The following is a 1,153,433-nucleotide window of genomic DNA, read 5'->3' as shown; positions in this document are numbered from 1 at the left end:
GTGCTGGGTGGTGGTAGCTGGTGGCGTGCAGATGCCCGTCTGTGGATGGGCTTGCAGTAGTCGTTGTGACCGAGACACCCATTGGGTTTATGGCGGACAAGGACGTCAGGAACGGTAAGGAACCGGCCTTCTCTACTCCCATCATAAACTTTTAACGGTCGTGGATGTTGCTGATGTCTTCCAGGAACTCTTATAGCTGACAATGACAGAGGAGATCTATGCCGAAAGCTCGTGGGCGTTTAACCACTTGACGTGGCTTGAAACCCGAAAATATGTTTTCTTTTTGCCAATATACATGTAACACAGATTAAAAACTATACAAAAGGTAAAAAAAGAGTGAAATATTTACATTGTAATTAAAGAACGAATGAGTTACAGAATGCTTAGGTTGTTTTATGATCAGGAGAATATAATTTATGCAGGAGGAAAAATATGTATTAGTATTGTCAGTCTTTGTGTTTTGATGTCAGGACGTCTTGGAAATTCTGGAAAAAAATTCTGCATTGATTCAGTTTTTTCGTTTTGGGTTTTCTGATGTGATATTAGCTAATGAATGTAAGTCTCTAATTGTTCAAGGAAATCCATCTGTAACTCTTTCTCGACAATATGCAGCACACGAAGGTTGTCAATGATATCACAGATGAATTGTCATGATGAGCAATATGTAATGCTAAAATTGACTTACTGGATTTTTTGAGTCAGAGGGCACCCATATGATTTTTTTTTCAGGGTTCCAAAATTTCTCCCTGTTTGACCTATGTAGAAGCAATAACAGGAGCTTGTGAGTTTGTATATACCGAAATTTTGGTTCCATTTTCCAGTGGCTTTATTATTGTGACCAATTTTATTTCGTCGTTTATTGTCAATACGGAAAGATATTTTTGCTGTGTGGGTTCTGAAAAGATTTGCAAGTTTATTCTTCACTTTTCTATGAAACAAATCTCTTCCACAGCAAGCTCTTTGCCTTCCATATTTTGGGAGGGGATAGTACGAAAAAAAATCTAGTAAACGTGGGCTCCAAGACAAATAAAAAACCGCTCTAACAAGGGGACCTCCCCATCGCACCCCCCTCAGATTTAGTTATAAGTTGGCACAGTGGATAGGCCTTGAAAAACCGAACACAGATCAATCGAGGAAACAGAAGGAAGTTGTGTGGAACTATGAAAAAAATTACCAAAATATTCAAACTGACTAGTCCATGCGTAAGATAGGCAATATCAAGGTAGTGTGAGCTGAGGAGCGCAGTGGTCCCGTGGTTAGCGTGAGCAGATGCGGAATGAGAGGTCCTCAGTTCAAGACTTCTCTCGAGTGAAAAGTTTACTTTCTTAATTTTCGCAAAGTTATGATCTGTCAGTTCGTTCTTTGACGTCTCTCTTCACTGTAAAAAGTTTAGCGTCTGTGTTTTGCGACCGCACCGCAAAACCGTGAGATTAGTAGACGAAAGGACGTGCTTGTCCATTGGGAACCGAAAACATTTGATCGCAAGGTCATAGGTAAACCGATTCCTTCAGAGGAAAACACGTCTGATTTTTTCTATACGACACTGGTGACGGCATCTCCGTCACATGACAGGAATATGTTGTCGACCCATCTAACTTGTACACTTGGCGAATGGGTAAAAAGATTCTTCTACCTTGCCCGATTTGGGTTTTCTTGTGGATGTCATAATCACTCCCAAAAAGTGATGAAAACAAGAGTTTGTCACATAAACTGCAACAAATGAATGCAACAGTTTGCCGGCACGGTAGCTCAGCGTGTTCGGTCAGAGGGCTGCGTGCTCTCTGTAATAAAAAAAACTGAGTCAAGGCATCAACGATCAACTTGAACGGATGTCCTGTGACGTCCGCCCAGACCAAAAGCAACGAACTACATCGAACAAAAAAAAACAAAAAAAAACAAAAAATCTGAACATGTCCTGGAATTTTTGAGAACGAAGTTGATTATGTGTGAGTGCCTGAACTTTGATAAATGTCTGAAAATAAAAAATTAAACTTTCCACTCAGGGTTACACTTGAACCAAGGACCTCTCGTTCCGCAGCTGCTCACGCTAACCACGGGACCACGGCGCTGCTGAGCTGACACTATCCTTGATGTTGCCTATCTTGCCCATGGACTTCTCAGTTTGTATATTTTGCTTATTTTTTCGTAGTTCCACACAACTTCTTCCTGTTTTCTCGATTGATCTGTATTCAGAATGAGATTTTCACTCTGCAGCGGAGTGTGCGCTGATATGAAACTTCCTGGCAGATTAAAACTGTGTGCCCGACCGAGACTCGAACTCGGGACCTTTGCCTTTCGCGGGCAAGTGCTCTACCATCTGAGCTACCGAAGCACGACTCACGCCCAGTACTCACAGCTTTACTTCTGCCAGTATCTCGTTTCCTATCTTCCAAACTTTACAGAAGCTCTGATAATACTGGCAGAAGTAAAGCTGTGAGTACCGGGCGTGAGTCGTGCTTCGGTAGCTCAGATGGTAGAGCACTTGCCCGCGAAAGACAAAGGTCCCGAGTTCGAGTCTCGGTCGGGCACACAGATCTGTATTCAGTTTTTTAAAGGCCTATCCACTGTGCCAACTTATAACTAAATCTGAGAGGGGTGCGATGGGGCGGTTCCCTTGTAAGCACTATGGGACTGAACGTCTGAGGTGATCAGTCCCCTCGACTTAAAACTACTTAAACCTAACTAACCTAAGGAAATCACACACATCCATACCAAAGGTAGGATTCGAACCTGACACCGTAGCAGCAGCGCGGTTCCAGACTGAAGCGCCTAGAACCGCTCGGTCACCTCGGCCGGCTAAGACAAATACCGAAAGAGTAATGAGCCATTGTTCTGATGGAGAGATGAGTTTCATTGTAGCAAAGATGAATAAGTTCTCATAATTTTTAACGATAGCATTTTAGAGGTCACGTTCACTAAACGTTTTGCTTCGAATGACCGTTCCTGTCGTATCCCAGAATATTGACCATCCCTCCTTCTTCGATATCTTGTGTACTATACTTCTTTACTTATTTGTCTTGAAAAAGTGAGAAACTACTACTATGGCAAAATTAGTTGAAGCAAAATGTTTTAGTAAGCCTCCTATACATTTCTCGAGATTAAGATTTCATCACCATGAACACCCAGGAACTGATAACTTTGTTTCTTAACTGATTGCTACGTTACATTAATCAGGGGTCGAACATTTTTTGCAGTGCTAAACTAGAACAATTGCGTTTATTTCAAAATTCCAAACTTTTCTATTGTTACTAAACCAGTTGCCAAATTTACCGAAAACATCATTTATTAGTATATGGGAATGATAGCTCATTCGTCGAATTGCACTCAAGTATGCATGTGGGAAAATAAGACGAGTACAGCTTTTTTTCGAATCAACGTTTAAATTTTTTTTTACTTGTCACCTTCTGCCTAAGTCTTCGGCAGAACATGACAACTAAGAAACTTGTAGAAACATAACACTGAAACCCAAGATATAGTCGGGTGATTTTTCGAGAAGATTCATCTAACATTTACTGTTTTCCCTGGTGACGCTTTTCTGCACATGACTTCACACGAAAACGGCCCTCCTCCCCAACCCGCGCGCGCGCGCGCGCGCGCGCGCACACACACACACACACACACACAGAGAGAGAGAGAGAGAGAGAGAGAGAGAGAGAGAGAGAGAGAGAGAGAGGCTTCAGTGATGCTGCATATGTGATCATCTGAAGGAAGTAGAGCATGCGTTGCATGGAATAATGATATGAAACTGGAGGCCAGAAACGGCGAGGACCTAACAGTACTGCAAGGGAAAGCGCAAACAAAGAAAAGTCTCTAAAGGGAAACGAGGAAAGAAAAGTGCTGCAAATCCCACGTTCCGAAGGGAAAACTGGAATGCAGCCGATCCACTTCTTTGCCCTTTGTGTGAGCTGCCTTGCAGGTATTTGTAAATGAGGGCGCGGAGTGTGCCCTTAATCCCGCCGACAAAACGCACATTCGGGGTGGAGTTGGACTGCCATTACCACCGTACCTGGGGGACCCCACAAAGGGCCGCAATCAATAAACATACATGTCTCGCAATGACCTCCTTTTGAACTTCATAGGATGAACCCTACATGGCGGTCATTAATTCTCTGATGTGTGCTACATTTTTCATCATGTCCACTGTTCGGGATTTCTTGGGATAATTTTCTCTATTCGTTTCTTCCTTTGTTTTACGGTGATGTTTATGTAACAATTTTCTTCATGTACATTTATTCTTATTTCTTCAACCATTAAATCTCATCTCTGGCCTGTTACGTACATTACTACGGCTGCCACGCTCTGGTATCGAAGATATGTGGTGAATTGGTTGCACTGAAGTGTAAATAACAGGAAACGATTAGTTGGAAAAGTGGGTCCTCAGTAACACACTGTGTCGTTTTCGGTCTGGCGGTTTCTACACTGACTTTTTGACTGATTCTTCAAGTAGAAGGAAAGTTACTGGATGTGGCTGAATCATACAAATTAATAAATGCAATGTACTTTCCACTGAGAGAAGAGGAAACCAGTGGCACGGACATAGATAATGGCATTCATACAATGTTTTCTAGTTGCAGGATACATTGTTAGGAAAATGAGTAATGCGTGTTAGATCATGTCGCATAAATGTTAACACTGGCAGAAGTCAAGGCAGAGCTACAACTCAAGATGGTAAACAAACTACTTAGGGATATGGCAAAGGTGTAAAACACTTGCATGCAGGTATTTCAAGACAGTTACAACATGCAGCTGCAGGAAGCGGACAGAGACCTGACTGGAGCTATTATTAAATCTCTGCAGAATAACAACTAAAATGCGTACGATAAGATGTTAAACAGGCTCACCTTACATTAGTGTAATACTGAGTCGACATGTAACGTGTCTTTTATGTGCGGTCAGTTTTCAAACAGGTTAAAATACTCTTTACTGTAAACAACTTTATAAAGAAGGAGAAAAGAATAATCCAGACAATTACCAGTCGAAGTCTTCGAGAAGGTCATGTACAAAAGAATAGTAACATAAGTCAGTACATGCAATTTGTCAGAAAAGCAATTTGACTTCAGGAAAGGTCCGCTAACAGAAAATACCTTTTGTGTTTTTTGAGCACAGGCTCATTCAGTCTAAATTATTAGCTGAGGACGGTAGATGTCACCTTCAATTGGACCGCGTACATCGTGCTATATCTTAAGCTTTAAAGGGGAAGGTTCACTAACAGTTTCTTTCGCTTTCTGCCGGACAGGAAGAAAAATGTTGTCCTCGGGTGTCAGCAAAACGAGAGTGTATTTCAACATCACAGAGGAGCTGTAAAGTAGAACGGGTCACAGGTTTGACTTTTCGGTCCACTGTCTTCCTAGATATAGGGCTTACATGAGTTATCAGGTAGATAGAAATGTTCACTGTGCATCGGAGTGTGCGCTGATATGAAACTTCCTGGCACATTAAAACTACGTGCCGGACCAAGACCTGGACTCGGGATCTCTGCTTTCGTGGACAAATGCTCTACCAACTGAGCTACTCAAGCGGGCCTCACGACCTTTCTCACAGCTTCACTTCTTCAGGACCCCGTCTTCTACTTTCCAGAATTCACAGAAACTCCCCAGCGAAAAAACTTATGTGGAGTCTGAAAGGTGGGAGACGAAGAACTGGCGGAAATACAGCTTTGAGGAGGGGTGGTCAGTCGTGGTTGGGTAGCTGAGTTGCTAGAGCAGTTGCCCGCGAAAGGGAAGGTCACGAGTTTGAGTTTCGGTCCGGCGTGTGGTTTTAATCAGCCATGAAATTTTATCTGGCAGATACCCAACCTCCCAAACTGTATTTATGAAATATCACAAGTGTCATTGTAAAACACATGAAATGTAACATTATATAAAATGGGTTATCAGTTAAATATTCGCTTTTGTCTGATTGTTTTATAAACACTCCTCTTTATAACAAATAACAGCTTAGTTTGTTTTGCACAATGTTGCCACACGTGATACTTTTACTCCAAAATATCTCATTCGATAGAGGTTGCTGTGGTTGATTAGCATTACTAAGAAGCGCAGCTACTGCCTACCTGTGCCTAACAATCCTTGCAATGTTAATAAAACATTAGTCGTTAATCACCTGTGATTTAAAAGCGGAGTTGCGATAATAAGTACATTTATTGCTGAAAGAATGAGGCATACAACACAATAAGTGTGGATAACTGTGCGTGAAAAGTAGCCTGTCTTACGTGACTGAGAATGGGGCCCTTTTTAGCTAACAATCAACAGACTCCAGTGAAGCAGTGGGCACCAAGAAAGATACTGAAAGCTGACCAAAAATTTGTAGAGTTTCAAAAATGACTACAGGCAAATGTGTCACGTAATTGAATTTTTACTGAAAACTCTCATTTTTTAAGCGCATTACTAAAAAGAGTACCAGGTGTGGGTAAGAACGTACTTCACTTCAGGAAGAGCGGTGAATGCCAGAAACGTTCCAGATAGGACGAAACACTGCAAGCGGTTCCTTCTGCAGACTGAGACTGCAGCAGCGGCAGCAGCAGGGTGGGGGCGTGCGTCAGGCAGCGGGTGGCCGCGGTAGCCCATGCGTGGGCGTGGCCGCCTCGACGGGCGATAATTGCCGCGTCACGCCGTTCAGCGGACGCGCGTGCCTTTTCCGGCTGACCTGGCACCCTGCGCTCCGCAGCACACGCTGCCCTTTCCCTCCCGATTGGCGAGTAAACGACGTCAGCTATATCCACGTAATATTTCTCAGTTGTATAACATCTGTAATAGTTGAAACGTGCACAGAGCGTGGGAAAGGAGAAGCGGAGAGCTGGGTGTTTACGACTGAGTATGTTAAGGGCTCACAAATTTTTGTTGTAAGATTCATCTACGAGGGCCGTTCAGAAAGTAACCTCCGGTTGATTTAAAAAAATACACCAAGTTAAATAAAAATATTTTAATATATACATCTTACAACTACATCTTTGCACTATTTTTCTACATAGTCTCCATAGCGATTGAGGCACTTATCGTATCTCTTCACAAGCTTTGAAATTCCTTCTGCATAAAAATCACCCGCTTGTGCCTGGAGCCAGCCTGTGACCGCATCTTTGAGCTCTTCGTCGTCATCAAACGGCTGTGACCCGAGCCATTTCTTCAAATGCATGAAGAGGTGATAATCACTTGGCGCCAGGTCTGGGCTGTAAGGTGGATGGTTGATAACGTCCCACTTGAAGGACTCAAGAAGGGCCGTTGTTCTGCGAGCAGAGTGAGGACGGGCGTTATCGTGCAAAAAAAAACGATACCGGAAGTCAGCATACCACGGCGTTTGTTCTGTATAGCCCGTCGTAACTTTTTTATTGTTTCACAGTACACGTCTTGATTAATGGTCGTACCACGTTCCATGAATTCAACCAACAACACCCCTTTGGCATCCCAAAACACCGTTGCCATCAGTTTTCTGGCAGAAAAATCTTGCGAGGCTTTTCTTGGTTTGGTAGGCGAATTTGAATGTGCCCACATCTTTGATTGTTCTTTTGTCTCAGGGTTCACGTACTTAATCCAGGTTTCGTCACCGGTCACGATTCTGTTTAACAATGGTTCTCCTTCGTCCTCATAACGTGACAGAAAGTCTAATGCAGAGGCCATTCTTTGAGTTTTGTGGTGGTCGGTAAGAATTTTGGGCACCCATCGTGCACAGAACTTACGGTAACCCAATCTTGCTGTCACTATCTCGTACAAGAGAGTCTTAGAAATCTGTGGAAAACCAGTAGACAACTCCGACATTGAGAAACGTCGATTTTCACGAACTTTTGCATCAACTGTCTGAACGAGTTCGTCAGTCACCAATGATGGTCTACCACTCCTCTCTTCATCATGAACGTTTTCTCGGCCACTTTTAAATAAACGTACCCATTCACGGACAACTCCTTCACTCATAACTCTTGGTCCGTACACGGCACAAAGCTCACGATGAATAGCTGCTGCAGAATATCCTTTGGCTGTAAAAAACCTTATGACAGCACGCACTTCACATTTGGCGGGGTTTTCTATTGCAGCACACATTTCAAACTGCCACAAAAACTAAACTAGCGCAGGTACGACGTTCACTCGACCACGGCTTGATGCCGACTGACCTGTTGAGTGCGTGAACGCACAGATGGCGCCGCTACTCCCCCCACAACCCGCACTGTGACCAATCGGAGGTTACTTTCTGAACCGCCCTCGTACATCTACATCTACATGGTTACTCTGAAATTCACACTTAAGTACCTGGCAGAGGGTTTATCGAAGCATTTTCATCCTACTTGTCTACCATTCCACTGTCGAATGGCGCGTGGGAAAAAGGAACACCTAATTCTTTCCGTTCGAGCTCTGATTTCTCTTATTTTATTATGATGATCATTTCCCCCTACGTAGGTGAGTATCAACAAAATATTTACGCATTCTGAGGAGAAAATTGGTGATTTAAATTTCGTAAATAGATCTCGCCGCAAAGAAAACCGACTTTGTTTCACTGACTGACACACTAACTCGCGTATCATATCAGTGACACTCTCACCCCTGTTGCACGATAACACGAAACGAGCTTCCCTTCTTTGCACTTTTTCGATGTCCCCCATCAATCATACCTGGTAAGGATTCCATACCGTACAGCAGTATTCCAGCAGAGGACGAACTAGTGTAATGTAGGCTGTGTCTTTAGTGTGTTTGTCGCGTCTTCTAAGTGTTCTGCCAACAAAGCGCAGTCTTTGTTTCGCCTTCCCCACAATATTATCTATGTGGTCGTTCCAATTTAAGTTGCTCGTAATCGTAATTCCTAGGTACTTAGTCGAATTGACAGCCCTTAGATTTGTGCGATTTATCGTATAACCAAAATTTATCGGATTTCTTTTAGTACCCATGTTGATGACCTCGCACATTTCTTTGTTTAGTGCTAATTGCCACTTTTCTCACCATACAGAAATTCTCTTTTGATCATTTTGTTATTGGAATTGATCGTCTGATGATTTTACTAGACGGTAAATTACAGCGTCATCCGCAAACAATCTAAGGGGGCTGCTCAGATTATCACCTAGATCATTTATATAAGTCAGCAACAGCAGAGGGCCTATGAAACTACCTTGCGGAACGCCATATATCACTTCTGTTCCACTCGATGATTTACCGTCTGTCACTACCAACTGTGACCTCTCTGAGAGGAAATCACGAATCCACTCGCACAAGTGCGACGATACTCCATATGCACGCAATTTGATTAATAGTTGCTTGTGAGGAACGGTATCAAAAGCCTTCTGGAAATCTAGGAATATGGAATCGATCTGAGATCCCTTGTCGACAGCACTCATTACTTCATGGGAAACGAGAACGATATTTTCTGAATCCGTGTTGGTTATGTATCAATGAGTCATTTTCTGCAAGGTGATTCATAATGTTCGAGTACAGTATATGCTTCAAAATCCTACTGCAAATTGAGGTCAGTGATATGGGTCTGTAATTCAGTGAGTTACTCCTATTTCCCTTCTTGAATAGTGGTGTGACCTGTGCTACTTTCCATTCTTTAGATTTATTTTCCTTATTTTTCATTTGTTCTTTTTTTCTAAAGGTCATCACCAGCTGGCTGTATGCAACACCCTTCCAGGTCCCCAATGTCCTTTTCATTGACCCAGGAGCTGGACGCAAAGACTCGTACCGCCGATACCGATGCGGCACGGGTGGCAAGGATGTTACGCACCCCGTCGGCTGCTGAAGCACCAACACGCAGAGAAAGCGGAACCATCTTGCTCTGTAACAGAACTGAACAAGTGAGTAGGTCACATTGATGCACAACACCACTGTTAGAAGACAAAATAAAAGAAACAAATAAAACAGAAAGAGCAAAACGTCTTTTAAGAATTGGCAAAAAACATAACCGGGAAACTTGAACAAGTTCTGACTTCATATTTATTGCTGAGCATTGTTTTATGCATTGCCATTACCGTAAACCGAAAATGCTTTTGTCGAACAGTAATATAGCTAACACATTTCAGCATGGCCAGTTAGTAGAGTTAGTAATCCAGAGTAGGACACATAACAAACAAACAACGGCTGCTCTAAGACACACCCAAGTTTAATCACAATTAGTGCCTTAATTACCTCGGCGCCACTTACGACTATGTCTGCTCTTATAGATACCAGCCTCTTCTTAAGCTAGGCTTCAGTTCAAGGTAGGGGAACTAACGCCTTTAAAACTAAACAGCCACTACCCATAACTTAAAATCACATGTACTGTAATAGTAAAGTGTTTCTTAGGCTACTAAAGCACCACCAAGCTAGTTTGATTCCTTGTGTAGGGCTTCAAAAAAGAAACGAAAGGACCCCCGCTCAGAAGTGGAGGACAGCGACAACAGAAACACGTGGGTCAGGGGCGGGCAAACGTTGCACGCGGCTCATGAGCGCACAGCCCTGCACGTGTGCTGCTCGCGTGCAGGCGTCGACCGGGGCTGTGGCGACAGCCGGCAGGTTGCGGCAGTGTGGTGCCAGGGTAAGCTGCGGACGTTGATGCGAAGCGAGCACTATGTAGTGAACATTGTATTTCAAGAAATGGAGAAGTGGAGATTTGCTATCTTTTAAAAAGTAATGGGAGAATCATTTTTTCTTTGTGCAAAAACGTGAAAATTCGAAATGTTTAATATGTGGCAGTATTCTCGCTGGTCAACGGAAGTTTAGTATTGAAGGCCATTATAATAAATTTCACAAGGACGAGTACAATTTATTGTCGGATTCTGAGCGGATGGGGAATTGACTGAGCTTAAGAAGACCGATCTGACGATACCAGATGAATCTGTTGTACTTGGCCGGCCGGAGGGGCCGAGCGGTTCTAGGCACTACAGTCTGGAACCGCGCGACCGCTATGGTCGCAGGTTCGAATCCTGCCTCGGGCATGGATGTGTGTGATGTCCTTAGGTTAGTTAGGTTTAAGTGGTTCTAAGTTCTAGGGGACTGATGACCACAGCAGTTAAGTCCCATAGTGCTCAGAGCCATTTGAATTTGTCGTAGTTGCTGTTGTCACGAGAGATCTGCGACTTTCTCTTGTCATGTCTCTCATCCAACTGATCTAACATTTTATGGAGCACTGTTTTCAAGTTTTCAGGACGACAACAATAATAGCCCAGCGGTATGTGCAAGTTATAAGACTGCGCTTAATATAGCGAGAGCTGGAAAACCATTTGCTGAATTAATAAGTCTCGGTTAAGAGCAAACATCAGTGATGAAAATTTACGTAACTGTTTGTGTTTGTCTGTATGTAGAAATTTTGTTCCAGATATTAAACGTATTGTAAACTCCACCTGTGATAATTAAATAAAACGTATCGTAGGTAATAGGTACTCTTTCAAACCATGATTTCTTTCAAGCACTCCTACTAGCCTTATTGATTCACTCAATAAAGCAAGCTAGGAGACAAAACGCATTACAGGGGAAGGAGCGGACAGAAGGTATGGTGGGGATGGGAGATAAGCGGGTGGCCAGCTTTCCCTGTGTGCACGCGGAACACCTGTCAACTGCACGCGTGCAAGTGCATCGCACATGTGCAGGATTCCTGCCCGCCCCTGACGTGGGTTGTTCCTTAGTACAGCACCAAACCAACTAAATAACTGGAGATGCCCATAACAAACAACATGGACAACCATAAAACATGTTCATACAACGAGCCACATGGCCCCCCGCGTTCTTAAAAATCAGTGAAAATGTATAGCAACAATTCTGAGACCACACGGCAATCAGAGACGAGTCATCACCAATTTTCAACGGAAACACGTGAAACCAGTACTAAGAAACAAGACTGTGACACCCTTAAACACGCCGACGTACTAATAAGTAGAACAACGAGATCATAGCAAACTAAAACGTAACCGGAAAAATGCACTCCTGTGTCAGGCACAGCTCTCAGAAACAACAAGACTTCAGGTCACGTCACTATGTGGACATCTAACGAACAGCGATACCTCCAGTTTTAATTTAGTAACAGGTATTGCGTTTAGTACACTCACGCGATACTTTCCGGTCACCCTCTCGGGAACGAGCAAATTATTTCCTCGTCAGTAAACACTGCTCGTGTCTTATCACTAAGCTGCGGGGGATTAGCCGAGCGGTCTAGGGCGCTGCAGTCATGGACTGTGCGGCTGGTCCCGGCGGAGGTTCGAGTCCTCCCTCGGGCATGGGTGTGTGTGCTTGTCCTTAGGATAATTTAGGTTACGTAGTGTGTAAGCTTAGGGACTGATGACCTTAGCAGTTAAGTCCCATAAGATTCCACACACATTTGAACATTTTTTTTTCTTATCACTAAGACACTGAATGAACCAGATTTCAAACAGTAGCTACACGATCTTAACACAAGCTGATGCAACACAACAGACAGCCACATTATACGGCGTTATCTTTCACGTGGTTGAACTAGTAACTCATATGACACATGTGTGCCTCATTACTGATTACAAGTCACAGTGGAACCACTCACAGTGGAAGTGTAACCGATTCCTGAGCTTTCAATCCCAACAAACGAACGCAAACATGACAGTTATACTACAATCCGGCTCTGAAAACAGCTTGTGGGTGCCAACCGTAGGAACAATTGACTACCAACGCACACCCGGAATGTACAGCTAATCCCAGCTCGCACGTAGCAGAGGAACCACTCCCCATGGAGCTATAATCGATTTCGGAACGCACGACACAAACTAGAGCAGGAACACATAAACCTTTTACTAAAACTACAAAATCACACCGACAGCTGCGCATAGATTGTCAGCTACCGGCAACAACTGTAATTTGGTGATGGTAGAAGCCTACCAAGACTACACACTACTTACACATTCCAAAAATCAGTCAACAAACAATGTGATAGCAGATAGGAAAACTCAAAATCACTTCCACTTTTAGCAGCATACTGTACCGCCAATGCATAGCTTCATTGACTACACAACTCTTAGGACTGCGGCCACAAGCAGATAATAAAAGCCCAGCCAAACTCTTCAAACACCGGAATGTGGAAAGCACGAATGGAGAACTTGAAACTAGCTCTTTAATTATTTTTGTATTAAAAACTGACCTACAGAATTTTAACTGACAAAGACAACTCAGTCTTAACCTATTCACTTCTTACCCACAATATACAAGCCCAACGCAATATGATTGTTGTATATTGACAACATGACTTCCAATAACTAACACAAAAGAATGGCCCTGAATTGCAAGAAATCCTAACAATAATACAAATCCAAAAAAATATGAAATTAAAGAAATATGAAAGTACCTCCAACTCTGTTAATTGCTTAAACTAATTTCAGTCACGTATCCCGATAGTGGAAACCCCATTCTTTTTCACAAGTCACTTACTTCACAGAAAATCTTCATTACACGAACTACAGCAATTACAGCAAGTAGCAACAATGGCCAGCTAAATAAAAAAATTCTAACTAATATAGTCTCTAACTACTGGGAGGCATATGGTTAGCAACAAGAAAGATTTTGTTGAAGAGCAAACAATGTATTTAGAAAGTTTTACCTTGTGTTGTATTGTATTGTATGGAACTTGGGACCTAGAAACGACAGAGAGGCTTCGTCCCCTCCGTAGCCCTCAGTGGTTCACAACGCCACAACAGGCTGGAGCGGTCCACTCACCACACCGCCGCCCCACACCGAACATCCAGGGTTATTGTGCAGTTCGGCCCCCAGTGGACCCACCCTCCCCCGGGAACGTCTCATACCAGACGAGTATAACCCAAATGTTTGCGTAGTAGAATAATTATGGCGTACGGGTACGTGGAGAAAGTGTTTGCGCATCATTCACGGACATAGTGTAACTGAGGCGGAATAAGGGAAACCAGCCCGCATTCGCCGAGGCAGATGGAAAACAGCCTTGAAAACCATCCACAGACTGGCCGGCAAACCGGACCTCGACACTAATCAGCTGGCGGAATCGTGCCAGAGACTGGCACGTCTCCCCGCCCGGAAAGCAGTGAAACAATTTTACCTTACTCCTGTTCCAAAAATTAAATACTTTTCATTAATTTCACTGCCCAAACATTATCGACAACCTACATCATCATACTTTTCCTTGCATGTTTTCTTATAAACACGTCATTTCATGTCACTTGTAATGTATGTCATACCAACACAGAGTCTCCACTAAGAATATCATGTCCATACACCTCCCTACCCACTCGCTAACCGCTAGTCCGTAACGACAGAATCTCTTGCCGAAAGCGCAGAGCGCTGTCAGCGATATTAACACAGTCTATAGAGCTGCCAAGATGCAAACAAGCTACTTACAAACTGAACAAACACTTAACATATCGTAGCTAGGAAGCAAAATACAGACACAAGTCCATTACATTGCCCATAGCGTCGTGATATCATGTCAGACTCCGGCCGGAGTGGCCGTGCGGTTCTAGGCGCTACAGTCTGGAGCCGAGCGACCGCTACGGTCACAGGTTCGAATCCTGCCTCGGGCATGGATGTGTGTGATGTCCTTAGGTTAGTTAGGTTTAATTAGTTCTAAGTTCTAGGCGACTGATGACCTAAGAAGTTAAGTCGCATAGTCCTCAGAGCCATTTGAACTATCATGCCAGACACATGAATATCAAAATACAGCACTACTGCCTCGACAACGCAACGAGGAAAACATGATCGCGGCAGGTGAAATGGAGCATTAGTAACTTTACGAATGTCCGAATGGTGAAGAATTTCAAAAGAAATTATGTTTGGGTCGTGATCGGCATTCTTCAGTTTATGCAAAAAAGAAAAAGGAAAAAAACGGAGCAGGTCCCTAAGCAACAAAATCTGAGAAAACCATTTTCATAAGTAACCTGCAGCTTTATTCATATGAAATGAATGCGGATGCTGTTAGCTAAACCGACATTTCTATTGAAATTTTGTGTGACTCTGCTAGTGCTGTAACAATTTGGAAAAATAATTATATTTGTCACGGATTGGTCTCCCTTATTACAGTAGTGTTTTTCTTCCCAGGATACGGCAGAACCACAACGCGCCTGGCCTACAGCACAGCCACCGCAATTCCACCTTACGGCCATCCGTGGCTGTTTGTCTCCATTACAACGACTGATTCCAATCTCAACAGCGCGCTCCCACGCATTGGATCTCCTTCTCTGTGAAGACGCAAAGCAATTTATTGCCTAAGAAAACAAGTGCGACAGCCGTGTAGCGCCAAATCTATTTGAAGAGGCTACACATTAGCCCATTAGTTCGAGGTATCCTGTGAAACGTCCCTTAAGAAAATTATATAAATGACAATGCTGGAAAACCTCTACGTTATTTGATTTTCAAACAGCTGAGCAAAACTGAATGTACTCAGACATTTCTCTCTTTACTTATTCTGATCAACACTAAACTGACGCCGGCCGGAGTGGCCGAGCGGTTCTAGGTGCTACAGTCTGGAACCGCGTGACCGCTACGGTCGCAGGTTCGAATGCTGCCTCAGGCATGGATGTGTGTGATATCGCTAGGTTTAAGTAGTTCTAAGTTCTAGGGGACTGATGACCTCAGAAGTTAAGTCCCATAGTACTCAGAGCCATTTGGACCATTTTGAACTAAACTGACACACAATATTCTTAGCGCAACGCAATCTGACTTTCAATAATCCCTACAAAAGAATGGCCCTGAATGACAATAACCTATACCTTTCATGAATCATTTACTTCAGAAAAATCTTCGTTACTCGAACTATTGCAATACAGAGAGTGCCAATACTGCCAGCTAAATGAAAGATTCTAACTACTGAAGGCACTAACTACTGATCGGCATAGTTAGCAAATGAAAGATTTTGACAGAGAACAAATAATGTATTTACCTTAATAGTGTTCAAAAGTCATTATATATATATCAGTTCATGACATCCAGTCTTACAAATTTCCTTTTTATGATGGAAACACGTCCAGATCGTCCTCTCTCAAACTTCTTCCATCTCTCTCCCCACATCCACCACTGCTGGCGGCTCACCTCCAACTGCGCAACGTTACGTGCTGGCTGTTCGCATCCAACTGCCCAACACTACAATAGCGAATATTCCAGCAATGCCAACCAGCCACAGACTGCACACAGCACAGTCAGTGATTTTCATACAGAGCGCTACGTGGCGTTACCAACATAGAAACCTAAACAGCCTACTTACGCATGAAGACGCATCTAGTGAGGGTGGAAGATCGAAAGCGACGATGTCTCAAATTGAGAATAGAGCTTGTAGTTTCGTTGTTTGCTCCTATGCAGAAGAAATCTCCATAGGTGGATTGAAAACCCAAGGAATAGGTGATAAGGTTCGCAGAGAACACAGCTCTAGAGACCGATAAAAAAGAGATTTCAAACGGTTGAATGAAAGTGACTATTTGAGCTGTATGCTTGGGTCAAGAATAAATGCAGCAGAGGTAAAAGTGAAGAACAGCAATAAAACGGGAGAACAGAAACTTGCTGTACATAAAAAGATGGGGTACATTCTACATCTACGTCTGCACATGTACTCCTCAAGCCACCTTCTGGTGCATGGCAGAGGGTACCCCGTACCACTACCAGTCATTTGCTTACCTGTTTCACTCGAAATAGAACGAGAGAAAAACGTCTATCTATATGCCTCCGTTCGAGCCCTAAACTTTCTAATCTTATCTTCGAAGTCTTTACTCGAAATATACATCGGCGGCAGTAGACTCGTTCTGCAGTCAGCCTCAAATGCTGGTTCTCTAAATTTTCTAAATAGTGCTCCTCGAAAAGAACGTCGCCCTCGGTCCAGGAATTCCCATTTGAGTTCCAGAAGCATCTTACATGTTCCATGGTGTTCGAACCTACTGGTAACAAGTCTAGCGGCTCGCCTCTGAAATGCTTCAACGTCTTCCTATATTACGACTTGCTGCGTATCCATAACACTCAAACAGTATTCAATAATTGATCTCCTAAAGCCCTATAAGCGGTCTTCATTACAGATGAACCACACATTTCTCAAATTCTCCCAATAAACCGAAGTCTACCGTTCGCCTTCTCTACTACAGTCCGTGCATGCTCATTCCATTGCATACTGCTACGCAACGTTACACTAGACTTTTAATCGACGTGACTGTGTCAAGTAACACACTACTAAAGCTGTATTCGAACGTTATGGATTTGTTTATTTGTTTTTCCTACTCACCTCCATTTACTTACATTTTTCTTCATTTAGAGCTAGCTGCTGTGTATCACACTAACTAGGAACTTTGTCTAAATCATCTTTTATCCTCCTACCGCCTCTCAACGATGACACCTTCCCATACGTCATAGCATGCCTCCTAGATATAGGTGGTACCGAGGAAATGAAATACTCGGGGCGGACCAAAACTACTAGTAGCGTCTGTTCCCACAGTGGGCGGCTACAAAAGGCGTCTGCTCCACATGTCAGTGGCGGCCTCAACCAACCTCCTGATCTGGAAAGTCAGGTTGTACTCGGCAGCATGGCATATATCTAACTACTAAACATCATGATGGTACAATGAGAAAAATCTCACTACCCGGGTCCCAGTCAATAGACTAGGATCGTCGTGAGCATCGGATTCCGGAGGCTCACGGACATCATAAGAATCGGAGCTTCTGTACCTCCCTCAAGACCAAACACAAACACTACATCGGCGCACTCACCGTGAACACACTGATGAAGACAGGAAAGATGATACAATTAACAGACACTCTCAAAAAATTTCAAATCAAAATATGTGCACTGCAAGAAACACGATTCACAGACGAAGACCATTTCAACACGTAGAATTTCAGACTATACAAAGGAAAACCATCGAGACAACTGAAAAAGTAAGGCTTTTTGGCACAGGATTTGCAGTACACAGGTCCATCACGGACACCATAATCGACTTTTCGTCACCAAACGAAAGAATCAGCACCATCACAGTGAAATCAGCCAACAAATCCTACACAATAATCAACGCACGTGCACCGACTAATGACTACAACAGGAAAAACCCGGACGAAATTGATGACTTCTGGACGAGAATGAAAGAAACTATCAGAAAAATTCCTGCACATAGAGTCAAAATAATACTGGGAGACTTCAACGCTAAACTCGCAAGAGAAATGATACACAGACATGCCACAGGAAAACATACTCCACACAAGGACACAAACAAAAACGGAAAACACCTGATAGACTTTTGCAAAAGCCACGACCTCGCCATTATGCCAACAAAATTCAAGAAACCAGCACGGAAACTTACCACATGGCAATTCCCCAGCGGAAAGCAAGAACTACAAATCGACCACGTAATAGTCCAGAAAGACTCACAAAAAGAAATTTGGAACATAGACACACGCAAAGGCTACTTCGACTCAGACCACCACCTACTACAGATCAGGATTCGTCTTTTGCCCAAGAAAAATCTCCAGAAGAACAAAATTGTTAGACCAGACCCAGAATACCTTACTTTAAACCAGACACAAATATTAGACAAAATTAAAATGGAGAAAACGACAGACTGCACACAACTTTCAGGAAGAATCCGAGAGGCCATGAAACTAGCACAAGCACCACGCACAAGGAAACACACATGTGGAACCACACATGTGACCAAGCTATTGACCAACGAATCAGTGCATGGAAAAAATTTAGTAGCCATAAATCCCAAGAGAATTGGGTGAACTTCCTGAAAACACAGAAGCAATCAAGCAAAATCATTCGCAGTGAAAAACGACAGTATTATAAAAGGCGACTGACGGAGATCGAATCGGACTTCATGAAGAACAATACAAGAAGCTTCTACAGAACGTTCAGAGAAAATATAACTGGATATCAACCATACAACTTGTGCTTCAGAAGACCGGATGGAACCCTAGAAACCAATACCAAAAACAATTGTGACATTCTGGCAAAGTACTTTGAAAAACTGCTCAACACGGACCCTCTATGGAAGAAATGATGACAGAAACGAGCACGTACAATCCAGATAGTGAACCTCCAACTCTAGAAGAAGTTAAATAAATAATCAAGTCACTCAAGAATCGTAGAGCACCAGGAGAAGACGACATCATCGCGGAAATCTGGAAGTTACAAGACCCAGAACTCACCAAAGACATCCACAGGATCTTCGAAGATATCTGGAAGACCATGAAAATTCCTGACGGCTGGGAAACTGCCTGATACACACACTACACAAAAAAGGTGACAAGACTGACCCGAACTACTACAGAGGAATATCCCTACTACCGGGCACACACAAGATCCTCTCTAAAGCTTTACTCAACACACTAGAATACCAGACCGACCACTTGATTGGGGAATACCAAGCAGGCTTCCGTAAAGGGCGGTCTTGTGCGGAACAAATTTGGAACCTGAAAATGATTTTACAACACAAACAGAACCTGATCATTACCTTTGTCGACTTCAAAAACGCCTACGACTCTATCGACCGGAAAACTCTCTTCAAAATTCTAGCACAATACAAAGTAGACAACAAAACACGGGCTATCATAGACGAAACTTTAACCAACCCGACCTCCAAAGTAAAGATCTGTGGGGAACTATCAGAGCCCTTTGAAATTCGCACAGGTGTCCGACAAGGCGATGGCCTCTCACCTCTCCTTTTCAATCTGGTGTTAGATAAGGTAATAAAAGAATGGGAAACATTACAAAAAGAGATAACCTTAGGAAACCTACAGATTAAATGCCTGGCGTTTGCAGACGATTTGGCGATTGTCACGAAAGGTATAAAAGAAACAAAAGACGCAATTGAAAAACTACACGAAATCGGTTCCAAAGCTGGACTACAGATCTCTTACGAAAAGACGCAGTTTATGAGCACAAAGAAACTCTCATCTCTGAACAGAAAGTATGGCACGATTTACAAAACGGCAAACTTCAAATACCTCGGTGAAACACTACAAATGAGTGGACATAACAGAGACTCAAACGAAGAAAGAAAAACTAAACTGGACAAGGCATGCAAAGTAGTGTGGAATCATTACAACAAGAAGACTATCTCACAAAAAGCGAAATTACGCCACTACGACACGGTGGTGCTCCCCGAGACACTATATGCACCAGAGACCACACTAATCCTAGGGCATACACGTATCAGACAACTAGAAAAAGTAGAACGGAAAATACTTAGCAAAATATTTGGCGTAACTAACAACAATGGAATATGGATCAAGAAACCTACAGAGGGACTATACAATCATACGGAGACAATCACAGAAAATATTAGGAAACGCAGACTACAATTCTATGGACACCTATACAGAATGCCATCATACAGACTGACCAAACAGATCTTTGACTGGGTTACCTCTAGAAACAACAAATGGGTGGCAGAGGTAAAAAACGACCTGAACCAACTCAACATCAGCACAGTAAACGACAGGTTAAATTTCAGAAACACCATTAAGAAAAGTAAACTACATGAGATACAATGTGACAAACGAACAGGCGTAAAATGGACCGAAGAACGCAAGCTAGATCACAGCCGGAAGATGAAAGAAATATGGGCAACCAAAAAGGCAATCAAGATGAAACCGAAGACACGAAGCCGACAAGAAGCATGGACAGAGGACCGGAAACAGAAACACAGAGAGCGAATGAGGGAAGTTTGGGCAGCAAGGAAGGCAGCAAAAGGAACTGGCCATGTAGTTTAGTCCAAATGCGCTCTTTAAGGGCAAAACACCAATAATATATATATATATATATATATATATATATATATATATATATATATATATAATAAAATGCTGATTCATGTTGAATCAACGCTCTGGTGGGCAGTATGCGGGTTTAAATCACCGCGGGATATGACCATGCGGTGCATTTGACCTGCGATCGTCGCACGGTGGCGCTGGCCACAGTCCACATACGCAGAGGTGTGTTGGTGCATGTCAGGGTATGGTGCAGCGAGTAAGTGTGCAGACGTTTACAGACTTGTTAATGATGACTGTGTGGTGAAAATGGCTCAAAGAACACATATTGATGACGTTCTGTGGGGTAGAATACTAGGGCGACTGGAGGCTGGTCAAACACAGTAGGTCGTAGCACGGGCCCTCCGTGTGCCACAAAGTGTGACCTCACGATTATGGCAAAGATTCCAGCAGACAGAAAACGTGTCCAGGCGCTACAGTACGGGGCGTCGACAGTGTACAACACCACAAGAAGACCGATATCTCAGCATCAGTGCCCACAGACGGACACGGAGTACTGCAGGTAGCCTTGCTCGCCACCTTCCCGCAGCCACTGGAACAGTTGTCTCCAGACACATAGTCTACTGACGACTGAACAGACATGGTTTATTCGCCCGGAGACTACAAGGTGCATTCCACTGACCCCTGGTCACAGGAGAGCCCGTAAAGCCTGGTGTCAAGAACACAGTACATGGTTACTGGAACAGTGGTCCCAGGTTATGTTCACACACAGTACATGGTCATTGGAACAGTGGTCCCAGGTTATGTTCACGGACGAGTCCAGGTATAGACTGAACAGTGATTGTCCCCGAGTTTTCATCTGGCGTGAACCAGGAACCAGAAACAAAAAATGGTTCAAATGGCTCTGAGCACTATGGGACTTAACATCTATGGTCATCAGTCCCCTAGAACTTAGAACTACTTAAACCTAACTAACCTAAGGACATCACACAACACCCAGTCATCACGAGGCAGAGAAAATCCCTGACCCCGCCGGGAATCGAACCCGGGAACCCGGGGAACCAGATACCAACCCTTTAATGACGTTGAAAGGGACCTGTGTGGAGTTCGTGCTGTGATGGTGTGGGGTGGGACAATGATTGGTGCACGAACACCCCTGCATGTCTCTGACAGAGGAACTGTAACAGGTCAGGTGTATCGTAACATCAGTTTTCTCGGTCGACGTATCGCTGCACGTCTTCAAACCCCTACGACACTTTAGGAGCTCCGACAGGCACTGGTGCAAGAATGGGAGGCTATACCCCAGCAGCTGCTCGACAACCTGATCCAGAGTATGCTAACTCGCTGTCGGCCTGTGTACATGTGCATGGTGATCATATCCCATACTGATGTCGGGGTACATGCGCAGGAAACAGTGGCGTTTTGTAACACATGTGTTCCGGGACGGTTTTCTCAACTTATCACCAATACCGTTGACTTACAGATTTGTGTCTGCGTGTTTCCTATGTGCCTATGCTATTAGCGCGTTTTTGTGTAATGCCACGTCGTGTGGCACCACATTCTGCAGCTATCCTTAATTTACAGTTGTCTTATCACACTTCCCTGGGGTATTTCTGACGATATTCTTATCTCTGATGAACACTCACCGTTGAGGACAACGTACCGCCTTCTGTCACTTAAGAAGCCTTTGAGCCACTCACATATTTGGGAACCTACTCCGTATGCTTGTACCTAGTTAACAGTAGGCAGTGTCTCACCGTGTCAAATGCTCCATGAAAACGTAGGAATATGCAATCCTCCCGTTGCCTTTCATTCATAGTTAGCAGTATATCATGTGAGAAAAGGGCATGCTGAGTTTCGCACGAGCGATGTTTTCTAAAACCGTGCTGATTTGTGGACAGAAGCTTTTCCCTCTCAACGAAATTTGAGGTATTCAAACTGAGAATATTGTCGAAGATTCTGCAGCAGACCTATGTTAAGGACATTGGTCTATAAGTTTGCAGGTCCTTTCTTTTACCCTTCTTATATTCAGGAGTCACCTGCGCTGCTTTTCAGTCGTTTGGGAATGTACGCTGGGCGAGAGATTCGCGATGAATGCAAGCTAAGTAAGGGATAAATGCTGTAGAGAACTCTGTTTAAAATTGAATTGGGATTCCACTAGGATCTGGAGAATTACTTGGTTTCAACTCTTTCAATTGTTCCTATACGCCAGGGATGCTTATTACTATATCTTCCATATGGGAGTCTGTGCGATAGTCAAACTACGGTATGAAACTTCCTGGCAGATTAAAACTGTGTGCCGGACCGAGACTCGAACTCGGGACCTTTGCCTTTCGTGGGCAATTGCTCTACTATCTTTTTTTTTTTCGTTGCGTTTGGTCTGGGCGGACGTCACAAGACATCCTTTCTCCTTTCAAGTTGATCGTTGATTCCTTTACTCAGATTTTTATTACAGAGGGCGAGCAGCCCCCTGACCGAACACCCTAAGCTACCGTGCCGGCGACCATCTGAGCTACCCGAGCACGACTCGCGCCACGTCCTCACAGCTTTACTTCCGCCAGTACCTCTTCTCCTACCTTCCAAACTTCACAGAAGCTGTCCTGCGATGCTACAGAGCTATCACTCCTGGAAGAAGGGAGTTAGAGTCTCGGTCCGGCACATAGTTTTAATCTGCCAGGAAGTTTCATATCAGCGCACACTCCGCTGCTGAGTGAATAGTTCATTTTGGAAACATACCCCACGCTGTGGCGACTCATGTCTCCGCAATATTCTTTCTTCCATGAGTGCTGGTTCTGCATGGTTCGCAGGTGAACTTCTGCGAAGTTTGGAAGGTAGGAGTCGACGTACTGGTGGAAGTAAAGCTGTGAGGATGGGCCGTCAGTCGTGCTTGGGTAGCTCAGATAGTTCCGTTTCAGCTGCGCTGCACTTCCGTGTTTACATCGCTGTACTTGTGCTTCGCCGTCTGTTAATCTCCGTGTTCGTTCATATTTCTTGTGATCTGATCGCTCCTTTGGTCGTGCTGCTGTTAACTGGAATTTCAGTTGTTTTAGCTCAGATAGTTCCGTTTCAGCTGCGCTGCACTTCCGTGTTTACATCGCTGTACTTGTGCTTCGTCGTCTGTTAATCTCCGTGTTCGTTCATATTTCTTGTGATCTGATCGCTCCTTTGGTCGTGCTGCTGTTAACTGGAATTTCAGTTGTTTAACCGAAATATCGTCGATGGATTAACCATGGCTATAGCCTCAGGAAGATTACTCTGGTTTTTGCTTTTGACAAGGAATCCCGGCCTGTTCAGCCGATATCCCTGGAAGCAGATGATTGGATTACACAGATAAATGGTCTCAATTCTGAAACTGTCCATACCTGGCAACTGGATCAGGAAAAATACTGTGTTTTTGTCACGTTATTCATTGTTGCGACTGTTGATAAAGTGTAATAGATTTTCTGCATAGAAATGGTTATAATAATAAGGTTTCCATCTATAGAGCTGACTTTGGTTACAAAACCGTTCGTGTCTTGAACCATCCCATTGAAATTGAAAATGATAAGATTAAGGAAACTCTTTCAATCTACGGGAACGTTAAATCAATTGCAAATGGAAGATGGTCGCCTCGCTTTACACAGCAATGTTTCGACGGGGTCCGCTGCGTAGAGATGGACTTAAAGACAAATTATTCCGTTTCACATAACTGTTTGTTCAAAAATGGTTCAAATGGCTCTGAGCACTATGGGACTCAACTTCTGAGGTCATTAGTCCCCTAGAACTTAGAACTAGTTAATCCTAACTAACCTAAGGACATCACATACATCCACGCCCGAGGCAGGATTCGAACCTGCGACCGTAGCGGTCTCGCGGTTCCAGACTGCAGCGCCTAGAACCGCACGGCCACTTCGGCCGGCACATAACTGTTTGTGGGTTTGTGGGAATAAGGCACAAATTGTTTACACAGGTCAGGAAGCTACATGGCATATATGTAACGAAACCGGCCACTTCAGACAGAAATGTCCGCAGCGAACTGTTGTTCTTGAAAGTAATTTGATAAAGCGGCAGAAACTTATCTTAAATGATCTGTTACCAAAGAATAGCCCGGATCAACAGGTTGAGGATGTTAACGCAGCCGGCCAAGCTGATGTTCCCCTTCACGATAACTGTCAATTTCCCCCGTTAACAACAACGGGAAACCCTGTTACCACTATTCGTGAAACTGAAATGCAACCGAAAAACGACCTCTGGTTGTTCAGAGGAAGAGCTGTCCAGTACTACTCCCTCAGTTCGCAAGCAAAACCAGTGTGATGAGGAGGCAGAGGAACCGAAAGGCACAATGCAAATGAAAACTGATGAATAGAAACATAATAAACATATGGTACCAGAAAATGAAGGGGGTGTAGTCAGTGTTAATTTGTAAGAAACAACAGGTGAAGTAGCTGATTGCAAAGCTCAGTAGCTATCTGTTAGTGAAAAAATTCAGGGAGAGGTTGCAAAACTGCCGTCTCCATTCGTTTCCCTCGATCAGGAAGTAAGTGATATTAATAAAGAACGAGAAAATGCTGGCCAAAATGAAATCACGGTCAACACCGCAGGGCAGGCGCCAGCAACAGAAATTGCGAAAGCTTCTGCTGCTGCTCCAGATGAGCTGCGAAGTAAAATAAAAACGCAGTCAAATGTAAATGTCGCTCGTAACCAAGGAAAGGGAAAATCCGGGAAGAGCGACCCAACCCCAAAGAATGTTCCGTACGAAACGGTCCTACACGAATCACTGGAGGAAAAATCAGAAAGTTTACAAAGAAATCAGTCTGCTAGCGGTATAAGAGAAAACCTTAGAAGTAGAAACAAATGGGACAGTTGCTAATAAACTAATTGAAGTATTATTCCATGTTCAGCCTTCCGAGAAAACTTCTAATAGTGTAACTGAATCGTGAACCACAGGAAACTAAATTTGTTCATCAAAATAACTACATAGGAACAGCCCAAATACGCAATCTTATTCTCTCACCACTATAAACATAAACAAAATTTCATCCGGTTTGAAATTATCGGGACTTAAGGAATCTTTGTACGAATCGCCGACTGATATTGCCTGTTACAAGAAGTTCTCATGTCGGATTTAATAATTCCCGGTTGTGTCAGTTACATAAATGTGTCTCACGAAACAAGTGTTGGAACAGATGTTTTGGTGAGGGAAGAGATTCCAGTAAGTGAGGTGGAACGACTGAAATCTGGAAGGGGAATAGGACTAAATATCTATGATGTGACTGTCATCAACTTGTATGCCCCTTTAGGAAGTTCTCACCTAGCTGAGAGGGCAAGTTTCTTCAAAGATGAACTGATATACTTGTTAAGGAAAAATCCAAGACAATTATTACTTGGAGGTGATTTTAATTGTGTTTTAAATCGAAAAGCTCAGTTACCTAATTTTAATTTCTCAAGTGAACTAAAACAACTAGTTACTGGTTTAGAATTAAAGGATATATGGGAAATCAAATACCCCTCCATTGTTGAGTTCACTTACGTTACGGCAACATCTAGTAGCAGGATTGATAAATTATATATTTATAAAAATCTTGAAACTTCCGTGACAAAAGTAGAAACCATTACTACGTTCTTTTCAGATCATTCAAGTGTCTTAACTCGCATAAATATAACACGACAGCCATTTCACCGATTCAAGAATAAGTGGAATTTGAACATTTTCTTGTTAGTAAATCATGATTTAGAAGACATGATTAAAGAAGCATGGGCAACATGATTACATGCTCGTAGTAGGTATGCCACTGCTATCGAATGGTGAGTTAAAATGGCGAAGCCAAAGTTGGGGAATGTTCTTATTCAATACAGTGCCCAAAGTGCAAGAGAAATGAAATGCACTATAGAATCTTACTATTCCGCTTTAAGAGATCTATATGATCAGGTCTCAGTAGGTTCCTCACTTCGGATAGCAGACATAAAAAAAGTCAAAGACAAGTTACTTACTATAGAGAGAAATCAAATGGAAGGGTTGAAAATAATATAGAAGGCAAATTCGGTGCCAGAAGAAAAAAACTACTTTCCTGTGTCATTTAGTGAAGCATAAGAAAAACGAAAGAAGGACTTTTATTAATTCGAACGAAAAACGGTACGATTCTCAGAACCCAGCAGGATATCATGGCCTAGATTTATCACTATTACTGCGAGCTATATTCTGTAAATCAAAGCAGTGATGCATCCTTGGAAGAATTCCTTGACTTCCAAGCCCCACAGCTGACAGAGAAAGACAACGAAAATTTTCTCGAGGTAGCCAGTGAAGTCAGTGAAGAGGACTCACCACCAAAAAAATGCCCAGGACCGGATGGGTTGCCAGCAGAGTTTTACATCCGTTACTGGCCAATGGTGGGTGAGAAAATCACGGACATTGTAAATGAGATTATTCAGGGTAAAATGATTCCGGCTGAGTTTAAGGAGCATAAAATTGTTCTTGTGCCAAAAAATAATGGAAACAAAGATTTAAATAGTTTTTGTCCAATTTCACTGCTGAATTCTAATTATAAATTAATAGCTAGAATAGTGAACAAGAGAATTTCGTGCCTTACAGATCAGATTATTAGTGAACATCAGAACTACTCGCAAGGCAGAACCATTTTTCAAAATGTAGCAGAATTCAGGGATATCATTGCAATAACTTCTGTTCTTTTAGATTTTTATAAAGCCTTCGATGTAGTAAATCATGAATATCTTCTACAGACGTTGAAGAAAATAAGTTTCAACGACAGGGTCATACATTTGATAAAGAACATGGCAACTGGAATAAATGAAAAAAACTGCGAATTGTCAACAATCCAGGACGATACAAATTAAAACGAGGTGTTCCTCAAGGAAGTCCTCTGGCCATGTCACTCTTCGCCATTTCAGTGGAATCTTTCCTCCGACATGTGTATGCTATATTACAAGGCTTAACGTTATCAGGAAATATAACAGTTATAAGAGCCTATGTTGACGGTATAGGGGTCATTATAAGGAATAATGAAGAGATAAACAAGCCAGCAACAGTGACTGATACGTACCGTAGAGCATTTAGAGCCAGTGCAAACGAAAAAATAGGAAGATGTTAAATCTCAGTGGTTTTGATAATGTCAACGTCGAGTGGGAAAAATTAGTCCGGCAACATAAAACACATGGGATCACCCTGACTGCATGACCCATGAAAATGACAGCTTTAAATGGAAAGTTGCAGCAGATAAAGTGACAGGAGCCATTATAGAGAATTTAACTCGTTATATGAACGAAGTTCTAAGAACAGAGTATATCAACTCATGCATCCTTGCTAAATCTTATTATACTGCCCAGCTGTTTCCAATACCGAGAATGACAGCGAGGAGAATAATGTCCAAAATCATAAACTTTTTGTGGAAAGGTGAAGTGTTCTGAGTACCTGCCACAGTGGCCACTTTAGATCCCAAAAATGGTGGACTAGGATTAACTGATATAACTGATAAAGCCTCTGCACTTATTATCGAAAGGCAAGTTAATTTTAGAAGAGACTCGCGAGAAAGCATAACCAGCCAACTTTTAGAGATCATTAAGCCTCGAAGCCTGCTTCCCCCGATTGACGTGCAGAATACCAACAGTCGTTTACAGCATGTGAGGGTTTTCTATGTTGAGTTCAGATAGGTAAGTGCCGAAATCAGTCACGACACTTAACATCAAGAGCCATAATGCGGGAACGAAAGAAAAGCGAAGAGAGGAACAAAATAGAACGACAGTTTCCACACATTGACTGGACTGAGATTTGGAAAAACATTAGTTCTAATGTGCTCACGTCTAATATAAAAACGTCATGGTACAAAACAGGTAACAACAAAGTTAGCACCAATGAAAGACTGTACGCAGTCGGACTCTGTGAAGCAAATTTATGTCAACAATGCCATCTAGTTGACACAATCATTCATAGATACACTTGCAGCGGCCACATGAATAGTTGGAAGTGGATCCGAGAGCAAATAGCTCTGATTACAAGGATATCCTCTGAGAGTATATGGCTGTCGTTGACACACAGGCCACAAGCACGCTGTTTCCCAGAGGCATAAAATAACGCTGTGTACTGGTTGCTGGGAAATTTGGTTAATTACGGCATTAACAAACTAGGACCCGACAGCACCATAGAGTTCAAGGTACACATGCTGTCTCAATACCACAAAATAAGAAGGTACTCGAACCACAAGAAAAAGTTCGGTAATATGTTAAAATTATATTTAAAGGAATGGGCACTGGTTAACATAAAAAAAGAAGATGTGTTGACAGTGATGTATTGTAATTACCTTAAGGATATTATTTAAATATTTACTGTAAATTTTTGGTGTGTGCTTTTTCTACTTCATAAAGTAGTTTTTGAAATTTTATAAGCTAATACACAGAACTTACTTAACAGTCAGATTGTGTGTCTAATAGTGTCAAAAAACAAAACATTAAAGCTGCATTATTGGTTTACAGTATAAATATGGAAGTTGACAGATTTTATGGAAATGTCTTTATCGATTGGTTAAAACCATAAGATTGTATCTGATATAATGCAATATTCAATGGTTGGCAAATTGAACTGTTCATTTTTGCACTGCGATATGTAAGTCAGTTTTCCAGTGAAAGATCTATTATATAGGTCTGATCACTTCAGATAATTAACATTCCATTAATGTCCAGAAAGTCTTATTGGAAGGCTAGTCAACTTTATAAAATCTCTTTTCCGCCATTCTCAAGTATTTAAGAGATTGTCTACTACGGTATTAAATTGTTTTTATGTGCGATGGGCATAAGTTTGCCATATTATGTATGTTTTGGTGACTACCATACAATTGTGTGAAATGCTTATAGCTAGTCTGACTGAGCTGAGAAGGTTAAAGATCGATTTCTTCCCTTAATCTGTCTCTCATGGAGACGATTTCGTTGTGTACATGAATATATTAAAAATAATCCCAAAAATTTTCTGATATCCTTCATAAAGTGCTATTTATGCTTATGTAAAGATTGGAGCACACGTAATTCAAAGTTCAGATTTTTATTTATTCATGTTTGAAGAAGTCTGAATGTCTTCAAAAAACTTTTCTTGATGTTCAAATTAATTCTTTCCGGTAATTTAGTCAGTAACACAATATTCTGTTGTATTTACTTAACACCAGCATAATTGCAATGGTCAGATCGTTTTTGTTTAAATCATTTTTTGTATAACGTTTGTGCATGCTTAGTACATGTACTTCGTATGTATTTGGAATGTGTAACATTGTTCCATAAATATTTTTTTTTTAAGAAAGATGGTAGAACACTTGCCCTCGAAAGGCAAAGGTCGTGAGTTCGAGTTTCGGTCCGACACACAGTTTTAATGTGCCAGGAAGTTTCATATCAGCGGGCACTCTGCTGCAGACTAAAAATTTCATTCTGGACACGATTTTCTTGCGATTTTCTTGCGTGAACGATTTATTAAATGTGAAATTTAAAACATCGGTTTTACTTTTGTCATCTTTTACTGCCACACCAGACTGATCAATGAATAACTGGATAGAACCCTTAGATCCACTTAGCGATTTTACATAATAAGAATTTTCTCGGGTTCTCGGCAAGACGTTTTGCTAGGGTTATGAGGGTGGTAGTTGTAAACTTCACGCATCGATCTTTTCACGGACACGAATTTTTATCAAATTTTGCCTGTCGTCATTTGGGCGCTCTCCTTTGAATAGAGAGTGCAACAGCCTTTGCTTCCTCAGCATTTGTCGAATATCGTTGTTAAACCACAGTAGGTCTTTTTCATCATTTATCCACTCCATTTTATGGTTTACAATCCGTTTAAGCGTTACCCAGGGTTCCTCTACGTCCAAAGCAGTTTAACTAAATGATGTTAATTCATTGTCTAGGTAGGGTGCTAACAACCGTCTACCTGTTATTTGTAGCAGAAATACTCTCCCAGCCTTCTTGATTCATTTATTAATTTCAGTAACCAAAGTCGCTATGAAGACATCATTGTCACTAATCCCTGTCTCTACACTGACGCCTTCGATTAGGTCAGGACTGTTTGTAGATACAAGGTCTAAAATATTTCCATACACATGCATTATACACATGCTAAGAGATTTCCTTCCAGCATGTGTACAACATATGAAGACATGCAGATCGAAGAGGTTGACAGTCTTAAATTTGTGAGATTACAACTCGATAATAAGTTCAGTTCGGAAGGGCATACCACAGAATTGCTTAAGCGCCTAAATAAGTCTGTATTTGCAGTGAGAATGACGTCAGATGCAGGAGATGTAAATATAAAAAACTTCGAACTTTGCTCACTTTCATTTTGCTACGTAATAAACCGAGCAAAAGTTTTTAGTATTTGTGGTATAAATTCAAGATCATCATGTAGAAACCCGTTCAAGGAACTTTGTATTCTAACCACTGCTTCTCAATATATTTATTTCTTAATGAAATTTGTTCCAAGTAATATATCTCTATATCCAATCACTATCAATACTATATCTATATCTAGTATCAGTACTAGAAATAAGAACAACCTACATAAAGACCTAAAATCACTTACCTTGGTCCAAAAAGAGGTCCAATACTCAGGAACACACATTTTCAACAAATTGCCAGCAACCATTAAAAACTTGGTTTCAGATAAAGCACGGTTTAAACAGAGTTTGAAAGACTTTTTGATAGGTAACTCCTTCTTCTCTATAGATGAATATCTTAGCAGGGACTGTTAAGCCAGCTTAAGCAAAAATGTCTATTAGATTTCAATTTTGACAGAACTTGGTCACAACAGTCAAGATTAGGCATTTTGTGTACGATAAATCTATTAATAGGGCACAACAACGTTTCATTCTGACAGCGTGTTAATTCTGTAAATACTAGCTGTACCAGTTTAACGCATTGTATTCCCTTTTTTCGACAATCTTCTGACAGATGATCAGGGTAGCAAGAATTTTATTCAAATTTTTTATGTTATACTTTCTGACATATTCCACACCCACGAGAATCACCTCATTTCTTATTTTTTTGGTCTATGGAACGAAAACTGAATGTAATCTAATCTCTCCATTGCGGGTGGACTGTCGAACTGGATGCGCAAGACAGTATTCAAAAAACGTGTTCAAAATAATTCTGCATACCTGTCTGTCTGCACTCCCGGCAGTGAAGCCATAGACGTCCCAGTCTATGCACGGTAGGTTACAGTCGCCTCCACATAATAGGGCCTATTGCATGATCTGCGCATTTCCGCACAGCTGACCATGACTTACAAATGAGTATAAAACCATTGCAACGGAATCGGTGGTCGGTAAAATCATTCAACAAATAACTTGATTTCACCTAGACCTGTTACACGCGATCAGACCCTATACGACGAGTAAAGGTAAGAATGCAGCTACCTATGAGGCCCGATTACATAAAATAGCAGAAAAATGGAAGTAATGTGGTCACAAAATTGCTAGCGTGACTCTATTGATTTTCTTATGAATAACAGTGGAAGTAAAATAGTAGTCTTGTAATTAATCTTTTAGCTCGATGAAGGTGAAAGGGATCTATACAACCAGAGAAATAACTAGTATTTTGTGGATCTGAATGCACGTTTTCCCATTCTTCTTCTTTTGCGAATGTAGTCAACGTAGTTGGGATACTCTCTGAGCTATTTTGCACATTCAGTCGCTGGGCACAGAAGTTCCCGTGAGTAATTCAGCCGAGGTTACCGGTAACCGCTACTGCGGAAGCACTATGGGCTGCAATGGGAGAGGCAAAGTAAGTGGTTATGAGTGTTCATGACGTGACTACTCGTTCACTGAGTTACACAGGGTCAGCATGCACGCCGCGCAACTCGTTAGTATAAATCATGTGAAGATCCATTAGAAGCTGGGATGTCTTCTGTCAATGTCTCAGGTGCAGCCTAAATACTTAATGGCATTTTCTTTTCTCTCACTTGAGGAAGAACGTTCTTTGCTAATATTCCGAAGTATATTACTGACTTAATTGTCCACTTTTGTTATACTTTCGTTGTGGGGTGAACTGTGTGGGTTTTAAGTCATTTAGATGCGCCACAGGACAAGTAGGTGTTTTCATAACCCCTCCATTCCTCTTTAAAATGCTATAAAAATGTTTTGCTTACTATTTTAATGTAGGTTGCTGATTTAACTGTGAAATTTTCTGATATTTTCTTTGTGTGCTGGACTACGTGGTTCTAAGTTCAGTTAGATGTGCCATATGTGGAAATATGTTTTCATAGGGTTCCCTTTAGCTTTTAAAATGCTGGTAGAAAGGTTTGCTTGTCCTTTTGATGTAGATTTCTAAATTAAATGTTCAATTTTTTTGGGATGATGAACCACGTGCGTGTATGACCCAATTAGTAGTTACTCGAATTGAACGACTGTTCCATTAATGCCCCCTTTCTTCTCTCTCTGTGCCACAAAATGCATTTCGCCTGTCATTCTAGCACAAAATATGGTTTAACTGATAAATTAAAGGCTTCTTGCTTTGTCTGAAAGTCCACGTGAATTGTACCACGTAAAATCCAGGGATGTTTCTCAGGTCTGAAATAACTTTAAATTCGAATTGAGCTGTTGGCTCGTATGGAATAAGCGCAACTATTGTTTGCGTAATATCTTTATCGTACGTTTTGCTTCCTTTACCGTTTCTTCTATCAGAATCACATAATGAAGAATCTCACCAAACTCTTGTACCTCAATCTTTCTCTTCGTGTCTGGAACGAGTGTTCATGTTTACCACAGATATAATGTTTTCCCCTATCGGATAAGTATTGTAAGCTATGACTCTTTAGATGTATATTTTGTTATTTGAAAGATTCATTAATTACTTACTCTGGTTGTGTTTCAGATTTCTGCTTGTTATTGTTTTAGTGGCTAATATGATGACAGAGGATTTACTTGCATTGATTTGGTCATTAATTACTTTTTTTTTCATGGCAAGGGTTCTTCGTATGCTAAAAGTTTCTTGTAATGCCAGGAGTTTTTGCTGTGGTAGTTCAGTCTGATGATCTTCATGCCTCTTCCATCTGGATGGTTCACGTACATGTTTTACATGGTGTTCAGAAAAGGTAGGATGGCTAGTTTCATACTTCCAATTTTTATATGTATTTATATCTAGTTTTGAAATTCCTGCCTCTCATTCCCAGATATACTGAATCGCATTCTTGACATTCTAAATGGTATTTACCTGGTTTGTCTGGTATTGTTTGTAAAGATGACAGGAGTGTGTTTCTTACTGTCTAAGCAATGAGTAATCCCTGTTTCTTTAATATATCTGCTATCCTGTGTGTTAAGTTGGTTAGTATGTTGAAGTGTACCATTTCTTTCTTTTAATCATGTCATGAGTGTTACTGGTTTGTGTTTCCGTGTGTGCTGTAGTATCTATGGGATTCTTTGGTACTTGCTTTCTCTGTTTGTTTTCCTTTTTATTTAGTTGTGTTTTGATTTTTTTGTTTGAGTCTTCGTACCATATGGTGTTGTAGCCATTGTTCAGGGCTATGACTTGTATTGTTTGTATTTTTCACAGTTTTCTTTGTTGAGTGGGATTTAGTCTGTGTAACATGTGTCGCAGGGCCGCTAATTTTTGATTTTGGGGGTGGTGGATGAAATATGTATTATTGTATCTGTGGCTGCTGGTTTTTCTGAAGATGTGAAATGTATGTTTATTGCTGTCTCTATTTACTGGTATATCCAAGAAATTTATTTACTTTTGTATTTCTTTTTCCATGGGGAATTGAATGTTTTTGTGTATATTCTTTATGTCTGTATGGCGTTTATCTATTTTCTCTATTGGTTCATCTGCCATAGAGATTATGTGATCCCTTGCGAATGTACCCGATACTGGGATTCCCATTGGAAGCACATCTTTTTGTAAGTAAAATTCCTTTTCAAATTGAAGTAATTATGGGATGCGATTGTTTTTGAAGGTTTTTGTTATTTTGTTGATGTTGCCAGCAAGTAGTTTGTTGTATGTCACTTAAATTTTCTTCAATTAGTTTTATTGTGTCTGCATTGGGTATCGAGGTGCGCATGTTCTCCATGTTGAAAGATATGAGTGGTGCTGTTTATGAAATGTGTAAGTCTTTTATTTGTGTTATGAAGTCATCTGTGTTTTTCACTGTCATGCTGTTCTTCATTTCATAATGTTGCTTCCCGATTTTGTTCATGTGTTTTGCCACATGGTGTGATGGTGCGTCCATGAAATCAATAACAGGCTTCAACCGAATGAGAGGTCTGTAAATCTTGTGTTGGCTGTTTGCGGGTTCTTCTGTGTGATGTGTTGTTTTTGTTTATCTGTGACTATATGTGTGATGTCTTTGAGGTTGTTTTTCTTTATTGATCAGGACCATACATATGGACTAACAATACTGGAAATCATAAGTAACATCAAACGACAATTCAATCTCACGAAATTTGTACTACAAAACTTGTTTCTAATCTGAAAAACAAGAGAAAAACGTGACAAAATATAACATAGTAACATATTGCAGCTACTACCCTTCTGTAATATGTATAAAAAGAAAAGTATTATAGAACACCGAAGGTGTTTCAAAAATAAAAGACGTGAAACACGTACGACGAAAAACAAACTATCATTCATTTAGTTGCATAGACGGAACGTACCTCCATGAAAATGGACTTTACTGTTTTCAACAACAAGTACCATGAGTGAATGGAACAAGCGTTTTCAGACAAGACACACAATGCGTACTGTGAAAATTTGCAGTGTTACGCATATATTGTCAGAGCATTACAGCTACAAAAATAAATTTCTCTTTAAAGTGCTACTGAAGACCACGGCTTCCTTACACCAAAATAATGAGTAAATATTCGTGTACAGCCTTCGAAATTTTGTCTGTGGAGTTGTGGTTGATCCTACATATGTGCTGTTAGCTCCATATATCATTATTTTAATTCGCAATTTGCGTAACATTCTTTCACTTCTATTTCTTGTGCCTTTACCCTGCACCGGTGAAGGGTCAGCATTGTTTTTAACGATTTGGCGTAGTTAATTCAAGGGATGGTCGCAGGCTCTTCCTGTGAAGTCCAACTACTTACGTGTAGTGTTATTCATGCGACAGTTGATGGAAGTTTTCTAAATGTTGGCGAATCGTGAATCGTGTAAATGAAGTTGGATGCGGGAAACCACCCAAAAACATCCAGACGGGTCACCATACCGACTGTCGTTAATGTGCAGGGAGGATTCAATCTGAGCCGGCACACGTCCCCGCCCCAGATGCAGCGCTTGAACACGCACGGCCATGCGGCACGGGTTCACCATTTGTGTAATGATTCCATTTTTCAAGTTTTTCATTTAAGTGAATTGGTAAATCGACCGTGCCTTTTCAATGGAATGATCTTGCCATTCACCATAAGCGACTAGGTAATTCAAGCAAAACTTAATCCGGATGGCCGGACGGTGACTTGAATCACCGTCCTCCTTGAAGGTTTTTTTGGGAATGATTGTGTGTAGTGTCATGTTATACATACTAGCACTGTCACTTCTGGTGGCAACTGAACTTCAAATCTCCACCTACAAAGAGCAGTACAAAGAAGTTAGTCAAGTTATCAGTCACGTCATTCACCTGTGGGTGCGAGATGTTTCAGTGAATTTGTACTTGGCCATATTTTAAAAATACATTGTAATGCGCAGCAATTACCGTGGTACAGTAAGATCCATGTTAAAGCCTGAAAAATCAGTTACGTGAAAACATACACCACCGCTGGAAACTGCAGAAACTGAAGAAGAAGAAGTACACCGAGCAACAAGCAAAAACATCAAAAGTGTATAGAAGTATGTGACTTTTCTTTAACAACATAGCACCATCATATACTGACACTGTATAGAGCAAAACACTGAAAAAAAGTGAAAATTGCACCGTAAGAAAACAAGACAAAGATAAACTTGTAGAATTTAGACTGTGAGCAGCAGGATAATACTAAAAATTTGGTGGATAGATAACGTAGGAAAGTAAATGCACTTTTGGGAAGTATAAATCTCTGTTTTCGGACAAAGTACGAGAGTTTGGTAAGACCATAATCATGACCAACGGAAAAATGCTGCTATCGGAGAAGAACAAAATAAAAATAAAAAAAACGCGAATATGTTCCTGATTATTTAAAAGATTCTGACTGAGAAGTGGGGTACCAAGTGCCTCATTCTCCCTTCCTCTCCACCTTTAAAATTTTTCCCCAAAAGTTTGGCATGCGAACCCATTATCGCTTTTTTAGACATGCAGCTCACCTCAGATGCCCACAACCTCCCCTAAATGTAACTCACTTATACCCATACCCATTAGTCCATCACTGCAAGTCGCTCGTACCCGTCCACTACCAGTTGCCCTTTCTCACTCACTCAGTCAGCGCAATTCATTGTCATATCCCTTTCCGTTTCTCTGTCACTGTCTCCCGTGTGATAGCCACGGTCCTATTCGGTCTGTCCTGCTACTGTAGTCTCCTCTCAGTGTCTCTGTCACCCTGTTACTCTCTCTTATTACTAATATATCATTCCTTCCTTCATACTGCTGAGTTCTCTTCTCACTGTCGCTGTCTGTCTCTTCCTCATTGTCAGTGTCATATACGCTGTCCCTCACTGTCACTGGCTCTCACCCACTTCCAACTTTCGTTTCTCTTTATTCCTTCCCCCTGGCATTGTCTCCGTCAATCTTTTCCTAGCAATGTTTTGTCACTGCCAATTATGTTCCATTGCCAGTGTGTCCATCTTTTTCTCTCACACTGCCATTGACTCCTTCGCTCTTTCAATAAAACAACTTTTGTCTACTGTTGTCCAGTATTTATTATTTTTCCGTCGCTTTACCGCTACCACATCTTCTTCTTCCTCTGCATAAAAATGCGCGAATATTTTTGCATGATAAAATTTTTGGGAAAATTTTTAAACCTGCTGAAGAAAACAGAATGAGACATCTAGTATTCCACTTTACATTTAGAGTCTTTTAAATAAACAGGAACCCATTCATATTTTTTGCGCTCCAACACAAGCACTTTTCCTCTGGTTCCCTTATTTTCTCTGCTGCAGCACGGCATGTAACTCATTTGAAAAGAAATGTATTGATCAGTAAAATTTAGATGGTTTACTTATTTGAAACTGCAATAACGCAAAACTTGTGGTATCGATAGTAACGATGCCACATAGTTTCAAGGGTTGGCACTAGCACGAAACACCGACGGCAGCGCACTCTAGCTGGTGCTGTGCAGCTCAACGAGCTCCGCTACAGATTCGGCCCATTTCATCAGGTGCAGCCAGCCAGGACACTTCGCTTCAACTTCACACCACCTTGCGGTTATGTAATCTGTTTTCATATGTTTATACACTAGTAAAGGTGATTTAAACTGATACTGAAGTACCGACGTATATTACCTTTTCCCGTTCCTACCCACGCGCCGCCTCCCAGGCGGGATACAAAAAAACTAATGTTACACCTCACGCTGGATTTTAGTGCAAACAAATTTTGCTTGTGTTTGACTACTACAACATGAGATTTCCAGATGATAGCGAAAACACTTCAAAACATATCTCTACGTGCTACTTCACTTTATAAACAACGTCTCCGTATCAACCAAAAGTCTATATCTTGGAAACGGAAAAAGATATAAAGAAAATTTTCAAGGCTGTTCGAAATTGGGATATTAGGAATATATTGTCAAAATTACAGCCATATGTTATGCATAGCGTTCTTGGAATCAGTGGCTGAGTTTTGGTACTCAGAAACGATGTTTTTGAGGTGTTTCTCGATAACGAATAAAGATTTATGAAAACGAGGAGACGTATCTCCTAGGTAGATGCCTTGAGAAAATAACGTTAAAATTTGTGCAATTTGTTGCGGTTACTAATTATTCAGATTTCACCTCACACCGGATTTTACGTGTGTATGTTACGTGTACAAGTAGGATAACTTTGAACCATAAAGTCCATCGTAGACTACATCAAATACAAAAAGAACCAACCGATTTGCTCCATTTCCCTAAGCAAGAGGAAGTGAGTGATAGTCATATTTTGACCCTGCATTGTAGAGTAGTGATTTTAAGACAATGCTTCTCTTGGGTATATAAAGGTCTCCAGCCCAAAGGACATCAAAAACACTTGACCAAAACCCTTTTTATCACCAATAGAACACGAGGTATGACCGCCGGAATATCCCTATCTTATGCACGGTGTTGTAGGGCAATGTAGGCACACACGCTGCTGCGCGCAAATCGACAAATCTTCCAGCTAAATACGACAAGCTGCTTACTCTCATCACTTTCTTGTTTGCTGCTTATTCCAGTTCTACTAAGATGTAATTACTCCATAGAGGAAGAGATTCTCTTTATTCACCCTCATTCATTAGCTCTTCTTCATCCATAGTCACTCAAATCTACTTCACAACATCATTACCACAACTTTTTGCCTGCTACCGTCATACAAGCAACCACACGAGAAGTACACGTCTAACCACGTAGCGTAATATTATACAGGGTGTCTCAAACCTTTTGGGTAAAATTAAAACACGTGATATACCGAGCGAGGTGGCGCAGTGGTTAGACACTGGACTCACATTCGGGAGGACGACGGTTCAATCCCGCGTCCGGCCATCCTGATTTAGGTTTTCCGTGATTTCCCTAAATCGCTCCAGGCAAATGCCGGGATGGTTCCTTTCCAAGGGGACGGCCGACTTCCTTCCCCGTCCTTCCCTAATTCGATGAGACCGATGACCTCGCTGTCTGGTCTCCTTCCCCAAAACAACCAACCAACCAAAACACGTGATATTGGGTTTGCAACCGATTGTATTGAGACAGGGAACGAATGGTCGTAAATGCATGTTTATTGTGTTTTGGGCATAGAAAGCGTACACCGCATAACAATAAGGTAGCTCATAGTAACAGCCCAAAGTGACGACCACCAGTCGCAATACATACGAGGCAATGGTGCATGATGTTCTACGGCACCATAAATTAAATGCATATCTGTCAACTCTCGTGACGAGTAACGTTCCGTCTTTGACTATGCGTCACAGATTATACACAGTAACACTCTTCACCATGGACCCACCAAAAACTGTTTGATGCAATGGACAACAGACATCAGGGATAGTGGTGTGCGTGCAGCATGGGTTAAGGCCTCCGTGCGATCAGTGCGGAAGTCACATGACACATATGCTATGAGCCAAGTTGGGTGCAGTAGGCCTGTTTGGTGATTAGGCATGTACGCTGTTTGTGACCCACTTCTCGTTCCAGTGACAACAGATGCCCGGAATGCCGCACGGAGCAGCCGCGCGGTTAGAGGCGCCATGTCACTCATTCTGCGGCCGCTCCCGCCGGAAGTTCGAGTCCTCCCTCGGGCAAGGTTGTGCGTGTTGTTCCTAGATTAAGTTAGTTTAAGTAGTGGGTAAGTCTAGGGACCGATGATCTCAGCAGTTTGTTCTCTGAGCAACTCACACACGTTTGACCATCTGATAACCGGAATTTGGCGAGAGTGCGTCAAAACTGTATGCCCTGTTTCAATACGTGCAATGAGTCTAACGGTCGTCGCTTTGAGTAGTTACTATGAGATACGTTGTTGTTATGCGGTGCAGACTGTGTATATTCATAACACAATAAATATGCATTTCCGATCATTGGTCCCTATCTCAATATAATAGGTACTGGATCAAATATCACCTGTTTCAATTTGAATTAAAAGGTTTGAGACACCCTTTATACTGCAAACGACTTGCGCTATCTGTATGTCAGTCGGTACTACGTGACGGAATGTGCCGGACTGTCTGTGACACAACGACAGGTGGAAAAAATAACAAAAAAAATATATGGAGTCAAAGCGTAAACTAGAAGTGCCGACCAAGGCCTGACGCTGGAGATGAAAGCATAATCTAGGTGGTCGGAACTTCGTTCTCCCCACCGCGAGCTCAGTTGTCTAATGAATTCGGTACTTCGCTCAGTATCAGTAACAAGCTCAAATTAGAAGAGTGAGAATACGTAAAACCGAATACGAATATTGTGGGGTTAGGGGGTTAGCCTGTTTAGTGGAAAGCAAGATGAGCACAAGTTGGGTAACATCAAACCTATCGAAATACCGATGAATATACAAAAAGAGAACAAGCCCTACACATTCCGGTAGAAGAGTATTAGTGGTTGACACAAACACTTTATTTCAGTTATTTTTAAATCAGGTGTTACCGTTTTTAAAGCCTGTCGCAGAGAAACGAGAAGCAACTTGTTAGTCTTTCCAGAGCGGCGTGTAGCAGTGTTTAAGGCAACGGCTGCGTTCCAGATATAGCCTTTCCGTGACTTCGTCAAATCATTCCGTGCAAACCTCGCGCCTGTTTGTTCATCAAGGCCACGGCCGGATCCATCCCCGTGGCTCGCTGGCCCCCTGACCAGGTATGCAATTTGGCGAGTGCCGCGTCGCGCTACGGAAGGCTCGTTAATCCAGCAACTGCTGCTCGTGACTCATAGGTCTCTGACACGAACTGAGCGACTCTCGCGAGACAAATTCTTGATCAGCCACATTGTACATAATAGTGCTTTTGTTTACAGTATTCACAGAAATCGCATATAATATGCCAGAAGTTTCTGTATCGAATGCAGATACCAGTTCACTTATTGCTGTTGTAGATTCTTGTACAGTTTTCACAATGATGTGATAGGTCACTCTTTATAGTATACCTGAATGCTCTCTTTCGCATGTTTTAATATGAGTCTCCATACTCTGTTCTCCTTAGAAGTCGGCAACAACTTGGTCTGCTCACCCTGAGTCATCTGTATTTTTTGTTTTATAACGGTGTTAACTGATATAATATTGACATTATGTGATTGGTACTACTTACACCCATATCCAAATCTGACTGTTATTTTTCTCGCTTTATATTACACCCACATTCACAGAACTGACTACATGACACCAAATTTATGTGACAAATTTTAATGTAATTTTCAAGTGATTTACCCCATAAACCACTCACTATATATCTGTTGTACAGCGTTTGTAATGTTTTACATTTAACTCTCACCACGCGTATTCATTACATATAGATTCAAACTATCATAATTTCTGACGATGCTTGACAGTTTTCCCTACAACATTCTTAGGAATTCTGTCCTCTATAAACTCTTACTTGAGATCCGTGCTCTGCATAATAAGGGCTTGTTTGATAGAACGTCACTGGCATACCCAGGAACAGGTGCTATTCTTAGCTGTTCATACACAGAAACAAGCTATGATTGTACAGATCATCTGTATGTATTCATACTGACTGGCGTATCTTGTACCATTTTCTAATCATATGAACAGCTTTAATAATTGCAACAGCTCTCCAATAATCACTTTGCTGTTCTCATTTTATCTATTAAATAATGTCAATCTTTGACAGCACATTTTGGATTGAAACACATTGGATTTTCGCGATTATATCCTATGATTAGACGTGTCAGGTCCACCACTTTCATCCCGTTACTTGGTGCAGTGTCTTTTCCTTATTTCCGAGCCGGCCGATGTGGCCGAGCAGTTCTAGGCGCTTCAGTCTGGAACCACGCGACCGCTGCGGTCGTAGGTTCAAATCCTGCCTCGGGCATGGATGTGTGTGATGTCCTTAGCTTAGTTAGGTTTAAATAGTTCTAAGTTCTAGGGGACTGATGACTTCAGATGCTGAGTCCCCTAGTGCTCAGATCCATTTGAACCTTATTCCTATGAAAATCCAATTAATTTCCATTCTCCATCCGTCTGATATAATATTTTATTTGTTTATCATGCATCAAATTACGATGCGGATATTTCACAACTTCCCTCCACACGCACAAAAATATATGGTTTCTCATTTTTATCTCTTCGCGAGGTTTAAAAAGCTTATCTTAACCTGCAGATATTGTCAAACTCGTATACATCTTATCATAAATTTTCACTTTTCTAAGTTGGTTATAACCGTGTCTGATAGATAAGCGGTATACATGCCACAGCATCCTTACCAGTATGTTCCAAAACCCCGCATATAAAAACGGGATTATCCGAGGCTCATACCTCGGGCTCTTCTTGGTGATGAAAATATAGGACCAAGTGTTTTGGATAGCCCTTGTGCTAAAGACGAGTAGAACATCCAACTGAGGGATCCTCTTTGTATCATATCCTATAGTACGGGGTCAACGGGTGAATATCACTCACTTTCTCCTGCTTAGGTAAATTGAGCGAATCGGTTGGTTCATTTTTCATTTGATGTGGCCTACGGTGAGCTTGATGGGACTTATAGAGGCACCGTTTTTTCATGGGTGGTTCCTCGGAAAATCCAAAACTAGGGTTTTTCTCACTACACTTTTGCCGCGACGGCAATGCACAACAAATGGCTGAACTATTTACGGTATAGTTCTAAAACCACCATCTCGAACATCCTTGAAACTTTTCTTAATATCTTTATCCCTTTCCCACATACAGTGGTTCAAAGTTACCCTGCTCGTACTCGTGAAATATGCACGTAAGAATTAAATAAATTTATTGATGCTGGCTATACCCATCATAAACTATTGATTTAATTAGACTGACGGGTGTACCCGTGAATGAATGAATGAAGGACGCATTTGTGTAAATTCATGAGAGGTTTCTGAGAACCCCCCCCCCCCCCCCCACCCAAAAAAAAAAACGTTTTTCAGAATTTATTGCTTTCAGCAGCGGACCAAACCACTGTCGTGGATTTCAAGAGTACTGTACACAGCAAATGACTACAATTTTTATCATACATTCATAAGATTCCAATCTGGAAAAACCTTGAAGAGAAAAAATGATGTAAAGTGTCTCCGTTATCATCAGAAGGGTTCTGGGAAATCCACGTTGTAGTAGTGAAGCATATGCAATATTTTTGTGCACAAAAAAAATCCATCTGAGGAGTAAGATTAGTATTGCGTTATTTCAATTTCACGTAAGTAAACTATCAAAATTTTACTGACCGATCAAGTTCTTTTCACATGGGTGACATGTCCTGCTGCGGCAGGGAGAGGAAGAGAACCAACGAAAAAATGCTCCTGTCGAAGCACAAAAAAGGCGAATATATTCCTCTACACTAAAAGATTCTGACTGTAAAGTGGGGTACCGGCTGCTGCACTCTGTCTTCCTTAGCACCTATAAAATTTTTTGCAGAAATATTGGCGTGCGAATCTATTGCGCTTTTTAATGCTGAGTGAGGAGACAGTAGTAGTGGGAACGAGATGGAGAAATAATAAATACTGGAAGGTAGGAGACAGTGGTTGTGGTATAGAAAGTGCGAAGGAGACAATGACAGTGTGTGAGACAGAGAGGTACACAGTAGACAGTGAAAGAACGGTGCTAGGTGAAGAGCGAAGAAGACAGTGCCAATAGGAGAGGGATAAAGAGAAGGAGAAAGTGGAAGCTGACGAGAGTCAGTTATAATGAGAGGCAGAGTCTATGACAACGATGACGAGGAAGAGAGAGATAGTGACTGTGAGAAGAGAAAGCAGCAGTGAGAAGGAATATGTGGGATAGTAAGAGAGAGCAAGAGGGAGACAGTGACAGCGAAAGGAGACATTGGTAGTTGGACAGAATGAAGGAGGCTGTGCTGTGAGACAGGAGATATGTGAGTTGCATGTTAAAAAAGAGAGCGAATAAGTTCACATGCCAATTTTTGAGAAAATTTGTGAAGGTGCTGTGGAAGGTAGAATGAGGCATCTGTTGCCCCACTTTTCAGTCTAAGTCTTTCAATTAAGAGTAACATGTACAGATTTTTTGAGCTCCGATAGTATCATTTTTCTGCTTGTTTTTCTTATGTCTGTCCATTATAGTTGGATATTTCCTGGAAATATGTTCTTGATAGTTCCTTTTTCTTCACGTTCTTAATGTGTATGTTGACACTGTCAAGTGTTAAGCTATTTGTTAAGTTCTGTTGCAGGTCATGAGCTTTCTAGTGAACTTGGCTAGGCAATGTGTCCCTTTATACATCGTGAAATGTGCTAAATCGCCTGACGAGCGTGAGCATGACTTAATACATTTTCTCCACAAATGTGAACTGTTGTAGTATCATGCCATCGTGGTCTATATCGGTAAAATAGATGAGGGATCCTTATCTTCTCCGGCAGCAGAATGGCTGTCACTCGGCGGGAATCCACACAATGTTTATTAACGGCCTTGCATAATATTAGGGCTCAGTTCACAAGAAAGTATCACGATGAAGATGTTACTACTGCTGCCTAATTGCACTTACCTGCGGTATATGGCGTCGATTAAACCACAAATACTGTTCTTAACTGAAATATTAACAGGCAAGGTTCACTTTTGCACTACCAACATTAATGATCTCCCAGACCTCAGGACTCATACACGATCCCGTCAACACCAGAACTCCAGAGATATTGGCGCGGACGTTGCTGAGAATTAGTAGACTATAAGCCAGTTGTAAATTTAAGGAGCCAAGTCTTTGAAATGGTTTGGCTGCTATCGGAAAACAAACCTTAGCCACCCTATGGATTGTGCGTAGGAACTGATGCTGGTATGATAGTCACTTGGTACTCTATACCAAGAACAAACTAGCAGTTTTCGATTTGGACAATCTGTGTTATTTTACTTTTTTCTTGGGTAAAATTGCACAAGATACAGTTATTACTCTTGCAATATCATGGATTACGTTGAATTACAGTAGTCGTATGGCATGGATCTGCTGAAGACCGTGCAGACGAAACAATGAAACAGCTTAAAATTGCGAAAGAGGATTATATTACAGTGCTAATGTTAATCATAAAACAACGTAAGAAATTAATTTTAAGAGTTTTTATGAAGATACTCTTGTATGGAGCCCCGAGTTACCAAACATCAAGTTAACCAATGTGCACTATTCTCCCAAATAACAAAAGAAAGCACACACAGTGAGTTTGAAATGGTAGTCTATTCTGTTCGCTTACCTCTTATAATGTGTACCAATCAAGGCGCCTGAAACATGTTGTGAAGTGTAAAGAACTAGCTTACATTAATGCTGTTAATAAGTTATATCATTTGTCGCCCTTCTACAAATGGGCAACATAAAAAAAGACTCGTTTCACATCGTTGCATTATGGCTCTCAAATAATCTGGGGGTTACGTAACTGAACAGCTAACTAATTGACTAGGTATAAGCCAAAGTATATAAGAGTAAGGAGCATTGAATAATTGTCATTAAGTTTTCAATTAATAGTTACATTGCATGGTATATAAGTGTTGTCTTTAGCTGAAGTATGGTAGCTTTCTGCGTGAAAAGTTTCAGCGTAATAGGAAAGATAATATCCTCTTGTATGAGACGGGGATAAATCGGTAGCGTGAAGTCACAGATCCCTATCACTGACGTATATAAGCAGTAGAGTACACCGTAGATTCCAATATAACGAATTTTCTAGCCACAGAACAGCGGCGTCATAAATATCAAGTATGGTTCAGATAACATTGCAGAAGTGACTGATGTGCATGAAGGACTGCCGAAGTTGAGGGAAATGGTGCAGTAGGAATGAAATGAAATTGGATATATTAATCATTTGGTTTGTTTATCATTTCGACTATTCACAATTGTGATAAAAGTACTTAATCAGCATTAATAAACTGACAGAGGAATCGGGGGAAAACTGAAAATAAATCACATAAGTACTAAGTGATCATCGTGAAATGGGTTAGTAAACGACAGAACTGCTGAAAACAACATGTAGAATTATGGAAGGTAGTACCTCGTACCAGTAGTGGAATTTCAAAGCAAACGTTTCAAGACTTGCAAGATAACTCAGAGTGAAGCTCAAAGATGTTAAAGTTGTAAACTGATTTGACGTTCCCTACATATCATCCAGAAGCGGCTCGGTCTCACCATGCTGCAGCTGCTAGTGGGGAAAATACAAAGACCTCAGTTTGCGGCAGCACCAGCACCTTCCCTTGGCGGGATAAGTTGAAGATCTATGATGGAGATCTAAGTAAAAGTCCTGCGGTGAAGCTCTGTGAAGTGACATGGAGGAGAGAAGAGGAATATTGTTATTTTACTGTACGACGGCATCTGTCAAGGGAGCCTCAATTTACTGCGTTTTTCGTTATAAGTTAGACCTCATTGGTTGGATGCTATTTATTGCGATCTCTGGCCACTGAAAATGCGTCTGTAAGAGCGCAGCGCCCCTTACCTGAGCTATGTGGAACTTGGTTAGCTAATGAAGTTCTTCCTAACAGTTCAAAATGGTTCAAATGGCTCTGAGCACTATGGGACTTAACAGCTGAGGTCATCAGTCCCCTAGAACTTAGAACTACTTAAACCTAACTAACCTAAGGACATCACCCACATCCATGCCCGAGGCAGGACACGAACCTGCGACCGTAGCGGTCGCGCGGTTCCAGACTGAAGCGCCTAGAACCACTCGGCCACATCGTCCGGCTTTCCTAACAGTGTCCTCGGTAAAATTTGTCCCTCACTCTTTTCGTTTCTTGAATTTTCTGTCTCTTTCTTAAGCCAAAAAATGAACTTCGTTTCGGCATTGCCGTGTTCTCAGTCACTCTGGCAAAAGTTCCAGATTAACCAACGTTTGTATTTTTTATGTTCTTAAGCAAGGTTTTTTTTTTTTTTTTGTAATAGACTTGCATTTATTGACATCCCAGAGTTTTCACTTGGCAACAGCCTTGCCCCTTGCCGCAGTGGATGCACCGGTTCCCGTCAGATCAGAAGTTAAGGGCTGTCGGGCATGGCCAGCACTTGGGTGGGTGACCATCCGGGCCGCCACCCGCTGTTGCCATTTTTCGGGGTGCACTCAGCCTCGTGATGCCAATTGAGGAGCTACTCGACCGAATAGTAGCGGCTACGGTCATAGAAAATCATCATAACGACCGGGAGAGCGGTGTGCTGACCACACGCCCCTCCTATCCGCATCCTCAGCCACTTGTGGCCTGAAGACAAAGTGTTAGTTTTCACTTGCGCAATAGCGATCTCCGGTGTCCGTCCCAAAAGTCGTGTCTTCTTTCGGCAGACACTAGCGCTTTCTACAAAGATTCCTCCTCACTCCATCTCGTAAAACGTTCTCGCAGCTGGTCGCTACAGCGAGCTCTCGATATTGGCGAATTTGCACGGTGGCACCACAGGATGTCAGAGAAAGCTTTGCCAGCCCTCGGCCACTGTGTGACCGCCACCCCTGACGGTCCCTTCTAAGGAGTATAGCTAGTGCCTGGCCATGCTGGTGTTTGGTTCATAGGCTGTGTCCTCCAGCTTGCTTCTAAACGATTTCCTCACTTCTCAATAGCATGTAGGTCCGTTTTCGTATTACTGCAAACAACGATCATTCGTTCATTTAACATCAATTAATTACGCAAGTTGAGAGTGAGTCTCTAATTTGAATCTTGTGAATTTACAAATGTTAGGACTCGGAAAAACGGTCCCACAATACCATCCATACTGATTTAGGCTTTCCGTTGTTTTCCTTAATCTGTTGAGGTAAATGCCAGGATAGTTCTCTTGAAAACGACACGGAGGATGTCCTTCCAGATCCCATCCAAGTCTGTGCTCTGTCTCTAACGATCTAGTCGCCGACAGAAAGCTAAACGCTAATCCTTTTTCTTTTCATCTGGACAATTATTCAGAGCCTCTGATATGACGTGGTCATAATGTACTTGAAAGCAACATACTGGTATTCGTATGATGTGATTTAGGAAACACTGGACAGTGTCATGACCTGTACTCTTCTCAAGTGCAATGTCTTACTTAACCAGTATGCGCTTTCACTCGGTTTCAGGCATGAAGTTGTGTGAAACTCAGTGGTATGAGTGGTGTCACCGCCAGACACCACACTTGCTAGGTGGTAGCCTTTAAATCGGCCGCGGTCCGGTAGTATACGTCGGACCCGCGTGTCGCCACTATCAGTGATTGCAGACCGAGCGCCGCCACACGGCAGGTCTAGAGAGACTTCCTAGCACTCGCCCCAGTTGTACAACCGACTTTGCTAGCGATGGTTCACTGACAAAATACGCTCTCATTTGCGGAGACGATAGTTTAGCATAGCCTTCAGCTACGTCATTTGCTACGACCTAGCAAGGCGCCATTATCAGTTACTATTGAAACTGTGAATCCTGTACCGTCCAGAGCGACGTTCACCATTAATGGATTAAAGATAAGTATTCCACCAGCTACGTCCGTTTTTCTAAATTCTAATTTTCTTGTCCTGTTCCAGACCTCACGCCAGCCTGCGTGGGCTAAAACGCGTGCCTTTCGGCTTCCTCTGGTAACACGGTGTTGGCTCTCCTGCCAAACAAAACAGTATGTATAAGTCTCCAGGAGAAAAACATTTTTGCACCATTTGTAGGTCATGTTAAGAGAATTTTGATCTATTTAATCTTAGTAATGATGTGACCCGCCAGGTTAGCCGAGAACGCTAATGCGCTGCTCCCTGGACTCGGGTAGACGCGCCGGCCCCGGATCGAATCCGCCCAGCGGATTAACGACGACGGCCGGTGTACCGGCCAGCCTGGATGTGATTTTTAGGCGGTTTTCTACATTCCCCTGGGTGAATACCGGGCTGGTCCCCACATCCCGCATCAGTTACACCGCTCGCAGACATTTGAACATTTTCGTACTATTCCATGGGGTGAACTAATTCCGTCCCGGAGGGTGTGGGGTGGCGGAAGGAAGGACATCCGGCCACCCCTTCCACTAACATTACCAAATCCGATTAACCATGCCGACCCTGCCTAACTACAGCAAAAAGGCAAACGCGAAAGAAAGAAAGAATCTTAGTAATGATGTATTAAAACGCAACATTCGTATCCAATATAAAACTGGTGTTTTACAAAGCACAGATGGTAGGAGAACGTGGACATTCCTTTGAATGATATTTGTATTTTTGTGTGGGGAATAGTGGCTGATGTCAAATGTTAATCGTGGAAGGTGAGCAGAATAGGGATTCGGAGCGGTATTCGGAGTAATTACGATCAGATACGCACCTCTTTTCCGACGTAAATCAGTCAAATATTCACGGATGATGATGGAGATCGATGGAAAACGGAATCGAGACAGAGTGCATGCAGCACTCTCATTAGAGTGCACGCCACGTAACTTGGCGGGTGGCCGGGGATTTTGCGCAGTTAGTGGTGGTGGGGGAGGCAGCTGTTCCATTGTAACCGCACTGTGCGTTAGCTGCGCTCCATTATGCAGTCGCCTACTGGCTGCCGACCAGTAACGTTCAGTTTGCACACAAGAAAGGTGACAAGCGCAATAATTTACGCCTTTGTGAGGGAGGCCACATCATCAAACTGCCTGCCTTTAAAATACGAGGTTGTATAAAATGTGTAACGTAGAAAAATAATAACGCATGTCAATAGGATGAACTGTAACAACAATAATAGTTTGCCATTGTTAGTCGATCGGTACAAGAAAATGCCGCCGTCAGTAATTTGGAAAAACTGCGGCACATTTATTTATCCCTCCCGCAGAAAATACGTCTTGCAAAATAAAAATTAAAAAGAAGAACAAAAGAAGCGTAGAAAAATGTATATTTATTGACACATCCTGGACCAGCAATGTCATTTAACCAGCCTCAAACAATGTTTATTATAGTCATAAAATGTTTTGCAATATGTGTGATTAATGGCAAAAACTGCAGCATATTTACAAGCATTTCTCTGGTGGTGGTTAGTGTTTAACGTCCCGTCGACAACGAGGTCATTAGAGACGGAGCGCAAGCTCGGGTTAGGGAAGGATTGGGAAGGAAATCGGCCGTACCCTTTCAAAGGAACCATCCCGGCATTTGCCTGAAACGATTTAGGGAAATCACGGAAAACCTAAATCAGGATGGCCGAAGACGAAGCATTTCTCTCTCCCCAAAGATTACGTTCACATTGTGATGTCTTACAAACTGCAGTCCCAATTATTTATTTGGAGTTGCAGAGTAAACACCTCAACATATGAATTTTATACCTGTTATTTTTAAGTGACTTAAGCAAACGTCTCAGTGATCTGCGTGTGCGGTATCTCTTCGGCGCGGAGCTTAAAGAATCTTTTTCAGAAAACATAAAAAGGTCTGTCATACATTAATAATCATTATTTACACTACTGGCCATTAAAATTGCTACACCACGAAGATGACGTGCTACAGACGCGAAATTTAACCGCCAGGAAGAAGATGCTGCGATATGCAAATGATTAGCTTTTCAGAGCATTCACACAAGGTTGGCGCCGGTGGCGACACCTACAACGTGCTGACATGAGGAAAGTTTCCAACCAATTTCTTATACACAAACAGCAGTTGACCGGCGTTGCCTGGTAAAACGTTGTTGTGATGCCTCGCGTAAGGAGGAGAAATGCGTACCATCACGTTTCCGACTTTGATAAAGGTCGGATTGTAGCCTATCACGATTGCGGTTTATCGTATCACGACATTGCTGCTCGCATTGGTCGAGATCCAATGACTGTTAGCAGAATATGGAATCGGTGGGTTCAGGAGGGTAATACGGAACGCCGTGCTGGATCCCAACGGCCTCGTATCACTAGCAGTCGAGATGACAGGCATCTTTTCCGCATGGCTGTAACGTATCGTGCAGCCACGTCTAGATCCCTGAGTCAACAGATGGGACGTTTGCAAGACAACAACCATCTGCATCAACAGTTCGACGACGTTTGCAGCAGCATGGGCTATCAGCTCGGAGACCACGGCTGCGGTTACCCTTGACGCTGCTCACAGACAGGAGCGCCTCCGATGGTGTACTCAACGACGAACCTGGATGCACGAATGGCGAAACGTCATTTTTTCGGATGAATCCAGGTTCTGTTTACAGCATCATGATGGTCGCATTCGTGTTTGGCGACATTGCGGTGAACGCACATTGGAAGCGTGTATTCGTCATCGCCATACTGGTGTATCACTCGGCGTGATGGTATGGAGTGCCATTGGTTACACGTCTCGGTCGCCTCTTGTTCGCACTGACGGCACTTTGAACAGTGGACGTTACATTTCAGATGTGTTACGACCCATGGCTCTACCATTCATTCGATCCCTGCGAAACCCTACATTGCACCAGGATAATACACGACCGCATGTTGCAGGTCCTTTACGGGCCTTTCTGGATACAGAAAATGTTCGACTGCTGCCCTGGCCAGCACATTCTATCTCTCACCAAATGAAAACATCTGGTCAATGGGGGCCGAGCAACTGGCTCGTCACAATACGCCAGTCACTACTCTTGATGAACTGTGGTATCGTGTTGAATCTGCATGGGCAGCTGTACCTGTACACGCCATCCAAGCTCTGTTTGACTCATTGGCCAGGCGTGTCAAGGCCGTTATTACGGCCAGAGGTGGTTGTTGTGGGTACTGATTCCTCAGGATCTATGCACCCAAATTGCGTAAAAATGTAATCACATGTAAGTTCTGCTATAATATATTTGTGCAATGAATACCCGTTTATCATCTGCATTTCTTCTTGGTGTAGCAACTTTAATGGCCAGTAGTGTAAAAAAAGACAATGACGTTTTCTGTTCCTAGACTCGTCATTTATATCAAATAATTTATAACTGTCGTCGATGTTGTTTCTGTTGTATACAGTTATTATCAAACATAATACAAAATAATTTTTTGGAGCTAATCTCGGGAAAGGCAGGGACGGATTTCGATAATCCTTCCAAACAAATTTTCGAAGAAGATATTTGAATATTTGATAATTGACATACCATGTGCAATGAACGAATAATTACTGTTTCCGAAGTGAAGACAGCAATCCGACTAGCATAACTACAAAATAATTTTTACATATTTTTACGGCAAGTAGTCAAACTTTATTTAAAGTCCACGCCATAATTGGCGAGTTTTTGAAGACCGAGGACAAGCTTTGAACAAACTGTACACCGAAAGGGCTTAAGGAATAAAAATCTTTTTATGAGTCCGTTACCACCCAAGCAATCCTAGTCTCAAGATACATAAGTTGTACAATGTATTTTTATATTCGGTAATAAGCAGTACTAACATGGTTAGCCCAACACATTGTCTTCAACCTGGCTCTCTGATTCAGACGAATCAGAATCGTGAAGATTAAATACGAAAGGCTCCATCACCGAGTCTCTGTCGATGCCTTCTTCACGCAGTGTTTCTGAATACCTGACACGGAGTTTCCATGCAGAAACAGTTACGTTGTTCACTGCTTCATGAATGAGGTTTTCAACGTCAGCATTCCAGAAGGCGATTCAGAAAAAAATGAATGGTACATCGTCTGATTTCTAAATGCGTCTCTGGCGGCTGTAGTGAGCAGAAGGAAAATTCTCTGGTAGGTTGCTGCCACATCCTTAAGAGAATGTTTCTCAAGCTACGAAACATGTATTATAGACATGTGCAAATGTAGATTGGCATACCTCGTCAGTATGTGAAGCTTTTCTCATCCATGGAAACAACAGAAAATAAAGCTCCTCTTTCTTCATTTTATTGGCTCTCAGGCTGTACTCATTCAACCATCTCAATAGTAATGCCAATTATGATGGTATGAAAATAAAGTCCCTGAGAGGAAGAAAAAAAAAAAAAGCCAAGAATCGAATTCACACAATCCGCCTCGCTGACCGGGCAGCTACCGAGGCTAACTGGGAACTGTTGCTTTAGAACTATACATTAACACAGAAAACACTTCCGGCATCGTGTTTCCGCACTTCATTTGAAAAGAAAACCTGAAATTGCAGAAGCTCAATAAGCATTTACGTACTTTTGAGTGAACTGTGACTTCTTATCTTTTGACTTAGCATTGCACTCGGAGTGTGTTGTCAGCGATCACATAAACTGTGGTCTTAAGCCACCAAGCGGTAGGAGCATATCACAAAGGGATCCAGACATCACTCCCTTCCCTATAGCCCAGTGCTCCCACCAGTCTCACCAATCAGATCGTAAGCCATCCACTAGCTCACTGCTCCCCCACCACTATCAGAGATCGAATCACAAGATAGCTCACAACCTCACAGCTCTCCACCATTCTCAGAAATTGGAACATAAGATAGATCACTAGCTCACTTCTACCCTCTACTCTTAAGGATCGGATTGTAAAGTAGCTCGCTGCTCCCACCCACTCTCATGGTCGAGATCGCAATGACTTGAGGTGTCACTTTGTTCACTGCGCTCTTGGCACAGTTGTACAGCTTGTAACTCGCTTTCCTGACTGAAAAACTCTCCATTTGAGTTCAGTTTTTTATAAAAATAGCGGAATGTGTAACAGATAATTATTTCAACCTTCCCTGTCTGCTTGATATTGCTCGCGTAACATCTAATATATGAGATAAAATATTTTGCTACGAAAAGAGCCCTGAAATACTTTTTAGGGATGCTGTGCTGTGACTTCCTTTGGATCATTAATTTTCAACAAAACAAAATATATTATGTTCTTATTATTCTGGATCTAGCTTTCAATAAAGGGAACATTGTTTCGTTACTGTAACTCGCTATAAAGTTAAACATATCTTTCTTACTTTACAGTTATTGAAAAGGTTACTGAAAATTATTTCGTTATCATTTCTGATGTTACAGTACGCAATGTTTATTCAACATCAAAATTTTGCAGTGGATTTTTGTTAACAGTAAGACAATAAGTACCACGACTAACACGAGAACATAAGACTATTATCAGAGAAAAATTGTTTTTACTATAATATTTGCCAGACCAGAACTATGCGCAGCAAGGTTTCTTTTATGTCATGAAGGTAAATTATCTTTTTGCACTGTTAATAATATATCATCCGCAACCCGCGTCCGCCTGTAAAACACATAATAAAATCTGCTGCTCTGCTCTGCAATCCCGAAAGCTGAAAGAAATAATTTTAGTTCACTATTACCTGTCCGCTTCTTTCCGGTATGACTGGTTTCATTTAATGCAGTTTGAAGGCGCCGCGGTTGCGGCTCGTTCGTTCGTAGCGCATCTCTGCACCACGAATAATATTTAAATAGCTGAAACTGTCTTAAAAAGATGGGATAAAATACCAGGCAAGCTTATTACAAATCATAATGCAAGTTTTCACTAAGTAACTCTATTCAAAACATTTAGACAGATTAAATTCTTACACACCTTTACAAATCAATGCCTAATGGCGTCCTTCTCTCAATCTTGACAAAAGAATGCTACACAGGCATACAATATAGCGTTTCAGGCTCTTCCTACTCACGTAACTTCAAAAAGACGACAGAGAAATTAATGCTCGGTCGCTACTATTTATACTCGGTTTGATATATTTTCATCTTTGTTTGATATTTAATAAGTATCGTCTGTGGGGGTATCAGTACTCGCCGACACAGATATTATCTTTAAAAAAATAATCGGTACATAATTCTATACAAGTATAAAACATGACACATAATGGTTTCTCTTTATTACATAATGTTCACACAATCATTGTCCACGCAATTACAATCATCTGGTTCAATTATTCTTTTCTTTTTTTTTACCACATATGTGTTTTGCCAGGAGACGTTACACAACATATATAATAGTCCATGCACATATGTTGTCTCAGAAGGAATGGTCTATATTCAGGGATGTGATAGGAACTATCATTCGAATAAAAAAAAAAAAACTAAATAAGGACATATGCCCTATTCCAAAGCGTTTCTGGGATGGAACACATTTAAAGTTACTTTTGTACGTTTTTCTTGAATAACTCGAAATCCGCGACCTGTAGCGAAAACGTGTCACAGTACAAAATTAAACTACATTAAATTTCCTATAAAAAGGTCTTATTCATTTTTTCTCTAGGACTTATAGTTTGCGCGAAGAAAGCGAGAATATAATGAAAATCTCGTGCGATGTACATGTTCTGAGATGTAGGTAGATTTTGCAAGCCAATTTGAGATAGTTTCCCTACATGATAGCCCACGTGTCCTATATCAAACTATTCGTCTCGACGCAGTCTGTACTGCTGTGGTGTGTTGTAAACAATGAGAATGTACTTAATAATAGAGAAAATAAATAACAATGTACATTAAATATGTTCTATCTCGGAAACCATTCAGAATAATGCGCACGTCTACATGAAGTTTTTTGCTTCAAATGATCGTTCCTGTCATCCCTGAATACTGACCATTCGTCATGGAACAACTTGTATGTTATGTTTATTTCTTTAATTATTCATTTAACCTCGACAGATAAATCCCTTCAGGACCCCTCTTACATTGGACCAGAATTGTATATGTAATTACAAAACTTATTAAAATCACAGTTACTTTAAAAAGTCATAATTTTTTTAACATATTACCCCTTCTTCTTCTCTCTCCATGTATCAGTCGTTTGGCTGTTACGCCCTATTGGTGGAAATTGTTGATTTTCCTCGGTCTTTCTAAATATCTTTTGCCCATTGGATAGTAATATCATCAAAAATGTACCCAGCTACACTTCTTAGCAATCGGATCTCTAGTGCTTGTATTCTAATTGGAAGGGGTGTTTCTGCTTTGTTGTCAAGGCAAGAGTTTCAAGGTCTAGGAGGAGGAGATGGAGGAGAAGAATAATATTTAACGTCCCGTGGACATCGAGGTACTTTGAGCAGAAGCTCGGATTAAGGAAGGATGGGGAAGAAAATCGGCTGTGCCCTTCAAAGAAACCATCTGGCCATTTGCCTGAAGTGATTAAGGGAAATCAGGGAAAACCTAAATCAGGATGACCGGCCGTGGATTTGAACTATCGTCCTCCTGAATACGAGCCTAGTGTGCTAACCGCCTACTTTCGGAGGCCTTTCGAGGACGCAGATTAGGTAAATTTTGTTAAGGGATTTGATATTTACGAACGTATATTATACTTGCTTATCTTCATTACTAATGAATGTGAGTAGCACGGGCGGTAGTAAGTCAAAGCGTTTGTATGCCGCTACTCCACCTGCTCACCTGTCACTTCTGTGCTGTCTTAGCAGAATGGAGTCTATATTTACGGAGCTGGAGAGCATGCTTGGCTTGAGCCAGCTGTCCGCGTTCGTTAGAAGAAAGACATGGATGTCGATATTCTGAAATACATTGCGGAGTTAGTCGAAATGTGTTGAAAGTGATGGACAACAATGTCCTACAGTAACAATACAGACACACTCGCAGAACTAGTGGCTGCACGAGTAGACAAGTTCGTAGCTTCTAAAGCACGGGCTTAGAATTCATTTGCACTGCCTTTTTCCAGCCTTTATCCGCACCTTTATCGTGCCATCTCTTGTTCACACGCTATGTAGCCCAAATTTGGATATCACATTATTCAAAATTTATATCTTTCAACAGATAAATCCTCGCGTGTTGTCAGACGTTTTTTCGTGAGTTACTTAATCACTATAACTATTTCAGACCTTTCGTGTACGACACAAACTTTACGATTGTGGGTCAAGGTTTCGCAGATTATAACGTCCTACATCCTACTCTATAACTTCTGATTATAGAATGTGCCGCATGGATATTTGTTTTCACTTTAACATTTTACAGATTAACAGTAAATAGCTTTTTCAGCGTGCTGCACATCAGTTTGTCAAACACATTGCCTTCGTTTAGAACAATTACAAGCGATGTACGGTACCATTTTACCAAAATGGGAGAAAAAGGAAAATGCCGCTACTGTCAGCAGATAAATTCCATGGTTTCTGGCTCATCATAAAACCCGAAGGAACATCTAAAATCGAAGCATCCTACAGCACCTCTGGAAGGATTGGTCAGGAAGCCGATCAAGATCGCTATCAATCGACGCAGGAATTCGAGACATCATTTCTCATCAACCGTCCTCGTTGACGTCTGCTTCCACCTCAGATGAAGATATCATCGCAGAAAGGCAAACTGAGTCTCAAGCTGTATCGACCTCATCGATGTCGTCAGGTTCTGGACCAAGTACTTATCTATATACCTTTATGGTGCTTTCACCCTCCGACTGATTTCCATTTACTACAGCCAACAACCCCCCCCCCCCCCCCATGAACCATGGACCTATCCGTTGGTGGGGAGGCTTGCGTGCCTCAGCGATACAGATGGCCGTATCGTAGGTGCAACCACAACGGAGGGGTATCTGTTGAGAGGCCAGACAAACGTGTGGTTCCTGAAGAGGGGCAGCAGCCTTTTCAGTAGTTGCAGGGGCAACAGTCTGGATGATTGACTGATCTGGCCTTGTAACATTAACCAAAACGGCCTTGCTGTGCTGGTACAGCGAACGGCTGAAAGCAAGGGGAAACTACAGCCGTAATTTTTCCCGAGGGCATGCAGCTTTACTGTATGGTTAATGATGATGGCGTCATCTTGGGTAAAATATTCCGGAGGTAAAATAGTCCCCCATTCGGATCTCCGGGCGGGGACTACTCAAGAGGACGTCGTTATCAGGAGAAAGAAAACTGTCGTTCTATGGATCGGAGCGTGGAATGTCAGATCCCTTAGTCGGGCAGGTAGGTTAGAAAATTTAAAAAGGGAAATGGATAGATTAAAGTTAGATATAGTGGGAATTAGTGAAGTTCGGTGGCAGGAGGAACAAGCCTTTTTGTCAGGTGAATACAGGGTTATAAATACAAAATCAAATAGGGGTAATGCAGGAGTAGGTTTAATATTGAATAAAAAAATAGGAGTGCGGGTAAGCTACTACAAACAGCGCAGTGAACGTATTATTGTGGCCAATATATACACAAAGCCCATGCCTACTACAGTAGTACAAGATTATATGCCAACTAGCTCTGCAGATGATGAAGAAATTGATGAAATGTATGATGAGATAAAAGAAATTATTCAGGTAGTGAAGGGAGACGAAAATTTAATAGTCATGGGTGACTGGAATTCGAGAGTAGGAAAAGGGAGAGAAGGAAACATAGTAGGTGAATATGGATTGGGGGGGAAGAAATGAAAGAGGAAGCCGTCTGGTAGAATTTTGCACAGAGCAAACTTAATCATAGCTAACACTTGGTTCAAGAATCATAAAAGAGGGTTGTATACATGGAAGAATCCTGGAGATACTAAAAGGTATCAGATAGATTATATAATGGTAAGACAGAGATTTAGGAACCAGGTTTTAAATTGTAAGACATTTGCAGGGGCAGATGTGGACTCTGACCACAATCTATTGGTTATGAGCTGTAGATTAAAACTGAAGAAACAACAAAAAGGTGCTAATTTAAGGAGATGGGACCTGGATAAACTGACTAAACTAGAGGTTGTAGAGAGTTTCAGGGTGAGCATAAGGGAACAACTGACAGGAATGGGGGAAAGAAATACAGTAGAAGAAGAATGGGTAGCTCTGAGGGATGAAGTAGTGAAGGCAGCAGACGATCAAGTAGGTAAAAAGACGAGGGCTAATAGAAATCCTTGGGTAACAGAAGAAATATTGAATTTAATTGATGAAAGGAGAAAATATAAAAACGCATAAATGAAGCAGGCAAAAAGGAATACAAACGTCTCAAAAATGAGATCGACAGGAAGTGCAAAATGGCTAAGCAGGGATGGCTAGAGGACAAATGTAAGGATGTAGAGGCTTATCTCACTAGGGGTAAGATAGATACTGCCTACAGGAAAATTAAATAGACCTTTGGAGAGAAGAGAACCACTTGTATGAATATCAAGAGCTCAGATGGAAACCCAGTTCTAAGCAAAGAAGGGAAGGCAGAAAAATGGAAGGAGTATATAGAGGGTTTATACAAGGGCGATGTACTTCAGGACAATATTGTGGAAATGGAAGAGGATGTAGATGAAGACGAAATGGGAGATAGGATACTGCGTGAAGAGTTTGACAGAGCACTGAAAGACCTGAGTCGAAACAAGGCCCCGGGAGTAGACAACATTCCATTAGAACTACTGACGGCCTTGGGGGATCCAGTCATGACAAAACACTACCATCTGGTGAGCAATATGTATGAGACAGGTGAAATACCCTCAGACTTGAAGAATATAATAATTCCAATCCCAAAGAAAGCAGGTGTTGACAGATGTGAAAATTACCGAACTATCAGTTTAATAAGTCACAGCTGCAAAATACTAACGCGAATTCTTTACAGACGAATGGAAAAACTGGTAGAAGCGGACCTCGGGGAAGATCAGTTTGGATTCCGTAGAAATGTTGGAACACGTGAGGCAATACTAACCTTACGACTTATCTTAGAAGAAAGATTAAGAAAAGGCAAACCTACGTGTCTAGCATTTGTAGACTCAGAGAAAGCTTTTGACAATGTTAACTGGAATACTCTCTTTCAAATTCTGAAGATGGCAGGGCTAAAATACAGGGAGCGAAAGGCTGTTTACAATTTGTACAGAAACCAGATGGCAGTTATAAGACTCGAGGAGCATAAAAGGGAAGCAGCGGTTGGGAAGGGAGTGAGACAGGGTTGTAACCTGTCCCCAATGTTATTCAATCTGTATATTGAGCAAGCAGTAAAGGAAACAAAAGAAAAATTCGGAGTAAGTATTAAAATCCATGGAGAAGATATAAAAATGTTGAGGTTCGCCGATGACGTAATTCTGTCAGAGACTGCAAAGGACATGGAAGAGCAGTTGAATGGAATGGACAGTGTCTTGAAAGGAGGATATAAGATGAACATCAACAAAAGCAAAACGAGGATAATGGAATGTAGTCGAATTAAGTCGGGTGATGCTGAGGGAATTAGATTAGGAAATGAGACACTTAAAATAGTAAAGGAGTTTTGCTATTTGGGGAGCAAAATAACTGATGATGGTCGAAGTAGAGAGGATATAAAACGTAGACTGTCAATGGCAAGGAAAGCGTTTCTGAAGAAGAGAAATTTGTTAACATCGAGTATAGATTTAAGTGTCAGGAAGTCGTTTCTGAAAGTATTTGTATGGAGTGTAGCCATGTATGGAAGTGAAACATGGACGATAAATAGTTTGGACAAGAAGAGAATAGAAGCTTTAGAAATGTGATGCTACAGAAGAATACTGAAGACAAGAAGAAGGGCTCGGTTGGTTGGACATGTTTTGAGGCCTCAAGGGATCACAAATTTAGCATTGGAGGGCAGCGTGGAGGGTAAAAATCGTAGAGGGAGACCAAGAGATGAATACACTAAGCAGATTCAGAAGGATGTAGGTTGCAGTGAGTACTGGGAGATGAAGAAGCTTGCACAGGATAGAGTAGCATGGAGAGCTGCATCAAACCAGTATCAGGACTGAACACCACAAGAACAAGAAGAACACAGCCAACAAGTAAATGTTATTACCTCTCGTTAAATAAAAATATAGCATTAGATGCACAGCTTTTATAAATGATTTGCAGAGAATACCATCCCTTCTCTATACTTGAAGATATATATATATATATATATATATATATATATATATATATATATATATATATATATATGCTGTATCAAAATTTTACATTTCCAAGTAGAAAAAAATGTCAAAATCTATAATACGTAGTTTGTGCTATGCGTTATTCGAAAAAATTAAAAATGATTTGACCACAGCAAAGGCAGTCTGCCTTGCGTCTGATGCGTGGACGAGTGTAAATGACATTAGTTTCTATGCTCTAACTGTACATTTCATAGATGAGAAGAGTGAACTAAAGTTATACCTTTTGTAATGCCCATAATTTGAAGACCAACGCACTGCAGAAAATATCACAAACTGGGTAAAGTCTGTTAGTGCCAAATACAATATCGGTTTTAAAATCGCTTCCGTAAGAACAACCAATGCATCAAATATGAAATTAACCGCCAAGCATTTTAAACTTCGACATATCCCTTTCTCTGAACATTCTTTAAACCCCACTGTGCAACACGCAGTTGAGAAGTCAATACAGAAAACCGTTGACGAGGTCAAAAGAGTTAAGTGTTTTAAGGAGAGACCCATTGCTTTAAGCAAACTTGCTGAAGAGCGAGAAAATTTTAAAAATGACTGACTTAAACTGAAACAGGATGTCTGAACCATATAGAACTCTACTTACGAAATACTGCAAAGATTTACTTTAAATAAAGACCCCATAATATCTTGCTGTTGTAGGTGGAAAATCGATCACCATAAACTTAAAAGTTTCTGACTGGGACATAATGCAGTAGGCTTTAGAGATTTTGAAAGTTTTTGATGAGGTAACCAAAGAGGTCTCCTTAGAGAAAAGTCTCACATTCAAGAACGAAAATCTTGCGAAGATTAATCGCATGAGAACTGAAATCTTTTATAGATAAAAATATAGAATGTCCTCAACAATAGTCAGTGGTTTACAATTTTTTTGTTATCAGAGTGGTTTGGGGTTCTGCCAGGAATGAGCTGATTGGTCAGGCAACGTTACTGGAACCCGATACAAAAGGCAAGAATTTTCTGAAGACAAAACATTTCAGGATTGCTCTATGAAGGCTATTGCAGAAGTGAAAGCGTTGGTTGTTCAACAAGATAGAAACACAGCGCATTTCTCAACTAGTTACTACCGTAATGCAGGAGACTTCTTCAGCCTGGGAGGAGTCTAATGAAACTATTGGTGAGCTCCAAGCAAGTCACGACCTGGAAAGTGCGGCAACTGTCGGACAAATATGTAGCGGAGGGATATTTACCTAGAAACAGCAATGCCTTTGGCTGGTGGGAAACAAGAAAATTGCTGTGACCAACGCTGTATGTTTGGTTTTAAAAGTGTTATGTATCACAGCAACATCAGTGCCCTGTGAACGAATATTTTCAAAAGCAGGACAAATATGCGCTGAGAAGAGAAACAAAGTCACATCTTCTAAAATGGGTCCGATTTTATTCATAAGTGACAATGTTCATTAATTTTTCCTTTTTGGATACATATATGGTAATACTGACCGTACATGGCAACTGCAGATACACTTTAATTACTGTTTTGTTATAATCCTTATATTGTATTTTCTTCCAATAAAAATATCAAAATACAAGTATCAGTCTTCCTTCTTAAAATTTTTCCACTTGATAAAAAATATTTGGGATTTTGTTGTAATATTCATAATTTTTATTTCATACAATATTTAAATCTTTTATATCTCAAAATTGCTATGGACATAACACAAAACTACTACTCCTATTTATATGTTCTTCCAAAATAGGACCAAATAAGATAAAAAATTAGAAAGGCAATGTGCCTCCCTTTTGTTTACCTTGCAAGCGAGTGGCGAGTCATCAAAAGGGCTAGTCATTCCTATGAGTGACCAGTTCTGATTCGATCTCTGAAAAGAACAGTTCTTCCCACCTCTAAACTTAACTGTTCGGTGACCATGCTGTCTTGCAAGTTCATGTGTCTCGTAAGTGCGGTATGTCTGCTTTTATGCATTTACGAGCTCGTGTAACTCTGCCCTGGTCTGTGACTCAATGTGAGGAATTCCTTTAGATGACAACCATCAAATAACTTCATCCTTTCTGGTATTTGACGTAGAAGCCTTACTCACTTGCAAAGAGTGCACACTGGCATTGTGCGTGACAGTAACAGAATTCCCGCCAAATACAGAAGCAATTGGTGTACAAACCACTGCTTGAAGACTGCGTAAGTCATTTCAGAGTGGTAGTCATCTGAATGCTCTGACTTTGATGCTTTAAATATTAATTTACGTTCTGGTATGCAACCTGACTCTGCAGAACCAGCATGAAGCACAACAAGGCACCTCCCTTTGGTGACACGAACCTTCAGGTCTTTAATATCCTCACTTGTCTTCCAGCACATTGTCTCGAATGGTTCTCATTGATGCGCTTTTCATCATGGTAATAAATACGTGAGTTTCCGGGTTGTTGTATTTCGTACGTTGATCTCAAGAACATACTTCTTGCTGCTACAAAGTCACTTCTCTCCAAGAATAGCTTCCTTCCGTCATTGATCTTTATGTATCTGCCGTAGGATATTCACCTTTACTATACATGTCAAATGTTTTCTGTCGTAATACATTCTTGCTGAAATCGTCTAGCTCTCTTACGAATTTATTTCAATTTCGAGCTTACCAGGGGATTTAAAAATAGGCGACCCGTTCTCTTCAGCAGATGCGTTGGTTTCACTCGCGATCCGCTGAACAGTTCTCAAGCCGACACCGCACGGCTCGTTCGTGACACTTGGCAACATTGGAAGACGCTTTATGACCAGACAGACCCCCATCTAAAGAACTGATACAATCGAAACACTATTTCTCTCGCATGCTTGTTTAATAGGCATATTGGGTGAGATTTGCTTTTGCCACTCATATTGCTCAGACTGCCTTGAAATAACTTTCGAAAGAACGCCACGCAGTATGCTAAAACCAGTTCTGAACTCACTACGCACAGTATGAAAAGAAGCCGGCCGCGGTGGCCGAACGGTTCTAGGCGCTTCAGTCCGGAACCGCGCGACTGCTACGGTCGAAGGTTCGAATCCTGCCTCGGGCATGAATGTCTGTGACGTCCTTAGGTTAGTTAGGTTTAAGTAGTTCTAAGTCCTAGGGGACTGATGACCTCAGATATTAAGTCCCAAAGTGCTTAGAGCCATTTGATTTGAGTACGAAAAGAAATGCAGTACACGCTACGGCTGACCGTCTGTCAGTGGTTGGCGAGTCACGCAACGTGTCCATCCTTCTGCGTCCAGACCTAACCCACCAAGTTACGTGGTATGCACTCTAGCACTGAGTGAGGAATGCCATGGCGTAGCAATTTGCGTACTAGAATCGTGTTCGGCATTGATAGGATTAAAATGCAATCTCAGCCATCAAACGTAAGATTTTCTGTTTTTTCCCTAAAACACTCTAGATGAATATCTGTATGGTTCTGTAAACAAGGTCGTGAAATCATTTAGACTCCTTCTCTAGTTGAGCTTGTGCTTCATCTGTAATATTAGCGATGTCAGTGGGACACTGAGCCGAAAAGTTACAAGCAAAGCGATCTCTCTCGTCATTTGGTCCTGAAAATGACAGATGTTCACATATCCAAACATCGGCGGTTATCATTATGATTTCTAAGGTCTATCAAGACATACACACAAACACACACACATCTGCCATACATTATTAACCCGTCGGCGTTTACTGGACGAATTAGTAACACCTAATATTAAATATATATTATGTTCTGAAACAGACAGAACATAATATGGAGATCTATATGTCCGTCGTTTGTGTGTGTGTTCAAAAATGGCTCTAAGCACTATGGGACTTAACATCTGAGGTCATTAGTCCCCTAGACTTAGAACTACTTAAACCTAACTAACCTAAGGACATCACACACATCCATGCCCGAGGCAGGATTCGAACTTGCGACCGTAGCAGCCGCGTGGTTCCGGACTGAAGTGCCTAGAACAGCTCGAACACAGCGGCTGTGTGTGTGTGTGTGTGTATGTGTGTGTGTGTGTGTGTGTGTGTGTGTGTGTGCGTGTTGAGAGAGATTGTGAAGTGAGACATGTTAAGCATGAGGTTGTCTTGAGAGATACGTGAACAGGGAGGTTATTGTATGTCTTGACGTTGATAAACTACTTTCACCAACATAAAGAAGTTGACTGCTGCCAATACCGAACCTGTGGAAACAAAGGATTTACGCCAATGAATCTGAGGTGACACAACCGAAAATTCTGAAATTACCACCAGAGTGACTCAGATCTGAAATTTTGGGGTGGTTAGGACTGATTTCTTGTACAACACCTAAAAAAAGCAGACTCAGTATGACAGATACTGGGACGACGTGGAATGAAATGAGATGGCATATGGTGGCCATAGTGATGTCTAATTGAGGTAGATAAGGTGGTAGCCAAGCTAAACATTAATCGCTTGGGTCAAAAATGTACAAATAGATTCGAAACGCACAACAAATGAAAAAGAAAAAAACAAAAAAAACAGAGACGCACAAAGACGACGAAGAATGTATAACGAGGTCGAAGTGCAGATAGGCTGTTAAGTTTTGAACAGTTGCGTTATAGGCAATGAGTACCTTTCTAATATTTGCAAAGTGTGAAAATGATTAAATTAAAAATAAAATTTCCTCTCTGGGTCTCAGCCCAGTTATGCGTGAGTAATGCGATTTGCAAATGCGACGTGATATTCTTGAGTAAAGCAAAGTACAATAATTGCAAAACATTACAAATGTAGCAAAAATTGTGAAATAACACCACCAATACGACTCTAACCTGCACCCTTTAGCGTGGAAACTCGTGCACGAGGTTCAAAAGTACCAACAGTACAGGTGTGGCGAAGGGGAGGGGGTTGTGGTGGCGCGGTGGGGGGGGGGGGGGGGGAGGGGCGTGGTGATCGCCTGGGTACGGTCCCATATAACAGTTTCACTGCCTCTTAACTTGGCGTACTTTTGTCAGTCTTTGCCCAAAAATCTGAACTTCCCGCCATTTTTAAGTATGTGTTGTGGGGAATGTATCATATCTTTGCTTATTACGAAGTAAAAGCGGGCTTGCATATTCCAGCTTGGAGTTTTCCTGCCATAAAATCTGACAACGATACGAGGGGGAAGGGTATATGTGTGTAAGGGGTGGGGTGGGGGGGGGGTGGGGGATATATGGCGAGGTTGTCCTTCTCGTAAAATTGGTCCTGAATATTATTTTGTAAAGCGCAGTACTTGATTACTCAAAGAACAACCACATTTTCCAGAGCTGTGTTTCATGTAATGATGATGCAAGATAGAAGAACATGTATAACCTCACTTCATCGTCTATTCGATGAGTAGTTCAAACGGAGCGCCTATCATTTGTTCCTAGGGCTACGCATTATGCGTTAACTGATGATTAATGGATTTGGATATAGACGAATGTTAGGAGGTGCCCCAACTCTCAAGAAATGATGGCGGAGGAGAGGCGTCAAAGAGTGCGTACCACGCCACGCGACAAGCTATATCCTATCCTCCCCCTCTCTTCACCCGCTATTATTTCATACAGATTACCTCAGTGACACGCTCCAAGTTCGGTAGTCTGCTGATCTTATCCGCTAGTTAGAGGTACATCGCAAAATGTCTTGCGTGACCAGACGTTTCTGCATTAAATCAGACTGTTTATTTTTACGTTCCATCAGTTTAGTTTGCCTGGCGGTGCCAGGAAGAACTTAGGGCAAAATATTGGGCCCATTAAGCACCGTTAACAGGAAGGAAAACAGATAAGATTCCAAATCGCCAGGTTGTTTTCGCCGCTGCTCCTTGCATAACGTGGCAAACATTTATAAAGTTTAGCTTTCTGTTGAGTAAAAGTGACGCTGTAGTCCTCACACTGTAATGGATAGCTGATATAAGTATTTTAACATCTTTAAAACATCAGCAGTTAGTTTACTAATAACAAAGTATCAGTGATCGTAAGGTCCGCATGTCAATTCAATCTTCTAAAAGCTGGGAAAGGAGCTACAGCTATCTACAGAACAGTAGAGTTAGAAAAACAGCCGTAAGATAAATAGGAACAAATGGAAATCAATGCTTTTCAGAAAGATACCAGGTTAGATCAGGATAACATGGTGGATGGTCGTCGATAGTAGAAAGCTACCAATCAAAGATTAAACACAATAAGATTAATACCAGAGTGTGTATAGGAAAAATGCAACAGTTTAAACTCAATTGATAACCGATCTGCTCGCCGTAACTTTTTCGAAACATCTAACTTATAATGAATGATACATGTTAAACTTGATCAACAGGACTGGGAAAACAATAATAGGGGTTTCAGGTGCAGTAATATCCGAATGTTGATTTATCGATTTTGGTCAGTGATGATCATCTTCAGATACGTAAAAGAGTCCACGCAATAAAAACAATTAAAATCAAATGCGGAATACATTCAGCATGTCCTGAATTAAAACTCATTAAATGACATCCAGCATGCTGAAATCTCTTGCGCAATCTGTCGACTGAAGTGTCTGTCCACATAATACTACCATGCAATCACGATTTTGCGCAGCATCCTGTTAAACGAAAGAGATGTGTGCACAGCCATTGTCCTGCTGGGGATGCTCGGTTTTGTACGAACGTAAACAAAATGGCCAAGATTAAGTGATGACTACATTGCTTATTGTTCTCTCAATAAACAGGAGAGGCCATCTGCACTTACGTATCTACTCCGCTACCCATCCTGTCTGACAAACAGTTTACATGCGATGAGAACATTAGATGACTTAGTACGCCACATTGCGGCATACCGGATGTTACTTTCCCTTCCGTAAAACATTCACTACATTATCTACAGTTTATTACGCGTAACAAAGTACACCGAAAATACAATTGCAGAAACTGAACAACAGAATTCATACACACGTAGACGGAAACAGAGGCGGTAACAAGGAAGTTCGTCGTATACAAATCACAGAACAGACCTAATAGGCAAACAGAACCTTCATGGAGCCCAGAGAGTGGACAGCGCGGCAGGCCTATGGTCATACTCACTCGGCCTGTAGTGGCGCTGGCGGCAAGCGAAGCAGGTGCTCTCGTGGCGGTGCTGCTTCCTCACTTCAGTGAGCCAGTGCCGCAGGCGTCGGTGAAAAACGGAGTGAGGACGACTGCCGGTGGAGACAGACTAGTGTGCTCGAGGGGACCTTGTGACCCCCCTCCTCAGGTGAATCCGAGGCAGCATTTTGACGGTTTTAGCTTCCGGCGGCTTGTCGGCGTACGATAAGGAATCGATGTCGCGGCACTGGGCAGTCAGCCATCACCAGACCTGCACCCCCAAGTTCAACGCGGCAATTTCTTGATGGTCACAGCAAAACACGTAACCACTGCCGACCGCTGCCCTTCATAAAAAAAAAAAAAACAAAAAAAAACTGTGTGATCCTTCTGGTCAGTGTCTTCTCTTCTTACACTAAACCAAAGGTCTCGTGTGTCCTTACACTGTGCAACGCGTAATTTCTACTCAACTGATAAGGTGCTCCAGGAGTGACTGTATACTTCAACCCGTCCGGTAAGAGAATGATACTCTTCCCGGACCACCATCCCCAGCACTGTCACTCTGCTGTCACATTACGTCTAATGTGACGTGCGATTCTGCCCAAGGTCCCACGTCCATAATATGACCTCACACAGTTACGGAAAAAATCACAATATCAAAAGGTAATTAATGTAGCCTTCAGCTAAGTTAATGGCTACGACCTAGCAAGGCGCCATTTGTACCATTGCATGTATCTCAAGATAGTCTCACTTGTATCATCAGGAATGCTGTATACCAGGTTCGTATAGGTAACATATTTAAGTCATTAACATTGCGAGATCACAGGTTAAAGTAAGCGCGAGATAAACCACTCAAAATGTGAAATGCTGGTACATTAACAACCGGTGTAACTGTGGTGTCACCGCCAGACACCACACTTGCTAGGTGGTAGCTTAAATCGGCCGCGGTCCATTAGTACATGTCGGGCCCGCGTGTCGCCACTGTCAGGATCGCAGACCGAGCGCCACCACAAGGCAGGTCTCGAGAGACGTACTAGCACTCGCCCCAGTTGTACGACGACGTTGCTAGCGACTACACTGACGAAGCCTTTCTCTCATTTGCCGAGAGACAGTTAGAATAGCCTTCAGCTAAGTTAATGGCTACGACCTAGCAAGGCGCCATTTGTACCATTGCATGTATCTCAAGATAGTCTCACTTGTATCATCAAGAATGCTGTATACCAAAGGACGATATAAAAGTTAAGTGTTCTAGTAGCTACGTTCTTTTCTTTATCACATTCATTACGAATCCTGTTCCAGACTTCGCGCCAGTCGGCGTGTGTGTACGTGTGCCCTCTCGGCTACCCGTCTCTGTGGACTGGCTGCCTTAACAGTCCACTACATTGGCGACGAGTCTAAAAAGGGACTTTCGCGTTCGTATTGCACTAATTTGCTTGTGTCATGGCTTCGCCACATTCTCCAGATGTACTGTCCGAATTTTATCGCTTGCAGAATCAGCAGACGCAGGCGTTATTGGATGCCCTTGGACAGCTCGTCCAGGGTCAACGTGCGCTGCAAAACGATGCGGCCGCCGCCGCTTCAGCGCTACCGCAGCCACACCACGCTGTTGCACCTCCATTTAGGCCCTACGAGGCGGCCAACGAGACATGGCCGGAATGGTCCCGACAATTTGGATTTCATCTCGCCGCCTACAGAATTCAAGGTAATGAGCGGCAGCCGTTTTTGCTTTCATGTGTAGGTGTGTCCACCTAGCGTGTGATAGTGAAATTGTTTCCCCGATGCGACGTAGCAACTCTGTCATACGAAGAAATTTTGTCTGCTTTAGATGCCTATTTCAAGGAAACAGTAAATGTCGTTGCAAAAAGGTATGCATTCTTTCGTACAAAACGTACGGCCGGTCAGACTAATAGGGAGTGGGTTGCAACTTTGCAAGGACTTACTAGGGATTGTGCATTTGAATGTGACTGTGGCCTCCCTTATTCAGATACTATGGTGCGTGATGCAATAGCACAGAACGTTTCTGAGCCGGCCGCGGTGGCCGTGCGGTTCTGGCGCTGCAGTCCGGAACCGCGCGACTGCTACGGTCGCAGGTTCGAATCCTGCCTCGGGCATGGGTGTGTGTGATGTCCTTAGGTTAGTTAGGTTTAAGTAGTTCTCAGTTCTAGGGGACTTATGACCTAAGGTGTTGAGTCCCGTAGTGCTCAGAGCCATTTGAACCATTTGAACGTTTCTGATGTTTGCATACGGGAACAGATTTTGAAACTAGTTAATCCCTCCCTTCAACAAGTGATAGACATATTGGATCGGCAAGACACACTTGACTTGGCTCAGGAATCATTTGCAACTTCGCCAGCCGTGTGTCACATTAACCGGCCCGCCGGGCCCGCTGCACGGAACGCTAACCTGCCCTCGCGCACGTCCGCGCAGCCACGTGTCCCGCACAAGCAAGCAAATGCAGTGAAATCATGCCCGCGGTGTGCAACTAGACATTCGCGTGACAATTGCCCGTCACGCCAAGCTATTTGCTTTTACTGTCATAAGAAAGGACATGTTCAAAGTGTTTGCCAGAGAAAGCTCAGATCAGACAATCGCAACCATTCCAGGCCCTTTGCTTTGCGCCGGAATCGAACCAAGGACGATCAGGCTCGTGGACCTTCGCCCATGGACATTCATGTAGTTCATTCCACCCCGTCCAGTGCCACTTTCTTTAACAGTGACAGTGTTCGTCCCACAAAAAGTGTGCGTCGACGTCGGCGGAAATCCCGTCACGTCGCACGTGATCCTGTTCCCGTGTATGTTCAAGTTGCACAAAACAGTCGCTCTTGTCATCAGCAGGACAATAAACTTTTTGTAGATTTGGACTTTGCCGGACAAGTGATACCGTTCCAGCTCGATACCGGAGCTGCAGTTTCATTGCTCAATCACGCCACGTACAGACAACTGGGCGCACCTCCGTTGCGTGCCGCAAATGTCCAGCTCACGAGTTATTCAGGACAGAATATCCCTGTATTAGGACAGTGCACTCTCCTTACCACATACAAGGGACAAACAAAACTTGTGTCTTTTTATGTCCTTCGTTCTTCTTCTGCAGTGAACTTGTTTGGTTTAGATTTATTTCAGTTGTTTAAATTGTCTATCGTCAATCAGGTCCTATCAGTGAATCAGACTGTGCCTTCAGCCAGTGTTTCTAGTCTATGTGAAGAATTTGCAGACATTTTTGCACCGGGCCTTGGTTGCGCTAAGAACTATGAAGCACATTTGGAACTGAAAGTCCACGCGCAACCGAAATTTTTCAGAGCGCACAATGTTCCCCACGCATTGCGTACTGAGGTCGCCAGAGCATTCGATTCTTCCAAACTTGCTTGCATGTTCATTGATTCGGAAACCGATGATGTGGTCGACTCGTTTCCGGTTGATTTTCGTCGTGTAGCTGCAGCCACAGCTGCTGACCCTGTCCTTGCTACTGTTTTGCGTTTTGTTGCTACGCAATGGCCCTTGTCGAAGTCACGGATCGAGGATCCGCTGGTTCGCCGATTTTTTGCTCACAAGGAGAGACTTTTTGTACGACATGGTGTTTTGTTGTTGCGTTCTGATAATGATCAGTCCAGAGTAGTGGTCCCCCGTTCGTTACAGTCCTGTCTTACGGCTTCTTCACCAAGGACATTGGGGTTTAGTGCGCACGAAACAACTTGCTCGTCAGCACTGTACTTGGTTCGGAATCGATGCTGCGATTACGAATATGTGCTCTTCTTGCATGGCGTGTGCCGAACAACAATCCGCGCCGCCACGACAATTCTTTGTTTGGCCGAAAGCCACTTCCCCTTGGCAACGCTTGCACATAGATTTTGTTGGTCCATTCTGGAATGCTCGATGGTTGGTTGTGGTCGATTCTTTCAGTAATTTTCCTTTTGTTGTCCGGATGTATTCCACGACGTCATCTGCCACCATACAAGCGTTATCTGCTATTTTTTGCATTGAAGGTCTTCCGCAGACTATTGTTTCCGACAATGGCCCACAATTCATGTCCGCAGAATTTCAGTCATTCTGCAAGGCCAATGGTGTTCAACATCTGACATCCGCGCCGTTTTCGCCTCAGTCGAACGGTGCCGCTGAACGATTGGTCCAGACTTTCAAGTCACAGATGTTGAAGTTGAAAGAGTCGCATTCTAGGGAGGACGCATTGTTGCTCTTTTTGTCTTCGTATCGCTCTCAGCCCCGCGATGGTCGCTCGCCGGCTGAGTTGCTCCACGGTCGTCCTCATCAAACCTTGATGTCTTTGATGCATCCGCCGCATCAGGTTCCTGTGCCGCGGCAGACTCCTGCTTTTGCTCCTGGCGACGTTGTCTTCAATCGCAACTATCGAGGTTCACGGCGTTGGCTCGCAGGGCGCATTCTTCGCTGCCTCGGCCGCGCGATGTATTTGGTTTTGGGGGCCTCTGGTGAGGTGCGTCGGCATCTCAAGCAGCTGCGCCTCTGTCGTCGCCTAGGTTCTGCCGCTCCCCGTCTGCTTTCAGCGACGGTGCCGTCTGGTCAGCGCCCTGGGGACCCATCTACTGGCTCGCCTCATCCCCAGGTGTTACCGACGCTGCCTTCCCTATTGCCTAGTGGCGACATGCCGCCGCCGCCGCCGCCTGTTCTCCCGCCGGTCCCGCCCGCAGTGGACGCTTCGCTGCAGCCGCCCAGCGCCTCCCTGGGTCGCGCGCCGCCGATCGCTTCCCGTGACCAGCTGTACTCCGCCATGGCACTCTTGCCCGCTCCCGACCAGATGTCGTCTTCGCCCGTCGGGTGCCCCGACCAAATGGAGGTCGACCCTTCGGCCCCTCCTGTCTCATTACGGGAGCATACACCGCATGTTGACGTGCACCCTGGACTAGGTTTGCAGGCGTTTCCTAGCTCCCCTCGGACCGAATGGCAGGGTGCGGGTGGCACGGCCTCGCCTGTTGTTAGGCTCCCCACCCCATCGCATACGTCAACATGGGGTCCTCCCCACGGCGGGCGGAAGCCTTATCACACGACCGTTCGCCGATTTGCGGGGGAGGAATGTGGTGTCACCGCCAGACACCACACTTGCTAGGTGGTAGCTTAAATCGGCCGCGGTCCATTAGTACATGTCGGACCCGCGTGTCGCCACTGTCAGGATCGCAGACCGAGCGCCACCACAAGGCAGGTCTCGAGAGACGTACTAGCACTCGCCCCAGTTGTACGACGACGTTGCTAGCGACTACACTGACGAAGCCTTTCTCTCATTTGCCGAGAGACAGTTAGAATAGCCTTCAGCTAAGTTAATGGCTACGACCTAGCAAGGCGCCATTTGTACCATTGCATGTATCTCAAGATAGTCTCACTTGTATCATCAAGAATGCTGTATACCAAAGGACGATATAAAAGTTAAGTGTTCTAGTAGCTACGTTCTTTTCTTTATCACATTCATTACGAATCCTGTTCCAGACTTCGCGCCAGTCGGCGTGTGTGTACGTGTGCCCTCTCGGCTACCCGTCTCTGTGGACTGGCTGCCTTAACAGTCCACTACAGTAACCATCAGAACGTTCAGTGCAAGCATGCAATCGTGCATTCGTTGTGTCGTACAGCTGTCGGATGTCAGTTTATGGGATGGAGTTCCATGCCTGTTGTACTTGGTCCATCAAGAAAGTGAAGGGAAGATCCAGAGTGTCTAGCAATCACACAGGCTGGTTGCAGGCACTTAGCTGGCCTGCTTGTAATAACACACGGCCATCATTGGCACCAAGTCAGAACCAGCTTTCATCAGAAAACATAACAGACTTCCACTCTGCCGCCCCATGAGCTTTCGCTTGACACCACTGAAGTTGCAAAAGGCTGTGGTATGGGGTCGTTGGGATGCACGCTGCAGGGAATTTGATTCGGATCTGTCCTTCAAGTAACCGATTTGTAACAGTAGTTTTGTAATTTGGTGCCAACTGCTGCTCAAATTGCTGCTGGAGATGCAGTACGGTGCGATACAGTCATTCGCTGATTACGATTGTCTTCCCTTTCAATACTGGCACTTGGCCACCCGGAGCCCGCTTTTTTCCGACCGTATATTCTTTTGCAAGCAGTCATGCACAGAGGCTACATTCCTGCAGATCTGTCTGCAGGATCGCAGAAGGTACATTCAGCTTCTCGTAGCGCTATTACACGACCTCGAGTCTGATTAAAGGCATTCTTGACTAACATCAACTCACTACGTCCAGTGTCAAAGGTATCTAACGCTGACGACCGTTACAAAATATGTTTAAACGTTCCTAATTTGATTCTTGAAATTATCCCGGCGTAAAGAGTACTCCATGAAATTTCCGAATTGCAGCCGGATAACCTCGACTTCTTGCCACGATACTACGGCTGAAAACCATTCAGCCATCTTAAGGTGGGTGTTTTGCACTGGAGATTGCTACTTCAAATCGCAGCCTTTATGCGAAAAACTGGCGCGAAGACACTGGCGCGAAGACGCTTGCGCAAAGACAACCCGCAACATGAGCGACCGTTTCCTTAATAACTGAATCCCAGAAGGACCTCGTCGAGGCCAAGATTTCCGTGGCAACGTAATCCATGGAATGTCCCGTGGAGATACAATGCTCGATTATGGCTGCGAAAGGCGAGTGTGGCGATCATGTTCAACACATCTTTCACGCACTATGGGGCATACCGTCTACCGTAAGCCCACTCATACATACCTGTATTTGCAGGTGTCTATCTGCCACCAGCCATCACAAACTATGGGCCTCCTTCAATTTTTGGTTCAATGGACATGTTGTGTCTGATGGTGACAGCCTTGAAAACGAGCTGAAAACCTACAATTAGTGTTCAGAGATAATGGATATTCTCCACATCATATCACCAAAGCTTTTAAGGAAGCAGAAATGTGACCATCCACGTTATCGAGAGGAGAAGGAGCGGTTCAAGTCTGGGGCGTTCCTTCCCTATGTCGACGATATTTATTCGAAATCATGCAGAATTTTAAGAAAACATCCAATCAAAGTAATCTTCCGACCACCTACCATGGTGAGTCAAATGAAAAACTTAAATTTGTAATAAGAAATCGAAATCTCGCTTCGATATCCTGTAAGTTGGTAAGCCTGCTACAAATAGCGTGCAGAATGGCCTGTAGCTGGCAGCATAGTGCAGATGCACACATGCCGTCGAAGTATCGATATAAAGATGGCCGCCCCACTTGCGACTTGCACCAGGGAAGAACAGCGTTCTGTTATTCGGTTTTTGCGTAGTGAAGGTGTGAAACCTATTGAAATTCATCGACGAATGAACGTTCAGTACGGTGATGCAATTTTGTCAAGTTCGCAAATGGTGTGACTTCAGTGGAAGATGCTCCTCGCCCAGGTCAGGCACAACGAGTTGTGACTCCACAGAACATAGCAGCAGTTGGAGCTATAGTGAAGGAAAACCGCCGAGTGACACTGAATGACATTGCAGCATGTTTACAGATTAGTCATGGGTCAACATACCACATTGTGCATGATGTGCTCCAGTTTCATAATGTGTCTGCAAGATGGGTACGACGGCAGCTGACTTCTGAAATGAGAGGACGAGGTTTGATGCCTGTGAAGAACTTCTTTGGCGCTTTCCTTGCAAGAATCGTTACTGGGGATGAAACCTGGGTTCCTTTCCACCAACCGGAAAGAAGAGAGCGAGCAAGAAATGGCGCCATTCCTCATCGCCAAAGTGATTTCCATATATTTGGACTACTCAAAGACGCAATGGGAGGAAAGAAGTTCCCTTCTGATGAAGAGTTACGCCACGCGGCGCATGAGTGGTTGCGCGGGCTACCAAAAGAATTTTGTTCTAAAGGAATTTATGCACTTTGTAAGCGCTGGAGGACTTGCATTGAGCACGGAGGAGATTACGTTGAAAAGTGATACAGCTTTGTACCATTTCTGCGCAATAAATAATATTTAAGAAATACATTTATTCATTTGACTCACCCTCGTACAAAGATGTGTTCTCTTCCGGCAAAGGACGATCTGGGATTGCGGAAGGCTGGAATCTGCAGAATACCTTGCCAGTGCTGCAGAGCGTTCATTGACCAAACAATGCACACAGTGCGTCGGAGATGTGTTGAACATGGTCGCCATACTCACCTTTTGCAACCCACAAAGTCAGCCATTGCTGTGCATTATATCTCCACTGGACATTACACGGATTACTCCGCCATGGAAATATTTTCCTCGAAGAGATCCTTTTAGAATTCGATTATTGAGGAATCGGTGGGAATACATTTAGCGCAAGATCTTATTAAAATGATGGCGGCTTTCTACAGGATAAGGCGTGGGACCCGGAGATATCTTTAAATTTTTCAGAAATAAGACGTTTGATGACCAATGACATGTTCAGCGATATTTAATTTCATTCATTTTGATTCCTGAATTTTAACTCCGCAAATGTACATTCCGACAGAGAATGCATGTAGTATCCCATTACGCATGCGCCTGCACGCCATCGATGCAGCACTATTCGAAAAGGGTGCGCAACTCGACAGAGGACGCTCATGTAGAGGTTGTGTTTGCGCATGTGTCTTCACGAAAATTTTTTTGTGTAATGGTAGCGATGTGAACGAGCAATCTCCATCTCGAGGACTGGATCCGTTCAAATTACAAATTGGAAGGTTCCGCCGCCTGGGCTACTCTCAAGGTGCAACCGACGTTTTTGGAAGAGCACCCCACCACCCACCACCCCGCTTCGCTGTCTGCCACTGCTGTCTGTCCGCAGGCCGCCGTCGCTGCTCGCCGCCAGCACCCAGTGCTCGCCGCCGCCACCACCTCTGCCTGGTGCTCCCTGTCACCACCTGGTGCTCACCGCCACCGGCCAGTACTCGCTGCCACCACCCGGTGCTCGCTGCCGCCTCCCCTCTCTCCCCGCCCGTATTTTCCCACTTCAGTGATCCTGTCGCCAGTTGACAACGCATTCCATCATGGACACCTCCACTACCACCATCATTTTCACCTCACCTTCCCCAGCACCCACCTTTATATCGCTTTATATCGTGGAGTGCCTTCTATAGGCTTAGCCCAACTACTCCAGTTCCCCTCCTCCTAGTCTCCTCCTCTTCTATCTCCTCCCATCCCTGTATCCACACCTGTATGTTTCCCCTGCTCCTGCACCTTACCCCCATCCCACCGCTATCACCTGCTGGGCAGAGTTCCCCTCCCCCATCACCACCCACTCTGTTAAAACCACTCCTGCTTCCACCCCACCAGAGTCAGTGCCCATTGCTCTATAGTCGCCACCACAGAGCGCCCCTCCTCCATTGACAGTGCTGCTGCCTCTCAAGAGGAGCCTGTCTCCCACCACCTCCCCATCCAAGTAGTCCTTCTCTCTTCCTCCCAGGCCACACCCGCAAAAGAACCTCCCAAGCACCCAAGTGGTGACCTCCTCCAAAAACCACTGCCTAGCCCTCTTCCTTTTGATCCCCCCATGGACACCCTCCCACATCCCCAGCCTCCACCCTGTATACCTTCAGCCTTGCCAACACCGATCCTAAATTCCTAGATGCCTGCACGATCACCCTTGAAATCCGTACGTACATCCCAGAGCCCCCAATACATGACTTATCTACTGCAGAGACTCTGTCCTCATGAAATCCCTTATCCTTACATCCTCCTCTCCTTGTCAGCCCCAACCCCCTCAAGCCTCAACGCCATGATCACGAAACTCAGCCCTGTGGTCACAGAGGTGGAGGTGTTGGCGGAAGTGAATGACAACCCTGCCCTGGAAATCCACTCGGCCCCCTATATTTGCAACAACTCCAGCCCTACCTTCCTCATGTGTGTCTTCACCAAGTCTTCCTCATCCACAGACCACCTCCTCACTCAGGGAGCCCTGATTTTCAACTGCTGCCACACTGTTGACCCATCCCATCCCCCTCTTCAATCCTACCACTGCCAACAGTGTCTCCTCTACAACGACCACCTCACCCAAAACTGCAAGAACCCCCCCCCCCCAACCTGCCGACATTGTAAAGCCTCCCACTTCCTTTAGCAGTGTCCTAACCTCGCCTCTCCTCCTTCCTGAAACACCTGCAATGAACCCCACCCCTCCTACTCCTCCAAATGCAACACCTCCCATCAACCCTGAAGTCACTGTCCCCATTTGCCCCATCGATCAGCCCATCCACCCCAACAATTCCCTCTGCTCTCCCCCTATGAGTGAAGATATCATCCAGTTCCTGACCATCATCCTGCATAATACCCACACCTTCCAGCTCCCACACACCCACCAGCAGATCTCCCTTGCCAACTGCTCCATCTTCCATTTGAATGTCTATGCTACCTACTCCTACAACCAAGCCCACTTTACCTTCACCCACCTAGACCCCTTCATTTAAGCCCCACTCTCCTCACCCTGCTTTCTTCCTCCCTCCCACCTCCTGGCAAATCAACAGTATCAGCTCCTATACCTAAAAATTTGCTCCCTCCCTGTCAACTAATACATGCATATCCTGTCCCAGTACAACGTTGACTCCTTCATCCCTAATGAAACCTTCTTCCTACCTCATTATATTATTTACACCTCTCTGTATCTCCGTCATCTCACTCACAAACCCTTCCCCTCGCACAAGGCAGGGTCGCTATTGGCCACGTGAAGCATCTCTCTGTCTGGCCACAACCCTTACTCAATGAACTGATCAAATACCATCTCGCCGTCTAGGGTGGCCGAGCCGTTCTAGGTGCTACTGTCTGGAACCGCGCGACCGCTACAGTTGCAGGTTCGAATCCTGCCTCGGGCATGGATGTGTGTGATGTCCTTAGGTTAGTTAGGTATAAGTAGTTCTATGTTCTAGGGGACTGATGACCTCAGGAGTTAAGTCCCATAGTGCTCAGAGCCATTTGAAACACCTTCTTGTCAGCACCTTTGTCCATCCCTCACCATCAGCTGTGCCACTATTTATATCTATCCTACAGCTCCTCTCCCCTATGACTTCCTTGCCCATGTTGACTGTACCTTCTCCACCTATGTGACTGCCACTGACCTCAACATCCATGGCTGTGGCGCTGCACCAGTTCCTTGCCACCTCCATGGTGACCTAGTTCCTCTCCCATAGCACAACCATCCTGAAAGTAACTTCACCCTGGATATCATCCTCACTTCCCCAAACATCCTTGGTTGTAATGCCACAGATGTCCTCGATCCCATTGGTAGTGACCACCTCCCCATCCTTCTCACCATCTCCTCCACCCAAGGGCCCCCTCCAGCCTCCTGTCCTGCTGCCCCTCCATAGTCTGTCCATGACTACTGCCACACAGACTGGGATGCCTATAGAGAATCCATTGTCTCACAGGTCGAAAGTCATCCCCTTACCTTTCACCATACAACTGGCATCTCCCATGCCTCTTCCTTTCTCCAGAATACCATCACTGATGTTGTGGGGCCCCAAATTCCTACTTATCCACCCTCATTACCCTATGCTTCCTCCACAGGCCATCCTTCTTCTCTCTCAATCCTGCAGTCTCTACCTGTGACTGGGATACACTCCTCCACCACTGGCAATTACAATGACATATCGGGAACCTCCTTCCATTAAAGAAACACCGGGACTGGCGCCAGATATGTACACGTCTCAACTACACCCTCCCTGTCAACTCCTCCAAGCCCTGGTAAGCCTTCCACTGCCTTACTGGTAGCCTTTCTGGTACCCTCTTCTGTACTACAGCCGGCCCTTCCCTGACAACCTCAGTAAGGCCAACCATTTTCCTTACCGCCTATTATTTATTTATTTATTTACACGTCAAGTTCTGTAGGACCAAATTGAGGAGCAAATCTCCAAGGTCATTGAATGTATCAGTACATGAAATTACAATATAAAAATAATAACAGATAAAAATGAATGTGTGAAGTCTTCTCCATTCCTGACGATCCCTATTTTGATTACTCTCTCTTCCATACCATCCTTGAATGCACTGATACCTCTGTTCCACCACTTGCCCACTTTGATCAGTTACCCCCTCAAACATATACATTCCCATTATTGCGCATGGCATCAATCTCGTCCTTCCACTCCAAACACAACATGTCCCTAGTCGCAATGGTGTCACCTATGCCCACCTCAAGGAATCCCCCAGTCCTTCCTGGCTGCCATTGCTACCCTGTATAACATACCCCCCTCCACCTGCTTTTACCCTGACCTCTGGAAGACTTCCCACGTCCTGTTGTTCCCTAAATCCAACAATCTTCCCTCTGACATCTCTTCCTATTCTCCCATCTGCCTCACCTTCGTTTGCAGTAAGGTCTTAGAGTCCATCCTCTCCCGCCATTTTCAGCACCACCTTAACTAGCACCACGTCCTTCCCCTTACCCAGTGTGGCTTGCAGCCCTCCTTCTCAGAAGACAACCAGCTCCTTAACCTTATCAATCTTCTTTCCCTCCCACTTAACTCCCATTGCTCCTCTATCTTTGTTTCTGTCGACCTCCAGAACACCTACGACAATGTTGGCGTCCCGGGCTCCTCTTCAAACTCCAGACCTATGCTCTCCCCATCAGTTTCGTCCTTCTCGTTGCTTCCTTCCTCTCCCATCGTCCTTTCTACGTCACTATCCACAAAACCCACTCCCATACTTTCTATCCCACTGCCAGCATGTCCCACGGCTCTGTCCTGTCCGTTCTATCTCCTGTATACTGCCGATATGCCCAAACTTCCCCCAGCTGTCCACCTCCTCCAGTTTGTTGATGACACCGCCTTCCTGGCGCTTTGTCCTACCCTTCAACGGTCCCAACATACTCTTGAAACCCAACTCGGCTAGTTCACTGCCCACCCACTCATTCTGGCTGCGTGATTTTTACCTCTCCATTTATGGTCATCCTATGCACCTCACTCCTAGCCAGAAATATTTCGGCCTCACCCTCGACTGATACCTCACCTGGACTCCCCATCTCCTTATGACCCAACACAAAGCCCACAATATACTCTTCCTCCTGAGACTTCTGTCTGGCTGGACATGGGGACTGCATCCTTCCATCATCCTTCACACCTACAGATCCTTCATTGCCCCATACTTCGCTATGCCAGCGTTGCTTGTATTTCCACCCCTACCAAATTCTATAAAGCCCTCCAAATCCTAGAATGTCTTGCACTCCACGTCGCCTTCCAAATCTGCCTTCCATTCCTCACATGACTCCTCTATGACCTCATCCCCTTCCCCCATCTTCTTCTTTTCCTCGAACACATCTGCATCCAGTACATCGTTTGCAGACTTGATGCCCCACACCCGCTGGCGTCTTCCCTATTCTCCAGTCCCAGCCCGTTGCCATGCCTTTACCATTGGGTCCCGCTCTTTCTCCACCTCCACACCCTCGATCGCCTTTCCCAACACAACTTCCAGTACCTACCCTACTGGATGATGAGCTTCGCCCTGATATCTACCCCTCCTACCAACTCTAACCCCACCTTCCCCTCCTACTCCTCAGGGCACTCTCTCCTCTGCCACTCCCCTCCCCAGAGCAGTTTTCTTCTCTTCTTTTCATTGTCATTAGCTGTAGCATCAGGAGAGGGAAAGTGATGGTAAAAGGGCGTTGGCGAATATCATTTTATTCTATTTTGCAACTCATGTCCCACACCTCGATATGCACAGTGTACCTTATCACTCATCAATTCTTACTAGTGCAGTTGACTCAGTTGTACCGTCTCTGGTTGCCAAAAATGAGCTACAAACGCATAGAAAAGGCACTCTGGAAGCAATATTAATTCAGTGAAGACAAACTACATGGTAAATACAGACAAACAACAAAGTTCATTCTATTACATACAATTAAAAATACTCAAAGAAATACATGATCGATAAAAAATTCATACATCTCTCAAAAAGAATTTTTTTTTACAATAAACATAGTCAACAGAACAATAAAATACAGGAAAAACTACTGTACTCATAATGTGGGTGTACTGTGTCAATGTGAATCTTTGGTGGCTTTACACTGACATTTCTTAACGTTTTATGGAAATGTATTTGTGCCAACACAATATGAAACAAATCTACATCGACAATTTACACATAAATAATGAATAACTATGACACCTATCCTCAATTAAAACAAAACATGAACAGGAAAAACATATTAATTAAATTAACCCTAGCTTCCAGTCGTCTAAATGATCATAGCAATTTGATGAGAAGGTCAGTTTAAATAACTTTGAGTGAATAAAAAATGTAGTAAAGTGAATAAATAGCGATGATAATACATTGTGAAAGACGGTTAAAACAGATGAATCTTATTTCTCTAAAGGTCAACATTTGTAAATCATAAGGGCTTGGAAGAAAATAAACTCCTAACTGTAATGTAAGCACGAGATTAGATATGTAAAAAAAAACATTGGTAAAAAATAAATAAAACATTCAATGAACATTTCGCTAGAGGTCAACAGCAAGCAGTCATATTAAATTAACAGTTCCTGTCTCATGAGTCTTATATTATACACAATAAAACCTACAAAGAATTTCTAACTGTATGTTCACAGAATCAAGCCATCCAACATTTTGCCCTCACCGCACACGAATTATTGTTTACGAGGACATCATCAAACAAGTTAAGCGAAGTTCAGAGTTGAGATCACAAGGACTTTCGGATTGTCGCTCAATACATTCCTTTAACTAAGGTTTGTGCAACATTTTTGGTATTTTTCGATATAATTTTTTTCTTTACTTTGAACCTGGTTTTCTTTGTTTTTGTGATTCCATATTCAACCATGTTCCTTCCCTATTTAAATTATTCATTGTTGCTTTCCGACTTACCCAGTGATTTCTGTATGTAAATTATGGAAATGAGATGTACTTTCTTTGGTACAAGTTATACATGCCATGATATTGCACTTCAAGTCGCTTTCCATACCATATAGAACACACACCGTTTCTTTGCTTGCTTACACTGTTTAACATACAAGTTTTAAAATTATTTCTAGAGATAGTTTCGGACATCATTTTAAAATTGATTGAAATTTCTTGTGTCAAACAGAAAACGTGGTAAGACATGGGCTTGTATGTCACACGACTCGTAAATACCGAGTCGTTGCATTCGATACTTCTCTTAAGTTGCAGGAATTGAGAGAGATCGGTCGCAATCAACAAGGGTTAGAAAGTGATGCGATATCGTGGTGTTCCTTTCGTGGTGCCACACAGCCATCCAAGTGGTACAGATGAGGGCTGCCACCCAACCGATTGCTAATAGTGTACTATTAAATACTCCTACATGTCACAATTCCTTCCCACCCTCTTCCTGCAGGATGATGATTACAGATACTTCTGCGTAAAGGATTGAATAATGAATAACTGATCTATACAACGAAGATTTCAACTTTTGTCATGTGTGATTCTTTGCCAGACACTTGAACGATTAGTAGAGGTAATGTGTTATGCCTGATGTTTCCTTCTGCAGCGAGTACGAATTTTGAAGCTTATAACATAACACATGAGATTGGAATCATCACTTGAATAAATTCTAAATCATGTAGATTTCCTTACTTTCATTAAATTATAAGTAGTAATCCTACTTTTCTTGATTTAATGAGTAAACTGAACGCATATAGATGTTGGTTTGTGGGATTGAAGGGGCCAGACCATATAGAGGCGAGCCTGTTATTCTGGTACGGTTGGGACTATAAACTGGAACAGATTGTCGTGAGTTTCATACTGGAATAGCGGGAAGCGTACTTGTTATTGCACAATCCAGTGAGTACCACGCAGGAAAGAAAAAGATAGAAAAGGTTCATTATCCTCTTGCATGTTAATTCTTCTTGCAGTGACATAGCTCTCACCCCATGTCCTACTACATTTCCCATTTCATAAAACTGTTTTCAAGTTCGTTTCCTTTGTACAGTTCTTCTGTAAATTCCTTCCACTTTTCAGTGTTTCCTACTTTGTTTAGCACTGGCTTGCCATCTGAGTTCTTGATATTCATAAAGTCACTTCTCTTTTCACTGAAGGGTTCTATAATTTCCTACAGCTGGCATATATTTCTACAATAGTTTTGCATCCCTCTACAACTTTGCTTTCTGCTCTAGCCATTCCTCATTTGCCATTTTGCTGCCAGCATCTATGTACGAAGGGGCCATAGTCATGGAGAGTTACGTCACGACCCGTGCTACACCAGCCCGTGACGATGGATTGTGTTTGCCCAGTAACGGCTTTCAGCGCTGCTACTTTCGTCAATAATGCATCACTCAACTTCTTCTTCTCCCAATAACCCGCCTGTCTGTCTCTTCAAGGCTTCAATCGTATCGTGCAAAGACGCTGCACAAGTTTCTGGCATTTACGTAACCTCCATCTGCTGTAGTTTGAAGAAACAATAAGGAAACTGAACCCATAATGCACAAATAAAAGACAAACTACGCTTACCCTTGCCCCATATCATATCTCAACGGCAGCTTGTGCGCCGCTGTACCGCGTGGCCAGACCTTCTACGTATGTTACATATGGTTGACACAGCCTAAATATACACTCCTGGAAATGGAAAAAAGAACACATTGACACCGGTGTGTCAGACCCACCATACTTGCTCCGGACACTGCGAGAGGGCTGTACAAGCTGATCACACGCACGGCACAGCGGACACACCAGGAACCGCGGTGTTGGCCGTCGAATGGCGCTAGCTGCGCGGCATTTGTGCACCGCCGCCGTCAGTGTCAGCCAGTTTGCCGTGGCATACGGAGCTCCATCGCAGTCTTTAACACTGGTAGCATGCCGCGACAGCGTGGACGTGAACCGTATGTGCAGTTGACGGACTTTGAGCGAGGGCGTATAGTGGGCATGTGGGAGGCCGGGTGGACGTACCGCCGAATTGCTCAACACGTGGGGCGTGAGGTCTCCACAGTACATCGATGTTGTCGCCAGTGGTCGGCGGAAGGTGCACGTGCCCGTCGACCTGGGACCGGACCGCAGCGACGCACGGATGCACGCCAAGACCGTAGGATCCTACGCAGTGCCGTAGGGGACCGCACCGCCACTTCCCAGCAAATTAGGGACACTGTTGCTCCTGGGGTATCAGCGAGGACCATTCGCAACCGTCTCCATGAAGCTGGGCTACGGTCCCGCACACCGTTAGGCCGTCTTCCGCTCACGCCCCAACATCGTGCAGCCCGCCTCCAGTGGTGTCGCGACAGGCGTGAATGGAGGGACAAATGGAGACGTGTCGTCTTCAGCGATGAGAGTCGCTTCTGCCTTGGTGCCAATGATGGTCGTATGCGTGTTTGGCGCCGTGCAGGTGAGCGCCACAATCAGGACTGCATACGACCGAGGCACACAGGGCCAACACCCGGAATCATGGTGTGGGGAGCGATCTCCTACACTGGCCGTACACCACTGGTGATCGTCGAGGAGACACTGAATAGTGCACGGTACATCCAAACCGTCATCGAACCCATCGTTCTACCATTCCTAGACCGGCAAGGGAACTTGCTGTTCCAACAGGACAATGCACGTCCGCATGTATCCCGTGCCACCCAACGTGCTCTAGAAGGTGTAAGTCAACTACCCTGGCCGGCAAGATCTCCGGATCTGTCCCCCATTGAGCATGTTTGGGACTGGATGAAGCGTCGTCTCACGCGGTCTGCACGTCCAGCACGAACGCTGGTCCAACTGAGGCGCCAGGTGGAAATGGCATGGCAAGCCGTTCCACAGGACTACATCCAGCATCTCTACGATCGTCTCCATGGGAGAATAGCAGCCTGCATTGCTGCGAAAGGTGGATGTACACTGTACTAGTGCCGACATTGTGCATGCTCTGTTCCCTGTGTCTATGTGCCTGTGGTTCTGTCAGTGCGATCATGTGATGTATCTGACCCCAGGAATGTGTCAATAAAGTTTCCCCTTCCTGGGACAATGAATTCACGGTGTTCTTATTTCAATTTCCAGGAGTGTACAATATCTCGTGTCCAGACAAATTACATGTGGGCACCTCACCGGCTGGAGGTAAATTTCCTTACAATTTCCTCATGACTGAGACAGGTCCTCAGGCTCCTGTAACTTAGCAAATGATAGTTTCAAGAACATGTGGCAATCATGACGCTCGACGATGGCCGTAAAAAAGACCAAGAAAAGACACTCACTGCACCACATAGTGGTGAAATGCACACTGTAGCAGTTGAACTTGAGTAGGAGCTGGACAGACAGTGTCAGCTACTGGTGCTATACACATGCGGGTGTGGGACCTGGAGTAGAAATCTCCACTACTGGCAGCCACTTACTCACACAAAATACAGAGGGCTGCACCTTGGCCTCTACACTCGTTATGATAGTGTCTTGTGCGACAGTAGGATCTGTCGAATGCCTGAAAAATGCCTGAAACAAGTACAGTGTCCTCTTCTCCAGATCATCGGCAGTGAGGCGAGCCAGAAGAGACTCGCCAGCTAGTCTTTGCTGCCTCAACTCACTTCTGACACCAGTGTAAAGATGCACAGGACTCCACTGCCTGTGATCGGATTCGAACATGGGTTCTCTGCCGGGCGTGAGGAAGTGGATGGTGACGGTGTGTCCATGGATGTCTCCTGAAGGCAGGATAACAACATTTACTGTTCAACAGCAATACATTAGTTGTTTCCCCTCTGGGCGAGGTTTATCTTCCGCTCGTAATATTGTCGGCAGAGACTCCTGGCTTTAGCTAACTTAATCGCTGCAATCATTCGACCCTCTACACAACTGTGTCATGCGTTGAATATGCTTAGTGAGTTACAAATGTTATGTAACATGCCTTTTACACTAACATCAAAAAAAGTTTTCCATCACCCCGCTTCCCAGAACGCCTGAAGATAGACGTTGACTGCGGATATTATATCACAGGCACAGTCCCTTTGACTGTTCATAGACGTCACTAAACCCGCCCAAAGATGTAAACAACCATTCACGAGCAGCGCCTATTAGACGAAGGGGGACCGACAGTCGATCAGTCCCAGTCATTCCAACAGGAAGGAGGTACACAGCTCGTGTTGTCTGTACTTCAACCATGCCTAGACGGTCAATACCGCTGTTCGATCGCGTTCGGATTGTTACGTGAACTTAGAACTACTTAAACCTAACTATCCTAAGGACATCACACACATCCATGCCCAAGGCAGGATTCGAACATGCGACCGGAGCGGTCGCGCGGTTCCGGCCGGCCAACAAGGGAAATGTCCAGGCGTCTCGGAGTGAACCAAAAAGGTGTTGTTCGAACATGGAGGAGATAGAGAGAGACACGAAATGTCGATAACATGCCTCACTGAGGCCGCCCAAGGGCTACCACTGCAGTGGATGACCGCTACCTACGGATTATGGCTCGGAGGAACTCTGACAGCAACGCCACCATCTTGAATAATGCTTTTCGTGCAGCCACAGGACGTCGTATTACGACTCAAACTGTGCGCAATAGGCTGCATTATGTGCAGCTTCACTCCCGACGTCCATAGCGAAGTCCATATTTGCACTCACGACACCAGGCAGCGCCGTGCAGATGGGCCAAACAACATGCCGAGTGGACCGCTCAGAACTGGCATCACGTTCTCTTCACCGATGAGTGTCGCACTTGCCTTCAACCAGACAATCGTCGGAGACGAATTTGGAGGCAACCCGGTCGGGCTGTAAGCCTTAGATGCACTTTCCAGCGAGTGCAGCAAGATGGAGGTTTCCTGCTGTTTTGGGGTGGCATTATGTGGGGCAGACGTACGCCGCTGGTGGTCACGGAAGGCGCCGTAACAGCTGTACGATACGTGAATGCCATACTCGAACCGATAGTGCAACCATACCGGCAGCATATTGGCGAGGAATTCGTCTTCATGGACGACAATTCTCGCCTTCTTCGTGCACATATTGTGAATGACTTCCTTCAGGATAACGACATATCTCGACGGGAGTGGCCAGCATGATTTCCAGACATGAACCCTATGCCTGGGATAGATTGAAAAGGGCTGTTTACGGACGACATGACTCACCAACCACTCTGAGGGATCTACGCCGAATCGCCGTTGAGGTATGGGACAATCTGGACCAACAGTACGTTTCTTGCCATTGCCAGTCTACATTTTAGATCCCCTCTACTTCAGTCATCATCAGTTATGTTGCTACCCAAATAGCAAAACTCATCTACTGCTTTAAGTGCCCCGGTTCCTAATCTAATTCCCACAGCATCACCAATTTAATTAATTCGACTCCATTCCTTTACCTATGTTTTGCTTTTGTTGATGTTCGTGTTATCTCCTCATTTCAAGATACTGTCCATTCCATTCAACTGCAGTTTCGATTTTTTTTTTGCTGCATCTGATAGAATTTTAATAAATGAAGAATTCCTTACTTCTTCTCCCTGGATTTTAACACCTATTCCAAATTTTGCTTTTGTTTCCTTTACTCCTTGTTCAATGTACAGATTGAATACCATCGAGGATAGGCTACAATCTTGCCTCACCCAATCTCAACAGCTGCTTACCTTTCATGTCCCTGGACTCCTATAACTGTCGTCAGTTTCTGTACAGGTTGAAATAGCCTTTCGCCCCCTATATTTTACCCCTGCTACCTTCATAATTTCAAAGAGAGTATTCGAGTCAGCATTGTCAAAAGCTTTTTCTAAGTCTACAAATGCTATAAACGCAGGTTTGCCTTTCCGTAACCTATCTCCTAAGAACAGTCGTAGTATCAGTATTGCCTCACTTGTTGCTACACTTCTCCGGTATCCAAACTGGTCTTCTCCGTGTTCGGTTTCTACTAGTTTTTCCATTTTTCTGTAAAGAATTACTCTTAGTATTTTGCAACCATGACTTGTTAAACTGTAGTTCAGTAATATTCACATCTGTTGGCACCTGCTTTCTCTGGAATCGGAATTATTTTAATAACTGTCCAGGTGGAAAACGTTGTCCTTTCTAAAATACTGCAGGACTGTGGACGCAAGTAAACAGAAGATAATTCCATTTTTCTGTAAAGAATTCCTGTTAGTATTTTGCAACCATGACTTGTTAAGCTGGTAGTTCAGTAATATTCACATCTGTCGGCACCTGCTTTCTCTGGAATTGGAATTATTTTAATAACTGTCCAGGTGGAAAATATTGTCCTTTATAAAGTACTGCAGGACTGTGGATGCAAGTAAACAGAAGATAATAAAGCTATGATAGACACAAATGACCCGTAGATTGTGGTCGCCGTCAGCAAGCGCTTACGCATTAATTTCTCGCAGATAGCTAAAAGTTTGTGAGACAGCAGAAACTGTCCACTTAACTAGCAGCAGACTCCAAATAATAATGAACACTTTTTTCCTCTGTGAAATCTGACGCCGAAACGCCTACGTCCGGGTCTCGTCGAGGGCGCGGACTTTTCCAAACGTGGGAGGGGGTGGCCTCTCTGAGCAGAGGCGGATCGCAACCCCCCCTCCCTGCCCTGTGCCCTGTCGCTGCAGACAATCCGCCATTAACGAGCGTCATTACTGGCGACTCCTCGTAATTTCCCAACGGGTGGGCGGAAAAGGCGCCGTTCCGCCTCTTCTACGTTACAAGAGTTGCGCATAATGGCAACCTTCACAGGACGGGCCGAATTAGGCAGGCTCTTCATCGCATCTACATGCTTAGCAGTGTGATATTATGGATCTATCGTGAAGGCGTCTTGATTTTATTCATATGAACGACTTGGGACGAGGGATACATTTAACACTGGCTAACAAAAAATGCTCATATTCCCAACGAGACATCCACCTTCAATTGGTGTCAGTGACTCACTCTTGTTGATGGTACGGTTTCTTTCAATAGGTAAGATGCTGGTTCCTACATGTCAGTAATGACTTAATAGGAATTTCAGTAGCTTAGCAATTAACACCTGTAATCGGTCACGCTCAATACGTCTGCTTCTATGTCTGTCTGTCTGTCTGCCTGTCTCTCTCTCTCACTGCGTGTGTTTGTGTGTGTGTGTGTGTGTGTGTGTGTGTTGCTGGTTGGCTCGGTTTTTTATGATCATTTTCAGCAGACAAAACATAAATATTCAAATCCCTTTTCGTTACTGCATTATAACATGTATTTACATTCCGCCCACGTTTCGCCTTTTATATAAAATGCTCATCAGCGAGTTTTTCTGCAATAATATAGTTTTGCTTGTACTTGCTATTCTTACAGATTGAAAAAACAATTCACACCACAAATTTTACGTGAATAAAATATTACAAACAGTAAGTCGCCTGTCCTGTCAAAATTTGCGTTTCCTGTCATCTCGTCGTAGGTCAGATAAGATGCTTCCGCTTCTCGTACGGTAATTCAGCTCATATTCACATAGGGATCTTCGGATTTTCTTGTTTTCACACTTCGTTTTTTTTGTTAGTTGTGTGATATGAAACACTAACTGCTTATCCGGCAAAATTGCTGTACGAGAACTGTGAAGATTTTTGTCGCAAAACGGTCCGTTCACTTGATTTCTTTGATCTTGTTTGTGTATATGTCACCAACCTGTGATTTTCTTGTCGGATTATAAAGTGTTTGTGCTGTTTATTGATTTGCCTCATACACTCTTTGTGTCGGTTGTCGAAAGTTCAGTCTCTTATCATATACACAAAACCAAGACAAAAAAGGAAACCATTTAAATGGCTAGTGACCTTTGCAGACAAGATTTCTTCGAAATAACCACTAAGCCAAAACTCCAGTCATCTAAACACCTAGACCACTCCCGATCCTTTACCCAATCCCTAACTGCTATTTTATGCACATTCACCATTCTGCAACCTTCACCCCCAACACCCACAACTCCACTCTCACAATGCCGTAACATTATGTTAGCATCTCTGTAATATACGTGTGTGCACGTGTGTTTTCTTTTAGAAAACAATATATGTATTACACACACTCGAACAACCATACACGCACACAGACAAGCACGCACTCACACACACACACACACACACACACACACACACACACACACACACACAAACGTGCGAATGCCTGTGAATATAGGTAAGGGAGAAACAGACATGTTAGTAACACTTATATGCACTATGTTATCAAAAGTATCCGGACACCTAATATTGGACATTAATATGGCTTGTGTCCACAATTCGCCTTAACAATGGATTTAACTCTGCTCAGGAGACTTTCAATGAGGTTGAAAGGTTACCCTGTGGGAACTACACTCCTGGAAATTGAAATAAGAACACCATGAATTCATTGTCCCAGGAAGGGGAAACTTTATTGACACATTCCTGGGGTCAGATACATCACATGATCACACTGACAGAACCACAGGCACATAGACACAGGCAACAGAGCATGCACAATGTCGGCACTAGTACAGTGTACATCCACCTTTCGCAGCAATGCAGGCTGCTATTCTCCCATGGAGACGATCGTAGAGATGCTGGATGTAGTCCTGTGGAACGGCTTGCCATGCCATTTCCACCTGGCGCCTCAGTTGGACCAGCGTTCGTGCTGGACGTGCAGACCGCGTGAGACGACGCTTCATCCAGTCCCAAACATGCTCAATGGGGGACAGATCCGGAGATCTTGCTGGCCAGGGTAGTTGACTTACACCTTCTAGAGCACGTTGGGTGGCACGGGATACATGCGGACGTGCATTGTCCTGTTGGAACAGCAAGTTCCCTTGCCGGTCTAGGAATGGTAGAACGATGGGTTCGATGACGGTTTGGATGTACCGTGCACTATTCAGTGTCCCCTCGACGATCACCAGTGGTGTACGGCCAGTGTAGGAGATCGCTCCCCACACCATGATGCCGGGTGTTGGCCCTGTGTGCCTCGGTCGTATGCAGTCCTGATTGTGGCGCTCACCTGCACGGCGCCAAACACGCATACGACCATCATTGGCACCAAGGCAGAAGCGACTCTCATCGCTGAAGACGACACGTCTCCATTTGTCCCTCCATTCACGCCTGTCGCGACACCACTGGAGGCGGGCTGCATGATGTTGGGGCGTGAGCGGAAGACGGCCTAACGGTGTGCGGGACCGTAGCCCAGCTTCATGGAGACGGTTGCGAATGGTCCTCGCCGATACCCCAGGAGCAACAGTGTCCCTAATTTGCTGGGAAGTGGCGGTGCGGTCCCTTACGGCACTGCGTAGGATCCTACGGTCTTGGCGTGCATCCGTGCGTCGCTGCGGTCCGGTCCCAGGTCGACGGGCACGTGCACCTTCCGCCGACCACTGGCGACAACATCGATGTACTGTGGAGACCTCACGCCCCACGTGTTGAGCAATTCGGCGGTACGTCCACCCGGCCTCCCGCATGCCCACTATACGCCCTCGCTCAAAGTCCGTCAACTGCACGTACGGTTCACGTCCACGCTGTCGCGGCATGCTACCAGTGTTAAAGACTGCGATGGAGCTCCGTATGCCACGGCAAACTGGCTGACACTGACGGCGGCGGTGCACAAATGCTGCGCAGCTAGCGCCATTCGACGGCCAACACCGCGGTTCCTGGTGTGTCCGCTGTGCCGTGCGTGTGATCATTGCTTGTACAGCCCTCTCGCAGTGCCTGGAGCAAGTATGGTGAGTCTGACACACCGGTGTCAATGTGTTCTTTTTTCCAAATCCAGGAGTGTATATGAAATGATTGAGAATGAATGCAAAATTTAGTTTACTAACAACATTCCTACATCTACATCTACATGAATACTCTGCAAATCACATTCAAGTGCCTGCAGAGAGTTCATCGAACCACCTTCACAATTCTCTATTATTCCAATCTCGGGTCGTTCGCGGATATATTTCCCTTATTTTATCATGGTGATCGCTCCTCCCTATGTAAGTCGGTCTCGACAAAATATGTTCGCATTCGGAGGAGAAAGTTGGTGATTGGAAATTGGTGAGGAGATTCCGTCGCAACGAGAATCACCTTTCTTTTAACGATTTCCAGCCCAAATCTTGTATCATTTCTGTGACACTCTCTCCCATATTTCGCGATAATACAAAACGTTCTGCCTTTCTTTGAACGTTTCCTATGTACTCAGTCAGTCCTATCTGGTAAGGACCTCACACCGCGCAGCAGTATTCTAAAAGAGGACGGCCAAGCGTAATGTAGGTAGTCTACTTAGTAGGTCTGTTACATTTTGTAAGTGTCCTGCCAATAAAACGCAGTTTTTGGTTAGCCTTCCCCACAACATTTTCTGTATGTTCCGTCCAATTTAAGTTGTTCGTAATTGTAATACCTAGGTATTTAGTTGAATTTACGGCTTTTAGATTAGACTGATTTATGGTGTAACCGAAGTTGAACGAGTCCCTTTTAGCACTCACGTGGATGACCTCACCCTTTTCGTTATTTAGGGTCAACTGCCACTTTTAGCACCATCCAGATATCTTTTCTAAATCGTTTTGTAGTTTGTTTTGATATTCTGATGACTTTATTAGTCGATAAATGACAGTGTCATCTGCAAACAACCAAAGACGGCTGCTCAGATTGTCTCCAAAATGGTTTATATAGATAAGGAACAGCAAAGGCGTATAACACTACCTTGGAGAACGCCAGAAGTCTGTTTTACTCGATGACTTTCCGTCAGTTACTACGAACTGTGACCTCTCTGACAGGAAATCACAAATCCAATCACATAACTGGGGCGATATTCCATAAGCACGCAATTTCACTACGTGCCGCTTGTGTGGTACAGTGTCAAAAGCCTTCTGGAAATCCAGAAATACGGAATCGATCTGAAATCCGTTGTCAATAGTACTCAACACTTCATGTGAATAAAGAGCTAGCTGTGTTTCACAGGAACGATGTTTTCTAAACCCATGTTGACTGTGTATCAATAGACCGTTTTCTTCGAGGTAATTCATAATGTTCGAACACAATACATGTTCTAAAATCCTGGTGCATATCGACGTTAACTATATGGGCCTGTAATTTATTGGATTACTTCTACCACATTTCTTGAATATTGGTGTGACTTGTGTTTTGTTTTCCCAAAACAAAGACAGACGTAAAGCATGCTAATCAAGTTATTGATTGAATACTGTAAACAAATAACAGATAGTTTAAGAGTACAATGGACAAGGGTCCTGGGTGGCAGAAGTGAGTCAAGTACTCTAGCACTATAAATGTGGATAACGCAATCTGAATTGATCTGGCGATGAGCAGACTTTGATTGATCAAATCTACTGTGGTTTCACTACATAAGTGCAGCTGAGACCAAGTGGCGATTGAGATCTGTACACCCTGACAATGCTGGAGCAGCAGTACGTTACCCTGTTTGCTTTGTGCGGCGATGTAACTTGCAGCTGGTGCGATGGCTGTGGCGGAGGTGAGACGTGAGGCGGCACCTGTGAATCGATCGCGACTATGAGAGAAATGCAAAAATCTCACGGTCTAGCGATCAGTTAGACGAATCGCAATTTACTCTCTTCCAGAGCCCTGATGTCACAGTAGATTTGAGTGTATGACACACCAGTTCACTGGTCGTACCAAGGACCAAATTCGTTCACTTATACGACAGAGGTCACAAGGACACCAAACGTTAAGACTACTAAACCAAAAGCGAAGAAGTGTGCCATCAGAAAATGACTAGTTCGAGACGCTTGAAGTCAGACTATCGGTACAGTAAGAAATTCACCACAAGCTCCTCAGTGTAAACTACTCGCAAGTGAGGTTAGTCTCAGGACAGGTCCCACGCACCAACCACACATGCCAGAGCTTCGACCAGAAGACTTCTTACCAGACCGAAGTCCAGCACCCGAGTGCCTCACACCTCTTCAGAAATAATTCCGTTTTCCCGCAAAGTACATGAAGGACACTGCCTTCACACCATCTTGAGCCAGTCATAGGGCTCTAGAGGCGCTAAATCTCCCCTCCCACATGACAGCACAAACTCATGTCGAAAGAGGGCGAGAGTTACGAAACCTGCATCTCTGGAAAAAAAGGAAACCGTCATTTACTGGCTTTTTTAAGTTTTCGTGGAGGGGGAAGATGATTTTCTCCAGAGCCATGTCGCTTCCCACAGCAACAAGCGAACAGATACAGTCTTAAAGATTTTCATGTAAATCTCCTGTGCCTTGAAGCTTGTTAGTCCTAGGTATGAGGTGTAATAAAGATTCTACCTTCAAACTTTTCTCAGACGCTGGAGTTTCTTATACAACCGAGGCTGCCGATAGAAGTGAGTCACAGGCGCATTTACAGTATTGGCAAACACGAAAACTTTTGAATTTTTCATTATGCTTGGGTATGAACACAATGCCCAGTTTATGACGCATTCCTTCAGTCCATTGCCCCAGCCCAGGCTTTGGCTGGGGCCAATACAGGTATCACAGCATTGTTCTGCTGGAGACCTGTCTTGATGAGGGGCTGCTCTGTCTGCCCTGTACCGCTGTGGGCCTGTCTGGCAAAATCTGCTGAGGAATGGGCTCGCCGCCAATTGCTTCCTACTCCCAACATGCCGTTCCTGTGAGCTAAGAACCATAAAAATACCTCAAGCCTTTAGCGCACTACCAGGCTCCATCAACAACTGCTCAGGCCTGCTAGAGTCTCGCTCAAGGTGCGTCAGGTTGTATTAAAATTTTTAATAGTTTTCCGTATATGAAAAATAGATGAGAGAGTAACTAGTCCTCTCTCAAGGTGTCTGAATGAAATTGGAGGATTGGCAGCACATTCTTTCTCGAGAGCACTACCCACAAAAGGTAGTGGTGCTGCACACTGCCGCTGGAAAGAAGTTAGCGTTCTAACTCATCCCAAAGGTGATCCAGTTGCTCCAGGTCAAGACTCCGGGCAGGCTACTTCATTTCAGTAACATTACTGTCCACAAACCTTTGCCTCACATATGTTACATTACAACAGGGTGCTCGGTCATGCAGATCAAACAGTCGTCGTCTTCAAACTGCAACTGTACTGTACGCAGCACACAAAGCTATAAAATGTGTTCGCATTCTGCCGTATTTAGCATATTCTTAAGCGCAAAAAGCTGACCACACCCTAATCATGAGAAGGACACCTGTACCGCAACAAAATGTTCAAATGTCTGTGAAATCTTATGGGACTTAACTGCTAAAGTCATCAGTGCCTAAGCTTACACACTTCTTAACCTACGAGGGTGAGTCAAATGAAAACCTTAAATATTTTTTTAAATATTATTTACAGTACAGAAGTGGTACAAAGCTGTATCACTTTTCAACATAATCTCCTCCACGCTCAATGCAAGTCCTCCAGTGCTTACAAAGCGCAAAAATTCGTTTAGAAAAAAATTATTTTGGTAGTCCGCACAACCACTCAATCACTGCGTGGCGTATCTCTTCATCAGAACGGAACTTCTTTCCTAACATTGCGTCTCTGAGTGGTCCAAATATATGGAAATCACTTGGTGATGAGAAATGGCGCCTTTCCATGCTCGCTCTCTTCGTTTCCGGTTGGTGGAAGTGAACCCAGGTTTCGTCCCCAATAACGATTCTTGCAAGAAAGCCATCACCTTCTCGTTCAAAGCGCCGAAGAAGTTCTTCAAAAGCATCAACACGTCATTCTCTCATTTCAGGAGTCAGCTGCCGTGGCACCCATCTTGCAGACACTTCGTGAAACTGGAGCACATCGTGAACAATGTGGTGTGCAGACCCGTGACTAATCTGTAAACATGCTGCAATGTCATTCAGTGTCACTAGAGGGTTTTCCTTCACTGTGGCTTCAACTGCTGCAATGTTCTGTGCAGTCACAACTCGTTGTGCCTCACCTGGACGAGGAGCATCTTCCACTGAAGTCACACCATTTGCGAACTTCCTACTCCGTTCGTAGACTGACTGCTGTGACAAACATGCATCACCGTACTGAACCTTCATTCGTCGATGAATTTCAATAGGTTTCACACCTTCACTACGCAAAAACCGAATAACAGAATGCTGTTCTTCCCTGGTGCAAGTCGCAAGTGGGGTGGCCATCTTTATACTGATACTGCGACAGTAAGTTTGTATCTGCACAATGCTGCCACCTACAGGCCATTCTGCACGCTGTTTGTAGCACGCTTACCAACTTACAGGATAACGAAGCGAGATTTCGATTTGTTATTACAAATTTAAGGTTTTCATTTGACTCACCCTCGTAAATTATCCTAAGGACAAACACACACACCCATGCCCGAGGGAGGACTCGAACCTCCGCCGGGACCAGCCGCACAGTCCATGACTGCAGCGCCCTAGACCGCTCGGCTAATCCCGTGTACCGCAACACCACGTCTCCCGTGATTCAGTGTTGGAACGACACATGATGGTAGGTAACGTTCTCCAGACATTTGCCAACCCAAAGCTCCCCATCTGATTACCACAGTGCATAGCCTGATACATCGCTCAAAAGCACTAGTTTCTAGTCATCCACTGTTCAATTCCGTCGCTCTTTACAGGAACTCAGATGTTGCTTACTGTTGACTACAGAAATATGTGGCTTAATGTGCTGTCCGACCATGCTACCTCTTCTTTTTAATTCCGTAAGCATGGTTTTATGCTGCGTGGATTGATGATAGCAATTTGGAACTAGGGAGTGTTCCTTCTGCGGATTTCATGAGGTTCCTAATAACCGCCCACCACATTGCTAGACGTTCCCCGTCAGTCACTTCATGAGGTCTCCCTGGTCTTGGAACAGCAGTTGTTCCTTCGCGTTTCCACTTCACAATGACATCGACAGTCGTCTTGGGCACTCCAGTGACTAATCCACATTCGAAGTCACTGGAATCTCCTGATCCACCCATACTGTTTCTACTGCTTCTTTACTCAATACTCCTCGCCTCGTTTTAGACTGGCGGATCCTCCTCTTGTGAGATCTGGTTGTCAATTCCGCATTGCACAGGGGTGTCCCGATACTTTTATTCACATTGTGTTTATGTTACACTCGTGAAGGATTCTATAACTGATGCTGTCCTCTTAGCAGCATCTGTGGTAAAATTGGACTATAGTTGTGATGGAATGGCGATTTTATTTCGTCATGCACTAAACGGCAAATCTTGATCATCAGGGTACATTTCAGCCTTGGTAATCTTTGGTTGGATCTTCTGGATGGCGATTCTCACGTTAGAAAGTCATGAAAGAGAGTGTGAGTAAGGACGGACGTACAGGCAACCACCTGGCTACCTCTACCTGAATTTGAACTACGAATAAACCTTCACTACCACTCAACTTCTAAGTGATACATCGATTCTTCCAGCTAATTAGGTATCTCAGATGTCTTTTCTAACTTGGTGAACTGCTATTCCACAGTCAAACAACCAATTGTCTACTGTGCACAGCTTATTCAAGTAGATTTGTAACGTTGTTGTCTTTCACATACTATTTTTATTCAGCACTAAAGTTACAAGAGCACAAAGCAATTTTGTTGTATATTTTTGGGTTTTTAAAAGTTGTTCATTTTGTAAAATTTAACAGCTTTTGGGAAACCAGTGAGTTTCGAGATAGCAGCAGCACCTATAGCGATGAAGTAGTTTGTACAAATAACCAGTGTCTCATACCCTCTAGGGCCAAAGAACTGTACTCGTTCTGGTATCTGCTTCTAGCGGAGCAGCTGACAGCAGGCTTCGCGCTGTCTCTGGTGTCTTCGGTGAAGTATTTAGCGGTGTACTAGGAGCATGACGCCGTGAAATGAAGGCGGTGCAGTGGTAAACTGTGGTGTACTCTGAAGCGCCAAAGAAACTGGTATAGACAGGCATATTCAAATACAGTGATATGTAAACAGGCAGAATACGGGGCTGCGGTTGGCAGCGCCTGTGTAAAATAACAAGTGTGTGACGCAGTAGTTAGAGCGGTTTCTGCTGCTACAATGGCAGGCTATCAAGATTTAAGTGAGTTTGAACTTGGTGTTATAGTTCGTACACGAGCGATGGGACACAGCATCTCCGAGGTAGCGATGGAGTGGGTATTTTTCCATACGACAATTTCACGAGTGTACCGTGAAAATCAGGAACCCGCTAAAACATCAAATCACCAACATCGCTGCCGCCGGACAAAGATCCTGCAAGAACGGGCCCAACGACGGCTGAAGACAATTGTTCAACATGAGAGAAGTGCAACCATTCGGCAGATGGTTGTAGATTTCAGTGCTGGGCCATCAACAAATCTCAGTGTGCGACCCATTCAACGACACATCATCGATAAGGGCTTTCGGAGCCGAAGGACCAGTCGTGAACCCTTGATGGCTGCACGACACAAAGCTTTAAACTTCGCCTGGACCCATCAGCACTGTCATTGGACTGTTAATGACTGGAAATATGGTGCCTGGTCGGATGAGTCTCTTTTCAAATTGTATCGAATGGATGGACGTGTTCGGGTATGGAGACAACCTCATGTATCCATGGACCCTGCATGTCAGCAGAGGCTGTTCAAGCTGATGGAGACTCTGTAATAGTGTGGGGCGTGTGTAGTTTGAGTGACATGAGACCCCCTGATACGTCTAGATACTACTTTGACACGCGACACGTACGTAAGCATCCTGTCTGATCACCTGCATCCATTCATGTCAATTGTGGATTCTGACGGATTTGGCAATTCCAACAGGACAATGCGACACCTCGCACGTCCAGAATTGCTACACAGTGGCTCCAGGAACACTCTTCTGAGTTTAAACACTTCCGCTGCCCACAAAACTCCCAGGAATGAGCATTATTGAGCATACCTGGGATGCCTTGCAACCTGCTGTTCATAAGAGGTTTCCACTCCCTCGTACTCTACCGTTTTTGTGGACAACCCCACAGCATTTATGGTGTCAGTTCCCTCCAGCACCACTTAAGACATTAGTCGAGTACATGCCATGTCGTGTTGTGGCAATTTTGCGTGCTCGCGGGGGCCCTACACGGTATTAGGCAGGTGTTCCAGTTACTTTGGCTCTTCAGTGTAGCATGTAGCGTTCCGAAGGAGGGGTACGGATTTGAAGAATATTTAAAACATGACGCAACAGATTGTAAGATACAATGCGTCAAGAAGAAAGTTTGCAGCTCTGATGGTCTACATGTCGACGGCAGAATATTATTTGGCAGCTTTGACCCATTATTTGCTACCAGTGTATGAAGGGCTTTGTGAACTGGGAGTCGTGCGATAAACACACGAAACAGTGATTTATATTGTGGTTGCGATCGAGAATGAGCGGTTTTGTTACAAGAAAAGCATCGACTGTAGACTGAACAGTTCAGAACCGCGACAAGAACGCATGTGGGTACTTAAGGGTTATGTCGGAATGTGAAGTCGATGACAGACGACAAAACGTCACGTAGGTATTTATGTTTACACCCAAAACTCTTAGTCGGAAGCAGAGACTCAACCAACTACGACAGCGGCGTGCGACTGGCAAAGAGATATCTCTCACAATATGTCTCACTGTTACAGGGTTATAAGGGAAGCGCGCGAGGCAACTTATAAAGACATACCGAGCTTTCGGAGTGCAAGATGGCTGGGGCAATTTGGAGTAATGAGGGTGGACTCACGTATTGCTGAGGGTATTTCGACTACACTGCACAAGATTTACTGGAAAACCCGATCTTTCTCCATGTGATTTCCATGTTTCTGGATCCTGAAGAAGGACGATAGTGGGCATCGATTTGCTAAGGACGAAGAGTTATATGCCTGGGTACAATCATAATTCCGTAGGCAACAGCAAACATTGCTCCATGGACGCATTAACCACCTTGTCTCACGATGGGATAAATGTATTAAAAGTTATGGTGATTACTTTTGAAATAGTAAGCGGTTTACATACTTTTCTCCATCTGTCACGTTTTCACTTGACTGTGCCTTATAGAACTGGAGTGTGACGCGCTTACGTGTCTTAAACTCTTTCCCAGAACTCATTTTTACCGACTTAACACGAAAAGCATCTAAACTCCTTTTCTTCACAATAGACATTCCGTTGTCTACATGTAAATCTGGCGTATCATCCACTGAACATGATTTTTTTTCTGTCGACGACTTGTCGTGACGATCATTTGGCAGCAAATACAAACTAACTTTGAACTTTATAGCAGCTGTCTCTAACTCTATTTCTCAAAGTCACTGTCAATTATTTTTTGTTTTATTTTGTTTTGGTTCTTAATTTAACGCCGTAGAGTGGAGAACTCTTGTAGAAACTTACTGCAGTTAGATTAAGTAATGGTATCCGAGAGATAATATATACTTTTTTTTCCCTCTAAATTTAACTGTCTCTTTGTTTCCCTATGGCTACATGTGGGCTGACGTACAGTCATTTATAATGATAATGTTGCAGTTTCACGTAAACCGTTGGGCTCAGTGACATTGTCTCTGTTTATGTTGTTTTAACACCAATTTGAAGCAAATATCAATGATATGGCAGCATTAAAACGAGATACAAGGAGACAACATTTCGTCTGCAAGTTCCCTCTTAGCGTCTTCATTAGGCGAACAGATAAAACGCTCGCTTCGGAATTAAATGCGAATATTAAAATTTATGTATCGTTCCGAGTGATATACTTCGATCTTGTTTTATCTCGATCACCTTTTTTCTATTCCCATCAGCTCTTCCAGAAGACGTGAGGTTATCTGCTGCAAAGCATCCTCCTAAAACTCTCACTTAATTTATCTTCTTATCATAACGCTGAGAAACCAGTGATCCCTCATTTTTCCTGATCCTCTGATGTAGAAATTAATTGTCTATATCGCATCCATTTTTTGGCAGAAGGATCAATTAGTTCTGTTTAAATTCTGAGAAGGTTGGTAAAACATTTTTGTCATAATACGAGGGTGAATCAAATGAAAACCTTAAATTTGTAATAACAAATCGAAATTTCAAGCCGTTATCCTGTAAGTTGGTAAGCGTGCTACAAAACGCGTGCAGAATGGCCTGTAGGTTGCAGCATAGTGCAGATGCACACATACCGTCGTAGTATCAGTATAAAGATGGCCACCCCACTTGCGACTTGCACCAGGGAAGAACAGCGTTCTGTTATTCGGTTTTTGCGTAGTGACGGTGTGAAACCTATTGAAATTCATCGACGAATGAAGGTTCAGTACGGTGATGCATGTTTATCACAGCAACAAGTCTACGAATGGAGTCGGAAGTTCGCAAATGGTGAGACTTCAGTGGAAGATGCTCCTCGTCCAGGTCAGGCACAACAAGTTGTGACTCCACAGAACAAGGCAGCAGTTGAAGCCATAATGAAGGAAAACCGCCGAGTGACACTGAATGACATTGCAGCATGTTTACAGGTTAGTCATGGGCCATTGTGCATGATGTGCTCTAATTTCACAAAGTGTCTGCAAGATGGGTGCCACGGCAGCTGACTCCTGAAATGAGAGAACGACGTGTTGATGATTGAGAAGAACTTCTTCGGCGCTTTGAACGAGAAGGTGATGGCTTCCTTGCAAGAATCGTTACTGGGGACGAAACCTGGGTTCACGTCCACCAATCGGAAACGACGAACAGAACCATCAACAGAGAGGGATATGCTGACTCTCTTTTGGGACGAAAAAGGCGTCCTTTTGGAGCATTACATGCCTAGAGAGACCACTGTCACCAGTGCATCATACACAAATCTCCTAAAAAAATCATCTGCGCCCTGCAATCAAATCAAAGCGGTTTGGATTGCTGTCAGCAGGTGTCCTTTTGCAACATGAGAATGCGAGGCCCCACACTGCCCGTACAACAGTTGCAACAATCACAGACCTGTATTTTGAGTGTCTTCCTCATCCACCACACTCTCCAGATCTTGCCCCAAGTGATTTCCATATGTGTGGACCACTCAAAGACGCAATAGGAGGAAAGAGGTTCGTTCTGATTAAGAGATTGTCCACGCAACCACTCATGCACCGCGTGGCGTACCTCTTAATCAGAACGAACCTCTTTCCTCCCATTGCGTCTTTGAGTGATCCACACATATGGAAATCATTTGGGGCAAAGTCTGGCGAGTGGTGCATGAGTGGTTGCATGAGTGGGTGCATTAGTGGTTGCGTGGACTGCCAATAGATTTTTTTCTAAGGAAATTTATACAATTTGTAAGCGCTGGAGGACTTGCATTGAGCGTGGGGGAGATTATATTGAAAAGCGATACAGCTTTGTACCACTTCTACACAATAAATAGTATTTTAAAAAATATTTAAGGTTTTCATTTGACTCACTCTTGTACTAAACAAATCATAGATTTCTCACTTAGCAGTGCCTATGCTCCCTCCCAGTTGCTGTATCATTGCGATTACGTAACTAAAAGGCGTTTCTCTAGTAACTCATTAGAAGACAGAAGTTATATATGACTCACGGAGTGCCTATTTATTTTATGTAAATAACAAGAGGTCTTATGCTTTTCTATCTCGTTTTCTATCTCGTTTCTTCTTACATTTAGACAGATTTTCATTTCAAATTTTATAAGAGTTTTTAAACTGAATTCCTACGGTTGAACTGCTTGTTACTGCTTTATCGTTACCATAAATAAGTCTAATGACTGTTATTCGAAAATGATATCTCTTTGAAGAGGAAGTAGTCTATGTCACTCTCTCACATACACTGACAGATATATGTACACTCATTAGATCCTCTTTATTTTGTGTGGAGCACTATTGTCCCAGCATGAAATTTGAAAGAGTCCTCGCTGTCGTCCTGGTCTGAGCTTACACATCCAGTTTTACGCTCTTAATCTAGAATTTACTTCAGTGACAATGTTTTATGTGTTTTCAAACCCAGATGGTGCATCGTTGTTAATTTGGAACAATGCTCTGATACTAGTTTTGCACAGAAAGTGTTCTCGAATTACTCTATGCTACAGACCTACTGGAAATAGTTCACAATGTCCAAAATGCAACGTAAGCCACGAAAGAGTTCATGAAATGATCGCATCAATCACTTATTTATTAGGCTGAGTAAATTCTGGGAACTCTACTTTTCTTTAAATGTAAAAATAAGAATGAGAATGGCAAGTTAAGTGTTTACTACTCAGTAAGCATATGACTACAGTATAATGTAGTATCGTACAGGTACCATGATGATACACACATATTTCTAAAATATCGATATCATTTTGAATCTATCTGTATCAGGTGCAGAGGCTAATAAACATGCTCGCCTGTATCCTTTATCCATTTATCTTAGGGAAATGGTTTTATTGCTACATCTTTGAACAGACATCGACCGAGAATTTCGTGAATTACAAATAACAAAGAACTGCAGTGAAGTGCACAAGGCATAGCACAAATGTTTCATGAGTTGGGTGTATCATAAATTTCTGTTACATTGCTTAGTGTTAATAAGATAGACATTTCTTCACTATCAATCATATTGTCATTACCATTATTGTAATTCTTATATTGCTTGTGTGTCATTCAAATTGTGACTTTTACCCACATGTCTTATTAGATGAGAGGTTGGACACGAAGTCCTTAATTTTGTCAGATGAAATACTGCATAAATATAAAAATATGTTTAACCATATTTCATGATGAAAGACAATCATTATTGCATATTGGCCAAATAACTGACAGATTCGTTGCCATGGACGTGTGTGTGTTTATTGAACTTCGTTGCAACGATAATTTTGTACCACAAAAATAATAACAATAACTTCATTCATGAACAGTGAGTCCTTTTTCTACTTTTACAGCTGAGCAACAGGAAATAGCGCCGGACAGAAGAGTAGTGTTATGTTTGTATTCCTACATGTACTGCTATGCCTAAAAATCAGGCAACACTAGCAAGCTTTCAGAAGACAATGAGAAAACTAGGGGAATTTCTGAGCTCCATGTCAAAAGAGGAGCAACACTTATTGTTTTGTGGCGATTTAAATGCAGATTCCTTAAGACTGTGACATTAGAAATGAATTTAAATCATTACTTGGCTGTTTAAATCTGATTTGATGATTTGATTGGTACATTTTCCAGCTCACAGACAACAAGTCAGCAGGACCCTGACTGATAACATTTGTACAGAACAATTAATGTGTACCCAGCTATTAATGGAGTATATGAGCATTTAATAGTCATTGGTGACTGGAATTCGAGAGTAGGAAAAGGGAGAGAAGGAAGCATAGTGGGTGAGTATGGATTGGGGGAGAGGAATGAAAGAGGAAGCCGTCTGGTAGAATTTTGCACACAGCATAACTTAATCATAGCTAACACTTGGTTCAAGAATCATAAAAGAAGGATGTATACATGGAAGAATCCTGGAGATACTAAAAGGTATCAGATAGATTATATAATGGTAAGACAGAGATTTAGGAACCAGGTTTTAAATTGTAAGACATTTGCAGGGGCAGATGTGGACTCTGACCACAATCTATTGGTTATGAACTGTATACTAAAACTGAAGAAACTGCAAAAAGATGGGAATTTAAGGAGATGGGACCTGGATAAACTGACTAAACCAGAGGTTGTACAGAGTTTCAAGGAGAGGATAAGGGAACAATTGACAGGAATGGGGGAAATAAATACAGTAGAAGAATGGGTAGCTCTGAGGGATGAAATAGTGAAGGCGGCAGAGGATCAAGTAGGTAAAAAGACAAGGACTACTAGAAATCCTTGGGTAACAGAAGAAATATTGAATTTAATTGATGAAAGGAGAAAATATAAAAATGCAGTAAATGAAGCAGGCAAAAAGGGTACAAACGTCTCAAAAATGAGATTGACAGGAAGTGCAAAATGGCTAAGCAGGGATGGCTAGAGGACAAATGTAAGGATGTAGAGGCTTATCTCACTAGGGGTAAAATAGATACTGCCTACAGGAAAATTAAAGAGACCTTTGGAGAAAAGAGAGCCACTTGTATGAATATCAAGAGCTCAGATGGAAACCCAGTTCTTTGCAAAGAAGGGAAAGCAGAACGGTGGAGGGAGTATATAGAGGGTCTATACAAGGGCGATGTACTTGAGGACCCAGTTCTAAGCAAAGAAGGGAAAGCAGAGAGGTGGAAGGAGTATATAGAGGGTCTATACAAGGGTGATGTACTTGAGGACCCAGTTCTAAGCAAAGAAGGGAAAGCAGAGAGATGGAAGGAGTATACACAGGGTCTATACAAGGGTGATGTACTTGAGGACAATATTATGGAAATTGAAGAGGATGTAGATGAAGATGAAATGGGAGATATGACACTGCGTGAAGAGTTTGACAGAGCACTGAAAGACCTGAGTCGAAACAAAGCCCCGGGAGTAGACAACATTCCATTGGAACTACTGACGGCCTAGGAAGAGCCAGTCCTGACAAAACTCTACCATCTGGTGAGCACGATGTATGAGACAGGCGAAATACCCTCAGACTTCAAGAAGAATAAAATAATTCCAATCCCAAAGAAAGCAGGTGTTGACAGATGTGAAAATTACAGAACTATCAGTTTAATAAGTCACGGCTGCAAAATGCTAACGCGAATTCTTTACAGACGAATGGAAAACTGGTAGAAGCCGACCTCCGGGAAGATCAGTTTGGATTCCGCAGAAATGTTGGAACACGCGAGGCAATACTGACCCTACGACTTATCTTAAAAAATAGATTTAGGAAAGGCAAACCTACGTTTCTAGCGTTTGTAGACTTAGAGAAAGCTTTCGACAACTTTGACTGGAATACTCTCTTTCAAATTCTAAAGATGGCAGGGGTAAAATACAGGGAGCAAAAGGCTATTTACAATTTTTACAGAAACCAGATGGCAGTTATAAGACTCGGGGAGCATGAAAGGGAAGCAGCGGTTGGGAAGGGAGTGAGACAGGGTTGTAGCCTGTCCCCGATGTTATTCAATCTGTATATTGAGCAAGCAGTAAAGGAAACAAAAGAAAAATTCGGAGTAAGTATTAAAATCCATGGAGAAGACATAAAAATGTTGAGGTTCGCCGATGACATTGTAATGCTGTCAGAGACTGCAAAGCACTTGGAAGAGCGGGTGAATGGAATGGACAGTGTCTTGAAATGAGGATATAAGATGAACATCAACAAAAGCAAAACGAGGATAATGGAATGTAGTCGAATTAAGTCGGGTGATGCTGAGGGAATTAGATTAGGAAATGAGACACTTAAAATAGTAAAGGAGTTTTGCTATTTGGGGACCAAAATAACTGATGATGATCGTAGTAGAGAGGATATAAAACGTAGACTGTCAATGGCAAGGAAAGCGTTTCTGACGAAGAGAAATTTGTTAAGATCGAGTATAGATTTAAGAGTCAGGAAGTCGTTTCTGAAAGTATTTGTGTGGAGTGTAGCCATGTATGGACGTGAAACATGGACGATAAATAGTTTGGACAAGAAGAGAATAGAAGCTTTTGAAATGTGGTGCTACAGAAGAATGCTGAAGGTTAGATGGGTATATCACGTAACTAATGAGGAGTTATTGAACAGAACTGGGAAGAAGAGGAGTTTGTGGCACAACTTGACAAGAAGAAGGGCTCGGTTGGTTGGACATGTTCTGATTTTTCTATAAACTTGTGTAATTGATGTTCTGATTTCATTTCTTTTTTTTTTGTTTCATGTCATTATGTTAAGAAAACTGTAAATAAGTTTCAATGTGAATATTAATGTTTATGTAAAATGTCAAGTAATATTGTGAAGAATTGAAATGTAACAAATGTTGAGACTGTTGTAAGATGTTTAAAATTGTAACTGTGCGTCTGGTCCATACGTAGGCAATGTGTTAGGATATGTAGAATGCAAAACCTAAAGTGAATACCCGGCCTGTCAGGGAGCGGTAAAAGGTGGATGGCAGGCGAGGGCGGGAAAATGCACGCGCGCATTGCACGGCACAACGGGCTCAGCAGCAGAAGTTAGTTGGAGTTTGGCACTGGTTTGAGCAACACCTTCTGGAACGAGGAGGCTCTCCTGGAAGACGTAGCTTCACTGAGCCTCGGGTATGCCGTTCCAACGCCCACACAGCATGGCAAAAGTCCATAGGCACTAAATGGAAAAGTATTGCGACGCTAAAAAGGATTAAAGTGCCGATACCTCAAGAGCCATAGCTGTGGTTGTATGTGTGCTCTGTGCCTCGCCACCGTGCCGCCCGCCAACTGCCGCATCGATACAAGCAGGTTAAAACTTTTAGTACTGTATTCGTATGGATCAGAGAGTGAACTGTGCAATAATAACCTAAATTTTACCAGAACTTTCCCATCATTTAATTATCCTCACAACTAACCTAGACAGGGTCCTTTCCAAATATTGTGCAGTCCGAGTGTCCCGAAATGAAAAATTAAATTTTGTGTTAATAATAATTATTTGCAGTCCTAGCTATGTTAGAATGGTGTTTAAAGAAGTGTTTTGTTAATGAACCAGAAAATGAATAACGAAGGTCTAACGAAGTTGAAACATAACTTTAATATTGATATAGTAATGAAGTTTAATTATTTAGAGACAGATATAAAGGTATTTAAATGAGCAGTAAATAAGATAAAAAGAGCAGTAACTCATAAACTGGAAATCTTGAACGCATAATAATTTCAGTAATCAATTTTTTTAATACAGTGATCATAACAGTTTCAGGCCCCCCCCCTTTTAATTCATTTGAATTCTGAAGTGTTCTTAATGGGTTTGACCAGCAAAAGTTAAAGGCAATATAAAAGTCAAAATTTATCAGTGTTTTATCTTTATCAAAATTGACATTTTGTGTGTGGCTCGAAAGTGCTATTTCTAGGGTAACCTATGCCCGATTTTAATCAGATTAATAGACAGTATAAAGTTTTGTATTACACATTATAGTGTAGTGTTATGTATTCATGGTTTTTTCCATATCAGTACAGACGGTGAAACTATCAGTTCAATAGATTTTCTGGTTCTAAAATTCTACTGTATTATGCAGTGTTACTACTTGTTGTTTTGCATGAATATATACCAACTTGTACAGGGAAGAAACTCAGTTAATGCCTAATTAGGCTGGCGACCGTATTATTATCAAATTGGTAGCATCTTCAGTGTTGCTTTTGGTCCATCCTGACGTTTAATTGCATTTCGAACTTGCTTGACGGATCATTGTTATTACAGAGTGGGTGTAAGTCTGATTTGCCACCATACAGGTACACGCGGTCGATATCTATACGAAAATCCTTTCTCATGAGGTGAACCCCGCTCACTTACCATAGTACAGGCTTTAACAAGTATTGTGTGCCCCACGCGCACATTACAAAGGGATCACAAATTTAGCATTGGAGGGCAGCGTGGAGGGTAAAAATCGTAGAAGGAGACCAAGAGATGAATGCACTAAGCAGATTGAGAAGGATGTAGGATGCAGTAAGTACTGGGAGATGAAGAAGCTTGCACAGGATAGAGTAGCATGGAGAGCTGCATCAAACCAGTCTCAGGACTGAAGACAACAACAACAACAACAATGTGAGCATGATACACAGTTAATGGAAATTATTAATGTAGCGTCTCACTGCTGTGAGGCATGTTGATACAAAGCAGTGAGACTCATTAATGAGAAATACAGTGGTTGAAGAGTAAGTTAAAGCAGATGGTATCAAATGGGGTGAACACAGAAAGATATGCTAATTGAAAGATAAGCTAATGAGAAATTCAATATATTTTATATTAAATCTATGTCAGTATTTGAAAGTAGCTTTCCCATAATAAATTAGCAATGTAGAAATAATGGGATGAAAATTTCGTGTAAGTGGAAAAGGAAATATTCAGAGAGGTCAGAAGAAGTAAACTGACATTCTTGCATTCTACAAAAAAAAAAAAAAATTAAAAAAAATTACTGAGGATCATTAAATGTTCGGATATATGCACATCTTGGCAGACATTAGTAATGCAGACAATAACATTAAAACTGTGTAGGTCGTGATAAAATGTTACACAGGACAATCAGTCAATATACAAGATACCACAAGGGTTAAACCAAATGACAACATTGTGACTAGTAATTCACAAGATGCAATCGTTTTTAACTCTCATTTTCTAAATGTAGCATGGAAAAAAGTATTAAATAATTCAGTAAAAGAAGGAACAGAATATATTAAAAATACAACCTGACAAAACCTTAAGCAATTAGAAGTAGCACCAACATTATTCACTGAAACAAACAGAAATCTAAAAATTTTAAACAACAAATGCTCATATGGTGTTGATTTAATTTCAAACAGAACTTTGGAAAGTTATTCTAACTCACTAAATAATGTCCTCAGCAATATATGTAATGCTTGATTAGCACATTGAGTTTTCCAGACAGACTAAAATATGCAATTGTTAAACTTTTTTATAAGAAAGGTGACTAGAAAGACTTAAATGTTTATTGCCCATTTCCTTACTGATATCTTTTTGCAAATTTTTAGAAAAAGTATGTACTCATATTAGTCTCACATTTGAGCAGAAGCAACATACTTTTGACATAGCAGAGCGAATTCCAGAAGTTTTGTTCGACTAAGAATGCTATTTATACATTCACTCAGCAAATGTTACAAACCTTGAGTGATAAAATAAAGTCAGTTGGTAGTTTTTGTGGCTGAGTTGGGCATTTTAACTGCACCATCATGACACTTATATTTGCTAATAAAATCATCATAAATGATGCATCATAATTTGAGAAGACAAATGATATCCACTAGTGGGAAAAATGTTCTTTATTACCTATTACTAATATTATCAGTGACTCAGGAAGCAACAACATATAATCATTTGCTCAATAGCGTAATATTTCTGACAGTCAGCAAAGCAGGTTTTAAACTTAACCTAAAATCAGATCTCCTGGACAACTCCTTGTATTCAACGGGGAATGTTTATTTAAAAACTGACAATAAGTAAAAAATGAAGGAAACGTAATTTTTAGTGCAGCTGCATCAGTAGACCTAAAAAATAATATTTTCATTAATGTTAAGACTAATCATGTATACACATCCTGTAAACTGACTTGTTCCACATCATTTCGACAAAAAAGTAGTTCAAATAATCTATGGACCATATAACTAACTAACTAATCAGCTAAGTTAGTGACAAGTGTAGTAAGTAGTGAATGCGAAACAGATATGCTGATGTGTCTCTCTGGATGGTTCGAAGATGTTGAAGCCATGTTAAGTGAAATGGATAAAATAACAGCAGCAGCATGTAACATAACAGTAGATGAATCTGAAATAGAACTGGAGTTTGGCGCAAAGTAGGCGCAGTCAAAATGTGGGTAGTTCCAAGTGGTAAATTAATTCAACAGCTTGGTTCGAAATGTATGATGAACAAAGAATGGCAAAAATCACCTGCAAGTTGTAGTGATACAGGAACACTGCAAATGTCGAACAAGTCGTTGACTTTGCTATGCATACACTCAAACAAGTACGCTTTCAATTTAAATTTTTGGATGGAACGTATTCTCCCATAATTTCATTAACAACTTTTGCTTGTCTCACTTGTGGCCAAGGTTTTCCTCATTGGTAAGCAAGTGTAGGAACTGAAAATTTACTCTCAAATTCTCCCTGCTCAAGCAGTTCTTTTGCTTACAGCAAAATAGAATCATAAACAAACCAGATCCATAGATATTATATTACAGGTCATGAACATCAAATAGATTTTACAATCTCTGTGTAGTGAGCTTTTAGAAAAATTGTTACTTATATAATAACTACGCGACTTCCTCTTCGATACCCTCTGGCGCAAAGAAAAAAAAAAAAAAAAAAAAAAAAAAGAAATAAAAACCAACCAAACTTCATTTAAGAAGATTATCGAAGCATCTGAAGAAAGTAACATTTTATTCGTTTCTAAGTTTTTGGTTTTGTATTTTATCTTCAGATTTCCGTACGAATACATGCGTGGATGGGCTACCTGCGGTATATATTTCTAACTACAGGGAAGACTATGTGAGTGTCACCACATACAGAACAGCGTGGCTTTTCTAAAGTGAAATTCAGATTTTCACATATTTGTTTCGCAAGCTCAGAGGAGTAAAGCTTCAATACAATATTGAATCATCCATGAATCAATGTTACTACATCTACCGTCAAGAGTATATCAAAACATTTGCGTTATGACATCAACGACGTCTGAACAAAGTTTGATTCTCTTGAGATCTACACTCCTGGAAATGGAAAAAAGAACACATTGACACCGGTGTGTCAGACCCACCATACTTGCTCCGGACGCTGCGAGAGGGCTGTACAAGCAATGATCACACGCACGGCACAGCGGACACACCAGGAACCGCGGTGTTGGCCGTCGAATGGCGCTAGCTGCGCAGCATTTGTGCACCGCCGCCGTCAGTGTCAGCCAGTTTGCCGTGGCATACGGAGCTCCATCGCAGTCTTTAACACTGGTAGCATGCCGCGACAGCGTGGACGTGAACCGTATGTGCAGTTGACGGACTTTGAGCGAGGGCGTATAGTGGGCATGCGGGAGGCCGGGTTGACGTACCGCCGAATTGCTCAACACGTGGGGCGTGAGGTCTCCACAGTACATCGATGTTGTCGCCAGTGGTCGGCGGAAGGTGCACGTGCCCGTCGACCTGGGACCGAACCGCAGCGACGCACGGATGCACGCCAAGACCGTAGGATCCTACGCAGTGCCGTAGGGGACCGCACCGCCACTTCCCAGCAAATTAGGGACACTGTTGCTCCTGGGGTATCGGCGAGGACCATTCGCAACCGTCTCCATGAAGCTGGGCTACGGTCCCGCACACCGTTAGGCCGTCTTCCGCTCACGCCCCAACATCGTGCAGCCCGCCTCCAGTGGTGTCGCGACAGGCGTGAATGGAGGGACAAATGGAGACGTGTCGTCTTCAGCGATGAGAGTCGCTTCTGCCTTGGTGCCAATGATGGTCGTATGCGTGTTTGGCGCCGTGCAGGTGAGCGCCACAATCAGGACTGCATACGACCGAGGCACATAGGGCCAACACCCGGCATCATGGTGTGGGGAGCGATCTCCTACACTGGCCGTACACCACTGGTGATCGTCGAGGGGACACTGAATAGTGCACGGTACATCGAAACCGTCATCGAACCCATCGTTCTACCATTCCTAGACCGGCAAGGGAACTTGCTGTTCCAACAGGACAATGCACGTCCGCATGTATCCCGTGCCACCCAACGTGCTCTAGAAGGTGTAAGTCAACTACCCTGGCCAGCAAGATCTCCGGATCTGTCCCCCATTGAGCATGTTTGGGACTGGATGAAGCGTCGTCTCACGCGGTCTGCACGTCCAGCACGAACGCTGGTCCAACTGAGGCGCCAGGTGGAAATGGCATGGCAAGCCGTTCCACAGGACTACATCCAGCATCTCTACGATCGTCTCCATGGGAGAATAGCAGCCTGCATTGCTGCGAAAGGTGGATATACACTGTACTAGTGCCGACATTGTGCATGCTCTGTTACCTGTGTCTATGTGCCTGTGGTTCTGTCAGTGTGATCATGTGATGTATCTGACCCCAGGAATGTGTCAATAAAGTTTCCCCTTCCTGTGACAATGAATTCACGGTGTTCTTATTTCAATTTCCAGGAGTGTATAACATTTCAAAAAGAATTCAGTCATTAAAATGTAGATTTATGAATTCTAGAGACTTCTTAAAAGCAAAGAAGAACTAAAACAGTGGATGGAGGTCATACCGCAAGTAAAGTCAATTAAACAGTCCAGTATCCATTGTCAAACTGACTGCTGATAATGACCACTTGTTATTGTTTTAGTGCCAAAATATGCTTTCGTCAAATCATAATACGCCATAAATTTGGAAGCTGATGGAGTAACTGAATTATACGTCACCAGCTACAGCGAGATAATGATCGTGGTTTAGTCTAACTTCAGCAGCAGTTTATCTCATGGAAGTGTTATAAAATCAATAATCCTTCGTATGTGCAGTATTTAGTGCCCAGAGAAATATATACCGGTAAGTTGAAAAGATTTGTCGCCATCGATGACAGTAAGTTCAGTGTGAAATCTTTGTTTAAAAATTTATCAGTAGAAAGAGTATGATGTTTATATCCTTACACCGTATAGCCTAGCAAAAGAGAGGTGTATTCACCGAGTACTGACTCTTCAAAGCATTCCATATGAGCTTTCGTCATTACAACATAATTTTTCCTCTACAAGAATATTTATTGAATATGTAGCTTTCGGAAAATATTTCAGGTTGCCACATTGAGTTAACAGGTTCTTTGTTTTCTATCATATTGTAGCATCATCATAGCTCTCTGTTATTTGCGAAAGCGATATGTTACGAATAGACGATGTTGTTGTACGTACGCACCTATGAAGCGCTCATTACTGGTCACAAAGAGGAAAGTTTGCATTGGAGACGCCCAGATGCACAACAGTCGAACACCGTTCCCTACGCAGTTCAGTCCCAATTTGGTTTTAAGAGTGACAGAAAGCTTATTTTGAACGGAGGAACGACCGGAATCCAACACTGTCCATCAAACACCTGTGAAAAGAACACCTTCGTACGAGGGAAGCCAGCGTCAGCTGCGGCGTGTCCGTCACCAGTTTCAATAACTTTCAACGTGAAATGTAGCAGCGCAGATCTATTGAGATGACATGCTATACTCAGTACAGCAAAAGCATAGCTCCGACAGTTGGCACAGCTGTTGCCATCTTTCAACTGCGAAGGTCAAAAGTCTGCAAAGGGTATCGAAGCTACGTGCCTGAAGACAACAGCCGTCCATAGATTTCCGACCATTCTGAGTCGTCGCCAGAAGAACATATTAAACGTTGCATTGTGTCATTCGTTGTTGTAGACGCTCGAAGAAGCAGCGCCAAACCCACTTTCGCTTTCAGGGCTTTTCTTTGTGGGACGGACCATAGCCGGTCAAACTTGTTACGCTTGTGGTGGAATCGTACTTGGGTAACTCAGTTGATTAGAGTTTTCACTGCCCTCTGTAATAAAAAAAATCAAAAATTAAAATAAACTTATTGAGGTATTCAACGATAAACAAAAGTTGTTTGGCCACGAAAGAGTCCAGAGTTCGAGTTTCGGTCAAGACAGGAAGTTTGAAGTAATGCTTAATCCTGTAAGATACCAATGCAAAGAATAACCTTGCAAATATTTTCAGTCTATTACTGCGTTTGGGATGGTCACAGGATGAATGTTGTTGATTGAGGTTGTTCTCATAACACCCTTGCACACAGAGATCAGCTTTCCATATATTCAAATATTTAATCTCTAACTGTGCTATAAGGTAGTATTCACACGCTACTTATGCTGTAAATGAAAGTGACCGTTACTTTATTCAACTGAAACGTATTTTCTCCTAAAATATACATTGTTTATCTGGGACCGTATTTTCTTGTTAGATTATGGTGTGCCAGTTGGGCTCTACAAAACGACTAAATTTCATGAAATTGACTTAAAGCATCTTTCTTATCATTAGTTTTTAGGATCTTTCATTCGTTTATTGAAGTTAGTATAATACTTTGCTGCGGCTACATTAATTTTAATTTTTCAATCGCATTATTCTAGTCATCGGTATTATGAGAAATGACTGGTTTTAATGTCAAACAGATGCATACCGTGCTAACCCTTTGACTGTCGCTATACCCCAGTTGTAAATGGCTTTACTTTCTTAGACAAGAGAGCTTGAGAGAAAACTTTTTTTCTCGAACTTCTCGATACGAAAACGTAGCATTCCCGTTTTTTCAGTACTGTCCGCCAAATAATTTACGTCTGTAAAGGCCTAGGTTACGGCTACAAGAAATAAGTTTCCGTCATTTATGAAGACAGAAAATGTGACCGATCTATTAGGTCGTTTTATTAGTTACGTTGTGCAACGTTTTAGTAAGTAACGCTAATTTTTGCCAGCGAATGTTTCAGGTCTAAGGATGAGAACTTCGAGCAGAAGCTACCTGGACTGTAAGAATGAAGACGTGCTGGGCGGGACACGCCCTGAAGCAGAGCGCCCGGCAGCCTGGTTGCCTGCCTGTTGAAGCCTCGCGTGGCGCGATTACTGGCTCCAAAATTACTGGCGCCAGGCACGGCACGCAACGGCCCACCAGAATCACGCTCTCCTGCACTGCATTACACGACACACCACTCTCTCTGCGTTTCCGCTGTCTGTTTACTGTGCTAACGACGAAATATTGTTAAGCTTTTAAAAAATGCGTGAAGGAAACGTGGTTAGCAATGAATGTGAAATAATAGTCCACACTACCTTCCTTTCTGAGCGAAGCCGAGTACCGCAGCTAGTAGATTAATTACAACAATAATACTTGTGCGAGCTATCTCACAACTTATTCGGCTACTAAAACAATTTCAGTTTCTCCCTCTTATAATCCTGCTCCTGTGCCACTCAAAATACAAGCCAATGTGTGCTAACTTGTACGAACGTGTGCGTGTGTGTACGCGCACGCCCGCTCGCTCGCATTATGTGTGTATGTGTCGAAAAGACAGAGAAAGAGAGAAGGAGAGAGAGAGAGAACATCACCGTCTTGAAATCTGTGGACTGACATTTCATTCCCCTTCCATAGTTTTTATTTTCTCAAAAGTTTGGGTTGTTGAAATACCACATAGTGTCATAAGTACTGCATAAGAAACGGGTCATGTTAATGATTCTAGGACTTTGCGTTTGATTTAGTTTTGCTGAGGATTACGCCCCATGTTCCACAACAGTAAGTTAAAATTAACAACTTTTCTTTTCATAACCTTTTGCAGGGTTTTATTCTCGAAAAAAATCCATCAATTAATCTGTTGTGCTTCTGTTTTCTTTCATTTTTACTAGCACAATACGCGATTTTACGGGTACAGAGGTTTCAATATAACGCCCTACATGGTTTTGTGATAATATTAACATCTACACTGATCGGAAAGTTGAAACACAATTCACTATCTCTAAGTTAATGAACAGCACGAAAAAATTCATTCGAAACTAACTGGAAATGTAGTATTTTCATTTTAAATCACGTACTGAACTCAAGAACTAACTCCGTTTCCATACCTTCGAGCAGTAGGTTCCCTGTGAGATTTGAATGAAATTCATAAATTTCACCGGACAGATATAATTTTTGCCCACTTAATACTGCACGTTCAATAAGACTCGTGGTCCTCCTGCACTGCTCGTGTGTGTGTGTATGCGTGTGTGTGTGAGCAGGGGGGGGGGGGGGGGTCCGGTGTAGAGTTTCGCTATTACACTGTCCTCAGAACTTGTGCGCTCTTGTTGTATACCACGAGGGCGTGCTGAAAAATAATGCCACCGAATTGTCTATTCAGTTCTCAATATCAGTACTCGGTCGACTTCCCTACTACGCTGACGCCAAGTTGCAACCCCATCCCGCTAGAAGTCTCCGAACTATTGTGTGTAACATGACGGTGTGTAGCGTAATTATGTCGTTGCGTGAGAAATAGCGTCCTCTAATTGAGTTTCTAATTGATGTCTGCAATTGAAATCACGCATGGAGCGTTCTCTCCTTCAGTATGACAATGCCAGACCAAACACGAGCGCTGCAACATCTACAACAGTCCGACTTCTTGGACTCATCGCCATCTATCATACAGTCATAAGAAGTCACCCTTATTCCGCCAACGGCCTTGTCAAAGAGGGCGATACTGGAAGATTTCAGTTAGATTACATCATGGTCAGACAGATATTCCGAAATCAGATTCTGGATTGTAAGGCGTACGCAGGAGCAGATACAGACTCAGATGACAATGTGGTAATGATAAAGAGCAGGCTAAAGTTTAAGAGATTGGTCAGGAAGAATCCATACGCTAAGAAGTGGAATATGAGAGTACTAACAGATGACGAGATACACTTGAAGTTCACTAAGGCTGTAAATAAAGAAATAAGGAATAACTCTGTATATAGCACAGTTGAAGAGGAATGTACATCTCCAAAAGCGGCAATCATGAAAGCTGGAAAGAAAAACATAGGTACAAAGAAGGTAAATGCAAAGAAACCATGGCTAACAGGAGACGTACTTCAGTTGATCGATGAAAGAAGGAAGTACAAAAATGTTCAGGGAAATTCAGGAATATATAATTATAAAAGTCGCTGAGGAATGAAATAAATAGGAAATGCAGGGAAGCTAAGATGAAATAGTTGCTTGAAGAATGTGAAGAAATAAAAAAGGAAATGACTGTCGGAAGGACTGACTCAGCTTATAATAAAGTGAAAAAAACTTCGGTGAAATTAAAAGCAAGAGCGGTAACATTAAGAGCACAAGGAGAATTCCGCTGTTAAATGCAGAGAAGATACTGGATGGGTGGAAAGAATACATTGAAGGCCTCTGTGAAGGGAAAGGTTTGTCTGATGTGATAGAAGAAGGAACGTGAGTCGATTTACAAGAGATAGGGGATCCAGTATTAGAATCAGAATTTAAGAGAGCTTTGGAGGACTTAAGATCAAATAAGGCAGAAGGAATAAATAACATTCCATCAGAATTTATAAAATCATTGGGAGAAGTGGCAATAAAACGACTATTCACCTTGGTGTATAGAATGTATGAGTCTGTCGACACGCCATCAGACTTTCTGAAAAACATCATCCACACAATTCCGAAGACTGCAACAGCTGACATGTACGAGAATTATCGCACAATTAGCTTAACAGCTCATGCATCCAAGTTTCTGACAAGCATAATATACAGAAGAATGGGAAAGAAGATTTAGGATATGTTAGACGACGACCAGTTTGGCTTTAGGAATGGTAAAGGCACCAGAGAGGAAATTCGGACGTTGCGGTTGATAATGGAAGCAAGACTAAAGAAAAATCAAGACATGTTTGTAGGATTTGTGGACCTGGAAAAAGCGTTCAACAATGTAAAATGGTGCAAGATATTCGAAATTCTGAAAAAATACGGATAAGCTGTAGGGAGAGACGAGTAATAGACAATATGTAAAAAAACCAAGAGGGAATAATAAGAGCGGACGACCAACAACGAAATGCTCGTATTAAGAAGGGTGTAAGACAGGGATGTAGTCTTTCGCCCCTACTCTTCAATCTGTACATCGAAGAAGCAATGATGGAAATAAAAGGAAGGTTCAGGAGTGGAATTAAAACTCAGGGTGAAAGGGTATCCATGATACCATTCGCTGATGACATTGCCATCCTGAGTGAAAGTGAAGGAGAATTACATGATCTGCTAAATGGAATGAACCGTCTAATCTAATGAGTACAGAATACGGACTGAGAGTAAGTCGAAGAAAGACGAAAGTAATGAAAAGTAGTAGGAATGAGAGCAGGAACAAACTTAACATCAGGACTGATGGTCACGAAGCAGATGACGTTAAGGAATTCTGCCACCTAGGCAACAAAATAACCAATGACGGACGAAGCGCGGAGGTCATTAAAATCAGACCAGCACTGGCAAAAAGGGCATTCCTGGTCAAGAGAATTCTACTAGCATCAAATATAGTTCTTAATTTGAGGGAGAAATTTCTGAGAATTTACGTTTGGAGCACAGCATTCTATGGTAGTGAAACATGGACTGTGGGAAAACCGGAACAGAGGAGAATCGAAGCATTTGAGATGTGGTGCTACAGAGGAATGTTGAAAATTAGGTGGACTGATACGGTAAGGAATGAGGAGGTTCTGCGCTGAAGCGGAGAGGAAAAGAAGATGTGGAAAACACTGACAGGGAGAAGGGACAGGATGACAGGACATCTGTTAAGACACCAGGGACTGACTTCCATGGTACTAGAGGGAGCTGTAGACGGCAAAATAGAGGAAGGTAGAGATTGGGATACAAACAGCAGATAATTGAGGACGTAGTTTGCAAGTGCTACTCTGAGATGAAGAGGTTGACACAGGAGAGAAATTCCTGGCGCGCCTTTTCAAACCAGTTGGAAGACTGAACGCTGAAAAACAAGAAAAAAACTCGTACAGTCCTGGTTGGTTGGTTGATTTGCGGGAGGGGACCAAGCAGCGAGGTCATCGGTCCCATCGAATTAGGGAAGGATGGGGAAGGAAGACGGCCGTGTCCTTTGAGAGGAACCATCCCGCCACTTGCCTGAAGCTATTTAGGGAAATAACGGAAAACCTAAATCAGAATGTCCGGACGCGGGTTTGAATGGTCGTCCTCCCGAATACGAGTCTGTCCAGTGCGCCAACCTCTGCGCCACCTCGCTCGGTCATACAGTCCTGACTTGACCCATCCGATTTTCGTTTGTTTCCAAAACTCAAAGAACGTTTTGAGGACTTCACTTTAATAGTGATGAAGCATTGTAAGCAGAGGTCAGGTTGCGGCTCCGTTAAAAAAGTTAAACTTTCTACAGTGACTAATCAACCAAGTGGTATCTCGGGAGAAAGGGAGGCGGGGATGTGTTCGTCGCTAGGATGATTATGTTGAGAAATAGATATGTAGATATGACTAGTAGTAGATTATTAATAACGCTTGTTTTAGTTAAAAAGCTTTTTGAGTTTGATTGTAAAAAACTAGGAGGCATTACTTCTCAGCACGTTCGCTTACATCACCACACACACACACACACACACACAGAGAGAGAGAGAGAGAGAGACACAGTATTTCTAGTCACTAACTACATAATTTACACAAAGCAAGACCCGTAACACTTGTATTAAGTGCACACATGATCAGCTGATTCAAAGACATACATAGTAATGTATGCCTATGTGTTGATGCGTTCTTTTTCTCAAGATTCAGGTAGTCCGTAAGATGTTATATAGTGTCCACAGAACAGTATACCGACATGTTTTGAGGGATTATGAAAGGTGTGTAGAGTTATAAATTGAGGGTAGAAATTAATGTCTCGAAAAATTCTCTAACAGTACTATAGATCGTGAATGATACAGTGTCAAACACCTGCTCTAGGCCGCTCATGCGGGCAGCAGACGTGTGTCTGTATGCTCTATACCTATAGAGTGGTTGTAGCGTAATTTATTGACGTTTCGAGACTTGAGTTTCCATGTCCAACTTATTCCTCAAGACACATTTTACAATCTATGTCGTAGTTGTTTGGTATATTCCGGTTGCACCCTGTAGACAGAAAAGCAAATGCATACTATTGGACAATATCTGCCTATGTCGTTCGCTGATCAGAAATCTTAGCAGACGTATCGTGGAACCAATGTCAGCCACGTAAAAGTACACCACTTTGGAACACCTTCGTCGCCTGCCTCTTGGCTATCAACATGCCAGGTAAATATGCCATATGTAAATTTGATAGTCTGCTGTCTGCATGAAAACGAATACCCAATCCAAGAATGTATCTGCACATCCAGTGATGGCATTCCTGAACCCATAATAGCTTTATATGCCATTTGTAGCGTGTGGTGAACAGAGGAACGCGTGTTGCTCCGTTTCTTCTTAGAAAAGCTGACGTGATTGCTATCCAGCATTGAATAGGCGAGTGGTTTGTTGAAACATGATTCAGTTCTTTCTTTCTACAATCCACGATAATCGACGGGCACACACGTTGTCATCACTTTGCTACTTAGGGAAGCTAACTCTGGCAGCTGGATTTGTGCCAGAATCATAGGTATGGTCGGCAAACACTTGACGTGTCTGTATGACCTCGGACATGGAATGATATACCACAAGCGTTCAGTAAGTAATGCTACACGTTTTTACTCGGCCTTTTCCGGCTGAAAAATACGGAGTTTCTTGTGGGCATCGTGGAATATTCCCACTTCATCCCCAATAGTTTCATGAAGTCCCGACGTGCGTCGGCGCTAAACGCAGGCTTCAAAATGGCGTCTGTAACGGAGATGCGTTCCAAGCAGAGAGCTGTCATTGAGTTTCTTTTGACGGAAAACCAGGTCATCGCAGATATTTATAGGCACTTGCAGAATGTCTTCGAAGACGTGGCGGTGAACAAAAATACGGTGAATCGTTGGGCGAGGCGTCTGTTATCATCGCGACAAGGTAGCGCAAACCTCCCGCGTGCGACTGGCCGCACACGGCTGTGACTCTTGCGATGTTGAAACATGCGGACACTCTCATTCGAGGTGATCGGCGGATAACAATCAAACATCTCTCTGTGCAACGGACGTCTCTAATGAAAGTTCTGACACACTCGCCCAGCAGTTGGGGTACTCAAAGGTGTGTGCCCTCTGGGTTCCTCGTCGCCTAAAAGAAGACGTAAAGAGCAGCGAAGGACTCTGTGCGGAAGCGCTTGCGCATTACGGTGCTGATGGTGACAATTTTCTGCCAAACACCGTCACAGGCGATGAAGCGTGGGTTCGTAATTTCGAGCCGGCCGTGGTGGCCGAGTGGTTCTAGGCGCTTCAGTTCGGAACCGCGCGACTGCTACGGTCTCAGGTTCGAATCCTGCTTCGGGCATGGATGTGTGTGATGTCCTTAGGTTAGTTAGGTTTAAATAGTTCTAAGTTCTAGGGGACTGGTGGCCTGCGACGTTAAGTCCCATAGTGCTCAGAGCCATTTGAACCATAATTTCGAAACAAAACGGCAGTCCATGCAGTGGCGCCACACCACCTCTCCTTCGAAGAAAAAGTTCGAAGCCGCACCCTCAGCCGGTAAAGTCATGGCGTAGGGCTTTTGGGACTCTGAAGCGATTATTCTTTGGTGTCCTCCATTATGGTGCGGCCATCAACTTCAGAGTTGTATTGTGCTACTCTCAAGAAGTCGAAGGAACGACTTCAACGTGTTCGTCTCCACAAAAATGCAAACGAACGTCTCCTCCTCCACGACAACGCAAGGCCTCGCAAAAGTCTGCACAGCCGAGTGGAGCTGACAAAACTTCACTGCGTTGTTCTTCATCCATCCTGTTGGACGGATCTCGCACTTCCCGTCTTCCATTTTTTTCGTCCAATGAATGAAGCATTACGCCCCCCCCCCCCCCCCCCCGCGAATCGAATCGAACGGAGATTATGTAGCTAGAAGGCTGGGGAATGACACGGTTTATTGGAATCCTGAATAAAACCAACTTGCTTTCAGAAAAAAAGTGTTGTATTTCTTAATGAAAACCTCTCGTGTGTTGAGCACCCTCTATGTATGCATGGCATCAAATGCACTGTAATGATATGCCACCCGTCAGATGTGGCTACATCCTAGTCACATGAAACGCCGAACTGCTCCATTTACCAATTTACCATTATGACAGGACCACTATTTCACCAACAAATCACCTGCTTCTAATTCATATTTCCATATGCAGGAGTTAGTCAAAAGGTTTTAATTGTCTCCTCGAAAAGTTGTAAGTTATGTAATTAATTTTGTGATTCTTTGTAGGTATACGTCTGCAGTTCTGATATACACTAACATACCGGGCCACAGTACTGTACCACACCTCTAGGGGCGCCACAGCGAAATGGCACAGCATCCTGGTAAAGTGGAGCGAAAACGTAGTGACCGTCCGCAGACCCTGGCACAACCAGGGGTACCTACACTGTCATAGTCATCCAGTCTCTCACTGGGTGCTGCATGGAGGGACATGGGGTCGGCACACCCCTCTCACGGCCGTTGTCAGTTTTCGTGGCGTAGAGCCGCAACTACTTTGTCGAGTAGCCCCTCAATTTGCATCACGAGGCTGGGTGTACCCCTTTGCCAAGTAGAAGGAATAGTCCTTGGAAGGACCAGGAATCGAAGCCGGGTCTTATGCATGGCAGTCAGCCGCACTAATCGCTCAGCAACGCTGGCGCACCGATAAAGTGGAGTATCATACTCAATGCGCTTTCTACATGTGTGGGGAAACAACATTGTAACAGTCCATGATCAGTTGGTTTAAGAGTATGACGACATATTATGTCACAGTGGTGCTTGAAAAACAGTGTATCTCAATCGAAAAGATAGCGGAGAAACGTAAGTCAGTCCTGGATTACTTTTCATTACAGGCTTCTTAACATGACGAAGGTTGCCGTCCGCTAGTTTTACCTCTGCTCACAGTCATTCAAAAGCTCACAGAACTGAGGTAGCAACGAAAATATCCCAGCCAATCCAGACAACATCTTTATCCGCATAACCACAATGGACGAGCGCTGTATCTATGGAAGACTTTCAATAGGAAATGCAACACATTTTTTCTGATACCACGATGGTTTTATTCATAACTCCCACATACCAAAGTATTTCCCATTCTTTTTGCTACAAAACGCTATTTTTCAATATAATTTCCGTTCAATGCGTCGGATTACGCCACCTTACTGGTAGAGTCTGCATGCTCCTCGACGACGGAGCCAATATATTGTTGCATCAACAATCTCCCTCGTAACGCGCAAGCGATTTCGCACAGATGGTCCTTCGGCACATTTTATGGTCTTCCGTTAGGCGGCGACAAACCCAGCGAGCACACACCATTGAGTTCCCCAAGTGCTGAACGAGTGTGTCACCACTATCAACAGAGAAGCTCAGTTGCATGGCGAGATGTTTGATTGTGATCCGCCGATCACCTCAAATTAGGTTGCACTTTTCAACATTGCAAGAGCCACAGCCGTGTGCGGCCGGCCGGGACGCGGGAGATTGATCAGGTTTGCGCGACCTTGTCGCGATGGTGACAGATGCCTTTTCCAACGACTCACCGTACTTTTGTTCACTGCCAGGACTCCGTAGACATTCTGCAAGCGGCTATGAATATCCGCGATGTTCTGGTTTACCGCCAAAAGAAATTCAATTACAGCTTTTTATTTTGAGCCCACCTCCGTTACGGAAGCCGTTTCGAAGGCTATATACAGCATCGCCACCTATCTAAACTTCATAAAACTATGTAGGCTGAAGCGGGAATACCTCACGATGTCCCAAAACAGATTACACATTTCTTTCAGCCGAAATGACCTTGAAGAAAAATGTGTTCAATTATTTGTTGAGCCGGCCGCAGTGGCCGAGCGGTTCTAGGCGCTTCAGTCTGGAACCACGCGACTGCTACGGTCGCAGGTTCGAATCCTGCCGCGGGCATGGATGTGTGTGATGTCCTTAGGGTAGTTAGGTTTAAGTAGTTCTAAGTTCTATGGGACTGATGACCTCAGATGTTAAGTCCCATAGTGCTCAGAGCCATTTGAACCATTTGATTATTTGTTGAAAGCCCCTCGTATCACTACGATCCTAAGAAAAAGGAAGCATAGCAAGCATTGCAAACAAGCGGATTGACAGCCTCCCCCCCCCCTCCCCCCCCCCCCCCCCCGACAATTCAAACAACATCGGATAAGATGATCTTCAGGGATTTTTGGAACTTCGACAGTGTTGTGCTAACAGAGTACGGTGGTAAGAATTTTAACGTTGCTCGATTATACTACCGAAATCTCTCGACGTAGTTACGGGAGTGTGTGAAGACGAAGCGTCGCGCAAGGCTTTCCATGGCGATGTTATTTCTCCACGTGCTGATTGTTTGGACTGTGAGATTAGGACTCATGCCCAGTATTCTCCCTTACCTTCTTTCATTGGATGATGAAACAATTGCATGGCAGTAATTTCCAGAATGATCAGAATGACAAGGACGTAATTTTCGAGACTGCATTTTCTGGACAGCCAATTTGCAGACCTGTAGAAGCAAGGTCCACCAAGTCATCTGTAGTTGAGAAAAACATATAGAGAAGAACCGTATCCATATTTGATTGTCGCAGTTTGAATTTTTTCTAGATGAAAAGTGAAGCTTCATGTCTAATCGTCGTATGTTTAAACGTCAATCTGAATTTCGGAGCAGACTGCATATGTACTGAAATAATTTGTGCCAAGTTTGTTTCCAGGTGACAATGGGAATTTAGCGTCGTGACTGCTGCTTGCTAGCCGACACGTGTTTATGAAAAAAATTTAACGACTGAAGATTTATTCAGACTCAACGGAATTACTACTTTCCTCTTGTTCAGTGTATGAATATCTAATCGAATCTGCTTATGCTGAAGTCGAGGTCTTCGTAAATAATTCATGAGACCGAAAATAAGAAAATTCGTACTGCGTGTGCTGTTCGTTCTCCGGTAATGTTGGAACCAAGGCGGCGCTTTTGTGGATACTAAAGCGCATTCATGAAGCCAGGAGGGGTAACGCAAAGCATTTGTTGCTTAAATGAGGAAACTTTCCTACGTATAGAGTAATACATACTGTACAAAGCTGATAATCTTGCCATATATATACTGTAACTGCCTTGTCATTTCTCTTTCGCCATACTGCGTCCATTACTGTTACGCGGATGGTAATTCTTAGCCATGAAACATATCGAACTCTCTCTCTCACACGCTTAGAATAGCAAAATTAAACCTGTTATGTCCATATACACAGTCCATTCACATTAATGTAGCCACCGCCTATGTCGACGTCAACGTAGAATAGTCGCTAATAATGGTTCAAATGGCTCTGAGCACTATGGGACTCAACTGCTGTGGTCATAAGTCCCCTAGAACTTAGAACTACTTAAACCTAACTAACGTAAGGACAGCACACAACACCCAGTCATCACGAGGCAGAGAAAATCCCTGACCCTGCCGGGAATCGAACCCGGGAACCCGGGCGTGAGTCGCTAATAGACGGGAGGTGGCAGCACTTGCAGTGGAAGGTACATAAAGCGTGTCGGGGGGACGCGGAAAACAATTCAGGCGCTGTCGTAACAGAACGATTCATTGCTATGCGAAAGGATTTAATTGTTGGCTTTCGGGTTAAGGGTGGACGCATTTACGAGATGGCTAAGTTTGTAAACTGTTCGCATGTCGTTGTGGCTAAAGAATACCGTGCATAGGAAAACGGTGTTGTCCAAAACCGGCGCTTAGGCAGGGGTGACGGCTGCGGAGATGTGTACGGGCACACAGACGTGCAACTGTTGAGCAACTGAGTGTTCAGATGAATCAAGGAGCTACCAAGAGTGTCTCCTCAATGCCTGCACAACAAACGTTGCTGCACATGGACCTCCGCCGCAGACGCCTGGTTCAGACAAACTGCTGTCATTCGGCGACAAAGGCTGGAATTTGCACTCCAGTACGCAAATAGACGTCCACTGAGTGGCGACAGGTGGCCTCTTAAGACGGATCACGTTTAGTGCTCCATCGGACTCATGGCTGTTGGTGTGCATGGAGTGAAACATCTGAAAGCAATCACCCTGCAACAGTTATGGTCTGGGGAATGTTTTCGTGGCGAGCTCATGGCTCAACAGAAGTATGCATCTATCCCTGAGGACCAAGTCCATCCCTATATGCAGTTTGTTTTTTCTTTGGCACGGTAGCGTACATCTAATGGTAGGATAACGCAACATCAGCTCTCTGTGTACCTGCGTGGTTCGAAGAGAACCAGGGTAAGACTGTGAAGCTTCTTCTAGCGGTGAGTTGAGGCGGTCGCGACGAGTTGGCCCGGGAAGCGGAACAGTGAAGTTCTGCCCCATTGCCTGCATTGTCAACGTTGGTGATTGTTTATCTGTGGAGTGGAATGCAAAAGCCCGTAAGGAGCGTAGGAGCGGCCGTGGTAAGGCTAATGTCCTACTCAGATAATTGCAAAGGTTAAACCTTGTAACGTCCCCTTAGAAAAATTAATGAATTACTGTGCTGATAAACCTCTTACATTATTTTCTTTTCAAACAGCTGAGCAGAACTGAACGTACTCAGACATTTCTCGCTTTACTTATTCTGATCATCACTAAATTGACACACAATATTTTTAGCGCAACGCAATCTGACTTTCAATAATCCCTACTGACCAACATTAAATTATACCTTTCAAAAATCACTTACCTCACAAAAATCTTCGTTACTCAAGCTACTGCAATACAGCGAGCGCCACTTCTGCGAGCTAAATAAAAGATTCAAACTACTGAAAGCACTACCTACTCATAGGCATAGTTAGCAAATGAAAGATTTTGGTAGAGAAAAAACAATGTATTCACCTTAATAGTGATCAAAAGTCATAATATATATAGCAGTTCATGACATCCAGTCTTACAAATTTACTGTCTCTGATGGACACACGTCCAGATCATCCGCTCTCAAAACTCCGCCATTTCTCTCCCCACATCCACCACTGCTGGCGGCTCACCTCCAACTGCGCAACACTACACGCTGTTAACAGCAAACTGCCCAACACTACAATAGCAAATTCCAACAACGCCACCCTGCCACAGGCTGCACACAGCACAGCCAGTGATTTTCATACAGAGCGCTACGTGGCGTTACCAACATAAAAACCTAAACAGCCTACTTACAACCTCATTCTGTCAGCTATGGGCAGCCTCAGTATCCTCATGGCCGGCAGTTTTTGTGATTTACGTGACGCCATGGTCTTTTGGTAGAGCTGAGTTAGTTGTTGGACGTCGAACTTACTTGGTTATTTCGAATCGAGGTTTTTACCTGGCGCATTCTGCAATATAGTGGACGCAGATGAGTGGGTCTTTTGCGGAAACTGTTGACCCAAACCGCTGGACGCAGCGTTTGGCTGGGTGCTGTTTGCAAAAGGTGAGCACCGCGTGTGTTACATGCATGAGCTGTTCCCTTGAAAACGAGTTGTTTGACTGGTCCACTTGCTCCAAGTGCTATTGTCCTAAGGATTTATCTTGAATACCGTTTGTATATTTTATTGTCGTTTTAATTACAAGTTTATGATGGACATTGGCTCTCTGTTTAACTTCTACGTTGTTGAACACAAATCCTACCACGAGTTGTCGGACTCAAATTTCTTCTTTACCTCATTACGAACTGTTGTGCACTATTGCAAGTTCGTAAGCTGTTTGCTGTAAATTATTTGTCTGCTGTGATGCAGTAACAGAGCTATTGAGTTTGCTAGAATTTTAGATGAGTTAAATTCATGAAGTTGGTTTTCAGTAGTTCGGTGTTATTTAAATGTTCTTAAAGAGTTTACTACCTACAGTAGTTTTTACTTGTTGCTTAGTTTTTCAAAGGTTCCTTTTTATACAGTTTTTTATTATCTAGAACTAAACATAAACGTTTCTTTATTGAAGGTGTAATTGCTCAGTTGTTAAAAGGAATCCTTAGAATTTCACTGTCTAGTTTATGTGTGGCCGATTCTGGTCTTAAGATTGTATGTTTTGCGTCGTTTACAATGTACTTTCTGTCTGTTTTAGTCCTGCCTTAACTGTCCAAGGGACCCATCTGAGAGTCCATTCCCTGTGATCGGAACTGCATCATATTGAAACTAAATTTGAAGTTTTTTCCTGTTATGAAATGCTAAATTGGGTAATGAGATGTTGCCTTCTTTGATCATTGATTCACTTGATTGGAGTGCATTAAATATTCTCAAGGATCAATAGAGACACTGTTTAGTTTTGTTAAATATTTTTGTGCCCTCAACACCTACAGCTCAATCAAACTCCTTGCTCCATACCAGCTGCCTTCCAGAATCTCACTTGAACTACTCTATCGGTCAGATTAATCATATTTTAGGTCATAATCTCCATGTTCCCCCGTACTACAGTAGGTATGTGTGGCTTGTGACTTTTCACATGAGGAAATAGTAAGCAGACTTGTCTTATAACTGTATGTGTACCCTGCAGAGAACTTGTAACCTAAGGCCATAGCTGACGGGACAGGGCGCAGGGAGAAAGACGCATTGTGGGCCATATATGTTGTGTGCAGCAATGTGGCTGTTTGAGTGGTTTAGGTCAGTAGTGCTCTGTGAATTGTACCTGTAGAGGGACCTAGAGCCATAGCACTCCATTCTTCCCACTTAGGAATGGAGCAGGAGGGCGCCGGATCACAAAACATTTTACCTGGACCAGGCAACAGTTGTTGCCCGTCGCGAAGGTGGCCAGATGGCGGAAAGTGAGTGGAGGAAGTCATTTAAGAGAGACTGCTGTAGTCTGAGCTTTTGTGCAAACGGCGGGACGGCTATAAAACTATAAGCATTTTCATGTTCGAAGCTTTGACGATATGATCAGAGCAGCAGGTGCACGTGTTTAGTGGAAGCGAGACTGCAGCTCCCCTGACGCCAGGAAGGTGCTGGGTTCTTTTAGCGAGCGAAACAGAAAAACATATCAGCGGGTAAGATCTTCTCCTGTGACATACAATCAACGAGTTTGGCGTCAGTAGTTTCATGTCCAGCATTTTCACTTTGATGATTTACCGCAAATTTGTGACATACTGGTATCCTTTCATGTTTTGCTGATATAAACTTATTTCATGGGTACGAATGTCCCGATATCTCGGCGGAAACAACTCGTATTTATGACAAAGCTTGCGGGTTCTACACTTGACCATGCTGTCTTAGATGCATGTCATGCCACAGCAAAGGTATATGCTGAAACAAGGTGAAAATGCATTTTTTTTTGTTAAGCAATAATTGCACTAGTCTTGTAGACATAGTTCTCCTCAGAATTCATCTTGGAATGTAGTTATAATTTAATTTCTTCCACTAATTTCTGTGTATTGCCGGTGAAGCGTATGAGTGGTCTGTTGCACCATTCGGAGTGGAGAGGTGATAGTAGAGCCACAGAAGTTGATCTGTGATCCAATAGTGGATCCTGGCGTGATTTGGATCATGCACCGATACCGGTGGAGGTATCTTGTGAGATGGACATGGGTTGTCCACGCCAGAGGCTCGATTAAGGTTATCGCCAGTGGCGTGATGTGTTCTCGTTGGTGGATCTCGAGTGTGGTTACACTTGTGGGTAATCGCCTATGGTGCGATGTTTATCGCTGGAGGTACTTATTCGTCTCTGGTTATTGCTTATGAATTTTCGCCAGGAGTGCGATGATGTTCGTTTTGAGGTGTTTCGGTTGTGGATAGCCAGAGCCAGAGGTGTGACATTGGCAAAGATTTGTATTATGTGCCATGAGAACGTGGAGTGCGAGTGACAGTTGGATACGAATGAAATAGTAAATGGGACCAGATAAAAGCGGAAGATACTAAACGTTATGCACTAAAAATTATAAATAAGACCTGGTATATTTATGCCATTGCAGCAGCTGTTAATTCTTGATATCTTTATGTCGATTTTTGAGAGTTATTGGTCTGATATATACTAACAGCACAGATGGCTGTGAGCAGTATTCAACCCAGATTCTGCACCAGATGTCTACATCTGCGTTAACATTCAATAAGTTGGCGTCAGGAGAAGTATCCAAGTCCAGAGTAGCGTAATGTAGAAAGAGTAAGAGGTAGCTAAACTTGGTAATAGGTAGAATAATTAGAAGTAAGTGTTGCAAGGTGTGAGAGTGCTTGAAGTATTAATGTGCAGGCTGTACTGGCATAGCCCATGTAGTGCATGATGGGTGTTGAGAAACTATCATGACCCTGACATGCACAACAGCAATGGCTTCACGACTAGAAAATTATTGTTTAGGTGTCTTTTTAGATAAGATATTAATTTCTTGTTGTTTAGTTCTTTATGTTAATGTAAGACAACAGCGAGGCGCTTTTTTCTCAATTAGTAATATTCAAAAATTTAATGATCATCAGTTCATTTAATTGTTATGATTTTCTACGTATGTGTTTTTGTAAACACTTATTGTAAAAACACAGCAACTGGACTGTGCAGAGGACTACAGCACCCCAAATGCTGACTGAATAGAAGACTGTGGCTGTACATGATTCAACGCAGTGCAGGCACTCATGTGGTAGGCAGGGCTCGAGTGTTGCACCGAGACCTTGAGCATGGCTGTCAGCATGACGTCACAGCAGGGGCGACGTCCCAGGACGAGAGATCAGCTGACACAACATCACCACAGGAGTGCCTCGCCTGTAGCCAGTGGGTCACGCAACTGCTTGCCTACAGGTGACCCATCCCCCACCCTGTTGTGACAGTGCAGGCAGCTGGAGGACGTGATGACATTGGGGCAGTTCAAGGGCGACGGAGGCATGTGTGAAGTCCTGTTTGTCCCTTCCGCTTGTGCCAATGGAGAGTGAATGCAACTATAGGGGGTGCCTCACATGCAGCCAGCAAGTAACAGAGGCTCACCTCTGATGTCACACAACCACTTGCGACTACCACAGACTGATACAACAGTCTGGAGGAACCCAACCTAAATGTAATGCCACTGCCGACCAGAAAAGAGAGACTGGAGAGCACTGGACCAGGTGACTGACGTCTCTGGGCACTTGTCATAACACTGAGGACTGTGGACTGTCTTCAATAAGAGCAACTGCTTGTTATCGGCTGCCCATCCTTGGTGGTTCAATAGTCTAGACGCCTACCAGTTGGTGCCATAGACTGGAGACAGGTCCTGCCCCAACACCGCTGCCACCACTGATGATTTTAAATAAAGGGGTTATCCTTTTTTTTGCACCACCTCACCCACTACACCTGCCACATCCAACCTGTTACACCTCACTTGAGGGTAATGCTGTGTTTATGTGTCCATGTAACATTATAGCTAACTTTTGGACTCCGTAAAGATCCTTGAGAAGGGAGCAGTAGGACACTTAAAGATGTTTGTGTTTTTTAATACTTCTTTCTGTGTGCCTTGCTGTATTTATTTTATTAGGTTAGAGGTAATCTCTTAAGGGACATCTCAATTTTTAGGTGTGTGCTGGGTTACTAGGTCACTCTCATCTTGAAATGAATATTGACTAAAGATTGCACATAACAAATACACTAAGATTCACACTACCTTTTGAAAATGACTCATGTATTCATTTTGTCGTTGTCTTTTATGTAAAGTCTCATTATATTACACATGTCATTTAGATTTTGTTTATTTTGTACTAAAAGAACTAGTTTTGTTGAATGCTTGTGTAGACTTTGTCATGTTATTGTCTCTATGGAAGAGTGAGTCATTATGAATGCTTGGGCAGGGGTAACAAAATCTATGAGGCAGAGAATGCTCAGTACTCAACGATATTGTATTGTGGTTAGGGAAACAAATCATCTCTGACCTCAGCTTCTGTGTGTATGGGTTAGTTAAATGTCTGTACGACCTTTTAACTGTTCAGTCATCGTACATACAGTCAGGGGTGTATGTCAAAGACCTGAGGGTCTACAGGAACAATTCCGACACCCAGAAAATCACAAAACCTTTGCGGGCATGTGGCTGTGAGAGTGTATATAATCCCTGGTTAAATAATTACAAGACAGGGTGTGGTTTCCTTTTTTCTTTTTGTTTTTTTGTTTTTGGGTGGCAAAGCTGTTATGGTCCAGCATGTTAATATCAAAGGTCCAGTTAGAGTGTAACAATTTCTTTTGCTCCATGACACACTAACCTCTTTATTGGCATGTGACACTCCCCATGTAGAAGTTATTCGACAATGGGGAGGTAGTAAAAGGATGCAAGCCACTCTCTCGCTTTAATTACTCTGTCATTGAGATTAAGATATTTTAGGTCATGATCTCCCTCTCCCCCAATTCAACGTTTGGTAATGCGGCTTATGACATCCTTAAATGAGGAATTTGAGAGAAGAATGTTCTTATAACTACATGTGAAGACTGTAGAGAACTTGTACCTGAGGGGCCATAGTGGAGGCGATGGAGAACAGGGAGAAAGATGGACTGTGGGCCATATATGTTGTGTCCAGCAACCTGGCTGGGCGAGTGGTTTAGGTTAGCAGTGCTCTGTGAATTGCACATATAGAGGGACCTCGGGCTGTAGCACTTCACTCTCCCCACTTAGGTAGGGTTACCTGGGCCAGGCGACAGTCCATAACGAAGGCGACCAGATGGCGGAAAGTAGGTGGAGGAAGCCATTTAAGAGAGACTGTTGCAATCTGAGCTTTTGCGTGAATGGTGTGACAGTCATAAAACTATAAACATTCTCATGTTCAAATGGCTCTGAGCACTATGGGACTCAACTGCTGAGGTCATTAGTCCCCTAGAACTTAGAACTAGTTAAACCTAACTAACCTAAGGACAGCACAAACATCCATGCCCGAGGCAGGATTCGAACCTGCGACCGTAGCGGTCCTGCGGTTCCAGACTGCAGCGCCTTTAACCGCACGGCCACTTCGGCCGGCTTCTCATGTTCGAAGCGGGGATGATACTATCAGAGCAGATGGTGCACATGTTTAGTGGAGGCAAGATTGTAGCTCCCCTGACTCCAGGAAGTCGCCAGGTTCTTTTAGCGTGCGAAAAAGAAAAAAAGATATATTTCACAGGCACGACTGTCAGTGAAGTGTAACAGATTAGATCTCTTCGTAAATGAGGGACTATGGTCCCATCTAAGTAGACGTTTTTTGGCGAAACATAGCCATGGTTACCATCAGAACATCGCGTCCCTAGTCTAAAATGTTCTTTTTTCAGATAAGAGAAATTATGAGTCGCTGATTGTCTCCCCTGAGGATATGCAAAGCAGAGGCTTGCTCCACCAGCGTGGGAAACTCGGTTCTGTGTTTGGATTGGCTACCAGTTCAGCAGAACAGTCAGGAGGGGAGATTCAATGAGTGGAGGACAGTTCGATGTGTTTGTAAAACGTGGAGGGGATTTTTCTGCTAATTCGGCTCCTTTACGAGACTTGGTGGAATGTGTTTGTGATTCTTTGGCCTCTTAACCTTCTGGTCCTTCCCTGGTGGAGAACTTCAAGTCTTTCCCGAATGAGTGAGACTTGTAGTATGTGACGTGTGGTGGACTAAGAGCCAGTGGACATATCGTGTGTCACGAAGGTGAACTTAATCGTCCTGAGTCAGCTGTGTGACGTTTGACAATTCTGGCACTTGCCGTCGTGGCTGTGAGTGAAATTGATTGGCCAGACTAGCGAACGGGTGCACCTCGCACTGCATTCTCAGATGGTTCAAATGGCTCTGAGCACTATGGGACTTAACATCTATGGTCATCAGTCCCCTAGAACTTAGAACTACTTAAACCTAACTAACCTAAGGACAGCACACAACACCCAGCCATCACGAGGCAGAGAACATCCCTGACCCCGCCGGGAATCGAACCCGGGAACCCGGGCGTGGGAAGCGAGAACGCTACCGCACGACCACGAGATGCGGGCGCACTGCATTCTCCCGGGATTTCAGGGCTCTGATAGGGAAGTTTCCTGCGTTCTAATAATCAAAACGTCAGTCCGCGTAGTTCACAAGTTTTCGTGGACGTCTCAGAACATTACAGCTGCTGTCACGCTCTACCCGTCGCCTACAGCGTACCGTTTTCTGCTGCCGCCTGAATGAAGATGAAAGAGTAAAGTATTACTGGGCAGCGTAGAGCTGTTAATTGGTATCTCGGCTCCCTGTTCTTTGTGAACCATAGTTTGTGGTGTACCTGGTCTTAGTTGATTCCATTTGAATAAAATTTGGCCTCACTGTGGATTCATGTAAACGAAGTCTGATTGCATTGTGAAACGGATTAATTCAGGGCAGAACTTCTATAGTTTCCACCCCAATGAATGGTTTGCCAATAAAATTTGGCCTCACTGTGGATTCATGTAAACGAAGTCTGATTGCGTTGTGAAAGGGATTAATTCAGGGCAGAACTTCTATAGTTTCCACCCTAATGAATGGTTTGCCAACCAAGCACCATTCCTTTCCTGATTTATGTCTGTCATTTCTTGTAAGATTATCAGCTCGATTGTACTTGTAACAGGATGAATAAAAACTTGTCATTATATTTGTAAACTTAAATACGCCACTGTTCTCATTAATACTCCCGCAGCCATTCAATGCTTTTATGTTACTGTGGTGATATATGGATACACCAGAAATTCAGAATGCAATCATACTAAATTAGTTAACTTGATGATTAATCTGAATTCTGAAAGTGACTGCAGACTAAGACAACAGAAGTGCCATGAATAAATTCACTAATTTCATATATAAAAATTAAAGGTGTAGCTCATGATTTGAAGATTGTTGAGAAGATAATACTTTTCTACATGTAAAAATTATAACATATAGCATACCTTGGACACATATTTATGAAAAAGCAAGCGTCCGCTTGCAACTATCTTGCTCCACGTCTTCTCTGCAAAAGGTAGTTATTCAGGCTTCTGACAAGTGGTCACATTGAAGTTACTGGACCGTGTCGAAATAAAAAGCGCATCAGTGCTGAACTCATCACTCTATTCGATGTGTACAAATTCCCCTGTAAAAGATCAAGATCGTCGTACAAAATTGACCGATATGGGCAATTTTGTGTGTATGAATTTGCTACACAGCTTCATCAATAAACTGATGAGCTCATAGAGTTACGACATATTAAACAGAGACTGCCTTCTGCACTCGGCTCCTTCATGGAACATTCATTTTATAATCATACTGTGTGCTGAAAGGCCTTATGGCTTACTGGCTTTTTTCTCACCACAGGTAATAACATTGCGTGTTTTTTAACGTAGGTTAATGAGTGATGCAGATCACTTTACACTTTGCGAGTTTTGGATTTGAGTACGTTCGCAGCCGTGTACGGATCAGAAGTTATCACTACTAATATGATTTACGATCTTTTTAATTTTTATCCTACTTCGCCCGTGTGGTCCTAATGGCGCGGGATTTAGAACACTTAGATATAAATAGGATAGTTTTCAGTTATGGGAGACGATTCACACTGAAGTGCAGCGCTGGAAGAAAAGTAAACTCTGTAAATCTGCAGGAGCGTATTTTGTAGAAACCTTGCTGATTATGCTTCGTTGCTCAGTAATTTATTTTTCTCATTTTATTCAGCAAATAATTGTGTGGAAAAATGATTTCTTTAGTTTTAATTCCATCTAAAATATCTAGAATTTTGTGATCAGTCTATTCGGCTAAATGTGCTCCTAAAGTTCATCAAAAGTGCGACTTATTAGTGTAACTAGCCCTAAAACTGTGGGTCCAGCAGCAGCAATACTCACCAATTATTTTCGCTCAACATCATCTCTCCCATTCCTACACCTAGGGTGACACGTGATCCAGTTAAATGACTAAAAAACTATTGTTTCGACATTTCTACTGGCAATTCCGAGTTTTTTTTTAATTTCTACCCTTTTAATTCTCACCACATCCCTATGGATGATACTGCTTTCTAGGCCATACACTATTTTTTTCGGTTACGAAGTCATGTGCGTACCGTGTTTGGTAGAAATTACTCTTGCCGTTCGAGAGTTCCGCATCCACTCGCTAGGAGTGCTGGATCTACTGCATCCGCACAGTATTTTTTTCTGCCAGATAGTTAGTCCCATTTTTAATGTTTTATATTTCTTAGTGAAGTAGCTTCATCAATCTGGAGCTCTGGTCTTCCACTGTCTATGACTCCTTATGTTGCCTGTAAGATCTTCCGAGAGCAACATTATGACTACATTCTGATAAAAATACAAACTCGAAGCGTTGTATTACTGTTGCAATATATGTTCCTGTCAGCTGCACCCATGTCCCATTTTCTACTTTCAGCACAATCGCTTTCCTATCTCTGATGATGATCTAGTTTAGCTATCGACGATAAGAATTCGATATTACAGAAAACCAAGCCGCTGAATTGACTTGATCTGTCGATGTTGACGTCAATGAGATTTCTAGACATCTCGGTGGCTTTAGTTCATTGAGGATTTTCGGCTATGGCGGCCTCAGCTGCCAAGATGGTCGCCTCCCTTTAGTTTTCCCGAATTCGGCGGTTAGTTGAGCGGCTAGTACCTCTGTACGGCGACGAGGAACAGCTACAGCGTCTTGTGGAGTAACCTTGTCCAGGCTACGGCGACGGGCTTCGTCCCGCTGATAGACTATAATCGTCTGCGGTTGACTGGCGTGAGCAGAACTTTTGTGATGGTTGAGATTGGGTAGCATAGTAGTCGCCGAAGACATCTTATTTGCAGTAGCGCAGACTGTCTTTAGGATGTTCACAGTGAAAACATTCCGGTTCGTTATCCTCTGTCCTCCTATTGCCTGTTCTTCTGCGGGGCGTTATACCAGGAAGAGTTCGGATGCTGGGTTGTCGTTTGACGGTTGCAGCATATGCCAGAGTCGACCGAGTACATTCCTACAGACATGTTTGCCTGGTGTACGAAAGATCGATACATATCTTCTTCGACATAATCTGTTTCCTCGTGACTTAGGGTGTCGACATTCATGGCTGCTATCTGTTGCTTACTCTATCCGACGATGTTGGCTGCCGTCAAACGGAGTACCTTTTCTTTTACAAACTGGAGTATGACAGAGGAGGTCGTGGCAGTCTTCCACGACTGTCATAGTGGCCACGTTGCGGAGACAGCCATAACTCTTGCGTCCGCTTCTTTTCTATTGCATTTCCTTGATGCGCTGGCAAATCTTAATGAACTCCTCTGTCGTTATCATATCCTTTATCAGAAGACCCTGGTACATGTTTTCTGAGATTCCTTTCATCGGATGTGGAATTTTGCCAGCATCTGTCGTATTCGGATTCACAAATAGTACAGGACCAACACATTTTGTATGTAGGATTGTGTCGTTTGCACAAATTGCATTGTTCTTCAGTTGATCTTCTACTAAACGCACATGCTGCTGATTGTCGCCAAGCGTTTCCATCAGTTCGGCCTATAATTTGTCCAGGAGCTGCTCGTCGTTGTTGTTGTCGAGTCAATGCTGGGCTGTGACAACCAAGTAAAGTACAAATTTCCCGAAAACACTATAACATACCAGCTGTTGTGAAACTTCCTGGCAGATTAAAACTGTGTGCCCGACCGAGACTCGAACTCGGGACCTTTGCCTTTCGCGGGCAAGTGCTCTAACCATCTGAGCCACCGAAGCACGACTCACGTCCGGCACTCACAGCTTTACTTCTGCCAGTACCTCGTCTCCTACCTTCCAAACTTTACAGAAGCTCTCCTGCGAACCAGGAAAATCCTCTGGCATCCCTTATTGAAAATTTGATTACCGCATAGTTAACTTACGAGTGGATTTCACAGCCTCACCTCAATAACAACGGACTCGCAACCTGGGTGCTACCAGGTAAGTGGATAGTTGCAGAATCTCATGTCGTGCATTTTCATTACAAATGGGAACAGTCACATGCTATCTGTGGTAGCGCAGAGGTGGGAATGAATGATTCTGCTGAGTGAATGTTACACTGCACTCTAGTGGCAACATTCAGTCCCTTCAGGTTTTTCTGTCACTCTGGCTGCCAATTTTATTCATTTGTAACGGCGTAGTGATAAAGTCAGTGTTCTGTGTAGTTTTGAATGCGTTATATCGGATCGAAGGGAATCTGAAACTGAGCAAATTGTAAGTAATTTACATTGTCTGCAATTTGCGCGAATTGGTCGTAGATGAAGGAACTGTGACGTAGAGGAGCCTGTAATCCAGTATTCCTTCATTTATTTATCCATTTTTACGCATTCTGGCGTTAGTCATAATCAGAATGCAGGTTCAGATAATAACTAGAGGATTAAATAGTTACATGGTGAACATGCAGTGAACATGATCAGACTGACATATTCATTGCAAGTCAACCATGTAGCTACATAATCCCTGGTTTAAATCTGAACCAGGATTCTGATGATGGCTAATGCTGAAACACTTAAAAATGGATTAATAAACGAAGGAGTACTGTGAAAGAGGACAAGTTACTCTCTCACCTATTTTTTGCATATGGAAAACTCTTAAAGATTTTGTTACAACCTAACGCACCTTGAGCAGCACTCTAGAATGTTAACAGCCTGATCAGACGTTGATGGAGCCTGGTAGGGCGCTAAAAGCATGAGGTATTTTTATGGTTCTTAGCTCGTAGAAACGGCATATTGGGAGTTGAAAACAATTGGTGGCGAGCTCATCCTTCAGTAAATCTTTCTGGACTGGCCCACAGCCGTACATGTCAGACAGGCCAGCCCCTCATCAAGACAGGTGTCCAGCAGAACAATGCTGCGATACCTGCTGTGGTGACAGCCGAAGCCTGGGCTGGAGGCGGCGGTATGAAGGAACGTGTCTACACAATGGAGTTGTAAACCAGGCATTGGGTGCAGAGCCATGCATAATAAAAATTCACATGATTTTCTGTTCGCTGATACCGCAAACAGGCCTGTGAACCACTTCCATCGGCCGCCCCACCTCGATTGTATAAGAAACTCCAGCGTCTGAGAAACGTTAAGAGATAGAATCTTTATTACACCTCATAGTTAGGACTACAAAGCTCCAGGGCGCAGGTAATTTAGATAAAGATCTTTAAGAATGTAACTGTTCACTTGTTGCCATGGGAAGTGCCACGACTTCAGCGAAAATCATTTTCCCCTCTGTGAAAACTTAAAAAAACCAGTAATTGAGGGTTACTTTTTTTCCATTGATGCAGGTTTATTAACTATTGCTCTGGTTTGACCTGAATTTGAGCTGTCGTGTGGGAGAGGAGATTTAGCGCTCCTAGAGCCCTGTGATTGGCTCAAGATGGGATGAAGGCGGTGTCGTTTGTGAACTTTGCGGGAAAAGGGAATTCTTTTTCTGGAGAGGTGCAAAGCACTCGGGTGCAGGACTTTTGTCTGTAAGCACTTCCGGTCGAAGCCCTGGCATGTGTGGTTGATACCTGGGACCTGTCCTAAGACTGACTGCACTTGCAAGCAGTTTAGACTGAGGAGCCTGTGGTGAAGTTCTTACTGTACCGATAGTGTGACTTCAAACATCTTGGACTACTCATTTGCTGAGGGCTTACTTATTCGTTTTTGGTTTACCAGTCTTGGTGTTCGGTATCCTTGTGAGCTATGTCGTAAAACTGAGCCCAATTGGTCCTTGGTATGACCAGTGAACGGGATTGTGATTTCCCTAAATCTCCCCAGGCAAATGCCGGGATGCTTCCTTTGAAAGGACACGGCCGACTTACTTCCCTAATCCGATGAAACCGATGACCTCGCAGTTTGGTCTCTTCCCCCAAACAACCCCAAAACCTACAAGTGAACGGGTTTGTCACACACTGAAATCTACCGTGATTTCAGGGCTCTGGTAGAGAGTCAATTGCGATCCATCTGCCTGATAGCTATACCGTGAGATTTTTACGTTTCTTTCGTGGCCGCGTTCGATTCACAGGTGCCGCCTCCAAGTTTCACCTCCGCCGCACACATCTTGCCAGCTGCAGGTAGCATCACGAAGCAAACAGGGTAACGTACTGCCACTCTGGCATTGTCAGGGTGTACAGATCTAGATCGCCACTTGCTCTCAGGTGCACCTATGCGGAGCAACTACAGTAGATTTGATCCATCAAAGTCTGCTCAGCGTCAGATCAATTCAGATTGCGTTATCCACATTTTTAGGGCCAGAGTACTTGACTCACTTCTGCCACCCAGAATCTTTGTCCATTGTAGCCTTAAACCACCTGTTTTTTGTTTGTGGTATTGAGTCAATAACTTGTTCAGCATAATTTACGTCTGATTTTTCTTTTGAAAAGTATATGTTGTTAGAACACTAAAATTATGAGAACACAATCAACCATTTATGTAGTCTCCACAGGGTAACTTTTCAGTGTTTGCGTCTCATGCCAGGATCTCGTATTGATGGCACCTTCTGTTACCGTCTGGTGGCGTTGCCTAGTGTAGTACGCCCGCATCTCGTGGTCGTGCGGTAGCGTTCTCGCTTCCCACGCCCGGGTTCCCGGGTTCGATTCCCGGCGGGGTCAGGGATTTTCTCTGCCTCGTGATGGCTGGGTGTTGTGTGATGTCCTTAGGTTAGTTAGGTTTAAGTAGTTCTAAGTTCTAGGGGACTGATGACCATAGATGTTAAGTCCCATGGTGCCCAGAGCCATTTTTTTTAACCTAGTGTAGTAATTCAATTTGACGTCCATTGCGCAGAATTTTGAATTGATGGCACCTTCTGTGACCGTCGGATCGTGGATAGTGTAGCCTAGTTAATTTTCTGTTTCCCATGTGTAATGTAGTGCACTGGGTAGAGTAGATTCGCGTTCCTGGTGCCTAAACATAGTACTAATACTTAATTATTGTATGTGTGTATTGTTGTGGTTTTGACTTCAGTGTCACTTGATTGTTTGTTTCAGACAGCGAACGGCGTTGTGCTGATTGAGATTATCGTTTGTGAGCAGAGACAAGCGTGTTGTCATTTGAATTCGACGTCAGGTACTAGTAATAAGTAGCTCACGGGAGTGTAATTTAGAGTAGAATCTATGTGGCATAGGAATGTGTAGTGTTTAAATTCGTTTAGGTTAGTATTAGACTGCATGCTTACAAGAAGCAAGGCACGTTTGCTGCATAGTAGCGGAAGTAATTGAGTTTTGTCAACCATGGATCCACGTCAGATTATTAGCGGTGACCAGGCATATATTACACGGTATTCTCAGGTAAATTCGGTTGCAGACCCGGCAGAAATGTCGAACGTAGAACCCGGAGAGTATGACGACATGTCTCAGTCAGGTGACATTAGACCGCAGCAGAACGAAATGTAGACACTGCTGGTACGAGACGCACCACCAGTGAGACTTGCAGACCAGACTCACGAACGAAACGTCACAGAATGATGGAATCTCGTACATCTAGTCCTGACGGTGTTAGCGGTGGATTTCAGTTTGAGGCTCTCATGCAATCCATGCAAGTGGCAGAAAAAGAGAGACGGAAGGAAGAGGAGGAAAGACACAAATTAGTCATAAGAACGGTCACAGACGGCGTAGATGGAGTCAAGAAAGAGATCGCATGAATGCAAAAAGAGGTAGAGAATGTCAAGAAAACTACAGCAGAAGCGCGTGAAGTCGGGGACCAGCCGAAGCGCGATGCCAAAGCAGCGCGATTGGTAGCGCAAGTGCCGGCCGCGGTGGTCTCGCGGTTCTAGACGCTCAGTCCGGAACCGCGCGACTGCTACGGTCGCAGGTTCGTATCCTGCCTCGGGCATGGATGTGTGTTATGTCCTTAGGTTAGTTAGGTTTAAGTAGTTCTAAGTTCTAGGGGACTGATGACCACAGATGTTAAGTCCCATAGTGCTCAGAGCCATTTGAACCCTTCGCGCAAGTAGCACGAAAGGATGCACCAGTGGCTAAGAAACGAATTAAACTGGCAAGAACTGAGGTGTGTAGGACAGAAATGGCACTTGCAAGTTCCAAAAGCGAGGAAAAAAAGTGGTTCAAGAAACGCAGGATAAAATGAGCGATCAGAAAGAAATTTCTGGAGTTAAAGATCAGCAGACCCCAGTCGCCGCTCGACAAAACGAGTTCGCTAAGGACGTTGGGCAGACACATGAGCGGGTCCCGCAATTGCAAACACAATCTCGTCCGGAAGAGCGCCATCGAGAGTATCACAGAAGTGAAGCAAATGTTTTGCGACTCTTCGAACCGCTATATGAGGACACATTCCCTGCACATGGGCGAATGCAGCAGGAATATGCTCCTGCCGCGGCGAAACGCGTAATATAACACACTCCGTCGGTAACAAGCAGCATGTCAGAGACCGAGCCGGAAAACAATTGTACTAGTCTACGGAGGTCAGAAAAGTTGTTACGTGTATCTGAAAACAAGAGGGGATACCACAACAGTGCACGAGGATCGTATGGGCACGGATACAAGGAATCATGCGCTCCAGGCGAGACGAAAAATTCGTACTGTGGATACGTCGAATTTTCGACCTCAAGATTTCCTTGACCATCCAGAATTTTCAAGTGTTCAAATGGCTCTGAGCACTATGGGAATTAACGTCTGAGGTCATCAGTCACCGAGAACTTAGAACTAATTAAACCTAACTAACCTAAGGACATCACACGCATCCATGCCCGAGGCAGGATTCGAACCTGCGACCGTAGCAGCAACGCGGTTCCGGAATGAAGCGCCTAGAACCGCTCGGCCACTCCGGCCGGCAATTTTAAAGTGTACAAGGAGGCAAACAACACATTATGTCCAAAGACCTGGATGGTGCGATCACTTGCTACCAGAATCTTGACCATGAAGTACAAGATCCAGTTTATCTGTGGTTCCTTAGAAGGGTCGATTGCAGAACATAAGCGCGGAGTTGAGGAGACTTGTCGTTCCTACCACGAATTTAAGGACGCCCTCCTTAGCACACACTGGTCGAAAGACACTCGGAGCGGATAAGACAGGAGATCATGTTAATAAAGGACGTAGAAGCGTCAGAATTTCTCAATCCTGTCAAATTCTTCGAATCCCTGGTGAAGAAGAACCGATTCTTGGATCAACCATACAGTCCCAAGGAAATTATAAGGCACTGTTACATTGAATTACCTTTGCGTTACCAGCAACTGCTCGTCGGTAGCTGCAGCAATTCAATCGAAGCTTTCAAGAGTGCTCTGAGAGAACTCGATTACGTGAATGAAATTCACAGCTCGTGGGAAGGAAGTAGAAATAATGACCGTAACTGGTCAGATTCGCCAGAGAGGAATGACCTTGGACGAAATGGGGGAAAACATCAATCGAATCGAAACCAAAACTCAAACTTCAATGGGAATAACCTGCCATCATGGGAAAACAGAAGAAGACGAGGAAATGATAATCATAACAACAACAACAACTACCGACGGAACGGAAACTGGAGAGAGCAATAGAACTCAAACCAGGATCAACAGGGTTCTAGGGACCAACAGCAAAGCAATAGCAGGACACACAACGGTCAAAGTCGATGGAATGACCAACGTAGCGAATATGTGCAATTGAGGTCACCTAACCCATCGCAGGGCCACGCAGAGAAAATTCAAACAGGAATTGATACACAGCCTATGCGGACTCAGCTCAAAACAATGCCGCATAAACTATCGGAAAGAGCGACATTAACTTGTTAAAGTACGAAAATACAAGAGAACTGCTACGGGAAGAGAACGTGCAGTATGAAAATAGTCTCCATGGATGAACTGTTTAAAGTAATTTAATGTTGATATTGTGTTGCTTAGCGTAATTTTCCGTTTGTTCTATTTCGTTGTTATTTTGTTTCTTTGTCATTCCCATTAATTTTCAGCATGAGCCCCTGTTGAACGTGATCAAATCAGTTGCGTATTTGTGACATCTTCAGGCCAACATTCACTGGCAGGTGGCAGATTGAATTAAAATTCCGTTGCAATTTATATCTTATCAACCACTGGCATTTTTTTTTGTCGCATACCAAACCAGGCACGTTGCAGTACTGAGTACTCCAAACAACTGAGTACTGCTATTATTTCCTTGAACCTCACAATTGTCCGATTTCCGCAATTGAGCATCGTACTACGTCGTAGCATTCTCGTAGAAGAGCCGTCACAAGTATCACCATGGCCACTGGAATTGTTTCTGTTTACGTACCGTGATTTCTTGTACTGTTCAAGGGACGGATGTACGTCACTTTATGTTTTTCGTGGAATCTAGACGGTAAATCGTGCCATAGAGCATGTGCGTCGAGATTTTTTGATGTGTTTTGTATTGTGTTAGCGGTCCACGCATTGGGTGCGTTTCGACGCTGACGTTGTATTAGGAGCCAACGCCTGTCGTCCGATGTAGCCTGTCACGTGGTGGAATTTTGCCAGCGCCATGTCAGTGTTGTCGGGGAAATACTGAGTAAGGGGAATTAGCATGGACAAGTGCAAGTCACTGTTGAATAATTACGTGCGATTGTGTTTCATTTCAGCAGCAGCGATCCTGACAGAGAAGACAGGAGGCATCCTTGTACTATGTAAAATTACGCGTACACAATCATAAAATTGCCACTACAAAGATATCTGGCAAATCACCAGCACCTGAGTGAGTAGATGCGCTTCCTGACGACTGCGGCGTCAGCAGACGACACTACCACACATCGAAAAACAAAGGAGGAGTATACAAGGAACAAAAAGCATGAAATTTCGCCTCGACAGTATTAGCAAAGGCATAAGGTAGTACAATAAATTAGTATTTAGTATTGGGAGAAGTCTGCACGTTTGGTGGAAGTATAGAGGCAGCGCCAGCGTAATATTAGGGTGCGTGACAAGAGTAGAACTAACCAAAAACTAACAAAAATATGTGCAGACACAAAAAGCTCACTCCACATAATTGACGGCTATACAATGTTAATAGGGTCCTTCAGTCAATAAATTTATTTTTGGATTTGCGTCCTTAGTAATAAAATAAATAAATAAATAGATGAATATGTAAATATATTAATTAAAAAGTTATTGATCATTATTTTTCTGTTAATTAATTATATCGATGTAAAGTCATTTGTGAGAGAATATGGCACATGACCACACTTGAGGATTGTGCAGACTCTGGAAATAACATGGCAGACTGGACGTCACGGCCCACGCCAGCCAACAAGGGGCAAATGGAGTGGGTTGCTGTAAAGAGTCAGCTGTAGTGGCCAGGTGTGGGGGGACCACCCGCTGCGACTGAACCAGCCTGCCAGCTGACGCACCTACGTCACACCGCCCCAGTGGAGGCGGCACGTCGCAAGCCAGTGAAGGGAGCAGGATGTCACCATGTGCCGGCAGCAACCTCCTAGTGGCCAACGACCCACCAGGCCGCTAATCAAGGGACAAGCAAGCCACGTGGCACCACATTTGACGTGCACACAGAGCCTAACCATCTCAGCGGGCTGCCAAGAGTGATGTGTCCTGTCGAAAAAAGGCGAGCTACTCTGATATTCCATGACAGGAGGATCGTGTTCCGATGCAGAGGTGAATGGGAAGTGCAGGGCTGCCCCACGTCCCCCTAATGCTGAATGGATTTGTACGCCAGGGGGCAGGTTGCACGTCAAATGTAACGCTATCACACCAGTCCCTGACGGCTGACTGCGGCCTGACCAGGGTGATGCCAAGGGTCCAGCTGCGGTCCAGAATCTGCCCAAGATGCCAGATGCTGCCTGAGACGTCAGGGAACAGCAGGGACATCTGCTGCAACTTCTGTCACATCAAATGCTGAGTGAGAGGCCATTCCACTCTGGCGCAAATTGATGTTCTTTAGTCCTATTAGCCACGGATTGTGTGTGTGAATAAATGCCATGTTCTCAATTAGTGTGACATTTTCAATTGTAATATTTGTCTCCATGGTGACCTTTGTGGAGGGAGCGATAGAATACTTTACTGTAATATCACTATGTAATATATTTTTGTGTGTATAAATTGAACTGTCTTGATTGTGAGCTATATTTTTCTGCACATTTATTATTGCTCTGATTATGTGCCTGTATTTGTTTTCATGACATAGAAAATAATACACAAATTTACAGAACTTAGGTAATAAGACGAACAGATTACAAATGAGATTTCCTTGTTCAGTGAGCATTTGAGAATGTAGTGTTGAATGACTGATACCAAATGAATGATAGAGCATGGGTAATTCAATGAGCAGAGAACAGTTCACATTCCAGGATATTGTAAATGATTAGGGACATTAGACATCTCTGGCCTCAGGATATGGTTTGTATGAGTATATTTCTTTGCTGAAAGACCTTTTAACTGGCTTTCAAATGTTTAATGGAAGTCTGTGATGTAGCACTCACCCCTGGGTCTAACATAATTCATGCTACTCACAGCAATGTTTTCATATACTCTTGCTGGCTTGCAGCTTCATGTGAGTGAGTGACCCCGGGAATGAATGAGGTCAAACTGGGATGTTTTTTAGCCATGGGCAATCCTGATTGGCAAAATTACCTTTTTTCACATATACATCAGTTATCAGGATGAGGTTCTCCTACTATTTTCAATGATAACATCTGGTTCGTGTCACGCTAAACATTATTGAAGTGAGACACTACCCCTGCAGAAATCAATGGCACATAGAGGGCAGTGAGAGAGATAAGTTACTCTCACCTATTTTTCGCATATGGAAAATTATTAAAGATTTTGTTGCAACCTGATGCACCTTGAGCAAAACTCTGGGAAGTTAACAGCCTGAGCAGACATTGATGGAGCCCAGTAGGACGCCAAAAGCATGAGGTACTTTTATAGTTCTTAGCTCCTAGAAATGGCGTTTTGGGAGTTGAAAGCAATTGACAGAGAGCCCATACTTCAGGAAATCTTGCCGGACAGGTCCACAGCAATACAGGTCAGATAGGGCAGCCCCTCATCAAGACAGGTGTCCAGCAGAACAATGCCGCGATACCTGCTGTGGCGCCAGCAAAAGCCTGGGCTGGAGGCAACGTTCTGAAGGAACGTGTCTACACAATGGAGTTGTAAACCAGGCATTGGGTGCAGAGCCATGCATAATAAAAATTCACAACTTTTCATGTTCACTGATCCAGCAAACAGGCCTGTGAATCACTTCCATCGGCCGTCTCGGTTGTATAAGAAACTCCAGCTTCTGAGATGAAAAATAAGAGGACGACAGTTGCAAAAGTCACTGCGGAACGGAATATCACACTTGCGTATGCTGTCAGCACCCAAACACCATGCAGAAAGTTCCAGAAGCTGGTAATTTCAAAGTGTGCTGCAATTCCAAAACCCCTCATCAGTGATGCAATAGCCTGTAGCAAGAAAACTTGATGCTCAAGTCTTAGTAACTAGATTATGGAGCAATGGAAGAAAGTTATATGGTAGGATGAATCTTGTTGCACACAGTTTCCAACTTCAGGCTGGATTTATGTCCCAATAGTGAAACATGGTGGGAGGATTTGGCAAAGATTTGGTCAAGCATATCATGAAAGTCAATGTGGTCCATGCATTCTCTCTAAGGTGTTACTCCTTCGAAGGTTTATGTAACCATTTTGGATGATCAGATACATCCCACAATACAATGTTTTTCCCCAGTGGTGATGCTGTGTTCCAACTCTACATGTTCAATGTTCATAAATCAGGCATAGTCCAGGACTTGTCTTGAAAGCACGAGTATGAGATGTCGCATCTCATCTGGTCATCACAGTCACCAGATCTGAAGTCTCCTTCGGTGGGACGGGTGAGTGATCGCTATGCACTTTCATCGTTAGCTGAATTTGACACTATTTTGCAGGAAGAATGGTATAGGGTTGGCTTGAAAACCATACAGAATCTGTATTTATCCATTCTGTGGCGACTAGAAGCTGATTTGAATACCAACGGGTATTCTGTACTGTTTTAGGTATGATACTATGTTGTGTTTTTGGTATTTCCATATTTTCACTAAACCCTGTTGTTGCACTAACACACGTTCGACAACCGAGGCGCTGTCTGCATGCAGCAACGAACAGAACTTCTTGCACGAGATGGAGATGCGGTCGTACGGATTTTAGAAGTTATCAGGGACGACTTCTCGTGGCGCATGAATTCTTTGGTTTACACTATGTATTTTAACTTCCTCTTTTTTTCGAAGTAATATCGTTATTATTATATATAAAAATCAACAATGTCGATGTATTTCACCAATATATCGGGCTTACGAATATTACACACTTCTACTGAATTCTGAATGTAGTTAACTACTGATTTTTCACACATCCTGTCAAGTTCGTCTTTATCTCGCTTGTCTACCTTGCACAAGTTGTATCGCGTCTATTTAGCTGTTACAACAAACATTCATTTGATCATTCTTACTCAAGTGAAGTCTTGGTCTCCCTAAATAAATTTTACTTCAATATTTCCCTCCATTACCAAATTAGCTGTTTCTTGATGGTTCAGAGAATTTGTCTTTTCAAAGTATTCCTTATACTAGTCAAACTGACCGAACTATTTTGTCTTGAATATATCTGTTAATACCTATAAGTTTAGAGTATCTCACTAATTTTTGAATTTAAAAGCAATGAAATTTTAATGAAAATTAAACAAATTTCTCCACAAAACTTGCTTGTAAATCATCAGCAACAGAACCCTCATAGAACAATTTAACTATAACAGTTCCCTATCTTGTAACCGACATTTATTTCAGATAAGAATGAGTGGGAGACCTCATGACTGATTACAGACAAGGTTCCGATTTCGAGTCCAGATCTGTCACACAGTTTCGATCTCCAAGAAGTTTCAAAACACCGGACACTTCGCTGCCAAGTAAAACATTCATCTGAGAATCACTCTTTTTGATATACCAATAAACGGATACATCGTACGTATCGATAATTTACATGTTATAAGTTGCAAGGATCGAAATCACTTACACAATTTGAGAAAAGTCGGTAGACAGATGCTTCACGCAGCGAGGTGGGGGGAGAGTGGGGGGAGCCAGCGGGAGGGGAGAGCGTGGGGGAGAGAGTGGGGGCGGAATTGGGGGGTGGAGGAGTGGGGGGAGTGGGGGAAGGGGGTTAGCGGCGGAGAGGGAGGGGGAGGAGTGGGGAGAGAGGGGGAAGGAGAGGGGGTCACTTAATTTTCACTACAAACTGTCTATGTTCAGAGTTACTGTCCTCTTTCCCCTGCCACTTCCTTACCTTACCTTACGAATATATCTTGCCTTTACTTCAAGTCGTACTATACTACACATGTGTAAAATTTTAATAATAATAATAACAATAACGATAAGATATAATAATGCCTTAATATAAAAATTAATTCCCTTCAGTGTTTAGAATGTCGTTACAACATAACTTCAGAGATATTTATGTGTCACATATAGGTTTACTAACTCAAAATGGTTCTTCAAAAAAAGCGTGACATTTTTTTAAAAAGCGTGAAAATTTATGTTGGAAACCATAAATTGTTTAAATCTAACACGGTAGAATAATAAACATGCCGTAATGTCAGTGTGAGCAGAAAATAATATATTGAAAATATGCTATAGTATTACACAATGGATTTAATTGTTACAAATACAATACAATCAGCTCGCAGTAATTTTCAGTATTTTTTCAGGGGATTATCATTTGAAACTGTACTTTCCCACACAACGTACCCTGCTGAGAGGAAAGCTAATTGTCATATTTGAGAATACAGCTATAAAATTCAGCACAAGACATATCATTGAAATTGTACTTGACCAATAAAATGCTTATGACTGGATCAGTGAACAAGTGGTTCCTCGCTTTTGTCCACTGAGCAGCTGCGAGAAAAAAAAAAAGTTCAGTAAACGCATTGCTACCAGCGATAGCAAAAGAAAGCATAAAAATTTCAAAATTTGACAAAATGTTTCGACAGTTTGACAGTTTTAAAGCAAAGAACAGTGCAGCTGATCTAGTTTAGAGTTCCGTCCAGAATTGTACATTAGGCGCTATTCTTGTAGGAATGATCTGACGATTTCGAATCATTTACTTTCATCCTTTGGTTGTCAGTACTGAAGACGTAGAAAAATGTCCTCAAGAGAAGCACAGAAAGAAAAAACCTTACAAGCAGTGTTTCAGTCTCTGCTCAGTTGCGGATGTTCTTTCGGCATGATTGTTTGTAAACGATTCTATATCAAAACGGAGGGAATTAGTTCAGTGTTGCAAGGTATTATGCAATATGTGTGCAGGGAATCCAACTCCTACTAAGCTTTCTTCAAACTGCCGTTTTAGAGCAGAACACACAGTTTTTCTCCCCTGCGTAGAAGACCACCGAAATTAACGTTTGCCAAGTCACCAACAAAAACAGTGCACTGAGAAGTAGTAAGGTTATGCTTTCTCGAAGAATCTGTAATATATTTGGCAGTATTATATGAAGTTCGTTTGGACAACTTTGTAAGTCAAGAACATTTCTTTGAAAACCACTGTTTTCGTAGTAAAAATATTGATTTAAAAATGGGAACATTTTTAAACCACCATGACTACAGTTATTCAATTTTTTGACAGAAACACCTACAGCGAGAGGAGCAATGACATTAATTGTTATGGCTTCTGGTTTAGTTCTTCCGCTAGATAAATTTTGTGCAACATCGGACTTTGGAAATAGGTTTTTTATTTAATTTGCCTGTACGACCCATCTATTTGTACGAACGATGGTGGAAAACCGTGTGATATGCCAGTGTGGTTGGAACGTTTCTGTTTACAGGCGTACGTTTTTTACTCACAAAATCGAGCGTTGAGCCAGATGATGAGCTGATACGTACCATTCATTTATGTTTTCCTGTGCTAAGATGTCTTTCCATGTGCATGGCATCCATATATTCCTTAAGAACATAACTTTATCGCACTGCAGATTTAGCTTCACTTTCATCTCGTACAAATAAAAGGGACTAGCATTTTGCTTTTACTTTGTCTGACAACTTGCACTACCTTTTTCTCCTGTACCGCTATTTAACGTAGAAGACAACTTCAAATGAGACATTAACTAACAAGCTTTTGTTTCACAATGTGGAAATATCGAGACAGTGGACAAACTACAATATCTGGTATCGAGATATGGTATACGTTGGTATGAATGCAGCGATTCACAGACAGTTACACCATTAGCAGCGAACTTCGTGAAAAAATGTATAGCCAAATCAGTGCAACTTGTAACTCAGTCCAATTACGCCACACTGAAATTTGTCAGATGATGAAACGCAGCTTCGTTCCCAAACAGCCAGGTATTTTCTAAAAAAACAAAAATTCCTGCCGGATGTTACAAAAAGCATCAAAAAGCAGGATACGTCCGGAAAAAGCCAGACGGTTGGTAACCGTACTCACGTAACTGTTCTATCAAAGTCACAATCTTTCACAACTTCGGGAACATGATGATTTACTCGGTGTAAAATCGTAGTATGGACTCGTATTTATTCAGTGTTGTATTTAAGCACGTAAAAGACTCAGGGTCATACAGTATTTGTAGGTGGCAGCATGTTCACTCAGCAGCTCATGAGCACCATTAGCTGGCTGGTATGTTTTGTGAATCATACAGGCTGCAACCCCCGCAACCTGGGCTAGACTTCAGGTAAACAGATAGGAAGTGGAATTCCTTGCCATTATCGAGACCTTTAGTTTTCGTGCTACATTATTCTCCAAGTTCGATAGTATATATATATATATATATATATATATATATATATATATATATATATATATATATATATACTCCTGGAAATGGAAAAAAGAACACATTGACACCGGTGTGTCAGACCCACCATACTTGCTCCGGACACTGCGAGAGGGCTGTACAAGCAATGATCACACGCACGGCACAGCGGACACACCAGGAACCGCGGTGTTGGCCGTCGAATGGCGCTAGCTGCGCAGCATTTGTGCATCGCCGCCGTCAGTGTCAGCCAGTTTGCCGTGGCATACGGAGCTCCATCGCAGTCTTTAACACTGGTAGCATGCCGCGACAGCGTGGACGTGAACCGTATGTGCAGTTGACGGACTTTGAGCGAGGGCGTATAGTGGGCATGCGGGAGGCCGGGTGGACGTACCGCCGAATTGCTCAACACGTGGGGCGTGAGGTCTCCACAGTACATCGATGTTGTCGTTGTCGCCAGTGGTCGGCGGAAGGTGCACGTGCCCGTCGACCTGGGACCGGACCGCAGCGACGCACGGATGCACGCCAAGACCGTAGGATCCTACGCAGTGCCGTAGGGGACCGCACCGCCACTTCCCAGCAAATTAGGGACACTGTTGCTCCTGGGGCATCGGCGAGGACCATTCGCAACCGTCTCCATGAAGCTGGGCTACGGTCCCGCACACCGTTAGGCCGTCTTCCGCTCACGCCCCAACATCGTGCAGCCCGCCTCCAGTGGTGTCGCGACAGGCGTGAATGGAGGGACGAATGGAGACGTGTCGTCTTCAGCGATGAGAGTCGCTTCTGCCTTGGTGCCAATGATGGTCGTATGCGAGTTTGGCGCCGTGCAGGTGAGCGCCACAATCAGGACTGCATACGACCGAGGCACACAGGGCCAACACCCGGCCTCATGGTGTGGGGAGCGATCTCCTACACTGGCCGTACACCACTGGTGATCGTCGAGGGGACACTGAATAGTGCACGGTACATCCAAACCGTCATCGAACCCATCGTTCTACCATTCCTAGACCGGCAAGGGAACTTGCTATTCCAACAGGACAATGCACGTCCGCATGTATCCCGTGCCACCCAACGTGCTCTAGAAGGTGTAAGTCAACTACCCTGGCCAGCAAGATCTCCGGATCTGTCCCCCATTGAGCATGTTTGGGACTGGATGAAGCGTCGTCTCACGCGGTCTGCACGTCCAGCACGAACGCTGGTCCAACTGAGGCGCCAGGTGGAAATGGCATGGCAAGCCGTTCCACAGGACTACATCCAGCATCTCTACGATCGTCTCCATGGGAGAATAGCAGCCTGCATTGCTGCGAAAGGTGGATATACACTGTACTAGTGCCGACATTGTGCATGCTCTGTTGCCTGTGTCTATGTGCCTGTGGTTCTGTCAGTGTGATCATGTGATGTATCTGACCCCAGGAATGTGTCAATAAAGTTTCCCCTTCCTGGGACAATGAATTCACGGTGTTCTTATTTCAATTTCCAGGAGTATATATATATATATATATATATATATATATATATATATATATATAGGGTGAGTCACCTAACGTTACCGCTGGATATATTTCGTAAACCACATCAAATACTGACGAACCGATTCCACAGACCGAACGTGAGGAGAGGGGCTAGTGTAATTGTTTAATACAAACCATACAAAAATGCACGGAAGTATGTTTTTAACACAAACCTACGTTTTTTTTTAAATTGAACCCCGTTAGTTTTGTTAGCACATCTGAACATATAAAGAAATACGTAATCAGTGCCGTTTGTTGCATTGTAAAATGTTAATTACATCCGGAGATATTGTAACCTAAAGTTGACGCTTGAGTACCACTCCTCCGCTGTTCGATCGTGTGTATCGGAGGGCACCGAATTATGTAGGGATCCAAAGGGAACGGTGATGGACCTTAGGTACAGAAGAGACTGGAACAGAACATTACGTCCACTTGCTAACACCTTTTTATTGGTCTTTTTCACTGACGCACATGTACATTACCGTGAGGGGTGAGGTACACGTACACACGTGGTTTCCGTTTTCAATTACGGAGTGGAATAGAGTGTGTCCCGACATCTCAGGCCAATAGATGTTCAAAGTGGTGGCCATCATTTGCTGCAAACAATTGCAATCTCTGACGTAATTAATGTCGTACACGCCGCAGTACATCTGGCGTGATGTCGCCGCAGGCTGCCACCAAACGTTGTTTCATATCCTCTGGTGTTGTAGGCACATCACGGTGCACATTCTCCTTTAACGTACCCCACAGAAAGAAGTCCAGAGGTGTAAGATCGGGAGAACGGGCTGGCCAATTTATGCGTCCTCCACGTCCTATGAAACGCCCGTCGACCATCCTGTCAAGGGTCAGCCTAGTGTTAATTGCGGAATGTGCAGGTGCACCATCATGCTGATACCACATACGTCGACGCGTTTCCGGTGTGACATTTTCGAGCAACGTTGGCAGATCATTCTGTAGAAACGCGATGTATGTTGCAGTGCTCTCTGATACACACGTTCGAACAGCGGAGGAATGGTACTCAAGCGTCAAGTTTAGGTTACAATATCTCCGGATGTAATAAACAATTTACAATGCAACAAACGGCACTGATTACGTATTTGTTTATATGTTCAGATGTGCTAACAAAACTAAAGTGGATCCATTTAAAAAAACGTAGGTTTGTGTTAAAAAATATACTTCCGTGCATTTTTGTATGGTTTGTATTCAACAATTGCACTAGCCCCTCTCCTCACGTTCGGTCTGTGAAATCGGTTCGTCAGTATTTGATGTGGTTTACGAAATATATCCAGCGGTAATGTTAGGTGACTCACCATATATATATATATATATATATATATATATATATATATATATATATATATATATATATATATGCAAATTGGTGTTGTAAATTGTTGTATGGAAGGGTTTCACGACGACAGGACCCTCTGCTTGGATCCACGCTTGCACGCAAGCGCGCGAGCATACACACGCACACACAAAATATATATATATATATATATATATATATATATATATATATATATATATATATATATATCAGAGTGTGACATGTGCAGCATGGGGCCGTCTAGAGGTGACGAAAGAGGAAGAGAGGAAGAGAGAGAGAGCGACAGAGAGAGAGAGAGGGAGATAGGCAGAAAACGCGATGAAGGACGGGTGGCGGCAGTGGAGAGGTGGTGCTGCCTTCTGCCCGCTGGCCGCTGGCCGGCTTCCAAACCCCCCGCGGCTGGGGGCTGCGGCGGCCGTGGTGGCCCTCCTGATAGCAGGCCAGCTCAGGCTGGAGCGGAGCAGAGCAATTTATGGGCGCTCAGGCGCCGCGCCACTTGTGTACAGACCGCCGCCAGCACGCTGCTCCTCTGCTCGCGGCCTCGTTTCCTCTCGCGCTTCTCTGCGCCCTGCTTTCACACGTAATACATCAAACGTCCCTTTCTGTTTGCAAATTTAGGTAACTTCCGATGAGGTCACATAATTACGAAAGACGGCACTTCTATCAGATAGTCTAAAGCGCAGTGGTTTTCTGGCGTGCGTGGTGGCCCCGCAGAAGTGTCGCTGCCTCGTCAAGCAGGGTTTTGGTTATTTGAGCTCCGCGTCGGGCATGTATGTGACCTGCAAACAAGCCTTTTCTGTGTGCGTATCAACATATTCAGTTTGTACACGGTCCAGTCGGATTAATGAGACCACTTCCTCCGTTCGACGAAAACGTGCAATATCCACGCACAGACGGCAGATGGCAGCACTAGCAGTGGAGGTTATAAACTGAAGCGTCAAAGAAACGGTTATAGGAATGCTTACGCAAATACACGATGTGTAAACAGGAAGAATATGGTGCTGCGGTCGGCAACGCCTATACTGGGTGTTACAAAAAGGGTACAGCCAAACTTTCAGGAAACATTCCTCACACACAAAGAAAGAAAATATGTTATGTGGACATGTGTCCGGAAACGCTTACTTTCCATGTTAGAGCTCATTTTATTACTTCTCTTCAAATCACATTAATCATGGAATGGAAACACACAGAAACGGAATGTACCAGCGTGACTTCAAACACTTTGTTACAGGAAATGTTCAAAATGTCCTCCGTTAGCGAGGATACATGCATCCACCCTCCGTCGCATGGAATCCCTGATGTAGCCCTGGAGAATGGCGTATTGTATCACAGCCGTCCACAATACGAGCACGAAGAGTCTCTACATTTGTTACCGGGGTTGCGTAGACAAGAGCTTTCAAATGCCCCCATAAATGAAAGTCAAGAGGGTTGAGGTCAGGAGAGCGTGGAGGCCACGTAATTGGTCCGCCTCTACCAATCCATCTGTCACCGAATCTGTTGTTGAGAAGCGTACGAATACTTCGACTGAAATGTGCAGGAGCTCCATCGTGCATGAACCACATGTTGTGTCGTACTTGTAAAGGCACATGTTCTAGCAGCACAGGTAGAGTATCCCGTATGAAATCATGATAACGTGCTCCATTGAGCGTAGGTGGAAGAACGTACTGACGAAACTAAAATGAGCTCTAACATGGAAATTAAGCGTTTCCGGACACATGTCCACATAACATCTTTTTTTTATTTGTGTGTGAGGAATGTTACCTGAAAGTTTGGCCGTACCTTTTTGTAACACCCTGTATAAGATAACAAGTGTCTGGCGTAGTTGTTAGATCGGTTACTGCTGTTACAATAGCAGATTCTCAAGATTTAAGTGAGTTTTAACGTTTATAGTCGGCGATGGGACACAGTAATTCCGACACAGCGATGAAGAGGGGATTTTCCCGTACGACCATTTCACAACTGTACCATGAACATGAGGAATCCAGTAAAACATCAAATCTCAGACATCGTTACGAGCGGAAAAATATGCCGCAAGAACGGAACCAACGACGGCTGAATAGAATCGTTCAGCGTGACAGAAGTGCAATCCTTCCGCAAATTGCTGCAGATTTCAATGCTGGGCCGTCAACAAGTGTCAGCGTGTGAACCATTCAACGAAACACCATCGATACGGGCTTTCGGAGCCGAAGGCCCACTCGTGTACTCTTGACGAATGCATGACACAAAGCTTTACGCCTCGACTGGGCCCGTCAACACTGACATTGGATTATAGACGACTGGAAACATGTGTTCTGGTCGGACGAGTCTCATTTCAAATTGTATCAAGCCGATGGACGTGTGCGGCTATGGAGACAACCTCATGAACCCATGGGCCCTGCATGTGAGCAAGGGACTGTTCAAGCTGGTGGAGGCTCTGTAAGGGTGTGGGGCATGTGCAGTTGCAGTCATATGGGTCATCTGATACGTCTAGAATTGTGTGGACTGGATGGACGTGTACGGGTATGGAGACAACCTCATGAACTCATGGACCCTGCATGTGAGCAAGAGACTGTTCAAGCTGGTGGAGGCTCTGTAATGTTGTGGGGCGTGTGCAGTTCTAGTCACATGGGTCGTCTGATACATCTAGATACGACTCTGACAGGTAACATGTAAATGTGCATCCTATCTGATTACCTGCATCCTTTCATGTCCATTACGCATTCTGGTGGACTTGGGCAATTCCAGCAGAACAATGGGAGACCCCACACGTCCGGAATTGCTAAATCGTGGCTCCAGGAGCACTCTTCTGAGTTTGAACACTTCCGCTGACCACCAGACTCCCCGGACATGAACATTATTGAGCATACCTGGGATGCCTTGCAACTTGCAGTTCAGAAGAGATCTCCACCCCCTCGTACTCTTACGGATTTATGGACAGCCCTGCAGGATTCATCGTGTCAGTTCCCTTCAGCACTACTTCAGACCTTAGTCACGTCCATGCCACGTCGTGTTGCGGCACTTCTGTATGTTCGTAGGGGCCCTACACGATATTAGGCAGGTGTACCAGTTTGTTTGGCTCTTCAGTGTTCAATGCATGTCGGGGGGACGTCAAACAGTGCAGTCGTTGTCGTAATACGGAAACGGAGCGATTTATCTGATGCCCTAGAGGACCTGATAACTGGCTTTCTGGTCAGGGGTGAAAGTATTTCCGAAACTGCTGGGTTTGTAAACCGGCCTGTTGGGGGATCACAAGTTGTTAGTGATTTAGGGTGATTGTACTATATCGGGTGAACGACACTGCGGAGATGTGTGCGGGACAATAGACATACAACTGTTGACCAACTGGCCGTCCACATGAACCGAGGGTCTACCAACAGTGCCTTCTCAACGACCGTCGACAGATCGTTCCTGCTTAAGGGCCTCCTCTTCGTGCGCTGACTGCTACTGCCGCGCGGGGTAGCCGGGCGGTCCGAGGCGCCTTGCCACGGTCCGGGCGGCTTCCTCAATGGAGGTTCGAGTCCTCCCTCGGGCATGGGCGTGTGTGTTGTCCTCAGCGTAAGTTAGTTTAAGTTAGATTAAGTAGTGTGTAAGCTTACGGACCGATGATCTCAGTAATTTGATCCCATTAGACCCCACCAAAAATTTCCAAACTACTGCTATTTTTCGGCGATGGAGGCTGGAATTTGCGCGCCAGTACGCTACTTGACGTCCACTGAGTGACGACGGGTGGCCTCTTCAGTTGAATCAAATTTTATGCTCCATCGTACAGGAAGAAAACATTCTGCAACAATCGTCGGAAGGGTTCAGGCCGCAGGAGGGAGTGTTATTGGTGGGAAATGTTTTCGATTCTTCCCTTGATGATCTCGTCTTTCTAGAAGGCACAATGCTTCAACAAAAATATACATTTATCTTTGGGGACTATGTCCACCCTTACATATAATTTGTTTTTTCCTTGGATGGACGGTATCTACCCACAGGACAGTGCAACCTGTCACACAGCTCGCAATGTATGTGCATGGTCTGAACAGCAACAGGGTGAGTTTACAGTGCTTTCCTGGTCTCCATACTAACCGGATGTAGCCCGAATCGAGAATCTCTTTGACTTCTTCGATCAGCTTGTTCGCGCCGAGGATCCTAGACAGAGAAACCAAGACCAGCTGGGCACGCACAGGAGTCGGCATGGCCTCCCTGTTGGTACCTTCCAGAAAATGATTGTCTCTTCCTGCACGTGCGCCCTGCAAGAGTTCGTTATTCAGGAGGTCACATTAATGTGATTTGGCCGTCTACTGATTTGACATTGTTTTGCTGTACTAAAAGTACACTCTAAGAAAATTAGAACGTGATCTATAGGGAACAGTGAATTCAAACCCCGCGAGCAGAAGTATGCCAGATGGTGTTGTACGAAGAACAAAATGAAAATTTATAAATGGCACAAAAGAAAACAAGACAGATATGTTAATAGGCGTGTCATTTGCTGTATGCTCAATGTTAGTAATTTTTTGTAACGTACTGAATGAAATAAATATTTGTAATATGCATCCTTGACGATACATCGTATCCAATGGAGGTAGCACGGCTTGAAGTGTACTAGCTCAGCAGGGGTGGTTTATAGGCACACGATGACGAAAATGTCCCCGCAGGACATGGGGAACTTCTGTAAGATCATTTCTATGTTTCACCTACCTTATCAGCTTCATTCGATAACATAACAGGACAGAAATCTACATGTTCAGTAGTAGTACATTAGCTAGATGCAGACTGAAACTGAAGAAACTGCAAAAAGGTGGGAATTTAAGGAGATGGGACCTGGATAAACTGAAAGAACCAGAGGTTGTAGAGTGTTTCAGGGAGAGCATAAGGGAACAATTGACAGGAATGGGGGAAAGAAATACAGTAGAGGAGGAATGGGTAGCTCTGAGGGATGAAGTAGTGAAGGCAGCAGAGGATCAAGTAGGTAAAAGGACGAGGGCTAATAGAAGTCCTTGGGTAACAGAAGAAATATTGAGTTTAATTGATGACAGGAGAAAATATAAAAATGCAGTAAATGAAGCAGGCAAAAAGGAATACAAACGCCTCAAAAATGAGATCGACAGTAAGTTCAAAATGGCTAAGCAGGGATGGCTAGAGGACAAATGTAAGGATGTAGAGGCTTGTCTCACTAGGGGTAAGATAGATACTGCCTACAGGAAAATTAAAGAGACCTTTGGAGAAAAGAGAACCACTTGTATGAATATTAAGAGCTCAGATGGCAACCCAGTTCTAAGCAAAGAAGGGAAGGCAGAAAGATGGAAGGAGTATATAGAGGGTTTATACAAGGGCGATGTACTTGAGGACAATATTATGGAAATGGAAGAGGATGTAGATGAAGATGAAATGGGAGATAAGATACTGCGTGAAGAGTTTGACAGAGCACTGAAAGACCTGAGTCGAAACAAGGCCCCCAGAGTAGACAACATTCCATTAGAACTACTGATGGCCTTGGGAGAGCCAGTCATGACAAAACTCTACCATCTGGTGAGCAAGATGTATGAGACAGGCGAAATACCCACAGACTTCAAGAAGAACATAATAATTCCAATCCCAAAGAAAGAAGGTGTTGACAGATGTGAAAATTAGCGAACTATCAGTTTAATAAGTCACAGCTGCAAAATACTAACGCGAATTCTTTACAGACGAATGCAAAAACTGGTAGAAGCGGACCTCGGGGAAGATCAGTTTGGATTCCGTAGGAATGTTGGAACACGTGAGGCAATACTAACCTTACGACTTATCTTAGAAGAAAGATTAAGAAAAGGCAAACCTACGTTTCTAGCATTTGTAGACTTAGAGAAAGCTTTTGACAACGTCAACTGGAATACTCTCTTTCAAATTCTGAAGGTGGCAGGGGTAAAATACAGGGAGCGAAAGGCTATTTACAATTTGTACAGAAACCAGATGGCAGTTATAAGAGTCGAGGGGCAAGAAAGGGAAGCAGTGGTTGGGAAAGGAGTGAGGCAGCGTTGTAGCCTCTCCCCGATGTTATTCAATCTGTATATTGAGCAAGCAGTAAAGGAAACAAAAGAAAACTTCGGAGTAGGTATTAAAATTCATGGAGAAGAAGTAAAACTTTGAGGTTCGCCGATGACATTGTAATTCTGTCAGAGACAGCAAAGGACTTGGAAGAGCAGTTGAACGGAATGGACAGTGTCTTGAAAGGAGGATATAAGATGAACATCAACAAAAGCAAAACGAGGATAATGGAATGTAGTCAAATTAAATTGGGTGATGCTGAGGGGATTAGATTAGGAAATGACACACTTAAAGTAGTAAAGGAGTTTTGCTATTTAGGGAGCAAAATAACTGATGATGGTCGAAGTAGAGAGGATATAAAATGTAGACTGGCAATGGCAAGGAAATCGTTTCTGAAGAAGAGAAATTTGTTAACATCGAGTATAGATTTAAGTGTCAGGAAGTCGTTTCTAAAAGTACACTCCTGGAAATTGAAATAAGAACACCGTGAATTCATTGTCCCAGGAAGGGGAAACTTTATTGACACATTCCTGGGGTCAGATACATCACATGATCACACTGACAGAACCACAGGCACATAGACACAGGCAACAGAGCATGCACAATGTCGGCACTAGTACAGTGTATATCCACCTTTCGCAGCAATGCAGGCTGCTATTCTCCCATGGAGACGATCGTAGAGATGCTGGATGTAGTCCTGTGGAACGGCTTGCCATGCCATTTCCACCTGGCGCCTCAGTTGGACCAGCGTTCGTGCCGGACGTGCAGACCGCGTGAGACGACGCTTCATCCAGTCCCAAACATGCTCGATGGGGGACAGATCCGGAGATCTTGCTGGCCAGGGTAGTTGACTTACACCTTCTAGAGCACGTTGGGTGGCACGGGATACATGCGGACGTGCATTGTCCTGTTGGAACAGTAAGTTCCCTTGCCGGTCTAGGAATGGTAGAACGATGGGTTCGATGACGGTTTGGATGTACCGTGCACTATTCAGTGTCCCCTCGACGATCACCAGTGGTGTACGGCCAGTGTAGGAGATCGCTCCCCACACCATGATGCCGGGTGTTGGCCCTGTGTGCCTCGGTCGTATGCAGTCCTGATTGTGGCGCTCACCTGCACGGCGCCAAACACGCATACGACCATCATTGGCACCAAGGCAGAAGCGACTCTCATCGCTGAAGACGACACGTCTCCATTCGTCCCTCCATTCACGCCTGTCCCGACACCACTGGAGGCGGGCTGCACGATGTTGGGGCGTGAGCGGAAGACGGCCTAACGGTGTGCGGGACCGTAGCCCAGCTTCATGGAGACGGTTGCGAATGGTCCTCGCCGATACCCCAGGAGCAACAGTGTCCCTAATTTGCTGGGAAGTGGCGGTGCGGTCCCCTACGGCACTGCGTAGGATCCTACGGTCTTGGCGTGCACCCGTGCGTCGCTGCGGTCCGGTCCCAGGTCGACGGGCACGTGCACCTTCCGCCGACCACTGGCGACAACATCGATGTACTGTGGAGACCTCACGCCCCACGTGTTGAGCAATTCGGCGGTGCGTCCACCCGGCCTCCCGCATGCCCACTATACGCCCTCGCTCAAAGTCCGTCAACTGCACATACGGTTCACGTCCACGCTGTCGCGGCATGCTACCAGTGTTAAAGACTGCGATGGAGCTCCGTATGCCACGGCAAACTGGCTGACACTGACGGCGGCGGTGCACAAATGCTGCGCAGCTAGCGCCATTCGACGGCCAACACCGCGGTTCCTGGTGTGTCCGCTGTGCCGTGCGTGTGATCATTGCTTCTACAGCCCTCTCGCAGTGTCCGGAGGAAGTATGGTGGGTCTGACACACCGGTGTCAATGTGTTCTTTTTTCCATTTCCAGGAGTGTATTTGTATGGAGTGTAGCCATGTATGGAAGTGAAACATGGACGATAACCAGTTTGGACAAGAAGAGAATAGAAGCTTTCGAAATGTGGTGCTACAGAAGAATGCTGAAGATAAGGTGGGTAGATCACGTAACTAATGAGGAGGTATTGAATAGGATTGGGGAGAAGAGGAGTTTGTGGCACAACTTGACTAGAAGAAGGGATTGGTTGGTAGGACATGTTTTGAGGCATCAAGGGATCACAAATTTAGCATTGGAGGGCAGCGGGGAGGGTAAAAATCGTAGAGGGAGACCAAGAGATCAATACACTAAGCAGATTCAGAAGGATGTAGGTTGCAGTAGGTACTGGGAGATGAAGAAGCTTGCACAGGATAGAGTAGCATGGAGAGCTGCTTCAAACCAGTATCAGGACTGAAGACCACAACAACAACAACATTAGCTAGATGCAGACAAACCCTAAGAAAATATTACTGCAAGTGAGAAGGCCCACCTACTGCTCTTCCATCGAAATTGCATTAATAATGGCTAAGCTAGCGATGTCAACAGCTGCAGCCTAAATGCTCTTGGCGGCTAGCGAGATCCTTGGCGAGTAGCGACGTGCCAGAAGTGATACTGCACCGTAGACGTACTCTTAACGTGAACTGAGTAGCGGCACGAACGACGATGACTCACGGTTACAGTGAGTGGTACTTACAACCTATCAGCGGAATACACTACCTGACAAAAAAAGATCAAGCGCCCAGAAGTCTAGGAGTAACCGAACTGACACTTGAGATGGTTGAGAGGGTACGTGACATTTCTGTGAATACTCGGCAGTATGACCCCTCTGACGTACCACACCTTCTGTCTTGGATGATTGCTTTGATTAGCTTGGGAAGAATTTCATAAAGTTGTTTTATCCTCTCCTTAAGCCAGCTAACCCACAACTGTTGTAAATGGTCTTTGATATCCTATATGCTGGAACTGGCAACAAGTTGATGGCCGAGTCCGTCCCACGCAAGTTCTATCGAAGACATATCTGGAGATCTTACTGGCCGTGAGGATACCTCAACATCACGTAGGTAGTTCATAGAGACACGTGACATATGTGCACGAGGACTTATCTGTACAAAAATGGCATCGTGATACTGTCGCACCATACGTAACACTTGAGGACACAGGATATCCATGAAGTACCGTTGAGCAGTCAGAGTTCTCCCCGTCATCACCAGTCCAAACTCAAGTCACAGCCAAAGCATTCCCTTACCGTAAGTCCAGGAGAAATTCCATTGTGCCTCTTCAAAATAGTGGAAGAGTACGACCTTACCTCAGGTCGCCAACATACTGACTAGCGATGGTCATCTGGGGTAATGTAGACCTATGAGTCATTACAGAACACAATACAACGCCATTCGTCACCAATCTATGATTCCAGTTCAGTTGCTGCTATTCTCTGATCAAAGGTGTGACATATAATGTTTTATGGAGTTCATCACTTGTTCCTGGTTGACAAGCACATGTGTGAAGGGGCTACGATATGCTTGGTGCAACATACAGCGATTCTCCTTATGGTGGCCAGACTTGGTCGTCAAGAAACTAGAACGTGAGTATGCCTGTACTGATGTTCTCATGCAATCCGACATAGGTCCGCTGTCTCACCCGCACGCCCCACACGTCCAGATATCGCGCGATTTGACTAGGTGGTTAAATGGAGGCTCACAATGAAGCCCCCTTTCAGACTCTGTCAGTTCTGAAAACGCTGTCTAACGAGAGTACGCGGCACCTCTGTACCCTTCGCAGTGATCAGTCAATATCCTACACTGTTCACGCTCCTTATACACCTTCTGAAGCTGGTAACAACACTACACAGGAATAACAATGATGAACTCTGCTGGCCGTTCTACCCGTCACAGTGAATAGCATATCTAATCACTTGCATAGGCGCCGATGGTGTCTGCTTTTACGAAGTTGCACTACCATTTGGTAGTACCTTTAGGGTGCTTAATTTTTTTGTCAGTTTGTTTACTTATTAAGTATCGTGACGAACGAGGAACAAGATGCTTAAAAAGACTGCTCGTTGAAAACCGACACTCTTTCCTGGAACTGTGTGGCTTCAACACTCAGGTATACTGATTCAACATGACGCTTATACAGCTGGTTCGTTTGTGCCAGAAAATTGATTGTATGCATAGCAGAAAAGTGTGTTTACTGCTCCACGGACGTCCAATAATTCAGAAAATGAGAGGCACTGCTCGCTTTGGATCTTATTTAAAAACTCAACACCAAAAGAAAATAGTCGATAGACAAACGTGGCACTACTTTTTAAAACCAACCTATCTGCGTCTTTGACATAACCCTGTGAGACTTTAATTTACAAGTCATTGGTATCTACTGAAGGCCAACTTCACCTTGTAGGTGTATCAATGTGAGTGAAATCGTTCAAGTTTCTATGAAGTCTTGATTTGAGCCGGAAATTCAATAACTTTTTATTCAAACTATGGAACCAGTAGCAAAACTAAGTGCCATTATTAGCTATTCATTGTCTCTGGCCACCATTACTTAAGACATAAAGGTGATATGTAGATTTTACCACTCATTAATTACTAACTTTTATGAATTAATTTTTAACATCAAGTGCTTCATTATCTTTAGCCTAATTACTTGTGAAATTCTGAAATTCTATCGCAGTCGTTTGAGGGTGTGGTTTCACGTGTTTACAGTTTATGATATTGTTCAAGTATCTTGAAACTCTAGTTACGTCAACCTTCAACATACACCCCACCAATATATCCTACGTCAACAACAAGGACCTAAATGCAACAGCAGCTTTCATTCAGTGAACACTGACAAGAAAATCAATTTACTCTTTGACCAAAAAGCGTCCTTAACCATTGCCAGAAGCTACTGGGCATTTTCAATAGAGCTGCTGCAGAAGTTAATAAAGTTGTGTGGTAAAATGCACGTCTTTCAGTATAAATTGAAAGACCTCCTTCCGGTGCACGTCTTCTACTTTCTAAAATTCGTTCAGTAGTTTAGGGACTTTTTCTATGATGTCTGATTTATACCACCGCAAATCACTAGTCTCGTATTTCTTCATTTCTTTATATTTAGAACTTTTGCACATTTTATCAGCAATCCTTACTTTGAATGGTAACTCGTAACACTGCGTAGCTTTCACTCACATGAACGCATGTAATCCAAGAAAAAAAATAAGTAAAAGGATCAGTATTAGGAACATGTTTTCGACGAAGGCACAAATGGATTTATACAAGAACAAAAACCGAGCGAGGTGGCGCAGTGGTTAGACACTGGACTCGCATTCGGGAGGACGACGGTTCAATCCCGCGTCGGGCCATCCTGATTTAGGTTTTCCGTGACTTCCCTAAATCGCTCCAGGCAAATGCGGGGATGGTCCCTCTCAAAGGGCACGGCCGACTTCCTTCCCCGTCCTTCCCTAATCCGATGAGACCGGTGACCTCGCTGTCTGGTCTCCTTCCCCAAAAACAACTCACCAACCAACCATCCAAGAACAAAACGAAGATCAAGTTTATATCTCACGTATGTAGTCTAGTGACTAGAATAACATAAAAAAGGGTAGAAAACATAACTGATGGATATTTCATACATTTCAAAGAATTCTGGTCTCTATGAAGCATCGTTATTGAGGAGGTCTGAAGCAATGGAAACTACTGAAGCGGATTAATGTTGATGTAAATAACTTAAGCTTTTCGATACCAAATATTAATACGAAATTGTCTAAGACAGATCAGAAGGCCCAGCTCTGCAGTATAGTATTAAAGTGAAGTGAAATGTGAAGAAAAAAATGTCGTTGGGAAGTTTGCGCTGTGAGAAGACGTTAAAAAGGATGCAAACAAATCAGATATTAAAAAGGATGTAGACACATCAAATTCACAATACAGAGGTCTACAATGAAATAGCAAGAGAAAAAAATCTATACAATATTAACCTCTGAGAAAGAGACAGGTCTCTGGGACAGTTCTCGACGAGCCCATGAACAGACATTGGGAGCAATAATGGAATAGAAAAGTTATAGGAGAAGACAAAGAAAGGAATGCGCAGAACAGTCTGTAGAAGACATTAGGTGTAGTGTATACAGAGAGGTGAGAAAATGGTGTGAAACGATCTTTAAATGTCATGACTAACCACAGATAAAACCTACGACATCGGTCACATGCAACTCGGTTCACAAAATTAAAAAAAATACAAAAGCAGTGTCACTTATTATGTTGTCATGGTTACATGAACGTGACAAAACTTCTGAAGAATCAGTCGAAAACTCTGTTTGTTACGGTCTCCGAAGAAATCATTAGGAAATTTATAAAAGTAAACACAATATTCCCATAAGACCATCGGCCTAACAATTAACGCTAAAATTGTTCCCTGCAAGATCACCAGTGGTATTGACAGAGATAAGCAGCGACGTTAGTCTCTACGATTTCCGGAATTTCTTTATGATTAATGCGAAATTCTAGTTACTGTGTGAATTACTAATAAAGCTGGCTAATCTATTTCGATGCAGTAGTTAGAAAAATTTGCGATATAGGATAAATGAAAATCAACATCCAATTTACAAATGCGCAATAACGGTTGCACCATCAAAAGTGTCTAAAAAATCCACGTTTCTACTTTCCGTGGTATTGGAAAATTCTTATGTGATATAGCAATCAACAGTACTTGTACTTAAATGTTTAACCGAGTTGTTATCTCCAATGGACAATTTACAACATAATTATTATGCAGCCGCATCTATATCGACGTTCTGTGACTCCCATGTTTCACTGAACGTTCCTGTGAAAAATTTTACTGTTTGGTATTTCTGTGGGAAGGGATGCCCACAGACGAAGAGCATAGAATCTGACTGGAATCTGGAACAGAAATGAAACCCCTGTGTCGAGTTACGGATAATATACAGATGGCGGAATGCCATATGGCATACTGCCTGTACTTTCAATATCTGCTAGGATCTTAATCAACGGAAATATACTAATTAAATTTTATCTACGTCATATATCTTGTAATTCACAGACCATTTAGTTGGGGCAGTATCATACGAATCGCTTTCTGTTGCTCACGTTTCCATGCTATCTACCAAAGCATGTTATCTCGAATGATATAAAACGTTATGTAATAGGGCGGCCTGGTATATGGAGATGAACTCCAATAGTTTAATGAACTTGAAATGGAAATTGGACAATGCAATGTAACTGACGAATTACTTATTCTCGTAATTTTGTAACTTGTCGCGATGTCATAAATTAACATACGATATTCGATAAATAAAGTGCATCAAATTAAAATTGCATTTGACATGAGTCAATATTTGTTATTGTGACAGAGTCACAGTCAAATTTGTACATTAAGCACAGGTAGCAAGCATGTTTAACACCACAGTTTGCAGCAGCTAACATAGAGGACTACTGCAATCGTTGAAACATTGGGCTGAAAACTGTAAGTGTAAACACATAAAAACAAAGCGTTGAAAAATTATTCACCACATTATTATTTTCCAGAAATAATATTTTCAATTGTAACAGTGTTTTATCTTGTTGGGAAGTGAAGTACGCGAACAATTTTATCCACAGTAACTGTACAGAACTGAAGGATGCATGTTGTTGTTGTTGTGGTCTTCAGTCCTGAGACTGGTTTGATGCAGCTCTCCATGCGAAGGATGCATACTACAACGTAAACTGTCTGAGCTCGTGTTGTGTTTCGTGACGAATAACGAAAAATTTTTATGGGAGGTTAAAGTGATGGGTTTGGCTAATTTTTAGATAATGTTGTTTCTAAAAACGTATAAAAATGAGTTTTAGTGTGTGAAATGATTATAACTAATTTTGCATGGCAGCTGAGCATGTCATAATAATATCTTTGTATAAGAGTTTACAGTGGTGTCAAACAAGCATCTGAAAAATGAAAGCCGTCTCAGTAATTGGAAAATGAGAGTACGAGGCCAATTTTCACCTCGTATCTCATCTATGTCACGAGGTTCCAGTATGATTTAAAACGTCCCATCACATGAACCCTCACCCTCTCCCTGACAGCCAGTTGGGAAACGTATGAATACCAGTCCGCTATGCTGTTGGTAGGGCTGCTGACCTTGTACACTTCCCTCTTCTTTCCCTCCCCTCCCCATCCCCCATATACCCCTCCCTGCCCCTCTAGCCCATTTTGACTGTGTTTATTTAGGGTCTAATGAACAACCATGTGACGTTAGTGTCACACGCCGCTATGCGATGTTATTTCTTTTACTACAAATATTTCTAAGTTATCCAGTGACTTGGACGAGTGTCTCTGTGATATTAGCCCTGCGCTTGCTTTAGTGCGTGTGTAGTGAAACTTCTTTGCCCCTCTTGTCTGTAGCCGGCCGTGGTGGCCGAGCGGTTCTAGGCGCTTCAGTCCGGAACCGCGCGACTGCTACGGTCGCAGGTTCGAATCCTGCCTCGGGCATGGATGTGTGTGATGTCCTTAGGCTAGTTAGGTTTAAGTCGTTCTAAGTTCTAGGGGACTGGTGACCTCCGACGTTAAGTCCCATAGTGCTCAGAGCCATTTGAAGTCATCTTGTCTGCGGAAAGACCGTCGCTGTATATCACAAGCTCGAGTGGGGCCCACTCTGAAAAAATAAGCAGTATGCAGAACTGGGGCAATGATCCGGTCTGCGACTGTCGAAAGCCTGGACTGGCGTTTGCACGGCTGAGGCTAGTGTATGCCACATCCCAGAGAACCACTGGGAGCAAATTTACTTCTTTTCTGAACGGATTCAAAAGACAGGCGCCGCAGCACTATCCCACCCGTGCTACAAGGTGAGGCAAGTTGTGGGTGCTCTCCCCTGCTTTTTTCATGAATTTAGCAACGATTCTCACCCGTCTCATTGGCAACAGTTTTCCCTCCCTGTACAGTTTTTGAGAGCAGAGTATTGAGGATTCTGGGAACTCTGCTCCGGCCCTGCAAAGGGACGGCTGTACCTCTGCCGCCATTCGGTGCTGTTCAGGGCATGCTAGTTGTTTAGGCAAATGTAAATAGTGCAAATTTACGGGTCACTGTTGACTCCACGACAAGACTACACGTAGCCAAATATCTGTCCTGTATCCAGATTCCTCGTGTCCTGTAACGAGAGTACCTATCGATAGGGATCGTGATCCATATTCTGGACAGCTCGTTAATTGCTTACTTCACCGTGTGAGTTGTGTTTCTCATTTCGATTATGTTTGCGGCTTCTTGTTGTTAAGTTTTCCTCGTTTACACTAGCTGCCCAGATAAATAGATCTTGTGTACTAGTTCCATAGTTTTTGGTACCTCCCATTTTGTAATCTTATTTGATCTACAAAAATGTCTTCTCTGTTAATCTCATTGCGGTTCATATCAATCATTAGAGCAAATAAATAACTGTTAATCTCGACCTTGGCTTAGATTTCAAGATCCTTCAGTTTGTACTAAAGCTTGTCCTTCTTAGACGGCTCCTTAAAGATAAGTATAACCAGTTCTATACACAATTGGTTCACTTCACTGTGTCGGCGTAGTCCTTGTGTATAGCTGTCCACTACAACGATGACTTATTTATTATTCTGTGAAAGCAAAGAACATAGCATTCGCTCATCCTGCGTCAATACACTATCCTCTCGAATGTTGTATGAAGGCTATGAGCACTGCACGAGCTCTATTTGCAGCAATGCACATACACGTGAGGTCTACAATGGTTCATGTAGACTTTGGTCCAGGATCTTACGTTTGGTATCTATGAGTTTCCTGCAGTCGGGAAGGTGTCGTGAAACTCCTCTTCAATCGGAAAAGGTTGTAGCTCCCATTTTGTTTCATTTTACTCCAATGTACACTTGAAGTAGCTGTCTGCACTACAGGATAGTTTAGCAGGTACTGACCTACTTCTTGTGTATTGTTATTTTATATGTACTTGTGTTTTGGGGCATTTCATTAAAATACTTTTTAGTGTGTGAAGCTTTTTTGAGTTCCGTATAAAGTTTCGTATTTTTGCGCGTTGATATTGTTTTGTTTAGGCTGTATTGCTGGTGTTAAATTTTGAGGAGTAGCCCAAGGGCAACGATAGTCGAGCATGTTCTTAAGAGGTAAGGAAGATTACTAGGTGAGAGGATTCAATTGATCCAAAATACGTGTCGGAACTTTTTGAGGGTGAAGCGTCAGGAACAGGTGTGTCGCAAGAAACCCAGGAAACCATAGTCGAAAATAAACAGAGTGAGACCAGCGAGAATTGCGAAACGGAATCGGCAGTTGCACAGTGAAATTACAACTCTGGAAACAAGGGGGATATTCCACTGTAGGCTAAGCAGATGATAGTGCAAGCTAGAAAGGCGATAGAAAAGCCAACGAGGAAAGGAAACCAGCCAAGGAAGACAGTAAACAAGCCTTGGACCGAGGAAAATGTGAAATTGTTTAGGAAAGAGATGGCAGTAGTATGAAGGGAATTCGAGGGTCATATTACTAAATCCGTAGACGGAAAAGTGGTTGAGGTCTCTAAAGCAGTCGAAATCAACTTGAACAGGTTGGACCAGGATGAGACACATCTAAAGAAAGTGAAGGAGCCGAAAAACTCGCTTTCTCTAGGAGTATAGGATCTGGAGAAGCGAACGGTTTCTGAATCACGGAACAAGTGCGATTCTCAGAAACTGAGGAATTTGCCTCACTTAAACAAAGTCTTGTGAACATGAGACGAGAGACTAGGTGTCTGTGAGATCTGGAACCATTATTGCCTTTTGCAAAGAGCAGCATGTTTGTCATAGTTCGGTATATAATGCCACATCACCAGCACGCAAAATAGGACATTTTGAAGGTAAAATATCCGTGATCGAGGTTTATGTCAGTCAACAGACAGGACTTTGATGATAAACACTTGTTTTCATTAAGGAAATTTCTCGCATGTACACAGTCAGAGACCTGTATATTAAGACTTGGATAGGGAAATTTAACAACAATCTGCCTAGCATTTGGCCAATAAAAAATAGACCTATGATTTACGAATACTAGTGGCAACACACTTACAGTCTTGTCTGCCTTCTGAGGAGATTTTAAAATGGAAGCATCTTCTCGACTAGCACAGATACTTCCTTGTAGCCACTGCGTTGGTGTCGAAATATGCCACGCTCAAGCCTCTGAAAAAGGGCACCGAGAGTTTTGTCATGAAGGCTTTCGCAAGAGACTTGCTGGGTGTAGGTAGTGATATGAAGTAAGTGCTCTCAGACGATGCAGGTCAATCCGTTTCAGAGACATGTATGGACATACTACACAGGACAAAGGTGGAGGAAATCTACACTACCACATAGCATCTTCAAACGAACCCAGGATCAAGCTCTGCTGCAGCAAGAAACACGATATATGGGATGAGTACAGATGGACTTTGAATTAGTAATGAACCAACTCCCTCACAGTTCAACTGAGATGGCTCTATCCAGAGTCTCATTGACTCGAAAACGAGGGGATAGCAATCGGTCAGGCATAGGTTGGTGGTGGAAGAAGCAATTAATAATATAAGGAGAGTAGCACGGATGGAAGGCGGGCAGTTCCATAAATACGAAACAGTAGTTCTCTCCAGGACAGAAGGTGCTGGTGAGAAACAATCACTTCTTCTGAAAGGCAAAGAATAGGTTACAGACACTAGTCTCACTGCGTGTTAGGCCATCCAGAGTGAAATGCCTGCTCTTTGGAAATGCAGCAATGTTGGAATCATTTCAAACTTTAAAGTTTTTTGTACAGTACAACTATTCTAGGTTTCGATTTAATGTAGTAATTTGTGTTTACTACATAAGTAAGTTAGTTAGATACTCCTTACACATAACTTTTTAGCACTTAGTACTCAGATTATTTGGTGTAATTTGTGTGAGAATATGCTCAGTTGCGGTTAGTATTTTTGTGTACATTTATATATGTTCATGAGACGACATATAAGTGAGTAGGTGTAAGGGCATTGGAGATACCTGCACTTTGGACAGTTGCAGACATTTTTAAACCTGCTGACCACAAAAATCACATGGAACAATGATTTTTTGTTGCAAAAGCATAAGCCTGTTTTGTTAATGTTTCAGACTGTAGTGCTGTCACCACCAGCGAGAATTATCGGTGAATCATGGCATTAGTGTTGTTTTATATACGAAGAAGATAAGGTAACAAAGTATGATCTCACATCTCTAAGATTATTTTTCTTGTGGTGCCTCACTTTCTTGTTTTAATGTTGTATGAGTTCATATGCTGGTGAGATAGGGAATTTGTCGCTGGGGGAAACCATTAGTTTCCAGTCCCCGTCGTAGTGTGCTGAAAGGAACAGTGAAACTCAGTGTGTCACAAAGCTGATTTTTGCACATGATGTGAGGTGGATAAGTGGTTTTCGTGTTCTTATGGTCAAAGAAGTCGCTGTAGATGGCATTGTGTGGGTGTCAATTTACCACCAGGTACTAACAATGCCCTTTGCAATTTACGAAATTGATTTTAAGATATGTCAGACTCCTTTTTTACCGGTAGAAAACTTAGCAGTCTGAACTGTTATTGTTAAGTATTTTCTACAATTCGATGTCACTTCTTTAGTACGTTCCCTGGCCTGTGCAACTGGAAAATGTTGTGAATTTAAGCCACTCTCTCACAACTTAAAGCATACTGTAATATCAACCCCAAACCTTGTAAATTTTATGCTGGTGTAAACTAATGACCCCAAGAAGACGTATTTTCCAAGGTCACAGCTCCACAGGATTAAATTGAATTATCTGTGACAAAATTTCGCTCGTCGCATGTTTCTGAGCGACCTGTACTGTACCTCTGTTTTCTCTCCTCATGTGAAGTTGGTCTATTGCAAGTCACTGGAGCTAAGAGCACACTTGCCCCATTATATGTAGACTTTTTAATAGTATATACAGAATGCTATGATAGTACAGAGGATGCTATATTGTAATGATTACTCAAGGGGTTACGGAATCACCTATCCCTGCAATGTTAAAATATGCCTACTATAGGGAACATATTCTAACAAACTACTGGAGACAGAGATATACAACTTTTATTGTATGTGCATTGATATGTTATAAAAATACTGAAACAACAGATTATTGTCAAAGTATTTTCTTACAGAAATATTTTACAATTATTTTTAAGTAAATTTTTTCCATCACTTTTTACTAGATTACCACCTCTAAGTTTTTTGTAAATCAAATAATTAAAAAATTGTTGTTTCTGTGTGTAAAAGAAAGCTATGTGACTAAGTCATAAAAATTTCAGTCTTCTAGGTTCACCAGTACCTGAAATAATGTTCCTAGAAGAAGTAAAAACTTACGGGAAACGGAGAAAGAGGATTAAAACATTCCTGATCTATAGTTAATACCCCCTTCACAATCTTCATAACCATCTTCAAGTCTTCTTTTGGCACCCCTCTGCACCTGCCTTGCTTTTTTCACTAATATCTTGATTGTATTGTCAGCATGCCTTAGTCTGCGCTGATCTATTCAAGGACCCGGCATTTAGTTATATTTCCAAGAGTGAAGGTTTCCACAGCATCATACAAACCAAAATGTAGTGTATTAATTCCGACAAACACTGTTTTTGGGAGACGAGGCCATATCACACTATTCAAGCACTCGTAGGGGTTCTGCGTTTTTCCATGAAGACATTTCATCAGAAGACTTGTGTCAGCCAGATCTCTGAAAATGGGCTTTATTTCTTCCATGATGGCTAGTGGTAGACTGTGGTGGTGAATGTATTTCTCTCCAGTTGTTAGTCCCCTATTTTATTTACACCAGCTCTTTTCACCTTTGGGGCACAAACCATGTTCTGGATGCTCATCTGTGAATGCATTGTGGAAATACAAAGTCCATATAGCTTTCCTCATTTCTTCAAGATGGCCTGTATTTTGCCTGATTGCAAGGCCGTAGCAGTTCTGAATGTGGTCTGTTATGGAGTCAGTCATTCTTCCTTTGCCATGCAAGGTTTTCCCATCATCTAGTTTTTTCCCTTTCATAACTGATTTTAACCTTCTCAGCCTGCACCCATTCTCTTCTGCACATGTCCTATACATTCAGGTTTGCTTATATTTACACTGTTCCCATATGGTTTTCTTTCCAAAACTTCTTTAAATGCTTTACAATCACCATTTCTCAGATACTTGACATAGCGAACATTATACCACTCTGAAGAGCGATAAAAATTTTTTTCACCCCAGCAACCTCCGTGCCACCACTACTACCATAATAATTAGCAGCACAGTCATCACTATGTTCATTTTTCAGCCTGTCTATGAATCTACAGTATTTAGACATTATTGCAACATCAATAACCTTGCCACTGTCAACACTAGTTGCTATTCCAACACCATTGTTAGAGGTGTGACCCCTTTTTTGCCACGTGCCATCAAAAGCTACTGTGAGGTCACGACTGCCATCATTTTCTTTCACTGCTTCTTCCACAGCTACCTGCGTTGACTTCTGTGCTAGATTTTCAACTGCAGATCCTAGTACATAGTTGTAAGCATCAAACTCTGAAGGTACACTTGGAAGATTTAGAACACCACATAGCATATCACGAGCTGCTTTGCCCTCAGCAATTGCTCGCAATCCATAAACTAACCTAATATTTACACTATAAAGTTCAGTTTTCTTGTATCCATTATTTACAGTTACTAAAACAGAACTTGGAAACTTACAGCTGTACTTACAAACTCTGCATATTAAATTAAACTGAGCAGCAAGGCCAACATGGGATTGTACTTTCAGAGAAACATTTCCTTGATTTTTTTTTCAGCACACACTGTTTTCAAGAGCTTTGCACATTATACTCGTATCATTGAGTTCAAAAACTTCTTTCCCTTTATCAAGTAAATTATATTTCTGTTCCAAATCTTTTGGTTTTTATTGAGAAGCACTGTTTTCATATGGAGTAAGTTCGTTCGGTAAATCAGTAGTAAGTGGACTCACATTTTCCAACAGTGATGATGAAGAGCTGCTTTGCATTGCTAATGAATCATCATTTCTTTTCTTTTGCCAGTTCACACGCTTTTTAAACACTTTTGCTCTAGCTCTAGACATTTTCACTGCATAAAATGAAGCACTAAATACGAAATAACTCGACAACAACAACTTTCATATAGCATACTGTTTACAAACTATCCCGTCACAAAGTCAAAGAGTAACTTGAGGAAACCAGAGGAAAACATTTTCAGACAAATAGTGTGTAAAGAGTCGTTGGAAAGGGGGAAATTAGCATTCATGTCACATTAACGTACTGCCAAAAGGTTTATGGTCAGCCATGAGAGACGTGTGCAACTAAAGCGCAATACCCAGTCTCACAAATCTATAAAAATAAAGTAGTTATAACTCTAGTAGAGCTATGTATGATACGTCATTGTAAAGAGGAAACTTGGTGTAATATAATACCTCAATAAAACGAAAATCGATTTTGTAACCCAATATCCGATTCCGTATCCCATTATGGAATGCTATATTGTAATGATCACTCAACCAAAGAAAAATTACCCGAAAAAAGGAGGAAACTTATCCTTTTCTTGGAGTTCTTATTTGTCCTTAACAAGTGAACTGCACTCCGCTATTAATAGTAATTTTATGTATCCTGAAGAAAAAATTATCATGTTTGAAAAGTATTCATTTAACTGATAGGTAAAAGATTCCATGCACCAAAATGTAAGAATCAGAGGAAAATAAACCTCTACTTCAGATTTATGCTGTTCTAAAATTAACTCTGAATAATTAACTTCTTTTCATAATATCTATAAAGGAAAAAAGATAAGAAATTAAAATGAATAGTAGTAATAAACAGATTTTCACAAATAAAAGATTATTTTTGCAGACATCCCATTGACGACCATGGCAGGACGCAATCATTGTGTACTAATCATTGTACTGTTTCGCTTTTCATGATCAAGAAAGAAATCAGAAGACCAGCAAGATGAAGTTGGAGCTTTACCAACTTGGACCAAGCAAGAAAATTCCATACTAGACAGACAACGATAGCCATTATTTGAAATTTATGTATCAGTATTTTCAGTTTTATCGTAAGACTTTTTTCTGCAAAGAACTTTAGCTGAAAAATTTCAGAATTTTTTAGTATGCATAACTGCTACTAACCGCAACTATTAAAACAGAGTAGCATACGATTAGCATTAATGTGCATAATAGCAGTGTTCTTGTATGGTGACCTGTAGTTCACACAGCGATGTCAAATTGTTTTGATCGGTATTTGCAGCCAGCTTGTGGTTATCTGGCCACCCTCAGTAAATATTTTACTACTGTTATTCATGTATGGTCCCAATAGGACCACATGAGGAGTAATCAGTCAGTGCCGCTTTTGATAGAAGGCCTTCCTTTGTGCCCAAATTTGTTTCATCATTTCAGAATAGAATCTGCTTCTCTCATCAGGCCATGGTGCTACAGCCCATTTTCTAATTTCCTCTGACCAACTTTCCAATTCTTTGTCTGAATATTTATCTATCTGTAACGTCTGCCTGAGTTATACTGGGTACATTAAGATCCTCCATAATTGCAGCAATCCATTTAATTGGCTCAGTTACTTCTACTTTCATAGAATTTTACTGTTTTTTGTCGTCCTAATGGGTGCCATTCTCTTAATGTGCTCATAAAATTTCAGTCTTTGTTTTCTCATGTCACCATTTTTGTCTGTGAATTCTTCTATTTCCTTATTACTTCTCAGCCTACAAGTTTCTCCATCAGTAATTTTTGGACCCAATATTTTCCTAATTATCTTTCTTTCTTTCTTTCTTTTGAATTTCTCCAGTATCTGTCCTTCTAGTATTTAAAATTAAAATTTCTGCTCCATAAAGCTATTCAGGTTTGATTTACAGTGCTGTAAAGCCTAAGTTTACTGAATTTAGAAAGTGACTTTTTATTGTAAATACACTCCTGGAAATTGAAATAAGAACACCGTGAATTCATTGGCCCAGGAAGGGGAAACTTTATTGACACATTCCTGGGGTCAGATACATCACATGATCACACTGACAGAACCACAGGCACATAGACACAGGCAACAGAGCATGCACAATGTTGGCACTAGTACAGTGTATATCCACCTTTCGCAGCAATGCAGGCTGCTATTCTCCCATGGAGACGATCGTAGAGATGCTGGATGTAGTCCTGTGGAACGGCTTGCCATGCCATTTCCACCTGGCGCCTCAGTTGGACCAGCGTTCGTGCCGGACGTGCAGACCGCGTGAGACGACGCTTCATCCAGTCCCAAACATGCTCAATGGGGGAGAGATCAGGAGATCTTGCAGGCCAGGGTAGTTGACTTACACCTTCTAGAGCACGTTGGGTGGCACGGGATACATGCGGACGTGCATTGTCCTGTTGGAACAGCAAGTTCCCTTGCCGGTCTAGGAATGGTAGAACGATGGGTTCGATGACGGTTTGGATGTACCGTGCAGTATTCAGTGTCCCCTCGACGATCACCAGTGGTGTACGGCCAGTGTAGGAGATCGCTCCCCACACCATGATGCCGGGTGTTGGCCCTGTGTGCCTCGGTCGTATGCAGTCCTGATTGTGGCGCTCACCTGCACGGCGCCAAACACGCATACGACCATCATTGGCACCAAGGCAGAAGCGACTCTCATCGCTGAAGACGACACGTCTCCATTCGTCCCTCCATTCACGCCTGTCGCGACACCACTGGAGGCGGGCTGCACGATGTTGGGGCGTGAGCGGAAGACGGCCTAACGGTGTGCGGGACCGTAGCCCAGCTTTCCATTCACGCCTGTCGCGACACCACTGGAGGCGGGCTGCACGATGTTGGGGCGTGAGCGGAAGACGGCCTAACGGTGTGCGGGACCGTAGCCCAGCTTCATGGAGACGGTTGCGAATGGTCCTCGCCGATACCCCAGGAGCAACAGTGTCCCTAATTTGCTGGGAAGTGGCGGTGCGGTCCCCTACAGCACTGCGTAGGATCCTACGGTCTTGGCGTGCATCCGTGCGTCGCTGCGGTCCGGTCCCAGGTCGACGGGCACGTGCACCTTCCGCCGACCACTGGCGACAACATCGATGTACTGTGGAGACCTCACGCCCCACGTGTTGAGCAATTCGGCGGTACGTCCACCCGGCCTCCCGCATGCCCACTATACGCCCTCGCTCAAAGTCCGTCAACTGCACATACGGTTCACGTCCACGCTGTCGCGGCATGCTACCAGTGTTAAAGACTGCGATGGAGCTCCGTATGCCACGGCAAACTGGCTGACACTGACGGCGGCGGTGCACAAATGCTGCGCAGCTAGCGCCATTCGACGGCCAACACCGCGGTTCCTGGTGTGTCCGCTGTGCCGTGCGTGTGATCATTGCTTGTACAGCCCTCTCGCAGTGTCCGGAGCAAGTATGGTGGGTCTGACACACCGGTGTCAATGTGTTCTTTTTTCCATTTCCAAGAGTGTATTTTGTGTTAATCTGAAAGCATTTTCCATTTTTTTGACAATGAACGTAGATTGCAGCTTTTTACTGACCGTTTTCTTGTATTATTTCCCCTAAGTATTTAAACTGAGAAAAACTTATTGTTTTTCCATATTTCGTGTTCAAAAACTTTTGTGCCTGTTTCTTGTGTGTCATATATTCATTTTTTTGAATGATATTTGTAGTTCTACTACTTCCAAAGTTCTTAAAGAATTTTAATTTGTTTTTGAGCTGTGGTAATATCCATACTTAAAATTTCCAGATCATCTACAAAGTCGAGGCAGTCTACTTTAATAGTACTTCCACCTAACTTGATTTATTGATTTATATTCTGACTCGACTTTCGCTTTCGCCACTCTGTAATTGTCTTTTCCAAAACACAGTTAAACAGTAATGGGGAGAGTCCATCTCCATGTCTAACACCAGTCTTTATATCAAATGGCTAAGAAATTTATCCCATGAACTTAACTTTAACTTAGAGTCAGTGTCAGTTAACGTTTCCTCAATCAGTGTTAGAGTGTTATTATCTAGCCCTTGTTCCTTTAAAATTTGGAGAAGAGATGCACTATCAATGGAGTCGTAGGCTTTTTAAAATCCACAAATGTACATACAATATTGTTAGTAGAAATCCTTTGGTGCCAAAGAATAAGTTTTTCATTAAGAATTTTTCCAAACAGGATCTGTTTGGTTTAAAGCTGCTTGTTATTCACCAACTTTAGGCTCTAACTGTTCTTGGGCTCTTCTATTAAGTGAACTCTGAGAGAATTTTGTATGTGATCAAGACAAGAGAGATTCCTTGGTAATTATTAACATCGGTTTATCTCCTTTTTTACACAATGGACGAATTACGGTAGTTTTCCAGTCCTCACATATTTTGTCAGATATGTCCTCTTAGTTGAGTGATCTCTTTTATAGTATAGTTGAACTTCGTCCTGAAGTGTCGTTGCACTGTTATGACACTGATGTGAGTGCATTTCAAGCACGACATACGCTTTCTCGGCTCCTGTCGCCATTATGTGCTCACTGCGCTCTCGAGCGCTCTGGTGGCAGAAACCTGAAGTGCGGCTTCAGACGAACAAAACTTTATGAGTTTTTCTACGTATCTGTAGTGTGTCGTGACCATATGTCAATGAATGGAGCTACAGTGAATTTATGAAATCGCTTCAATCATTTGTAATAGCCCTGTATTAGGGCCGGATAATTATAGAAGTTCTGCAACTACACCGTCTGCTCCAGAGGCTTTATTGTTTTTAAGCTTCTTCATTTGTTTTATTATTTCGATTTCGTCAGTTTCTTTAGACCTAGGGTTGTTGTTATTAGTTTACCATGGTTGGAATAATTCGCTGCTTCTGGACAGTTTAATAACTTTTCAAAAAATTAGCAAGTAGCTTACAGTTTTCCTGGTGGTTAACTGCCATTTTCATTTTTGAACCTAAGACTTTGAGGTCGGTAACGAGTTAGTTTTCTTTTGAATGTTTTATAAAAGTTTCCTGTATTGTTCTTTTGGAACTCTTTTCCGTTTTCTGAAAGTTCGGCATTTTCGTAATTTTTTATAATCTGTCGCATTAATTTACTTATTTCTTTTCTTACAGTTATAAAGCTGTTGTACATATTTTCAGTTTTGTTACTATTCCAATTTTTGAATGCCTCTTTCGAAGCGGAATTAAATTTCGTGCTGTTTTGGTAAATTATCCTTTTAGGCTTTGCCAATTGTTGGATTGGTTTTTGTCGAGTTCACTTGTCAAAGTTGGAGTTGTTTTAGGAGTGTAAAATTTTGGGATAACATTCTTTATTTTGAAGAGTTTTTGAGGTTGAAGTTTTACTTTTATTCGCATTAAACAATGGTCAAAATCAATATTAGCACCTTTCCTAACTTGGGCAGTTAAAATTTGTTTGTAGTTAGGGTAAAAAATTGCTATATGATCGATTTGAAATTCCCCAATAAATGTATTTGGTGCGCACCAAGCTTCTTGTTTGGAAGGGTTCTTTTTAAAATGTGTTGACGTGATTTTAAGGATAAAATTTTTGCACATTTCAACAAGTCTTTGGCCATTTTGGTTTGTCCATTTATGTGCAGGAAATTCACCCACTGTTTTCTTACATTTTTTCTCTTTACTTAACTGAGCATTAAAATCACTCATTTTAATTAATTAAAGTGTATGCTTTATTTGCGCATTTAAGAGAAATTGTCATTAGTTTATTATTAATGGGTTTCTCCATTATTGAATTTAAAATATTTTTGAAGACTGAAAAAGCAACTCTCAGATATTGTGTTTTTTTAAGTATTCTTTCATCAGGTTTACTTTTACAAATACGATAATTACCGAAATCCATGGTGTTATTCTCTGCCATTCACGTTCCTTGAAGTGCCAAAATGTGAATCTTCTGTTCTTCCAATTATGAAGTTTGCCTTGTTGGAAAGGTTTTTTTAAAAAACCATTACCATACATAGACAAACATTCTTGTTGGTACTTCACATTTGATATTCGTTCTGTGTGCTGGTGAAGTTTCAAACCGTTCTGACAGGTGGCAGAGCCGAAGTGCAGTGTCAAAGTGGCGTCTACATACGACTCACGTTACAAGCAGCATGCTGTTATTGAAATCTTGTGTGCGGAAAAAGAACTCCCGTAAACGTTTGTGTGCAGCGTATGGCGATGCTGCAGTTGATAGGCGTACAGTTGGGCGTTGGGCAACGACGTTACAGCGTCAAACAGATCTCCATGATCAGCCTTGCTCGGGGCGTCCTGTCGCAGCCACTGCTCCACACATGCTGATTCGTGCGGATGCCATTATTTGTGCCGACCGGCGCATCACAACTCGACAATTGGCTCTACAGTTGTCGGTTAGCATTGGAAGTGCGTCTGCAATCATCGAGACTCTGGGATATTCGAAGAAGTGCTCACGATCGGTTCCACGAATGCTCGCTGCGGACCACCAGATTCAAAGAAAGGCCATTTCATCTGAATTGTTGGAGCGTTTTGAGACCGACGGAGAGGCTTTTCTGTCACGGATCACATGGTTGAAATGGCTCTGAGCACTATGGGACTTAGCATCTGAGGTCATCAGTCCCCTAGACTTAGAACTACTTAAACCTAACTAACCTAAGGACAGCACACACATCCATGCCCGAGGCAGGATTCGAACCTGCGACCATAGCTGCAGCGCGGTTCCGGATTGTCACGGATCGTTACGGGGGACGGAATTTGGGTGCATCACTTTGCGCCGGAAATAAAAAGGCAGTCCATGGAGTGGCATCATCCTCATTCACCACAAAAGAAGAAATAGAAGATAACCTCCTCTGCTGGAAAAGTCATGGTAACAATCTTCTGGGATTGTGATGGCGTCATTCTTGTGGATGTGGTACCAAGATAGTCAAACAATTCAAAGACGCACGTGGAGAATCTGAATAAACTAAAGAACCGTTCCCGTCATGTTCGATCGGACAAGAATCCATCAGAAATCTTGTTCCAACACGATAATGCAAGCCCACACACAAGTCTGAGAACAGGGTAACACATCGCCAAATTGTGTTGGACATTATTGCCTCCTCCACTCTACAGTCCAGACCTGGCACCCTCGGACTTCCATCTCTTTGAGCCGCTTGAAGATTCTCTACGGGGAACACACTTTGAAGATGACGAGAGTGTCATTCATGTAGTGAAAACGTGGCTACGCCTACAGGACAGGAGCTTTTACCAGCAGGGAATACAGGCTCCACAACTTTGGCGTACAGACTACGTAGAAAAATCGGACATGGACAAGACATGTTGATGTGTATTGTCACAAAATTCTGACTCTTAACAATAAATATGTTAACCAAAATATCCACGGGTGTACTGCCGGTCTACAGTGTCCAACGGGCGTTCATACTCCATAGCGTGATTTTCCGACAAACAATGTTCAGCGACCGCCGACTTGCTCGGATACATCAATCGAGTGGACTATGGAGTTTGAACGCACGAGGATTCTGGTACAGACGTCGAGATACTGGGACAGCGTTGTTAGAGAGGCCATCGAAATTCGCACCAATGACGACCTCATAAACCGTGACTGTGGCTATAATCTTAGCAAGGCTTGGGAACCAGCGATTGGGTTAATCAAGAGTAAATCGAGCAAATGTATAGTTGTGACGACCACGGCGGACGGAGCCATCACACCGACGTCATCTCAGACGCCGTCGCAATGTGTTCCACCGCGCGACCGTGGCGCGGGGCGCGGACGGCGCAGTGAGCTCGCCGCGGGCGGAGGGTATTTAAATCGGCCGCCGCCGCGACAGAACCCAGTTCCCCCTGAGCAGCCATAGTGTACGGATCTCCGTGCCGGCACGTTCACAGGAGCTCAGTCTGTCAGTTCACCTGATGATGGCGACATGTATGATCGCCGAAATACTGTGCCCGTTGGACACTGTAGACCGGCAGTACACCCGTGGATATTTTATTTTGATTATCAAATACACCGAGAGAAACTCAAGAATTACAATAAATATGTTCTGAGAAAGAAAAGCGGGGCATTAGATCCCCGAATGTTAAATATTCCAAAAAAAGTATTTGCTTTGGTTTTAAGTTGGCCAGAGGACTCCAGCTTCCTTTGTTGAGTAACATTCATTTTAACCTGGCCACCCCAGAATCCGAAACACCAGTTGCGCCAATAATACTGGCGGTGGTTCAAAATGGTTCAAATGGCTCTGAGCACTATGGGACTTAACATCTTAGGTCATCAGTCCCCTAGAACTTACTACTACTTAAACCTAACTAACCTAAGGACATGACACACATCCATGCCCGAGGCAGGATTCGAACCTGCGACCGTAGCAGTCCCACGGTTCCGGACTGCAGCGCCTAGAACCGCAAGACCACCGCGGCCGGCTACTGGCGGTGGATTGAGCACCTTGGGTAATATTGTGAATCTCAAAACCATCCATGATGATTGTACCTGGAATTAGGTGGGGTCCAGTAAACTCATTGACTGAACTCTGAGTATTAAGGCTGGAAGGGCTAGTACCAGAATATGAATTTCAACCGCAACACTGGTGAACAGACGCTGACCACTTTGCCGCTTGCTACAAGACAGACACAAGACGGATTCTGTTTTCTTTTGCCGTGTGCGGGGATTGCTTATGTTGTACTCGCAGCTGTCCACCATATCTGATGGAACGTTCTCTATCCGCCACCTATGACTCTTCCAGTAGCCTAGGCAAGGTCGACTTCTTGGACTTTTAGTTACACAGACTTGAAGCCTGGACTCATTAAATAATTGAAACAAATATCTTGGTGAAAGTAGGTTGGTCTGTATTGCATTTAATGATTGATATTATTTTAGGATATCTAAAATTTTTATTTACTCTATCATATCAAAATGCCATTAGATACTTCCAATGTGGACAAACAGAAAAATCCATCCGGCATCTGAGCCACCTAATCAAATAGAAAAAAGTGCCTAAAAATTGCAGTCATTGGTCTATGGAACTGACTTCTGGTGCTTACTACACAGGGAGACACCAAGAATAAAGTGCTCCAAAAAATAGTCGAATTGTCCAAAAAGCAAGCTAGTATGGAAATAAATCAATGGACATCAGATGCACGTGGCAAATCGTCCACAGCACAAATGAATATAATTTCACAAATTTAGTAAATGAAAACAGACAACTTAAAAGCACTGAATGATATAGTGGCTAAAATGGAAACTATCGCTGGATGGCATAAAAAGCTAACTCAGCAGTTTGACGAACACATACAGAAGCTAAAAACAGAAATTGCCAATTGTCTGAAGGAGAAGGAAGAACAAATAAATCAAGCAATAAGGAATAAGTTTATCGACTGAGGATGTGAACAACAGACGTGAGGTGAATCCGCACTTCTCGCTTTTAAAGACACAGAAATAATCGATCGACAACTTCTGTGCACTGAACGAGAGAACGAAAAAAGAGTGCAGGCCTTGTCATCTGAAGTAGATGAACTTCAACATTCTGTCACCAAGGGGACAAAAGACTGTTGCAAGGCCGGGGTCACGGAAGTTACTACAGAGAAACAAGGTATTACCCAAATGAACCAGATGACAGCTCTTCTATTACTTCAAGAAACGATGTATCAGCACTTATTAGTGGACACGTACAATATGCAAGTACAAGTACGGACCAGCAACGTCACGTTTTTGCAATTATTGCTTTGTGTGGCTTAGCTACTACTTCTCTCATTGAAGATGCAGTGTTGGAGAAGAACGTGATACGGCTCAGACAGCTCAGTGTGTTTTCACCTTACAAACGACCCACACACACTGTGGTTTTTATAAAATCATTGCATGGGGTACTACCCAACTTCTGGAATGACATTCAAAAATGAAGTTCATGGCTGGATCCTTGCAAAACGACGCTGCTCTCTGGGCCACAGAACCTGTTGATACATTTCAATCTTACGAAGAAATTGAACGGAACGGTCCTTTAAGTAATGGTCAAGGGGCATAAAAGAACAGCTGAGAAAGAAGGTTTTCAACCCCAAGCCATATAAAGAACGGCAGTGTAGACTACGCTGCTACATACAAAAATATGTCAACAAGAGAAAATATTGCGATTAAATATTAAAACACAAGAAATACTGCAAATAGGTAAAACACTGCTAAACACACCCGACGAAGAACCTGACTCATTTTCATCAGTCGTGGACAATACTGATTTAATCCACAAGGATGCGAGAGCCGTGATAAGGATGCGGTCTGACCAAGTAAATAACAACGCACAACGATGAGTGCACAACACTCGGCATGCCGACCACGCAGACAGACGTAACCACAGCTCACACCATGAGAGACGAGACGGAAACCAAAATAACCGCGATTTTCATGACAGGTCACAGTATAATGACAGACATCGGAATTCTAACTGACGATGGGATAACCGACGATGAGATAGATGTGATGATCGTTCTCACAGATGTGAGTGTGCAGTGACAATTGTAGATGTTCATTCCGGTACAGAACATGGCTAATTATCAAACTAAACGAGAATGGGAGTATTCCCGCTGGTCAAGTCTCAATACACTGTAGTGGCAGGGGACATAAAATATATTTACTGCATTACAACGAAGGTGTGTGCGTGTCAGAAGATCGTCGCCGAGAGCACAACAAATGTGACACACTTGCATGACACTTTCAGTAATCTTGCCATTAGAAAGTACCAAAAGTTAGTAAATCCCCCACAACTGCTAATGCCTTAAATTCAGTCACTGAGTAATTCGTTTTAGATTTGCTCACCGTGCGACTATCAAATGCGATATTTTGTTTTACTAATTCACCGTCCTGTACGACCTCCTGCAGCAGATGGGTCCCTAGACCGATTCACGATGCGCCACATGACATGCAGAACTACCTGCTTAAATCTGTATGGAACAGAAGTGGTACTCTCAAAAAAGCCCCATTAACTCTTCATATTCCCATTGTTCTTCTTTGCTTCAGTTCCACATTGTGCTCGTAAAAATTCGCGAGTTCCACAAACACACATACTTGCCATTTCGTTCATGGTGTTGCATATTTTTTGATTGCCTCAAGCTTCGCTGAGTCTGGCTGCATATCATCTGCAGGTACTGCATGACCCAGGAATCATACCCCTATGAGTCTGAACTCTGTTATGTTCAGTGTGACTCTCTGCTACTCATAAGCATTAAGTAAATGATCTAAAGCGGCACTGTGGTCTTCTCACGTCTTTCCTGTGACGAGTAAGCACTTGCTTAAGTTTGTATGGAACAAAAGTGGTGCCCACAGCAAAGCCCCCATTACATCTTCGAACTCTCATTGCTTTACTTTGCTCCAGTTCCGCGTTGCTCCTATAAAAATTCGCCATTCCTAGGAATCCACACGCTTGTCATTTCGATCTTGATGCTGAATATTTTTCGATCGCCTCGGGCTTTTCTTTGTCAGGCTGAATGCTATCAGCAGCTATTACATGGCTCAGGAATCGTAGCTCCTTGAGTCTGAGCTGTAACTTCGTTAAGTTCACTGTGACTTCCTGCTTCTTGATAGCATTAACTCACTGATCTACAACGACATAGTGGTCTTCCCATGTCTTTTCTGTGACCAGACGTCGATTGTCCTCATTGCTCCAAGATCACAGAACCCAGTCCCTTAATGAAGGCAGGTTATGACACATTTAGTCCCAAGGTAATTTGTTAAACAGATAGCACTGCTCATAACATAAAAAATCTTTGTACTGTCAACACACAGGGTGCAGATAAAAATGTCGGCAACTTTTGCACAAGTCCACAGCTGTAGAGCCCCGCATACCATAGATTCGCCACAGTAATTCTTGAGTGTTTCCTGTCTAACAGTCTCTGTTGCGTTGGTGTGTTGATTTGTTGAGAATTAAGCACTAACTGAATGAGTCCATCTTTTTTGTGACGCACCACTGGGGATTGTTATAAGAACTGGCTGCTTCATGTATCAAATCTTCTGTTAGCGTTAGTTTAATTCCATAGTGTAACTTTTCTTTCCAGACTATTGTTATCTTATACTGGTTAACAAAAAACTTCAGTGATCTTTCAGCTTGAATTGATACAGTAACATGTGGATCATCTATGGTGTATATGAAAGTGCGATTGCATGTAACTATGATACTCTCCTTAAGGCTGTTTACCATGTCAGCTATCTCAGTTTGTCGTAACTTTATCTCTATTTCGCTATGGACTGCTTGTCCATCATTTCCATTTGTCTACACAAGTCGTAGAGCAGACACGCCCTGTCCACTATTTCTTTCTAGATAATCATCAAAATTCAGTCTCACCTCTTCATTTGCAACCTTCACCACCACAGATCTTTCGGCCAAATGCGTAACCATTTCAAATTTATTTAGGACGTCAAGCGCTAGTATTGCCTTAACTATGAGACTCTCTACAATTACGAAATTTGCATCTGTGCGTATGATGCTTTAAGTCAACTTAAACCTGTTCCTTGATGTCGGAACTTTAGCTGCTCACGGAAACCATATTCTCACATTATCCGTCATAAACAATGGTTGAATCACATAGTGCACCTAGGAATTGGTTATGGCTAACCATTTTTTAAGATGCTGAAATGGACCATGCCATCTGGAATCTATGTATCTCTCCATGATAAGAATTCCTGACTTCATTTGAGGTTGTTTAGCCTTTGACCAGGACTCGTTGAAGATTATGTAGTTAAAAACTTCGTTGTTTTACATTCTCCCGCGATTATTTGAATTTGTGCAGCTGTTTCTTCACGAAAATGCTCACAAACATAATTTTGACACGATGTGTGTTACCAATCAGAGATACTGCATCATCAAGCTGTCCTATACAAAGTTTGGAATGTAAACTATTTGAAGGATCTGAAACCAAAGAGTATTTTTTTTACTCAAACAAGTTTTTTCAGATTTCGTCCTTATCAACGTTTTGGTATACTGTTTGCACTGTTGCAGCTGATTAAACGGGTGGGTATGAATAATGTGACAAAGTACGACTGTTAGGTTTCATAACTCTTACTCTTCTCGCCAATTCTCTGCTTCGGGCCTACTTACATAATTATCTTTTCCATTAAGTTCTCAGTTACTGTTCCTTTCCTTTCCCTTTTGCAGTGCAACCAATGCTTTTCATTTCCGCCGATTAATGTGCGTGTCTGTTTCTTTAAATAGCAATATGCCATTGCTTTCCTCATGGTCGCACAAACTGGTCAGAAGAGTTCTATCAAATGATAAGTCATTATGCATAAACTGCTATTGAGAACTTCATCTGGCTCATTTACTTTACTGGTTCTTTCTGCTACTTGATACTTTCTTTCAAAGTCTTCACTTCATCCGTGACTACTCTTGTCCACACACTAACTGCTTCAATACTCTTCATATTAGGTTCAACATCTTTTCTTAAATCGTCAGGTTCTGCATCAGTGTCTCTAATTTACCATATCATCAAAACCATGGATATCTTTGTCAGATTTCTGCATTAACTGATCCTGCATCTGATTCACACGGCCTTTGGTCTTAAAGATTCAGTTTTTGGACTGCTCTTCACTCCTTTTGTCTAGGTTCTCGATCTTTGCATCTAGTTTCCCGAATTGTTGTACCAAAAAGGCATACAAATCAAATACTGCTGGAGTACAACAGTCTGTGCCATTGCGTCGTCAGCAGTAGCTTCCGATGCTTCCATCTCCTGTGAAATTATCATACTATCTTCGCCTATGGACTTTGTTTCTAAAATATCCCCACTATTCTGCATATTACTTTGACCTTTTTCCCCATTTATTCCACATTGGGAGGTTTCGCTCCACAGTTTGCTAACATCAACCTGCTACATACCTCTCTACTGGTCTCCATATTCAACCCCACTATCTCCTGTTTGCAAATTACTGGAGAATTCTCTCTCAATTTCGCTCTTCCTTGTGAAAATTCTCGCTCATCATATGTCAGTTCAGGTGCACGCCAATGAAATGTAACTCTGAATACTCCCTACAATTAAACAGAAAACCACAAATTTCGATGGGGTTCAATTCTCTAAACCAACATAAGAAGAAGACAATAAAATCTTCCAGATATACAGAACAGAAACACACACACACACACACACACACACACACACACACACACACACACATACGAAAAAATTAACAATGCAAGTCACCTCTACCTTTCTGAAAGAAAGTACTGGGAGATTTTAATTAAAGTTAAACTTTCAAAACGCTATACAAATAACACCACTGGTCAGAATGACGTCAAACTGCAACGGAATATTATCGGAGAAGCGGGAAAACGTATGGAAGTAGAAAAAAAAAACAGTGTGAAAATTTATCAATATATGGCGCTGTATGTGCCAGAATACGTAAATGAAAACACGTGTCTTGCGCATGACCCATTGAAGTTGGTATAAACACGACGGGTACAAGGCTTTTCCTCCTTTCGCGCCTGCGACGCTAGCCATGACTGTCTCTATGCAGGATCAAAAATGGTTCAAATGGCTCTGAGCACGATGGGACTTGAATTCTGAGGTCATCAGTCCCCTAGAACTTAGAGCTACTTAAACCTAACTAACCTAAGGACATCACACACATCCATTCCCGAGGAAGGATTCGAACCTGCGACCGTAGCGGTCGCGTGGTTCCAGACTGTAGCGCCTAGAACGATCGGCCACTCCGGCCGGCTATGCAGGATCGCGCTCTGCTTGTAAAGCTGTATTACAAGAATGATGACTGCGCACACGTCGCTCTGCAGAAGTTCCGGACACTAAACGGTTTGAAAAAAGGTGTTGCTCCGATGACTGCCGTGGGTCTGGAGAAAATGATTCGGAAATTCGAAAAGACTGGTTCTTTTGGTGTGCAATCTGACAGAAGGAGGAAACGAATTGATTCGACGTCAGGGAAAGCCATGGCCACAGCAATGTAGGAGGAGACGAGTGGTGGTGTGTAGACGTGTAATACTCAGAGAATTACCCGAACATTGGAGATACCCGTGAGCATAGTGCGTAGAATCGTACGAAACATCCTCCTTTGATCTCCATTCAAAATTACCGATGTGCACGAGTTGCTTCCTGTTGACCTGCCAGCAAGAGGGACCTTTGCTTTAGAATTTCTTGCTCACATGGGACAGTAATTGGCCATGGAAGATTTTGTGGACAGACGAAGCCCACTTCCATCTGACAGGATATGACAATACACAGAATTGTCGAATATGGGCAACGGAAAATCCACACGCAAATCAACCAGTACAACTTCATCCCGAAAAGGTCACTGTGTGGTGCAGGTTTACGGCATCATTTATCATAGGGCCACAGTTTTTCGAAGAGACAGTTGCTTCCGATCCTGTTACCTGTACCGTCACTGGAAAGCGCTATGAGGTCTCTTGCGCAGCCATGTAATTCCAGCTCTCGAACAGCGTGGATGTGTGGATAGGATCATTTTATATCATTTTTATGCAGGGTGGCGCACCTCCGCACATTGTAAACCCAGTTAAGTAGTTGCTGAAGCGCCATTTTGGAAATGCTAGAATTATGAGCCGCCATTTCCCTACAGCCTGGCCGTCCCGACCACCTGATCTTAATCCGTGTGACTTCTGGCTATGGGGCTATCTGAAAGATGTTGCGTTCAGTGTTACGATTGCAAACTTATCTGCATTGAAGGCACGCATTGCGCAACACATTCTGAACGTAACCCCGGAAACGCTTAGATCAGTTGCGGAACATACTGTTTCTCGATTTAAACTTGTCGCAGAAAACGGTGGACAGCATACTGAACACCTTTGCGCCAGTCACAAAGAAATTAATAATCCGATTTGATTTTGACAGGACAGGGCAATTAAAAACCGATATGACTCATGCTTTTTATGCGGTTTTTGGCCTCAGGACAATTAAAAACCGATTTTTCCCTTCCGATGTGATATGACCTTGCCGTGGTGTATGGACTTACGTAACTAACAGTATCTCACACCTCTACACCCATTCACACTGAGTAGTACAGTTTGTTTAACGTCAAACGCACACCTCAGGCATTGTTGTATGATTCATTTGTCATTTGTAGCCAACCACTATTAAATTATGATGCTTACAGTGACGTCTATTGCTACATTTTGTAACTATTTATTTTTCTTCTGTCGTATATTTACATCTTTTCCGATAATATTCTGTTGTAATTTAACATCATTCTGACAAGTGGTGTTATTTCTGCAGCGGTGTTAAAATTTAACTTTATTTATAATCACCCTGTACGTGGGATAGTTACGTGCCAGTTACTCAATAGTATTTTGGATTCGTTGGTTCACTGATTATTAAGGTTTTACCGCCAAAGCCAGTGCTTCACACAGGACCATGTAAATTTAGTTACACATATGGTGCAACGAATAACTTAGTGAACTGAATTATGTGTACAGGAGTAGCCCTCACACACGTGGTACATGGGTGGTGTTACAGACAAAGATAGGGAATTCATTAATTTAGTTATGAAACGAAGGTCACTATAAACTTATAATCATTACAGATCACTGTAGACTTTAAAGTGAAGGCAAGAGCACAAAGATAGAAAAGCGTTTCGTTCATTAAGAATTAACACATGCTACAATGGAATTAAATATCAGCACCTTGGCACAGATCATATAATCAATCTGATACGAATATATTCCAGTCAATAGAACATGTGGAAAATCAAGTAAGTTTATGAAAGTCACTCAATAACTGCTGAATGTTATCAAGGAGGAAAGGAAAAAAATACAGAAAGAACCACACATCAAACTAGTAACTTGATTGAGAGCACGCTGAGCTCGCAATTGTTAATAAACTTACTGTACTTAAATTAAAAACATGAGAAACATATCGTAAATCGAAAATCGATGCATACATCCTATAACGCTGTTTTTGCTCACGATACTTCAGGTTACCATTGGCAGCCAGTGGCTGCGATGGTGCCTGCAAAACTACATGTTATTTGGTCTGCATGGGCGGCTGCTCTGCGTCAGAGCCTGGAATCTAACTCCCTCTCTCACGTTCTGGCGTTGAAGATGTTCCACCCAGAGTGTTCCCACAAGATGAGGAGAACCGACTAAGACTGAGATTGAAACTGAAGCTCTACTCTACATCCCTGAGAGAGTAACTTCTGCCGGACAGTGATCCTTCTGATATCAGAACAATCAGATCCGTTCAAATAAGGCAGCAGTATCCCTTCTATACTCATTTTAATGCAATTAGCCTGTCAAGTGGGTTTTTAGGGTTGAAATTCAGGAACAGGCAATCTCTGATTCCCACCATCTGTCCGATTTTGCGTTTCAGCCAATGAGGCCTTCTTCACGCACCCACATGCAATATCTGTCCTCCCACTACAGAATTTATTTTGTATTAGCCAATGATAGTTGCTATTACTGTTTCTTAACAGAGTCAGTAACAATTCAATTAACTTGGTACCAGCCTAGAGGATGTGGGTGTTGTACCATGCGCTTTGAAGCACAAAAGAGGCAGATTGTCTCTCCTCACTCAACTTTACAGATTGTATCTCTCAACTGTCCGTGCGCCAGCGGTTCCCAGTAAATGGGCTTCGTGCAGGGCTCTCTGCGTTGAAATACTGCACACCGTATTGCGCTTAGCTCGCGATGTGCCTGCCTTGCCCTGGTGGACATGCCACATTAAAAACAGTCTCTCATTATTCAATTGCTTTGGTGTCTGGTGGACGTCGGCTCACGCACACTACACAAAGGAAGCAGCTACTCGGGTAGCAGCGTACATGCGGAGTGCAAATGAGGATTTTCTTAGGCTAGCCGGTAGTCTGACGTATTCGGATGAATAACAGCCAGTCGATACGCAGCAAGGGAAATCAGACCGCATTCGGAGTAAAGACACTTAGATTATCAAAATTTTATCAGTAAATTGTTCAAATATTCGTAACGAAGTTCCCGAATATACTGCCGTTCAGGAAAGTTCTCGCGCTCACATTATTATCGCGACCGAGAGCTGGCTGACACTCGAAGTGCAAAGCTCTGAGATATTAAGCGAGTCATGGAACGTGTATCGGAAAGACAGACTGGAGGCCACAGGAGGCGCTGCAGTCATGGACTGTGCGGCTGGTACCGGCGGAGGTTCGAGTCCTCCCTCGGGCATGGCTGTGTGTGTTTATGCTTAGGATAATTTAGGTTAAGTAGTGTGTAAGCTTAGGGACTGATGACCTTAGCATTTAAGTCCCATAACATGTCCCACACATTTGAACATTTTTGCCACAGGAGGGGGAGTCTTCATTGCAGTTGACAAAAAAATGGTCTTTGCTGAGGTCGAAGTCGAGAAGTTGATACTCCGCGCGGCTGGCGCCAGTGCCCCTTTCTTGTAGTGTCATCTTTGCCATCGATTTCGCTTTGGTCTGCCGCAAGTCTGTTGTTCATCGCGGGTTCCGCTATTTAAGTCTGCTGCGTCGAGGCAGCGGCTCTCACTATGTGGTCGGTCGGTTGCAGTTACAGCACGGTCAGGGGGTTGGCCCTTACTTGCTGCGCATGCTGATTGCGCGCGGTATTACTGGAGTGCTGCAGCCTGAGACGGCGGAAATATTTTGGGATCCTGCACTAGGCATGGTGTTTTGCTTTTCTCGCCACGCAGTGCACGTCGAGAAGAAGAGCTTGCCGGAGCGTTACCTGGCATTAACCGTTCGCCTGGGCATATGGTGTGTGATTGATTTGAACAGGTGCAGTTGTATTCTTATATATACAGGGTGAGTCACATAACGTTACCGCTGGATATATTTCGTAAGCCACATCAAATACTAAAGAACCGATTCCACAGACCGAACGTGAGGAGGGGGGCTAGTGTAACTGTTTAATAGAAACCATACAAAAATGCACGGAAGTATGTTTTTTAACACAAACCTACGTTTTTTTAAATGGAACCACGTTAGTTTTGTTAGCACATCTGAACATATAAACAAATACGTAATCAGTGCCGTTTGTTGCATTGTAAAATGTTCATTACATCCGGAGATATTATAACCTAAAGTTGACGCTTGAAACCTCCGACGTTCAGTTGCGTGTTGTAACAAACACGGGCCACGGTCGGCGAGCAGCATCTGCAGGGACGTGTTTACGATGACGACCGTGTTTACGAGTGTGGCTGTAGTGCACTGTTGTGGTTTGGTCTAGCTGTCGCAATGTCCGCATGTAGCGCTTGCTGCTATTGTTATTCTGCATTCGTCTCCGCACGCAGACCAACTGTAGTACAGACGTCTGTGATAGTGTAGTGTTGTAGGAACTGTGACCATGGTGTATTCGAACTCTGAAAAAGCGGAGATGATACTCATCTATGGCGAGTGTCGACGAAATGCAGCTGAAGCCTGCAGGGTGTATGCAGAACGGTACCCGGACAGAGAGCATCCAACGTGCCGCACATTGCAAAACATCTACCGCCAACTGTTTGCAACAGGTATGGTCGTAACACGCAAACGGGTCCGTAACAGGCCCGTCACAGGAGAAGCGGGTGCAGTTGGTGTGTTAGCTGCTGTTGCCATGAACCCACACATGAGTACACTGGACATTGCGAGAGCCGGTGGACTGAGTCAAAGTAGTGTCATGCACATACTGCATCGTCACCGCTTTCACCCGTTTCATGTGTAGCTACATCAGCAGTTACATGGTGGTGACTTTAATCATCGAGTGCAATTCTGTCAATGGGCATTAACAGAGAATGCATTGCAGTTCTACCTGTTTACCGATGAAGTGGGTTTCACAAACCACGGGGCAGTGAATCTACGGAACATGCATTACTGGTCCGTGGACAATCCTCGCTGGCTCAGACAGGTAGAGCGACAGCGACCGTGGACTATAAATGTATGGTGCGGAATCATTGGCGACCACCTCATTGGTCCTCACTTCACTGCAGGGGCCCAAACAACTGCAACATACATCGCGTTTCTACAGAATGATCTGCCAACGTTGCTCGAAAATGTCCCACTGGAAACGCGTCGACGTATGTGGTATCAGCATGATGGTGCACCTGCACATTCCGCAATTAACACTATGCTGACCCTTGACAGGATGTTCGACGGGCGTTTAATAGGACGTGGAGGACGCATAAATTGGCCAGCCCGTTCTCCTGATCTTACACCTCTGGACTTCTTTCTGTGGGGTACGTTAAAGGAGAATGTGCACCGTGATGTGCCTACAACCCCAGAGGATATGAAACAACGTATTGTGACAGCCTGCGGCGACATTACACCAAATGTACTGCGGCGTGTACGACATTCATTACGCCAGATATTGCAATTGTGTGCAGCAAATGATGGCCATCACATTGAACATCTATTGGCCTGACATGTCGGGAAAAAATCTATTCCACTCCGTAATTGAAAACGGAAACCACGTGTGTACGTGTACCTCACCACTCATGGTAATGTATATGTGCGTCAGTGAAAAAGACCAATAAAAAGGTGTTAGCAAGTGGACGTAATGTTCTGTTCCAGTCTCTTCTGTACCTAAGGTCCATCACCGTTCCCTTTGTATCCCTACGTAATTCGGTGCTCTCCGATACACACGATCGAACAGCGGAGGAGTGGTACTCAAGCGTCAACTTTAGGTTACAATATCTCCGGATGTAATTAACATTTTACAATGCAACAAACGGCACTGATTACGTATTTGTTTATATGTTCAGATGTGCTAACAAAACTAACGGGGTTCCATTTAAAAAAACGTAGGTTTGTGTTAAAAAACATACTTCCGTGGATTTTTGTGCGGTTTGTATTAACCCATTACACTAGCCCCTCTCCTCACGTTCGGTCTGTGGAATCGGTTCGTCAGTATTTGATGTGGTTTACGAAATATATCCAGCGGTAATGTTAGGTGAGTCGGTTAACTAATGGGCTTCCCATCTTAATTTCCTACCACTTGATGACGGATCTGCAGCTACACGTAAGGAAACTCGGTGAACTCCCTATTATTGAGTAATGATATATCTAAAGTTGTTGTAACCTTGGTGATTAAGTACCAAAATTTGCACCTTCATTAACGAGTAACGAAATACTATGCTGTCTCGTAAAACTACATCAGATTCCATGAAAGTGTAGTTCTTGTGGGCTTCTGCCCGTTTAAGGTAATAGTCAGATGTTGCTATTACGTTTCAAGGAACAGTCTTATTTACCCGTGTAGTGCAGTGTTTAAATGAAATCTAAAGTGTTGAGTTAAAAAAAAATTGGCGAGCCTTCCTGTTTTAATTTTACGTTTTACTCTTTTATGTAATCTGAATGTGCAATTGCAAGTGTGCTGTTGTAGCTGATTTATGTTTCAGTTGTGCGGAGCGCAGTGTACTTCGTCCGGCACGGTGGGGCGTGGTGGCGGGGCGTGACGACGTGGCCTTTGCCAGTGGAACTGTGTTTCGTTAGACCGGGCTCAATGTTCCTGAGATTCTGTCTCGACCTCGTTCTTAAGTTAAGTATTGTTGTTCTCCTTGTTCCTGGTTCTGTCAGGTCGTTAAGCTTTGTAGCTCGTTCCTCCGCACCCTTCGCTCGACATACGAATTTAAACCTGTAAAACTGGGTCACTCTGCAATTAGTGCCCGATCAGATTGCTGGAGGCTCCACCTTATTAATTCCGTATTCCATTATCAGTCACTTGTATCATATTTGTACCTTGTATGCTGATTGTAAAGTTTAATTTTTATAAAGGAGGATTTCATGTGCGTATTTTCTCAGGGAATGTTTGGATGCTGAGGTGCTGTTTTTCGTTAATTGTTATGTAATTAGTCCCTACCTGTACTGGCATCAGCTGGATTGTTCCTTAGTCAGAAGTTCGTGTTCCCGCTTTCCTCATTGCCGAGCGTTGAAGCTTTAGAAGTTGCCTTATTGTTAGTTGTGTCACTTATGTTATGCCTTAATGTTATAACTTGGTATGAATTTATATTGCAAAAGAGAAGTCATTGTACACGATAGTCTTGTGGGTTCAGAGTTTGGTAAGTTTTGATTTATTAACTATTTACACCAACAGAAATTTTCTTAATGTTTTATGCATATGTTATGCAGATTTCAACAGGGATTTTAAGAAAAAAAATTTATTGTGCTTCTGTGAGGTTGTGAAGTTTATCTGTTTTATTGTATTCGAATTGTGCAAGCTAATAAAAATTGTTTAACACAAGCTGTGCTTGTTTGGTAATTATGGCCCTGCTGCTTCCTGTCGTATTATTGAACGCAACCAGCACGTTCCAGAAGTTATCTGGTCACTTTTAAAAGGTCTAAGTGAAACCAAATCTTATAATTGCTGAATCCTTTTACCGGCCGCCCTATTCTGTTGTGACAGTTGTAGAGCCGTTCAAAGAACGTAGCGGTCGTAACTATACTCACGAAAGTTAATAAATCAGTTAAGAAGGCTAGGAGAGTGTTTATGCTAGATAGAGCAGATAAGCAGTTCTTAGCGTCTCAGTTATACAGTGAACTGACATCACCTAGTTCCTGTAAGATGGTCATAGAGGAATGATTGGTAAAGTTTAAGAAGATTGTAAAGCGTGGAGATCTATGTGCCTAGTAAATGAATTAAGGACGGAAGAGACCCACCATGGTTTAATAACGAGATTTGGGAAATTCTGAGGAAGCAGAAGCTGTTGCACTCTCGTTCACAAGAGAACACGCAAATGATGACAAGCAAAGGTTAGAAGAGATTCGTACGTCTGTGAAAAGATCTGTGGGGGAAATATACATCTAACACATTCATACCTTTGTAAAAGAGCTGACAGAGAACCGAACACTGTGGTCCTATGTAAAATGGCTAAGTGGTTCTAAGGCTTCCGTCCTGTCACTTATTGACGAGTCTGGTATGGCAACTAAAGATGGCAAAATGAAAACCGAAGTTCTAAATTTTACGTGCAAGAAATCGTTCACGCAGGAGAATCATACAAATATATCGTCCTTTGACCACCGAATAGACTGCCGTTTCGATTACATTGTAATAAACATCGATAGCATAGAGAAACAACCAAAAGAGTACGAAAAAAAATGTGTCACCAGGTGCAAATGGAATCCCAATTCGGATTTTCGAAAGTACTCTGCAGCATTGGCTTCTTACCTAGCTTACAATTTCGTGAATCTCTCGCTCAGTGCCAAGCTCCAAGCGACTGGAAGAAAGCGCAGGTGACTCCTGTATATAAGAAGGGCGCAGGAACGTACCCACAAAATTACGAACCAATATTCCTAACATGGGTTTGCTGCAGAATCCTTCAACATACTCTCACTTCGAATATAACAAATTTTCCTGAGACCGAGAAGCTTATGTCAACGAATCAGCATGGTTTTAGAAAACATCGCTTGTGCGAAATCAGCTTGCGCCTTTCTCACATGATATACTGCGAACTGTGGATGAAGGGTAAGAAGCAGATTTCGTTTTTCTACTTGGTCTGATGTTTGGCAGTTATCTCTAAATGTAACACGGATGAGTAGGAATAACTAATCCGTGATGTTCGCATACAGCATCCTCTTTGACACAGCCACGTTGTTTATATATCTGTACGTAATGTTGCAAAGCGATATGAAATGGAACGAAAATATGAGAATTGTGGTAGGGAAGGTGAATGGTCGATTTCAGTTTATCAGAAGAATTCTAGGAAAGTGGGGTTCATCCGTAAAGGAGACCACATATAGAAGCGACCTACTCCTGACTACTTCTTGAGTATTTGGGATCCGTACCGGGTCGGACACGAAAAATAAAGATGTAAAATATTAATAACGTGTGTTTTATTTAAAAAGCTTAAAGAGTTTTCATATAAAAAATTCGGAGGCACTACTTCTCGGCGCGCCCTCTTACTTACATCTGTTCTTGGACCTTACGCCACCAAGCCACCAGGCTGATGTGGGAGCAGAATGGCAGTGCGTTTTCTTGTTATGTTCGAGTGACATTTTGTTATTGAGCAAGGAACTAAATACGACCACACTTGCCCTGCACGTTCAGACAAATATGCTTCATCCACATGAATGCTGTCATACGGCACTGAGCACGTTAAATGGTAATCAGATGATCTACATATGTGGCCCGAAACAATTCTTAGTTTCAGGCTACAAGCTTCCAGTTGTAATGCGGCATGATTCTACTAATATTTCGAGCCATCGTGCCTCCAAGTTTACTACTGACCAGCGCAGAAACAATGATAAAGTAGTTCACACGGAGGCACAAAAGTAATGTTAATTGCAATAACCGTATTCTGAGATCTAGCATGTTTAATCTTACTTGAGTGGACAGTTTTAACACTGTGCAGAACCTAACTGAACCACAGGAGTCCGCTGACCTATTGACGTAGAGGTCGTGTGGTAGAAAATACTCCCGGCATCTCCAATAACGTCAATTTACGAATGCTCACTCGGTTAATCGTCTTAGACGTTCTATGCGATTGATAAGAGCACCTTCCACGTGCAGATTATCCTCTTGTTATTGCTTAATAATGAATGCCCACCACACAGTTACACATCCACTCACATTCAAGGCTAGTGCACCTCTTCTCTCTGCCATGGCGTGCCAGTCCTTGTCTAACACGCAACAACCAGTTACTCGAATCTACGATAATACCTCTCAAAAATATGTATTGTTTGGAAAGATTTTTTACATTAACTTTACAGTTTGTTTTCATATTACTGTGACAAGTAAATTTCGTTTGGATATACATAAAGTAAAATTTCAATTATATTATTTGAAATGCAATAGCTTTGCATATTTTATACTCTTCGGCGAGCGACCAACAGCTGGGCATTTCAGACTTGTCAGGTACGGTGTATCTCATATATGCAGTTTGTATTTGCAACAAAAAATTTTTGTATTTGTGAAGCACCAATGTTACAAGATTTAGTGGAAAGGTCTTAAGGTAATGTAATTCATACCCGATAAACGTGGCTTATGATGTAGCCCACGCCGGTTCGACTTGTGAAAAATTAACGTGCTGGCAGGTTGTGACTAACAAGTTTATTGGAATGAACATAAACTTAAGTTCTCCTTCCACCGAGCGTAATTATATAACGCAAGAGATAGAGACCTAACTGTGAATGTCTCTGAAGTGAACGAAAAAAAAATAAGTCAGGTAGACAGACAGCCACGGAAGACTGACTCACTATTATTAAAGTTACAGTTAAGGTCTCACTCGGTGCACTGTCTTTCACGAACACTGAGATGCGTCATAACACCACAATCTTGGAATGCTATATCTAAGTGTAACGTTTGAAAGAAGCACGGCAGGGACTTCTGGGAGCTCCATGAGTGTTGAAAATGAATGAATGGCTGACGTTGGAGAACAGACTGCTGAAGGTTCCAGGAGAGAGTGGACCTCGGAGCGGCCGTTGTGATTCCCCAGAGAACTCATCCGTGGAGATCTCATTGTGAACTTCCATTCAGTGGTTATGCACCGGCAGAAACACTGTCAAGGCACATAGCTATGGCGACCTGCTTGCGGGTACATGAGACTGCGGAAGGGAAATAGAGTACGCGGTAGCAGCGCCACGACTATAGATGTGCGTGCTGTTTCCAGCGAGCTCGCTCCTCTTGTGGTGGCTGCCGAAGTTTGTGTTGACAACAAAACAGCTTGTTTAGTATTTACCTACATGTATGGCGAGCACAGATCTGTGTCTGACTAGCCGGCCGAAGTGGCCGTGCGGTTAAAGGCGCTGCAGTCTGGAACCGCAAGACCGCTACGGTCGCAGGTTCGACTCCTGCCTCGGGCATGGATGTTTGTGATGTCCTTAGGTTAGTTAGGTTTAACTAGTTCTAAGTTCTAGGGGACTAATAACCTCAGCAGTTGAGTCCCATAGTGCTCAGAGCCATTTGAACCATATTTTGTGTCTGACTAGCAGGTGATATTGTTGGTTACGGCGGACGACGGCTGAAGCGAGATCACCCACATGACGTGGTTCTATGACTGTTTGGAGACTAGCAATCATATAGCGTCCCTTTCCCACAGCGAAGAGATAATAAAGCCATATTGGCGGTGAATTATAACCTGACCTCCTTATTACACTCAAGAAAATGGTGGGGTCGCCATCGGGAAACGAAGAGTGAGGAGCTGTCATGGTTTCTGCACGGAGGAAGTGGCCTGCGGTGTCACTAATGTCACCCACGCGTTGTCCATAGGCAGGGATCTTGGACTCAACCTTAAGGTGATGTGGAGGGACACAGAACATCAAGGAGAACCATCTGGAGCGAATCTGTAAGGATGACAAAAGTATAAATTGATATACCGCAGCTGGAGGGCTGGTTGTGTTGCGTGATCTGGAAAGAACATGGAACCATTGTGCCCAGAAAGGAGATAGGGGCACAAGGGCACCAGGGCAATAATAATTTGGCGCCTAGATGGTGAATATGTGTACAGGAGCACTTGAAAAAAAGGAATTTTGCGCCCAGAGTGTGTATATGCATGCGAAAGCACTACTGGGCACAGAAAGGAGAGTCAGGGTGTGAGTGTGTGGATTTGGCATTGGAAAGAGAGTCTTAAAATGGACTCATGAATTGGGCAATGAAATGAAACTCTGAGGAGGAGAAAAGAGGCACTGAGAGTACATTCGCAGAAATATGTGCATATATTAAGGTGTAGGAGGAAAAGCATGTAGGTGGGAGGATTAGCAAGGAGTCCTGGTATGTTAGCAGTGACGCCTCCAGTGACTGAGTAAGCGAGAGAGCACGAAAAATTCTAGTGAAAGGGGCATAACGTTGGGCCCTGCGAAAAGGAACAGATTTGACTGCTGTCATATTGGCGGTGAGGAACGTTAGACCTGACGACATCAACGATGACAGCCCATTGTTGGATGTCCGTGGAAGGTCCATACGTGCTGAAAAACAGGTCCAGCCTGGAACGGGCAGGTTCTTTGGAACTGGAAGTGTGCCAGGAGACAGCGGGCGAAGTGGAGTCATCTGGCACCCATGGACTGCAAAGGCTCTTCGGGGAAAGGGGCTAGGTCCCTTTGAAGCTGCGGAGTTGGGGATTTGCTCCATCTGCATTGCTTCTTCAATGGAGCGCTGCACCTGCCGCTTGTTGTACCGCAGAGAAAGAATTTGGGAAGCCACGTTGACGTCAATGACGAAAACATTGCAAAGAAAATCGGAAATTAGTATATCAAGTCGTGAAAAATATCTGACAGATCCCATCTACGTTGGGAGTAGCTATCACCAATAGTTGGACGAAACTTACAGCCGTCGACATTGGTGGGAGGAAACTGGAAGTGTCAGTGATGGATCCAATGGTTGCACTGGATCCGATGGTTGCACTGGAGTCAATGAAAATGTGATACCTCATCGCCAAATGGTGTGGGATAAATGTGGAGAGATGGCACTGAAGCCAGTGGTGCAACGGGACCCAGGAAAATGTGTACAGTTATCTACATTTGATGGTACTAATTGTTGAGAGCTGATGTGGCCATGGAGATGGTGAAAAAATGCGGGGAGGTGGCACTGGAGCCAATGTCTACACTGGAGCCAATGAAAAGTTGTTTTTCCTTGTCGTCAGCTGATATAGCCCATGATGGTTCAATGTGGGAACAATTCATTTCCAGGTAGACTGTGACTAGCAAGTTTACTGGAATAAAGTCATTCTATGAAGTGTAATTGCACAAACAATCTTTGAAGTCAATAAGAAGAACTAAGTCTGGTGGACCGTGAGCCACAGAAGACTGAGTCACAGTTATTGGAGTCACAGTTAAGGTCTCATTCGCTACGCTAATTATCTCTGGTTGCCATGACTATGACACTCCATAGCATCATAGTCCTGGAAGGCCACAATATAAAGGGCACGTCTCGATGTAGAAAGGTGAGGATTGCTGGCGGCTTCACATAGCGTTGAAGATGAAGATCCGTGGTCGGTAGGCTGGCTGACGTGGAAGAAGAGGCTTCTGAAGGTTCCAGGAGATACTCCGGATGCACCGCAGAGCAGCCACCGTAATTGTCCAGAGAATTCATCCGTGAACACCTCGAAGCGAACTCTCATTCCATGGTTGTGCACTGGCATAAATAATACCACGGCGCGTGGGTACAGCGATGTGCTTGTGGGTACATGCTGTCATGGAGATAAGGAGTGACCATAAAAGCAACGCCGCGGTTGTGGAGCGCACGCTGTTGTCAGCGAGCCTGGTACTCCAGTGGTGGCTGCTGAAAATTTTATGGACAAGAAAACAGCCTTGTTGCTGTCCAGGATATTTACCCACATACGGGGCGAGTCCGGATTAGTGTTTGGCTTGCCGGTGCTATTGCTGGTTACGGCAGAGGACTCCGAAGGCTTGGGCATCCACGTGACACGAGTGTGTGACTAGGTGGCAAGTAGCCGATACTTGACAGCTTATAAAACACTTCTTCGAACGATTCTTGAATATTGTTACTCAGTCTGGAACTCTTGCCAAGTTCGATTAATGGAAGAAACAGAGAAGATGCAATGAAAAGCTGGGTTTCGTAACAGGGTCGTTTAGTCGACATGAGTGCATTACGGTAGAGCCCGACTAAATACTGTGGCAGACACTAAAGGGTTTAATGTTGACATTCCAAGTGAGTTTGTTCCAAAAAGAGTCAACCTACATATTATTTCTAGCCACATACTGAAAAATCAGAGAAATTACAGTTCATACGTAGGTTATCATCTGTCGGTCTTTTCACACATCAATAGCGAATGGAAAAATGAGAAGGTGACAAGATAGTGGTACCAGAAGCACTCTCCACCATATACCGTAAAGACGCTTGTGGAGTAAAGATGTAAACAGGGTGTCTCAAACCGTTTGGGTCAAACTGAAATAGGTGATAGTGGGCCAAAAACCGATTATATTGAGATACAGAACTGTCGAAAATGCATATTTATTGTGTTACGGACATACACAGCTCACAACACGTAAAAACAACGTACCTCGTAGTAATTGTTCAATGTGGCTACCGTCAGTCTCAGTGCATGCACGGCAAAGGCCCATGAAGTTGTGCGCACTGTCTCAAAGATCCCTGGTGTCTATTGTAGCAGGAGACAGGTAGCTTGGACCATAGCAAGCAGGTCTTCATCCGTTTCTACCGGGGTTTCATAACCAACGTCTTGCCGTAACCCCAGAGTGAAAAGTCCAGAGGTCTGAGATCCGGTGATGGCCCTGTCCATGGAACAGGATCTACTCTTCCAATCCAAAGATGAGGGTACGTGTTGTTCAGGGGCTCGCAGACTTTAACATTGAATTGAGCTGGTGTACTGCCGTGCTGAAACCATATTTTTTCACGGACTACAGTCTCCAAGAACTGTGGTAGCATATCTCGTAGGAACACGAGGTAGCGTGAGCCAGACAAACGGGGAGCCAGCAAATAAGATCTTATTAGGTGGTCTTGAATAATGCCTCCCATTCATTGACAGAGTATCGTTGCTAGTGGACTTAGATGTGGGTGGCGTAGGAATTGTCCTTACTCCAGACATGGTTGATTCAAATGGTTCAAATGGCTCTGAGCACTATGGGACTTAACTTCTGAGGTCATCAGTCCCCTAGAACTAAGAACTACTTAAACCTAACTAACCTAAGGACATCACACACATCCATGCCCAAGGCAGGATTCGAACCTGCGACGACAGACATGGTTGTTGTGGCTGTTGAAGACATTATCATAGTTGAATGAGGCCCAATCCACGAACAGTACAGACTGTATGAGGTTCTGCACTACAGCACTGCGGTGGATAATCCGCTGACAGAAGTGAACAAGGGGGTTAAAGTCAGTTGGTTCCAGTGCCTGCACACGTTCTTTATTACAAGTGTGCAATACCTATTCCATCAGTATTTTCCACACTGTATCCTTCGAAGTGTGCATTTCATGGTCAGGTTGACGGGTGCTAATTGCTGGGTGGCCCGCCTGAAAGTCTGGTGTTCGAACATGTCTCTTATGCGAACCTTGGACGGCTCTCTGTGGCGTGGACGAACCCGTCTACCGTAAGTTGGTACCCATTTTTTTCCACTTAGAATGACGCCTGTTCGGAAAGAATTCTCTGTAAATTCCTGCTACTTTACGGATGCTACATCCTGCTGCACTGTACACTAAATACATGTCTGGCAACTCTCGTGACGAGTAACGTTCCACTTTGACTACACGGCATGCACTGTACATAGTAACACATAGCACCATGGACACATGACAAGTTGTTTGATGCAAGGAGAAGTGACACCAGGGATCTATGTGTGTGTTCGGCAGAGGTTAATGTGCCAGTTCGATGTATGTGGTCGTCACATGACACGCTTGCTATCAGCCGCGACGTCTGCCGCGGAGTTAATTGCCCGACAGGACGCCCCAGTTGCTGTAGCGTTGGCGTAGTTATTCTGTTCGTCATGGCCGCCAGAACGTTGTTCAAATGGTTCAAATGGCTCTGAGCACTATGGGACTTAACATCTGTGGTCATCAGTCCCCTAGAACTTAGAACTACTTAAACCTAACTAACCTAAGGACATCACACACGTCCATGCCCGAGGCAGGATTCGAACCTGCGACCGTAGCGGTCACGCGGTTCCAGACTGAAGCGCCTAGAACCGCACGGCCACACCGGCCGGCGCCAGAACGTTGTGTCTGCTGGGTGCCTCCTTCACTAGCCCCAATTCTAGTTCCCAAACTTTGCTGAGAATATTGGCGTAGTCCGGTTTGATGAGACTGTCCCTGGTACGTATTTCGTTGGCCTCTCTAACGACGCTGGCCCAGTTCTTGGAAGTTTTTGATAGAATCCTGAGACGTTCATTTTCCATTGCACGAGTTTCCGACAAACTGTGTTTCGCGACCACGGACTTGTTGCAATACATTATTCGAGGGAAGGTTGATTTTCGCAGCGTCGATCTTCGATGATGCGCACTGTTTGTCAAATATACAGGGGATGGACAAAAATACGGAAACACTGAAAACACAACACATTACCATGCTGAATACGGTCTATGAAAACCATTAGCATTCAGCTTCCACTCGTCTCGGGATGGATAAATAAAGTTTGTATATGGTTTTTTCGAGGGGATTTTATACCATTCTTCTTGCAAAATAGTGGCGAGTTCAGGTAATGATGCTGGAGGTGGACAGCGATCACGAACCCTTCTCTCATAGGTAGACCTTAAAGTCAATAATATTTAGATATGATGACTGTGGTGGCCAGAGGAGATACGACAGTTTATCCTCGTGGTCACGAAACCAGTCCTGGACGATGCAACTTATATGCGCAGTGGCCGTGTCGTCTTGAAACACAGTATCACCACTCAGTAATAAATGTTGTAACATGGAGTAGAAGTGATTAGCCAAAACAGTGACATAATCGTTGGCAATAATGCGACCTTGCACTACATGGCTGCCAAAATCGTAGCCAAAAACCCGCCGCTCTTGCGGCATAAACTCAGCCGAAAAGCCAGAAACGGGAAACATTATGCAACAAGACTCGTCCGACCAAATGAGCGGGTAATCGGAACCTAATACAGTATCCTGAGATTGTTGAATGACCTGCTGACAACGGCAAAACAGCTATTGTTCTCTCCAAGGCCTACAATGGGAAGATGTCTGCTAAACGACGACTCCTACAGGAAGATCAATGCTGACCGCACCAAGAGGGTGGAAAACAAGGCCTCTTCTCAATGATTTAAGTTTACCAGAGAGGGTAGTTTAGTTACCATAAGGACCTGTACAGACAATAATTTATAGGCTCTCTAGGGTCCACAACGATGAGGGCCTGTTATGCCTCATTGCCAGCAACTTCAAGGCTCTTACATACACTCTCATAAATTAAGGATAATTGCAGAGCCACGTGGGGTTAGCCTAGCGGTCTAAGGCGCTGCAGTCGTGGACTGTGCGGCAGGTCCCGGCGGAGGTTCGAGTCCTCCCTCGCGCATGGGTGTGTCTGTTTGTCCTTAGTCCTCAGGATAATTTAGGTTAAGTAGTGTGTAAGCTTAGGGACTGATGCCCTTAGCAGATGTCCCATAAGATTTCACACACATTTTTTGATAATTGCAGAATGTGGTGCCATACAAAGTGGCACTACACAAAACTGAATCTAATAGCATAGGCACACAGCGAACACACACGACACAGACCTGTGAGTCCACGTTATTGGTGATAAGTTGAGAAAATCTTCCCGAAACACATGTGCTACTAAACGCCACTGTTTCCTGCGCATGTACCCCGACATCAATATGGGATACGATCACCATGCACACGTACACAGGCCGCACAACGGGCTGGCATACTCTGGATCAGGTGGTCGAGCAGCAGTTGGGGTATAGCCGCCCATTCTTGCGCAAGTGCCTGGCGGAGCTCTTGAAGTGTCCTAGGGGTTTGAAGACGTGAAGCGATACGACGACCGAGAGCATCTCAGACGTGCTCGATGGGGTTTAGGTCTGGATAACAGGTAGGCCCCTCCATTCGACTGATATCTTCTATTTCAAGGTACTCCTCCACGATGGCAGCACGCTGGGGCCGTGCGTTATCCATCAGGAGGACGGTGAGACCCACTGCACCACTGAAAAGGCGGACATACTGGTACAAAATGACGACCCGATACACCTGACCTATTAAAGTTCGTCTGTCAAAAACATGCAGGGGTGTACGTGCACCAATCATAATCCCACCCCACACCATCAAACTACGGCCGCCATACAGGTCCCTTTCAAGGACAGTAAGGGGTTAGTATCGAGTTCCTGGTTCACGCCAGATGAAAACCCGGTGAGAATCACTGTTCACACTATACCTTGACTCGTCCCTGAACATAACCTAGGACCACTGTTCCAATGACCACATACTGTGTTCTTGACACCAGGCTTTACGGGATTTCCCGTCACCAGTGGTCAGTGGAATGCACCTTGCAGGTCTCAGGGCGAATAAACCATGTCTGTTCAGTCCTTTGTATACTGTGTGTCTGGAGACAACTGTTCCAGTGGCTGCGGAAAGGTCCAGAGCAAGGCTACCTGCAGTATACTGTAGCCGTCTGCGGGCACTGATGGTGAGATATCGGTCTTCTTGTGGTGTTGTACACTGTGGACGTCCCACAGTGCAGCTTCCCGTCTGCTGGAATCGTTGTTGTAATCTTGAGATCACACTTTGTGGCACACAGATAGCCTGTGGTACGACCTGCTGTGTTTGACCAGCCTCCAGTCGCCCTAGTATTCTGCCCCTCATAACGCCATCAATATGTGTACTTTGGGCCATTTTCAACACACAGTCACCATTAGCACGTTTGAAAACGTCTGCACACTTACTCGCTGCACCGTACTCTGACATGCACCAACACACCTTTGCGTACGTGGACTGCTGCCAGCGCCACCGTGCGACGCCCGTTGGTCAAATGCACCGCATTGCCATACCCCGATGTGATTTAAGCCGCAAACCGCCAACCAGTGCGTTGTTTCGCCATGTATCAGCATTTTCCTTAAGTTATGAGCATGAGTGTATTTGCTGGCAAAATGCCTGAAAGATTTTGAAAGCCAGCATCAGGTCAACAATTCTGTGGATTTTGTGGAAAGCGTCAACAGTACCAGGATGAAGGACTCACATATCATGGTTAGCTTCTATTTCGTTTCGCTTTTTATCATGGTACCTATACAAGATTCACTTGATCTCACTGGTCGGAGATTTCACAGGAAAACCACCGAATTATTCTGGCATTCCTGACGTTCACGTATTTTCTGTTCGACAGAGAATTCTTTGAGCAAACGGAGGGAGTCGCAATGCGAATGGAAATTTGTATACGGTTCACTTCGCGGGAGAAGCCGTAAAATTATCCAAATGGAAACTCATTTCTCTTAATGTGGAAGGCAGTTCCTCATCCGGTCCTATGGAACGGATAAAAGCCATACCTCTTTCGCACATTTGAACTCCATTCATCCGAACATCAGATTCACTATGGAGACGGGACAGAAGTAAGACTAGCATTCTTTTGACACCGTGATGAAGAGAAATGGTAATGGCCCCTGGGCCACGGTGTATATCGGAAGAAAACCCACACTGGCCTCTACTAGCACGCAGACAGCTTCTACCACAATGTGCAGAGGAATTCTCGTCAGAGCTTGACACGTTTCACGGCGTACTTCTTCAGCTGCTTCAGACGGTAGTCGCGCTGCCACCTGTTCATCTGCACTGACGATTTCCACACCACGACAGTTGTAAACTTAGGAGTCGGAGCAAAGTTAAGTCCCCTCTCTAGAACTGAAATTGCTTCTCCTCTCAGTTGCGTGTCAGTCAGACTGATGACAATCTCGCAGGGGGTCTCCAGCGATTGTTTGTCAGCGAAACGTAAAAGTTATTGATGTCTGATGTCCTGCGCCCTAGTGTCGGTGACCACTCAGGTTCCACCATCACTCGAGGCCCTGGTCCAAGAATCAAAATGATTGTCCAGTTGAAAATGTAGTTTCAGTAGTTCTTGGGAGTTCTTCTCAAGGCTCTGGCAGGCGAAATATATCCTCTTACATAACAAGGCAAGGCTGGACTGCTTCTTGATTTTCCTTGCTGACGCTGCATGGACGTGAAGCATCACTTAAGCAAAGATCTGTACAACATGCTCAGCAGCTTTACAGAAATGTACAGCTCTCGCAAAAGGGATCTTCGAGAACACAGCTTTCCGAATTTCTCCATGCTGCGACGCATCTGCTCCCCGTAAAGAAATGGGGCAGTAAAAACTCTGTTACACAGGGCGCTCACCATCTAAGATGCAGGGAGTCTTACCCGAGAACTGGAATATCTCATAACTGTGTTCTGAAAAGAAAAAAAAAAAAAACAGTCACTCGGAGTGGAAGATTAGGTGCGGTCTCCGGCCCTCCATTGCAGTACAACCTGTGGATACCTAGTCACGGAAGGCACGGAAAAAGAGGCAGCTGCTTCCGTTACCACGGTACACCTGCACGCTATCGGGAAATATATGGCGCATACTGGAAAAGCACAGAATAAGAACAGTATTTGTCTCACCAAATTAAATACGGGCAATATTTGGGATCGTCAAAGATTATCTACGTTTACGGATTGCTGAGGTATATCAAATTCCGTGCCAGCGTGGCAAGTCAAATATTTTCGCTCTCTTTCTGTAAATACGCTCACGTATTTACGTCAGATACAGTGACAACATTAAACGACGCTTCTCTTGCGGACCGGTCGCAATAATAAAGTTTATATTTTTTCTTGTAATACGATTTTCCGATGACGGAGGAAAATATTTTCGTTGATAACTGCTGGTGTCATGGAGAGACTCACGCATTCATTCTAAACTCAGTTTTTACGACTCCGTTCTGTGTGTGAACGTTTTTCTTAAAGAAGATGACATATTCTAACCTTAGCGTACTGGGAATTAGATAATACACATTTGACAGAAATGCACACATTCACATGTAACAGCAAAACCTAATGGTTATTTTACACGTACAAAAATACAACTACACTCATGCTCATAAATTAAGGATAGTTGCAGAATGTGGTGCCACACGACGTGGCACTAAACAAAACTGGCGCTAATAGCATAGGCACATAGGAAACACACAAGACACAGATCTGTACGTCCATGGTACTGGTGATAAATTGAGAAAACCGTCCCGAAACACATGTGCTACAAAACGCCACTGTTTCCTGCGCATGTACCCCGACATCAGTGTGGGATATGATCACCATGCACACATACACAGGCCGCACAACGGGTTGGCATACTCTGGATCAGGTGGTCAAGCAGCAGTTGGGGTATAGCCTCTCATTCTTGTACCAGTGCCTTTCGGAGCTCCTGAAGTGTCGTAGGGGTTTGAAGACGTGCAGCGATACGTCGACCGAGAGCATCCCAGACGTGCTCGACGGGGTTTAGGTCTGGAGAACAGGCAGGCCACTCCATTCGCCTGATATCTTCTGTTTCAAGGTACTCCTCCACGATGGCAGCTCGGTGGGGCCGTGCGTTATCCACCATCATGAGGAAGGTAGGACCCACTGAACCCCTGCAAAGGCGGACATACTGGTGCAATATAACGTCCCAATACACCTGACATGTTACAGTTCCTCTGTCAAAGACATACAAAGATGTACGTGCACCAATCATAATCCCACCCCACACCATCAAACCACGATCTCCATACGGGTCCCTTTCAAGGACAGTAAGGGGTTGGTACCTGGTTCCTGGTTCACGCCATATGAAAACGCGGCAAGAATCACTGTTAAGACTATGCCTGGACTCGTCCGTGAACATAACCTTGGACCACTGTTCCAATGACCATGTACTGTGTTCTTGACACCAGGCTTTACGGGTTCTCCCGTGAACATGGGTCAGTGGAATGCACCTTGCAGGTCTCCGTTAGAATAAACCATGTCTGTTCAGTCGTCTGTAGACTGTGTGTCTGGAAACAACTGTTCCAGTGGCTGCGGTAAGGTCTCGAGCAAGGTTACCTGCAGTACTCCGTGGCCGTCTGCGGGCACTGATGGTCAGATATCGGTCTTCTTGTGGTGTTGTACACTGTGGACGTCCCGTACTGTAGCGCCTGGACACGTTTCTTGTCTGCTGGAATCGTTGTCATAATCTTGAGATCACACTTTGCTGCACAAGGAGGGCCCATGCTACGACCTGCTGTGTTTGACCAGCCTCCAGTCGCCGTAGTATTTTACCTCATCAATATGTGTTCTTTCAGCCATTTTCAACACACAGTCATCATTAGCACTTCTGAAAATGTCAGCACACTTACTCGCTGCACCGTACTCTGAAGTGTACCAACACACCTCTGCGTATGTGGACTGCTGCCAGCGCCACCGTGCGACGAGCGCAGGTCAAATGCACCGCATGGTCATATCCCGCGGTGATTTAAACCCGCATACTGCCCACCAGAGCGTTGATTCACCATGTATCAGCATTATCCTTAATTTATGAGTGTATATATGTGGTGTTGTAGACTGTGGACGTCCCGTACTGTAGCGTCTGGACACGTTTCCTGTCTGCTGGAATCGTTGCCATAATCATGAGGTCACACTTTGTGGCACACGGAGAGCCCGTGCTACGACCTGCCGTGTTTGACCAGCCTCCAGTCGCCCTAGTATTCTACCCCATAGAACGTAATATGTTTTCTTTGAGCGATTTTCAACACACAGTCACCATTAGCAAGTCTGAAAAAAAAAAATGGTTCAAATGGCTCTGAGCACTATGGGACTTAACATCTGAGGTCATCAGTCCCCTAGAACTTAGAACTACTTAAACCTAACTAACCTAAGGACAACACACACATCCATGCCCGAGGCAGGATTCGAACCTGCGACCGTAGCGGTCGCGCGGTTGCAGACTGTAGCGCCTAGAACCGCTCGGCCACCATGGCCGGCAGCAAGTCTGAAAACGTCTGCACACTTACTCGCTGCACCGTACTCTGACATGCACCAACACACCCCTGCGTACGTGGACTGCTGCCAGCGCCACCGTGCGACGACCGCTGGTCAAATGCACCGCATGGTCATACCCAGAGGTGATTTTTACCCGCAAACCGCCCACCAGAGCGTTGTTTCACCATGCATCAGCAATATGAGCATGAGTGTGTAACCGGAGAAATAATGCAAAGAAAGCACGCAGCTTCTCCTTTCGGTGAATGCAATTTTCTAGGACAGGAGTGGGTGTGCATAAGGATACGAAGTCACCTGTCGTTTCTTCCTATGAGTTTAAAATGTGCGAAAGATGTAATGCACTAACAATACGGTTATGTAACTACATAGCGGAAAAAAAGACAGGTATACTTGTGGTATTGCGTTACTTTTAAATCACGAATATGATTTAACGAAATAATTGTAATTTCATTTTATCAGTTTATGTAATTAAAACAGTCACAAAATTGGAAGTGCTGCGTTAACTACCACCTGAATGACTGCAGCATTTAGGCATCACACATTCGGTGGTCGCGTTGGCAATTTTAATCTTTTGTCTAACTCCTCATTAGGTAACAGACTTTTGCAACTAAAAGTTCTCAGTCGGAAAGGAATTACAACATTGGCTGCGAAAGGGCATTGATTTAAATCAGTGGGGAAAGTTGAAAAATTTGTACCAGGCAGGGATTCGAACCTGGGCTACTTGCATACTAGTCAGTTGCGCTTATCACTGCGCCATCCACAGATAGCGGTGAGTGTTACTGCACTTACTACCCTAGCACGGCTCCGGACAGACTCGAGTTGTCAACTTATACTGCACACTACTGATGTAGCGCCGCTGCTCATTATCCTCATTGCTGGCAGCATTTCGCCGATTCCCAAGAGTTCGAGCATTCTCTGCGTCCGAGCACAAAACAACATTGGTCGTTCTCGCCATAACTGTATACATGTGTTATCTGTTCTACCATGCATGTGGAGTAGTTGAGAAGTTGGATCTGATGGGAGGCGCGTGATAGGGTGGTTCGCACAGTTGCATGTGCCTCCTAAGCAGGATACCTGGGTTCGAAGCCTAGTCCAGTGCAAATTTTCAACTTTCCCCATTAATTTAAATCGCACCACATTCACAGCCAATGTCAGCAATACCTTCTCGTCTTAATTCATGGTGGATACTGAGTCAAAATGGTGTGTTTTTTTCGGACATGTCTGAGAGACCAATGTCACCAGAATACACTGTATGGATCTGTAGAGCTTTTTCTTCTTCATTGTATTTAAGAACTGAAAAAGGAAATAAATAATCATTAGCGGTTAATATGTTTTGAAAGGGTTCTTCCATAAGCAAATATAATTTTCTTCTCTTTTCACCCGTAATTTTTTAGTGTTGTTTGAACACCATCATACGATCCCCTTTATTTTTGTTAAAAGCACAAGCATAGTTCACGTAGCTGTATGACACACGAAATACAGCTGATATTCCGGTAACATTAATTATGATCTGACATATTTATAGTTTTACTTAATGAAGATGGTGTCGTACAGCTTTAATGAATGAATGTGAATACACGGCTGTAAAGGTATATTTTATTAGAGACGATACCGTTCGGTCTAGGATCCGACCATCATCGGGTCAAAAAATCATCTCAGCTATACATTTACGTAATTTGAATAACAGTTATGACGTGTACATTGTTCCATCAATGTTATTAGCTCGAGCGGTTCTAGGCGCTACAGTCTGCAACCGCGCGACCGCTGCGGTCGCAGGATCGAATCCTGTCTCGGGCATGGATGTGTGTGATGTCCTTAGGTTAGTTGGGTTTAAGTAGATCTAAGTTCTAAGGGACTGATGACCTCAGAAATTAAGTCCCATAGTCCTCAGAGCCATTTTTTTAAATTTTTAGCTGTCTATAAGTAACATTATGTCCATCCAATCTCATAGACGTTTTTGTGTCACAATTTAAAAACGACTGTGAAGTTAAATGCACATAATGTGCACGTATATACAACTCATATCAATGATGGAACAGCCTCGTAACGGTTATTCCAGTACGCAAATGTATATCTGAGATGGTTTTTGAACCAGATGATGGGATGATACTAGACCGAAATCGATCGTCTCTAATAAAATATACCATCACTGCCGTGTACTGCGTCACTCAGTTCTTAACATTTAAAGTTTTCATGTTGTTAAGATTCTATTGAAGTGTTATCGCAAACAGACGACATAGTATGACATCACTGTATTTGCGCAAAAGGGAGCAAATTGTATTTATTTGCTGAGACAAAAACGCAAGCGAAACTGAGCTTTCACCTCAAGGTGAAGCCATGACACGCTTAACAAAAAAATGGTTCAAATGGCTCTGAGCACTATGGGACTTAACATCTAAGGTCATCAGTCCCCTACAGCTTAGAACTACTTAAACCTAACTAACCTAAGGACATCACACACATCCATGCCCGAGGCAGGATTCGAACCTGCGACTGTAGCGGTCACGCGGTTCCAGACTGAAGCGCCTAGAACCGCACGGCCACACAGGCCGGCACACGCTTAACACCAATTGAACTAAACTTGACCGAAAAGTGTTACCTGAATTTCAAGACAAGGAAATATAAACATCAAGAAGATAATTAAAGGTCATGATAGACAGAGCTGGGTGTGAGAACAGCATTTGCACGTGGATGTTTGGCACGTGTTCCGTAAGGAGATGACGGTCACCCAAGGCAGTAACGCACCCTAGTCTTCAATGTTGCTTGCTCTCCCTCCCTGTAATTCTTAACTGTGAGACAAGAAAAAAGTCGGGTGTACTGAGGGAATCGTCACACAGTGGAAGACCTGCAGCAGAACAATGAAGAAGCTGTTGCTAGCGTCCCGAGGGCAGCGCTGTTGACCGCAGTTTGATAAATCGAGAGCAGAGTTGTGTCGACATCAACAATTGCCAAAAACAGTAAGGTTAGGCGGTATCATACCTTCGACGAGAGGTGAAACAAATCTCAGATTAGGGAAGGATGATAAATGAAAATGTTCGTTGAGGCGTTTTTACTGTCCGCACCTCGGAGCTTCCGAATAGTCGCGGGACATCACACTAGCTACCACGATCAAAATCTACACACACTCTGCGCTATGCGCCGCGTGAGACAAATTACGGCAGGTACTGCTCCGCATATCTGTCGGGAAACGTTTATTGTAGGACTCTGCACCGAAATACATATAAAATACGGGTCACCAGCCTCGCTTTGACAATCAAGAGAGGGTTAATATTCTCACAACTACTAAGACAACAGTTAAAAGCTTTCTAGTCCTATAACTACTATCAGGAAGAAACACCAAGATCTGAGGGTTGGTCTGGAATATGGTTACGGCTAACAATTAAATCCATCGTCTCTAGCCGGCCCCGCTGAAAATCACGACAGCAACACAGGCATACAGTTCAAAGTCAATAAAGCAGTTATCACGCAAAGTACCACTGTCAGATTCCCACGGAAACAAGTACACGGTCCTGTCACATTAATGTGACCACCGCCTACGTTCGACGTCAACTTGCCATAATCGCTCACAGATGGCAAGCGGCAGCACTAACAGTGGAGGGTATACAGCGTCAGAAAAGAAAGGGTTCAAATGGCTCTGAACACTATGGGACTTAACATCTGAGGTCATCAGTCCTCTAGAACGTAGAGCTACTTAAACCTAATTAACCTAAGGACACCACACACATCCATGCCCGAGGCAGGATTCGAACCTGTGACCGTAGCAGCAGCGCGGTTCCGAACTGAAGCGCCTAGAACCACTCGGTCACGACGGCCGGCTATACAGCGTCTGAAATAGTCTAAAAAGCTTGTAAGGGTGCTGAAGGGTATGGTGTGCTGAGAAATAATTGTTAAGGAAGCAAATCGATACGTTGCGTCGTTTCCGACTTAATTAAGCGTTGAAGTTAGACAACCAGACCGTTGCGCGCTCAAATTTAGGAGGCCCACCATATAAAATTAGTGTCAGTTGTTCTCATAGCGTAGATGGTATTCCACGATACTGCGCAGCCTTGGCGAGCCTTACTACCGCCCCACGTTTAATTTTTGTACCGTTCTTTTGATCGATTTTAGGAAACCAAACGGAGAATATGTCTGGCAACACTGTCTCCGGCAAGCCGCTTGAAATTGCGCGTCCAACTGCCTGATTCGTTAATCTAAATGCGACATAACTTGGAAATCTCGCAACGTATCGAATTTTTTGCTTATCAGTTATTTCTCAGCACACCCTCATAAGCTTTTCAGACTGTTCCTGACCATCCTGTATAAAGCGCTACGGTGTTTGTCGAGATGCGGAAACGGAGTGATTTATCTGACGTCCAAAAGGAATTGATCATTGGCCCAAAATATTATTCCATATGACATCACTGAATGAAAATAAGCAAAATATGTCAACCTACTGATTTCTCTCTACCCAAAATTTGCTATGATTGTAAGTGCAAATGTGGCTGAACTAAGATGTTTTAGGAGATCCAAAATGTGTTTTTTCCAATTTAAATTCTCATGAATATGCACACCTAAGAACTTTGAAGTTTTCTCCTATGTATTGTTTCATCACCATGTGTTACACTCATCAGTGGTGCAATACCCCTAGAGGTGCAGAACTGAATATGATGTGTGTTTGTGACATTCAGGGTGAGACCATTCGCAGAAAACCAGTGAATGATATTTTTGAGAACTTTGTTCAGTATTTCTTCCATTTTTGTATGCATACTGGGAGTGATTACAGTACAGGTCCTCTGTGTACAATCCAACGATTTGGAAACAACTCGTGAAGATATGCTGTAGTATGTGGTGCACTGTGGGCTGGACAGCGTCCTAGTCTACACAAGAATGTCTTCTAGTATCTGTAGAAGATGGTCTGCTAGGAGGCTGTGACACTTGTGCACTTTCAGTGTTCAGTCTTAAAACATGGGTATGTGAGCTGATGGTTCACTACCGCTCACCATATTTTTTACACTCTAGGGACGCTAAAGTTGCCAACAGGGCTTGGCAACAGACCAATAGTGCATGTTTCGTCAGTTTACCTGGTCATGATTGGTAAATGTGGCTTCATCACTAAACTAGATACATGATGCATTTGGAGTATCCTGTCTTAATGCTCATGTACAGAAGTTAACACGATTCTCATAATCGTTTCCCTGTAGGTCTTGGTGGAGAGAGAAGTAATAGGGATGGAATTTATGTCAGAGGAGAATGCGTAGGGCACCTGTGTGAGTCGTGCCAGTTTCTTGTGTGATTGAGCGGTAGCTAACGTGCGGATCAACTGCAACAGCAGCAAGAACAATAATTTCACCCCGTTCTGTTGTCACTTGTTTTCTTCTTTTAGGTTGTCAATGTGTTACACTACCACTTTCATGTAACTGGTTGAAGAGGTTGATAAATAACTGACATCATGCTTGACGTTTGTTGAGATATGTTGCCGCATACACCGTACAAGAACGAACCGCATTCTTCTTGCACTCTCCGTACACCATGAGCATTGGACTGTCACACACTAGCTGACTAGGAAGTCGCAGTGCACTCAAGGAACACACACGCACGCCATATCTCGTAAAAGACTCGCGCTGTAATCCTACGGCAAAAAGGCTATGTTCCATTCATAAAAAATGTATGTTTGTACAAAAACACACTTTCGAAGTATTACTGCAATATGTGTATTCGCTGACAATACGAGCCCCTGACTACCAGTCCATTCTGTGAAAACATCATATTAGTAGCACTTTCCATTCCCGCAATATTTGTTGTGCAGGTTTTAGGCAATTAACCCTGCGTGTGATTTTATGGCTCGGCTGGCTCTGAGCGCTATGGGACTTAACTTCTGCGGTCATCAGTCTCCTAGAACTTAGAACTACTTAAACCTAACTAACCTAAGAACATCACAAACACCCATGCCCGAGGTAGGATTGGAACCTGCGACCGTAGCGGTCGCGTGGTTCCAGATTGTAGCGTCTAGAACCGCTCGGCCACTTCGGCCGGCGTGATTTAATGTAAGGCGACCATATTTGCTTCCGTTAGAAGTGAAAGGGTAATATACAGTATTTTGTTTACCTTCCACTGTATCCAATACATTACGTATGGTTTTGTTTCCCCTGTATTTTCGTTGATTCTATGTAACTGGTTCAAATGGCTCTGAGCACTATGGGAGTTAACATCTGTGGTCATCAGTCCCCTAGAACTTAGAACTACTTAAACCTAAGGACGTCACACACATCCATGCCCGAGGCAGGATTCGAACCTGCGATCGTAGCAGTTGCGCGATTCCGGACGGAGCGCCTAGAACCGCGAGACCACCGCGGCCGGCATTCTATGTAACTTATTTTAATATTTGTTAATTATGTCAATATATCGTAAGGGTCATGTATATAGCCGGTACTAGTCTGACAAAACCTATTGCGGTCAGCTTGTGCTGTTCTTAAGGCAGATGCGCAGTGGTAGAAGAGTGAACGATCCACCCTTTTGATTGCAGAATCGCACTTTGTCGTCAGTATCGCTCAGTAAACCGGAAAGCAATAAATCCTAGGCCGACAACAAGAACACTAACACAACAAGACGTGAATATTTTGGTAGCTTGCAACTTTTCTTTCTCATCGGAGGAAAACGACGACGTACCTTATCCGAAGAAAATGTCACAGCGGAATCAGTTGCTCGCGTTTATTAGAAGCGGCGAGACACGGATAGGAATTGTACCGGCGCGGTCGCGGGTATGGAAGATTACCGTCCTGCTAAGAGGCCTCTCGGAAAGGGCAGAACGCGACCGACGGCGGATGTGGAAAGGGGCGGACCTCTAAAAATATCGAGGCTCTCGGGATGGGCGGCGGATAGAGCAGGCGGGGGTTGAGAGTGCGAGAGACAGGCGTGCGCTGCGAGTGACGTCAGAGCGCCGTGCCGAGCCCGTTTCCACGGCAACGCGAGCCGGCGGGCGTCAGCAGCGCCGCGCGCGGGCGTCGGCGGAAGCTCGGGGGTGGCAGGCGGCGGCGCCCGGACGCTCGGCGCGGCTGGGGTAGGGTGCGCTCGGCGCTGGCGGCGGCAGTGCGCGGGCAGCCCCCTGCCGGTGAGCCACGGCGCGGTCAGCGTGGAGAGCAGCGGCAGCGGCAGCGGCGACGGCAGCGGCGGCCGCGGCCCAGTAGTGCCCGTGTCTGCCCCCTCCACCTCGTGCTGCGGCCCTCTCCCCCAGCGGCCAGCTCGCTCCTCCAGCGCCCTGCCCGCGGGCAGACCTGTTGCCACGGTGCGGAGGACCCGCCAGCGCAAGACGCCGCAGCTGCGCCGTTCGCTGACCGCACACTCTGTGAGTAAGGCAGCCGACACGCCGCCCTCTGTCACGCTGACGCCGCCAGCTGCCAGCTGCGATCCGCCACAATCGATAGCGCTGCGAGATCTGACACTGACGGCTTCCTCACGCCGCGAACCAGCGTCTGACCGCCACCGAAGTCCCAGCTGCAGTTAAACCTCGCCGTTATGTGCCCATTCTACGGATATTCGCCTTTCTAACAAGTGTCATTTGGGACAAGCGCTGGGAAAGGAAGCCAGCCACAAAACCCATTCCTATATTCCACTGTTAATCCTGACTATGACCAGGATTAGAAAACAGGACGAGTCTAAAAAAAAAATATTATTACCCTACATAAACGTCCCATTATCTGAGCTGTCTCTCACTTACCTGCAAGCCTTTGTTTCGCACTCTCTAGAAGTGTTGTGGAGCCTTCGTGTTGAATTATAGCAACTTCAGTCCAGGAAAATTGTCTGTGGCAATCTAGTTGATACGTGTAAATAGTGTCAGAGCTACTGCCTAAACCAGCTGTGTCCAGTTCCACGACCGTTTACTGAGTTCTCGGAAATAATTTCTCTGCAAAAGACAATACTGGAAGAAAACGTAAACTTATTGAGGCAGGAGCTCATTAAAAAGCCAATAAGAAGCCACTGGCATGTAAGCATCAGTTGTCTTCAATTGCGTCTAATAAATCGGTGTTACGGAAATTGGATAGACGTAACATTCAGTGTAGTATTTCGATTTTCAAGCTTCATGCAGACCACAGCGGAGCTATAGGAACAAAATTCAGACTCCCTAGCAATGAAAGCGTGTGATCTTCGAATAATTTTATTTTTAGACTGTCTCATTCCACATAAAGTGTGTACGTGTGCAATATGTCAAGGAAAATGTAGAATGGAAACCGTATGTTATTGTTCGTAAAGCACAATGCAGGTTATTTATCTGGGTTGTCAGTGATATTATAACTTCCCTTGGCTCCTATTACTGTACCGAGGGGAGAACAAAATCCATTCAGTAGTCTGGCAATGATCTCATCAAAGAGACAGAATCTTCCAAGGCGACAACGCCCCTCAACTCTGAAACAGTTAGAAATATCTAATACTGAAATGATGAAAATGAGATTAGAGCTGTGCATTACCTTACGTCAATCTTAGTGGATTATAATGTCATCGACGTGTTCTGTTCTGTATTAGCAAAACATTCGAGGAGTGTTAAACATGTTCAGAATCTCAGAAAGAATCGTAACAACTTCTTCTAGAGGAATAGTGTCAAACTAGTTCTTTGGTCAACCTTCATATTATTTTATCCAACCTTTATTCCTTTGTATTATTTTGATATACCAAATGACTGTTGATAGTTCTCTGCCTTTCGTGATGTGCCTTTCACATTTCCGTCACTTTTTTCAGATGGGCAGTAATAGTTCTGTGATTCACTTCTTCGGCTATCATCACCTTCACTGCGAGCGACGTACACAAAGGTGAAATAAATATCCTATGCTCCCGCAATGACGCGCCTATGCGAATAGAGACGAGCGCTAAATGTCAGATGCCGCAGCAATAATGACAGACGAAAAAAAAAAAAAAACTCGGATCGTACAGTTCTGGGAGCTCCTATCTCATACTACGTCTTAATTCTCACAATAACATAATTTTCGACAAGATAGCATACAGTTGTACTGACGGTGCTTTGGTGTGAAATGCGTCTGGTGACAACATAATAACTGAACATACAAAAATTTGGTTTTCCTAAATTCGTCAACAAAGAATGTATGACAGAGTCATTTCGAAGGTTTCATTATACCTGCCAAACATATATGTAACAATATAGACATAATATACAAGTGGGACAGCCACGTAGGAACACATTGAAAACTTGGTTCCCGTATTGTTTACAAGAAACTAGTCTGACCACGCTGACAAGATAATACTCACTCTGGCGCAAATAACGTATTGACAGCTGAAAATGGAAGTTTCCACGGCCATCGTGCAGCTGCAGAAGAGGAGAGACACATTTTAACGGGAAGGTGAACTACAATAATATTCACCTCACTGTAACCGTGATCATGGAAAGCGTCGATCGTATTCTGCACCATCTATATTGATTTCCTCTCGCCTCTAGTTTTCTTCTTTCTTTATTTTTTCAATTTTCTACAAGCTTTTACCTCTACACCGTCTAATTTTGGGAGTTTCAGCGTAATGCCAAGTCACGCAGATAAATCGTCGCTGCCAATGCCGTCACCAGCGAGACGCCTGAAATGCTCTCCCGGTTATATACAAAGAAGAACATGTTGCGCATTTTGGTTGCACCCTCTGACATTAGTCTTTACTGAAGGGTTTTTTAGTAACGATAATGTAGAGACAGGTTATAAGGTCTGTATATCGCTCTGTGACGTATACTTTTGTGACGGAGCTCACGTATATTAGTCGGTATTGTTGCGCAATACGTTCTTCTCAGCATCAATTAACTACAGCACAATGGCGGTGTGTGACGTGTCACGTTGGAAAACTGCTCTCTGCATAAAACCTTGCTGCGACGTATCGTCACCTAAACAGGCAGTTGCACAATATTATTAACACATCCAAATGAATTCGTATACAGAAAAAAATTGTTGTTCTCCATAACTGGAGGGACGAGTTGACACCTCTTCTGTTTTCCATAAGTGGAGGAACGGTTGGACACGTACAATAAATCTATAATTACTGCTGCAGTTTGTGGTAGTTCGTACCTGGCCTTGGATTCAATTTAAACTGAAGACGCACTCGGCTGAATCAGCATATAAAGATCTACGATGAGCTTACGGCTGCCATGGTATCTTGGTAACCCCGTGGCCTATAACTGCGGCCACAGCTGCAGCTACTGCTGACGTCATTGGCTGCGCCGTCGCTTGGCGGTGGCAGCATCTGCGTGGCGGCTGGGCTGACCCACGCCGCCGGCCTACACCACGGTCTCGTCACGCAATGCGTTGTCTGGTGAAAACTGCGTGTGGACAAGAAAAGAATGTTCGATAGGGACCAACCGAATGAGGCAGTGCTGTTGTTAAGACACTGATCTCGGATTCAAGAGGATGTGGTTTGCCCTGTTGGGTCACCCTCATCTAGATTCTACGTGGCTACCCAATATCATTTCAGACAGACAGCGTGATGGTTCCTCCAGCAAGACCATGTCCGACCACCAGTTCTACACTCATCAAAACATACCTACGCCAGGTGTTCCTCCAAAGAGACGTCAGGAGAATTTTCTCTGGTGTTTCTGCAGATATTAGCAATTTCGTTTTCGCTATGTATAACTGGAACAGCCGAAACAAATACTGCTCAGCACGCTTTTCACGCGACGCCCCGTGTCAGTGGAAAGGGTCGATTTGTTCCCAAGTACGAACAACAAGATTTTTAAAGCAGAATGTTACGCGACCATCTGATACAGCCGCCCCAAGTTGGACTGTTGCGAATTCGTTTTATCGATATGTACTGATAGGGACAGGAAAACACGAAGAATAACCAGTAGTCTTGTAGATACTTGCGTGCCGTCATGTCTCGCGCTGACTGCTCTTGTCATGCAGCAGCGCTGCTCAGTCGCTTCTAGAGTACTGGCTACTCTTCCCGTTTTACCGTCCCTGTTAATGCATATCAGCAAAACGAACATCGTACTAGAGTAATATGAGACCGCTGTATTGAATGGACATGTAAAAATACCTTATTTAAAATTTTTGTGTGCAATGGTTAACAAACGGACGCTCTCTATTAACTGGGCATAGTACGAAAGACGTGATGAACAGTATTTTTTGGGCTGACTCCAGCTACACACTGCAAAAAATAAATTACAGGGAACTGCCGAAACACCAGAAGAAATGCGCCTGACAACTCTTAGGAGAGACACCCTGTATGTTCTATGTGTATTTTCATTGTATTATGATGACAAATCCTATGTGATTTTGATGTGATCCACGGCGGAAAAAATAAAATACAAACTAATACGCGGACCCGGGCCCTCCTATACCTGCCATTTGAGATTTAAGGATCATTTTCTCTTACATCACATGCGGTATAAAGGAAAGATCTTTGAAGTAGCATGTTGAGTATATTTGACACCTTTTACCGAAGTGGTTTATTTATCCTCCACATAACATTTAATGATACGTAAAAAAATTAAGATAACGCTTTGACCAATTTATATTGATACTGAACTCATATTTTGACAGATATGAAAAGACTATTATATGACCTGCTCGTGTAGCGCAACGAGCAGCGCGGTATCTTGCGGCACGGGAAGGTGAGACAGATCTGTACTAAATGGCGCAGTCAATTGCTGTTAAAAACAGGCATTTTCTCAAAAAGTTACTTAAGTTTTTTTTTCAACGGTTCTACATGCTTTTTGGGGAACTGAATCCGAATTTCATGTTTTCTGCCTTGTAGGAGGTCGGCTTCACAACGAAAACGCAAAAAACCTCAAAACTTTTCGCGTTCTTTTCAGTTTTTCGTTTATATTTACAAAATGACCACTCTATGCATAATTAAAGTAGACACAATATTCTACTGAATGTAATAACAAAGTTTCATTTTCTGAGGAGTGGTATGGCGCTTGAACGCGCTGAAAAAGAGAATTTTTTTGCCCTTCCACGAAAACATTAGAAACGCCCACCCTCATCCCCTGCAATTCGAAAAGTATTCAGCTTACCAAGAAAAACCCCTATACCACGTGAAAGTACATTAAATTTCCTACAAGAGGCGTCTATAACGTTCAATTTTCTCAAAAAATTGAGAAATATACTCCGCACTCTTCAACCAAACGACCCCTCCTATCCGTCAATCTCTCATCCGCGCTGTACATTCGGCCAACTGATCTCAAACGAGGTTGTTTTGAATGAGTGACTGAAAAAGAATGTTTGATGAAAACATTAACAAATTATATTTGCAACATTTTAGGTACATGGCACTTAACTTACTGATGAATACGAAATCTGCACGTAGTAATGTACAAATGTCACGAAATGAGCTAATGTCGAGCACAGGTTTGGATCACCCTTGGAAAACAAATAAGGCGTTTAGTAATGGAACATGTATACAAAAGACAAAAAATGGTTCAAATGGCTCTGAGCACTATGGGACTCAACTGCTGTGGTCATCAGTCCCCTAGAACTTAGAACTACTTAAACCTAACTAACCTAAAGACATCACACACATCCATGCCCGAGGCAGGATTCGAACCTGCGACCGTAGCAGTCGCACGGTTACGGACTGCGCGCCTAGAACCGCGAGACCACCGCGGCCGGCACAAAAGACAGATAAGTGAACTATCGGTGTACGACGAAATACATGCACTGATTTCATGTGCACAGGTGAGCAGATCTTTTACTCGTCTCCGTTTGACTGTTAGTGGCGCAGGCGATTTTTCTTGGGCAATAAGAGATCTAGGTTAAGAAACTTGCACAATGGAAGGTCAAGGCAAAGTGTCGAGCTGTAGAAGCTCCAGGCTGAACACTGAGCTGGTGCTGTTCTTCAACAGAACAATGGTGATTGAATGAGTAACGATACGATGGAGAAAAATGGTTAGTAAAGTAGCATAATGCTGCAAAATCTAACCTTCTGCAGTTCGGCTGCTTCAGACAGTGGTACTGCAATGACGTTTCCAGGTCGTCTTCGCCTTCTACGTCAAAACTGCCGTCCATGTTGGAACGTGAATCTTCATATCGTCAGCACAGCTTCGTTTAGTATAGTCCTGCTCGCCTACACTCACACCGACCTTGGCGATCTCTATTGCATTTACAAGATGTAGGCTGAAGATAGCCGGGGGTTTCAATGTGGTTATGGGAGCCAACCATTTTTTACCAATTTCCGCCCCTACTGCTCTGGATCCAAGTAATACAGTGTATGTGATTATTGGGGGGCTGTTCGTTACACAGGTTCGTATGGTCGCGACTCACATACCCATTATGTAAGAATGTAAGTACAACCAAAATGTGACAATTTAATTTGATGAGTACTTCGACGGATGGAACACTGCCGAGTTCATGCAGCGCTTGAGGAGGTCGAAAAAAAGCTGTCCATGGAGAACATCTAAGCAGCACCATGATAACAAAACTTTAAGAAGTAAATTTTCTATGGAATTCAAAGAACAAGGATAGACTAGTCAACATGCTGATGACAAAATGCAATGAAAGTGGGATCGTCACCAAGGAGGCAGCTAATGATGCAGAGACACCGATAGTGCGGACGGCAGAAACACTGGCTTCGGTTCACAAGAGCGGGAGAAGAAGCTGATCTCTTGGTCATAATTATGGGTCTCCGAACTGCCCCTGAATATATTTCCTCAAGACAGAGAGAGGTACATCTCCTCAGCTCTTCTGCGATCCGGGAAGTGCAACGGAGGAAAGTGTTGCCAACCGCATGCTCTTCCTCCACACACTGAGTGATTGGGACTACGTACGCGAATGACCAAGTCAATGTTAAATTTCTCAAGACCCTCTCCAAAAATTTCTAATCATACACTGTTAAATTTACTGATCCTTCATCCCATCCAAAGGAAATAACAGCTTCTGTTGAAAAATTTCTGCTTGCCATTTATAGTGGGAACCATCCAACCACAACCCTCAGCAAGCTGTGGTGTAAGTAGTACTTGACATCAGCCTACACGACATCGACAAATAGTGCTTCCATATTCCCACTGACACTGCAGCTCAACAACACACCTTCAGAGCTTTCCGTCAGGTGCAGCAGTGAATCATAAACTACTTGGATCCAAAGCAGTGGGTGTAGAAGTAGATAACAAGTGGGTTGGCTGCCATAACCGCACTGAAACCTGCGGCCCCCTAGAGGCTTCTTCGGCTTATATCTTGGAAAAGCAATACAGATTGCCAAGGTCGATGTGGTTGCAGGCGAGCAGGTTTGTTCTCCACGAAGCTGTGCCAGCAATGTGAAAATTCGTGTTTCAATATCGACCACAAATTTGAAATAGAAGGCGAAGACCAGCTGGATGAGACCCCTGCATAATCACTGTCTGAAGCAGCCGAGGCGCAGAAGGTTTTAATTCATGTAGTATTTTCCAGCTTTATGCATCTTTACTATCAATGTTTCTCTATCATAACATCACTCACTCAATTACAGGTTTTTTCAGTTGAAGAACAGCAACGACTTAGTGTTCAGCATGGGGTTTCTACAGTCCCTAACGCATTGCCTTGATCTTCCATTGTGCAAGACTCTTCACCTAGGTCTTCTAGTGTTCAAGAAACATTGCCTGCGCCAACAGCAGCCAAACGGAGACGAGTATAAGATCTGCACACCAGTGAATTTGACTTAACCTGTTTTATTAACAATTTTTCTCTATCATAACATTATTAATTCAGTTACATTCTTTTTTTCAGTTGAAGAACAGCAACGACTCAGTGTTCAGCCTGGAGCTTCTACAGCCCCTGACGCTTTGCTTTGACCTTCCATTATTCAAGACCCTTCACCTAGACATTCTAGTGCTCAAGAAACATTGCCTGGGCCAACAACAGCCAAACTCAGACGAGTATAAGATCTGCACAACTGTGCACATCGCGTAAGTGCAAGTATTGCAATGTACACCGATAGTTCACTTATCTGTCTTTTGTATCCATGTTCTATCACTAAACGCCTTCTCCCTTTTCCAAGGGGTGGTCCAAACCTGAGCTCGACCTTAACTCATTTCGTGACATTTGTACATTACTACATGCAGATTTCGTGTTCATCCTTCTGTTCAGTGCCATGTTCCTAAAATGTTGTAAATATAATTTGTTAATATTTTCATCAAAAACACTTTTCCATTCATTCATTCAAAACAACCTTCTTTGAGATCAATTGGCCGAATGTACAGCGCGGATGAAAGATTCACAGGTGGGAAGGGTCGTTTAGTTGAAGAACGCAGAGGATATTTTTTGTAAATTCTGCTTCGCGCTACCCCCTTTTTGAGAAAATTGAATGTAATTTCACGTGGACCAGGGGTTTTTGCTGACGACGTGTATATTTTTCGAATTGTTGGGGATGGGAGTGGGCGTTTTTGAAGTTTTCGTAGAAGGGCCAAAAAGTGACTGCCTTTTAGCATGCTGGAGCCCCGAAAACCATACCAGAGAAGTGCATTTTGCAGAAAAATTTATTTACGTTAATTTCGAAAAAGGCATAACAGTAGCGCATTTCTGGACTAAAGCACTAAACCGCTCGGCCACAGCGGCCGGCAAGGGCATCCGGCCACAAAGTTAAATCATATACTTTCACAAAATCTGAAAAAGCGGGCCCTGTGTTAGATGTGATAAACGGAAGGGAACAGAAAGAAAGAAGATGCCACATGAGAGGGTAACATTTTTAACACAAATACTGTCGTTTTGGGTCTGTCTGTACCTCATACGCTTAAAAAAGCACGTTTGCCAGAAATGGTGTTTAATGATTTAACAACAGTTGAATCTTTTCAGAATTTTGTGGCACAGATTTTATGATTCACTAGATAGTTCTTGATCTGTGTCTCCTTTAGCGCGTTTCGTCTTTTGTGTACTCTGCCTATCCAAATCCTTCTGCTTTATTTCAGAACTAGCTGCTCAAGTAAGAACTTATTCTAGTCTTGTACTAAACCATCTCCTCCTCCTCACCTCCCTGCCCATCTCCTCGTCCCCCTCTCTCTGTCCATCACCACCTCACTCCTCTCTCTGTATATCTCCTCCTCACGCCTCTCGCTGTCCATAACCTCCTCCCTCTCTCTCCATCCATCTCTTCCTATTTCCTTCCTTTGTCCATCTTCTTCTCTCCATTCTCTCTGTCCATCTCCTGCTCTTCCCTCTGCATGTCCATTATTCGTCCCCCTTTCTCCGTACATCTCCTCCTCCTCCCTCTCTCTTTGTTCACTTCCTTCTCCCCCCTCTCTCTGTTCATCTCTTCCTTCTCCATCTCTCTGTCCATCTCCTCCTCTTTCTGTCCATTTGCCCCTCCTCCTCTCTCTATACATCTCACCCTCCCCCTATCTGTCTCCATATCCTCCTACAATCTTCACTTCCACGTTATCACTCCTAACCCAGTAGGAGGTTGTTGGTTCTTAACCCGAATACGTTTCGTTCTAGATGGTAAGTGTACTAAGTTTGGTTGAAATCGATCCAGGGATTTTGGAGGAACTTTTCACTCGTAGTTTGCCCGCACATGCACGTCCCACATGTATTTCACATACATTTACTATATTTCACACATACACTGTCTGATCAAAATTATCCGGACACCTGGCTGAAAATGACTTACAAATTCGAGGCGCCCTCCATCGGTAATGCTGGAATTCAATATGGTGTTGGCCCACCCTTAACCTTGATGACAACTTCCACTCTCGCAGGCATACGTTCAATCAGGTGATGGAAGGTTTATTGCGGAATGGAAGCCCATTCTTCACGGAGTGCTGCACTAAGGAGAGCTATGGATGTCGGTCGGAGGGGCCTGGCACGAGGTCGGCGTTCCACAATATCCCAAAGGTGTTCTATAGGATTCAGGTCAGGACTTCGTGCAGGACAGTCCATTACAGGGATGTTATTGTCGTGTAACCACTCCGCCACAGGCCATGCATTATAAACAGGTGCTCGATCGTGTTGAAAGACGCAATTGCCATCCCCGAATTCCTCTTCAACAGTCGGAAGCAAGAAGATGCTTAAAACATCAATTTAGGCCAGTGCTGTGATAGTGGTGCAAGCCCCTTCCATGAAAAACACAACCACACCATAACACCACCGCCTCCGAATTTCACTGTTGGCACTACACACGCTGGCAGATGTCGTTCACCGGGCATTCGCCATACTCACACCCTGCCATCGGATCGCCACATTGTGTACCGTGATTCGTCACTCCACACAACATTTTTTCACTGTTCAATCGTCCATTGTTTACGCTCCTTACACCAATCGGCATCGCTTGCCATTTTCCGGCGTGATATGAGGCTTATGAGCAGCCGCTCGACCATGAAATCCAATTTTTCTCACCTCCGCCTAACTGTCAGAGTACTTGCAGTGTATCCTGATGAAGTTTGGAATTCCTGTGTGATGGTCTGAGATGTCTGCCTACTACAAATTACGACCCCATTCAACTGTATGCGGTCTCTGTCAGGCAACAGACGAGGTTGGCCTATACGCTTTTGTGCTGTACGTGTCCCTTCAGGTATGTTCACGAGTGTGGAAATCTCGCAAACAGACGTATGTCACAAGAGACACCCAATCACGTGACCACGCTCGAAGTCCGTGAGTTCCGCGGAGCGCCTCATTCTGCTCTCTCACGATGTCTAATGACTGATGAGGTCGCTGATATGGAGTACCTGGCAGTAGGTGGCAGCACAATGCACCTGATATGAAAAACGTATGTTCTTCGGGTGTCCGGATACTTTTGATCACATAGTGTATTTAACATATTTCACATATATACACTCCTGGAAATTGAAATAAGAACACCGTGAATTCATTGTCCCAGGAAGGGGAAACTTTATTGACACATTCCTGGGGTCAGATACATCACATGATCACACTGACAGAACCACAGGCACATAGACACAGGCAACAGAGCATGCACAATGTCGGCACTAGTACAGTGTACATCCACCTTTCGCAGCAATGCAGGCTGCTATTCTCCCATGGAGACGATCGTAGAGATGCTGGATGTAGTCCTGTGGAACGGCTTGCCATGCCATTTCCACCTGGCGCCTCAGTTGGACCAGCGTTCGTGCTGGACGTGCAGACCGCGTGAGACGACGCTTCATCCAGTCCCAAACATGCTCAATGGGGGACAGATCCGGAGGTCTTGCTGGCCAGGGTAGTTGACTTACACCTTCTAGAGCACGTTGGGTGGCACGGGATACATGCGGTCATGCATTGTCCTGTTGGAACAGCAAGTTTCCTTGCCGGTCTAGGAATGGTAGAACGATGGGTTCGATGACGGTTTGGATGTACCGTGCACTATTCAGTGTCCCCTCGACGATCACCAGTGGTGTACGGCCAGGAGATCGCTCCCCACACCATGATGCCGGGTGTTGGCCCTGTGTGCCTCGGTCGTATGCAGTCCTGATTGTGGCGCTCACCTGCAAGGCGCCAAACACGCATACGACCATCATTGGCACCAAGGCAGAAGCGACTCTCATCGCTGAAGACGACACGTCTCCATTCGTCCCTCCATTCACGCCTGTCGCGACACCACTGGAGGCGGGCTGCACGATGTTGGGGCGTGAGCGGAAGACGGCCTAACGGTGTGCGGGACCGTAGCCCAGCTTCATGGAGACGGTTGCGAATGGTCCTCGCCGATACCCCAGGAGCAACAGTGTCCCTAATTTGCTGGGAAGTGGCGGTGCGGTCCCCTACGGCACTGCGTAGGATCCTACGGTCTTGGCGTGCATCCGTGCGTCGCTGCGGTCCGGTCCCAGGTCGACGGGCACGTGCACCTTCCGCCGACCACTGGCGACAACGACAACATCGATGTACTGTGGAGACCTCACGCCCCACGTGTTGAGCAATTCGGCGGTACGTCCACCCGGCCTCCCGCATGCCCACTATACGCCCTCGCTCAAAGTCCGTCAACTGCACATACGGTTCACGTCCACGCTGTCGCGGCATGCTACCAGTGTTAAAGACTGCGATGGAGCTCCGTATGCCACGGAAAACTGGCTGACACTGACGGCGGCGGTGCACAAATGCTGCGCAGCTAGCGCCATTCGACGGCCAACACCGCGGTTCCTGGTGTGTCCGCTGTGCCGTGCGTGTGATCATTGCTTGTACAGCTCTCTCGCAGTGTCCGGAGCAAGTATGGTGGGTCTGACACACCGGTGTCAATGTGTTCTTTTTTCCATTTCCAGGAGTGTATTTGTGCACATAGATCGCTAGTAAATTTCTGCAGTTAAGTTTCACGCATCTCGGTGTTTATGAAGTTATATGTTCAGAACAATCTAATCTACATCTATACTCTTCAAACCACTGTGAAATGCACGGCAGTGGCTACGTCCCATTGCATCAGTTATTCAAGTTTCTTCCCGTTCCTTCACGTGTGGATCGCGGTAAGAATGAGTGTTTAAATGTCTCTGTGTGTGCTGTAATTAATGTAATCTTATCCGCACGATCCCTACGTGAGCAATAAGTAGGAGATTGTAGTATGTTCACAGAGTCATCATATAAAAACGGATTTTGAAACTTTGTAAGTAGGCTTTCTCGGGGTAGATTACGTCCAGCTTCGAGAATCTGCCGCTTCGTGTTGCCCTTCTCCATATAGATTCAATGTCCGCTGTTAGTCCTGTTTGGTATGGGTCCCGTCATATATTCAGTACCTGACGCAGCCGTTTTACTGCGTGAACGGCTATAACGCGTCATCATTTTGCGTGGGGTTGTCAGCGAGAAAAAGTTTCTCTAAGGTTTGAAATTATGTGTAGTCGCGGGCGACACTTCTTTTCCAACCTACCTCCACCCCTTTGATAGGCAGGTGGTTCTTGCCCCCACAGCGATTCTTTCCAAACTGATAGTGGTATTTACTTCAGATTTGGTTGGAATCTGTCCATTGATTTTGGAGGAGATGTAGGCATACATACATATATTCATGGTTGATACCTCTCGTCCTCTTTGTCAATAAAAGACGTACCACTAATCATGTGTTTTACAGAGCAAATGTCACTTAAAGGTATCTGCTTTGTATAGTGCGGTAATAGCAGCATAGACCCCAAAATGTACAGCACAATGTACTGTGTCTGCAGATCTCGAAACATTACTGAGCGATGTGGCGTAGTGATTAAGAAACTGGGCTCGAATTCTGGACGACGAATGTTCAAATCCCCGTCCGGCCATTCCATGTTTTAGTTTTACAGGGTTTTCCTAAGTCACCAAAGGTGACGGCCGGCGTGGTTCCCCCTTATCTTTGTCGAATCCGAGCTTGTGCTTTGTCTCTAATGACGCCGTTATCGATGCAACGTTAAACTCTAATCTTCCTTCCTCCCGTCCTTTCTTCTTTGATTCTTTATACCTATAATGTCCAAAGGGACCAGGAACTTCTAAAAAATACGATAGATACCAAAGATTAGGCCATTTTTATACACATAACGACGATAGTGCACGTAAAGATGTAATGAATGTTATAAATTAAACACTGTGTCTAGAGATGAGTCTGACACTGAGTTATTCACTAAATGTTTTCGTCATTGATCACACAATGACAATGAGAGCGTGAACGATGTGATACGGTTCAAATGGCTCTGAGCACTATAGGACTTAACTTCTGAGGTCATCAGTCCCCTAGAACTTAGAACTACTTAAACCTAACTAACCTAAGGACATCACACACATCCATGCCCGAGGCAGGATTCGAACCTGCGACCGGAGCGGTCGCACGGTTCCAGGCTGTAGCGCCTAGAACCGCTCGGCCACTCCGGCCGGCCACGATGTGATACGGATCAGGATTCAGGTCCTCAGATCCATGGAGCAACCTGCTTCTTTTCTTTCGATGTCAGAGTTATGGGCGTCTCCGCCATGGTAAGGATGGGAAAAACCGACCGTTTAAAACGTGTACCGGTACTTTAGTTCCGAATAACTGGCATTTCTCGGCATTTATTTGGCCTCGGTTATAACAGTTTTTCCGCTCTTTCTATTACCCGGGTAAAAAAGCTACAATCTATTCGCCATAGCAGCAGTGCTGAAATTTTGGGTTTTTTTAATTAAACTTTTTCTTAAAAAAAACGAGTAATGTTTATTCGTAAACGCCTACAGTCAGATACTAGCCACAAACACATGACATAATAACCGGTAGAGCCTTACAGAGTCAGTAATGTACGTGTTGCCGTGTGGCGTGGCCTTTCAGACGGTAAGGCCTATTTAACACGTATGGAGTGCCATTCGGTTCGGTTCATTTGTGGTTCTTTTCCGGTCGCTGACGACAGGTGCGTAACAGTGCTTCGTTTTCTGGTCGGTGCCTAATAGAAACAGCAGGGCACCGAATACTCCCTCGATACGAGCAGGTTTCGCCTGGTTTCTATAAAGTTAGAACTCGTGTTCATGGAACAGAAAGCAGTCAAGGCGTACACACCAGCAAGGTTCAGTTTCTGTTTTATTTTGTTTTAATTGATAGCGAGCGGACTTCTTTAAAAACGGCTTCTTATTATTAGTCTATGAAAGTTGTTGTCGCAATTTTTCTGATAAAATGAGCGATTTACCAGATGTCAGACGTTGATGTGGAGCGGCTGATTTCTTCAGTGCATTCTAAGCCAATGCTGTGGGACGAAACTTATGAAAAATATAAAGATAAATTTAAGACGTAGAAAGCTCAGAAAGACAATTATGTTGAAATTTTCAACAAATTTCATGAATATCATATAAGTAAAAAAATGCAATTGGGTAAGCATTGAAAAATTCATTTTTGTCGAATAAGAGAGGTAATACATCAGGGCAACTGGAAACCTTTCAGTGATTTTAGGGAAATTTAAAAGGAAATTAAGAAATAGCCAGTGACATTTATTTAAAATACATATCAAATTATAATACAGTACATCAAATTTTGTAATAATTATTAAGATATTCAGAAATTGCCAACTAACTGAACCTTCTACATCTACATCTACATACATACTCTGCAATCCACGATACGGTGCGTGGCGGAGGGTACCTCGTACCACAACTAGCATCTTCTCTCCCTGTTCCACTCCCAAACAGAACGAGGAAAAAATGACTGCCTATATGCCTCTGTACGAGCCCTAATCTCTCTTATCTTATCTTTGTGGTCTTTCCGCGAAATGCAAGTTGGCGGCAATAAAATTGTACTGCAGTCAGCCTCAAATACTGGTTCTCTAAATTTCCTCAGTAGCGATTCACGAAAAGAACGCCTCCTTTCCTCCAGAGACTCCCACCCGAGTTCCTGAAGCATTTCCGTAACACTGGCGTGATGATCAAACCTACCAGTAAAATATCTAGCAGCCCGCCTCTGAATTGCTTCTATGTCCTCCCTCAATCCGACCTGATAGGAATCCGAAACGCTCGAGCAGTACTCAAGAATAGGTCGTATTAGTGTTTTATAAGCGGTCTCCTTTACAGATGAACCACATCTTCCCAAAATTCTACCAATGAACCGAAGACGACTATCCGCCTTCCCGACAACTGCCACTACATGCTTGTCCCACTTCATATCGCTCTGCAGTGTTACGCCCAAATATTTAATTGACGTGACTGTGTCAAGCGCTACACTACTAATGGAGTATTCAAACATTACAGGATTCTTTTTCCTATTAATCTGCATTAATTTACATTTATATATATTTAGAGTTAGCTGCCATTCTTTACACCAATCACAAATCCTGTCCAAGTCATCTTGTATCCTCCTACAGTCAATCAACGACGACACCTTCCCGTACACCACAGCATCATCAGCAAACAGCCGCCCATTGCTATCCACCCTATCCAAAAGATCATTTATGTAGATAGGAAACAACAGCGGACCTACCACACTTCCCTGGGGCACTCCAGATGATACCCTCACCTCCGATGAACACTCACCATCGAGAACAACGTACTGGGTTCTATTACTACCTTCTTCAGTCACGGAGTAATTTTTCAACAAATGTCTTACGTTTTTGGCTAACGTAGTTGTGTGCTAAAAAAAAATTGTGTTCGTGCTCTCCTGTCTTCGGAGAAATCCTGTAGAATGCCCCAAATTTCTGAGTAAAGTGATAAGAGGATGCTGCCAATGAACTCTAGGATTCCTCCTTCGTTTTTTATTCTTCTGTAGAAAAATAGTATGCCAACAACTTGACTTTTCTACATGATCGCTACTGAGCCTGTGCACGGAAGAAAACACAAAACCTAATATGAACGATTGAGAACCGTGTATGTAGGAAAGGGTTTCGCTGGTTTTCCGTTGCAACTGAAAACGAACCGAACCGAATGGAACCAAATTCGCGTGAAACAGGTCTAAGTGAGTATGTGCAGTGTGCAAGACTTACCCCCTCTTTGTCTAGAGGGCAGTTTCTCGCTGTTGTCCTCGGACATCAGCTGTATTGCAGTGTGGTACCATCCCTAGTTTGGAATTATTTTCCAAATGACTTGAGACGGTCCCTCTGAAAAAACGGGTGATCATAGGACAATGAAACTTTGAGAAAACACTTGTAACGACTTGCTGAAGAGAAATAATGAATAAACCATTGAAAGAAACACTTAATTGCCACATGAGAGGGTAACATTTGTTAATTGCACACAGTATCTACGTTCCAGTTTATAAACGTTGCGCGTTGTGACGACCACATGTATCCACGGTAGCATGGAACCGCACTAGAGATACCACTTCACAACTGGTCGCAGCACTTTTCGAACAGCGGACCATGGAATGCTCAGCTGTCGTGACACATCTCGTGCACTGCATGAATATTGCATATTGCGTTCAGTATTATTAGCCATTGCAACAGTAACTTCTTCAACAATTTGTGCCGCAAATGGTCATCGGCTTCTCACAGGAGTGATTCTCAAATTGCCAGTCACTTCGAACTTCCAAATTCTGTTCTTAAACCCCGGTGTGGAAAGAGGACCTCTCGACATTCCTTCAATGCGTCGATACTCGCAAAGAGAACCAGCGCTTTTGCTGTTATTTTGATAAAACAACTTCACAAGTAAAGCCCTAATCTCCTTGTCCAGACCGATGTAGACTGTCTGTGAATGTAATACACGCTGAAGCTTCGGTATTTTTACGTCACGCCGCCGTACCAGTAGCGGCGCCTGGCTGCAAGTCATGACACTAACATTTCTAACAACGCAAATCCTGCCTCGCACAGTCCGAACATCTTTCATATAAAGTTGGGTATCCACACGGTAAATAGTGTTCTGTCTACACTCGCCCAAGTAGGGAAAGTTTAATTACAACGACTATGTACAATGCTCTACCTGCTTTAAAAGACTAAAAACGGGAGGAGGCACAACTTACGACATCGTATAATGAGATAACATCCACCAAGTGCATTGGGAGAGGATTATAATATTGATGTCCTGTAAATTTGGAAATAACTGAATCCTTAATTTTGTGGTTGCTTCACAGTAAACAAAAATCTATGCAGAAGAACAACAACCATAACCTTATTTTTGTTTTGTCTGACGTAATTATCAGTCCAAAGTACCAGCTTTCTCTTATTAGAGGGAAGAAGGAAAATAACCTTTAGCACTGAGGAAAGAATTTCATTGTCATCACACCCACTGACTCCCTCATTCTAAAAACACATATATAGCATCCTGATTCCAAAGACACATATATGCACCTTCAATATGACAAACATGAACACACGTTTTGAAGCAGTGCATCTCGCAATGCATCGGTGAAGGGATACACAATGTCTTCTGTGTGAATTGACTGTGACCGCACATGTATCACTACTGGGCGTGCGTGACAAAATTTAATCTTCATGTAAAGCAGACATTGTCTTCTGTGCTTTTCTCTGGTGAAGCTCAAGGGCTGCTTTGCGTTGGATATCGCTTAGGTCACACTTAATTTTGACGTGCAGTAAGTCACAGGTATTAGAAGTGTACGATCTGGGCTTTGGCATTTAGACCTTTTCTAATTTACAGTATTCATTTTCTGATAAGCAGTATCCGTTTTCTGAATCTCAGTTGACAAAAAATTACAACATTGAACGAATATATCCAAGATTAACTAATTACACATATTAAGGTTCTTGTGCAGAAAGAATTAGTAGTTTTCAGGAGCTACTAACATGCCAGGAAATCAGTTCCATTTAAGGTATTCACCAAAAAGATAGTGTTCCAACTTATAATGAATTGGTTGGCCCGACTAAGAGTGATGAAGGAGCGCGGTGGATAAGCACGAATCTGCTTGGTTTCGCTGCAAATTTGTAAGACGGGTGGCCAGAAGGCAGATGGCTAACAATCGGACTTCGCGTGACAATCACTTGTAGTCCGGTTGTGCGAAAATAATGGCAAAGGAATAATGATAAGTAAATATTTATTACAAAACGTATTCGAGTTTGCTCAACTTCATCACTACAATGTTGCCAGATTCAGTTGACAAAATTACCGAACATGGCCCGGCGAAAGGGTTTGCTGAGCTGAAATCTGAGGGTGAAACGGTAAAACAGACAATAAACAATAAAAGTTATATTTACTATTGCTAATTCTAGCTTCCAACGAATTTATGTTACCTTTAACTTTTTGATAAAAGTCGTTGCATTGCAAACTTCAAATTACAAAGAATGCTTAATTCTGCTTTTACCATATTGACAATCAATTCATTTCCAGCCTCATAAATGATCTATGTGACTGAAGACTCCTTTCACATAGGCATTGCTGCATGGAACCGCCATTATCCTTTTGATGATATTATTGTGTTGCGCGTTCGGTAATAAACGTTCCCCACGAAAATGTGTTTGTAAACGTAGAAGCTTCATTTTGTGATTGTTTCAGAGTTTATGTACACTGACGAGGAAAAAAAATCGCAACACCAAGAAGTAGATGTGCGACGTAAGAGAAAGTGGTGGGCGTTTTTCTACATCTGCATCATGATGCCTATTCAAATTTCGCGTCTGTCGCAGAAGAGTGGCGCTAGAATGAGGTTGCAAATCAGGTTTGTTTTAAATGCATGATGTAACGATCGTGAGCGTTAGTTATCTTTGAGATTGGACGTGGTGAGTCGATGTTACTCAAGAATGCCTTCAAGGTGACAAGAACGCCATTATCAATATCTCACTGAGTTTGAACGAGGTCGCATGGCAGTGCTGCAAGAAGCTGGATATTCCTTCTGCAGACTTGGCAGGAGTGTATGCCACTATACATGAGTGCCGGCATCGGCGGTCACGAGAATGTACGGGCAGAAGAAAATCGGGTTCCGGACGGCCTCCTGACACTACCGAGAGTCGAGACCATCACGTTCTGTGTACGGCTCTGGAGCATCGTACGCATCTGCAGCAGCAATTTGGGCTGCAGTTGACACCACAGTGACACAAATAATTGTTATAAATCAGTTACTTCAAGAAAATCCCCGAGTCAGACGCCCTGTATTGTGCATTTCACTGCCTTAAGGGGCTCCGGAACGCCCTATACTTGCAATGTTAAAATAACGCTTATAAATTACATCTTTCCTCACAAAGTATTTGAGGTAGGAAGTTGAACTTTTTACAGATTATTTATTGGAATATGGGCTACAACTTAACACAGGGATTTTACAAAATTTTAGTTCAGTTATTAAAGATGATTTTTTTCAATTGTAATGAAAATTCACAACATTTTTTTGCAATTTTTTATTTATATATTCAAAAATATACAGTTTTTTTGGAAAAAGGCTGTGTTAAATTATGCAGAAGGTACTGTGTAACATTTACTGAAAGTTTGAAACAAATATGTTTGGAAGATCCTTAGAAAACATGTAATTAGTATGAGAAAATAAAAGTTTTGGGAACCGAGCGACAAAGATTGGATTAACTTTTTAGTGCATTCCAGGTCCATAAGATGGATTATCTTCATCCTCTGCAAACTCCTCCTCCAGCTTCCTCTTGTTCCTCCTCCTGTTTACTCTTGCTTGTATTTCTAGACTCTTTACAGCCCTGTCTGCAGCCCGAAGGCGTTCCTTGTCTAAAGCAAGCATCGCTCGTACCATGTTAGAACCTATCTTCATTCCCATATTTCTAAATACCTTGCACCTTACAATGTTGCCATCATTGAAAGTCGCAACAGCATCATACACACCAAAGTGAAGTGTTTCTATTTCAACAAATACAGTCTTGGGGATTCTCGACCATATAACACTATTTACACTTTCATTGGGGTTTTGAGTTTTTCCGTGAATACACTTTTTCAACAGTTCAGGTGCTGCTAAGTCTCTCAAAATAGGTTTTATCACCTCCATTATTGCATGAGGCAGACTATGCTTATGAGTGTACACTTCACCAGTTAGCAATCCTTTGTTATATTTACACCAACTGTCTTCTTCTTTGGGACACAAGCTATGTTGGGGATTTTCATCGTCTTTATTGTTTACAGTAAAAACACATACCTTTGGCTTTCCAACATTTCTCCTTTTCTTAAAAGCCTTCAGAGGATTTCTAATAACTTTACTTTTACTCATTATTATACTTCAACAAAACAGAGACTCAAGAAACAGAATTAATTACGAATATTTTCGAGATAACGACAGAGTAAATAAACATGAAACAATCGACAATCACACCAGCGATATATATTCAACCATCACAGGTTATCCACAACACATACTTCATCTCACATCACTAAAATGTACCTGATGAACACGGACGTTAATAATAACACCATTTGACAGCAGTTTAACAGCGTCACAGTGGGTCACGCCCATGTAGAACACATTTCAAAAAAAAAATTAAAAATAGTTGTAGTCTTCGGAATTGAATAAATTATATATTTATTAAAAGGTAATAGTCTGCAGATTCAGGAAACGCAAAAAAGTAAAAATTTAACTTTTCATGATTCTGAGCCTTTCCGGAGCCCCTTAAACCACCGCCATCTACGACTTCACTGGTGTCAAGAGAGAGCTAGTTATAGGGCAGAATGGAGGTCTGTTCTGTTTTCTCACGAAAGCTGGGTCTGCCTCTGTGGCAGTCATGGCCGTGTGTTTGTTAAAAGGAGACCAGTTGAGGCCCCTGAACCAGCCTTTCTGCGTGCTAGACACACTGGACTGGTGTTACGGCCTGGGGTGCGATTTCGTATGACAGCAGGAGCACTTTCGGGATTATACTACGCATCTTGACTGCAAATTTGTAATTAAACCTGGTTTTCGACCTGTTGTGCTGCCATTCATGAACAGCATTCCAGGGGGTGTGTTGTAACAGGTTAACGTTCGCCCACATACTGCTGTTATAACACAACATGCTCTACAGGATGGTGACACCATTCCGTGGCCTACTCGATCACCCGATCTGTCTCCAATCGAGCACATATGGGGCATCATCGGAAGTCAAATCCAGCGTCATCGGCAAACAGCATTAACCGTCCTTGTATTGACGGACCAAGTGCAACAGTCAGGAACTCTAGAGCCGCGCGGGATTAGCCGAGCAGTCTAAAGCACTGCGGTCACGGACTGTGCGGCTGGTCAAGGCGGAGGTTCGAGTCCTCCCTCGGGCATGGGTGTGTGTGTTTGTCCTTAGGATAATTTAGGTTAAGTAGTGTGTAAGCTTAGGGACTGATGACCTTAGCAGTTAAGTCCCATAAAATTTCACACACATTTGAATATTTTTTTTTTGAAATCTAGCCCACAAAATGACATCCGGGACGAGTACGACACAATGAATACACGTTTACATACTTGCTTTGAACATTCTGGCGGTTACATCGGTTTTAATGTAGCAGCATTTCACATTTTAAATGGCTTATCTCGTGCTTACATCAACCTGTGATTATGTACATGTTACCTAGGCAAATATATTCCCGAAATTTCATTACTCTACGATGATTATTTCTTGTTGCGATTTTTTCCGCAGTGTAGTGTACAGATTTCTTCGAATAAACTACCTTTATCAAAGTCTCCTTCAATACCAAGCACCTTAGAAGCTTGTACACATTTCTAGATTAGATACGGAAGACTGCGCACAATATAGTCAATACGCAGCTGTGTTCCACTCTCTGAGGTTCAACTGATTGACTGATGCGGAGCGTAGATTGGCGGGCGTGGGCGGCGGTAACCGAATGCAGGGAAAGCGACAGATAACGATCAGCACGCGCCGGCTGACAGCAGCGCACGAAATTTTTATTGACCTGATTTTGGAGACTAACAGATAAATGAATGTTATGGATGGAATTCTAAAAATTCCGAACCACTCATACATCGGTACCGAAATCCGTACGCGGGGCTGAAATACCGAACAATTCCATAAAAAAAAAAAAAAAAAAATCTGGGAACTCAAAGTAGAACACCTACTTTATAGGAATTTATCAAAATTTTTTTAATTGATCTAAATATAGCATATAGCCGGTTAAGTTCTATACCTATTATTTTTCGTTGATACTTCCGTACAGAAAGGTTTACAACAAACTAACAATTTATCCATCGCAGCTTCGTCCGCGCTACTCGCTAAAAGAAAAAAGGCAGTTTAAATGTTTGAAATGTATACTTGTAAACTAACAGTTTTCCAGCATTCTTTGTGTTTCAAAAGTATTGGTCTGTTCTTTAAATTACGAAATGTGTTTTATTGCATATTATTTTCACTTTCTTGAAATACTAACACGGTATTTAAAAATGCAGAAGTCTTCGTCTTTTACTGGTTCACTCAACCGACTGAGCAGAAATATTGCAACAAGAGAGCTTTTATTTGCTTTGAAAAACTATTCAATTTGAAATAGTTTCCACGGTTGCCTAGGACATGTTACATATCTAAATGTTAATATTATATAACCTTTTTATACTCGGTAATCGCAATAGACGTTTTAATCCAAGCTTAAATTGCCACACTTTAGGAGTTTTAAGTGTCATCGAAATATATAGTCCGAGACATCCAGAATTCTTCAAAAAGTGGTTTTAGGTCGTAATATTTTCAACTTTTTTCAAGGCTGTCTTCCGTTTGGACCCCTTGCAATCTGTACTCATCTACCGAGTCCTCACCCGTAGTAATTTACTGCTGGAGATGCCTGTGGTCAGAACTGATATCTCATCGCCCGTAACGTCACTACTATTAGTAGTATTGTCCTCATTATCGTTCTGTAATTTATGTACCTTCCCAGAGATTTTTTCTTTTAAAAATCCCAATTGTTGAGTTGCACCACGTTTTCACTCAACTGGTATATAAATCACAAAGAAGTAACAAAGATATTGAGCTATTCTAGAGACTTGCCGTCTTAAAAGGAAACATTTGCCTGAACTACAGTCTTAGACAACAGTAGAAACATGTTCCGTAGATATATTACATCCGAGGAGTTAGAGAAAAGTTCGTATGATAGACATGAGAAAATAAATTAAAATTACTTGAAGTGACCTAAATACAAACACATACTTAATTTTAAAGAAAAAGGTCTATTATTTTAGTATTCTAATCCGTAAAAGCCAAAATTTTCATCGTTTACTCGATCCGGGACCCTTACAAGTGAAACATACAGACATTGGGCAAGGTCAACCAGTTCAGGCCCATAAAATAAACTCTACTGGAAACTGTACAAAAAATGAAACAGTAAAGGATATTCTCAACAACTCTATAAGATTCCCATAATTACGTATTCTTGGCCAGCGTGATAGTGTTTTGATAAAAGGCATTACACTTATTGAGATATTACCGGATGCTAGCTAGGTTTGCCTACAAACAATCCTTATGAAATGTATTTCGTAAATGAATCACAACGTTGCTGGCAGCATAATATTTAAATATCCTTCGTGTAAATAATACCTTAGTTTTACACCTCACTTCTCTTACGCACTTGGGTATTTTTATACTTCATTCACATTTTACTGTAGAATCTTACGTGTACGTGAATCCATTGGTGATTTTTGTTGAGTGATTTGATTGACTAGATAGTCATAAAATATTTCAGAACTCTTAACTGGATGACAGATTTTTCTAAGGAAAAATGTTCCATTCTGAAATACATTCTTAGTACTGAGTAAGTCTGAAATGTTTTTATACTTTTCAAGGTTGAAGATGACATTTCCGCATAAAGCTAGAGCTACAATTAACTTATAAACGTTTATTTTAGCCGTATCTAAATTTTTGTTACTTAATGAACACATCAGTTGATAGACAAATCTGCCGATGAGTTCTACAGAGGAAGAGTAGAAATGGAAAAACGTCACACGTGTAATATAAAAAAACACTTTTTCGGCGCTATTGTGCTCTCGGTACTCCGTTGCACGTCCCTAAATTTGCTCCACGTGTCACATCACTGAGGAAATGTTTCGAACATTCACTACTAGACGGTGCATGGTCTGTATACCAAGCAGTGCTTCCCACAGGAGTACCACGTGCCATACATCAACGTCTTTGTTCCCCAAAATTCATGCACGATTGTTGAGCCAGTTGAAGACATTGTCACATTCCGTGCAACTGCAGTGCATACAACTGACATCTTTGATTTGAAAGATGCTACTGAAACACTGTTGTCAATGCAGGCGTGTAAAATCTTCGGATTCAATATGATCAAAGTGTCTCATGCTACCCACCTCAAGCAGCTATTAAAATTCGTACACTGAAACAGAAGATTGGATAAATGTCAGTGTAGTCGGGAGAGGAAAGGCCATGGTTGATGTATCCCGCGCTGTACTTCATCTGAAAGACCAGCCATATTTATCAGTAGCAAAATAGGAAGACTTGTTATCACGTTGCTTGAAATAAGAAGAAACGAAAGCCAACACTGAGGAATATTTTCCGTGAACTTAATTTCCTTATTGTCTTGTAAAAATGGAAAAGAAATGAGAATGGTTATTGTTGATACATTATTATTATCTGCAATAAAAACTTTCTTATTGACACTTAGAACCAGTCAGTTTCCTCGAATGGCACTTAGAATGTTTATATTTCTTTTCTTATTTGTCGCCGCGCGGGATTAGACGAGCGGTCTCGGGCGCTGCAGTCATGGACTGTGCGGCTGGTCCCGGCGGAGTTTCGAGTCCTCCCTCGGGCATGTGTGTGTGTGTTTGTCCTTAGGATAATTTAGGTTAAGTAGTGTGTAAGCTTAGGGACTGATGACCTTAGCAGTTAAGTCCCATAAGATATCACACACACTTGAACATTTTTTCCTTATTTGTCTCATTGTTTTTTTGCAGTGATGAGGTGGTCAGCGTAGTTCTGTGGCATCAAAATTCTTTGTCAATTTTTTAGGTACCAATAATTTACATACAAAAAGAGGTACATTGTTTTCTTTCTGTCAAATAAGCGATATAGCACTTGGAACGTTTCCCACTTGCACTCTTCAAACAAATACAGTTACTTCGTTCTGTAGTTAGAGAAAAAGAAGGTGCCTTTGTAAAATTATAGAAGACTTTCAAATGCGGCGATAGGGAAGTTGAATTAGTACACTTCAGGTATGAAGATGTCTGAGAGAGATATAAACACCAAATGGCTTAAGAAACGAAATCTATCGTTCATTTGTACTAGAAACTTATTAAAGACCATGTTGTGAAGAGCTCTTCATAAAAGTCCAGAACCATTATCCTTGCATTTTCGATTGTCTGGAATATCGTGATATACAGGATGATTCAAAAAGAATACCACAACTTTAAAAATGTGTATTTAATGAAAGAAACATAATATAACCTTCTGTTATACATCATTACAAAGAGTATTTAAAAAGGTTTTTTTTCACTCAAAAACAAGTTCAGAGATGTTCAATATGGCCCCCTCCAGACACTCGAGCAATATCAACCCGATACTCCAACTCGTTCCACACTCTCTGTAGCATATCAGGCGTAACAGTTTGGATAGCTGCTGTTATTTCTCGTTTCAAATCATCAATGGTGGCTGGGAGAGGTGGCCGAAACACCATATCCTTAACATACCCCCATAAGAAAAAATCGCAGGGGGTAAGATCAGGGCTTCTTGGAGGCCAGTGATGAAGTGCTCTCTCACGGGCTGCCTGGCGGCCGATCCATCGCCTCGGGTAGTTGACGTTCAGGTAGTTATGGACAGATAAGTGCCAATGTGGTGGCGCTCCATCCTGCTGGAATATGAATTGTTGTGCTTCTTGTTCGAGCTGAGGGAACAGCCAGTTCTCTAACATCTCCAGATACTGTAGTCCAGTTACTGCTTGCTGGATGCGTGCTACATTTTCATCACTCGTTCTCGGCCGTCCAAAACTTTTCCCTTTGCACAAACACCCATTCTCTGTAAACTGTTTATACTAACGTTTAATACACCACCTATCAGGAGGTTTAACACCATACTTCGTTCGAAATGCACGCTGATCAACTGTCGTCGATTCACTTCTGCCATACTCAATAACACAAAAAGCTTTCTGTTGAGCGGTCGCCATCTTAGCATCAACTGACGCTGACGCCTAGTCAACAGCGCCTCAAGCGAACAAATGTACAACTAAATGAAACTTTATAGTTCCCTTAATTCGCCGACAGATAGTGCTTAGCTCTGCCTTTTGTCGTTGCAGAGTTTTAAATTCCTAAAGTTGTGGTATTCTTTTTGAATCACCCTGTATATGTCTCCTATGAACGCCCTGCTCGCAGACAGCAGGCGCTACGCTAAGATTGGCGTATGGCAACGGCTACGTGAGCCGCTGTCTGCACGAGGCTTCCCATGCACATGCGTAGTTCTTGCAGATCCGTATCTTGCGCCATGTGCTGCGATTGCTGTGTAAGAGATGTTCCGGTGATGGCTACACAAAATTTCGTGGATGATTGAGATGGGCAAAGTTATTAGTTTGGAACTGGAACTCTTGGACCGGAAACGAGTCGAAATTTCTAGGCCAAAATGTGAATATTTTTAATTTACCATGGATTTATTATCGTTAGTAAAAATACGACTGGCTACATATTTGAAATAGTTTTATTTGTCTGAACAACTTATACAAGGTGCCACATTCAGCTTCTAGCACGCATGACATCACCAGACCAAGTTTTGTAGCACCCATTCGACTACCCCAGCGTTTCTCGCACCATGTCGCAGACAACGAAAACTATTGCCCGTCTCAACAGGTGTCTCATGCACAAGGCTTCACGCAGCAAACCGAATGAGGAGTTGTACTGGTTAAGCCACCCAACTCCCATTCGGGACGGCAGGGGTAAAACTCTTCGTCCCTCGTCCAGCCGGCCAGATCTAGCTTTTCCATTGTGTCCATATATGGCTGGGGCGATTTCTTCGCAAAGAACAAGGCCTATTTCCTTCCCCGATGCCAGCTTGTGCCCCACTCTACTGAACTCGCCGTCGGCGGGGTGTTAAATGCCAACGTTCCTCAGTTCCCTTCTCCCATGACTTACATGATCGGGATCGGATCAGGGGGAAAATATACTATACACTTTTCTAGTTGCTGTTTACCAGGTTTATGACCAATTACCGCTCTTTTAAAATATTTTTATTGCGACAATTGCAGTTCAGTAAACAAATTTCGTTTGAGCGGACTATTAAACGAAGTGTGGCTGAACCAGATGTTTTTCTTCAATCGTTATTATGTAGTCCTACGGCAAATTCAAGAATTATGTGAACACATATTTGTTACTGCATAAGTTGATCGATGGAAAACATTACGGAATCATTAACAGACGTAACGTTTAACGGTTGCCGCTGAAACTGGCCGATTAGAATATTGTTGGTGAGCAACCGATTCATATGGTTTACTGATGAGCTCGATTCATACGGAACAATCGTATGAACATCCACAACTCGCACTGTACAACTAAAACATACACAAAGTGGCGAAAAAATGCTTTAAATTTACTTATATATAAATGTTTTCTGCAACATGTTTGAAAATCTCTGAACTAGCTCTGTTTTATTGCTATTTATTACAAGATTACATATAATTCATCCATTTTATTGGTTGTTGAGCTCCATGGCTGTGGCTTATATTATTTTAAAGATAAGATTAGGTATGTTCTTTCAGAAGAGCGGATCTCCTGTGTGTTTTTCCGCTCAGGTAACAATTTTACGATATTTCACCAACCAATAGATCGTCCGCATTAACAGCTTTCATTGGATACCACCGTCATTTGTCTATATCTCATTCAGTTCTTCTCTAGAGGAATGGACGAAACGCAGAGTTCTGAAATAAAGGGGCGAAGCTGCCGTCGTTAGAATTTTAATCAGTGCTATCATCATAGAAATACAGTAAGACATCCTAATGAGTACTGAAGTTACTGTTGAAAGGGGAACTGGAAAGTGAACCGAAATCGGTGGTGGTGTAATTGAATATTCTGTTTAATCCACTGCTAATTAATTTAAGGTTTATTTCATGAATAGATAGATTTATTAATTTTTTATTTAGTTCGTTTTTATGTAATACATTCAACGAGATATAACGTAGTGCACACCTTTTTTGGTCGAAATAGTCGATATCATGGTCTCCTGCAACAAACTGAAGGAAAAAATGCGAACACCAAGAAATAATTAATACAGAGAATTGAAATTTCTGGAATATTAGTCTAAGTGATATATTTAACTGATTAACGTTGCAAGTTCACAGGATAATGTAAGCGCTAGAAAATCCATTGCAAATGTGACATGCTGGTACATTAATAACCGGTGTAACCAACAGAACGTTGAATGCGAGCATGCAAACGTGGATGCATTGTGTCGTAAAGGTGCTGGATGTTAATTTGTGGGATGGAATTCGATGCCCGGTGCACTTGGACGGTCAATACTGGTTGTGCACGATGCTGGAGTTGTCGTCCGATGATGTCTCACACGCGCTCGATTGGAGACAAATCTGGTGATCGAGTGGGCGACAGCAACGTGTCGACGCTCTGTAGAGCATGTTGGGTTACAGCAGCGTTGCCGTGTTGAAAAACACCATTCCGAATTTACTCCTTATCTTCCCAGGTCATTTTTTTGTCTCACTCTATTCCAGGTATTGTTTGACAGACAGCTATGTTTAAGGTTCCATAAAAATTGCATTCAGCAGTTTCACTTGAACAGTTCCGATTTTTATGTAAAAGGTTACAACAATACCGCACAAGAAATATATTCTAATAAATTTTAAAGTTTATTTTTACTAAAAAAACTCATTAAACAAAACTGCACAAAATTAACGTAATGTTACACGATAAAGCTAATGCAATGAAAATGCAAATACTCTGCACTCTGAATTTACTTTTTGCTCTATTTTTATTGATTGTTACACATTTAATAATAAAAACAAAAAAAATTCCATAAGAAAATTAAAAGCACACTAGTAATTTTCAGGTTTTCTTCTTCTTCTTTTCAGAGGTTTTCTTTGCACTGGCAGGAAATTTTTGTACAAAAATCAAGCTAGATTGGCTTCTTGCAATAATGCCAAATACACGCTGTGTTTCTCTTCTTTCTTGGGTCAGAGGTGGAGCATATTTTGTATGTTTCCAATCATTCTACGACGACTTCCACTCTTGGTTCTGCTAAACCCAACATACGGTCAATGGAAAGAAGGAGTTCACGAGCTATGTGACAGTTGTTGACTCGCTTTTTATCTGTGGTGTCACCAACGAGTTTGCAAGCTACTCAAAAAAAAGAGCGGCTTTCATCTGTATCGTCTTTGTAGGAACTGTGAAGGACAAACGCATTCACCCCATTTATGTCCAACATGCGGAAGAATAATATCATTGGCCGTCGTTGGAAGAGGCTTCGACGACCAGCGACATTTGTTTCAACAAAATATGTTTCTATCATAAATTTAAGCTAAGGGTTCAATCTCTACAATTCTAGCTTAATAACTTTGCTCACGTGTTTCATTCAAGGTTTTTCCAGATGGCAAAACAAATTCGTCTTCGCTTTCGCACTGTTCCTATTCTTAATTACGTTAACTTTCAATTTCGTTGTCATTATCTAATCCAACATCCCTTCCTGAACTCTCCCCAAGCCATTTTAAAACAGTACCCTCTAATTCAGGATGCGTAACATGAACAGCATATGAAGACTTGTCTACTGAATCCATAACGCAGGGACCCACGTGCGGTCTCAGAGACCACTAGCACGAAAGAAGCAATAATAAGTATATGTTTACGCCACATTAAAGGGAGTACTAACAAGGGAAATCACTACAGCTCCGGTAAAGAACAACTAGATAACGCTGTAATCTCCTACCCCATCCCCATGCATTAGCAACAGAGTAAAAATAAACGTTAGCGGTCTGTGGCACCGCGCCTGGGACGTTAAGAGTTGAAGCAAACCTGATATGCATTCTCATAGTGCCGCTACTAGCGCCACTCTTACGCCATTGACTTGAAATTTTGAGTAAACCTCATATTTCAGATGTAGAAACACGCATGCCAACTTACGATTCTATAGCACAACTGTTTCTCGGTGTTGCGATGTTTTGCCGTCAGTGTACATTGTACCACGGACAACGTTTTTGATCTACTACCTGGAATACAGGGCCCTTTCCCGTGCTTGGTTAGTAACTGTACGCGCTTGTGTATGAAGCAACCACGAGAATAATGAAATATAGCCAGAACTGTTTTGTACTGTATCATTCAGCTGTGACATTAACACATAGCAGCGTGAGTCAGGTGTAAGTGCAGATATTTTTATTAGTGATTGAGGACAGTGTACCGAAGAACATTACATCAGTATTTACTTCATTTGGAGACTAATAGTTATAATATGGGCTGACTAATACCTCCAAGAACATGTGGCAAGATCAAGCCATAAATGGTTATTTTCCTCTGAAGAACATTCAAGTATTGAAGTGTGGATGCAGAACGGTTAGTTTATGTTACAAACGTAGTCTACTTAGTGCTGCAATTACGACCCTGCAGAGAACAACACGTAGTAAATTATGTCATGTGTTTGACACAGAGAGAAAGCAGTCAACACACTGATGTATGTACGTTGTTATATCAGAAAAAAAGATTTTGTCACCTAAAGTGGAATGCACCAAAACTGATTTTTCCCCACAGATGATCAACTTGCCCTCACTTTGACAGCAGCCAATCCTTGGGTACGAGGGAACCACGGAAGTAATCATATACAGCGGGAATCCCTATGTAATCTACCCTCTAATTTTGATATTAAATTGAAATTCGAAAAGAACGATTTTTGCGCCCCAAAATCAAAGTTTTCCCTTTAAAATTTTCAGGAATAACTGAATTAGTTGCCCTTCTGGATTTAGTACTCATTCACGTCCCAATACCTTGCAGTATTGAGAAGTTTCTACTGAATTTGAGGCATCCTTGTAGGGCTGTGACCTGTGTAAAGAGGCTGCTGAGGTATTAAAATGCTTCTCTCAAAGAATCAGCGATCATCGGTATCATCACAACTATTACCATCATCGTCGTCATCATCATCATTTCCTTTCAAGGGCTGTTGGGTGTTCGAACTCACAAACAAAATCATGCTCAGCAGCCCTTCGTCTTTCTTAGGTACCTCGTCTCTGCTGTTTGTTTGTTTATTTTTTTTAACAGCTTTCGCATCCATAGGATAACACAGGAGCCGCCTTGACTTTATAAAACTTCATGATGGTCTCTTTTTGTACTTTATCGTCCAATGTTCTGCTAATGATACCACAGACGGCTTGGAATTTGTGTACTTTATTTTGAATATCAGACTCAAAACCAAAACTTCTAGCACACCCTAAATAAGAGATTTATTACACTTCTTCTAAAAGTGAATTACCCAAAATAATTTCTTATTTGACGAGACATTTTCCTCAGAAAGCCATGATTTTTATTTTGTTGCTAGAAATTTTAAAGTTGAACTTCTTGAAAACTTCGTTCAGCTGGTAAACTGATATTTTGAGGTTTTCTTCATTGTTTTGAATAATAACGATGTCATCAGCAAACAAAAGTAAATTCAGGTATTCCTCATACATTATCGTAATTCCTTTCTTTACTTTACATTTCCGTCTGCGAAGAATGAAGTCAGTGTAAATACTGAAAAGGGTAGGTGATAGTCCACGCCCTTGTCTAACACCCTGGTTAATAATTATTTCTTCTAATCGGATCATCGATGGAACGCACTTGAAATGTAATATTGTCACGAGGCCAGAAGATCCATGTTGTCGAAAACATAACTCGTGCTCAAGTTACATTTTTGTAGCACCGATATTCGAAAAAGATGCACGTGATATTTTATTATAAATTACAAAAAATTTGAAAGTGAGCTTATAAGCAGTTCCTTCTGTATGCCAGATACAATGAACTCGCGATAACTGGTTAAAATTTTTGTACGTTTCTGAAAACTAGCAATAGATGTGCGGAAATCTCATCGCTGCCCACCTCTTTCAATCATACATGACACCAGACTGTACACACATTCATTACACTCACCATCACTCAACAGATAAACTCAAAACACGACTCTCATTCACAGCGTGGGAAGGTGCCATTGTGAGCGGAGAAAGAATGCCCTTTTGGAAGTATCGTTCGTGTATTCGACTGATAATACTCCCAACACTGTGTTATAGTTATGATTTTCAGATTTATTCATGATCTTTCTAATGTCACAATAGTTACAGGGTACCTATGTAGGTATGACTGAACATTGTGTTCAGAATAAATTCCTTTTCCACGACGAAAAGAACGTTGTCTCTTTCTAGCAGTAAGTTCCAGTGGCTTACGAATGGCAGTGTGCCAATTATTCGGAAACCCTTGACCAGTTGTATTCAGTGGGGACGAGATGTGGAAAGCGCGCTGACTAGTGTAACAATGGAAAACGCCCTGCGTCTAGCCAGGTCAGGACTCCATGGACAACATGCGGTCAAATGGTTCAAATGGCTCTGAGCACTATGGGACTCAACTTCTGAGGTCATTAGTCCCCTAGAACTTAGAACTAGTTAAACTTAACCAATCTAAGGACATCACACACATCCTTGCACGAGGCAGGATTCGAACCTGCTACCGTAGCGGTCTCGCGGTTCCAGACTGCAGCGCCTAGAAACGCATGGCCACTTCGGCCGGCAACATTCGGTCAAGTGTTATTTTGTTGAAAGATAACGTCACGAAGCCCTCAAAGAGAGGGTATAGTTATCGGCCTTAGCAAATCAGATATTTAACGCCTGTTCTCCAAATTACCAGCTATGTGAACCAGAGGTGCTCGTTTTATGTCTCTTACTGTGGCCGAGCGGTTCTAGGCACTTCAGTCTGGAACCACGCTGCTGCTACGGTCGCAGGTTCGAATCCTGCCTCGGGAATAGATGTTTGTGCTGTCCTTAGGTTACTTAGGTTTAAGTAGTTCTAAGTATAGGGGACTGATAACCTCAGATGTTAAGTCCCATAGTGCTTAGAGCCATTTTGTATCTTCTATGGCACACGACCACGCTGGGTGATGGACCAGTATGACGATAACAAATGCAATCTGGCAACGTTCGTTGTCCTCGAAGACTCCACACATGATGCATCCATTTCGTTGCTGGACGCAGAACCGAGATTCGTCTGAACAGATTACGTGGTGCGACTCTGAGTACAGCGCTACCATTGGCCACACCAATGTTGCCGCGCGAGCTGCTGCTGTGTAGGGGTGGAAGCACAACAGTCCATGAAACGCCAGAGATCATTGCACTTTTTGTGTACGTATTTCTCCTGCTGCAGATAAGACGATTTCCTAACTTAATCCTCTGTGTAAAGAATTATGAAGCAATAGAGAAAAAAAATTCCAAACGCTATATTTGTGTTACTTAAGGGTCACAATAAACATACACTGATGGAAAATACAGTAAGTCATGTTTACGTAATACAGTTTGTAACGTTGCGTATTTGTTATGCAAGGCATTTAGGGATACAGACAAATTAAATTTTGGCATGTGAATAATGACATATATACATTTGTGACATATGAAAATGTTTAAGAATTGAAACTTTTGATCCTTTCTTCATGAAAGTCCGGAGAACAGTGCCCTCTCTTCTCAATGCGCAAGTTAACATTACACGTCTGGCAGATAATTAATGGACTTCCTTTGCAGTTTGGTGTCTTCATCTACCTCCCTCCGCAGACACAATGTCCAACACTGTACTGACGGACACCCTTAGGAGTTTGGCTTCGATGCATGCCTTATTTACAACCTCTCTGCAGCTTCAATCCTTTCATATTATCTTTTCTTAGGGCTTCTTTTCCAACTGGTTCACCTTACTTAGTGGTATCACAAGAGAAGGCCGTCACGCAATAGTCATCACTCTCAAATGTTTTTTATTCCAGTCTTTGATCACAATATCTATTCTTTTGACGATGACCGGTTTCAGTCCGTAATGACCATCCTGATATCTACAATATACAAATATGTACACTTAGTGAGCATCTCGGTACGATGTAGGCAAACAGATTTCTGGTAGCTACTGTACTTCAGTAGCCAGTTGAAATAATGACTGTGTGGACGATGTGGCCTATTTTACACCTTATTTTAGATCTATGTGACGATGCTGTGCTGACTATACTTATATGTTTTGACGATGCCATTATGGCCTTATCACTTTAGGATATGATGTAAAAAAGGTACGTTTTACCGTGTTTTATCTGTACATTTCCCTGCTTGTATGATAGTATATTGTGATATGTACTGCTGTATTGTGTTGAAAGACACACTGCTCACTAGGTGTATATAATTATATATTGTAGATCTGAGGATGGTCATTACGGACTGAAACGGGTCATCGTCAAAAGAATTGATATTGTGATTAAAGACTGGAATAAAAAACATTTGACAGTGTTGGATCACTGTTCATATACGCGACTATGTCACAACTGGTGAAAGTCATCACTCTGTCCACCAGCCACATGAGTGACAACAATCTCTTTCTTTCCATAACATATTGCAGGATTCATCACACAGAAAAAAAGAACAGTTTGCATGTGACTGCCTAAGTTGACAAATTTGTAACATTTAAAAAATACGCTCAGAAGTTATAGGAATAATGTCCACCATAATAACTTTCTTATCCAAATATACTTCGAATTATCTTCATAATATAATATTTATTTAAAGTTGGTAACTTATGTGTTTCAAGACCAATAACAATAATTAACAACAGCTGAAATACTCGCGTCAACGCTACACTGTACTCCCAATATATAACTTCGAGAGGTTGAAGAAATTCTCACAGTGCAGCCTAACATCTTATACTTTTAGTCTGAAACGTTACGAATCTGCTACGCACGGGGACTGCGAGAACATTCTTCACGCTATGCAGATACAGCGACAAATTTTAAGCTTTACAGTTTGTGTAGCACGTACGTATAGGGTTAAGATACGCCACGATGCCTTACGACCCTGCACGGCCGAGCGAACGATACCCGTCTCTATCCTCTCGAAGGCAGCAGGGATCCATGGCTTTAAGTGTGACATCCTTAAACCCATCGATTTCATATCTATATGACAGTCACGGAATGCCGATAAACGCGAGCAGCAATATTGCTGAACGATCAGGCAGTGTCTCGATAGACTACTGTTTTTCGGAGGTCGACTTATTAAATGTGCGTTTGCCCTGAATTTGTATGTCCAAGGATGTAGTAATGTGACGTCTGTTGCACAGCACCTTCATCGTGTTTCAGCTTTAATGACCCTCAAGAGATCCAAAACTATGATCGTCAGTCGACACAACTGTATGTGGAGTTTCAAAAACTTCGGAACTTGCTTGCGCGATCTCATGCCAGTGATTAAAACGAAGACAAAGACGAACAGCAGATCATATGATGAATTTGGAGGAGACATTTAACAAGAACAGAACTACATACCAGTAAAATGTTAATGAAGTAGCGTTTCTTCCATGGAACTGGGAGATAGTAGAGTATATATTAAAATTTATTTAAATGTTATCAGTAGTTATTAATTTAATTATATCGTTTACAGTTTTTTTATTTTAAACACAATTTTTGTTGTTGCTACAAATATCTTTGCAAAGTGCACAACTATGATTTGTATCGTAGTTTCGCTTCGTGTGTTTAACGACGTGCGATGGGGACTCTTACATTCCCTTCCTCACATTCAAGCTCTCCGAATAAGTGCGGTGTCCATAATGACCACGCAGTTTATGCGACGTTACATACCAGTGTCTATTCCATCCGATTATCCGCGTTCGTATTTTGTGTCTGCGAAAACTAAATGATCCACTACGTTGACACCTCTACAATCTCAACATTATGGTCACAATCATTTCGTACAAGCGGTGAAACACAAATCATAATACATTTTGCTTTTAATCTTGAATAATGTTAAATCCTCAACTCAATGGAAACTTCCTAAACTATGTTTTGATTTGAATTCAAGAAGAGCCTCACTCGTAATAATGAAGAAAGTGCTAAAAGCGAAGCCTGGTTTATTATTGGCAATACTCTGCTTTCACAAAATTGAAAGCCTACAAGATGCTACGTTCTACTGCTTCGTTTTACTGCTTCGTCTCGTTCAATTTACGACTTAATTTTCTGCACGCCCGCGTAATCTGATGGCGCTTACTTGATGAATAGGCTTGGCTGCTGCGGACGGCGCGTCTCGTGTAAACAGGGCTATTACAGCAACTGTCCCTCATTTCCAAAGCAACGTGGCATGTGTCGTATGAGAATACTTCTGTTCATTGAACTTTGTATGTCGATCGAAAAACAGATTTACTGGTGCGGAGTAATGAACTCATCCGATGTGACTTTTCCGGACGATTTGCGACCAACTGATTGGCTACACGTGGCGAGTGGACAGATTTTTCCCAATGGTAGCCGCAGCAGAAACAAAATGAACGTTCGCCATAACCTCTCTCTAATGACCTCTAGTCGACGGGATGTTGAACCCTAATCTTCCTTTATAACATGAGATAGAAAGCTTCCACGAACTGCTGCATTTCGTGTAGCCTTCACTCTACATCTACACTGACATCTATACTCCGCAAGCCATCTTAAGTGTGTAGCAGAGGATGCTTTGTGTACTACTGTCACTTTACCCCTTTGTTGTCCGCCCCCGGTAGGTGAGTGGTCAGCGCGATGTCAATCATAAGGGCCCGGGTTCGATTCCCGGCTGGGTCGGAGATTTTCTCCGTTCAGGGATTGGGTGTTCTGTTGTCCTAATCATCATCATTTCATCACCATCGACGCGAAAGTCTCCGAAGTGGCGTCAGATCGAAAGACTGGCACCCGGGGAACGGTCTACTTTGGTGTTCCAGTCGGCAATGGCCTTCAGGAAGAATGATTGTCGGTAAGCCTCCGTGTGAGCTCGAGTCTCTCTCATTTTACTTTCATAGCGTTTTCATGCGACGTACGTAGGAGGAAGCGATGCGTTGGTTGACTCTTCTGGGAATGTACGGTTCGGAATTTTTAAAATAAACAGCTCCGTGATGCAGATCGACTCTCTTACAGATTCTGCCACTGGGGTTGGCTGAAAATTTCCAAGACGCTTCCGCACTTGCTGAATTCAACTATAACGAAACGCGCAGCTCCCTTTTTCGTCACTTGTGTTTCTTTTCTATTTTTTCTGTGGATCTTATTTTGTACTGACGAGCAACATTCAAGTATTGGTCGAACAAGGGTTTTGTAAGCAACCTGGTTTGTGGGTGAACTAGACTTCTTGAAGGTTCGTCCGACGAATCTCAATCTGTACCTGCGTTTGCAGCAATTAGTGTTGCGTGGTCGTTCCACTTTAAATGGCTCCGTACATATACTCCAAGATATTTTATGGATGTGACTGCTTCCAATGATTTTTCTGCAATCATACAATAAGTGGTATTCCTGTCTAATTATGGACAATACGTTACATTTGTTTTTGTTCAGGGTCAACTGCAGATCCCAGTACCAAGCGTTGTTCCTCTGCAGGTCTTCCTGCACTTCGTTACAATTTTCTAGATTTGCAGCAGCTTCTCTGTATATAACAGCGTCATCCGCAAAATGCCTCATCATTTATAAAGGGCGAATGAGCTGCCCCTTCCGATCGGTTTTGTGCAATCTACAACGCCTTCAAAAAAAAGTGCGAGATTTTCATATCTTCTCACTCGCTACTCGCGAACTGTTAGTCCTACGGGAAAAATTAATGTAAATTTAATATAGCTAAATTTTGTACTGAGGTACGTTTTCCCTGGAGGCCACGGTTTCCGAGTTATTTAAGAAAAACGGGTTAGAAGGCCACTTTTGTCGCTTTTTCCTGAATAATTCGGAAACTGCGGCCCCTGGGGAAAAATATTCGAGTAAAAATTTAACTACATTAAATTTCCTACGAAAAGGTCGTGTTAATTTTTTATATATGACTAATAGTTTGGCCATATCACGCGTGAGTATATGAAATTCTTGCTCGCTGTATCTGAAGAAGCTGCTGATTGCATAAAACCTAGTGGTAGGAGCAGCTGAATCACCCTGCACGTGTTGTGGAAGGTAATCGTCCTGTAATACTCCCCACAGGTACGCCCCAACTTACTTTCAATACTGAAGATTTACCTCTGTTGAGAGTGACATACTGTGTTCTGTTTGCTAGTAACTCTTCAGTCCAGTCACACAGCTGGTCTGATATTCCGTACAGTAGTATTTTGTTCATTATGCGGTATAGCGAAACTCTATCGTATGCCGTTTGGAAATCAAGCGACCCGACATCAACTTGGCCGCCGGGACCTGTTGCTTTCTGGATGTTGTGGACGAAAAGAGCTCGATTCCACACAATCACTGTTTTCAGAATTCGTGCTGATTTCTACACAGGAGATTTCCGGTTTCCAGATATATCTTAATACACGAGAACAAAACAGGTTCCAAAATTCTACAACAGGTTGACGTCAGGAATATAGTTGTGTAGTATTGTGCATCGGTTCGACGACTATTCTTGAAAAAGGGAATGACCTGCAATTTTTTCCAAACACTAAGAACGCTGCGGTCACCAACGACCTGCGGTACCAGCTACGAGAAGAGGAGCATCTACTTTCACATACTCAATGTAAAATCGCACTGGGCTCCTGTAAGATGCAGTAGCCTTTTCTGTAATGAGGCATTTTAGTTGCGTTTCTATCCAATGATCACTCATTTTGATGTCTGTCACTATGACGTTCGTGATACAATCTGAAGATGGAACCACAGAGCGCATCGGTGAAATAGTTTTGGAGAAAGACATTTAGTATTTCGGATTTCACTTTGTCATCCTCCGTTTCGCTGCCCTTATGGTCACGGTGTGTCTCGAAAGATGGCTTCGATAAGTTTGCATATTTAACATAAGACTGAAACACCTTATGATTTTTCTGTCACGTTTGTAGGTAGAATTTTATTTTTGACTTATTTTAATGCTTGATGCATGGGTCTCCTGAAGCTAGTATTAGGTTCGTTTATTTATGTGACGCATTTTGGCTACGTTTAAATTTGCCGTGAAGCTCTATTTGCTTTTGTAGCAACTTTCTTACGTGGCTGTCAAACCACGCTGGCTCTTTCCTTTCCCTTATAACTTCGCTCGACACTTTCCCATCTAAGGCGATTGTGCGTACAATATTCTTGAACTTTGTGTATTTATACTCAACACTTTCGACCCTAGAGATGGATTTTTCGCGTTGGCCGCTCTGATAATCTGGAAAACATTCCTATTTACAATCGCATTCAGCGATACCGCAACCGCAGTATGATCACTCATTGCCTGTTCTAGTCTGAATTGAGAAGTTTGCATCTGTTGATAATCTGGAGATCTAATATGCTACCTTCAAGAGTTAGTTCTTTGGTAAGCTGCTCAAGGAAATTTGCTTATCAGTTAGTAGCTCATAAGTTGAAATCTCCATCTAATACTTGAATCTCGCTTGGTGTTATCGTGTTGTTTCTAGTTATAAAAACGTCTCTAACGGTTTATACTGCTGTGTCAAACGTGTGGACGAAAAAGTAAATTTCGCATGATGTATCACCACCAAGTAGTGTAGCTCGATGGAACTTGGACCATAGAAGAAAGAACTGAAAAAGCATTGCTCATTTAGAAGAATAGGAATGACACTTTTATTGAAAAACAGTAGCCACTGAAGTCAAAGCGATTTATAATTGTCGTCCTTACATTACAAAAGGCGGAAAAAGGTTCTTTCCATTGCGTGTGATACCACGAACGGCAATGTATGTTCTGCAATGTGTTCCCGTGCTCTCCACAAGGTTCGCGAGAAGTTCCTGCGGTAGGGCGTTCCATTCTGGGCAGTTCGATGCTGTCGTACACTCTCATCCACAAAAATGAAGTCATGAAGTCTTGCACATGAGTGTGAGTTCCAGTCTGAATTTAGAATTTCACTGTTATTAAAATATGCTCCAAGCCACGTTTTTTCTCTTGTTCCCGTGGGCGTTATTACTGTTTATAAACCAGACTCGTTCCGGGAATTCTCCATCTCCGCTCTTGCAGTTAACTGATAATATAAGCCTATTAATATTTTCTTTCTCCGATGTTCCATGACGAATGCTACTCTCTGTGTTTAATGTACACACATCAAAAAAAGTTTTGTATCACCCCGCTTCCCAGAACTCCTGAAGATGGACGTTGACTGTGGATATTGTATCACAGACACAGTTTCTTTGACTGTTCATAGATGTCACTACTAAACCCGCCCAAAGATGTAAACAACCTTGCATGAGCAGCGCCTATTAGACGGAGGAGGTCCGACAGCCGACCAATTATAGTCATTCCGCCAGGAAGGAGGTACACGGCTCGTGTTGTCTGTAGCTCAACCATGCCTAGACGGGCAATATCGCGGTTCGATCGCGTCCGCATTGTTACTTTGTGCCAGGGAGGGCCCTAAACAAGGGAAGTGCCCAGGCGTCTCGGAGCGAACCAAAGCGATGTTGTTCGGACATGGAGGAGATACAGAGAGACAGGAACTGTCGATCGACATGCCTCGCTCAGGCTGCCCAAGTGCTATTTCTGCGGTGGATGACTGCTACCTACGGATTATGGCTCTGAGGAACCCTGACAGCAACACCACCATGTCGAATAAAGCTTTTCGTGTAGCCACAGGTCGTCGTGTTACGACTCAAACTGTGCGCAATAGGCTGCATGACGCGCAACTTCACTCCCGACGTCCGTGGCGAGGTCCATCTTTGCCACCACACCATGCAGTGCGGTACAGATGGGTCCAACAATATGTCGAATGGACCGCTCAGGATTGGCATCACGTTCTCTTCACCGATGTGTGTCGCATATGCCTTCAACCAGATAATCGTCGCAGACGTGTTTGGAGGCAACCCTGTCAGGCTGAACACCTTAAACACACTGTCCAGCGAGTGCAGCAAGGTTGAGGTTCCCTGCTATTTTGGCGTGGCATTACGTGGGGCCGATGTACGCCGCTGGTGGTCATGGAAGGCGCCGTAACGGCTGTACGATACGTGAACGCCATCTTCCGACCGATAGTGCAACCATATCGGCAGCACACTGGCGGGGCATTCGTCTTCATGTACGACAATTCGTGCCCCCATCGTGCACATCTTGTGAATGACTTCGCTCGACTGGAGTGGCTGCATGTTCTCCAGACATGAAGCCTATCGAACATGCCTGGGATAGATTAAAAAGGACTGCTTATGGACGACGTGACCCACCAACCACTCCGAGGAAATTACGGCGAATCGCCGTTGAGGAGTGGGACAATCTGGACCAACAGTGCCTTGATGAACTTGTGGATAGTATGGCACGACGAATACAGGCATGCAACAACCCAAGAGGATGGGTATTAGAGGTACTGGTGTGTACAGCAATCAGGACCACCACCTCTGAAGGTCTCGTTGTATGGTGGTTCAAATGGCTCTGAGCACTATGCGACTTAACTTCCGAGGTCATCAGTCGCCTAGAACTTAGAACTAATTAAACCTAACTAACCTAAGGACAGCACACACATCCATGCCCGAGGCAGGATTCGAACCTGCGACCGTAGCAGTCCCGCGGTTCCGGACTGAGCGCCTAGAACCGCTAGACCACCGCGGCCTTGTATGGTGGTACAACATGCAATGTGTGGTTTTCATGAGCAATAAAAAGGGCGCAAATGATGTTTATGTTGATCTCTATTCCAGTTTTCTGTACAGTTTCCGGAACTCTCGGAACCGAGGTGATGAAAACTGTTTTTGATGTGTGTAGATAGTATTCTGCCCTGTCTGAAATCGGAACATATATTATCAGGCCTGTGGAGTTACATCTCTATGCTAAAGAAACCAAATGTGTACGCCATTCGTTCTCCGCTGTACTATTTCTCGCTTCTTGCGTGTAGTGCGTGCCCGTTGGTTTAAGGGAGGTCCTACAATTCTCCACCCGATATCGTAGGTCGAGAAAGCCGTATCAAGGTCATCACCGAATCGTCTGAGCCTCTGGTTTAAGTCATTACTAGGCTACAAACCAGAGGACGGCGATCGGCTTTGGGAACGATGGTGCAAAACGCTAGTTCTGCTTCAGCCCCACTAGGGAGGCTGTCAGTCTTCATCAAACCAACCAGTCGCCTGACTGTACGAACCGAGTATGGCCTCTGAACGTAGGTGACAGGCGTTATACATGCCAGAATGAGGTAAAATATGCAGTCAGATCCATCCAGTACGGGCAATCGCTGCATACAGAGCCTCCCCCACAACTTAGACGTTACCTCCGGGCAAGCAAACAGAGAGAACATTGGCCTTCTTTCGTCACCTGAGATCGATTTTCCTAAGTATCTCCACCACCCGCGCAACACTTGAGTTCCCAACGACAACAATCCCATCGTCTGTGCTTGTCCCCCTACCTGTCAGGAAGACCAGGCTCACTCCCAACGGATGAACCGTGCCGTACTGGCATTGCGAAATACCTCCGATTTTTTAAGGCGTAACGGAACACCTGTGTGGCCACTACTTTTGACTCGCATCAGAGATTCGCGATCGTGCCTCTCTTTGTGGTTCACCATCAGATGAGTGGCAATCGGCCGGGACTAGCAAATTGGAAGACGCTACAACATCAGTGACATCAAGGGACGCTATAGGCACCTCAGGTGCCACAGCGCAGGTGCCAAACCATTCATCTGAGGTAGCCCAACGCCGTAGTAGCCCACAGAAGCAGCCTGAAGCCGGATTTATCATGTGACTCGACGAGCGACAACCAAAACAATACTAGGTGCGAACTTTGCCGACGTAGCAAGAGTTTTGTGAAACTGTAGGTTGAATAATCTCTTAATCTGGAACACAGGAGAGTATTTCTAAGTTTTAAATACGTCGCTCTTGTTACTGTATTCGAAATCGCTGATAGTAGTCTATTTAACAGTGTTGCATTACAGGGAATATACTGCTAGAATCATGCTTAATCGCCTTCAGTTATGTATAAACACTCTCTTCCTCAGTTTCAGAGCGGTTTCTGAGCATTCAGAGAGAGAGAGAGAGAGAGAGAGAGAGAGAGAGAGAGAGAGAGAGAGAGGAGGAGGAGGAGGAGGATATTAGTGTTTAACGTCCCGTCGACAACGAGGTCATTAGAGACGGAGCGCAAGCTCGGGTGAGGGAAGGATGGCGAAGGAAACCGGCCGTGCCCTTTCAAAGGAACCATCCCGGCATTTGCCTGAAGCGATTTAGGGAAATCACGGAAAACCTAAATCAGGATGGCCGGAGACGGGATTGAACCGTCGTCCTCCCGAATGCGAGTCCAGTGTGCTAACCACTGCGCCACCTCGCTCGGTAGAGAGAGAGAGAGAGAGAGAGAGAGAGAGAGAGAGAGAGAGAGAACCGACATGACTTTGTCTGCAAGACAACTCAGAAAAAAAAACGAGGCGTAAAACAGCAACAATCTTTTGGCTTCTACACTCCTGGAAATTGAAATAAGAACACCGTGAATTCATTGTCCCAGGAAGGGGAAACTTTATTGACACATTCCTGGGGTCAGATACATCACATGATCACACTGACAGAACCACAGGCACATAGACACAGGCAACAGAGCATGCACAATGTCGGCACTAGTACAGTGTATATCCACCTTTCGCAGCAATGCAGGCTGCTATTCTCCCATGGAGACGATCGTAGAGATGCTGGATGTAGTCCTGTGGAACGGCTTGCCATGCCATTTCCACCTGGCGCCTCAGTTGGACCAGCGTTCGTGCTGGACATGCAGACCGCGTGAGACGACGCTTCATCCAGTCCCAAACATGCTCAATGGGGGACAGATCCGGAGATCTTGCTGGCCAGGGTAGTTGACTTACACCTTCTAGAGCACGTTGGGTGGCACGGGATACATGCGGACGTGCATTGTCCTGTTGGAACAGCAAGTTCCCTTGCCGGTCTAGGAATGGTAGAACGATGGGTTCGATGACGGTTTGGATGTACCGTGCACTATTCAGTGTCCCCTCGACGATCACCAGTGGTGTACGGCGAGTGTAGGAGATCGCTCCCCACACCATGATGCCGGGTGTTGGCCCTGTGTGCCTCGGTCGTATGCAGTCCTGATTGTGGCGCTCACCTGCACGGCGCCAAACATGCATACGACCATCACTGGCACCAAGGCAGAAGCGACTCTCATCGCTGAAGACGACACGTCTCCATTCGTCCCTCCATTCACGCCTGTCGCGACACCACTGGAGGCGGGTTGCACGATGTTGGGGCGTGAGCGGAAGACGGCCTAACGGTGTGCGGGACCGTAGCCCAGCTTAATGGAGACGGTTGCGAATGGTCCTCGCCGATACCCCAGGAGCAACAGTGTCCCTAATTTGCTGGGAAGTGGCGGTGCGGTCCCCTACGGCACTGCGTAGGATCCTACGGTCTTGGCGTGCATCCGTGCGTCGCTGCGGTCCGGTCCCAGGTCGACGGGCACGTGCACCTTCCGCCGACCACTGGCGACAACATCGATGTACTGTGGAGACCTCACGCCCCACGTGTTGAGCAATTCGGCGGTACGTCCACCCGGCCTCCCGCATGCCCACTATACGCCCTCGCTCAAAGTCCGTCAGCTGCACATACGGTTCACGTCCACGCTGTCGCGGCATGCTACCAGTGTTAAAGACTGCGATGGAGCTCCGTATGCCACGGCAAACTGGCTGACACTGACGGCGGCGGTGCACAAATGCTGCGCAGCTAGCGCCATTCGACGGCCAACACCGCGGTTCCTGGTGTGTCCGCTGTACCTTGCGTGTGATCATTGCTTGTACAGCCCTCTCGCAGTGTCCGGAGCAAGTATGGTGGGTCTGACACACCGGTGTCAATGTGTTCTTTTTTCCATTTCCAGGAGTGTAGTTTGAGCACATTTAATTGGTCTAGTTCTTGTCGAGCCCACGTATAGCTTTGACGGAATGCTTCTCAGTTTGCCACAGTTTCGCTCCAAAAAGCCAATCATAGTCACAGAATTAACCGAAGCAATGCCCGTAGTCACCCCGAAGGTGTTGCAAGAGGCAGTAGACCTTTACAGGAACGCACATGACTGGTTTTGGTTTGCGAGTATTGTTCATTACGTCAAGGTACTGGCCCGACCTGCAACAGCAACAATTAATTCTTCCAGCTTTCAGCAGTTATATCTCTTTTACAACAATGGTGCAAGTAGGCTGCCTTCTGTACCCGTGCAATATCTTGTTTACGCTCAGTATCTGTGAACAAAATGTGTAGAAGAGATTTCGTGCAGTCTTTGGAAAACTGTCGCACCGAGTTTTCAGTAATAAGGATCTGGCTGTGCACACACAAATCATGGTGTATAGACGGTGATTATTTCAACGTTACCCTGCAGTTGTAAAACGTGAACACTCTACCTTGGAAATTTAAAGAAGTTTGAGTGCTTCCACCAGCAGACATATAGACTCATTCTAAACACCAAGTGGACGGACTGTGTTGTCATAATCAAATCTTAAAAGGAGACCACATCGCCCATAATATAATTACTAATGCTGGGCGTCAGCTGAGGTGGTTGGTGTATGGTCATTGTATTACTGATAACACGCTTCCTTTACAGTTGTCTTACAGTGAACTGTTCTCCTGTTCAGGACAACACAGAAGATTCACCAAAGCCTACCACGATTACGCCCAACTTGGTGCACTGACTACGCCGCAAGTTTCATGCCAAAATCTGAATTTATAGTCATACGAAATATCCACGCACAACAAACTGAACGGAGGATAGTAAATATATATATATATATATATATATATATATATATATATATATATATATATATATATATATATATATATATATTCGGAGATTCTTAGTAGGTGACCTTGATAGTAACAGAAAACATCATGACGTCGCACTGACTCAGAAATTTACATTTTTGCAACTTGTAATCTCATCTGATTCTATGATTGCTTAACCATTGTGAGTCTGTGTTTAGGTTCTTTAAACTCTACCTTACGCAAAACACACTGTATTTCTTTTGTTAGACCTGTTTTGCCGGCCGCGGTGGTCTAGCGGTTCTAGGCGCTCAGTCCGGAACCGCACGACTGCTACGGTCGCAGGTTCGAATCCTGCCTCGGGCATGGATGTGTGTGTTGTCCTTAGGTTAGTTAGGTTTAAGTAGTTCTAAGTTCTAGGGGACTGATGACCACAGATATTAAGTCCCATAGTGCTCAGAGCCATTTGAACCATTTCAACCTGTTTCGACACATATACGTCCTCTTCTGGCGGTCTCAAATTTTTGTGTAAAATATCATAATAACATCATGTTTTATTAATATTTTAGGCCTATAAAATATTGGTGTGCAACTTGTTTACTTTGTCTCGATGATCATGTAAAACAACATTAATTGTAAAAATGGATTTTTGCAAGTCGGCTTGCATTTATGCTTTTTCTTCGGCAGCATGTCACCTGCATAGTAATCGTAAAGAAATTTGCTTATGTTAGAAATATTTTTCCGTGAGCATTTGTTGTAAATGTCACTGTACTTAGGTTTACACGATTAACTGAGGTGCAAGTAACTGATAGGAAGCAGAATGGGAAACAGATATGAAAGAAATAATGACTTCCAGCCGCACAAAGCGCAGCGGGAATGCAAAGTCGAGAGCTGAAAATTTATGCTGGACCGGGAGTCGAACCCAGATAATCCACTTTCCTAGAACCGTTTTCGTGAACGCGTCGGCCATCCGGACACAATTTTCGTCAGACCCAAATTCGCAACTTCCCGCTCGCCGCACCGCAACGACCCCCCGTCATTAACCCTCCACTAGCAGATTTCTGATATTCGGATGTTGGTTGTGCATCCGCACTGAAACTTTTTCATTAAAAAGCCATCGCGCCCGTAGAATTACAGATATAAATGGTGAACACCCCTCGTATCTATGACTAGGGACGACTATTTGGTGAAAAACTTTGAATGTGGATGCACAACCAATGTCTGAACTCCAATAAGAGTCAGAAATCTGCAAGAAAGAGGTTAGGGCGACGTCATTGCGTGCAGCGAGCTGGAAGTTAGGAATTTGCGTATGCAGGAAAGCGTATACTGGTGGGCGAGACGAGTAAGGCAACCGTTCTAGAGAAGTGAAGTATCCAGTTTCGAGTCCCGGTCCGACAATAATTTTCAACCCTTATCGTTGCATCGCCTTAATGCTGTGTGTCGCTGGAAGACATAGATTCCTTCCTGTCTCTTTCCCACCACGTATCCCTTCCATTGCTTTCACACCAGTTACTCAAGCATATGCGTCACCTGCTTCATCACAAGTGGTGTCGGCCGGCCGGAGTGGCCTAGCGGTTCTAGGCGCCACAGTCTGGAACCGCACGACCGCTACGGTCGCAGGTTCGAATGCTGCCTCGGGCATGGATGTGTGTGATGTCCTTAGGTTAGTTAGGTTTAAGTAGTTCTAAGTTCTAGGGGACTGATGACCACAACAGTTAAGTCCCATAGTGCTCAGAGCCATTTGAACCATTTTGAACAAGTGGTGTCTGTTCTGTCGGATATGTCCAACAGAAGAGCCACCACTGGTATCTACAGTACTTACGTCTTCCGTCTAGTTGTGCATCTTTGGTGGGTCTTATTTTTTTCTTGTTGCGATGCCGTCACTGTTTTCCACACAGTTTTTGTATTTCACTCTCATCTGTTTTCACACGTGTTTTACACAAAACAGGACTTGAGGAAATACTTATGTCGACAAGCTAGAGACGCACTGTCTTATTGTCGTCGCTCATTTGTTTATCGCTTTATTTACGTTAAGGGGGGGGGGGCGCTAATTTTGTGTGTGTGTGTGTATTTGTGTGTGTCTGCGTGTGTGTGCAGAACGAGAGAGAGAGAGAGAGCGCAGGAAGAATAGGGGAGCGGATTGAGAAGCAAATATTTTAGGATATTCGAGGACGTTTGAACACTGTTTTATTTGGGCTAGTGCCTTGGAATAATTCGTTAAATGCCGCAAACAGTGTTTTGCTTAAAAAAATGGTTCAAATGGTTCTAAGCACTATGGGACTTAACATACGAGGTCATCAGTCCCCTAGAACTTAGAACTACTTAAACTTAACCAACCGAAGGACATCACACACATCCACGCCCGAGGCACGATTCGAACCTGCGACCGTAGCGGTCGCACGGTTCCAGACTGAAGCGCTTATAACCGCTCTACCACAACGGCCGGCTGTTTTGCTTCATTATGTCGTGTGTTTGGTAGAAACTTTCTTTCCTTGTGTCACTGCTTTTCTGCGCTGTTGTTCTCCTCTATCGTGAGTTTTTGATAGTTACATAATCGCTACAGAAAAACGAAGCCCAGCAAAGATGCACAACTGAAAGAGAAACATAATTACAGTAACATACTCAACCACTACTCGCGAAAAGATATTTAAAAAATAAGCAAATTTCTGTACGACTACTTTGCGGATGACATGCTGCCAAACGATAAGAGGCATAAAAGCAAGCCAATCTGTAGAAATAATTTTTCATAAGAAATGTTTGATGTGAGTAATCGAAACGAATTGACCGAAATGCACATGCTACAGTTATTAAGCCCTAAATACACTCCTGGAAATGGAAAAAAGAACACATTGACACCGGTGTGTCAGACCCACCATACTTGCTCCGGACACTGCGAGAGGGCTGTACAAGCAATGATCACACGCACGGCACAGCGGACACACCAGGAACCGCGGTGTTGGCCGTCGAATGGCGCTAGCTGCGCAGCATTTGTGCACCGCCGCCGTCAGTGTCAGCCAGTTTGCCGTGGCATACGGAGCTCCATCGCAGTCTTTAACACTGGTAGCATGCCGCGACAGCGTGGACGTGAACCGTATGTGCAGTTGACGGACTTTGAGCGAGGGCGTATAGTGGGCATGCGGGAGGCCGGGTGGACGTACCGCCGAATTGCTCAACACGTGGGGCGTGAGGTCTCCACAGTACATCGATGTTGTCGCCAGTGGTCGGCGGAAGGTGCACGTGCCCGTCGACCTGGGACCGGACCGCAGCGACGCACGGATGCACGCCAAGACCGTAGGATCCTACGCAGTGCCGTAGGGGACCGCACCGCCACTTCCCAGCAAATTAGGGACACTGTTGCTCCTGGGGTATCGGCGAGGACCATTCGCAACCGTCTCCATGAAGCTGGGCTACGGTCCCGCACACCGTTAGGCCGTCTTCCGCTCACGCCCCAACATCGTGCAGCCCGCCTCCAGTGGTGTCGCGACAGGCGTGAATGGAGGGACGAATGGAGACGTGTCGTCTTCAGCGATGAGAGTCGCTTCTGCCTTGGTGCCAATGATGGTCGTAGTCGTGTTTGGCGCCGTGCAGGTGAGCGCCACAATCAGGACTGCATACGACCGAGGCACACACGGCCAACACCCGGCATCATGGTGTGGGGAGCGATCTCCTACACTGGCCGTACACCACTGGTGATCGTCGAGGGGACACTGAATAGTGCACGGTACATCCAAACCGTTATCGAACCCATCGTTCTACCATTCCTAGACCGGCAAGGGAACTTGCTGTTCCAACAGGACAATGCACGTCCGCATGTATCCCGTGCCACCCAACGTGCTCTAGAAGGTGTAAGTCAACTACCCTGGCCAGCAAGATCTCCGGATCTGTCCCCCATTGAGCATGTTTGGGACTGGATGAAGCGTCGTCTCACGCGGTCTGCACGTCCAGCACGAACGCTGGTCCAACTGAGGCGCCAGGTGGAAATGGCATGGCAAGCCGTTCCACAGGACTACATCCAGCATCTCTACGATCGTCTCTGTGGGAGAATAGCAGCCTGCATTGCTGCGAGAGGTGGGTATACACTGTACTAGTGCCGACATTGTGCATGCTCTGTTGCCTGTGTCTATGTGCCTGTGGTTCTGTCAGTGTGATCATGTGATGTATCTGACCCCAGGAATGTGTCAATAAAGTTTCCCCTTCCTGGGACAATGAAATCACGGTGTTCTTATTTCAATTTCCAGGAGTGTATAACCAAGAATTTCGTGGGATATTTTAGAGAAATAAATCAGGGCCCACAGAAGATGATATATAGGTGTCGAAATACGACTGGGCGAATAAGGAAAGGAATACATTGTGTTGCGTATACGGCAGAGTTTAAAAAACCCAAATTTAATTCTCAGACATGGAGGGAACGCTCTACAGGAGCTTCCAATCCGAGCAAGATGATTATGATGTTACATACGGAGATATGACTGTACATTAGATTTCCACTTTGTGCCAAATGAAGATGACAAAATTGTTTTCTCCTATCTGAATTCCTATTTGTGTATGAACTAATTATACTATGATGGAAAAGTCATTTAATTTATAGCCGTGTTGAGATTTGATTACTTTTAAACAACCCTTAGTACTGGAAAGGAAAGACATTTAATAGATTTGAGGAACATGTTCGTAATGCTGTCATCCAGTTCAAAATTTCTGACACACTGTTTTCTTTATGCAGAATTTTGATCCGAATCTGACATACTTTAAAGTCTACTAGTTCCACGACGAAGGGGCGGTGTTGGTGTGTAATACCGACCCTCGCGTTTTCGCCGGTGTCCGATAATGAGAAATCCTGAGTGAACAGCCGCTTTGTAGTTCTGCAACCTCCATATCTGCTCTCCTGGCAGCTACTGCCTCTTTCCGAGAATTAATTTTCCCGGAAGCCTCAAAACCTCCGTGTAAAATTACTTGCCTACTCTGGTAACAGGGAACCATTTCATGAATGCCACCCTCTTCTCAGTAAGATGTCTCTCCCTTACAACATTAATTTCTAACGTGGTCTTGAGGAAGTTTTACGTTCAGATTATTCAGCCACGATTCCCTTTGACGAATTCTTAGAAATTGCGACACTGTATAGTGTTACTGGTACTGTATTTTACAAGCAACTATTTGACAACTGAATACCTCCTACCTGCCACAGAGGCGAGGTAAAATACCTCTCATTCGTCTTGAGGCGGGCCACAGTCAGATAATACATGACTCCCTGCTTAGGCAGAAGAACCCTCCAATGTTTGCTGCTTGTGGCGTATAGCTTTTTGCTCGCCACGTTTTAACTAGATCTATTTTGCATTCAGTCAAGGGATCAAAGATAGTATACCAGCTGATTCGCATTGTATTTTAGCAATCGGTAAGACGAATGTGAGACGAATTCAGACATGTTTAACTTTATCCCTACACTCGTACGCTCGTAAGCGTACGGTAGTATCGCTGCCCGCCGCAAAATCGATAGCTGCCTCTCTCGAGGGCGCGGGGTGTGATTTTTAAGTAGTGGGGCGCGTTTTGGTTGTGGATGCTAAGAGTATTGCTGAACGCGTTGCGTTGCCGAAAACGGTTAAAAACTGGACCACAGAGGTTGTATGTTTTATATCAGTGTTCATCAGCAAAAGGATCTGTAGTTATTATGAAAAGTGTACCTTCCTCATTCATTTATCGTGTCGTCGAAGTAACAATCAGCCGCGCCGCAACGGACACGGAATTAAACGTTATTTGATCATAATTCAGAGATTATGCTAATTGAAAGAGATCTATTAACTGTGTTTAATTAAAATTCACGAGCGGTGATACTTCGTTTGTGTATCGTGTCACGAGATCAACAGCCAGCCACATCGCAAAATAGTTAATTACAGCAGACTGCGCCTCTGTCAAAAGCAGGACCAAATACCCAAACAGCCACTTTTATATAATGGAGGTGCTAGTAAACGAATAATATGACTGAACAGTCACAGGTTGTAATTCATCACAAATAGACCACTGTGGCTGTAGTGGTAGTTCCAACTTATGACTATTGTGGCAGTAACACGAAGTATGAGAGTTCCAGCCAGCAGTGAGATATTCTATTGGCACTGTAGACTTGGACTTTTACCAACTCTTAGTCGTCAAATGGCTCTGAGCACTATGGGACTTAACTTCTGAGGTCATCAGTCCCCTAGAACTTAGAACTACTTAAACCTAACTAACCTAAGGACATCACACACATCCATACCCGAGGCAGGATTCGAACCTGCGACCGTAGCGGTCGCGCGATTCCAGACTGTGGCGCCTAGAACCGCTCGGCCACTCCGGCCGCTTATAGTCGTCCTCATTATGTGCCTGCTTCCCCAACAACAAGCCAATCAAATAAGCAACTACAGGAGTAATTTGTAGTTGTGGTTGCAGTAGTGAGACGATAAGAGCAGAAGGGAAAAACATGTGTCATCTAGCTACATGGTCATGAAATATTCTCATCTAATTCGTCGACGTTCTAAACAGACAGTTTATAAAATGATCGAGAACATCGAGTTCGCCACCACATCTGGAGACAAGAAAAACCGCATACCAGTCAAGAGTGTTGCTGCTACCGCACTTGTCGACGGACCTTGTGTTTTCTGTGGTTGTAGACTTAATTTTAGTATTGACATTAATGATACATTCTCACATGGTAAAGGTTGGCTCACTGTAGCCTAACGTACCTGGACTTGAAAGTTTCGTTGATAGAGACATTATCGCCTATCGTACCTACCATATGGCAGAACTTGCAAATAAAGACTTTGGTAAATCAGCTTATATGTCGCCTTCTGCATTGTCTTTTTATACTCGTATGTATACGTGTATGATTATCTGTGAGTAAGACTCTGTGAACTGGGGACGTGGGCTTAAAAGATTTTGTACCTATCTGCTTCCTCCACAACCGAAGCAGTGCTTCTCATTGAAATGACCGTCCATTCCACCTTTCAACAGGACAATGGCCAGCCACTAGTGGGGTGTAATATTCTAGCATTCAGTGCCGTACGGCTTCATACCACTACTTCAATGAGTTTCACGTTTGCCTTACACATCAGTCGTACAAGATGTCTGGGACACGATTCGTTAGCATCTCGTTCGTCACAGTCTTATTGCGACAACTGTTACATTGGTTGATGCTTTGTGGACTCGCATGCTAACATCATAGACGGAGATGCCACTAGAACATACTCAGGAGCATCTCTGATTCTTTGTTACGACAGTCAGAGCACATAGCTGCAATATTTAGGCACTTTACACCATTATGATGCACGCCAAGTCAGAGATCATATTCAGATCCTAGTCATCTGCATATTGTCATGTACTTGTAACAAGTTCATTTTGCTTTCATCTTGGAACCGGAATATTAGTAAAACTTAGTTTATAATCTTTTTATTGGTGAAAACATTCACCAAGAAGAATCTCTAGTTGACATGAAAATGTTACTTAGCTAGTATGAAAACTCGATCAGTCGGGGTGTCAATCTAGGTACCGGTTTCCGTGTAAAGTGGTATGTCACACTTCCATATCGTCACTTACGTCTACGGAAATACCACAGTACTTATCTGATCATCATTACAGGACGCTGCCCGAAATTTATCAGTATTACCATTATTATTCAAGTGCTAACAGGGCCACGCAGATGTGCCTCTGTTGTGCTCTACAGCTGACATAATTTTTATGAGATAAACTGAGGCTGAAATGTCCATCTTACACACACTTGTGTGAAAGGGAACGCAAAATCAGTAAAGTGGCAAAACCCGTGCAACTCCCACGTTTATTTACTTGTAGTTACATACATAATCCGACTCAATGCAATTCCTTTGTCTTAGAGTAAAATCAAGTGTCACATAAATTCACTTCGAAAACCAAGTTACAAAAACTTAACGTAAAATTTAAACATGTTTCTCGTGCTGGTTTCATTAAAACATTTGAGGGTGTTGTGATATATTACCTAGCATGAAATCATTGATTGTAAACACACATATTCTTTCCACGAGCGCAATATAATGTTCAAAAACGGTTCAAATGGCTTTGAGCACTATGGGACTCAACATATGAGGTCATCAGTCCCCTAGAATTTAGAACTACTTAAACCTAACTAACCTAAGGGCGTCACACTCATCCATACCCGAGGCAGAATTCGCACCTGCGACCGTAGCAGTCACGCAGTTCCGGACTGAGGCGCCTAGAACAGATCGGCAACCGTGGCCGGCGATATAATGTGTAGTATTGTATGGTCCCTACCCCCATGAACCATGGACCTTGCCGTTGGTGGGTAGGCTTGCGTGCCTCAACGATGCAGATGGTCGTACCGTAGGTGCAACCACAACGGAGGGGTATCTGTTGAGAGGCCAGACAAACGTGTGGTTCCTGAAGAGGGGCAGCAACCTTTTCAGTAGTTTCAGGGGCAACAGTCTCGATGATTGACTGATCTCGCCTTGTAACCTTAACCAAAACGGCCTTGCTGTGCTGGTACTGCGAACGGCTGAAAGCAAGGGGAAACTACAGCCGTAATTTTTCCCGAGGGCATGCAGCTTTACTGTGTGGTTAAATAATGATGGCGTCCTCTTGGGTAAAATATTCCGGAGGTAAAATAGTCCCCCCATTCGGATTTCCGGGCGGGGACTACTCAAGAGGACGTCATTATCAGGAGAAAGAAAACTGGCGTTCTACGGATCGGAGCGTGGAATGTCAGATCCCTTAATCGGGCAGGTAGGTTAGAAAATTTAAAAAGGGAAATGGATAGGTTAAAGTTAGATATAGTGGGAATTAATGAAGTTCGGTGGCAGGAAGAACAAGACTTTTGGTCAAGTGAATACAGGGTTATAAATACAAAATCAAATAGGGGTAATGCAGGAGTAGGTTTAATAATGAATAAAAAAATCGGAGTGCGGGTAAGCTACTACAAACAGCATGGTTAACGCATTATTGTGGCCAAGATAGACACGAAGCCCATGCCTACTACGGTAGTTCAAGTTTATATGCCAACTGGCTCTGCAGATGATGAAGAAATTGATGAAATGTATGATGAGATAAAAGAAATTATTCAGGTAGTGAAGGGAGACGAAAATTTAATAGTCATGGGTGACTAGAATTCGAGAGTAGGAAAAGGGAGAGAAGGAAACATAGTGGGTGAATATGGATTGAGGGAGAGAAATGAAAGAGGAAACCGTCTGGTAGAATTTTGAACAGAGCATAACTTAATCATAGCTAACACTTGGTTCAAGAATCATAAAAGAAAGTTGTATACATGGAAGAATCCTGCAGATACTAGAAGGTATCAGATAGATTATATAATGGTAAGACAGAGATTTAGGAACCAGGTTTTAAATTGTAAGACATTTGCAGGGGCAGGTGTGGACTCTGACCACAATCTATTGGTTATGAACTGTAGATTAAAACTGAAGAAACTGCAAAAAGGTGGGAATTTAAGGAGATGGTACCTGGATAAACTGAAAGAACCACAGGTTGTACAGAGTTTCAGGGAGAGCATAAGGGAACAATTGACAGGAATGGGGGAAAGAAATACAGTAGAAGAAGAATGGGTAGCTCTGAGGGATGAAGTAGTGAAGGCAGCAGAAGATCAAGTAGGTAAAAAGACAAGGGCTAGTAGAAATCCTTGGGTAACAGAAGAAATATTGAATTTAATTGATGAAAGGAGAAAATATAGAAACACAGTAAATGAAGCAGGCAAATAGGAATACAAACGTCTCAAAAATGAGATCGATAGGAAGTGCAAAATGGCTAAGCAGGGATGGCTAGAGGACAAATGTAAGGATGTAGAGGCTTATCTCAGTAGGGGTAAGATAGATACTGCCTACAGGAAAATTAAAGAGCCCTTTGGAGAAAAGAGAACCACTTGTACGAATATCAAGAGCTGAGATGGAAACCCAGTTCTAAGCAAAGAAGGGAAAGCAGAAAGATGGAAGGAGTATATAGAGGGTCTATACAAGGGCGATGTACTTGAGGACAATATTATGGAAATGGAAGAGGATATAGAAGAAGAAATGGGAGATATGATACTGCGTGAAGAGTTTGACAGAGCACTGAAAGACCTGAGTCGAAACAAGGCCCCCAGAGTAGACAACATTCCATTAGAACTACTGACGGCCTTGGGAGATCCAGTCCTGACAAAACTCTACCATCTGGTGAACAAGATGTATGAGACAGGCGAAATACCGTCAGACTTCAAGAAGAATATAATAATACCAATCCCAAAGAAAGCAGGTGTTGACAGATGTGAAAATTACCGAACTATCAGTTTAATAAGTTACAGCTGCAAAATACTAACGCGAATTCTTTACAGACGAATGAAAAAACTGGTAGAAGCCGATCTCGGGGAAGATCAGTTTGGATTATGCAGAAATGTTGGAACACGCGAGGCAATACTGACCCTACGACGTATCTTAGAAAATAGATTAAGTAAAGGCAGACCTACATTTCTAGCATTTGTAGACTTAGAGAAAGCTTTTGACAATGTTGACTGGAATACTCTCTTTCAAATTCTAAAGATGACAGGGGTAAAATACAGGGAACGAAAGGCTATTTACAATTTGTACAGAAACCAGATGGCAGTCATAAGAGTCGAGGGGCATGAAAGGGAAGCAGCGGTTGGGAAGGGAGTGAGACAGGGTTGTAGCCTATTCCCGTTGTTATTCAATCTGTATATTGAGCAAGCAGTGAAGGAAACAAAAGAAAAATTCGGAGTAGGTATTAAAATCCATGGAGAAGAAATAAAAACTTTGAGGTTCGCCGATGACATTGTAATTCTGTCAGAGACAGCAAAGGACTTGGAAGAGCAGTTGAACGGAATGGACAGTGTCTTGAAAGGAGGATATAAGATGAACATCAACAAAAGCAAAACGAGGGTAATGGAATGTAGTCGAATTAAGTCGGGTGATGCTGAGAAAATTAGATTAGGAAGTGAGACACTTAAAGTAGTAAAGGAGTTTTGCTATTTGGGGAGCAAAATAACTGATGATGGTCGAAGTAGAGATGATATAAAATGTAGACTGGCAATGGCAAGGAAAGCGTTTCTGAAGAAGAGAGATTTGTTAACATCGAGTATAGATTTAAGTGTCAGGGAGTCGTTTCTGAAAGTACTTGTATGGAGTATAGCCATGCATGGAAGTGAAACATGGACGATAAATAGTTTGGACAAGAAGAGAATAGAAGCTTTCGAAATGTGGTGCTACAGAAGAATGCTGAAGATTAGATGGGTAGATCACGTAACTAATGAGGAAGTATTGAGTAGGATTGGGGAGAAGAGGAGTTTGTGGCACAACTTGACAAGAAGAAGGGACCGGTTGGTAGGACATGTTCTGAGGCATGAAGGGATCACAAATTTAGCATTGGAGGGCAGCGTGGAGGGTAAAAATCGTAGAGGGAGACCAAGAGATGAATACACTAAGCAGATTCAGAAGGATGTAGGTTGCAGCAAGTACTGGGAGATGAAGAGGCTTGCACAGGATAGAGTAGCATGGAGAGATGCATCAAACCAGTCTCAGCACTGAAGACAACAACAACTTTGTATGGTCAACCATAAAGTTAACTAAACAAATAGTTATCAAATTTCATTACATATTTAGATGATAAAGGTATATTGTTTAGTAGTTTTGGGCGCCTTTAAAGATTTTCGTAGTTTACAAGTGTTTTGCAAAATCCATTTCGTTGTGTGTAACATATCGCGTCAAGTTAGTTCTTTCGTTTATTAGGGGTGTATATTGTGTGCAGTTATTATTAATTAATGTAGCTGCCGAATTTTCTTAGTAAACCTTAAAAACGTTTCAGAGAAACGGTAAAACTCGTACCAAGTGTTAAGTTGCTGTAATAGATACCTCGCCTTTGGCTATAAGTTCCACAGGACAGATGATAATATTTGTAGCATATCAAACTTATAAACTAAAAGAGAATCAGCAATTAGTATAAAGTTATTTTTTTTTACTATTCTGTAAAATACTGCACCAGACATACCTTATTTCTTTATTGTTCTGTGAAGTATTTCGCAAGGTATAATGTAGCCACACTGCGATTTCTGTGTCGAGCAGGGAATGAGCTTGTTTTATAGGTTCCGTCTTTTATGCAAAACACTGTTTTTATTGTTGCCCAAACATGTTTCGGCACCTCTGTGCCGTCATCAGTGGGATTTGTTTATTGAAAAATTGTAAAAAGTTAACCTATTTTAAGGTGTAACTGATCTACTAAATGAAGCCTAAAAGACAGTTTTTCTTCTGTTTTGTTCTTACTTGGATTTTACATTTTATAGTTTTGCAGTACCATCCCAATGGTGTCCTGCACTGATAGCTTGTCATCTGCAAACCATACCAATGTAAAAGAGAATCTTATCAGCGAGTTAAGGCTGCCAGTCATAATAAGCCGGAAATCGCCCTGGCTACTGTAAGCAATTAGAAGGTGCTGCGAATTGGTGTGATGGGAGGACTACCAAAAATGTATTCTAGTTCCTCTCCTGTGGATACTGTCTCTCATGCAGAAAATACAAACCCCATCATTACTCGTCCACTTGACTGTGAGTGGCGTGTCAATGGCGTATCTAGGCGTCTTGTGGGAGGGAGACAGAGATCAGGGGGGTCTCAGAAGATCACACTCCTCCAACTAACCAACAGGTTCGAGGTGCTGTATATCACTGAAACGACAACCGAGCCAGTGAGACTCACTTCAGCTGTTGGGAAACCTGCCGCGTACTGTGTCAAGGGGCAGCGAAAACAAAGGGGTAATAGTCTATTAATCATCGGCAGTTCAAACGTACGGCTAATAATGGTATCCCTTAGGGAAATGGCAGTAAGGCATGGGAAGGAACGCCAGGTACACTCTGTGTGGGTACCTGGAGGCCTCATTCAGCAAGCTGCAGAGGCTAGCCTGGCAGATTGTGGCGCACGTCGGGAAAAAAGAGTGCCTGTCCCCTGGGCTCCGAGGTCAAACATGGATCACTCCAGCAACCAGCAGACAGGGCAGAGAATAGTTTTCTTGCTCAAGGAGTTTCAGCGAAACTCACGATCTGCAGCATTGTCCCCAGAATATATTGCGGCCCTCTTGATCAGTGAAAGCATATTATCTTGGATGGAGAGTCATCAACGGATATACAAGTAACGTCGGGTGTAACCCAGAAAAGTGAGTTGGGTCTCTTGCGGTTCATGTTGTATGTTAATGATCTTGTGGACAATATTATTAGAAACCCCACACTTTTCGAAAATGATGCAAATATCTGCAGCGAAGTATAGTCTGAACGAAATTCTACATATATTGAGTCAGATGTTGATAAGAGATAGTGTCAGTGGCATGAGAAACACAAAGCCCCAAGACCTGGCTAAATTTCTTTCAGATTCTATTCTGAATTTGCGGTTGAATTAGCCCTTCGAATAAAACACAGTGAGTGCCCTGTAGTTGAAAGAAAGCACGGGTCACACCTGTCTACAAGAATGGTAGCAGAAGTGATCCATAAACTACCGACACATATCCTCGCCCCCTCGCGGGGGCCCTAACGATATTAGGCAGGTGCATCAGTTTCTTTGGCTCTTCAGTGTATTCTGAGCTCAAACATAATGGGGTATCTCGATCGGAATGACCACCCGCATGCCAACCAGGATGGATAGAGGAAACACATATCACGTGATATCCACCTTGTACTTTCCTGACATGACATCCTGAAAACCACGGATCAAGGCAGTCAGGTAGATGCAGTATGACTTGATTTCCGAAAATCTTTTGACTCAGTACTATATCTGCGCTTATTATCAAATGTGCAATCAAGTGGGATATCAAGCGAAATATATGACTCGAGTGAGGATTTCTTAGTGGAGAGGACCTAGTGTGTTATCTTCGATGGAGAGTTATTGAAAGATGTAGGAGGAACTTCGGCTGTACCCGACGGAAGTGTGTTTGTTCCCTTCATTATCCTGATGTATATAAATGATCTTGCGGAATGACTTTTCACAGTTGATGCAGTTATCTACAACGAACTAAAGTCCGAACGAAGCTATACAAATATACAGTCAGACCTTGGTAAGATTTAAAAGTGCTACAATGATTGGCATCTTGCTTTCAATGTTCAAAAATATAAAACTGTGCACTTCACAAAACGAGAAATCATAGTATCCTATGAATGTAATGCCAGTGAGTCGCAGTTGGAATGTGTAAAGTCATACAAATACACTACTGGCCATTAAAATTGCTACACCACGAAGATGACGTGCTACAGACGCGAAATTTAACCGACAGGAAGAAGATGCTGTGATATGCAAATCATTAGCTTTTCAGAGCATTCACACAAGGTTGGAGCCGGTGGTGACACCTACAACGTTCACACATGAGGAAAGTTTCGAACCGATTTCTCGTACACAAACAGCAGTTGAACGGCGTTGCCTGGTGAAACGTTGTTGTTATGTCTCGTGTAAGGAGGAGAAATGCGTACCATCACGTTTCCGACTTTGATAAAGGTCGGATTGTAGCCTATCGCGATTGCGGTTTATTGTATCGTGACATTGCTGCTCGCGTTGGTCGAGATCCAATGACTGTTAGCAGAATATGGAGTCGGTGGGTTCAGGAGGGTAATACGGAACGCCATGCTGGATCCCAACGGCCTCGTATCACTAGCACTCGAGATGACAGGCATCTTATCCGCATGGCTGTAACGGATCGTACAGCCACGTCTCGATGCCTGAGTCAACAGATGTGGCGTTTGCAAGACAACAACTATCTTCACGAACAGTTCGACGACGTTTGCGGCAGCACGGACTGTCAGCTCGGAGACCATGGCTGCGGTTACCCTTGACGCTGCATCACAGACAGGAGCACCTGCGATGGTGTACTCAACGACGTGCCTGGGTGCACGAATGGCAAAACGTCATTTCTTTCGGATGAATCCAGGTTCTGTTTACAGCATAATGATGGTCGCATCCGTGTTTCGCGACATCGCGGTGAACGCACATTGGAATCGTGTATTCGTCATCGCCATACTGGTGTATCACCTAGCGTGATGGTATGGGGTGCCATTGGTTACACGTCTCGGTCACCTCTTGTTCGCATTGACGGCACTTTGAACAGTGGACTTTACATTTAAGATGTGTTACGATCCATGGCTCTACCCTTCATTCGATCCCTGCGAAGCCCTACATTTCAGCAGGATAATGCACGACCGCATGTTGCAGGTCCGCTACGGATTTTTCTGGATACAGAAAACGTTCGTCTGCTGCCCTGGCCAGCGCATTCTCCAGATCTCTCACCAATTGAAAACGTCTGGTCAATGGAGGCCGAGCAACTGGCTCGTCACAATACGCCAGTCACTACTCTTGATGAACTGTGGTATCGTGTTGAAGCTGCATGGCATCCAAGCTGTGTTTGACTCAATGCCCAGGCGTATCAAGGCCGTTATTATGGCCACATGTGGTTGTTCTGGGTACTAATTTCTCAGATCTATGCACTCAAATTGCGTGAAAATGTAAACACATGTCAGTTCTAGTATAATATATTTGTCCAATGAATACCCGTTAATCATCTGCATTTCTTCTTGGCGTAGCATTTTTAATGGCCAGTAGTGCAGTTCGGTGTAACACTTAGTTGGGACATGACTCAGAATCACGAAGGCTCAGTCGTGGGTAAGGAAGGTAGCACACTTCAGTTTATTGATAGAACTCTAAAAAAATGCAGCCAGTCTACAAAGGAGATTGCCTACAATTCACTCGTGCTATCCATCCTGGAATATTGTTCTAGTGTGTGGGAACCGAACCCAATACGACTGGCAGGAGATATTGAACATTTAAAGAGAAGAGCAGCACGAATAGTGACAGGTTTATTTGACAGACGTGGGAGTGTCGTTGAGATGTTGAAAGAAGTGAACTGGCAGAGTCTTGAAGACAGACAGAAAGTATACCAAGAAAGTCCACTAACAAAGTTCCAAGAACCGGATTTAAATGATGACTCTACGAATATACTATACCCCTACATAAGGCTCTCATAGAGATCGTGTGGATAAGATTAGATTAATTACAGCACGCACGGAGGCACTTCAACAATCATTTTTCCCGCGCTCCGTACTTAAATGGAACGTAAAAAAACAATAATAATTGGTACAGTGGTACATACCCTCTGTTATGCGCTTTACAGTCGTTTGCAGGGTATAGATGTAGACGTATATGTAGAGTTATCGAGTGGAAGCTCACTCGAATTTGAGATATTAATAGTTTAATGTGCTATTCGTTTTCAAACGATTGGCTTAAGTGTAGAAATGTCTTCTGTCCTAATCGTTTTGAGATAATCTTGTAGAATTTTTATTCAATTAATAATTTTTAAAACGTCGTCTTTTCCTTTCGCTTCATTATCAGCTTGTCAGTAGATTAGTTTCCAAGTTTGCGCAGCTATTACAGCTTAAGTTGCAACGGTAGACCAACATGTTAAAAAAGTTGTACTTTCGCAATACTCCATGGTCATATGTAATCTGTAGATACTACATAGCATCAAGAGCCTACAGTAGCAAAACTGGAGCAAAATTCACAAAGTTCACATTTAAAGATTGCACTTTAGGTAACGCATGACAATTTTAAATACGTTGATGTTCATTTCCGTTTGTCATTAAAAGTTTTTGAGTTATTTCATTTTGCAAGAATACTTGATTATCACTCAACGTTTTCGGGTCCTTGTTCAAAATAACTCGCACCTCAAAGTGAAATGGACCCGCATTTTAAGGACGACGGTTCAAGCTCGCGTCCGGCTATCCTGATTTAGATTTTCTGTGATTTTCCTAAATCGCTTAGGGCAAATGGTGGTTCCTTCGAAAGGGGACGGCCGCTTTCCTTCCCCATCCTTCCCTAATCCGAGCTGGTGCTCTGCCTCTAATGACCCCGTCGACGGGGCGTTAAGCACTAATCTTCTCTTCCTCCTCCTCAAAGGGAATTGCACGGAGAGCTCTCGTGGAAATCTATAAATAGCTCCACAAAGGATCTTAGTTGCTAAGCATATGGCTTGTACGACATAAGACTATTTCCAGAACCCTCATTAGAGCGTCCTGGACTAAAGTTTAGCTTAAAGTGTTTCGATGGCCAAGAGTGAATTGTAAAGTTCTCCAAAAATGTCTATTAATATGACTCCTAAATAATCATTTTATAGTTAGAAATTTTGTAGTGGACCAAATAGGTACAGTTTTGAACAAGAATTAACACACCTTTCGAGTGAAAATGTACATAAAAAAGTGTACTAAATGCGCGCGTACTTGCTGGGTGAAATAACAGCATTAATACGCTACTGTTATGAAACGTCCCCTGTGAACAATTATACATGACTGTGCTTAAACTGACACACAATATTTTTAGCGCAACACAATCTGACTTTCAAAAATCCCTACAAAAGAATGCCCCTGACTAATATTAACATATACGTTTCACAAATCACTTACCTCACAAAAATCTTCGTTACTCGAACTACTGCAATACAGCGAGCACCACTACTACCAGCTAAATAAAAGATTCAAACTACGGAAGGCACTAACTACTGATAGGCACAGTTAGCAAAAGAAAGATTTTGATAGAGAACAAACAATGTATTTACTTTAATATTGTTCAAAAGTCATATTATATATATCAGTTCATGACATCCAGGCTATACTCCAAAAATCCGCCATCTCACTTCCCCACATCCACCACTGCTGGCGGCTCACCTCCAACTGCGCAACGCTACGCGCTGTTAACATCCAGCTGCCCAACACTACAATGGCAGACAACAATGCAAACTAGCCACAGACTGCACACAGCACAGCCAGTGATTTTCATAGAGAGCGCTACGTGGCGTTATCAATATAAAAACCTAAACAGCCCACTTACACTGTGTCTCTACTTTGCGATAAAATAACGTGGCAACAATGTTGAACAAGTGGCACATACAGTGGTCAAGATCTCACCTTGCACATATGGTATCTCTTCTTCCGTTTATAGTCTTGATACTGCTCTATAGTTACAACAGCGGATTCTGTGGTAAATTTTTGTCAGCTTAATAAACTTAATATTAATATAAGAACTACAAGAGACATGTTTAATGACTACAACTGTTTTACCAAACATAGCCCTTGGTGTAGCACGGCAATAGTTTCCGCAGAGCTCAAGAAACGTTTTTTGTATAGCCGATAGTATTGTGTAGCATGTCCATAGCTTTACATAAACAGGTCTTACTTATTTCATTTGTGGTGATTGTCATTGAAAAAGGGTAACTATTGGAAATCTACTTGCAACGCATATTGATTAGAGACAATTGCCACATCGCTCGTAAATGCTTCTGCAGTCGTGGCAAAGAACATGGTGATGTTCGTAATCATAAGATCTTATAATCAGTTCTCCCCACCTGATAGTCAGTCGCAAATAGGATGGGGAGTGGGAGATCTCCGCGCATCTCATCGCTCTCAGATCAATTGAGGCCAAACGAGCATCAGACTTTATCCGTAAAGTCATGAAACAATCAGGTTTTTTTTATGGCCAACCGCGGATATTCCTTTCTTTGGGATGTCTTGAATGTCCTGCTATGTCGTCAAAGCGTTGAAAAAGAAAAAAAAAATGTGGTAAGGAACTGTAGGGCCAAACTACTGAGGTCATCGGTCCCTAGGCTTACACAATAATTAATTTAATTTGAACTACCTTACGCTAAAGACAACACACACACCCATGACCGAGGGAGGACTCGAACCTCCGACGGGGGGAGCCGCACGAACCGTGTCAAGACGTCAGACCACACGGTTACCCCGCGCCGTCAAAGCGTTGACCTTTCATGTGAATTTCTGCACTTTATCGTCACCCGTGATGATTTTTTTTCCAGAAAATAGCTGTCTGCGTTTTCACTTCAAAGTTGCAGCAGGCGTCCAAGAGTCCTTGCTTTTGTTCGTGAATCCAGATGTGCGGGACAAACTTTGCAAACATTTTTCTCTTCTTCAAAACATTCCGGAGAATGTCTTGGGCTGTTGGTTTAGAGATTTTGCGCCTTTGCGACTTGTAAAGCAACAACTCTGACACACTACGGCGCCACGTCAACCACTTACCACTGCCTGCTCGTGCACATACAGTATATTATTTCCTGTTGTTAGTTCAAGTCGCACCGTAGTTACTGCGCTGACGTCGGCTATACTCCAGGAATAAATCCGGTCTCGGAACTTTTGGTATTGAATTTTAAAAACAATTTGTATTATTTAATTCAGATTCAAAATTTTATGAGTCAAAATAAACTGGCTATTAATATTTACCTGCGTTTAAAAATAATAGGTGGTATTGTATGTACATGAAAAGAATCTGTCATGAAATGTAGTTCGATCAACTGCACAAAAAGTGTTTTTGGGGAAGAAATATATTTTAATTGATCTCTTTGTTATCTTTAAGTATTTCATCGTCTATATTTTCGTGTAGAATTGAGAACGGTGGCTAGTATGTTTTGAAATAAGGTATAACTGCTAAAACCTTCTCTTGAAAATTTTATTGGTGTAAATGGCGAAGAAATGATCTCTAACCAAAACAACACCAACAAGAAAAGTTTTTCTGAGAAAAAGGATCTTAAACAATCGGACAGACAGACAAACAAGCAGACACACCGACAACAAAGTGACCTTTTAGGGGCTCCGTTTCTACATATTGAGGTACAGAATCCTAAAAATGTGATGTTTTGCTTCAGAAACAAATGAATCTATTCATATATCGAAAGTACAAGATAATAGAAACGTGTCAAGTTCTGCTGCATCTGGCAATGCGTTAAACTTGTGGACTGAAGTTTTCTATAAAACAATTATGTGTGCTCCTTCATAAAGCTTTGGTAGAAATCTTTACCTCACAATTTATTTTTTATGTTAAACCTGTGAAACACTTTTAAACTTTCTACCAGAAGGGAAGCCAAATTTTGAAACTCAGTCTCAGCTGGCGGCCTTAATTTAGAAACTAAATTACTCGTGTGTACTGGAAGCATTTCTTCATGATCTTTTTCACATCACGTTATGAAAAATATCCCTTCTTAGGTGTTATAGATGTCTGTTGATACCTAAAACTGATGTTAGTCGCCATTGCAGTGTAATCCTTAAGAACATTAACGCGACTGACAGCAGTCCTTTCAGTGATTTCGGCTTCCTAAGCACCTGAATCTGCTTGCTTAACTTCGCTATCGGATCACTCCCTTGGGCTCTCACCGGTAGGCTTCTTCTTCGACCTTGGCACACTGCCCTAAAAACAAATCAAAATTGCTTTACATGGTCCATATCGCCCGACTGTTATATGGTCCATACTACCCCACTTACAGAAACAGGCTTGAGTGCTCAGAATTTCATTATTAGGATAAAATATACATTAGATTACCTAAATATTAATATTAGTATGAAACTTTTATTTCTTTCCTTTGAAAGGATAAGACAATACTGAAAATTACAGCGTTCACCAGCTTGGACTGTAGCAAAGGGTATCGTGCCAAATACTGTCCCATTGGCACATTAGATCGTTCGCTTATCACCAGGCTCAGTTCGAATCGAGACTCATCACTGAATACAATTCTACTCCAGTCAGTGAGCTTACAAGCCGCAGACATTTCTGCGGATGCATGCACAGCGGTGGGATACCAACCCGACTGTCACCCGCTAGACAGCCCTATAACCAGGAGTGATGGTTTGCGGCGCCATTTCTTTCATATTAAGACCCCTTTGGTTTTAATTCGCGAAACTCTTATATCACAGCGATACGTCGACAACATCCTAGGCCCCGTCTTGTTGCTCTCCGTGGTAAGCCATCGTGGGCTTACATTTGAGCAAGGTAATACCCGCCCGCACACGACAAGAGATTCTACTGCTTGCCTTCGTGCTTGTCAAACCCTACATTGGCCAGCAAGGTCACCGGATCTTTCCGCAATTGAGAACATTTGGAGCATTATGGGAAGGGCCGCGTGGAGTGACCGCGTGGTTTAGGGCGCCATGTCACGGATTGCGCGGCGCCTCCCACCGGAGGTTCATCTACATCTACATCTACATGGGTACTCAGCAAATCACATTTAAGTGCCTGGCAGAGGGTTCATTGAACCACCTTCACAATTCTCTAATATTCCAATCTCGTATAGCGCGCGGAAAGAATGAACATCTGTATCTTTCCGTACGAGCTCTGATTTCCCTTATTTTATCTTGGTGATCGTCCCTACCTATGTATGTCGGTGTCGACAAAATATTTTTGCATTCGGAGGAGAAAGTTGGTGATCGGAATTTCGTGAGAAGATTCCGTCGCAACGAGAAACGCCATTCTTTTAATGATGTCCAGTCCAAATCCTGTACCATTTCTGTGTCACTCTCTCCCCTATTTCACGATAATACAAAACGTGCTGCCTTTCTTTGAACTTTTTCGATGTACTCCGTCAGTCCTATCTGGTAAGGGTCCCACACCGCGCAGCAGTATTCTAAAAGAGGACGGACAAGCGTCGTGTAGGCAGTGTCCTTAGTAGGTCTTACATTTTCTAAGTGTCCTGCCAATAAAACGCAGTCTTTGGTTAGCCTTCCCCACAACATTTTCTGTGTGTTCCTTCCAATTTAAGTTGTTCGTTATTGTAATACCTAGGTATTTAGTTGAATTTACGGCTTTTAGATTAGACTGATTTATCGTGTAACCGAAGTTTAACGAGTTCCTTTAACACTCATGTGGATGACCTCACACTTTTCGTTATGTAGGGTCAACTACCACTTTTCGCACCATTCAGATATCTTTTCTAAATCGCTTTGCAGTTCGTTTTGGTCTTCCGATAACTTTATTAGTCGATAAACGACAGCGTCATCTGCAAACAACTGAAGACGGCTGCTCATATTGTCTCCAAAATCGTTTATATAGATAAGGAACAGCAAAGGGCCTGTAACACTACCTTGGGGAACGCCAGAAATCACTTCTGTTTTACTCGATGACTTTCCGTCAGTTACTACGAACTGTGACCTCTCTGACAGGAAATCACAAATCCAGTCACATAACTGAGACGATATTCCATAAGCACGCAATTTCACCACGTGCCGCTTGTGTGGTACAGTGTCAAAAGCCTTCCGGAAATCCAGAAATACGGAATCGATCTGAAATCCCTTGTCAATAGCACTCAACACTTCATGTGAATAAAGAGCTATTTGAGTTTCACAGGAACGATGCTTTCTAAACCCATGTTGACTGTGTGTCAATAGACCGTTTTCTTCGAGGTAATCAATAATGTTCGAACACATATGTTCCAAAATCCCGCTGCATATCGACGTTAACGATATGGGCCTGTAATTTAGTGGATTACTCCTGCTACCCTTCTTGAATATTGGTGTGACCTGTGCAACTTTCCAGTCTTTGGGTTCGGATCTTTCGTCGAGCGAACGGTTGTATATGATTGTTAAGGTTCGAGTCCTCCCTCTGGCATGGGTGTGTGTGTTGTTCTTAGCATAAGTTAGTTTAAGTAGTGTTTAAGTCTAGGGACCGAAGGCCTCATCAGCTTGGTCCCTTAGGAATTCACACACATTTGAACGTTATGGGGAGCACCTTCTAATCAGCTCGGTATCTTAATGATCTGACGCATCAGTCACACAGAATTTGGCACGATACCCGCTTAGGAGGACGTCCAACAACCCTATCAATGGCACGCCGAAGATCTGCTTGCCTAAGGGCCAGTCGTGGACAAACCCATTAATGACTTGCTCAGTTTGTAAGCTCTTTCTGATGAATAAATCATCTAATTTTCCTGAAATTGTAATCGTATGTTTGTCTGAACGTGTACGTGACATCTACGGATTTCCATCCCATTGGGATAATTCCTTCGTGGTGCGTGTGGCACTTTTTATGTATCATCAACATGAACAAATGCAATGAATATGGATGATACGATACTCTATGGTATTCTGCGGTTTGAATTTAATCTGCTTTTTAGCAGTTGCATTGATTTGATTTTGTAAATGATACTGACAATATTATACACATGTATAATGCATTATTCATACTACAACTTCTCCCGGATAATTATTTTGTTCAATTTTCCAAGAATTCCACCTGACGTAGTGTAATAATGTTGACTGTAAGTTGTGTTCATATCACTAAAATTACAGATCGTACATCAGAGCTTTTATAATTTTTGTCTTCGATGGATTTAATTATTCTTAGCAAATTGATCATGAAAAGGAACCACAGAATACCATCCGTACACAATACTGACGTATGCTACAAGAAATATTTTTCTCCGTGATTCGTGCGTAGTTTAATTTTGGCTTCATGCATCAACAATGAAATCTTATTCAACAATAAATACCATCAGCACTGTACTTAGAAAATGCAGTCTGATTCGATTAATTTTTTCTTTTATAAATAGAGTTCAGTACCATCGGTGCACATTTATTTCTTACATATCGGAATATTGTTTGCAGTTTCAAGTAATTTAAATTTGCCGCTGTGATAAAAGTTAAGATGGCGGCCAATAAAAGATAGAGGATTTCTTTTTTAATTAAGATTTTCCTTTGCTCAATTAATAATTAATCATTTAAATTGATGCCACCAATAAAAAAATTATTAAATTGTTTCGCAAATTAGTTTAACACAAACCCATGCTGTTTTCAACTAGAAGTACAGACGAAGTTGCTATATAATCGCAACTAACAATGGCTGCGCTTCTTGCAGCTATGATAAACAATTAATACAAAATTATAATTAAAAGAGGAAGTGATTTTTCAATAGTTAATCATAAATAGTTTTAACGCATTTGGCTCTATTTGTTTTTTACCAGCAAATGAACATAAAAGTACAATAATTTTACATTAAATGTTTTTCATTCAACAGACCTCAAATCGATTCGCGTCTTGCATCGGCGAAGTACATCAGAAGAAGACGACATAAGGGTAAAAAACGAAAGAAAAGAATGACACAGATTAACAAAGAATGTGAGACAAATATTTTCTGTTTTACATAATTATCATCTTTTTAAGAAATAATTACATAATTGAATGAATATTATTGAGTTACGTAATTTTCAACACGTTCATATTCCACTCATTATATATATATATATATATATATATATATATATATATATATATATATATCGTGGATGTTATATGGGCCGTTTCTTTTTTCCTTTATTTATGTAGGATGGTCAAAATGTAATTAGTGGAGGTTGACTTGTTAGCACCAAACTGTTTGAGTTACTTTGCCTGAGCTCTTTGACACCGCTCCACGTCGAGCTATTACGCGAGGCTGGCAGAGAGGCGCCCCCGCTATCTGCCCCCTGCAGCCCTGTCTACCAGCTGCTGACAGCTGCCGGCGGTCCCGCCGCGCGCCTCTACTTCCGCGGCGCCTGGCTGCGCCGCCTTCAGTTGCCACCTCGCCTCGGAGGCTCCTTAATCTCGCGCAGAGGCCTTTCGGCCCTTTGGCGCCGCCGCAGCCTGCCGCGACGAGGACCGCCGTGAATGCGGAGAGCGAGTGCGTTCTTCACGCTGCGGGGCTACTCGGCGGCGGCAAAGCGGTTAGCGAAAACGCTGAGTAGCGCCGACCCCGTCTAATGCCGTAATCTGCGCAGCCGCTGAGGGGCTTCTAAGCCGCCGGCGGACAACTTGTACTCGGCTCACATCGTCTGCCGCGGGCGACTTCAGCCTAAGGGTCTGACCCACTGAACTTGACGTGACATCACGCACAGCTGTATTAGTCGGTCACAATATTATTGCACCTGGTAGTGAAAGCGCTTTCGTCGGCATATCGTGAGATTTTATCGTGATATCTCACACCCTAAACCACTTGATAGTAGTGGGTGGTTGTAATTAAAGTGCAGCTACCCACGAAGGTCAAGTGTAGGCTGTAGTTATCGCTTGAGAGCGAAACTAGGAATATATGCTAATGTGCTAACGCGGAAAAAAATTAGTTCCTATTTTGGCCACCAGGTGCAAATTTGGCGCTGTGCAGCATACCGTCAATGTCTCTGGTGCTCATTTTCCACAAATTGTGTAGATGACAGTTAATAATAAAAACGACATTATGCCTTTCTCACCTGTTTGACATTTCTGCCCACGTCCCGGTCCTAATACATTACATATCGCAACATTTCTAAGGGTCTGTCTTTGATTCACAGTTCCAGATTTGTACCTGGCGGCCAAAATTGGAATTTTGTTCGCCGTTAATCAGTTCTGCGTTGAAGCATTAGAAGACACCGCTGTCATACGACAATTACAGCCCACACTGGACCTCTGTGAGTAGCTGTACTTTAATTATAAGTACCCGGTATATCCGCAACTGCCCTGAAACCATTCACAGTACAATGCATTTTCCTTAGTCACCACTGCAATTGTTTGCTATAACGCTACCTTATGTTTTCGGTAAAGGCCACAGGAGGCGAAGTATTATAACAACGTTGTCGAGTAGTATTACGCTCCTATCAGAACTTCGGCTCTTGCAATGGACAGTGTTTGCCAACTGCGGTCTGGAGACTAACTTTTCATGACCCATCTGTACAAAATGAGTTCTTATTGACGTGGGTCTACTATGGTAAAATACGCTGTCTGATCAAAAGTCTACAGACACCCATATCTCATACGAAATTGACGACTAGATGTCACGAGAGGCGACCCCCACCTACATAGTTGTGACGTATTGTGTTTTCAGTAGCAGTTACAGCAGAATTGGTCGATTAAGAGAATGTAGCGAACTCAAACATGGATTAGTCATTGACTGTCTCCTGAGTAACGTATCCATCAGGGACAGTTCAATCCTATTAAAGCTTCCCAGTTCGACTGTTGGTGATGTGGCTGTGAGGTCGAAACGCGAAGGAACCACCGCAACTAAACCACGAGCAGGCGCACCAAGTGTACTGACGAATAGGAGCGGTCGAGCATTGTGGAGGGTGGTCGTAAAAAATCGCATGATATCAGCGGCGGCAATCACTCGTGAGTTCCAAAGTGCTACCATCAGTCTCTACATCACAACAACTGTGAGCAGGGAATTGAAAAGAATGGCGTGCAATGGCCGAGAAGCTCCTCATGAAGCACACGTTTCAGTGGTCCAAGGTTTCTCAGACTGGGTTTTGTGGAACACTACTGCTCCACCAGAAGTCAATAAGTGCCCCGCGAATTACTACTGATAACATGACGGCCTTCTTCCGACATTTTGACAATACTAATTAATTTGTTAAAGTTTTAATATGATTTCTGTGTTATTAGTTACAAGTTAAAATTGAAGTAATCGCTGGATAAAACAAGTTTTACTCATTTTTTTAAAATTGTTAACCTACAAAAGAAGCAAATTGCAAAGAGAGAGTAAATACACAATTCTGAAGACTGCAACACACTTGAATCAGAGGTAGATTGGTTTGGCAAAGTCTACAAGGAACATATTACGACGTAAAGTCAAGCGCCGGCACGCAAGTCGGGAACGATGGAGAAGAGAGGGCTGTGAGAAGTAGTCAGCCAATCGCACACTGACTGACCGCCCTTCCAGGAAGACAACGCAACAGCAGCGGCCCCTACGTGAAGAAGACATGAGCGCAGCGTCCGATTAGTGGCGGCGCACTTCGCTAGCACCTTCAAGATTAGCCACTCGGATAGTAGCGTCATTAGCCACGTCGTTACGGAATCTCTATGTAGCACAGACTTGCATATGTCTGTTCTGAAGAACATTGATTATTTTGTATGTCGCCCTTTGCTTGCGACCCATTTATCGAAGTTAAGTATCGCCTCTTGTCTATTTGTAATGAAACTCATTAATACGAGTTGTTTGATTGCTTGTCTAGCGAACAGAGTAGGCAGGATTCCGAGACACAACAGGACAAATGAGTCGGGAGTGACCATCGTCTCAATAGGTTGTTCTCGAAAATACATAACCGTGGATGGTTGGGCGTTGACTATCGTCATCATGCCAGAAATTGATTCTAAATCCGCATGCCAAAAGACAGAGTCTGCTCTGTCTTGGATGTCCCCTTGAGTCTCTGATCAGCTGTTAAATCTCGGAACGTAACCAAGTTTAGATGAAACGGACCGTTGAAAACGATCTAGTGCTTTCCTTCCCATTTATGCTGCCAGATAATCTCATTATAGTTGATGAGTCCGAGCATAGAATCCTGCATACGTCAGTGTCTCCTGCCAGTCGCTAATCATTCAGCCACCGTATGGTCGGGTAACCCTCAGACTGTCCAGGCACATAAACGTGACCACTGTTTGTTTTCGACGTCAAAGTGCAGTAACCACTCACAGACGGTAGGTGACGTCCTTAGTCGTGGAGGGTACATGAATCGTGTCGGTGGGACGCAGAAAACGGTGCAGTCGTTGTAAAGTAGAGGCGGAGCATTTTATCTGACGGCAAAAGGGAATAATTATTGGCTTTCGGGCGAGGGATGGAAGCATTTCCGAACCGGCTAAGTCTTTTAACTTTTCGCATGATGCCGTTATTAAAGTACACGGTGCATGGCAAAATGATGCTACCAAAACCGGCGCCGAGGCAGCTGTGTGCGTCACGGGTCATGGATTACAGGGGTGAACGACAGCTGTGAAGATGGGTACTGGCAAATAGACGTACAACTGTTTAGGAGCTGACCACCCAGATGAAACAAGAGGCTACCACCAGTATCTGCTCACCGTTCAGCGAATATTGCTCCGTATGGCCCTACGCGGCAGGCATCTCGTTCATGCACACATACTGAGTGCTGTTCATCAGCAACGATGGCTGGAGTTTTCACGCCAATAGCGCAACTGGACGTCCGCTGAGTTGCGACAGGTGGCCTTTTGACATGCCTCACGTTTTATGTTCCATCGGGGCGTGGCGTGTACGGCGTGAAACGTCTGAAAGCAAACACCCTGCAACAGTTATGGTCTGGGGTTGTTTTCGTGGCATTCCCCGGGTGATTGGGAAGATACAATGGATCAAAACGAGTATGTACTAGGGTTGGAACTTTAATAGTGGCAACTATTTATTTACATCTCGTACAAAATAGATACGTGTTTCAAAGTTTTACTGACCTTCAGAGTAGTCATCAGCATTGTGTATAACCCGTTGCCAGTCGTAGGATACTCTTAGCAGTGCCAATTATGTTGACAGTTCGAGCGGCGCGATCTATTGCCCAACGAATTTGTAGCAGTTCTGAAGCGAAACCGTGAAGTGTTTCCTTCAGTTTAGAAATCGAGTTGAACTTACGATGGATTAGGTTAGGGGGGTGCAGGAGGTGGTATAGCACTTAGCAGCCTCATCAGTCAAACAACTGTACGTGCTTGGGCATTGTCCTTCTATCGCTATGCTGTTCATTTTTGGAAGACAGCTTACAACCAGCTTAGAGACAGAAGAGATGACACCGTCATCGCCGTCTCGCAGCTTGTGTAATTTATTAATTGATTCCTCACCAATTTTAACTGTATTTCAAGCATCGCGTAGCAAGACTCGGCTATGGTGTGCGTAAAGAAAATGTAAGTTCGTATCCAGTGGGATAGAAAACAATGAAAATGCCAACATTCTGCTCCTGAGTCTGATGAGTCGGAAGGCTTCGACGTCATAATGATTTCACGGAGCGCTTTTTGAGATCCCTAGATTGAGGAGGCCATTGGCAGCCTGCTGGGTGCTGGAGTCGTCGGCCGTATGAGGCAGAGTTGCAGAAACCAGAGTGTTAAGTGTAATTGCTCATAGCGATCTGTAGTTGCTGTAAAGAAACTTTTACCAGCCAAGATCGCATTCAGTACTATTTATTGTTGATGGCCAGTTTCGACAGTTAAGACTGTCATCTGCTGAATTAAAAAAATCTTGTTTTTATGTGTCCTGTTTCATTATAACTGTATTATACATGCCATTTTGACGTTATACTAGGTATTATGTTGCAAATTTCACACAGGTTTGTGAAAAATAAAAACATGTTTGTCAGAAATAAGAACAATACAGTTAAAAAGCTCCTTGTATAACTAAAGATATCCACACATATAACATTCCACTCATGCTTGTTAGATGCTGAACTGCGTAAGAGTGATTATGTTTTTATGATGATCAGAAGATGACAGTCTTAAGTGTTGAAACTGATCATGAAGAATAAATTGTATTGAATGCGATCTTATATATTAATAGTTTTACCAGAGTGTCGCTGTTTTTTGGTTGGAGATTTAATGATTCGCTGTGATTCGCGAAGAGTTTCTTCCAGGACAGAAAGCGGAAATAGTTGCGAACATCATCCTGCTTCTCGAGTGTGAATTCTGCATTTCTCCCTTTCCGGTTTGTCTAGACCACTGTTGCCCTTAGGAAGAGGCGGCTTACATCAGAGCGTATTCCGGTTGTTGTTGTGGAGATTATGGTCGGAAACAGCTAAGAGCCACTTGGAGGCGGTTTTGCGAACTGCTAGCGGCGTAATTATTCCAGTCCAGTGGCGGCATCTCGGAATCTTCCTGAGACTAGTTAGACAGCTACAGGGCCTTTAATCATTGACTGCAGTAGTGAGAAGTTTTAACCCTCTCGCACCGGTCAAAGCGAGGCTGGCAGCCTTTATTTAGACTGATTTTACAAGTGCACCAGTGCAGAGAATTAATTCGAGTCTGCCAACAAACGTTTCCTGGTAAAAGTGCGGATCAGCACGTCACGCAGTTTCTTTCGCGAGTCACACATTAAGAGAGATTGGATTCTGGCCGAAAAATGGAATATTGTAAGGGAAAACACAAATTTCATGATACATACCGGGCGGTTATAGTTAAAATGCAGCTACTCGCTGATATGTCCAGAGTGGGCTGCAGTTATCGAATGGGAGCCAAACGCGGTAGATATGCCAATGCATTAATGCGCAACACATTTAGCTCGAAAAATACTATTTCCAATTTTGGCCAACAGATTCAAATCTGGCGCTGTGAATGCAAGAATGACGTATGAAAGTGTTCCTTTATGTAATGGATTAGGAATGGTACGTGAGAAAAGTAAAAGTCAGACAAGTGAGAAAGGCATAATGTTGACTTCATTGTTATCTGCTGCCTACTGAGTTTGAGAAGTCGAGACTTCGACGAGACACTGCATCCGCAAAATTACGGGATCAACAGTTGCTCTCAGCACAGTTCCGGTGATATTTGAGCAACGTTTTCCTGTATATTGGCCTTCAGATAAAGCAGCGACCGCCGGCAGGAGTGGCCGGGCGGTTCTAGGCGCTACCGTCTGGAACCGCACGTCCGCTACGGCCGCAGGTTCGAATCCTGCCTAGGGTATGGATGTGTGTGATGTCCTTAGGTTAGTTAGGTTTAAGTAGTTCTAAGTTCTAGGGGACTGATGACCTCAGAAGTTAAGTCCCATAGTGCTCAGAGCCATTCGAACCAAAGCAGCGACCGAACGTGTTCCTGATACACGCGTTCTTTTAGATATCGCCAGAGCACAAAATTACGTCGATTCAGATAGGTGATATTGTACGCCATGCATCTCTAGAGCCTCTGCAAGTAACACTTTCGTAGAAGGTTGGATTAAGCAGAACTTTCATTGGGTGAACGATATGAGGTGTTGCCCCATTTTGCATGAAAACAGTGGTTTCCACTCAGTTGCGCACTTCCAAAGCAGGAATCACATCTGCGCAAGGAGGGCTCAAGAACGTGCAGTCGTCATGGTACACCTGTGTGTATTCTCTTCAAGAAGAACGGAACTAGAGTTACGGTGCTTGTGAATCCACACCACACAGGCGCGAGTTCATAACACAGTTCAACAGTACCTCAAAATCGGCGTTCTGTGTATTCATTGCACCCTGTACTGTAAAATGTGCGTCTTCACTACACAGAACATTGCCTGATCACATGTCAACATCTCCGATTCGTGCCAGAAGCCCAAGAGGAAATTCAGAACGTTGCTACGGATCGTTTGATTTCAGTTGCTGCACCGTCTGTATTTTGTACAGGTAGAAGAGTTAACAGACTGACCATGACCATGAGGTGGACAATGACACTGCACCAGCAGTAGCACCACCCAGTGCACGTGCTGCATGGTCAGTTACAGCAACAGCAACCTCGTCAATAACTTCCACCAGGATGGGACGCCTTCCTCTTCCAGGTGCCACACCAAGCTCGCCCGTGTTTTCTAATTTCATTGTCATTTTCTTTTAACTATTTTACGACATCAGACCTCTCCTCAGACCCTTTGTTCGTGATACTCTTTCAATACTGATCTGTAATTACTGCCGTTCACATAAAACTGTTTCGCTAACAGCGCACGGACTCTCTTCTCGATATCCCTACTGTTCACTCACGTTGTGGCAAGTCTGACTGTATGGATGTCACCCCGTCATATAGACACTGTACAGCGCCACGTTTCCAACTGGTGGTAAAAACTAGCACTAAATTTTTCTAGCGTAGATCGGTTCCGTTTTAACGCACTAGCATAACTACCAAGTTTCGTTGCCATATGATAATTGCAGGGCACATTGGACCTCAGCGAGTAACTGCACTTTAATTATAACCACCTGGTATTACACTTCCGTGTTTATTATCATGAAACTTTTCTTGTTTACCCCATTGTGATTATTGAGGAACGTCAAATCATTAAAGAACATACGTAAAAGCACTTTCTTACCAATATATCACTTTTTTAAAAATTGATGTCAGTGGATGCCAGTAAGTGTGTCGTTCCATCTCAGACATCTAGTGCTGTTACAGGAATATTCAGTGAAAAACCCCCGAGTGTTGGATAGTACGGAATGTTGCAATAGTGCTCTACCCTCAGGTTTGACTATCCTTGCTTTCTTTGAGGAGGTCACAGCACTCACTAAGACCCCAGACTGTAACATCACTACGTTCTCTTGCTTCTGCTCTTGAGCAAGAATTGTCTTCAGCGCTCCACAGACATTCAAGTCATCTCATTGAAAGTGTTCCCAACAGATTTTAAGTCGTTATAAAAGCAGAGGATGGGCACACACCATATTAATGTCCACTAACAGGTGTACGGATACTTTATCAGACATTGTATAAGACAATTCAAAAATGATTGATGTTACTTTCTGGGCTTTTCTGCACTCGGCACCAATAACTAAAGTGTTTTCAGGGAAATAACTGGAATTATGTTATACTCAGTAATACATACGCTGTAAGTTGTCAATATTTTTGTTGACAAATGGTGCTTCATTGGTAAAAAACGCTCATTATGATAACGTTGTATCGTCTCTCATACCTTAAAGCGCAAAATTAGGAGACTCCTGCAGCCGTTGAAAATCACGACCATCAATTACCTTAAGAAATAGCATGTGAAAGGGAGAGAATTTCTGCTGATTGAAAGATGCGAATGGCACTTCTTTATCCAGAATCCCTTTCTAATATGTCAACTGCCACCATGCTGACGCCGGCCGGAGTGGCCAAGCGGCTCTAGGCGCTACAGTCTGGAACCGCGCGACCGCTACGGTCGCAGGTTCGAATCCTGCCTCGGGCATGGCTGTGTGTGATGTCCTTAGGTTAGTTACGTTTAAGTAGTTCTAAGTTCTAGGGGACTGATGGCCTCAGCAGTTAAGTCCCATAGTGCTCAGAGCCATTTGAACCATTTGAACCATGCTGACTGCAAATCACAGCAGCACAACTACCTATGGATATGGTCGTCACTTTTAGTTTCTCTACGTCGCATGCTGTTACAACCTTTCGTTTTGACACGTATTTAACAAATGGCTGCTACTATCTGGAGTGTGTACAACAGTTTATCAACATAAAATTCCGTACAGTGTTCCACTAGAATCAAGATTGAGCTCCTTGTAGCGTTGCAATGCGTTGACACCATTTCTTCGGCGTTCGTCACACTTAAGTAGCATATTTAAGTATCCAACCGCTCCTCCTGATGTACCACTCCTCTGGCGTGGAAAGTGTTTTCACAAATGAGGTTTGATGTGAGCCAACCCGCGTTTGATTTCCGACGCAGCAGAGGCATTCGGACGGCCAAACATCCGGCCGCACCTACAACGAAAATACACACGTCGACGAAAGCTGGTAGCTTAAATACGAAGATACTTTTCGGCTTCTCGCCTTATGTGTGGTCAAAATCCTTACGAACTCCGCATTTCAGGTTACTAGTATTGCTGGATCAATCTTAGTTTGCTGATTACACACGTATGCGTTCTAATAGGCTGATGCCTCACGTAATTTTCTACGTAGACGTTTCATCGCTGCCAAACGTAAAAAAAAGGTTTTATGAAAGTTTTAGGAGAAGTGGGGTTCAGGCATGAGATAAATTTAACAATTAATTTATTAAATATAAAACTCTTCTTGATAACAGATCAGAAATACGATAACGACGAAACAGAACTTAATCTGCAGCCCCGTATAGTTTCTGAAGGCAGGTCTCACACAAAAGTATACAATTAAAATGCCTTGAGTGTAGTAAGCAGATTTAAAATCGAATTTTTGTGCCGGCATACAGAATTGGGCTACAAGTGTAACAATATAAATATCACCGGCCACCGACAAGGTGTACAATAGATACTAGTACTGCAATTAACTGTAAGATACCAAAAAGAACTCTCACACTTAATTAAGCTGATGTACGTATTATATAACTTAATATTGGTGTAGTCCCGGCGGAGGTTCGAGTCCTCCCTCGGGCATGGGTGTGTATGCTTGTCCTTAGAATAATTTAGGCTAAGTAGTGTGTAAGCTTAGGGACTGATGACCTTAGCAGTTAAGTCCCGTAAGATTTCACATACATTTGAACATTTTTGAACAATATTGGTGTATTACTGCGGCCATCATCAACTAGCTTCTATGACAAGCTAGCACCAACACTTAACGAAACTATCTATGCATATATCTTAATAAACTCCAATACAGTAAAACATACAGATCACAGACACAGAGCAAATAACAAGGTGAATTTCTTTGTAAAAGGAAACACACACGTTCACAGCGTAATGCCAACAGGATCACTTAGTTTGTAATACAATCCATCACACTTTCGGCGGTGTAGTTTAGTAGTACTAAATGAATCTCGCTTTCAGAGAACACAATCGCATGTATAGCGTGCCATCAGATAACAACCATTACTTGTCACATAGCAACCACAGGCTTCTGTGCATAAAACTGGTTGCTAAGTAGTACACTTAATGCACCTGTTGTACTCAGCACTGCACATCACACTGAATCACCCAACCATCAGGATGCAACCGTCAGATACTGAAGCACAGGCAAAGCCTCTTTCTCTGTCTCCACTGGAGCGGCCGCCCTACCATCCAGGGAGAGATAAAAACCACTCCACGAAGTTGGAGTGTCCTCACACCGGCCAGGCTTCGTGATAACCGTTAATGACGTCCCATCAACAGTTCCGCAGCGATCCAGCTTGTATAGGCTTCCCGTACTCGGCTGTGCAGCCTCTACTTCATTCCTGGCCGTCCAGCAGCTGACCTTCACTGGCTGTCCTTCCTTCCGAGTCGTGTGCTGGACAACCCAACGCTCCCAAACCGCGGCCCAGCTTCAAGTGCAGCCTGAGCCATCAACTGCGGCCACCGCCTCCAACTTCCCGAGCTGACTGTTGAAAACGCGACGCAGTCAATCTGATCGCAGAACGGGTGCTGCCTTCCAGGAGATTACCACGTCGAAGCGTGTACCACATGGGAAGCAAGGCAGGTGACTGTTCACTCTCGTCTCTCGCCACCAACCTCACTAGCTGTGCTCTCTTAACAAGCGCTGGATCTGGGGCTATAGCAGTGGTAATGCCGCCGACTGGGTGGGGCAGGAAAGTAAATTACAAATTCAAAACGGTAATTTATATTTTCTCTAGATTATGATCTACGAGGGTGAGGCAAATGAAAACCTAGAATTTGTAATAACAAATCGAAATTTCCTGTAAGTTGGTAAGCGTGCTACAAAGAGCGTGCAGAATGGCCTTTAGGTGGTAGCATAGTGCAGATGCACACATACTATCGCAGTATCAGTATAAAGATGGCCGCCCCATCTACATCTACATCTACATCCACATTCCGTAAGCCACCTGACGGTGTGTGCCGGAGGGTACCTTGAGTACCTCTATCGGTTCTCCCTTCTATTCCAGTCTCGTTTTGTTCGTGGAAAGAAGGACTGTCGGTATGCCTCTGTGTGGGCCCTAATCTCTCTGATTTTATCCTCGTGGTCTCTTCGCGAGATATACGTAGGAGGGAGCAATATACTGCTTGACTCCTCGGTGAAGGTATGTTCTCGAAACTTCAACAAAAGCCCGTACCGAGCTACTGAGCGTCTCTCCTGCAGAGTCTTCCACTGGAGTTTATCTATCATCTCCGTAACGCTTTTGCGATTACTAAATGATCCTGTAACGAAGCGCGCTGCTCTCCGTTGGATCGTCTCTATCTCTTCTATCAACCCTATCTAGTACGGATCCCACACTGCTCAGCAGTATTCAAGCAGTTGGCGAACAAGCGTAATGTAACCTACTTCCTTTGTTTTCGGATTGCATTTCCTTAGGATTCTTTCAATGAATCTCAGTCTGGCATCTGCTTTACCGACGATCAACTTTATATGATCATTCCATTTTAAATCATTCCTAATGCGTAGTCCCAGATAATTTATGGAATCAACTGCTTCCAGTTGCTGACCTGCTATATTGTAGCTAAATGATAAGGCATCTATCTTTCTATGTATTCGCAGCACAATACACTTGTCTACATTGAGATTTAATTGCCACTTGCGACTTGCACCAGGGAAGAACAAAAAAATGGCTCTGAGCACTATGGGACTTAACTTCTAAGGTCATCAGTCCCCTAGAACTTAGAACTACTTAAACCTAACTAACCTAAGGACATCACACACATCCATGCCCGAGGCAGGATTCGAACCTGCGACTGTAGCGGCCGCGCGGTTCCAGACTGTAGCGCCTTTAACCGCTTGGCCACCACGGCCGGCAGGGAAGAACAGCGTTCTGTTATTCGGTTTTTGCGTAGTGAAGGTGTGAAACCTATTGAAATTCATCAACGAATGAAGGTTCAGTACGGTGATGCATGTTTGTCACAGCAGCAATTCTACGAATGGAGTAGGAAGTTCGCAAATGGTGTGACTTCAGTGGAAGATGCTCCTCGTCCAGGTGAGGCACAACGAGTTGCGACTGCACAGAACATTGCAACAGTTGAAGCCATATGAAGGAAAACCACCGACTGACACTGAATGATACTGCAGCATGTTTACAGATTAGTCATGGGTCAGCACACCACAATGCGCATGATGTGCTCCAGTTTCACAAAGTGTCTGCAAGATGGGTGCCACGGCAGCTGACTCCTGAAAAAGAACGACGTGTTGATGCTTGTGAAGAACGCTTTGAACGAGAAGGTGTTGGCTTCCTTGCAAGAATCGTTACTGGGGACGAAACCTGGGTTCACCTCCACCAACCGGAAACGAAGAGAGCGAGCAAGGAATGGCGCCATTCCTCATCACCAAAACCAAATAAGTTTCGTACAGAACCATCAGCAGGGAAGGTTATGCTGACTCTCTTTTGGGACGAAAAAGGCGTCATTTTGGAGCATTACACGCCTAGAGGAACCACTGTCACCAGTGCATCATACACAGATCTCCTAAAAAGTCATCTGCGGCCTGCAATCAAGTCAAAGCGACGTGGATTGCTGTCAGCAGGTGTCCTTTTGCAACACGACAATGCAAGTCCCCACACTTCCCGTACAACAGTTGCAACAATCACAGACCTGCATTTTGAGTGTCTCCCTCATCCACCATACTCACCAGACCTTGCCCCAAGTGATTTCCAATGTTTGGACCACTCAAAGACGCAATGGGAGGAAAGAAGTTCCGTTCTGATGAAGAGGTACGCCACGCGGTGCATGAGTGGTTGCGCGGACTAACCAAAATAATTTTTTTCTAAAGGAATTTATGCACTTTGTAAGCGCTGGAGGACTTGCATTGAGCGTGGGGGAGATTATGTAGAAAAGTGATACAGCTTTGTACCACTTATGCACAATAAATAATATTTAAAAAAAGCAATTAATGTTGTCATTTCACTCATCCTCGTGGCTGCATAACGTAAGTGAAGACTGTAAATTATTGACTGCACTGTTTGACATAAACCAAGGACATAAAAAAAACGTTGCACTACGAAGGAATTATTAGGATGGGACGTAAATCGGTAGATGCGACGTATATCTACAGACAAACAAATGATCACAGTTTCAGGGAAAAGGGGGCTGATTTATTCAAGAAATAGAGCTTTGAGCAAATCAAAACGCATTGATCTGCCTCTGGTCCTCATGCAAGCAGTTATTCGGCTTGGCGTTGATTGACAGGGTTACTGGATGTCCTCCTAAGGGATATAGTGCCAAATTATGTTCAGTTGGCGCGTTATATCGTCAGAATCCCGCGTTAGTTGGGGGGCCGTACCCATAATGGTCTAAACATTTTTGACTGGGAGAGATCCGGTAACCTCGTTGGCCAAGATAGGTCTAGCAAACATGAGGTCAAGCAGAATGAACTCTCGTCGTGTGCCGATGGGGATTATCTTGCCAGGATGACGTGCTATGATTGGCAACATAACGGGACGTAGAATATCGTCCATGTACCGCTGTGCCTTGTCGGTACTGCAGATGACAACCAAACCGGTTCTGCTACAAAATGAAATGCCGTCCGAGACCATCACGCCTGGATGTCGGGCCTTATGACGGGCGACACTCAGGTAGATATCCCACAGCTGTCCGCGTCGCCTCCGAAGACGGCCTGGAATATCAGTGACTGGAGCAGAACTGTCTTTAATGATGAGTCCTGCTTCGAACTCAGTCCCAGTAAAAAGCGAAGACGTCTGGAGACGCTCCGGACAGCAGTGGGAAACCGAACAGTCTCTCGCTCGCCATATGGCCCGACCACCAGGAGCGATGGTTTTGGGTGCCACGTTAGTTCATAGCAGGACCCCTTTGGTGTCTTCCGCGGCGTCCTTACAATATGTCCGCAGCTCGTGGTCGTGTGGTAGCGTTCTCGCTTCCCACGCCCGGGTTCCCGGGTTCGATTCCCGGCGGGGTCAGGGATTTTCTCTGCCTCGTGATGACTGGGTGTTGTGTGCCGTCCTTAGGTTAGTTAGGTTTAAGTAGTTCTGAGTTCTAGGGGACTGATGACCATAGATGATAAGTCCCATAGTGCTTAGAGCCATTTGAACCTTACAGTACAGCAGCACGTCAACGATATTCTATGCCCCGTCTGTTGCCCTTCGCGGCAAGCTATCCTGGGCTTACATTTCAGCAAGATAATACCCGCCCGCACAGGATGAGAGTTCTACTGCTTATCTTCGTGCTTACCAAATCTTATCTTGCCAATAACGTCAGCGAACCTCTCCCCAACTGAGAACGTTTTTAGCAGATTAGATTTTGACGATCTAAGGCGCCAATTGGACAGAATTTGACACGATATCCCTTAGGTGGACATCCAACAACTATGTCGATGAATGCCAAGCTCACTAACTGCCTGCTTAAGTTCCAGAGGTGGACGAACTCGTTATTGACTTGCTCAGGTTGCGAAGCTCTTTCTCTTGAATAAACCATCCAATTTTTTGGAAATTGTAATCATTTGTTTTTCTGCACATAAACATCACATCTACTGGTTTCCGTGCCATTGGGATAATTACTTCGTGGTGTATCGCATTTTTATTTATTTATTTATTGTCTTAGAGTGCATTTACTAGACAGTCAATGTGTATAAGGGACCGCTCGGATATTTAACATCCATATTCCAGTATATACCACAAGTACCATCTTTTTCAGCAGTCTTAGACGTTGTCATTACAAAACAGAAACAGTGTCTCCGAAAGAGACCTGCCTTACTCAACCACAAACTCGTTTGGAGTATTTTGCTGTGGGACTGAGAAGTGTATAATACACCTGTCAGGAGGAAGTTCTTGGTTTAAACACTTCATGATCTGCTTTATTTTTCTAGGTGTGACTGCACTGGATGTTTCAAATGAAGCGTGCACAAGTTTTACGTAATTATTTGTTTCCATCTCGTATTCGAAGTGTACGTCATACAGGGAGCTGGTATGTTTCGTCATACTGACGATATTATTAATGTCGATCAACAGGTTCATAATGCAGCACATAAAGTTACCCAGTGTTCAAATGGTTCAAATGGCTCTGAGCACTATGGGACTTAACTTCTGAGGTCATCAGTCCCCTATAACTTAGAACTACTTAAACCTAACTAACCTAAGGATATCACACACAACCATGCCCGAGGCAGGATTCGAAACTGCGACCGTAGCGGTCGCGTGGTTCCGGAGTATTTTGCTGTGGGACTGAGAAGTGTATAATACACCTGTCAGGAGGAAGTTCTTGGTTTAAACACTTCATGATCTGCTTTATTTTTCTAGGTGTGACTGCACTGGATGTTTCAAATGAAGCGTGCACAAGTTTTACGTAATTATTTGTTTCCATCTCGTATTCGAAGTGTACGTCATACAGGGAGCTGGTATGTTTCGTCATACTGACGATATTATTAATGTCGATCAACAGGTTCATAATGCAGCACATAAAGTTACCCAGTGTTCAAATGGTTCAAATGGCTCTGAGCACTATGGGACTTAACTTCTGAGGTCATCAGTCCCCTATAACTTAGAACTACTTAAACCTAACTAACCTAAGGATATCACACACAACCATGCCCGAGGCAGGATTCGAAACTGCGACCGTAGCGGTCGCGTGGTTCCGGACTGAAGCGCCTAGAACCGCTCGGCCACTCCGGCCGGCTTACCCAGTGTGACCATACGAAAAGTACCATGTTGATCCAGTGCAACCAAGACTAATCTCCCATTCATGTCGCAAGCAAGGTATATTCTTTTGAGGAGACTAACATGCAGCTCTTCGATTGGTCAGCAAAATCTTTTGACTTAAACCCAACAGAATTTTTATGGGTGGAAACGAAGCAGATCCTGAGACAGAGCTGACCACGAGGATTCCCAGGGACAGCAAGTGCCCATTGTGATTGTGTGCTCCGTGCTTAACAGAAGTTCTCAACGAATGCCGCATTGGCTACACGGTGTGGTGGGACTTGTTTGAAATCCTAACCGGCTTTTCAAACCAGCTCAGTTAGATCTCTTCAGGAGCCCACGCGTGAACTTAATTTTTTGCGCGTAAACTACATTGCACAGCAAAATTGAAGGATCAGTTTTATGAAACACTTTGTGACGCCTGAGTTTGAAATTTGGCTCAAATATGCGTATAACATTGTTTTGCCATGGTGCAAAAGCGTGGCGCCCTGCGAGGGCACCCTCGGGCTCGAAGATGCTACAAAGAGCAAGATGTCGATCCTTGCGAAAAAGTTCATGTGACGTGTTAGGAGGGTTAATGATTTGACATTGACACCAAATTTCACCAAAATTCTGCCCAACACCATTGTGGACGTGCGACACGATCGGAAGATCGTCACATGCCCTCTTACGACCATTTAGCCACTTCTTTTGCCGCATCTGTGATGGATGAAAGTCAGAACCGTCATGCCCAACGTGGAAATCAAGCGTCTTTCTTATGAGTGGCCGAGGAGAGCATTCCAGACATACCACGGCTGAGAATCGGCTCGAAAAGGCTACCGGGAGTAGCATAAAGGGCGTCAATGAAACTACCCCTTTCCCTGGGGCGTTGATTCCCGCACATTTGATGGTAGACAACGACAGTTCGCAGTGCGATAAGCCACACTAAGACGTTCTTCACAATTTTTGACACTGCTAGCACCCTCGGCCGTTTCAGCCCTTCTATAAGGACAATATGTGTCCGCATCTCTGTCGAATATGATCGCACCCACTTGGAGTGTAGCGTGACAGCAACTTCCGCTCTTGTGTACAGGTTGGAACCACTAGGAACCGTTCAAAACCAATCGTCGATATTGAACGTGATCTGAACCAGAGGATGCTTATTCTTCTTCATCCTTCCTATTTCGTGTCCTCGTGTGGCGTGATCAGAGGAGGATGTGGCACTGACACATGCACGAAGAAAATGGTAAAGGGTCCTCTAAGACACCCATTTCGGTAAAACCCTTGGTAGCACCTGCCCTCCTTTACTCAGATTTTTAAAAATGTACCTGTACGAACAGAACCTGTGACTACGTCCTAGGTGCTTGCAGACCAGCAACCTCTTGCACAATCAGCGATTTTGGTTGGTATACTATCAGACGCAAGAGCAGCATTGTAGGGGAAAACAGCTGCAGTGTGGCCTGACTCGTTATCGATCATTTCTAAACTTCACATTAAAGATGGGCTGGTGCCACCGAGGGTTTTGCGTGACTGTAGGGGAGGGGGGTAGGAGGAGGGTCTCTTCAGAGGGACTCTTTGCCGTTCTATGCACACATGTCTCAATCTCAATGTCACAACTCCCCCCTCCCCTCTTCCCCTGATGATGACGCCGCAGCAGGACACAGAATAGGAGTTCCGAAAAGGTGTAAGCAGCTTTTGCTGCTTTGGATCACTTTCAAATTTAGTCGAACGGTTTTAAACGGTCCCTAATGCTTCCAACCTGCACACAAGAGCAAAAATTGCTGTTACACTGCGCTCTAAACGATTTGCGATCACGCTAGATGGGGACAGAATCCCATAAAACCCTTAGACGAGGGTTAAAAGGCCCGAGGGCGTCAGCAGTATTAGAATTATGCAGAACATCTTCGTACTGCTCATCGCACTGCGAACTGCCGTTTCCGACCGCGAAACATATGGGGATCAACGCCTCAGCGAATAGGGTGCTTTCATTGTCGCCCTTTACGCCACCCCCTGCGATCTATTCGTGCCGATTCTCAGCTGCAGTACGTGTGGGATGTTCTCCTTGGCCACTATTCAGACAGCCGCTTTATATCAACGCTGGACATCGTGGTTCTGACTTCTATTCACCACAAAGGTTTCAAGAGAAGTGGTGAAAATTGGTAAGAGGGCGTGAGACGATCTTCCGATCGTGTAGCACGTCCACGGTGACAACAGGCAGAATTGTGGTGAAATTTGGTGTCAACGTCACTACGTTAAGCCACCTAACAAGTCACATGAACTATCGAGTTGTGCGACTCTTTTTTATCGTAAGTGTCGACACTTTGCAGTTTGAAGCATCGTCGAACCCGAGGTTGATGTCGCAGGGCGCTAAGCCTTTGCAGCATAACAGAGGAACGTTGTACGCACCTTTAACCCAAATTTCAACTATTGGAAAATACGAGGTTTCGAAAAAAGTGATCTGTTAATTCTGTCGCGCATTGTATTTAAGGTGCGACCGTGATGGTCTAGCTGTCCTGGAGGTCCTGGTTTCAATCCCGGATAGGAGCGCGGATTTTTTCAGTCTCTTCAGAACGGCCCCATGTCTGTTCAGCCTGTTATCAAACTAAGTTCCGAGGATCTTCTCCGAGGATAAAAGGCGGCTGTGGCGAGAGATGTGCCAGCCTCCCCCCCCTCCTAGTGCTACGGCGAACGAAGGGCTGCACTCTACCTGCAGTCAAGCCAGAAACCTGTCCACGGACTGAGCGCCGAAAACATTACTTCTCCCTCCCTCTCGCTCTCTCTCTCTCTCTCTCTCTCTATTATTTAAGACCGATATGCACTCTAATTCGCACAACAAAAATGGCTCTGAGCACCATGCGACTTAACTTCTGAGGTCATCAGTCGCCTAGAACTTAGAACTACTTAAACCTAACTAACCTAAGGACATCACACACATCCATGCCCGAGGCAGGATTCGAACCTGCGACCGTAGCAGTCGCGCGGTTCCGGACTGAGCGCCTAGAACCGCTAGACCACCGCGGCCGGCCACCAGGGAACATTCTCTAAGAATTCCGTAAACAGTTTCTGCCAGAAACGTTTGAGGGGCGTTCGGTAATGATGTACAGGAGTGTTGTTTTACAAATGCCGCTCAAACTAGGAGCACGTCCTCTCGTAGATCGATGAACTGATTCTATTACACCACGCAGATGCTAGCTGGCGGTTGTGAACAGTGTGTATAGCGAGAGGAGAGCGCGTTTTGTTGTTAATTAGTGAAAGCTATGGACAAGATTAAAGGTGACTATCATAGACAAAGATGAAACGCATGGTTTTTGTGGAAGGATTAAGACGAAACAACAGACAAAGGCTATTCATAAACGTTAAACCGCTGTGTGTGATCAAGAAACTCCTGTTTATGGGACAGATCTTAGCTAGCAGTAGCGGAATGATGAGCAAAGTTGACATAACTGCGGTTCATCGTTGAGCCACACCCATCAGATTCACCAGATATCTCTCCATCTAGTTGTGCTTTATTCGATAACGTGAAGGACGCGATGTGGGGTGAAACGTTTGGCAACAGTGAAGAACTGCAGGCAGCTGTTCATGTTCACGAGTGGGACGTAGTACTCACAAACAGTTGTTCCGTGACGCAATTATGAAGTTTCCTTACTCGGAATATTTCCAGAAGATCGCAAGTAAATGTAATTAATTTTTTTTATGAACATGTAAACTACGGACACAAAGTGCTGCTGTTTCTGATGCAGAACAAAAGAAAATAACCGTTCTCCCGAAATACTTCTTTGCTGTGTGGAAGAAAAGTTCCTCACAAAGCATTGTTCTTCAACGAAATAAAAATTGATTTCTTGAGAGCATAGGCTTTGTTCTCTTGACCAACGAAGAATCTACATTCAAAACGAAGTACGTATTCGAAGTTCTATCTCACGAGTGGTACGACTTGTCCACGGCGCAGAACACCAAGACTCGAAGCACAGGTCGTGAGAACGCAGCCGTCCGTGTGGCGAAGGCGAAGGTCGATCCGAGACGGTGTCCAAACGGCGCTAGTACATAAGTTGCCGGCTGGCGAAGGAGGAGCTGGCTCTAGCCGACTCCACGCTGGCCGAAATACTCGGGAGACTGAAGGCTACTATTTTCGTACTGGCTATGGAAGTTTCGGCGGATGCAGCAAGACATGTATGTCTGGAGCCAGCCCCGTTGCTCTCTTCTGCGCCTTGTGGCTGGTTACCGGAAGGCGCTCTTGGCGGAAACCAGCCTTAACGTAGGGGTTGATCTGACGGCAACCCGCTAAGTGTAGATGCGTTACGGGCTGGCGCTCCGAAGGTGAAGGCGAGATACACGACAGAATATATTGAGAGATACCGTTTACACTGACTCACGATCATTAACAAATAAGGCGCAAAAAGCTACTATTGTTAATAATTTCAAACACCCCTTGTATGAACCATGCTTCGTTAAAGCGGATGTGGACAGTAATTATACTAACGAAGTAATCACCAGTGATACTCCACAAACTGTTAACTAGCAATCTATGTGGAAAGCCTTGGTCCACGAAACTGTTAGGTTCTTTATCTATACTAATATGGGAGCTGTGACTATTGACTTCGGCGCAGGTGCCGCTGGTTTAATTTTTCGTAAAGTACGAGTTTCTGGAATAAATTTGTCATTTGCCTTACGGCTGGTTTTGACTGTATAGCCCTCCATGCTTCTCTGTCTTCTGCATTCCTCTTCATTCCTTGGTACCCTCCTTGTGGCTTGCTGACATCAACTAGCATCTGGAACCTTATTCTGCCATTCCCTCTCTTTCCCGGAACTAAACCTTCAATTGCCTCTACTAGAAGGCACTCTCTTCAGAATCTGTTCTGACGTATCCAGTTTAGTTTCCTGTTCTTCACCGTCAGCAGCATCCTCCGTTCTTCTCCAACTCTCCTCAGCACTTTTTCATTCCTGACTTTATCAGTCCAGCTGATCTTCTCCATTCTACGTCATATCCATATTCACAAGCTTCAATTCTCTTCTCATCCTGCTTTCTCAAAGTCCACGTTTCCCCTCCATACAAGGCCACGCTCCATATTAAGCGCTTAACCAGTCGCTTCCTTAATTCCTTGTATAAACAACTACTTAGGCGTCTTCTCTGGTTTTAAGATGCCTCTTTCGCCAGAGCCATTCTCACTTTGATATCTTGTTGGCAATCCATGTCTTCTTTACTCCAACTTCCCAAATACTTTAATACTCTTACCTGTTCTATGATTTCTGACCCCAACTTATATTTCACTTTTCTTTTCTTTAGGCCAGTGACCATGCGTTTGGTTTTCTTTTTATTAATTTTCATGCCATATGCTGCACAGGCTTCATTCACGTAATTTAGCATTTGAGTCAGTGTCTCTTGATTTTCTGCTAGGATTGCCATGTCAGCTGCAAATCTTATACGTTCAATTTTCCGCCCACCTATCCTGACGCCTCTTGTCCCACCCAAACAGCTTTGCAGTACTTCCTCCAGATAGATGTTAAATAGGATGGGCAAGAGACAACAGCCCTGCCTAACACCTCTCCCAATCTTGCTGTCTTCCGAGATCCCATTCCCTATTCGTACCCGAGCTTTCTGATTCAGGTACACATTTGCTATCAATCTTCTCTCCTTCCACTTTACTCCCTTCTTTTTCAAGATATCTAACAGTTTAACAGACTGCACCCTACCAAAGGCCTTTTCGAGGTCTATGAAGACAGCATACACCACTTTGCCCTTTCCTATGCATCTTTCGCCGATGGTTCTTAAAAGTCCAATAGCATCTCGGGTCCCCTTTTCCCTCGTTGTTGTTGTTGTGGTCTTCAGTCCTGAGACTGGTGTGATGCAGCTCTCCATGCTACTCTATCCTGTGCAAGCTTCTTCATCTCCCAATACGTACTGCAGCCTACATCCTTCTGAATCTGTTTAGTGTATTCATCTCTTGGTCTCCCTCTACGATTTTTACCCTCCACGCTGCCCTCCAATATTAAATTGGTCATCCCTTGATGCCTCAGAACATGTCCTACCAACCGATCCCTTCTTCTTGTCAAGTTGTGCCACAAACTCCTCTTCTCCCCAATCCTATTCAATACTTCCTCATTAGTTACGTGATCTACCCATCTAATCTTCAGCATTCTTCTGTAGCAACACATTTCAAAGGGTTCTATTCTCTTCTTGTCTAAAGTATTTATCGTCCATGTTTCACTTCCATACATGGCTACACTCCATTCAAATACTTTCAGAAACGACTTCCTGACATTTAAATCTATACTCGATGTTAACAAATTTCTCTTCTTCAGAAACGCTTTCCTTGCTATTGCCAGTCTACATTTTATATCCTCTCTACTTCGACCATCATCAGTTACTTTGCTACCCAAATAGCAAAACTCATTTACTACTTTGAGTGTCTCATTTCCTAATCTAATTCCCTCAGCATCGCCCGACTTAATTCGACTACATTCCATTATCCTCGTTTTGCTTTTGTTGATGTTGATCTTATATCCTCCCTTCAAGACACTGTTCATTCCGTTCAACTGCTCTTCCAAGTCCTTTGCTGTCTCTGACACAATTACAATGTCATCGGCGAACCTTAAAGTTTTTATTTCTTCTCCATGGATTTTAATACCTACTCTGATTTTTTCTTTTTTTTTCCTTCACTGCTTGCTCAATATACAGATTGAATAGCATCGGGGAGAGGCTACAACTGATGCACCTTTTCCCTCATGAAACCATATTGTTCTTCACCAAGTGTTCCACATAGCCACTATAGGGAATTTGTCACTAGTAGTGCAATTATTCATTCACAAAATTCTTAATGCCTAACATTGTCCGCTGCAGAAAGGTGCTGGGTACCATCCTAGGTCATTTAGTGTCCATCACATGCGTTTTTTATTTTTTTATTTTTTGTTAAAGAAATCATATGCCAACTACTCGTTGCGCTGCCCTCAGTTTCTCGTCTAATGTTTTCCAGTTCATTAGAAACTGTGTTTCTTCTGTCATTCCTACACAGGAATATTAGGAAGAGGAATATGTTAACGCAGTGTGTCGAAGTCACACGACGCTAATACATGAGAGCGTCATAAGATTTCTTGCACAAAACCCTCAAATGACACCTGCTGCTAACTTCGATGATGACATACTCAGTATGTGCAAATAGTCCTACTGCGCAAAACATGCGAAAATTTTTTGTTTAAAAATCTACATCTTGGAAACAGTCAGTAAGATAACTTACATGCAAGCCTGTTTCTTACGGAATGGTGCACAGAGTCGCCTCTTGTCATATTTGTGTTTTCTGCAGAAAAATCTTGCATGACAATATTTTTTTGAATCAGGATAAGCGATTCATGGACCTGTTTTAGACAGTCACAATGTGAGATCTCTGTAACATACCAGCTGTTTGCATAATACCGAAAGGTAAACTGCGTCATCACGCTTTTGTTAGCGTGAAGATGTTGTAGAGTTCTTGAATTATGTCAGGACACAACGTAAACAAAGAGTGTGATCGTTTGCGCCGCTCGTGTGTAGCGTTCTATCAGCCACGAAAGAATGATTGCTTGAATATTCACACACTACCGCCACACGATTGACGAACCTCTTGGTATATACCGGGTGATTCAGAAATGGCTCTGAGCACTATGCGACTTAACTTCTGAGGTCATCAGTCGCCTAGAACTTAGAACCTAAGGACATCACACACATCCATGCCCGAGGCAGGATTCGAACCTACGCGCGTAGCGGTCGCTCGGCTCCAGACTGTAGCGCCTAGAACCGCACGGCCACTCCTGCCGGCCCGGGTGATTCCGTGATGATGTTACATGCTTCAAGGGTGATGGAAAAGGGTATATGTATCATTTTGAGGTAAAAGGCCCCGGTCCGAAAACGACCGATTCGGAAGTTATAAGCGAAAATCGTTCTGGTATCTCTGACAGTGGAATTCTTCTACTGCAAGCTTTTTGTTTTCCATATTTTGCGAGGAGCCACTATGGACCAAAATAAAAGAAAAATATTCAGTGAGCATGGGCCCTAAAGTATTTTCTTAAGATCTATGAGCACTTGTTCTTATTTTCTCCTGAAAACACATCTCTTCTACTGAACAGTTCTCATAGCTCTTAAGGTACGCGTTTTAGAGCCCATGCTTAGCAGGCAGTTTTTCCACAGAATCACGCTATGTAACGAACCTTACTTATTACTTTGTACCAGATACCCAAAGTCTGACTCAGTAAACACATTTTAAATCGCACCTCAGATACCTCCATATTTTATTTTTCTGCGAATCTTTATAGTTGTCATAAGGCATCTTAATAAAAGTATACAATTAATTCTTTAAAGATGACATCTGCAAATTAAAATTGAAACTTGCTTATAGATAGTGCTCCCCTTTATGGAGGTCTTTTATTTGTAGCTTGCTGGATAAACAAGCTTTGTTTTGTAGTTACGTTGTAACTGTTTCTATACACTTAATAACCTTTCATGCGGAAACGTTGGTGTGGTACTTTAATGATGTGTAAGATTGCTTGGTTGAAGAGACTACGGTAAACACTCATTTGAGGTGTAGCTTGTGTAATTTACTTAGTAACTGGGTTAATTCGATTCTTACACCCAGAGAAGGATACAGCTCAAGTTGATACAAATCCCAATATTTTAAGAAGCTGTGTCACAATGATCGAGATAGGATGTTTCTATACAGCTGATGCACCTCCAAGATATTGGCTTCAGATGGCATACCCACTGAGCACAAAAATTATTGCTTTGTGGAATGCATATTCAGGCGATTCTGTAACAAATAAAGTGCTGCTCTTTTTCGTTTTAGTGTTTTTGTCGAGATTACTTCTCAGTAATACTTTTTACTTACATTCTAACTAGTAACTGGGTAAGTGAAACACTCTTTCACGTGGAACGTTACATGTGTTTCTTTTGAAATGGGAAAATGCAAAACTACTGAATGATCCGTAACTAGAAACTCTGATCTACACATTGTTATTGAGAACCATGTGAATAGACCAGACTAGTTACACTGCAGCTCTCCACTGCAGCACTAATTTTGAAGAGAGTACTTTATTGCATACCGATGTTATTGGAGCTTATTGCTACCAGGGAAGAAGAGTGTTGTAAGTTAGAAGACCATTCAGACTTTCGCCTCTAGCCAGTCCTGCGACAGAAGTGTAATATATTTTCTTATTCCGTTTTGAAATGATAGCATTCAGTTTATGTGTGCTCCAGTCTTTTTCTAAAATCACAGAAGTTCCCCCAGAAAAATGTTGTTTTCCCAAATGGAAAAAAAACGGTTTCAATGTACTACATGGTCATGAACGGAGGTACAAATATTCTATTCAATTTAAAAACTGTTCCAACATAGAAAATCTTATTAGTACTGCATTTAATAGTCTATATGTTACATTATTACTCTACTACAAACCAATAATCAGTAAACAAAATTTAATCAAGAAGAAGCGTTATAAAAAGCCAGTTGCAAGTGAAAATCATTAGGAAATAGAAGCGTGCAGTGACAAGGTTTCGAATTCGAAGAGTTCGCCCACACATGGAACACCCGCCCCTTCAGCACGACAATGCCATACCAAATGCGAGCGCTGTGACATCTGCAACAATCCGACTGTCATCGATCACCCTCCACACAGCCCCAGCTTGGCCCCATCTGATTTTCATCTGCTTCCAAAACCTAAAGAACGCCTTCGAGGACTTCACTTTGATAGTGGTGAAGCAGTGCGAGCAGAGATGAGGTTGTAGCTCTGTCAACAAATCCATTCTACAGTGACAGTATCAACAAACTGGTCCCTTGTTGGCAAAAGTGTTTCTGTGCCAGGGAAACTGCGTTGAGAAATAAATACCGTATACATGAAAAAGAGAGAGGTAGAATATTAATAAAGTTTCTTTTATCGAAACAGCTTTTATATTTTTCAAATGAAAAGTTCGGAGGCCTTATTATTCAGTACGCCATCGTACTTGCGCTACTTACTCACATGAAAAATCAATGGGTGTCACACACGGGAAATAAGAGTCTCAAACCGAATACGCAGTCTGGCATATGTGTGATTGTGGTGAGTAAATTTGCATGACGTTATTTTGTTATGCTGGAATGAAGAGGCAGCATTAAACTCTGTGTCGGCATATAGCTCACTCCTCTCAGCGGGAAATGAAGGAGTCGCAGATCTTAGCATTTCAGCCGGCCGGTGTGGCCAAGCGGTTCTAGGTGCTTCAGTCTGGAACCGCGCGACCGCTACGGTCGCAGGTTCGAATCCTGCCTCAGGCATGGATGTGTGTGATCTCCTTAGGTTAGTTAGGTTTAAGTCGTTCTAAGTTCTAGGGGACTGATGACCTCAGCTGTTAAGTCCCATAGTGCTCAGAGCCATTTGTAGCCATTTAGAATTTCAGTCCTAACGAACACTATTCTTACTGTAGCTGAGTGATTCTTTTAACGAATTTAAAAGCAATATTTTGTCTGCAGATTTTAAAAATAACCATAAATATTTGGTAGTACGTCTATGAACGGTACAAGCAATTCAATACCTTCTCTTGCTGACAGTACGGGTAATGTAACTGATGATGATAAACAGAAGGCCGAAATTCTAGCTTTCAAAAACTCGTTTACGGTAAAGGACTCCAGCACCATTCCCCCCTTTCCGTTATCGAACTAACGCAAGGATGGCTGACATAGTGTTTAGTGTATCTGGGGTTGTGAAACAGTTACGATCCCTAGACGCCAGGAAGGCACCTGGCCCAGACGGTATCCCCGTAAGATTATATGTTGACTATGATAGAAATGTAGCCCCATTCTTATCCATCATCTATCAGAGATCTTTGGAACAGCGGAAAGATCCACGGGACTGGAAGAAGGCCCAGGTAATAGCAATCTGAAAAAGGGGTAGAAAATCGGTTGCACATAATTACCGGCCAATTTCACTGACATCGATTTGTTGTAGAATCATGGAACATATTTTGTGTTCTAGACTCTGAGAAGCTCATCTGCAGGAACCAGCACGGTTTTAGGAAACAGTGGTCATGCTAGACACAGCTGGGCCTCTTTGTGCGTGATATACAACCGGCTCTAGATACCGGCTCCCGCGTTGATGCCGCATTCTCGACTTTCGAAAGGCGTTCGACTCAGTTCGGCACTGTCGCTTGCTCCAAAAAGTGCGCGCTTACGGTCTATCCGACGACATATGCGGTTGGATAGAAAGTTGTCGAACAGACAGGGAGCAGTATGTCGTCATGAACGGGGAGACTTCATCAGAAACAAGCGTGACATCAGATGTGCCCCAGGGCAGCGTAATAGGTCCGCCGCTTTTTACGATTTACATAAACGATGTGGTTGATGGTATTGACAGCGGCATTAGACTGCTTGCCGGTGATGCTGTAATCTACAGGAAAGTAGTATCACACGAAAGTTGTGAACAAATCAATGAGGATTTGCAGAAAATAAATGCGTGGTGTAATGACTGGCAGTTATCTCTCAATATTAGTAAGTGTAACCTACTACGTATAACAAGGAGAAAATCCCCATTAATGTACGAGTACAAAATAAGTGACCAGTCTTTGGAAGCGGTAACATGCGTCAAGTATCTGGGTTTGACTATTCGAAATGATCTCAAATGGAATGATCAGATTACACAAGTAACGGGTAAGGCAAACTCCAGATTGCGGTTTATTGGTAGAATCCTGAAGCGATGCAGTCCTCCGACAAAGGAAATAGTTTACAATACGTTAGTTCGTCCAGTCTTAGAGTACTGTTCGTCTGTACGGGACCCTTACCAGTTGGGTCTCATTCAAGAGATTGAGAAGGTCCAAAGAAGAGCGGCAAGATTCGTGACTGGTACATTTAGCCATCGAGAGAGCGTTACAAATCTCATAGAAAGTTTGAAGTGGGACACACTTTCAGATAAATGGATCGCTAAGCGGAAGGGGCTGCTCACTAAATTCCGAAATCCGATCTTCACCGAGGATGTAGAGCATATATTATTAGCACCAACTTTCAAATCGAGCAATGATCACCATTCAAAGATAAGGGAAATTAGAGCTCGTACTGAGGTGTTCCGACAGTCATTTATCCCTCGCGAGTGGAACAGAGGGGGGGGGGGGGATTTTAACTATGGCGCGAACTGTGCCCTGCGCCCTGCGCCACACACCTCTTGGTGGCAAGCGGAGTATATATGTAGATGTAGAAACTAACGACATGTTTGGAACTCGACGCAGCACATTGGTGTGAGGCCAGGTGATCGGCAGCTGCAAGTCAATCTGTCTCCTCCCCTTACCAGCAGAAAACTGGTGAGTAAAATTAATTACGTTACCAGGAGGAGCAGTTGCACGCCGATTTTCCGTGTCCAATTTCTATCACATTATGTAATACTTCCGTTCGGTGTGGTGCGTATAGTCTCAAAATCTCGTATTGTTTTCTGCCGCTATCCCACCAATGTCAGTCGTTGCACTGGTTACTTCAGATGGCTGCCAGCAACAAACCTAAAGTCATTTTTCCCTAAGACATTCGAAAAAATTGTCATAATATATTTATTTACTAACACTGTAGCGTTCTAACAAAACTTACTACTCTTTCATGTAAGTTTTCTCTGCATATCAGACTTCTCTCACACGTACTATCCTTTCGGATTCTTATACAGGGTGAGTGGCGTAAGACGTAACACCCCCATTATTCCGGGGGCAATTGCACGTATCGACAAGCGGTGTTCGGCGAATCATAGCCGACTATGGGGCCCATACTTTGGTACATGCACAATAATCACAACGTTTATATTGACTGGGATAATGAGGCAAGTGTATGTTTTTTAAATGGGACGCTGTACTTTTTTTACCATCATTCGAGCGCTCTGGAAAGACACGTATAGTGATGTAACGCATGTTGCCATTGTGATTCAAACTTCGCTTAAAAGACGCTGGGAAATATTGTACGATTGAAGGTAGAGGCGGTCGGAAGCGGCTGCAGACTGTAAACACACCTCGCGCGACCCGCGGGCCGAGTTGCCGTGCTCTATGCAGCATGCACGGACTACGCTACGTAGGTAAATCCTCATCCCCCCTCTTTTAAGCAAAGTTTGAATCACAATAGCAACATGCGTTACATCCCTATACGCATCTTTTCCAGAGCGTTCGAATGATGGTAAAAAATGTACAGCGTCCCATTTAAAAACATATACTTGCCTCATTATCTCGGACAATATAAACCAATATAAACGTTGTGATTATTGTGCATGTACCAACGTATGTGCTCCATAGTCCGCTATGATTCGCCGGAAACCGCATGCCGATACGTGCAATCGCCCCCGGAATAAAGGGGGTGTTACGTCTTACGCGACTCACCCTATATATTGCCTTATTTTGTATTGGTTAGAAAATGATAGCAATGTTGCTATAGTTCTGATTACGGAAGAATAGAGGAGCAGGAACACATCTAGTAGTACTCTCACAACTATATACTGACGAAAAAAAAGAAATAAATAAAATAATTGTGTTTGCATAAGGCTGATTTCCAAAACCACCCAGTTTTTAAATCGCAAACATGGAAGAAAGAAAATAGGAGCTTCAGACCTTAGTAACATGAGTATGTACTGACGTATTATACGATGAGGCGAGAGGAGCATTTTTAGCAACAAACAAACACGCAAATTATAAAGGAAGATGTACCTCGTGAAAGGTTAATTAAATCAGCGAGGACGCATCCAACAGGAAGTCGGGACAGCATGCAGAACCCCGAGGCAGAAGGAACAGTTTTCCATGAGTAAATACAAGAGACGGAAGAAGAGCGCCGCAGCCAGCGACTGCAGGGCGCCCGCAAGTAAACACTGCGCAGGGGTCGCACTGAACCAGCGGGAGGCACCGCTGCGGACTCCCACGGGGACGCGGCAACGGGTGGATCTCTGCAGCTACTCCGTGGGGCGCAGACCTCCAACCTTCAGAAGTACAGCAGACGTGCAGTCTATTCACTTAGGTGCAGCGTACGGCGCTAGGGAGTCATGGAGACATGCTGACGCAAGAAACAAAGCGCCATGAGCAACGTTAGAAAAATGCGCGAAGCACGCAGGAAAACAAACGGGTAAAACGTATAAGTCTCATCAAAACTGGCAGCTATATTTGTCTATTCTTGTTGAGACGGTCCGATTTCTTTTGTCCTCATTTGCTCGGTCAATAATTATTGTGATTTGAAACTTCCTGGTAGACTGAAACTGACAAGGGAACCTCCCCATCGCACCCCCCTCAGATTTAGTTATAAGTTGGCACAGTGGATAGGCCTTGATAAAATGAACACAGATCAATCGAGAAAACAGGAAGAAGTTGTGTGGAACTGTGAAAAAATAAGCAAAATATACAAACTGAGTAGTCCATGGGCGACATAGGCAATATTATGGAGACCGTCAGCTCACGAGCGCCGTGGTCCCGTGGTAGCGTGAGCAGCTGCAGAAGGAGAGGTCCATGGTTCAAGTCTTCCCTCGAGTGAAAGTTTTACTTTCTTTATTTTTGCATAGTTATTATCTGTCCGTTCGTTCATTGACGTCTCTGTTCACTGTAATATGTTTAGTGTCTGTGTTTTGCGACCGCATCGCAAAACCGTGCGATTAGTAGACGAAAGGACGTGCCTCTCCAATGGGAACCGAAAACATTTGATCGCAAGGTCATAGGTCAACCGATTCCTCCACAGGAAAACACATGATATATTCTATACGACACTGGTGACGGCATGTGCGTCACATGACAGGAATATGTTGTCGACCCACCTAACTTGTACACTTGGCGAATGGGTAAAAAGATTCTTCTACCATGCCCGATTTAGGTTTTCTTGTGAATGTGATAATCACTCACAAAAAAGTGATGAAAACAAGAGTTTGTCACATAAACTGAAAATAAAAAATTAAACTTTTCACTCGATGGAAGATTTGATCCAAGGATATTTCGCTCCGCAGCTGCTCACGTTACCACGAGACCACGGCGCTCCTGCGTTTTAAGTGTCCTTGATGTTGCCTATCTTCCCATGAACTACTCAGTTTGTATATTTTGCTTATTTTTTCACAGTTCCACAAACTTCTTCCTGTTTTCTCATTTGATCTGTGTTCAGTTTTTCAAGGCCTATCCACTGTGCCAACTTATAACTAAATCTGAGGGGGGTGCGATGGGGAGGTTCCCTTGTGAGTACCGGAGCCGCGCGGGATTAGCAGAGCGGTCTTGGGGGCTGCAGTCATAGACTGTGCGGCTGATCCCAGCGGAGGTTCGAGTCCTCCCTCGGGCACGGGTATGCGTGTTTGTCCTTAGCGTAATATAGGTTAAGTAGTGTGTAAGCTTAGGAACTGATGACCTTAGCAGTTAAGTCCCATAAGATTTCACACACATTTGAACTTTTTTTTTCTTTTTTTTTTTTTTTGTACCGGACTAGCATTCGAGACTGGAACCTTGATTTTTGCGGGAAATTCACTTACCACATTTTTTACTATATTTCATTTTATTTTTATCCACACAGATCTTATTGCTCCTTTGTAACTCCAGTTACATTCCCAAAATGTATTCATTGTTTTCTCAGATATTTTTGATTTCAGTTCTTTCCTCTTACTTTGCACAGTATCCATAGTTCTTGGAAAGGTTGGAGATGTCCCATCTTCACAGTCTTAAGTGCCATGCCCGTAGTGTTACGTTGTCTTTAATGTTGGAAGGAATGCCATACCCGCAATATCCTCGTGAGGGCTGCCAAACTCGTAATATTATGGACATGGCACTCGCCGCTAAGATGTCGTGCCCGTAATATTACGCGCATGACATTCTTTCCAGAATTTTAGACAACGTAATATTACGGGAATTGCAGTCACATTTTTAGCACGAGGATCAGTGTCTAAGGGTTTATACACTCAATTTTGACGAAAAGGTAATGTACACAGCATTTTCTTGTATTTTCAGTCATTTGATAGAACCTCCAGAGTAGTGCACCAACATCATTGAGTGAGTTATCCTCATGGACTACTTAAAATGATGAATCCATGACTTCGAACTACATATTAAACATTTCTGCACAACTGAATCATCATTGGTAACAAGCTCTTCTGTCGCATAGTCTATTAAACTTGGAGCATTTTCTTGTATCCCCGTTGTATGCTCAACTACAGACTGTAATATATTTAAATCAATGTCACTTAAAGCGGTAAGTAACTGTACTGCATCACTCACCGTAAATGCTGTTTATTACTTTATTTACTACAAACAATCGATTTTGATGGTATTAAAATACTAACAATTGTTCCTGTGATAAGTATGAATAAGGTTTCATCGCTTCTAGGTCGGCAGGCGTGAGATATCAACTTGCACGTGAGCAGTACTATGAATATTTACCGATGGCCTTTGAGGCAATCGTCTTCAGAGCTGGTTTTGTTTTCAGCTAGCATATGGCAAATGTGGATTTTCGTTTCTGGTATCTTCTCATATACACGACGATGATTTCAGTTCATGGTAACACTTCCTACAATATAAAGTATAAAATCAATACTGAAGTCGTTTATAAGCATATCTACAGTTAGTTTTCTTCCGCACTGTACATGGAAACAGATTGTCGTGAATTTAGTTAATCTTTATATCCAGTTTTGCTGATTATTTGATGTGAAATACCCCCTATAATCAAGAATGAACATTGCGGATAATATAGTTTAACAAATTATGTAAAAAATTGTTAACCGTTGAGGAAAAAAAGTTATCTACGCTGATAATGCACATGTAGGATGATTACGGAAAATATGCAAAGTGACGAAATCGTTTATACACATACTTGAATGTAACTGTATTATTTTGATTGGTTTTTCTAGTTAGAGTCATCATTTTAACATTTGTGAATACTTCTTTTAGATCGATAAGAATGACTTCATGAGGCTGGCGAAGTTCCATGGCAGATGAGCTTCTGGCTGATAGTCTAATGAACTGCAGGGAAGAGTCTACAAAGGGCGCACGAACTCTGATGCAGATGATGTCGCTACTATCTCTACCGTTTGAAACGCTACTACAGAAACTGCTGGTAGTCTGCGTAACACAGTGTCAAGTGGACCAGTGGGTGAAACGTCTAGTACAGATACAGCAGGTAGGATAGACTGTTTGCCTGTGCGTGAAGAAACATTTAATGAAAGTCGTGCAACTAATTCGATACTGAAGTGACTGTGAATGTAGATTCACAGTGCAAATCCAAAGAAACTGCTCCACCTGTCGAATATCGTGTACGGCCCCCCTAGAGAACGCAGAAGTGCCGCAACACGACGTCGCATGGACTCCACTAATGTCTGAAGCAGTGCTGGAGGAAATTGGCACCACTCATCCTGCAGCGGTGTTCACAAATCCATAAGTGTACTAGGAGCTGGAGATCTCTCCTGAATAGCACGTTGCAGGGCATCCCAGATATGCTCAATAATGTTAATGTCTGGGGAGTCTGGTGGACATCAAAAGTGATTAAACTCAGAAAAGTGTTCCTGGATCCACACTGTAGCAATTCTGGACATGTGGGACGTCGCATTATCCTGCTGAATTTGCCCAAGTTCGTGGGAATGCACAACGAACATGAATGGATGCAGTTGATGAGACAGGATGCTTACGCACGTGTCACCTATCACAGTCGTATCTAGACGTAACAGGGGTCCCATATCACTCCAACTGCACACACTCCACACCAGCTGGAACAAGTCCCCTGTTGACATGCAGGGTCCATGGATTCATGAAGTTGTCTCCATACCAGTACACGTCCATCCGCTCGATACAATTTGAAACGAGACTTGTCCGACCAGGCAACACGTTTCCAGTCATCAAGAGTCCAATGTCAGTGTTGGCAGGCCCAGTCGAGCCGTTGAGCCGTTATCGAGGGCACACGAGTGGACCTTTGGCTCCGAAAACCTGTATCGATGATGTTTCGTTGAATGGGACGCACACTGACACTTGTTGATGGCCCAGAACTGAAATTTTTAGCAATCTGCGGAAGTGTTGCACTTGTTGCAATTCTGTCAGGTTGAACGATTCTCTGCAGTCGTCGTTGGTCCCGTTCTTACAGGATCTTTTTCCTGTCGCGGCGATGTTGGAGATTTGGTATTTGCGACCTAAGATCCCAAAGATGTTCGGGCTCACATGCGGTCCCTCTTCGTCGAAATGCCTTGGCTCAAACTCGTCTAGGAGTTGAACCGCACATGTCACATTACACACCCTTAATTAGACACTTGTGACCATTTGGTTAAATTGTCGAGCTGTGGCAAGTTTGCGAAATACAAAGTTAACATATCATTTGTTGTTGTTGTTGTTGTTGTTGTTGCGGTCGTCAGTCCAGTGACTGGGCCGGCCGGGATGGCCGAGCGGTTCTAGGCGCTACAGTCTGGAACCGCGCGACCGCTACGGTCGCAGGTTCGAATCCTGCCTGGTGCATGGGTGTTTGTGATGTCCTTAGGTTAGTTAGGTTTAAGTAGTTGTAAGTTCTAGGGGACTGATGACCTCAGAAGTTAAGTCCCATAGTGCTCAGAGCTATTTGAACCATTTTGAACCTGAGAGTGGTTTGATGCAGCTCTCCATGCTACTCTATTCTGTGCAAGCTTCTTCATCTCCCAGTACCTAATGCAACCTACATACTTCTGAATCTGTTTAGTGTATTCATCTCTTGGTCTGCCTCTACGATTTTTACCCTCCACGCTTCCCTCCAATACTAAATTGGTCATCCCTTGATGTCTCAGAATATGCCTTACCAACCGATCCCTTCTACTAGTCAAGTTGTGCCACAAACTCCTCTTCTCTCCAATTCTATTCAGTACCTCCTCATTAGTTATGTGATTTACCCATCTAATCTTTAGCATTCTTCTGTAACACCACATTTCGAATGCTTCTATTCTCTTCTTGTCTAAAGTATTTATCGTCCACGTTTCACTTCCATACAAGGCTACACTCCATACAAATACTTTCAGAAACGACTTCCTGACACTTAAATCTATACTCGATGTTAACAAATTTCTCTTCTTCAGAAACGCTTTCCTTGCCATTGCCGGTCTACATTTTATATCCTCTCTACTTCGACCATCATCAGTTATTTTGCTCCCCAAATAGCAAAACTCATTTACTACTTTAAGCGTCTCATTTCCTAATCTAATTCCCGCAGCATCACCCGGTTTAATTCGACTGCATTCCAGTATCCTCGCTTTGCTTTTGTTGGTGTTCACCTTATATCCTCCTTTCAAGACAGTGTCCATTGCGTTCCGCTGCTCTTCCAGGTCATTTGCTGTCACTGACAGAATTACAATGTCATCGGCGAACCTCAAGTTTTTATTTCTTCTCCATGGATTTTAATTCCTACTCCGAATTTTTTTTTGTTTCCTTCACTGCTTGCTCAGTATACAGATTGAATAACATCGGGGATAGGCTACAACCCTGTCTCATTCCCTTCCCAACTCATAAATTTAGTAACACTTATAATAATGTCGGGAACTAAATTAACAAACCATAAGCGGTGTAGGCCACACAGTTGCGATTTGGTTAGAATAATCTTTACTCAGAAAGCAAACTAATAGCGAAAGTGGTCGTATTTAGAGTTACTGTTACACTCGAGCGCATATCCATTTGATACAGTTCGATCATTCGCAATCTGATCGCGAAACACAAGTCCATTACTCCGCCTCCTTAACTAAGCGAGAAGTTAGAGTTTACACCAGGCGCGCGGCTGCTCACCACTCAGAGCCTAAGTCCCGCGATACCAGAGAACGCGAAATTTTCTAAGTCGGTTTACTTTCTGGCTATGCAAAGACCGACCGTCCGCTTTCGCGTCTCCACCAGCACTGTCCACTTTGGTGTCTCCAGCCGCCCTGTACTCTTTGGTGTCTAGACCAGAACTGTCTCCCCTGCCCGTCCAAGGCCGCGTTCCCTGCGCGGCGAACGTCTTCGCTCAACTGACTAGCGCAGTTCCCTTTCCTGAAGTCGCCCATCTGTCTAGTTACAGCTTATTCTACATTATTTCATATTTTAACATATTTGAATAATGAAAGCTTGACCATTTTCACGTTCTGAATAAAGTAACAATAATTTACATTACATAATAAACGTTAAATTCCTTTACATAAAACCAAAACAATTTCTTCTTAACTTTGAATGTCACGGTCAGTAGTCTTGCGCCAACGTGTTTTCTGATAAATAAATAGAGAACAAAAGCAACTATTATGCACTAAACTTCACAATAAAAATTCCTTTACCTAATGATTCATTAAGGTGTAATGCTGTCATCGTTCAATGTGTTTTGTGTGGAGGAAATGATGATCTCATGCTTAACTGAAAATACTGATAATTTAAATTTACTATATCTTTTAAACAAATAAAGCTACAGAGTTGATATTTACAACGTTTGTCATTTTAATGATGCGCTTTTATATGAAATGTCGATCGTTAAGATCGACCTAAGAGTTCAGATTTTAGCATTCAGGGATTTGTTACGAAACTTGTTAATTTCACTTTAACAGTAAATCCTAAATTATTGTAGATATGATTAACATTTGTGTTTATTTTGGAATCACCATGAAACTGATGAAGGATGGTAGATTAAAATTATTGTGGCTTCATTTGCTGCACTACTACAGAATTAAATACACTCCTGGAAATGGAAAAAAGAACACATTGACACCGGTGTGTCAGACCCACCATACTTGCTCCGGACACTGCGAGAGGGCTGTACAAGCAATGATCACACCCACGGCACAGCGGACACACCAGGAACCGCGGTGTTGGCCGTCGAATGGCGCTAGCTGCGCAGCATTTGTGCACCGCCGCCGTCAGTGTCAGCCAGTTTGCCGTGGCATACGGAGCTCCATCGCAGTCTTTAACACTGGTAGCATGCCGCGACAGCGTGGACGTGAACCGTATGTGCAGTTGACGGACTTTGAGCGAGGGCGTATAGTGGGCATGCGGGAGGCCGGGTGGACGTACCGCCGAATTGCTCAACACGTGGGGCGTGAGGTCTCCACAGTACATCGATGTTGTCGCCAGTGGTCGGCGGAAGGTGCACGTGCCCGTCGACCTGGGACCGGACCGCAGCGACGCACGGATGCACGCCAAGACCGTAGGATCCTACGCAGTGCCGTAGGGGACCGCACCGCCACTTCCCAGCAAATTAGGGACACTGTTGCTCCTGGGGTATCGGCGAGGACCATTCGCAACCGTCTCCATTAAGCTGGGCTACGGTCCCGCACACCGTTAGACCGTCTTCCGCTCACGCCCCAACATCGTGCAGCCCGCCTCCAGTGGTGTCGCGACAGGCGTGAATGGAGGGACGAATGGAGACGCGTCGTCTTCAGCGATGAGAGTCGCTTCTGCCTTGGTGCCAATGATGGTCGTATGCGTGTTTGGCGCCGTGCAGGTGAGCGCCACAATCAGGACTGCATACGACCGAGGCACACAGGGCCAACACCCGGCATCATGGTGTGGGGAGCGATCTCCTACACTGGCCGTACACCACTGGTGATCGTCGAGGGGACACTGAATAGTGCACGGTACATCCAAACCGTCATCGAACCCATCGTTCTACCATTCCTAGACCGGCAAGGGAACTTGCTGTTCCAACAGGACAATGCACGTCCGCATGTATCCCGTGCCACCCAACGTGCTCTAGAAGGTGTAAGTCAACTACCCTGGCCAGCAAGATCTCCGGATCTGTCCCCCATTGAGCATGTTTGGGACTGGATGAAGCGTCGTCTCACGCGGTCTGCACGTCCAGCACGAACGCTGGTCCAACTGAGGCGCCAGGTGGAAATGGCATGGCAAGCCGTTCCACAGGACTACATCCAGCATCTCTACGATCGTCTCCATGGGAGAATAGCAGCCTGCATTGCTGCGAAAGGTGGATATACACTGTACTAGTGCCGACATTGTGCATGCTCTGTTGCCTGTGCCTATGTGCCTGTGGTTCTGTCAGTGTGATCATGTGATGTATCTGACCCCAGGAAAGTGTCAATAAAGTTTCCCCTTCCTGGGACAATGAATTCACGGTGTTCTTATTTCAATTTCCAGGAGTGTAGTTTTCATAAATCTTTCCCTTTATGGCCGATCTTAGGTCCGCAATATTTAACAATGCTACGTTTCCTTGGACACAAAAGTCTTCTTCTGGGTTTCCCTATGACGTAGGTTCTCGTCTGTCTGACTTGTGCACCACAGCGCTTAGGACTCAATAGACAACAGACGCCTGTGAGTTTCCCCATCTCGTGGTGAATCTGCGCCCTTTGTGGCACGCGGTCTACATCTACATCTACATTTATAATCCGCAAGCCACCCAACGGTGTGTGGCGGAGGGCACTTTACGTGCCACTGTCATTACCTCCCTTTTCTGTTTCAGTCGCGTATGGTTCGCGGGAAGAACGACTGTCTGAAAGCCCCCGTGCGCGCTCGAATCTCTCTAATTTTACATTCGTGATCTCCTCGGGAGGTATAAGTAGGGGGAAGCAATATATTCGATATCTCATCCAGAAACGCACCCTCTAGAAACCTGGCGAGCAAGCTACACCGCGATGCAGAGCGCCTCTCTTGCAGAGTCTGCCACTTGAGTTTGTTAACCCTCTATTGCCCAAATTATTATTTCCTGTAGAAAAACATATTTATTTGCACAGAATGTTAGAGAATAATGTATTTAACACATATCAGGTGAATTTTTGTTTTTGAAAAAAATTATTTTTTAAAAATAGTTCTGTGACTCTGAGGTCACAGTGGGCAGTTACATTGTTTGTGTATAAAGCAGCCATATTGTAACACTCAAGTCACACTGGTCAAGAAAGAAATAACGATCCTAATGCGAAATATAACGATAAAATTTGACGTGACTTCAGAGTCACGGTGGGCAGTAGAGGGTTAAACATCTCCGTAACGATATCACGGTTACCAAATAACCCTGTGACGAAACGCGCCGCTCTTCTTTGCATCTTCTCTACCTCCTCCGTCAACCCGATCTGGTACGGGTCCCAGACTGATGAGCAATACTCAAGAATAGGTCGAACGAGTGTTTTGTAAGCCACCTCCTTTGTTGATGGACTACATTTTCTAAGGACTCTCCCAATGAATCTCAACCTGGTACCCGCCTTACCAACAATTAATTTTATATGATCATTCCACTTCAAATCGTCCCGCACGCATACTCCCAGATATTTTACAGAAGTAACTGCTACCAGTGTTTCTTCCGCTATCATATAATCATACAATAAAGGATCCTTCTTTCTATGTATTCGCAATACATTACATTTGTCTATGTTAAGGGACAGTTGCCACTCCCTGCACCAAGTGCCTATCCGCTGCAGATCTTCCTGCATATCGCTACAATTTTCTAATGCTGCAACTTCTCTGTATACTACAGGATCATTCGCGAAAAGCCGCATGGAACTTCCGACACTATCTACTGGACGACAGGGTTCGTTTCACAATTCCTGTAGGCTGACTCCTTCGGCCGTATATTTAAATGAGAGCGCAATGGTCGTTAACTCACATGTTTTACCGGATACCTGAAATTCACGGTACACTCGTGAAATGGTTGTACGCGGAAATCCCCAATTTATCGCTACCTCGGAGATGCTGTGTTCTATCGCGTGTGCGCCGACTACAACACCACGTTCAATCTCACTTAAACCTTGATAACCTGCCACTGTAGCAGCAGTAACCGATTTAACAACTGCGTCAGACACTTGTTGTCTTATATCGGCTTTGCCAACCGCCACGCCGTATTCAACCTGCTTACATATCTCTGTATTTGAATATGCATGCCTATACCAGTTCCTTTGGCGCTTTAGTGTATACGCATGGCCTAAAACTGGCTGTGAACTTCATTCCTTTGGAGAATTTCTTCCTTCTGAGGGCATAAGTTTACTAAGAGAAGATGACACTTAAAATCCTGCAGAATTTTTCAAACTTTTTCAGCACAGATTTCGTGCTCCTGATTCATATTTCACACCCTGTAACAGATGTTAGGCTTAGAAACACCTGATAAATTGAGCAGTTTCACTGATCACTACTCGCAAAGAGTACATACTGAAACGTATTGCACTGTCATGCTGAAGAAAATATTTGTCAATTAAAGAATTAACATGCTCGATACGGCACTCCTAAATATGAAGGGCTCCATGTTTTCAACACAACATAAATCTACATTGCAAAAAACTCACGCTAAAGACTCGAAGATTTCAGAACTCTTCCGACTGAATTATTCAGGCCATACCTACGTTCCGTGCTCACGGCTCTGCTGCCATTACTTCTGTCCTATCTTCCTAACTCCACAGAAGTTCTGCATACTTTGTGACATTAATGCTCTCCTAAGAAAAGATACTACGGAGAAATGGCTTAGCTAAAACCTAGGACATTGTTTCAAGAATGAGCTACCCGCTGGAGTATGCGCTGTTTTGAAACTTCCTGGAAGATTAAAACTGTGTATCGGACCAGGACTCGAGCTCGGAACGGGCACATAGTTTTAATCGGCCAGAAAGTTCCAAAAAGCTTCCGCTGGAGAGGGAAAAATTCATTTTTGTGATTTAAGTTATCCTCTTCCGTACAACAGATATTTATGATGTAAATCGACGCCATATTGGTTGCTCTTCTTATTCCCATAATTCTGTGTTCAGTGAATGGGCCGATATCTAACTGACAAAAAGTGGTTAAAGAGATCGCAACCACAAGCTTTTGGATATATGGCCCGGGAAGCGTCACGTAGCGTCCAACAGAAGGAGCCTTGAGACATCGGTCTTCTCTGGTCATTCTGAAGTAGCCAGCGGGAACGGATTAACACCGAATGTTACTCCAAACTGCGAAAAACAGTTCTGGTGTGGCATGCATTATACGTAGAATGTACTTATGAAAAGATGACTGATGCAAGCGCCTTCTGAACTGAAGTGAAATTGCTGAAGACAGCCACGCTCCGGTCGACCGTCAGTCGACGGATGACCTCGAATAAGTGCGAATAACACCCTTACCATGACGTAGTTGGGAAGTTAAGCAGCCGTTACCGAACTGAAGAAATGGGTCAAATGGCTCTGAGCACTCTGGGACTCAACATCTTAGGTCATAAGTCCCCTAGAACTTAGAACTACTTAAACCTAACTAACCTAAGGACATCACACACACCCATGCCCGAGGCAGGATTCGAACCTGCGACCGTAGCAGCCCCGCGGTTCCGGACTGCAGCGCCAGAACCGCACGGCCACCGCGGCCGGCGCCGCCATTTGGAGGGATGAATATGAATACTGGGCTTTGATTTAAAGGGAATGAGGACATCGAAAGGAAACCTAAGAACGAAATAAACGGATATTTACTTCAAAATTCCTACTGAGTAATCAAGGCAGTGCTAAATGAATGTACTTTCTTAGCTTTCTGCATTAGGTCCCCATCGAAAGACGTGAAGTTACAAGTACTTATTAAAGAATCTAGCGATCGTTTCTTTAGTTATAAATTCAAGATAGTTGCATGAAACTTACGAAGTATAAGCTAGTGACTACTTTAACATTCACTACGTTTTTCACTTTCAGTTCCCATTTAATATTTCCTGGAACATGCTGTGCGTTTGTTTCTTGCACTTATTTCCCAATATTTAATTTATTTTTGCACGGCATAATTTTATCTACATTTCTTTCCAGAATTTTATCGTGTTTTTCCTTCAAATAGCGTAGAGTTGAATAAATATACCCTCAGATATAACTCGAACTAGCTACTTCATTTTCACACTTTTTGCAAGAACACTGATACAGAGCCCTTATGAACGTTATTTGTATCTGTTAAGTCACTATGCATGCAACGTTTTATCTGCTATTCGACGTCATTTACTAGATGCAAACACTGTGTTGGTCTGCAAATGGAGGATTGAATATGGGAACGCTACACCAGCGCAGTGAGCCATCTAGTTACATTTAGTAAGTCTACGGTGCGATTGGTACAGGAACAAAATCACACCTACTTTATCAATTGATAGCGGGGGGATGATATCGGATTTAGTAAATACTGTGTTAATGGCATAGTTCGTGAAATTTGGGTAATCGGAAGGTCTGTCAGGCATTAGGCCGTATGAGTTGAATAATTAACTAACGAATATTCAGCGACTCAGTCGGTAACTTACCTGTTTTGTCTGAATGTTAACCGTTGGTAACTTCTGGAGATGTCAGTGCCAAGTATGACCAGAACCCATCTTTTGTGCAACGCGTTGATGCAAAGGATGAGAGCTGGCGATCCATCTAGAGTAGGACAGGCAACTACGAGTGTTGCAGAGCACTGTTAACTGCATCATATTCTAAAGGAGGTCTTTTCTTGCACTTTCCAATAGATTTGTAAAAGTTTACTACAATAAGCTAACCCCAGTTTAGTTTACTTTGAAGGCAATAAAATCTTATTATTTGTACCATATGTTTTTTTGGATTGTGTCATCAATTGGGAACTTTTTAAATATAGACCAGCCTTGTACATTTACATTGACGTGTACCTTTTACCAGCGTATGGCGAAATTTCCAAGAAAATCTTCATTCCTTGATCTAATTAGCATCTATCATGTTACAGCAATATCAGAATCTTAGATCCAGAGATATATTCAGCGTTTTAATGGCGTGTGATGTGAAAGAACGGTACAGCTGTAAATTATAGTTGACTGACAAATAAGGTTAAATGTGGCTCATTTGTATTAACTTCCAGAAACATTTAATTATTAAATGAACATGCATATTGATAACATGCTAAATAATGAATGAATGTAACAAAGGGGATCGCAGTAAGCTCATAGGTACACATTTTGGTCATTATTTATCTATTCAGGTTTAATGCGTTCTCCATTAAAAAGAAGCAAATCATTAACGTGTAGAAAACTTCAAAGGTAAAAATGGAAATGAATGTATGGCATCGTTGCCCGAGAGGCCTCATGTGGTGAAGTTTGGCCGCCAAGCGCAAGTCTTATTTCAGTCTGTGCCACACTGGGCGACTTGCGCGCCGGTGATGAGAATGAAAGGATGATGAGGACAACACAACATCCCGACCCCGAGCGGAGAAAATCACCCAGTCCGGCCGGGAACCTAATCCGTGCCCGCTTGCATGGGAAGCGAAGACACTACCACCCAGCTAAGCTGGCGGACGCTTCAAAGATAATACGGTAGACCGATGAACAATCATGCTATGTAGAGGCGGGTGACTATATTCTAAGTTTAGTTGGTAAAAGGGAAATTTTAAAATACGATATAACTGTACAAGCTGACCCATTTATCGTGAACACATAAAAAATTTTTGGTCAAAAAATAGCATCAAATATTTTTCATTTTGTAACACTTTTCTCCTCAAGAGAGGTGAAAAAAGTGTTACAATACCGAACAAAAAATATAGGGTGCTATTTAAAAAAGACGTAACATTTTCTCAGCTTTATAAACTCATGAGATATTCAAATCCTGTGTTTGTTATCAACTATGAGGTAAAAAAGGAATGACAAGCACAGCGTGACACAATAAGCTCTTTACCATAATACGTAAAACACTGAAACTGACAGGACAGTCAACTTAAGCAATACGCAACCTCTTTATGGATATTGGTAGGGGTCGCGGTAGTACAGCTTAAGTTTTCGGACTATATTTCCTGGGTGTCTCAGTGACACCAAAACAGCTAACCTAGTAGCAAGTAGCATGAAATATGCGTGTACAGCAAAAGGGAGCAGCAACAGGTGCAGAAGGAGAATCACGGCCAAGTGGACGTGCGTTGGTTCACAAGTATGCATATAAAGCGGTCGAGGGAAAAGAATCTAGCAGAGTGGGAACAAGAAAGGAGTGTTACTCGGAATTATTAAAACTTCCAAAATTAAGATTTTCAACCTGTACGTAAATAGATTTAACTCTTTCTTTTTTTCGTATGTACATATTTATGTCACATAACTAAATATACATAACACGAATAAGAAAAATTATTCTGCCGCATTAATTAACTATAGTTCTATCATTTCTATTTTCCTAGATGATATTTGGTTTGTGAGGCTCTCAACTGCGTGGTAATCAGCGCCCATACAGAGTCCCAGTTTTTATACAGTCCATTTGCTTTTCAAAATCCTATCTAGTCATTGTCACAAATGATGACTACGATGATGAAGACAACACAAACACCCAGTCCCCGGGCAGAGAAAATCCTCAACCCGCCCAGAAATCGAATCCGGGACCCCGTGATCCGGAGGTAGCAACACTAGCTACTAGACCACGAGCTGCTGTTTTCCCAGACTTTTAAGTGTTGCTTACAGTAAGATAATTAGTGCTGGAGCAATTGCAGACGAAGAAGCACTACTAATTTTTGAAAGAAATATCTCGAGATTCATATGGAGACGTCACGGCTGCTACAAAGAACAAGTCTCATTCTGTTGCGGCACTAGATATCGCCATCTTGAGGACCATTCTGTCTCTAGTTTTGTTTGTGGAAATGAGCACATAGCTGTTTTGTATTACTTTCGTTTCGTAGACATGAAAGTGCGAAAATAGCACAAACAGCAGTGAGTAAACAAAACACACGCCGTACTTCGGGCTATGAAGGTATTCCTCATTGTAAGAAATTAGATTCATTGCATGGCTGGCTCAGTTTATGTGGCAAGACAGTATGATCCACTCGCTATTTAACCATAAGTCTGTTGTCAAAATAATACGTAAGAAAAATATATAACATAACGAACATGTAGATCCGCCAGCTGAACGAATAACTTCTATCAGTACTGTTAACCTCTGTAACAATGCACTAGTTGACGACTATATTTGTATCTTAAAAGAAAGCATGAAATATATTCGCAGTTGCAAATACGAACAACCATCAGCTGTGTACGGGAATGACGACAGTGAAAATTTGTACCGGACTCCACGCACGACTCACTGCCAGACACAGACTTCTACATGTCATCACCCATGTATCTAGAACCTGTACTCGTACATCCATTACGTATATTGCATGCACGTCCGAAGGAAGTCTGCACCGTAATGCGGAATAACACAGGTACTGTAATTCCGTATTTATTCGCCGACGCCGGGCAAACGACTTTCAAGTAAAATGTCTTAACTGTACGGGAATATATATATAATGGATGTACGAGTACAGGTTGTAAACAGAGAGTTCACGACATACGGAAATTTGGATGTGGCCCGGAGTCGTGCCTGGGTAGCCACATCGTAAGGCGGACAGCTTGAGGTAAGCGGGAAATCCGGGTTTGAATGCCGGTCTGGCACAAATTTTCATTATCGTCTTTGCATTTTACAGCTGATGGTTATCCATATTCGCAAGTGCGAATTAATTTCGTGTCTGAACGATCATTGCATCGTTCTACTTAACAACACGGACACTATAACATCATAATCCAACGTAGCGTCTTACTGAAATCAAAACGAAATGTTTCCAAATATATGTGACAATTTATCATGTAACAAATTATAGTTATTTTTTGTCTTGTATCGCTTTGATATGGCTAGCAAATAATGAAGGACACTGTATCCACTACATCACGTACTAACTCAAGTTTTATAACTAACCCAGATACAAAATTCTTAAGTAATTAAAAAAAATTAATCTGTAACGTAAAACGCCTTGATGATACCTGCCCTTTGTATAAGGGTACATTAAAGGAGTTTGCTATAACGCATACAGGTAGAATCACAACTTCGCTGACGAACTTTCAGACATGGAGGGTGCTGCCGCCGGGCAATATGGTCCATCTGTCACCGTGACACGCGCGGCAGTTCTCTCAGCGCGCTATATAAGGCAGAGCAGCCGGCCGTTGTGGCCGAGCGGTTCTAGGCGATACAGTCTGGAACTGCGAGACCGCTATGGTCGCAGGTTCGAATCTTGCCTCGGGCATAGATGTGTGTGATGTCCTTAGGTTAGTTAGGTTTAATTAGTTCTAAGTTTTAGGCGACTGATGACCTCAGATGTTAAGTCCCATGGTGCTCAGAACCATTTGAACCATTTTTTAAGGCAGAGCGGGGAAGGTCTTCGTCAGTCCTCGATGTTTCATCTGAAGATGACTGACAAGTGTCCTGTCGAAATATCGTGGAGTGGAGTTTACGACGACCGGCTGCAGTCCCGAAATCTCCTCGACCACTACGTTCTTTCTATTTTCTAAATGGAGCAGAATACTTTTTAATGGCATTTGAAGCTCTTGAAAATACAAATACCGTGATGTAAGTCTTTGTCATCTAGGCATCGCAAACTTCTCGCAATCGTGTTCGAGAAATGTGCTAAAATTGAAAGGCAAGGCGGCCGGATCCAGCCATTGCGTTGCACCCAGTGTCAAGTGGGGTTCACTTGCCAGACTCCGCTTTCATGTCAGACCTGTCGACTATTTAATTGCTTGCACAAACGCTGTTTGCATAAAATTTAGAACGTACACAAATATCAAATAGTTTTCCTAACCCTTCTAGTAATCAGTGGCCAATAATGTCATACAAATGAATGGCATAGTAGTACCCCTGTGGTAATGTAATGCTACTGTATGTATGATCAGTTTTTTCTATTTATATTAACATAACGTCAGACAGTTAGCCGGCCCCGGTGGCCGTGCGGTTCTAGGCGCTGCAGTCCGGAAGCGCGGGACTGCTACGGTCGCAGGTTCGAATCCTGCCCCGGGCATGGATGTGTGTGATGTCCTTAGGTTAGTTAGGTTTAAGTAGTTCTAAGTTGTAGGGGACTGATGACCTAAGATGATAAGTCCCATAGTGCTCAGCGCCATTTGAACCATTTTTTCAGACAGTTAACTAAATAACTTCACACTGGAGTGCAAAACCAAGGGATGAAATTAACTTGCGCATTATGTGTCACTACCAAGTAGCATACTTCGATGAAACTTGGACCATTCGTTGAAAGAATCTCTTTCATACAGAAAAGAAGGTAAATGAAAGAAATACGCAATGAGACGATCAGAAATGACACTTTTGTTCAAAGACAGTAGATACACTAAAGTCACCGCATTTCATGACATTGGAAAAGGCGGGACATGGTTCTTAATAAGATGTCTGATCACCATGGGCAGAAAGGCATACTTCGTAGCGTGCTCCCTTGCTGGCCTCAAGATTGGTGAGGACATCTTGTGGTAGGGTATTCCACTCCTCCACCAGCATTATTGACAACAGGTGGACGGTCGCTGGTGCACATCGAAATGCTACAGTGCATCTCGGCAACGCATCCCACACGTGCTAGATGGGACTTAAGTCGGCGGATTGGACAGGCCAGTTCATAAGCCGAGTATCCTCTCCCACAGCTCCTCCACCTGCCATGTTTGACGTAGGCACGAGTTGTCATAGATGGAGATGACGTCAGGGCAGAATGCACCCCTGAAAAGCCGGACATGAAGGATCATAGTGTCGCAATAACGTCGATTGGCGAGTGTACCGGATCCAAACTTTTGGAGGACACTATGGCCAGGCAACGTTATGCCTCTCCACAGCATAAAGCCTAAACCACAAAACGATCATGGTCGAGAATGTTCCTAGGTGCATTAAGTGTTCCCATCTCTCATCATAGGAAGATACGCTGTAGAGCCAAAGAAACTGGTACACCTGCCTAATATCGCGTAGGGTCCCCGTAAGCACGCAGATGTACCGGAACAAGACGTGCGTGGACTCGACTAACGTCTGAAGCAGTGCTGGAGGGAATTGACACCATGAATCCTGCAGCGCTGTCCATAAATCCGAAGAATACGAAGAGCTGGAGATCTCTTCTGAACAGCTCGTTGCAAGGCATCCCTGATATGCTCAATAATGTTCATATCTGCGGAGTTTCGTGGCCAGTGGAAGTGTTTAAATTTAGAGCAGTGTTCCTGGAGCCACTCTGTAGCAATTATGGACGTGTGCGGTGTCGCATTGTCTTGCTGGAATCGACCAAGTCCATCGGAATGCACAATGAACATAAATGGATGCAGGTTCAAAAATGGTTCAAATGGCTCTGAGCACTATGGGGCTTAACATCTTAGGTCATCAGTCCCCTAGAACTTAGAACTAGTTAAACCTAACCTAAGGACATCACACACATCCATGCCCGAGGCAGGATTCGAACCTGCGACCGTAGCAGTCGCGCGGTTCCGGACTGCGCGCCAAGAACCGCGAGACCACCGCGGCCGGCTGGATGCAGGTGAACAGACACGATGGTTACGTACTTGTCACTTGGTCAGAGTCGTATCTAGACGTATCAGGGATCCCATATCACTCCAACTGCACACGCCCCACACCATTACAGAGCCTCTACCACCTTGAACAGTCCCCTGCTGACATGCATGGTCCATGGATTCATGAGGTTATCTCCATACCCGTACACGTCCGTCCGCTCAATACGATTTGAAACGAGACTCGTCCGACCATGTCACATGTTTCCATTCATCAATAATCCAACGTCGGTGTTGACAGACCCAGGCGAGGCCCAAAGCTTTGTGTCGTGCAGTCATCAAAGGATACACGTTGGGCCTTCGGCTCCGAAAGCCCATATCGATGATGTTTCGTTCAATAGTTCGCACGCTGTCACTTGTCGACGTCCCAGCATTGAAATCTGAAGCAATTAGTGGAATGGTTGTACTGCTGTCACGTTGAACGATTCTCTTCAGCCGTCGTTGGTCCCGTTCTTGCAGGATTTTTTCTGGTCGCAGCGATGTCAGAGATTTGATGTTTCACCTCATTCTTTATATTCACGGTACACTCGTTCAAAAATGGATCAACTGGCTCTGAGCACTATGGAACTTAATATTTGAGGTCATCAGTCCCCTAGAACTTAGAAGTACTTAAACCTAATTAACCTAAGAACACCACACACATCCATGCTCGAGGCAGGATTCGAACCTGCGATCGTAGCGGTCGCGCGGTTCCAGACTGAAACGCCTAGAACCTCTCGGCCACACTGGCCGGCTGTACACTCGTGAAATGGTCGTACGGGAAAATCCCCACTTTATCGCTACCTCGGAGATGCTGTGTTCCGTCGCTCGTGCGCCGACTATAACACGACGTTCAAACTGACTTAAAACTTGATAAGCTGCCATTGTAGCAACAGTAACCTATCTAACGTCGGCGCCAGACACTTTTAGTCTTATATAGGAGTTTCTGACAGCAGCGCCGTATTATGCCTGGTTAAATTTCTCTGTATTTGAATACGCATGTTTATTCCAGTTTCTTTGACGCTTCAGTGTAAGTCAGAAATCACTACGCATACTGAATCTACTCTCATCCGAGAAGATGATGTGGCCCTAGTACTCTCTGGTCCACTCTCTTTCCTCTTGGCACAATCGCAAATATTTGAACACGGTAAACTCACCCGTCGATGTTATTGTGTCACTGTACACCTCCCACATGTGCATCTGTCCAAGCGTACATTCACCGTGATGTCATTTTTATAGACGAAAATGTGCGATCGCATCGTACAGCGTCGGTGAATATCTTTTGGAACGATACGATATTCGGCGAATAAACTGGCCTGCCCGTTCCTCCGACTTAAGTCCCATAGAGCACGTGTGGGTTGTGTTATGGAGACGTACTGTATCCTGTCCATATGAAATCGTTATAGGTACAGAAAGCTGGCTGAAGCCAGAGATAAATTCCGCCGACATTTTTACAAAGGTACAGACGGTATTTAGAAAGGATAGATTGCATGCAACCGGTGGTGGAGTGTTCGTCGCTGTTAGTAGTAGTTTATCCTGTAGTGAAGTAGAAGTGGATAGTTCATGTGAATTATTATGGGTGGAGGTTACACTCAACAACCGAGCTAGGTTAATAATTGGCTCCTTTTACCACCTCCCGACTCAGCAGCATTAGTGGCAGAACAACTGAGAGAAAATTTGGAATACATTTCACATAAATTTTCACAGCATGTTATACTCTTAGGTGGAGATTTCAATTTACCAGATATAGACTGGGACACTCAGATGTTTATGACGGGTGGTAGGGACAGAGCATCGAGTGACATTATAGTGAGTGCACTATCCGAAAGTTACCTCGAGCAATTAAACAGAGAACAGACTCGTGGAGATAACATCTTGGACCTACTGATAACAAACAGACCCGAACTTTTCGACTCTGTATGTGCAGAACAGGGAATCAGTGATCATAAGGCCGTTGCAGCATCCCTGAATATGGAAGTTAATAGGAATATAAAAAAAAGGGAGGAAGGTTTATCTGTTTAGCAAGAGTAATAGAAGGCAGATTTCAGACTACCTAACAGATCAGAACGAAAATTTCTGTTCCGACACTGACAATGTTGAGTGTTTATGGAAAAAGTTCAAGGCAATCGTAAAATGCGTTTTAGACAGGTACGTGCCGAGTAAAACTGTGAGGGACGGGAAAAACCCACCGTGGTACAACAACAAAGTTAGGAAACTACTGCGAAAGCAAAGAGATCTTCACTCCAAGTTTAAACGCAGCCAAAACCTCTCAGACAAACAGAAGCTAAACGATGTCAAAGTTAGCGTAAGGAGGACTATGCGTGAAGCGTTCAGTGAATTCGAAAGTAAAATTCTATGTACCGACTTGACAGAAAATCCTAGGAAGTTCTGGTCTTACGTTAAATCAGTAAGTGGCTCGAAACAGCATATCCAGACACTCCGGGATGATGATGGCATTGAAACAGAGGATGACACGCGTAAAGCTGAAATACTAAACACCTTTTTCCAAAGCTGTTTCACAGAGGAAGACCGCACTGCAGTTCCTTCTCTAAATCCTCGCACAAACGACAAAATGGCTGACATCGAAATAAGTGTCCAAGGAATAGAAAATCAACTGGAACCACTGAACAGAGGAAAGTCCACTGGACCTGACGGGATACCAATTCGATTCCACACAGAGTACGCGAAAGAACTTGCCCCCCTTCTAACAGCCGTGTACCGCAAGTCTCTAGAGGAACGGAGGGTTCCAAATGATTGCAAAAGAGCACAGGTAGTCCCAGTCTTCAAGAAGGGTTGTCGAGCAGATGCGCAAAACTATAGACCTATATCTCTGACGTCGATCTGTTGTAGAATTTTGGAACATGTTTTTTGCTCGAGTATCATGTCGTTTTTGGAAACCCAGAATCTACTATGTAGGAATCAACATGGATTCCGGAAACAGCGATCGTGTGAGACCCAACTAGCTTCATTTGTTCATGAGACCCAGAAAATATTAGATACAGGCTCCCAGGTAGATGCTATTTTTCTTGACTTCCGGAAGGCGTTCGATACAGTTCCGCACTGTCGCCTGATAAATAATGTAAGAGCCTACGGAATATCAGACCAGCTGTGTGGCTGGATTGAAGAGTTTTTAGCAAACAGAACACAGCATGTTGTTATCAATGGAGAGACGGCTACAGACGTTAAGGTAACCTCTGGCGTGCCACAGGGGAGTGTTATGGGACCATTGCTTTTCACAATATATATAAATGCCCTAGTAGATAGTGTCGGAAGTTGCATGCGGCTTTTCGCGGATGATGCAGTAGTATACAGAGAAGTTGCAGCATTAGAAAATTGTAGCGAAATGCAGGAAGATCTGCAGCGGATAGGCACTTGGTGCAGGGAGTGGCAACTGTCCCTTAACATAGACAAATGTAATGTATTGCGAATACATAGAAAGAAGGATCCTTTATTGTACGATTATATGATAGCGGAAGAAACACTGGTAGCAGTTACTTCTGTAAAATATCTGGGAGTATGCGTGCGGAACGATTTGAAGTGGAATGATCATATAAAATTAATTGTTGGTAAGGCGGGTACCAGGTTGAGATTCATTGGGAGAGTGCTTAGAAAATGTAGTCCATCAACAAAGGAGGTGACTTACAAAACACTCGTTCGACCTATACTTGAGTATTGCTCATCAGTCTGGGATCCGTACCAGATCGGGTTGACGGAGGAGATAGAGAAGATCCAAAGAAGAGCGGCGCGTTTCGTCACAGGGTTATTTGGTAACCGTGATAGCGTTACGGAGATGTTTAACAAACTCAAGTGGCAGACTCTGCAAGAGAGGCGCTCTGTATCGCGGTGTAGCTTGCTCGCCAGGTTTCGAGAGGTTGCGTTTCTGGATGAGGTATCGAATATATTGCTTCCCCCTACTTATACCTCCCGAGGAGATCACGAATGTAAAATTAGAGAGATTCGAGCGCGCACGGAGGCTTTCAGACAGTCGTTCTTCCCGCGAACCATACGCGACTGGAACAGGAAAGGGAGGTAATGACAGTGGCACGTAAAGTGCCCTCCGCCAAACACCGTTGGGTGGCTTGCGGAGTATAAATGTAGATGTAGATGTAGAATCAAGGACCATACAGCAACGGTCAACCTCGCTGCTGGAGGAGTGGAGTTCCGTACCACAAGAACACCTTACGATGCTTGAGTCCAGCATGGGAGCACATTGCAAAGCATTCACTGCTGCCCGTCGTCATCACACACCCCATTGAAAACCATGTCCTACGTTTTGTAATATCCAGGGCACCATCACGAAACTCAGTGACTTAAGTGTAGTCATTGTCTTTGAATAAAAGTGTCATTTCTGTGTGTCTTATAGTTAGCAATTATACTTGCGGCTAGTCCAAGTTTCATTGAGCTATGTTACTTGGCAGTGACACATCATGTGAAAATTCCTTTCCTCCTTAAGTTTTGCACACAAGTATAGTTCAGTGTACAACATTCGTAGCTGATTCTACATCTCGTAGATTGTCGAGTATATATGCTCATAATAAATAAATAATTCGTTGATGAGAACATGACCAATAACGTTATAGCGCAGGTGAGAATACATAGGCCTTGATATTAATAAGAAGTGGCAGCTGTGCCACACAATGAAAGGCCAAGAAGAAATATTTTTGTATCTCAACCGAACAGGCCTGTCTTCTTGGTGCATATAACGGTAGTAGCTGGCCTTAGAGCCCCAGCTGGCGGTATTTACACCGCAATAACCGATGCTGCAGAGACGAGCAAATAATGTCTCTGTCCTCCTGGGTGCTAGTCAGGTGGAATTGCTGAGACACTGCATGATTTTAAGTATCATCCTCATGAAGTCCCTGATTGCATATTCGCATCTGGGTCCCCGACCAAGAAAGCGCCCTATAGATGAACGATGAACTTCAGTCTCCATATGTCACGATCCTGCCGCTCTCGAACTCCAACACGTTCTGCAGAACGTTTCTCCCTGTTACACAAAGCATAACTCGACTATCTCACAAACAAACAGTATTCATAATTAGTTTCTGAAGAAGTAATAAGGTGCGCAATATTTATATACAGAATGTAGATGGTATTACTCCTATTTATTTACTGCGGTGGTGCTGAAATACAAATAAGTTGCATGTCTCAGCATCCAGAACACTTTATGCCACTGTGACGTTTATTACACCTGTTTTCGTGGTTTTGCAATTGAAATGGCCAGCAGTGTAAAGGTGTATGCAATAATACTCTAAACACTGTATGAGGGGCAATCAAAAAGTTTCCGGTTGAGGGCGTTGCTTCAGCCGTATATGCAACGCAACGCGACTTGATACGGGGATATAAGCACCGTCTAGTAGGCAAGGGATTAGTGAGACATTCGTGTCTTTCCAGCGTGTGTGCGGTAAATACGTAAATGTGAATTGTCGTGCCGTTATTACCAAATGCGTCCAAACAGGAAAAACGTGCTGATATTTTCATGGCTACCGAAGGACAAACGACGGTAGATAACCATCAGAGAATGAAGAATATTTATGGGGCAGCACGTCTGTCGAAAACAACCGTTGCGAAATGGTGCGCCAAGTTCCGTGTTCGTCGCGATTCGACACAAGACGCAGAGCAATTTGGGATGCAGCCTCATCCATTATGAACAAGTACAAGCGGACGGTTGATGGTGATGCCTACCGTAAGGTCTGCAGCCGGTGGATGTCCCAGGCGAACAAAAAGCAAACCGGATGGCTGTTTGCCTGAAGCACGTGACGCGTTCAGTGTCGAAGGCAACGTATTCCTTGAGCGCACTGTTGCAAGGGATGCCGCGCGGGATTAGCCGAGCGGCCTAAGGCGCTGCAGTCATGGACTGTGCGGCTGGTCCCGGCGGAGGTTCGAGTCCTCCCTCGGACATGGGTGTGTGTGTGTGTGTGTTTGTCTTTAGGGTAATTTAGGTTAAGTAGTGTGTAAGCTTAGGGACTGATGACCTTAGCAGTTAAGTCCCATAAGATTTCACACACATTTGAACATTTGCAAGGGACGAAAGATGGTGCCACCATGGCGAAATGGAATCGAAATCGTCGGCGATGCAGTGGTGTCATCCATCGTCTCCGCGTCCCAAAAAGTTCAAGAGCCAGTCATCTGCTGGAAAGGTGATGCTAACTCTGATCATAAAAAAAAAAAAAAGGTTGAAATGGCTCTGAGCACTATGGGACTTAACTTCTGAGGTCATCAGTCCCCTAGAACTTAGAACTACTTAAACCTAACTAACCTAATGACATCACACACATCCTTGCCCAAGGCAGGATTCGAACCTGCGACTGCAGCGATGGCGCCTGGTCATCGATTTCCGGGATCCATTGCTTATTGATTTCAAGGAACCGAATGCCTCAATCACTGGGTAACGGTAGTGCGCAACTCTAGAGAAATTAAGACGCGCAGTGAAAGCGAAACATCTGGGGAAAATGCGGCAAGTGTTGTTGCTGGTTCATGATAACGCACGTCCCGATAATGTCGTAATGCAGAATTTAAGCCAACTCAAGTGCGAGACACTCGGGCACCCGCCATACAGCTCTGATCTCTCGCCATGCAATTATCACGCCTTCGGTCCCTTCAAAAAAGCCTTCAAGTGACGACGATTCTTGTCGGACGAGGATGTTCAGCAGGCAGTTACGGACATCTTCACATAGTAGGACACGGTGTTTAGCCAAACAGGTATCTTAAAAATGGTGGGATGATTGCGTCAATCTTCGCGGCGATGTTGCCTGACTGGCATACCTATTCTGTACTGTACCGTCTTCAAACGAAGAAGTTCTGACAGCGCCTTGTACTAGGTGTTGATGGTAATTTGTGTATTTTATCCCTAGCTTGCCTTACGATAGAAGAACGTGATAATTCTAATGAACTGTTGGCGCTTGCAGGAAGCGCCAAAATATAGTTCCTAAAGCGTAAGAACGGACGTTTCGTTGACAACGTATTAATTAACGACGGAACACTAGACAGTTGCTAACGGACGAAGGGAGAAATCGTCCGTTCCTACGTCTGAAAGACCTGCACAAGGATAGTCTGAGATCTGAATCCCGATAATTCCAGATGCGACTGCAGTGATTTAAGTACTGCGCCGCCAGTTCTAGTAACGAAGTATGTTGTCTTATGAGTGACTGGAAAATTCTTGCAGATTAGGAGTGACATGTGTGTAGAGGCCGAATGTGGCAGCATCGCATGCCGCAACTACGTTTGGTAGGAGCTGCCGCCCCCGCAACACGAGGGTACCGCCTCCTGTGCCGCCCTCGCCGCCCCCGCCGCCACCCACGCCCCCGCATCGCAGAGCTGGCGACAGGGAAGCCGGCGAGCGGCGCCGCCTGTTTTGCTGATGGGCGCAATATCGACCCTGTATGTCTGACACTGCGGTTCTGTTTGTGCGGTGATCCAAAAATAATGCTACCCAATACCCAACACATTTCTGCAAACAGCTGCCACTTCTTAATAATGTCAAGGCCTTTGTATTCCTACCTGCGCTATAGCGTTATTGGTCATTTTCTCATCAACGTGTTATTTATTTATTATAAGCATATATACTCGACAATCTACGAGGGCTTGCTGAAAAGTAATGCCTTCGAATTTTTTTTGTGAAAAGTCTTAAAGCTTTGTAAACAAACAAAAAAATTCGTTATCATTATACATCTTTATTCTTAATCTCCACATATTTATTTCTCAACATAATCAACCAAGCGACGAAAAAATTTCTCTCAACGGGTGACCAGTTCGTTGATACCATCACTGTATTGTGTTTGACATTGTTGACGGTGCCACAACATGGCCTCTGCTTGCACGGCTTCATCACTATCAAAATTAACTCCTCGAAGGTCTGACATTGTCGAGCTGAAGCATAGGGTGCTCCATGTGTAGACAAACTCTTCGAATTCGTGTTTTCAGTTTTCTGAGGGTCTCGCAGTACCTCGTAGAGTTTAATGTGGTGCCCTTAGACATGAATTCAAAAAATGGTTCAAATGGCTCTGAGCACTATGGGATTTAACTTCTAAGGTCATCAGTCCCCTAGAACTTAGAACTACTTAAACCTAACTAACCTAAGGACATCACACACATCCATGTCCGAGGCAGGATTCGAACCTGTGACCGTAGCGGTCGCGCTGTTCCAGACTGTAGCGCCTAGAACCGCTCGGCCACCTCGGCCGGCTTAGACATGAATTCCAAATGCACTACACGTTGTACATCCCAAAATATTGTGTATCCCACCACTGTCAGAAGCATCTCTAGAAACTTCTTCGGCCTCAAAACTCATTGAATTGAGTAAAATTGTCTTAAGTGATGAGTCCCACTTCGAACTGAGCTCCGACGACAAGCGAAGAATTGTCTGGAGACGCCCTGGACATTGGTGCGGTACCAACACGACAGTCGCCCACCATAGAGCGTGAAAACCAGGATTGATGGTCAGAGCTGCCATTTCTTTTCATAGATGGACCCCATTGTTTGTCATTCGCCTCACCGTAACACCTCTGCGGTACACTGACGATATTCTACACCCTGTTTTGTTGCGCACACGGAGAGAGTTTTAACTGTATGTCTTCGTGCTTGCCAAACCCTACCTTGGCCAGCAAGGTCGTCGGATATCTCCGCAACTGATAACGTTTGGAGCACAATATACAGGGCCCTCCAACCAGCTCAAGAATTGAGGATCTAACATTGTAACTGGACAGAATTTGGCACGATTCCTCAGGAGGACATCCAACATCCCTATTAATCAATGCCAAGCCGCGTAACTGCTTACGTAAGGGCCAGAGGTAGACCAACGCGGTATTGACTCACTTTATTAATGAAGCTCTTTGTCTTGATAGACCATCCAGTTTTTCTGAAATTCTTATGATTTGTTTGTGTGTGCGCGTCCATGACATCTTCCGATTTCCGTCCCATTCAGGTAATTCCTTCGTGGCGCGTCTTGTTTTAGTATATTTATAACAAGACGAAATATGGGCAACATAAGTTACATGCATTTATAGATCGATTAATTTTCTCTAATCTTGTTGTTGTCTTTGTTACCGTTGCTGAAAGGAGGTAATCAACGTTTGTCACACATTATCATGCTTGCTGAAGTTGCTTATTATCTCTAACAGGCTTTATTGGATATGTATGGTGCACTACTAAGCCATGTGATACAGTGTATGTTTTTCGACTTCTCATCTTCTACAAACGTATTTTGTCCTGTTTCTTCAGGAACCTCGGATACTCAGGTAGAAACGAATACAATATATTTATTATTAAGCAAGCTAACTGTAATAATTTTCTTGATGCAATAATTTACCCACAGCCGTACGTATTGTAGAAATTTATTTTATGAAGTTAGGTGCTACCAGTTTCAGCATTACATTGATGCGATCTTCAGGCTCCACAGGTCATAGTCATAAAATCGCTATACACGGAAGGAGCCATAAAAATGGATCCGTGAAGCAAATCGTTATGCAACAGCTCTTAGTCTGTATCGCCTGGCCACCAAGAGCTGTTGTATAATGATTTGATTCACGGATCCAGTTATAAGGCTCCTTCCGTGTATAGCGATTTTACGACTATGACCTGTGGAGCCTGAAGATGGCAACAATGTAATGCCGAAACTGGTAGCACATAAGTTCATAAAATAATTTTCTACAATACATACGGCTGTTGGCAAATTATTGCATCAATAAATACATGCCAGCCGTTGTCCCATGGTTCATATTGGATCAACGAAGAAAGAACTGAAATAATGGTTCAGGCAGAATTTATTGACGTAGTAAATACCCAAAAACAAAGTATTCCATCATCTTTCAGTGGTGGACAAGGCACTGTGATCGGCTAATGGATCCAGTTTACATAACGAAGGGAGTCGGTGACTGAATTAAAACCACTTGACACAATGGTACACTGTGGAGTAAATGTACCTGCGTCAGACAGCACAAAATCATTAGTCTTAGATAAACTTCATAGTTTAAGAATAAAATGCAGGTAGCAAACACCGAGTCAGCAAGTCCACAGTGCTCACGCGTTATTTGCTTGGTTGTAAAAATGGATGGCCTGCGGTGGAATGTCAGGCAGGTAAGACTCAGAACACTAGTTTCTCTGAAAGCGCAGAAATCGAATGAGTTGTTTTCATGATTTACTGAGATGTAAATCCGTGTCTCGGTGCAGCAGTTCGTCTGCCGATTATATTTCCAACAGGGTAGTTTTTGTACCATATTCTGTCCACCGCAAAACGTCTGGAAACATAGAGTACTTGGCAAGTGCAGCTGGAATAATAACGTTATACAGTTATGTCGCGAACATGTATGAACATTCAAGGTCATCAACGATTGGCTAGAACAGAGTTCAAACTGCAGCTAAAATCAGAAGTGCCTAGACAGACCATGGCTTCGTGCAAGACCGAGGCTGTGGTGACGGTGATGCCAATAGCAGTAGCGGTGACGTGCAGTTGTGACCAAACTGCCATCCTGGGACTGTTGCGGCTGGCGTGCGATGACTGGTCACCAGCGAGGGGCGTGGTGCCGCCAGCAAGCTCCCCGCCCCTGCTATGGCGCATGCACTGGTCCAGGTGTTGTTACATTGTGGGAAGGCATAATGATGCATCGGCGTACTGACCTACAAATCTTTAAACACTGCACACTGACCTTTAAATGTTACTGTGGCACTGTACTTTTTCGCCACGTGCGTGTTTTCAGGGATGCATTCGGCCCTCTTATCATTTTTATAGGGGGCAGTTTCCGTTCACATCGAACAGCACAGGTGGAAGAGCTCTTGAAACGAGAGGGTATTCACTGAATGGACTGGCCAGCCCATTAACCCCGACTTCAGTCTCATCGAGTGGGATGGGTTAGGGAGATGCAGGCGTGTACGCCCACATGCGCCAACGACCGTCAACCGCGCTGGTGGAGGAATCGAACGCCCTACCACAAGAACTCCTTACGAAACTCGTGACCAGCATGGGAGTAAGCTGCTGAGCATTTATTTTAGGCCGTACTGATTACAACCCTCTTAAGAATTATGGTTCACGTGTTTTTAATGTCCAGGAAACCATCATAACTCGCAGTGACGTCAGTGTAATTATTGTCCTTGATTAAAAGGGTAATTTCTGTTCAAATGCCTCTGAGCACTATGGGACTTAACAGCTGACGTCATCAGTCCCCTAGAACTTAGAACTACTTAAACATGTTAGGACATCACACGCATCCAAGCCCGAGGCAGGATTCGAACCTGCGACTGTAGCAGTCGCGCGGTTCCAGACTGAAGCGCCTAGAACCGCTCGGCCACTCCGGCCGGCAATTTCTGTTCGTCTCATTGCGTATTCATTACAGTTAGCTTCTGTACTATAGTGTAGTATTTCTTTTCATGTATGGTCCAAGTTTCATGGAGCTATGTTACTTGGGAGTGACATGTCATACGAAAGTTTTTTTCGTCCTTAACTTTTTCACTCCAGCGTAGTGAAGGGAACTTGTGGCGCAGATCTATTTCGAACAGCAAACGTGCTGTCCTACGACAGGTGGTACGGTAATAGGAGAATGTGGTGTGTACGGGGGAAAGGGTAGACGGAGGTATTTCACATGTAGACCTTAATTCCGTTGTAAGAATGGAGGAAGTATATCTGAATCTGTTTACTAAAAACCGTGTGGAATTCTTTCCTTATCTCGGAGGCATTTGCTTATGACTATGAAGAAACAGGAAGCTTCGCATTTCTATCGTAATGTTCACTAGTGAACAAGATAAATTTCTGGAATTGATGGCCTACGCTTCCTAAGAACGGTACAGTTACCAGAGGGATGGAAAACATCATAAATATTCAACATGTATAAAAGATCCAACTGTAGACGGATAAGTGTAAGATATTTAGTCTCTTATGTGGGAAAATTATGAAAGCTGGAATCTAATCACAGATTGTGGATGAAGAAGAACAGGATGAGTTCCGTGCCGGAAGGTCATGCACACACAGTGTGTCCGGGTAAAACAGCTTGCGGTAAAGAAGACTGGCCAGGAATTTAGAGATTCTGATGGTTTCCATTGATCTTAAGAAAGCCTAATATAGCATTCCGCTCTGTAAATCACGGATTGCAATATTAACATTAGGTTGAATCGTTTATATGTTCAAGCTGTTAGAGCTTTATACACTATAACAACTTATAGAGTTAAAGTAGGAGCAGAAATGTTTGGAGGAACAGCAGTGACCTCAGCGTTACGACAAGGGTACGCAGTAGCACCTGCGCTATCTAAAATGTTATTGAAGTTGCCTTATGGTTACAGAAACGTTGCTCCCGTAGTATGGGTGTGTCTGTAAGTGATGAAACTCCATTCACTTTACATTTTACTGATGACCAAGTCACTTTTGCAGAGGGTGAGGATGACATGACCTATGTCGTTAGAATGTTGCAGAGAGAATATCAGAAAAGGGATTTGACCAGTATTTTACAGAGAATGAAATATTTGGCTGTTGGAGAAGTGTATCAAGACCTGACGTCCAATTTGGTGTAGTAAGGTCTGTGGACTGAAGTACATTACTGGCCATTAAAATTGCTACACCAAGAAGAAATGCAGATGATAGACGGGTATTCATTGGGCAAATATATTATACTAGAACTGACAAGTTATTACATTTTGACGCAATTTGGGTGCATAGATACAGAGAAATCAGTACCCACAACAACCACCTCTGGCCGTAATAACGGCCTTGATACGCCTGGGCATTGAGTCAAACAGAGCTTGGATGGCGTGTACAGGTACAGTTGCCCATGCACCTTCAACACCATACCACAGTTCATCAAGAGTAGTGACTGGCGTATTGTGACGAGCCAATTGCTCGGCCACCATTGACCAGACGTTTTCAGTTGGTGAGAGATCTGGAGAATGTGTTGGCCAGGGCAGCAGTCGAACATTTTCTCTATCCAGAAAGGCCCGTACAGAACATGCAACATGCGGTCTTGCATTATCCTGCTGAAATGTAGGGTTTCGCAGGGATCGAATGAGGGGTAGAGCCACGGGTCGTAACACGTCTGAAATGTAACGTCCACTGTTCAAAGTGCCGTCAATGCGAACAAGAGGTGACCGAGACGTGTGACCAATAGCACCCCACACCATCACGCCGGGTGATACGCCAGTATGGCGATGACGAATACACGCTTCCAATGTGCGTTCACCGCAATGTCGCCAAACACCGATGCGACCATCATGATGCTGTAAACAGAACCTGGATTCATCCGTGCACCCATGTTCGTCGTTGAGTACACCATCGCAGGCGCTCCTGTCTGTGATGCAGCGTCAAAGGTAACCGCAGCCATGAACTCCGAGCTGACAGTCCATGACAGTCCAGCTGCTGCAAACGTCGACGAACTGTTCGTGCAGATGGTTGTTGTCTTGCAAACGTCCCCATCTGTTGACTCAGGGATCGAGACGTGGCTGCACTATCCGTTACAGCCATCCGGATAAGATGCCTGTCATCTCGACTGCTAGTGATACGAGGCCGTTGGGATCCAGCACGGCGTTCCGTATTACTCTCCTGAACCCACCGATTCCATATTCTGCTAACAGTCACTGGATCTCGACCACGCGAGCAGCAATGTCGCGATACGATAAACCGCAATCGCGATAGGCTACAATCCGATCTTTATCAGAGTCGGAAACGTAAATGGTACGTATTTCTCCATCTTACAAGAGTCACCACAACAACGTTTCACCAGGCAATGCCGATCAACTGCTGTTTGTGTATGTGAAATCGGTTGGAAACTTTCCTCATGTCAGCAGGTTGTAGGTGTCCACACCGGCGCCAACCTTGAGTGAATGCTCTGAAAAGCTAATCATTTGCATATCACAGCATCTTCTTCCTGTCGGTTAAATTTCGCGTCTGTAGCACGTCATCTTCGTGGTGTAGCAATTTTAATGGCCAGTAGTGTAAATATTTGTGAGTTGTTGTTAACACAGATGGATCCACTAAAAGCAAAATTGTAACAGCATTGACCAAGGTAGACAAGATATCAAACAATTAAATGGGGTTTTATGGAGTATTCATATAATAAACGATGAACAGTATATTGAAAACAATCGTTCAAAGTATAGCAACGAATGGAGCACGAATATCAGAAATAAATGACCGAATGACGAGGTACTTATTGTTAATGGGGATGGGATTTTGTAACTGTTGATGTAGGTGGACACTACGGGAAAAACTAAAATCGAAGACATAAGTAAAAGAATGAACTTGGCACCTCTGTAATGCACGCAATTCAACTAAAAATTCTGATGTAACGGTCATTTATTCCGTTGGGATGAAGACAGATGGCCTAAGAAGAAGAGGGTTTCCGAAAACAATATGCGAAATGACAGCCAGAAGAGCTGTATCAGAGAAGAATTTGCAGGCCGAAGATTGAAAAGATAGGAGACAAATCAAGGACGCGAGAAACAATGTGGCTAAATCTCAATAACCCAGATATGAGAGTGGCTTGAAGACTCTTAAGTAATAGGGCCACGTTCGATGTCCTGGACAGGGAGTGCTCACCAGAGACAAGGCTATTGTCAGGAGTGCCCAAGGCAATTGTGATAGGACTGCTCCTCTTCACTGTATACATAAACGATCTGACAGACGAGGTGAGCGGCAGTAAGCAGTCTGGTGACGGTGTGGTGTCATCGGTGAGTGACTGAAGAAGGATACAAGATGTATTACACGAAACTTGCACTTTATGTGATGAATGGCATTTTGTTGCAATTGTAGAACATTGTAAGTTACCTTATATGAGTGGAAGAAACAATCGCATAACTTTTGAATACTGCATACGTATTGTGCTTTTTCACACACATCGACTAAATATCTAGGTGCAACTATGCAAAGTGATATATAACGGAACGAGTGCTGAAGGACGATAGTAGGAAAGGTGACTGATCGACGTCGGTTTATTGGGAGAATTTTAGGAAAGTGTAGTTCGTCTCTATAGACGACCACGTGTAGAGCACAGTGAGACCCAGTTTTGAGTATTGCTCGAGTTTTTGGGATCTCCAACTAGTCGGATTAAAGGGAGACACCGAAGTAATTCAAAAGCGGGCTGCTAGATTTGTTAATGGTAGGCTCGATCAACAAGCGAGTACCACGCAGAGGCTTCGGGAACTGAAACCGGAATTTCTAGAGTGAAGACGATGGCTGGGAAAGTTTAGAGAACCGGAATTTGAAGCTGTCTGCATAACGATTCTACGGGCGCTGCAGTACATTTCGCGTAAGGAACAAGAAGACAAGACAAGAGAAATTAGGCATCGTACGGAGACATATGGACACTCATCATATCCTCGCTCTATTTGCGAGTGGAACAGGAAAGGAACACCAGTAGTGGTACACGGTACCCACTGCCATACACCATATTGTGGCTTGTGCAGAGGGTGATGAAAAAAGTGTCGAATACTTTGAGAGGTTGTAGTACTCATCGAAACAAGAAAAATAAGTCCAGTAAACCTGGGTCCGGAAAAGTATTCTTTTTGAGATAAGTCCGTAAACATGAGACCGGAAATGCATACTTTCTGCGATAAACATGTGCTTACAGGAGGTGTTCAACATGGCGTTCATTCATGACGATTCACCCCTCTGCCCTCCGGCATAAGGAATGACGCACATTTTGCTGGCACGCATTAAAGACGCGATCCTTTAGTGTCCGCACGTAGTTGACTGGCGTGGCGTAGACCAATTTATTCAAGTGTCCCCACAACCAGAAGCCTAAGGCTTGAGGTCTGGGGAACGAACAGCCAAAGATGTGCCACCCCCACCGTCCCCTTCCCCCCCAACGACCAATACAGTGGTCCTGCAATGCCTGTGTCAGGTGTCAGCGCGTTGTGACGAAAGTGTGCTGGTGCCCCATCATACAAGAACCACATCTGTCTGTAGTAGGCAAAACATTAACGAAAAAGTCCAGATAATGCACTCCAGTTAATCCTTATGGAAGCGCTTCTAGTCCTATTAATCTATCGCCAAGTACGCCTTCCCGTACGTTGATTGATAATTGGTATTGATGCCATCTTTCCTGAAGAGCTTAGGGATTTACGTCTGCCCATACATGCTGGTCATGGAAATTCACCATCTCTCTTGAACCCTGTCTCATCGGTAAATAAAATCGTGGATGTGAACAGTAGATCTGCAGCATACTTCTGCAACAGTCATTGACAGAACTGCTGGCTGCCATGATGATCCTGTGGCCTTAGGGCCTGAACGCCCTGTAAATGATAGGGATACAGCAATTGTTCATGAAGAACATCCCCCCCGTCCCCGGATAAGAGAGTGAGATATGCGTTCTGCTACTGCTAATCGCCTACACTGGTCCCAGGGGTTTCTTCCACCGAACGTAGCACACGCTGCTCCATGTCAGACGTGCGGACATCGCGGGGCCTCCCACTGTCAGTCTTCCGAGGTGCGGGGGCACCTGTGTCCTTCAGACGCTGGAAAAGTCTGCCAAACAGCTTATCAGAGGGCACTCTGCGCTGTGGATGTTTTTGACTGTAGAGAGCAAGGACTCGCAAGGCACGTCCATTTGCACTTGTCGAGTAGTTGGCTTCCATTGATAACAAGTGGGGAAAGAGAGAAAATAGAAATGCACTACATCATTAGAACGTACAAAAAGCGCAAAACAGTAAACACATAAGTGAATCCGCGTTTGGAAGAAGGTAAAACGTCATGATTCGTACCCAGGTTTGACAGTACTGCACAATAAGGCATACAAACAAGATGAACACTAACGTAGCTCACTAGACGACTGGAGCCACACAGTTGATAGGAGACCACCGAATGACAGGTCGAACACTATGAGTAACAGATCACAACACGATGCCGAGACATTTGACGGAGCCCCAGTACGACGACTGTGCTAATGTCCACAACCAAGAGTCGCACAACCCTTTCTATAAACACGTGTTTGTCTCGAGAAGTATGCGTTTCCGGAACCATGTTTATTGTACTGATTTTTCTTGCTTCGATAAGTACTACCACCTCTCAAAGTACACGACACTTTTTTTGAACACCCTGTATATGTACGCAGAATAAATCAGAATTAAACTATGGATAAATTTTAAAATAATTTTATTATCCGAGCATAGGCTCAGTACTAGCTTTGGCTGAGGCACATGAGGTGTTCGTGGCACCGTAAGTAACCTCGAAGACAGTCCACAAATAGCGGTGCTGAACTCCGCCCAGAGTACCTTCGCCCAGCCTCATCAACAAAACAGCCGGTCCTGTGGCGTCAGGACGACAGAGCGTGGCAATTCCGCCACTGTCGTAAACAAAACGCAGACGCCGAATCGAGCCACAGTGAGTGCCAAATTCATCCTCAGGATCGAGGCCAGTTTTAGAGCTCTAGGAATCTACGTTCTTACACCGATTGGTTTCGAATGCAAAAAGCTTTCGTGGAAGAACTGTCCATTTAAAAAATCAGTGTCACTACGGTCGTCTTACATTTGTTTTCTTCAGTCCTAAGACTGGTTTGATGCAGCTCTTCACGCTAGTCTATTCTGTGCAAATCTCTTCATCTCAGCATAACTATTGAAACCTGCATCCATTTCAACCTGATTAATGTACTCATCCCAGTCTGTTCTCCTTCACCAAAAATCTGTGATTACATTCTCACCTTCATTATTTTCCCATACAATTTATAGACTAAATTTATTACACTTAGTCAACTATATTTTAAGACTTTATGTATGTTGATAATGTATGATGTTTTCTAATCCTCCTGTAATTGCATCCGCTATAGGATGCATAGGCCATTAATTCCAGACATTTCGCTGGTCCACTGTCGAACAATGCGATGGACAATCCGTTTGGATTTGAAGCTTGTCCTTTCTTCATAGTCTTAAGAAATTTCTGACTCCTACAGGCATAATTAGTTCGTCCTCGTATAAAATGAATCCGAGATAAGCAACTCATGATTCGTTACAAAGAAAGGCTTAAATTTTTCTCCCACTCCAAAGAGACTTCCTGTTGCAGAATTTATGTGTTCTGTAGAATAAGCAGTACACAATCTCCCTGAGGACCAAACAGAGGAAGTAAGACAAGAAGTGTCAGACACACTGCGTCGAGCTCGACTGCCGTGGGATAGCGTCTCTTCTGCAGGGAGAGCAGCTGTTTGTTTCCTTAAGAATGACGATGAAGTAGTAGTTTTAGCAACTGACAACCGGAATGCCGCAGTTGTGTTGAGACGGGATGATTACATCCTTAAAATGTACTCAACGACCCGGCTTGCAGAAGACTATCTAGTGACCACACAGGAAGGATCAAGCGCAAGACTCTTTCACTTGTGGTACATTCTGTCAAAGTTGCACTAAAGGGGTTCCGCTACCTCCTATCGTTAGTAATCTGGATGCACCCACTTATAACCTGTCGAAGTATTTAACATCTGTTTTGGCCCATATGGTGGCAAGTCTGAACACCATATTTCCAATTAGGTGGGTTTTATTCGACGATTGAAATCTTTGAGGATTCGAATTTAGTAGTGAATTTTGACGTGGTATCTCTATACATATCTCTATACACATGAGTCCCTCTGGAACAGTTCCTGAACTTGATTAGTGAAAAACTGGATGAGAAGTTGGTGAAGCATTGTCGTCATGTGCTGACATCCATGCATTTTCATGTAATGGCAACAGTTTTGAACAGAAGGCAGAGTGGCTGTGGATAGTTCTTTATCACCCATAATCACCAATTTATGTACGGAGGACTTCGAGGACACGGCACTGCGGACTTGACGTTTGCAACAAACGTGCTGCTGGAGGTACGTAGATGACACGTTTTTCGTCTGGTCTCATGGACCTGATGCTCTCAACAGATTTTTGCCCAGTTCAACAGCCTTCATCCCAGCATTAGATTTACCGTGGAGGTTGAAAGTGATGAGAGGCTCCTACTTTTGTACGTCATGGTTTATAAAACCAAGACAGTACTCTGGGACATAGAGTTCACCAGAAACCAGAACACACCGATCGGTATCTGCATGCTAAAGAGTTGCCATCCACCGCACTAGCGTAATGGCATCCTTAAGACTCAGGTACGCAGATCATATGCCATTTCATAATTCAGACGGCTCAACGCAAGTATTTGCACATTTGATGGACGTTTTTAAGGAAAATGGATACTGTGAGAAGTAGATTCGTCGGGCTATGGAGTTTGAATCATTTCCGGAAGTGCATGAAGGGAAGCATAGATCTGTGGCCTTTATTCGTTATGCTGTGGGCATATCGTTTAAGATTCGAAGAATTATAAGGAACTTTAACATTGAGAGTGCGTTCCGTCCACCATCCAAGATCAGGGCATTACTCAGCTCCGTGAAAGATGATTTGGGGCTTAGGCAGCCTGGCATTTATAAAATTCTGTATCAGTGTGGGAAGGCTTACGTCGGCCATTCGAATCGCGCAATTTAGAATAGCTGTGTGGAACAAAGACCGGAAAAATCGGAGGCAGAACATTGCTTAACCGAGGGACACGGGATGAAATTTGACGACACTTTGATAATTGCCAACACTTACGATTTTTGGAACCGTGTTTATAAAGAGGCAAGTGAAATTAGACTGGCAAACAATTTGATTAAAAGGGACAATGGTTTTCCTCTTAGCAGGACATGCACGCTGCACTATCCTAAAATGTTCAAATGTGTTTGAAGTCGTATGGGACTTAACTGCTAAGGTCATAAGTCCCTATGCTTACACACTACTTACCTAAATTATCCTAAGGACAAACACACACACCCATGCCCGAGGGAGGACTCGAACCTCCGCCGGGACTAGCTTCACATGCACTATCCTATCTAAAAACAAAACGTTCTTATGTGCAGACAGCCCGAGTGTTTGAAAGCAGTATGTCGTTGAGTCGGTGTTCTAGAAAGGGCGCCGCCACCAGCCCTGTCTTGGAGGGCAACAACTGTGATGCGCGGCGCATGCGCCGTGTACGGTACGGATGTCTATACAGGACGAAGAACTGCGGCCTTGGTGTCAGTTTTCAGCTGGACTCAGCAGCAGCAGCTTTCTCCTGAAGATGGGGCACAGGTGGACCGCCAACATACTGAATAAAGTTGATTGAAGGACCCGTCAGCAAATTCTGGTAGACTTTCAAGGCTTGTTACGCCGGGGAAGCCTAAGAAGTCGCAACAAATAATAATGTACGTTGCTACCAATGTTATATCGGCGCAGGATTAAGTTATTTAACGCATTAAAAACACAGTGACAATGTACTTGACAAGTCTCGCCAGAGGAGTGAGTGTTACACTGTTCTGTAATGAACACAAAAGATTACAAAGTGGTCAACCGTTTGCAAAAGCAGAGTTCGAATCAGTGGTGCTTTGGCAAAGCGTTGCTCCACTCAAGTTCAAGGCTATTGTCTAGGACACTACGGGATTGCGGTGGCATATAGCCACGACGGAATAGCCTTTCTTTATACTTCATTTGCTTTTGTTTCATCCTACTACTCTTGTGTGGGTGGGGAGTGGGCTCGCAGCGCCACAAGTATGCTACGCTTCTGACACGCAGATTAAAATATACATAGAGACGAAAACAATATATTGAAATACTGGGACATTTATATAAGTTCTTAAAATTTATAAAAAGGTGAACTTCATGAATATCAAATTAAAGTGTTGATTTTCTTAGTTTTCAAATAAAAAAGTAAAAGCTTAAAGATAAAATAAAGTCAGTAACAAGATACTTCAGACAACTGACGGTCTTAAATAGAAGTATTGCATATTCACTAAATTCTGAAGGGTTTTCATTAGGGGAAGAATACGCAGGAGAGAAAATTATTAGCTGTAGGATGTGGTATACCCCTCAGTCCAAAAAGGTCCGGGACTGGATTAATAATAATAGTAATAGCAATAATAATAAAGCAAAAAGTTAAGATGGTGATTTTAATGCTCGAAGTGTTCTGTACAGTTTCGTCGTATCTTACACTGCAGCTCTATTTTTATATTACATATCATCTGCCCTATATTCTCTCTCTCTCTCTGAGAATATGTAGATGTTTTATTTATGATATTTTAGTTCAGTGTCCGGGTCCCATTACTGAAAACCAAACTCCGCCGGAACAGGCCATGAAGACCCTACGTTACCGACCAGCCGCCGTGTCATCCTCAGCCAACAGGCGTCATTGGATGCGGATGTGGAGGGGCATGATGTCAGCACACAGTCTCCCGACCGTATGTCAGTTTAGGGACCGGAGCCGCTGCTTCTCTATCAAGTAACTCCTCAGTTTTTCTTACAAGGGCGGAGTACATCCCGCCTGCCAACAGCACTCGACAGACCGTATGGTCACCCATCCAATTTCTAGCGCAATCCCACAGCGCTTAACTTCGGTGATCTGACAGGAACCGATGATACCACTACATTGCCATTATTACCTGAAGAAATTTCCAACAAGTAGCCGACACATTTCTGCCACGTGGACCCCAATATATACTCCAAATGAAATACTATTGTGGTAATTCATTGTAGAGCGTCTCCAACATGCCAATATAATTCGCCGGAAAAGGGGTTAATTTTAATATGTGTCTGCCATTCTATAGCCATGTGTTGGAATGCTGAATAGTTTAGTACTAACAAAAAACAAAGTTGCTGTATGGCATATCGGAAAACCATATCTTACCATAAAAGATATTTTACTCGTGCATCCTATGATAGCACTTAACAGGTAACTGCACTGGTTGTCTCGATAAAATATTGTACAAGGCCCATGTCATATGTCTGTCGTAATGCACTGAAATTCATAAAACCGAAATTGGTGTTGTGACGAGTGTCAAGAAAATCTATATTTATGGAACCTATGTTATGTGTTCACCAATTTTCGTTACCATACAGCCTCGTCCTTGAAGCAAGTGAAGAATGCGATCCAAGGGAGACTAACGATCGCTTCACTTGATGAGCCACAGCTGTATAGACCTGGCTACCTGGCACTCGACTAACAAGCTCCGAAGGATGACGTGTATGTCCCGCCCCCTGCGCCTCCTATGTAGACCGCCGAGCATGGAGGTATTAGTACAATTCCTTTGAAAAGGACATGGCTTATTCCGGTCCCTATCCAATCCCAATCCATGCTTGCAGTCCGTTTCTACTGAACTCGACATCGACATGAGGTTAAACCTAATTTTTTTCCTGCTTTTTTCAAAGGTATCGTCGCTTTTTTTTTATCTTGTGCTGCGTGGCACCAGCGTCTTCTGGGTGACAGGACTTTAGATCAGCGCATCAGCTAGAATCATTTTCTTACTCTAACTGAAGCAACAAGGTTTTTTCATCTCCATCTCTATCCGTTTACTAATCTTTTCCTTGTTTTAAGTGTCGGCTGCTGTTAGACGGCGCCTGAAGTATGTTGGCGCGTAATAAATTTCAGTTTGTTTCCTTTGTCTGCCTTATGTCACATATACAGATCCTCCGACACGCACAGACACACTCTGTTATGCGAACTGTGTACTGTAAGCGTCTGTTCTTTGAAGTGAATGGATTCGTATGATCGTAGAGCAGAATGGTATAAACTCGTAGAATGTGATTTACGAAGGCTCCCACCTTCACGGATAAATGAATCTCACTGCTGAAGTGACATTTATAAACTTGTTCCAATTATTTAAAAAAAGGCTGCAACTCAGTGAAGGTCACCATCAGATCATTCAGTAGAGTGAAGGCAAGGGAGATACCTATCAGGAAGAGCTCCATTACTCGTCAGTTGAGGTTGTCAAGCACTGACCTTTTATTTTGATTTGTCGGCGTGCAAACGACACAGATCTTAGGCTGTTAGCTAATTAACTGTGGAAGGGTGCTGCGTGAACCAAGCGTTTCATCAGAGAATAATGCCAATACTGGTTAACGTGTGCTTTCGGAGCTCTTTCAGTAATGAAGGACGTTCATGCGGAAAACAAGTAACAAGAGTGCGAAGATAGACTCCAGATTCATTTATTTCGCCGACAAGACGGAAGTCATAGAATTACACGACAACTAATAATTTACAGTTATAAATCTCTGATAGTTCCTCCAAGCACTACTGTTTGGATTCAGAACAAATTAACGGAAATAACTGAAAAATCATGAACGAAACTTATGTCCCCTGTTCAATCCGCATTTCTTCTAAGTCATTTTTTTGTCTTCCCTCCCCACTCATTTTCTTTGTCTCTTTTCCTGTTTCGGAATAATGTGTGTATCTTCGTTGTTAATCTGCCTTCCTTCATTCTCTACAGATGTCACAGAGTGTAACACGTCTTTTACTGATCTCATCTGTCACTTTAGAGCAGAATGAGTATATTTGCTTATTTGGTCTCAAAACCCAATTTCTATATTTGTTCTTGAATAGACCTAGTATTTTTCGCAGGAATCTTCTTTCTATCTTTTCCATATCTTCTAATACCATTACGCATCCAGGTAAAAATAGTGTTTCAGACCCACAGAGGACTTCTGGTTTTGCAACTGTATTAGGCCTACAATGACTTAATTTAACATCTTTAAAAAATCGTTTTAATCTACAGATTTCTCACTTTTATGTATGCTCTTTTCACTTTCCCAGTATTGGTTTTAACTACTTTATTTTCGCTTTTCATAGATATATTTGCACCCAGATATTTGAAGTTGTCTGTTTTCTTGATGTTGCCATACTTCATTTTTAAAATTCTTGGTGACTTGCTTTCATTGGTCACGTATTCTGTCTTTTCAAGAGATATTTGTAGACCTGCCTTCTCAGCTGTTTTCTTCAGAACTTCTAGTCTTTTCCTCACATTCTCTGTGATTCCATCTACTGTTACGAGATCGTCTGCAAAGGTGAAACTATTTCTAGTTTCTTTCGACCCACCCAAATGTATATAGTTATCACTTCTGCTTTTTTCTTGTGTTTTCCACACTCTTCTAACTTTTTCCAGGGGGAAATTGAATAATATTCGTGGTAAATTTTTTCTTGCTTAGTTCTTGATAGAATTTGCAGGGACTGGAAACTGTTCCAAGAAATTTAAGTTTAATACTATATTTGTATGAGTGACTTATTCCCAGAGTTTTCCTACTGCAAATTCCTTTATGGTTTTGTGAAGGGAGTGGCTGTCTATTGAATCACACGCCTTTTTAAAATTAAGACATATTAGCACCATCTTTTATTTGAAAATTTCATGAAACTAATTATTTGTTGCTCCTAAATCTAGTTAGATAATCTCAATTTCTTTTATCTGATCGAAAATTTAGTATGTCCAGAAGTTCTTTCAATAAGATTTTGTTTGTATTCTAAGGGAATTAATGAAATTCCTCTTCAATTATTAATATCTGTTTTTTCCCCTTTCTATGAAGTGTGTGAATTAACGTAGCCTTCCAGCTTTCTGGAATTGTCTCAGTGTCCCTATCTTCTCTATTTTTCTTTTATAATTGCGACACCTAGATCTTCAGTAGCTTACAGAATTTTTGCTCAGACGCACATTTTCATGTGAGTTTTCTTGTGTTTAAATTGTTTGATGCGTTCTTCTACAATTTTAAGGTGCTCCTTTTCAAAGTGCATCTTTTGTACCCTAGTAATTTTATCTGCTCGCTTCTTCCTGAACTGATAGGTATTTCAATTGTTGCTTGTTTTTTCTCTATACCAGTTGTTCCAAGCTTTCTTTTTTTGCCTAAATGCTTCTTCATATTTATTATTTCACCATCTATGCTTTCTTTGTGTTTTTCACTGGAACTATTTTAAATGCAACCTGTTTAATAGTTTCTGTAAAGTTATCAGCATCAAAATTCGTTACCTTCTGTATCTTTAGAAAATCAGATTCCTTTTACTTTAAAGTTTCGTTATTAATTCTCTTAGTCGTAGTGACTTGTTTCGTGATACTATGTTTTGACATAAATCTGATTTGGATCTCAGTTAGATAGCGATCTGAATCAATGTCCGTACCTCTCCTGACTCTATAGTTCTTGATTTCTTGGAAACTGTAACTAGAGATGGCTTTCTATTATTCTCCTAATATTTTTTCTGTTCTTTCGTGTTCTTCTCGCTCTTCTGCTTCTTCCACTATGAAGTTAACTATTCCAGGATAATGGTATGTTTTTAAGTTTCTCGTGCCGTTGACAGTTGCACGTTGCTGATCAGTATTTCACCGACTTGTGTAATCCAAGGAGTGGTCTTAGGTGCGAATTTCGCCTTAATTCCAATTATAAAGTTATTTATACGTTTACTAGACCTTAACTAGCCTTGTAAAACATGCAATACTTCTAGAATAAAACGAAGGTATATCGGAAGCTATACCGGCGTGATAACTGATGGCATATTTTAGGATATCTAGCTGAATGGACAGTTCCATTTTTGCGGACGATATTTCGTAGGCCCAGTTGCTTTCTTTAGGAATTCTGTAAGAGGCAAAACTTCTGGAATTCCTAGCATACGTGCAATTAGCTTGAATCTTCCTTTGGTAAGATTTTTCTACAGATTTCCTTTCCCGCGTATTGTCTCTAGCGCTTCTTTATTGTTCGACTTAATTTTTGACATCCTTGTGTACCTTCATATTTTAAAAGCTTCGAAGTTCATCTGTTTCAGTCATACTGTTTAAATATCGTTCACTGAATGAACTTTTCTATCTTGTTTTCCCCAGCTTCAATCTGAGTAATACATATTGTATTTTTACATTTTTTCTCTTTGCTATGTATATCCTTACAGAAGAATAAGCAATTAAAGACTTTAAATCAACCTGACGAAAACAAATAAATCTAGTCGAAAATTTGATAGTAGTAATATTTTTAATCCATCCTACAGCTCCATATTTTGACCAGAAATGTTACGCCGTCTCGGATCTTAATTTTGTTATCTGTTCCCTTTATATTTTTATTTCCACACTGAGACGAACTGGTACCCCGTGACATGGTATGGCATATTTTTCCACCACGGAAATCCTCCACGAAGCACTGTGCAGAGGCTTGCGGTGCATGTTTGTGATTTTAAGTGTCAACGCAGAATTATATTTACGGTGGCCATTGCAAATTAAACTCAGGATTGCTATTTACGTAGCTAACAACGGTAATAACATTAACTGAATTTTCCGTCGGTGATTGTCAGAACATGATAACAACACTACAAAAGGATAACACTTATTAATGTTCTCCAAAATTATATTTATTTGGTAGCGAACCCTCTTTCTGCTTCTCATGCCATCTTCAGGTGACAAGTGAATATCGCAAACACAGATATACATAAAATGCGACTCACAAAGACGTTATTTCTACAAACGATACAAAACTGACAGCGTGTGTACATAGGAGAACATTACAATAATAGCATTAACTAAAACAGAGAATAAACAAAGTTTTATGTGGAGATACATTTAACAAATGATGAGAAATCAGATGACTTTACAGTTTGAATCTAGTTTTTGTAATGAAAAGTTAATTTATCAAAGAGAAAATGAGAACTTAATACGTTCATTTAATACATTCTGTGTCATATGTTTGTTGATTTCCGGTATTTCCAGAAGAGTAATCTATCTGCTTTTCTTCACAGAATGTAAAGCACTACATTATACTCATATTAACGCTTTTCTGCTAAAAGTTGTTCAGTAAAGGGCGAACCGTTCTTCCTTAATCGCCAGCTTCTCTCATGTTCACATAGTCTAACTGCCACAGCTCCTCTTACTGACCAATATACACTTTTTCACACAGCTTACAAGTGATTTTATATACACCGCTCTGTGTTAAGGGTTGCAATTTGTCTTTACTATTGAATAAAAATTTGTGTATGTTATTGGTATTATAAAATTGCGAGACTTTAACTTTTTTGTAAGTTTCTCTGAAATGTTGCCAGGATATTGAATTTTGCACCAGCCTCTACTGAGTGATGGCTGTTGGGTAGCGTAAGAAGTGGAGTAATTATATTCATTTTGTTTTTTCGTAGAATATTACTAATCAGAGCAAAGCTATAGCCATTGCTGAAACGATTCGTTTCATGGTCCTAAGTTCTCTTCGAAAGACTGATTTCAATAATGGAATAGATATGAGGCGAAGCACCACTGAATGGAAGGCTGCATGTTTGCGTCTGTGTGGATGCTGGGAGCTAGAAGGAATTACCTTATCAGTAGTTACGTGTTTTCTGTACGACTAAATACGTGTTTTCTTTTCCTAATCTCTACATTAAGGTCCAAGAAATTCATAGAAGAGCCTCCCAACACCATTGTGAATTAAATTTTTTCCTTATTTTGTGAATTTAAATACTATAGTAATGTATGTCATTGTCTGGTGGTACCAGTCCACAAATACAGCACTTCATCTACATAACTGAAACAGTACTTAATTTTACAATTCAATAGCTCTTTCTGGAGGACAGAGAAATGAACCCATAGCTGGAACATCAGAATAACTATAATACTTGTTTTGAAACTGGAAGTAATCCTGTTTTACGCATATCTAAGTAGCATCGATTCTGTCATGTAATTCTACAGGACTTACTTTGGACTTGTACAAAAGACAAAATTAAAGATACGCAAATCCCACCCAGTTCTAAACTAGTATCTTTCGATGTAACTACCTTATTTACCAATGTTCATACTGGTGAATCTATAAACATATTAACACATCTAGATTCAAACTTTAAATGCGTCTCATTTCTTATCATTTGGTAAATGTATCTTCACATAAAAACTTTGCTTACCCCCTTTCTTAGTTAACGTAATAATTGTAATGCTTCCCTATGAATACTCTCTGACATTTCTGTATCTTTTGTGCAAATAATATCTGTGTATGTTACCCATCATGTTTGTCTGTATTTGTGACATTCATTTGTCACTTGAAAATGGTCTGAGAAGCAGAAAGCGGGTTCGTGACCAAATAAATATAGTTCTGTGGAACATTAGGAAGTGTTTTACTTTTTAATATTTATAAGGGTGAACTCTAGACAGTCGAGGGGACATATGCTATCGAGAACATCACTCATACGTTTTATTTACCTATAAGAAAATCATTTCCATTAATTGCTTACAGAGAAGTCTGTGGTGTGCAGCTCTGAAGTTGTATTTGATGCATCGTCTCACATCAAGTTAGGACAAAAGTGTACACACTGCACAGATTGCAGTACTCCTCTTTTTCATCCAAGCAGTAAAATATTTCAACGAGTGGATTTCAATGATTTATTGATTATTTATAGGTTACCCCCAGAGACAACTGTAACCCCATGAACAATAGTAAAAAATGAATTAAAATGTAGTCCAGATAGCTTCTGTGTATTTTAAGCTTTAGCTGTGTCGGCTACTCAATAAGTACCACCCGCTATGGGTATACTGAGGACATTCTAGATATAATCAAAAGGCGATATCTCACGAAATAAACAAGCAATGAAGAGAAAGTCCTGAATACGGCTTTAGAACTGTGAGAGGGCCTTGTTTGTCTGTCATACGTGTCTGGAGCACGTTGAAAGCATGTGGCACCAAATGAAGCATTGTAACATCACATCACGTCCAGTATAACGTTGGAGGTTCAAACGGTTCAAATGGTTCTAAGCACTATGGGACTTAACATCTGAGGTCATCATGCCCCTAGACTTAGAACTAATTAAACCTAACTAACCTAAGGACATCACACCCATCCATGCCCGAGGCAGGATTCGAACCTGCGACCGTAGCAGCAGCGCGTTTCCGGACTGAAGCGCCTAGAACCGCTCGGCCACGTTGGAGGCAACCCTAAACTGTGGAGGATAGCACTTAACCTTTACTGGCTCACCATGATATGCACAGTGTGACGGGTACAAGTGCAGATTTTTTATGTAAGGTTCCTTAACATGTACACACATCAGTGAGTTGGTTGCTTTCCTTGCTATTGCCACTACCCAATATAAAAACGTATTACTTGTAACAACTGTAATTGTTAGTCTACGAATGTTATACTGAAGTAATGTCATTCAGTACATCTTCCTCAGTCACCAACAGAAATATCTCCAGTTATACCCCTTACACAACAGGATAGAGCAGCATGGAGAGCTGCATCAAACCAGTCTCAGGACTGAAGACCACAACAACAACACCCCTTACATCCAGGAGAGTCGCCACTGTAGACAAAAGTGAAACGAGAGTTGTTAGAAAGGTCATGTAATGTCATCACACAGTTTAGTGTGGGTGCATATTGACAACGCAGATCCGCTAGCTTCAGTGATTTGTGGAGAGAGACGTAGCATATATGTACCAGTTATCGTAGTTTACATAAGCAATATCAGTTTACAGGTTACTTTTCTAGTCTTCTTTTTCAGTGCAGTAAAATTTGGCATGGTCTCTACATATTCGGTAAACTGGACGAATGAAGAAACAGTTTTATTTTTTATTTGTTTATCTGCTTCCCAGGTATTGTAGCCAGTCGTGTTACATCTATGGGCCGTTTCTGAATCGTCTCTTCCTATCGATGTCAGAGAAGGTTTGCTGAGTCTGTGTGAATGGTGTTGTCTGTGCCCAAGGAGGAAATCGAAGCGCAGTTGACTGATGTGTAGTTTGGGAGACTACCTGGGGACGAGGAAGTGAACAAAGTATCTGTCTGCTGAAGTGGGTCGGTGAGCAGCCGGTCTGTGTACGGCAGTCACGGAAGTTAAGTAAATTGAAAGAGAAGGGGAGGAGGGGGGGGGGGAAGGAAAGGATAGGGGTTGTTGATATTAGGTGCCTCATGCCTCAGGACTTCGTGTGGTATGTGGTGTCAGCGGCAACGACTGAAAGTGTGTGCTAGACCGGATTTCCAACCCGGGATCTTTTGCTTATTGGGAGGTTGCAATAACCAATGGGCCACCCAGACACAGTGTTTATCGCAACTGCTCAGAACACCCCGGCACGTCTCTCGGCCGAGCCACATGCTCACCTAGCGCCACCTATCCACAGCCCCTGTCCATTTTCCATTTCCTCAGCCCCACAAGAAATATTTACCACTCTTATATAGTTCAGGAGGCAACGGCCTTGCCGCCGTGGATAAACCGGTTCCCGTGAGATCACCGAAGTTAAGCGCTGTCGGGCGTGGTCGACACTTGGATGGGTGACCATCCAGGCCGCCATGCGCTGTTGCCATTTTTCGGGGTACACTCAGCCACGTGATGTCAACTGAAGAGCTACTCGACCGAATAGTTGCGGCTTCCGTCAAGAAAACCATCATAACGACCGGGAGGGCAGTGTGCTGACCCCACGCCCCTTCTATCCGCATCCTCTCCCGAGGACGACACGGCGGTCGGATGGTCCCGGTAGGCCACTCGTGGCCTGAAGACGGAGTGCTTTTTATAGAGTTTAGCTATTTTGTAGCAATCAAAAGAATGAACTCAGATGTTTTAAGAGTACAACACAGGTCAAAATCTGCATGAGGTTTTCACTTTTACGTTTAGGCGACAGGGGAGGAACCACGTGCAAAGAGCATATCCGATACTTTAATTCAATTGTACTACCGTTCCACGTGAAAAGAGATACCCTCCGCGAACTGGGTCACGTTGCTGGTGGAGTTCAGTGGAGAAGTTTGCAGCACTTTGGGGAACAGGCGGCGGCAGGTAAGGCCCCATTTCCTGGGCCGTCAGTGGTGGGAGAGGGCCAGTCACGCGACCGTTTGCCAGCGAGCACCAGAGGTCAGCCATTCATACGGCGGAGGGCAGCTGCGGGCTGATAAGGCGGTGCTGCTTGCACGCGGCTGGCAGGCGCTTCGCTTAGCGGCCCAAAGGGCGGGCGTGGCCATCCGGATTTACTTACAACGCCAGCGCTTGCTCCATCATTCACAGTTCGCATCTAAACCACTGTTAAAGAAAGGCTTTTTTCGTTGCGACGGAATCTTCTCACGAAATTCCAATCACCAACTTTCTCCTCCAAATGCGAAAATATTTTGTTGACACCGACCTACATAGCGAGGAACGATCTCCACGATAAAATAAGAGAAATCAGAGCTCGTTCTGAAAGATAGAGGTGTTCATTCTTTCCGCGCGCTATACGAGATTGGAATAATAGAGAATTGTGAAGGTGGTTAGATGAACCCCCTGCCAGGCACTTAAATGTAATTTGCAGAGTATTGATGCAGATGTAATGTGCGAAGAAGCGGGTACTTCTCCTTTTATGTGCTGTTAACCTTACCTGGTCTAACTGTACCTACCAGGTTTCTACTGAAATAATATGTATGGATGTTAAGATTAGAGTCCGCCGTGGAAAACGTATCTTAGAATTTTTCGAGAGTAGTTTTTTCAGTTTTTAAGTCTCTAAATGTCTGTTCGTGGATATTCAGGGTGATTCTTACTAACGTTTAAAAACCCTCGAAGCGACGTAGATGACGCTAAGACAAGTAATTTAATATAAGAAAAATGTGGCCGCGAATGTCGGCGAATACCCCGGGAGTGGATGAGAAATTTTGATCGTATGACGTCACCATATGACATATGTCGCCTCACGTGCAGCGGTTGGACCTATCGGTCTGTCGCACCTAATCATCGCAGCCCAAATTAAATATTCTCGACGGTATCGCTTTGGATGCGCGACTGTAGCGCGTGGGGCTCAGGGTTCGAGTCTTGCGTCTACCACACAGTATTTTTTTGGCTCTGAGCACTATGCGACTTAACTGCTGTGGTCATCAGTCGCCTACAACTTAGAACTTATTAAACCTAACTAACCTAAGGATATCACACACATCCATGCCCGAGGCAGGATTCGAACCTGCGACCGGAGCGGTCGCTCGGCTCCAGACTGTAGCGCCCAGAACCGCACGGCCACTCCGGCCGGCAGTATTTTTTTCATTGCGGTAGACAATTATGTGTTTATATTGAGGCAAGATTTATTATTTCACGTCCGCAGCTCGTGGTCGTGCGGTAGCGTTCACGCTTCCCACGCCCGGGTTCCCGGGTTCGATTCCCGGCGGGGTCAGGGATTTTCTTTGCCTCGTGATGACTGGGTGTTGTGTGATGTCCTTAGGTTAGTTAGGTTTAAGTAGTTCTAAGTTCTAGGGGACTAATGACCATAGATGTTAAGTCCCATAGTGCTCAGAGCCCATATTATTTCACTTACCGGTTTCGCGGTCTCCTCTGATTTATTGCAAAGTTCAGTACAACGACTTAGAAGTAAATAAGTATAAGCGTCCGAATTTCATTGTTACCAGTAAATGAACTATTTTTTATTTATCAAATAATGTCTGTAAACAGAAAAAAAACAAGGAAAAAAGGAAAGACAGGCAAAATGCGAAAAAAATTTCACTTGGTTACAGTGAGGACACTAATTTTGTAATTTCTACGGTTACAAGAGATCTCATTTACAAAAGGTGTTCGAAATTTGCATCGTTGTGCCTCAATGTGTAGCCCCCTACGGTCGAGTGTAGGATCGACAAGCCGAACCTCTGTACGTGTGGCGAGGGACGTCAACTGGTGACGTCAATCACAAGCGTTAATTCTTAGCTATGTTCCACACTTTTTAGGCACTGTTAACCTCGACTTAGGGCCTTTTCTTATTAAAAGGTTCCTTTACGCTATACAGGGTGTTACAAAAAGGTACGGCCAAACTTTCAGGAAACATTCCTCACACACAAATAAAGAAAAGATTTCATGTGGACATGTGTCCGGAAACGCTTAGTTTCCATGTTAGAGCTCATTTTAGTTTCGTCAGTATGTACTGTACTTCCTCGATTCACAGCCAGTTGGCCCAATTGAAGGAAGGTAATGTTGACTTCGGTGCTTGTGTTGACATGCGACTCATTGCTCTACAGTACTAGCATCAAGCACATCAGTACGTAGCATCAACAGGTTAGTGTTCATCACGAGCGTGGTTTTGCAGTCAGTGCAATCTTTACAAATGCGAAGTTGGCAGATGCCCATTTGATGTATGGATTAGCACAGGCAATAGCCGTGGCGCGGTACGTTTGTATCGAGACACATTTCCAGAAAAAAGGTGTCCCGACAGAAAGACGTTCGAAGCAACTGATCGGCGTCTTAGGGAGCACGTAACATTGCAGCCTATGACTCGCCACTGGGGAAGACCTAGAACGACGAGGACACCTGCAATGTACGAGGCAATTCTTCGTGCAGTTGACGATAACCCTAATGGCAGCGTCAGAGAAGTTGCTGCTGTACAACGTAACGTTGATCACGTCACTGAATGGAGAGTGCTACGGGAGAACCAGTTGTTGTGCAGGCACTATCAGCAGCTGATTGGCCTCCACGGGTACACTTCTCCGAATAGTTCATCCAACAATGTGTCAATCCTCGCCCGCATCTCGTGGTCGTGCGGTAGCGTTCTAGCTTCCCACGCCCGGGTTCCCGGGTTCGATTTCCGGCGGGGTCAGGGATTTTCTCTGCCTCGTGATGGCTGGGTGTTGTGTGATGTCCTTAGGTTAGTTAGGTTTAAGTAGTTCTAAGTTCTAGGGGACTGATGACCATAGATGTTAAGTCCCGTAGTGCTCAGAGCCATTTGAACCATTTTTTTGTCAATCCTCATTTCAGTGCAAATGTTCTCTTTACGGATGAGGCTTCATTCCAACATGATCAAATTGTAAATTTTCATAATCAACATGTGTGGGCTGACGAGAATCCGCACGCAATTGTGCAATCACGTCATCAACAAAGATTTTCTGTGAACGTTTGGGCAGGCATTGTTGGTGATGTCTTGAGTGGGCCCCATGTTCTTCCACCTACGCTCAATGGAGTACGTTATCATGATTTCATACGGGATACTCTACCTCTGCTGCTAGAACATGTGCCTTTACAAGTACGACATAACATGTGGTTCATGCACGATGGAGCTCCTGCACATTTCAGTCGAAGTGTTCGTACGCTTCTCAACAACAGATTCGGTGACCGATGGATTGGTAAAGGCGGACCAATTCCATGGCCTCCACGCTCTCCTGACCTCAACACTCTTGACTTTCATTTATGGGGGCATTTGAAAGCTCTTGTCTACGCAACACGGGTACCAAATGTAGAGACTCTTCGTGCTCGTATTGTGGACGGCTGTGATACAACACGCCACTCTCCAGGGCTGCATCAGCGCATCAGGGATTCCATGCGACGGAGGGTGGATGCATGTATCCTCGCTAACGGAGGACATTTTGAACATTTCCTGTGTTTGAAGTCACGATGGTACGTTCTGTTGCTGTGTGCTTCCATTCCATGATTAATGTGATTTGAAGAGAAGTAATAAAATGAGCTCTAACATGGAAAGTAAGCGTTTCCGTACACATGTCCACATAACATATTTTCTTTCTTTGTGTGTGAGGAATGTTTCCTGAAAGTTTGGCCGTACCTTTTTGTAACACCCTGTATAATGTCATTTGCCTCTCATAGAACTGTAAATTCAGTTATTATAGTTTATTTGCCAGTACATTTCTAGCTGTTGTAACAAATAATGTTATCAATTAATGTTTATTCTTACTTACGTACAGTACACTTTTTATATGTCTTTTGCCCTTTATGGAACGGTAACTTCAGTAAATTAAGGTTTTAATGCCGTTGATAGTCCGAACTATTGTAATAATCTATTTCCATAATAATCTCAGTTAACATTTACTGGTTTTACGTCTGTATTACTCCGCACGCGGATGCTCGCGACCACAAGCTGAGCTCGTCGCGTCGCTGCCCGGGGCGCCAGGTACGACTCAGCGTCCGCGGCCTACCTGTCTGGCCCGCTGGTGAGGCCTGTCGGCAAAACATCAGTAGAAGTGACCCAGTCTTATGACTTTGTACAGTAGTCCTAATATTTTTAGTTTGACAAGGCCAATATCTGGCATGTTTTAAATTAATTTCATGTTTTGACGTTTCTCAAGAAGGCTACATTATTATAGCCGAAACCCAGGTAAAATTTCTTTCCTTATGCAACTGGAAGATGAGATTTAATATAATGACATTTTACAGTTGCTGACTCTGCTACACCATGCTACAAATGCCTGCTAAAAGAGTGCACTTACACCACTGGCCATTAAAAATGCTAAACCAAGAAGAAATGCAGATGATAAACGGGTATTCATTGGACAAATATATTTTAGTACAACTGACATGTGATTACATTTTCACGCAGCTTGGGTGCATAGATCCTGTGAAATCAATACCCACAACAACCACCTCTGGGCGTAATTACGGCCTTATACGCCTGGGCATTGAGTCAAACAGAGCTTGGATGGAGTGTACAGGTAGAGCTGCCCATGCAGCTTCAACACGATACCACAATTCATCAAGAGTAATGACTGGCGTATTGTGACGAGCCAGTAGCTCGGCCACCATTGACCAGACGTTTTCAGTTGGTGAGAGTTCTGGAGAATGTGCTGGCCACGGCAACAGTAGAACATTTTCTGTATCCAGAAAGGCCCGCACAGGACCTGCAACACACGGTCGTGCATTATCTTGCTGAAATGTGGGGTTTCCGAGGGATCGAATGAAGGGTAGAGCCACGGGTCGTAACACATCTGAAATGTAACGTCCAGTGTTGAAAGTGCCGTCAATGCGAACAAGAGGTGACCGAGACGTGTAACCAATGGCACAAATACCATCAAGCCGGGTGATACGCCAGTATGGCGATGACGAAAACACGCTTCCAATGTGCGTTCACCGGGATGTCGGCAAACTCGATTAACCGCAGCCATGGTCTCCGAGCTGATAGTCCATGCTGCTGCAAACGTCTTCGAACTGTTTGTCAGATGGTTGTTGTTTTGCAAACGTCCCCATCTGTTGACTCATGAGCCGGCCTTTGTGGCCGTGTGGTTCTAGGCGCTACAGTCTGAAACCGCGCGACCGCTACGGTCGCAGGTTTGAATCCTGTCTCGGGCATGGATGTGTGTGATGTCCTTAGGTTAGTTAGGTTTAAGCGGTTCTAAGTTCTAGGGGACTAACGACGTTAGAAGTTATGTCCCATAGTGCTGAGAGCCATTTGAACCATTTTTTGTTGACTCAGGGATCGAGACGTGGCTGCACGATCCGTTACAGCCATGCGGATAAGATGCCTGTCATCTCGACTGCTAGTGATACGAGGCCGTTGGCATTCAGAACGGCGTTCCGTATTACCCTCCTGAACCCACCGACTCCATATTCTGCTAACACTCATTGGATCTCTACCAACGCGAGCAGCAATGTCGCGATAAGATAAACCACAATCACGATAAGCTACAATCCGACCTTTATCAAAGTCGGAAATGTGATGGTACGCATTCCTCCTCCTTACACAAGGCATCACAACAACGTTTCACCAGGCAACGCCGGTCAACTGCTGTTTGTGTATGAGAAATCGGTTGGAAACTTTCCTCATGTCAGCACGTTGTAGGTGTCGCCACCGGCGCCAACCTTGTGTGAATGCTCTGAAAAGCTAATCATTTGCATATCACAGCATCTTCTTCTTGTCGGTTAAATTTCGCGTCTGTAGCACGTCATCTTCGTGGTGTAGCAATTTTAATGGCCAGTAGTGTATTTTTAGACCATGAACTGGTTACGTCTTATACCAGCTGCTTTTTGATTACATTACTTACACTAAGTATCCTTAGCAGTACGCTGTAAACGAACATCGTTGCGCTTCGATCTGCGCCGGCGCAATCACTGTGTCGCCTCCGTGCCGAGGCGGCCGCTCTCCCAGTTAATGCGTGCGGCGCCGGGCGGCAGAGGGCTCTTCCAAGTCACGTCACGTGCCAGTCTCGGGCCGGAGAGTTCACACGCAAAGTACTAATCCGGCTCTCCCACCACGAATTACGACGAGGGTCGAAAAATGCCTCCAGGACGTGCTTCCTATAGAGCGGGTATATTTAAGGGACCATATGTTTCCCCGTCAGCACAATTACGTGTAGAACCGTGTAATGAATGTAATATAATTTTCTGAGAAGTTTCGTAAATTACAGTAATCTACCCATCGCCAATGATTCAACAAACAATGTTTAAACGTAGAGATTATCATTTTCAAACCAGGCTCGAACAGTGCAATGAAATTTTTTTTTACCACAGCTTGGATCCTAGTTAGTCTGTACTTTTGTACAGTAGTCTTTAGGAAAGGAGTGATTTAACATCTAGGCATTCCACTTGAAACAACTGCCACTGTAAATTACATGACATTTTGCAAGACACTGAATCTGCTGCAGTGTCTTCCCGAAAAAATGACTTTTATCAATGCCAACAATATGTCACATTGGCTGTCAGTAGTTGGAGTAATATGTCCTTTACTTTGGATTCTCTACTATTGCACGGTTTCGGCTGTATACCCACCTCAAAGGAGTCTGAAATACATAGCAGCTGTAACTTGGACTGAATGCAAGTATGAAACACAACTTTTTGTTTAGTCGAACAAATAAAAACAAGTAAAAAGAAGACTTACACAGCATAGTTCATGAAACGGGAATATTTGGTTTACAGTTACAACGTTCAACCATTCGTACCTTTTTAAGTTGCAGCAGGTTCGCCTAGTATACAATAACATTAGGCACACGTGTAACTAAAAAGTGATAAGCATATAGTAAGGGAGAACGTAGTACAATAAAACGTTATACTACCTTACCGGACTTTGAAATTAACAATCTGACAGTAACTGTTTTTTGAAACCAGCGACTTAATACACCATTTACAAATGAAATACCGTACAAGACAATGTACAACGAAATTCCTCTGCGACCTGGTCACAGATAAACTCGGGTTGCTGGCATACTGTGTGTGTCGTACAAAGTGCTGTTACAGTAACCATAATTCACCACAGAATGTGGCATAGTGCATGTATGAATGTCAGGGAAGGAAAGAAAGATAAATATTTTGTTCACAGGGGCCATGTATAGATGTATCTTAGCATAAATAACTCAAAATACTGCAGCTTAAAGTTGTTGCAGTAATAATGAAACGTAATAGCATTTATGTCACACTTTGTTTTCACGTGATGTGCTATAACGTAAACTTGAGACAATCACATATCCAGATTTCCCATGTTTTCCTTAGAAACTGCGGAAATAAAGGAACATATGGAGGAAATTGTGAACAACAGTAATTTAATTTGGTAATATATTCACTGCTACAGAAGAATGCCGAAGATTAGATGGGTAGATCACATAACTAATGAGAAGGTATTGAATACAATTGGGAAGAAGAGGAGCTTGTGGCACAACTTGACTAGAAGAAGGGACATGTTCTGAGACATCGAGGGATCACCAATTTAGTATTGGAGGGCAGCGTGGAGGGTAAAAATCGTAGAGGGAGACCAAGAAATGAATACACTAAGCAGGATGTAGGCTGCAGTAGGTACTGGGAGATGAAGAAGCTTGCACAGGATAGAGTAGCATGGAGAGCTGCATCAAACTAGTCTCAGGATGGAAGACCACAACAAACAACATATATTCACGCCGATTGTTGTTTTACATGGTATGTTTTATAGCAAGCAGAAGAAAAATTTACACGGAGTCTCCTATTTTCCTGTTTATAATAGCAACCACGAATAAATCTCTGGATAAAAGTATGAAACGATAGAAAAATAAAAGGTTTACAGTTTATACACTTATACGAATGACGCAACTTATTATATGTACACAGTCATGAATATAAAATCACTGTGTGACGATCTTAATAAAAAATCAGCCTGTTATAATAATGAATATATGCACGTAGTTTTTTACCACTCCCCTTAACAACAGGAACAATGAAAGAGCACCAAATGTTCGATGAAGAGGTAAATAAAAATGAGAATCAAGACCCTAACTACTTATTCGTAATAATAGGTGCAACAACAGGGGGTGGTAATAATGTGGTAAACCTCTACAGTAAAACTGCACGTTAACTAGTGCCTACACGCATTTCTCTCTCTTCTTCTCAACGCCAAATGCACCAATAAAACCTTTTGGATAAAAAGAAATTATAAAGATATAAAACGAGCAAAATAATAAAAGAAAGAAGGCAGGTGCCTACGTGCTTTAACGTATCGGTCACTAATAGTCGTAGGGCTAGAATGCCGCATCATAGAGAACGTAGGGCCCGAAATTAGAAAGCAAAAGAGACATACGAACATACATCAATTTGAAGCCACCTAATCTAAGTGGTAAAGTTCTCTTCCTATTTATTTTTATTTTGTTATTTTGCATTTTGACTATATTAGTTTTGGTATGTATTTCAGATTCACTTGGAAATGGTTACAAAACTGAAAGTATCCAACAATGGAGGAACCAAAGTAAAAGAATGCTCGTATCCTACAAACGACAACCACAGAGGCAGGTAGTTGTCGGTCACGAAATTTATTGTGACCATGAACGACAAATGGGAGTTGATCCACTATGTCTACCTCTAAACAAAAAAAATATTTATAACTCTTCTGATTTTCAAACTGGTTTGTCATTTTGAGAGTGTGAACATCATTGTGCAACTAAAGACCATTTCATCACCATATTTTCTCACTTAACGCTCTTATTAACATGCAGTGAGTGAGTACTGATTTTGCCTCCCACCGCTCCTGCCGATTTGTAGTGTCAAACCTGTTGAATTGTGACATTTGTGGCAAATCATCGTAAAATTCTGTAACACACAAGTTCTCGAGTATGGGGGAGGGTGGGGTGACGGTGGGGAGAATGGGCTGTAGTTGTCTAAGTGGACAGGACCGGGGTGGCGGTGTCCATATAACTTAGAACTATAATAATTCTTCATGCGTGTATAAAACCTGTTTTGCAACACTTGGAACAAAACTTAGCACGGAGAAAACGTCAGTTCATGTAAATACAATGCAAATTAAAAGACTGAAACGCGTGTGAGTGAGTGCGTGAGTCAGTGAGTGTGTGGAGGTGGACGACAAAAGCCAGCGTGTATATTACATACTTGTAGGCTGGGACTGCCTGCAGGTTTCAAGGTCGTGACGCTATCGTTTCCAGTGTAGAGTACGTTACCTATATGAAACGTCGGTTGCCTCTGATGCACTGTTATTCACTGGTAACGATTTTCATGTTAATTACCGTTCACGAAGCGTTCATACATGTAATTCTCCACTTAGAACATGAAAGATGAAACTTGCTCGAAATCTATCAAAAATTCCTTTTAAAGTGCAAATTACAGTTCTGCAGCTACAGTTTTCCGCTAGAGTTGCCTACGTAATGGAACTTCTTCCCATATCTTCATTAAATACATACTCCGCTAGCTACCACAGGGTCCGTGGTAAATCGTACTTTGTGCCATTACTAGTCATTCCTTCACCTGTATCAATCGCAGAACGGAGCAGGGAATATACGGCTGTCTGCCTACCTCCATACGAGCTCTGTACGTTGGCGGCAGTAGAATCGTTCTTCATTCACCCGGAAATGCCGGTTGTCTGAATTTTCACAACAGTGTTTCGAGAAAGGGTTGCCATTTGAGTTCATGGAGCATTTCTGTAATACTCGGGTGTTGCTCGAGCCTAACGGTAAAAAATCTACCAGCACGCCTCTCAATTGCTTCGATTTATTTTTACTATCCGACCTGTTATGGATCCCAAACACTGGACCAGTGTTTAAGAATGGGGCGCTCTAGAATTCAATACGCGGACTCCTTTATACACTGAAGCACCAAAAAAATTGGTATAGGCATGCGTATTTAAAAACAGAGATATGTAAACAGGCAGAATACGGCGCTGCGGTCGGAAGCGCCTATATAAGACAACAAGGGTCTGGCACAGTTGATAGGTCGGTTACTGTCACTACAGTGGCAGGGTACCAAGATTTAAATGAATCTGAACGTGGTGTTACAGTCGGCGCACGAGCGATGGGACACTGCATCTCCGAGGTAGCGATGAAGTGGGGATTTTCCCATACGACCATTTCACGAGTGTACCGTGAATATCAGAAATTCGGTAAAATGTCAAATCTCCGACACCGCTGCGGCAGGATATGGGCTTTCGGAGCCAAAGGCCTACTCGTGTACCCTTGATTACACGATACAAAGCTTTAATCCTCGCCTGGGCGTCAACACCGACACTGGACTCTTTATGAGTGGAGACATGTAGCCTGGCCGGACGAGTCTCCTTTCAAATTTCACCAAGCGGATGGACGTGTATGGGTATGGAGACAACCTCACGAGTCGATGGCCCCTACATGTAGGCAGGGGATTGTTCAAACTGGTGGAGGTTCCGTAATTGTGTGGGGCGTGTGCAGTTGGAGTGATGTGGGACCCGTGATACCTCTAGATACGACTCTGAAAGGTGACACGTACGTAATTATCCTGTCTGATCACCTGCATACATTTATGCCTACTGTGCATTCCGACTGGCATGGGCAATTCCAACAGGATAATACGACTCCCCACACGTCCAGAATTGCTACAGAGTGGCTCCAGGAACGTTCTTCTGAGTTTAAACACTTCCGCTGGCCACGAAACTCCCCAGCCATGAACATTATTGAGCATATTTGAGATATCATGCAACGAGCTGTTCAGAAAGTACTCCAACCCTCGTACTCTTACGGATTTACGGACACCAGGGCTCTGCAGGATTGATGGTGTCAGTTCCCCCAGCACTACTTCAGACATTAGTCGAGTTCATGCTATGTCGTGTTGCGGCACCTGTGCGTGCTCACGGGGACCCTACACGATATTAGGCAGGTGTACCAGTTTCTTTGGTTCTTCATTGGACGTGAGCTACATTTTCCTAAAATTCTGCAATAAAGAGAAGTCTACCATTCGCCCTCCCTACTACCAGCCTTACGGGCCAGCTCTATTTCCTATCGATATCGCTTTGAATCGTTACCCTAGATATGTAATCGATGTGACTGTGTAAGGCGGTGCGCCCCTAGTCCTCTATTCGAATACTACAGCATTGTTTTTCCTATTCATCCGCATTAACTTACATTTTTCTACATTTATAGCAAGCTGCCATTCGTCACACCAAACAGAAATGTTGTCTACGTCATCCTGTATCTTCCCACAGTCACTCAATGACTACACTTTCCCGTAAACTACTGTATTATCAACAATGTGTCGCAGACAGCTGATTGTCCTGTGTGATGTTTCAATATTTGGGTTATAAGGTGTAGCTAAAAATAATCCAGTTACAATATGAATAACTGTGGAGAACAAGAGAAGTCCTGTCATACTTTCCTAGGTCGCTCCTAGCGATACCTTTGCTTTTGATAAACCCTCGCCATCTAGGAAAACGTACTGGGGTCTTAATTGTGCAGCACTCGAACGATTCACATACCTGGAGACCTATTACGTATGCTCGGATATTCCTTAACAGTCTGCAGAGGGACACTGTGTCAAACATTTTCCGGAAATGTAGGAATTTGGAATTAGCCCTTCTTACACAGTTCACACGATATCATGCGAGAAAACAGAAATCTGTCTTTGCACGAGCGATGTTTTCTAAAGCCAGTTATTTAACCAATGAGGTAGACATTTCGTACTGAGCTAGAAATTAGGCTGTTCTTCAGTAACTTGGATAGACACCTGTTTGGTAGCACTGCTAATAGTAAAAAGCGTATTTGCTGATTGCTATAATGGTGGCTCGACGACAACGTCTGCATCTAGCTTCCAATGTTAAATACATTCCACATGCGCAAGCATACTGATACGAAGTTCTCATCGTCCTGTCACCAGGTGATTAAAGAAAAGCTCCGTCTACATATTAAATTTTCGCTTGCATTATCCAGGTCAGATGTCGAATTGATGGGAGAATAACACAAACTGAATTTATTCGTAGCTAGATAGTTGACCTGTTTATTTGTGCTGCATATGACTCTTCAATACTTTCTCTCAGAACTAAGCTCATCACGAAAGATGAGTCACGGCAGCTGCACAAGGCTGTTCCGGAGTCTGGTAGTACAGAGACACTGAAGTGTAATTACACTACAGATGCTTTGAAGCAGCTGCGGCGGAGCCGTCTTTTGGAAAATTGAGTAACTTTTGAACACCGTAGTTGTAAAACGCTTAATTGTTGTAAACGAAAGATACTAAATTACTCGTTGACATGAAGTACATGAAAATCGTAGTTGTTCTACACGATGAGGAGGTCTATGTACTATAGCTTGCTTAGCTTGTCATTCTCTTATCGATATTACAAAGCATTTAAATGGGTTTTTATATGACTAAAATACTAATAATACTTTAGAGTGGGTTAAACATGATGATGAGGTCCCATACTCCGAGGAGCGTTGGGGACGATGCGGGAGACCCGCACCGCCGTACTAGGCAAGGTCCTAGTAGAGATGGTTTGCCATTGCCTTCCTCCGACCGTAATGGGGATGAATCATGGTGATGAAGACGACACAAGAACACATAGTCATCTCGAGGCAGGAGAAAGCCCTGAGCCCGCCGGGAATCGAACCCGAGACCCCGTGCACTGGTAGCGAGAACGCTACCGCAAGACCACGAACTGCGGATTAGGTTAAACAAATCAAATTATTTAGAAAAAAGTATTTTGCCTTTTCCATTTTCCATAATATTTTTCGATAAAGTATTAGAACAGTTCAAGGAGATAGTAAGAGAGACAACAACGATTCACAGCAGTCCAGACATTTCTCAAAGTACAAAACGTTCCTCAACCTTCCTGAATAAATGTGTTAAAGCGGTAAAGGGCACAGTGTAGCGACGGGCGCCGCGTCCAGACCATCAAAGAAGAAAATATTTCGACGACGTTTGTATTTTGAAGACGAGATACCCAGTTAATAAAGACGATCAAATTTGAAACTATTGTCATGATACATACTAATCTGGCCCAGAAATAAAGAGAGTAACAAAATACAAAATATTTCAGAGCAATAAAGAAAGTTAAAACGCACTCAAGGATGTCTGTCAATCTAAAGGGAACTTGCAGCCCCATATCATTAACTGTATTTTACAACTTCGAGTATGATTTTTCACAGAGTGCTACTAACAAACAGATATTCACTAACACAGATTACATACTTTAGTTCGCCGACCGCTGTGACCGAGCGATTCTGGGCGCTTCAGTCCGGAACTGCGCTGCTGCTGCGGTCGCAGGTTCCAATCCTGCCTCGGGCATGGACATGTGTGATGTCCTTAGGTTAGTTAGGTTTAAGTAGTTCTAAGTCTAGGGGACTGATGACCTCAGATGCTAAGTCCCATAGTTCTTAGAGCCATTTGAAGCATTTTTGAACATACTTTATTTCAGAGTTCTTGAGATGTTGCAGAATACTGAAATACGCTTACCCATGACTAGTTGTTTAGCGTCTTACGCACATGTTCCAAAAATTCTTTTATCTGCTACCGAGAAAAATTTAAGATCAGAAGCGACGTTTAACACGTACATGTGTTCTTAAACTACCGAGGACATTCTTCAGAGTCATATAATCGGTATTTGTAAAACGCTACGGTCATTTCTAATTGTTGTTTTGGTTTTTAGTCCGAAGACTGGCTTAATGCATCACGTCAGCGTAGTCTATACTGCGCAAGCCCCTTCGTAATAGCTACTGTAACTTTCACCAACTTCAGCCTGCTTTGGCTCGAATTACATTGTCAAATTAGTTTGACAAAGATCTTTGATCAACGGCCATGGTTAAATCTTTGACACTGCTCTAGGGAAGCTTTGATCAAACATTTCTCTGATCTAAGATATTTGTCTAAAGTTAGAGCGTGGGCCCAGTTAGATCAAAGTTCACCATATTGTGTACTTCTTTAACTGGCTTTAGTCGCGTCTAACCTCTAAAATGAACACAAAGTTAACTGGGTGTGTGGCTAACACAACATTGATAATTCCAAATACGAAAAAAGGGTCGTTCTTCATAGCACCAAACACATTGATTCCAAAAATCTCAATAAGCGATTATACTGTCATAAAAGATAGATGCAGCCATCAACTGTATTCGAAAAGGCTGCGCTGTGGATAATGTAAGGAAGAAACTATATGAACTAAGGTATCTGTTGTGATGTCAAAATAAATGTGTTGTCAACAAAATGTACATAAGTGAGATAAATTTATTTATTTGTTACTCTAAATAAAGTAAAACAACCTTCGTAATTGCCTCCTTAAATGATTTATTAATTGGTTTATACGTTACTGGAAATACGTCAAATAGCACACTGTTTTATGTTGCAAGATCGAATAAGTTTCGTCTGTTGCTAAAAATGTTAACATAACCATGAGACGAGCTTTAATAGAAAACGCATTTCTGAAATGAGTATCTTGTAAGTAACAGTGACGGGCTACTTTCATATGAAAAAATAGAAATTTCTGTTCGTCCATTCTCAAATAGTTTTCGTATCTCTTTATGTCCTCGCACGGTAGCCCAGGAAACAAATTCTGGTGAATAGTTCGAGTTTCTGTTATCGCTATCTACGCTTTCTCACACATTCTGCAGTCGTATACTTGAAACGTCCCCCTAGAAAAATTATACATGACTATGCTTAAACTGACACACAATATTTTTTAGCGCAATGCAATCTTACTTTCAATAATCCCTACAAGAGAATGACCCTGACTAAATTAACCTATACGTTTCACAAATCACTTACCTCACAAAAATCTTCCTTACTCAAACTACTGCAACACAGCGAGCACCAATACTGTTAGCTAAATAAAAGATTCAAACTACTGAAGGCACTAACTACTGATAGGCATAGTTAGCAAATGAAAGACTTTGATAGAGAACAAACAATGTATTTACCTTAATAGTGTTCAAAAGTCATAATATATATAGCAGTTCATGACATCCCTTCTTACAAATGTACTGTTTCTGATGGACACACGTCCAGATCACCCGCTCTCAAAAATCCGCCATCTCACTTCCCCACATCCACCACTGCTGGCGGCTCACCTCCAACTGCGCAACGTTACGTGCTGTTAACCGCCAACTGCCCCACGCTACAATAGCAAATTCCAACAATGCCACCGAGCCACAGACTGCACACAGCACAGCCAGTGATTTTCATACAGAGCGCTACGTGGCGTTACCAATAAGAAAACCTAAACAGCCTACTTACATAGCCCCCCATGCTCCCCACAAAAAATTTCACAAATTGTTTTGGGGAGTGGCCAATACAGATTTGAAAAAACTTTTCATAATTACAACAACAAAGAAATCAAATGCACACACTTATCGATACAATGTTGGTCAAGACCTAAAATTTTCTCACAGTCCATAAAGACAGTCCTGATCGTTCATCACAGTAAAATAACATTGTTTTCTTAAAGTCTGGGCAGTAAAAGAAAATGCAGACGGAAGTAGTGGATTTCCATGAAATCGTGAAGAAGTAGTGTCCTTCCAACGGAAAGACAGTGCTTACTCATGACATGCAGACAGGTAATGGGCCACAACAGAGCAAACCCACAGCAGAGTCAGTCGAAGTTGAAGAATATTGGTAGGTAGGTCATCACAGAGCAGACCCACTGTAGTCCTGGTAGAGAGTATGGTATTGGTACATTCATAAAAGATCAGAATAACTTTTGAAACATCAACTTCACCCATGAGCATTAAAACAAAACAGAATAAACAATGTCTAAACATCTTTACGAAGTAAATAACATATTATTAATGCAAATTATATTTGAGGATAACAGTATTCCTCATCATAATGAATGTAGCTTAGTATTAGAAGAGAAAAAATTCTATGAAACAGTACACAGAGACAGGAAGAAAACAAATACACAAGGATACACAAACACATAGTGGGATAACATAAAAGGAAAGGACGGGGTTTGTTTGCAGTGTAATATTTGGTACTGCAGTCCAACCCAAAACTTCATTCCATAGATCGTCCCTCTTATTTCAACATTTGCTCCAGCCAAAAAAAATCCTATCCAAGCATGCTTTCTGTATTCTGTTCACATCCTCTTTCAAAAATAGTTTTTCTCCACTGTACACTACTTTTTTGGCCAAACCATTTTCTTATAGCTTCTCAATGGATTTCTTCCAATTCATCATAGTTAGTTTCTTATATAGTCTACCCCCTCTTAAGCTAACTTAAATCTACTGAGCTCAGATGCTAAACTAAGTGACGGCGAAATGCAGCAGCACAAAACAATTAACACAAACAGCAATGACAAAAAAAATGCAAATTGGCAAAGCAAGCAGCAATATATATAAGTTATATATAAGTTAGCAAAGCAAATGCAACATTATCACTAATATGAGCCAATGTGCAGCAAAAAGAAAAATAAAGCAGTAGTAAAGCTGGCTTAACAGAGTAATACAAAGTGAAATTCAGTAGCACTACGCCTGGCACACAGCAGCAGCAAATGCAATAACTTATACCTAAACATGCCAAAGCTCAAGCAGAAAAAATATTACAGTAAAAATGGCCAGTTTAATACCTGTGTCACATCTTAACACTAGAGTGATGCATCACCTTGATTTATCTACGAAACAAGTTACCCAGTCATTGACAAAAATTATGTATGCAATTCCTGTGAAGGGAAATGTCTTTTTGTGCTCTCTCGTTTTTTTTTGGAAGTAGATCATAAAATGGTTATTTACTGGATCTGTAGGCATAAAATATCTATGTTAGTACATCTATTAAATTTTATTTTAACCAATGCTGCAGTGCAGCTAAAGACTAGATATTAAACGAAATGAGCAAATATGTATATAAAGCAACATATAAAACGTCATTCACTAGGCAAATGGCGTCTCCAAATGCAAAAAAAATCTCTCAACCAGAAAGGCAATAGATGTAAAATGTTTCTCATCATTTCATTAGGCATTTTAGTAAATATCATAAATTAAGAGCTCCACAGTGTAATCATATATTTTTAAGTTTGAGCATGTCATATTTGCGATGCTTTCTACAAAGGAATGTCAATAGCGAGGATAATGGCCTCTTTTTTTTCCACCTGTGCCTCTGAAAGGCACACACTAATGCTTTTTTCCAGGCAACTGTCTCGCAGCTGGGTGCCCAAGACGCATTACGTGAAGGTGGTCACTTAACTTTCTTACCGAAATATTTACGACACCAGTTTGCACAGCAGTGACAGTCTTATATAAAAATTTCACAGGTCGAGAATTTGCGTTTCAAATCTGTAGAAACAAAATCCTGTAAATATAACAGTGTTCAAAAAATTTTCGCCAGCATAGTGATACATTCACGCATATGCACACATTTCATAACTCTTAAAGTACGATTCTCGGTTTCCATCATCCTTTTTCACAAACCAGAGTCCCTAACCACTATTCATTATTCCTTGCATTATTACACATATACATATTCGTAGACACTTCTTCAATATTTCATCATAATAAATACGTAGCATAATCAAATTCCTCATACGGCATCAGCTTATTGATCATAAACATACCTCAACAGCATCATACACATTGTCATCGTAATAATAACATCATAACACCTCAGTCAAATCTCAAAAACGTCGTAGGTTTCTGCAATAATTTCAAACCCTAAAAAATATTCTCTGCTAATTTCAATAGTGTCATCTACCTCAAACGTACTTGAAAAATCACGATCCCATACCAAATACATCATTCAAAGCTCTCACAGTATCACAATGGTTCAAAAAAAATATGAACAGTTCACAAAGTACAGACAAAATACAATTTCATAAGTGTGAAATTATCCAACTGTGTAATTGCGTAAACATCTGTCACTGATGTAGTAAAAAAGTCATGTTTGTTTCTCTGTTAGATAATCAAATAGCTGTGTAATTCTGTGTTAGAGAAATATGGTACCGATGTGTAAAGTTGTATAAGCAAATACCATATTAGCTAGGGCTTCTTGTGCTTGCCACACACATGGTACACAAAGTAAGTGTGTACCCCCCTGAGGATTAATGTAATTATACCCTCAGGTGTTACAGATTACAGCAATGGAATGAAATGTATCACGGAAAACCTGTGTATCATTGTAATTCAAAAATCTGTAAAAATAAATGTTTTAAGTACAAAATTAATCACTGAAATACGTGTACTGTAGCGCTAAACTGTGCATCTTGTAGTAATATAATCTCTGTGGAAGTGTCGTAGTTATCGTCCTCCGAAAGCTAAGTTCTGCAGAAGTCAATGTACTTACCTCATGATAAACAAAAGTGAAATGCTTTGAGTATAGATATCTTACTTATAACGCTTATTGCCGTGATGAAGAAAGTACTGTGCTGTAATGTATTGTTGTGCTACGGAAAAGGCTGTCTCATTGTAGCTATAGGGCAAAAGTTACTACTAAAACATGTTTTCCTTTCCAGAAGAATTCAGAAAACTGTGCAGATATAAAACAGAAACACCGCAAAAGCAACAATGTAAATTGTGTCACACATTAGTAGCGTCGTGATATAATTGTGCAGCTGTCAAAGAAACCAAATGCTAAGTCATCTTTAATCTCACAGAAAGTACTTTAAATCCAGAATGTATTCTCAAGTAAACCAAAATGTTGCATTAAAATCTCGTTAGCAGTACTGGTATATGTTCTAAGTATGTGAGCCTTATAGTCGTTATGTAATCGTACAACTAACAAGCAAGAATGTACACACACAATAACACTGTGTCGTCTTTTCACTATAACAATGCATTCGTAATTACTGTCTAAATGTGTTCCCTAGGTTCTAGACTGGATAGTTAACTTTAGAACATAGTTGCATGTTAACAGTTTCTAAGTCTGACAAAGCATACTAGTAACGTGAAGTGAAAAGTTTTATGGCAAAGACTAAGTTAAAAAGCAGATTATCTCTCAATAAACGGTTTTACATGTGAAATGTGGTGCAATCTTTTACCATTCATAGTACTCAGGGTTTAAACTTGAACGCAATTATCATGCGGTATACGTCGGTAAAGAATACTGGAATTTTTCTCAAGGTTAGCGTTTATGTTATTTTTCTCTGAGCCAGCTGGCGCACGCGGCTGCCTGTGGTGCGATTCATTGTCTGTCTCTTTGTTGGCGTGCGTCGTTATTGGGATTAGGAGGTCTAACTTCTACAAATTCACCTTGTCGAGAGGGCCCTGCCCTGTTTGAATCCCGCCAGTTCTGATGAAATTCAGGTCTGTCGTCATGTCGATAGTTCCTGTAGTTTCTTTCTTGTCGGTTATGTGGTGGAGAATTTCTCCCAGAATCGTAACTGCGCGTTGAACTGTTGCGTATGAAGTTATTCTGTCTCCCTTGATAATAATTGTTGTGGTTCCCATATTGTCTGTTTCTATGGTTGTCTCTGTGATAGTCACTACCACGGAGAGGTGATCTTTCCCTGTAATTATTACTATTCTGCCAACGGTTGTCATATGGGTGGTGTCTGTTTTCGTCACGATTTGTGTTGTGAGAATAGCCTTGTCATGTCCAGTTATTATTTCTTTCATCGCAGAATTGCGACGGATGTGACCTGTAAATGTTGTGTTCCTGTTTTCGAGTTCCGCGATTGTCAGTGTCAATTTCTGATTCTTGTAAGAGTCCCTGAAAAGCTTCAATGTCGTCTTTGCAACGTCCTGCCAAATTAACATGTCGTAAATGTTCAGGTAATTTGATTAAGCAAATGCAGATGAGTTCCGAGGGGCTGTATGGGTGTGACACGTACTGATTCTTGTGCAACATGTCTTCAAAATATTTCACAAGACTGGAAAATTCAGATTGTTCGAAATGTTTCATCATTATGATGCTATGTTTTACTCGGTCTTGTGTAGCTTGAGACCAATATGCTGATAGGAAGGCATGATAAAATTCTCCTTCACTGTGACAATCGTGAATGACCGATCGCATTCTTTCAGCTGGTTCATTCTCTAAGTAGCCACATGTAAATTCTAATCTGTGCTCTAATCACCAGTTGGGAGGAAAACAATGAGAGAATTCATGAAGCCACGCTTGTGGATGAATGTCGTTGCCGGAATTCTTAAATGTTTTGGACTTACATGTAGTAATAAACAGCTATAGTAAAAATCATCATGTCGGCGAGTCGCTTATCGGTCATTGTTACTTCGTTTCTGCGGTTCCTTCTCAAAATTCGGTGTACCTTGCCAATTTCTTTCATAATTTCCGAAGTACCCCGTATTATTATTTTGTGGCTGTTCCGTATTTCTATGTCCCTCTTCCTGTATTGGAGTGCGAGTGTCCTCTGAAATACGTAATTCTTGTATTACCTGTGTCAGCTGATCTTGTACTTCCCGGATTTCTCTTTGGTGTTGCGTATTAATTTGATTCTGATTTCGTTTGAATTTCCTAATTTGTTTGCACTCTTCTGTGTCATTAAAGACTACCGGTTTTGTGTCATTCAGATTATCATCTACCTTCGTACATAAATTATTTAGCTGATCCGAAAGTTCAACTATTTTATCTGATAATGAACTTATTTCCTCCATGTGTCTTTCTGAACCAATTTTCAGAGTATCTACTATGTCCTTTAAGTTTTCTTGAGTTTTTGCAAGTTGCGTAACTGAATCGGTAGATGCAACTGAGTCAATTTTAGCTTGCAAGGTCTCATGATTTTCATGAACAATAGTTTGCAGTTCTTTTATGGCTGCTTCGTGATTCTGTAATGCATTTTCATGTCACGAAAAAATTGGTTGAAAATGCTCACAAATTTGTGTTTTTACGTCATTACAGACTTTTTGAAATTTCGATTCAATGTTATGTAACTCAGTAGTTAAATCTTCATGTGTTTGTTCAAGCGTGGTGTCTAACTTCCGAAGATTTTGTTCCATTGTGTCTAACTTTTGAAGCTTTTGCTGTGTTTGTCTCTGATTTTGTTCCATTGTGTCTAACTTTGGTAGATTGTGTTCCATTGTGTCTAACTTTTGAAGCTTTTGTCCCATTTGTTGCGTTAATTGTAATAACAATGCACTGGTGTCTGAAACATGTTCCTCAGTGCTTTTCGGCAGTGAATTTGCACCGGCAACATTCACATTTTGACAAGCAGAAAATGTGTCTTGAGTTATTTGAGAAAACGGCGAGGACGCAAAACCTGAATCTACAGTATTTGCAAGATTGTGCCTTGTCATTTCCGATTCCTGAGGCGATCTGTTGCCGATGGATCGATCGATAATGCTTCCCTGTTCACTATTTGTTTCACTGTCTACGCCATTATTTGCCGCCCGCTCCATTTCCCTATGCACAATTACCAAATTACTACTTTGAATGTCTGTTCATTCATTACACAGTGGTGCTGATAAGCTAAGCTCGTCGTCACTATTATTTCTCAGTTTAATTTGGAGCATAGTGTTACGTTTTTAACACGCCATAATTATCACGTATTTCACACGAAAACACAGAAAAGCACAATTTGAAGAGAAAAATAAGAAAACACATTAACAGAGCACTGAAAATAATATCTAGTTAATTGCAAGCGCAGCTGCGAAATACTTGGTGCAAATCTACATGCATGCCACAACTGTTTTACTGTACAACAATGAAAAACTACAACTACAAAGGAAATTCTCTCTATAATTACGCGCTAGCAATAAACAATAGCTACACTAATTACACAAACCACAAGAAAAAATCAGAAGATTCCAGTGAGGTATCCTCGGCTATCTACGCTTTCTCACACATTCTGCAGTAGTATACTTGAAACGTCCCCTTAGAAAAATTATACATGACTGTGCTTAAACTGACACACAATATTTTTTAGCGCAATGCAATCTTACTTTCAATAATCCCTACAAGAGAATGGCCCTGACTAAATTAACCTATACGTTTCACAAATCACTTACCTCACAAAAATCTTCCTTACTCAAATTACTGCAACACAGCGAGCGCCAATACTGTTAGCTAAATAAAAGATTCAAACTACTGAAGGCACTAACTACTACTGATAGGCATAGTTAGCAAATGAAAGACTTTGAAAGAGAACAAACAATGTATTTACCTAAATAGTGTTCAAAAGTCATAATATATATAGCAGTTCATGACATCCCTTCTTACAAATGTACTGTTTCTGATGGATACCCGCTCTCAAAAATCCGCCATCTCACTTCCCCACATCCACCACTGCTGGCGGCTCACCTCCAACTGCGCAACGCTACGCGCTGTTAACAGCCAACTGCCCAACACTACAATAGCAAATTCCAACAATGCCACCGAGCCACAGACTGCACACAGCACAGCCAGTGATTTTCATACAGAGCGCTACGTGGCGTTTCCAATAAGAAAACCTAAACAGCCTACTTACATACTAAATGCTGCTGTGTAGATGATTAACTGTTCGCCATCCATTCTTCATAAATTCATAAACTTGACGATAGTGTAATAGTTCCAGTGACGTTCTTCGTTTAACGAAGTTTGACAAAATCTTTGACAAATATCTTAGCTCGAAGAGCTTTCACAGTGTGGTGCAGGTCTTACTCTGGTCAGACTCCACAATTTTTGTCCCCCACTGCTCCCTCGATTATCAGCTTGACAAATCTTTGACGCTTTATAATGTGTCCTATCAATCGCTGCCCTCTCTTATTCAAATTCCTGCCATAAATTTCTTTCCTCCACCAGTTAGATTCAGTGCTTATTCATTATTTATTCGATCTACAAAACTGCTCTTTAGGATACGTAGCGCCACGTTTCAATAGCTTCTACTCTCCTCTTGCGCCGACCCTTTATGAACCACGTTCAACTTCTGTATAGGGTTGCCATGCAGACAATACTTCCTAACATTTAAATTTTTTAATCGACGTTAATACATTCCTCTTTTAAAGAAACTACTTTCTTATTAGTGTCAGATTGCAGTTGATATTTTTTCTACCTCAGCCAGAGTCTGTAATTTTCGTGCCCAAATAACAAAACTCACCTACGAGGAGGGGCGTTCGGTAAGTAATGCAACACAATTTTTTTTTCTGAAAGCAGGTGGGCTTTGTTCAGAATTCCAATACATCATATTATTGACCACTCTTTTGGCTACGAAACTCTATTTTTCCACATAAGTTCCTTTTAATGCTACTGTCTTATGCCGTCTTACTTGACGGTCCCGTACACCCCAGCAGGTACCACTCTACTGGTCGACGCCGCAGCCAACTTCTTGTTGCATCAAGAACCTTCCCATCATTCACGTACTGTTTCCCTCAGAGTGCATCCTTCATTGGTACAAACATATGGAAATCGGAAGGCGTTAGATTCGGGCAGTAGGGTGGAAGGGAAGAACTGTCCAGTGAAGATGTGTGAGCTCAACTAAGTTGTGCAGACTTGTGTGAGGCCTTGCATTGTCATTGAGAAGATGTTTGTTTCCATTTTTGTGGCGACGAACACGCGGAAGTTGTTTCTTCAATTTCCTGCGGGTAGCACAGTAGGCTACAGAGTTCATCGTGGCATCATGAGGAAAGACATCAAACAGAACAATCGCTTCAGAGTCCCAGAAGATATGATTTTATCGGTTGATTGTGTGGCTTTGAACTTTTTCTCCGGGGGGGGGGGGGAGGGAGGGGGGGGGGTCCGTCTCGGCGTGAATGAATCCACTTTTCATCACCTGTGACGATGTTCTACAAAAAATTGTCACGATCAACCTCGTAACGCGCTAAAATTACACACAGATGGTCTTTCGTTGCTCTCGTCTTCTGTAGGGCGGCGAGGAAGCCAGAGCGCACAAACCTTTGAGTACCCCAACTGGTGGACGAGTGTGTCAAATTCAAATGGTTCAAATGGCTCTGAGCACTATGGGACTTAACTGCTGTGGTCATCAGTCCCCTAGAACTTAGAACTACTCAAACCTAACTAACCCAAGGACATCACACACATCCATGCCCGAGGCAGGATTCGAACCTGCGACCTCATCGGTCGCGTGGTTCCAGACTAGCGCCTAGAACCGCTAGGCCACTCAGGCCGGCTGGACGAGTGTCTCAGCACTGCCAACACAGACGTCTAGTTGTGCAGCGAGGTGTTTTATTAAGACCAATGGATCACCTCTAATGATTCATGAGACTACAGAGGTTGAAGCGGGAATATTCCACAACGTCCCACAACCAAATTCCGCATTTTTTCAACCGAAATTAGTCGAGAAAAAAAGTGTTGCGTTACTTATTGACCGACCCTCATACCTTCAGAAAAGACTTCTTAACGTTTCAATTTTTAATTCTTGCTAATACATTTTACTTTTTGAGAAACTATTTTCTTACTATTGTCAATCTGCTGTTTACATTATTTCTACCTAAGTCATCGTCTGCTATTTTCCTTCACAAATGTAGAAACTCATGTCTTAAACTTCTGTATCTCATTCCCTAATCTAATCCGGTCCGAACCGCGTCGTTTAATTCAACTACATTCCGTTACCCCGGTTTTACTTTTGTTGATTTCCGTTTTATACCCTGCGCTTCTAGCATTTGTGGACTCAGAGAAAGCTTTTGACAATGTTGACTGGAATACTCTCTTTCAAATTCTGTAGGTGGCAGGGGTAAAACACAGGGAGCGAAAGGCTATTTACAATTTGTACAGACACCAGATGGCAGTTATAAGAGTCGAGGGGCATGAAAGGGAAGCAGTGGTTGGGAAGGGAGTGAGACAGGGTTGTAGCCTCTCTCCGATGTTATTCAATCTGTATATTGAGCAAGCAGTAAAGGAAACAAAAGAAAAATTTATAGTAGGACTTAAAATCCATGGAGAAGAAATAAAAACTTTGAGGTTCGCCGATGACACTGTAATTCTGTCAGAGACAGCAAAGGACCTGGAAGAGCAGCTGAACGGAATGGACAGTGTCTTGAAAGGAGGACAAGATGGACATCAACAAAAGCAAAACGAGGATAATGGAATGTAGTCGATTTAAATCGGGCGATGCTGCGGGAATTAGATTAGGAAATGAGAGGCTTAAAGTAGTAAATGAGTTTTGCTATTTGGGACCAAAATAACTGATGATGGTCGAAGTAGAGAGGATATAAAATGTAGACTGGCAATGGCAAGGAAAGCGTTTCCGAAGAAGAGAATTTTGTTAATATCGAGTATAGATTTAAGTGTCAGTAAGTCGTTTCTGAAAGTATTTGTATGGAGTGTAGCTATGTATGGAAGTGAAACTTGGACGATAAATAGTTTAGACAAGAAGAGAATAGAAGCTTTCGAAATGTGGTGCTACAGAAGAATGCTGAAGATTAGATGGGTAGATCACATAACTAATGAGGAAGTATTGAATAGGATTGGGGAGAAGAGCAGTTTGTGGCACCAGTTGACTAGAAGAAGAGATCGGTTGGTAGGGCATATCCAGAGGCATTAAGGGATCACCAATTTAGTACTGGTGGACAGCGTGGAGGGTAAAAATCGTAGAGGGAGACAAAGAGATAAATACACTATACAGATTCTGAAGAACGTAGGTTGCAGTAGGTACTGGGAGATGAAGAATCTTGTACAGGATAGAGTAGCATGGAGAGCTGCATCAAACCAGTCTCTGGATTGAAGACCATCACAACAACAACTTGCTTTCGAAATACTATACATTTTCTTCACCTGATCTTAGAAGTTCTTTGCCGTCTCTGACAGAATTACACTGTCACTGGTCAATTTCAAAATTTTTATTTCTTCACCTTGACATTTATTTCACTTTCCTTTGTTCCCTTATTGTTTGCTCAGTTTACGGACAGAACAACAGCATGAGAAACTACTAGCCCATCCCACTCACCTGTGACTTATTGTTTTCGTTTTAAATCCTTTGACTCTTATAACTGCAGATTGGTTCCTGTACAAATTGTAGATAACCGTTCGCTCCCTGTATTTAATCCTCGCTACCTTCAGAATTTCAATGAATATATTCCTATAAACTTTAGAAAAAGCTTTCTCTAACTCTACAAACTCTATAAAAGTAAGTTTTCCATTCTTCAGTCTTTCTTCTAAGATTAGTCATTGAGAATATTTCTTACTAGAAGGTTTTTTGTCTAAGTTACATTACCACAACGCAGACAGTAAACTTATATGCGCGGCCAGAAAAAGTGAAATCGATGAATATATTTTTACTAAGACACCATTGACACAGTGAAACAAACCGTTTGGAAGGCGAAATGTGCTTCATAATTTACGTAACAAATACAGCTGAGTGTTTTTTAAGTAAAATGCAAGCGCTTCACCGCGGACTGTGGAGGACAAAAGCGCTGTGACAGCGATGTGTGCCATTCAGAGGCGTTGTTTCAGGCCACCGGCTGATTACGGTTCACACATACGAGAATTTGCTGTCCATTGTGTTCGCGCTACCGTTACTTATGCGCCGCTGCAGTATAAAGGTCAGGTAAACAGAGACTGTCCACAGTAATAATTATCATAATATTTACGTAACACAGTGCCCGATGCAGTGCGTACACGTTGCATAACCACTTCTAGTGGTTTTATGTAAAGGAGGAAATTAAAGAAATTTCACTAAAAATTTTTCAAAACTTTATTAGCTTTCTCGAACGATGCCTTCTTCATAGGAGCTTTACACACACATAGCAACGATTAGTTTTATTTTTTAGTATATATTATCTCTCGCATCTTGCGTCTCCTTCTCACTTCTTCCGATACTTGATCCGTTGTGCCTTACAGGTTGTGTGAATAATCGAACGGTGTGACATTCCTTTCTTTCGAACATTGTAATCCTGCCATGACCTCCAAAATCCATTGATTTCAAAACGCAGTAGAAAGTTATTTAGAGAATTTCCTTGGCAGCGGCGTGCGCCAAGTGATCGTTTCCCTGAATTGCAGCGCACGTCGTATTCCCGCTAGAAAACAAAGAGCCAACGCTGTGAAGCACTACACGAGACGCTGAAATAGATAGGGCCGTGTCAATATGTCCGATCAGCTATCCGTTTCCGTGATTTTCCAAAACAGATTGAGGAAGGCCAGAATGGCTTTATAAACGAGACATTGGTCTATATCCTTCTCCATCATCCTCGGATACGAGTTTGTTTCGTCTATAAGGACATCGGAGAGGATGAAATTTTAAATTCAAACCACTCTTCCTTTAGGAGCACACAGAGTGAAGGAACGTCTAATGAAAGTTTCTCAGTCATTAAAAAACAGTAGTAGATAACGGATGACAACAAATTATTGGTTATTTTCCGAATGTTATTCGTTTTAAATAAAAGCTCTCATGATCAGCAAATAGAGCTATAAAACTTTGTGTTGAGGCAATGAAATTCAGTAATCATCAAAACAATGTTTCAATTAAGTGGACGACTCTGTACGCTACAGTAAAAAGACCTACAGAGATACATACCCGTTGCTGCACGCGTGAAAGTAGTTATTCATGAAAGACGTGTGCCTTTGAGAGTTGATTGGGCTCTAACACTAAACTGCTCTAGAATACATAAAGCATGGAAACGACACAGGATGTTCTACTTCACTGATGCACAAAAATCGTTCGAAAAGAGCTGTAGGAAGTCAGAGCGCACATACATGGTCGTGGTAGTCTATGTGTAGGTGTGCTTGTCGGGGAGATTGGTCAGTAAATTTCGTTATTTTGGATAGAGTGTGCAACAACGTGATTCTCGAAGAGAGTTTTTCTGTGTTATACCTATTACCCGGCTTAACACGAAGTTTCGGAGTTAAAAAGCGTTTACAATCAAGATCCTTACATTGTTCGTGTGATGGACAGAATGACACACTTTTAAATTCCAGCCATTCTCAAAAAATGCCTCATTGTGATAAAATAACCCTATATCTGCCCTGCGGAGAATGCATCTACACAAATCACCTTTGCTGCGAGGCATGCAGAAAATGCGTTTACAGTACGTTCTCCACAAAATAGCTGCCTGTTTGGAAATTAACAATAATCCAAAAAATGTTATCTCTCATTCTTCGTTCGTACAAGCCGTTGTCCTTTTGAAACCGATACGTGAAATAAAACTGTTAGTACTGTAATGTTTTAAGAAGAAAATGCTATTAGTGAATGATGACATGTCTCAAAAAGAATTTTGTTTGCGTAAACAGAGGTTTCACTGAACTTCAGCCGAAGGCCGAAAAACAACTGGTACAATTATCAACTGGAGGCGCATATTTCCATTGAAATTTCAGTTCCCTACAATAACAACAGAAGATCCATATTTGAAATATATTTTAGTACTCCTTGATTCGTTGTCATAGTTGTGAATGCTTCCATGTAGGTGGAGACCATTCGTGCAATTTTTATTCAAGCAGACCATTAACGCAATATTATCCACTCGTTTAATTCTGGTAACGTTTGCGTGAAACAGTTAAGTGTTATTAAATGATTTGCTTTATAAAGTAATAATGTCCTTGAGGTGGTTCGCGGAGGTAGCTGGTGTACGTGGAAACGTTGTAGCGATAAAAGAGCGTTCATTTTTGCCACGTTATTGCCACACTGCATCAGCGAGAACAGTATTTTTTATTATAAAGTTTATTTTAGTAAATTTATACTAAAATAAAACTGCAAAATGTCATATCTTCCTGTCTAAACACTCTTCTACTTGACCAATTTTCAGGGGGTTTTCACAGGAAATTCGAGTGTAGTTTGGGGCAACGTATAGGCTCTATTTCATCAGAATAGGTTCACGGAAAAAGAGATGTCGTAATTTAAAGTTTTAGAAGTCTACTCAGCTTACTATTTCGGTTGTTACCTTAGTGACGGTATAGTACACCAAACAACAAATAGATAGCGCTGACAGTATTTGTGGACGTGTACGTCAGCGACAGAAATAAACGCCGCAATTTTATATTTACGAAAGCAAACCAACATCGAATTTACTTGGCTAGGGTACACGGGTTTAATGATTTCAGTCTATTTATTAAAAATTAACGAAATTGATTTACTTCTTTCGACAGGTTTCATTTATATTTGGATTCTTGGCCAGCAAAAACGAATTTATTAAGAACGTGATCCTGTTAGGGATCCGTTTTTACTTACTGAGGTACAGGACCCTAAAAAGTGAAGGTATGGAAAGGCCCTTAATTGACTTCCGGGTGTATAGCTAGTCATACATAATTTGTTCAGTTGCTGTTCCGGTGTACTGTGGAGTCTTCATGTACATATAGAAAATTGGCTGTGCTACCGCGATGGGTCATTTAATTTTTCTCATACCGTTTAAGATCATCCGCCATTCTTTGAACCGGAAAATTTAACCATCTAATGACCGTGATGACTGTTGGCCAGAATCAAGATAAGCAGGATACGCAGTCACAGATGTTATCACCGTGCATTATTTTTAATGCCTCTAGCCATAACATGTTCTGAAGTATCAAAACTCAGACAACCGCCAAAGAGTTCCAAGCATGGTGACGGACCGCTGATAAACAAATTTTGATTTTTGCTGTTTGGAGTAAGTGAGGCAGGCATTAGAATCACTAAGGTATCTCGATGAATCGGATTCTTGAGCAGAATGGAGTGAGATGTCTCTTACTTTCATTATTGTCATTCTTTGAGTATACGCTGTCAGATCCTTCGAATAATTAATCTGTCAACCAAATGTGTGCAACTTTATTAACATCGTACCTCCGTCGTATAAGTTTCGTTATTTTTGGAATAAAAATATTAGTCCTGTAGGACCGTCCTAAGTGATTCGTTCTACTCTTCCAGAAATAATTGTTCTATGTTAGTTCTCAACCTAGTCCTTATCTTAGCAAATAAATTGCATCTGTCATTTAGCACACTTATACCTGTGTGACGTTCGAACCATCCCTGTTGTAAATGGTATCGGTAATAAGCGTTACGAGAAACGTCAATTTACTCAGTGTTCCGCATGGTAACCAGGAAGGGTTCAGAATATCCAGAAATCTATGTTCCTCTTCTAATGAACCACTAGCAAATAGCCAGTTCCAAGCTTATTCTCATCCCCCTTTGTCTTTTCCCGTTTCTCTGGAGGCGTCAGCATTGTATAGTGGTTTCGGCAATGCTAGTGACAGCCAACGACCGGATGCTCTTCCTGCAGCCATAAATAGGTCATTCCACGCTTTGTGGGAGACAAGGAACGGATTTTCGAGCGAGTGAAATACGTTGAACATGCGAATTAATGTCTTGAGTATGAACATACCTGAAGGTAGTCTTAATCAGATGGTGGGAGACTTACACAGACATGTCAGGACCGCAGATGACATACGAGCATGCGGCTTCCGAGCGTGTGTAACCACGGTCATTCCTGTCTGCCGGAACACATGCTGTGGATATGTTCTACATAGGAGCGGGTGGAGGTGACAGGAAGGTGCGTACCTGGCTAAGGGATCTCTTTCTGATACGGCGTAGATTTTTCCTACAGTATTAAAAGCCGAAACATGGAACATTACTCTGTATCAAATCTTCATTTTGTAGCCGAGATGAAGGCTCGCAATAATTTCAGACACTTAAAAATGTGTCGTTAAGCCAATATTTAACGTGAAACTTGTGATTAAAATAATACGAACTCCCCTGTTGCAAATACTTCTGATCAGTGGTACGCCGAGATACGAGTAATTTCTAACGTTGTAATAAGAGGCGAAACTTGAAACGAAAATTTGTCAATTCTTCTGCAAAATCACTGATTTCGGATTATATAAATTCGTGTAATATTAACAGGTGTACCTATTATAATAAGATTACAAAATCTACCAACCTTTAGTAAACGGAATATCAAGCGAATTAAATAAGTAATGGGAAAAGAGAGAATTCGACTAATAGTTTTTGGAAAACAAAAGCTCTATTTAGTGGGTGAACAGTGCGGAACTTTCTGCTGTCTGGGCATTGCGCCTAAGATATGTATACTACTCCGTTTTGTCAATATGGAGTTAAAGTAACGCACTATTCGTTCCATCGGTTAAATTTATGTATCAGAAAGAGAATAACGCTTACTTTTTCGGGGTTGAGTAATTTACATGCCGTGCTCCTTTCATTTCAAATGAGTTCTTATCAGCAGGGTTCACATTTCAAGTAAGGCTGCTGTATCATAGCTCAATTTGTGCAGTGTTATAAAACTGGTACCAGCGGCATGACAGCAATAATAATATCCCATATGACATGGAAAGTAACAGCAAAACATCTTCTTAGCGGAAAAATGATTTATAGAACCCTTGCCTAGGACAAGTCTCCCACATCGATGGTGAGTAATTAGACGGTGAGACGGTGCATTCATAAAGGAGTATTAAAATTCGTACTCAATCGTAGTTCGAACATTTGATTTACAGCAAGGACAATTACATAACGCAGATAAAGTACCAGTTTTCATTAAATAAAGGAAATAATGTAATGGATCGAAGCGCTTTCAGCCATTCCGCTGCTTAAAACCCTTGGGCACAGGAGATTATAAATTCACCTTACACTCATTTGTCTCTCAGTTACGCTACTTCTTTCTCCAACGTATACTATTAAATGATTTCCCAACATTATATTTTCACAATATTTCTCACTTCTACTAATTATTAGCTATACCCTTTAGAGTAAAATCATAAAGCGTAGGCCCTAAGTCCGCCCAAACACACAACTAGTAATACAATAATTCTTGCGGTGACTGTGTTAATTTACTATTTCTGTATTGAATTTCATGTATCTCTAAACAGAAATGAAATAACTAACATGTAAGATGACCTTTTACAGAACCTTTAAACGTTAACATCTGTAGGTTTTCTGAAAGCGTTTCTGTATTAAGTATAATATGTGAATTGAACTGTAATCTTTGGAACAACAGACTGTTGTTGTTGTTGTGGTCTTCAGTCCTGAGACTGGTTTGATGCAGCTCTCCATGGTACTCTATTCTGTGCAAGTTTCTTCATCTCCCAGTACCTACTGCAACCTACATCCTTCTGAATCTGCTTAGTATATTGATCTCTTGGTCTCCCTCTACAACAGACTACTGCAGGGAAATGATCTCTGTGTTGCAGGGACACTGTTGCAAAACAGTGTGCACGGGTAACAGATTCACAGAAATGGATAGCATTGCGGGTCTTTATAGGAGGATGCAACCCTTAGCGCATAGGTAATACCCTAAATTTTCTAACGCTATTTCTGTATAGTTGTCATGTAAATTAACTTAAATCTCCTACAAAAATTTGTGTTGCCACTTTGAAATCTTAGTTAACTTTCAGTTCAGGAATAAGAAATTTCTACTTTATCTTACTAGCTCATAATGTCAAGGAAAACCACGATGGCTATCATAACAAAGAAGATGTTAAAATGCACTTGCGGTGACAATGATTCGTCCTTTGCGTACTGCAGGTGACTCGTCGTTATCTTTGATCGTAGCCAATCAGTGGCAGGATTCTGTAGCCAATAAGACTCGATCAATAAATTTTTAAAGTTACAAACTTTCGCTGTTTTTCCGGACTTTTGTGATTTACGAGGTGGTGCTTAGTGTGAGACCTAATAGTTCAGGTTAAATTGTTGCGAATGATACAAAATACCTGCTAACTTTATTTACGAGGCATAGGGAATTACGAACGACCAACCCACGTACAGCTTATGATTAGTTGGATACACAACGCACAACGTAAGTGCAGTTGAACAAAGAATAATATTTATATTATTTTTACAGTCGCTCGAAATGTCAATTATTAGCTGATTGCGATAAAAGTTACGTTATGCCCCCCTATGTTTTTCATAGGTAATGTGTGCAGTATGTACATAATGTAAAGCAAAATACTCGAGGGAGATTTTTGTTGTGGATTACGAAGTTTTTGAATTTATCTTGCTTCTTTACTTAACTATAAACAACAATGTGTTAAATATTGAGGTATTATGCACTACGACGGATTACTTTGTAAGTTATTCGTTGGCGGAACCAGTAACAAAGAGTTTCAAATGTCGTGCAAAAAATATAGATGAAATGTTGTCAACGACGAACAAACACCTCAAGGTACGCTATACACCATTCAGTTACTACTACATTTATTTAGTACGAGCTGATAAACTCGGAATTCCCAGGGTATTCATCCTGCTTTTTTTCTATTAACAACGAAAACAGAAAGATCAACATGTTTGTAGCCTAATGTCGAAAAAAATTCATTTCTATGTGTTAGTGAAATCTGAATTACGAAACACTCGTTTAAAGAAATATACATAATGTACAAATGTGTAAGTACCGTATCCCCGACAGTTTCTGTACACTGAGTGCAGCTGCTTGCGAGTTTCCATTGCGATTTTGTTAAAGTTTCTGTGGCAACGTCTCTTCGTAGCTTTATAGACAGGTATAGTTTTCACGTATACCCGTTTGTGCCTCGCAGTTGATAGCTGTCAAAAGCGCTGCCAGGTGTCAGGGATTTCTTTAACCTTAAATGTATTACAGCTTCATGCATGATGCGGCATTTTTTCACGCATATCAGTGCCTATGTCATATCTCTTGAACTATGTATCGTACAGTCATATATTTGAGTAAGTGCATATAGTGGCATATGTCAATGCTGCCTGCGAAATATATTAGGAGTATAATTAGTAGCACAGAGGTTGTTGTTGTTGTTGTGGTCTTCAGTCCTGAGACTGGTTTGATGCAGCTCTCCATGCTAATCTATCCTGTGCAAGCTTCTTCATCTCCCAGTACCTACTGCAACCTACATCCTTCTGAATCTGCTTCATTTAACCATACAGTAAAGCTGCATGCCCTCGGGAAAAATTACGGCTGTAGTTTCCCCTTACTTTCAGCCGTTCGCAGTACCAGCACAGCAAGGCCGTTTTGGTTAGTGTTACAAGGCCAGATCAGTCAATCATCCAGACTGTTGCCCCTGCAACTACTGAAAAGGCTGCTGCCCCTCTTACAGGAACCACACGTTTGTCTGGCCTCTCAATAGATACCCTTCCGTTGTGGTTGCACCTACGGTACGGCTATCTGTATCGTTGAGGCACGCAAGCCTCCCAACCAACGGCAAGGTCCATGGTTCATGGGGGGAGGAGTACAGAGGTAATACATTTAAACGTCATGAATCATGCTGAAGTTTTTCACGCATCTCATTGTTCGTGATATCATATCTCCTGAACGATGCTAGACAGATGGTTCTTACCCCTACAGCGATTGTTACCTGGCAGTAAGAGATTTGTGTGTCAAATTTGGTTGCAATCGGTCCAGTGGTTTAGGAATAGATGTGGAACAAACACACTTACATAGATTCATTTTTATGATATGTATGGATTCGTGTTCATTGATTCGGCCACTGGTAAAAAAAATTGACGATTTAGAACTTAACCAAGGCCTTGAAACCGAATTACTTTTGTTGTAGAAATCTTCCTCCTCCTAAGTTGGCCACCTCTCAGACCTCCATTGCTGCAACATTCTTGTATCAGTGTTACTTCGTTGTTATTCCACCTGGCACATTTTGATCACTCTTTTTATTACCTCATTTTTACTCTACTTTAATTTTTCACTAGGTCAATTTCCGATTTAATTCTCCTTTCCTTCCGGTTACCAGTTCTGTCAGCTCGTAAGTCTAGTCAATAGAAAATCATCTGCAAATCTTAATAGTGATGCTCGTTAGATTTACAGTGTAACTCCAGCCCCTAGTTTTGCTTGTTTCCTGTTCATCTCGTCTTCTTGCAAACTGAACTAGGACAACAAAATACATCTCTTTGCACTTCCATTTAACAAGTAATTTTCGTGTATAGCACATATTAAGATAGTGCTGTTACAACTTCTTTGTAAATTTTCTGAATTACTCGCATGTAACTAGACTTCTGGCCACTGATTTAACATTTTGAAACATGTAAAAGGAGTTTTGAATTCCGAGTTAACGAAAATTATCCTTTAATCTCTACGTGCCCGAATTATTTGTGCTCTGACTCCTATTTATTCTGTACAAAACGAGTTCACAGTGTGTCGGTTGCACAAGGTGAAGAGTGAATTTCCATACTAATCTATCATGCTTTTTGTTCCATGTAAGTCAATATTAACAATAATTTTTCCGTCAGCAATACTCGTTGTATAAATTTTCAGCTGTTCTGATCCAAACCTCCTATTATAAGCAGATTAGCAGGCGAACATCTTTTTGTACCGAGACAGACATGTCGCGGTAAAACTCTGACTCGTTTTCCCAGCAGTAACTGAGTTAAAGTTCCTCCAGCAGCTCTCATTAAGATTTCACTTCGTTTACAGAGCAGGCGAATTCACCGCTGCAGCTTTCATCAAAGGTGCTCCCAATTCCTTGCTGCACTTCCTCTCAACTGAGCAACCGTTTTCGTTCTGTAGGTGCCACGGCTAACCATCTGTTAAGTCCTAATACGCAAACATACTTTTGTATCACTTTAGTGTGTGCTTTTGTAATAATTTTGTATTTAGACTAATCACCAATATTACCTTCAAGTGATTCCGGACTAACTGTTTTTGTTGTGGTATTCAGTCCAGAGACAGGTTTGATGTAGCTCTCTATCCTGCGCAAGTTTCTTCATCTCCGAGTAACTACTGCAACCTACATCCTTCTCAATCTGCTTAGTGTATTCATACCTTGGTCACCCTCTACGATTTTTACCCTCCACACTTACCTCCAATACTAAATTGGTGATCCCTTGATGCCTAAGAGCGTGTCCTACCAACCGATCCCCTCTTGTAGTCGACTTGTGCCACAATTTCCTGTTCTCCCCAATTCTATTCAGTACCTCCTCATTACTTACGTGATCTACCCATCTAATCTTCAGCATTGTTCTGTAGCACCACATTTCGAAAGCTTCTGTTCACTTCTTTTCTAAGCTATTTATCATCCATGTTTCACTTCCACACATGGCTACACTCCATACAAATACTTTCAGATAAAACTTCCTGACACCGAAATCTATACTCGATATTAATTGATTTCTCTTCTTCATAAACGCTTTCCTGCCATTGCCAGTCTACATTTTGTATTCTCTCTACTTCGACCACCATCAGTTATTTTTCTCCCCAAATAACAAAACTCATCTACTGCTTTAAGTGTTTAATTTCCTAATCTAAGTCTCTCGGCATCGCCTGATTTGATTCGACTACATTCCATTATGCTTGTTTTGCTTTTGTTGATGTTAATCTTATATCCTACTTTCAAGACACTATCCATTCCGTTCAACTGCACTTCCAGATCCTTTGCTGTCTCTGACAGAATTACAATGTCATCGGCAGACCTCAAAGTTTTTGTTTCTTCTCCATGTATTTTAATTCCTACTCCAAATTTTTCTTTTGTTTCCTTTACTGCTTGCTCAATATATAGATTGAATAACATCGGATACAGGTTACATCCCTGTCTCACTCCCTTCCCAAACACTGCTTCCCTTTCATGCCCCTCGACTCTTATAACTGCCATCTGCTTTCGGTACAAATTGTGAATACCCTTCGTTCCCTGCATTTGACCCATGCCACCTTCAGAATTTGAAAGAGAGTATTCCAGTCAACATTGTCAAAAGCTTTTTCTAAGTGTACATATGCTAAAAACGAAGGATTGTCTTTCCTTAATCTCTCTTCTAAGATAAGTCGTAGGGTAGGTTTTGCCCCGCGTGTTGCAACATTTCTACGGAATCCAAACTGATCTTCCCAAATGTCGGTTTCTATCAGTTTTTCCATTCGTCTGTAAAGAATTCGTGTTAGTATTCCGCAGCCGTGATTTATTAAACTGTAATTTTCACACCCGTCAACGCCTGCTTTCTTTGGGATTGGAGTTATTATATTCTTCTTGAAGTGTGAGGATATTTCGCCTGTCTCATATATCTTACACACCGTATGGAAGAGTTTTGCCATGGCTGACTCTCCCAAGGCTATCAGTAGTTCTAATGAAATATTATCTACTCCTGGGGTCTTGTTTCGACTTAAGTTTTTCAGTGCTCCATCAAGCTCTTCACGCATCTCCCATTTCATCTTCATCTACTTCCTCTTGCATTTCCATAATTTTGCCCTCAAGTACATCGCCCTTGTATAGACCCTCTACGTACTCCTTCCACCTCTCTGCTTTCCGCTCTTTGCTTACAACTGGTTTTCCATCTGAGATCTTGATATTCAATACATGTAATTAATTCTCTTGTCTCCAAACGTCTCTTAAACTCTGCTGTAGGCAGTATCCAACCCACCACTAGTGATATATGCCTCTACATTCTTACATTTTTTCTCTAGCCATCGTTGTTAAGCTATTTTGCACTTCCTGTCGATCTCATTTTTGAGACTTTTGTATTCCTTTTTGCATGCTTCATTTACTACATTTTTATAATTTCTCCTTTCATCAATCAAATTTAGTATCTCCTCTGTTACCCAAGGATTTCTACTGCCCTCGTCTTTTTACCGACTTGACCCTCTGCTGCCTTCACTGTTTCATCTCTCAAAGCTACCCACTCTTCTTCTACTGTATTTCTTTCCCTCGTACATGTCGATCGTTCCCTAATACTCCCTATGGAACTCTCTACAACCTCTGGTTCTTTCAGTTTATCCAGGTCTCATCTCCTTAAATCTCCACCTTTTTGCAGTTTGTTCATTTTTAATCTGCAGTTCATAACCAATAAGTGGTGATCAGAGTCCACATCTGATCCTGGAAATGTCTTACAATTTAAAACGTGGTTCCTAAATCTCTGTCTTAGCAATATATAATCTATTTGAACACTGATTCTTAAACCAAGTGTTGGCTACGATTAAGTTATGCTCTTTGCAAAATTCAACCAGGCGGCTTCCTCTTTCATTCCTTACCCTCATACCATATTCTCCTATTACTTTTCCTTCTCTTCCTTTTCCCACAATCGAATTCCAGTCCCCCATGACTACTAAATTTTCGTCTCCCTTAACTATCTGAATAATTTCCTTTATCGCATCATACATTACATCAATCTCTTCGTCCTTTGCGGAGCTAGTTGGCATATAAACTTGCACTACTTGCACTACTATGTCTATCTTGTTTACAATAATGAGTTCCTATGCCGTTCGGAGTAGCTTACCCGCCCTTCTTTTTTTATTCATTATTAAATCCACTTCTGTATTACCCGTATTTGATTTTGTATTTGTAACCCTGTATTCACCTGACCAGAAATCTTGTTCCTCCTGCCACCTAAGTTCACTAATTCCCACTATATCTAACATTAACCTATCCATTTCCCTTTTTAAATTTTCTAACCTACCTACTCGATTAAGGGATCTGACATTCCACGCTCCGATCCGTAGAACACCAGTTTTCTTTCTCCTGATAACGACGTCCTCCAGAGTAGTCCCCACCCGGAGATCCGAATGGGGGACTATTTTACCTCCGGAATATTTTACCCAAGAGGACGCCATTATCATTTAACCATACGGTAAAGCTGCACGCCCTCGGGAAAAATTACGGCTGTAGTTTACCATTGCCTTTAGCCGTTCGCAGTATCAGCACTGCAAGGCCGTTTTTGATCATGTTAGAAGGCCAGATCTGTCAACCATCCAGACTGTCGACCCTGCAACTACTGAAAAAGCTGCCGGCCCTCTTCAGGAACCACACGTTTGTTTGGCCTCACAACAGATACCCCTCCGTTATGGTTGCACCTATGGCACGGCTATCCTTGTCGCTGAGACACGCAAGCCTCCCCACCAACGGCAAGGACCATGGTTCATGGTCTAACTATGAAACCATAAATATGTGAATTTCTTTTCGGTGCAACTGCAGACACTCTGTGTTGGGAACAGATAAAAAGTGTAAGCTGGAAAATTGGTGTGCAGAAACAAAACCATAGCAATCTGAAATTACCTAACCTTCGCAACAGTATTACGGATATATGTGACGTATCCTGCTGTCGCAAAAGCTCTAAATTTTGTTTTCCTGACGCTAACATCAGCTTTCCATCAGGTCTCGTTCTTTGTTGGTTAAAAGGAAAATGAAGGTATAAATTGCATACATTACTTCTCGACATTATTGTTTTGTACTAACTAGATAAATTTTTTGAACGTGGGAGCCTACGTTTCAGTGCAATCACATATACGTCAGCTTTGTAAGCCAGGGCTCTAACGTTGATATTCTGACGTCGTAGAAGTTTTCCGACGGATCTCTTCTACTCGTTTTACCATCACTTATTGTAATTTATGTGTTGAGCTACCTAAGTCAATGGCCCGTCACATTGCGGTTCAGAAAATTATAGTTTTGTTGTTCGTAGTTTGCGAACAACGTAGGAACCGTGGATAAACATTCGGTTTCATTTGTGACATTTAACTCGCAAATATGTATTTGACTTACACGACAATGATAGAAATACTATTGTGATAACAATGTTAATACTGAATTAGATTGTATAGAGGATTTGCCACTGATATGTGAAGATTTATATGTTTTATCTGAAGCAAGATGAAACTCTGCCGAATCATTGCGCCGCAACTTCGACATTTTCAGTCCTTAAATATACAGAATAAATTCATCAATAAAGTCTTTTTTTTTGTCTCACTTAACAGCTGCGGTAGTGTTAAAGACCAGGTTGTAAACATCGTTCATAATCACAAAATACCGCAAATGCCCAAAGACTTCAAATAGATGCTGGTATCTGCTACTTAATTCATGGCTATCAATAAAAAATGATATCAGTTCTATCAAAATCTTCATTTCTAGATATACTTACTTTTCCTGTCTATTCAGTATAAATTCCTTAGAAAATCCCGCGCTCTAATGGCAGGTGACAAGTCTGGAACTAACTACAGTTATTGAATATTTCCACACATCTACTATAAGCGATTACACATTCCAGTGTTTTGCGTACCTGTGGGAACTTCACTTCTAAGTGTAGTTGTTTAGAATACTCGAGTTGTTGTTGAAAATTATCTTCTTACCACTGTGTTACCTACACTTTGCATATAATTAATTTTATTATTTGAAAAAAAAAAAGCATAGAGCAGCGCTGGAGTGCTGAACAGCAGCAGAGCCGCGTGTCTACTTCTTCACAAGAAGATGGTCCTATAAGCGACTGACTTGTGCTCTAAGCTTACCGCGCCCATAATTTTTGGTGCCCTCCGCAAGCTCTTCAGCAGTACGCTATAGCGCTTAAGCTCCACGCGTAATCTGCCATTCCGCTCGTCAACAGCGCTAACATTAGCATAAAGGGCGTTGCTCGTTGCCTTAAAAGTCTATTAAATTTAATCCTAACCTTTTATAAACATCATTGATGGTAGTTTTCGTAAAGCACCTACTACTGTATTTGTCCAATGTAACAGCTCTAAAGCAGCAATATAAGAGCTAGCCCTTTTTTTTAATTTGTTGAACATTAAAATGGAATTGCCAGTTATTATGCTGTAGCACAAGGGGATTATATCCATTCAGATTAGAACCCCTTTACTGTGATGTTCACACAAAAGCGATCCGGGTCGTGGGGTATCATTATTATTAACTTGCATCCTTTCCAGCAAGTATGAATGCGTTTTAACATGTCAGTAAAAGAGTATTACCTTGTCACTTAATAAGCACTAACTTCAGCCAAACAGTAGCTTTGCAGCTCTAAAACTCAGGGAACTATGAATGAATAGTAACGTTGAAATTAAATACTGATGTTGAAAACATTTTGAACAAAAACGCATAATCGGCAATAATCAGTGAGCTTTCACTTGTTTCGTATAAACAAAGATATTGAAATGGTGTTACAGAGTACACTTATTTCCAGACTTTATATTCGATTAAATGTGACATTCCTGTGGTCCTAATGGCCACCATTCTCGGATGAAATGATGTGTTGCATGTCGCTGAAGATTATCTAAGAAGGGGAGTTTATGAAACGGGCCTATTCGATTTCCTTCATACTTCTAGACTATAAAGGTCAGTGTTCTGAGACCAGTTTCCTAAAGCAGTACGACGCGTCCTCAACTTCAAAGACCTGAAGATGTTCGAGAGGTGTTAAGTGAAGACATTTCAACTATTTTAACGCAGTCGCTCGTAGCTGAGTGCGTAGCGCTTAAGTCTTGTAACTACGAGGTCGCACCTTCTACTCTCGTAAGTAGAAACGTTTTTTTACTTTTATTTCATGTTTATTATCAAATAGAAAAGTTCATTAACAAATATTGAATTGCAACATTATAATAAAAAGTTGTTCAAATGGCTCTGAGCACTATGGGACTTAACATCTGAGGTCATCAGTCCTCTAGAACTTAGAACTACTTAAACCTAACTAACCTAAGGACATCACACACACCCATGCCAGAGGCAGGATTCGAACCTGCGACAGTAGCAGCCGTGGGGTTCCGGACTGAAGCGCCTGTAACCGCTCGGCCACCGCGGCCGGCTGCAATATTTTAATAAGGAGAACATAATTCTGTTATTGTTTACTAATTGCATGAAATTACTAGTATTGAAAATAAAGTACTCAGCATGGATAGTCTTTGTTACTGTATGCCGTTGGCAGTGGCTCAGATGCCGGTCGTGGTTGGCGGGCTGTGAGTGACGTTTTGCTGGGAGAGTGGCGGCTGATGGCAGGCAGCGAGCTCGCTGGTCCAGTATTGTGTCAGCTCCACGGTGCAGCAAGGCTAAGCAGCTGGGATGACGTGCACCGCCTGCGCCCTGTGGCCGCTGGCAGAAAGCATGCAGGCCTCACGTCGAACACAGGGCCCTCGGAGGCAGGCTTAAGTGTCGGGCAACGATAGGGTGGCATTCCCTGAGTAGTCTCCCCAGTTAGAAACCCAGAACAAACAGAGCTAGCTGACGGCTCGTAAATCAGTGACCTCGTCTCCTTGGTGACGCTGTTCGATGAGGCTGTAGTAGCTTAGACACACATTCAACTTGTGACTGGCAAGTAGGTGACGCCGTTCGAGTGCACGACACTGAAGGAATTCTGCCAGCAGTGAAGTTGGGAGCATTTATGCTCACTCCAACTAGGTGTGTTACGACAGCAGATATGCCCTCATCACGCAACAGGCTTCTGAAATGCCGTGTTGTGCACGCCATGTAACAAGCCAATCAACCACTGCCGAGTGCTGCGCCAAGACTGTTACAGCCCCCAGCTGCACAATCACGTTGCCGGCCGGCCTGCATATCCTTATGGTTGTCTGCGAAGGCCTGCCACAATCTTATTCCGCTAAAGAAGCTTTTCCGTTAAACAGCCGAAACTGTTTTCATTGCTCAGAAACTGTCTGTCTTGTAAAGTTAGTATGTGGCTATTTTAAGACCGTTAACCGTGCTCTTCCAGTTTCGAAAGTTCTGTCATAGCCAATTACCTCACCGAGAGACAGTGGCCGAGCAGTTTTCTAGAGACGAATTCTTGCACACCGACGGAAAATGTAGTGTATCAAGTCTGAACAACATCAACGATAGTGTTCTCAAGACGTATAGCTGTGAATATACACTACTAGCCATTAAAATTGCTACACCACGGAGATGACGTGCTACAGACGCTAAATTTAACCGACAGGAAGAAGATGCTGTGATATTCAAATGATTAGCTTTTCAGAGCAATCACACAAGGTTGGCGCCTGTGGCGACACCTACAACGTGCTGACACGAGGAAAGTTTCCAAGCGATTTCTCATACACAGACAGCAGTTGACCGGCGTTGCCTAGTGAAACGTTGTTGTGATGCCTCGTGTAAGGAGGAGAAATGCTTACCATCACGTTTCCGACTTTGATAAAGGTGGATTGTAGCCTATTGCGATTGCGGTTTATCGTATCGCGACATTGCTGCTCGCGTGGTCGAGATCCAATGACTGTTAGTAGAATATGGAATCGGTGGGTTCAGGGGGGTAACACGGAACGCCGTGCTGGATCCCAACGGCCTCGTTTCACTAGCGGTCGAGATGACAGGCATCTTGTTCGCATGGCTGCGACGTCTCGATCCCTGAGTCAACAGATGGGAACGTTTGCAAGACAACAACCATCTGCACGAACAGTTCGACGACGTTTGCAGCAGCGTGGACTATGAGCTCGGAGACCATGGCTGCGGTTACCCTTGACGATACATCACGGGCAGGAGCGCCTGCGATAGTGTACTCAACGACGAACATGGGTGCACAAATGGCAAAACGTCATTTTTACGGATGAATCCAGGTTCTGTTTACAGCATCATGATGGTCGCATCCGTGTTTGGCGACATAGCGGTGAACGCACATTGGAAGCGTGTCTTCGTCATTGCCATAATGGCGTATCACCCGGCGTGATGGTATGGGGTGCCATTGGTTACACGTCTCGGTCACGTCGAATTGAGGGTACTTTGAACAGTGGACGTTACATTTCAGATGTGTTACGACCCGTCGCTCTACCTTTCATTCGATCCCTGCGAAACCCTACATTTCAGCAGGATAATGCACGACCGCATGTTGCAGGTCCTGTATGGGCCTTTCTGGATACAGAAAATGTTCGGCTGCTGCCCTGGCCAGCACATTCTCCAGATTTCTCACCAATTGAAAACGTCTGGTTAATGGTGGCCGAGGAACTGGCTCGTCACAATACGCCAGTCACTACTGTTGATGAACTGTGGTATCGTGTTGAAGCTGCATGGGCAGCTGTAACTGTACACGCCATCCAAGCTCTGTTTCACTGAATGCCCAGGCGTATCAAGGTCGTTATTATGGCCAGAGGTGGTTGTTGTGGGTACTGATTTCTCAGGATCTGTGCACCCAAATTGCGTGAAAATGTAATCACATGGGGTCAGGGATTTTCTCTGCCTCGTGATGACTGGGTGTTGTGTGATGTCGTTAGGTTAGTTAGGTTTAAGTAGTTCTAAGTTCTAGGGGACTGATGACCATAGATGTTAAGTCCCTTAGTGCTCAGAGCCATTTGAACCATATGTAATCACATGTCAATTCTAGTACAATATATTTGTCCAATAAATACCCGTTTATCATCTGCATTTCTTCTTGGTATAGGAATTTTAATGGTGTACATCTTCCCTGTCGTTAGTGATGAGAATTGGAGTGGGAAGAACAAACTCGTTCTAGTCTCCGTCAGCAACTTCGTCTATGGAGCCGAGTTCTACACTGTTACTGTCACATTAACGTGACCACCTGTCAAAAGGCTAGAATGAAATTTTCACTCTACGGCGGAGTGTGCGCTGATCTGAAACCTCCTGGCAAATTAAAACTGTGTGCTGGACCGAGACTCGAACTCAGGACCTTTGCCTTTCGCGGGCAAGCGCTCTACCGACCTTTTTTTTTTTTTTGCAGACGCTCCATCCATCTTTTTTATTTTTTATTTTTTATCTTTTTCTATTTTTTTATTTTTTTATTTTGGGGAGTGAGGGGTTTTTATTTATTTATTTTATATGAAGGAAGGTAGGAGAAACAGAAATTTATTATTCACAAAATAAACATAGTACGTCCTGACATATGACAACTGTTCTGGAAGGAACCTCGCTGCCGTCCTACCATGCGGCATGAAATAACAACAAAATCAAAGTGGGGCCACCTCCGGCACCCTAAAGAAAAGTATTTTGGATATGAAAACAAAATTTGAAGTACATCCATTTTCTAACTGTTCAAGCGTAGGTCGCATACTCGCATAGTGTTCTTAGTCGATCACAGTACTTGGTCGGTTGCACAACGAAAGCACCGCCGCTCATCTTTGCGCACCCAGCACACCCCAAGTATATGGCGGGTCCACAAAAACCGGTACTAGGAAATTGGCATACCGATCCTTGTACTTTTGTAGCCGTAATAGTTTTGTATGTCCATCTTGCAAGTATTTCCAGTAATCCAGGACGTTCAGTAAGGTCGTACGTGTGTCTCTATAGATGTAATGGACCGTCATACCTGTGATCCACGCCACTGCGTTCGTCTTATGACGCGGAAAATACGTTTCCTCTGGAAAAAATACTATGTCAGAACAGACTGCTATATAAATAGTGCGCCGCATGAACGCTATTATCTTTCTTGCGAGAGTCCAGACAACCAATGCCTCGCCGCAGACCAGCCGATGGTCGTCCGTATCCAGCACGCCGCATTGCTGACACAAGGGCGAATCCGCCAAATGTATTGCGTACTTTTTATCATTTGTAGGGTATTTTCGGTTAACGACAATGTACCATGTTGATCTGACTGATGTAGGTATGTGGGGGTGGTGGACCGTGCGCCACACCACGTGCCAATTAACAGCTGGATGTTTGCGTTCCACCCTATTCCGGGCGATCTGTCGAAGAAGCAGATGGTACACGTTCTTCGATGTCGACTGTCGGGTCATCGGTAAACGCTCTCGAACGTAACTGTGTTCCACGATGAACGTGCGCACATACGTTAAAGGGGGCGATATATGGCCGACACTGACTGGAGGAAGTTGCGATGTTGGTACGAGTTCTTCGATGATCGTCCCCGTAAGCGAGTGGTTCCTGTTGCGCCACCGTTTGAGCATAGCATTAATATACATGGCACGCGCCTTCTCGTGCACGTTCACTAAACCAACGCCCCCCTCTCGCGCTGGGAGGGTAAGCGTGTTGTACTGTACCTTAAAGAGTTGTCCCAGGCACACATAGTACCCAAAAGACGCCTGAATCCTCATAGCCATCGTGCGCGGCAAGGGGAGAAGGTGTGTCAGGTGGCACATCATGGGCGCGAGATAAAGGTTGACGAGTAACACTCGCTGCAGCATATCCATCGAGCGTAGGGCGTTTAGTCGTACTGCCGTGCGGACTCTGAGTAACAGTCTTCGGTAGTTGTCCGCAGCCGTTCTCGCTGTCTCTTTATGAAAGGTGATACCCAAACAGTGGATGGTTTCCATCGCAGGTAAGGGTCCTTCCGTTCCTGGTTGTAGTCCACGCCCCACATGCATGAATTGTGATTTTCGGTAGTTGACCACACTTCCAGCTGCCATCCCATACGTCTGTAGCCAATCCAGTGCTGTTTGAGTCTACATCTCATTCCGTACGAGGAACACAATATCATCCGCGTATGCTCTGCATTTGAATGATAAATGCCGTAGGGAGATCCCGGTAAGACGGCGGCGAAGGCCTGCGAGACACGGTTTTAAGGCGACCGCATAAAGGAGGATCGACGAGGGGCAATCCTGTCTCACTGATCTTAAGATCTTAAAATACTCAGTTCTCCCTCCGTTGACCACCATCGCTGATCTGGCGCCGTGCAACAGCCGCATCACAGCATTGGTCAGTAATGGCGAGACACCCATCCTGTTCATCACCGCCGCGAGGTACACATGATCCACGCGATCAAAAGCAGGATCGAAATCTACGACTGAGCTACCCAAGCACGACTCACGCCCTGTCCTCACAGCCTTAATTCCGCCAGTACCTCGTCTCCTACCTTCCAAACTTTACAGAAGCTCTCCTGTGAACCTTGCAGAACTAGCACTCCTGAAAGAAAGGATATTGCGGAGACATGGCTTAGTTCTGCAAGGTTCGCAGGAGAGCTTCTGTAAAGTTTGGAAGGTAGGAGACGAGGTACTGGTGGAATTAAAGCTGTGAGGACAGGGCTTGAGTTGTGCTTGGGTAGCTCAGTCGATAGAGCGCTTGCCCGCGAAAGGCAACGGTCCCGAGTTCGAGTCTCGGTCCGGCACACAGTTTTAATCTGCCAGGAGGTTTCTTGTCAAAAGGCTGTATAACCACCTTTCTCAGGGCGGATCCTGCGAGTCGTGCAAGAAGAGAGTGAGTGAGGTTCTGGAAGCTACCGACGGGGATGTGGAGCCATGCCGATTCCAGTGCCGTGGCCGGGTGCGCTGGGTTTAACGGTTCGCAATCCATGGGGTGAAGAGCCTTATCGAGGTGGTACCACAGATTATCGATTTGGTTTTAATACGGGAGTTCGGTGGCCAGTGGACTACGGTTAACTGTAGCTGGCGCTCTTCGAACCACGTACGTACACTCCGAGTAGTGTCATATGTTGGATTCTCCTGCTGGTAGGAACTATCTTGCCGAGGAAAAACATACTGCATACAGGAATGGAAATGCTCTCCAAGGATAGATGCGTACTACTGTTGAGCCGCTGTGTAATCCATATGACGTGATCATTCAGGGAATGCTCGAAACGTTCCCCGGACCATAATGCTCCCTCTTCACTGCGGGGTGTTTGCTTTCAGACGTTTCACACCATACAAGTCAACGGCCAGCTGTCTGATGCTGCATAAAAGATGATTCGCCCGAAAGGGCACCTTTTGCTGCTTAGCTGACGCCCAATTGCGGTGATAGCGTGCAAGTGCGGCTTTTCGCGGATGATGCTGTAGTATACAGAGAAGTTGCAGCATTAGAAAATTGCAGCGAAATGCAGGAAGATCTGAAGCGGATATTACATATGTAATGTATTGCGAATACATAGAAAGAAGGATCCTTTATTGTATGATTATATGATAGCGGAACAAACACTGTGAGCAGTTACTTCTGTAAAATATCTGGGAGTATGCGTGCGGAACGATTTGAAGTGGAATGATCATATAAAATTAATTGTTGGTAAGGCGGGTGCCAGGTTGAGATTAATTGGGAGAGTCCTTAGAAAATGTAGCCCATCAACAAAGAAGGTGGCTTACAAAACACTCGTTCGACCTATACTTGAGTACTACTCATCAGTGTGGGAACCGTACCAGCTCGGATTGACAGAGGAGATAGAGAAGATCCAAAGAAGAGCGACGCGTTTCGTCACAGGGTTATCTGGTAAGCGTGATAGCGTTACGGAGATGTTTAGCAAACTCAAGTGGCAGACTCTGCAGGAGAGGCGCTCTGCATCGCGGTGTAGCTTGTTGTCCAGGTTTCGAGAGGGTGCGTTTCTGGATGAGGTATCGAATATATTGCTTCCCCCTACTTATACCTCCCGAGGAGATCACGAATGTAAAATTAGAGAGATTGGAGTGCGCACGGAGGCTTTCCGGCAGTCGTTCTTCCCACGAAACATACGCGACTGGAACAGGAAAGAGAGGTAATGACAGTGACACGTAAAGTGTCCTTCGCCACACACCGCTGGGTGGCTTGCGGAGTATAAATGTAGATGTAGATGTAGAAGTTCCAGCCTACGTCGCCTATGAACAGCAGTCAGCATAGGTGCATGAACCAGGCGCATGGTGCGGAGGCCCATACACAGCAACGTATGGGGAACGGTCGTTGAGGAGACCCTTCAAATGGGCGGTCAGTTGCTCGAGAGTTGCACGTCTGTTCGCAATTACACATCTCCTCAGCCGTCGTCCACCCCTGTCATCTATGCGCGTGGTGCACTGCAGTTCCCTCGGCGCCGTTTTGGAGGGCGCCACTTTGTCAAGCACGGTATGCTTTACCCGTGGAGGCACGTGGATCGTGTATAAATTTAGCCTTTTCGGGAATTATTCTGCCCTTGGCCCTAAAGCCAATCTCACGCCCTCTTATACGTCAAATAAATCTCTCGTTTTCACATTACAACAGCGACTGCACTATTTTCGTATCCTTCCGACATCCATTACACAATCTCCACCGCTGGTGCTGACACCTGCCGCGTGTGATTGGTTATTACACACTGACATGGATCAAGGCGGTAGTAGATAAAAAATGTGTGTTCTGGGACACTAGGACAATTTTACGAAAATAACAAGTATCGTTCGTTAACCATTACATACTCTCCATTGCTTGTGCAGACACCTGCCGCGTGTGACTGGTTATTACACACTGACATCGATCAAGGCGTTAGTAAAAATAAATATAGAAAACGTATGTTAACACATGTTAACATAAAACGTCAATTGACGTTTTATGTTAACATACGTTCTTTATATTAATTTTTATGTTAATGTTAACATACATTAACATATGTATACAGTATATACGTATACAATATATAAAAATTTAAAACTGTCTTTTGTAAATTCGTCCACCATTGTGTTCTTTTACAGCTTCTTTATGTGGAAAATCATCTTTATAATACACTCCTGGAAATGGAAAAAAGAACACATTGACACCGATGTGTCAGACCCACCATACTTGCTCCGGACACTGCGAGAGGGCTGTACAAGCAATGATCACACGCACGGCACAGCGGACACACCAGGAACCGCGGTGTTGGCCGTCGAATGGCGCTAGCTGCGCAGCATTTGTGCACCGCCGCCGTCAGTGTCAGCCAGTTTGCCGTGGGGCATACGAAGCTCCATCGCAGTCTTTAACACTGGTAGCATGCCGCGACAGCGTGGACGTGAACCGTATGTGCAGTTGACGGACTTTGAGCGAGGGCGTATAGTGGGCATGCGGGAGGCCGGGTGGACGTACCGCCGAATTGCTCAACACGTGGGGCGTGAGGTCTCCACAGTACATCGATGTTGTCGCCAGTGGTCGGCGGAAGGTGCACGTGCCCGTCGACCTGGGACCGGACCGCAGCGACGCACGGATGCACGCCAAGACCGTAGGATCCTACGCAGTGCCGTAGGGGACCGCACCGCCACTTCCCAGCAAATTAGGGACACTGTTGCTCCTGGGGTATCGGCGAGGACCATTCGCAACCGTCACCATGAAGCTGGGCTACGGTCCCGCACACCGTTAGGCCGTCTTCCGCTCACGCCCCAACATCGTGCAGCCCGCCTCCAGTGGTGTCGCGACAGGCTTGAATGGAGTGACGAATGGAGACGTGTCGTCTTCAGCGATGAGAGTCGCTTCTGCCTTGGTGCCAATGATGGTCGTATGCGTGTTTGGCGCCGTGCAGGTGAGCGCCACAATCAGGACTGCATACGACCGAGGCACACAGGGCCAACACCCGGCATCATGGTGTGGGGAGCGATCTCCTACACTGGCCGTACACCACTGGTGATCGTCGAGGGGACACTGAATAGTGCACGGTACATCCAAACCGTCATCGAACCCATCGTTCTACCATTCCTAGACCGGCAAGGGAACTTGCTGTTCCAACAGGACAATGCACGTCCGCATGTATCCCGTGCCACCCAACGTGCTCTAGAAGGTGTAAGTCAACTACCCTGGCCAGCAAGATCTCCGGATCTGTCCCCCATTGAGCATGTTTGGGACTGGATGAAGCGTCGTCTCACGCGGTCTGCACGTCCAGCACGAACGCTGGTCCAACTGAGGCGCCAGGTGGAAATGGCATGGCAAGCCGTTCCACAGGACTACATCCAGCATCCCTACGATCGTCTCCATGGGAGAATAGCAGCCTGCATTGCTGCGAAAGGTGGATATACACTGTACTAGTGCCGACATTGTGCATGCTCTGTTGCCTGTATCTATGTGCCTGTGGTTCTGTCAATGTGATCATGTGATGTATCTGACCCCAGGAATGTGTCAATAAAGTTTCCCCTTCCTGGGACAATGAATTCACGGTGTTCTTATTTCAATTTCCAGAAGTGTATTTATCACCATCTTTCTCTTCTTCACTTTCTTTGTTAGAATCCAAATCGTTTTCTTCCAAATAACATTTATTAATTGCTTTAAGAACCTTGTTTATATATTTGTTTCTACTTTGTTTATTTAAATCTTTTAATTCTACAAGCGCATCTTTTTGCTTGTCGTAAACTGTAATTTTTACACAACCATTTTAAGTGAAACTAAATCTAAACATTCTATTTGGTATTCTTCGTCTAACAAACTATTTAATTTTTCTCTTGTATCTTGGTAATTGGTTTTACTTTATTTCCCAAAAGTACTGTTAAAGAACATTTGTATTTGTTTGTAGTAGACATTTTAATTTCAGCTTCAATTTATGAAGATAAAAAACATTAGACTTGCAAAAAAGTAGCTAGAGGTGTAAAAGGTTAAAAAATATAAAAATAAAAAGTATCTGAAACTAGGTTGCTGAAAGTGAAGTAAAGTCCTTTCTTTACCTATATGAAAATGAGATATATTGTGAGTGTTAAAGAACGATATTTGTTATTTTCGTAAAATTGTCCTAATGCCCCAGAACATACATTTTTTATCTACTAGCGGTGGTCATATTAATGTGACTGCATCGCCCGTTCTTCATATTACTGGACAGTTTCGAGCACAAAACAGCATTACACAAAGCGATTATTCTCTATAATGGATTTCTGTTGTTACTCTGCACCCCATAGTCTCTGTCCTTTAATCTTCCATTCGAAAAGGAGGAGCATCCCCAAGGGCAGAGGAAGCCTTCGGAAAGTAGTTTTTCTGCAGTGTGATGCGAGCCGGAGTCCGGCGGCAGTGGCGAACTAACTAGCGCGGCACGTCCTCCTACGAGACAAACGGCCTGTCTGGGCGCGTCGTTAGTTCCATGTAACGTCGTGATTACCGCGATGCAGTTCGTTTCGAAAAGCAAGTGCTCTTCGCTCTGCGGGAAACTGGAACGCTACAGCTATGTAAACTTGCACGCAACGCTCTGTCCACAGCGGTGTTTTTGGAGATTTCTGAATCCCACTTTATTCTAGAAGTCATGCCTCGTGAACTGAATTAGGAATTCTTTCTGCGCAACAAGATAAATCTCCGATAATTACAGAGTACATTTTTACATGTTTACATTTTGTCTCGTACGCAATTATACATGAAATATATTATTTTCGGTATTGATGTGTTTGGTTTAAATGGCTCTGAGCACTATGGGACTTAACTTCGGAGGTCATCAGTCCCCTAGAACTTAGAACTACTTAAACCTAACTAATCTAAGGACATCACACATATCCACGCCCGACGCAGGATTCGAACCTGCGACCGTAGCGGTAGCTCGGTTCCAGACTGTAGCGCCTAGAACCACTCGGCCACTCCTGCCGGCAATGATGTTTTTCTGCCGATTTCAGTTATTATTTGTGTTATTGTTATGCCGAAAATTTTTTGTTGCACTGTCATATGGTGAAACAAAATTGTTAAAAGCTGGTCTGATATATTTACCCGCACAGTACGTCTATTCCAAGAAGATTTACGTATAATGGCGCTTACAGTAACGCACAGGATACCCAGAAAATTAGTGGCAACGAGGGAAATTCGCGTTAATGAATAAAAGGTTTGAAATAAAATATTAGCGTATAACAGCATTCTCGATTAAATACAGATAATTTCGTTGTCACAACGTGCCACCCGTTACAGTTTTTCGGCTAGACATATACGGCTAGTTGGATCATATGAGACATTGTTACGATTCTTCTCGTACTAGAGCCACATTGGGGTGAGTTTCGTTATTGGTTCGAACAAGTTTTCCAGGTTTAAAATGATGAAAAACATTTGGAAGTGGTTCCTTGTCAAAGAAGTCTTCTTATATAGCATCATTCAGAAATTAAATGAAACGTCGTAAAAGGTGGCGATTCATTGCGATATAAAAGGGTGATTGCCAACAATGCGACACGCGACAGCATGAGACAGATACAACGTGTAAAGGAAACCGGTCGTAGGGTGTGCGACGTTCTTCCGGAGTGAAACACGTTCTGATACGAAGCTCTCACACGACAATAGAAGAAGCACAATGACTCTTTATAACTTGGTTGACGCCTGGCTTGTAGCTGAACAAGTGCCCTCAGGATATGAGCAGCCGTCCATGCTGTTAGTATTGGAGTAGCACTCCGTCCATGAACGGCAGCATTTAAGTCCGAGAAGCTGGACATTCCTGTTGTGTTGTCCAATTACGAGAGACACGTGTACAATACTATTCTATTGTGTTGGGTGACTAAGTTGATGACACGCTGCTGCTCTTCTGATAGTGAAAATAAATCCTTATCAGTCGCATAATAAATCTATCACGTACTCCTCACTTGTCAGGCTAATGAAACAAATTATACTGTGATAAAGTTATCAACACGATGAAGTGTGAAAGTAGTATGATCATAATTTTTCATGTTAATTATGAAGGTGTAACGAATGGTTGGCAGTCGAATTCGTAAACACGATAATATGAAAGGGTTAAATGATTAGAATAACCATATGAGTGTCTACTGACTCTTTTCTGTCACTGGTGAGCGTGATAAAGCTGATAGAACTGAGGCTGATTTCACTCTTCTGAACTTGGAACTTCAATATCCTGGCAGTATAATTTATAAATGCAATAGGATAGCTGTGGCTCAGTCTGTTTAAATGGAAAAGAAAGAAAAGAGAAAGAACACTTTTCTAATATGTATGGGAACTGGATTACGACCTAATCATCTTCTCTCCCCTGTCTCTGTCTATCTTCCTGACCCGCTTTCTTTGTCTATCTCCTCCTCCTTTCTCTCTCCCTCTGTCCATCACCTCCTCCAGCTCTCTCTGTCCAGCTTCTCCTCCTCCCTCTCTCTCTATTACCTCCTTCCCCCTCTCTCTGTCTCTCTCCTCCTTTCCGATTCCTATATCCATTTCCTCCCATCCCTCTGTCCATCTCCTCTTACCTCCTGTCTCTGATCTTGAGCCTTGTTTATTGTTATTCTAAATCCAGCTTCAGTAATAGTATTCTAATCATAAACCAATAAGCTATAAATACAGCTTCCCTGTTTTCTAACAACGTTAGATCACTGTATATTTTATACGTATATTTATATATTAAAAATTACATAATCTATATGTGTCTAAAAGTTTATTACAGTAAGGTGTAAAAATTTGAAGGAAAACGGAAAGATGCATTTTGAAATTTTTGGTAACAATCTTTTCCCTTTATATATTACACATACATATTTATGTATTATATATATTAAGAACATACATATATTACAGAATGAGGTACCAAAAGCACGCCAATACTACAACTGAGCCGGCCGCTGGTGGCCGAGAGGTTCCAGGCGCTTCAGTCTGGAACCGCGCGACCGCTACGGTCGCAGGTTCGAATCCTGCCTCGGGCATGGATGTGTGTGATGTCCTTAGATTAGTTAGGTTTAAGTAGTTCTGAGTTCTAGGGGACTGATGACCACAGATGTTAAGCCCCTTAGTGCTCAGAGCCATTTGAACCATTTTACTACAACTGAACGCTGTGTCAGAATTTCAAACCAATCCGTCAAGAACTTTCGGAGACTAACGATTTTGAACAAATCAAAAATTACATTTTTATGGCGTTTCCTACTTTATTACACTTAGGACGCTCAGACGTCCTGGTTTTGGTGGGACGTCCCGGTTCTCACATACATGCCCCTGTGCTGCGAGAAAATCATTCTGGAGCATAATTGTTCCAGGTTTTGATCGGGAAACAAAATGCATTCAATAATTTGTCTTATTTAGTTAAATATTTTGTAAAAATAAATTTCGTAGAAGTAGAACTTTATGGGAATATATATTTTCATAATATGTACTGTATTTGGTTTAACTCGTCTTACGCCAAGAAAAGGTTAATAGATGTGTTAAAGTGAAACGCAGGTACTACCTACTTCCGACCCTAACTTGCTGACCTTCCACTTTATGATCATCTAGACAAGTACCAAAGCCAAAGGAGGTATTAAGCAACAACACTTAAATCACTTCCCCTAACGAGGCTGCAGCCATAAGGAAGTTAACTTTGTGAAGAATGTGAGCTATGCGATGTGTGTTATAAGCGCTTAGTGAATATTGTTTGGCTTGTACGCCTATGCACGCTTGGCCTCTTTAAGAAGAGTATTTGGTGAAAAAATTTGATTTTTTCGCATCTTGTAGCTTGATATCTTTGCTCGGTAAGGGTCTGAATTTATTTTCGTTATTCGTCATAGTTACTGTGCTGCAGGAAATTGAGTACATGGCTGCATAAAATTTTTAAGAATTTGCAGAGGTAAAATCACATTGCGTAGACTTCCCGTATAGTTCATTTAGTGTGTATAAACTGGAACCAATATATCTAAATTATATTTAAAGTTGAGGCCGAAATTATATCTCTTTTCATTCTTGAGATGTTGGTTGCTACATCCGCGGACGGATCGCTCGCGGCGCGTCCGAACCTTTCTTGCGCTTTGGGAATGAAGTGGTCTTAAAAGTCGTCGTATCTCATACACAGTTCAAGATATCGAAACAACGATTTTTGGAAATGACGGCGAGCAGAGAGGACTATTTTATTGTATAATTATGATTAACACTCGATACGTTTTTGTAAACGCGTGAGCAGAGCGAAAACAAGACTCCCTATAAATTACGCCATGAGGTTTTGTCCCAAATTTCATAGCCAAACAAAGAGAGATAAACAGGCAAACGGGGTATCAAAGTGACCAGAGTGATGTCTAGTTTTGCATGAAAATATTTAACTGCTTGTAAGTAACCAGGGTAGTTAAGGAAAACTTAATTAATGAGTTGGGAAAAATTGAAATATTCCACGCAAAGCTGCTGCCAAGCTATGTAAGTGAAGTGTCCAAACTTTCATCTGTTCAAGGCCTAGCTATTTCGCACATAAAAAGATACATTGGTGCGGTATTTAAATGTCAGAAAGGCTTCCTTCGAATCAACTACCAAAGTTAGGATTTTCGAGACTAGAAGAAGTTAGGAAGGCAAACGAGTAGTCAGTAAGATCATACTCTCTGTATAAAGCTTGAAAATAAAAAATGAAAGAAATCGGTCAAATATTTTATGAAATGATTTGTGTAAAAGAAATAAGTAGATCTGAGAAACGTTCTACGTGCCTTTGAATAATGCTCGAAATCATGAACATAAATAATAAACAATAGTGGAGGAGACCACATCCCTGTCGTGTTCCAGCATGGATTCTGCCCAATTTTGGTGATTTGTCTTCTTTTTTGCTTTGTAAATTTTTTATTCTGGGTGAGTCAGGAGGAAACGTACGTGTGTTGAGGAGTGATGCTATCACAAACTTCAAATGAATATGTGCCCTTTTTTTAATCGTATCCAACATACAACTGTTTGAAATTACGAGCATCAGACGCGAATCCTTCTTCGCCAGCACTCACATGCGAATGCAACCAAAGCGATATTAGAATACGCTGTGTTGTCTTTACTGGCCGTTTCAATGCGCCCAGTCCCTCAGTGTTTACCTCACGTCTTACTACTTCACTTAATGCACAGAGTGTACTGCAGTGTTGTTACGCGTACTGTCAAAACAGCGTGGATCAGTGTAGTGACAGTGCCACACACTGGGAGTATGGTCACATGAACTTTGTCTACGTGTTTTGCTATGGGAATTTCAGAGCCACTGTTCGTGAGGACGAACGGCGATATCCTAATTGCAGGGTTCCGGATAGCAGGATGTTTGACAATTTGCGTGATCGTGGTACACTTCCCAGCGTTGCATCCGAAAGTTCCGTCCAAAAAGATCTTAGTGACGGTGGCAACAGTCTTGAAATTGTAGAAAGCTGCTCAGTTACCAGTTCTAGAAAAAATTCTGCAGAGCTAGGTAATTCACAAACACGAGTGATACGCACAGTACATGAGCAGGGTCTACATCCGTATCATCTTCATTGTGTGCAACGTCTGCATGTAAGACATGGTGCCAAACGAAAGGAATTCTGTCAGTGGATCATTGTCAATGAACGCTGTATCCCACGTATTCTGTTCACTGATGAGTTAACATGTATCCACAACGGCATCAATAACACGTGCAACTTTCACGTGTGGGCAGGCAAAAATCTGAACGCTACTGACTTTTCTCACTGAAAGTGTGGTGCTGTACTATTGACTACTAACTCATCGGTCCAATTATTTTAGATAACCTTCTTAACGGAGTACGGTATCTTGATTTACTTCAAAATGTGTTACCAGAATACTTGAAGGATATTCCTTTGGCAACACCATGTACTTTCGGCAGGTCGCAACTCCTGCACATTCCGTACGCCATTGACACTGTACCTTACTGAAACGTATCCTGGGCGTTGAATCGGTCGCCGTGGAGTCATTTCTTGGCCATCGAGGTCACCAGATCTTACTCTATTAGATTACTGTTTGTGGAGTTGGCTTAAGGGTGAAGGCTACTAGCGCAGAATGCACACGAAGTAGGAACTTCTGTCTCGTATTTTAAATGCGCGTGCTCAAGTAAGGGATTGTACGAATAAGCTAAGATCAGCAACACAGCAGCTCTCTGAAGAGCTGTAAAATGCATCGCACTTGACGCTGGACTTTTTGAACATTTTTCGTGGGGAAATGTGCTCAATTAAACAAATCATTGGATCCAAATAATCCATATACTATCACCTGTTTTGTCCTGTTCCCCACTGTTTTCATTAGCTTCCTCGGGAACTGTTAAGAACCGGACATATGTTCATATGACGTTTTCTGTCCAGAATCAATAATGCTGTAACCTTTCAAAACATTTACATTTCCTCCTGATACACTCTGTAAATTTTCGGTAAGTTTCTGGGGAAGATATCCGTCAAAAACTATATTATTTTGTTTCTGTTGACTTTCTCGAAAGCTTTTATTGCAGTCGACGAAGACAATATATATTTCTGTATTAATGTTCAAATGTGTGTGAAATCTTATGGGCCTTAACTGCTAAGGTCATCAGTCCCTAAGCTTACACACTACTTAACCTAAATTATCCTAAGGACAAACTCACACACACCCATGCCCGAGTGAGGCCTCGAACCTCCGCCGGGACCAGCCGCACAGTCCATGACTGCAGCGCCCTAGACCGCTTGGCTAATCCCGCGCGGCTCTGTATTAATCATCTAAGTTTTTCTCGTAGCAATTTCAGTGAGAAACAACTGTCGTAGATCTTCTTACTCGAAAGTAATTTCTATGTCAACCATGTTGGCTTCATAGTGTCTGTGCATTTTATTTTTGGCTATATTGACAAAAGTTTTATATGCCGACTTCAGTAAGTTGTTTCTTTGATAGTTATAACTTTTTTCAGGTCTCCCCTTTTGTAAATAGGAATGATAATTGACTTAGTCCAGATTTCAGCTATATTGTCTACTAACCAGGTCATATTTAAGTAGTTTAACAATGTTTGTATTTTTTACAGATTTAAAAAGCTCTAGAGTGATTGAATGTTCTCGTGAGGGTTTTATTACATTGTATTTTGTTTAATACTTCTTTAAGCTCACGCTTAGTGATGATTTATCGTCAATTGACCCCTGAGAGTTCGATGGTAAAAGGCTCTGGTAATTGAAACAGTAGATTCTGAAAGTACTTCAACCATTTACGTAAAAGAATGGGATTCAAATTATCTTTTATCTCACTGTTTAGCTTATCAATAATTTTGAAGGTTGTGGTTGGGGTCTGTAAATACCATGTTCTAAACGGTACACATATTCTACCGAACAATGAACATCGAAATAGATTGTCTCCTATGGACTGAGTATTGAATAACAGTAGACGTGCCTTTTGCGAAAACCGTCCAGTACTTGGAATAGATAAGAACTGGCTGGAGTCCCGCAGCCAGCATTAGCTGTTTTGCGGCTTTTGGAGCGGCACAGCTGAGCCAGCGCGCTGACGTTTCTGCCCCCCGCGGGCGACACCTCAGCATAACAGCAGTGCGGGCCACGCCGCGGGGCGCGCCATTGTGGGGCTGTGGGCGAGACGCCAGCGCCGCTGCCTGCTTATTGTGTGCCGCTCCTTACGGCTGTCCAAGGCCCGGGAAATGCCGCATTATTTTTCTGGATTGTGGCCGGCAGGCTGTCTTTTCATTCGCAGTTCCTCTTCAGGTATAACCCCGCCGTTCGGAACAAAGCAAATCTTGGAAAACAAGGGATCACTGCCGGCAACCTCCACTGTGACTTGCTCAGCAAGTCCAGTGAAAAGCGAGCGTATGATCAAGGAAAGAACTCTCAAGATAAATGTCGACAATATAAAGGCTGCAATATATGCCTGTGGTGGGTGTGGGTGTCCTCACTATTAAAAAGATAAATGGCGGATGACACTTCGATCAACATTCAACCCATTCAAAACAACAAAAAAGTCACGTGGGTTGTGGATTTCGTATGTAAAAAGAACTCCGAAGACTCCCATTCCTTCGTTAAAATGAATTCCAGAGGCCCCTGTTTCCATTCCCTTCATAGGGATCTGTTCTACAGATCGCTGATTTGTGCTTTAAACTGAAACAAAATAAAACCAGAGTGTACAATAACAAAAAAATTTCTTGTTCACGAGTTTTTATTATGCATGAATGGCCGTTGGGGATACATAATTTTCTTACGGATACAATGAAACGAAATTGGGCAAAGATGTCATTTTGAGTGACATCATCCAACCATTTAGGTAACACGATTTAGGAAAACAGCAGCAAAATAAATCTAAATGATTGGACGGGGATTTGAACCCCGCTTCTCCATCAAGTACAACGTCTTACCGCTACGCAATCTGTGATTGATAATATCTCGTTAGTTCTCTGTGGGTAAACAGACAAAAGCGGTATCTTTAAAGCGATGAGTCTTCTGTTGCTCGTAGACAATTTGCAGTTGCTTTCTTCTGTGGCTCTTGCCGGGCGACAGCATTACTTGTAAATACATTTCGATACACAGAATAAACAACGTCACTGTGCGATAGGACGCTACCGTTACTTTGCGTTTTCCTGTGATTTTTAAGACAGTTTGCACTGGATGAACCTCCATAATCATCAGAGATTACATAGAATAACTGCCTCAATATTTCGATTTGTCATCAACATTTTTGCTAGTTAACGTATAGACTTTTTGACCAGAATATTTTCATTTTCCTCCGTGTTCCGCTTTTTAAACACAAAAAACGTGTCAGTTTCCTCTATTATGGTCTATGGTCTATGTTTCTAAGACTGCTACTACTAATTAAATTTAAAAATTTGAGTTATTGAGAAAGTTTTTACTTTATGAAGTACGCGTTTCAATTGTTAAATCGCCGTCGCCTTGTGGAAGGCATGACAAAGGTAGTTGTATCTTAACTCTAGTTCCAATAGATCCAGCAATTATGCAACAGCCTTCTATCGGATCATGATGGCTTAGCCGAGTGAACGCGAAATGGACGACGTAAAAGCTTAGCAACTGAAACAGTATTATTTTTTCCCACAAAACTAATTCTCATTTTATCGTCGTTGGAACGTGACATCACTTGTCCAGTCCCAATTCATAGTACTCCTGTAAATTACGAGTTATTCGTCAGCAGTGAACTGGCAGTAAATAACATCGTAGATGTTTCCCAGTTGTTACGTATCTTGTTTAACTTGATGGTCGAATCTCAGTGAGAAAGCATACTGTTCGCAAATCACTGTAGTACGATAGTAATTGTTTGACACTAATACGTGTCCAGCTGGAAAATAATCCCAACATTGTGCCGGATATTTGTAGTGGATTCTGTAACATAACAGCTCTCCTACTCACCAAATTTGAAGTCACGGATATGGGTAGGCACTGCAACGCACGTATCGTTATAGAGTGACTTCTAAAAGGAAGCGTGTTATATTTGTTCGGAAACTTGTTCTTTTGTTTCATGGTTCAAACATGTTGTTCCTTTGCTCACTGTATACTAGTGGGTAAAGAACTATATGCATTCAGCTCGACACTCATGCCCAACATTATCGACGACCACTATTCTCCGAAAGCGTTACACACTTTCCATCGTCATAAATATTATCAATCTAACGACATATTCGTATTTATTTCTCCGTGGAATGGAGACGGGCACTCACTGTAGCGTTCCTGAATGTGTCAGTCGTCTGTTTGACAGTCATCCCCCACTCTTCGTCCCCCTACTCGCCCAGTTTCGCTACATATCAAAGCCTGTATCACGTGTTACTCGCTTTCAGCGTTATACAGCGCGATGTAAGGTTCTTAATGTGCCTGGTATAATAATAATCGTAATGGTTTTAACGAGGGCTGTATTGTGCGGTAGCTGTTCCAACAGTTTGCTCTCAACATCGCAGAGTGCAATTACACTAACACAACTGTTCAGTTACTGTGAGTGGAAGGCCAATCAAGGAAGAAGAAGAGTCAGGAAATTGCAGCAGTAGCGCAAGTTATAGTTCGAATCTTCAATTCTCTCTATCTTTACTTTCTTATTGTCCAGTTTATGAACTATGAAACAAGCAGCATGGTGTTATCACAATAATAACTTTGCTGCAGTTACTCTGTAGCCTACTGATTTACAGATAATCTACGTTCGCCAAGTCTTAGCTCTAAGTCACAAGCATCTTTTGTTTACTCCTTGCAGTTTTAGATGACTGTTCCGTTAACTTGCTTTTTGTAACGTTTTGATTATTAGCATGAGTGAAGGGACACATTTTAATATGAGGGGTATGGTATGAAGGCTGTAATTTCTGCAATATTGTGATGTTCACCTAAAAGTGGGTGAGCCGTCAAACGTTAAATGTGGAGTTCATATCCAGCCCCTATTCCTTCAGTACTTATTACAAAAGTACATTAATTGCTATTGTATTGCTACTGCCAGTAATATCTAGTGAAGGAGTGCCGTGTTCAAAACTTTCAAAAATGAAACATCCTTTTGATTTTAAGACCATTACAAATGTTTTTGCACCAGCTGTATTTCCATATTTTCTGTCTGTACCGGAAATCAAGGCTTCATCTCTCACAAGTAAAAGATTGGGTGATTTAGATCAGAATATGCAGAGATTAATGGTGTTATAGGACAGTGGTACCGTGCCTGAACAACTAGAGACTTGCGATATGAATCTAATAACCGTTTTTAATAAGTCTGTACATTTCTCTGAAGTATAAGTTGACAATTTCCAACCCACATAAAACGATTGGAAAAAAACGATTTCTTTCTGCAGCGGCAATACCCTTCAAAAGCCTGTATTGACATTAATACAGCTGGATGTGACCGGTGTTGCTCGGTCGTCATTTCTGACTAGAAAGTAGCACATGTGTGGGAGGCTGAGGGAGGCTTCTTCAGTATTACAGCGAGCATGAAGACAAGAACGCTTTCTTGTCAGAAACACTTCATAGTATTAGCTGCCTTTCACACAGCTTTCCGATGACGGCGAACCGGTGACGACTGTAGTGGGTAGTAAATTAGATATGCTGAGGCAGAGGATGATGCGGCAGCACAACAGCAGCTGGCGGCGGATGTGCCCTTGCGAGTTGGATGTAACCTCGGCGGTACAACGAGTTTAGGCGGCTGAGTTGGCGAGCGTCATCTACAGCCCAAGGCGTCTAGCGGGAACGTGCGGGCTCCACGAGTTGAATCCATGATCCTCGGAGACTGGCTGGAATGTCAGACGATGCCACCCACGAGACGGCTTCAGCTCAACGGATCCATTTCGAAGTTTGGAACCATTAGGGCTGACTGACGGCTAGTAGACCAGCAGCTTTGCCTGTTTAGTGATGTTGTTCGATGAGGGTGTAGTAGCTTAGTCGCATATTCGAACGATGACTGGCGCGCACCGAAGAAATGTTATCGGCTGAGCTGGGAGCATTTATACTCGCCTTGGCTAGGAGTATTATGACTGTAGATAGCCTACTATCATGTTGTCAGCTGGGGGAACGTTGCGTTGTGCTGTAGCATGTAGTGATCCAGTTCACTACTGATGCAGAACGTCTCATCGAAGAGTGCTTCGCCAGCACCGTTTCAGCTCCTAGTTGCAGAATAATACGTCAGTGGCTGACCCGCGATCTCAGTGGCTGGTTGCAAAGGCCCACTACAAGCTGATGCTACAACAATACGAAATACAAGGATACTGTTAAATATCACCAACTGGACTGCATTGTTCGACGTACCTTTATAGCTCTCGAAAGATCTCACAAATTCCGTAGCATCTAAAATGACTGATTAACAATATTCGTTAATATGTGTCACATTTCTTATTTTTGATGAAGATACGATCGGTTTATATGATGCTAGAAAAAAAGTTCTAGTAATAGAAAATATACACTCCTGGAAATTGAAATAAGAACGCCGTGAATTCATTGTCCCAGGAAGGGGAAACTTTATTGACACATTCCTGGGGTCAGATACATCACATGATCACACTGACAGAACCACAGGCACATAGACACAGGCAACAGAGCATGCACAATGTCGGCACTAGTACAGCGTATATCCACCTTTCGCAGCAATGCAGGCTGCTATTCTCCCATGGAGACGATCGTAGAGATGCTGGATGTAGTCCTGTGGAACGGCTTGCCATGCCATTTCCACCTGGCACCTCAGTTGGACCAGCGTTCGTGCTGGACGTGCAGACCGCGTGAGACGACGCTTCATCCAGTCCTAAACATGCTCAATGGGGGACAGATCCGGAGATCTTGCTGGCCAGGGTAGTTGACTTACACCTTCTAGAGCACGTTGGGTGGCACGGGATACATGCAGACGTGCATTGTCCTGTTGGAACAGCAAGTTCCCTTGCCGGTCTAGGGCTGGTAGAACGATGGGTTCGATGACGGTTTGGATGTACCGTGCACTATTCAGTGTCCCCTCGACGATCACCAGTGGTGTACGGCCAGTGTAGGAGATCGCTCCCCACACCATGATGCCGGGTGTTGGCCCTGTGTGCCTCGGTCGTATGCAGTCCTGATTGTGGCGCTCACCTGCACGGCGCCAAACACGCATACGACCATCATTGGCACCAAGGCAGAAGCGACTCTCATCGCTGAAGACGTCACGTCTCCATTCGTCCCTCCATTCACGCCTGTCGCGACACCACTGGAGGCGGGCTGCACGATGTTGGGGCGTGAGCGGAAGACGGCCTAACGGTGTGCGGGACCGTAGCCCAGCTTCATGGAGACGGTTGCGAATGGTCCTCGCCGATACCCCAGGAGCAACAGTGTCCCTAATTTGCTGGGAAGTGGCGGTGCGGTCCCCTACGGCACTGCGTAGGATCCTACGGTCTTGGCGTGCATCCGTGCGTCGCTGCGGTCCGGTCCCAGGTCGACGGGCACGTGCACCTTCCGCCGACCACTGGCGACAACATCGATGTACTGTGGAGACCTCACGCCCCACGTGTTGAGCAATTCGGCGGTACGTCCACCCGGCCTCCCGCATGCCCACTATACGCCCTCGCTCAAAGTCCGTCAACTGCACATACGGTTCACGTCCACGCTGTCGCGGCATGCTACCAGTGTTAAAGACTGCGATGGAGCTCCGTATGCCACGGCAAACTGGCTGACACTGACGGCGGCGGTGCACAAATGCTGCGCAGCTAGCGCCATTCGACGGCCAACACCGCGGTTCCTGGTGTGTCCGCTGTGCCGTGCGTGTGATCATTGCTTGTACAGCCCTCTCGCAGTGTCCGGAGCAAGTATGGTGGGTCTGACACACCGGTGTCAATGTGTTCTTTTTTCCATTTCCAGGAGTGTATTACTAGATGAAAAATTCTTCCCTGATTGATTAATTAGCTTGGAATTGGGATTTGAGCAGGTAAGTGGAACGTCTATGGTGAACAAAGTGTGTTCGGTAGAGGAAGAGAGCAAAGACCAGGTGATCAAGAACCCGTTATCACGCACACAGAAGCACTGAAGTACTTTGCTCTGTTATTGGAGTATACACGTCAAAATTCGTTGGACTGCAACGGTGTTTTTATTCTCCATACAGTGAGAACCACCGTGAGGAAGAAAAATGAGATATAGAAACATAATTGGATGATTATTTCCCAAAAGTCATCTGAAAAGTGATAAGAACTACAACGTGTTTTCAACTTAAATGAAATGAGCGTGTGGCATTGTTGGCCAGGAGGCACCATCCGGGGATGTTCAGCTGCCGAGTGCAAATCTTATTTCAGTCGACGCCACATTGGGCGAGTTTCGTGCCGGTGATGAGGATGAAATGAGATGAGGACAACACAAAACCCAGCCCTCGTCCGGGAATCGCATCCGCACGTTAACATACAGCTAAGCATCAACGTAATTTTGTAAATACTGCATTGGTCTTTTACGTACGCTATGTGGCTTTTTTGTCCTATTCTTACTCGAAGCTTTTAGACATTCCTACCTTTTATGTCTCTACTTTACACTGGCACTTCGTTCTCTCCTCCTACAGCCCTTTTTCCTCGTCGCTGATAAAGCGTGTCCAGACATGGGGCCTCTTTACACTCATTATTTGTAGGTAACGTTTCCATAATGTTGTCTTTTCTTCAGTATTTTCATCGCCCTGAACTGCCACCTTCTACATCTACATCTATACTCCGCAAGCCACCAAACGTTGTGCGGCGGAGGGCAATTTGCGTGCCACTGTCATTACCTCCCTTTCCTGTTCCAGTCGCGTATGCTTCGCGGGAAGAACGACTGCCGGAAAGCTTCCGTGCGCGCTCGAATCTCTTTAATTTTACATTCGTGATCTCCTCGGGAGATATAAGTAGGGGAAAGCAATATATTCGATACCTCATCCAGAAACGCACCCTCTCGAAACCTGGACAGCAAGCTACACCGCGATGCAGAGCGCCTCTCCTGCAGAGACTGCCACTTGAGTTTGCTAAACATCTCCGTAACGCTATCACGCTTACCACATAACCATGTGACGAAACGCGCCGCTCTTCTTTGGATCTTCTCTGTCTCCTCTGTCAACCCGACCTGGCACGGATCCCACACTGGTGAGCAATGCTCAAGTGTAGGTCGAACGAGTGTTTTGTAAACCACCTCCTTTGTTGATGGACTACATTTTCAAAGGACTCTCCCAATGAATCTCAACTTGGCACCCGCCTTACCAACAATTAATTTTATATGATCATTCCACTTCAAATCGTTCCGTACGCATACTCCAAGATATTTTACAGAAGTAGCTGCTACCAGTGTTTGTTCCGCTATCATATAATCATACAATGAAGGATCCTTCTTTCTACGTATTCGCAATACATTATATTTGTCTATGTTAAGGGTCAGTTGCCACTCCCTGCACCAAGTGCCTATCCGCTGCAGATCTTCCCGCATTTCGCTGTAATTTTCTAATGCTGCAACTTCTCTGTATACTACAGCATCATCCGCGAAAAGCCGCATGGAACTTCCGACACTATCTACTAGGCCATTTACATACAGGGTTAGTCACCTAACGTTACCGCTGGATGTATTTCGTAAACCACATCAAATACTGACGAACCGAATCCACAGACCGAACGTGAGGAGAGGGGCTAGTGTAATTGTTTAATACAAACCATAAAAAAATGCACGGAAGTATGTTTTTTAACACAAACCTACGTTTTTTTAATGGAACCACGTTAGTTTTGCTAGCACATCTGAACATATAAACAAATACGTAATCAGTGCCGTTTGTTGCATTGTAAAATGTTAATTACATCCGGAGATATTGTAATCTAAAGTTGACGCTTGAGTACCACTCCTCCGCTGTTCGATCGTGTGTATCGGAGAGCACTGCAACATACATCGCGTTTCTACAGAATGATCTGCCAACGTTGCTCGAAAATGTCCCACTGGAAGCGCGTCGACGTATGTGGCATCAGCATGATGGTGCACCTGTACATTCCGCAATTAACACTAGGCTGAGCCTTGACAGGATGTTCGACGGGCGTTCCATAGGACGTGGAGGACGCATAAATTGGCCAGCCCGTTCTCCTGATCTTACACCTCTGGACGTCTTTCTGTGGGGTACGTTAAAGGAGAATGTGTACTGTGATGTGCCTACAACCCCAGAGGATATGAAACAACGTATTGTGGCAGCCTGCGGCGACATTACACCAGATGTACTGCGGCGTGTACGACATTCATTACGCCAGAGATTGCAATTGTGTGCAGCAAATGATGGCCACCACATTGAACATCTATTGGCCTGACATGTCGGGACACACTCTATTCCACTCCGTAATTGAAAACGGAAACCACGTGTGTACGTGTACCTCCCCCCTCATGGTAATGTACATGTGCGTCAGTGAAAAAGACCAGTAAAAAGGTGTTAGCATGTGGACGTGCTGGTGGCCGAGCGGTTCTGGCGCTACAGTCTGGAACCGCGCGATCGCTACGGTCGCAGGTTCGAATCCTGCCTCGGGCATGGATGTGTGTGTTGTCCTTAGGTTAGTTAGGTTTAAGTAGTTCTAAGTTCTAGGGGACTTATGACCTCAGCAGTTGAGTCCCATAGTGCTCAGAGCCATGTGGACGTACGTACCTAAGGTACATCACCGTTCCCTTTGGATCCCTACGTAATTCGGTGCTCTCCGATACACGCGATCGAACAGCGGAGGAGTGGTACTCAAGCGTCAACTTTAGGTTACAATATCTCCGGATGTAATTAACATTTTACAATGCAACCATCGGCACTGATTACGTATTTGTTTAGATGTTCAGATGTGCTAGCAAAACTAACGTGGTTCCATTTAAAAAAACGTAGGTTTGTGTTAAAAAACATACTTCCGTGCATTTTTGTATGGTTTGTATTAAACAATTACATTAGCCCCTCTCCTCGCCTTCGGTCTGTGGAATCGGTTCGTCAGTATTTGATGTGGTTTACGAAACATAACCAGCGGTAACGTTAGGTGACTCACCCTGTATATTGTGAAAAGCAATGGTCCCATAACACTTCCCTTAATGTGATGTGGAGGATCGTGCTTCTTAATGGTCCGCAGAACAATGCTGGCGGGAGCTATGGTCCCTGTGGGCACCAGACAAAATGTAATCCCACTAGGGGGCTCCTTTGTTGGGAGTATGTGAACGGCAATCACATGAGCCCTTCAGCTACGTCTTACATTGATTCCACTTACTTGTGTCAGATTTCTTCTGTTATATTTCCTATTGGCCACTCTTGGGGAACTCTTGCTTTTTCGACTCCGATGCTATTAGCTTTGGAGGTGCGAGTGCGTCTTTAATTTTCACTCTCTAGTGACGAGGGTGTCAAAGGCTCAGGTCTCGAAAGAGATTCTTATATGACAATCACAAAGGTAAAAGATGGGCATGACATCTCTTCAAAGCAGGCACAGCTTGGAGCCTGCGAATGGCGGTCTATCTGGAGGTAGACCCATCATCAAGCTGAAACTGCACGGCGCCAGTAACGTGGCCTGAGGATTTCAAACATGATGGCTCGTTAAAATACGCCAGCCACGGGCGAGTTTTACTTTTTTTCTTCTTTTAATACTGTGAATAGCAGTTACTAGTAAAACATATGTATTTTGAAATGTTTGTGTATTTTCGTTATCCTTGTAATGTCGGGCCCGCATTAATTCGGATAATCGGAAGCTCACAGCCGTTACGAGTGGAGCGAGCTTGCCGGGTTGCCGCGCTGCCAGGCATCAGTTATTGGCTTACTGTACCGCTTATGGAAATGTGTACATTGTGGTGAATGCTTAACCCTGGTAACAGTTCGCAATAGCATGCAAACATTTTATTTGACGATTTGATAGAGCCCTTGTTCGAAACTGCAGTAATACAAGCACATTCTATGTGACTGCAAACCGGTTAGTTCACTGGCCAAAAACGTACGTTCATCAAAGGTGTTCTTTCGGAAACATTTATGCTGCAAGGAGCAATACTTTCGACAATTCATAAAAGTTTAATTATGTAGCACGGTTCTTACTGTCTCCATTATATCCTGTGCTAGCGTCGTCAGTGGATTGTACATCAACATAATCATTATTGACTTTGCGTGAAAATTGAACACGTAGACAATTTCCAAAATTTGTTTTGAAAAAAGTATGAGGAAACTTATTAATATCTATACACCTACAGATTTTGTACGTGTGAAATAACACGCGTCATCATTGGGATTATTAGTGCTTTGGGAAACAGGTATGTTTAACTGTCTAAAACTGTGTAAAATACTTTCTAAAATTTTTGAATTTCTGTTCCAAACATTCATAACCATACCACTGTGTTGCATTAAGTACGGAACGAAATAAACGAGAAAGATGAAGAGATATCTAATTAGTATAGTGTGCTAAAATACATGGTCGACTGATCGTTGGGTAGCAAGGTCATTCATTGTCAGACACACCAAAAACTTCACTCTAAAAACCTAGGCATAAGTCCAAATTGTTCTCTGAATTTTAATCCTTCATTTACCACCGATATAATCTTCGTCACAGTCACTATTTTCTTACGCATAGGTACAATTAAGTACATGTCAAATTAACATTAGTTCATCCAATCTCATAAAAAGCATTGACAGTATTTTTAATGCGCATGTTTTCATCCTTGCTGGCAGCTTAATCGACCATGATATCTTTACGACGTTTTGGATAACTGCTACTATATCTGCGAATATTATTTCCACGCGTGGAACTAAAGAATAACGGTTCTTATTCGAATTTTGTAAATGAAGCTGTTTTACTGAAATTCATTGTAGATTGTTTCCGAAGCCATGGTTCCATAACGGGAAACATGCAGTCAGCTATGTAGTCCGTTACTTACTCCGTAAACCAATCCATTAACATTATTGACTCCTGACACGGATACTTGATGTCATGATTGAGTTTTGATGGCAGTGAAGAATAACATAAGACGTTAAATGCAAATGGTCGGTAGTGCCTTTTGTCCGTATTGTCCACGACGAGTTCACACCTTTAAATTTGAGAGACTGGAATGACCTTTTCTTGTTATAAGTATTTTTTTTTCTTTCCGAACTGTGAACTTAAGGCTGAATATTTAATGTAGACAGGCTTGCTGAGTGCATCTGGAGTGTTGTTGAAGATGATATAAGAAGAGGAGTCCTAATTCTGATGCTTGCGCGTGGCCTACAACATTAGAATAACATCAAGGGTGTCACAGAGATTAACGTTCCAACTCGCGGACTGACAGCCATCAACGGGTCAGAGGGCTTTGTGTATTTAAAGCCGAACGTTAATGCACTGTATGAAGATCAGGAAAAAAAAGATACAATCTCTACTTTCTCTGCTTTCACTTTATTCCCTGAAAATGTCGTCCTTTGTAGGATTCAGACCGTCTGCCACTCTAGTGGACTCAGTTGCAAAGACGTGAAATATGAGTAACCAAACTTTTGATGGCTGCATGAGTAAGGAGAACAGCAACACTATTAGCAACTTAACGTTAGAATTTTGTAATTTTTTTCAAGTTTTACTGTATATGTACATAATTCAAACGTCGGTCCCAGAACATCCCGTATTCCCTTGTCCTCAAAACTGGTACTCACAAAACGTTAGTATAAAAGATATAAATTAAAATGTAATGTTCCTTAGCCATTCTTCACAGAAATTTCAGCTTTCCATGATAATTCCTGTTTGAGTCTTTAAACAATAACGGTATATAAAAGCTAGAATTTCTGTCTGCCAGTACCAGCTCAATTTGGATCTTTTCTGATTCGGGCATATAAACGTGTGGCTCTTGGGAAATACTACGTTCGTTAACGGTATAATTCCGCGCATAACATATAGAGTAGAAATTTATTCTGATTTTGGTGGGACGTAGTGTAAGCTACGACGGGTAACTAATGGAGAATTTGAGATGTGTGTGCCAGGCTGGTTCTTTCTGGCAGGAGATGAGGCTGTTCTCTCCTCAAACTTTATGGAAAAACCCTCAGGTAATGGCAACTGATAGTGGCTGCAGCTTGTGAAATGGCTGGCATTTGACCCAACAACGATCAAATACTCGTAATTTATACTACATAACTCCAAAGGAAAATATTTTTATTCTTTTCAATGACGCGAGCTCACTAACACTTGACAGCAGTCTCTTCTGTGTGCTGATATTCTTGAGTGAATGTCGCTCATTTTTGCCGATCAGCAGTACCTTACTTCAAAAAAGCTGTTCGATGTATGATCTTGCGGTAAGAATACTATAATATATGGAGTAGGTAGGATGTAGCTAACGAGTTTAGTGGTTAATATTCATAAATGTAATAGGTTAAAATTATGTAAAAGATGTACCGTGTGTAGTGTTTTTTGTTCTCATGATTCATGGGTTCGAGGACGCTGAAACAATGACGGTGGACAGGCTACGCCAGAGGACGATTCGACACAGAATAAATTATAACACTGTTAATACGGAAAAGGACCTATTATAATTGTAATTTTGCTCAGTGCATGTCCGTAGCCCATGGAAATGTATACCACACCATGTGTATTGTGAAGACTTACACTGTGCAACAATGAAAATGTAAATCGAATGAAAGTAGCCAATTCCTATCAGTTCTAATGTGCTGATCGCGAATATCACAAAGACAATTCAAATTAGCTCTGGTTTCATTTGACACTGTTTTATTACGATGAGGTAATTATGTATGGATTTTTATATTAAGTTTAAAATCTAATATTATAATGGTTTGTCAAAGTCATAACTAGTAACAATGAATTATATTATTGGCCCTTATTGCACTCAGGTGCAATATTTTGGATATAAACATTTTGATACCAATTTTAGTGATCGTTTTGTCTCCCTCCTCTTCAACTTCAGTGACTTTATTAATACATGTAATAATTTTTGCACATTTGTTTCCAGATTAAATACCAGTTGTTCAAGTTGACTGCTACTGAAGTGAACAAAAATGCCACGAGTTTCAGTTAACAGTGCTGACACATTTTGCTATGTGTGTAGAGAAGTGACATTTGCTTCACAAAAACAGCAAATAAGTTTATTGGTTAAAAATGCTTGCAGCTGTTATTTTGAATGAAAAATAGGTGATCAGGATAAACACTGGGCCCCACCTGCAACACTTGTGCCAACAACCTCAGGAATTGGATGCATGGGAAAAGACGTTCAATGCCTTTTGCATTGCTCATGATCTGGCGTGAGCGAACTAACCATGTCACTTTTGTATGGTTCCTCCTATCAGGTAGGGAATATCTAAGAAGAAGAAGCTGACAGTGATCTATCCTAACATTCCATCTGCCATACGTCCAGTTCTACATGGGGAGGGATTGTCAATACCTGAACCACCGACATGTTCGAGATTACGTCTGATGGGGATTCTGATTGTCCTGAACCGTGTAGTTCACAAGATCCAGAGTTTCTTTCAAATATATCAGCAACTGATGATCCACAAAAAATTGTCTCAAAATAAGTTAAGTGATCTCATTACAGATTTGAAGCTCTCTGAAGCTAAGGCTGAGATTTTAACATGAAGACTGCAACAGCGCAATTTTCTGGAAAGCAATGTAAATGTTTCGTGCTACTGCAGAATAGAGCGACAATTCACTCCTTTTTTAACATGCAAGATAGTCTTGTGGCATGTGTAGACATAAATGGTCTAATGAAGGCTCCCAGAATTAATTACAACCCTAATGAGTGGAGATTCTTTATTGATTCGTTAAAGTTGAGCTTAAAAGCAGTGCTTTTACATATTGGTAATGAGCTTCCTCCTATTCCAATTGGGCATAGTGTGCATATGAAAAAGTCATACCAAACCGGAAAATTTTACTAGAGAGCCATCAAGTATAATGACTCTTAAAGGCAGATTTGTGGTAACTTGAAAGTGGTTGCACTGCTATTAGGTATGCAGTTAGGGTATACTAAAATATTTCTGCTTTCGCTGTGAATGGGATAGCCGAGCTCGTGCATCACATTACAGTAAACATGAATGGCACACCAGAAAATCTCTTCAACCAGGTATAAAGAACATTAAGAGTGAACCTCAAGTAGATACTAAGAAGATTCTGCTACCGCCATTGCTCATCAAGTTGGGTCTCATGAAGAACTTTGTTAAGGTAATGAACAAAGATAGTGACGGGTTTAAGTACTTAAGGCAAAAACTCCCATATTTAAGTGATGCCAAAGTAAAGGAGGGCATCCTTGAAGGCCCACAGATTTGAGAGCTTTTTGGAGACCATACTTTTGATGGAATCATACAAGGTGATGATAAGCATGCATGGGAATGTTTTAAGAGAGTCTGCCCGCATCTCGTGGTCGTGCGGTAGCGTTCTCGCTTCCCACGCCCGGGTTCAATTCCCGGCGGGGGGTCAGGGATTTTCTCTGCCTCGTGATGGCTGGGTGTTGTGTGCTGTCCTTAGGTTAGTTAGGTTTAAGTAGTTCTAAGTTCTAGGGGACTTATGACCACAGCAGTTGAGTCCCATAGTGCTCAGAGCCCCCTTTTTTTAAGAGAGTCTGTTTACAGTTCTTAGGGAATAAACGAGCCATAAATTACAAGGAGATCGTCATCTTACGAAAAACTTCGTTGCAACATTTCACGGAAAATGCATTCCTTAGATAGCCATCTTGACTTCTTCCCCAAAGGTTGTGGTGCAGTAAGTGATGAACGTGGGGAGTGACTTCATCAAGATATTGCCACATTTGAGGAGAGGTATGCCGGAAAGTGGAACGCTACTGTTTTAGAAGATTACTGCTGGACTGTCATAAGGGATGTTCCCGAGTATGTATATAAACGTCAAGCCAAGCGAAAACGGTCGTCTTCTGAATTTATCTCTGAACAAAATATGTAATTGTACAAACTGTACCGTCAAAACGGGGTGATTTCGGACGGTTTTGTTGTTATTTTGATTGTAACTTTCGTATATATTGTTACATTAAATTGTTTTTTTATGGAAGTGGAAGGGTATATGTGTTACGAATAAAATATCCCACAACTTTCGTATATATTGTTACATTAAATTGTTTGTTATGGAAGTGGAAGGGTATATGTGTTACGAATAAAATATCCCACAACCAGAACCAGAAAGTGTATGTGTAGGTATATTTATCTGAGGCAGTTAAATAAAGTGTCTGAAGTCAGCCCATGAATTGGGGTGATTTCGGACACATGTGTTTTCTAAATCTTTGTCCATAGTTACAGTATATACAGCGCGAATTGGGACAGTTACTGCCTTTTTAAAAAATTCTACATGCGTTTTATTTGATTTTGGTGACATTTTACACATTGTAAGGTAGCCCTTCGTTACGAATAAGTGAAATGGAATGATATAATGAATTTTATGGACATTTCACATTTGTAATCCTTTATATTTATTTGTGACCAATTAATTTATATATCTTCTTTTGTGCTTCACATAATTCTGGTACAAAGTAGACTTACAAAGCATTTTCATTCATGTAATATTATCTTCATTTTCTCTTAATATTTTACTTTGCGCTTCCAGAATGGCGAAACACATAACATAATTCAAGTAATTATTCACTTAAAATATGTTTTGCTGAATCTTGGAACATGAATGCATATTTAGTTAGTGAGTTATTTGTACAAAAATGTAAATTACTTTTAAAAAAAGAAACTAGAGCTAAATATTTATGAAGATGATGATTTTTTATCATTTTATACTGAAATAAACATAACTAACTCAAGATCATGCAGTTTACACACTTTCACTTCAAATTTGTTGTTCAGTGTTATTTATAAACCGTCCGCCTGCGTAGCTGGGTGGTAACATGCTCGTCTCCCATACAAGTGGACCTGGGTTCGATTCCCGACTGGCTTGGAGATTTTCTCCGCTTGTGGACTGGGTGTTGTGTTGTCCTCATCATCAATTCATCCTCATCATCGGCAAGTAGCCCAAGAAGGTGGCGTAGAATGAAATAAGACTTGCACTTGTCAGCCGAACTTTCCCGAATAGGGGCCACCCGGCAACGATGCCATACGCTAATTTCCAATAAACCCACGGAGAAGATAATTACTCCGGAAAGAAACATCCAGCAATTCAAGAATTTTTGTTTTGGAAGTATGCAGGCTTGAAGTTGATTGTCAAAACTGAACCAAGATCCTAATCAGCTATAAAGGAGAGATAAAGGGTTAAACAATACGCCACCAGAAACATTGGAAAATCATATGACTGCTCAGTTTTTTTCCCTTAAGAACGCGATTAATTTGTTCTCATGATTGTGAGTGAGATTTCTTGAAAACAGTGAGAATAGTTAAAGTTAATACGAAAATTCTAGCCACTTTTTTTTAAAGTTTATTGAAAATTAATAATGAAAAGTGAAATAGTTTAACAGTTAACGTTACGGGAATCAGAGATATGCTATTGCGCGCTTGACTCTGTAGTAATACGAGCGAGGATCTCTGGTTATCTTGGTAACACAAACTGCAATATATCCGCTGCCTAGTAAGCAAGAAGCTGAGGTTCGAGTCCCGGCGGCGGCACAAATTTTAATTCATATCTGCAGCTCCCAGCATTATCGTAGATATCCGAATACGAAAAGTAGCTTGAAATTGATATTTCTAACATGAATATTTACGAGAGTAAAGCTATTAGTGCTCGTTTGCCCTTTTTGAAAATACTAATCTGCAAATATAGAAAATAATTCTTCAGAAGAGACGACGTTAAATATCGGTGCATTCAATATAACTGACAGCACGATCGGTCTGATCCATGGATACATTTCTGTGGCTAGTACGTGTCCAGGTGTCCGCACGTCGTAGATGTGAGAATTAGTGAATTTAGCGGTCCACTAACTAATTACACTTATCTACAAAACTGTAATTACTCCTACACTAATATACATATGTCAAGCGATTGCTGTTGTCAACAACTAAATCTATCGACAATACACCAATGAATCTTTACCCATTTCAGGCACTACAATACGAATTGACAGTAGTCAATTTCCCAATTCAGCCAGAACGCTGAAATGCACAAATATACGCGTAAAAAGACTGCGGCGCGATGTAAACATAAACGTTACGTATCTTCGTATGTAGGAATACTGTAGATATAGGACTGATTTCGTGGTAAAATTATTGTGGGTTCAAAAACGGCTCTGAGCACTATGGGACTCAACTGCTGCGGTCATTAGTCCCCTAGAACTTAGAACTAGTTAAACCTAACTAACCTAAGGACATCACAAACATCCATGCCCGAAGCAGGATTCGAACCTGCGACCGTAGCGGTCTTGCGGTTCCAGACTGCAGCGCCTTTAACCGCACGGCCACTTCGGCCGGCATTATTGTGGGAAATATATAGTGTGTGTCCATCGAAAAGCACAAAAACAGCTGCCAGCTGCCTTGGAATGACATGATGTATTAATTATTATTTCAATATTTCGATTTGTTTTCCTTATACGAAATATTGTTGATAGATCGATTGTTAGATCTTCTGTGTTTGAAACACAATCAACAGATGTATAACCTACTGTAAGATCTCAAATGATCAGCGTGAAAACGTGAAAAAATTGCTCGTGTAGCCTTAATATATCAACTGATTAAATTTAAAGAAACGGCCTCTACCGAGAGCGGTTGGTCGAAGCACTCAGTAGTGGAGAGGACGCGGGTATGTCTAAGGTGGCGTGCCCCAAGTTTCACGCTTGGAACAGCATACACTGTGCCTGTGGCAGCAGAGATTCACCCTCGAGACTTGGAAAATTAGTGTGGAGAGGCAGTAGAACTCCGGTTTCAAGCCGATCGCTGCATAGTTCAGTTCAAAAATTTTCGCTATTGTCGCAGTAAGACTAAGCATGTCGCAAGTGGCTGATGCACTCTGGAGTTTGAACAAGATATGAATTTTATGTGGGTCACACTCTCTAACGTTGTGAGTGATTTGGTTTTCTGAAGGATGTTTTAGCCATATTCATATAAGAAGTTAGAGAAGCTAAGCCGAACCTACTTTTCTTCTGATACTTTAACATCTCGCCAGTCAGGATGACTATAGTTAACATTAACTTGGCTCCAAAGGTGCTGCCATACTGTACCATATGAACAGTCGTTGAACTGAACTTGTATCGCACTGGAAATGGCTACGAAATCTCTTTTAGAATCAGTTTGTGTAACAGGAACTTGACATAATCCGATTAAATTTGTAGATGAGAACTTGTATTGTGTGTAACTGATATCACTTATTGGGACAACACTGTTTGCAACTATACAGTTGATCAGAAAATTCCATTATTCTGTGAAACTACCCAATCTGTGCAGACTGTGCCCACAAGTTTTCAACTGCTGTTTGCAGAATACACCATGTGATCAAAAGTATCCGGACACCTGGCTGAAAATTACTTACAAGTTCGTGGCGCCCTCCATCGGTAATGCTGCAATTCAGTATGGTGTTGGCCCACCCTTAGCCTAGATGACAGCTTCCACCCTCGCAGGCATACGTTCAATCAGGTGCCGGAAGGTTTCTTGGGGAATGGCAGCCCATTCTTCACGGAGTGCTGCACTGAGGAGAGGTATCGAAGTCGGTCGCTGAGGCCTGGCACGAAGTCGGCGTTCCAAAAACATCCCTAAGGTGTTCTGTAGGGTTTAGCTCTGAACTCTGTGCAGACCACTCCATTACAGGGATGTTAATGTCGTGTAACCACTCCGCCACAGGCCGTGCATTAGGAACAGATGCTGGATCGTGTTGAAAGATGCAGTCACCATCCCCGAATTGCTCTTCAACAGTGGGAAGGAAGAACGTGCTTAAAAGATTAATGTAGGCCTGTGCTGTGATAGTCCCGTGCAAAACAACAAAGGGTGCAAGCCCCCTCCATGAAAAACACGAGCACACCATAACACCACCGCCTCCGAATTTTACTGTTGGCACTACACATGCTGGCACATAACGTTCACCGGGCATTCACCATACCTACACCCTGCCATCGGATCGCCACATTGTGTACCGTGATTCGTCACTCGACACAACATTTTTCCACTGTTCAATCTGGCAATGTTTGCGCTCCTTACACCAAGCGAGGTGTCGTTTGGAATTTACCGGCGTGATGTGTGGCTTATGAGCAGCCGCTCGACCATGAAATCCAAGTTTTCTCACCTCCTGCGTAACTGTCATTGTACTTGCAGTGGATCCAGATGCATTTTGGAATTCCTGTGTGGTGATCTGGATCGATGCCTGCATATTACAGATTACGTCCCTCTTTAACTGCCGGCGGTCTCTCAGTCAACAGAAGGGGTCTGCCTCTTGTGCTGTATGCCGGGGAGGGGGGGAGTGTGAAGGTGTATTAGGGGGGGGGGGGCGGGCTGAGGAAACTTAGTAATTCGGTTAGATATCCCCAGGCCCGTACTGGTTTGCGGTTGTTGTGAGTTCATAAACGGGCAGTTAGACGGTTAAAAGTTCATATATATTTGCGAGGCGGTGCGTATCGCCTGAGCGAGCGAAATATTTATTCCTTGACTTCGCGATGCTCCATGCCGAGTGAAGAAAAGTAAGAAAATCGGAATGGGACTGGACTTTGTTACGAGACAGGATAAAGAGAGGACGTGTAGGAAGTGTGTGCAATGAAACATTTATTGTTAGCCGCCATATTGTATAATTTGTGTTTTTTGAGATTCACAAGCGGTATGTAATGTTAATGTGGATTTAAGTAACGGCCATAATAGAGTCTTTTGCATGTCAAAGGTAATTGCGCGTATTTAATTTTGATCAAAGGATTCTGTTATGAACTATTGTGTACTACAAGCTTGTATAGGACTTACAACATTTGGTGGTCGATGTTTTCTGTAGAACCTGCTTCAGTAACATGGTCAAAAGCACAGAAAAGGTTTTCTCTGCTAATAAAAACTCATTTCACTCGCAGACAATGATCGAATGACCAAATGCGAATGGCAGTGCTCCAATTCGAGAAGGTTCTACAGAAGTTTTCTTTCTCTCACATTTCAAGAATTTTACAGGCAACCGTCGCGGTCAGCAGCTACTTCTACACCACGAGAGTAACTTGTCTACGCGTGCGAAATTGCGTAGGCTGTGGAAGATGTCGACGCCGTTTGGAATTTTGTCCTACACAAAGATGCTAACAGAGACGCTACACATACTAGTCCAATAACAAACAGTAAAATATTATAGCAGGACAGCCTTTTCACAAATGTTTCTCTTCTGCAAAGCTTTCTGGAGAGAGCCTTCAGCACATGATTAGAGATATTGCTCCATTGCGATTTGTGACAAAACAATGTTGACACACTACGGTCACACATCCACTACTTAACACTGCTTGCTCACAATTGACTGGTAGAATGCACATCTGTTGTTTACTGTTGTTCGAACTGATACCAAAGTTACTGCGTAAACGTCGCTTCGATTCCGGGAATAAAATAGCTCTCTTAACTTTTTGGGCGGATGTTGTAGATATCAAGAACGAACTACATTAACCTGCATGCTCCACGGATCTGCTGATACAGAAGGTAAAAAAGGAATGTTTGTTTGATTCAAACGTCAGACGTTAGTGACGAGACATCGGTATTCAGTTAAGTATCACACTTTAGCCCAGACGCTTATGGGGTAAACGTAAAGGCTCAAGATAAATCATCTGGTATCTAGACTGATCTAACATTACGTACCTTTTCTTATTTTGGTCTCGGCTTCTTCAACTACACTGTCTTGTATGGAAGTATTTGTCTTTGGGTACCGTCCACAAGTAAACGAAAATGGGAAAACTATATTACTATCGACGCAGTGTAGGCGTGAGGAAGAAAATTGAACTAGAAGTAAGCATCCAACAGGACTTTGCACAATTGGTGATGGCGGTCATGGATTTTAAGCTGCGCTGTTTCCAAATTCTAGTCAAGTACCTTGCCTCACATCACTGAAATAAAAAAGTGATATTGAACTGTTCAGTGAGTACCATTTACTGACCGTACACTCCTTTAGTCGCCCTCAACGTTTTCTATACCGCCATGTAAAGGCATTTCAGCGAAAGACCGACAAACACTCATTTCAAAAACAGCTTCCTCGAATGAAAGACGTGCTGGCGATGAACGAGGCGAGTGAGTTGTGAGGACAGCTTCTGGCTGTGGCGGCGCACGGACCGGGGAAGGCCCGGTGGTTCGCCGGGACGCCGGCAGCTCCGCCTAAGGCCAGGGGTCAAAGGTCACGGCTGCTGGGGCCCCGCCGACTGACACATGGAACCAGCGCACGAGGACGCCGCCACGCCGGTGCGTTTTTCAAAAGTCGTATTCGCCTACTGATTCTCACAACGATTACCCCTGTTGTGTAACCAACAGAACATGCAGTGCAAGGCACTAGATATTGCTGAAAGCAACCAAGGGAGCTCACATAACACTACAAAGAATTAGAGGTAAAATCCGTGGCAGACAGAAAAATTTCACACACCCATTTTCGTATCCAGGATGCCAGCTCCTTACTGCACTGTGTTCACCAACATTTTCCACTGTTCCACATTTTCAACTGCTATCAAAACTTACGAAGAATGTATTCAGTTCCCACCGAATCAGCTCTATATTGTAAGGAAGATCTATGACAGATATTTGGTGCTCACAACAGTACATTCTGTCCCACATAAATGTAGCATGGACCATGTTCAAACAGCTTCCTGTGAACGATGGACCAACACAGGACTCCACGTCTTCTGCTCTCCTGCCTTCGACGACAATAACGTTCCTATTTTAGTTTGTAAGCGTCCCCAAGTAACAATGATTTCTTGCTCTTTGTGGATCTACATCTGACAACCCTCCAATGAAATATTTTCCCATGCATTCCATATTTGTTACTCAAACTCTTTTGGCACGATTAACCAACATAAATTCTTTTAGTTATACGACAAGCCTATATTTTAACTTCAAAGTAATGTTATGTACCGTCGAATCGTATCAGTTCTTTACTACGAGACTACGAGACTAGCTGCTGTGGCATTATCTGCCTTCAAAAATATCAGGGCATAGACAATGGTACGAAAGAAATAATTTCATTATTGTTTCCAAAAAATATAAAAAACCTTGATTTATGTTTTAACTGATTCGCATTTTACTTCGCTTTTCAATAATATTGTTGTTTGACGCAGCATAGGAAGTAATAGTACTTTTGCTATGATAAATACCGAACACGAGGGGGCCACTGGTTCCCTTTGTTATTTACCACAGTCTGTACACTCTTTGGTGGGATGTTGGGTCAAAATAAACGTCTAACCATCCATTTTCCAAAAATATTATTTCTCATAAAAAAAGATGTCCAATTCTACTTGGTACTGCCACTTTTCATACTACCATAAACAGATTTTACCTCCTCAGACGTTGCTAGCTACGTTAGGTGTTAATTATTTTAGTATGTGTTACATTGACCTTGTACTTGGATGTAGCCCGTCGTCGACTATAGAAGAAACTAGTGCACCCCGCAGAGTTTCACAACTGCTAAATATGCACTGGTATTTTACATACGTCCTAATCCCCTTCTCCCACCTCCCTCAGTCCCTCTGCTCCTCTCTCTCTCTTTGTCCGTCCACCACCTTCTCTTCCCGCCCTCTCTTTATGCATCTCCTCCCTCAATCTCCCTATTACTGTCTATCTCCTCATTCCCTACAGTTTGTCTCCATGTCCTCCTCACCTCTCTCTCTTGTGTCCACCCCATAGCACCATCCTCCATTTTCTCCCTCTACCTCCTCTCTCACTCATCTTCAGCCTTGTTTGTTGTTATTGCAAACGAAACCTGGGAAATGAAATCACTTAAAATGAATGGATAAATCAGTTGGGATTATTTATATGAGGGGTGTAGGAGAGACCTCTACAGCGGCTGCGTCTGTGAGGAAATTAGCTTAAATGGCAGAATTTCTCGTGGTTTTACTCTGTAAATAGGAAGAATTGCAAGTTCAGATTCCACAGTAGTATTCTAACCGTAAGTCAACAAGCCATAACTATCCTCTTTCCTCTTAATACTGACTGCGATGAAGAAAAAAACAGCGCACTGTTTGTGCATACAATTATTGTTTGAAATTACATGTAAGGAGAAAGAATCTATGTGAAAGAAATAACCTGTCTAATGCATTAAATGCTCCACCATCTTAGTTAAAGCTGACACTAAAAAGGAAACGAAAGCATACTTTTTCATGGGACAGCATTTTCGTTCTTGTATTAGATTTTAACAGAAAATATGGACATTGTGGTTTGTAGGTATCATATTATAGTCCGAAGTTAAACATCAAGAACTTCTCGAGATTTTTGTTAGAAACGTTTCCCCTTTACCAATGTCACTGAAAGTAACTAGTCTTTCACCACCACTAGGAGCAGCTTAACAATCGGAATCATTTCCATCAAGTGAAGAAAGAAGGGAAAAATCCAGCTCATCTGCAGTTCTGTTTCACTGCAGATATTGCCTCATCACAGATTCCCAAGTATTTTTAGAATTTCTTCTCTAGTACGGGGATCGCCCGTGTTATAATAGTGTTTATTTGACCTGCCAATAAAATATACTACAGAAGAATCCAGCAAAATGTCCTCTGTAAACAACTGCATTTGTTATTTTACTATAAAAGTAGAAAAAGCAATGTTAACTCAATTTGGTATAAAAGTATATATTATATGCCCGACCGGCTAGATGCGCGGCCTAACGCTATGCTTCCCGAGCGGGAAGGCGTGCCGGTCCCCAGCACGAATCCGCTCGGCGGATTAGTGTCGAGGTCCGGTGTGCCGGCCAGCCAGTGTATGGTTTTTAAGGCGGTTTTCCATCTGCCTCAGCGAATGCTGGCTGGTTCCCCTTATTCCGCCTCAGTTACACTATGTCGTCGATTGCTGCGCAAAAACTTTCTCCACGTACGTGTACAACATAATTACTCTATCACGCAAACATTCTGGGCTACGCTTGTCTAGAATGAGACGTTCCCAAGAGGGGTCCACTGGGGGCCGAACCGCACAATAACCCTGGGTTCGGTGTGGGGCGGCGGTGATGTGGGTTGACTACTGTGGCCTGTTATGGGTTTGTGAACCGCTGACGGCTACGGTGGGATGAAGCCTCTCCGTCGTTTCTAGGTCCCGGTTCAATACACAATACAAAATATTGTATAAAAGTATACGTTGTCTATCGTATGACAATGTATTATCATATACTAAAACCTGAAACAAACATTTGTATCTTTATAATCAGCTTCAGTACAGGATAAAGTTCGTGCCTGTCACACATACACTACTGGCCATTAAAATTGCTACACCAAGAAGAAATGCAGGTAGTAAACGGGTATTCACTGGACAAATATATTATACTAGAAATGACCTGTGATTACATTTTCACGCAATTTGGGTGGATAGATCCTGAGAAATCAGTAACCAGAACAACCACCAAGGGCCGTAATAACGGCCTTTATACGCCTGGGCATTGAGTCAAACAGAGCTTGGATGGCGTGTACAGGTACAGCTGCCCATGCAGCTTCAACACGATACCACAGTTCATCAAGAGTAGTGACTGGCCTATTGTGACGAGCCAGTTGCTCGGCCACCATTGACCAGACGTTTTCAGTTGAGGACAGATCTGGAGAATGTGCTGGCAAGGACAGCAGTCGAACATTTTTTGTATCCAGAAAGGCCCGTAATGGACCTGCAATATGTAGTCGTGCATTATCCTGCTGAAAAGTAGGGTTTCGCAGGGATCGAATGAAGGGTAGAGCCACGGGTCGTGACACATCTGAAATGTAACGTCCACTGTTCAAAGTGCCGTCAATGCGAACAAGAGGTGACCGAGACGTGTAACCAATGGCACCCATACCATCACGACGGGTGATACGCGATGACGAATACACGCTTCCAATGTGCGTTCACCGCGATGTCGCCAAACACGGATGCTCGGATGCGACCATCATGATGCTGTAAACAGAACCTGGATTCATCAGAAAAAATGACGTTTTGCCATTTATTCGTGCACCCAGGTTCGTCGTTGAGTACACCATCCCAGGCGCTCCTGTCTGTGATGCAGCGTCAAGGGTAACCGCAGCCGTGGTCTCCGAGCTGATAGTCCATGCTGCTGCAAACGTTGTCGAACTGTTAGTGCAGACGGTTGATGACATGCAGACGTCCCCATATGTTGACTCAGGGATCGAGACGTGGCTGCACGATCCGTTACAGCCATGCGGATAAGATGCCTGTCATCTCGACTCTTCCATATTCTGCTAACAGTCATTGGATCTCGACGAACGGGAGCAGCAATGTCGCGATACGATAAACCGCAATCGCGATTGGCTACAATACGACCTTTATCTCCTCCTTACATGAGGCATCACATTAACGTTTCACCAGGCAACGCCGGTCAACTGCTGTTTGTGTATGAGAAATCGGTTGGAAACTTTGCTCATGTCAGCACGTTGTAGGTGTCGCCACGGCGCCAACCTTGTGTGAATGCTCTGAAAAGCTAATCATTTGCATATGACAGCATCTTCTTCCTATCGGTTAAATTTCGCGTCTTTGTGGGGTAGAAATTTTAATGGCCAGTAGTGTAATTTTGCCAGTTTAGAGTAACAGTAAGAGAAAATGGCTTTCTGCGCTTCGGTTGTGTTATTGTTTCGCTCAAAATTAGTACGGTATTGTAGGGGTGCGGTACCCACTGTGCACACAGAAAAAGCGGTAAGCAAACGACAAAATTCCATCTAATGGTAACAGTATAAAGCGAATGGGGGGCATATGATAAAACAATCTGTGGGGATTAGTGGGTTAAGAACATACGGTAAAAATTTCGAAGATCCGTATGAGTAGAAAGCAAAGAGTTCGCCGTCCGCACAACTGGTACTTTTCGTACACAAAAACCATGGTTCTTCGGGGTTTTCTCAGCAACCACCCACGAACAAATGGTGCTTTTTTAAGGCGCCTATAGGTCCTACCTGGGTCAAACCTAACGCAAGAAACAAACCGATTTGCTCAATTTGTCAGGGCAGGACGATGTGTGTAACGTTTAAATTCAGACCCTGCACTGTAGTATTCCTACAGTAAGCCCGTTATTCCGACAGGAATGTAATTGGTCACTAGACAAGAGGAATCCGGTACACTTGACCCACTATTTCTGAGATCAATGGAACCTGCAATATGATCCCCTGAAAAACTACATTTTTGTGCACAGCTTTTCGGAGCGCTGTCGTGCACCTCAAATGGAGCTATGAGGGACACACGCCTGTGTCTCCCTTCGAATAAAATTACTTACAAAATGTTCCATTAAGGCGGTAGACTTCACCAGTTTCACCAGTATCACTGATGACCGTGTTATTTTTCTCATGGCAGGTAACAGTCACAACCGAGTGGCTTTTCCCAGCGGAACAATTGTTCATTCTTTTAATCCATAACTGTGATACAGCGGTCTGAGGACAATGATGGTTCGTCTGATATTATCATGACTACAAACACTTTTACTGTCAGGCAAAAGCGCACATCTCAAGAAATCACATTCCCATTTATGTAAGAACTCCTTAATTACCCAACCTTATCAGTCAGTGAGCACGTTGCTAGTTGATACACCTGAGATTCTTTCCTGACAGTAACAGCTTGCGTAAACCATCATCTTTACGTACGGGTATTGAAAATATCGAACATCAGAATATGATGCAATATAATTAGCGAGAAAAACACGCTTATTGGGTATATTCAGTTACATCTACATCAACATGATTACTCTGCAATTAACAATTAAATGCGTAGCAGAGGATTCAGCGAACCACCTTCAAGCTGTTTCTCTACCGTTCCACTCTCGAACAGCGTGCGGGAAAAACGAACAAATAAATCTTTCTGACCGCACTTTGATTTCTCTTATTTTATTCCGATGGTCGTGTTTCCCTACAGTACGTAGGAGAGCACAAACAAAATACTTTCATATTCTGAGGAGAAGGTTAGTGACTGAATTTTCATGAGAAGTTACTGCCGCAACGAAAAACGCCTTTATTTTAATGAGTGCCACCCCAATTAGTGTATCATATCCGCGCCACTCTTTCCTCTGTTTCGCGATAATACAAAACGAGGCGTCCTTATTTTCGCTTTTTCGATGTCTTCCGTCAGTCCTATCTGATACTGCTCACACAACGCTCAGCAGCAATTCTCGAGAAGACGGACAAGCGTAGTATAAAAAGACTATTTAGTAGATCTGTTGCAATTCCTACGAGTTCTGCGAATAAATCGCAGTGTTTGGTTCGCTTTGTCGACGACATTATCTATATGATCGTTCCAGTTTAAGTTCTTTATAATTTTAACCGCTACGTATTTAGCTGAAACTGCAGTCTTTAGAGTTATGTTTTTTATCCTGCATCCAAAATTTAGTGGATTCCTTTTAGTAGTCATGTGGATTACTTCACATCTTTCAATATTTAGAGTCAGTTGCCACCTTTTTGCACCATATGCAAGTCTTGACTAAATCCTTTTGCAATTTATTTCGATCTCTGATGACTGTAATGATAGCATCTTCTTCAAATAGGCTACGATGACTGCTCAGATTGTCTTCTTAATCTTTTATATAGATCAGGAACAGCAGAGGGCCTATAACATTTACTTAGGGAACGCGAGATATTACTTCTGTTTTACTCGATGACTTTGCGTCAATTGCTACGATCTGTGATCTTTCTGAGACGAAATCATGAATTCAGTCCCAAAAGTGAGAGGATACTCCTTAGGAACACAGTTTGATTACCAGCCTCTGGCGAGGTACAATGTCAAAAGACGTCTGGGGATTTACTTTTTGTTTACGGAAGACGATTGAGTAAGCTGAAGGAGAGCTTGTAGCGTCCTTTAATCCTACGTTGCAATATCTCCGAGACATTTGTTTAACATAAAGTGCATTCCCAGTCATAATAATCTCGCCTGTTACTGGGCGCTGCTCAACAAGTAGCCTTACTGTCAATGGATAACCAGATATCCGTTATTCCCCATTCATTGCCAGGCAGTGAGCTGTTCCCTGTTGTGCAGCGAGGCTCGGCCTTTGTTTTCTCTATTCGTTTCGTTCTGATGTTTTCTTTTGTCTTCCAGATTCAGAATGTAGCGTCTGTGATGTGTCTTTTTTCTAGCTGACGTTCCTCTCTGCAACACGTTCACGGAATCCGTCTGATTTTTCTCGTCGTCTACAATGGTTATCCGTAACTGTGCAATAGAGTGTATATGCATATTTTCTGGTGCAAATTTTTTGATTCATAAAACGATAAGTTACGAACAAATAAAACTGATATTTTTCAAAATTTTTCTTTAATTTTCTGTTTAAAAAATTAAAGAAATGTTAATATTAACTTGCTGGTTCTTCTGGAAACGCAGTGTTGGAATTTCACTCCGTTATTTTTTTAGTTCTGTCTACACAATCACTAATCAACTTTTAAAGCCACAAATAAACAGTCAACTACTTTTATAGTGGAAAATTGTACTTGTAACACAATTCAGTTTCTTAACATGTTAAAATAAATGAGATCTTTTGTGCACATCCAGTACCATGCATTTTGTTACTGTAATGTCCTAACGTTGCTGGATTATTGACGGGAATAAACGAAAGAAACTATGAAAAATTAACGGTAGCGACAGTTAGTTACATAAGTTTTCGTAGCTACAGGCAGCTCCAAACGTTTGAATACGGACATGAAACAATGAGAAGGGATCAGCAAGGGTGCGGGTGCAATCTTACTGAAGTGAGCTCCTGTGGAAGTGATAACGAGTAATGTCTGTCTCATTCAGCGAGTGTGACATGGCGGCTTAGTAACGTTGTGACCGGCTACCGAAGGGGAGGTAAATGACTTGGGGTCTATTAAAGGTCATCCCATTGATTAATTGCTGGATATACTATTTATATTCTTCAATTATGATTCTAGTTTAGTAGAAGTGGTGAATTATATAGTTTCAGCTGTGTGATTTGGTATATCAGTTTTTGAATATCTGCATGTTAATTTAATATGTAATAGACACAGTTCTCGCATTTCCATTTGTCTCGAAAAGTAAAAGGTTCTGTGGCATTTCAAAAGTTCCTAACTAGGTGCGACTTATTTAGTCCCACCTCAGTGATCTGGTAGTTTAAGTTTTGAATCTCGGCGTGTCAATCTATTTTATTAGACAGAGTTCTTACGTTTTCGTCAGTGTCTACAGTAGAGTTTCGTAGCGTGTGTCGACAGTCGTTTGTCTGTGGAGTGTAGTTTTCCACCGTCTTTAGTATGGATAGGGACTGTGATTTCTGTGTGCGGATGCGAGCTGAGTTCGTGACACTTCACACTCAGCTCCAAGCTGTGTTGGTTTCGGTTACAAAGCTTGAAGCTGCAGGTTGAATCGCGTGCGGGCATCCAACTGACGTCCAGCAAGACCCACGGGTCCGCTGAACGGTCCGGACCAGTCGCCAGCCCACTTACTGCTCGCATTGAAGTTGAATCCCCGCCCGTGGTCGAGTGGGAAGTTCCCTCGGGCCGTGGCAGGCTGTGAAAGACTTCCCGGGGGAGCCGGTTTGACAAACAGGTTCCAGGTGCTACCTGTGATTGACAATGACTATCAACCAGATGCAGTCGCTTGTCTTTTTTTAGAGGAAACCTCTCAGCCTGCAAGATCCGGGCAGTCACAGAGGGTGGGATTATTGGTAGCTGTCAGTTCCAATATTAGGCGCGTTATGGGGCGCCTTAGGATCATGGCTGCCAAGGAGGAGAAAAAAGCCAATGTGTACTCCGTGTGCTTACCTGGTGGAGACATTCCAGACGTATAACTGGTCCTTCCAGATGCCATGAAGAGCACAAGGTGCAGCCAGCTGCAGGTGGTGGTTCCTGTCGGTACCAGTGATGCGTGTAGCTTTGGGTAAGAAGATTTTCTCTCTGGTTTTGAACGGTTGTCAGAAGTGGTAAATACTGCCAGTTCTTGCTTGAGAGATGAAAGCAGAACTCCTCACTTGCAGCATAATCGACAGTACAGATTAGGTGGAGAGTCTGAATCAGAGTCTCACACGGTCCTGTGACCGTGTAGGCTGCAGATTCCTCGACTCCTCGACTTGCGCCATAGGGTGGTGGGGTTTCGGGTTCCGATAAACAAGTCAGGAGTCCATTACATGCAGGAATAGGCTACTTGGAGGCTGTGTGGCGTGGACTCGGTGGATTTTTAGAGGGCCTCGGGGAAACATAGAAAGGGCTTCAATCTCAAAGAGTAGAGCTCGACCACAGATAGAACTTAGATCTGGGAAAGTACCAGAGCTCCAAGCGCTAATAGAAAGCATTGATGCTCAAATCGTTATAGGCACTGAAAGCTGGCTAAACCAAGAGATAAGTTCAAACGTAATATTTGAGAAGGGCCTAACGTGTTCAGAAGGGACAGGTTAACTACAGTAGTCGGTGGCATGTTTTTTGCTGTTAGGAGTATATCTCGTAGCGAAATTGAAGTGGGTATTTCCTGTGAGTTAGTAGGGGTAGAGGTCAGTCTTGGCGTAATGTTACGCGTATGTAGGCGAGCTAATCATCCGCCTACAACTGATACGAGATAAGATGAATGTTGATGTATGGCTGAACGCCAGCGGTCTAGGGGATCGGGGGGGGGGAGGGGTCGGAGGGGAGGGGGGGGGGAGCGGTGGACACTCCAGGACAGCTGGGGATGGGACATGGAGCACTTGCCCAGAAACCGGAAAATCCGCGTATGGGTAATTTGGACGAAATGTCGATCGCTTAAGAGGGCCTGCTATGCTCACAGCAATGGTAAGCTTTGAGACAAACTGAAAGACGACTTCTTACAGCTCTCTGAGTGTCTTTAAAAATGTACAATCAAATACTAACGCAAATCTGAATACATCAGCGATACCAGAAAAATGAGGCGCACCGAACGACACAGCAATGTTTCCATATTTTTGAAACTACAGAAGATAATATTTCATAGTGAATAAACATTCACACGATAAACCCCTGAATTAAAAACTTCTAATCACTTAATGCAATTTCAACATTCGATATCTTAGATTACAGCATTGCACTACAGCTATCACCTCTGACAGCTGTATATCTGTATCTATTTATCTATTTACGACATCTTTTATATCTTTTATTATGCAAATGTTAGTCGGAACATCGAATTGTCCACAGTTACTCAACAAATGAACAAGTATCAGTACCTCACATATTGTTGTATTGATGTTTTTATTTAGTAATCAGTTTAATATTTTGCCAGTACCTTTATTTTAATTTTGACTGTGTTTGCTATTACAAAACTATGCTAATTTAAAAGAGGCCAATCGCATGTGTTAGCGGACACCACAACTGAAGAGAGTGCTGGAAGCCGCTTCTGTCAAGAAGGCATAAATGACTGTTTAAACAGTATGTAATGATACTCCGTTGTCATGTATCATGAGCGCACCTGCACAAAAATACTGGTTCATTTAATTATGAACAAACCTTTATTTATAATTATTGTAAATTATTTGAGGGTGATAGAATGTTTATAACATAGTTTGGTGTTAGAAAGAGGTCAAGATCAATCAAATCATGTATGTAGAGCTTAACGACTACCTGTTATTGGAGGAGAAACAGACAGTAGCGGAACACTATGGCAGTCAAATGGAAACTGGGACATTTCGAGCGACGAGTTCATGGCAACAATTATGGATATTGTATGGCGAGTTCTGGAAGGAGGCAGAACTGCCTGTGGTATTGAGTGGTATTCGAACGTGGAGATGTTTGATTCTGGGCAGTGAACGGCCGCTACCAATATTTAACTTCTGAAGTGATTTTATATTCTGAGAGGCCTGAATGTGCTCCAGAACAGGACTCGAATTTTTCCTCTTGTGTTAAGAAAATCAGGGCTACTGTTCTAGGTACTGTGTATGTTAATTTGTGTATCATCATGTCGGACACTGAACTGTTTTTAGCTGATGAATACTTCCTGTGTCGTGATTGAGAAATTTACTTAGTTTTCGCGTATCTTTAATAACAATTTAGTCTGGGGAATTTGCTACCATTCTCGTATTGCTCTGAACGTAACTTAACTACATTTGATAACGGTATCCTCTGTCTGCACTTTAACTGAATATCATAGGGCCACTTTCCATTTATTTGAAATGTTCTTTCATGAATAAACATTATTCAACATAATTCTCTGTCGTGTACGTCAATTACTATCGTTAGAATAGAACCCTTGTTTTTCAGTTATTCATTTAACTTTTTATATATATATCTGCGTATTTTATTAAATCGCAGTTCTTGCCAATGCAAAGATTATTTGACTGAAGGATCACGGCTACATTTTTATTATTTGCAGTGAATCAGCTGCGGGGCTTGAAAGCAAACCCAAAGTCTACATCGAGCTATTTCTTTCAAACAGAGCCGTGCATAACCCAAGTACCTAAAGTTCGAGCAACAGTAGATAAACACGCAAATGTATTGTTCGTATTTACTAGAGTTTGAAAGAGCAATTACCTTTAGTTGTAACCATTATGTACCACCACATTAGCAACCGGAACAAAATAATAACTGGATTCTTTTACCGACCTCCCAAATCAGATGATACAATTGCTTAAAGGTTCAAAGAAAACTTGAGGCTAGTTTCAATCCGAAATTGTGTTAAACGCATTCTCTGAAAATTATTTCGAGCAGTTAGTTCATGAGCTTACTCGAAAAGTTAACGGCTGTGTAAACATACTTGATATCTTAGCAACAAATAATCCTGACCTAATAAAGAGCGTCAAAACGGATACAGGGATTGGTGACCAAAGGATTTCGTTGCGAGACTGAATATTGCAACCCCCAAATTCTTCAGAAATAAACGAAAATATCTCTATTCAAAATAGCAGACAAAAATTCGATTGATGACTTCCTAAGAGATAATCTCCACTCCCTCCAAATTAACAATGTAAGTGTAGATCAGAAGCGGTTTCAATTCAGATAAATAGTATCGACAGCAGTTGAGAGATTTATATCAAATAAATTAATAAACGACGAAGTTGATCCACCGTGTTACACAAAATAGGTCAGAACACTATAGCAGAAACAACGAAAAAATGATGCCAAATTTAAACGAACACAAAATACCCAAGATTGGTGAACTATTACAGAAGAACGAAAATTACCGCGGACTTCAATCCCAGATGCTTACAATAGTTACCACAACGAAACCTTGCCTCGAAACCAGGCAGAAAATCCAAAGAGATCCTGGTCGTATGTAAAGATGCTAGCGGCAAGACACAATCAATGCCTTCCCTGCGTGATAGCATCGAAAATACTACCGATGAAAGTGATGCTAAAGCAGAGTTACTAAACACAGGCTTTCGAAATTCCTTCACCAAAGAAGGCCAAGTAATTATTGCAGAATTCGAATTAAGAACAGCTGCCAGCATAAGTAACTTAGAACCAGGTATTCTTGGAGTAGTGAAGCAACTTGAATCACTAAATAAAAGCAAGTCTTCCGGCCCAGAGTTTATACCATTTATGTTTCTTCGAGAGTATGCTGATGCAATCGCTCGACACTGAACATCATATACAACCGCGCGCTCGACGAAAGAGCTGTACCCAAAGACTGGAAAGTTGGCAAGACACACCAGAATTCAAGAAAAGAAATAGGAGTAATCCACTAAATTACAGGCCCATATCATTAACGTTGAAATGCAGCAGTGTTTTGGAACATATAATGTGATCGAACATTATGAAGTACCTCGAAGAGAACGATCTATTCACACACAGTCAACACGGATTTAGAAAATATCGTCCTTGTGAAACTGATTACATATTTTTCAGGAGGCTATCGACACTGTACCTCTCATGCGGCGTGTAATCACACTGCAAGCTTATGGAGCATCGTCTCAGTTACGCGACTGGATTCGTGATTTCCTGTCTGAGAAGTCACAGTTAGTAGCACCTGATGAAAAATCATCGAGTAAAACAGAAGTGATTTGTGGTGTTCCCCAGCGTAGTGTTATAGTATCTGTGTTGTCCCATATCTACATAGACGATTTAGGAGACAATCTTGGCAGCCGTCTTATGTTGTCGTTAGCCGTTTAGAAAAGTCATCAGAGAATCAATTGCAAAAAGATTTAGATGAGATATCTGTATGGTGAGAGAGTTTACAATTGACCCTAAATAATGAAAAGCGTCTGGTCATCCACATGAGTGCTAAAAAGTATCCTTCAAATTTCGGATACACCATAAATCAATCAAATCTAAAAGCCGTAAATTCAACAAAATACCTAGGAATTACGATTTCGAGCAACTTACATCGTAAAGAACACATAGAATAAGTTGTGCGGAAGGCGATCCAAAGACAGCGTTTTATTGGCAGAACGCTTAGAAGAGGCGACATCTAATGAAGAGACTGCCTTCGCTACGCATGTCATCTTTTGGAGTCCTGCTGCGCGGTGTGGGATGCTTACCAGATAGGATTGACGGAGTACATCGAGAAAGTCCAAAGAAGAGCAGCATGTTTCGTATTATCGAGAATACGGGAGAGAGTGAGCTTCGTATCTATAGATACGAAGCCCACGCCTACCACAGTAGTACAAGTTTATATGCCAACTAGTTCCGCAGATGACGAAGAGATTGATGAAATGTATGATGAGATAAAAGAAAGTATTCAGATAGTGAAGGAAGACGAAAATTTAATAGTCATGGGTGACTGGAACTCGACAGTAGGAAAAGGAAGAGAAGGAAACGTAGTAGGTAAATATGGAATGGGAGTAAGGAATGAAAGAGGAAGCCACCTGGTAGAATTTTGCACAGAGCATAACTTAATCATACCTAACACTTGGTTGAAAAATCATAAAAGAAGGTTGTATACATGGAATAAGCCTGGAGATACGGGAAGGACTCAGATTATATAATGGTAAGACAGAGATTTAGGAACCAGGTTTTAAATTGTAAGACATTTCCAGTGGCTGATGTGGACTGTGACCATAATCTATTGGTTATGACCTGTAGATTAAAACTGAAGAAACTGCAAAAAGGTGGGAATATGAGGAGATGAGACCTGGGTAAACTGAAAGAATCAGAGGTTGTAGAAAGCCTCAAGGAGAGCATTAGAGAATGAGTGACAAGAATGGGGGAAAGAAATACAGTAGAAGAAGAATGGGTAGCTTTGAGAGATGAAATAGTGAAGGTAGCAGAGGATCAAGTAGGTAAAAAGACGAGGGCTACTAGAAGTCCTTGGGTAACATAAGAGATATTGAATTTAATTGGTGAAAGGAGAAAATATAAAAATGCAGTGAATGAAGCATGCAAAAAGGAATACAAACGTCTCAAAAATGAGATCGACAGGAAGTGCAAAACGGCTAAGCAGGGATGGCTAGATGACAAATGTAAGGATGTAGAGGTGCATAATACTAGGGGTAAGATAGACACTGCCTACAGGAAAATTAAAGAGACCTTTGGAGAAAAGAGAGCCACCTGCATGAATATCAAGAGTTCAGATGGAAACCCAGTTCTAAGCAAAGAAGGGAAAGCGGAAAGGTAGAAGGTGTATATAGAGGGTCTATACAAGGTCGATGTTCTTGAGGACAATATTATGGAAATGGAAGACAATGTAGATGAAAATGAAATAGGAGATTTGATACTGCGTGAAGAGTTTGACAGAGCACTGAAAGACCTGAGTCGAAACAATGCCCCGGGAGTAGACAACATTCCATTAGAACTACTGACAGTCTTGGGAGAGCCAGCCCTGACTAAACTTTACCATCTGGTGAGCAAGGTGTATGAGACAGACGAAATACCCTCAGATTTTAAGAAGAATGTAATAATTCCAATTCCAAAGAAGGAACGTGTTGACAGATGTGAAAAATACCGAACTATCAGTTTAATAAGTCACAGCTGCAAAATACTAACACGAATTCTTTACAGACGAATGGAAAAACTCATAGAAGTCGACCTCGGGGAAGATCAGTTTGCATTCCGTAGAAATGTTGGAACACGTGAGGCAATACTGACCCCACGACTTATCTTAGAAAATAGATTAAGGAAAGGCAAATCTACGTTTCTAGCACTTGTAGACTAAGAGAAAGCTTTTGACAATGTTGATTGGAATACTCTCTTTCAAATTCTGAAGGTGGCAGGGGTAAAATACAGGGAGCGAAAGGCTATTTACAATTTGTACAGAAACCAGATGGCACTTATAAGAATCGAGGGACATGAAAGGAAAGCACTGGGTGGGAAGGGAGTGAGACAAGGTTGTAGCCTCTCCCCGATGTTATTCAATCTGCATATTGAGCAAGAAGTAAAGAAGACAAAAGAAAAATTCTGAGTAGGAATTAAAATCCATGGAGAAGAAATAAAAACATTCAGGTTCGCCGATGACATTGTAATTCGGTCAGAGACAGCAAAGGACCTAGAAGAGCAGCTGAACTGAATGGACAGTGTCGTGAAAGGAGGATATAAGATGAACATCAACAAAAGCAAAACGAGGATAATGGAATGTAGTCGAATTAAATCGGATGATGCTGTGGGAATTAGATTAGGAAATGAGACGCTTAGAATAGTAATTGAGCTTTGCTATTTGGGGAGCAAAATAAATGATGATGGTCGAAGTAGAGAGGATATAAAATGTAGACTGGCAATGGGAAGGAAAGCGTTTCTGAAGAAGAGAAATTTGTTAACATTGAGTAATGATTTACGTGTCAATAAGTCGTTTGTGAAAGTATTTGTATGGAGTGTAGCCCTGTATGGAAGTGAAACGTGGACGATAAATAGTTTAGACAAGAAGAGAGTAGAAGCTTTCGAAATGTGGTGCTGAAGATTAGATGGGTAGATCACATAACTAATGAGGAGGTATTGAATAGAACTGGAGAGAAGGGAAATTTTTGGCACAACTTGACTAGAAGAAGGGATCTTTTGGTAGGGCATATTCTGAGGCATCAAGGGATCACCAGTTTAGTACTGGTGGGCAGCGTGGAGGGTAAAAATCGTAGAGGGAGACCAAGAGATGAATACACTAAACAGATTCAGAAAGATGTAGGTTGTAGTAGGTACTGGGAGATGAAGAAGTTTGCACAGGATAGAGTAGTATGGAGAGCTGCATCAAACCAGTCTCTGGACTGAATACCACAACAACAACAGAGGAGAGAGTGTCACGGACGTAATTCAGGTTTTTGGATGGACATAATTATAACGAAGGCGCTACTCGTTGCCGAGGGATCGTCCCACAAAATTTCAATTACTAACTTTCTCCTCCGAAGGCGAAACTATTTTGTTGACGACGATCTACATATGGAGAAACAATCATCATAATAAAATAAGCGAAAACTTAGCTCGCATAGGAAGATGTAGGTGTTTGTTTCTTTCCACGCGATCTTCGAGAGCATAATAACAGCGAATTACTGTGAAGATGGTTCGATGAACCACCCGCCAGGCACCTAAGTATGATCTGTAACGTAGCCTTGTAGATGTAGAACATAACGAAATATAATATGTCTGCACAATTTCTTAATGAACTTGACTGATAAAATTTTCTGTACGTTTTCTGCACGGAATCTTTCTGAGAAGTACTTTGACCCTCTGGAAAGTTGTCTTTATAGGATCTGGACCTAACGACTAGACGGTGGGTGGAACACAAAGAGGACCTATGAAGTGCTTTTGGAGGTGAGTGAGTAACGAGGCCACTAATGTTTGAGGTGATTGTGGAAGGACCAGGTACCGAGATCCAGTGATTCCAGTCGACACCGTGGTCTACCTGGACCTCTCTTTAAGACGGGGCTGTTACTGTCGAACTAATGTGGACCCTGCATATTATGTGGAAAGATGAACCCTGCTTTCCTAGTTAAGATGATCGTACTTTCCTTTGTAGCTTCATCACATCTTTGATATAGACGCTGGGATGACACTGGCACGCCACAGAACGTACTTTCGATCTGTGGACTGCCATGGTAGTTATGACTGCATAAGGCGAACATTCCTTGCACAGGGGAGACTCGGTGGAATGGCCCGCCTAACATTTGTAGAAAATTTTTGACGTCCTGATGATGAAAAAAATTTAAAATATTTTGGAACCATATAGTTAAATAGTTTTCTAATAAAGCTTGCAAATGAAGGTAACATAAATTACCATTTTTTATTATTTTTTGACACATCATATAAATTCGCTCGTTTTCATCGTCGTCGTTATCTAATCTTTCTTCTTCTCTTCTCTAGCTATGAGCCTGGTCTTTCTTCTGTTCTCTTTAGCTTCCAGTGATTTTCTGATTGCTTCTTGTAGCTCATTCTTGTAGGGAGATGACTTAGAATAGCGATTTTACCTCTCTTGTCACCCGTTTCTGCCCTGGTGTAATTCTGGGTATAGGTATAACATTTTCCTGGCTAAAAGTAGAGAACGTTGACCCAATGGAGCTACTGATGAACCACTTGGAGTACCAGGCATCAAAGAACACTGACGTCTAGGCTACAACTCAGCAGTGCATAATCTGGCACTGCAGTTAGTTTGTGCGTGTTCAAGAGTTGGGTTTGTGGAGTGAATATTGGGATTAATGGTTAGGTTTGCTAAGCGATTGACTAGAGGATTTTAAGTGGTAGTGGCTGCTGCCTCAGTCGGAATATCAGTTGTCGCAGCTGGTAGAAATGTCATCGTCTGAGAAAACAAGTTTTCTCGAGTCCTTTCTTTGCAGTTCTCATGTTCGTAGCGTACACAAAACGTTCTGGAAAAGAGATGAGATTTGGCACAAAGTGACAACCTTCTCTGGGTTCGATCTTAACCACCTTCTCACTTCGTCTTCATAGTACAAGCTCAAGAGCATCATGAGTGCTACATACAGGGGCTGAAGTACAAGCGAACAACGTGGTGGAAAGCACAATGAAATAACATAGTCGCTTCAAGTTTTTCGGATGAGAGACATGCTCATCAAAGGACAGAAAAACAGGTTTTTCTATCTTCGCATTAGAAAAGTCGATGAACTTCTGGAATCAGCGTCAGAATATTTCGCTTGTCAACCATCCGGATTGATGGGCTGCTGCTGAACCTGATGATGGGAAACTAGATTCGAATTCTTGCTGTTTCCTTCTCCTAGGATAGAACAAAATCGTAGGCATGAATTTTCCGTCTGCTGAACAACATATTGCAGCTGTCACTGTATTTCTACCTTTTGCAGATCTGAGCACTCCAACTTGACGCTGTCCTTTTCTGAGGGACACGTTTGCACGCGAGGGCGAGAAAAGCTACCACATCCCCCACGACAGACAATCCTCGTTAACTGAAGAAAGAGCGGTCCACCTAAAGGATACAATGGCTAGCCGACTAACGGCTATGAGCAACCAGTCCTGGACAAACTAAACTTGGCGCTAAGTACAAGTAACGAGTTTGGATGATAGTAGATAACAGGAAAATTCTATTACACTTAATTTAATGATATTACGTAAGTCAATCTAATTTACCGTCGCATGGCATGATTGAATTATTCACTGGTAAATGCTCCAAACCGACACAGGCCAGCTGGACATTTACTACAATTTACTGTCACCGGGCGATTTAAAGGAATTAAGCGATATTTAAACCTCGGTCTTGTGGCACTACGTAATCATAAGTTATGTACAAAGAACTGTCAAGAAAGCAGGTAATCGATTTAAGCGCAACAGGAATGGCCAACAAGCATCCAAACTAACTGCCCAAAATCCCATAGCGAGAACACTTCCACCAAAGCACAAAAATCCACTGCGTTACACGAACAAGTCTCGATTGTTTTCAACGCTCAAAACGTAGCATTCTTACCCGCACTTAATTGACAGAACCAGCGTCCGACAATTATGGGGGAAGCCGAAACTATCTTCTTCCAGTAGATCGCTGAAAGCATAGGGACCGCAGCACAGCCCAGTGGAGAAACAGTGGTGAGCCGCTCGCGCGACAGCTTTGCCGTTGCAGAGCAACGGGGAAATTAAGCAGCAGCTGGCACCTGGAAGAAGGCGAAGTTTGGTCTTGACCGGAGTCCGTCTCCAACTCAACTCACCGGCTCCGAGCCACCTCCCTGCTGCACGAAAAGGCTGTCAGACAATGCCTGAAACTCACCAAAGCGTGCTGCGGAGAGACAGCACGAAGACGAATTGATGCATCGCGGGCGAGCTACATGGCTCAGTCTGATCAAAGCACAGTTCTAAGGAATGCATTTTTCTTTGACTATCAGTTTCATATAAGGCAGTGGAGTAGGAGGCTAGTCACACAAGCACATCTTTGTTGTTTTGGGGGAAGGGCCACAGCTGCGTTTCATTTCGAAATTCTTTTCTTTCTTTATACAGGTGACGTTGCCTTACATGAACAGCCTCACGTCTGAAAAGTAGTGGGAGGAAATTTCATTGGATAATCTTAGGAAAGGACCAGAGTGGGAGTCAGAACAGTGACGGGAGCAAGAGGTCAGTGTATTGACTGTAATAAAAACTGAAGAGTGTGAGATTGGCATGTAATTGTTTAAGAACGGCCCACACGAGAAGAGAGCCGACTGGCTAACTACATAAAACGTTTCCAGGTGTATAGTTAGTTTGTTAAAAGTAATATCATTGGCAAACGTTTAACGGAACTTTTCCGTAGGGGAAAAGAGAGTTACACATATTTTTGGAAGGGCTGACAGAAGATAATTCTTTTTGGGACACAGCCTGGGTGGAAGACACATTTGGTTTCTAGATGGTGAAATAGCCGATGGGCTTTATTCTGAGGGAAGTTTCGGTGTCCACCAGCAGACGTGTTGCTGTGGGCAGTCGACAGCATCACTCGCAGCTTCGCATTTTCAAGTATGCAAAATACTGTGAGATCTGTCACAATAGGCGTGCGGCGAATGAGAGTTGTTAATCAGTTTGTAGGCCTGTTGTTTCGGGTTGATTAGGTTCGTTAATTTTTATCACATATCCTTGCGGTGACATCGGAGCAATCAATGTTCAGCGTGAAACTGTAACGGTCACATGAAATGGAATGAGCTTAGGGCATTGGCCGGGAGGCCCCATGCGGGGGAGGTTCGGCCACCGTATTGCAAGTCCTTTTTAGTTGACGCCACTTCGGCGACTTGCTGGTAAATGATGATGAAAATGATGATGAAGGACAGACAACATCCAGACCCCTGCCTGGTTCAAATGGCTCTGAGCACTATGCGACTTAACTTCTGAGGTCATCAGTCGCCTAGAACTTAGAACTACTTAAACCTAACTAACCTAAGGACATCACACACATCCATGCCCGAGGCAGGATTCGAACCTGCGACCGTAGCGGCCGCGCGGTTCCAGACTGAAGCGCCTAGAACCGCTCGGCCACACTGGCCGGCACCTGCCTGGAATCGAAGCCGGGCCCCCTGCATGACAAGTGGAAACGCTACCGCTACACTACGGAGGCGGACGTCACAGTTTTCCATAGATAATCTATGAGATGACATTCGTTGCCATTCTCCTATCCCTTGAGAACTTTGCATAGTCACTCAATTGCTAGTTTATTATTCAGTGTTTTTAAATGTTAGTTTTATTGCCCCCGTGCTTTATCGGCCTCAGAAACATTCTGTCATTAGCTTATGTTTACGTGTGTGATAACAGAGAAAATTTTAATAAATTGGGGTTCGTTTTGAACTCTCCTTAATTTCATTAATTAGATGATACCCTTTCGAATTATCTGTTTTTCAATATTTTTATCAGAGGTCTAACACCCAGGCCTCGTTTGCTAGTGCCATCCCTTTTTATATCGTTGTTCCACTGCGTGACAGTTTTTCATTACCGCGTCTGAGACTATGACGAGCGGTCTGTCTTTCGGGTGGTTCAAGCAAATCGGACCACTGAAACAGACAAAAAGCCACCTCAGAATCTCAGTTGACTTCTATCACATCAAATATAGATACTACCTGAAAAGGATTGGTTCCCATAATTGTTACTCCGCAGAGCTTAAGAAAAAAGCAGCAATGTATTAAGCAGACTTAATTCGTCAAAAGCCTTTGTAATTAATTCTAACAGAACTGTGCCAATATCATGACTCAAGAAGTCTAATCGTCTTAGATAACGATTAAGGCACATTCTGGAACATCACAGCACACAAAGAGTCCGCCAACCATGGAGAATGTGCTTGTACCAAGCAGTCAGCGCACTTTTCGTCTGCTCGTCAGGCTCCACAATGTGCCTCTAACGTTAAATAAGATGATTTACTGAGGCACGACATTGTGATGCACAAACACAAAAACAACTAAATAAAGAAACAAACACAAGGCTGTGCGCTACGAAGGAATTATCCATACGGGACGGAAATTGATAGGTGTGATGTACATCTATAGAGAAACAAATGATTACAATTTCACAAAAAGTGGATGATTTATTCAAGAGCATGAGCTTCAAAATTAATCAAGTGGACGAGGCGCTGGTGCCCCTCTGGCCCTTATGCAAACAGTTACAGGCTGACATTGATTGGCCCAGTTGTTGGATGCCCTCCTGAGGGATACTTCATAAAATTCTGTCCATTTGGAGCGTCACATCGTCAAAATCCAGAGCTGGTTGGAGGGCCCTGCCCATAATGCTCCAAACTTTCTCAGCTGGGAAGAGATAGAACGAGGACAAGGAGTAGAAACTCTCGCCGTGTGAGGGCCGACATTGTCTTCCATCACTGCTATTTGTCGGGCCGTAGGGCGTGCGACACTCAGGGTGGTAGCCCACCGCTGTGCGCGGCGTCTACAGACGCGTCTCCGCTTGTCATCGGGGTTTAGTTCGAAGCAGGACTCATCACGGAAGACAGCTCTATTCCAGTCAATGAAAGTCTAAGGCGAAGACGGGTCTGCAGATTCACCGCATAACGGTGGGATACCAACCTGAATTTCGTCCTCTGTACGATCCAACAACCAGGAATGATGGGCTGCGGTGCCCTTTGGTTGTCACCCACGGCACCCTTACAGCGCAGCGCTACTTCGGTGCTATTCTACGTCCCGTTTTGTTGCCCTTCACGGCAAACCATCCTGAGCTTACATTTCAGCAATATTATACCCCACTGTACAAGGCGATAGTTACTACCTCTCGTCTTGGTACTTTTCCCAGAAAGGTCGCCGGATCTCTCACAAATTGAGAACATTTGTAGAATTATGGGCAGGGCCCTCAACCAGCTCGCGGATATTGACTATCTAATGCGCCGATTGGACAGAATTTAGCATTATATCCCTTAGGAGGATATCCTACAACTTCATCAATCAGTGACAAGCTGAATAACTGTTTGCTTTAGGGTGAGCGGTGGACCAGTGCCTTACCGACTTGCTCAATGTGTCAATCTGTTTCTCTTGAACGAAATCATCTGTTTTCTTCTGAAACTATAATTTGTTTATCTGTACCTTTAGATCGCATTTACCGATTTCCATCCCATTCGATTAATTCCTTCGTGGTGCCTCGTCTTTCTTTTCCTTAGCAACACATTAAACGCACCTAAATAAAGCCGTGATGGTTCTTATTAACGTTAATAACATAAAGGTTGTTACAACAGGACGTACGTGACTAACGCAAACGATACGCAGCACCTCCCACACCGCGTGCTGGAGCTCGTGTCGCGTCGTGTGGGCGGCTGAGAGCTGTCGACGCCCCGCGGCAATTTAAGAACGCACTGCACCGTGTGCTGGGCGACAGGCGAGACAGGCCGGCCACGCCCACCCAGTTGACGCGTGGCGTCGCGCCGGCCCCCTACACGTGCGGCGGCGGCCGTCGCCGGCTCATCGCAGAGCGGTGTCGTTTCCGGCGCTCCCATTAGTCTTATTAGCTCCCGCCGCATCGACCCGTCTACGTGAAAAGTGGGCCAAGTCCGCCAGGGACCACGCCGAGCCGCTCAAACAAGCCATCCCCACTGATGGCCCTGTCTCGCGCCACCTCGTCACCTGTCTGCTGACAACGCGGTCGCCGCGCTGAGCCGTCGCGTGCATAGACATGTAAAGCAGGCCACGGAACCCCTAGAGACACACTCGACCGTTTATCGCAAATGGTTTGTAAGAGGTCCACGACTAAGGAATTTACTGCTAGCCCACTCGAGCAGACGTAATTTCGATGGATTTCTCACGCGCTGCCTGCGATATGTAAGTTACAATAGACTCGCAGACAAGAGGGCAGTGTCGGCTGCTGTAGGAGCAGTGTCGGCAGCGTAGTAGTTGTAGCTGGCAGTCGGGCGGTTGGGCCGATCGTGAAGAGCGATGTAGTATAAGGTAAAAGCAGCCGCGCGCATATGAAATTTGTAACAACTGATTTTGTACTATTGTTATATCGAGTCCCATGTAAATGTTTTTAAAAATCTCTTAACAATAGTCTTTCTTATAAAGATAACTTTTCGCAATCATTCATTTGAATTTAAAGATTTTACTAATTTCTCCTATCCATGGTCATCCCTATTATCGTAAAGAAAAATCAGTCGTTTCTTTTTATACATAACATATCTAATGGCCAGCATTGCATTGGGCTGTGTCAGAAAAATTTCTTATAGGAGCAGATATATACGCGTTATCCGGCGACTTCATTGAAGTAAGAATTTTCAATTTGTTCAGAATGATCTTTCAGGGCCATGATCCAGCACTGCTGTCGTCCAAAATTTAACAGTTTAAATTCACAGTCAGTTAATTATTGAAAGGTTATATGTGAGACAAAACTTTATTGAGAGGTTAGTCACGTTGTTATTCCGAGGTTACGTAAATAAACTGTTGGGGGTGGGGTTACAGGTTTCTTTCTTCATACTTAAAGGATTGGCACCTAAGCGAAGGTTAAGAGCTTTCTCCTAAGCGAGTTTGCGTACATCTCCATCGACATAGATACTCTGCGTGCCACCGTATGCTGCGCGGCTGAGAGTACCCAGTACCACCATCATCAGTCAATTCCTTTCCTGTTCCGCACTTAAACAAACGGAACAAACACAACTGCCTGTATGCCTATATGCCCTAATTTCTCTTATCTTCGGGTACCTTACGCGAGATGTACGCGGCGTTAGGATAGTTACAGTCAGCTTCGAACGCCGGTTTCTCTAAATTTTCCCAATAGTCTTCCCCGAATATAACTTCGCCTTTCTTCCAGGGATTCCCATTTCAGTTCCTGCAAGCATCTCCTTAATACTTGGGTGCTGTTCGAACCTACTGGCAACAAATCTAGCAGCCCGCCTCTGAATTGCTTCGATGGCACCCTTTAATCCGACGTGCTGTGGATCCCAAACACTCTAGCAGTACGTAATTCTGCAGGCTTTCGATGCCGTTGTCACTGTAGTTAAAATCTTCTGTGTTATTAGGCCGCGTCATATTTCTACTTAAATGGTAGTAGTGGACACCAGAAGATCCTGAGGAAGATCCCAGAAAAGGGGTCGAAACGTCAACCATTTAAGTAGAAATATGACGCAGCCTAATAACTCAGAAGATTTTAACTACAGTTAACTACACTATCAGTACTCAAGAATAGGTCGCACTAGTGTGCTCTCCTTTACAAATGGACCACAGTTTCCTAAAATTCTTTCAATCAACCGAAGTAGACCACTCGCCTTCACTACTAAAGTCCTTACATACTAGCTCCGTTTCAAACCACTTTGCAGCGTTACTTCTAGATATTTAATGGATGTGACTGTCTCAGGTAGTACACTACTAATGATGTGTTAGAACATTACGGGTTTGTTTTTCCTCTCGCCTCAGTAACTTATATATTTCTATATCTAGAGCTAGTTGCCACTCATCACACCAACTAGAAATTCTGTCAAAGACATCTCGTTCCCACCTTAAATCATTTAACGACGACACCTTCCCATCAGCAAACAGCAACAGAGTGCTGTTTACTCTGTCTGCCAGATCATTTATGTATACAGAAAATAGCAGCGGCCATTTCACACTTTCCTGCACCACTCCTGACGGTGCCCTATTCTCTAATGAAACTTTGTGAAGAGTATAAGTGTTATTCACCGCGAAGCTGGGAGAAAGCTGCTCGTATAGCAGCCTAGCTTTCAGGAAAGAGAGACAAAGCAAATCTTGTCCGAAAATGCGTGCTACATCGTGCTAGGCGATTCTGCTAATTTGTTTATCTCTGTTATATCTTTGTCATCGATGAAAGAAGACAAAAAAGTCCTCTTGCACTGCTCAATCTTCGAACACTTGTGTAGTCCCGAATCCAGTGAACGATAACTAACACAAGTACCAGAATGTCCATCTCAGCTCGTCTGGGCGCCGATCTCTAGATGTGTCCTGCTGCTGTCTTGAGGCACCGTGTTGATACTGTAGAACTAACCGGTGATACACTCTCGGAGTCACGTCGGCTTCTTCTGAATAGGTTCAGCCTGTTTCTCCATAGGGTGCAGTATTTCACGCGAAAGTATCGTCAACTAATTCAGTGATACACTCTCTCAGTGGTCCCTGTACACCTTTATATTCGGACTTCGCGGATGGATGTTCCCATGAGAACTATGTGCATGACATAAATCAGAAGAACAAAATAGTACCTGTTGTGAGTACCCCCTATGGGACCTGAGCGTAATTACCGTATGTTCAACTTATACATACGTAGTGATTCAGTCGTCTCATATGGAAGCTTCTGATTTCATACCAAATGAAGGCTATGTGCCACGTTATACAAGTACGTGGGCGGTATGAGCCACTTGGTACTATGATATTGCATGCCCTCTGATCTACACTGAAGCGCCAAAGAAACTGGTATAGGCACACGTATTCAAATGCAGTGATATATAAACAGGCAGAATACGGCGCTGCGCTCGGCAATTCCTATGTAAGACAACAAGTGTCTGGCGCAGTTGTTAGATCGGTTACTGCTGCTACAATGGCAGGTTACCAGGATTTAAGTGAGTCTGAACTTGGTGTTATAGTCGACGCACGAGCGATGGGACACAGCATCTCCGAGGTAGCGATGAATTGGGGATTTTCCCGTGCGACCACTACACGAGTGTACCGTGAATATCAGGAATCCGGTAAAACATCAATCTCCGACATCGCTGCGGCCAGAAAAAGATCCTGCAAGAATGGGACCAAAGACCACTGAAGAGAATTGTTCAACGTGACAGAAGTGCAACTCTTCCAAAAACTGCAGCAGATTTCAACGAAACATCATCGATGTGGGATTTCGGAGCCGAAGGCCCATTCGTGTACCCTTGATGACTGCACGACACAAATCTTTACGCCCCGCCTGGCCCATCAACACCGACATTGGACTGTTGATGGAGGGAAGCATGTTGCCTGGTCGGACAGGCCTCGTTTCAAATTGTATCGAGAGGATGGACGTGTACGGGTGTGAAGACAAACTCACGAATCGACGGACCCAGCCTGTCAGCAGAGGACTGTTCAAGTTGGTGGAGGAATTGTAATGGTGAGGGTCGTGCGCAGTTGGGGTGACATGGAACCCCTGATACGTCTGGATAAGACTCCGCCAGGTGACAAGGAGGTAAGCATCCTGTCTGATCACCTGCATCAATTCATGCCCATTGTGCATTCCGACGGACTTGAGCAATTCCAGCAGGACAATGCGACACCTCAAGCGTCCAGAATTGGAACACAGTGGCTCCAGGAACACTCTTCCGAGTTTAAACGCTTCCGCTAGCATTATTGAGCATGAAAATTATTGTATGTGGTGCACTTCCTCCTGTGCCACTGCATGCCCTATCTCTCGCTTGCGGCACGCCAGTTGAGCACTGTCTACTGTGCCAGCCAGCCACCAATCTCTGGCGCACTTACATGCTAAAGTTCGAAAATTCGCTTACCAAAATATTACAAAAAAATTAATCTGAAATGAAGTACGAATCTTGTCTTCAGTCTAACTTCATGACTGAATATCAAAACCACAAAATTATCATAAATCTTTTTATCATTAACGCACGATGCCTACTCAGGCCCGGGTTCGATTCCCGGCGGGGTCCGGAATTTTCTCTGCCTCGTGATGACTGGGTGTTGTGTGCTGTCCTTAGGTTAGTTAGGTTTAAGTAGTTCTAAGTTCTAGGGGACTGATGACCATAGATGTTAAGTCCCATAGTGCTGTGAGCCATTTGAACCATTTTGAACCTACTTAGGCAGCTTACAGACAAACAACATTTTAGTATTTTTGTTTAGCTTAACTCAGGTTACAAAATGTGTTAAACTTAAGTTATATAGTTAACAAAATCCATGAAAATCAATCGAGCGAAAAGTATTTCTCTGTGCTACATACACTCCTGTAAATGGAAAAAAGAACACATTGACACCGGTGTGTCAGACCCACCATACTTGCTCCGGACACTGCGAGAGGGCTGTACAAGCAATGATCACACGCACGGCACAGCGGACACACCAGGAACCGCGGTGTTGGCCGTCGAATGGCGCTAGCTGCGCAGCATTTGTGCACCGCCGCCGTCAGTGTCAGCCAGTTTGCCGTGGCATACGGAGCTCCATCGCAGTCTTTAACACTGGTAGCATGCCGCGACAGCGTGGACGTGAACCGTATGTGCAGTTGACGGACTTTGAGCGAGGGCGTATAGTGGGCATGCGGGAGGCCGGGTGGACGTACCGCCGAATTGCTCAACACGTGGGGCGTGAGGTCTCCACAGTACATCGATGTTGTCGCCAGTGGTCGGCGGAAGGTGCACGTGCCCGTCGACCTGGGACCGGACCGCAGCGACGCACGGATGCACGCCAAGACCGTAGGATCCTACGCAGTGCCGTAGGGGACCGCACCGCCACTTCCCAGCAAATTAGGGACACTGTTGCTCCTGGGGTATCGGCGAGGACCATTCGCAACCGTCTCCATGAAGCTGGGCTACGGTCCCGCACACCGTTAGGCCGTCTTCCGCTCACGCCCCAACATCGTGCAGCCCGCCTGCAGTGGTGTCGCGACAGGCGTGAATGGAGGGACGAATGGAGACGTGTCGTCTTCAGCGATGAGAGTCGCTTCTGCCTTGGTGCCAATGATGGTCGTATGCGTGTTTGGCGCCGTGCAGGTGAGCGCCACAATCAGGACTGCATACGACCGAGGCACACAGGACCAACACCCGGCATCATGGTGTGGGGAGCGATCGCCTACACTGGCCGTACACCACTGGTGATCGTCGAGGGGACACTGAATAGTGCACGGTACATCCAAACCGTCATCGAACCCATCGTTCTACCATTCCTAGACCGGCAAGGGAACTTGCTGTTCCAACAGGACAATGCACGTCCGCATGTATCCCGTGCCACCCAACGTGCTCTAGAAGGTGTAAGTCAACTACCCTGGCCAGCAAGATCTCCGGATCTGTCCCCCATTGAGCATGTTTGGGACTGGATGAAGCGTCGTCTCACGCGGTCTGCACGTCCAGCACGAACGCTGGTCCAACTGAGGCGCCAGGTTGAAATGGCATGGCAAGCCGTTCCACAGGACTACATCCAGCATCTCTACGATCCTCTCTATGGGAGAATAGCAGCCTGCATTGCTGCGAAAGGTGGATATACACTGTACTAGTGCCGACATTGTGCATGCTCTGTTGCCTGTGTCTATGTGCCTGTGGTTCTGTCAGTGTGCTCATGTGATGTATCTGACCCCAGGAATGTGTCAATAAAGTTTCCCCTTCCTGGGACAATTCACGGTGTTCTTATTTCAATTTCCAGGAGTGTATTTGCGGTCCTTAAAGTGCTTGCGGTAAACACAAATGCGCAACGACTGTACTACCGATGTGTGCGCGTCATCTAGTGTAAGGTATTCCAAACAAAATTATCGTCTACCCAGAGACCTCAAGGAAAGTTACATGGTTGTCTTATTGGAACGGGCCACAGAGCTTAATACTTCATTCAGACTACAATCACCATCAACAGTCTTTCGTGCCCACGTTCCACTGTGAACGTGTGGACTGGCAGAGACCCTTGAAATTTTACTTGCCACACAGATTTGGGATCTCGAATTATACAGTAAGAAAGTTCTTTCTGTTGCCTACGAAAATCTAAAAATTTGAAAAATGAAAATTGTTTTTCACCTGAGTCGAAATGTTCTGCACAGAAGTGTACGATGGGAAAGTATTGTACTATATAAAAAGCGTACTTGCAGATAACCGAAGTAAGGCAGATATCAGACGGAGTGAAAGTGTGAAAGAAATTATTTTATTTTGCTGTTGTCTTCATGCAGCTATCCACGCCTGCTAATCTGTGCAATCCTGTTCATCTCTTCATAACTAGTACAGCTTACATCCATTGGAACTTCCTCACTGCTCTTACACTTTTGTTCCCTCCACCACACACACACACACACACACACACACACACACACACTGTCTTCCATTACCAAACTGACTATACCTTGATCCTTTAAAATGCGTCAAGTGATCACTTCTTTTAGATAAGTCGTGCCTCAAACTTCTTTTCTCTACAGTTCGATTCAGTGTCTACTCATTAGTAATTCGATCCAACCATCTAATCTCCGGTATTTTTCTATAGCACCACATTTCAAAAGTACGAGGGTTGAATGACAAGTAGTGCCTCCACCTTCGTTAATTGGGTTTGGATAGGAATATTTTAATAAATCAAATGCATAAATAATCCTTAGAATGTGAGCTTTAATTACTAATATCCACTTTTCCACATAATCACCAGCCAGTTGGATACATTTCTGCCAACGATGAACAAATTTTCTGAAGGCGTCACGGAAGAAGTCCACACACTGTTTCCGCAACCACAGCCTCAGTGTTCTCTCAACGTCTTCATCAGAAGCGTAATGTTGTCCCGGTAGATCGTCTTTCAAATGGATGTCAGACGGTGCTAAATCTGGATTATATGGAGGATGCCGTAAGGTGGTGAGATTCAGTCTCTGAAGTTCTGCTGTGGTGGTACGTGAAATGTGTGGTTTGATATTGTCATACTGCAGCAAAACATTTCCCTTTTCCTTTCGGACCCTTGTTAGCCGTCGTTTCAGAGTTCGCAGCGTTGTGATGTAACGCTTTGAATTTATTGTTGTTCCACGATCAAGAAAATCAACATGGATAAAACCATCTGCGTCCCAGAACACTGTGGCCATGATTTTTCCAGCTGAGGGCTGCGTCTTGAATTTCTTTTTCTGGGACGAGTCTTTGAGTCGATGTTCCACAGTCTGACGTTTCGTCTCCGGGTCGTAATGGTGTATCCACGTTTCGTCTCCTGTCACAACTGAATGGACGAAGGCGTCACCTTCATTCTTGTAACGCGAGAGGAGTTCCTGGCAAATTTCAGGTCTGTGCGCTTTCATTTCAGGAGTCAGCATCCGGGGTACCTATCGTGCACAGATCTTCCGATAGCCAAGCAAAGCAATAATGTGACCCACACGTTCTTGTGAAATACCGATTGTGCTTGCAGTTTGTCTCTGAGTGATATGACGATCGTCCTGAATCAATGTGTCAACATTTTGCTTGTGAAACTCGGTGGTTGCTCTCACAGGCCGTCCAACTCTTTTTTGTCGTGCAGATCAGATGTTCCGGCCTCTACATCTTTCAACTTACTCGCTCAATGACACACAGTACACACATCAACACAATTACCATAATATGCTTCGATACCTGATGAATCTCCTTTGGGGTAACACCTTCTGCTGTCAAGAATTCAATGACTGCAACTTTGCTTAAATCGAGGGTTCCATACTTTACACTGTAACAACACAACCGTTCAAAGCTAAGGCTTCCTGCCAACTGGAGTTGTAGAGAAGAGGCTATGGCACAAGCCAGTACCTGTCGCATACCAATTCTGCCAACTGTTGAAGAGTTACGAAGGTGGAGCATTAGTATTCAGTCAACCCTCGTACATATCCTCTTCTTTCGTGAACTATTTATCATCCACTTTTCACTTCCGCACGAGGGAACATTCCAGAAAATACCTTCAGAGATTAAAAAAGAAACGCTGATTAGGGTTCAACATCCCGTCAACGACGATATAATTAGAAGCAGAGCACAAGCTCGGATTTTTTCAGGAATGGGGAAATAAATCTGCCGTGCCCCTCGAAGGAACATTACCTACATTAATCAGGAGCGATTTTTGTGAAATTATGGGAAACCCAAATGTGGGTGCTCGGAGGCGGATTTGAACCGTCGTACGTCGACAATGCAAGTCCAGTGTGCTAACCACTGCAGCACCTCCCTCGGTCTCCAGAAATTAATTCATTTTTTACAGTATTTTTGTAACTGTACGTCCGCATTGTCTTGCACCGTACACAAGCGAAATTGTGTAAAAAAACTGGACTTATCAGAAACAATGCATGTGAGTACAAATGCACAGAAAATCACATGGGACAATGTATTATCTGGCCAACTAGTTACAGCTCAGGACTGAGTTCTTACCAAAATCTGTGGAAAAGGTGCGTGGTGTGAAGTGGTCTCATGTCCCTACCTGACTGCAAAGGTTTAAATCATTCTCCTCCTGTGTCCTTCCTATAACGTTACCGACTTCTCCGCGTAAATAAATAAATTTAAAGTAAAACAACTTTTTAATAAATTCACACAACTGCCAATGTAGTGCTTTAAAATTATTTGATAGGGAGGCACATTACAAACATAAAACAAGTACTGTGTAATTCACTTAGCTCAATCAGGAGTTCATTTTCTATCCTGATGCATGAGTAAAGATGCAAAAAGCAATTCTGCTTTATGTGTGATTTTCGGTTTTTCAAGTGTACGAGAATTTTGAATCAGAAACGCCTAAAAATGACAGGAAATTGCTTACCGAAATATCGCTCCTTTCGGACGAATCCATCCCGCTATATACCTGAGAAATATTCAGTTTTGCTTCAAATTTCTTCACAGTTTTACCACAACTTAGAACTATGCAGGGAGATACTGCGTGTGATACATTCAGAATACATAGCTTGACACAATACGTACTGAGCGAACAGTTACATGCTACAGTTGTCCGTGCAGTTGTGCAAAGCCACTGTGCCAGGGTGACATAGCGGTTATCGCATCTGTCTGCTGAGCTAGAGACCCAAGTTCGAACCACGGCCTTGGTGCAAATTTTCATTCGTCGTATCAGACTGCACATATACAATATAAATGTTTGAGACTTTAAATGGTCTCTGGCACTATACAGTTTTATTTATAAATGTTTTAATAGTATAGAAGCAAATATCATGGTTAAAAAGTCAAAATACAAGTATAAATTTAGAAAGTATTACAAACGTTTCCAAAAATGTTTGTGCGACTTAATTTGAAGCATAATTTTCGAAGGTGCAACTGTTACTCTGTTACTCAATATTAAATAACTAATGTCTTACGTAAATGTTTGCCAGTTTAAAATTGCATTTTGTATTGGTATTTTTTTCAGAAGGATTCTACGACTTTCTTTAGATTTTTGCATGTATCGTATCTTCAATACGTTTCCTATTGTTCTCGGGAGTTTGTTTAAAAGCTTTTGAAACAATGAACATTTTTGATTTACGATCAATTACTAATTCATCGTAAAGCGTTATGAGGACGGAAATTAACATAAGATAAATTTAAAATATACGGAAAGCATTTAATTATAGCTCAACGTAGTGAAATGAAACGTGTTCCGCTAGAATATTGATGTAACTGCGAAAAAATGCACAGTCAACCGGAAGTTTTCTAATCTGGAATCGTAATATTAAATTACAAATCCGTATCGATAGTAACGTCAGACCAATCAGAGGAATAGCGCACGCAGCAGACGGAACTAGTCACCAGATACCGTGAAAGCCACACCTCAGTCCATGACGCACATTCGTTGTTCTGTCGTCCTGTATTGTCACTTTATGGACGTGCTCACCTACGCCTTGCTCTCGTACGTAATAAATCCCACACAAGCAACACGATATTAGTCAATATCCGGGTATCCCCTAGCTACAATGCAAGTGCCTTCCAAGGAATTTTTAACAAACTCAGTTTTATAGAATATACTGGGCCACGTGTGTTGACTGGATAGCAACTATCGAGAGAGGTGGTGCAGTATTCACGGCACAGAACTTCGTCAATTCCCTAAACTAAGACGGATGTTGAGCTAATTTCATAGAAAAGGACACACCTGATTTCCATTGGGGAGCTAATGGGTGCTGCAAGATAAACGCAGTATATTGCTGTTAACTCCGACGTTCTTTCTCGCAGTCACGATAATTGGCTAGAGTTTGCTGTAGTTCAAGAAGAATCATTTTCCAAATCCTTCAGCAGACAACAAATCAGGCCGAACAGAAACACACATAACGTACACAAACAGTACATATGCACCAAATTTTAATTTTCGTCTTGGACGGTGAAGGACATTCTCCCAGAAATATACTGATCGTAATAATAAGAGATTCACCTAGAAGGGAAAGGTTGATTGCGGCCATTGTTGGCAGGTAGGTAGATGATACCAGGTATATGAAGTGATCGCACTTTCAACTTTGAGGGACCTGCATTTATTGTGCTACACGGCCGCAAAACGTACCTGTTAGTATCATGTCGTGACCCCAATGGTCGTGAATACAGGCGTACAGAGGCCGCGGCATGGAGTTTTACGGGTGTTGGCGATAGTCCTGTGGCAGCCTACCGTATGCCGCTCTGCACCTGAGCGCAGAGCAGACTGGTTGGTGCAGGTGGAGTGCTGATGACAAACTCCACGGCACCTTACACATTCTCGATCGGGAAGAGATCAGGCGATGCGGCCAGCCATAGCACTGTATCCACAGCAGCAAGGCACGCTCGGAGGTGGCTCCGATATGAGGACGAGCGTAGTCCTGTTGAAAGAGGCACGAGCGTGGACATTCACGAACGGCATTGCAGGAGCTGCTCTATGTACCGTTCTGATGCCAAGCAGCCCGTTAGGAACACCAACGAACAGGAAACATAGGATAAATGGCCACCACGGAATATCGCTCTCAACACCATCACGCCAGGCCGGAGGGACCTAACAAACGGTTCTTCGTGGCGCTCTCCACTGCGCCTCTAGATCCGGTTCCGGTGAACGTCGCCTGCAAGACAGAAGCAGGTTCGTCACTAAAGACGAACCGTCCACCACTCTGCAGGACCCCATGTCCAGCGTTGCCGACACTTGGTGAGTCGGGCGTGACGCTGCAGGGAAATGAGTCACAGACGCTGTAACGGTCGGAATGCGGCGAATCCAGTGTCTTGCACCGTCTGCCAATGATCGTAGAACTTACAGGATGTTACATAGAATACAGGACAGCCCACTGAATGGCCCCTATCGCTTACTCTGCATCCGTTCACGTAAGGCGGACAATACGTCGGTCCTCCCTCCTTGGGGTGCGTGTCGGACATCCCGATCCTACATTTAGTGCATGCGTGCCTTACAGTCTCCATTGCCGCCAACAACGGGCAGTGGTGGTGTCCGTACAACTGGGTGGGCGCGCAGTACGATTGTAGGACCACTCAGCCTCCCGTAGCCCCACATATTCAATTAATCACAGAGGAAAAGGAAAAATAAGAGAAAAGAAGAAGTGTAGGTGCAAGACAAACTAGTGGCAATGTTGGAAGCACTTAGAAGTATACGAATAAACAGTACACAGTGAAGGAAAAGTGCGGTGGATCGGACTCGTCCAGCTGGGCAACCTGCAGTTGAACGTGTCGCCTGGGCATAGTGCACGTTCAGTTGATGCCCTGGTAACGCTACCGGCTGTAGTTCTGGCTGGCAAGGTCATTTTCAACCGATGGGCACAACGTAACGGCCCCACTGACGCTGCCCGAGTACACGGTGGATCGTGTAAGATTAAGCACTGGCACTGTCGATCGTATGGAACGTAACCACCAAGTTTACAGTGGATCGGTCGGGCCCTTTTGGGTGCAACTCTTCATATGAAGATCAATTACTGTCATACAGTTTTGACCAAGATTTTCGGCCGTATGTTACCTGGGATGCCACACAAATGCCGAATCTGGTAAGCCCCTCCTACTTATTACCAATTGAGTGCCCCATTGTCCCACAATACTAGCTCGCCTGTTGATTGGCTGAAAAGGATCATGATTCTATAATGAGACGGATCGGAAACAGCCCATTTTACTCCTTGGACTGCAGGAGAGAAACACGATGAAGCTCGACCGACCGGTCGGTAGCTGTCAATAGCGGATCGGCGACTGGGAACAGAAAAGGCAAAATAGAGGAGGATTAAGTACTGCACTACAGATAAACAAAGTGCAACGAAACATCTGAAGAGAGGAATCTGAGATGCAACGAAAGGAGCGGCCAAGAACCAACAATAGGTTGCGAGAATGAGATGACTGCAAAGTGAATACCCTACAGGGTGCGATGTCGCCGCGTAGCGGTATTCAGATTAAGACCGCGTGCTCCAGGTGGCCAACAGAATGTTATGTGTGGCACCGCGGCCGGCTACGCTAGCACCTCTGCCTAGCCGCCGAGGTCCAGTTCCAGGCTCCCGTCGTGGGGAGGAGGTATCGAAGTCGCCGATCACATGATATCAGAAGGACCATCGTTTATACATTGTCACATACTACGACACATACAAAGGCACACGCTAAACCACCATAGTTCGGTTTGGCACGTATTACCCAGCATGCGAATTAGAAACAGCTCCGACCAAAGTGTTCGGAAAGTCCTTCTCTCTAAATTAACACTCTCTGCTCCGCTACTAGTGGATCGAATGACCTACGCTACAAATTGGGTCGGATCTCTAACAGTCCGCTCTATCCTACGTGGTAGAGAATACCATTAACTGATAAAGTATGGCAGAGATGCTATAGTCTATGATGTACTTTTTAGTCATCAAACAGAAAAGAATATTCCTACGCGCTCCTTTGAAAAACACTACACTTCAGCCTGTAAGGGTCATCTTTCCTATTGTTCGTGGGTTGCAGACCACCAACAGAGTAATTAGAAGTGAACTATTAACTCTGTTGCACAGTGATGGCAACAGGCATTAGCCACTTTTTTATCTTGCGAAAATAAAATGTCCTGAGGTCTGATATGAGGGTTAGCATGTACAGACTGCTTACTTGCGGACGACACCGCATGTTTTCAGAATATGCGATTCGCAAAAGAAACTCTTCACGAAGGGGACCTTCAGCTTGTGAAGTGGTCAAGATGCGGCAGCAATGAAAAATATGTGGGATGTTTATGTTAGAATGTAGGGTGCCAATGGCCTAAGATAGTTTCAACTCACTACATTACCGGGCAAGGTGGTGCAGTGGTTAAGCTAGAGGTCTCTTATTAGGGAGGAGGACTTCAGTTCCCAGCAGTATTCCCAAATGGCACTGAGCACTATGGGACTTAACTGCTGAGGTCATCAGTCCCCTAGAACTTAGAACTACTTAAACCTAACTAACCTAAGGACATCACACACATCCATGCCCGAGGCAGGATTCGAACCTGCGACCGTAGCGGTCACGCGTTTCCAGATTCTAGCGCCTAGAACCGCTCGGCCACCCCGGCCGGTTAGCAGTATTCCCAAATAATTTCAGAGAAATGCAGTAATGGTTCTTTCGAAATGATTATCGTTTATTTTATTTTCAGTCCTTGTTCAATTGCCGGCCAGGGTGGCCGAGCGGTTCTAGGCGCTACTGTCTGGAACCGCGCGACCGCTACGGTCCTGCCTCGGGCATGGATGTTTGTGATGTCCTTAGGTTAGTTAGGTTTAAGTATTTCTAAGTTCTAGGGGACTGATGACCTCAGAAGTTAAGTCCCATAGTGGTCAGAGCCATTTGAACCATTTGAACCTTGTTCAATTGAGTGTTCCATCTCTTAAGTACTGCGCTAGAGGCGTGACATTAAATGCTAAAGATCAAGTGGCATGGAACTTCTCGTTGATGGAAATTATAAGTAGCTCGTTACGTCGACACTTATCTTGCTGAATATCAAGACCCATCTAATTAACAGGCGTAATCATAAATTTAAAGATCAGATTCAAACCGCTTCCATGCCGAAGTATCTATGCGGCGATGAAACTAGCCAAGTCGGATTCTTGATGTGGATAAAACATTCATCATTGGACATGGCCCACAAATAAATCAGGTGATGGTACACAGACTCCGTTTACAAAATTGTGTGAAGGTGACCTTTACTTGGTTGTACGTTTCTCTGTAGAGTATGAACACTATTGACAGTGGTCTTCCCAAGGCGCTGACATGTACGTTTAATTCACTACATGTCAAACAAAACATTCACTTAACGCATCATTACGTACAAACAGTAACATGCACGAGCACTATGCTCATGCGCTTTGCACTGGAGAGTATTATTCAAGCAATCAATTAAAATTCTTCATTTATGTGGCCATATTGTCCATAGTTGTTTTACAATTCCTGAGAGTATTTTTGCTCCAACTCATCCCCCATCCCCCATCACACTACCATGGACTTACGTCCAATCATTTTTACTTCTCCATCCCACACACATTCACCATAAAAAACCTCCTTCACTATTCCTTCATTACTGTTGCATAATGTATAAATACGCCGCAAAATACTTAAGTAGTGTAACACATTTCAATTAATTACAGAGGAAAAGGAAAATGAAGAGAAAAGAAGAAGTGTAGGTGAAAGACAAACTAGTGGCAATGTTGGCAACACTTAGAAGTATACGAATAAACAGTAAAATGAAAGAAAAGTGTGGTGTGCAAAACGTAAGAAAATACACATTTCTGAAAAGCAGCGAAAAATTGGACTACAAGTATTTGTGTCTAACGAATAAAGAAACCAAAGAGGCGCTTGCAGACCGCATTTTCTGATGTAAGCGAAAAACCAAACAGAAATTATGGTAAGTAAAAACCATCAAATTGTTAACGGTCTGCTTTCTGATTTTAAAAACAAATCAAATTGTATATACTCTTCATTGCAAACAGTTGAAGACTCTTTACTTCAATAAAGTGAAACATGACTAGTGACAAAAACACGCATTTTCTGGTGGTTGTAACGATGGAACAAAAACCCTCAGAAATAAATTAAAACAGCAAACTCTACAGATTTTCACCAACGGTTTAGAAATTTTTCTTGGAACTCGAAATCTCCTTCAGAAAATTTCCAATCGGGAACCTCCATCCCTCCATCCAGAGTTCGCTGGTACTTCGTTCTTAAGATCCGAGTCTTACACTGGGTCGAACATTCAAACTGCTCGCACTGCCTGCTCGGACAAGGAATGAAAAAATTTACCAGTGATTCTTCCTGAAGCCTACACGTTTTCAGCTTCATTTATTCTAGAGGACAAACAACTCAAGTTCGACGTCAGGATATTATTCATCGGACGGCTGCTTGCCGGGCCATAAGATGCTCCGTGGTGGAATGTAGGGAGGAAAGGCGTCAATAATTCTCGGCTTGGTGCAGCAGGCGAGGCCTAATGGACGTGGTTCACCGCTTCCCCCCTCCTCGAACGGCATTATTCAGTAATACCAGGAGAACGACAAGGAGGACCCTGACAGGACTAGAAAGCGAGTCTAGCGCAGCGGCCTTTCTTGTTTGTTTATTCACTTATCGTAGTGTAAAATTCCAATTATTGTCTGCTTATGCGGTAGATTGCCCAATCATGAAGTCCTGTTGAAGTAGAAAACACAGCCCTTTCGGGCGTGAACAGGACACGTGAGTGAAACGAGAAAAACGCAATACCGACGAAAAAGGATGGGGCTATAATCATCGTATGTATCGATATAATGAGCAGCCAGTTGCATAAAATAAACTTAATTTCTATGATTCGCTTCGCACCTTCTTTCTGCTCTCAAAACAAGATGCAAAGCACTACATGCGACTAAAAATAGTAAGTAGACTTTATGAAGAAGGGCGCTAATTCCTGTAACCGATTCGGGAAATAAAATTTGCTTTATACGGGTGGTTGCGGATTGTTTCGATACATATTACTACAGTGCTGAAGATGGATAAAATAATGATCTTCGTATGCTTGTGCCGTTTATATAATATGAATACGTTGCCCCGAGCGCAACGCGAAACTGATGGAGTTTGTTGATTACTATAAATTTATACCAGACTTTTTGGGTATTCATGAGCTTGCATGGTACAAGTGGATTATCAAATAATTTAAGCCTGATTTAATTTGATTTGTCCACTGAAGTCATTAGCTCGATTTTATGCGCCAAGGGGACTGTCATTACCTTAAGAGTTCGGTAAGACGAGATGGTGAGTGAAAGAAATTTTATTGATCGTCTCAGTAATTGATATCATTCACCATTCTAGCTTTCATTAGTCAAAGAAAACAGGTTGGTTTACGGAGAAGGGTATGGCTCGACCTATCTGCTTCATGAACGAAAGGTAGTTCAAAATATGGTTCAAATGGCCCTGAGCACTATGGGACTTATCATCTGAGGTCATCAGTCCCCAAGAACTTAGAACTTCTTAAACCCAACTAACCTAAGGACATCACACACGTGCATGCCCGAGGCAGGATTCGAACCTGCGACCGTAGCGGTCGCGTGGTTCCAGACTGAAGCGACTAGAACCTCTCGGCCACACCGGCTGGTGAAAGATAGTGATACAATAATCACGGTAATGGACATTAAGCATCCTGCATCACGAACTCATTTCTACAAAAAAAGACCACAAACCGGCATCAACAAATGAAACATGGGCAACAAGGAAAACATTATAATTACACCATCCCCTGAGAACATTGGTAGTTCACACTAGATAATAATGAGGTGCTACTGCAGAATTAGCTTGTTTTACCGTATGTGCGTGGTGACTAGGGATAATGGAGTGAGATGGTGCTAACGGAAACTAAACAGTCAAATTTACGACAATAACCATGTTCACATCCAGGGTTTGTGGGGGGGGGGGGGGGGGGGGGAGGCGGAAAACGGCGAGTATTACTAATATTAGTCCTCGTTCGGTTCGTAATATTACATACGGCAATACGAATCATGGCACTGTTCGTTTGATTCCGTGTAAAGGACACCTGGCAAACTCTGTGCACGACTAGAATGCGAAGCATCGGACGAAAATCTCTTAATTCCGTTAAAACCGCCCTAGGAAAACGACCGCGGAACGATACAATCGCTTATGACAATGATACATTCATTTATACATTTCAGGAGGGTTACTGGTTGACTACTGTGTCACATGGAACGGTCATCAACAAAGCATCGCGACTAACACACGAGCACACAAATTAAAATCACTCAAACTTTGAAGGAAAAGGATTTCAACATTTTCCGGAAAAAGTACGTATTTGAATTTAGAAATAACCAAGAACATGAAACACCAAGTTCACTAATATTCAAGTTAATTTGGCTATAACACCAAGTCGCCTTCTTCACGTTAACATTCATTAAATATAGCCTATAATAAAACAACGAAAGTAACTACTCAACTGTAGCACCGAAGTGAAAATCTAATGAAGGTACTACATGGTGAAACCACAACTCGAAACCTTCTACAGTAGTCTCAACGAAAAAACCATGTCATAGTCATCGGGCACGTCTCTGACACACTCTATGCTTTCCGTCAGCACTATGGCTACCAGATTACTGCAAGGTTGGTATAGCTCATGCAGATCCCCGTAGAACTTTTAAAACAGACTGACTGATGCATTCACTTATTAAGAAACATTTACGGAATGCTAAATGCGTTAAGAGGTAACAGCTGGTGATAAATAAATGTATTATCCCGCGAATCCTTTCCTCAGACACTCTTCATAGCAGTAAGAGAGTGAAGTTAAATGTTATTTACATATTTGTAACTCGGCTGGAGGCGTCAAAGGACAGATCACATGAGACGGAACTGACAGTACCGTTTCACAGAAATTAAAATGAGTTCACAATATATCAGGAGTATTTTCCAGATTTGTATATATTTTTCTTTCCAAAGGTGACCGATAACGTCTACGAGTTACTTCTGCTTCTTCTGTAGCAAAGTATTAGATTAATCGAATCTATTTCTCACATCTTGTTAATATTCGGCAATGTATTACACTGCACTTTAGACTAATGTGCCCCCTTATCTGGTGACTACTTAATGCCAAAAGTCACCTTAAACACTTCAGGTCGTTGAAGTTTCGAATATCTGTGCTTCTTTTCGTGGTTTTGGCCCTACAGTCGCCTCTGTTCTCCCTGATGCACCAGTATGAATGAAATATTTTCAAAATGGGCACATAGATTGGACCCCAACAAAACTGATGTACTTACACGTGTCTTTATTGTATCTTCAGGCTCTGTACGTTCCGATGTATGGCTCAGGGAACCATGCGATGTTGTCAGTCGACAAACGGGTCACTCACTACCTTATCTCACTATTCTAGGGGCTAAAATAACGATCCAGCAAATTCGGGCTATAAAAACTAGAATGCCGGTCGGAGTAGCCGAGAGGTTCTAGGCGCTTCAGTCTGGAACCGCGAGACCGCTACGGTCGTAGGTTCGAATCCTGCCTCGGGCATGGATTTGTGTGATGTCCTTAGGTTAGTTAGGTTTAAGTAGCTCTAAGTTCTAGGGGACTGATGACCTCAGAAGTTAAGTCCCATAGTGCTCAAAGCCAAAAACTAGAATAAGACATACTGATTACATGGAATTCATTAAGACGTGGAACATATGTCCAGTGTCAGAAGGATTAGAAAATAATTTACCCGTTCCTTGTCTGTAGAGTCAGCTTGCAACTCATCAGAAGCAACATGGATGAATCACGGAAATTTACAATAGAATAGCCGGACGAGCATTTGAATACCACTTGTCCTGAACATGAGTCCAGTGTCTTAGCCTAGGCACTCCGACACATCGCCCCATACTGGTCTCTGCGAGCAACATCGGAATAGTTGTTAACGTGTCGTCCTACTTCCTACTTACAAACGGCAGTTAGGGACGCAACTAAAGTAGCTATTATCATTTTTCACATACATTTAAACACTGTAATTGTTAACAGTTAAAACAATCAACACAAACTGTGTCATCTCGTTGGTACACAGGTAATAGTAAACTAAAGCACCCGAACATTTGAATTCATTCTGCAAGCGTCATGTTGGCTCTACAGCAACCCAGTCTTCAATGTTTGCCCAAAAAATATAGGTAATTATTTCAACGCGTTGTCGTATGGACTGCCAACTTTTCAAGCGCTTAAGTAATAAAAAATATATGAATTTCAGGAAGCGAGGATATTGTCTTCTACATCTACATCTACATGATTACTCTGCAATTCACATTTAAGTGCTTGGCAGAGGGTTCATCGAACCACAATCATACTATCTCTCTACAATTCCAGTCCCGAACAGCGCGCGGGAAAAACGAACACCTAAACCTTTCTGTTCGACTTCTGATTTCTCTTATTTTATTTTGATGATCATTCCCACCTATGTAGGTTGGGCTCAACAAAATATTTTCGCATTCGGAAGAGAAAGTTGGTGACTGAAATCTCGTAAATAGATCTCGCCGCGACGAAAAACGTCTTTGCTTTAATGACTTCCATCCCAACTCGCGTATCATATCTGCCATACTCTCTCCCCTATTACGTGATAATACAAAACGAGCTGCCCTTTTTGCACCCTTTTCTTGTTCATTTAGTGACAAATACTTATTGATCCTGTAAAAAATCGATAAAATTAGCAACACACCATTGATATGAATGGCTCAGACAAAATCAGTATCGGTCTTCAACTGTGTGGCACCAGGCGTGTATCAACCATACACAGTGTATCATAATCAATAGCAGAAACCAGAAACAGGAGTGGGTGGATGTATACGTCACCAGAAGCAAAAAGTTACAAGTAAACAGGGGTCCGCAAAGAAGCCGTTTGTGAGGAAACTGGGAAAGAGTGGTTGCTAACCGCCACTGATTTCAGTATGAAGCACTGTCCCAGTTAGTAAAAATGAGTTTTAAAGTAAACTTTTCGATCAAAGTCAAGTCTAATGAGCTCAAATTTCGCACATGGCACAAGGTTTGTAAATGTGGTAGATACACGATGGGGACGGCACTTTTTGCCGGTAACGTAAGGCGACACGTCAACATAGTCCAAGATGAATAGGTTGATCACGGCCTGTGCCCCAGTGTCCAAGATCACCTGACCTCAATTCCTCGGATGTTTACGTCTGTAATAATCTCAAAAGTGAAGTGCACGGTGTGAATACAATTTTTTAAAATTTTCTAATTACTGTGCAATGCTTTTCAGAGCTACGACACCATTTTCCAGCCCTTGACAGTCCTGAGACAGTTTTCTCGTTAAATATAACGTTTAGGTGAAAAACTGACGCTGACGTAATGCCATTTATGCATATACAGTCCTTGAAAATGAAGCTGTAGGTACGAAATGCTTTGGACAGTAATCTATCGGGCTACTGTTAGTATCCGATCAATGGTGCGGGATGACGCTACGTTCACAATTAGGCTCTCTGAGCACTATGGGACTTAACGTCTGAGGTCATCAGTCCCCTAGAACTTAGAACTACTTAAACCTAACTAACCTAAGGACATCACACACATCCATGCCCTAGGCAGGATTCGAACCTGCGACCGTAGCGGTCGCGCGGTTCCAGTCTGAAGCGCCTAGAATCTCTCGGCGACACCGGGCGGCGTTCACAATTATTCACCAAAACGTTTTTGTATTCAAATCACTGTCAAATAGAGAGCCTAAGTTATTCTACTCTTCCAGGCAATAAGTTTTTGACATTAAAAGCTGACATTTTACTCTTTCTGTTATTCTTTCCTCATCATCTCTAATTTACATGGTGAATGCAAACTGTTTCGAAAAAATTTAAAATGTTATTCAGTGACATTTCCTGAGCATTTCGACACACGGGTAAGAGAACCGTGAACTCCGACGGCTCTTTACAGAGAAATAGAATTTCGATTAATCTAGTGTCCCATTTATCTTTATATTTTGCATTGTGAATATCTACAAGAAATAAAAATATCGACAGTATGTGCTGTGTGTCGGGTTTTGAGCCAAACTTGTTTCATTCACTCACGCTACTTGCTGTTGATATCGGTAATGCCTACTTTACTGTTCGCTCTCATGTTTTCATTCAGTACTGTTCGGTTTTGTCTCTGTGTGTTTCATTGTGCGTTAACAGTGATATACATCAGTATTGATAAGTTTACTGATGAAGGGTTGGCCGATTCGAACATCGTGTATTCAACCGCTGAATGCAAAATGCAATGGAAGAGCCGCACAACGGTGCTACGGTGAGCTGTTCTCACAGTGACGGCAAGACGTACGTTTTGTTGAATCCATGTCAAAAACTTTTTCATTGCTGTGTAGGTAACTTCACACAAACCTAGGTAACTGGTGTAAAAAGCCTAATGAACATAACTACATCATTACTCCGTACGTTTCAATGGGGTGACGCATCCTTTATGCCAAAATAGACAGAAAATATCGATGAATAACCACCACATATTGGCCATGGATTTCGAATTTACCTTGTATATCTTACTTCCAACTGTAATGAAGCTACTAGAAAATTTGTTTACAAGATGCATATTTCGGTGTAGGCGGCTAGTGGGATTCTTTATTAACACGATCAAAGTTTGTATTTGTTTCTCTATCTCATTCACGTTACGCATGATTATAGGCTATGAAGCTACAGACACGCACCAGTTACTGCTGGGAAATACCGCTAACGAGTAAGCAGTAACAACAGCCTATTTTCCCACATTTCAAATATGGCTCGGATTGTTGTTTTCTGAATTATTATAACATTCAGATAGCATTTTCAGTCAGTATTCTCATAAAATATCTGTTATTTTTATGTAACAGAAGCTTAAAAATCATTAAATTTCATTATTTGGTCACGTGAACGAAAACGCTGTATTATCGGCTAGAGCTCTGGTGATGTCACAGGCAAGGAGGCAGAAGCTATACATGTGTAATAGGGAGTGTTAGAAAGGTTACGAGTGTTTTTTCGTACTCTTTCTACAAACAGTTCAGTTATTTAATGACGGAAAACGCATTTACACTTTTAACTAACAATGCAAGGAAATTTTATGAAGGATGATAGTGAAAATCTTCCGAAAGTTGATACTTTTATGGACTCTCCGTTCTTCAAAACAACCCAAATATTTATGTTCAGGAAATAAAGAAAGTGAAAACTGGATTCCTTGGAGCGTGGAACGGAAGTACTGTGACACAGAAATAAGTCGCAGAATTACCTTGAATCTGAGAGAATCTGGAACCGGATTGTTTGCTCGGACATGTTGAAAAGACTTTCCAGGATAACATGTGGAAGGCTGCGCACTAAAACGCAGTGGAAATTTTTATATTCCGAAGCTAATTCTCATTGGTAATGGCTGTGGTTCCTGCCAGCACTATTACTGTTTTCCAGGTACCTCTCTTCTCTCTGGTCCCTTTAATCCCACAAACCAACCAACCAAACCTCTCTTCTAAATTTTCAATCAGACTAATTAATAACACTCACGGTGAATTTCAGAGCATCATCATATTTGCCTTCAACAGTTTTACATATTACAATTTTTCTATTCCTCCTGGTGTCTGATTTAAGCCAACAGAAAATTATGTCTATAAAATATGCAGATGACGCAGCAGAACCTTAAGGTATCTCTTTTACTGCATACTTAACTGTTGCTGAACAATTATTATTTAAAAGTGCTTAAGTAGGACCAACTTTTATTGTTTCGTAATTACTGCTCTTATTACCATTCCTCGTATGTTCCAATCACTGTTCAATTTTTTTCTTTTTCAGAATCATACAGCTTTACAACAGGCTCAATGTAGACAGCTGTAAGTGCCAAATTATTGTCTTCTGCGAAGTGTTAGGGAAAAATAACGTTGCCGGAAAGAAAAACAGTATGAGCTGAGTTTGAAGCAACAGAGATTGATAGGATAGTACTAGACAAGTGTTACCAACAGTACTGGTAGAGAAACACTACAAGTAAGCTCTTGTTCCTGCATTTCGCACACTACCTAATGTACATCAAGGAGCCGTTCCACGGAGGACTGAAACCACATGTGCACACACGAAATCGCACGGTAACACAGAACATTAAACTGGCGCTGACCTACTGCAATGTTAACAGTGTAGATGTGGCAAGAAAGCTATGAGGCGGGCGAATTACAACGCTTAGCACCGGCGGACTGCAAGGAGCGGGTATGACATTGAGGTGTCTACTTTCATGAAGCCCACTCTAGTGGAAAGCGTTCGGTGCTCTTTATGACTGTTCGCAGATGATACGGCTGTCTATAACGAAGGAGCAACGCCAGAAGACAATATCAGTTTGCAGAAGGACCTTCAGAGGACTGATGAAAGGTGCCGGCTCTGGCATTTGACCCCGAACGTAAATAAATGTAACATATTGCACATACCCAGGAAAACAAATCCAAACTGTATGACAAGTTTCTGAAACAGTACTTGCCGTAAATATCTAGCAGTAAGTCTCCAGAGCGATCTTGAGTGAAATGACTACATAAAACAAATAATAAGAAAAGCAGATGACAGACTGAGTTTCATAGGAAGAATCTTATGGAAATGTAACGCATCCACGAAAGAAGAGGCTTGCAAGGTGTTTGTTAGACCGACCGATTCTTGAGTGTTGTTCATCAATATGGAATTCTCAGCAGGTAGGACTGTCCACCCCCGGTACCTCAGTGGTCAGCGCGACAGAATGTCAATCCTAAGGGCCCGGGTTCGATTCCCGGATGGGTCGTAGATTTTTCTCCGCTCAGGGACTGGCTGTTGTGTTGTCCTTATTATCATCATTTCATTCTCATCGACGCGCAAGTCACCGAAGTGGCGTCAAATCGAAAGACTCGCACCCGGTGAACGGTCTACCGACGAGAGGCCCTAGTCACGCGACATTTACATTTATTTACCAGGTAGGACTGATGGAAGAGATACAGAACATCGGCGAAGAGTGGCCCGTTTCGTCCCGGGATCGTTTAGCGAGAGCGTTACACAGATGCTGAACAAACTCCAGTGGCAGAAGTTACAAGAGAGGCGTTGCGCATCACGGAGAGCTTTAGTATTGAAATTTCGAGAGAGCTTTTTCGGGGAACAGTCGGACAACATATTACTTCTTCCCACTTACATCTTATGAAGTGACAACGACGAGAAAATCAAAGAAGTTAGAGCCAATACAGAGACTTACGAAGATAATTCTTCCCACGCGCAATTCGCGAGTGGAAGAGGGAAACGGGCATCAGAAGTATCCTCCGCCAGGCACTCTCAAGTGACTTGCGGAGTAGTGAAGTAGATGAAGAAGTAACCCCTTCACGTCTGAGAGCAAATAATGGACTCCCTACAACATTCTGTCTGATCAACATCCTGTGTCATCGTGCACCATTGCACGGAAACCGCAGCAATCGGACTATGTAATTATTGCATCGAGCGGGCGAATGTGTACGGGTATGGAGACAACCTCATGAATCTCTGGACTCTGCATGTCAGCAGGGACTGTTCAAGGTGGTGGAGGCTCTGTAATTATTGTCGCATGCGTAGGTTAACACCACAACACAAATGGCTGCATTTGGAGTGGATCTGCGCCCGGGTACTAAGAACTTCCGATAAATGGTGAAGCATTGCGTTCAGCGCGGTACTGTACTACCCCACATGAGTAATACCGGTGAGTAAAGCTGTGACTTGGGGAGGAATCTTTTAGACAGGCACAGCGGTGTTACTCTAGATGTCATGGAACGGGGAGCCATCGCTTGTGACGTCGCATCACGGATGTTAGTAATTGAGGGTACTCTGACGGTATAACGGCATCTCATGGACATCCTGCGTCCTCGTGTGTTACCTATCACGTGACAGGCTCGCGGTGCCATTACTAAATGGACCAAAGCTCGTCAACCCATGGTACGTGTCTCTATGGACTGTCTGCATGATGTTGAGGTACTCCCGTTGCCAGTATGACCAGATCTACGCCAAACAGAGCATGTATAGGGTCAGCTCGGACAACTCTCCTCCAGTGACAGTATACAGGATATCAAGCCACAACTACAACAGTTGTGAGCCACCTTGCCTCAGGGGAGTATGCCAACCAAATCAGTGCATGCACACACATACACTGAACAGCCAAAGAAACTGGTACACCTGACGAATATCGTGCAGGGTCCCCTCTAACACACAGAAGTGCCGCAACACTGCTTGGAATGGAATCGACTAATGTCTGAAGTAGTGCTGGAGGGAGGGAATTGACACCATGAATCCTGCAAAGCTGTCTATAAATCCGTGAGAGTACGAGGGGGTGTAGAACTCTTCTGAACAGCGCGTTGCAAGGCATCCTAGATATGCTCAATAATGTTCATGTTTGGGGAGTTTGGTGGCCAACGGAAGAGTTTAAATTCAGAAGAGTGTTCCTGGAGCCACTCTGTAGCAATTCTGGACGTGTGGGGTGTCGCATTGTCCTGCTGGAACTGCCCAAGTCCTTTGCAATGCACAATGGACATGAATGGTTGGTTCAAATGGCTCTGAGCACTATGGGCTCAACTGCTGTGGTCATAAGTCCCCTAGAACTTAGAACTACTTAAACCTAACTAACCTAAGGACATCACACACATCCATGCCCGAGGCAGGATTCGAACCTGCGACCGTAGCGGTCGTGCGGTTCCAGACTGTAGCGCGTTTAACCGCTCGGCCAGGACATGAATGGATGCGGGTGATGAGACAGTATGCTTACGTACGTGTTAGCTGTCAGAGTCGTATCTAGACGCATCAGGGGTCCCATATCACTCCAACTGCACACAACCCATACCATTACAGGGCCTCCACCGGCTTCAACAATCCCCTGCTGACATGGACGGTCCATGGATTCATGAGGTTGTCTCCACACCCGTACACGTCCATCCGCTTGATACAATTTAAAAACGAGGCTCGTCCGACCACGCAATATGTTTCCAGCCATCAACAGTCTAATTTCTGTGTTGACGGACCCACGCGATGCGTGAAGCTTTGTGTCGTGCAGGCATAAAGGGTACACGAATGGTCTTCGGCTCCGAAAGCCCATGTAGATGACGTTTTGTCAAATGGTTCGCACGCTGACACTTGTTGATGGCCCAACATTGAAATCCGCAGAAATTTGCAAAAGGGTTGCACTTCTGTCACATTGAACGATTCTCTTCAGTCGTCTTTGGTCCCCTTCTTGTAGGATCTTTTTCCGGCCGCAGCGATGTCGGAGATTTGATGTTTTACCGGATTCCTGATATTCACTGTACACTCGTGAAATGGTCGTACGGGAAATCCCCATGTCATCACTATCTCGAAGATGCTTTGTCCCATCGCTCGTGCGCAGACTATTACACCACGTTCAAATTCACTTAAATCTTGATAACCTGCCATTGTAGCAGCAGTAGCCGATCTAACAACTGCGCCAGACACTTGTTGTCTTATACAGCCGTTGCCGATGGCAGCGTCGCATTCTGCCTGTATACTTATCTTTGTATTTGAATAAGCATGCCTATAACAATTTTTTTGGCGCTTCAGTGTAGATCAGGGGGGATACAATTTCATAGTACTAAGAGGCTCATACCGCCAACTTACTTGTATATCTGTCTCGGTTTTGTAAAAACTGACATAAAATAACGTACCTCTCAACTCGTGGAGTTTCATTTCATTTTCTACTCCACCCCAGGATGCTTTACTTTGTACGTCAGGCTGGGTAGTATTATTAGCAATGGACTTTTGCAGAGGTGGAATCTCTTTGGTTGAAGATCTTAAATCCTAGGCTCCATAACGGTGTTCCATTCGGACACACGAATTTGTCTCCGTTTTTTCATTCGTACGAGAAGCACATCTGTGACAGCTTCATAGTGCAGTGGAATTAATGCATTCCCGACTGTAGTCAGCAGTTTCACCGGGATGTCCGGAGATTTCTGAGGGAACTACGAGTATTACGTCGTTTACAATCTTCAGGAAGATTGAAATCAAATTTCCAAACCATGTAATACTATTGTTCTGCAAGTGATATCCTTTGTGAGTCGTAGTTTCACATAAAGTAGTGTATAGAGCAATCGGAATATGAAACACAACAATTGTTTTTACGGTTCCGATTTGAGTTTTAGCTGCGCGGTGCGGCCCGTCCGTAGCTGTCAAGCATGTTGCGGGAGACACGAACACTAAAACCACAGCAGCAAGAGGCGTTATGAAAGACTGGGAATTTAATTAAATTCCTCACGTGTCCAGAAAAATGATCCCCATACTCCATGTTCCGAGTTATAAGTAAGCGAATAAAAACCACGCCGTACTGCAAAAATACAAAAATGTTTGAAAACCTAATAACGAGCATATTTTAAAAAGCAATTCAAAATAACGTTTGTACAGCACAACCCAATTACATACGTAGGTATATTAAGAGCCATATTTAAATTTGCCATTAGCTTGTGTTAAGTTGCCCGCAGGAACATGTGTTTAGGTCTAGAATAGCAATTTCTTATGGGCGGCAATAAATTGAAGCAAAAGAAAGAAAAATGATAGAGATGACGTTCTAGGACACATACCTGAAAGTTATATACGTACGGACTTATCGTCACTTCAGCACATCGCTGTGATTTGTGATGCAGGTGCTACCCTGGTGTAAACCAGCCTTATTTTTGACAATCCATCTTGTAAAAGTACGTCATTGTGAATTCCTGTAACTCATCTATGTCTATACTAACGATTATATTCTGGAAGTCATCTTACGGTATGTTTGGTAGCTTTTCTTGTTCCATGATTTGTCGAAAGAATGAGTCAATAATTCTCTGTATATGCCAGACTTACTCTAATTTTAACTTCATGGACATTCCGCGAGATGTATGTGGAAGTAATTAAAATGTTATTTGACACTTCTAGTTTTAGCAGCATGCCCTCCCGTCACTCACAACGCTTCTGTTGTAACGTATGCCACTGGAGTTGGTTGAGCATATCTGTGATACGTCTCCAACTGTGTGATGGAATAATAATAGCTCCATTCTGCTACTTACACACAAAACATTTATTTATGTTATGCGTCAAATGCCTTTCCGTACACCAAGCGTTGATAAACTGCAAGTCTCCTTGCATTTCGCTACCCTGTCCATCAGGTCTTACACATATACACTCATGCTCATAAATTAAGGATAATTGCAGAATGTGGTGCCACACGACGTGGCACTACACAAAACTGGCGCTAGCAGCAGAGGCACACATGGAACACACACGACACAGAACTGTAAGTTCACGATATTGGTGATAAGTTGAGAAAACCGTGCCGAGACACACGTGCTACTAAACGGCACGGGTTCCTGCGCGTGTACCCCGACATCAGTATGGGATATGATCACCATGCATACGTACACAGGCCGCACAACGGGTTGGCATACTCTGGATCAGGTGGTCAAGCAGCTGCTGGAGTATAGCCTCCCATTCGTGCACCAGTGCTTGTCGGAGATCCTGAAGTGTCGTAGGGGTTTGAAGACGTGGAGCGATACGTCGACCGAGAGCATCCCAGACGTGCTCGATGGGGTTTAGGTGTGGAGAACAGGCAGGCCACTCCATTCGCCTGGTATCTTCTGTTTCAAGGTACTCCTCCACGATGGCAGCTCGATGGGGCTGTACGTTATCATACCTAACCTGTTACAGTTCCTCTGTCAAAGACATACAGGGGTGTACATGCACCAATCATAATCCCACCCCACACCAACAAACCACGACCTCCATACAGGTCCTTTTCGAAGACATTAAGGGTTGATATCTGATTCCTGGTTCAGGCCAGATGAAAACCCATTGAGAATCACTGTTCAGACTATACCTGGACTTTTTTTTATTTTTTTCTTTCTTTTTTTTATTTTTTTTAAATAATTACCTCCCCTATAGCCCTACCTTTTCCTCTCCAAAAATGCCGCCATCCTCTAGTGTCAACGCAGCACGTAAAGCAGGGTGCGGTTAGTGGCAAGCCTTATTGCCATAAAACGAAAATAAAAACAGAGGCACACACTGCTATGCCGCAGGGAGCGATGGCACTCTACTCAGAAACACACCTCTCTCTGCAGGTGTGAAGCAAGTGATGGGTTTGAAACGAAAGAAATAAAGAAATGAAGACATAAATGAAGGCAAAGGAAAAAACAGGGACGGCAGCACACACAAATGAAAACGGAACTAGCGAGATAATCCCATCGCCCACAGAATTAACGAAGTAATAAACCTCTAAGATATATTACGTGTTTTCCAATTTTCCAAGAATGTCTCATATAAAGTTCATTCAATTCCCATGTAAACAATTGTCATCATTTGTATCACAGAATAGTCCATTCCAGTGATGGCCAGAAGGCCAATGTCAAATCTAGGGTATAGGAAGTCAAGGGTAGGGTGAGAGTCTCAGTGACATAGCTCCAGGGGTAACTCAGGCAATTCCTGGACGAGGTGCCTTAGTCAACCCGGAACACCCTTTGGAAACCATGTACCATTACAACTTTCAGAAATCTTGCAAAGGTAGTGGTATATTTCCTGTCAGATTCCGCCAGGCGATGTTGATTCCACAGGTAGTCCATGAAAGAGACAGCATCGGTGAGGGAAAGGTCATAAATCGTGAAAATGGTGTGGCCCAAGAGCCACACCATTGCGTTACGTCGCGTTCGGGGGTTGGTCTGAATATCAGGCGTAAGGAACCGGTCGGTGGACACATTGTCTGGTGTCGTCCCACCAATCAGCGCTAAGAGCACACGGGCAAGGTCCCACACTTCCGCGACGTGAGGGCAGAGGAAACGGTGTTCTCTGGTATCGGCGTTACCACACCGGCCGCAAGCAGCCGAGGGCCGTAGACGGATGGCCGCCAGGCGATGGTTAGTGGGTATTAAATTGTTGACAACACGATACCAGAGCGCCGAAACTTCCGTAGGAAGGGCGGAGTTGTTGATATTAGCCCAAACATGGCGCCAGATGACTGACGGTCGTCTGCCCTCCAATTTATGCGGTGTGGGCTGGCCGCGAAGTGCATGGTAAAGGCGCCGCGATGTGCGCGCCTTGTCCGTGGCTACTGTGAGGACATAACTGCGGTGGAGGTAATAGTCCTTGACCGTCGTCAGCCGGAACGGAATATGCGTCAAACAGACCGGTGCACGCGCCGAGGGTGGACGATAACGGTCGAAGAGGACCGCTGTAGTCCCACCGGGGTCGGCGTCGCGCAAAGCGGCGACACGGTGAAGCAGAAGGGCCGCACATTTCCGGGAAAAGTCAATGAGGCCGAGGCCGCCATCGACCTTCGGCAGCGTACAAGTCAGCGCATCAAACTCGTCCGTGAGCATACCACTGTTCCAATGACTATGGACTTTGGTCTTGACATCAGGCTTTATGGGCTTATCTGTGACCAGGGGTTAGTGGAATGCACCTTGTACGTCTCTGGGCGAATAAACCATGTCTGTTCAGTCGTCTGTAGACTGTGTGACTGGAGATAACTGTTCCAGTGGCTGCGGTAAGGTCCCAAGCAAAGCTACCTGCAGTACTCCGTGGCCGTCTGAAGGAACTGATGGTGAGATATCGGTCTTCTTGTGGTGTTGTAGACTGTGGACATCCCGTACTGTAGCGCCTGGACACGTTTCCTGTCTGCTGGAATCGTTGCCATAATCAAGAGATCACACTTTGTGGCACACAGAGGGTCCGTGTTACGCCCTGCTGTGTTTGACCAGCCTCCAGTCGTCCTAGTATTCTACCCCTCATAACGTCATCAATATGTGTTCTTTGAGCCATTTTCAACACACAGTCACCATTAGCAAGTCTGAAAACGTCTGCACGCTTACTCGCTGCACCGTACTATGACATGCACCAACACACATCTGCGTATGTGGACTGTTGCCAGCACCACCGTGCGACGACCGCATGCTCATACCCCGAGGTGATTTAAACGCGCAAACCGGCCACCAGAGCGTTGTTTCACGATGTATCAGCATTATCCTTAATTTATGAGCATGAGTGCAGATCGCGAACAATAATGGCCCTATAACACTCCCTTGAGGTACTCCTGCCGATCGCTGTGGGTTAACAATAACTTACAGAGTTCTGCTTCCTATGAGATCATAAATCTGTTCACAGGTATAGTTACTCTTAACTTGTATTTCATTGGCTGGACGAAAGGAAAAAATTGTGTTAAATACCTTCCAGAAACCAAGGAACACCCCATCAGCTGTGTACTGCAGTGTCAGCTGTGTACTGCAGTATGTCTCTGGCCGTATCTTGAGAATGAACAATTCGAATCCAATTATCTGCGAAGGAGGTTTGAGGCCTCCAATTATGTCTTAAAAAGCGAACATAAAACGTCTTTCCTAATTTTAATACATTCATCCGACAGATACAGAGGCCCATTCTTATAATCAAGTGTGGTAACCCGTCTTGGAAGTGACTTGTACCTTTTTCAAATCGGTTGTAGCTCTTCATTTCTCTATCGATCTGCTATAAACCGCTGCTAGAAGAAGAGAAAATTTTTCGTATAAGCTGTATGGATCGTTCGGGTTTTCCAAACCCAGACGCCTTTCCTCATTTGCGTGTCTGTAGCTGATTTTGTGTTCCACGGTTACGTATCACAAAATCTACCTTGGTAGACTAAGTATTCAGCCTGCTCTGTCATCCTGTGTTTCAGCGCCATTGTGATCCCTGGTAGACCAGAAGGATTAGTTTGATTCATTTAGGACTGTACCTGAGATGAATAGTCTTGTGACCTTTTTTTTTTTCCTTGAGGTCGGCACGTATAATTCTGCTACCGAATTCATTGAGAAGTTTTTCATCGTACTACTTTTGTTTAATCAATAAGATTTTTGATTTCGTTCAAAAGTGTGTTCCTCGTGGGGCTCTCTTCGTTGTCTGCTTACGTATTTGGCGAACACGGGGTTTATTAGGTGTGGATTAGTGAGCAGCGCCAGCTCTATGCAACCCTAAGATGTGAGCATGCTTCAGCGACCCCTGTGAGGCGCGGCAGTGGTACGTTTTGTTTCACAGGGAACGAGCATGTTGCTTTATCGATCAGTTCGTGAAGATGATGGAAACCTCTATAAAAATCCTAATTCTTAATGTGCGCTACATGCTAATGGAGTGGATTGTTTCTGAGTCCAAACAGTCACTATCCGGAAACCTCAACGGGACATGGCGCTCCTCAGTTCTATAAGGATTTCCCAGGCAAATGTGGCTCCTTCTCGATGGACAACTATTTCCCTAGTTGCTCTTGGGACGCCCCAAGAAACCTAAGATATCAAATTAAAACGCTCCTAATGGGTCGGGTGACCAGTTTGATAGTACGTATGCCCAACCTATTAAGAGAAGTCATGAGTTCAACACTTTGAACACACATAAGCTATAATGAAACGTAAGCATTGGTCAGCTGCTAGAATGTGTTTGCCGGCCACTGTGGCCGAGCGGTTCTAGGCACTTCAGTCTGGAACCGCGTGACCGCTACGGTCGCAGGTTCGAATCCTGCCTCGAGCATGGATGTGTGTGATGTCCTTGGGTTAGTTAGTTTTAAGTAGTTCTAAGTTTTAGGGGACTGATGACCTCAAATGTTATTCTCATAGTGCTCAGAGCCATTTGAACCAATGAGAATGTGTTTATGATTATAAACAGAATAGACATTACGTTAGAAAAGTTGTCACCTTTCTATACAGGGTGTCCTAGGAGGGGTGGTAAATATTCAGGGAAATGTCAGTGACTACGATTGAGACTTAAACGTATACATGTGATACTAACGAGATATAGCCTTGGTGACCGATACAATGAACAGATCGCTTCCCGTTAGGTCATATGGCAAAGAAAAACAAAATCGGACGCTACTGAGCATGTGAATTTCAATAAGAAATGGCCCAGTTAGACATGAAAATGTGTAGCATAGCTCGCTTATAAATAATGAGGGAGGGTTCCGTCTAACTATTGAATGAAACTATAGCTCACAATAAAGTACTGTTTATTTTTGAAATGCGTGGACTTGACTCAGAACAATGAACAGGCAGTACAAGTAATTATTAGTTGCACAATGATTAAAATGGATTATCAAAAAATATACTATAATAACTTGGCACGGGGGGGGGAAGGGGGGGGAACTAGTAAGGAAATTCTTATAACGGCATTCTGCACCTGTTTACCATCATCTTAAAACATAAATGCATAGAATGTCAGCACTAGTACCTGCTTGTTACAAGTTCGGCCCTGGCACACATGATCGGCTTTGAGACAGTCTCAAAACGACCATCAGCCAAAATGTTGTCTACTGAAAGTACAGACGCAGACCGAATTTCTCTCTCTGGAATTCTAAAACGAAGTGTTCCCTCTCTAGAGCTCTAAGACAAAGTGTTCCTTTCTGAAGCTCTAAGACCAAGGGTTCATTTATTATACACTCCTCCTCAAAATTTCGTCGATACGTCTAGCACTGGATTCTCGTTAGCCAATCTCAGTGGCTCTTCCGATTTTCGTCCAATGAAAAATATATTAAAAATCCTAGCAGCCTCCCTCTTCTTAAAGAATCTGCTGTGATTAACCTGTAATATGCATGCCACTCTTACAGCGGAGGCAGAAAGCCAAAATTCTCTCCCACTATGAGTTTAGTTTCACATTTCTGCCGATGACAGCGCCTGCACATAGGCACCTGCGAGTTTACCTCCTCGCTACAAAACCAGACCTGAGCTCGCTTACAAAACTTACGCACCACTTACTGCTGACCTCCTTTAAGCCCCGCAGGTTTCTCTTGCTCTGTGTGCCACATGCTTTCCTGTCTCCTTGCAGACGCTATCTTTTTTAGAAAGTGTTCTTTACATTGCAGCTCATAATTCAACTTCACAACTTGCTGAGTTGGGCCTACTCCCTCCTGCTGTGGCCGGCACCAGGGTCCTGTGGCTTTCCCAAAGGTCGCCTGTCACCCAGTGTATACCTGCTAGCGACTCTGCCCTTCAGCGAAAGTACTGTTTTAGAACCCGTTTGAGATTTTACACCTGCAGAAATTTTTCACCACCATACTCAAAAGAAATTAAATTTCACAATCGTTGGTATTTATTTCAATTACTTGCATGTTTATTAGCTTCGCTTGTAATTTGAAGTAATTTGGTAGTCTAATTTGAATAGTGCGTTATTAATAATGCAGTGGAGTAGTTTTGTAAAATCTATGACAACTGGGACAGTCATTTGAAGCAAAGAAATCTAGTAAACATTGCCTCTAAACTACTTACCTCAAAAGTTGAGCACTTTTTCTTCTTCGCTATTCTGAAAAACATCTTTTCTACGGAAAGACGCACTCACAGCTCTTAACATACGCATTTTAGAGCCATGTTTACAAGACGTTTTTGCTTGGAATTATTATTTCTGTCCCTGAATATTGACCACTCTTCACGGGACACCCTGTATACGAAATGCTTTGCGTGGGATAGCTGAGACGCTCATGGGACACTGAAAGAGAAACCATCTATCAAACAATAGTGCTGTAAAATGCGTAACTACTTCATGAGTATTCACCCATGATGGAGTTGCACGATACCCTAAATATTAATAAAGATGCCGAAAACAGCTTCCACTCCAGCCTTTTTCCCGCCAGTTCACAAATGGTTCAAATGGCTCTAAGCAGTATGAGACTTAACACCTGAGGTCATCACTCCCCTAGACTTAGAACTACTTAAACCTAACTAACCTAAGGACATCACACATATCAACGCCTGAGGCAGGATTCGAACCTGCGACTGTAGCAGCAGCGCGGTTTAGGACTGAAGCGCCTAGAACCACTCGGCCGCAGCGGCCCGCACCAGTCCACAAGTGGGGGTGGGTGTCAGCAGAAAGTGGGGATGGATGGGGGCAACTTTTGGCCGTTTCTAGAATCATCTGGTGTGGTATTGTGGACTGAAGCAGTCGACCTCAAACTTCGAGAAGAACGTACACGCATGCAGTAGCTAAAAGTGGGGTGAGGGGGTCGGCGGGAAGTATGGGTGGAGGAGGGGTGAGGCGGAGTGTGGAGGAGAGTAAATCACTCTCAAAAATAAATAAAGTAAGTAAATAAAGACACGTTACATCCTTCCACTCCAGCAGCTCAGCTCAGACGGCGTCATTTTTTCTGCCAATTCACAAGGGGCCCTACAGTTGTAGTGTGTGGACAGTAAGTTGACAATGTGGGTCTCACGGGGAGCGCGCCAGTGACAAGTCCCTGCAGTCGCACTGTCCTCGGTATCCTCGGTGGCTGAGACAGATAGAGTGTCTGACATATAAGCAGGAGAACCGAGGTTCGAGTCCCGGTCGGGACACACATTTCAAACTGTTGCCGTTGATATTTATCAACGCCTGTAAGCAGCTAAAGGTCTGGATTTCATTGTAATTTCATAATTCACAAGTGGGCGATGGGGGAAAGTAGGTAAGGATGAAGGGAAGTGGGGGAGGAGAGTTGAGGCATGGGGGATTTTCCAGGAGGAATGAAAATAAAGTGTCCATTTTCTGAGAGGATTAGGGGAGGAGAAGGGGGAGGGGGAGGTTTGGGGAACTGAAGGACAGGTTATCCCTAGGGGTTATAAATCAATTAGTAGACTACTGGCCACTAAAATTGCTACACCAAGAAGAAACGCAGATGATAAACGGGTATTCATTGGACAAATATATTATATTAGAACTGAGCCGTGATTACGTTTTCACACAATTTGGGTGCCTACATCCTGAGAAATCAGTACCCAGAACAACCACCTCTGGCCGTAATAACGGCCTTGATACGCCTGGGCATTGAGTAAAACAGAGCTTGGATGGCGTGTACAGGTACAGCTGCCCATGCAGCTTCAACACGATATAACAGTTCATCAAGAGTAGTGACTGGCGTATTGTGACGAGCCAGTTGCTCTGCCACCAGTGACCAGACGTTTTCAATTGGTGAGAGATCTGGAGAATGTGCTGGCCAGGGCAGCAGTCGAACATTTTCTGTATCCAAAAAGGCCCGTACACGACCTGCAACATGCAGTCGTGCATTAACCTGCTGAAATGTAGGGTTTCGCAGGGATCGAATGAAGGGTAGAGCCACAGGTCGTAACACATCTGAAACGTAATGTCCATTGTTCAAAGTGCCGTCAATGCGAATAAGAGGTGACCGAGACGTGTAACCAGTAGCACACCACATACCATCTCGCCGGGTGATACGCGAGTAGGGCGATGACGAATACGCGCTTCCAATGTGCGTTGACCGCGATGTCGCCAAACATGGATATGACCATCATGATGCTGTAAACAGAACCTGGATTCATCCGAAAAAATGACGTTTTGCCATTCGTGCACCCACGTTCGTCGTTGAGTACACCATCGCAGGCGATCCGGCCTGTGATGCATCGTCAAAGGTAACAGCAGCAATGGTCTCCGAGCTGATAGTCCATGCTGCTGCAAACGTCGTCGAACTGTTCGTGCAGATGGAATGTTGTATTGCTAACGTCCCCATCTGTTGACGCAGGGATCGAGACGTGGCTGCACGATCCGTTACAGCCATGCGGATAAGATGCCTGTCATCTCGACTGCTAGTGATACGAGGGTGTTGGGATCCAGCACGGCGTTCCGTATTGCCCTCCTGAAACCACCGATTCCATATTCTGCTAAGAGTCATTGGATCTCGACCAACGCGATCAGCAATGTCGCGATACGATAAACCGCAATCGCGATAGGCTACAATCCGACCTTTATCAAAGTTGGAAACGTGATGGTACGCATTTCTCCTCCTTACACGAGTCATCACAACAACGTTTCACCAAGCAACGCCGGTCAACTGCTGTTTGTGTATGAGAAATCGGTTGGAAACTTTCCTGATGTCAGCACGTTGTAGGTGCCGCCACGGGCGCCAACGTTTTGTGAATGCTCTGAAAAGCTGATCATTTGCATATCAGAGCATCTTCTTCCTGTCGGTTAAATTTCGCGTCTGTAGCACGTCATCGTCGAGGTGTAGCAATTTTAATGGGCAGTAGTGTATAACAATAGGTTAAGGTCATAAATCAATCATCTGTCACATTGTAATTATTTAGCATATCAGTTTGACATCAATAGCGTGCCAGAACGAACTTTCTCCCACTAGTGGTGCATGCAACCCTGATGTCTTTTCTGTTGATGACTGTGTGACCACGACGAAAAGCACAGGTAGGGGAGCTTAGGAACGAGACGATATGCAGCGTATGGACTGACCTGCCTGTTGCCCTGACTGAGTGTCAGAGAGCACGAGTGGGGTGCGGTGGGGATACGTATTGCGTGCGTCCACATGCAACAATAACTGTCGAGTAGTAGTCAAAATCCCTGTGGTTGGAATGGAACGCCCTGCCGTAAGAACTCCTTACTAACGTAGCAACCAGCATTGGAACACGTTGAAGGGCATGGATTGCCATCCATGGTGATCCCACACCCCATTCAGAACGATTTCCCTATGTGCAGCGGACCATCATAAATGGTGGTGACTTGAGTGTAATTACTTTCTTTGAACAGAAGCGTCACTTTTGTTAGTCTCTTTGTGAATCACTTTCGGTTACTTGCTGTATTATGCTGTAGCAGTGCTTAATATATGTAGTCCAAGTTCATCGATCTACGTTACCTGGCTGGGATACTTCATGTGAAACTTACTTTCGACTTTACTCTTTGCACACCAGTGTAATTTTCGGACTTGGTGCAACGCTGCGAAGCTGCAGCGCGATGGGAGCTGCGCACGGTGGCCATTACTGGTGCGTTGCGCGTGGCGGCTTTAACACGGCAGGCGAGGTGAGGCGAGGCCAGTCGATGGGTCATCGATTGCCAGCTGGCGCTGGGCGCCTCCGCGTTACCTGCCGCACGCCCAGCTAAACATAAACCAGCCGGCAGGCAGCCGCGGCGGCCGCGCCGCCTCCCGCGGGCCTCTGCCGCAGCCGTGCCGGAAGCCCGCCACTCCGCCATCCGGCGCCTGTCTCGCTTCCGCAGGAGGAGACTTGTTCCGGCGTCAACAGGAAGCCAAAAACCTACAAATTCAGAGCCATTCGTCGCTGCGATCGCTCGTGTCTCACTACCTGCCAGGGACTAGTGAATTAAGTCATCAGTCATCATCAGAATGGGAAGAAATAACATGTGGTGTCCCACAAGTATCCATCTTAGGGCCATTGCTTCTTCTTGTGTACATTAATAATCTCTCATCAGTTACACTGCCAGAAGCAGAGTTCGTTTTGTTTGCAGATGACACATGTATTGCAATAAATAGTATGTCGAGCGTAGTTCTAGAAAGATCTGCTATTGATGTTTTCATGGATATTAATAAATGGTTTAAAGCCAACTCACTCACATTAAACTTCGAAAAGACTCACTATATGCAATTTCAAACCTGTAAGAGGTTTCCACCCAGCATATGCATAAAGTAAGAAGAAGAGCAGATAGAAGAGGTTGACAGTCTTAAATTCCTGGGATTACAACTTGATAAAAAATAACTGATGATGGTCGAAGTAGAGAGGATATAAAATGGAGACTGGCAATGGCAAGGAAAGCATTTCTGAAGAAGAGAAATTTGTTAACATCGAGTATAGATTTAAGTGCCAGGAAGTCATTTCTGAAAGTATTTGTATGGAGTGTAGCCATGTATGGAAGTGAAACATGGACGATGAATAGTTTGGACAAGAAGAGAGTAGAAGCTTTCGAAATGTGGTGCTACAGAAGAATGCTGAAGATTAGATGGGTAGATCACATAACTAATGAGGAAGTATTGAGTAGGATTGGGGAGAAGAGAAGTTTGTGGCACAACTTGACCAGAAGAAGGGATCGGTTGGTAGGACATGTTCTGAGGCATCAAGGGATCACCAATTTAGTATTGGAGGGCAGCGTGGAGGGTAAAAATCGTAGAGGGAGACCAAGAGATGAATACACTAAGCAGATTCAGAAGGATGTAGGTTGCAGTAGGTACTGGGAGATGAAGAAGCTTGCACAGGATAGAGTAGCATGGAGAGCTGCATCAAACCAGTCTCAGGACTGAAGACCACAACAACAACAATAAATTCAGTTGGGAGGAACACACCACAGAACTGCAGAAACGCCTAAACAAATCTGTATTTGCAATTATAGTGTTAGCAGACATAGGCGACATAAAAATGAAAAAGCTTGCATACCTTGCCTACTTTAATTCCATAATGTCATATGGTATAATACTCGTATTTTGGGGTAACTTTTCAAGTCCAAAAGCGTGTAATACGTATTATTTGTGGAGTAAATTCACGGACGTCCTGTAGAAATCTCTTCAAAGAACTGGGTATACTAACTACTGCCTCGAAGTATATTTGCTCCTTAATGAAATTTGTCGTAAATAATATATCTCTTTTTCCAACAAACAGCTCAGTTCATACATACAATACCAGGGACAAAAATGATCTGCACAAGGACTTAAAAGCACTTACTTTAGTTCAAAAAGGGGTCCACTACTCAGGAACACTCATCTTCAATAATTTGCCAGCAAATATAAAAAATTTAGTTACAAATAAAGATCAGTTTAAAAGGAGCCTGAAAGACTTACTAGTGGCCAACACCTTCTACTCCACTGACGAAACAAATGATGTATTGTACATATTCATACTATTAGTATTGTTACTTCAGCTTTTTATAAAAAAAATAATTGACATGTTCCACATCCACGAGGATCTCCTCAGCACGGATCTATGGAACGAAAAACTAATCTAATCTGATCTAATCTAATCTGTAAAACCATACCAGCGGAATCTTTTGTAAATCTGTGTGAAAGCCAGAAAGGCGCGGTGTACTTGGAAATTGTTGGGAGAGGGAGGACTGTGGCGCGGGGGAAGGGGGGTACAGGACGCAGAACTGTCTGTGGGTACGACGGAAGAACTGACCATGTCGGGGGCGTCTGAAAGCCAGACATATAATGACAGTGAAAATAAAGACTGCTCATACAGTGTATGATTTAGTGTCTGCCAGTTTTCTTCCACGGGCATGGGCATGGTCCAAGGCATTTTTGTGTGTTTTATGTTTCGATACATAACATAGCTCGGGCTATTCGTCCACGAGACTCAGAGGGCCATAGACACGGGTTCCCAGGTAGATGCCGTGTTTCTTGACTTTCGCAAGGCGTTCGATACAGTTCCCCACAGTCGTTTAATGAACAAAGTAAGCGCATATGTACTATCAGACCAATTGCGTGATTGGATTGAAGAGTTCCTAGATAAACGAGCGCAGCATGTCATTCTCAATGGAGAGAAGTCTTCCGAAGTAAGAGTGATTTCAGGTGTGCCGCAGGGGACTGTCGTAGGACCGTTGCTATTCACAATATTCATAAAAGACCTTGTGGATAACACCGGAAGTTCACTGAGGCTTTTTTGCGGATGATGCTATGGTATATCGAGAGGTTGTAACAATGGAAAATTGTACTGAAATGCAGGAGGATCTGCAACGAATTGACGCATGGTGCAATGAATGGCAATTGAATCTCAATGTAGACAAGTGTAATGTGTTGCGGATACATAGAAAGAAAGATACCTTATCATTTAGCTACAATATAGTAGATCAGCAACTGGAAGCAGTTAATTCCATAAATTATCTGGGAGTATGCATTAGGAGTGATTTAAAATGGAATGATCATATAAAGTTGATCGTCGGTAAAGCAGATGCCACACTGAGATTCATTGGAAGGAATCCTACAGAAATGCAATCCGAAAACAAAGGAAGTAGGTTACAGTACACTTGTTCGCCCACTGCTTCAATACTGCTCACCAGTGTGGGATCCGTACCAGATAGGGTTGATAGAAGAGATAGAGAGGATCCAACGGAGAGCAGCGCGCTTCGTTACAGGATCATTTAGTAATCGCGAAAGCGTTACGGAGACGATAGATAAACTCCAGTGGAAGACTCTGCAGGAGAGACGCTCAGTAGCTCGGTACGGGCTTTTGTTGAAGTTTCGAGAACATACCTTCACCGAGAAGTCAAGCAGTATATTGCTCCCTCCTACGTATATCTCGCGAAGAGACCACGAGGATAAAATCAGAGAGATTAGGGCCCACACAGAGGCACACCGACAATCCTTCTTTCCACGAACAATACGAGACTGGAATAGAAGGGAGAACCGATAGAGGTACTCAAGGAACCCTCCGCCACACGGTAGTGGCTTGCGGAGTATGGATGTAGATGTAGAGGTGGAGACATCATCAGAGCCTATAAAAAGTCAAATAATAGTTTCAAAGTCAAACAAGCTCAGCAAGCCAAACTATTTATACAGGGTGCTCAGAGACAACCTGAGAAGCTTGTAAGGGTGTTGAACGGTAGGTTGTGCTGACAAATAACCGTTAAGAGAAAATATTCGATGCGCTGCGCCGTTTCCGAGTTAATTACCATTGAAGTTAGCCGACGAGGCCGTTGTGCGCTCTAGCATAAGTAGCCTGCCAGAGACGGCGTCACCAAACGTGTTCTTCGTTTAGTTTCCTAAAACCGAACAGGAGAGCGGTACAAAAATTGGACATGGGGCTGTAGTAAGGATCGAACCCGAGCCAAAGACGGAGCAGTCTCGTGCTCTGTCATCTACGATATGACAACAACTGCCACTAATTGTATGTGTCAGACTTCTTGAATTTGCGCACTCAACGGCCTGATTTGTTAGCTTCAATGCTAATTGACCTGGAAACGGCACGACGTATCAAATTCTTACCTTAACAATTATTTGTCATCAAAATTTACTCTGCAACACCCTTACAACCTTTCAGAACTGTTTCTCATTATCTTGTGCATTTCCATACACTGGGTCCGGGTAGCCACCAAAGGCGTTTCTGCGATGCAACGCTTTTATCCAAATCCAATCGTCACTATACTGAGAGGTTCACAGAGGAAATTTAAATTCAAAATCATCGCAAAAACACCGGAACAGGAAAGAAGAACGATTGAAATTAAACATTTTGTGGCCCTTAGTGCTAAATAAAGCAAATACGACTAACTCTTCCTGACTGGAAGATCCGTAACACACGCTAACGTGATTCTGCGGTCTTAGGAAGCCGCGCGGGATTAGCCGAGCGGTCTGGGGCGCTGCAGTCATGAACTGTGCGGCTGGTCCCGGCGGAGGTTCGAGTCTTCCATCGGGCATGTGTGTGTGTGTGTTTGTCCTTAGGATAATTTAGGTTAAGTAGGGTGTAAGCTTAGGGACTGATGACCTTAGCAGTTAAGTCCCATAAGATTGCACACACATTTGAACATTTTTGGTCTTAGGAAGCTGTCTGACAACGTCACACCCTATCGTTCCAGGTACACGCATAAAAAATCCGGCTCGTAGAGCTTGTTTAATATGAAGCTACAGTGCGCTCTTTGTAGTCTCTGTTGACTCTCTGGTGTCAGTAAACGAGACATCAGGAACAGAAACGATTCAATAGACGAAGATGTATAACAGCTGCTTTTATTGCGGTGATTCTACTTACAACCGAAGCCTGCGCGAAAGATGGCGGTATAATGAATGTCAATCTCATAAGCAACGTGAGTGAGGAGGACAAATTAAGGTATTCGAAAGGATATTCGTTGTTGTGAAACACATCTAGCTCTTTATTCGCACAAAGGAATGAGTGCTATCGACTGGGGATCTCAAATTGATTCCGTATTTTTAGGTTTCCAGAAGGGTTTTGACTCCGTTGCTCACAAACGTCTTCTAAATAAATGGCGTGCGTACGGAGTATGGTCTCAGTTGTACAAGTGGATTCATGGTTTACTGTCGGAAAGTTGAGAATTTGTGGTAATCGATTGAAAAGCATCGAGTAAAACACAAGCGATATTTGGCATTCCCAAGGAAGTGTTATAGTCCCTCTGATGTTCCTAACCCAAGTAGCCGATTTAGGAGACAATCTCAGCAGCCCTCTTACATTATTTACAGATGATGCTCTTATTTACCGTCTCGTAAAATCATCAGATGTTTGAAACTAATTGAAAAACGATTCTGATAAAATATCTGTATGATATCGAAAAGTGGAAATTGTGTATAAACAAGGAAAGTGTGAGATCATCCACATGAATACTAAAGGAAACCCGTTAAATGTCGTGTACACAATAAGTCACACAGATTTAGAGGCTATCAATTCAACTAAATACCTAGTAATTACAATTATGAACAACTTAAACTAGAACGGTGATATAGCTAATGACGGAAAGGGGAGGGGGGAAGGCAACTAAGAGATTGCGTTTTATTGAAAGGGCACCTAGAAGAAGCATTAGATCCACTGAAGGGACTGCTTACATTACGCTTGTGCGTTGTCTACTAGAGTACTGCTGTGAGGTACGATATCCTTAACAAATAGGATAGATGGAGGACGTCGAACAAGCCCAAAGAAGGGCAACACCAGCTCGTTTTGTTTTATTGCAAAATAGGGGCAGGGAGTTTCACAGATATGATAACAAACTCCAGATCTGAAGTACAACGATATATATGTGCTCTCCAATTATGATGTAACAATACAGAGATATACATTGACTGTTTTTGCATGCAAGACACATACATAACTGATTTACATTTTAAATTTTTGTATGATTATTACGACAATTCCGATTTAGAAAATGAAATAAATTTGTAGATCATTATAAATTTATTTTGTGATATAAATATTATTTAGTTGATTTGGATGTGACAGAACCCAAACACGCAAGGGTCATTTCAAAAAATTTACTGCAAAAAGAAATGGAATCTAAAATAAAACTGATCTCCATCACATGTAAGCGACAAAATGAATTAACAAATAACGCAACACCGCAACAGATGCACAGACTGATACACAACGACACAAAGTCCCATGCCCCGAATACATACCACAATACAGGAGCGTAGAATTGTCCTTAGCAACATCATGCTAATACCGTGCAACACAACATCTGGCCTTGATAATAGTCTCAATTATGCCAGGAAGACAGTCCACAAGTTTCCTCAGGTACCGTATGCCGTACCCATCTCAAAACACTCGTTGATGATAAGATCCGGTATAGCGACCAGATTGCGAGAATGTTGGTTTCTGTTTTTCATCTGCTACTCCAAAGAGACCCACACATTTTCTGTGGGATTAAAATCGAGTGATTTAGCGGACTAGACCACACCAGCTGGGGAGCAATGAGGTGACCGAGTATTCGTCAAACCAGGAACATATGCGTATGTGAAATTCGGGAGTTTCCACAGCACACCATGAGGATGTAGAAGAAAGGGAAACATTTTGTTACCGAGGATGTCGCTGACAAACGGTAACACTGGTTCCTGTCCCTGTCCCTTGGGATCTTTTTTTACGAACGCTGTTATGTAGCCATGCTGAAAGGTTGCAAGGGATACACAATGCCTTAGAAACACGTTGTACAGTCCTCATTGGTACATCAACAAATAGGGCAGCTTGGTTCACAGTGCAGTCGTGGACACGTGCACACATTTTCCTGTCATTCTGTCACGTCCCCACGACGACACAGATTTCTGCGCTCAGTCCATACAAACGAGCGGCACATAAAGACCACTTCACTGCCACTCATCGGTGTACTGTCGCATGACCGCCAGAGAGGAATTTGAACTATGCACTGCACACCAAATCGAGCAGTGAGCTGTGTTTGGATAGTGACAAATATTACACCCAATGAGTTTATTTGGTGCAGATGGTTCTGCAAATATTTCCCGCAAGGATGTTTTCGATCTGTTTACTACCCTAGGAAAAATTGCTTTCTCTATTATTTAGATAATATTATCACATTCGCGGAGGTTATCTGTATTATAATGATGTTCTTACTTTCTCCTTATGCACAAAAATTCCTAGAAGGCCGGCCGGTGTGGCCGAGTGGGTCTAGGTGCTTTAGTCTGTAACCGTGCGACCGCTACGGTCTCAGGTTCGAATCCTGCCTCGGGCATGGATGTGTGTGATGTCATTAGGTTAGTTAGTTTTAAGTAAGTCAAAGTTCTAGGGGACTGATGATCTCAGATGTTAAGTCCCACAGCGCTCGGAGCCATTTGAACCATTCCTAGAAGAAGTTGAAAGTACGCCTCCGATGACTGTGGTGTGATGCTGATCTTCCGCCACGTTCGATCAAACATAATTTGTACGCCGATAAACGGTCGGTCCATTTTTAGTCGTCGGAACTGCGATAAAAACTACAATGAAGGGCTACTATATTGGATACCGTGATAGCATCCAGAGCACTCTTAACACTGTATATGAAGCTAAACTTAATGTTAGCCACTTGAGGCAATTATAGGTAATACTTACCTCCAACAAGCATATCGTTATTTATTTGTGCGCTGTTGCTATCCTTTGCATTATGTTTTTATGCTTATTTTCGTGCAGTTCTTGTTTGGCTCATCACGGACAAGGTAATTACAATTAAACTTTCGATACTTCAGAGGACCCCCATGGAAAACAATGATTTATTTATTTACACCTCAAGTTCCGTAGGACCAAATTGAGGAGCAAATCTTCAAGGTCATGGAACGTGTCAGTACATGAAACTACAACATAAAAGTAATAACAGATAAAAATAAAATGTTTATGAACCGGAAAAAGTCAAGCTCTAAATTTAAGTAAACGCAATCAACAATATAACATAAGAATCAGCTTAATTTTTGAAGGAACTCAACACAATAGAAGGAGTGGCCCATGAGGAATCTCTTCAGTTTCGATTTGAAAGCGCGTGGAATACTGCTAAGAATTTTGAATTCGAGTGGTAGCTTACTGAAAATGGATGCAGCAGTATACTGCACACCTTTTTGCACAAGAGTTAAGGAAGTCCGATCCAAATGCAGGTTTGATTTCTGCCGTGTATTAACCGAGTGAAAGCTGCTTATTCTTGGGAATAAACTAATATCGGTAACAAGAAACGACAATAAGGAATATACATATTGATATTCCAATGTCAAAATACCCAGACTCGTGAACAGAGGTCGACAAGAGGTTCGTGAACTCACACCACTTATTGCCCGAACCGCCCGTTTCTGAGCCAAAAATATCCTTGTAGAATGGGAAGAGTTACCCCAAAATATAATACCATAGGACATCAGCGAATGAAAATAACCAAAGTAGACTAATTTTCGTGTCGAAGTATCACTCACTTTTGATACCATTCGAATAGTAAAAATGGCAGTATTAAGTCTTTGAACAAGATCCTGAACGTGGGCTTTCCACGACAGCTTACTATCTGTCTGAACATCTAGAAATTTGAACTGTTTAGTTTCATTAATCACATGCCTGTTCTATGAAATTAAAACGTCAGGTTTTGTTGAATTGTGTGTTAGAAACTGTAAAAACTGAGTCTTACTGTGATTTAACGTTAGTTTATTTTCTACAAGCCATGAACTGAGGTCATGTACTGCACTATTTGAAACAGAGTCAATGTTGCACACAACATCCTTTACCACCAAGCTAGTGTCATCAGCAAACAGAAATATTTTAGAGTTAACTGTAATTCCAGAGGGCATATCATTTATTTAAATAAGGAACAGGAGCGGCCCCAACACTGTTCCCTGGGGCACCCCCACTTGACAGTACCTCACTCAGATCCCACATCACAGCCATTCTCATGACTGTGAATAATGACTTTTTGCTGTCTGTTGTTAAAGTAAGAGGTGAACCAAGTATGAGCTACTCCCCATATTCAGTAACGGTCCAACTTGTGGAGCAATATTTTGTGATCAACACAATCAAACGCATTAGTAAAATCAAAAAATATGCCTAGCGTTTGAAATATATTGTTTAACCCATCCAGTACCTTACGGAGAAAAGAGAATATAGCATTTTCAGTAGTTAAACGAATTCTAAAGCCTATCTGTACATTTTATATCAAATTAAGTGATATAAAATGAACAATATCCTTACATACACAGCCTTTTCAATAACTTTATCAAACACTGATGGCATAGAAATAGGTCTACAATTGTCTACATGATACCTTTCTACCTTTTTACAAACCGGCTTTACTACTGAGTACTTTAATCGTTCAGGAAACTGGCCATTCCTAAAATAAAAATTACAAATATGGCTAAATACAGGGCTAAAATGTGCAGCACAGCACTTCAGTATTCTTCTAGACACTACATCATATCCATGTAACTCCTTATTCTTCAGTGATTTAATTATTGGCTCAATCTCCCGCTTGTCTGTTTCTCAGAGGAGTATTTCAGTCATCAATCTCGGAAAGGTATTTGCCAAGAGAGTTACATGATTCCCTGCAGAAACTAAATTTTTATTTAATTCACCAGCAATACTCATAAAGTGATTGCTAAATACTTTACATATATCTGATTTATCAGTAACAAAGATATTTTTACGACGAACTGACTTTATATCGTCGACTTTGTGCTGCTGACCAGACACTTCCTTCACATCTGACCATATGGCTTTAATTTTATCCTGTGGATTAGTTATTCTATTTGCGTACGACATACTCTTTGCGATCCAAATAACATTTTTAAGCACCTTATAATACTGTTTGTAATGGGCTACTGTAGTTTGGTTGTGATTACTTCTAACATTTTGATATACTTCCCGCTTTGTTCTACATGATATCCTTATCCCACTAGTCAGCCACCCAGGCTGCCTTTTACTGGTAGTACCCCGCTTAAAACTTTATAAAGGAAAGCAACGCTCAAAGAGCATGGGAAATGTGTTAAGGAAAGCATTATATTAGTCATCAGTGTTATAGGCACTATAAATATCCTGCCACTCTTGTTCCTTGACGAGGTTTAAAAAATTCTCTATTGCTGTTGGGCTAACTTTCCTACATAGTTTGTAATTATATGTGACATTTGTTTGAGTAAAAAAGCCTTTGTGCACCATTGTCTGAAAGCCCATTCACCCTTTTCCTAACAGAATGCTCATCCAGTAATGAAGAATGAATAAAAATATTGTCTATGGCTTTGCTAATGTTCTCCTACACCCCAGTTGGATAAAACGCAGTGTTCATCAGATCATATGAAGTTAGGAGACCTACCAACATTGTTTTCCTTGCACAATCATATATAAAATTAATATTAAAGTCACCACATATAACTAATTTCTGGTACTTCCTATAAAGTGAATCAAGAACTCTCTCTGGCTAGAGCATAAATGCTCTGAAGTCAGAGTCAGGGAACCCATAAAGAAATTAGGAGTTTAGTTTCACTAAATTCAACTGGCCCTGCACAACATTCAAATATCTGTTCAGTGCAGTGCCATGATACATCTATGTATTTAAATGGAATACTGATTTTTATGTACGTAGCCACTCCCCCACTCCGCAAGGAACTCCTGTGTCTATAATCAAAGATCTGGTGGAGCCACACAGGAAAGAACGATTTTGGTAACTAATACAACAGTGTGCGCCTTTTCGCATGATATGCTGTGTCCTCACTGATTCGGCAATAACAGACCTATCTTAATAAGAGGTGCTGGTGGAGTACGGTGTCGACAGGCATCACTGGGACTCGGCAGCTGGGCCGACAATAATTTCTCTCACCTGCTGCCATGTTACTCATCTCCAAAGAAACGTGGTTGGTCACCTCCATTCCGCCTCCCTGCCTCCCCCACCCTCTCTTCCCCCGCCCCTAAAGCGTAGTCATTCACTCCGGATCCTACAACGAATGCTTTACACAGACTACTTCTCATGAATTTTCCGAGCAGAAAACGCCTAGAAAACTTTATCAGGGAAGTTCGTTACGAAATTAAGTGACGAATGTTTAATTGTAACCACCCTGTATGTAAACACGCCAGCCACTGAAATAAACAACTAGCGACTATGGGACATAAACTACATCGAATCCTTTATTTTCGGAGTAACAAGAAAACGGTGGAGGGGAGAGAGCGAAATTGAAATCCACAGAGCAGTTTTTTTTATCTCTCCTGTTGTTCTAGTGGCGTCGGTGCAAAGCTATTAAGCTACATCTCATAGTCTTGATTTGTTCAGCGCTACGTGTATGGTACGTATGCAGATATTTTCACATTAGTTACCATAACAGAAACTTCTTCCTCCTCATTATTTACTCTACATACTTAGAGTTTGGTAGATATGTCGTTTGCGAAGAGTATTTGTGCTATCGATTTTGTATGGAGCGTTTGGGTGAAAATAGCATTTACAGAATATTACATTCTTAAGTGACACACCTTGATCTGTCGTGTTAATGTTAACTTCATATAATTTAAATAACTATTAAAGCAGGTTATTTGATTAGGAAAACTCTTTCTAACCTTTTTATTATGGATGAATGTTTCCATATTCTCCACAACATCCACTTTTCCCTTTTTCAATTTGCTGAAGAATTACTAGGATTTCTTCCAGTTTCCGAGGTGTCTTGTGTCTTTAGCGGGTGTTACTGCTGTTTAGTTTTTCAATCTGTAGCAGTCCAAATGTTCATTAAATTTAGTTCTGGTGTTACAACTACATCTGCATCTACATCATACTTCGCAAGCCCCTAACGGTATGTGGCGGAGGGCAGTTCTAGTGCGGCTAACTGATCTCCTCCTCCCTGTTCCAAAAAATGGTTCAAATGGCTCTGAGCACTATGGGACTTAACATCTGAGGTCATCAGTCCTCTAGAACTTAGAACTACTTAAACCTAACTAACCTAAGGACATCACACACATCCATGCCCAAGGCAGGATTCGAACCTGCGACCGCAGCGGTCGCACGGTTCCAGACTGAAGCGCCTATAACCGCTCGGCCTCCCTGTTCCACTCGCGAATGGCTTCGGTAAGACTCTGTATTAGCTCTAATTTCTCGAATTTTCTCGTCGCAGTTATTTCGCGACGTATATGTTGGAGGAAGTAACATGTTGTCCGACTCTTCCCGGAAAGCGCTATCTCGAAACTTCAGTAGTAAATCTCCCCGTGGCGCCCAACGTACCTCTTGTAACACGTCAGCCACTGGAGTTTGTTGAGCATCTCTGTAACGCTCTCACGCCGACTAAAAGGATCTGTGACGAAACGCTCCGCTCTTCGCTGTATGTTCTCTCTTCTATCAATCCCACCTGGTAAGGATCCCAGACTGATGAACTGAACACAAGCATCGCTCGAAGAAGCGCCTTGTAAGCCACTTACTTCGTGGACGATTTACACTTCCTTAAAATTCTTCCTATCAATCTCAGTCTGGCATCCGATTTTCCACTTAAGGTCGCTCTGGATACTTACTCCTACATTTTTTACGGTAGGTATATTTTCTGCAATTTGTTATCAACTGTTAGTGTAAGTTAGCCACTTATAGTGCTTTTATGCTGGGCACATGTGATTATATGGACAGCAAATGACTGTATTAAAATGCGTATTTGTTAAATTTCTGTTCTGTTCAGCTACTTTGATTGTTGGTGGTGCTGAAACAAATTTTCACGTTTGTGTTTTGATCAGGTCACCAATTCATCGCAAACTGCAACAACATATTTCATTTTTACATATGTTGCTGTAGTCTAACTATTAAGTGGGAGAACAGATCACATTTCTACTCCGTAATGGGATAACATCTGCTGAACGGGTGGCTGACTTATTCACTCGTAGTAATTATGTAGACGCTTCTGTTGTTCTGATCATGTTGACAGTAAAAGATACATGAAATAATAAGAAACTTTGCATTAAATTCTGTGTTTTGCATTGCAGGAGTGCTATGTGTACGCTCCATTACGTTAATTCAGTATATATGCAATATATCCTTGCTATTCCCTTGAAGAAAATATGAGAAACAACAAGTGTTGGTTAATATTATTTTTCATCATATCACCTCCGCTCACTATGGCAGACTGTTACCGCTTTCTTATTACACTGGCTAACCCAAAAGCAGTTAGTTCTGACCACTCTGGGTATCATTTTATTCATTTCAAGGAGATAATTTGAATTCATCAGGATACTACATAATCAGTGGATACGTTTCTTTAAAATTTATTCCTGTGACAATTCTGGAAATTCTAGAATATTCTACAAATAAAGTATTAATCTTTACTAAGAGTTCTGATCTCCCAACTTACATACGAAAAACAACATGTCTTGTCGGATGTACGTGGATAAATTTATTTTGCCTTGTCACGTAGATAGTTTTTTCGTCAAGCTGACAGTTGCAAGCACGGCCAAATCAAGCGACAGCAGCGCAGAAAAAAGCACCATTTTCACCTGCTTTACGTCCAGCTGCAGATCTTATCTGTTAAACGTAGCTTGGTACACGAAAACCTCTTTTTTTCTTATGTGACCAAAGATAAGCAATCACTGAAAACAAACATTTGTGCGATGCATTTATCTGACTGTTTGTGTGGTGTAAGAAACAAATCTGAAAAATAGTAGCTATATATTGTTTTGTGTTTATGCGGTGCCGATTGTGAGAAAACAAAGCACATTCCACACGAGACGGAAAACAACGAGTAGCAGTTAGCTTATAGCTGCCCTCATTTTTGTTATTGTTGGGATCATCACTCCGCAGACTGGATTGCTGGGGCTCTCGACGCTGGTCTACACGTGAAAGCCTCTTCATCTCTGCGTAGCAACTCGAACCGCATCCTTCTTAACCTGCTAACTGTAACTAAGCCTTGGTGTCCCACTACAATTTATACACCCTACACTTCCATATATCAACGAAGTACTCCTTGATGGCTCTGGATGTGTCCTACAAATCTACCGTTCTTTTAGTCAGTTTCTCGCGTAAAATTTTTCATTTGGAGTCCATCCAGTTCCTCTTGATTAGTATTCAGTCTAGCCACCTAATTTTCAGCATTAGTTTGTGATACTACATTTCAAATGTTCCTATTCTCTTCTTGTCCATCATGTTTATTGTTCACGTTTCACTATCACGTAACGCTTCACTGCAAACAAATAATTAAGGAAATAGAGTTCCTAACACTTAAATTCACGTGACACATTAAAATATTTCTCCTTCTCAGAAAAGCGTTCTCTGCTTTAGTCAGTCTGCGTTTCATACCCTCTCTGCTATGGTCATATCCTATTACTTTGTTGTGAAAATAGCTAAACATATCTTCTGGTTTCTGTGTCTCATTTCCTGAGCTAATTCCATAAGGACGCAGGTTTAATTCGATTCCACTCCATTACACATGTTTTATTTGTATTGATCTTCATCCTTTAAGCCCTTTTCTAGTGATATTCGACATCCTTTGCCGACTTCCGTCGGATATTATTTAATGGTTCGCGACATCGCCTGTCAGGGAAGAAAGCTCGAACGTGGTATTCACTTTATGAACGGAATACTCAGAACATGGGCATGTACAATGCCTGACAAAAAATGTGAAGCACCTTGAAGACATGGTCGGATGTCAAAGCAGTTTTGTAGACGTGCACACAGTCGGCGTTTATTAAAAAATTAGAGTGGCAGTTCTCGGAGACAGGTAGAAAAGCCACTAGGTGCGTTACTGTTTTTCGTGTTTAGTGTTGCTGCCAGGCTACCTACGGAGTGCAAAGTGCATGAACAGTGTCTGGTGTTGAGTGATCTCTGTGAAGGATATGGAGATGCCCCGTATCGCGTACTCGTACGAGACAACGTTATCAGAAGTTGACGGAGGCCTCATGTGGGTCTCAGTTTGGTCAGCTGTTGGAATCGTGCGATAACCAGATTTGTGGGGCACTCCCATGTGACCCATTGTTGAATGTCAAAGTGAGGGCAGGCATACTTGTCGCCTAGGTTCCGGTTGTCCAAATCTGACCACCACGATGGAGGATCGCCGAATTGAGCACCAACTACATAGTAACTCCTTCTTATCTGAGCCCGCTGTCGGAGGACAAGTAATGGGCTCTCAGCAGTACTCTCTGTCATCCCGGACCATTGGTCAGAGACTGGCAATAGCCTTACTAGGTAACCACCGTGCCATGCGTAGGCTGCTGTTAATACCACAACACAAGTGACTCCGTTTGGAGTCGTGCCGTAACCGGAAAGCATGGATTGATGATGAACAGAGTGCTGAGGAACGACGTCATACAGGCTGAAACAATGCATTACAACAAGAAATTAGAAAGCCCTCGAACAAAATTAAAACGACATTGTCAATCGTGAAGGAGGTATCAGGGAAGAATGCAGTTGCTCGACATACTACACTTGTCTTTTGTGGGAATGAAACTATTGGTGATCCACCAGAATTGCACAAAATATTTAATAATCACTTTTTGTCAATATTCGGCGAGTGAAATCATAATTTTTTTGGTACAGGCAAATATGTCGAATTCTTTAAAGCTTTTGTTCTGAGACAACTGCATCACATGCGCTACAGCAAACTAGCAAAGATGACAAGTTTGTCTGCGTGGCCATCCAGATGAAATTGAATCAATTATTGCATCGTTAAAGAGTAAACAGTCCCATGGGTGTGATGAAATTTCAAGTAAGATTCTGTACATCTGTACCTCATTCATCAGTACTTAGTGTCCTGTGTATGTGTCTTTTGACTGTGGTCAGTTTCTTTGCACATTGAAATACTCGTTAGCATAATCGCTTTGTAAAGCGGAAAAGGAAATAACGTACCCCATAACCTGCTCATTTCTTTGCTAACAGTATTTTCAAAAAAAATTTTTTTTAAGCGGCATGTAGGTGAATAGTGGCATTTCTCAGTACGAATAATTTGCTGTCAGACTCTCAGTTTAGCTTTAGAAAAGAAGTGTCCACAGAAAACGCGATTTATTATTTTGTACTTCAGGCACTGGCATTGATACATGATAGGTTGAGAACAGTAGGTGTGTGTATTGGAGAGGCTTCATCCCGCTGTAGCCCTCAGTGTGGTTCACAACCCCACAACAGGTTACAGCAGTCCACTCATCCCACCGTCACCCCACACCAAAACTAGGGTTCAAAAATGGCTCTGAGCACTATGGGACTCAACTTCTGGGGTCATTAGTCCCCTAGAACTTAGAACTAGTTAAACCTAACTAACCTAAGGACATCACACACATCCATGCCCGAGGCAGGATTCGAACCTGCGACCGTAGCGGTCTCGGGGTTCCGCCGGCCGAAGTGGCCGTGCGGTTAAAGGCGCTGCAGTCTGGAACCGCGAGACCGCTACGGTCGCAGGTTCGAATCCTGCCTCGGGCATGGATGTTTGTGATGTCCTTAGGTTAGTTAGGTTTAAGTAGTTCTAAGTTCTAGGGGACTAATGACCTCAGCAGTTGAGTCCCATAGTGCTCAGAGCCATTTGAACCATTTTTTTGGTCTCGGGGTTCCAGACTGCAGCGCCTAGAACTGCACGGCCACTTCGGCCGGCGAAACTAGGGTTATTGTGTGGTTCGGTCCCCAGAGGACACCCCACCCCGCCCCACCCGCCCCCCCGCCCCCCACCCCATGGAACGTCTCACACCAGACGTGTGTAGCCCAAAATGTTTGCGTGGTAGAGTTATTATGGTGTACTCGCATGTGGAGACAGTGTTTGCGCAGCAATCACCAACATAGAGTAACTGAGGCGGAATGAGGGGAACCAGCCAGCATTCGCTGAGGCAGATGGAAAACTGCCTTAAAAACCATCCACAGGCTGGCCGGCATACCGGCCCTCGACACTAATCCGCCTAGCGGATTCGTGCCGGGGATCGGCACGCCTTCCCTCTCGGGAAGCAGCTCGTTAGACTGCGCGGCTAGCCGGGTGGGCGAGGATATTACGTTCAAAACGGTTCAAATGGCTCTGAGCACTATGCGACTTAACTTATGAGGTCATCAGTCGCCTAGAACTTAGAACTAATTAAACCTAACTAACCTAAGGACATTACACACATCCATGCCCGACGCAGGATTCGAACCTGCGACCGGGATATTAGGTACTTTCCATGATTTAACAAAAGCATTTGATTGTGTGTGTTATTGGATTAGGAAGAAACTGGATAGTAGGAAGCTGATAGTTGTCCTCCGCGTCACTAAACAGGGAAGACGTTTAAACCTATCTTGCGTCATGTAAAGCGGAGGGTGTCAGAGGGTTCTGATCTGCATCCAGTGCTTCTCTTTTTAATTGTCAATCACTGTCATTAAACATGACAGAGGACACAAAAAGTGACAAAAGTGTTATTGCGAAAGACGTGGAATAAAATACAGGGTGAGTCACCTAACATTACCGCTGGATATATTTCGTAAACCACATCAAATACTGACGAATCGATTCCACAGACCGAACGTGAGGAGAGGGGCTAGTGTAGTTGGTTAATACATACCATAAAAAAATGCACGGAAGTATGTTTTTTAACACAAACCTACGTTTTTTTAAATGGAACCACGTTAGTTTTGTTAGCACATCTGAACATATAAACAAATACGTAATCAGTGCCGTTTGTTGCAATGTAAAATGTTAATTACATCCGGAGATATTGCAACCTAAAGTTGACGCTTGAGTACCACTCCTCCACTGTTCGATCGTGTGTATCGGAGAGCACCGAATTACGTAGGGATCCAAAGGGAACGGTGATGGACTTTAGGTACAGAAGAGACCGGAACAGCACATTACGTCCACATGCGAACGCCTTTTTATTGGTCTTTTTCACTGACGCACATGTACATTACCATGAGGGGTGAGGTACACGTACACACGTGGTTTCCGTTTTCAATTACGGAGTGGAATAGAGTGTGTCCCGACACATCAGGCCAATAGATGTTCAATGTGGTGGCCATCATTTGCTGCACACAATTGTAATCTCTGGCGTAATGAATGTCGTACACGCCGCAGTACATCTGGTGTAATGTCGCCGCAGACTGCCACAATACGTTGTTTCATATCCTCTGGGGTTGTAGGCAGATCACGGTACACATTCTCCTTTAACGTACCCCAAAGGAAGAAGTCCAGAGGTGTAAGATCTGGAGAACGGGCTGGCCAATTTATGCGTCCTCTACGTCCTATGAAACGCCCGTCGAACGTGTAGCTCACCCCTCATGGTAATGTACATGTGCGTCACTGAAAAAGACCAATAAATAGGTGTTAGCATGTGGACGTAATGTGCTGTTCCAGTCTCTTCTGTACCTACGGTCCATCACCGTTCCCTTTGGATCCCTACGTAATTCGGTGCTCTCCGATACACACGATCGAACATCGGAGGAGTGGTACTCAAGCGTCAACTTTACGTTACAATATCTCCGGATGTAATTAACATTTTACAATGGAACAAACGTCACTGATTACGTATTTGTTTATATGTTCAGATCTACTAACAAAACTAACGGGGTTCCATTTAAAAAAACGTAGGTTTGTGTTAAAAAAACATACTTCCGTGCATTTTTTTATGGTTTGTATTAACCAATTACACTAGCCCCTCTCCTCACATTCGGTCTGTGGAATCGATTGGTCAGTATTTGATGTGGTTTACGAAATATATCCAGCGGTAATGTTAGGTGACTCACCCTGTACAAATCATGTAGCTAGGGTATTCAGAACATCAAAACGAGGATTTCTGGGAACAGATTAACGCTTAACTGTGACAAACTGCAGCTCATACAGCTCCTAACACGGGATCCTCGTAAAAGCGAAATTTTACTGGCTGAAGATGTTCAGTCAGTGAAGTCGATCATTCTAACTTCTTCAAGCGGAGGGTAGATGGAATATTTTTTTAAGTATAAAGCTCAAATCTTGTGCAGAAACTCAATGATTCCTCTTTGACTATAAAATGATCTTCACTGTCCCTAGCACTAAAACACGAAGGCTTGTTTACTTTGCTTACTTCTGTTCAATTATCTGACATGGCATTATATTTTAGCGTAACTCAGTACGCTCAAATCATATTCTTAGCCCAGAAACGAGTTTTTAGACTGATATGCTGTGTCACTTCATGAACTTAGTGTAGAACGTTGTTTAGATGTCTCAGAAATCTCTGGTGTCACTCCACATGTATCATGTCAGAAAAAGACCACAATTATTCAGTGAATTCTGGACAGATAAACGTTTTGTACTTGGATAAGAATTCCTTAATAATTCTACATAAAGGTGTGCACTACTCAGTAGGTTACATTTTCAACAGGTTTTAACGGAACTGAAGAGCCTGGTAAACACTAGGTATTCAAACCCAAGTTGAAAGCTTTCTTTTCGTACACTCTCATTTTGTACAGAAATTTCTCGCAGTAGTAGAAACGTCTTATTTATTGCCATGCTCTGTGTTCTGTGCTTTATGAATTAATTCTTTGTTTCTAAATTTTGTAATAGTCATTGAGCCATGCAGTGGCTCATATCGATTCTGGCCGCTGGCTGAAATTCTCTTGGTCTCTGTTTCTCTTAGCCATGCTTTGCTGGAGCCCAGTGACGGTGCAATCTTAGTCTCTTTGAAGGCATTTAATCACACGCGCAGCTTCTGAGGGAGTTTGTCTTGCTGGCTGTTCTGGATAATAGTAGGGGACACTCGCCGAGGATATACGTCAGGTCGCCATGTTGTGGTTGGCATTCATTTACCGTGAAGTTCGTCCCTCCGTCATTTGAAGAACCGCTGCTTCCCCCTGTCTTCATGGTGTTGGTTGCATCTTCTGAGTCGACACAGTTGTCATTTCCGCTGCGTTGGTTGTTAGACGTTGTCCTGCCAGTATTCCTTATTTCGTCAAGGTTCGACGTAGAGTTAATTCGTCAGCGCCTTGTCTGTCGCGTGGTATAGTGTTGGGTGCGATTCGCGAAAACCCCTGTTCTTCTATTGAGCCTTGTCACTGAAATTAGTTTGTGTTCTTGTGTGTAGCTTTGTTCAGCTTTCGCTAGTGTCCGTTGTGTTCTTAATGTGGATCAGCATCTCTGGTAATTGGAACATGCCCGAGTTACTCTTAGTAAAGTTGTAAAAGAGTTGATACTTTGCCCAGTTCTAGCTCCATTATTACCTGACGGTGTATAAATACCAACTCTTTACAATTCTATGTGTGTTTTATTCTGAATGTTTAGGCGTCCAAACTACTATAATCCATTAGTCAGATGTGGGTTAAACGGGTATGGTTTCTCTTGTTTAAAGTTTACTATGCCGAGGCAAAAGGCCCGTGTGAAATCTGTAATTTATTAATTGTATTTTATTAATTTAATGTGTATCTCGCGTGTGTCTGAATCTGAGCTGAATCAAGCAATGCGTCTCGCACTTGCGTGACGCATTGTTTGCAATCAAGCCAGTTACCTTAAGTTTCTAAGTCATTCACTATCAATCCCATTACTTGTGTGTCAAATCTGTGAATCAGTCCTTTTGTAACTTGTCAACTTTGGTAACATTCATTTTCATTCTGAATACAAAAGATTATCTGAGTAAAATTTTCGGAATCTTAAAATTTTCCTTAAATCTTTAAAGTGTCCTTCAAACGATGGGTATTTTAACACCTGTTTTGGAAGCAATCAAAATAATCATTAATCGGCTTCTGAGTACCTCTGGAGCAAACCTTTAAATGCTTATGAGATTTAAGAATCTGCCAACATTGAATTGTGACTAAATAGCTTGTTTCACTTTCATTACTGCAGTTTTCTACAACTTAATCATTTATCATTGTTTGTTTTTTGACGCTGTTGAGGCAAAATATAGCGGTTAAATATTGGTATTTTGTTTACTCTGCACCTTACAGCTCCCTGATCTATTCATGCTGCCATTTCAGAATTTATAAACGATGTGCTGACTCGTTGCATGACCAAGTTGCTTCGGTTCGCACTGTCCTGTTAAACCTAATTAACAAATAAACAAAATAAATTAATAAGCATGTATGGCCAAATAGGCAGTGGTTCTAAATTTTTAAAACACTTTGATGATGGGGAGATGAGCTTTTGGTAAGCAGTGATTTTTATTTTATTTATTTATTTATTGTTCCGTGGGACCAAATTAAGGAGAAGTCTCCATGGTCATGGAATGAGTCAATACATGAAATTATAAAGTGATAGTAGAAAAAGATAAAATGAAATACAAGAAACGTATTCAGGCGACAATTCGTAAGTTTAAATAAAGAAAATCAACACTGTAACACTGGAATTTGCTTAATTTTTCAGCTCTTCCAGGAGCTCCTCGACAGAATAGAAGGAGTGAGCCATGAGGAAACTCTTCAGTTTCGACTTAAAAGCGTTTGGACAACTGCTAAGATTTTTGAGTTCTTGTGGTAGCTTATTGAAAATGGATGCAGCAGAATAGTGCACTCCTTTCTGCACAAGAGTCAAGGAAGTGCATTCTACGTGCAGATTTGATTTCTGCCTGGTATTAACTGAGTGAAAAGTGCTAACTCTTGGGAATAAGCTAATATTGCTAACAACAAACGACATTAAAGATAATATATACTGTGAGGGCAATGTCAGAATTCCCACACTATTGAATAGGGCGACAAGAGGTTCTCGAACTTACACCACTTATAGCTCGAACAGCCCGTTTTTTATCCAAAAATACCCTTTTTGAATCAGAAGAATTACCGCAAAAAATAATACCATATGACATAAGCGTATGAAAATATGCAAAGTAGACTACTTTTCGTGTTGAACTGTCACTTATTTCAGATACTGTTCTAATGGTAAATAAAGCAGCATTTAGTTTCTGAACAAGATCCTGAACATGGGCTTTCCACAACAGCTTACTATCTATCCGAACGCCTAGGAACTTGAACTGTTCCGTGTCGCTTATAATATGCCCATTCTGTCTGATCAAAATATCAGTTCTTGTTGAATTGTGAGTTAGAAACTGTAAAAACGGAGTCTTACTGTGATTTAGCATCAAATTATTTTCCACAAGCCACGAACTCATTTCATTTGATAATGTTTCAATATTACACACAAGATCCTTCACTTCCAAGCTGGTGTCATCAGCAAACAGAAATATTTTTGAATCACCTGTAATACTAGAATGCATATCATTCATATAAATAAGAAACAGCAGTGGCCCCAGCACCGACCCTTGGGGAACGCCCCACTTAACAGTGCCCCATTGGGACTGAACATCACTACCACTCTCAATATTGCGGAGAAATACCTTCTGTTTTCTGTTCTTAAAGTAAGAGGCGAACCAATTGTAAGCTACTCCCCTTACTCCATAATGGTCCAACTTCTGCAGTAATATTTTGTGGTCAACACAGTCAAAAGCCTTCGTTAAATCAAAGAAAACACCTAGCGTTCGCAACCTTTTATTTAATCCGTCCAAAACCTCACAGAGAAAAGAGAATATAGCATTTTCAGTTGTTAAACCAATTCTAAAACCAAACTGTACATTTGACAACAAAGTATGTGAATTAAAATGCTCCAGTAACCTTGTATATATAACCTTCTCGATAACTATAGCAAACACCAATGGCATAGAAATAGGTCTATAATTGTCAACATTATCCCTGTCTCCCATTTTATAAAGTGGCTTCACTACCGAGTACTTTAATTGGTCAGGAAACCGACCACTCCTAAAGGAAAAGTTACAGATATGGCTAAGTACTGGGCTAACATACATAGAACAATACTTCAGTATTCTGCTAGATAACCAGTCATATCCGTGAGCGTTCTTGGTCTTTAGTGATTTAATTATTAACTCAATCTCCCTCTTGTCAGTATCATGGAGGAGCAATTCAGGTAACAGTCTCGGAACACTTTTTTCTACGAGCGCTATATGATTCCCTGTTGGGACTAGGTTTCTATTTAGTTCAACTGCTATATTCAGAAAGTGATTATTAAATACTGTACATATATGCGACTTATCCCACTAAGCACTGATTCTATATCCTCGACCTGTCTCTGCAGACCAGCCACTTCCTTTACGACTGACCATATGGTTTTAATTTTATCCTGAGACTTAGCAAATCTATCTGCATACCACATACTTTTTGCCTTGCTAATAACTTTTTTAAGCACCTTACAATACTGTTTGTAATGGGCTGCTGCATTTAGATTTTGACTGTTTCTAACGTTTTGATATAGTCGCCACTTTGTTCTACAGGATATTCTTATCCCTCTAGTCAGCCAACCAGACTACCTGTTTGTGCTAGTACCCTGTTTTGAACGTTCTAACGGAAAGCAACTTTCAAAGAGCACGAGAAAAGTCTTGAGGAAAGCATTATATTTATCGTCTACTGTATCAGCACTATAAACATCTTGCCACTCTTGTTCCTTGGTAAGGTTTACAAAGGTCTCTACAGCAACTGGATCAGCTTTCCTAAAAAGTTGAAAATCTTTTAGAGTTAAAACTTGTGCATCATGATCTGAAAGGCCATTCACTTTTTTGCTAACAGAATGCCCTTCTAGTAATGAGGAATGAACAAAAATGTTGTCTATGGTTGTTCTACTGTTCCCTTGCACTCTCGTTTGAAAGAATACGGTTTGCATAAGATGATATGAATTATGGAGGTCTATCAGAATCCTTTTCCTTGCACAATCACTTATACAATTAATACTGAAGTCACCACATATAACTAACTTTTTGTATTTCCTATGAAGTGAACCAAGAACCTCCTCTACCTTTATATGTGAGTGGAGCTTATGAAGGGCAACTCTAAGGAATAGTTTTAGTATCTTGAGTAGCCATTATATTATGATGAACAATTTAAAGTTGAATAATCAAGGAGCATAGCGTCTCGTAGAGTGGAAATTTGTGGAAGAATATTTTATTTCATTTTATCTTCACATTTTACATAGAAATACAATAATACGTTAAAAATGAGTATTCGTTGCCGTGTAGGGCCCTGCAGTCTATCTGTGCTAAGTTCCGTGTGTGGCCTTTAATCGGCTACCGAGAAACCATGGCAACCGGAAAGTTAATAAGAAAAGAAGTTAGAAGTTAACGGATGGGTGATGGTTCTTCATTAGCAGAGACTGCTGCGTGAAGGAGAAGAAAAGGGTATGTGCTTCTGCAGCGGCTGCTTGTACACTATGTAAGTTTGGTATACTGGTCGCCATCCTAAGGGCTTCGAACGTTCCAGATGCTCTATGCGTAAGGTCACGCCCTAGTTCTCTTTCAGTCGGTTCACTGGTTTATTGTCAACGCACCTCTGACATTTCTGTGAGTTAACACGGCAAAAATCGAGTTGCTAAGTAAATTCCACAGTGCAGCGCACAAACCACACTCCCACGAGATTTACCGAAGGCCACAAAACTCAGAGCTCATGGACTCTATGTCTGCAACAATTACAGTCGCTCGTATGACTGTGTGCTCCACTTTCACGCTTAACAACTCCCATGACATTTTAATAGCGACTGAAAACTTCGACCTATTTTTGCTGCAAACTGAGCAAACTGACTATAAATTGTTTCGTTGACAGCTTAGTTAGGAAAATATAACCAGTATAAATTATTAGTATTTTCGTATTTTGTCTTTGAAATTTACCGTTATCCTTGGTAAATAAAACAAATGACAAAACTCCAATGTAGGCTACCTAAGCTTCAGTAAATTTGATCCATTTACACTTCATGTCCCTTTCAGCTTACAAGTAAGAATATAGATATTAACATATTCTCATTGTCCAGAACAGGTTAAATCAGGAATTATAAATAGTTGTCCTCACTTGATTTAGTTAATGCTGTCTATAATTGTATTATTCATACAGATGTCGGGAATAAGCTTCACGGTAGACAAGAAAAATATTAAGTAGTATCAGTACACTATCTACTAAGTTGAAATCCGATTTGCTTAGAACAGAATTTAACTTGTGTCACTGGTTTCTGAATTTTTAACATTTATGGACTATATTTCCAAGCAAGTTGGCGAGTCAAGTATATTATACACCCTCACAATGTCCTGTACAACAATGAAAGAAATTTGTACAGACCACTAATATGAAGCGTGTCTGACTTTGTAAAATAACCTAATAAATTAGTGACAACTCGAGTCATAGGTCTTAAATAATCTGTTGGCACAAATACAAGCTGTGAACTTTAGGTAATTGCCCATTTCTAGTAAGTCTGTGACTCGATGCAGTTTCTGACACCACAAACATCTCACCTCAAGGCAGGAAAAGGCAAGAGAAATTTGCGACAGACCCATTAGCCATCCCCTCTGACCTGTGGCGTCAACGAAATGGCTGCTGCGACGATATTTCTTGTTTCATTTTCTGAATTCTATATGTCTACTTTGTTACTTTCACTGGTTGGGAAGCAAATTTTTTTTTTTATACCTGCTGTGGATAATTAAAAATACTATCTTTTGTTTCAACCGTAACTCAAAATATTTCCTCGATTTATGTCTTTTTTATTGCAAAATATGATGGCAATTCAGGCCCAAGCAATGGGCCTCACTCTGCTGAAATGACCACAAAAATTTTAGACCACACTGCCTACGGAGAGACCACACTGACTATGGGGTTATTTTAGGCAACACTTCCTATGGAGAGCAGCAACCTTATGTTTTACCTAAGTTAAAACGAACAGTGGAGATCGCAATAATATTTGTTTATGTGTACGATCGCGGTATCACGAGAAATCCAAGGAGCCGTCAGTACCAGTCATAGGGCGCCACAAAGTCTGAAGATGGCTTTGACATGAGCCGAAACCAGTATATAAACCATATTATTGTGATCTCAACTGTTCATTTTAACATAAATATGGCACAAGTGTTGATCGCGAAATTACGGGAGTGCATTTCACCATCTTGTTATGTGCTGATTAGGTTGTTGTTGTGGTCTTCAGTCCTGAGACTGATTTGATGCAGCTCTCCATGCTACTCTATCCTGTGCAAGCTTCTTCATCTCCTAGTACCTACTGCAGCCTACATCTTCCAGAATCTGCTTAGTGTATTCATCTCTTGGTCCCTCTCTACGATTTTTAACCCCCACCCTGCCCTCCAGTACTAAATTGGTGATCCCTTGATGCCTCAGAACATGTCCTACTAACCGGTTCCTTCTTTTTGTCAAGTTGCGCCACAAATTCCTCTTCTCCCCAATTCTATTCACTACTTCATCATTAGTTATGTGATCTACTCATCTAATCTTCAGCATTCTTCTGTAGCACCACATTTCGAAAGCTTCTACTCTCTTCTTGTCTAAACTATTTATCGTCCATGTTTCACTTCCATACATGGCTACACTCCATACAAATACTTTCAGAAATGACTTCCTGACACTTAAATCTATACTCGATGTTAACAAATTTCTCTTCTTCAGAAACGCTTTGCTTGCCATTGCCATTATATCCTCTCTACTTCGACCATCATTAGTTATTTTGCTCCCCAAATAGCAAAATTCCTTTACTTCTTTAAGTGTCTCATTTCCTAATCTAATTCCCTCAGCATCACCCGACTTAATACGACTACATTCCATTATCCTCGTTTTGCTTTTGTTGATGTTCATCTTATACCATCCTTTCAAGACACTGTCCACTCCGTTCAACTGCTCTTGCAAGTCCTTTGCTGTCTCTGACAGAATAACAATGTCATCAGCAAACCTCAAAGTTTTTATTTCTTCTCGATGGATGTTAATACCTACTCCGAACGTTTCTTTTGTTTCCTATACTGCTTGCTCAATATACAGATTGAATAGCATCGGGGAGAAGCTACAACCCTGTCTCACTCCCTTCCCAACCACTGCTTCCCTTTCATACCCCTCGATTCTTATAACTGCCATCTGGTTTCTGTACAAATTGTAAATAGCCTTTCGCTCCCTGTATTTTACCCCTACCACCTTCAGAATTTGAAAGAGAGTATTCCAGTCAACATTGTCAAAAGCTTTCTCTAAGTCTACAAACGCTAGATACGTAGGTTTGCCTTTCCTTAATTTTTCTTCTAAGATAAGTCGTAGGGTCAGTATTGCCTCACGTGTTCCAACATTGCTACGGAATCCAAACTGATCTTCCCCGAGGTCGGCTTCTACCAGTTTTTCCATTCGTCTGTAAAGAATTCGCGTTAGTATTTTGCAGCTGTGACTTATTAAACTGATAGTTCGGTAATTTTCACATCTGTCAACACCAGCTTTCTTTGGGATTGGAATTATTATATTCTTCTCGAAGTCTGAGGGTATTTCACCTGTCTCATACATCTTGCTCACCAGATGGTAGAGTTTTGTCAGGACTGGCTCTCCCAAGGCTGTCAGTAGTTCTAATGGAATGTTTTAACCTCCACGCTGCCCTCCAGTACTAAATTGGTGATTCCTTGATGCCTCACAACATGTCCTACCAACCGATCCCTTCTTGTAGCCAAGTTGTGCCTTTCCTTAATTTTTCTTCTAAGATAAGTCGTAGGGTCAGTATTGCCTCACGTGTTCCAACATTGCTACGGAATCCAAACTGATCTTCCCCGAGGTCGGCTTCTACCAGTTTTTCCATTCGTCTGTTTCACAGAGGAAGACCGCACTGCAGTTCCTTCTCTAAATCCTCGCACATACGAAAAAATGGCTGACATCGAAATAAGTGTCCAAGGAATAGAAAAGCAACTGGAATCACTCAACAGAGGAAAGTCCACTGGACCTGACGGGATACCAATTCGATTCTACACAGAGTACGCGAAAGAACTTGCCCCCCCCCCCCCCTTCTAACAGCCGTGTACCGCAAGTCTCTAGAGGAACGGAGGGTTCCAAATGATTGGAAAAGAGCACAGGTAGTCCCAGTCTTAAAGAAGGGTCGTCGAGCAGATGCGCAAAACTATAAACCTATATCTCTGACGTCGATCTGTTGTAGAATTTTAGAACATGTTTTTTGCTCGAGTATCATGTCGTTTTTGGAAACCCAGAATCTACTATGTAGGAATCAACATGGATTCCGGAAACAGCGATCGTGTGAGACCCAACTCGCGTTATTTGTTCATGAGACCCAGAAAATATTAGATACAGGCTCCCAGGTAGATGCTATTTTTCTTGACTTCCGGAAGGCGTTGGATACAGTTCCGCACTGTCGCCTGATAAACAAAGTAAGAGCCTACGGAATATCAGACCAGCTGTGTGGCTGGATTGAAGAGTTTTTAGCAAACAGATCACAGCATGTTGTTATCAATGGAGAGACGTCTACAGACGTTAAAGTAACCTCTGGCGTGCCACAGGGTAGTGTTATGGGTCCATTGCTTTTCACAATATATACGTATAAATGACCTAGTAGATAGTGTCGGAAGTTCCATGCGACTTTTCGCGGATGATGCTGTAGTATACAGAGAAGTTGCAGCATTAGAAAATTGTAGCGAAATGCAGGATGATCTGCAGCGGATAGGCACTTGGTGCAGGGAGTGGCAACTGACCCTTAACATAAACAAATGTAACGTATTGCGAATACATAGAAAGAAGGATCCTTTATTGTATGATTATGTGATAGCGGAAAAAACACTGGTAGCAGTTACTTCTGTAAAATATCTGGGAGTATGCGTGCGGAACGATTTGAAGTGGAATGATCATATAAAATTAATTGTTGGTAAGGCGGGTACCAGGTTGAGATTCATTGGGAGAGTGCTTAGAAAATGTAGTCCATCAACAAAGGAGGTGGCTTACAAAACACTCGTTCGACCTATACTTGAGTATTGCTCATCAGTGTGGGATCCGTACCAGATCGGGTTGACGGAGGAGATAGAGAAGATCCAAAGAAGAGCGGCGCGTTTCGTCACAGGGTTATTTGGTAACCGTGATAGCGTATCGAATATATTGCTTCCCCCTACTTATGCCTCCCGAGGAGATCACGAATGTAAAATTAGAGAGATTAGAGCGCGCACGGAGGCTTTCAGACAGTCGTTCTTCCCGCGAACCATACGCGACTGGAACAGGAAAGGGAGGTAATGACAGTGGCACGTAAAGTGCCCTCCGCCACACACCGTTGGGTGGCTTGCGGAGTATAAATGTAGATGTAGATGTAGATGTCTACTCCCGGGGCCTTGTTTCGACTTAGGTGTTTCAGCGCTCTGTCAAACTCTTCACGCAGTATCATATCTCCCATTTCATCTTCATCTACATCCTCTTCCATTTCCATAATACTGTCCTCAAGAACATCGCCCCTGTATAGACCCTCTATATACTCCTTCCACCTTTCTGCTTTCCCTTCTTTGCTTAGAACTGGGTTTCCATCAAAGCTCTTGATATTCATGCAAGTGGTTCTCCTTTCTCCAAAGGTCTCTTTAATTTTCCTGTACGCAATATCTATCTTACCCCTAGTGAGATCAGCCTCTACATCCTTACATTTATCCTCTAGCCATCCCTGCTTAGCCATTTTGCACTTCCTGTCGATATCATTTTTGAGACGTTTGTATTCCTTTTTGCCTGCTTCTTTTACTGCATTTTTATGTTTTCTCCTTTCATCAATTAAATTCAATATTTCCTCTGTTACCCAAGGGTTTCTACTAGCCCTCGTCTTTTTACCTATTTGATCCTCTGCTGGCTTCACTATTTCATTCCTCAAAGCTACCCATTCTTCTGCAGTTCTTTCCCCCATTCCTGTCAATTGTTCCCTTACGCTCTCCCTGAAACTCTGTACAACCTCTGGTTTAGTCAGTTTATCCAGGTCCCATCTCCTTAAATTCCCACCTTTTTCGGTTTGGTTGGTTCAAATGGCTCTGAGCACTATGGGACTTAACATCTATGGTCATCAGTCCACCAGAACTTAGAACTACTTAAAGCTAACTAACCTAAGGACATCACACACATCCATTCCCGAGGCAGGGTTCGAACCTCCGACCGTAGCGATCGTGCGGTACCAGACTGAAGCGCCTAGAGCCGCTCGGCCACCAGCGGCCGGCATACTCTATTACTACCATTAATATTTTAAAATACGTATGTCTCTTTTAGTGTATAATATCGTAGTCTCCAACTGAAGAGCTTTTTAGGAAACACGGTTTGTTCTCTTTGTGATACATACACCTAATTTTCTTTTTGCCCTAACTACTTTGATTTACTGCTGACAAACATACTATATTGTGTCATCTATAAATTTACATTTATTTTGCGGTTCTCGCTTAGATTAGTTTACGACAGAGATACGAGGGCTATTCCGAAAGTAAGGTCCGATAGGTCGCGAAATGGAAACCACGGTAAAAATCAAAAATGTTTTATTTGCAACAGTTAGATACACCTTGCAGCTACTTATCTCAATAGTCGCCGACCCGACTTAGACGTGTATCGTAGCGTTGTACCAACTTTCCCATACCCTCGCTATAGAAGGCAGCCGCCAGTGCTCTCCGCCAATTCTCTACGCTGGCCTACGGCTCGTTGTCTTGTGCCGAAATGTTGTCTTCATAACCAGCGGTTCATGTGACCAGAGCTGAAACTCAGAGGGAGACAATTACGGGCTGTATTGTGGGTACTCTCACATTTCCATTTGAAAACGATGCAGGAGCATCTTCATTGCCCCTGCAGAATGCGGCTGAGAATTGTCTTGAAGACGAAACAGCACGACAGTTATGTAATGTTAGCTGCATAGCTTCAGGGGAAATTTCTCACCAGGCCCCCGTACTTGGCGGCAGACACTATTTTCTAGACATCTTTACGCACTCACTGCGAGCTCAGAAATGAGAAGAGCGACGTGATGCTAACTGGGGTTATACTAGAGACACTACCCAACACATCTGTGCAAAGCTTTATCGGATTTTCATAGTCGTTTCCATTTCGTGACCGATCGGACCTTACTTTCGGAATAGCCCTCGTATTTTTATTTTAGTTCATAACGCTACATAGTTGTCCCCCCTGCAGGATTTTTACAATATCCCATTCTTTCTCTTTCCAACAAACGTTTCTTTAATTAATCTGCTTCTGAGCATCGTAGTTGTAAATCGTGTAATTATTTTTCCTGTGAACAAAATTAGTTTTATAAAAAAGTGCCTGTCTCATATACGTTTCTGCTTATGAACGAAGCTAGAATGATATGGTCAAGATGATTATGTAGACTGATGTATGGTCGCCTTGATCATTACGTCATTGATCAAACATGTCACACAGTCCATGCTTTACTCGGGAGGTAAGCTGTTTGTTCCAGCTTTCTTGTGTATGAATTTGCGCTTTTAACATTGTGTGTTACTGTTCTGAGTCAAATTTAAGGAACCACGTCAACATTCCTAGATGGGTGTGGAAAACAATATAAAACCTTACTTAGTAGACCAGTTTACCAGACCAGTTATCTTTAATCGGACACGCGGAATAGTGTTGGTTCAGGTGCAGCTTCCTGTCTCGCAGTCTAGCGCCCTGTGCGTTAAACTGTTCAGTCAGGTTTATAGTTCACCGACGGTAACAAGTATTATGGAACAGTTTTACACATGTTCTATTACATAGTCTTGAAGTTGCTGCCTATCTGGATACACTTCTACACATTGCTCTGATCCAGTATTACATAATAAACCCATCTGAAATTGGTGTACAAACTTGTGAGACGTCAGAACGACCGTCAACAGCGTACTTTGGTTCCGCCCACTCCCACATCACGTCAACTGATTTCCGTCCCACTCGGATAATTCCTTCGCAGTGGGTCGTTTCTTTGTCTTAGGGTATAGATGACATTCTGCATTTCGCCGGCGGCATCCACGCGTGCTGATGAGATCCATACCGAACATCAAAGTTAAGTTCCTATTGCTACAGCTGTGTGATAGCTATTTATAACGACTGCGAAAATTCTCAGTGCCGTTCCGTGTCAGTTATATTAAATAATCTCGTGTCTCAGTAAAAAGGATTGGAAGTGAAAAAAAAGGAAGAAGTGGCCTGACGGCTGTGTACGAGTAGGTCATTGTATATAAATATAGAGAAGGAAACCAGCTAGCACCTTTTCAAAGCAACAATCCCACAGATTTAGCAAAAACCACAGTAATTTCAATTTTTATGCTCGAATGGAACTTAAATCTGAGTCATTCCGAATGGAGTCCACTCTCTCTAAACTTATCTCTGTAAGAAAACGGAGCTGGAATTTATAGTGAGACATGGGAAAATTTTTCCGTTTCACTTGGAAACTAAGTCATTGGCAATTTATCAAATGGTTCAAATGGCTCTGAGCACTATGGGACTTGACAGCTATGGTCATCAGTCCCCTAGAACTTAAAACTACTTAAACCTAACTAACCTGAGGACGTCACACAACACTCAGTCATCACGAGGCAGAGAAAATCCCTGACCCCGCCGGGAATCGAACCCGGGAACCCGGGCGTGGGAAGCGAGAACGCTACCGCAAGACCACGAGCAGCGGACGGCAATTTATCGTTTTTGGGTATTAAGAGACTGAACGATACTGGTACAACATAAAATATAGCACTGCCTGGCAACATTTATGTCGCATTGTTATCAGCAGTTGTTACCTAATTTAAGGCTGCTGATCTCAGATCTGAGATCGATTTTTTTTTTCGGAAAGCTTCAGATTTTTTTTAATTGTCAACCGTCAATATCTCATGCTTTCATTATTAAATCATAGTGAAAATATTTAATTTAACTCTTTTAAATTTAGCTAGTAATACAATTTAAATTAAATTAAGAAGAAAGACGTTCTAAATCTATTCAGTGGTACGAACTGATACACATACCATCGTGAAGAAGGTTACAGTTTGATAACAGTGTCTTGTAACTAACACTTTCTGTCAAGGCAGAAATTTTTGTTTGAAGCTCTTCCGTTTTTGGACTGTTTCAGGGAGATATCGTTTAATACTCCATCAATAGCCTGCCATCCTTCGTTTGTTCCATCTCCCTTGATATCGGTCTTCCATAGTCTTGAGGTCGTGGTGGAACCGTTTACTATACTGTTTACTATACTGGTCACTGACGCTGCCTAAGTTGTCAGAAAATTTATCAAAATGACTATACGGGAAATGGGGTTAGGCACTCATACCACACCCATGACATGAAATACTGACAGAATGACAGCTATGAGACTTTCACCGTTGGTAGATTTTTTATGACCAGGAATGTTTTCCATTACCGCCACGAATGATACCCACGCAGCCACTTCCGTGATGCTGATTGTTGTGATAATCATGGATATTAGCTGACCAGTGTAAATAATTCACACTCTATCCTGGTCAGTTCCCAACAGTTAATATAATAATGGCGAAATACATGAATGGAAGCGTTTGTTAATAAAATGTGTTATATTTCAAAATAAGGAAATTGCGGGCTGCATCTTTTACGTATTTAAACAACTGTGCATAAGAATTATATGTATAAAACACCGCTTGAAATGTAACTATTGTTTCCCTGCAACGCGTTCTATTGGCTTTATTCTCTATAAAATGTTGTAATACAGTATCGACATCTACAATAAAAATACTAGTGTAAGTTAGTGCAGCTCCTGCAGGAGGTTGGAAAATTCCTAACATATGATACAGCTGACCATCTATTTGACAACAATATGGACTATTACCAGCAACATCAAGCAAGTTAAACCAAACTGATGCAAGAGTATTATTAAATTGTATAATATTTTAGGAAGTTCTCTCTAATTCTCTCTCTAAGAGCTTTTGAAGGTCGTCATATTCTTTAATGTGCTTGCTCTTGTGGCAACAAATGGTAGCTGAATTGTCATCGAATCCCTTGGAAACAATGCGACTTTGGTCCACATTACACCAACATTGTGTGTTTGCACTTTATAGTTTTTAGGGAAAAGACGGGCAGAAGAACATGCTTTCGGAAGTTTGTGCAGCTGTTTTCTTGCACTGACGTTTTGATGGATGTGCAGTAGATAAGTTGGTGTGAAGTCGTTGTCTTGCACTAATTCTTGCCTTTGAGCACTGAACGATCTTGTCTGCGACTGCTCTGAGCTTCTGTATCTTGTTGAAGTCTAAGTTCTCTTTGTTCGTCATTCTGTCTGGCACTTCTTCTCCTGCAGTCTGTGACATTTTCAGGTGCTGTGAAAGGCCCACTGATTGGACGGCTCCGTCTCCATCTGCAGATTGTGGCTAGTGCCATCACAGAAACCTGAAATGCAAAAGAAAAAGTTTCGAAGACATATGACAGTTTTTAGTTTTTGTAATTATTTATTTGATAAAAATAGTAAGAAATAAATATTCCCGTCAGTAAATGTTTATTTTACCTCTTGCTGATGATACAGATTAATGGTATTGAACTTAGGAGAAGTGTAACGTACCGTTCCACTGTGAAGTGATGACAAAAGTTACATATGTTATAAAAGTAAACAGTAAGTACATGTGACGATGACCGTAGATGTAATTCACTTTATTTGCGCAGTACACAACACCTGCTTAAAGAAAGTAAACACCTCCAACCGCTGTTGTGGTTAGTAGTAAGATTGTCAATAGATGGCGCCATTTAAATTCTTTATATAGACCTCTGTGACCGAAATAGCGTGATAGACTTCACTTGCGTAAAGAATCTAAAAAAACTGCAACAATTGTTAGTTAATCAAATTGTCGATAGATGACACCTTCCGCATTGTTTTTGTGAAAATGTTTTCAATATAAAGTTATTTTAACGGAAATAAGAATTTTAAACTATTTGTGTAATTTTCGTCATTAATGGTGAAAGAGATATTGAAAATGACGTCTCAGTCATTAATTTTGCTTAAGTAATATGGGAGATATGGTATACCGACAAAAATTACCCTTGAGAAATAGTATATATGATGATTAGGATATGATATTTTGTATCTGTTTTCCATATCAGTTCTCCGTGTATTAACGATACAAAAATAGCAGTCACCTGTGTCATATACAAGCTCTCGCCAGCACATGGGGATTCTGAAAGGTAAACACTTGATGCTTCCTTTCTGACGTGTCACGCTGCATTTCCTCACAATTACACAAAATGTGGGATCCATGCTTTGTCATGGTTGCGAACAGTAAGCCCAAAGTATGCTTTATAAGCTTGCCTCACAAGGCATTTTATAGTGCGTCTTAGACTAAGAAGGGTGTAGTATCCAAAAATGTAACGGGAAGTGTCTCTTGATTATTACATTGACGTCTCTTTGTAGCCATGACGAAATGACATCAGTACTGAAATAAAAAGGAAATAGTATCATAATCCTGCCGATGACAGAAACATGTTGTAGTGGACTGACAAGGCAGCCAGTCCACAGAGACGGGTAGCCGAAAGGCCACACGTACAGACACGCCGACTGGCGCGAAGTCTGGAACAGGATACGTGATGAATGTGATAAAGAAAAGAACGTAGCTACTAGAACACTTAACTTTTATATCGTCCTTTGGTATACAGCATTCTTGATGATACAAGTGAGACTCTTTAGATTCATGAAGTAACTAATGGCGCCTTGCTAGGTCGTAGCCATGGACTTAGCTGAAGGCTATTCTAACTGTCTCTCGGCAATTGAGAGAAAGGCTTCGTCAGTGTAGTCGCTAGCAAAGTCGTCGTACAACTGGGGCGAGTTTTAGTACGTCTCTCGAGACCTGCCTTGTGGTGGCGCTCGGTCTGCGATCCTGACAGTGGCGACACGCGGGTCCGACATGTACTAATGGACCGCGGCCGATTTAAGCTACCACCTAGCAAGTGTGGTGTCTGGCGGTGACACCACACATGTAAGTAATTAAACTAACTGCATACGGCTGGAATGGAAAAGTTGTAATTGCATGAAAAATAGAGCGTGGAGAGAGCAAAACTCATTTCAGATTTAACATCAGCAGATCAAAGACATTCAGAAGCAGTAAAAAGATCTCAAGCAACTGAGAGTTCGAAAAAAGTCGTTGATCAGGGTAATGTCTGCACGCATATTTTTTAACGGTACTTCTGAGGTGAATAGTAAAGCTTTTTACACATCGTGGCAAATGATGAAACGTAGTTTTTTTTTATATAAAAAAAGTGAGACTAGATTATTAATAGAAACCAGCGCAATGGCATCATTAATATTCATTAAAACAGGAAACTTTCAAAAATAATGAGATACAGATTTTTGGGTCGAAAAACCAACTTTTATAATAGAGTTTCTGGAACCAAAAACATCGGTAACGTCTGACATAGACTGTCACATAGTTCCCCAACCGATAAATGTCTTCGAGACAGGGCGACGAAGAAATTTGAGTTCTGAATTTCCTTCATAAAAGAATATACACACACGCCAAATATCATCCGGGTTGCCCAAACGATTTGGCTGCGAGCACGTCAGAGGCCCTCTCAACAACCCTGATCTCTCGATGCCGAACAAATGCTTGTACCTACAACTTAAGCTTTCTCCTCGTTGTCTGTAAAATTTAGTCCTGGAAAGACGACAAACCACAACATCAAAAGCTCATCCAGGTGGTTTTAAAAAGATTTATGTCGCATTGTCAGAACTATGTGAGCGATACTGGAGTCTGCGTAGGTAAATGACCTATATGTGCATGTGTGTGCTTCATGTAATACATTTAGGATTTGTATATTTTGTGATGTATTTAGCTAATCGGTCATGCCTTTGCAAATGCTCCTCATATCTTCCGTTAGTCATGTAAGGAAAACGCAATTCTTATTTGCTTATTTGCCCTAGAAGATTGTGATTCCGTCGCGACAATCGCGGAGATGGTTGCGGTTGCACCTTTCGGGGATACACGTCTAATTATTTTGAAGAACAGATGGTACAAAACTGCACCGTAAACAGTGCTCATGATCTGCGAAGTGATGGAAGTCGCCAACAGCGCGTGGCCGCTGATAAGGAATGAAAGCACAAATAGCGCAAGGAAAAGTCCGGTATGCCTAGGGCGGCGAGAGTGGGTGCGTGCCAGCTATTGTTTTGCGCCTGCAAGCACGAGGCCAAGGGACACAGCCAGTGAGGCGTCGGGTGCGGACTGCACGAGCGGCTGAAAGGTAAGCTCGCCTTTAGGCTCCACTGGGAAGGGCAAGCGTTGGTCGCCAGCTGTCTGCAGACGTGACGTGTTCCCACAGCTAGGGCAATCACCACAAGAGAACAACACTTGCTATAGCTAGCCTTGCCGTCATTGAAATTATCGGCCCCGCACAAAGACTTCGAAAACACCGGACATTTGGGTCCAATGGGATTATTTTCCCGGTCACATACTTTCTGTTGACGATACGTCTGCTGATGTAAATAAAGACACGACGAATTAAGGAATATTTACTAACATAAATGACACAAACTTACGTAATTCGGTGTACTAGTTGGCTCTACGAAGGAAAATTAAGAGAAAAAATACAGTCGCAAATTTTTGTACTGTGGTTGGAGGGAGCGCAATGAACAACATACTAAGAATCGCGACAGATATGGTGTGACAGTGGAGTTGGAGACGGGGGGAGGGCGCTTATAAAGTACAATTTTTTGAAGTTTTTCTTGAATAATTCGAAAACCGTTGCTTCTAGCGAAACCATATCCCGAAGCGACATTAAACTACATTAAATCTCCTTCAAGAAAGGTTAGGTCAACTTTTCACCGGGATTAATAGTTGCCAAATTGGAAGGGTGGAAAAATAGCCTATTATTAAAAATAGTGTTTAATGGTGTAAATTAATGTCTATTGTTAAATTAAATGCCGGCCGCGGTGGTCTCGCGGTTCTAGGCGCGCAGTCCGGAACCGTGCGACTGCTACGGTCGCAGGTTCGAATCCTGCCTCGGGCATGGATGTGTGTGATGTCCTTAGGTTAGTTAGGTTTAAGTAGTTCTAAGTTCTAGGGGACTAATGACCTCAGCAGTTGAGTCCCATAGTGCTCAGAGCCATTTGAACCATTTTTTTTAAATTAAATGGGTTAAGAGCAAATATTAAATTGTATCCTACATCTAAGTGCAGTAGAGCCGTTTTAAAGGATAAATTTTGTTCTGGTGTTGAAATGGTACGGAAGGGTTTGGAGGGTACAAGTTGAGTGAAGGTACTTCGTCAGACTGTGGTCAGGCAATTCGCTTCTTCATAGGTCTGCAAAGTGCACAGCGAGCTAGGGATTCCCCACTGTCACTACGTCACTACATCACAAGAAGTAGCCACAGAGTGTTTCACAAAGTTACGTCGACTGTTTTGCAGCGTGCCTTCTAAATCACTGTCGACGTAGTGCGCAGACACGCTGGTGAGTGATTATTTTTGATAAAGTGCGTTAACAGAACATGGCGTATAGGTATGAGTTACTAACAACACAAACGCAAGAAACAAGGAAAATTCTACACAAACGAATAGATTTACACCGATAGAGGGGAATCTCATTCCTGTACGCCAGCTGTAACGTTCTTCCGGGAAGGGAAACTTCCGCCACAACGAACGCCGTTTGCTTTTCAGTTTACAGACGGAGTGTATCCCCTCAAGATTTACTGTCCGGTTCTCTTATGGAAGTAGACGAAATTACTTCATTGAGCTCATTTTTATATAGTGGAATTATTTTCAGTTGATTAAGTGAGCATTTATTTGCAGTTGTTATTATACAAAAATATTCGATAGCTGTAACAGCCAACCGTCTGCCACACTGAAGAACCTGTCCCAAGTGTAACGTGCTGTCGATATGTATTCGACAATATCGACTTCATTGTCTCCACTACTAATGGGTGGAATTACTCCTCACGGCAAAGGGGTACTAAATGCATCACTCCAGTCTAAGCTCTCCACACACCTGAAGAGGCACAGAGGCCTAAATTTACTCCCTCTGCAACATAAGTAGGTCACCTAGGTGTTACATAACTTCACGTGTTTCAACATAAGTCAAGAAATGCGTTACATCCGATTACTGTTCTGGACTTAAATAAGATTAATCCCACTCCATCAGATGTATTCACGCCCACCGTGAGAGATATACTGTGGATCTGCGGTAACTAGCTTCACTCAATGCAGCCCACTCTACGAGTGCCAGCAGTTCCTAAATGGAACAGATAAGCGGTCTACCAGTAACACAATTAATGGCGAAAGAAATGCAATAACTTTCTGGTCTTTCGTGAATTCACCAGAAAGCGACCAAAGCATGAATTTGCAATACGCTGTCAAGGATAGACAGCAGCAAGGTGCCACATTCACCAACCCAATCCCTTCCTTCCAACGCTCATAGGTTACTAACGACGTCACAGTTATAAATTAAACACTTCTCAGCCGTTGTTTATAGCAACATAATTTAATGTAAAGGCTAACTTATCAACTGCAGATAAGTACTCAATAAACTGAAAATAACTGCGGTGTATGAAGACAAGCTGAATGAAGCTATTTCGTCTCCTCACATAAGAGCACTGGACAAGGGATGCTGAAGAAGTACAGCCTCTCTGAAAACTGGAAAACGAGCAGCGTTCGAGGTGATGGATGTTGCCGTTCTTGGAAGAACACTACAGTTGCCGTGCAGGATGACAAGAATCACTCTCACCTCTAACAGCGTAAAACAGTGTGCAGGGATTTAGGTAGAACCTTTTCATAACCGTTTCTTGCGTTAGTACTATTGGTACCTCATATCTGTATTCATGTAGTGTTAACTCACTTTATGGAAAATAAACACAACCAGGGCGTGTCTGCGCAATGTGTTGCCATTTATTAACAATGCGCGCTGCGGAAGGGTCGGTATAATTTTGTGAAAAACCTTGCATTTTATTTCTTGTGACGTAGCGGGACAGAAAGAGAGGCGACTCCCCATCTCGCTCTTCAGTTTGCAGATTTAAGGACGAGGGAATTGCATCAGCACAATTCAGCGTCCTGCCTTCCGTCGTACGTCTGCTCTCCACCCCTATCTTTCTACCCTGTTACTTCTCCGGAACACAATTTATCCCTTAATACGGTTCTACTGCACTTACGTGTGGTAAACACATTTAATATTTGCTCTTATACCATTTGATTTAACAATAAATATTAATTTTATATCGTTAAAGGACAGTTTTTAATAATCTACGATTTTTTCCACTCTCCGAATGCGGGAAGTGGTGGTCGCAAAGAAAAAAAAATGAGTAGGACCCTTGTTCTAGGAAATTTAATGTAGTTTTATTTCATATTGGTGAATGTTTTTGATGGAATTGCGTGGTTTTCGAGTTCTTCTAAAAAGAAAAAGAAGAAAACATAAAAAGTGACCTTTAAACTCCTCTCACACCCAAGCTCACACTACTGTATAGGATTATTAGAATGTTGTTCATGGCTCTCCTCCAGATCACTGTACAAAAATTTGCTACTAGACGAATTTTTTCCATCTTCGTTGACTGGACTATACTACAGTATCGAGACATTATGTGTGTAACACGGACATGTGGAGTGAAAGTACAGTTGCGCAAGTGGCTTCCATGTGCACAACTGTTTGGCGGCGCGACGCATCGACTGTCGATTGTCAGTGGTTTCTCATTGCTCTCAATCAAGAAGTACGAAAAATATTGTGTGTAGAAGAGCATCTAAACGTGCTTGGAACTGTTTCTTTAATATAAAACGAAAAACTTTACCTACGCGCCAGTTCTTTAGTGCATTTTAACCAATATTTATTAAGATCTGTTTCCAACAAATCGAATTTCTCCAGGCACAAAAAGGATACCGGTTTACCACGGATAGTTGCATATATATAAATAGGACGCCCCCAAAGACCTTAGCTGCGGCCATCGTCAGGTTCCTAAGACGTCTAAATCTCTGTCTAGTTCAACATCCCACAAGCCTGTTTGCGTGTGAGGCAGAGGGGCCCAGTCGTAATGTGAGAGGCACACTACGCCCCCTGCCTTGTTCCATTTCCGAATAGAGTGCGGGGAAACGGGCCATCGGTAAATCTCCAAGTGCGTTCTCACGTTACCGTCGTGGTCGGATACGGATCACACTAACGCTCTCTTCTGTACTACACGATTCCGTAAAGAAAGTTGCTTCTCTGCATTGGACCTTCTCTGTCTTATTTACTAATCCCACCTGGTAAGAGTTCCTGACAACCAAACAATATTTAAGAATCAGTCTAACGAGAGATACTTTAGCTGTATCTCAGATGGGTGAATAACATTTTTATAGGATTCTTCCAATGAATCTCTGTCTGGCACCAGCCGTTTCAACAATACATTTTACAGCATCGCTCCGCTTTAAGTCGCTCCGAACTTGGCCTCATAGGTGTTTTATGGTTATTACTGTTCCAGTAATTTGATATCTATGATGGCATCCAACAGCAACGGGTTTTCCACGTCCTATTGCGCAGTGCTTGCTTATACTGAAAGCCAACTGTCAGTAGTCGCAACGTGTCGCCGATCCCCTACGCGTCTTCGGCTTTCCTAGAATTTACTGGCTTTGTGGCTTTCCGATGTACAACAGCACCATCTATAAACAGCGCCATAGAGCTTCTGGTAATATCCGCCAGCTCATGTACACATACCAAGGACAATAATGGCTTCTCAAAACTCCCTTGGGATTTTGCGTAAATTAAATTACAATAGATGATTTCTATCAGCTAAGGACGACAAGCTGGATTATCTCTGTTCGTACGTCCTCAAGCTGATGCGACAGTCCATAAGCTCGTACTTTGTTCATTAGATGACAACGCAGGTCTTTATAGAAAACCTACCGGATCGGATTTCAGAGAAGACAGTATGAACGACATCTCTGTTTGGATAATGGGTTCTCCAAAAAGGATGGTCCAAAGAGGTCTGAATAGGGAGTAAAATGTAAGTGATAGCTGGCGTTCCCAAAGGGAATGTTATAGGCCCTCTGCTGTTGTTGTTGTCACTGCTGTAAATAAACGGTTTAGAAGACAGTCTGGGCAGCTCTCCTAGATAGTTTGCCGATGATGTTATCATTTACCGTCTAGTAAAGATATTAGAAGATCAAAATCAATTGTAAAATGATTTAGATACGATATCTCTATGGTTCAAAAACTGGCAACTGTCTCTGAATAAAGAAAAGTGTGAGGTCATCCACATCAGCAAGAAAAGAAATTGTATAAATTTCTATTATCCAATAAATCGCACAAATTTGAAATCTGTGAAATCAAATAAATCCACTGATGTCAAAAATTAAAGCAACAAACGGAAATTTTGCAATTTTGCTTTTATTTTGCCACAAAACAGTGTAAATAGGTGGTAGTAACGTAGAAACAATGTAAAGAACATAGAACGTAGACAACTGCAACATGCATAACAGTATACAAAAATTTTCTTCGTTTTTTCCAACTTAACGGATTTACACACACATTCCGTCAACTGGTTAATGTGCCCAGCATAGGGTGTTACCACGTCTGGTTGCAATAGAGACATGACAACGACGGGGCATGCTGTGAGTGATGCCATCAGTCTCATGTTGAGACAATAACGCCCATTCTTCCTGCAGAAATGCTCTCAAGTCTTGGAGGTTGGTTGGTGGATGCTGACGACATGCAACCTGCCTCCCTAGCACACCCCTGACATGCTGTATGGGATTCAAATCGGGAAAGCGAGCACGCGATGCCTTGCGTGAAGTACCTTCCGTTTCCAATACAACATCAACCACCCGTGCTCTATGTGGTCGCGCATTAGCGTCCATCAATATGAAGTCTGGGTCCACACCACCTCGCAACAACCACTCGTGAGGTCCCAAGATCTCGCCGCGATACCTGATGCAGTTAAACCGTGCCGATTCACCCGCGTGGTTTCCTGAAGAGGTTTTCGAGTGGTCAACATAATCCTTGCCGACAGGGATCCTCCTCGATATGACTCTCTTTTCGTCCGTCCCCGGTAGCTGAGTGGTTGCCGGCATGGTAGCTCAGCGTGTTCGGTCAGAGAGCTGCTTGGCCTCTGTAATAATAAAACTGAGTGGAAGGATCAACAAACGAACTTGAACGGATGTCATGAGACGTCCGCAACGACCAAACACAACGATCAACAACGAACAAAATGAAAAAAAAAGTGGTCAGCGCGACAGAATGTCAATCCGAAGGGCCCAGGTTCGATTCCCACCTGGGTCGGAGATTTTCTCCGCTCAGGGATGGGTGTTGTGTTATTCGACTATCATCATTTTATCCCCATCGACGCGCAAGTCGCCGAAGTGGTGTCAAATCGAAAGACTTGCACCCGGTGAATGGTCTACCTGACGGGAGGCCCTAGTCACACGACATTTGCATTTACTCTCGTTTCACAATGTTTGGATTCCTAAACCGTGTTCCACGTTCCCTCCAGATTCGAATGCGTCGAGAATCACTCTACAGGCCAAATCGGGACTCATATGCCAAAAGAACCTTGGCCCACTGTTCGACCGTCTAGGTGTTATGTTGATGACTCCACTCTAGACGTTCCCTTGTGTGAATATGCATTAGAGGTACACATGCAGGAGGTCTCTGCCGAAGCCTTCTGTACGTCATTCGTCTCGATACAACTCGTCCAGTGGATGCTGCAATGTCAGATGCCAGTTGCTGTGAGGTACTAAGGCGGTACCGTCGTGCCCTTAATGCCAAATAACAGACCTCTCCTTTTGATATGACACTTGCTCGATCATGCCCCGGACTTCGGGATACTATTTCAGCCTCTATAAATTGTCGTCACATCCGAGAAACAATAGAACGATTCACATTAAACTATCGGGCCACATCAGTTTGCGACTATATTGCTTCAATTCTTCTTGTGGCCCTCCACGGCAGAGAGTCTGGTAGGCGTCTTCTTTGTGTCATACTGCACCGTCCCGTCTATGACTATATACACAGCGATTATGGATGTGGAACTAACAGGCAAATACTACCCCATTTGATAGGTGGCCTGACGTTATCGTTTCCATGGTTGTCCATTGACCGGAATGCTATCTTCGCGAAGAGCACGATTGTACGGTCATCTGTTAACATTTTGTACGATTATAGCGTGAATTAGAAAACACGTGAAAATAGCGGTTTTTTGCTTTAATTTTGGACAGCAGTGTACCCGGGAATTACAATTAAGAAGAACCAAAATTGCAACGATCACATAGATAATGTTGTTGGGAATGCAAACTGCGTTTTATTGGAAGAACACATACAATCTCTACTAAAGAGATTGCCTATATACGCTTCTTTGTCCTTTACTAGAGTATTTCGGTGCGCTACGGTATCCTTTCCATACAGGATTCACGAAGAATATCAAACAAGTCCAAAGATGGGCAACTCGTATCGTACTATCACGAAATAAGGGAGAGAGTATCATGGATATGATAAGCGAACTGGGATTGAAGTTATTAAAACAAAGACGTTCTTCGCTGTGGCAAGATCTTTTCACGAAATTTCCAACACCAACTTTTTCCTCAGAATGTGAAAACGTTTTGCTGTCGCCAACATATATAGTGAGAAATGGTCATCGTAATAAATTAAGAGGAACAGAGCTCGTTGAGAAAGATTTAAGTGTTCATTTTTTCCATGCTCTGTTAGAGAATGGAAAGGTGGAGAATCAATCTGAAAGTGGTCCGAAGAACCCTCTACCAGGTACTTACGTTCGAATTGAAGAGTAGTGATGTAGATGTAGTGCTAGTTGTAGTATATGCAAACGTAAAAAGTATTAAAAATTCTACAATAAGGCATATTTCTTTACCATTTTGAATGTATAAATACCCTGGGTCTTTTACAACTGCTTGCAACGCTTCGTACTCCAGTGAGCTACGAATAACTGTTTACGGAAGGGGAGTCAGTTTCTTGTTGTTGCTGCTGTTATGGTCTTCTGCTGTAACCTACATCCGTCTGAATCTGCTTACTGCATTCATCTGTTGGTCTCCCTCTATAATTTTATCACCCACACTTCCCTCCAGTGCTAAATTGGTTATCCTTCTAGTCAGGTTGTGCCACAAATTCCTTTTATCCCCTATAGTATTCAGTATCTCCAAATTAGCTACGTGGACCATCCATCTAATCTTCCACATTCTTCTGTAACACCACATTTCAAAAGCTTCCATTATCTTCTTGTCTGAACTGTTTATCGTCCATGACTTACTTCCATACATACATGGATAAACTCCATACAAATAGTTTCAGAAAAGCCTTCCTGAATGTTAAATCTATATTTGATGTTAACAAATTACTCTTCTTCAGAAACGTTTTTCTTGCCATAGCCAGTTTACATGTTATTTCCTTTATACTTCAACCATTATTACTTATTTTGCTGCCCAAATAGCAAAACTCATCTACTACTTTCAGAGTCTTATTTCCTAATCTAATTCCCACAGCAGCACCTGACTTAATTTAACTACATTCCATTACCCTATTTTGCTTTTGTTGATGTTCATCTTATATCATCCGTTCAAGAAACTGTCCATTCCGTTCAACTGCTCTTCCATGTCCTTTGCTGTCTCAGACAGAATTACGTCATCGGGAAACCCCAAAGTTTTCATTTCTTCTCCATGGATTTTAATTCCCACTCCAAATTTTTCTTTTCTTTCCTACACTGCTTGCTCAACATACAGATTGAATAACATAGGGGATAGGTTACAACCCTGTCTCACTACCTTATCAAACACTGCTTCCCATTCATGCCACTCGACTCTTATAACTGTCGTTTGGTTTCTGTACAAGTTATAAGTACCCATCGCTCCCTGTATTTTACCCCTGCTGTCTTCAAAATTCAATGAGAATATTCTAGTCAACATTGTAAAAAGTTCCTCTACGTAGGTTTGCCTTTCCTTAAACTAAGAGAAGTCGTTGGGTCAGTGTTGCCTGGCGTGTTCCTACATTTCTCCGAAATCCAAACCGGTCTTTCCCGAGGTTGGCTTCTAACAGTTTCTCCATTCTTCCGTAAAGAACTCGTGTTAGTATTTTGAAACCCTGAATTATTAAACAGATATTTCGATAAAATTCACAGCTTTCTTAGGAACTGGGATTATTATATTCTTATTGAAGTCAGAGTTTTCCGCCTGTCTCGTATATCCTTCACACCGGATGAGATTTGTCATGGCTGATTTTCCCAAGGCTATCAGTAGTTCTGACGGAATGTTGTCTACTCCTGGGGCCTTTTTTCGAATTAGAGCTTTCAGTTATCTATCAAATTCTTCTCGTAGTGTCAAGTCTCCCATCTCATCTTCATCTGTGTCCTCTTCTGTTTCTATAATATTGCTTGCAAGTTAATCTTCGTTGTATAGACCCTCTATATGCTCCTTCCACCTTTCAGCTTTCCCTTCTTTGCTTAGGACTGGTTCTCCATCTGAGCTCTTGATGTTCATATAGCTGCTTGTCTTTTCTCCAAAGGCGTCCTTAATTTTCCCCTAGTGAGTTATTTCTAAATCTTTATATTTGTCCTCTAACCATCCCTGCTTAGTCATTTTGCACATTCCGTCAATCTCATTTTTTAGACGTTCCTGCCTTCACTATTTCATCTCTCAGAGCTACCCATTTCTCTCCTAACGTATTCCTTTTTCCTGTTCTTGTCAACCGTTTCCTAATGCTCCCTCTGAAACTCTCAACAGCCTCTGGTTCTTTCAACTTATCTAGGCCCCATTTACTTACTTGATTGTAATCTACAGTTCATAACCAATAAATTGTGGTCAGAATCCACATCTACCTCTGAAAATGTCTTCCAGATTCAAATCTAGCTCCTAAATCTCGGCATATATATTATATAATCAATCCGAAACCTTCCAATGTCTCCAGATGTCTTCCACGTGCACAATCTTCTTTCTTGGTTCTTAAACCAGGTGTCAGCGATACGTAAACTGTGCTCTGTGCAAGATTCTACCATTTCTGGTAATACTCATTCTGTTGAGGTTTTCAGTGCAAATACTGGTTGGGCGTATCCTTCCAAGGTAGTCTATCCTGTGCAAGGTTCCTTATCTCTGCATAACTGCCGCAACCTACATCCGCTCGATTGTGCTTATTGCAGTCAAGTTTTGTTATCCCTCTACAAGTTTTGCTCCTACTCTTAACTCCACTACCAAACTGACTACTCCTTGATGACTATCAGTCCGTGCCTTCTTTTAGTCAAGTTTCACCATTCATTTAATTTATCTCAAACTCGATTCAGCAACTCTTCACCGTTATCCGATCTACCCATCTGATCTTCAGCATTCACCTGCAGCCCCACGTTCCCAATCTATTGTTCTCGACGTCTGTACCGTTTATTAGCCACGTTTCACTTCCATACAAGGCTATACCCTGTTGTTGTTGTGGTCTCCAGTCCCAAAGACTGGTTTGATGCAGCTCTCCATGCTTTTCTGTGAAAGCCTCTTCATCTCCAAGTAAATACTGCACCCTACATCCTTCGGAATCTGCTTAGTGTATTGATCTCTTGGTCTGCCTCTGCGATTTTTACCCTCCACGCTGCCTTCCAGCCCTAAATTGATAATGCTTTGATGCCTCAGAACATGTCGTACCAACTGATGCCTTCTTCAAGTCAACTTGTGCCACAAATACCTCATCTCCCCAATTCTGTTCAGTATCACCTTATTAGTTAGGTGGTACTCATCTAATTTTCAGCCTTCTTCTGCAGCACCACATTTCGAAAACTTCTACTCTCTTCTTGACTAAAGTATTTATCGTCGATGTTTCACATCCGTACTCGGCTACACTCCATACAAATACTTTTAGAAAATACTTCCTGACACTTAAATTTATACTCGATGTTAACAAATTACTCTTCTTCAGAAACGCTTTCCTTGCCATTGCCTGTCTACATTTTATATCCTCTCTACTTCGACCATCATCAGTCATTTTGCTCCGCAAATAGTAAAACTCATTTACTACTTTAAGGGTCTCATTTCCTAATCTAATTTCCTCAGCGTCACCTCACTTAATTCGACTACATTCCATTATCCTCGTTTTGTTTTTGTTGATGTTCATCTTATATCCTCCTTTCATGACACTGTCCATTCCGTTCAACTGCTCTTCCAGGTCCTTTGCTGTCTCTGACAGAATTAAAATGTCATCGGCGAACCTCAAAGTTTTTACTCCTTCTCCATGGATATTAATTCTTACTCCAAATTTTTCTTTTCTTTCCTTTTCTACTTGCTTAATATACAGATTGAATACCATCTGGGATAGGCCGCAACCCTGTCTCAGTCCCTTCCCAACCACTGCTTCCCTTTCATAACGCTCGACTCTTATAACTGCCATCTGGTTTCTGTACAAATTGTAAATAGCCTTTCGCTCCATGTATTTTACCCCTGCCACCTTTAGAATTCGAAAGAGAATATTCCAAGATATAGAATCTAAAAAGCGTTCTATAAGTCTACAAATGCTGGAAACATAGGTTTACCATTTCTTAATCTCTAAGATAAGTCTAAGATAAGTCGTAGGGCCTGTATTGCCTCACGTGCTCCAATATTTCTACGGAATCCAAACTCATCCTCCCCGAGGTCAGCTTCTAGCAGTTTCTCCATTCGACTGTAAAGAATTCGTGTCAGTATTTTGCATCCGTGACTTATTAAACTGATAGTTCGGTAATTTTCACACGTGTCAACCTCTGCTTTCTTTGGGATGGGTATTATTGTATTCTTTTTGAAGTCTGAAGGTATTTCGCCTGTCTCATACATCTAGCTCACCAAATGGTAGTGTTTTCTCTGGGCTAGCTCTCCTAAGGCTATCAGTAGTTCCAATGGAATGTTGTCAACTGCCGGAGCCTTGTTTCGAATTAAGTCTTTCAGTGCTCTATCAAATTCTTCACGCAGTATCATAACTCCCATTCCATCTTCATCTACGTCCTCTCCCATTTCCATAACATTGCCCTCAAGGACATCGCCCTTCTATAGACCTTCTATATACTCCTTCCACCTCTATGCTTTCCCTTCTTTGCTTGGAACTGGTTCTCCATCTGAGCTCTTAAGATTCATACAAGTGGTTCTCTTTTGTTCAAAGGTCTCTTTAATTTTCCTGTAGACAGTAGCTATCATACCCCTAGTGATATATGCCTCAGCATGCTTACATTTGTCCTCTAGCCATCCCTGATTCAAATGGCTCTATGGGACTTAGTATCTGAGGTCATCAGTCTCCTAGAACGTAGAACTACTTAAACCTAACTAACCTAAGGACATCACACACATCCATGTGCGAGGCAAGATTCGAACCTGCGACCGTAGCAGTCGCGCAGCCATCCCTGCTTAGCCATTTTGCGATTCCTGCCACTATCATTTTTGAGACATTTGTACTCCTTTTCGCCTGCTTCATTTACTGCATTTTCATATTTTCTCCTTTCATCAGTTAAATTCGGTATCTTTTCAGTTACCCAAGGGTTTCTACCAGCCCTCGTCTTTTTAACTACATGTTCCTCTGCTGGCTTCACTATTTTATCTCTAAAAGCTACGCATTCTTCTTCTACTGTATTTTCCCCCCATTCTTGTCAGTCTTTCCATAACGCGCACTCTGAAACTCTCTACAGCCCCTGGTTCTCTCAGTTTATCCAGGTCCCATCTCCTTAAATTCCCACATTTTTGCTGTTTCTTCAGTTTTAATCTACGGTTCATAACCAATAGATTGTGATCAGAGTCCACATCTACCTCTGGAAATGTCTTACAATTTAAAACCTGGTTCCTAAATCTCTGTCTTACCACTATATAATCTAGCTGAAACCTTCAAGCGTCTCCAGGCCGCCTCCACGTACACAACCTTCTTTCAGGATTCTTAAACCAACTGTTAGCTATGATTAAGTTATGTTCTGTGCAAAATTCTACCAGACGGCTTCCTCTTTCATTCCTTACCCCCGTACCGTATTCACCTACTACTTTTTCTTGTCTTCCTTTTCCTCTTATCGAATTCCAGTCGCCCATGACTGTTAAATTTTCGTTCCCCTTCGCGGTCTGAGGAATTTCTTTTATCTCATCATACATTTCTTCAATCACTTCGTCGTTTGTGGAGCTAATTGGCATATAAACTTCTACTGCTGTTCCATGTGTGGACTTCGTATCTATCTTGGCTGGAATAATGTGTTCACTATGCTGTTCGTAGTATCTTACTCTCACTCCAATTCTTTTTATTCATTATTAATTTTACTCCTGCATTACCTGTATTTGATTTTGTATTTACAACCCTGTATTCACCTGCCACGGAACTTCGGTAATTCCCACTATATCTAACTTTAACCTATCCATTTCCCTTTTTAAATTTTCTAACCTACTTGTTGATTAAGGGATCTGACATTCGACGCTCCGATCCTTAGAACGCCAGTTTTATGCCCTATACACATAATTTCAGAAAATACTTATTAACACTGAAATTCACGAGGATGTACTGACAGTTAACTCCTCTGAATTTTTTACGTGAAAACTCTTAAACTTTCTAAAATGAAGCAAGTATTATTAACATTCTACATCTTTATTATTCATGTGTACACATTTATTTCTCAAAATAGTCTCCCTGGTGACGAAGATATTTATCCTAACGAGAGAATAGTTTGGTGATATCGTCACTGTACGATGTTCGACATTTTTTATAGTCACAACCTCAACTCTGTTTGCACCGCTTCATCACTATCAAAGTGAAGTCCTCGAAGGTGTTCTCTAAGTTTTGGGAACAGATGAAAATCGGATAGGGTGAAGTCAGGAATGTATGGAGGATGATCGATGAGTGAACCCGAGGCGTTTTATTTCCGCAGATGTCGCGGCCCTAGTGTGTGGACTGGCATTGTCTTGCTGAAGCAGAGGATGCTCCCGGTGTAGACGAACTCCTCGAATTCGAAACTCCATTGCAGTACGCTGTTTCTCACGCCCTGACATAGCTATGTTGCACAGCTCCCTATAGCGGTAATGGGCTCTCAATATGTAGACAGAAAGAACAAACATGCAGGAAGTTCATACTGTTTGTCTTATTTAAAAACCTTTAAAGGCTTTCACATACAAAATTCGGAGGCCTATTTCAGGGCGCTCTCGTATGTTCTTCGTAGACATACTTATCTTTTCAGAAACGCTTTTCTTGCTAATTGTCAGACTGCATTTTATATCGCCTCTCCTTCTGACATCGTCAGTTGCTCTGCTGCCAAAGTATTAAAACTCGTTTACTATTTAAGGGAGTGAGACAGGGTTGTAGCCTCTCCCCGATGCTATTCAATCTTTATATTGAGCAAGCAGTAAAGGAAACAAAAGAAAAGTTCAGAGTAGGTATTAAAATCCATGGAGAAGAAATAAAAACTTTGAGGTTCGCCGATGACATTGTAATTCTGTCAGAGACAGCAAAGGACTTGGAAGAGCAGTTGAAAGGAATGGACAGTGTCTTGAAAGGAGGATATAAGATGAACATCAACAAAAGCGCCGGCCGGAGTGGCCGAGCGGTTAAAGGCGCTACAGTCTGGAACCGCACGACCGCTACGGTCGCCGGTTCGAATCCTGCCTCGGGCATGGATGTGTGTGATGTCCTTCGGTTAGTTAGGTTTAAGTAGTTCTAAGTTCTAGGGGACTTATGACCACAGCAGTTGAGTCCCATAGTGCTCAGAGCCATTTGAACCATTTGAATCAACAAAAGCAAAACGAGGATAATGGAATGTAGTCGTATTAAGTTGGGTGATGCTGAGGGAATTAGATTAGGAAATGAGAAACTTAAAGTAGTAAAGGAGTTTTGCTATTTTGGGAGCAAAATAACTGATGATGGTCGAAGTAGAGAAGATATAAAATGTAGTCTGGCAATAGCAAGGAAAGCATTTCTGAAGAAGAGAAATTTCTTAACATCGAGTATAGATTTAAGTATCAGGAAGCCGTTTCTGAAAGTATTTGTATGGACTGTAGCCATGTATGGAAGTGAAGCATGGACGATAAATATAAATAGTTTGGACAAGAAGAGAATAGAAGCTTTCGAAATGTGGTGCTACAGAAGAATGCTGAAGATTAGATGAGTAGATCACATAACTAATGATGAAGTAGTGAATAGAATTGGGGAGAAGAGGAATTTGTGGCGCAACTTGACAAAAAGAAGGAACCGGTTAGTAGGACATGTTCTGAGGCATCAATGGATCACCAATTTAGTACTGGAGGGCAGGGTGGGGGGTAAAAATCGTAGAGAGGGACCAAGAGATGAATACACTAAGCAGATTCTGGAAGATGTAGGCTGCAGTAGGTACTAGGAGATGAAGAAGCTTGCACAGGATAGAGTAGCATGGAGAGCTGCATCAAATCAGTCTCAGGACTGAAGACCACAACAACAACTCGTATGTCCTTCGTAAGCATATTTATCTTTTCAGAAACGCTTTTCTTGCTTATTGTCAGACTGCATTTTATGTCGCCTCTCCTTTTGATATCCTCAGATAGTCTGCTGCCAATGTATTAAAACTCATTGGGTATTTGCAGCACCTAATTTCTAAATTAATTCCTTCAGTATCACTTGATTTAATTTAATTACTTTCCGCAACCTTTGATTTACTTTTGTGGATATTCATCTCATATCTTTACAACACAAATAAAAGCAGTGTAAAGGGAATAACAAATATTATTTCAAGCAACTGGGTGAGTAGTGAGGGAAATGACAAGTCGTCCACGGAACGTCAACATCTCGCTTAGAGAGTTTTTGAGCTGTTTTTGAGGGTCCTTGGCATTACCCACTAGCTTTGGATTTCGCACACGGTTCTTTACAGCGCATTTTATACGGCATTTCGTTTGCCGTTGGTGTAAAATCACGACCGTTCATAAGCAGCAAGACCATTACGTTGTCTAACTAGAATTTTATGGTAAAATTATTTGTAAAGGCGTGCTTTTGTCGGTGTCTCTTAATTATTAGCAATACACTGACCACAACTACTTAGTAATTACAGTAAACTGTACCATAGATATGAGCCAGAGAAATCCCACTAGAAATACACCAGAGAGCTTTCACTGATAGCAGGTTGTGGCATACAGGTTGTTTGGGTCGGCGGACCGTATTGTTTTGAAGAACAGTGAACTGTTGAATAAATGAAGTTTTAATTTTTTCAGTGGGTCGAAGCTACAAATGTTGTTAATTTATGTTTCGTTTTATTTATGGTGTTCTTTCCCTTACAGTAAAAAGTTATGTAGAGATTTTCAAACATGTATTTATAATTGTGATTGCTGACTGAGTTCGACAGATCCAGTGGACGGAGATGATCCTAAATACTCCTAGGGTGGCATACCGGCCGGTGTTGTACCTGAATGTTTGATCATCTGCAGTGTCGCTGTGCGAAACGTATTCCCATACTCAGTTTCTCTGTGGACCATTTACAATAGTTCGGAGTTTATCAGTACCAATTTCAGACATGATGAATATAAAGTACGTTACTTTTCTATTAGATTAAGATAACTTACGAACAAGCTTCTTGGAGCAACTGTACAAAACTTACGGACAGAAAGGCAGCAAGACTAGGCTAGCATCGACATAGCAGTCATTCGTAACTGATTAGCTTAGAAAAGCTGTAGACAAATAATGTGTGTTGTGTTAACGAACTGTTTAAAAAGATTCTGAAATATAGACTGAATTGATGGCATGTTTAATAGAATAATACTGTATGATTAAATGATGATGGCGTCCTCTTGGGTAAAATATTCCGGAGGTAAAATAGTCCCCCATTCGGATCTCCGGGCGGGGACTACTCAAGAGGACGTCGTTATCAGGAGAAAGAAAACTGGCGTTCTACGGATCGGAGCGTGGAATGTAAGATCCCTTAATCGGGCAGGTAGAATAGAAAATTTAAAAAGGGAAGTGGATAGGTTAAAGTTAGATATAGTGGGAATTATTGAAGTTCGGTGGCAGGAGGAACAAGACTTTTGGTCAGGTGATTACAGGGTTATAAATACAAAATCAAATAGGGGTAATGCAGGAGTAGGTTTAATAATGAATAAAAAATAGGAGTGCGGGTTAGCTACTACAAACAGCATAGTGAACGCATTATTGTGGCCAAGATAGACACAAAGCCTATGCCTACTACAGTAGTACAAGTTTATATGCCAAGTAGCTCTGCAGATGATGAAGAAATTGATGAAATGTATGACGAGATAAAAGAAATTATTCAGGTACTGAAGGGAGACGAAAATTTAATAGTCATGGGTGACTGGAATTCGTCAGTAGGAAAAGGGAGGGAAGGAAACATAGTAGGTGAATATGGATTGGGGGGAAGAAATGAAAGAGGAAGCCGCCTTGTAGAATTTTGCACAGAGCATAACTTAATCATAGCTAACACTTGGTTCAGGAATCATAAAAGAAGGTTGTATACCTGGAAGAATCCTGGAGATACTAAAAGGTATCAGATAGATTATATAATGGTAAGACAGAGATTTAGGAACCAGGTTTTAAATTGTATGTCATTTCCAGGGGCAGATGTGTATTCTGACCACAATCTATTGGTTATGAACTGCAGATTGAAACTGAAGAAACTGCAAAAAGGCGGGAATTTAAGGAGATGGGACCTGGATAAACTGAAAGAATCAGAGGTTGTACAGAGTTTCAGGGAGAGCATAAGGAAACAATTGACAGGAATGGGGGAAAGAAATACAGTAGAAGAAGAATGGGATGCTCTGAGGGATGAAGTAGTGAAGGCAGCAGAGGATCAAGTAGGTAAAAAGACGAGGGCTAATAGAAATCCTTGGGTAACAGAAGAAATATTGAATTTAATTGATGAAAGGAGAAAATATAAAAATGCAGTAAATGAAGCAGGCAAAAAGGAATACAAACGCCTCAAAAATGAGATCGACAGGAAGTGCAAAATGGCTAAGCAGGGATGGCTAGAGGACAAATGTAAGGATGTAGAGGCTTGTCTCACTAGGGGTAAGATAGATACTGCCTACAGGAAAATTAAAGAGACCTTTGGAGAGAAGAGAACCACTTGTATGAATATCAAGAGCTCAGATGGCAACCCAGTTCTAAGCAAAGAAGGGAAGGCAGAAAGGTGGAAGGAATATATAGAGGGTTTATACAAGGGCGATGTACGTGAGGACAATAATATGGAAATGGAAGAGGATGTAGGTGAAGATGAAATGGGAGATAAGATACTGCGTGAAGAGTTTGACAGAGCACAGAAAGACCTGAGTCGAAACAAGGCCCTGGGAGTAGACAACATTCCTTTAGAACTACTTATGGCCTTGGGAGAGCCAGTCATGACAAAACTCTACCATCTGGTGAGCAAGATGTATGAGACAGGCGAAATACCCACAGAATTCAAGAAGAACATAATAATTCCAATCCCAAAGAAAGCAGGTCTTGACAGATGTGAAAATTACCGAACTATCAGTTTAATAAGTCACAGCTGCAAAATACGAACGCGAATTCTTTACAGACGAATGGAAAAACTGGTAGAAGCGGACTTCGGGGAAGATCAGTTTGGATTCCGTAGAAATGTTGGAACACGTGAGGCAATACTAACCTTACGACTTATCTTACAAGAAAGATTAAGAAAAGGCAAACCTACGTTTCTAGCATTTGTAGACTTAGAGAAAGCTTTTGACAACGTTAACTGGAATACTCTCTTTCAAATTCTGAAGATGGCAGGGGTGAAATACAGGGAGCGAAAGGCTATTTACAATTTGTACAGAAACCAGATGGCAGTTATAAGAATCGAGGGGCATGAAAGGGAAGCAGAGGTTGGGAAGGGAGTGAGACAGGGTTGTAGCCTCTCCCCGATGTTATTCAATCTGTATATTGAGCAAGCAGTAAAGTAAACAAAAGAAAAATTCGGAGTAGGTATTAAAATTCATGGAGAAGAAGTAAAAACTTTGAGGTTCGCCGATGACATTGTAATTCTGTCAGAGACAGCAAAGGACTTGGAAGAGCAGTTGAACGGAATGGACAGTGTCTTGAAAGGAGGATATAAGGTGAGCACCAACAAAAGCAAAACGAGGATAATGGAATGTAGTCAAATTAAATCGGGTGATGCTGAGGGGATTAGATTAGGAAATGAGACACTTAAAGTAGTAAAGGAGTTTTGCTATTTAGGGAGTAAAATAACTGATGATGGTCGAAGTAGAGAGGATATAAAATGTAGACTGGCAATGGCAAGGAAATCGTTTCTGAAGAAGAGCAATTTGTTAACATCGAGTATAGATTTAAGTGTCAGGAAGTTGTTTCTGAAACTATTTGTTTAGAGTGTAGCCATGTATGGAAGTGAAACATGGACGATAACCAGTTTGGACAAGAAGAGAATAGAAGCTTTCGAAATGTGGTGCTACAGAAGAATGCTGAAGATAAGGTGGGTAGATCACGTAACTAATGAGGAGGTATTGAATAGGATTGGGGAGAAGAGAAGTTTGTGGCACAACTTGACTAGAAGAAGGGATCGGTTGGTAGGACATGTTTTGAGGCATCAAGGGATCACAAATTTAGCATTGGAGGGCAGCGTGGAGGGTAAAAATCGTAGAGGGAGACTAAGAGATGAATACACTAAGCAGATTCAGAAGGATGTAGGTTGCAGTAGGTACTGGGAGATGAAGAAGCTTGCACAGGATAGAGTAGCATGGAGAGCTGTATCAAACCAGTCTCAGGACTGAAGACCACAACAACAACAACTGAAGATGACGTACGGATTTAGTAGATAGAACACCACCAGTGAAATATTTCTAAATAATTTATATTATTTGTCTTCTAGGTAAGTTTCAGTAATAATGGATATTTATCTTTGTTCTCACTTAGAATCGTCAGTTACAGTATGTGAGTCAGAAATATACAGCACGAGTTTGCGATGATTAATTCCATGAGCTGAGAGATGTTTAGAGCCGTCGAAAAATACTATGATAATGAAATACAAACTGAACTCACATTGAAAAATTCTAACATGAAACGAAACGTACAAATTAGTGTGAAATATGAACCGTTATAACAGAGATGTAACACCTGTGACGCCGGCACGCTGTCCGTGAAACCTGGAGATATCGACCTACCTCCAGGAGACGCCCGGGGAGGGCAAGCAGGCTATGAGCATCGCAACAGGCTAATTAGCCCAGACTCTGAACGAAGGAGGCGACCACGATAATGACGTCGTTAGAGAAACTCTAACTGTACTAACAGCTACAATATGATCTGGAATTTCACTCCCACTTTTCGTTTTATAAGTCCTGTTTGTTGATGGACTAATACAAGTTATTATCCAGGATTATTGTTCAAATAGTAGATACGCTCGTAAGTACACGTCTTTGCTAAAGAGAATGCAACCTATACGAAAATGTCGAAAGATAATGACTAGCGAAAAATAACTGCAAACCTTTGTGAGATATCAGCAAAGACAGACTGTTAGAAAAACTCTCTCAAATCAGTTTGCTTCATCATATGCCGAAAATTGAAGTTACTCCACCTTCGCAAAATTTTGTTTCACCATTTAATGTTACGGTAAATTCGTAAAAAGCCATTGCTGTGCTACTGAAGTTTTAATTTTATTGGACACGAGGAACAGTGTATTCAAAATTACGCGCACTGTAATAAAAACAAAATATGGTATTAATTTGATGAAATATGAGCGGTAGTAAAAAAGTTTTAATTATCACTTCAGAAAAATCTAGCTGCGAGCCTGAAATCTGACGGTGTTACTCCTCCTCTACGTGTTCACCTCTAAATGCGACACATTTTTCCCAAGAATGGATGACTTGGCGATCACCTTGGCTGTGAAAGACTGCATTTCTCCAATTGAGGAAGTCTACCACGAAAATAATCTCGTCGTCTTTCTGGAAATGCCACTCACATAATAGTTTCTTCTTAGTCACTGGGTGCCATGAGGAAGAATACGCAGGGGAAAGAAGGTAAAATGTTTTTGTCCATTCAGCAACACTGTGTCCAGTGCAGATTAGACTGGGGTGTTGTTGTAGAGCAAAATCGTCGCCTTAGACAGTCATCCGCGACGTTTTGTCTTCATAACCTCTCGTAAACTTGTCAGAAGATTTCGATACGGTTTGGCTCAAATGGCTCTGAGCACTATGGGACTTAACATCTGTGGTCATCAGTCCCCTACAACTTAGAACTACTTAAACCTAACTAACCTAAGGACATCACACACATCTATGCCCTAGGCAGGATTCGAACCTGCGACCGTAGCGGTCACGCGGTTCCAGACTGAAGCGCCTACAACCGCACGGCCACACCGGCCGGCGATACGGTTTGCCTCTTGCGGGCATAGCCTAGTAGCACCAAACTATGGCACTTCCCAGGGACTCTCGCCAACACCTTGCCCGATGACCATTGTGTCTGCACCTTTTCGGCGGTGATGATCTCACATTCCTGCTTTAGCACCTTTGTCTCGGGGTCACAGTGGAAGATCCAGCACTCGTCCATGGTGATTAGGCGGATAAAGAAATCATAAGGATTCGCCTGACGACCTGACAGGTCCAACAGTAATTCTTCTGCGTCGTCTTGGTGTAACCGCTGGTCGTCTTAATTACCTGTTCCTAAAATATCAGTGACAACCGGAAAAGTTTGTAAAGTTGCGCAAATATTGTAACAACCATAAGTGACTTGGGAAAGACTTCAATTGACGTAAAATTCAAACACAGTCTCCATTAAACATTAATTCATATCACCAGGACTCTCTGAAACCACCTATCATCGAGAAATTATAAGCGGGATATCGGTAAAACTCCACGTTCAATTTCGCTGAATATTAAAGGACCGAGTAATCAAAAAGTCAGTATAAATTTGAAAACTGAATAAAACACGGAATAATGTAGATAGAGAGATACAAATTGACACACATGCTTGGAATGACATGGGGTTTTATTAGAACCAAAAAAGTACAAAAGTTCAAAAAATGTCCGACAGATGGCGCTTCATCTGATCAGAATAGCAATAGTTAGCATAACAAAGTAAGACAAAGCAAAGATAATGTTCTTTACAGGAAATGCTCAGTATGTCCTCCATCATTCTTCAACAATAGCTGTAGTCGAGGAATAATGTTGTGAACAGCACTGTAAAGCATGTCTGGAGTTATGGTGAGGCATTGGCGTCGGATGTTGTCTTTCAGCATCCCTAGAGATGTCGGTCGATCACGATACACTTGCAACTTCAGGTAACCCCAAAGCCAATAATCGCACGGACTGAGTTCTGGGGACGTAGGAGGTCAAGCATGACGAAAGCGGCGGCTGAACACACTATCATCACCAAACGACGCGCGCAAGAGATCTTTCACGCGTCTAGCAAATACTTTTTTTTTGTTCTAATAAAACCCCATGTCATTCCAAGCATGCGTGTCACTTTTTACCTCTCTACCTACATTATTCCGTGGTTTATTAAGTTTTCAAAGTTATACTGACTTTTTTATCACCTGGTACATCCTGTAGTCCATCAAGCAAAATTGCACCATCGATTTATATAAGTTCCGACAGTTTCCAATATTCCAATTATTAGCTCATACTATATTGGTGAGAGGTGTTGTCCAGTCCTCAGCATTGTTATCCATTTTTGCTAGGTCGCATGCTCAAACTGGAGCCCTCGTTGCTTCCTGCTTATATGTTATCTTCTCCTTGGCCTACGATGTCACAGATCTGCTTTAGAATATGTGTTACAAGTGCAATACAAATTATTTAAATAAAGCATCTTTTACAATAGCTATAAACGCCTTCGCATGCGCGCTATGTAGCCATGAAAAACAAGATAAATTTGTTAATTGTGCGGTAATTGGGCACGACAGTTTTAATGTTTTTCATGATTGTGCGACTGAACTGTGTAATGGGAACACGTGTGAATTACTTAATGTGTCTGTATCTATAGCGTCGCTGTTATAGAATATTATCCCCTCTGTCTAGTTTGGTGATGTGTCTCATCATTCCCTTGTAATTTTATCTTTAGCTTGATTATTATTATTTGTCACTTTTTCTATGTAAGTGTGAATACTGGTATACAGGGCGATTGAAAACTATTTTTCTGAAACTTTTGGGACAGGTTTCTTGCACAAAAACAAGAAAAAATGTATAATAAACGTGTACTCTAAAATGCATGCTTTAGGAGACATGAACACTTGTCCATTTTCACTGTGTGAAGCACAAGTGTTCATAGCTCTTACGGTATTTAGTTTAGAGCCGGTGTTTACTGGAAATTTTTGTCTTGTTTCAATATAAGGATATAAGCTGGTAAGTTCCAACATATTGCTTCCTGATACTTCATTACAAACTAATTAATCCTGAATTATAATACCAGTCTGGTATAGCAATTCTGAGTTACTGAATTGATAGCTTTTACCAGTAGCTATCCCAAGATAGTTTGCTAGTTAAAATGTGATAATTGCTTTCTATTCTATTAATTTTTAGAGTGGTAGTGCACTTTCCTGTCTTTCAGCGTAAGTAGATTTGATAAAAAAGTCGTGTCGACAAGTTTTCATCACCAATAAGTTTGTTTCTACATTCTCTATAACCTATCGTACTTGTTTATCATGTAGATTGTTGGTAACCTAAGTTTACTGTGAGCCTCTGTAGCTTTATTTGTCTTATTTCATCATACTGACTGTGTTCATGTTAGAAACAATTATCCATCTCTGATCTCTTGGTGTCCGTCAGATTTTCCACTAGGACAACGATTGCTACATGCGTTCAGAGGTCCCTGCCATCTTCAATCCAGACGTGGTCATAGCACAAAATTTACCAGATAACGCTTATTCGACCGAGCCGAATGCCCTGTCAGATCGCGCCTAAAATTACGAAAACTTAATTCTCACTCTACCAATGTGTCCGACACGTTATAATCTGACGCAGTGGGAACATTTACGGAAATGTGTCGGTTTTGCGGACTTTTTTAATGGTCGTTACGATTCGCGGAACTTAGCAGGCGAGGCACTTTCTACAGTACTGGTCATTAAAATTGCTACACCACGAAGATGTGCTACAGACGCGAAATTTAACCGACAGGAAGAAGATGCTGTGATATGCAAATGATTAGCTTTTCGGAGCATTCACACAAGGTTGGCGCCGGTGGCGACACCTACAACGTGCTGACATGAGGAAAGTTTCCAACCGATGTCTCATACACAAACAGCAGTTGACCGGCGTTGCCTGGTGAAACGTAGTTGTGATGCCTCGTGTAAGGAGGAGAAATGCGTACCATCACGTTTCCCACTTTGATAAAGGTCGGATTGTAGCCTATCACGATTGCGGTCTATCGTATCGCGCATTGCTGCTCGCGTTGGTCGAGATCCAATGACTGTTAGCAGAATATGGACTCGGTGGGTTCAGGAGGGTAATATGGAACGCCGTGCTGGATCCCAACGACCTCGTACCACTAGCAGTCGAGATGACAGGCATCTTCCTGAGTCAACAGATGGGGACGTTTGCAATACAACAACCATCTGCACGAACAGTTCGACGACGTTTGCAACAGCATGGACTATCAGCTCGGAGACCGTGGCTGCGGTTACCCTTGACACTGCATCACAGACAGGAGCGCCTGCGATGGTGTACTCAACGACGAACCTGGGTGCACGAATGGGAAAACGTCATTTTTTCGAATGAATCCAGGTTCTGTTTACAGCATCATGATGGTCGCATCCGTGTTTGGGGACATCGCGGTGAACGCACATTGGAAGCGTGTATTCATCACCCGGCGTGATGGTATGGAGTGCCATTGGTTTCACGTCTCGGTCACCTCTTGTTCGCATTGACGGCGCTTTGAACACTGGACATTACATTTCAGATGTGTTACGACCCGTGGCTCTACCCTGCGAAACCCTACATTTCAGCAGGATAAAACGCGACCGCATGTTGTAGGACCTTTACAGGCCTTTCTGGATACAGAAAATGTTCGACTGCTGCCCTGGCCAGCACTTCTCCAGATCTCTCACCAATTGAAAACGTCTGGTCAATGGTGGCCGAGCAACTGGCTCGTCACAATACGCCAGTCGCTACTCTTGATGAACTGTGGTATCGTGTTGAAGCTGCATGGCAGCTGTACCTGTACACGCAATCCAAGCTCTGTTTTACTCAATGCCCAGGCGTATCAAGGCCGTTATAACGGCCAGAGGTGGTTGTTCTGGGTACTGATTTCTCAGGATCTATGCAGCTAAATTTCGTGAAAATGTAATCACATTTCAGTTCTAGTATAATATATTTGTCCAATGAATACCCGTTTATGATCCGCATTTCTTCTTGGTGTAGCAATTTTAGTGGCCAGAAGTGTAATTTTCCGAATATCCTGCAAAAATTTCAAAACAGATCGTTACGTGATTTTTCACTCTTTCCACTATCGTTTTGATTCTGATTTTCCGAATATCCTACAAAACGTTCAAAACAGGTCGAGAAGTGATTTTTCACTCTTTCTACTATCGCTTTGATTCTGATACGCTGGTCTTGGAGCAACAGGTCTCCACTTCTCGTGCGGTTACTGGTAACTAATGTAGACAAAAAAAAAATGGTTCAAATGGCTCTGAGCACTATGGGACTTAAAAAATGGCTCTGAGCACTATGGGACAACATCTTAGGTCATAAGTCCCCTAGAACTTAGAACTACTTAAACCTAACTAACCTAAGGACAGCACACAACACCCAGCCACCACGAGGCAGAGAAAATCCCTGACCCCGCCGGGAATCGAACCCGGGAACCCGGGCGTGGGAAGCGAGAACGCTACTGCACGACCACGAGGTGCGGGCTAATGTAGACATGTTATGCCAATTCATACTTCGCCATTCAGACTCGTCTGACCATGCTGCAAGCGCCTTTCAGATGCAGAAAACCAACTACCACACAACGCTTCGCTGTATCAACGGGCTGCACCATTTCGTTTTGGCTGGCTTAGTGGCGTGCTGCGATATTAGGGCGCGAAGGTTTCAGTATGTACAAGGAGTGCATACACGTAGCAACAAATAAACAAAAAATTAATTGTGTATCTACTTTTTCGAGGGATAGTTAAAACTTCGTTAAAAACAAAAAAGTCTACCTCGGGGAAGTAATCTGCTTGAGCACACATTACAATACAAACTGTAGGACTCTTACACTTATGTGCCAGAGCATTATGACCAACGACGTTATGTCAGATTAAACTCGTCGAGTCAATAGTAACGTCGTCTGGCGGGGAATGATTGCTAGTCAAACAAACGCACGGTGCATGTACTACAAGTGCACGTGCTGTCCCTGTATAGAACAGGGAAGGCGGGCGATATATCTGAGTGTGATCGAGGGCAGACTGTGGTAGCCCGGCGGCTCGGCACGAGCATTTCAGAAACTGTACGACTTGTCGGCTGTTCGGGGAGAGTTGTGGCGAATATCTTCAACACGTCGCGAAACCAATGTGAAACCACGTCCACCCGCCATAGCATTGGACGGCCGCCCCTCATTACTAAAATGGCTCTGAGCACTATGGGACTTAACATATGAGGTCATCAGTCCCCTAGAAGTTAGAGCTAGTTAAACGTAACTAACCTAAGGACATCACACACATCCATGCCCGAGGCAGGATTCTAAGCTGCAACCGTAGCGGTCGCGCGGTTCCAGACTGAAGCGCCTAGAACCGCTCGACCACAACGGCCGTCCCGTCATTACTGTTGGCGGACATCATATGCTAGGTAGACTGGTAAAGCAGGACAGGTGGCGGACTGTCGAAGAAATAACATTAAACTTTAATGATGAGCAGACGCTGGCCGCTGTGGCCGAGCGGTTCTAGGCGCTTCAGTCTGGAACCGCGCTGCTGCTACGGTCGCAGGTTCGAATCCTGCCTCGGGCATGGATGTGTGTGATGTCCTTAGGTTAGTTAGGTTTAAATAGTTCTAAGTCTAGGGGACTGATGACCTCAGACGTAAAGTCCAATAGTGCTTAGAGCCATTTGAACCATTTGATGAGCAGACTACAAGTGTGTGTGAACACACAGAGCACCGAGCACACCTAACGGTGGGACTCCGCAGTCGAAGACCCATGCATGTGCCAACGGTAACACCATGACTTGGACAACTACGACTGAAATAAGCATGTGACCATCGGCACGGGACGTTGGCCCAGTGCCACAGCGTTGCGTGGTCTGGTGAAACCAGATAGGGCGCGAATCCGTCTTCTTCCATGGGAATAGCTCCTTGACATCTGTACTGCGAGACGGAGAAAATCTGGCAGCGGCTCCATTATGCTATGGGGAACATTCACGTGGGCATACATGGGTCTAGTGGAGCTCGTGCAAGGCATCATGACGGCGAAGGAGTATCGTATACTGGTTGCAGACCACATATACTCCTTCATGGTGGAAGCGACATTTTTCAGCAAGCTAATACTCCATATCAGATGGCCAGAAGTGTGATGGAGTGGTTCGAGAAACACAGTGGAGAGTTGCAATTGATGTGCTAGTCCTCCAAATTGCCAGATCTGAACCTAATCGAACACATCTGGGATGTGGTTAAATGAGGCGTCAGGGTTCGTCTCCCCTTCCCAGGAATTTACGGGAATTATGTGTCCTGTGTGTGCAGATGTGGTGGCAATTCTCTCCAGCGACCTACCAAAGCCTCACTGCTTTCATGCCACGACGCTTCGCCACTGTTATCCGTGCTAGAGGTGGCCATATGGGCTATCAGGCAGATGGTCATAATGGTCTGGCTGATTAATGTGTGTCAGAAAACATTAACTAGCGATAACGGACCTGATTAACTACAGTAAGTGCGTAACATTCACCACGGTATTAATTTTATTTGTTGGTTGGTTTGGTTTTAAGAGACTAATCACTGGATTAAAGTCGTTCGTAATATATACTGACGCAGCATCATATTTTGATTATGCCACTATTTTCAGTAAACAACGCTGCTTAACAACGCTGCTTTGCAACAGAGCAACTGTGCCAAAAATATGCGTCTGCTGAGTAGCAAAACACAAAAAATAAATGAAGATGCTACGTCTGAGGACATTTGATATTGCTGTTTTCAGCTGCAGAGTTGGGGCGAAAATATGTAAACACTGCGAGAAATGCAGGCTTGAGCATGAATGCAGATGCTAGTCAAGCCTGCAGGTTGCTCTGTTATAACAGACCACGAACGGCACCTGTAGAATGTTCTAAATACGTCGCATGTGTATCCGTGGTGAGAACAGTGTTCATTTCAGTTCTGAGAGCATTATGTCGGAGCTAAGTGAATTCTAACGTGGGCAAATTTTTGGTTCTCGTGTGGTGTGTTCTTCGGTAACTAAGTTACTTTAAGTGTTTGGAGTTTCAGGAGGCGCCGTATAGAACTTTAATACAGCGTTAGCATCAAAACAACACGAAGTGAGATACATAAGCAGGTGACTGCAGGGTGAGATTCAATTCCACAACTATTCATCAGTGATGTAATATCCGTAGCAGGAACACATGTTTCCGAAGCCATAAAACCTGGACTAGGACCAATGACAGAAAATCATTTGGCAGGGTGTGCCATGTTTAGGACTGTTTCCAACTTTTGGCCGAGTTTACGTCCCAAGTGTGAAACATGAGGGGGGGGGGGTTGGGGCGGGGGGGGGGGATCCAGTCACGATTTGGGTAGCCATTTCGTGGTATTCCACGGGCCCCGTGGGTGCCCTGCAAGGTCACATTACTGCCAAGCATTATATGTCGATATTGGCCAATCAGGTCCATCCAGTGTTACAGTATTTGTTCCCCAGTGGTGGCGCTGCGTTCCAAGACGAGAGGGCCCCTGTTCACACAACTACCATCGTCTGGGACTGGTTTTGTGAGCACAAGGATGAATTGTAGCGTCTGCCCTGGCCACCACAGTCGCTAGATCTTAATTTTACTGAGACTTTGTGGTCTTCTTTGGAGAGAAGGTGCGCGATCGCTATCGACCGCCACCGTCGATAACTGAAATTATCAGTGTTTTCCAGGATTAATGTTATAAGGTTCCCTTTAAGACCGTGCAGGCCTGTGTTTGTCCATTCCAAGACTACTTGAAGTTGTCTTGAATGACAACGGATTTGCTTCAGCATATTAGGTGTGGAAATGTGTTGTATTTGTGGTTCTTCCATATTTTTGTCGAATTCGTCTATGTAACAGATTCTAGGAAACAGAGTCGTTTGTGGGTATTACGCATTTACAGGCGCAATAACATACCGAAAGGTACAATTTAGCATCAAAGACAAATTCACATAGATAGGAAACAAACTGAGGCAGTATACAGAAAAAGGCATTACCATTAAAAAGAAAGCAATAATTTAAATGGACAATAGTCCGAATTAAAGTTGCATAAAGTTTGTTTTCTTTTTGAGAAATGCGTTTCTTTCTATTGTCAGTGTGTCATTTTCTTATTTGGTTCCCTCAGCATCGCCTGAGGTAGTCGATTACATTCCGTTACCCTTGTTTTACTTTTGTTGATGTTCATTTTATAACCACTTTCGAAAGCACCGTCCATTCTGCCGCACTCTTCTTTCAAGTCATTTACTGTCTTTTACAGACTCACAAGGTCACTGGCAAATTTCTGCGTTTTCAATTCTTCTCTCTAAACTTTGATTCCTCCTTGATTACCTTTACTACTTGCTTAATGTACATACTGAATTACACTGGGGTTAGGCTACAACCCTGTCTCACTCCCTCATAAACGACTGCTTCCCTTTCGTGCCTTTCGACTCCTATGATGCAAAATTTGCAGGGTAGAACGAGAAAGTGATGAGGAGGCACTGAAGAGAATTAGGGGAAAAATTATGACAGAACTCATTTCAAAGGAGTGATTGGTTGATATGACATCCTGAACCATGAAGGAATCATCGATTTGGTAATGGAGGAAAGGGTGGAGGGTAGAAATTCTAGGGAGAGATGAGGGCTGGATGCAGTAAGCAGGTTCGAATGGATATAAAATATGTTGCAGTAGTTATTCGCTATGTTGATGGGACGTTAAACAACAGTCTTCTGTTCTTCCTTCCTTCCTTCCTTATTGGCAGATGAAGAGACATGTACGATATAGACTAGCGTCGAGAGCTGCATCTGATCAGCGTACGGACTGAGGACACCACAAGAACAGTAACACAACAACAACAACAACAACAACAACAACAACAACAACAACAAGATTTGTCTCGTTATTTTGGATTAAATACAAGTTGAGACATGCCATTAGTGTCTATATATCAGGGTAGTTTGCCGAGTTACTGAATGGATATGGGAAACTACAGCATATGTGTATCTGTTGTAAAAATAGTCCATACACATAGCTACACTATAGACTACTTGCGTTACTAGCGCTGCAAAGTAAATGCATAATTGTGTGCGTGTGTGTGTGTGTGTGTGTCTATTTTCGTTTTAACTCTTACAACAACTGAGAACTAAACGTCCGCAAACGTTAAAACACAAAGCTCAGAGAACTGTGTTGGATCTGTAGAGACACGCCACTAATATTGGCTACCCTCGGCCCGAGTTCTGTTTCGCTGTTCCCTTGATCTACTTCCCGCAGACGGCAAAACATGTTGAGTGGCTTCTGTGTTTCGCGGCTGCTGCGTTATCGGCTAAAGACGCATCTCATCTGTTGTTATTTCTGCACATCGAGACCACCACGTCGAGGCGTCCTTCGCCCTGAACAGGGACGACAACTTGACTTTATAGCGTAAACACCCTTGGTTGTACCATAAAGGAACAGTTCATTTAGCATTACTTTTCTATTTCTGTTCGAATAGAGGGTTCTCGTCCTACCTCTTTCATGGAGGGCACGAATAGTTACGGACAAATAATAACTTGGGATTCGTAGCCTTTTAGACTGTGATTTCAAATATTACGAAGCTCTCCTTCGTTATCTAACAGAATTATCGTATCTGAATATCACTGCGGTTCTTTGCGCGAAGTTGTAGGCGTTTTCTGTCGATTCATTACTAAAGTCGAATTGGACGCAATTCAGTGTTCAAATAACTAGCCTCTCAAATCTTATACAAAAAGAACTTTAGGTTTGCAGCAAATCGCAAAGCCTAAGCAATCTTTTCATTCCTTAAATGTTTTTCGGGCATAATGGGATTTCATGCAGCTCCTCGTCAATTACCCAATAGCATAATACTGAGCATATGCCTCATTGAATTTTCTGCTATTTCCACGGCAACTCCTACTGTGTAATTTCCGCGGCAACAGTTGACTTTACGGCTGAGGAACTTTTAAGAAATTATTAAGTCGGGACAGCCTCACACAGCATAACAGTTCCCATCATTACAATTCTTTCATTTTCTTTATGCCTATCAAAGTAGCTTTATAGCTGCAAGTACATTCTTTCACACTACTTTAACATCATATCCTTAAAATCAGAGTTTCCGACAAATTAATGTGATGGTGTACACATGGGCAAGTCAAATATGCCACGTTGAGTATTCAGAAAGTACACTATGCTTCTATGTAGTGAGGAAAGCTGAAACACACTCTATGATACACAAAGTAGAGCCTTCTGTGAGTCAGTAATGATTCGTACAGTAAGTGAGACACACGGGTAATAAATTATACTAATTCATTTGTGTAAGCCCAAGTACGATGGCTACTTTTCTTTTTCATGGTCAAATGGCTCTGAGCACTATGGGACTTAACATCTACGGTCATCAGTCCCCTAGAACTTAGAACTACTTAAACCTAACTAACCTAACTAACCTAATGACATCACACAACACCCAGTCATCACGAGGCAGCGAAAATCCCTGACCCCGCCGGGAATCGAACCCGGGACCCCGTGCTCGGGAAGCGAGAACGCTACCGCGAGACCACGAGCTGCGGACTTTCATGGTCAGCGGGTAGCGAAATTAAACCCACGGAGAAAATCCCATGAAACTTTGCGCAGATGGGTTGCAGTTTTTCCAGTATGTCCGTCGGTCGCGTCACGTCGCACTTGTCACTTTTGTGCGTGCAGTGCGTACGTAAGCGTGCCTAGAAAAATAACGTCTCGCGCAGAGGGTGAATTGCGTGCTGTCACCCAATTTCTTCATTCTTAGAAGTGAAGTGCAGCCGAAATTCATCGACGAATGAGTAAGGTGTAGAGCGAAACTTACATGAGTTACAGCGAAGTGTGGCAGTGGTGCAGGAACACTGAAGCAGGGCGTACAGACGTTCATGGTGCAGGCTGTCGGGGAAGGAAGCGAGTGTCAACCGACAATTTTGTTCAACGATTAGATCAGGCGACTGGAGAACGTTGTCGGTTCACAGTTTCTGTGTTGAGTGAGCCGTTCTCCGAAATTCGTGAGTGAGAGACTTCAGTACCGCAAACTCTGTGAGAGATGCTGCTCGACCATCATAGAACACAGTCAATGGTTGCCGTCTTAACGTTTCTCCAGCGCTATAGTGATAAAAAAGAATTTTTTTGGACAAAATTGTCCAAGCGCACGAGACTTCCGTCCACTTCAAAACGAAGAAACAAAGTAGCAATCCAAACGATGGATGCTTTCTCATTCCCCGAGTAAACCAAAGAAGTGTATGGCTTCTGTGCTGTGGGACCGAAGAGAGTTTTGCTGCTGGAATTCTTGGAACGTGACACGACCATCACTGCAGCCCCAAACAGCGTGACTCTTCAACGTCTGTGAAGGGCTATCCACAATAAGCGAAGAGGAATGCTATCATTACGCACTGTCCTACTTCATGACAATGTTCGATAGCGCACTGCATCTGTACCAAAGACGCTCCTGCAACGTTTTCGATGGGAAGTGTTCGGTTGCCCACCATGCAGCCCGGACTTGGCTCACTCTGATTTTCATCCCTAAAAACATTAAACGCTAGGTAGGAGGACAGCATTTTGCCACAGATAACGAGCTGCACATCGTGGTAGAGAATCGGCTGAACGTACAGGCGGCTGCCTTCTATGACGAGCGTGCTGGATAGTCAAATGGTTCAAATGGTTCTGAGACTATGGGACTTAACAGCTATGGTCATCAGTCCCCTAGAACTTAGAACTACTTAAACCTAACTAATCTAAGGACATCACACAACACCCAGTCATCAGCTGGATAGTCGGGACAACGCTACGACAAATGTACGACTATGCAGAAGAGCTGGAAGATGCAGCTAAATATTGTAAATAAATCATTTTAGTTTTTTGAATGGTTTCCATTTCGTAACCTTGGGAGAAATAGCCATCGTAAAATATAAGCGATTCTGTGCACAAGCTAATTGCACAAAATCAAATGCTACACCCGCGGCGCCTGATCGCTCATAGATCAGCCTGCTCACGTTTCGCTTGATTACTACTGAGGAGAAATAAGTAAAAAGAATGGGATGACTAAAGTTTTTCGTAGCGGATCCTTGTATAACATTTTTTCATTGCCAAAGCAGCGTCACATCCGTGTACAAACTAAAACTTCAAATGTGGACGCCAATTTCGTCTTCATCGACTGACAAAAGCGACCGATGCGTGTGTCTTACACGGTCACAGTCCAATTTATTTCAGATGTAGCGATGAGACTTGAGAGCGGAAGTACGGAAATCAAAAGGTGAAACACATACAAAAAATGGTTCAAATGGCTCTGAGCACTATGGGACTTAACTGCTGTGGTCATCAGTCCCCTACAACTTAGAACTACTCAAACCTAACTAACCTAAGGACATCACACACATCCATGCCCGAAGCAGGATTCGAACCTGCGACCGTAGCGGTCGCGCGGTTCCAGACTGTAGCGCCTAGAACCGCTCCGCCACTCCGGCCAGCGAAACAGATACAGCTCCGAACCCCTTATACCCTTCAAACCACACTGGACTGTAATACCAGAGAGGTAGGGGAACTGAGATCGCCTCCAGAGCCACTATATTGCTTTAAGACAAGCTTTAAATTTTCGTCGTTTGTGAAAATCCTCCTCCAGCGTCCGTGCCGAGACTACAGTAACATCACGGCCGCTGTCCCTGTTAAATGCGCTAGTGCACATGTGAATTTTTTACTGTTTCCATTATTGTAGAATCCCTAAAACCATCAAAACCTAAAATCAATGGTAAATGTGGCGATCTCTATTACCTTTCTGCTCTGTAATACCGGCGTACTTTGTTGAAGGTGTTATGACTTTCGTTGCCGATTTCCGTGTTTGTATGTTACGCTTACACAGCTCGGGCGACATCACTCCACACATAGTAAGCCTGATAGGCAGTACATGTAATACGTCTCTCCAAGAAATCGCCTATCTTCAAACGATGAAGGTGGTAGTGCCCACCGAAAATTGGATTTGCCGATGTAATGTGATGCCTTACGAAGACAAACGTTAATACACAATGAAAAGTACCGTATGTTATACGGTCAGCAACAGCGCTACGCACACCAAGTGGTCCAAAATAAGCAGTAAAATTGGAAAGCCAATATGCCGGGTAGCTTTGTCAATAGAGCGATCGTATATTTTATATATCCAGCAAAAGACTTTTTATTACTAAAAAAAAAGTATTATCAGATTAAATACATACTCTGGTAGCGTTTCAACCCTGTCAAAAGCTTGTCGAGTGGAGTAATACAACAGGCAACTCTGTCACTCTACACTCCCATTAAGCAGAAAGTGCACAGTGTTTGCCCACGTGTTTTAACGAGCACTCACCACTGTTTAGCGTTTGTACCAGCAAAGAAGAAAAAAATCCTTCTCGGTAGCGACAGGTCGCGACAGCGTCGCATTCTGGTCCATTTGCGTGAAACAAGCGTTGGATTATTGCCAGTAATTTTATGTACTGTTTCCTTAGATATTACGTTATCCGGGCTATACTTAAGCGAAAAATGTATACATATCAGAATGATAAACATAGTTTACTGTCTACGTTTCATTAATAATTAGAAGAGCAGATATCTTTGATTTCTTTCTAATTGTGCAAAAACTGTTTGGCAGTAGAATAATAATTTTTGTCATTTTGTCCCCAAAAGCAGTGTGAGGAAGAGCAGGGAACTATAGGATAGCCTACATCGAACTCACCAGTTAACAGCTAGATAGCTATACTGCAACAGATTAACTAAAATAATCTCCGTAAAGCCCTTACTTATCAGTTCTTTTACACACGGCAACATGGTCTTTTGAATAGGAGATCGCCTAAGACATAAAAAAATGGTTCAAATGGCTCTGAGCACTATGGGACTCAACTGCTGAGGTCATAAGTCCCCTAGAACTTAGAACTACTTAAACCTAACTAACCTAAGGACAACACACACATCCATGCCCGAAGCAGGATTCGAACCTGCGACCGTAGCAGTCGCGCGGTTCCGGACTGAGCGCCTAGAACCGCGAGACCACCGCGGCCGGCTAAGACATAAAACAAAGGTTTAATATAGGCTAAGCGTAGTATAAGAGAACGGCAGGCTTAGTGGCCAATGCGGGCATAGCGGCCGTTTGAATTTGTGAGGCCGTACAGTGCTGCAATCGTACGCTAACTGCATAAAGGTGTCACTCGAAACGCCTTGAGTGCGCACAGTCATTTGAAGTAGCCAAGTCATCGTGTTGTCTCGCACTCACGTTGTGTATGGGTTTGAGACCTGCTGCGATCTTCTCACAGAAATCATCTTGGCGTTCTCCTTAAATGATTTAGTAAACCACGAGAAACCTATATCTGGATGGCCCTGACGGGGTACGAACCGTTGTCCTCCTGATTGCAAGTCTGTCTTAGCGAAGTGACACTTCCACTTGCTATGTGTGTTATTTTTTAATCGGAAAGTCTCTTGACGTTACCTTCGTTGCCATATCTTCAATGTTTCTTTGTTTTCAAGTTTTTGCATTTTTGTCGTCGGTAATGACGGCAAGAATGCATACCATACTTCTTCATACTACATCTATATGTGAGAGTTCATAATTATACTACACTGGTAACACTGTGTTTTGGTTTATCTGTTACGAGTGTATCTGTCTTTTACATGTGGAACGTTCGATTTAAACGGCTTTGCTTTAATGGTTGATTGTCTTCCTGGCGCGGAATGTATACACTGATCAGCCAAAACATTATGACAACCTACCTACTAGACGATATGTCCACTTTGGCATGGATATTATAGGCGATGCATCGTGGCATGGAAGCCTTGGTAGGGCGATGGAGGGATATGGCACCACATCTGCCCAAAAAAGTCACCTAATTCCCGTAAATTCCGGGGAAGGGGCGATGAGCTCTGACGTCACATTCAACCACATCCCAGATGTATTCGATCCATTTCAGAGCTGGCGACTTGGAGGACCAGCACATGAACTGGAACACCCTAGTGTATTCATCGAACCACTCCATCAATCTCCTGGCATTTTGACATGGATTATTATCTTGCTGAAAAATGCCACTGCCGCCGGGAAACTAGGTACAACAGTTTCTTTTGAATCTGTTATGTATTTGAAATTTTTTGGCTGAATGAACTTCTTCGGGTGGCCATCCTTCTGTAGTTTTAGTAGTCCAGTGCTTTAAACATTATTGGGGTATCCATAGTGTAAGTAGGCTGTTTAGGTTTTTATGTTGGTAACGCCATGTAGCGCTCCATATGAAAATCACTGACTGTGCTGTGTGCAGTCTGTGGCTGGTTTGCATTGTTGGAATTTGCTATTGTAGTGTTGGGCAGTTGGATGTTAACAGCGCGTAGCGTTGCGCACAGTTTGAGGTGAGCCGCCAGCAGTGGTGGATGTGGGGAGAGAGATGGCGGAGTTTTGAGAGCGGATGATCTGGACGTGTGTCCATCAGAGACAGTAAATTTGTAAGACTTGATGTCATGAACTCATATGTATATTATGACTTTTGAACACTATTAAGGTAAATACATTGCTCGTTCTCTATCAAAATCTTTCATTTGCTTAGTATGCCTATCAGTAGTTAGTGCCTTCAGTAGTTAGAATCTTTTATTTAGCTGGCAGTATTGGCGCTTGCTGTATTGCAGTAATTCGAGTAACGAAGATTTGTGTGAGGCAAGTGATTCATGAAAGGTATAGGTTATTGTTAGTCAGGCCCATTCTTTTGTAGGGATTTTTGAAAGTCAGATTGCGTTGCGCTAAAAATATTGTTTGTCAGTTTAGTGTTGATCAGAATAAGTAAAGAAAGAAATGTCTGAGTACGTTCAGTTTTGCTCAGCTGTTTGAAAATCAAATAATGTAAGAGGTTTATCAGCACAGTAATTCAATATTTTTTCTTAGGGGACGTTTCAATAGGTCAGTTACCTGCTTTTGAATTATTTTGTTTATTGCAACATCTTGTAGTTTTGGCCGTATTCAGAGACTGTGTCCATTAATTCTATCGAATGCGCAATTTTAAAACAGGGTCTTTTTGTAAATTTTGTACAAATTGATTTTAAAATTGGTTTTATATTTCATTAAACGAAAATTTTGAAGTGTTGATCACTTGCAGTTCACGACAGTTTTACCACTCCCTGTGTGGCCATATTGGTCGGAGAGTTCAACAAAACTACATGTAACTTCAGGCATGCTCAGGGAATATGTGAGGGGGTACTGTTTATGTTGCACACTAGACACTTAGTAAACAGTAGCAATTGTCTTCTGACTACTAGGTGATGAAAAGTTATCTATAATTAAGTAAATTATGTACTATTTGTAAAATGTTACGAAACTGTTCCGCCAGTGTCATATTTGAAATCACTCAACTCTTACAAATACGTGTATGTAACACATTGTTGGGATACCAACTGCAATACCCAGCTTAACCCTTATCAGAATATATCGCATGGTTGACGGCATGAGGACCATTCTCCCTACCAGAAACATACAGACATATACTCCATTAAACGTGTGTTTATAGTGTATATTAAATTAATTAATCAACAGTGCGATAAACGTTATTACTTAAGTAACACAAATCTGAATCAAAAGTTACTTTATTTAATAAGAAATTTAATTTTTATTATATAGATATGTATATTTTCATTTCTCCTCAACACTTACTCATACACTGCATTTATAGTTTTATTGTTCGGGCTCTAAATAAACAAATTTTGAGGTGATCTAATTCGTGAGCACACGACATAAAATAGGCCATGTGAAAACCATGAGTCCTTTAATGCTACAATGTCGGAATGTTTAGCCTTGTGCTTTGTTGATGGTCATGCAGTAACCGAACTTTACTGGAAACTGCAAACGCCTTAAACTGATGGGCAATCCAGCTGATATTAAAGGTACTCGCGGCGTCAATACTGTGTGCCCTTTTTATTTGCTAGTCATTGTATTGCCTTCGATGATGTTATTCTGAGATTGTTTCATACAGAGTCTTCTACTGTTACATAGTTTCGGCAAATTCAGATTCCACAGTAAAATGACTGGCCAACTATCCTTCAATTTGACCACGTGTAACGGCATTTCTGGAACATTCAACTGATTGAATAATTCAGTAGGAAAATTTATAGTTTCATTTTCATCAGTCATGGTGTATGTAAATTTTCTCAACCCTCCGGAGTCTTGATAATAATTTTATTATAATTTTCAGCCACATTACCTTTAAAGGTTTTGGAATTCCTGGAAAAATTCTATTCAAAATATAGTTTCTAGAAAGTGGGGAATACATCCCTATCCCTCACTGAGACATGAAAAGCCACTCAAAACATTTTGCATGCTATTCATAAACACAATGTGTGAGAATTTGTTTTTGCCAGCCATACTCACCCACTTCCACCCACCGCGCCTAAATTACCTTACTGACAACAGGAAACCAAGGGCTACCTACCACCGCAACTGCGAGTGGGTGGCAGTGGATGGTCATGTTGGAAAGTATGTCTTTACGTAAGACACACTTTTCCTTAGTGGCAGAAACTGGAATATTCAGTCAGTTTACAAGGAACACAGCTTGAAAACCTCTTTTGCGTCCTATACTAGAATATTGCTCAAGTGTCGTGGGATTCATGGAAAATAGGACTAACTAGGAATATTGAAAATTTACAAGGAGGGTGCCACGAATGGTCACACGTGTTTATGGCTGACTGGAGGACGTGAGAGAAATGCTGAAGAACATGGTTTGACACACGCTTGAAGAGTGGCCGAGCGGTTCTAGGCGCTTCAGTGTGGAACCGCGCAACCGCTACGGTCGCAGGTTCGAATCCTGCCTCGGGCATGGATGTGTGTGAGGTCCTTAGGTTATTTAGGTTTAAGTAGTTCTTAGTTCTAGGGGACTGATGACAACAGATGTTAAGTCCCATAGTGCTCAGAGCCATTTTGAACCTCAGCTGTTAAGTCCCATAGTGCTCAGAGCCATTGGAGCCAACACTTGAAGAGAGTCATCAATTATTTGGTGAAGCATATGTGCAAAGTCAAAAAAATGAAGAACCTATCTGTCCTTCAAGCTCTTTATGTATCGTTCCCGTAGAGATCTCGAAGAAAAAATTAAGCTAACTATATTGCTCACAGAGGCATTTAAATGTCATGCTTCCAGCACTCCATACACTATTGGAACGGGTAGAAACCGTAACCAGTGCCACAACACTAAGCAATCTCTTCTACACATTTCACTGTGATTTGTAGAGTGTATATGTAGACGTTGCTGCTGATCTATTTCTAATGATCACGACGTCTGGGCCGTTAAAATGTAACCGTTCTCATTTTTTCCTCGTGTTTCTTCGAAGCTTGTAGGGGTAACTCACATTTCTGTCTTCTGAGCTCTTACAGTGGTGTAGCTTCTCGCTCGAGCTACTGTCCCTTAAACCATCAAGGAGCAAGTGTCACTTTAAAGCAATCATGTTCTTTCTAATAACATCGAGAGATAGAGAAATTTCACTGATAAACACAGACGCCCATGGATGTAATAAACACTCACTGCCACGACTGTACGGGCTGCTTTTGCGTCTCTACAGATAACCTTCCACGGGGACAGTACTGTTAATTAGCGGAGTATGGTGGAAGACTTGTGGATCACTGCCTGTGGCAAGGGTGACAGAAGAGGGTGGGAGAGGGGGGAGGGATAACTGGAGCGCCGGCCATACGCTACTCGTACGGAGCCGAGAGAGAGAGAGACAGAGAGAGAGAGAGAGAGAGAGAGAGAGAGAGCGAGCGCAGCAGGCGTGACCGCGAGGTGGCGCGGTCTCTATTTATCCTCATCCTCGCCTGTCCCATGCAAATGGCATGCAAATCTGCGGCCGTGTGTACACAGCGCGACCGATACGCGGAGAAACCGCTGCGCCCGCACCGCAGCAGACAGACACTTGGCAGCCAGCGCTGACGAACTGTCGACCAGCTGACAGGGGTGTCGCTTGCACCCGTTCATTGGAAAATAGCGCTTAATCCGCATTACGGCCAAGTGTCGAAAGGTCTGAAATTCTCCTGCGTTAGAGGCTGTCTGGCAGCTGTCTACAAGGACTTCGACATACACAGAATGCTCACAGATTGGAAAGAATCGGACACTGTTCCTCTGTAGCTGGCTCAGGTATTATGCTAAACCGTTCACAGTTACGAGGCTAACTTCCTATAAGAATGATTAAAATGCCCAAAATCAAGACGAATAGGGATTGTAACTTATTGTGATAGGCTATATCTTGTCACTAAGCGATTCGTAATAATCCTCCGTACTAAAAAAATGAAATGAGGAACTGTCGTATAGAGGGTCATATGAAATAGTAGTGTAACATGCACTAGAGGACTGAAAATACATAAAAAGGGTAAACTTGGCCCAAAATCGATATAGTGAGTTTTAGACAACTCCTTATGTGTAATACAATTTTTTGAAGCTGCGCATATTATTACGTCATCATTTGCTACAGTTTCTCATGGAAATGAACGAAGAGCATGAAGACTTTGTATATGTTCGTATGTAGGGAGCGCTATAGACTGTAATTAATAAGTCGGCCGGGGTGACCGGGCGCTTCTAGGCGCTTCAGTCTGGAACCGCGCGACCGCTACGGTCGCAGGTTCGAATCCTGCCTTGGGCATGGATGTGTGTGATGTCCTTAGGTTAGTTAGGTTTAAGTAGTTCTAAGTTCTAGGGGACTGATGACCTCAGAAGTTAAGTCCCATAGTGCTCAGAACCATTTGAACCATTTTTGTAATTAATATCGCCGACAGCGCCCTGCGCCCTCGGTAAGAAATGGTTCAAATGGCTCTGAGCACTGTGGACTTAATTTCTGAGGTCATCAGTCCCCTAGAACTCAGAACTACTTAAGCCTAACCAACCTAAGGACAGCACACACACCCATGCCCGAGGCAGGATTCGAACCTGTGACTGCCCTCGGTAAGAGACTCTGTGGCTGGACGGACTAGCAGTTAGCAGTTATCGAGCGGGCGGCTTGGACATGTGTCCTTCGTGGAGACTCAGTGTTGGTAGGTCATACATTGTAAAATGACAATGGATGTATTTGCTAATGCTTGGATAGTGGAATTATTGACGACTATATAATTTTTGGACCTGGATGTCCATGATTAAGGTAAAATCTACTAAATACATTGTTTGCTCGTTAACAAAATCTTTCTTTTGCTAACGAAATGACTCCTAGTATTGAGAGCCTCTAGTAGTTAGAATCTTTTTATTTAGCTGGCTGTAGTTGCTGCTTGCTGTTATTGCTGTAGTTCGTGTTATGAAGATTTTCTGTGAGGTAAGTGACTTATGAAACGTATGGGTTATTGTTATGATTTCTTCCAATTCAAGGCCATTCTTTTGTGTTAATTGTTTCAAGTCATGTTGTCATTTTAGAGCAGTCAGATTATGTTGCACTTCTATATTGTGGGTAATAAATGAATAGGTTAAGTTTGAGTTGTCTTTGTCAGGGAAAATTCTGTAGGTCAGTGTTGAAATGATGAAAATAAGTAACGAGACAACAGGTTCAGTTTCACTCAGCAGTTTAAGTAAACACTAGAAGTTTCACCTACTCCGTTATTTCAGTAGACTCAAACTAACTTTATAACCTATATTACTGCTAACTACTTTGATAAGAATAAGGACAAGACTCGAACGATTTCTCCATTTATGACCCGTTGTTGATAAATTAAAAGATCCGGAATGAATTGCAAAACTTGCATTTTGAATGGAGGTGATACCTGGCTGCCATAGTACGGAGAGAAGCAAATTATTTCTGACGCCATGGCGAAAGTACATCTAAGAATAAAATCACGTTTTGCGAGGGACAACATCTGGCAAGGAAAATGGCCCATTTCTCTAAACTCGTTGTCGTTAAAGGAAACGTGAAACCTGAACAATCCGGTGTGACGTTGAAAGAAATCGAGGAAAAGCCCTCTAGATATCTGAGGACATTGACAATTTTACAACTGTTTTGAACATTTTTCGAGATCGTTTGCCATTTCAATTGAAACACAGCCTCTGTATATCTACAGATGGGACTGATCAATCTGCAGTGTAATCCCCGTTTAAAAGACGAATTCCTTCACGTTAAAACTGTTCTTTTCGTAGGGAAGAGTTTCCACGTCTCCATAATGAGAATGCAAACGTGATAAAATATTTTGATCAACATAATATGTCTGTGAAACGCTTTTTTCGATCATGAAACTAAATAGATCATGATTACGTGTTGACTTGATTAACGAAAAGCTGCGAAATCGCCTCCATGTGTCCATATGCCAACAGTTTGTACCAGATCTGAATTTTATTATCTCTTCAAATAATAAATGTTTGTGAACTCAATTATTGAGAAATATGAAATATGCACTATGAAACAAAGCCACTCTCTTGCCCCTCTTCCCACTCCAAAATCACGGCGTGGTAGGGAGCGAATGTGCACGGGGTCGGGAAAGACTGACATGCTTGCACATGCGTGCCGAGTTTTGGCCGTCCCTAGTGTAGATGATGTCCAAGCTTTTCAACTTCTGTAAGCTTCTTCTCTTTCAGTGTGGTGATATCTCCAAGGGTAGAACCACAGTCTACACTGAATGGGACAGTGCATAAATACACATAGAAGAACAAGAAACAGTTGCATCGGAGCTCTTAGATGTTCCATAACCCGACAGGCTAACTTGGGAAAATATTCTCCTATCGTTAAAGAAAAACTTTTCAACTAAATACTAACCAGCATATAATACATTAGTGTTTACACATCCAATACACATAATCTCAATGTCTGAGGCTTATGTGCAATAGCTGATACAAATTTTTAAAAATTAATCTGCAGGAATTTCACGAAATTGAAACACAGACTATCTTGAACAGTGAAGAAAGCAATTCTGGCAACCACTTTTCACTGATTACAGAGCATCATGGGAGCCCGCAAAAGTAGGGTACGATATTTCCACGATATTCCGAAATGATCGACTATTCCACAATATCTGGCGAGGAAATCATGGTAGTACCCATTTGAAGGAACAGCAGCTGCTTAAAGTCTACAAATTTCAGTACTGAGTAGGTGAATATGAATGCTTCAAATGTTTTGTAATTCTGAAATGAATTAACCAACCATTCAGTAGAGCCATATAATGTGTCGTAGCAGGAATTTGATATGACACAAATGGCGATACGGCAGGGTAATGGGGTTGTTATATTGTGCAGTACTAAAACCGAAAAAATACTTGTCGGACTGGCGCTAAATTCACATAACAGAAACATGGATTAAGTCTCAGTGGTACTTGTATCGATCTCAGTGCTTTAAGTATGAACGAACAGCGTTGTTGCGGCACCATAATTTTAAAACATACTGAAACTTAAGCAGCGCGATCTGTTTAATACTAGTGAATGGTATGTTTCCTCTCGTTTACAGTGTATTCGCCGAAATGCAAGATAAGTGTCGGCTGTCTATAGGATTCTAAGCATTGTTGCAAGCAACGAAAGCTACAGTTACCCATCCGTTACCCAAACTGGAGGAAGAAGAAACTTTCATTAAGGAAAAATTTAACCTCGCACCACAAAATAAAGTAGGTCCATTAATAAGAACAAATTGAGTAGTTTTACCTACTCCTCTTGTTTCGTTCTTTTTACCCTTCGCAAAAGATGTCGAAGCACCAAGAGTGCCGTCCACATTGACAAGTGATTTGTAAACCAGCATTCGCCGGTAATTTCTACATTTCTTCAGAGTATTACCCCACAGAAATGTATTCTGGGAAGTATCTAAAGGAAACTCTTTAAAGGCATTGTGGCCTATCATATTCTGGAGAAGATTGTTCCCGTTTCGAAATCAATTGTTAGAGGAAGCTGTGAATTGTCAGCTTGATATCACCTACACTGTCAAGTCCTCGGCACGTATTACGTCTGCCCTTTCGTCAGCCGCTTGCCGTTTCGTCAGTCCGTCATCCCACTTGCAATTGATGTACGGGTGTCATGAGAGACTCTCATAGGTATTTCAGTCGCGGGCTACCTACACTGTCGCAAAATTCTTCTTTTGACGGATGTCATCCTTTGCTTTCTCTAATACAGTATTTACCCATCTTCGTATAACAGGGGAAATCTCCGTGACTAGTCGATTGTAATATGTATTTCCTGCAGATCATGTTCACTTCCTAAGAGTTGAGTGAATAGTACATTATATTGCGTCTATGTACATTTCAAGATGATAATGAAGTTTCTCACTCTTCTGCGCGTTTCTCCTTCTTGAAATACAAATAATTCTTTTCTTTGGAAAAACTAATAGCAGTAAGGAGTATAAATCACATTGTGGAAGATATTAGAGCTCTTAGAAGGACAAAATGTTAGCTACTGCATTAAAAGCGCACAATAGTCGCTCTGGAGCGCGATACATGGTATAGAATGTCGTAAGCTTTATATAAAAATTGATCTTTGAATGATAATACTGAATGTACTGTTTCCAAATACTTTCTCCTCGTGTAACGTGGGCTTTAGATATCATGTTCGACTGCTGAGCTATAATGTTAGGCACTCTGTTGAGCATGTGAACAGCGTTGTAAAACAAAACTTCAATTGTAGTGTAAAGCTGAATTTGAAATAATTACAAAGAATCTAATTAAATGCCAAAAGAACCTAGCTGCGTGCTCAATGAAAACTATTTAACTGAAACTCAGTACTGAAGTACATTACGAAATTTGCGTAATATGAAGTGCAATGCCTGACTTGGACTATACACAAAAGTAAAATGTTGCTCTACTCATAAGAAAATAATTGTTTGAAATTACCTAACCTGTTCACTATAAACTAACCTACTTGCTTAGCACAAGTCCTGCTAATTCTGACTAGTACGCACAGCCTGCTCACAAGAATATAAAGTGAGACATGCCCTGAAATAAAAGCAACTCACATCATGCTCAGCACGCAGTTTTGTGTCTGGTGTAGTAACGTTCTCTAAAGCAAATAGATCTCAACAAATGTAGCAGCTAAAGAAAAATAAACTATTAACTACGAAATCCGTTTGTGGTTGTCAGAAACAATCTGTGGGTGCGTGTAGCGTAAGGTTGAATGCACATAAGACAAAATATTTTAAACTTTATTAAGAATGACGGAGGCTTGTTCACTTCAAAGAAAATCGTCCATGGAAAATTAAACTCTGATTATTGGCAAAAAAGACTGTACAACATAAGAAGACACAATTACGAAATTCTCGCAATACTTAAATTACAGACATTCCAAACAATTGCGTTATTTGTGAAATAATGAAATCAAAGAGATCAAATTAACACGAATCATGAATGTAACTAGTTATCTGAGGGGCAAAGATTTCCTTCATTTAATAGTTGTGACAAAAAAACATTTCATTCTTGTGCATGCATTGGTTACCTAAAAATTCCTCCAAAATATCTTCTCTATCAATTGAATCAGTAACGTATGTTTACAAACAAATTTTCATCTCCATAATAAAGTATTCCAGATAGCTTCTCCAGATTTTTCTTTAACAGATCTCGTTCATTGTGAAGCTCAACTGTTTGCTACAATACCTCAAATAAGAATGCTCCAGCGCTGCACAACTAACAGGTGAGCAAGCGAACCACAAACAAGTTTAAACAAGGTGCCAAAGACCTTATCCACTGCTGGTGTAGTGCGTTCACTAGAGTAAATGAGCCAGGCGGTTGTGTGATCATGGACCGCTGACGTAAGTCATCGTAGTAAAGTGGTGGGTTGGTTGTATCGAATCAGCACAGTGACATGAGTCACCGTCGCGAAGTGACCGAATGGCGGATATGAACTTCACTGTTTGTATGTGTCGATGACCACTCCGTCAATGAATGATTGGTCATTTAGGTTACAAAGGATGAAGCTGAAGATCATTTCTAGTGAGCGTTACACGTATCACATAGCAGGAATTACGCATAAAGCTTCGTTTGAAATGCAGTTTGAGGAATAATAAATAGTGATCCCCAGCTATTTGTAGAGCGTGTCATGTCGAAGTTTTATTGTTGCTGATTGGAAATGAGACTTTTTTGCAAGGTATATCGCTAATGCACTTCATTCCCCTTAAAAAAACTCGACCATTCATACTGCGAACTCCGATTGTGGAACAGTCATAAATGTCGACTGACACAATACCAACGCTTTTCTGGGTGTCATAATTTAAATTTCATTTCAATCACATATATCTAGTACTTTATTTCCAGTATCACCACAGAGCAGAACGTCCTCTCACACAAACGTGTCGTCAATACGCTGAAACTATGAGAATCAAATTAATTAGTATGGTAAAGCATTTGATTATTGTTTCACAGTTTTCTCTTTAATCGATACGAAGGTGTTCCCCGTCCACGCCAAATTTACTAATTTCAAGAATTTTCCCATGATCAGAAACACCAGAAATGAAGAATTTATCTGATCATTAATACTAATCTTTGGTAGTCTAAGCGCATTTTGGTGTACTTTAATAGTTCCTCCAAGATCCGATCGGTTGCGAGGTTAAAACCAGTTAACAAACGGTGAAGCTTTGTGAAAATGCATTGCACGGTGACTCTAGTACGCCCATCGGTCACGTCACGTCCCTCGTCTCAGTTATGACTGCTCACTGAGCACGCAAAGATACCTAGAACAACATCGTGTCCCGCCGAATGTGAAGTGTGTGCTATCGCTCGACTCCTTTGTGCTGAAGGGTTCCGCCTGATTTCCATGCAGCCCACATAACATAATCGTCGTAAGTGACAGTAAAGTGCGGCAACTGTGCAATAACTTTGAAGCATGACGTACACACGTTCATGAAGCAGGAGATCAGGGAAGCAAGAGAGTTGTCAATCGATGATCTTATTCAGCGATCTGATCGGGAGATTCGAGAAAACCGTCTAAGAAGAGCAATTGAGAACAACTGAAGAGGAACGTTGTCATCAGTCATTGTCGTTTTTCATGACAATTCTCAGCCGTACACAGCAGCTCCAATAAGGGCACTCCTGCAGTGTTTTCTATAGGAAGTGGTTGATCACCTACCACTGGGCTCCCTCTGATTTTCATCTTTTCGCTCACATTAAGCTCTGGCTATGAGGACAGCATTTTTGCAGACAACGAGCTGCAGGCCAGCGTAGGAAATTGGCGGAAATCACAGACCGCTGATTTTAATGACGAGGGTACCACGCTACGATAAATGTCCAAGCCGAAGCGGCGAGTATGTAGAGAAGCAGCTGGAAGGTGTAGCGAAATGTTGTAAACAATTTTTTTTTATTTTCCTTGTGGTTTCCATTTTGTGACCAAACGGACATTGAAAGAGAAATAACTCTCGCATATGGGATCACAGCGTGAAGGTCTACTACCTAGTAGAACACTCTGTAAAGAGTTGTAATACAAAAGGCAATTAACCAGTAAGCCAAAGGAACGATGAGAAAATTACAATTTCATCGGCAAACTTCAAAGTTTTTGTTTTTTCTGTCTCATATTTATTTTCTTCTCCAACTTTTTCCTTGGCTTCCTTTACTATCTGCGAAATAGGCAACAGCTCTGTCTCAACCACTACGTTCCATTCATGCCCTTCAATTGTTATGACTGCCCTCTGGTTTCTGTCCAATTTGTAAGTAACCTCTTGCTCCCAGTATTTTACCTCTGCTACCTTCAGAAATTTAAGGAGAATATTACAGTCAACATTATTAAAATCTTTTTCCAAATCTAAACGTGCTGTAAGCATAACATTGCCTTTCCTTAACCTATCTTCTAAGATAAGTCGCAGGATCAATATTGCTTTCTTGTTGTCACAGGTAATAATTCGTATCAGTACTTTGCAACCATGACTTATTAAACTGATTGTTCGATAATATTCACACCTGTCAACATTTGCATTTTTTGGAATTGGAATGATTACTTCTTGATGTATTAGATTATTACCACTGTCCTATACATCTGTTCAAGATGATTAAATTATGTTCTGTGCAAAATTCTACCAGGCAGCTTTCTCTTTCACTCCTTTCCCCAGTCCACATTTACATACTATTTTTCCTTCTCTTCCTTTTCCTATGTAGAATTCCAGTCGTCCGTCACAATTAAATTTCCGTCTCGCTTAACTATCTGAATAATTTCTTTTATCTTATCATACGTCTCTTCAGTCTCTTCATCAACTTGTAGGTTGACATACAAACTTATATTCTGTGGTAGACATTGGCTTCGTGTTCATCTTGGCTACGATTATGCGTTCACTATGCTGTTCATAGTAGCTTATTCGCATTCCTATTTTTTATTGATTATTAGATCTACACCTGCATTAGCCCTAATTGATAATTTATTTATAGCCCTGTACTCACCTGACCAGAAGTCCTTTTCGTCCTGCCACTGAACTTCGCTGATTCCCACTATATCTATTTTCAACCTATCCATTTCCTTTTTTAAATTTTTTGTCGTTCTTGTCCAACTGAATGCATGACTTGTTTTTCCTGATGACATCATAATGAATAACCTCCGCCCGAAGATCCGAATAGGGAATTATTTTACCTCCGGAATATTTTACCCAAGAACATATCCTCATCGTTTAACCCTACAACAGAACTGTATGTCATCGGGAAAAGTAACGGCTGCAGTTTTCCCTTGCTTTCATCCGTTCGTAATAGCAGTACAGCAAGGCTATTTTGGTTTATGTTACAAAGCCATATTAGTCAATAATCTAAACTCTATCCCCTGCAGTTACTGAAAAAGCTTCTGCCTAGCTTCAGAAATCACACGTTTGTCCGTCCTTTCCACAGACATCCCACCGTTGTGGTTGCACCTACAATTATCTGTATCGTTGAGGCACGCAAGCCACCGCTTCTCGGCAAGGAGCCGCAGGTAACCCTTATACATTGGCCCTCCCGGTTGGCCGTGCGGTCTAACGCACGGCTTTCTGGGCGGGAAGGAGCGCCTGGTCCCCGGCACGAATCCTCCCGGCGGATTTGTGTCGAGGTCCGGTGAACCGACCAGTCTGTGGATGGTTTTTAGGCGGTTTTCCATCTGCCTCGGCGAATGCAGGCTGGTTCCCCTTATTCCGCCTCAGTTACACTATGTCGGCGATTGCTGCGCAAACAAGTTCTCCACGTACGCGTACACCACCATTACTCTACCACGCAAACATAGGGGTTACACTCGTCTGGTGTGAGACGTTTTCTGGGGGGTCCACAGGGGGCCGAACCGCACAATAACCCTGGGTTCGGTGTGGGGCGGCGGATGGGTGAAGTGGACTGCGGTAGTCGTCGTGGGGTTGTGGACCACTGCGGCTGCGGCGGGGATGGAGCCTCTCCGTCGTTTCTATGTCCCTGATTAACATACAATACCCTTATACATACTAAATTTAAAGGTAGGTAAAAGGAATTTACCTCAAATTATAAAGCAACTTAATACCGAACTATCAGTAAATAAGTTATTTTAGTCCCTATGTCTTTCTCTGCGTGGAGATTCACAAATTTCCTCACAAAATGTCACACACCTGCCAGTCATCAAAATCCTTCCTTTAGTTGTTTGACTGACTCAAGACTTTGATTCAGCATCACGAACATTCTCTTTCTGCAGTATGCCATTGTCCATTGAGCTGATGCCACGCATACCCGGCACATTCCCTGGCCGCTCCCTTCCACCTGCTGGCTGCTACTGCCGACCGCACAGTGACACTGGTCCTCTCAGGTCACTTGTTTCCATCCAACGTTCCACATGTAATGCCAAGAATTTAATTTTATGGTTGTAAGTTCATAGGTTTCTAGAACGCTGAATCCATTCTTGCGCTCAGTACAACGCGACGGCTGCGGCAGTCAAAAACTTGTTAAGCTTATGTAAATGGAAAGAACTTAAATTTATTCTACCATACTAAGTCTTTCACATAACAACGTTACTCGCTGTTAGGTCGATAACAAAGCTTATTATACCTAGTCGATGACGGGGTACATAATAAAGAGGACCCTACGCTTGTAGTATCATCCATCTCCTTTTTACATCTGGGGAAATTTCAAACCGTGAAGAAAAACATATTATCTTGGTGGAAGGTCATGTCCTGCTCATAAAAGCTTAACACTGTATATGGATAAACGAGATGTCCCAAGAGAGATTGTCATCAGATCAATCAAATGTTATATTCAAATGGATGAAATCCAATACAGTGCTCCGAAACGCTCTCTCTTGATGGCGTAGCTGTCTTAAGTTTTAGCTTGGTTATGAGATTTTGAAAGAGTATTGAAGAGTTTGACTGCAAACAAGTTAGCGGAAGCTAATGAGAAACATTACGAATAACTAGAATCAATACAAAACATCGTAATTAGAACATTATAAATGATCTATAAAACCAAAATTTACTATCCTTTTTCCAGAGAAACATTGTAGAATTATTTGTATGGGAAAGTATTGAGTTTTAACGTCAAATCACTTGAGAAAAAGGAAGGAAGATTAAAACTGAATGTCCCATCGACGTCATCAGAGGCGGAGCACTAGCTCAGATTACAAGAAAATGGCAAAGGAAATAGGTGGTGTCTTTCTAAAGAAACCAAACCGGTATTTGCCGTAAGTGGTTTAGTAAAATCACAGGAAACCGAAATGTAGATTACCTAATGGGGATCTGAACTTGCTACCTCCCAAATACACGTTCAGCGTATCAGAACTTCGCCAGATCTTTCGGTCTGTAGGATTATAAAGCACGTATAAAAAAATTAAAAAAGGAAAAGAAACCGAAGAATGGTACAGCAAATTAGTCATTTTTCAACAGCGGTTTCATATCCGCTGTGGAGCATCTAAGTTTGAGAGAGGCTTCGTCGATGTGTCGTTTATTCTCGTAATAAATGGTAGTTGCTCAGTGTACCGGTACTACAATGTTGTTGACAGTTTTACGAAATGTACCAGCACAAAAGTAGCGAAATGACAGATACACTTCTTGCATAGAGCAAAGTTCATGGTCATAGCAAAAAAATGGTTCAAATGGCTCTGAGCACTATGGGACTCAACTGCTGTGGCCATAAGTCCCCTAGAACTTAGAACTACTTAAACCTAACTAACCTAAGGACAGCACACAACACCCAGCCATCACGAGGCAGAGAAAATCCCTGACCCCGCCGGGAATCGAACCCGGGAACCCGGGCATGGTCATAGCAGAGTCGTGACATAACTGCATACTTACAGGTTTCCCAGCTAAAATACTTTACATCTTCCCGACAGTTGCAAGCTGGATTCGCATTTTTCGCCAGTAATTTTTCTGTGCTGCTTAGGGTTTCGTGTAGATACAGTAGTACTGTGTATTATTGAAACATTTATCGTACATATGACTATCTTTCTGATACATCAATTATTCTGCGTTTCTGTTATGTATTAGGCGATAGTAATGGACGCTGGCTGTCGAGTCCCTTTTCGAAGAGGGTTTTGCGGAGAATTTCGAAGAGGCGCAAGCGTTGGCTGCTTCTTATTCTAGTACGCAGAGTTATGTGTGAACAAGTACTACGTTCACACCGCCTGCAGAAATTCCAGACGACGGTAGTGGAGGAGTGTTAACGAGGAGTACAGGATGCGCTGTATTACTCGTATCTACAGTGCTGCACACTCCAGCCAAAATTCCGGACTTTGGTACTATTTACCGATGACTGCATTTTCACTCGAGACGATGTTGCAACCTTCCCTCATTCTGGGGAGTCGAAATTCAAAAAAATGGCTCTGAGCACTATGGGACTCAACTGCTGAGGTCATTAGTCCCCTAGAACTTAGAACTAGTTAAACCTAACTAACCTAAAGACATCACAAACATCCATGCCCGAGGCAGGATTCGAACCTGCGACCGTAGCGGTCTTGCGGTTCCAGACTGCAGCGCCTTTAACCGCACGGTCACTTCGGCCGGCGGAGTCGAAATTCGATAGTGCAATTAGTTAGAATTAACCGAAACACGTTCAGTGAGAACGTGTGCGCTGGGATCGTTTGAGGTAAAAGGACTTCAGTTTCCTGTCTATTGGAGATGGTTAGCATGCGCTAGTCAGATAATGAGGCTGTAAAATGACAGAGGTCTGCGCCACTTTAATGCAAATCTGTAGCAGCAGTTTGACACTACATATCGACATTTTTGGACTGGCGGAGGGATACTTGTTCCTTGCCCACCACGGGCACCAGATGTTACAACTAGTTATTTTTTGTGCGGTATTACGGAGACTATGGTGGATGCTGTTCCTGTAACATCTGATGTGTTCATCTCATTATTCCACGATGTGACTGAATACACAGCCGCACTTAAACCTTGGTTTCTAAACTAAAAATTTGGAATCCCGTCTGTAGTACACTCCGAGGTCTGACTTTCTTATTGAAAGTTGGGACACCGGTCTGCCACCATATCCAAACCGTTCTCTATCTTTAACGCACCACAGTACCAAAACCAAGAATTTCTGGCCATGAGTATCGTGTTGAAAAATGATTGATTTACCATACTGGTCAATATGCAAGGCGTTGCGTAGTCCATGCGCCCGCTAATCTGGTATAGGCATGCGTACTCAAATACAGAGATATGTAAACAGACAGAAACGCCTATGTAAGACAAGTGTCTGGCGCAGTTGTTAGAACGGTTACTGCTGCTGAAAATGCAGGTTATCAATATTTAACTAAGTTTGAACGTGGTGTTACAGTTGGCGCACGAGCGATGGGGCACACCATCTCCGAGGTAGCGATGAAGTGAGGATTTTCCCGTACGACCAATTCACGAGTGTACATTGTATATCAGACATCCGGTCAAATATTAAATGTCCGACACTGCTGGGGCCGGGTAAACATCCTGCAAGAACGGGACCCACTACGACTGAAAAGAATCATCCAAAGTAACAGAAGTGCAACTCTTCCGCTAATTGCTGCAGATTTCAATGCCGGGCCATCGACAAGTGTCAGCGTGCGAACCATTCAACGAAACATCATCGATATGGGAATTCGAATCCTAAGGCCCACTCGTGTACCCTTGACTGCACGGCACAAAGATTTACGCCTCGCCTGGGCCAATCAACACCGCATTGGACTATTGATGACTGGAAACATGTTGCCTGGTCGCACGAGTCTTGTTTCAAATTGTGTAGAGTGGATGGACGTGTACGGGTGTGGAGACAACCCCATGAATCCATGGACCCTGCATGTCACTAGGGGACTATTCAAGCTGGTGGAGGTTCTGTAATGGTGTGGGGCGTGTGCACTTGAAGTGATATGGGACTCCTGATATATCTAGATACGATTCTGATAGGTGCAACGTACGTAAGCATTCTGTCTGATCACCTGCATCCATTCATGTCCAATGTGCATTCCGACGGACTTGGGCAATTACAGCAGGACAATGCGACACCCCACACGTGCAGAATTGCTACAGAGTGCCTCCAGGAACACTGTTGTGAGTTTAAAGCCTTCCGCTGGTCACCAAACTCCTCAGACATGATCATTATAGAGCATATGTGGGATTGACTTGCAACGTTCTGTTCAGAAGAGATCTCCACCCACTCGTACTCTTACGGATTTATGGACAGCACTGCAGGATTCATTGTGTCAGTTCCGTCCAGCATTACATCAGACGTAAGTCGATTCCACGTCACGTCGTGTTGCGGCTCTTCTGCGTGCTCGCGGGAGCCGTACACGATATGAGGCTGGTGTACCATTTTGTTTGGCTCTTCAATGTAATATCCTTCAGATGATAACTGAATTTGTTTATTTTCTTTTTTAATATTGACGGAATCACAAATGCTCCCACGTCTTGCTGGATACACATTGTTCATAACTACCGTCGTAACAGTCATGAAAGTGGCTAATCTGTATATGATGTACAAGTAGCCAGAAATAAACCTCAAATCAGTTAATTTCGAAGAGCTGATAATCCGCCGTCTTTTGTAGGTCACTGTGATAGATCATAGAACGGTAGGTTATAAAAGTTTCTGCTAAATTTTGGAAAAGGATTACCTATGACAGTTAGTTGGGATATGCTATGAATTAAAAAAATACGTCGTTTAGAGCGACTGTAGATGTAGAGTCAAACTACAACACGATCTGACTGCAAAAATTGTAGAATATTACCTAGACAGGGATCGTTTACTTTGTGGACGATTTACAATGGGCATAGTTAAAGAAAGATGAATTTACGGGGAAGCTTAGTAATCGAGACAACTCACTTTGCATACAAACGTGCAGTGCAGTGGGCAGGACAGGTTATGACGGTCCTACACTTTCAGTTATTTAAGATTCTTAAATGTCAGATGCACGTTTGGGAAAGGCGCTCGACTACGTTTACACGATAACTATCAAGAGAAATTTTGACACAAAAGATAAAAATAAGAAATCATTAGTAAAATCTGGAGTAACTTAACTGAATCTGTTATAATTTTAGATTGCAAATTACTTAAGAACAGTCTTCAGCTCACTGTGTGAGAAAAAATTATTGTATGATTATTAAATGTTTATAGACTCTAATTACGAACAAATCACTGATTTGTAATCAGAAAGGCACCCAAAGCTCTGGATGCAAAAACGCTGTTAACACCGTGACTCAAAGTTAATCAAAAAACCAGCTAAATAATTCATACTGAATACACGCAAGTAGAAATTAATTGCGAAACATTTCGCTTAGTGAATAGCTTCGCGTGGTTCATTGTAATGCTAACTGTGACAGGTTTTTTAAATGTAAATGTTCATAAATACTTTTTTCTATTATAGTAAGATATATCTAGGATGTACGCAATGCTTCATTTAGCGAAGAATAAGTAATTTTACACTACACTGTTATGTAATTTGGAACGTTGAGCTGAGTTTGCAATGCACGCAATAAACATGAAATATATTACTCTGAAGTAATATTTTGTCAATTTTATTTTAAATTATGCTCTTACTCTTTTACTGTTAGTCATTATTCTTTAACTATTTGTTCTACCAATCAACAAAGTTCACTGCTATTAAATGACAGCTTTGGAAAGTTTTCAGATATTCACCTTAGTTACCGATATTAAATAACCTCACCACTTTCAACATCTTACTATCCTTTCAGTGGTGTTATTCTCGGTATCAATAAAGGTGATAGGATAGTGATAGTGTTGGCAATTATGTAAAATAGAGAACGGGGAAAGAAAGGGAACGGATGAGTGGGAATTTGTGACTTTTAGCCACACAGGGTATTGTGGTAATACGTATCCCACAGAGTTCCAGCATGAGAGAAAATCAGATAAAGCTGTGTCTCTACTGTAAATTTCGCAAAAATGACGAAAACCTATTACTATGTAATGTGAAACTAAGATGTGCATTCGGATGAATGCAAGCCAAAGGGACGAAGGCAAGTCAAGTTGAAATCTATTATTCAAAACGGCAACAAAACCTACGATTCGGATATCACAAATACATACGAGAAGGTGGCAAGAATATTAGGTCGGATGCGTTTGCAGGAGATGACATGGAGTCATAGGGACTGTGCATGTCACTTTATGACAGTTCATAAACAACGTTGCCTATTAGGAATGATCTTCACTAGAAATCTATTATGAAACGTGCGTTATTCTGAAGCGATTACTTTCAGAGGTATATACAGTCTGCTGACTGCATATAATAGCAAATGTTATGTAATGTACACAAAAAAAGTCTGCAACTAGTTTCTACAATTTGAGTAGTAAAGCAATCAAATCAGACAATTTCGATATTAAACTGTCGCCAAATGATCGATAGAATTATGGCGAGATTCTGAAGGAATGTACTTCTCAGAGAAGAAAATTTTTTAAAACAGTTCTCGTCTGCTCCACTTCTAACACGTTGACTGCCGCATGTCCAGTGATAGATGTTTCCAGGTCAGCCCACGGCGTCAGGTGAAGGGCTCAGCTGTAGTCGCCGCCGGACTCTTGGCAGTCAACGCTCTGGTGTTGAGGACTCATTTTTCTTTATTTGTCGAAATTAAAAAAGCCATTGACGGTAGATTTGTAGAAATTATGCCCTAGTTTATTCAGGTAAGAGCAATCAAATGAATCGGTCACAAGCTTTTCAGTCTAAATATACGGGTATCATTTCGTTTAGGAACATCGTAGCACAAACACATTCGAAAACTCGCCCGGCCACCCTGATTCAGATTTTATTGTCATCACTTATGATGAACGCTCGCAGAGTTTCTTAGAGACAGTGCCCACCGTCGGTCATTTCTCTAACGTTTTCTGTGGTGTCACCGCCAGACACCACACTTGCTAGGTGGTAGCCTTTAAATCGACTGCGGTCCGTTAGTATACGTCGGACCCGCGTGTCGCCACTATCAGTGATTGCAGACCGAGCGCCGCCACACGGCAGGTCTAGAGACACTTCCTAGCACTCGCCCCAGTTGTACAACCGACTTTGCTAGCGATGGTTCACTGACAAAATACGCTCTCTTGCCGAGACGATAGTTAGCATAGCCTTCAGCTACGTCAATTGCTACGACCTAGCAAGGCGCTATTACCAGTTACTATTGATGCTGTAAAACATGTACCGTCAAGAGCGATGTTCACCATTTATGGATTAAAGTTAAGTATTCCACAGTTACGTCCTTTTTTGGTAGTCTCATTTCTTTGACCTGTTCCAGACCTCACGCCAGTCTGCGTGAGCTAAAACGCGTGCCTTTCGGCTTCCTCTCATAGTGGGTTGGCTGTCTTGCCAATCCACAACATTTTCCATTTGAGGGAGAAAGGAAGTAAGCGAGGTTAGCGGTTTGACGGCCCGTCGATGACGAAGTAATTACACTAGAAGGTCGAATGAGGGAACACTGAGAAAGTAAACTGGTCATGTCTTTTTTAAAGAAACCAACGTGTCATTCACCTTAAGGGATTAAGGAAAACCATAGAAAACGTCAAGTTGGATGGTCATGCGGGGATTAGAACCACACTCCTCTCGAATTCGAGCCTAAAGTTACTCAGAGAGATACGCGTCTCTAGTGAAAACATCGACAACCTTCTTTCCTGTGACCTATGAGGCTGCTGAAGAGGCATCAAGCCACTCCCATAGAGCAGCGAAATACAGAGTAATGAAATCAGTACGAAATTTCGTGACAGACTTAAAGTCCCTGGACATTGACCATTAGCTTAGCAGACAAAGCACGATCAGTATCATATTCCCATATCTCTTACCAGGCAGGAAGTTCCACTAAAGCACACTCCGCTATATGATTACGTTTCTTTTCTGTAAAGCAGTATGGCCTAATTTGGAGTTACACTTTGGCACTTCCAAATTTGAGTCTAATAATTTGTAGCAATAACAACTTCGTCAATTCGAGTTAACAGATTAGAATTTCAAAAACAAATTAGTACGTTCAGTAAATATGTTTTAGATTTGTCTCGGATTTAATTGTTCCAAACGGTAATTGTCACTAATACGTAATATGTCCATTTAGGACGCATTTTAGCAAACTTGACAAAATTTTTACATATAAAGCTGTATAAGGAACTGTTCTCGAAGCTAGATGAGTAAACTGTAGCACGAACACATTTGATGGGAAACAGTGAACGACTTTTACGAAATTTTATAACAGGGTAAAGGTGTGATGTATTCTTGAATTGGGCAGTCTGGGAGACGATATTCATTGTATGATAACTGAAGAAAAATTCACAAGACGAGATCGCTAAGAAGTGTATGTGCAGTGTGAAGCAACTTCTAACACTGGTGGACAACGCGTTGAAAAAATTTTAAAGCATAAGATCCGATGATGACACAATAGCTCTGTCCAAACCGGCCATCCAATAAAAAGCTTTGGTTTAGCGTTCTTGGCTTGTGAAGTTTTCTTCAGTTATCAAGAAGAAAGTGAATGTAATTATGTAATAGTGGTAAATGTCACAACGTACATTGCAATGGTAATTAGGGGAAAAGACTTTGAAATAAATGACAAACGCATGGATGCAATAATCTTAATTTTCATTCACGTGACATATGATAGTCTAATAATGTTTATAAAAAACCAATCACGAATAAGTCTACAGCGAGTTAAAGAACTCTGTGAAAACGCCTGAGAACACTATGAAAATCCTGTGAAAACCCATAAAAAGAAAAAAAATTTCATTCTCGTTGTAGGACCTCTAGTGAGTTATTTTCAAGTGGCCCTGTCAAAAATGTTTGATAACATTGTACCTTAACTTACAGTCTGTGGTTATGCATGCATAGTTTACCTCCTCCCATTTGTTACTTTGCACATGCGTCGCCTTAAAATTTAATAGTTGCAGTCTGTATTGACACATTCAGTCTCTTTAAATGCAGAAGAAATAGCTCCCCTAAATGGATGAGAATAAGCCATTTGAAAGTACGTCACTGTCTCCAATGAGAATAAACAATTACCCAGCAACGTCCACCGCTAATCTGGCTCGGCTATTACCTACTGTCATAAATTTTTCCTTCCGCTCTTTCGGGATGCAACAAGTGTATTTAGCATCGGCCAGAACTGCTGGTCTCATCGTAAGCTATTCAGTAGATTCATATCTACTCTTGGCTACCACTATTACTGCGCCGCTGTGCAACTTGGGTATATCTCTCTGTCAAAGATATTCTAGTAGGGAGACGAGATACTGGCAGAAGTAAAGCTGTGAGGACCGGGCGTGAGTCGTGCTTCGGTGGCTCAGATGGTAGAGCACCTGCCAGCGAAAGGCAAAGGTCCCGAGTTCGAGTCTGGGTCGGGCGCACAGTTTTAATCTGCCAGGAAGTTTGATATTCTAGTAGTTTAGATGGTCAGAGCGGAACAGGGACGTCGTCCTACAGTATATATGAGCAAGCGCGTGCTGCTGAAGATAATAAAAAATATAATAAAAAAATACTGGACATTTAAAAAATGAAAATAATTGGTTCCGAGATATGGCTTTAAATACTTCTGTAGCGACACTAATATTTTCTACAGGCTGAGTAATTCTAAATCAAGGATGTGCTTATTTCTTCACTGATTGGCAGTATCGTTCCAATATTGTGCGCCTCTCTTCCCCTACAGCTGTCCACCTGCCGGGTGCCGCATTGTGTACCAAGGAATGAAGGAGTCATTAGAGAACGTGTGCGAAATTCTCCACTTCCTAAAAAAATACAGGCAATGTCTCTTTAGAGGGTGTTCTTCCATCACAGAGTGGAAGAACCTAAGTAAATCGGCGAATCATGTCGATTAGACACTCATCGCGTACAAAACAGGCAGCTGAAAACAAGTTACATCAATGCACCGTTCAACTCATTCACCGAAGCTCCTTATGTGCAGACAAAACAAGAAAAAAAGTAAAAAAAGCAAATCCTCTACACAGACTTAACAAGTGAGTGGACTTTCTAACATTATATATCGACTCACAACTATTCTTTCCTGCCTTCTTGAGTGCATTTCCACACAGAAATGTGAGTAAGGCTGTGCCGCAACTCTTGAACGTTATCGATTCACAGTTTAATTTCATTTTATTTACTATGCACTGTACAATCTTATTCTTCATCGCAAGGTTGACATACATTTAGGAACTTTTTGTGTGATTTTTAGGTTTTATTTCCGCTTCTTGAGCAGTATTCAAATACAGTTAGTAGTTGCAGCGCACATACAAATAATCGTCCACAAGATTACACCTCCTACCCCTTCCACACACAAAAAAAATGAAATTCCCTGTAAACGTAGTGACGTGGTTTTGTGAGAGGTGCTAGGGGGAGGGATGTTGTTTTTGTGATGAGGCAGTGATGGCCTCCGTGGCCGTAAACGTGAGGAGGCCGTGAGAATTATGGAGTCTGCACTTGTCACTCAGAACAGAAGATACGCAGCATTACTCTTCCGTTATAGGGAACCGTGCTGCATCTTGCCCGTAATAATCTGCTATTGGTTTGATTGGACTACACTTACTCGGAAATCTGTTATGTATACAAACCCTGTGAACCGATTAAGAGGTTTTTGTTGTGCGTGATGGTTTGCGGCAGAGAGCTAAGTATCGTAAATGTTTGTCATGAAACTGTAGTTGTGTTCATGAGTTTTAAGCGCTAGAATCTGTCGCGTTTTTCTTCATATCATCCTTTGCTTTCCCACGACTCCAGTCAGTACCTTGGTTATTATATAAAAGTGATTAAGTATTTAAAAACTGATACGAAGAGTTAGAGTATCCGTCAACAAGATGTGTGCTACAAAAATATCGAGCAGAATAGGTGCCGCACTGTATGTTGACGTGAAGATTGTAAAATACGCCATGTGTTATGTCGGAAGCGTTTTTTATAAAGTTTATCGGACTCGTCTGATGACAGTCAGTGTTCGTTTACTTTGGAAAACCGTTACAATGTTACAAATAGAAATTTTACGTTAAAATGAACGTTTCAATCAATCACAAAAACTCATTAAAGCTAACTTTATTAACTTTTTTCAGTTATTACTATACTGTGAAATGAGATACAACTCTGTTTTCCCTTCCAAATGTTTACGTGTAACATTACACACAATCATTAAAGGAAGCCATTCGGAACTTGGCTGTTAGAAATCTTTATTGCGATTGCAATTTCGATACAAAACGATTGTCAAGCATCCTGACAGCAAACATTCACCAAATAAAATATATTACGGGTAAAAATTAAGAACAGATCTTTAAAAGTGAAAACGTAACAGTAGTTACCAGGGATGTTAAAGGCCACTCTATAAGTTTAAGTTGTGACATGCTGGAACATAGTACGCAGCAGTCTGAAACCAAAGACATGTGGTTGTACAGGTATAGCCACTGTTCCACACACCGTGTGAGCACATGCCATGCAGCAGCTACAACGACATCAATGTAGCGGTCACAATAACAGCAATTGTACACATTGTTCTCCTGTTGTACGAAAGCACATGGAGGGTGAGTCTGAACTTCACTGACAAAATTTCAGAGTTTATCCAAGGATATTTTGAGTATTATAATATAAGGGACCATTGGTCTCCAGTAGCTCAATGAAGGCTAATAATGTATAAGGGGCAGTGAAATGAAAACGAGGCACATGGAAAATAGTAACTGTCAAGAATCGTATCGCGCTGTCAGACAAGAAGGTCAGTGCCTTCATGAAAAAATGTTTGTCGTTGCGTAAGGAACCATGACTGTACCCAGGAATGCACCTCTTCGTTCGAAGAAAATGAGCGGTCATGAAATGTTTTCTTCAGGGGCCGCATCTTGCCAAGCTTGTTTAAAATACGCTGCAGAACTTTTGCAGGCAAGCGCTTACACATCCTCCATGCAGTCCCGAGCTCTTCCCATGCATTTTGGTTATTTTTGGAGCCCTGAAGAAAGACATTCGCGGCCATCGATTTGGATCTGATGAAGAGGTGCACGCCTCGGCAGAAACATGGTTCCGTAGGCAACCGCAAACATTTTGCAGTGGAGGTACTGACCGTCTTGTTTCACATTGTTTCACATTGGGATAAATCTATTAATAGTTATGACGGCCACTTTTGGAAGAAAAAAAATAAACAGCGACTTATTTTCATCTCTCTCGTTTTTCTTTGACCGGCGCTTCTGTTTGTTATTCCAAACAGTTTTGTTTCTGCAAAAATATTTTCACAGCAACGAAATATCTTGGGATGTGCAATCAGCAAAACGTACAACGCAAAACGCAGGGAAATGTAACAACCCTTGCCTACAGAATTAATATAATGTGACTGCTGTAGCTGGAGAAACAGCTTTTCATAGTGTCGTCGTGCCGCTCTTCCATTGCGTTCTATGAATTAATCAAGTAGGTGCACGTCGGGCAACTCTGCATCACTAAACTAATCCACACTGCTGTCTATCGCTATTAACGTACTACCATATCTGACAAAAACAGAGAAAAAAACATAAAACAAACAAATTCGGAGCGAAGCAGTGCTGAGTGCAGCTTGAGGCGAAGAGTAAACCGGGCATTACTGTTGTCAACAGTAAGCACCATGAGTGACTGGAACGAGTTTGTTTCGCAACAAGGCGCTCTATGTCTAAAGTTGCGTTTACACTGCGATTTGCATCGGCACATGTATGAGATACATGTATATGCGACTTTGCGACTTGTATCGCGACTTGTATGAGTTGACAAGTATCAACCTCATACATGTATGAGCGTGCGTTTACACTGCTTGATATGTATCACTGTGCGATAGCTTCCGACGAAGATTTGGAAGATTTCGCATTTTTATGTGCTGATACACTTGCTCTTGTGGAAGATGATAGGAAGAAAAGGCGGAGGAAGCGTAGATAGTGGCACAGAGAGTTTCTCGCGAATTAACGCTAGAGGATGGCGCATATTTTAGAAATTATGTTGGGATGAGTATGGAGGATTTCCGCGGTTTGTTATCACTCGTGGCTCCTCTTGTGTCCAAAACCAACACAAACTTTCGGGAAGCGATTCCACCAGAGGATCAGTTGGCAGTAACACTCCGTTTTTTAGCCACTGGGGATTCCTCGTAAAACGAAGATTTCATGACAAAACACTTGCATTGTCGCACGATTGCTAATGCCAACGTCTCACACACGATTGTCGGCATCCGCTGTCAACATTATCACGCGAGGCCGCCGGAATAATAGCAAAACATTGATATACGTGCCAGATGCATGAAAAAATTATATAATGTATTACATACTCTGATATATATATATATATATATATATATATATATATATATATATATATAACTTTTACCTTCACATCCTGGGATAAAACTTGCACAATGGCCTCGCAAACACGAAGAATAATGTTGCATATGGTACTTTTTGATATTCTATGCAGATACATTAACGTCGAAACGACAGTCGGCACCTTCAAAACTCACACAGCCGCCAAAGAGCCTGGTACTACGCATGCGCTAATCGTCGAAATAAGCGGCAGTCGACAAGACGACAGGAAATGATAGTACTGCGCATGCGCGAGTTCTTCAAATGTCGCTCATACATGTCGCGTATATGGCCAAAAAGCGATATACAAAATGTATACGCGACATGTATGAGCTCGAGGAAGTTCCGTGAATTTTTGTATGAGGTGATGTATCGCGACATGTCAAATTGACATGTCGCTCATACATGTCGCGATACATGTATCCCAGTGTAAATGTACCTTAACGTCAACAGTTTTGCTGTTGTTAAGATATTTCGTGGAAGCGTGGAAAGTATTGAATTTAAACCAGGACAAAATATCGATATTTTTCACGATATTTCTCTCGAACACACATACAGCTCCTCAGTTGCTTGCCCACCTCACTCTCGCGCCTATCTTTACCTTCAGCCAATGAAAATAGGATATTACAGTTCCTTTGTCTACGATAATGATCGAAGGAGACGAAATGAATTAAAGTTCGTGCTACGGCCAGGACTCGAACCAGGGTCTTCTTGCTTGCTAGGCAGAAATGCTAACTATTACACCACCGCAGTCCGATGCTCAGTATTCCTGCATGAACTACGTAAGCTGAGTGCCCTCCCCAAGACAAACTTCAATTCATATTTCCCTTACATATAGTCACTACCGCCGGGGCTCTCCGATATTGGCAAGCATCCCAGCGTAATGGGACGTACTTGAACCATTGGTGATCTTATAGTTCTTATAATTAAATGTTTCCCTGACACATTTAAGTCTCTTTTCATTATCTACGATAATGATCGAAGCAGACAAAATGAATTAAAATTTCTAGCAAGTAAGAAGACCTGGGTTCGAGTCACGGCCGCAGCACAAATTTTAATTCATTTCGTCTGCTTCGACCATTATCGTAGGTAATAAAAAGATACTTAAATGTCTCAGGGAAACATTTAATTATAAGTTCCTTTGTCGTTCAGAAGTACAATGCAATGTTGCTTCCGACATAATCCATGTCCTACGGGACAAGCACTGCACCGACTACACCGTTATAAAATACATGAAATATATTGGCAGTTGCAAATATGTACACCATCAACTGTATAATGGAATGACAACAAAAAAAAATTTGTGCCAAGCCGGGACACGATCTCCCTCTTATTGCGAGCGGTCGCCTTACCTACCATTCCGCTATCTGAACACACTTCACGGCCAGACACTGTTGACGAAATAAGGAAGTTTGGGTCTGGTCGTGATGCATCCTCGACTAGCCTATTGGTAAGGCGATCGCTCGTGATAAGCGGGAAATCCGTGTTCAGACTGCTGTCCGGCACAATTTTTCATTGCCGTGATTCCGTTATATAGTGTTGATTTTTGTCCATATTCACAACTGTTAATACATCTTATTTAACGAAAAAATAGGTTCAATAGATACGAAATATATTAATTTCTTACGCTCCGTGTAGCCTGTTCCTATCAAGCGGTTCTGACATGAATCTCAAAACTACAGCTCAAGAGAAAAGCTGCAATTCGTTAGGTCGAGCCTGGATGGCAGGGAGCACGTATTTCAATCTGCTCTGCCACAGTGGAGATGGATGGCCTCCGATGATGCTGCATTCCGGCGTCACCCTGTGGGTCGCTCGCATTTGTCACAGCCGTGGCCAGGGCTGTGTTCTCACACGTGTTGCAGCGTGACGCCTGTAGCCACCGGTTTCCATCTACATCACTATTCATTTTGTTTTTCTGATGGTGTGTGTGACATCCATAATATTTTACGTGTGTCACGAAATTACCATACGGAAAATAATACTGAAGAGAACGCTTTGCGACTATCTAAGGTTTTTATTGTTTTTCGGTGTACACGTCGAAGAGGAAAAAATTTTTAGAAATGGTGTTTATGTCTACGATTTTTTATCCGTAATAACATCAGCGACGTATAAATATTGTTGGTATTCTTATCAGGTTGCAGCCGGGTAACACAATTTGCTTGACACATTGAATCAGCTGTCCGTCTGGTCACCATATTCGGATGAGAACTCTGTTTGCTGAATTCACCAGAAATCATTCCTACTGTGAACGGCGGCCCTTTATGAAGTGTCCTCCAATAGAGCACAGCCGGCAGGTGTGGCCGTGCGGTTCTAGGCGCTTCAGTCTGGAACCGCGTGACCGCTACGGTCGCAGGTTCGAATCCTGCCTCGGGCATGGATGTGTGTGATGTCCTTAGGTTAGTTAGGTTTAAGTAGTTCTAGGGGACTGATGACCACAGATGTGAAGTCCCATAGTGATCAGAGCCATTAGAAGCATTTTTTTGAATAGAGCACATTATGCAAATAGCCCGGGTATAGGGAACAAATAAAATTTTATAGAACACAACTTCCACAGAAGATATTCTCCACAATGAAACCAAAGAAATGATGCTTCTTCAAAAGGTGAAACAAAATGAACGCTAGCCTTTCAGTAACTGCAACAAAGTTACTGACGGCTCGTAACTAATGGAGCCACATAGACTTGCAGAATCACAAAGCAAATAAGTGAGTTCCATGACACTTGAAAGAGTTACACATACTTCAGTAAACACGATCTTAAAGTTTCAAGAGCTTTACGTTAAAAACAATGTATTACGTTTCTGTAGTCACATTCTCTTCCGTTACACTGGCCGACAACAGAAATGTTTCACGCTAAAAAATAGTTCATTCCTATGTTTTTCCATCTTCTTAATCAAAAAAAACCATAAAAACCAGAGATTTGTTCTTGCTTTGAAGATAAAGCGACATTTCATTTTTATAGTCAACATTTTCAGTTTGGGGGAAATTTTGTTTCGGAGTTGGCACACCTGTCCAGTAACAAAATACAAATGCTCTTAAGTTGTTTGTAAGTTACAAACTCAGATACTGTCGCTGTGATTGTGAGTTTCATATAGTTTCTGCTGTATTTAAAGCGGGATTTCTGGTTTGAGAGTGCTTTTGTAGTGTAAAATTCGTAAAAATGCCACGAAAATTTGTAAATCAAGTGAATAATATGAGTTACATTTATGGTGAAATATCATTTTCCTCACTGAAGCGCAATCTGACGCCTCTTCTGAAGACTGCCTATCAGCATTATTTCTTTGAAAGTAGGGGACCAGGATAAGTCTTGGGCTCCACATATGTGTCGCAACGCATGTTCAGTTACACTGCGAAAATGGCTAAAAAAATATGAAACTATCTATGGCTTTTGGTGTGACTATGGTATCGCGGGAGCCCACAAACCATACAGATGATTGTTTTTTCTGCTTGACTTCATCTATAAAGGCAGGCTTGTCTATAACGGAAAGAACAGTTCAGTACCCGAATCTTCGATCTGCTAATCGACCTATTCCACTTTCAGATAGTTTACCAGTTCCTATTCCACACGAAAATTTTATGATTGAAGTAGAAAGTGAAGAGTGTGGAACAAGAAGGAGAAGAAGAACTAAACAAGCCTTCCACATCTCTTGACCCTGATTTTGAGGGAAAAGATGATAAATCGCACAGACTGAGTCAAGCGGATTGGGTGATCTCATTAGAGACCTTCACCTGTCAAGGAGAAGGCAGAAATTCCTTGGTCTCGATTACAGTAGTGGTAACTTCTCGGAAGTGATGTCACAGTCTCACAATACAACAAAACGTCACATGAAACCGCTTCGCTTTTTGGAAAAGAAAAACAGCCTTGTTGTTTGCTGCGACATTAATGGCTTGATGAATTATTTGAATTTGAACCATGATTCAAATGAATGGAGCCCATTCATAGACTCCCGCAAGCTCAGCTTGAAAGGTGTTACTTCACAATGGCAACCGACTTCCTTCTATTCCTGCTTGTCATGCAGTTCACATGAAGCAGACATGCAAATATGAGTCATGTTAGATTCAATCAAATATCATTAACACAAATGGAAAATCTGTGGTGATCTAAAAGTCATTGCCATACTCTTAGGAATGAAACTAGGGCACACAAAACATTTCTGTTTCTTGTGTGTGTGGGGGGGGGGGGGAGGGGGGAGGCAGTAGGGATAGGAAATCGAGTAATATTAAAGCAGACCTGTCTGCAAGAAACCTGAACCCTTGCGAGAAAAGTGTCGTTGGCGAGCCTCTCGTGGACCCAAAAGGCGTTCTTTTTGCACCCCTGCATGTCTGGGTTTGATGAAAAATTTTGTCAAAGATATAAATCAAGAATGACGGACCTTTAAGTAATGACAAAGAAATTTCCAAAATTAAGTGATACAAAAGTTACCGGAGGTATTTTTATCGGGCCATAAATTCGAGAACTTGTAACGGATCCTGCATTTGACCAAATTTTGGAGGGGTATGGAAAGGAGGCTTGGGAAGTCTTCAAGACAGCTGTTCGTGGATTTTTAGACAAAAAAAGAGATATAACTATACTCAGCTGGAGACAGAGCCCCTTCAAAAATACCATAACCTTGGATGCACCATGTCCTTTAAAATCCATTTTCTCCACTCCCATCTAGACTTTTTCCCTCCTAGTTGAGGAGCTGTCAGTGATGAACGTGGAGAAAGATTTCATCAGAACATTTCTGTTACGGAACAGAGATATCAGCGCCATTGGAATGAAGCAGTGATTGAAGATTACTATTGGTCTTTGTGTAGGGATGCACCGGAACTCCGTTACAAGAGGCAAGCTAAGAGACGACGATGTCATGCAGCTACCATATGATTCTCTTCAGACCCAAGCATCTGCGAGGTATTCCTCCAGAAATTTAGAACTCTTAAAAAGTAACTACCATTTAAAAAATTCGAATATATTTTCAATGCTGGTAACATATGTAATTAAAATGCACCTTTCTCTCTTAATCCGTTAATATGAAATACTTCCACCTAATGTTTATCACAGAAACTAGAGCTATGGAAAATTTTGAACTTATTTATTCTTCTCGACCCAAAATTAGATATAATTGACTCGTAAATTGCGGGAAACTTCCTAAAACTGATTTTTTTGTTGGCTGGTGTTATTAGAGTCTTCAAATCCTAATAACTTTAGTTTATAACGGTAAAATAAGTTTCTCAGTTCAGGTTTACAACCAAGGTTCAGTCAAGAAGAATGGACTCTTAACATCTAGTATGGAGTAGTTCGCTGAAAAAGTGTTGGGTGCCAACAGTAATGAAATGTCTAAGTCCAACATAGCTAGAAACTTCCAGTCTGACAGTAGCCAGTCGGCTACATGAACAACAGTGCAATTGCAGCAAGTCTCAAAGACTACATCGCTGATCACTTAAGAGTATCGGCTGAGGAGGCGACCTACTGTCCAGATGTCGGTAGCCCAGTCCTTGGCGTTACACAGCAGAGAACTTCAGGTTGTCGGCTGTGACAGAACTGCTGTGAGGAGCTTTTCAAGAGTTTGTCAGTATTTGATTATGTTGCCTATTATGTTTTGCCATTGCTACATATAGTACATGAAAGCGTCTTCTGTGAAAAACATGTATTTCTAAAGTAACAGATATTATATTTTTTCCTTCAGTTGATGAAGGGTGAAACTAGTCGGACAAATGTTATTTACACAGCTGATTGGCCAAGTTTATACAACTGCGTGCAATGCTTTAAGAAATCATTGTATTAAAACATGCACAAGAGAAGAAACTACCGACTGAAAATGAATTTATTAAAAATGGTTAACCACTAACACCGTCAGCTTACCCAGGTCTCCCTCACTTTAAAACAAACAAAACACTAATTACGTAACTTTATTTCTTCGAAACGATAACTACACTTTCCCTTTCGCACATAACGAAGTAGACGGCGGTCCTTGAACGTTAGCTTCCAGACTACTTACGGCTGGTTGCCAAGTGTGTGGTACTAGATGCCTCACCCCTTCCTTACGCGCGTCGGCGTGGGCGCGACGGAAGAGTTGCCGTGCCGCCATCGGCGCTCAATCGTATCGACCGCGCGCTCGCCCAGCCCCCAGCCTCCGGCCTCGGCCCGAGCGCGCAGAGGTGAGCTATCGCCTTTCCTCGTCCTCGCCGCCCCACGCCCCTCCATTTACCCGCCGGCACCATTAGCGATTCCAGGGCAAGCACATTTCTACGGTCTGCACAGCGCCTGCCCATACCTAACTTCTTTATGGGAATTCAACTTGCTTTGCGACTCTCTCTTGATAATGCCGCAAATTTGCTAACGTGACAGCACATGACGCTGTTATCACATCACGTGACAGTATTTTCCTCTCTACTGACGCTTAGTTGTGGCGGTACTGATATTTACCAAAAATGGCTCTGAGCACTATGGGACTTAACTTCTGAGGTCATCAGTCCCCTAGAACTTAGCACTACTTAACCCTAACTAACCTAAGGACATCACACACATCCATGCCCGAGGCAAGATTCGAACCTGCGACCGTAGCGGTCGCGCGTCTCCAGACTGCAGCGCCTAGAACCGCTCGGCCACTCCGGCCGGCTGATATTTACCCCGATAGTTCAAACTATATGGCAAATTTTTGCTGGTAGGCAATCTACAAGTGTTACATGCAATGTCCGTGACGAAAATATCTGCTACAGCTGTAAAAGTCCTTACACTATCAGGTTTCAAAGACTCATTCCTATCTTGAGGTGTATCTATAAATAATCGGATGAAGTGTCCAAGTCAAAGCTAACTTACAACGCACCACTATGTGATGAGTAATGCACGGAAGTTGCGTTGCCTTGTAAGTTAGCTTTGTCATGGACAATTCGTCCGATTATTTATAGATACACCTGAAGATAGGGCTGAGTCACTGAACCTGATAGTGAAAGTACTTCACTCAATAAATGATTTTACAACTATAGCGAATATTTTCATCATGAACAAACTACAAGCCATCCATAATGCACCTTCACGAAAATCAATTTCTCAGTCAGTGTCATTCAAATATGAAAAAGTCGGAAGGTACTTGATAAAGCTTTTAACTTGCCCATTGAAATAAAAGACGTGTAATCTTGGTTGCAATAATACACTACTGGCCACTAAAATTGCAACGCCAAGAAGAAATGCAGATGATAAACGGGTATTCATTGGACAAATATATTATACTAGAACTGACATGTGATTACATTTTCACGCAATTTGGCTGCATAGATCCTGAGAAATCAGTACCCAGAACAACCACCTCTGGCCGTAATAACAGCCTTGATACGCCTGGGCATTGAGTCAAACAGAGATTGGATGGCGTGTACAGGTACAGCTGCCCATGCAGCTTCAACACGATACCACAGTTCATCAAGAGTAGTGACTAGCGCAATGTGACGAGCCAGTTGCTCGGCTACCATTGACCAGACGTTTTCAATTGGTGAGAGATCTGGAGAATGTGCTGGCCAGGGCAGCAGTCGAACATATTCTGTATCCAGAAAGGCCCGTACAGGACCTGCAACATGCGATCGTGCATTTTCCTGCTGAAATGTAGGGTTTCGCAGAGATCCAATGAAGGGTAGAGCTACGGGTCGTAACACATCTGAAATGTAACGTCCACTGTTCAAAGTGCCGTCAATGCGAACAAGAGGTAACCGAGACGAGTAACAAATGGCACCCCATACCATCACACCGGGTGATACGCCAGTATGGCGATGACGAATACACGCTTCCACTGTGCGTTCACCGCGATGTCGCCAAACACGGATGCGACCATCGTGACGCTGTAAACAGAACCTGGATTCATCCGAAAAAATGGCGTTTTGCCATTCGTGCACCCAGGTTCGTCGTTGAGTACACCATCGCAGGCGCTTCTGTCTGTGACTCAGCGTCAATGGTAACCGCAGCCATGGTCTCCGAGCTGACAGTCCATGCTGCCGCAAACGTCGTCGAACTGTTCGTGCAGATGGTTGTTGTCTTGCAAACGTCTCCGTCTGTTGACTCAGGGATCGAGACGTGGCTGAACGATCCGTTACAGCCATGCAGATTAAATGCCTGTCATCTCGACTGCTAGTGATACGAGGCCGTTGGGATCCAGCACGGCGTTCCATATTACCCTCCTGAACACACCGATTCAAAAAAATGGCTCTGAGCACTATGGGACTCAACATCTTAGGTCATAAGTCCCCTAGAACTTAGAACTACTTAAACCTAACTAACCTAAGGACATCACACACACCCATGCCCGAGGCAGGATTCGAACCTGCGACCGTAGCAGTCCCGCGGTTCCGGACTGCAGCGCCAGAACCGCTAGACCACCGCGGCCGGCCACACCGATTCCATATTCTGCTAACAGTCATTGTGTCTCGACCAACGCGAGCATCAATGTCGCGATACGTTAAACCGCAATCACGATAGGCTACAATCCGACCTTTATCAAAGTCGAAAACTTAATGGTACGCATTTATCCTCCTTACATGAGGCATCCCAACAACGTTTCACCAGGCAACGCCGGTCAACTGCTGTTTGTGTATGAGAAATCGGTTGGAAACTTTCCTCATGTCAGCACGTTGTAGGTATCGCCACCGGCGCCAACCGTGTGTGAATGCTCTGAAAAGCTAATCATTTGCATATCAGAGCATCTTCTTCCTGTCGGTTAAATTTCGCGTCTGTAGCACGTCATCTTCGTGGTGTAGCAATTGTAATGGCCAGTAGTTTAAAAATCAGTAAACAGCGAAGTAACATGGGAAATACAATAAATTTTCTGAAAATACGCGTGTCGTTTCATCATATTAGCTTTAAAATGTAATATGTACGAAGTAATATGACTAGAGTTGAAAAAATAGGAAGAAAGATCGGGACTATACAGCAGTCCACCGATTGCGCAGCTTGAACGCTAATCACATCACCGCCTCCATCTCGTGCTCAGGGTTGCAACGCATCGGTACATCATTGACGCGTAAGACTTGTCTTGTTATTTTCTCGAATTCGCCTAAGTAGTAAAACTTACTATTTGCATATCATGTTGTGTAATGGACTATTAAAAGTGTAAAAAAAAATGAAGTAAATACGCGATTCTAGCGTCGTAGCTTCAAAATGGCTCTGAGCACTATGGGATTTAACATCTGAGGTCATCAGTCCCCTAGAACTTAGAACTACTTGTACCTAACTAACCTAAGGACATCAGACACACCCATGCCCGAGGCATGATTCGAACCTGCGACCGTAGCGGTCGCGCGCTTCCAGACTGTAGCGCCTAGAATCGCTCGGCCACCCTGGCCGGCCGTCGTAGCTTCACCTTGTGAGTAAAGTTTAAATGTTTGTCCTGGAAGAATTGTACTGTCCCAGATTGGCATATATTTTCAGTCCCGCCGTCATTTAAATCGCACACCGTGATGTATCTGTCACCCCTACCACACAAAACTATGTCTGCAGGAAGCGGGAACCACGTATTCTGTTTCAAGAATGCGTTACGCTTGTTGCACAATTGTCTTAGCGTGGAATGACGAGTGTAACATACTTTCCGAGTGTGTGCTGAAAAGTAGTGCCTCCCAAATGTTTATTATGTTCCCAATATCGGTTAAGCTAGTTACATGTCATGCTTATTGCTCGGTCGACTTACTCGCTTCGCAGCCGTGTGCCGCAAGAGGGCTCCGAATTGTAGCGTGTGCAACGTATCTAAGTCGATGGTTAAGAAACAACCGCGCTGTAAACGTGTTTTGAAGAGTAGAAAACGTGTCTTCAATTGAAAACCATAATAACGCTTTCGAGGACTACACTTTGATTCTGATGGAACAGGACAAGCAGAGTGAGGCTGTGGTTACGTCAACCAGGTCAAATATTCCGCAGTTACGGTATCAAGAAACCGGTCTTTGGTTGGTTCAAATGGCTCTGAGTACTATGGGACCTAACTTCTAAGGTCATCAGTCCCCTAGAACTTAGAACTACTTAGATCTAACTAACCTAATGACATCACACACATCCATGCCCGAGGCAGGATTCGAACCTGCGACCGTAGTGGTCGCGCGGTTCCAGACTGTAGCGACCAGAACCACTCGGCCACCCCGACCGACAAACCGGTCTTCCGTATGGGGAAAATGTGCTTGTCGCAAGGGTGACATTGTTGAGAAATAAATACGTAGACAAGTATCATGTTATCAGCGTTGGTTTATTTACAAAACTTTAAGCGTTTTCACTTATAAAAGTTCTGAGACGTTACTCTTCATCTGACTTTGACAACGAAGCTCTGCTTTTACTGTCAAGTCTTTCAGGTTCTGAGAAGAAAAATGTTGTAACTTCTCGTCATCAACTTAATTAACACTGCACTGTTTCCTGCATCTCCATTACGTGCACCAATGCAACCATTTTCACTCGTTTTCCTTTGAAGTGCATTTCTGCCGCCACTGCACTACTTTATCAGCACGATGGATGTATCTGCAACTCATTAATTTCTCCAGGTACTTCGTTAGCAGTTACTCCTGCAAAAGAGTTGGCTATGCCTGCAGAATGAGTGACAGAACAGCTAGCTTATTATTACTGAAACGTGTTGTACTGTCCGTAACTTACTTAACCTATTTACCTACCAGAACCGATTTAAGATACACGGAAAAAAATTGTTTCCACTATCGAAATTGATTTTCTACGTTACTATGATGCAATAGACGACCAAAACACAACAAACAAGACAATTCCGGCACCTTTTGTTGCAACTGTGACCGTCCCTGGTAGCTGAGTGTCAGCACGGCGGAATGTCATACCTGATGGCCGGGGTTCGATTCCAGGGTGGGTCGGAGGTTTTCTCCGCTCAGGGACTGGGTGTTGTGTTGTCCTTATCTTCATCATTTCATCCCCATCGACACGCAGGTCGCCGAAGTGGCGTCAACTCGAAAGTTTTGCACCAGGCGAACGGTCTACCCGACGGGAGGCCCTAGCCATTGCAACTATGATAAATTATTTCTCTGTTGTACCTGTGGCGGCGATTGATACACACAATACATTTACTACAGTTTATGTTAGCTCAGTGGGTGGATTTGGTATTTGAAATGTATTCGCTGGTTATTTATTAGAGACATAAATTTTTAATGGAACAGATGAACAGCTTGTATCAGATCACATACCCGAACAAAGGGAACTAAAGTATATTCTAATGAAGAATAAGGCATATCCATTCGTTTAGAAAGATAATTCATTTTTTTCCTTAGCGATTTGTGATAGACATGGCAACAGCGTTCAATTACAGGTTTTCGCGAACACGACAAACGGTTGTATGTGCTTTTCAGTTGTTGGCGTATCGGTTTAGGGTAGTCGGAAACCTTTAAACGGGAGATTGGGTGACTCGTGTCATACAGAAGAGGATCAGGATCACTACGCACAATTTGCATCAATACCTCCCACATCGCAGCAGCCAGCTGTAGGGCGAATTGAACTGCGCTGCGCCGTGGCCAGGGCTGGCGGGGCATGCGGGCGTCTGCGTTTCAGTGGGCGCTGCGCCATTACAAAGCAGACGCCACACGCTCTGCGTTGCCCTGCTGCGCCTACGCCCTCTGCGACGCACTAAACACCCGGTCTAATCGTTTCCTTACGTAGAGCAATGCTATGGACTAAAACTGCGAACACCAAAACAAAACACATTACAAATTGTAATACCGTTGGCGTTCAGAACACCTTGCAGTTGTCTCGGAATGGTTAAATACAGTTTCTTTATGGTTTTCACAGAATCTTATACCATTCTTCCTGCGAAACACTGGCAAAATTGGTAACGATGATGGAGAAGGATAGCGATTACGCGGCCATCTCTCCAAAGCAGACAATGAAGGCTCAATAATATTGAAATCTCTTGACTGTGATGGCCAACGCAATGTGACAATTCACCCTCGTGCTCACAAAAGCGGTCGTGGACGATGCGAGCTGTGGGAATATGGGTCCTACCGCCATGGAACACAGCATCGCTTTTCGGGGAACCAACATTGCAACATGAGATGGATCTGATCAACCAAAATGGTCACATAACCCTTGGCAGTAAAGCGACCTTGCAGGGTATCCAGTAGAGATGGGGGATCCGCTCTTGAACTAATTCATAGAGTTCAATCTTTCAAAGGAGTGAACAATCAGTGATTCAGAAAAAAAGAACGGTAGCTCCAAACGTTTCCCAGGCAGAGAGAGAGAGAGAGAGAGAGAGAGAGAGAGAGAGAGAGACGGAGCATATCAGTAGGGCCTCTGCTGGTCAGAGCACAGTGCACGCCACACAACACAGCCAGCGCCGGCCTCTGCCCTGCTTCTACCTTGGCTGCCTGCATTGTGCAGTGCCCCATTGGATTTTGTGTTTCACATATGCCGGGACGTCTCTGTGCGTCGTCTGCCGTGTGCACTGTGCAGTGTCTGGCGCAGCTTAACTTCGCATCGCACTCTGTCGGCGATCGTTTCAGTCGCACGTCCTGCCCTCTGGGCAGTTGATGCCAGCAACAGGACCGAGAGCCACCTAGCGGATAACATAGGAACTACTTGCAAAAACCTGCTCGCAAGGGAGCGGACGATTTGTCTCGGAGCGGGTGAGCTCCCCCCACCCTCGGAACTCGCCCGCTCAACGCTCACCCCACCGTCTCGACTCTAGCCAGAGCGTCGAGCAAAGCGACTCTGGTGTCACTCTGGCCTCTGCGGTCTCAGCTCACGCAGTAATACAGCTCGCGGCTCGACCTGCTCGACTCAGCGCCTCTGCATCGGAGTTTGTCCCCACTGGATATTGTTCTTCGTAGTAATACCGCTATGTATATTACATTATTATGTTATGTATACATCAATTGTTTTTATTTTATTTTTATTTGTTTAAACTGATTAGATTAGGTTCCTGATGACTACTCTTACTATAGGATTTTTATTATGGACACTCGAATTTACGCTTTAATTACGAGCGAACCGATAAACGTATCGCAAAATGTGATACACCAATATTTTCCTTGTTTTATTCTGCGTAAGGCTATATGCAGCACTTTCGTTTTACAGTCAAATTTATATTTTTTTTTCTTATTCTGGTACGGATTTTGCGATTTTAGGCGTCTTCGAAAGGAAAAATATATGGCTTGCGATGTATTTGTATGAGGTTAATGAAATTTTAATACATTATAGCCAAATATATTGTTAATGTAAATCTCAAGCTACAACATTTTCCGATCACCCAAAAAACCACGCTAGTGCAAAATAAATCAATAATCAAAAACTTTGTCATATCGTGGAAATTTCAATAAACAATACAAAATTCTTACTCATTATCTATGTTACTTCAAAATAGGATCAAATAAGATCAAAATACAGGTATAGTACTGGAATAAACCAAGTTTAAAGGGCAATGTGCCTTTCATTTATTTTCTTTTGTAAATGAGTGGTGAGTCATGAAAAACAGCTAATTCATTTCAGGGAGTGAACAGTTCTGATCCAATCTCTGAAAAGAACAGTTTTGCCCATCTCTAGTATCCAGGGGCTCCATAAAATACAGTGCCAGTATATGGCTGCCCAAGTCATTACCGATATCCCGCGTGCTTCACCCTTGGGACGTTAACGCGACCAGAAATCGTAAACACTATTAAATAAGACTCATCCACCAAATGACTTCCTTCAGTTGCTTCCTATTGGTGTCATTTGCATCACTGATGAGCGGTTTTGGAATTCCAGCTCGTCCTGCAATTCCCTACTTCTGGAGCTGCCTTCGTTTTTTTTCTTTTCTTTTCTTTTCTTTTCTTTTCTTTTGTGTGTGTGTGTGTGTGTGTGTGTGTGTGTGTGTGTGTGTGTGTGTGTGTGTGTGTCTATGTGCTGTGATGCCTCGCGAGTGAGACATTCAGTTCCGCAGTGATTTTTGCAACTGTTATCCTCTTATTTTTCGTCTCAATTCTCTTCAACGTCTATCCGTCATGATTACTCAATACACACACCGACTTAGCGGATGACGGTTTTCCGCTTTTCTTGTATGCGGTACAATTTTCGATACAGTGCCTCTTGAAACACAAAACACTACAGCTACCTTGGTTACGGAAGTACGCAACATGCAAACACCAACAACTTGCCTACATTGAATTCACTTATCTGCATCATAATGCACTCACTATAGAGAACACTGTTCTGACCACGACTGACATCTGCATGATGTTGAGAACATTGCAAAGGTGCTGTCCGTAGCGAAATTAAACAGCCCAGCTTGCAGGCTTGGCTATCGTGTGCATTTCTGTTCAATCATACATTTCTCTCTTTGTCTCCATACATTTGTCCAGACACTCTCGCCTGATAGCGATCCTCAAACAAGAATACTGGTGGTAATGCTATTACCTTTTCATATCCTTCCCGCATTGTTTCTCAGATGTAAAACCGGCGTGCTGCTATTCTGTGTTGATCTTCAGTTCGCTTTGCAGCGCTTTTGCGTTCCCATATTGTCTTGAACATTGCCTCACCAGGTGGTAACGTATCAGTAAACATGTAACAATGTTGCTGCTTCAGCAAGTGACAGAATTCAGTAGAAGCTACAAAGGATCAGAAGGCTGTTACAATTTACTTCAGTTAATCTCAAGCTAGTCTGTTTAGTCGTAATCTCGCTGTGATAGTTGTTAGACACCCAAGGCCAAAATCTTGAACGATCAAAATATTCCACTATACCATCTGTCGATTACTTTTTCAACCTCACACATCCAAAAAAGATTTGTATCACCTCAGTTCCGAGAGTTCCGGAACCTGTACAGAAAATTGGAATAGAGATCAACATAAACATCGTTTCCACCCTTTTTATTGCTCATGAAGACCACACATTGCGTGTTGTACCACCGTACAGCAAGACCTTCAGAAGTGGTGGTCCAGATTGCTGTACACAGCGGTACCTCTAATACCCAGCAGTACGTCCTCTTGCATTGATGCACACCTTTATTCGTCGCGGCACACTGCCCACAATTTCATCAAGGCATTGTCGGTCCAGATTGTCCCACTCATCAAACGGCGATTTGGCGTAGATCCCTCAGAGTGGTTGGTGGGTCACATCGTCCATAAACATCCCTTTTCAATCCATCCCAGGCATGTTTGGTTGTGTTCATGTCTGGAGAAAATGCTGGGCACTCTAGTCGAGCAGTGTCGTTATCCTGCAGGAAGTAATTCACAAGATGTGCACGATGGGGATGTGAATTGTCGTCCATGAAGACGAATGCCTCGCCAATATGCTTGCGATACGGATATCGGTCGAAGGATGGCATTCACGTACCGTACAACCGTTACGGTGCCTTCCATGACGACCAGTGGCGTACGTCGGCTCCACATAATGCCATCCCAAACCATCAGGGAACCTCCAACTTGCTGCACTCGGTGGATACTGTGTCTAAGGCGTTCAGCCTGACCGGGTTGCCTCCAAACACGTCTCCGACGATTGTCTGGTTGAAGGCATGTGTCACATTCATCGGCGAAGAGAATGTGATTCCAATCATGAGCGATCCATTCGGCATGTTGTTGGGCCCATCTGTACCGCGCTGCATGGTGTCGTGGTTGGAAAGATGGACCTCGCCATGGGCGTCGGGAGTGAAGTTGCGCATCATGCAGTGTATTGCGCACAGTGTGAGTCGTAACACGACGTCCTGTGGCTGCACTAGAAGCATTATTCAATATGGTGACGTTTCTGTCAGGGTTCCTCCTAGCCATAATCCGTACGTAGTGGTCGTCCACTACATTAGTAGCCATTGGGCGGTCTGAGAGAGGCATTTCATCGACAACTTCTGTCTCTCTGTATTTCCTCCATGTCCGAACAACATCGCTTTGGTTCACTCCGAGACGCTTGGACACTTCCCTTGTTGAGAGCCCTTCCTGATGCAAAGTACGAATGCGGACGCGATCGAACCTCGGCATTGACCGTCTAGGCACGGTTGAACCACAGACAACACGAGTCATGTACCTCCTTCCTGGTGGAAAGACTGGAACTGAAGGGGTGTCGGAGCACCACGTCATTTCTTTCTCTCGCTCTTTTTCTCTCTCACGCACACATATAAAATAAAACTCCCCAGACGACAGAAGACGTTCGTACGAAAACTGAACTGCAATTGAGAGAAAATATTCCGACATCATTCGAGGACTGTTTATCAATGGCTTGTTACGTGTGTTGTACTAACAAAACTTGGGTTGCCATTTTACTCGGTCGGAAACTGAAAAGTGTAGCTATGTACGCCGATGTAACGTACCCCGATGTACGCACAATTTAACAAGTTAACACTGATTTGCAGAGACGAGGGCGTAAAATGCCGTTGTCACCAATCGCTAGCTAACTAGGATCAAGTGCACAGAAATATTTCGGCTGCAAAGTCAAGAGATAAACTAAACGAGAACCTTCAATTGTTTTAATACACCGATGGGCCAAAACATTATGACCACCTGTTTCATGGCTCGTTGGTCCCCTTTTCAAACACAGCACAGCAGCGATTCTGCCTGGCATGTATTCTATAAGTCCTTGATTGGTTTCCAGAAGTATGTGGTACCAGATGTCTACGCACAGCTCACGAAATTCCCGCAAAATACGGGAAGGTGGTTTGTGGCCACGTAGCTGATGTCCGATATGTGTTCCATGGGGTACGGATCAGGGGCATTTGCTGGCTAAGACATCAAGGCGAGTTCACTGTCGTGCTCCTCTAACCACTGCAGCACGATTCTGACCTTGTGTCTCGGAGAGCTACCCTGCTGGAAGACGTCATCGCTATGAGAGAAGACTTCAACCATGAATGGATGGTGGTCCGCAATAATTTTCACGTAGTTCACTGCTGTATTGGTGTCTTCGAATGCTATCGTGGGTCCCATAGAAACCCAATTCAATGTACCCCATTGCATAATTGTGATCTAACCGGCCTGCATCTGTGACGCGGTGCACGTTTCAAGCAGCAATTCGTCTGGATTACGGTGCATCGGGTCCCAATCGTCGACCTGGGATAACAAGGAATGCGATTCAATCGAGAGACGACACGTTTCTGCTTATTCACGGTGAGGACTCTCCGTATGTAGTTATTAATGAGACGTCTGTAGAAAGAGTCCGAAGTGGATATCGATGCATGCGTCTTTTCGGGTTCACAAGAATCATCATTCGATTTCTTGCCTCTGGAGTTCACGAGCTTCACCGCATTGCAATCGTAACTGACGATGTCGTTGGATCAACACAGGGACACGTGGGGGACGTATGATGTGGAACTCCAACAATGGCCTTTGAACGGTGTGCTCCGAAACACTTGTGACTACACCAGCATTGTACTCCACAGGTCGCTGCCTATCCTGGATTATACAGTGGGGAATCCTCCGACGTCCACGTTTCGTGACGCGACGTGGACGTCAAATACCATACGGGCGAAGCGTTATTCCCCCAGCCTTCAGACACTTCTCATAGGTGCTCATTAGGATAGTACGCAAACGACCAACCAGCTTCGCCGTTTCAAAAATTCTTTATTTCCAACCACAGTGCTACAACAATGTGCCTTTGACAATACTGGTTGCATCGGTTGATATTCTCATTTGCGGCTCATATCTTCGCTATAAAGACTGCCCATTCGTGTCTTTCCTTACTGTGTCACGTGCCCGCAACACCACCAGGAGGCATTCAGTCTCTCGGTGGTCGGTTGTCATAGCTTCGGTCATCATAGTGCATACACTTAAGTAAATAGAGGAGAACTTATATTCTGCCTTTTAACTTCCATTCAGCTCTAAAGCATTAGGATCATACCGATATAAATATATGGGAAGGAAATAGGTTATACAAATATTAAATCAGCGTTATCTGAAGCTGCTGAATTCCAGAGGCAAGAAATCGAATGAGGAGTCTTGTGACCCCGAAAAGTCGCATGCACTGATATCCACTTCGGACTTCTACAGACATCTCACTAATAACTACGTACAGAGATTAACTTTAGTAGTACCAAGGAATGTTCCATAACGCACGTTACCCTGGTGGGGGGAATACTTTGCGCCAACCCGAAAAAAATTTAAAAATGTTAATATTTTTTTAATTATACTAACAACTTACTTTTAAAGAGGTAGTGACGTATGAGTACGTCCAGAACCTGAAGATACCTTTTGGAACACTCTTAGCAATATCAACGCACTCCCTTCTTCGTGGCCACTACAAAAAATTTAACAATGCGAATTCCGTACATTGTTGTTGACCTTTACTCTCAATTTACCTTTTAAAGTTGTACTGATGAGTAAATAAGGCCCTGAATCACGAAATATTGAATTAGACATTCACTGAGCGAAGTGAAATCTGCTACTGGCACTTAAATCTTTGGGTTGAGTTTAACTGCACACTTTAAAAGATATGTGATACCTGGCAGAAGAATTCATTAGAAACAATAATGTTTTTCAAAAATTTTAAAATATAAATTAACTGACAAGATGACAGTTGTTCAACAGGTGAGTATAAAGCACCACGCCCCCGCCCCCACGCAAGGCATTGCAAGGGTTAACAAGGCGCTCCAGTCATGGACTGTGCGGCTGGTCCCGGCGGAGGTTCGAGTCCTCTCTCGGGCATGGGTGTGTGTGTTTGTCCTTAGGATAATTTAGGTTAAGTAGTGTGTAAGCTTAGGGATTGATGACCTTAGCAATTAAGTCCCATAAGATTTCACACACATTTGAACTTTTTTTTTTGTTAACAAGGTACCAAGTTATTCCTAACGTTCCTAGCACTTTGCAGTAGTCGCAGAACGTAATTCAACTCATGACTATTAGCTGGACTTTCAGCCGCGATCCGGACATGACAACGCGCTTTTGTTCCTACCATTTTCAGTAGCCAAGGCTGGAGGTGACAGTGACAAAGTTTTCACCCAGTGCAGTGAGATAACTGCACCCGCTCGTAACCCACCTTACGAAGCTTTCCTCTTACAGTATTTCTGTGCACATCGATCCCAAGTGTTTACATCTGAGAATTTGATAGTCTAGAAACTATTACACAGAGCTTTAGAGTGAAATCTCTTATTCTGCGGAAGTCTGTGCGCTGAAAACGGTCCTCACGAAACTTTAAAACTACAATGCGTGGACGTTATTATATATATGAAAATCTATGTCACCGGTAGTCTTCACACGGATAACTGTTGCGTATGCCAATATTTGCAGTATAAATGTGTGGATTACGGTATGATGGAAATCATCAGCATATACCGTCGAAGGTAAGTGGTTTGTGTGAACCGACCACGTCCATCGAATGCAGTTAGCACAGATAATCCCACAGTGGGCAGTGTAAGCCGTAACCGCAGCAGCCGGAACTGACTACAGAAATAACCAGCAAAGGATAGCAGAGGTCACTGCGGACGTGCAGCGTCTACGTCTGCTAAGAGAACCCCACTAGAGGCACCAGGGGGACAGGCAAGGTGTTCGCAAAACATGCGCGCTTTAAAGTGTAACTTAGGGCTCAGTGAGTGAATGAACTATTTACATTAGCTTATGCAATAGTTTCACAAGCTGTGACATTGTCGCGAATAAAACAATGACCAGTATAAAGAATAAATTTTCTTTAATTTACGTCTATGGTCACAAACTGTTTGGTCACAGATTACCGGTTTCGGTCTATAATGACCATCTTCAGATCTGCAGAAAAAAATATGGGAACAACATAAATCTGATTGCAGATTGTCTACAGCGTAAAAACAATAAATAGACCATAATGAAAAGTACTGCTGACATATATATGCATTTGTGCGCTTTAAGTAGCATACCTGTGTTTTATAGACACAGTGTCCTAAAGTACTGCAACCGTAGTGGCATCGTCAAATGGCGAGAAGCGGTTAGAGAAGCGTGACCGCCAGAGGGCCCCTCGTACCCCGCGGCACTCTGTTGCAAGAAAAGAATGATAAAATTCCGTAGCAGTGTATGAACAACACCATCCAGTTAATGCAATATATTACATGAACAGAGAAGGAACAAGAAAATACTAGAGTTATGCGTGCAACGTACAAAAACGGAGTAAATATGTAAGGCACTCTATACTAGGTAAAACTATCAACAAACTATATATAAGAGAGGCGTTTAGTGATTAAAGTAAAACATTGTCAAACAAAGCGAAGTAGTCATTGGGCTCGAAGTCGCTCTGCCAGTTAAACAGTTATATATATATATATATATATATATATATATATATATATATATATATATATATATATATATATAAATTTCAAGCTCCTCTAACAAATTAAGAGCACGGACTTTTTCTATTCTGTGAAGAATACGCATACAATTTTCATTGCTCCCTATGCAATGACCAGTTTCAAATAAATGCTCTCCAAAGCAGTTTTGTTCCGTGGCTGTGAGTGTTCTTTAAACCACGGAACAAAACTGCACACGCCGGCAATGGAATGTGCCCTCCTTCTCCACCTAACAACCTCCAAAACAAGGATTTAACTTCCTGTCCCACTCCAACGAGCAACCTCAAAATCACCGAATATTCCTACGTCTTTCACTTGTGATGATACTTTCCGTGCTCTCACCATAATTATCTAAAACATCTTCTCCTTTGAAATCCTTCGCTATTCGCAGTAGGTTAACCTAGCTTTCTGTTCCACGTATCGTCTAAAAATTAAAGTTTTGGCTCATTTGAACCAAGTGTGCTTTCATTCATCCACCTAGATATCCTGGTTCGACGCTAGTCCAAGACTCTGTCACCTTAATTCAACCATGATAACATCGGAGACTCTATAAACCTGCTTTTAGAACAGCGGTGTTATCAGTTCCAACAAAATATCCCCCCCCCCCCCCAGCATCATTTGTCAATATGCTGTCGAGCTTATCCTTCTATTTCCGCAAGGAATGGATGATTGTGGACACTACAAATCATTAAGAAGTCCACTACCACATCACGATCTTCCCTTTGGCCTTCTGGAAGGAAATCTACTATCCTTTGCAGAATACATATCGGCCATACCTGGCTGACCCATGGTCGCATCCTCAAGTGAAAGGATCCACTTCGTAGTCGTTGTGACGCCCCTCTTTCGATGGCAGGTGTCCTGTCAGAGTGACAGAACTTCGCTGCTTTGCGGCGGAAACAGAAGCTTAACAGTTCTTCGTCTCTGCTGTTAAACGACGACGTTCAAGCGGTGGATGTTGTTTCACGTTTTATTCGAGAGGCTATTGTACACCTCGTTTGATCAAATGTGTCCGGACATCCCTATGAAATGCGGAATTGACCACTAGTTGACACGAGAGGTGGCCTCGCCAGTTTAAAGGAAGGCGCGGAGTATTGTTAGTAGAGAAATAGTAACAACAGAATGGATCGATCAAGACATCTCTATGGCTTCGAACGAGGACTAGTGACGATGTCATCAGCATGAGAAACACATAGGGAGTTTTAACTCACCGAAATTGCTCAAATCAGTCTTCTGACTGCTTTGATGCGGCCCGCCACGAATTCCTCTCATGTGCTGCGCCCTCTTCATCGCAAACTGCGTCCTCAGTCATTAGCTGGATGTCGTCCAATCTCTGTCTTCCTCTACAGTTTTTTGCCTCCTACAGCTCCCTCTAGTACCGTGGAAGTCATTCCCTGATGTCTTAACAGATGTCCTATCATCCTGTCCTTTCTCCTTACCAGTGTTTTCCATATATTTCTTTGCTCTCCGATTCTGCACAGATGCTTCTCATTCCTCACCTTATCAGTCCACCTAATTTTCAACATTCATCTGTAGCATCACATCTCAAATGCTAAATTGCAGTGCCTGTGTTATTCTGATTGCGATGCAAAGTTCGTTTAGACATACATGCATGTCCAAAGGACCAGGCACTGCGGCGACCAGAGTCGTTACGAAGCATGTCAAATGAATTCACAATTGCGAATAAGGACTACCATCAGCTGCAGAATGCTTCGATTCCCTTCTGTTCCTGTTTTCCCACAGTCCATGTTTCACTACCATACAATGCTGCGCCCCAAACGTACATTCTCAGAAATTTGTTCGTCAAATTATGGCCTATGTTTGAGATTAGTAGACTTCTCTTGGTCAGAAATACCCTTTTCGCCGGTGCTCGTCTGCTTTTGACTTCCTCCTTGCTCAGTTTATCTCTGGTTATTTTGCTGCCTAGGCAACAGAATTCCTTAACTTCATCTACTTCGTGACCATCAATCCTGTTGTTAAGTTTCTCGCTGTTCTCATTTCTGCTACTTCTCATTACTTTCGTCTTTCTTCGCTTTACTCTCAATCCATATTCCGTACTGGTTGTATGGGATTAAAAAGATCGGTTAAAATGGTCTGACAGCGTTTCGCAAGTCATAGTTTTCTGCAGCAAGTGCTAAGCGACGCTTCTTGTGTGAAATGGTGTAAAGAGCGACACAAGCATTGTATGAACAGAAACGACTGATTTGGACTGATGAACCATGCTACAACCTGTGTAAATCAGAGGGAAGGGTTTCGTTTTGGCGAATATTATCCTTCATCACGTGTAGTGGCACCAGGGAAGTGCGTTGAAAGTGGTGTTAGGATATGGGTGTGTTTTTCTTGGTAAGGTTGTAAGTACCCTTCAAACGTTAAATGCGGAAGGATGTGAAAATATTTTACACCATTGTGTTCTGCTGACGGTGGAAAATCAGTTCGGAGACGATGAATGGTTGTATCTGCATAACAGTCCAACCCATCATAAGGCAGCATCTTTGAGGAAGTGGTTTGCAGTCAGTAAAATGTATTAGCGATCACATATTCCCAAGTTGAATCCAGTGGTACATCTTTGGGATGAATTAGAACGTCGATTTCGCGCCGTAGCCCAAGTCCAGCATCACTTCCTTCTCCATTTTCGGCTCTTGCGGAATAACGCAGAGATATTCATGCAAGTCACTGAATGGATCCCCTGCAGAGGTGTAGCAGTCATAAAGGTGCAGGGTGAACACGCATCACATTAATGTCCACTGATAGGTGTCCAATACTTTTCCTCAGACAGTGTACACACTTCAAAATGGTTCAAATGGCTCTGAGCACTATGGGACTCAACTGCTGTGGTCATCAGTCCCCTAGAACTTAGAACTACTTAAACCTAACTAACCTAAGGACATCACACACATCCATGCCCGAGGCAGGATTCGAACCTGCGACCGTAGAAGTCGCACGGTTCCGGACAGCGCGCCTAGAACCGCGAGACCACCGCGGCCGGCAGTGTACACACTTATTTGGAACTTTTCACCAGGGTTTCACCTCCTTTTTTCCATTATGTGACGTGTACATTCAGTATTCTACAGTGAACTGGGCACTGCCACCCGGCGGGTGCAGAAGTTGACGTCCCGCAGCAGACAGTACTCGGCGCGGCGCGGGCGCGTGGGGTGGGGGAAGGGGTCTAGGAGAGGTGGGGGCTGGAGTTACGGTGCAGTTCTGGTTGCTTCCGACTGGCGCGCCTCTCCTACTTCATTGTAGTTCCTTACCTTTTGATGTTTCCTAGCCTTCCTTCTGCTTTTTACTTGGCTCTCCGCCAGAAATGATGCCACAAGGATCAAATAGGCACTCGATCCTTATGTTCTTTCGTAAATTTTCAGTCTTCGGTCATTAAAGCAAAAAGGGGCTGATGATTTCGATGTTTGATTCCGCCCCCAGAATAATCTGTAATCAGAAAGTATTTCAGGTAGCCAGATCCCTTCAAAAAGTGGCTGTCAAATAGGGAGGGCGCTGGCTGCGTAGCACAGACCAAACTTTAAGGCGGAAAAGCTCTAGATCCACGTCATCCGTTTCTAGAATCAATTAAGACGAATGCCTAGGCTGCTCTACATCTACATCCATACTCCGCAAGCCACCTGACGATGTGTGGCGGAGAGTACCTTGAGTACCTCTATCGGTTCTCCCTTCTACTCCAGTCTCGTATTGTTCGTGGAAAGAAGGATTGTCGATATGCCTCTGTGTGGGCTCTAATCTCTCTGATTTTATACTCATGGTCTCTTCGGGAGATATACGTTGGAGGGAGCAATATACTGCTTGACTCTTCGGTGAAGGTATGTTCTCGAAACTTCAACAAAAGCCCGTACCGAGCTACTGAGCGTCTCTCTTGCAGAGTCTTCCACTGGAGTTTATCAACGTAACGCTTTCGCGATTACTAAATGATCCTGTAACGAAGCGCGCTGCTCTCCGCTGGATCTTCTCTATCTCTTCTATCAACCGTATCTGGTACGGATCCCACACTGATGAGCAGTATTCAAGCAGTGGGCGAACAAGCGTACTGTAACCTACTTTCTTTTTCGGATTGCATTTCCTTAGGATTCTTCCAATGAATCTCAGTCTGGCATCTGCTTTACCGACGATCAACTTTATATGATCATTCCATTTTAAATCACTCCTAATGCGTACTTCCAGATAATTTATGGAATTAACTTCTTCCAGTTGCTGACCTGCTATATTGTAGCTAAATGATATGGGATCTTTCTTTCTATGTATCCGCAACACATTACCCTTGTCTACATTGAGATTCAATTGCCATTCCCTGCACCATGCGTCAATTCGCTGTAGATCCTCCTGCATTTCAGTACAATTTTCCATTGTTAAAATCTCTCGATATACTACAGTATCATCCGCAAAGAGCCTAAGTGAACTTCCGATGTCATCCACAAGGTCATTTATGTATATTGTGAATAGCAACGGTCCTACGACACTCCCCTGCGGCACACCTGAAATCACTCTTACTTCGGAAGACTTCTCTCCATTGAGAATGACATGCTGCGCCCTGTTATCTAGGAACTCTTCAATCCAATCACACAATTGGTCTGATAGTCCATATGCAAATCTTACTCCTGTCTCTTTTTTTAGATAAAAAAATTCGAAAATTAGTGAAATCATCTCCATCATCAACAACTGTCTCGTTGTGCATGGATTGAATCACCACAACAAAATGCAGATCTATATATATTTATTTCATCTTTTTATTTACATGTTTGTAAATGTTAATTCATTACGGTGTTACAAATATACATTGAGAGAAAGAAAGTAAATATATAAAAAAAAGAAACCATCCATCGAATAGTAAGTTGTGAAAGATAGTCATCGCTGACGAATGACGAAGCGGGTACACATTTAATCTCGCAGACTTTTAGTCTCAAAATTTTACGGAGAAGTATTACGCGCTCACACGCCGCCTCAAAGTTGAATTTTACTCCGGTACCCGTGACATGCGTATTTCAATGTGCCACATTCCAGCAGAGTGCATTTTATATGCTGACAAGGGAACAGCCGTAAATTTAAAGGGTGACATGTACTGTATTCTAGCAGCCGACGAGACAACTGTGGTATGAGTTTCTGTACAGTCTATACGTCCACCGTCTTGTCGCCTTTTCGTGGTTTCACCTTCCTCTAGCTTTTTATAGAAGCTCCGTTCATGATAAGGCAACTTCTCACTCACACTGCTGCTTCGCAAACAACGCAATTGGAAAACAACGCAGTTTAATTATTGGCATTAAAACTTAAAAAATGACAAACCGGCAGATATATTAGTATTAACGCACGCATTCTATGTACTTTCTCCTTTGCGTACTGTTACCATACTATTAATCTGAACAGCACTTTGAACAAACACTTATATCGAATGTAATGAAATAAAAAGTAACGCTTTCTAAAAGTTGTGTGTAAATGCAGTGCAACAATGACACATTATATTTAATACGTTTTTATAAGCTGATGCGTACTTTAACAAGTATTTCAGTTTATTTGTTAGTGACGTCGATTATTTAAACACTAGTTCAGCTACAGAGTGAACAGGAACATCAGTTTCGATAATGAGTAAAAGACGTTTCATCTGGACACCTGAAGTTTTAACGTGACTATGTGAATTATCTTATCCCAGCTTTACCACAGACGACAGTACTAGTATACCACCGTCAAGTAGTCATTTTTTGAAATTTCTGTATATTTTTCACGCTAAAGAAAGGGCATTCCCACATTTTGGTTGATGTACACGTATTCCTGTTCGCCGCTTCACTCTCAACACAACACTGAGTGGAAGCACTCCATCCGTAGCAGCTTCACCTTGTCCGCGTATTTGTACGGACACCTCTGTTCTTCCTCCCAGTTATTAGCTAATTACGCAGTGTTGGCAGCCGTCTGCCTTGCGAGAACGTGAACAATGTTTTTCGTGTCCACTAGCAATTTACACGTGGTCTAGGATGCCGGCACGTTAGCTCAGCGTGTTCGGCCAGAGAGCCGATTGGCCTCTGTAATAAAAAACTGAGTGGAAGGATCAACAACCGAACTTGAACAGGATGTCTTGCGACGTCCGCAACGACCAAACACAACGATCAACAACGAAAATCGGTCGGAGGGCTAGCTGCCCTCTGTAATAAAAAAACTGAGTTAATGGAACAACAACGAACGAAAACGAACAAAATGAAATTAAAAAAAAGGGGGGTAGCGTCTTTGATTCATAATCAAAACGTCCTCGGTCCCGGGTTCGATCCCCGCCACTGCCTAAATTTTGATAAATAATCAGCATTGGCGGCCGAAGACTTCCGGCATAAGATGTCAGCCTCATTCTGCCAACGGCCTTGTCAAAGAGGGCGGAGGAGCGGATAGAGGTTCAGGGCACTCTCTTTTCCTAGCGGTGGGAAATTGCCCATAAAGGCGGAAGAATCAGCAATGATCAACGACATTATGACGCAGAAGGCAATGGAAACCACTCCATTAAAGACACGTAACGTGTATCCACAGGACATGTGGCCTGTAATTGAAGAAGTGTCATGATGATCTCTCCATTGGCAAAAGATTCCGGAATAGTCCCCCATTCGGATCTCCGGGAGGGGACTGCCAAGGGGGAGGTTATCATGAGAAAAAGATTGAATAATCAACGAAAGGATAACGTTCTACGAGTCGGGGCGTGGAATGTCAGAAGCTTGAACGTGGTAGGGAAACTAGAAAATCTGAAAAGGGAAATGCAAAGGCTCAATCTATATATAGTAGGGGTCATGGAAGTGAAGTGGAAGGAAGACAAGGATTTCTGGTCAGATGAGTGTCGGGTAATATCAACAGCAGCAGAAAATGGTATAACAGGTGTAGGATTCGTTATGAATAGGAAGGTAGGGCAGAGAGTGTGTTACTGTGAACAGTTCAGTGACCGGGTTGTTCTAATCAGAATCGACAGCAGACCAACAAGGACAACGGTAGTTCAGGTATACATGCCGACGTCGCAATCTGAAGATGAACAGATACAGAAAGTGTATTAGGATATTGAAAGGGTAATGCAGTATGTAAAGGGGGACGAAAATCTAATAGTCATGGGCGACTGGACTGCTGTTGTAGGGGAAGGAGTAGAAGAAAAGGTTACAGGAGAATATGAGCTTGGGACAAGGAATGAAAGAGGAGAAAGACTAATTGAGTTCTGTAACAAGTTTTCAGCTAGTAACAGCGAATACCCTGTCCAAGAATCACAAGAGTAGGAGGTACACTTGGAAAAGGCCGGGAGATACGGGAAGATTTCAATAAGATTACATCATGGTCAGACAGAGATTCCGAAAGATACTGGATTGTAAGGCGTACCCAGGAGCAGATATAGACTCAGATCACAGATCACAATATAGTAGTGATGAAGAGTAGGCTGAAGTTCAAGACATTAGTCAGGAAGAATCAATACGCAAAGAAGTGGGGTACGGAAGTACTAAGGAATGACGAGATACGTTTGAAGTTCTCTAACGCTATAGATACAGCAATAAGGAATAGCGCAGTAGGCAGTACAGTTGAAGAGGAATGGACATCTCTAAAAAGGGCCATCACAGAAGTTGGGAAGGAAAACATAGGTACAAAGAATGTAGCTGCGAAGAAACCATGGGTGACGGAAGAAATACTTCAATTGATTGATGAAAGGAGGAAGTACAAACGTGTTCCGGGAAAATCAGGAATACAGAAGAACAGGTCGCTGAGGAATGAAATAAATAGGAAGTGCAGGGAAGCTAAGAAGAAATGGCTGCAGGAAAAATGTGAAGACATCGAAAAAGATATGATTGTCGGAAGGACAGACTCAGCATACAGGAAAGTCAAAACAACCTTTGGTGACATTAAAAGCAACGGTGGTAACATTAAGAGTGCAACGGGAATTCCACTGTTAAATGCAGAGGACAGAGCAGATAGGTGGAAAGAATACATTGAAAGCCTCTATGAAGTTGAAGATTTGTCTGATGTGATAGAAGAAGAAACAGGAGTCGATATAGAAGAGATACGGGACCCAGTATTAGAATCGGAATTTAAAAGAGCTTCGGAGGACTTACGATCAAATAAGGCAGAAGGGATAGATAACATTCCATCATAATTTCTAAAATCATTGGGGGAAGTGGCAACAAAACGACTATTCACGTTGGTGTGTAGAATATATGAGTCTGGCGACATACCATCTGACTTTCGGAAAAGCGTCATCCACACAATTCCGAAGACGGCAAGAGCTGACAAGTGCAAGAATTATCGCACAATCAGCTTAATAGCTCATGCATCGAAGCTGCTTACAAGAATAATATACAGAAGAATGGAAAAGAAAATTGAGAATGCGCTAGGTGACGATCGGTTTGGCTTTAGGAAAAGTAAAGGGACGAGAGAGGCAATTCTGACGTTACGGCTAATAATTGAAGCAAGGCTAAAGAAAAATCAAGACACTTTCATAGGATTTGTCGACCTGGAAAAAGCGTTCGACAATATAAAATGGTGCAAGCTGTTCGAGATTCTGAAAAAAGTAGGGGTAAGCTATAGGGAGAGACGGGTCATATACAATATGTACAACAACCAAGAGGGAATAATAAGAGTGGACGATCAGGAACGAAGTACTCGTATTAAGAAGGGTGTAAGACAAGGCTGTAGCCTTTCGCCCCTACTCTTCAATCTGTACATCGAGGAAGCAATGATGGAAATAAAACAAAGGTTCAGGAGTGGAATTAAAATACAAGGTGAAAGGATATCAATGATACGATTCGCTGATGACATTGCTATCCTGAGTGAAAGTGAAGAAGAATTAAATGATCTGCTGAACGGAATGAACAGTCTAAAGAAATGAGAACAGCGAGAAACTTATCAGGATTGATGGTCACGAAGTCAATGAAGTTAAGGAATTCTGCTACCTAGGCAGTAAAATAACCAATGACGGACGGAGCAAGGAGGACATCAAAAGCAGACTCGCTATGGCAAAAAAGGCATTTCTAGCCAAGAGAAGTCTACTAATATCAAATACCGGCCTTAATTTGAGGAAAAAGTTTCTGAGGATGTACGTCTGGAGTACAGCATTGTATGGTAGTGAAACATGGACTGTGGGAAAACCGGAACAGAAGAGAATCGATGCATTTGGGATGTGGTGCTATAGACGAATGTTGAAAATTAGGTGGACTGATAAGGTAAGGAATGAGGAGGTTCTACGCAGAATCGGAGAGGAAAGGAATATGTGGAAAACACTGATAAGGAGAAGGGACAGGATGATAGGACATCTGCTAACACACGAGGGAACGACTTCCATGGTACTAGAGGGAGCTGTAGAGGGCAAAAACTGTAGAGGAAGACAGAGATTGGAATACGTCAAGCAAATAATTGAGGACGTAGGTTGCAAGTGCTACTCTGAGATGAAGAGGTTAGCACAGGAAAAGAATTCGTGGCGGGCCGCATCAAACCAGTCAGTAGACTGATGACCAAAAAAAAAAAAAAAGAAAGCAATACTTGCCCTGACCTGAGATCTCACGCAGTGGCGAACTGGTCGGCTCACAGGACGCGCATTCGTCAGGACAACGTTTCAGATCCACGTCCCGCCTCCCAGACTTAAGATTTTCCCTAAATCGCTCAAGGGAAATTCCGAGATGGTTCGTTTGGAAAGGGTGCGGCTGATCCACATCTTTTCGTAATTTGAGCTCCATCTATAATGACTTCGCAGTTGACGGTACTTTGAACACTGATCTTCATTTTCTTCTTCAAGGAAATATAGTAATTCTAAGGTTTTTGCGTACAGCGAATATCTATCTTACTTAACGATTTCACACTTAAATGTTTGAAATATCCAATAAATTATAAATATATTTACTACATATTACCATTTACACCGACTGTTTTGAGAGAGAACTTTACACTCCATGCACTGTTTCTTTTATTTTGGTGGAGGTATTTGATTTCTTACAGTCATAATCACTCTCGCTTTTCAGTATTTTAATGCTATTATTAAAGAAAATATGACGCGTCGTTAAGGGGAAGCTTACTATCTTTTGGTTCAAGAAATATATTTTTTTTAAATTGCATTTTTGGATCTATAGAAGTGTTTAGAATCCACCCCTGAAACGTTTTTTTCCGATACGGAACGGAAATGTTTGTTATTCGCGGTTGAACAAAAAAATGCAACTGCCTGAAACCGGCCATTTTAACTCACCAGTTTGTTTCTTTTGGAGGACGAGCTATTGTACCGGTGTTTGGGAGGAAACACGCAAAATTCAAATGAAAGTTTGAACGCGTGTGTTTGGAAGTTAGCCCCCCAAGCATTTGCATTCTGGTGCGAAGACTGTGGATATTGCGACTTTCCTGGCAGTGAGCAACTTCAACGAAGTGTATTGAGCAATTATGAAGACCATGACAACGATAAACATCACACTGGGACTCTATTCGAAGCAGTTCGCCAAGCATTTGGACGACCACCGGATTCAAGCGGCCGAAAACGGCTTGTCACGGGCCGTACAAGCATTTATATGTACTCAAAATTTCATACGTATTTTTCTCGAACTGACTTTTTTTTTTTCATTGCGCAGTGTGCTAACTTCAAATCTACTGAATCGATTGGCATGATTCTTTGTTTCCGACGAAGCTAACTAAATTGTCTAGGAGTTGTACCACTTTTATTCCGATCTATCCATTATAAATATTTTTATTTGGCCGACGAAGTCGAAAAATCGATGAATAAACCCTATTTTTTCAAATGGCCGCCATTTTGTTTCCTATGGTCCAAATAACTTAAGCGAGGTACAACTCCTAAAGAGTCTTATATACTTCGCTAACGTCAACTCAATTTTGATTTCAGATAAGCCGGCTGACCTGTGACTTACCGAACGTGGAGTTCTACATCAATTTTTTTTTTTCGTTCCGACAGCACTTCTGCCTTTGCTCTTAGACATTTCCGGTCGAAAAAAAGCCATTTTGTAGAGGAAATATCAATAAACATTTTGACCAAATTTGACATTAATATCTATAACACATACCGAGAAAAAAATCTCAAAGAACATGCTTTTTTCGAGCCAGAGATAGTAAACCACCCCTTAATCGTATCGTCATCGACGTCGTCGTCGTCGTCGTCGTCGTCATAAATCATAAGCCTATAAATATCTGATGACCGCTCAAACAGCTCTTACATATTTGTAATGAATAGATGGAGTTAACGCAACCTGAATTATGGGATACAAGTTATCGTTTCTCTCTCTCTGTGTCTCTCAGATTGTTTGTCGGACGTAAGCTCTTCGAATAATTGGACGTGAAAGTAGTGCGCCATGGTGTGAACTGGCCGCCGCCCTGGCAGTACATTTTAGCTCTCCACTGCTGCCACGCGTTCCTGGTAACCGCCTCGCTCACTGCCCCTTGCTAGCGCGGAGATAATTCAAACGCACTACACGAGCTTGTCGCGGGCAGCTGGGTCTCCGCCTGCTGTGGAATTCTTCATAAAGGAGCAGCGCTGGCGGAAAGGCATTCCGATTTCAATTTCCTGGCGCCAGACTGACTGGCACACTTCTCTTTATTCCGCGGACGTTTTATCAAATACTGTTCGTATCATGGAAAAGGCGAAGCGCAATTGTCGCAACGTGTGATACTCTCAGCACTTAAATCTGCCACTTCATTCCGTTACAAGTAATCGTCCACTACCGTGCACACTGCCCTTCGCTTGAGTTACAGTGACACGTGGGCGACATTCTGCTCTTTACTAAAGCGAAGAGACAGACACAGTCCAAAATGAAGCAATAAACTCCGTAGCAGACATTGCAGGGTTCCTTTGAATATTGGGGACGTTTATTCCGAAATTATCAGAATATCTGACCACTTTAACTGTCAAGACGAACATTCTTACGTGGTTTCTCGTCTGAAACGAGATTGAAATATGGTCATCGTGAGGACCCAAAGCCACCAGCGAAACGAAAACAAACGTTTTAATTTTTTTTTATTGACGCTACTGTATGTTTTTAGTGACAGCCAACTCCAGCGACTTTACTTGTGCAACCTACTAGGTAAGTGATAAAGCATGCTCTTCTCTTAATTGACAAATGGCACTGCCTGTCTGTTTACTGATTGTTTCTGAGGCGCAGATAATTTTGGAATGTCGTACAATTGAACTAAAGAGATCGAATACCAAGTATAGTTGCAACCGGACTGAATTTTTAAAGTTCAAATGGCTCTCAGCACTATGGGACTTAACATCTGAGGTCATCAGTCCCCTAGACTTAGAACTACTTAAACCTAAATAACCTAAGGACATCACACACATCCATGCCCGAGGAAGGATTCGAATCTGCGACCGTAGCAGCAGCGCGGTTCTGGACTGAAGCGCCTAGAACCGCTCGACCACAACGCCCGGCTTTTAAAGTTGCAAAAGGAATTATATTTTTAGATTATCAGACTTAAAATATACTTATTTTCAATAATTACCGTTTATTTGTAATCAACGCAAATATCTCATTATAGGAGACTGAGCTATTAATAAAACTTTGCCTTCAACATTTGTAATACCTTCAGAAAAAGAACCGAAATATTTGGCGTTGTAATGTAAAGCAGGCTTATATTTTCTGTTTAGTGTAGACATTCACAAAACCTATTCAATATAAAAGAGAATTTATCAGCTTATATTACACGTGAAGATAAACTGTAGAATATATTTTATGACATATTCTTCATATTACCCACGATTTATGTGTTGTGTGTGATAATTTTTTTCTACGAGGACTTTAAAGAATTTGTTTCCATAATGTTCACAAAGAGTTTCCGTTAGACGGCGTTATTCAGCGTATGCGCAACATACGGTGACTTTGATGCTGGCACATCAGCGCCGCCATGTAGGCAAGGGACTAGAGTCGCATTCGTGTCTTTCCAATGTGCACTCCGTAAATATGCGAACGTGAACTGTCTCGCCGTTATTGCCAGATGCGTCCAAACAGGACCTACGAGCTGTTATTCTTTTCTTAGCTGCCGAGGGGCAAACACTGGTAGACATCCATCTCAGAATGCAGAACATGTGTGGCGAACATGTCTGTCGAAAACGACCGTTGTGGAATGATGAGACAAAGGTATTGCTCCATCATAACGCACGTTTCCATATCGCCAATGTCGTAACGCAGAAGTTACTCCATCACAATTGGCAGCCACTCGAGAACCTGGCCCGTAGACCTGATCTCCCCCATGCGACTATTACGCCTTTGGTTCCACAAAAAAGACCTTGAAGGGTCGACGATTCCTGTCGGATGAGGATGTGCAGCAGGCAGTTACGGAATTTTTTACGGCAGCAATACAAGATGTCTTACCAAACGGTCACGGTGATTTTTTCTGATTGGCATACTCATTCTGGATTGTCCGGCCTTCGAACGGAAACTTTTTGATAATCCGTTATGATACTGGAGGCTTTTCAAATATTAAAAACGAAATGGAAACATAGCCCACTGTAAGATGTCTCTATGGACAAAATCTGCGTGCCAATCAAAAACATAAAATTAAAAAAAGGCTGTTTAGCGTATCATAAATACGATTCATATATTATGACTGAATAGATAAATGTAATTAATATGCACTGTCTGTTAACCATGTAGAGAGAGCGACATAGAATTAAACGAATGAAGTAGTAAAACTATGTGTCAAGTTGCTGAAGGGTCTCGAAGAAGAGCAGCAAATCTGGTTTCGGAAAGTCGGCATTACTGGAAAAGAAAGCGTCTCACCAACTCCATGCGTCACATAATGACGTCCGGTCCATTGAGGCCGTCGGTACAGGTCTAAATACCTTGTAATCAGCAACCGGTGCTCGAAGGAGGTCATTTAGGGGTTTATAGGGACAGGCATCTCTGCCCTAAATAACGCACAGCTCTCGACAGCGTGCTGCAAACAATTAATGAATAATTATGCTGCATGAAAATTCCTGACTTATCAGACCTGTGTGCCGGGCCAGACATTGAACCTTTTTTTTTTCCAAGGGCAGATTTCCGCAGAAACTAAACTCCCAAGTTCGACTCCTGGTCCGGTACACAACTTTAGTCTACCATGAAGTTTCAGAATAGCGCAGAATCCACTGCAGAGCGAAAATTCATTCCGGATTCTTTTCCCTAGCGTTAATCCCGTCTAGTATGAACCCCACTTTTTCAGAATTTGTTATATCAATAGCTTAGTGTCCGCTGCTTCGATCGCGTAGACTGTATGGCCTGCAGAATTTTTAATTTTTTCAATCGAATTTTTATGTTATTCACAAATTGCAACACCTAAGCTTTTCAAGCTAATCAAGGCCTTATAAGCACGGTCTTTTCCGAATGTACTTCTAACTAAAAATCGGTTTTGGTAACTGGACTCCAAATGATTTGTTAATCATGCTTTTTGCTTTCTTGTGGAGATATTTAGATAGCAGTTTTCAGCCCCTAACTAATTTTTCTTTATATCTAACCGAGAGGCAAAATAACAGTTTTCATAAATTCAGCATTAAAATTTTTTACTGTAACGAAATATTTTCTTAAAAATTCCCTTAGGCGTTGAATTTCCAGGTTTTTTTCATTTCTAACCGAAAAGTTAAATACCAGTTTTCATAGATGTAACCTTAAAAACTCCTTAGTAGTTCTCAGTCATTAATTATTTTAAAAAAAGAAGCTTTCACCCTCTATTTTACCTCCTTAGTGGTTGAATTTCCAAAAATTCTTAAACATGTATTTTTTTTATTTTCTGACTGAGAAACCAGATACCAGTTTTCGTAGTTCTAGCTTCAAATTTCCCTTCATAGCGACATACTCTCAAAAAGCCTCTCATCCCCTATTTCACCCCCTTAGGAGTGGAATTTCGGACAACCCTTTCTCAAACGATCCCTACAGAATAAGACCCACACCATCTCCAAATTTCAAGTTTCTACCTTTAGCGGTTTGGGCTGTGCAATGATGAATCAGGGACTCAGTCTGACCCTATTTCACCCCATTAAGGGTTGACTTTCCAAAAAAGCCAAATAGCAATTTTCAAATATTTATCTTTAAAAGTGCTTTGGCAATAAAGTATTTGCATAAAAGTTTCATCTCCTATTTCAGCCTCTTAGCGTCAAATTTCGAAAAGCAGTGACACACGTATATTTTATTTCCAACAGAGAAGCCAAACACAAAATTTTTGTAGATTTAACTTTAAAAATTCTTTGCACAAAGAAATGTTTCCATAAAAACGTTCATTCCCCGTTCCACCCCATAGGAGGTGAATTCCCCAAAACAGTGAAATACGCATTTTTTAAATTTTTAACTGAGAAAACAAATTAAAACTATCACAAATTTAGCTTTAAAAATGCTTCCATAATAAAATATTTTCGTAAAAATCTCATCCTCTATCTCACTCCCTAAAACTGAAGAAACTGCAAAAAGGTGGGAATTTAAGGAGATGGAACCTGGATAAACTGAAAAAACCAGAGGTTGTACAGAGTTTCAGGGAGAGCAATAAGGGAACAATTGACAGGAATGGGGGAAAGAAATACAGTAGAAGAAGAATGGGTAGCTCTGAGGGATGAAGTAGTGAACGCAGCAGAGTATCAAGTAGGTAAAATACGAGGGCTAGTATAAACCCTTGGGTAACAGAAGAAATATTGAGTTTAATTGATGAAAGGAGAAAATACAAAAATGAAGCAGCCAAAAGGAATACAAACTTATAAAAAATGAGATCGACAGGAAGTGCAAAATGACTCAGCAGGGATGGCTAGAGGACAAATGTAAGGATGTAGAGGCTTACCTCACTAGGGGTAAGATAGGTACTGCTTACAGGAAAATTAAAGAGACCTTTAGAGGAAAGAGAGCCACTTGTATGAATATCAAGAGCTCAGATGGAAACCCAGTTCTAAGCAAAGAAGGGAAAGCAGAAAGGTGGAAGGAGTATATAGAGGGTCTATACAAGGGCGATGTACTTGAGGACAATATTATGGAAATGGAAGAGGATGTAGATGAAGATGAAATAGGAGATATGATACTGCGTGAAGGGTTTGACAGAGCACTGAAAGACCTAAGTCAAAACAAGGCCCCGGGAGTAGACAACATTCAATTACAATTACTGACGGCCTTGGGAGAGCCAGTCCTGACAAAACTCTACCATCTGGTGAGCAAGATGTATGAGACAGGCGAAATACCCTCAGACTTCAAGAAGAATATAATAATTCCAATCCCAAAGAAAGCAGGTGTTAACAGATGTGAAAATTACCGAACTATCAGTTTAATAAGTCAGAGCTGCAAAATACTTATGCGAATTCTTTACAGACGAATGGAGATACTGGTAAAAGCCGACCTCAGAGAAGATCAGTTTGGATTCCGTAGAAATGTTGGAACACGTGAGGCAATATTGACCCTAAGACTTATCCTAGACAATAGATTAAGGAAAGGCAAACCTACATTTCTAGCATTTGTAGACTTAGAGAAAGCTTTTGACAATGTTGACTGGAATACTCTCTTTCAAATTCTAAAGATTGCAGGGGTGAAATACAGGGAGCGAAAGGCTATTACAATTTGTACACAAACCAGATGGCAATTATAAGAGTCGAGGGGCATGAAAGGAAAGCAGTGGTTGGGAAGGGAGTGAGACAGGGTTGTAGCTTATCCCCGTTATTATTCAATCTGTATATTGAGTAGGCAGTAAAGGAAACAAAAGAAAAATTAGGAGTAGGTATTAAAATCCATGGAAAAGAAATAAAAACTTTGAGGTTCTCCGATGACACTGTAATTCTGTCAGAGACAGCAAGGGACTTGGAAGAGCAGTTGAACGAAATGGATAGTGTCTTGAAAGGAGGATATAAGATGAACAGCAACAAAAGCAAAACGAGAATAATGGAATGTAGTCGAATTAATCGGGCGATGCTGAGGGAATTGGATTAGGAAAAGAGACACTTAAAGTAGTAAAGGAGTATTGCTATTTGGGGAGCAAAATAACTGATGATGGTCGAAGTAGAGAGGATATAAGATGTAGACTGGCAATGGCAAGGAAAGCGTTTCTGAAGAAGAGAAATTTGTTAACATCGAGTATAGATTTAAGTGTCAGGAAGTCGTTTCTGAAAGTATTTGTATGGAGTGTAGCCATGTATGAAAGTGAAACATGGACGATAAATAGGTTGGATAAGAAGAGAATAGAAGCTTTCGAAATGTGATGCTACATAAGAATGCTGAAGATTAGATGGGTAGATCACATAACTAATGAGGAGGTATTGAATAGGATTGGGGAGAACTGGAGTTTGTGGCACAACTTGACTAGAAGAAGGGATCGGTTGGTAGGACCTGTTCTGAGGCATCAAGGGATCACCAATTTGGAATTAGATGGCAGTATGGAGGGTAAAAATCGCAGTGGGAGACCAAGAGATGAATACACTAAGCAGATTCAGAAGGATGTAGGTTGCAATAAGTATTGGGAGATGAAGAAGCTTGCACAGAATAGAGTAGCATGGAGAGCTGCATCAAACCAGTCTCAGGACTGAAGACCACAACAACAACATCTCACCCCCATAGGGTTAAATTTCCAAAAACGCTGAAACACGGATTTCTTTATTTCTGACCGGGGAACCAGATAATTTTCGTAGGGCAAGCTTCCAAATTGCCGTAATAGTGACATTTCTCAAAAATCCCCTTCATTGCCTATTTCATCCCATTAGGGTTGCAATTTCGAAAATTTCTTTTATAAACGACGGCTACAGTATAAGATCCACACCTTCTCCAAATTTCAAGTTTCTATCCTTAGCGGTTTGGGGTGGGCATGATGAGTCAGTCAGTCTGTCAGGACATTGCCTTTTACACAGAAAGAGATTGAAACTTGCTGGTACATTAAAACTGCATGCCAGGCCGAGGCTACAACTCGGGACGTTTGCCGTTCGCAGGCAAGTGTTCTAATAACTCAGCTACCCAACCACGGCTTACGAACCATCCTCACAGCTTTACTTCCGGCAGTACCTCGTCTCCTATCTTCCGAAATTCACACTAACTCTCCCGCGAAACCTGGAAGACCACCACTGGAGGAAACGATATACCGGAGACATGGAGGAAGTAATGCTGTGAGGAGGGGTCATGAGTCGTTCTAGGGTAGCTCAGTTCGTCGCTGGCACGGTTGCTCAGCGTATTGGGATAGAGGGCTGGCTGCCCTACGTAATAAAATAAATAAATAATAACGGGGCGAAGTATTCAACGATGAAATCGAATGGGTGTCATGTGACGTCCGCACAGACTAAAAATCACGAACAATAACGAACCAAATGAGGAAAAAAATTGGTAGAGTACTTGCCCGCAAAAGGCAGAGCTCCGAATTTCGAGTCTCGGTCTGGCACACAGTTTTAACCTCCCGGGAAGTTTCATATACGCTCACACTACGCTGGAAAGTGAAAATTTCATTCTATTATATTAGTTATTTCTGTGTCCATATGCCCTTCCTGACGCCTCAGTCGTGAAGGTAACACAAGGGTGGCACTCCGGCTGCGCCATCTGTCTGTGAAACGTCTAAACTTTGTCCTGTGTGTTATTACATTTTAACTATTTGTGTATCGTATCATCTGAGTCTGAATTTGGAGACCAGCCCAGCATTTGCCTAAACAAATGTGGAAACCGCCTAAAGATCACACTCAGTGTGGTCGGTGTACCAGCCCACGTTCATTATTCAGCCATGCGCGTTCGATCTGATTTGTCTCACGTCACTGTTTCGCGAACTAGCCCTTTGCGTTACTTGAGCTGGTCGCTGGAATTATGCACTATATTATATCAGTATTAATAATTAATAATGCAAAAGAATAAATTCGTTGAACAAATATAAAATTTTCCCTTTGCTCTCTTGTTCCCTGTTTCAAAACCGAATATGGATGTCTTCCAAAGAATATTATCTGACAAAATAGGGTTACGTTATTATTTTTTTATTTGTTGATAAATGCATGTTTGCATTCGTGGTACTACAGATATAGAAAATACATAGACAGGCTGTGGCACGTTATTCAGGGCTCCCCGCTGTGCCATGCCGCTATGGTTTGGAAGCTCTTTATGCGATGGTTTTGAAAACGAGAGAGTTCGTGTGTGGTTTCGTGAGCTACACATTTGTCGAATTTATTTTCAGAACTGTCCCTGCTATTCGTTCAGAGTATGAACGCGTGCACGTATCTTGAAAATAGGTGGAAGAGTGGTGCACATATTTTTCCTTGAGTTATATAAGAGTGCTGTGTTTTGTGTACATTGATGTATTTCTTTACTTGTGTAATGAAGTTTGTTTCATCCAAATGTTCCATTGCATATCCCTGAGGCCATATGATATTCCGAGAGTTTTGTAACGATGGAGAAGTCTGACAAAGTCTTTCACCATACTCTGCAACGATTCCGCAAAATATCTTGGCAGGTATTTCCAGCACGACCAAGAGATCAAACATTTCCTGAAGAGCCAAATGATAGACTCATGGAAGCAAGATTGCCGCCAAGTGATCCATCGTTGGAAAAAAATATGTAAAACTGCGGTACGAGTATATAGAGATGGGTATTACTATCACCAAGATCTCTAAGGAGAGGCTGAAAACTACCTCGATGAGAAATAGTTTAAACAGGAGAAAACAATCACCAATGAAGATTGGCGTGATGGAAGCTCCAGTATTTATAAGCAGTTTCACGAGTAGCGTTCAATAATTAATACAACACGGTTTTTTCCACTGCGATTTTCGACTGAAAAAATGCGGAATTTATTGTAGGACGGCGTGCAATATTCTCTCTTCGGCACCTATAAATTCATAAAGTTCCGATTGGTCTCAGTGCTGTGCATAGCCTTCAAAATGGCATCTGTAATGGAGTTACACTCCAGGCAGAGGGCTGTCAATGAGTTTCTTTTGGCGGAAAACTAGAACATCATAGGTATTCACCCTAGGACGCCTAAGGGGGGGGGGGGATTCGTTGAACCCACGATTTTTTTATGTCCCCTGCTTTTGCCCAAGTAACTTTCATACTACATATTCCCTTTGAGTTATTATTTGTTGGTTATTTTATGAAACTTTAGTGTCAATATATTTTATAGAAAATTCCTGCTTTGAAAGAAAAAATAAGTAAACTGATTATGGGTACAACAACCCCCCCCCCCCCCCCCTTAGTCTTCCATGCTATAGAAAATTTCCCTTAGTAGGATTTCGTATTTCTCATCTCTACAACAATGCAAGTTAGTTTCTTGTTGGTTGGTATTCTTTATATTCACAACAATCGGTTTACCTTCAGAGGAAGTCATTGTTGATGTCATTCAGATGTTATTTATCTTGTAAACCTGCAGTGAGTTAGTGCAGTTCCATACTGTTCACACCCAGACTTAGAAATGAGTAAAAGAATACGTGACTCGTCTTTACAAAGAGTTCTGAATGTAATTTTAGATGAAGATTCTGACTCGGGAAGTGAAAGTGAATATGAGGATGGTGTTATGGAGTATGATTCTGATCGGGAAAGTGATGTGGATGTTAGAGAAGATGAAGATAGCGCAGCGCAGTGTCCATCAGGATGTTATTGCGGCCAAGTCTGGAAGAAGGTACATAACCACACAGCCCAGAATTACTCAGAGGTCTGTTGCTAATATAGTAAGAAAGCAGGCAAGAGTAACTCCAGCTGGTGTTCGCCATTCACCTGGAGAAGCCTTGAAGTTCCTTCTTACGCCTGACTTCATGGATGTTATCGAAAACATTCAAATGAAGAGGCAGTTAGGAGAAATGTTACTTTGACTAATGGGAAAGAATTGTATGCCTTTATAGGAATCTTGATACTTATGGGAGCAAATAAGGGCAGTTCTGTCAGTGTACACGATCTTTGGTCAGACCTAATGGATTGGCCTGTTTCCGGTATTATGGCAAGAGAACGTTTAAAGGAACTTATTGCAATCATAAGGTTTGATGACAAAAGTACCCGCCAGCTAAGAAGGGAAGCAGACAAGTTCACAGCAATCCGTGAATTTTTCGACAATGTGAATGATAGGTTTCCACTACTGTATAAACCAGGTGTCCACCTCACCATTGATGAGATGCTCAGCTTGTTTAGAGGAGTTGCCCCTTCAAAGTATTTATGAAGGATAAACCGGGCAAGTATGGCATCTTTATACGCATGATGTCCGATGCAGCTCGCAGTCGGGAGGACGACGGTTCAATCCCGTCTCCGGCCATCCTGATTTAGGTTTTCCGTGATTTCCCTAAATCGCTTCAGGCAAATGCCGGGATGGTTCCTTTGAAAGGGCACGGCCGATTTCCTTCCCCATCCTTCCCTAACCCGAGCTTGCGCTCCGTCTCTAATGACCTCGTTGTCGACGGAACGTTAAACACTAATCTCCTCCTCTCCTCCGATGCAGTTGACAGATACGTCTTGAATATGGAACCCTATGCATGTAATGTTCAGAATTTGTCGAAAGAAGAACGGGGTTCAGGAGCTGTCGTCAAACGTCTGGTAGCACCTGTGAAAAATACTGGTCGAAATATTACTACAGACCGATACTACACATCGGTGGATTTGGCGGAAGAGTTATACCAAGACAAAGTTACTATAGTAGGAACTCTCCAGTCAAACAGGATGCATATTCCAGACATAATGAAGAACGCGTCAAATCGAGACCTATATTCATCAATGTTCTTGTTCACACACACATCAGCAGGTAGGCCTCCAGGAACTTTGGTGTCCTACATAGAAAAAACGAAACCAAGTAAAACCTTACTGATGTTGTCAACAATGCACCAAGATAAAGGCACTGTTGGAGGATGGACGAATAAACCGAGATAAATGCATATTATAATTCCACTAAAGGTGGAATTGATACCATTGATCAAATGGCGCGTATGTACACCCGCAAGAGGGAAACAAAGAAATGGTCTGTATCTGTATTTTACCCTCTCTCATCGACATTTGTGCTATCAATGCAACCACCATATTCATCCAGCAACATCCAAGATGGAATGAAAAGAAACACAACAAACAGAAACTTTATCTTCTGCAAGCTGGGACGGAACTAGTGAAATTGCAGGTAGAAAAAGGAAGTGCCAATGCAAGAGGTTTATCTAACTAAATTGTTCAATCAATGGAGACTATTCTACACAAGAAAATCAAAGAAGTGACAACAGAAGCACGTCAGCCTCCTCCAGGGAAAGGTCGGTGCCATATTTGTGTAAGAGAAGCTAAAACAAAGAATCAGAAGTACAACAATCTAAGTAAACCAAAACAGTATTGTGGACAGTGTCATAAACATGTGTGTAACACACATTCAAAAAAAATTGTGAAGTGTGTCTCTTGCCTTGAAGTTGGGGACTCAGAGTAGTCTATTGTATATGAACACATCTATATTTTGTATTGTAATATGTCAATTTTTTATTCACTGAATCCAATATTTATAACAATTAACAACATTTATAAAACCTATGCCTTAGTTAACCCTAGGACGCCCAAGCCTTTTTATCTAACTTGGTTGCCTAAGGGGGGGGGGGGGGGGTTCGGCGAGCCCACAGGTATTAAATAAGTTTACTGACGAAAAATTACAACTTTCAAAATGGTTTATGTATTTTAACTAAAGCATCGGTTTATAAATGTTGTTAATTGTTATAAATATTGGATTGAGTGAATAAAGAGTTGACATATTACAATACAAAATACAGATGTGTTCATATAGAATAGACTACTCTGAGTCCTCAACTTCAAGCCAAGAGACAAATTTCACAATTTTTTCTGAATGTGTGTTACATGTTTATGACACTGTCCACAATACTGGAACCGTAGCAGTCGCTCGGTTCCAGACTGTAGCGCCTAGAACCGCACGGCCACTCCGGCCGGCACTTTTGTCATCAAACCTTATGATTGCAATAAGTTCCTTTAAACGTTCTCTTGCCATAATACCGGAAACCGGCCGATCCATTAGGTCTGACCAAAGATCGTGTACACTGACAGAACTGCCCTTATTTGCTCCCATAAGTATCAAGATTCCTATAAAGGCATACAATTCTTTCCCATTAGTCAAAGTAACATTTCTCCTAACTGCCTCTTCATTTGAATGTTTTCGATAACATCCATGAAGTCAGGCGTAAGAAGGAACTTCAAGGCTTCTCCAGGTGAATGGCGAACACCAGCTGGAGTTACTCTTGCCTGCTTTCTTACTATATTAGCAACAGACCTCTGAGTAATTCTAGGCTGTGTGGTTATGTACCTTCTTCCAGACTTGGCCACAATAACATCCTGATGGACACTGCGCTGCGCTATCTTCATCTTCTCTAACATCCACATCACTTTCCCGATCAGAATCATACTCCATAACACCATCCTCATATTCACATTCACTTCCCGAGTCAGAATCTTCATCTAAAATTACATTCAGAACTCTTTGTAAAGACGAGTCACGTATTCTTTTACTCATTTCTAAGTCTGGGTGTGAACAGTATGGAACTGCACTAACTCACTGCAGGTTTACAAGATAAATAACATCTGAATGACATCAACAATGACTTCCTCTGAAGGTAAACTGACTGTTGTGAATATGAAGAATACCAACCAACAAGAAACTAACTTGCATTGTTGTAGAGATGAGAAATACGAAATCCTACTAAGGGAAATTTTCTATAGCATGGAAGCCAAAGGGGGGGGGGCGGGTTTGTTGTACCCATAATCAGTTTACTTATTTTTTCTTTCAAAGCAGGAATATTCTATAAAATATATTGACACTAACGTTTCATAAAATAGCCAACCAACAATAACTCAAAGGAAATATGTAGTATGAAAGTTACTTGGGCAGAAGCAGGGGACATAAAAAAATTGTGGGTTGAACGACCGCCCCCCCCCCTTAAGTGTCCTAGGGTTAAAATACATAAACCATTTTGAAAGTTGTAATTTTTCGTCAGTAAACTTATTTATTACCTGTAGGCTCGCCGAACCCCCCCCCCCCCCCCCCCCCCCCCCCCCTTAGGCATCCAAGATCGTAAAAAAGGCTTGGGCGTCCTAGGGTTCATAATCTCTTTAGGAATGTCTACAGAGACCTGGAAATGAACAAAAGCATAGTGAGTCGTTGGGCGAGGCGTCTGCCACCGTCGCAACAAAGTCGCTCAAACCTATCCGATCTCCCTCGTGCAGGCCGACCGCATACAGCTGTGACTCCTGCAAGTTGGAACGTGCGAGCACTCTCATTCGAGGTGATCGACGGATCACAATCAAACACCTTTTTGCACACGTGTGCAGTCGTCTGCCAGTTGTAAGTGTGCCCGCTGGGTTGCTCGCCGCCCAACAGAAGACCATAAATTGCATCTCTTTGGTCTAATGAAGAATGCTCTCTGCGGGAAGTAGTACGTGGATGATGAAGAGTTTGTTGATGCAGCAAGACACTGGCTCCAAGGTCGACCAGAGGAGTGGTACCATGGCCTCCCAGTGAGGTGGCGTAAGAACGTCACGTTGAACGGACGTATGTTGAAAAATAAGGTTTTGTAGCCAAAAGAGTGAGGAGTAATATGGTGTATTGGTATCCTGAATAAAACCAAACTGGTTTCAGGAAAGAAAGTGTGGCATTACTCGTTAAACGCCTCTCGTAGAAAGTCTCACTGTGATCATCGACCATCAGCGTAGACAAATCCCCACCATGGTGGGAAATTGCACAGAGTGGATTCTTGGACCGGTGCCTTCTATCTCCGATCACGCACAACTAGTCACTATATTGCATAAAGGACTGATTCGTCTGTTACAAAGAGTGATTGGTAATGACGCAAATTTTTTATCCAAACGGTAGTTATACGTGTTATGTATTCCTGCACAAAATTTAGTTTGCAGATTATAATTTACTATTGCTATTCGACCAACGTGTTTTACTGTCCCGCAACAACGAACGAAAGCTGGGCTCCGCAAAGCCCGGACGAAATAGTATTTTTGGTAAAATGGCACGTCATACAACGTTACCGTCTCTCAAAGTGTATGTGTAGTATGCGAATCAACTTCAATGTTCATTGTTCTAAAGCAGAAACTTACATAGGAGTACAATCAGGAAAATATTTTTAATATACAAAGTGTTGTAAAATCTATAGAAAACATGTGGCAAGGAGCGGTAGCCGGTTTTCAGAAAAATGTACCAACCTACCTATTTTGTTTGAGTAACTCTTATTCTATTACGCTACATATTGAGGCTTCAGTTTTCTCGAAGTAAGTACTGTTTATACTGGGCAGCAAACACACACGATCCAGCTTTAAACGAGTGTACTGCCTGTTAAGTGAATTGAATACAAAACCTCTGACATTTGTTTGGCTCAAACAGACACAGTCGTGTTTTTTTTTTTTTTTTTTTTTTTTTTTTTTTTCGTGGCAGAATTACAGAACCACGCCACGCAACACATGCATGAACACATCAGGAAATCTTAGGCACTGACTGAAACGACATTTGTTATTTCGCTATCAGCACAACGTGATTACTATTTTTGTAATGTATGCGACTTATATTTTCTACGAGTATATACAAAAGCTTTCTAAGTTTTTTTATTCGTACGAATTAAACTGTAGTGAGATCGGTGAAACATTACACTTCACAATGTACAACAATGTTATCTGAAAATTCATTGTTTCGCCCATTTAGTTTTTTACAGGAAAGACAAAATTAATGAAGAAATATACCGACGCTCTAAATGTTGGGTGGTGCTTGTCGGCTTAATCATAAAAAATAATAAAGTCGCATATACTGAATTCAGATTATAATCTAAGCTTTTGATTCGTTCCTGTTACTTTCAAGCTGACTTTCACAGTAAAAAATATTCTGACTGTTAATGGCTACACTAGTAATGTTGTCATGGCTACACTAGTACAAAAGGCATCACTGCACACGATATGTTGAATCGAAAGCAGCAGGATGAATAATCGACCACAGCTTGGGGCTGTATATCACTAGCCTGACGTGACACAAGCTAATGTTACCCTCTAAGAGGATTTGGGAATTTTGACCGCGTGTGTATTTAATGGATAAAAGTATCGGACTGTAATACTGAATATATTGCAATTAATGGAAAACTAAACAGACTTTAACTTTGGGGTTACTGAAAGTACTAAAATTCATATAAGAATGAAAAAATGAACGGTCGCTAGCCCAATTAGGCACTATAATTCGGAAACATAAGTTTAAGAAAACTGAATATCAGTTATTGAAGTTATTTTCATTAGTATTCCCTTTGAATAGCACACAGGATGCAAACGGACATAGGGCACTCTGAGCTGTGGGTAGCAGCAGTTATCAATAATGCACAAACCAGTGATCATGGAAAGTAAAATTGTACCAAACTCACACTAATAACAGCTGCACTCAAGATAATTACTTGAATGAGTACTGAAATGTTACTGCAAGAACTGCAGAACTAAAATTAGACAGCAATGACTTCTGACTTAACTGACTTGTAACAACCACTAATAAAAACAGTTAATATCACAATTACACTGTTTGTACTCCAATTTATAGAAATGTATCAGATTTTCTTAGTAGCAATAATAGTCCTATTATTATTCCTAATATGTGAAGAATATGATGGGGACCCATAAACTAGTATAGTGTCCCTAGTCAAGCCCTATGATTATTTCAGTAGCAAAGACCAATTCAAACAAAATCAATTCTTAACTTCACTTGTAATAGTTTACATTTTACTTTTCAAGGCAAATTAATCAACACGGAGTTCAATTAACTTGAGAAAATCATTCATGATAATAATCAAGGCTAAATTACGTTTCAAACGAGTTTAACTTATTTGCTTTCTTTCATCACCTGTGAAGCAGGTATTTTAGACAGTAACATTTCCATGGTCTGGAACTGCATTTTTGCAAAACGATACTTTGTAATAAACTGAGAATACTTTAGCAAAATTCTAACTAACTTCACTTTTGTGGTTTTCACTTCAACATTTGCTAACCCTTACACATCTGAGAACTATAAATAATCATTAATAGTTCACTTGAAACAGCATACTCAGTTTTAGTAACACTTAGGAGAGGTAGACGATATGGTTCCTAACACAGATTTATAGCATTTGGATTATTATTTAAATCACTCACACAAATTAACTGGTCCATGCTGAGGTACAAATCTCTATGCATGAGGTTGGTGGAGCAGTGGGGAAGTTGTGGTGGCAAGCGACATGGTCGCTAACAGTACTCACGGCTCTTGATGTTTAATTCCTCTATACATTTTTTCTCTTGACGACGGATTTTTAACGTGTTAGAGCCATTCATTATCGCCGAGAATACCAAGCAACAGCCAAATCCACATCCGAGGCCAAATTCCTTGCAAAGCGGCTTCCAATTGCCTCCCTTGGCATCGTCGATGTGTACCGTGTAACGGCTAACCACTGACTGCGTACCATTCACACCAAGGAGCCTCCCAGTTCGACCGACAAAAACACCTTTTACATCGCGCCGTGCCACTTCCGTTGCGGAGGGACTTCACTACAGCTCTTACATTTTACAATACAAGTGCCCTAAGCATGTACCAGCTTCCAAAACACACTGTTTATCCTTTAAACTTAAACATATTATAAAATTTCATTATTTTAAACAATCATTAATCTTTCCCTTATATATATTACAGAACTCTCATTTCGTGTCACAAATTAATGATCTTAACTAACAAAGAATAAACACTTCATAATCGTAGATACACAGTTACCTAATATAAACCTGCTACTAATCGGTATAAGTGTTACAGCTGTTACAGTGAAATTTCCTGTATGTATACTCGACTCCAGGTCCTAAGAAATGCCAGCAGTTCTGACCGGAAGCACATCTCGGAACAACAGCTTACGCCATGTAAGGTAGCGTCACAAGGGTCTGAAACATCAGAGAACGAACAATACGAGACTGGAATAGAAGGGAGAACCGATAGAGGTACTCAAGGTACCCTCCGCCACACACCGTCAGGTGGCTTGCGGAGTATGGATGTAGATGTAGATAGATGTAGATGAAGTCCAGTGTACCGTCTGGTGCGTGATGTGTTATGTCTAGTAAGAAGAGCGGATAACATTCTTGGCACATGGATGGTTACTTATTGTTATGTTTTGTAACAATAAATAAACCTCAACATCGAGTTCCAACAATTTCACTCGCTCGTCTGCAGATGAATGACTGTCGTATTTACTTCACTGGAAAGTGTCTGAAAAAATTGACAACACTAAAAGTCATTGACGAAAACAACGAGGAAAAATCATTTGAAATGTATGATGAAGAAGTAAATATAATCAAACGTAATTTGTGTAACTCTAAGAAAAACGAAATCTAAAACAAAATTTGTGGTAGAAATATCTAAGCCATATGAAATAAATACTCGTGTTACACAACGAAAATACTTATAACTTTTATTGTTGAACTGCACTTCACAAAAAAAAATCGAAGGGTCTGATTCACAAAACCGGTACTTTCACATCATTTGACAGAAGCAAATAGTTAAGTAAATCTTGCAGGAAGAATAGAACTAGTCTTCATAATTGATGACAAATATAAAAAATACCCCAAAATATACAGAACCACAAATAGTTGAAATAGAGTGAGTTCATAAATTTAAATATCTTGGAAGGAACCATACATATGAATGACCTAGAAAATTTTACTATTAGTGTAAGAGCAAATAACATTGAAAGAGTACGTGATTTGACGAAAAAATATCTACAACAAGAAACGCGGACACTTGGCGCAGGCCTCAGTGTGATGCCGCATGTGAGAAATTACATCTCCAACGTGTTTGCATAGTGATAGGTATATGTAGACGTCATCCTGTTTTGCATTCATTGGACTACGTCACATGCATCAGCAAGTCACGCGCGTAATGTGTCCGAATATTTGACGAGGACAAATATTTGCTGGGACGTTTACTATGCTTCGTGTCCCATGTCCCTAACGCCATCTGATATTCAGCCAGTCTGAAGATGCCTGAATCAGGCGAAAGGTGTAATTGGTAAATAAATAACAAATACACCCTGCACCCAAGACCGACTATTTGTTTCTTCAGCGTATATTACTGATTGCTGTACCATCCCTGCCATGTGTTGGAAAACTTTTTAGAAAACGTTCAATCGTCAACCGCATCATACTTTTCAAAAATTTTTATAAAATCTCCTTCCGATATTGACAATGAATAATTACTAATAAATAATATAAGATGTTGACAACACGCTATGGGAATGTGTAACGGTGTTCTACTACACTATTACCTTATTCCTTCTTTTAGGCAGTGTTTTGCATATATTCCTTCTCGTTGACTCTGCACAAACTTCGGCATTTCTTTATTTAATTTTCTACAGTCTTCTATAGCACCAGAGCTCAAGCGCTTCGATTATTTTTTCGTCCGGTTTCCCCACGCTACACGATTTTCTTCCACACACTGCCTTGCTCCTTCTCGCTATAAGTCGTCTCCATATCGCTTGTTAGCAACACACCAGGACATTTGATTCGTATTACTGACTTCAGTGGTATGCTGCAGATTCTGCACTGAATGTATGCTCAACTTTTCCTGATACTCAACCGAATCACTGAATTACGATGCAATCATTACTTCGATTTGCTGCAAATTGTTTGGGTATTTGTTTCAAAATCGTCCTAGAGTTTACTACAGATATTAAATGCTGATATTTTCCTGAACGCATTTGTCTCATCTGAAAAATAATCGGAATTTGTTGCATTATCGTTTGACAGATTGTCCCCGTAAGGCCTCCTCGAAGTCTACAGGTGTCTTTTCTCTGATGACGCTGAACCATCATCATCATCATCATTTCTCGTGATGACTGGGTGTTGTGTGCTGTCCTTAGGTTAGTTAGGTTTAAGTAGTTCTAAGTTCTAGGGGACTGATGACCATAGGTGTTAAGTCCCATAGTGCTCAGAGCCATTTGAACCATTTGAACCATCATCATCATTTAAGACTGATTATGCCTTTCAGCGTTCAGTCTGGAGCATAGCCCCCTTATAAAATTCCTTCATGATCCCCTATTCAGTGCTAACATTGGTGCCTCTTCTGATGTTAAACCTGTTACTTCAAAATCATTCTTAACCGAATCCAGGTACCTTCTCCTTGGTCTGCCCCAACTCCTCCTACCCTCTACTGCTGAACCCATGAGTCTCTTGGGTAACCTTGCTTCTCCCATGCGTGTAACATAACCCCACCATCTAAGCCTGTTCGCCCTGACTGCTACATCTATAGAGTTCATTCCCAGTTTTTCTTTGATTTCCTCTTTGTGGACACCCTCCTGCCATTGTTTCCATCTACTAGTACCTGCAATCATCCTAGCTACTTTCATATCCGTAACCTCAACCTTGTTGATAAGGTAACCTGAATCCACCCAGCTTTCGCTCCCATACAACAAAGTTGGTCGAAAGATTGAACGGTGCACAGATAGCTTAGTCTTGGTACTGACTTCCTTCTTGCAGAAGAGAGTAGATCGTAGCTGAGCGCTCACTGCATTAGCTTTGCTACACCTCGCTTCCAGTTCTTTCACTATGTTGCCATCCTGTGAGAATATGCTTCCTAAGTACTTGAAACCGTCCACCTGTTCTAACTTTGTTCCTCCTATGTGGCATTCAATCCGTTTATATTTCTTTCCCACTGACATTACTTTCGTTTTGGAGATGCTAATCTTCAAACCATAGTCCTTACATTTCTGATCTAGCTCTGAAATATTACTTTGCAAACTTTCAATCGAATCTGCCATCACAACTAAGTCATCCGCATATGCAAGACTGCTTATTTTGTGTTCACATATCTTAATCTCACCCAGCCAGTCTATTGTTTTCAACATATGATCCATAAATAATATGAACAACAGTGGAGACAGGTTGCAGCCTTGTCTTACCCCTGAAATTACTCTGAACCATGAACTCAATTTACCGTCAACTCTAACTGCTGCCTGACTATCCATGTAAAGACCTTTAATTGCTTGCAAAAGATTGCCTCCTATTCCATAATCTCGTAGAACAGACAATAACTTCCTCCTAGGAACCCGGTCATATGCCTTTTCTAGATCTATAAAGCATAGATACAATTCCCTGTTCCACTCATAACACTTCTCCATTATTTCCTGCAAGCTGAACATCTGGTTCTGACAAGAGGCCTAAACCCACACTGATTTTCATCCAATTAGTCCTCAACTAATACTCGCACTTTCCTTTCAATAATACCTGAGAAGATTTTACCCACAACGCTGATTAAAGAGATACCTCTGTAGTTGTTACAATCTTTTCTGTTTCCATGTTTAAAGATTGGTGTGATTACTGCTTTTGCCCAGTCTGATGGAACCTGTCCCGACTCCCAGGCCATTTCAATTATCCTGTGTAGCCATTTAGACCTGACATTCCTCTGTATTTGATGAGTTCCGACTTCATTTCATCCACCCCAGCTGCTTTATTGCACTGCAGTCTATTGATCATTTTCTCCACTTCCTCAAATGTGATCCTATTTCCATCATCATTCCTATCCCATTCCACCTCGAAATCTGAAACATTACTGATCGTATTTTCACCTACATTGAGCAACTCTTCAAAATATTCCCTCCATCTGCCCAAGGCATCCACAGCATTCACCAGCAGTTTTCCTGACCTGTCCAAAATACTTGTCATTTCCTTCTTACCTCCCTTTCGAAGACTGCTAATTACACTCCAGAATGGTTTTCCAGCAGCTTGGCCAACAGCCTCCAACCTGTTTCCAAAGTCTTCCCAAGATTTCTTCTTGGATGCTGCAATTATCTGTTTGGCTTTGTTTCTTTCTTCAACATAACTTTCTCTGTCTACCTGAGTTCTAGTATGTATCCATTTTTGATACGCCTTGTTTTTCCTTTTACAGGCTGCCTTGACTGTGTCATTCCACCAAGCTGTTTGCTTCATCCTACTTTTACACACTACTGTTCCAAGACATTCTTTAGCCACTTCTAGTACTGTGTCCCTGTACATTGTCCATTCCTTTTCCAGTGACTGTAATTGACTACATTCAACTAACTGGTACCTTTCTGAGATCGCTGTTATGTACTTGTGCCTGATTTCCATATCCCGAAGTTTCTCCACTCTTATCCTCCTACATATGGACCTGACCTCCTGCACTTTCGGCCTCACAATCCCAATTTCACTGCAGATTAAATAATGATCAGTATCATCAAAGAATCCCCTGAATACACGTGTGTCCCTCACAGCCTTCCTGAATTCCTGATCTGTTATTATATAGTCAATGACAGATCTAGTTCCCCTGCCTACCCAAGTATACCGGTGAATGTTCTTATGTTTAAAAGAGGAGTTTGTGATTACTAAGCCCATACTGGCACAGAAATCCAAGAGTTGTTTCCCGTTCCTGTTGGCCTCCATATCCTCTCCAAATTTACCCATTACCTTTTCATACCCTTCTGTTCGATTTCCAATCCTGGCATTAAAATCACCCATGAGCAGAACACTGTCCTTGTCCTTTACTCTAACAACTACATCACTGAGTGCCTCATAAAAACTATCAATCTTATCTTGATCTGTCCCTTCACAATGCGAATATACTGACACAATCCTAATTTTCTTGCTAGACACTGTCAAATCTATCCACATCAGTCATTCGTTTACATACCTTATTGCAACTACGCTGGGTTCCATTTCTTTCCTGATGTAAAGCCCTGCACCCCATTGTGCTATTCCTGCTTTGACACCTGACAGGTAGACCCTGTATTCTCCCACTTCCTCTTCTTTCTCACCCCTTACCCGAATGTCACTAACAACTAAAACGTCCAGCCCCATCTTACTTGCAGCCTCTGACAGCTCTACCTTCTTCCCAGAGTAGCCCCCATTGATATTATTAGCTCCCCATCTCATTACCATTTGTTTGGCAGGTCGTATCTTATGAGTCCCTGGTTTGTCAGTTAGAGGTGGGACTCCGTCACCTCCAAAGGTCCGAGGCATTTCGCTCTGATTGTTGTCAGCATCATATTTAAAGTACCAGGGAAGCAGGTTGCTAGCCTTACTTGCCCCGAGTCCCATTGAGTTTTACCCCTAACGGTTGAGGGCCTAACCGGTGGATTTGGTAGTCTTTGCCGTATGAGCACAAAGGTGACCACGACTCAGAATATGTCCGAGATGTTTCGGTATTTGTTTCAAAATCGTCCTAGAGTTTACTACAGATATTAAATGCTGATATTTTCCTGAACGCATTTGTCTCATCTGCAAAATAATCTGAATTTGTTGCATTGTCGTTTGACAGATTGTCCTCGTAAGGCCTCCTCGAAGTCTACAGGTGTCTTTTCTCTGATGACACTGAAGATGTTTTCAATTTTATTTTTTTAATATAATGGTGGAGTCAATTCAGACAGCCGCACGGCCCCTCTCGCCGGAGGTTCGAGTCCTCCCTCGGACATGTGTGTGTATCTTGTTCTTAGCGTAAGTTAATTTAAGTAGTGTGTAAGTCTAGGGACCGATGACCTCAGCAGTTTGGTCCCTTAGGAATTCACAAACATTTGAACACTTTTTCGCCTCAGACAAAAATGTACGTGGATGTTACGGCTCGAAAGAAGAAATCGTTTGGGTTTGCCAGAATATTAATTTTGCAATACATAACTCCTTCTGAGTACTTACAAAGAGCCGGCCGCGGTGGCCGTGCGGTTCTAAGCGCTTCAGTCCGGAACCGCGGGACTGCTACGGTCGCAGGTTCGAATCCTGCCTCGGGCATGGTTGTGTGTAATGTCCTTAGGTTAGTTAGGTTTAAGTAGTTCTAAGTTCTAGGGGACTGATGACCTAAGATGTTAAGTCCCATAGTGCTCAGAACCATTTGAACCATTTGAACTTACAAAGAAAAGGTTGTGTCCTGGATCTACCAGGATGATTGGTTCAAATGGCTCTGAGCACTATGGGATTCAACACCTTAGGTCATAAGTCCCCTAGAACTTAGAACTACTTAAACCTAACTAACCTAAGGACATCACACACACCCATGCCCGAGGCAGGATTCGAACCTGCGACCGTAGCAGTCCCGCGGTTCCGGACTGCAGCGCCAGAACCGCACGGCCACCGCGGCCGGCCTACCAGGATGAGTCAAAATATTATGACCACCAGATGAAGAGCACAGTACAATAGATATTCTGCTTGCCATGGTTCCCTTTACTTGGTAGATTTTCAGAGATATGTGACACTAGACCTCAACGCACAAGTCATACTGTTCCCTTAAATTGTGAGATGGTGGTTTGTCGGCGCAGAGCTGGAGCTCTATAGCCATTCAGATGTGTTCCATTTGGTTCAGACAAAACCAATTTTATTGACAAAATTCACTATCATACTCGTCAAATCACTGTTATCCCGCTGCAATATGCTATCATCATCAGGGAAGACATCAGGTGTGAAGGGATGTGTCTGATCTGCAGTATTGTTCACATAGTCCTCAGCTGCCATGGTGCTTACGATTACTACCATAGGTACCATGAAAGCCCAGGTGAACGTCCCCCTCAGAATAATACCGCTCCCTACGGCCTGCGTCCCTGGCGCGGTGCATGCTTCGAGTAGCCGTTCGCCTAGATGATGGTGTATCTATGCACGACCGTAGACCTTGTGTTACAAGACTCGTGATTCAGCCGACCATGTGATACGTTGATCCATGTTCCAAGCTCGAAGATCTTGGACCCATTGCAGTGATTGATGACGCTGTCCGGTCATTATGGGAGCCCCATGTTCAATTGTGTGTGCTACACCGTGTTCTCTGTAACACTTGTGTCTGCATCACGACTGTACTCTGAAGTCACATATGCCACTGATCATCGCCTATCTTGGTCTTTGAGAGAGGGCAAGTCTTCGACCTCCACGTCATGTGATGAAGAGTGGACACCAAATGGCTTGTTGTCTACTCTTCAGTCAATTTGCGTGGATGCTCAAGAGAGCAGCCGACTAATTTCGCCGTTTGCCAGATGCTCCCTCCCAGTGGGCGAGCCATAGCAATTTATCATTTGCAAAGTCGTTTATATGGGTGGATTTCTTCATCTGGCGTCTATATCGTCGTCAGAACGATTCGCAATTCATCTCTGCTCCGCTTATGTACTTTCTTTGCAGCATTACGTGCCCACAAGTTCGCCAGAAGGCCTTCAGTCTCGCAGAGGGCAGTGGTCGTGAAGACCTTGCTCAACGGTGTGTGTGTGTGTGTGTGTGTGTGTGTGTGTGTGTGTGTGCAAACAGAAAATTAGAGAAGACCTGCGTGTAAAGTTGACGGTGGGCCGCGGGGGGCGGTGTCACACCGCCGCGGGCTCGCCACCCCCCTAGGCCCAGCTGTCGGTGGCAGCAGCCCTCATTACAAGTTTCGCCGCGCCGGCACAGCCACTATCTTCCTGACCCTCGCAGCCGCCCTTTCACGTCACCACAGCAGCGTCGTCCGCTCCGTTCCGCTCACCTCCCTGTGAGTCCGAAAATAGCTTTCAGGCGTCTACCTCTTGCGGGAAGTGCAGTACCACTACTGACAAAAAAACTGTTCATTATTAACACTAACGTGATTTGTCATTTGTCCGCAGCACAACGGCCGCAACTTTTTGCTTGTAGCGTAAACCAGTGTCATAAGATCTGATACACTAGCTTCATGGTAAACGAGGTTGATGTCAGTCCCCCAACTATTTGTGGCTGACTCAAAATACATGGTGCAGTCACATTGATGGGACCACCGACTATATTCGACTTCAACGTGCAATAACCAATCACGGGTGGCAAGTGGCTGTGCTAGCAGTGGATGATACTTAAGGCGTGTCGCGGGGACGCAGGAAACAGTATAGTCGTTGTTGCAATGCAGAAACGGAGCGCTTTATCTGACGTCCAAACGGCATGGTGATTGGCATGGCGTAATGATGCTATCCGAAACCGGCGCCTTGGCAGCTATAGTGCACCATAGGTCGTAAAGGACAGGGTTGAGTTGCGGAGCTGTGTACGGGTAAACAGACGTGCAACTGTTGAGCAACTGACCACTCGGATAAACCGAGGGGCTACCAACAGTGTCTTCTCAACAACCGGCCAGGGAGCGTTGTCGCGTATGGGCCTTCGCAGCACATGCTGACTGCTGATCATCGACGACAATGGCTGGAATTTCCACACCATGGACGTCAATTCAATGGCGACAGGTGGGCTTTTGAGATGAACGACGTTTTATGCTCCATCGGACAGAAAATAAACAATTATTCAAAAACAGTCTTAATCGCATTTATTATTATTATACCGCGATTAAGACTGTTTTTGAATAATTGATTAATAATACTAATCGCTGCTTCATCTCCACAACCACGTTGTCCAAAAATTTAAGAAAGTAAACACATTGCAACAATCGTCGGAAGGGTACAGGGCGGTAGAGGGGGCATTGTGGTCTGCAGAATGTTTTCGTGGCACTCCGTGGGTCATCTCGTCATATCCACCCATACAAGGTTTTTCTCTTAGCATTATGGCATCGACCAGCAGGACATTGCAGCCTGTCGCACAGCTCGCAGTGTACGTGCGTTGTTCGAAGAGCACCTGGTTGGGTTTACCGGACCTCTGGACACCAAACTCCCTTGATGTAAACCAAGTCGAGAATGTATGGGACCACCTCGAGCGGGCTGTCCACGCCATAGATCTTCAGCCGATAAATCCAGCGCTGCTTGCCGCGCCACTGATGTCGGCATGCGCCACATCCCTGTCTGTACCTTCCACAAGATCACTGACTCTCTTCCTGCACTTTTCGCAGCGGATTTGGCTGGTGGTCACGTTAACGTGACAGGCGGATGTAAGTCAATTGCAGTCTACGGTCGTCTGGGGAGCCGTAAACAAGGACTATCAAGGCTGGCCTCTGGTTATTTACATCTACATCTATACAGATACTCCGCAAACCACCGTACGAAGCGTGGCGGAGGATACCATGTACCACTAGTAGTGCCGCGCGGGATTAGCCGAACGGTCTGAGGCGCAGCAGTCCTAGACAGTGTGGCTGGTCCCGGCGGAGGTTCGAGTCCTCCCACGGGCATCGGTGTGTGTGTTTGTCCTTAGGATAATTTAGTTTAAGTAGTGTGTAAGCTTAGGGACTGATGACCTTAGCAGTTAAGTCCCGTAAGATTTCACACACATTTGAACATTTTTGAATCACTAGAAGTCATTTTCTTTCCTGTTCCACTCGCAGATACAGCGAGGGAAAAACGACTACCTACAAGGTGAAAAGTATTTAAACCGACAAACTGTGGGAGGTTGTAGGGGACATCAAAACAAATATTTTTCCCTAATGTCATTTTTTTCCTACGAGTAGTATTTAAACCGGTACAGGACGATTTCTCTGGCGACAAGTTATTCAAACCAACAAACACTTTTCCATTTATTTTTATGACCAAGAGACAACACATTAACACAACCCAATTTCAATTACAGCAGATTTTCAAAAATTCCTTCATTGACACGTAAACAAAGGATACACCGTAGGATCATGTTCTGTCTGATACGGGCAAAAACCCCAGGAGTATCCTGAATTGTTCCTGCTGCTGCTAGTATCCGGACAACCAGATCCTCTTCTGATGCAACAGGAGTTGCGTAAATAAGGTTGCGCATCTCTCCCCAAACAAAAAGTCCAGAGGGGACATCTGGGGATCGTGCACTCCATGGTACAGGACCACATCTGCCAATTCACGTTTCTGGGAACCGTCTGTCCAGGAATCGACGCACACGACGACTGAAATGTGCCGGCGCCCCGTCATGTTGTAACCACATGCGTTGTCTTGTAGGGATCCTGACGTCTTCCAGCAATTCTAGCAATGCTCTGGCGAGAAAATTGTAATGATGCCTGCCATTTAATGGCCTAGGTAGCAGATACGGCACAATTAAACTGTTCCCAACAACACCAACCCACACATTAACGAAGAACCGACTTGATGAGCGCTAGTAACTGTGGCATGTGGGTTATCCTCACTCCAAAGATGCGAATTGTGCATGTTGAAGACTCCATCGCGCCCGAACGTTGCTTCATCGGTGAACAACACAGAGGATGGAAATGTAGGATGCATTTCACACTTTTCAAGGTACCACTGCGAAAACTGTGCTCTGGGTGGATAATCAATTGGTTCCAGGTTGTGGACACGCTGTAAGTGAAATGGACGTAACAATTGCTCTCGAAGGACTGTTTTACATTCGTTTGATTCGCCCTCATGTCACGTGCAATTGCACGAGTGCTGATTGAAGGATCTCGCTCCACATGCTGCAAGACAGCTTCCTCAAATTGCAGCGTTCTTACCGTGCGACGGCGTCCCTGTCCAGGTATTCTGCTAAATGACCCGGTCTCACGCTGAGGTTGGTACACAGCAGCAAAGGTCGTATGATGCGGGATACGGCGATTAGGATATTGTTGTTGATAAACCTGCTGTGGATCTCGTCCGTTGTGGTGCGCTACGTAGTACGCACCAACCACATCAGTGTACTCACTCCGGGTGTATCGCTCCATTAGTAAACAGAGAAAATGCACTACTACACTGTGAAACGTCCCCTTACAAAAATTTATGAATGATTATGCTGATAAATCCCTTACATTATTAGATTTTCAAACAGCTGAGCGGAACTGAACGTACTCAGACATTTCGCTCTTTACTTATTCTGGTCAACACTAAACTGACACGCAATATTTTTATCGCAACGCAATCTGACTTTCAATAATCTCTACAAAAGAATGGCCCCGACTAACAATAAACTATACCTTTCATGAATGACTTACCTCACAAAAATCTTCGTTACTCGAACTACTGCAATACAGCGAGCGCCACTACTGCCAGCTAAGTAAAAGATTCTAACTACTGAAAGCACTAACTACTGATAGGCATAGTTAGCAAATGTATTTACCTTAACAGTGTTCAAACGTCATAATTATATATATATATATATATATATATATATCAGTTCATGACATCCAGTCTTACAAATTTACTGTCTCTGATGGACACACGTCCGGATCATCCGCTCTCGAAACTCCACCATCTCTCTCCCCACACGTGCGGTAGCGTTCTCGCTTCCCACGCCCGGGTTCCCGGGTTCGATTCCCGGCGGGGTCAGGGATTTTCTCTGCCTCGTGATGGCTGGGTGTTGTGTGATGTCCTTAGGTTAGTTAGGTTTAAGTAGTTCTAAGTTCTAGGGGACTGATGACCTAAGATGTTAAGTCCCATAGTGCTCAGAGCCATTTGAACCATTTTTGTTTTTGAACCATCTCTCCCCACATCCACCACTGCTGGTGGCTCACCTCCAACTACTTAACGCTACGCGCTGTTAACAGCCAACTGCTCAACACTACAATAGCAAATTCCAACAATGCAAACCAGCCACAGAGTGCACACAGCACAATCAGTGATTTTCATATAGAGCGCTACGTGACGTTACCAACATAAAAACCTAAACAGCCTACTTACAACTGGTGGACAGCAGTTGGCTGCAACTGAAGAGCGTAATACGCCCTCTAACAACTGAAGATCGTAATACGGCCTCCAACAACTGAAGATCGTAATACGGCCTCCAACAACTGAAGAGCGTAATACGGCCTCCGCCGGTTTAAATTATCCTCATAGGACAAAATGACATTAGGGAAAGATATTTGTTTTGATGTCCACTACAGCCTCCCAGAGTTTGTCGGTTTAAATACTTCTCACCCTGTATATGCCTTCGTATGAGTCCTAATTTTCCGTATCTTATCTTCGTGTACCTTAGGTGCAATATATGCTGGCGGCAGTACAATCATTCCGTATTCAGCTTCAAATGCCGGTTCTCTAAATTTTCTCAATAGTGTTCTTTGAAAAGAATGTCATCTTCCTCCAAGTATTCTCATTTGAGTTTCCGAAGCATCTCTCTAACACTTATGTTTTGTTCGAACCTACCGGTAACAAAATCCACCAACCCGCCTCTGAACTGCCTCGATGTCCTCCTTCAATCCGACCTGCACGGATTCCAAACACTCGATCTGTATTCAAGAATAGGTCGCACCAGTGTCCTATATACGGTTTGCTTTACAGATGAATCACATTATCCCCAAATTTTCCCAATAAACCTAAGTCGTCCATTCGTCTTCCCTACCACAGTCGTCACATGCTCACTCCATTTCATATCGCTTTGCAACGTTCCTCAAGATATTTAAACCACGTGACTGTGTCAAACAGTAAACTACTATTTTTCCATCTTTATTGCGTTCTCGCTGGAGTTAACGGTGACTAGCCTCGACCGTTGTGTAGGTTCTCTTATATCCTTCGAGCGCTTACTGTTCTCGAAAGGATGTAGTTTGTCGACCTATTATCCGAACATTACAGGTTTGTTTTACCTACTCATCCGCACATTTTCCCACATTTAGAGCTAGCTCCCATTCGTCACACAAACTAAAAATTATCTGGCTGTTTGTAAGACAGCGAAAGTAACTCAAATTCTTGGGATTTGTTCCTCGCAAATTCGACTACAAAACATGAGGCAAACAGAGGTAAATATTTAGAGTCAACGTGCAAGGTTTATTATCGTTTCCGTGGCGTAGGAGATCGCAACTCATATAAGGCACTGCTAACCATCATTTTGCTTGTATTGATTCTTTATTTTTCCATCTTTATTGCGTTCTCGCTGGAGTTAACGGTGACTAGCCTCGACCGTTGTGTAGGTTCTCTTATATCCTTCGAGCGCTTACTATTCTCGAAAGGATGTAGTTTGTCGACCTATTGTCCCGTAGGAATCTACACGCAACGAATGCAAGTTATCGACATCGGGAGATGACACTCGAAAATGGGGCCTGGTTAATAATAATCACCTTAATATTTGCTATATCGCGATAGTAATCCAGTCCTGAATTAGTAACTTTGCTGGCTGCTCAGAAATTGGCGAGTGGCAACGTGCGTAATTCGATTATCGAAAAATGTCACAGCTAACTTCCATTTCACAAGACTATCTGCAAACCTGACGTCACACGCAATTCTATAATCGATGAGGCAGATGACTTATTTATTTCGGCATTTTTAGCTGTTTTGTACTATAAATTGCAATATGCCGTTTCATGGAAACGGCGCATTGAATATTTACTACAATTGCTACATCCTTATAATAAAATTTCACTTAATAACTCGTCAACGATATGACACTTGTAGGAGACAACAATCACATCACTAAGTCCTAATTCCTACAGCGTTACACCTTTTAGCTCACTTTCAGTATTCCTTGTTTCGGACACACATTGGCCTCACACCTTGTTAATAAAGATTTTTATTTGTCTTGTTCACACCTCACCCCCCCCCCCCCCCCCTCCACAAATAAGGTGTAATGGATATCGATCGTCGTGATTTGCACAGTCAAAGGATGCAGATTCTCATCCCTCTACATGCAAATTTTTTCCCATCGTAGTGTTGTTTATCCATTCTGGGGCTTTTTTTTATATAATATTTCCGTTTGATTATAGGACGAAGAATGAAATAAGTATTTGACTGTTTACTTCTGAATATGTTGCGATTTCCGAGTGTGTGGTCAAAAAGGAAACTAAGAGAACAAATTTAATTGCTGCGATTTAAGTGATCAGCACTAAAATTCACTTTATTTCTTCTCATAAGTATTTAGGTCTTTACTTTCGAAGAAGTGGCAACCTCCAAGTGTGTAGTTAGGAAATAACCTAAGTGGACAACATAAATTGGTGCGAGTGGAACGATGAGCATTAATATTCATATTCTTCCTTGTAACATATTTCTTGGCCAAAATTCATCTCACACGAATTCCTGCAAAACAATGGCATTTCTGGTTGGTATACTTCTGTCGCTAGCGACATGTGTCAGCTGTTACCCATGAGAGAGAGAGACGCATCGAACGCTAACGAAAGACGATATCAGGTTCTGCTGTTGTCGATATTGCCTGTGACGCCAAAATGACGTCACGTTTCTAGGAAGACTTGTGAAATAAGTGTTATCCCAAAAATCGTCACTCTCTAAAGATAATTCACTTACACAGAATAAACACAATGTACCTTTCATAAAATATTTCTCCCTCTCTATAAGGACAGTTACACCGCAAGTAATACGTACAGTTGCGACTCTCACTTCTGTGAAACTTGTTACTGTCTGACAGAACAACACTAGCGCCCCTAGCGGCGAGAAAGCCAGCTATAACACTGACGATTGGTTTTTATAATATTTTCCTAGTTAATTAACGACATAGTTATTACGTTCCAAGCATTAGTAAACTGTCGAGGGTCATGAATGATTATAAAATAAATGCAGGAACAGCCAAATGTGACTGATTCAGTGGCATAAGCTAGAACATATTCATGAAGAAATAGTTCATAATTTGCGTGTAACAGCACTGAGAGCAAGAGAATATAAACACATACTTCCCGCATGAGAAGCATATATCTCTTTCGTTGTCTGTTCTTACTGTGATTGGCAGTTTCCTTCACACGTAGTTATAGTGTTGTATCGAGTCTATTGATCCTCACATTCTTACACTTCACTCGACTTTCCACTACGTGAGCATGTTGGTAAATGTAATAACTGCTGCTTCAAAAGCTAATGTGTGAAGATTTTTGCTGTTTGTGGCTCAAATGTAGCAGCAATTGTGGCAATAGTTTCTTCTGTGTTGGGAAGCAGTTTTATTGGTTTTTACGTTTTATTATCACATCTGAGTGGTTTTCCATTTAGCTGCAGTTGCAAATAATGCAGTTATTGCATTCCATACAAGTGTTCTACGTTTTTTGTGTTCCCCATTCACAGATTTGTCAGTAAGTGTAGTGAAGAAAATTTCTCGTTACAGAGTACATATGAGACGTATTTCTGCAAAAGTTCAGGTCTTCTGCTGTTTACTAGCCATTTCTTGTTCTTAAAAGGAAATGAAAATCTTTAGTAAATATCCGAACGTTAGAGAGAATCGTAAATGAAGTGTCCTGTAATGAAACTTTTCAGGGTTCTTAGGGTACTAAGTAAAGACAAATTTGGTGCCATTTTTAAGTTGGCGTCGATTTTCATGCCATTACGTTCACTCCCTATTGTAAAAACTATGTTAACAATCAATATAAACGATACTGTTCGCACTCTCAGATAGATTCAGAAGTATTATTCTTAAAGAATCAGTTTGTCAATATCGCTGGTAATTCTTTTCATTACTATTATCGGTTTCGACGGATCTACGCTGTCATCATCGGATCTTGTAACATTATTAGATGTAGATGCTTTCTACGACACTGAACAAAGCTTGTACATCTAATAGTGTTACAGGTTTCGATGATGACAGCGTGGATCCGTCGAAAGCGGTAATATTAATGAAAAGAACATTAGCGAACTTCAGTCTGCAACGATAATATAGCCTTCAGATCGCCCCTACGACTGCCGCATTGTCCGACGTATATAATATTCAGAAATGTAGCTGGCTGTCGGCTTGGTGCGCTGCTGTCGCAGTGTATAAGAAAAAAGAGCGAGTGTATCGTGACTATGGTTAAACTTAATTCTGACTTTAAACTGATTCGCAGATCATCATATCAATCCGCCCAAACACTACTAAAGTCTCAACTGCAAATCAGTCACCACAGGTTAGATTTTTACAGTTATGCGTTACTTGAAATCCTGACCACAAGTGAGTCATTATACTCACGAACTAAACCCTTTAAATCCAGTATAATTCAAGTCTAGCTGGGTGCTGAGATATTAACAAAATCACGTACAGATGAGAACAGAAGTTTATTTCAACTCGGCTGGCGAGGTTATGGCCTCTCTGGGGGCCGCCTCATTTTCGCTCCGATATCGGCTGCACGCTGCTACTGGCCAGTTACGCGCTTCACCGGTCGTTTTATCAGCAGCGAGGCCCCGTTAACTTTCATTATGCTTTCTGCAACGTATACCAATTTCTGTTAACTCACGGAAAATCTCCATTGTCCTGACAGTGGTTTCCCTCTCAGCTGTCTATATAACCTCACATCATTACATGTCTACACCGCGCAATCTCCTGGTGCAGTAATTTAAATGGCTGATGTAAGCTGTCCGTCATAAACCTCGGCTCCCAGACAAAATGACACTTTTGTGTCAGCTCAGTCGGTACTACAACCATCCGTAGGGAACAACATTATCTACATACCTTCTCTTACAATCTTTACAGTCATTTAACCTTCTTATATCCTCACGATACATCCATGATACCTGACCTTCATGATACACTCTTAACATTACTCCATAAAGGAATCCATTGACATAATCACACTAAACATTTAAGTAGGCTGTTTAGGTTTTTATGTTGGTAACGCCACGTAGCGCTCTGTATGAAAATCACTGACTGTGCTGTGTGCAGTCTGTGGCTGGTTGGCATTGTTGGAATATTCGCTATTGGAGTGTTGGGCAGTTGGATGTGAACAGCGCCTAGCGTTGGGCAGTTGGAGGTGAGCCGCCAGCAGTGCTGGATGTGGAGAGAGAGTATGAAACGTCCCCTTTTGAACAAATTTACACGACTGTGCTTAAACTGACACACAATATTTTTAGCGCAACGCAATATGACTTTCAATAATCTCTACAAGAGAATGGCCCTGACTATCATTAACCTGTACTTTTCACAAATCACTTACCTCACAAAAATCTTGGTTACTCCCACTACTGCAAAACAGCAAGCGCCACTACTGCCAGCTAAATAAAAGATTCAAACTATGGTAGGCACTAACTACTGATAGGGATAGTTAGCAAATGAAAGATATTAATAGAGAAAAAACAATGTATTTACCTTGATATCATATATATATATATATATATATATATATATATATATATATATATATATATATAGCAGCTCATGACAAATTTCAAAACTCCGCCATCTCTCTCCCCACATCCACCACTGCTGGCGGCTCACCTCCAACTGCCCAACGCTACGCGCTGTTCACAGCCAGCTGCCTAACACTACAATGGCGAGTATTACAACAATACAAACTGGCCACAGGCTGCACACAGCACAGCCAGTGATTTTCATACAGAGGTGGCGTTACCAATAAAAAAACCTAAACAGCCTACTTACAAGAGATGCCAGAGTTTTGAGCGGTTACTATAAGCGGACGATCTGGACGTGTGTCCGCCAGAAAAAGGTAATCTGTAAAGATGAATGTCATTATATATATATAATGACTTTTGAACATTATTAAGGTAAATACATTGTTTGTTCTCTATAAAAATCTTACATTTGCTAACTATGCCTATCAGTAGTTAGTGCCTTCAGTAGTTAGAATCTTTTATTTAGCTGGCAGTACTGGCGCTCGCTGCATTGCAGTAGTTCGAACGACGAAGATTTTTGTGAGGTAAGGGATTCATGAAACGTATAGTGTTAGTCAGGACCATTCTTTTGTAGGGATTTTTGGAAGTCAGATTGCGTGGCACTAAAAGATATTGTGTCAGTTTAGTGATGATCAGAGTAAGGAAAGAGAGAATTGTCTGAGTGCGTTCAGTTTTACTCAGCTGTCTTTGCATCAAATAACGTAGAAGTTTACCAGCACAGTCATTTATAATTTTTCTAAGGGGACGTTTCAAACATTAGGTTAATGCAACTACTGTTGCCTTCTGCCATCATAACTTAATAAATTCAATTAGAACACCTAGCAAATAAATATCTTCCGTTGTGATTCCGCTTGTGGAACCATTATTAGTCTATCTTAACATATAATAATACACAACCCTCTATCGTACCTCAAGTCTCATTGTAAGCACGGGATAATCCCTCCCTTACACATTGTGTCCAGTTATCGGTGTAAGTGTCCGGTAACCTCTTTCTTAGACGCTACAAGCCAGGCTTCATTATTCACCGTTCCTTTTATTAGTACCACACAACATACAAATAATATGATATTGTTTACAACGCAACTTTCATCGTAATCCTTTTCACAAAACTTAAACCAATTCATGTTTGACGTAGCCTTCGCATAAACTCTGCCCTACACGCTAAACGACCAATTACAACAATTACCTAATACGACACTTGCCTTTGGAGGCAAATTCAATAATCACCAGTAAACAAAATGACATAACACAAAAACCTCTGTCTTACTGTTTAATGTTATCACGGGCTCCAGATAAAATATACCACGTACTCAATTAAATAACCCATCGTTCCTGTAACAGTCCAATTAGGTTATTAAATAGTTAACCCGCCGTATTAACAGTGCCTTCGTAGTATCCATTATAATCCAGAGATTACCCACCACTCAGGCGTTGTAGTCGCAGCTCTAGTGATTGTAGGTAATTGGCTTAATCTAACAGCTTATTACTGACAGTTAAAGGGGCGACGCACTTCGTTTTAAACGGTAGGTGACATCTCACTACAACATTGACAATACTTGAACATTTCCGAATTAAATAAATAAATAAATAAATAAAAGGCTATGGCATCTGAGGCAAATAACGACATAAATCGATAGCGTGAGAAAGTAATTAACAAATCTAAATACAACCGTTACATGTCAGACGATCGCCGCGAGGTCTAGGGCGCCATGTCACGGATTGCGTGGTCCCTCCCGCCGGAGGCTCGAGTCCTCCCTCGGGCAAAGGTGTGTGTGTTTTTCTTAGCATAAGTTAGCTTAAGTAGTGTGTAAGTCTAGGGACCGATGATCTCAGCAGTTTGGTCCCTTAGCAATTTACACAAACACGTGTCGGACGGTCCGGATTTTAGCGAGGACAATCCTCCCCAGTTTGCATCCCCCTTCGTATCGTGACAATTCGTAGTACTCCTTATGTATTCATCAACTTACCGTCCACACATACAGACAATGCATTCCCCTCCTATCTTGTCAGGCCACTCCCTTACCGCAGACGGCCCGTTGGTTGAGGTTCGATAACGTCTTAAATTGTAACCCCTGCTGACCTACAGGGCGGAGAAAGGGGCATTCCCCCGACTGCTCCTACTTTTCCTCTTTCCTTCCTTGCTCTTTGATCTCTCCTTAAGGAAACTGTTAATCGTTCTTGCCCACCTGAATCCTATTTTTACAATATACTGGTTTATTACTAAATGTTCCTTTACTATTTCCTGGTCATCCTTCAGGCCGATTATTAGTCACTAGTCATTATTAGTGACTATTAGTCACCTCTCTATTCGAACGCTAGTTTTTTCCACCAGGCTTCCAGGATTGACCATTAAGATTCACTCTACCCTCTGGAGATCCTCCGTTAGACACACCATTCTTCAACCGATCTAACTGGTCCAGGTAATCCAATAACCCTTGAACATCACCTAGATCTCTACCAATAACTTTTTCCTTGCCATGGTAAGGTAGACGGCTTACACAAATTCATAACAGGCGATTCAAGCTCAGGGGGTCGTCCAGATATTTCGCTAGATTCATATATCTCCCAGAGTCTAATATTTCGAGGTTTAGACAGCTTTGAGCATCGTTAGACCAGAAACGATTTTTAAATACTATCTGGAAATCATTGAAAGTCTTATAACCTTCTTGGTGCATAAAACATGATTGGGCGATATCCGCTCTCAGGTAACCTACTAAAAACCTAATTTTCCTGCGCTCTCTCCGTCCTGAAGAGAATACGCGTTGGAATGATTTAAGAAATATCACCGAATTTAACTCTCCAGCTGTGTCATAGGGTGAAAATTACGTAATTTTAATTCCTCGGTCTCAGACAGACCCCTGTTTGCAACTGTGACATCATTTGAGCCTTGGATTTCAATATCCTCAACGTTTTTACTGCTTGGTCTGCACAAGGGCTCTCTCTAATGATAATACCCCGTCTCCTTTGCATACACACTTTGGACAAATTCCCTTTTCTGTTCATTCGTTTTTTCGGTCTGAGTCACTACACGAGCTTTTATCACTTTTGATAGTGTTGGCAATTATGTAAAATAGAGAACGGGGAAAGAAAGGGAACAGATGATTGGGAATTTGTGACTTTTAGCCACACAAGGGTATTGTGGTAATGCAATGGGGACACACAATAAATTACCTCAATGCCCTGTGAGGCTGTAAGTCACGAGTTCCCACCCATCCGTTCTCTTTCTTTTCCCATTCTCTATTTCACACAAATGTATGTACCAGCCACGTCAACACGAGTGGTGAGTATATTTGTGTGAGCAACTTTGGTACCTTCCTTATTCTTTCCGACATGACCACATTTAATAGCTTCAGGTCATTAGTCAACCTTTCCATCAAGCTCGATTGTTGCTCGGTCACTATTTCACAAGAATTCTTAAGAGCTAATATTTCGTTCTGCATGATACTAATGTTTTCACGTGACTCTTGATCCACTTATCAGTCCTCTCCTTATTCTTATCACTTACTTTGATTACATAACATTTATCCATTCTAGCTTTTCTCAGTTGTTCATATTTTAACATTGTGCAACTACTATACACTGTCTCAGGTGGTCATGTGACACTCCTCCATCACTTACAAAGTCATGACAGTGAAGTGCTGTGTGTGTTCTGTCAGCTACATCATTCACTGCAGTAAGACAGCTCGACGTCGAGATTTAATAGAATGAGATAAAGGAGCTGTTGTGTTTGGATGTGACCGTGACAACACCATGAATAAAGTTACGTGTGTAGCATCGCGGCCCCTACGTTTTTTCGTACTCAGGCTTGGGTCACTTATGTTATTGTGATCATGAATCAGGATGTTTACTTGAAAATAGTCGGTGACCAAATACTGCCCTTCTTATTACATCTTTATAATGAGTCTACTGTGGAGACTTCGGTCTTCAAACCGAGCGAGGTGGCGCAGTGGTTAGCACACTGGACTCGCATTCGGGAGGACGACGGTTCAATCCCGTCTCCGGCCATACTGATTTAGGTTTTCCGTGATTTCCCTAAATCGCTTCAGGCAAATGCCGGGATGGTTCCTTTGAAAGGGCACGGCCGATTTCCTTCCCCATCCTTCCCTCACCCGAGCTTGCGCTCCGTCTCTAATGACCTCGTTGTCGACGGGACGTTAAACACTAATATCCTCCTCCTCCTCCTCGGTCTTCAAACATGACAATAGCCGCATTGATCATGGTTTGAAAAACATTGAGATGCCTTATTGCATCTCGAAAAACCCGCTAAATCAGCCGATCTGAATCACATAGAGAATTTTTGGACTATCTAGAATAATGGGTGAGATGCAGCAATAAACATCTGCACATTTGGATAGTTCTTCAGGATAGTGGCTTTAGCGGGGTTTGAAGTTTGGACTGAAACATAATGCACGAGAAATGCAATTACTCTGTGTCATTTACTTGTACTGCATGTAAAAAGTGTAGTAGCTTTTTACAGATAAATAATTTCCTCTTTTTCCGTAACTGTACCTAACAAAAGTTACTTTTTCTCGTCTGCCACAGGGCCGTCTTTTGAAAGCAGTTATTAAATGTCATAAGCAGCCGGCCGCTGTTGCCTAGCGGTTCTAGGCGCTTCAGTCTGGAACCGCGCGACCGCTACGGTCGCAGTTTCGAATTCTGCCTCGGGCATGGATGTGTGTGATGTCCTTAGGTTAGTTAGGTTTAAGTAGTTCTAAGGTCTAGGGGACTGATGACCTCAGATGTTAAGTCTCATAGTGCTCAGAGACATTTGCACCATGTTTTGTCATAAGCAGAGAAAATTATGGAAGTTTATATTTAAACACAAAGCTCTTGGGTGTCAGTTGAGACTTTTTTCTGACAGATTAGTAAATGGAAAATATAGTACAGTCTTGGAAACAGTCTCTTATTTAGGCTGACGTCTATCTTAACGTATACACTTGAGAGAAACATGGAAAAACTGTCACATAGATCCTTGCCTGAGAATTCTGTGAGCCATCTGCTCCAGAACTCAGCAACGGTTATGAAGACGCAAATATACAGATCCCGCTGTGCCTGAGCATGTTTAGTGATCGCCGGAGAAATTAATAACAAGTGGTCCGAGCCGATTCACTCACGGGAAACGTGCACAGTTGCGGGTTACGTGCCGTAAATTAGTTTGCCGGTCTATACGCACCTTAAGCTACTTAGAGGAAACATTACGACGTTCCAACTGTACCGAGCAATGCAGTGCTGTAAGACTAGCTAGACAGTATGTTCATTATAATGTTAGGACATAACGATGCAATAACAGAGAAGTCTTGAACTCCAGAGTTCCAGGTCATATAGGAGCTACACTGGAGGTTTCTTGTACTGTGTTCGATTTCACATAGACCATTATATGTGTGATAGATCTTCCAGGCAAGTTTCAGGCATTTGAAGAGGGCTAAAAATGCTGCTATAATTTAACATCAGCCACAATAATATAGGCTACTGCAGCTCTACTTATATTACTTTACAAAGATCAACATCTACGACCGTTAAAGATTACAAACACTTTTCTTGGATATTGAGATTACCTGTTCCAGCCAGAAAGTAGTTTTCAGATGAATTAATAAAAATATAAAGCCGAGGAAGTAACATCTTAAGACCAAGAAGGAAGCAGATACCGGCGCCAAGGTCGTTTCAGTATTTATTCATTTCCGGAGGCCTTTTGACACTGTTCCTCAAAGTCGCCAAATACTCAAAGTACCCTTCGCCTCACACCATAAGGCTGCTTGCAGAGTGTAGATGCAGGAAGAACCGCTTGTTGAAGTTAATAGTCCGCGACTGTGGACAGTATCCTTTTCTTGTTTTCCGATTAAAAATTCGTATCGCGTTAGATTAGCAGACTGCAATGTGGAGGATGTGCCTTTATGGTGACTCGAAGCGTGGAAGGCTCGTAACTGCATACAGCAGCAGCACCAGGACAATGGCGGGCGGCTTGCTGCGAGCAGCGAACAGCGGCCAGCCAGCTATTCGTAATCTGTGATAATGCTTCGGCGGTGTTGTTATTGAATTCCCAGCCGGTATTGAGTTTCATCGCTAAGGAATGTGGACAGACATTTCAGACTGGAATTTCATTAATGAATACGTTCCCGGTTGCCGGAGTGTCTCTTCATATGCTCTGCTGTTTACGGCACAGACAAAGCTCATAACCCACCCTGTTAGAGGAAGATGCGGGGAACAGTTAACGCGTCTCTTGCGAACGCGTTACCGCCTAGCTGAAAGGAATATTTCTTTTTTCGTGTGCCGAGCTGCGACTTGCAAGTGGTCACAAGATATAACCATACCCAAAAAATGATTCTAATTGCAGATAGGAATGAAGCGACAATAGCGCATTAGTAAGAAAATAAAGAGCCGTATTACATTGTAGGCTGGGAGATCCCAGGGTGTAGGTTCAGCCGCCAAAGCGGAAACGGTTTTTCCTTCCTTCGCTCAAAATCACTCCCTTCCTCGTGGTGTATGACGTGTCTCAGAACGATCTTTCTTTTTCTTTAATTTATTTCCAAAATGTTACAGTACAATATTTGCGATCTTACGTGTCTGTATTGTGTTGTATGACGAAAATAATGAAAGAAACATAGCCTACTCCTAGCGAATAGCACAGAGGGGGCCACCAAGCTTAACAACCCCATCCGACAAACGGGCTACAATCAACAGTGTCACATGTCCTCACTTCTTGATATTTAAACCAGGACATTCGTGCAAAGTCTGCTGATCGGGAACTTTGCACCACCACCTCTCCTTCCGTTGCCGGCGAACTACTGGCAGCGGAAATTACTTCTACCGCCAGTATTCGAACCGGCTGACTCCTGGGTGGAGCCCCACCGCACAATCGTGCATTAGTGACCTTTCTTTTTTCATCTCATTTTGTTCGTTATTGTTCGTTCTATCTGTGCAGGACGGATGTCCCATGACGCTTGTCCCAGTTCATCGTTGATCAATTAGCTCAGTTTTTTTCGTTTTATGTTTTTTATTACAGAAGCAGCTATCTCTCTGACCGAACACGCTGAGCTAACGAGTTACCGTGCCGGCTGATCTCGACCACGGAGGCAAGCGAGACTCTGTTGCGTCTAGGTGACTGTAATGGTTGCGTATACAGGTTGACCCATTGATCTCGACCATCTGAAATAACTTTCTATCCAGGAGCAAAATAAAAATATATATCATGCAAGGGGACATCAACCAGCACAACTGTGGTATCGTACAGTATGGATACCAAGCCAGGCGGATTGTACCCCGAGGTTGGCAGTAAAGCACGTGACGGCGTTGCCAGTCCGCGGCCATCTTGAAGCCACACATCCCACTGTGCGCGAATGTAGCGCGACTACAGGGCCGGCATACGATGGTACCACGACGAGTTCAGTTAATTTCCAGTGTACTAGCGGTTTACGAGTGGAGTCAGCAAAAGCATCTGCAGTTTATAGCAGCCTGTCTACGAATGTATTTCTTTACGACAACTTTGCCCATATAAAGGTCTGCTCCTCGGGCTTGCCGTTCGAGTTAAGTAAAATTACTGTACAATTCAGAGTACATGTGCTGCTAATCATTTCTGTTTTCTGTCCAAGCACCCACCTGCTCCTCGGCACCCAACAAAAACTCCTTTCCTTGTAACTCTGTTCCTTATGGATATATTTAGTATCTCTCCACAAGATATGTTTAGAAATGTATCACGTTGTACAGTCCACGTAAACGCGACTTTATTAAAAGTGTAATACAAGATTGAATTTGACTGTCCTGTACTAGCACACATTACAAGTACCCGAAGTAATATAACATGTGCGATTGCTGGAGACGACAGTAAACAAATGAAAACACAAGGAAATTCCACGCCGGTCAGTCAACCGTCTTCAACTGAAGGTTTCTGTGAGTGCGATGCACACCGAAGGAGATAAAGTAGGTGTGTTACTTATCTACAGAGAATGTAAGTTAGAAGAACAAACACAGATCAGTAAAAGAACTATTAACAGCGGTTACGAACGAAGATAACTGATATTCAGCGACAGACCTGTTTTAAAATTTCACTATATTTCTTGTGTCTGAGAAGTTCTTCAGGCAAAATAATGTTAACAAAAATGGCTTTTAGCTCATGACTGATCTAGCCGATGCTGCCTTCTTCAAAAAGAAGCGACCCAGTACGAAGTGGCAGGTGTTACTGAGCTCTAGTGTATGTCAGTCGTGTGTCTTTTATCGCCGTCTATAAGTGATTTCTCTTAATAACTAACGGTTGGCAGTAGATTGAGCAAGTTTTCCGGTATTGCAATGTTGGTGTATTTGTTTATGAAATTAACGTTCATGAAACAGAAAGGTTTTCCTCACATTAGTGACGTAACAGTCAACAGCCGATTGACAGTGCAAACAGTAAATCCCAACCTGGATAAAGTTATCCAACAAACGACAAGTATTTTCATTAATGTTCCGTTCGACAGTACAATACTGAAAGGTTTTTCCAAATGTATTTCGACAGAAAAACGTTTCAGATTCGTCCAGTAAAGTCACATTTCGACTGATTGTTCAACAGTGTGCATCAGATGGACTATTTATGGTATCGCTGCAACCGTACACCAAGTGTTCTGCACTCTGTTCTCGAGTTAAGTATTCATTTAATCGCATGGCTAGGGCCCCTCGTCGGGCAGGCCGTTCCCCTGGTGCCAGTATTTCAGTTTGACGCAACTTCTGCGACCTGCAGTTGATGAGGATGATAGGATGATGATGATGATGATGATGATAGCACAACACCCCCTGGACGGAGAAAACTCCCCTACCGAGACGGGTTCAAAATGGTTCAAATGGCTCTGAGCACTATGGGACTTAACTTCTGAGGTCATCAGTCCCCTAGAACTTAGAACTACTTAAACCTAATTAACCTAAGGACATCACACACATCCATGCCCGAGGCAGGATTCGAACCTGCGACCGCAGCGGTCGCGCGGTTCCAGACTGTAGCGCCTAGAACCGATCGGCCACACCGGCCGGCGACCCAGCCGGGAATCGAACTCGGGCCGAGAGGATTGACAATCCGTCACGCTGACCATTCAGCTATGGGTGCGGACATCGAGTTAAGTGAGGTCCTGGTACACCAAGTGATAATTATATGGTATGGTCAGCAGCTAAGGAATCCAAGTACTAAACTGACGGAAGTGTTTGATTTTTATGTCAACGGTGAATGAGGGGGAAGTTGCTACGAGAGTACTTCTCAGTGCGTGGTGGAACCAGTAAGTGTTTCTTGTTCGTTCCAGTGTAATGTTTGTCAATTTAAAAAATAAACAGGCTAACAGAACACGCTATGTACAGTAGCTCCTGGGGTTCAAATAGGTTCGATGTTCTGTCCTTGATACGTAAAATGATCAGATGCTGCTTGCATTAACAACTGACGATTCGGATACTATCTCGTTCCTCAGCCCTACCCAATTACGGCTTCATCGCAATCTTACAGTAGGTAGGTAAAGGTATGAAATCTGTTTACAGTGAAAATATCCATTTAACTTCATTTACATGTTAAATCGCATGATGAATATCACAAATCAACCAAGTGACTTTGTAAAGTATTATCTCGACTCGAAGTATCGTGCGTGTTCTTTAGTTTTTACATTTCAACCCTTCAAATGCGCTTACCTCGACCTTAGGAGAACAAAAAGTATCTTGTATCAAAGGTAAGTTTTTGCTAGTAAATCACATGCATACACCGTCTGATCAAAAGCATCTGGACACCTACTATTACGTTAGCGCACAGTAATATTGGGGTGTGTCAAGTCCTTCGCCTTTAAGACGACTTGAGCCCTGCTGAGGACACTTACTGAATGTCTGTGGAAGAATGGCAGCCCATTCCTCCTCAAGAGCCGAAACCACGCAAGAGAGTGATATTGAGCGTATTGAGCGCTGGGGTCTGGTGCGAAGTCCCAAAGGTCTTCCATTGGGCTCAAGATGGGACTATGTGTAGACCAGTCCATTTCAGGAATGTTTTTGTCCATAAACGACAGCCTCACTGATACTGCTTTATGACAGGGTACATTGAAATGCTGATATAGTCATCGGCTCCGAACTGTTCCTCTGCTCGAGGCAGTACACAATGGTGTAAAATGTGTTCATGTCCTTTCGCATTTACCGTTTTCTTAAGCGCAATTAGGGAATCCCGTCCTAACGACGAAGAGCATCCTCACACCACCCTCATACGGCAACATCGACTCCTCTGTACTTCAATGTAGGCCGTACGCATGATGGCAAGTAAGGTTCTCCATGCAGTCCAGCATATAGCGTGATTCGTCAGCGGTGCCTCTCTTCACACCACTACAAACGTCAGCGTTGACTACGGAAGAGTATGGCTCAGGAGAAGCTCCTGGACCATTGCACCCCGTTCTTTTTAACTCACTATGCACAGGCATTACGCTAATTGAACTGCCGGTAGCATTTCGGAGTTCACGGGTGATTTCTTCCCCTGATTTCGTACAATATTTTACAATCACCCTCCGTCAGTAGATGAGGTCTGGCTGGTCTTGGTTCAGCTGTGTTTGTTCCTTAGCGTTTCCACTTCAAAATTATATCAAGGACAGTCGACATGGACCACTGTAGAAGAGCTGAAGTGTCCCTGATGGACCTGTTATTCGGGTGGCATCCAGTGACTAGTCCTCGTTCTAAGTCACTGAGATATCCTGAGCGGACCATTCTGCTGTTATTGCTTCTCTGCTGAAAACATAGTACTACCCGACTCCTTTTATACTGGCGGATCTGCCTCTTCTGACATCTAACGATCAATTCCGCATCACACAGGGTGAACATGTGCATTTGATCAGATAGTGCGCCAATTTTTGTAGAAATTACTCTAGACGTTTTCTAGAGCTATGCTCGAATACACAAATCCGAGTAAATCGTTGTGTTATTTAGTATATCACCAAAAACACCTTTTTAATACTGTAGGAGACAAATTGGCCGTGTGTGTTATTAAATTATCCTAAAAAGAACTGTTGGTGTATTACCTTATTGTTAGTTCTCTGTAAAAGGGATACTGTATATTGTTGACATATACGAGGGCTGGAACTTACATAGTGGCAATGTTTATTTACAGCTCGTACAAAATAGATACGTGTTTCAAAGTTTTACTGACTTTCAAAGTAGGTACCGGCATTGTGTAAAACCTGTTGCCAGGGATGTGGAAGTCGTAGGATACTCTTAACAGTGCCATTTGTGTTGACAGTTCGAGCGGCGCAGTCTATTGCCTGACAAATTTGTAGCAGTTCTGAAACGAATGCCGTGAAGTGTTTCCTTCAGTTTATTACTCGAGTTTAACTAACGGGAGCTTAAATAAGACGAGTTTAGAAGATGGAATAGCACTTAGTAGCCCTATCAGTCAGACAAATCAGTAACAGCGTGCACTGAACGTGCTTGAGCATTGTCCTGCAAAATGATGGTCATGTCCTGCAGAAAGTGTCATCTCTTCTGTCTCTATGCTGTCCATTTTTGGAACACAACCTACGACCAGCTTAGGGACAAAATTTTTCAAATGAACAAGAGTTATCAATATCTTATGCTTCATGTCTACTTATTCATTTCTCAAGATAGTCACACTGGGGACGGACACATGTCTCCCAACGAGAGACCAGTTTCTTGATATCGACACTATAGAATGTTTGACTTTTTTTACGGAGACACAAACTCACCTTTATTGCACTGTTTTATCATTCTAAGTGAAGTCGCCAAAGGTGTTCTTTAAGTTTTGGAAACAGATGAAAATCGGATGGGCCAAGTGATCCAAAGGCGTCTGATTCTTGCGGATGTCGCAGTGCTCCTGTGTGATCTGGCATTTTCATGCTGAGGGGTTTTCTCTTCAAACTGTAAAATCTATTGCTCTATTTCTCGCGCAACCTCATATTTACGTTACACACAGCCATGTTACAAGCTATAATTCGGTTGCATCTAGCGGAAGAGGGCTATAAATATGTACACATGAAGAATAAAGATACAGAATGTTAACACAGTTTGTTTTATTTAAAAAGCCTTAAGAGTTTCCACATAAAAAATTCGGAGGCGTTGCTTTTCAACACGCCCTCGTAGATAAAAGGGCAGTACTTGGTCACTTAAGAACGTTCTACGTCTCAAAAGGCGGAGTTGGGGCGAAACAAAAGCGTAGCTTGCGCCGCTCAAACAGCCAGAGTATATTCACCCAGTATTTGAGAGAGCGCTTAGTGACTTGCAACGAACTTTAAATATAATTGCAAGCCTTTACGAACGTTTTTCTCGCTGACAACACACAAAAAAGATAGAAGGAAAAGAATTTTACAGCTTACTAAATTTTCGCTGTTCATGCAGTAAAGCTGCCGCATAAGGCGTGACGTTTTAATTTCTTACTTCTTTACTACTAACTGTATTCGCGATATACAGTACTTTGCAAACACCACTGACTGTATCTGCAAAAATATATCATTGTACGATAATGCACTGAAGGAAACAAAATCGCAACACAAAGAGGGAGTTATGCGACATAATCGAAAGTTGGTGGGCGTGTTTGTACATCCGAAAAATTATATCGATTCAAATTTCGCGGCAGTCGCATGAGAGTGGCGCTAGAAGCGCCACTATCAGGACGCAAATCAGGCATGTATTTAAAGCAAGTACTCGCTGTAACGGTCGTGAGCGTTAGTTACCTTTGAGATTGAACTTGGTGAGTTGGTGTTACTCAAGAATGCCTTTAAGGCGACAAAGACGGCATTATCAACGCCTCACTGTCTCTGAACGAGATCGTATAACAGGGGTACGAGAAGCTGGATATTATAGAAAGACTTGACAGGAATGTAGCCACTGTACATGATTCCTGGCAGTGGTGGTTACAAGAATGTACGGTGACAAGAAGGCCGGGCTACAGGCGGCCACGTGTCACTACGGAGAGGGAAGACCATCGTGTTCGGCGTATGGCTCTGGCCCATCGCACTGCGTCTGCCGCAGTAATCTGAGCAGCAATTGGCACCACAGTGATACAACGAACTGTTACAACTCGGTTACTCCAAAGACAGCTCCGAGCCACACGCCATGCTGTGTGCATTCCACTGACACCAAACCACCGCCACTTCATTGGCGTCAAGCAAGAGCCTACTGAATGGCAGGTGGAGGTCTGTTGCGTTTTCAGATGAAATCTCGTCCTGCCTCGGTGGCAGTGATGGCTGTGTGTTGGTTAGATGGAAGCCAGTTCAGAGAGTGCAACCAATCTATCCGTGTGCTGCACACACTGGACCTACATCTGCAGTTGTGGTCTGCTGTGCGATTTCGTATGGCAGCAGGAGCACTCTCGTAGTTACCCCACGCCCCTGATTGCAAAACTGAATGCCAATCTGGTGAATCGACCGTTTGTACTGCAATTCATGAACAGCGTTCTAGGGATGTTCTCCAAAAGGATAACGCCGACATACCGCTGTTGTAACCCAATATGCCCTACAGACTGTCGACTCTTGCCGTGGCCTGCTCTATCACCAGATCTTTCTTCAATCTAGCACATATGGGTCATTATCGGATGACAACTCCAGCGTCATCCACAAACAGTGTTAACTGTTCCTGTGTTGACCGACCAACTGGAACAGGCATGGAACTTCATCCCACAAACTGACATCCGGCACCTGTACAACACAATTCATGCACCTTTGCACGCTTACACTCAACACTCAGGTACTTACTTTGGTCATTAATGTACCAGGATTTCATATTTGCAATGGCTTTTCTCCCGCTTACCTTTGGTCTTGCAATTTTAATCACTTAAATAAGTCAGCTAGACCAATATGTTCCAGAAATTTCGTTACTCTACATTAATAGTGTTTCGTTGTTGCTATTTATGTCCGTCAGTGTAGTTCAGGAGACATGACATGAATATTGACCTGCGTGAAAACGAAACTTCAGGAAGACATACTTTAGAGATGCAGAAGAAATATGTGTACAAAGATGTGTGAAATATGTTAAATACATGGAGATAGAGATAGACTGAGACGGAGAGGGAAATGGACAGAGGGAGGACAATGGAGGAGATCGGCAGAGGAAGGAAAGAGGAGGAGATGGACAAAGACAGTGGGAGGAAGAGATAGGCCGAGAGAAATGGAGGAGGGAATGAAAAAAATAGGCCTGAAGGGGGAAATGGACTGATGATGGAAGATGAGATTTATGGGGAAAAGGGAGAGGAAGAGATGACAGAAAGGAAAAACGAGGAGACGAACGAAAAGACAGGGAAGAGGACATGGACAGAGAGATCGGGAGGGGCAGATGGACAGAGAGGGAGGAGGAGGTAATGGCCAGAGAAAGGAGGTAATTGCCACAGAAAGGGGAAGAGAAAATAGGCAGAGAAAGGTGAGGAGATGGACGGAGAAAGGAAAGAGGAAGAGGTGGACAGAGAGATGAGTTGGACCAAGAGTGGGGAGAGGAGCAGATGGACCGAGAGAGGTGAAGGAACCAGTGCGTGGAAAGAGGGAAGACATGGACATAGAGAGGAGGAAACAGGATACTGACAGAGGTGGAAGGAGCAGATGGAGTAGCAGATAGACAGAGAGAGGTGGGGAGGAGGAGATGAACAGAGAATTAGGGGGGGGGGAGGAAGATGGAGGGGATGGACACATAGAGGGGGATATGGTCATAATGGATGTTACCGATTCGTAATTCGTTGCTTGTAATCGCTATGTAGCCCACACGTTGAACTGAAATGACACTGAAGTTATGATTTTTTTTTCAACATGAGTGTTACGCTACAGAATATTAAAAATCTATTAAGGTTTCTTTCTCATGACCATATGGAATATCAAGAAACACATACGTAAAATATTAAGAAATTAATGTTTCTGCTGTGTAACTAATCCAGAAGAACAAAGAAGAACGTTTCTGACAATATTTAATTTCAAAATGAAATAAAACCTCTTTACACCATCATGAACAAGTTGGTAGTAGAACAAAAATATATTCATCGTTTTACTAACGTAACGGTTTTCGGGAGCTAAACCTGACTGCTCAAACGCCTACTTTACCTATTTCAATCTGCTCTCAATTTCAATCTGCTACTTGGCTGATCAGCAACTACTGTAACCGCAACATTCGTACCAGCGATCACCAGCTGAGATAAAGTGCAGTGGCGTGTATATGTGTGTGTTTTGGGACGTACAATGGACACTTCGGTTCTGTCGTCCAGTAATACGAGCCACATTGCCTCGAAATGAATTGAGTTTCAGCCCTTAGTGATTAAATGAAGAAGTCAGGTACGCAGTGATTTAAAATGGGATAAAATTTTTGGCTGAATGTAAAATGAGGTTGTCAAGAAGGAACGTTGTAGCCGACACTGAGAGGTTTTACTCAATGTCAATGTATTCATTAGTTCAACGACAGATTTGAAACGAACTGATTTCAGAAAATGAGTTTTAATTAACAGGGTCAAATGCGAACAGTACAGAGAAACCTTGACTACAAAATCTTAATGCAACTACTACACATGGTTGTCCTGTTCTCCCACAGATTGACAAATCCATCAAAATTGCACAGTGAGCCGCATGCGATTCTGAAACAAACCTATGGGTGTTTAGAAAGAGCATTTTTTCTGCGTAAGAAGTTATTTCCCAGGTGTTCAAATACGCAGGCCGATTACGCAAAGGCTGAGTGGAAAACTGCTTGCAAATCATCGGACGCCCAAAATCCCCTTTCAGAAACTCTTCACCTTTCCAAAATCTTTAGACTAGATATTGGAAACAGATTACGAATGCTCCTCTAGTAGACGCTAAAGCGCCAAAGAAACTGGTATAGACATGCGTATTCAAATATAGAAATATGTAAACAAGCAGAATACGGCGCTGCGGTCGGCAACGCCTATACCCGTAAGACAACAAATGTCTGGTGCAGTTGTTGGATCGGTTACTGCTGCTACAATGACAGGTTATCAGGAGTTAAATTAGTTTAACCGTGTGTTATGGTCGGCGCACGAGCGTTGCACACAGCATCTCCGAGGAAGCGATGATGTGGGGACTTTCCCGTACAACCATTTACGAGTGTACCGTGAACATCAGGAATACGGTAAAACATCAAATCTCTGACATCACTGCGGCCGGACAAAGATCCTGCAAAAACAGGACCAACGACGGCTGAAGAGAATTTTTTAATGAGATAGAAGTGCAACCCTTTCGCAAATTGCTGCAGATTTCAATGCTGGGCCATCGACAACTGTCAGCGTGCGAACTATTCAACGAAACATCATCGGAACCGAAAGCCCACTCGTTTACTCTTGATGACTGCACGTCACAAAGCTTTACGCCTCGCCTGGGCATGTCAACACCGACATTTCACTGCTGATGACTGGAAACATATTACCTGGTCGGATCAGTCTCGTTTCAAATTGTATCGAGCGGATGGACGTGTAAGGGTATCGAGACTGACTCACGAATCCATGGATCCTGCATATCAGCAGAGGATTGTTCAAGCTGGTGGAGGCTCTGTAAATGTGTGAGGCGCGTGCAGTTGAAGTGATATGGGAGCCCTGAAATGTCTAGATACGAGTCTGACAGGTAACACGTACGTAAGCGTCCAGTCCGATCACCCGCATCCGTTCATGTCCACTGGGCATTTCGACGGACTTGGGCAATTCCAGCAGGACAGTGCGACACCTGACACGACCAGAATAGCTACAGAGTGGCTCCAGGAACACTCTTCTGAGTGGCCACCAAACTCTCCAGACTTGTACATTATTGAGCATATCTGCGATGCCTGGCAACGTGCTGCTCATAAGAGATCTCCAACCCCTTCTGCTGTTACAGATTTATCGACAGCCCTGGAGGATTCATGTTGTCTGTTCCCTCCAGCACTACTTCAGACAGTCGAGTCCATGGCACATCGTGTTGCTGGACTTCTGCGTGCTCGCGGAGGCCCTACACGACATTAGGCAGGTGTGCCAGTTTCTTTGGCTCTTCAGTGTTTAGTTTAGTTTCCTTGGATTGAAGCCTAAGATCACATGAATTATCACAAACTGACTCCGTAAGAACTGCAGTGTTAAACACGTGGCTCAGCTTAACACCACCCTTAAATACAGGGTGTTTATAAATGAATATCGGGGATTTAACGCTTTATAATATTTATTACATTAAACTTACAGTTATAAATGATACGTCAAATGCAAGAGCAAGTGAAACAGTTTTACCAAGAACCTTATAAATGTTCAATGTGAGCACCATTTGTCACACGGCACACAAAGTCTACAGCCGAGTGCTGGATAGGCCGCAAAGAGCCCAATGACAGGGCTTGCTTTGCATGGCCTCCACCTTCACCCGACCTAACGCCATGCGATTTTTTCCTTTGGAGCTTCATCAAGGATCGTGTGTACGTGCTTCCGCCACGAGCAGAAAAAATGGTTCAAATGGCTCTGAGCACTATGGGACTTAGCAGCTGAGGTCATCAGTCCCATAGAACTTAGAACTACTTAAACCTAACTAACCTAAGGACATCACATACATCCATGCTCGAGGCAGGATTCGAACCTACAACCGTAGTGGTCGCGCGGTTGCAGACTGAAGCACCTAGAACCGCTCGGCCACCCCGGCCGGCTTTTCCCTTCTGCTCACACAATGCTGCATTCTAGCGATCTCACCAAACCAACAATCGTTCTGCGTTTGTGATAAACAATTTGTCTGCCTCGTGCCCCATTCATTTCTATGGACTGAACTGAGTACATCTCAAACGAGTATTACGGCGTTTTACCATTTTTGTTGAGTTACTCGTGGGATTTTCACAGCACACTACCTCTATGTATCCTGTCTTTTCGTCTCGTTTGCACGTTTCAGTATACTGTGGACGGACTTGGCACATTTTCAACCACGGCCAGGCATCTGTGACAGATATCCGGTTAGCGCACCTACACGAACTAAAACGCGCAAATTTTTTCCTACTCGAACTTTTCGCCCTTTATTGATCTATACACAAAACATCGACTATTTCAGTGAAAACGTAATGATCTCTTACGTTTGGGACCCTTCAATAGGAGGATAGCCTGCTTCCTTTTTCCTCTTTTTTTGCGTAAGTCATAATATGAGGGGATGGGCATAGTTTTGTGGAGAGAGCGAGCCCCTGGCTGGCCATAGACACGGTGTCGGCGCGCACTGACGCGTCGCAAGGCGGGACGGCGGGCAGCGCGGCGGCTGGCCGGGCCCCACTGCCGGCTGTTTGGCGGCCGGCGCTCAGCGCGTGCTGCGCGCGTCTGTCGCCGCCGGCGTCTATTTGTGCCTGGCCGCGCGCGCGCTCGACGCTCTGCTATTCATAGTGGCCGACAATGGGCGCGCCGCACCTGCCACGGCCACGGTCGCCTCTCCGCTCCCATCGCTCTCCATCCGGCACGCCCGCTGCTCGGCGCCGATTCTGGTCGCTTCACCGGTGGAAAACAATTTGTCGCTATCTGGCCAAAAATATCCAGAGATCATTATGAAATGCGGAATTGACCGTTAGATGTCACGAGAGGCGGACTCTCCAGAGTAAATGGAGGCGGGGAGTATTGTGTTGAATGTAGAGACGCAGTAACTGCAGAATGACTCGGCCAGGAGAGGTCAGTGACTTCGAACGTGGACTAGTCACTGGACGTTATCGCAGTAACACATTCGTCAGAGACATTCCTACACTTCTAAAGGTGCCCAAGTCGACGGTGATGCGATTTTGGAAAGGCTGGGACCCCTCCACGCCCACACCAACGTGGTGACCAAACCAAAAGTTCTGCTGTCACCTCCGTATAACGTTAATCTTTGAATCAGAAGTCACAGGATGCGGGCTGTGATGTTATCGATGCGTCTGGGTAAGATTATTTATTAACACGGCCCATCAGGACATAGAAAGTGGACGAAAGCGATCGAAGGGTAGCGGTTATAAGGGCAGAGAAAAAAAAAGTGCGAAGACAAGCGCCAAGGGAAAAAAACCTCTGCGACAGTAGGACGGGTAGTAAGGGCCGTAGCGGCTTGCTAGCTGCGACAGTGCGTGCAAGGTGTGGTTATGTTAGTGCTAGGTATTGTGCATCGTTACCTTTGTCGTTGCGGAAGCTCGTTGTGGGACTTGCTGCAGTTGCTGCGTCCCTGTAACAGTTCAAGGTCGTCATACATCAGTGGGCGATCGGTCATAGATCGGCTCACAGTGTGTGTGGCTGGTTTGCGTGCTGTGTACAGTACGGTTTCCCTGCGGTTGCCTGTTTTTCGGCGGGGCGAGCATCTGGGGTTGCCAGTAGTAGCTGTGTTGCAGGGGCTCGCCAGTATTGTCGTGTTAGCGTGCTATGGACCATAGATGTTTAGTTCTTTGCCAATAGTGTCGTGATGCGAGTAAGAAGTGGAAATCCAAAAGGGCAACCACAGCTAAATCGAGACCAGTCAGACCTCACGTACTGACGGGCAGGAATCGTCGAGCAATAGCAGACGTTGGGTGTAGAAACGTGACATGAAATCAATAGAACGAATCAATCTTGAGTTTCAAAATGCTACCAGCCGTCCAGCTAGCACGATGACTACTGCGTGAGGAGTTAAAAAGACTTGGGTACAAGAGTCGAGCAGCTGCTCATAAGCCAGACGTTTCTGTACTCATTGCAAAGCGACATTTGACATGGGGTAAAGAGCGACGCCACAGGGTATTGTGTGACTCGAGTGATGAATCACGCTACACCTTTCGGCAGTACTATATAACGCTTTGGCTTTGTCGAATGTCTGAAGAATAATATCTGTCTTCATGCTAGTGCCAACGGGGAAGTGCGGAGGAGCTGGTGTTACGGTTATGGGGTGTTAATATGTCAGAAACCCGTCTCAGTTGCGAAATGTTACTGTTCTTTACCCTGGTTCAGCTAAGAGTTCCAACGTAGCGTCCTGGGCTAACCGACCGCTTTCCACGGCGCGGGGCCAGGGCTGATCCTCAGCTAACTGATGTAGCTTGACACGGTACCAAGGTACTTTCGCTTTTTAAGTTTGACAGTGCCTTATTCTGGCATGTATTACTTTATTTTATGCTTCTGAAGAAGGCTAGATTACTCTAGCTGAAACCTGGGTAAAGATCAGTAACATTTCGCAACTGAGGCGAATTTTTGACATATTAATTTATCACAGTTGCTGACAGGGCTGCAACATTTTAAAAATTCTTATGGGGTGCCTTTCGTGCTTAGGATGTGGTCCCGTTACTACAATTAAGAAAACACAGGGTTGTGTACTGCGTACAATAGAGGAACAGTTCGTAGACAGTGATTGTATTTGCATGAAAATGCACCGTGTCATAAAGGAACACCTGTGACACAGTGGTTTGTAGGAAGTAATATTCCCGAAATAGACTGGCATGCCCAGAGTATAGAACTGAACCCAATGGAATACCCTTAGAGTGAGCTAGAACGCCGATTTCGCTACTTCGCTCTAGACCTCACCCCAGGATCACTACCTTCTCTGGTTTCGGCTCTTGAAGAAGAATGAACTGTCATTCCACCACAGACATTCAGAAACTTCACTGAAGGTCTTCCCTGCAAAGTTCTAGTCGTCATAAAGGCAAAAGGTGGACACACCCCATACACCGTTCGGCGTTCAGATACTATCAGATCGCCTACAGTCGATGTAGAGAAAAGTTTACTATCATCTTTACGGCTTCTATAACAAATTTTAGAGTGAGTATTATGTTTATCTCTTCTGCGCAGTTGTGAAATGTTGTTATGAAACTGCTAGGTTAACCCTCTAACTGTAATGGACATATCCATTTAACACGAACTTCCGCGTGTCCTCTTTTAACGGTGTATACATGCGGCAGAGGTAAATAGCGCCAGGAGCGCAAATGTCCGATGCACGGCATGAATCACAAAAAATTTCCGCTTCTTTTATTTCATGAACCGTTCAACATATCGGTTCGAGTTTTTCTTTTCTTTCAGTTAACTCTTGTATGAAACTAGATACTGAGATAAGTTCTTTTCCTTCTGTTTTAGTGTAACAAAAAACCTTTTATAACGGCATTCGAGTACTGAAACGAGGACTTCAGTGATGTAATGGTTGTCAACGTTGGCGTTGAAATGTTTCGTAAAAATATCGGAGAAATGAGCTAAAACTGAAAGAGAAGTCGGCCGGAATCTGGTTCTGTGCATAAACACTGCCAAGTGTCGTTGTTAGGACAGCAAGACTATAGACAGAGGTCCCGAGTTCGAGTCTTGGCCCAGCACACAGTTTCATCTGCCAGGAAGTTTCAAGACTGTATAGGTTTACGCTACTAAAATCAGAAGTAATTCACCTTGAACCTGCTTCATACGACACGGATATGAATTGAGCTATATTTGTGGTAACTGAAACTATATGTTAACTACTAGCATACCACTGGGGCTTAGTAAAGCTATTTCAAATGAATGCGCGTACCTACGTTTAAGTGTGCAGGATTTTTGCAGACAGGCAAAGAGTCTAAATGCTTGGTACAACAGAACCTGGCACGAGAACTCGACTTTGCGGTGTATACGAGTTGTGGCTGCAGAGAACGCACCTTTCAAGTATCGTTGAATCGACGTGAAAGCTTTCCCGAGATAAAATACGTCTTCTGCAGCAAGAAAAACAAGTGGAAGCAACCGCGGTATTGTTTGAAACAATAGTGTGGACTGTTTGCTGATCTATGTTCTGTACCATGCCTTGCCTACGAGCACTGACGAAGTATAACGCTTCCTTTCAGTACCATGTTTTATTAATGTCAGTGAACAAATACTGTAAACGGCCACTGCAGATGCGGTAACTTAGCGCGGCTGTCACGCAGCGACGTGCGGCAGAGCGCTCTCACTACTGGAGAGAAGACGGCATCGAAAGTCACCCTCCCTCAGCTACTACTTCCATTACGAATTTCACGAACGTAAAAATAAATACTACCTGTCTTTCGTAGCTAACAGTTTATTTGGTTTTCAAACAAGCGCGTTTCTCATATTGGTATTAAGCATTATTAGTGATTTTTAAATTGCTTATTCGTTTCGTGTACCAGATGACTCTAGTTCATGCACTAGATGACCACAATAAAAGCTTCCAATTACCTGCATGTCACAGTTAGGAATTTCACTGCACATAACCTTGCTTTCTGCACAGGAAACGTGATGCTAAATATTTGGAAGACGATTAGTTGGAACCGAAATTAACATTCAGTTGCAAAATATGGATAATACTTATTTTTATCTCCGTGACATATGTAGTTAATCTGCAGCAAGGTATTGTGCAGCGTAGAGCAAGCATAGTTATAGAGATGGGGCCCCTCCACGCCCGCACCAACGTGGTGACCAAACCAAAAGTTCTACTGTCACCTCCGTAGAACATGTTAGTTATCTAGTAAGTGGATCACAGGATGCTGGTCTGTGATGTTGTCCGTGCGTCTGAGTAGGACTACGCATTAACACGGTCCATCAGGTGATAGATAGTGGACGAAACGCGAGTGAGGGTAGCGATTTGAAGAGCAGAGGGAAAAAAGTGCCATGGCTCGTGCCGTGGGAAAAAAAAAAAACCTCTGCGACAGTGGGAGGGGTAGTAAGGGCAGCAGTGGCTTACTAGCTGCGATAGCTCATGCAAGGTTGGATTTGTTAGTATAGGTATCATGCATCATTACCGTGACAAGCGATGGCGATGTGTCCCAGTTGCGGCAGCTGCTACATTCCTGGAACAATCAAGATCGTTATACAGTAGTGGGAGATCGGCCATGGATCATCTCACTGTGTGGGGGATGTGTGGAGCTTGTTTGTATGCAGTGTACGGTACGGCTTCCCTGTGTGGTGCCAGTTATTCGGCAGTGTATTTCAGCTGGATATCCAGTAATGGCGTCTGATTAACAGGGGCTCGCCTGTGCCGTTATGTTTGCGTATGCTTGGCCATAGATGTTATGTCCTTACAAGTATGTCTTTTGGTCTTTTATGTTTCCATCTATGGTTGTGGTCGTAGTTCCCCAGATTCAGAATAAACGGGTTCTGCGAATGTCTGGAGTTTCTGTATAGTCTTGTGGTGAGTTTGTGGATTACCTCCGTGAGAGTCTCAAGTCGGTATTCCCGGTGAAGGTCCGCGATGCGTGTGTATCGTGGGGCATTGCTTATGATTTTGAGTACTTTGTTTTGTATGAGCTGCAGACGGCGCAGGCGTGTAGGCGCAGCGTATCCCCAGACAGGAGCTGCCTACGTCATCAGGGGTCGGATAAGTGTCATGTACATGGACCTCGACACCCTTCTGTTCAGTGTGCTACGCCTGTTGAGCATAGGATAGAGCTGTTTGAGCCTCGCGCTAGCTCGGTTGGTCATGTGTTGTATGTGGTCCCCCCAGAGTAGTTTCCGGTCCAGCCAGACACTGAGGTATTTGACTTTCTCGCGGAAACGTATTGGACGTGCATGTAGAGTTATTGGTCTGCAGTAGCGGTGTTTGCGCAGTTGCTTCGGTCTTCTAGTGAACAGAATGGCTTCGCACTTCTCGACGTTTACTCTAACACGCCATTTCTCCAACCAAGGCATGGCCACTCTGAGTGCAGTCTGTAGGCGTGACGTAATGTTTGATGGTTTCCAATCTTGCGCAAGGATGGCTGTGTCATCCGCGTAGATTGCCATCATTGTGTTGTGTGTGGTTGGGAGATCGTTTATGTAGAGGTTAAACAGTAGGGGCCCTAGGATGCTTCCCTGGGGTACTCCCGCGTGTATACCGTGTCGTGTTGATTGTTTTCCCTGCACGTCAGCATAGTTATGGTCAAAGAAATGCCTAATGGTGATATACAGTTAACTGGAAATTGAGGTCATCTTGTGGCTACAGGAGAGCCAGTGGGCACACGGAAAGAAGAGGAAACATAAAGGCAGCTGAAACATGCACATTCGAAGCAAAGTAAACCTTCACTTGCAAAGAAGGAGAATATTTATTGCTATCTATATGATAAACATAACTGGATCGCTTTAGGTTATATATGGCAGTGCCGCAACGTTATTTTTCGCGGGTTGATGAAGTGCTTTGTCGCGTGCGCGGAACCGCTACGTCGTAGCCTCGGAAGTACTTTACGACGAGCATCCAACGTTGTTGGTGACTCAAGAAGAGTGCTGCTGCCGGCCGGAGTGGCCGTGCGGTTCTAGGCGCTACAGTCTGGAGCCGAGCGACCGCTACGGTTGCAGGTTCGAATCCTGCCTCGGGCATGGATGTGTGTGATGTCCTTAGGTTAGTTAGGTTTAGTTAGTTCTAAGTTCTAGGCGACTGATGACCTCAGATGTTAAGTCGCATAGTGCTCAGAGCCATTTGAACCATTTTTAGAGTGCTGCTACCCTCGATTGACTCACATACAAGTACCGTCGACGAACACGGATGGTTATTGCTACAAACGAGAAACCTACAGCCATTCACAAAACAATCCGTGCTAATCGTCCGAGCGGCCTAGGGCGCTGCAGTCATGTACTGTGCGGCTGGTCCCGTCGGAGGTTCGAGTCCTCCCTCGGGCATGGGTGTGTGTGTTTGTTCTTAGTATAATTTAGGTTAAGTAGTGTGTAAGCTTAGGGGCTGATGACCTTAGCAGTTGAGTCCCATAAGATTTGACACACATTGGAACATTTTGAACAATCGCCGGGGTGCTCATAATAAATCTGACTCGACAGACACGACAAATTTCCATCGGCTGTAACCAATCCGGCCAATTGCGCAAGGCTAAGGCTACACCTACACCGGATCCGTATTTCTCCCAATCGGATGTAGAAAAATTATCCGACCCGATGACGTCCGACGCCGTCTGTCATGCCGTAAGGCGATACAGTTGTGGGGGTCTCATGAGAGACTGAGCGGATGATTCTTCTTTTTCGATGACTTGCGCTCTGGAAGAAAGTTTTCTTAGCAAGGGGTTCGAAAAAGTTATGCATCCGCCAGTTTAATGAAGATTGACGATATAAATTCAAGGACTATCACAGTTTTACAACATTCTTGAAACCATCAGAAACGACATAACTGGATTATCTAACTTCAGGGTATGTATCAGTCTACAAGAAAAACTTACTGTCACAATACGGTAAGTTAGTAAAATTAACTCTGAAGTAATGGAAAACAGAGCGACGGAGGAACTTTTCCAATCCCTCCTTTGTTTACATTCTTTGAAAACTGTCATGTTACTTTACCACAGTCACCACTGTCGAAGGAATTGTTGGAGGGATGTTATTTTTCATGCTTTGAAATGATGCATATCCCTTGTATAGTTATCTAGTAAAGTATTTCTCCAAACGACGTAACTCAAAAGAAGAGGAAGTTTCAACTACAGTTCAGCGAGAGTTACAAGGTGCATGCAAGGTGTTGTGGGGATTACGCCAACCTAGTGGTGTTTACTAGGGAAATGTATAGAAAATGGAAATGAGCGTTTGGCGTCATTCGCCGGGAGGCCCCTTACGGAGCAGGACCGGCCGTCTTAGTGCAGGTCTTGTTGCATTCGACGCTACGTCGGGTGACATGCGTGCCGGATGGTGATGAAATGATGATGAGGTCCCTGAGCGGAGAAAATCCTCGACCCAGCCGGGAATCGAACCCGGGCCTGTAGGACGGCAATTCGTCACGCTGACCACACAGCTATCGGAGCGGATGATAGAAAATAAATGTGATAGAGGCGAGAGAATGGCCATATCTACACGACTGTCTGTGAAAATTTTACCACCCAGAAGTAGTTGTCTGATTCACCCCAAAATCGGAGGATCTGTAGAATAGTGAAACCATAATAAGTGATTAAGATTGCAGAGATATTTTGTACACGTAGACCAAGCAGCGCCCTCTTTTATTTGACCGTACAGGTCACTTACGTCATGGACATCAAAGGGCGCAATACTAGTGAATGATTTAGAAGAGGGCAAGGTGATTGGTCTCCGGAAAAAGTATCGGTCTTAGCGCAACATTCTGGCTGGTATGGGGCATAGATGGCACGCTGCTACGACAATGATGAGTTCGTGGATCCAGTGGATGGAAGAATGTCATACACATCAAACACACAATATGAATACATCGCGGAGAAGAGGAGGAGGAGGAGTATTTAACGTCCTGTCGAGAACGAGATTACAAGAGGCGGATTGGAATAGGAAGGGGAAGGAAATCAGCGGTGCCCTTTGAAAGGAACCATCCCAGCATCTGCCTGAAGCGATTTAGGGAAATCAAGGAAAACCTGAATCTGGATGGCCGGACGCTGGTCTGAACCGTCGTCCTCCCGAATGTGAGTCCAATGTGCTAATCATTGCGCTACCTCTCTGGGTGCATCACGGGGTGTTCATCATTTTGTGCGCATGGCCGTAACCGACAGAACGGTTTGATCCGTAGGGTTGGCTCGATGCTGGAGCACTGTAACACGTATGGACATGTTTGCATCGACAATTCGACCTTATCTTCTGAGGGCTGGACTGATGACATGCATGCCATTGCTCCGGGTTTCATTTACCAGAAGCCACCAAGCCTCAGAATGCAATGGGCATGTGCACCCAGTCACTGGCGAGTTCCACTTCAGTTTCTCCTGGAGTGATGGCCACTACTACTACTGTAGTGAACGCAACTGGGCGGACTGCATTGTTGAGCTGCATAGCGGACGAATGCCAAGTGTGATGGCTTCTTGAGCCATGTATACAACATGCAATATCTCTTCCTACACACTGAGTGCAATCTGAAGAGCAACCGCTACATGAAGGGATTTTTAGAGTCCGAGGTACCGCATCCCCCCCCCTCCCACCCCACCCCCCACACCCCTGTAGGCAGCGGCATATGCCATACACTGAGGTGAAGAAGTCATGGGATACCTCCTAATATTGTGTCGGAGATCTTTTTGCCCGCCGTAGTGTAGCAACTCGACGAAATATTGAGCCATACAGTCTTAAGTCATCAGTCTTCTTCTGCATCCACGTAGATACTCCGCAAGCCACCATAGTGTGCGTGGCGGATGATGTCGTGTGCCACTACTAGTCACTTCCTTTCCTGTTCCACTCGCAAATAGAGCGAGGCGAAAACAACTGCCTGTATGCCTCCATATGAGTCCTAATTTATAGAATCTTATCGTCATGGTCCTTACGCGCAATGTATGTTGGTGGCAGGAGAATCGTTCGGCAGTCAGCTTCAGATGCCGGCTCTCGAAAAGAACGTCGCCTTCCCTCCATGGATTCCCATTTGAGTTCCCAAAGCACCTCCTTAACACTTACGTATTGTTCGAACCTACCGGTAACAAATCCAGCAGCCCGCCTCTGAATGTCTTTGGTGTCTTCTTCCAATTCGAACTCGTACATATCCCAAACACTCGACCAGTACTCAAGAATAGGTCACACCAGCGTCCTACATGCTCTCTTCTTTACAGGTGAAGCACTATTTCCTAAAATTCTCCAAATAAATCGAAATCGACCATTCGCCTCACCTACCACAGTCTTCACATGCTCGTTCAATTTCATATCGCTTTGCAACGTTACGCCCAGATATTTAAACGACTGTGTCAAGCAGGGCACTAGTATTACTGTATCCTAAAATTACAGATTTGATCTTCGTACGCATCCGCATTAACTTACGTTTTTCACATTTAGAGCTAACTGCCATTCATCACACCAACTGGAAATTTTGTCTAAGTCGTCTTGTATCTTCCTACAGTCACTGAACTTCGACACCTTCCGTACACCACGGCGTCGTCAGCAAACAACCGAAGATTGCTGCCAACCCTGTCCGCCAAGTCATTCATGTTGCAGAGAACTACAGCGGTCCTATCACATTTCCCTGGGGCATTCCTAAAGATACCCTTGCCTCTGACGAACATTCGCCATAGAGGGCAACACACTGGAAATCTTTGAATCCTTCGAACTACTCTCATATCTTTGATCTGACAGCATGCAATAGGGCACCGTGTCAAATGCTTTCCGGAATATATATATATATATATATATATATATATATATATATATATATATATATATATATATATATATATGGAATCTTCCTGTTGCTCTTCGCCCATGCTTCTCAGTATATCATGTGAGAAAAGGGTAAGCTGAGTTTCGCACTAGCGATGCTTTCTAAAACCATGCTGAGCCGTCGATATAAATTTGTCAGCCTCAAGAAACAAGAAAATTTGTTGTAATCGAATTGAGAATATGTACAAGGATACTTCAGCAAACCAAACTTAGTGATATTGATCTGTAATTTTGTGGGTCTGTTCTCTTACCCTTCTTATACACTGAAGTCACCTGCGCTCTTTTCCAGTCGCTTGGGGCTTTGTGCTGGACGAGAGATCCACGAAAAATGCAAGCTAGATAAGAGGCCAATACCGTAGAATACTCTTTGTAAAACTGAACTGGGGTTCTATCAGGACCAAGCTCTGGTTTGATGCAGCCCGTCCTGAATTCCTCCCCTTTGCCAGCTGCCAACCTTCTCATCTCGGTGTAACACTTGCAACCTACTTCCTCAATTATTTGCGGGATGTATCCCAATCTCTGTCATCCGCTACAGTTTTTACCCTTACAGCTCACTTCCTCAACGTGTAGATTGAAGAGCAGGGGTGAGAGACTACATACCTATCTTACACCCTTTTTAGTCCGTGCTCTTCGTTCTTGGCCTTCTACTCTTATTAGTCCTTCTTGATTCTTGTATATATCGTATATTACCTGGCTTTCGCTATAGCTTACCCTTATTTTTCTCAGCTTTCGGACATCTAGCGCCATTTTACATTGTCTAACGCTTTTTCCAGGTCGACAGATCCAATGAACGTGTCTTGCTTTTTCTTCTGTTTTGCTTCCATTATCAACCACGACGTCAGAACTGCCTCTCTGGTCCCTTTACCATTCCTAATGACAAACTGATCGTCGTGTAACAGGTCCTCAGTTTTCTTTTCCATTCTTCTGTACATCGTTCTTTTCAGTAACTTGGTTGCATGAGCTGTTAAGCTGATTGTGCGACAACTATCACACTGTTGGTCTGCCTCTATCCGGATGGCCAAATCATACGCTCGAATTGTCCATAATAATCCTCAAACCGTGTAACGCAGCCAGTTATTACGACATAACATTCGTTGCAGTAAGGCACGCAGCCGTCTATTACGCTGTCTGCCGGATGGCACTTTTTTTTTCGCTCTGATCACAGCACAGCTGACGCTGCCCGTCGTGATAACTGCATAGTGTAACGTTCAGTCGATACGAATATTCATACCCTCTATGAATCTAAATAATCCATATTAGTTATTACTCGATTTGGCTCAAATTTCGTACGCATCCTTTTGTTATTAATGGAATGATGCTGTCAAAATTTCAGATGTTTATTTATTATAGTTCCGGAGATAAAGAGAATTACCTAAAAGTCCTAAAACCTACTCTTGTTTTTAAAACCAAGTTAGGAACAATAATAGACTGACTTTCATTATCATTTGAAGCCATTACAAAACTGTCAGTGCATAAAAATCAGTTAATTAGAATTTTCTTTTTAAAACATTAGGCACTTTGCATTACATAATACATAAATCGGTCAAAATTATTATTTGATTATATTTTGTTGTGTGAGTGTTTGAGAATGACTGAGAGAGTGTATGTGGGACATACGTTAAAATTTAATATTTCATCTTGTGGTGCAGTTCTTCTTGTTGTCTCCGTGCTTGCAGGACATTCAGAACCAGATATAATGAACACCTCAGAGCACTGAAAAGCAATAGCACACACTCAACATTTGCAGACCACCTGGTAGCACACAACCACCACCCAACAAACATTGAAACTGACCTTCACATCCTAAAAACTAGCAGCAGCCTATACCAAAAATTAACTATAGAAGAAAACTACCACATCCAAAAATCAATAGCCCAAGGAAAGAAAGTACTCAATGAAAACACATCACTGTCCAACAAAATTCTCTTCGCTACAATAGAAGAAATATACAAGTAAAACACACACACACACACAAATCCTCTCTCTTTTCTTTCTTTCTTTCTTTCTTTATTTCTTTCTTTCAGTCTCTCTCTCTCTCTCTCTCTCTCTCTCACACACACACACACACACACACACACACACATACACTCTCTCTGCCCCAGTACTCATCACACACAGGAAAACCCACATAAACCACAGACAACTAACACCAAATACAATTCAAACTCGCGCGCCTCAGCCAGCAGAACACGCTACGAAACAAATGAACGCCACACAGCCACAACAACACGTAATGGCAGCGAAAACTCCGCCTATGTTTTGAGTAATCGAAAAACTGCATTACCACACGAACACAGGCAAAGAAGTAAGCACATTTACTTCGCCAACAAAACAGGAAAACGTACCACAACTGCAAAACTGTAAGTTACGGAAAGAAAACGTGATACAGTCTTATTTCCGTTCGTAAATACATAACAAATAGAAAATAAATTACGTTTTGCTGTTTGCAGATGACATGTTGTATATTGTGTAGCATAACAGCTACCAAAACAAGAGGACAATAATATAATGTAAGGTATGTTCCTTTTCGCCAATTAAGTTATAAATGCAACTTTTACATAATGTTGTAAACGACGAAAATGTTAATATGTTAACAACAAATTTATAGTTAAAAATAAAAAATAAAAATAGAACCCACTGATGATAGCACAAAAGTGCTGAAACATGTATGGGTGAAACAAAAGAAAAAAGGTGTCTTGCATAAGGCGGAACTTCTCATCCCATTTAATATTTCATTTTACGCAAACCTTGTACATACTAACCGTGGGAAAGTTATGTTGCAACCACGACTCGGGTGACGTATGTCTGTGTGAGCATGCTTTTGTATGAAAGCAGCCAGATTGGAAATTAGAGGAGGAATAAGTTTATTTATGAATTTGAAGAATATTTCACACTTCTTATTTTGATTAAACATAGTACAAGAAATTGAAGTTTTGCTGACATTAATTACTATCAGATTACTGAGTGAATAAGGCAAGATTTGCCGCGAGAATGATCAGGAAGGAACGTTCTGATTGGTCGTTTAGATCAACAGCCAATCAGAATCAAGCAGTTCCCTTGCGAATAGAGGAGTGTGCAGAGCGGAGAGTACCTTGAGGGAGTCGCTTATGACCCGGCCTACGGATAACACGATGTTAGATAGCTCCTTAAAATTACTCTGTAAGATGAGGAAATAGTGAGCAAATTTCCGTTCGAACATAACGTGACTGAAGCGACTGGAGTTACGAACATTTTAATGAAAGTTTAGTCTTTCTAAGTTAAATAGATTGAGAGATATGAGTGCGTGAACTTGGTGGTCATAGAAACAACTCCGGTGGCATGTTTCGTGCTGCGTACGGAATATTTTGGCTAGCACTTCTTACGAAAAAGGCCACTGAATAGACCGAAAGTTTAACTCGCGAGGGTCTGTGACTGGTAGAATGTGAAAATTAGTCGGGTCGGACTTGCTAAAATTCTGACTGCTTTTCGAGTGAATATTTGTTAATCAGACAGTTAATTTTTAATTATAGCGTTTCACCATATTAAATACGCACTTGATAGCCATTTCATGTGTTTCATTATAAATAAAAAACACAGTTAATCTAATTTTAAACGCTTTTCTGCAAGTTGACTGAATATCCCGGACGCCCGATATTTCTAATCATGAACTTTCAGGAAATGACTTTCAACTAGAGTTACACGGCCCCTGTGTGGTAGGTATTAGGTACTGGTTTCATCAAAGCTGCTTTAAACTGCCTAGCACGTATCTGCTAACACAGAGTGAAGGGACATCGGCAAGAATCCTATTGAGGTAGGTGGACTGAACGATAGCGTTAACAACACAGACGACCGAGTCCGCCCCGCCGCAACCAGTCATGAGCAATTGGGTACCTATGACATGGTGTTCTGTCATCCATAAAAATACAATTGTCGTTTGGGAACCTGAAGTTCATGTATGACCATTAGTCTCCAAGTATCCGAACATAACGATTTCTTGTCATTGTACTGTTCATTTGGAGCAGAGGATCCAGTCCATTCCATTTAAACACACTCCACACCATCATGGAGCCACCACCACCTTGCACAATGCCTTGATGAGAATTTGGGTCCGTGACTTCGTAGGGTCTGCGCCGCACTCTAACCCTGCCAGCTGCTCTTACCGCCTGAAATCGGGACGCATCTGATCAGGCTACGGATTCCAGTCGTCTAGGGTAAAACTGGTATGGTCAAGAGTCTAGGAGGGGCACTGCAGGCGATGTCGTGCTGCTACCAAAGGTCGTCTGCTACCATAGCCCAATAATGTCACATTTCGCCGCACTCTCCTATAGGATGCTTTCGCCGTTCGTCCCACATTGATTTCTGTGATTATTTCATGGAGTGTCGCTTGCCTCTTAGCACTGACAACTCTACGGAAACGCTCCTGCTCTTTAAGTGGAGACCGTCGGTCACCGCGTTGTTAGGTGTGAGAGGTGATGCCTGAAAGTGGTGTTCTTGGCACAGTCTTGACACGGTGGGTTTCGGAATACTGAATTCCCTAACGATTTCTAGCTCCAACTATCATTCCGCGTTCGAAATCTGCTAATTCCCACCGTGCAGCCATGATGAAGGCGGAAACGGTTCCACATGAATCAGCTGAGTACCAATGACAGCTCCGCCAATGCACTGCCGCTTTACACCTCGTGTACGCCGCGATGCTCCATCTGCATATGTGCATGACACTATCGCATGACTTTTGTCACCTCAGTGTACTTCAGCAGGTCAAGTCCTGTCCATATGTGGCGCGGAATGTACAATCCTTCTTCGTTAAAGCAGTGATTCGACAGAACAATCATGTAAAATCTTGCTGATGAAAACGTCAGCGCCTTCATGGTTCATAACTAAGTTGAGCAGTGAGAAGATGAAATACTGTTCGCGAAAACTGCAACACCAAGAAGGAGACATCTGATTACAATCGAATTTATTCCACACATTAGTGACAGGACAACACAATGATTAGAATTACAGAACTGTAGATGAAGTCGTTTCTGAAAGTATTTGTATGGAGTGTAGCCATGCATGGAAGTGAAACATGGACGATAAATACTTTGGACAAGAAGAGAATAGAAGCTTTCGAAATGTGGTGCTACAGAAGAATGCTGAAGATTAGATGGGTAGATCACATAACTAATGAGGAGGTATTGAATAGAATAGGAGAGAAGAGGAGTTTGTGGCACAACTTGACAAGAAGAAGGGACCAGATGGTAGGACATATTCTGAGGCATCAGGGGATCACAAATTTAGCATTGGAGGGCAGCGTGGAGGGTAAAAATCGTAGAGGGAGACCAAGAGATGAATACACTAAGCAGATTCAGAAGGATGTAGGTTGCAGTAGGTACTGGGAGATGAAGAAACTTGCACAGGATAGAGTAGCATGGAGAGCTGCATCAAACCAGTCTCAGGACTGAAGACCACAACAACAACAGATGAAGACTGACCTTGAGATATCAGACCATTGTGAAGCTGCCACTTGCTGCAGTCAGTTGAAGTGTTGTTGATATTTTCTCCTTGTTTCAGAAAGTACGAGCGTCTAGCGCCGGTATAGCAGAAGAAAGATAAAGAGAATTAATCCTTTACGGTGTTAGGATTACGACGAATAAACCTTCGAAAGCCACTTTGATGTGAAGTATATGATGATAATGAACTTTCTGTAGCAACTAGGTAGTACTTCAAAGACGTCGCTTGATTATGGACGTTCCCTGTAGCACATGTCTTCGTTAGTAGGTGAGTGGTCGGCGTAGGTGACTGCCACGCGGAGCACCTGAATTCTATTCTCAGTACTGCCCGCGATTTTCCTTGCTAGGATAGACTGGAAGGGATTCCACTCAGCCTCGTGACGCCCGCTGAGGCGCTAGTTGAACTAGGAGTAGCGGCTCCAAGGTCTGCAAAGCCGACAAAGGCTGGTAGAGCTGTGTGCTGACCCCACGCCCCTCCACGCCGCATTCAAATGGCGGCGTTGGTGAGGATGACGCGGCGGTCTGTCACCATTGCCTCGTCTGGGGCCAGAGAGGCGGAGCTTTGCTTTGCTGTAGCACATCGTTGGAGAAGCGTGGACGCCTCTACTACTCTGTTCATACTACTGTTGCAGCACGCAGAGGCCGGCCGCTGTGGACGAGCGGTTCTAGGCACTTCAGTCTGGAACCGCGTGACTGCTCCGGTCGCAGGTTCGAATCCTGCCTCGGGCATGGATGTGTGTGATGTCCTTAGATTAGTTAGGGGTAGCGTCGTTGATTCACAATCAAAACGTCTTCGGTCCCCGGTTCGATCCCCGCCACTGCCTAAATTTTGATAAATAATCAGCATTGGCGGCCGAAGACTTCCGGCATAAGAAGTCAGCCTCATTCTGCCAACGGCCTTGTGAAAGAGGGCGGAGGAGCGAATAGAGGTTCAGGGCACTCTCTTGTCCTAGGGGTGGGAAATCGCCCCTAAAGGCGGAAGAATCAGCAATGATCAACGACATGAGGATGCAGAAGGCAATGGAAACCACTGCATTAAAGACACGTAACGTGTATCCACAGGACATGTGGCCTGTAATTGAAGAAGTGTCATGATGATCTCTCCATTGGCAAAAGATTCCGGAATAGTCCCCCATTCGGATCTCCGGGAGGGGACTGCCAAGGGGGAGGTTATCATGAGAAAAAGATTGAATAATCAACGAAAAGATAACGTTCTACGAGTCGGGGCGTGGAATGTCAGAAGCTTGAACGTGGTAGGGAAACTAGAAAATCTGAAAAGGGAAATGCAAAGGCTCAATCTATATATAGTAGGGGTCAGTGAAGTGAAGTGGAAGGAAGACAAGGATTTCTGGTCAGATGAGCATCGGGTAATATCAACAGCAGCAGAAAGTGGTATAACAGGTGTAGGATTCGTTATGAATAGGAAGGTAGGGCAGAGGGTGTGTTACTGTGAACAGTTCAGTGACCGGGTTGTTCTAATCAGAATCGACAGCAGACCAACACCGACAACGATAGTTCAGGTATACATGCCGACGTCGCAAGCTGAAGATGAACAGATAGAGAAAGTGTATGAGGATATTGAAAGGGTAATGCAGTATGTAAAGGGGGACGAAAATCTAATAGTCATGAGCGACTGGAATGCAGTAGTAGGGGAAGGAGTAGAAGAAAAGGTTACAGGAGAATATGGGCTTGGGACAAGGAATGAAAGAGGAGAAAGACTAATTGAGTTCTGCAACAAGTTTCAGCTAGTAATAGCGAATACCCTGTTCAAGAATCACAAGAGGAGGAGGTATAATTGGAAAAGGCCCGGAGATACTGGAAGATTTCAATTAGATTACATCATGGTCAGACAGAGATTCCGAAATCAGATACTGGATTGTAAGGCGTACCCAGGAGCAGATATAGACTCAGATCACAATAAAGTCGTGATGAAGAGTAGGCTGAAGTTCAAGACATTAGTCAGGAAGAATCAGTACGCAAAGAAGTGGGATACGGAAGTACTAAGGAATGACGAGATACGTTTGAAGTTCTCTAACGCTATAGATACAGCAATAAGGAATAGCGCAGTAGGCAGTACAGTTGAAGAGGAATGGACATCTCTAAAAAGGGCCATCACAGAAGTTGGGAAGGAAAACATAGGTACAAAGAATGTAGCTGCGAAGAAACCATGGGTAACAGAAGAAATACTTCAGTTGATTGATGAAAGGAGGAAATACAAACATGTTCCGGGAAAATCAGGAATACAGAAATACAAGTCGCTGAGGAATGAAATAAATAGGAAGTGCAGGGAAGCTAAGACGAAATGGCTGCAGGAAAAATGTGAAAACATCGAAAAAGATATGATTGTCGGAAGGACAGACTCAGCATACAGGAAAGTCAAAACAACCTTTGGTGACATTAAAAGCAACGGTGGTAACATTAAGAGTGCAACGAGAATTCCACTGTTAAATGCAGAGGAGAGAGCAGATAGGTGGAAAGAATACATTGAAAGCCTCTATGAGGTTGAAGATTTGTCTGAAGTGATAGAAGAAGAAACAGGAGTCGATTTAGAATAGATAGGGGATCCAGTATTACATTCGGAATTTAAAAGAGCTTCGGAGGACTTACGATCAAATAAGGCAGAAGGGATAGATAACATTCCATCAGAATTTCTAAAATCATTGGGGGAAGTGGCAACAAAACGACTATTCACGTTGGTGTGTAGAATATATGAGTCTGGCGACATACCATCTGACTTTCGGAAAAGCATCATCCACACAATTCCGAAGACGGCAGGAGCTGGCAAGTGCGAGAATTATCGCACAATCAGCTTAACAGCTGATACATCGAAGCTGCTTACAAGAATAATATACAGAAGAATGGAAAAGAAAATTGAGAATGCGCTAGGTGACGATCAGTTTGGCTTTAGGAAAAGTAAAGGGACGAGAGAGGCAATTCTGACGTTACGGCTGATAATTGAAGCAAGGCTAAAGAAAAATCAAGACACTTTCATAGGATTTGTCGACCTGGAAAAAGCGTTCGACAATATAAAATGGTGCAAGCTGTTCGAGATTCTGAAAAAAGTAGGGGTAAGCTATAGGGAGAGACGGGTCATATACAATATGTACAACAACCAAGAGGGAATAATAAGAGTGGACGATCAAGAACGAAGTGCTCGTATTAAGAAAGGTGTAAGACAAGGCTGTAGCCTTTCGCCCCCACTCTTCAATCTGTACATCGAGGAAGCAATGATGGAAATAAAAGAAAGGTTCAGGAGTGGAATTAAAATACAAGGTGAAAGGATATCAATGATACGATTCGCTGATGACATTGCTATCCTGAATGAAAGTGAAGAAGAATTAAATGGTCTGCTGAACGGAATGAACAGTCTAATGAGTACACAGTATGGTTTTCGAGTAAATCGGAGAAAGACGAAGGTAATGAGAAGTAGTAGAAATGAGAACAGCGAGAAACTTAACATCAGGATTGATGTTCACGAAGTCAATGAAGTTAAGGAATTCTGCTACCTAGGCAGTAAAATAACCAATGACGGACGGAGCAAGGAGGACATCAAAAGCAGACTCGCTATGGCAAAAAGGCATTTCTGGCCAAGAGAAGTCTACTAATATCAAATACCGGCCTTAATTTGAGGAGCATTGTATGGTAGTGAAACATGGACTGTGGGAAAACCGGAAGAGAAGAGAATCGAAGCATTTGAGATGTGGTGCTATAGACGAATGTTGAAAATTAGGTGGACTGATAAGGTAAGGAATGAGGAGGTTCTACGCAGAATCGGAGAGGAAAGGAATATGTGGAAAACACTGATAAGGAGAAGGGACAGGATGATAGGACATCTGCTAAGACATGAGGGAATGACTTCCATGGTACTAGAGGGAGCTGTAGAGGGCAAAAACTGTAGAGGAAGACAGAGATTGGAATACGTCAAGCAAATAATTGAGGACTTAGGTTGCAAGTGCTACTCTGAGATGAAGAGGTTAGCACAGGAAAGGAATTCGTGGCGGGCCGCATCAAACCAGTCAGTAGACTGATGACTAAAAAAAAAAAAGTTCTAAGTTCTAGGGGACTGATGACCTCAGATGTTAAGTCCCATAGTGCTCAGAGCCATTTGAACCATTTTTTGTTGCAGCACTTAGCATCTTCATCAAATTCCTGTGGCCGGACGAGTAATGTTCTCTTATTGTTCTGTTTATGTAATCCTCTCTCTATATCACTACAGCTGGCATGACCACTACAATTCATTCGTATTGTTTTCATGGCGATGCAATTTTGCAAAGCATTGTTATTGTTACTACATACACGGGAAAGAGATGTTTGCATTCGAAGTGGCTCGATGCAGTGTTGTGACATACCTGGAACTAATTTTAGAATTATATTAATAGCTTCACTGCTAACCGGCGTTGACATATATCAACGGGGACAGGTAAAAATGTGTGCCCCGACCGGGACTCGAACCCGGGATCTCCTGCTTACATGGCAGACGCTCTATCCATCGGACATTTCCGAAAGAACAGATACCATATCCATACAAATATATATATAGCTGGCAACACCAGCCATGACCTCCTTCTACTGTGCGGATGCACACCTATTCCCCGAACTCTTAAGGGACTTGGTAAGAATATCTTCCACGAGTAATGATGGGTGTTGGGGTGGGACACTACGAATGTAGTGTGTGGACATACAAGGTGAGAATGTGGTCTCGCGGGATGCGTGCGCGAGATATCCCTGCAGTCGAGCTATCCTCTGTGGCTTCGGTGGCTCACATGGATGGAGCGTCTGCCATGTAAGAAGGAGATCCCGGGTTCGAGTCCCGGTCGGGGCACACATTTTCACCTGTCCCCGTTGATATATATCAACGCCCGTTAGCAGCTGAAGGTATTAATATAATTCTAAAATTCGTTCTAGACGGCTACAGGTCATCAATGGCGTCTGTTCTTTCAGAAATGTCCGAATGAACAAACACCATATCCATATAAGTATATCTGGAACTGGTTAACTGAGTAATTTGTCTCCCTTATTAACGCCACTACAACTCGCTGCTTCCTCTTGGCTCAGTCGCAATACTTGAACATCTGAATTGACATGGGTGCTATATGAATGGCATACGTTTTGTGGATGCTGCAAGTGGACCTGACAGCAAATGATATCACAGAATTACTTCTTTCTCAGTAACCTTGCAAGAATAACATAAAGCTCCGATTACATTAGCACATGAGACAAAGTCAAACTCCGATAAATGTATGAACTTCTTTCTGGTGCAATTAAATTAGATTTATTTACATCTCTCAGTCACTCACATGAGTCAATTAGCATAACTGGAAATGGAACAAAAATCGAGGTCTTCCAATTTAGTTTAAGCCAACGTTTCTTTCTTTTTATTTTTTTATTTATTGCAACACTAATACCCAGAAAGAATTCATGCTGATTATCGCATCAGAGCTTACATAAATGGAGCCTTCTCGTGCTATTGATGAAGGAACAGTAATACGCAGTAGATAGGACAGCTCACTTTATCGACTGGGTCCACATGTTCTAGCGTTGCATGTTTAGTGTGCTCCTACAGACAAGCAGTGACAGCCAGCGGTGTGCGTTACTGATCAATACGCTGTGGTATGGAACTATACAGCGAGCCCAGTGGCTCACATGCACTTGTTTTTTGTGTGTCGTGTACTGTGATCAAAGTGTTTTTGCCCACAGAGGTGTCAAATAATTCTTTCTTTGTGGAGCTTAAATGTAGAACGAGTATTATTCTTACACGGACCTTGGCTCACAAAAAATCCTTCGACCCAAAAGAAAAATTTGTCTAGCAGTGACAAGAAAATCTTGTGATATATGCTGAGTTCTATGTTGATAGTATGTAGCAGTACTGAAAGCATCGATGTTCACATATAAAAATACAGCATATTCGGATGTTGGTTAACTTTCCCAGTCGTAGTCACTATACATAAGTCACCTAACTAGTGCAGAGGTGTGTGTATACCGGCTTCCATCAGGTCTCCGAAGTTTTAAGTACTGTCGGGTGTGGCCAGTACTTGGATCATTGAGCGTCCAAGTACGCCGCGTTCCGTTGATAATTTTCCCTTTTCCTTTACGGCAGAGAGAACAGGACGGGGTGGTGGTGTAAAATCCGTGATCACCAGTATCTGTACCAGTTCCAAAATTAAATTCCCAAACCTCTCCGAAGTGTTTCATGAAGTGAGTGCATGCGACACTGTTGATGGTGATCCGTCCGTCGGATGCGGATATTAACTTTGATGATCACATTGGTGTTCTTTGAGGGGCGTAGGCTATGTGTCGGCATCGGCTTTCACCTTCTCCCTTTTCACAGTAACTCCAATTACGATCAACTCCGACACTACAATATACACACGCCTTTACAGTCGTTTACACTTAATAGACACACATACAGGCATAGTTCTCACACTTCACGAAGGAAAACTGTCTGCTGGGACGGAGGATAAGGAAAACCTTTGCAATTATCGGCTAAACCTGCCCTTCGTGGTCTCCCAGCCATTCATGCCATACGATTTTACTTTACTTAGTACCCCTACATTAACTTCGGATTGCAGACAGCAGTTCTGACCGCTACTTTATGACATTATGCTACCTAAAACCCTGAATATATTGGCAGAAACACAACATGGTTTCCGAATACACAGAAAGTTACAGTCTGCAGTGGACACGTCGATTCACGGCTTCTGATTCCATTCTCTTGTGTCGCGGGAGAGCCTCTGTCGAGGGATAAGTGTCCGCAGCTTGTGGTCGTGTGGTAGCGTTCTCGCTTCCCGCGCCCGGGTTCCCGGGTTCGATTCCCGGCGGGGTCAGAGATTTTCTCTGCCTCGTGATGACTGGGTGTTGTGTGCTGTCCTTAGGTTAGTTAGGTTTAAGTAGTTCTAAGTTCTAGGGGACTGATTACCACAGATGTTAAGTCCCATAGTGCTCAGAGCCATTTGAGGGATAAGTGCGGGTAAACTGCAGCCCTGCGTCGACCCACTTGGTAGCACCGTGTGACTCAAACGTTTCACCATTGCCCGTCAACGGCAGCTTACTCGAATTTCGTGATATGGTGATCGTGACGGTGACGCTGTTGATAATAGTGCGTACGACGAGTACTATTCCTTAGTCGCGAACGCCATGATTTTATCTACGATACAGCCATATTTAAAATAAAACAATATTTACGACAAAACAGTGAATCTTCGGGAAACAATTACATATAGTTCTACACACAGAATTGAGAAGACTGCGAATAAGTATTCTTACTTAAAGGAAAGTTTTCAGACAGAACAATAAAACGATGAGTGGAGTACGCCTCTGTAGTTGACTGCTAACAAAATTTAACAAACCGATCACAACTCGTGATTAATCAAAGCTGAAGATCATCAGCATGTGATCGAAACTAGTAGTCACTTGTGACAATCTGTAAGTCCGACTGTTAATATACACTCCTGGAAATTGAAATAAGAACACCGTGAATTCATTGTCCCAGGAAGGGGAAACTTTATTGACACATTCCTGGGGTCAGATACATCACATGATCACACTGACAGAACCACAGGCACATAGACACAGGCAACAGAGCATGCACAATGTCGGCACTAGTACAGTGTATATCCACCTTTCGCAGCAATGCAGGCTGCTATTCTCCCATGGAGACGATCGTAGAGATGCTGGATGTAGTCCTGTGGAACGGCTTGCCATGCCATTTCCACCTGGCGCCTCAGTTGGACCAGCGTTCGTGCCGGACGTGCAGATCGCGTGAGACGACGCTTCATCCAGTCCCAAACATGCTCAATGGGGGACAGATCCGGAGATCTTGCTGGCCAGGGTAGTTGACTTACACCTTCTAGAGCACGTTGGGTGGCACGGGATACATGCGGACGTGCATTGTCCTGTTGGAACAGCAAGTTCCCTTGCCGGTCTAGGAATGGTAGAACGATGGGTTCGATGACGGTTTGGATGTACCGTGCACTATTCAGTGTCCCCCTCGACGGTCACCAGTGGTGTACGGCCAGTGTAGGAGATCGCTCCCCACACCATGATGCCGGGTGTTGGCCCTGTGTGCCTCGGTCGTATGCAGTCCTGATTGTGGCACTCACCTGAACGGCGCCAAACACGCATACGACCATCATTGGCACCAAGGGAGAAGCGACTCTCATCGCTGAAGACGACACGTCTCCATTCGTCCCTCCATTCACGCCTGTCGCGACACCACTGGAGGCGGGCTGCTCGATGTTGGGGCGTGAGCGGAAGACGGCCTAACGGTGTGCGGGACCGTAGCCCAGCTTCATGGAGACGGTTGCGAATGGTCCTCACCGATACCCCAGGAGCAACAGTGTCCCTAATTTGCTGGGAAGTGGCGGTGCGGTCCCCTACGGCACTGCGTAGGATCCTACGGTCTTGGCGTGCATCCGTGCGTCGCTGCGGTCCGGTCCCAGGTCGAGGGGCACGTGCACCTTCCGCCGACCACTGGCGACAACATCGATGTACTGTGGAGACCTCACGCCCCACGTATTGAGCAATTCGGCGGTACGTCCACCTGGCCTCCCGCATGCCCACTATACGCCCTCGCTCAAAGTCCGTCAACTGCACATACGGTTCACGTCCACGCTGTCGCGGCATGCTACCAGTGTTAAAGACTGCGATGGAGCTCCGTATGCCACGGCAAACTGGCTGACACTGACGGCGGCGGTGCACAAATGCTGCGCAGCTAGCGCCATTCGACGGCCAACAACGCGGTTCCTGGTGTGTCCGCTGTGCCGTGCGTGTGATCATTGCTTGTACAGCCCTCTCTCAGTGTCCGGAGCAAGTATGGTGCGTCTGACACACCGGTGTCAATGTGTTCTTTTTTCCATTTCCAGGAGTGTATATGATACACAGTTGCAGCATCATTCATTACGATATGTCATGTCGCTTTGATGATGCTACATTTAATAATGAACATTTTGCGTGTGACGGAAACGTTGCCCAAGCCTTAAAACGACACAGTAGTGAAATCCAACTGAAAGCTATTTCTAATAAGCTTCGAGGACTTGGGCTATTATACTCTGTATGACAGCAACCAGATTCTGCCTTTACAGGATTATTAAAGTGAGAACGTTATTGTTAGGGCTGCTGTTTTTACTCCCATGCAGTATGAAGAAAATGCGTGAAATTTGGGAAATCAGCGATGCTCACGGTGAAACACTCATATTAGTACGTGATGACGCCTCCACAGGCGGCAAACCTGGCATCCAGTCGACTGTGCAGATGGCAAATACTGTCCTGGAACACACTATGCCACGCCTGCTCGACCTGTTCACGTTGGCTGACGAATCGCAAGAGTTACTTCTCGTCCCATCATATCTCACAAGCGCTATGTTGAAAGACAAGTCCGGAGGTCGTGCTGACAAGGGAAATAGCTAAACGTTTTGCAGAGCACGTTGAGTTTCACCGGCAGTGTGTGGGCGAGAATCATCCTTTTGGAACAATACATCATCTTCCTGTTGCAAGAACGACAAAAGAACGGATCTAACAACACTCTGCACATACCGAGCGCTGGTTAGCGTCCCCTCCACAAACAACGAAGATGAACGAGAGTTGTAGCTTATCGCACCCGACACCATACGGCTTGCTGTAGGCCAGTGTGTCTTGGAGGAATGCACTCTACGAAACAGCACTCACCACGTAAACGTCGTAAGCTCAAAAGACCTTCAGTGGCGTGCAGGCAGAATCTGCTTTCGTCCTTAAAGAGCACGATCCGCCATTCCATCTTCCAAGTGATCCTCTGACAGCTTCAGTCGGGCCGTGCATGTCGGTACTGCGGCATGAGTGGAAGGTGGGCAAAAGGTGTGTGTGCTCGTAAAATGGTTCGAATGGCTCTAAGCACTATGTTACTTAACATCTGAGGTCATCAGTCCCCTAGACTTAGAACTACTTAAACCTAACCAACCTAAGGAGAGCACACACATCCACGCCCGAGGCAGGGTTCGAACCTTTGACCGTAGCAGCAGCTCGGTTCCGGGATGAAGCGCCTAGAACCGCTCGTCCACAGCGGCCGGCGTGTTCTCGTAGTCCCATTGCTAATAACCGGTTCACAACAGTTCACACGTCTGGGCCCGCAAGCCCTTTTCTTTGTGCTGTGCTAGCTGTACGATCTGCCATTGTTCCCCTCACAATCACGGCGGGCGTTCGTGCTGCGTCTAATTCCAGAAACTCGTCTGCGGGGTCTGGAACCGCAAGACCGCTACGGTCGCAGGTTCGAATCCTGCCTCGGGCATGGATGTTTGTGATGTCCTTAGGTTAGTTAGGTTTAACTAGTTCTAAGTTCTAGGGGACTAATGACCTCAGCAGTTGAGTCCCATAGTGCTCAGAGCCATTTGAACCATTTTTTTTCGTCTGCGGGTGTTACAATGTCTACTTGACCACTGACAATAGTATTTTTGCACACTGGCGCTTCACGTTCAACTTGTGTGGCAATTCTCCGATAGCATCATCCCACCAATTGTGTGATTGTGTGATTGGATTAAGAGTTCCTAGATAATAGAACGCAGTATGTTATTCTCAATGGAGAGAAGTCTTCCGAAGTAAGAGTGATTTCAGGTGTGCCGCAGGGGAATGTCATAGGACCGTTGCTATTCACACTATACATAAATGACCTTGTGGATGGCATCAGAAGTTCACTGAGGCTTTTTGCAGATGATGCTGTGGTGTATCGAGAGGTTATAAAAATGGAAAATTGTACTGAAATGCAGGAGGATCTGCAGCGAATTGACGCATGGTGAAAGGGAATGGCAATTCAATCTCAATGTAGACAAGTGTAATGTGCTGCGAATAAACAGAAAGATAGATCCCTTATCATTTAGCTACAAAATAGCAGGTCAGCAACTGGAAGCAGTTAATTCCATAAATTATCTGGGAGTACGCATTAGGAGTTATTTAAAATGGAATGATCATATAAAGTTGATCGTCGGTAAAGCAGATGCCAGACTGAGATTCATTTGAAGAATCCTAAGGAAATGCAATCCGAAAACAAAGGAAGTAGGTTACAGTACGCTTGTTTGCCCACTGCTTGAACACTGCTCAGCAGTGTGGGATCCGTTTCAGATAGGGTTGATAGAAGAGATAGAGAAGATCCAACGGAGAGCAGCGCCCTTCGTTACAGGATCATTTAGTAATCGCGAAAGCGTTACGGAGCTGATAGATAAACTCCAGTGGAAGACTCTGCAGGAGAGACGCTCAGTAGCTCGGTGCGGGCTTTTGTTAAAGTTTCGAGAACATACCTTCACCGAAGAGTCAAGCAGTATATTGCTCCCTCCTACGTATATCTCGCGAAGAGACCATGAGGATAAAATCAGAGAGATTAGAGCCCACACAGAAGCATACCGACAATCCTTCTTTCCACGAATAATACGAGACTGGAATAGAAGGGAGAACCGATAGAGGTACTCAGGGTACCCTCCGCCACACACCGTCAGGTGGCTTGCGGAATGTGGATGTAGATGTAGATGAGACCACTCGGAGGGCCATAATTTTATCTCTTTCAAACTCACTCGTTTGGCTGTACGAAGCACAAATGCGTCTGCCTGGCATGGTTGACTGCCTGCTTTACACGTCTGCACCTGATTGTTGCATTCTCTATTACAGGGTAGACACAAATGGAATTCTGGTAGCTATACCATTACGCTGTCTGTTGGCGGACGACGCTGAAGTCGTTATCAGTACATCTAATAACCCCCCCTCATATGGTACATGCCATCATCTGGTCAAAATGGACGTCGTCTTTCCAGGTGTACTAATTTTCCCTTGTGTATACAACCTGAATTCCCGAAACCCTGTAAAACTTAAAAACTTGTCAAGCGATTGCTAAAAACATATCGCCTCTTATACACAGTGGACAAAACAAAGACCGCAAAACAATATCGCTACGTATATTTTAATCCGTGGAAAGCTGCTTTTGAGGATGAAATCTCTAATACACGTCCTTGGTTAGAAACATGATGTCGATTAGCAACTGTTCCACGTAACAGCAAGGTCTGAACTTGATATTGCTGTTGAATACTGACAATTCATTTATATCATGTAATTTAATATTGTTTCAGAGCCGTGTTTTCATGTAAAAATATTCGTCTATAGATTAAGCCACAAATATGTCTGTTTTATTTGTGCGACAGTGCTTGCGTGACATTTCACTCAACTGGAGGACTTTTAGCAGAAGCAAATACGAATCGACTGTGAGCTGAAATATAAAGCTTTAGCTTTGTTACAGGGCCGCATAAATCAGAGTACTGACGTTTGAATCTATCCGAGGAGAATCTAACGGGAAAAAACAGTCGTCATTTTCGATACGTGTGAACTTTCCTCTTAAAAAGTCCGTTATGTGCTGGAACGAACAGAGGTAGCGTGGCTCTGACACGGTGGCGGCTCTAATATACTGCAATAAATATTATCCTTCGCTATTAGTAAGGCACAGTTTGTTTGATAGAGTACAAGTTTTCTTCTGCATATTGTGTTTTAGATGGGCATTGAGTTTTTAATTGATCATCAATGTCTTAAAATCGCTTCCGCTGACGAATGAAAGCTACGACAGCCAGTTGGCTGATTGAGTACGTTCCACGACAATATATATCTGTATAATACGCATTCCAAAGGAACTCCCGGCAATGACTACGTGCACGCCCTAGACTACGAGTCCTGACGGCACGGGAGACAACAGCTTTCTCATCTCCTGTGGTCCACAAGTACCCTACAGAATAAAACAAACGTGGCCAGCGTACAAACTGACGTAAAAGATATGCTATAGCGATGTTTTGTTGCGACGATAAGTAATCCACAATAATGTGCGAACTAGTATGGCAAGCAAAGATTCTAATGACGAACCCTTTGTGGTGCAGTGTATCATTTTAGTGTACGGTGGTACCTCACACCACAGTTGTTGGGCGTTGTGTGAGAGAGTCAACTAAGCCAAACAAAATCAGGTTGATTGCATGACTAATGAAGTTCGGTGTGCAGTAGTAATTGTTGACGCATGCTCTCTACATATTCGTATATGTTCAAATAATATTGGATATAAAGCTCAATCAAATTTACCGTTTTGATTATTTACTTTTTTTTCGTTTTCACTTTGTCCTGAGAGCTTTCCTTCGTAAAACACAATATTCGCAAGACAATGAAGATACTGACGTTTTCTTTGGTGATGTCTGCACAATGTGAATTGGCAATACACGTAAATGTTTCAAAAGAGTGACTAGCGCACGCAAAAAGTGTTCGCTGCACAACATATTAGACGCTGCACTGACTGCTGACATGCGTTGGGTACTTTGGGAAGGCGAAATGCAGAAAGGGGATCGGTTACCATCTGGAGAGTACACCGTACTGTTAGAGAAAATGTGTGCAACCTAGGGTTAGCTTCAACCCCCGTAATTGTTTGCCGGGTATTCTTACTTTTTTTGTAATGTTTATCTTCCTCAACAGAACCGTTAAAATTACGTGATTTGGACACTTGTATGTCTGGTCCCTACTGACAAGGCCTATACGTTCTATACCCATTCCCACATCCCGTCACAGATATGTACCACAATTTTTTAGCTATGCTTAACGTTCGGCTGCAGATGCATATGAGTTATGAAGCTATACTTCTTCTTTGACCACTTCATAACAATATATTTCGTTGCACTGCTACAGGAGGTGAGGAGAAAGGTGAGGCTTGATCATTAGTGTCCTGCTGTCTGTATTAAAATATAAGAACAATACTTCTTTCCATGGTAGACAGATGTGACCGAATTCGTTTAGTTTAATTCTTCATCTATCTATAATCCATTAATCTGACACCTCATTTACAAAGCACTTCCATGCCTGAACAGATCAACAGAATTGTGAGCATTTAATCTGATGTTCGATGCAGAAATATCCAACTTTGAAAATAGTTATAATTACCAGTACTGGAAAGTAGCAGGTGGGTTCAATTAGTGGTGAACATGGAATTTCCTTCCTGTTATATTTATCTGATTCTAATAGTTTTTTATGACAACTGGATAGCTCAAGAGATCGTTACCAAAGAGAACACACTTCGTACGAAACGTGGTTCTGTTTACTTTACGAATATTAAATTCTTCAGTTTTAAGAGAAAAAGTTTGTTCATACCATTTACTTAGTTTATTGACTTACGTTAGTAACACACTTCGTAACAATGGCTAGATCCAAACACGCTCAAATTAGGAGTCAAATTTAGATGCAATTTCACGTTGATTTTTGCCATTTCTGTATTGGTTTTCAAATTAAGCTATCACGTTACAACAGGTCAAGGAAGCTCTAATAATAAGTGAGATGATAATACAGGCCGCCAACGGTTAGTACTGACTAAGGATGACGGTACTGACTTGTTCACTAATATCTTGTGTAATTGCGCCCAGCTTCCGTGAATAAACCTATTAGTCAATCACTGTTGCCCTTCCATTTCACGAAAAACTTAATATGTCATGTTTTAGCAACATCTGCAAAATGTTTTTATGTTTTTGGCGCGACCCGACTGCATACGACGTACCCCGCGAAATCCCTCATAGCGAGGGAGAAGCCGATGAATTAAAACCGATGCCAGTGTTTTGGTTCCGAATGACTTGGTATTTTTTGGTATTTGTTTGGCTTCAGACATAACAAGTGTTTTTTTTTATTTTGTACTGATAACCGAAAACAAGGAAACATTTATTAGCCACAGCCATAGTGCAATTTTTTTAATAATCCTATTTTAAAAAAGGAGTAACTTTTATTTGTAAAATTTGCTTTTGTTTGAAATATTGCGTTATTATACAAAATGTGAAAAGCAGTCAGTGTTATTTTAATAGCAATGCCGAGAGAAGCGAGCAACAAATAAATGACTTAAGAATTGCTGCAGCATTGCTGAGACAGAAATGCCCCTGTCGCCGTGTGTGGTGGCTTAAGGTATGCGTGTAGGTGCAGTGTGCAAGAATTGTCCTCACCTGGTCTATACAGTTGTTTTACGCTGTCGTCCCTGCACTTCAGTGGTATTGCAGGATGGCACCAACCATAATGAGGAAAAATTTTTGCGAAGTGACGTAGAAATGAAGTTCAGCGCTTCATTTTCTTGAAAAGATTAAATGTTTGTCTGCGATTTCTTTTAAATAATAAACGAGGAAGGAAAATGTGGCAACATTAATAAATTAAAAACTTAACAATAATTGATTCATAGTATACAATAAAAACAGGAAGTAGGTGATCTGCTGCCTGTGTCTACACAATATGCTTTTATCTTCTTGTAGCCCTTGAAAACTGATAAATTAACACGAAAAATTGAGTTCTTGAAACTCAGTTTTCACCCTTTAGCACTGGTTGTTCGTAATGCCTAAATAGTGATATGATCCACGATTACTGAGCAAAGTTTCAAAATATTACAATCAATAGGAGAATACTGGTGATTTTTTGTAGTATTCAACTACCTATCACTTTTCGAGGAAAGCAGCGAACTGTGGAAGGGCGAAGTGTACTTTTATTTGCCTGTTTCATTTAATATTTTGATTCTGTTTGTCTTGAAACTGGGAAAGCCAAAATTTTTCAACCATTACTCGATTTCTACATTTATTTCAGGAAACAAGAGGAATAAAAACTGAAAATTGGTTATTTCAGAAACCAGTTATTTTGAGTGATTTTAACTTTCAAGTTCAACAGGACGTGCTAAGGAATCGATATAACCGAAAACCCGGTGTTTCAGCGCTAAGCGCCATCCTGATTTCCTACCTCACATAATGGCGCGTGAGCGGTAGCACTTGGAAATTGTTGGACGAAACAATGCCTGCTGCCGGAAAAGGCGCTCCCGGCCCCGAATGTTCCAGAGGACAATTAATGCGTAAGGGCACGACTGACTACGCCATACCACCATCGATGGTAGTACCTCTTACAAGCGAAACGTCATGAACATCCGCCTTGAGCAAGCGGCCTCCAGTAATACTCTTTCATCTACATCTACATCTACATTTATACTCCGCAAGCCACCAAACGGTGTGTGTCGGAGGGCACTTTACGTGCCACTGTCATTACCTCCCTTTTCTGTTCCAGTCGCGTATGGTTCACGGGAAGAACGACTGTCTGAAAGCCTCCGTGCGCGCTCGAATCTCTATAATTTTATATTCGTGATCTCCTCGGGAGTTATAAGTAGAGGGAAGCAATATATTCGATACCTCATCGAGAAACGCACCCTCTCGAAACCTGGACAGCAAGCTACACCGCGATGCAGAGCGCCTCTCTTGCAGAGTCTGCCACTTGAGTTTGCTAAACGTTTCCGTAACACTATCACGCTTACCAAATAACCCTGTGACGAAACGTGCCGCTTTTCTTTGGATCTTCTCTATGTCCTCTGTCAACCCGACCTGGTTCAAATGGCTCTGAGCACTATGGGACTCAACATCTTAGGTCATAAGTCCCCTAGAACTTAGAACTACTTAAACCTAACTAACCTAAGGACATCACACACACCCATGCCCGAGGCAGGATTCGAACCTGCGACCGTAGCAGTCCCGCGGTTCCGGACTGCAGCGCCAGAACCGCTAGACCACCGCGGCCGGCCAACCCGACCTGGTACGCATCCCACACTGATGAGCAGTACTCAAGTATAGGTCGAACGAGTGTTTTGTAAGCCACCTCCTTTGTTGATGGACTACATTTTCTAAGGACTCTCCCAATGAATCTCAACCTGGTACCCGCCTTACCAACAATTAATTTTATACGATCATTCCACTTCTAATGGTTCCGCACGCATACTCCCAGATATTTTACAGAAGTAACTGCTACCAGTGTTTGTTCCGCTATCATATAATCATACAATAAAGTATCCTTCTTTCTATGTACTCGCAATACATTACATTTGTCTATGTCAGTTGCCACTCCATGCACCAAGTGCCTATCCGCTGCACATCTTCCTACATTTCGCTACAATTTTCTAATGCTGGTTACTTGGATCTCCTCGCGAGGCTGGCTTGCTGACAGTAGCCATCTTGCCACTGCTGCAGCGTAAACTGCTTCTCGGCTTATGCGGTGAGTGGGCGCGCCGCCTGTGCAGCCTCCCTTTATCGCGGTGCACCTTTTAACGAGAATGCCCGTCACCTTGACCTTACAACTTCGTCTCAGCTAGTTTTCTGCTCTCTTCTCCTGTGCTGGTGTTGCCAAGTATGTCAGGGCTATCCACAACACAGATCGGCGATGTCGTGCTAACGCAGAGGATGTTTTCGTGAAGATGTGGCCTACAAGCTATTAGGAACCTCGGTCAAGGGTCAAAAAGTTGCTGTGGTAAGCCGGAACCTTCACTGATGACCAACACGAAGCTAAAAGGGTACATTTATGATCAGTGGCAATACGGAGAAGAATTACTGGACCTGTTGCATGGAATCAAGAATCTACTGATCATACAATATGGACTGAGGCGTAAATCAAAGAAAGCCGGAAGTATTTACGGCCACGTGATTAAGTAAAGCACACACGATATGCGATTGGATTGAACGAATTTGTGAATTTGTCAGGGGAGTTTCGAGAATAGGGGACGGAGATTTAGAGGTGCGGGGAGGGGGCGGGGGGGAGGGGGTTGCAAATCTCTTGGCCACAGAATAGAACCCTACGGTATGCGCCCAATTATTTGGCGTATACATTCGTATCTATGTCTTTCTTTCCCTATAATATCAGTCATCTATGGTTAGAGTTTTTCACATATTCCGCTCCTCAACGATTCTGTGAAGAACCTCCTTATTTCTTATCACTCCACGTATTTATCTGCAGACCTCTGTTAACACGATACCTCAAACGTTTCTGTTCTTTTCCGATTTCTCTCCACTCCATGATTCACTTCCAGTCAATGTTGTATTCAAGAGACACAGACACAGAATTTTTTCTCGAATTAAAGCATGAGTCCGACCCCAGTACATTTCCAAATATTTTTTTCAGGCAATTTTCAACAGTCGATATGCTCCTGACTCTCAACTGCATGAACTGGATTTTATTAGCACTATCTGTTTCGGGCGTAAGACATCATCTGGTGCGAAAATCACTTAAAACATTTCATTTATCATGAATTTTGAAACACGAAGCATTGAATATTTTAGTCCACATGAAACACGTAATAAAAACTCGTTCGTAGTATTTAGAAGTGTAGAAATCGTCCTATTCAAATGAGATGACAACCACAAATTTGTTGCCATCATCCGATGTCGATATGACGATTTTTGCCAGTGCTGCAGGGTACTCTTTGTGACACCGAAGTGGGATTCTGTCAGGACCAGTCTCTGACTGGTTTGATCCAGTCCGCCATGAATTCCTCTCCTGTGCCAACCTTTTCATCTCTGAGCAGCACTTGTAACCTACGTCCTCCGTTATTTGCTAGTACAGTTTTTACCCTCTACATCTCCCTCTAGTACCATGTAAATTATTCCCTGATGTCTTAACAAATGTCCTATCATTCCGAACTTTCTTTTTTTCAGTGTTTTCCATATACTCCTTTCCTAGCGATTCTGCAGAGAACCCGCTCACTTTTTACGTTATCGGTCCACTTAATTTTTAACATTCTTCTGCAGCACCACATCTCAGATACGTCGATTTTCGTTCATTCCGGTTTTCCCATACACATATCACTACCACACAATGGTCTGTTCCAAACCTACATTCTCAGAAATTTCTTCCTCAAGTTTGCTTTTGGACAATGAATAGATTCATTCCCAAATATATTGTCATCTAAACCGTAAAACCTCAGAAGTGTCTAAAAAGACTAGCTATCCTTATCTGGAAGCTCGTTTATTTTGGTGGTTCTATCGCTAATAATATCTTTTGGCGTTTTAACGTTTTGAATGGTTTCCTGTGCTGTTGTTTGTTTCAGAGTCATGTTTCCAAGCTATGGCTGGCGCTAGCTGCGTTTGAATGTTTTGTATGTTCGTGTATTTCCAGACTGAAGTACTTTACGTTATTAATATTCTACTGTTCTGTCATCATCGTTCATAGTTCCTTTCACGACTACGGAAACATCCCGTCATATACAAAGAAAAAGGAGAATCAAGACTTTTAATAGGAAGCGCATATAATTAGACGAAATATAATATTGGAATGTAACTAAATCAGAAAGGAAAAAAGGATAAAATGTTTGGTTACTCTACAATAAATTTAAGACGACAGTCACGATCTACTAGAAACAAGAAGAAAAGTGTAAAATGATAGTGGCTTATTATTTCCTAACCTAAAATTCACAAATAATCGACAATTAATTATGCCTATGCAAAGCATTCGGACTCATCTGTCATTAACAACGAATTTAATACCAACAGATATCATCAGGAATAACCGTAGTTGCTACTTGAGATAATGTTTTTATCTGTAAAATGAATTAAGAGAGGTTGTCTCAATTTCCGTTTTTTAGTCCCTTCTTCTTGTAAGTGTTGTCAATAAATTCCTCTCTTCGCGAATCTGCGAAGAGGCTCCTCATTCCTTACCTTATCAGTCCACATTATTTTCGACATTCTTCTGTACCACCACACGTGAAACGCTTCGATTCTCTTCCGTTCCGGTTTTCCCACAGTCCATGTTTCACTACCATACAATGCTGTGCTCAAAACGTACATTCTCAAAAATTGTTTCCTCCAATCAAGGCCTTTGTTAGATAATAAATGACTCCTCGTGGCCAGGAATGCCCGTTTTGCGAGTGCTAGTCTGCTTTTTATGCTCTTCTTGCTCTGTCCGTCAAGTGTTATTTTGCTGCCTACGTAGCAGACTTCCTTAACGTCTTCTGCTTCGTGATCAGCACTTATGATGCACTTTCTTTTAGTTATCATTACTATCGTTGCTTTTGGTTTACTTTCAGTCCGTATTACTCACTTCTTAGATCGTTCATTCCCTTCAACAGATCCTGTAATTCCTATTTACTTTCACTGAGGAAAGTAATGTCATCAACAGATATCATTGATAGTATATCACCCAGAATTTTTATTGCACTATTGAAACTGCCTTTAATTCCGTCATTGCTTTTTCGATGTATAGATTGAACAGTAGTGGAGAAAAACTACATGCCTGCCTTAGATCCTTTTTAATCCGAGCCCTTCGTTTTTGGTCTTCCACCCTTATTATTTCCTCTTAGTTCTTGTACATATTGTATAAAATGGCTCTGAGCACCATGGGACTTAACTTGTGAGGTCATCAGTCCCCTAGAACTTAGAACTACTTAAACCTTACCAACCTAAGGACGTCACACACATCCATGCCCGAGGCAGGATTCGAACTTGCGACCGTAGCGGTCGCGCAGTTCCAGACTGTAGCACCTAGAACCGCTCGGCCACCCCAGCCGGCGTATTGTATACTACACCCGTTTTCCTCTATAGCTTACCCCTATTTTTCTGAAAATTTCGAGCATCTTGAACCATTTTGCATTGTTGATTGCTTTTCCCAGTTCGACAAATCTTATAAACGTGTCTTGATCTTTCTTTAGCCTTGCTTCCGTTATCAACCGCATTGTCGGAATTGCCTCACTGGTGCCTTTTCCTTTGCTGAAGCCAAAGTGATCGTCATCTAACATATCCTCAATTTTCTTTTCCATTCTTTTGTTTATAATTCTTGTCAGCAACTTCGATGCATGAGCTGCTAACTTGACTGTGCGATAATTCTCACACTTGTAGGCTTTTGCTGTCTTCGGAATTGTATGGAAGATGTTTCTCCGAAAGTCTGATGACATTTCGTTAGTCTCATACAGTCTACACACCAGCATCGATACTCGTTTTGTTCCGACTTCCCTCAATGATTTTAGAAATTCTATGGATTGTTACCTATTCTTTCTGCTTCAATTGAACCTAAGTCTTGCAAAACTCTCATAAATTCTACTTCCAATACTGGATATCTATCTCTTCCATGTCGTCTCCTCTCTTTTTATCACATCAGACAAGTCTTCCCCTTCGTAGAGGGCTTCAGTATACCCTTTCCACCAATCAGCTCTCTCCTCTTCATTTAACAGTGGAATTCCCATTGCACTCTTAATGTCATCATCCACGCTTACAATTTTTACTGAAGGTTGTTTTAACTTGTCTATATATTGAGTCAGGTCTTTCGACAGTCTTTTCTTTTTCGATTTCGTCACATTATTCATGCAGCCATTCCGCCTTATCTTCCTTGCACTTCCTATTTATTTCCTTCCTAAATCAACTGTACTTCTGTTTTCCTGAATTTCCCTGCTTCGCGGTTCGTCGACGTTCTGTTACGCATGGTTTCTTCGCAGTTACCTTCCCTGTACATATTGCTCAGACGCGTCATTGATGCTGGTCAGTTTTCTCTTCCTATATTTATTAAGGGTGATGCTAACAGTGCTGCGATAAGAGGGAAATCAAAGCTTCGATTTCAAATTTTAAAAACTTTATTTTCGAAAACCATGATGATGTTGTTGAACGTATCTACACCGGATATCGCGTGGTGTAGGGGTAGCGTCATTGACTAGTGATGCCGGCACGGTAGCTCAGCGTGTTCTGTCAGAGGGTTAGCTGCCCTCTGTAATAAAAAAAACTGAGTTAATCGATCAATAACGAACTTAAACGGATGTACGGATGGATGTCTTACGACGTCCGCCCCGAGCAGATGAAGCGAACAAAATGAGATGAAAAAAAAAGTTATCACAACGTCCTTGATCCCCGGGTCGAAGCCATCAACTGCTAAAATTTTGAATAAAAATCATCAGTAATAGCGGCCGAAGACTTACAGTACAAGGAATCACCTTCGTTTTGTCTACAGCCTTGTCAAAGTGGGCGATGGAGCGGACAGAGTTTCCAACTTTTATTATTGCCCTTTTTAGAGATATCGATCCCTTTTCAACTGAACTGTCGCACTATCTGTAGGTTCAGAGAACTTCAAGCGTCTCTCTTCACTCCTTATTATTCCCGTATTTCAGTTATTTGCGTATTGCTTCTTCCTGGCTGATCTCTTAACCTTCAACCCACTCTTCATCATAACTAGGGATTGTGATCTGAGTTCGTATCTGCTCCTGGGTACGTCACACAATCCAAAATCTGATTTCGAAATCTCTGTCTGTCCATTATGTAATCTAACTGGAAACTTTCCACATCTCCCGGCGTTTTCCATGTATACCTCCTCCTCTTGTGATTTTTGGAAAGAGTATTCACCATTAATAGCAGAAATGTATTGCAGAACTCAATAAGTCCATGTCCTCTCTCATTCCTCGTATCAAAAACCCTTATTCTCCCGAAACTCTTTCTTCTACTGCTTCTCCTTCAACCGCGTTTCAATTCCTCATGACTATTGGATTTTCATTTACTCTTAAGTACTTGATTAGCAGTTCAATATCCTCATATACTTCCTCTATCTATTCATCTTCAGCATGCGATGTCGGCATGTATACCTGAACTATCGTTGTCGGTGTTGATTTGTTGTCGATTATGATGAGACCAGCTGTATCGCTGAACTGTCCACAGTAACGCATTCTCTGTCCTACCTTCCTATTCATAAGAAATCCTACTCCCGTTATAGCATTTTCTGCTGCTGTTGATATTACCCTGCATTTGTCTGACCAGAAATAATTGTTGTCTCTCCATTTCCCTTCACTGACACCCGTTATATGTAGGGCGAACCTCTGCATTTCGGTTTTCACATCTTCCCTACCACGTTCAAACTTCTGGCCATCCACGCCCCCATTTGCAGAACGTTACCCTACCGCATGTTATTCAGTCTTTTTCTCACGGTCACCGGCACCTTGGCCGTCCACTCCCTGAGATCCGAATGGGCGACTACTCCGAAATCTTTTGCCAATGGAGAGATCATCGTTACACTTTTTCGACTGCTGGTGACATGTTCTACGAATACACATTGTGGGACTTAAATGCAGTGGTTTTTATTGCTTTCCACACCCTCATTCCGTTGCGCGAAGCGGATTCTTTTTCCGTTTAGGGGGCAATTTCTCACCCAAAGGGCAAGAGAGCACCCTGAAACTCTGTCCGCTCCATCGCTCACTTTGACAAGGCTGTGGACAAAACAAAGGTGATTCCTTGTGCTGTAAGTCTCCAGCCGCGATTACTGATGATTTTTATTCAAAATTTTAGCAGTTGATGGATTAGACACGGGGATCAAGGACTATTTGATTACTAGTCAATGACGCTACCCCCACACCACGCGATATCCGGTGTAGATACGTTCAACAACATCATAATGATGGTTTTCGAAAATAAAGTTTTTAAAATTTGAAGTCGAAGCTTTGATTTGCCTCTTATCGCAGCACTGTTAGCATCACCCTTAATAAATATAGGAAAGAAAACGGTGATCAGTATCAATGACGCACGTGAGCAATTTACCTCAGACAAATTTGACTGGTGTAGTTGATTGTCGGTAATACTACGTTACTGCTATGCGCTACTTACTTAGGCAGAGCACCAAAAAATGAGAAATAGGAAAGAAACACAGACAGATGAGAACTGTTTCATGTAAACAGAAACGCAATAAAATCTTGAAGTTACACAGTTGTGTACGGCCCACCCGCAGCGCCGGATGCGACTACGTCGAATAGAAACCACGGACGACGTCTGTTGTGACGTCCAGCGCAACTAACTGGGCCGTTGGCCGACGCGCCGATCTGTAAACATATGTAGTTCAGGAGGGGCCATTCTGGAAAGCGAGCGGACCCTTTCCCGCTGCACACGTCCGGTTACAGCGATTCAGAAAGAGGCGCTGACTGTGCATTATGGGCTTCATTCTCTGATAGTCCTGTGTGGCTCTGCTATTTCGATGTTATCACCAAGACGGTGTCATGTCATTTGTTATGCACATGGTTAAGGAAACACAATAAACAATTAACACAAAAAGCGTTTCCTTAACGCAGAAGCATTTCATTGTAGCCTAAACAGCACAAAAAAGTGATTGAATAATTATAATAAAAATTTATCTTTGGTTCAAATGGCTCTGAGCACTATGCGACTTAACTTCTGAGGTTCAAATGGCTCTGAGCACTACGGGACTCAACTGCTGTGGTCATCAGTCCCCTAGAACTTAGAACTACTTAAACCTAACTAACCTTAGGACATCACACACATCCATGCCTGAGGCAGGATTCGAACCTGCGACCGGAGCGGTCGCTCGGCTCCAGACTGTAGCTCCTAGAACCGCACGGCTACTCCGACCGGCTAAACTATATCTTTTATTAAAAATTCTAGTTTGTAGACTCTAATGAACGCGGGATCGATAAGATATTAGACTCAAATTTTTCCTCATTCTAATATTACGTTGAAACATTTGTATCATTTATCAAAGCCAAAGCTCAATTTTCTCCTCTAACGTAGCACTTATATGAATATTATTGATTCTAGCGTCCTCCATCTTGATTTTAGATAAAGCTTTCAATGGTCCAAATTGCTCAGTTGAAGCACATGGAAATGAGACACTACGGTCGCAGGTTCGAATCCTGCCTTGGGCATGGATGTGTGTGATGTCCTTACGTTAGTTAGGTTTAAGTAATTCTAAGTTCTATGGGACTGATGACCTCAGATAAGTCCCATAGTCATCAGAGCCATTTGAACCAAATGAGAGACATTGTTGAATTAATGTAAATAAGGATCGCCATAGATGCATAATATACATTTATTATGTCACTACCGGTTTTGTTCAATAAAGATCATGAAGCTACACTGCCAACAGTCTTCATAGTAAATTCTCACAGAATTGTGCCGATATCTTGGCCCAAGAAGTCGAATCATCTTATATAATGTTGAAGGCACAATCCGTAACACAACGAGCACGCAAATAGTTCGCCGACAGCGGGGTATGAGCACAACAGCACCGAGTCCAGCGATTCCAGAAAGTGACATAATATCTGTACCTTCGTTGAGATATGCTGGTTCTTATTGATGTAAACATAGATCAACTGTGGAGCACAATACGATGAAAATTATTTACATTGTTGAACCTAAGAACGTAAGAAATACGCTCAACTCTCGCTAATCCGGCCCTCAGTACTCTGGCCTGTCAGTATTCCGTTCCGCATCCTAAATGGCGCGCAACAGTGGATTATGGTGCGCAATAATGTTCTTAGTGAATTAGAATATTAAACAATCTTGATGTACATATCGGGAATGGTTGCATTCTCTACACTTCAGTATCATATCTTCTAAAAGGAAACATGTTACCCTTGACCTCAGTAACTGAACGTCTTACACTCATCCTCATAAATTAAGGGTAATCGCAGAATGTGGTGCCACACAACGTGACACTACACAAAACTGGCGCTAATAGCATAGGCACATAGGGAACACACACGACACACAGTCCACGGTATTGGTGATAAGTTGATAAAACCGTCCTGAAACACATGTGCTACAAAACGCCACTGTTTTCTACACATGTACCACAACATCAATATGATCACCATGTACGTACACAGGCTGCACAACGGGTTGGCATACTCTGGTCAGGTGATCGAGCAGCTGCTGCGATATAACCTCCCATTCATGCACCAATGCCTGTCAGAGCTCCTGAAGCATCCTAGGGGCTTGAAGACGTGCAACGATACGTCGACCGAGAGCATCCCAGACGTGCTCGATGGGGTTTAGGTCTGGAGAACAAGCAGGCCACTCCATTCGCCTGATATCTTCTGTTTCAACGTACTCCTCCACGATGGCAGCTCGGTGCGGCCGTGCGTTATCGTCCACCAGGAGGGAGGTAGGACCCACTGCACCCCTGAAAAGGCGGATATACTGGTGAAAAGTGACGTCCCGATACACCTGACCTGTTACAGTTCCCCTGTCAAAGACATGCAAGGGTGTACGTGCACCAATCATAATCCCACCCCACACCATTAAACCACGACCTCCGTAGAGGTCCCTTTCAAGGACTTTAAGGGGTCGGTATCTGGTTCTTGGTTCACGCCAGATGAAAACCGGCGAGAATCACTGTTCGGACTGTACCTGGACTCGTCCGTGAACATAACCTGGGACCACTGTTCCAATGACCATGTACTGTGTTCTTGACACCACGCTTTACGGGCTCTCCTATGACCAGGGGTCAGTGGAATGCAGCTTGCAGGTCTCTGGGCGAATAAACCATGTCTGTTCAGTCGGCTGTAGACTGTGTGTCTGTGGCTGCAGTAAGGTCCCAAGCAAGGCTACCTGCAGTACTCCGTGGCCGTCTGCGGGCACTGATAGTGAGATATCGGTCTTCTTCTGGTGTTATATAGTGTGCACGTCCGGTACTGTAGCGCCTGGAGACGTTTCCTGTCTGCTGGAATCGTTGCCATAATCTTGAGATCGGACTTTATGGCACACGGAGGGCCATGCTACGACCTGCTGTGACCGGCCTCCAGTCGCCCTAGTATTCTACCCATCATAATGTCATCAATATGTGTTCTTTGAGCCATTTTCAACACATCGTCACCATTAGCATGTGTGAAAACGTCTACACACTTGTTCGCTGCATCGTACTCTGACATGCACCAACACACCTCTGCGTATGTGAACTGCTGCTAGCGCCTCCGTGCGACGACCGCATGTCAAATGCACCACATTGTCATACCCTGAGCTGATTTAAACCAGCAAACCACCCACCAGATTGTTGTTTCACCATGTATCAGCATTATCCTTAATTTATGAGCATGAGTGTAGATAAGCTGAACCGAGGTTCTTCACATACCCCCCTTGTTTTTCAAATAAATTTGAGACACGCTCAGTAATCCGGCCGTTCCGCTAATCTGACATACATGTGCGCAAGGAATGGCCATATTAACGAGAGTCTTGTGTAATCAAATTTTCTTTTTGTATCGGAAATTCCTTAGTCTCTATAAGCATGGGACAAATACAAAGCTCTCCAATTTCTTAAAACACGTAGGTGTGATGAGAACTGATTATTGCACCGATGTGCTGCGATGAGGGCTGCAACACAAATTTCAATTTTTGCTAATGTTACTGCACTGGATATATTGTCGCAAAGATGAATGAAAACAGTATATTCATGGTCAGCATTTTTCAGTGAAAAGTTGAGGAAGCAGATCAGTGCGCATGCTATTCAAGAGATTGTGTCCCGCCTCAGTTCGCGGCAGCACGAAGAAGGGACGCTAAGGGGAAACTCTACCAGTGCCAATGCGTACAATTTTCTGCGCGGTTTTAAGTAACTACTACACTGTTAGCAACAAATTTATTCTTGAAAAGAAATTTGCTGTCGTTAGGCAGGTTGCATCAGTTTCCTTGTAGTGTCTATATTTTCATAAAACACATAAGCATTATTTATATTTAGTAACACAATATTAAGCCAAATTCATGTTTACGTCTAACAAAATAAAAGTACATTACGATCCATCTAACGTTTATTAATAAACAGGGAACAATTAGAGCTATAAAAAACTAATTAAAAAAGCTAAACAACTAAGATAGGGTGGGACCTAAGGATAAAAGCTTCTTATAAACGCCTTGAAGCTTACAATTGTGGAATTGGTGGGATTGTCCTCAGTGATTCCACCTCCATTGTAGATGCCTCATGAACTGGTGAATGTTTGATACCCACATAGACGACTTTTGGACTTTTTTTTTTCATGAGTACAGCACCTGTCTCCTTCAGAGATATAGGCACCACTAGTGGAAAAGCAAATATGAGCAAAACGGGTATTTCTTTAAGGAAATTGTTATTGTATCAGTAGTATTAATAACGTTCAGCTGTGTAGCGTCACACATTGTTTTCCTGTTCTACGTGGTACGGAGATCAAGGAGACACTAGAATGTGTACAGGAAGTCTTTTATCTCCCTCTATCTCCGCAGATGTAATGGGAAGAAGCGTTGATACGCGGTAAAATAAAAAGTACCGTCAGCCATCCACTTTATACTGATTCACGGAGCATACATGTAGATGTTTTATGCATAAGCTGTTTTCGCACCGCCAACCTTCTCCCATACTACCTATCTTCTTCCATCCTGACAGTCACTACATATCCCGATCGATAAAAGTCGCTGCCCAGACAGCAGATCACGTTTCAGAGTGACGACTGTCAACGAGCTGTCTGCGTAGACAGTCTTTTTCGCAGCTCATCCTCTTTGCTGTCGTCTTACATGATTGACAGCGTTATATCTTGCTGACAGCCTGCTCCGTCATATGTTCTTACACGCAGTAGATCAAGAACAGTCCGCATCTCGTGGTCGTGCGGTAGCGTTCTCGCTTCCCACGCCCGGGTTCCCGGGTTCGATTCCCGGCGGGGTCAGGGATTTTCTCTGCCTCGTGATGACTGGGTGTTGTGTGCTGTCCTTAGGTTAGTTAGGTTTAAGTAGTTCTAAGTTCTAGGGGACTGATGACCGTAGATGTTAAGTCCCATAGTGCTCAGAGCCATTTGAACCATTTGATCAAGAACACTTTGCAGCTCCTGTACAGCCCATCCGCTGTTTAACCTTGAAAAGCAGCGACTACTGAAAATTATTCATATGGATATGGTGTCTGTTCTTTCGGACATTTACGAAAGAACAGACACCATTGATGACCTGCAGCCGTCTAGAACGAAATTGGAATTATATTAATACATTCAGCTGCTAACAGGCGTTGATATATACCAATGGGGACAAGTGAAAATGTGTGCCTCCCCGAACTATTACGGGACTTGGTAAGAATGTCTTCCACGAGTAATGAGTGTGTTGGTGTGGGACACTACGAATGGTGTGGTTGGACATACAAGGTGAAAATGTGGGTCTCTTGGGAGGCGTGCGCGAGATAGTCCCTGCAGTCGCACTATCCTCTCTGCCCTCGGTGGCTCAGATGGATAAAGCGTGTGCCATGTAAGCAGGAGATCCCGGGTTCGAGTCCCGGTCGGGGTACACATTTTCACCTGTTCCCGTTGATATATATCAACGCCCGTCATTCCATTCGGGCATGGGGCACAGGAAGTATGATTCCTTAAGCGCCTCCCTGTGAGTTGCGATTAGTATAAGCTAATTTTCGCAGACCCTTGAGGAGGTGGGTTGGGGCGATTTGTAGGGGGTTGTAGTAGTTACAGAGCTACGCCACTTAAAGCTGGTTCTTGAAACTTTTCAAGTAGACTTCCGCAGGACAAATGGCGTCTGTCATCAAGAATGTGTCGTTTTAGGTTTTTCCGAATCTCTACAACGCCCACCTGAGGATCAAACATAAGATCAATCGCGCTGCCGTCCTTTAAGTACATTCAATACTCTCCATTAGTCCTGTTTAGTGTGAGACTCACATCGAAGTCAATGTGGTCCCATACTCAGTGAATGAATATAGACGAGTGAATGCAGGAATCTTGCATCGCTATTCTAGCCAGGGTCCTAGTAGAGCTGGGCTGACATTACCTTCCTTCGTCCCATTACGACGTGTGAAGGGTGCACCCGCGTCGTGCAGATGTCTGCGACGAGTGCTTGTCGGGTTGCGGTTGCCATGGGCGAAGGGAAGAGACAGGGCGAAACCCAGTGCCTCCTCCTCTCTAACAGCATCAGGGGAACTGCTGAGCTTACGTCTCCGTCCAAGACGGATCACCGTTAACGGTGCTGAACTGCACGAGCGCCAGTTCTCTGTCGCGCACATCGAATATCGATAGCTGCGGCCCCGCTTTGCGTGTCTTTGGCCGTTGTCTAGAAGGAGACCGCGCCGTCCCGAGAGGTGGCGCGACGCTCCACGGACGCGCTCTCTGGTTTAGGGCTGTGTAATACCTGGCTTCAGGAGGTAACTGAAATGACTGAGGGGAGGCGTTCGGTGCTGTTGGTGAGGAATGCCGGACATTTGCCACGCCGGACGTTTGCCACAACGCCCCTTCGCCAGGTAGCTTGAGGAGCGATCCCTCAGGTAAGGGACGCCCTTCCCCGCACTACCTCTGTCCGCTTTCAAACCGCCGTGTACACATCTTACTCGATACAACCAGTACGTAAGGAACCTTTTTCTTCGACATCTTGGCCAAATACAGAGCTTCTTTTCCGAAATCGAAATATTTATAACTTTTGGGAAACGAAAGCAATACCGACGATTATGTCAGTATGTAATTAGTTCTGCCAAGTATAAATATAGATTCCTCTGTCTGTACGGTAGCTTCCTTTCAGCTTACTGATTGCGATAGAAACAGTCCATCGGCATGGGAGCAACAAGAAAGGAACAATGTAACGAAAATGCGAATGTACGCCAATCATTTCTTTTTGATCACTACATTTGTGCCTACTTTAATTACTACAACTGCATACCCAAAAGACAATAGGGAAAGAATAAATGGGTATGTGAATGCTTGAAAGAAGAACGACATACTCCATATTAATTTACTATCTAAAACATTAGTTAATAAAGTGTAGCGGGACAATGTTCATAACATAACTGAAAACACGTTCACTAAATAGAGATAAGAACATTTACGATTGACATGGCATCTAAAGTCGACTTACAATTTTAAAATTTTAGAAATAAGGAAATGAAGTAATACAGAATGCTACGCTTGTAACGTACTTTGTTGTTCTACATTTTTTAGCTCTGGTATTTACAGGGTCACAGAGAAAGCATCATAGGTTCTGGAGGGAAAAGTCGTAATTGTAATTATCTGCACTACAACAGAAACAAGGAGGACAACTTAAGGAAAAATATTGTAAGCTCACAATCGACTCTGAAGCAGATAGTTCCTGTGACTTATTACGGGCAGAGGTTATATTCGACAACCAGAATAAATTAATAACTGGCTCCTTTTACTGACCCCCTGTCTCAGATGAAACAGTTGCTGAACAGTTCAAAGAAAACTTGAGTCTCATCACACAAAAATACATTTTCATACACTTCCGTAATTGTTCTAAATGATTTTTTAAAAATTATTTTTAACAATTAGTTGACGATGCCATTCAAATTGTAAATGGTTACGAAAACACACTTGACCTCTTAGCCACAAATAATCTTGAGCATCACGACGGATACAGGGATTAGTAAACACACCCTCGTAGCGAGGCTCACTTCCGTAACAAAGAAATTCACCAAAACTAAACGCGAAATATATCAGTTTATAAAAGCAGCTAAAAATTCGGGTGACGTCTTTCTAAGAGATAGTCTCCAATCCTTCCAAACTATGTAAAAGAAGACCATATGTGGCTTAAGTTCAAAGAAATAGTATCAACAGCACTCGAGATATTCATACCAAATAAATTAATAAGAGACGGAACTGATCCCCCATGGTACACAAAACACGACAGAAAGCTGCTGCAGGAGCACCGCAAAAGGCACGTATAATTTAGACGAACGCAAAATCTCCAAGATTGGTGAAGTTTTACTGAGGCTCGAAATTTGGTGCGAATTTCAATGCGAGATGCATTTAATAGTTTCCACAACGAAATTCGGTCTGGAAATGCGGCGGAAAATCCAAAGAGGTACTGGTCCCATGTTAAGTAAACCAGCGGAAAGGCTCAGTAAGTACCTTTACCGCGCGACAGCGACGGTAATGTTACTGATGACAGTGCCACTAAAGTGGAGTTAGTAAATGCATTTTCCGAAATTCCTTCACCAAAGAAGACGAAGTAAATATTCCAGAATTCGAAATGAGAACAGCTGCTAACATAATTTAGAAGTAGATATCCCTGGTGTTACAAAGCAACTGAAATTACACTGTCAGTGACAGAGGAAATGATCAGATATCTTTTCAAAAAGTCTCTAATGTATAAGAAAAGTAGGTCTAATACATTTGTTTCTGATGTTCGTTAGTAATAATTAATTTTCAGTAGTAAGCTCCTTGCTTTTACTGACCTGTTTAAACATAATCAACAATTTAGTAAAAAAATTTAATTTTTAGAGGACTATATGTAAATGTATTTAAGTAGATTTACATCTACTATTAATGTTTGCAGCTAAACTTAAATAGAAAATATTTGAGGTGCCAAAATTGTCAACCTTCGGATCAGATCAGTTTTGGGATGTCAATTTTAGGTGCAATTCAAAGGTTCAATTCCCATTTTCTTTTACAAAAGCGTATACTATCAATTTAACAAACCATGATATTTTAGATGATAGTTGCGATTCTGAAGTTTCAGAAAATTATTTTAGAACTCACAATTATTTAATAGTATGGCCATAATATTGGAAGGTAGAAAAACGTTATCTTAACGTGACAACAATAGGGATACTTTTGTGAGGCTTGAAACACTTTTTAATTTTTACATTAAAGGCTGATTCGCATCACACTTTGCACAGGATTTGGACCTTGAAAATGATAAATGACCATCTACCATTCTGGCGTGTGTAAAATCGTCATAAACACGCTGAACTAATGTACACTCTATTTACAATTACAACTTAATATTCGCTCCTATAATGCTGCTTCAGTGTTTTAATAATTTTATCTCAGTAATCGGCGAGGACTCAGTAGTCTTCATAGTTTTTTAATACATTATTTTTAACGTATTTTAGTCCAGTTTCTGAATATGGGCAATGGCTTTCAAGCAAGGCCTAATGTTGCCAGTCTCTTCATAATTCTGTACGATTCTCTCTATCCTGTCGTCCAGCTTAAAGTACTTCTTCTTCCTCTTCTTACCTTCAAGATTCATTTCCAATTTCATGTACATGCAGTTTGTGAGCTCTGCTTCCATTTTCAAGCACTCCACTAAATAGTTGATTCTAGGGTGAGGGTTTCCTATAATACTATTTATTTTGTTGTGCCACCCTTCAACAACATTTGTTGTTCGGTGCCTTTTTCCGTAACTGCGATATCCTCATTCTCTAACCAGTTAACCACAAAGTAGTCAAAAAATTGAGAGGACCTTCCGTTATCAGGAGCTTCTGCATGAATCTCAATCCATCCATTGCTTACGTCCTCTGGTTTTACAACTGCCAGCGCTGCACACATGCTGACGTGAAGTCTTAAATCGTCGTTCTAGTTGTACTCCTCAGTTACACCGAGAACTCGAATACTTCTCCATAAACTCTTCTTCATATGGAAATAGAATCCATTTATTTCAGTTATGGGAAAAACTTGACGAATGGCCAGTATCGCAGCTGCCTCAAAGTCCACCTTTACTTGTTTAGGACACCACTCAGAGACTGCCTGTTTTATCAGCGAAACAGACGAACATATATGTCTTTCTTCTTATTAGGGAGCAGTGCAAATACAATAGAAGAATGTTTGTTTCTTTAATATGGCCTCCCAAGTCTACGTGTATGGTTTAGATCTGTGCAAACTGCTTGCTACATCTCTTAAATGCTCCATCCATAAAAAAATGGGAACATGTTTTTAAATTTTCTTTTCCTTTGCTTCCACTAAAAATAATTATTCTCACCTCTAATCTATCGTCTTCCAGAAGAAAATTACTGCCATCCCCCATTTTTAATAGATTTTCATGAAGATAAATTTCATAAGAGTTCTTAGGCTCTTGTTGGTTCCCCCGCTCTTGACTCCATCGACGACGCTTGGTTCTCTTCATATATTCTGAATTAGGCATCACTGTAACAAAGTCATAAGCTTTATTATGTAGATGTCCCATTTCATCCGCGTACATCTCCGATAGCTGTGTGGTTTCTTCTAGAGACCTTCTCTCCGCCCTTTCCACTTGCTTTCTCACTTTCAGAGCCGCATCGTCAGGTGGTCCACATAGATGTTCTAATACTTTCAACACTTCTCCGTTCCTCGAAAGCAGCTTTCTCTTGCTATGATCCACTTTTCGGCGTAAGCACATCCATGTAACAACACCCTCTTTAGATTACCTCTGTTTAAGATACGCATAACCTTTGTAATGAGCAGGAGGCCTGCCCATGTTCGTTGTAATGACTTCCATACTGATGGTCACGTTAGGAACTTCGAAAGCAAACTGGGCGGGCGGGTGAGGAGGAGGAGGGGGAGGAGGAGGGTGGGGTGACACAAGGGACCCTACCCTTCGGATCATGTAAAACCGTGGCAAATTTCCGGCGTGGCAAATGTCCGGACACCGTTGGTGAGCCGCGTTTTCCCAGGTGGTGCGCAGGTGAATACAGAGGAAGTGGCGCCCTGGTCTCGTGATCGTCGCTGTGAGTGACCTGGATGTGACGAACCTAGCACCTTACAGCCTTTTGGCGCTAACCGCAGAATGCAACTATTTTTCTTTTATCAAAACAACGTATATGTTAATGGTATGCGTCGGATTTTGCTTTATGTGAAATTTTCTGCATGTTTCTCAAGGATTCTTGCTTCTCGGTTACGTGCCCCTTGTGTTACATAGCCAAAGTGTGTGGCCGCTAAAGTGTCACAGGCCCTCGCTTCATGAAAACTGCGGCGAGATTTGGATTTTAACCATACATAAAAAACTTGTTGTCAGGTGTTTTACGTCACCATCTCTGTTCACTTTGCCGACCAAATACTACTAGTGAAAATTTTCCTCCAACAAAATTCTAACCACCGTACCTCCGGGTCGAGTGCCAACGCGCAAGCGTGCGTTAGGGATCTCTGCTACTTTTTTTTTATTTCACGCGGTATACTCAGTGTCTTACCTTTTTATCTTCTTTTTCGTATTAATTCTTGAAATAGTTTCTTATGTTTAAAACTGAAAAAAAGTTCTTTCTTCAGGATTAGGATATTCTTTCTAATCGGTATTCGTTAAATTATAACATCTACTCCTCGTCAATACAAACCAAGATAGACGATCAAAAACTTTGGGAACTGCTCACCGTATTTTCTGCCACATCTTTGTTACATGAGCCAATGTTGTTTTTGCAGATAAGACTGAAAGTTCAGTACATCCGGAGTGGCTGTGATTACAGAACAGTGTGTGCAATGAGTCACATAGGAGGTATACTACCGGTGTTTGAAAATCTGCACTCTGGGTGGTAAATAATGCTCAAGTGTATAGTGATAGGGCACGTTTGTGTAATAATAGCAAATTTACTCTTTGTCCACGCCAAATTGAATTCTGATTTGAACAAACGAATCTATGTGCGAAGGTATCCCGTAACTGACACTTTCTGCAGAGAGCTTGTGGTGCTGGATTTATGTTGTGTAATATTTCTCCCATACATTACATTCAGCCAAGTGGATTTGACATGTAACGGTAGGAATTTTTGATAAACATTTAGCCAAACCCTGCTCCAGTCTATCGATGAGCAACTCCTGTAAGCTCCAGAAGGAGAATTGTCCTACACCCTTGGATAATACTCTAGGATGGCATATGGCAAGTACCATTAACATCGATATTTTACTTCTGGTATGGTTCGCACGAGTGTTTCCATGCAGTCTCCCTAGTACACTGACTGTTTAACCCAGTATCTTACGGAGAACCGAAGTCCATCACCCGATTAACTTACGACTAAGCCTTTGTCACTATTTGATTTCATATCTACATCTACAACTCCGTTTATAATCCGCAAACTACGTTGTGCTGTATGGCGAAAGGAACTTTTAGTATCACAATATTTGCTCCCTTTCCAGTTCCAGCGGGAAGAAGATTATCAGTAAGGTCGTCCCCTATTAGGTCTACTTCTTTGTTTTTCTCGTCGTGATCGTTTCGCAAGATGTATATGGAAGAAAATATGTTGCCATATTGTTACTGGAACATAAACTCTCAGAAATTCAACAGCAAAACCCTCTGTGATGCACAACGTCTCTCTTATATCTTCTGGCACTAGAGTTCGTTGAATATCTCAGTAACGCTCTGGCGTCGACTAAACGATCTCGTGACGCAACTCGCAGCTCATGATTGGATCTCTCACTGTAGCGCGCCCTGGATCCCATGGAAGAATAGTGCCATCTGAGGTTCATAAGTATTAGTGCCATCCATATAGATTTTCATGGACGTAATTTTAGTTCTCTAAAAGAGTCCTGACATCACCAGGCGATGGAAATAAACCATCTGATGTGTTTCTAAAACTTAAGAACTATATATAAAATCTTTTACCTGTCTCGATCTGATACATTACTCTACAACTGAGACTCTGACTACAAACGCTGACAAACCTGTTACACCAACTTTTACATTTTTTGTACTTGACATTTTATCATTCATGTGCTGCAATTCGTAACGAGAATATGTCAAATTTGTACTCAGGTAAACTTCTGAATAAGTATTATTCAGAGTTGCGATCTATAAATTAGTTGGTATAACCAGCAGTTTATTGAAAACTTCTCTCATTAGCGGAAATGTTTCGAGGTACACTATCAGACGATGGCATTCTACCTTCAGTTTACGTAGACAGTCTCTCTAGTAGACGTGATCTGTAGATCGCTAGTAATCAGTTGTAAAGTCATATATTATTTTGGTAACGACAATTAAAACGATTTTATATAAAAAATTAGATGTTACTTATAATCCGTCTTGTATAACCAGTGATTACGGTATCCCATCAGACATTACGTTTGTTTTTGCAAAACGTTACAAGTCATAGAGACATAAGGCGTGAGCATAAAACATATTCCACAATTTTACAACAAACTGACGTCAGAGATACACGTCTGTAATTGTGTACATTAGTGGACGACCATTTCTGAAAACGGAATTGACCTGCGCTATTTTCCAATCGCTTTGTACCCGACGTCGCTCCAGTGAGCTACGATAACCTGCTGCAAGAAGCGGAGCAAGTTCTTTCGCTTAACCAAAGCCTTATCACGTCCCGTCCACTGTTGAGCTGTAACGCCGGAAATGCATTTCCTCCTATTTCTATCTATTGTACTATAAATTTTTTTCCTTACTTTGTTACCTGAAGATATGACATTTCTGTGTCGATGTATAATTGATTTGTTTTGTAAATATTATTTGTATTTTTACGCTGGGTCTTGCCTAGGGAAAACTATGCTATCGAACTATTACATCGATAGGTCGTGTGGAGAACCGAAGTGTTTAGGATTTTTGGTAGTGTGAACTCTGCAGCGTGGAGCGCGGACAGAGCAGAGGAGTCTGGCGGGAGTAGTGCAGTGGAGCAGGTGTGTTGTGTGACGCTCCCGCGAGTTGCCGCGCTTTCGGGGTTTGGCAGCATGTAATTGCGCTCGACTTGCTATGATAGTTTTTGACACGGTGTCGCGGACGGGAAGCGTTAGCTGGCACACATCAAGAGCCCGTTTCGGCTGGAGACCGTGTCGAGAAGAAGGCGCGCTAACATCCAGCTTCTGCAACAGCGACGGCCGACAGTGAGTGACTGTCGCCACCTCCTCGATCGACGGCTTCAAACCTTCAATCAACCAACAAGGAAGACTGGAAGCACGTAAAGTTTTAGAACTGTATGACAGACCTCAGCTTTTAAAATTGTTGCATCACAAAATTACAGCAACTTAGCATGAACCTTTGTTGCTCATTGTCCCAACTGCATTACCAAGCAGGGTCCCTTCCTTTTCCGAAATTAACCCGAGTGTCGTTGAAATTCAGACGCCAGCGTTGAAGTAATATCATTCCATTTCACTGCTTTAATTTCAAAGTTCAGTTAATGTATTCATAGCTGGCTACAATATTTAGATTACGCAAGCACAAATTAAGAGTGCGAGTTTTGTTACCATATTTTAGCTTACCTGTGACTGTAGCTCGGCTTGGCACGTACTAAATGTTACTATTGTTAATTGTTCAGAATCATTTAATTCAAGTTCAAAGTTAAATCTCTTATTTATAAATTGCGTAGATTCAAGTAGCTTTTGAAATGATTGTTGAGGTAGCCCAAGACTAACCTTATTTTACTGAATTTCGTAGTGCTTCAGAAACAAATCTCACTATTAATTTCAGTCACTAAATTAACTTACAGTTTTCCGGTTTTATTAATTCTTTTGCTAAATTAAGTCAGAGTGTAGCGAAATTTATTACTTCTGACAAACTTTCAGTTTTCACACTACACGTGTCAAACTTCAGTTGCCACGCTTCTAGTGCTAATTATATTTGTAATAACCTTTCTTATGCAGTTACTATAGTAATTGTCCATAGGACTGGCGACCGTAATTTCCCCCAAATCTCAAATATATAATTACCGCTAGTTACCCATTTTCAAAATTAATTTCCACCAGTTTCATTTGCATTTTTCCTTTCATTTAGATGTAACTCTTTCCTCCCTCTTTATCGACAGATTAACTTCGGTGACGATTGCTTTTCCCAAATTTTCATTAGGTACACGCGTATTAATTTTTCACTGTCATTAAGGTCGATAAGTGTGGAGGAGGTTTCAGAGCAGTTACGGTTGATTTCCAATTCTGCGATCGCTTATCTCAATATCTGCCATGTCGGTGCTGTTGCGATGATAGAAAAGATATCTTCTCCCATAGAACAATGGTGAAAGACCGAATTAAGTAATTTGGCTTTATCTATGTCATCTTTTCTTTAAGTGGCAGTATTGTCACTGGGAGGGTTAACCAGAGATTTCGATGCGCTTACTAACTTTGCGTTAGTACAAAACTTATCGGAATTTTTAAACAAATCGTTTGGCAAAATTTTGCTTTAACTCAATTAACGCTTCGTGCATTTTTCTCCTTACGCTCATTACGTGTTCATTCACCTTTCGTTTGTGTAACGCCGAGAGAGCTTGTGCTATTCTTGAAATTTATTTGTACCACTCCGATACAATAGTACTACGACACTTCAGACCAAATGTTCATGAAGCTGCACCGACTGCGAACTCCAATCAACTACATTACACAGTTGACAGCAGAACGATACAGGACCCCGTTGTAAGGTCAACACTGGCTAGAGGACGCGTGTAGGCGAGGTTCCTATGTAACCAATAAAACTCGAAGAACAGAGCAAGCGAATAACTTAACATTCCACAAACCACCATTTCGAAGGCTTTACGAAAATGACTGAAGCAGTAACGTTGCCGTTTGGAGTTAATACTCGCGTTGCCTCCGGAAGGGAACAGTGAGTCGCTTGCGAATGGTACAGCGGTGAGATGCATTACGCTAATCCAGGGCACAGAAAATCCCTGTACCATGGTACACCCCGGTAGGAACTCATCGCAGTTTAACATCTTGTGTGCCATCTCACTTGTTAAAGTTTATAGATCCATTTCCTTCATCGAACAGTCAATTACAAGACACGTCCGTTCGGACATGCTGCAGAATTATCCATAACTACCGGTAGACCCCAATATTGTCTACTTCATCTGTTAACAGGATGCTGCTCACTGCTAATCCCATTTCGATGCTGCAGGAATGCAGGAGTTCACGATCTCACCGCTTGCAAATTCCTGATCAAGTTGGGGAGATAACAGGAATTTCTGTCACGTCCTCCGTGCTCATCCGAATTAGTCCAAATGGGGTGTGTGTGTGTGCTGGGGTGTGAAGAGGGGGATGGGAACGGTTGGTTTGAGTGTCTGTGTAATATTTTGTGTTTGTGCCACCTTCAGTAAAATAGCTAAAAGAGCTAAGAGTTCGTACCAAGAATAAGTTGAAGAGAGTAATATGAACTTGTTGCATCTAGTGTAGTATGAAATTACTCGAGAACTTAACATCTGCAGCATCAGTAAGCGAATGCACATGGACTAACTGTAAGAGTATCTATAAGTTTTTTATAATTAATGGAAGCAAAGCTCTCTACCATTACACTCTAAGATGAAGACGTAAGCTCGGCAGTTCCCGTGATGCTGTTAGAGAGGAGGAGGCACTAGGTTTCACCCTGTCCCTTTCCTTCGCCCATAACAACTGCAACCCGACAAGCACTCATCGCAGTTCATCTACACGCTGCGGGTGCACCCTTCACACATTATATTGGGATGAAGGAAGGTAATGTTAGCCCACCTCCGCTAGGACCCTGGCTAGAATAGCGATACAGGATTCCAGCATTCATTGCGGAAGAATCAACAGAATGGAACGGAAATCGGTATATACTGAGTACATGTACAGACTATAAATGATTACAATTTTAGAAAAATTAGATAATTCATTAATAGAAAGAGTTTCACAAATTGAGCAAGTCAATAGCGCATTGGTCCACCTCTGACCTCTATGCAAGCAGCTATTTGGCTTGGCATTGATTGACAGAGTAGTCGGATGTTCTCCTGAGGAATATCGTGTCAAGTGGCGCGTTAGATCGTCAAAATCCCCGTCCGGTTTGAGGGCCCTATCCATAATGCTCCAAGCGTTTTCAATTGTGGAGAGATCCAGTGACCTTCCCAGCTAATGGAGGGTTAGGCAGGAATGAAAAAAAGCGTCTGTGGATGGGCAGTATCTTCCTGACATGCCATGAAGGGCAACAAAACGGGTCATAGAATATCGACGACGTGCCTCTGTGCTGTAAGAGTGCCACAGATGGCAACAAAAGGAGTCCAGCAATGGAATGAAATGACACCCCAGACCACCGCTCCTGACTGTTGGGCCATATGGTGGGCGACATTCAAGTTGTAACCCAACCACTGATAGGTGCCTCTCCACACACGTCTCCGCTAGTCAACGGGGCTCAATTCCTAGTGGGACTCATCACTGAAAACAATTCTACTCCAGTCAGTGAGATTCTAGGCCGAATTCGTGCGTGGAGACACCGCAGACAATGGCGATTGCTTCTACTGATTTTCTTCGTGCTTCTCAAATCCTACCTTGGCCAGAAAGGTCGTCAGATCTCTTTCCAATTGAGAACATTTGGAACATTATGTATAGGGCCCTCCAACCAGCTCGGAATTTCCCTAATCCAAAGCTCCAGTTAGACTGATTTTGGCACGATATCCCTCAGGAGGATATTCAACACCTCTCTTAATGAATTCCAAGTCGAATAACTGCTTGTATAAGGGCCAGAGATGGACCACCGCGCTATTGACTTGCTCAATTTGTATAGCTCTTTCTCTTGAATAAACCGTCCAATGTTCCTGAAATCGTAATCATTTGTTTCTCTGCACACGTACATTACGTCTATCGATTTCCATTCCATTTGGATAATTCCTTAGTGGCACGTCTAAAGGTACAGTTAATGCACACTGGTGAACCCACTTCAAGCTTTGGTAATAACTGGTAGGTAGGAGGAGGTTGCCGATGTAGAAAAGGCAAGGCTGTAGAGGAAGATCCACTGTGAGCGTACTTCCTTTCAAAACATTATTCATGTGCTGGTGCGTAAAACTTAAGGACGAAAGTAACTTTCACTTGATGATGTGCCACCGTCAAGAAACATTTTCAACGGAACTTGAGCCATACTTAGAAAGAACTGCTACAGTATAGCACAGGTATCTGAAAGAAATTCGCGATCAGGTGAATAGAAATGACGCTTTTGTTCAAAAACAGTAACTAGACACTCGTTGATCCCGTGCTCACTGCAGTCGTAATTGTCGATGTCGTTGGGTCAACAGCGGAACACACAGGGTTCTCTGCTATGGAGCACCACGTTCAGCAAAATGCGCTGAACGGCGTGCCTCCAAACACTTGTGTTTGCTCCAATGTTGTGCTCTGTTTTCAGGTCTGCAATCGGCCGCCTCAGACGCTGCTTTATAGAATGCGAGAGCCACCGGCCCGATGAAGCGTGAAAGTCCAACATCTTATCACCTATCCGTGCATTCACAGTCTTTCTACCACTTTCCATAGACGCTCGCAACAGTAGCACATCGACAGCCGACTAGCTTCAGTGTTGTCGAGATGCATGTTCCCAGTCGCCAGGCTATAATGCTCTGCCCTTTGCCAAAGTCGCTTATGTCAGTGTCTATCACCATTTGTGACCCATATTAACGGTGGAATGATTCCCCTCCCCCTTTTTTTCACTCCTAGGAGTGTAGCGGGATGTTTGAAATCCATTGGAGAGCCAGTGTTCTATGCACCTAAATATCAGACTAGTTGATGGTGTGGCAACTGGAGATCCCAACTGGGAATAAGCGGGAAGTGCTTAGGAGTTCTGGCTTTACAACGAAGGGAAATCTCCGGAAAACTTTGGTCGGAGCCAGGGACAACGTCCTTCTACGAGAACTTTGTCCTCTCCAAAAATTAAAATGTTGTGCAGCCGCTGCGTATATAATCTTACTTACTATCACTTTTCTTCCTCTTTTCGGTTCTGCCGCTCAGGGTAGCCGAGCAGTCTTAGGCGCCTTGTCACGGTTCGCGCGGTTCCCCCCCCTCGGAGGTTCGAGTTCTCCCTCGGGCATGGGTGTGTGTGTTGTGCTTAGCGTAAGTTAATTTAAGTAGTGTGTAAGTCCAGGAACCGATGACCTCAGCAGTTTGGTCCCAAAGAACTTACCACAAATTTCCAATTTTCGGTTCTTCAGTGTAAGCAGAAAACCAGTCGCTGCGTATATAATCTTACTTACTATCATTTTTCTTTCTCTTTTCCGCCAACACAATGTAGCAAATAGCTTCATGAGAAGCTTGTGTTTCTAATGGGTATCAGCGACACCAAAGAAACTGTAGATTAAGATGCCGAATTAATTTACTACACCTTGCTACCATTTTGACATTCTTTGATCATTTATTAATTTTCATTAAATGCTATTAAAGCTGCAAAATCATACATCGACAACGTTTTCTGATTTCATGATTCTTTACACTGTATTGAGTCAGGTCAGACAAATTTATTTCTGATGTTCCCAAGCTCTAGCCGGCAACCAAAGGTCCAAATTGTTCTAGGCCACTTCATGTGCTTCCTATGAGTTGCAAGCACATTTCATGTGACTACCTTTTACGAAGTGCTGGTTTGGTGATTCCCTTTCAGAATTCAAGATCGATTGTATTGCTTGCCAGAAGTTTAACATGTTCTCTGCTTATGAAACGAGAGTGATGACTCAAGACTAAGAAATAATGGAACTCTTAAGACAAAGTGCTATATCACATTTACACAAAAGAGTAAGTGTGGTATTCTCAGCTAATTATCTGCTTCCAGACCTCAGCAGTTGCTACTTCATGGTATACAACTGGATTTCTGTAATAATCAGAAAGCATGACTCATCGACGAGAGGTTGGTGGACATCTTAATCGTATCAGTCGGAAAGAAGTAATGGGTGGACGTAATGTGGTATTTGTGGTATTGATGTTTACAGATCTCCCCATAGATGCGATTGGATGGAACAGTTGAGTGGGCTTTACCAGAAGGTGGCAGTTTTCACCATTTAGTTCGATACTTTTTGTTCACATCATTCATACTCACAAAAATTGTTCTGGGATGCCTACATTAACCAGTTCAATGTTTCAAGAAAAATAATTCTACTAAAATTACTTAAACGTTTGCTATCTGTTTCGCACAGCTTCTTTGTTGTACATTTATTGTTCTTTCGAGCGTTAATTTCTTAATTCTCCTTGCTATGATATGGAATTCACTCTTATTTTGCGAAATATGTATCTGTGCTGTTTCTCATAGCAAGAATAAGATCTCATAGACAAACAGCCAATGAGACACAGTCGATATGTATTTTTAGTCCATTATTAGCCACGGACATGTGTTTTTTAAATTAGGTAGATGTGGAGAGCATTTATAAATGGTGAAACTTTGCGAACCTCGTGCTTAGAAATTTAAGATCGGTAAGCAACTTGTAAATAAAAAAATAGGAGTACGGGTAAGCTACTACAAACAGCATAGTGAACGCATTAATGTAGCCACGATAGACACGAAGCCCACGTCTACTACAGTAGTAAAAGTTTATATGCCAACTAGCTCTGCAGATGACGAAGAAATTGATGAAATGTATGATGAGATAAAAGAAATTATTCAGGTAGTGAAGGGAGACGAAAATTTAATAGTCATGGGTGACTGCAATTAGAGAGTACGAAAAGGGAGAGAAGGAAACATAAGAGGGGAATATGGATTGGGGCTAAGAAGTGAAAGAGGAAGCCGCCTGGTAGAATTTTGCGCAGAGCATAACTTAATCATAGCTAATACTTGGTTTAAGAATCATGAAAGAAGGTTGTATACATGGAAGAACCCAGGAGATACTAAAAGGTATCAGATAGATTATATAATGGTTAGACAGAATTTAGGAACCAGGTTTTAAATTGTAAGACATTTCCAGGGGCAGATGTGGACTCTGACCACAATCTATTGGTTATGAACTGTAGATTAAAACTGAAGAACCTGCAAAAAGGTGGGAATTTAAGGAGATGGGACCTGGATAAACTGACTAAACCAGAGGCTGTACAGAGTTTCAGGGAGAGCATAAGGGAACAATTGACAGGAATGGGGGAAATAAATACAGTAGAAGAAGAATGGGTAGCTTTCAGAGATGAAGTAGTGAGGGCAGCAGAGGATCTAGTAGATAAAAAGACGAGGGCTAGTAGAAATCCTTGGGTAACAGAAGAAATATTCCATTTAATTGATGAAAGGAGAAAATATAAAAATGCAGTAAATGAAGCAGGAAAAAAGGAATACAAACGTCTCAAAAGTGAGATCGGCAGGAAGTGCAAAATGGCTAGAGGAAAAATGTAAGGATGTAGAGGCTTAGGGGTAAGATAGATACTGCCTACAGGAAATTTAAAGAGACCTTTGGAGAAAGGATAACCACTTGCATGAATATCAAGAGCTTTGATGGAAACCCAGCTCTAAGCAAAGACGGGAAAGCAGAAAGGTGGAAGGAGTATATAGAGGGTCTATACAAGGGCGATGTACTTGAGGACAATATTATGGAAATGGAAGAGAATATAGATGAAGAAGAAATGGGAGATATGATACCGCGTGAAGAGTTTGACAGGACACTGAAAGACCTGAGTCGAAACAAGGCCCCCAGAGTAGACAACATTCCATTAGAACTACTGATGGCCTTGGGACAGCCAGTCCTGACAAAACTCTACCATCTGGTGAGCAAGATGTATGAGACAGGCGAAATTCCTTCAGACTTCAAGAAGAATATAATAATTCCAATCCCAAAGAAAGCAGGTGTTGACAGATGTGAAAATTACCGAACTCTCAGTTTAATAAGGCACAGCTGCAAAATACTAACGTGAATTCTTTACAGACGAATGGAAAAACTGGCAGAAGCCGACCTCGGGGAAGATCAGTTTGGGTTCCGTAGAAATGTTGGAACACGTGAGGCAATACTGACCCTACAACTTATCTTAGAAGAAAGATTAAGGAAAGACAAACCTACGTTTCTAGCATTTGTAGACTTAGAGAAAGCTTTTGACAATGTTGATTGGAATACTCTCTTTCAGATTCTGAAGGTGGCAGGGGTAAAATACAGGGAGCGAAAGGCTATTTACAATTTGTACAGAAAGCAGATGACAGTTATAAGAGTCGAGGGGTATGAAAGGGAAGCAGTGGTTGGGAAGGGAGTGAGACAGGGTTGTAGTCTATCCCCGATCTTATTCAATCTCTATATTGAGCAAGCAATAAAGGAAACAAAAGAAAAGTTCGGAGTAGGTATTAAAATCCATGGAGAAGAAATAAAAACTTTGAGGTTCGCTGATGACATTGTAATTCTGTCAGAGACAGCAAAGGACTTGGAAGAGCAGTTGAACGGAATGGACAGTATCTTGAAAGGAGGGTATAAGATGAACATCAACAAAAGCAAAACCAGGATAATGGAATGTAGTCGAATTAAGTCGGGTGACGCTGAGGGAATGAGATTAGGGAATGAGACACTTAAAGTAGTAAAGGTGTTTTGCTATTTGGGGAGCAAAATAACTAATGATGGTCGAAGTAGAGAGGATATAAAATGTAGACTGGCAATGGAAAGGAAAGCCTTTCTGAAGAAGAAAAATTTGTTAACATAGAGTATAGATTTAAATGTCAGAAAGTCATTTCTGTAAGTATTTGTATGGAGTGTAGCCATGTATGGAAGTGAAACGTGGACGATAAATAGTTTAGACAAGAAGAAAATAGAAGCTTTCGAAATGTGGTGCTACAGAAGAATGCTGGAGATTAGATGGGTAGATCACACAACTAATGATGAGGTATTGAATAGAATTGGGGAGAAGAGGATCTTGTGGCACAACTAGACTAGATGAAGGGATCGGTTCGTAGGACATGTTCTGAGGCATCGAGGGATCACCAATTTAGTATTGGAGGCAGCGTGGAGGGTAAAAATCGTCGAGGGAGACCAAGAGATGAGTGCACGAAGCAGATTCCGAAATATGTAGGCTGCAGTAGGTACTGGGAGATGAAGAAGCTTGCACAGGATAGAGTAGCATGGAGAGCTGCATCAAACCAGTCTCAGTACTGAAGACCAGAAGAACAACAACAACAAGCAACTTGTAGAGTGGGAAGAAGCCAGTCATTTTTAACCAGGCACAGCCTATATATCGGTGATCCTCTGACCATTGATCTCTGATGGTCGTTTCTTGGTCGTAAGCTGATAATTTGATCAATGTATTCGTAATTGTTCTTTCTTAGAGCGAAATATAAGTTTAACCACATTGCAAATCACGTGTAAGATCTCTGCGTTAATCTGCCGTGTTTGTTGCTCTGATTGTCGTCAGTCCCTTTATCTCGAGGGAATTTTTTCATAGTTTGAGTGATATTTCAGGGCTACGTGCAGTGATAAAATTATTGCATATTACAGACCTTGGCAAATGTTGTTACTCACGGTGTATTTGTGTATTGCGAGTCGCCTGTCTGTAGCTGGGGCTACCATCTTATGGTACTGGGAGTGATTTTTCGTGGAATTTAGCTGGTGTTTTAATGTTTTATGAAACATTGCGCGATGCAAAGGATCATATTAATGTGTAGGTAATTTGAGTATAAATTGCTCTATAGTGTACAGTTTTTGACGCTTCAATGTGTTTTATCTCCATATAGAGTGCTTGCTCCTAAAATGTGTCAGTGGCTGTAGTAAATGCCAGGAAGCGTGAATATAAACCGAGAAGACCCGACGGGAACACGGCACAGATGGTCCGTCGAGTCACGGCTGTCGCGTGTGTATACATAAGGCCGCTTCTTAAGTTATGTGTGTTGGGAAACGTGCGTGACACACTGCATCACATGTTAAAAATGAAAGACTGTCGGTATGGAATATTCATGGCTTCTTTTGTTCCGACGCCGAGGATATGCTAAAGCTGAAGAATAACTTACGGAAAGACACTTTATTGAACATTCCTCTTCTCATTACAGTAGACTCAAGGTTTTCTTGGGAGCTTGCTGGAGTCGAGGGGTGGGGGTTGGGGGGGGGGAGGGGGGGGGAAGAAATGGATTTAATGATTTAATTTGAATCGAAAATGAATGTACGCTTGACATTAGTTCATAGTGAGGTTCAAGTAGAAAGAACGGTATCTCAATTGCAACACCCCTTCTATCCATATACGGAGTCACTCTATCCATAAGTCACCAGCGCTCTCTCACACCATCTTTAACGATATGTCTGGTCTTGCATTGAACTTCTTGCTTATGTCCACTTATAGGTCTTGATTTTAGTGTTCAGCCATGGAATTATTAAATCATTGGCTTGAATTGGTCACCTGTTTTTACCAAAAAGTGCATTGTTATCAGTATGGAAGGGGTTGTATTATTGTCGAAGCTCTTGATATCAACTCCAGATGATCACAAAGATTCAGAAACGATACCACTGCAGTAGAATCAAATCATTGCAAGAGTATTATCTTCCAGCTTCACAGAGACTACGTTTACATGGGGGCTACCAAAAACGGATTTTGTAAACAGATTTCACAATACCGTTTCTGGTTGAAATATCGATTCTTCAGACATTCAGCAATTGTACTGTTATTTAAAATAATTCTCACTTATGTTCCGTCTCAGTCGCATATTTTTAATTAGTTTCGGTTCTTAGTAGTTGGTCATCAATCCGTCTTCCCTACTCAGAACCACACATCACAGTACTGAGATCTTCAGATCTAAACATTTGGTCAGCAACCCGTCTTATCTACTCAGAATCAAATACAATAGGTCTTAGATCTCCAGATCTAAATAGTTGGTCAGCTAGCCGTCTTATCTACCCAGAATCAAATACAATAGGTCTTAGACCTCCAGATCTAAATAGTTGGTCAGCTATCCATCTTGTCTACTCAGAACCACATTTCAAAGTTCTTATACCTTCAGATCTAAGTAGTTGGTCAGCAACCTGTCTTGTCTACTCAGAACAACATATCACATCTGAAGATGATCCAGAGTGATCGTAACATGTAATCTAATTAAGAATGTGCAACTGAGATGGAATAATAAATGAGACTCTTCTTAAATATTTCCTTCAGCTAGAGGGGTCTGTAAATTTCAGTTCATATGTTGCACTGAAATCGTACCTCTAAAAACCTACCGATTAATATGTTACAGCCGTCCGAAGTGGCCGTGCGGTTCTAGGCGCTGCAGTCTGGAACCGCGAGACCGCTACGGTCGCAGGTTCGAATCCTGCCTCGGTCATGGATGTGTGTGATGTCCTTAGGTTAGTTAGGTTTAACTAGTTCTAAGTTCTAGGGGACTAATGACCTCAGAAGTTGAGTCCCATAGTGCTCAGAGCCAATATGTTACACTATGGCTACAGGATAATGCAGCTTCTGAGCAGAATGAGATATCGATATTTATGTGTGCTTGGAAGGTGACCCAGCTACGCACAGTGCTGAAATTAACTACAAGCCAGCAATCCTTTCTTGCGCACATTTTGTTTATTCAACACTTCAAGATATCAGAGTACTGTGATACACTTTGTTACAGCCTTCTCCTCAAACTGTTGTATCATTATCATCCTGAGGAGCTAAGTTGTACAATTGAAAAAGGTAACGGATAAATATCATACATTCTTGACGCATCTCACGGACACAAATGCAGGTATCCCTGCAGAAATGATGCATACTTCTTACAATAATATCAACAGACTTTAAAAATTCCACTCATTCTCTCAAACATTCTACAATCTGAACATTACAGCAGTAATATCGTAGTATTGAGTTGTGAATGTGCAAATACACCCTTGCTTTTTAGAGTTCTATAGAGCCGTCCACAACGTTTTTTACATATAAAAATCAGTCTGACATGCAACCAGTTATTCACGTACGTCCTCAGTGTTACGTAAACACGTGTTATGACCCTACAGAAGTAAACGTCCGATAATGTTTTTGCATTTTCGATTTGTTACAGAGTCCTTTATGAACCTGTAGGAATATGCAATGTTCGTTGAATGAACTGAAAGATAGGAGAGGTAAAGCAGCGAGTGAAAAGCTGTGACAGGCGGCCATTCACCACGAACAATGAGTCAGAACTGTGCTATTGTGTGGTGCAGCATCCTTCGAACGAATCGCTGGACGCGTGTATCATGAAACAGTACGTCACTGGAACTGTAAGCAGTGCTAGTCAGACAACTGTCTCTTAGAATGAACGAGCAACTGATCTCAGAAGCAGCGAAAGTTCCTCAGTAATTTCTTCGTTAATTTTTTTTTTCTGAAGACGAGGACTTCAAGGCGCCTCTCTGATATACGGAAACTGGTTCGTAATTGTTGCGCACTTCAACCCCTCCAATATAATTATCTTAGGAATGTATGAAGACATGATTTTCCTCTGCGTACATGACTGTGATGAAACTACTGTTCACAGTACGCGTTGCAGATACAAACGAGGCACCAGTAGCCTGCAATATTCAGTTATGCCGTAACGAGCGGTGGTTCATTTACAGCCGCAACGCACAGCTGCATCGTACGCACGGGCGGCTGTGTATTGTGGTATTGATCCATCACTGGTTCTGTCACCTCTGGAAATACTAAAAGTTAGTTATGGTTAATATCTCCGACGACTGAAATATAGAAGTAGTAGCTACGTTACATGTAAACTATAAATATACTTACTGTCTAATTACGATAAAAAGTTAGCCTGGGTAATAGATTTCTTATCTTCTAAGTCATAGTATCGGAGTCACTGAGTTCCGATATTGAGAAGGTTGTTTATACACACTGCGTGGCCCAAGACAAACGGTCAGTATTCCGAGATATGACAGAATCCTTCGAATCAAACAAGTCTAGTAAACATGGGCTCTAAAATGCAACTTTAAAAGCCACTTTATGTTCTGTACTGCGAAACATACCTCATCTACCACAAGAAATTTGCTTCCCATATTTTGGGACGTGGTATTATGGACCAAAAAAAGAAATAAATGTCCAGTGAAGATGTGCCCTAAAGTGCATACCTTAAAAGCTATAAGCATTTGTTCTTCTTCGCTACTGTCAATCACATGTCTTCTACTGAACAAGCGCTGATAGCTCTTAAGGTATGCGTTTTAGAACCCAAGTTCACTAGACAATTTTTTCTTGTTTTGGCCCATACTACCTCCTCTCAAAATATGGGAAGCAAAGAGTTTACAGTAGAAGAGGCCTTTCACAGTATCACAGATGACGAAATGCTCTTAAGGTATGATTTTCAGAACCCATGAGAAGTTGGAAATTTGCTGTAATTTCCTATGAGAGCAAACTGCTGAGGTCATCGGTCCCTAGGCTTAAACACAACTTAATCCAACTTGAACTAAGTTACACTAAGGACAACACACACACCCATGCCCGAGGGAGGACTCGAACTTCCGACGGGGACAGCCGCGCGAACTGTGAAAAAAAATGGCTCTGAGCACTATGGGACTCAACTGCTGAGGTCATTAGTCCCCTAGAACTTAGAACTAGTTAAACCTAACTAACCTAAGGACATCACACACATCCATGCCCGAGGCAGGATTCGAACCTGCGACCGTAGCGGTCTCGCGGTTCCAGACTGCAGCGCCAGAACCGCGCGGCCACTTCGGCCGGCTTGCCCGAGGCAGGATTCGAACCTGCGACCGTAGTGGTCTCGCGGTTCCAGACTGTAGCGCCTAGAACCGCACGGCAACTCAAGCCGGCAGCGAACCGTGACAAGGCGTCCAAGACCGCGTGGCTACCCCGCGCGGAAGAACCCATGCTTACTACACGTTTTTGCTTCGAAAGATAGTTTCTGTCATATTCCTGAATACTGGCGATTCCTCCTGGGACACTATGTATAGCGAGACTGGAGATCATTGATAATAAATTAAAGGGTACTGCTGTTTTCTGTGATTTGTTCTACTGCGTGAATCACAATATTCCTTAAAGTAAAATGAGCTTTTCACTGTGCAAAGGAGTGTGCGCTGATATCAAACTTTCCTGGTCGCTTAAAATTGTGTGCGGGACCGGTACTTGAACCCAGCACCTTTACCTTTCCTTAGCATGTCCCCTCATCCGGTGGAGCTCTTATCTGCGAAAAGCAAAGGTCCTGAGTTTTAACCCGGGGCAGGTACACAGATTTAATCTCCCAGAAAAGTACCATTAAATAAATTAGAATATTAAACTGCAAAATGTTTCTATTCGTGAATCGGTCCATGCTCGACAGTGCACGGTATCAATATCTTCGAAAAAGCTACAAGCGAAAATACGACTTTTCAAGGGGTCGTACCTCGGGGTTTTATTGATCACATATACAAGGCTTCAATTATTTAGGATAGCCCATGGCCTAGCGACCTCTGTTGGAAGAAGGGTAGGTATCCTACACTACAGGCTAAAGATTTTAAATATTACACACTTCCTCCAGCCCGAGCAAATTGAGCAAATCGGTTCGTTGTGATACATTCGGTATAGTCTAGGGTGAACACTTGTTAGTGGGAACTTCCCGTAAAAAATTAAAAATCTAAAAATGAAACAAATAAAAAGAATTGGGTGCGAAAAGGACCAGTTGCCGGAATGGTTACTTGCATATTTTCTATTCATGGTAGATCGTCGAAATTTTTACCATATGTTCTTAAGACGCTATTCTCTGGAAACATCGAAACATTTTTTCGTATCATTACACGTTATCTAGATCCAGAAGTTCAAAGCTGCCGTTCTTAGGCGGGAAACCCCAAAAAACTGTTTTTAGCCGTTTTTGCTCCGTAGGCCGCAATTGTCTGAAAAACTAACCATAGGCAAGTGGTTCAAGTTTTGACTGTTGATGTTTTAGACACTCCGGTTTCCCGTTTTCGAAACTGTATATCCGTTACCAAGATACGCCAGAAAACGCCGAGTGTTGGGTAACAAGTGTAGGGATGACCACTTCTATAGTTTCTGTTCATGGCAAATCGCCGAAATTTTTAACATTTATTCTTAAGGTGATATTCTCGGGAACCAGGAAACATTTTTCGATATCATTATCCGTTACCAAGATCCAAATGTTCGAAGTTACAGTACTTACGCACATAAAGTATGCACGTAATATCCGGTATGAAGCGTAAATGTAGTTTTAACTAATGTGGTGAACACATGTCAAAGATACTAGTGTCATCCTAAGGGCTATCAGATCACCAAGCTTCGTTTTTACTCAGCATTTTTCACCAATAAAACTTTGTGATGAGTAATATGGGGACCTTACACCTATACACGTATGCCCAAAGCGCTACTGCAGTCACAAAAACTAGGCTAAAAAGTGCCATAACATACCTGAAAAGTACTTAAAATGAACGACAAAGTTGTTTAAAACTGGAAAAACTGCAAATACAGTAAAATATTTCTAACAACATTTTTACTATTTCAGACACAAATTATTAGCTGCGCGTTTTCAAAATTGTAGTCAATTAGAGAAGTGTCTGGAGAAATGTAAAGCAGGCGATTATGTGTTAACCTCGTATTATACGTACTTTTTTGTTGTTAATTTGTTTCAAAGTATATGTATGTGTCGAAGTGTATAAATAAACTGTCAATGGCTTACTACCTATAGAATCTGTTTTATATAAGCAGCACACCCAGCTGCAGGAAAAAAAGAAGCATGGAAATGCTTGTGTTGGAGAACAAAAAAAGAGAATACGTTCCTCTCTGAAAGAAAAGTGGGGAACAAGGTCTCTCAATCCTCATTCCGCCTTTCTCACCAAAAATTTTGTCATACGAACGTATTAGCGCTCTTTTAAAACAAAAAATTCTAAATCCTTTTACCCAATCTCTCTTTGTAGTTAAGACTTCATACTCTAAATCTCCCTCTCACTGCCGTTGCCTGTATATGTCTCTCACACACCGTATCCTCTTTCTCCCATTGATGTGCAGTATATTTAGCTTCCACTGTCTCCCCTCTCACTTACACTGCCTCCTTTTGTCTTTCTTTCCCATTGCCACTGTCTCCACCACACCTCGGCAACAGCACACGTATAGTTTACTAAAAAGTTTTTCTGAAACTTTAGGTATTAATTAGTTATAATTTATTTCCCTGGTTTACAAAAACAGCATGACACCATTCATCAGTAAAACTTAGTTCAGCAAGCAAATACCGATTTCATATCAATTTCTGCCGATTACCAATCCAGCGATTTATTCTTTACAACGTCCCGCCTTAGTAGTAACTTGATGTACGGTATGCTCGTGTTATGGCAGAAAGTTAATTCAAAGGGAAAGCAAATTAGACTGCTTAAATCTAGATATTACCACATATAAACGGGAATATCTACCTCTTCTTCCTAAATGGATCAAGGATGTGCAGGTACTCAAGGACATTACTAATTATTATTCATGAAAAGACATATTTGAAACAAACAACATAAAGAAGTACGGCATGAACCTTAATAACAATCGAAAAGGAAATTATTTGTAATTGACTGAGTTGTACCTGTTGGAAACAGTAGTTCTCCATGCCTCCTCATATAGAAGGAACAGATTATTAACTTAGTCTGTCGCCAACCCACAGAAAAAATTGTCTTTCTGGCAGTGGTAGAAGGATGAAACTTCACAGACTAGCTTTTAATCCTCACTAAAGAACAGCGCGTGACGTGAGGTAATGATCTCTTTTGCTAAACACAGTTGTATTTTTATTGATACTGGGAACATGATATTCGGTGTTACTGAGAAAAATTACTTTATAAGACGAAAAGAGATATTAAGAAGCATGAGAGCTGCCCTCGTTCAGCACACTGACATAAAAATCTGTTTCATTTTAGAACTGAGAGTATCTGCAACTTTTCTTTAGACTGGGGAAATTTTAGTGAGATGGTATCTAATGCATATAGTACAGTGCTACACATCTAGTTCTATTGCTGACGTGGAACCCCTGCGACAGCATATCACATGAATAACGGCCATTAACTATCTTCTCGCTGTTATCAGGACGTTATGCTTTATCATGCGCGTGCTACAGTCAACAACCGTCAGAGCAGAATCAAATGTGGAATCCGTTCAGCTCGAGAAGACGTGGCAGAAATGTTGAAACCGACAAGAGGATAAACTCAGAAGGAATTGAAAGTGATCCAAAGTCCATGCGAAGCTGAAGTATCAAGAATCTTCGAATAAACAGGACGTCAACGAGAGACACAGAGTGACGTAATACGTACAGGGTGTTTCAAAAATGACCGGTATATTTGAAACGGCAATAAAAACTAAACGAGCAGCGATAGAAATACACCGTTTGTTGCAATATGCTTGGGACAACAGTACATTTTCAGGCGGACAAACTTTCGAAATTACAGTAGTTACAATTTTCAACAACAGATGGCGCTGCAAGTGATGTGAAAGATATAGAAGACAACGCAGTCTCTGGGTGCGCCATTCTGTACGTCGTCTTTCTGCTGTAAGCGTGTGCTGTTCACAACGTGCAAGTGTGCTGTGGACAACATGGTTTATTCCTTAGAACAGAGGATTTTTCTGGTGTTGGAATTCCACCGCCTAGAACACAGTGTTGTTGCAACAAGACGAAGTTTTCAACGGAGGTTTAATGTAACCAAAGGACCGACAAGCGATACAATAAAGGATCTGTTTGAAAAATTTCAACGGACTGGGAACGTGACGGATGAACGTGCTGGAAAGGTAGGGCGACCGCGTACGGCAACCACAGAGGGCAACGCGCAGCTAGTGCAGCAGGTGATCCAACAGCGGCCTCGGGTTTCCGTTCGCCGTGTTGCAGCTGCGGTCCAAATGACGCCAACGTCCACGTATCGTCTCATGCGCCAGAGTTTACACCTCTATCCATACAAAATTCAAACGCGGCAACCCCTCAGCGCCGCTACCATTGCTGCACGAGAGACATTCGCTAACGATATAGTGCACAGGATTGATGACGGCGATATGCATGTGGGCAGCATTTGGTTTACTGACGAAGCTTATTTTTACCTGGACGGCTTCGTCAATAAACAGAACTGGCGCATATGGGGAACCGAAAAGCCCCATGTTGCAGTCCCATCGTCCCTGCATCCTCAAAAAGTACTGGTCTGGGCCGCCATGTCTTCCAAAGGAATCATTGGCCCATTTTTCAGATCCGAAACGATTACTGCATCACGCTATCTGGACATTCTTCGTGAATTTGTGGCGGTACAAACTGCCTTAGACGACACTGCGAACACCTCGTGGTTTATGCAAGATGGTGCCCGGCCACATCGCACGGCCGACGTCTTTAATTTCCTGAATGAATATTTCGATGATCGTGTGATTGCTTTGGGCTATCCGAAACATACAGGAGGCGGCGTGGATTGGCCTCCCTATTCGCCAGACATGAATCCCTGTGACTTCTTTCTGTGGGGACACTTGAAAGACCAGGTGTACCGCCAGAATCCAGAAACTATTGAACAGCTGAAGCAGTACATCTCATCTGCATGTGAAGCCATTCCGCCAGACACGTTGTCAAAGGTTTCGGGTAATTTCATTCAGAGACTACGCCATATTATTGCTACGCATGGTGGATATGTGGAAAATATCGTACTATAGAGTTTCCCAGACCGCAGCGCCATCTGTTGTTGAAAATTGTAACTACTGTAATTTCGAAAGTTTGTCTGCCTGAAAATGTACTGTTGTCCCAAGCATATTGCAACAAACGGTGTATTTCTATCGCTGCTCGTTTAGTTTTTATTGCCGTTTCAAATATACCGGTCATTTTTGAAACACCCTGTATGAAGTGACTCACAGAGCTCCCGGATCATGTTCGTGATGTCTCATGTTCACGTGGCATCATATGGTTTACCTGGATTTGTGAACGCTACCGTTATTTTTCAGTTTCTAAAGGTCATTAACAGCAAAATTTAAAAGGAGTAAATTTATTGTAAAACTTCTGCTAACTGCTACAAGAGATGTCTGCAGGACTTGTGAGTATGTAAATCACATGGGCGACACGCATCTCCGCGATGAATATCTTATGAGCAAGTGAAGTAATACTCTAGAACATTATGTCGTATACTACCAATGGGAGTATTGACAATAAATTTAAGTCAGAGATATCAGGAAGAAAGGCATCCGAAAACTAAACAACGCCATTTGTGACTGAAGGCAGTGAATTCATAATAAACATAAGTGTTCATATGAAGAAAATGGCTGTTAAGGTCACAAAGGAAAAGAAAAAGAATATTCGTGTGGAGGAAGTATAAGTATGAGTCTATAAAAGACAAGACGAATGTGTAAGTAAGTAAATGCGCGAAAAGAAACAGGGTGGGAATTTTTAAGGGGAAGAGAAATATATTTAGATCACGTGCCTGGTGCAACTCAGGATTTTGGGCAATATTGCATAGTTAACAATCGTGAAATTTCTAGTAACTTATACACTATCCGTCGTTTCTCCTTCGTTTTATTCACACCTCCTTCACAGTGCAGGAGAAGGGAGATGAAGCAAAACATAACGGGTCTGTAGGCAGAAAGTGAGGTTTTATGGCGATGAGGTCTACGTTGTCATGGTCGCCTGTAATGTGAAAGCCAGGGATCGTAAAACTTTTACGTCTGCCGGCGGGGGATTCTCCGTTATGTCCACGCCGTGAAGAATGTCGATATCAATAACCGACGTTACTTCCAGACGGGACGTAAAATTACACATTACTGCTGCTGTAACGTCCCACTCGTGAATTAACTTCATCAGAATTCCAATGAGTGTTACGTTGTAAACCTCACTTCTCGGGTGATGTTTTTATTATGTGTAATATTATTGTGGTGTCCCCAGCTGAATGAGCAAAATGGCCGTGGTCTCGTATTTTCATGGAATTTTATTTCCTTGCACAATGAATTTTGACATATCGACTTCGCAGGCTTCCAGAAGTACAAAAGTTTCAAAAAATATTGTAGAGGCTTATGAATATAACCAGGTAACACCGCGAGACCAGTTAAAACGGTTACGCTAATAAACTCCTGACAGATGCTGACTTATCGACGTGCCTTTGACTGTCATAACTGTGCCAGTAGGAAACAATAGGTGCCAAATTTCAGAAGCTGGCTGACGATAGGTGTGTTCTCTGATTCGTAGTACTGAAGCAAGATTCAGTTACTTCAACAAAATAGACGTAACATATTCCGTACTTATTGTATCATACGACAATATGACATCGAAAAAAATTTATTCTTGTAAATTTTATAAATCGAGTACTTTAGAAGTGCGGATGACATGATGAAGTTATGGAAACATTTCTTCATGAAACCTAAGAGAGCATACGTCAGATGCATGTTAGACATCTCAAAACAAGTTACGAAAAAATCTTACACAATGTTTTACAAAGTTCTCCACATCAGTATGGGGATAATTACGTACCAGTTGCCGAAAAGTTACAGGATTTAAAGATATCCATGTCACACATTCACAAACATACACTACTGGCCATTAAAATTGCTACACCAAAAAGAAATGAAGATGATGAACGGGTATTCATTGGACAAATATATTCTACTAGAACTGACATGTAAATACATTTTCACGCAATTTGGATGCATAGATACTGAGAAATCAGTATCCAGAACAACCACCTCTGGCCGTTATAACGGCCTTGAACGCCTGGCCATTGAGTCAAACAGAGCTTGGATGGTGTGTACAGGTACAGCTGCCCATGCAGCTTCGACACGATACCACAGTTCTTCAAGAGTAGTGACTGGCGTATAGTGACGAGCCAGTTGCTCGCCCACCATTGACCATACGTTTTCAATTGGTGAGAGATCTGGAAAATGTGCTGGCCAAGGCATCAGTCGAACATTTTCTGTATCCAGAAATGCCCGTACAAGACCTGCAACATGCGGTCGTGCATTACCCTTCTGAAATATAGGGTTTCGCAAGGATCAAATGAAGGGCAGAGCCACGGGTCGTAACAATCTGAAATGTAACGTCCACTGTTCAAAGTGCCGTCAATGCGAACAAGAGGTGACCGAAACGTGTAACCAATGGCACCCCATACCATCACGCCGGGTGACACGCCAGTATGGCGATGACGAATACACGCTTCCAATGTGCGTTCACCGTGATGTCGCCAAACACGGATGCGACCATCGTGATGCTGTAAACAGAACCTGGATTCATCCGAAAAAATGACGTTTTGTCATTCGTGCACCCAGGTTCGTCGTTGAGTACACCGTCGCAGGCGCTCCTGTCTGTGATGCAGCGTCAAGGGTAACCGCAGCCATGGTCTCCAAGCTGATAGTCCATGTTGCTGCAAACGTCGTCGAACTGTTCGTGCAGATGGTTGTTGTCTTTCAAACGTCACCATCTGTTGACTCAGGGATCCAGACGTGGCTGCACGACTCGTTACACCCATCGGATAAGATGCCCGTCATCTTGACTGCTAGTGATACGAGGCCGTTGGGATCCAGCACGGCGTTCCGTATTACCCTCCTGAACCCACCGATTCCATATTCTGTTAACAGTCATTGGATCTCGACAAACGCGGGCAGCAATGTCACGATGCGATAAAACGCAATCGCGATAGGCTACAATCCGACCTTTATCAAAGTCGGAAACATGATGGTACGCATTTCTCCTCCTTACACGAGGCATCACAACAATGTTTCACCAGGCAACGTCGGTCAACTGCTGTTTGTATATGAGAAATGGGTTGGAAACTTTCCACATGTCAGCACGTTGTAGGTGTCGCCACCGGCGCCAACCTTGTGTGAATGCTCTGAAAAGCTAACCATTTGCATATCACGGCATCTTCCTCCTGTCGGATAAATTTCGCGTCTATAGCAACGCTAATGGCCAGTAGCGTATTATCGCAACAGCTAGAGGGTGCACTGAAAGGTAATGCCGCCGAATTTTGTATGTGGAAATTCTTAAAGCGTTTTAAATAAAACAAAAGTTATGAACATTGTACGTCTTCAGCCTTCTGTCTACATATTTGCAGCCCTTTTCCTATAGAGGGCTCCAAGTTGTGGAGCGTAACACGGCGAGATGTAACATAACTAAGTCGGTGTGTGAGGAATTGGGTGCTGTAATCAAGTTTCGAATCCTAACAGTTCGTGCACACATGCGGCACCCTGTTTTTCAACTTGAGAATGCCAGAACACGCGAGGACTGCGACATCTACAATATTCCAACGCCTTTGGCTTCCTGTCATCCATCATCCTCCGTACAGTCCCGACTTGGCCCCATCCGATTTTCATCTATTTCCAAAACTTAAAAAACCCTTTGAGGACTCCACTTTGATACTGGTGAAGCGGTGCAAGCGGAGATGAGGTTGTGATTCTGTCAGCAAAGTCGGACATTCTACAGTGACGATATCAACAAATTGGTCTCTTCGTTGTGAGAAACGTGTTCATCGGCAGGGTGACTATTTTGAGACATAAGGATGAAGAATAGAAGAATAAAGAAGTAGAATGTTAATAACGTTTGTTTTATTTAAAAATATTTAAGAGTTTTCACATAAATATTTCGGAAACATTATTTTTCAGCGTGCTCTCGTACTATCGGATTAGTAACATTTTTGTATAATTATTAATATTATAACCATCCGCTTAAAATATGGCGTCATTGTTAGTGTCCAAACCAAGTTGAATCGGTGCACACATATCCCATATTTTAGTTAGTTGGATCTTGTACCATACGTGAGTAAGCAGAATAAATGAACACATAAACCGAGATGTTAACTGTTGTTAAAGTATAGACCACAATAACTCAAATAACAATATTCGAAAGAAGCGCATGTTCAGAATAAGAAAGTGCTATTTTATTTTCATGCTTATCATTCTAGCCCAGGAGATTTTCTACATGATGATACTGTGGGTGCTACGATCTCGGAATGCCCGTTCTGATGATGGGTGTAATGCCTGGACCACTGAATGATGAAGGTCGTATAAAACATTTCCACTTACATTACCAGTCGTATGTCTTTCTAGAGACCATGATGGCGAAAGATAACCGTTTTATATGGCCAAAATTACAGCAACGTTTGTGAATGTTGAAATGCTAAGCAGGATACCACAGATTAGCTATTATACATAAAAATACTAAATGGTGTAAGTATCAGGTTAGCAGAAGATATATAACGTGGAGAACTGCGTGTGATGTGAAGCGCTGTGGCACTGAATCAGAGAGGGAGTGGGTATATCCCTGATAAACTTTCCTCCATGCCGTTTGTAGGCGAGTCCTCAAGGCAGCAACACTGTCAGGGGAGTGGACCATTAAGTTGCCGCCAAACAGTATTATAGGAAACGTTCAATGTGCGAAATGTTAATCTTTCGATCAGAAGGAGAAATAGTGTCTGCTGTCTTTCTGAAAAGACTTTCACATAACTCGTTATAGGAGGTCTAGCATTCCACGGCTAACTTACGGTATGCGGAGTTTCCTGAAAGAGCAGCGGACTTCAGGAGCTAAATATCCGCAATTTAGCACTTTCTGTTCAGACATCCCTCAAAGTGCATAAATAAGATCACATTTTGTATCAAATGAGTCTAAACAATCCCATACAACATTTGGTCGCTGTGTCTCACGACACTGTAACGACGGTAACCATGATGGTGTCTAACAACTACGTGACCATTTCGTAACGCAGAATGAAACGGATCTCGCACAATAGCACTACAGTTCACCGCTCAGCACTCTACCGACAGCATCCACATTCCTGTAGGAGACTCTTGATTTCTTGGGCCTTTGAAAGGTGGCGCAACGGCGTAAGTGCCTACAGCACAGCCTCTAAGAGAGGGTGTCCAGCTGCCTTCTCTGACAACACCCATAGGGTTAACAATGTGGAAGTAACTGCAAAGTCTACTACGGTTAGAGGGATAAGATTTCCCTCATAACGTGCTTTGGACTCAAATCGTATTTGAGTACCAATTCATCACTGAGTAGCACACTAACCTATGCATGGGTATCACCTACTCATACCAGCGCCATCACTGCCACAATGTCACGGCAGGATCGAATCCATTAGCTGGAAACAGTGTCGATGCACTCTGGGAATTTGAATGGTTAACAATGCATTCATAACACGTCTGCGATTTTTGAATGTGTACAAGCATTGATTAGGAAAAATAGCAAAAATACTAAAGATTCAAGGAGTATTCGAGTATCAATTCGTCACCGAGTAGCACACTAACCTATGAACAGGTACCACGTACTCATACCAATGCCATCATTGTCACAATGTCACGAAAAGATGGAATCCATTAGTTGGAAACAGTGTCGATGAACCCTGGAAATGTGGATGGTTGACGATAAATTCATAACACGCCTGCATTTTTTGAATGCGTACGGGCAATGATGCGGAAAAGTGTTGAAGACTGTCTTAATACCTTCAGTGGCTACGTGGATTATGTTATAATATGTCTGTCCACAAGTTAATATCTCCTCAGTTTGAATCCTCAGGAACTGTGTTTATTAAGAGTAATTTCGTGTTTAATTGTACTATATATGCCCCTTTCGTTTGTACCTATAATAATCAGACACTCTACATACAAGGCGATTAAAAATAGCAGATATACCACAAATAGAAACTTCCTGGCAGATTAAAGTCATGTGTTGAAATGTGACCCGAACCTGGAGCTTTGTCTTTTGACGGCAATCCTCTGCCATTTTTCTTAAATTTTTTTACTCTTTGTAATTAATGAGTCTTTTCCCCACAACTTCATTTGCGTATGTGTTCAACAATTATTAAACAGACCCCTCTTCCCCCTGATTGTATTCACCTATTGCTCCTTGTCTGTCTACCTCATCCTTTTACCTCTATCTGTCTATCCCCTCCACCCCACTCTCTTCATTTTTTCATTTCTTCCTTCCCTTCTCATTTCCTACACCCCCTCTCTCTGATCATGTCTTCCTCCTCTCTCCCTTTGGCCATATCCTTCTCCCCCTCTCTTTCCGCCTCTACCTCCCCCTCTTCGTTTTCCAATCGGTCCACCACTACTTTCCATCTTCCACCTGCCTCTTGCACCTCCATCTCCTCCATTCTGTCTGTCCATCCTCTCCTCTATCCATATCAACCTGACCCCAGTCATGCTCATCAGTGCACGTAATCCCTGCAAAATAGTTTAATACAGCATGCCAATACTATTCCCACAACACACCGGCTGTATAGGGTAGGTTGCACATCAGGGGCTCTAAAACCACTTTTTGCCCTTGCCAGACAGGCCGCCATGAAAAGGTCATTAAAGCAGACCGATACTGCTCCAACACAACACGCTATGATACAAGGCAGCTTGTATGTCAGGTACCAGAAAAACCATTTCTTGCCCCTGACATGTAGGCTGCACTGGAATGCAGGTTGATTTGGCAGACAGATTCTGCTCTGAGACAGCAGGCCTGTCTTGCCAGGCTGCCTATACGCCGTGGGCTGGGAAAACCATTTGAGGTAGGAAGTTATAAGCCACACAGTGGAGGTACCCACGAGGTTTGCTGTTTCTATGCCAGATTTGGTAGAAACTGCTCTATATCTTGGACATACACACTGCTTAATACACAGTATGATTCAACCGTCCCTACCTATGTCATTTAATGCAACCCAGACTACATGTATCAGGAACAGTATTCAGACAGGTGACAGCCACTTAATCGTTATAGTTTGGGCGACTGTTAGCAAATGGAATCATACTGTAAAAATAGAAGCGAGGATTGATCATGAGTTACACTTTATTTTTGGACCAAGATATACTTTACTTCTGCTATGCTCATTCAAGTGTCTCCAATCTCCCTTCGTGTAATTAATAGTGTGGTCAAGCAGGTTTTGCACGTCTCTGTATAGTTTTTTGCGTTTATAGTACTTAATCTTTCGTAAGTGGTTCAGAAACATTGCCTTATAAAGTGGGTTTCACAATCAGAAACAACGAAATTAACAGGAAATATCAAAATGGGAAGTGTTGAGTTGCCAGATTTTTGGTATATATCCCAATGAAAAGATTAGTATATGACTCGCCTTGTTAATGTGCTAAAGTCGCTTCATGAACTCGTTCAATTTCGGCTGAAAAAATGCTAAATTTCTTGTGGGACATCGTGGAATACTTTTGTTTCAGCTCCTACAGTTTCATGAAGTTCTGACAGGTTTCAGCGCTATATGCAGCCTTCAAAATGGCGTCTGTAATCTATGATGATGATGACACACATCATCGCAACAAGACGATACAAACCCGTCCGATATCATGCGTGTCGACCCGCGCAGCTGTGAATCCTACAATGTTGGAATGTGCGGACATTCTCATTCGAGGCGATCGACAAATGACAGTTAAACATCTCGTTGCACAGCTGGACGTCCCTTTGGTAGTGCCGACACACTCACCCACCACTTGGGGTACTAAAAATTGTGTGCCCGCTGGTTTCCTCGCCGCCTTACAGAAGGCCATAGAGAGCAACGAACAATCATCTGTGCAGAACTGCTTGCACATTACGAAACTGACCGTGACAATTTTTTGTTGAGATTATTGCTTCGAACCGGAAACGAAACGGTAATCTCTGGAGTGGTGCCACACCACTCCCAGTTGGTAAAGTCATGGTGAAGGTTTTATGGGACTCTGAAGAGGTTATTCTCTTTGATGTTCTCCCTCACGGTGCAACGATCAGCTCTGAAGTGTTTTGTGCTAGCCTCAGGAACCTGAGTAAATTTCAGAGTGTTAGTTGTCTTTTACATGACAACACCTCACACAAATCTGCGCATCCGAGAGTATCTCACAAAGCTTCATTGGACTGTTCTTGCTCAACCAATCTACATCCAAGATTTCTGACCTTCCCACTGTCTCATGTTTGGCCCAATAACGGACGCATTTCCGCGAGAAGCAGTTCGTGGATTATGGGGAGGCTATTGATGCAGTAAGACGTTGACTCTGACGTCGACCAGCAGAGTAGTACCTTGCGGTCATACAGGTCCTCCCAGTAACGTGGCGTAAGGCCGCCGCACTAATTACGTTGAAAAACAGGGTTTTGTAGCCAAAAGATTGAGAATTAATATGATGTATTGGAATCCTGAATAAAACCAAACTGCTTTCAGAAAGTAAAACTAATATGTTTCAGAAAAAAAAATTGTACCATTACTTATTGAACGCCTCTCATACAATTGGTCTAAGATATCTTTGTGTACTTTACCAGTTATTCTGCGACATTTTGTCAGTGCGCTTCACATCTCCAGAGGGAACTGGTTAGCAACACTGTTCTGTCGTGTGTGGTTAAATACAACGGCATCGGTAGGGACAGCTGAATCACCCTGTGTATAACTCAATGCACGGACATAAATATTGTATTCTGTAGTGAAAAGTAAAATATCATTAGCAGCGTATTCTGACAGATTCCATGGTTTAAAAAACATGTGACAAAAATGAAAAATCTTCATCTGCTTTCGAAACGACTGTATCAATTGTGGCCGGTTCTGCCACTGAACTAAACAGTAATTGGCTGTTAAACTTGCTTCGTAACACAGACTTCACTAAGGCTTCTTAGATCTTCTTCAATGTCTCCTTTCCTGGCAGCAGAGAAGCTGTACCGTCTAAGCTATTTCCTCCCCTCATAGCATTAGTTCTACTAGCATCTCTCTTCCAAACTTCCAAACTTCACATAAACATCATTTGATTTAGAAGCAGAAATCCTGTAATGTATGCAGGAGAACTCCTACGAAGAAATGAAGGTAGAAGATGAGGTAATGGTGGAAGTGAAGCTGTAAGGGTGAGTTGTAATTAGTGCCTGGACAGTACAATCAGTAAGCGAAGCTCCTGCAAAAAACAAAGATCCAGGTTCGAGTGCCAATCCGGTATACAGTTTGATATGCAATGAAGTTTCAAAATAACGTATAACCCGCTGTAGAGTGTCAGATCCATTTTACACCTCTGATATTTCGTTTGTGTGAACTACAGGGCTATTACAAATGATTGAAGCGATTTCATAAATTCACTGTAGCTCCATTCATTGACATATGGTCACGACACACTACAGATACGTAGAAAAACTCATAAAGTTTTGTTCGGCTGAAGCCGCACTTCAGGTTTCTGCCGCCAGAGCGCTCGAGAGCGCAGTGAGACAAAATGGCGACAGGAGCCGAGAAAGCGGATGTTGTGCTTGAAATGCACTCACATCAGTCAGTCATAACAGTGCAACGACACTTCAGTTCGAAGTTCAACAATGATCCACCAACTGCTAACTCCATTCGGCGATGGTATCCGCCGTTTAAAGGTTCTGGATGCCTCTGTAAGGGGAAATCAACGGGTCGGCCTGCAGTGAGCGAAGAAACGGTTGAACGCGTGCGGGCAAGTTTCACGCGTAGCCCCCGGAAGTCGACGAATAAAGTAAGCAGGGAGCTAAACGTACCACAGCCGACGGTTTGGAAAATCTTACGGAAAAGGCTAAAGCAGAAGCCTTACCGTTTACAATTGCTACAAGCCCTGACACCCGATGACAAAGTCAAACGCTTTGCATTTTCGGCGCGGTTGCAACAGCTCATGGAAGAGGATGCGTTCAGTGCGAAACTTGTTTTCAGTGATGAAGCAACCTTTTTTCTTAATGGTGAAGTGAACAGACACAATGTGCGTATCTGGGCGGTAGAGAATCCTCACGCATTCGTGCAGCAAATTCGCAATTCACCAAAAGTTAACGTGTTTTGTGCAATCTCACGGTTTAAAGTTTACGGCCCCTTTTTCTTCTGCGAGAAAAAACGTTACAGTACACGTGTATCTGGACATGCTGGAAAATTATCTCATGCCACAACTGGAGACCCACAGCGCCGACTTCATCTTTCAACAGGATGGTGCTCCACCGCATTTCCATCATGATGTTCGGCATTTCTTAAACAGGAGATTGGAAAACCGATGGATCGGTCGTGGTGGAGATCATGATCAGCAATTCATGTCATGGCCTCCACGCTCTCCCGACTTAACCCCATGCGATTTCTTTCTGTGGGGTTATGTGAAAGATTCAGTGTTTAAACCTCCTCTACCAAGAAACGTGCCAGAACTGCGAGCTCGCATCAACGATGCTTTCGAACCCATTGATGGGGACATGCTGCGCCGAGTGTGGGAGGAACTTGATTATCGGCTTGATGTCTGCCGAATCACTAAAGGGAAACATATCGAACATTTGTGAATGCCTAAAAAACTTTTTGAATTTTTGTATGTGTGTGCAAAGCATTGTGAAAATATCTCAAATAATAAAGTTATTGTAGAGCTGTGAAATCGCTTCAATCATTTGTAATAACCCTGTATATGTGTCAACATTGTGTGCTCTAGATAGACTCAGCAGTCACTTTTATAACGTTGTTTACAATCGGCAGTCGTACCTACACGTCTCTATCAGTAAATTTTCCATTCTGCTGTTGTATTTAGCTGAAAAATACATCATATGTCCAGGAAGTTCCGAAACTGATTTTATTCCTACTGTAAAAGCGATGTCAGCGCTACAACTACACTGGCAGTATGAAATACTAGGCGTGTTCCGAAAGTAAGGTCCGATAGGTCGCGAAGTGGAAACCACAGTGAAAATCAATAGCGTTTTATGTGCAATAGTTAGCCACATCCTCGAGCAACGTCTCTGCGTATTCGCCGCTCCGTATGAGACATTTGTCGTAGCGTTGTGCCAACTTTCCAATACCCTCGTTATAGAAGGCAGCCTCCGGCACTTTTTCGCCTGTTGTCTACACTGATCTTCAATTCGTTGTCTGTGAGAAACGTTGACTTCATAGCCAGCGGTTCATGTCAGCAGAGATGAAAATCAGGGGAAGCAAAGTCCGGGCTGTATGGAGGGCGATCAAACACTTCCCATCGAAAACGCTGCAGGATCGTCCCCATTGCCCATGCAGGGTGTGGCCGAGAACTGTCATGAAGAAGGAAATGCATGACAGTTATGTTGCGTGGGCTGCATAAAATAAGGGAAAACTCTCACTGACATTCATACTTGGTGGGAGACACTGTTTTACAGCATCTTTACGTGCTCACTGTGCCTTCTGAACTGAAAAGACAGACGTGACGTCATCAGCGGGCTTACTACACACACTGTCCAACACAACTATGCAAAGCTTAATCTCATTTTCACTGTGGTTTCTATTTCGCGAACGATCGGACCTTACTTTCGTAACACGCCTCATAGCAAGTGTAAAAGACAGATGCGCATTCGATCAGTCAGTCGTGAGCAGGCAGTGTTAAGCAGTGGACGTGCGGCAGTAGTCTGTCAACGTGGTTGTATTACAAATCTCAATGGAGCAACATGTCTAAATTAAGTATTCATGCCATTCTCCAGAATGTTTTGAAGAAGATGAAAGTGTCGCAAAGTTTGTCCTGTACACGTCGACTCTCGAACAAACACAACGACTCGTGGACGCTTGCCGCGAAATGCATAATACAAACAATTCCTTTCTGGGAAAAAGACATCGTGCAGGAAGTGACTTGGTGTTATCAGTCCTGCCACAAAACAACAAAGTGCAGCAATTCAGTTGAAGGGTCAATGCTACGGCGACGTAACCGACATTCAAGCCAATGCGATGCGAAAATTGAACAGAATCCCATGGAAGGACTTTTCATAGAATTGCACGTAGTTGTAAGAACATTCTGTGTGTTGTATTCAAGTTGGGGAAGACTATGTAGAACACTTGAAGCATTAAAACCAACATCTTAACATTTCTCTAATGTTTTTTTTTTCCTTATTCAGAGTATCTGCTTATAATAACAAATCCTTATTCACGAGAGACTATTTCCGCATTTATCGCCATTCTCAATTACGTGTAGACTGACGTGGCTTCCATAATACGTCGTTATTGAACAGTTTTATAACTGTCATTGTTTTAGTAAGAAAGTAAATGATGTATAAATATTGAAAATAAAATGTTAATTACGGTGACATTTCCAGTCTGTTTTTCCAAACATATGTCATAAGAGTAGAACTATCAAACTACTGCCACACACCGAAATTAACATTTTATTTTTAATACAGTTACGACATTTATCATCTTATTAAAACAATTACAGATAAAACAAACTTCACTGACGGTGTAATATGGACTTTACATCAGTCTACACGTACTTGACAATGGCGATAAATACCGAAACAGTCCGTCGTGAATAAAAATTGGTTATTATAACTAACTATTTTGGTGCATCTATTCTAATAATCACGTGTTTATCAGACCTATGTTATGGTGCAGTCCCTAAAGAAGAAAAAATATTTTTCCTAATTGCATTTACACGTTTACAGTGCTAGTACCCACTGATACCCCTGCTCCACAGTGCTGTACCATTAGGTTGCCAACATTTTTTTAAAAAAATAGGGAAGATACTCATATCCTTGGCAAAAAATAAGTGAGATTTAGAGCAAGACGACAATTCACCAAAACCCAAAGCAGCATTTGTAAAAGATTACTATTCAATTACACATCGCAGATGCTTAAAAAAAATTTGTAACAAATTTTGCCTGAGTCAGTAGTTTTGTATTATGTTTAACAAATCCAAAGATTTGACTGTATGAGTAAGGAAAATTCATACCAGCTTGCAGTTCAGCTTTGATTAGGTTTGTACTACTTCTATTCCTTACATCTGTCCACTTATTATTCATAAGACAAAATACTCTCTTGGTGTCAGAATTGCTTCCTGGTATACTCATACCATAACCTACCAGCTTACCGAAGTTATCAAAATTCACATTATTTGATTTCAAAATTGTTAAAACGTTTTATCCTTTTCTGGCTAACACTAAAGAGACAGCGTATTCAATTGCATTATTAGAACTACAAAAACTCATATAATTCATCTTAATTCACAGAACCCAGCCTGACGCATTCCAGAACTTCATACACGTCAGTGAATGTTAATTCCATTTTAAGACATAATGGGATTAAACACTTCAACCTATCATCAAATTTGCTAAGTAAGTAAGAATTTAAAGAATCATAGAACTCAATGGAGTTCTTCTAACTAGCAGATTTCAAATTTGAATCAACAACAGTGGCTAACAATTTATGAGTACCACTAACAAAAAAGTCTATCTTCCTTTCTCTGTCTTTACGAATTAGTAACTGTATGCCTTAATGCCCCCCATGAACCATGGACCCTGCCGTTGGTGGGGAGGCTTGCGTGCCTCAGCGATACAGATGGCCGTACCGTAGGTGCAACCACAACGGAGGGGTGTCTGTTGAGAGGCCAGACAAACATGTGGTTCCTGAAGAGGGGCAGCAGCCTTTTCAGTAGTTGCAGGGGCAAAAGTCTGGATGATTGACTGATCTGGCCTTGTAACCTTAACCAAAACGGTTTTGCAGTGCTGGTACTGCGAACGGCTGAAAGCAAGGGGAAACTACAGCCGTAATTTTTCCCGAGGACATGCAGCTTTACTGTATGATTAAATGATGATGGCGTCCTCTTGGGTACAATATTCCGGAGGTAAAATAGTCCCCCATTCCGATCTCCGGGCGGGGACTACTCAGGAGGACGTCGTTATCAGGAGAAAGAAAACTGGCATTCTACGGATCGGAGCGTGGAATGTCAGATCCCTTAATCGGGCAGGTAGGTTAGAAAATTTAAAAAGGGAAATGGATAGGTTAAAGTTAGATATAGTGGGAATTAGTGAAGTTCGGTGGCAGGAGGAACAAGACTTTTGGTCAGGTGATTACAGGGTTATAAATACAAAATCAAATAGGGGTAATGCAGGAGTAGGTTTAATAATGAATAAAAAAATAGGAGTGCGGGTTAGCTACTACAAACAGCATAGTGAACGCATTATTGTGGCCAAGATAGACACAAAGCCCATGCCTACTACAGTAGTACAAGTTTATATGCCAACTAGCTCTGCAGATGATGAAGAAATTGATGAAATGTATGACGAGATAAAAGAAATTATTCAGGTAGTGAAGGGAGACGAAAATTTAATAGTCATGGGTGACTGGAATTCGTCAGTAGGAAAAGGGAGAGAAGGAAACATAGTAGGTGAATATGGATTGGGGGGAAGAAATGAAAGAGGAAGCCGCCTTGTAGAATTTAGCACAGAGCATAACTTAATCATAGCTAACACTTGGTTCAAGAACCTTAACAGAAGGTTGTATACCTGGAAGAATCCTGGAGATACTAAAAGGTATCAGATAGATTATATAATGGTAAGACAGAGATTTAGGAACCAGGTTTTAAATTGTAAGACATTTCCAGGGGCAGATGTGGATTCTGACCACAATCTATTGGTTATGAACTGCAGATTGAAACTGAAGAAACTGCAAAAAGGTGGGAATTTAAGGAGATGGGACCTGGATAAACTGAAAGAACCAGAGGTTGTACAGAGTTTCAGGGAGAGCATAAGGGAACAATTGACAGGAATGGGGGAAAGAAATACAGTAGAAGAAGAATGGGTAGCTCTGAGGGATGAAGTAGTGAAGGCAGCAGAGGATCAAGTAGGTAAAAAGACGAGGGCTAATAGAAATTCTTGGGTAACAGAAGAAATATTGAATTTAATTGATGAAAGGAGAAAATATAAAAATGCAGTAAATGAAGCAGGCAAAAAGGAATACAAACGTCTCAAAAATGAGATCGACAGGAAGTGCAAAATGGCTAAGCAGGGATGGCTAGAGGACAAATGTAAGGATGTAGAGGCTTGTCTCACTAGAGGTAAGATAGATACTGCCTACAGGAAAATTAGAGAGACCTTTGGAGAGAAGAGAACCACTTGTATGAATATCAAGAGCTCAGATGGCAACCCAGTACTAAGCAAAGAAGGGAAGGCAGAAAGGTGGAATGAGTATATAGAGGGTTTATACAAGGGCGATGTACTTGAGGACAATATTATGGAAATGGAAGAGGATGTAGATGAAGATGAAATGGGAGATAAGATACTGCGTGAATAGTTTGACAGAGCACTGAAAGACCTGAGTCGAAACAAGGCCCCGGGAGTAGACAACATTCCATTAGAACTGCTGATGGCCTTGGGAGAGCCAGTCATGACAAAACTCTACCATCTGGTGAGCAAGATGTATGAGACAGGCGAAATGCCCACAGACTTCAAGAAGAATATAATAAATCCAATCCCAAAGAAAGCAGGTGTTGACATATGTGAAAATTACCGAACTATCAGTTTAATAAGTCACAGCTGCAAAATACTAACGCGAATTCTTTACAGACGAATGGAAAAACTGGCAGAAGCCGACCTCGGGGAAGATCAGTTTGGATTCCGTAGAAATTTTGGAACACGTGAGGCAATACTAACCTTAAGACTTATCTTAGAAGAAAGATTAAGAAAAGGCAAACCTACGTTTCTAGCATTTGTAGACTTAGAGAAAGATTTTAACAACGTTAACTGGAATACTCTCTTTCAAATTCTGAAGGTGGCAGGGGTAAAATACAGGGAGCGAAAGGCTATTTACAATTTGTACAGAAACCAGATGGCAGTTATAAGAGTCGAGGGACATGAAAGGGAAGCAGTGGATGGGAAGGGAGTGAGACAGGGTTGTAGCCTCTCCCCGATGTTATTCAATCTGTATATTGAGCAAGCAGTAAAGGAAACAAAAGAAAAATTCGGAGTAGGTATTAAAATTCATGGAGAAGAAGTAAAAACTTTGAGGTTCGCCGATGACATTGTAATTCTGTCAGAGACAGCAAAGGACTTGGAAGAGCAGTTGAACGGAATGGACAGTGTCTTGAAAGGAGGATATAAGATGAACATCAACAAATGCAAAACGAGGATAATGGGATGTAGTCAAATTAAATCGGGTGATGCTGAGGGGATTAGATTAGGAAATGAGACACTTAAAGTAGTAAAGGAGTTTTGCTATTTAGGGATAACTGATGATGGTCGAAGTAGAGAGGATATAAAATGTAGACTGGCAATGGCAAGAAAATCGTTTCTGAAGAAGAGAAATTTGTTAACATCGAGTATAGATTTAAGTGTCAGGAAGTCGTTTCTTAAAGTATTTGTATGGAGTGTAGCCATGTATGGAAGTGAAACATGGACGATAACCAGTTTGGACAAGAAGAGAATAGAAGCTATTGAAATGTGGTGCTACAGAAGAATGCTGAAGATAAGGTGGGTAGATCACGTAACTAATGAGGAGGTATTGAATAGGATTGGGGAGAAGAGAAGTTTGTGGCACAACTTGACTAGAAGAAGCGATCGGTTGGTAGGACATGTTTTGAGGCATCAAGGGGTCACAAATTTAGCATTGGAGGGCAGTGTGGAGGGTAAAAATCGTAGAGGGAGACCAAGAGATCAATACACTAAGCAGATTCAGAAGGATGTAGGTTGCAGTAGGTACTGGGGATGAAGAAACTTGCACAGGATAGAGTAGCATGGAGAGCTGCATCAAACCAGTCTCAGTACTGAAGACCACAACAACAACAACAACAACATGCGTTAATGAGATTCCATAATACACACATCAAAATCAGTTTTGTATCACACCGGTTCCCAGAATTCCTGAAGATAGACGTTGACTGTGGATATTGTATCACATACACAGTCCCTCTGACTGTTCAGAGATGTCACTAAACCCGTCTAAAAATGTAAAGAACCATGCATGAGCAGTGCCTATTAGATGGAGGGGCTCCGATAGCCGATCAGTTCCAGTCATTCCACCAGGAAGGAAGTACACGGCTCGTGTTGTTTATAGTTCAACCATGTCTAGACGGTCAATACCGCGGTTCGATCGCGTCCGCAATGTTACTTTGCGCCAGGAAGGGCTCTCAATAAGGGAAGTGTCCAGGCGTCTCTGAATGAACCAAAGCGATGTTGTTCAGGAATGGAGGAGATACAAAGAGACAGGAACTGTCGGTGACATGCCTCGCTCAGGCCGCCCAAGTGCTACTACTGCAGTGGCTGACCGCTACCTACGGATTATGGCTCGGAGGAACCCTGACAGCAGCGCTAACATGTTGAATAATGCTTTACGTGCAGCCACAGGACGTCGTGTTACGACTCAAACTGTGCGCAATAGGCAGCATGATGCGCGACTTCACTTCCGACGTCCATGGCGAGGTCCAACTTTACAACCACGACACCATGCACCGTGGTACAGATGGGCCCAACAACATGCCGAATGGACCGCTCAGGATTGGCATCACGTTCTCTTCACCGATGAGTGTCGCATATGCCTTCAACCAGACAATCGTCGGAGATGTGTTTGGCGTCAACCCGGTCTGGCTAAACTGGCACTGTCCAGCGAGTGCAGGAAGGTGAAGGTTCCCTGCTGTTTTGGTGTGGAATTATGTGCGGCTGACGTGCGTCGCTGGTGGTCATGGAAGGTTACGATACATGAATGCCATCCTCTGACCGATAGTGCAACCATATCGGCAGCATATTGGCTACTCATTCGTCTTCATGGACGACAATTCGTCCCCCCCCCCCCCCCCTCAAGCACACCTTGCACGAATAGAGTGGCCAGCATATTCTCCAGACATGAACCCTATCGAACATATCTGGAATAGATTGAAAAGGGCCTTTTATGGACAACGTGACCCACCAACCACTCTGAGGGATCTACACCGAATCCCTGTTGAGGAGTGGGATGATCTGGACCAACAGTGCCTTGATGAGCTTGTGGATGGTATGCCACGACGAACACAGGCATGCATCAATGCAAGAGGACGTGCTACTGGGTATTAGAGGTACCGGTGCGTACAGCAGTCTGAACCACCATCTCTCAGAGTCTCGCTGTATGGTGGTACAACATGCAATGTGTGGTTTTCATGGGCTATAAAAGAGGCGGAAATGATGTTTATGTTGATCTCTATTCCAATTTTCAGTACAGGCTCCGAAACTCTCGCAACCGAGGGAGTGCAGACCTTTTTCTTATATGTGTATTAAGATCAGAGTTCTCCAAATACTTTGCTTTTTGAATGAAAGTGCTTCCAGTATCCACAGAGAAACGAAAATAAGTCTGATCAGTTGTGCCTACTTCTGTATTTTCATTTCAGAAATATTTTTTCAAATCTTTAGAAGAGTTCGAATCATCTATGCTCTTAAAATATATTTTTATAGGTTCTCAATTTTTAAAAGCCTTTCTACACCTGATGTGAGGGATAACTGTAAAGTATTTACATGTCACAGGATTTCAGCCCATTCAGCATCAACAAATTGAATGAATTATTTTAACGTTTCCCTTCATTTGGTGGAACAGGAAAAGGAAGAGTGAATACATATTTTCAATACTAACACTTTAGCATCTACATATTGTAAACAATTGCATGCACGTTTCATGGCATTATGAAGGACATAGTTAAAACAGCTGGCTTTGAGGATTTTTTCATTCTCATATCTTAGTAGTTCCATGACTAAATGGTGCTTGCCATAATTTATATTGGCACCATGAGCACAGTATGATGATATATTAATGACATTCAAATTATTTCACTTCAGTGAATTTTTAAAAGTCTATAATTTATGAAATCCTGTACCTTGTTTTGAATTCCACCAAACTGGTCAAAGTATCATATTACAACTGGAAACGTTTTCCTGTTTAGGTGACTGGAAGCATCTGTTGCTAAAGAAGAGGACCTGCTACTCTTTTTGGGGATATTTAAAAACTTCCAAAAAAACGTTCACTTTACTTGGGGCCAATATGTTCATTACGATCATTTCAGCTTCAGTTCGACGAAAAGACTTTGTCTTTGACTCATTAGAATCACTGTTTTTTGATAGTTTGATCGCACAATCCAAGTTCCTATCGCTGAGATTGTGTTGTACTGTTTGGTAGATTAATGAAAGTTTACCAACAACCGTTTCCACGTCCTCGTTTTCTAAGCCTTGAGGACAACTGAACAAATAGTTATCTTGGATGAAGTAGTGACATTATTTGCATTGATTTTGTGACCTACAAACAAATACAAGAAGTTAATTCAAAAAACTGCCATTTACTAACTACTACGTGCTGAACAGTAAGACATATATTTTTTTAGAATGCATAGTAATAATTTATTACCTTATGTATTCATGTGCTGCACACAATCGTTCTTGCCGCCATGTGTGACGCTAAACTTACGTTTGCAAATGGAGCAGTTTGCTGGTCCAATCTAGAAATATAAAGCTACCAACTTCGTAAGATATGTACACATATACTTTGTTTTCTTGTTTGGTGGCGTTTTAGCTTTGTCCTCGCTGACCATTATAAAATCCTGAAGAACGATTCACTGTAAGTACTGGCACTGAAACGAATTCACGTCTAATCACCAAGCGTCGGTTGACCATTTCTAAGATAATCGATAGATGTAATATCGATATAGAATCAGGTGTCTTGCTGTCCAACGTTCCAACGAATTCTGACCGTGCGCGCAAAATTTAAATGCTTGAAAAATAATTGTGCATGCATAAAAAAAAACTGGAGAAAACCGCACAATGATTCTGAAAATACGGCAGGCGGGAGATTATGAAAAAATATATTCAAATACCGGAGATCCCGGGAAATACGGGAGAGTTGGTCACCCTATGTACCATGCTAGTAGAAAAACTAAAGCAAGATGGCTCATCGCATTCATAAGCTTGAGTACGTACGTCGGATGGTCATAAAGCGTTATTTATGTACTCCGAAGAAGGAAGTTACGCTACTATTGTTATGTTTGATCACAGGTACCCGTCTGCAGTGTTCAGTCTTGGAAACACGTGCGCCATAGAACCGTTGCATGGCCCTAGGGCAGCCAAAACAAATGGGCTGCGCCATTTTTTTTTTTTTTTTGCTCCCATAGCGGTTTGTAGACATGTTTCTGCAAAGAATATAAAATAAACAATTACGCAACTTTCCTATTTTGAATCTAGAGGAATCTGCATCACTTGTTTATTCAATCCATGGCGGGTTTTGGAACTTTAAAATCCCATCTTAGAATGTATAAAATTACTGTTTGATCAGGCATAATATACGGTAGGGCCAGTCAGTGCAAGGGGCTCGAAATCACTACATCTTAGTCGGAAACTATCTGCCGTCGGGCAGCCGCACGCTATGAGCTCCAGCCACGATGCTGTTACTTTTTCGAGGTGACAATGAAAACTTCATGACTACACGTAGGGTCAACTATTTTGACGGGTTTAGTACCAAGGCAGCCTCGTAACATTACTACTCGAGAGTCCGTGAGGTCCAGAATGGCGGTAAATTAAAGTAACATCACAAGGATGACACACCTACTGCCAGCCGGAGGTTGCGCGGAGATGTAACGACTGTCGGTCGTCCGGTGTACCTAGCGCGAATGATGTACAGAAAAATGAAGCCTGTACCTGCGGTGGCTTGTGCAGGGCGTAGTTGTGGATGTACAGAACGGGAGTAGAGTGGAACTAGTGCGGGGGCAGTGTGGTCCCCAGGGAGAGCTGGGCCATTTGTGGACGTGTGCCACAGCCGCGGCCACACCTCGGCCCCCCTGCTACTGCCTGTGCAACGCCGCTGCCTCCGCCTCTGCCGCGGGTATCGACCGCCCCCGCACGCCGCCCCAGAAACTGGGCCACCTCGTGGGGGTGGAGGGGGAAGGAAAAGGGTGGGGGCGCGAGGGCGGAGCTCCGTGACTCACCACGCGGTAAGGTGACACCCGTCACCCCGCGCTTGCTGCCATCCTTCTTCTCCTGCTGTTCCCACTTGGCCTCCTGCCGTCATCCAGAAACTTGCGATGTGTCTTCCATTGCTAGTTCGCCATTCGTGACGACGCGCAGAACTGTGGTTGGGTGATTGTTTCTCTTTCCACAGAGAATTCAGAACAGCCAAGAGGGTAAGAGGGTATTTTTACAAATACTTGCAATCTTGATGGAAGAGGTAGGAGGCACAGTACGAGCTGTAATCAAGAGTTCTAATGATCAAGTCGAAAAAGTCAAGCTGCGGCAATTAAAATTTGTGACGGTTTTATCGTTTCCTTAATTATGACACATTTTGCCCAACGATGGAAGAATTGGCATAGACCTTACTTTTAGAGGTCTACACTGCAGCTGCTCAGGAAACTTTCAACATCTCAAATCACCTCGTCGTCATTTTGGAAACGCCTGTCACTCGACGGTTTATGTTTCCAAATAAAGAGGTAGAAGCCTGGGAGATGTGATAGGAGAACATGGCAAGTGAGGCAACTTTTTAAAGTACAAAAGCAACATGTGTGACACTGTCCTGTGGAAAATGAGCTGGGACTTTCTCTTGGAGCAGAAACACCCTCTCTGACAGATTTCCACGACCCCTCGTGCAGACAACCCCCTTAATCTCGCCAGTACGTTCTAGTACTAAGATCCTGTGACGATCTGCCCTTTACCCGAATTATGTATTTGCAAATGTTTTTTATTCAAACCTTTGACCACAATATCAATTCTTTTGACGATGACCGGTTTCAGTCCGTAATGACCATACTCAGATCTTTTCTACACCATGTCCTAAAGTGATAAGGCCACAATGGCATCGTCAAAACATATAAGTATAATCAGCACAGCATCGTCACATAGATCAAAAATAAAGTGTAGAATAGGCCACATCGTCCACACAGTCATTATTGCAACTAACTACTGAAGAATGTATTTGCACCGCACTGTCGCCTGATAAACAAAGTAAGAGCCTACGGAATATCAGACCAGTTGTGTGGCTGGATTAGGAGTTTTTAGCAAACAGAACACAGCATGTTGTTATCAATGGAGAGACGTCTACAGACGTTAAAGTAACCTCTGGCGTGCCACAGGGGAGTGTTATGGGACCATTGCTTTTCACAATATATATAAAGGACCTAGTAGATAGTGTCGGAAGTTCCATGCGGCTTTTCGCGGATGATGCTGTAGTATACAGAGAAGTTGCAGCATTAGAAAATTGTAGCGAAATGCAGGAAGATCTGCAGCGGATAGCCACTTGATGCAGGGAGTGGCAACTGACCCTTAACATAGACAAATGTAATGTATTGCGAATACATAGAAAGAAGGATCCTTTATTGTATGATTATATGATAGCGGAACAAACACTGGTAGCAGTTACTTCTGTAAAATATCTGGGAGTATGTGTGCGCAACGATTTGAAGTGGAATGATCATATAAAATTAATTGTTGGTAAGGCGGATACCAGGTTGAGATTCATTGGGAGAGTGCTTAGAAAACGTAGTCCATCAACAAAGGAGGTGGCTTACAAAACACTCGTTCGACCTATACTTGAGTATTGCTCATCAGTGTGGGATCCGTACCAGATCGGGTTGACGGAGGAGGTAGAGAAGATCCAAAGAAGAGCGGCGCGTTTTGGTAACCGTGATAGCGTTACGGAGATGTTTAATAAACTCAAGTGGCAGACTCTGCAAGAGAGGCGCTCTGCATCGCGGTGTAGCTTGCTCGCCAGGTTTCGGGAGGGTGCGTTTCTGGATGAGGTATCGAATATTTTGCTTCCCCCTACTTATACATCCCGTGGAGATCACGAATGTAAAATTAGAGAGATTAGAGCGCGCACGGAGGCTTTCAGACAGTCGTTCTTCCCGCGAACCATACGCGACTCGAACAGGAAAGGGAGGTAATGACAGTGGCACGTAAAGTGCCCTCCGCCACACACCTTTGAGTGGCTTGCGGAGTATAAATGTAGATGTAGATGTAGTCCCAAAAACAGGCAGAATCACCCTGCCAGATGATGGATGGGTCGTTGCCTATTTCGGCGGTGGTGAATTCACACGTTTTCACTACTGTCTGGTTAGCACACTGGACTCGCATTCGGGAGGACGACGGTTCAATCCCGTCTCCGGCCATCCTGATTTAGGTTTTCCGTGATTTCCCTAAAATCGTTTCAGGCAAATGCCGGGATGGTTCCTTTGAAAGGGCACGGCCGATTTCCTTCCCAATCCTTCCCTAACCCGAGCTTGCGCTCCGTCTCTAATGACCTCGTTGTCGACGGGACGTTAAACACTAACCACCACCACCACCACCACCACTACTGTCTTGCTCTTTTGCCTCAGGGTCGAAATGATACACCCTGCACCCGTCCATAGCGATAATGAGGCTAAATAATCCACCTGAATTGTCCTTAAAAAACTACAAAATTTCCGCTGACGCCACAGTTCGGCGGGCTATGAGCAGTTACGGAATTCGTGCATGGTGTTGAAAACTAATTCATGACTGATTTACACTTTTTCCGCTATCACTTCGATCGTGATAAGCGAGTCCTGGAGCACAAGGGCTTCAATCCCCTTACGATTCTCGATTGTTCACGGAGAGATGGTCTGTTACATCGTCCTTCGGTATTCAGACTTGCTTGATCACATGGGAAGCATATGTTCACTTATCCAGTGTCTCATACGACAGTGTATTGTTTTCGTACGCTCTCATTAATCAACTAACTCAGCATGGACTGTAGCAGCGCTCTTCTCTTTGAAGTCCAAACCCCGAATTACCGCTCGATACTTTATTTATAAATTGACAGCGCCATCTTATTTTGACTGAAGTAGTGGCTGTTCTGACGCCACAAGTGTAAGCATGTACCTGCAGACAAATAATTTACGTAACTTCCTTTTTTTCAGGTGATTATTAAAATTTTATGGCTATCCGTCTCGTGTTCATCAGTTGGTAGCCCACCAGATGCGGCCGGCAGTCAAAGCCAGCATGATTTTTACTGTAAAAAAGACACTTGTATGTCGAAACATTCACAATTTTAGTGCGATGAACAGCAAGGGAACTGTGCGTGGCCGGCCGAAGTGGCCGTGCGGTTCTAGGCGCTGCAGTATGGGACCTCGAGACCACTACGGTCGCAGGTTCGATTCCTGCCTCGGGCATGGATGTGTGTGATGTCCTTAGGTTAGTTAGACTTAACTAGTTCTAAGTTCTAGGGGTCTAATGACCTCAGAAGTTGAGTCCCATAGTGCTCAGAGCCAACTGTGCATGTTTGTGCTTCATCGGTAGATCAAGCATCCGCCTGCTTCAGCCGGCGATGACATATCGAGTAACGTGGTCCCTGTGTTGAACAGAGGGAGGCATCTGGGTGGCACAGACTGCTCTGAGGCAGTATGCCCCTCAGCCCGAATGATAGCTTCACAACTACACAGCAGTGGTTCGTTTCCTTTGCACAGAAACTTAAGTATTCTTAAACAGTGTTTAGCACGCGATTGAAATGAAGAAGAATGTTGGAAAATTTACTTTCTAAACAATTCTGTTACATAAAATAATTTTTAGTACCTTACCATATAGCTTGTATATACTGTGTGATTCTGCTGCCCCTACCGATGTCGTTTCATGCACCCGCATTGTTATATTTGACTTTAAAAAAAACCACGCTCGAGATTTTCATATTCTTTCGCTCGCTACGTACAAACTGATCAAAGAACATGAATATAATCTCTTTGTAGGAAATTAAAAGTAGTTAATTTTTTTACTGTGATACGTTTTCCCTGGAGGCCACGGTTTTCCAGTTATGCACAAAAACTTGCAAAAGTGACTTTAAAACACACTACACCACCACAATCATCAGTCCCCAACCACTGTTCGTAGTATGTTGTTCGAGAGACTCCCTCCTACCACTGTACAAAAATTTCCAACTACACGAACTTTTTAGTCTCTATTGACTGGGCTATTAATCCATTAGCTTAGTCCGCCATTTCGATGTGATTATTAATTTAAACTTGCATGTCAGCATAATGAAAGAAAAACTACTTTTGTAAACGTTAGTAATTACGTTACCCTTACAAGCCCATCAGTTTGGTACTCAGATGGCTTGACAAATACAACGATGTAATTGGTTATTTTATGCTATTAAAATTCACAAAATTTTAGGTAAAATTTACAAAAACGTTACTTTTACAATTTTGAGCGCTTGACTAAGTCCTGGAGTAATAACACCAGTCAATTAAGACCGAAAACGATCGAATATTGGAAATAACTCGTGGCGTCGCCAATTTTTGTATAGTGGTTGGAGGGAGTGCCTTGCACAGCAGACTAGAAATCTTGTTTGGGCGGGGGGGGGGGGGGGGGGGGGGGCGTTTGAAGGTCACTCCTGTAAGGTTTTCTTGAATAATTCGAAAACTACAGCCTCCAGCGAAAGCGTATCCCAGAACAAAATTTTACTTCATAAAATTTTCCGCAAGTGGGTCTTGTTCATTTTTCTGTGAGACTAATAGTGCGCTTGCAGCGAGCGAGAGGGTATGAAAATCACGCGCCTGGTTAAGAGATGTCGTAGGGGCGGCTCAGTCGTCCTGTGTATTGTATGTTACTTTTTATTCACGATGAAAAACTTTGAACGTTTTATACTGTGAAGAACGAGTCTGAATTTACCACTCTGGTATTTACCAGTATCTCTCAACAAGATGACTGGCACCACAGTAATGATATTTATGAACGAGTTCTGCTCTGAATACAATGTACGTGATAATGCTGTTGTTGTGAAAGACTGTCTGTCCGTATCAGTGTCCCTGTGACTTTGACATAATACTGCACTGATGGAAACAGAACGTGTTAGGCCTTTGATCTCTTGAAAGCTACGACACTGATAATCCAGTATTTACATACCTGTGGGATACGTTGATTAAAATTTCAACTTTATGCTAACCTTTTTTCGGTATTTTTAATACAATAAAATTGTTGTTGCTGTAGATGAAGAATTATGCGAATACATATTGGCTGTTGGGTGTGACGGGAACTTCTGAGGTCGAGATGGCAACACAACATGCCCTGAAGACGTGCAGCTTAATGCCATCTTTCGAACTTCGAGAAAGATCTAATCATTGACTTGAGGGATGTGGGAGATTCACACAGCAAGTTCACACAGACAGGTGGATGTAGGTGAATGGCTGCACAACGAATAGTGACGAGGTGGACTCGAAGACAAAATGTGGCAAGCAGGGTAGGCACGGGTCCTCCCAAGAAGACTACATCAGTATAAAAAGGTAGGACTGTTACATGGGCTTCGGCAAATAGACAGATTACTGCAGTTGAGGTCCGGCCAAACTTTGTAGGCTGAGTGTCACACGAACCGTCGAAAATAGATTACTGGAAAATGTATGGATATCTCAAGATTCAGTTTGTTGTTTATCGCTGACACTGTACTACAGCAGAGACTTGCGTGGTGTAGATCCGCACTCAAATGCGACATTGGGTAGCAATCTGTAACGTTACTTCGGTTTGTGGCGTTCAGATCTGCCCTTAGACGACGTGGTGAAATATCAAAACCTATACTTTTGTAGACTCTGTTATTAGGAGCTATTAAGTACGACGACAGAATCCCGTTATGCGATGCCCATTTATTGCAAGGTATTATTTCACGCTATCACCATTTGTTAATCTAATTTGTCAAGGAGTTGGCGGTAATGAATACTGCAAACGATGTCGCCCCATTATGGTTCACGATTGTTCAGTGAAGTGTAGGCCTTGTTATTTGCAATTCATGTGTGTTGTCTAAAATTTTGGTGTGGTTATCTGATGACGTGAAAAGAATATGTCAGTCCCTAAGGTTGTAACAGTTGCAATAAAATAGATTACACTATGTTCTGGATAAATCTTGCTCTTTCTAGTGAACAGCGGCATTTGTAAGTGAACGGAAGAAAGTATTGGAAATTGACCCAGAAACTAAATGCTGCATTTGAAGTACGTTCACAGTGCCTTAGCACAGTGATCGAGACACTAGAATCTTATTTGATAGGAGTAGGTGTAAAATTCCCATTTTTGGATGCAGAGATCGTTTTCCATGGTTTCACTAAAGAGGTAGTAAGAGCATACTGGAACGGTTCCTGAAGCATAGTACTACGAGATGCTGTACAACAGTACCGAAGCACAGAGCGCATTGGTGAAGTGGGATTCTCATACTGATATACCCTGCTTTAGGTTATCCGCACTTTCCGTTAATAAATTCAAATGAACACAGGAATGGTTCCTTTCCATAGGATCCACTTTTTTCTTTCCCCATACATGACCTTCAGACCTGGTTCTTCGTCTGTGGTGAGATCATTGTCGATGGGACGTTAAATTCCTGCATAGTTTGTACTGAAAGGCTTCATAATACCGTGAGATCCAGCTATTCAATTTCCATGCGCAAATGGTATCCCGCACCACATTTCAAGTTTAGCTATTCTGTTGTTTTTCTGCTAAGGCCAACTGATACAACCAAACCAAGCCCAATTTTATATGTAATTCTGAATGAAAATGTAAATTTTCGATAAATTAAAATAACAGGTAGATTTCACTTCCACTAGGGCACTAAAATGCGGTAATTATTAGTAATTCGTTTCACTAACATGCTAAATCCATTTGATGAAACGGCAGTATTATCCGCTAATCATGTTGTCTACGGGGAAGTATCGCCGCCGGATGGCTACAAACTTCACACTTGGTGAAATGAATGGCAGTTGTCAACTGTGCGAAAATGCAAGATAACGCTCGTAACAAAGAGAAAGAAGAATTTAGTATTATATTATAGGTTCAGTAGTGTGAACCTCGAGCCTGCCACATTATTAACTACCTGATGCTAATTCTCCAAAGCGATACGAAATCGAACGAACATGTAAGAGCTGTAGTTAAAAAAAAAAATTACGAAGGCTTAGAATTGATTTGGATTGGGGAAGAGGGAGGAAGTGGGGGAGGGAGCGTATTTAGAGAATGTACAGTGCAACTGTTGAGCCGGCCGGGGTGGCCGAGCGGTTCTAGGCGCTACAGTCTGGAACCGCACGACCGCTACGGTCGCAGGTTCGAATCCTGCCTCTGGCATGGATGTGTGTGATGTCCTTAGGTTAGTTAGGTTTAAGTAGTTCTAAGTTCTAGGGGACTGATGACCTCAGAAGTTAAGTCCCATAGTGCTCAGAGCCATTTGAACCATTTTTGCAACTGTTGATATATCCGTACAGTACAGCTATAGTGGGTTGAGTATCTACCAAATGGACCGGACTGTGTACTTCAATGGAATTTAGAGATACGATACTAGGATTGTAACGGCCCTTACGAATGTGTAATTGTGATGTTCTAGAAAATAGAATGGGAATGCCTTGAGTAACAGACTACTTCGTTTTCTTAAAGCCCTACTGGGTAAATAAGAGAACCACTCTTCAAATATTGTGCAACGACGCTACTGTCTCCATCGTATATCTCACTTAAGGATCGTAGAAAAAAAATTATGTCACGTACTGAACCAAATAGTCAGTCGTTTTTCCTTTCCCATATCATATTGAATGAGGTCAGATAGTTGCTAATATTTGGCCGAAGTACCCTGCACCAGATTAGCGAAGAATATATTAGGATGTACGAGTACTTAATTTCGCATATTTTCACCCTATGTCTATTTCTTTCAAAGAACTTTCGTATAATCTGGACGTGAGATGCTAGCTCTGAATGTTTGCTACTTGCCTCAAAAGATAAGAGTAGTGGAACACTGTGTCCCAAGATGACATCGACTTATCTTCAGTCATCCCTGTCTCACTGCAGAATTACTTCGTGGATAGAAGACGCTTTAACAGATGCTGATACCGTTTCCCAGAAGTTTCTGCCTATAGATATATGACTGTGTGATGACGAGCGAGATGGTTAAGTGACTCGAATCGCAATCGGAAATTACAACGTTCAAATTCCCGTCCGAGGCACGAGATTTAATTTGTCTTTCGTTTCCCTAGATTGACTAAAAACAATGCAAATTCCTGGTGCGGTTCCTTTGAAAAGGAAACCTCTGATATCCTTTCATATCTTTGACGTATCCGTGCTTGTGCTCTGTCTGTAATACATCATCGACGGCAGTTAAATCCCAGTCTTCCTTCGTTCCTACATACCAGGTACAGTTAGTGTCTGTGGTGTTATACCTCAGCTTCTGTCCGTAATGTCACTCGGTTTTCTTACAACCTAGCTTCCCACAACTTAACGTCGCCGCGGAGTAGGGATCACTCTGAAAGTTAATGGTGTCCCAGCCGACTGACGTTGATATCAAGTTAGAAATATGAAATATAAATTATAATAAATTACATTTTTGTCAAGCGGTAATATGCGCTACGGCACTGCAGCGTGATAAATTTGCTTTCATGACAGCCCAGTTAATAAAGTTATACAAATAGGAGCACAGATGCAACATGTAGCTCGTAAACGAAATCTGAGGAATGACTAAGATGAATGGCTCTGAGCTCATAGCGGGGAAAGTAAAATAAACAGCAGATGACAGATTGCAAGAAAAGAACGAACGTCCAGGAAAAAAACGAAAGAAAAACAACGTTGAACGATCGTGACAGGCACAGTGAATTAACAGACGGAGGTAGGTCAGTGGGCTCAGGCAATGTACAAACATCCATACATTCTTTTGTTGGCATTGTTTTCTCATGTGGCATTGCCTTTGATCGGTGCCTGCAGCTGTTAATCTACGGATAACACAAATTAAAATTTTATGTCGTTTTACGCAATCGCAGTTACCATTACGGAGTAAGTTACAAGAATGGTTCACAAATTAAGAAGTTCAAAGCAATTCACATAATATAATGCTGTAACTTTCTTTAAGTTGCTCATCTTTACTGTGTTGTATGAGTTTTTTTTAAAATTTCTTTAAATGGCCAGTAATGCTATTTGCAAAAATGAAAGATTGTCTCCGTCTTTATTCTGCCGGAGACCAAACAGGACCACGTACAAACCGAATATTTCACTACACCTTTCTCTAATAGTCCTTCATCTGTTAATTTGCTATTCCCTCTCTTCTACTGTCCGTTTTCTTCCTTCTATCCTTTGAATCGTTTTATCTTGGTAAAATTCTCTCTCCTTTAATTACTTTTTATATTTTGTCCTATCATAAAATTCTTAGTTATTCTTCGTGTACATTCCTAAGTCAATTGGGTTTGTCTAGTAATTATTCACCTTGTAGTTCTGTTTGCCAGTTCAGTCTACTAGGTCTCATTCTTTTGTAGCATCAACAGAGTATTCAAATAGTGTTCTTTTTTTCTTTCAACTATAATTCTTTATGTCTGCTCTATAAGTTTTAATTGTTTATCCTGTTGTTCTGTAACCTAACATCTTCCTCACAATCTTTGCTTGTTCTTATTTCTTTACATAGATCCTAACATTGGCGTTTGGGGTTCTACTAACCACTTAAATCAACGTGCTTATTTCTATTTTTTTTTTTTTTTTTTTTTTTTGTATATTAGCTGAGAAACACGATGTCGCCTGGGTCTTCAGTTTGCAATTTTATATTAGAAACGAAAACAAAAAATTAACTGTGTGAAGTATTGAAAGTACTGAAAAAAATTATTTCCAATAATTCATGAAGACACCTTTGGAATTATGAAACAGTTGCGCAAATAAATAGGAATAATGTACAAATTATAAGTACAGTATCCAAGTTAAGAAACATGATTGCGGATAGTTTCTGTACTCTGGGCGTAGACGCTTCGCGTGTCTACAAGGCGATTTGGTAAACGTCTCTATGGCAAGGCCTCTTCATAGCTCTGTAGACGGCTAGTATTTTCACCCATAGCGGTATGCGCTTCGCAGTTGAAAGCTGTTTGAAAGCACTGCCAGGTGTCAAGGATGTCATTGAGTCGACTGTAGAACTGTCGTGTAGTAGTAGATAACAAATGTATTAAAACTTCATGCACGATGCGGAATTTTTTCACTCGTTTTATGAAGTCACATCTCTTGAAGTATGTGTTATATAGTGGTATATTTGTGTACGTACATTCAGCGCCATATGTGGATACTGTCTGCGGAATATGTTGAGAATAGAATTAGTAGCAGAGGAATAATAAATTTAAACGTCAAGTATGATGCAGCAGTTTTTCACGCATATGTGTCATACATTGATATAACTTTGAAGCTACAGTCAGCGGTATATGTGGATATGGTCTGAAAACTCTGTTGCGAATAGAGTCCGTACAAAAGAAGTAATAAATTTAAACATCTTGCACAGTAAGGCAGTTTCTCACACATTTCAGTATTTATGACGTCATATTTCCTGAACTATGACTAATACCATGATATACTTTTGTAGGTGCATTAAGCGACATATGTGGATACTGTCTGAGAAATTTATTGCGAATACTTTTAGTAGTATAGAAGTAACACATTTAAACGTCATGCATGATGCGGCAGTTATTCACGTATCTCCCGAAATATGTTAGACGAGTGGTGAGTGGCTTGACCTCCACTCCCCCCTTCCCCATCGATTGTTGCCTGACAGTAAAGCATATGTGTATATATGAATTATGTTTAATTTTGAAGGTATAGTCTTATGGTTTGTCATAACCTCTGTTTTTTCTTCTGCAAAAGATTTCTGTAGTTCTATTTCTTTTGCTTTTTGTTTAAGTAAGCTGTGTGGCAGAATTGCAAAATCGTCTGTATACAATACTTTTAAAAAAATTCTCTCTTTTCCAGACAATTTGTATTCCACGTTCGGTATTATGTTTTACCAAATCTTTTCTCCATTCTCTGAGTACTTTTATAAGTGAAATAAATGGTTGTAGCTCCATCACAAGGTGCAAGAGAAGCATCTTTTTTTCTTTCCTGATAACGACTAGTTTTGGACACCTGTTTCCATTTTCAAACCATCCGTATCGTGTCTTAATATAAGCGATAACCTGTGTGCAAAAAGTGTCCCCGCAATGATGATGAAAGTAGAGCTATGGCCAACTTAGTTGAGTTGGCAGTAGAGCCACTTTGATCGTCATTGGAGGAGCTGTTTTCGTACATAGTCTATCACCTGTACTGTCACACTTATGGTACGTATGGTGTGAAGATGGACACATGTGTCCGAAACTAGTCACCATCGAGAAACAAAGAATGATACTCCTCAATACATCTTACGGCCCAGCTACAACCATTTAATTCGGTCATAAAACACGCCGCGGACCTATTTTTCACGTGTAGCGTGCTGAAAGTTCGTAAAATTTTATAAGTGAACACTTAAACATCTATTCATACTTCTCGAAAGGCTTACAAACAACTGCAGCAATCTTGCGAATCCTAATTTCTGTAGGTGTAAACCAGAATTCCTTGGATTTTCTTGCAACATGAGTTTCAGGTTATTTGTGCTGAATAAGATCTGTTTCTCCTAAACCATGCTTTATATCCCCACAGTTTTGTACCCACCCGATCTTTAATTCAGTATGGGAAGAGCTGCTCGTTGTTGATAACAACGTCCGACTCCATCGCAGTAGCAGTTACTTCTGTAAAATATTTGTGAGCATGCGTGTGGAACGATTTGTAGTGGAATGATCATATAAAATTAATTGTTGGTAAGGCGGGTGCCAGGTTGAGATTCATTGGGAGAGTCCTTAGAAAATGTAGTCCATCAACAAAGGAGGTGGCTTACAAAACACTCGTTCGACCTATACTTGAGTACTGCTCATCAGTGTGGGATGCGTACCGGGTCGGGTTGACAGAGGACATAGAGAAGATCCAAAGAAAAGCGGCACGTTTCGTCACAGGGTTATTTGGTAAGCGTGATAGGGTTACGGAAATGTTTAGCAAACTCAAGAGGCGCTCTGCATCGCGGTGTAGCTTGCTGTCCAGGTTTCGAGAGGGTGCGTTTCTGGATGAGGTATCGAATATATTGCTTCCCCCAACTTATACCTCCCGAAGAGATCACGAATGTAAAATTAGAGAGATTCGAGCGCGCACGGAGGCTTTCCGGCAGTCGTTCTTCCCGCGAACCATACGCGACTGGAACAGGAAAGGGAGGTAATGACAGAGGCACGTAAAGTGCCCTCCACCACACACCGTTGGGTGGCTTGCGGAGTATAAATGTATATGTAAATGTAGATACCCATTTCGGCATTTACGCAACGGCTTCGAGAAAGGGTACCGTCACCCTCAGCATAGCTGTGGTGCTAAAATGAGACGGCGCACACCCGATATGGAAGCGGCTGTGCTCCACCATGTTGAAGAGAACCCGTCAGCGAGTGCACAAGCAATTGCGCGTGCAATTGATGTTGCTCCCAGCACGTTTGGTATGTTGTGGATGACCATCTACTACATCCATACCACCTCCAACACTCCATACCACCTCTAATACTTACAAGCGCATGAATGAGACTCGAAGCAGGTGAGAGAAGTAGGATAGGTTTCAAATGACATCAGCAAATCCGACGTAAGCACCGCCCACCATTACCATTCTGTTGCAAACCTACCTAGCAAACATGTTTTCAAACGGCTGCAGCATGGAAATGGTATGTTTCTGGACAAGGGTTCCTTTTCGAAATATTATGTACTTACTTCGCTTTACAAATCCTAGAAGTCCGTAATGGGAATTTCTGAACACTCTGTAGAGGTATTGAATGACCGTGATTAGTGAATGTTGTTATGTTCTCTTGAGGCTTTTACATCGCGAAAAGTCTACATTCCACTGTTCACACAGACAACTGCAGACACACACGTACACCAGACATACCAATGTTCGATCAGAGCAAGATTCATCGCGTTCCATACATCACAGTACGAGGGAGAACTTTCATTTGTGCGGAGCAAGTGAAGATATTAGCAACAGTAAAATCAGTTTAGCTATTAACTCTCAATTTCCCATAAATTTAAATATACTAGACAAATAATGAAGCCATGTGGCGTGCCCTATGTTATCTCGGTTGGCTCTGAGCACTATGGGACTTAACTTCTGAGGTCATCAGTCCCCTAGAACTTAGAACTACTTAAATCTAACTAACCTACGGACATCACACACATCCATGCCCGAGGCAGGATTCGAACCTGCGACCTTAGTGGTAGCGCGGTTCCAGACTGTAGCGCCTAGAACCGCTCGGCCACCCCGGCCGGCTATCTCGGTTGATACTTAGGCAGTTTCAGTATTAGCCTGTGTGACATGTCATGAACAGATAGTGCGAAAAATATTTCTATAGCTGAAGGACATTTTATGAGAACAGTCAAAAAAATGGTTCAAATGGCTCTGAGCACTATGGGACTCAACTGCTGAGGTCATTAGTCCCCTAGAACTTAGAACTAGTTAAACCTAACTAACCTAAGGACATCACACACATCCATGCCCGAGGCAGGATTCGAACCTGCGACCTTAGTGGTAGCGCGGTTCCAGACTGTAGCGCCTAGAACCGCTCGGCCACCCCGGCCGGCTATCTCGGTTGATACTTAGGCAGTTTCAGTATTAGCCTCTGTGACATGTCATGAACAGATAGTGCGAAAAATATTTCTATAGCTGAAGGACATTTTATGAGAACAGTCCTTCGTTAATGTTGTTAATCTGTATCAGAGCAATAATTGCAAGGATTCGTGATATTCTTGAAGTTTTACTGTGCTTTAAACACAAAACTGCGTATAGTTCACTACAACAAAGAGGAAGAACTCCAGCGTCAGGCTGCCCAGCCTCCTTCCTCGGCTCATCTCCTCGTTTACTTTCTGCGTCGCACTTTGCCGTCCCCTGGAGAACAAGTTGTGCTGTCACGACTCGCCGCAGCTAGTCGGCGAGGGCAGAAACTTGTGCCCCTAATGGCCTCCTGGCATGTGTATATTTACTCGCCAGAAATAATGCGGCTTACTCAGCCATTACGCTAGTGGTGTTCTAGGTGGGGGAGAGACCTTAGTTTGTGGGCAAACGTCACTTCCGTCCGAGAAACTTTCTCAAGTGAGAGGATAGATAATGTGCAGTTAAAACCATGATAAATATTGTTTTATAAAACAAAAACACGAAATGGTCCCACTCGTATGAAACTCTTAGTCCCTAATGGTCTTTTGAAAACCATTATTTCGCCGCAGTTCTGTGTAAGGTTTGTAATTTTATCTTCTTGCCGATAAAAGTTTATGCGTCCAGTCACTGTCCATATTTACTAGCAGGTCATTATCAACTTTTTTCATGTAGAAATTTAATAAATCTCTGTCTATGATGGTGCATTTGATGTCTACACACCACAATTAGTAAATTTCTTTCCTGTTCCTCTCGTAAATGGAGCGAGGGAGAAACGACTGACTTAATGCCTCCGTATGAGACGTAATTCCTCTTATCTTACGTTCGTGGTCGTTACGCTAAATGTACTTTGGCGTCAATAGACTTGTTCTACAGTCAGCCTCAAATTCCGGTTCTCTGTGCTTTCTCAATAATCCCTCGCGAAAAGGATGTCGTCTTCCCTCCAGGGATTCGCATTTGAGTTCACGAAGCATCTCCGCAATACCTGAACACATCAGACCTACTGATAACAAATCTAGCAGCACGCCTCTGAATTTCATTTGTTGCGATTAAGGTCTACTCTAGATTGCTTCTAGTCTGGATGATAATGATGCTTTTACAGTACTATGTCCTGAAATTGCTTATTTTTACTCCTTAGAGGAATTTAGGTTAATGCTCTCTTGAGGCTGCACTAGAGGATATCTCGTACCACATCTAGCCGTTTTCTTTCTTGTTCCTCTCGCAAATGGAACGAGGGAGAAACGGCTGAATGGTTCAAATGGCTCTGAGCACTATGGGACTCAACTGCTGAGGTCATTAGTCCCCTAGAACTTAGAACTAGTTAAACCTAACTAACCTAAGGACATCACAAACATCCATGCCCGAGGCAGGATTCGAACCTGCGACCGTAGCGGGCTTGCGGTTCCAGACTGCAGCGCCTTTAACCGCACGGCCACTTCGGCCGGCGGAGAAACGGCTGACTTCATGCCTCCGTAAGTCCTAATTCCTCTTATCTTACGTTCGCGGTCGTTACTCTACACCAATAATAGCAGGAATAATCTCATATCACAACTAACGCCTTCGACTGTTTTCTATGTTTGAATCGTTGCCTGATCTTTAGCAATGGATAAATTTTTTATTGGTGTTCCATTCGTACTGAACTGATACGCAGGGTTTTGGGGTATAAGTACATGATTGTGGTAATTCGTACATTAATATATACTCACTTCATTGCATTAGTTGCTTTTTCTCTGGGTATAACAGTCCAGAGTGATTCCATTGTCCTGGGATTCACACTGATAACTACATACTTGTAGGCGTGACTTTGATTCTCAATGAAGTGAGTCCATTTCTAAAGGCGTGCCACATGCAGTCCACCACAGAAAGTCACCGATATTTCGTTCTGCAGCTGTCGCTGAATCGTCCCACCGCTCCTCAGACAACTAACGAAATGAGAGACGCCGTGACTGAGATCGTAATAGGTCAACACAACCCATATGAAGTGCAACACAGATTCTAAGGCAAGTTAAATACACTGCCGGAACACAAAAAAATTCAACGCACTAAAGGAAATAATGTCTACGGCACACGATAACACACAGAACGGCTATGGGTCACCTAATATGAAGTCACAGTTCTTCAAGAGAAGGAAATTTGAAAATGTTGAACATCCACTTGATGAGCCACCAGTTGCATTCCTTCCCTTCCGAGGCTCTACATCCAGCAAAATAGGAAGAGTCCTGGAGAGACGAGGTGTCAGAGCTATTATCCGACCTCCTAAGAAGATAATGCAATTGCTACGGCCTGTTAAAGATGGTCGGCCTCAAGATGCCTGGTATTTACAATACACAATGTGAGTGCAGAAGCAATTGCATCGGTCAGTCCATCCGCACCGTTTCCGATCGCTGTGCAGAACATCAGCGGCATATTAAAAATAGAGAACTGGAGTCACTTGCAGTTGCTGAGCACAGACTCACAAACTAACATGAAATACTGATCGTTGAAAGAAATGTTTTGTCCTAGGTTTCCGTTTGCTGGGACTCTGTAATTATAGAGGCTGTATAAATAAGAATTTGTGAGAAAATCTTCAACCGTAATGGCGGATACAATCTTACGTGTGCATGGAAACGAGCTGTAGATGCAGAGAAGAGCCAGAGATATTCGTCGCAATGTTTACGCTAGGCGGGGACTGTGGTGCCATCAGCCCAGATGTTGACACCATCTGCGATAGCATGACGTAATAGTCGACCAATCATAAGCCGTCTTTGGGCTATACCAAGGTCACCACAGCAGCAATTTTGACAGTCTGTTGCTCCTGACGAAGAGGATGAAGGAAATCGTCAAAAGCTCGAGGTTTTACCCTGAACTGACGCTGCAGAAAGTCCGAGAGTATTTTATACACGCACATTGTTATCCATACATACAGTTTCCGCCAGTTCATATCCATAAGGGGTGACGTAGTAACTATGAAGATAACAGCGATCCACTCTTATGAAATTCCGTAAATAGCACAACAGTCTTTGATCGTAAATATCTGTTTATTCAATAAACAAATATTTACAGTCAGAGACTGTTGTGGTATTTGTAAAGTTTCAGTGTGTATTCAGTCGTTTTCTCCTCACTCCATACGATAATGTAATCGAGCATAAAATCGGTTATATTTTAGCGAAGTAACCTCAGCCATGCACTGTTCAGTGACTTGAGGAGTGTATACATGTAGCTCAGCGATGGCTTTTCGTCCTGCTAGGTACTGTATCACATTTGTAACAGCGATTCGTATAGTTTCCTCGCAGAAAACAAGAGTACCCCGTGCCAGTTCTACAAGTTGCACAAGAGTTACAAATTAACTAAAGTTCGGTCTCTTATACTTTCGATATCGACCTTCCCTAAAGTTCTAAAATGGTTCAAATGGCTCTGAGCACTATGGGGCTTAACAGCTGAGGTCATCAGTCGCCTAGAACTTAGGACTACTTAAACCTAACTAACCTAAGGACATCACACACCTCCATGCCCGAGGCAGGATTCGAACCTGCAACCGTAGCGGTCGCGTGGTACCAGACTGAAGCGCCTAGAACTCCTCTGCTACTGCGGCCGGCTCCCTAAAGTTCTACCTTCATTTCTCCCTTCGTTTCATTCAGTAATCCCTCTCCATACGTATGAAATAACTAATAGCAGTTTAGATAAGAGTTTTGGGAACTTTCGTAGTTGGTAATATCATGCAGACACCCATAAAAATTAACATTTGTAAGGTCACCAGTCATTCTCTTAACAGTAATTCTCAAGACCACGAGATGTGATTCGCTACTTATCAGATTCATCGACGTCTGCAGTGTAGCTAATAGTCAGCCTAGTAAAGACTAGAGAGAGAGAGAGAGAGAGAGAGAGTATAGGTGTCTGAACTGAATCAGCTCGGCAGGTACACGCAAAGCCTTTTCAAGATTCCGCATATCTCACCTCCACATCATTTTCTGTCTCCGTAAGACATACTGCATAAAAAAAACCATGACACCGATGATTAATAAAACTGAAGCATCATTGTAGAAAAATTAATTCTGATATTACATGTTTTCTATTTTTTATCGTAATATACATTGCTATGAACGTTTGTAATACGGTAGTATTATGTGTCGTGCTACGAGTGGAATACAAATCTTCCTTTCGTTCTAGTATTCTAATAGCTGAACTCTCAAAGTACGCCTAACAGGGCGACATAGGGTTTCGACTTGTTAGGTCCATGCTTACCAGTCACCATGGAGGCTCGTCTGCTATGCTCCATCTCCGTATACATTGAGGGAAACAAGTGACAAGGTGAAAGTCTGAGTCAGTCACTGAGGGGATATCACGAATGGTAGTGTACTGCTATGCAACACATGGGAACCTGTCTTAGAATCCCATCCCGGCGTGCACTTTTAAACAGTTACAAATAATTTCTGTTTTCAAAATTAGTGCTGTATGTCATCTTAAATAGGATCATCATCTGCTAATTTCATTCGACAGTGTTCTTAAATGGATACACATTTTTCTATTGAGTTCTAATTGGATAATACAATACAGTCAACGGGACGTTACTGACAAAACCGGAACAGTCGATGTCAAAAGGAGAAAGGTGCAGGAGAATTTCGACATTTGTACTTCAGATACGACATTTTTTTCCGTTGGGAATTGTCAGTTTTGTAAAACAGCGACCACTCACTTGGTCTTATTAGGATTTGAACCAATCTCCGTCATATGGAGATGAAGCACGTTCTTTCTCGACTCTGTTAAGATGAAATTCGAAATGGTAAATGAGTTAAGTTCTTCGATATCTTCAGTACTTTCGGTAAGTATAATGCAAACCGTAAAACAGTCAAAAGCTTAACTGAAGCTGAACACGAAAAAACTGCTGCATTACAGCTGTAACGAAATCTAGTTATCCTGAACGTTTTAAGCTATGCAAAACAGTTAAAGTAAATCTCTTTTGATTTAACGCAGCGCTAACAGTCTACTGAGGTGGCTATTCCTCCGAGTAATGGGTCATTATGTTACAAAAAATTGAATTCCTACGTACCTTGACATAGAGCTTTGTTTAGAAACATGCCTAACAACTTAGAGGAAAACAAATATTAAGAATCTGTCCAAGCGCAATTCCATTTATCAAACCATCAAAATATTTTGAGTGGAGTAAATATGGACTTATATTTAATTACATGCTTTCGTTCAGAAGCCTTAAGTAATGACATTAAATATTATTCAGTGATTAAGTAGCATCGCTCTTCATCTGAAATAATACTGAAACAGACGCTTTCCATTTGTTTTCTAATCGAATGCAGACACATGTGGTGTTGTAGTACTAATTACAAAATTAAATTCTTATTAGTTTATGTAAATGTGAAGTCTTTGACTGAAATCAATACGAGCAAGATTTTCAATGCACTGGAAGGACAATTAATAAAATATCAACAACCATACATCATATTTGAAAAGGGCAACAGGAAACTAAGCTCTTCTGCTAAAAGCATGGCAGCGTTTTCCCTAAATGTGTGTGTGTGTTTTACGAACACATGAATTATAAAATTTAAAGGAAACGTTATCACAAAACGTTAGTGCAAGACGGCTATGCTTCATTAGGTTGTAGGTTGCAAATACTTTACTTCTGTGCGCATAGCCGAAACCTAAAGTTGTAAAAGTGTTTGTAATCTAGAAAAGAAAAATTTGCGAAACTAAAGATGAACGTACCTTGTTGACCTTCTTCGACGATGCAAATAATGGCGTGTTACACGCTCAGCTAACCCGCATTTTATTGTTTTTCAGCATATAATAATAGACTACTTATTATTTAAAACACTACTATCGAGAGACGGTCGAACAAATAAATGGAAAACTTGTGTAATAACAGAAGCTGAATGAACGGACTGAAATTTGTGCCTCGGCTGGGACTTGAACTTGAGTCTCCTGCTTTCTTGGAGATGTGCAAACCTTACACCACGGAAGGGGTATTAGTAACACAGCTGGTCCAATGCCCTCCCAACACAAACTTCATATCATGCCTGCAGCCTATCTTGCTCTTCTTAAAAAGTCAGTATTGCCGAGGCTCTCCGGTGTTGGAATAGCAACCCAGCTTTGTATATAGTGGGGAAATTTAATTCCATCAGATCAATAAAGGCCGGCCGCGGTGGTCTCGCGGTTCTAGGCGCGCAGTCCGGAACCGCGCGACTGCTACGGCCGCAGGTTCGAATCCTGCCTCGGGCATGGATGTGTGTGATGTCCTTAGGTTAGTTAGGTTTAAGTAGTTCTAAGTACTAGGGGACTGATGACCACAGCTGTTAAGTCCCATAGTGCTCAGAGCCATTTGAACCAGATCAATAAATGGAAAACTATTCAGTTGCCAAAGCATAGTCCTCTGCACAAGAGATTACTCGTATCATCTCAGTTTATACACATATAATGTATGCACTATTAATTTTTGAAAGGTTTTGCTACTCCAAATCGTTGTCATTTTGTCAGGTTTTCGACGTAAATTTGTTTACGTTATGATCACTAATATTAATACTGCCTTCGCTCTGAGCAGTGACCAGGTAACCCAGCAGATCACCACACGCCAGACTGCGATTACACAACTTGCACAAAGAGCAGCGTTATTAACCATAGATAAAGGAGGCAACACACAAAGAGCATCGGCTTCGTCACGGAAGCAAACACCTGACTATAGTTTCCCTTTTTTGATGGAGCTCATACATGAATAAAATTTAAGCTATCAAATCTTTGGCACACTACACTCTCGAAAACAAGCTTTTTGAAAACAATTAATTATTAATCTACTCATAATTTATCAATCTGCTTCTACTAATATTTGAATATCAGTATTTTTTTTAGTTTTGAATATACCAGATTCGTTTTCTTGGTGTTATTACAGTTTCTAGAGTCAACGTGGGATGAGCATTTTTTCCTCTCGGTGTTGGCATAGACTTATTTTTGTGGCCAGTTTCATTTGGCAAATCGTCGTTGCCACTGATAAGATGGAACGGAAAGTTCTTCTACGACATCTGCTTGAAAATTAGTAAATTTCTTTTCCCTGTTGTAACTGTATATCAAAAACATTTATAGGTACCGTTCGGTGGGCTGACGTTTCTCGGACCGTCTCTAATGACCTCGTTGTCGACGGGACGTTAAACACTAATATCCTCCTCCTCTCCTCTCTCGTTTCTCGGAAGCAAACGGTCTCCTCATTATATACAGCCAAGTTTTGAAATACACGGGAGTGCTTACCCTCCATAGAATTATAGGATGCAATGGGTAACTGTATGAAGTTCTATCTTAATAGTTAAAGAGAAATATAACTAATAAGAAATGGTTGAGGAGTATCTACCACACTTACATACATCGCAAAAATGTGCATTACTAATTTGAAAACAATCCACGATTCATTATTGAACCTAAGGTCTGAAAAATATTGATTTCAACAGAAGTAACTGCATTTGCCTGATGACTGTCTTGTCGCAGAAGAAGCTGAGTAGCTCCGTGCTGTAGTGCTTATGATACTAAACTGTTGCATGGAGGGTCGTGAGTACAATACTCCTCTAGACTGTACAATTTTAACTTCTACATTCGTTTCGAGTACAATCCAGAGGTATTCACAAATGTCAAGAATCATTGTACTGGAATGTTCTGTAGCTGTATATATACTGTATGTGTTCTGGCCGGAGGTAATTCGCTCCGCGCTCTTGTATGTTCAGGTGCTGAATAAACCTTCGTTAAGTGGTGTTAGTGTTCGTCATTCATCCAATTACACCTTCTTCTGCGTGACAATATACTTTGCTATTTTTAGACATGAGACTGTACTTTACACTCTGCAGAGACTAACAGTATAACTTTTTATCTGTTGCAGATATCCGTGCCTGACCCGGAGATTACGGTAAGAACGAAAGTTTTCCGTCTCTTCTATTATAACAGTAGTTACAAAATCGTCTGTAAAATTTTCGCTTTATTATTCACGTAAAAATATAAGTTTTGTAAGTAACACGATGGCTACGCATTACATCCCTAGTTTCAATTTCAATTTTGTGAGAGATGTATCGAATACGACAGCGCAAAACAATTAATCGAATGTCGTTTTTATTACGGCGTGACGGAAGTTCCTATACCGCGCAGCACAGAGATCAATGTGAAGACGATGAAATGCGTCTATAAGAATATAAAAGCCAAACTACGAGAGATTGTTTTTTGAGACAGCTCGCAACACCAACAGTCAAAGTCATACGACCTTCTATTGACTAATACTGTGTTTGTTGCCAGCGCTTCGTCTTCGGGAGACACTAGATAGAAGAAACGTATCTGTGCACTTGAGTGTCGTTGTTATTCTCATAGATTTATTTACCCAAGAAAATGACACTTTACTTTATCCTACTATGACTACCAGAATACCGGTAACATTAATCAATTTTTCATTTATTCGTTTTCCAGAGCAGCCATATTTTCTATACAGCAAGATAGAGGAACATACTGAATGCTAGCCTACAGCATTAGTCACCATTTGGTATTACAGCAACTAGAGATGCAACTCATTGTATCAAGTACAAACTGTAATTGTTATTTAGTCGTTAACTGGATATAATTTTTGTTAATCCCAAAGCTACAAAATATAATACTACCAAATATGTGCCCTGCGTGATGACGGGAGGAGATACAGCCCACGGAGCTGTGTACTGCATTTCCGGCCGTATTGATTGATCGGTAGCAATTTCGCATTCCATACATGAGAGAACACGTTCCTCGCGGTGGTATCCGCAGTTAGCTGTCTCACAGAAATTAACGCAATAGTCAATCAGAATGCGATTTAACTTTGCATATTGCTACTCATGTCTCTTTCGCAACTCATCCGCGACGCGTGACTCGCAGTATGGCCACAGCCCTGCACGCACATCAGTTAACAAGGTCTGAGTGGCACCAGGCTATTCATACGTGTTTGTCCCTGCGAACACAACAGCTGGAGATGGTAAACGTATTTGCTGTCACTGTGCGTCAACAGACAGAGATGAGTGAGATCCAACGGAGCGGGATTGTTAGCGTCCACATCCGAGATTGCGCCTAGATCGCTGTAGGCGATGTTGTTGGAGGCGTAAAACGTCAGGCAAGCGCTGGAAGTTATCGTCGATATAGTGCTCCAGAGACTTCAAGTGACACAGACTGCTGAACTGTTTGGTACACACTAGAAACAATTCATCGTACAAGCATTACTACTAATAGATGTGATTTCCATTGCTATTGAGTTACTGTTCTCGCCGACACAAAGAGCTGTGAGGGGCCGTACATGATGATCCAGCTGCTCCTATCGCTGTATTTTATGCAGCCCACAACGTCTTCAAATACAACGCTCAAGATTTTCATATTCCCTCACTTGCTACGTGATAACTGTTAGTCCTACAGAAAAAAATGAACAGGACCTCTTCTAGGAAATTTGATTTAGTTAAACTTTGTACTGGGATATGTTTGATATGTTTCGCTGGAGCCCGTGGTTTTCGAGTTATTCAAGAAAACCGCCTTTGAAGGTCGCTTTTGTCAATTTCTCCTGAATATTTAGAAAACTGCAGCCTCTAGCGGGAACGCATCCAGGCACAAAATTTAACTGCATTAAATTTCCTACAAAAATGTCCTGTTAATTTTTTCTGTAGGAATAACAGTTTGCACGTAGCGAGCGAGAGAATATGAAGATCTTGCAAGTGGTATTTGAAGGTACTGTGGCTCGCATAAAACCCAGTGATAGGGGCAGCTGAATCACCCTATATAAAATTGAAATATCGTGGTTCAAATGGCTCTAAGCACTACGGACTTAATATCTGAGGTCATCAACCCCCTAGACTTAGAACTACTTAAACCTAACTAACCTAAGGACGTCACACACATCCATTCCCGAGGCAGGATTCGAACCTGCGACCGTAGCAGCAGCGCGGTTCCAGACTGAAGCGCCTAGAACCTCTCGGCTACAGCGGCCGGTGAAATGTCATATTCATACAGTTCTCTGGCTGTAGAGAACACTGAGAGCACTCTTCGTTTAGATACACAGAGCGCTGTAAACAACGGTTGGGCAGTGACAGAGCTATTTATAATTTGATGCGTCGTACATGATACGACACTGCCAACGGTGAATGTGGAAGAGGTAATTACCTGGAGTTAGGTTATTTACTCGACTGCAGCATGAGATAGCGACATTCCTTTGACGCAACTAGATAGTCTGGCGCAGATCATCCAACTATGAGCTCGAACCATTACTTTGGGACGATATAAGGGTGAACCCTGGTATTCATAAGTACAGCGGTGACACTGTGCGTCAAACAGGTAACAGATATGACCTACGACTGCACCACAGTTCGTTACAGTTGGTATTTCATGCCCGAACAAGAATCTTCAAAGCATCACATAAAGATAAACAAAAATCGTACTATACGGTCTCGCACCGACTTGGAATAGTCAATCATACTGCAGATCAGTTTCATTTTGAGTAGAACGTCGGAAGTTTGTAAAAGATATAACATGAATTAAGAACGAATCTTGCAGAAATAGTTTCCTAATTACACTCTAAAACGACCCACTACGAAGGAATTATCCGTATGGGAAATGAGTAGATGTAATGTACATATACACACACAAAAATGATTACAATTTCAGAGAAACAGAATGATTTATTGAAGAGAAAGGGCTTCACAATTTGAGCGACGCAATAACGCTTTGGTCCAACTCTGGTCCTTATGAAAGTAGTTATTGTGCTTTGCATCGATTGATATGACTTCATGGATGTCCTCCTGAGGGATATAGTGACACATTCTGTCCAACTGGCCTGTTACATCGTGAAAATTCCGGAATGACCGGCGGGCTCTGCCCATAATGCTCCAAAATTTCTCAGGTGTGGAGAGACCCGGCGACCTTACTAGCCAAGGTAGGGTGTGGTGAGCACGAAGACAATCAGTAGAAACATTCACTCTGTGCAGGCGGACATTACCTTGCCGAAATGTAAGCGCAGGATGGCTTGCAACGAAGGGCAACAAAACGAGGCGCAGAACATAGTCGACGTTCAGCTGCGTTGTAAGGGAAGCTTTCACCACGTACAGCTTTCAAGCCGAAAAATTGCTTAGACAAGCGTCAGATATAGAACATGTTATTGATTCTCTCAATTCGTGAATCCTTCTTTTGAATAAATCATCCAATTTTTTTTTTTTGAAATTGCACTAATTTGTTTGTATATACATGTACATCACATCCCAGATTTCCGTCCCATTCGGATAATTCCATCGTGGTGCGTCTTTTTTTTTGTCTTAGAGTGTGTATGTCATATTCGTACTAACCACGGAGGATCTCGAAATACTTGTGTTACAATTTGGCAAGGATTCTAGCTCCACGGTATGACAGACAAAGACGAAAGTGAGTACAAAAGTAAGTAGGGAAGGTTGCAAAAAAAAGTTGTGTATTTTTTCCGTAGGTGCGTCACAATACCGTCGCACACAACCAGAGGGGCCAAAACAGCATGGCCGCAGCCAACTGAAAAATGGAGTAAAGTGCGGTATTCGGCAGCAACGTAAATGTTACCATGTGTCAGGCCCCACCTAGAAGACGAAGGAGGTTTTGCCTCCTCTGTTGCTGTTATATTAGGCTAATACTTGAAGAACTTTCTCCTGCAGTGTTAAAAACATCGGATCTCAAGCAATATTTTGGTAGGCCGTCGTTGATGCGACTATGCGGGGCCTCACGAACAAAGCGACGTGATATCGGTGGAGCGCCCGCTGCCCGCGTGGCGTCACCAAACATGGGCGTGGCCGCTTGCTCTGCGCTGACGGGTCGTGCCCTGGGGACCGACGCCCTTGCCTTTCCCTGGCGCTCTCGAAAACCCCCAACTGCGACCCACTGCGTTTCAGCAAAGGACTGGTATGACGTCAAAAAGATATTTCCTTGACTTCGCATCTTAGCAATGAATGGCGTATTAGGTCAAATGTGCGAATACACTACCGGCCATTTAAATTGCTACAGCACGAAGATGACGCGCTATAGACGCGAAATTTAACCGACAGGAAGAAGATGCTGTGATATGCAAATGATTAGCTTTTCAAAGCATTCACACAAGTATGGCGCCGGTGGCGACATCTACAACGTGCTGACATGAGGAAAGTTTCCAACCGATTTCTCATACACAAACAGCAGTTGACGGCGTAGCCTGGTGAAAACTTGTTGTGATGCCTCGTGTAAGGAGGAGAAATGCGTACCATCACGTTCCCGACTTTGATAAATGTCGCATTATAGCCGATCATGATTGCGGTTTATCGTATCGCGACATTGCTGCCCACGTTCGTCGAGTTCCAATGACTGTTAGCAGAATATGGAATCGGTTGGTTCAGGAGGGTAATACGGAAGGCCGTGCTGGATCCCAACGGCCTCGTATCACTAACAGTCGAGATGACAGGCATCTTATCCGCATGGCTGTAACGGATCGTGCAGCCACGTCTCGATCCCTGAGTCAACAGATGGGGACGTTTGCAAGACAACAACCATCTGCATGAAATGTTCGACGACGTTTGCAGCAGCATGGACTATCAGCTCTGAGACCGTGGCTGCGGTTACCCTTGACGCAGCATCACAGACAGGAGCCCCTGCGATGGTGTACTCAACGACGAACCTGGGTGGACGAATGGTCATTTTTGCGGATGAATCCAGGTTCTGTTTACAGTATCATGATGGTCGCATCCGTGTTCGGCGACATCGCGGTGAACGCACATTGGAAGCGTGTATCCGTCATCGCCATACTGGCGTATCACCCGGCGTGATGGTATGGGGTGCCATTGGTTATACGTCTCGGTCACCTCTTGTTCGCATTGACGGCACTTTCAACAGTGGACGTTACATTTTAGGTGTGTTACGACCCGTGGCTCTACCCTTCATTCGATCCCGGCAAAACCCTACATTTCAGCAGGATAATGCACGACCAAATGTCGCAGGTCCTGTACGGGCCTTTCTGGATACAGAAAATGTTCGACTGCTGTCCTGGCCAGCACATTCTCCAGATCTGTCACCAATTGAAAACGCCTGGTCAATGGTGGCCGGACAACTGGCTCTTCACTATACGCTAGTCACTACTCTTGATGAACTGTGGTATGTTGTTGAAGCTGCGTGGGAAGCTGTACCTGTACACGCCATCCAAGCTCTGTTTGACTCAATGCCCAGGCGTATCAAGGCCGTTATTACGGCCAGAGGTGGTTGTTCTGGGTACTGATTTCTCAGGATCTATGCACCCAAATTGCGTGAAAATGTAATCACATATCAGTTCTATTGTAATATATTTGTCCAATAAATACTCGTTTATCATCTGCATTTCTTCTTGGTGTAGCAATTTTAATGGCCAGTAGTGTATTTCCGCTTTTAGTTGAGTACATTCGGTAGAAAGATTTTCCAGTGAGTGCGAGTGCGAGTGCTGTTCTAGGTTGCCTATATACACTGACGGAAAAAAATAGTACACCTGGAAGACGATTTCAGTTTTGATCTGATGACACCATATGCCACTCGGAGGGTGGGTTGTAGACGTGTTGATAATGGTTTTAACGTAGTCTGTCAACAGAGAGCTTTGTGTCATAATTTCAAGAGACCCATTAGTGTGTACCCTTTAATAGGGGCTCAGAGTGGTGCAAACGCGTGCAGCAAACAGGAAACCATGCCACGGAGATGCACTCGTGCTTCCAAAAGCCAACTGGTAGGGCTTGAAAAGGGTCATATTGTGACCTTCCGAGTGGTGGGATGGAGAATTGCCACACAAACTGGACGTGCTGTGTCGGTTTTGCAACGATGCTAGCGCCATTGGTCACGTGAAAAGTGTCATATCCGTACACGAGGTTCTGGACGTCCACGCAGCACAAACGTCTGCCCGGATCGTCATACTGTAAGGGCAGGAGTGGCAGATCGTACAGCTAATACAGCTGACATATCACAGATAAATAGGCTTGTGAGCCCAGAAGCGTCAACACGAACTGTTTCCACTCGGTTGTTAGCAGTGGGACTACGGATACGTACACCAAAAGCTCGTCTTCCCCTCATGCCACAGCATCGACGTGCACGGCTCGAATGATGCCGTCAGAGGATCACTTGGAAGATGCAATGGTGCCCCGTGGTCTTCAGGGACGAAAGCGATTCTGCCTGCACGCAGGTGATGGTCATATGCTCGTTGGACGTAGACCTGGCGGACACTGTGTCGTATAGTGTATTCGTCCAAGTCTCACTACCACCACAGTAAGTCGTATGGTCTGGGGTGCCATAAGCTACAACTCACGTTTGGCTTGGGTGTTTCTGGAGGGGACGCTAACCAGCGCTCGGTAGGTACAGAATGATGTTAGACACGTTCTTATGCCGTTCCAGCAACAGGAAGCTGATTTGTTGTTCCAACAGATTAATGCCCGCCCCCACTCTGGCTTTGGAAGCCAACGTTCTCTGCAAGGCGTACAGCAACTTCCCTGGCCAGCACGATCTCCGGACTTGTCTCCGATCGAACAGATGTGGGATATAATGGGACGAGAATGACCCTTGCGACTCGTCAGCGAGCATCTCTTGCAGAACTATGCGAACTGTTCGAGCAGGCGTGGCATAACGTACCCCAGGACAGAATTAGCCATCTGTAAGATCGACAGCATTCCAGAGTCTGCGCCTGCATTGCTGTCCTTGGAGGCTACTCCACGTACTAATATGTTTCAGCTTACCTGTAACCTTAGAACAGCTTGTGCTCCTGATTTGTAAATGAAATCCTTTCATGTACTTCAAATGCAGTGTTCCAACAATAACCATTGAGTGAGTTGGAGACCTATAAAAGGGTGAACTACTTTTTTCCGGCTGTGAATATTATTTTCGAATATTCCCTATTAAGAGACCCTTTGACATTGTGTAGTCATGATTTTTCTTGTCCTTTCGTTCTTTCCCTCTTCATACGCTCGCCATCTTTTCTCTTTCGTTCTTCCAAACATTTATTCCTTGTTCTCTTTCCATGTGGTTTTCTTTAAGTGTGTGATTTTTATGATGTTTCTGAATTGTTGTCGACTGCTTGCGTTGTGTTTAATGACTCTCCTTTCTTTAATAGTTTCATCTGTTTCAAAGATCCATTTTGCCTTCTTTTTGCTATTTTACTATCTGGAAGATTTGTCTTGTGACCGTGTTCTTGTTCAACCCGTGGATATGTCCATGAAATTTCATACTTGTGTTTCAAAGGATGTCCGTCGTTGTTTCTGCCTGTAGATCACTCTCGACGGTTTCCTTATCCAAATTCCTTCACGAAAAACTAGTCCGAATATATTTCTGAGAATTCCTCTTTCGTGCTTTTCAATCTCCCACATTTCTTTCTACCATGAATCTGCAGCGTAGTTTGTTTCCGATAGAACTACTGTGTTGCAATGCCCTAGTATAGCGTCGTCAGATATATATTTTTGTTGTTGTAGTGACTCCATGCGAGCTTGTATGATTTATTTTTTAATTTTTAGATTCTTTCTTGACTGACTGTTGTCATCCTGGCTCGGTCATGGATGTGTGTGATGTCCTTAGGTTAGTTGGTTTAAGTAGTTCTAAGTTCTAGGGGACTGATGCCCTCAGATGGTAAGTCCCACAGTGCTCAGAGCCATTTGAACCATTTGACAGGAAGATACCCTTCCAGTAAGAGACACTGAATAGCTTTCCCACGGCAGGTAGTGACAGATGCGCGTGTGTCTCCCGGTTAGGCCGCTAGCCCCGGAAGTTACATGCAGCAAGCTATCCTAAAACAAACGTTCGCTCGGAACAACTTGCGCCGCTACAAGTCATCTGTGTGATAGTATGCGGAGCCCCCCTGGTATGGTGACAGCTATCATCAGCATCGGTGCTACCGGAATGTATTGGCTCGGATAAATGGCGACCGTATTGGCCCTGAACTATCGGCGTTTCTTGCGGGTGACTTTGTCTCCCCTGATGGAAGAAGTGCCACTGATGATTCGAAGGGTTATGTGGCTGCTGTATGATGGTGTTCCAGCTCACTTCGCCGTTATGGTCCGGACACATCATAATGTGTCTTTCCTGGTCGATGGATCGGACGAGGGATTCCAGTTGCATGTCCTGCTTATCCATCGGATCTCAACCCGTAGTATGGCATCATATATTCAGAGGCCATTCCAGATGTAGAAACACTGAAACGGCGTATTCACACTGACTTTGAAACTGTTCGGATGCGGCCTGGCTGACGTGAATGTGTGGGGCAGAACATGCTATGGCGCATACACGCATGGGTTGAGGCACATGGAAACTATTTTCAGCACATACTGTAACTGTGGCTGCATGGTACGGCGTGTATTAGACCACAGTCTCTGTAACGAAGTAAGACTGAATAAATGCACTCTATCATGGAAACCATGAATTTCAGGACATGTTCATTAGACGCTTTTCATTCCGTACCCTCTCATCGATCAGTCCCTAGGGTTTGCACACAGTGGAAAAAATCACTCTGAATAAATATAAGTTATTGACGACTACGCAAGCAGGAACTGAAAGAACACTCACAGACAATAGATGTAACAGCAGATGTACTTCTACAGTTATTTTGCAGGTGAAGTAAAGCAGATGAACTCACTAGCAAATCTTCTGAGATGTAATGGCAAGCTGCATCTGTGACGACGAGAAGATCGTGTCGCGTGTCTTCATTGATTCTGCAGTTCGTAAATTTTATGCACTATTGTGCTTTCGCTGTAAGTCTTGCTCAATACAAATAACTTGTTGCATTGTGCATATAGTCATCCTGAAAATATGGTAATTGTTGTGGTTGGCAAGAGAGCCAACACCGTTTTACTAAAGGAGGCCGAAAGGCACGCGTTTTAGCTCACGCAGGCTGGCGTAAGGTCTGGAACAGGACAAGAAAATTAGAATTTAGAAAAACGGACGTAGCTGGTGGAATACATAACTTTAATCCATTAATGATGAACGTCCGTCTTGACGGTACATGATTCACAATATCAATAGTAACTGATAATGGCGCCTTGCTAGGTCGTAGCAGATGACGTAGCTGAAGGCTATGCTAAACTATCGTCTCGGCAAATGAGAACGTAAGTAGGCAGTGAACCATCGCTAGCAAAGTCGGCTGTACAACTGGGGCGAGTGCTAGGAAGTCTCTCTAGACCTGCCGTGTGGCGGCGCTCGGTCTGCAATCACTGATAGTGGCGACACGCGGGTCCGACGTATACTAACGGACCGCGGTCGATTTAAAGGCTACCACCTAGCAAGTGTGGTGTCTGGCGGTGACACCACAGTAATAATTCTACTGCTCAGCAAGTTAACAGAAAATTCCAGTTACACTGTTCACAGTTTTTGGGTAACACCCTACTAAATAAGACAGTTTAAGAAAAAAAGAGAGAGAGAGAGTGAATTGACTGGCTTCAAACAGTTCCTCTACAATCTGATTACATCGGTCTCCTTGATACACCGTCATTACAGCCCTCCTCAATTTCTCTCATGCCCTGTGCCCTCTGTACCGTGATAACCAATCTTGGATTGCTTAGCAGATAACCCATGAACTCTACCCTCCCCCTTCTTTTGGTAAGGGTTTCCTTCCCACTTCTTTCCTCTATTATTCTTTGTAATATATTTTAATCTGATAATTTCTGATGTTATCCACATAAGACAAATTTTCGAAATGTACTCTCTAAGTAGAGCACTGTAGAATAAAAATTCTTTAAAATTTTTAAAACAGACAGTTTAAAAAAAATAAAGTGAATCATACTGAAAATTAAAATACTTAAATGAGTTATTAACTTATTAGAATGGAATAGAAAATAATCTTACTATTGTCATGAACCGGAAGATATTACTTCATTGAACGTATTTATTGTGCCACCGGCTACTATTGGTTTCAGTAAAAATATGTGATTACAAATTAAATGTAATTCGAATCGTTACAAATCACAACCATATGAAGGACGTATGTAAATACTACATTGTTATTGAACTGGAATGTGGCCTATGTAGTAATTCGTTATAAGAGAATGGGATAGGCCGAGGAATTTACATTTTATGATGTTGGTAGCAGACCTTACGCTAGCTGTGTCCCAGAGTGAATCCCGACAGCCTGTCTGGATGTTAAGGAGACACTACTAGTAATGAAATTAGAATTATACGAGGGCTATCCACTAAGTACATTACGTTTTGGAATTAAGAATAAATAAAGTATTGGAAATTTTTTTAATTACATACAGATGAAAGCCACACTTCAATACTACTTTTCTACATAGTTGCCATTTAAATTAAGGCACTTATCGTAGCGATGGACGAGCTTGGAAATTCCTTCGTCGTAAAATTCGGCCGCCTGCGCCTTCAACCACGTGGTTACCTCTTCTTGAAGCTGTGCCTCGTCATCAAAACGCTGCATAGCCAACCACTTCATTGCTGGGAATAAGAGGAAGTCTCTCGGTGCCAGGTCGGGACTGTACGGCGGATGTGGAAACAACTCCCACTTAAAAGATTCGAGAACTTCACGAGTGGCATTTGCCGTGTGGGCCTGGGCGTCGTCGTGAATCAGCAAGATCTTTGAGCCCAACTTTCCCCTGCGCTTGTTTTGTATTGCTCTTCTGAGGTTGTGTAGAGTTTGGCAATACCTTTGAGAGTTTATTGTGTTGCCTCTTTCCAGGAAATCCACAAAAATCATGTTTCTGCCGGGTTACTGATTAACCACGTGGTTGAAGGCGCAGGCGGCCGAAGAAGGAATTTCCAAGCTCGTCCATCGCTACGATAAGTGCCTTAATTTAAATGGCAACTATGTAGAAAAGTGGAATTTAAGTGTGGCTTTCGTCTGTATATAATAAAAAAATTCCAATAATTTATTTATTTTTAATTCCAAAACGTAATGTACTTTGTGGATAACCCTCGTATTAATACCTTCAGCAGCTGACTGACATTGATATATATCAACGGGGATAGGTGAAAACGTGTGCGCCGACCGGGGCTCGAACCCGGGATCTCCTGCTTACATGGCAGACGCTCTAGCCATCTGAGCCAGCGAGGTCACAGAATAGTGCGACTGCAGGGACTATCTCGCGCACGCCTCCCGCGAGACCCACATTCTCACCTTGTATGTCCACACACTACATTCGTAGTGCCCCACCCCAACACTACTAGTAGTGTATCTGGGTTTTCATATAGGACGATCTTGATACTGTAGCTTACACATTTACTTGTTCTTATTGTTGTGTTGTTCTGTATCTTTTGTGACCTAATCCGCTAACAGTTATTGCGAGTATTACACCGCACAACAGGACACATGGGTACCTATTTCTGTCACCTTGGTCTAAAGCTCATAAAACGCATTTCACATACATTCTCGTTGCAATTGTAAACATCTGGTTTCCTATCTAATACAATATAACAGACAAACAAGATTGTACCCATTTACAGCTCCTGTTGGTCACCTGTGAAACTAGGGCTCCACGTACAGATGCCTTCAGGTGCTCCAATACACAATGGCTGGTGTCATTAAATACATGGAATTGTTCAGTGAACTAGTTATTGTGTTTTCTTTAGCCGACCGCGGAGACCGAGCGGTTCTAGGAGCTTCAGTCCGCAACCAAAGAGTGTATTTAATTCAGCACTGTCAAAAGCTCTCTTTAAATCTACAAACACTATGAACGTAGATCGCTTAACTTCTACTTGTCTTCTAATTTTAAGTCGCACGGTTGATAAGGCCCTGTGCATTCCTACATTTCTCAGCAGCTCAGATTGATGTTTCCTGTGGTCGGCATCTGCCAGTTGTTCCACCCATTAAGGCAGGGGCCGCTATGAATTGGGCTCGTGATCCGTTCCCACGAACGAATGCCATAGTGCTCAGCCTGGCAGCATTTTTCTCCCATTGCCACAGCACGCTGTCTAAGTGAGATGAGAAGGAACAGGGGGGGATGAGGGGGGGGGGGGAGGGGACTGCGAACGGGCCATATTAATATGACAGTGCAGTCACACTGCAAACGGCTTAGTTTTATATATCACATTTGTGAATAACACAGATTACCAACAAAGCAAATTTTCAGGATTCTTTAATTATTTTAGGCGCGCTGAAGACATACAATAATTTTTTCTGGTACAAACTGTCGACATAAAGGCAGACACAAACAATTTCACAAATTTTCGCATTCAGGCTGCCACTTAATAGTAATTTTTTTAGTTTCATAATCGAAAAAATTTCTGTCACTCATGTCTGTTCGTCGAAAAATTGAAGCTCTTTTGCAAATCTCATTATGAGATGTGGAAACTCTACCTCATTAAATCAATCTAGACGTCCAGGACTGTTTTAACGTAAACGGATTTGTCTTTGAAACAGGAAGTACACTGCAGATCAATCACTTACATCTGCACATGCACAGGGGCGCCTTCAACTGAAACGGCAAACGGCCTCGACAACACGGCCTTGGAAACACATCTAAGATTGACAGTGTCCTCACAACATTTCTTTAAATGCAGCGATGAGTTCTTCGGTCCTTCAGTTTTTTGTAACGCCAGTGAGCTTAAAGAACTGGATTGTGTTTGTCAGAACGTGTGTCTTCTACAAAGCGATTTTCGTTTGATATGCAGTCTCATCAAATCAGGAAGAAGTCGTTTCTCACCTTGTAATGTCTTACTGTGGGCAGTGTGCAGTCACTTCCACTCAATACTCGAGGTTTACAGCCCATTCTAATATTCGTTTCTGGATTCCTATTTCGTTCATAAATTCATCAACAGCGGATTTTAAATCGAAAAATCGTCCCAGGTATGCCCCTTGACTTAACCAACGTACTTTGCAGTAATATACAAAGTCTCCATACACTTCGTTCAGTTCCATCGAAGATAATTGCAACTGACAGTGAAATAGTGCGCGCGACTTCAGAAATTTTACTATTTATACCACCAACTTCTTCGCGTACAACATGCCTACAAATTTAGCACTAAGTACTCGTTGATGTACTGAACAATGTATCGCGTCTGTTGATCATTTTAATTGTTTGCTCTTTCATTCTCAACTAAATCTTTAAATTCGTTCAGAGTGGTATTGCAATGTCGTTTCAAAGGAAATTTAAAGCATCCGTCGGTTTTCTGACTGCGTAGAAGATACTGAGTATTCTCGTCCCTCCCCTCTGTCATTCCATTCATTTTTAGGGCTTGTGACGATGGGTCGCTAGATTGCCCCTCTTTGTGCAGTCACTGGACTTGTGATCCTCCTTTGTACTATGAACAAATAGCGAAGGGTAAACTGCGCTGACACCATAGTTCTGCCGTGCCATATAGAGTTATGCGGTCAGAATAATGCCACACTGCAGTGCTAAACGAAATGTCTCGCTGCACAGGGTACCTCCGAAAAGGGCCGAGGAAAGTTGGTACAGACCGAGCCTCGGCCTGCACGGAGCCCATATATCTGTCTTGCGTGCTGTTTGGCACGTTACACTAAAGCCTTTATCAAATTGAATAAATTTTTTTCGTAACTGCATGTGCGTCACAGGTGCTCTCAGCGAATGTCATTGGTAAACGCTACTAAAAAGAGTTATACATTGATGACTCTATGTATTAGTTCCACTAACAAACAATCAGACATCTCGCATTATGATCGCAACACGAAGAGTTGCGAATTAGTGACGCAGAGATATGTGTACCAATAATCTTTCGTTGCTGGAAGCATCAACTAATAAAATCCAAATAGTAAGGTTGGGGGAAAGAGGGACTTTCTCTGGCGCACTACGTAGAAACAACGTGGTCTCTTGGCGGATACGAGTGTACTTTCGAGTACTGGTGTATTCCTGTCTGTTTAACCACCGCAGTAACGGCGCCGCATCTAAATTTATAAGCTTCTGTATGAGACTGCTCCTGCGCCAGTCTTCTGCTCTCGAGTCAGTAACGGTAGGAAAATCTCACAAAAACTAGTTGCTCTCGCCACATTTTATCCCATGCTAACTTCGTGGACTGAAGAATTTAACTGAAGATCGGTGACAAATGTTAATGTACTCACCCACTATTCCGGAGGACTGAAGGTTCGAATATCTGTCCTGTCACTATCACCTAGGTTTTCCGCAGTTCCCCTGTAAGTATGGTCCGAAAAGTTGACCTCTCTTAGGCGGTGGGGGTTGCATTTGGAGGTAATTTTTTGAAAACCATGGTCTCTAGCTAAAACGTATCTCGCAGCAAAATTTTTTCTACAAAAATGTCTTATTCAATTTCTTCTCTAGGAATAAAAGTTTGCGCGAAGAAAACAAGAGAGCATTGAAAATCTCGCCCGACACGCATGCACAATAGCTTAGATGGTTTTTGTACGCCAGTGTGTTGTAGTTTAAAGAGTTAATATGCCACAAGTGTAGTATATCAAGCTGTTCGTCTCGACTTCCTCTACAACACTGTGCACTGTGGTACATTATAAACAATTATCGTTTACGCCCTGTAATAAACATCGTTCTGCTATTTAATTTACGTGTAAGGACGTAGCCAAAGGCGGAGTGTGTGTGTGGGGGGGGGGGGGCGGGGGCGGGGGAAAGGGGGGGAGTCCAGACCGTCCCTATTACCTAATGAAATTACACCAGATCTAGTTGCCACATAGTGAAACTGAAAAATATTTTGATTTTCAGTCATACAACGAAAAAGGCATACGCACTATCGATAGCATGGTAAACTATAGATTTCAACTGTTTGTGCATCCATACAACGGTCGGCTATCGCCCATCCCTATGTTAGCCAAGACTAATTGTTGGCTTTCCTTGAGCTCAATTGCTGGTTTGTTTATCAGTTCAGTGCATATTTGCAGCTGAATTTAATTTAAGTGCTGTTGTGGTAAGTTAAAATATGTACGTACTATATATAGTAGCCCAATTACCTTTCTATAACAGTTTAATGTTATCACTGGAGTCGTTTTTGGAGGCTGTAATAACTTTAGAGTTGCAGTATTTCAGTATTTCACAAGGCAGAGGAGCGGTAAACGTCATTACAAATAACATTATATTCAAATCAGTGCATAGAAATACATTTGGATTTGTCTGTGTCACCGGCCGGTGTGGCCGAGTGGTTCTAGGCTCTTCAGTCTGGAACCGCGCGACCGCTAAGGTCGCAGGTTCAAATCCTGCCTCGGGCATGGATGTGTGTGATGTCCTTAGGTTAGTGAGGTTTAAGTGGTTCTACGTTCTAGGTGACTGATCACCTCAGATGTTAAGTCCCATAGTGCTCAGAGCCACTTGAACCATTTTGTATGTGTCGCCAAAAAGTGGGGTTGAATTTATTTAAAAATTCTCTTCAACATTCTATCATTAGTAGTCCAAATGGCAAAACATCGCCCAATATGATCACCTAGTAGTACTCAGTGATGAAAATCAGTTCAGATACGGAACGATGGGGCGGGGTTTGTGGAGAGCGGAGGGGTATATGATGACAATACATTCTGTAGTTCGTTCATTTCTAAAATGTTTTTTCAAAGGGCTGCTTGAATTTCAATTCGTCCGAGCAGACTTGTCCCTCATCCCTCCCTTCCCCTTTCGTCCAACATCGCCCTTGTAATATTATAATAACTGAAGCCACCTATTCTACGCACAATTAAATCTTCAAGTACGCGTGCTTTCATGCACTATCAGACAACTAGACATGCACAATGAAACGAAAAATATGCAGTGTGGCGCATTTTATTTTCTTTTAAAACAATGTTTTGTTTCTTCCAAATTCTCCACCGACTTGAGGTAGCTCTGTGTGTTGAGCCGCTGAGCTAGCAATCCCTGAACTCGAGAGGCAATGTGGTTTAAATCAATTCGTCGACAACCTTGAAAATGGTTTTCTGTGTTCCCCATTTTCAATTAAGGCAAATGCCTTGGTTGGTTCCTTAGTATAGGCCACAGGCAATCCCTTCCGAACACCTTTCTTTCCTGGCAGATACCAGTTCCCTTAAAGATGTGGCCCCTCTAGTTAAATGACAAGAGCTGCATCGAAGGCGAGTTGAGCATCTCTTCGGAGGCTCCCAGCACTAAAATCCATATGATAAATAAATAATCATTCAAATTCTCCTCATTTAAGCTCATGTATTTTCCATCCCGGATATTCTTTAATGTGGAAAATGATCTTTCTTGCATTGCAAGAAGTGACAGAGGCAAATTCAAATGAGGAAATTTGGGAGAGTGTAAGTTTGAATAATTCCAGATCCTTTGCATTTCCGTCAAAAAAACATTATCCTAGCTTCTGTCGCACAAAGATATTTTTATTCCAAAAGCAGTGTCGGTAATAATCACGTTTTCCCAAAAAATTTGCACTCATGCATTATTCCTAATTTCGTCAGATCAAATCCAGACTGAAAGAAGAAGAGTATAAAACGACCTTTCAGGGTGAACGGAGATTATAGCGTGACTGCTTCGTAGTAGTTTCCCAAAATACATCACTCCCAAGTAACGCGATTATACTCTATCTTCGCATGGTGAAAACTCAGAGATCATTTACGAATAAAATGGTTTATTGTTATTTAAGGCAATTTCAGAAAAAATGAAAACCATGTGACTTTTTAAGGTCCTCTTCAACAAATTGAACCCCGCCTTTGAGAAAATCCTGGCTGCGCCCTTAATAGGATCCATTTGAATCACAATTGCTTTTATAAAACCAATAATTAAAAAAAAATTGCGTGTGACTAGGGCCTCCCGTCGGGTAGACCGTTCGCCGGGTGCAAGTCTTTCGATTTGACGCCACATCGGCGACTTGCGCGTCGGTGGGGATGAAATGATGATGATTAGGACAACACAACACCCAGTCCCTGAGCGGAGAAAATCGGGAACCGAACCCGGGCCCTTAGGATTGACATTCCGTCGCGCTGACCACTCAGCTACCGTGGGCGGACATAAAACCAATAGTAACTCGTGACACAACCAACTTAATATACACTTAATGAAGTAATCTCTTCCGATTCAGAGCAACAGCAAGTCTTTTCCTATCCCAGCCTTCTTTATTTAAAAAACCTTATTTAAGTATTCTGATTTTTAAGGCAACTCACGTTCTTTTTTTTTCTTAAATTATCTGTTTTAAAGTGTTAATGGAATCTGTTTAGCACAATACACTACTTAGAAAGTAAATTTAAATAATTTGTTGTGCACAAATATTCTTTTTCCGGGATTTACCCCGTATTTACCCGGGGTCGACACGTTTATCTGGATTGACAATGTTAGTGGTAGAAGATGGCTGTCATCCTTTCATCAACAACCCCCCCCCCCCTCCCCCAAACGGGAACTGTGTACCACATATGTTTTTCACCTAGTGTTATCCATGTAGGCTGTGAGGGCATTTTGAAATGTTTGCGAATCATGTAAATTAGGCGGTACATGGGTATCAGCCATTTATTCACTTAGTCGGACGTATGAAAACCACCTAAAAATCATATCCTGATTGGCGGCACAGCGGGTCTCGTCGTTAATTTCTAGGATTGATTCGATCCAGAATCACTGTGGATTTCCGATTACCGTAAGCAGCGTGCTTAGCGTGCGGCCATCCAGGCGGGTATTGTCGCATGTAAATAACGTCAAAAATTAAATGTCGAATTAAAATGTAAGAAACCATAGTAAGAGACAGAAGTCAGTGGGAAACCCTTTCGAGAAGATAGGATGGGTTAATGGGGTACTTTCTGAAGACGCTGACAACACAAAATATCAAATAGTCTGCTCGAGTCAGCCTGCACAGGAAACGTTACTGAAACAGTATAAGTGTAGTATATCAGCTACCAACCAGCCGAGTATGCTGATTACACAATAGAACGGGCGCTGTTGACAGGGAGGGAAGAGCACAAACTGCAGGCAGAGTACGGCTAACGCGCTGTACAAAGCGCTCCCATCTGAATGGCCTCAACTGTTAGAGACTATAAGGCTGAAGTAACCCAAGATAAGGATCTTCGGACCGGAAACGATTTACTCCAAAGTTATAATACCGAAGTGCCTAGAAACGACTTTGAAGTGCATCAAGAAAAGTTAAATCTGCTTTTGTAAGCTTAATAATTAAATTTCATTGAAAATGCGGAAACTGCAGCAGCTGCCGTTAAAGACGGAGAGAACTTAGTCCAACACGGAGAAAATACGGCGTGAGAATTATCCAAGGAATGTGAGAAGTTACTTTCAGGATATGTTTCTCTAAAGTATTAACGCGAAACGCGTGCAGAATAAGCTGTTGTCCAGCGTAATGACGCACCGTTAGTGGGACATACTTAAAATTTACGAGTCTTGCAAATTAGGCAACAGCTAAGCACGGTTACCAACATTATCGCTGAAAATCTTATTTCCGACTTGATTCACATGCAGATGTAACCATCAGTAGCAAATCTGCGGTCGTCGTTAACAAATGTAAATTTATGTTTGTGACTGTGTTTGAAAGTCTTTTAAAGAATTTGGAGTCTCTTAACTTTGTGAAGCCTATAGTTTTACTGCTCATTTTACGTTGTCCTTAATTTTTTCCAAACTTTGCTAATTTACTTTTAACGCCTCAAAACTTCGCTTTCATTGTTTCTTCCAGTGTCAGGTTAACTGTTACCGATCGTCTTACCAGATTACCAATTAAGGTATTCTTTTTCCTCATTTCGTTCCTTTTCCAAAAAATTTTTGTTTCCTTTTATGGCAGCACATGTTTCACAACTTCCATTTTCCTATTCCCTCCTCTTTCTACAGTCGAGACTTCCCTTTCACTGGTCGTTGTATGACGGGAGTAAAATAACGATTCCTAAAATTGCCAGTGTCATAATTTCATATCTGTCGAGATATCCTATCGAAGAAAACTTCCGGCGTCCTCTTTGCTTCACCCAAAATGTGTAATCTATATTCCCAAAAATGATTTCACTTCTTTTACTATTGTGTGTTCCCCAGTTTCAGTACTACCCAAATCGGTAATATTTTTTCATTTACTCTACCTCACTTTCGTCTTAGCATTCGTATTTTTACCATTGTAATGTGTATTAAGTATGGTGACAAATCAAATGTTTTATGCCGTCCTTAAATTCAACTACAACAGCTAGATCGTCTTCGAATGATTACTGTTTTTCACTTTGCATTTCGATCCCCGTCTGAAATCTTCGTTCATATTCCTTACCTGAGCTATGGCAGGAATTCGTGTTCAAACGTTCTCACCGACAACGTCTGGTCCTTCTAGAAACCAAAGGTTACTGTAATAACATTTTCATCCGTCATGGATTTTGTTGTGAGGTTTAAGAAAATGGTTCAAATGGCTCTGAGCACTATGCGACTTAACTTCTGCGGTCATGAGTCGCCTAGAACTTAGAACTAATTAAACCTAACTAACCTAAGGACATCACACACATCCATGCCCGAGGCAGGATTCGAACCTGCGACCGTAGCGGCCGCGCGGTTCCAGACTGTAGCGCCTTTAACCGCTTGGCCACCACGGCCGGCTGTGAGGTTTAAGACTGTTGGTTAAAACGAAAACAACATATAAGTCTGCGTCACTGAAAATGATTTACTTCATCGACTCGCATCCGACGCGTTAAAGAGCCACCATAACGTAGATGGCAGTTTTTAACATACCTGTTTTTAGTGGCAAACAGTCATCATTTCATGTAGCAGTATATAACGTGGCTGTGAGGCTAGGCTGCGACTTTCACTGGAAAAATTTTCTGAATTATTCGCTGCATCCGTAGATGTTCTACGTAAATACTTTAAGGAAATTAAAGGTATTTACAATGGAAGACGCAACCCGCACATGCTTCCCAAGGCTCACTAAATTATCTGAATGTCATACAACTGCCCTACTTAACAATATTTTCTCTAATAGTATATTGAGACTTAAATGCAGCTAACAAAGTGGTTAAATTTTTAAGAGATGCACTGAAACTTGTTCCACAGCTATTGACTGCACTATAACGTGTATAACAAGCTACTGAGAGTTTAGATAAACGCTCGCTGTCGCTTACAAAAAATAAAAAATAAAAGAACTCCTGACTGGGTGTGATTGCGACTTCATACATGCATACACCATCGGTGGGTGTGTAAATGTTAACAGCTACAATTCTCTGTGGCAGAACTGCCACCATAGTACATTAGTGTTGGTCATATTTAGTGTTGTTACTAGTCCTGATACGATATATAAGGCGCGTGGACAGCGTCAGAGGTTTAGTGGAGACTGAAGAACACAGAGATGCTGCGTACTCATATGAGACAGCATTATTAGCACGTGACAGAGTTTGAAAAGAGCCTCATTTTTGGTCTCCACTTGGTTGGCAGATCGGATTGCGCAATGTATAGATTTTGGGGTATTCGAATACGACAGTGGTCCAATGCTGGACAGCATGAGAACGAGATGGCTGGCATACGGGTTACGGTAGACCATGTCTGATGTACGTCCAGCGTTCTCATGTTCTACACGATGTGTGACAGTATCGTGGTGGCATTTTTCGGCAGGATAATGCAGTACATGTCACGTGTCTGTATGAAGTGTCTGCAGATGTTGAGATACTCCTCTGGCCAGCAAGATTCTCACACACGTTCCGAATAAAGCATTTTTGGGACCAGCTCGGACGTTAACTCAGTCCCTGAGCCAGTAAGCGGAATATCAAGGACCAGTCACACAAGTTGTGGGCCATAATGCTCAGGAGAGGATATAACGACTTAGCACGCCCTTCTCAATATGTGTGCATGCATCCAGACCAGATGGAGTGCACTGTAATTATAAGTACATGATATTTCAAACTTTCTTGTGAATATGACCCCATTTTGTGATCATTGAAATAATATCACATACCCATTCAACCCGTGAAGTTTCGTTTCGTTTCGTTTCCTCCTTTCCTTTTTTTTTTTTTTTTTTTTTTGCCAGCCAATGTATTGGAGAAAATAGCTGCACACCCGATGAACAAAAGGAATTAAATTAATTGCATAAAAATATATTCAGTACTGTGTAGAAAAAATTGCTTTTTTTGTTTCATATTAATCATCGAGTCAATTTTTGACTGGGTTCTTTCTGCGAATGTAAAACTCAAATTCTTTAAGTGGGTTGGAATCTTTTCTTACTTTTTACTGTATTCATTATTTGTTTTATTTTTTATTTTGTCAGTAAAATTGTCTAGTAATGTGGTTGTGTGACCATTCGCTGTGGCTTTCTGTTTTAGTACATTCAGCATTACAACATGGTCTCTTTAACCATGTGGAACTTTAAATGTTACTCATCATGGAATAGTATGCTGCTATTTTGTATATACGGTATTTGGTGGTAAAAGGGAGAATGTATTTGAATGCTGCCGGACTTCTTGAAACATTTGGGAATATGTTTACCAGTTTGTCAACTTACACTTCAAAGGTATTGTTGTGTTTTCTGCTGCATGCAGGCAAATGATGTTTATATTCTAGTAGAATTTGTTGAAAGTTTGTAGCATAAACTGGGTTTCGTCAACGTCATCAGCATCAGTAACGGGAAACGTATCGTATGTCGTTCGATAAGTAATTGAGTGGCTATTTTTCGCTGAAGAAATTTATCGTACTTGACGTTCTCAGGCTGAGTTCTATTTAACTTGCTCATTATCTTGTCTCATGGGAAGTTTACCTAATTTACAATAAACCTAATGGAAGATCCATTTTTCTAAAATTTTAAATGTGATCAGAGGTGAAGTGCTCTAGTGCTCATACATCTATAGGTCTGATGTTTCTTTTCTACTCAGCATGAGGTTTATTTCCTTGAGGAACTTCTTAAGCTCAACTTGAAATTTATTAGTGGGACCTCGGCCTAATGTTATAATATTGTTTCTTATTACTGATTCGTGTTAATCTGATTCTTCCGTCACTTCCTGACAGCAGGAAGCACAATATAGCTATAAATGAAAGGCGCAGTGTTGTGTACTTCTGTAGAATTAATTTATTCAGTTGATCAACTTCTGGCTTACAAGGCCATCATCAGACTTTAATTATCGTTGTTGAAGAAGGTACAATATCTGTGAACGACACTGTAAAAAATGCCATACATCAAAAGTAAGCCACAAACTCAGAATGTAGAGTAAATGCCATCTTTGACAGTGCAGTAGTAATGCAGTTAAAGTGCTTATCGGTAAATAAACATAAAGAGAGAAAACCAGAGAAAACATTTTCTCCCTCTATATTAATATACTTATTGCTTTGAAAGTCTAAAACCAGTTACCTAAAACAGTTAATTCTGTCAAACATATACTGAGTTGTGCGTTTCATTTGTAATTACTGATTTGGTGACATTGTCTGACTTAGTTATAAATTCTTTGTGGTCTTCTAATTTCGACATTCTCTGAATGACATTGTTTTCACTTACGATAACAGTATGCCACATTCCGTCCTTGCGGGTTTCCTTATCTAGCTAGCATTTCACTTTTTTTTCTATAGCTTTGTGTTGGAGCCTGATGTGGTGGTACATGTGGCACTTTAAGTGTCCGTTATCAAGTAGGTCCTATTTTACATTTTTACATTTCACTCAGTTTTTTAATGTATGTATTTTAGGCTCTTGATAAACGGGTTTGGTTGATTATCATTAAATTCAATAGTTGTTGTGTTAAGACTTTAAAATTTATGTTTGAGCTTAACGTGTCTTTTCATAAATTTCTTGTCCACTTTGGTAATGCTCTTGAAGAAAATGTCAGGACCAGTTGTACATTTATTTCTATTTTAAATCACGTCCGGTTTCAGCACTAAAGGCCAAGTCCATTATCAAGCGGTATCTACGTAGTAGCAAACAACAAAGTACATCAGAATTAGTCAAATGCTGAAGAACGTAGCAGTTGACAAACTGCCTATTGGCTTCTGTCTCGGGTTCTTCGGCCGACGTTCATCTGATGATTTTACTGACGTAGTCCTCTTAGTCCAGTGATGGCCAACTTTTTCATGGAACATTTCGAAGCACAGGCACTGGACTTGGCGACTTGTAAACCTAAGGTGTTGTACAGATACATCGATGATACTTTCGTTGTGTGGAGCCATGGTGAAGAACAGCTCGGTAATTCCTAAGACACTTGAACAGCCTCCATGCCAACATAAAATTTACCATGGAAGTAGAAAAGAACAAAAAACTGCCATTTCTAGATGTGCTGGTCACAAGGGATGGCGAAAACCTGGGACACAGCGTGTTTCGAAAACCGACACACACGGACCGATATCAAACCACCACACGAGTCAGAAAAGAGGCATGATTAATGCGCTAGTAACGCGATCAGGACGAATTGTAGTGTCGGCAGACTTGCCAACACTACGTACACTAATTGAAAGAGGCGGCCAAGATGCACGCGCCAACTCACGAAGGATGGAGTGAGGTCTGAAACAGGAGACTTAATGAATGTGATAAAGAAAATACGTATCTTTGGAATATACTTAACTTTTAATACATCCTTGTATACATAGTTCTTGATGAGACATCTGGAGATTGTGGCGATACAAGTGACTCTTTATATACAAACTATTTAAGGCTAATGGCGCCTTGCTAAGTCGTAGCCATTAACTTAGCTGAAGGCTATTCTGTCTCTCGGCAAATGAGAGAAATGGCTTCGTCCGTATAGTCGCTAGCAACGTCGTCGTACAACTGGGGCGAGTTCTCGTACGTCTCTCGAGACCTGCCGTGTGGTGGCGCTCGGTCTGCGATCACACAGTGGCGACACGCGGGTCCGACATGTACTAATGGACCGCGGCCGATTTAAGCTACCACCTAGCAAGTGTGGTGTCTGGCTGTGACACCACACGAATATGTGAGCCGCAGCACCTCAGACGCGAAATGCAACACCTGGAAAGTGTTCTGAGAAGCAATGGGTACTCCACAAATTATATTAGAAGTGTAACAGAGCCAAATACTCGCCGAAGTAAAGAATCAGAAAAAGAGATGTCAGGTACGGCCTTTCTGCCATACATTCCCAGAGTGACGGAGAGAATCGGCCGTATATTGCGCAAACACGGCATAAAGACGATTTTGAAACCGATAGGGAAGATCGAAGAGTGTGTTAGATCGGCAAAGGAGAAAAGGGACCCACTTTCAATGTCGGGAATATACCGTATACCATGCACATGCGGAAAAGTTTATGTCGGAATGACTGGATGATCAATCAACACCAGCATCAAAGAACATAGCGACGTTGCTGGTTGGGGCAGCTGCAGAAATCGGCCGTGGCAGAGCACGCACTGAGTGGGACCGACCACGTAATAAAATTCGCCGACACGGAAGTTCTGGCTGCAGAGAAGCACTATCACACCCGCTTGTTCAGAGAAGCTGTAGAAATACAAAACACGCAAACAGCTTCAACAAGAAAGAGGAAAGCCTTAAGGTAAACGGATCCTGGATTACTGTACTGCAGCGAACGACCGTCGCAGGTAACAAGAGGAGAACCGCACCGGAAATGACCGCGGAGAAGCCATCGGACTTTGGCGCGCCGGGTACATACAGTCTGCGCCCGCGAGCTCGGCTCCACTTCACCAGCGGCAATGGAGGGTGAAGCTTTGACAATGCCAGCCACTTGTGCTGGCGAAACATCAGCAAAATCATCAGATGAACGTCGGCCGAAGAACCCGAGACAGAAGCCAATAGACAGTTTGTCAGCAAGTGGCCACGAAAGCCTTAACAATTTTGTAACGTAACAGTTGGTATCATCGGCAACTAATCGATTACATGAATGTTCTAAACAACTCGCGAACTTTTTTACTATAAAAAATGGATATAAGTAACAGAGACAACATAGTGACGATGCTGAAGAAAGAATAAAATTCATTTATTGGAATGTTTCTTATGAACTCACTGCACTGTTACATAGGTTTAATGTTAGCCTTATCTTCAAAACCGATAACGCGATAGCTCAGCTACTTTTACCAATACTAAAACTAAATACTAAAAATTTAAAGCTGCAGGCACTTATAAAATCTGTTGAATTCAACGCCTTTTATATTGAACAGACAGGCAGAAACTTTAAAATTAGATTCAAAGACCATACAGCAGTAGGGAGGATGAATGCAGAAGACGTATCTACCTTTGCTTCTCATTTGTAGTACGACTTCTATTACCAATAACGTCACAGTTTTCCATAAAATGGAGAATAAACAGGACAGAATAAAGTTCTGCGGAAGTCTAAATCTACAGCCGTATGCATCACAATAAGAGCGATATTCTTGACGAAAAAGAAAAAAAAATCGTTTCCCTGGATGCCTTTTAGAAAATTTTTGATGTTTTATAATTTTAGCACTGTGGTGTTTCTTTGCATAGCATAGCACGTGTATTTATTGTAAACAGAAGACTATGTACAGTTCTACAAGGATACATGTCGTATTAACACCGTTTGTGCATGTAGAGATCTCCTTTGCTGCTTCCGCTCGTTTAGTATCATTGGTTTCGAAATCGACCTTTCGTTCATCATAGGGCCTATGCGTCGTCTGCTGTGATTTCTCTATTCGCAGTAATACTTTTATACGTTTTTTGTCTATTATGCGTCCATATTAGTATTCTCTATTCTAGTTTTTTGTTTCACTTTTAAAGTATTTTACAGAGTTTTTCCCATTATTTGCCTCTGTCTGCTTACCTGCTTTTAACTTGCCTCTCCCCTATTTAAATGCCAGCTCCTAGCCTGTCTCAGTAGTCGTCCTGTGTCTTCTCATTACATGACACTTCGCTATACAGAATGAGTTCAGTCAAATTTCCATTCTTCAGTAACACGGGACAGTTCGTCATAATATATCACGAGAATTTTGCTTGGTTTGCTGTTCAGTACAAATCATGATGACATTCTATTCTCCAAACTATTATTTACACACTAATAAAACAACTCTTCATTTCACAAACTACCAAACGTTTTCCAAAATTGCTCCTTACTCGCGACTTCCCGTTTACACACCCCACTGCCCTCCTTGAACAACTCACCATCAGTTGTCACCTTTTCATTATTAAAACTTTTATCCAGATATAATTTTTTTTTTCTGTGGACCTTAGCTTCCAAAAATACATAGACTATATACAGAGGTACATTGTCAATAACATTACAACTCAAAATCGCATCAAATCACATCATGAAGTAACTGAAAGCAACCAAAAAGTATAAAAAATAAAAAAGTATATATTGTGGGTTGGCAGGAGAGCCAACACCAGGTTACATAAAGGAAGCCGAAAGGCACGCGTTTTAGGTCACGCAGGCTGGCGTGAGGTCTGGAACAGGACAAGGAAATTAGACTTTAGAAAAAACGGACGTAGCTGGTGGAATACTTAACTTTAATCCGTTAATGGTGAACGTCAGTCTGACAGTACATGCATCACAAGATGAATAGCAACTGATAATGGCGCCTTGCTAGGTCGTAGAAAATGACGTAGCAGAAGGCTATGCTATCGTCTCGGCAAATGAGAGCGTATTTTGTCAGTGAACCATCGCTAGCAAAGTCGATTGTACAACTGGAGCGAGTGCTAGGAAGTCTCTCTAGACCTGCAGTGTGGCGGCGCTCGGTCTGCAATCACTGATAGTGGCGACACGCCGGTCCGACGTATACTAATGGACCGCGGCCGATTTAAAGGCTACCACCTAGCAAGTGTGGTGTCTGGCGGTGACAGCACATTCCTCCCCCGCAAATCGGCGTACGGTTGACTTATAAGGCTTCCGCCCACCGTGGGGAGGACCCCATATTGACGTACGCGACGAGGTGGGGAGCCTAACAACAGGCGAGGCTGTGCCACCCGCACCCTGCCATTCGGACCGCGGGGAGCTAGGAAACGCCTGAAAACCTGCTCCAGGGTGCACGCCAACATGAGGTGTATGCGCCCGTAGAGAGACAGGAGGGGCCGAAGGGTCGACCTCCATCGGGCCGGGGCAAGGGTTCCATGTCGGAGGACAACTGGTCCCGGGTAGCGATCGGCGGCGCGTGACCCAGGGAGGCGCCCGGCGGCTGCAGCGACGCGTCCACTGCGGGCGTCGCCGACGGGAGAACAGGCGGCGGCGGCGGCGGCGCGTCGCCATGGGGCAAAATGGAAGGCAGCGTCGGTAACACCTGGGGCTGAGGCGAGCCAGTAGATGGGTCCCCAGGGCGATGAGCGGACGGCACCATCGCTGAAAGCAGACGGCGAGCGGCAAATCCCTTGCGACGACAGAGGCGCAGCTGGTTGAGATGCCGGCGCATCTCACCAGAGGCCCCCAAAACCAGATACATAGCGCGGCCGAGGCAGCGAAGAATGCGCCCTTTGAGCCAACGCCGTGAACCTCGGTAGTGAAGATAGTAGACAACGTCGCCTGGAGCAAAAGCAGGTGGCTGCCGCTGCACAGGAACCTGATGTGGCGGATGTAGCAAAGACATCAAGGTTCGATGAGGACAACCGTGCAGCAACTCAGCCGGCGAGCGACCATCTCGGGGCTGAGAGCGATACGAGGACAAAAAGAGCAATAACGCGTCCTCCCGAGAATGCGACTCTTCTAACTTCAACATCTGTGACTTGAAAGTCCTGACCAATCGTTTAGCGGCACCGTTTGACTGTGGCGAAAACGGCGCGGACGTCAGATGTTGAATACCATTGACCTTGCAGAATGACTGAAATTCTGCGGACATGAATTGTGGGCCATTGTCGGAAACAATAGACTGTGGAAGACCTTCAATGCAAAAGATAGCAGATAACGCTTGGATGGTGGCAGATGACGTTGTGGAAACATCCGGACAACAAAAGGAAAAATACTGAATGATTCTACCACAATCAACCATCGAGCATTCCAGAATGGACCAGCAAAATCGATGTGCAAGCGTTGCCAACGGGAAGTGGCTTTTGGCCATGCAAAGAATTTCCACGGTGGGGCTCATTGTTCGGCACACACCATGCAAGAATAGCACATATTCGTAATTGCGGCATCGATTCCGAACCAAGTACAGTGCTGACGAGCAAGTTGTTTCGTTCTCACTATACCCCAATGTCCCTGGTGGAGAAGCTGTAAGACAGAGGACTGTAACGAACGTGGTACCACGACCCTGGACTGATCATTATCAGAACGCAGCAGCAAAACACCACGTCGAACAAAAAGTCTCTCCTTGTGAGCAAAAAATCGGCGAACCAACGGATCCCCGATCCGTGACTTTGACAAGGGCCATTGCGTGGCAACAAAACGCAGAACGGTAGCAAGGACAGGGTCGGTAGCTGTGGCTGCAGCTACTGGACGAAAATCAATCGGAAACTATTCGACCACGTTATCGGTTTCCGAATCAATGAACATGCAAGCAAGTTCGGAGGAATCGAATGCCCTATCCTCAGCAACAGGCAAACGGGACAACGCATCGGCGTTTCTGTGCTTAGCAGTGGACCGATACAAGATATCGTAGCGGTACTGCGAGAGGAAAATAGACCAGCGAATGAATTTCTGCGCTGTACGTGGATGTACAGGCTTGTTCTGATGAAAAAGTGATGTCAAAGGTTTGTGGTCTGTGATGATGGTAAAGTGACGACCATACAAGAAATCATGAAACTTTGTAACACCAAATACGAGAGCCAATGCTTCTTTCTCGATCTGAATAATTTCTTTGCGCAGACGAGAGCAATTTGGACGTAAAGGCAATAGGGCGATCGTGCGATCCATCTTTGTGCGCAAGCACAGCACCGATCCCGAAATCCGACGCACCCACCATCAACAAAAGGGGCTTCTGGGGATCGAATGGCGTAAGGCAAGTATTGGAAAGCAACGCCGATTTCAACTGGCGAAAGGCGCGTTCGCATTCCGTCGTCCAGACGAACGGAACACCTTTACGGCGTAAGCGATGAAGCACAGCTGAAATGGAAGAGGCGTGTGGGATATATTTATGATAATAGTTGATTTTTCCCAGCACACTCTGTAGGTGCTTCAAATTCTGCGGCGAAGGCAAGTCTTGTATGGCACGGAGGTGCTCGGGACTGGGATGTATGCTTTGGGCGTTGATTACATGTCCCAGATAGGGCAAGTCACGAGCAAAAAACACACATTTGTCCTTCCGCAAGCGAAGACCATTTTGTCGCAAGACCTGAAATAATGTTCTGAGATTGGCCAAATGTTCTTCTTCCGTCTTTCCGGAGATCACAATATCGTCCAGATAGTTTGCTGCAGTAGGGACCGACGCACAAACAATTTATAGATATTCCTGAAACAATTCAGGGACGGATGCACACCTGAATGGCAGTCGTTTGAATCGATACAAACCAAGATGCGTGTTAACCACCAAAACGCGATGGGATTCTTCGTCCACCGGTATTTGCAAGTACGCATCTGCTAGGTCCAACTTCGAAAAATATTTACCCAGGCACAGTTTGTGAAAAAGATCGTCCAGGCGGGGTAAAGGAAAAGTTGCAATCACTAGTTGTGGATTCACTGTTGCCTTGAAGTCCACACAAAGTCTCAATTTTCCCGAAGGTTTTGACAAAATTACTAAGGGTGATGCCCAGAAAGAAGCCTGCACACGTTCCATTACACCTTGTGATTCCAAATCGTGTAATGTTTTTGCGACCTCATCACGCAATGCGTGGGGAACATTGCGCGCTCTGAAAAAATTCGGTTGCGCGTTTACTTTCAGTTCCAACTGTGCTTTATAGTTCTTAGCGTAACCAAGGCCCGGTGCAAAAATGTCTGGAAATTCCTCACAGAGACGAGAAACACTGTCTGAAGACACAGTCTGGTTCACTGATAGGACCTGATTTACTATAGACAAGTTAAACAACTGAAATAGATCGAAACCAAACAAGTTCACTGCAGAAGAAGAACGAAGGACGTAAAATGGCACAAGTTTTGTTTGTCCCTTGTATGTTGCAAGAAGGCTGCACTGTCCTAACACAGGGATATGTTGACCTGAATAGGTAGTTAACATTTGCGGCATGCAACAGAGGTGTGCCCAGCAGTTTGAACGTGTCTTGATTGATCAGTGAAACTGCAGTTCCGGTATCGAGCTGGAATGGTATCACTTTGCCGTTAATGTCCAAGTCTACAAAAAGTTTATTGTCCTGCTGACGACAAGAGCGACTGTCTCGTGCAACGTGAACTGACACTGGTACAGAATCACTTGCGACTTGACGGGATTTCCGGCGATGTCGACGCACGCTATTTGTGGGACGAACACAGTCACTGTTAGAAAGAGTGGCACTGAGCGGAATGGAATGAACTACATGAATTTCCATGGGCGAAGTTTCACGAGCCTGAGTATCCTTGGTTCGAATTCGGTGCGAAGCAAAGGGCCTGGAAAGGTTTTGAGTGTCCGATCTGAGCTTTTTCTGAACATGCCCTTTTTTATTACAGAAAAAGCAAATATCTTGGCGTGATGGGCAATTCTCACGTGAATGTCTAGTAGCACACCGTGGGCATGATTTTAGCACTGCATTTGCTTGCCTGCGCGGCACACGTGGCTGAGAGCCTGGCCGCGCACGACTGTTTACTGTTCCGTGCAGCAATAAAATTCAGCTATTAAAAATTTTATAAAATTGTTAATCATAGTTGGAAAAGGTGCGAGGACTGTTTACTGTTCCGTGCAGTGTGCCCGGCGGGCCGGTTAACCTGACACACGGGTTGCAAAGTTTCAAATGATTCCTGAGCAAAGTCAAGTGTATGCCGCCGATCCAATATGTCCATCACTTGTTGAAGGGAGGGATTGACCAGTTTCAAAATCTGTTCCCTTATACGAACATCATAAACGTTCTGTGCAATTGCATCACGTACCATAGTATCTGAATAAGGGAGTCCACATTGACACTCAAAAGCACAATCCCTAGTAAGGCCTTGCAAAGTTGCAACCCACTCCCGATTAGTTTGACCTGCCGTACGTATTGTACCAAAGAAGGTATACCGTTTGGCAACTACATTGACTGATTCTTTGAAATATGCATCTAATGCAGACAAAATTTCGTCGTAGGACAGAGTTGCTATGTTGCGTCGGGGAAATAATTTGATTATCACACGGTACGTTTGTACCCCGACGGAGGAAAGGAGAAAAGGCTGCCGCTCATTACCTTGAATTCTGTAGGCGGCGAGATGGAATCCAAATTGGCTTGACCACTCCGTCCAGCTTTCCAGTGCAGCATCAAAAGGTCGAAAAGTTGGTGCAACAGCGTGTTGTGGCTGCGTTAGCGGTGGAGCGGCGGCTGCCGCATAGTTTTGCATTGCCCGTTGACCCTGGACGAGCTGTCCAAGGGCATCCAATAAGGCCTGCGTCTGCTGATTCTGTAAGCGATAAAATTCGGACAGTACATCTGGAGATTGTGGCGAAGCCATTACACAAGTAAATCAGGGCAATATCGATAAGAACGCGGATTGGCCTCGTCGCCAAATGTTGTGGGTTGGCAGGAGAGCCAACACCAGGTTACATAGAGGAAGCCGAAAGGCACGCGTTTTAGCTCACGCAGGCTGGCGTGAGGTCTGGAACAGGACAAGGAAATTAGACTTTAGAAAAAACGGACGTAGCTGGTGGAATACTTAACTTTAATCCGTTAATGGTGAACGTCGGTTTGACAGTACATGCATCACAAGATGAATAGCAACTGATAATGGCTCCTTGCTAGGTCGTAGCAAATGACGTAGCAGAAGGCTATGCTAACTATCGTCTCGGCAAATGAGAGCGTATTTTGTCAGTGAACTATCGCTAGCAAAGTCGGTTGTACAACTGGGGCGTGTGCTAGGAAGTCTCTCTAGACCTGCCGTGTCGCGGCGCTCGGTCTGCAATCACTGATAGTGGCGACACGCGGGTCCGACGTATACTAACGGACCGCGGCCGATTTAAAGGCTACCACCTAGCAAGTGTGGCGTAAGGCGGTGACACCACAGTATATACAGTTCTGTGATGCTCCCTACGGGATATCGATTTAGTGAAAGACTGTCGCAAGAATAACAAAAGGAAGGTGAAAGTCTGTCCGTCACATGTGTCCAGGCCTCTTCCAACTATGATTAACAATTTTTACAAATTTTTAATTGCTGGATTTTATTGCGGAACCCAAATTAGCCTTTCCTCCCTCTCATTCCTGCCATGTACATCTTCTCCCGTAATTCTCTCTTCTTCGTCTACTATAGCTTTACAATCACCTGTGACTATTTGATTTTCATGTCTCTTTACGTACTGAATGACATGTTCAAGTTCCTCATATACCTCCTGTATCTCGCCATCCTCTGCTTGTGAAAAATGTGTACGTACCTGAATCATTATTGTCGACGTTGGTTTTCTGTCGATTCCGATGAGGTAAAAAATGTAAATTCGTGTGACTAGGGCCTCCCGTCGAATAGACTGTTCGACGGGTGCAAGTCTTCCGATTTGACGCCACTTCGGCGACTTGTGCGTCGATGGGTATGAAATGATGATGATTAGGACAACACAGCACTCAGTCCCTGAGCGAAGAAAATCTCCGACCCAGCCGGGAATCGAACCGGACCCTTAGGACTGACATGCTGTCGCGCTGACCACTTTTTTTTGTTGTTGATCTCATTTTGTTCAATATTTTTCGTTGAATTCGTTCGTGGCGGACGTCCGATGACACTCATCAGGTTGTTCGTTGATCCGTTCACTCAATTTTTTTTTATTACAGAGTGTAGCTAAACCTTCTGACCGAACATGCTGATCTATCATGCCAGCACCACTCAGCTATCGGGAGCGGACCGATGAGGTAATATCACTGATCTATTACATACGTTCGCTGTCGGCCGTAGTTTCCTATTCAAATGCCTCTGAGCACTATGGGACTTAACTTCTGAGGTCATCAGACCCCTAGAACTTAGAACTACTTAAACCTAACTAACCTAAGGACATCACACACATCCATGCCCGAGGCAGGATTCGAACCTGAGACCGTAGCGGTCGCGCGGTTCCAGACTGTAGCGCCTAGAACCGCTCAGCCACCCTGGCCGGCCTTTCCTATTCACGACGAACAGTACTCCACATACATCATTTTCTGCTGCTTTTGATAATCTTTCCCTGTCAGGTCGCATAACCTCCCCAATATCTAGATTCAGTCTTTTTAATTCTCTTTTCAGGTTTTCTAGCTTCCCTAACAAGCATAAACTTCCAGCATTCCTTACCCCGACTCATCTATGAGTCTTACTCTTTCGTTGGACCGAGCGGGTTAGCCCAGTGATTAGCACACTGGACTCGCATTCGGAGGACGACGTTTCAAATCCGTGTCCTGCCATCCTGATTTAGGTTTTTGATGATTTTTCTAAATCGCTTAAGCCAAATGCCGGGGTGGTTCCTCCGAAAGGGCACGGCCGCTTTCCATCTCCATTTTTTCCTAATCCCAGCTTGAGCTCCGTCTCTAAAGACCTCCTTATCGACGAGACGTTAAACACTATTCTCTTCTCTTTGGTTGGCTACCCCACCTGTTTCCCACGATCTCCTCCAACTTGGCAGTTCCCTTTCGGAGGTTCGTATGAGAAACTAATCGGAACTCTGTTCCCTATGACGAGATCATCATCACACTTGCACACCTACTGGTCTCATGTCTTGTTATGCACATTGTGTGTTTTTAATAGAATTGGTTCCACTGACTTCTGCACTTTCGTGCCATTGATCGTTACTGATTCATCTGTCTTTAGGGGTAGTTTCCTACCCCAAGGGCAAGAGAGAGTCCTGAACCTCTGACCGCTCCTCCACCCGCTTTGACAAGGTCGTCGGCAGAACGAGGGAGACTTCTTACGACGAATGTCTTCGGCTGACATGGAAGATGATTTTTATGCATAATGTAATCAGTGACTGGGATAAAATGTGGCTGGGATAAAACTATTAATCAGAGACGCAACGTCGAGATCACATTAAACATGTTAGTAAGTGAATAGACATGAGAACAAAGTATTCACTTTTTTTGGTCTGCTTTCCTTGTTGCTGTTAAAATTTCTCTAATTTTAAAGAGATCAGTAGCATCCGTGCCTCGGCGCTGTAATAGGCAGCTTTTGGAATCTTTGTTGCAGCTTATTACGCACAGACAGACAGAGTGGTCAGGGTGTTTATCACACGCCTGTGGCGCATTCATTCCTGTCGTAGTTGTTGGGTCAGGCTGAATCTCTCCGCCTCGCAAGCAGCGTCACACTTTCACTGTAGTCCTTTACTCGTATATTATGTGTTATAGTGTAGGAAAGTGAAGTACATAAATTTTATTTGTTGCTCTGTGAACAATTGGGTGTAGCTGTGTCGGAGCGCGCAGAGGGGCGGACAGAGGTTCAGGTCACTTTCTTGTCCTTGGGGTCGTTAACCACCCCGTAAAGGCAGATGAGTCAGCAACGACCAACGTCATGAAAGGGCAGAAGTCAATGGAACCCATTCCACTTAAGACACACAACGTGTGATTAGCAATAGACGAAAATCTAGTTATCTATGCATACATTTTTTCGTAAGAGATTGTTGTTATTGTTGTTGTCTTCAGTCCTGAGACTGGTTTGATGCAGCTCTCCATGCTACTCTATCCTGTGCAAGATTCTTCACCTCCCAGTACTTACTGCAGCCTACATCCTTCTGAATCTGCTTAGTGTATTCATTTCTTGGTCTCCCTCTACGATTTTTACCCTCCACGCTGCCCTCCAATGCTAAATTTGTGATCCCTTGACGCCTCAGAACATGTCCTACCAACCGGTCCCTTCTTCTTGTCAAGTTGTGCCACAAACTCCTCTTCTCCCCAATTCTATTCAATACCTCCTCATTAGTTATGTATTCTACCCATCTAATCTTCAGCATTCTTCTGTAGCACCACAGTTCGAAAGCTTCTATTCTCTTCTTGTCCAAACTATTTATCGTCCATGTTTCACTTCCACACATGGCAACACTCCATACAAATACATTCAGAAACGACTTCCTGACATTTAAATCTATACTCGATGTTAACAAATTTCTCTTCTTCAGAAACGCTTTCCTTGTCATTGCCAGTCTACATTTTATATCCTCCCTACTTCGACCATCATCAGTTATTTTCATTCTGGAAACATCCCCCAGGCTGTGACTAAGCCATGTCTCCGCAATATCCTTTCTTTCAGGAGTGCTAGTTCTGCAAGTTTCGCAGGAGAGCTTCTGTAAAGTTTGCAAGGTAGGAGACGAGGTACTGGCGGAAGTAAAGCTGTGAGTACCGGGCGTGAGTCGTGCTTCGGTAGCTCAGTTGGTAGAGCACTTGCACGCGAAAGGCAAAGGTCCCGAGTTCGAGTCTCGGTCGGGCACACAGATTCAATCTGCCAGGAAGTTTCATATCAGTTATTTTGCTTCCCAAATAGCAAAACTCCTTTACTACTTTATTCCCTCAGCATCACCCGACTTAATTTGACTACATTCCATTATCATCGTTTTGCTTTTGTTGATGTTCATCTTATATCCTCCTTTCAAGACATTGTCCATTCCGTACAACTGCTCTTCCAAGTCCTTTGCTGTCTCTGACAGAATTACAATGTCATCGGCGAACCTCAAACTTTTTATTTCTTCTCCATGGACTTTAATACCTACTCCGAATTTTCTTTTGTTTCCTTTACTGCTTGCTCAATATACAGATTGAATAACATCGGGGAGAGGCTACAACCCTGTCTCACTCCCTTCCCAACCGCTGCTTCCCTTTCATGCCCCTCAACTTTTATAACTGCCATCTGGTTTCTGTACAAATTGTAAATAGCCTTTCGCTCCCTGTATTTTACCCCTACCACCTTCAGAATTTGAAAGAGAGTATTCCAGTCAACATTGTCAAAAGCTTTCTCTAAGTCTTCAAATGCTAGAAATGTAGGTTTGCCTTATCTTAATCTATTTTCTAAGATAAGTCGTAGGGTCAGTATTGACTCACGTGTTCCAACATTTCTGCGGAATCCAAACTGATCTTCGCCGAGGTAAGAGATTAGGTAACAAAATTGTACTGTGCGATGTTCGCGATCGAACATTGTGTTTTACAGCCACAGTGAGAAACCTGAGAATTCACCTGGAGTGAAGGCATTCAACAATAAGTTTCTCATTTCACAATGGAAATGGAAATGAGCGTTTGGCGTCATTGGCCGGGAGGCACCTTACGGGGCAGGTCCGGCCGCCTTGGTGCAGGTCTTATTACATTCGACGCCACATCTGGCGACCTGCGCGCCGGATGGGGATGGAATGATGATGAAGACAACAATACACCCAGTCCCTGAGCGGAGAAAATCCACAACTCAGCCGGGAATCGAACCCGCGCTACTTAGGAAGGCAGTCCGTTACGCTGACCATTCAGCGGACATTTCTCAATGTATTACGTTAATGCCAAACGTTTCGACCGACCTCCGGTTCCACAGTAGCGGTGATTTATGAAGTAAGGAAGAAAATTTATGACAAGTTTAAGTATATAATAATGATTACTTACAAATACTTCATTTCAAAATTTGAAAGCTGGAACGCTTAGTAGTAGGGACCAGGATGAATAATACTGGTGCAACCTGTCACTCGTAATTGGCAGTTTAGCCCATTCCTATAAGCTACTGGATAGATGTTCCTCACTGACTTGTACCAGCGAAACAGTTGCGGCGATAGGCTGGCCTAATGCTACTTCATGTGTGACTGTATTTTTTCCTTGATTTTTTTTTAATTTTTTGGCAAAGTTAAGCACATTTCGACTAGTGGGCCTGGTCTGATTGAACTGATGGAGTTGGTGGTAATCTGATTCTTTAGTTATTAAATCATTTTGCTTTGAAGGTACTTTCTATGGGACTTATAGTCGCTTACCACCCTTCGACGGTGTCAGTCCAGCCTTTTGGAAGGTGATGTTGTCTTCTATTACTGTTTCGTTTTTCCTTGATACAACACGCTTATTGTTTTTGTTTGGTTATTGCAGCTATAATTTTGCCTATCTTTCTGCCTTTGCATTAAGTGTTATCAGCCAATTTGTCATTTTACTATAGTCTATTTTGTACTCGTTCACCGTTCCATTTCTAAGAGCAAGAGCAGTATTGAAAATGTTCAAATGTGTTTGACTTAACTGCTAAGGTCATCAGTCCCTAAGCTTACACACTACTTAACCTAAATTATCCTAAGGACAAACACATACACCCATGCCCGATGGAGGACTCGGACCTCCGCCGGGACCAGCCGCACAGTCCATGACGAGAGCAGTATTGTCTTCTTACTATTTGTAAAGCTAACTTGTCAGTTACTCCTCAGTTTCCCTTTTAGTTGTGCTGTGTAATGTCCTAGTATAAAATTATAGGTCTAAGCTATTTCGGCAGCATATTATTATTAAATTCAAATTAAATGAAATTAATCGTTTATTCCAAGTGCGATGCTTTCTCGTATCACAGTACGGAAATGTATGCAATCGCCAAGTTATTCATGGGCTGTCGTTGAGCAGAAACGATAGTGTTATATCTGTCCTTATTCTCAGAACAAAGGAACATTCGGTTTCCATCTTCTGAAGAGCATCCGACAGTACGCAACACTGCTTGTTACAGGCTCTTCCTCTGTTAAATGTGGATTCCAGCAGATTGATTGCCCTCAGACAAGGTTATTATCGTGATTACTCCATCGCAGTGCCCCTTCCGGGCCGTAATAGCTGCGTAATATCGACACAGTGTACCTATAACCATCGGTCGAATATCGAGATGGAATTTTCAGATTGGAGTTTAGTCGGCCCTTCCGCCAAACAGAGCGCCGCCTATTTGCGTGCCGCAGTAGTTAGCGCGCGCCCGCCGGCTGCACGGCCGTTGTCGGCGCGTGCCGTTTACGACCCTCTTAAGCAAATGGCCGCCGGCTCTGCTAACGTTCCGGCGTCCCGAGGAAACAAGCAGCTCTTCAAAGACGGGTGGGAAGACTAACACATGTCGGCACTCCGTCTGCCAACTCACGTGCTTCCCGGGTAGGCGCGGATGTGGCTGCTCACATTTCTTGCATAAACGTGAGAGGTGTGCATCATAAACTTCATCCCAGCGAACACAGTAACAAACCACGAAGAATAAGGGGCTGTGTACTACGGCAGGAGAAATATGAGCCAACAAACATCCGCCACCGAAACAAATACAGCCCTTCGCTATTCCTGTTACTGATACAAAATATTGGGCACCGTCTAAATTCTTAATACACAGATTACATTTTATACTACCTTTATTTATTTTCCCAGCATTTATTTCCTATCGTATTGGGCCCATTTTTCAGGATTTGGCACCTAATACGTATTAACTATAATAATTTAACAACGTAACCCGATGTCCGCCTCTGGAGCCCAGTTTTCAATGCGGCTCATTGTGATGTAGGGTATCCGGACTCTATTCCCGGTGCTGCAAGGAAGTTTTCGTTAGTGAGAGGAGTGGCAGGAGCCACACTCAGTCTCGTGGGACCATCTACTCGACCCATTAGTAGCGGCTCCAAGGTCAAGATACCCGACAAAGCCCGAGAGTGTGGTGAACTGACCACATGCACCTTCTTATCGCATCCGATGAGACCATTGGCCGCAGATGATATGCCGCTCAGATGGACCCGAATGGAGCGTCTGAGCCAGAACGTGAAACTTTACCTTTTGCCCATCCTGGCGTCACAGTCGTCAAAATAACCTGTGGTATAGAAGTAATGTGCGCCATCTGTCTATTAATAGTGTAAACTCTGTTCTGTGTGATGTCGTACTCTGTTTGTGGGTATGGTATCCCCTGAGGTGGAACTTAGAGACAAATCTAGCATTTGCCTAAAGGAGCGTGGAAACCATCTAAAAACCCTACTCGGACTGGCTGTCGTACCGGACTACGCGGATTCGATTCGGATGTGGCTCTCTGTCGCTCTCAGAAGCTAGCGCGCTGCGCGTTACTCTGTAAGAGCAGGTCGTTGTCTTGCTGTCGAGAAAGTTAGCGAAATTTGCTAATATAGTATGACTGAATTCTGTCCAGTAATAATACAAAGTGCATTATAATTATTACTGAATGACTCAAAAATGGTTGAAATGGCTCTGAGCACTATGGGACTTAACATCTGAGGTCATCAGTCCCCTAGAACTTAGAACTACTTGAACCTAACTAACCTAAGGACATCACACATATCCATGCCCGAGGCAGGATTCGAACCTGCGACCGTAGCGGTCGCGCGGTTCCAGACTGAAGCGCCTAGAACCGCACGGCCACACCGGACGACTGAATGACTCAATGGAAGGGCTAGGTTAATGTGCGTGTGGTACCTTTCTTCAAACCACATTACAGTTTTATTTTCAGAACTCCCGTTAAAAGAAAATAAAGCCTCGCGGGGTAGCTGCGCGGTCTCCGGCGCCTTGTCGCGGTCCGCGCGATTCCACCCGTCAGAGGTTCGAGTCCCCCCTTCGGGAATGGGAGTGTGTTGTCCTTAGCGTAAGTTAGTTTACATTAGACCAAATAGTGTGTGATCTCCACAGTTTGGCCCCATAAGATCTTACCACAAATTTCCAAAAAAATTTGGAAAGAAAATAATATTCAATCCTTCAGTCGATTTCAGTAATAAGATATTTAAAACGATGAAATGGATATACTTCATCAAATCCCTCAGCAATTACAAAATACAACCACAACAGTTTGGGAAAGATACGAGAGTAGAACAAGCTCAATAAACCAAAATCATAACTGTCGATTATCCATGTTTGCAAAAAGGCTTTTGTGACGTGAACGACGTTAAGCCTCAGTAAGTCAAAAAAATCAAATTATTTCTTTTACATAAACAACCATCCACATTTACGAACAAAGTCAATGAAATTGACAATAATTTGTTCTCGAATTGTGTTGCTATTAAATACAGCAACTGATAAGACTGGAGCCGCCACAGTAATAAACTTATGACAGCCAATGGCCTTTGGCCAGATGCACCAACGGTTCCCTGAATGACGACCAGAGTGCTTGACGGTAACAAACAAGTCATCCAGCACCTCCGTGCGTGCAGCGAGGTACACCAGGGTTCACAACCCCGAGCAGGTGACCATTAGCACACTGAATCACCCGTTGGTAGGTGTTGCCTTTGACGATACTGTACCCGAAAAAACAAATATCTGCAGGTACGGCTGCAGCGGGGAGTACTCTGCGTACGGTCGCTGCAAGTTTCCAACTGGTGGCGGCAGAGAATTCGTGTTGAGATTCCGCAGCAGAGGGAGGGGAGCTTCGTTTAGGAGGCACCACAGTCGCATCGCCCACAGCGCCGCCCAACAACGGCAGAGGCGCGCGCGTCAGTTCAGACGCATCGGAACAGTGGCGACTTTTTTGCCGGCACAACAATTAACAGCGATAATGACATGGGTGAAGTACGCGACAGTACAAGCAAAGAAAATTTCAATACACTTCGGTCCGTATACGAGCTGTTCCTAAGATAATTCTGTGTGGCCACAAACCGCCGCTGACTTCAGTATGAAACATAGTCGTCTTTAGTACAAATATAGGTCAATCAGATCTCCGTGGACAAACTTTCAGAGGTGGTAGTATGGACCAAAACAAGAAAATAATCTATTAAAAATGTGCTCTGAAATGGACATCTAAAGAGCTGTGAGCACTTGTTCATCTTCTATATTAGGAAACACATTTCTACTGCAAAATCTTTGCTCTTCGTATTTTAGAGAACGTAGTATGGACCACAAAAGAAAAGAAATTTCCAATGAACATGCGGCTCTAAAATATATACCATAACAGCTATGAGCATACGTTCAATAGAAGATACATGTTTCACAGTAACGGACGTTAACAACTCCTCATAGCTTAATAGTCCATGTTTACTAGACCTTTTCTTCTTGTTCCAATTCATACTAACATCTCTGAAAGTTTGTAGGTGGTCGTTCTGGTTCACTCTGAAAATTTTAAATGTAAACTTTTCGAATGCGTTCCGTTCTAATTGTGTCCAATCTTCAGCCGTGGACCAAGGTTGCATACTTTGATAGGTGAATGATGGAGTACTGTCACATTTTGCTATTGTTGCCAGACAACGTCCAATACGGCAGTATTGTCAAAGCTGGATATATCGAACATGGTCTGTACCCTATCTCCCAATGCAGCCTGATTTCAATTTAATATCTGCACAGGCTCGACAACGCCACTTAACTACACTGTCGGCCCGAGGCACTGTACAGACCGATAGTGACACGAATACAAGCCTGGGAACAGAAACCCGCCGGCCGTTGTGGCCGAGCGGTTCTAGGCGCTTAACTCTGGAACCGTGTGACCGCTACGGTCGCATGTTCGAATCCCGCCTCGGGCATGGATGTGTGTGATGTCCTTAGGTTAGTTGGGTTTAAGTAGTTCTAAGTTCTAGGCCCCCCCCCCCCCCATGAACCATGGACCTTGCCTTTTGTGGGGAGGCTTGCATGCCTCAGCGATACAGATGGCCGTACCGTAGGTGCAACCACAACGGAGGGGTATCTGTTGAGAGGCCAGACAAACATGTGGTTCCTGAAGAGGGGCAGCAGCCTTTTCAGTAGTTGCAGGGGCAACAGTCTGGATGATTGACTCATCTGGCCTTGTAACATTAACCAAAACGGCCTTGCTGTGCTGGTACTGCGAACGACTGAAAGCAAGGGGAAACTACAGCCGTAATTTTTCCCGAGGACATGCAGCTTTACTGTATGATTAAATGATGATGGCGTCCTCTTGGGTAAAATATTCCGAAGGTAAAATAGTCCCCCATTCGGATCCCCGGGCGGGGACTACTCAAGAGGACGTCGTTATCAGGAGAAAGAAAACTGGCGTTCTACGGATCGGAGCGTGGAATGTCAGATCCCTTAATCGGGCAGGTAGGTTAGAAAATTTAAAAAGGGAAATGGATAGGTTAAAGTTAGATGTAGTGGGAATTAGTGAAGTTCGGTGGCAGGAGGAACAAGACTTTTGGTCAGGTGATTACAGGGTTATAAATACAAAATCAAATAGGGGTAAAGCAGGAGTAGGTTTAATAATGAATAAAAACATAGGAGTGCGGGTTAGCTACTACAAACAGCATAGTGACCGCATTATTGTGGCTAAGACAGACACAAAGCCCATGCCTATTACAGTAGTACAAGTTTATATGCCAACCTCTGCAGATGATGAAGAAATTGATGAAATGTATGACGAGATAAAAGAAATTATTCAGGTAGTGAAGGGAGACGAAAATTTAATAGTCATGGGTGACTGAAATTCGTCAGTAGGAAAAGGGAGAGAAGGAAACATAGTAGGTGAATATGGATTGGGGGGAAGAAATGAAAGAGGAAGCCGCCTTGTAGAATTTTGCACAGAGCATAACTTAATCATAGCTAACACTTGGTTCAAGAACCATAAAAGAAGGTTGTATACCTGGAAGAATCCTGGAGATACTAAAAGGTATCAGATAGATTATATAATGATAAGACAAAGATTTAGGAACCAGGTTTTAAATTGTAAGACATTTCCAGGGCAGATGTGGATTCTGACTACAATCTATTGGTTATGAACTGCACATTGAAACTGAAGAAACTGCAAAAAGGTGGGAATTTAAGGAGATGGGACCTGGATAAACTGAAAGAACCAGAGGTTGTACAGAGTTTCAGGGAGAGCATAAGGGAACAATTGACAGGAATGGGGGAAAGAAATACAGTAGAAGAAGAATGGGTAGCTCTGAGGGATGAAGTAGTGAAGGCAGCAGAGGATCAAGTAGGTAAAAAGACGAGGGCTAATAGAAATCCTTGGGTAACAGAAGAAATATTGAATTTAACTGATGAAAGGAGAAAATATAAAAATGAAGTAAATGAAGCAGGCAAAAAGGAATACAAACGTCTCAAAAATGAGATCGACAGGAAGTGCAAAATGGCTAAGCAGGGATGGCTAGAGGACAAATGTAAGGATGTAGAGGCTTGTCTCACTAGGGGTAAGATAGATACTGCCTACAGGAAAATTAAAGAGACCTTTGGAGAGAAGAGAACCACTTGTATGAATATCAAGAGTTCAGATGGGAACCCAGTTATAAGCAAAGAAGGGAAGGCAGAAAGGTGGAAGGAGTATATAGAGGGTTTATACAAGAGCGATGTACTTGAGGACAATATTATGGAAATGGAAAAGGATGTAGATGAAGATGAAACGGGAGATACGATACTGCGTGAAGAGTTTGACAGAGCACTGAAAGACCTGAGTCGAAACAAGGCCCCGGGAGTAGACAACATTCCATTAGAACTACTTATGGCCTTGGGAGAGCCAGTCATGACAAAACTCTACCATCTGGTGAGCAAGATGTATGAGACAGGCGAAATACCCACAGACTTCAAGAAGAATATAATAATTCCAATCCCAAAGGAAGCAGGTGTTGACAGATGTGAAAATTACCGAACTATCAGTTTAATAAGTCACAGCTGCAAAATACTAACGCGAATTCTTTACAGACGAATGGAAAAACTGGTAGAAGCGGACCTCGGGGAAGATCAGTTTGGATTCCGTAGAAATGTTGGAACACGTGAGGCAATACTAACCTTACGACTTATCTTAGAAGAAAGATTAAGAAAAGGCAAACCTACGTTTCTAGCATTTGTAGACTTAGAGAAAGATTTTAACAACGTTAACTGGAATACTCTCTTTCAAATTCTGAAGGTGGCAGGGGTAAAATACAGGGAGCGAAAGGCTATTTACAATTTGTACAGAAACCAGATGGCAGTTATAAGAGTCGAGGGGCATGAAAGGGAAGCAGTGGTTGGGAAAGGAGTGAGACAGGGTTGTAGCCTGTCCCCGATGTTATTCAATCTGTATATTGAGCAAGCAGTAAAGGAAGCAAAAGAAAAATTCGGAGTAGGTATTAAAGTCCATGGAGAAGAAATAAAAACTTTGAGGTTCACCGATGACATTGTAATTCTGTCAGAGACAGCAAAGGACTTGGAAGAGCAGTTGAACGGAATAGACAGTGTCTTGAAAGGAGGATATAAGATGAACATCAACAAAAGCAAAACGAGGATAATGGAATGTAGTCAAATTAAATCGGGTGATGCTGAGGGGATTAGATTAGGAAATGAGACACTTAAAGTATTAAAGGAGTTTTGCTATTTAGGGAGTAAAATAACTGATGATGGTCGAAGTAGAGAGGATATAAATGTAGACTGGCAATGGCAAGGAAAGTGTTTCTGAAGAAGAGAAATTTGTTAACATCGAGTATAGATTTAAGTGTCAGGAAGTCGTTTCTGAATGTATTTGTAAGGAGTGTAGCCATGTATGGAAGTGAAACATGGACGATAACCAGTTTGGACAAGAAGAGAATAGAAGCTTTCGAAATGTGGTGCTACAGAAGAATGCTGAAGATAAGGTGGGTAGATCACGTAACTAATGAGGAGGTATTGAATAGGATTGGGGAGAAGAGAAGTTTGTGGCACAATTTGACTAGAATAAGGGATCGGTTGGTAGGACATGTTTGAGGCATCAAGGGATCACAAATTTAGCATTGTAGGGCAGCGTGGAGGGTAAAAATCGTAGAGGGACACCGAGAGATGAATACACTAAGCAGATTCAGATGGTTGTAGGTTGCAGTAGGTACTGGGAGATGAAGAAGCTTGCACAGGATGGAGTAGCATGGAGAGCTGCATCAAACCAGTCTCAGGACTGAAGACCACAACATCAACAACAAGTTCTACGGGACTGATGACCTCAGATGTTACGGCTATTTTGAACAGAAACCCACATGGTCAAGTGAAATCTCACGCAAGTCAGTGTGCGGTCAAACAGAAACTCCGAAACCAGGTATCGTCCCTCTTAACGTAACCGGCTTTTGCGAAAATATATTTGACCGTGTTCGCGTACGACTAAAAGAAAATAAAATTCGGCAATGCTATCGTTTCAGAAGGGCCGGCCGAAGTGGCCGTGCGGTTAAAGGCGCTGCAGTCTGGAACCGCAAGACCGCTACGGTCGCAGGTTCGAATCCTGCCTCGGGCGTGGATATTTGTGATGTTCTTAGGATAGTTAGGTTTAACTAGTTCTAAGTTCTAGGGGACTAATGACCTCAGAAGTTGAGTCCCATAGTGCTCAGAGCCATTTTAACCATTGTTTCAGAAGGAAAATGTAACACCGATTGCTGAAGGAGAGGTTTACAGTAAGCTGTCTCTGAGGGCAATCTATTCCACCTACTCCACTTTCAGTTAAATTAAGTTCAGTGTTCAAAAATTGTGCAATCAATCCTATATTGTTCCTACGAAAAGAAGGCTTAGACACACTTTGGAAGTAATAAAACCTATCACAAAATAATAATGAGGAAGAATTTAAGTTATTACTATACTTTTATCAAACACAATGAAATGAACTTGGAATAAATAAATCTCACACTGACTAACTGGAGCTGCCTACTGTTAAGCTAAACAGCTGCGTAACCTCACAGTAGCATTTACTCACTTTTCCTAACTTGGGTACCGGCAGTGAAACACGAAAGAAAACTTTAGTTGACGTCAGAATTCTTTGAATAAAAGAACTGCCACTAAATACTAACACAGCTGCAACGCGGAAATACAATCAGGCCAACATACGAAAGAGCATCACCAGGTCACGTAAAATTAGTGTGAATAATCGTTTTGTTTTAAATAAAATCTTTAGCTCGAAGTGCCAGGAATTAATTTCCTTTCAGATAATTGAATTTACTTTTGACCTGCAAGAATAACTTTGCTTCTAAACAATTTTTATCTCAACAGTGAAGTTGCAGAGGCACATTAAAAATATTTTAGTTCTGTTTTCAAAATTATTAAAAAGTATAGAAACGAACTGGCAATGAAATTAATTTTGCACTCGGATTGTTTCAATAACAGGAATGCACATAGGACGTACTTGATAATACTAACTTGGGATAATTATTAGGTTAAAGTTTTGCAGTAATTATTGCTAAAACTGAACGTTCACCAATATCACTGGGTAATGTCGTTACAGTTCTAAAAAACGTGAACTAAGTTGAGCAATCTTATAGTCGTTCGTTACTGAAGAGATGAAGCTGCAGCCGTCGTCGACAATGCTGCGGTAGCTCCAGACAAACTTTGCGGGCACAGATTTATCTAGCAATGACCACTGTCGGAACAAGGTCTTCATATGAATGGAGCTGCCTTTTTATCTCGCAGCTATCATCAGTTGCTGTCCCGCCGCTAATCAAAACTTCTCCTCTCACTGACTTAGCACACAACTCGCGCGTCCGATCACATCAGAGTCGGCAGCCAAGTTCTTTTGCAGCGCGTGTGTTCTGACGTCACATCACTCGTGTACAGAGATGCCGCTACACAGCGTGTTTTTAGTCTTTGATACGTTTCTCAAATATTTCCCTAACACTTCCCTTACCAACACTGACCTAATATACACTCCTGGAAATTGAAATAAGAATACCGTGAATTCATTGTCCCAGGAAGGGGAAACTTTATTGACACATTCCTGGGGTCAGATACATCACATGATCACACTGACAGAACCACAGGCACATAGACACAGGCAACAGAGCATGCACAATGTCGGCACTAGTACAGTGTATATCCACCTTTCGCAGCAATGCAGGCTGCTATTCTCCCATGGAGACGATCGTAGAGATGCTGGATGTAGTCCTGTGGAACGGCTTGCCATGCCATTTCCACCTGGCGCCTCAGTTGGACCAGCGTTCGTGCTGGACGTGCAGACCGCGTGAGACGACGCTTCATCCAGTCCCAAACATGCTCAATGGGGGACAGATCCGGAGATCTTGCTGGCCAGGGTAGTTGACTTACACCTTCTAGAGCACGTTGGGTGGCACGGGATACATGCGGATGTGCATTGTCCTGTTGGAACAGCAAGTTCCCTTGCCGGTCTAGGAATGGTAGAACGATGGGTTCGATGACGGTTTGGATGTACCGTGCACTGTTCAGTGTCCCCTCGACGATCACCAGTGGTGTACGGCCAGTGTAGGAGATCGCTCCCCACACCATGATGCCGGGTGTTGGCCCTGTGTGCCTCGGTCGTATGCAGTCCTGATTGTGGCGCTCACCTGCACGGCGCCAAACACGCATACGACCATCATTGGCACCAAGGCAGAAGCGACTCTCATCGCTGAAGACGACACGTCTCCATTCGTCCCTCCATTCACGCCTGTCGCGACACCACTGGAGGCGGGCTGCACGATGTTGGGGCGTGAGCGGAAGACGGCCTAACGGTGTGCGGGACCGTAGCCCAGCTTCATGGAGACGGTTGCGAATGGTCCTCGCCGATACCCCAGGAGCAACAGTGTCCCTAATTTGCTGGGAAGTGGCGGTGCGGTCCCCTACGGCACTGCGTAGGATCCTACGGTCTTGGCGTGCATCCGTGCGTCGCTGCGGTCCGGTCCCAGGTCGACGGGCACGTGCACCTTCCGCCGACCACTGGCGACAACATCGATGTACTGTGGAGACCTCACGCCCCACGTGTTGAGCAATTCGGCGGTACGTCCACCCGGCCTCCCGCATGCCCACTATACGCCCTCGCTCAAAGTCCGTCAACTGCACATACGGTTCACGTCCACGCTGTCGCGGCATGCTACCAGTGTTAAAGACTGCGATGGAGCTCCGTATGCCACGGCAAACTGGCTGACACTGACGGCGGCGGTGCACAAATGCTGCGCAGCTAGCGCCATTCGACGGCCAACACCGCGGTTCCTGGTGTGTCCGCTGTGCCGTGCGTGTGATCATTGCTTGTACAGCCCTCTCGCAGTGTCCGGAGCAAGTATGGTGGGTCTGACACACCGGTGTCAATGTGTTCTTTTTTCCATTTCCAGGAGTGTAAATTACAGTTCTTTACGTTATTATTTACACAGATCAGTAAACATTCTTTACACACACAAATATCTTTTAATCTTTGCAAGAAAATCGAAACACAATATTTATAGTATAAAAAGGAAAAAAAAAAAACACACGGCACGAGACGAAAGGCGAGGTCTATCATGGCTGAACTCAAGGTCAAAACTGCTCGGCCCTGCTTATTGACGCGGCCGGCCGGTGTGTCCGAGCGGTTCTAGGCGTTGCAGTCTGGAACCGCGCGACAGCTACGGTCGCAGGATAAATCCTGCCTCGGGCATGGATGTGTGTGCTGTCCTTAGGTTAGTGAGGTTTAGGTAGTTCTACGTTCTAGGGGACTGATGGCCTCAGATGTTAAGTCCCATAGTGCTCAGGGCGATTTTCTTACTGCCGCCGGCTGATAAACACTTCCGTCTCAAGCCTGTCCACACAACGCGTCGCGCGTCCCCCACGTGGCAGTTGCCCGCGCTATTCTGCCGCGATAGCCACACCAGCTCAACTGTGTCCATCCGCGATGTCCGCTTGCGGCGATACCAAACTCAGTCCTCCAGATTTTTCTGCCAGGGCTCTTCTCAAAAGTCAAGTGACGGTTGAAAAACTGAATCTGCGAATTGTACAATTATGTCCACATTTAAAACACAAAAGAAGTCTCACTACACAGGCCAGCACAATATTGCGTGAAGATGCAAAGCTGACGTCGGACATCACCTTTAACACGTAAGAGTGTGCAGTAAATGCTATATTCTCTTTTCTCTGTGAGGTACTGGATGGGTTAAACAGAAGGTTTCGAACGCTAGGCATATTTTTTGATTTAACTAAGGCGTTTGATTGTGTTGATCACAAAATATTGCTCTAGAAGTTAGACCATAACGGAATACGGGTAGTAGTCACAATTGGTTCATCTCTTACTTTAGCAGTAGACAGCAAGAACACATTATTCACAGTGTTGAGAATAGCTGTGATATAGGGTCTAAGTGGAGTACGGTCAAGTGTGGGGTGCCCCAGGGATCAGTGTTGGGGCTACTTCTGTTCGTTATTTATATAAATGAAATTATGTATTACGGATAACTCTAAAATATTTCTATTTCCTGATGACACTAGATTGGTAGTAAAGGATGTTGTGTGCAACATTGGCTTGGTTTCAAATAGTGCAGTGCATGACATAAGTTCATGGCTTGTAGAAAATAAACTAGCGCTAAATCACAGTAACACTCAGTTTTTACATTTTCTAACACACAATTCAACAAAACGTGAGGTTTTAATTTCACAGAATGGGCACATGGTTAGTGAAACTGAACAGTCCAAATTTCTAGGTGTTCAGATAGATAGTAAACTGTCGTGGAAAGCCCACTTAAGGATCTTGTTCAAAGACTCAATGCTTCCATTTTTACTATTCGAACGGTATCTGAAGTGAGCGATCATTCGACACGAAAATTAGTCTACTTTGCTTATTTTCATTCATTTACGTCGTATGGTATTATATTTTGAGGTAACTTTTCCCATTCTAAAAGGATATTTTTGGCTCAGAAACGGGCGGTTCGGGCAATAAGAGGTGTAAGTTTACGAAACTCTTATCGACCCCTGTTCACGAGTCTGGGTATTTTGACACTGCCTCTCAATATATTCTATTCAGTAAAAAATTAAAACAAAGTTCAGTTTCTGGGAGGTCCTCCAAGCTAGTTAAACCATCTTAGATGGAAATATTCCTTAACTGGAACGCATTGATAATTTTACCTCAAAGAAGTGACTGAAGCTTGTTATGATAAAGGGTAATTGTTTGGAATATATCAAAGTGATGAAATAAATAGAATGTTTAATTGTATTTTTTCTTTTTATGATTATGTGAGCAATAAAGATAAACTCAAAACATATTTCTGGCACATTGTCCACTCCTCTGTCACCGCAGCAAATATCAGGTATACATGTCCATAACCCCACTCTGGAATGATCCCGTATATTCCAGTGATGAGATTTATTTCATCTGTGGTATCTGAACAGACCAGCTTCGATTAGAACACCATCACACCATCTTGGAAGAAGGAAGAGGGCTCTTTTTGCTCAGAAAAATTTAAGTTTCACTAAAGCACACACGTAATTATATCGTCAGCATTCATTCAGCGAGAGCGCCTATACGAGCTTTTGTATTACAAATTCAAAAGGCTTCTTTGACACCGTGTGGGCGAATTAATTTGGAGGGTCCCTTATAAACGGCAAGACTCATTTTCTCAACTGAATGGAAGAAACAAGCCACAAAAAATTCATATACGTTAATAGAACATACTAATAATCGGGCAAATGAGGAACAGTTCACTTGAACTTCTGAATCCTGGAAGTTCATATTAGCTACAAATTTATGATGCTACGTTAAGAAATGTATTTACTCTCATAGTAAATGGACATTCACAGAAAACAATAACATATTCCGATAATTTTCTTGTACGAGAGTAAATGTCGTCAGGTTGTTACCAAGAATTGTTTATAACAGTGACATCGTCACTAAATAAGAGCAGTGATTGGTTAATACTATTAAGCTCCTTTGTTTAACTCATTACCAGTCCTATGATTTCTTTCTGACAGTTCATTTGTCTTTTCATTGAAAAATCTTTGTTCACTTAAAATGCATAAGACAGCACTGTCGATCTATATGTAATCCTAAATTGTTCAGTGTAGTACGTGAGATAGCACAAGGCCGTAATAATTTTATTCGGTCACTTAAACCTGTAGTCGAAATAACTAATAACGATGTTATAAGGTCTTCCGTATGTCATTCGACTGTGCTTATTCCATCTTCCGAATATTTCTTGCATTAATTTTGTGTATCTCTCCATACTTACATCAAACGTTTTTGATAATCGGCTGTGTTAACTACATGTCTGTAATTTATCCGCCCCTTCAGTTTATCTTTGTTTTTTTCCAGTGTTGAATAAACAGTGCCAGCGCAGTCCACGTCTCGTATTCTTCCATTTGTACAGGAACAGCGAAGACATTGGTTAAATGGACCGACACAAAAAGTTACACTTCCCATGCGTATTGAAATAAATCAGTAGTTTATTTCCATTCAAGTTCCATTGACGCTTTTGAAAACTGCGATACGCATAAAGAATGACCCTGAAGAGTCCAAACTCGTGTGACACGTTGAGCAGTGTATCACTAAAATGAAATCTTGCAGATAGACGGTGAACACGTTCAGCCAGTGTTGTTCTGAATACAAAGTTCAGTTTAACATCAACCTCAGTCAGAGCCGAAACAACGCAAAAAGAAGTGAAAGAGTGATGCAAGTACTTACTGATTTCAAAGGCGGCATTATCAGGTTGCGAAAGATGATGATGATAATGTTTGGTTTGTGGGGGGCTCAACTGCGCGGTCATCAGCGCCCGTACAAAGTCCCAATTTTTACACAGCCCGTTTTCTTTTCACAGTCCAATCTACTCACTCTCACAAGTGATGATGGTGATGAAATGATGAAGACAACACAAACACCCAGTCCCCGGGCAGAGAAAATCCCCAACCCGGCCGGGAATCGAAACCGGAATCCCATGATGCTTGCAAAAGGGCTCTTGCGGGTCAAGATGATCAGTTTCCGGTAAATCTGTTTTTCGTATAGTTATGTTTTTGCACCTTCTCAGGTTGTTGCTACGAGAATGGTGTACGCATTGGAGCCGTGAGTGTAAAGGGGACCTAATTAAATGACGAGCTTCCACTTAACTGAATAATATGATAGCAGTTTCGAATGTCTGCCAGTTAGTCTGAATCGCCTTAAACTACATAAGGCGTAAGCAGGACCAGATATAGTTTCACTTCACAATACAGTAATGATCCACAAGCTGAAGTTAAGCGAACTCTACAGAAGAATGAATGTGGAAAGAAGAGGAATACTGAAGAACTGCTATTAGTACGATAATCAGTACCGCGATAGGAATACAGTTGTGGAGGAATGTACACTATCAAAAACCGCATTCACAAAAGCTTGACAGAAAATATACGCACAAAGAAAGTAGCTGCGAAGTAATCTTGTAAAAGAAATATTTCAGCTGATCGACGAACGAAGGAAGTATAAAAACGTATGGGATCAGAGAGGAATACATCAGTACAAGTCATTTAGGTACAAAATAAACAGGAATTGCAGGAAGCTAAAGCCAAATAGTTGCAGTAAAAATGTGGAGAAAGGAAAGGTGTCCAGAAAGGCATGCTCGGCGTAATGAAAACTAATCGGTGAAATTAAAGGTAAAGGCGGTAACATTAAGAGCGGAAGATGAATTCCACTGTTAAATGGGGGGACAATAGGCAATAGGTATAAGGCACTGAAGGCTTCTACAAGAGGGGAGAACTGTCTGATGACGTGATAGAAGAATAAATGTGAATTGTTACAGAAGATGTACGGAACCCACGATTAGAGTCAAAACTTAACAGAGCTTTGGAAAAACTGCGCTCGAGTAGCCCGGAAGAGATAGAAAACATTCCTTCAAAATTTCTAAAATCATTGGGGAAAATGATACTAACGACTGTTTAAGGTGGTTTTTAGAATCTATGAGACTGACGGTTTACCTTCACACTTTCGGAAAAATATCATCCACACCGTCCCCAAGAAATCAAGGGCACGTAACTGCGAGATCTGTCGCTAAATGAGCTTAACAGCGCATGCTTCTAATTTTCTGAAAACATTAAAGTGCAGAAGAATGGAAAAAATATTGAAGAACTGTTAGATGATTGTCAGTTTGGCATCAGGAAATGTAGTGCCACTTCTTACGTTACCATAAATAACGGAAGTAAGACATAAGAAATATCAAGATACGTTCATGGGATTTTTAGACCTATGAAAGACATTCGACAAAGTGAAGTAGTGCAAAATGGTCGAAATTCTCAGAAAAATGGGAGTACGCTGTACAAGAAGGAACAATAAGAATAGAAATCAAGAACGAAATCTTAACATATAAAAACTTTTCAAAAAATAGGTATTAGCCATAGAGCAAGACGTGTAATACTACAATACGCACAAGAACAAAGAGGAAACGTCAAGAAGGAAAGACCAAGAACAAAATACTTGGAGTAAAAAGCGTGTAAGACAGGGCTGCAGTCTTTGCTCCCTGCTGTAAAATCTGTACATGGAAGAAGCTATAACAGAAATAAAACAAAGGAGCGGAAAATAAAATTACCGATGAAAGGATATCAATGATAAGATTCTCTGTTGACAATGCTTTCCTGAGTGAAAGTGTAGAAAATCTCAATACCTGTGGATTGGATTAAGTACAGAATATCCACTGAGCGTAAATCAAAGAAAGGCAAAAGTAATGTGGCGCAGTATAAATGAGATCAACGAAAAATGCAACGTCAAAATTGTAACTCTTCAGGCTTTCCCGGCGATCTAATGACAACGTCAAAATTGGTTAGCAAGAAGTACATAAAGTGAGATTAATTTTACCAAATTCGAAGTGAAATAACACATGACAGAAGAAACAAGGGGGACATAAAAAAGAAGACTATCTTAGGCGAAGAGGGCGTACCTGGTCAGAAAAATTCTTCTAGTTTCAAATATCGGCCTTAATTTGCGGAAGAATTTCTGAGAATACACATTTAGAGTGCAGCACTATATGAAAGCGAATCAGGGACTTCGGAGAAACCAGAAATGAAGTGAATGGAAGCCTTTTGAGATACGGTGCTATAAAGGATTCTGAAATGTAGGTAGATCGATAAGATAACAAATGAGGATGTTCTCTGCAGAATCGGCAAGGAAAGGAACAGTTGGAGAACACTGACAAGAAGATCAGACACGATTATAAGACACCCGTTAAGACGTTACGGAAGAGCTTCCACTGCTCTAAAGGGAGCCATACAGGGTAGAAGCTGTAGGAGAAGATCAGATATAGGAATACATTGAACAAAAAATTGAGGACATTAAGTACAAGTTCCGTTCTGTGATTATGAGATTGGTAGAGTGGAGGGAGTCGTGGCGCGCCACATCAAACCAGTCGGAGGACTGATGATCAGAAACAAATCGTTTTCTGCATTTCAAGAAGAACAATAATGTATGGTGAGTTATAAAAGTAATATCCAACAATGTACTATCGTATTAGGTGGTACATTTCGTTCCAGTCCGGTCAAAAAAGGCTCCACGGCGAGAACGAAATAATAGACCATCTCTGTAAAGAACTGCGAATCACAAGAGAGATAGAGGCTCTGATGCTTTAAGATCGGTGTCTTACAATCGAGCCGATAGTGAAAAAGTGGAAATTAGTCAGAAGCCAATTTTCAACTTCTTGCACGACACTTTGAACGAGGCAAACGTCGCCGCCCGCGACTGCCCTTCCCAATCAAAAATCCCGCCGAACCCAGACAGAAGCGGATATGATGTAGCTGTCTTAGGCCAATCCAGATGAAATCTTTAGCCACCTGATTGCCATGGACGAGTTCTGGGAGTGTCACTATGACCTTGAGACAAAGAAGCGAAATAAACAATGGAAACGTTTAGATTCATAACCGCCGAAAACAGCGAAGATCCATCTGCAATCGTGCTGGGTGGTGAGGAGTGATCCTTTGGGAATGTCGCCATGTGGTTCTAACAGCTTATGCTCGTAAGGACAAACTTCCATAAAAGAATACTACAGAAATATCCTGGCGAGGTTGTACGAAGCTATCAAGACAGAGCTCATTCTGCACGGGTGGCAATCCCACATGTCGCCTCTTCGGGCTATCGAATTTTGCCTCACTCCGTGTATTCTCTGGGCGTGGCACCTCATGACTGTTTCCTCTCCTGAAGAAACCCTTGGGCGTCATGTTTTTCTAGAACAGACACGAACCGATTTTCAAGATGAAACGTTTCCTGAAAAGCCAAAATGCAGACTTCTACAACCAACATTTCCAAGTAATCCTTTGTTGGGGATAAAGTGTGTCATAGAAGGGTGAAAATCACAAAAGCTTGACTTTCTCTGGATGTTAATTAAAACCTCATGACTACTCGACGTACAGATTCGTTGTCTCAGCAGTACTGCAATGGATTCGTGCCTTTCTGTGTCGAGGACTCAACACCGCTGTCGCAGGCTAGACTGTTGGCGACCATGCCTTTGCTTCAGCTTCAACTTCACTTTGTACAGAAACTGACGAAAAACAATCGCAACACCAAGAAGGAGTCGTACGACATAAACGAAAGTTGGTAAGCGTCGTTTTACATCTAAAAATGATATCTATTCATGTTTAGTGCCAGCCGCATAAGAGTGGCGGTGTTAGCGCCACTATGAGAATTCAAATCTGGTTTCCTTTAAATACACGTTGTAACGGTCGTGAGTGTTTCTTATGTTTCAGACTCGACTTGGTGAGTTAATATTAGTCAAGAATACCTTTAAGGCGACAAAGAAGCTACTATGAAAATATCACTGTCTCTGAACGAGATCGTGTAATGGGGATACGAGAAGCTGGATGGTTCTTTTACGATATTGCAGAAAGACTTGGGAAGAGTGTAGGACTTATATAATTGCTGGCAACGGTGATCAAGAGAATTTATGGTCACAAGAAGACCGGACTCCGGACGGCCACCGAAAGCGAAGAACATCGCGTTCGGCATACGGTCCCGACTCACCGTGCATCCGCAGCAGCAATTTCAGCAGCAGTTGGCAGCACAGTGGCACAACGAACTGTTACAAATCGGTTACTTCGAGGACATCCGCCCCGATAGCTAAGTGGTCTGCGTGACGGATTACCGTCCTACGGGCCCGGGTTCGATTCCTGGCTGAGTCGGAGATTTTCTCCGTTCAGGGACTGGATGCTGTGTTGTCTTCATCATCATTTCATCCCCACCCGGCGTGCAGGTCGCCCAATGTGGCGTCGAATGTAATAAGACCTGCACCAAGGCGGCCGGACCTGCCGCGCAAGGGGCCTTGCGGCCAATGACGCCAAACGCTCAGTTCCATTTCCACTTCAAGGACAGCTCCGAGCCAGACGCCCTGTAAGCGTGCGTTCCACTGGCCCCAAACCACCGCCGTTTGCGATTTCAGTGCCCAGCTATGGTGTAGACACAGCACGAGTGAGAGCGTTGCTGTATTTGGTAGTGAACACTCTAACGGAAAGCGATGAACGGAAGCCAATTAAACTTGTAGACGATTTTAAGCTGCTGTAGGAGAAGATGGACCAGATTTACACACTGAATAATCGACAAATACGAGGTGTGCTGCTACAGAAGAATGTTGAAAATCAAGTGGACTGATAAGAAAGGCGGAGGTTCTTAGCAGAATCGGTGAAAGAAGGAGCATGGGGAAAACATTGGCAAGTTGAAGAGACAATATAACAGGCCAGGGTGATTCTCGTACGACACGTGTTAACACACCAAGGAATTACCTGCATAATACTAGAGGGAACTGTAGAGTGTAAAAACTGTAGGGGAAAGGAGAGATTGGAACACATCCAACAAATAATTGAGGACGTAGGGTGTAAGTGCTACTTTGAGATGAAGAGGTCAACGCAAGAGAGGAATTTATAGCTGGCAGCGTCAAACCAGCTAGAAGACTGACGACTCAGAAAAAGCGAGAAACTTCAAAGAGTAATTTACACATTGTTACGGCAGTTATTGAATACTGCACTACGCTTCAAAGTAACACAGATACGTGGTACTGTTTTTCAACATAGTCACCAAATCTCTGTAAACGTTCCACCAGTCGCTCGGTTCCTCGACGCCAGAAATCTGCTTCTTGATCTCGAAGCCGTTACAGAACAGCTGCGTGTACGTCCACTTCGTTGGAAAATCTTAGATTGCTACGTATCACTTCCACGATTGCCTGGAAATTGTCGTCTGTGCTAGATACCGATGGTCTTCTTTCCCAATCAGTGTCACCTCGGTCAGATTGCTGGCACCATTTTACTATGAGTGGACGTTATATTGGATACGGTACAAATACTGCCAGAATTTCACCGTGAATTTGTATACAATTTAAATGTTCTGACAGCAAGAATTGTACTGCCACGCGTACTTCTACTCTGGAGTACGTTTCCAGTTGTAGCTCCATTTCACTCCCTCGTTCTTGGATTGGAGGATGGGCCGTTTCAATAAATGTTACATGATATTACAATGCAAAAATAGTAGAATTCGACACATTGGACAGGAACAGTGTCTGTGAGTCTCACAGGGGAGAACAAGCGGCATGTAGGTGTTAGAGTTCCAACAGTTCTGGTATGTCATATTAGCAACTAAATAGTCTACAAATCGAATTGAATACCCATCTTCTTCGCCAAAAAATCACTAACAGGTGACTACTGACCGGATAATATTTATGTGAATTATTACAATAAACTAATGAACCATTATGACTACAGTCATTTGAAATCCAAATGAAAGGTAATTTTAGATTTTTGCAACGTGCAAAGCCAATAGCCAGATGGCTTCAAAGGAAGCAGAACATCATAACCGAAGAATTTAAATATAAACGCTCAGGTTGTTAAAACTAGAGACAAGGGATCACTGGCACACGATTGGAAAATTTCAGCTTCAGTTCTGCAACCTCTGGTAATAGTAAGGCTTTTTTGCATTTCAGTCGTGAATTCCAAGAAGAATAAAACATACTCATATTGTCCAGACAAATCAGTATGGTCTTGGCTCGCAAAGAAGACCAAATCAACATGCAGACTGCAGAAACACTTCTCACAGCTGTGAACGTATTTAATAAAGGATTCCCCGTGCTTTAATGACAAGAGTTACTTTATTTACTGAACTAATATCTTCTTTAACACTATCACACAGTGCGTAAAAATTATCAGGTGATGTGGTACAGCCTGTCCATAGGTCCACTCACAGTTACACATTAGATATGGCTGTGTCCACAGGTGATAGAGTACAAGCTATACATTTGTTTCCAGGAAACAGAGGTGATGTTTGGACCGCAGGTTGCGAAGAAAGCAGTAGAAATGACTAAAGGGGCATCAGCGATGGAGGGAGTAAATGTAAATGAATGTAAGAGTATGTGAGAAGCTTACTACATGCTACCCTCGAGGAACGTGTTGCTGAGAGAGGTTTATAGTTTTGCGATTCCTGGGCACGACATAAAAAGTACAGCCCGACGGTAGAATCTTTCCCAAATACGATTTTACGTTAAAGATACTGCCACTGAAGGCAATGAAATAATGCTAACCTCTCGATGTATTCTTTTCTAAACCAGCACTAACTCTGTACAAGGTGGCATTTTGATTTTAGTCTCATATTGTAAATTGACAAGCCACAAACCACGTTACATAATCGATGTTTCATCAGCCCTTGTCGATCTGTTATCTGCTACCAACTTCGTGCATTGATATATAGCACTATATTAACACATGGGTGCATAAATCTGCTGCATCATTACATCTAACGTGCTCACTGTGGGTTTTGATATTTTACTGCATTGTGGACATACTGGCGTAGTGTGTTGTCAGGTATCCCTTGTCTACAGTGCATACTGTTCCATCCCGTTGTGTTTCGATCACTTTAAGTAAATTCCTAATTTGCACCTCGATGATGAGTAAAAGAAAAACGTAAGAAAATAAAGAAACTTCAGTTCTGGAAAACATGAATTGGTAAGTACTGCATATATTTAGATATATTCTTTCAAGCAAATGCTTAACCTTGTCCCCAATAATACGTCATTTATGAACTGTGGATGCACTGATCATAATTTTTGTTACACAGTACTGTTCCGGAAGGGACTTGTAGTTCTGAAGTCTTCACATTCTTTTGCTATCAGTCAGGAATTGTACGTAAATGCAGATGTTCACAGATAAACGACATTTATGGTTCTTTTCGCAGACACATCTTCGTATTTTGAAATGATCATTCAAAGATCTTTTGTCGTAGGCTTACTGGGAATTCAGCAAACAAATTACATCGCCGCAGTTAATGTATTAGTACAACAACGTCCTAAAGCTTTAAGCACTTAAGCAAATGCCGCGGTATGACATTAGATGCTCCAGCCCCGTTTCCAGGCGAAAGCAAATCACTGCGAAAATGGCAGGCGTGGCGATAAATCAGGTCATTGGGACACATAGTGTTTGTGCAGTCGTTGACGGCTGGCAACCGCTGACAGCCGGTGCAGCGACTGGAGCGCTCTGTCGGCTGGCAACCGGCAATTTCGCTTCGGCCAGCAAATAACCAACATTTCCTCTGGACCAGCTACACGTGACATGTTTCGAGAGTCTGCCATTCCGGGGGTGGAGGGTCTTTCGATCGATACCTCTGTTGTGCGTTCCTGTACGATGAACATAAGTTTACCGAGTACGCATTACTGTTGAACAAACAATAAATTTGATAACAGACGGAAATCATGAGGAAAATACAATAATCAGATTAGGCTACAGCACAACAATAATAACCTTATTTTATTACTGAAAATGTAGATAACTTCATACCGTCACCATTTCCCCCGATTTAGTGCTAATATTTTCATCACTACATATGTACGTGTGTAAGTCCGCCTGCTTGGCTGGGTGCTAACGTGCTCACCTCCCATGCAAGCGGGTCCGGGTTCGATTCCTAGCCGGGTTGAAGATTTTCTCTGCTCTAGGACTGGGTGTTGTGTTGTCCACATCATCATTTCATTCTCATCACCGGTGCCCAAATCGCCCAATGCGTCGTCGAATGAAATAAGACTTGCACCTGGCGGCCGAACTTGTCAGAATAGGGGCCCCCCGGCCAATGATGGCATACGCTCACTTCATTTTTACGTATTTTTATCTTTGACAATATGTTTCAGTATTCTAGTCTTTGTTTGGCATTGTTATTAGCCCCTCCATTGCTCCACCCGGCGGCTGTATAATTAATTCTTCCTTAGTAGACATCCTTAGTAAGTTGTAATAATTGTTGGTGTTAACTGTTTCAATAGGACGTTTTTCTCATATTCTACTCATGATACTTCAAGTGTCATCTTAACGGTTCACTTAATTTTTAATTTTCTTCTATGATCACTAATCCACTTTCTTCTTCTCCCGTTTTCTCAAGAACCAATTTCACATCCTTTCATTACTATGCTCCTGACGTTCCATGAATATTATCGACATTTTTAAATCAGTTTTTTACACATCTTTGGCGAAAAATTTTTCGACGAAAGAAGATATTCTATTTTTGTGCGAAGAATAGATGCATATTGTGATCATCAACTAGTTCGATAATGTCTTTTTGAGATGTAAACCAAGAAATGCCATACAAGAAATGTTAAGATATATGTTATTACGACTTCCCTAGCGTGCAGTTCCTTTAGAGTCCCATCTTTTTGGGTAACTTAGATGCTTTTCGACAAAGAAAGATGTCGTTTCAGTGTCATAATAATCTTTTAATGTCACAGTAATCTTATTCCACTAAAATGCTGCAAATTAGATTATGTAACATGACTCTATGTTCTTGACACCACAACCGACTACTCTATATCAGGTAGCTTTTCAGAACATATTGTAGTAAATACAAGGTAGCATTGCGGAAGTGAAATGTCTGCACATAGGGAGCTAAAATATAATAAATAGAGCTAGTAAAACAGGAAAATGATATGGTTTACAATTTTTACCATCCACAGATCATAAATAGAAAACACTCAGTGCCAATTTGACTCGGCGTAGATATGACTCGGTAATGGGGAAAGTAGGGGGAATGAACCGCTTCGTATCACCAAATGAGAGAATTAGCGGTACTTCAAGAAATGGGTAAGTAACTAGATATCCGGGCGAGCTGGTATGGTGTGCCGTGGCCGTTCAGTGGCAGCCAGTTGGCTTTAACTCCACGTGGCTTTTCGGATGATTTCGGAGCTGCTTAACCTGCGTCATGTCCATAACTTCCTGCCTCATTTCTCATCAGATAAAACCATCATCCAGGAGTTGACGCAGCGCTATTTCCATGGCGTGAACAGTTGTGTGCTGGCCCACGATGTGCTGTCGGCATCTGTTATCTGCAGCGTCCATGTTATATTTGGTGATGGATTTCAGGCAGTAGGAAAACAATCGAATCTTTATGTCTTCGAAAACGGGACTAGGGAAAGGCCGCCCAACCTAAAACGGAAACTGTGGATTCCATTAAAGTAAAGTAGACATCAGGGTCACTATGGCAGTCAGATAAAAAGTCTGAAAACCGAATAGAAAACGAAGTGACATGCGTCCAGAAAGCAAAGTCAGAATTCTCTATATGAAAATTAGTGTTAATCGCTTAGCATGACTCAGCACGAAAATGTGGAAGAATCTCCAGAATAAACATCAGAATAACTAACTGGACTCATCTCTGAGTAACTCTCGCAATGATATCTCTAGAATGATGCTGCTTGGGTTGGTTTAAATGGCTCTGAGCACTATGGGACTTAACTTCCGAGGTCATCAGTCCCCTAGAACTTAGAACTACTTAAACCTAACTAACCTAAGGACATCACACACATCCATACCCGAGGCAGGAGTCGAACCTGCGACCAGACAGTAGCGCCTAGAACCGCTCGGCCACTCCGGCCGGCGCTGCTTGGGAGTTTTGTTGTTATTCCCCTACTCTTTACTTCAGGACGCTGAATTTTCTTTCGTATTGTCTTGTCAGTAGTGGGCTCAATTTGTACTGTACCGCCAATGAACAACGAACGATGAGTAAATCAGCTCTGCAGTCTTGTGTACAGTGTACCAAACCATTCGATACCACTTTGTAGGAGTCCTCTGGTGCCAACCACTGGCCGTTTCAAGTTCCCCAGGGGCTTGAATACCGGATTTTATCGAGCAACGTCTCCGACTGCGCCCAAGTGTTTCTCTGCGTTCCTCAGTTGCCAATAAGGCTGCAGCATAACAGCAGGTCCGTCTGTTTGTAATGGGGAGGCCAATGAGATTCCGCTCAAGACTCTCATGTCCCTGGTGACGTCTCTCAGCTATCAAGTCAGCCGTTAAACGGAACATCACACTCAGAGAGAAGCGCAGAATTTGTGTAACGCATTTGCTTGTGTTCTGTGGGATTCGGCGAAGTCTGATAATAACAAGGAGCAGCTTTTGTCCAGGTGACTGATGTTTCCATACTAGGTAGTCGATTGGCGAGATGGGCTGCATATTTTCGATATCTTTGTTTTGTTTTTGTTTTATTTCTGTTTTAAATTCCACGAATTTTTAGTATTGGAGAGAATCTGTCAGAATAGCTTTGTGCATACAACTCAGTTGTTCTCTTTGAATTTTCGTCTACATTCTCGGTAAAGTAGCAGACTATCTAAATCACTCTCAGAGCAACCAGCTATCGATACGTGTGAACTATATAGACAGAACGGGAAGCTATATTTCTTCTACCGTCTTATACACTATCTGAACAAGGCGGACTCGCCGTATAAAAGGAGGCGGTCACTATTTTGTTGTCAGTAGAGAAGCAGTAACAGCAAAATGCCTAGGTCAGCTGGGCCCAGTGTCTTCGAACATGAACTAGTCGTTGGATGTCATCTGAGTAACAAGTGCACCAGAGACATTTCATCATTTGGATTCGCAGCTCCTTGTATTGACCGTGTTTGCAGTTAAAATTGTAGGATGTGAGGTCCGCCAGTTATGCAAAACACCGTTTTTTCTCAGTACCCAAACATGTTTCAGCACCACTGTACCATTGATTTATTCTGTAATGTGAACATTTTTGTTAAATGATTACAAAATTATGTGGACGTTTTGTTCAACCAATAGTTCGTTTCTTTTTGTTAATACCTTCACACTTGGTGTGCATGAATTATCCGGATCATGTATGTATTATTTACTACAGGTAGCTTGTCATCTGCAACCAAACGATGTTGATGAGAAAATTTTGCTGGAAGGTAACCTATCATCTAGAATGTAATTTGGTTTGCCGCTATGTTTCCGCGCCTGTATTCGTTTTCACTTACGTTTTCGTGTGGCAAGCCCTTGTATTCTCCTCACCATGATGCGGAAAACAAAAGGGCTTGCCACACGAAAACGTAAGTGAAAACGAATACAGGCGCGGAAACATAGCGGCAAACCAAATTACATTCTAGATGATAGGTTACCTTCCAGCAAAGTTTTCTCATCAACATCGTTTGGTTGCAGATGACAAGCTACCTGTAGTAAATAATACATAAGTGATCCGGGTAATTCATGCACACCAAGTGTGAAGGTATTAACAAAAAGAAACGAACTATTGGTTGAACTAAACGTCCACATAACTTTGTAATCATTTAACAAAAATGTTCACATTACAGAATAAATCAAACGGAAACCTGCTGATGATGGTACAGTGGTGCTGAAACATGTTTGGGTACTGAGAAAAAACGGTGTTTTGCTTAACTGACGGATTTCACATCCTACAAGAGACATTTCAATATTTGTAAAGCTGCCCAAGTGGACTGCTGGTGATGCGACTGCGAAGTGGAAACGCGAAGATACAACCACAGCTAAACCAAGACCAGACAGAGGGTGGTTGCAAAAAATAGCATGAAATTAGCAGAAGCAGTCACTCATGAGTTCCAAAGTGTTACCCTCATTCCAGTTAGCATAGTCGCTATGCTTATGGAATTAAAAGAATGTGGTACAATTGTCAAGCAGTTCCTTATGAGTCACACATTTCTGTTCAAAAATAGCTCTGAGCACTATGGGACTTAACATCTGAGGTCATCAGTCCCCTAGAACTTAGAACTACTTAAACCTAACTAACCTAAGGACATCACACACATCCATGCCCGAGGCAGGATTCGAACCTGCGACCGTAGCAGTCGCACCGTTCCGGGCTGAAGCGCCTAGAACCCCTCGTCCACCGCGGCCGGCACATTTCTGTAGTAAGTGCTAAGCAGCTCTTTGAGGAGACGTAAAGAGTGACGTCACTGGAGTGTGGAAGACTGGAAATGAGTGATTTGTAGTGATGAATCGCCTATACCCTGTGGAAATCGGATGGAAGAGTAGGGTTTGGCCAATGCCTGGAAAACGCTACCTGACATCAACTGGATACTTCTCATCAGATAGGGTATACGGCTGTTGAGGGGTTCTACGTAGATCCTGAAAATGGTTTATTTTTCACTGTATTACACAGATAACTGCAGCTAGCAATTTTAAGAGAATTGAGAAGAGGTCTGTGATAAAATGACATTCACAATGAAAGTGATGCTTTAAGAGCAGTGGGTAGTGCTTTGCCTTAGAATACTCGAATTCCAGAGTTAGAAAACGGATTTCGTGCTACTGGCAGATGCGTTTGGAACTTCCCACGCATTCTGTGTCAAAATTTATGAACAGGATCCAGTCAACTATGTGTCTTCACCTGTAATCTATGGATTGCGTATCTTTTTCAGTTCGAAATGACGGACTCATGTTTCATCGCCTGTGACGACGTTCGACAAAAACTGTGACGAGCAGCCTCATAACGCGCAAGCCGTTCCACACAGATGCCTCTTCGTTGCTTTTTACGTTTTACGGTCTGTTAGGCAGCGAGGAACCCAGCGGACACACACTTTTGAGTACGCCAACTGGTAGGCAGTGTGTCAGCACTACCAACAGAAATGTCCAGTTGAGCAGCAAGGTGTTTGATTGTGATCCGTCGATCACCTCGAATGAGAGTGTCTACACGTTCCAACATTGCAGGAGTCACAGCCGACCGGCCAGCGCATGTTGTCTATAAAGTTGTATAAAAAGTATATTAAGTCAGGTTTCATGCAAGAACTGTGTGCGAACCACGCTCTGTCATTTTGTACGAAAAAAGAAAGAAAGATAGAGTCGGTTGTGCAGTCGATGAGTGCTATGACACATTCGTATACAATTCCTGTGATAAACGTTAGTGGATTATTGTTTCCGCGGATATAAATCTGTCTTCAGGGTTCTCAAGGCAAATTAGGGCAAAAAATTAAAAAAGGACAGTTGAGATACAAAAATTTTGTAATGGATGTAGCAAAATCTGGAAAAACGGGAGAGGGAAGTTTTCAATGTTACACCCGAAAGGTTTTCTTGCCATTTGTGGAGAACAATTCATCGCTTTTGTTGGACTCTTGGCCTGGACATAACAACACCTCTGACTCTAGAAAGAGGACGAAAAGATTGTTGTTAATATAATTCAAATTCTACCCAAAAATTATAATGTGATTCAGCCCTTCAATGAAGAAATTTTTCGACAGTGATGAAATAATTTTTGATAGCTCTTTTTCATTTCAGTTTTATCGGCGTAACAGTATTGGTAAACATCAGTCATTTGTGAATTGTCATTTTGCATCTTCGTGTTTTACGAATTTGATCAACTATGCCTGACATGCAGCACAATACGCAGAAAAATGGCCTCGACCATTTCCTACTCCATCCCAATTGTGAGTAAATAAAATCAATAATTGCTGTGAAGTGGCTCAATGCATTAATTTTTATTTATCAGTTGTGTCTTGTGAAACGAAAGTGTTTCTCTCCGTCATCCAATACATATTTCGTGTTTTTGTGACGACTACAGGAATGAACAAGGAACTGCTTCATCGTTACTAAAATCTACATTATTTAAAAATCATCATGACAATTGCGCTACAGGAATTCTTATAAAGTGTCTCACGTGAAATAATTAAAATTCCGATTGACAGAAGTTGTCTATAATGTAACATAATACACTGCCTCGATTTTCCTTTTTTCTGCCAGTCACTTGTGCAACAGTTACATCTGCAACAATGTAGTTATCAATATGAACTGCACACTCCCGCTACTTAAAAACTTGTCGATCTGAGAAATTTTTAATATGGCTTAAGTTCTTAAAATTGGCGTGTGTGCAATTTGGACTTTGTTCTACACGGCGCTGCGTTCTCTTGTCACGGCTGTGTGTGCTTAATTCGCTGATCGCTCGTTAAGCAGGAAAGGCTACACAGAACCACTGATATAAGCGGTTCTTCGTGCGCCAAAAATGAGTAACATAATTTTTTTTAAATATCTTGCAGGGCACCCGCATCTTGGAAGTAGACCAATCAGAGAGCTGAATTGGAACATTAAAATACTTACCTGTGTTCGGGGAGCTAAATATGTGTGTTTGTTTAGATGCTCTCTCATTGTCCTATTTCCAAGAGAGAGGTGTTGCTTTGGAGAGGGAAATGGAGAAAAAAAGGAGAGATCTGAAGGATAGGTGAAGGGAAGGGTTATGGTTCAGGTATGGGGAAGAAGAGGGATGAGTGTGAATGAGGGGATGTGGTAATGGAGGTACAGTGTGAGGGGAGGGTGTTTAGAAGGTTAGCGGCATGGGAGGGGAGGGTGATGGAGAGAGTGGGGAGCAATGAAGGCAAGAGGGAGGGGAATTGAAGGTCATTTTTTATACAGAATGACATTGCATTCCTGTTCTCACAGAAAATAAGAATTTAATAATCGAACCGTGAAGCAAGTGTGGACTTATACAATTGCTCTCCTACAGGCTCCAAACATGAGATGCCAGTATGTTCTTTTACAGCGACAAGTATGTAGAGCTAATTGTCATTATACTAACATGTCGTACAGCATGAGAATAAGTGAATAAGTAAGTGAGTTTGACAAACTGCATTATTAGTAGTATGCCATATTTGGGTGCAGTCGCGGAGAAACAAGCAGAGGTGTGAGACCTAAAAAAAAAAAATCCAGGGTATTTTCCTTTCTCGGCTCTAGATAGTAAACTTGGGCACAAGAAAAATGCTACGGTAAATAGCTATAGTCTAATGGGTATATATTGCGTGAATGCAGTTATTTCCTGAGAAATATACAGGACATACTAATAGATCACTTCGCAAAAGATTTCAGCAACACTTAAATAAGAGGCCTGCAACGAACTTATGACGTCACACTAGTCGGCTTGTCCGCCACACTTCGCGAACACTCGGTTCCGTACATGGACCACGGGAAATCAATATATAGAATAGTACCCACTAAAGATCTTAACTTTATCGTGCGCTGTCGACAGCTTGCAAGCCTTTTAACGCGCAGTCAAGAGTCAATAAACTCGTCTGAAATAGTTACCCGTTTCCCTTCGGAGACGACTGCTGGCACTCGTAAGACCTGCACGCCACGTGTGCAGTATGACGCAGACGTCACGGCCTGCCTTTGTGATGGACTTCGGTCCACAAGATAGCCTCCTTTCCGTAAGCAAGTTAATCGGCCTCAATCACTTGCGGGGACTGCATCTACTCTTCCCAACATCTGGGTTTCCTTGTCGTCACACCAGAAACTGCCATCTTATACCATTTCTCACAGTAAATTGCATTGTGCCCCGACTAATCGCGCCAGTTGTGACTATTTTATTGCAAATCCAGCTTTTTTAAAAAAAATTGCGTCACAACTGTAACGTCCTCTCACTATGAAATATTTTTTCTTATCGTAGATGCAGGTAAATCTTAAAAGAATGATCTATAGTTACACGATCCACCCACCAACAATTTTAACGAAATTAATGCGTCACGTCTCTGCAACCGTTCGTTCGCCAATGTAGGGTACAAAATATACACTAAGTAATATGTCTTGAGTAGGAGCCATGGGTGCATCTACTGACATTTTAACACAGTAAGTATATTTTAGACATTACATTTTTTAATTTCAATAATCCAAAAGTTGAGACATTGTACAAGTGTCATTCAATAATTAAAGAGACAACTTGGTCTGGAGAAAAAATCGTTTATTTTTACAAAACAATATTTTTATACTTTTCAACATGATCCCCTTGAACATTTATGCACTTGTTCCAACGGGCTACGAGCTTTTTTATTCCGGCTGCAAAGAACTCTTTATGTCTGAACCAATTTCTCACAAACTTTTTCACGTCCTCGTTGTCCTGGAACCCCTTCCCACGTAATGCCTCCTTCAGTGCACCAAACAAATGGAAATCACTAAGTGCTAAATCAAGACTGTAAGAGGGTTGAGGCAGTACTTCCCAGCCCATTTTGTCGATGGTCTCACAGGTTAGTTGAGCAATATGAGGACGTGCGTTGTCTTGCTGGAGAATCACACCTCTCCTCTGAGATCTACGACATCTCTCTCTCATGGCTTGTTTAAAAGCAAATCCGAGTAGTATTGGCTGTTCACTGTACGCTGCTCTTCGAGATAATCACAAAAAACTGGACCTTCAGCATCCCAAAACACCGTCAACATCACTGTTCCTGCTGATTCTTGCGTTTTGAATTTTTTCTTGACAGGTGCGTTGGGGTGCTTCCACTCCATGCTTTGTCTTTTTGATTCTGGCTCATAATAGTGACCAAAGTTTCATCACAAGTTAAAATTTTGTTGAGGAGATGCTCCTCTTCTCTTTCATAACGTTTCTTTAGCTCTGTGTACACTCTCAAACTTGTTTCCTTGTGTAGCCGCGTCAACTCCTTTGGGACACATCTTGCACATGTTTTGCGGTAACTTTATTAACTTAAACCTTGCCAACTATCATTTCCACAGTCACACGCCGGTCGGCACGAATAATGTCATCAATTCGACTTTCAAGTCAGGGAGTTGAAACTGCAACTGGTCGGCGAGAACGGTGTTCGTCAGTCACTGAGTCGCAACCATTTTTGAGCTGCTCTTCTCACTTGTAAAAGTTTGCACGATTCATAAAACCTTTACCATAAACTTCAGACTTTCTACATCATATATTCACTGGTTTCTCACCTTCAGCAAGTAGAAAACGAATAACAGACAGTTATTCAACTAACGTGGACATTTCAAGCGGACTCGCCATCTTGAGATGAATTTTTGACGTTATAAACAAGAAAATGTTGATACATCAGCTGATAAGGGCTCATTCCAGTGATGCCAACTTAAAGCTATAAAAGTACCAAACCTGCCCTAATAACAGTTTTTCCCCAGTCCAATTTGTCTCTTTAATTATGGAATGACCCTCGTATATTACTCTTAACCATATTGGTTGCACCTGACGATGCCACTTTAGGCCGTGAAACCGGTTTTGCGTCCATAAAACAACAATCAGCGCAACATCATGCCCTTCACCAGTTGCGGCTGCCCACACTAAAATACACTGTATTACTGTTAGCAGCCGACGGCAAACTACTTAAACGTTTCAACAGTAAACACTGGAAATGAATTTTGTGGTATGGGACCAAACTTCTGAGGTCATCGGTCCCTAAGCCTACACATTACTTAATCTAACTATGTTACGCTAAGGACGACACACACACCCATGCCCGACGGAGGACTCGAACCACCGACGGGGGGAGCCGGGCGGCCCGTGACAAGACGCCTTAGAGCGCACGGCTACCCTGCGCGGCCAGTAAACACTGAAAGCAGTTGCTACGGCTACAATAATTTCCTAAAGCTGGTCGCCAGTGTGGAGGAGAGTGGGTGAGGGGACTGTGGAATTTTCCCGTTCCCTACTGCCGCATCGCTTTGCCCTCTTAATGTTTATGTAAAATTGGCGGAGAAACCTATAAGCTTATCTGTACTGCCCAGCGTGTTGTCGCCCGTTGGATCTACAAATAGTGACTCGCGTGTCGTGAGGGCGGTCAGTTTTCGGCTTATCACCGGCAGACCGCGGGCGACACGCGAACCGTGCGTCTCCGCACGCCCGTTCTGCAGGTCTGATTTTGAGCCATTAATGACTGACCACACGATGTGAAGCCTTAACTCTCTAAAGCCAAGTGGCGTGATTTTAGAGTTTATATAATTTAAAACATACCAAAGCAATTCCTTGCGATTTGTGGGACATACATTAACTTACATCATAGTGACCAATACGTCATGGTGAATCATAGTTGACTGTACACTATATGAAACAATAGCCTTCAAGTTTAGTTTGCACATTAAAAAAAAGACTAGGTGTCTGTCAGCGTTTTATTAGCTTGTTTAACTGTAGTGTTTCCCTAATGAAACAGAAAATGATATCATTGAGAGTCATGTCAACTCTAATACATCAAATCATACCATACAAATTTCAGAGGTGGCACGGGAAAAACGTGTATGAATTAGGGAGATCGTTTGAAACTTAAATAAGCCATACATTTCACAGTGTCTTTCCTAACAAAACAGTATTCTACGGAACAACTAAATCTCAGAAACAATATTTACGATGAAATTAAGCTTGCTTATATAAATATGCGCTACATCAAGAATACTAACGTCTATAAAGGACCTGTAAATAAAAATACCTTCCAAGTAAATAATTACGGTAGCATGTTAATTTAACCTATTCTTGGGACGGATCCATACAACACATAACAACAGGAAGTCACTTGCATCACGGTAAGAATTACTTCGCATGTCATACTGAACCGCCTTCCAGTAGCTGAGCGGGATTAGCTGATCTCTAAAACCACAAGTTAATGGCTAGGTTAGTACACGAGCACTAAACGGAAAGTGATTCATGCTCAGTCAGCTGGGGAAAATTAGTTGTACTGGCTTTCACGGCCGATGTCACTTAGTTTATAATTCTTCTGGGTACTAGCTTGTCATATTTTGTATAGTAATAACAAGCAGTACGAAATAAAAGCAGGATTACACAGCTTGACTAAAATCAATTTAATCTAATTGATACTATTATCTGAAAGGTCTCGAATTGGACTGTCACAGCACACGGGGTGTGGTTGATGGGGCGAATATTTTTAGGCTCGTTTCCCAGAATAATATTAATAGCTTATTTGTAGCTACAATGACCTTTTGAAACATGTAATACAGCGATTATGTATAGTTTAAGTGAAAATTATGTCCAAATAACAAACACTGTCTCTAGTTGGGTTTAGTTAGTAACGAAAAAATATTGCTTGACACGCTTAAATGAGGCTGAATCAGAACCAGTAACAACAACAGGAGGAAATATACGAATCGGACAGAGACATTTAATTAATTCCCGAATATATTCCTGTCTTTCGTGTCTTCAAACAGATGAAGACAGATTTCAACTTCTTACGGTTAGTCCAAAAAGGTAATTAATTTCCGGAATCAGTGCGCGCTTTGTCTGCGAGACTGAACCCATTCAGTTTAATTGAAAGCATTACCTGGAATCACATCTCATTAAAAGGCTGAGAAATGTGCACTGAACGCTAAAGCTGTAACTCTAGGTTGAAATCAAAGCAGATGTAAAGGAATATCTTCGAATGGAATCAAAGAAAAGATTTTACGCTAACAATATACACTGGGTGATATGCAGAGTCTTGACTCTGGGTGCGAGATATAAATTGAAACACAGACTACTCAGTTCAAAGAACTCTCGCTAACAACGCCTAAAAGATGCAATGTCCTGTATTCAAAATGAAATGCGGTGAAGTCACATTTACTTGGACAACGCCGAGTCTTCTTGATCAGTCACTCTATCTAGAATTATAAACTGATAGAGCGAAATAAATGGTAGTTGTATGGATCTTCGAAACTAGAGACAAATAAATTAATTAAACTCAGAAGGATTTTTGTAAGTAGCCTGTAACAGCATACATAGACAACAGAACAAACGTTTCCCATCCAGCGACCTTTTGGTGGCTTCTGAGATTGACTGAAGTTCATTACGCAATTTCTTCAAGAATAATACCACTGCTTCTGCTCATATTTCCCCATGTGAACTCTTACGTCATCAATACTGAGCGAGGCGGTTGAGCGGTAAGACACCGGACTCGCGTTCGGGAGGACGGTGGTATTACTATGCGTATGTCTGTCGCGACTTATGTTTTCTGTGATTCCCCTAACTAGCTTACTGCGAATGCTGAGCCTGTTCCTTTGAAAAGGCATGGTAAATGTCCTTTCTCCTCCTTTCCCAATAGAAGACTACCAAAAAAAGGGGCCATTGGCTTTCGGGTCGTGCCCATACAGCCATCTGACCAATGGAGTGTCAGTTATGACGATGAAAACATAAGCACAACACCCAGTCCCCGAGCAGAGAAAATCTCCGTCCCGGCCGGAGTCGAACCTGGGCCCCTTTGGTTAGCAGAGCGCCGCGCTGAATGTGCAATAATCAAAGCATTTGTTTCATCTCTAATGACCTCGTTTTAGATGGAAAATTAAACTCATTCTCTTTTCTCTTCTTAATCGCTGGGTCCGGATGGACTGCGACGTGCATAGTTGCAATTTTGTATAACTTTCTATAGCTACTTTGCATTCTTTTGTAGTGTTCTGGGTAGAGTTGAACACCTTCTTTCCTTAACATGATGCCCTGAAACCGTAACTCGGGAAATTGCCAAGTGCTATCAAATAAAAATGGTTCAAATGGCTCTGAGCACTATGGGTCTTAACATCTGAGGTCATCAGTCCCATAGAACTTAGAACTACTTAAACCTAACTAACCTAAGGACATCACACACATCCATGCCCGAGGCAGGATTCGAACCTGTGACCGTAGCAGCAGCGCGGTTCCGGACTGAAGAGCCTAGAACCGCTCGGCCACAGCGGCCGGTTGCTATCAAATAAATTAACACTCTTTCCTTATGGGCGATTCACTAGTAACTAAGATTGGAAATGTATCTCAATATTGTGACGTGATGCGCTCCTAGCACAAGATTCCCAGTCTTACGAAGTGTATTTATTTAACTCACCGAGTTTGTTAGAAGATAGTACATCGCACATCCGAAGTTGACTGCTAACTCTCTCCACCGGGTTACCAAAAAGCTAAAAGCTAAATTGACATATGAGGAGTGTAGAGTAAAATGAAAGAAAAAAGATGCTGCATACGTGCACTAGTGTCCAGGCAGTGAGCATATTTAATATATGAGAACAATTTCCAAAATACAGAGCAAACCCTAATGACAAGACACTTACTTTACTTTTTCTTGTCCGGAAACCAGGTCACAATCTTTCAGCCTAGTATAGGGCCACGTCCAAAGCTTCTTTCTTGCCCAGCCATAAATCGTCTGGGTTGCACCTATAAGGGCAGTTTGGGCAGGCGAGCAGATGCTCCATATCTTGCACACACAAAGAAGGAGCCTTCGTGAGAGCGTTCTTTAGCAACATCATCAGACTATAGCATGCCGGCGTCCCCTGGGAACGTTATCAATAACGATAACGGCCAGTCCTTCCACCACAGGGAACCTTGGAAGAAGGTAACAAATATGCACTTCTCAGAGCCAATCATGACGATTTTAAGCCTAAACTTCGAGGGAATTACGTAAAACAAACAAGACATATATTGGAACTCTGCCATGACAAGATAATTGAAGTACAACGCATAGTTGATGTAAAGAAACCGTAAAAGTGCTTGGCGCTGACGTCGAATGCTCCCTGCAAGACAGTTCAGGTAATCGATTTTTTCCTGAGAAAGAGCTTTGCCGCGGTGAGGGAGAACCAGTTGAAGATCAACAATTTCGTCTCACCAGCGAATAATACACATTTCCTGTTGTATTCACATCGAGAAGTGTTACTGGCCAGTACATCAGGGGGCATCTTCACATGAGACGAGTACATTTACCAGATAAATTCGATGTGGATAGGGGTTCTTGCCCAGTAAGACGAGGATCAAACCATATACAACCCTGAAGCGTTGCTTCTATTACTCTGAGTGTTAACAGCGTTCCTACGAGTAACAACGAAGATGTGAAGCTCCGTACACCTACCCTAAAAGATGCCTCTTCACATTACGATCCTACAGACAATCGGTCTTGGTGTCCAGGAGCAGGTGCTCCAATTACCGTACGCCTCCATGAGAGCATGCACGTGTCCTGTTATCCGCCTGGAAGCAGCAATATCCGATGTTCGGCTAAGAGTTGGCTGTGGAACTGTCAGAAAACAACAAAGTCCAGTATGAAAAGCTTATTTCTATTCGTGATTATTTAACTGATTTATAAACCACGTATTATACTGGAAAATAAATAGATGCAGGTTTAGCTAAGGCACAGTAGGCTTTCAATAAAACACCACAGAAATTACGAAAGAAGTGAAAATCACTTCTGTTAGCTAAAAGTCACAGAATAGGTGTGGTTGTGTTGCTGCTGAAATAACTTGGAAACGGTACCAGGTCATAAAAGTTTTCAAACCGAGTGCACATGTGAGCTGTTTGGTAGAGGGTATAGGAAATCATTGATACAATAATGATATGCTGCTCAACTGAAATTGTTAACATATTGAGCTACTCCTGTAATTAATCATTTTCACGTTCGTACTTTACCAGAGAGACTTAAACATGATGTTAAACTACTGCACAAAAAAGGAGGTAGAACATTAGTAAAGTATTACTGACCCATTTCAATACTGCCATATTTTTAAAAAATTGATAAAATGTACAATAAATTTTATGAACATTTACTACAGAAACAATCAGTGGCAAACACTTTGGACTGCAAAGAGGATTGTTAACTGAGTAGCCTATAAATTTACTTTGACAAATGATACACTAGAATCAATAACTCAGAAGTTACTATAACTTCGAATATTTTGTGACTTGGTAGGGTTTCTGACCCTGTAATCCGTAATATCTTCTTATAAACGTTAAAATATTATGGAACGGTAGACATAGAAGGTTCGTACGTTTATCTTTTCTTAATGACAGAAAGAGAAGTGTACTAGTTCTATGTCAAACACATAACAATAACCACAGAGAATTTGAGTTATATGTAGTATAGTGTATAATTTACGAAGAAATGAATGAAGTGGTAGAAAATGCCAGGGCAGGAGAGATCTCTGCAGACACCGCCGGATGTCTTCGTGCAGCTAGGGACCAATTTTAGTCACCTACGAAGTTATTACTCTCGTTCGAACGTGTAATGGCCTCAGACGAACATTTGCAGTGTCCCAGAATAGTCACCAAAGTCTTCAAAGGGCGCTTTGTGGCACATGTATCTGTGCCAAGATTGAGGTTTCTGCCTTGCTTGGCTCAAGGCGTCCGTTAATGTAAAGTTAAACCTGAAGCTTTATTGTAACAAGTGTTGCACTTTTTTCTACATTTTCATGTTGACCGTAATGTGAATGCTCCTATCTTTCAGGATGGTAAAAACCGTCTTGACAGAGCTTCATACATATATTGTCGGTTTGGCGAACCCTAGACATGGTGACTGGTCTGCTAAATCACCCGATCTTTATCCTATAAAAAACCTACGAGACCATTTGGAACGTCTTATGAAATGTAGCAGTCAATATCCCCGAAACTTGGTAACTGTGCAATATGTAATCACCAAGTAGTTGCTTCAGATGTCTGTGGCGCAGCTGAAACTTGTAGACTCACTTTCTCACCGTACTGAGACCGTCATCAAGGCATAATAGTTCTGTTACCGACACATTTCCTGTAAATGGCGAAGCAACAACAGATATTCTCCAAGCATACGTAAGATAGTTATTTGAGATTTTATTTCCTTCTGACTACGTCTCTGAATAAAGAACGATCGTTACAGTTATTTTTGAATATTAATTTCAGTGACAATGTAATTCTCTCACCGTCATTGCCTTGGATGTTGTGCACTGTTACCTTCCGCCGACATGAAAGCCATGTTATACAGATAGATATGGGAAGATCTACAGCTTAATGTGGAGGTGAAACCATGTCGATATTTCACAGTTATTGGCTTTGATGAAAAATAAAATTTCCGTCCAATTAAAGATGGGCCAGCTTACATTACTTGCACTGAAATGCAGGTTGAGTTATCAGGCTAAAAATTTCTCCTCAGCATAAATCACGAATAAATGTAAGAGAAATCAACAACTGAGTCAGACACTTATATGTATTAAAATATTTGTAACGAACACCCATTCTTGCATTTTCTCTTCCTACACAGGAATCGAGTGCCATCTTTACGCACATCCAGTAGAATGTTGGCTAGAATTCAAATTCAGTGACGCTGTGTTTTACAGATTTTTCATAAACTTACCGTTTTGTTGAGATCTACTTCCTGAAGAAATGTTGGACAGAGAGTATTCACGTAAAAGCTGAGTACGTTGAAGGAAAAGGAAATTTTGTTCTTATCTATGCAACACTGTAAGGCTGAGAAGTTTAACTTGGCCCTCATATATTGATCTTACATTCTGTAATGAATTTTCTTTCTCTTCCTTTCTCTGGCGATAGTCATTTTCTGATTCGTAAAGTAAATACAGAAAAACTGCTCCACGGAGAAGTTGATTTCTTGGATTTATTATACCTTTAGTATTCACAAAATGAACAGCAGCTTTTTCACGGTTATTTAGAAGTCGGACATTGATCTTAGATCTTGACACATTCCTACAAAAATCATTCAACCATTCACAGATCGCAAGGATCTGATGTACAAATGCTATGTCAGTCCTAAAGAGCAGACATTTATACCAGGAAGCATTGGAGATTAAAGGGAGTTTATAATCTGCTGGAAAATATGTTGTTATTAACCACAGCCTTAGATTTTAAAAGCTTGAGATTTTCTTATTCATAAATGGCAATTCGACAACTTTATAGCCTGCTGCCGAAGTAAATTTTAAAACAGGTTTTTACTACAGTTTTTATTTACTCTTTATTTTGCACTTCCTGTTTATATTGTTTAAAGTGAATGACGAGATTTCTGATTGTGAATAATGATACAACATTTAGCGTTACAGATGAGTTAACGAACACTTCGGAGTTTATTGTATCTGATTCTGGAATTCCCTCTGAAGTATATAATACTGTTTATCTAGAGAACAAGTTTTTTTAACAAAAAATAAGTCACACCAGTAACATCAGTCAGTATTAGGCTTTGTTGTGCTTTCACTCTTAGTTTAAAGGAACTGCTCATTTCATTACTATGAACAGAGCTACAGTTATCTTTCTCAGATACTAATTATTTTTAAAAACATAATGAGGCATTCTGAACACAATATTTTCACGTCTTCATGGCTTCTCTTCTCTTTCTATTTCCATACAAGCATACACGATAAAACAAATGGTTTTTAATTGTTCATCGCTGTTCTTAATTCAATGTAGAGTTTCACTTTCAGTTTTAAATTAATCTAAATTACATAAATTCCATTTTCATGCAACTGGCGTGTCTCGTTATTTTTTTACACTGAATAAGGTTCACAGGAGGTATTTTTAGCGAGGACATTCTAAGAGCAGATACACACGTGAAGATCACAGAACACTGTTAATTACTTGCGTATGTCTGATCCGTAGAGAATCACAAGGAGAGAAAATGAATGGGAGCTATCAATTTCAATTAAGAGCAAAGCTGGATCAACGCAGCAAGTAATACATCAGACTGTCAGAGCATGTCGCGGTGACTTCAAACGGCGTCGGAACGTGGGTACAAAAGCCAAGCGACACAATGGTATCAACTAGACTCCTATTTGGTGTTGTATGAGTTCCCTATATCATTAAAGATGAAAACAGGAGGGTTCTCAATAAGGTCACAAGGCAACGCCTTTCGTATCTTAAAAAAGGTAAAGAAGTTCAGCAGTCAATCGTGAATCCCATCTGTAATTTTATTGCAGGTCTAGGTTTCAGCTATTGAATAGCTATATTCAGTGCTACAAGAATCACTACTTAAAACATGTATATTAAAACGGCACTGTACAATAGTTGTGACACAATTGTAAGTAACATACAATTCAACACAGTCATATAGATTCGTCAAGCTCGTGGCAACACATGTTTACTACTTGAACACGTACATGGCCTCATTCTAACTGAGACTGTATATTACAGAGCACTACAAGCAGCCTCAGCTAAAGTCATATCGGTAGAACAGTGCTCTCTGTACCACTAACAAAAGTAAAGCTTCCAGTACATTTTTGGTAAAAATATATATTAAAGTTAAGAAGCTGAAATCAAATAACTTTATTAAACTTAACAATTATTGACATAAAGCAAATTACACGTTTACAATTACAGAGCATTGATTTATTGGGGAACCAACCTACTGAGCAAATGTGCAAAATACTTCAAAATACCGTAAAACGTTTATGAAAATTGTAGTTTCATGAAAGCCTAGATTAACAAGTCATATTCGTTGATTATTATTACAGTGTCATCTGTTAAATTAAGGTAAACACCACAATTAATCTGAAAACATTGTTTGAATAGCAGTGCCTTAGCTACAGCGAAAAAAAATGTGCACAAATTGCCGTATACTTTAACTGATAAGGAATCAGTTCAAATCTTTTTGAGTGCAGTTTGACGCTGAATACACTGGCAAGCAACGTAATAGGAAAATAGCCGAAAATGGACATGGTGTTCCACCCTTACAGTCACACTTAAAATTGCTGCATACATATGAAATTCAGATTTTTTCCACGTGAGGTTTCTGGTATCAACCTGCAGGGCTACAAATCATCAATCATTTCAAATAATGGCTAAAGTTCTTTCCTGACTGATAACGTATAACAAAAAAAGAAAATGTCTTAAATCACACCACTTCTCCATGCTGGCCAACACTAACCAGTCAGTAGTTGGTAAAACCAGTGCATCATCGCATGTACTGCCAAAATTTCAGATCACTTAGATGAAAAGTTGAGATCTAGCAAATACAGACCTGCATTACATTCTGTAAAGCAAAGGAGGAAGATGACACTCTTGGAAATACTGGAAATCAACAAACATATGATACCAGAATGGCAGCTTAGATTAAATGATCAACCTCTATTCCTTTCTTCTCCTCTTTTAAATTAAATTTTAGTTACAAAATTATTTAATAACCGGCTGAAATTCTAAATTTGAAATTATTTTATATCAGTTGTGAAATATATCTCTATATAAAACTTTTGTCCCCTTTTTTTAGTTAATGTAATAATTTCTGTGGGAAAAAAGTAATACTTTCCTATGTAAACACACAACATGTAATCTTTCTTTCTTTTTTTTTTTTTTTTTTTTTTTTTTTTTGTAAGTGATATCTGTGTACGTGACACGTAATTATATTTGTGTTTGCGACATCCATTTGTCACATGAATGTGGCCTAAGAAGTTGTAAGCCGGTTCGGGACCGAACAAATATAAATTTTCAGCATATTATGAAGTGTTTCCTTTTTAATATTTTAATATTATATGTCATTATATCGAGCACTAAATAATATGGCTTCTCTTGCGGAAGAAACAAACTCTAATCTGGCCACTCTTGGGCACTCCAACCATGCTCCCCAATAGTTTTTAGAGTATAGCAGGATTATTCCTTAAGCGAGACGATAACAGATAACTCTCTCACATGCAGCCACCTCTGTTAGCATCAAAGACGACTGTTCCCCTTAGCGACGAAAAGTTAAATGTTGGTAAACAGAGCCGCTTCTAAACAGAGCAATTTATGTTTACCGTTGTACGCAACATTTAGGGTACAGTCGAAAAGTTTTTCTGAAATTCTTTACCTGGTTATAGAGCCTTTTTGTTACCCGAATAATTTGTAAAATTCTAGCATGCTGACGGAAATACTCAATTTCTCAGACACACATATGGTGTGCTATTACCCGCCAGATGTTTTCATGGAGAAAACTGCTGCGTAGCTGTCATTAAGTGGGCGCAGGTGTGACCACAAAATATTCATCAAAAGATGTAGTACACTTCTAAATGGCCACAAGCATACCTGAAAGCTCAACATTGTGCGTAATGATATCTGATCTAATGGAATTAAATTTTCCTTGAGAGATTTGAGTTTCAGCTTTATCTTCGATAACGATAGAAGCTGAAGAAATGAATTAAAATTTGTGCCACAGCTGGGACTTGAACCCAGGTTTTGGAAACATGAAAATCGAATGGGGCCAAGTCATGACTATGAAAGATGATCAGTGACAGTGAACTTAAGGCGTCGCATTGTTGCAGATGTCGCAACACTCTTGTGTGGTCTGGTATTGTCATGGTGAAGGAGAAGGTGCTCCATCTGTGGACGAACCCTTCAAATTCTAAACTCGATAACAAGACACTGTTTCTCACGCACCGACATAGTGACGTTACAGATCGACATGTTACACGCTACGGGTCTGAGTCCTCCAGTTTCAGAGGGGTGAAAATATGCAGGCAGGAACATAAAAGATATAGAATGTTAATAATGTTTGTTTTATTTAAAAATCTTAAACAGTTTTCATACTAAAAACTTCGAAGGTACTACGTTTCAACAGGCCTTCGCATTTTTAGTCAAATATAGATCAAAATTAAGCAATTAAGGAACAGAAAAACCTTGTAATGAAACGGCAATGACTATGAGTATCAAGGTGTTTCATGTTACTTGTTACGAGCATATGTTATGGTGTCTTACTTTTGGGAACCTTTTACAATCGTAACAGGAGAACACTGAAAATCAATTACAGGATGAAGTGTATGTCTATTAACTATGTGGTCCTGGGATGTTTAGAGATTTGCTTGACAATAGACTTGCGCACAGGAGGTGAATAAGGACGTAGCGACTGACAGTGGTATGTAAATGCCGCCACAGCTCACTTCACAACTTCTGTGTTGTTTATGTAACTTAAATACAGTCATTGTGTTTCTGTTTAATGCTTTGTGGCTTAACGATTCAACATTAATAACACCATGTAATGAATGACGTGCAAAAGTATCACGTAACTAGATACTACTCATAAATATAAGCTACTACTACTACTACTACTACTACTATTATCATGACAATTTTTTCTGATGTCACAAGTAATTTGGTCACTAAATTGAACGATATGAATGTAGATACGTAAAAGTCGACACTCATTACGGAGAGATTCCTTGCTGCAAGGTAGAGCACAGTAATCGAGATTCACCTCGTGCCCTGTACCCTTGTTTGTCCCGCTCGTTCTGACATCGTGTAATTTGGTAGTCTTGGCTGTGTTAACCGCGATGCTGAAGGCTTCCTTATCGCACAGCTGCACTCCAACCCATCCCGCCGTCGCTTACGCCGTCTGCACACGGGACGAGGCATCTAAGTCTAACGTGCGCGCAGACGGGATACCGAATGTCACGAGGCGCTGCGCCGTCGGCACACGGCACGAGCTGGTTAACGTGATAGTGTTCTATCAGCACTCTTCGGTGGCGGTTGTCGGCTTTATCTGGCTCGCAAACCATGCTGTGTGTTCCTGAAAATGGACGCTCGTAGAATTCCTATGCTAGCTCTATTAAAAATCAATTTCCTTTCTTGGCGGTGTGCTACTCATGTTATTCTGTCTTCGGTATACATAACTAAAAACTTCAGTATTTATGAATGTGTAATAAGACAAAAATGAAAGATCCACGGTCACATACTAAAGACATCAGCCTATAGAAATTCACCAAATAGAACAAACTTACTCCTGAAAGACAGGGCGCTTACATTTACGTAACGTGAATAATCCAAAAATTATTTCTGTTAATTTCATATGACAGTCTCCCAGCCTTTTAGAAAAAATGAAGGTGAAAACAAAATTATTAGTGTACAGCAAAACCCGAACCCTGCCCCGACCCAAGCGCAATGCTGTAAGGGTCTAACTCAACTAAATTAATTTAGCGACAGCTTATCTTATATAACAGTTTTCTAAAGGTTTTAATCGTCTAAATAATATTAACTGATATTTAAGTATAACAAATCCTCACAAGAACATCACGTTTTCATGAATCGTCAGCGGATCATTGCCTTAAAACGCCTTACTCTCATAACGCGAAAATAACTAAATACGATAATCCTTTAACCAGCAATAACACGTTCCGTAATTTTATTACAACAAATCGTCCCAATAACGACACTTCTCGATACATACATTTTACTGTTGCTTAGAAACAGCACATTTTCATGGGGTGTAACATACAACATGAAACCCACCGAATTTGGGCTTCTGCTGAACACGACGAAATAATGGCATCGTCCTTTCTGCGGGACGTTCTTGCTTCCTATTGGTTGTACATTACATGGGGCGTTGCCGAAATATCGCAGAAATTATTTTACGTTTCATCTGACGAAATGGCCCATCAACGAGAAATAGCAGGAATTGATGTCAAAAAATCCGTATTGCGCCACGTCAACGTTAACCAACTTGCCCCGTATGCCGACGAGTTTATGCGTGTCAGTCGTCTGGAGCATCAGCCAGTGAAATATAAAAGCATCCCAGCTGAAAACTTACACCAGAAACAGGCAATAAATAAGAACATTCTTCCTGAACAGAATGCAGGACGCTTAAAGAACAAGCCAAAGCTCAGTGCGTAGTCTCTTGGAGTACAACTGTCTCCAACATGTTCACTCAATTATAAATGACATTTCAGTAATATAAACATTTAATAACGTAAAAAACCGGAACCTCTTTCAAAACAGTAAAGCAGTTAATGCAAATATTAGGCAGCATAGTGGCACGCTGTCTTAGTCAGTTCAGGAGTTCTGTTGGCTGTCTACACCACACCTACGCGGAGGTCTGAATGATGTATTGTTTTCGGCTGACAGTTTACACTTCGTCTCCTAAACGTATAACATATTCTTTCTGTAAGGTTCAGTTGAAGGGACCTCGCTGTCCAGTCTATGCAGGGGATATCTTTATATGCTGCAGTTACATAAACTATAGAAGTCGATAGGATAAACGTTACCTGGACATTTCAGGAGGTCTGGACCATTTTGGACAAAATCCACATGTGGTTGCCTCATTTCTCCCTAAAATAATTTACAAGTTCTTAATTCTACTGTGAATATATTTTTATTGGGAATCAAACTATGAGTAGTATTGTGAATTTCAATTGGAACGTGAAGAGAACCATTTTAACAGGAAAAGTGAAAAATTTTAATTGCTATATTGACCAAGCCAGGTCAAGCAGTGTAAATTGACGGCCAAGACGTTGGTTTGAACATGAGTTTAACACGCTAGAGAGTTTACTGGAACCTGCAGGCACAGGGATACAAAGGGGAGAGAAAGTGAGTACTTACTCTACCATGACTCCGCTTTAGGAGGACGACGTCATCTTGCGTCCTGACATAGCGATACCAATTTCTTATAATTTCCCATGATTCTCTATGGAAACGTACTACAGTTAGGGCTATAAAATATCGCGTCCACTAGAAGAAGATTTTAAACACATAAATAAATGTAAAAGTACGAGGCCTGTTCAGAAAGTAAGCTCCGATTGATTGCCAAATTGAAACCACAGTGAACATCAGAAATGTTTTACTTGTAACAATTAGCTACACCTTTCAGCTACTTCTCTACGTAGTCGCCGTTCTGACTTAGACTTTTGTCATAGCGTTGTACCAACTTTTCAATAGCCTCATCATAGAAGGCAGCCGCCAGTGCTTTCCGCCAATTCTCCACGCTGGCCTACACCTCGTTGTCTGTGTCAAAATGTTGTCTTCAAAGACAGCGGTTCATGTGACCAGAGATGAAACTCAGGGGGAGACAATTGCGGACTGTATTGTGGGTAATCTCACATTTCCATTTGAAAACGATGCAGGAGCATCTTCATTGCCCCTGCAGAATGCGGCTGAGAATTGTCTTGAAGAAGAAACAGCACGACAGTTATGTAATGTTAGCTGCATAGCTTCAGGCGAAATTTCTCACCAGGCCCTCGTACTTGGCGGCAGACACTATTTTCTAGACATCTTTACGCACTCACTGCGAGCTCAGAAATGAGAAGAGCGACGTGATGCTAACTGGGGTTATACTAGAGACACTACCCAACACATCTGTGCAAAGCTTTATCGGATTTTCATAGTCGTTTCCATTTCGCGATCGATCGGAGCTTACTTTCTGAACGCCCCTCGTATATGGTGTGATGGGAGTTTAATGTCAAACAAAGGCACGAAGGTGTCTATGGAGGCCCCCATCCACACGCCAAGAAGACGGAACGAAGATGACACTTGAGGAAGGGTGCCAAAAGTGTCACAGCAGCCCCTCCCCCTCCCGTCCTCCCTGATACCTCACCACTCCAGACCAGCACTTTCACATGCTGTGAGAGTACAGCACAGGTGGACTCAGTTGTAGTACCTCACTCTGCTGCTAACTGGTGAGGAACTGTTTTTGCTGATGATGTCCCCCATATGGCAGAAACTCGACGAGAAAATACGTTAATACAGGAATGAGAGTTCTTTCTTTTGAAACTACGTCGAGCCCTCTATCCAGTCTTTTGCAGCAGAATCTGCGAGCCCACGCCCGACTGTGCTCGCCTCCAATCGCATAATGCACTTAAAGGGCCAAATGAGTAGATATACTTTAAACACAGGAAAGGTGTGTAAATTGATCTTTACATACAATACGCACTTCTCTAGTATTTGTTCCCACTTTGTATGATCTCCTGTTGGTCAGATCTAAACGGTCTGATCTAAGTAAAAGGACACAGTACTACATTTGCGACCTTGTACTGGTGCCTTGCAAGTCAAGAAGAGTAATCCGAGGACAGCGTTCATATCCAGAAGAGTTAATATTTCATCTCTTTCAGCTATTAAGTGTCGCACCATTTGCCCTATACGAACTTAAGATTTACAAGAGGTGACTGACCGAACAAGTATGTTGCGAACAGAACTCTGAAGAGAAGTAGGTGTAAGCTCACTACTTAATCTCAGCATCACTGAAAGTAAACAATATACGTCCACAACAAATGAAGATATGAAATCATCCAACGTAATTTCGCACTACACCAATTCCTCACCATAAAACTGTTACTTTTCACAGGGCAACTGCGACACACAACTTGCAGTCATTGTTTTTAGCGATATGCCAATTGACGATTTAAATATGTGTTACCTTAATAAAACACATAAAAAGATGACCGTTTGCTGTATTTCGTTAAGTAATATAATCCACACTAGCTAAGCTCAACAATCAGTAAAATGGATAAATTAATATTACCTCACCACTCGTTCGACGGTTTTCCTGTGGTGATAACGGCTACCTATTTTCCGCCAGAAAGAGAATTACTCTACAGAGAATAGTGGGGCCCATCTCTGTTAAGCATAAGTTATTCTTCCAGTAATTCAGATCCAGTCTCAATGCTGCTAACTCCACTGATCAGGACACGCATTGAGAGACGTCTGATATACAGATCGACTCCTCTCAGCTTACGATAAACTGCTTGTCGGGAATCTGTAACTCCGGAGGCATGTGCCTCAGGGAACTCGAGTTTTCTACCATGAAAAGAACGACCCCAATGTCCCGTTATATTGCAAGTTTCATATTTTTATCACCACACTTGCTTTATTTTATTGGGTTAAATCCTATCGTGAAGGACACAATTGCATTAACAATATTATACTTGAGTATTTATACTGCTAATATTAATGTTAAGGCCACACAAATAAAGAATTCACTAAGGGACTATACTCCATACGGCGGGAGAATATCCCTCACAGCTTGTATCACCCAATGCAGCTTGCTTTCACTAAGTGCAAAAGGCTGCCAAAACACCGACTCAAAGCCGAGAATGTGTCTAGGACGGCGGCAACGCAGAGGCGTTACCACGGAAACGTAAACAAAATCGCGTTATGTGATTGATCGAAGTAGACGCACGAAGTCTGCCGCGCCAAGTCCACTTTAACTGTCATGGATGTTCCACGGCCGAACGGGAAACGGACATACACTGTTCACAACAAAGCTACGAGCAGGGGATAGTCACTGCCCTTCCAGTACGTTACCTGTGAAAGACGCGCTTTTTAGAATCGGGAGAACAATCTCCATTTTCAGGATTAGCTTATCTCTCCACGTGAAATATTAGTCTTTCCCCCATTTTGAATAGCTTTTTAGTTCTTGTGTAGCTAGATTTACCGAGATATACGAACAAGATAGCGTAATTTTAAATTTTTTTGACCTTTTTCGGATGATCTACGAACTAGTTCGCAATCTCCGCAGATTAGCTCTTCTTGAGAAAAAATTCATGAGCTACATGTGATATATTGGGATACTATTTCGTAAAATAAAAATATCGTAACTTTCGTTTCCAGTGAGACGCTTTTACGTGGTGTATGGTGTTGTGTCTAGCTCATACAGCATAGACACAATGAGGTAGCTAGGTGCACGCTAAACTAACGCAGACGGGCTTGAAGTTCTGGAACATGAGACTTATTAATGAATAAGAAGAAAAGTACGTAGATGTTACTTAACTTTTATTCTCTTGTTGGAATACATCTCTTGAATAGTAGTAAGCTATAAGCACTGATACAAATGGCGCCTTGCTAGGTAGTAGCTATGGACTAAGCTGAAGGCTATTCTATCTGTCTCTCGGCAAATGAGAGGAAGACTTGGTACGTCTGGTCGCAAGCTATGTCGTCCGTACAACTGGGGCGAGGTCTAGTCCGTGTCTTGTGACCTGCCATGTGGTGGCGCTAGGTTTGCGATTACACAGTGGCGACACGCGGGTCCGACATGTACTACAGGACCGCGGCCGATTTAAGTTACCACCTAGCAAGTGTGGTGTCTGGCTGTGACACCACATTCCTCCCCCGCAAATCGGCGAACGGTCGTGAGATAAGGCTTCCGCCCGCCGTGGGGAGGACCCCATGTTGACGTATGCGATGAGGTGGGGAGCCTAACAACAGGCGAGGCTGTGCCACCCGCACCCGGCCATTCGGTCCGAGGGGAGCTAGGAAACGCCTGCAAACCTAGTCCAGGGTGCACGTCAACATGAGGTGTATGCGCACGTAACGAGACAGGAGGGGCCGAAGGGTCGACCTCCATGTGGTCGGAGCACCCGACGGGCGAAGACGACATCTGGTCCGGAGCGGGCAAGAGGTCCATGGCGGAGGACAGCTGGTCACGGGAAGCGAGCGACGGCGCGTGACCCAGGGAGGCGCGTGGCGGCTGCAGCGAAGCGTCCACTGCGGGCGGCGCCGGCGGCGGCTGCGGCGGCGGCGCGACGCCATGAGGCAAAATGGAAGGCAGCGTCGGTAACACCTGGGGATGAGGCGAGCCAGTAGATGGGTCCCCAGGGCGCTGACCGGACGGCACCGTCGCTGAAAGCAGACGGGGAGCGGCAGAACCCAGGCGACGACAGAGGCGCAGCTGATTGAGATGCCGACGCACCTCACCAGAGGCCCCCAAAACCAAATACATCGCGCGGCCGAGGCAGCGAAGAATGCGCCCTGCGAGCCAACGCTGTGAACCGCGATAGTTGCGATAATAGACAACGTCGCCAGGAGCAAAAACCGGAGTCTGCCGCTGCACAGGAACCTGATGCGGCGGATGCAGCAAAGACATCAGGGTGCGATGAGATCGACCATGGAGCAATTCAGCCGGCGAGCGGCCATCGCGGGGCTGAGAGCGATACGAAGACAAAAAGACCAATAATGCGTCCTCCCGAGAATGCGACTCTTTCAATTTCAACATCTGTGGCTTGAAAGTCCGGACCAATCGTTCAGCGGCACCGTTTGACTGAGGCGAAAACGGCGCGGATGTCAGATGGTGAATACCATTGGCGTTGCAGAATGACTGAAATTCTGCGGACATGAATTGTGGGCCATTGTCGGAAACAATAGTCTGCGGAAGACCTTCAATGCAAAAGATGGCAGACAAGGCTTGGATTGTGGCAGAAGACGTCGTGGAAGACATCCGGGCAACAAAAGGAAAATTACTGAAAGCATCGACCACAACCAACCATCGAGCATTCCAGAATGGACCAGCAAAATCGATGTGCAAGCGTTGCCAAGGGGAAGTGGCTTTCGGCCATGCAAAGAATTGCCGCGGCGGTGCGGATTGCTGTTCGGCACACGCCACGCAAGAGGAGCACATATTCGTAATCGCAGCATCGATTCCGAACCAAGTACAGTGCTGACGAGCAAGTTGTTTCGTACGCACAATACCCCAATGTCCTTGGTGAAGAAGCTTTAAGACAGAGGACTGTAACGAACGTGGGACCACGACTCTGGATTGATCATTATCGGAACGCAACAACAAAACACCACGTCGTACAAAAAGTCTCTCCTTGTGAGCAAAAAAACGGCGAACCAAAGGATCCGCGATCCGGGACTTTGACAAGGGCCATTGCGTAGCAACAAAACGCAAAACAGTAGCAAGGACAGGGTCAGCAGCTGTGGCTGTAGCTATACGACGAAAATCAATCGGAAACGATGCGACCACGTCATCGGTTTCCGAATCAATGAACATGCAAGCAAGTTCGGAAGAATCGAATGCTTTATCCTCAGCAACAGGCAAACGGGACAACGCATAAGCGTTTCCGTGCTTAGCAGTGGACCGATACAAGATATCGTAGCGGTACTGCGAGAGAAAAAGCGACCAGCGAATGAATTTCTGCGCCGTACGTGGGGGTACAGGCTGGTTCGGATGAAAAAGCGATGTCAAAGGTTTGTGGTCCGTGATGATTGTAAAGTGACGACCATACAAGAAGTCATGGAACTTGGTAACACCAAACACGAGAGCTAAAGCTTCTTTCTCTATTTGTGAATAATTTCTTTGCGCAGAGGAGAGCAATTTGGACGCAAAGGCAATAGGGCGATCATGCGAGCCATCTTTGTGCGCAAGCACAGCACCGATCCCGAAATCCGATGCATCTACCATCAACAAAAGGGGTTTCTGGGGATCGAATGGCGTAAGGCAAGTATTTGAAAGTAACGCCGATTTCAACTGGCGAAAGGCGCGTTCGCATTCCGTCGTCCAGACGAACGGAACACCGTCCCGGCGTAAGCGATGAAGCGGAGCTGAAATGGAAGAAGCGCGCGGCACAAACCTGTTGGGAAATATTGCTAAAACAATGCAGGTGCGGATGCACACCCGAATGGCAGTCTTTTGAAGCGATACAAGCCAAGATGCGTGTTTACCACCAAGACGCGCTGGGATTCTTCGTCCACAGGTATTTGCAAGTACGCATCTGCTAGGTCCAATCTTGAAAAATATTTTCCCGGGCACAGTTTGTCAAAAAGATCTTCCGGGCGGGGCAAAGGAAAAGTAGCAGCACAAGTTGTGGATTCACAGTTGCCTTGAAGTCCACACAAAGTCTCAATTTTCCGGACGGTTTTGGCAAAATTACTAAGGGTGAGGCCCAGAGAGAAGCCTGCACACGTTCAATTACACCTTGAGATTCTAAATCGTGCAATGTCCTTGCGACCTCATCACGCAATGCGTGGGGAACAGTGCGTGCTCTGAAAAATTTCGGTTGCGCGTTGCCTTTCAGTTCCAAATGTGCAGCATAGTTCTTAGCGCAACCAAGGCCCGGTGCAAAAATGTCCGCAAATTCTTCACAAAGACTAGAAACACTGGCGGAAGGCACAGTCTGAGTCACTGATAGGACCTGATTTACTATAGACAAATTAAACAATTGAAACAAATCTAAACCAAACAAGTTCACTGCACCAGAAGAACGAAGAACGTAAAATGACACAAGTTTCGTTTGTCCCTTGTATGTGGCAAGAAGGCTGCACTGTCCTAACACAGGGATCTGTTGTCCTGAGTAACTAGTTAACTTAACATTTGCGGCACGCAACGGCGGGGCGCCCAGTTGTTTGTACGTGTCGTGATTGAGCAATGAAACTGCAGCTCCGGTATCGAGCTGGAAGGGGATCACTTTGCCTTCAAAGTCTAAGTCCACAAAAAGTTTATTGTCCTGTTGACGACAAGAGCGACTGTCACGTGCAATTTGAACTGATACAGGTACAGAAGCACTTGCGACTTTACGTGATTTTCGGCGACGTCGACGCACATTTGTGGTGGGACGAACACAGTCACTGTTAGCTAAAGTGTCACTGGACGGGTGGGAATGAACCACATGAATGTCCATGGGCGAAGGTCCACGAGCCTGATTGTCCTGGGGTCGATTCCGGCGCGAAGCAAAAGGCCTGGAATTTGTGTGATTGTCTGATCGAAGCTTTTTGTGGCAAACACTTTGAACATGTCCTTTCTTTCGACAGTAAAAGCAAATAGCTTGGCGTGACGGGCAATTTTCACGCGAATGTCTAGTTGTACACCGCGGGCATGATTTCACTGCAGTTGCTTGCTTACGCGGCGCACGTGTTTGCAAGGTAGGCTGCCGCTGCTGTGCGGACGGGCGCGAGGGCCGTGTAGCGTCCCGGGCAGCGCGGCCGGCGGGCCGGTTAATGTGACACACGGCTGGCGAAGTTTCAAATGAGTCCTGAGCAAAGTCAAGTGTGTCTTGCCTATCCAATATGTCTATCACTTGTTGAAGGGAGGGATTAACTAGTTTCAAAATCTGTTCCCTTATGCGAACATCATAAACGTTCTGTGCTATTGCATCACGCACCATAGTGTCTGAATAAGGAAGTCCACAGTCACATTCAAATGCACACTCCCTAGTAAGTCCTTGCAAAGTTGCAACCCACTCCCTATTAGTCTGACCGGCCGTACGTTTTGTACGAAAGAACGTATACCGTTTTGCAACTACATTTACTGTTTCTTTGAAATAGGCATCTAAAGCAGACAAAATTTCTTCGTAGGACAGAGTTGCTACGTCGCGTCGGGGAAACAATTTCACAATCACACGGTAGGTAGACACACCGACACAAGAAAGCAAAAACGGCTGCCGCTCTTTACCTTGAATTCTGTAGGCTGCGAGATGAAAGTTGAACTGGCGAGACCACTCGTGCCAGGTCTCTTCGGCCGCCACGTATGGCCGAAAGGGAGGTGCAACAGCGTTTTGTGGCAGCGGTAGCGAAGAAGCGGCGGCTGCCGCATCGTTTTGCAGCGCACGTTGACCCTCGACGAGCTGTCCAAGGGCCTCCAATAACGCCTGCGTCTGCTGATTCTGCAAGCGAAAAAATTCGGACAGTACATCTGGAGAATGTGGCGAAGCCATGACACAAACGAATGAATACAAACTCTTTTACTCGTCGCCAAATAATGTTGTGTCTAGCTCATACAGCATAGACACAATGAGGTAGCTAGGTGCACGCTAAACTAACGCAGACGGGCTTGAAGTTCTGGAACATGAGACTTATTAATGAATAAGAAGAAAAGTACGTAGATGTTACTTAACTTTTATTCTCTTGTTGGAATACATCTCTTGAATAGTAGTAAGCTATAAGCACTGATACAAATGGCGCCTTGCTAGGTAGTAGCTATGGACTAAGCTGAAGGCTATTCTATCTGTCTCTCGGCAAATGAGAGGAAGACTTGGTACGTCTGGTCGCAAGCTATGTCGTCCGTACAACTGGGGCGAGGTCTAGTCCGTGTCTTGTGACCTGCCATGTGGTGGCGCTAGGTTTGCGATTACACAGTGGCGACACGCGGGTCCGACATGTACTACAGGACCGCGGCCGATTTAAGTTACCACCTAGCAAGTGTGGTGTCTGGCTGTGACACCACATATGGCTTACGTGTTGTTTTTTTTTTTATCCATAGTGATTTCCGGAGTGACGGTTATGTTGAGAGCTGTTAGTACAGTTTAAGGTGCTGCGAATAAAAAGAGCAGCAATGATGATCACAATCATAGGTGTCTCTTACTTTTGGTTGTTCTTGAGGAACATACTGCGATATCAGAGATGATGGTTAGGTTAGGACCTAAGAGGACACTTTAAATTTATTTGAAGGCTTTGCTCAATATCATGTGATAAGCAGTTATTTGTCATTATGCCTCCATGTATCTTCTTACAGATAACGTCCCGATGACTTTATCGTACTCAATTATGTCATGTTGATTTATGTTCAGTTGGGCCCAGGTCTTGATAAGATAAACACCCACAAAACATCACACATTCAGCTCCAGCCTAAACTAATCCTTCACACCCAGCCACTCGCCCATACACCCTACACACACACACACACACACACACACACACACACACACACACATGGAGAGAGAGAGAGAGAGAGAGAGAGAGACATCTGGTTAAAGGCTTCATTGGGCTGCCAATCCACTCTACGTCTTGCTTCATTTGAAAAGGAGAAAGGATGACACTCGTCATACCACACTAGCACCCCCTATTAGGGTCCGGTCCAATTTTGAATTTTGTGGGCTATTTAAGATGTACAGTTTTATATGCCGCTGTGATCAATGGCCTTTTGTGAGATGCCCAGCTTCAAACGTCGATTGCATGCCGTTTCCTTCGCAACATTAGCTCGGGAGCTCATTAAAACTGACCTACGTCTACTGACAGCTGTTCGTGCATTCCTGACAAGGCGTCACACTCGCCTCCGGTCCCTATCGATCAGGGTATTTTTACGACCACTGTTCTTACACTGTGCAACATGGCGGGCCGGCCGCGGTGGTCTAGCGGTTCTAGGCGCTCAGTCCGGAACCGCGCGGCCGCTACGGTCGCAGGTTCGAATCCTGCCTCGGGCATGGATGTGTGTGATGTCCTTAGGTTAGTTAGGTTTAAGTAGTTCTAAGTTCTAGGGGACTGATGACCACAGATGTTAAGTCCCATAGTGCTCAGAGCCAACATGGCGGTGACTTGTACACCATTCCTTGCAGACACATTGAACAATTTGCGTGAATACACCAACAAAACCGGGAAACTTCATTCAGTACGGCACATCCAAACACAACAGCTCCTTTCTACCATTGTGTCACGTCTCTATGTCGACTCATGTTACTGCACTTTTTCCATCGAACCATCTGGCACATTCACTGCGGTGTCGTCTGCAGAACGAGCTCTCATGCAAAAGCTGGTATCTCACGACGGCTCCACGAGTAAAGATAATCGCAGTCCGAAGCATTAACGAAATGGGGAAGTCGGTGTAGACACGAGCCCGTCTTTTCCTTACGCCGCGGTAGCTGGAAAGTTATTCATGTCCGAGGGAAGTGCAGCTCACCCGTCTCTATGTAATCAGCGACCAATTGTAATCATTATAAACGACGACATTATCATCACAGTACAGATCGGTCTGCGTACGAAAAAAATGGTTCAAATGGCTCTGAGCACTATGGGACTTAACTTCTGAGGTCATCAGTCCTCTAGAACTTAGAACTACTGAAACCTAACTAACCTAAGGACAACACAAACATCCATGCCCGAGGCAAGATTCCGAACCTGCGACCGTACCGGTCGCGCGGTTCCAGACTGAAACGCCTAGAACAGCTCGGCCACTCCGGCTGGCTTCTGTGTACGAATAGAACAGTTATTCTGAACTATCATACTGGAGTTTTGAGCTCAGTTCCCGTGTTTGCAGAAAATAGTAATTAAGGACGGTTCCGCATTTTTGTAATTATGCAAATTATTGTTTTGTTTTAAGAGCCAGCCATGCTTCGACTCTCGGAAGTTCATCAGAGACATAAATTTATGCAGTGAAACGTGCATCCAACCCACAGTAACATAGCATGACGCAGTATTCACAAATGAGCAGTAGAAAACGTCATCCCAACTACACAAAAACACGTCTGGAGCATAAAAACAGACTTGTCACAGCTCAGGACTAACCGAATACTAAAATGATGACGTGGTGTATTAATTTAGACCTGTGGCTGATTTCAGTTGGCAGACATAGGATATAAACAATATGAAATAAAAGGAAAATAAAAGGAAAAACCCCACTGTGGATGACACAACTATGGTGAAATATGTTTTGGTATTAAAACAAAACAGTTGACCCTAAATAACGAAAAGTGTGAGGTTATCCACATGAGTGCTAAAAGGAACTCGTTAAACTTCGGTTACACGATAAATCAGTCTAATCTAAAAGCCGTAAATTCAACTAATTACCTAGGTATTACAATTACAAACAACTTAAATTGGAAAGAACACATAGAAATTGTTGTGGGGAAGGCTAACCAAAGGCTGCGTTTTATTGGCAGGACACTTAGAAAATGTAACAGATCTACTAAGGCGTCTGCCTACATTACGCTTGTCCGTCCTCTTATTGAATACTGCTGCGCGGTGTGGAATCCTTACCAGGTAGGACAGACCGAGTACATTCAAAAAGTTCAAAGAAAGGCAGCAAGTTTTGTATCATCGCGAAATATGGGAGAGAGTGTCACAAAAATGATACAGGATTTGGGCTGGCGTTTTTCGTTGCAACGGAATCTTCTCACGAAATTCGAATCACCAACTTTCTCCTCCGAATGCGAAAATATTTTGTTGACACCGACCTACATAGGGAGAAACGATCACCACGATAAAATAAGGGAAATCAGAGCTCGTACGGAAAGATATAGGTGTTCATTGTTTCCGCGCGCTACACGAGATTGGAATAATAGATAATTATGAAGGTAGTTCGATGAAGCCTCTGCCAGGCACTTAAATGTGATTCGCAGAGTATCCATGTAGATGTAGATGTAGATGAGTAACTGCAGAAAGGCAGATTGATCCTTAATTGCCGGCCGAAGTGGCCGCGCGGTTCTGGCGCTGCAGTCTGGAACCGCGAGACCGCTAAGGTCGCAGGTTCGCATCTTGCCTCGGGCATGGATGTGTGTGATGTCCTTAGGTTAGTTAGGTTTAAGTAGTTCTAAGTTCTAGGGGACTAATGACCTCAGCAGTTGAGTCCCATAGTGCTCAGAGCCATTTGAACCATTTTTGATCCTTAATTCATTAATTATTCTGAATTTTGTATCACGCTAAATACTAATTACTCTGATGTGGATCTATTCTGCAATGAACTAGGTGTTAATGTTAAAAGTGTCGGCGACAGTATCTATTGCATGTCACTTGTCCAGACAATATTTTTTTTCAAATTTACCATGCTTAGGTTTTGATATATTACTTGTGGCGTCACCGCCAGACACCACACTTGCTAGGTGGTAGCCTTTAAATCGGCCGCGGTCCGCTAGTATACGTCGGACCCGCGTGTCACCACTGTCAGTGATTGCAGACCGAGCGCCGCCACACGGCAGGTCTAGAGAGACGTCCTAGCACTCGCCCCAGTTGTACAGCCGACTTTGCTAGCAATGGATCACTGACAAATACGCTCTCATTTGCCGAGACGATAGTTAGCGTAGCCTTCAGCTACGTCATTTGCTACGACCTAGCAAGGCGCCATTACCAGTTTATATTGAGATTATAATTCATGTATCAACAAGAGCGATGTTCTCCAATTGTGGATTAAAGTTAAGTATTCCAAAAGCTTCGTACTTTATTTATTAGACTCAACTACTTTAACTGTTCCAGACCTCACGCCAGTCTGCGTGAGCTTAAACGCGTGCATTTCGGCCTCCTCTAGCAACACGGTGTTGGCTCTTCTGCCAACACATCATTACTAATACTTTATATGTGTGTAGTATCTGCTCGGCCTCCTCGATAAGTACTCAACAGTTGCTACAATACACCACATTCACACCAGCGTTGGAGTACCTCATGACTGTCTCATTGGTTTGAGTACAAGGATGCAGCCTTTTTTTCGAGATCCTAAATTTTTCTTTCCGAAAGTGTTATTTCTCAGGAAAAAGCGAGGAACTGAATGTCACCGTTGTTAATGGCGAAGAGTTATTCGTTATGCAGCGCTGGCCCATTTCTCGCCACAGGTAGGGCGGAATACGCCTCCAGAAGCAGCAGTTTGCTTTGCGGCTTGCCTGGTCGCCAGGCGCCCCTCGGGCGCTAAGCCGTCTGGCAAACAAGCGGCTGGCGGCGTCGTAATCAGATGCGCTCGCGGGAACGCGAACACCTGCGAGTGGGTTCTTAAGCACACCGCCGCTAACTGCGACAAGCTGCAGACAAGCTTTGTCTTGTCAAAGCCAGGTCCCCTTGTTTCCAAAGCAACTACGACCAAAGCACATTCCTCGGAAATGCGAATACCGGCTCTAAATTGAACTTCGCTTTAGATCATTATTCGGCACGGCACAACAACACGACAGACGAACAACTGCTACCTCCAATGCACGCTGTATGTTAAAATACCTCTCATATTCCACAATCTGCTTACATATTCGATCTTTGCTTGTTACTACCAGAGACGATCAGCGCATTCAGACGGGTCGACATACAGATGTGTCAGATTGGCAGAAAGGAGCTATCGTGTTTGGACGTACCTGTGTCCAGATTCTGAATATAGCTGCCCAATTTTCTGGTGTATCAACACGAATTGTCCAATGTTTCTACAAGAAATGGCTTTCAACTAACAACCAAATTACACGGCATTACATAAATGGTCGCAAAAACAGCGGAAACGAGTGTCACGCCTTATCAGTGACATTCACTTTAGAACACGACAGCCGGCCGGGATGGCCGAGCGGTTCTAGGCGCCACAGTCTGTAACCGCGCGAGCGCTACGGTCGCAGGTTCGAATCCTGCCTCGGGCATGGATGTGTGTGATGTCCTTAGGTTAGTTAGGTTTAAGTAGTTCTAAGTTCTAGGGGACTGATAATCTCAGAAGTTAAGTCCCATAGTGCTCGGAGCCATTTGAACCATTTTTTTTTTAGAACACGACAGGAATGCATCAGCAGTAATCAGTAAATGCAGGACCACTTAAACGAATTTCTGCGTGCAATTGACACATCAGGACAGGTGTCTCGCAACAGTCCATTGACCACAGTGACACATTAACCGGCACTTCTCCAGTGGGCCGAACAACTCAGAATTTGGACAATAGCTGACTCGAGGAGGTAACTTGGTTCTGACTAGCAGAGATTTTGCATCTTTTCAAATAACGCAGGGCGTCGAGCAAATTGAATACTGAATGAGGTTTTGAATCAGACTGTGCGAAGGGTGTACTTCAGGCCGTATATGGTTCAGTTGTGTTTGGAGCTGTTTTCCGTACGATAACGTGGATTACTCATTCCGTTTACCATGAACATGACCCAGAGTATGTATTTCAACATTTTGTGTGAGCAAATGTAGCCCTTCATTTCACATTTCCATGATAAATGTGGACACTCCCGTCTTCCAAGATGATACCAGTCCTGTGCAGAGGGCTGCGTCCATACGTTCCTTGTTTGATGGACACTCAGGTATCCCATCCACACCGCACCACAGCGTTAATCCCATAGAAACTATTTCGGACTTCTTGGAATAGTGGCTATCAACATCCCCACAATTTAGGAAATTAAAACAAGTAACCGATGTCGGTGGCTGTAGGAGACGTGTAGAGATGGAGACAGTGGCGCAATAGGAAGACTTTCGTCTGAAAACGAAACGTCCGCACAAACACAAGCGGAAGCACGGATCACAAAATCAGTACCTTTGCACATTAACGTTAGAACCTGTTAACGAACGCAAAACTCCTTCCTGAATCGACGCTAATATCTCATAACCGGCTCAGTGCAGCATTAAACGCGTGACAGTAATCGTCTAGCATCAGCGAAGATCACTCCCCAGTTCGGTCCTCTTGGCATAGTCAAATACAACGATAAGCTAAAAAGAAATGGTTCAAATGGCTCTGAGCACTATGGGGCTTAACATCTGAGGTCGTTAGTCCCTTATACTTAGAACTACTTAAACCTAACTAACCTAAGGATATTACACACATCCGTGCCCGAGGTAGGATTCGAACCCCCGACCGTAGCAGATAAGCTCCGCAGCTGTCAGATGAAAAAAGTTGACGTTCATTTGAACGCAGCTATGAGAACCATTAGTGGAACAGTCAGATCTGCACCTGCATGTTGGTTACCAATACCATCAAACAACTATCTAGCTCACCTTCGTCAAAAGGCGGTTCTCTCAAAATTTGTCAAAAATGAGTGAGTCTCTCTTCATAAAGACTTAATCTCCCTGCCTGGGAAACGCCTCAAACCTAGAAGAGCAGCGTATGAAGAAGGAGTCCAAATACTCCCCACTAGGCTCACCCGCGGCGCTGAAACTAAATGTGAGTGGTACGACACGGAAATCCGGAACCACGTACTTAATTAACACCGAACTGTCAACTTCCAGGCTGTCATAATACGGGAGAGGTGTGGCGACAGCGTAACAGATATCAGACGAGGAAGGTATGTGCAAATACAACATGCACAAGTGGGACTTTTGCACTGACAGTACATGTGACTGTGGTGACATTCAGATGAAGAGCCACATTGTAAATGACTGTCCCAACAGAAGCTGCGCTTGTCACATAAAGAGTCTGCATGAAAAATCCAATGAGCCGCTCCACTGGAATGAGTCTTCCTACATATTTGATATTTATATAGTGTAAATAGTTGCGCATGTGTAATTTTTGTAAATGTGTATTGGACTTCCAATTGATGCATAAGACAATAATAATAAAACTGCAGTATTCATGTCTAATAGTTACGTTTGCGAAAAATTTAGCTGGCGAATAACAAAGTTATAAAAGGCTAGTTCTGTTTCTTCCTGGTACAGCACGCATTAAGTTTTATATTCCATCCGATATATATAATATAGCGGCTGGAATACTGGGAAGAGGAATAATGAGAAAGGGGCAGCCAGCCTGCAGTATGACATGGTGACCTTTCAGTCAGCTTTGGCCGCTTCGACCGTCACGTAGCATTGCTAACGCAGACGCCACAAACGCACGAAAAGTGAAGAAGATACTACTGAAAAAATAAGTAAATCTAAACGTGGAAAGTAGAGAATATTTATTATTCCTTTTAGGTGTAAAGTGGTAAGCGGAAAATCGAATCAGTTTTTTTTATAATAATTCAGCCATAAGACTGGAAGCAAATGAATTTGACAATTCGATTTAAACGGCTTTAGGCAGACCTATTCAGTATACTGTACCAGTCTCTCCATTTTCCACAGTTCCTCCAAAGGGCTCTGAGCACTATGGGACTCAACTGCTGAGGTCATTAGTCCCCTAGAACTTAGAACTAGTTAAACCTAACTAACCTAAGGACATCACAAACATCCATGCCCGAGGCAGGATTCGAACCTGCGACCGTAGCGGTCTTGCGGTTCCAGACTGCAGCGCCTTTAACCGCACGGCCACTTCGGCTGGCACACAGTTCCTCCAACAACGTCTGTATAACAGAAGATATTTTTCTTATTTTTTGATTCAGCTGAAGTTATTCGGTCATGGAACAGATCACTTCATGCATACTTTCACAAATTAAAATAAAATTGTGCACTAGTGATACCTTTTACAAACGCTTGTAATCTACTGGAGAATCTCTTGTAACGAACAAAATTAATTTGCCACAAATAACTTTCCAATTTCATACGAAAATCTTCTGGTTATTACTTGTGTTACTCAGTCTGGCGCCTATTGAACTGTAAACTGCAGAATGACGCACATTATCCTCTAAGAAGTGATTTTTTTCCGACTGCTTGTGCAGCGCGCCACGAGTTATTCTCCTGTGCCGATCTCTTCATCGTAGAGTAGTATGTACCTAATGTTCTGAATTACTTGTACATATCGTAATCGCGCTCTTTGTTTACGTTTCTTGCTCTCTGTTGCTCCCTCTAGCACATTGGAAGTTATTCCGAAATTTGTTAATACATATCTGTCATTCTATTATCCCTACTAACTAATATTTCGGATATGAGGCGTCTAGGATCAAAACTGGCCAAGATACAAAATTTATCAAAACAAGTACCGGATATCAATTTAAAGTAGAAGTATATCACTGTTCGTGTTTGAGAGCACTGAATTCCTGGTCGTGCAATAGAGCGGCCGAAGTATTATAGGCAGTGAATTTACAACCGGCCATGTCGAGGAACACACAACGCTCTTACTCTCGCAGCACTTTTGTCTTGAATATTGTGTTGTTAGACTGCGCATCAGTGTGTCCTAAGCAGTAGGCAAAATAATTCCTTATAGCGTACATTCTCTGAGGTAATAATATTTCATTTGTACATTAGCAGCGCTAATCTTTTGTACTAATTTCCATATTCACTGGTTTCTTACCGTAACTGGTACGAAAGCAATCCTATTTCTTGTGTGCTTGTATTTTGTCATTATTTACCCAATTGTAGGCCATTCATTTCTCTCTCAAGACCGTGCTTTTGAGGGAATTTAGAAAGAAGTTTTGAGGTATGACACCCTTACAGACCCTGATGAGTATGAACACATATTATCTAAACACGGAACTATTTCTCATCTGTGTATGGCTTGTGAGTCGAATAATTGTAAATCACAGGCTGCTGGTGAATTTAAATCTCCTTCTCAATGGTATTTTCTATTAGCAAAGACCAAAAGAATTATTATGAAGAAAATAGAGAAGGTACAAAATTCTGTCCGTTTAAAGCATGAGGTACTTTACAATAATGATATGGGAAGTACCAAAGTCTGTGTAAAAGAGAAAATCACTGGCTCAAATGACACCTCGCACACAGTGATAAAAGGCATTACTCTCCCTGTCTCTAAAAGAAAATACATAAAAAAATTTCCTGCAGAAAAGCTTTGGCCCGTCGAGGAAAACCTTCAGTCGTTGAAGTTTTGTAAAACGACAATATTAGCTACTGAAACAGCTTGCACTGTAATGAGAGCTCCAACACAGTCTTCGAGGACTGAACCAATGCTTCACGTAAAATACCTGTTATGGTAATCTAAATGAGAGAAAACTAAAGACTTAAAAAACAATATTACTTAGTATCTATGAACAGTGTTTATCACAATAATGATTCTGTTAACGAACGTGATTACTTGCAGATCATTTTCTTTTTATTACGTTCAAGATCTAAGTGAACCGCCAACTTTTAGAGAGAGCTGCTTTGTATGCCCCTCTGTTTTATGATATTCTTCTTGATATATTATTATCGAGTTTATGTTGAAGTGCTTCTTTGTTGCTATAAAGGAAAGTAAGGCGAACCAAAGACTGCTTTTTATTGGAAGAACACTTAGGACATGCAGCAGATCGACTAAAAAGACTGCCTACACCAGACTTGTCCGTCCTCTTTTGGAGTACTGTTGCGTGGTGTGCGATCCTTACCATATAGGATTGACGGAGTAAATCGAGAAAGATCAAAGAAGGGTAGCACGTTATGTATTATCCCGAAATAAGGGTGAGAGTGTCACTGAAATGATACAGGGTTTAGGATGGACATCATTAAAACAAATGCATTTTTCTTTACGGCAGAATCTTCTCACGAAATTTCAATCACCAGTTTTCTCCTCTAAATGCGAAAATATTTTGTTGGCGGTGACTACATAGAGAGAAACGATCATCTTAATAAAATAACATATATCAGAGATCGCAAGGAAAGATATATGTATTCGTTTATCCCGCGTGCTATTCGACAGTGGAATAATAGTTATTGTGAAAGTGGTTCGTTAAGCCCTCTGCCAGCCACATACGAGTGATTTGCAGCGCATCCATGTATAATTAGATGATTTTACAATGTCACTTTAAATTCATTTAGTTGCGTTTTTCACAAGGTTTTTTGGACCTTAAAAGAGTTCAGTTTTATAAAACTAGAGTAAAATTTTATAAAATTGCAACAAAACCGGGCAAGTGAAAACTATTCTTCCTTTGCTCTCCTATTCTACAGAGAAACTCCTCAGTTCTTATTTTACCTGTCAACATAATTTTCAGCATTGGCTGCCCACATAATTTTCAGCTTCCTTTTGTGACTGACATTTCAAACGTTTCATTCCCTTCTTTTACTTTTTTACCTCAGCATCGCATAATTCAGTGCTGTATTCTGGAAGTAAACTTTCACAAATTTCTTTCTGGAGGTTAATACTAGTAGACAGTTCTGAAGTTTAACACTAGCAGACTTGGCTTAGCGGAGGAAACAGAATTCCTTTACTTTGTCTGCTACAGGATTCTTAACTTCGATGTTGATTGTAGGTAATGTTCCTTAAAATTTTTGTCTTTCTTTGGTTTACTGTCAGTCTGTATACGTTGAATTTCAGTTTCAATTTTGAACCTTCATGTTATTTTCTTCAATGCTCCTTCTACAATTGAATTTCAGTTTCACTTTTGAACCTTCATGTTATTTTCTTCAATGCTCCTTCTACAATTACACAGACTGACAGAAAGAGAAGAATTACCGCATCCTTGCCTTACTCCCATTTTAATCCGAACATGTCGCTCTTGGTAATATTCGACTGTAAATCGTTTTCCAACAAAATTTCTACTGTTTTAACAATGTAGCTCTAGTATGAGTAATACTACTTTATTAAAAACAAATTCCATAGCCGAACAATTAGAGTGTCGTATTCTTACACATCTGAACAGCGAAGTTCAGGAAATCACGCAGTAAATCGTCTCATTAGCTACTTTTCTTATTTACTCGATAATATTCTCTCACAAGTACCTCAAAATAAGGTGCTATACATGACAGAAGTGTTCAACTAAACGGTCATTCTCGTTTCATAGTTGTCAACAAAGATAGTAGCAATCAGTTGTCTGCAAAAGGAAGTTTTATACTAAACTTCCTGGCAGATTAAAACTGAGTGCCGGACCGAGACTCAAACTCGGGACCTTTGCCTTTCGCGGGCAAGTGCTCCACCATCTGAGCCACCCAGGCATGTATCACAACCTCACCTTAAAGCTTCATTTCCGTCATTGCCTCGCCTCCTACCTTCAAAGCTTCGCAGAAGCTCTCCTGCAGGTTTCTGCGAAGTGTGGAAGGTAGAAGACGAGGCAATAGCGGAACTGAAGCTACCCCGGCGCCTACGACTTTTGCTAACTAACCTGTATCGTTATTTAGATGCTCAATGAAGACTGTGAAGTATGATTCGTTTCGCGAGGATTTTTATTAATGCTTAATCATGGTCCTACAGACTTCAAAATGGTGGTGGAATTTTTTTTTTTTTTTTCACAGCGTCGTTGTGCGTTGTGTTGGCCGCCAGTGCTGCTCCTAATTCTGCGAGTAGAAATCGAAGTGATTCTCTCGCTAGCAGCGGACGAAATGCCCTTAGTTCTTCCTGTCTTCCCTCTAAAATTTGCCCTTTCTTCGAGAGCCAATCCTGGCCTCTCCCGAGTAGTCATCCAATCACAAGACTCAATTTTCGTGGAACATTCTCCCAATTCTCAATAATTTTCCAAAACTGCTGCGTTAGACCAAGCTGACCAATGAAATTCCCACATTTTCGCGCCCATTGGCCTACAACTATGGAAAGGAAGGTGTTTCGGCTCTGTGCTGTTGGTGTCTCAAAGGAGCGCGTTAACATCTTATTTCCTACGACCATCCAAAGATTCCGTCTGCTTTTTATATATATAGAATAGCAGCCTGCATTGCTGCGAAAGGTGGATATACACTGTACTAGTGCCGACATTGTGCATGCTCTGTTGCCTGTGTCTATGTGCCTGTGGTTCTGTCAGTGTGATCATGTGATGTATCTGACCCCAGGAATGTGTCAATAAAGTTTCCCCTTCGTGGGACAATGAATTCATGGTGTTCTTATTTCAATTTCCAGGAGTGTATTAGGAGGACCGGAAAATAATGTCATTTCTGCGGATGTCGATATTCGTTTATTCCTTTGTCATTTATCAGTTCATTGTTTGCCAAAGACATTTTAATGTTATAGTGACTTGTTTACTAGTAAATCTGAATACCAAATATCAGCGGAGATACGTACTCAGCCATCGGATTTCCATTTATTCTGATCGCACAACATTTTCTAAGTGGTAAAAATTTTGAAATGTAAGTGATGGCCAACATGCCATCTCCATGTATCGATTTCGCACTGAAATTTTGCGCATTAAATGACAATAGATTGTTGACAACGAGAGTGATTACATCACTGATTAAAAATAAACACTTGTCCCCAATTTGTGTGTTGGAACTTGAAGTAAGAAAACGACATTACTTTCCGGGCCCCGTAATACATGTTCAGTGATCTAAAATTGAGTATCTTTTTATACATTGCGCGATACCGTCTGACTTTTCCTGACCAGCAGTGCATTTTCGCTACTGCGTCATCAGACTGCGTTGTTGTCGTGGTGTTATGAGGGCACCCAAGTGAAACATAAAATGTAATTAAATGTCTAGGGAAATTAAGAGCTTTGTAAATAAAGTTATATTGCTGTCACGTGCCCGCTGACGTCGTAACGACTCTTATTGGTAATACGTTTACTTCCAAGGCCCTTAGATCCAGACGGTTCGCAGAGGCAAACCCGTCAGACACAGCCAGCAGAACTTCGTCGCTAGCAGCAGCGTAATGAGAAGCGCTAACGAAGAAGTAACAGGCGTGAAACAAGGTCGTCCGGGATAGCCCGGAAGGGCACTGCGGGCGGACGCCTCAGTAGAACAAAACATCCCGGGGAGAAAATACGCTGGCCGTTACGTAAGAACAGCTACAGCGGGGTCAACACCCAAATCACATAACTCAGAATTCCAGCCAATGTTTCTAGTGTCGGAACATAACACATTCTACGTCTGTTTGGCTCCCCATCATCCGCAGTATCTGTTATATATTAATTGATATCTAGTATTTTTTTTCTATTTTACTCGTACTACAGCATCTATTTCGAACAGTTGAGAAGTTAATGTAATGTTTGAGTACAGCATGTCCAATAATCGATAACATCTTTCTATACAGTGATATATTTAAGAGTTAAAATTCAGAGTTTCTTACTTTGGCACGATCATGTAAACTTACTTACATTGCTGGCAAATAAAATTGAAATATCATGCAACAAATTTAAAACTGGTGTGATATGTACAACGTATTTGGATATACAAGGGATTAGCATTTCTGCGCAATCGCACAATGTAGCTAAGACTAACGGCGTCTGTATTAAGGCGAGATTACGCAGTGTGTTTCGCGTAACCCTCCTACCTCTCCGGCTAATTAGGATTTTCTGTATGACCGTGTACCCGAAGTCCCTAATCAGTGGGGAAAAGTCATCTACTCCGAAGAATAATGCAAAACCGAGAGAAATAGATGAAGTTGTAACCGAATCGCCACTGCTCAGTATTTTAGCAATGACCCTTAGCTAAAAATTTCTGTTAACTATATATATTTTTTAATTACATAAACTAGTTTTTCAATTAAAAGTCGTTAGTGGAAAATTTGGAAGAAAGGTTTTGAAAGTATGTCATTAATGAAATAACCAATGGTCGCCAATTCCTCACCGGAACAAGAATAATTAAACTGAAACTGAACTTTATGCTCGTAAGCAATCTGACGTAAGAATAGTTGTTGGCGTTATGACATAGGAACAGTAACTAACGCACACTTTCATGTGCTTCACACCACACATGTCACAGCAGTCAGAGAATAATCACATAGAAAACACATAAATCATGTTAATTTTCAAAGAGAAATTAAAGTAAGAGTGTTTACTTGCTGTGGACAGAAACTTTTTTTACGTTACTCGCCGTAATACTGACTGTCGTAATTGTAGAAAGCAGAAAGATAGTTTCAATTTAACAGTTACTTTGATATTTATTTGTAATAAAGTTATAAATTATGCCACAAGCTATAAATTTGAACTGTGCTTTGACAATGAAATTCAGTCTCCAAGTTACGTAAAGTTTTACAACCATTTTTTTGTTATGAAAGTTACTCTATTTTTAGCAAATGAATTAGTACTCGCTTTTGTATCATTCTGTTTCTGACATTATTCATACTACAACCAAAGATTTCATTACTACTTAATTGTTCCAAAGTTGGAAAAATTATGTTCCGATAATCTAGTAAATTAATGTTCACTCATTTTCAGTACATTTTCTGATTATCTCGGTTCATACAAAGGGATAGAATGGATGGTACTTGGATAATGACGTAGGAAAATTATTTACGTCACAATGTGCACGAAAACAACGTCATTCAAACAATAAAATTCCAACTACGCTGGTCAGTCTATTACACTTCTAGTTATAAAAAGTCTAAATCTTACTTCACTTCGTGATGCCGTTGCTTTGTCGAGTGGCTTCATTTAGCGGTAAATAGGACACAGATTTATCTTGTTGCCATACAATAGCACATAACAGTACTCTTGATGTTATGTGAATTACTCTGGCTGCATTGGTACTGTGCCCAATAAATGCCATAGCTTGCCCACATTAAACATCCGCCGAAACAAGCATTTCAATTTTCACTGCTTCGCACTTCGGAAACAGACTTTTTGTCACCACACTTTTGCATTTTTCACACCGGCGAATGCACACACCAACGACACTCACCGTCTACTCGCGACTCCCAGCTGCTACTTTTGTGGCGCCCTCGCATGCCCAGCGATAGGACATTTACAATATTTATTACACTCTTTGACAATAGCTTTTCCCTGACTAGTCCAGAGTGTCTACTTACAAAATGTTAACATTCCATGCGTATTCTCTTTCTTAAATAACAAATAGCTTTTATAACTTGACAACATATTTACAAGAATAATATTCAGCACAACTAATGAGGTAAACTTCGCAGAACACGTAGAAAATGTATGATTATCTACAGAGTTGTGGTGTTACAAAATGGTTCAAATGGCTCTGAGCACTATGTGACTTAACATCTGAGGTCATCAGTCCCCTAGAACTTAGAACTACTTAAACCTAACTAACCTAAGGACATCACACACATCGATGCCCGAGGCAGGGTTCGAACCTGCGACCGTAGCGGTCGCGCAGTTCGAGACTGTAGCGCCCTAGAACCGCTCGGCCACTCCGGCCGGCTGTGGTGTTACAGGCTGTTTGTTAGAAGTTCGTGTCTACACCTCGTGAAGGAAGGAGAACATGCCGAAATTAGACGAAGGCACGATCGCAGCCTATCGAAAATGCAATGTACGGTTTCGTGATATTGTTGGTCGACTTAGTCGTGATTCCAGGATTTCAATTGCCACACATGGCTAGCACCTGAGAGAATAAGACATATTGTTCGGTCGTCTGTGCAGCATGGCACATCCAAGTGACGTACAGATAGTAAAGTAATGGGTCTGTTTGCAGCAAGTGAAGTATGCACACGGAGCGTGTGACGGGGTTTTGGAGTAGCACAGGCCACCAGCAGTGTAGCCATTGTTGTGGCTCCCTTGATGTAGCAGCAGAGAGATGCGCGGAAGTAGTGGTGTGCCAAACGACAGCACTGGACGCAGGAGTGCGCCAAGTTCTCTCTTCAAGACGGGTCTCAGTTCTGCTGAAAGCATGTGATGATGAATGTATCCATGTGTGTAGGCTCCAAGGAGAACGAACGTTGTCATACTGCATTCATCAGCGTCGCACGGATCCACCACCTTGCGTGATGGTATGATGTGGCTTCGGGTACACAATATGATCGCCTCTGGTTCACATGACCGGTAGTTTAGAAAGCAGGCGCTACATTTCCGCTGTGTTGAGGCCGGCGGCTGTGCGCTATCTTCAATGTCTCGATAAAGGTATCTTTCAACAAGATAACAAAGTACCACATGTTGCCTATATTTTACTCACCTACCTAGTAACAGGTGTTATTCGATTGTTCTCCTGACATTCAAACTCGATTTCCTGCTTCATTTGAGTCATTGCTTTTATATGCAGCAGCACTGTGTACTAAACTGCGCGCTCTGTATATTCCCAAATCAGATACAAACTTAACCACGTATCCTAGCTCCTATACTATAGAAGCAGAATAAGTAAAATTGCATTGTTTGGTCCTTTTTTATGTTGCAATTTTAATGGCCAGCAGTTTATTGCTTAACCACATATGACGATGCTATTTATTGCAATAATTCGTACATTGAAAAAAACTTTTTCTCAGAAATTAGTTCACAAAACTGGCATTCGATTCATATGTGAGAAATATTATTTCGCCTGATAACGTTAATTAAAGAAGACAGACAATAGAGAAACTAAGGAAAAATATGATGTAAGTCACTCAAAGAAGCCAAAAAAAAATCGCATTTCATTTGCAAGAAATCTTTTCAGCTGTCTTTAGTCCTAAGTAAACAAGTGTAAAACTTAACTAATCCTTTGACAAGCGTGTGACAATAAGTTGTCACTTTACGGGGAATACACTCCTGGAAATGGAAAAAAGAACACATTGACACCGGTGTGTCAGACCCACCATACTTGCTCCGGACACTGCGAGAGGGCTGTACAAGCAATGATCACACGCACGGCACAGCGGACACACCAGGAACCGCGGTGTTGGCCGTCGAATGGCGCTAGCTGCGCAGCATTTGTGCACCGCCGCCGTCAGTGTCAGCCAGTTTGCCGTGGCATACGGAGCTCCATCGCAGTCTTTAACACAGGTAGCATGCCGCGACAGCGTGGACGTGAACCGTATGTGCATTTGACGGATTTTGAGCGAGGGCGTATAGTGGGCATGCGGGAGGCCGGGTGGACGTACCGCCGAATTGCTCAACACGTGGGGCGTGAGGTCTCCACAGTATATCGATGTTGTCGCCAGTGGTCGGCGGAAGGTGCACGTGCCCGTCGACCTGGGACCGGACCGCAGCGACGCACGGATGCACGCCAAGACCGTAGGATCCTACGCAGTGCCGTAGGGGACCCCACCTCCACTTCCCAGCAAATTAGGGACACTGTTGCTCCTGGGGTATCGGCGAGGACCATTCGCAACCGTCTCCATGAAGCTGGGCTACGGTCCCGCACACCGTTAGGCCGTCTTCCGCTCACGCCCCAACATCGTGCAGCCCGCCTCCAGTGGTGTCGCGACAGGCGTGAATGGAGGGACGAATGGAGACGTGTCGTCTTCAGCGATGAGAGTCGCTTCTGCCTTGGTGCCAATGATGGTCGTATGCGTGTTTGGCGCCGTGCAGGTGAGCGCCACAATCAGGACTGCATACGACCGAGGCACACAGGGCCAACACCCGGCATCATGGTGTGGGGAGCGATCTCCTACACTGGCCGTACACCACTGGTGATCGTCGAGGGGACACTGAATAGTGCACGGTACATCCAAACCGTCATCGAACCCATCGTTCTACCATTCCTAGACCGGCAAGGGAACTTGCTGTTCCAACATGACAATGCACGTCCGCATGTATCCCGTGCCACCCAACGTGCTCTAGAAGGTGTAAGTCAACTACCCTGGCCAGCAAGATCTCCGGATCTGTCCCCCATTGAGCATGTTTGGGACTGGATGAAGCGTCGTCTCACGCGGTCTGCACGTCCAGCACGAACGCTGGTCCAACTGAGGAGCCAGGTGGAAATGGCATGGCAAGCCGTTCCACAGGACTACATCCAGCATCTCTACGATCGTCTCCATGGGAGAATAGCAGCATGCATTGCTGCGAAAGGTGGATATACACTGTACTAGTGCCGACATTGTGCATGCTCTGTTGCCTGTGTCTATGTGCCTGTGGTTCTGTCAGTGTGATCATGTGATGTATCTGACCCCAGGAATGTGTCAATAAAGTTTCCCCTTCCTGGGACAATGAATTCACGGTGTTCTTATTTCAGTTTCCAGGAGTGTATTTTTCAGCACTGTTTTTGTTGAAGTTAACTTCTGTAAGTCATGTACTAAGGTTACCAACTACCCAATTTGATTGTCATTGACACTGAATTACTGGTCATTCAGAAAGACGTCTGTGTTATCTCAAGATGAAAAAAATGACCGTTCATCTACATCTCTATCCACATGTATACTCCCAAGTCAGTTTACCGTGTATGGCGCAGGATACTGCTGGTAACACCACCTTTTCCTCCTACACCTGTTCGGTACATGCACGGGAGGAATGATTTTTTATGAAGCTCTATATCAGCTCTAACTTCTTTGATTTTCTTGTTCTCATCACTTCTGAAAGCATATGTGGGAGGAAGTAATATGTTTTCAGAGTCTTTCCGAAACGTATTCTCTCAATGCTTCGACATTAAACCTCTCCGTAATGCATAGCGCCTCTCTTGTAATGTGTGCCACTACAGTTTGTTGCACACGTCCGTTTCACTCTTGCGCCGATTAAAGAATCACGTGACGGAACGCGTCCTGATCGTTGGATCTTCTCTACCTCCTCTATTAACCTTACTGATGTACAATACTCGGCCTAGTGAGAGCTTTGCAAGCCACTTCTACGAAATGAAGTAGACTGTGCAACAAAATTAGAGGCTCATATTTTCGAAACCACGTAACTGTTTCCCAATGAGATGCTTGTATGAAACTTGACACAGATGTGCGTAAAATCTTCCTCTGTAATGATTCAAAGGCGTGGCGCTCTGACACGTCACACTCGAGCTCGGCGACGCTTCAAACGATTGGGACAAAAAAAAAAAAAAAAACGCAGCACAGAATTTAATGTGAAGTGTAAAGAGGGTTAATGGTGTCACACATCCCTAACTTCTGTTCCTGCAGTATCCTAGAATCCTTGAATATATTCTCAGTTAGAATAACATAAACTTTCTTGAGACTAAGAAACTTGGCTTTTTAGGAAGCATTGCTCGTGTGAAACTCAGCTTGCCCTTTTATCACATGATATACTGAGAAATATGGATGAAGGGCCGGCCGTGGTGGTCTCGCGGTTCTAGGCGCGCAGTCCGGAACCGTGCGACTGCTACGGTCGCAGGTTCGAATCCTGCCTCGGGCATGGAAGTGTGTGATGTCCTTAGGCTAGTTAGGTTTAAGTAGTTCTAAGTTCTAGGGGACTAATGACCACAGCAGTTGAGTCCCATAGAGCTCAGAGCCATTTGAACCATGGATGAAGGGCAACAGGCTAATTCCATATTTCTGGAATTCCGGAAAGCATTTGACACGGTGTCCCATTGCAGGCTGTTAAGAAAGGTACGAGAATACGGAATAAGTTCACAGATATGTGAGTGGCTCGAAGAATTCTTAAATAATAGATTCCATTATGTTGTCCTCGACGACGAGTGTTCATCAGAGACAAGAGTATCGTCAGGAGTGCCCGAAGGAAGTCTGATTGGACCGCGGCTGTTCTCTATGTACATAAACGATTTGGCGGACAGTGCGGGCGGTAATGTGCGGTTGTTTACTGATGATGCCGTGGTGTACGGTAAGGTGTCGAAGTTGAGTGACTGCAGGAAGATACAAGAAAACTTAGATAATATTTCTAGTTGGTGTGATGAATGGCAGCTAGCCCTAAATGTGGACAAATGTAAGTTAATGTGGATGAGTAGGAAGGACAAACCTGTAATGTTCGAATACAGTATTACTACTATCAAGTCGTTTAAATATCTGGGCGTTACGTTGCAAAGCGGTGTGAGGTGGAACGAGCATGTAAAAACTGTGGTAAGGAAGGTAAATGTTCGATTTATTGGGAGAATTCTAGGAAAGAATGGTTCATCCGTAAAGGAGACCGCATATAGGACACTGTTGGGAACTATTCTTTAGTACTGCTCGAGTGGTTGGGATCCGTACCAGGTCGGGTTGAAGGAAGACATCGAAGCAATTCAGAGGCGGGCTGCTAGATATGTTACTGGTTGCTCGAACACAGAAGTGTTACGGAGATTCTTCAGGAACTCAAATGGCAGTCCCTGGAGGTAAGAAGACATTCTTTTCGAGAAAAACCTTTTGAGAAGGTATAGAGAACCGGCATTTGAAGCTGACTGCCGAACGATTCCACTGCCGCCAACATACATCGCGGGTAAGGACCATGAAGGTAAGATACCAGAAATTAGGATTCATACGGAGGCGCACAGACAGTCGTTTTACCGTCCCTCTATTTGCGAGTGGAACAGTAGGGGAAATGACAAGTAGTGGTGCAGGGTACCCTCCGCCACGCACTGTGCGGAGGGCTTGCGGAATATCTGTGTAGATGTATACAGGGTGGTCCATTGATAGTGACCAGGCAATATCTCACGAAATAAGCATCAAACGAAAAAACTACAAAGAACGAAACTCGTCTAACTTGAAGGGGGAAACCAGATGGCACTATGGTTGGCCCGCTAGATGGCGCTGCCAGAGGTCAGACGGATATCAACTGCGTTTTTTAAAAAATAGGAACCCCCATTTTTATTATATATTCGTGCAGTACGTAAAGAAATATGAATGTTTTAGTTGGACCACTTTTTTCGCTTTGTGATAGATGGCGCTGTAATAGTCACAAACGTATAAGTACGTGGTATAACCTAACATTCCGACAGTGCGGACGGTATTTGCTTCGTGATACGTTACCCGTATTAAAATGGACCGTTTACCCTTTGCGGAAAAGGTCGATACCGTGTTGATGTATGGCTTTTGTGATCAAAATGCCCAGCGGGCGTGTGCTATGCATGCTGCTCGGTATCCTGGACGACATCATCCAAGTGTCCGGACCGTTCGCCGGATAGTTACGTTATTTAAGGAAACAGGAAGTGTTCAGCCACATGTGAAACGTCAACGACGACCTGCAACAAATGATGATGCCCAAGTAGGTGTTTTAGCTGCTGATGCGGCTAATCCGCACATCAGTAGCAGACAAATTGCGCGAGATTCGGGAATCTCAAAAACGTCGGTGTTGAGAATGCTACATCAACATCGATTGCACCCGTACCATATTACTATGCACCAGGAATTTCATGGCTTTGACTATGAACGTCGTGTTCAGTTCTGCTAATGGGAACAAGAGAAATTACGGGACGATGACAGATTTTTTTGCACGCGTTCTATTTAGCGACGAAGCGTCATTCACTAACAGCGGTAACGTAAAGCGACATAATATGCAGTATTGGGCAACGGAAAATCCACGATGGCTGCGACAAGTGGAACATCAGCGACCTTGGCGGGTTACTGTATGATACGTCAATATGGGAGGAAGGATAATTGGCCCCCATTTTATCGATGGCAATCTAAATGGCGCAATGTATGCTTATTTGCTACGTAATGTTCTACCGATGTTACTACAAGATGTTTCACTGCATGACAGAATGGCGATGTACTTCCAGCATGATCGATGTCCGGCACATAGCTCGCGTGCGGTTGAAGCGGTATTCAATAGCATATTCCATGACAGGTGGATTGGTCGTCGAAGCACCATACCATGGCCCGCACGTTCACCGGATCTGACGTCCCAGGATTTCTTTCTGTGGGGAAAGCTGAAGGATAGATGCTTTCGTGATCCACCGACAACGCCTGGCAACATACGTCAGCGCATTGTCAGTGCATGTGTGAACATTACGGAAGGCGAACTACTCACTGTTGAGAGGAATGTCGTTACACGTATTGCCAAATGCATTGAGGTTGACGGAAATCATTTTGAGCATTTATTGCATTAATGTGGTATTTACAGGTAATGACGCTGTAACAAAAATGGTTCAAATGGCTCTGAGCACTATGGGGCTGAACTTCTGAGGGCATCAGTCCCCTAGAACTTAGAACTACTTAAACCTAAGTAACCTAAGCACATCATACAAATCGATGCCCGAGGCAGGATTCCAGACTGTAGCGCCTAGAACCACTCGGCCGCTCCGGCCGGCCACGCTGTAACAGCATGCGTTCTCAAAAATGATAAGCTCACGGAGGTACATGTGTCACATTGGAACAACCGAAATAAAATGTTCAAACGTACCTACGTTCTGTATTTTAATTTAAAAAAAGCTACCTGTTACCAACTGTTCGTCTAAAATTGTGAGCCATATGTTTCTGACTATTACAGTGCCATCTATCACAAAGCGTAAAAAGTGGTCCAACTAAAATATTCATATTTCTTTACGTACCACACGAATATGTAATAAAAAATCGGGGCTCCTATTTTTAAAAAACGCATTTGATATTCGTTTGACCCACGGCAGCGTCATCTAGCTGGCCAACCATAGCGTCATCTTGTTTCCCCCTTCAAGCTAGGCAAGTTTCGTTTTTTGTAGTTTCTTTCGTTTGACGCTTATTTGTTCAGATATTTGGCGCGGTCACGATCAATGGACCAACCTGTATATACATATTGATATGTGTGGATCAAGAACAAAACCCTGCGGTAACTCACATGGGCAAACAAAAATTAGAATATTTAAATGACATTATAAGCGTGGTATGGTGCAGCATCTTAATGGCGGTAAAAAGATTAACCTGAGACAGGAAAAATGTAGGTCGTCACCAATTAACCCGGAACGCTGATGACTTTAAGAAGAGGTGTCGGGAAGCACGTTCACATTTTGAGGCAGTAGCGGGCAGCAGCGGCGCGCTGCGGCTTTAATTAAGAGTCGGTAAATGGGGGCAGCCCCTCCGCCGCGAATCATATTTGCATCGCGATGAGGCCGCGCGAGCCGGCCCGCCGTGCCGCCTTACGTCCGCCCGGCGCAGCCACGGCGACGCGGCTCAGCACGTGCGGCTGACGTCTGCTGCCGCGGTTCACAGCGTTTGGCACACGACTCGCATCTGGACTAATGTTTCGAGCACTTTACACGAGCTTAGGTTAACCGTGAGCAGGAAACGACACTGCACAGCTGGCCGTTAAAATTCCGAAACCATGAAGGCGTGTTACAACGAACGTTGAATTGCCGTGTAGTGTATTGCACGCTTGGATACACGAAACGATCAGCTTTCAGTGCAGCTGCGCAAATTGCACTGCACATTTGCACATACAAAAATGACGGTAATATCGCTTACAGGAGGTATAAAAGGGCAGTGAACTGCCGGATCTGTCATTTGTACTCTGGTGATTCATGTGGAAAGGTTTCCGATGTGATTACGGCCGCACGAGGGGGGTCAACAGACTCTGAACGCGGAATGATAGTTGGAGCTAGACGCATGGGACATTCTGTTTAGGAAATCGCTAGGGAATTCAGTATTCCGAGATCCACAGTGTCAAGAGCGTGCCGAGAATACATTTCAGGCATTGCCTCTCACCACAGACAACGCAGTGGCCGACAGCCTTCACTTAATTAACGAGAGCAACGGCGTTTGCGTTGTCAGTGCTAGCAGACAAGCAATGTTGCTTCAAATAACCGCAGAAATCGACGTGGGACGTACGACGAAGGATCTGCTTTGGCAGTGCGACGAAATGTGACGTTAATGGGCTGTGGCAGCAGACAACCGACGTAAGTTCCTTTGCTAACATCACGACATCACTTGTAGCGCATCTCCTGGGTACGTGACCATATCGGTTGGATCCTAGACGACTGGAAAATTGTGGCATGATCTGATGAGTCCCACTTTCAGTTGGTAATAGCTGATTGTAGGGATCGAGTGTGGTTCAGACACCACGAGGCCATAGACTCAAATTGTCAACAAGGCGCTCTGTAAGCTGGTGGTGGCTCCATAACGGTGTAGGCTGTTTACATGGAATGCACTGGATCCTTTGGTTCAACTGTACCGTTCATTGATTCTAAATGGTTATGTTCGGCTCCATGGAGATCACTTGCAGCCATTCATAGACCTCACGTTCCCAAACAGCGAGGGCATCCCATGAGTTGTCATCTCAGTGCAAGTGGCTGTAACGCCAACTACGAGGCTCGTGTGGAAAGTAGAGAACTAAATAAAGACGAATTATATAGACACAAAACTTTATCAACACATTTACTTGATGCCAAGCCAGGGACCGGGGCTTTAAGGAGGATTTCCTAACATTTCCCATTTCAGACGGTGAAGTTCTTCCTATCTTCGTGCCCATGCATGCATGTGGACGTACAATGTCATGAAGCAAAACACGCTTGCCGATAACATTTCACGTCTCCTACTCTTGAGAGTATGTAAGAGAGGAAAGTTTTCGGCAAGCGTGTTTCTCATTCATGACAATGTACGTCATCATGCATGAGCACGAAGACAGGAACAACTTCAGTATCTTAAGTGGAAATTTTTGGACGTCCTCCTTACAGCACTGGCTTGAAACCAAGTGATTTTCACTTACTCTCGAACCTGGAGCAATCTTTCGCTTAAAACAGCAAACTATGAAGACGTCAAACAAGCAGAGATATCATGACTCAAATCTTTGGTGGTAGAGTAGTACAACACGGGAATGGAAAAATCGTTCAATCGCTACAATAGCCGGCCGTGGTGGCCGAGCGGTTCTAGGCGCTTCAGTCTGGAACCGTGCGACTGCTACGGTCGCAGTTTCGAATCCTGCCTCGGGCATGGATGTGTGTGATGTCCTTAGGTTAGTTAGGTTCAAGTAGTTCTAGGGGACTGATGACCTCAGATGTTAAGTCTCATAGTGCTCAAAGCCATTTCAGCCATTCGCTACAATAAGTGCTTTTGTAGCTATGGCAACAACATTGAAAATAGAGTAAGGTAGTGTATCTTTGTAAATAAAGCTTTGTGTTGACATCTTCTGTTTTTGTTTATTTCTGTTAAAACGTTCTTTGCTTTATGGACCACCCCCGTACATTCTGGGTATATAAGGAAAGAATAGACAGTGGTTGCCTAATTGAGAAATCATATTTGAATGTTGATCGTTTTGTGAAAGATTCTTGTAATCTCGTGTAGAAGAAGGAGAAGCGTGTAACACTACACGTCATAGTTTCACAGCGGCAGGATTGTGATTTACTGAAACTGTGGTTTAAGCATCCCCGTCATTGCTGCTCTTCATGGTAGAGATGCCACGTCTTTCATGGTAACATAGAATATATCCGTGAGACTGGCGACGTACCATCAGACGTTCGAAAAAACATCACCCACACAATTCCGAAGATAGCAACAGCAGATTTGTGCGAAAACTAACAATCAATCAAATTAGCAGCTCTTACATTCAAGCTGCCGAAAAGAATAACTTACAACAGATTAGAAAAGAAAAATGAGGATCAATTATATGACATTTAATGTGGATTTAGACAAGATAAAGGCACCAGAAATGCAGTTCTCACGTTACGCTTAATAATGGAAGCAAGTCTGAAGAAAAATCAAGATACGCTTAAAGCTCTCGTGGCCCTAGAAAATGCTTTCGACAATGTAGAATGGTGCAAGTGGTTCTAAATTCTGAGATCAATAGGATGAATCTGTAGGGAAATGTGTAATACATAATATGTCCACTACCCCAAACGAAACAGTAAGCATGGACGACGAAATGATCGTATTGAAGGGGATGTAAGAGAGGGATGCAGTCTTTCTTGTCTACTGTGCAATCTATACTTCGAAGAAACAGTAATGAAAATCGCAAAAACATTCAGAGTGGGGTTAAAATTAACGGTGAAAGGAAAACAATGATAAGGACTTTATCCTCATGAAGAAGAATTTCAGGATCTATTGGATACAATGAACTGTCTAATGAGTACAGAGTACGGAATGAGAGTAAACAAGAAAAAGACAAAGGTAATAAGATGTTGCAGAAAGAAAGACGGCAAGAAACTTAAAGTCAAAACTGGATATCACGAAGTTAAGGAACTCTGCTACCTTTGAAGAAAAATTACCCATGACGGGCAAAGAAATGATGACATAAAAAGCATTCTAGCACAAGCAAACAGGGGATTCCTGGTAGAGAGGGCTTAATTTGAAGACGAAATTTCTGATAATGTACATTTGGATCACAGCATTCTATGGTAGTCAATAATAGGCAGTGGGAAAAAGGGAACAGAAGAGAACAGAAGCGTTTGAGATCTGGGGCTACAGAAGAATGTTGAAAATAAGGAGGACTGATAAGATAAGGAACGAGGAGGTTCTCCGCAGAATCGGCGAAGGAAGGAACGCACGGAAAACACTGACAATGGACAGGATAATAGACATCAGACGATAATCTCCGAAGTATTAAAGGAAGTTGTAGAAGGAAAAACTGCAGAAGAAGACTTTAAACAATTGCTTGAGGACGTAAGCTGCAAGCGCTACTCTGAGATGAGGAGTTTATCGCAGCAGGGGGATTTGCGGTGGGCCGCACCAAAGCAGTCAGAAGACTGCTGATTAAAAACTGTCAAAAAATATTTAAAAAATTTTTTCAAACCAAAGAAAGACTTCAAAAAATGTACTACAATCCAAAGATGTCTTTCAAAGTGACAAACCAGTTATTAGGGAATATCATTAACCTACCTACGACATATGCTAAACATTGGTATGACAAGCTCTCTATGATATTTTTCAAGAACTTGTAATAGTAAAAAAAAGCAGTTGTTACAATCTGGAAGCTAATTTATGTGGTGATGATTTTATTGTACTATCTAGCTTGATAAGATAATTTACACTAATCATATCTGTTAACTGCAATATTTTCAATAGTGTGCGGGATTTCTAATCAGTACAAAAGAAAGTAAATTTATGTGCCAGTTTCTGGATGTAACTGAAGTATATCATTATTTTTTTCCACAACAGTTCATTTGTTCCGGGCACAGATGAACTTTTTGCAGTTGAACTTTAAATGTAATTTTCTGTTACATACTATACAGGGACCTCCGATTTTGTCAGTACTTGTTGGATTTGAAGGCCACTGTTCTGAAACAGATTTCTTAAAGCATTGTGATGCAGTTCTCAAAACAACTTGAAAAAGATCGCCTTCGAAGACCAGAATAAAGTAGAAAAAATTTGTATGTTATTAACACAGTGCTTGGTAGCAAAGTGCGTAGTGTAGAAGTCTGTTGATTGTATAGTCGCTGGATCGAGTCTCCGTGGGAGCAGAATTTCATTGATTTTATTTAAATCTCGTTTTTTCAACAAATAGAAATGTTAATTAACAAATATTGAATTACAATATCTTAATAACAGTTATATCTTTCTGTACTTAATTATCAATTATAAATTATAAATATGAAAATAAATTAAAATTAGATAAGACATGTGAAGACCTCGTTATTAAATGAAAAAGTTATACATATTAGTAATACTGCTGAATTCAATAAATGAAAGGGTATTTAATTCCCTATTTGGAGTTTCACATTTTTTCACCAGTTTTTAATTTAATGTGAGTACTGGCGTTTTCATAGAAACTGTAATTAATAAAGTAGGACTCGCATTCTGAGGGTTCATTGCAAAATTCATTATGTATATAGATAGTTCATCTATAGGTTCTGATAAGTGAGTAGCGTGTTTCAAAATATGTGACAGAAAAGGCCGCATGTTTTGACTACAATAATTTCGAAGCTTAAATTTTTTACGCCTCCAAGGGACCGTCGACCTTAGTATTTCACATCAATTTCTGCTTGATACCTCTAGCCATTCCTGAAAAAAAAATAGGTCTTAACAGACAGGCAGACAGATGGACAACAAACTGATTCTATACGTGTTTCGTTTTTACCGACAGGTACGGAATCCTAAAAATTAAAAATGTAATTTTTATTAACAATTCTCATTTATTTGTTAATTCTCATTTCTGTTTGTTAATAAATATGGCGTTTACATAAAAATAAACCAATAGCTAATGTAAAGGAGGTTCAAACAAGTGCTTTAATAGTTATAAAAATTTTGCAGTACCCCGCCAACTGCTCTGACAATAAATTACGAATGTTGTATAGTCACTTATTAGAAATTATTTAATCTACACTGTAATATTTTAGAGACACTTGTGTTTTTTTATTTTATGATTGTGTTGTACTGTTTTACGAAATAGATAACTAGGCACTGATTTTCAGATGCTGTAAGTATGAAGAAAATCGAACAGGGCAGAGCAGTCCGTAAGGTCCTCTTGGATTATTAGGGAAACAGTAATATACTCATTTCATTAACGAAGATCGCAGGGTCTCATTCTTAGGTAGTCGTTAACCCTCTGAGGACAACAGAATAGCCCGCATCTCGTGGTCGTGCGGTAGCGTTCTCGCTTCCCACGCCCGGGTTCCCGGGTTCGATTCCCGGCGGGGTCAGGGATTTTCTCTGCCTCGTGATGGCTGGGTGTTGTGTGCTGTCCTTAGGTTAGTTAGGTTTAAGTAGTTCTAAGTTCTAGGGGACTTATGACCACAGCAGTTGAGTCCCATAGTGCTCAGAGCCATTTGAACCATTTTTGACAACAGAATATTGGCACATAGATCTGTATGCAGTGCTTTAGTACACTTCTTTATCAGACAGTGATCAACCTGTTACTGGAATAAGTCATTGCGATGGTGACTTATCCTTGGAGAACATCAGGAATGGTACCTGTAGTGTGAGTAGTGGCAGCTGGGTCAAACTGGGTCAGTAATGACTGCAGCTAATAGTTACCACTTACACTTGGAACCAAAGTCATGAGTGAGCTTCCTAAAGGAGTCAAAGTGCGATAAACTACATGAAGGGTTCTGTAACAGCATTATATTCATCTCCCCCTGACGTTACTACTCACATCTGAAAGACCATCTCAGATTCTTCAAGTTTTGTCATATTCCATTGACAGGCTCATTCATCATCCCATATTGCTATGACATACAAGCGAATTGAGAGGAAGTACCATCCCCACATACAACTGTTTGGGGAAGCTTAAACAAGAACTGAGCGAAGACGGGAAGATGTCTTCGTGGCTGCGAAGACATACTGCATAGGATTTAGATACTGGCCAGTCATTTTTGCCAACTATGTGAACAATTGAACTATTTCTCTAGCCATTCCAATTACTACCCTCGCTAATAATAGGTCTAATAATACCATCGGATCGTCAGTCGTGCCCTAATTATACTTTATATCGACTTACGGTATAGCATCAGTGTACCTGGATTTACGTGCTCTGTTTCCATGTAATTTCTCGCTGTCCGTTCTTTTCACTACGGTTTTTAGCTTTGTAACATGCTTAATTTTACATTTTTGGATATTAAAAAATGAAGTTACCCAACATTATACCACTCAGAAATCTTATCAAGAACTGACTGGATATTTCTGCAACTTTTTTTCAGATGATACTTTGTTACAGAGAAACGCATCACTGCGAAAAGTCAAAGGTCACTATTAATAATGTCTGCAAGGTCTTTTATATACAACATGAACAGCAAGGAAGCCAGTACCTTTCTGTCGAGTACTGCTTAAGCTACTTCTACATCTGTCGATGGCTCTCCATACAAAATAACACGCTGTGTTCTCTCTACCAAAAGTTCCTCAACCCTGTCACAGATTCCACTTGATGTCCTACACAGACGTACTTTTTATAATAGGCGTAAATCTGGTGACTCTTTTTGGAAATCGATAATACTGCATCTACTTGACAACTTGAGCCACGATGTTCAGGATGTCCTGAGAGAAAAGTGGGAGTTTTGTTTTACATGACCCATGGTGCTTGGCAGGGAAAAGGTCACTCTGTTCGAGAAACCTCATAATGTTTGACTTCAGAATAAGTTCTACTATTTTACAACAAATGGATATCAAGGATGTTGGATGTTATGTAGATCACATCTGTTATCCTTGTTACAGAAGGGTGTGACCTGTGTTTCTCCAACTATTGAGCACGTTTCTTTGTTAGAGGAATCTACGGTAGCTTACAGTTAAAAGAGGGACTAAGACACAAATTCGGCATAAAATTTGATAGGGATCCCGCCGGTCCCTTGAGTATTGTTCAGTTTTAGCAATTTCAGCTCATTCTAATTTCACTAACACAAGTATTTCAGTCATTCATCTTTGCAGTAGTGCAAGAATTAGATAAGGGAAATACCTATGGATTTTTCAATTGAAAAGGAAAATTTGAAAACGCAGTTTCTACTTCTATTTTGCTATTTTGCTTCCCGCAGTTTCAGTCCCTGTGCCGTCCATGAGTATCTAGATACTAACCTTGGTACCAGTAATAGGCGTTTCGTATGACCGGAACTCCTTTGGTTTTTGTAAGACATCCTTCGATAACATTCTGCTACGGCAGTCGTCGAAGGCTTCACGCGTTGCCCTCTTGACATTCAAATGAGCTTTATTCAACAAGCGTCTCTCTCTAGCCCCATGTTTTGTTTTACAGGTATTATCCGGTAGTCTTTGCTTCTTTGGAAGGTTCATTCTAGTGACTATATCCCAATGATTTCGACATTGTCACTACCTCTCAATGTCGAATATTCCACGGACTCAGGCTTCCACGTTACCAACGTCACTGTTGTTACTTATTTCGCTACCTAATTGTATTTGGGGAAGAATATATATATATATATATATATATATATATATATATATATATATATATATATATACTCCTGGAAATTGAAATAAGAACACCGTGAATTCATTGTCCCAGGAAGGGGAAACTTTATTGACACATTCCTGGGGTCGGATACATCACATGATCACACTGACAGAACCACAGGCACATAGACACAGGCAACAGAGCATGCACAATGTCGGCACTAGTACAGTGTATATCCACCTTTCGCAGCAATGCAGGCTGCTATTCTCCCATGGAGACGATCGTAGAGATGCTGGGTGTAGTCCTGTGGAACGGCTTGCCATGCCATTTCCACCTGGCGCCTCAGTTGGACCAGCGTTCGTGCTGGACGTGCAGACCGCGTGAGACGACGCTTCATCCAGTCCCAAACATGCTCAATGGGGGACAGATCCGGAGATCTTGCTGGCCAGGGTAGTTGACTTACACCTTCTGGAGCACGTTGGGTGGCACGGGATACATGCGGACGTGCATTGTCCTGTTGGAACAGCAAGTTCCCTTGCCGGTCTAGGAATGGTAGAACGATGGGTTCGATGACGGTTTGGATGTACCATGCACTATTCAGTGTCCCCTCGACGATCACCAGTGGTGTACGGCCAGTGTAGGAGATCGCTCCCCACACCACGATGCCTGGTGTTGGCCATGTGTGCCTCGGTCGTATGCAGTCCTGATTGTGGCGCTCACCTGCACGGCGCCAAACACGCATTCGACCATCATTGGCACCAAGGCAGAAGCGACTCTCATCGCTGAAGACGACACGTCTCCATTCGTCCCTCCATTCACGCCTGTCGCGACACCACTGGAGGCGGGCTGCACGATGTTGGGGCGTGAGCGGAAGACGGCCTAACGGTGTGCGGGACCGTAGCCCAGCTTCATGGAGACGGTTGCGAATGGTCCTCGCCGATACCCCAGGAGCAACAGTGTCCCTAATTTGCTGGGAAGTGGCGGTGCGGTCCCCTACGGCACTGCGTAGGATCCTACGGTCTTGGCGTGCATCCGTGCGTCGCTGCGGTCCGGTCCCAGGTCGACGGGCACGTGCACCTTCCGCCGACCACTGGCGACAACATCGATGTACTGTGGAGACCTCACGCCCCACGTGTTGAGCAATTCGGCGGTACGTCCACCCGGCCTCCCGCATGCCCACTATACGCCCTCGCTCAAAGTCCGTCAACTGCACATACGGTTCACGTCCACGCTGTTGCGGCATGCTACCAGTGTTAAAGACTGCGATGGAGCTCCGTATGCCACGGCAAACTGGCTGACACTGACGGCGGCGGTGCACAAATGCTGCGCAGCTAGCGCCATTCGACGGCCAACACCGTGGTTCCTGGTGTGTCCGCTGTGCCGTGCGTGTGATCATTGCTTGTACAGCCCTCACGCAGTGTCCGGAGCAAGTATGGTGGGTCTGACGCACCGGTGTCAATGTGTTCTTTTTTCCATTTCCGTGTGTGTGTGTGTCTGTGTGTGTGTGTGTGTGTGTGTGTGTGTGTGTATTTCACCTGCTTGCTGCATCAGCAGCAAGCAAGCATCAGCGAGCAAAGATTTACTTTGACCTTTGATTTTAGACGTAATTTCTGATGAAGAACTGTAGTACCTAAAATGGTTCCTACGGCAGCTGCAGCATCCAAAGTGCAGTCGATGTGGTAACGATGTGCTAAACACACATTTCGGCAGCTGAAGATAGAGGAAAGCCCAAAACTCGTATTGCGATAAATAAAAGTACATAAAAATTGGCTGGTTGCTGTATCTCTTAAAGTAATTCAACCAGTCCAGATACTCTAGATGTAAGAACTCGTCCACGGGCTGTCCCACTTAATTACGTATTTATTTGTAAAATTTTATTACATGTGTTTATCGTTATTATTTTAGCCTTATAAATCAATTTCAGGGTTTCGTCGTTGGCGTTCATTTGCGATATTCGAAAACAGAACTAACTGATCCACAGATAAACGATCACGCTCAATTAAGAAGTATCCCCTAATTGTTTCCCAGTTGAGAGGTCAGAAAACTTGCTCTAGGGCTGCTGAAAGCACTTTTGGTGAAAGGAAATATCTTTGACAGACTCGTCGATCCTAACTTTCTTACAAGCTTATTGATTATCAATGGAAGCTATAAATACTGACACATACTCTGATGAGCCAAAACATGACTACCACTTCTCACCGCGAGACTGAATGGCACGTGAGACGAACGAGAAATCATTCTAGCGACAATACGGACAGCGAAAGGGGAAATCCACTCACATAAGAGACATTGGCATAGAACACCGTTGTGGCCCGGCGCCAGGGGACGAGCGTCTCGGAAACGGCGAAGCTGTTCGGCTGTTAGTGTGCTACTTTCGTGACCATCTATGGAAAGCGGTTAAATGACGCTGAAACCACGAGTAGCTGATAAAGTGTTGCATGTCCACGCCCCATCACGGAACATAGAGCTCGGGCCTTGCAAGCTTTGTGAATTAGGATTGGCGGCGGTCTGCGGAAGATCTGACGACGGAGTACAGTGCTGGTGCAGCCCGAGTGTTTTGGAGCGCACCGTTAAGTGCATATTGTTCAACATGGCTTCCGCAGCAGACGACCTCTCTGTGCTCTCATGTTAACCCAACGACATGGTCAATTTCGATTGCAGTGGGCACGGGGTAGTCCATATTGGATCGTGGAAAGCCGTCGTCTGATCGAATTAATCACGTTTGTTGCTACACCAGGTCGGCTTTCGTATCCTCATACATCACCAGTCATGTGAACAGCTGCTCGAAACACGAACCGCGCCATGGGTGCATGCTGGTGCGGGCTGTATTATGGTACGGGGGAAATTCACCTGGGCTTTTATGGGAGTTGTGTTGGTAATCAATGGCACCATAAGAGCTGTCGACTAGGTGAATATTATTACAAACTACATGCATCCCTCATAAAGCTAAAATCTTGCTATAGTGGTTCGAGTTGCATCATAGTGTGCTCACGTTGTTATCTTGGCCACTAAATGCTCGTAATCTGAACCATTGGGAATGCATCTGGGACACTATGAGGCATCAGCGTCGGAGACAAAAATCACAGCTCTCCAGTTTACGAAAACTTCGTGACGTATGCGTAAACATCTCGAGGCAATACCTCCCAAAACACACTAAGGACTAGTCGAATGGTGTGGTCATTATGTTTTCGTTCAACAGTGTATAATTATCCTTCATTACAGCAAAGAAGACTGGATTGACACCATGGCTCCTGTGGGCTCTTACTACATGTTTCGCCGAAACCATACAAAAAGCTTTCACAAAAAATGATAATGTATAATTCAGACTCTTTGCTTCGTTTTATAATGCAGTTCACGACTCCCAACTTTTCCATTGTAGACTGTCCACCTTATTCCTTTGCTTGAACGTCTGGTTGACGTTCATTGTAACTGTCCATGCGGTTGGCGACCATTAGAGTGAATATCTTGTACCTTAAGGAGATAGCGTTGATACGTTTAAATTGTTTTTTTTTTTTTCATTTTTATTTTCTTTCGCAGTGTTATAGATTTGAGGAAATACCCTACTGGCCATTAAAATTCCTTCACCATGAAGATGACGTGCTACAGACGCGAAATTTAACCGACAGGAAGAAGATGCTGTGATATGCAAATGATTAGCTTTTCAGAGCATTCACACAAGGTTGACGCCGGTGGCGACACCTACAACATGCTCACATGAGGAAAGTTTCCAACCGGTTTCTCATACACAAACAGCACTTGACCGGTGTTGCCTGGTGAAACGTTGTTGTGATGCCTCGTGTAAGGAGGAGAAATGCGTACCATCACGTTTCCGACTTTGATAAAGGACGGATTGTAGCCTATCGCGATTGCGGCTTATCGTATCGCGACATTGCTGCTCGCGTTGGTCGAGATCCAATGACTATTAGCAGAAAATGGAATCGGTGGGTTCAGAAGGGTAATACGTAACGCCGTACTGGATCCCAACGGCTTCGTATCACTAGCAGTCTAGATAACACGCAACTTATCCGCATGACTGTAACGGATCGTGCAGCCACGTCTCGATCCCTGAGTCAACAGACAACCATCTGCACGAACAGTTCGACGACGTTTGCAGCAGCATGGACTATCAGCTCGGAGACCATGGCTGCGGTTACCCTTGACGCTGCATCACAGACAGGAGCGCCTGCGATGGTGTACTCAACGACGAACCTGGGTGCACGAATGGCAGAACATCATTTTTTCGCATGAATCCAGGTTCTGTTTACAGCATCATGATTGTCGCATCCGTGTTTGGCGACATCGCGGTGAACGCACATTGGAAGCGTGTATTCCGTCATCGCCATACTGGCGTATCACCCGGCGTGATGGTATGGGGTGCCATTGGTTTCACGTCTCGGTCACCTCTTGTTCGCATTGACGGCACCTTGAACAGTGGACGTTACATTTCAGATGTGTTACGACCCGTGGCTCTACCCTTCATTTGATCCCTGCGATACCCTACATTTCAGCAGGATAATGCAGGACCGCATGTTGCAGGTCCTGTACTGGCCTTTCTGGATACAGAAAATGTTCGAGTGCTGCCCTGCCCAGCACATTCTCCAGATCTCTCACCAATTGAAAACGTCTGGTCAATGGTGGCCGAGCAACTGGCTCGTCACAATACGCCAGCCACTACTCTTGATGAACTGTGGTATCGTGCTGAAGCTGCATGGCCAGCTGTACCTGTACACGCCATCCAAGCTCTGTTTGACTCATTGCCCAGGCGTATCACGGCCGTTATTACGGCCAGAGGTGGTTGTTCTGGGTATTCATTTCTCAGGATCTATGCACCCAAATTGCGTGAAAATGTAATCACATGTCAGTTGTAGTATAATAAATTTGTCCTATGAATATCCGTTTATCATCTGCATTTCTTCTTGGTGTAGCAGTTTTAATGGCCATTAGTGTATCTTCATGACCTTACTTATCTTATTGTATCTTCGCACACCTTGTCTAAGAAATCACCGCATTGTTATGTCACTCAGCACATTAGATGACGTCCCTACCATCGTGTGATTTAAACTCTAGCCTATTGTACGTATTGTTCATAATGCGGCTCATATTTGGAAACTTCAACATTTTCTCCATAGATTTATGTGATTCCTATGACATATACTGCCGGAAAAAAAATTATTACACCCTTTTCTAAATCACCAATTAACTCACGATTTATTGTTGCAACAGATATGGAGTGCACTAAATGATTACATTTCCAGATAAACAGTACAAGGGGTTTGAGGTACAAGGTATCGACCTGTGCTGAATCACCTATGTCAGTACGTATTGTAGCCTACACGGGCGGTAATGCAGACGCTGACTGTCATCTAGTCGATCAAACAGATAGTGAATACTGCCCTGGAATACGTTGTGCTACACCTGTTCGACTTGTTCACATGCTTCTCTGACAGTTGTTGGTTGACGAGTTGCACGAGTCACATTTTGTCCCATCATATCCCATACGTCTTCGATTGAAGACAAGTCCGGAGATTGCGCTGCCCAGGGAAGCTGTAGCACGTCTTGCAGACCACTTTGAGTTTCACGGGCATTGTGTGGACGAGCAGTATCCTGTTGAAACCACACATTTCTTTCCTGTTGCAAGAACTGCAAAAGAACGGGTCTAACAACATTCTGCACCTAGCGTGCGCTGGTTAGCGTCCTCTCCAGGAATACAGAGGTGAATGAGAGTTGTAGCTTATCGCACTCCAGACCTTAAGGACTGGGGCGGAGCCAGTTTTTCTAGGACGAATGTACTCTATGAGACAGCACTCACTAGGTCTACTTCATACGCGCAAACGACCGTCATTTACGTACAGGCATCATTCCATCTTCAAAGTGATCCTCTGAAGATATCAGTCGAGTCCAGCACGTTGATTCTGTGCCGGACGAGGAGATTGGCTAGAGGTGTACGTGCTCGCTGTTCCACTACTGATAACCGGTTCATAAAAGTTCGTGTTGACACATCTGGGCTCACAAGCTGTAGTAGCTGTACGATCTGCCATGGTTGCCCTCACTATATGAGGACACCCAGAAACTCGTCTACGGATGTGAGAACATTCACGTGACCCCTGATCTCAACATCATTGCACAAGTGAAGCAACTTGTGTGACAGTTTCTCCGAAAGGTCCATCCCGTCACGCGGAAGGCCAAAACTAGACCCCTTCAAACTCGCTCAGTTGGCTGTAGGAAGCATGAGTGCGTCTCCATAGCATGGATGCCTGCTTGCTACACACAACTGTACCACACTGAGCCTTCTGACTGTGAGCATTCTCTATTAAAGGATAGACAAAGATGGCACTGCGGTACCTACGGCAACATGCCGTCTCTCGGTGGACGAAGTTGAAACCATTATTAGTACAACTACTATCCCCAGGTGGCATATTACGTCATAGGATCAAAATCGACGTCGTCTTTCCATGTGAACAATTTTTTTTTTTTTTTTTTTTGCCGTGTATTTACCAACTTTGAGCACCTGCAGTGCAGTACTTATAATGGAGCAACTGCAGTTTAACGGAATTATTGGGTACCGAAGTGTAGGGCTGTTGGTGCGCTCTCTTCGCCTCCATTTCGTGCCATACGCTCGGCAACTGGCCGTGGCCTGCTCCGCCGGACATCCGCCAGCCGCTGACGTCAGCTGGCCCCTAGGGACGCCCGGGCAGCTGCTGCCGATATCGCGACAACCCACGCAGCGCCGGTCTCACGGACCTACTTCCAGTTTGTGTGTTCCTGCTTGTATAGAGGCTCGTTCTGAACTTCCTGTGCACGGTGCTGTGTACTCAAGACCAGCTCCCGAGCTCGTCAATTATGCTGTTAAGCATGTTTCTTTATATTATGAAAAATGTGATCGTAGGCCTAATGCAACGCTATTGTACTTTACTTTTCAGTTTACAACTACGTCTACACTTCGTTGCTTTAAGGACTGTGCCATATGTTAAAGTTCTTACACTAGTAATTCCTTCTTCGGAATTTATATTGGGAAAAAACGTAAGGGTGTGGTGTATATTCTTAATTTCGTCCCTGAATAGGCGGAGGACTTTTCCCACAAAGTGTTCATATTTTTCAACATTACAGTAACTCTCTCCCGCCAGTCAGGCAACGCTACGAAAACAGTGCTACACTTCACTGTACACTATCTGGCCGAAGTCCTTTATTATTGTAACTTCGAATTTTGATACTGCCAATGTGAGAAAGCATAGGTCTCCATTCTTGATTGGTCTATCACTACATTTTTCTGCAACTTACGCAAACATTCCTCTCTGGTTATACCTTTTTGTGTCTGTGAGATGCCACTTAGCACCATAGCTTTTATTCAACGTAGAACTGTAGCATCCTCTATAAATCTCTTGGTAATTTAGTTATCAGGTTGAAGAGAGAGGAGTGACACTATCTCGAAACAACAAAATATTGTGACTTTAAAAATAAATATATGGTTTGAGGACCCTTCCACAAACGAGCACTACACGCTCAAGCATGATTTCTGTGTAGGTGCTAAAACCGGTTTATGGGTAATACATTTCACTTTGAATCTGTATTTTCCACGTATACTATTAATGAAATAAAGTCTACCACCAAGAATGCATTCAACGTTCCGTTTCTCACATCCAATGTTAGATTTAGCTATGAATGATATCGGATGTATTTTAATCAGTTATGTAAGTAAAGAGTCCCAGTTCTTTAAGATTTTTATATTTTATTCTTATTTTTTTAAATTTTTTTTATTTTTTTTCTTTTTTTTTTTACAAGACAAACTATTTTCTCGGTGTGATTAGATATTTGGGTCCAATTTCTCTGTCAATGAAACTCCATCAGAGATACCGTGCTGCGTCCTCGCTGTCCAAAAGATTTTTATTTTTAATTTTTTATTTCTTTATTGTTCTATAAGACAAACTCTTTTCTCGGTGTGATTACATATTTGTATCCAGTTTCCCCGTCAATGAAACTCCATCAGACATATCATTCTGCGTCCTCGCTGTCAAAAAATAATAATTCTAGTCGACTTCATTGTTAGATATCCCAATTCGTCTGTTTTCAAAACTTCCAATCCTCCTGGTCACCTACATCGAGGGATTTCACAATATCACGTCTGAAAATCATCAGTTCCGCTTCACACCATTCACAGCTACGTAATGGTTCAAATGGTTCAAATGGCTCTGAGCACTATGGGACTTAACTTCTGAGGTCATCAGTCCCCTAGAACTTAGAACTACTTAAACCTAACTAACCTAAGGACATCACACACATCCATGCCCGAGGCAGGATTCGAACCTGCGACCGTAGCGATCGCGCGGTTCCAGACTGTAGCGCGTAGAACCGCTCGGTCACCCCGGCCGGCTGCTACGTAATGCATGTTAGCTATCATGCGAGAAGGAATTTGCTGAAATTACCTTATTATATTCGGATTCAAAACACACTGCACAACAGAATTAAAGGATCACTTTTTAGGTACCCCGTAATTACCACCTATTACGACGTCATAGTTTGAGATTTGGCACAAAGGTGCCTAAAAACTTTTTCTGTAATGGTGCAAAACCATGGTGCTCTGGGACTTTACCCTTGGGCTCGACGACGCTTCAAACAGCAAGGAGTCGACAAATACGAAAAACAGCCAGCTCTCAGAGGTTCATATGAGATGTAATGTGAGGAGTTAATGACATCACTTTGGCACTCTTATTTCATCACAATTCTGCGCAACGCGACCGTGGACGTGTCATACGGTGGGAACCCTGTCACAACCCCGCTTACATACATTTCACACATTCTTTTGATTTGTCTGCGATGGAGGCTACAACCGTGTCACACGGAGTTAAAATCACGCGGTTTCCTTATGAGTGACAGAGGAAAACATTTCAGACAGACCGCCGCTGACAATTCGAAAAAGCCTCAATGGATGGCATAAAGCACGTCAATGAAACTACCCCTTTCCCTGCGGCTTTGGTTCCCTCACATTTTGCTGTCGAAAACAACAGTTTGCAGAGTAATGAGCAACAGGAAAATTTTCTTGGCAACATTGACCTTTCTGACACCCTCTGACGTTTCAGCTGTCCTCTAAGAACACTGTGGGGCTGCATCCCCATTAAATGTGGTCTGACCTCTTTGGAATACAGTGCGACCGCAGTTTTTGCTCTCGTCTACAGGTCTGAACCACCAAGACCGTTCAACACAATTCGACGAAATTTGAACGTGATCCAAAATAGAAAAGGGTGCTTGTGTTTTTTTCATCCATCTTAGTTTGTGTCCCTCTGTAGTGTGATCTCGTAGTGAAGGACGAAGGGTGGGGGTTGGGAGATGGGGGGGGGGGGGGGGGAAGGGGGAGGAGTGAAACATTCATACACGCGTGAATAAAACAGAAAATGGTTCTTCTAAGATCCTCAGTTCGGTAAAAACCTCTGTGCCACCTACTCGCCATTGCTGAGTAACTTATAAATATACAGACAGAACCCCTAACGAGACTCGCAGGCCCCTGCAGGCAGGCTGCACTGCTGCTCTTTCAGGCGTTACACTACTGCTCTTGAGCCTGATGGTCGGCCACCTGAAATCGGAGAGTGACGAAGGGGTTGCCGGTCTGCAAGCATCTAGGCCTCCATCACGGGTTCTGTATGTACAGGTAAATTTTTAAAATTATCAATGAAGATGGACTGGTAGCCCCGAGGTTTTGCCGAACTGAAGAGTCTTGGACTCTTTGCAGTTTTATTCACGCATATGTCAATGTCGCATTCCCCAGTCATCACGCCACAGGAGGAGACAAAGTAGGAGCACTGTAAAGGAATAAGCATCCCTTAGCTGTTTCGGATCACGTTCAAATTTCTCCGAGTGGTTCCAAATGTTCCCTAGTGGTTCCAACCTGTACTTGAGAGCAAAAATTGCGGCCAATCTGAGCTGCAAACGGGCGCGTTCACGTTCGATGGGGATGCACCCCCACGATGTCCTTCGAAAATGGATGAAACGTCCGACGGTGTCAGCAGCCTCAGATCATGCCAAGAACGTCTTCCTGCTGTTCATCGCATTGCGAACTGTCGTTTCAGATCGTGAAGTGTGTAGTAATTAACACCCTAGGGAATGGAGTGGATTTGTTGACGCACTTTATGTCACCCTCTGCGTCCTTTTCGTGCCGGTTCTGAGCGGCAGTATTTCTGGAACATTTCCCTCGGCTGTTCATAAGAGCAACACTGGACGCCGCAGTTCCGACCTCCATCGCAGAGGGGTCAAAAGAAAGGGTGAAATGTGGGTAAGATGGGTCGTATGACACGGCCACGGTGGTGGTGGTCGGAACTGTGGTTATGTTCGGCATCATGAACCAACCTTACACGTCAAATAAATGTCTGAGCAGTGGCCTTTTTTCCGCATGTGACGACGCTTTGATGTTTGAAGCGTCGGACGAAGCCACGCTTTTGTGCCATTACGTAGGAAAGTGGTATGCAAATTTGAGTCAAATTTCGAAATTAAACGTCGCAATGGGCGGTGATTACAGGATTTCGAAAAAGTGATCCTTTAATTCTGGAACGCAGCGTGTACTCTAGAAGTCTGTTACGGAACGACGCCGTAGATTTTTAATCCATTACGCTGCTTTTCTGTAGATGAGTGTGTCCCACCCTTTCTTCCTGGCCGGCCGAAGTGGCCGTGCGGTTAAAGGCGATGCAGTCTGGAACCGCAAGACCGCTACGGTCGCAGGTTCGAATCCTGCCTCGGGCATGGATGTTTGTGATGTCCTTAGGTTAGTTAGGTTTAACTAGTTCTAAGTTCTAGGGGACTAATGACCTCAGCAGTTGAGTCCCATAGTGCTCAGAGCCATTTGAACCATTTTTTCTTTCTTCCTGTCACTGGAAACAGTTTCTTCTCAAGTGATCTGTGGTAAACAATAAGCACCTTCTGTCCTCTTTTCATGCTTCAGTGATACTGATAAAGACAACTTTCTCTTTTAAATGGAACATCAGTTGCATCAGGCTGCCTTCCTCGTTCTCGGCACGGACATGTCCAGTGGCAATTTCTGACGGCACTTGGTACTTCTTGGTGAGCATTGTGTATGTTTCCACCTGATCCTGATTCTCCTAGAGGGCTTTGAATCTGTACTACTTCTGAAATCATAGGAACAATACTATATGTCGTACTTCTGTGGCACGCCCATGTACGTTACGTTACAGCAGCTGTAAGAATTGCAGCCCTCTCATCCACACCTGAACACAGATTACTAAAGTAATAAATATTAGACTTGTATTTTCTCTTGAAGACCAGAACTTGTGTATAACATTTTCAGGCATTACACTGCGTCATATCCTAAACAGAAGTTAGAATTATGATAAAATCTGTAAGATGATTAGATGTTGTAATTGTTTTGGTATTATTGCTGAAGCTCTTTGCGTGATTCAGTAATTACTCTCGCTTAATAGAGGACGTTGGGAAGGTAAAAACTGTATATCATTATTTCTATTATATATTTCGACTTAACGATATGTAAAGAAACACGTAGAAATAAGGTCAGGAACACTAATTTTATATATCAGAGGATATAAACGAACGCGGATACGATAGCACGCAATGTTTGCCACACCATTTGATATCGCGTGACAACCATCTTTTGAAGAGAAACTAAACTGTAGAATGGTTATCAGAACAACATGTCATACTGTAACTAAAAATAAATTACATGCTGCTAGTGGCATCGAATCATACCTCTGAAAATCTTGAATTAACTGTATAGTTTTCCAACTCACATATATATATATATATATATATATATATATATATAGAACAGAGTACTGGAATTAGCACTTTAAGAACGGAGGGAGGGCCAGTAGCAATTGGCACTCTGCAGTCACAAACTTCTGTGATATCAATACTAGTGTGACGAAGATGAGCAACATTATTTTGATTTATCACATTGCAAAAAACGAGAAAACTGTTTGTGCGCTTTAGCCATTTCTTGAAGTAACTAAGACAATCAAGATGGCGATAATTATTCTGGAACTCACATTATTGTGGGTACATCTACATCTCTGTCAACATGGATACTCTGCAAATCACACTTAAGTGCCTGGCAGAGGGTTCATCGAACCACATTCACAATAATTCTCTATTATTCCAATCTCGAACAACGCGTGGTATATAGCTGGGTGTTCTATCTACCAACCTTAGTCTTTTCTTTTTTACTTGCTTCCAGGTTTTAAATAGAAATTCGTCTATGGAATAGACATGATGACGAGTTAGATTTATAACATGCTTTGCTACGTATCATACGTATAGGGTATTGGGTAAATGATCAAATATTGTTGTTGCTGCATATTCAACTCCTTTATGAGCTACCAACAACTTGAAAAATACATAATAAAAGTAATATTTCCCTTTACGGATGTAGATATCGACAAAACTGTTCTTCTCAAATTGTGATAGATCATTTACGAAACTTTCAGTAGCGAACATACGTATTGCGGCATCGCAGTTAAAATGGTTAGCTCATTCGAAGGGTACATACGTGAAGTCCCTGTGTGAAATCCGTATGCTGTTCTTATTGCTCGCTTTTGCGGAATCAGTACTTTCTTCCAAGGTGATGAGTTACACCAGAAAATTACTCCGTAAGACATTATTGAATAGAAACATGCAAAATACATCAGGAGACTAGTTTGTTTGATTCCAGCATTAGCAATTGTACGAAGACCAAAAGTAATTGAATTTAATTGTTTGAGCGGCTCTATAATGTGCTTCTTCCAATTCAACGATTCATCAATATGCACATCCGAAAATTTGGAGAGGTCTATCCTGCTTACTAACTCTTGCTCATGTTCAATTGTTAACATGACTATTCGTTGTACAAAATTGAACAGAGTGGTTTTTTCTTTCAGAATTTAGGGAAATTCCATTTTCAGAGAAGTGCTTAATAATTCTTTGGAAAATATCGTTTACTAACTCTTCCGTTGCTTTGTCTCTAAAGGGACTTGTTATAAAACTAGTACTGTCCGCAAAAAGTACTTATTTTACATATTAAATGTCAAGTGAAATGTCATTCACACATATATAATGACTGGAGTGATCCAAAATTGAACCCTATCGGACTACCTTCGTCATTTTTACCAAGTCACTAAAGTTTTCTACCTTGCTAACATTCTTTCAGTTATTCAGCACTAGTATTTGCAATCTGTTTGTTAAGTATGATTCAAACCAACTGTGCATAAACGCATAAACTGCGCAAAATTTAAGTCGTTCTACGAGAGTATCGTGATCTACATAATCAAACGCCTTGAAATGATCACAAATATGCCAACTGATGATACTTTAGTATTTAATGCTTGTACTACTTGGCAAGTAAATATCCAAATAACATTCTCAGATGAGCAAACCTTCTGGTTGATTTGTTGATTCGAGGGAGAGGAGTCAAAAGCGAGGACATCAGTCCCATGGGATTAGGGAAGGATGGGGACGGAAGTCGGCCATATCCGTTCAAAGGAACCGTCCCGGAATTTGCCTGAAGCTATTTAGGGAAATCACGGAAAACATAAATCAGGATAGCAGGGCACGGGTTTGAACCGTCGTCCTCCCAAATGCGAGTCCAGTGAGCTAACCACTGCGCCACCTCGCTCCGTCGAATCTTCTGGAAGTTAGACTGTGATATGCAAATATATTGTTTTCACTTAAGTGAGGCTACTCTTGAGTACATCATTTATCGAAAATTTTGGAGGAAGGTGTCAGTACAGAAATAGTACGATAATTGTCTAAGTCGGTCTTGTCACATTTCTTATAAAGAGGTTAAACAATATCATATTTTAACCATCCAGGAAAAAATCTTTGGGCCTATAAAGTATTACATAAATTTCCCACTTCCTCTCATATTAGACTCTAATTCCCTTAGTTACCCTCACCTCACTTGTTTATTGATGGATTTTCTGGATAACGTTTCAGGAAAGCAGCTTTAAAATATTGACACAAATGTACTATAGAACAAATAGAATATGACGTTAGCATCTCTTTCTACACTCCTGGAAATTGAAATAAGAACACCGTGAATTCATTGTCCCAGGAAGGGGAAACTTTATTGACACATTCCTGGGGTCAGATACATCACATGATCACACTGACAGAACCACAGGCACATAGACACAGGCAACAGAGCATGCACAATGTCGGCACTAGTACAGTGTATATCCACCTTTCGCAGCAATGCAGGCTGCTATTCTGCCATGGAGACGATCGTAGAGATGCTGGATGTAGTCCTGTGGAACGGCTTGCCATGCCATTTCCACCTGGCGCCTCAGTTGGACCAGCGTTCGTGCTGGACGTGCAGACCGCGTGAGACGACGCTTCATCCAGTCCCAAACATGCTCAATGGGGGACAGATCCGGAGATCTTGCTGGCCAGGGTAGTTGACTTACACCTTCTAGAGCACGTTGGGTGGCACGGGATACATGCGGACGTGCATTGTCCTGTTGGAACAGCAAGTTCCCTTGCCGGTCTAGGAATGGTAGAACGATGGGTTCGATGACGGTTTGGATGTACCGTGCACTATTCAGTGTCCCCTCGACGATCACCAGTGGTGTACGGCCAGTGTAGGAGATCGCTCCCCACACCATGATGCCGGGTATTGGCCCTGTGTGCCTCGGTCGTATGCAGTCCTGATTGTGGCGCTCACCTGCACGGCGCCAAACACTCATACGACCATCATTGGCACCAAGGCAGAAGCGACTCTCATCGCTGAAGACGACACGTCTCCATTCGTCCCTCCATTCACGCCTGTCGCGACACCACTGGAGGCGGGCTGCACGATGTTGGGGCGTGAGCGGAAGACGGCCTAACGGTGTGCGAGACCGTAGCCCAGCTCCATGGAGACGGTTGCGAATGGTCCTCGCCGATACCCCAGGAGTAACAGTGTCCCTAATTTGCTGGGAAGTGGCGGTGCGGTCCCCTACGGCACTGCGTAGGATCCTACGGTCTTGGCGTGCATCCGTGCGTCGCTGCGGTCCGGTCCCAGGTCGACGGGCACGTGCACCTTCCGCCGACCACTGGCGACAACATCGATGTACTGTGGAGACCTCCCGCCCCACGTGTTGAGCAATTCGGCGGTACATCCACCCGGCCTCCCGCATGCCCACTATACGCCCTCGCTCAAAGTCCGTCAACTGCACATACGGTTCACGTCCACGCTGTCGCGGCATGCTACCAGTGTTAATGACTGCGATGGAGCTCCGTATGCCACGGCAAACTGGCTGACACTGACGGCGGCGGTGCACAAATGCTGCGCAGCTAGCGCCATTCGACGGCCAACACCGCGGTTCCTGGTGTGTCCGCTGTGCCGTGCGTGTGATCATTGCTTGTACAGCCCTCTCGCAGTGTCCGGAGCAAGTATGGTGGGTCTGACACACCGGTGTCAATGTGTTCTTTTTTCCATTTCCAGGAGTGTATATATACCTCATCCCATTCTTCTTTTTTTAACTTTATCTTGAAACACTGTATACTGGGCTCATTAATAAGCCTCTCTGCGTTATATGAACCTGCCTCAGGGCTATAAGTGCCATACTGTTTATTTCTACTAATAGTGCATCATGCTCAAATAGTCCATTAACAATTTTGTACAGATTAGCTGCTTCAGCCTTGGCACTGTCCATAAAAATGTTATCAGTCAATGTCTTGCTATCTTGCTGCACATGAGTTGGTAAGTTAACTACAAAGTTGGATCGAAATACCCAAATAATGAGTCCAATTCATTCTTCTTCTTTTAACGAATCTACAAAAAAATGGTTCAAATGGTTCTGAGCACTATGGGACTTAACATCTGTGGTCATCAGTCCCCTAGAACTTAGAACTACTTAAACCTAACTAACCTAAGGACATCACACACATCCATGCCCGAGGCAGGATTCGAACCTGCGACCGTAGCAGTCGCGCGGTTCCGGACTGCGCGCCTAGAACCGCTAGACCACCGCGGCCGGCTAACGAATCTACACTCAACCCTTCAAAACTCCTACTAATTTTTTTCTTCTTGTCTAACAGGTAGCTCAATAATGCATACAGATACCTCATAAACAACTGAAAGTATCCTCGAGAATGTCTTTGTAGACTGTTGTAATTTTTGGAGAACTATACTACAGTAACGGCTCACAAGCACATTCTTCTATGCTCCGATCAACAAAAAAATCATTGTTTCGGTATTTTTTACTTTGTGTCCAACTTTTACATACATTGCAACTCCTGAATAATTATTGTAATTCTTCGGCTTATAAGAACAAAACCTCAGTTCACTCATTTAGACAGCACCCTTACAAACGCAAAAACACTATCTTGAAGCATAATACGTTACTATCCAGTGATGCCTAATTCACGTTTCTAGGGCGTCTAAGATACGACAGGAGTCGAAAGTAGGTGTAACATGTTTCCACTCGAGTTAATTTTGTCTATACACGGGATTAATGCTGCAAAATTACTCTTTGATGCGATGGAAAAAATTCTTTCAAAATATTAAATACAAGTACGAATATACAAGCACCAGGGCTAGTTAATTAATCAATGATTAAACTTGGGAACAGTAGTGAAAATTGTGTGTAGGATGTAAATTCAGCTGCCGATGTCTTTCGGTAATAAAATTTGAAACTGGCTGCTTAAATAAAATATATTTATAGTGACAATTTGCAATAAAATATTCTCTTCTATTGGTATGAAGGAGAATATAGGAAGCGTGCTCAAATATATATTTGCTAACTATTCACATGTTTCTAGAGCAACAGCTACTACTGAGACGTAGTATAATAACGACCATAAAGTACTGGAATACATACAGAAATTCTGTGATGTGCTATTAATTGACTGTAAATGTTTGTACAGCAATTCGTATGTGTTGGTACGTAGAAAAAGATCAAATGCAGATTTTGCACTTACAGAAGTTTTACTCCTGTGTATATTTCTGAGAACACAATCGCGCTGAAGTGTAATAATTTTTTCCGAACTGCAGCACTGCTAGAGGCAGGCTCTATTGCTGGCAATATTTGGGCCTTTGCTCTATTCACCAGTGTGGCGTACCACTCCCCACCACCCCATATGTGTGCTCTCTGAGAACAGGTAGCTGGTAGCAGCTCGTCATGCCTTCACTCATAACATTTGACTCCAATCACTGGTACTGGGTATCCTTGACGTGTGAGTTGAACGCCATTCACAGCCACCGGCTGCTCACCAGATACTGCCGATTCCCGCTAGCTTATGGAAAGATTTTAATTTCCCTTCTACCACTTATAGCAGAGATATACAATTCCTGCAGATACGCCTTGTATGGGTCATAGTGTTGTTACTTAAGTTATTATTGTCATCACTTGCCTTTTCATGATGGCTTTGCCCACATATGTGATCGCCACATGTATTGCAGACATCTCCTAAACCCTTACCTTGGCTCATCTTTTCTCCCTCTCTCTGACCATCTCTTCCTCCTCCCTCTCTCTATCCATCTTCTCGTCATCCCCCCTGCCCCTCTCCTCCTTGCCCCTCTCTCTGCCTATCTCCTTCACACAACCACCCTCTTTGCCCACCTCTGCCTCTCTATCTGCCCAAACCCTACTCCTTTTCTCTCCTCTCTTACCCACTACTTCTTCTCCTATTGCTGCTCATCTCCTACTGCCACCATCTGTCCATCTCCTCATTACTCCTCTCCCTACCCATACCATCCTCATCCTCCCCCTCCTGGACCCTTCCTCCTCTCTGCAGCCATCCTCTCCTGCCCTCTGTCACCCTATCCCACCTGTTTCCCCTCTCTGTCCACCCCCTCTTTTTTCCATCTCAACCTTCCCCCATGCGTGCCCATCTGCACATGTAGCACACTGCTAAACAGATCAAGAAAGCATGCAGATTTGCTCCCGCAATACACCTGTGATACAAGGCGGATTACAACTCAGGATCTTGAAAATCTTTTTTTATTTCTGAAATGTAGGCTCCCTGCAAGGCAGGACGATATTACATGAACTCAAAACGCCCATTGTCAAGGACAGCTTACATGTCAGGGTCTGGAAGTTTCTTGCCCTGATGTCTAAGCTACCGTATAAAACAGAGTGATAAGACAGGGTGATACTATTGCACACGCAATCTGCTCTCATGTAGGGCAGCCTATTTGCCAGAGGCTGGGAAAACACGTTTTTACCTGTATCTACACTTCTGTTAGAGTTAGGAGATTATAAACCCCTGGGTGTTGATACTTGTGGTGCCTGCTGTTCCTATGCCAAGTTTGCTTCGAATCGATTCATCGATCGGGTGGAGATCCCAGACACACACACACACACACACACACACACACACACACACACACACACACCATGCTGCAGGGTATCATTATTGGTTATGGTAAAGTTAGGAACTCCACCACACAACACTGACGGACCGTGCAGGATGAGTTGCGCACCTACCTAGTTAGAGGTATTAATAGCGATATGGTCTATTGCTTTATACACTGTAGGGCGGGTACGCATTCTTCTCCTATAATATCGTGGCATCTTCTGTGTCAGCGGTCCAATGCTGTTGCTCGCGCGACTGCACGAAGACTGTCGCCTTCTTACCAGATTCTTTATTTATATAGAAAAAACTGTTGCATCCTTGAGCCCCCCGGTTCTCGATGTACATCTACAGGTTCTCGGCTGACGCTATTGGTCAGAAATTTTCAAAGTCCGAGTCAGAGTCGTTATCCCGGACGCGTGCTGTAGTCCTACTAGCAGCACACGTCTCATATATATATATATATATATATATATATATATATATATATATATATATATATATATATATATATATATTCTCCAGACGCATAAACAACGCAGAAAGTGGACAATAGTGAACTGAAGGCGTGTAGTGTTGTCCAGCAACTCACAATTGGGCCTCTTTTCCAAATGACACAACGCGACAAGTGTATTATTGCCAAATGGAGTCTTTAACCTGCAGTAAGAGGGAGGTGTAATTCAGGCCGAGGTTGATTACGAAACGTTTTGGAGGTGTTACTCAAAACATGACTTAGGCCTATTTCCGTTACAATCAGCATAAACCAGAACCTTTATTTAAACCCTCTCTGCAGCCGTGTACACCTTTTCTTCCAAATCTTCATGATTACTACACTTTAGGCACTCCCGCCAATCAAAATGACAACAGTTGTGTTCTCATGGGCCACGCATGCGTTTCTGCTTTGAAGAACACTCATGCACACTAACGCAACTAGACTGGCCCGCTAAATCATCTCAGCCCCCTACAAAACATGTAGAACTATTTGTAACAGCGAGTGAAACGTAGCAATAAAGATTCCTGCAATTTCTTAGGTCTGCGGGATCCAACCATCATTGAGAGCATACAGCTGCATATGGCGTACCTAAAGAAATTGATGGAATCTCTTCGCCGCAGAACTAAGACCGTTATCGAGGCGGTGTTGCACGGTATTAGCATTAGTTCTCATGCAAGTGACTATTTTTCTTTTTTTCGATATGCTTATTATTTTTACGTTTCGATGCTGTTTGAATGAGAACAAATTAATGTCCTTTAAGGGAATGATTGAATAATTTAAAAAAATAGTTAACAAAAATAGTGGGACGAGTCTTGTTGACAGATTCCGAAGTATGACATGATAGGAGTATGTCACATTCCATTTTTTTATCGGCTCACCACAGTGTTGGGAACCGTCGTCCCATTTTCATACGGAAACATTTAGATGTTTTACAATTTCGCAACACTGTTATTCAGCAGGAAATAGCTGTCTGATTCAGCATGTGAGTCTAACTGAAACATAAGTATGTTTATGAAACTTCCTGGCAGATTAAAACTGTGTGCCCGACCGAGACTCGAACTCGGGACCTTTGCCTTTCGCGGGCAAGTGCTCTACCAACTGAGCTACCGAAGCACGACTCACGCCCGGTACTCACAGCTTTACTTCTGCCAGTACCTCGTCTCCTACCTTCCAAACTTTACAGAAGCTCTCATGCGAACCTTGGTAGAGCACTTGCCCGCGAAAGGCAAAGGTCCCGAGTTCGAGTCTCGGTCGGGCACACAGTTTTAATCTGCCAGGAAGTTTCATATCAGCGCACACTCCGCTGCAGAGTGAAAATCTCATTCTGGAAACATCCCCCAGGCTGTGGCTAAGCCATGTCTCCGCAATATCCTTTCTTTCAGGAGTGCTAGTTCTGCAAGGTTCGCAGGAGAGCTTCTGTAAAGTTTGGAAGGTAGGAGACGAGGTACTGGCAGAAGTAAAGCTGTGAGTACCGACCGTGAGTCGTGCTTCGGTAGCTCAGTTGGTAGAGCACTTGCCCGCGAAAGGCAAAGGTCCCGAGTTCGAGTCTCGGTCGGGCACACAGTTTTAATCTGCCAGGAAGTTTCATATCAGCGCACACTCCGCTGCAGAGTGAAAATCTCATTCTGGATAAGTATGTTTATATTCGCTGCTGTTCAAAAGTGGTTCAAATGGCTCTGAGCACTATGCGACTTAACATCTGAGGTCATCAGTCGCCTAGAACTTAGAACAAATTAAAACTAACTAACCTAAGAACACCACACACACCCATGCCCGAGGCAGAACTCGAACCTGCGACCGTAGCGGTCGCTCGGCTCCAGACTGTAGCGCCTAGAACCGCATGTCCACTCCGGCCGGCTTTCGCTGCTGTGTTTCTATGACAGCTGGCTTGACATGTTAGTGCAACCACATTGATTATTGGTGTTTTAAGTCTGTGTAAATTTTATATGAAACTATAACAACATTGTATTATACACAAGCCTGTTTATAGATCCCGCTTGAGTGATGTATAACGCTACCTTTATCTTTATAGTTTGCTGCCATTTAAGGCTAAGTCGTAATCCTTGATAACTGAAATTCCATTACAGGCACCCATAAACGTACTGGAATAATTTTGCTACTAAACTGACCTGCATTTAGAAATATTGGTATATTTGGTACGCAATTTTATTCGAACTTGCACTTCATGTGTTTTGATAATTCATTCATGATCTTGCGGGTATTATGTTTTGGGGTACCGAGCAGTAAATTTTCCAAAATTGTTTTGGTGCCAAGATGTGAAATTTCTCAGCAGAGAAGAATCGTTATTTTTGAGCACTTTTTCTCATTGTCTTTAGTCTAACGTTATCAAAGGAAATTAATCTCCGTCGGTTGTTAGCCGCCTTCATAAAGCAGGATTCGTGTCACTCTACCCACCTCTAGTTTCTCATTTCCGCCCTCAAATTACTCCTGCCCTTTGTAGTATGTTCTGACTTTCCTCTAAACTCCGCTTTTCGAGAAGACTGCGCATTTCTTGCAGGACGATTACATTTTCTATAGTGCAGGATCAGCAAGTATCAAAGCGGCATCCTATTCGTCGTATTTGGGGTTCTAGGCGCATTATTACACTACAGATACAGAGCTCGGAGAAATTAACTTTTCCCGCCCAGTGAAAAATCGTACCTAACGCAATTCTCGCTGTGAAGCACTCAGACACGTGTCCCCGACTGATAAGGCGGTGTGTCTAAAGCATTGACTCACATCTATATAAACGGAGATTGAAATGGTGCCTCTGGGTCCCCTGTGGGATGTGACGCACTGACTGTTCACGTGCTCCACATCATCGACAGTGCCTCCTCATTGATAGATATAAAAGTTACCGGCTACGAGCAGAAACGTCATGTAGCCAACTACTCGGCAATACACTGTCCTCGCAGGGCTTCGTAGTGTTCGGCGTCATTGCGATCTTCCATATGCTAGTGTATCACACTGTTCCTCCTTATGACACATTTACTCCGGTCATACTTCTCGTTAGAGATCTTATTTAGTTGAACTGGATAAAAGTATGTTGTATTCCTCTCGTGTTGACTAGCTTCACTCAGTTTGCACGTCTAGTCAACGTAATTATTTCCGAGACTTACATCAGCACCTTCGATCAGGCCACAACTGAGTCTTTCGCAGAACTTCTTCCAACTGGTTGTGCTCCGCTCTAAAGATCAAACTGTTAACAAGACGTTTCACTCACACTTACTGTTTCCAGAATAAATTTCAAAACGTGAATCAACATAGTTCTGTCACTAGTTCCAAAGCTTTTTTTTTTGTTTTGTGAATCATAAGACTTGTTACTGGTTTTATGCCGCACGCCACGAATTCCTCTCTCGTGCTAACCTCTTAATCGGAGACTACCATACAATGCTGTTCTCCAAACGTACGTTCTTAGTAATTTATTCCTCAGATTAAGGCCTATGTTTGACAGAAGCAAATTTCTCTCGGCCAGGAACGCCCTTTCTGCCTGTGCTAATCTTTTGTACGCCTTGCTTCTTTTGTCATGTCGTATTTTGCTTCCAAGCTTGAAGAATTCCTTAACTTTGTTTAATTCGTTGTCCCCAATTTCAATGTTAAGTTTATCGTTAACTTATTTCTACTACTCCTCACTGCTTTCGTCGTCCGTCGGTTTACTCTGCAACCATTGTGCGTACGTGTTAGACTGTTCATTCAATTCAACACGCCGTATAATTCTTATTCAGTTTTGCTGAGGACAGCAATATCATCATAGAATCTTATCACTTATAAATCTTTCACCCCTTCCGACTCTTGAAACCTCCCTTTTGATAGTTGATTGCTTCTTCGATGTACATACTGAACACTAAAGTCTAAAGATTACATCCCTGTCTCTCTATGTCGGTGTTCCGTTACAATACCGTGGCCAGACCTGATCAATCGGCTTATACGCAGATATTGTGATGAGTTGTTTCACTGACGTACAAAGAGCATTACTCGTCCAACATGCTTCTGATGATGTAAGTAAATTCGGTCTGCATACCTCATTAGTCGGACAGAAAAAAGGTCCACCGTGATCAAGGATGCTCTAAGATCTTGACACATACCATATTAACATGACAAAGAATGACTTTCCAATGAAATGAAGATAAAGTTTCGCAAAATTGACTGAGAAATTGTTCCAACACAACGAGCACGGAATCACTTAAAGTACAGAAACACAAAGTTCCCTAGAAGCTCAGTTTAATCAGGAATGTTCCGCTAACATTTTCAGAAGATACCTAATTAACGTGGAAGACTGCTTGGGATACGCTCTTCTAATCTGTGCAGCTCACAGCTGCAAAGTAAACAAGTTCAAGACCAGCGGAATAATATAATAATCAGGCAACACAAGTTGCCTAGCAAATCCCACAAACTGTTGAAACGTCCCCTTTTTGAAAAATTATACAAGACTGTGCTTATCCTGACACACAATATTTTTAGCGCAACGCAATCTGACTTTCAATAATCCCTACAAAAGAATGGCCCTGACTAACATTAACCTATACCTTTCACAAATCACTTACCTCACAAAATCTTCGTTACTCGAACTACTGCAATACAGCGAGCGCCACTACTGCCAGCTAAATAAAAGATTCAAACTACGGAAGGCACTAACTACTGATAGGCATAGTTAGCAAATGAAAGATTTTAATAGAGAACAAACAATGTATTTACCTTAATAGTGTTGAAAAATCATAATATACATAGCAGTTCATGACATCCAGTCTTACAAATTTCAAAACTCCGCGATTTCTCTTCCCACATCCACCACTGCTGGCGGCTCACCTCCAACTGCGCAACGCTACGCGCTGTTCACATCCAGCTGCCCAACACTACAATGGCAGACAACAATGCAAACTAGCCACAGACTGCACACAGCACAGCCAGTGATTTTCATACAGAGCGCTACGTAACGTTGCCAATAAGAAAACATAAACAGCCTACTTACACTGTGAGTTGCTCACAAAGTGGATAGCACCAATGCGAAATCGAAACAACCCAGACTCAGTAAACGTGCGCCAGACCCCGCAGACCACCATCGGATAAAATCACCCCGTTCAGTATCGCCAAGCGTGCACCCCACGTGGTGCCAGTTTCCCTCCCTCTGTAACAGTATTGCAAGAGTCCGAAATTACTCTCCGCTGAATCTAACAGCTCACTTTTCAGAAAACTCTACGAGGAAGGGATAAGTCAGAGATACTGCCAACCTGACCACCGAAATGTTGATTTATTTACATGAATATAGGGGAACCCTGCAGAAATTTCCTATTCTTGGCAAATAGAACGCTAACATGCATTGGTCGATCACTTCACACCGAGCCACAGCCATGGGTAACACAGATAACAAAATCTGGAGTGTAAGGCAACGAATTTCCTCATGAAGGCCTAGCAGAGCCGCAGTGGCCCGTTCTTATATCTCTCTATAGGGAGGTGAATTCGTCATGCTCAGTGATTCACTAGGGACATGCAGTGGCTTAGCTGTAGATTACCTTCAAATGTGAAAATCTCATTTGCCGACAAAGCGCGCAGCAGAAACTTCCCGCTACCAACTTCTGCAAACTGCAGTGCCTCGGTGCTTCTCTAGAGCCTCTGTGACGGACCTCCTGTGGTCAAACCAGACCAAGGGACGAACACACGTACCCACTCATTCCTAACACGAAATTTTGATGTCTTCTTCCTGAGTTAGCAAGTCATGTACTCTTTTCAAAAAGGGCCAAGAAATAAGGAGTAAAATAATCATATATCGCACTGTGAATGTGAGTTTGATGTCAAAAGCAGTAAAAGAAGACTGAATACGAGGGAGAGATCTGGAGACACAGAGAGGTTTCGAACAGATTATACTGCGCGTGTTAGAAATGTTCGGAATTCTGAGAAAAAAAGGAGTACGCTGTAGGAAAACACAAGTAATATACAATATGTACAAGGACAGGAGGAAGCAGTAAGACTGGTAGACCAAGAATGAAGTGCTTGGTAAGGTAAGACAGGAGTAAGAGAGGGTTGCAGTCTTTCACTCCTACTGTTCAATCTATTCATCTAAGAAGTGACGGCGGAAATCAATAAAAGGTTGAAGAATGGGATTAAAAATCATAGTAAAATGATATCACTGATAAGATCGATGATGACATTGCTATCCTCTCTGAAGGGGAAGAAGAACTATAATATCTATTGAACGGAATGGACGGTCAATGGCTGCAGTATATTTATTGGAGTAAACTGAAGAAGCAAAGATAATGGGAAGTAGAAGAAATGAGACTAGCAAGACACTTAACATAAAATTGTTGACCACAAAGTCGTCTTGGAAGCAAAGTAACCCATGACGGAAGTAGCAAGGAGGACATAAAATGCAGGTTTACACCGCCAAAGATGGCACTCTTGGCCAAAAGAAGCCTATTAATGTGAAATAAATTTCTGGCAATGTACTTTTGGAGCATTTTATGTGGTAGTGAATCATAGACTGTAGCAAAAGCGGAACTGAAGAGAATCGAAACCTGGCGATGTGGTGCTACAGAAGAATGTTGAAAACCGGGAACGGGGAAGTTCTCCGCATAATCGACGGAAAAAGGAACACATGGAAAACACTGACAAGAGAAAGAGACAGGACAAGAGGAAATGTGTTGAGACATCAGACAATGACGTCCACGGTATTGGAGGTAGATGTAGAGGGTCAAAGCTGTAGGAGAAGACAGAGATTGGAGTTCGTGGCGGACCGTATCAAGCCAGTTAGAAGACTGATGACACAAAAGAAAAATCAAAATTAGTAGCGAAAACTGACACGGACGAAAATATAGGATGATGCAAGCAACACTGTTGGACATGGTTGCAAAAACCAGTCGTTTGAGAGATAATTACGAATGTTTATGTACGAGATGCCTGGTGTTCCACTCGTCTCTCCAGTGAGTTACGAATTATGTAAAGATTTTTTTTAAATTACCGCTACCAGTCACAAACTTTGTCAACTATTGTATTACTTATTTAGCGACATGTTTCGAGGGTTATACCTCATCTTCAGGCTAAATGGCATTACAAAAAAAACTTTACAAGAAGGTCATACTGATGTTACATAGTCTTTTCGTAAATGCTGTGGTCATCTTTGTTCTTCCCTCGTGGCGGTCTTGTTGTGATGCATTGAGGTGTTTCCATTTCCGTGTAGGCACTACAGAACTGTTTGTGATCGTGTTTCCAAGTTACTGCTATGTTAGTGACAATTTGTGAACAGTGACCAAGAGAGCCACGAAAATGGAAACACCCCAACTCATCAGAAAGAGACTGCCACGCCAGTAGAACAAAGATGACCACAGCATTTCCGAAAAGACTATGTAACATCAGTATGACATTATTGTAAAGTTGTTTTTGCAATGCCATTTAGCCTGAAGATGAGGTATAGCCCACGAAACATGTCGCTAAATAAATAAGTAAGCAACGCTTAGGATCTGCTTCGCCTGCCCTTCTTGCGCCATACTGGCGTACTACATGTCTTACATCAGCATCAAAATATGCCGTTGCCGCATCGCGTCTCTACCTCCTGCCTCGTTGACCGAGCGAGGTGGCGCAGTGGTTAGCACACTGGACTCGCATTCGGGAGGACGACGGTTCAATCCCGTCTCCGGCCATCCTGATTTAGGTTTACCGTGATTTCCCTAAATCGTTTCAGGCAAATGCCGGGATGGTTCCTTTGAAAGGGCACGGCCGATTTCCTTCCCAATCCTTCCCTAACCCGGGCTTGCGCTCCGTCTCTAATGACCTCGTTGTCGACGGGACGTTAAACACTAACCACCGCCACCTCCTGCCCCGAACCATTGGCCATGGGCAAAACTTGAGTCCCGTTGAATGAGAATTTACATTTCAAACACATTTTTACTAACTAGCACAATACTTCATTCTGAAAACTATGGTGGCGAGATTTCGCAGTTATCTCACAAACGGCAAATTCGCGGACTCGTGATTGTTCGAGCGTTTTTGCTTCTGTTTCCGCATACTTCCTTCCGCGACGGTGGCTAAACCTATCGGAGATGTAACCGTACTAGTCCAGCCTGACAGGTGGCCTATCCTCACGCAGACACTAACTGCTCTGGACGCCACAGGAGGAGCGGCAGGCGTCGGTGAGAGCGGACACAGAGCTGCAGTTAAGGCGCTCGCTTGCCGTCCATGAAAGAGTAAGCAGCGAGCAGGCGAATATTTGATAAGGGCAGTCGGTGTGGGGGCGGGAGGAGGGACCAGAGGCGCGCAGCAGGTCGGTGGCCGGCTGGCCGAGCCAAGCGCGGGCAACAGATGCGCGCCGTAGAAACAAGGAAATGGTGCAGGCCTGCCGGAGACCTAGCCAGTAAAGTGTCACTCTCTTCCTACACGCTTCGTATAAGTCAGTCAGGGAGAGGAAAAATTATTTATTGCAAATGAAAACGAAGTTTTAAGGAAAGCCCTCCCCCTACAAATTTTATCACGATACTGATCTCTTTTATACTGAGACTTTAGCCCATGTGGAAATCGCAGTTGGACCGTAACACATCAAAAAAGATCGCAGAGTTTTGTAAGTCGTATTGTAAGTAGGCTGTTTAGGTTTTTTTTATTGGTAACGCCACGTAGCGCTCTGTATGTAAATCACTGTCTGTGCTGTGTGCAGTCTGTGGCTGATTTTCATTGTTGTTTGCTATTGTAGTGTTGGGCAGCTGGATGTGAACAGCGCGTAGCGTTGCGCAGTTGGAGGTGAGCCTCCAGCAGTGGTGGATGTGGGGAGAGACATGGCAGAGTTTATAGAGCGGACGATCTGGACGTGTGTCCATCAGAGACAGTAAATTTGTAAGACTGGATGTCATGAACTGATATATATATATATATATATATATATATATATAAAATGACTTTTGAACGCTATTAAGGTAAATACATTGTTTGTTCTCTATCAAAAACTTTCATTTGCTAACTATGCCTATCAGTAGTTAGTGCCTTCAGTAGTTAGAATCTTTTATTCAGCTGGCGGTATTGGCGCACGCTGTATTGCAGTAGTTTGAGTAACGAAGATTTTTGTGAGGTAAGTAATTATTAATCGTAGAGAGTATTTCACCGCAACGGTCTCTTTTAACCGTCGATTTTCTCGACAACGGCTGAGAAGTGCATCTTGGTTCTTTGACACATTACACCTCTGGCCATGAGCTTTTATTATGCGCAGCATGGATCGAATCTGAATTTCACAATTGGCGGCCTCCCCTTGTAAGACATTCTCGATTTTTTAAATTTAAAGTCTGGCGTCAGATAACGAGCAACAAAAGAAATATTTTTCGTGTTATGTAATAATAAATTAACAGTTTTCGGATTATTTTCTTTTACTTGAGAAAAATGGTTTTAAACAGTCGAAAATACAGGCAAACAGACCGACGAACGGACAACAAAGTGATCCTCTCAGGGTTCCGTTTTTACCGATTGAGATACGGAACCATCAAAAAAGTTTATCATAACTTTCTGTGTGTTGATGATCCAGTATTTGATACATTACCGGAAATGGTTCTCCCCATACACTAGGGTCCACATCACACATAGACATTTGAACCCCTCCGCCCCCCCCCCCCCCCCTCCAGGGTAACCGGTGGAAGTCCATAGCCCATCATCAAAAAAGAAAAGCATACACTGAGGTAAGCAGTTCCACCAATTCATTGGTTATCTGTACCATACGATACCTCGATACTGACAGTTTTTCGAAGACTTGAAATTTACAAATGCAGTTCCACCTTGCAGTATACGAGACATAATTATGGAGACGTGTTACTGAACAATACTGCGTGCATTAACAGTTATATTCGGTTAATTAATGTGTACACACAGACAAATATTTGTACATTATATCTGTTTAATAACTTTGTACTAATTACATTTATTTAAACATCCAGATGTTCTGAGCAACAAATCATATGATTCATCATTATTAACGGTTCTGTTTTATACTCATCTGTCCTAACATCCCATAATGCCACCTACGATTTATACATTTCAAAGCACTCTAATAATTATGCTCTTCTGCCTGTTTTAAAACTCATTTTCCACACAACAACAACAAAACTAACATTCTAGGACTGTGCAGTATGCGAGAGACCGGATGTTGTCGATACTGTCCAGAAGCGGCACAATATTCACTAACAGCGCAACATACATGTTTTTGATATTTTCAGTATTATTGCCCAACCTTTTAGTCTCTCTCCTACCCGTTTATTATTATTTCGCATCAAGAAATATTGCTCAACATGCCGCGCGGGGTAGCCGCGCGGTTTCAGGCGTCTTGTCACGGTCCGCGCGGCTCCCCCTGTCGGAGGTTCGAGCTCTCCCTCGAGCATGGGTGTGAGTGTTGTCCTTAGCGTAAGTTAGTTTTTAATTAGATTAAGTAGTACGTAAGCTTAGGGACCCATGACCTCAGCAGTTTGGTTCTATAAGACCTTACCACAAATTTCGAAATTTATTGCGTAACACACTCTTAAGACAATAAAAAAGCGACATACCACGAAGAAATTATCCAGATGAGTCGGAAATGTGTAGATGTGATTTACATGTACAGACAAACAATTGATTACAATTTCAGAAAAAACTGAATAATTTATTCAAGAGAAAGAGCTTCACAAAATGAACAAATAAAGACGTGTTCATCCACCTGTGGCCTTACACAAGCACTTATTATGCTTGGCATTGATTGGTACGGTTGCTGGATATCCTCCTGCTGAAGGATATCATGCCAAATTCTGTCCAGTCGGTACGTTAGATCGTCGATCTCCCTAGCTGGTTCGAGGCGCGTGCCCATTATTCTAGCCAAGGTGGGGTTTGGCAAGCACAGAGACAAGCAGTAGAAACTCACCGTGTGCGGAATGCTTGTCATGAAGGGCAACAAAACGGACATAAAATATAATCGATGTACGCTGTGCTGTAAAGGTGTCACGGATGACAACCAAAGGCGTTCTGCTATGGAAAGAAATAGCACTGGAGATCATCACTCGTTTCTGTCGGGCCGTATGGCGGGCGATAGTCAGGCTGCTATAACCCCTGCTGTCTGTGATGTCTCAGGACACGTCTTCGGCCTGGTATCTCATTGACGGGAGTAGAAGAGTCTTTAGTGATGGGTCTCGCTTCGAATTGAGCCCCGATGACCCCGAAGACGTATCTGGGGACGCCCAGGCAGCTGTTGGACAACAGACTGACTGTCACCTTCCATATAGCCCAATAATCAGGAGCGATTGTATCGTTTCACAGCAGAACTCCTTTGGTTGTCGTCCATAGCACACGTATGGTACAGCAGTACGTCGACGATATTCTACGCCCAGTTTTGCTGCCCTTCGTTGCAAGCCATCCTGGGCTTACAATTCATGAAGGTAATGCTAACCCGCATATGGAAAGAGTTTCTACTGATTTTCTTCGTGCTTGGCAAACCGTAGCTTGGCCACCAAGCTCGCTGAATCTCTCCCCAATTGAGAACCTTGGGGAATTATGGGCTGGTCCCTCCAACTAGCTTCAGAGTTTGATGATATAGCGCTCCAATTGGACAGAATTTGGCACGATATCCTTCAGGACGACATCCAACAACTCTATGAATCCTTTATCAATCAGTGCCAAGCCCAATAACTGTTTGCTTAAAACAGATGTGAGCAACATGCATTAAACCACTTTGTGCAGCTCTTCCTCTTCAATAAATCACCCAATTCTTTTCTGAAATGTCATGTGACTAGGGCCTCCCGTAGGGTAGACCATTCACCGGGTCCAAGTCTTTCGATCTGACGCCACTTCCGCGTCTTGCGCGTCGATGGGCATGAAATGATGATGATTAGGACAACACAACACCCATTCCCTGAGCGGAGAAAATCTCCAACCCAGCCGAGAATCGAACCTGGGCCCTTAGGATTGACAGTCGCGCTGACCACTCAGCTACCATGGGCGGATATTTCTGAAATTGTAATGCTTCATTTGTTGGTAGGTATGCATCAGATCTACCCATTACCATCCCATTCGCATAATTCCTTCGTGGATGTCCCTTTTTGCATCATTGATGTATCAGGGGCGATTAACAATGGTTAGCAGTGACAGTGTCCTTGCCGAAGCAAGACAGTGACCACATCTCTGGCAAAGTGAGTTGTTCGGTGCGTTGGGCGTACACTTAAGGCGGCCAGTGGTGGCTTGCTCGAATGTGCAGATGCCCCATTAAGAATCCAGGACCCTCAGAGACATATTGGAGAGTCAGATGACGGCCGCCATTGGGGGAATCAAATTCCCCGCGTGGAACAACCAGCGCCCATTGACAGCTTGTAGAGCAGCGACTGCGCCTCGAAGTTTCTCGATGAGGCTGCAGCTGCTGGGCCACACCCTCGACTGCATACAAGCACGGAGACTGCGCCAGTCGAATGCACGCCTCCGATGAGGTGCTGCTGACAGCTGAGCTGTGGATGTCGGTTCCTGTAACGTGGGACTACTGCTACCTGTTACTGCATATACAGGGTGATAATTATTGAACTACACACATAAAAAAAAGTTTTGCTGCACCTCGGTTCAGAGAGTTCTGGAACCTGTACAGAAAATTGGAATGGAGATCAACACAAACATCATTTCCGCCCTTTTCATTGCTCATGAAAACCAGACATTGCATGTTGTACCACCATACAGCGAGACCTTCAGACGTGGTGGTCCAGATTGCTGTACACACCGGTACCTCTAATACCCAGAGCATGTCCTCTTTAAATGATGGATGCCATACCATACTATCCACAAATTCATCAAGGCACTGTTGGTCCAGATTGTACCACTCCTCAACGGCATTTCGGCGTAGATCCATCAGAATGGTTGGTGGGTCATGTCATGAATGAACAGCCGCTAGGCATGTTCGATAGGGTTCATGTCTAGAGAACATTCTGACCACTCTAGTCTAGCGATGTCGTTATCCTGAAGGAAGTCATTCATAAGATGTGCACGATGAAGGTGCGAATTGTTATCCATGAAGACGAATTCCTTGCCAATATGCTGCCGATATGGTTGCATTGTTCGGAGGATGGCATTCACGTATCGTACAGCCGTTACGGCGCCTTTAATGACCACCAGCGGCGTACGTCGATCACACATAATGCCACCCTAAAACATCAGGGAAGGTCCACATTGTTGCACTCGCTTGACAGTTGATCTAAGGCGTTCAGCCAGACTGGGTTGCCTCCACACACGTCTCCGACGATTGTCTGGTTGAAGGCATGTGCGGCACTCATCGGTGAAGAGAAAATGATGCCAATCCCGAGCGGTCCATTCGGCATGTTGTTGGGCCCATCTGTACCGCGCTGCATGGTGTCGTGGTTGCAAAGATGGACCTCGCCATGGGCGTCGGGAGTGAAGTTGTGCATCACGCAGCCTACCGCAGACAGTTTGAGTCGTAACACGACGTCCTGTGGCTGCACGAAAAGCATTATTCAACATGGTGGAATTGCTGTCAGGGTTCGCCCGAGCCATAATCCGTAGGTAGCGGTCATCCACTGCAGTAGTAGCCCTTGGGCGGCCTGAACAAGGAATGTCATAGACAGTTCCTGTCTCTCTGTATCTCCTCCATGTCCAAACAACACCGTTTTGGTTCACTCCGAGAGTCTTTAGAGTCCTTCCTGGCACAAAGTAACAATGCGGACGCGATCTAACCGCGGTATTGACCGTCTAGGCAAGGTTGAACTACAGACAACACGAGCCGGGTACCTCCTCTCTGGTGGAATGACTAGAACTGATTGGCTGTCGGACCCCCTCCGTCTAATAGGCGCTGCTTATGCATGGTTGTTTACATCTTTGGGCAGGTTTAGTGACATCTCTGAACAGTCAGAGGGACTGTGTCTGAGACATAATATCCACAGTCAACGTCTATCTTCAGGAGTTTTGGGAACTGGGATGATGCAAAACTTTTTTCATATGTGTATTAAAAAAATAAAAAATAAAAAATAAAAAACGTAAACGTAAATTAGTTACAAACTACGGCGTGCACACACTTTATTCGACTTGTATAGATATTCGTGTTTAGGTTCAGACATGTTCGATATGCCTGCCATCATTGGCGATGATGTGGTGCAAACGGATAGCGAAATTCTGCGTGACTCGCTGAAGTGTTGGGACATCGATGCTGTCGATGACCTCATGAATGGCTGTTTTCAACTCATAAATGGTTTTGGAGTTATTGCTGCACACCTTGTCTTTAATATAGCTCCAGAAAAAGTGGTCCGCAGAATATGGCGGCCAATCGATGCCCATTCTAGTGGCCTCTCACCACCGCAGACCCTTAATGCCGTCCCCAAAGTGCTGCTTCTGGACATCAAATACTATTCTACTTCGATGGGGTCGAACTCTGTCTTACATGAACCACATCTTGTCCAAATTAAGGTCACTTCGGATAATGGGGATGAAATCATTTTCCAAAACTTTAACTTACCGTTCGGTAGTCACCGTGCCATCAAGATACACTGCACTGATTACTCCGTGACTGGACATTGTACAGTACACAGTCACGCGTTGAGGGTGAAGAGACTTCTCGGTCGCGAAATGCGAATTCTCAATCCCCCAAATGCGCCAATTTTGCTTATTGACGAACCCATTCCATAGAAAGTAGGCTTCGCCGCTAAACTGAACCATGCAGCGCATACTAAATCCCACTATGCCCTCGTCCAACCGTGCAGTTTGAACGTCCTAACGCAAATCGTTCAGAAAGTATGTCGATTTTATTTCATACAGTTCAACAACTGTCACCCTGTAGCAACTCTGCCCACAGTTAACGGTAGAACGCCGCGTTGCAGAGTGCTACACCAGCATTATTACAGAGGCCAGCTCACTACATATGTCGGTAGTTGACTCGTAGACTCCTTTGCTGGCTGCTTGGGTCTGCCGGGAGTTGATGGCACAACAGCTTCTATACGTGACTCAGATTTTAGGCTTCGGAAGCCTGTTAAATGATGTAGTCGAATTTTGCAAGGGGGTGTCAGTTATTTTATTCACGATGTTAGGGTAAGTGAAAACAACAAAACCATATCCATAATTGATTGACTTATTGAGGGCGATCGTGGTACTAAACGGCGACGTCATCAGTTCCACAGTGTCCATAAAGGCATGAGATCATGACAATAAAGAATCAACAATTTTCACAAGAGATTATCCACGTATACACAACTGTACTTTTTATGCACGTTCAGCAATAAATGACTTCTCTAACGACATCTGAATTGCAGTCAGACCCCTGCAAACACGCAACCACACTGCAAGGCTCCCACCAAATACTAATCGCCAGCGTGGATCACTCTATGCGGTTCCGGTAATGTTAGTGAGAACCTAACAACAGACAAAATGATACGGCTGTTAATATGTGTTCTTGTATTTCAGAATTTATAGTTATTATAATAAGTACATTGTAATCAATTCAGTGAACAGAGAATTTTTACTCGTTTGCAAATTAAAATGAAAAGTTCTTTAATTAATTAATAGTACTTAAAGTAGTAGTTTTAGTGCCAATCTGTTCACCACTCGCTAATCAGGACACAGAATACTCCACTGCTTCCGCATCCTGCTTTTAGCTAAGCAGAAGTGTTGTGAGCAGATCACTGCTTTCCTTGGTCGCAAACACCAATCAGTGCTTTTGTGTCAACTATCTGCTGTTAAAACGTAAGATCCTTTGAATGATAATAAAAGAGCAAGAAATAATATATTTGGTTTCAGTAACGTGTCATACAATAATACACGCTCAAGAAAGTTCTAAAATCAATATTCACGTGTAAAGAGCGGCACATTACTTGCAATCCAGAAGCGGGGTAACTACAACAGCAGTAGCGAAATACGAGCTAATATATACTCCCACTGTGCTGGCTAACTCTCATCCTCATTTAATGTGGTTGGTATGACTCATATAGTTGTGATTTTCGAAGGCAAACTACGGTCGGTAAATCTAATACCACCGCCGCTCTCTGAGTCAGACTCCAATTTCTGGAGTGCTGACTCCACTTTAACCATCCCATACGAGTGGCAACGTTAGAGGGACAGGGCAAAAGTGCATCCTAGCCAACGACTCAGTGACAAATGGTTGCCCGGGAAGGGTTTAAGTGACCTGTTCTTCCACTGGCGATGGAACTTTCACAGCTGCGGTCAGAGGTTCATTCTTCATAGGCGGCCATAGTCCTTTCGAGTGGTGACCTCGGCCTCGGCATGGTGCAAGGCGCACCTTTGCCTTGCAGTGAGCAGAGGTAATGAATTATGTGTCTGGTGGCCCGCAGTCTACACATGTGCCGTCTGCACAGCTTAACTGACGGTGGTGCAGTGGTGACAGTCACTGATGCTTATTCGGCTGGGGCGTGAAGAGGGGGAGGGGAGGATGTAACATCATTTAGCTGCCGTGACCAGAGCTTATTGCGGTGTCTTAACAAGGTCCACTTGTCCACTCCCCACTTCAAAGAATTGTCGCCTGCTGAAAACCAGTGGCTCCTTGAGTACACTGCAGTGAATTATTGTAAGTGCGTGTCCTGGTTAGAGAGTCCATATGTTAGTAAGGTAGTGCCTGTCACGACTAGGCTCCCTAGGTCCGGTGCAGGACGATGTACACATGGTCCCAGGGCTAATCTGGGAAGAAACATAACGGCAGCTCCGATTGGTTTCACACACACGTTTGGCAGTCCCAGACCACACATTCAGTGCCCAGCCAATTTACATGACAACTTGCCATCGCCTTCTTCCTTCACTTGTCTTGACCCAGGTAGTAGCTTTAAGATGTGATGCTGGAGCATAGTCAGGATGGCAAACTCTGCCAGTAGGAGGACGTTTAATAATATCCTGTGCACATAATGAATTACATTTCTAGGGTAACTTGTACACCTTTATGGCGGTTCTCCGGCCAGCCATGATGAGCATATTGCTCAATTTTGTGGAACGTCGAGTCCTGATCAGTGAGTGTAGACACTTCTCATGCTTCTTGCTTATTAAACTCTTGTCATTACCCTCTGATACACACTACAGGATGTGAGCATTAGTGTGTTGATCAGGGGGCCGGTAATGTATCTCACGGTAATTAGCGAAAAACAGCTTCCGTCACTGTAGTCACTGCGTGTGCACTGTGCTGTGTGTCATTGTAGGTACGCTCGAGGTCCAAAGTGTGTCAGAGATTACACTAAGAGCACGTACGTCTGGACTGAGTGAAACTCAAAATTTCCAAGATTATTTGGAGAATGATATGAAAGTAAAGTGAGAAGTACCTAGTATTGCACCAGTAAAATAAAGTAAGGGAACAATGTGCGTCTGGGTCCTACTATTGCTACCTAGGAGGAACCATTCAAAACTTAAAAACAGCAATTTTATAGAATTAGAGTTGTTAACCTCTAATAAAATGTGAAATTGTTTAAGTCTGCAGGCGTTCACGGCCGTTTTCACTGACGATAAAGTTCTTTTCTTTTTTTAGGATTAAAATTTTCGATAGTGTTGGAATGTTCGTACATTTACGTCGATATATGGAATATAATGAAGAGTGATATATCTTTATTGCACAACCGTTTTGTTCTTTGCGTGTTTTCTCATTCACTGTAAAAAGATGGATGTGTGTAGTTGTACCATGATTTGTACTTAACCTTTGTTCTGAATAAATATTATCAAAATGGTAGCAGTTCGCGGTTCTAAACCACAAACGAAGTGTGTCCCTCAAAATAATAGTGATCGGTTGTAAATTAAATGGAAGGCTGTTATTCGAAAAAGTGTGATTTGTGAAACTGAACATGGCTGATATTAAGATACCGGTATTTGATGGAGAAGACTACGGGAACTGGAAAAGAAGAATGGAAATGTACCTGAAATGCTATACAGTGGCTTCAAGAGCGAAAACAAGCGCGGACAAAGCGGATACGTGGGAAGAAGAAAATCTGATTGCAATGAACTACATATACGGAGCAATTTCGAACAAGCAACTAGAATTCGTGAGTGACAAGGAAACTGCATTTGAAATAATGAAAACTTTTGATGATTTATACTGCAAAGAATCAACAGCACTGCAAATTGTGTGCAGAAACAAGTTAGACAAACTGAGATTAAAAGACTATAGTGATACGGCAACATTCTTCAGTGTCTTTGAAAAAACAGTGAATGAATTAAAATTAGCCGGTGCAAAAGTGACAGAAAAGGAGAAGCTAAATTATATGTTGAGAACATTGCCGGAAACCTTGAGCTATATTGTGGACTTGATCCATGTTTTGAAAGAAGAAGATCAGACAGTGGAATATGTTAAAAGTAAACTTCAGATGATTGATCTAAAAGAAAACGATGGAAGTGAATGTGTAAAATCCAATGCATTTCACGCTGAAAAGAAAACTAGTATGAGCTACCAAGAGCAATTGTGTTACGGATGTGGCAAACCAGGTAAAATAAGGAGGGACTGTCGCCATTCAGGAACAAGCAGAGACTCAAGGACACGTGGCGGACATCACCGAGGAGGTGGTCGCAGCAGTTGGCAACATGGGTAGAGTGACACTCCAGCGGGAACAACTGGTCATTTGATCAGAGTAAACATCATGTTACAAGAGGAAGTAGTCATCCTGGAGGCTGAGGATGTCAACAGAATGGAGTCAGCATGAGCAGATTTGTAACATAGGTACAATCTACAGTGATGTGTAACAACCTTGAGTCAGGTAACAATGTACAGATTGATTGGTTATGGGATAGCGGTTGTACAGATCATGTTGTTAATAATGAGAGTTATTTTTCTAAGTACGTAACCTTAAGAGAGCCTGTAAATGTTAAAACTGCGGATGGAAAAGTCTTGCAGGCTACAAAAATAGGAAACATAATTAGTTATTTTCCAGTTTATGATAATATGGCTGCAATCGAAATGAAAAATGTGTTTTATGTCAGAGGGATGGACAGAAATTTAATTAGCTATGCTAAAGTAACAGAAAAACATAAAGTTGTATCTGTGGGCAATACTTCAAAGATTTTCGATAAATACAATAACTTACTTGTGATTGCTTTGAAAGAAGATAGGCTGTATAAAGTGACAAGTAAAATCTACAAGGAGGAGATAAATGTAAACACTGTCAGTAGTGGGGGTATTATGTCAGTTAAGGAGAAATGGCATCGTATACTTGGACATGTAAATTTTAACGATTTGAATACATCGTGTAAACAGCAGTTAGCTTATGGATTGCCATCAAATTTAGAATCATAATTTATGAAGTGTAAAGTCTGTTTTGAAAATAAAAACACAATTTACCTTTCGAAAACAAAAGAAGCAAAGCAAAAGAAATACTGGAGATTATTCATACTGATTTAAATGGGCCTCACTCAACTTATGGTTTGCATGGGGAAAGATATTTTCTCACTTTCATTGATGATTATAGTAAAGCAGCTAGAGTCTGTACTATTAAATCTAAAAGTCAGGTTTATGATTGTTTTGTGGAATATGTAAACGAAATTGAAAATTTAACTGGTAAAACTATTAAGAAATTGAGATGTGACAATGCGAAAGAATATTTAAATTCAGATGTGTATCAGTTTATAAGACAGAAAGGAATCATATTAAATGCATACCCTCCCTATGTACATGAATTAAATGGTACAGCTGAAAGATATAACAGGTCAATTATGGATATGTCACAATGTCTGATATCTGATGCGAGAGTAGATATGTGATTTTGGCCAGAAGTGGTATGTTTAGGTGCATACCTTAAGAACAGAACTTTAACTAATACTATTGAAAAGAAAACTCCTTATGAGATATTATTTGAGAAGAAACCTGATGTTAAACATTTAAAGTTATGTGGAAGTAGGGTTTTTGTACATATACCAGAACAGTTGAGGAAGTCAAAGTGGGACTGTAAAGCAGACTTGGGAATTTTAATAGGGTACAGTGAAGTTGGGTACAGAGTATTGATTAATAACAAAGTTATCTTTTCCAGACATTTTGATATTGTGGAAGAGGATGTCAGGTGTATTGATATTAAGGCATCCAATTCAAGGAATGAACATTTTAGTGTTTCTGAGAGTGCAAAAGCATAAACAATGGATCAGTAAATGAGCATATGGAAGGAAGAAGTGTTGAGCGTTGTCCAAGTAAGCAAAAAGAAAACCAGGAACAAGAGTTGAGAAGGTCAACTAGGGATAGTTGTGCTGATAGTTCAGAAAATTTTGAGGAGGCAATGACTAGTAATGAGTCAGAAATGTGGAAGGAAGCAATGGATAAAGGAATTGAAAGTATAAATAAAAATAAAACTTGGAAACTAGTAACTAAACCAATAGATGTAAATGTTCTTGATGTAAAGTGGGTCTTTACAAGGAAATCAGATAACACTTGTAAAGCAAGATTAATTGTAAGTGGCTTCCAACAAAAGGAATTTGTGGATGATATTTTTTTACCAGTTGCTATGATGCAAACATTGAAAATGTTGTTGTCATTCTGTTGTCAAAGGGCTTAACTGAATAACAAATGGATGTGCAAACTGCATTTCTTAAAGGAAAAATTTTGTCAGATATTTATGTTAAGCAACCTTCTGGATACATGGATGAAACAGATAGGGTTTGCAAGTTATTTAAGGCACTTTATGGCTTGCAGGAAAGCCCTAGAGCAAGGTATGAGTGTCTGGATGAGTTTTTAAAAGGTCAAGGGTTTGAGAGAAGTAACTATGACTATTGTCTGTATGTACTGAGGACTCCAATTTGTGTTGTCTATATAATTGTGTTTGTTGATGATCTGCTAATTTGTTGTAAAACTAAAGAGATAATACAAGAAATGAAATGTCTGATATCCAAGCGATTTGAGATGAAAGACTTAGGTGAAGTAAAGAATTATTTTGGGATAGATGTTAATTATAATTATGCAGAAAATGTAATGACTCTGAGACAGGGTAGCTATGTCGAATCTGTAGCTAAGAAATATCAGACTGAACATGCAAAATTGTACAGTACACCAATGGAAGAAAATTTGAAACTAGGTGTAGCACATTATGGAAGTCTGGATAGCAAGAACTTGATAGGTTTCTGGAAAACGGCCACATGTAAGTTACAGTGTAAATTATTTGAGTAGATTTCAAAGCTGTTACAATGATACTCACTTTAAGTATGCTGTGAGAGTACTGAAATATTTGTATCAAACAAAACATTTGAAGCTAAAATAGAGAAAGACTGAAGAAATGGATTTGTTAGATTGTTTTGTAGATGCAGATTGGGCAGGTGATTCTGTGGATCGTAAGTCCACATCAGGCTATGTAATTATATTGTTTGGAAATGTAATATTTTGGAAATCCAGGAAACAAAGAAGTGTTACAAAATCTTATACTTTCCCTGAGTATGTAGCATTGTCAGAAGCTGTCACTGAGATTAAGTTATTTCTAGATATTTTGAATATTTTTGATGTAAAGTCTGACAAGCCCATTAAAGTTTATGAAAACAATTCAGGGGCAGTCAATTTTGCTGGATATGGTAATCTTACTAAAAATTCAAAGTATATTGAAGTGCATTACCATTTTGTAAATGAATGTTTTAATAACAGAATTATAGACATTTGTAAAGTAGATTCAGAAAGCAATGTAGCAGACATTTTCAACAAATCTCTGAGCAAGCATAAGTTTGTAAAATTTCGAGACATGTTAAATGTAATCTGATTATGGTATAAATGTAAGGAGCTGTGTTGGAATGTTTGTACATTTATATCGATATATGGAATCCAATGAAGAGTGATATATCTTTATGGCAAAACCGTTTTGTTCTTTGCATGTTTTCTCATTCACTGTAAAAAATGGATCTGTGTAGTTGTACATGATTTGTACTTAATCTTTGTTCTGAATAAATATTATCAACAGATAGAGTTCACGATTTTCAAAATATGTGTCACTCTAGAAATACTTGAAAACAATTACTTATCTCACCAAAAAATCGTAATGAATGTACTTCAAATATCTTTAAAAAATACGGGGTGACCAGAAATAGTCTGAAAAGCTTTTACGAAATTAGAATTATATTAATACTTTCAGATGCTGACGGGCGTTGATATATGTCAACGGGGACAGGTGAAAAATGTGTGCCCCGACCTGGACTCGAACCCGGGATCTCCCGAGTCCCGGTCGGGGCACACATTTTCACCTGTCCCCATTGATATATATCAACGCCCATCGGCAGCTGAAGGTATTAATATTATTGCAATTTTGTACTAGACGGCTGCAGACAGAAACTTTATAAGTATATCCATATATGAAAAGCTTTTAAGTATATTGTAGGATAGATTGTGCTCAGAAATATTTGTTAAGAAAAATTCGATACGTTGCGCAGTTTTCGAGTCGATTAGCATTAAATTTGCGTTATCAGGCTATTGTGCACTCAAATTCAAACGGCCCACAAGATACAATTATCATCAGGTGTTCTCATGGCGTGATTGACAGTGCACGTGACTGCTCGGCCTTTGGCTTGAGTTCGATCCTTACTGCCGTCCCATGTCAAATTTTTATATGTCTCTTTTGTTCTTCTTTCGGAAATCAAACGAAGTATACGTTTGGCGACACCGTCTCTGGCGGGGCGCTTGAACTTGCGCATGTGATGGCGTGACTGTCTAACCTCAAAGGTAATTAACTCTGAAACGATGCAAAGTATCGATTTTTTTTCTTAACAGTTATTTCTCAGCACAATCTATCCTGCAATACACTTAAAGGATTTTCAGATAGTTTGTGACCTCTTCGTATATGTGATTTTAATGAAATTTACCTATTTTTCAATACAACCAACTTGTTTCTTATCATGATATACTGCCGATGTCTTCAGATAATAGCCAGTTCGCCCTCTTATATTTGGATATAACCCCGCTGTATCACTTCAGTCTTTTGGCAGCAAGAGAGGGGAAGAAAACCAATGTGCACTCCGTGTGCATACCGGGGGGAGTCATTCCAGATGTGGAAAGGGTTCTTCCGGATGCCATGAAGGGTACAGGGTGCACCCATCTGCAGGTGGTCGCTCATGTCGGCACCAATGATGTGTGTCGCTATGGATCGGAGGAAATCCTCTCTGGCTTCCGGCGGCTATCTGATTTGGTGAAGACTGCCAGTCTCGCTAGCGGGATGAAAGCAGAGCTCACCATCTGCAGCATCGTCGACAGGAACTGACTGCGGACCTTTGGTACAGAGCCGAGTGGAGGGTCTGAATCAGAGGCTGAGACGGTTCTGCGACCGTGTGGGCTGCAGATTCCTCGACTTGCGCCATAGGGTGGTGGGGTTTCGGGTTCCGCTGGATAGGTCAGGTGTCCACTACACGCAACAAGCGGCTACACGGTCTTTTAGGTTAGATGGCCTTGGGCAAGTACAGAAAGGCAACAGCCTCAACGGATGCGGGGTAAAGTCAGGACATGCGGGGACCAAGCAGCAATCGGTATTGTAATTATAAACTGTCGAAGCTGCGTTGGTAAAGTACCGGAACTTCAAGGGCTGATAGAAAGCACCGAAGCTGAAATCGTTATAGGTACAGAAAGCTGGCTGAAGTCAGAGATAAATTCTGCCGAAATTTTTACAAAGGTACAGACGGTGTTTAGAAAGGATAGATTGCATGTAACCGGTGGTGGAGTGTTCGTCGCTGTTAGTAGTAGTTTATCCTGTAGTGAAGTAGAAGTCGATAGTTCCTGTGAATTATTATGGGTGGAGGTTACACTCAACAACCGAGCTAGGTTAATAATTGGCTCCTTTTACCGACCTCCCGACTCAGCAGCATTAGTGGCAGAATAACTGAGAGAAAATTTGGAATACATTTCAGATAAATTTTCTCAGCATGTTGTAGTCTTAGGTGGAGATTTCAATTTACCAGATATAGACTGGGACACTCAGATGTTTAAGACGGGTGGTAGGGACAGAGCATCGAGTGACATTATACTGAGTGCACTATCCGAAAATTACCTCGAGCAATTAAACAGAGAACCGACTCGTGGAGATAACATCTTGGACCTACTGATAACAAACAGACCCGAACTTTTCGACTCTGTATGTGCAGAACAGGGAATCAGTGATCATAAGGCCGTTGCAGCATCCCTGAATATGGAAGTTAATAGGAATATAAAAAAAAGGGAGGAAGGTTTATCTGTTTGGCAAGAGTAATAGAAGGCAGATTTCAGACTACCTAACAGATCAAAACGAAAATTTCTGTTCCGACACTGACAATGTTGAGTGTTTATGGAAAAAGTTCAAGGCAATCGTAAAATGCGTTTTAGACAGGTACGTGCCGAGTAAAACTGTGAGGGACGGGAAAAACCCACCGTGGTACAACAACAAAGTTAGGAAACTACTGCGAAAGCAAGGAGAGCTTCACTGCAAGTTTAAACGCAGCCAAAACCTCTCAGACAAACAGAAGCTAAACGATGTCAAAGTTAGCGTAAGGAGGGCTATGCGTGAAGCGTTCAGTGAATTCGAAAGTAAAATTCTATGTACCGACTTGACAGAAAATCCTAGGAAGTTCTGGTCTTACGTTAAATCAGTAAGTGGCTCAAAACAGCATATCCAGACACTCCGGGATGATGATGGCATTGAAACAGAGGATGACACGCGTAAAGCTGAAATACTAAACACCTTTTTCCAAAGCTGTTTCACAGAGGAAGACCGCACTGCAGTTCCTTCTCTAAATCCTCGCACAAACGAAAAAATGGCTGACATCGAAATAAGTGTCCAAGGAATAGAAAAGCAACTGGAATCACTCAACAGAGGAAAGTCCACATGACCTGACGGGATACCAATTCGATTCTACACAGAGTACGCGAAAGAACTTGCCCCCCTTCTAACAGCCGTGTACCGCAAGTCTCTAGAGGAACGGAAGGTTCCAAATGATTGGAAAAGAGCACAGGTAGTCCCAGTCTTCAAGAAGGGTCGTCGAGCAGATGCGCAAAACTATAGACCTATATCTCTGACGTCGATCTGTTGTAGAATTTTAGAACATGTTTTTTGCTCGAGTATCATGACGTTTTTGGAAACCCAGAATCTACTATGTAGGAATCAACATGGATTCCGGAAACAGCGATCGTGTGAGACCCAGCTCGCTTTATTTGTTCATGAGACCCAGATAATATTAGATACAGGCTCCCAGGTAGATGCTATTTTGATTGACTTCCGGAAGGCGTTCGATACAGTTCCGCACTGTCACCTGATAAACAAAGTAAGAGCCTACGGAATATCAGACCAGCTGTGTGGCTGGATTGAAGAGTTTTTAGCAAACAGAACACAGCATGTTGTTATCAATGGAGAGACGTCTACAGACGTTAAAGTAACCTCTGGCGTGCCACAGGGGAGTGTTATGGGACCGTTGCTTTTCACAATATATATAAATGACCTAGTAGATAGTGTCGGAAGTTCCATGCGGCTTTTCGCGGATGATGCTGTAGTATACTGAGAAGTTGCAGCATTAGAAAATTGTAGCGAAATGCAGGAAGATCTGCAGCGGATAGGCACTTGGTGCAGGGAGTGGCAACTGACCCTTAACATAGACAAATGTAATGTATTGCGAATACATAGAAAGAAGGATCCTTTATTGTATGAATATATGACAGCGGAACAAACACTGGTAGCAGTTACTTCTGTAAAATATCTGGGAGTATGCGTGCGGAACGATTTGAAGTGGAATAATCATATAAAATTAATTGTTGGTAAGGCGGGTACCAGGTTGAGATTCATTGGGAGAGTCCTTAGAAAATGTAGTCCATCAACAAAGGAGGTGGCTTACAAAACACTCGTTCGACCTATACTTGAGTATTGCTCATCAGTGTGGGATCCGTACCAGATCGGGTTGACGGAGGAGATAGAGAAGATCCAAAGAAGAGCGGCGCGTTTCGTCATAGGGTTATTTGGTGACCGTGATAGCGTTACGGAGATGTTTAACAAACTCAAGTGGCAGACTTTGAAAGAGAGGCGCTCTGCATCGCGGTGTAGCTTGCTCGCCAGGTTTCGAGAGGGTGCGTTTCTGGATGAGGTATCGAATATATTGCTTCCCCCTACTTATACCTCCCGAGGAGTTCACGAATGTAAAATTAGAGAGATTAGAGCGCGCACGGAGGCTTTCAGACAGTCGTTCTTCCCGCGAACCATACGCGACTGGAACAGGAAAGGGAGGTAATGACAGTGGCACGTAAAGTGCCCTCCACCACACACCGTTGGGTGGCTTGCGGAGTATAAATGTAGATGTAGATGTAGATAAACGAGTACATCTGCTTAAAATATTTGGGTGCAGTAAGATTGTCAGTCACCAGCTTGTGCTGCTGCGGACCTCGACCGTCCGTGTTCAAAATATGGCTAAGATACTGACTATCCAGTTGAAAAAAAGAAAAACTGCATTAACCTGCAGTGATTTTGGCCCATCAGTTGTTATCTACAGACCAAACGCACACCACTGAAATACAGTTGCTATTTTTAAGAAGTATATTAAGTTCTTTGTAGACTTGGTGACTGAAATACAAATAATTGAATCGCTTAGTTACTAAAAACTCAGTTCTATCGTAGTGGTAGTAGTTCTCTCAAAATCTCTAGCTAGTAGCCAAGTTCACAATAGCTCCTGAAACAAAGCGTCCTTCGGAGTTCGTAAATAAATAATCAATACGTTAACTTTACAGGGTGTGAAAAGCTTATCATCAATGACATCGGCCACGAATGCCTGCAGGCTTACATAATTGTACATTTCATTACAGACTAGACTGTAAGTCTATAAAATTATTGTCTTAAATTATTGAAAGTTTGCCACTAGGTATTCCAGGTGCCCTTAGTATCACCTACTTAATTTGCACGTTATTGTAATCCTTGTATAGTCCACTCAAAGTATTTTTGAAATTTTGTGGTATCACTTGTCACAAAAACGGTAGTCTAGCAAATTTAAATTATGATTTCATGAAGTTAATCTTTTATTCAGAATCAAAACATTTTATGTTTCAATATTCTACCAAAATACATGATGTCACATTTGCTTGAAACGACGTTCAGGACAAAGTTTTAGATGCATCCGCAGTTGGTTTATTAGCACGTTTCCGAGACGTTGCCTCATAATATGCAAATAATGATGTTTATAAAACGATATTTTGTAGGCCGAAATTTTGGCATATTGAGTGCATGTCAGATGCACGTGGTGCAAATGACGAGTCAGCACTGAACGAATGTTGGACGGCTGATGCAATTTGACATGACCGAGGTAAGCACACAGAACAAAACAGTCACGCATCGTCCCCAGGAGACGTAAGACTAGTGCCTTGTAACACACCGCTTCTTATCTTGGCAACACTCTCAATTCGGCAACGAAAAGAATCCTCTAGTTTCTTCAGATATGCCATACCCAGCCACTCATTGATGACGAGACCCCATAGAGCTACCATATTTTGGGGATGGTGGTTGTTGTATTTCATCCTTTGTTGCAGATAGTCCCAGACATTTTCTGTGGGGTTGCCCAATGATTCGCCTCGGGCTGTGAGATTGATCCTCAGAGGCGAAGCGGCGAACTGCAATCAGAAATCGAGGGAGCGCAGAAGATATAGAGAGTACAGAGGTTATCACAGTCCATCACGTGACGGCGGCTACGAGACTACCTTTGGTAGTAGTAACCTTCTCATTGAAAGTAGTCGATTGTCATTCTGTTGGTGCAAAGTCTACATTCATATTTTATCTAATTTGGCACCTCCCTCCTTTCTATTAAAATTACTTATGTTTTTATAAATCTCAATAGCCTCACAATACATTCGAACACGGTAATGAGATGTTTTCGGTATGACGCTCGTCTTAGTGTATTTTATTCCATTATCACCTTGTTGGAACACACGTTCTACTACGGCCGATTTATCTGTGTGTTCTAGATGACAATTCCTCTTATGTTCAACTAAATTAGCGTTAAGTCTTCTTTTCGAGGTAACGATATATGAACGTGGGCCCAAGCGATATTCTTGTCGGTTCTGATGTTCTGAACAATGATTTTTTTGAACAAACTACCAAGTTGGCGGTGGACAGTCCTCGTAGAATAGCTGTGGTCATTTTGTTCATGGAAACTTGAACAATGGGCACTGCAGATTGCAAGTAAACGACTAGCCAGGTGGTATCGCTATGTCGATTATACTTACGTAGTATGCAGACTTGGTATAGAAGAGTTGGATGCCTTCTTGGTACATTTTAATAGTATCAATTTATTGTGATACTACGAATACGGAGAGTAATGGGATTTTCTGTATGCGTCTATTATCAAACGAGTGAACAGGACGTTGGGCCATATGATTGATCGTTACCTTCGTAAAGATTCTAACCATACCCCAGACAAGAAGAAGTATTGTAAGAACCATGTTGGATAGTGTCAAAAAAAATTGTGAATCGTTTTATTTACAAGACGAGGTTAGCCACTTACGGTTGGCCTTTAAGAAGAATGGTTATTCTAACAAAGTTAGTACTACCAGAGACGGGCTTCTAGCCACAGTCACCCAATGGACTGTTTTCCTCTTCATATAGCTTATATATTCGACACTCCCTCGAGTTCTGACTGCAGTTCACCTCTTCACCTTAAAGTACGTCTCCTGCAGCAAGATATAAACGTTAGGGTCAAGTTTTACGTATCGACCATGGCCTGTTAGCCCAGAAGTTTTAAGTGAAGTTACTGCTATAATGTATGATCAGTTACGCTTTTTCGTGTCCTTTCTATTCTCATGAATTTTACCGTATCTGTGAAAGTAATACCCGTGCGAGTGGGAGACACAGCGGCCTGTGATATAGAAGTGCATGATCCGGGCTTGCGAACGCGGATATAGGCGGCGGTGGACGAAGCGTGACGTAGCGGGGATATAGGCGGCGGTGGATGGAGCGTGACGCAGCGCGCCCTGCCGGGATTAGCGGGGATCGCCGGCGCCCAGCCGGACCGCCGCTGCAAATGAGGGCGCTACCCGTCGGTCAGTCGTGCCGGGGCTGCCAACTATAGTTCCACGGCTCTCAGCGTTTAATTAAGAGCCGGGGTAGAGCTGCGCAGAGTCCCAGGGATTGGAGTGGCGGTGAGCTGCCATACGGAAAGAGGAGTGAGTGTTAGCCAGTCGTGAGAAGGGGTGTGGGATGATGGCGCGATGTCAATCGAGAGAAGGAGTCCGAGATCTTTTCTGACGATTCCCAGGACTAACCTCGTTTGTAAGACTTTCAGTTCGTGTTGAATATTAGTGCGGATTTCACATTAAGGTTCTGATTGCAGTGGAACTGTATTCGTAAAGTGGAAAAGTTATTGAAAAGGTAGCTGCCGGATTATATCATTCCCTATTCATACCACTGTCTCATTTTTGCCAAGAATAGGCTTCATAGCCACCATGGAAATTTAAATTCATTAACACAGAAATATCTAATAAATAAAATATTCTAAACCGTGGACGCCAAATGAGAATTGAGATGAATTTAATGCCAATTATTTCGTAGCGATTTAGCTGTCGCGTTATTCTAATGAAAATGTTAAATAAAGGCACGAAATTAGTTTTTTCTTCTCGTGTTGCACGATACGACATTTTAACTATAGATGGCAATCAAAGTAATTTATAAATTTAAAGAAGCAGCAAACACGGGTTTTGTAATGATTCTGAGGTTTGGCTGAAAGTTCCGAATACACTGGTGGAAAAAAATCGCAGCAACAAGAAAAATGAATACAGAGTAAAGAAATTTCTGGAATACTTTTGCGTAGGTAAAATTGATTGACATTGCAAGATTACAAGTTAAAGTAAGCGCGATGTAAGCCACTGCAAATGTGAATGCCAGAATATTGAATGCAAACATGCAAACGCGTATACATCGTCTGTCAGTTTCTGCCTGTTGCACTTGGTCGCTCAACTGGCCTCCTTCTGACCAACACATGGCCATCACTGGCACCAAAGCAGAAGCTCCTTTCATCAGAAGATACAAAAAAACCTGCACGTTGCCCTCCAATGAACTCTCGGTTGACACCACTGAAGTTCCGAATGGTTGTGGTTTGGGGTCAGTGGCATGCGTGGCACAGGGCGTCTGGCTCGGAGATGTCATTGAAGTAACCGATTTTTAACAGTTCGTTGTGTCACTGTGGTCCCAATCGTTGCTCAGACTGCTACTGATGCGCCTGTGCCATACGCCGAGCACAATGATCATTCCTCTCGGTAGTGCCACGTGACCTTCCGGAGACCGGAACTCTTGTGACCGAACATTCTCGTGACCACCGCTGCCAACAGTCATGTACAGTGTGTACATTCCTGCCAAGTCTTTCTGCAGTATCGGAGAAGGAACATCCAGCTTCTCGTAGCCCTATTACACGACCCCATTCGAACTCAGTGCGGTGTTGATAATGGTGCCATTGTCGTCTTAAAGGTGTTCTTTACTAAAATCAACTCATCACGTCCAATCTCAAAGGTAACTAACACTCACGGCCGTTACAGCGTGTATGTATAGCAAACCTGTTTCGCATCCTCGTAGAGGCGCCACCGGCACCACTCTTATGCGGCTGGCGCAAAACTCAAGTGACTTCGTCTTTCATATTCAGAAACAGGCCTACCAACTTAGGTTTGAGTCGCACAACTCTTTCTTGGTGATAGGATTTTTTTACTTTTTCGTCAGCGTAGATGTGGTTTTAACTGCAAGGACCATAAATAGGCGGCACACTGGAAGGGGGCTAAGATCAGGGAGCTCCTGGCGCCGACTGTCTTTGATCTCTGTACACCAGCATTCCCGTTTTCGGTGGTGTCGGACACTTTGGACCTGGAATCTCATTGACTGTCTTCAGTGATGAGTCCCGCTTCGAGCTGAGCCTCGATGTCCAGTAAAGACGTGTCTGGACACGCCCTGGACAGTAGTGGACCTGACCGTCGTCCGCCATACTGCCTGACAACCAGGAGTGATGTTCAGGAGTGGCATTTCTTTTCGTAGCAGGACCGCTATGTTTCTCATCCGCAGCACCCTTACAGCACAGCGGTACGGCGCAATATATTATACGTCCCGTTTTATTGTCCTTCATGCAAAGTCATACTGGGGTTACATTTCAGCAGGATAACGTTCGACTGCACACAGCGAGTTCCTACTATTCGTCTTGCCAAACCATACCTCGGCCAACAAGGTCGCCGGATATCTCCCCAATTGAGAACGTTTGGAGCACTATAGGCAGAGCCCTCCAACCAGCTCGGGATTTTGACGATCTAACGTACCAACTGAACAGAATTTTGCCCTATATCCTTCAGGAGGGCATCCAGCAACCGTACCTATCAATGCCAAACAGAAGGGTCAGATATCAACGCGTTATTGACATGCTCAGTTTGTGAAGCTGTTCCTCTTGAATAAATCGTCTAAGTTTTCTGAAATAGTAATCATTTGTTTGTATGGGTATACCACATCTATCGATTTCCATCCCCTTCAGATAATTCCTTCCTGGTGTTTTTTATTTATTTATTTATTATTATTATTTTAGAGTTGATGTGAAGCCGTCCGCTTGTTTACGTAGAGAAACCATCGTTGTCGAATCCACAGTGTGTGAAGTCGGGCAGTGCTGTGCCCTCCTGCTAATGATTTATTTTCATAAGGATTTCGCTTTAATTACTCCCATACAGTTTCACCTTAGCTCGTTGATGGTCAGGTGAGTGGAAGTTCGCTATTGGTACAACCGCTCATCTGGACGGTTCAACGATATCGCCTGCTTCAACTTGAGAATATTTTCGTCAACACTCAAAGCAGACTACTGGGAAAAAATTATTGCTAATTTTCATGTTATTACATTTTAGCAAGAGAATGCGTAATACTGCAGTTAGAAGTCAAACGTACACTACACACGTAGAATAATTTCCTTTTCTATTTGTCTAATTATTTTTGCAAATCCATTTTTACTCAATTCTGTGGTGAGTATTATAGTGGCGTGTGGACTAATGTGTCTGGTTTATTTTAAAGTCATTTAACTGATCCATTCGCAGGTACTAATCGTAGCAGAACAAGTTATTTGAAGTTAGGTAGGAGAACCAGGGAAAGGGGGAGGAGAAAAATCACCATAGACTAGAATGGTGTTGAGCTGTCAAGGGAAAAGGTGGACGGCGCGTGGTGTTTTTGCGCCAACTAGAAGCGGCACCCAGGCAAGTAGAGGGAAGCACGGCGTATGAACACCCGTCAGCCTAGTGCAGAAGTTGGCGCTAATGGCCTCTGGTGGTCGTAATTTTCCTGTTATAGCTATAAGTGTGAACCATTCCATAGCGTACTGCTAAATCTTGAACCGGAAAGAAGAGACTAAATCTAGTCACAAGTGTTATCTGTGAACCTTGTGTATGAGATGCTGCACCGATCTGTCGCAAGGCATATTATTCTGTAGAAATGTAAATGAATAGATCCGTATGTATTTCCTGAAATACAAATGCTTAATGTGAAATTTTAATTGTGTTTATCCAGTGATCGTTCCATATTATGTTAACTCCAATGAGCTCCTTTACGTGCCATATTTGTGCACCATACTATCGTAAAAATGATAAACACTTAAAATTATGCACTGTAACAGGCACTCAGATTTGTGGGATGTTCATGAGGTTCCCCAGTTCTACTGTTTCTCAAAACTAATCTTTTAAACGAAGTATTTCATTCTTAATTTCGAGCAGAATGAAAGTGTTCACTACGTTTTTGTCAATAGTGATATTCTTTAACTTCGTTTCAGTAGGTGTTCATCTCTGGCGTTGTTGGTCATATGTATGTGTATCTGTGGTCTGCTAACTTTCTTGTACTTCAACAGACAATTATATATTGAGACCGCACTTATGAACTGCGTTGCCAGAGCATTATGTATTTAATAAGTACGCTTTACTATGACGTCATGATTAATTAATGTTCGCAATATCCAAAAACGTAATTACTAATTACTTTAAAGTAGTGAAGTACAGACCTTTCTGTCTAGTCGCGGTAACTGCTGACAGAAAAGAGTCATTTGGTTCATATTTCAATTTGCTCGGATGACGTGACGATAAACGATCAACTGTTTGACATTAGCGCGTTTCCAAATGGGACTGGCGACCGTTCACTTTGTTTTAGTGATTTACATTAATAATTGTGTAAGTTAATTTTAACCATGTTGTTTTGCACATCCTCGTATTGTCAACTGAACCCTCTATACCTTTTTGCATTTGACTGCGACCAGTAAGGAGAAACTGCTAGCACCTTACTACTCCGATCTCAACGGAAGAAAGAACAGATCCCTCTACGAATGCCTAGGTATTCTTTTATTTTTTTTTGGTGAATCAGTCTACTGACTGGTTTGATGCGGCCCGCCACGAATTCCTTTCCTGTGCTAACCTCTTCATCTCAGAGTAGCACTTGCAACCTACGTCCTCAATTATTTGCTTGACGTAATCCAATCTCTGTCTTCCTCTACAGTTTTTGCCCTCTATAGCTCCCTCTAGTACCATGGAAGTCATTCCCTCATGTCTTAGCAGATGTCCTATCATCCTGTCCCTTCTCCTTATCAGTGTTTTCCACATATTCCTTTCCTCTCCGATTCTGCGTAGAACCTCCTCATTCCTTACCTTATCAGTCCACCTAATTTTCAACATTCGTCTACAGCACCACATCTCAAATGCTTCGATTCTCTTCTCTTCCGGTTTTCCCACAGTCCATGTTTCACTACCATACAATGCTGTACTCCAGACGTACATCCTCAGAAATTTCTTCCTCAAATTAAGGCCGGTATTTGATATTAGTAGACTTCTCTTGGCCAGAAATGCCTTTTTTGCCATAGCGAGTCTGCTTTTGATGTCCTCCTTGCTCCGTCTGTCATTGGTTGTTTTACTGCCTAGGTAGCAGAATTCCTTCATTGACTTCGTGACCATCAATCCTGACGTTAAGTTTCTCGCTGTTCTCATTTCTACTACTTCTCATTACCTTCGTCTTTCTCCGATTTACTCTCAAACCATACTGTGTACTCATTAGACTGTTCATTCCGTTCAGCAGATCATTTAATTCTTCTTCACTTTCACTCAGTATAGCAATGTCATCCGCGAATCGTATCATTGATATCCTTTGACCTTGTATTTTAATTCCAGTCCTGAACCTTTCTTTTATTTCCATCATTGCTTCCTCGATGTACAGATTGAAGAGTAGGGGCGAAAGCCTACAGCCTTGTCTTACACCCTTCTTAATACGAGCAATTCGTTCTTGATCGTCCACTCTTATTATTCCCTCTTGGTTGTTGTACATATTGTATATGACCCGTCTCTCCCTATAGCTTACCCCTACTTTTTTCAGAATCTCGAACAGCTTGTACCATTTTATATTGTCGAACGCTTTTTCCAGGTCGACAAATTCTATGAAAGTGTCTTGATTTTTCTTTAGCCTTGCTTCCGTTATTAGCCGTAACGTCAGAATTGCCTCTCTCGTCCCTTTACTTTTCCTAAAGCCAAACTGAACTTCACCTAGCGCATTCTCAATTTTCTTTTCCATTCTTCTGTACATTATTCTTGTAAGCAGCTTCGATGCATGAGCTGTTAAGCTGATTGTGCGATAATTCTCGCACTTATCAGCTCTTGCCGTCTTCGGAATTGTGTGGATGATGCTTTTCCGAAAGTCAGATGGTATATCGCCAGACTCATATATTCTACACACCAACGTGAATAGTCGTTTTGTTGCCACTTCCCCCAATGATTTTAGAAATTCTGATGGAATGTTATCTATCCCTTCTGCCTTATTTGACCGTAAGTCCTCCAGAGCTCTTTTAAATTCCGATTCTAATACTGGATCCCTTATCTCTTCTAAATCTACTCCTGTTTCTTCTTCTATCACATCAGACAAATCTTCACCCTCATAGAGGCTTCCAATGTATTCTTTTCACCTATCTGCTCTCTCCTCTGCATTTAACAGTGGAATTCCCGTTGCACTCTTAATGTTACCACCGTTGCTTTTAATGTCACCAAAGGTTGTTTTGACTTTCCTGTATGCTGAGTCTGTCCTTCCGACAATCATATCTTTTTCGATGTCTTCACATTTTTCCTGCAGCCATTTCATCTTAGCTTCCCTGCACTTCCTATTTATTTCATTCCTCAGCGACTTGTGTTTCTGTATTCCTGATTTTCCCGGAACATGTTTGTACTTCCTCCTATCATCAATCAACTGAAGTATTTCTTCTGTTACCCATGGTTTCTTCGCAGCTACCTTCTTTGTACCTATGTTTTCATTCCCAACTTCTGTGATGGCCCTTTTTAGAGATGTCCATTCCTCTTCAACTGTACTGCCTACTGCGCTATTCCTTATTGCTGTATCTATAGCGTTAGAGAACTTCAAACGTATTTCGTCATACCTTAGTACTTCCGTATCCCACTTCTTTGCGTATTGATTCTTCCTGACTAATGTCTTGAACTTCAGCCTACTCTTCATCACTACTATATTGTGATCTGAGTCTATAACTGCTCCTGGGAACGCCTTACAATCCAGTATCTGATTTCGGAATCTCTGCCTGACCAAGATGTAATCTAATTGAAATCTTCCCGTATCTCCCGGCCTTTTCCAAGTATACCTCCTCCTCTTGTGATTCTTGAACAGGGTATTCGCTATTACTAGCTGAAACTTGTTACAGAACTCAATTAGTCTTTTTCCTCTTTCATTCCTTGTCCCAAGCCCATATTCTCCTGTAACCTTTTCTTCTACTCCTTCCCCTACAACTGCATTCCAGTCGCCCATGACTATTAGATTTTCGTCCCCCTTTACATACTGCATTACCCTTTCAATATCCTCATACACTTTCTCTATCTGTTCATCTTCAGCTTGCGACGTCGGCATGTATACCTGAACTATCGTTGTCGGTGTTGGTCTGCTGTCGATTCTGATTAGAACAACCCGGTCACTGAACTGTTCACAGTAACACACCCTCTGCCCTACCTTCCTATTCATAACGAATCCTACACCTGTTATACCATTTTCTGCTGCTGTTGATATTACCCGATACTCAGCTGACCAGAAATCCTTGTCTTCCTTCCACTTCACTTCACTGACCCCTACTATATCTAGATTGAGCCTTTGCATTTCCCTTTTCAGATTTTCTAGTTTCCCTACCAAGTTCAAGCTTCTGACATTCCACGCCCCGACTCGTAGAACGTTATACTTTCGTTGATTATTCAATCTTTTTCTCATGGTAACCTCCCCCTTTGCAGTCCCCTCCCGGAGATCCGAATGGGGGACTATTCCGGAATCTTTTGCCAATGGAGAGATCGTCATGACACTTCTTCAAATACAGGCCACATGTCCTGTGGATACACGTTACGTGTCTTTAATGCAGTGGTTTCCATTGCCTTCTGCATCCTCATGTCGTTGATCATTGCTGATTCTTCCGCCTTTAGGGGCAATTTCCCACCCCTAGGACAAGAGAGTGCCCTGAACCTCTATCCGCTCCTCCGCCCTCTTTGACAAGGCCGTTGGCAGAATGAGACTGACTTCTTATGCAGGAAGTCTTCGGCCGCCAATGCTGATTATTTATCAAAATTTAGGCAGTGGCGGGGATCGAATCCGGGACCGAAGACGCTACCCCTACACCACGGGTAATCCCTTATTTTAACGGTCATACAAAAGGTCGATAATGCACGCTTGTGCGGTGGCTCTCGACTCAATAGTACGCCGGATCCAACTGTGGTGGTGGAAACTTTCCAGTGCCAGTACTTGCCTGTCAAGGGGAGGAGAGACGATGGGTAAAATTCATGATCATCAGTCTTTGCGCCAATTTACTGGATTAAATTCCAAACCTCTCCGCAGTGTCTCATGACGTGAGAGCTTGTAACACGGTCCATCCGTCGGGAGGGGGACGCTGAGCGCTGCGGGAGCCTTGATACTATTCGAGAGTAGGAGGCTACACCGCCCGCCCAAAAATCTCCGAGATTGATTTTACTTTTGGGGTGTAAGTGACGTCAGTCAGCAATTAGAGCTTGATCTAACAACTGTAAGCAACAGATGTGCATTCTGTTGTGAGCAGGCAGTATTAGGTAGGGGACGTGTGGCCGTAATGTGTCATCGTGGTTGTGCCATTATTTGGAATTTTGACGAAGACAAAAATGTGTGCAAGGTTTCTCCTGCAAACATTGACTGCAGAACAAATTCAACGTTGCTTGGACGCCTGCCGCAAATTGATTGAAATGCAAAATGCGGACACTTCTTTTCTGGAATAAATCATCACGGGTGACGAGACTTGTTGTTACCAATATAAACCAATCTCCACAAAACCGCAAAGTGCGTATATTTACATGAAGGGTCGACACTTTGATGACGTAACAGACATCCAAGCAACGTGACGCGCGACTTGATCATCATCCCAAAGAAGGGCTTTCCTGCCAGATTGACGTGGTTGTATGAACGTTCTGTGGGCGTTCTACTAAAGCGAGGGAGGGTTGCCAGCCGGAGTGGCGGAGCGGTTCTAGGCGCTACAGTCTGGAACCACGCGACCGCTACGGTCGCAGGTTCGAATCCTACCTCGGGCATCCATATGTGTGCTGTCCTTAGGCTAGTTACGTTTAAGTAGTTCTAAGTTCTAGGGGACTGATGTCCTCAGAAGTTAAGTCCCATGGTGCTCAGAGCCATTTGAACCATTTGAGGGAGGGAGGGGGGAGGAGGGAGGGAGGGGGGAGGAGGGAGGGAGGAAGGGAAACTATGCAGAACACTTGAAGCATTAAAACCAGTATTTAACTTTTCCCTATTTTTACTAATCCAGACACGAAACATTTTTGACTGACGAGGTATGTGCCGACATCGGCTTTCACCCTCTCCCTGTCCTCCCATAACTATACAAACCAACGCCCACACTATACAAGTCCTCAATACAGACATCGACACGACACAGCTACACACTTCACTCTTCATAACAGGTAGGAGGAAGGCAAAGGCAAAGCCGTCCCAGTAGGACCACGCCTAGAACAGCGGCCCAGGATTCCTGCACCCACCCCTTACGCTCATTTCCTGATTGTAGGACTACTTTGACTTTCAATACAAAATGTTACTGGCGTCGGGAAGTTACAGGTCAACTTATTCACATAGTACAGAAGTGGGGGATTACATACGTATCGTTGGGTCTGTATTGGACGATAACAGTTATGTGTCACTATTGTGACGGGGCATTTTAATATAACTTCGAGGAATAACACCGACGTTCGATCAGTTATGGCTCAGTATTCAACATTTCTTTGTAGCGAAGTAGGTACAGCTTCTATCTTACCTCTCCATTGACCTAGTTTTGTGATTATGAACCATGCTACATTTTCGAAATTATAGAGACTAAGACAAAGACATATGATTTCAAAACAAACAAATGTACGTTGTCATTTAGACTAGTAAGCAGTAAAAGTAAAAATTACACGAGTAATGACGTCCGAGAGCGCAGCTACGACATCTTTTAGAGGCTCTGAACCATTCCACGTGATATCCGTGGGGAAAGAAACAAACAGAGCGTTCTCAGCGTTCCCTAGGGGCCTCGTAAAAAGGCGGAATGGGCTCCTGGCGACCCTAAAGTATTTTTAAAGGTTGGCAACACTACAGGTGGGAACGACTAGAAAGTGCGGTTCTTTAACGCCCCTACGTCTCTAACAAAACTTCGCCGCAGCCAGACACACATGTCTGGAGTAGCAGAGAACAACATCAGCTTCTAATAGACTACGGGGCTATGTCGACCCAAGTGATTCTGGAGCCCTGTGTTCAAAGAGGTGGTGTAAATAACAATAAACAATGGCAGTTTTGCTAGGACGCTTCTGTCTGAGAGCTGGGCTGTTCGAATGGAGACATTAGTGCCTGTGCAACCATCTGAATCGATTTCAATTTTGTAGATTGTTTCTTGGTTAGTGCTGTCTGAATGAAACTCAGATCATCCAGAAAATTTATTGTGATTTAAACGACGCGTCTCGCTTTCTTGAAAGGTGGAAATTATAATTTTGCGGCAGTGTTAGTGATATATAGCAGTATGAATAGATTTACTGAGGAAAAGTTGGCACATACGCATGGGTTCACTGAATGTAATTGAAGAGAGTCTCTTGCTTACATACGTATCCAATGGTCACCGGCACTGTAGACCACACGCTGCGTCAATAGTTGCTGTTTCCTCCCAACTGACTACACTCAAGGTTTAAGCATCTTTCTTTACGTCGTCTTCCCATCTGTTTCTTGGGCAACCCAGGGTCTTTTCGTTGTAACATGCGCAGTGAAAGCTTGCTTAGAAAGTCGGGTCTCTGTCATACACATTACATGTCCTGCCCTGTGGAGTCGTTCGCTCTTGAAATTGTAAAATGTTAGGCTGATTCATGATCTCATAAATGTTATTATTCTCTCTTTCTCTCCAAGTATCTCGGTCTCTCGCATTACCCTGATTCTTCTCATTGCCTTTCTTCCAAATTTTAGGAGCTATTTCATCTCCCTTGTTGTTAACTTCCAGCTTTCTGAGCCATAGAGCACACTGGAGCGTATAACGGTATTGTAAATATTCATTTTCGCAGAATATGATATGGCTTTAGGCCTGAACATATATCTGAGGCAATACAACATCTGGACTCAGGAGAAAATCTTACATTTACACCTATGTACACTTGATTATAATAATTATACCTATTCCACAGACACTTCATCTGATCACGAGGCTTGAAATTGTCTCCGTCAACTTCGAAGTTCTCTTATGCATATTCAGTTCTGCCTGCATGCATATGTTCTGTTTTTAATTATTGGTGAGTAGTTCTGCATTACTTCCTGCTGTGACGACCCTTCTGTACATCTCCCCAAAATCTTTTACACATTCGCTCGCTAACGCTATGCAGCCTGCATAAGCAAATGTCGCAAACCTGCAACCTTTCATTTGTAGCCCATTACACTTGTCAACTTCGCTCTGTCTAATGACTCTATCCAGGGTTAGATTAAACAGTACACATGGAAGTGCATCTCCTTCTCTTAATGGAGTTATTATCGGGAAGGGTTGTTGAGTATGCAGTAATTCATGTTACTTACTTAGTAGAACAAGTTTTACATAGGAATCCAAGTCCGGAAACGTCATCAAACGACGCTGGAGAGCGTCAAAGTTATAGGTGCCGGCGCCCGTAAATGTATACATCTACATGGTGATTCCGAGATGACGTTACAAACTTTCAAGGATGTTGGAGAAGAATAAATATATCAATTTGACGTAAGAGTCCCCGGTTAGGAAACGAACGAGTCAATAACAAGCGAAAACTAACAGCTCTGACAGTGGAATGCGTGTAGTGGTAATATTGTTGCTAAGATTGTTGAACAGGTAACCTTCAGAGATGGTAGTATGGACCAAAACAAGAAAAAAGTCCAGTAAACAGCACTTGTTCAGTAGTGGGGATGTGTTTCACACTAGCGGAGATGAACCCGTCCTCACAGCTCCTCAGGTATGCATTTTAGGGCCCATGTTTACTCAACACTTTTTTCTTATCTTGATCCATACTATTGCTTCTGGAAGTTGCATAACCTACTGCTGTGTCTAGACAAGGCAGTCTAGACACAAGGGAGGTAGCCGAAAGGGCACGCGTCAACTCAAGCCGTCTTGCGTTAAGTCTGAAACAGGATACGTGATTAAAGCTATAAAGAAAAGAACGTAGCTACTAGAACACTTAACTTTTATATCGTCCTTTGGTATACAGCATTCTTGATGATACAAGTGAGACTATCTTGAGATACATGCAATGGTACAAATGGCGCCTTGCTAGGTCGTAGCCATTAACTTAGCTGAAGGCTATTCTAACTGTCTCTCGGCAAATGAGAGAAAGGCTTCGTCAGTGTAGTCGCTAGCAACTTCGTCGTACAACTGGGGCGAGTGCTCGTACGTCTCTCTAGACCTGCCGTGTGGTGGCGCTCGGTCTGCGATCACTGCCAGTGGCGACACGCGAGTCAGACATGTACTAATGGACCGCGGCCGATTTAAAGCTACCACCTAGCAAGTGTGGTGTCTGGCGGTGACACCACACCTACATTCATAGCAACAGTAGTACCGGTAGGTACATACCACTGTCAGTGGTATCACAATGATTTTCGCTTGTAATTTTCGACTATTTCGTTTTCGCTGCGGGAGTCCTCACCTCAAATGGATACATTTATCCGTCTGTATTATCCTTGAAAGTTTGTAACATCATCACGGAATCACCCTGTGTGTATATATATATATATATATATATATATATATATATATATATATATATACTCCTGGAAATTGAAATAAGAACACCGTGAATTCATTGTCCCAGGAAGGGGAAACTTTATTGACACATTCCTGGGGTCAGATACATCACATGATCACACTGACAGAACCACAAGCACATAGACACAGGCAACAGAGCATGCACAATGTCGGCACTAGTACAGTGTATATCCACCTTTCGCAGCAATGCAGGCTGCTATTCTCCCATGGAGACGATCGTAGAGATGCTGGATGTAGTCCTGTGGAACGGCTTGCCATGCCATTTCCACCTGGCGCCTCAGTTGGACCAGCGTTCGTGCTGGACGTGCAGACCGCGTGAGACGACGCTTCATCCAGTCCCAAACATGCTCAATGGGGGACAGATCCGGAGATCTTGCTGGCCAGGGTAGTTGACTTACACCTTCTAGAGCACGTTGGGTGGCACGGGATACATGCGGACGTGCATTGTCCTGTTGGAACAGCAAGTTCCCTTGCCGGTCTAGGAATGGTAGAACGATGGGTTCGATGACGGTTTGGATGATGTACCGTGCACTATTCAGTGTCCCCTCGACGATCACCAGTGGTGTACGGCCAGTGTAGGAGATCGCTCCCCACACCATGATGCCGGGTGTTGGCCCTGTGTGCCTCGGTCGTATGCAGTCCTGATTGTGGCGCTCACCTGCAAGGCGCCAAACACGCATACGACCATCATTGGCACCAAGGCAGAAGCGACTCTCATCGCTGAAGACGACACGTCTCCATTCGTCCCTCCATTCACGCCTGTCGCGACACCACTGGAGGCGGGCTGCACGATGTTGGGGCGTGAGCGGAAGACGGCCTAACGGTGTGCGGGACCGTAGCCCAGCTTCATGGAGACGGTTGCGAATGGTCCTCGCCGATACCCCAGGAGCAACAGTGTCCCTAATTTGCTGGGAAGTGGCGGTGCGGTCCCCTACGGCACTGCGTAGGATCCTATGGTCTTGGCGTGCATCCGTGCGTCGCTGCGGTCCGGTCCCAGGTCGACGGGCACGTGCACCTTCTGCCGACCACTGGCGACAATATCGATGTACTGTGGAGACCCCATGCCCCACGTGTTGAGCAATTCGGCGGTACGTCCACCCGGCCTCCCGCATGCCCACTATACGCCCTCGCTCAAAGTCCGTCAACTGCACATACGGTTCACGTCCACGCTGTCGCGGCATGCTACCAGTGTTAAAGACTGCGATGAGCTCCGTATGCCACGGCAAACTGGCTGACACTGACGGCGGCGGTGCACAAATGCTGCGCAGCTAGCGCCATTCGACGGCCAACACCGCGGTTCCTGGTGTGTCCGCTGTGCCGTGCGTGTGATCATTGCTTGTACAGCCCTCTCGCAGTGTCCGGAGCAAGTATGGTGGGTCTGACACACCGGTGTCAATGTGTTCTTTTTTCCATTTCCAGGAGTGTATATTTTCAGGCACCGACGCCTATGACTTTGGCGCTCTGTAGCGTCGTTGAATGACGTTTGCGGACGTGGGTTCCTACGTCAAACTTGATCGTCTAAGTCCCCTCTACAGCTCTACAAGTATGTAACATGAATCGTGAAACACCCTATGTATGGTGAATCACCTAAAACATGCGCTTCAAATACTGCGCAAATGGAAAGTGCTATTGACATGTGGTTTTTATAGAATGTATTGGTAGTTAGGAGATCGCGTTGTTAGCCAATAAACAGATTGCTATAATGCTTAGAACGTGTATTTTTTGTGCAAATATACACGTTTTATGTGGAACAATGATATTGACAATAAAAATCTAAAAGTAGTGTAAATTGGAATGTCAGTGGTGTTTCTTGCAGGATTTTAGTGCGAGTCGTTTACGAGGGATCGTTTTTGAAAAGTTTGCATACCGACTCTTGTTTGTGCCTTTCAATTTGGATAGTTGCTAGCTACAATGTTGTTAGATTTGCTTACAGTGTGCCTGTGTGTTCCTTGAGTGCACTTCAACTTGCTAGTCACTAAGCGTGCGACAGTCCAAGCACAAGATAGGATTTACCAATACAGAAGTATGGACAGTGTAGGAAGAATGCAGTTCGTTCTTGTACGATTTATGCGGCAAGATATGCCAACAGGCGTCAGTCATCTCGACAATTATTTAAAGGCCTCTTCAAGCAGTTACGTGAAAGCGTTAGTTTAACACCTAGACAACTTAACAGAAGGAAACAAGTGACGACAGAAGAGGGGGAAACTAATGTTCCTGCTACTGTTGCAGTTGTTCCGCGCGGTTGCTCCCATGCATTCGCACGAGGAAGTGGCACGAGTCAGGCACCTGTCGTACATATTCTCCATCGACATAGGTTCCCCAGTATCACATCTCTCTCCATCAAGAGCTGCATGGAAATTATTACCAGAATCGTGTTAACTTCTGTACATAGGCATTGAGACAGGATACTCTCGACGTATCGTGTATCTTGTTTAATGGTGAAGCGACATTCACTAATCACGGCCAGGTAAACCGCCGAAACATGCACTACAGGTCTGCTGGCAATCACCATTGGCTTCGTCTTGTAGAACATGAACGTCTATGCAGTGAAAACGTATAGTGTAAGATAATGAACCATCAGCCCATAGGCCCGTTTTCCATAGACGCTAAAGTATTGCAGCCTTCTAACAGATCATCTTTCACGGACGCTAGAAGACATTCCTCTCTAGATTAGAAGAATGTGTAGTATCAACATGATGGATGTCCAGCCCACAGTGCACGAAATAGTAGACATATGTTTGCAAATTGTTGGAATGGACGCAGACGACGTGTACCTTGGCTGGCCCATTTTCCAGATTCGACGTTTGTAGACTTTTTCTGTGGGGACAGCTGAAAGACACTGTTTACAAGGACATTCGAACTACATCCGATGATATGCAACGACGGATCACTGCATCCTCCTGAAATGCTAGCACACGTGCAGCAGTCGATCCATACCAGACTTGAAGCGTCTATTGCTACTGTCGGTGGTCATTTTGAACACAACCTGCGATGGTCAGTTGTTTCGTTACTGGTCAGAACCCACATAACTAGTGCAGCACTTGTGTTTTGGTTTGTGCTACCACAGGTATTGTAAAAGTGTCAAATGTGGGAACTTTTCCAAATACGATATCTCGTAAAGGACTCGCACTAGAATCCTGCAGCAAACACCACTGACGTTCTAATTTTTCTCTACTTTTAGCCTGTTAACGAAACATTGGCTCTAAGCACTATGGGTCAATATCTGAGATCATCAGTCCCCTGGACTTAGAACTACTTAAACCTAACTAACCTAAGAACATCATACACAACCGTGCCGGAGGGAGGATCCGAACATGCGACCGTAGCAGCAGCGCGGTTCCAGACTGAAGCGCCTAGAACCGCTCGGCCACAGTGGCCGGCGCTTGTTAACGACAACAGACATTGCTCCGTTTAAAAAGTGTGTGTTTGCACAAAAAATATGATTTTTAAGTATTACGACAACCTGATTATTGGCTAACAATGCAAGCCCCTGAATACCAATGTATCGTGTTAAAACTGCACATCAGTTCCACATTCCATTTCCGCAATATTTACAGTGCAGGTTTCAGGTGACCTACGCTGTATATATAGGTGTATATACGAGTTTGCAGATAACATCGGTAGTAAATTATGCGGCGTGTTTGACGGAAGACTGTCAGACGCAGAGAAAAACAGCTAACGCTCTGAACTGAGTACATATTAAGATACTAACTGTCACAATATCTGTTCCTATACCCCTACCACTTTACATTGCAATATGACAGTTGGACACTTGCAAGCTGTAGCTTAGTTCTACTTGTGAGCAGGCTTCAGCTGGTGAACTGGGATTCCCCTACATGCAGCGGTAGCCGGCCGCTGGTGGCCGAGCGGTTCTGGCGCTACAGTCTGGAACCGCGTGACCGCTACGGTCGCAGGTTCGAATCCTGCCTCGGGCATGGATGTGTGTGTTGTCCTTAGGTTAGTTAGGTTTAAGTAGTTCTAAGTTCTAGGGGACTTATGACCTCAGCAGTTGAGTCCCATAGTGCTCAGAGCCATTTGAACCATTTTGAACATGCAGCGGAACCACAACCACTACTGTGGTCCCCCCTCTCTTTCCCCCTCCCCCACCCCTATCAAGCTATTTCTGCAGATTTAGTTGTTGTACTTACTTTGCTTCCACTCTGACTTCCATTAAGATTTTAAAACTACTGTCATAATATCATTCTGGGTGACTTAAATGCATGAATGTGTTGCGTCGTTTCTTTAAGCTGAAAAAAAAAATTCGAAAGCATTCGGACAGCAGACCGAGGCAATTAGAAGCTGGTACAGATAACCCCAGCGTGCAGCCACACACGTAGGAACTGGCAACCATTCTGGGAAGTTGCTGCAAGGAAGACGGCAGTGGGCGGAACTGGGTCGCGGTATCTGCCGTGGGGCCGGGGCTGCAAGATAAAGCAGGGAGCGCCGCGCTTCCGGAGAAAACGGCCAACAAAAATGAAGGAGCTCGGGCCCCCTCCCCCCCCCCCCCCTACCCGGCACACGAGACCGTCCTCCTGACGCTGGCCGCCGCCGCCCTGCCCCAGAAGAGGACGAGGCGATGCGGGGACATAGCAGCGGAACGGCCCTCAAAGGGAGTGGCTGTAACAGAGGAGAGCAACTTGGGGAAAAAAAAACGCGGCAGGCGGAGTGAGAGCGAAAGTGCGTCCTACTGGACCCCGCACGTCCGCTGATGGAAGGCAAACCAGCTTACCGCGAAGTCCGGAGGCTGAGGAGCAACGCGGCACTGTTATCTGGGGAAATCAAATACCCCAGTCCAAGGAACAAAGTTGCCCGTGCTCCTTTCCCATCGCTTTAATGTGCCAATTAGGTGCCTGAGAAACGCACTTCTAAAGGCACTACCCGTTCCTTAGACTTCATACACTGGACTGATTGTCTGCTAGCCAACCTACATCCATCGATCGCTTTTGTTGCTAGATATGAAACTTCCTGGCAGATTAAAACTGTGTGCCGGACCGAGACTCGAACTCGGGACCTTCGCCTTTCGCGGGCAAGTGCTCTACCAACTGAGCTACCCAAGCACGACTCACGCCCTGTCCTCACAGCATTACTTCTGCCAGTAAGCATGCAGAGGTAAGCTAGGAACGTAGTGGCAGATAAAATGTGCGTGTCGCACCGGGCCTAAAACATGGAACCTTGCCCCTCGCGTGCAGCACTCTTACCAGCTGAGCTATTGAAGCAAGACTTGCGACCCTCCCCCCAAGCTTCAGTTATTCCAGTACCTCTCCCTCATTGCTCATACCTCATAGGAGCCTTCTGCAGAACTAGCACTCCTGAAAGAAAGGATATTGCGGAGACATGGCTTAGCCACAGCCTGGGGAATGTTTCCGCCCGCGAAAGGCAAAGGTCCCGAGTTCGAGTCTCGGTCCGGCACACAATTTTAATCTGCCAGGAAGTTCCAAATACTATCACATTTGTATTCCTTGCTCATTAGTAATTACATTAAAACCAAATCGTCGTACTATCATGCTGCACTATTCAGATAGCATCATTTGGATGCAGTATGAAGTACCACAAGTTCAACATAGCGCTCTCTCGGCCGTTGCCAGCCTCCAGGACCTCAGAGCAACGCACCTCTCACTCAAGTAGTACCTAAAATGACGCCACAAGGCTGACTGCACCAGGTTACAGTCCTCCCATCAAGAAAAAATCACTAGCAGTACTGGGAACAGAACCCAGGTCCTCCATGTAGCGATCACACTTACTGACAACTTAGTTTCGTCTCATAGTTTTGATGGAGGGTCCCTTAATCCATCCCATCTACTGAGGTCGCTGTCTGTTCGTTAGACTGACGAAAGGAAAACCTGAAATGAGAGCAGCCTTACAATTTTAGTTCTCCGTTCTTTTGGTATATTTTGAAACCTTAATTTTACCGTCCACTTAGATGTTGCACACATCCAGTTTAGTTAACACAACTTTCTTTCTATCAGTGTTGTGTGTTGCTAGTGATATAACTTTATTATTCCTTTCAAAATGAATTACAGTAAGTTTTGTATGCTGCTCTGTAGAGTCTTCTACCATTAAAGTAAGGGAGAGGATATTGTTATGGGTGGCTGGTATCCTCTACCTATAACAAAAAGCACATGTGGATTAATATGGGTCTTTATTTACATTAAGAGGCAGTTTTACTTAACTAGGACAGAGTCCATGTAATGTGGTAAAAGCTCATCAGCTTTGGTCCTCTTGCAGACAATATTGGTAATCTTGCTATTACAAACTTTAATCTCGCTATAATCGCTAATCTGGTTGCTATGTACTGTCTTAGCCTGAGTGAGTCAGTGAGGTCCTCCGGTCAACGGCGGCGGCCTAAATACGTATTGTGAAGATGGTGCTGGCGGCCTGTGTATTGTCGGTGTGTCTCTGGTCTCTCTCGTGATACGCGCACTTGATCCAGCACCTGCTGTCGATCTTTGCGTACATCTTTGTCACCCAATGTGCTGGCTGTAGCTTATGCCACCACATGCTCAAAATCAGTTCTTTTTGAAAAATATTATAATAAATTTACACAACGTATTTTACAAATTAAGTTCTAAAACTGTTGTTTCACTTCCACTGGAAAATCCATGTGTTACTTCATTTGCCTTATCCTGAATGATACTGCACCTTTAAGAAAAGAAAAGTGCTTATATTATGGTCAACATCAAGAATATATAAGAAACATGCCGTAAACACGTATATTTTTGTCTCATATTACAAAAAATCTAAAGTGTTTTACAGCTTATTTGCTGCAGTGATCTGGATTGTATCCAATACAAAGAACATCAAGTTCTCACGGACACGGTATTCTGTATTTTACTTGAGGAATTCTGAAATCGTGTCTTCGTGCTGGAAAAACAAAAATGGAACTAACAGGAAGTGCATTGAGATATCGTAGGTGGGGAAACATCGTAAATCACATAGAAACAACAAGTTAAACATTCATACACACTTTTATTCATTTCCTCCGTACTACGACACTTTTCGCCGTCGACAACATTTTTCACCAGAAGAAACTGACGGAAGTGCCAAAGCTATGGACTCAGTCTTGAAGAATCATAATGAAAACATTCCATACATAACATGAATGACACAGAGGAATCTATTGGATTTAAGCCATTTTGTCCTAATTAGTTCCAGAGGTCCTATGGAACAAAACAAACTTCTGAATCGAAAGTATTTTGGCACCTGTTAGTGGGCTTCAATTTGGGGTGTACACACTCTTCGCCTTTACGACGGCTTGAACTCTGTTGGGGACGCTCTATATAAGAAGTCTGAATGTCTGTGGAGGAAGGATAGCCCATTTTTATGAAGAGTCCAGAGCATAGAAGATAGGATGTTCGAGTCTAGAGCGAAATCGACGTTATAAGTCATCACAAACGTGTTCCGTGGGGATCAGATTGCGGCTCTGGGCGGGATAGTTCATGTCAGGCACGATATTGCGCACACACCACTGCCTTGACGGTGCTCGTTCAAGACACAGTGCAGCCTCATTCTGATACAGTCATCGTCACCGAGCTGTTCCTGTACTGTACGCAGTACACAATGCCGTAAAATTTTCTCATATTCTTCCGTATTTAGCCTATTCTGAAACGCAACAAGGTGACAACACCCTAATCACGAAACACCCACATACCGTAACACCACTTCCTTCGTGCTTGACTATTGGCATTACACATGAAGCAAGTATCACTCACCAGGCGCCGGCCGGAGTGGGTGAGCGGTTCTAGGCGCTACAGTCTGGAACCGCGCTACCGCTACGGTCGCAGGTCCGAATCCTGCCTCGGGCTTGGATGTGTGTCATGTCCTTATGTTAGTTAGGTTTAAGTAGTTCTAAGTTCTAGGGCACTGATGACCTCAGAAGTTAAGTCCCATAGTGCTCAGAGCCGTTTCAACCAACTCCCCAGGCATTCGACAAACCCAAAGCGTTTCATCGGATTGCCTATGTGTATAGTGTGATTCATTTATCCAAATCACTGGTTTCCAGTCGTCCAGTGCCGTTGCTCTTTACTCCACCTCAAGCGTCGCTTAGCACTGACCACAGAAATGTGTTGCGTACAAGTAGCTGGCCAACCGTTGTATCCAATTCTCTTTTACTTCCTACGCGCAGTCGTGCTAACTGGACTGGTCTACATCTGCATCTACATAGATACTCTACAAGTCACCGTAAGGTGCGTGACGAAGGGTACCCTGTACCACTACATGTCATTTCCCCTCCTCTTCCACTCGCCAACAAAGCGAGGGAAAAAAATGGTTCAAATGGCTCTGAGCACTATGGGACTTAACTTCTGAGGTCATCAGTCCCCTAGAACTTAGAACGACTTAAACGTAACTAACCTAAGGACACCTCACACATCCATGCCCGAGGCAGGATTCGAACTTGCGACCGTAGCGGTCACGTAATTCCAGACTGTAGCGCCTACAACCGTCGGCCACTCCGGCCAGCCAAAGCGAGGGAAAAACGACTGTCTGTACGCCTCCGTATGAGCCCTAATTTCTCATATCTTATTTTCGTGTTCCTTTCGCGCGATGTATGTTGGTGGCAGTATAATCATTCGGCAGTCAGCTTCCAATGCCAGTTCTCCAAATTTTCTCAGTTATGTTTCCCGAAAAAACGTCACCTTCCCTCCAGGAATTCCCATTGGAATTCCCGAAGCATCTCCGTAACGCTTACGTGTTGTCCGAACCTACGGGTAACAAATCTAGAAGCCCGCCTCTGAGTTGTTTCCATGTCTTCCTTAAATCCGATCTGGTACGCGTTCCAAACGTTCGAGCACTACTCGAGAATAGATCGCACCAGCGTCCTACATGAGGTCTCCTTTAGAGGTGAACCACTCTTTCCTAAAATTCTCGCAATAAACCGAAGTCGACCATTTGCCTTCCCTACCGCAGTTTTCACATCCTCGTTTCACCTCATATCGCTCTTCAACGTTACGTTACGTCCAGATGGATACTAGGAATACTGTATCCGAACATTACAGGTTTCTTCTTCCTACCCATCCGCATTAACTTATATTTTCCCAAATTTAGAGCTAGCTGTCATTCATCACACCAATTGGAAATTTTGTCTAAGTCGTCATGTATCTTCCTACAGTTACTCAACCTCGACACCTTTCTATACACCACGGCATCATCGGCATACACCGCAGATTGGTGCTCACCCTGCCTGCCAAATCATTTATGTATACAGAGAACAGCAGCGGTCCTATCGCACTTCCCTGGGGTAGCAGTTAGGAACTCACGAGCGATGCCTTCCGCGAATTTAATGTGATTTCTTTACAGCCACCCTCGACAATGCTCGACGTCCATGTCTGTCCATACACGAGGCCAGCCTGGCCTTGGTTCAGCTGTGGTTGTTCCTTTCGTTTGCACCTCACAATCACAACACCAATGTTCGACTTTGGCAGGTATGAAAGAGTTGAAATGTCCCTGAGTTATTAGCTTCTCAAATGACATTCAATGACTAGTCTACTTTCGAAATCACTTAGTTCTTCTAATCGACTCAGTCTGCTGTTAGTGCTTCTCTGCGACAATACTCACCATAGTGTATTCAAGAAGGCCCCTGTGAGGTATGAGCAGTGAGGGAGAGGTACTGAAATAAGTGAAGCTTGGGGGAGGGTCGGAAGTCTTGCTTCAATAGCTCAGCTGGTAAGAGTACTGCACGCGTGGGGCAAGGTTCCGTGTTTGAGGCCCGGTGCGACACGCTGCAGATTTAATCTGTCACTACGTTTCTAGCTTACCTCTGCATGATTACGCAGCAACACACTGTGCAGTCCATGGTGGAAGCTGATTTGTACTGTTGGTAAACCTTCCTTACTCTGTTCCACCGGCAAATGAAGCGTAGGAAAAAATATTTATAGGATGCCACCATACGAGCTCTAATCTCCGCTTCCAAGTTCTAACATTTTCGTAAATGTATTAGTTTTTCTAGAATAACTAATTCGAAAACTGAGAGAAAAAACTGTGTCCAATTTATCCTGAATGTAGCTTGAATCAGTCATCATAGGCTTGAATAATAGTAACACTGTCCAAACAGGCTTTGAAGGCCCAATGGCACCGACCGGCCGCCGCCGTGTCATCCTCAACCTTTAGGCGTCACAGGATTCGGATACGGAGGAGCATTTGGTCAGCACACTGCGCTCCCGGCCGTTGTCAGTTTTCGTGACCGGTGCCGTTACTTCTCGATCAAGTAGCTCCTGAATTGGCCTCACAGGGGCTGAGTGCACCACACTTGCCAACAGCACTCGGCAGACCCAGACTGTGACACATCACCGAGCGAGGTGGCGCAGTGGTTAGCACACTGGACTCGCATTCGGGAGGACGACGATTCAATCCCGTCTCCAGCCATCCTGATTTAGGTTTTCCGTGATTTCCCTAAATCGTTTCAGGCAAATGCCGGGATGGCTCCTTTGAAAGGGCACGGCCGATTTCCTTCCCACTCCTTCCCTAACCCGAGCTTGCGCTCCGTCTCTAATGACCTCGTTGTCGACGGGACGTTAAACACTAACCACCACCACCACCACCACCATGTGACACATCCAAGTGTTAGCCAAGGCCGACAGCGCTTAACTTCGATGATCGGATGGGAACCGGTGCTACCATTGCAGCAAGGCCATTGTCATTGGATAATAATAATTTGTTCCATATGGAGAAATATAAATCATATCAAAACAGAGTAATCTAGTTCATACAGACTATAAAAACATTTTCTTGTATTTAATTATTCTTTTTCAGTTCACTCCAAGTTTATCAGAATGGACCATCCCTGGTTAAATTTAGAATAGCTCAGCTTTAGGATAGCTCAGATCTTGGAAGTTTCAATTATATAGGGTGTTCGAAAATTCCCGTCACAAGATTCTAGGACTTTTAGAGAGGAGTGAGTACATAATAAATGGTGTAGGAACCCATATCCAACTGTTTCGTTTCAGATGTGTGGCGCGTCCATGTCTGCTTCCACTCACGCTAACATCATGGAAACTTGATCTTCTTACTAAACGTAATGGACCCGTTCTAGGAAACAGTGCCACTGAATGTCCTTCAGGAAGTGTGGTTTCAGCATAACGGTGCACTATCTCACTTTTCACGTGCGAGTCAGAGACATAGGGTGAAAGATGGATAGGCCGAATTGGTTCAACCACGTGGCTGCCGTGATCGACTTCTATGGACTTTTTCTAGTAGGGTCGTATGCAAAGTTTAATTTGCGAAAATGCTGTAGAGACAGAGAAAGATCTACTGGCACGAGATCTGGCCGCTGCACTAGAAACTGAAGAGACACCAGGTGGGATGCAGGGTGTACACCAGAACATGCCTCGTAGGTACAGTGCTTGTAACAACGTTGGTGGTCGCCACATCGAGCCGCTGTTCTAATGCCTCAGTACTGTTCTGTATGTACAGAATACTGGGTTCTTTTTTGTTCTGGAATAACGTAAACACCCAGTGTTCAAGTGTTAAGACAAACAAACGTACTTAAGTGATAAATAAATGTTTCGTTATGTTGCCTTTCGAACAGTTACCTACTAATTGTACTGAGTCACACCTAAAACAATCCCCTAGCAGAAGCGGATGAATTAAACATCTTAACTTAAACCGTCGGAGAACGGAACCGGTTCCTTTCTGAGCATAGGTTCCTATTCAAAATGGAATGACTGACTTCCCTCTTCAAGTCCTAGAAGTTTGTAACTGGACTTTCCGAACACCCTGTCTTATTACACATACTGGCATTAAAACTTTGCGAACTACCGTCGAATAAAACTTTTCTCGTTTTCTTTTTTTTTTACGCTCTCCTGCAATTCACTCAGAAATTGCATATAAAAACTTCCCTGTTCAACGTCCAGATGGAAGTACTTGTGCCACCTCAAAGTCTGTGCTTTTAACTACGAACCTCAATTTTTCGAAAACGCTTGAGAACCGTATATTACTAAAGCATCGTATATTACCTCCGTGTATGTACCGCAACCGCGCCAGAGCGCAACCAATGAGCCGTAAGCCGTCGGATGTTTGCTGACCTTGTCTGCAGTGACACTGTAGTTGCAACACCGCATTCGTGTCCGAAAGCGGGATGTTCAGTGTTAACTGCGAGAACGCCCAAATAATTGCTCTATTTTGCGCAGTAGCAATGTGTCCTATTTGGAAACGAGTTACCATTTATTGACGGTGTAATGGCGGCAAATTGTTGGTCAGACAGCAGCACTCGGCCTGTCAGAGTTTCGCGCTTGCCCCTGCAGCCCCGCTGCGCTCCGTCGGTCAGTGAATAATGGACGCGGCTTGCGGCTGAGTCCCGCGCCGCCAAATGAACGCGCAGCACTTTTTACGATCGCCATCAACTGTTTATGGCGGCGCGACGCCACGCACCGGTCTCCCGGCTGCCTGGTCACGTGACGGCCCTCCCATGATATTTGTAGTTATCGCCAATTGACTGGGGTAAGCACCTCTGTGCGGGACATTACAGAGAGCTGAAATACACCCGATTTCCAAATTGGGAAATAGAAAATATCGTTATACACAAGTGAAGTGTCTGTATTAGAAAACGCCTGTATAGTTCGGTACAATGTTTCTTCGGACATGCAGGCATATGTGTGGAATCACGTAACTATGCGAGCACTGTAGGTAGTAGACTCTGGGACATGGAAGTTTAGGTCTGGCGGTGAAGTGCGCTCCGGTAACCTAAGTGATTAATGCGACCTCTCACGAAAAGCGAGAAATCCTGGTTCGAATCATTTGTGAATACATTTCATGATTCAATTTGACTATAAATCATTAGAATCGCTTCTTCCTCCGGACAAGCATGCATGCAAATCCGAAGGAACACTGCATCGAACTTACAGACACTGTCAAATACAGACACCGCCCTAATTTATTTCACGGCGGAGCCAAAGCAGTCTGGCGAATCTATCCCTGTGGGTAGGAGACGCTGGTATTCATGTAAGTTTAGGTCTCTCCGTGAAGTGTGCTCGGATAGCCGAAGTTGTTAAGGGGACGGCTCGCGTAAAAAGGGAAACCTGCGTTCGAGTTCTGGCACGGGGCAAATTGTCATTTGTTTCCACTATACTGTATAATTGTGGTGGTACCGAATTTGCACTTTCCAAACACATTTCACAATATCATGAGCTAATAAAAATCAAGTATCTGTTTGTGGTAGTCTTCATTATGATTCCTGCTTATTAAAATGCTCCACTCCACTGTAGTTGGCCGGCCGGGGTGGACGAGCGGTTCTAGGCGCTACAGTCTGGAACCGCGCGACCGCTACAGTCGCAGGTTCGAATCCTGCCTCGGGTATGGATGTGTGTGATGTCCTTAGGTTAGTTAGGTTTAAGTAGTTCTAAGTTCTAGGGGACTGATGACCTCAGCAGTTAAGTCCCGTAGTGCTCAGAGCCATTTGAACTTTTTTCCACTGTAGTTGGGGTAATGTGTTGCGAAAGTAGCAAGTTTCGGGAGGGAGTGATATGCAGCACCATTAACCTCGCTTGCTGCTGCCACATTGTTTGCTGCCACATTGTTTGCTGCCACGTTCTTGCTGTTTCGGCTACACACGCGCCGCCCAACAAAGTGGTGGTGTTGAAACCCGTCACTGAAAATGCGAAATGAGGTGTCTATAGCATCGTACACTTTCTATGCAGCCGGTAGGCTACATGAAACACGAGAATACTATAGTCTGGAAAACATCTATTGACAGTGGACAAATATTGTAAATCTAACCTGTGGCTTCGCCGGCCGAAGTGGCCGTGCGGTTCTAGGCGCTGCAGTCTGGAACCGCGAGACCGCTACGGTCGCAGGTTCGAATCCTGCCTCGGGCATGGGTGTGTGATGTCCTTAGGTTAGTTAGGTTTAACTGGTTCTAAGTTCTAGGGGACTAATGACCTCAGAAGTTGAGTCCCATAGTGCTCAGAGCCTGTGGCTTCCGTATTGTAGAGTAAATGATCACTGTGACGTCCATCAACTTCGCTACATAACGTTTGACGTTGAACCATGTTTTATCTAATTCTCTGTGACATTCTGCGCTGCCATCAGGTGGTAGCAAATGCTGTACGAGTAAATATACGCTCGATACTCTCAGGTAATCTTCCCGCCAGTGTTGGGTACACAAGGACTTTACAAAGTCTCAGAGGAAGAAGTCAAGAGCGGTGAGGTCAGGGGAGGACACAGGCCAAAGGACTAAGCGTATCATTGTCTGTGAGATATGTCCTGACGCGACGATCAAAGTTTGCTAGGGCAACGTCGTTCAGAAGCCAAACACTAGCACACAATTTGAAGAAACGTCCTCCAGACGTCCAAGCAAGGCATTCTCGAGAAAGATCATTCGAACGCTCTGGTAAGGTGTATACTCCAATAAGGTGATCTCCAAGAATTCCAGCACCAATGTTTACTGATAGCCTCACCTGGTGTCCTCTCGCACAGGTAGTGTGCGGATTTTCAAGAGCCCTGTGGTGGCTGTGGAAACTGTGTCTCACATTTCTGGTCGTACGTTCCATGCATCAAAACATTCCAAATTTCATCCTCTTCAGACTCCCAAATTTTTAAAACGTCAGTCTCCAACACCTTGTGTATACTTCTACAGGAAAGCAAATGTAACACAGAAAAATTATATGTAATTGAGTTTGAAAAAGTTTAAACTTACCGGCATGTTGAATAAGCATACACTTTAGACATAGTACTAAAAGCTGAAATTGGTAGCGAACGGACAGAAGTGAATATTGGTCCAAGATCATACACCATCTTCCGATTTCTAACGAGACCTCGCTGAAAGTCTTGTTAGAGTGAACGATTAATCAACGAACCGCTTGTAGAGCTCCATGGGCTGCTGCTCGAACTAGTCCTTTGACACGACTGGCCATAATAGGTCAGGCTAGGTTTGTTTTTGTACTTGTTTCTTATCATTTTTCTCACTGGCTTGACGCAACCACCAAGGTTACCACTTTTGTGAATATCTGTTTATCCCAGAGTATCATTTACATCCAACATATCAATTATTTGTCGCATGCAGGGAGTTTCAAGGTCTTTGTGACAAACATCTACAGCCCCCGTGCTCATAAACCCAGTCCTGGACAATGTGACCTGTGTGAAAAGGAACCGTCACATCCTTGAACACAGCACCCCCATTGGGGTACAAATATCGTACCATGGGATGAACCTGATCAGCCAAAATGGTCACGTAATCGTTGGCAGTAATGCAAACGCAGATTAATCGTGGGGGCTATGGAATTCAACGATAAGGCTGCTCAAATCGTCACTGGACCTTCGCCATGTTCCACTCTTGAGACATAAACTTGGCCAGGAGTTGGAAACAGTGTGTACAAGACTCATCGGACCAAATAACATTCAACCATAGCTCAGTAGTCCAATTTTTATGTCTTCCGCACCACATTTTCCTGATAGGGGCATTTGCTTCTCTGATGAGTGGTTTTTGAATTCCAGCTCGCCCTTCAATTCTCAGCTTACGAATCTCTGTGTTGTTTTGGAGCTGGCAGGGTTTGCAATTATGATATAACGTTCTACAGTGACTTTTGTAGCTGCCGTCCTTCTGCTACCCGTCACAATCATCTTCAATGACCGTCTGTCACAGTCACGCAATACATACCCGTACATTCGTCCGCCCTGTGACGTATCTGATGACGTTCTTCCGTTTCTCAGTGTGTGGTATAAATTTTCGATATGGTGCCTCTTTAAACACCAGACATTTCGCCTACCTTGGTTACGGAAGCACCCGTCATACGAGCACAGGCAATGTGCCCACATTCGAATTCACTTAGCTCCGAAAACTCATAGATTACATCCTAATATCGCGTTTTTTTCAGCGTAGTGCAGCAACTCGACTTGGCATGCACTCAACAAGTCATTGGAAGTCGCTTGCAGAGATACTGGACCACGGTGCCGTTCATAGCTGCGAAAGTGCTGTTGGTGAGCACGAACTGATCTCTACAAAAATGTTCAAATGTGTGTGAAATCTTATGGCACTTAACTGCTAAGGTCATCAGTTCATAATCTTACACACTACTTAACCTAAATTATCCTAAGGACAAACACACATACCCCTGCCGGAACCTCTCCATTACGTTCCATGGAATTCATGTCGGGCGATCCGTGTGACCAAATCATTGATTTTAATTGTTCTGAATATTCTTCAAACCAATCGCAAACAATTTTGGCCCAGTGACACGGCACACTGTCGCTCATAAAAAGTCCATAGTTGTGTGGGAACCCAAATAATTATAGAGGAATTTGTGTTAAGGCATCTATCAGCAGACTTTTCTGCGCTGTACTGAGAAACGGGTTGCTGAATGAGATTGAGGGAAACATCCGAGAGGAAGAAATAATCTTTTACAGTCGGACGATCTTGTATGTATTTTATTTTTTGCCTTAGACAAATAAGAGAGAAGGCGTATTCTACATCTAAAAAAGTATGATTATGTATCCATCGACGGATTATGAAAAGCGATGGAGTATATAGGTGTGGAATCACAACAGATATCCCTAATTCAGGGAATACATCCATCCTCTCAGCAGTTAAAGTAGGCAGAAACTTGAGTGACACATTCAAAACTTCAGCTGGACTCAGAGAGGGCTGCAGTATATCGCCGACCCAGTTTCAAACACCTATGCAGTATATAATGGAACGGTGAAATTAGTTATGCGGAGGTATGGGATTTTTTTTCCAGCATGGTACTATCTACTCATTATTATTCGCCAGTGATCGAGTACTGATAGCACGAAATAGAGAGTATGTAAAATATATGATAAAAAAGTTAATGGAAGCATTTGAAAGATGAGGGATTACAATGTTGTTGTTGTTGTTGTGGTCTTCAGTCCTGAGACTGGTTTGATGCAGCTCTCCATGCTACTCTATCCTGTGCAAGCTTCTTCATCTCCCAGTACCTACTGCAACCTACATCCTTCTGAATCTGCTTAGTGTATTGATCTCTTGGTCTCCCTCTACGATTTTTACCCTCCACGCTGTCCTCCAATGCTAAATTTGTGATCCCTTGATGCCTCAAAACATGTCCTACCAACCGATCCCTTCTTCTAGTCAAGTTGTGCCACAAACTTCTCTTCTCCCCAATCCTATTCAATACCTCCTCATTAGTTACGTGATCTACCCACCTTATCTTCAGCATTCTTCTGTAGCACCACATTTCGAAAGCTTCTATTCTCTTCTTGTCCAAACTGGTTATCGTCCATGTTTCACTTCCATACATGGCTACACTCCATACAAATACTTTCAGAAACGACTTCCTGACACTTAAATCTATACTCGATGTTAACAAATTTCTCTTCTTCAGAAATGATTTCCTTGCAATTGCCAGTCTACATTTTATATCCTCTCTACTTCGACCATCATCAGTTATTTTGCTCCCTAAATAGCAAAACTCCTTTACTACTTTAAGTGTCTCATTTCCTAATCTAATCCCCTCAGCATCACCCGATTTAATTTGACTACATTCCATTATCCTCGTTTTGCTTTTGTTGATGTTCATCTTATATCCTCCTTTCAAGACACTGTCCATTCCGTTCAACTGCTCTTCCAAGTCCTTTGCTGTCTCTGACAGAATTACAATGTCATCGGCGAACCTCAAAGTTTTTACTTCTTCTCCATGAATTTTAATACCTACTCCGAATTTTTCTTTTGTTTCCTTTACTGCTTGCTCAATATACAGATTGAATAACATCTGGGAGAGGCTACAACCCTGTCTCACTCCTTTCCCAACCACTGCTTCCCTTTCATGCCCCTCGACTCTTATAACTGCCATCTGGTTTCTGTACAAATTGTAAATAGCCTTTCGCTCCCTGTATTTTACCCCTGCCACCTTCAGAATTTGAAAGAGAGTATTCCACTTAACGTTGTCAAAAGCTTTCTCTAAGTCTACAAATGCTAGAAACGTAGGTTTGCCTTTTCTTAATCTTTCTTCTAAGATAAGTCGTAAGGTTAGTATTGCCTCACGTGTTCCAACATTTCTACGGAATCCAAACTGATCTTCCCCGAGGTCCGCTTCTACCAGTTTTTCCATTCGTCTGTAAAGAATTCGCGTTAGTATTTTGCAGCTGTGACTTATTAAACTGATAGTTCGGTAATTTTCACATCTGTCAACACCTGCTTTCTTTGGGATTGGAATTATTATATTCTTCTTGAAGTCTGTGGGTATTTCGCCTGTCTCATACATCTTGCTCACCAGATGGTGGAGTTTTGTCATGACTGGCTCTCCCAAGGCCATCAGTAGCTCTAATGGAATGTTGTCTACTCCCGGGGCCTTGTTTCGACTCAGGTCTTTCAGTGCTCTGTCAAACTCTTCACGCAGTATCTTATCTCCCATTTCATCTTCATCTACATCCTCTTCCATTTCCATAATACTGTCCTCAAGTACATCGCCCTTGTATAAACCCTCTATATACTCCTTCCACCTTTCTGCCTTCCCTTCTTTGCTTAGAACTGGGTTTCCATCTGAGCTCTTGATATTCATACAAGTGGTTCTCTTCTCTCCAAAGGTCTCTTTAATTTTCCTGTAGGCAGTATCTATCTTACCCCTAGTGAGACAAGCCTCTACATCCTTACATTTGTCCTCTAGCCATCCCTGCTTAGCCATTTTGCACTTTCTGTCGATCTCATTTTTGAGACGTTTGTATTCCCTTTTGCCTGCCTCATGTACTGCATTTTTATATTTTCTCCTTTCATCAATTAAATTCAATATTTCTTCTGTTACCCAAGGATTTCTATTAGCCCTCGTCTTTTTACCTACTTGATCCTCTGCTGCCTTCACTACTTCATCCCTCAGAGCTACCCATTCTTCTTCTACTGAATTTCTTTCCCCCATTCCTGTCAATTGTTCCCTTATGCTCTCCCTGAAACTCTCTACAACCTCTGGTACAAATCAAATGGCTCTGAGCACTATGGGACTCAACTGCTGAGGTCATTAGTCCCCTAGAACTTAGAACTAGTTAAACCTAACTAACCTAAGGACATCACAAACATCCATGCCCGAGGCAGGATTCGAACCTGCGACCGTAGCGGTCTTGCGGTTCCAGACTGCAGCGCCTTTAACCGCACGGCCACTTCGGCCGGCTACAACCTCTGGTTCTTTCAGTTTATCCAGGTCCCATCTTCTTAAATTCCCACCTTTTTGCAGTTTCTTCAGTTTCAATCTGCAGTTCATAACCAATAGATTGTGGTCAGAATCCACATCTGCCCTGGAAATGTCTTACAATTTAAAACCTGGTTCCTAAATCTCTGTCTTACCATTATATAATCTATCTGATACCTATTACTATCTCCAGGATTCTTCCAGGTATACAACCTTCTTTTATGATTCTTGAACCAAGTGTTAGCTATGATTAAGTTATGCTCTGTGCAAAATTCTACAAGGCGGCTTCTCTTTCATTTCTTCCCCCCAATCCATATTCACCTACTATGTTTCCTTCTATCCCTTTTCCTACTGACGAATTCCAGTCACCCATGACTATTAAATTTTCGTCTCCCTTCACTACCTGAATAATTTCTTTTATCTCGTCATACATTTCATCAATTTCTTCATCATCTGCAGAGCTAGTTGGCATATAAACTTGTACTACTGTAGTAGGCATGGGCTTTGTGTCTATCTTGGCCACAATAATGCGTTCACTATGCTGTTTGTAGTAGCTAACCCGCACTCCTATTTTTTTATTCATTATTAAACCTACTCCTGCACTACCCCTATTTGATTTTGTATTTATAACCCTGTAATCACCTGACCAAAAGTCTTGTTCCTCCTGCCACCGAACTTCACTAATTCCCACTATATCTAACTTTAACCTATCCATTTCCCTTTTTAAATTTTCTAACCTACCTGGCCGATTAAGGGATCTGACATTCCACGCTCCGATCCGTAGAATGCCAGTTTTCTTTCTCCTGATAACGACGCCCTCTTGAGTAGTCCCCGCCCGGAGATCCGAATGGGGGACTATTTTACCTCCGGAATATTTTACCCAAGAGGACGCCATCATCATTTAATCATACAGGAATGCTGCATGTCCTCGGGAAAAATTACGGCTGTAGTTTCCCCTTGCTTTCAGCCGTTCGCAGTACCAGCACAGCAAGGCCGTTTTGGTTAATGTTACAAGGCCAAATCAGTCAATCATCCAGACTGTTGCCCCTGCAACTACTGAAAAGGCTGCTGCCCCTCTTCAGGAACCACATGTTTGTCTGGCCTCTCAACAGATACCCCTCCGTTGTGGTTGCACCTACGGTACGGCCATCTGTATCGCTGAGGCACGCAAGCCTCCCCACCAACGGCAAGGTCCATGGTTCATGGGGGAATATGAGCAAAACAGAATATCTTGGAGTGGTAGGGGATGGAAGCGATATAGTACTGCCGTAAGGAACTATTAAAGCTGTAAATCAGTTTAAATATTTAGGGTCGACTATCCATTCCTCGGGACGCTGTGAAGCAGACGGGGAACACAGGATACAGCAGGAAAGAGGAGCAGTTAATATGCTAAATGCAGTTCTGTGGAGCCGGACGATATCAAAAGAAACAAAGAAGATGATTCTGCAAAAGCAGTGGAAACTATACTAACATATGGTGAAGAAAGATGGACTTTGGGGAAGCGGCAGAGAAGTAAGTACGAGCAGTAAAGATGGATAGGCTGAAGAGGGCAGCCAGGATATCCAGGAAGAACGGAGAAGTAGTAAAGAAATCAGGGAGATAATGTGTGTGGAATAAGCAGTCCTGCAAAGAAGTGAGAATAGATCTCTTCAATGGTATGGTCATGTACGGCGATGGGACAAGGACGAAGGCCAAAAGCAGTCTTAGAATGGTTCCCACCGGGAAAGAGGAAGCGTGGACGGCAGAGATTAAAGTGGAGGCCGAGAGTCATTGGAATGATAAAGAAGAGACATCTGAAAGAGGAAGATTGCCATGTTCGAGAAAGCTGGAGAACGGGAATACAGAACAACTGCTGAAGAGTGGAGAAGCCCTTAAAAGTAAAAGTAAGCGTCGTCTTTTAATTGTAGCAGTGGAACTGTCGTTACAAGACGAGAAAGTACAGCGTGTCGGCCGCCAGATGTGGCTTCGGGAACCGGTAGCTGGATGGTGGTGAGCAGCGGCGCCGGTGGTGCTCGTGGTGTGCCGTGAGCCGCTCTGCCCTCTGACCTGAGGCACGCCTGAAGGGACGGCCAGCCGCAGCTAATCAAAGGCAACAGCAGCGGCGGGCCCGATTACCGCCACCAAGCATCGATCCCGGATCCGGCGGCTGTGCTTCCCTCTCCTGTTGTGCTTGCGGGGGCAGTGCCCGCCACAATGCAACATCCTCGTCCACCCGGCATTCACCTGCGGTCCTATTGTCGAGATGTTACGGTGCACATTGTAACGGTGCCTAGCTCAATTAATATCAGTAACAACGAGAACCATCCAACATGGAACAGGACATAGAAATTACTAGCGTGAAGAATCACAACGTAAAACAGCTGGCACTACAGGAAAACTTTCATATACAAAGAGCCCTTGCAATGAAAAAGAAAGTTATTAATGACCAAATCAGTTTAAGCAATAACTTACTGTTCGTGTTAGCTATTAAAACGATAACAAATAGAAGTGTAAAATATAACAAGACTAAATAATTAATTAATCTGCCCTTTCCCTATCTCTCTTTCTCTCACACACTCACTCACTCACTCGCACACACACACACACACACACACACACACACACACACACACACACATACATACAACAAAGGAACAAATATTAAACCACACATATGCAACAGAAACAAAGGCCGAAAGGTAAACACACAGTGACTGTTGGCAACACTATACACTGTAAATAAACACACACACACTCACACATACATACACACACACAGACACATTCAAAACACAGTGAAAAGTGCAACTGAAGTATTGAAATTAATGTGGTCAAATAAACGCTGAAAATCAGGCGTCTGCAGTGTGGATGGCGAGTAAGTACATCTCCTGGACAAATATAAATTAACAACATCGGAAACGCAACGCCAAACCAACATTAAACCTCAAAAAAGTGTCCTGTTAAGTCGTTTCTAACCAGAGAAACAAGAGAATAACAAGAAAAAAATGTAGCGTTGTAACATAAATGTAACCATACTACTACATAATGCATTTAATGTGTATTACAGACCATAAGTAATAGCAGCGAAATATGTATGACAAAAAGCAAACTGCCTTTCATTTAGTTGTAAAGACGGAAGATGCCTCCACGAATACATGAATGCGCTAATATCTGGTTAGTGCAGATTTAGAGTGGAACATCTTGAGCGCGTCACATCATATTAATATCTACGGGTGATACCACTAAAAGAGAGATGAAACACAGTGACCACATACAAGTAGTACCGCGACTAATTTTGAGTGATAAAATCTTCTCGGTAGATCAGCCGAGTGGTGGCGTCGTCTTGTGGCAACGTTTCGATGACTTTCGTACCCATCATCTTCAGGCGCCTGAACATTACGGTTTCGAAATTCGCTAAAACTTTGTGACAAGAAAAGTCTACCACATGGGTGATCACCGGAGACGATTTTATAATTGGAATACCCCATAAATCCTGCAAATACATATTTATTCTGGAGTATTACAACAGTGGTTAGAGTCCTTTTCAGGTATCCGTGAGTAAAGGCGGTGAACGAATTGAGAGGCTACTGCTACAATAATAATAGATCGGTATACTCCATACGAAAATGTTACTGAAATACTCGGAGAATTTAAACGGGAATCCTAGGAAAGAAGACTATACTACAACATGGGCAAAGTGTTGTTGTGTTTGGAGCGCCGTGCTATTATTTGGAAGGCACAAGAGTTAAATGTATCTCATCGGTGGACGTTCTAGGAGCAAAAATGCCACCCAACGGTGGGCTGGCGATTGTCGAATACAACGAGAGGTATTAAGGCACCAATGGGTACGTAGCAAGAAGGAAGAGGCTGGGAGTCCTACATGGAATGGCGGAATGCGGAGAGACATCGTCTGTGTAACTCGAAGTATACTGCTGAAGGAAACTCGTTGTCACTTTACGGGTGTGAGGAAGAAACTTTTACGGTAAAGGGCTGGAGGATGCGTATTTTTCTTTCACTCTTTTCTCTCACTTCCATGAGAACCTATGAGATGCTAAGGGTGTCAGCGAGACTTAGCAAAGTTTTAGTAACTACTTTCGGTACAAAACCAGGTATTATTGGGTATTATCTAACGGCGTAACTTTGAATTTAAATTTAATGGAAGTGCTTCGCTCTTAATTTATACAGGATGATTTCATGAAGATGTTACAGGCTTCCAGGGATATTGGAGAAGGGTATAAGTATGAATCTGAGATAAGGGAGCCAGGGCCGGAAACGACCTATTCCAGTAAGCGAAAATCTTTCTGAAAGTCCGACAGCGGGAAACATGTACCGGTAATGTTGTAACTAAGACAATAGGGTGGGCTACTTTGAGAGTTGTTAGTGTGGACCAAAACAAGAAAAAAATGTGTAGTAAACACGGGCTCTAGAACGCATGACTGAAGAGCAATGAGCACTTGTTCATCTTCAACCCGTGAAAAGCGTCTCTTCTGCTGCAAGCTCTTTCGTTTTCATATTTTTGGTGGAGGTAGTAGGGACCAAAACAAGAAAAAATGTCCCCTAAATATGGACTCTAAAATGTATATCTTAAGATCTATGAACACTTGTTCTTCTTTGCTACTGTGAACCATACCTCTTCCATTGGACAAGTGTCCAAAGCTCTTAAGGAATGCATTTTAGAGCCCATATTTACTGGACTTCTTTTCTTGTTAAGGTACATACTACCGTCTGCCCTACAATCTTCACAAAAACCGTACCGGTACACGGCTTCCTGTGTTAGAGATATCAGAACGATTTTCGTTTATAACTTTCGACTCGGTCATTTCCGAACCAGGGACCCTTACCTCAATTTGACACATTTACCCTTATCCGCCATCCCTACAAGTTGGTAACATCATCCTGGAACAACCCTGTACTCACCCGCGCTTTTTGGCATTTAGTGAATATCATCCTGGAATCACCTTATAGTAACTTGCCCTTGTTAGTAGTTAGCCGTTCTTTTCCAAGTGTTTTCAGGTATTTCGTGTTGTCGTGGCGTCTGCAATATTTGTGTGTGGCAGATGTAAGTGAACGGAAGAGTAATTCATTTAATTCTGTTTACTGTTGTGCATTTTCCGTCGTTGATATCCCAATACTTTATCGATCCTATGAACGGATGCTGGGTCTTCGGGAGACGAGCAATTGGAATGACCTGATGACCAACAGTTAGGAAATTACCTTTGCGTCACGGGGCAAACATTTTACAGCGGGGCTGATGACCCAGATATTTACAGTTATCGATGTGGGTGGTAGCCGGAAGTGATCAACTTCAAATAGGTAGCTAAGTAAAGTAGTGGTGCGTCACAATGTTATCATCAGCGACTCACTCACTTAGAAATGTAAGAGACAGGACGGTAAGAATATTAAACTTTACACCGTTTACAAGCCACAACAAACTCTGTGAAAGATGTAAAGTTCCATACACTGATTCCCAAGTACGCCTATCTTTATTTTCAATTGATGTACTTCAGTTTTGAGACACATCTGATGCTGGAGCAGAGTGTCCATAAATCGATAATGTGAAGTACGGTAATGAAATCGATGTAGTACAGTCTGAAGAGTTAATTAAGTCAGAGAACACAAATTTTCTGTAGTGTGTTCCTCTAAACCATCAGAAACGAAATAAAGGCTTAAAAAAGTCTGCAGAACTTTCACGAGCCTCACCTCCCCGCTCACAACTGGATAGACAGCTCGCTCCAATGAACTGCAATGGATACTTAATATTTAGTTTTACCTCCATTCCACAGCTGTATGCACGTAGCATTTTCCTACGGTCAAGAGAGTTTTAAGAAAGAGGTTACCGATAATAACAATACACGACCTGAGCAATTCATAAGAGCACTGATATATTACTTATTAGGAATTTATATCTTTAACTCAAAGAAAGTCCATGTCTGACACACATACACTCGAGTATGAATGTGTCATTTGAAACTGTCTTCTACAGCAATTGGCCACAAATGACGTAGCAAAATTCAAAGTTTTTGAAGAAAGTTAACAGGCTTGAAGTGGTTGTTGTTATTCATCATACAGAAACGATAATCTTCAGAAAGTATGCATTACAAAACGTACGCCGGCCGCGGTGGTCTAGCGGTTCTGGCGCTGCAGTCCGGAACCGCGGGACTGCTACGGTCGCAGGTTCGAATCCTGCCTCGGGCATGGGTGTGTGTGATGTCCTTAGGTTAGTTAGGTTTAAGTAGTTCTAAGTTCTAGGGGACTTATGACCTAAGATGTTGAGTCCCATAGTGCTCAGAGCCATTTGAACCATTTTTGAACAAAACGTACGTCATCGCGTTGTGTAACCTCCGGACTGTTATTCATGACTTTCTGCAAGAATAAAACGCTTCACGAGCTGTGGTCTCCTTAAGAAACCACACACTAAAAACACGATCTGTAGCTGGCTAATTCTGTAGGCTGAGGAGGACTAATGCACGGTAGCTCCTACAACATCTGCACTGGTATTTCGTGTCATACTGCTGAGAATTACGAACTATAATAATTATAATTCACTAACGAAAATATTTAATTCCTAAAACATAGCTAACAGCACATCTTCCCAGAGGGGGACGAAGCAAGTGCCTCTACAGTGGTTTGGATCAAGTCTTGAAGAGTGAATTTTGTACGGAAGAGATGATACTGGCATATTTGAGTGCCACTCTAATAGTTCACCGGTCACAATCGTCCGATTGGCTTTCCACATAGTCCATCTGCTGAAGTTACTCTTGAATTTACAATATCACTTCTCAAGTCTTCCAAGTTTTCCATCCAGATGGGAGAGTGGACAGGAGAGAGAGGGGGAAGGATCCATCAGTCTGCAAGATTCTAAGCTATGGCCCACTGCCAGCTTCTTTATCCAAACAGTGAGTGGATTCTCTTGAGATCTGTCCTTCTCCTTTCACTCTGCAACCACCTCCAACCACACGTCTAGAGATACGATACACTAAAGTTTCCCTTTGCGCGTTGCTTTATACCAGGTAGCTGCTCTTCACGATACATAAAGGGCCGTACCCATTCTAACTGAATGGTACAAACGCAACCGCAACATTTCTTGCATACTACGTCTCAGAGAAACTGAGAGCAAGGTCAGACTATGGTGAATCCCCATTTCGCTTAGCACCAAGGACACAGGATAGTAAAAATGGAGAACCGCTTGTAAACAAATAAAAGACTGGAGAGACAAAAGGAAGAGACAATGCAGGAAGTGCACCTTATTAATACGATTGAGGTTAATTCATAAGGTTAATCCTTTCTATTTCAGACGTAATTTGGAATTAATATTTTTTATTGAAAATCAAGAGGAATTTAGGCTGCTGTTGAGGTAAAGTTTCTTAAAACGCATCGCACGCACTCGAACAGCTGTCAAAGTCAGGACTCTCTTTTACCAACTCAAAGGAGTCTGTAGCACTGAAACAACGAAATACTGACGCCATTGGCAAACAACACACAAACAAACACGGGAACAGACTAAAATACGGATCAGAGCCCTTTCGCTCGCAATTACGCTTCATCTCTTTGTGTGTCACGGCCCATTTGCAGCTATTTATTAGTTCCACACTCTGATTTTGTTCTCTTTATAAATCTGCTTTACACGCGCCGGCGTAAATTATGTACGTTCGTTACGTAACGATGCGTGGGTGATAATTAATGACAGGCACCAGGACGGACACAGCACTCTGTTCGACGTGTCACCTTATTCAGGTTTATTTTAATATTTCACAACATCGGACGTGTGACAGCTAAACACTTGTGTGAAAAATTAAAAATAACATTTACTTTATATTTCTTAAAATTGATGTGATGATCAAACGTAGAAGCTTTGAAGCAGGGAGTCATTGGGTTTGTTGGCAAAATTTACAAAAGAAGTCACTTATAATTCAAATATTATATTTCAACATAGAACTAGAGGAGTGAAACTAAATTATCATTTCTCTGAGAAGCACTCATATATGAAAATAGCGTTTTATGAGATCAGCATAATTTCAAGCATACAAGGACGCATTGCACACAGATGGGTCGCTTACAGTATATATTTGCTGTAGTCTCGCCATTTGGTAATATAATATCTGGTAACAAAAACTCTCTCTCTCCGGAACTATAATAGAAATGGCACGAGGGTGAATAAAAACGAAATGACCAATGTGTCATAACAAATTAATAACAACACATAACAGCGGAATTGATGCCGATAATATCCTGAAATGTCTTCTGCCGTCAAACATTCTCACTATTCATTAGTGCACATTTGCACCATCATTTAATTCAGGCATCAAAACTAGTTTGAGAAAATTCAGGGTTTCGCTACTTGACCCATGACTTTAGAGCTGTTTTAACCTTATTTGTGAAGAACGTGTATGGAGACGCTGCAATGGACATCAACAATGTGCGGCGTTGGGTGAGAAAGTTTGGCAACGAAGAAACGGACATTGCAGATAAATCACGCAGATGCTGGTTGAGAACATTTGTCATAGATGCCAGCCGAGGACGTGTTGATGAAGTGATTCGAGGAAATAGCCGCATTAGAGTTCACAGTCAACAGTGAAACCAAATGAAACAACATTTGAGAAACATAAGGAGGTAATAAGTCAAGCCCCCACACGTGATTTTTCACAACTCAGGCAAGTGCAAAAATGGATTGGTCATTGGTGCCTCGTGCACCCTACATCCCTGATTTCATCACTTCTGACATCTACCCGTTTGGACATATGAAAGACAACGCACACGGTACAAATTCAATGACTTGGATGAGGCTAAAACAGCTTTAAAACCGTATGTCACAAAGGAAAACCCTGAATTTTTGCAAACTGCTTGTGACGCCGGGGTTCAACGATGGCGCAGATCTGTATAAATGCTTGGTGACTATGTTGCACAATACTGTTTTGTAAAGGACAGTTCAGGCTACGTTCTGCACTAATTCTGCTGTTATAAACCTGTTCATTCTTTTTTTTTTAATGACAGGCATTACTTTTTGATCCACCCTCGTATTACAGCGCTCAGAAACGCAGTTTTCTGCTTCTTCAATAGTGAGATAAGGGTAAAGGAAAAATTCAAAAAAGTAAAAAAAAAAAAGATTCAGTTTTCCTGAAGAGACCATAAATACAAGAAAAACATGCTCACAAGTCTTTTTCGCAGGAGAAATGATAGCTTTCACAAAAGTCTTGGAAGAAAAGGGAACAAATACGCAAGAAGTCTAAAGACAAGTCGGATTCATGAGCAAACTTATCGATACCAAACCAATAACGGAGCCGACATTACACTGCTGCCCATTCCAAGTGCAACGTATCACTTTCTGAGGCGCATTGGTCTTAACAACACATGACGTAGGGAACAGTTCTCTAGCCAGATATAGGAAGGTTTTCGTCAGAGGTTAACACTTTGAACCGGCTGCAACAAAAGCACAGCAAAATAATGTTTTTTTTTTTTTTTTTTTGTCAGAGGTTGTGTCATCAGTCTTGTGTAATTTCTTCTTTTTCAGGTTCCATTTCATACTGTTTGTTATTTAGACTTTTCCACCTATTCTATAACATTTGCAGAACAGCAATGGCAATACAGTCACTGAAAACGTATTTGCGCGATAACATTATTCTTGTTGAACACTGCACATGCTAGTTCTTTTCACAGGATCCTTAAAAGTTGTGGTACTCAGTAATTATCTTATCCTCTCACTTATCCAGAAAATAATGCGTCTCCGTTGCCATGATACTACAATCCAGACTTGATCTCCTCGAATCTTGGGAGTGAAAAATAGTTCCATCTGGGGCATTTGGTCGTCAAGGGGACAAGATCCGATACTTTCCCCTCTCGATAACCAGCAAATGCAGCAATGTCAAGGATTACGCCTCAAACGATGCCTAACGCAGCCGAGACGGGACACAACGCTGATGATGGTCCGTCTGCCTGGGGGTGACGTTCCCTCAGCAGCTTTAGAACTGCTGTTGGAGAGGAGCAGACTAATTACACGTAAAGAATGTCAACAGCTCGCTTTTACCACAACCAGTGACCATACAGCAGTTCTTGAACCTAATCATCATGCTGTATACAAGCCATTACGTAAAACAAATTTACATATTTAACCTAGTTACGCTATACGGATATCTTATAAAGCTCTACATATTTCTAATAGAATCAAAAATAAAAATAAATTGTCAGACTCGATGTTACATACATTGTTTGATCAAAAGTAGGCGGATACCCGTATGTAATGTACATTCATGTTCATAAATTAAGGATAATTGCAGAATGTGGTGCCACACAACGTGGCACTACACAAAACTGGCGCTAATAGCATAGGCACGTAGGGAACACACACGAAACAGATCTGTAATTCCACGGTATTGGTGATAAGTTGAGAAAACCGTCCCGAAACACATGTGCTACAAAACGCCACTGTTTCCTGCGCTTGTACCCCGAAATCGATGTGGGATATGATTACCATGCACACGTACACAGACCGCACAACGGGACGGCAATCTCTGGATCAGGTGGTCGAGCAGCTGCCTGTCGGAGCTCCTGAAGTGTTGTAGGGGTTTGAAGACGTGCAGTGATACGTCGACCGAGAGCATCCCAGACATGGTCGATGGGTTTTAGGTCTGGAGAACAGGCAGGCCACTCCATTCGCCTGATATCTTCCGTTTCAATGTACTCCTCAAGGATTGCAGCTCGGTGGGACAGTGCGTTATCATCCATCAGGAGGAAGGTGGGACTCTCTGCACCCCTGAAAAGGCGGACATACTGGTGCAAAATGACGTCCCGATACACCTGACCTGTTACAGTTCCTCTGTCAAAGACATGCAGGGGTGTACGTCCACCAATCATACTCCCACCCACCATCAAACCACGACCTCCATACATGTCCTTTTCAAGGACATTAAGGGGTTGGTATCTCGTTCCTTGTTCTCGCCAGATGAAAACCCGGCGAGAATCACTGTTCAGACTACACCTGGACTCGTCCGTGAACACAACCTGGGACCACTGTTCCAATGACCATGTACTGTGTTCTTGACACCAGGCTTAAAGGCTCTCCTGTGGCCAGGGGTCAGTGGAATGCACCTTGCAGGCCTCCGGGCGAATAAACCATGTCTGTTCAGTCGTCTGTAGACTGTGTGTCTGGAGACAACTGTTCCAGTGGCTGCGGCGAGGTCCCGAGCAAGGCTACCTGCAGTACTCCTGTTGTACACTGTGGATGTCCCGTACTGTAGCGCCTGGACACGGTTCTTGTCTGCTGGAATCGTTGCCATAATCTTGAGATCACACTTTGTGGCACACAGAGGTCGCGTGCTACGACCTGCTGTGGTTGACCAGCCTCCAGTCGCCCTAGTACTCTACCCCTTATAACGTCATCAATATGTGTTCTTTGAGCCATTTTCAACGCACAGTCACCATTAGCACGCCTGAAAATGTCTGAACACTTTCTCGCTGCACCGTACTCTGGCATGCACCAACACACATCTTCGTATGTGGACTGCTGCCAGACCCACCGTGCGACGACCGCAGGTCAAATGCACCGCATGGTCATACCCAGAGGTGATTTAAACCCGCAAACCGCCCACCAGAGCATTGTTTCACCATGTATCAGCGTTATTCTTAATTTATGGGCATGAGTGTAGAACTGACCATCTGATGTCACGAACAGCAGACCCGCCACTGTCAAAGGAGACGGGGAGTATTGTGTTGTCCGCGGAGAAGCAGTAACTACGGAATGGGCCGTTGAGAAGAGCTCAGTGACTTCGAACGTGGACTAGTCATTGCATGTCACCTGAGTAACGAATCCGTCACTGTAATGTCAGCCCTTCTAAGGCAGCGCAAGTCAACTGTTCGTGATTGGTTGTGCAGTCGAATCGCGAAGCAACAACCACAGCTAACAAAGACGAGGCGGGCTACATGAGCTCAGGGAACGTCCGGGATTGCGGAGGATGGTTGCAAAAATTCGCATCACATCATCAGAAGGAATCATTTGTGAGTTTCAAGGTACTACCAGAAGACTTTCTAGCACAATGACTGTGCGTAGGGAGCTAAAAACAATGGGATACAATGCTGAAGCAGCTCCGCATAAGCCACACATTTTTGTATTCGATGCTAAGCGACCTGGAGGTGGTGCAATGAACGGCGCCACTGGGCGTTAGACGACAGGAAACGGGTGATTAGAAGTGACCAGTCGCGTCGCACCTTCTGGCAATCCGATGGAATCGCTTGGGTTTGGCGAATACCTGGAGAACGTTACATGTTGTCGGACACTGAGGTAACAAAAGTCGTGGGGTAGCGACATGCACATACACAGATGGCGGCAACATCGCGTACACAAGTTGTAAAAGGGCTTTGCATTGGCGGAGCTGTCATTTGTACTCAGGTGACTAACATGAAAAGGTGATTATGGCCACAAGATGCAAATTAACAGATTTTAAACTCGGTATGGTTGTTGGAGCTAGACGCATGGGACATTCCATTTCGGAAATCGTTAGAGAATTCAGTACACTACAATCCACAGAATCAAGAGTGTGCCGAGAATACCCAGTTTCTGCTATTGCCTTTCACCACGTACAACGAAGTAGCCGACGGCCTTTGTTTAACGACCTAGAGCAGCGGCGTTTGTGTAGAGATATCAGTGCTAACAGACAAGCAACAATTCATGAAATACGTGCAGAAATCAGTGTGGTAGTACGACGAACGTTGTGACCTCCCCTTCTCTCTTTGCTCCATTTCTTTCGCTGATCTTTCCTCTTCTTTCTTCCTTCTTCGTACCGCGGCTATATCTCAGGGTTTTCAATGCAGAAATGTAGTGAGAAGGGGGCACACGTGTGTGGTGGTTCACGATATCGTAGTACTGTGAGGGAGCGTCACTCGTGCCTCTGGTTTGTGAAGACTGATGACTGAAGTACGAACATTTCTGACAAGAAAAAAAAAATCAGGTATGTGCTCTCTTTTCTTTTAAAACTACAAATAGTAGCGTAGCTAGAACTATCTATCATTCGACTAAACTGAATGAGCGCCACACCATTGATGAAGTTTCGACCTCGAAAGAAGTTTATTAATACCAATTAGCTGAAATAAAAAAACTCATCCAATCAAGAAGTCACAGTTAGAGTAATTAGTTTCTGGTGTGTGTGTGTGTGTTGATAATTAAAAGATCGTTTCAATAATTCTATCACCGTCCGTTTATTAGTTACTAAGCAACGTATTATAAAGCTGACTATACAATGATTAATATTTGTCGTATCCCGATGGTAAATCGCTTCTCGCTTGCTTTAAGCATCAAGACGATTACTATTACCCTCATATAAGTATTTGATAGTTATTATCAAGCTAATGTCCACAAATTGCGGTTAATGTTACTGAATCACACACGCGACTATAATTCCCGATATCCAGCCGCGTATCTTAAACTTCGCGCCGATAGTTGAGAATTCGCGAGCGATTTGTTTGCACCAAAGTCGGGTCGTGGTTCCCTAGAATAAATTTTATATCAACTGTGGGTTGTAAATTAACAATTGCATGCCCGTTTATGAAAGTTCTAGAAGATCCGCACTCGACGACTACTTGATCGCGCACTCGAGCAACACGGAAGTTTTTGTTCTTACAAAGACAAAACATATCATGCATAATGCAACAAGGTTATTTGCTATGTCAAAACATATTTATATGTATCTCATTAAAACTCTTTACCTATTAAATGTTGTACATAATTAAATTCTTTACTCTGTACATAATCAATGAAATTTAGAAATGGATGACATGTATAAAAAACATATCAAATTAATATGACGTCAGGGGTCACTACTGGTTTCGACTCCCCTACACTCACGGGACTCAAGGTAGATCCGACTATATAGGACATACTCATGTAATGTTACAACGTATCTGATAGGAGAGCGTGGTGAAACTTGGCGTTAATGGGCTATGGAAGCAGAAGACCGACGGGAGTGCCTTGGCTAACAGCACCACTTCGCCTACAGTGCCTCTCCTGAGCTCGCGGCCATATCGGTTGGACCCTAGACGACTGGAAGACTGTGGCCTGGCCAGACGAGTCCCCATTTCGGTTGGCAAGAACTGATGGTAGGGTTCGAATGTGGCGCCGACACCACGAAGCCTTGGCCCCAAGTTGTCAACGAGGCACTGTGGAAGCTGGCGGTGGCTCCATAATGGTGCGAGCCGTGTTTGCATGGAATTGACTGGGTCCTCTGGTCGAGCTCAACCGGTTATTGACTGTAAATGGTTATTTTCGGCTACTTCAATACCATTTGCAGTCATTCATGGACTTGATGTTCCCAAATAATGATGGAATTCTTATGAATAACAGTGCGCCGTGACACCGGCCCACAGTTGTTCGTTATTGGTTTGAAAATATTCTGGACAGTTAGAACGAATTGTTTGGCCACCCAGATAGCCAGACATGAATGCCATCGAACATTTATAAGACATAATCGAGAGTTCAGTTTGTGCACCAAATCCCGCACCACAATACTTTGGAATTACACCTGTAGGCACCTGTAGGTGCAGCATGGGTCAGTATCTATGCAGGGGACTTCCAACGACTTGTTGAGTCTTTGCCACGTGTAACTGCTGCACTATGTCGGGAAAAAGGAGGTCCGACACGATTCTAGGAGGTATCCCATGAGTTTTGCCACCTCAGCGTACGTAGAGCCAACGTAGGCGGTGGTTTTATTATACGGGCTTATTTTCGTCGTTAAGGTGTGGTCCCCTTACTCTGCTTAAGAAAAATCGAAATGCAGAAGTATTCGAACACATTTTTCAGCATTGTGCACTGCTTACAACTGAGGAACGGTTCGGAGGCGACGACTGATTGTATGAGCATGATAGTGGTGCCTGTCATAAAGCAGCACCTGTCAGGCAATGGATTTATGGACAATACTTTTCCTAAAATTGACTGGCCTGCCCAGAGTCCCGACTTGAGCCCAAAGGATCACCTCTGGAGTGAGCTAAATCGTCGACTTACCACCAGATCTCAGCGTCTAACATCACTACCCTCTCTTGCTTCTGTTCTTGAGGAAGAATGGGCTACCATTCCTTCACACACATTCCGACACCTCACTGAAAGTGTTCCCAGACGAGTTCAGGCCGTCATAAAGGCGAAGAGTAGACATACTCCGTATTAAATTCCACTAATGGTTATCCAGGTACTTCTGATCAGATAGTGTATTAACCATCATACCATAAATATCTACGCTAACATCACTTGGAATAACACTGAGTTTTTGACATTTTTAAACACGACCTTTGTTTGAACTTTTCAGAAATAAAATTTATTCATCGAAATTACCTGTTCAAAGGTATATGTGTTGTCTAAACCATTCATTAAAGGTTTTCCTTGAACAAGCCCGTAAATTTGTTTTTATATTTTCTCCTTTCTTCAACTACTTTTGTTAATAATCTGTCAGATCAATGCTGTAATACTAAATCGACTTTGAGCTCAGTAATAAACATTTGTGTCAGTTGAAGATGCTCTTCAGGAATCTGACAAACCTTATTCAATATCGGTATTTATATGCCCTCAGTTGATCCCAGTAACAACTGTAGTTTGGTGATAACTTTTAGCTTTTACTTGATTTTTCGACAAACCAACCATTCCACGAAACGTCTTGTCGTGTTCATACAATTCACCAATAAATTACCCTTGTTTTTGCAGCTAAATACGTTCAGTGACATTTACAAAAAATGCTAAGTAACACATCCACACTGAATTTTTTATTTACCGAATTATGTGTCATTTCTTATTAATAACAGAAGTAATATACCTGATTGATTGTGTAGGAGCGTGAGATCGCTTCAACACTTTACGTTTATTCAACCACTGCAGTTCTCAAATACAAGACACCTTAAATATACAGAGATTACCTGAACTTTAACGCTAGTAATAGTACCTACAGGATCAAAAATTAATCAGTTTTATGGATTTCGCATGAAATATTTGTTTGAAACTACCTGGCAGATTAAAACTGTGTGCCCGACCGAGACTCGAACTCGGGACCTTTGCCTTTCGCGGGCAAGTGCTCTACCAACTGAGCTACCGAAGCACGACTCACGCCCGGTACTCACAGCTTTACTTCTGCCAGTACCTCGTCTCCTACCTTCCAAACTTTACAGAAGCTCTCCTGCGAACCATGCAGAACTAGCACTCCTGAAAGAAAGGATATTGCGGAGAAATGGCATAGCCACAGCCTGGGGAATGTTTCCAGAATGAGCTGTGAGTAACGGGCGTGAGTCGTGCTTCGGTAGCTCAGTTGGTAGAGCACTTGCCCGCGAAAGGCAAAGGTCCCGAGTTCGAGTCTCGGTCGGGCACACAGTTTTAATCTGCCAGGAAGTTTCATATCAGTACACACTCCGCTGCAGAGTGAAAATCTCATTCTGGAAACATCCCCCAGGCTGTGGCTATGCCCTGTCTCCGCAATATCCTTTCTTTCATGAGTGCTAGTTCTGCATGGTTCGCAGGAGAGCTTCTGTAAAGTTTGGAAGGTAGGAGACGAGGTACTGGCAGAAGTAAAGCTGTGAGTACCGGGCGTGAGTCGTGCTTCGGTAGCTCAGTTGGTAGAGTACTTGCCCGCGAAAGGCAAAGGTCCCGAGTTCGAGTCTCGGTCGGGCACACAGTTTTAATCTGCCAGGATGTTTCATATCAGCGCACACTCCGTTGCAGAGTGAAAATCTCATTCTGGAAATATTTGTTTGTAATATAAACGAAATCTGTTAAAATGACAACTCCTCAGTCCTGTTCTTCCTTCATCTACTAGTTTAGTACACTAAATACATATCTATGTATTTCTCTATGTTACAGTACAACTTGGTTCACAGTTATATACACACATCCCTTCTTAGCACAATACGACTTGTACCTAATTATAGCAAGTTTTATGATGTAAAACTCGGTCCAACTAAAGGGTAATTCTATACTTGTTATTTTTCAACTGGAGTTCTTTTTAGATTCCTTAGCCTCACAACATAATATTTGCATTCTGTGCTATTATACACAGCTGTTGTGAATAATTCCACCTCATCTCAATAATACTCTACAAAGGAAGTTTTGGACATACTGTGTAGTTTGGCGGTATCTAATGAACCTGTGCACCACAAGTCCTAGTTTGTCATTGTCCAGAGTATATGTTCCCAATCTCGTGCCCTGCCTCCATCATACTGCAATGCTTTATTGTTTCTCGAATTGGATTGTGTGTGGTTCTAGATGGGTGCCGCAGTTTGGGGCCTGCGTGCTCTGCATTGCGCGTTCCGTGTGCATTTTAACATCACAGAAGTAATAATTATTGAGGACTAACAGCTAAAAGAAACAACTCCTGGGAAATTATTGGAATTACAGTTTTCAGAGTATTTGATCTCAAATCTTGTGTAACATCTGTCCTACGTACTAATGGAGCTCCTAGAAAATTCAGTGTGACCTACCACAGCAAAACAGGGCTGTTTTTAACGTTACATTATACAGGGCCAAAAATATTTGTAAGAGTAAAGGTCTCAGCAAAGTGACAGCTTGGACTGCAAATTATTTGTGCAACGGGTAACTATAGTAGTGAACTAAAGACTCAACATAGAAGTATTATTATTCTTGTGCAAAAGGTCTCAGACATAAAGAGAAACATAAAAGTACAACCATTTAAGAAAAAAAGTCATATCAGATCTTTACACAGGAAGATATGAGGGGTAATCATAATGTCACAATGCATATGATGATACTATGGACACAAGGGTGTTACTTTGCTTATTTTCATTCACTAATATCATATGGAACTGTTTTCCAGTGTAGTTCATATTCAAGATAGAAATCCATCATTCACAAAATTGTGGCATAATAGTAATATCTGGTGTTCACCCTCAATCGCCTTGTAGACAACTGTTCAAGGAGTTAGTTATTTAACTACAGTATTAGATTCGTTCATTTCCCTCATGAAATTAGTTGTAAATAATCCCCTAGATTTTAGAAGAAATAATGACATTGTTATTTACAACACTAGAAAAAATGATTTCCCTTACTCCTCACTACCATTGACTGTAGCCCAGAACGGTAAATAATGCTGCGACCAAAAAGTTTGATCACTCACGCAACGAGGCTAAACACGTGACACATACCAATGCTAAATTTGAAAGCAAGCTGAAAAATTTCTTTTGGGCGACCATTTCAACACTGCCTGATTAAAAAAATATATGAATCATCCAGAAGCCACCCACGGATGTCAATGTGAAGTACACACACATGCAGAACATCAGCCGATATGTAAATGATTACACCCAGAATTCTCTATGACCAGAGTGTATTAATGTTGTTACCAGATTAGGTTGGGTATAGAAAGATACTTGAACAGTGTCGCATTTGAGAGATAACTGTGAAGTACAAAATGGTTCAAATGGCTCTGAGCACTATGGGACTCAACTGCTGAGGTCATTAGTCCCCTAGAACTTAGAACTAGTTAAACCTAACTAACCTAAGGACATCACAAACATCCATGCCCGAGGCAGGATTCGAACCTGCGACCGTAGCGGTCTTGCGGTTCCAGACTGCAGCGCCTTTAACCGCACGGCCACTTCGGCCGGCTTGTGAAGTACACGGAGGTGCCACATACACCTGTGAGACGGCGTTATCACCTCCTGATACTGTTCGAAAGGTGTCTCACTGCGAGTCTCTATTTAGCCGGCTGATCGAATCGTGCTAAGCCCAGTTCTGTAGGGCATTCGAATGTGATAGTGGTCTGCTATTGGACTGCGTGGGAACATTAGGGCAGGCCTACTCGTCGACAACGTCTGACCAGCATAAGGTAGGATCGCCGTACTGTGCATCAAACACATTGTAACCCTTGAAGGATTTCCCGGTGTACTGAATATTCCATGAGGTTTCTCGATTGCAGCCGGATCATGTTGACTTCTTGCTACAGTGTTTCGGCTGACAACCGTCCAGCCATCTTCAGGTGGGTGTCCCCCACTGTAGTCTCCTAGTTCAGGGTGTCAGCTTTATAGCAAAAATTGGCGTGGAAACCCATGCACATTGGCGGCCGTCAATCGAAAACTACGCCGTCTGCAAATACTGTTCCACCTGTGGCAAGCAGGAGCATGCATAGAGGTGAAACTACATGTCCGCCCACTGTTGCGCTCGTGTCGCTAAAAACAAACGTCAGATGTCGCCAGGCGTGTCATTATGAATAAAATGTTTTATCTCGGAAGATATCAAAGAGATCACAGAGTCTTAAGCATTGTCCTGTTGAAAGGTGCCGCCCCGATTTACAAGATTTTGTGCTAGACGAATTTCCATAGACTTTTTAATTACTGAATCCCAAAAAGGATTTAGCCAGGACCAAGATTTTTATGGCAGAATAACCCATAGAGTGTCCTGTGGTAAAGTCGGCAGGATCCTAAGGAAACGTCAAGATAAAGTAATCTTCAGGACACCGGCGAAGATTAGTGTACTTCTCGGTTCGGTAAAGGAAGATCTGGGTCTGCAGAATGGCATAATTTGCAAAATTCCTTGCCAGTGTGGCAAAGCTTACGTAGGTCAGACGATACGCACAGTACTAGAGAGGTGCGTTGAACTTGAACGCCACACTCGCCTTTCGCAGTCTAGTAAGTCGGCCGTAGCTGAGCATTGTATTACCACACGACACTCTATGGATTATTCTGCTACAAAAATCTTGGCCCCGGCTAAATTCTTTTGGGATTCAGTAATTAAAGAATCTGTGGAAATTCATCTAGCACAAAATATTATTAATCGGGACGGCGGCTTTCAAGTGGACAAGGGTTGGCACACGGCGATCTCTTTAACATCATCTGAGAGAAAATATTTTATTCATAATGACATGTCTGGTGACATCTGACGTTTTTTTTTAACGAATCGAGTGCGCTTTCCGACCGAGGGCGCAATTCCTCGCCAGTCTTTGCTGTTAAGCCGACACCGTGAACTAGCGGACTCCAGTGGCGGACGCTGACCTGAAGATCGCTGGACGGTTGCCAGCCGAAATATTGTAGCAAGAAGTCAGCATGATCCGACTACAATCCCGGAACCTCGTAGAATACATTGTAACCCCTTTGAATTTGTGCCTGCCACCCGTTAGCAAGCAATGGATCCCATGCAACATGCGATGTCGAATCACACCAATGGTCAGAGACTAGGAGCAGCCAGACTAGGAAATTAGCCTCCTATACGTAAGGCAGATGGCTCCTTTTGGAGTGGTACTGTGACTGGAAAGCATAGACTGTTGATTAATGGGGTCGTATTTTGTTCAGCGATGAAAGGCGGTTCTGCACTGCTCCGGATGAGCATAGTTGGCGAGTGTGGTGGCGATCTGCGTAGAGTTCTCATTCTTCCGACGTTTTCGAGAGGTGCAACGTGTCGGGGGACATGGGATATGACTGCAGTTCAGCGCTGTTAGTGAGTCAGGGAACTCTGACGGCACAACGGTCAGCCTGCGTCCTCAGGTGGACAAGACTTCTCCACACATGGAACGTGTCTCTGTGAACTGTCTGAATGATGTTGCGGTACTCCTATGGCCAGCGAGATCACCATCTGTGACCCTGATGGAACGTGGGTGGGACCGGCTCGGACATTAACACTGTCACAATGCCGGTACCCAGTTCATCACGACCAATTACGGCAACTGTGAGACAGCTTACCTCAGACGAGGATTCAGCGGCTTCCTGATATCTTCCCCAACCGAATCATTGTACGTATGTATCCATGCAGATGGGAGTGGGGGATGGGGATTGGAGGGGGGGGGGATGCAATGTCTTGGCGATTAGCGGGCTCGTGCTGTTAAGTTCTCGGTCAACTTGACTCAATTTCATAATCACTGCAATAACATTACATCTGCTCTCTAACGGAACTTTCAGTCATTTTAATAAATATAAAGAATATTTTACGTTGGACACTGATAATTAAACTGACGAAATTAAGGGAAGCAATCAACGAAAAATATTCTGAGGTGTTGTTTATCGAACAGATTGATGACAGGAATTTACATTGACGTGTGTAACGGTGGGCGAAGGATATTCCCTGCCACTTTGAAAATTCTGTCACCAGGCGACATCTATAATAATGGATAAAACATATCTTGGCTTTGTATTTTCAAATTCAGTTATTGCAAAAGTGTGAGATACGTTCCACCACTATCAAAAGATGTCCCTTTCTTCCAGTGGTGGTAAAAGCACAAGTTCCTGTATTATAATAATGTCTATAATTGTAACAGTTGAATAGGTTGCTTAGCAAATGTGTAATTCACACTATCAAGAATGTACAAATTAATTACATATCAATATCTTCGGCAAATATATTACTTTTGACAACCTAACTGTTATGCGCCCAACATGATCGTTCCATGTCAGTTTGCTGTAGACTACAATGCACAAAAATGTTCTATTTTTTTCTATTTTTGCAGTCTTAGCTACACTGAACCACACATTAGGGATCTTTTTCCCGTTTGAAAGTCAAACATATGCATTACACCATGACGCTGCACTCTCTTTCACCAAATTCATGCTATTGACCAGGGCTTCATATACATACACTATGTGATCGAAAGTAGCCGGACACCTGGCTGAAAATGACTTACAAGTTCGTGGCGCCCTCCATCGCTAATGCTGGAATTCAATAGGGTGTTGGCCCACCCTTAGCCTCGATGACAGCATCCACGCTCGCAGGCATACACAATCAGTCAGATGTTGGAAGGTTTCTTGGGGAATGGCAGCCCGTTCTTCACGGAGTGCTGCTCTGAGGGGTGGTATCGATGTCGGTCGGTGAGGCCTGGCAAGAAGTCGGCCTTCCAAAACTTCCCAAAGGTGTTTTATAGGATTCACGTCAGGACTCTGTGCACACCAGTCCCTTACAGGGATGTTATTGTCGTGTAACCACTCCGCCACAGGCCATGCATTATGGTTGTGGTGCTCGATCGTGTTGAAAGATGCAATCGCCATCCTCGAATCGCTCTTCAACAGAGGGAAGCAATAAGGTGCTTAAAACATCAATGTAGGCCTGCGCTGTGAAAGTGCCACGCAAAACAACAAGGGCTGCTAGCCCCCTCCGTGAAAAACACTACCATACCATAACGCCACCGCCTCCGAGTTTTACTGTTGGCACTACACACGCTGGCAGGTGACGTTCACCGATCATTCACCATACCCACACCCCGCCATCGGATCGCCACATAGTGTACCGTGATCTGTCACTCCACAGAACGTTTTTCCCCTGTTCAGTCGTCTAATGTTTACGCTCCTTACAGCAAGCGAGGCGTCGTTTGGCATTTACCGGCGCGATGTGTGGCTTATGAGCAACCGCTCGACCATGAAATCCAAGTTTTCTAACCTCCCGCCTAACTGTCATAGTACTTGCAGTGGATCCTGATGCAGTTTGAAATTCCTGTGTGATAGTCTAGACAGATGTCTACCTATTACACATTACGACCCTCTTCAACTGTCAGCGGTCGCTGTCAGTCAACAGACGAGGTCGGCCTGTACGCTTTTGTGCTGTACGTATCCCTTCACGTTTCCCCTTCACTATCACGTCGGAAACAGTGAACCTAGAGATGTTTAGGAGTGTCGAAATCTCCCGTACAGACATGTGACACAAGTGACACCCAGTCACCTCGCTACGTTCGAAGTCGAAGTCCGTGAGTTGCGCCGAGTACCCCATTCTACTCTCTCACAATGTCTAATGGTTACTGAGGTCGCTGACATGGAGTACCTGGCAGTAGGTGATAGCACAATGCACCCAAAATGAAAAACGTATGTTTTTGAGTTTGTCTGGATACTTTTGATCACATAGTGTAGCTCACAGGCAGAAAACGTATGTCATGTGCTTAGATATACATTTCACATCCGTCTTTTCTGGTAAGTCATTTGTTTTTGTACAAGGAATATAACAGATCCTAATTTTAAACTTTTGCCACAAATTCCACAATACTGAAGTGTAGAAAGCAAAACTTAGCGGTCAACAGAGAGCAAAGCGGAGCGGTCAGTACATTAGAAGGTCTTACTCAGATTACAGAAGTTTGCCTGTATGTCAGCATGGTCGTCGAATGCTCATAAAATGCCTCTCACTGAGAGCTCTGTGGTAGGCGCAGAAGATCTTTCCTTTTTATGATTAATCTGTGAAGTATTTGATATCTTATTCAGTTCCAGCTACTTATACATTTGCTGATACATGATGTTTTCGAATACCTTGACAATACTGGGATCAGTTATCCTGGTCTGTAGTTCACAGGCTCAGATTTGCTGCCTTTCTGAAGGGTTGGAGTCACCATGAATGGTTCGAGGGGATCAGGAAAACATTTCCTGTGGGACACTAGTTGATAGAATATATTAATGGCCGGCCGGAGTGGCCGAGCGGTTCTAGGCGCTACAGTCTGGAACCGCGTGACCGTTACGGTCGCAGGTTCGAATCCTGCCTCGTGCATGGATGTGGGTGATGTCCTTAGGTTAGTTAGGTTTAAGTAGTTCTAAGTTCTAGGGGACTGATGACCTCAGAAGTTGAGTCCCATAGTGCTCAGAGCCATTTGAACCAATATGTTAATTGTGCTATAATGTAATTTATTATTTCTTTCAGTAGGTTGCTTGATATATTAAAATATCTCACTATATAAACTTTTCGTTTCTTTGGCAATTTTGAAAACTTCCTGATTATGATTAAGGTTGGTGTTGTTAAGATAATCCATATATGTTACATTAGGTTCTACTTCGTGATTTTCTTTGCACAGCTTACAAAGTATTTATAGAACGTATCTGCTAGTATTGGAATTGTTTATTAGTGTTTCTGACCTCACCATCAGTAGTGTTAATTATGGACGTGATTGCTTTACACTGGTTTTCACTGCTTTTTATGAAGTTAGTATTGTATCTTCAACTATCAAACTATAACTTTTTCCTGTACAGTTTTAGTGACTTTTACAGATCCTTAATTTCGTTAGGATTATTATCTTTGTAAAGGCTTTTTAACAGCAGTATTTAATTTTTTGGAGTCTCTAATTCTTTAGTCTACCACAGTCTACCATTTCTTGTGTTATGGTAGTTCTATATTACAAGAGGAGTGTTTAAGATACTTACTAAATAATTGCGGAACGTTTCATAAGCTACTTGGACACTGGAACCTCATCTCAGAGACAATTTATCGCAGTGAGCTATGCTCAGTTGGTGCATTATTTTTCTCACATTTTCTATTGATTGTATTAAAGTACTTTTGGACTTTGATAACTTTTTAAGGGACTTGTTCCTACCCAGTTTTACAAAATATTTTAACTATAATTTTAGCATGCAGTGATCTCAGAAAATAAATTCCTTTACCTTGATAGAACACTTGCCATGAGGACAGTTAACAATATCGAAGCATATTTTGAGTCGTCTAGGTCCTGAATTCATACCACAGAAATTAAGCTACCTTAGTGTTATCAGTAACAGTTTTACAGTGGGTTTGTTCTATGCCACATTAAAGGTTGGATTTATATCTCCCCCCAGTTATAGTTACATTTTCGTCCCAGCTGCGCGGGGTAACTGCGCGGTCTGGGCGTCTTGTCACGGTCCGCGCGGCTTCCCCCGTCGGAGGTCCGAGTCCTCCCTCGGGCATGGGTGTGTGTGTGAGGTCCTTAGCGTAAGTTAGTTTAAGTTAGATTAAGTAGTGTGTAAGCTTAGGGGCCGATGACCTGAGCAGTTTGATCCCATAAGCCCTTACCACAAATTTCAATTTTTAATTCGTCCCATTTGCTACGTAGCAGAGTACACAGTCCAAGTTACATTAAAAAAGTGTTTTCATCTGGGTCGGAGGCACAGTAGATATACGCTTTTGACAACCTTAATTTCAATGTGTTTCTCTACATGTGTCCATCTAAGATCAAGTGCTCTAAAATTTATTTCACTAAAAACGGAGACAATGATACCACTATAAGGTACTCAGTTCTGCAATAACTGTTTTTATATTTACCTTCTTCTAGTGCATAGTATTGTTTAGCCTGGCTTCGGCCAATGTTCAGAAAACAGTGAATACTTATTTTTTGGTTATGACTTCTACTGTATCTCAACTTTACTTTCCAGTCCCTGAATGTTTAAAAATAAGAAGTTACATATACAGTTAAATTGATTTTAATTGTTTTTATTGACTGCTTTCCCATACTCATTGCCTTAACGTGGATCTCCTTGTCTGCTACCAACACTTTCCTCTGCATCCTGCACTGTGCCCTGAGTGGACCAAGTGAGCTAGTCCTTTCCCTTGGATTTCCTGACACGTCTTTTTTTCACGAGGCCTTCCTCTGCTTACTAAATGCACTAAACAATCCCCACTCACTGCAGCAGGGTCCCTAGGTCTCAGGCAGCTACCTTCATCGTGTGTTTATACTGCTGCTACTGGGTGGTCCGCCAGGCCTTAGGCACCATCGCCGGATTGCTGCTGCTGGTGGTGGACTCTGTGCTCTTTCATCCCAGTGGCTGCCCTTATTTAGTTGCTGCCGTTGCTGGTGATCCTCTCGTTTTTACTTTTGGCATCGGTGGCTTCGCTCTTCTGTGTGAGGTAGTGGGACGTGCGACAGGGTGGGGGGTTGCATGTATTTTCTTTCTTTTTTTTTTTCATTTTGAAGCCTATTCGGTAGCATGAGGTAAGGACGTGGGATCTGTACATAGGCACGCAGAATCATCACTGTTTATCAGAAGTGCAGTTTCTTGACTAACGAGACATTTTCCCTTTCTGTTTAAGTACATGTCACGTTATGTGTAATTTTTTCTAGCCATATCATCCGTTGCAATGAAATATGTTGTTGAGTAAGCTCTGGCAGATTTTTCTTCATAGATTATTTGCTTTCTTCATTTCTACACGGAAAGTAAGCTAATTCGTATATTTTAGGAATGCTCATAAAAATTACGTGGCGTTTACCTATCTCACACTGTGTACATGTAAACAATGGGTGGCTTTATTAAGTTCGTTTCGGCAGAGTTAACTTAATGGTGCTGTTGGTAAAACGCAATGGATATCTGAATCATTAATGGCCCAGTTCCTTACCACGTCGATCATGGTTTCATGTAATTTGTTGCTTTAATGCTTTGTTCATACCATATAGTTACAGCAGCTTTTCTACCATCGCTGTCTACACATTTTATTATGTCACAGCTATCTTCCATGGTTTTCTAATTTCTCATTGTGTTTCCCTACTAATTTTTAATGTTACTTGTTTGACACTGCTGTATGTTCCTTCAAATATTTTATTCTTTTCTTTTGAGATTTCTTTTACCTCTTTTTCTAATCGTGTTCCACGTTTTTATTTTGGAGTCTGTGCATAGTTGGAATTTTCGCACTGATGTGACTTCTCTGTAAGTTTCACATTCACATAATTTAAATCGGAATTTCTCTCTGTTTCTTTTGTAGTATGAATATAGACTCTTTTAATTTTTCGACTTCTGCATTTGCATATAAACATCAGTTGTTCCTCACCATCGTATCATTTTTGTCTTAAAAGCTTTTATCGCATCGATTAAGAAAAAAGATTTTAGACTCAGTTGTTTTTCATAACAGTTACGATGCAGCCAAATTTTTTGGCTTGGATAGCGTCAGCCAACTGTAATGGTGTACCAGTTTTTTTTGTACTCATTACACCTTTTGTAACTTTTTTCAGTGTCAGTAATTGAACTACGTTATTGATGTCACGTTTTCAGGCTGCTCACAATACGATGTGGACGATATACTCTCTCTTGATCATAATTTATCATTGTCAGCTAGTTCTGTATCTCGTTTTCCACCACTGAAATGAGAAAACAAGAGTTTTCATCACTCTGATTTGTTGAAATTAGTACATATTTCTCACCCACTATCTCAGATTTGGCTATTTTCATCAGATTATCACGATAGGTGTTTGCATTTGCTATCTTTGTTTGTTCCACATGTTTCATTCTACACTCCTTCCTTCCCCTGGTTTAGTATTAATGTGACAGCCGCGCGGGATTAGCCGAGCTGTCTTAGGCGCTGCAGTCATGGACTGTGCGGCTGGTCCCGGCAGAGGTTCGAGTCCTCCCTCGGGCATGGGTGTGTGTGTGTGTTTGTCCTTAGGATAATTTAGATTAAGTAGTGTGTAAGCTTAGGTACTGATGACCATAGCAGTTAAGTCCCATAAGATTTCACACACAGTACTAATGTGACACGCAGTATACTTAAGGTCGCAATATAACTGTGATATCCATAGATTACACTTATTTTTACAATTTATACTTATGTTTGAAGAGCTAACACAGGCGCGATTTACAGTGTCCGCCATCTTTGTTAAGGACTGAAAAAAGCAGAGGCAAAGGTGATGAAGAATGGTAGAAAGAAGTATCCAATTTTCTTAACATCAGAAGCCGGCCATGGTGGCCGAGCGGTTCTAGGCGCTACAGTGTGGAACCGAGTGACTGCTACGGTCGTAGGTTCGAATCCTGCCTCGGGCATGGATGTGTGTGATGTCCTTAGGTTAGTTAGGTTTAAGTAGTTCTAAGTTCTAGGGGACTGATGACCTCAGACGTTAAGTCCCATAATGCTCAGAGCCATTTGAACCATTTTGTCTTAACATCAAAAAGGGTGCTACTCAACAATGAAGGAACTGAAAGAATTTTTCTGAAGGTGGCTGAAGCATGGAGGATAACAGAAGTAGATCGTTACAGGGAAAGAAATCTCACTTTAGTAATGATGTGGAAATGAGGAACAAATTCCTGAAAGCGAGCAGGATATTGTATGAAAGTGAGACACCGACCGTCGGAGATATGGAGAAGCCAGAACTGGAAGCATCTGACAGATGGTGGTATCGAATAACGTTAAACAGTAAATGGACAAACAAAGTACTGAAAGAAGAGACGCTAAGGAAACTGGGGATGAAAGATGTCTGTAGACGAACCTTGCCAGAGAAAGCGACAGGTTTACATGAGACGTATTACTACGGCACCCAGGAATTGTTAAGTCCCTGGAAGGAGTAGTGGAGCGATAAAGTGAAGTAGACAGACTAAGACTAGAACCAACAAAACAGACAGTAGATGAAATTGTCTGTCGTTGCTGCGCAGCTATGAAAAGGCTGGCATGAGATGGGAAAAATCGATGACGGCATCATATCAATCAGAAGAATGATTACTTAAAATAAAAACGTGGAAAAAACATCGCCGTGTCCGCTGAAACTGTCGGAGAACGAACACTGTACGATAGTTGTTGGAAGATCTAAAGTCGCTGGGCGCAGCCTTGTAACCTGAACAATAGTTTTGGTGATGCTTTATAATGCCATTAATGCATATGAATACCACACCTGAATAATTTGGTTAAGAATGCCTGCACAGAGATCATAATCACTAGTAGAAGATATTCTTATAACTTGTTCAGTGTGGGCTCATTTTGGCAATCCTGTGAGCCTTATTACACGGTCAGTGGTATACGTAGGTGCATGAAAAGGGACAATCGAGATTGTCATCGCACCAACATTCCTCGAAAGCATAACGAAGACCTTCGCATTCCCTGCATGAGTCCTCGCTCACGCATCGTTCATGGGAAGCACTACGGACATCACGGTACGATATTCCAAAAAGTTTCGAGCCTGGATTACTTAAAAATAGAGAAATGTTAAGACGGCCGTTTTAACATTTCGCGTGTTCTGCATAGTCTCCCTCCCACTCCCGCTTGAGTAAAACGCACATAACGTTCACACGACCAGGTGAAATTTTCAGAAAAGCCATTCTTTGGGATGTAGCTCAACTGGCGCGTCACAATTGCTTGAATGTCGGTTACGTTGTCAAAGCGTTACCCCTTCATTTGAATATCTGGACTTTGTCGTTTTGTGGTAGGTTCGTGCTGGCAACAGCAAGTGTCCTCAGCCATGATGATTTTTTCCAGAAAAGAAGTGTCCGCTTTTTGTATTCTAATCAATGGACGACCAGGTGTCATTGCTGTTGTTCGGGAATCTAGGTGTAAGAGACAAACTTTGCACTCACCTTTCTCTTCTTCAAAACATTCTGGGGACTGTCTTGAACACTATTGTTAGAGATGATGTTCCATTGTGGTTTGTGACACAACGACGTTGACTCTACGGCCGCACGTCCACTAATCAACAATGACTGACTGTCTGCACACAACTGACTGGTGATTGTACACCTATTGTTTAGAGTTGTTAGTTCAAGCTCCCACCGTAGTTACTGCGCTTTGGCGCTTTGACAACGTAACCGACATTCAAGCAATTGTGACGCGCCAGTTGAACAGCATCCCAAAGAATGACTTTCCCGACAATTTCACGAAGTTGTATTAACACGACAGAGATTAAATCAGTTTCAAAACTATTTGAACGGGCGGTGTATTAGTAGGTGGCCATACCGGTGTCACAGTATAGTGCATGCAAATATATACAGATTACAGAGTTGCCACACCCTCCACAGTTGGTGTTTCATGTCGTCTTTTAACGGTTTTTACCTCTGGATTCAATGCTTATTTATTTTATATCACTTTCCAGAAAAAATCCCTCACTACTTACAGTTTTGACACAAAAATAAATACCTTCTCACATGCAAGGAAATGCTCAGAACTTAATAATCGACAACCAATGCTTTAAAATCGCAATAAAGTAATGAGATGTTCAATTGACTCTTTTTATTAGAACATGTTACGCGTTTCGGGATTACACCCATCTTCAGACATCACAAACTTCAACTCCTTCCTAACCAACCAGGCGCACAGCATTGACAACTCAAAGAAAGTGTCCAATAACATATGACTATAACTGCGACACAAAAGCAGTCTTGAAGCAGAGTATATACTGACGCTAAACAAGTCAACTATCAGCGAAGCACCCTCGGTAGGGGTCGCTGCATAATCATATGCTCCATGCGTTCACATGTAATTTAATTCAGCAAATAACATCTAACAGGGTGTAGTTACGACTAGCAACCAGAATGGTACTTCCGTAAACTTTAACTATAAAGGATTTTTAATTTTTTTTAAACTCCATTTCTTTTTACTTTGCCATGCTATACCTATAGCCAGTAGTGGCACTAAGCACAACTCAAACCATATGTCAATATAAAACATATAAAAGGGGAGGTCGTTTCTTCATGAAAAAAACCTTTCAACCACCCAAATCTATAAAATAATACCACCAAATTAAATGTAACCAACATTAACCATCATAAACTAAAACCCTGTGATCAGCTCGCGTACGCAAACGTCTTAGGCGCCATCTGTTAAATCCAACGGCAACCACGTCGGCGGCAGGCACTTTGCTATCGAATTACAGTCAAGTGATATTCATGGGCCATGATTTCCCAAATAGAAACCTTCAAACAACAACTTACACCCCTCTACCACATGGAAAAAAGTTTAATGGTGAGAGGTACAACATTTTCAAAATAATATCCCAAAACACGCACGTGGTTTATACCTCATACATTCCTTATATAAACTAGAACTTATACACGACATTGAAAAAGTTGAAACAAAATTAAATACATTGGAGAACACAGATCGTGACACAAAGTTATAAACAAATCATAACACACAAACATCAATAATGAAAAAAAGACAGGCAATTAGAATGTAAATTTCAAACACTTATTATGACCTCTGTTTGAAAAATACGTCAGGTCATGGATTGATGCAAAAAGAATGAAAACGCACAGTTACAGTAATCAGGTTAATTAAAAAGTAAGATGCAGCATGTTGAAAGACACACATTGAATTACATGCTAGTCTTCGAATAACGTCACCATATTTACACAATATGACATGCTCAAAACGAGTCTGGACATCTTTACAAAAATTATACAAAATGGTGAAAGTTCTTTGCGAGGAGCTTCTCTTTCCTTGGTATTTTACTTAATGATTCACGATTAATTCTAACTGACTGATAAAGGTACAGCAAAGCTCCCATGCATTTCAGTTTTTGTGTGATCCCATTCTTTGTACCCACAATAACTAGAAATCCTGCATGTTGATGTCTGCACAAATATCCAGATAGCATTGTTACGTTTCTTCGGTGGATATCGATATCGTGCAGGTGGAAACAGTTTCAAATAATTGGATTCTCTGCAGTGAGTAATAGCGAAATATCTTCGGAGATGTGCCGCTATCAGGTGCTGCGTTGCTTGTTTTTGTTGTAGCATACTTTCATATTGAGGTTACCTTCCTTTTGGTGCAAAAATGTGTAAACCAGGTTATAGAGCAGCTTTGCACTTAGGCACATACAGAGAAAAAGATAACAGCAAGACAGGTGAAGATGGAGGACAGCATCAAAGCAGTCGAAAAAAAGATGACTTAAAATAAAAAGAGACAAACAAACCTCGCTGTGTTGAGCGGGAACCATGTGGGTCTTTTAAAGGGCGACTGCAGTGTAATTATTGTATTTGAATAAAAGGCTCATTTTTGTTCGTCTCATTGAGTATTTCAGTTACCTCCTTTACTATACTGTAGCAGTTCCATGTACAGGGCTATTACAAATGATTGAAGCGATTTCATAAATTCACTGTAGCTCCATTCATTGACATATGGTCACAACACACTACAGATACGTAGAAAAACTCACAAAGTTTTGTTCGGATGAAGCCGCACTTTAGGTTTCTGCCGTCAGAGTGCTCGAGAGCGCAGTGAGACAAAATGGCCACAGGAGCCGAGAAAGCGTATGTCGTGCTTGAAATGCACTCACATCAGTCAGCCATAACAGTGCAACGACACTTCAGGACAAAGTTCAACAAAGATCCACCAACTGCTAACTCCATTCGGCGATGGTATGCGCAGTTTAAAGCTTCTGGATGCCTCTGTAAGGGGGAATCAACGGGTCGGCCTGCAGTGAGCGAAGAAACGGTTGAACGCGTGCGGGCAAGTTTCACGCGTAGCCCGCGGAAAATTGGCTCATGCCAGAACTGGAGACCGACAGCACCGACTTCATCTTTCAACAGGATGGTGCTCCACCGCACTTCCATCATGATGTTCGGCATTTCTTAAACAGGGGATTGGAAAACCGATGGATCGGTCGTGGTGGAGATCATGATCAGCAATTCATGTCATGGCCTCCACGCTCTCCCGACTTAACCATATGCGATTTCTTTCTGTGCGGTTATGTGAAAGATTCAGTGTTTAAACCTCCTCTACCAAGAAACGTGCCAGAACTGCGAGCTCGCATCAACGATGCTTTCGAACTCATTGATGGGGACATGCTGCGCCGAGTGTGGGAGGAACTTGATTATCGGCTTGATGTCTGCTGAATCACTAAAGGGGCACATATCGAACATTTGTGAATGACTAAAAAAACTTTTTGAGTTTTTGTATGTGTGTGCAAAGCATTGTGAAAATATCTCAAACAATAAAGTTATTGTAGAGCTGTGAAATCGCTTCAATCATTTGTAATAACCCTGTATGTATGGTCCAAGTTTCATCGAGCTATGTTACTTGCCAGTGACACATAATACGAAAGTTGCTTTCCTCATTAAGTTTTCAACATCTATCTAGACAATAATTTCAATAACAACATATGCCTAGGACGCAGTATTTGTATTCTTCTGGATCAAACTGTCCCGAATTTCGTGCGTGAAAGAGGGATGACAATTTACTGACAAAGGATCCATAAAGAGCCACGTAAGTGTTGAAAATGTACGTTTGGAGTACAACATTGTACTATAGTGAAAAATGGACTATGGGAAAACAAGAAAAGAAGAGATGTTGTGTTATAGAAGATGTGGTGTTATAGAAGAATATAGAAAACTAGATGAACTGATAAGGTAAGGAATGAGAAGGTTCTATGGAGAATCTGGGAAAACCAGTAAAGAAGAGAATAGAAGCATTTGAGATGTGGTGTTATAGAAGAATACACAAAATTAGATGAATTGATAAGGTAAGGAATGAGAAGATTCTCGGGAGAATCGGCGAGGAAGGAAATATATAGAGAACACTGAAAAGAAGAAATGACAGGATGGTAAGACATTTGTTAAAACATCACGAAATAATTTCCAAGGCACTACAGGGAGCTGTAGAGAGTAAAAACTGTAAAGGAAAACAGAGACTGGTGTACACCCAGCAAATAATTGAGGACTTAGATTGCAAGGGCTACTCTGAAGTGAAGACGTTGGAACAAGAGAGGAATTCGTGGTTGGCCGCATCACAACCGGTTACAAGACGACTTAATTTCGAAAGAAAAAAAAAGTGCTGCAAATCTCATACTTAGAATTTCAGTGTTCTAGGAGTTTGTTCAGAAATACTTCCTGAGTATTTTGTGAGAAAGGACGCGTATCCGGTAGCAAGTTTCAGAATAGTAACGTAATTATTATTTATTCCGTTCATCACCCGATTTACCTAGCACAGAAATCGTACAACACAAGACAGGGAGTAATGCAACAGTCCACAGATGCAAGTCCTGTGATGCGTTTGCCGTCGCTATGGGAACAGCTCGGCACAGCTCTGCCACACAAGCACACAGGACGACTCTTCATCAGCAACATGTCCGTGACGGGGTTCAAATACGACCAACACTGCCGGGTACGCAAATACGCGACAGGAGTGCGCAGTACTGTAAACACGCCTGAGGGAAAAGAGTGAAGTTCACATTAGTGTTGTCAATAGCAAGTAAAGTGAGTGAATGGAACAAGTTTGTTTACAAATAAAACACACACATCGAATGCTTTCGACGTTTGTGTTATCGTGCAAGAAATCTTCAATCGAGTACTGATACAAAGATAAATGAGACTCAGACATCAAAGGAAATACATTTATTTTGTGACGAGCCGCCGAAGACCACGGGTACCTAATATCAAATACGAGAGGTGAGCAAAGTCGTTTCTTTTACGGACCCATTCATTTTGATATAGTTCTTCTTAGTTTTTACTGTTAAAATACGAAGAAATAAAACACTGAGAAAAACCCTTAAACTAAATCAGTAGCAAAATTTTACTGCCAACAAAAACTTAATGTCTTGTAGGAACAAACCCTTTGCGCGTAAGTCTAAAAAATGCATTTTCTACATGCTGTCTTCTAAGCGGGAAGGGCTGAACGCATTCGGTCTTAACCCAAGTCTTCACATGAGAACTTGGGTAGTAAGAACCACTAAAAATTAAATTGTTCTCATTGTCAGCAAGAGCGTTTATCTGTTTTTTCTTGTCTGCTACGGTCTGAGAAAAGAAAAAAATCATTATTATTTAATAATTTACAAAAAAAATGGGAAAGATACTGCGTAAACACGGTGTAAAACAGCAAAACTGCGTAGTACGTGTAAATAAGGGTCAAGCGAGAGGAGGATCGGAACTGGAGTGTGGACAGAACTAAGTGAACTAGTGGACTGGCTGCAATCTTCCGGTCACATACAGCTCTTAAGAGTTCAGAACCACGGACACTTTGGTCCTGTAAGTGGGGTGTGCTCAGTATATATGCAGGGGAGATTCGTGCAGCGCATTCTTACTTCCAGTACGTAGGGGCAGCGTGTAGTAGAAGAATGGTAATTCACTAAAAGAAAGACCGCCCCGAACAGTTTCTTTTCTGGAATAGATAATTTGAACTAGTTCATTTATGAAATACACACCCGCACCACATAGCTCATAAAAAGAAATACCTGAACGAGTACATCTGGCGATGTAGTAGGCCTCAGCAGTATCTCCAGAAGAGACCGAACCACACAACAACATGGCCTGGGTGATTCCAGATATCATACATGTGGCAACATGATGCGTACGCTGTACTTAAATGATAACTACGCCATACTTCAGAATAGTGACATAGTAATTTTGCGATTTCTTCATGCTCCCTTTCCCTCTTTCTTTTCTCGTTTAGTGCACTTAGTCCGGTAAAATGTCAGTGCAACACATCACTGCTGAATTTCTTTGTCTGGCACTAAGCTGGGATATTATATTTCCCTACTGTCAATCATTCAAATTTTCTTGAGCATTTACGTCAAAAATACACGGACTAAAATTTAAAGTGTTACGTTAAGAAGTACTATTCCAGTATTTGTAATTTTTGTGGATATGATCATCACCCTATGGACATTAAATGGTTAATATTTCATTTCATTCGAAACTGACGTCCATCATCAACATTAGTGTGAGGTTTGAACGCTAACGGTCACGAATTACGCTCCGGAATTAGTAGTGAGACTGATACAAACAGCTTCCGAAAACCGCCACTTTCAGGAATTTCTTCTCTTATTTGAAACAAGTACTGTGTCAATTTATGAAAATTGCCGGTTCGAGGCTGGTACAAAAATGTTCGTTTTCCCATCGCTTCCCACACATGCTCCATGAGTAACAAATCAGTGAACTGGGCAAGCCAGTCCGTTTATTTACACTCCTCTAGGCGTTTGTGCTGTAAACTGTAGTGTGTAGTTCAAATGTGTGTGAAATATTATCGGACTTAACTGCTAGGGTCATCAGTCCCTAACCTAAATTATCCTAAGGACAAGCACACACACCCATGCCCGAGGGAGGACTCGAATCTCCGCCAGGACCAGCCTCACAGTCCATGACTGCAGCGCCCTTGACCGCTCGGCTAATCCCAAGCGGCTAGTATGTAGTCTTGCATCCTGCAGGAATATGCTCTAGTTATGAAGCGTGTTAGAACAGTGTTTACCATTCTTTCCACATACCAACGAGGATTCGACCTCCTTTTGACAATTACCAAATCATTCCAGTTGTCTTATCCAACAGCTCCCCACACCACGCCTCCAGGAGTTAGAGGTGCATGAGCTCGAAAATCGCTTCTTCCTACGATCTTTCACGTTCTAAGGACACATCGCCATCGATTATGACAGCAACAAACGCAAACGAGACTTCATTGCTGCATATCACAGAATACCACTCACAGTATTGTGCACGATGTAAGCGTCGAAATGGTGAAGGGAGAAAGGGAGGTTGGCAAACAGTGGCTGTATTGTCTGATGAGGCTACTGTCGAATGAGAAGAAGACTCCAGAACATCTGAAGTGAGCACTAATTGTCCATGTATTCAAGAAAGGGTGTAGGAAGGATTGTAGAAACTATAGGAGAGTCACACTGATACCACACCGTGCTATGGTGTATGAAAAGATCCTAGGGAGCAGAATCCGAAAATGGGTTGATAACAAATTGAGAGAGGAACAGCATGGCTCTAGACCTGGGACGTCAACTGTACACATCGTATTTGCAGTGACGGAGTTCCAGGAGCACCTTTCTCGATACAGAAAAGGCATTTGGTAACGTTTATAGAAGAAAGGTCTACAAAGCACTAGAAAAAAAAATGGTTCAAATGCCTTTGAGCACTATGCGACTTAACTGCTGAGGTCATCAGTCCCCTAGAAGTTTGAACTACTTAAACCTAACTAACCTAAGGACATCACACACATCCATGCCCGAGGCAGGATTCGAACCTGCGACCGTAGCGGTCGCGCGGTTCCAGACTGTAGCGCTAGAACGGCTTGGCCACTCCGGCCGGCCCAAAGCAGTATAAAAGAATGCAGTGGTCAATGAGATAACAAGCTGAGTGGAGGAGGTGTGTTGTGGAAATCGGAGTTGTGTGAATGTGAAAAATGAATCGACGGATTGCTTCCAGCAAACAAGAGGTGTGAGAAAGGGCAGTGAATTGACACCGATCCTCTTCATTGCGGTCTGGATGAGATAATGGCTAAGGCGGCAGAAAAAAAAACTGAAGAGGAGAAGATGAAAGAAATGGTGTTCGTAGATAACTTTATGATCTGGAGAACAGGGAAGAGGAGATTCAGGAACATATGGATGCTTGGAAAGAAACTATGAGAGAGTATGGAATGGAATTTAATGTAAACAAGTGCGAGTACAACTGGAAAGAAAAATTGACCAACCAGCGCAATAAGGATTGGAGGTGAACAATTGAAGAGAGTGGAAAGTGTCAAGTATTTCGGAAGTGTGATTGAAGAAAATGGTAGAAATGAGGAAGAGTTCAATGAACGTGGGTGACAGGCAGAAGCATTCCTGCGAAGTTTCAGGTGCCTGGATTAGAACAAAGACGTCCCACAAAAAAGCAGAGAAACAATATACAGAAATTACGACATCCCAATATTAACTTATTGGAACTTCAGTAATGAAGAGAAGAGATGTAAGCAGAGTACAGAAAAGTGAAATGAAGTGTTTCAGAAGTAGGTTAGGAGCAGCGAAGAGAGACAGAATGAGGAATGAAAGGGTACGGGAAATACTGAAAGAGGAACACTTGCAGAGTAAGACAGAAGTATAAAAGCTGAGACGGTATGGACACTTAAGGAATATGGAAAACAAGAGGATTCCCGTGAAGATACATGAAATGGAGAAGCAACGGAAACAACCAAGAGGAGGGCCAAGCGATAGATGGCTGAAAGATGTGAAGGAGTGTGTTGAAAAAAGAGACGAGGATTGTATCAGAGTGAACACAAACAGATGATGGGAAAGCAGGACTAGATGTCGAGGCTAATGTTCCAAAGAGACCGTCCCTGAGGCTGTAAACTGTTCAAGATGGTTATGATGGTGAAGACTTCTCATTGTCACCTTTGCCTCTGGCACTGCAACATGACAGTCACTGTTTTCTGTAGTTTGTTGTCAGAGGTAAACGACGCATGACAAATCGAGATTTGGACCCAGTTTCCAGTAATCTGTTACCGATGATTCGTAGTGATACTCCGCCAAAATTTGAGCTAGCGCCATCAGTCCATTCCTCAGAGACAGTCGAATAATCCTACGACCTTCTCGTGATGCAGTTCTTCTGGAAGCATCCGTGGCACCTGCTTGCCACACTGTTGCCCATAATCCCACACGTCTGCAGCTGTAGCACCAAAGCCAGCTGTCTGTGCGATCTATCTGTATGATGCTCACATGTGCCTCATGCTAACGACTGTCCTCATCTTCCAGGCATGATGGCATGTTATGTGGCGGTCTTCTTATGAAACATAACGATAATTACTCTAGTAGCTAGAGAGAGTTTTGATGCAGCTTTTTTTCAAATTTTTTAAGGTTATTTCACATCTTCGGAGTAATTAATCATACGTTCCAAAAAGATTTGCCTGTACTCGAATTATAAGTACTAGTTGTAGTGCCAGTGCCTCACAGAGAATATTCACACTTCTCTTAGTTGGGGTAACTGTCTATCAGAAACTTGCATCTGTTGCAAAAAAATGGTTCAAATAGCTCTGAACACCATCGGACTTAACTTCTGAGGCCATCAGTCCCCTAGAACTTAGAACTACTTATACCTAACCAACCTAAGGACATCACACACATCCATGCCCGAGGCAGGATTCGAACCTGCGATCGTCGCGGTCGCGCGGTTCCAGACTGATGCGTCTAGAACCGCTCGGCCACTCCGGCCGGCTCATCTGTTGCACTACTGGCAAGATGCGCTCATGGCAAGACACAAAATCCAGTTTCCTTAAAGTATATATGTATAGTTAAATGCCAATTTTTTAATCTAAACATTAACCAATCTCAATGAAATTTGAAATTTTTGTAGTAATTAGTCTTGAAATATTTGCGTACTTCTTTGCATTAATACTGTCGAAAATGTAGTTTGTCTATCTCATTATAACAATTATGTACCGATAATCTAAAAAAGTCTGAAATCTGAAAAAGAATACTGAAAGTAAATTAGTAACATTTCTGATGAAATGACTCCATAGTACAGCTATACTATATCTATTGAATGTACCTAAAAATCTTGATAGTGATAATTTAGATCTCAATATAAAAGTTTGTTTTTCAAGAATACCATCAAAAATAATAATAAAAATTCAAAACATAAAAATCAATGAAGTTCTTGACTTCAAAATTTTGACTTTGCTACATTTTTACCTGATATACACAATTTTAAAATTTAGTTTATGTGGCAAAGTAGAAGAAACGTTAAATTTTTGGCTGGAGTCTCCAGTGTTCGATCATTAGTTACATTAAAGAGCAATGAATAGAAACGCGTTGGGAGCACACGGGTAGGGTCAGCACAACAAAGACTTTTCAATTAACATTGATAAAACATCTTAAAAATAGTCGGCTTTGCTGTGAGCATTCTGCCGTGAATGACTCGTTCAAAACCGATCGTAGTGGTGCCTGGATGCTCCGATGGCGGTGTAAACAAACACATGCAGCGCGAAATGGCGTATAGTGCTTAACGACTGCTGGCCACGAAATAAAGCGTGCAATCTAATGCCACGAACTGACCCTATAAAGCACTGCTACGAATTGAGCGCGAGAAGGTGACTCGGTAGTTTTTTAATCTCGAGTCTTTTTAATCTCGAGTCCTCGCACACTGTATGCTTCCTCTGACAGTAAAAAGTCCCTGCTGCCAACGTGAGCGAGGGCTGAAAGCCGACGGTCGCTTAGGCTTTCAGCCGGGAGGCAATTCAGGCCGCCCACGCAGAGGTCGGCGTTACTGGGGTGGCGCCAGGCGTCTGGCAGTCGGAGAGGCCGACGACCCTCCATGCAACCGTCGCCTTGGCGTGGATTTTTTTAAATCAGCGGCCACTGGATCTTCCGCTGCTCTACGCAATTTGGAGGAATTTATGGTTCAAATGGCTCTGAGCACTATGGGACTTAACATCTGTGGTCATCAGTCCCCTAGAACTTAGAACTACTTAAACCTAACTAACCTAGGGACATCACACACATCCATGCCCGAGGCAGGATTCGAACCTGCGACCGTAGCAGTCGCGCGGTTCCGGACTGAGCGCCTTAACCGCGAGACCACCGCGGCCGGCTGAGGAATTTATGAATCGACTGATAGATGAACCCAGGAATTTCTCCGTCCCAATCATTTGATAGTCTTGTACCCAGGCAAGCTATCTGTGGTTACAGATAACTTGATAAAATTACTTTTAATCCATAACCAAGCGAACTGATTTCAGCGTCTTTTTAAAGAAGGGGTGTGCAGCCATCTGCCCACTACCACTGAACCCTTAGAAGCAACTCTGTGATTGTAACAGCAGTTTTAACTTCATTTTACACACTCTCTTTGAACAGGGACTGTGATGGACTACTCTATAGATTTCGACTGGATCTCTGCATTTACAATACCCACACTTAACAGTCATAAAGAACCGTTCACTCGATGAAAAATCCGTACCCAAAGACTGGAAAGTTGCACAGGTCACACCAATATCCAAGAAAGGTAGTAGCAGTGATCCACTAAATTACAGCCCCATATGATTAACATCGATATGGTTCAAATGGCTCTGAGCACTATGGGACTTAACATCTGAGGTCATCAGTCCCCTAGAACTTTAGAACTACTTAAACCTAACTAACCTAAGGACATCACACACATCCATGCCCGAGGCAGGATTCGAACCTGCGACCGTAGCGGTCGCGCGGTTCCAGACTGTAGCGCCTAGAACCGCTCGGCCTCACCGGCCGGCTAACATCGATATGCAGAAGGATTTTGGAACATATACTGTCTTCGAACATTATGAATTACCTCGAAGAAAACGGTCTATTGATACACGGCCAACACGGATTTAGAAAACATGGTTTTTGTGAAACATAAGTAGTTCTTTTCCCACACGAAGTGTTGAGTGCTATTGACAAGTAATTTCAAACTGATTCCATATTTCTAGATTTCCAGAAGGCTTTTGACACTGTACCACACAAGCGGCTTGTAGTGAAATTGCGTGCTTATGGACAGTCTCAGTTACGTGACTGGATTCGTGATTTCCTGTCAGAGAGGTCACAGTCCGTAGTAACTGAAGGAAAGTCATAGAGTAAAACAGAAGTGATTTATGGCGTTCCCCGAGTTAGTTATACTGGCCCTTTGCTGTTTCTTATCTATATAAACGATTTAGAGGACAATTTGAGCAGCCGTCTGAGGCTGTTTGCAGATGACGTTGCCGTTTGTCGGCTAGTAAAGTCATCAGAAGATCAAAACAAATTGCAAAACGATTTAGAAAATATATCTGTATGGTACGGAAATTGGCAATTGACTCGAAACAACGAAAAGTGTGAGGTTATCCACATGAGTGCTAAAAGGAATCCGTTAAACTTCGGTTACACGATAAACCAGTCAAATCTAAAGGCCGTAAATTCAACTAAATAACTAGGAATTACAATTACGAACAACTTAAATTGGAAGGAACACATAGAAAATGTTGTGGGGAAGGCTAACCAAAGAGTGTGTTTTATTGGTAGGACACTTAGCGTAACATATATACCAAACAGTCTACTTACACTTCGCTTGTCCGTCCTCTGTTAGAATACTGAGGCGCCGTGTGGAATCCTTACTAGATAGAATTGACGGAGTACATTGACAGAGTTCAAAGAAAGGCAACAGGTTTTGTATTATCGCGAAATAGGGGAGAGATGCCACTGAAATGATATATGATTTGGGGTCGACATCATTAAAACAAAGTAGTTCTTCGATGCGGAGGAATCTTCACACAAAATTTCAACCACCAACTTTCTCTTCCAAATGCGAAAATATTTTTTGAAGCCGACCAACAAAGACAGAAACGATCACCATAAAAAAATTATGGAAATCAGAACTTGCACGGAAAGATATAGGCGTTCGTTTTTTCCGCGCGCTGTACGAGATTGGAATAATAGGGAAATATTGTGAAGGTGGTTCGATGAACCCTCTGCCAGGCACCTAAATGTGATTTTCGGAACATCAATGTAGATGTAAATGTAGATAAATCGAATGTCACAGTGTTAGAAACTCTTTCAATAACTGTCAGCCTCATACACTCATTTGCTTTGCGCCAAGCGTGATTTTGTACGCCTCCAGTGGACGTTATATGCTACCTCTGCTGTCAAACGTGAACTGGAGGAAAGTCGGCTCTGAATCCTAAGTGGGATACGCGTTAGGAGAGACGCACGAGCCTCGCAGAGATTGTCTGTCTGTTAGCCTCTGCTGTGCGTCGTAATTATTCAAACACTCGAGAGTCATGAGCGTTTGTCAGCCCTTCGCAGGAAACAGTCTGCGTCTATCTATGCTGACTGCCGATACAGTAAATACGATCACCGTTCTCAATCTGTATGATGACGCAGCTGTGCTGTAGGAGAGAGGGGGCGCAGTGCACAGTAAGTGCAGCCCACGTACACTGATGCCCGCCTCTCTACGTAATTAACGCGACGCCAGCAAATATAGATCTTTATCCTGCTATTTGTATTTGTGGCCACTGCGCCACACTCGAAGTGGATAACGAGACAACTGAGGTGCTCTACTTTTACAATTTCAATTGTGGATATGTCGCACTGACTGAGAGGTATCCACACGTACACCCTCACTTCGTTTGAAGTGGAAGACACTTATTTTCTAGACTACAATGGCGCTTCTCCAGTTGATGTAAACTCCCGTGTAGCTCCCAACGATTTATTATATGTGCAGGAATATCACCTCCCATCAGGAGAAAAAACTCATTCTCTTGTTCTAGAATAATATCGTTTGGTTGTCGCTTTCCGACGAACCTTTTACGGGAGAAACTTCTTTTATCTCCATATTGTAATTCCATTTTCTCGAATTCTTGTCGATTCTTTTCATTTTTAAGCTTTTAGATTTTATTGTTTCGCTGTCGTAGCAAGTGAGCCCTCTCCTCCATGAACCACGGACCTCGCCGTTGGTGGGGAGGATTGCGCGCCTCATCGATACAGATAGTCGTACCGGAGGTGCAACCTCAGGGGAGGGCTATCTGCTGAGAGGCGAAACAAATGTGTGGTTCCTGAAGAGGGGCAGCAGCCTTTTCAGTAGTAGTAGGGGCAACAGTGTGGATGATTGACTGATCTGGCCTTGTAACATCAACCAAAACGGCCTTGCTGTGATGGTACTGCGAACGGTTGAAATCAATGGAAAACTGCAGCAGTAATTTTTCCCGTGGGCATGCAGCTCTACCGCATGTGCATGAAAAGCTGCATCAAACCAGTCTTTGGACTGAATATCACAATCACAACAACAACATGTCACTGGATTTCCACTTAAAATTCAACTGCAAACTAATACGGCCTATAGAATTATTCGGATTTCCACCAATAACAAATGCCAGACGGGTTACCGTCTGCTCTCTCGAATCTCAACGTAGGACATAGTTGCTACCTCAACGTTACAAACAAAAATTTGATGATGTTTTATATATTGACTTGATTTGGTTAGGTACCATAGCCACGATAAATTTGAAAGCGTCATAGTTTCCACCGCGGTGTTATTTTAAAATAGTATCTCATGAAGCACTGTTAGCTAGTAGCACTGTTTTAAAATTTGAAGTACAATTTTAAATTAAGACTCTCGTGGGCACGATGCCGTTTTTCAGTTTTGTATTTTGTTATACAATATGCCTTTGACAACATATTTTGTATTCTTTTCGTCTGATTTCACTGAACCCCCAACGCCTAAACACTTTCTAGTGTCCATTCTGGTATTGGCTGCAAACTAATCGGAATAAATAATATATGCAAAATATATCTCCATATCACTTGAAAGGCTTGTATGAGAACGCCCATGTATTACAATGAAATACGAGGTAGGAAGATGATAGTAATAGGTATACCAATATTCCAGGCACGTATGACTGCAGCATACAGTGGGAAGGCAAAGGCAGAATCTCATAAAAAATCAAGCTACTACACATTATGCAAACCGTCTGCATCGTGTCAGATCACACGGCGCTGATGTAACGCTAAGTCAACACTTGTCTTATTTTTTCCACACAAGTGCTTTCCAGGCACTCGTTATTCCTTGTTAATTTCTCACATAGGGCAGGGATCCACATCACCAGTGGCTAAATATAACTCTGGTGATTTTGAAACTAAATCATTTACATTTCTTTCACATCATCGATATGCCTTTTGCGGCATTCCGTTGGTCAGTTCTTATTGCGTCGTATAGCGATACTTCACTTCCTAGTAGACTGCTGTTATTGCTAGCTACAACTTCAAGCGAAGTAACATTCGAGTTTGTTACATTTTTTCTGCTAGAATATAATTAGTTTTGAATTCTTCAAATCTCTCTGTAGATCAGATTCTCATTACTAATGTTCACAGTTATGTAAAACTTTTTAACCGACACAATAGTCGCTGTTCACTGTAGACATTATTTATTTTCACTGCTGCAGTTTCGGTCTCAAGGCCATTATTGAGTGGGACATTGCAAGAGACATTGTTTTGGCACATGTTAAACTTTAAAAACTTTCTGACATATGCATACATCATCGTCGTATCTGAGCCCCTTCGAGTTCTCTTGTAAACAGAGTACAGGAGCAGTGGTTCGTCGGGATTTATGTTCTAGAAACCTCAGATTCGACGATGACATACGTGCACGCCAGAAGATTTTTATAGTTTGACATGTGCTATAGCACAATCTTTTGCAGTGTATCACTTGATAACAGCCTTACGGCCAAATTCGCGATAGTGAACACAAATAATTTCTACAGTCAGTGGCTACTATGATGTCGTTTAAAACATGTCTCTTATCCATTAGAATACTTCTGATTCGCGTTTCATTTCCACATTTCTTACATGACGGTTATCGTAACGTTGGGGTTACTATGGCCGGTTATATGTTGCTGCAGACATTGGAACTGAATGTTATAACGCTGAAAATTTGAAGCTTCTGAATATCAGCAGCGCCGCATTGTGGCATTCATAGATGAAAAATGATGAATCGCTGCTATGTTTGTAGGAAGAAAGGAAAAATTATAGTGCCTGTTTCATTCTCAGTGGGCGTCCGTGACTTAATCAACCAACAAAATAATCGAATTTTTAAATCATGAATACTTGTCGTAACGATTTTAAAACAGTGTTAATTAATCTGTTGACATTGACATCTAGCGCTCTGGATATAAACTTAACATCTGTTGAAATGAAACAAAGATTTTTTTTTAAAACCAATTCCACAAAACACGTTGACTAATTATTTACAAAGAAACAACTAAGTAAAACGATGTTTTTAATTTCTCTTTAAAGTTAGTAATGTGTGAAATATAATGACGTGGAAATTTAATATTAATGCAGTGATAACACTGTAACAACCTAAAATATTAATGTGACAAGTAACTGACATGCCGCTGCTGTTCTCTAGTTTGCAGATAAGCCAAGACATTTTGCGTATGATACAAAGTGCCAGGAACACCAGACAAATGAGAAACATCTGAAAGGTTAGTATCAACTTTTATATGTCTGTACTGACTTCTCTGAGGCACAAAAAAGCATGAAACCCTGTCTTCACTACATACTTCTCTCAATCTCTTTGATATAGCACTCGAATGGCTAGAATCTTCCACGAATATTTTTCTTGAGTGCGAGAAAGAAACACGCGGAGAGGATTTCATTGATACGGACCTACCATCTGTGGAAGTTATGATACGTGTCCTTTAAGCGTTTCTTTTTGTGTGCCTTGAAATACAGCAGATCCCGTGGAGCTATAAAGAAAGAAAGAAACTATGACGAAGTCTAAGAGTCTTACCGTAGCGTTTAGAATATTTATTCAGCATCCCTGCTAAGGGGCTTGGAGAGAATTCAGTGACGTGTTACAACAGCAACAGATCAGCACCGCTCACGCGAGGCTTTTCAGGACCTTCAAATGGAATTCGCTGGGAGAGAGACGGTGTACTTCTCGTGAAACCTCTATTAGGTAATGCTATTGTGTATAAATTTGACGTAGTGACCTGGTTAATTCTCGTGTTGGAAAATGTATATTGTGATAATTAACCTCCTGAGACGTATATTTAGAAAATGATGCGCTAGAGATTAGGTTGGTTACCGAGGTTTACAGAATTTTTTCATTGTTCTGCAAGTGAATGAAACTGGATGGAAAGGAGCTAGTACCGGTATGAAGTAGTTCGCACCAGTCAGTATGTAGTGACTTGTGTAGCATCTGTAGACTAGTGTTGAAGTTGGAAGTAAAACGGTGGCAGACTCGATGCGTCATTCAGAATGTTTCCGAAATAATGAACTCTCTTATGTCCCAGAACAAAGAGTCTCCTTTTTATTAGGTACTAATAATATTTGGGATGGTGAATGCGAAGAAAATTAGTCTCAAGTGTGCTAGGCAGCGTATTCGTCCAGATGTAGGTGAGGTGAAACTAAAGAACCCCCAACTCGTAACGATGGGAGATTGTCGGAGCGCCGTTGGTTGTAGCAAATTAGGTGTGCCGAGATAAACGGTACCCAAAGTGCTGTCAAAATTTACGACTCGTTGCAAGCCATAAGCAGGAAATAGGAAGAACAGTCAACTGTGATTGGGATAAAAAACTATTTAATGCGGATCTCAGTAACTAGCCTGTGTGCTGACGTGACCAAACTGACATAGCCGGCCGGAGTGGCCGAGTGGTTCTAGGCGCTACAGTCTGGAACCGCGCTACCGCTACGGTCGCAGGTTCGAATCCTGCCTCGGGCATGGATGTGTGTGATGTCCTTAGGTTAGTTAGGTTTAAGCAGTTCTAAGTTCTAGGGGACTGATGACCTCAGAAGTTAAGTCCCATAGTGCTCAGAGCAAAACTGACATACCCAACCACCGCTTTTGTTCGGAGGAAAAGAAAAACACCCGTTGCCTGAAGTGAGTTACCCAAAATATGCAACAACTGAAAATCCATTTCTATGACCTGATACCAGATCACAACGAATGATACGTTAGAGTTACGGAACGACGTGGGCGGTGTTGAGACTATTAAATGGCCAATCTGCGATTGAAGTGGAATAATATGATCTAAAGAATTCCTTCCAATGACGCAGCTATAGAGCTGCCGCACCAACGAAGAGAATGAGCGCATATTCGGGAAAAATTCACTTCAAATTAACGTCCTGCTATCTTTGTTCAGGTTTTTCGAGGTTTTCCTGAACCATCTCGAAAAATTTCAGTATTTCTCTCCAACTGAACTAGTGCTAGGTGTCTTATGACCTAGGAGCAGGTGACAGCGTAAACTTTATATTTTGCTCCTTTATCCTGATTCTTTCACATGTAACGTAATTAGAAAACCACACTGCTGTGGAAACGTGTTGCCTGGTCGGACAGGAGTGTGTGTGTAGGAGGGGGCGGGGGGGGGGGGGGGGAGGAGGAGGGCAGGTTTGTGCTTAAGAGGACAATCATTTGGGCTTCCCTTCCATGCGACCTATGGTAGTAATCGAAGGCGCCATGACAGGTGTGGACTACGTCTACATTATGGAGCCCCATGTGCAATCGTTGATGCTTGATGCCTTCCCCGACGGCAACAGTACCTTGCAGAAGGATAAGTCCGTTTCACAACGCCAGAATCGTGCTACAGTGGTGAGGGGGCCTGACAGTGTGCTCAGTGAATCACATCTGGGACGTTATAGGGTGCCAACACCGCGCACGCAAACCACAGGGCCGTAACTTTACCGGGATTCTGCGCCCCTGTGCGTGCACATTTGGTGACATATACCTCCGGAAAACAACCAAGAATACATCGACTGCATGGCTCGCAGAATCGCTATTGTGTTGCTTCCTGAAGGTGCAGCAACACGCTGTGAAGCAAGTGGTTCAAATGGTTCAAATGGGTCTGAGCACTATGGGACTTAACTTCTGAGGTCATCAGTCCCCTAGAACTTAGAACTACTTGAACCTAACTAACATAAGGACATCACACACATCCATGCCCCAGGCAGGATTCGAACCTGTGACCGTAACGGTCACGCGGTTCCAGACTGTAACGCCTAGAACCGATCGGCCACTTCGGCCGGCTGAAGCAAGTGCTCGTAATCTTTTAGGTCAACCTTATATTTGTGTCATTTTCGCTTCAGCACTACACATTTCGCAGAAGCCTGAATTTTATATTCCTTTGCAAGAGTTGTGTGAATTTCAGTGATGACATCTAACCAAATAGCTAAAATATTTGTGGGTAAAATCTTCTTCAAACTTGTGACCTATTCGGACGATATTTGATTGCCATAGGTTGCTTAAAAACGCAATGAATTAATTGTACGAGGGGATTTAATTAGTAATGCAACACATTTTCCCACCTCCAAGTGATGAAGCCATGTTTCATCGCCTGTGACGGTGTTCTACAAAAAATCATCACGATCAGGCTCGTAACGCGCAGTCAATTTCGCTCAGATGGTCTCTCGTTTCTCTTCGGGGTCTTCTTTTAGGCGACGAGGAACCCAGTAGCCACACGTCTTTGAGTACCCCAACTGTTGGACGAGTGTGTCAGCACTAACAACAGAGACGTCCAGTTCGATCATCTCGAATGAGAGTGTCCACCCGTTCCAACTTTGGAGGAGTCACAGCAACGGGCGGCCGTATGGTATGCGGGAGACCGAACCGGTTTGCGTGGCATTGTTGCTATGATGACAGACGCCTCGCCCAACGATTCACAGTGCTTTTGTTCGCTTCCAGCTTCAGTAGACATTCTGCAAGCGTCTCTGAATGTACGTGATGGTCTGTTTTTCAGTCAAAAGTAACTCAAAGGCAGCGTCCTGTTTGGAACGCACATCCGTTACGGAAGCCATTTTGTAGGTTACGAATAGCGCCACCACCTATCAGAATTTTATGAAACTATAGGGGCTGAAGTTGGGATATTCCAAGATCTCTCACAACAAATTCTTCATTTTTTAACCGAAATTGGTCGAGAAAAAAAAAGTGTTACATACTGCACGCACCTGGTAGACAGACTCTTCTTGAACATTGCCTTAATGTGCCCTCTACTGTGTAGCGTGTTTCTGTGTGTCAGATGCAGACACATCAGTAAATTTTCCATTTTCAGTCGCTATACATCGACGGCCTTACATATGAGAGCCAAAACGTCCGGAAGATCTTCTCTGTGATGCTTCTTGCGCCCTCAGCGAGAGTCTTCCTTGTATTATTGAGGAATATTGTCAGGCAATGTTGTTACTGTTTTCTCAACCGAAGTTCACCGTTGATTCATGGGGTGGCTATACAGAGAACACAAGTTTAATCAAAATGAACCTCCAAAGATGCCATGCTGCCACGGAAAGTATTTATCTCGCATAATTTTAAGGTATAAAGATAACTGTAGCTACATCACTGAACTCGGAAAACACGTATGCATTGATGTAACAAGCAATTGGTACTCCTTCTAGACTTCGGGGGTTTTATCTCCTTAATGTCGTCTTTATTGATTGGACCTTCTCTTCCAAATCTAAATGTACGTTAGATTTTCCGTGATGAATGTGCACAAATGGCGTTTTATATCTGCTGTATGCAGCCATGGTTTAGACGTCGGAGGCCGCTTGTTTTTGAGCATAATGTCGCCTCACACGGTAAAATTTGAAGTTCTGGGCCGACATCTAGAATTTTCGACAGCACGAGAGAGCTACTGAAACGTTGACTGGAACATACACTCTCATTTATTTTCAGATGTTGGGTGGCATTACACGCAAAAAGTTTGTTTCAAGTTACCAACGGCTGGAAGCCTCTATATGTATATTTCTTGTTTCTGTTATCTACTTGTACGACATTTCGTGAAGAAATGTTACGTATAACCGTTTCTCCATTCATAGTTTTATACATTCACTTTCTTCGCTATAATGGAGGAGGCAAATAACGCCAGCATACAGACACCATGGAGCGCTTTACGTTTCTGTAGTTGTATGTCTCTTTCACAGGTATGTTAAACAAATTTTTGAACGGCATGCATTCTCATACGGCTTCTAATCTGAACTTTACTTCTCTAGCCTCTTTCATTCTACGTATCTGGTTGTATACTATTTGATAGCTTTCTGTAGCATCGTTCCTTAAATGTGACAGTAAATACGTGTATTACAGTTTCTTCATTCATCTGCAGCTGCTTGCCAACTTTTCTGTAATCGTTGTTATGCACGTAGCATGTATATGTCTTTGTTCTGTATTTAATTGCCTTTTTCAAATTTCTGTTCACTTCTACGCAGCTGTTATCAGAAATAGAACTGGGGGATTGTTAATCCTGCTTCTCTTGATGGTATACGAGGACTACGAAGAGTCCGGCAAAGAGTACTCTGCGAATTTTTAGCGCACTACGTGAAAATCAGTGTCGAGCATTACTCCGGGTGCATCGACAAACAGTTGAAAGGATTTCAGGATCTAGTAAGAGAAATTTCAAGGTATTCGTTTGGTATATAGTCCCTGAAAATTATACTTGTTTTGCTAGATGCTCAGTAGTACAGGCTTTACTGGCACTATTAACGCAGTTAGTAGATTAGTTTGTTGACGCCCCATTTCTGTACAGGTCTCCCAAAATTCGCGCCCAACTCTTCACCATCGTATTTGAAGAACACAAACTTGCTTTCTCAAAAACCGTTGAATCCACCGCTTTCTAGTAAATTTGTGATACAGTAAGCCGTCTGCGATACAGTAGGAGGGCGAGTAACGATCACCGAAGAAAAATTATTCGGAAGAACCAGAAACATCACAGTAATCCAGTATAGTAAAATGAGACCATCGTGTTTGACATCAACAGTGTTGTTTTACGCGGTAGTTAAGTATTTGCGCCAGTGTCCTGGATTAAACTTCAAACTTCTCCGCAGTGTGTCAAGAAGTGAGGTCAGTGACACTGTTGATCGTGATCCGCCCGTAGGATGAGGACATTAACCCTTTCGTGGGCAAAATTATTGAGCAGTTTGTTTTAATGAATGGAGAGCAGATAGTAGTTAACACATAGGTATATTTATCATACGGAAAATCAAATTTGCTCCAACTGTGAAAGTGAGGTCACACAACAAGGTGGGAAGTATTCTTCCTACTGCCCTTCTTTGGAGTTAAATGACAAAAACAATTTTTTCAATTTATGTCATATTTATTTGATAAATTTACTTCTCTTGTTACAATGATTGTTCACAATTACTTTCCATGAAATTTTCTGAAACACGGGTCTATGCAATGTGGTATTTGAAAATATGTACAAACACAACGAGTGCTCTTTTCCGCAGCTTTGGTACTACGATGACGGCACGTCCAGTAAGTTTCTCCTAAAATGGGTTGATGCTCCCCTACAGCCACATGACGAAAATCTTCAGGTACTTTACCCCTTTTTGCCAGAAAGACAGGTTTTTGTCCACGCCTTTTTTGGGATGAGAAGCCAGTGATCAATTGGTTGGCTAGATGGATCCTGTATGTGAGCTGATCATGTTGTCCACTTTCTCTTTTACTTATTTTTCACAAGATAACACTGTTCACTGCAGCAACGTCCACCAGGAAATAAAATATTCTGTGCCACCATTTTACAGAACGTCTGCCAATAGCATACCTTTCTCGTAATTGATCAAACTTATCGACACCACCCATTATTTTGTTGTATTCTGCCACAAATTCAGGACAAGAAATGTCTGTACTAGTACCATCCTTGTTTTTCCTTTTCACTGTGGCTGTTTCTCATGGGTCATGAATTGAGGACAGGAGAGTGCCTGGACGGTTATCCATCCATTTTACTGCAGAAATGGCTCCTTTTGTTTCAAACTGGAATTCTCCTCGTTCCAATTTTACGATTTCCTTCATAAATTTGGGTAAATCAAAAGTATTTACCTAATACTATAGCTTAGAGGAAAAAATCAGAAAATGTCACGCAAACAGCACTGAAAGGCTCCTCTACAGAGTAACACTCAGCTATACAATGCCTCTGCGCGAAGGTACAGCAAAAACGGCGGGAACTTCCGATTGGAAGTAGTACCCTATACTGTTCACTAGGTGGCAGCACCGTACAGAAGTGGGAACTGTGAATCCCACGGGACTAGGAGCGAGTTCATTGTAGTGGGAAGCATGTTTCCCACGGCTCACGAAAGGGTTAAGCTCGACAGGCCTCTTGCTGCTCTTCGAGAGCAGTGGCTGTGTGCCAGCATGGGGTTCCACCTTTTCCCTTCGCTCATCATTTCCAACACGAACACGACACTGCACTACACACACACATACACACGCACGCACGCATGCCATTACAGTCATCTACACTTAACAGGCATCCACACACAGCTCTCCACTTAGGCGGCTGAACCTGGCGTTCGGTGTCTCCCAGCAATTCATGCCATACGGCTTTACCTGACTTACTTACTTGGTAGAATTTAATGTATCACCATGTTTAAGGCCTGTGGACGTGGGAGTTTACGTCAGTGGAGCAGTATTTCGTTTGTCTTGTACACTGCATACGTACTTTGCAGCCGTCCAGGTCTCGCGGGTGAATCACTAAACTCCGGCCCTGGAAGTTGGAGATCCCGGGTTCAGTGGCGGATAGGAGCGGGGTTTTCCGCGTTCTAGACCCACTAGGACGACTTCAGGTCCACTTCAGACTGTTATCAAAATGAGTACCGAGGAACAGTGCTGGGGGTAAAAGGTAGCTGGGGCGACGGGTCCGCCACCCTCCTCCTTCTAGCGCCGCGGCTAAGAATGGCTGAATTCTACCAGCAGTCACTCCAGTAACACTGTCACGGGCTCGCGGCACAGACTTACCTTACTTTTACTGTATACTTCATTACTGCCCGTTTCCGGCACATACAAAGGTTCGCCAGAAATATACACTCCTGGAAATTGAAATAAGAACACTGTGAATTCATTGTCCCAGGAAGGGGAAACTTTATTGACACATTCCTGGGGTCAGATACATCACATGATCACACTGACAGAACCACAGGCACATAGACACAGGCAACAGAGCATGCACAATATCGGCACTAGTACAGTGTATATCCACCTTTCGCAGCAATGCAGGCTGCTATTCTCCCATGGAGACGATCGTAGAGATGCTGGATGTAGTCCTGTGGAACGGCTTGCCATGCCATTTCCACCTGGCGCCTCAGTTGGACCAGCGTTCGTGCTGGACGTGCAGACCGCCTGAGACGACGCTTCATCCAGTCCCAAACATGCTCAATGGGGGACAGATCCGGAGATCTTGCTGGCCAGGGTAGTTGACTTACACCTTCTAGAGCACGTTGGGTGGCACGGGATACATGCGGACGTGCATTGTCCTGTTGGAACAGCAAGTTCCCTTGCCGGTCTAGGAATGGTAGAACGATGGGTTCGATGACGGTTTGGATGTACCGTGCACTATTCAGTGTCACCTCGACGATCACCAGTGGTGTACGGCCAGTGTAGGAGATCGCTCCCCACACCATGATGCCGGCTGTTGGCCCTGTGTGCCTCGGTCGTATGCAGTCCTGATTGTGGCGCTCACCTGCACGGCGCCAAACACGCATACGACCATCATTGGCACCAAGGCAGAAGCGACTCTCATCGCTGAAGACGACACGTCTCCATTCGTCCCTCCATTCACGCCTGTCGCGACACCACTGGAGGCGGGCTGCACGATGTTGGGGCGTGAGCGGAAGACGGCCTAACGGTGTGCGGGACCGTAGCCCAGCTTCATGGAGACGGTTGCGAATGGTCCCCGCCGATACCCCAGGAGCAACAGTGTCCCTAATTTGCTGGCAAGTGGCGGTGCGGTCCCCTACGGCACTGCGTAGGATCCTACGGTCTTGGCGTGCATCCGTGCGTCGCTGCGGTCCGGTCCCAGGTCGACGGACACGTGCACCTTCCGCGGACCACTGGCGACAACATCGATGTACTGTGCAGACCTCACGCCCCACGTGTTGAGCAATTCGGCGGTACGTCCACCCGGCCTCCCGCATGCCCACTATACGCCCTCGCTCAAAGTCCGTCAGTTGCACATACGGTTCACGTCCACGCTGTCGCGGCATGCTACCAGTGTTAAAGACTGCGATGGAGCTCCGTATGCCACGGCAAACTGGCTGACACTGACGGCGGCGGTGCACAAATGCTGCGCAGCTAGCGCCATTCGACGGCCAACACCGCGGTTCCTGGTGTGTCCGCTGTGCCGTGCGTGTGATCATTGCTTGTACAGCCCTCTCGCAGTGTCCGGAGCAAGTATGGTGGGTCTGACACACCGGTGTCAATGTGTTCTTTTTTCCATTTCCAGGAGTGTAGATACACAAAAACACAACACATTGCATTACCTATCGCATCGTAGGTAAACCGTTGCCATTCAAAACAGCTTCCGGTGGTCTCGGAATGGATAAGTACAGGTCCTGTATGGTTTCTAAGGGAATCTTATGCCATTCTTCCTGCAAAACAGTGGCAATGTCAAGTAATGATGAAGGTGGATGTGATGTCGTACACTTAACTGCAAAGTAGACCGTACAGATTAACTAATATTGATATCTGGTGCCTTCGGTGACCAGGAGAGACGCGACAATTCATCGTAGTGCTGAAGTATGTTAGCTGTGTGAACAGGGGCTCTGTCGTCTTGGAATGCAGCATCGCCATTGAGGAAGAAACATTGTATCATCCATTGTATCATCCAAATTGATCACATAATCCTTGGCAGTAATTCCGCATTGCAGAATTCCGATGGGCCCTGTGGAATAGCACAATATAGCTGCTCAAATCATCACTAAACGCCCGCCGTTTCACTCTTGGAACCTAATCTCGGTCAGAAATTGGAAACACTGTGAAAAAAAAAAAAAACTCATCCGGCCAAAAGACTTTCTCCCATTGCTCCACAACCAGGTCTTATGGCTTCGGGACCATGTTCCTCTGTTACGAGTATTTGCATCGATGATGTGTGGTTTTGAAGTTCCAGCTCGCTCTGTAAATCGCAGCTTACGGAGTTCCGTGTTGTTTTGAAACTGACAGGGTTCGCAAGTGTGACATTCAGTTCTGCAGGTGTCGTCCTCCTATTTACTTCACAATCCTCTTCAGTGACAATCTATCACAATCACTCAACACAGTCTCGTTCCCATTGTGACGTAGTGGATGGGGTTTTTCCGCTTGCCTTGTATGCAGTACAAATCTTCGATATGGTGTGTCTCTAAATAGCAACACTTCGGCTATCTTGGTTACGGTAGCATACGAGCACCGACAATTTGCCCGTGTGCGAATTCACTTAGCTCCGACATAATGCACTAACATGTGCGTTGTACGCAGTTCTGACCATGACTGAAACATATAACGTATTGAGGACATTGCTTAGGTGCCGTTCGTCGTCAAATACAATAGCGCAACTTGTAGGTTTGGCTAGCATCTGCATTTATATTCAAGTATCCATTTCTCGCGGCGTTTCCGTATTTTTGTCCAGCACCTGTATTTTTCACACATCTCCTCCTCCCTCTTCTCTTGGCCCACCTTTTGCTCCGTCTGTCTCTGTGTCCACCTCATCCTCCTACCCCTATCTCTCCATCTCCTCCTCACCACTCGGTCTCCTCATATCCTCCTCCCCCTCTCCTTGTCCATCTGCTCCAGCTCCTCTCTCCGACGATGTATTCTTCCCCCCCTCTTCGTTCATCTCCTCCTCCTCATCTTTATTGGCACTTGGCCACTACCCCCATACACTGGCCACGCGCCTCCTACATTTTTCCCTCCTCCCCCTCTCTCTGACCATATCCTATTTCCACTTTCTGTACATCTCCGTCTCCCCCTTTCTCTGTCTGTCCTCCCCCCCCCACCCCCCACATCTCTCTGTCCCTCTCCTCTGCCCCACCTATACCTTCTACTCAACAAACTCTCTGTCCATCTTTCCTCCCTCTCTTTTGTCCACCTCCTCCTCTCTCTGTCTATCTCACAATCCTCCATCCTCGCGATCGATCCCCCCTCTGTCACGTGTTTCAACACTGGCAAGATATTGAGATTTTCACTCTGCAGCAGGGTGTGCGCTGATGTGAAACTTCCTGGCCGATTAAAACTGTGTGCCAGACCGAGACTCGAACTCGGGACCTTTGCCTCTCGCGGGCAAGTGCTCTACCATCTGAGCTACCCAAGCACGACGCACGCCCCGTCCCCACAGTCTTACTCATGCCAGTACCTCGACTCCTACCTTCCAAACTTCACAGAAGCTCTCCTGCGGACCTTGCAGAACTAGCACTCCTGACAGAAAGGATACTGCGAAGACATGGCTTAGCCACAGCCTGGGGGATGTTTCCAGAATGATATTTTCACTCTGCAGCGGAGTGTGTACTGATATGAAACTTTCTGGCAGATTAAAACTGTGTGCCAGACCGAGACTGGAACACGGGACCTTTGCCTTTCGAGGGCAAGTGCTCTACCATCTGAGCGCACACTCCGCTGCAGAGTGAAAATCTCATTCTGGAAACGTCCTCAGGCTGTGGCTAAGCCATGTCTCCGTAATATCCTTTCTTTCAGGAGTGCTAGATCTGCAAGGTCCGCAGGAGAGCTTCTGTAAAGTTTGGAAGGTAGGAGACAAGGTACTGGCAAAAGTAAGGCTGTGAGGACGGGGTGTGCGTCGTGCTTGGGTAGCTCAGATGGTAGAGCACTTGCCCGCGAAAGGCAAAGGTCCCGAGTTCGAGTCTCGGTCCGGTACACAGTTTTAATCTGCCAGGAAGTTTCACTGGCAACATAAGTTAACTTTAAAAATTCCGAGATTCTTCATAGTTCAGGGTCCACTTTACAATGTAGGTTCCCCTACAATTCATACGTCAGTGCGGAGTTCGATGGAAGACAACAGCATACCACCTCCAATCCGACCATACCTAGTATAGCACAGTGGCATTCAAACGATCCTTTAGTTTGATGATTGCTTTATAGCACCATATCTTCCCATCTCACGATAAAGTTCGACGTTCAGTTCATTAGGATTGAGAAGACTGAAATTCAGTACCTTTGATAATCGGAACTACAATGTCATCATATTGCTACGACATGAAGTTACCCACTGTCTCTGTGAAACGGAAGATACCCTTGAAGATGGTCCCCTTCCTGCATTGTTGCTACGTGAAGTACGTTATTACGCATTTCCTCGGGAGTAATCAATCGTACAAGGTAACAAGGATGGGTATTTTTGTCTAAAATACAGGGCCACATCGCGTGGAGAAAAGTTTGGGCTCTTAATTCGGGACATCCGGTAAATGAGGCGTTGAGCCACAAGGACGAACTTAACAGCATACCTCGAGAATTTTGCGAAATACAGTATGAAATGGCAGCAAGGCGAACTCAACTACATTGTGTATTCCGGGTGGATGCACTGTTTATTTATTTACATTCGTAAAATTTGATTGTAACTGCTTATAAAGGTGAATCTTGAACTTAATCCAGATGCTCGTCGTTATTATTTGTGGCCTCAGCACAACACGCAGATAACTTGATTTTGTGTTTTGTTTGCCAAGAATGGTACCTGGATTTTAATGAACTGTGCAAGGGACTTAACTGCTCCGTCCCCAAGAGGCACTTATGAGCACATACCCTTCCTTTTGTATTATTCATTGCAATCAAACATTCACGATTATGTGAACTGTACCCTTTCAATTGTGTTTTTTGTGACACATTTCTGCTCATCAGAGAAGTTATCCGCTAAATTATTCGTGAGGTTAATTGCTTTAGACAACTGTTACTTACATTTTCGATGAAGAATGCACAGCGTTCTTCACACTGAACAACAACATATCATATTGATTTTTCGCTATGAGCAAAATCACGACCGCAAGGCAGAGACCAATGCTCAGATACAATGAAGTAATGTTCAGTTCTCTGAATGTGTCGTTGTGGACGTTTTATTGCAAAATTTCCACATATGACATCTGTGAGTTAACTTTAGTGAATCGTTCACGATAAAAACGTTTCTAAAAAGAAAAAGGTACTGCGTAATTTAAACTGATCATTGCACATACATTTCGTACACACCACTGATAGTGACCCCGCCACGGAGGCATTTCCTGAACGCACGGTCTGCACAATATTTGTGGCTTAAGAGAACAGACGATAACCTACTGTGAACATCCAACCATTCTTCGAAAGGCTCATGTTTTGCCCTGATATCATCTTCGACTGTCGTTGTTTGCAACTAATGCTATTTCTGTTACTGGTCACAATCGAAAGGAATGTCTGCTTAAAGGGGCCTGGATACTTTTGATCAGAAAGTATATATGGCATATGATAGGCAGATAGTACATATTTTTATGTATTCTCTTTGGATTCGTGATGGAGAATTTTCAGATCCACTGGTTGGAATCTGGAGAACTCTTCCAAGCGTAAATGTGCAACTGTGCAGTGACTTCCTTTGTGCTCAAGTCAGAGTAAAAAATAAACCATACTTGTTTAATTCCTTCCTCTCAGTCTCACAGCTCGTAACATTTTCCAATTACATTTACGAGTGCCGTCAGTTACTGTTTCACCTATCAATATCCACGTCTGCGGTCGCAATTTCATCTCTTTTCTGCTCTAGTGTACAGCTTCAAGGGAGTAATTATCTCAGATGGTAAAGACGTTGATATCAAAAAATTTATGATAAATTCATAGATCTACGTGTTGCTCAAGGTGTAAAATTGATCTGCGGAACAGTGTTACATGTATGGGAATCTCCAAGTTTTCGCGTTGTGTCACTTTCGTTAAATCGGAATACCGTGCCCTCAAAAGTTATTAATAACGAGTTTCAACTGAAACTTTGGTGTTATGTAGAGGCTGCGTCTTCATTTTATGTAGTTAAGAAACTGACGACTGAAGTCGAGTGTGCCTGTCTGAACTTGAATTTAAGATCGAGAAAGGGGACAGTGTGGCGTTGCAGCTCACTTTTACTGCGGTTGCGACATGAGCCAACCACTTCACACCAGAAACGGAAGAATCACCAAAGGGGAGATGAGAGGTCGATGGTCGTCGTTCATTCGCCAGAGACTTCACGCCCAGTGTCACTGTCTCCTGGCGTGGAAGACCCCCTATCTTACTGGTTAACTCACAGCGCATAAACCACTAACACACGCTAAAGATGTAAAACACCTTGTCGATCAGAGTGACTTACTGTCTTGTTTTTTGTTTTGTGAGTCCTAATACGATAACAAAAAAGTCTGCAAAGGATCTGCAACTAATTGATGCATGGTGCAGGGAATGGCAATTGAATCTCAATGAAGACAAGTGTAATGTGCAGTTAATTCCATAGAAGAGACGCTCAGTAGCTCGGTATTGGCTTTTGTTGAAGTTTCGAGAACATACCTTCACCGAGGAGTGAAGCAGTATATTGCTTCCTCCTACGTATATCTCCCGAAGAGACCATGAGGATAAAATCAGAGAGATTAGAGCCCACACAGAGGCATACCGCCAATCTTTCTTTCCACGAACAATACGAGACTGGAATAGAAGGGAGAACCGATTGAGGTACTCAAAGTACCCTCCGCCACACACCGTCAGGTGGCTTGCGGAGTATGGATGTAGATGTAGATGTATGAGGCACCAATTTTATGATTAATAATCACTATTAAAAACTCATTTTAGCGAATTAATTTATACTTAACGTTTTGTTTCAATGTCTGGCTCCTAGCTAAGTGCTCATCGTGTCTGACTGCTATGCAGAGGACCCGGGTTTAATTCTCAATATTTGGAGGAGTTTTATTGTTGGTGGAGGGGACTGGAACGCGCTGCACTGAGCCTTGTGAGGAGATACCTGAGTGAGAAGTAGCGGCTCCAAGGGCTCGGAATGACTTCGGCAGTTAGAGGGGTGTGCTGGCCCCACGCCCCTCATGCTGCATTAGAATGACGCCATTGCCAGTGGATGACACGGCGGCCGATTGGTACAGAATTTCCCATCAGGGAAAGTACTTGCAGATGGCATGTCTGGTATACTACTTTATTTCTTGACGTTCTGAAGTGGATACACTGGTTAGTAGCCCATATATCGTAACATCCATGACAATCTGTTTCACTGGTTTTTTTTTTTTTTTGTGCTGGAACCTCATATATCCTAAAAAATTCTGTTACCATCGCTACACATTAAGTTGACCCTAATGAAGAAAAATGGAGAAGCTAAATTGAAACCGAGCATCTTTGTTGGTCACGACATTCGGAAAGAGATTTTCGATAACTTGTGCATCGTTCAAGGAACTTGTTAATAAGTTCTGAGGCTAAGAACACGACACACTTTACATTAATATTTGTCACCAACAAGTTGCCTGTTTGATGAGATTAAACATTCACTTTCTGAACATTCATCTTGATTTTGTGTCCCCTGAAAACTCGCGTAAGTCAGTCAAGACAAAGAGGAGCGTTTTCATCAAGACTTTGAATTGATAAAAACGCGGCGTCAGAGCCGCTGGAATACCAGTGTGATGGGCGAATACCGCTGGCTACTTCGCCGAGAGGTATAACAGATAATACAACGTATAGAAAGCTATACGAGATGCTTTAACGAGAAGACAGAAAGATATAAACTCTTTTCGAGCTGAGAAACTACTTACATGTATTTCTTCTTTCGTATTTTCTAGTTCATATCGAAAAGACATTATGACAAGTCAGTAAATGACAGAAAAAATGAGGTCAGATACGAATTTAGTGCTCAAAAAATATTAAAAAGTTGTTTTTTTCTCGTTGTAATTGGCGAATGCTGCACATTACATCAGAACAAAATTGATCTAGAGCTCCCAGATAAGTTGTTTGGATTGCAAAAGAAGCATCTGATGTTTCGTTACAGCAAAGGAGTGGTCCACAAAAGGGCTTTGGTAATGGAACAGGGAAGAGAGGTTAATGCAGTTATGAGCTAGATGCCATTCAGTGTTCTTATTAGCACCCGTATCCGTAAACGGATTTGTAAGAAGTCGTAAGGCCAGTGAAGAAGAAATACCAGCCGTAGATGGTGCACTGCAGGACGTCTATATCGGACAGATTACGCTGATATAAAAAAGGGAAAACGTCATCAAATACATTCATTACCGTTTTAAAAGACGCAATCGTTTACAGTGGGACAGAGGAATTTTCTCTTCTCCCAGCTTTTCCTGCACATTTCAAAGCGCGTCTCTCACACGTGTCTCTACCGAGTTTGCAGTGGAGTCCCTGCCTCTTCTCCCATTGTTTGTAACTGCGCTATGTATCATAAATGTACCTGTGTGCCCAATTTTTAAGACATTTGTGTACCACATTTCAGATCAGATCCTTCTTTCTCTCCGGCTTCTTCACGAACCAATTTCACTTCCACACAGCTATACGAGAGACTAATAGAGCCTGCCTCAGCATCAAGTGAAAATTCCATACAAGTACAAAAAATTACATCTCGGCAAGTGAAATGAGAGGGAAGAGAGGTTAATACAATTATGAGCTAGATGCCATTTAGTGTTCGCGAAAGAACTTCACGAAAAATACTTCACAAAGCAGTATTGGTGGAAGAAGCCAAGAAATCAAAGAAGAAATCAATTTAACAATAGTCTAATAAAACAAAGATTCAAGAATCAAGTTAAGGATTGGAAAAGTTATCTCAGTGCTGACATTGTTATTGTCCGTAGCTTGTGAAATCTTAGAAACTAGACGAGCTGAAGGAACTAGGTGCTAACGCTGTATTGGAAGACCATGAGGCCAAAGAAATAATGACTCTTCATGGAATTATTGGCGCGGAAAACCGATAGAACGGCACTAAAAGAGGTGAAGTAACCAGCAAAAGATGTACTGGTTTTTGGAAAGGCATATAAGAACCAACCATGATGTGAAATGAGATACTGGAATTAATAGAGAAAAAACAATAATGTTCGAAGTCAACAACAATATATTGGAAACACAGAAACGAAATTGTCAGGTATTGTAGAAAAGCTAAAGAATACAGGACGAAGAGACAATTGAAACAGATGTTGCGCACAGACTAATAAACAAATGTTTTATGGAGCACAAAACAAGGAACACAATGATTAGGGATGGAAAAGATAACTAGATAATGCACGTCGAAACTTAGGAGTGAAGATGGAAACCATGCTTTTTATTCCAACTCCAGCCTAATTAACAAGGTGGACATGATGCAAGAAGACAATGAGAGAGATGTAATAATTCTAAATTTCAAAGCCCTTTGTACGAACTCTAAAGGAACAAACGCCCATGTGTGACGCACTGGTGAAATACTGGTGGAACTCTGACGGGTGTCAGGCCACTGGATGGAACAAGAACTGTGCACGTTCGCTAATGTGTAACTGCCAAAAACCCAACGGTTTTCGAACAGAAAATTTATTATTACGATTCCGAAGAAATTAAGACCTAAAACACGTGGAAATTGGTCCCACAATAACTCTACTTTCACATGGGTCAAAAATAGCGCTCTACTCACAAGAGTCCTTTATAGATGAATGGAAAATTGAAAGTAGATCACATGAGGACGATTTTGGTTTTAGCAGACGCTAAGGTCCTCGAGAAGCAAGTTAATACCATAGGAGAGTCTTTCGTAAAACAATGAAACATATGTTTCATTCATAGGTTTTGGAGAACGCTATTGATATGTTCTAAGAAATAAATTTCTTTATTCTCTTTTTATTTCATTTGTTTATTTGGTGGTGTTTATTTTATTGGGTGGTGTGGTAGCAAGTACAGTGATGTAAGGATAATTTATTTATGCGTAGTAGGTTAGAGTAGCACTGACGGAATTATACAACAGGCTAACTCAAAAAATCAGGACTGCTCATTGCCGCATTGTTGTTTGATTTGCTTATCGGAAGGGCATTAATGGAAGTAAAGGGCTCTCTCGATGTGGAAATTGTACTCTATGTACTTTCGCGCACTACTTTCACAACGTTTGTCCGTTATGTAACAGTGCGGATAACGCAAGCGGTGTGCAGCGCCTCCGTCTAGTGTGCGAGTTTTCGAAAGCTATTGCTGATTTTGCCAATTTTTCTCTACTTAGAGAAGAGTGTACAGTATTTCAGTACGTTATTTGAAAGGAACGAAGACTGCTGAGTGCTGGTTACTCAGAAAAGTAGTTCGTCATGGAAGGGCTTCCCTCATGCCAGTGTAGGTGGCAGCTGCATGAGTTCTTATTCCTCTGGGACTGTTCAGCCACCAACAAAACAAATCTAGAAATAAAAAACAGCTGTAGTAGGATTCAAATCCTGATCCTAAAGTCGTATTTTCACTTAGATTCCCCGATCTCGTTTCAAGGGAAGTCTGGTATAGTTACTTTAACTAGATTGTGGTCGCTATTTTTTCAACAGACCACTGACGCTTCATCTATGCCCATTTTTTCGGCAAAAAAGAATATAAGCGCTAAAAAATAAAAAGAATAATGGAAAGAGTTTCCTAAGCAATGCGTGAAAGCATACGTCTACACTCTGTTGCACTGTTTCCATGTAGCTTTTACTCTTTGTATTCTTTAAAAGACAATGCAGAATGGTCCTGTTACTTTTAAGTCAGTTCTGTCTGGTGAGGTATATAATTTGAAACGCTTATTTAGCAGCTGGGGCTTGATGGTGCCAGTGTCTGACCCGCAAGAAATACAACCAGTCACAGGACAGTCTAGTAAAATTTGACTTCTGTGATATGTAACTGTTTGAAGATGGCAGATAAATGTTTATCAAGTACACTCTCTCGCAATTAAGGAAAGTCTCACACAATTCTGTTTTTATATTTGTATTTGTATTTATATTTGTTTCATGCTTTCTGTTTTACGTTGTATGTATCCAACTTGTAAGTTTTGTTTTTGAAACACTGTTTCATGACTACAACAATATTCATCACAATATTTATGTTTCATCATGACGTCTGCCAATGTTTAAATAGGTCATAATTTTTTTTTAATAAAATGAAATGTTACGTAACTATCTCATTGCAGGGAAAACAATCTGCTTCTTCTCGCCCTCTGCAGCTACATGACGCTTGTACTGTAATTTTTATTTGAAACCTGTACTTTCATGATGCACTGTTCTCGTTACTCTAGCGTAGCAGTTCTTCTAAAGCTTTTCTATCGTTCTCTACTCTGCCTTCGCTTGGCTGCTGCACGACTGTTGTGCCGTGTGTCCGCAGGGGCGCTGCATGCTGCACAGTCGCTCTGCCGGCCTCATCCTGCAGGTGCTGCTATCTGGCGGCACGTGCCGCCACACGTTCGGTATGTATCCGTCAGATGACTCTACTGTAGCCTGCGCTACTGCAGCGGCGTAAGCTCTCTTGTGTGTTGGCCTGGCGTCATCCACGACGTACGGATTTTCACTTAACAGATCGGTAGTGAATATTAACAAGCGAAGTTTTCGTTTACTCTGGATAGGTGAAAAAAATTGTTAACAACAGGGTGATTAAAATTTTTATCTCAGTCAGGAACCTCGAAAAAGCCTTAAACGGTATGAAATGATACTACGTAAAACATTGACACAGATTCTCCTCACTTTATCATGTATGTACATAAACAAATACTCTATCACATACCTTAGGTTCTAAACATTTTTTGCAAATTAAATTAAAAGTAGTACTCAACTCCAGGTTGCGACCAAGGTTTTTAGGAGAGTCCGGTTGTAAGACAAATGCCTAAACTAGAACTCCCCTCCAAAATATTCACTGTTCGGACACTCTCCAACCCGTTACCTGTTTGGTTGGTATTTGCCTCAGAAGGCCTGACTAGACTGGGCAACACTCTAAGAGTCCCTTCTAAATGCATGATGAAAAAAAAAAGTCACAATTACATACGTGGACGTAATCCCCTTTCTTTTTTCAAGAGATGTAGTACGATAAAAATTCGTGCTGAAGATTCCTTACTGTAGTTACTTGTACCTAAATTCTCATTGCCGTAGACCATACATAATATATGTGATTTGCCCAAGCATCACATGCATCGACATGTTGAAATGTTCTTCTCAGTTTGAGCTCTTTTAAAGGAGGTTATATATGAAGTACAGTAAAATCTTTATCCAAAGGGGAAGAGGCGGTGTCTGAGTTAATTCGTTGTAATAATTTTCCCTGTGGATAGCTAATCGACCTTAAAACTAGATTCCACCCTTCAAAAACAGGGACTTAAAATTAGTAAGCATCGACCGTTATACTAGTCTAATGCCATCATTTGTTCCTCTGCTAACCATTTCGTCTCCAAATATTCATAACACTCAATATCATCGATCATATTTTTAAAATGTACCAATGTTTCATGCCTCAATATTTTATACCTTTTACCATTCTGGCCACTAAGAACTTAACCATTTGTTGCTGCTTTAACAGGTATCCAGTTAATCCCTTCATGGTTAGGGTTTTACATTAACTTCGTACCTTGTTTAATCATTCATGTCCACATTCCACCTTGAAACCACATTCAGGCGCTTCCCACTTCTTCAGATCCAGTTTTCCTATAGTGCACATGTGATATCTTTGTAATGAAGTGCAAACAAGTGCAGTTTTACAAATTCCACTTCATTAGGATGCATAAAATATTTTATTGAAGAAAAATTTTATTTGCCTTCGCCGATTCGCTTGTGACGTTCCTTTTGCATTTCTTTGGTCATCTAATGCAACGTCACTCCCGAGATGATGTAATTGTTTCTAGTCTTTAGTCTGTCTTCTTCAGTTTTGATGTTTAGCAAGTCGTTGCTGTCCATATACTGTCATTTTTCTGTTGCATCCAACCGTTCTGTACCTCCCTTTCTTAAGACGAGCCAGGCTACGTCGTGTGCAACAGCATTGGCGTCCGCTACCCTGTCACATTTCTTCTTCCCCTGATATTTTCTTTTGTTTTCTAATTTTTTTCTGAATTTGACCAACTATGGACCGCAAGGAAGTCTTCTTGGCTTTTCTTCTCTTCTCCTCCCAGAACCTCTTCATTTTTTCGCTTCTTTTTTCCTCCTTCTTTTAAATGATCTGTTCGAGCCTTGTGTTCGATGGCTTCGTTTGAAATGACTTTATACTATTAACTCTGCTTCTCAACTCTCTTCTATTACGAACCATCTGTGACATAATTCCAACTTTCGCTGCGCCCCTCTTCACCTCTTTACCATCATTTTTCATTATGTTTTACTTTATGAACAAGTACTATACTCATTTCAACAGACATATCATTCTTGACTTACCACTTTCATTAATCCCAATTTTTTTCTAGACGATATGGAATATTAGCATGTTTCTGTAGTGTTCATCCATTCGTATGAGAATTTCAAATATTTTATTACACGTGGCTCTGACGAAAGATTCCTGGAGGTCAGCAAATCCCATTAAGGGCTCTTGCTATTATTCGTATTTTTTATTCTACCTTCCTTTACTAAGCATATTTCTGCCACTAGTTGTTTTACTGAATCCAAATTGACCCCTACGAATTACTACTCCAATGCTTCTTTCGATTCTTCGGTATATTAGCACAGTCAGCAGAACACAAGTGAAAAATGTTTGACTGAGTGTCTGATAGCTCTTACAATGCGTGCCTTCTAAGTCTTCACAGTTTATGTAACATCTTTGTGAGGACAAAGATGGGTGATCAACGATTTCTTGTAACAAATACCTGGCAATGAGTGCGCCTTGGTCGTTTTTAACTGTAGGCACATTACCCTGAATCCAGCACAGTGACATTGGTAGGAAATAACAGGAGCTGGAAACATTTGCACCAAACCTTTAAGCATGTAATAGCTGATCTCTGGGAACTGCGAGTATCGTCTGTTACGTAGCGGTGTCTCGTTGGATGGGTATTGTTCCACCCACTATATGACCTCACTGTCTACACGGAACGCTCATTCTTGATGCCCTTGTGCACACAACATATCTATCACTTATTACATTGCAGACACGATACTAAATCTCGCTTTTGTTACCCACTGCGATAGCAGCTAGCTAAGCGGCCAGAAATCTACACTTCTGAATACGAAATGGAATGACTGCCAATAATATCGATTATATTGATTTTTTAACATAGTTTTTACAACAGAGAGCATGTTTAGTGCCATAAAACTGACAACAGCTAGAAACCGACAGCACATTTCTCTTTCTTTAGTTTCCTAAGGATTCTGGGGGGCATTACACGGTACATTACAGCACAGATTATTTACGAGTCTCTTGTAACGGATACATATTTACTGAAAAATGTCGATTTCACTGAACAACTAAAAAATGCTAGTAGACACCAGAAGACTCGACCTTCTGCATACAGACGTCGTTTATTTACCCAACAAGGCGAAGTTTTGTTCGCTGCACTTACAGGCAAATCAGTGAACGTGAAACGTCGGAAACTTGTATGGAATGTAAAACCTACATTAATTAAAGTACCAAATACGCCACCACACCTGCAGCTGAAGAGAAAACCGCACTGACGTGATAATAATACGGCAAACACAGTAAAACATTTCCCAACACAGAAGAAAGCAATTCCATAATTGTTGCTACACGTCAATCACAAACGGCAATAATCTTCAGCACATCCGCTTTTGAAGCAAAACTAATTACATTTATAAAAATATTCCCGTATCGGAAATTCGAGTGAAGTATAAGGGAGTGTGAGTCATTAGTGTCAGCAGAACGTTTTTACGTGTCAGGGGAAGTACCTGTCATAATAAGAACCGAGATATACGCTGTCACACTAGTCGGTCTGTGCGCCACACTTCGTCAACTCTCGGCTCCGTGTGGGGCCCATGGGAAATCAATATTTAATTGACAAGGTACCCACTAAAGGTTTCGATTTCTCCGTGTACATTCGAGAACATACTTGCATTTAAATACGCAGTCAAGAACTCTCTAAACCCTCCAACATTTCTGTTTGCCTGTCCTGTTCTTCTACAATGCTCCAGTCGTCTTCTTGGTCACAGGTTCTTGAGTTAATTAAATGGAAATGTACGTTCTTATTTGCATCTAAAGACGTATAGTTGTCGACATATTGCTATAACACAAAAGAGATACATTTCCACTGTTATTTTGTGATTTCCAGCATTAATTTCGAAGGAACGGAACAACAAATGTTCTTGATGCAACGTCGAGCAATACAATACAATCACTGAATGGCCTTTTCCTCCACACTAACGAAGTCTGATAGAGTGAATTATAGGAAATTCCACCTGACTCCCAATTAATACTACTGAGCTTTTAAGATTATCCGTGGTAATTGAATTAATTTCCATATGAGGACTCGTAGATGACCCCAAAATGAGTAACTGGTGCCGAATCAAATAATACGCAATGCGTGTAAGGCAAAAGAGCTTACGTCGCTTCCGCACGCCTTTGGACAGCGCTTTGTGCATGACTTCTTGCCGTTAGTAGCCAGTAGTTTAGTACAGCCTCAGTCAACAGCTGAAATGACTTGATGAACGAGGATGTTTCTGAAATATCTAACATCAAGAAGCAAAACACGAATGGTTGTCACGCGAATACTCCCGTGCCGCAACAGATTGTAAGCCAATTGTTTTCCTCCCGTAATAGGTCCTATTCTTGGATCGTACATTCATCACCGAGAAGACGCACGAGCAGAAGTCGTACCTGTTACATCAGTCGATTTCTTGCCATCTGTACGTGACGAGGCTACCGGTTGCATGTTACCAACAGCCATAAGCATGAAATCGGCCTTCCGTTTATACAGAAACAGCGATAAAGGAGCAGATATATCCTCCAGAAGTAATGTGCGTTTAAGTTGTGTGTGTGAAAGTTTGTGTGTGTGTGTGTGTGTGCATGGATGTGTAAACTAGCACCGGAAGCTCTTAGCAACGGAAACGTTATTGGCAGAGTAGAGGTACCTAACTGTTCCAATTAGTAGGACATAATATGCCAGTATGCGTTTATACTGGCCTGCTGCCAAATTACTATGTGTGAGTAGGAGAAAAACGACGCTGCTTCAAGAATCTAATGCAACAGCGCCATCGAATTTGATGTTAATTTCTTGTGAATCTGTTTTTACAAACCATCTGAAATAAAGAAAACCAAAACAAGTACATTGTGAATGTTTCTCGCTTTCACGGCTGCCGAATGGTGGTCAATCGCCAAACGTTGTTAAGTGCGCTGCTGCAACCTAAAAAGAGCGCACTTCTGCAGGAGAATTGCAGCCAATATTTCCTGCTTAGACAAAGAACGGCTGCGGCACCGGAAATAGAATAAACTCCTTTATTCTGTCTTTCTTATACTTGCTTCTGAGTTATACATTTTCTGGAATCTGAAACCGAATAACTTCATAAATGCAAAAAAATATACTCCAGGTAAGTTGGTTGATAACAATCTATTATCACACGTCGTGTGTCAGTATTGATATACAGTATAGATTTAGAAAAGTAGTGAAGTATCAAATGATCTCATCTTATTTTCGTACTTAGTATAGCAAAAGAAAGTAGTTCAACACGAACTTATATAGGTATAGCAAATAGCTTATTGAACATGTGCATTTGTATGTCAGTAGCTTCGACAGACTCATGTAGTAACTGTTAGTTTTTCAAAGTCATGACATTTGCTCATCTCGTTTTTACTGACTGTAGAGTATAATACAGAAAGTAACTGAACGAAATACGCAGTGGTACGAGCAGGAACGCCACTTTTAATCAAAGACAATAACTACACTGTAGTCACCGCGATTCATAATGGTCCCCTGGAGCACCTAATTTAAGGGCAGCATTATTATTAATAACTTCGTTCATATTCTTTAAGGATAAGTTCCATTTGCGCATCTTCCGAACACGTCAAGTACGTTGATTGTCCATATTTTTCTTCAACTGTGTTTAATTTATTTCAAGTGACCAATTGTGTAATACCTGTAAGTTTCTTATTTCTTCGTTCCCTCAACACATTTACCAAATTGAAGCTTGTATGAAATCTGCTGCAGACCCCTTTTACAGCTCTAAGAATTCTGTGTAGCTCAATATTGATTTATAGCCAACATATTCAGCAACCGTACTGGTATTTAAAACAATTCTCATTCATTGTTCAGTCTTAGTTGTTATTTTCAATTACATGACACGTTTCTATCTCTTGGGTCATCTTCAGATCCAAGTCGTACCATGATATGAGGTTTTGACACAGACAAGACGGGTTGCTGCCGCAAATACGTAGATCTAAAAATGATTCAGAGTGATCGTAAAATGTCATGTCATCAAAAATATGCAACTGAGACTGAAGTATAAACGAGGCCTGTTTCGATACTGATCTCCTCAGAAACCTTTCAGTGAGGCTTAGAAAGCTCTCTTGTTGATCCTCATTTACGACATATAGACTGATATCTTTCATGTGAGCAATGAAACACTGTTAATCTGATATTGGCTTAAGTATGCTGACTTGGAGTTAGAATCATACATAACATGGACCGTGGAAGACACATCATGCAGCCTTGATTAGAAATTCTTCCTCTTAAATGTTCTCAGAACTTATACGCTACTTAATTTTAGTGTCCCATGATGCCTTCATGTTTTCCATACGACTGAAATCAAGATTATGAACAAATTCACCGCTTTCTCTAGATCTGATTATACAGTTCTGGAAATATGACTAACTACAATCTCTGAAATCTCCCAGCAATCCTTCTGTTCACAGAATTTTTTTCTCTGTGCAGCGGAGTGTGCGCTGATTTGAAACTTCCTGGCAGATAAAAACTGTGAAAGTACTTGCCAAGGAAAACAAAGATTGAAACGTCCCCTTTTTAACAAATATACACGACTGTCCTTAAGCTGAAACACAATATTTTTAGCGCAACGCTATCTGACTTTAAATAATCTCTACAAGAGAATGGCCCTGACTAACATTAACCTGTACTTTTCACAAATCACTTACCTCACAAAAATCTTGGTTACTCCCCCTACTGCAATACAGCAAGCGCCACTACTGTCAGCTAAATAAAAGATTCAAACTATGGAAGGCACTAACTACTGATAGGGATAGTTAGCAAATGAAAGATATTAATAGAGAACAAACAATGTATTTACCTTGATATCATATATATATATATATATATATATATATATATATATATATATATATATATATATATATATATATATATATATATAGCAGTTCAAGACAAATTTCAAAACTCCGCCATCTCTCTCCCCACATCCACCACTGCTGGCGGCTCACCTCCAACTGCGCTGTTCACAGCTGCCTAACACTACAATGGCGAGTATTACAACAATGCAAAGCAGCCACAGACTGCACACAGCACAGCCAGTGATTTTCATACAGAGGTGGCGTTACCAAAAAAAAAAAAACCTAAACAGCCTACTTACATAGCCCCCATGCTCCCCACAAAAAAATTTTACAAATTTTTTTGGGCACTGGCCAATACATATTTGTTAAAAGTTTTCATAATCGTAATTACAATAACAAAGAAATCAAATGCACACACTTATTGATACAATGTTGGTCAAAAGCTAAACTTTCTCACAGTCCATAAAGACAGTTCTAATCGTTCATCACAGTAAAATATCAGTGTTTTTCTCAAAGTCTGAGCAGTAAAAGAAAATGCACATGGAAGTAGTGGATTTCCATGCAATCTTGAAGAAGTAGCGTCCTTCCAACGGAAAGACAGTACTGACTCTCGACATGCTGACAGGTAATGGGCCACAACAGAGCAAACCCACAGCGGAGTCAGTCGAAGTTTTGAAGAGTATTGGTGGGTAGGTCATCACAGAGCAGACCTACTGTAGTCCTGGTAGAGATTACGGTATTGGTGGGCCACCAGAGGCGCAGACCCACTGCAGTCCTTGTAGAAATAATGGTACTGGTGAGTCAGCAAAGACGCAGACCCACTGTAGTCCTTGTAGAGATAATGGTACTGGTGGGCCACCAGAGGTGCAGACCCACTGCAGTCCTTGTCCAGCAGCCATCTGTTGTGACTGTGCAGGAGCACAATCACCATCGAAGATTCTTGCGGAGAATATAGCAAGTCCATAAACCACCACTTGTGCACGCACAGAAAAATTTTTTTTTGAAATGTCCTTAGAACCAGCAATGCTGTTATCCAGTCCCTTGCTTAATTATTAACACACGTGCAAACACTAACAGTCCCTACTTCTCACATATTGTCCATATACTATGACCAACAGAAACGTGTGCAGTGAAATGATACTTAATTTGAAGAACTGGTGTCAATTACAATATTATAACATGAGAATACAATTACAAAGGTACAAAATACATTATTAAAGAACATAACAATACAGATAACATTTGTAGTACAGGTTTTACATCAGAATAGAAATAAACATATACATCAATGTTACAGGAATTATGAGATAAGTAGATACATAAAAGATCAGAATAAATTTTGAAACATCAACTTCACACATGAGCATTAAAACAGAACAGAATAAATAATGTCTAAGCATATTTACAAGGTAAATAACATATTATTAATGCCAATTATATTTGAGGATAACAGTATTCCTCATCATAGTGAATGAAGCTTAGTATTAGAAAAATTCTACAACATAAGTCTTATCAGATAAACATATAAATACAGGAAAAACATAAATACACAAGGGAACACAAACACATAGTGGGATAACACAAGGAAAGGACAGGGTTTCTTTTACTGCAGTATTTTGCAAACAAAACTTTCTTTACTTCTCAGAGATCTCCCTTCGTTCCTCACTATTTCCAAAAAGTCCTATCTATACCTGTTTTCTGTATTCTAACCATATTTCTTTCAAAATAATTATGGCTCATTGTACAATACTCATTTTGGCCCAAATCTTTTTTTATATACCTTGTCAATGCATTGCTTCCAATTCATCATAGTTAGTTTCTTATATAGTCTACCCCCTCTTAAGCTAACTTAAATCTACTGAGCTCAGATGCTAAACTAAGGGACGAGGCAATGCAGCAGCACAAAACAATTAACACAAACAGCAATGATCAAAAATACAAATGGCGAAGCAAGCAACATAAATTATAACTAATATAAGGCAATGAGCAGCAAACAAGAAAAAATAAATCAGTAGTAAAACTGGCTTAAAAGAATAATACAAAGTGAAATTTAGTAGCACTATGCATGGCAAACAGCATCAGCAAATAAAATTTAAACCTAGACCTCAAGCAGAAAAAAAATATTACACTAAAAATGGCCATGTCTAATACCTATGTCACATCTTAACACTAGAGTGATGCATCACAATTTATTCTACAAAAGAAATTAACAAGTACTTGAAAAAAAACTATGATTGCAGTTCCTGTGAAGGTAAATGTCTTTTTGTGCTCCCTCATTTTTTTTAAAAAAAATTATTATTTACTCGATCTGTAGACAGAAAAGATTTATATTAGTACATCTATAAAATTTTATTTTAACCAATGCTGCAGTGCAGCTAGAAACTAGATATCAAATGAAATAAGCAATTACGCAAACCGAAGCATAAAAATATCATTCAATAGTCATGTGGCATTTCATAAGTTAGTAGAAATTCTCTCAACTCTCGTAGAAAGACGCTTGTCAGAATCAGGTGTGCAGATATAAAAATATTTCTCGTCATTTCATTAGGCATTTCTGTAAATATCATAAATTAAGAGCTCCACAGTGTCAACATATGTTTTCAAGTTCGACCGTGTCGTTTTTGCGATGCTCTCTACAAAGAAACGTCAATAGCGAGGATAATGGCCTCCCTTTCTTTTTTTTTTTTTCTACGTGTGCCGCTGAAAAGGGCTCGCAATAATGGCTTTTTCTCCAGGCGTCTGACACACCTGGCCGCTCACAACGAATTACTTCACGGTCACTTACCTTTCTTAACGAAATATTTACGACAGCAGTTTTCGCTACAGCGACAGTCTCATATAAAAATTTCATAGGTCAAGAATATGCGTTACAAATCTGTAGAAACAAAATCGTATGAATATAACAGCGTCCAAAAAATTTTCGCCAGCATTGTGATACCTTCACGCATATACACACATTTCATAACTCGTAAAGTACGATTCTTGGTTTCCAACAACCTTTTTCACAAACCATAGTCCCTAACTTCTATTCATTATTCATATACATATTCGTCGACACTTCTTCAATATTTCATCTTAACAAATGCATAGCATAATCAAATTCTTCATATAACATCAGCTTATTAATCATAAACATACCTCAACAGCATAATACACATCGTCGTCGTAAAAATAACATCAAAACACCTCAGTCAAATCTGAAAAACGTCGTAGCTTTCTGCAATAATGCCAAAACCTAAAAAAATTCTCTGCTCATTTCAATAGTGTCATCTACCTCAAACGTACTTTAAAAATCATGATCTCATACCAAATATATCATTCAAAGCTCTCATAGTATCACAATGGTTCCAAAAAAATATGAACAGTTTACAAAGTACAGACAAAATACAATTTCTTAAGTGTGAAGTTACCCAACTGTGTAATTGCGTAAACATGTGTCACTGATGTAGTGAAAAAAAGTTTATCTCTCAGTTAAATGATCAGATAGCTGTGTAATTTGTGTGTTGGAGAAATATGGTACCGATGTGTAAAGTTGTATAAGCAAATACCATATTAGCTAGGGCTCCTTGTGCTTGCCAAACACATGATACACAAAGTAAGCGTGTACCCCCCTGAGGATTAATGTAATTATACTCTCAGGTGTTACAGATTACAGCAATGGAATGAAATATATCACGGAAAACTTTCTTTGCAATTTAAAAATCTTTAAAAATAAATGTTTTAAGTACAAAAGTAATCACTCAAATACATGTCCTGTAGCGATAAACTGTGCGACATGTTGTAAGATAGTCTCTGTGGAAGTCTCGTAGTTATCGTCCTCCGAAAGCTAAGTTCTGCAGAAGTCAATGTACTTACCTCATGATAAACAAAAGTGAAATGCTTTGCATATAGATATCTTAGTTATTACGCTTATTGTTGTGATGAAGAAAGTACTGTGCTGTGACGTATTGTTGTGCCACGGAAAAGGCTGTCTCATTGTAGCTATACCACAAAAGTTAAATACTAAAACATGTTTTACTTTCCAGAAGAATTCAGAAAAATTGTGCAGATACAAAACAGATACACCGCAAAAGCAACATTGTAAATTGTCACTCAATAGTAGCGTCGTGATAACATCGTGTAGCTCTCACATAAACTAACCACTGTGTCCTCTGGTGTCTCACAGAAAGTACTTTAAATCCAGAATGTTTTTTTTTTAAGTAAACCAAAATGTTGCATGAAAATCTTATTAGCGTTGCCGGTATATGTTCTAAGTATGTGATCCTTATAGTCGTTACGTGATAGTGGAACTAACAAGCAAGAATGTACAAATACAACAACACTGTGTCGTCTATTCACAATAACAATGCATTCGTAATTTTTGTTGAAATAAGTTCTCTTGGTTCTTGACTGGATATTTAACTTCAAACATTGTTGCATATTAACAGATTCTAAGTCTGACAAAGCATACTAGAAACGTGAAGTGAAAAATTTTATGGCAAAGACTAAGTTAAAAAGCAGATTATCTATCAATAAACGGTTTTACATGTGAAATGTGGTGCAAACCTTTACTCTTACTACTATGCAGAGCTCCAACTTTAACGCAATTGTCAAGTGGTATACGTCGGTAAAGAATACTGGAATTTTTCTCAAGGTTAGCGTCTATGTTATTTTTCCCTGAGCTGAGCCAGCTGGCGCACGCGGCTGCCTGCTGTGCGGGTCATTGTCTGTCTCTTTGTTGGCGCGCGTCGTTATTGGGGTTTGAAGACCTAACTTCTACAAATTCGCCTTGCCGAGAGGGCCCAGCTCTGTTTAAATCCCGCCAGTTCTGATACATTTCAGGTCTGTCGTTACGAATATATCGTCTGTCGTCATGTCGGTAGGTTCCGTAGTTTCTTCCTTGTCGGTTAAGTGGTGGAGAATTTCTCCCTGAATCGTAACTGCGCGCTGGACCGTTGCGTCTAAAGTTATTCTGTCTCCCGTAATAATAATTATTTTGGTTCCCATATTGTCTGTTTCTCTGATTGTCTCTGTAATAGTCATTACCGCGGAGAGGTGATCTTTCCCTGTAATTATTACTACTCTGCCAACGGTTGTCATACGGGTGGTGTCTGTTTTGGTCACGATTTACGTTATAAGAATAGCCTTGTCGTGTATTATTTCTGTCATCGCGGAATTGTGGCAGATGTGACCTGTAATTGTTGTGTTCCTGTTCTCGCGTTCCGCGATTGTCAGTGTCAATTTCCAGTTCTTGTAACAGTCCCTGAAAAGCTTCAATGTCGTCTTTGCAACGTCCTGCTAAAATAATATGCCGTAAATGTTCAGGTAATTTGATTAAGCAAATTCGGATGAGTTCTGAGGGGCTGTATGGGTTTGAAAGATACTGATTCTTATGCAACATGTCTTCAAAATATTCCATAATACTGGAAAATTCAGATTGTTCGAAACGTTTCATCATTATGATGCTATGTTTTACTCGGTCTTGTGTGGCTTGAGACCAATATGCTGAGAGGAAGGCATGATAAAAATCTCCTTCACTGTGACAATCGTGAATGACCGATCGCATTCTTACAGCTGGTTCATTCTCCAAGTAGCCACACATAAATTCTAACCTGTGCTCCAATGACCAGTTGGGAGGAAAACAATGAGAGAATTGATGGAGCCACGCTTGTGGATGAATGTCGTTGGCAGAATTCTTAAATGTTTTGAATTTACGTGTAGTAATGAACAGCTTATAGTCAAAATCATCATGTCGGCGAGTCGCATGTCGGTCATTGTTACGTCGTTTCGGCGGTTCCATCTCATAATTCGGTGTACCTTGCCAATTTCTTTCATAATTTCCGAAGTGTCCTGTGTTATTATTTTGTGGGTGTTCCGTATTTCTAAGTCCCTCTTCCCGTGTTGGAGCGCGAGTGTCCTCTGAAATATGAAATTTTTGTATTACTTGCGCCAACTGATCTTGTACTTCCCGGATTTCTCTTTTGTATTGCGTGTTAATTTGATTCTGATTTTGTTTGAATTTCTTAATTTGTTTATACTCTTCCGTGTCAGTGATGGCTACAGGTCTTGTGTCATTCAGATCCTCATCTACCTTTGTAGATAAGTTAGTGAACTGATCCGAAAGTTCGGCTACTTTCTCCGATAGTGTACTTATTTCCTCAGTGTGTTTTTCTGAACCAAGTTTCAGAGTATCTACTGTGTCCTTTAAGTTTTCCTGAGTTTTTGCAAGTTGCGTAACCGAATCGGTAGATGCAACTGAGTCAATTTTAGCTTGCAAGGTGTCGTGATTTTCATGAACAATGGTTTGCAGTTCTTTTATGGCTGCTTCGTGATTCTGTAATGCATTTTCATGCCGCGAAAAAATGGGTTAAAAATGCTCACAAATTTGTGTTTTTACGTCATTACAGACTTTTTGACATTTCGATTCAATGTTATGTAACTCACTAGTTAAATCTTCACGTGTTTGTTCAAGTGTGGTGTCTAACTTTTGAAGCTTTTGCTGTGTTTGTCTCTGATTTTGTTCCATTGTGTCTAACTGTTGCTGTGTTTGTCTCTGGTGTTGTTCCATTGTGTCTAACTGTTGCTGTGTTTGTCTCTGGTGTTGTTCCATTGTGTCTAACTTTTGAAGATTTTGTTCCATTGTGTCTAACTTTACAAGCTTTTGTCCCATTTGTTGCATTAATTGTAATAACAATGCACTGGTGTCTGAAACATGTTCCTCAGTGCTTTTCGGCAGTGAATTTGCACCGGCAACATTCACATTTTGATAAGCGGAAAATGTGTCTTGACTCATTTCCCTATGCACAATTACCAAATTACTACTTTGAACATCAGTTAATTCATTACTCGGTGGCGCTAACACACTGCTTTCGTCTTTACTGTCATTTCTCAGTTTACTTTGGAGCCTAGTATTACGTTTTTCACACGCCATTATTGTCACAGTATTTCACACGACAACACAGAAAAACACAATTTGAAGAGCAAAAATAAGAGAACACATTAACATAACACTGAAAATAATATCTAGTTAATTGCAGCTGCGAAATACTTGGTGCAAATCTACATGCATGCCACACCTGTTTTACTGTACAACAATGAAAGACTGCAACTACAAAGGAGATTCTCTCTACAATTACGCGCTAGCAATAAACAAAATCTACACTAATTACACAAACTACAAGAAAAAATCAGAAGATTCCAGTGAGGTATCCTAGGCTAAGGGTCGACATATGAAACGTCCCCTTTTAAACAATTTTACAAGACTGTGCTTAACCTGACACACAATATTTTTAGCGCAACGCAATCTGACTTTAAATAATCTCTACAAGAGAATGGCCCTGACTAACATTAACCTGTACTTTTCACAAATCACTTACCTCACAAAAATCTTGGTTACTCCCCCTACTGCAATACAGCAAGCGCCACTACTGTCAGCTAAATAAAAGATTCAAACTATGGAAGGCACTAACTACTGATAGGGATAGTTAGCAAATGAAAGATATTAATAGAGAACAAACAATGTATTTACCTTGATATCATATATATATATATATATATATATATATATATATATATATATATATATATATATAACTGCTATATATATATATATAGCAGTTCAAGACAAATTTCAAAACTCCGCCATCTCTCTCCCCACATCCACCACTGCTGGCGGCTCACCTCCAACTGCGCAACGCTACGCGCTGTTCACAGCCAGCTGCCTAACACTACAATGGCGAGTATTACAACAATGCAAAGCAGCCACAGACTGCACACAGCACAGCCAGTGATTTTCATACAGAGGTGGCGTTACCAAAAAAAAAAAAAACCTAAACAGCCTACTTACAAGATCCCAGGGTCGACTCCGTGTCCGGCAGATGGTTTTAATTTGACAGCAAGTTTCAGTCCTTCCGTTGTTCTGCAATGGCACTGTTTCATCACAGAATTTCCTAATATGTAATGAGAAGCCTTGTGCTGTTATCTGTCAGACAGGTACGTAACGTTATACCGTGGGACCCTGATATTGTATGCGTCTGTCAGGATCAACTGTGTGGCACATTGAATTAGAAAAGCCGGCCGGTGTGGCCTGCGGTTCTAGGCGCTACAGTCTGGAACCGAACGACCGCTACGGTCGCAGGTTCGAATCCTGCCTCGCGCATGGATGTGTGTGATGTCCTTAGGTTAGTTAGGTTTAATTAGTTCTAAGTTCTAGGCGACTGATGACCTCAGAAGTTCAGTCGCATAGTGCTCAGAGCCATTTGAGCCAATTAGGAAAGAAGTGTGCTTCTTGGACCTAAAGAACATCATCAATCAGCGCTTACTGACTTCAGCACAGTAAACCCTTCCAACAGAAAGGCTTCATCATTATAGGCACTCTACTTAAAACTGATACGATTTCGTTGAATTGAGTCTCCCGAAGACAAGAACGATAAAATGACCACATCATAATCTCTCTTCATTTCATCCAGATGCAGCATCGTCGTTGTATGTCCTCATGTCGTCAACAGTCTGTTCCAAAATTCCGATACTTTCTGTTTCGTTGAGAAGATAGCGTTTCGTAATCGTCCTTGGTTTCCTAATGAGCGATCTAAGTTTCTCCCTGATTTACAAAATAGAACGTTTATTTCTGTGCATAATTGTATCTGGAGATGCTGGCAGAGTATGTAATTGACGTCATGTGCGAAAAAACTGGCTAACCCTCAAATGTAAAAATTTATAGACAAATGTTGCCATCTGTTGCTTGGTACGGGGTGGGACCATTGTCAATTTTGATAGTTCCCGTGACGAGGAACAGATGGCAAGACTTATCTCTAAGCTTTTACACCTGAGGGTTAGCCCGTTTTCCGCGCATATCTTCATATACAGCTTCTGCTACATTTTATCCACACATTGTGTGGGTATTACGTTTGGTATTTCTCTAAAGGAGTGTACCCAGGACTTAATAATGTTGTCATAATGTCGTCTGAACATGTCTGACTTCATACAACTAACATACAGGCTTTCATTGTCTCTTCTTTAGTGTTTGGTCTTGGTCCTCAGCCCCTGCTTCTAAGATGACAATACAACTGGTATTTTCACTCACCGACTTGTCTTTCCTAATCATTCCCATTTACTCAGAATGATAACTGCATCATAGTATGAGACAGCTAAAGAGCAGCAAAGTTTTTGCTCATTCCGTCATGTTCTTTAACAACTGAGCTATCTTTTGGAACGTATTTAGTGCAGATAGTAATTGTCCCTTTGTGATACCTGTTCCTCTGAATTCATCAAATGCTCTAGTCATTTCAGGCTGAGATTTTCAACTGCGGCTCTCTTATCAACTATCGGATTTCATCTAGGCATCAAGCTTTGTCCAATTTGGGCTGTTCTTCAGTCTTTATTTCTGCGCCAGCGGTACTGTGCCTGGCTCTTGCTGCAATTTTCTCTCCGGTTCTCGTCTAGTCACATATTTTCCGCTTCAGGGACTTGTCAGCTTGGTGTTCTCCACAGATTGGCAACACGTTGTTCTATTGTAGAAAATTCTGGAAATGCAGATGTAAGCTATGCGCGAAACACTTGTATCCAGTTATCTGTCGGCCTCCGTTAGTAACTCTAAAGTGTTATATAGTACATAGTATTCAAAGAAATGTGACTGACGCCCGAACGACAGGGATTCACATGCACTGAGAATAAAAAATAGCCCATTGAGAATGGATAACTACTAGGCGAAATCTGGATGTGCATAATAAAATCTAAAAAGGACGACTGATTGCTGCACTCTATAATTTATAAGTCACATACAGTCGCTGAATGCATCCACTTTCGAAATGGAAGGTAACCTGCTGAACTCTAATGTGAACGTTTCTTCGCTCATGGCACATGTAAATGTCATGCGCCGTCCTCACGATCCAAATTTGCTGACAGCAAATTGAGAACCTTGGGCGGTACCCACTATATTAGAAGCTCCAGGTGATACTGGAGTGCTGTATAGTGGTCTCTCGATTTCTCTCCCAAGCTAGGACCAAATTCAGCCAGTGGAGAGGCTTGCTGGAGAACAACCCTATACGTTTTTCTTCTACTTAATGCGCTGTGGGACCAATAAGTAACTCGGATCGTGGAAACAATTATCTGGAGGGTATCGTTTCTGACTGATAATACGAGGGTTGACTGAAAAGTAATGTCTCCACCTTCGTAACTCTTAAACAGATGGCAGCGTTGATATGTGGCAGGTACTGGCTTGTTCCGTAGCCTCTTCTCTACATCCGGAGTTGGCGGGAAGCCTTAGCATTGTACGGTTGTGTTGGTAGACTGTAAAGTATGGAACCCTGCGCAGACGGCCGGTCAATGCGATTTAAGCAACGTGCACTCATTGAATACTTGACAGCAGAAGGTGTCACACGAAAGGAGATTCATCAGAGAATGAAAGCAGAATGGCGAAAGGCGTCACCTTCATTCTATTAACGTGAGAGGAGTTGTTGGCAAATTTCAAGTCTGTGCGCTTTCATTTCAGGAGTCAGCATCTGGGGTACCCATTGCGCAGCACAGATCTTCCGATAGCCAAGCAAAGCAATAATTTGACCCACACGTTCTTGTGAAATGCCGATTGTGCTTGCAATTTCTCTCTGAGTGATGACTTCTACAATACTTTACGCAAGTTACGGGTGAATCGGAAGAGCACTACTGGCCGAGTGCACCAACCTTTTTGCAAAATGCAAGATAACCAAGGTCCCGTGATCACTGCTCAAAGTAAACCACGTCTAAAATAGCTCTGCAGTGCACAAACATTAATCGCCGATCGGCAAACCGTAGTCAGCCAACCATGCATTTGACAGCTGTTAACTTCGTTGATTTGCAATAGAAGGCGCCCAGGTGATGCAAAGATGTTAATAGAGATATGAATTTGCGCACGAAATCCTGTACACATATGTTTTGTACTTAAAAAAATGGGTCAAATGGCTCTGAGCACTATGGGACTCAACTGCTGTGGTTATCAGTCCCCTAGAACTTAGAACTACTTAAACCTAACTAACCTAAGGACATCACACACATCCATGCCCGAGGCAGGATTCGAACCTGCGACCGTAGCAGTCGCGCGGTTCCGGACTGCGCGCCTAGAACCGCTAGACCACAACGGCCGGCTTTTGTACTCAATCGCTGGTAAGTGACGTCATTGTCACATGCTCTCACTTTCGACAACAAGCAGAAGTGTGTTTATACCTTGCTACTGGTCCGTTCACTTATGGTTGGCGAAATGTAAAACAAAGGAACACCAAATTTTTCGAAGTACAAGATGGATATATAGGTCTCTACTTGATCAGTGCGAAAGCATGAGTTCTTGCAAATAAAAGAACTGACGGCTGCAGTATAAAAGAAGAAATGTACACGGTCTCGTTTCGACCATTTTTTTCGTTTCTTCCGTTTAATTCGAATACCTGAGTAATTTAAGTATAAAATTCGTCAAATATATGCTAATTGACACATCTTCGTGTCATTTTTATGAAAAATGCACGTCTTCTTATTTCTAACTATACAGGGTGTTACAAAAAGGTACGGCCAAACTTTCAGGAAACATTCCTCACACACAAAGAAGGAAAATATGTTATGTGGACATGTGTCCGGAAACGCTTACTTTCCATGTTAGAGCTCATTTTATTACTTCTCTTCAATTCACATTAATCATGGACTGGAAACACACAGCAAGAGAACGTACCAGCGTGACTTCAAACACTTTGTTACAGGAAATGTTCAAAATGTCCTCCGTTAGCGAGGATACATGCATCCACCCTCCGTCGCATGGAAACCCTGATGCGCTGATGCTGTCCTGGAGAATGGCGTATTGTATCACAGCCGTCTACAATACGAGCACGAAGAGTCTCTACATTTGGTACCGGGGTTGCGTAGACAAGAGCTTTCAAATGCCCCCATAAATGAAGGTCAAGAGAGTTGAGGTCAGGAGAGCGTGGGGGCCATGGAATTGGTCCGCCTCTACCAATCCATCGGTCACCGAATCTGTTGTTGAGAAGCGTACGAACACTTCGACTGAATTGTGCAGAAGCTCCATCGCGCATGAACCACATGTTGTGTCGTACTTGTAAAGGCACATGTTCTAGCAGCACAGGTAGAGTATCCCTTATGAAATCATGATAACGTGCTCCATTGAGCGTAGGTGGACGAAACTAAAATGTGCTCTAACATGGAAATTAAGCGTTTCCGGACACATGTCCACATAACATCTTTTCTTTATTTGTGTGTGAGAAATGTTTCCTGAAAGTTTGGCCGTACCTTTTTGTAACACCCTGTATACTGTATACAAAAATTCAGTTTTTATTGCAAACAAACATTATTAATTACCAATCTGTTATAAAAATTGTTAATCAAGATTGTATGGTTAGAAAACAACAAATTAAATTTTTTCTACCTTTTTGTATTTTACACTTCACGCAAATGCTCAATAACATCCACCTTTGTTGAAAAATTTCAATCTGCGAGGAACCGAAACCACGCAGCGAGAAAGCACGCTGATACAGAGCCACACACGTTCTCGACAAAAATTGCTTCATTTTAACGTATTAACCATGCTCGGAAAACTTAGAAGTCGATTTTCTCGAGAATTTTCAAGAGCTGTATCGAACTCCTTTGGGAGATGTATATTTGGTTTTTGAACTTCATGTATCATAAAAATAAAAAAATCACAAGAAATCGATTATGGTGTGGCGCTCTTCTTGAAAAAATTGGTGATGTGTCACATGTGGAGGCACAATTTAATTATACTCCTGGTAAGTTTCATTAATTAATTAATGAACTTTCTGGGTTCGTCTTACATGTAAGGCACGATGTACGATACTCTATACTATCTGATATTTTGATGGTGGGCTATGAATGAAACCCCTAAATAAATAAAATTTCAACAACAAATGGACTGCTATTATTAGCGGCCAAAAATCAGTGACTTAAGGTACTGTCTCAGTACATCGAAACATCCCGCCATCTTAACACCATACGCTTATAAAAACCCTGGTCATCGCAGGAAAATCGGGCGTGAGCGACGGTTAAATTTAACCGTAGTCAACTCCATCGTTTAACTCTGATCGAGATCCGGGCTTCATAATTTGCGTTGAACAGGTCACATGCCGAATTTAGTGTGGTTAAATTTCAATAGAGGTTGGTTCACTCGGCCGTACGTCTTGTATTGTATAGTGTTTACTAAATTTTGAGTTTGTAGAAGAGCTCGTCTTCAACTTACGTGGTACTGATCTCAGGGCTTCAATGATTTAATGGGATGGATAACGTTAGTTTTAACTTCCACATTCTACTGACTTCCATGCTCCGGTCCGTATATTCCAATTACCGCTGAGCCGTCCCCTTATTAACGTCCCAATCACATGTGACATACGTCGATGAAGAGCCACAATCTTTTATCTAGCTGACATACAGAAGTGTTAGGTTTGTTAGCTTCAGCCTTTCGTCAGTACATATTTAGTTAAAGTTGCAACATAAAATCCCTCAGGAGTTGTGTCAGCGATATGCGAATACTGAGTTCACCTTACGTCACTGCTTTTTGGCCGCTAGCAACAACAGTCCATTTGTTGTTAACAGTTTATTCATTTAGATGTTTCATGCATAGCCCACCGTCAGAATATCAGATACTACAAAGTATCGTGTTACATTACTTCAATTTTAATACTCATTGCGCACCAACGTTAGGGATGAAACCATGTGACAGCACGTTCTGTTTAATGTTTTTTCTCCGATTTTCTGATGGTGGTGTGTGCGCGAATGTCATAAATTAATAACGTTTTAACAACAACAACATTAGTGGAGAAAAAGAAGTGGTAAACGACGTGCACGGTAAGTATTTGTCGGTCGCGCATGATAATGTTACATCTAGCTGTCGTGACCGTTTAGGTGTGTGGTCGTGCCATTCACTGGAGACTTCTAGTACTCCAAGAGCTCTGCACAAGTGCCAGTAAAGATGTGAACACAGCTTGCTGTGGGTCTTGGGGTGTTCATTCTTTGCCAGTATATGGAAACCTGATATTATGTGGTCCACTATCTGCGAGTGTAGTCCACATAGCCGGAGTGTATCGTATTGAGGTTTTGATTGTAACTTTTCCATAATTCTTCGTCCTCAAGGCCTGATTTTGGGGTCTACTGTTAGTTTCTTACTCATTATTCATTCTTCCTCTTTACACAGATACATCTGAGCTCTGTCAATATTTACGCAGGCAGACTGGGCACCGAGCAGATTTGTTTTAGCTTTTTCTGAGTTTTCATTCTGACGTTACGTTGCAAAAGTGATTCAATATCTGTACTTTCTCCGTCCTATGAGTATTTTCTTGAGACCTTTTTAGCCTGGGCAATAATTCCTCTATTTCCAGTTGCCATATCGCATTGTGTTATTTGGCACTTTAGTGGGTCAGTCACTTATTGGGCCACTATCTGTCACACCCAACTACAGCATTATAGTACGCCGCCTCTATTGCCTCAAATCTCGTCCTCCTTCCGCATATGACACATATAATCTCCCAGTGTCAGCTCTGGCGCGAAATACACCGTTCACGGTCGGTAACTTGGGTGTATTACTATTCGCATGTCTAGTTGGATCCAGTCTACCAGGTCGAAACAATATTCAGTTAAACAAACTAGCAGTAACCCTATAGCCGTGACTTTTTCCTTGAAGCTGAATTTGGTTCTCGGGATCAGTTTCACTATCCTGTATTGTTTTTGAAGAAATTTATCCTTCACCGGAACTCTTAAAATTTTATTATTCTCCTCTGTACCAAGGTTCTTACGTCTCCACATTCTAGATTTCTAACATAGTATCTTCATTCTTGAATATTATTATGGTCACGCCCTAGACAAAATATTACCGAGTTAAATATTGCAGAAATACAATACCAAAAATATATAGGGTGATTCAAAAAGAGTACCACAATTTTAAAAATGTGTATTTAATGAAAGAAACATAATATAACCTTCTGTTATACATCATTACAAAGAGTATTTAAAAAGTTTTTTTTCACTCAAAAACAAGTTCAGAGATGTTCAATATGGCCCCCTCCAGACACACGAGCAATATCAACCCGAAACTCCAACTCGTTCCACACTCTCTGTATCATATCAGGCGTAACAGTTTGGATAGCTGCTGTTATTTCTCGTTTCAAATCATCAATGGTGGCTGGGAGAGGTGGCCAAAACACCATATCCTTAACATACCCCCAAAAGAAAAAATCGCAGGGGGTAAGATCAGGGCTTCTTGGAGGCCAGTGATGAAGTGCTCTGTCACGGGCTGCCTGGCGGCCGATCCATCGCCTCGGGTAGTTGACGTTCAGGTTTCATAACTAACCTTTTTCGTAGGACTCTCCATACAGTTGATTGTGGAATTTGCAGCTCTCTGCTAGCTCTGCGAGTCGATTTTCCTGGGCTGCGAACAAATGCTTGCTGGATGCGTGCTACATTTTCATCACTCGTTCTCGGCCGTCCAGAACTTTTCCCTTTGCACAAACACCCATTCTCTGTAAACTGTTTATACCAACGTTTAATACACCACCTATCAGGAGGTTTAACACCATACTTCGTTCGAAATGCACGCTGAACAACTGTCGTCGATTCACTTCTGCCGTACTCAATAACACAAAAAGTTTTCTGTTGAGCGGTCGCCATCTTAGCATCAACTGACGCTGACGCCTAGTCAACAGCGCCTCAAGCGAACAAATGTACAACTAAATGAAACTTTATAGCTCCCTTAATTCGCCGACAGATAGTGCTTAGCTCTGCCTTTTGTCGTTGCAGAGTTTTAAATTCCTAAAGTTGTGGTATTCTTTTTGAATCACCCTGTACACTGAGATGACAAAAGTCATGGCTTAGCGATATGCACATATAGAGATGGCAGCAGTATCGTCTACACGAGGTATAAAATGGCAGTGCACTGGCAGAGCTATCATTTGTATTCAAGTGATTCACATGAAAAGGTTTCCGACGTGATTATGACCGCACGACGAGAATTAACAGACTTTGAACGCGAATGCAGTTGGAGCTAGACGCATGGGGCATTCCAATTCAGCAATCGTAAAGGAAATCACTATTCCGTGATCCACAGCGCCAAGAGTGTGCCGAGAATGGCAAATTTCAGACATTACCTCTAACCACGGACAACGCAGTAGCCCACTTCCATCACTTAACGACCAAGATCAGCGGTGTTTGAATAGAGTTGTCAGTGCTACAGACAAGCAACACTCTGTGAAAAAAAACCACACAGAAATCAATGTAGGACGTGCGAAGAAAGTATCCGTTAAGACAGTGCTGCAAAACTTGGCGTTAATGGGTTGTGAGAGCAGCGAGTGCCTTTGCTAACAGCACGACATCGCCTGCAGCGCTTCTTCTGAGCTCGTGACCATGTCGGTTGGACCCTAGATGACTGATGAGATGAGTCCCGATTTCAGTTGGTAAGAGCCGATGGGAGGGTTCGATTGTGGTGCAGAACCAGTGAAGCCGTGTACCCAAGTTGTCAACAAGGCACTGTGGAAGGTGGTGATGACTCCATAATGGTGTGGGCTGTGTCTATATGGAATGGACTGGGTCATTTGATTACGCTCGTATGCTTGGAGACCATTTCACGGACATCATGTTGTCAAGCAACGATGGAACTTTTATGCGTGATACTGCGCCAAGTCACTGGGCCACAATTGTTCGCCGTTGGTTTGAAGAACATTCTACACTATTCGAGCGAATAATTTGGTCACCCAGATCTCCCGACATGAATCCCATTAAATATTTATGGAACACGAGAGGTTACTTGGTGCACAAAATCCTGCACTGGAAAGACATGCGCAATTACGGATGGCTCTAGAGGAAGCTTGGCTCAACATTTCTGCAGAGGAGGTCGATTTGACGCATTACGCTGGACAAAAGGAGGTACGGCACGATATTAGGAGGTATTCCATGACTTCTGTCACCTCAGTGTTCAAAGTACACAAACTGGAGAGGCTGAATAAATCTCGACATTCAAAATTTTACAGCTGTTTCATAAGCTTCGGTCGTCTATATTACAGGTCTCATCCAGCTTTATGCAGAGAGGCAGCAGTTATAATTCATCATCACATTTACGCAGAAGCCCTCCAGCTATGCATCTTCTATGGGGTGCCGGTTGTGATTATTAGGACATCCATAGAGGCTGTTAGTCCGATTCCTAATGACCCACAGAGAAAGGAAGCTCTCCATAAGATCATGCAAATTTTAATGAAATGTCAATATCACGAAATGGAAACTTCTTATTGAATGATAATTACTAAGGGTGGCCCAATCGAACAGGAAAATATGGGTACCTCACATGACTTTCCCTGCTCCTTCAAGTAAACTGCCTTGTTCCGAGCCAGCTATAAGAAGCCGTCCTTGGTTGCAGAAAATGACAGGCCTGCACAGTAATAAAAGGAAGGCAAGAGAACAATTAAGTTTGCTAGTCAGTCACTATTAGTACTAAATACTGTCTGTGGTTTTTATGCAGCGTAAAATGGTCAACTACAATGACCAAGCGGATGTGCATATGAGATTATGAAACATGTTGCATGACAATTTAGGGATGAGCTGCGACATGGCACCTCCCTCATCTCGTCAGGTTACTTTTACAGTGTCAGTCAAGTTTATTGTTCCTATTCCGAGACGTCTATATCATGCAGGGTAAGGTAATCCGCAAACTCACCTGAGAAAATGTGCTATATCTACTAAAACCGCACCAACGTCTTGTGACGTGTGGCATGATGGAGTAGAAATTTAAGATGACGTAACGTAACTGCTACAATCTACAGACTACCAGTATAATTCGTATTCTATCTTACAGCATTATTAATGAGGTTATAATAATAATCGCAGGCTATTCTGAAGTAAATATAAAGTCGCTACGCATCATAGTAAACTTGTAGCATGAACAAACGTCTTTAACTTGTTACGCGCGCAGTGAGTCCTGTGGGGATTGACAATTGTAATGGTACTTGAATTACGCAACCATTACGGCACCTCACCTGAACCTCTCGATACCAGTAATATTCTACTGTATTTCTGTTAACTACTTAACATATTTATGAGACAACATTCAGATTTGATTTCATTTGTGATACATCGATATGTTTATATTGCAATGATATTATTCTTATGTGTATTCTTTCTTTTGTCACTATTATGTGTATTCTTTCTTTTGTCACTATGATCTTTGACGTACTTGTAACTCTGATTTTTGTGCACGTAAGCGACTATCAGTTAGTTGTTGTTAGAGAGTCGGACGTTGAGAAAGTCAAGTGTTGGACGTCATGTTGGAAAGACGCATAACGTAGTCAGCTTATAAAATGTAAACTTTAACAGTGACAGTGAGGAAGATGTTTTCAAGTATGTTTTGTATTGTGAAGTGATGTTTTGTGTTTACGAGATATTGCAATTAAAAGGAAGTGTAACTTAAATTCGGAGTGCTGATTGCTTTTTTTACATCACCATTGGCCAGCAAAAGTGTAATCTCCAAGAATGGTTTGAGAAGCGCACCTACAAAACTTTTGAATGTATCAGAATAAAACCTAGGCCTCTTTGCATTCGAGCTTGGAATCATAATCACCTAGATTTTCAACGATTGAGTCATGATAATACGAGATCAGCGTGGGAAACACAAAAATATGAGTGCCTAGTTTTTTGATTATTACATGAAATGACTTTATTAACTGTGCTCTAATGACACCTGCCACATAATATGACTGTTGTTGCCCGAAAATGCAGTATTTAGCAGCGTGAGCAACACCACAATCGTTATTAAAATTTTGACCTTTGTTGTGGTAGGGTTGTTAGACAATGCACTTTTCGCTTGCACGACATCAGTGCATGGGAACAGATGTTGTGGTTTTAAATGAGTTTATTGAAACATTCATCACAAGAATGTGTTTATCTTCGCACATATTGGATAAGGTGACCACATGTTTAGTTAATTTTCTAGCTGCTCTTAATGCGACTTTCCCTCTTTTTTCCAACTGATGCTCGCTTCTTCTTGTAGCGACAATGACAGGAGTTCTTTCACGTAAATGCTCTGTGAGTGGATCTTCCAACTGTTTCCGTCACATTTTCCGTCCCGCCACTTCTTGGAATACGTATATCACATTCACAGCAGTGGTGTTTAAATAAAGATCGAATTGTAACTTTCGATGCCATTTTACTGCCCTTCCCAGTGTACTGTTATATGCACTCATTTGATCAGAAAGGTCGATATCAGTTTTTCTTTGTTGTATTCAATAACAGTTGTTGGCTTCTCATAAACATCACTTTGTTGCTGGCGCGCGGACTGTCCAGTAAAAGCCCAGTGAAATCTGCTCTACAGTCAACGTGTTAATACTGATACTTTTATTATTCATAATTATCTCTGCGGTTTCAGAAAACAACTACTTGAAAACTTCAAGACATAAAATAAATCTTTTATACCACTGAGGGATCATAGACCTTATTGCTTAACATAAATTTCAACTTGATATCTCTGCCCGTTCCTGAAAAAAAAGGGCGCGTAACAGATGGACAGACAGACAAACAGACGGGCAGACGACAAATGCCGGCCGTAGTGGCCGAGCGGTTCTAGGCACTTCAGTCTGGAACCGCGCGATCGCTGCGGTTGCAGGTTCGAATCCTTCCTCGGGCATGGATGTGTGCGGTGTCCTTAGGTTAGTTAGGTTTAAGTAGTTCTAAGTTCTAGGGGACTGATGACCTCAGCTGTTAAGTCCCATATTGCTCAGAGCCATTTTGAACCAGACGACAAATGACAAAAAGTTTCTTCGTGTGATGTAATCGCAAATCAACAACTTTCGGATTTTTCCTATAGTAGTATTTTGAAACCTTGCTTCTTCCCAAATTTTATGATTCTAAGTCAATGGGAAGTACCACACAGGTTTTGATGAGAGAGTTTGCGAGTATCAAAATATGTGACATAAATAGCCCTGCCTTTTGGCTGAACTGACTTTTACACCTCTACCCTTTCCAAGAAGAAGGGGTCTTAATTTTCGGGCAGACCGATGGACAACAAAGCGACCCTAAAAGTTTCCGCTTTTACCGATTGAGGTACAGAGCCCTAAAAATAGGCGCATGTTACTGGACAGAGCAACACTCCTAGTTTTTAACTAACATTACTCGTGCTGCACATGGGCACTTTTTATAGCGTGTCGAACATCACTAAATGAAGCTACTGCCCATGCTGCCCAGGAAAGCACAACGTAAGCAGTCTATATTTGAAAAATCTGTTCACCGGGTTGCCAGTCTACAGGCGTCACTATTTCGATGTAACAGTATGGAACGGATGATATGTATACATGTTCTCACATGCCAGCCCCCTAGAGGTTTTCCCTGCAATTACACCACGCCGTGTATTCCAGTTCAAAATCTGGGATTATGTTTTATCCGCTGATACGTGTGACTTGTAATTTTTAGGCAATAGTCTTCTGAAACTCAGAGGTACTCATGGATAACACTATATTTATGCTATGCGCCCACCAACTTACTTTTCTGAATAAGTGTTCAACATTATCACAAAATGAAAACAACTGCAACAGTTGTTGAACCAATAATATTTTACTGTTGAAAACAACAAAATATTATTGGTTCGACAACTGTTGCCGTTGTTTTCATTTTGTGATAATGTTAAAAACAACAAAATATTATTGGTTGAACAACTGTTGTCGTTGTTTTCATTTTTTGAAAATGGGCATGTACATTTGCTGTTGCCCTACGAAAATAACTCTTCGAATTTTCAACATTTTGTAATATTTTATGTTTTCCACGACTGCTTCTTATCTGACGCCTAAACATCTTTAATTTGAATGAGTTCACTGTTAGCCATTTCTTTGTCTTATAGTACAGTAAATTATTCTAATTCTTTTGTTCTAGAGACAGTTAATTCTCAGTATGCCATTTTTCCCACGACTGTCTTAATTGTCTTCACAGACAGAAGGGTTCTTGAAATGTTAGGTAATCATGCATATACAGGGAGTTTCAAAATTTCTATTACTGGTTTCTAGTGGATGTAGAGGAGACTTAGTACGTAAAGTTTTTATAAGGAACACACGTCCAGAAACACACCGTTTGAATATAACTAAATCTGAAGATCGTATCGCTTTTAAATCTTCCCCTTTACGGTACACACAAACTGAGAAGAGGACGCCTTCGTCAGTCCCTGTTGTAATTATGATATCACTTACTATTGTCGTCTGACTACAGCAACGACTGTGAGAGACTGATACGTTCGCAAGTACGGAAACCGAGTGTGGTGTTCTACAGATGCTCCACTCTAGATTCTAGAGTATGTCCTTCTTTGCATAGAAGAGAACCGAACCTCTTTCTTTCCTTTTTTCCGCATCTGCACAGTTTCGGCGTGGTTATTAACGGATGTGGCATGGTCGCCACCCCATTAGACTTCTGGGACAGAACATGTGCAGTCCAACTGTCAGCATGTAGTGTGATTGATGCGAGAGTGTCTGAAAGTTATAGAAATGTTTGCGAAAAGTATAACTGAGACGGGGCTTGGGTACAAACCGAGTATTCATCTTGTCAGATGTGGGAAACCGCCTAAAAACCACATCCCAGCTGGCCAGCACACCGAACCTCGTCATTAACCTACCAGGTGGACTCTATCCTAGGCCGGCACACCTCCCCATCCCAGAAGTAGTCCTTCAACATGAGCAGCTATCCAGGGAAGCTATAGAAGATAACAGGACGTGTACTCCAAACATTCCACATGCCACAGGCTCATGAAGAGCATATATGTCAAAGGTCGACTGTGTGCAAACCGTTAAGCAGAAATTACGAAAGTGATCAAAATTCAAATTTATTTTACATCATATAGTAGTTTTCTGGACATCGATTAATTACCATAACTTTATCTAGTAACTAACATCTGCAAGCCCTTGAAGCCTGTAATAGGAATTCTGAAACATCAGCCCTAGTCTGCCAATGGCATGTTCATCGTTGCATGATCCATCATTCACTGCCATCTTTTCAGGAGTGACTGGTACCCATAGTACTTCACTGTATGAACCGACGTTACAGCAGATGGAGAATTAGGATACAATTTAGGCTGATATGTACATATACGATTTTTTTTCTGAGTTAACCTTCGAGCAGTTCGCATCATAATGAGCTGACAAATTTTGACAAACAGTTTCGTTTCCAAGGCTTGAAATACTTTACTTTCCCCGGCAACAGCTGTGACATCTGCATAGCTGAGAGATCTTTTGGTGTGACTGACTGGCAGTTTGCATCAACATTATACAGCAGAGGAGTTAGCCATGTTTCTAAGTAAATATACAGTCCAATGTACGTCGAAATTTCTAAATAAACATCCACAAATCGTTCCTTATCACATTCTCCCAGTTCTGTTCACTATCACAGATCTTTTATGCAAACATGATTTTTGCATCAAATGTATAACTCTATAGTTTACGACAGTACAGAATGATCAGGTAGTTCTTCCTACAATTGGCTCCGAGAGACATTTTCTTGATCGGTCTGGACTTCAGTAAATTTTCTTTTCTCACTTTAGTACCTTCAAGTACATGTGGCAAGAACGAGCCACTAATACTTATTTTCCCCTGGGCAGAAAGTCAGGTGCCGAAGTTTGGACAAGTGGACACACAGTGGCTATTCTATAGTTATAGGTATAGTCCATATAGTGGTGCAGTTACGACTGTTCAGAAAACATCGAGTAGTAAATTACGTGGCGCTTTTGCAGGAAGATTATTAGGTGCAGGGAAAACACAATCAGTACACTGATGTTTGTACATATTAAGGTACCACACATAAAAATATCTGCACTTATACCCGCTACACTCTGTATGAAGACTTTCACGTCTTCTCTCTTAAAAAAAACTACTATATAGCTGTTGCCGACTGCCCTTTCGTTAATTGTTGCTTTTATAAAAATATATGGGAAGAGTGACGTGAAATTCTTTTAACAATGCTGTGCTTTTAATTGCTTTATCATCGTTACCTTTTTTAGCAAAATAAAATGATGGAAGTATTATTGTTCTGAATCTGACCTACAATTTAAAGAACGATTTTTTAGTAACTGCAACTCATGCTAAGTATCAATATATCTTTCCTACTTCGTAATTATTCAAAGTTGAAATTAATGTCCTATGATCTCTGATGTTACAGTTCGTACGATCGTTCTCAAATACAAGTTTGCAGTGGATTTTATTTCTTACTAAAATGCTATTTCATACCACGGCTAGCCCAAGAACATGAGACTCTCATTAAAGAAAATTACGTATTCACTATAAAATTTAGCCAGATCAGAACGGAGCACAGCAAGTTTCCTATCAGATTCTTTAGGTACATAAAATTATTTGCACTGAAAATTATATCCTATCAGCAGCCCGCGTCAACCTGCAACACATCATAAAATCTGCTGATCTTCACTGCCAGCCTGGGAGCTAAAAGAAATAATATTATTTTTTACTATTATTTTACCGCTTCCTTGCGGTATACTCGACTATATTGTAAGTCGTTTAAATACGCCGCGGCAGCGGCTCTTCTTTCTCCACACAGCTCAGCTCCACAGATAATATTTTTATATGGCTGAAAAATATCTTAACAGGATGGGATAATAGGCAGGCACACTTTAACATTTAAGTAATACAAGTTTTCATTTAAACAACTCTATTTAAACATTTAAATATCTTAATAATTACAGACCTGTGTACATTCACGCGCAATGGCGTCCAATTCACAATCTCGACAAAAGAATGCTACCTCCGCGCTCTCTACGACAATAACAGGAGATCTTTCTCTCACAGCTTTCAGATTAAGAAGAACAGAGACATTGCTTTACATCATGCCTTATATACAAATTCATTTGGTGATCTTTGTATAACATTTATCTTCTGTGTCGGTCTTATTACTCGCCGACACAGACGTTCTCAAAAATAAAAAATAAAGAAAATAATACATAATTTTACATAATGACACAATATGACACATCTAATATTTTAATTATTACATAATATATTGTCTTTGTTTATTACAAGACGTTACACTGCCCCCTGGCAGCATTTGACTAACGATGAAAATGTTCGGCAATATGCTGCCACTAACGTCTGTCTTGTTTATGGTTTATTACTTTGGTTGGAACATTCACTTTACACTACTCAGTTCTTTTACACTGTAGGTTTAATTACACTTCGTATACTGTTCTTACACTTTGCGAGGTGACCGTCAACCTAGTCCCAGGGTCATTACATTTATTTGGCTCCCCCATTCGGGCTACGTGCGATCAGAAAACCTGGGAAAACTGCGCCGGAGCCATGGTCATCTCACGAAAAGTTTAGACTCTATTCAATGTCCACATATAACAAAGGCTATTTGTGATAGCATGCTACACTTTTAGTCTCTTTGTTATCAATATACTACTTGTATTCTGGATTGTTATGAAAGTCACTTATTACACATTTTTACAATAGTATAATGAACCGTCTTTGCACTTACTCGCGACAGTTGGTTTAAAATGTCTAGCATTCGTGCGAGTATCTTTCATTAACATGACGCAAACATATTAGATCGATACATCACTAAATCCATGAATATTGTGAGTTCGTGTTGGATAACAACAAAAAAAATGTTTATCACGTCATTGCGTGTCCATTAAACACCATTCATGTTAGCACATTATACATATAGTTAATAGTTCATTTGAATGACAACAATGTGGTATGGAGCTGGCGGCGCGAAGCAATTGTTGAGTAGCGTCGTCTGGAACGCCGCGTACCGACGGCCGCTGGGTTCGACGACCGGCTCTCAATAACAGTGAGGTCGTGATAGCGTGGCGCCCAAGCAGTCGCGAACCGCGCTGAACCATTCGCTGTTGTCGGCGAGTGGCAGTGGTTTACCGCAACCGGCTGGATGGCGGCACGGCACTCGTCTCTGCTTCTCCGCATGGCTCCCCGTCGTGGCGCATGAAACAAACATTCCACAACGGTGTACTGTCTTTAAGGACACAGATTACTAGCTGTGGAAGAAGAGGCAATTTGTTAAAAGCGTTTATTGTTCAGTAAGCCGTCGCTTCACTGGTATGCACAGGATGTTTTGGCGTGATAACAGGTTTTTTGTGGCATCGTGACACTGGTATTCAGAGTTCGTCACACGCACATTGTACTACACGTTTTCACTCACTTCCACGGTTGATGCACTGCCAGAGCGTCTTTCAACACGCGAAAATGGTTCGTTACACTCATAGTACATGTCTCCGTTGAGCGATGTTTGTGTAAATCGTCTCCGAACGGATCAATAACTACTGTTTTTATACACTGTCTATTGTTCGTTGAGCGCTGCACTAGGACAGTCTATCACTCAACACTAGATTTATCGACGTATATATTGGTGCAGATACAACAGTCATTTTCTGTCCCTACTACACACAATATTCCGTCCTGTCCTTAAGTGTTTATGCACACAGTTTATTTTTTAACACCTTTTAACTGTTCTTTGCATAGTCACTCTGATTTACATAGCATTTATTTGTTTTCACTTTATCACAACATACTCTTCATATTGTTGCTAGGCGTATTTGGCCCTTTTGTAAATTTTTTTTAACGGTGTGTGAATTTTTTTTTTTTTTTTTTATACATATTTTTTTTTTTTTTTTCTTAGTGTAGCTTGCCTGGTTATCACCCATCTATCAAACAGATTTTACCATGTGCATGACAGCTTGACTCGGGCATATTGTTCAATAAATACTTCGTTCAGCAATAACATTATTTTTAATGATTTTTCCTATATGACTACAGTGTAGGTTCTGCATTGTCTGACTTAACTCGCGTATCGCGTAATGAATATTCAAGGTCGTGTACCAAGTACACAGGCTTCAATTGAAGCATTGCTACATACAGAACGGAGTTTCCACGGAACGGGCTCGTTTTTAATTAGGTTCTGCTCCAGTGTCGTTCTCAAATCACTACTGGCAGCCAACATCACATTACATCATTGTTGCATATTGCAAAGTCAATGTCTGGCTAGTAAAGACTCTCTCTCTCAGGGTTTCTTATCCTAATACAATTACAGCAATTCCCTTACTCTATAAGATTGCATCATTAATTGCACTTACACACTACACATAGAAAATGGTTCAAGAAATTAATCCTTTATACAACAAGAAAATTGTTCATTTTTTAATAAGCACATAATATCTTAATGACTAATTGTCTGTAAACAAAATCTGTCCTGTGTAAGCTATTGCTCACTTTCTGATTCCACTTCCTCCCAACTTCATTACACACAAATTTCTTTCTAAATACTAACACACTTATATTCTAAAACACAATTAAAATCTTTTTACACCTATTACTCTTTATATATTATGTGTCACTGAATAAATAACTTCACGTCTTTACGTGGATATAATCCTTTGATCTTCCCCGTATGGGTATGTGCTAACAAATAACTACATTCATGTGGCACGCCTATTACTTTAAAGGGTCCTGAATATAGCAATTGCCACTTACTATTCTGTTTTAAGGTGGCTGAGGATTTAGGGTGGTTACGAATGAGTACTAGGTCTCCTACATTATATTTCTGTTCGTTTGTTACTCCTCGGTCGTACTTCCTTTTCCTCTTTGCTGCACAGTTGGTTAGTCTGTTCCATATCTTTTTCATCTTTTCTTCCCTTGTTTCTGCCTTAGCTGGCAATCTCGGCAACGGCGTGAGCCATTCATTCGGTGTCTCCGTAAATCCATTCAATATCTCTACCGGTGGATAGCCTGTACTTGAATGGGGTGTTAAATTGTGTATTTCTACAAATTTCGGTACTAGCTCTGGCCATTTCGTATGTCGGTTTCCTATGTAGATTCTAAGGAACTTATTCAATTCCTTGAATATTCTTTCAACTAGGCTTGCTTCTGGATGGAATCGGGATACCAGAATGTGCTGTATATTTTGTTCTCGTAAGTAATTTTTCCAAGTTCGACCCGTGAAATAAGATGCATTATCAGTTGTTATGGCTTCGGGTTTTCCCACTTGAGGCAAATATTCTTGACTGATCCGCCTGACCATGGTTTTGGCAGTAGCTGATTTTATGCAATAAATTGCCAAGTGTTTGGAAAAAATATCGTACATGGCCAGTATATATTTCATACCTCCTCTGGCCATGGGATAGGGACCTGCCACATCTACCGATACTATTTGAAGTGGCCTGAGAGGAACTATAGGGTGTAGTTCAAACTTGGTGGATCTATTGTAATGTTTCGCTTTTTGACATATCACGCAAGTTCTAACTGTTGCCTGAATATGGTGTTTCATACGGGGAAAGTAGCAGTATCTCGTCATGATCTCTGCACACTTTCCAATCCCTGCATGGCCCCATGCCAAGTGCGTGTGCCATATCATAACTTTTACTGACTGGCTGGGTAAACATACTGCCCAGCAGTCTTCTTTCGTGCTAGTTTTATGATACAAAATATGGTTCACTATTTTAAAATCTTGCTCACCTCTATGGTTAACCCCCTCTTCAATATCATTAATAATTTTTCTCCACATCGGATCTGATCTTTGTAACTCGAACATGTTTTTACATATATATAAAAAATCTTTCATGTAAGTGTTGTCACGCACTAACAACACTTTATATTCCGCGGATTGCTCTAACATTTCTGCTAACTCCGGTAATCCTGCCGGCAGTCGTGACAGAGCATCCGCTATTACGTTATCTTGGCCTTTAATGTACATGATCTTTATCCTATATTCTTGTAAGACAAGCATCCATCTCCTCAGTCTGGTATGGAACAGCTTGCATGACATTAAAAAACTTAACGCTTGGTGGTCACTATAGACTCTAATCTCCTTCCCTTGTAGATAATAATTGAACTTTTTGACAGCCCAGACTACTGCAAGTGCTTCGAGTTCAGTTGCCGAGTAGGCTCTCTCGCAGCTAGTTAACGTCCTACTGGCGAAGCCGATAACTTTTATTGTTGTTGGGTCGTTTCCTTCTTCCCACTGAAACAAGCACGCGCCCAAGCCATAAGAACATGAATCCGTCGCGAGACAAAAATCTTTGGACAGATCGGGGTGCTGCAAAATATTCGCATTCAGTAGGGCGGTTTTAATCGCTTCGAAGGCTTGTTGACATTTGTCATTCCAAACCCATTGCACATTTTTTCGTAATAGATTTAGTAGTGACGCGTCATTTAACAGCTGATTGGGCACGAACCTCCTGAAAAAAGACGTCAACCCAAGGAACGCTTTCAATTGTCTCTTAGTGCAGGGGCTTGGAAATTGTCGGATCGCCTCTAATTTTTTGTTGTCCGGACTGATACCGAGTGGTGTAATAAGATGGCCTAAAAATTTAATTTTGTTTCTGCCAAATTTTGACTTTTCGAGGTTTGCTGTCACCCCTGCTTGCCTAAATCTCTCTAGTACTCTGTGCAACAATTCCATGTGTTCGTCCCAAGTAGCAGTCGCGATTACCAAATCATCTACATATACCGTAATTTTTTCCAATAGGTCTGGACCCAGTACGGTGTCTAGTGCAGTAATAAACACTCCAGCACTCACATTCAATCCGAAGGGAAGCACCTTGAATTGGTAACTTCGCCCCCCGAATATGAAAGCTGTGTACTTCCTGGATTCCGGTGTAAGGGGAATTTGCCAATATGAACTTTTCAGATCGATCGAGGTCAAGTATTGCACTCCATGAAATTTTTGTATTTGCTCGTCTAAATTCTCTGGACGAGTCCGGACAGGTATGATAATTTTGTTAATGTCCCTAGCATCTAACACTAGCCTGATTTTTCCATTGGCTTTCGCCACTGCTACAAGAGGACTACTGTATGGAGAGAAGGAGGGCTCTATGATATCCCACTCTAACATCTTTCGAATTTCTTTAGCTACTAATTCCCTCCTCGACCAAGGGATGGAGTAGGTTGCTCGACAGTATGTATTATGGGGTATCACCTCTATTTGATATTGGTACCCTTTGACTATTCCTGGACGGTCGGTAAATACCATAGTATATTCCGATAGCAGCTGCGTCAACTGTTGCTTTTGCGTATCATTTAAACCTTCCGATTCGTGCACTTTAGTCTGAAATGCCTCAACATTTGTTTCGAAATTTTGATCCTCTAAGTTCGGGTAATAGAGGTCTGTTGCATGTGAAAAATCATCGATGTGTAGTACCCAAGGGTTCCTACCTTTGATATCGATTCGATTACAGCACGGCACAAGTACCTCCTTCGATTTCATCATAGATAATTCAATCCTTCTACCCCTATTAATTATGCTTAGTTTCCCCACGGAGAGGTCGATCAATGCGTCCCTCTCACGGAGAAAATCTACTCCCAGAATGCAGGCCACCTTCAATCCTTTAACCACGAGGAACGAGCTCACTATGGCTTCGCCCTCCTTATAACTCTCCACCTGCACCTGGTACTTAACTGATTGGCTCTGTGCACTAATGGCTCCAGACACCTTACAATTATTAACCGGGAAGGTCGGAATACTATGTCCCTTTCCCAGTGCTTTAAATAGCTCCATACTCATCACACTTACTGAGGCACCTGTGTCGATAATTATGTTTACTGCAACCTCATTGATTCTAGCTTCAATAATAGCTTGCACATTTTCGTTATTATCCTTCTTACATTCGTGCGGTTCGTTCAGCAGATCTTTATCCATACTGACACCTTCGCTGTATCGCAGCATGCGTATCCCAGGTCTATTACTGTTATTACTCGAGTTGCTCTCACTCCATCCCTCGGCCGTCGATGGAGAGCATATCGAGGCCGATTCTAGTTTGTTGGATTAGTTACTTGGGAGGTACTTGGACGGCTATTGTCCGCGACCTCCACTATATGTACGTTCTGATTTGTAGGCCGCCACGGCTGCGCAATAGGCGCGTTTTGCGGTGGTGGTCTATTGTTGTCATACCGGTCACTAGCCTGTCGCTCTGGGCTTCTACACTGATTCTGTTGCCAATTTCGATTACTATCATTATAATTACTCTGCCACTGACCTCGCGCATTTTTCCAGCGGTTGGTCCCTGATATTCCGGCTTCGTATCTGTCGTCAAATCGACGCTTTTTGTTATAATTTGGTTGTCCATACCCGTTTTGGCCTCTACCGTTACTACCATTTTGCGATTGTTCTTGTCGCTTGCTACCACCCCCACCATTTCTATGGTTGTGGTTCTGTGCACTACTGTTTCTGTCGTGATTACATCCTGACCCATTATTCCGCAAATGGTCGTACGCCGATTTTACATCTTCCTGTATCAAATCTATGGAATCTAGGACCGACAGGAAGTTTTCCATGTCGCTTTCTGGTACATGTATTAACTTCTCCTTGATCTGAATTGGTAAATGGGATTTGAGTAGTCTTATTATGTCTCTCGGTGATATAGGCTCGTCCCAGTAGCGTGTTTTGTTTATATATTTTTCAAAGTACCGCCTCAAATTCCCAAGACGGGGTGAGTACGGTTCGGGATTATATACCTCTTTTCTTAGTCGCTCTTGTATACAAGGCGACCAATATTTCGATAAAAATGCCCTTTCAAACTGTTCGTATGTCTTGCAGCTGTCTGCTACTTCTGTAGCCCACAGTGCTGCGTCACCTTGAATGTACGACATTACGTATTGTATTTTCTGTGTTTCGTTCCATACACTGGGTAAGATATTTTTAAAGCTTTTTATAAATACTACTGGGTGTACTGATTTCCTTTCAGTAGTAAATGTTTGAAATTGTCTATTTTTAATTAAACTTTCTTCCACTAATATTTTTGAACTACATGGGTTTGCTGCTGGGACATATGCTGTGTGCTCCGAACCGGAGCTACAGCTCTTCACATTATCGACTACAGATTCCCCATTGTTGTATCGCATATAAGTTTGTGCGTTGCCAAAACCATGGGCTGTTGGCGACAGAGGTTCCTGTTCCACATGTTTCCTGCTTTGTGCTAAACCTTTCTCCAGTTCGGATATCCGTTTGTTAACATTCACTTGCCACTGCGGAATATCCTCACTGAGTATTTGTTTAATGGTTTGCACATCGTTCTGTACCTGACTATTTACGGCGGTACTGAACGATTCTGAATCTCTATTCGCTATTGCTGCTTCTACTTTAGAATTAATATTCGTGTCAATCTCAGTCTCCTTCACTTCTATCCATGATTTAAATTCTGTTTCAATTTTATTTGCCTGTTCATTCCACTTCTGCTCTACAAGCTGTGTGGAATCTATTTCTAGCTTTTCTACTCTGTTGGCTAAGACACCTATTTCATCTACCATGTTAGTGTTTGCGACTTGCAGGTGGATGACCTGTTCAGTCAGCTCCTGCACGGCCTTAGGTATTGACTCATAATTCTTTTTCATACCTGCTATCTCTTTTTTCATACTTTCTAGTGATTGCACAAGTTGCTGGTCTCGCTCAGCTAGCTGTTCAAGTAAATTTTCTCTTAATTGTCGATCTCGTTCAGCTTGCTGGGCAAGTAAATTTTCTTCTAGCCTGCGATCTCGCTCAACTTGCTGTTGCGCAAATTTTGCCTGGTAATTTAGCACACGCTCTAATATAGCCTGAATTGAATACCCACCAGGCAGATTACCACTCTCTGGTTCCTGCTTTTCTGGTGGTGGTACAATTTCTTTATCTACATCGACTTGATGACTAGTGGGCGGTGGCACTACTTCCTGTGGCCCTGCCCCCACATTTTCGCCTGTTATATCTTCAAAGAGAGTACTAGTACTACTTGAGGTACCTGGTTCCACATTTCCTTCACTAGCTAATTGTTGTTCTTCAGTATCCATATTGCTTGGACGTTGACTACGCAACTTAACCATATTCCTAAATTGCTTACTAAAACACAAAATCTAACAGTTTTTCCCCTTGCACACAAAATACATCACTTTATATACACTACACTGCACACTAAAAATTCCTATCTACATCAACTTTGTCCTGTCACAAATACTAACATCAAACTACGTACAGTATGCACACCACTAGCGATATGAGATTACCTCACTGGAGCTCACTTCTACAAACAGGACAACTACACTGTAGTCTTACCTTTAGTTTCTATTATCTCGGGGTTCGGCTGCCCCCGGATTACGTAGTCGTTAGAGCTTCTCAGTACAATCAGGATCGTCTTCTCAAACTCGCTTGCAGTAGTACGTTTTGTCATGAAAGAGTGTTTGAACCTTCATTAATACATAGCATAGATCATGATATACATACATTTAACACTAAATACATATACATATACACCTACATAACAATAGACACTGAAAGAAAATACATAAAATTTTATAATTGTGGCCACTGCAAATTCGTGCCCCACGTTGGGCGCCAGTTTCACGTCTTCTCTCTTAAAAAAAACTACTATATAGCTGTTGCCGACTGCCCTTTCGTTAATTGTTGCTTTTATAAAAATATATGGGAAGAGTGACGTGAAATTCTTTTAACAATGCTGTGCTTTTAATTGCTTTATCATCGTTACCTTTTTTAGCAAAATAAAATGATGGAAGTATTATTGTTCTGAATCTGACCTACAATTTAAAGAACGATTTTTTAGTAACTGCAACTCATGCTAAGTATCAATATATCTTTCCTACTTCGTAATTATTCAAAGTTGAAATTAATGTCCTATGATCTCTGATGTTACAGTTCGTACGATCGTTCTCAAATACAAGTTTGCAGTGGATTTTATTTCTTACTAAAATGCTATTTCATACCACGGCTAGCCCAAGAACATGAGACTCTCATTAAAGAAAATTACGTATTCACTATAAAATTTAGCCAGATCAGAACGGAGCACAGCAAGTTTCCTATCAGATTCTTTAGGTACATAAAATTATTTGCACTGAAAATTATATCCTATCAGCAGCCCGCGTCAACCTGCAACACATCATAAAATCTGCTGATCTTCACTGCCAGCCTGGGAGCTAAAAGAAATAATATTATTTTTTACTATTATTTTACCGCTTCCTTGCGGTATACTCGACTATATTGTAAGTCGTTTAAATACGCCGCGGCAGCGGCTCTTCTTTCTCCACACAGCTCAGCTCCACAGATAATATTTTTATATGGCTGAAAAATATCTTAACAGGATGGGATAATAGGCAGGCACACTTTAACATTTAAGTAATACAAGTTTTCATTTAAACAACTCTATTTAAACATTTAAATATCTTAATAATTACAGACCTGTGTACATTCACGCGCAATGGCGTCCAATTCACAATCTCGACAAAAGAATGCTACCTCCGCGCTCTCTACGACAATAACAGGAGATCTTTCTCTCACAGCTTTCAGATTAAGAAGAACAGAGACATTGCTTTACATCATGCCTTATATACAAATTCATTTGGTGATCTTTGTATAACATTTATCTTCTGTGTCGGTCTTATTACTCGCCGACACAGACGTTCTCAAAAATAAAAAATAAAGAAAATAATACATAATTTTACATAATGACACAATATGACACATCTAATATTTTAATTATTACATAATATATTGTCTTTGTTTATTACAAGACGTTACAAGACCTAAGCAGTAAACAACGGTAACAGGCAAGTTGGTTGTTTTGAGAAACTGTGCAGTAAAGTTTCAATAAAACTGATAAACAAGGTATTTGAGGTGCATTCAATGTGATTTTTAATTCATATAAGGCCACATTTTCAAATATTTATAGGGTAATGACACTTTTTTTTAAATCGTACGTCCTGTCCAAAACTTTATTCCTAAAAATACGATAATGGTTAATTGACATTGTTTACTTGTTAACTGAGTACACTTAAATGGGTTAAAATGGCTTACCATTGTGTACTCGCTGGGCAAGTTAACGAAGCATTACTGTGAAACCTCACAAAAATGCAAATTTAAATGGACAGATTTGTTTCAGTTTATGATATTAAAATTTGCTTTACCAATTTTCGCAGTAATAAAATATAACAACCTCAGAACCTAGCCTATAAATCAGGATAATATAAAATAAATTTTATTGTCAGCTTAATACAGCTCATAGACAACATTAAGAACGGCCCTAACATTTCTCCCATTGCACTGTCGCATAACTTCATGTAAAATATGGTAAGAGACACAACGTTGTTTATTTGCTTAAATGATTCAGAAATATATTCAGGATCTTTATCTGAGTCGTAGTTATCCACATCATCCTCTAATTCATTCAATTCGTCTCTGAGAAGCATTTTTCTGGCATAAGCACTGTGCATATTACTACTACAGGGAGTCATTTAAGTCACTTATTCTGATAAAGTTGCCATTAATGAGAGTTTGATATTAGACATAGAGCTGCCATTTCTCGGTTTATCATTGATCTATCAACTAATATGGTTAAATCACATCACATCAGACAATAAGTCTGTTTCTAATCGACTATCTCTTACTACTGTTAACAGATAGATGTTCATATGAGGTGCAATATGCTTGGGACATCATTGGCTTTTGTTCTTGGTTCACCTTTTCCAGAAAAGCAATGTTACAGGCAGTAGTGCAGATTCCATTTTTCACACAATCTGAGTACATAGTCTATCTCAACCCTATCAAGTGCCTCATTTGTTCCTTTCCGATGAAGAACGGACACAATGCCTTTGTTATCGCTGGGCACATACTTCGCTTATTCAATTTGTATTTGGAAACGTCTTGATATATTGCTCTAAATTATAAACAATTTTCTTTCACTTGTAGCATGGAAGCACTTCTAAAATATATCAAAATTTACTATCATCAAAGTTACCTCACACACCGATTAACAATAGTAATCAGTAACAATTGACAGCTCGGCGCTTTTGCCTGTGATAACTACCTGACAAACTGAGATACAAGTCAAACAAGCTCTGCAAAAACCGATGGCACACGTGCCGTTTTCCGTGTTGCACTTTATGTTTCCGGGATTACACTTGTGTAACAGTGTATTTTTACCGACCGCAGTGAGCTGTAGAACAAAGAAGGTGATGGTAGCAGGGGGGGGGGGAGGGAGGGAGGGAGGGGAGGGGCCACCTGTTATGGCCGCTGTGCCACCTGTAGGCTGCGGCCGTACCAGCCACGCCGGGTCACGACGTGCGGTCGATACGATACCACATCGACCTCGTCGCACGTGAACGCTCCGCCTCCCAGGGGCTATCAACACGCAGCGACCCGCAGCCGAAGTGGGCGCTGCGCTGCCATTACACGGGGATTGTTCCGTGGAATTGTCTCTCTGCCTCTGTTTCTTCCGTTTGTGTGACCCCTGGCACGTCTCCCTTCCCTACTCTGCCCGGCTCACAGACACCACAAGAACGAAGACACTGTAGTAAACTTTTGTAGAAACTGCATGTGCTGCGGTTCGTGAAGTTGCTTTTCATCCTATCTTCCCATTAACATTCCAAAGGAACATATCAGCGCTTTCTAGAGCGAGCTGTTACAAATAGAAACGTAGGACGCTTTCCTTTGTCTAACAAACTTAAAATTTTATGTCTGTGTACATGGAGTGACTAAAAAGAAGATAACTACAGAACTGTAGGGCAATTATTTCACAGAGGGAATGTGTTGTTGTAATCTAAAATATTTTATGGTCACTTACAGATAAGATGAAAAATCTGACCTCATGTTCTAGGCCAGGGGTACATCTGTTAGTTATAACTCTCTGACGGCCCACGTATTCTGCAGTAATGGTAATTTATATAGTGGGGAAGTGACTTCATTTTACAAAATTTGTAAATCAGAGTTAACATAAGTTAAGCCATACAATAATAATTACTTATCAAACACGCAATTTCAAAATTTTATGAAAAAGCCTAAGGAAAATGTTTTTAAAATCCATAAGGCCTGCCACTCGCCATGAAAGCTGGAACGCCCACTAGTGGGTGGCAGGGACCGGATTGACTGTCACTGTTCTAGGACAATCTGTTGTGTGGAAAGAGTTAATGAAGCGTTCTTACCCAGTAAGATATCGTTTTTGTTGTGATCTTCAGTCCAAAGACTGATTTACTGCAGATCTTCATGATAGTGTACCCTGTGGAAGCCTCTTCATCTGCGTAACTACAACATAAATTGATATGAACCTGTTACTCTAGTCAGCCTTTGCTCTCTAACCAATATGTATACCCTCGACGCTTCCCTCCATTACCAAAACGATATTTTCTTGATGCCTCATGGTCTCCTTATCAACTGATCCCTTCTTTAAGTCAAATTATGCCTTTTTTCATTCCCATTAATTCCAGTACTTCCTCATTAGTTATTCGATTTATCCATTCAATCTTCAACAGTCTTCTGTAGTTACTTCTCTCTTCTTTTTCGGAAATGTTTGTCGTTCACATTTCACTTCAGTATAAGGCTACACTCTCGACAAACACCATCAAAAAAATCTTCTTAATAATTAAATTTATATCCGATGTTAACAACCTTCTTTTTTTTCAAAAGTGCTATTGCGCATCTTCTGTTTATATATACTGTCTACCTCAGCCATCGCCAGTTATACTTCTAACCAACTAGCAAAACTCATCTACTCCTCGCAAGATTCTTAAGTGAATTCTCCCTGTCCTTAAAATATTTTTCTTTAATAACTCTCAGTCTGACAGTATTGATATTTACTTCATGCCATAAAGATAGTATAATTATATGAGTATGTGCCCAAATGAACTTACATGATAATACCTCTTAAAGAAAGAAAAGCCGGCGAAGGAATGAAAATTTACCCTGTTTAATGCCTCATAAATTTGACCGGATTTTCTCTATAGATTCACAGAAATTGAATCAGATCAGAGATCATTTGAAGTCGTACACGAATATTGATTATACCAAACTTTATTCAGATTGATAAAATAGTTTCAACAGTAGAGGAATTCCCAATATAATTCTACAGCTTTTCTAGTATTTACGGTTGACATCCAGAACACAAGTCCAAATGAACTAATGCAGTTAATCCAATGGACACTTATCTGGGAAAAGAGATGTTTCGATCCTGTTACGGTCATCCAGATTGAGATTTTCCACGGTTTCTCCAAATTACATCGATAGACTACAGGTGTTGTTTTCCAAACAAATATAATAACAATTTCCCCCTCCCCCGTACTGTCCAATCTGATCAATTACTCTGTATCTAATGGACGTTATCTTCCATTCTCTTCTTCTTCCTTCCTTCGATCCTTCAAGGAGAGAGAGTTATTTCTTGGATCTTATTCTCTTCAAGTAATTTTGCTTGTGATTAACGCACAGCACAGTTGTTACTTAATAGTGGTTGTTCCTGTTGTGAATCACTTTTGTTGCTATCTTTCAGCTCTTTTAATTATCCAGGATGAAACTGTTTCTTACCTTCCTTGATGATAAAAGTAGCGGATATTGGATTTGATTTTGTTTTTCCAATGTCATAGTCATTCGTTTTCCTGCCTTCGTTTACTTTCATTGCAACCGAAAATGTTATGCTAGTAAGCAGATGTTAAATATTTTCTTTATTCTTATATGGTAAGCATGGAGAGGTAATAAGGGGAGTTGTCATGACGTTACATACTTGTAGCTGACGTCAGCAATGTTAGCTGCCACAAACTTTAGCTCCACGTGACAGTTTTTTCATAACAAAAATGACAGATTGTGCCATTTATGAGTGTATTAATCATTCTGTATATAGTCTAAATTATAAAGGAATCACACTTGAAGCAAGTCGATTCATTCAAGCATATTTTCTTTAATATACATGAAGTTTGGTTACGCTATTTGCTTTTGCTGTAGTGGTTTTATTTCTGGCATTAAATTTAAACTTCCTTTTAGCCCAGCTCGAAAAGCTCTCTGGGTGAACGCTACGAGAAGAAAAGATTGGAAGTCTACCAACCATAGAAAAATTAGTTCTCAGTATTTTCGAAAGAGAACATAGACGGAACATCAGTTTCACTACTCAATATTAAGGAAGATGCTGGATTACGAAAACAGCCTGTTCACAACACATATTTCTCTCCTTGGTTATAACAAAAACAAAGTTAAATTAACGAGGTGAACCTCGTCGTATACTGGTCAACTGCGCATCTAAGACCAGAAACTCGTATGAAAATGCCTTCCTGATGCTGTGTTATTCACGAAAGCACTGTATCATTTATTGTATTAAACAACTGTTGCCGGCATGCGACAGAAATTAAGAACGAGAAACAATCGTAAACAGTTTTCTGATAATGTTTTGGGCCGTCTAACATGGCGGCGCTGTCTTCAAAGTAACATACAGAGTAAGCCTCTAGTGCCGTCTCCAGTTGTTATATCTCCAGGATGGTGAGAAAGAAAACTATATTCGATGAGATCATAGAGAAAATTTTTTTTTACTGATATATATCTAAAATATCTAGAGAGAAGGTCAGCCTTGTATTGTCAACAATAATAGCCGTACGAGTCCGGATGAACATTACGTTCAGTTATTTTTGTGTAGACATTTCTTCCAATAAAAACTTACCAGGTTTTCGTCGGGTTCTGATGATATGCATCCCGGAGTGTGTTCTGAGTACCTGCTTCCATTAGTACCAGGGAAATTGAGTGTTTTCCTGGTGATTCTCACATCATTATAATCTTTGCAACACGAGCAGTTCTCACCAGATAATGTGGAGGATCATCCTATGCTAATACGCCATGAAAATCACTTCTCGCGATACAACTGAACGCATGAAATAAGGACGGACACGTGTAACACACTAAACATTCGCAGCCACCAGCTTTTACGATTATTTTGGGTCAGGAGAGCGTTGCATCCCGAATGCTTCACAGAAAAACACCTCTAGGTGGAAGATGTGTAACAACTAAACAGTAAAAATCGGATAGCGTCATAAAAGTATAGTGAAGGTAATGAGCAGACCTAACGGAGACCTGTTATAACACAACATAGCTTTGTATTACGGCGGGAGGATCCCCCGTTTTGTGATGCTTGTTGTGTGCACATCTCTGTTCGCCACATTTTAACGGAGTGCATTTTATACCGTGATGCAAGGATAGAAGCAAAAATTGCTGGGGATCTGCCCTCTATTTTAGCTCATGATGAGACGAGTGTAGCTAGGGTTTTAAGGTTTTGCGATGTGTCTGGACTCTGGCCTAAACTTTTTGGATGGAGGTTTTAGTGTGTTGCAGAGTCGCTGGCTCCTCCCTTTTTTGCCTTGCGGTCAGCCAGCCACTCCCATCTGCTATATTGTGTTAGCTCCTTCTACCGCTTTCTTCCTGTGCCATTCATGTTTTACTACTGATGCAATGCTTCGTCCCACGCTTCGGATGGGTACGCAAATAGTTTTCTAGCCTTTGTTCCCTCTGTTTTACTTTCTGTTTTATCTTCCTGTTGTGGGTCTTTTCCTAACAGTGCGGGCGCTGAAGACCTAGCCGTCGTGCGTCCATACAGACCTCTCCATCCATCCATCCAGTTATAACGCACCCCTACGTTTCCATATTCGATAGTAGCTGCAGCTCATTTACAATGTAGTCTAAGGGTGAGATTGACACAGATTCTCAGTTTTAATTATTTGATTAATTGAAATGTGCTATTAGTGCAGCAGAGACCGTTCAATATAAGAACGTAATTACATGCATTGGATGCAAGGAACGAGAATGTACGTATTACATTCAATTATATTGCCACACTGACAATTTCTTTTCAGGAAGTTACTAAATAAATGTTGACACTTTTATTACAGTTACGTTGCACTACACAGGAAATTTGAGAAAATTGTAAGAACACTGAAATTGTATTTGTAATTAACTAATATCTCATTCAAATACACTTGTTACTAGAACCATCAGGATTATGTTTCGTGTATATATTTATTATCTCCAGCTAAATTCTTGGTTTGCTGACAATGAGAGCGATGGAGAAGGTCAGAATACATATCGTGTCGTATTCCCTTTAGAAATACCCGGACCATTGTTTGAAACGGAGACGAAACTGATCGTCAGTCAGTTCTACAATTTCCTGTTTCTGTCTCAGCCGCCTTCGAATTCTGCTAGTAAAATCTATTTAGCACGTTTTCTGGATACTGAAAGCTTTATATACAAAAATATTGTCTGGATGTGAAAAACTGAATACACATGTTTCGAAAGCTTTCTCCTCAAGTAACATTTACTTCAGATAATGTATTCAGTTGCTGAGCAAAACTGACTATTGGTTGTCCCCGTGTTGCGCATGTGGACAGTGTCGTGAAATAAAACTTTAAACTTCATGAAATTCAAATAGTAAATTATTCTACATTGCTCCTCTCAGGTTCACAGAAAACAGGTCTCATTCTTTGAAAAACTTAACTGCAAGGTACTATGCCTCAAATAAGAAAGTCATCGCTGCACAACTGACTGACTAGCAAGTCAACTACAGATAAAATTAAACACAGAATCAAGGCTGTTATTCACTACTCCCACAGTGCTTTCATTCAGTACAGTAAAGCTGAATTATTGTCAATAGCCGAAAACACATGAGAACCTTACTAAAATGCGATAGTACAGTTGTTTAACTGTGTAATAGCTGACAGACACAGGATGTCCCACGAACAACACGACGCTGGCTCCGTCGTCGCGCGGGAAACAACAGACTCTTAAACCGCCCTCCCATAGAACGAAGCAGCTTACGTTGATGTGGACGCGAACGAGACATCCGATCTCGCGAGAGAAAGCGCCATCGGATCAGGAGAAGAGCTGGTTGGCGTGATTTTCGCTCTCTGTGTTCTATAGCGACAGTTGTAGGCTTTATATGACTCGCAAATCACACATTTGCTTAGGAAAATGGACGCGCGTAAAACAGCTGCGTTAACTCTGTTAGCCATTGTCGAAGAAGAGCAGAGAAGATCGCGAAGAATATTTTGGACTCGACGATGGCTTCAACAGTGAATTGTTAGTGGAGAAATACTACATAATTCTGTATAAAGATCTGAGATACCTATTGGTAGAAGTTATTTATTAGCTCATTTGAATTTCATCCCACTTTAGGTTCTAAATTAAATATGGAGTTAATATAGTTAAAACATAGCGTCAAACGTCAGTTGCTGCGTGTGTAATATCCGTATTCTCGGTGTTGCTTTGCCTGCCAACATTCTGAAATAATGTGATCATACATAGATTTCAATATCGAGATTCATTTGGTAATTTCATTCGAATGGAAGAGGAGATTTTTTTCGAAGCTTCGCACCATCACTGAAAAAGATATTTCTCATAAAGATACAAATATAACAGAAAGCTTTACGATAACAAAAACTTCCAGTGTGTAACTTGTGTTCATTTTCAGGCATAGATTGGCAGTCACGTTAGGTTTCTGGCTATTGGGGAACCAGTCAAGCCGTTGGTATTTGCAACAAGAACTACATAAAATACATTATTTATAGTAAAGAACATCAACTTTTGAGGTAATACTTCTATTAAATGAATAAGAAAGACACAGAATCTTTTAGAAAAGAAAAGGTTTATTTGTTTGTTTGCAACATACTCCGTTACAATATTTGTAATACTATGTTGTGTGTGTGTGTGTGTGTGTGTGTGTGTGTGTGTGTGTGTGTGTGTGAAGTGGAGTGTAATGTTTTTGTTGTATGATGATAGTCACGGAGAGACTGCTCCTTGCGAATAGCACCGATGTGGCTGCCACTATTACCGAGGGACGCATCAGCACCAACAGTGTCACATGCCCTCACTTCAGAGGACACTGCGGAGAGGACTGGTAAAAAAACAAGAACATTAGCGCAAAGTCTGCTGACCAGGAACGTTACTCCAGCACCTCTCCTTCCCTTGGCGGCCAAATACTCGCAATGAAAATTTGTTTCCACCATCAGGATTCCAACCGGCTTCTACATCTACATCTACATTTATACTCCGCAAGCCACCCAACGGTGTGTGGCGGAGGGCACTTTACGTGCCACTGTCATTACCTCCCTTTCCTGTTCCAGTCGCGTATGGTTCGCGGGAAGAACGAGTCTGAAAGCCTCCGTGCGCGCTCTAATCTCTCTAATTTTACATTCGTGATCTCCTCGGGAGGTATAAGTAGGGGGAAGCAATATATTCGATACCTCATCCAGAAACGCACCCTCTCGAAACCTGGCGAGCAAGCTACACCGCGATGCAGAGCGCCTCTCTTGCAGAGTCTGCCACTTGAGTTTATTAAACATCTCCGTAACGCTATCACGGTTACCAAATAACCCTGTGACGAAACGCGCCGCTCTTCTCTGGATCTTCTCTATCTGCTCCGTCAAGCCGATCTGGTACGGATCCCACACTGATGAGCAATACTCAAGTATAGGTCGAACGAGTGTTTTGTAAGCCACCTCCTTTGTTGATGGACTACATTTTCTAAGCACTCTCCCAATGAATCTCAACCTGGTACCCGCCTTACCAACAATTAATTTTATATGATTATTCCACTTCAAATCGTTCCGCACGCATACTCCCAGATATTTTACAGAAGTAACTGCTACCAGTGTTTGTTCCGCTATCATATAATCATACAATAAAGGATCCTTCTTTCTATGTATTCGCAATACATTACATTTGTCTATGTTAAGGGACAGCTGCCACTCCCTGCACCAAGTGCCTATCCGCTGCAGATCTTCCTGCATTTCGCTACAATTTTCTAATGCTGCAACTTCTCTGTATACTACGAGCCCACCGCACAAGGGGCCATGGAGGAGGAAACAAATTTGAAGAAGGTGGACACCATCATACTACCTTTCCCTTAACGGTGCGCAAAGCACGATACTATAAGCAGTGCTACAGTATGGATACCGAGCGAGGTGGCGCAGTGGTTAGACACTGGACTCGCATTCGGGAGGACGACGGTTCAATCCCGCGTCCGGCCATCCGGATTTAGGTTTTCCGGGATTTCCCTAAATCATTCCAGGCAAATGCCGGGATGGTTCCTCTGAAAGGGCACGGCCGACTTCCTTCCCTAATCCGATGAGACCGATGACCACGCTGTCTGGTCTCCTTCCCCAAACAACCAACCAACCACTATCGCCGCAAGTGACAGTATGGACATGATACCAGACCTACTGCATTACCTATCAATATACAATGTCCTATCATTTTCTTACAACAAATAGTGGCTAAGGCGACGCATTTTCGAGAGATCCTCAATTTGCCGATGCTTAGAAACAGCTTGTATCCGTAACGCACATAGTCTACGACAAAGAAAACTCACTAAATACCACGTTTAACGCCATACGATATGGTGGCTACTATGTACTGCTTGTGACGTAAAACGATGCCGTATGTTATTGGCCACGTTTCTTCCGCGAGGCAAAAATCTGACATGTCAGATTCCTGTGACGTCACCAGTTCCTCGTCCACGTACCTCTTCACGTCATCAGCAGCCGCGGCAACAAGTACGCCACGTAACACTTCCGACTACTATGTCAGTAGCATCTGATCCCGGACGTGTACACTCCTACTCCAACCGTGCCTAGTAAAGGAGGCGCATTACTTTAGCTGGCTTTTGCAGTCTGTCCAGGATGGAGAGGTTGATCGTGAAATGCTTTTTTCTTCTGATTAATCTCGGTAGATTTATCGGAATACACGTACTGGTAGAACAATAGACGTTTTTCTCTGGAATGTCCTCATCCGTTGCATCGAGAGACTCTGAATGTTGTAAAAACACTACTGTATTGTGTAATTATATGATCGTATCTCTTCCGTCATACCTTAACTACCGTTAGATATTTGGCCAGCATCCTGCAACGATCTTTCAGAGTACTGACAAGTAACAAAAAGAACTACAATTATGTCGTGTAGGACAGCAACAGATGACCACACTCCCAATGCGCCTATGACAGAGTTATGATAGTCCTTTTTTTTTCATTTTCTCGTGCGTCTTTCCAAGACCGCTGCTACCTTCTCTAGCTTTTTCGTGGCTAAAACCGGTACGCCACCTGTCACACTCTGGACAACGAGCCAGAGCATCATGCGGGGATGGTGGCCTCAGCCTGTGCGGCCACTCAGTCTCACAAACAGAGATCACACTCTTCCTGAAACACCCTATGTGTATGACCAAGTGTACAGTTCATCGTTTTTATCATCCACCAAATTTGCTGGCTGTGTAACAAAAGTTGTAGTCGGTATTTACAAAAATTCCTTGAACGATTTTATTACACTTGTCTCTTTTTTTAATGTGCATTGCTATAGCACGATACCTGAACTATTCAGAATACCTGACGAGAAAGTGAAAAACCTAGAAAGTGAGGAACACACGAAATGATAATTCAGGTTGAGAGGGTATGTGATGTTATTTCAACGAATACAAAATCGAGTCAAATTTACAAACAACTTGGCAGTATGAGCCCACTTATCAGTTTGACGTTGCACCTCATCTGGCTTGGATGAAAGCGGTTGACACAGTTTCTTAGGGTGTCATAAAGGCGTTCTTTCCTCCCGTGAGGCAAAATGGCCTGCAACTGTTTTAATTAGTCTTTGATATCATGGGATACAAAAGAATTCAAGGTTGGTTCCACAAATGTACTATCGGGGACAGATGTGATTTTCTCACTGGGCTAGAAGTACCTCAACATCACACGAACAGTTCATAGACACACGTGCCATGTGAGGACTAGCATCGTTCCGTTGATAAACGGCACTACAGCGCTGTAGCGTGAGAGGCAACATATGAGCACGCTGGATGTCCGTGACGAACCGTTGTGTCATGGCAGTTCCCTCACTCACTACCAGCCTTGACCTCAACTCACACTCGATAACTCCCTACACCTTGACGCCACGAGTTAAGACTGCAGTGCCTCCACAAAGCATTGGAAGAATGAGGCCTCTAGCCACGTCGCCGCCATACTCGCCGATGGTGATCGATTAGAACCCTGACGACGAGTACGCCTACCACCCTGTTGCCAGGCAGTCAAACATCGGACCATTGCCCCAGAAATCTGTACATTGCACTATTAGATCTGCCAGCCAAATGGAGACCCACAATGAATCTCCTTTCAAACTGTCAGGTGCTGATAACTCTGTCTCACTTGTGTATGCGTCATCTCCGTCTCCTTTACCGTGATCATTCAACATTTGACGCTGTTTACGACCCTTGTGTATCTTAATAGGTATCGAAACAACAGTAAATACGACGGTGAGTCAAATAAAAACCTTAAATTTGTATAACAAATCGAAATTTCGCGCCATTATCCTGTAAGTTGGTAAGCGTGCAGCAAACAGCGTGCAGAAAAGCCTGTAAGTGGCAGCACAGTGGAGATGCACACATACCGTCGCAGTATCAGTATAAAGATGGCCGACCCACTTGCGACTTGCACCAGGGAAGAACAGCGTTCTGTTATTCGGTTTTTGCGTAGTGAAGGTGTGAAACCTATTGAAATTCATCGACGAATGAAGGTTCGGTACGGTGATGCATGTTTGTCACAGCAGACAGTCTACGAATGGAGTAGGAAGTTCGCAAATGGTGCGACTTCAGTTCAAGATGCTCCTCGTCCAGGTCAGGCACAACGAGTTGTGACTCCACAGAACATTGCAGCAGTTGAAGCCTAGGTGCAGGAAAACCGCCGAGTAACACTGAATGGCATTGCAGCATGTTTACTGATTAGTCATGGGTCAGCACACCACATTGTGCATGATGTGCTCCAGTTTCTCAAAGTGTCTGCAAGATGGGTGCCACGTCAGCTGACTCCTGAAATGAGAGAACGATGTGTTGATGCTTGTGAACAACTTCTTCGGCGCTTTGAACGAGAAGGTGATGGCTTCCTTGCAAGAATCGTTACTGGGGACGAAACCTGGGTTCACTTACACCAACGGGAAACGAAGAGAGCGAGCCATTCCTCATCACCAAAACCAAAGAAGTTTCGAACAGAGCCATCAGCAGGGAAGGTTATGCTGACTCTCATTTGGGACGAAAAAGGCGTCATTTTGGAGAATTACATGCCCAGAGGGACCACTGTCACCAGTGCATCATACATAAATACCCTAAAAAATCATCTGCGGTCTGCAATCAAATCAAAGCGACGTTGATTGCTGTCAGCAGGTGTCCTTTTGCAACATAACAATGCAAGGCCCCACACTGCCCGTCCAACAGTTTCAACAATCACAGACCTGCATTTTGAGTGTCTTCCTCATCCACCATACTCACCAGACTTCGCCCCAAGTGATTTATATATGTTTGGACCACTCAAAGACGCAATGGGAGGAAAGAAGTTCCGTTCTGATGAAGAGGTACGCCACGTGGTGCATGAGTGGTTGCGCGGACTAACAAAAGAATTTTTTTCTAAAGGAATTTATGCACTTTGTAAGCGCTGAAGCACTTGCATTGAGCGTGGGGGAGATTATGTTGAAGAGTGATACAGATTTGTACCACTTCTGCACAATAAATAATATTTAAAACAATATTTAAGGTTTTCATCTGACTCACCCTCCTACTAACAACACTAATGCACTCTACTGACCGTTTCCCTGTCACAGAGAATTTACATACCTGTCTCTGAAGTGTATGTGTACGAAGTTCCATTGACATCCAAGGATGTCTTGTGGCTGCTGCAGATCCTGTCAGGCAGACTACATTTAGCTATTTTATTGGGTCATTATTACGCAGTACTTTACCGGGCATTGAAACATCCCGACTTTTCTACTTCTTTTTCGTATAGATACTTAATTTTTAAGCAATTTCAAATTTTTCTGTTTAAATGCTGCAAATTGCTACAAATTTGGAAAAAACCTTCGTTAGTTTGCTTTGAAGATGTGCGTATCATGATTATTCGGTAAGCACTTTTCAGTCAAATAGAATACTTTTCTGTATATTTTAGTTATTTATACTCACGTTATCCCTTATGATCTACAGTACCTCTCTTCAGCTTTCTGCCTGGTTATCCGTTGTCTTGTCTTTTAGTTGATTTTATCCACTACCAGGTCAGACGATACATTTCTCTAGTCGTCTCTTCCTCCAGCAATAAAATGCCTGAAGTCACCTAGTTTAAACACATTGGTTAACACCAGCGTAGCATAGTAATCATATTTATCAACGTTTCCACAAGGCTATTTCAACTGCCAAAGATGATTCAGAGTTTCGTTATGTATATATTTCTGTGAATCCGATTAGGTTTCGATACCAGATGTGTTATCTGATCTCGTACAATGGAGTCAGGAAGAGTGGGAGAGAAGGATAAATCATTTTCAGATAGTGGAAAGATCTTCGGTAAAAACGGACATTCGGAAAAGGCAAACAACAGAGCGCAAACTCAATGTGATAGTTAAGAATGAAGTGACCTTGAGACAGACTTTTACTGCTACTGCTGGCTGTTGTCCGCAGTGCAGGATCGCTGTGTTTAGTGGGTCAGCGCGCTGTTTCACGGTGGCCGCTCATTATGTAGCGAGACTCGGCTTCATTGTGAAGCATAGTGCTGCCCGTCTTGGCAACGACTCAGCGGCGCAGCGCTGACGCATACGTCGTAACGCACCAACAGAGAGCGTGCCAACACGTGTACTGCCAAACTGGGTTGCTTGGCACAGCGGAATGTCTTACATTTTACTTTTAATACCTCCGTAGACGTCTTTTCGCAAAGGTCTTAGCCATACTTCTGTGTGGACAGCGATCCTAAATTACGTACTTGGCTCAGACAACTGCTCTGTGGTGGTAACTCATTTAAAGAAGCTAACTGATACAAAGGGCCAATATTATGCAAGCCTTATTCTTTTATACAGCCACATATATTTTGTAAGTCATTTCGGAAATGTTTTGTATTCTTCATCAGTTTCTCAGCTCGTAACCTCTTCAGTACCTCGCATAGGCCGTTACACATTTACTGTCTGAGTCTCTTGATTCTTCAATTTCGTGACTGGTTTTATGCGACCCGCCAAGAATTCCTTTCCTGTGCCAAACTCTTCATCTCAGTATAGCACTTGCACCCTACGTCCTCAATTATTCGCTGTATGTATTCCAATCTCTATCTCCCCCTACTGATTTTACCATCTACAGCTCTCTCTAATAGCATGGAAGTTATTTCTTAATGACTTGACACATGTCCTATCATCCTGTCCCTTCTTCGTGGCAGTGTTTTCCATACAGGAGCGGAAATCAGTATAAAGGCAGGGATCCTATGACAGTAATACTACAATGTCTGTCTCATACTGTAAAGAATTTATTATGAAAGTAGTAAGTACATATAAAACATAAACAATCGCGACAGAATTACACTACTGGCCATTAAAATTGCTACACCACGAAGATGACGTGCTACAGACGCGATATTTAACCGACAGGAAGAAGATGCTGTGATATACAAATGATTAGCTTTTCAGAGCATTCACACAAGGTTGGCGCCGGTGGCGACACCTACAACGTGCTGGCATGAGGAAAGCTTCCAACCGATTTCTCATACACAAACAGCAGTCGACCGGCGTTGCCTGGTGAAACGTTGTTGTGATGCCACGTGTAAGGAGGAGAAATGCGTACCATCACGTTCCCGACTTTGATAAAGATCGGATTGTAACCTAACGCGATTGCGGTTTATCAAATCGCGACATTGCTGCTCGCGTAGGTCGCGATCCAATGACTGTTAGCAGAATATGGTATCGGTGGGTTCAGGAAGGTAATACGGAACATCGTGCTGGATCCCGACGGCCTCGTATCACTAGCAATCGAGATGACAGGCATCTTATCCGCATGGGTGTAACGAATCGTGCAGCCACGTCTCGATCCCTGAGTCAACAGATGGGGACGTTTGCAAGACAACAACCATCTGCACGAACAGTCTGACGACGTTTGCAGCGGCATGGACTATCAGCTCGGAGACCATGGCTGCGGTTACCCTTAATTTTGCGTCACAGACAGGAGCGCCTGCGATGGTGTACTCAACGACGGACCTGGGTGCACGAACGGCAAAACGTAATTTTTTCGGCTGAATCCAGCTTCTGTTTACAGCATCGTCATGGTCGCATCCGTGTTTGGCGACGTCGCGGTGAACGCAAATTGGAAGCATGTATTCGTCATCGCCATACTGGCGTATCACCCGGCGTGATGGTATGGGGTGCCATTGGTTACACGTCTCGGTCACCTCTTGTTCGCATTGACGGCACTTTGAACAGTGGACGTTACAGTTCAGATGTGTTACGAGCCGTGGCTCTACCCTTTATTCGATACCTGCGAAACCCTACATTTCAGCAGTATAAAGCACGACCGCATGTTGCAGGTCATGTACGGGCCTTTCTGGATACAGAAAATGTGGATACAGAAAATGTTCCACCGTTGCCCTGGCCAGCACATTTTACAGATCTCTCACCAATTGAAAACGTCTGGTCAATGGTGGCCGAGCAACTGGCTCGTCACAATACGCTAGTCACTACTCTTGATGAACTGTGGTATCGTGTTGAAGCTGCACGTGCAGCTGTACCTGTACACGCCATCCAAGCTCTGTTTTACTCAACGCCCAGGCGTATCAAGTCCGTTATTACGGCCAGAGGTGGTTGTTCTGGGTACTGATTTCTCAGGATCTATGCAGCCAAATTGCGTGAAAATGTTCTAGTATAATATATTTGTCCAATGAATAGCCGTTTATCATCTGCATTTCTTCTTGGTGTAGCAATTTTAATGGCCAGTAGTGTACGTAATTTCTTTCACAACACGAGTAACAAAATAAGGCGTTTCCCTTTCCTTGGTGGAAATTGGTAGACAGGCGCTCACTGTCCTTGGCACAGTTAGTACTTTGTCCAAACTCCGCTCTTGCTAATTACCTCAAAAATTCTCTTTATCATTGATTTTGTTAGGGTTTGTAGCTCTTGCACTGAAATTGTCCCCCACTCTTCTCGCATCATACTTTGCAGCTCACGTACGACCTCAATGTGCCTTCCATTGCGATAAATGCGCCTTGTAAGGTATTCCCCAATGGTATTCCCTGTGGTTCATATCCGGGCTACGTGCAGACCAGGGAAAGACATCGATATCTTTAAGTTCAAACGACTTTTTTGTTGTAACAGAAACATGCACAAATGCATTTTCATTTTCTAGGTCTTCATAAATTCTAATCAGTTCAGTCTCTAGCATCTTAGTGTACATGTTAGAGTTCATGATAGTGTTCAGCCAAGAAATGCGCGATTTATCTATAGCGCAGAAGGCTACCAAAATCATAATACTTCCACCACCAAAATTTCTGCTCATTATTATCTGCTGCTCTGTTCGCAGACCACGCCAATAATACTGAAATCCATCCTGCCCTGCTAAATTAAACTTTTTATCATCACTGAAGATCGCTTACCCAATGCTGAAGACCATAACATACGTTTTTCAGCAAAATACAATTTAGCCTCTATATGTTCGGGGAAAAATTTGTCTTACATATCCACCAGTTACTAACAACTGTAGAGCAGCAACAAGTTGTGAAGAATAACGGTTTGTGGCCCTTGATATGCGGGAAAGGAACCGCTTCGATGCCTCAAATAATTTTCTAAGTAGCCCATATTTCACATTCTGCCGATATCGTTCGCTCAACCTAACGAAATTATTCAGCACTGTGCTTGAACGTTTCAGCTTCTGGGCGATTTGACGATTAGACAGTCCCATTTCCATATACGCACGATTTTAGCTTTTCCATCTCTTGATAACTGTTTTCCGCGAGGCATTGTCACAGTCGTGGTTTACGTACACAACACACACTGTCACTAATAGTATCTCCTTCCTGTCTGCAGTAGAGGCACATACTCACTCACACCACAAACAGCCGACTGCCTTTATTCTGAGTTCCAACCCTTACACCTGACTCATCCATGTCTTATGATACATCGTATTACAGACATCAAATAAGACACCATTTTATTGCATTTTTCAGTTTACTGGATCTGTGCGCAACTATTCCAGCGGATAATGTTAATTTTCCTTCAGATATTCATGCTTTCATACTAATTTCCACCACTGTCCGTTCCTTTCTTCGCCCGTTCTGCGGACGAGCTCTTTATTCCTTACCAGTTCCCTGATTTTCAACTTTCTTCTGTAGCACCCTGTCCCAAATGCTTACATTCTCTTCTGTACCGGTGTTCCCCCAATCCAAGAATCATTACGACACAACGCTATGCTCTAAACGTACATTCTCAGAAATTTCTTCCTAGGACTAAGGGACAATATTTTCCATACCAGTAGAAGTTCATTGGACAAGACTGCCCTCGTTGCCTTTGCTAGTTTGCTTTTTATGTTCTCCTTGGTTCGTACGTTATACGTTATTTTGCAACCAAGGCAGAAGACTTTCATAACTTCGTCTACTTCGTGATCATCAATTTTGATGTTAAGTTTCTCGCTATTCTCATTTCTGCTATGTCTTTCTCCTGTTTACTCTCAATTCATATTCTGTACTCATTAGGTGTTCACTCCTTTCAACAGATACTTCTTCACTTCCATTGAGGATAGCAATGCCATCAGCAAATCTTGTCACTGATATCTTTTTCCCTGAATTTTAATCCCACTCTTGATCCTTTCTTTTATTCCGCCATTGCTTCTTCGATTTATGGATGGAACAGTGGAGGTGCAAGACTGCCTCTCTTTTCCACCATTTATAATCCGAAAAATTTCTTCTTGGTCTTCCTATCTTATTGTTTCCTCTTCGTTCTTGTATGTACTGCATATCTCCCGTCTTTCCCTTTAGCTTACTCCTAATTTTCTCAGAATTTCGAACAACTTGCACCGCTTTACAATGTCCAACGTCTTTTCTTGGTCGACGAATCCTATAAACTTGTATAGATTTTTTTAGTCTTGCTTTCATTACGAAGCGCAACGTCAAAACTGCCTCTAGTGCTTTCACCTTTCCCTAAAGCCATGATTGATAGTCATCTAACAGATCATTGGTTTTCTTTTTCATTCTTCTACGTATTATTGTTGTCAGCTGCGTTGATGCTTGAGCTGTTAAGCTGATTCTGCGATAACTATCGCACTTACCTGCCCTTGCTATCTTCGGAACTGTGTGGATGATACTTTTCCAAAAGGCTGTTGGTACGTAGCCAGTCTACACACAAACTTGAATATTTGTTGGTTCCTCCAATGGTTACAGAAATTCCAGTGGGATGCTGTCTGTGCTGTCTACCTTACTTTATCTCAGATATCCCAGGGCTCTTTTAAATTCTGACTCTAATATTGGCTCCCCTATCTCTTTCATATCGATTCCAACTCCTTCTTCTTTCACGTCATCAGACACATCCTCGGCCTCATAGAGACCTTCAATGTCCTCTCCCCACATATATGCTCTCTCCTCTGCATTTAACAGTGGAATTCCCATTGTACTCCTAATGTTACCACACCTTCTTTTAATTTCATCGAAAGTTGTTTTGAGTTTTCTACATGCTGAATCAGTCCTCTGACGATCACTCCTTTTTCGATTTCTTCAGATTTTCCCTGCAGCCATTCCGCCTTGGCTAACCTGCACTACCTATTTACTTCGTTTTTAAGTGCTTTATATTGCTGTAGTCCCGTCATTTCCTCAACAATTTTTACTTGTTGATCAATTCAATTATTACTTGTTACCCAAGACTTCTTCGAATTTACCGTCCTTGTACCTGTGTTTGTCTGTCCAGCATCTGTGATTGTCCTTTTTAGAAATGTCTACTGCTCTTCAACAGAACTGTCAATTCCGGTATTCTTTTTCACAATATCCAAATCCTCAGCGAACTTCAATCGCGTCTCATCATTCCTCACTACTTCAGTATCCCATTTACTTCCACACTGATTCTTCCTGACTAATCTCTTCAATTTCACTCTACTCTTCATCATTACTAAATTTTGATCTGATTCTATATTTGTTCCTGGGCACGCCTTACATACAGTAACTGAGTTTGGAATCACTATCTGACAATTACGTAATCCAGCTGGAATCTTCCCGTGCCTTGGGTCTTTTCCAAGTTTGCCTCCGCCTCCTGTGATTGTTGAACACAGTATTAGCTATTACCATCTTAAACTTATTGCAGAACTCAATTAGTCTTTCTCCTCCCTCACTCCTACTGCCCATCGCTTATTCTCCCGTAATCCTTTCTTTTATTGCTTGCCTGAAATATCGTTCCAGTCACACATGATTATTAGATTGTCATGTCCTTCTACGTACTGAATTACCCGTTCAGTATCCTCATATACTTTCCATATTTCTTCACTGCTGTTTGTGTCATCGGCTTGTATACCAGAATTATGGTTTTTGTCGTTGGTTTGCTGCAGAATCTGATGAGAACATACCAATCATTGACCTTTTCACATTATCTCAGTCTTCCTCCTCCCATTTTCTACTCAAATTCATATTACCCTGTCTTCGTCTGACAAAAAATCGTTATCTTTTTTCCATTTCCATCACTGAACCCGATTACACCTACAGACTGAGCATTTGCATTTCCCTTTTCAGATTCTCTAACTTTCCCATTGTGTTCAAACTTCTAACATTCCATATTTCCGCTCGCAGAATTTTATTCCTTCGTTAGTTATTCGATTTTTTCTCGTGGTCATTTCCCCTTTGGCAGTCTCTTCCCGGAGATCCGATTTGCGGACTAATCCTGAATCTTTTGCCAATGGAGAGATTATCATTACACTTTTTTCAATTACAGGCCACATTTTGTGGATAACATTATACGTCTTTAAGGCAATGGTTTCCACTGCCTTCTGCATCCTCACGCCGTTGATCATTGCTGATCTTTCCGCCTTTTAGAGGCCGTTTCCCAGCCCAAGGGCAAGAGAGTGTCCTGAACCTCTTTCCGCTCCTCCACCCTCTTTGACAAGGCCGTCTGCAGGACGAGGGTAACTTATTATGACGGAAGTTTTCGGCTGTCATTACTGACAATTTTTATTCAGAATGTTACCAGTGGCTGGATTTGAACCTAGGACCCAGGATGTTGTGATTACTAGTCAAAGATGCTACACCTAGACCACGGGTTCACTCACTCATCCTAGTGATGCCAAAAACCTGTATTTCGAGTAAACTAGCTAAACTTGACTATAAAACGAAAATGCTCCTAAATCTGTTTTTCATTGCTGCAGTCCATTTTGAATAGTAAGTTCCCCAATGCTTACGCATGATCCTGCTCCCTGCTTCATTACTTAACAAACATGTTCTAATGCTATCACAGCAATTTGACCAAGAAGAATGCAACAAAGATGTTTTTCATAGTTCAACAGTCAAGCAATTTCTTCTCTCAAACATCAGTTTATTGTTATTATTATTTTGTTATGTTCTTTTTGAATTATTCATACCATTATTCATTTTTAATTGCTTCTATTCTTTCACTCCTTTCTCTCCCTCTTCTGTAACCACTGCTGCAACAGACAGCATAGACAACAGAGAAAACTTAATTTTATTAATATAACAGTCTAGATGGAGTGACATTTATTTATTATGACCGTTTCGACTTTAAGTTAAAGTCGTCTTCAGAATGTGAGCCCCCTGTGCGTCGTGCTGGCGGGTTCTCGGCTGCAGATCGCTGATCTATGGGCAGTGAAGTCTAAATTTAAGATAAAACTCACTCTCATCATTATTACTATCATCATTTTTATTATTACAACTGCTAAATTACAATTACGAAAATGTCAGTTCTTTTTATGCCTAGTTAGTTTGGATGCGTCAAAATCAACGACTTGGTGTGCACAACTCTATGTTCTTCACAGACATCATAATCATTGCATTCCCCAATATCCAACTTTGCTTATGAAGTACCATCACCAATCTAAAACCTGCAATTAAAGAGCCCATATGTCCAACGCCTTTTCTGTAAACGTACTACTCACTATATCTATTGTATCTCCTTCTTCTTTTCAGCCAAACATCTGTAGAACAAACTAAGCAGTGACCTACTTCTGATCTAAAACCACGCTGCGTTCAAGAGCAACTCAACTTTGCCACATAACTGCAGTAGTAACTTATTATTAGTACCAATGTTACATGTACAGCGTAAATTAATTTGATATATAGTCCTGATTATATGTATGAAACGGCACTGGGGCCATAACTTTAACAAATAAAGCAAATGTACAAAAAAACACATATATATGGCCTAAATGCTTACAACGTTGTCGTAACTTCCATCACATTTACTATTATTACTGTTATTTTTGTTAGCATTAGGACTAAAAATATTATCATTGTATTTGATTTAACTGTAACCTTTGTGCTTTGCATTAGCCAATATGTAGCATCGTGTTTCAAGTTATCAGAATGTTCACAAATACCTGTTTCGCAGTGGAAGAGTATCATAGCGCCTTAAAGTTGTAAGATGAAATAAATTCCTACATAAATGAACAAATAAAATTGCATTTATGAATTTTCTGTCACAGGTTTAGCTTTCTGTGGATTTCATCTCCGATATCATCTGAATAGAAAAGCTACGTGACAGGCCAACCTGAACAGACAAAGAAGAAAACTGTGGCTTTTGAACAAAGAGAAAATGACTGCACACACTTGAGTCAGCATTGAGATCTTGTATTATCTGACAGCCGTCCCCCAGCACTAGAACCACTGATTAGTATCGAAAATTTGACAAGATCGTCGCAATGCCTGGCGGATCTAGAAGTAGTCATTCAGTACCTACTAACAAACATGTTCTTCATAGCTGACGTCATCTAGAAGCCGTTTGATTCCACGCACTGTCCGTAAAATATTGTCCTCTCCAATCATGACTCATTTTCTAATACATCATTTCACGATCACATTCATTATTTCAATTTGTATTTGCACTTCTCAAACGGGTAACTACTAGAAAACAATGAAGTACATGTAATGGCGTTGTCTAAACTTTAATATCGACTTTCAAAATATGTGTATCTTTCTAGGTTTCTAAAACGCTGGGGAATCAAAAATATTTGAATAAATGCTACCCAGAACTTAAAAAATTAATTTCAGTACGAACAGAAATATATTCTGTTTAATATGATTTTCGTAAAATGACCAGAAGTAACTGACCCATAACGGATTTTAAAAATAACGAAATCAAACAGTAGTTAATGGTGAAAACATTATTTTGGGAAATTGAGATTAGGCTATATTTTGTTTATTGCTTATGTCCATTACACTTTATGAGTAATGTACCATGCAGTGGATGATTTTTCTTGGGGTGTCGAATATAAGGTTATGAATTTGGTCAAGGCTGTTATTATTGGGATATTCTGCTAAAAAAACTGGTGTGATGCAGCTCTCTAGTCCATCCTGTGCAAGCATTATCTTTGCATTATCCACCTGACCCTCCTCCAGATGGGTCCTGCAATTACCTACCCAGTCTTTAGCCCTTAGTGTAATATAAAAATTAAATCATTGCACAATAATTAAATGTTTTTTTAAATTATAATTCAAATAGAAAAGATGAGCTATGTCTACACTTATGGATCAGTCTATGACAGATGTTGTTGTTACTTTGCTACACAAAAACGAGTAGTAAGTTTAATCAGCTAACAGTCACTTGTCTAAACAGTGGAGTATGCATCTGTAACATTACAGAACCAAAATAGTTAATGTGCCGCTGCTCTTGAATGAAATCAGTTCTAATCTTAACACATGATATCACAGTTAACACAATAATGAACTGTTTAACTTCTTCATCATAAACATTAATTTGGGTAAGTCTGTCCACATTCATACATAACATAAGAATAATATATGTAACATAGTAGTTAAGTCTTACACTTCAGTTATTTTAATTATTACACCGCAGTGTCACCTTGCAAGTCCTAACACCGAATATAATATGTGAACTACAGCATCCACTATCAAAATTTGTAAAATGAGTTATTTTGTGTCTATATGTAAAGCAGTTCTGCTACACTGCACAATATGTAAGGCCATTAATATAGTAATAATATACTAAAAATATGCAGTATGAAAGTAAACAAAAAGCTACAACCAATTTTTCTAATCGGTTACACAGAGTATGTCCCATGTTAGTTGCATGATGTACCATACACCTATTCATATTTGTTTCTTACAGTATTTAAATGCACAAATTTATCATTTATATTTTGTCAGATAATTCAAATGTTCATTTTTAATTATGATTGTTATTATTAGCATTATTATTTTCTTTACCTTTTTTATTAGACTCATTCATTGCATAAATTATTATTTGCCTTGCTTCCATGTGCAGTTTACATCAGTATGCAGCGTTAAACTCAAATCTTAAATTAGTAAGATATCATATACAGGGATTAAGACACCAACATTTATCTGCATACACACTTGCTTTACAATCTGTTTACTCAGTTTACCAGTTTCCCTAGACCATTAATCCCCAAAACACGCTTTGCAACTAAACTGTTGTTGTCTTCTATTTCTTCAAAGATGCTCTCAGGATTTTCTACCAGCTCGCTTCCAGCGTGTGCTAACCCCCTTTCTTTCATATTACAAAGTTCATCAGCTTGTCCTACAAGTATCTGTATCATATGCAGGTCTTCTTCTTCTGAGGAGTCTCTCTCTATGGCCTCCTGATTCCAAGACCCATTTCATTAACATCTGTTCCTCCCATTATTTTTTCTATTATGATTTCTTCACTATCATTTTGTACAAAACATACATTAACTTCTAGTCTATGATCGCTTTCCCAATCACTTTCTGTAACGAAAGATTTATCTGTGATTTCCAATCCCTTTGCAGGTTAAGTACATTCTTACACATTTTCTACACTATCATTACCAGCAGCATACTCTCCACTATATTCATTATATCTGTTATCGTCTCACTGCCACTACTCTTGTTATATTCCTCATAAATAATCTCTTCCTTTTCCTCAATTACAGTATCTTCATATACCTCCCTTTCACTTTTATATTCCCTTAATCCAACACCTGTATCACACAATTCTTCCGAATATTCCTCGCTTTTCTTTATGCCTCCTTCCCTACACATAACATCAGGTACTTTACAATACGATTTCCAAAAGCCACAAACATGCTCCCCTTTCTCTGATAAAGCACTCATAATAGTATTTTTATTACTATCTTATATTAAATAGTTCACACTTATATTCATAGGCCAGCCCTACCTCCTATTACTAGTCTCTGTGTTAGAATCTACCTTGCTATGGGCCCTCTTTGCTGATGCAGTGTTTGGTTCTCTGAAATAAACCCCTGCTGTCATGGATTGGATTGTTTGGGGAAAGAGACCAAACAGCGAGGTCATCGGTCTCATAGGATTAGGGAAGGACAGGGAAGGAAGTCGGCCGTGCCCTTTCAAAGGAACCATCCTGGCATTTTCCTAGAGTGATTTCGGGAAATCATGGAAAACCTAAATCAGGATGGCTGGACGCGGGATTGAACCGTCGTCCTCCCGAATGCGAGTCCAGTATGCTAACCCCTGCTGTCATGATTCACTTCTCAAAAAGATTCTCTATCTCTGGCTCTACCTATGTAGTGAGTGGTGCATATGTCTTCTGTTATACTGATTATCCCTACTAGATCTATAACAGCATCCAGTATTGCCAACACCCCATCTCTCGATCTCTCCTTCTCTTTTCAAGAATTCATCTAACATCTTATTGTTTGTCAGAAAAAACAGCCTTTCCTTGTAGTTAATTTCTCCAATAAGGTGTCAATAATACCACTCTCTTCAAGAGCCTTAGCCAAATAGTTTAATCTCTTTTTCAGATCTTCACAAAACTTTATCAAATTATGAATTATGAATGAAACCAACATGACCATGGTATAATATTCTAAAACTTTTATTATTTTACAAACGGGATTTTAGCCATTATGTCATCATCAAGCGCAAAGATAAATAGGGTATCTGGGGCAGTGAAATTTTGTAGAATCAAGTGCATTAGAGATTGTCTCAGTTTATTTTCAATGATGGCCATTCTTCATGTATGGTTTCACACCAGAAAGGAGAGGAACTATTTCACTGAAAACGTTATGTAAAGTTAGTGATCTTAGACAAAGTATGTGACACATTAAATAATAAACTCTATAAAATATTACAATAATTGTTCTGAGAAGAAAACCTTGGTGGCATGTTCCAAGGGAGTAGCTGAACAAAATAATCTTATTGTCAACATACAAAATGAGATTAAGCAGGTAAGTGTAACAGCTGTTATTATACAAAGTAAAAAAAAGAACTTAACAGGGCAAATGAAACTATGGCAAGTGGTATAAAGCCATTTGAACACAAGAAGAAATGTATAACAAGGTCTGGTACGAAGTAGTATCTGCAGTTATAAGTGGTGATTAAGGGAGCTGTGTCTGATCATTCTTGATCAGACTAAGCTTGAGGGACCTGACAATGTTAACTGAGTTCTATTATTTTAAAGTAGTTCATCTTTCTATCTCTATGAATGTGATGCAGGACTTCACGTTGCACCTTGTAACTATGGCCTTCTTTAAGCAGGTGATCTGCAAAAATAAAATTTCCAAATTCAATGGTGTTCCTTCTAGTGGGTGCATATTCTTTCCCATTTGTCTATTGCACCCTCTGACTAATATTTACCTAAAAAACCTTTGGAAAATCATAAAAGATCTCATAGTTTTCTAGTGCAACATACCATCATTCTATACTTTCCCCTTTCAATGAAACACCTGCTGTCTTATTTCGTGGCATTTCCGTCCATTCTGCAGCAAATCTATCCTTTAAGGCATTCACAAAAGCCAAAGGATGTAGATTACCTTATGGGTTAAATTAAAAATTATTAAAATTGTTTTCTGTGATTGCAATAATCTGTGGCCCAATCTGACTGACTTCTCCCTGTACTCTCCTTTCTAATAGATTGTCTAATTTATCTTTTGCTTAATTTGAATCTTATCTCATTCCTGTAACCTCTTTTACATTCATATTCCCTGTACAACTATATTCTTTAATCAGTACACTATAAAATATATGTAATTTCTTACTTTCTAGTAAGAAAAAGCATTTAACTCACCAGGGTTATTATATCAGTATTTTTCTCCTTTAATTACACTATTGCTGAGTATGCTGTATCTTCCACAATCGGTTTTACTTCTTTTTCTGTCATCTCAACTAAAGTATCAATGACGTTCTTATTTTCCTTTTTCCAAATGTTTCATTTTCCAAATTAATACATTTTCTGTAATACTAATAGCTTCCTCAAATCCTTTACTGTTATTTACAACTGACTTTGGTATTTATGATCAACACTCATAAAAGTGCACTGAGGAAAATTTATTAAACTGTGACTTGTCCTGTCATGTGAAAGCCATTCATAATGACCCTCGTTCATCTTTTCCCTTTAGTATAATACAATAATTAAAAAGTTGAAATATAATTAAATGTTTTTTAATTATTACTACAACTAGCCTTTACCCCATGGCTTCATTCATGTATGCATTCAACGGATATATTGCAGTTATCTCTGTGTCCACCACTTCCTCCCCCTCCTTCTGTCCACCTAATCCCCCCACAATCATCTGTCCACCTCCTCATCTCTCCCCTTTCTTACCCCTCTACATCATCCACCTGCCTCTAGCTTCTCTCCATCCTCTGCTACATTCTGCCACATCCTCTTCCCCCCCCCCCCATTTTCCTCTCTCTCTTTCCATCTCCTTGTGCTCCTAAATTTCTTTCCAATTCCTCCTGCCTCCACCCTCTCTCCTACCTCTGCTACTCCCTCTTTCTGTCCATCTCCTCCTGGCCCTGGCACTCCCTACACATCCCCTTGTACCCCTCTCTCTCAACATCCCCTCCTCTATCCATCTTGTCCTTTCCCCATTTATGCCCATCTGCACATAGGTCGATAAACAAGCCTATAACAGTGCCATAACATGCCTGCCATGCAGGGAAGCTTATGTGTCAGGGGCTGAAAAACTATTTCTTGGCCTGGTGTGTAAGCTGCCACGAATATCAGACCGATAAGGCACACAATATGGCTGTCATGCATGGCAGCCTATATGGCAATATGGCAAGGGCCGAAAACTGGATTTTTACCCAATCTTCTTTGCTTGAAATCGACCCAGGTGTTTTGGAGAAAATCGTGGACATATATACATACATACATACATGCATGCATACATACATGCAAATGGCTTTATATGCTAGGCCCCTTTTCACTCATTTACAACTATGTCACATATATATCACTCACAGTTCATCTCTTCCTCCCCCATTCTCAATCTGTCTCCTCCAACTCTTAATTTTGTCCAATGCCTCTCCCTTCCTCTCTCTGTCCAACTCCTCCTATTCCACTCTAAATGCCCATCCCTCCTTCCTCTTCTCTGTAAATATCCATGACCCTCTTCTCCTTGTCTATCTCTTCATCACCCTCTCTCTGTTCATCTCCTCCCCCTTCTATCGATCTCCTCCTTCCCCTATATATAGCCATTCCCTCCATTTCTCACCTCACACCTGTCTCCTTCTTACTCCTCTCTGTGTGTCTGTATCCTTCTCCCCATCTCACCCTGCTCATCTCCTCGTCACCCATTTGTCTCTCTGCCCAGCTCGTCCTCCCCCTCTCTGTCTATCCATTTCCTTCTATCCCTCCCTATCCCAATCTATCTCCTCAAGTCCATTCTCCCAGTACACTCCTTCCTCTCCACCTCTCCCTGTTCATGTACTACTGCCCCCTTTCCCTATTCTACTCCTCCTTCCCACCTCTCCCTATCCAACTCCTCCTCCTCATCCCTCGCTATCATCTCCTGTTTGCTCCTGTCACTTCATCCATTTCCTCTTGCCCCTTCTCACTATCCATCTACTCCAGCCCACTCTCCCTATTTATCTCCTCCTACTCCTGTTCTTATCTATCCCTCTTGTCCCCACTCAGTCCATCCCCTCCTGTACCATCTCAAATTTCCCCCAGCCATGGCCATCTGTACATCTAGCCCCTGAAAAACAAGTCAATACAGCAGCCTAATACTTCTCCCAGAACACACAAGCAAGTCAGCCTACACATCAGGGGTTTGAAAACCATTTCCTTACCCCTGACATGTAGGCTGCCATTAAAACTAAGTCGATAAATCAGGCCGATACCATTCCAACACAATGTGCATGTGACATTGGGCAGCCTCCACTAGGGGTCAGAAAAACGTGTTTTGTCCCTGACATGTAGGCTTCCCTGCAGGCCATCTGATACTATTCCCATAAAACGCAATGTCATGCAATGTGGCCTACATGACAGGAGCTAAAAAACATGTTTTAGCCTGTATCTCCATTCCTACTGTAGCTAGGAATTTATTAAACCTACAGTGCTGATACTTGTGAAGTTCGCTGTTTGCATGCTGAAATTGGTTGAAATTGATCCAGGGATTTGGTATGTTGTGGACATAATGTACATAGATACACAGATACATACATACACTTATGCATTCACTCTGATATATTCAAATAGTAAATGTGTCCCAAGTACACCCAAATGCATTAGAATGTGACTGGGATTAGTCTTTTTGATTTAAGAGATCAGTTCGTTGAATTTGTTAATAGTCATTTGTCTATACAGTGGAGCATGCAACCTTGACGTTACAACCATTCACAGAATCATAATTTTAGTGTGCCAGTATCCTTGAATGAAAACAGGTCTCAAAACTTATGCTCAGCTCATCACATGCTCTCAGAGTTAGCATAATAATGAACACACAAAATGTATTTGCAGCTGCAAATATGGACAATCATCAGTTGTATGATAGAATGACAACAGTGATAATTTGTGCCAGACTTGGAACTGAACCCAGATTTCCCACTTATTGTGAGGGGAAAATCGGGTTGGAGTCCCAGTTCAGCACAAATTTTCGTTGTTGTCATTCTGTTATACAGCTGATGGTTGTCCATATTCGCAACTATAAATACAAAAAAAATGGCTGTGAGCGCTATGGGACTCAACTTCTGAGGTCATTAGTCCACTAGAACTTAGAACTAGTTCAACCTAACTAACCTAATGACATCACACACATCCATGCCCGAGGCAGGATTCGAACCTGCGACCGTAGCGGTCTCGCGGTTCCAGATTGCAGCGCCTTGAACCGCACGGCCACTTCGGCCAGCTTTAAATACATTTCATGAATTTCATGACAGCTACAATCGCCACAGTGCCTGTTCCTTCAGACATGCATGCACGTCCAAAGGCACATTCCATAGTAATTTGGACTAACACAGGGACTGCAGTATCATAGTAATGAACAGTTTAACTTTTTCCCCCTAAACATAAACACTAATCTGAGTATGTATGATCAGTTGCACACATATTGTAAGAATCACTAAAACACAGTAACAAAGTATTTAAGTCTCAGCCATCAACTGTTTGAATTATTAAGCCACAGTCTTGTAGCACTGAAGTGCAACTACACTGTCAAATCGATAAGACCTACAACAACCAGTCCGGCCAATGGCCATAGTGAGACAGTCATATTAGTTACGCTACATAACTTCGAGATGATGCTTGCGTACAATTTTTGTTAATAGCGCTTGTGATATTCGCACACACATTCACTCATTGATTCAAACATGCCTCATTGCTTCAGTCACAGATGGCTTGGTCTTCTATACACTCTCTCGAATGCGATGTGATTCACTGATATGATAGCAATGATTTCTATACCATTTGTATGTAGAGCTATGGACTTTGAGTACTAAACCTAGGCTTGCCTGCAGGTTTCTGTATCCTTAATCGTGCGCCATGTTGTAGTTAGCCAAATGATTTCCGTTGGTCTGTACATGATAAGGAATCATTCACCTATTTCTGTATTTGAAACGTTCATCAACATGTGACGCAATAGGGTGATGTTGGAGCGGAATAGACTGTCTTATATTTTTGTGTTCTAGTGACATTTCGTGGCAGCCATGTTGTAGGTAGAGAAGAAACGAAATACGTACATCTTTCACAGGCACAGACAATTGCAGCTTTACGTCCAGGTAGTATAGAGATCACTGTAATTACTGTCGTATCTACTAATTCCTTCTACTAGTCCAGCTGTGCCATAACTTTCTTTTCTTCCTGATCTGTTTCAATATCTCTTCACCCAGTCTTCAGCATTATTTAATAGCGCCACATTTGGAAATAATGCATTTACTTTTTGTCTGTAGCTACTGTTTATCGTCCATGTTTCCCTCTCATATCAGGCCACACTCCAGTTAAGCAGCTCCTGGAAAGACATCCCAACGCTTCAAAATATTACTTATTTCTCTTATTCAAGAAAGCTTTTCTTGTTATTTCAAGTCTGGATGTTATGTCCTATTCCTTTGCTGTCTTTCAATAGCGAAACTAATCTACAACATCAGTCTCTCTTTTGGTAATCTAATTCCCTCAGAAACATTTGATTCAATTCCAATACATTCCAAACTAAACAAATTTCTATTTACGTTTACATTAAGATCTCCTTTTATGTCTCACCCATTCCATTCAGCTGACCTTGCAGGTACTTGGCCACTTCTGATAGACTTACAGTGTCATTGGCATGACTTGAAGTTCGTATTTCTTATCCCTAAAGTTTAATTCCAGTTCCAAATTTCTCCTCGGTGTGTTTTGTTACTACGTCTATATACTGACTGAATAACATGAAGGATAGGCTACAATCCTGCCTCACATCTTTGTCAACTATTTCACTTACATCTACATTTATACTCTGCAAACCATCGTGAGGTGCATGGCTGTCGGCACATCCCATTGTGCCAGTTATTAGGACTTCTACCTGTTCCATTCACGCATGGAGCGCGGTAAGAGTGATTGTTTGAATGTCTCTGCGCGTGCAGTAATTATTCTAATCTTATCCTCACGATCCCTATGCGAGCGATACGTAGGGGGTTGTAGTATATTCCTAGAGTAATCATTTCAAGCCGCTTCTTGAAACTTTGTTTATAGACTTTCTGCAGATAGTTTACGTCTAGCTTCAAGAGTCTTCCAGTTCAGTTCCTTCAGTATCGCTGTGTTACCGCCACATGGATTGCTTCCCTTTCATGTCTTTGGAGTCTTGTCACTGCAATACGGTGTCTACACAAGATGTAAATAACGTTATGCTCCTTGGGCTTTATCCTTGCTATAGAATTCCAAAGTTTATTCCAGTCAACATTGTCAAAACGTTTCTCTGTATCGACAAAAATTATGAACTCAGGTTCCACAATAAGCCGCAGTGTCAGTATTGTCTCTCGTGTTGCTACATTTCGCCTGATCTTTCCTGAGGTCCGCTTCTACCAATAGTTCCAGTCTATTGTAAATAATTCGTGTCAGTATTTCGTTATCATGACTTAATAGATTAATGGTCCAGCAGTATTCAGTTCCCTCTCTTAATGCCTCTGCAGTCCCTTTGCTTTATATACCGTACACTTTTTTTCGTCAATTAGGTTTATATCTTACGTGTTATTTAAGAATTTTTACTGGGCCTTGCATTTTTACCCATACCTCTTCTCCTGTATGCCTTTCCCCTACTTCAGCCATTAGTTGCCTAATATTCTCTATCCTACTCTCAAGATGCGGCCGTTCTTTTCCATCCCTTTAAGTTTGTCTTCCTGCAGTTTCTTCAGGTTCAGTCTGCAATTCGTAACCTATTTATTGTACATGTCTCTGAGGGCAGATGTTACTTGGCTTGCCTGCCTTAAGGCGCCTTGAAATGTTATCTGAGCCAGTTTCATTTTACCCATCTTGAATAATACGAGGTTATTCACAAGTTCCTCTGGGCTTCGGAAGACGACCGTGCGGAAACTACGTGATATACAGAAAACAGACACATATCAGTTGTGAGAGCATCCCTCCCAAGTTTCTAACTCGCATGATACGAGCTCGACATGGTCCCTGTTTGTGGCACAACAAACACCAATACATGTTCGCAATTCAGTGAAGTCGCTGCTGCTAGCACCTAGGAAGGCACAACATTAGCAACTCCCTTCGTAAATCTGTTCTTTGGGTTGCCTATTTTTTGTTGCAACAATATGGAGCGAATGATTTCTGTTTGTGTTCTGGCATGCCTGTCGCCTGGTGGTATACACTCTGCAGCTATACCACAAAGTCTATTACAAATCGAAACTTGAAGAAATGCTAGATTTACTGATACTTCATTTTTCTGTATGTTTGTAGTTTCAGAAAAGTAGTTCAAATGTTCAAATGTGTGTGAAATCTTATGGGACTTAACTGCTAAGGTCATCAGTCCCTAAGCTTACACACTACTTAACCTAAATTATCCTAAGGACAAACACACATCCCCATGCCCAAGGGAGCACTCGAACCTCCACCGGGACCAGCCGCACAGTCCATGACTGCAGCGCCTCAGACCGCTCGGCTAATCAAGCGCGGCAGAAAAGTCGTCTTCTGAAACTCTTGAGGCACTTAAGAATTACCTTGTACGTCGGAAACGTACCGGAGTCTCCATGCCTCTACCATGTCTATAATTCTTTATCATAGTTCTTAAACCAATTATCTGCAACGATTATATTGTACTCTAAATAAAATTCTAGTAGGTAGCACCCTCTTTCATTCCTCTCACAAGTCCATGTTGTCCTATTTTCCTCCTCTTCCTTTGGATCATCATTTGGATTATTACAGCTGAAATAATAAGACAATAATATGTCCTTTGTATTAATCAAAATCCCTCGGAATTACATACCGGATGTTTAGCTATTATGTTGCCGTGTTAATAATTCTACCACTAAAACACGGATAATATTATATTAAGTATTTCCGTAGGTTCATAAAAAAGTTTAGGTCAAGCCTCAAGCAGATTTATCGATGTAAACGCAGAACAATGTACAAATTCTACAACAGGAGTAGAAACAATCCTCGTTGTCATAATTTGTAGTTAACTGTGATTAATATTCGCTGAAAAAACTTCCACCAACTCCATCATTTCTCTTCTAGACATAACACCCAATCTGATGCTGCCTACCATACAACATATTCTTAAATATGAATTAAGAGGGAGAGGAACCGGTTAGATGCTAATTAATAGCATGTGCAATTAATCGAAAGAAATATAGGAGAGTATTAAAGGAGAAATGGTATTGTAACTAATGATCCCGCACAAGAGAAGATTAAATATAATTACTGGCATGTAAAAGTAAATATTTGTGCAACATAAACGAAAATCAAAAACCATATATTGAACTACACTGCGCAAAAGAATAGAAGAGTCACTTTTTTAAACCTCGTCATTTTTCCCTACTGCACCGCCGAAGTGTGAAATTTGGCTCAAAGGTGCCTGAAACCTTCCTCTGCAATGCTGCAAACGCGTGAACCCAGCGTCGTCATCCTCGTGCTTTGTGACGTTTCAAACTGCACGTTGTGGACACATGCGAAAAATGGGACAGAGCTCAGAAGGTCATGTGATGTGGAAAGTGGGTTAATGAGGTGACAATGGAACCAAATTTTACCACAATGTTGCCCAGCTTGACGGTGTGCGTGTCGCACGATGGAAAGATCGTCACATCATAGTATTTAGTCACTTGCAAGGCGCCCCATGAGGAATGGCCAATATGTACTGTATGTGTCAGGAACGAATTTCTAAGCAAAAGAGTCTAGTGAACATGGGTTCTAAATGCATCCCTTAAGAGCTATGAGCACTTGTTCACCTTCGCTATTGTGAAACACATTATTTCTACTGAACAAGTGTTCATAGCTCTTACGGAATGCATTTTAGAACTTAAGTTTGCTAGAATCTTTTGCTTCTTATATCGTTCTTGAAATATACAGTACATATTGACTACTCCTCCTGGGTCACCCTTCATGTCTTTGAAGTGCATCAAGCACTTTTAGTAGGTGCTTAAAGCTGGCCTTACGTCCCGAACACGTTCCTAAAAGGCTAAAAAAGGAGAACAGCAGGTGCATCGGCTGACAGACGGCTCTTCCTGCGAGCTGTCCGCGATGAGACGTGTAAACGTATCGAACTGGCGGTTGTAATACTTGAATGTGCAGTGCAGAGCAGCGTTCCGGTTTTGTAGCTACGGGTGGCCACGAGTAGGTAAGAAAGGGAGAGAAAGAGAGAGGGAGAAGGAAATAGTGAAACACGATGCCAGGACATAGCTTACTCCTCTGCTGCTTGACCCAAATGTAAATTAATGCAAATGTACCACTACTTCCTAATGCAATAATACGGTAGTATCTTAGCTTAATCGACCGTATTCCGAGCTGTAAGCCTGCAAGCTGATGTTAAATGGAGTGAACGCACAAAATTAATTCCAGGGAAAGTCTGCTACAGACTAATTACTGGAATGCCAGGAAGGCTTTACCACTGATGAAAGACGGCACACCTACTTTTGAATGCTGTTCGAAGGTATACGGTGAATTTACAGGTCGTCATTATCGTCGTCGTCATCGGCATCATCATGATCATCACCATCATCATTACCCATTCGAAAATCTGATACATCACTATGCTAAGCTATACACATCCATTATACTCTTGTATATATCCTAACGCCATGTACCTACCATCAGTCCACAGTGAACCATCAACCATGCGTTCGAATAATGTAATCTTCTTACTATAAAAGTTTATTTTTGGCCATATCGCAATATATATATCGGCAAATCTATAGACACGGACCATTGTGACACTCTGTATAGTGACACAGTAATGTATGTGTGTAGGTGATATGAAGATGAAACTTTAACTTGCTGGATGACAGCGCCCCGTAACCACAACATTTCATTCGCTGGATATATAACATCCCACTAACATTTCTTTGTCGAAAGGCCATAAATACATCTTGCACACCTGTCTGTTCCCTGACCCTTTTGTTAGTTTTTCCTTATGACGTACAATTCCCAAAATGCGTATCTCCAACACTCGCCCAGAAACCCACCGTTGCTGAATGATTTTCTCATTAAAGGTTCATGTCTCACTGCCGTAAGTCAAAATACGGAATACACACTCATTACCATATTGTGTTTCTGACACACTGGAAGCTTAGTTATTTTAACTTTTCTGTTTATTTCATTAAATAAAAATTTTAATGAAGTAACTTTTGGTGCCTAATCATCAGTTTTTATTATACAATAAGAGCATTATGACTACTTTCGGTTGCTTTCTACAGTCATCTGCAAATCTGTAAAGAAGTAGAGGAAAATTAGCCTAAGTAATTTTTGTACAATAAAATAGGCTACAAAACAATGCATAACAGCTAAAACAAATATGGAAGGAGAGCCAACTAGCAAAAGTGAACTTGTAACGAATCCATTTAATAGTGTTGTAAAGGCAATAGGATACTGCTTTTAAGATGGACTGCCTTTCAAATGGTAAAAAGAACTGACTATCAATTGAAAAATATCATAATTAGCTATAGCCATGGACGGCATGAATTCATACTATGAGCCAACAAGATTAGGACAGTTTGGACACTCTAAGACAAAAAAATACACACCATGAAGAAATTATCCGAATGGAAAGTAAATCGGTAGATGTGATGTACATGTACAGACAAACAAATGACTATAATTTCAGAAAAACTGGTTGATTTATTCAAGAGAAACAGCTTCACTAATTGGGCAAGTCAATAAAGCATTGCTGCACCTATGCCCCTTATGTAAGGCGCTGTTTTTCGCCTTGGCATTGATTGATTAGATTTGTTGGATGTCCTCACGAGGGAATCGTGCGAAATTCTGTCCAGTTAGCTCATTACATCGTCAAAATCCTGAGATAGCTGGAGGACCTTGCCCATAATGCTCCAAACGTTATCAGTTGGGGACAGATCCAGCTACTTTGCTGGCCAAGGTTAGGTTTGGCCCTACGTAATCCTTACGCATTATCTTGCTAAAATGTAAGCTCAGGATGGCTTGCCATGAAGGACAGCAAAATGGGGCGGATAATATCGGCGAAATAGTGCTGTGTTGTAAGGGTCATGTGGATAACAAACAAATGGATCCTGCTACGAAGAGAAATCGCGCCACCGGGCATCACTCCTGGCTGCCGGGTCGTATGGTGGGTGACAGTCAGATTGGTATCCCTTCGTTGTTCAGGGCGTCACCAGCCACCTCTTTGGTCTGGAATATCATTGACTGTAGTAGAATCGTCTTCAGTGACGAGTCCAGCTTCGAACTCATTCACGATGACCATCGAAGACCTGTCTTGATACGCTCAGATTGATACCAATCTGAGTGTCACCTCCATACGGTCCGACAACCAGGACACTTCATAGCAGGACCCCTCTGGTTGTCCTCCACGGCACCACTACAGCACGGCGGTCCGTCGACTACATTCTGCGCCCCGTTTTGTTGCCAGTCATGGCAGTTCATCCTGGGTTATGTCTCCGCAAGTAAATGCCCGCCCGCACACGGAGAGAGTTTCTATTGTTTTCTTCGTGCTTGCCAAACCTTACCTTGGCCAGCAAGGTCGCCGGATCTGTCCCCAATTGAGAACGTTTGGAATATTATGGGCAGGACCCTCAAACCAACTTGGGATTTTGACGGTCTAGTGCGCCAACTGGACATAATTTGGCAAAATATCCCTTACGAGGACATCCAAGTACTCTATCAATCAATGTGAAACCGAATAGTTGCTTGCCTAAGGACCAGAAGTGACCTACACGTTATTGACTTGCTAGATTTTTGAAGCTGTTTCTCTTGAATAAATCACCCAATTTTTATCAAATTGTAATCATTTGTTTATCAGTACATGTACATCACACCTACCGGTTTCCGGCCCATTCGGATAATCCTTCGTGGTGCGTCGTTGTTTTGGTCTTAGACTGCAGTTAAAAGCTTCATCGAAAGCGACCCGTATTGTAAACCCATTGAAAAACAAACAAAAATCTCCCAAAACCAAAATCTTAAAAAGCTTCAACCTAAGTCCAAGTAATAATAAAATTATAAAAATAACAAGGAAATGAAGCTAAAATTACAGTACATGACCTGTCTTATGTAGTTAACTGGCAACATGTCGCATGTAAAAGACAAGTCTTATATAACTGTCAATAACTGAAGACCAAAATCTTAAAAGGAATGTACCTAAGTCCTGGTAGTTTCGAAACTATAACAGTACCAAGGGAGTGGAGTTAAAATACGAGATATCTTATATAGTAAACTGCCAACATGCCATAAGTAAAAGACAAATCCTACGTAAATGTTAAATGACAAAATACAAAAAATTACAATGTAGCTCTAAAAATGTGAACAACATACGATAATCTCGGAAGATACCGGTAATAAAGAAGGAAAGTGTCCAGTTTCTTTGGTAAAAGTTGGGTCAAATACCCATAATTTGTGTTTTTACAGCAGATATTATATGCACGAATTTTCAGCTGTTCCATAACTCTGAAAATAGAAATCAAACAGTAAGTAGCAATTTTATAAACGAAGCTATGTGATGAACGGTCATAAAATCAGAGAGGAATATAGTAGCCGGGCTTGAGTGATCCATTATGGCATATAAAATATTCATCGTTATAAAATGTGTACAAGTTGAAGATCAAAAGTAAAACGCCACAAAACTCGTCACAATTGTCTTCTACTTATTTATTTTGCCACCAACGCAAGACTCGTCAAAACTAACCTTTGTTTATTCTGTCGCCCATCCAGTCGTACTTACCTGTTTTTGACAAAATAAAGGGTAATTTCGAAGAATGATTGCCTATCGAAGTCGCGGGGTCCAAGCGATACATATCGGACGTGCGATTGTAAGTCGATCGTGCGACTCTCGCGACGGGCGTTACGATCAATTATTTGTGATCGTCATTTTTATCTGTTTTCAGTCGTTCCCTTAGTTGCTCTAAGTTACATACCTCCGGGAATGAATGGCAAAAAGGGAATTGTTCCCGTAGCGTACACATCACATGGCCTTTCACATGACGACAACAGCGACGACGAGTAAAGTAAGTCATCTCCTTTGTAATTACAAGTATTTTTGTAACTGTCTTCTTTTGTCATTGCTGCAGTGACCACCGTAAACATACTCATAACGCCCGCCACCAGAGTCGCGTGATCGATTTACGATCGCACGTTCGATAGTATCGTTTGGATCCCGCGACTTCGATAGGCAATCATTCTTGGAAATTACCAAATAAAGTTCAAATGTGGTTAAGCGACGGTGAAATGTGAGCCACCATCGCCGGTGCTAGTCGAGAGGATGGTGCCAGTTCTTCTCTCAAGGTACCACTCAGACTTACCTGGTGTCGCATTGACATAATCATTATCGCGCTAACATAGATCGCTCCTGCTTGGTCGCGGAAGTAAAACAAGGCCAAGGCCCCCTCGCCTATGTGGAGGGTAAGGGTCTCATACCTGACTTTAAAAATCAGACCCGCACTCATAAAATATCCAACACACCGCACGGAGCCGGCATGCTGTCACCGCCGGCGTCGGGAGCACTTGGGCCAAGTGTGGGATGCGTTACACCAGAGAAGTGTTGACAGAGGTGACCCTTGTATCATGTCTAAAGCTCTTAACATATTACCTCGGATACTCGTTCAAACTATTTGTAGGGGACGTTTATGCTGTGGTTGAGCACTGCCGTGCGACGAACGTCGTTGGTGAATACAATCAGTAAGCAAGTCATCTTGTCCATCATGCTTAACGGAGCCACACCGCCAGTTGAGAGTACTCTGCTAATGTTCAACGCCCCCTATTTCACCATTTTCATGCAACTTCCTGTAGTCATTCCATACTGAGCAATCCAGTTCATTGCCACTCGTACATCGTCAACCGACCGTGCCACAAATATCAGGTCATCCTCATAAGTTCTACATATAAATGTGTGGCCCTTCGTTCACCCCCGTTAGGCGGTTCCGAAAGCCACGAAGTAACGACTAGAGAGCTATGGCATAAAGCACCATTTGCCAGAGAATGTGTTTGAGACGCGCTGCAAGTATCCCAGTGAAAGCTTTGAAGTCGCAGTTAAATAGCATCAGTGGCCGATAGTCCTATATTCCTGTTCCACCATAAATTTGGGGATGGGTGTAAGCATAACCTCCACAAAGGTAGGTGGGAGGGGCACATTGGGGGGACACCAGTTCGCGGTACATAGCAATCTGTCGAGAAGCCATGATATCCTCAAACGCCCGATAAAACTCTAAGGAAAATCCATAAGGTCTCGGTGACTTGTTCGATGCGCCTTTACAGAGAGCTTCCGCCACGTCATGCATAACCTCCTCCAATAACAGTCCTTCAGTCATCGCATCAGGGATCCCAGATAGTGGCCGGGGAACTTCGTGGAGGACTGCCACATACCGTTCCACTTCTTCGTAGAGGTGACCATAACAGCGCGTCGATCTTGTCAAGGCAATTGTACAGAGAGCTCCCCTATCATCAAGAATTAAAGTCCATTGTATTCCGTCTACACATCGATTGTTCTCATCCATATGTGAACAACGCCTTAAGCAAAGTAACCTTGATACAATTCAGCCACCATCGAAGTGTCCAAGGATACGTCGGGAGACGTCATTTACATGTACTCCAGGTGTCTTCTACTAAACAACTGCACTTCGGGTCCAGGAGGTATATTCTTCATCCTCGAATCCCCCACACCTGCTGCCGTCGGTGTGAGACCGTGCATATATACACTGTACGATTCGAGAATCCCACAAGACACAATTCTGCGTGAAGTACGATATTAGTGAGACTGCGTTTGACGTAAATTCGATCGATACGACTTGCTAAGAGACTTTTTACATATCTACATCCGCGAGGATCGCAATGCACATGTTCCCAGGTATCGATCAAATTCATTTCTTGCATCAGTAGCCACAGCTCCTAGAGTGAGGTGTAACGTGGGTAGAGATCTTTTGGGACAAATGTGCAGTTGAACTCACCTCCAAATAAAAAATGGTAATATCTGACAAAGAAGAGTGGGACAATCTCGTCCATCTAAAATTTGGAACGCTCCCACCGCCCTTCTGTACTAGACGGGGCATATACACTGAGCTGGCAAAAGTCGTGAGATAGCACCATGCTCGTGTACAGATGCCGATAGTATTGGGCACAAGAGGTATAAAAGGTCATTGCATTGCCAAAGCTGTCATTTGTACTCAGGCGATTTATGTAAATGGTTTCTGACGTAATTATAGCCACAGGACGGGAATTTACAGACTTTAAACGCGGAGTGGTAGTTGGAGCAAGAAACGTGGGACGTTCCATCTCGGATATCGTTAGGGAATCCAATATCCCGAGATACACTCTGTCAAGAATGTGCCGAGAACGCCAGATTTCAGGCATTACAACTCACCACGGACTACGCAGTGGCCGACGGCCTTTACTTAATGACTACGAGCAGCGGCGTTTGTGTAGTGTTGTCAGTGCTAAAAAATAAGGCAACACCGAACATATCCAACTAGAACAGTGTGACGAAATTAGGCATTAATGGGCTACGGCAGCAGACCATCGACGCGAGTGCCTCTGCTAAAAGCACGACATCGCCTTCAGCGCCTCTCCTAGGCAGGTGACAAATAGGTTGGACCATATACGACTAGAATACCGTGGCCTGATTAGATGAGTCCACATTTTAGGTGGTAAGAGCTGATAGTAGAATTAGACTGTAGCGTAGACTCCACGGATCCAAGTTATCAACAAGACACTGTGCAAGCTGGTGGTGGCTCCATGGTGGTATGGGCTGTGTTTATATGGAGTGGACTGGGTGCTTTAGTCCCACCGAACCGATCATTGACTGGAAAGGGTTATGTTCAGCTCGTTTGAGACCATTTGCAGACATTCATGGACTTTATGTATTCAAACAGCGATAGAATATTTGTGAATGACAATGCTCCACGTCAGAACTTTCTGGACACACTGAGCAATAGAGTTGGCCACCCAGATCACCCGACATGAATCCAATCGACTTTTATGGGACATAATCGAGAGGTCAGTCCTTGCACAAAATACTGCACCTGCCAAATTTTAGCGACTGGACAGATATAGAGGCAGCACGACTCGGTATTTCTGCTGAGGACTTCCAATGACTTGTTGAGACCATGCCACGTCTAGCTGCTGCCGGGCAAAAGGAGTTTCTATTCTATGCTAAGAGGTATCCTATGACTTTCGTCATCTCAGTTTATATTGACAACCCGAACTCAGAGAACTGTCAGCGCCAGTCGTTTTTTCTGACAGCAGATAAAACACATCTCAGCCTCTATACTATCTCGTAAAAGTGCCGCTGTTCCGCTGGCACTGTAGTAAGTTGGCGTAATATGTATGTGTATCATGCCCATAAAAGGCGGGGAAGCTCTCGGAACAGATTTATTGTAGGAGGACCATATCGATGTACGACGCTCGGAAAATGTCCGGCAGTAATTGTAACTTTATAGGCTTTCTGATCGTATTAATGTTAATAGAAGCCGTTCGATATGCCTGCCTCTGTTCCGCAGGGTGTAAATGCTCTCATTCACCCTTAAGTTAGCCGGTGTACTGTCGTCCATCTACTAGGTACTGTCGTGACCTTCTACATCTACTGAGAGTCTTACATCCAGGGGAACGATGCAGCAGCTGGCGCGTACGCGGCGTCGTCCTGTAAATCAGCGCCGTCACCATCAGTACATTTCCCATAAAAAAGCTGCACGTCTCGCCGAGACTCCACCCCCCCCCCCCCTCTCAATGTGCTCCCTGTCCCTGCTGTGTACATCGCTGTCTCCCTTTGAGCCCATCAGGCAGTTCCCCGACGGCGCCAGGCGTCGTTTCTTGCGGCGTTTCGGCTATCTTTGTTTGCACGTGTGCGCCTCCGTATCTGAATGCGGGAGAGACACCCGGCGTTCAGGGACGAAAGCAGCTTTGGGTAAGACCACTGTATCGATTTCCATCCTTTCGCCCCCCTACCGATTCCTCCTCTTCAGTCATCGGCGTCGACGGCTCAGTCGTGAGTGGTATGTTCGATGACATTGCTCTAACAGCGATCTACACTCCTGGAAATTGAAATAAGAACACCGTGAATTCATTGTCCCAGGAAGGGGAAACTTTATTGACACATTCCTGGGGTCAGATACATCACATGATCACACTGACAGAACCACAGGCACATAGACACAGGCAACAGAGCATGCACAATGTCGGCACTAGTACAGTGTATATCCATCTTTCGCAGCAATGCAGGCTGCTATTCTCCCATGGAGACGATCGTAGAGATGCTGGATGTAGTCCTGTGGAACGGCTTGCCATGCAATTTCCACCTGGCGCCTCAGTTGGACCAGCGTTCGTGCTGGACGTGCAGACCGCGTGAGACGACGCTTCATCCAGTTCCAAACATGCTCAATGGGGGACAGATCCGGAGATCTTGCTGGCCAGGGTAGTTGACTTACACCTTCTAGAGCACGTTGGGTGGCACGGGATACATGCGGACGTGCATTGTCCTGTTGGAACAGCAAGTTCCCTTGCCGGTCTAGGAATGGTAGAACGATGGGTTCGATGACGGTTTGGATGTACCGTGCACTATTCAGTGTCCCCTCGACGATCACCAGTGGTGTACGGCCAGTGTAGGAGATCGCTCCCCACACCATGATGCCCACTATACGCCCTCGCTCAAAGTCCGTCAACTGCACATACGGTTCACGTCCACGCTGTCGCGGCATGCTACCAGTGTTAAAGACTGCGATGGAGCTCCGTATGCCACGGCAAACTGGCTGACACTGACGGCGGCGGTGCACAAATGCTGCGCAGCTAGCGCCATTCGACGGCCAACACCGCGGTTCTTGGTGTGTCCGCTGTGCCGTGCGTGTGATCATTGCTTGTACAGCCCTCTCGCAGTGTCCGGAGCAAGTATGGTGGGTCTGACACACCGGTGTCAATGTGTTCTTTTTTCCATTTCCAGGAGTGTATTATCATGGCGTTCCCTGTGAACTATCGTGAAGAGGGGGTGGTCATTCATCGGAGCAGCATCTGGCCGGAAGATGCCTACATACGTAAGTGGGAGTCATGAGGCACAGCGTCAACAGTTGGGACCTGCACAATTCTCCGCTGCATGCATTCTGAACGGACGTGACCTTCCTTTCCATAAACAGAGTATGTTTTCGGCTCTCCGTCGTGTATGACTATCGCTCTGCATCCACTGATGAACATATAGGAAGGGACGTGTTTTGTCAATTCAGTGCCGGCCGTTGTGGCCGTGCAGCTCTACGCGCTTCAGTCTGGAACCGCGTGACCACTACGGTCGCAAGTTCGAATCCTGCCTCGGGCACGGATGTGTGTGATGTCCTTAAGTTAGTTAAGTTTAAATAGTTGTAAGTTCTAGGGGACTAATGACCACAGATCCCATAGTGCTCAGAGATATTTGAACCATTTGTCAATTCAGTGTGGATCTTCTCACTCCACTGAGTATGGGATATGTCTTGCAGTTTGAACATTTTCAGCGTCATGGCTAATCACTCTGCCATACAGTTGCAGTGCATCAATCACTAGGTCAGATGGTACTTCATAGGGGAGTCTGAAAATGCAAATGGTTCCTAATCCAAGCAAAACTGGTTCAAATGGCTCCGAGCACTGTGGGACTTAACATCTGAGGTCATCAGTTCCGTAGAACTTAGAACTACTGAAACCTAACTAACCTAAGAACATCACACACATCCATGTCCGAGGCAGGATGCGAACCTGCGACCGTAGCAGTCGCACGGTTCCGGACTGAAGCGCCTAGAACCGCTCGGCCGCCGCGGCCGGCCCTAATCCAAGCCCCTCTGGATCAATAACCACATTACCAACATGGCCGCCGGAGTGTCTAAATATGAGTCCATGCTTAGTAACCCGAACGATACTGTCACACACTGCATCATTTATCTGTTTTACAGAGACCATGCTACTCACGATAGAGAGTTGGAGTTCTATAAGATCTTGAAATTCAATTTTAATCTCTTCTCTTATGAATCTTCCAATTTCATGGACTTTACAAAGAGCATATCCGTTCGAAAACCAGATCTTTATTGTCGACTTTCTGTATGAATGTGCCATTTCGCATCGTACAACACAAATCACGGAAGGACGGCCGAAGGGCAAAGAACCATGCATGTGCGAGACTCTGCGCAAAGGGTGTAAACAAGACGTCCACGCTGTTACACAGCCAGAAGCAGACTGGTCGCTTAAGCTATCCGGACATCCTTCTCTTCCAATCCAAAACCTCAACTTGTCGGACATAGTTTGCATCCGCACTGAAGTTATCATTACCGTCAAGGCGCATATGTATTATTATACGCGTAGTGTCTGGGTGGTAGTTCGCGTGCAAGTGGGATGAGTGCAGGTAAATGACGCCCACAGCCTAATCTGCCTCAACCGCACAGAAGGTACGCAATGTATACGGATTTGTTGAGGAACTCGTATTCGGAAAGGTACCGTTTGAATATATACCAATTTCTAAGATCGGATCATTTTCAAAGTCCCGCTTCATGATAAGCACACAAACTGAGGACAGGGTGCTGCAGTCAGTCTCTGTCGTAATTATGACACCACATACCACTTTCGTCCGACAAATTGGCATCTTCGAAAATAGGACAGGTGAATGCGGTGCGCCAAGGACGAGCTCCATTCTCGAATTTGAAGAGGATATCCTTCGTCACCTAGTGTAGAACCTGACTATGAATACTCGGAACATACCTATGTCATGTGCTTCGGTAGAGAACGCAGTTCACAGCTCATTGTGTCCGGTGTGTGCTCACCGTGAAGCGGAAAGTTTGAAAGCAATCCCATTTTCAAACTTATTTAGCAGCCAAACGATAGATTCGGGATACGGGTTCCTGCTGAAATGTTTATCTATTATGGCCTCTCTACAACCGCTAGATACTCGTAAGAAAAACGTAAGCCCTCAGTAAGTTACCAAGTATTTTCTGTTACGATGAGAGCCGTTGCCCTCCCTCTTAGCTGAGTGATCAGTGCCTCTGATTGCGATACAGTCGGACCGGGTTCGGTTCCTCGCTCGACAACAGCCTGTTGTGTTGTTATCATCATCGACACACAATTTGCCCAGTTGACGTCAACTGAAAAGTCTTGCAACTCGGTGGCCGAATTACCTCAGATCGGAGCTCCAGGCCATCAATTCCATACGATCATTTTATTTCTGAGCCGTTGCTAGCAACGTACGGTCTGGTTATAAGATCACTATCCGAGAGTAGTGACCTACGTATACGTTTCTGAGACCACATTCCCAACTTCAAGTCATATCTTGATTCCAATACGTCAACGGTCATGTAAGGCCTCCATCTTTAAACTCCAGCGGGAGCCTATTAGAGGGCAGTACAAAGAAAGTGAGTTTTTCAAAAACTGTAGCCATGTGTCGCGAGGTTCTGGACAATGGTATACCATGGATGCAGACAAAACATTACAGAATGTCACACACCAAAGTGTCACTCGGTGAGATCTTTTGAAGTTTAATTAAAGAACTTTAATTAATTGAGTTTGGATTCATGTCTGCTTTTAAAGATACTGCCGCTTGTTCACAACATCGATGAAGTAATACCGTACTTACCAGGACAGACACACCATCTCAGATTCACACAACAACGGATAGTGATTATTTACGATATTTCAGTGCCTGTGTTATTCCGAACTGTGATGCAGTGTTCCTTCGGACATGCATGCGTTTTTGCCAGACCGGGACTCGAACCCGGATTTCCCGCTTATCGTGAACGGTCGCCTTGTCATTTGGCTATCTGGTCACGACTCACGGCCAGATCCAAACTTCCGTATGTCGTCACCCATGTATCCACACTCTGTACTTTTACATCCATTATGTATATTCCCGTACAGAGGAGACATTTTACTTAAAAGTCGCTTGCCCAGTGTCGGCGGATAAATATGATATTGAATTCCCGCTCCGGCACAAATTATCACTATCGTCATCCTATTCTACAGCTGCTGGTAGTCCGTATTAGCAATTGCGAATACATTTCAAGTATTTCATATCGGCCGTGGTTGCCACAGTGTCTGTTCCTTCGGACATGCAAGCATGCAATGACTCCCGTGTACGACAATATACGTAATGGAGGTACGGGTGCAGGTTGTGGACACATGGGTGACGACGACATATGGAAGTTTGGGTGTAACTACGAGTCGTGCTCGGATGGACAAATGACAAGGCGACCGCTCCCGATAAACGGGAAATACGGGTTCGAATCCCATCTGGCACAAATTTCCATTGTCGTCATTCCATTATACAGCTGATAGTAGTCCGTCTTGTAATGGTTATTTAGCCTAATCACAGAAGCTATTCTTAGGACCATGACTGGTCTCTGTTATCAATTATATTCGCCAACAGCTGTGTAACTGTGAAGTTATTTTATTTTATTTTGACTACCAGTTTCGGCATTCCACTATGCCATCTGCAGGCCCCTGCATAATAAAAGATTTTACTTGTAGTGCATTCAGGGTGTACTAAGCAAGCTTTACAGAAAGTGACAGGTAATCACAAAATCACTTATAACTACAAAATGAAAGTAGTGGCGTTAAATCAAATATATATGTAGATCCAGCACAATAGAATAAAACGAGAGGACATATTTGTTAGTCATGAAACTATTTAACATCACAGGTTTACAAGCCAGCGTGCAAAAACATTAAAAAGAGCAGAACTAGACAGTGTACAAACAGGAGCTCCGCCGGACAAATCTTTTCATTTTTAAAAATATAAAGACCTATATAATTCTTATATATGAGGAAACACCTAGTATATATGAGGACCTGTCCTCATTTAAAGTCGGCCGTTGTAGCCGAGCGGTTCTAGGCGCTTCAGTCCGGAACCTCGCTGCTGCTGCGGTCGCAGATTCGAATCCTGCCTCGGGCATGGATGTGTGTGATGTCCTTCGGTTAGTTACTTTAAGTATTTTTAAGTCTAGGCGACTGATGACCTCAGATGATAAGACCCATAGTGCTTAGAGCCATTTGAACCTCATTTAAATTAAAACGTCGCACTGTAATCTATGAAGCACAATAATATGCATATTTAGGACATGAGTACTATGACAAATAGTGATATACTTACACGGAAGCGCCAAAGAAACTGGTATAGGCATGGGCATGAGTATTTAAATGTACGGATACGTAAACAGGCAGAATACGGCGCTGCGGTCGGCTACGATTATATAAGACAACAAGAGTATGGCGCAGTTGTTAGATCGGTTACTGCTGCTACAATGGCAGGTTATCAAGACTTAAGTGACTTTGAACATGGTGTTATAATCGGCACACTAGCGATGGGACACAGCATCTGCGAGGTAGCGATGAAGTGGGGACTTTCCCGTATACCCACTTCACGAGTCTACCGTGAATATCAGGAATCTGGTAAAACATCAAATATCCCACATCGCTGCGGCCGGAAGAAGATCCTGCAAAAACGGGACCACCAACGACTGAAGAGAATCGTTCAAAATGACAGAAGTGCAACCATTCCGCAAATTGCTGCAGATTTCAGTGCTTGGCCATCAACAAGCGTCAACGTGCGAACGGTTCAACGAAACATCATCGATATGGGATTTCGGGGCCGAAAGCTCACTCGTCTACCCTTGGTTACTGCATGACACAAAGCTTTACGCGACACCTGGGCTCGTCGACACCGACATTGGAATGTTGATGACTGGTAACATGTTGCCTGGTCATACGAGTCTCGTTTCAAATTGTATCGAGCGGATGGACCTGTACGCGTATGGAGATAACCTCATGAATCCATAGACTCTGCACGAAGCAGGGGACTGTTCAAGCTGGTGGATCCTCTGTAATGGTGTGGAGCATGTGCATTTGGAGTGATATGGGACCCCTGATAAGTCCAGATACGACTCTGGCAGGTGACACGTATGTAAGCATGCACTATCTGATCACCTGCATCCATTCGTGTCCGTTGTGCAATCCGACGGACTTGAGCAATTCCAGCAGGCATTGCGAGACCTCAGACATCCAAAATTGCTACAGAGTGGCTCCAGGAACACTCTTCTGAATTTAAACGCTTCCGCTGGCCACCAAACTCCCGAGACATGAACATTACTGAACATATCTGGGATATCTTGCAACGTGCTGTTCAGAAGAGATCTCCACCCCCTTGTACTTTTACGGATTTACGGTCATCCTGCAGGATTCACGGTGTCAATTCCTTCCAGCATTACTTCCTACATTGGTCGAGTCCATCCTATATCGTGTTGCGGCACTTCTGCGTGCGCCCGGGCCCTACATGATATTAGACAGGTGTACCAGTTTCTTTGGCTCTTTAATGTAGTTGTCATGTATCAGAAATGCAATTTGACGCAAACCCAACTGCCGGTGACATATTAAGAGAAAAACGGAATGTAAAGAGCACGCTAAGAATATTGAGATATATCTTGTGAGCCTGTGTTACACAACAAATCGAACTAAAAAGATATGATTTTCAGTTCTTTAGATCGATTAACATGTCGACACTACCACTGTGAAACAAAACATCAAGGATCTCGAACCCTA

General features: G+C 42.7%; 1 protein-coding gene across 1 annotated transcript; it reads left to right on the top strand.

Moving 5' to 3' along the window:
• Positions 1–218,974: 218,974 nt before the first annotated feature.
• LOC126235152 (uncharacterized) lies at positions 218,975–1,126,251 on the top strand. The gene is made up of 5 exons (XM_049943885.1): positions 218,975–219,009; positions 219,736–219,925; positions 801,550–801,576; positions 1,064,583–1,064,664; positions 1,126,037–1,126,251. The coding sequence occupies exons 1-5, from the start codon at positions 218,975–218,977 to the stop codon at positions 1,126,048–1,126,050; spliced, it is 348 nt and encodes a 115-aa protein (XP_049799842.1). The 3' UTR covers positions 1,126,051–1,126,251.
• The last annotated feature ends 27,182 nt before the right edge of the window (positions 1,126,252–1,153,433 follow it).

Source organism: Schistocerca nitens, chromosome 2 (genome assembly GCF_023898315.1).
Source record: "Schistocerca nitens isolate TAMUIC-IGC-003100 chromosome 2, iqSchNite1.1, whole genome shotgun sequence".
Taxonomy (NCBI): domain Eukaryota; kingdom Metazoa; phylum Arthropoda; class Insecta; order Orthoptera; family Acrididae; genus Schistocerca; species Schistocerca nitens.
Note: the sequence above shows the minus strand (reverse complement) of the source record. Positions and strands in the feature narration are given on the sequence as shown.

What these genes read in the sequence shown, in the direction of transcription:
- LOC126235152 (XM_049943885.1), top strand. Translation starts at nt 218,975, where the DNA reads ATGTCAATATATCGTAAGGGTCATGTATATAGCCG. An exon ending in GTTCGCTGACCGCACACTCT is followed by an intron (nt 219,926 to 801,549) that starts GTGAGTAAGGCA and finishes TATCTGTTGCAG; the next exon opens with ATATCCGTGCCTGACCCGGA. An exon ending in TGCCTGACCCGGAGATTACG is followed by an intron (nt 801,577 to 1,064,582) that starts GTAAGAACGAAA and finishes GTGTGTCCGCAG; the next exon opens with GGGCGCTGCATGCTGCACAG.